The 1,098,083-nt window shown below is 50.7% G+C and overlaps 63 protein-coding genes and 2 long non-coding RNA genes across 184 annotated transcripts; 43 read left to right on the top strand and 22 right to left on the bottom strand.

The window, feature by feature from the left end:
* The first annotated feature begins 11,180 nt into the window (after positions 1–11,180).
* DYNC2I2 (dynein 2 intermediate chain 2) lies at positions 11,181–19,863 on the top strand. Of its 2 annotated transcripts, none has more exons than XM_080402623.1 (9): positions 11,181–12,408; positions 12,877–13,131; positions 13,883–13,992; positions 15,757–15,914; positions 16,348–16,457; positions 17,148–17,315; positions 17,744–17,976; positions 18,776–18,933; positions 19,504–19,863. In XM_080402623.1, exons 1-9 carry the CDS (start codon positions 12,274–12,276, stop codon positions 19,734–19,736), a joined length of 1,560 nt encoding a protein of 519 aa, XP_080258749.1. In that variant the 5' UTR covers positions 11,181–12,273; the 3' UTR covers positions 19,737–19,863. The 2 variants fall into 2 exon arrangements, with proteins under 2 accessions (XP_080258749.1, XP_080258750.1); XM_080402624.1 differs by having other exon boundaries at positions 18,776–18,947; positions 19,504–19,639.
* LOC308069781 lies at positions 14,811–15,759 on the bottom strand. Its single transcript, XR_013930511.1, has 2 exons — positions 15,549–15,759; positions 14,811–14,997 (listed from the first exon to the last, which is right to left on the bottom strand). It is a non-coding gene; the product is annotated as an uncharacterized lncRNA (long non-coding RNA).
* Positions 19,856–73,303, bottom strand: SPTAN1 (spectrin alpha, non-erythrocytic 1). 8 transcript variants are annotated; one of them, XM_080402578.1, is made up of 57 exons: positions 73,179–73,303; positions 64,402–64,641; positions 63,656–63,781; positions 61,011–61,151; positions 59,707–59,853; positions 58,949–59,082; positions 58,073–58,217; positions 57,821–57,975; positions 56,410–56,545; positions 55,726–55,827; positions 54,814–54,951; positions 54,259–54,369; positions 53,759–53,836; positions 53,424–53,579; positions 52,873–53,077; positions 52,562–52,743; positions 51,502–51,745; positions 51,077–51,199; positions 50,071–50,288; positions 49,202–49,294; positions 48,656–48,790; positions 47,984–48,132; positions 46,597–46,656; positions 44,167–44,365; positions 42,796–42,900; positions 41,964–41,987; positions 41,589–41,624; positions 39,711–39,758; positions 39,237–39,328; positions 38,696–38,840; positions 38,397–38,578; positions 38,140–38,239; positions 37,806–38,003; positions 37,570–37,716; positions 36,893–36,996; positions 36,593–36,755; positions 35,485–35,499; positions 33,608–33,739; positions 33,112–33,249; positions 32,635–32,739; positions 32,216–32,424; positions 31,279–31,399; positions 31,009–31,130; positions 30,326–30,458; positions 29,783–29,881; positions 29,325–29,484; positions 29,026–29,102; positions 28,652–28,861; positions 28,092–28,388; positions 27,482–27,594; positions 26,607–26,624; positions 23,393–23,447; positions 22,494–22,690; positions 22,044–22,097; positions 21,413–21,559; positions 20,916–21,063; positions 19,856–20,195 (listed from the first exon to the last, which is right to left on the bottom strand). In XM_080402578.1, exons 2-57 carry the CDS (start codon positions 64,636–64,638, stop codon positions 20,070–20,072), a joined length of 7,434 nt encoding a protein of 2,477 aa, XP_080258704.1. In that variant the 5' UTR covers positions 64,639–64,641; positions 73,179–73,303; the 3' UTR covers positions 19,856–20,069. The 8 variants fall into 8 exon arrangements, with proteins under 8 accessions (XP_080258704.1, XP_080258703.1, XP_080258700.1 ...); XM_080402577.1 differs by having other exon boundaries at positions 73,108–73,246; XM_080402574.1 differs by lacking the exon at positions 73,179–73,303 and adding an exon at positions 69,967–70,014.
* Positions 73,304–75,266: 1,963 nt separating this feature from the next.
* On the bottom strand, positions 75,267–86,237 carry GLE1 (GLE1 RNA export mediator). Its single transcript, XM_080402618.1, has 16 exons — positions 85,956–86,237; positions 85,321–85,545; positions 84,169–84,294; positions 83,821–83,969; positions 83,426–83,486; positions 82,891–83,145; positions 81,856–82,084; positions 81,150–81,265; positions 80,895–80,964; positions 80,419–80,561; positions 79,351–79,541; positions 78,750–78,879; positions 78,301–78,405; positions 77,221–77,303; positions 76,989–77,052; positions 75,267–76,370 (listed from the first exon to the last, which is right to left on the bottom strand). Exons 1-16 carry the CDS (start codon positions 86,151–86,153, stop codon positions 76,302–76,304), a joined length of 2,214 nt encoding a protein of 737 aa, XP_080258744.1. The 5' UTR covers positions 86,154–86,237; the 3' UTR covers positions 75,267–76,301.
* Positions 86,238–86,540: 303 nt separating this feature from the next.
* Positions 86,541–105,961, bottom strand: ODF2 (outer dense fiber of sperm tails 2). 12 transcript variants are annotated; one of them, XM_080402602.1, is made up of 21 exons: positions 105,911–105,961; positions 104,356–104,440; positions 103,500–103,653; positions 102,024–102,149; positions 101,260–101,403; positions 99,959–100,125; positions 98,789–98,918; positions 98,365–98,496; positions 97,420–97,494; positions 96,633–96,704; positions 95,937–96,053; positions 94,834–95,019; positions 93,908–94,017; positions 93,081–93,216; positions 92,287–92,397; positions 91,532–91,636; positions 90,815–90,973; positions 89,826–89,926; positions 89,132–89,294; positions 88,646–88,771; positions 86,541–87,897 (listed from the first exon to the last, which is right to left on the bottom strand). In XM_080402602.1, the coding sequence occupies exons 3-21, from the start codon at positions 103,605–103,607 to the stop codon at positions 87,724–87,726; spliced, it is 2,442 nt and encodes an 813-aa protein (XP_080258728.1). In that variant the 5' UTR covers positions 103,608–103,653; positions 104,356–104,440; positions 105,911–105,961; the 3' UTR covers positions 86,541–87,723. The 12 variants fall into 12 exon arrangements, with proteins under 12 accessions (XP_080258728.1, XP_080258734.1, XP_080258736.1 ...); XM_080402608.1 differs by lacking the exon at positions 105,911–105,961 and adding an exon at positions 105,152–105,797 and having other exon boundaries at positions 103,500–103,668; XM_080402610.1 differs by lacking the exon at positions 105,911–105,961 and adding an exon at positions 105,152–105,797 and having other exon boundaries at positions 103,500–103,611.
* Positions 105,962–106,715: 754 nt separating this feature from the next.
* On the bottom strand, positions 106,716–112,152 carry PTGES2 (prostaglandin E synthase 2). Its single transcript, XM_080402664.1, has 7 exons — positions 111,923–112,152; positions 110,930–111,124; positions 110,207–110,262; positions 109,429–109,581; positions 108,665–108,865; positions 108,239–108,356; positions 106,716–107,516 (listed from the first exon to the last, which is right to left on the bottom strand). The coding sequence occupies exons 1-7, from the start codon at positions 112,121–112,123 to the stop codon at positions 107,388–107,390; spliced, it is 1,053 nt and encodes a 350-aa protein (XP_080258790.1). The 5' UTR covers positions 112,124–112,152; the 3' UTR covers positions 106,716–107,387.
* A 298-nt stretch (positions 112,153–112,450) lies between these two features.
* Positions 112,451–117,952, top strand: BBLN (bublin coiled coil protein). Its single transcript, XM_080402682.1, has 2 exons — positions 112,451–113,119; positions 116,435–117,952. The coding sequence occupies exons 1-2, from the start codon at positions 112,588–112,590 to the stop codon at positions 116,626–116,628; spliced, it is 726 nt and encodes a 241-aa protein (XP_080258808.1). The 5' UTR covers positions 112,451–112,587; the 3' UTR covers positions 116,629–117,952.
* CIZ1 (CDKN1A interacting zinc finger protein 1) lies at positions 117,891–137,459 on the bottom strand. Of its 6 annotated transcripts, none has more exons than XM_080402592.1 (16): positions 137,054–137,452; positions 136,663–136,790; positions 134,742–134,857; positions 132,081–132,247; positions 130,935–131,070; positions 129,953–130,013; positions 127,140–127,219; positions 126,701–126,780; positions 125,467–125,652; positions 124,983–125,113; positions 124,472–124,556; positions 123,756–123,869; positions 123,236–123,415; positions 122,516–122,585; positions 121,301–121,422; positions 117,891–118,571 (listed from the first exon to the last, which is right to left on the bottom strand). In XM_080402592.1, exons 1-16 carry the CDS (start codon positions 137,273–137,275, stop codon positions 118,035–118,037), a joined length of 2,415 nt encoding a protein of 804 aa, XP_080258718.1. In that variant the 5' UTR covers positions 137,276–137,452; the 3' UTR covers positions 117,891–118,034. The 6 variants fall into 6 exon arrangements, with proteins under 6 accessions (XP_080258718.1, XP_080258719.1, XP_080258717.1 ...); XM_080402593.1 differs by having other exon boundaries at positions 117,891–118,634; positions 137,050–137,449; XM_080402591.1 differs by having other exon boundaries at positions 117,891–118,634; positions 125,467–125,649; positions 137,054–137,449.
* Positions 137,460–144,723: 7,264 nt separating this feature from the next.
* On the top strand, positions 144,724–213,444 carry DNM1 (dynamin 1). Of its 21 annotated transcripts, none has more exons than XR_013930319.1 (23): positions 144,724–145,027; positions 169,005–169,078; positions 170,253–170,402; positions 171,514–171,717; positions 172,212–172,310; positions 173,037–173,197; positions 174,282–174,424; positions 174,515–174,650; positions 175,826–175,893; positions 177,034–177,172; positions 185,352–185,438; positions 185,644–185,714; positions 186,152–186,203; positions 187,417–187,428; positions 188,661–188,774; positions 199,338–199,447; positions 200,077–200,188; positions 201,437–201,448; positions 202,733–202,903; positions 203,074–203,289; positions 203,717–203,935; positions 207,223–207,259; positions 212,815–212,868. XR_013930319.1 is itself a non-coding variant. In XM_080401071.1 (23 exons), the coding sequence occupies exons 1-22, from the start codon at positions 144,867–144,869 to the stop codon at positions 207,242–207,244; spliced, it is 2,559 nt and encodes an 852-aa protein (XP_080257197.1). In that variant the 5' UTR covers positions 144,726–144,866; the 3' UTR covers positions 207,245–207,259; positions 211,441–213,444. The 21 variants fall into 21 exon arrangements, 15 of the variants coding, with proteins under 15 accessions (XP_080257197.1, XP_080257206.1, XP_080257199.1 ...); XR_013930320.1 differs by lacking the exon at positions 212,815–212,868 and adding an exon at positions 211,441–211,530; XR_013930321.1 differs by lacking the exon at positions 212,815–212,868 and adding an exon at positions 211,438–211,514.
* A 1,658-nt stretch (positions 213,445–215,102) lies between these two features.
* GOLGA2 (golgin A2) lies at positions 215,103–261,690 on the bottom strand. 16 transcript variants are annotated; one of them, XM_080401051.1, is made up of 35 exons: positions 261,537–261,690; positions 260,177–260,299; positions 259,725–259,805; positions 256,360–256,398; positions 255,787–255,849; positions 255,451–255,544; positions 254,685–254,794; positions 254,078–254,136; positions 253,687–253,828; positions 248,242–248,280; positions 247,669–247,731; positions 247,333–247,426; positions 246,567–246,676; positions 245,960–246,018; positions 245,569–245,710; positions 225,611–225,649; positions 225,038–225,100; positions 224,702–224,795; positions 223,939–224,045; positions 223,332–223,390; positions 222,941–223,082; positions 221,786–221,875; positions 221,497–221,604; positions 221,311–221,398; positions 220,449–220,795; positions 219,525–219,638; positions 219,011–219,235; positions 218,652–218,751; positions 218,478–218,566; positions 217,732–217,885; positions 217,545–217,612; positions 216,866–216,968; positions 216,491–216,597; positions 216,144–216,312; positions 215,103–216,037 (listed from the first exon to the last, which is right to left on the bottom strand). In XM_080401051.1, the coding sequence occupies exons 1-35, from the start codon at positions 261,582–261,584 to the stop codon at positions 215,790–215,792; spliced, it is 3,780 nt and encodes a 1,259-aa protein (XP_080257177.1). In that variant the 5' UTR covers positions 261,585–261,690; the 3' UTR covers positions 215,103–215,789. The 16 variants fall into 16 exon arrangements, with proteins under 16 accessions (XP_080257177.1, XP_080257187.1, XP_080257190.1 ...); XM_080401061.1 differs by having other exon boundaries at positions 220,449–220,792; XM_080401064.1 differs by having other exon boundaries at positions 220,449–220,756.
* Positions 235,192–242,799, top strand: SWI5 (SWI5 homologous recombination repair protein; the record flags this gene model as incomplete). The annotated part of the gene is made up of 4 exons (XM_080403067.1): positions 235,192–235,430; positions 236,025–236,147; positions 237,236–237,330; positions 237,790–242,799. Coding segments are annotated over 4 exons (522 nt in total), but the record flags the coding sequence as incomplete, so codon positions are not given.
* Positions 261,691–263,686: 1,996 nt separating the features above from the next.
* On the bottom strand, positions 263,687–268,141 carry TRUB2 (TruB pseudouridine synthase family member 2). Of its 3 annotated transcripts, none has more exons than XM_080401083.1 (8): positions 267,836–268,124; positions 267,636–267,752; positions 267,464–267,538; positions 266,742–266,803; positions 266,384–266,465; positions 265,724–265,796; positions 265,135–265,271; positions 263,687–264,354 (listed from the first exon to the last, which is right to left on the bottom strand). In XM_080401083.1, the coding sequence occupies exons 1-8, from the start codon at positions 267,999–268,001 to the stop codon at positions 264,065–264,067; spliced, it is 1,002 nt and encodes a 333-aa protein (XP_080257209.1). In that variant the 5' UTR covers positions 268,002–268,124; the 3' UTR covers positions 263,687–264,064. The 3 variants fall into 3 exon arrangements, with proteins under 3 accessions (XP_080257209.1, XP_080257211.1, XP_080257210.1); XM_080401084.1 differs by lacking the exon at positions 263,687–264,354 and adding an exon at positions 264,362–264,897 and having other exon boundaries at positions 267,836–268,139; XM_080401085.1 differs by lacking the exon at positions 265,135–265,271 and having other exon boundaries at positions 264,102–264,354; positions 267,836–268,141.
* Positions 267,967–274,396, top strand: COQ4 (coenzyme Q4). Of its 2 annotated transcripts, XM_080401086.1 has the most exons (7): positions 267,967–268,070; positions 268,163–268,339; positions 268,744–268,840; positions 270,513–270,615; positions 271,542–271,671; positions 272,516–272,609; positions 273,234–274,396. In XM_080401086.1, exons 2-7 carry the CDS (start codon positions 268,198–268,200, stop codon positions 273,394–273,396), a joined length of 729 nt encoding a protein of 242 aa, XP_080257212.1. In that variant the 5' UTR covers positions 267,967–268,070; positions 268,163–268,197; the 3' UTR covers positions 273,397–274,396. The 2 variants fall into 2 exon arrangements, with proteins under 2 accessions (XP_080257212.1, XP_080257213.1); XM_080401087.1 differs by having other exon boundaries at positions 268,068–268,339.
* Positions 274,397–276,105: 1,709 nt separating this feature from the next.
* On the top strand, positions 276,106–286,410 carry SLC27A4 (solute carrier family 27 member 4). The gene is made up of 13 exons (XM_080401082.1): positions 276,106–276,333; positions 278,901–279,067; positions 279,711–280,105; positions 280,767–280,925; positions 281,300–281,369; positions 281,479–281,570; positions 282,092–282,201; positions 282,625–282,834; positions 283,084–283,210; positions 283,393–283,530; positions 283,686–283,850; positions 284,312–284,458; positions 284,711–286,410. The coding sequence occupies exons 2-13, from the start codon at positions 278,907–278,909 to the stop codon at positions 284,866–284,868; spliced, it is 1,932 nt and encodes a 643-aa protein (XP_080257208.1). The 5' UTR covers positions 276,106–276,333; positions 278,901–278,906; the 3' UTR covers positions 284,869–286,410.
* Positions 286,411–293,773: 7,363 nt separating this feature from the next.
* On the top strand, positions 293,774–310,901 carry URM1 (ubiquitin related modifier 1). The gene is made up of 5 exons (XM_080401088.1): positions 293,774–293,878; positions 296,578–296,648; positions 308,778–308,859; positions 309,880–309,928; positions 310,648–310,901. Exons 1-5 carry the CDS (start codon positions 293,844–293,846, stop codon positions 310,714–310,716), a joined length of 306 nt encoding a protein of 101 aa, XP_080257214.1. The 5' UTR covers positions 293,774–293,843; the 3' UTR covers positions 310,717–310,901.
* A 5,713-nt stretch (positions 310,902–316,614) lies between these two features.
* On the top strand, positions 316,615–331,799 carry CERCAM (cerebral endothelial cell adhesion molecule). The gene is made up of 13 exons (XM_080401029.1): positions 316,615–323,936; positions 325,505–325,615; positions 325,832–325,949; positions 326,028–326,162; positions 326,244–326,448; positions 326,514–326,633; positions 326,784–326,860; positions 327,043–327,149; positions 327,261–327,393; positions 327,552–327,679; positions 327,757–327,960; positions 328,949–329,185; positions 329,796–331,799. The coding sequence occupies exons 1-12, from the start codon at positions 323,281–323,283 to the stop codon at positions 329,181–329,183; spliced, it is 2,229 nt and encodes a 742-aa protein (XP_080257155.1). The 5' UTR covers positions 316,615–323,280; the 3' UTR covers positions 329,184–329,185; positions 329,796–331,799.
* Positions 331,800–331,890: 91 nt separating this feature from the next.
* On the bottom strand, positions 331,891–334,739 carry PTRH1 (peptidyl-tRNA hydrolase 1 homolog). 2 transcript variants are annotated; one of them, XM_080401033.1, is made up of 5 exons: positions 334,489–334,739; positions 333,643–333,862; positions 333,398–333,484; positions 332,723–332,768; positions 331,891–332,284 (listed from the first exon to the last, which is right to left on the bottom strand). In XM_080401033.1, the coding sequence occupies exons 1-5, from the start codon at positions 334,661–334,663 to the stop codon at positions 332,093–332,095; spliced, it is 720 nt and encodes a 239-aa protein (XP_080257159.1). In that variant the 5' UTR covers positions 334,664–334,739; the 3' UTR covers positions 331,891–332,092. The 2 variants fall into 2 exon arrangements, with proteins under 2 accessions (XP_080257159.1, XP_080257160.1); XM_080401034.1 differs by having other exon boundaries at positions 333,398–333,497; positions 334,489–334,681.
* Positions 334,740–334,924: 185 nt separating this feature from the next.
* LOC308069181 lies at positions 334,925–339,670 on the top strand. Its single transcript, XR_013930309.1, has 3 exons — positions 334,925–335,992; positions 336,091–338,190; positions 339,544–339,670. It is a non-coding gene; the product is annotated as an uncharacterized lncRNA (long non-coding RNA).
* Positions 339,135–343,707, bottom strand: TOR2A (torsin family 2 member A). The gene is made up of 5 exons (XM_080401030.1): positions 343,457–343,707; positions 343,043–343,308; positions 341,743–341,918; positions 341,268–341,395; positions 339,135–340,684 (listed from the first exon to the last, which is right to left on the bottom strand). The coding sequence occupies exons 1-5, from the start codon at positions 343,614–343,616 to the stop codon at positions 340,440–340,442; spliced, it is 975 nt and encodes a 324-aa protein (XP_080257156.1). The 5' UTR covers positions 343,617–343,707; the 3' UTR covers positions 339,135–340,439.
* A 204-nt stretch (positions 343,708–343,911) lies between these two features.
* Positions 343,912–368,519, bottom strand: SH2D3C (SH2 domain containing 3C). Of its 3 annotated transcripts, XM_080401026.1 has the most exons (12): positions 368,253–368,519; positions 365,492–366,134; positions 360,878–360,917; positions 350,606–350,734; positions 349,896–350,344; positions 348,121–348,245; positions 347,176–347,753; positions 346,811–346,926; positions 346,477–346,648; positions 345,619–345,730; positions 344,754–344,960; positions 343,912–344,617 (listed from the first exon to the last, which is right to left on the bottom strand). In XM_080401026.1, the coding sequence occupies exons 1-12, from the start codon at positions 368,290–368,292 to the stop codon at positions 344,442–344,444; spliced, it is 2,787 nt and encodes a 928-aa protein (XP_080257152.1). In that variant the 5' UTR covers positions 368,293–368,519; the 3' UTR covers positions 343,912–344,441. The 3 variants fall into 3 exon arrangements, with proteins under 3 accessions (XP_080257152.1, XP_080257153.1, XP_080257154.1); XM_080401027.1 differs by lacking the exons at positions 365,492–366,134; positions 368,253–368,519 and adding an exon at positions 364,338–365,471; XM_080401028.1 differs by lacking the exons at positions 360,878–360,917; positions 365,492–366,134; positions 368,253–368,519 and adding an exon at positions 356,988–360,871.
* An 841-nt stretch (positions 368,520–369,360) lies between these two features.
* On the top strand, positions 369,361–376,325 carry LOC308069511 (cyclin-dependent kinase 9-like). Of its 3 annotated transcripts, none has more exons than XM_080401890.1 (8): positions 369,361–369,626; positions 370,091–370,202; positions 371,082–371,172; positions 373,088–373,254; positions 373,456–373,627; positions 373,704–373,852; positions 375,052–376,030; positions 376,131–376,325. In XM_080401890.1, exons 1-7 carry the CDS (start codon positions 369,535–369,537, stop codon positions 375,412–375,414), a joined length of 1,146 nt encoding a protein of 381 aa, XP_080258016.1. In that variant the 5' UTR covers positions 369,361–369,534; the 3' UTR covers positions 375,415–376,030; positions 376,131–376,325. The 3 variants fall into 3 exon arrangements, with proteins under 3 accessions (XP_080258016.1, XP_080258017.1, XP_080258018.1); XM_080401891.1 differs by lacking the exon at positions 376,131–376,325 and having other exon boundaries at positions 375,052–375,718; positions 375,964–376,084; XM_080401892.1 differs by lacking the exon at positions 376,131–376,325 and having other exon boundaries at positions 375,052–375,594; positions 375,964–376,040.
* Positions 376,326–380,712: 4,387 nt separating this feature from the next.
* LOC308069512 (cyclin-dependent kinase 9-like) lies at positions 380,713–386,928 on the top strand. The gene is made up of 7 exons (XM_080401893.1): positions 380,713–380,960; positions 381,425–381,536; positions 382,416–382,506; positions 384,422–384,588; positions 384,790–384,961; positions 385,038–385,186; positions 386,386–386,928. Exons 1-7 carry the CDS (start codon positions 380,869–380,871, stop codon positions 386,746–386,748), a joined length of 1,146 nt encoding a protein of 381 aa, XP_080258019.1. The 5' UTR covers positions 380,713–380,868; the 3' UTR covers positions 386,749–386,928.
* Positions 386,808–388,222, top strand: LOC308069949 (folylpolyglutamate synthase, mitochondrial-like; the record flags this gene model as incomplete). The annotated part of the gene is given in 5 exon segments (XM_080403102.1): positions 386,808–386,815; positions 386,901–386,928; positions 387,298–387,364; positions 387,465–387,688; positions 387,691–388,222. Coding segments are annotated over 5 exon segments (513 nt in total). The 3' UTR covers positions 387,877–388,222.
* A 3,814-nt stretch (positions 388,223–392,036) lies between these two features.
* On the top strand, positions 392,037–398,720 carry LOC308069507 (cyclin-dependent kinase 9-like). 3 transcript variants are annotated; one of them, XR_013930418.1, is made up of 8 exons: positions 392,037–392,316; positions 392,781–392,892; positions 393,772–393,862; positions 395,778–395,944; positions 396,146–396,317; positions 396,394–396,542; positions 397,742–398,284; positions 398,654–398,720. XR_013930418.1 is itself a non-coding variant. In XM_080401881.1 (7 exons), exons 1-7 carry the CDS (start codon positions 392,225–392,227, stop codon positions 398,102–398,104), a joined length of 1,146 nt encoding a protein of 381 aa, XP_080258007.1. In that variant the 5' UTR covers positions 392,037–392,224; the 3' UTR covers positions 398,105–398,652. The 3 variants fall into 3 exon arrangements, 1 of the variants encoding a protein (XP_080258007.1); XR_013930419.1 differs by having other exon boundaries at positions 397,742–398,408; XM_080401881.1 differs by lacking the exon at positions 398,654–398,720 and having other exon boundaries at positions 397,742–398,652.
* On the top strand, positions 398,648–399,231 carry LOC308069948 (folylpolyglutamate synthase, mitochondrial-like; the record flags this gene model as incomplete). The annotated part of the gene is given in 4 exon segments (XM_080403101.1): positions 398,648–398,720; positions 398,821–398,925; positions 398,928–399,043; positions 399,046–399,231. Coding segments are annotated over 4 exon segments (480 nt in total), but the record flags the coding sequence as incomplete, so codon positions are not given.
* A 2,933-nt stretch (positions 399,232–402,164) lies between these two features.
* LOC308069517 (folylpolyglutamate synthase, mitochondrial-like) lies at positions 402,165–402,665 on the top strand (the record flags this gene model as incomplete). Its single annotated transcript, XM_080401898.1, has 2 exons — positions 402,165–402,319; positions 402,404–402,665. The coding sequence occupies 2 exons, from the start codon at positions 402,165–402,167 to the stop codon at positions 402,663–402,665; spliced, it is 417 nt and encodes a 138-aa protein (XP_080258024.1).
* Positions 402,666–403,460: 795 nt separating this feature from the next.
* On the top strand, positions 403,461–410,130 carry LOC308069509 (cyclin-dependent kinase 9-like). 3 transcript variants are annotated; one of them, XR_013930422.1, is made up of 8 exons: positions 403,461–403,726; positions 404,191–404,302; positions 405,182–405,272; positions 407,188–407,354; positions 407,556–407,727; positions 407,804–407,952; positions 409,152–409,694; positions 410,064–410,130. XR_013930422.1 is itself a non-coding variant. In XM_080401883.1 (7 exons), exons 1-7 carry the CDS (start codon positions 403,635–403,637, stop codon positions 409,512–409,514), a joined length of 1,146 nt encoding a protein of 381 aa, XP_080258009.1. In that variant the 5' UTR covers positions 403,461–403,634; the 3' UTR covers positions 409,515–410,062. The 3 variants fall into 3 exon arrangements, 1 of the variants encoding a protein (XP_080258009.1); XR_013930423.1 differs by having other exon boundaries at positions 409,152–409,818; XM_080401883.1 differs by lacking the exon at positions 410,064–410,130 and having other exon boundaries at positions 409,152–410,062.
* On the top strand, positions 410,058–410,642 carry LOC308069947 (folylpolyglutamate synthase, mitochondrial-like; the record flags this gene model as incomplete). Its single annotated transcript, XM_080403100.1, is given in 3 exon segments — positions 410,058–410,130; positions 410,231–410,454; positions 410,457–410,642. Coding segments are annotated over 3 exon segments (483 nt in total), but the record flags the coding sequence as incomplete, so codon positions are not given.
* Positions 410,643–411,284: 642 nt separating this feature from the next.
* LOC308069515 (folylpolyglutamate synthase, mitochondrial-like) lies at positions 411,285–414,722 on the top strand (the record flags this gene model as incomplete). Of its 2 annotated transcripts, none has more annotated exons than XR_013930428.1 (2): positions 411,285–413,730; positions 413,815–414,722. XR_013930428.1 is itself a non-coding variant. In XM_080401896.1 (2 exons), the coding sequence occupies 2 exons, from the start codon at positions 413,576–413,578 to the stop codon at positions 414,074–414,076; spliced, it is 417 nt and encodes a 138-aa protein (XP_080258022.1). The 2 variants fall into 2 exon arrangements, 1 of the variants encoding a protein (XP_080258022.1); XM_080401896.1 differs by having other exon boundaries at positions 413,576–413,730; positions 413,815–414,076.
* Positions 414,723–414,871: 149 nt separating this feature from the next.
* LOC308069508 (cyclin-dependent kinase 9-like) lies at positions 414,872–421,541 on the top strand. Of its 3 annotated transcripts, none has more exons than XR_013930420.1 (8): positions 414,872–415,137; positions 415,602–415,713; positions 416,593–416,683; positions 418,599–418,765; positions 418,967–419,138; positions 419,215–419,363; positions 420,563–421,105; positions 421,475–421,541. XR_013930420.1 is itself a non-coding variant. In XM_080401882.1 (7 exons), exons 1-7 carry the CDS (start codon positions 415,046–415,048, stop codon positions 420,923–420,925), a joined length of 1,146 nt encoding a protein of 381 aa, XP_080258008.1. In that variant the 5' UTR covers positions 414,872–415,045; the 3' UTR covers positions 420,926–421,473. The 3 variants fall into 3 exon arrangements, 1 of the variants encoding a protein (XP_080258008.1); XR_013930421.1 differs by having other exon boundaries at positions 420,563–421,229; XM_080401882.1 differs by lacking the exon at positions 421,475–421,541 and having other exon boundaries at positions 420,563–421,473.
* On the top strand, positions 421,469–422,059 carry LOC308069946 (folylpolyglutamate synthase, mitochondrial-like; the record flags this gene model as incomplete). Its single annotated transcript, XM_080403099.1, is given in 4 exon segments — positions 421,469–421,541; positions 421,642–421,746; positions 421,749–421,864; positions 421,867–422,059. Coding segments are annotated over 4 exon segments (480 nt in total), but the record flags the coding sequence as incomplete, so codon positions are not given.
* Positions 422,060–422,694: 635 nt separating this feature from the next.
* LOC308069516 (folylpolyglutamate synthase, mitochondrial-like) lies at positions 422,695–426,132 on the top strand (the record flags this gene model as incomplete). 2 transcript variants are annotated; one of them, XR_013930429.1, is made up of 2 exons in its annotated part: positions 422,695–425,140; positions 425,225–426,132. XR_013930429.1 is itself a non-coding variant. In XM_080401897.1 (2 exons), 2 exons carry the CDS (start codon positions 424,986–424,988, stop codon positions 425,484–425,486), a joined length of 417 nt encoding a protein of 138 aa, XP_080258023.1. The 2 variants fall into 2 exon arrangements, 1 of the variants encoding a protein (XP_080258023.1); XM_080401897.1 differs by having other exon boundaries at positions 424,986–425,140; positions 425,225–425,486.
* Positions 426,133–426,281: 149 nt separating this feature from the next.
* On the top strand, positions 426,282–432,951 carry LOC308069504 (cyclin-dependent kinase 9-like). Of its 3 annotated transcripts, none has more exons than XR_013930414.1 (8): positions 426,282–426,547; positions 427,012–427,123; positions 428,003–428,093; positions 430,009–430,175; positions 430,377–430,548; positions 430,625–430,773; positions 431,973–432,515; positions 432,885–432,951. XR_013930414.1 is itself a non-coding variant. In XM_080401878.1 (7 exons), the coding sequence occupies exons 1-7, from the start codon at positions 426,456–426,458 to the stop codon at positions 432,333–432,335; spliced, it is 1,146 nt and encodes a 381-aa protein (XP_080258004.1). In that variant the 5' UTR covers positions 426,282–426,455; the 3' UTR covers positions 432,336–432,883. The 3 variants fall into 3 exon arrangements, 1 of the variants encoding a protein (XP_080258004.1); XR_013930415.1 differs by having other exon boundaries at positions 431,973–432,639; XM_080401878.1 differs by lacking the exon at positions 432,885–432,951 and having other exon boundaries at positions 431,973–432,883.
* Positions 432,879–433,463, top strand: LOC308069945 (folylpolyglutamate synthase, mitochondrial-like; the record flags this gene model as incomplete). Its single annotated transcript, XM_080403098.1, is given in 3 exon segments — positions 432,879–432,951; positions 433,052–433,275; positions 433,278–433,463. Coding segments are annotated over 3 exon segments (483 nt in total), but the record flags the coding sequence as incomplete, so codon positions are not given.
* A 1,999-nt stretch (positions 433,464–435,462) lies between these two features.
* Positions 435,463–445,324, top strand: LOC308069944 (folylpolyglutamate synthase, mitochondrial-like). The gene is given in 7 exon segments (XM_080403097.1): positions 435,463–436,198; positions 436,321–436,374; positions 436,474–436,538; positions 436,623–436,872; positions 444,250–444,316; positions 444,417–444,643; positions 444,646–445,324. Coding segments are annotated over 7 exon segments (1,572 nt in total). The 5' UTR covers positions 435,463–435,472; the 3' UTR covers positions 444,829–445,324.
* LOC308069505 (cyclin-dependent kinase 9-like) lies at positions 437,750–443,932 on the top strand. Its single transcript, XM_080401879.1, has 7 exons — positions 437,750–437,912; positions 438,377–438,488; positions 439,368–439,458; positions 441,374–441,540; positions 441,742–441,913; positions 441,990–442,138; positions 443,338–443,932. The coding sequence occupies exons 1-7, from the start codon at positions 437,821–437,823 to the stop codon at positions 443,698–443,700; spliced, it is 1,146 nt and encodes a 381-aa protein (XP_080258005.1). The 5' UTR covers positions 437,750–437,820; the 3' UTR covers positions 443,701–443,932.
* An 82-nt stretch (positions 445,325–445,406) lies between the features above and the next one.
* On the top strand, positions 445,407–448,895 carry LOC308069513 (uncharacterized protein). Of its 3 annotated transcripts, XM_080401894.1 has the most exons (3): positions 445,407–447,563; positions 447,839–447,903; positions 447,988–448,895. In XM_080401894.1, the coding sequence occupies exons 1-3, from the start codon at positions 446,838–446,840 to the stop codon at positions 448,247–448,249; spliced, it is 1,053 nt and encodes a 350-aa protein (XP_080258020.1). In that variant the 5' UTR covers positions 445,407–446,837; the 3' UTR covers positions 448,250–448,895. The 3 variants fall into 3 exon arrangements, 1 of the variants encoding a protein (XP_080258020.1); XR_013930424.1 differs by having other exon boundaries at positions 447,839–448,895; XR_013930425.1 differs by having other exon boundaries at positions 445,407–447,903.
* Positions 448,896–449,001: 106 nt separating this feature from the next.
* LOC308069506 (cyclin-dependent kinase 9-like) lies at positions 449,002–455,651 on the top strand. Of its 3 annotated transcripts, none has more exons than XR_013930416.1 (8): positions 449,002–449,261; positions 449,726–449,837; positions 450,717–450,807; positions 452,709–452,875; positions 453,077–453,248; positions 453,325–453,473; positions 454,673–455,215; positions 455,585–455,651. XR_013930416.1 is itself a non-coding variant. In XM_080401880.1 (7 exons), exons 1-7 carry the CDS (start codon positions 449,170–449,172, stop codon positions 455,033–455,035), a joined length of 1,146 nt encoding a protein of 381 aa, XP_080258006.1. In that variant the 5' UTR covers positions 449,002–449,169; the 3' UTR covers positions 455,036–455,583. The 3 variants fall into 3 exon arrangements, 1 of the variants encoding a protein (XP_080258006.1); XR_013930417.1 differs by having other exon boundaries at positions 454,673–455,339; XM_080401880.1 differs by lacking the exon at positions 455,585–455,651 and having other exon boundaries at positions 454,673–455,583.
* Positions 455,579–456,659, top strand: LOC308069943 (folylpolyglutamate synthase, mitochondrial-like; the record flags this gene model as incomplete). The annotated part of the gene is given in 3 exon segments (XM_080403096.1): positions 455,579–455,651; positions 455,752–455,975; positions 455,978–456,659. Coding segments are annotated over 3 exon segments (483 nt in total), but the record flags the coding sequence as incomplete, so codon positions are not given.
* Positions 456,660–456,784: 125 nt separating this feature from the next.
* LOC308069514 (uncharacterized protein) lies at positions 456,785–460,233 on the top strand. Of its 3 annotated transcripts, XM_080401895.1 has the most exons (3): positions 456,785–458,898; positions 459,177–459,241; positions 459,326–460,233. In XM_080401895.1, exons 1-3 carry the CDS (start codon positions 458,173–458,175, stop codon positions 459,585–459,587), a joined length of 1,053 nt encoding a protein of 350 aa, XP_080258021.1. In that variant the 5' UTR covers positions 456,785–458,172; the 3' UTR covers positions 459,588–460,233. The 3 variants fall into 3 exon arrangements, 1 of the variants encoding a protein (XP_080258021.1); XR_013930426.1 differs by having other exon boundaries at positions 459,177–460,233; XR_013930427.1 differs by having other exon boundaries at positions 456,785–459,241.
* Positions 460,234–460,358: 125 nt separating this feature from the next.
* LOC308069518 (cyclin-dependent kinase 9-like) lies at positions 460,359–466,967 on the top strand. The gene is made up of 7 exons (XM_080401899.1): positions 460,359–460,631; positions 461,096–461,207; positions 462,087–462,177; positions 464,093–464,259; positions 464,461–464,632; positions 464,709–464,857; positions 466,057–466,967. Exons 1-7 carry the CDS (start codon positions 460,540–460,542, stop codon positions 466,417–466,419), a joined length of 1,146 nt encoding a protein of 381 aa, XP_080258025.1. The 5' UTR covers positions 460,359–460,539; the 3' UTR covers positions 466,420–466,967.
* On the top strand, positions 466,963–468,043 carry LOC308069942 (folylpolyglutamate synthase, mitochondrial-like; the record flags this gene model as incomplete). The annotated part of the gene is given in 3 exon segments (XM_080403095.1): positions 466,963–467,035; positions 467,136–467,359; positions 467,362–468,043. Coding segments are annotated over 3 exon segments (483 nt in total), but the record flags the coding sequence as incomplete, so codon positions are not given.
* Positions 468,044–468,549: 506 nt separating this feature from the next.
* On the top strand, positions 468,550–479,383 carry LOC308069940 (folylpolyglutamate synthase, mitochondrial-like). Its single transcript, XM_080403093.1, is given in 8 exon segments — positions 468,550–470,282; positions 470,409–470,462; positions 470,562–470,626; positions 470,711–470,950; positions 478,153–478,258; positions 478,309–478,375; positions 478,476–478,702; positions 478,705–479,383. Coding segments are annotated over 8 exon segments (1,668 nt in total). The 5' UTR covers positions 468,550–469,556; the 3' UTR covers positions 478,888–479,383.
* Positions 471,782–477,994, top strand: LOC308070119 (cyclin-dependent kinase 9-like). Its single transcript, XM_080403545.1, has 7 exons — positions 471,782–471,971; positions 472,436–472,547; positions 473,427–473,517; positions 475,433–475,599; positions 475,801–475,972; positions 476,049–476,197; positions 477,397–477,994. Exons 1-7 carry the CDS (start codon positions 471,880–471,882, stop codon positions 477,757–477,759), a joined length of 1,146 nt encoding a protein of 381 aa, XP_080259671.1. The 5' UTR covers positions 471,782–471,879; the 3' UTR covers positions 477,760–477,994.
* Positions 479,384–479,616: 233 nt separating the features above from the next.
* LOC308070116 (uncharacterized protein) lies at positions 479,617–493,449 on the top strand. Of its 4 annotated transcripts, XM_080403535.1 has the most exons (3): positions 479,617–481,622; positions 481,898–481,962; positions 482,047–482,673. In XM_080403535.1, exons 1-3 carry the CDS (start codon positions 480,897–480,899, stop codon positions 482,306–482,308), a joined length of 1,053 nt encoding a protein of 350 aa, XP_080259661.1. In that variant the 5' UTR covers positions 479,617–480,896; the 3' UTR covers positions 482,309–482,673. The 4 variants fall into 4 exon arrangements, 1 of the variants encoding a protein (XP_080259661.1); XR_013930631.1 differs by lacking the exon at positions 482,047–482,673 and adding an exon at positions 493,277–493,449 and having other exon boundaries at positions 479,617–481,968; XR_013930632.1 differs by having other exon boundaries at positions 481,898–482,673.
* Positions 483,032–489,681, top strand: LOC308070114 (cyclin-dependent kinase 9-like). Of its 3 annotated transcripts, none has more exons than XR_013930629.1 (8): positions 483,032–483,291; positions 483,756–483,867; positions 484,747–484,837; positions 486,739–486,905; positions 487,107–487,278; positions 487,355–487,503; positions 488,703–489,245; positions 489,615–489,681. XR_013930629.1 is itself a non-coding variant. In XM_080403533.1 (7 exons), the coding sequence occupies exons 1-7, from the start codon at positions 483,200–483,202 to the stop codon at positions 489,063–489,065; spliced, it is 1,146 nt and encodes a 381-aa protein (XP_080259659.1). In that variant the 5' UTR covers positions 483,032–483,199; the 3' UTR covers positions 489,066–489,613. The 3 variants fall into 3 exon arrangements, 1 of the variants encoding a protein (XP_080259659.1); XR_013930630.1 differs by having other exon boundaries at positions 488,703–489,369; XM_080403533.1 differs by lacking the exon at positions 489,615–489,681 and having other exon boundaries at positions 488,703–489,613.
* On the top strand, positions 489,609–490,689 carry LOC308069939 (folylpolyglutamate synthase, mitochondrial-like; the record flags this gene model as incomplete). The annotated part of the gene is given in 3 exon segments (XM_080403092.1): positions 489,609–489,681; positions 489,782–490,005; positions 490,008–490,689. Coding segments are annotated over 3 exon segments (483 nt in total), but the record flags the coding sequence as incomplete, so codon positions are not given.
* LOC308069938 (folylpolyglutamate synthase, mitochondrial-like) lies at positions 490,821–502,059 on the top strand. Its single transcript, XM_080403091.1, is given in 8 exon segments — positions 490,821–492,928; positions 493,054–493,107; positions 493,207–493,271; positions 493,356–493,613; positions 500,829–500,934; positions 500,985–501,051; positions 501,152–501,375; positions 501,378–502,059. Coding segments are annotated over 8 exon segments (1,686 nt in total). The 5' UTR covers positions 490,821–492,202; the 3' UTR covers positions 501,564–502,059.
* LOC308070113 (cyclin-dependent kinase 9-like) lies at positions 494,505–500,665 on the top strand. The gene is made up of 7 exons (XM_080403532.1): positions 494,505–494,661; positions 495,126–495,237; positions 496,117–496,207; positions 498,109–498,275; positions 498,477–498,648; positions 498,725–498,873; positions 500,073–500,665. Exons 1-7 carry the CDS (start codon positions 494,570–494,572, stop codon positions 500,433–500,435), a joined length of 1,146 nt encoding a protein of 381 aa, XP_080259658.1. The 5' UTR covers positions 494,505–494,569; the 3' UTR covers positions 500,436–500,665.
* Positions 502,060–505,706: 3,647 nt separating the features above from the next.
* CDK9 (cyclin dependent kinase 9) lies at positions 505,707–513,206 on the top strand. The gene is made up of 7 exons (XM_080403534.1): positions 505,707–505,959; positions 506,424–506,505; positions 507,413–507,503; positions 509,417–509,583; positions 509,785–509,956; positions 510,033–510,181; positions 511,381–513,206. The coding sequence occupies exons 1-7, from the start codon at positions 505,868–505,870 to the stop codon at positions 511,744–511,746; spliced, it is 1,119 nt and encodes a 372-aa protein (XP_080259660.1). The 5' UTR covers positions 505,707–505,867; the 3' UTR covers positions 511,747–513,206.
* A 183-nt stretch (positions 513,207–513,389) lies between these two features.
* On the top strand, positions 513,390–518,618 carry FPGS (folylpolyglutamate synthase). 8 transcript variants are annotated; one of them, XM_080403528.1, is made up of 15 exons: positions 513,391–513,724; positions 514,735–514,863; positions 514,989–515,042; positions 515,142–515,206; positions 515,293–515,407; positions 515,519–515,596; positions 515,881–515,942; positions 516,044–516,146; positions 516,262–516,339; positions 516,413–516,560; positions 516,639–516,737; positions 516,943–517,093; positions 517,180–517,255; positions 517,546–517,612; positions 517,713–518,618. In XM_080403528.1, exons 1-15 carry the CDS (start codon positions 513,623–513,625, stop codon positions 518,120–518,122), a joined length of 1,737 nt encoding a protein of 578 aa, XP_080259654.1. In that variant the 5' UTR covers positions 513,391–513,622; the 3' UTR covers positions 518,123–518,618. The 8 variants fall into 8 exon arrangements, with proteins under 8 accessions (XP_080259650.1, XP_080259649.1, XP_080259648.1 ...); XM_080403527.1 differs by having other exon boundaries at positions 514,723–514,863; XM_080403524.1 differs by having other exon boundaries at positions 513,390–513,724; positions 514,723–515,042.
* A 134-nt stretch (positions 518,619–518,752) lies between these two features.
* On the bottom strand, positions 518,753–529,530 carry ENG (endoglin). The gene is made up of 15 exons (XM_080403531.1): positions 529,410–529,530; positions 525,367–525,524; positions 523,120–523,254; positions 522,393–522,555; positions 522,045–522,201; positions 521,730–521,862; positions 521,334–521,508; positions 521,110–521,249; positions 520,867–521,004; positions 520,541–520,585; positions 520,316–520,426; positions 519,981–520,226; positions 519,731–519,794; positions 519,543–519,644; positions 518,753–519,112 (listed from the first exon to the last, which is right to left on the bottom strand). The coding sequence occupies exons 1-15, from the start codon at positions 529,465–529,467 to the stop codon at positions 518,994–518,996; spliced, it is 1,944 nt and encodes a 647-aa protein (XP_080259657.1). The 5' UTR covers positions 529,468–529,530; the 3' UTR covers positions 518,753–518,993.
* A 2,627-nt stretch (positions 529,531–532,157) lies between these two features.
* AK1 (adenylate kinase 1) lies at positions 532,158–537,458 on the bottom strand. Of its 3 annotated transcripts, XM_080403537.1 has the most exons (8): positions 537,324–537,458; positions 535,612–535,654; positions 534,701–534,852; positions 534,478–534,513; positions 533,626–533,789; positions 533,303–533,419; positions 532,653–532,844; positions 532,158–532,469 (listed from the first exon to the last, which is right to left on the bottom strand). In XM_080403537.1, the coding sequence occupies exons 3-8, from the start codon at positions 534,729–534,731 to the stop codon at positions 532,173–532,175; spliced, it is 837 nt and encodes a 278-aa protein (XP_080259663.1). In that variant the 5' UTR covers positions 534,732–534,852; positions 535,612–535,654; positions 537,324–537,458; the 3' UTR covers positions 532,158–532,172. The 3 variants fall into 3 exon arrangements, with proteins under 3 accessions (XP_080259663.1, XP_080259662.1, XP_080259664.1); XM_080403536.1 differs by lacking the exons at positions 534,701–534,852; positions 537,324–537,458 and adding an exon at positions 535,881–536,044; XM_080403538.1 differs by lacking the exons at positions 534,701–534,852; positions 537,324–537,458 and adding an exon at positions 535,881–535,946 and having other exon boundaries at positions 532,158–532,371.
* Positions 537,459–537,954: 496 nt separating this feature from the next.
* Positions 537,955–542,219, bottom strand: ST6GALNAC6 (ST6 N-acetylgalactosaminide alpha-2,6-sialyltransferase 6). Of its 2 annotated transcripts, XM_080401134.1 has the most exons (8): positions 541,956–542,219; positions 541,467–541,571; positions 541,194–541,242; positions 540,525–540,589; positions 540,203–540,382; positions 539,613–540,010; positions 539,299–539,406; positions 537,955–539,222 (listed from the first exon to the last, which is right to left on the bottom strand). In XM_080401134.1, the coding sequence occupies exons 4-8, from the start codon at positions 540,537–540,539 to the stop codon at positions 539,033–539,035; spliced, it is 891 nt and encodes a 296-aa protein (XP_080257260.1). In that variant the 5' UTR covers positions 540,540–540,589; positions 541,194–541,242; positions 541,467–541,571; positions 541,956–542,219; the 3' UTR covers positions 537,955–539,032. The 2 variants fall into 2 exon arrangements, with proteins under 2 accessions (XP_080257260.1, XP_080257259.1); XM_080401133.1 differs by lacking the exon at positions 541,194–541,242.
* Positions 542,220–543,031: 812 nt separating this feature from the next.
* ST6GALNAC4 (ST6 N-acetylgalactosaminide alpha-2,6-sialyltransferase 4) lies at positions 543,032–545,813 on the bottom strand. Of its 3 annotated transcripts, XM_080401129.1 has the most exons (6): positions 545,594–545,804; positions 545,276–545,352; positions 544,768–544,938; positions 544,212–544,624; positions 543,969–544,076; positions 543,032–543,887 (listed from the first exon to the last, which is right to left on the bottom strand). In XM_080401129.1, the coding sequence occupies exons 2-6, from the start codon at positions 545,285–545,287 to the stop codon at positions 543,698–543,700; spliced, it is 894 nt and encodes a 297-aa protein (XP_080257255.1). In that variant the 5' UTR covers positions 545,288–545,352; positions 545,594–545,804; the 3' UTR covers positions 543,032–543,697. The 3 variants fall into 3 exon arrangements, with proteins under 3 accessions (XP_080257255.1, XP_080257257.1, XP_080257256.1); XM_080401131.1 differs by lacking the exon at positions 543,969–544,076 and having other exon boundaries at positions 545,594–545,813; XM_080401130.1 differs by lacking the exon at positions 545,594–545,804 and having other exon boundaries at positions 545,276–545,499.
* A 1,364-nt stretch (positions 545,814–547,177) lies between these two features.
* DPM2 (dolichyl-phosphate mannosyltransferase subunit 2, regulatory) lies at positions 547,178–555,697 on the bottom strand (the record flags this gene model as incomplete). The annotated part of the gene is made up of 6 exons (XM_080403090.1): positions 547,178–547,761; positions 548,050–548,152; positions 549,258–549,347; positions 549,695–550,321; positions 554,823–554,888; positions 555,680–555,697. 6 exons carry the CDS (start codon positions 555,695–555,697, stop codon positions 547,703–547,705), a joined length of 963 nt encoding a protein of 320 aa, XP_080259216.1. The 3' UTR covers positions 547,178–547,702.
* On the bottom strand, positions 550,979–589,621 carry EEIG1 (estrogen-induced osteoclastogenesis regulator 1). Of its 6 annotated transcripts, none has more exons than XM_080401125.1 (12): positions 589,480–589,621; positions 587,409–588,042; positions 567,866–567,986; positions 567,508–567,537; positions 563,744–563,860; positions 563,189–563,235; positions 560,344–560,501; positions 559,116–559,220; positions 558,661–558,850; positions 558,343–558,464; positions 557,134–557,203; positions 550,979–556,250 (listed from the first exon to the last, which is right to left on the bottom strand). In XM_080401125.1, exons 2-12 carry the CDS (start codon positions 587,567–587,569, stop codon positions 556,205–556,207), a joined length of 1,167 nt encoding a protein of 388 aa, XP_080257251.1. In that variant the 5' UTR covers positions 587,570–588,042; positions 589,480–589,621; the 3' UTR covers positions 550,979–556,204. The 6 variants fall into 6 exon arrangements, with proteins under 6 accessions (XP_080257251.1, XP_080257250.1, XP_080257248.1 ...); XM_080401124.1 differs by having other exon boundaries at positions 587,409–588,106; positions 589,480–589,613; XM_080401122.1 differs by having other exon boundaries at positions 587,409–588,106; positions 589,391–589,520.
* A 6,030-nt stretch (positions 589,622–595,651) lies between these two features.
* NAIF1 (nuclear apoptosis inducing factor 1) lies at positions 595,652–600,003 on the bottom strand. The gene is made up of 2 exons (XM_080401128.1): positions 598,934–600,003; positions 595,652–598,253 (listed from the first exon to the last, which is right to left on the bottom strand). The coding sequence occupies exons 1-2, from the start codon at positions 599,442–599,444 to the stop codon at positions 597,790–597,792; spliced, it is 975 nt and encodes a 324-aa protein (XP_080257254.1). The 5' UTR covers positions 599,445–600,003; the 3' UTR covers positions 595,652–597,789.
* A 40-nt stretch (positions 600,004–600,043) lies between these two features.
* Positions 600,044–627,159, top strand: SLC25A25 (solute carrier family 25 member 25). 7 transcript variants are annotated; one of them, XM_080401119.1, is made up of 11 exons: positions 600,367–600,686; positions 619,967–620,093; positions 620,182–620,269; positions 620,721–620,756; positions 621,056–621,167; positions 621,892–622,050; positions 622,809–622,961; positions 623,086–623,193; positions 623,441–623,608; positions 624,024–624,174; positions 624,618–627,159. In XM_080401119.1, exons 1-11 carry the CDS (start codon positions 600,396–600,398, stop codon positions 624,800–624,802), a joined length of 1,578 nt encoding a protein of 525 aa, XP_080257245.1. In that variant the 5' UTR covers positions 600,367–600,395; the 3' UTR covers positions 624,803–627,159. The 7 variants fall into 7 exon arrangements, with proteins under 7 accessions (XP_080257241.1, XP_080257245.1, XP_080257244.1 ...); XM_080401118.1 differs by lacking the exons at positions 600,367–600,686; positions 620,721–620,756 and adding exons at positions 610,734–610,801; positions 611,439–611,631; XM_080401117.1 differs by lacking the exons at positions 600,367–600,686; positions 620,721–620,756 and adding exons at positions 610,822–610,961; positions 611,439–611,631.
* Positions 626,022–634,520, bottom strand: LOC308069209 (alpha-1-acid glycoprotein-like). The gene is made up of 6 exons (XM_080401137.1): positions 634,228–634,520; positions 633,549–633,691; positions 632,833–632,906; positions 631,924–632,034; positions 631,054–631,157; positions 626,022–629,200 (listed from the first exon to the last, which is right to left on the bottom strand). Exons 1-6 carry the CDS (start codon positions 634,516–634,518, stop codon positions 629,087–629,089), a joined length of 837 nt encoding a protein of 278 aa, XP_080257263.1. The 5' UTR covers positions 634,519–634,520; the 3' UTR covers positions 626,022–629,086.
* Positions 634,521–634,539: 19 nt separating this feature from the next.
* LOC308069208 (alpha-1-acid glycoprotein 1-like) lies at positions 634,540–640,410 on the bottom strand. Of its 2 annotated transcripts, XM_080401136.1 has the most exons (6): positions 637,733–640,410; positions 636,952–637,094; positions 636,640–636,710; positions 636,232–636,333; positions 635,869–635,969; positions 634,540–635,695 (listed from the first exon to the last, which is right to left on the bottom strand). In XM_080401136.1, exons 1-6 carry the CDS (start codon positions 637,841–637,843, stop codon positions 635,639–635,641), a joined length of 585 nt encoding a protein of 194 aa, XP_080257262.1. In that variant the 5' UTR covers positions 637,844–640,410; the 3' UTR covers positions 634,540–635,638. The 2 variants fall into 2 exon arrangements, with proteins under 2 accessions (XP_080257262.1, XP_080257261.1); XM_080401135.1 differs by lacking the exons at positions 634,540–635,695; positions 635,869–635,969 and having other exon boundaries at positions 635,986–636,333.
* A 142-nt stretch (positions 640,411–640,552) lies between these two features.
* Positions 640,553–829,737, bottom strand: COL27A1 (collagen type XXVII alpha 1 chain). Of its 4 annotated transcripts, XM_080401112.1 has the most exons (63): positions 822,115–829,737; positions 800,067–800,155; positions 798,636–798,934; positions 789,622–789,692; positions 783,364–784,805; positions 773,918–773,971; positions 765,743–765,796; positions 760,598–760,651; positions 758,480–758,533; positions 753,517–753,561; positions 752,560–752,613; positions 750,130–750,174; positions 747,726–747,779; positions 746,473–746,517; positions 734,898–734,951; positions 730,393–730,437; positions 726,741–726,794; positions 726,321–726,365; positions 718,482–718,535; positions 717,701–717,754; positions 717,493–717,546; positions 715,393–715,446; positions 715,031–715,084; positions 713,098–713,142; positions 711,730–711,783; positions 710,283–710,327; positions 703,172–703,225; positions 700,377–700,430; positions 699,496–699,549; positions 696,224–696,277; positions 687,531–687,584; positions 686,527–686,571; positions 686,313–686,357; positions 686,036–686,089; positions 685,201–685,254; positions 682,730–682,783; positions 681,018–681,071; positions 680,186–680,239; positions 678,588–678,695; positions 664,446–664,499; positions 664,220–664,327; positions 662,729–662,782; positions 662,368–662,421; positions 657,537–657,593; positions 657,335–657,388; positions 656,335–656,388; positions 654,838–654,891; positions 653,230–653,283; positions 653,047–653,154; positions 652,545–652,652; positions 650,978–651,085; positions 648,741–648,794; positions 648,082–648,144; positions 647,548–647,601; positions 646,771–646,806; positions 645,715–645,732; positions 645,291–645,326; positions 644,931–644,957; positions 644,623–644,688; positions 644,073–644,241; positions 643,794–643,903; positions 642,802–643,020; positions 640,553–642,299 (listed from the first exon to the last, which is right to left on the bottom strand). In XM_080401112.1, the coding sequence occupies exons 3-63, from the start codon at positions 798,689–798,691 to the stop codon at positions 642,153–642,155; spliced, it is 5,244 nt and encodes a 1,747-aa protein (XP_080257238.1). In that variant the 5' UTR covers positions 798,692–798,934; positions 800,067–800,155; positions 822,115–829,737; the 3' UTR covers positions 640,553–642,152. The 4 variants fall into 4 exon arrangements, with proteins under 4 accessions (XP_080257238.1, XP_080257239.1, XP_080257237.1 ...); XM_080401113.1 differs by lacking the exon at positions 800,067–800,155; XM_080401111.1 differs by lacking the exon at positions 822,115–829,737 and having other exon boundaries at positions 800,067–822,097.
* Positions 829,738–866,848: 37,111 nt separating this feature from the next.
* On the top strand, positions 866,849–929,740 carry MEGF9 (multiple EGF like domains 9). Its single transcript, XM_080401109.1, has 6 exons — positions 866,849–872,368; positions 899,547–899,748; positions 912,550–912,689; positions 916,239–916,382; positions 917,251–917,523; positions 921,471–929,740. Exons 1-6 carry the CDS (start codon positions 872,050–872,052, stop codon positions 921,923–921,925), a joined length of 1,533 nt encoding a protein of 510 aa, XP_080257235.1. The 5' UTR covers positions 866,849–872,049; the 3' UTR covers positions 921,926–929,740.
* A 173-nt stretch (positions 929,741–929,913) lies between these two features.
* On the top strand, positions 929,914–1,013,088 carry CDK5RAP2 (CDK5 regulatory subunit associated protein 2). 5 transcript variants are annotated; one of them, XM_080401105.1, is made up of 39 exons: positions 929,914–930,105; positions 930,268–930,335; positions 932,321–932,388; positions 936,816–936,926; positions 938,366–938,442; positions 939,785–939,908; positions 942,316–942,467; positions 944,471–944,633; positions 946,032–946,085; positions 946,513–946,632; positions 947,248–947,340; positions 949,049–949,267; positions 954,876–955,046; positions 955,804–955,977; positions 962,396–962,493; positions 965,518–965,648; positions 967,242–967,357; positions 968,788–968,916; positions 973,570–973,665; positions 974,395–974,442; positions 975,077–975,264; positions 977,414–977,879; positions 981,079–981,346; positions 982,770–982,886; positions 985,077–985,677; positions 987,721–987,953; positions 990,673–990,721; positions 991,579–991,691; positions 992,817–992,942; positions 997,306–997,422; positions 999,301–999,490; positions 999,706–999,827; positions 1,001,211–1,001,459; positions 1,003,091–1,003,174; positions 1,003,301–1,003,560; positions 1,005,877–1,006,023; positions 1,008,010–1,008,148; positions 1,011,523–1,011,569; positions 1,012,446–1,013,088. In XM_080401105.1, the coding sequence occupies exons 1-39, from the start codon at positions 930,053–930,055 to the stop codon at positions 1,012,503–1,012,505; spliced, it is 5,841 nt and encodes a 1,946-aa protein (XP_080257231.1). In that variant the 5' UTR covers positions 929,914–930,052; the 3' UTR covers positions 1,012,506–1,013,088. The 5 variants fall into 5 exon arrangements, with proteins under 5 accessions (XP_080257231.1, XP_080257230.1, XP_080257232.1 ...); XM_080401104.1 differs by having other exon boundaries at positions 991,507–991,691; XM_080401106.1 differs by lacking the exon at positions 949,049–949,267 and having other exon boundaries at positions 991,507–991,691.
* A 141-nt stretch (positions 1,013,089–1,013,229) lies between these two features.
* LOC308069200 (uncharacterized protein) lies at positions 1,013,230–1,097,788 on the bottom strand. The gene is made up of 5 exons (XM_080401110.1): positions 1,082,086–1,097,788; positions 1,079,456–1,082,053; positions 1,017,762–1,017,873; positions 1,015,055–1,015,208; positions 1,013,230–1,014,662 (listed from the first exon to the last, which is right to left on the bottom strand). The coding sequence occupies exons 2-5, from the start codon at positions 1,079,522–1,079,524 to the stop codon at positions 1,014,629–1,014,631; spliced, it is 369 nt and encodes a 122-aa protein (XP_080257236.1). The 5' UTR covers positions 1,079,525–1,082,053; positions 1,082,086–1,097,788; the 3' UTR covers positions 1,013,230–1,014,628.
* Positions 1,097,789–1,098,083: the final 295 nt, after the last annotated feature.

Here is a 1,098,083-nt window from a genome sequence, read left to right as displayed (position 1 = left end):
CAGCACAACCCTCTACTCAGCCTGAAACTGTTCCTCTGTGTAGGCGCCCCAAACCCCATGTAGTTTCATTACAAATGAAGGGACATAGCATCTAGGTGGTATAAAGCCTTGTTGCTCTGTGAGTTACCTGCTGTTACACAAGATTTTCAGAAATGACGTGTAATGCTTAGGCATTACAGTATGTAACTGTGTTTAATATCCCTGATACTATAACAAAAAATTGTACATACTTAGAGGTTTAATTGATAAATATTCAGTTACCTCCTTTCACTTGTTTCTTTCTAATGTTTTTCATTATCTGTAAATAACCTCTAAGGTAGCTTAGTCCTTGAACAACTGTTGAGGGGTTAAAATGTACAGTTACAATCCTATGATACAGGTAAATATGTTTAAAGAAGATGATCTCCCCCTCCTCTCACCTTCTTATAAGACCTTTCTCAGCTCTGATTACATCAAATACAATAGAACAGTAACATTTTCTCCTGAACAGTACTGTCCAAGTAGCTATGCTGCCTGTATCACAAATAGCTCTTTTCCCTCAGTATCACAGTGCTTTTGTTTGCGCTCAGGTTGTGTGGTTCAAGTTGCAGAACTATACTGTGTGTGGCATCTTTCAAACTCAGTGTGTGAGTACGCTGGTGCTGACAAATAAGGGAGTTAGATCTTTGCAGCCTTCCGGATGCCAATGACTTCATCAGACAAATGAAGAAAATTTCTGTTAGTTTTCCTTTATGTATATTTGGGATATATGGGGGATTTGGCAGCAGCTGATAATGATTTATAGCCTTACAATTTACACAGAGTGTAGCAGTAACCGTACATTTTTCTCAAGAACTGAATAAACAGAGCTTCTTTGTAAAGATAATCTTGTATTTGCTCCTTGATGTAGAAGTTCAGATCTCCCCATATTTCTTTCCTTTGTTAGGTATATCACTACAAGACAGAGACATAATTGGTAGTCATGCTTACTTTCTGGAATGTCAAGTCAGCTGTAAATTTAAAACATGAACCCCTGATTTGGCAAGTGAAATCAGAAAATGCGCTAAATCCTCACAAATACAATGCAATGATGTGTGAAAAAGAAAGAAGAGTACATTTCCTTCTAAGTATTTCTGCAGTGCAAAACTGGGCATACATAAAATCATGCAAGTCAATATAATTAATAGCAACTTATGTTTTTATAGCCTTCCAGCCTTTACAGAAACTATTGTAGAGAAATATAAGACGAGGATCGTTTTACCACTGCTGAAATGCAACCAACTGCTTAACAATTTTACATCTATGCTGGGAGCCTGGTCTTCCACAAAGAACTTGCAGACTCGGGCTCTGTATTAACAAAGATCCCCCCTTGGAGTGCAAGACAAAATTTTTCAGAGTATATGAAAGCTTTCCAATTATTGAGTGCACCAGTGAGTTGAAGGCTGCCCAACATCTCAAGCACACATAAGCTTGTACTTGATAGTAAAGTCTGACTGGCATATCAGTGCTTACTCAAAGCAGCAGGCAGAGACACACCGGCTGGTTTGCTGCATGTAATCAGCTTGACAGCCCCCAGGAACTGCCGAGTCTCCATGACCCTAGAAAGACAGTTTGGCACATGTATTAAACAGTCAAATACCTCCCCTCCAACTGTTTATCCATCTCCACTAGTCACAGAGCTTCCCAGTCAAGCACTCACATTAGAACGGAATGGTTAGATAATGACGGAAGAATCTTCCACGTGTCCTCCCAGTTGTTGCAGTTTAAACCCTTGGATGAAAATATTTCTGGGCTGATAACTGTCTTTGAAGCGGGATGGTGGTTCAGTAACACAGATGACAGGGAGTGACTAATAGTATGTAGCTGAATAAATCCAATGATTCTATTTGGATTTTTTTTTTTTGTAAAGTTCCCGCTAGACATAGTTGCTAAACCTGATATTTATTTTTTCCTGTACCAACATTTTTAAACTTACCAAAGCACACACTTGTACTGTGTGAAGAGCTGGAAGGTCATGTAACACTTTGCTCGTTCCGAGATACCAGAGACAAAGAGGCAGTCAAAATATTCTTAAAAATCTTAAATTAAATTCAAATTCAACAAAACCTAAGACACTTCTGAATATGAGAAATAAGCTTTCTAGATATGTGGGTGCTTAAGAATGTTTTGCTTCTATTTTTCACATAAGGTGTACAGTTGTGAATTTTGTAGGGAACTGATCTGTGCCTTCCAGAATATTAGGGACAGCTGTTTATTGGAAAATTCTCTTGAAGTTACATTCTGCACTGTGAAGTTAAGAGCCCCTACCCAAAGAGACATTTGACTGGAGGTGTTTCCCGCCCTTCTTGACTTTCATTCAGATTTTATATCTCAGACATTTATGTCCTGTTCCTTGGCTTAGATGGAGCCCTGTGGCTGTCAACTGCTGATCGACTGTGCCAACAGACACATATATAGATGCTGTTATGAACCCAGAACTACTGACTTGCAGTTTCTAATAAGCAACATCTAAACCTTAAACATCTAAAATGTTTAAATAACAGCTTGTCCAGATGTGCCACTACCACTTCCAGATGGGAATAAAAAGCTCCTCTTGCCTGAGGAGTTCACATTCCAAGATAGGATCTGAAATGTACAAAAGTTTTGTCTGGAAACATGTATTGGCATATGCAAATGTGTCTCTTCACTGTCTGCAACACCTGCAGGGTATTACAAGTGTAGATATTAAGATTTCGTTGGTGCATTCACACCAGTGGATGTCCAAAAGCTATCTGAAGGGATACAAAATTTTTAGTTTTGCAGGACAGTATTAGATCCAATCCATCCTGCACTGAGGCAATGGAAGGCTTCAACCAAGCTTAATACAGCTACAGTTTCACAGAAAATGGCTGAAAAACAATACGTTTATTTGAAATCATCTAGTGATTAAATGATACATGTTGTGGTTGGCTTTGTGTTTACATTTGAGGCTTTATTTTACTACATACACTCCTGTGTAACAAAAGCTCTACACAGAAGTTGTTGAAAAACTGACCGCTTACAAGAAGTGTTCCTAAGTAGAATGATCAATCACAGATACAGACACTTCCAGACTGGAACACTGGAGGATTTATATTGGGACTTACTCTGGAATAGCTGTGCCAACGAAATTTTTATATAGAAGGCCCTGAAATAATTCACAGGGGAAGTAGCTACTAGCCTTTGATTTCCTTCAGTGGTGCTCTGTCTGAAGAAAGGCTGCGATTTCCTGACAGCTAGGGCAGAAGCTCTAGTGCTGATTAGAGTCTTTCTAATGAGACACAATAGATATGGATAAAAATTCATGGAGGTTACAATATTATAAATATAAATGAATGCTGAATTGCAGTTTTAGCTTAAGTAAGCAGTAGGGGTAGAGCACTGCTGAGAACTAGGAAAAACTATACTTTGTGCTTCTGTGGGCTCTCCTGCAGGAAGACTTTGAGAGGATCCTCTCCCTCTTTTCCACTCATGGGAAAATTAAGAGTGTGCCAACATTTCTGCAAAGACAATTTATAAATGTTTGCTTTCCAGGATTTTAACTCTGGCCGATTCCTGAAACTCTTATTTATCATGTCCTCAGCCCTACAGCAGGAAAACTTTTGCAGAGTCCTGAACAAAGTTGAGTAACACTTCAAGATTCGGTCCCTTGGGAACAGCAGTAGAGACTAAAGTGTTACACTGTATTCCATCCATTGTCTTGTTACCAAGTGCCAGCTGTTTTTGTGAGAATCATTAAAAACTCTCCTTGTTATGTAGACCACTATTGATATCTGAACTCTCAGGGGCAGTAACCTCTGTTGATATCCAGAAAATATCAGAATAAACTAAACAAACACCACATTGCTCAGTGAAGAGTATGTTATTTACAATTCTGTAGTTTCAAATTGGTGTTATTCAAACATTTGCAGTGTGTCTTGAGCCTTGTGTAGGAGTATAGTGACAGAAAAGGTGAAACAAAAAAAAGAGGAAAATATGTAGGGATCTGTCATATACAGTTTTTGCTATACAATACATTGTACACATTATCCCTTTCATCTGAGAATGTCAAAGCTCGTTTAAAAAATGTAGTTAAATATAAAAAGCTCTGTGAGGAAAGTAATTCTTTTATTGGTAGGTTAACTGAATGCCAGGGTTATTCAGTTATTCCTCATTAGAGCCAGAGACAGAACTCGGGAATAGAACTGGTCTCTAACTTCGGCTATATAAAATGCTGCACAAGTTGCCAACAATGAAGATCTGCAAGTGGAATTTGGTTAATTGTGTCAGTCTGTAGGAACGCTTATTATTTTTTGGTATTACAATAGCTCTGAGAGTCCTGAGAGTTCTGCCACTGTGATCCCTTTGCGCAAGGTGCTATCCGAACACAAAGCAAAGAGGTGGTTCTGACTTGGAAGAATGCAGAGTCTTTCAGGAGGTAGTTTGACAAACTGTTTTTTGGTGGAAGTTCCTAATTATGCATTCCCCACACATTCCTCCCCTCTTCCCCTTCGCACTGTCCCTGAATTCCAGGGCAGGGTTGTTTTTTTTTTGTGTAGCCCCATGTTAAATGGAATCAGGAAACTGATTTCAATTAGAAATAGCCCCCATAAAACCGATTTATTTTTAACCCAGACTACTACTCTGATCTGGTTCCCTGGTACAGATGCATAAACAACATTACAAGAAAGAGGGTCCCATGAAGGCAGGAATTAACAAGGAAATGATACGGAACACATTGCATACGTCTTGCTTACTTAGAAGAGGTGTTTGTCAGGCTGTGCCCTTAACTTAGCCTAACCATGACAAGATTGCGGTTGTAAGTGCTGTAAATAAACAGCAATATGTTTTCTGGTAAGTTTTGTTTCAATTAAACACAAGCAAAAAGAAGCAGCTCTGCCATCTCAGATGATACTGTAAAAGTTTTCAGAGTAGAATTGGAGATCATTGACAGAAAGTCATCCTTCTCCTTTCAGATTCAAAAATAACATCTCTCAGAAACACACAAAGGAAATAACCTTTAAACTCCACGTTTGTTTTTGCAGTGGTAGGACTGGAAAATAATTTCATCTGCCCTTGCAAGGGGCATGGGGTGGTGTAAAACAAAGTAGAGACCGTTTCCCTCCCACCGCAGTCATACCTCTATATTATCTGACTCACCACTTCTGGGACTCCTTCTGGCAGCACTGGTTTTATTGCACTGAAAATTCAAGCATGTGAAAATATTCCCTATTTTCCGGTTACTTTGTTCACTGTTTTGTTCAGGTCAGTATTCCTTCCTTTAGAGGTTTGGAACTCAACATTCAGTCAGTGCTGGATATTGCTGTTCTTAAGCCTTGTGAGAAGGACCAGCGCAGTGGAAAGGAAGGGGGGAGGGAAGGGAAGGGAGAAATGAAAGGGGAGGAGAGTCCGTATCTGAAGAGAGACTCCAGACTAGAGAAATTTTACTGACATCCATTCAGTTTCCAGCAGGGTCTCCTTCAAGGGCTTTTACTGAGATCCAAAGGCCCTTGCAATTCACAGGGGCATTTACATGCAACATTGCCCTCTGGGAGCTAAGGTGTAACTGTACTCCTGGATAATAATAACAAAGAATACTACCAGACTCCTATTGAAATGTCAACGAGGCACTACTGTCGTAGAAAGTAACAAAGAGATGCTAATATAATTAATTATGAAGCCTCAGTACCCTCATTAACACATCTTTAGTGCCTAGATCTTTGAAAATCAGCTGTATAAAGTGACTGTCAGAGTTAATTCCTTATAAATTGCCTCCTGTCACATTCCAGGCTGCAGCAAGTTCTCTCAGGCCACGTTGAGGCTAAGAAATCTTGGGTGCTTTTTTAGTACTGATGCAGTTATTAAAGGTATAAGCTGTTGCATAAACAGGAGTTTATCAGGCTAGAATAGAGCAAAATGAAAATGCCTTTAGTCAACGCAGCTTCACAGTTGTAGCATAAACGGGAAAAGTTTCAGTCAATTAAATGGAAAATTAAGGACAAAAAGAAAAACAGGAATGAAAGGTGTCACATAATTTGGCATCAAAATGTTTCCTGACATTTTTTTAAATTTGAGAATTGCAGTCAGTTTACAGCTGTCCCTCCTCCTACTGCCTTTACTACTGCATTTCAGCTCCAGGCCTCATTCCAGCGCGCCCTCCCGTCCCACCACTCCCGCTTACAAATATATATTTCAATAGACTTAGGCTACATGAAGTTCCAAAAACCAGCATGTAATTGGTGCAATTGTCTTTTATACTTCTCCACAGAGAGCCTCATTCATGCCTTCTTAAGCTCTGTTTTGTCATGTTTTCTCTTCTTTTTTTTTTTTTTTTTAAAGTTAGACTGGCATCGGCACTTGTGTTGGGAGCCCTACATAAACACTACAGAAAAAAGTCACACAAACTGGCTATACTGGTGGCTCATTCTGTTATTTCTGAGTAACAGACTACTATCCTGTCATTCCCCTAAAAGATAAAGGTGCCATCTCACAGAGGCAATAAAAAGAAAGTGATCATTATAAACCACTTGGCATTTTCTGCAGCAGTCGAAACACTCACACTGACATGCCCAATTTGTCTATACAAGATATTCTGCTTCCCTTAATCTTCCATGTGGTTTCAGAAGATGATAATCTTTCTGCAGCACGTAATTTTGTGAAGTTATCTTTGCGTGTGTTTGTATAATATGCTCCAGGCTCCTTTGGGATCCTTGTTATACTTGTGATAACAGACCAATCGAAATGCGATATTTTTATTTGCCACTTCAGAAGTGGCTTTCACACTAAGTGTAAGATGATTTTGCTGGTCTAGCTAAACTGGCAAAATGCAAACTCTCTAAATGGAGGTGAAATTTATATCAGTAAAAGGAGTCCTTGCAAACCTGTCTTTCCTACTGTATTAGCTAACATGATGGTAGGAACGTTATTTTACTCTCCACTCTTAAATTATATATCCGTACCGCAGTAAAACTATGATGTATGTATCAATCATTCAGTGCTCATAGAAATAATGTGTAAGAAATGAAAGCAGCATGCTTGAAATTAAATAAATGCACAGATTTCTGAAGAGCAATCAAGAACTATCATGCAAATTCTGCTTGTTTGCTTTATATAAGTACAAATCTGATTGTCCTGAGTGGAATGTAACTACTTATTTCTGAATATCCTTTTTTGAAACCACACTTACGCAAAGGATAGCTGATTCTATTCAGATGAGTAATACCTGTCGACGATGCTTTTTGAGATAGCCAGCTGCTTTATACATGCCAATTAAAATTCCAGCAACTGTCTGAGATATTGTAGACACAGTACGAGTTAATGAAGTGATGTACAGAACAGATAAATAATTTTTAGTCACACATGGTTACTGAATATGGGATTAATCTGAGGGATCTCAGTGTTTTCTTACATGTTGTCAGCATGGCAAAGGGTCAGCTACCTTTTAAGAGTGACATGCCAGATTGTACTTTTATTTCTGAGATTAGATGGTGGGCATGCTGGTACAAACTCAGCAGGAACTAGAGGCTGCAGAGTCTAAAAGCAGAGAGACACTGCCAATCACCTTGCTGACAGCATCAAGCCTCTGTCCAAGGCAGAGGCTCCCAGCTGCCACGGAGTTTGGAGCACCATGACAGCCAGAACTGGGGTCCTGAGCCTTTCACAGATGCCTCTTTCGATATGCCATGGCTCTTGGCCCTGTGCCAGCTTTCGCTTGCCATTCAACACCCGCCAGCACGGTGTCTTTGCGCCCCTGTGGTGGTAGCTTGCTGCCACCTGCCACAAAGCAAGCCTTCCCTGGGCTCCTTCACATTCTGGCTACGCTTGACTAAAATCTTTGTCTTACTTACAAGTTGTCAATGAAGGAATGAATATGGCATAGACAATACCTGTACAGTGCAAGAAATCATACCCATAATATTTAGTAAGGACCTCTCAACTCTAATTCTACAAAGCATAATAGATGTATGAGTTTGATGGAGATGGATTCTTTTTGTAATGTATAGTGTCTCTAGGTGTAACAGAGTGTCAGAAATGAGGCAACATGTTTTCTGCCTAAACAGAAAGTGAGGTTTTCAAAGCAAAAAGGGCACACCATTTGCAGGGACATTTGGGAGAGGGAACAGGGAAAAGGAGGTCAGAAACCAGAGAAAACGCACGAGCCCGTTATGAATGGCACTGGAGAAGAAATAGCTGGAGGATTCACACAGCTTGAGGTAACACACCGAGTCCACGCAAGGACCCGAACCCTCGTTAAGCTACTGAGCATCTGGCTGGCTACACGGATGCTGTGCTCTCAACTCTTGAACGGTTGTGGTGACCTTTCTTTCCTTCAGTTTAGTGAATTATGAATACCTGATGTTTTAAAATCACAAATCTCTAACAAAAAGAAATGTGTACATTAGCAATGCATCCACAAAGTATGTGTCTGATATGGTGGAAACACCGCTCTGCTATTTAGGAACTTGGGTCCTGTTCTTTCTTCTGCCATAAATTCCCAGCATGATTTGGCAAGTCATCTAACCCTTACAACCAAAATTTTCCCTGTCAAAAACCGGCACCAGCAGTTCTCTACCTTGCAGAGCTTTGGCAAGGGTGAAATAAATGCTTGTGGTATATCCTGAATATGAGATGAGGAGCCTCGCAGGTAACACTGCAGATAAACAGACTTCAGTCCACTCTTGGTCTTGCATGTGACCTCCAAAGTCACCACCTACAGTAACGCAATAGGGTGCTGCTCTCACTAAAAACTTTTGGGAACAAGCTACACCAGGCGATTAATGAAACTAAGGAGGTGTCCTTTCATTTTCCTTTTGGGTAGTATCTTGATTATTTTTCTCTAGGGGTATTTCCTTTTAACGCAGACCCCTGAGCCTCAGTAAGACTAAATTCTAGATCAGTAGAGCAAAAAATCCCACTCAAGCAAATGACACTCAAGATCTAGCTCAAAACTAAACAGTATGGGAATAAATGATCAGGTATCGTCTATACCCAAACAACAAGCACAGTCAGCATAAAGCCAGTTCAAACTCTCTATTGCATACTTGGGTTAATTCACAGGCAACGCAGTTAAGTACCCAGACCTCACCAACCCAAATTTATCATGCTAGGCAGTACAGTAGTGCACAGGTTTGAAATGAACAGTTGGGGAGGCAGAATTAGGTCTTGCTGGTTACATTAGTTGGGGAGACAAGTAGGTTCTAAAGCGATGATTCTTTGATACCGATTCTTTTTATTGTTTGAAGAGTTTTGTTGTTTGGCTGGGCTTTGGGTTGTTTTTATTTTTAATAAATTAGAATATGTAAGAAGTTCCATGCCTCTAACAGAGCCATCAATCACTAAAAGGCAATGCCTTTGATCCCATTTCAAGCCCCTCACTGCCAATCTTAAGCCCCAAGAGCTCTTTCTCACGGCTGGACACTCCATTCTTGTTTGAACTATGCATGTTGTTTTCTTCATCCTTACTTGCATCTGTTTGGGGCAGAGGGAATGGAAGGCGAGGTGTAAAAGGGGAAGGCTCAGTTACATCTCCCTGTTTTTGGTTAGAGACTGCTGTTCCGGCTGCCTGGAGCCTCAACAGAGCTCAATTGTTTCATTTATCACAAATAGAGGGCAGCTACTGCACCCACTAGTGGATGAATTTTTACTGAGCTGCAGCTTGGAGTATCTGTTTTGCTCCAGGTCATAGAAATCATACCCCCAGCGTGCATGCTTATTGTTACACCTCATCCATTTTCCTTGTGTTTTCTCCCCCCGTGCTTTTTCCCACACGGCTTTCTCTTAACCTCAGGCTTGTTCTTGTTTTCTGATGCCGATTTGTGCCATTACGTGAAAATGAAAACTTCGTAATACTTAAGTCTCATGAAACACAAGGAAGAAAAAGCACAGATTGGTGCTGTAGTAATAACAGCTGCTTTAGAGAAACTTAGTAGTGTCAGGCTAGTAACAGCTCTCCCCCAATTATCCCCATTTTACCTTATTTCAAATGTATCTGATACTGCCATGCCAGAAAGAAATGCTGTTGATACACTGAAACCCCAGCAAGTCAGAGGTATTGGAATAAAGGAGGATTAAACTTCAATCACTTTGAATAGTCATTTGCTGGAGCAGTTTGCTCCTTTCTCATCCTCAGGGAAGAAAATGTCCAGACATGCACTGTATTATGGGAACATGTACTAAATTTGCAGTAACTTTGCATATTACTTGCTGAGAAAACTGCTGGTTTATTTTTGGTCTGTTTCACATATTCACATTCCAGTTTTCTTATCTCACTTCATCTCAAAACCCACAAACTTCTCTCCTTAAATTCTGACAAGTTATTTAAAGTTTTTAAATTGCTGTTTGCACTTAGCATTTTTATTATCATGCAGACTGTATGTAAGTTCATGCTTGTAATACTTACTCTACTACTTCTAAGTGTAATATTCCTTGGCAGTTCTAATCATACCGATTAAAGAAAATTTAGCGGTGACTTAGGGTGATCTATTTATAGACAATAAATCTTAAACATTAAGAACCTCTTAAAAAAAAAACAACAGTCTGCTGCTGAATTCAAACATTTAGTATCAGTTTTTCAACACAAAGTAAACAGAGATTGAAAAAAACCCCTACTTCCTGCATTTAACTATTTGCAGTAGAAAACCTCATCCAGCAATGCTCATTTTATGTACTTTTAATAGGGTTCTTCAGTAGAAAATACATTTATTTCACTCATTAAGGGACAGATCAACTTGTCACTGTTTCGCATACTCAGCTGATCTCCGACCAAAGAAAAGCACATCTCGGTAAGTGCTGTACTGGGATCCCACCAACAACAGCAGCAGAGCACTGTCTTACAGTACAGCAGTCGAGTCCTTGAACGAATACACGGAGGCAGCACATCAAGTATTTTCTTCAGAGAAGGCACTGGAATCCTGCTGTGACAAAACCAGTACATTGTTTCCAATGCTCTTACATCTTTTAAAGCTGCTTTGTAAACAGATGTTTTAAACAAGGTGGAAACAGAAAACTGAATGAAAAGCAAAGACGGTAGTCTCTAGCTCACTGCTACAGACACCTGGTTGAAGATCTAAAGCAGAGTTCTAGACCTGTGGCTTCTGAGAGGTTTCAAATGTGTTAGAACCGGTAGAAAAGGACAGCAGAGTACACTTTGTCATCAAGTACTGTAATTTGCCTCCTGACACTCGACCTGAAACAAGATGAGCTGTACCACAAAAAAAGGACATACGAAGATACCCTGCTTGGCCAAGCCAGCGGTCGGTCTCACTAGTGCCACTGTTGCGGGCCCCACGGCGGCGACCGAAAGCCAGGTGGGCCGGGGCCGGCCCGCAGCCGCAGGGGGCTGGCAGCGGCCAGGGTGTCCCGGCACCCGAAGGGGTCCGACACGGCCGCCGCCCAGCCGCCCCCGGAGCTCGGCTTGGCACCCGGGCTGCTCTGTCGGGGCGCGCGGGCCAGAAGGACCCTCAGCCTGCCCCGCCGGTGCGCCGGGCGGGGTCCCGGCGGGCGGGGTCACCGAGCCCGTTGCTGCTGCGGCTCCGCTGGCCGCACGAGGGCCGCAAGGCTCCCTGCGCGGCTCCCGGCCGCCCGCCGCCGGGAGTCTCGTCCCGCAGCTGCCCGTGGCTTCGCTTCCCGGGGAGCCGGCACGCGGGGCCCACGCGCCGCGCCCCGCACCCCGGTTCCCGCACACGGGCCGCGCCCCGCAACCGCAGGGACGCTCCGCGTTGCTCCAGCGGAGCCACAATTAGAACAAGCCCCGCAAGCGCTGCCGCACCGGTCAGCGACGACGACCCGCCTGGGGCGGGTCCGCTGCCCGGTTCGGCGGCGTGCGGCCTGCCGCGCTGCCCGGGCGGCTGTGGGGAGCCGGGCCGGGTCCCCCCGCCCCCGCCCTCAGGGGCCCAACTCGCGCCGTCGAACGCCGCGTGCCTCCTCAGACACCGTCTCCCCCACGACGCGCCCGGCCCACGCCTCCCGCCGCAGGCCCCAGCTCGGCTTTGTCGCCCCCCACCCGCCTCCCGGCGCCATCTTAACTGCTGGCGGCCCCGCGCCCTCCAGCCCCTGCGGCCAGCGGCGGGGGCGGCCGAGGGGGGAGCAGAAGCCCCGGCCGGACCTACGGCGCCAGCAAAGGTGCCGGCCGGGGCGGGGGCCGGCCCGCACCCCCCTCCCGTGCGGAGCCGCCGCCCGCCCGGCGCGAGCCCCCCGTGCCCTTCCCCAACATGGCCCCGCCCGCCTCGGTTTACCGCCCGCGTGCCAGCGGCCGCGTCGCTCGCGGTGACGTCATCTCGCAGCGCCTCGGCCGTTGCCATGGGGACCGCGGAGCGGGCGGCGGGAGCGTCTCGGGCCGCGGCCCCGCTCGCCGCCATGTTCGCGGACGGGACGGCGCCCGGCGCCGACGTGCAGTCGCTGTGGAGGAGCGACCGGAGCGCGCGCTGCCAGGCGGTGAGAGACCCCGGGCGGCCTCGGCCTCCGGCCTGGCTGGGCCGCAGGCGCCAGAGCCACGGGGGCCGCCCCTCCCCCCCCCGCCCCCGCTGAAGGCGCGGCCGTGCCCCGGCGTGTCCCCTCCGCTCGGCGGCGACCCCCCGCAGCTCCCTGCTCGGGCCGGACCGGGCCCGGCCTTCCCCGCGGGGAGCGGGGCCGGGCCCTGCGCAGCACTCGCTGGTTCGGGCCCTGGCAGCAGCTGGCAACGCTGGGGCACGCCAAGGTCACGGGTGCATTGCCTGGCACTGGCAGAGGCACCCCGCTTCTAACCAGTAGCCAGAGGTGTGCCGGTGTGCTTGAATGTCTCTATGAAATGCCAGCAAGGGGAAGTGCTTTGAATATTTTGTACAGCACTGTTTTTTTGGGTTTTGGGGTTTTTTTTGGTCTGTTTGGATTATTAAGACAGTCTTGCCTGTCTTCTTTTACTAGAAAAGCTGCCAGACTGGGAAGGTTTCAACGGTAGAAACTGCAGCACAATCTCATACTAGCCAAGATGCCAGTGTGCAGACTGATCAAAGTAAAGATGCTGTCCAAGACTTCCAGCAAGAAGTCCAAGTAGATTACACCAGCCTTCTGTCATTCCTTCAGAGCGTGGAGGATGCTGTTATCAAAGAGCTAAATAAAAACTGGAAAAGCCGTGCCTTTGATGGCTTTGAAGTGAACTGGACAGATCAGAATGAAACAGTAAGTTGACAGAATACAGATCCTTGTCATTGCCCAAGCAGAGCTGGTTGCAGTGGCTCTTAACTCGTTAGTTCTGTTTCTTACTGCTGTGATTTTTCTTGCCAGTTTCTAATAATTGGCCATTACTAGTTGGTGGTTTTCCCTGGCTTCCTCCCTTGCTTGTGGCCAGGCCTTGCTTGGTAAAACTGTTCTTCCTGCTAGCGACTGTTGCAGTAGCTTTGTGAGAAGGCAGCCTGCAGTGTAGGTTTATCTTCAGCCTCCAGCAGCCCCTTTAGAGTGCCAGACTAGCAGATGTCTAGGAACGGTTGCAGTCAGCGATTTGGGAGCTCTTCCTGCTTGGGTTGTGTTTGTTTAATGTACAGGACTCGAGAGTAGAAGCAATTTGTGTCCATCAGTACATGTTGGTACTGTTGTTTTCAAGCCATTCCTTGGGAAGCTTAATGAGCGCTAGACTCATACCTGGGGGGCTGTTGTAAATCCTTACGGCACGGCCTTCCAGAGTTGTTGTGCAGCCCCTGAAGTGTGCAGTCTGTGGGAGGTAGTTATGAGCAACGGTGGGTTTGGTAGAGTCATGTGTTGTGGGGTTTTATTCCCAGTAGGAATTCAACAACTTTTCCATGTAGATCTACGTGCTACTTGGACAGAGGGGAAGCCAGCGCTGTAACCGTATGATCACATTGCAGGGGTGTGCACAGGTCCCGTTTCTCTGTGTTCAGAGATTGCTTCAGTGCCTGAATTTGATCTCTTCCAGGTGTTGTGTTTGCATACGTTGTCATACCCGGAGGCTCAGGATCAAAACCTACAGGTTACCAGCGTCTCATGGAACGCAACTGGATCCGTTGTTGCATGTTCATATGGCCGGTGAGTATCTGAATGGATTGAGAGTGCAGCTGAGGTTGATGTGATATCTCAGACTGACCTGAGCTTTAGATAAGTTCACTTTCTCTGCAGTAATAAACTATATATATATATATACACCTTTATGCAAGTTAAATAATTCATATTCAAAGAAACAAAATCTCAGGGCAGTCTTAAATTACGGCTTTTATTTCTTCTGCCTTCCCCCCTGCCCTGAAGGTGGATGCATGTGCTCTTACTGTTTCTAGGTAGATTTGATTTGGAAAGAAAACGTAAAGAGCAAATGCCTTTGCAAAGATATGTAGGTGAGGTTTGGAAGTACATGCTTGCCTTCTCTAAGGTTGTGTTGTTTTAGTGTGGTCTCTTAGCACCCCAGATGAACGTGGCACTCATTCATGCCTGTGCCTGGTGCCACGGACACGTTTGTCTAACAAACCTGTAAAGATTTCTGAAGTGAGGGTTGGACAAAACATTCATCTAATCCAGTGAATGTCTATAGCAGGCTCTTCTGTGCCCCACTGCTGCCCTTATTCTTTTTTCTTTCTGCTACCATTTCCTTAACTTAAATGCCCCAGCAAAAAGAGTATCCATGAGTGAATGCATAGGGAAGAGTCAAACAGGACAAACCTGTATGTTACTTGCTCCTTCTGCTCTCCCAGTCTACAGTTGTTTTCAGATTAGAATGTGGTTTCTGTCTCGGTGGTTACCCTGGGTGGAATTCCCTTCCATGAACTTTTACATAGTCTCTGTGAATCTGTGTAAGCTTTTAGTGTCTACAACATCCCTTAATAAGGAGTTTCACGGATGAACTACCCATTGGATGAAAAGTTGCTCCTTTTATTCGATCATATCTCTTCCAATAAAAGAATTACAAGCATCAAATAAAGGCAGTAGAAGTCAGGATCAAAATCATTGCTTCCTGTCCCGACCACTGACTGTTCTGTAGATCTCTGTCCTCCATATCGTCTCCTTGTAGCAAGGTGGGACATCACATTGGTCAGTGTGGTGCTAGGGACAGAAGACAGTTAACATTTTGGTAAGCGTGTGATGAGTGAAACAGGTAGAATTAACAAAGGCAGTAGAGTGGCAGGGTCTGTTAGCACCCTGGTGTAATAACTCATGATCCACATGTGGCAAACCAGAATGGCGGGCACAGGACTGGACTGAAATCTCTGCAGCTGGGGTGTGTGGTTTGGGCAGGGTCATCAACACCGTCTGGGTGGTTGTGGAGAATGTTCTCTGTTCCTGTGGACATGCCTCGCCCTCAAACCGTGCTGCATGTCTCAGGCCAAGCAAGACCCAGTAAGGCTTTCCAGCCCCTTCCAGCCCTCCAGGTAAGATACTGCCTCACCGTTATTCTCAGACCCTGGATCTCTGAGTGCTTGCTTAGAGGACACGTGGTTTGCAACTCAGCCAGTTTGCAACTTGGCAGCAATTTGGTCTCTTTAGATTTTCATTCCCAAGTACTCATGGCAACTTTATGCGCCCTTTAGATTGTTCCCTTTATTTGTGTGGCTGGTAGGCCTTGGAATAGCGAATCGTGTCTGAGATTTACTTACTGGCACTTTGTTCTCTAAGCAGGCTGGCACTGTACTCTGTATATAGTAGCCCACAGAGAGGTTTCATCACCTCGTGATCCCTTCACCTCAGTTTTCCATCAAGCCACAAAGCAGGATGTTTAAATGTGCAACGGGGCACACCAGAGCACTGCTAGACTGGGATTCTCTGCAGAACAGACAAGGCAAGACACAGCTTTCTCTTCCTCAGGTTGGATGGTGGGGACTGGAGCACAGAAAAATCCTACGTTTGCACCTGGAATCTGGACAGAAGAGGGTTGAATCCGCAGCGCCCTGACCTAGTGCTGGATGTTCCCAGTTCTGTCATGTGCCTGGCTTTCCACCCGTCCCAGCCATCACTGATAGCTGGTAGCTTGCTCTTATTTTAGACCCTATCTGTAATGTACCCTTATTTCCTTCAGCTGGGATCATTGTGTTTCTCTCTCTCAGCTCAGCCTAAGATTTCTTGCAGAAGCAATGGTGTTGTGGCTCCTTAAACTGAGGAACAACAGCAACACTGATAAGTGCACTGTTGCTTCTGAACTGGGACTTGCTGCTTTTTCAGTGACATCTGCCTTTATGCCATCTCCTCCGGGAGATGGTAGGAGGAAATTCAGCCCTGGCTGTATGTGGGAAGAGCGTGCTCGTTTGGGTAGTACTACGTTCTGTTACACCAGAGCTAACAGTGCCCCGTGTGAAGCTGCCAGTCCTTTGGAGCTGGCTGGCCCGTTTCCACCATAGCTTCATTTGTGCCTTTGTTCCAAGCTGCTAGACCTTAGGTGTTTCACCTTTGTCCTTCCAGGTGGCCTTTTCAGTGGGGAGCTGCTGGTGTGGGATACCAGCAGAACAGAAGATGCTGTGATCTGGAGGACCGGGATGACAGATGACACTCACACGGACCCAGTGTATCAGGTAACAGAGCACCTACAGCAGGCAGGGCTGGGGAGGCAGCGTTGCCACTCCTCTGCTTCACCCCTTCAGTGCCTGTCCACAGACCGGCTGCTACGTTTCAGCAGTGATGTTCTCTTTTAGTTGGCTATTTGTCCCCAAATCTAGCTACTGAACAGGCATTTGCTGAACTCGGCACTCACCCTGTAAGTTCTTGCTGTTCAGGATAAATGAGGAGTAGGCCCGTTCTCCTGCTGTAACTGTTTACTGATGTGGGTGCAGCCAACAATACTTGTAGTGGCTTAAAAACGTTAGTAGCAAGGTGTCACGGGTCCTTAGCTGGAAGCTTAAAGCCATGTGCTTTAAACATGCCATACAGCCTGGCTTCCTCGTGGTTGTGTCCTTCGGGGGTCCCGTGACTCTGGGCAATCTCTATTTTCTCAGCTGGCAGTCAGGAAAATGCTGCTGTTTCTACCCGGGTGGCAGCACTTATAAATACATCTCGGAAGCGGCGGCAGGTGAACTACAGAAGCTGCAGCACAGGATTCAGCCCCGAACCCCTGAACGTGCTTCTCTCCTGGCACCTACGGCCGCGTGCCAGCCCCCAGCAGCAGCCGGGCTGGTGCCCAGCTCACCCTCGGGGACCACCAGCTGCCAGGCGAGGGCTGGGCAGCTGTGACCGCCCCCATCATGAGCTCGTGGCGTTTGGGACAGGTTAACTGGATATCTGGCGCCAAGCACGGAGAGCGTTCCCGGCTGCTGAGCGTGTCGACGGACGGAAGGATCCTGGTGTGGAGGGAGGAGCGGGATGGTCGGCTGGCCCTGGCTGAAGGGTTTGCCGTGGTGGCTCAGCAGATCCCTCGCAGCACTCGGCTGAAGAAGGTGAGTTCAGCAGTTCAAAGGGGGACAATTGGACAAAAATGCTCTTAACTCTGGAGCCCACGTGGCAGAGCTCGCCTTCCACCTGGGAACGGCCAGGAAAAGCCCTTTTGAACATACACACTAACCCCCATCCCCTTTCCCGTATTGAAATCGCTCCTTGGAAGGCTGGCAACGGCCGAGGTTTTGCCACGCTCTAAGGAGAAGCTGGTAGGATGGAGAGGAGAACTTGCTTGTCGTAATACTCGCTTGTGTGCATCCCCTCGTGGGAGGGTGCTGCAGAGGTTCACGGCTGAGCAGCGCTACAGACGTCGCCAGTGGGGCAGGCAGCTCGCTGGGGCCCTGGCAGGCCGGTTCGGGCGGCTCCAACCACATGTGCCTGCCCGCGGAGCCTCCGCCTCCCACAACCACCTTGTCTCTTTTTCTCCCAGTTTGCCCGGGGAGAGGTGGCCGTGGGTGTGACCTCGCTCTCTTTCTCACACTTTGATCCCCGCATGTTCGTCGTCGGTGTGGAAGGCGGCTACTCGCTGAAGTGCTCCATGGCAGCAGAGGCGCTGGCTCTCCATCGGGCAGGCGGTTCTGTCCCGCTCAGGGCGCCGGCGGAGCTCGCCTTCTCCCCGCACGGGGGGCCAGTGTACTCCGTGAGCTGCTCACCCTTCCACAGGCAAGTGCTGTCACTTGGCACCAGCGCTGCACGTTGGTTGGACACAATTATCGCCTGGCTCTAAACGTGCGTTTTCCAACTTGGCCCCCAGGCGCACGTGGGTACAGAAAAGGGGTCACCTGGCATCGGGGACTTGATCGTGTGACTTCCCGTCACAGGGGAAACAACGTCCGTCAGCTCTGGTGAAGCCACCCACTCGAATGGCTGTGTGTGGGCGCAACGCACCTGCACTCGGGCTGGCACAGAATGTTAGCCCCTGCCTTAGGTCATCCTGGGCCTTAATGCTGAAGAGCAATTTAAGGACAAGGCCTTTAAAGAGTCATTCATTTATCAGCGCTCAAGTGCTCAGCCCATCAGAATCCTCCCGGTAGCTGCCCGAATTCCGATCGGCAGCTCCCATCCCTGCCCGTTTACCCACCTCCCGTGGGAGAGGCCCCACGCCATGTTTCTGTGGAACATGCTGACAGCCCAGGTTTGTGTTTAATTTGCATGAGACAAACACAACTCTAACAATGCCCGTCTCTAGATCAGCAGTTCTCAGGCATCCCTGGCCCGCAACCCACAGCAACCCTCAGCCGACAGCACAAGCCCTCATTAAACTTAATTGAGGGCAGTAACAAAGCTGTGCCCCTGCAGAGCACGCTCCCGGGTACAGCCTGGAAACCGCTGCTCTAGGCAACACGTTCGGACCTTTGCAAAGCAGGAACATTACCTGAGGTCACGCTCCTTCACCCAGCTTAGCTCTCCGTCTTTAGCAATAAAGCAAACCTCGTTGTTTCCTGCTTCCTCCCTCCCCCAGGAACCTCTTCCTGAGCTGCGGGACTGACGGACAAGTTCACCTCCACTCCATGCTGCAGGCACAACCCCTCCTTTCCCTGCAGTTATCAAAGAAATACCTCTTCTGCGTACGCTGGTCTCCGGTTCGGCCACTGGTCTTTGCAGCTGCATCTGGGGAAGGCAAGTAACTGCAGGTGCCTATTCTTAGACATAAAATTAAGATTACGCTGGGTATTAATTAGTACGGGCCGATTGTGCCGATTAGCACTTCCTGCAAGCTGAGAGCAGCGACCATTGTTTGTACTGCGTAATTAGTGTAACAGAGTAATTTCTAACTAGCAAGACAACTTTGGTCATGGTTATTTCTCACTTTTGATGACGCCTTTGCTTCTGTTGCCACAGCCATTCATGGGTATGTAGCGTGGCAGGATTACTGCGGCTCAAACTCATTTCCAGCTTCCTTGGTTTCAACATTTACTTCTAGAGCCAATGGTTTAAAACAAGAGCTTTTTCTTTTTGAGTTAAGGAATGGAGATTTCACAGCATTTGGCAAGCTGGTTTCAGGTGCCTGACAGCAGAATAAATCCACGCTGTCTTGCAGGGATGTCATCTGTCACAGCCCGGACACCACCAGAGGGACGGGGAAGTGGGTTAGAAAGAACAACTCAAGTGCCAGGCTAAGCAGATACCGTCAGCTGTTAAATACAAAACCCGCTGCCACCACCTGCGACAAATGTTTCTGTTTTACAGGAGATGTGCACCTGTGGGACTTTGAGAAGAGCTTGCAGAAGCCCACCCTTTCCATAAAGCAGGGGGAATGCCCGGTGTACTGCTTGGAATTTAACATCAAGCAAACGCAGCTCCTGGCGGCAGGGGATGCCACCGGTACCGTCAAAGTCTGGCAGCTCAGCTCTGACCTCACCGAGCCGGGACCCAGGGAGCAGAGTCGCCTGGAGCAGCTGGCCAGCCAGCTCACGGACTGAGGCAGCAGCACAACCAGCTGCATGAAGCTTGTCACTGCTCTTGAAACACCCAGCTCCGACGGCTGGAGTTTCATCCGCACAACAGTTCCATTTGCATTTAGCCATTAAACGCAAGATGATGTGGTTCGACCAGTAACTTTTATTGAAGCACACTGCAACATGTTTGTTTTCCCTAAGAGTTTTAAGCTAAGCAGTTTAAGGTTACATCATCAAGTAACATTGATTATTGTAGAGCACAGAGAGAGAGAGAGAGAGAGGGAGAGAGAGACATGCAGAGCTACAGTCAGCAAACAGGAGCATGTTCTTTGCATCTTTTGGTACTAGTGTTTGAGATCAGTTCACAAAGAGTGAACGTGTAAATTCTATGTAGTCGTAGGCAGAAGGAAGTTCTCTGCCCTTGCCATCCATGTAGGGCTTCATGTGAGAAATGCAGTAATCGGCCTGTTCCCGGGTCAGGTTCTGAAAGACAGAGACAGCGCGGCGGTGGGGACGGGGACGGGGAGGCTGCAGCCGGGGCACTTACACGCCACCCCCCCTTCTCAGGGGCACACGGCTCGGGGCAGGAGCCAGAGCAGCAGAACTACACCCAGCAGGGGAAGGCGCTGGCTGTGTGCACTGTGTGGTTAAGGGCTGGAAGGTCTCACCCGAGTCCTCCCGTGGAATGGGAGGCAGAACGGGTCACGGGCACGCAGCAGCAGTGCAACCTCTGCACGTGTCTGCCAGCTCTGGGATTCAGACAGGCAAAACTTGCTGCCTTGGCGGGGCAGCGAGAGGGAGGAGGTGTCTGTACTGGCTAAGCTCAGGGTTAAGTTTCGCCTTTGAATCGCTGGAGAAACTTCTCCCTCTGGTCTCCCAAAGGACGAAAGGAAAGCATCGGTTTCTGAGGACAGACACAGTGAGCGCACTCCCCCCATCCCAGGCCTTTCAGCAGCTCTGGTTTTACTCAGCCCGAGCAGTTCTTTGGCAGTTAAAGCTTTTCCTCTATAGGGCCAAGAAAGCAACCGGGCAGGGCTGTCACCGTCACCTCCACCTTTGCTGCAGAGGATACCCTGGCAGGTTCAGGACTGACTCGGCCGCAGTGACTTGAACCTCCAAGCAATTAGCGCTGGTCTTTGTTAACAACCTGTAAACAAAAAGCCGCCGTCCGCTCCTCCCTGGCAGGCCACAACCACTGCCTACCTGGTAGAGCTCCTCCTTGGTCACATAGGGCTTCCCCTCCGAGCTGAGGGCGCGGAAAGCGCTCTCTATCTCCTCGCTGGATTTCACGTTCTCCGTTTCCCTGCTGATCATGAATGCCATGTACTCCTGCAGCGAGACGTGTCCATCCCTGCCAGTGAAACACAGCGTGTGAGCACTGCCAGCCACTCACACCCAGAGCACAGCACTGCCTGTGCCTCAGGACCCTCCTGAGAGGGGCTTAAGACTTCCACTCCTCCCAGAAAAGTTAAATGCGGGAGATTCTCAACACCAGATCATTTTCTTCAGTGAATTTAATCTTCATGAATGTCAGTCTTGCCTTCATAAAGATTCTTTTACATCTATTGTTGTGCAAACAACCCTAGCCTCTCCCCTACAGAAGCCAGCACAGCTCTCTGGCTGGGAGAGACCCTCCAGCCAGCTCCCCAAAGGACGCCGATACAATACTGTCCAGTGCAAAAAGAGCCACCCCCCTGTACCTGTTGGGATCCACCGTGTCAAGAATAGACTCAAACTCTGGGTCCGGCTCTCCTTCCTCAACCATAGGCAGGTCATAGCCGAGAGAGCGCAAGCAAGACTTAAACTCCTGGTGATTAAGTCGTCCAGATTTGTCCTTGTCAAAGTGCCTATAAACATAAACCCAAAGCCAATGTTTTTAGGTGTCGGTTGTTGAGAATCAAAAGCTACAAAGCTGGCTGAAAACCAGAACAGATTATTACTAGCCCACCGTTCTGGACAAGTGAGCTTGAATCGATAAATAGTTCTATCTAACATAAAAAGTAAGCACAAATTCTTTACTTCGCTTAAAAAGCATCCAAAAAATGGCTGTTCTCAGCTGGAGGCCACTGGCACTCCCCGTTCCTACACCGCTGTGCCCACAAGCCGGGAGCGTGCCCTGGGGAGGCTCGCACGCTGCAGCTGCACCCGGCCGGCAGCGCGTGTCTCGGGAGGCTCTTGCCATCTGGCAGAGATCAGAGCAGCTCGGCACAAAATGGCGCAGACAGCAAAGGAGCTACAAACAGATCGGCCGGAGAATCCATGAACAGGAGCCATCCACGTGCCAGAAATATCTCACAAGCATTCCTCTGGCATGCTTTCCTTGTGACTCACTTGAACATCATGCTGAACTCCTTCAGGGCCTCCTCGGTCACTCCAGTGGTGTTTCTGAAAAGGAAGCAGCAAAGCTAGTGAACAGCCCCCCTGCACTGCAGAGCTCTGCTGCCGCCCCTCTGCTCCCAGCCAGCGTCTGCCTCCGAAGGTGAGGACAAACGAGCGAACGACACATTACATCACCACAGTCCAACAGAATTCATCGATTCCTCTAAGATCTCGTCACTGCTTAATGGCTAACAGGAACCGTTTCCAGAACTGTCAATTTCATCCTCTGAGCGAGGCAGGAGGTGGATTTACAAGCTCACTACATCCGTTACTCGGAGCACAGGAGACAGGCATTAGCATGGACTGAGCAAGGTTTGCCTTTAGACACAGCCACACGCGTCTCCTATCTTTTCTCCCCGCCCAGACAGACAGGCTTTGTGCGGCGCGTGGGCTAGGCAGTACCGAGCTTGAATCTGCTGTTCCAGGTTGTGCTGCATTCTCATCCCCAGCTGGTCAAGCTGGTCCCACTGCTGTGCCAGCCCCACGGTGCTGTGTTCTGTGTATTTGTTGTCCAAGATAAGTGCCTCTTCCATGGCTGCTCCAAGGTCCTCTATCTTCTTCAGCTGGCTCCTCATAGCTCGGATCTCCTGGTGCTTGCGCTGTTAGGAGGGAGTCAAGAGGAGAAAATCAAGGAGCAGCAAAAAAACCCACAACCCCTTAAAACAGGGGTCCTCAGACTTTTTAACCTGGGGGCCGGCGCGGATGCAGTGGCAGGCAGTCATCTGCGGCTGCTTGGTTTCCCCCCCCCTCAGCGCCCAGTGGGGGTGTCTGTAAATACCAGGGGCCGGATTGAGGACCCTGGGGGGCCGTATCCTGCCCGCGGGCCGTAGTTTGAGGACCCCTGCCTTAAAAAGTTAGAACCCAGGCTGGGGGGTGGAGGAAGGGTTATACTCTTCTTCTGCTGCTGGGATTAAATATACATACACTAGGATTTGTGAAATAGTATCCAAAACAATGTTCCTCTTCATGCACAGTACTGGAAACCGACAGGGCTGGCAAACCAGTTCTCGAGACAAAACCCCCTCTTATTAAGAGGTGTGCTGAAAATATTGTATCCTCTCTGCCCTACCCCGCTCGTCCTAAAAAAACCCCACAAAAACCACAGCAGTGTTGTTTAACGGCTTGTGATGTAAGTAGACACCAGATATGTAAACAGATAATCCCAAAGGTCTCTTCAGTACTCAAAATGTGTAAAATCAATTAAGATTTTACCATATAATTACATGCATTTCCATTCCCACCCTGTGTTCCCACGTAATTGGTTGGGAAAGGTGTTTTAGCGATAGGCAAGCGTTGCTTACTTTAGTAGCTTCCAACTGCGATTCCAGCGTTCCCGATTCCTCCACCATACAAGACCTAAACACAGAATCACAGTGAGAAAATGCACTTATCCCATAAAAAATGGCAGGTGGGGCTTGAAATTAACAGTCCTTCCTTGAAATTACGAGTCCTTACAGCAGCATTATTCTCCTGCAGATATTTAAACACTGGCTTTGTGGTTTATTTATTCTGACTCATCCTGTTTCAAACTGACAGATGTACATCTTGTTTGATTCTTTTTTCTTTATATAGTTAATTTCTAGCCCCGTTTGAAAGGCAACATGATCAGCAGCCACACTTCATGCCAGATCCAAAGCACCCGCTTTACTGAACCTAATGAAATTAGAAACTTAGTGCAGTCCCACCCCACCCCACCGTGCCCAGCACACACACGCACACGTGAGCTACAAGTGATTCACTGGAGATGGGCTGTTATTTGCCCATTAAGGCACAGGAGCTCTACTGAGGTGTGTTACATGGGGATAAAACAGGGAAAAAAGGTGTCGTAAACTACTGGTTTGATTTAAAAGTAATCTTAACATGGCATAATCACTGCAGAAAACTACAGACCCCTCCTACGCAGCAGGGGCTGGCTGGCCTTGCCCACCCCCTCTCCCGTGCTGCACCCCAAGAAGCAGGTGCAGCCCCTGCCCTCAGCCTGACTCCACACTGAGCTTCTGGGTGCTCTGCAGCCCCTGCCCCAGCATATGAAGATCACCACTGTGGCGGAGGTCTCCAAGATCTACTTCATATGCACTAGCTACGGGAAGTCTCTGGATGCTGCCACCCACCCCCCCCGCCAAGATCCTACGCAACCTTTAGGCAGCAGCATTTAAGAATCTCCGTCCTTGCAGTGTGTACGGTGAGAGTTCATCCTGCACGACCTGTGCATGGACAGCCAGGGCGCTGTGCAGTGCGCTGCCCTCACCTCTGACTCGCTGGTATTTGAATTCCTAAAACTTAAAGTCGCTGCTGTCTAAGTCAGTAAAACCAGGTTTTCATCCCTACTGCAATCTCTCCTCCTACCTACTTTTGAGCTTCTCGAGAAGGGGATTTCACGTGCTGAATCACTCTGTAGCAATGAAAATGCACCAAACATTTGGGTGTTTCTCACCACCGGGTTAAGGCTCAGGTTCAATGCAGGTCTAAAGAGATGAAGCGCACACCCAGAACCCTGAGCAGGAAGCTGGGAACCAACCATGGAAAGAGTCAACAGGGAAACAAACCTCCAAGCATCTCTAAGCCGTGAAAGTTAGTTGGAAGGCAAGCGAGCCTTGGAATTAAACAGTGCATTTGAAAACCAAAGTGAGGTAAGAAAATAAGAGGAAAAAACCTTCCAGACAGATCATCCCCAACTTCATACTGATAGACACGAATGACACGACGATATGCTATGCTAGTCAAAGAAAAGAAACCAAGTAAATTCCAAAAAGGAAGGAAGAAAGAACAGAGGAAAGAACATACTGAAACACAGCCACTGCAGAGGAGCCACACTTCAAGCCAGCACCACCTCGCAGCAAACACAACCAAGTACTTAATGAAAGAATATTTCCCTAATGCTGGTTGCACATACAACCGCAAATCACAAAAAAGTGCGTCTTACTAAGGGACAAATCGAAGTGTTGCAGTTAACTCATCTACAGATTCTTTAAAGGCATTCTTCTTCCCAAACTCCCAAATTCTGCTTTCTCTCCTCCCCAAAGAAAACCTCCTCCAGGCCGTGCCGGGCGCGCGCAGACGGCTACGGCACACTGGAAGGCAAGGTGTACGCATGGCAACTCCTACCTTGAAACTGCACCGAAGCTCTGCCTTCCCTCTTGCCAAGGGAGGCTAAGCACAGCCAGTGCTTCTTTGAACTAAATCTGCAGGTTTAATATATTCACGCAGAATTAAGGACAAACTCTGCCTGGCATATCAGCAGAATTTGTTCAACAAAAGAGCTTGGTGTGGTGATCTTGAACTCTGACCCTACATCTTTTAGTAAATGGCTCCTTTCTGTCCACTCGTTCTTGGGATACCAGAACTAATCTACAACACTACGTTACAAAGGAGCAGAGAATCCAGCATCCGTTCCAGGAAAATCTGCTCTGTTCCATTAAACTGTACAACAAAAATGGGGCAAATCATTTTTATCTGGCAGAAACAGCAGAACACAAGACACTGTGATCATTACAGAGCAAATAAGAAGCACAGTTATCTGCGAAGATTCCACCCTTTTATTATGAAAAGCCTTCTCTCTTTATGAGAGAGGCCCCTGCCTCCTCTCCAGCACTGCGCATGGGGCTGACACAGCCTCCACACCAGCCCCACATGCTATCAGTCAGCATTCTCTGTCGTATTACAAAGCTTCCACTGTGCTGCAGACTTTTAATACTGAAAAAATTTAAATGGACAGACACACTCTTAGTGGGTTTGGCAGTCTGAAGACATTCAAAAATCTTACGATTTCCTTTCCACGCCTTGACAAATGACCAGCATGCATCCTCATGGGGAACAATTCCCGTGGACACAAAGTGGACTTAAAACCACAGGCATCAAACTGCCTGCAAAGCCAAGCAAGTCCGTGGGTTCAGCGTTGGAAGGGTTTGTTTTCTCCTATCAAGAATATAATCTTTGTGTGGCATGGTTATGCGACAGATTAAAAAAACCTGGCAGTTCATACTGGCGTACTACAGAGTTTTAAGATACATAATTTCAGTATAAAGCCTCTTCACAGCAATCTTCCCTTCTTACCGAAACTGGTCAATACTTTGGAGCTTCAATTGTTCTGAGAACAGTTATAATGGAAAAGGTTATTTCACTAAGTAAGTTTCTGAATGCTGGAAAACTAGGAACATCATCTGTTTTCCACAGGCAGACTATTCTATGTTCTCACATATCTCATCAAATTAAGAGCCTTTTCTTGTGCACGCCCTCAGAGAAAGCAAGAACAGAAGTTAGGAATTCCATGGTATGCCAGTAATTTCACCCACTAATAGTTTCTTCTGCTTTTGACTAGGAAATGGTTGTTTCTACTGGTTTATATTTAATCTACTCCAAAATCTTGTTTCCTCTGTCTGCACCTCAGCCACAGGTTGCTCTTTTCAAATAAAAGGGGTTTCAGCGCAGCTTTCACAAGCAATGTAATGACAAGAAAACACACAGACAGAGCAGAACACACCACCAAATTTTTAAGATATAAAATTCAATACTAACCCATCTAGGAGGTAAGTCCTGTAGAACGTGAAGATCCAAACATCAGGCAGCAGGACAGAGACAAGACAGTAAGAGAGGGACAGAGATTTGGGTGGGAAGCAAACATAAAAAAGTTAAAAATTGTATTTGTATTTCATTATTTCATGAAGACACATACAGAACTATTCGTAAACACACAGAGACAGAGAATCAGAGGATTACTTGAAAACAGAACTTGCCTCCTCTGAACCACAACCAGAGTGCATCAGAGCTGGCTAACAGCACTGTCTAAGCGTGGCTACCTCTGCTTTCTAGAAACACACGCTTCAGTTCAATGCAGTTCTCAACCTTGAGATTTGTTATTTCTAATACAGTTCCTTACTCCCTCTCCCTAGGTAAGGATATTATTAGACAGCACCCTGGGTAAGCGATTACAAAGTGGTTTTAAGCTTTTTCTCACAGCTTCTTTCTCTATTGAAATTCTAGTGAGATTTCTAATATACTACTCAACACAAAAGGAGCATTAACAGAAATGCCACTGGCCCTTTGCTCAGTCTGCTTCGAGATATTTGCCCCACCCCCCACTGCCAACTGTGCTGCAGGCTAGTTCGGGAATAACTGGAGAACAGTGAAGTCCTGGATAACTGGCATTACTGTAAGAAAATTAATTCATAAGCAGAAACATTTTTTAAAATCTTGTGTTTCAGGGCTTTCCTCTTCCCTGTGGCTAACAGGGCCTCCCCTCAAATCCCAGCTGCAGGAAACAAGTCAGTCCTGAAAAGCTGTTTTTCAGCAGGAGACACTTACAGCACAGACAGACCAAAGAGATGTAGGATGGATACAAATACTGGCTGAGGAGTTCTCTAAGGGCGGCACCTGGGGAAGATGAACTGTACCTGGTCTCCTGAATCCACTGATGGAAAGCATTGGCATGCTGAGCAAATTCCTGGCGCAATTTGTCATTTTCTTCCTGCCTTCGCTGTTCCTTCTGCAGCTCCAATTCACGTTCCTGAGAAATGAACAGAAGTAATTTCAAACAGAGAAATGACGTGATTGCCCTCATCCTGTAATAAAAAGCAAAAACTGAGAGCTGCATACCAGTGCAGTTCTGAAGCTCAAAACAAGACTGGGTGCTCAAAGACTGTCCTGGCTATCGACAAAATCATCTAAGATGACATCACAGAACATTGCTACTTAAATCTTTGAGAAGTGGAACTGGACCAGCAGCTACTTTAGTGCACAGCATGGATGGTAAACTTATTTTACAACTAGGAAGAGGCACACGTGCTCTGTTTTTTGAAACATCGCAGGCAGAAGACCATGAAAACAACTGACAATAGCACAAGTTTATAACTAACGGGAATTTTACTTTGCTTACAAATTTTGAGAATATTTCCATCTGTAGCATAACGACAAACTCTTGCACCAATTATCTTGGAGGACAACTTGCAGGGAAGACTTGAAAGGTTGCAAACTATGAAAAGAGCCTTTCTCCCTCTGACTTGCCTTGATAATTTTCTGCAGATTCCTCCAGGTTTCTTCAAGAGCCTCCATAGTAAACCAAGTATATGGGTTGGAGGCTACACGGAAGCTCTTGATCTGGCGATCAAGCTCTGCCAGCTGGTTGAAGTCAGCTTGGGCAGAACTAAGCGAAGAACGGAAAGCATCATGAGCTTCTCTCAGTGCTTTGATTTCTTCCAGTGAGTTACAGCGCACAGGATCTGTCAGGTCCTCTTCAGCATTCTCAAACCAACTGTTGAAGGCAGACGCCTTCTTTGCAAAAGTCAGGAACAGATCCTCAACCTTGAAAAAATAAAACAATCCAATTGTTCAGTTTTGCACTAAAGCAAATATTCTATAGAGCTGATCTGGAATTAACACGCATCAGTGACAGTTTGCCTTTATTCCTTATTTCTTGCAAGCATCTCAAAAATTCTTACAACAGGTCTCCAGGATCTCCACAATCATTAGCTGCAAATGAAAAAGCTACAGAAACTGCAAGCATCGTATGGGTTTTTTTCAAAGAGAACAACTGGATTTTTGTAGCCCCACGGCTGGCCACTCACCTTCCTGAAATGCTCCTGAGCCTCCAAGAGTTTCTTTTTCCTGGCAGCAGAATTAGCAAGTAGCTGATTCCAGCGTTTCATCAAGGAAGCATGCCGAGCCTCAATGGCCTTTGATTGGATATGTTTGGCTGCTAGTAGCTGGTCTTTCAGAGCAGTGATGTTTGCAATTCCCTCCTGCTGGAAAGCCTGAAGTCCAGCATCAAAAGTCTCCTGAAACATTAAAAGGAGAACAAAATATTGCAGATTTTACATTTATTTAACCATTCCAATATCCTGCATGTATTTCACACACAAGTACTAGATTCTTGTGTACTGTACGAGAGTTCACCTGTTCTCTCTGTCACTTATGGGGTGGAAGCAGCATCAGCACTAACCTGTTTGGTGAGCAGTGTTTGCACAGATGAGAGGTCGCGTCCATAATCATCTGTCTTCAGACTGTTTTCCTTCTCACCTGGAAAATGGTACAAATTTAGGAAAAATGTCATGTCTCCATCTCAAACATTCCCTCTATTCCCAATCAGGTTACCTCAAAAGCATAAATCAGGTACAGCACTACTGATAACTTTGGGTTTAGGTCTGCTCGTTAAAACAGCAAGCGAGAAGCTATTTGAGATCTCTTGGAATGAGGAGCATTTCAGTTCCTGTGTGTACTGTGCTCCAGTATAGAACATACCTATCCATGACTCCACTACATCTGCTTTCCAGTTGAACTGGAGGAAGGCGGAGTTCTCATCCAATTTGGCTTTCCTCTGAGCTGCTGCTTTCTCCAGATCTGACACCTTGCCTCTGAGGCCCTTCATCTTGGCAGTAATGTTCTCCTCGTGGTGATTGTTCTACATGACAGGAGAAAAAAAATAAAAAAAAAATCAAACGACCCACATACCATAGGATGTTAAGGTCGTCCGAGGCATCCAATAAGTTGGTGACAGAGCACGGTCTTAAACTGAAAGATTCTGTCCAAGAAACAGCTTTGAAAGCAGTTAACACTAACAGCTTATGCAGCTGAAGAAAACAAGTAAGCGCCCTTTTCAAAAACATGACAAATCAGTCCTCAGAGAAGAGCAGGTCTACTTTGACATGAAAACGCCCTGGGTAGCCTTTGAAGGTTTTTCTTTACCAGTTTACACTCACCTTTTTAATGAGATCCTGTCCATTAGCACAAACATCATTCACTCTGTCTTTGTGGACAGTAAAATCTGTCTCGAATGCCTCATGCTTTTTCAGCAAGCCCTGCAAATACGAGACAGTCAGTTCTTAAAATAAATTCTCACCGCTTACTAAAAATAGTAATTAAAAAAACCATTTCTTGTTATAAATCAGCTACTAAAAACTTTTTCTGACAAAGATTAGCTGGTTAGCGCAACTTGCTGCTCTTCTGTGGACAAAAGGAGACTGATACTGATTTCCAGCCTAACTTCAGCTAGTCGATTTAACCAGGACTGCCCATCAGAGGTCAAGAGATGCAAAGCTACACCAAATTGCAAGTCATTTCTACAAGAAACAACGTAATTGGGATGCTTTTATAAAATGAATGCACGCTTTTTACAGTGTGGGCCTTCAAAAGGAACTGACAATAACCTCTAAGTTGGAAAGACAGTTAAAGAAAAGGTTTGTTGAGCTCTAACCAACAACAACACAACAGGACCAACAATGAGCTGACAACTTTCTGCGTACCTGGATAGCAGCAAGTGTGTCCCCATAATCCTCGCTGGCTACCAATGTCATTTTCTCATTGATCCAAGCTTCTTCTTCCTCAACATTTGCTACGAACTGCTGGTACTCCAGAGACTCCTCTAGACGCTGACCCCTGAATCGGGAAACAAAGGTAAAATTACTCACCGTGTTGCTCCCATGGCTTTTAAACGCAAGATGTAAAAACAAATTGCAACAGCAGAAAACATGTGAACGTACAGAGACTGAACCCTGAACACACAATCATTCACACTTTGCTTCTCCAGTAGCAGACTGCAGCATCTACAGCTCTAGAAACTCACTAGGCCACAAAGTCTGCAGCTATTGAAGGACTAAAATGAACGTTTTTTTCCCCCCAACAGCTTCTATTCAGAAAAACATCCTGGCAGTGGATTAAAGCCAGTTAATTTCAAGTCTGTGGTTTCCAACTGGTGCAAGAAAAGGCTAAACACAGCATACCTCAAAAAAAGACTCATGTTTCTATTGAGGAACATTATCACTGAAAGTCTTCTCAATAGTCCGAGTCTGTCAGCAGCAATATGGGCTATTACATCAAACTACTAATGACCCATACCCTAAACCCCTAAAATTCAGTAAATCCAGTCATTATGAATCCATGTTGCTGTTTTAATTAATATTGAATTTTACAAAACCATCTCACATACCTAGCAGCTGCCAACTGTTTTAACTCTTTCCAGTGATCCACAAACTGAGCCAGTCTCTGTTGTATCTCCTCCTTTCCAATTGTGTTATCATCTGAAAGCTTCTTACCAGTGTCTAGAACACCCTGCAAAGCAGAGAAACAGAGTTAATGGAACATCACTTGCTCTCCACGTTGTCTGGATTCCAGCAAGCCTCTTACTGGCTTCCATGTTTGCCACAAGCAAGAAAGATGCTGCCTTGTAAAGACATCTGTCAAGGAGAGAGGCGTTTACCTGGATCGCAGGTTCATGGGCAGCTAATTCTGCTTCTAAACGCTTGTGTTTTTTCCTGAGGTTCTGCACACCGGTTAGGTCTCTGCCATAGTCCTCTGAGCTGACCAACAGTTTCTTCTCTCTAAATTCAAGACAGAATAAAGATAAAATCTGAAAATAACTTATATAGGTCAAACCTGATGAAAGAAAAAAACCCACGACTGCAGGTAAGGAAATGTTCTGCATAGCGCAAAAAACCTGGATGTAAAAAATTGTGTACGTGAGTTATCAGAGAACAGCAGCTGGCTCCTGGCAGCACATTCAGGGGTAACACGAGACGGAAAGAAAGAAGGTGACAGAGAGCCTGTTGTTTCTCTCTGAAGAATAGAGTCTCTCTGTACTTTCTAAGAAAACAGATATTTTTTGTAAAGCTTACCTGCTGTTGTCCAATTTTATTTTTTGATTTTACAAGCATGACAAAATAAAGTTCTGTAATTTGAATGGTTTCTATCAGGCTCACTTCCTTCCCCCCAAGATAACACTAATACCAATATGGAAAGAGCGTTTGATTAATTACTACACCTGGCTAGAACTACAGAAGTACTTCAAACTGAAAAAGTAAGGTTTGAATTTTTAGTAGGGGCTTTCCCAAAAAGACTGGAGTCAAATTTCAGTCATCTGGCCCAGCTCTAAACAGCATTACTTTTACCAGTACAGAGCTTTCCTTCCTGGGGTTTGACCAAAGGAAACTGCAGATAAGAAGCTGCACCCAAACTAGTGCTGAAGCCATTCTGAATACAGCTCTCCTCGAATGAGGAGCAAAGGTGATTTCTTGTAGAGACACACCCTTGTGGAAAAGGCAGGTTATAAAACCATACTACAGACCATGAATGCTGTTAGCAAGCTGGCAGTAAGCACATGCCCCCATGCCAGAGCCTAGAACCTCCAAAATACACACTTGATCCAGGACTCCTCATCATCCATATCTCGGAAAAACTGATGCAAACGGTGGGACTCATTCAGCTTTGCGCGGCGGGCAGCTGCCATACTCTTAATCCTCTGAAAGCGTCCATTAATGGTCTCACGCTTATCCTTCACTTGGGACGTATCGAAAGCACTGCTGGTCATCAAACTGTCAGCCTGACTGTTCAGGTCCTTCAGACGATCCTGGAAACGTGGGTGAAAAAGTGCATGAACTGCTCTGATCTCATTTTTGCGTTTGTTATGTCAGTATAAAAATCATTACCTGACGGCTGTGCAGCATTCACAGTTCTAATGAGAAAACATGTTTCAACGAGTATCTGACTACAGCACATATTGAAGTGCATTTGCCGATTACAGTAATTTACCTTCCAAAACTAAAAGAGAAAGCAATACCTCATGAGCAGATATATCAGCTTCCAGTAACTGGTGTTTTTTCAGAAGGTTGTTAACTGATGCCAAGTCCTTCCCATAATCTTCAGATGCCAACAAAGCCTCCACCTGGAGGTGGGGAAGGAAAACCGGGATGGAGAACAAGTTGTGTTTTCACAAACACCTTGAAATTTTAATGTCTTTTTAAAACCATGCCAATTAGTTCTCTTCTCAGTTTTTTACAGTGTGGATAAACCTTTGCCTCCTCACCCGTTTAATTCCTACCACATTCTGTGCAAATATGCTTCTGCTTACTTGATTATTTATAAATAACAACATGAAAACATCCACAAGATTTTCAGTCATGATAAACATTTATTCCAAATAAATCTAGACTTGCTCAAAGGTGGACTGTGCTCCACAAGGTCTAACATCAGCGAAGGGAATAAAAAAAAATCAGAAAAACAAGTCCTGCAAGTAAATAATCCCAAGCTCCGTTACCTCTGAAAGCCAGAAATCAAAGTCTTTGATTCCAGTATTGAAATTCTGTTGCTTATTAGCTTCTTTCAGTTTCTGACTCTTCTCTGCTGATTTCTGTACCAGGAATTGCCACTGGTCAGCCAGGGCTGCTAGGCGTGCCTGTTGTAAAATGGAAAAGATAAATGCTACAACCTAAACCCCTAAGTTCTGATAAATGCAAAACCAGAATACAGTGCAAGTTTGGCTCTTGATTCCACACATGTAAATTAGACAGTCACTATTTCATGCTGCCTAGCTCCAATTTATTATAACTTTTACATCCCAATCATGGGATTCGAAAAGTTCCCACCCTTGAGAATGAAGCGAAGTGATTACCCTGATTTCTACTTCATAGCTGAAATAGAAAAAAGTTTCTATAAAACAAGATCAGCTTTTGAGGGACACACTCATGCCTGAATTACCTAACCATTTCTCAAAGCAAAAACTAAGCACATCTTCTGAAACTTGTCATACCTACCTTCACAGCATCCTCACTGCCAGCACATGCTCCTCTTTCAATCAGCGAGTTCCCCATATCAATGACTCCACGGATCCGATCTGCGTTGGCATGGAGCTCAGCTTCAAAGGCTTGGTGCTTCTGATGTTTGCTCTGAATAAGACAAAACCAAAACGGTTAAAGAGACTGGACAAAGGGCTCCTAAATTGTTCTCATGGGCCAAGAGGGCAGCACAAGAGTTGTTGACATAAGAGGGTCGTACATAGCCTGATCTAAGGAAGTTCTCGCTCAGTAAGAATACTTACTGCTCGCTCAAATAGTAACTCTCATTAATCTGAGTAACCATCCAGCTTTGACCCAGCTAAACTGTCCAGTGAGCCGATACACGTTACTCAGGCAACGTCTGCGTTTTACAGATGCCCATGCCACGTTCCTTGCATTAAGCTGAGCTGTTAAGTAAAGCTTTCTCATATTCAACGCCATCACCTTTGAAAAGCAGCAATTATATGTACCCTAAGCAGAAGCACATTAGATCATCCTTTCCATTCCTATAGTAATTCCATAAATTTCTATTTCCCTTCCTAATCTATAGGTAATTAAGAGAAATCACTGCTGCAGCCTATCTGCTTTCTGCACTGTTTTGGTATTAGTCAAAGCCATACATGGCCACATTATATATTGAAATAATGAATGAACAACCAAACCCCTCTATAAAAAGAACTGAATTATTTGTTAAAACTTTTTCTCTGCTGAGTTGAGAGCACCATGAGAACAATAGGAGCCTTGGTGTGGGAGGAAGTATGCAGTTCTCTCTCATATATACATGATCCATCCACCCACCAGGAAGATAACAATAGCACAAAAATGACAAGACAGAATTTACAGGTATTAACTGGAAATGCTAGTAACATTGGGCAGGGATATACAATGCCCTGAGAGAATGGAATGAAAGGAAATGTTAGATTAAAAATAAAAGATGGAAAATACTATAGCGCTGGCATGAGAAATTCTGCATGAACTGCTTTATTTTGGGAACTGTTAATCCCGAATGTTGTGATTATAAAAGCATACCCTTCAAAGCTAGATTTACCAACATGTAAAATTCAATTAAAAAGCTGCCAATTGCATAGCTCCATATAATTACCATGACAACAAATCCCAGGCAAGCCTTTTTAGTTTAATATAAAATTCTAACTTTTTCAATTAAAAAAAATATTAATGTACTGCAGCCTGAAGAGATAAATTAATCTTTCTTTTCTTACTTCAGTTAGCTTCCCCTTTCTTGGTTCTGTCTTCTTGCATTTTACTCCAATTCCTGGACTCTTACAAGTCCTGCCAGCTTTCCATCTGGTATTTATTTCTTTCTGGAGTGGTCGTCCTATATTATTCCTTTCTATGCTACTGCTGAAAGAACTAAGCTATCTAGGTCTACCATTTTATTGAATCCTCCATCTTCAGCATTTGATTCTACACACAAGCTAACACAGTTGACGTTGTGTCATGTGTTAAATCATCACCACTGAAGATCAAAACAGGAGGATGACAGGCCCAACAGCCAAATTTCTGAAAAAGGATAGGAACTCATTTTTCTGTGGGCCAACTCCTAAAAAATCCCATGAAACTACATCGCTAATGCACCACAAATTAAACAGATCATGCAGAACACCTGCAAAACAAATGCATAAATAAATGATGCTGAATAAGCATTAACAAAAAAAGCCACATCCATAACATGAAGATCAATAGCTGTACCTGCATGTAGGTCAAGAACTAATAGAAAACAAAGAGATTGCATGAACTGACGGATGGAGCAACAGATTGCAACCAGATCTTGTGCTCACGCATAAGCTATACAAAGAAAACAAATTCACATACCCGGGCTAGTCCAAACTACTTACCAGCAGTTTGGAAAGCTATAAAACAGATTGAGAGAAGTAGTTCAGTGCATTCATACTACTTCATAAACCAGTATTAAAACACAAGAGGTAACCGTAATTAGTTATTCCTAAACACTGAAAAATCAACGAGACTTCACATTTTCCCTGGTTTCAGCTGGGATAGAGTTAATTTTCTTCTTAGCAGCTGGCAGTGCTGTGTTTTGGATTTGGTGTGAGAACAATGTTGATAGCACAGGGATGTTTCCAGTTGTTGCTGGGTGATGTTTATACTAAGTCAAGGACTTCCCAGTTTCTCAGGCGGTGCCAGCTGGAGGGCTGGGGGGGCACAAGAAACTGGGAGGGGACACAGCCAGGCCAGCTGACTGAACTAGCCACAGAGGTATTCCATACCATGGGACGTCATGCTCCATACATAAACTGGGGGGGAGGGTTGGTGGGGGCCTGCCAATCCTTGCTGGGGGACTGGCTGGGCATCAGTCAGCAGATGGTGAGCAACTGTGGTGTGCATCACTTGTTTTCTTTTCTCCCCTCCCTTCACCCTGGATTTCATTCCTCTCCCTCTTTTTAATTATAACTGTTATTATTATTATTGGGTTTGATTTATTTCAATTATTAAACTGTTCTTATCTGAACTCTTGAGTTCTACATTCCTTTCTGATTCTCCTCCCCATCCCTCTTCTGGGTGAGGGGGCAGCAAGCGAGCGGCAGAGTGGTACTTAGTTACCGCCTGAGCTTAAACCACAACAGCATTTTAGAACATAAGACAAAGATTAGACCCAAAAACTCCATCTCCTCATTTTATTATCTAGATGCTGGGAAAAAGACAGAACAGCTACTCAGGGCTTTCTTCAGGAAACTTGCTGCTGCAGATACCACATATCTTATTAATTATATGCATCAATAATTACCAAGTGAGTGCTATTTTGGGCCTCCTGTCATGCATAATGTAACTTTCATTTTCTCCTTATTAAATGGAGACCACGTCCAACATGGTGTATTACTCTGTTACCACTGAACAAGAATTCCCAAGCATATTTTTTTCAAGCCAGATTATGCTTTGCAAAGCTAGAAATTTTATTTTGATTTTTGAGCTGAGACTCATATTCACCTGGATATTTGTGGGATCTTTGTATGACTCATCACTTGCAGTCTGGAGCTTTTCACTGATCCAAGCTTCTATTTCATCCACATCACGACTGAACTGCTGGAGTGTCTGAGATTCTCCTAGCTTCGACCTCTTTTCAATCATTTGAGCTTTCAGACGAAGCCACCTGTATGCAATTAAATACATATGCTGAATGAGAAACTAGGACTGCACAAGGCATCATGTTTAACAGCTACAAAGCGTTGCAAAAGAGCACTCTCTTTCAGTTGGTGTCTGCATCCCGCCTAAGAGGGCAATACTGACCTGTCCAGAACCTCATTGCGTCTGTTAGCAATGACTCCTTTTGCATAATGATCAGCAGAGATCAACTGGTCGGCAAAAGACTGTAAGACAGCAATTTTCTCTTCCTATTAAAAACAGAAGTCATAAATCACCACTGTGGTTCCTTAAAATCAGGTCATTAGCAGGGAATCAGGTCATTAGCAGGGTCTGGAACAGAACATGACTTCCCCCCCCCCCCCCCCCCCCCTTCTTTAAATACACATTATTGTAAATGTGACTATGAAGGAAGTCTATCTTCTACAGGATTGCAGAGTTCAACTTCAGAACATCTTTCACCTGTAGCGTTTAAGAAAAAAGTATCTTTTGGAGTTCAAGCTACAGCAGTACAATCTCTCAATAAGAAGTAGGCAGCTTTCTGTTACAAGAAACTGAAAATAAACCTTTTTCTGTTGTAAAAAAAGAAAAAAAATTTCAAATCAGTAGAGAGATTTACACAAACACTCGACGCTATTCCTACACTCTTTGTAGCCAGTAAAATACATCCCCATCTGCATTAGCCACTCTGAAACTTCTGCAGATCCCAAATGGCTGATTATTTAGAACTGAACTTTAGAAGCCATACATGACAGTAACTTCTGCTAATAATCCATGTAAGAAAAATTAAACTATCTTGCCTTTGTTTCAGCTATACTCCTCACCTGTACATTGATTGCCTTATCAAAATCTTCATGTTTCTTGATGAGTGCCTCCACACTGTCTAAGGAGTCTCCTTTATCTTCTGTGTTTAGGAAAGCCTCACGGGCAGCCATCCAGTTTTCAGCTTGTTCACAGTCCCGATGAAACAGCTAGGAAGAAAAAACTCCAAAGCATAAGAAAGACAGACCAAGAGCACTGCTCTAATGAAAGGAGTCTTTTTATAAACACAACAGAGTACCTGTAGTTCTAGGCACTGGTCTAGCATCATTCTGCGCTGGACCCAGGCCTTCTCTAAGTCTGTCCGTTCTTGATCTAGAATATCCAGTTTCTCCTTGATCTCCGGGCTGGCATAGTGTCCGTGAGCCAGAAGTTGTTGTCCAAACTGTTCAAATGCCTGGAAAGTGCCAGCCCTTGCATCTATTTCAGTGCGGTGCTCCTGCAAGGTATAGAGATGCATTACTGAATAGACGACAGAGCTAGAACTAATCTATCTTTGGAACTCTAAAGGGAGGGCATCAGAAAAAGAAACATTTTTTGATGTTTATGATACACAGTTATCATCTTTCATATACCTGGTGCCTTTCCAATAAAGCTTCAGCTCCAGTCACATCCTTTGCCAGTTCATCTGAGGAGACCAGGCCCCGGATTCCATTGATCCAAGACATAAGGTCCCTGTGAACACACGTCATTAATAGAGAAACTTCCAGTCCTTTTCTGAACCCTCCACAGAAACACTCCTGTGGAACAATAACCCATATATGCTTCACTAGTCATATACCAGACAGATAAATTGGGGTGGGGTGGGGGGTGGGGAGACCAGCATCTTTACCTGAAGTCACTGAGGAAACGCTGCAGGTCATGAGAATCTCCAAGCTTCTCTTTGCGCTGGTCAGCACGTTTTCCCAGACTATTCCAAGCCTGATTCAACTCAGTACATTTTTCTTGGAGATCTTCAGCAGATTCTGGATGTGACTGGATCAGACGCTGGGCAGTTTCACCAAGAGAATTCACCTAGAATTAGAGAAAGGGAAATAAACATAATGAAGACAAAAAGCATCTTTTCTGTAATTCAGTCATTTCTGCTAGATAAAAAGAAAGCTTTTGGTTTTGTCCTCTTCACAATCTCACCTTGTCTCCAAGAGCTGCCAAGTCTCTCTCAAAGCCTTCATGTTTGCGCTGCAGAGCCTGCACACTGGCCAAGTCATGCCCATAGTTGTCTGTATTTAATGCTTGATTTTTCTCCTCTATCCATTCTTTTGTTTCATCAGCATCTCTGATTTGAGAAAAGGGAAGGCAAAATGAGAGTCAAAGTGAGAGGGCATACTAGGATCTCTGATACCTAGCAGGTCATCGATTTCCAAAAAAGTTCATGTAATCGATGGTTCTATTAAATTATTTCCCAAGATGACACAAGCAAACTTTGGCAAAATAGACAGTAGTCCAGACTTCCCAAAGCCTGCAGCAATTCCATCCTTTCATGTTAACAAGTCTTACTTTTTCTAGGAAGAATACAAAGGATTCTTATTGGACCACTGGTGGTCTACATTCCACTGAACAAGCCGGGAGTTGAAATATGATTTGTTTAGAATCAGTCCCACTATATTTCAGAAGTCTTAAATAGATAAAGCATTTTACTGAGGTAAGACCAAAGACGATACAAATACCTTACCTGTGGAACCTCTGGACTTCATGGGCACTGCCCAACAGCTGGCTTCGCTCCTCTGCTAACTGCTGCAGAGATCTCCAGCGTTCATTCAGTTCCTGCAAGACAAACCAAAAATACCCCACTGATATTGCAGACCACAGTATTAACACAAGAAACCTGTGTGACTTGAAAAGTCAAGACTGGCCTTTCACTACATGTCAACGTTATATATTCTGTTTAATTCCAGAAGCACACACAAATTCAAGTAGTCTAGGTATATAAAATAATTTTAAGGGTTTCTCCTGAGATGTAAAAACAAATGATTTTACGTATCTAAGATACTGGTGTAACCTGAGAAGTAAATGCTGTGTATGTCAATACTCCTTTCAGTAAGTTGATTCAAAAGGGTTTATACAGAGTAAAGATGAAGACTATGGAAAGGAAGGGTAAAAAACATTCTCAGCTTTTAAATCAGCTCAGAAAAAGTTGTAGTATTACCTTGATTGAGTTAAAGGTTGCCACTGTGTGTACCATCAAACGTGCAGACTGTATGAAAAGGAAGAAATAAAAAAACCATGTAGCATTAAAGTGAACTCTAACCAATCAGAGCCAAAATCAGACTGAAAAAACTCCTTAAAAATCTGTAAGGATGTGGCCTAGGTCAAAACCAGGGACTTTGTAAAGTACAACTCTACAAAATGCAGGAAGAAACACCCTAGGCTTTGAAGGTTTCAGTGAAAACTGCTGAATTCTTAAATTTTATATACTTCTTTAGAACAGTATTTTGATACACTGTTGTTTATGATGAAAGAGAGACAAACAACAAAAAAATCAATGCAAGTAAATTACAAAACCAACTAAGAACAATTAGTTGTGATACCTAAAGTATTCTAGATCAGAGTAAGAATAGTTAGAAATTTAGAAGTGAGTACTACCTTGTTAGCGTAAACTGAAACAAGCAATAATAGTCTTAAAAAGGACAAGGAACAGGAAAATTTAAAAGGCAACATTCAATAACTGAATTAAAAACCTCCAAACTCTTAGTCATAGGGACATGGGGACAGGAAATCAACCAAATGGTTTAACTCCTGGCTGTGTTTTTGGCTAAAATTATTGAGATATTTCTAGATCTCATGAAAATTGAAGGCTAATTATAAAAAGGATGACCAATTCCCTCCAGCATGCAATCTACTTTTCTGACTATGACGGATTACTTGCAAAATTCAACCCTTTGCAGAGACACACATAGAACTTAAGAGTTTGCATAGTTACTCTGAGACTCTCAGGATTGAATGTACATGTGTATAATCTCTGTGAAAAAAAATACTTTTCTTAGATCATCAGTTCTTGTTGACATGGCTGCATTTTCTACAATGCTGTCAACACATTGCATGCTTATCTGGTTTCCCCATATTCACACAGCTTAGAAGATGTACAAGCAGCTGTAAGTTTAAGAGGGTGGATGTAAGACATGAAACATGGAAATCAAATACTAAAGAAAAGCACAATTTGGTAATATCAAAAATATCCAGGATGTTTTTGTCCATCAGCAGGTGAGAGCTACTGCATTGTAAGCCACTAATGAATGGAGAAACGCTACTTCTAACTACTGTAGAAAATGAGCTAGAGATGAACAATGGAAGACAAAGATACTGCTATATACATACACCATATTCCTTACTAAAGGAATATTGACATGAATGGCTTTGACTTTCAGAACAAAAACATTTCTTTCTGCTCACGACATAAAGTAAGAACTCATGCTAAGCTAACAGGGACTGTTTTGCATCTAATGGCCATGTAATATCTAATAATGCTGGCATAAAAACTGGAATAAGTCTTATAGTACAAGCTGAAAACAAAACAGAGTTTTGCAGCAGGGAGGTAAAAAACGAACTGCTGGCAATTCCTACAGCTACAGCAATTCTGCTGGAAACCTATCTCAGTTTTTCTCATAATCATACCTGCAAATAGAGAGCTGACTTAGCCACTTGACTTTGCCTAGGTGGCTTTTATTTTTAAAACAAAGAGTAGAACCTGTGACATCTTTATGTATGGAAAGAATCTGTATGCAAGTATATTAAGGTGAATTCCTGCTAAATGCTCAACAAATTTTTGTAATGTGCTTGTTGAAGTAAACAAGCAAACTGAAATGAAAGTCCCTAACCTTAAATCAATACCAATTCAAACACTTGCTGAGACTCGGACACCATTAGAATCACACTGTCAATAGTGATTCTGCCCCAAAACAGGGGCAGGATTGAAAGGAAAGAAAAAAAGACAAAAGGGCACATGAGGTGTATGGTCTAAAAAAGATGATGTACTATAGTTTTTATTTTACTTTCCTGTTGTGTGCTACTAAGTAATGACACCTACCTTCCAAGGAGAGGCTGTCTTAGAATCAGTTTCATCCTGTTTGAAAATGTGAAGAAACAGCTTTAAATAGGAAGCAAAATCTAGAACTATCAGAATATACTAAAAAACTTCGAAAGTTCTCCATGCTCAATCCTTAACAGAGTAAATCAATTTTTACAAGTATATGCATCATTTTGGGTTATCCTGCTCTGCATTGATTTGTAATGTGGGGTAAGACACTCCAGAAATAAAGGGATCAAAGAGAAGATAATATTTTTATACCTATTCAAAGTCATTATTGAGTTTCTTCAATGAACTACAGTTATGGCTGAACTTCTACTTGTACATCCCAAACCTGTTACAATTGCCACACTATTCCAGAAATTTAACACTTACCCTGGGCATCATACCGTAGACTTCCTACAAAGGAAAAAGAAAATAACAAGTTGTTTCTGTTTATCCTAACAGAAAGCAATTTTTTTACTGTTTTTGAGAAAGTGAAGATAGCAGGAGATTTGTTGCCATCCTTCTACAAATTGGTTACCAGTATGTCATTAAGCCAAATAGTGCTTGCACAATCTGAATGCACAGCAGAAATGGGAGTCTGACTACTCAGCCATATATTGCAACACATCATCTTAGAGCTCAGAAAATAAAAAAGCTGCTTCAGTACTCTGTTGGGACCAGACAGAACTATTTACAGAAACAACACAAGTATGTGAAAAGCTGGCCAAAAATATGGGTATGTTACTAAAAAACCAACCAACCAGAAATAACCCAGAAAACCCACAAAACCCCTCCACTGTATAGATGAGCTCTATTTTATTTCTCTTTCGCCCTATTCTTCCTCACCATTTTTCCTGCAAAGAAATAAAGGCTGAAATTTCAAACTTATAGGAAGCAAAGCTAATGCATGGATTCTCTATGACTTGTAATATTAAAGACCTTCCATTCCTAAAAAAAGAAAAGAAAAAAGCTCTAGATGCTGCAATTTGCTACAGCACTATTTTAAAAGAAACAGTTCAAAGTGTACCCCTTGTGATGGCCACAGTACATAACAGGCACTAAGTATCTCCAGTTAGAATATCAGCATCATCAGACCAGAGAGAAAAAATGAACAGCTAGAATCTTGCACAGTGACATGCAAAGTGGAAGGCAGCAGACAAAAGAAAGGAAGAAAGTCTTTTGCTTCTCAAGAGAATTAGACTAAGTCAGCATAAAAGTGGACCTGTTGCTGTACTGCTTGCACTTCATCTGCCATCAACCCTTCTGACTCCAGGTCATTGGCAACCTTGTTTATGTCCTTCAGGCGTGACTCGTTAGCTTTTAAATCCTGCACAGAACAGTAAAACGTAACAGAATTAACATTCACACAATCAAAACATGTGGAACAAGCTAGCACACCAGGGGTGTCAAGAAGTACGTGGTTTGTAAACGGCAGGAATTCAGTAGACTTGACCTTTACAGTTACCGGTGAACACACAATGCATGAAAGTCTACGCCAAGAAACCCCAGCTGCCAGCGCCAAGCATCAATGCATTAAAGAAATGCACTATCAAAGTTTGCCATACAGAAAGTTAATTAACAATCAGGAATGGAATACATTTTAGAACTGTCAGGTATACAACATTACCAACTTGAAGATCAAAAACTATCATCCGTACTACTGCACGAATTAGCTAAAAGGCCAACTTAATAAGCAGTATTACTATGACACTTAAATGTTTCCAGCCAAACAGATTGACAAGAGAGCTTTCTACAGAGCAGAAAGGCAACCTGCTTCAAAACTTAGTTGAGAGCTTGCATTTAAATTTTAATAGGTGCCTCATTTTAATTTCAACCATTAGCTTATTTTAAAAGAACCCAAATCCAGTAACTGCTACTATCTTCTCACCTACAATACTAGGTTGGCTCAAATTGTTAGCCAACTTTCAAGCTGCGAACAAGGTAACAGCCACAGAATGGTCAAATCACTGTCTTTTCCAATGTATGAGGTCAGGCATCTTTGCAGTTCAGTGCTCTGTATTTTACAAAAGTGGATAGAATAAAAATATCTGTCCAAGCAATTCTTTCACACCTCACGCAAAATAATAAAAAAAAATACTAATTAACTAGTATTGCAAGCATTGGGAGGAAAAAAACCCCAAACTGAAAGCCTACCAGCATTCTGAAGCAGAGAATTATTTTTTTTGTATCTTGGGAAAAACTGCAGATGGAAACTAAAATGCATCTTTGCTTTCAACATAAAGGAAGAGGAATAGCTTAACTAAAGGTTATGATTTACACACAATGAAATTACTCCAAAGCTTGGCAGATTCTGTATTTGAATGTGTTGAAAAAGAGTTTCAGTTCTCTAGCAGCTGCGAAGCATGTAACAACCCAGAGACTGTAATAAAACTGAAGACTCTGAATGTGGGATTGTCTCTATCCTCACAGAACAAAATTAAAAAAAAAAAGGCATAAATACCTCTTTATTTCCAATCAAAGCTATGTTTCCTTCTCAACTATGCTCAGCTATGAAAAATTACCATGGAGATATGACCAGAAAATCCTGAAGGGAAAGGCCAAAACTAACAAGACACACAGCATTAAAACACACCTTCTGAAAATCATCAAATTTCTTCTGTAGCACCTCCACCTGCTCCAGATCAGCACCCACTTCCTCATTTGTGAGTGCAGCTTCCTTTTCATTGATCCACTGTTGAAGCTCATTAGCTTCACGGAAAAGCATAAATTTTTTGCAGCTTTTTTCTAGCATGCCTTTACGTTTTTCTCCCAACTCAAGAAGAGAGTGATACCTGGAACAAGCAGAAAAGGAAAGCAGGGGACAGTCAGATTATTAGCAGACTCACAGTAATTTACCAAGTCCTGGTATCACCAAAGACATGGGAAACACCTGCAGCCTACCCATGTTCTTCTACAGAATGACCTACTTGTACGTAATTAGGTAAATGTAAACTGTAAATGTTTCTCCTCTACATGGATATGCACACCAAGATGAGATCTCCCACATGCAACAGTTCACTAGGCAAAAGCAAACCCAAATCACAGCTTAGGCCAGGGCAGGTTCTTAACCTACAGTAGCACTGCAGTGCAGGAATGACTCCGTAGGGCCTTTCTTTCCAAGAGGTATTTTCCTACAGTACATCAAGTTTGCCATCAGATTATTAAAATCCACTAGGCTCTCAGCTCTTGGACATAAATTTCTCACCTAGCCATTATTCAGTGCAAAATCTGCTGAATGTTTAAAAAAGGTGGTATTTCTTTGGTAACACAACTATATTCAACTGGGAAATCCGTGAAACTCACTTCACATACACTGGTTTTATATCTGTGGAATTCCCAACATCATCAGTGAAATTGTTCCTCATTTACATTAGAATAAGTGTGAAGTCAAACCTCTAAAACGTTTCAAATAAACCTCGCAGGACTAGCCATTTATTTAAAACCACAGGAAAACCAATGTCTCCCATCTGATTCCTGGTAACCAATAGACACAGACAATCCTACAAGACCTTACCCAAGTTGCTGCTGAAAAAAGCTAACAAGTTTTACAGTCATTGATACTGAATTACAGATCTCTTTAGCAATGCACAGTGCCTGTTTCTAATCTGCATTTAGAAAGTCACACCCTTAACGCTCATTCTTACTGTTACCCTATTTTAAATCTTCTGGAAGATGAGATATTCTAGTTGCATCTGGATGGTTTTTTTAGATCCTGAATCAGATTGCACATTGGTCTACTAGAGATCAACAGCAGCAGCTGACTCTCATTACTGAGTCATGAAGACATCCATTTTGATTTATTAAATAAAAAAATATAAGACGCTGCTGAGATACCTGCAGGGGCCTCAAACAGTTGAAGGGCAGCCTTACAATGTTTTCATTTCCCACCTTGGAGCACACAGGCAAACACTGAGCAATTACACCTCCCAGCTTGAAGAGTTCAACACCGCAGTGTTTTCCTAACCAATAACTCAGAGATGATGAAGTCTGTTGAAGAAAATCCTTGATACCCTGCGCTGTGATGTCTACGTATCAAACTGATAAACCACTCTAAGTCTGTCCACGGAAGCAGAGACTTTGCGGTTTCCTGTCTATCCCGGTTTAGACTGAACAGAAAGGAACTAAGAATCTTTCTATATGGTTTGCATAGAAACGTTCTACTCTTGACTTGAGGAAAACCATTTTGAAGCCTGCCCCAACTGCAGATGTTTGCCTCAGCATACAATTTTAGGTATTAAATACTTGTGAAGCTCACAGAGGATGATCTGGGGCCAAATTCCTTTAGAAGCAGACCTTACCTCAAAGCTGCTTTGCAACACTTCAGAGATTAACATAATACTTTCACTTTTGATTCTCAAGAAATATATTCTCTATGAAAAGACAGTCAGGCACAGCCAACGAACACTATTGCTTTGGGTCTCCCACAACTTTCCAAACCATAATGCAAACATGGTACTTTTTCCATGAGACACAAACCCATGTTTGAAAATTAAGTTAATGTTATAATAAAACCAATCACCCTATATAAATGAACTAATGCTTTTTGACTACCCAGCACAAATGTTACTTAGTATAACTACGATAACTCCACCCTTCCCAAAATTTAAGACGTTCATATGAGATGTAATACTTGGTGTATATATATTTTATATGTATTTATATAAATAAACTAGTATTTCTATCTGCACCTCAGAAAATGCAAGATATTCTTTTTAAAGGAAACAGCCTGGATATCCCTAAGGCCTCTATCAGTAAGAAAAACCAGCATAATGGAAAACAACATCATCGACCAATTCAGCAGCGCAGAGGTGACCAACAAGATAAGCAGCTGGCTGGATGACTGGCTATAAAGAACACATGAAACACATACCACAACACTCATCTAAACTAAAATAATTCACATTGCAGCAATTGCTTCATGTCTCTTTGAGCAGCTTTCCCAAAGAAAGAAAGAAACAAAGGGAGAATGAACAGTGACAGTATGGAGACAGCATGGTTTTTAGAAAGGGCTAATCCTACTCACAGTTCTTCGACCTGTTTCATACGCAGAGATACACTGCCGACTTCCTTAGTTATGAGAGTCCTGCACAGACAGAGGGAGCACAGCAAATGCATGCAAAAAATTAGTCAGATTAACAAAAATAATGAAAGCAGCAGCTCCGTCCATGGGTTGTCTGCAGTAGGAGATGATTAAGAGTTCACATTTAAATGGAGAAAATTAGGTGTAATTCAGAAGCAAACAAAGCAAATCAGACCAGGAGTACAATTCACATAAGGAAACCTCAGCAGTACAGTTGAACTCTCTCTATAGGGTCTGCTCATTTCCTGTCACTGTGCCATGTGATTGTGAATTAAAGGGTGGTCCCCTCTCCTTGGCTCTAAAACAAGGCCCCCCTGTTCTAGTTCTTGAATGCAGCATGCAAACCCACAGAGAAATTTACGCATTATTAAAATCCTGAACAATGTATCACAATTTTCCAGCATAATTTCTTCTCACCTGTACAAATTTTTTTGTGTGTATGTGTGTGGTTTGTTTTTGGGTTTGTGTTGTTGAGTTTTGGTTGGATTTATTTTTTTAATTCTAGAGCTAAAGCTAGTAATTATTGTATGGCACTGTAATAACTGGTGACTCAAAACAACTGAGTGGGAAGAAATTCTCATGTAGAATGACAGCCTAGCTGTGCAGACAGATGGGAGTATGCATAAAACTTTCAGCTTTGGCTTCCAAGTGGCTTGATAAGATGAGCCAGTAGCTCATGGCTATCACCCACAACCCCTGCCTGAACTAATCTACAATTACCATGTGCTTTAGGAAGTCATTACCAAGCAGCCATGCAGTTTGCTCTATTTACAATGGCACGTTCCTCTTTTAAGAGGGCAGGGGCGGGGCATGTTTTAGCCCCCATAATGGCACCACATTACAGGGGGGGGGGAAAAAAAAAAAAAAGAGTAATGAGCTACCACCAAAGTAGTCACAGCTCCTAAGGAGGTCACCTCCAGAGGCAGCCCTATATAGGGAGCATACTGTACTTTATGTAACCAAATTTAAGAAAGCTTTTTAAAACAGATCACACATTAAGAAGTGACAACTACAAATACAAGAGCTCCTTAAGACAGATATAACTCACAAACAAGTTAAAGTTGTTAGGTACAACAACAAAAGGAACACATAAAATGCTGAAGTCAGACAGCAAGTTGAGCTCTATGTCATGAGTTTTACAGTTAAAAAATGGGAAAAGCAACAAGAAAATCTAGAGTAAGAATAAAACAACTGATTATGGTGCCCTTGGTAAAGAAGCCCCTTGTTTTGCTCTAGTGTAAGAGGCATCAACCTAAACCTCTGGCATATGTGAGGCAAAGGCCACACCAATAAATGCCGGATGGGTGTCATCTCATCAGTTAGATCTTACTGGTTGTCAATTTGCTCCTGTCGCAATGCTATGCTGCCTTGCTCTTCCAGGAGATTCTCTCGGGACGCAGACTGGGCAGGATCTAGTTTTTTCACGTAGGCAGCTGGTACAAATCCCTGACGGTCATTAACTTCAACCTTCCACCAGTCCTGGAAAGAAAAAAAAACATTGTGAGGGAAGCACCGAGCATAAACTATGCTGAGCAACTGAAAGCTGCAAATTAGTCTTCAAATAACACAAAAAACCCCAGTGATGCTCACAAAAGTTTGCTCTTTTTATGGAGATCATTTCAGTCTGGAAGACACCTCGGTCTATATTTCCATGTCTCCCCTTGTGTTTGGTCAAAAATTCCTCAACAGCAGGGAAGTAAGTTGTCTCACAGACACATGCCCTATAGCGTATGTTGTTCATCTGACTTAGGGAAGTTGGCAGCTATAGTGGAATCACAAGAATAAACTGAAGAGGTATGCTAAAGCACTGAATGGGAACATGAACTAAATGTGCAAAGTCTTTAACTTCTTTAAATGCTCTTACTAAAAAACCCCCACCACAACACACACACCCCCCAAGAAAAACCCACCAAAAAAGCAACAACCCTCCCCCCCCATGCTCTGCAAACACACACCACCAAGTCAGCCAAGCAGCTCAGCAAACCAGAAGGCAAGAACATACCTTGTTGGTGCTGTTGAGTAAGGTGAGGATATCTCCTTTTTTCATAGTCACCTCCCGGGGACTCTTCTCTTGATAATCATAGAGTGCCAGAACGAGCTCTTTCCCAGTTTCATCATCTGTGGGAGCAACTTGTTGCTAACGAAGAAGGAGCACAAGAAAAATCAGTTGTTCCATGTTTATTACAATCAATGTAGTTGTCTTTAAAAATACTTCACCCTTAGTTAATAAAGCTACTGTAGTGTCTTAAAATTGTTCTTTTAAACTTTTCAACAAGTTGAAAAAACAAGATAGATTGTTGAAAAAAAATGCAGATAGACTTAGTTTAGGTGCTGCCTGGGCTCAAACCTTGAAACCCAGCATATTATACTGTTTTATTCCAAAGCAACACAGCTTTCTGTCAGGATTACAAAACCAGACCACTAAATTTTTTGAGAAAACCAAGTACGGTCTGAAATAAGTTCTCAAAAACAACAACTGTTATTAAGCTTTGTCTTTACCTTTTGCTGACCCAAGAATTTCAGTGGCATGATTAGCATCTTTCCTTACCCTGCATGACTGGGCCTGTTCCCTTAATGCCTGTATACTACTGCCGTAAGCAGAAAGATCGGACATCAAAGCTTCATGTTTCTTCAGAAGAGCCTGAAAGCGAAGATAAAAACAACATGTACACCTAGCCATTTTACAAATATTACTCTGCTCAAAACAGACACTTTGGCTCCATACACAGGGAATGTGGGTTTTTTCACAGCTGCCAGTCTTGTGACTCTCATGAGAATAACCACTTCTATTTATTCACAGGCAAGGTAGGGGGCCAAATGCTTCTGGTGCTTTTCCTCTGCCTTATCTCAGGAACATTCTTTTGTTCCAACCAGGAATACCACATATCACTCTGGAAACAGCGTTAAGTTTGAAAGTATGCCTTTAACCTGCACTTCATTTTGATGAAACGTCAGTCAGCAGTGTCTGGGATGTGTTTGACCACAGAATGATACTAGTAAAATAACTCTAGACAAAATATTACTTCCAGACCAATGAACTACTGAAAACCAGACTCATATTGAAATGCAACATCATATGAGGAATTTGCTGGTATTTATCGCATTACACTTTGCCAAAAAAACCCCACCCCCCCCAAACAAACAAAAACAACACTGTAAAAGAGTGAATACAAATGTTAAGTTTCTTGCAATTGGTTTAATATACTGGACAGCAAAATTAATTTCATGTACAACAATAACTAAGACAGGGGAAAAAACTGTCATCTTTTGGCTGAGAGCCAAAATTCAGTTTGATGCAAGAATCTTCTGCCTTTTTTGTTAAGTGTCCTGAAATTTGCAGAGCTCCTTATTTTTTTACCACTGCACAAACCCTTGCTGTGTTTATGGAAAACTGATTCAAATAAAAGTCTCAAATACCTCAGCAGAGTCTTCATCTTTTCCATAGTCTGTACTGCCTACAATGGGCTCCTTTTCCCTCATCCAGGATTCTGCCTCATTAGCATCAGCAAAATACTGCTGAGCTTGCAGGGAATCCTCTAGGTCTTGCCGACGCTGAGATGCTTTAGCTTTCAGAGAGTCCCACTTTTGGTTTAGCTCATTCAATTTGATTTTCACATCCTCAGCTGCAAAATGTCCTAGGAAACAGGAGGAGAGGGAACTGAAGGACTTCAGGAGACATAAATAATACACACTAAAAAATTACTTGTATTTATTGAAAGTCAGACATTAGACCTGTTTAAACCTATGTAGCCTATTCTGACCAGAATAATGAAAGCACAGCTCAGTTTGTCCTTTTGCCTCAGACTGGAAAACTCTGTACTCGTCAGTCAAACTGTACTAGGAATAATTGAATCATTAAGAACAAAACAAGCCACATCATAACAGTTCTTGTCAATCATGAAGCAGGAAAGGTCATCTCTTTCCAGTGGCAGAGTTTTGCCAGCAGGCTAATATTATTTCAGACCTGCATTCTGAATGCTGGAATAGGGGAAATTTTTTTTAGCATTCTTGTGTTAAGAACACCCAGTCAGAAATGCCTACTTATTTAAAAGCAGGAATGACTCTTACTGGTTTTGCAGAGGATTGCCTCTCACATCATGATTAGGTATCTCCAATGCAAGCCTTCAACAGATTTAAAAATGGAGACTAAATATCATAGGCACAAAGTTGCTGAATACAGGGCTCGTATGTGTTTGTCAAGAGCAGATGGAGATCTGTGAAAATCATGACAAGTTCCCATCAAGGAATCTATTTTTATTTTTAGGTGAAAGAATGACCAGAAGTTCATCCTGCTAGCAGGCTTGTGTCTATTGCCTTGACAAAACCAGGCAGTGATTCTTAGTTGTACAGGGCTGGAGAACAAGCTCCAGCACAAAGATTTGAATTTCTGAAAGAGGAAGAATTAAAAAATACTGAGACATACCCTCTTCCACCATAGCATTTCCCTTCTGCGTGACTGCTTTAATGCGGGGCTCATGGCCTGCAATTTCTGCCTGCAAAGCCTGGTGCTTCTTTAGCAGATTCTGGACACCAATTAAGTCTTTGCCTGAAAGACACAAAACAGTTAATCAGTGAATTCGGAGCCATTAGACTAAACAAAAATTTCAAGGCACCTGCATCCAGTGCTAGGCAAACTTACAGAGTAAGTACTATTGCAACAGAGCACTATGAAAAACTACACTACCCACTGGAATTGTAGAAGCAAAGTAACAGTTAAAGAACCATGGGTGATGGCAAATACGTAACTCCAAACACCATTAGTTACAATAAGCACATGTTCCATAAAAAAGCAAGTTATAACAGAATAATTCTGACACCTAAATCCTGGAGTTATCGGGATAAACCAACCTCGGTTTGTTGAAGCTGCAATAGGTTCCTTTTCCCTTATCCAGGTCTCTTCATCCTCAATGTCACGGAAAAGCTGCTGCAGGCGAAGAGAATCTGCAAGTTTCTGCTTGCGAGCTACCATAGGATCCTTTAGAGCTTCATAACGAGCTACTAAAGCTTCTTGTTTCTTCTTGATATTGTCAGCATCAAAGTGCCCAGCATCTTGGAACTGGCGTGCCTGAATGGTAATGCCATCTATACGATCCTAAAATAAATTCAGCGACAGCATTACATCAGAATTTCTGTAAGATGGCTGCAGTGACTGAAAACATCTTCAGGTCTCAGCTAGTAAGTTATATTGTATGAGAAGAAGAGAACCTCAGCTGCACACTGCCAGTGCAATCATTTGGTAATAGTTATAACCTGGATAATATCCAACACATTATGTAAATGTAATTGGGTTTAATCTGTCAATTTCATAAAATGAACAAAAAATTCTTGAAATTACATTAACTTTACAGATGTGCTACTCTACACAAACAATTCTTAAATTATTAACAACTGAGAATTCCAGCTGTGGGAACCCAGATCTTGTTACCTTTTTGCTGTAGATTTAATTCCCTTAAAGATCATCTGCAAACAAAAGAACCATTTGCTGTGAAGTTCTATATTTAAAAACTGATCTGTTCTCCCTCCCCTCCCATTTCTTTGAGCTACATGAAAACAAACTGCGTAAGAATAAGCTGTTTGCAAATGGAGACTCTAAGGGGCAATCATTTCCTACGCAAAGCACAGTGCATCTTTTTAAGTTGGTATTCACAGCACAAAACAATGTTGTAGTGTCATACAGGTCAGCAGGGATTATTTTACTTTTTCAAAATGCTTACTTTTCTCGAAGTCACGAAGATACTGCTCTTAGGGACGTACCACGTACACTTCAGTTCAAGATTATTTCTGATAAATAAACTGTAAAGCCCAAAGCTACAAAAATTATGGAAATACAGACCTGCAAAAGTCTCTGGAGTGAATACTGTTGAGAGAACAGATCTGAAAGGGTAGGGAAAAATCCTACTTCCCTTACCTGATGGGCAGCAACATCTGCCTCTAGCAGGGCATGCTTCTTCTGAAGATTCTGAACACTAGTAAGATCTTTTCCATAGTCATCAGAAGCCAAGTGTCCCTCTACTTCATACAGCCACAGCTCAATGTCTTCCACATTGCGATTAAACTGCTGCTGTTGATTGGCTTCACGCAGTTTTATACCTGACCGAGACAGAGTGGCAAGAGGAAAAGATGACATAAGATTTCCACATAATTTAACTCGCTTCCTGTCTTCTCCCAGCTACACTCTCTAGAAAAGTAATTGCCCGTATACTTCTGAACAAGTTGTACCTTTGAGCTCAGTGGCCTCCAGAAGTTTTTTCCATAAGCTGATGACTTCATTCATGCGAGCTGCCACTTCGTCAGATGCATAGTGTTTGACATCAATCAACTTCTGGCCAGCTTTCTCCAGTGCATCAATACGACTCTGATTAGCAGAAAGCTCTGCTTCAAAAGCCTGATGTTTCTGAACTTTACCTTGCAAGTTTGATGGGTCCTACCAGTGAGGAAAGAAAAAGAACCTTTCAATCCAAAATTAGTACCTATAGGTCTCCAAAGAATTTTTAAAATCAGACTACGTTAATATACATGCCAAGATGACACCACAGGATTTAGTGCCAAAAATACACCTTAAATCAGAATACTTAACCTATTTAATAAGCGTGGTTACAGTATGATGGGAAAATCCCCCTTGGGGTCAAGAAGAAATTACAATTCCTCCTGTTGCAATTAATACGGCCTACTATCAGCAACATTTTTACTGACGATGCTTTGTATCATTAGACTGATTACATTAAGTCTGGTATTGCCTTAAAATTACCCTAACATTTGTCTGTGTTTACCTTGTAGGCCTCATCTGTTGCTGTTTTCATTTTTTCATTAACCCAACTCTTTAGCTCATCAGAGTCTCGGAAAAATTGCTGCAGATGGAAAGAATCTGCCAGCTGAGTACGGCGGTACATAGCTCTTTCATGAAGGGCATTTCGGCGGCTCAGCAGCTGGGGGAAAAAAAACAAGTAAAGTTTTTTAAATTTTTCAAGTTTCTTAAGAGCCACCACTGTATCTGTACTTCTGGGAGAGCTCCACTGCCTTTCCCTGTATTGCAGACATACCATTTAGAGTAATGAAGCAGAACATGATTTAAAGTCTACAGTCCAAACCTATCCTAGATACTTACAGCGTCTCTGCGTGTAGCAACATCATCCATGGCATAATGGTTATTCTGAATCAATTTAGTAGCAAACTCATCTAATGCCTAAAGAGAAAACAGGTTTCCATTTACTTGGTGTAATAGAAATTGCTTGTGCAAGTTTACTTAGTAGATTATTTCTCAAAAGTTTATCACAGTAGAACTAACAGAAAGCCATTATTAAGATAGCTATCGTTACACCCTTTTTTATCTGTACCATCACCTTACACGTGGAAGAGTGCAGATTTTTGACAATCTTCATCCACACGTGTGCTGGCATGATATGGGTTACTCAACTCTCTGAGGTAGCAGTCAAGCCCTGTCCTATCTCTCCCACTGTTTTCTACATCCCACGTAATAGTGCATTGTTCTGCAGAGCAAACCCCATCCTCCTCTGTCATCCTCTGGCAGTGTTTCCTCCCCAGTCAACAAATTCACTTGTTTTATTTCTTTTTCTGTTTAGTGATCCCCTAATGTAAATTTCTTACTGTGATTTTCTCCTCTTGGGCACTTAGGGATTTCTCAAAGTCTTCATGCTTCTTTAGAAGAGCCTCCACACTATCCAAAGAATCACCAAGGTCTTCATTCAGCAGAAATGCCTGAAGTAAGGAAACAAACACATTTATGTTTCCATGCTCAGCTGCTCTACTGCAACTCAAGCATGGCCAGTGATGTTCCTTACCACATGATATTATTGAAAAGTAAAGGATGATGTATTGGCATGGTGTTGCATGTATGCCTCTAACAGCCAAAGGTTCTGAATAATTCTTTTTAGCTTCTTATTGAAACAGCATTTTACAAGAGTTAACACACATAAAAGCAATCTGAGGCCAACTTGTCACAACTAATAGTTTCAGCATTAGATGAAAACAGACATTGTAGCAACTCTGACAGTCAGATAAGTAACTGCACAGCACTATGCTCACTAGTGCATGTTTAGTGGCAGTTACTGCCACTAGTAAATATCAGTTGTTTAAGTCTACAGAAGTCTAGCCAGAAATGAAAATCAACCATATCTGGAGAGTTCCAAGATAGGCACTCACTTCTTGTTTGCTCATCCAGTTGTCAACTTGTTCAGTATCTCTGTAGAAAAGCTGCAAGTCCATGCACTGTTCGTACTGCTGTCTGCGAAGCTCCCATAGTTCTAGCAAGGCAGATCTTTCATCTGAGAGGATGGTCAGCTAACGGATTGGGAAGAGGAATATAAAATAATTTAATTTAGCAGTCCGGTTCGTTTCCATTTCAATGTAAAATCAAGTGACTCTAAAAAAGTGGTTCACAGTGGACTGAAAACTACCTCCTGTGTGAAGAATCACTCTCCTGTTACTGACATCATCATCCTCATAGAGGACAAGTCTTTACCCAGCTTATCAAGCTTGATAGTGGCTACAAGCTTCTGACTTCAGTCAGAAACATCTCCTTTTCCAATTTAAATCTGCACAGAGATATTTTATGGACAGCCACTCTTTTTGACTGCAGACCTATTTGTAAGAGAAGCTCTTCAGGAAACCATCCTGCTCTCTCAGCCTCTGAAATCTCTTTGGCCCACTCTCACTTGCGGCATTTGAACTGTCTGATTGACCAATGTTTCAATATGCAGACTTCATGAGAGGCCCCATTCGTTTGAAAAACAAAATTCAGAAATACCAATTATTTGCTGACACTTCTGACAGCATACCTAAACCAAGATAAACAGATAACCCATTTTTCTTTTGGAGGAAAGATATACTAATAGTTCCTAATAGATAGTACCAATAGTCCTAATAGTTCCTACTAATAGATAAGCAGAAGCTGGCAATCTGAGACTGAAAAGCACACATTACTTAAATACATGAAGGAAGCCCTGTAACCTGGAGGAGTGATACTTTGCAGCTTATGATCTTAATAAGAAATGAACTTTTAAATTAAGGGACACAGAAGAAAGAGATAAAATTCCTCTAGGAGCTCTTGCTTACCTTTTCTTTAACTTCATCAGAAGCATAGTGCCCAGCAGCAAGCAAAGCCTGGCCAGACTCATCAGCAGATTTGAAGCTATCTTCATGGGCATCAATTTCTCCCTATGAAAGGGGATGTGAATAAGCTGTTACCAAAATTTATCTTAGAATAGTGTCAGAATACGAAAACTGCTATTGAAAGTAACACAGAAACAACAGTCTGCACACCTGAATGATAAAACATTCAGCTACCTTTAAATACATTTGAATTTATCTAATGAAAACTAGAATAAAATGTATTAGCTTACAGCATCGATAAGGCAAGTATAAATATGTAAGTTAAAAGTTGAAACTGAATGTTGGTTTTAAGCTTTCTGCTTAAAGCAATTCCTCAAGATGGAGAGCTAGAACTGTCATTAGTTCAACTGACTGCTATCAGGTCTAATTATTTTTTTATAAAATATTATCATAAGCATTTTTAAATACTTACACCTAGTATTGTATTATATCCAGTATATCTATAGTATATCTACTAATAAGAAACAAAGTAAAAATACTAAATCAGGACATCCATTACTGCGTTAGTCGCGTGATCAAAGGATTCTAGTGGTACAACATCAGCAGCTGTGACTCAAGAGACCATGTAAGACATACAAATCAGTTGTTGAGGGCTGCGGACTGGCTTTGGCTGTATAACTTTTATACCTTATGTTCTTGATGTCTATCTAGAAGAGCTTCTGCTCCAGCCACATCATTGGCAAGTTCATCAGCATTTATCAGAGCCTTCATCTCAGTCACCCAGCTGGTGAGGTCTCGGAAGTCCGCAAGAAAGCGCTGTAGTCTTAGGAAAGCAAAAGAAAAAACGTTTGGAAATAATTTGTTTGCATAGTTTCTCCATCTTTACCCCAAAGAAAGGGTTACAAACATAAAGCTGTTCCTCAGATAGAAAAAACCCAAGACAATACCAAAATGCAATCAGAATATTAAATAACTAAATGTGCTCTCAATCAAAAAAAGAAGCCTTTTAAAGTCAGGAAAATGCTAGGTTCAAAATCAATTGCTCAAAGACATATTTTGTATATAACTTACATTGAAAGTAAAAGGAATACTCCTAACTACAAGCCTGTATGTTGAAGACAACAGAAATCAAGATAGTTCTCCGAGTGTTTCAAGAGGGTCCATGGGACTGCTTCTGTCATAACTGTAACACTGTGTGTCTGTGGGGGATTACTGACAGAAAGTTTCAACTGCACATGCCTCGGCCTTAGAACTGCAAGCAAACAAATTCTGATTCCTTTCAGTATGCCTTTACAGTTACTGCCTTTGGCATGTACTTAGCACTCATCAGCAAAAGCGATCAGTTTCTACTTCCCTTTTATATTTGCTGTTAATTGATCTGAAGAGATTATGACAAGGAAAGCAAAGGAAAAATTATTAATTGTGTGGGTCTCCACCACCATAAATCTTGCAGCAGGGGAGGGAACAAACAGCAAAAAACCAAAATCAGAAACGATGTAAACTAACCACCACATTAGGGTAAGGGTTTTTTTAGTATGCTGCTCAACAGTGATCTAGCAGATGATGTTTCATAGACAACCAGGCTAGGACAGGAACAAGACTGGACAAAGACAAATCCCACAGCAACAAAGCAGCTATCACAGAAATGGGTACTTCGTTTAGTCTAGGACAACACATCTAGTAACATACCATACTTTAGCCTTCACAGAGAATCATGAAGACCCCACAGTGAACAGATTTTTAATACGAGTATTTAAAAAAAACACCAAAATTAAAATATAGTCAGATGATGTACTTCAAAATGCAGGTATCAACTCAGATTGGGAAAAAAGTAAATACCCTAAAAACATCAAGGCATCTGCTTCCATAACTGATCCACATCCAGAGAATGACCAGAAACTGTAAGTATTTATCATATATGTATTTCTTTTACTACAAGAAGTTATTGCAAAATATAACTTGGTGGACAAGACTCCTTTTGAAAACATCAGAATCATCCAAAAATTTCGGAAACTGCATCCCTTCCTCCTCCTCCCAAGAGTCCTCTGTCAAATCTGAATAAGGAAGAAAGGTCATTTCAGCATGACAGTATTCCTACCTGTAGGAGTCATTAAGGCGAGCATGCCTCTCTGCTGCCAGAGTTCGGATCTGTTCCCAGTTGGCAATCAGCTCCTCCCGTTTCACTTGAATTTGAGAAGCATTTATTGGGTGAGACTGCTGCAAACGGTCAGCTTCTGCACAAAGGGCCTTAACCTAAACCCAGTCATAAACAGTGAGTAGTAAGCTTCTAGCCTTTTACAAGCAGGTTACCACATTTAAATTGTAGGTAAAATGCATCTCATATGGGTACCTTATCTTCAAGAGCTGCAAGATCTCTTTCCAGGCCTTCATGCTTACGTAGTAGCGCCTGCACGCTGGCTAAGTCTCTGCCAAAATCATCTGAGGCCATCAACTGCCCTTTCTCCTTAATCCAGCTGATTGTTTCATCCACATCCCTTCAAAACAAAGCACAAATTGAAAGCAGTCTATCTTGTATGGAAAAAGGAAGAAAAGAGCATGTTTTCCTGTATGTATGCCAGACATACTGGCATATACCTATAAACACTGCATCCAACTATAATCATTCTTTCAAAAAGAAACAAAAACAACAACAATGAAACCCACCCTAAAAAATTAGACCTTTTTTTTAAAAAGAATTCTCAAAAAACCTTGAAGCACACTGGCAGACCATTCTTCAGATCAAGTCACCAAGATGCAAACAAGGAATTATGGCAGCACTAAGCATCATCACCTAGTCGGGGTATTTCCCACTCTGGACCCTTCTCTGACTTAAATGACAGCAAATCTCAAAGTGCTGTAGATGGAGAGGAGGCTAGAAAGATGCTGCTCAAAGAACCCCAGAACAAGTAGACTGACAGCCATCTGACAGCCAAACCCGACCCCTTTTAAGGGGAGAACTGGGGAAAAAGCCCTCAGAGGTAAGCAAAGCAAAACTGCCATTAGCAGGAATGAACAAAACTGCCAAGTGTTGAAAAGCTAAATCAGAATGACTATTTTAAGGTAATTCTAGAACAAGGTCCTCAATCAACAAGTCATGAGGAAAGGAAAAAAAAAAAATGTAACAGACAACAGCAGCTCTTCTCATACTACTGTATGCAGCTGAGTGCATCACTAAACATCCACAACACTGTTACATCACTTCAGTAGATCCAGCCAAGATCATTACCTGTTGAAGCGCTGAACTTCAGCTGCCCCGAAGAGTTTTCCTTGTCTCTGAAGGGCAAGCCCCTTAAGACGCTGCCAGCTTGCATTTACTTCATCCTGTTTGGACTTTATCAGTTCCTCCTCAGGGTGTTGTTCCTGGCAAGCAAAGGAAAAATGCTGTTTTCATATGTTCTGCAGTTTTACATCCATCGACAAAAATTTAAAACACTGCTGTTTTTCAAGAGAGGAACTTGTAATCACTGTCCTTTCCAGATGATCACTCAATTTGATAATTTCCCCAAAACCTCACTGTGTAAACATTCAATACTCTTGTAGTAGTTTAGGTTTCCCTATGTACTGATTAGTCAATGGGAAGAGGGCTGTAAACAGTATCTTTTGTTCCCTGGAATACAGTACTTCCTGCCCTGTCTCTATTCCTTGATCAAGCTCTAGATGACATACCAGAAGAAAAGATAATAGTAATCCTGGCTGTCCAAGGGAAACACATTTAACTCCAAACACAACAGTTTCTCTTACTAATCACTACCCTCCACATTTTCAGGAACATTCTCAGCTGGGCCTGTTATTCAAGCTGTTCAGCAGAACAAGTAAATCAAATGATGACCATTTAAAATTAAGATAGCCAAGTATCTACACACATGCGGAGTAAAGCTTAAAGATCTGCTACCAAGCCAGAGGGGAGAAGAGGGAGTTGCAGACAAAAGTTTGTTGTTATACCAGGCCTGCCAAGGGAGATTTTCAACACACATAAATGTTTACCTGGATAAGTTTGCCAGCAAACTGGTTCACTTCATTTACTCTTTCCTCATGAGCTGCAAGGTCTGTCTGGAACTCTTCAAATTTCTTTTGCAAAACCTCAACATGCTCTAAATCCTGCCCAAGTTCTTCTGAGGTCACTATTGCTTCCTAGCAAATCAAGGGAAAAAAAACCATTACAATTTCAGTATATCCCATGGGAAATCAATACTAAAAATCAGGAAGCAAACTGTCCTAATTTTGAATAGGTCAAAGACAGTTACAATCACTGTGTTTACAGACAGATTTAAAACTAGTTTCCTCCAATAAACTCCACTCCAATCCCCCCAACGCTTGTCAATTATCATAGAAAACATGCAAGATCACCAAGGGTATTATTTTTTTCATCTTGCTTGCTCTTACTGATTTTTCATGTTACTGAATATAACCAGTTCTTCCATAAATTTTCTGTTCTATGCACTATGATCGCTACTACAACAACCTTAATTACTGCAAGAAAATATACACAGAAAAAGCATACTTTTAGAACTACAAAATAATTGCCCATCCTATTTTGGAGTACACACAGTGACTAGAAATTGTTTACATTTTTAGATTGTTTATGGGCATTTGCTGGAAGGTTCTGATTCAAGATTTCTTAACGAAAAGTGCACCATCACATAACAGTTATGCAGGGTTTAAAGTCTGAACCCACAGTGACACAAAATAGCAAACCATCATTAAGAAAACCTGTATGATCATTTTGTGGCCTTTTTTATTCATAGTGTGGTTTGTGGTCTGTTTCCTCAGAGTTCAAAGAATCAAGATACAACAGTTCTCTTGCACCTAATGTCCTTACAATGTTTATTTAAAGATATTCCAATCAGTAAGTAATCACGCACACTCTGCCAGCTACTTTCTATAACAGATAATTTAGAACATTTATAAAAACCACCTGCTTTTACACATTTCCGTTTTTACACATTTACCTGCTTTTACAGATTTCCGTTACAGGAAACCTGAATTTGATTACAATGAGAAACAAGAAAGTCTCCTCAAAGCAAAAAAATAATTGATTATAACTATGCTCTCCAACATGCAGGCCTCCTCTTAGTCCAATACCTCCCTTGTTGTGACCGCAAAAGAACAAATAGTAGTTTGCATACCTACTGCTTATGCAATATGCATAAACTAAATAAAATGTATAGATGCCTCTAAAAGCTCTCTGGGACTACCTGAACTCCAGCAACTGTATGTTGATAGAAAATTTCCACACAAACACACTGAATTTCCCATTGAGATCACAGTACAAGTAGGTAATAAAATACCTTGTCATTGATCCAGTCCAAGACATCTTCACATTCCCGTAAATACTGCACCAGCTTCTGTGCTTGCAACAATTTGACTCCCTTCTCTCTCATCTTTTCCAACAGTAATTCCCATAGTCGGTGTAGCTCCTGGAGCCGAGTCTAGAACAATAGGATGTTGTTACTAAAATCCTGTATCAGAGAAGATCAGATTAATTCCCTTCCTGACTTCAACAGAATAATTTTTTTCCAAAACTGTATATCCCAAACTCTACTTTAGACAAAGAGTGGACAAACCTCCTAACTTCATCTCCAGTTTTCAAATTTCAAAAACACCAGTTTTCAAATGAGGTTAAGTAACAATACAAAATTAGGAATTACTGAAGTGAGTATTTACACACTTGTTATTAATAATGAAGCTATCAAATAGTTATGTATATGTAACTATGAGGTAAACATTTTGTGATAAAATCTGATTTAAATACTAGACTAATGCTAGACCAAGAACTTGCTGCTGTCCCCTTCAAATGACTTCCATGTAAAAGACTGAACAACTCCCAGTAAGTTAATCTCATCTTCATTTGAGAATTCATTTTTATTTAAAATGACACATTTCGTTTCAAGTCAAACGTGTGCCACTTCACATTATTTTAACCGTTTCTTTTAGCACTGACCAGTTAATGTATTTAGCCAGCATTGTTAAGCAACATAATACTGAAATACTAGGAGCAAATACTAGTTTTAATATTGAGTCTCTCTCTGGTTACTCTCTGCCTTTCAAAACTGTTGGGAGCAACCACAAATTTTATAGACAACTAAAAGAAAAACCACACTCCCACACAGACACACAACTTGCAAAACAGGAAAGTATCTGCTCCACCCGTCATCTATAAAGCTTGGCTCACTGAGATGTGAAACCTGAAAGTCAGTTAGAGAAGCTTTTGAACATCTGGCATGGGCGGACACCCATGTAACTCATTTGGAAAGATCACGCAGGTAGGTTTCAAGGTAGGAAAAGAACTCATGCCACTCCATTTCCTAGCACTGCCCAAAAGGATAGTGCAAACTGTCAGCCAAGGAAGAAAGAAGGTATTGCAAAAAGAAATTGCACTGCACAGCTAGAAGTTTCACCTACTCGTATGTGGGACCCAACTTGGGTGGCCGTTACTATTGGGCGCTGTGCAGTCCGGTATGGCGTGAAAGACTGAACCATTAAAAGGCAAATTACCACTCCAAACAGAACACAAGTAACAAATTACATTGAGTAGCTAAGACACAGTATCACTTTTTTTTTCCTATTTGTTGCAAAGATTATACAATCACAATGAGATTTCTAAAATAATCATTACCTTGGGGGGGGGGGGGGGAGGTATATTATATAATGTATTTTAAAAAGTATCTGTTTTTCCTTAGTCGCCATATTTTCTTAGTTATAATGAAACTATGAACATATCAAGTAAGTTTTGATAATCATTCCAAAAATACTACAAGAGTTCTCCTTTTGAAAAGTTATAAACTGCTCACATCCAAATCTCATAAAAGAAAAAGCTTTAAACAAGTTCTTTGCATTAAGGAAAAATGCAGCCATAACCAACACTGAAAGAAGCGAGGCATAAGAAACAGCAAATTTAACAAAATGAGTCCTGGAGAAGAAGCTGGTATCCCTAACAAACATAACTGTTTACTGGTGGGGTACGCACATGCACGTGTATGCACATACTTAAGCGCAAAAAACCCTAACATAACCAGAGAAAAATGAGAATACATAGGAGAAGGAGTAAAAGATAACTATCAAATCATGACATGTTACAGTTTGCTCAGAATTTTAAAAAACATCGATTATCACTCAAATACTGTCAAACATAAACCTATCTAGTTAGTCCAGCAGCAAAGAGTTTAAAAAAACATTTGTCACTGCATTACGGTTTGGGAGATTTAGAGAGAAAGAAAAAAAACACTCAATCTCAGAAACGGATTTGAAGAAAGCTTACTGCTTGTTATTAAGGAAGCAGATGTCCTAAGAGATTCACTGCTGGATAAACAGAGCGGACAGAGCACTGTACTTGGAGCTCACAGAAAAAGCTGTAGAACACCAACAGATCTGAACATATGGCCAGTACAACTTAACTGGAAAGTGAAGATCACCAGGGAACTGATCTGAGCTACAGCACATAGAAATTAGATGTCTGAGGCTGACTGGTATGGTTGTTTGTGTTACTTATAAATATTACTGCAGAAAATCAAAATGCTATATATAAGCAAAAATGAGTGGTCAACATTCCCTGACACCAGGCCTTGTGAATTTGCTGCCTCTTGATATTGTGCCATTCTGGGAAGAACCACAAGTATAATTAATCATTTGCCTTGTGACTTTCAACACATCTTGATGTTTTTCCAATTCAAGTTCCTAGACTCCACTGGTAGATAGCTCACCTCAGAACTGGATTCAAGAAAAGATATAAGCTGGGTGCTCGTGAAAGAGAAAAGTATCTGTAAGCCTTACAAACACAAATTTTCTTGTGATTTCACTAGATCAAATACCTATAGAATTTTTAACAGTGTTTTAGAATATAGTTATCCATGCAATCTGCAAAAATTGTTTAAGGAGAAGCCTGTAAGAGGCAAAAAACAACAAAAAAAACCAAAAAAAGGGCTTTAAAACTCACTCTTATGGTTTCAGATGCAAAATGGCCTTCATTAATCATCTGATTTCCAGTCTCATCCAGTTTAATGATAGCTCCTGAATTGGCCTGTACCTCAGCTTCAAAAGCTTGGTGCTTCTGCAGCTTCCCCTACGAGTAAAACATGAAAGAATGTGACTGAGATTTGGTGCACAGCCCTCCTCCACATTTCCAAGCATCAAGATTTTTAGTGTATTTTATGCACATTCAGTACTGACAAACAAACAATAAAACAGCATAGTTGAAAATCATAGCTGTATCGTATGTGTCACAGCTAGATTCAAACACCCCAATTTTTGTCATTTCATTATTGTGCTTGCTCTTCTACACTGGAGAGTTCAAACATCTGAGAACCTGTCAGCTAGTCCCACCCATACAATTTTATTTTCTACAAATATCTTTTTTTCTGGAAACATTAAGAGTTAATTCAAATTTATTTACAGAGCCAAAGCATCCAACGAATTCTAGGATTAAACAAAGCTGGTCTTACACCACATTACATTGAGTAACTTTTTCCATGCTGATTTAGCATCTCATTCACTACTAGAAATATTCCAATTATATCAGCAAAGTAACCAGGCTCTTAAACACTTTGCAAGGGTAGTTGCATCCATCTTTCTTCATCACTCTCAGATCAAGCTACATTTAGATGTTTGTTCTGTCTATCCCAGTTGACCTGGTACACCCTAAAATTCAAGGTACAAGAAAAATAAAATGGCAGTAGGACTTGCCTGTAAATTGCTTGGGTCTTTGTAATTTTCATCGGATGCTATCTGCAGTTTCTCTTGGATCCATTTTTCAAGCTCATCAGCATCACGCTGGAAAAACTGGAATCTATAGGAATCTTCGAGTTTTTGGCGCCTTAGAGAAGATAGTTCCTTGAACCTGTGGTAACGGTCCAAAACTTGTTGACGCCTTTCTTGGATATCTTCTGCCGTTTCCAACACTTTTACACCACTTGGATCCATTTTCTGAAAGCCAAAAACACCCCATTTTGTTTGTATAATAAAACAATGGTAGGGTAGGAAGAGATCCATGGAAGAAAAGCCTGCCATTTTAAACTTGCATGTGATTTACTTACAGTCTTACTCTGTGTGTGCAGGTAGGTATAAAAATAGAAATACTTTACATATAAATAAGTAAATGCATGCTTCTAGAAGAAAATAATGGGCAAGGAATATTTACAGACATTTAACATTACTTCTTTTGGAAAACATGGCTGCAGTCATATAAAGGCCATGTCATCTCAAATTATAGCATGCGAGTGTCTAATACAAACGTTAAAAATGTGTTTCTGTGCATATATATATATGTAGATATATGGACATAAAATGTTTCTCATACAACATATAAAATCTGGAAACATTTTATGTAAAGTACTCAATATAGATAAACTGAAGTTAAGAATATTACTGTTCTTTAAACAGCTAACTAGTCTACATATGTCTATATACATTATACATACACACAGGCGCGCACACACACACCCCCCATGGATCACATCTCCTCTCTGTTCTCTCAATTAAAAAAAAGTTACAAACCCACCCTGCCCCCCCCGACATAACCTTTCAAAAGCCCACACAGAGCCTCACAGTGCTTCATACTAGACAAATAAGTCAAGGAGCATTTCATGTAATGAAATGTGTAATCTTGCTCTGACTGCTTCGACTGAAACCCCCTGTATGTTGCTTTAGGTACTAAAACCTGTTAGTGTTTTCAAGAACTGACTACTGTTCTGCTTTATCTCCTTTCTATTCCAATTGGGATAACCTTTATTTTTCAGTTCCTAAACTTTCAAAAAGCAACTTAATTTTCAATAACAGATCTGTGCATTGGGACAGAACTGTAACACAAATTCAGGTGGTACCATTATTGTCATCAGAGTTTGGGTATTTATTGACAATTCACTCTGCATATCAAGAAGCTGTTGCAACAAACACTCCACGCTTGAATAATATGCAATTGATGTCTAGATGTATGAGCATTTACATGTATAGCTCAATGCTTTTATTACAAATTCTGTAAGCGTCAAGCTACAATGTACTTCTCGCCAATCCTATCAAAGACAGGGAAGAAAACCAGTCTCGGGCAACCTCTTAAAATGCGTTGTTAAATATTAAACTGTTATTTAGTTGTTAGCCACATGCTTTAGACACGTATCTTGCACAATTTTATGAAAAACTCCACAGGTTGGAAAGCAATCTATACGGCCATGTTTTCTGTTTGGTTTCCAAGCTCTTGTAAAGAGACCATCTGACAGAAAGGAACATATGGGGGCGAATTCACACATTCCCGAGCTCTCTTCCAACAGTCCCACCCTGCAAAAGGACAGCCATTTCAGCAGCAGGCGTTACTCCTGTGAACTCTGAGCCCCGACTGCATTGCGGCAGTTTAAGGAAGGAAAGAAAATTCAGCTTTGCTGTCTCTTCCAGGCTTGAGCATTTCATTCATTATTGTCAAAAGAGGGCAAGGAAAAAAAACACAACCTGGTCTGTGCATACCATGTTACATAAATGGAGTCTAGGTTTCATCTGGCAGTGCCACCAACAGCTCCACTTGATTAGGGTATCTGAGCGTTAAAAGATCAAAACCCTGAACAGAACTTGAGCTCATCTACAGATCCTTTTTCCCTGAGAAAGCAGCTGGTTTTTCAAGTGCTCTTTCAAACAGCCTTTTCCCTCCAAGATAGCAAGTTATTGCTAAAAACTCCTGGGCTGTCAAAATGTGTGTGAATTCCGACACCACTTCTTTTAAACTGAATTGTGTTTAGGAATAACAAAGTGGCAGTTGGTCTAAATGTACTGCATGACTGTAGCCTGTCCCTCTGCTTATTCCGGTTATGGGCACTGCTGGCAGAAAATGAAATCCCAGTTAGTCCTTGGAACACCGTACAAGGTTTGCTACCAACTTTTATCTCAGTATCAGAAATAACCTCCACAGCTCAAGTGATTTTAAATCACTTAAAATTATTAAAATATTTAAAGTATTTAAATATGCAAATAATAGAATTATTGAAATTATCATTTAAATTATTTTTACATTTTAGAAAAGCAAATAGGAGACCTCCTGTAATTTAGCCTGGTAGCTGGTTTGTCTCTCACCACACAAGTCATGCAATCTGGCTCATCTTTTTGCTGGAATTTGTTAAAAGAAAGGCTCCTTTTATAACTACAGTAAGTCGAGCTAGTCAATTGTAAAAGAAGTGCTTTGGTCTAGCAATAATAGACTGTTCTTTCCTGCAGCAGATCAGCTGACGTCAGCAAGTCTGTGCTCTGCCAGAGCGCGATCAGCAGTCACTGGGGAGCTCTGAACTCAGAAGTCCGTGATGCTGCAGAATGATGCAGCCTACCTCCAACGGGTTCATGCTCAAACTGCAGCACCCCCCAGAATACGAACCAGCTCTCCAAGACGTTGCTGAACATCCAGGTTCAACTACACCAGTCAAAGGCATCAAGGAAGCCCCCCTACCTACCAAGGGAACCACCGACAAGTTGCGCTTTATGTTTTTAACGTGAAAAACATAGCTCATACTGGGATGTACCCAAATGCCCAGCCTGACCCCAGATAACCAGCCTCGTCATCACGCAGAGGCAACATTCCCCACATGGCTGCTGCCTGCGGCCCCTCCCGGCGCTGCCTGCGCCAGCTGATAAGGTCAGGCAGAGCGAACCTTCCAGGCAGTGTGGGCAGGAGGAATGGCACCAGCCTGCTCCTGCCCGTGGCCTCAGCCTTCTGCACAGCCCAGGCAGGCGGCATCCCAGAGGCGTCCCCAAACCCGTGCACCGTAGCTGTCCTGAAAGGCATCTGCCGCTGTACTTCTATGCTGTAAGACTAACTTTAGAATGCCACTCATCATCTTATGTCTAACTACAAAAAAAAAGAAATAAAAGCAGAAACATTTCTTCACATCGTACCATTGTGGTGGTATTTTTTCCCAAAACAAAAAAAAAAAAAGAAGTCAACAAAAAGTAGTAGCCAATTGAAGACAAAAAAAACCCCAAACAAACTTATTACTGTCATCCTCCAACCTAAAATGATAAGCCTTCCCCAGATGATACAAATTATACATAAGGGTAGACCAAAATTTGCACGGAAATATACAACTGCAGATATTTATAGACACCGCAGTGCAACAACGATGATGTCAGCAACACCATTCAAGTTGGGGAAACAGTGGTATCGAGGTGGGTTAAAGAGGAATTACAGCAGTGCCACCAGGGCAGGCACAAAGAAGAGCTGTCAGCATTTCCCTTACCAAAACATGTTTTCAGGGATTTAAAAACTCAAATGTAAAATACATTCAGTGCTATACATAAGACTTCAGCTTATTTTTAAAAACAATTACATGAAGCTTAAAACTAAACTCCTTTGCCTGAAAAGTAATCAGATCAGTACATAAAGATCACTATCTTAAGATGTAGTAAAATGACTTTCTCTTAAGCCAAGTCCTGATGCGCATTACACATACTCAGCGTATGTGACCCTAGGAGTAGCCTGTAACAGGAGTACTTTCCCTACCAGAACACTCCCTGCCTCCCAAGTATGCACACATGAGCAGCCTGACGCGTTTTTTGGCATTCATCGATATTATGCATCGTAAGTCTTGTCAAAAGCACATTTAACTGATACTGGCTACTCCCTCCTGGGGAACGGGAATGGATTGCTGACCTTCTTTAAGCAAAAAAATGTGAATTCTAATATTGAATGTGAAAATAACCTTCAAAAGGAAAGGACAGAGTTAAAAAAAAGGACATTTTTTCCAAATTCCATTTCTCCCATTCACAGTTTCCTCAAAACACTAGGGAAGAAGCAAGCCACCAAGTATGTCTTGAACACAAACACACTGCAACTGCCTGGTTTAGCGCTATGTTAGTATGTCTAGTACTGCAGGTAAATAAAAGAGAATCCTGAAAAGGATGTGCAGCACTGGCTTCTGTTCCTGTGCAGGGAACTGCATGAGCATATTGAAGGATGTGGTGTCACATACCCTATGCTAGAGGTTTAAAACACTATGGAGACAAAATTAATGCCCAGTCATTTGGTTTGTTATGAATTTAGATCTACACAATAACATTTTGAGGGTGACCTAGGTGCAGCAGAACCCTGCACTCAAATACTCCTGGTTACTGTAAAGGAGGGTCACCTACAGCCTCAAATCTCTGTAAATTACAAGCCAGAAAAATAAGCCAAGTGCTGCAGCACAAAGAACCAAGGTGTATTGAAGTCACTGCTTAATGCCGTAGACTCATAACAGACTAACCGCAGCACAGGTAAAATTCAAACAAGACTGAAAATTAGAATAGGTGCTACAGGGACACAAGAAACTAGAATTACAAGAAAAAAGGTAAATTACATCTGAACTACATCAGGCTGCAAAGCTAGTGATTTAGGCTGATTAGAGGGTTTATGCACAACATTAACTATACACTTTTGAAATACGGAAGGAAGACCTGTTCATTTTAAAGGTTTTTAGTCTTAAAATTTTAATTCCAGTATTCAAATTCTGAATATGGTGCCTTTTTTGTACACGGGCTTTTTTTGGCTTTAATACCAGCACAGACCTCTGATAAAACTATGCAGGGCTGGCAAGGACGGCACTCTGCTGAGACTCCTGAGAAAGCAAATTACCCTGACTGCATTGCAGAAATGCAGAGTTTACAGGTAATGTGATATTATACAGTTAACCTCAGCATTTTCCATTCCCATTTGTTATCTTTTCATTGTAATTTTAATTGTAGTATAAACATTTACATTACTAGAATTTCCAAATAAAAATCTAGTTGCTTGTGTTACCCAGCTGAACTCTGGTCCATTCATCCTATTCATTTTATCATCACTGAACAGAAAACAACACAGATGTATGAACAGTTACACCACAACAATACAGGGATTATAAATTTGTGCAAGTGGATGGGAACAGGAACCAAAGCCAACTTCAAACGCATAATGTTCCACAATGTAAATTTTATCATGGTTAATTTTTAGATGCTGTTAAGTAAAAAGATACTGCTCAAGTACTTCTTAAAACAGAAATATCTTAGAAAACTAATTCACATCAAAACCCAACCATACTGAACAGCTATAAAATGTTCACACATCACATCATGCATCACAGAGAGAAATTAGGAAAATCAAAGTATTAAAGAAAAGGTGGACCAGACTCAACACTGAAGTAAAAATAAAGCTCCTGCTATACAGAACAAACTCTCAAACGAATGGCTTTTTGTTACAAATAGGTCACTGCAATAAAGGCAAGCAAGTATGGCGATGACACTTCATGCATGATGTAAAAATACCTGGACTTTGACTTTACGAAACGATGACAACATGATGGAGCAATGTAGAGTCTAAAAGGGAGGGGGAAATCAAGATAACATTCAACTAATGACTAGCATAAGGACACGGCTCAATTTTTTATTATTTTTTTTAAATACATCTCCTGTCACAGTACACGTTTCATACTTTCCTTTTGGTTCCTTGCCATATACAACAATTTGGCGTTATTGTTATGCAAGCTATTGTGAGTGACAGATGCCCCCGTGGAAAAAAAAGGTTACAAATATTAACAGGAAAACTTACTTAATTTGGTATGTACTAACCTTTCCAGTTAAGTTTAAAAAACCAAATCATACCATAATCTGAAGGTCAAAACAGAAAGTAAAGAAAATTATCTGGATTTGGCAAACAACACATCTTGCTAAAGCATAATCAAGTGTGGTGGCTTAATTTAAAGACAGAAACTCAGAAGGTTTTGAATATAAGTCTCTACAAGGATGTTTACTTTCAACTACCTCAGTAAAAAAATGGGTAAGTAGGAGTTGTGACAGAAGGCATTTTCTGAGATGGCCAATTATGTAGCTGTTAAGTGTAACTAACCCACTGAACTTTTAGCTGAAAATTTCCTTGCCTCCCCTAACCCTACATTTTTGCCATGAGTACAGTACAATCCCTGAAGCAGTTCATGGACAACTGCAGTTACGTGCCTTTGTGCCTGCTGAAGCTAGTGCATATCTCTCGTAGCATCTGCATAGCTTATAGTGTATCAGCTGCAGCAGTGAGAAGGCAGCTTGCCACTCCATTTGATCCATGGTCAGCTATGGGAGCACAATGCCGGATGACGCTTGGCAATCTCCACCAACGGCATCTGCAGTCTGCTCCACCCCATTTTTCTGCTGCCTACACTCCAGGGACAAATGGAAAAAACAGACTCCCACACTACACTAACATGCAACAGAGAAAAAGGAGAAACTCGTATTATTTCCTCCAATACAGGGGAAGCAATATGTCGCCCCCCAAAAGCAATGTATTTATGAATAAAACAATTACAACCTCATAAATACATTGAATAGACAAAAATAAGGCAGCAAAGATATTAAGTTATTTGCATTAAATTACTAAGGTTAGTTATAAATGTAATAGTTGAGAAATAGGAATTTCACACCAAGAGGTACCACCCTGTCTCAAGAGATTTAAGGTTTCTCCTGCCTTTCTACCATGCAGGAGAAAAAGGTGTAAAAAAAAAAGCTTAAAAAACAGTCTCTGACATTCAAAAATTTTTTAATTGCTGCTACCATTTGTTATTAAAAAAAAAAAGCAAGCAACCACAAATGATTGCTAATTTCATCAACTGTGGATCTCAAGGAAGTGCTACATCTACATTTGATTTTAAAATAGAATTTCTAATTCAATCCAACTAGTATGGATGTTTTGTTGTTTTTTTCAATAGTAATGGAAATAATTTACTTCTTGTGAATAATACAGCCTGCTATCTTGGTTCAAGGATTTTCCCAGCTTAACAATTCCATTACTACAGTAACAGATCCTGCACACAAAGCTGCAGAAAGCATCCCATTTTCAGTCTTTTGTTCATTATTTTCTCTGCACAATTTATAGGTAATGATAAATGATATTTCATGGAAGAACTCATTGCTAGTTGCATTTAAATACAAAAATCACACAGTGGGATTTAATATTTGTTTTGAACAAATCTGAATCCCTGACCAAGGCCTTTCTGTGAATACAGTCATTGGAATCTTCTGGCACTTTGCTGAAAACAAAATGCCAAAAGAAAATGGATTATTTGTTTTCCAGAAAGATATAGAACCATTTCAGGCTGAGCTGTTTTTTTGGGATTGTGGGGGTTTTTTCCCCCTAATGTGTTCATTCGCCATCTCCAGATGACCGCTCTTCAGAATCTATTTAAATATGTATGAAAGGTTGCTCAACAGTCACGTACATTTTAGCCTGCCTGGCACACGTAGCTGTTTTATCATAGAACAGCTACTAAAAATCCTAAACCGTCAACACGGACCTGCTGAAAAAACGTACAGGGAAAACTGCTTATCCGGGCAATTGGCTACCTTAATATCAGGGCAAATGATTACCCTACTGGTACATATTTATGACCAAGCAATGTAGATGTGCATCACTGTAACCTGGTAAAGTGTATGTGGCAACGAACTGAGAAATAATTGACTATCGTTACATTGATTTATGTTAAATTAAAAAAAAAAAAAAAAAGTTAATCAGGGGAGGAACAAACCCTGATTCTTTCATGAAGGAAACCGCAGCCTGCCCTGCGTACCAAGCCCACACAGACGCGGAAGGCACACAGGTCGGGAGGATTTCTTTTAAATGCCTTCCTGCTCCGCCGGGCACCTCCGCTGTGCTCGCCATTCGGCGGGCTCGGCGCCCTGAGGAAGGGGCTCTCCGGCCACCGGCCCTCGGCCCGCGCCGCTCTTCCCTCCCCTCACACCCGCTCCTCGCCACATCTCCCGACCTTGGCCAGGGCTGTGCTGCCCAGAGCGGAGGGAAGCCATTGCTGTGCAGTGAACCCCCTCCGCCGGGCTACTGCAGAGCGCCAGCCTCTCCGCCTGCCCCCCGGCATTTCTCCTCAGGGAGGGCTCTGCCGCAAACCGGACAGGGGCGAAGGGAAGGGCGGGCAAGGCAGGGCCCCCCCGCTCCCCGCGGGGACGGGGATCCGCTGTCACTGTTGTTCACCCGCTCGCTCACCCCCTCCCAGGGCGCTGAATGAAATTCCTGCCGCGGGTCAAGGCTGCCCAGGGCGGATCCCGCCGCTCCCCGCCCGCCTGTCCTTTATCCGCGCCGCGCCCGGGGCCGCTCCCCCGCCCTTTCCTCCCCTCTGCGCCCCCGCGAGCCGCGGACAGACCGCGACCGCCGCCGCGGCTGCCCGCGATAAAAAAATAAACAACCCCCCGGCAGCAGCCGCGGCCGCCGAGGAGGGCGAGCGGCAGCCGCAGGGAGCCCCGCAAGCAGGGCCGGGCCGCGCCTCGCCTCCGCCGCGGCTGAGGGAAGCGCGCTCCCGCACACCTGCCTCCGCAGCGCGGCCGGCGGAGCGGGCGCGGGGGCCAGATCTACCCGGGTGGGGTCGGATGAAGGCGAAGGCGAGCGCTGCGCCCCCCCGCCCGCCGCCTCACCGGCTCGGTGCGCAGATCCGCCGCCGGCTCCGCGCCCTCCGCCACAGACGGGGTGCGCTGCCTGCGCCCGCCTTTTTATAAGGCAGCCGGAGGTGACGTCAGCGCCGCAGAACGGGCTACCAGCCGTCGGAGACCGAAGTGCTTCGGAAAGAATCGGGACGATGGGGCGGGCGGGGCCCCACCCACCGAGCTCAGCGGACGAACTGCGGCAGCGGCGCATGCGAGGAGAGCCGGAGCAAGCCGAGGGGTTCCGGAAAGTGCCGAGCGATGCCGGAAAGAGCCGAGAGGCGGGGCAGGGCGGCGGCGGGCCCTCGGTGCCCCTCAGCAGCGGCGGGGCTCAGGCTGGTGCCTCAGCGCCCCTCGGCGACCGGCCTCGGGCACGAAGGTACACGGTGACACCGGGAATCGGTGAGAGTGGTCGTGCGGCATGGCGGTAGCTGGGTTTTCCGCCCCCTTCTCCTCAGCCGGGCTGAGAGGAGAGCAGAGGATAGAGGTGACAGGTTCTAACGTTCACATCAGTAAGCCGGACTCAAAGCCGCAGCCTCATTAGCTTTACATCATTAAAAATAATTATGGGTAAGGCTATCCTTTTGAAGCAGCACGCAGTGTCACGATCACAAAGCTGCCAGGCAAGGGCTTCACATCAAAAGACTGCTAACACTTGTCAAAAGAAATCTATTTTTGAAAAGGTAAGGCATAAATTCAAAGGAAAATGAGCCTTTAGTAAAAGCTAGATGTTTAAAATAGACATAGCAAAGTAGGTTGTTTTTTTTTTTATAATGAGATCTGGTAAGGTAGCAAGAACTTGAGGGGTCCAAAGTGGTGAGCGGGTTTTAGTGATTTTTGAGCTAATAACACTTTCCTTCATTAAAGTACTTAAATGGAAAAAGCACACTCGCAGTGACATTGCATCGCAGCCCATGGGACTGCCTGGAACTGTTGTCTCCAAGGAAGAGTATGACTCACGGCAGTTTTCATGCATCTCGTCCCGAACGCACAGTATTTTCACATCCGAGATGCTCTCCTTTGTCATTTTTGATCTGAATATGCATACGAAAATACCACAAATCATGTATAAGACCTTACTCGCACTGCATCATCACACCAAATAGGCAACATTCAAAACTGCTAAAATGACAAAAAACAGGATACCATAATACAAGTCAACCATCAGTTCAAGCAGTAGATGCAACCTTAAACTACACCTAAAAATAAATATTGATTTATTATGTTTCTTTTGAAGTGTGCTGGTTAGAAATTCTTATTAGTGTTTTTGAAACAGTGTGTATCTGGGTGCCCTTTACCAAGGCAGAAAAGGATACCATGTCTGTTAGTTACAAAACTATATACTTATATTCCCCCAGCAAACGTTAGAAGATCCTAGTACCTGTCAGCAAAAAAGCAGCAAGCTATTCTATCTTATATATACATCATCAAATCACTGCTTGTGTTTTGGCACAGGCAGACAACTGTTTAGAACAGACAGTACCAATTACTATCTTGGCAAAGTGAGTCTCCAACATCATTGTAGACATGTAATTACAACATCTTCACTCAGTTTAAAAAATCCAAACATTTTCTAGGATACTAATGAAAGTGGCATTACTTCAGTGTTACCTGGTAAAAGGATACTAGCAGAAGATTTCCACAGAACAATCACAGGTAACACTAATCTAAAGAATTCCAGAGTCGGTTTACAAAAATATAAACCAAACACAAATTTAACTTATTACCAGTCAACTTTAAAGCCAAGGTTAAAGGTTGTAGAGGCCTGAATTCCAAAGTATATGTTACAACCTTTTCTCAGAAATCTCAAGACCTATATAAAAATAAAATTCAGATTCTCATATGACCTCAGCTCCACTTTCTACAGCTTCAAATTGCAGCCTCTAGGAATAACAAAAACTAATCTGGTAATAATAATAATTTTAATTTGCAACAGTATATTGCAAAAATAACACACTACTTTCTAGAACTCAGAAGAAAATTTTCTCATCTTAAGAGGCCACTAAAATAGTTCAAGGACAGCACACCATAAATCAGACACATCCCCCATCACTCCCATCTCCCATACTATCTGCCTCCTGTATTCACCAAGGAACTGTACATTTTCTTGACCATCCTTCTATAGAAAAAGGCGAAACTGCATCAGTTTCAGATTAGTAAGAAAGAGATAATCAAACTTTAATATTAACTTAAACAGATTTCTAGAATGAACTGTTCTCAGAATAATTCACCCTTAGTACAAATATTACAGTACTTGATACTTAAAATACCATAACATAATAAGAAAGAAATCCATTAACATAAAAGGAGCCCTTATAAAATGCACCTTAGGTAATCCAAGCATACCGTTTCCTCCTCATCCCCCCCAAATGATGGCAGAACACCAGCAAAAGTGCTAGAATGAATGCACCATTTTGCCACCTTTTTTTTTTTTTTTTGTAATAAGAAAATGGATTATTAGCTTCCATCCATCTGATGGATTACGGACACAGAATTTCTGTTGTTCCAGGAACTCTGCTCTTCCCCCTTGAAGTTACTATTATCCATGAAAACCTTTTAAAACAGTGAGTCTACCTCTCTTACATCAAGAGCACTGCCTCTTGGAGCCAAGCGACATTCAACAGTGGTGTCAATACTTGCCAGGCAAAATGCCTTTTACCCGTCTCACTGTAGTTTTACAATGTTGTTGAGACAAACAGGATGCAAGTATATCAGCATAATTAAAACTGCATTATAAAAGACAGATGTAATAAATACAAAAATAAAGTTCTAGCAGTAAGTTTTTGAGATTGATTACTCTGTTAAGACTTCATAAAGCTGTGAGGTATGTCCCCTTCTATGAACAGAACATGATGTGCAAATTTTCAGTCCAGGGGTCTTTAATCTCTGAAGCTCAGAGGTCATATGGATACTATGCTTAAAACATCTTCCACATGTTTAAACATATCAAGGAAACTTCCTTGATTTTCCATAGTTTACTATACCTAAAAAACTTACAAAAATCCAAAGCAAAGAATAATTTTCCATTACTTGCAACAAATTAAAACATGAGTTTGTTCTGACCCATGTAAATCTTGACAAATTAAACATTAGACTCCAGAAAACCTTAAGAAAACATCTTCCTTTAAATGTAAACAGGGAGTCAGGTCAGAAAGCACCGACATCCAGGAGGAAGGAAATATAAACTTTTATGCTCTCCAAAAGGAAGGCTGTAGAGCACCCTTTGGTAATGGAATTTCCTTCTTCTGTAGACATTCCTAGTGGAGAGAGAAAGACAAAGTACAATGTGTATCTTAATTTGCCATATTGTCTCAGGAATTTAAGAGTATAAACTCCGAAGCTATCATATTTTAATATCATAATCTAAGTCAACATTCAAAAACCAATTTAAATAATCAAGTATTTTACAGTTTTGCAAGCTTTCTTAAAAAAATATGCCAAATACAATGCTAAAAAAAAATGCTAGAGGGCAGTTCAAAGTGTTTACTTCCTCATTTATCTAATCAGGACAACAGATAACAAGCAAACAACCAATAAAAAACAGCTCATAGAAATGACTCAGCAGAATCCTCCTCAACCTCTCTATCTCCTCTCACTGCAACTAGTCTCACTGAACTTAATTTCTAATTAAAATGTATTTTCACTAAGAAAAATTAAATGTAAGAAAGAAGTGAGATATTTGACATCATAACTATCATTAAGTAATTCAGTAACTGAAAAGTTACAAAAGACAGGTTACATCACAGTGACAGGTCTGGATTATCACGTATGCTGCAAGCAGCGCCAGCCTCATTATCAAAATGATGCACACATTGAATGAAGGGAAAAAAAACTCCAAACCCTTGAAAACGAAGAAAAACCCCAAACTGCTTTACCTCCAAGAATTGCTTGAAACGCGTTAAAGAGCCCATCTGTCCAGAGCTCGTAATTGCTTCAATTCTGCAGAGAAAACAGCATGTTTCAAAATCTACTTAGAAAGTTGGGTTTGACTTACAAGTAGCCGTGGGGGTTAATGGCAGAAATTGGAAAAGACAGACAAGTTATTTAAGAGCAAACATGAAGTAAAAAACAAGGATTATTTTACATTCCTAGCCACAGATATCATACCTTGGGCAATACTCTTCTCTGATAAGCAACATCATTTTCCAGAACTGAACCTGATACTGTTTCATGAGAGCGTTGCCACACACCTACAGTACAGAAATACACAAAGACCAGGTTCCAGAATTGCGTTTCAGACTAGCATGACAACTTCAGTGAACCCGTTCAGCATCAACCACTTAATATTTTATCCACACATTTAAAGTAATATACCTGCATCTACAGTAAAACAAGCAAACCCTCTAAACACCATGCCTGCTACCACAGTGACCTGTTTTTCTTGTTGACTGTGAGGTGGCCACCAATACTAGCGTTACGTTACTCTTCCTCTCACTCCAGTCTCCCCCCCCCGAAAATACTACCCTTCCCTAATACCATTTGCTGGGACATATTGTGATCATTTCCTCATCTTGATGACTGCAGTGTGGATTCATCAGCTTTCCTCATACAGTGAGTTTATAGGATGAATGTTGCCCAAACTTCACCACTACTAGCAGAATCCTCATGGTGTTATTTCACTTTGTACTTTACTTTCTCATTGCTGCTTTTGAAGTTCTCTAGAAGGCACCTGATGAGCACAGAAGCTGCTTGTGTTCCACAGTGTCTGTCTCCCCTGACTTCAGCCTTTAACTTTGGCTCTTATTCAGCATAGGCCTGTATCTTAGGATATGCCAATAATAAACATCAGGACCTGTTTTTTTCAGCCTGGAAAACCTATCAGGTTTTTCAGGATTAATTCAGCTGGCAGGGCCACAGGACCTCCCTGCATTGCACAAACTCATACCAAGTGCTTAGCAGACCTTATTCTTATAGGACCATGCAACTATTTTTAAAATACCAGGAACCTTAAACAAAACCAACTACAACAACAGAAGTTGCACGTATGAAAGCTTCAGGTTTTAAATCATTCAGCTCCAAAGCTATGTATTTGCAAGAATGTGGAAATACTCACATTCCTTTCTGAAGGAATAAGGACAAGTTAAAAAACCCTGCTGTTAAAATCACAATGAACATCAGCAATCCCTTCTGAAATTAAAATGCTACCAATTTACACCCCTTTAACCACCAGTATTCCACATTGCTTACCTCTAGAAAATCAAAAAGAAGTGTAGCTGTCACATCTGCCAGAGGCTCCATGTTCAACATCTGAGCAAGCCAGCGCCATCCATTGTTCAGCCCATGAGGATGTGCCTATAAAGCAACAAAAAAGCTACCCACCACTTGTTTTATAACTTGCAAAAATGCTATTATCAAAACAGGCAGTCTTCTGTTTAACTTTCTCCTTTATAAAGTTACTTTATAATAGCCTAACATAAGACTTGATCATTATGAAAATATGACAAAAGGAAGTAAGGGTCTACACTACAAATTACTATGCATCACTTTGTGGATTATGGTTATAACCATCTCCCTTCAAATACATTATGAGCTGGTTTAAGTTCAGCACACTTTAACTACAACTCCAGTTTACAAATACATTTAATAGACTCTTGGGATAGTAACAAGTTTCTAAATATAATGCCGTACACGCATACCCCTTGTTTGTTTATATAAGGCCACCGGAGCTGAATGATAGCAGCATAAAGGCGAATCATTCCTGACATCCGTTTCAGAAAATGATCTTGCTCTTCCACCTTAGAATCCTTAACTTGATATCCAAGCATTCTAAGTATAAGAAGACATTCCAGTATCAGTACAGCAAAACACATTCACTGGAGTTCTCAGCTTACTTAAAGCCAACTGTACTGAGAATAGGGATACTCCAAAACTATACGAGAATTATCATAAAGGCTGATCATTACCCTCTGGATCATATGTTCCACTATTTTATATCACATGGAATATTTAGGTTCTGTACTGGGTATCTCAACTCGAATCAAGCTATGGCTATCAACTGTTCTTTGAGAAGGACAAGGAAGAAGAAGCAACAGAGCACTTCCAAAGCTGAAGGACACAGCATCCTCCTGGGAAATGGTCGGGGAGCTGCGCACTTGTGAGTGAATCTCCAGAGGCTACGCCAGCACAACACTGTGCCTATGTCATCACAGATGGGGAAAAGTGCAATTCACTCAGGAGAAGGAATACAGTCTTCACTCTTGCAGTGTTTATGCTGAAGAAGTCCAGTAATACATTTACCTCTGATACTCTTCCATGGAAGTCCCCTCTTTCAGTGCAGGGTAAAATGGCACAGAATAGGGGCACTTCTTGTGCAGATGAGCTAAAAAGAGGTCTCCTACTCGAGGGTGTAATTCCCAGATTCCTGAAGCCACCACAGCAATTGGGAAAGCTGCATCACGGTGAGAAGCTACTTCTTCTTCTCCTTGATTCTGGAGCGGGGAAAAGAAAGTCAGCCCCCACCCCATTTCTCAGACAAAAAAATTCCTCTTTTTTGTGTAGTTAGCCTCTACTAAAGGTTCCTAATTTTTCTATGGCTATGTAAGCTAACCACAGAAAAGCTGATAAAGCCTTATGTCCCTAGCTCCCACAGAGGATGACAATAATTTTGGTTCAGGACAGAAAGAAGGGGTTAGCAAATACAGGCACAAAGTGCAAGGATGCACAGATATTTTCACTCCAAACAATGATTTTCAAATGTTTACAAATCAGTTCACAGTTTTACTCCATGGGCTATTTTTTGCACGTATTTATCACTGCAGGGACAAAAGAAAGCTTCAAACATCCCAAATTTAGCAAATTATAAAGAATAGAGAAAATATATTGCCAACTTCAAAATGCAACTTGAACAATGACACTTCATTTCTTGGGAGGTGCTAACTACACAACAGGGACAGAAGTTTGCCTCTTGGTCCTCAGCTTTCTTTTTTGTCCCCAATTCTGCCAACATGTGAAGTTTTGAGTATACATACAGTTTTGTGATAGATCATAAACTATTAACCTGTTTTCCACTAACACTGTACTTAACTGGTTCAGAATACGTAACATGCCAGCCTAGAACTTAAAATAGATCTTCCTCCCAGAAGACATAAAATAGGGAATGGGAGTGGAAGAGAAACGAGAAACCAAGTTCTTTTGCCTGTTTTAATCCACAAAAGCACTTTCTCTAATCGATGTGAACATTAATATATGCAAGCTAAACCCCTAGTAGTTTTGTTCTTAGCAGCTGAAGACAGAGGAAAATGTCCAAAAGAACTTACTGAAGCACTAGCTACCTTTGCCACCCCAATAATGAGAAAATTTCCTCACCACAAATTTCTCCGCAAGTTTGTAATAAACAAAATCCAGACCCTGTGGATGCTGAGTCACTGATACAGTTCGCCCTCCACTCTGAACAGACTTTCCAGAGAGCAGGTTATTGATCTTGTCAAATATCTCCCTCAGCTGAGAGCCTGCAAACGTATAAGGAATGTATGGATTCGGAAGATTAGGAAAGAGCAGACAAGTCTTAATCAGACATCAACTTCACAAGAACTAGACCTACGTCCTGGAGGGCAAGGCATCTCAAACTGCATGTTGAGTTAATCATGAGGAAACAAGATGCCTCTGAGGGAAGCACCAGACCTTCGAAACATAAGCAAACACTGCTGCGAAGAACTGGACTATATGTGTAACAGCTTTCTGCTGTAGAGATAATTACAGAAACATCGTATGTGTTGTGCCCTACTACAATCTTTACAGCAAAAGGCATTTCAGTTGAGTTGGGTTCTTGGCATTTTCCTGACCTGCTATTCTAGAGATCTGGCTCACAGGGATTGTAGCTGCTTTCTGCAACTCTGTTTTTATCTTCTTAACCTGCAGAACAAACAGACAGACAATTTTAAAACCTTTACAGACAAGTAAACTACTATGATAGTTTCGGTGAGCAGACTTTTAATAGAGGCTGCTGTTAGTATTGACTTTTTCTAAATGAAAGCTGTCCTATTTCCCCTAGAAATTAAGATAATCACTCTTCAGCAGTATTAACCATTTTTTTATACCTCATTGTTGTCTTTGCAGTTGCTGAGTCCACTGAAAGAAGCAATGCACTGCTCAGCAGCATCTTGAAGCTGCTGGTACCACTGCATGGTACTTTCTTCTGCCTTAACTTGAAGTCCTGATATTAGGAAAAGAAAAAAAATAGCACAAAACTAAGAAAGAGCCAAAACTCTAGAAAACCTTAAGAAAACATTTTTTTTTAAACAATTGCAAGGAATGAAGAGCTGCATGAGTGCTTTTTTCCCCTGAATTTAGTTTAGAAAGATATGTTCCTAAGTGAACTACAAATTTTTAAGCTAGACAGGAGTCCTTCTTCTTCAGCATAGTAGCTTATACATGCAGGATACATGGATTTCACTTACTCTCAAGAAGGAAGCCATTTAGGTGCTCTATCCTTGTATGTTTTGTCATACCATGCGTGACCCATCTACACTCTCTAGAAGGCACAATGTTACTCAGTAAATACATGGCGTAATGTCCTGCCTAGGAAGAGCAGGTTTTGCTCCAGTTAATACAGTCATTAATTTACCCTGCATCAGTTTAATTTGAAGTTTCCTGCCAGCAGTCCTAGTTGCACTTAAAGTAAATTCTCTGAGCAGGTATGTCATCACAACAATAAGATTCCAAAGAAGTATTCAGCTTAACAGCAGAAAGAGCATGTAAGGAGGGAAACAGCCAGGAGGCAGTGGCAGGGGGAGCCTAACCAACCTTCCTTCTGCTTCTTTCCCCCCGACTGCTGTGCAGGGGCAGGAGTCTGAGCCTTCATCTGCTCTTTTTTCAGTAACTCCTGCTGCTTTTGTCTCTCTTCCTCTTCATCTCTCTTCCTTTTTTCTTCCACGGCTGCAGCGATTTCCTGCTGCATGCTGGATATCAACCCTCGCATCTCCTGCAGTGCTCGTTCAGTATTGGCCACATCCACTTGAGTAGGGAAACCTCTCTGCCAAGAAACAGAGGAGGCAGTACAGCATCAATCTTTTGTTCCATATTTGTAGACGAATGGCAAGAGCAAGGAGCCTTTTGAAGCATTAACCTTCAGATAATCTGGGAACCAACTACACATTTTATCCTCTATGGTGAAAACACCTTGTTCTCCTTTATTTGTATGTAATATTGGTCAGAACAGTAGTAAATAACGGTAGTCCATGACTAGATTTCACAAGATCTTGGACAACAAGATTTAAGAACACACTTTAACAAATGTAAGGGAACCCCAATGCAAAGCCTTGACAAGCTGGAACAGAGAACTAGCCTTATAGTGTTTTATTTTTCAAGGTTTGTATCCCACCTTTATATAGAGAAAAAGAAATTTTAAGGAAACCTAGATACTGTAAAAAGGCTTACAAGTATAGGACAATCATAACGCATTCAGTATTTAACAATTTATGAACCACTCTGCTTCTGTGGTTGTCCCATGTGGTTGTCTCACATGATGTGGTTGTCATCAGGTTGTCTCCTGATGATGATCAGGAACCTGACAGCATCAAGAGTTTACAAGATTTTTATGTTGAATCTTTCTCCTCTAGAAATCCTCATGCATTTTTATAAGCCATTCTCAAGAGAACAGCTAAAGTGCCATAGAAAATAATCCTCCTTTTAAATTAGATGCTTTATAGAATAAATACCTAAAAACATTTCTGTGACATCTCATTTAATGGCCTCATAACAAGCTGCCTTTGAAGACAAATACAGGAAGCTCTATGAAAGAACAACAGCCAAAGTTAAGAACAACTCTAGAGCCTCTACCTCGCTTGTGGTGCGGATGAGTCCTGACACCAGCCCACAGATTTGGTTGCCACGATTACTGTATGCAGAAAGATCAATTCTTGGCAAGTCTTTGTGTCTATAATTGGGATCAATCTGCTGGTTAAGCTGCAGCACTTCCTCCTGGATGGAATAAAGGCGACGCAGTCTTTCCTGGCCCTCTTCCTTACGCAAACGCTCCAGCTCTTCCTGACGCTGCCTCTGCTGCTCTGCCTCACGCAGTTTTAGGTTTAATACCTGAGGTAAAAAGAGACAAAAGGGACAGAGAATACTTAAATAACTCCAGCTTTAAATCTCCTTCTTGGTCTAACAACTCTGGCTTTACAGGTCCTTTCTGCTCCTACAACACGTGTGCCTTTACTGCATTCCCACAACAATGTAGCAGGTGTCTAAGACAGCATCAGACAATACACTCTCACTCTAGGGGTACCATGTAAATACAGATAAATCCATTGTCTTTCTAGTTCCCACTGAGTCTTTTACTGAAGTTGAAAGACAACTCTTAAAAGTCTCAGACCTTTGCTCTGTGTCGGTGTTCTTCCTTCAACTTCTCTTGCTGTCCCTGAGCCTCCTTTGAGCTACAATACACAAACATAGAAAAACTGTATTCAAGACACACACAAGATAAAATACATGAACAAGATAAAATACAAACACACAGCAAGTTACTTTTAAAATGAGCCAAGTGAAAGGAACTTTAACTGTCACAAACATAGCCTTTTTCTAACAACTGAAACCCCAACAGTAGCTGGAGATCTACACCGCAAGAAAAACAGGATAGTTAATGTAAGAAAAGCAGCAGATGAGATTTTCAAGCACAAGTAACTAGCACAGAATTGTCAGGCACAAAAATTAATCCTCACTTTTTGATTAAATGCTACAATATTTTAAGGATACCAGAGCTAATCTCACCTCTTCTCCATTACTTCTTGCAAATCTTGGAATTCCTGATGCTGCTTTAGCTCCTTCAGTTCATCAAAGCGCTTCAGCTGTTCACTTGCCAGGTCATACACTGCCCTCACCATCTGCTCTTGCTGCTCCTGCCGTTGCCTTAACTCTTCCTGCAGATTGCAGAGGTGCCAGACGCACCACAATGCAGCAACCAGCAGAATTTGGACGGAAGAAAATACAAAATAATTTCCCAAAGTAGGCCAGCATTTACAATAACCTGATGTAACAGTGCTCTGGTAGAAGCAGTAGAACAGTAAGTTATGTAGCTCTCCTGTGATTCACACACACCCTCAGGTTTTTTTTTTTTACCTTTCCTTTCAACCTGTGCATCTCTTCGTACATTCGAATGCAGCCTTCAACTTCTGTAACTTTAGATGGCAGAACTGCTTGTAAGACTTCTTGATCCATTTCCAGAAAACTACGATCATCATTCCCCTGCATGGTCAGCATATAAGCAAAATCAGTGGCTGAGTACAGTATCAGCTACTCAGAGGATACCAGGTAAATCAAGTCTCCTAAACTGCATACTATTTCTAGAGAAACAGACAAAAGAATCCAGCAACACACAACTTTTTAAGAGTTGTTACATACCCCAGTAGTGTAGCCTCACCATTTTGAATATCCTCCAGCACATATATGAGGTTGAGATAATTACTCTTCCCAGTCACTAAAACTGGGAGGAGAGATACCAAGAGCCTACAGGACGTTCACAAAAGCTGTTACCTAGAAAGGCTGCAGACTCCCCACATTCTCTTAACATTCACTGGAGAATGTTAACATTAAGAAGTCAAGACAGGTTTATACTCTGTATAATCATACTTCAGGAGGCATTTCAGACTCTGTTATAATGAAGCAAGATCTGATAGAAGTTAAGAAATGTATTGTGAGGAAAATATCTTAAGTCTAAATGGGGCCAATATGATGCAAGACCTTGCTGCTCAGTATCACTATTATGTGACGAAGTTATAATCTAATGCACAGCAACAGACATTTGTTTTCTTTTCAGGTGCTTCATCAACTTCATTATCTCCACAACTCAACCGCTCCTTGCACAGCTTCCTACCCTTCTGCCTTGTAAACGAGAGCCGTAACCTAAGTTGTTCAAAGACTACAGAGAACCCAAGGGGGTGACTCAACAGACTCTACTCTGTGACCTCATGCTTCCAAATGAATGAATCCCATGCTGCTAATCCATAGAACTCTATAGCTCCAACTAAATTTTCCTTAGTTATGGTGAAAAAGGAAGCTTGGTTTTGGCCTACTATGAAACATTGTTCTATGGAAATCTCGTTAATGCCATTTTTATAATCACCTGTCTATCCTACAAAAAGTTGAAACCAAGCACGTTTTTTCCCACAGATTAACAGAACATAAACCAGCCTTTATCAGATAATTATAGCAGCAAGTTAGTACATTTTTTTCTTCTATCTGCTCCCATACAGATTCTGGTCAGAGAACTACCTTTGTTTCACTGAGCTCTGTAGATGAAAGCGGGGGAGAGCCCTGGCAGCTGCCAGACGTGACCTTCTCCAGAGAAGACGACCGGTTTGCAAGGGGAGTGGATTTTTTAGGCGTTGAACTCCCAGAGGATGCAATTTCTTGGGCTGTTTGCTTAATCACTCTGTCTAGGACCCAGCCAGCATAAGGGGACAGCTCAAGAGGAGACATGCACCCTTCCAAGACATCCTATAGAAAAAACGCTTCATGTGAATACGAGACGTATGGAGGAACCCAAGGCACATTCACCCGCGTTGAAGCCACTCGCACAGGTCAGCAGGCGCTTTACCACCGCGGCTCGGGACCATGTTTACCCGCTCCTGCTGCGGCCTCTTCACGCCGCGCTCAGGGCTCCCGCTGAGGAACAGCGCGGTGCCGCGCCCCAGCCCTCCCCCGGCAGCAGCCCCCGGACCGGCAGGCTGGGGCCCGCGAGGGCGGGGCGGGCGGCAGGGGCAGCACCGGGCCGGGGCAGGTATCTCAGGCCCCAAGCGCCAAGGGGCTGGTGCTTCTCCATCGGCAGCCCCGGGGGGCCGGGGCCGTGACTCCCCCACCGCCCACAGCACACGCGGGCCCGGGGCCCCCCGGCAGCGAGCCCTCACCTCATCGCGGAGCCAGCAGCGGCAGTAGCTCAGCCGGCCCTTACTAGAGGTGCGCAGGGCCGCCACGGTATCCCAGCGGAGCTGCCGCGTCTCCATGGCGTCCCGCTCCGCCGCGGTCGGCAACGGACGGACCCCCAGCCCGCCCTTCCGCTTCCGGGGCACGGCCGGCCGCCTCGCGCCCCGTGCGCAGCGGGCCATGAGGGCGGCGGCTGCCCCCTGGCGGGCAGGCGGGTTGCGGCCACTCCCCCAGGAGCCAAGGTTCGAGTTCCGCCAGGGGCGCCTCGCGGGCGGCTGCGGCGGGGAAACGGGCCGGGCGGCGAAGCACGGGCAGCCTCACCGCTCTTCCCTTATTTTGTATATTTTCGGGAAGGGGGGCGGGCTGGAGTCCAGCCTGCACTGGAGCCTGTGTCCTGGGACGCAGGATAAATGAATCTGTGAAAACGTGGAAACACCCGTAGAACAAGGGGGCCAGCAGGCAGCTGCCTGCACCGGCAGCTTCGAGGGGGGGTGTGTGGGTTTGCTTTTTCTAAGATAGGGGCCAGAAGACCTTAGGTCCAGCACAACGAAGAAGAAATGCCCAACAAAACCAATTAAGATGTAGTTTATTGCTTGTTTTACCATAGCACCTTTAGGATTTTAAAAGTGTTAGACACACACACTATTATAGAACTTTCAAAACCCAATTAACTTAGAGAACCTTTTTGACAAGAACTGCCCCCTGGCCACATCACACATAAAGAGGCTACAAAACAGATCAAAACAAAAACAATGTTTAGTTTTGCCCCCCTAAGAACCGTTTACTGGAAAGAAGAGCGCACGTGTGTTAGGGACTCGCACACTGAACACCCGACTTCCCAGGAGAAGGCGCAGGCGAGTTTGCTGAAGTTGGGTATCTCTGGGTTCTCTTTAAATGGCTTAAGACCAAGTCAGTATTTCACATACACCCTGAACTCAGGTGGCATTCACAGTGAGACCCCAGCTGAAGCGCCACTGAGGTTAAACTGCAATCTTTCCTTTGAATTCAGTTGGGTTTGGCTCAGTCCTGGGGATATTGAGGATCAGGAAATCAGGGTGAGAAGAGTAAAGCAGCATCACACTCAGAAGAAAAGGCAAGGATCAGGGCCTATAAAAGAATCAAGCGGAAAAAAAACAAACCAACAAAATCGTTATTGCTGGTATAAAACTGTTTACAAACACTGTGGTTGTTCAGGAGATAATCTCTTGTAAGTGTAAGCATAGAGCCCAGGCACTTCAGTTATTTTCAGCTTCACACTTCTGATGGGTGGACCCTCTCCCACCATCCTATCATCCAATGTATCAATACAATGTTCAGTAGTTAAAAAAAAAAACAAACCACAAAAAGAAGCTGCAAACAAAGAACGCTACATGATCTCCCCAACACAGAGACAGAATGGAAAAGAGCTCTTACAAACATCAACACACTCAACAAATCGCAGACAGGTTTTAAGAGCTGAAACAACCAGGACCTCACAGGATGAAAAGGACCTTTTCCATCATCTGCAAAACCCTCTGGGTCTGGGGCACAGTTTATGGTGTAGTGCCAGCCTCCAACACCAAACCGGTACAGCAGATACCCTACAGATCAGACATATGCCACCATCATCTTACTGTCTCATGATGCAAGGAAAAGAGGAAAATTTCTCCTGACAGTCACACTGAAGTGCCAGCCTATTTTCAAAATAACATATGGCTTTGAAACTGCGCTCCTTTTGTGCTTAAATGCAGATGTGCAAGGAGAGCACTGTCCTCATGGAGAAGCACGAGCGCGGCTGGGGGAGCCCAGCAAGGCACTTTCTCCAAAAACATTGGCATAGGAAGACTTGAGGAACTGGACGTAGTTTTGCATGCTGCGGTTGGTGCTGTCCGACTGCTCCAACCGATCCTTTAAATCCTGTATGCGGCTTTCATACCGGCGCTCTGCCTACATGAAGAAGCACAAAACACAGGCTGAAAGACAGCAACGTTCATCCTATTCACATTAACCTTCAGCTGTTTCCCAAGAGTGCTGAGAACAACAAGAATTAGCACAGCTGTAGATGATATTACTATAGATGGTGCTACGATATTTATAATTTTTTCTGCTCATTTCCAACTCTATTCAACAACCTGCTGAGAAAACCAGGAGACAATGCAGCTAATCAGTTGGGCTTTTAAAACTGATTAGCTATAGTTATGGGGAATTAAACACACTCTTTTCTGAAAGGCAATTTGACCTGATCCATGTGCCAGCTCAATTCCAAGTAAAACTCAAGTAAACCAGCAGGTTAAATAGGACATTATGAAAGATTCCCCTTCTTTCTTCTAGAATAAATCCCTTCCTCTAGAGGAGGAATAGCATTCTCTCTCAGATAACCAGGCACAGTCAACCAAGTTGAAATCTGTCCATGGTATCTGGTGCAAATCTCATTTGAACATAACAAAAAGTGATTCTTTTCTTAAACACGTTAAGTTTAGAGCAAGTTCATTCAGATTATTGCTGTAAGTAATATGCAAATGAGAGTCCACACTCCCAGATCAGGGACGTAACAGACATGTCACGTCACATATCTGTCGTTCAGGCACAGCTCTGCGTGACTTTTGCAGCATATCCATAGGACCTTGGTTTATGGACTCCATTTGCTGCCAGGACACCACCGGCACAGCAAGAGCATCCCTTGCAAGTCACTCACATCATCTTTGCTCCGACGCAATTGGTTCAGCTCAGTTTTATTCCTACTTAGCTGGGTCTCCAAATCCAACATCTTGGACTGGACTGCCCTCTCTCTAGATGCTGCTCGCTCCCGAGTCTGTTCCACCTATGTGTACCAACAAAACAACTTTGTTAGAGGGTTGTCTACAGCAGAATGATTTTTCCCTACCCCATCGCCCAAAAAAGCTCTATAAAGTTTAATTGGACACATCCTCATACATAAGCAGCAGCTCAGTTGTGTGCTTTCCTCTCTTCTGTTGCAAACTAGAGTGCAGAATTCAGTTTTTCAATAGTTTAAGTGCTGACAAACAGTACCAGCACGTTTTTATTATTTGTATTTCACTGAACGTGATGACTGTAATGAATTTGGTCGTAGGCTGAGGCAGTATTTCCAGCATTCTTGTTGTTCCCCTTTTACAGTCTGGGTAGGTTTTGGCAGAATTCCCAAACACAAAAAATTAATTACTTGTTTTTTGGCATCCTCGATGGCCATCTCCAGCTGACGTGCCAAGGAGCTGCATTCACGGGTCTTCTCCTCTAACCGCAGCTGACACTGGTGGATTGACTCCTCACGTTTTGCTATGACCTGAAGGAATTCTATGTTCTGGGTATTTGTTGTTTCTAGTTTTCTGCATTAAGACAATAAAGAAAGGAAACCTATTCATTTTAAATGGAGTGTGATTCAGTGCCTTTTCATCAGGTCCTGAGTAGTAGGGTAATAGATTCTATTCCCCCTTGAAGGGTGAGAGTCCCAGGAAACACTTCATTTCTCAAACCAAAATTGCAAAAACCGAAGGACATACAGCATACCCACATACCTGCATTTTCCCAGACATTGTCACTAAAAGGAACTTATAAACAGGGGTAAAAATACGGTAATATGTCGTAATCTCAAAACTGCCAGCCTAGATTGGAGAAGGAGCTGGTTTATCTGCTAAGCCACCATCCTTTCTAACAACATTCACAACAGGTGCTGCAAAAACGTATAAATCCCTCTCCAGTGGACAGCTACTGCTTAGAGATCCTTGTGGGATAAGCAAACACACACAATCCTGGAGGCACGCAGGGGACTGGAACAAGACTGAAGCTGTTTCAATCCCCTGAGAAAACAATGGGAAGAGGATGGAAATGGAAGGTTAAGAGAGCCTAGTATTTCTAACCTTTCCAGCTCCTCCACCTTCAAGGTGAGCTGTTTTTTGTCCTCCTGGGCAGACTGATACCTCTCTCTTGTCATCTCCGTTTTGTCCCCCTGGAGCTCAATCTAAAAATTACAGTAATTACTTCACACAGTAGTCACTACCACACATGACCAACCACCTAAAATGTATGCAGCTCGCCAGAAGGGAACATGCTCGATTAGTAATTTCTGGAGAGTGCCAGAAAAGGAACAGCGGACAGAAAAGCAAAGCACTAAACATCCATTTTGCTGGTGCTTCCAGTTAATGTTTGCAATGGTATGAGAAAAATTCTTCCATATTGCAAACAAAAAGCCAGGTCCGCAAATGCTTGCATGCAGAGCAACCACCCATAAGCGCGGCAAAATGCACACATTAAAAGCAGCCATATGCATGACAGCAGCCCACAAAAGTGCTAAAGCCTGAAATACCAGGACGGTTTATAATTCCAAGCCCATCAGAGTAGAGCAGTCAGGCTGCAAGATCACCTGCTGTGTCCCGAGGCATGCTTGTAGAAGTCATGCCTGCCTGTAATCGTCCCACAGTACCTACACAATCCTCCCAAGGGACACAAACATAGGGGCTAGGAAAACAACCTGAAATCAGGGTGAGAAAACAAGGCTGGGACAGCACTAGCAGCAGAAAACCACAGGAGAGAAAGCTGACAAGGTGGTGAAAGTAACAAAAGTGAGTGCTGGCATTAGCAAGTGTTGGTCACCACTGCTATTCAAGTCTCAATAAGGTTCTGCACCAAGGGATGAGAAACCTTGCAAACAGTAAGGAATGCTACTAGCTAAGCCGCTAGCTTCTTGCACAAAGACATGGCACACACCTTTATTTTGCAGAGCACGTTTAATCTTTTCAAAAAGAGACGAGAACAGAGACGAAGTTTGAACCTTCCTGTGACTAGAAATTCATCTTGGCTTCAGGCTTTCAGACTGCAGTGTTGCACATACTTCCTTCCAGTCCCTTACCCGCTGACGGAGATCTGAAATCAGTGCAGACAGGTCCATGGTCTTCTTCTCATAACTCTGAAGCTGGTCCTGACATTCTGCTAGCTTCATCTCCTTGATCTTTAGGATCTCAGGCAGCTTTTCCAGTTCAGCAAGCTTGCTCTGAAACTGCTTACGTGCCTGTAATCAAAGAAGAGAACATGAGGAACTTTTAAATGCTCATAAGGTCAAGACTAAAAAAATTTCTCAACTTCAATGAAGCTTTGTTAGTCTGCAACCACGATGACACTGTGGATATTTGGCCAGTGTTGGAGTTCAAAGCCAAAGGTCTTCTCCTACTCCAAAAGGCTTTCTCTTAGGATTTGGCATTCCCTATGAATGCAGTGAGAATGAGTATTTTGGATCCTGGGCTTCAGTTTTACTAGAAGTACAAGCTGTTTTTTGAGGACTGCTGTTCTACATCAGACAATGGTGTAACCTACCTAGTCCCCTGTTCTAAACCACTATCTCTGCAACAAAGGAGACACTAAGCAATTTAAACACCTCTGAAGAATGCCATATAGTTAAAAAAAAGCTGCTAAACATTCAATAAATTTTGCAGAATGAACAAGTCCTGAGAAAAACTAACGGAAAAGGCAAACCCAAGATAAGCCTTTATTTCCTCTTCACAGCCATTTTTCACTACATTCAGAATGTTAAGATCCATGAATGTTTGCAAGTCTTTAGAGGAATAGCTACCAGTTCAATCTCCTTGTTCATTTCATCCTTTAGTGCCTTGTTCTCTTTATCACGCTTCTCCAGTTTTGCTGCCACATCATCTGCTTCCATTCGGGTCTTCAACACCTGGATGTTCAAAAAAACCCCCACATACTTTATCTGTCATATATAGTTTTCAACAACTGTGCAGTCTTTTGGGGTAACTAAAACTGCTCAAGGATCAGCAACAAGTCTCCTGCCACCAACTCCCACCCCAGAACTGTATTTGGAAGTTCACATTCTTCTGCCACCTGGGTAATTTGGGCTTCCCAGCAAATGTTCTCCCCTTTTGCCTTCTCTTCCTACTACCACAATATCCAAAGTCCCCCCAGAAAAGCAGCCAAGTACTTGCTACACTAAAAGGCAGAAGAAAGCATTTCACTGTTTTCCTTTACCTTTTGAAAAGGAGCAGGGAAAAGTTATTAAGTAATTAAAACTAGTCTTCAGTTTTCAATTAATCAAGACCTCTCCGCTGTGGGAGTCAGCTCTTCCTAATGACCAAGGTAGCAGCACACAGTGAGGAAGGCAAGCCTTCCACCTTTTGGCATACAGCACATGGCAGTCTGGATGCTGCCGTGCGAGGAAAAAGTCAGGCTAATAGAGACAAAAGGACCAAACCCGTATGAAACTGCAACATCCTCCAAGAGCAAAGGGTTAAATCATTACAGAATAAGCCACAATAGCAACAGGAGAAAACATGTTTGTGCAAGGGCTGAAGGTTTTGATAAGACGCCTACCTGTGATTTGTAGGTTTCAATCAACCCTTCATAGTTCCTGACAGAGCTCTTGAGCTGCTGCACTTCCATCTGCGCTTGGTTCAGCTTTTCCTCCATCAGCACCATACCAGCCTGGAAAAAGACATCTTCTGTTGAGTGCTTGGAAGTAACTGCCACGCTAGCTGTCTAACATGGTCTAGACTAAGAAAAAAGACCATTGTCAGTGTAAGTTGGCAAAACTTCCCAGACTTCAACGGATTGCCAAATTCACATCAGCAGAGCACAGAGGTTTGGGATGGATGTGCAATCTTTCCCTTTGCCTGAAGGAGCTGTGCTACTTGGATTAGAGCCACTCCTTATTTGCATCAATGCCTAGCTTTTCAAGAAGAAAATGCAGTAGGTCACCTATGAGATCACCAGAGGTAACAGATGAAAGAAGAAATATGCCAGCCATTTTTTTTATTCTGGAGATTACCATTCTGTCTGCACGAGCTACAGTTGTTTGTTCTCTGGCCAGCAGCATGAAGATGTAAGGACAAGCTGTAAGATCCCAGCTGGAAGAAACAGTACTTGGATTGGAGAGAACTTCTAGCCAAAATGTGGGAGAAACCTATTTCTCCTAGAATGTACACTTCCCTTCACGTCTCTTCCCAGCACACTTGCCCTATCATACTCAGGTTATGGTGAAAACTGGTTTGAAACTGAATGGGAGCAATGGGCGCAACTCAACTCTGTCCTCAGAGGCCAAGCAAACTTGTTATAATTTCTCCTTTTTCTTCCCAGCATCTCAGCTTGAAAACCCTTGAATCACTGACCTTTAGTCTTTCGTTCTCCATTTTGAGAGAAGTGGTCTCTGTAGTCTGTTGATGCAATTTTTCCACCAAAGTTTCTCTGTCCTTCCGCATGTTGTTCTCTAAGGTCGCGTGTTGTTCCAGGAAGTCTGCAGCTCGGCTGCCATACAGAAAGAAAATTAATCCTTGAGTGACAAGAAAGAATAAGACTCCTAACACTTGAAAATTAGCTTCAGAAACACAGCTTTTCCCTACCCTTTCATCTTCCTCCTCCAGTCATGTATGCACACCTATCTATTACACTACTACCACAATCTTCTTAGCCTCTTTGAAATTAACTTGAGTTGCTCCCCTGGAGCTCAAATGCATTGCCTCCAAGATACACAGCATAAAGAGATAACCTCTCTCTTTTCTCATACCTACCTATTTTTTCGTGCAGGAACAACTGTACTGCAGTGATATCAACACATTTATTTACCTTCACAACAAAGCTGGCATGAACTACACTGCCTAGCTCTTCTGATCCCTGCCACTCAAGTTTCTCAAACAGGTCTCAAAAGAAAAACAACCTTAATTCTCTCAAAGTGTTACAAAATGGCAACGGAACAGAATTTTAAGGGTCAGCAAACCCTTTAAAAGTCTGCCTTTGCTGCGGCAAGTCAGCAGCACAGGCAATCCCTCTCTCTCTGAACTGCTCTAGCCCTTAGACAGTGCTGGTTTTGCTTGGATATTTTCAGACAATCCAATTAAATTATTTAATTTAATGCTATTATTAAATTAAACTAAACTATCCTTGAACTTGGAACACATCCCCACTCATGCTGGTTGCTTCAGACCAATTGTATCTTAACCTGTTCAGCGCAACAATTTCCTGTTGGAGGTCACTCTTGTCCTTTGCTACTTTGTTGTAGCGACTCCTCCACGACTCCAGGGTAGACAGCACCTGAGCAATGTAACTGTCCTATCAAACAAAAGAAATACACAAGAAAGAGCAAGGGTGACAAAAATGCCACTGGATATGGAATATGCAGACAACATGCCGATATGGGTAAGCTTAATGTGTGAAGAGACTTCACTAAGACTTTTAAAATACCGAGGACAAGTATGTATTTATATTCTTCCTGAACCTTCAGAGAGAGGTGTTCTCCAACACTACTGTCAGCCAACAGATATAACAGCAGCAAAAAAGAATCCTCTCTGAAGGCAGACGAACTACCAGTAATACAAAGCATGGCTAAGATTCTGCTAGTGCCTCTGGTCCCCTGAATTCTAAAAACAAGGAAGAGGAAAAGAAAAAAAAAGTAGCCCAAAATCCACGTTCCCTTCTGATTTGTCTAACTTTTCTAGTTTTTCTTTATATCCTTCAGTCATTTTTCAACAGGAAATTCCAGTATGCCTCTAAGACTTTGTACTTTTCTGCTCTGAATAGTTTCTCGATTAGCAACCAACTCCATTTAGAGATTTCAGCCCAAACTGCAAGACTTTGTTTTATTGGCTTTTGACAACCCTCAGATGGTTCTAAAGAACCAGGTGAAAAATCAGATCTATTAGTTTAGTATGATCTAAGTTATTGCATGTCCTAAGTTAAGGACACACAGTGAATATAGTGACAGCTGAGAAAACTAGATTTGTTCTAAACTTAGCATAAATGGGTCAAGGCATCCAGTCAAAACCAAAACTCATTAGTTGAAAGCAGAGTCCCCAGGGCTGCTACCAGAATTCAAAGATTTAGATGCATGACCTGAAATGAGGTCTGTCCTCCTGTATTATCAGGTACCTTTTCTGCTAGCTGGACAGTCAGTTGCTGTGTATACTCTTTACTCCGCTCTTCCCACTCTTTCTGTGCATTGATGGTTTTCTTCAGGGCCTCTTTATCACAATCTGCCTTCTGCTTTAGCTTTTTCAGCTGTTCCATGATACGTTCCACCTCTGCCTTATGCTGAGCTTCACTGCGCTCCAGGTTCTGCAGGGGGGGGGAAAAAACACACCATATGGAATAATGCCCTTATACCTGCACACCCAAAACAGCAACTAATTTCCTAGAAATGGTGGAGACAGCTGGGCATAAACCCCCAACCTTCAGCCTGGAGGTACTTGCAATCTGCTTTCACCTGCACAATCCTGTCCTAATGCTGAAAGACGTCAGCTTGACACGTCTTCCTTTCCTTCCAAGAGTCTTCCTTTCTTCTTTCATCAGCTGCTCTCTAGAATACCGATTTTCTCTCCTGACCAAGGTAAGTCTGGCCTACCAGTCTTTAGATCTAACTGAGAACATTCTCCTTACTCAACTGAAACGTTCACATATTATAACGTTGCTTTATGCAGCTATATATATACCTTGAATGAATTAGAGCTCCTCTAAACCATCAACACACATACATTCATCATAATATCGCATCAACAGATATGTTAAACATAAGACTTTGAACAAGATAAACCAGAGCAAATTTTCCCCATCGTTAACACTGTAGAAAGCATGCATGAGCGTGATCAAATACACGAACTCATGGCACAGCATTTTTCCCAGATTAAAAAACATTTCCCAAACTAAATTGTTCACAATCTGGCTTCGGTTTAGTCAAGCATCAAGACAGATTGTAAACAATTATGTAGTAATTAACTTAGGAAAAAAACCCAAACTAATTAATGCACCTGCACCTTAAAGCTATGATTTTGCTTCATGCAAGAAAGCGAAAAGATTTTTCTTTTCTTACTTCATTTGAAAAGCATGCTGTGCATTACTGGGGTAAACATCACCAGCCAATATTTCAGTTTACCGGACACAGTAGGAGGATAGCTGGTGAGCGCTACTTCCCCGTCAGTCAGTTCAGTTTTGAGAGTAAATGAAGAGGCAAACCCCCGGGACCACTGACAACATACCCGTGTCTGTACAGTCAGACGGTTGTTCTCCGCTTCTTTGTTTCGCAGCTGTGCTTGTAAATGGCCTCTCAGAGCCACCATAGATTTGGAGAGTTCCCACGCTGTCTTTGCCTGGTCCTAAATAAGAAGCAATAAGACACACGCCTTTTTCCTCAAGAAGCTAATAGAAGGAATACTGCATAGTCGGTAACAGTCTCTGATTTCTTCACTGAACGATTATCTCCAGCCACCTCCACTTTCCCTTTGCCGCTCTCCTACTCCAGCAAAACGGAGAACAAAGAGTAGCCCTTTATTTTACATCAGATGTGAATGACTGGCCTGAAAGATTTGTTCTAGGGCAAAACATTCTTCAAATCTAATCTCTTCCCCTACACTCCCCTTTTACTTCCTAAACAGAGGAACAGACTGGAGTTTGACATCAGGAACCAACAGGGCCTTAAACAGGCAATTCAGTGATAAATCCAAGCAAAGAGAATACTACCTATTCATCCTTGTGACGGATGTCTCATTAGCAGAATATGGAATCCACAGCTGTGTGGGAATTGGTAGCTGTCTGTCTAGTTTTATAAGCAAGCCAGTCATCCGATCCCTTATAAAAATAATCATCTGCAAATACAAACCCATATTTTGGACTACCTGTGGTTCTATAGAACTGGATGGTGGAGCAGGGAGGGAAAAACAGAAAAAGGAAACTACCTTTTCTGCCTGTATCTGAATGATAAGATTGTCCACTACTTCTTCTTTCTCCTGAAGCCTCATCTGAAGTTGCTGGGAAAACAAACACCACTCAGATGCAGATGTTAAGTAACAAACACATTTATGTTGGCAGGTGGAGGGAAAGAGGTGTAACTGCCTCCCTCCTGAGACACTCTCATCCATGGCCCTCTGGTATCCACAGCAAGAGCATCCTTCAGCCCCAGAAAAACAGGCTGCACTCTCCTCAAGCAGAAAGCAGAGAGATACACGTACATTCGTGTAGCAGGGCATAGGATGCCCAGTCCAGAACAAGGACCTGAGAGGATGATACATCCACAGACAAAAAAGGGCATTACCTGTGTCTCACATCAAGTTTTATAAATTCTGGCAACATAATAACTATTCTTAGTTTACATTCAGTACCATAAGAAAAGGTAAGCGGAATCATTTGTGCTCAAACATAATAAGAACAGGCTTAAGCTCTCCTTTGTAGCCGAATACTGTAAATCCTTATGATGCTCCTATATGCAGGTCTCAGTTGTGCTATCCCCATTCTAAGCCCTCACGTTTCAAAGGCTATGAAAATCCATCCACTCTGAAATGTAGATTGTTAACCGAAGGAGCAATACAGTGGCTCTGACTACCACAAAAGCCAGAATATTTTTTATTGGTCTAAAAGGTGTTATTGTAAGACCTATGACTGAATACAAGACAAAGCACAGCTTGTTATTTTAGTTTCTGCTTTATCGTTTTAAAGAGAGAGAGAGATATACTGTGATTTGCTTACCACTTTCTCTGCATCTGACTCGGCCAGCCTTTTCAGCAGTGCTCCTTGCTGCTCCAGTATCTTCTGAGCATCCTTCTATAAAAGGAGTGAGAAAACCTGTTAATTAAAAAGTCAGTTTTATATAGATTCTTTAAATGGAACTGCGCAAACAAACTATTGCCTCCCACAGTTGCAGCAGCAATTCTTAGAAGATATCTGGAAGCATCAAATTTGCTAAATATTTCACAGATCATCACCTATCTCAGAAAGTTTCTCCACTTCTCAGTTAAAGATCATAATGAAAAGCACGATGGCAATTTAAGATCTTTCCAAACCCTCCCGCTACTCAGGGAAAGTAATTTGGAAGAACTCAGTCCTTCTATCCAGTCTCACCGGTAGCTGAAAAAACTGTTAGCATCAACCTGCTTTTGCCCAAATGGAATATTAACTACATGAAGAATAGCAATTTTATTCCTGTATTGCTCTTACAAGCAATATAGAATTGTTTTGTACAAGCAATACAGAATTATTTACAATTTCTCTGTATTGCTCTTAGAGCCTACAACAATTATGTTCTGAATATCCTCAGGTACCTGTTAGCTAGGGCCACATGTAGTTCTTAGACTTCAGCCAATGCAACCATAGCAGTAACATTTCAGACTAGCATGATGAGCAGACACAGCTCTATCCAGATGAGAAAGAGCTGGCAGCACAGTAGTGTCTATACCTTTTAATACAGTCAAAGACTTGATGGTTTAACATCCTCACAGCAGAAAAGCCAGTCTTACTCTATGAACTAGGCAGGTATAAAAAACCCACAAACCATTGATCCTTTATGACACAGAGTCAAAACAGGGCTGGGAAAAAAAAAGAATTAAAAGAATCTCAAATTCAAATTCCATTTCAGTCCACAGGACAACATAGCCTCCTGTAATCAGCTAAGTTCAACCACACAGCACTGCTCACCTCCTGGTTATGCCGCTCTCTGAGAAGTTCTTGTAGTCTCCGATTGGTTTCTTCAAAGGTGCTCAATTTCTGGAGCAGAAGCTCTTTTTGTCTTGTCAGTGTGTTAATGTCTGAGCTGCTCATGTGTTTCTCCTACAGGAGAAACAAAACAAACAAACAAACAACATTGTTCACATTGAATTAATGTACGAAGCCGATACAAGCACAAGCAGTGCAACAGTCAGCACCATGTGCGCAGGAGGTCGCTGGATGCTGCAAGCGAATACCCCACTGTCAAACAAAACCAGCAAACGCCTTAACCATGTTAAATCCCTCCACTCTTCCTTACATTTTTCTGGATCAGCAACTGTAACATTACATTTTTAAGACAGCTGTAGAACAGGACAACGTAGTAAAGGCAAGAACAGAAAAGGACACCACCTACAATGCTGAGTCTCCCAATTGTATTTTTCAGGGCATGGATCTGCCTGGCTGCTGCTGCTCCATCCCTTTCTGCCTCGCTCAGCTTGGACATCAAACACTCCTTCTCATGCTGCAAGTACTTTTTCTGTAGCCTGTAATGACAGTTCAGTCATCAGAGGAACAAGAAGCTTTGACAGCTGTACCGGCCACTATTGATACACAGTTTGTTAGGTTAAAACTCAAAAACCTTTGAATGAGAGCATAAACGCTCTAAACAAACACTACTCAAGCAATTTACCCTCTTTCAGTGTGGAGGCTGTTCTGACAGATGCCAGTAAATAGACACCAGGAGCTTGCTAGGACCACCGCTATGGAACAGGAACGTAAGAGGGGACAAATGGGGCTTATACTAAAGCCTATACACATCACTAAACAAAACGCAGTACTTCGCTTTTCCTAGGCTCTTCAGCCACACCAGAAATAAGACTCCAAACAGCTGAACATGAAACAGGAAAGCACACCAAGACATACGTGGTAAAGTTTTTAGCCAGGGCTTGTAATCTCAGTAGTATTCACGAAGTTTTCTGAACAGGCAACACACAGTACTAACTTCCAAGTGATCTTTCCTAAGGAAAAAATAAATCTAACTCGCTTAAACCATTGGTGTTCCCCTGGGGACACAGACTTCCCTAATTCTTTACATACAAAGCAGATGCAAAAAGCCTTGGAGGCCTTCAGGGTCACTAAAAGAAAACAACAAACATGATTCAGTCCTCTCAGGGCTGGCACTCCTGTCTCAGTACGAATTTTGCAGAGGCCAAAAATTCTCTAGTTTTCAGCTCCATACGTATTTATTTGTTGGGCTATCAATTTCATCATAATTCAAACGGCATCTCTTAACTTTCAAAATATTAATTGCAGAGCTAGGATGACCCTCCAGTAGGCCACACAAGCCAGCTGCTCTCAAGAGTTTCTTCCATTCCAATAATCACGCCAGGGCCCTTCCCCACAGCTACATCCATCTGAAGTTCTCCTTCCAGAAGGTGACAAAAACCATGAGAACGTCAGTTCTTCAGCAGCACTGCAACCCATGGGACAAACTACAGCCTCAAACAGTGTTAGCAATAAAGGCAGCGGGTGTCCTGCAAGTACCACTACTTGCAGTAACAACGGAGAGCTGGAGCTTTCTTACACAGTCAGGTGTTTCTCTTCCCTTATGCGCTCAATATTGTGCCTGAGCAGCGTATTCTCACGTTCTGTTTCTACCAGCTCTTGAGTGACCTCATTCAGTTCTTCTTTCTGCTCCTCAAGAAGACGTTTTGCCATTCGTTGCTGTTCCTCCTTTTTCTGCAGCTTGGCCTGATGACAATATTTAAATAGAACTTAACATAAACCAGGTGTTTTTAAAGTAATACACAGAATCCACATCTCAAACCAGTGAACCAGCTACTCAACTGTACCAAACAACAAAAGGCTATTATTTTTTTTCATTGCTCTATTTTCTTTTTTTTTTTTTTTTCTTTTTTTCTTTCCTGCCTAGATACTCCCAGGTTGTTCCTGCGCACAAAGGGCATGACTCCCTGGAAATACCTCCCATCCCACGAACACAGACACACACAAGTGTCCTGGCTTTAAGTCACGTACCAGAAATTGTCATCAGCCACAAGACATGTGACAGACCTCAAACATGGCAGGAAAGGACTTTTGGTAGCAGTTCACCCACAGGACATGGCTCCCGCTGCTCTGCTATAGCTTTGTGAGATTCAGGGAGCTGGGTGAAAACAACCTAAATAGTCCCTGGCATTCTGTTTCCACCTACCCATTTTGGATTACCCAGGACGTTCCGTGGCATTAATTCCATTAAATTTTGTAGCATAAATAAAACTGAAAACAATGTAAGAAAACCTATTCTTGTTCACGACTTGAACTTCAAGTAGGTTTGAGTAAAATAATAACAATACAAGATTTGCTACCCTCAGTGTTAACTCAAAGTTAAAAATACAGTTTACCCGCACCACGATGTATCTTATGAAACCGGGGAACATCTCCTACCCATTTTTTTAAGTGGTGTCAAGTACATAAGAGGCTATTTATCAGGAAAACACAACATCACTGGGTTGCACATTTTGAAACAGAATCAGAAGAAACAATCTTGTTAAGAAAGTGGATTCTTTGACAATAAAACATCAACATACTGTATTTTTCACCTTCTAGAATGACCAGTTTTCAGACTTTGGGCTTGGGCAGAAAACCGAAACACAGCAATACCTTATTAAATGGATAATGTTTTAAAACGTTTCATAGTAGGGTTTAGTGAATTTCTCACTAGGGTAGTTCAGCTCTTCTAAACAACTCAGATGGATTTTTATTTTTTAAGCAAGCTAGCAATGGCCTGGGTAGTCTTCCACTGCACCAAGACTTGACTCCAGCCTCCTCCTGCCAAACAATCAGCTACGAGCCCCGAGTCAGCAGGCCTTTACACTGTCTCCTCACCTCATTCTTCAGCGTTCCCACCACATTAATCAGACTATCTATCTTCTCAGCATCTTCCTCATCTGTAGAGAGGTCACTCAGGTGCAACACTGACAGCATTTTTTCTGAATCTGGAGGCACAATTTCTAGGCGGTGAGTTGGTCCCTGGTAGAAAATAAAAGGCATCATTTATTTAGTATAAAGTTATAAATAGTATTCTAACCCTAACTCTGCCAAAAACAGAGACCAGGTCGCATCACTGCAATAAGCCTGATAAGGAAAAAAGCATTTGTAAACAGCTCTTTCATTTCCATCAGGGAAAGGTCAAGAATGCAGAAAGACTAGAACACAAAAAGAAAAAAAAATACAATGGAAGTTCAATTCCCATCTAGGAAGAGCCAGGAATATAAAAAGTCAGAACTATCAACCCACGAGAAAGAAAGTATTACACAATGCTACGCAAATGCTCCATGCTTCGGAAGAGACTAAGAACAGCAGCCCCTCGTGTGCCTCCAGATGAGGTCTTGAAGGGAACTAGCAAAAATTACAGCAGAGACATCTATCTGGCTTCTAGAGGTAGAAAGGCATGACATAGCCATAGGCTGCTAATTAATTTCAAAATGTTCTGTATTAAAAAATGAAAAAGACTTACAGAAGACACTTAAAAGGGATGGCAGGTGACAGTAGCCTTCTTTCAGATCAGCCCAGCTCCCTCACTACACAACTGCTCTCTTCAACCTCAGGTAAACCTGGAATTTTGTTTTAAAGAGCAAAATCAGCCATACCTCCCACCTGCAGGTGGAATCCCGGACAGATGTTTTGCCTGGGGGCATCCAGGGAGCCTTAGTTTTCACCTGGGCAGCTTGGCACACATTTACAGTATCCCTTTTCTTTTTCTGTTTGTGCTTTTGCTAAAGAAAGAGAAAATAAAATAAATCACAACTTTCAAATAACCATTTACATTTTTTAGTGCTGAAAAAACAAATGAAAGATCATTCACACACGATACACCAGATCAGGTGAGCCAGCAGCCCGCAGCAGGCTCCCACCCAGCAGACGGCAGGCTATTGCACATCCAGCTGATGGCGCGGCCAGGTGCAGTACGTTCCCATCTGTCACACAGCAGCTCTGCTCTGTCACTGGGGTACCCGCACTCGTGATGCCGTGAGAGCCTTACCCGGCCGGCTGGGGTGGGAGGCTGGGGCGAGGGGGAAGGAAGTCCCTTCTCTATGGAAACACAAAAAGATACCGCAATACAACCCATTCACGTGAAGAGGGAACAACCTGGGAGATCCCGTCTCCATTCCAGATTCATCTCAAAAGAGCAGCTGTATCATTTGACAACAGCACGACCGGAGAAAGCAGAACGGTGCAGTGCAACTGATTACGAAAAGCCCCTGCAGCGTTTTCCCCACTTTGCAGTCAGCTAGCAGGTGCACACCTACTGTACTGAACTCAGGGTGCTCTAACTGCAGGAACAGTAGTGGTTTTGCACAGTTCTAGCCTTAGAGAAAAATCAGATGTCCTAAACATTCCCTACAGGCAGTTAATTAATAGGAGTCATTGACTTCACTGTCAGGCCCTACTCCCTTGGTATTTGCCGTTAGCAACAAACACAAACTTACAGAGGCCTTGGAACAGGATGTCTGCACGTAAGGAAGAATGAGCTAGCAACTTCCATCACCTTTGGAGAACAACTTTACGTAAACATCCAGCTACAAAAGAGGATGTGATATCGCTAGAAAATCAACTTCAGTATTGCCTTCTACCTGCTGTGGAGAAGGCTATGAAGAGATTCCCCTTGCTGCACAGCTCAGCAGACTGATAAGATGCTTAATGCCAGAGGTTGGTTTGAATCCAGACTTTTTCTAAGCACATTTATTCCAACACATTCAAGACGGTATCTGAAACACCTAGATACTACCTTTCCCCAAAGCTTTTCTACAAAAAGAGGGATGAAGCCAAAAGAAAAACTGTTCTCAGGACACAAATCCAGGAAATAAAGGGAAAAAAAAATATCTCCCAAACCGTATCACATTGGAAGCAACACTCCTCACAGCCACACACTTGAACGTGAAAAGTAACTATATATTCTACATCATACTTACATCATTTTAAACACAGAAATTGCATTACTGAAAAGCCACCACCGAATACGAATTCAAGTCCTACAGTTCTAATACAACAGTAAAACAGAGCTTGAAGATTTTGTGGTGCTTCTAGGACTGTTCACCTTCTTCTTTGTAGCCACATGCTCCTACCTGGCATTTTGCGGGTGTGGCTTTCTGGGCCTTTTTAATATGGACATGGACAGGAGTGTTTTCATCCACATGGACGTGCAAAGGAGGAGATGAGGAACGGTTCTTCATGGCTCTTCTCCCACAAATGGGAAAGGGCAATACAATGAAAGGAAACCTGTGAATAAGGAAACTGGAAATAACATTTCCCTCTGTGCCAGAGAGCAACAACAGCCAGCCTTGGTTAAAGTTTGAGCTTTCTTTCAGTGGCACCTGCCACTCTGAACTGCACACTGTTTTGCTGTAAAGCTAGGATTAATACAAGTAATTTCTCTGCTTCTGGTATTTTCTACTTTCAGCATGGTTATTGAAGACCAAATACAGTTGGATTGATAGCAGGTGTCTGTAAGAGTCATTGGAGTTCAAAGTCTTAAGAGCAAGTGAGTAAATCCAGGGTTCCAGTAACCAACACAATCTGATTGTGAAGACAAATTTGAAAGGGGTGGGAGAAGAGGAGCATTAATTTAAGCGTTAAGAAAAATCAAGACCCATCGGATCCTTCCACCCCAGAATGCTGAACCTGTAGACTCTTTCAGACATGCTTAACTTTAAGTGTCCTTTTTTTTTTGTTTAACTTTTGAAGCTAAACAAATATTTAAAAGCTTTTGGATCGCAGCATTTCTTTAATCTTCAGAAAAAAGCATAACCTTAAGCAATACTGAACAACATGAAGAAGCCTAGAGATGCAAGGTTAGTCATCATCTTCGAGCTTGATGTTGAGTAATGGCATAAAGCAATTGCAAATCTTACAAAAATCCACCAGCAGCACTCCTCTGATTCTGGCAGAAAGGTTTTTGTCAGCCTTGGTAAAATTACTTACAGTTGTTCTAAAGCTTTTAGCTCTTCTGGACAGCGTGCTCTGTGCAGGGACTGAAGTCACTTTGTTGTTGATGAGTGAGGGACACCTGATATAGAAACAATAATAAAATGACTATCAATAGGAAAAGGTGCCAATTTCTGAACATCCTTTCAATTTAAGGCAACACATAGGCTCAAATACATCAAATGTATGAAACCAAACAACAAAAGCTGGTGTGTCCTGGCTTCCTCTGACAAGTTTGGGATGAGGGAAGGACCAAGACTGTAGATCCTTACATACCGATGACGAAAGCTGGTTTAACCAATGGAAATGTTTTGTACAATTACACAATGCCCTTAGTTACAAACCTTCAAATTCTAACTGCAAGTTTTAACCAGTTTGATGAGGAAGCAAGGTTTGAACAGTTCCAGAGTACCTGTACATCCCCTCCCAAACCACACACCCCCTCAAATTCTACCATCAACAACAAATTCTATACAGCTTGACAGAAACGTTGAAGTACTAGGTTTATACGGTTTTGCAGGCTGAAGAGATGCATCCAAATCAGCACTCATGCTGAAGGAGGAAACCCAGCACCACACAGACCGGCGCTGCGGTGTGGTCCCTGCCTGCCCAGCAGGCCTGTGCATACTGGTTGGCCGACCAGTAGCACCCAAACTGGGAGCCAGCCGCAGCACCAGCAGCTTCTTGCCTGGTGGGACTTGGGGGGCTTGAAGAAATGCGAGCAAGGGAGGATGGCTGCTGGGGCGGGGGTGAAGTGACGCTACGAGGGTAGCGCCAGGCTTTGCGGGCTGACCTTGGGGGAACACCGCGTTCGCCGGGCGAGAACAAGCGTTACTGGTAGGGGGTGGCGCAGGATGCCGTGCGGCGCTGGGCCGCTCTGGCGCGCAGGTTCGGCTGCCGGCTCGCCAGGGCTCCGTGATAACCGGCTCTACGCAGCCACCGGCACGGCTGCGCCTGCTCCCGAGCAGGGGATGTGTAAACCAAGCACACCCCGGTGTCACACCGGCTTCGCGGCAGTCGGGACAGTCGGCGGGGAAGGCCGAGCAGCACGTCCCGGGCTGGGAACGGGGAGAGCCGGCGGGGGGCTGCCCGGCTCCCGGCCGTGCACAGCTCCAGCACCGGCTGCTCCAGGCCGCCGCCTACGCCTCGTCCCGCTGAGAAAGGTTAAACTCGCCCAGGCCCAGGTGGGGGGGGGGGGGCAGGGCTGACCCGAGCCGTACGGAGCCCCGGAGCCACCGCGGCCGGGGCCCGGGCCGCTGCCCCCCGGCCTACCGGCACGGCTCGCTCCAGCAGCTCCCGGCGGCTCCGGCCTCCTGCGGCGGGCGGGCAGCGCCCCGGCCTGGGCCCGCCTTAGCGCTGGGCTACCCGGGCACCCCCGGCCCGCGCAGCCGCCCCGCCGTCCCCCGCCCTTTCCGTTAACGCGTTTAAAGCCGCCCGCGAGCGCGCGGTCCCCGCCGCCCCGGCCCGGGGCACCAGGTGCTCCCCACCGCTCGGCGGCGGGCGCCGTTCCCGGGGCCCGGCCCCCCCCGGGGACACCCCCGCCCGCCCTCACCGTGAAGGGCCGCGCGGGGCCCGCTGCCGCCTCAGGAGGCCGACGCCGCCGGCGGGGAGGCGCTGCCACTGCCACGGCGACCCGGCGGCCGGGCCGGGAGCTCCCCGCTTCTGGGGCCGCGCGCCCGCCCGCCGCTCCCACTGGGCCGTTCAAACCCTGCGCGTCACCCGGCCGCCGCGTCACAAGGCCCCGCCCCCCACAGGCCGCCGCTACGGCAACCGGCCGCTGACAGCGGGCGGCGGCGGGGCCCGGCCCGGCGCGTTTCGGACCCCGCTTAAGGCGCTGGGGCGCGGGAGGCCGGGCAGCCCCGTCCGCCACCGAGCGGCGCTCCCGGTTACCGCAAGGGGCTTCCCCCGGCGGCGCCCACCCAACCGCCCCCCACGCCTCTCACCGGCGCAGGCGGGCCCAGGCACCCGGAGTAACCTGCCCTCCCCTCGGGGCACAGAGCTCCCGTCAGTGACAGCAACGGGCCCGTAACCCCTGTAGTAACCCCTGTAGTAACCCCTGTAGTAACCCCTGCAGTAACACGGCGGGCTCCCCGCAAGGCCTCGAGCAGGGGTAACACAGCCCTGGCCCCCGGGAACCTCCGGTGCTCTCACAGAAACATCCAGAGCGCCTGGGGCACGCAAACTGCTCTTAACCCTTCTTTTTCCAAAACAAGAACACACCAGTTTTCGGGGGTATCGCACAGAGATTTCATGAAAGATTCATCTTTCACACAACTGCTCTGCATTAGTGATTTTGGGGTAGGGTGTGCTTCCTGGGCGTAACAGGCAAAGTAAAAACTCACAGATCTCACAAAGGGCACGGAAAAAAGCAAGCCTTTATCCTTGCAGACCGTACAGAATCAAGTACTGAAAGAACCGTTTACATGGGAAGAGTAAAAGCATACAATCTGCTGAGCGCAGCATCATTTCTGTCACAGGAAGGATGCCTTTCCCAGTACCATGGATTCCTCCAGTTCCCTCGGCACTGGGTTTACAGGATTCTATCGCAGCAAAAATCGTCGCTTAAAAACTAGTATCCAGTCTCTCAGTCAGGAAAACACTTCAGATGACATGGATGAGTAGTGGAAGACAGCCTGAAGCAAAAGCTGCCCAGACCCACCATACCCGACATGGTTGCAACACTAGCCAAGAGCATATTGCTGTTACAGTAGCCTGCTCTGAGAATGGCTTGCACCTAAAAGAAGCCTATTTGCTGCCTCCTTCAGTTTGGAGCTTCTCCTTTCCAGCAGCATCCAAAATCCCTTCCTTTCACCCATCCCCATCCTCCTAAATACCATATTCAAACACACCCCCAGCTGGATCCCTTCTGCTTACTGCAACTTGATACTCTGAACAGGACAGTCTCTGTGCCTGCATGCCCATCCATTAGGTGTGACCAGTCCGTTCAACTCTAAAAATAAATGCCATTCCTTCTGAAGTTTTTTTTTTTTTACCATGCAAGTACTTCAGGAAGGCAGCTGCAGCTGGCATCAGACTTTAACTTCAGCTTTTCGAATGACTTCTTCCATGCGCTGGTACCAAGGCTGAATCTTGGTGTTAACCATCATGTCATCAAAGGCTTCCAGCCCTTCCATGACTCGGAGGACCCCGTACACTGCCTGTGCCAGATCAGACAAAGATTTGAACAACACTGAAAGAGTCAGCAGTGCAGAACAGCTCAGGGTGCCAGTAGATGTCTCAATAGCCTAGCCAATAAGGCTCTTTCCCTGTCCTGTCATCTATGCCACGACCAATTAGCAAGGAAGACTGAGTGGCAGAAAGGCAGTTAAGAATATGCATGTTTTTCCATGAAGAAACAGTAAGGAAAGATCAGGATCTACGCACAGTAATGGGGCAAAAGTTAATCCCACCTCTGCATCAAGCCCTGATGTGAAATGCTTCACTTGCATTCCAAGGAGAACTGCTGGTGCAGGGGATGAATCCTGCTCCACTGTGTACTGCTGCCTGCAACGGGAACGCCAGCAGCGCTGAACGTGCAGGCACGAGGCTTTATTCACCGGCAGTCACGAGCCAGAGCAGTGTCCTGGCTTGTGACCTGCTTCGATCATGCTTCCACATGATCAGTAACATCCACCTGCAGCAGATGGGAAGTGCAGGTTCCAGCAACAAACATAGTCCTAAGTAACGTTAAGTTCCTTTCATGTGGGAATTGTATTATGGCACAAAGGATAATGACAATGGATCTCATGAACTCACCTTCTCTGCCTATTAACCATTAACCATTATGGTTATTGTGAAATGGTATTAACCATTTCACACAGAGAAGCAACTGGATAATTTGTAATACACCTATGAACCAATGCAAGAATTAACCGCTTACCAGGTCAGCGAGGTTCGGCTGGTTTCCACCCATGAATAGACGATGTTTGCCAATAGCTTTTACCCACTCGTTAACTGCCTCGTACAAGTCTTCTCGGACATCATCTTGAAGGTGATGTCTGGATAAGAGAAGAACTAATTTGAAGACACTAGTTTTTTTATTTCTTTAACCTTCTTATGTCTCACCCTATGGGCTGGTCTCTGGCTGGGAATTAGGAAGGTACCTTGGAGTGAAGGGGGCAGTTAGTGCTTAAGTAGCGGGTGAGTAGAGGAGTTCAGTACCTCCAGTTACGGTAGTACAGCTGCTATCACATTGGATTAAGTGGTTTGGTTTAAAACTCTGAGGTTCTGCCCTTTGATATCTGGGGTTCACCGCTGAGGCTAAGGAACAACTACTCTTGCGTACTCGGTGCTCGGTGGTACCAACCTTTTCTTCAGCCTCTTGCTAATGAAGAACATGGCAACAGCCCCCATGTACTTGGCAAAGAAACCTTCCATGGTGCCAAACTTCCCCTCACGGACAATGTAATCAAAAGATGCCAAAGCTTCTCTGGGGGTGCGGTAAACATTGGGGGAGATGAGGTGAACAAGCCAATCATCTGCCCATTTTCTCCACTTCATTTCTTCCCTGCAAGCATTCAAAAGGAAAACTTTTTGGTGAATGAGCTACAGGCTGCAGAGCTACAGGAGGCAGGCAGAATCACACCGGCATTAGCCAGAGGTTCTGCCAAGGACAGACATGTCAAAAACTCCTGCCCAGCCCTGTGCTCTGGTGACCTCTCTGAAATGCACTCAGTATCATTATCTTTGGCAAGGCTCCTCCAACCTCAAACTGAAATTAAGACTAAGATAGAGCACTAGCTCCTCCTCCCAATAGGAGAAAGCTAAAGTAGAAAGGAGAAATAGCTCTCCACAGCATTCCCCTGCGATGTAAGGAAAGGCCAAGAAGGAAGCGGGAGGCAACTGAAGGCTAGCGTGAGCACGATGGTGGTAACTAGGCTGTCTGACAGCACTGGTTCAAATTATGTAAGAAACACAGCAAACCCACTGTAACTATTGAGGCTTTAAACACTAATGGGGGTGTGACAGGACTTGTCAGCACCGGTGGGATTTTTTTATCTGCGTCATCCCTGCGTACATAGAGGGGGCTGTGGCCCTACTTGGAGGGCTCAGAAACTTAAGAGCACTTACACTCTCACTTCCTTGACAGGATAGACTCGCTTTGTCTCCTTCTCATCCAGCATGAGCCAGTACTTATTACCATACTCAAATACCTCCTTGCCTTGCTCAGTCACAGTCTTCATAGGAGGATAAAATGACACAATCTCTTCTAAGCTATTCCTCCTGTAGACAGAAACACCGTTAGCACTGATCTGGCTGCCACACAAATGAGCAAGACCAGAAGACAGATTGAAAGATACATACTTTAAGATGTATTATTCTGAAAATAAGCACACAAAGTTCCAAATTCTGTTTGAAATAAGTTTTGAAGAGAGACTAGAACAACTACTTGCAAATAACTATTATTAGCATACATACCTTTGTCTGCGTTGGAACAGAAATGTTTGCAGGCATGTAACTATATTGTTCTCAAGTGCTCACGTGGACCTAAAGGACAGGCCACAGGCAGAGCAATTTCATTTAATTCTAGATGTTATAACTGGCTAATTGTAAGCTTAGTTCCAGGACTAACACTGCTCTGTGTTTAAGTAGGTTTTGTGCAGAGAATCTCACAGGTGAAACAGCATTTCTGAAAGGTAAAAGCTTTACTTGACTACACACACCCCACAACATACACAGCTACCATCCACATCATCCCAGCCAGGCTCAGGTCAACTGGCCCGAACGTCCAGAGCTTCAGAGACCAAGGTCAGCAAGATACTTATGACCAACTCTGAGAGTCTTCTACATCTCTAGTTTCCTAAGGCCATTCACATTCAACTCCTCTCCCATCACCTCGTTTTCTTACTTGGAAATGAGATAGGTCTTTATTGCGCTGATGATCACCGAAGAGTCATTCAATTGCTGAAAAACAGAAGTAAGCCAAACTTTTAAAAGAAGCTGGTGTAATTGAACAGGAAATTCTTCAAAACTTTTTCCGCTGCATGCTGAGGCTCCAAGTTAGTACTACAGTCCTCCTTCCCCACCATGCATTTTCACTGGAGCCCCTGCACATCTCAAGACATTCTGATCCCATCTGTGGCTGCTGATGAGCATCACTTCAAATTTGTCTCTCATTCTGACAACAGAGGACCCAAGGGCTGGGTGCACATGCAATACTAGCAAGTTTTGGATGTAGGCTCTTGGCAGTGAAGAAGGAAAAGCAATACTGACATAAAAAAAAAAAAAGCCAAGTTGAATCTTCAGTATTCTTGAGATGTCATTTTTTCCCCACAAGATATAAGCAGTTCCTGTTACCACTGGTACAAGTGATATGTCCTGTACAATGGCTGACGGAAGCTGCGTTAAAATCAATACACAAAACAACACGCCTTGCAAGACAGGCCAATAAAGACTCTAGTAAGGCCAAACAGAGAAAGTAATGAAGCAAGAAGCAAATCTTAGGCTCTTGAGAGAATAAAATATGTTCTAAAAATTACAGTGCATGTGATAAATCAAAGACATGACAGAGACAAATGCCTGCAGACCACTGCCTGTGGGGAAATCAAGCTTTCAGAATAGTAAGACGTACCAGAGGGCTTCCAGCGTTGGCGAGCAGGATAGGCACCTTCCTGTAAGAAGAAAATTTGATCTCTTTCCTCATTATTGGGTTCACCTCCACAATTTCATAGGGCAGTCCATGGTAATCAAGAAAAGCTCGGACTTTGCTGCAGAACGGACACGTTTTATACTGGTAGAGAGTGAGCTGCAGGGTCCCTGCAGGCAGCTGGGGAAGAAGAGAGCAGAAGCGTCCATTTTCTACTAAGAATACAGATATTACCTTCCTTCCACCCTTATCTTTGCCATGAAATCACAGTCATTGGCATTCACAATTGACACCTGACCATCTTAACATCTTGGCTAACAGATGCTTCCTTCAAATGGCCTCACAAATATTCACCTGCCGTTGGGACCAAACATCTGTTTTCCTAAATACCTATTTAATCTGCCGGAGCCAGGAAAAACAGAAGTTAAACCCCAATCTACCCCTCCTGAAGTAAATCCTAAAACTAAAGAAAAACACGGCCGTGCTTTAATCACCTTTAAATCAGAACCGAAACAGCCGTTTACATGCAACACGCACAGCCCTCACCCCCCAGCAGTCTGTGAGGGCCCGGGGCGGGGGAGCTGCCGGGGCACACGCGTGTGCGCGAATCGCGGCCCCGGGAAACGGCGGGGCCGGGCGGACGGCAGCAGGGGCCGCTTTCCAGCCCCGCCGTGCCCGCGCCGGCGCTGGTCCCCGCCCGGAGCAGATGCAGCCACCCCGGGCCGCTGCCCAGCCGCCGTGTGCCGGGTACCCCGCGCCGGGGCACCGCGCTGCCCGACCGCCGAGCGAGCGCCCCGCACGGCCCCGGCCGCCGCCGCCCCCAGACCGGGGCGCCAGAGGCCGCCCGGCCCGGGAGAAACGCCCCGCGGCTCCGTCTCCTGGGGCTGCCGCCGCGCCCGGGCGAGGTGGGAGGGAGCGGGCGGCCCGCGGGCGGGGGCAGCCGCCTCAGGCGGCGAGCGGGGCCCGGCGGCGCGTTACCTCAGCGGCCGAGTGCTCCCGCAGCCGGTGCCGCGCCGCCATGTAGAGGCCGGCGCCGCCGCCCAGCGCGAAGGCGGCGCCCAGCAGCAGGCGGCCTCCGCCTGCCGCTCCCGCCGCGGCCCCGTAGGCGCGGCGCGGGGCCTGCAGCCGCCAGGGCGGCAGCAGCGCGGCGGCCCGCCAGGCCCTGCCGGCGGCGGCCATCTTCCCGGCAGGGCGCGCGCGGGGAGGGGAGGGGCTTGCAGCGGCCCCGCCCTGCCGGTGGCTGCGGCGCTGGCGCCGGGGACAGCGAATCGCAGAGCGCCGGTCCCGTGGCCCCTGCCCGCGCGCGCCGCTCCGCGCCCGGACCCGCCTTGTTCTCCCGGGCACGGGCACGGGCACGGCCGCTAATCACACCGGTGCTCAGTGATTACTGCAGCGCTCGGCCGCCCTCCTGGGGGCGCAGCGCGGCCCGGCCCCGCACGGCGCAGGGCTGGCGGCGGTGCCAGGCGGGGACGCAGCCTCTTCGCCCCGATACCCCGTTAGCGGGGGCGCCGCCTGAATTAGTGCTCTAATTAGAAGTTATTTTCATCCCGGTGGCACCTCCCGGGGGTGGCGATGACGAGGCCAGGCAGCGATCAGGCCTCCTCAGGGCGAGCGAGGCGCGGCGCTGGGCCAAGGGCAACGCGATGGGCGCCGGTGCCTTGGGGGAGGGCGGCCGGCGGGAACCCCCCCTGCGGCGGCCTCGGCACCGCGCGGCGGCGGCGGCTCCTCACAGCAGCGCTGCGGGCCCGGCTCCGCCGACCGCGGCTGGGCTCGGGGGGGCGGCCCCGGGGGCAGCCCCGCCTCGTGCCCCAGTGCACGGAGCGCTGCTGCGTGCCGGGGCGGGCAGGCCCGGGGCGGGCTGCGGACATCCGTGGGGCAGGGGGCAGCCCCGCGGGCGGGAAGCACCCGCCGCAGGTGAGCGAAGCGCCGCCCGCCCCGCGCGCTCACCACAGGCCTTACCCCGGCGCCGGCCGCCCTGCGTGACGCGCGCGCGCCGAGCTCCCCCATTGGCTGGCGGCGCGGCGGGCGCGCGGCGCGCCGTGAGGGCGGGGCCGGGGCGCAGGTGCGGCGCGCGGCGGGGGATGGCGGGGCCCAACGGGGAGCCCAACGTGCCGCCGGGGGGCGCCGGCCGCAGCGACGACGGGGACGGGGACGGGGACGCCTTCGGGGAGGAAGGTGCGTGGGGAGCCGCGGCGCTGTGCCGCCCCCGGCAGGGCGGGCCGCTGGCGCGGGTGGCCGGGCCCGGGCGTTCCCGGGGCGCTGGGGCCGGGGCTGCCGCCGTCGGGCGGGCGCGGGCCGTGTGTTCGCCTTCTCCTGTGAGGAGCTGCTCGTGTGCGCTGCTGGCAGCGGGACAGGGCGGGTGCTGAGGTGCGGGAGCGGCGGGGCGGGCCTGGGGGCAGCGGTCACCGCGCGGGGGGAGGAACCGGGCGGGGCCGCTTCGGACTCGTCTGCGGTGCCGAGGTGCCGCGTCCCTGCCGGTGCTCAGCCCGCTGCCTGCTTCCCCATGGGGGATGCGGGACGGCGGCCGGGCTGCGGCGTGTAGTGCTGGTCACCGCTCAGACTGTGCGCTGTGCCCGCTGGACGGTGCCATTACACCGTTTCCCAAAGCACCATCCCGCTGGACAGTGCCGTTACACCGTTTCCCAAAGCACCATCCCGCTGGACAGTGCCGTTACACCGTTTCCCAAAGCACCATCCCGCTGGACAGTGCCGTTACACCGTTTCCCAAAGCACCATCCCGCTGGACAGTGCCGTTACACCGTTTCCCAAAGCACCATCCCGCTGGACGGTGCCGTTACACCGTTTCCCAAAGCACCATCCCGCTGGACGGTGCCGTTACACTGTTTCCCAAAACACCATCCCGCTGGACAGTGCCGTTACACCGTTTCCCAAAGCACCATCCCGCTGGACAGTGCCGTTACACCATTTCCCAAAGCACCATCCCACTGAACGGTGCCGTTACACCGTTTCCCAAAGCGCTATCCCGCTGCCAGGTGTGGCCGCACAAGGGGACCTCACAGTCCCGGCTGCTGCGGGTCAGACACATCAGGAGCATCATTTCTGCCCTGAAACCAACCAAGAACGTGAAACCTGCCAAGAGCGTTCACTGCTCTGCATCGCCTCCGTGATTTGCCTTTCAAGCTTTTCCAAGAGCCGAGACACACATCGGATGTGACAGAGAAAGTCACTCAACCTGATCTACATCAAGGCTCTACATTAAGTTGTTCTGTTTGTGTTTAGCGGGGCTTTGTGCCGCAGCTCTTTCCTGGTCCAGGAGCTGAAGCTGTGACACCGCCTTGAGCTTACATAGCAAACCTGACTTTTGGCAACATTCTCGTAAGAATGCAGAGGAGTAAACAATGCTGTTGCCATACTCCTGGTCAGCGTTTTGGTTAGGGATGAGGTTATGTTTCCACAAAAATACACCAAACTTGCAACTAACAGAAGGCAAAACGATAAAATGTTTTTACAGCTTATTTTAAAATGGTTACATTTTTTTCACTTCCCAAAGCTGCACAACTTACATAGCTTTTGCTTGAGCTGCAGACACCGAGAACAATTAGTTCCTGGTGTGATTACAGACTGCTTGCCAAGGTGATGGACATCACCTGGCAGAAGTAGTTACCGTATCTGCTTGGGCTCTGCTCACCATTTCATTGGAATGCGCTTCATCAAATACTGGGTTGAAGTAGAGAGCTCTAACTCATGGACATTCTCGCATACCTCGAAACAGGCTTTGAAAAATACTAACAATTGGCACCTTTTCGGAAATAATGTGGTTGTGGGATTGTTTTTTAATGTAAGGACATCAGCAGTGCTCTTGCTTCTAATGCCACCTCTGCATCTACCTGCAAGGCCTAACATTTTATATGCAAGCTTAAATGCAACATGGGCAATTCTCCAAAGAACTGAAGGCTGCAACGCTGCTGTGAATGGCTCCAAAGTAGTATAAGAAAAGGAGGACCGTTGTTTTCTTATAATGAAAGTTCTCCTTAGATGTTAATAATGCAAATGACTACAGTATTTAAATATTCATAGTTCTAAAGCTGCTGGTAATGGCAGCGCCCGGGGTGGGCTGTGCTGGGCACCAGGGCACCTGCCTACACGAGTGTCAAGGGGGCAGCCGGCGGGCGGAGCTGGGCTTGCGAGGCTGGGGCACTGCAGCACGGCTCGACCCTCATCCCAGAGCACATCCCCGTCCTCGCTTTCGCTGTGTCCTCCCTTCGCTTAGAGCAGCGCTGCAGCTGGGCGCTGCCTGTGCCACCCTTGGCTCCAGCGCTTCCCTGGCTTCGCGGAGGAGCCGGCCCCAGCCAGCGGGGGGTGGGCTCGCTGCACCCGCGGAGGCATCCCTCCCTGTCCTGCAGCCCACCATCCTCACGTGCTGGCCCACGGGTCACAGCTCGATGGCTGCCCCCTGTGCTCGCTCAGCCCGCACAGCTTCAGAGGGGAACGCAGGGCTGGCTCTGCCTGGGCTCTCCAGTAACACCCCAGCCTTCCCAAGTAGCTTGTCAGCAGAGGTTTATCTCGGCTGTTTTTTCAGTTCTTTTTTGTTGTTATTCTTTAGGATTGTGTGAATATTGCTTGGGCAATGGGTAAAAATATTTTTTTGGCTGTTTTTTTTTTTTTCCTTCTTTTTTTTCTTCCCCTGCTCTTGGTAACATCTTCATGATCCAAAAGCAAGTGTTTCATTGCAGTAGCACAACCATCTTCATGTCATTCACAGTGCTAATACGCATCGCTGTGAACTGCTGTTGTACTGAGGCCAACACTTCTGCACTTGAAACAAATGCTGTAAGAAACTGGACCTAGGGAGCCAACTGTCAGCATTGTACTGAACGAGTCTGGTTTTAATCTGAAGTACCCAAAGCCTTAGTGGTGCGTGAAAATCCTGTGGTTGAACTTGATGCCCCACACTTACCTCCCTTTGGAAACAACGGCGCCACTACCAGCACCTTGGGGCTCATCCCTGCACCTGCCACAGCAACGGCTGTGCTGCTTTGGCAGTCTGACCCCAGCCAGGCCCTCGTGAAGCGCACCCCAGCCTGGGAGCCTTTACACAAGTAACTCACAGAACACAAACACTGCGGCACGCAGCCAAAGTGCCTGCGCGATCAGGTAAGGTGATCCCTAAGGCAGCTAAAAAGGCCGCTTTGTCCTTGGGATTTATTTGGTGTTGTTGCAATGCAGATTGCTGCATGCTAGTGCTCAGCCTGCGGTCAGCTGTTTACATACGAGACCAGAGGCTGTCGGATACACCAGCAACGGGGTTTGGGCCGCTTGTTGCCAGTCCTGCAGCTTCCTTGGTCTCGTTTGATCGGGCAACACCACACAGGCAGGACTGAGTTGCATTTTACTTCACCCACCCAGCGGCAGGCAGGCAAGGCACAGCCAGAACGCCATGGGCGTGTTTTGCAGGAGCTCTCGCTGCCGTCACCGACTGCAGTGACAATGTACTTGCGTTGTTCAGTCTCTCATTTCCCTTCCTTTTAGAGTATGCAGCCATAAACTCCATGCTGGACCAGATCAACTCCTGCTTGGATCACCTGGAGGAAAAGAATGATTATCTACATGCCTGCTTGAAAGAACTGCTGGAGTCCAACCGCCAGACCCGTCTGGAGTTCCAGCAGCAGAGCGAGCAGCAGAATACAGAAGCTGACGTGCAGGGATCACAGCCTCCTGCCTAGTGTCTGGCCACAAACCTTCCATTGGTATTGCTAAGGGGACATTTACTGGTCACCAATGTAGCATAAAACTTGAGTAGAAGAGGTACCTTGTGCCTGTTACTTGTTCCTTCCTGTGGTGGTTGTGTCCTGCCGTTCACCTCCACGTTCTGTTTTTCTTTAGCAGTGTGATCGGTGCAGGGCACACAGGTGGGGCTAGGAGAGCCGATTCTTTCTGCTCCCCCAACACAAGCCTGGCACTGACACTTGGTTAACACTGTTTGTAGGAGACCTGATGCAATGCAGGTAGTTTGCAGGCAGGTCCTCTTCACAAAGAGGAAAAATTCTCTCAGCGTTTTTGTTAAATCCAAGCAAGGAGCGTCATGCTCTAGCCCCTTCCCTCACAGAGCGCAGTAGGCAGGGGCTGTCCTGTCTCCAGGCTTGCCCCCAGATGCGACTCTGGTGACAGACTTGGAGAGGGAAACCCTAGGCCAAGCTCCTGCCTTGAAACTACAGCTTCTCTGTCATTTGCGTTACCTGCTACATACATAGTATTGGCAGATGGCCCCAGATGTCTGGATGCTTCTGTCCCCTTCCGAGCATGTAAGACGAGCTGCCAGGGTGATGTTTCTGACAGTTGTAAGTGGGAGCTGCCCGGCTCCTCGAGCTGCTGTTAAGGGCTCGGGTGTTTGAGCGAGGCAGAGCTGCCTGGTGAGCATTAACTGTCCGGAGCAGAGGGATGGGGCTGCGAGCAGGGTCCTCTGTACATTTTGACAAGACCATGCAGGAGTGTTCTAGTCTGAAACTGTGATCTTGTCAGGATGGCCTGGCACCACCACAGTGAAGCAAGTCTTACTGTTCTATCGAGTTAAAGAAATTATTTATAAGAAATCTGTTTTATTAAAATCAGTTTGAATGAAACAGAATTTGTTCCCGAGGGTCTCCACTATGAGAACAGAATGTATTAAGCCTTGCAGTATTAACAAAGGACCCAAGATGCATTCTTGCCTAGCTTGTCTTACACAGTGTGCATCTCTGAAAGGAAACTCTTCTGAGAAGCAGAATTGGGCGCACAGTCTCCCAAGAGATTAACTTTTCCTCTGCCTGGGAAGGAAATGAGAGGAACCACAAAGAATTCTTAGTGAAAAGTAAGTCTGCATCCACCTACTTCACGAGCTTTGTCACTGTGTAAATCACATTACCTTTCAGGTTCAACAATCCAAGCCTCAGTCTTCCCACATAATTGCTGTATCCCAAATGTACGAGTAATAACTGACACCATCCTGTATTAGACACGCTAAAGCCAGGCTTATTTTATTCTTAAAATAAAAACAGCAGTAAAGTTGAAGGTTTTTGCTCTATTAAAAGACTCAGAAAATAAACATTTCCAGCAAATATCGTATGTAAAGGGCTCTCCCTTTAAGGCCACTCTATCTGGGTTTGCGCCTAGTAGAGCGTCTGCACCCAGCAGAGGTAAGACTGGCTGTCTCACCTTTGGCGAGGGAGGAGGGCTCTGCTGCTGCCTCCTGGCCTGCGTTGGCTGCCTCGTTCTGTCCTGAACCCCCTCCGCTCCCCAGATCCTGGCAATCTTCTGTGTCTTCACTTTGCTCGGCTGCGTCAGCTTCCTCCTTGCACACAGCATGTCCCAGCAACTCCTTTGCGGCGCGGTTCTCTTCGGGGAGCGGGCAGTCGGCACTAGCGGCAGTGGACTTGCTCTCTTCCTGTAGATTTTCTTCTTCTACCACTGCGATTCCACACACATCATCAGTCATGCTGCCGAGGCTTTTGCCCTCTGCTGCAGAGGGGGCCAGCTCACCCCTGCCCTCCGGAGACCTCAGAGCTTGCTTTTGCAGGGCTGACAGCTCTGTACCCTCCTTGTCTATCCCACGATCATCATTCATCTTGCTGGTATCTGCTGCTGTAGCAGGAGGCTGTTTCGGATCATCCAGCAATTGGGAGCTGGAGCCCTGGGAATGCAAAGGAGCCTCGGGGTAGGCAGCTGTGGCATGATGCCTCGCTGCCTTGTATCTCTGCAAATGCAAACAAAACAACGTGAGAGAAAGCCCAGCTCAGCTACTGTCACTGCAGCAAGCAGCAGCTGGTCCAGAAAAACCTGTACAAAAACAGTGGTGAGTGGCAGCTAGAATCTGCAGGGGGCATGACTTGTCTCAGCAGCTCTCCTGGCCTGGGGGCTGAGGCTTTCAGGCAGAGAAGGGTCGGCTCCTGTGAGGAAAAGTGGCGATATTAAACACTCAAGTCCCTCTTGCATTACTTAATGCTGAGTGACTGCATGGCAGATCTGTGGCTCCCAACACAAAAATCATGTTTTGCCAACTGTTAGTCTCAGTCAGACTCAGGACTCTGTAGATGTAACGGCACAAGTGCAGCTCTTGCTTCAGCTACTGCCAGGACATAACTCTGCACAGGTACCCTGGATACCTGAGATGAGGCACTGCCCTCAGCTACAGAGGTGTGATTTTATGTTTATCAGATAAAGCAAGACTTAAGTCGAAAGCTTAAGATTTTTTCACTCTGTTGATACAATCTGTGAAACAGTGAAACTGTTGACAGCAACACTAAGATCCCAAGAATATCTTCCTGTTACAAGGTACGAAGTTCTCTACAGAATAAAGGTAAGCATATCACCAATAAAATGACTCATTTGCACTCACTATCACGATGAGCCAGCAGAGGTCCGTAAAGAGATTGAAATGGCTACTAGCCATTTTCAAGACTGAATTCCATAAAAACAGCAACTCTGTACAGCTACCTAACATGCAGCAGGAATCTGATCTTCAAGCCACAGAGAGAGTGTGAGCTAAAGGCGTAAAACAAAGCTCCTTTTCCACAGCAGCTCCCTCCACAACCAACTGACCTTCACCTTTCTGCCGAGGTCCCTTGCACTGGCACTAGTGTTAGACCTGACAATTTAAGGAAACTACTTTGAGCGCACTGGCTTCCACCGCTGCCTTAAGCAGTGCTACCGTAGTCTGCAGTGTGGAATTACAGCACATCAGACAGGCAGCTTTACACTGTAATTCAGTTTATCATTGGAGGCTTGTTTCTTCTCTGTCCTCAAAGAGTAGGATGTGCAGAATACCGTAACGCGTTGGGACTACATTGGTCGAGCCACAATGTTGCACCCGAACTAAAGCAGGTACAAGCACGCCGATTTGTTTTCAGTGATGCTGTACCTGCCTCACCAGCAGCCCTCTGCTGAGCTACTCTGATGAGAGTACCCCAGAAACTGGCAGTGATTTAACTCAGACAGTGACAACCTCAAGGCACCGAGGCAGCCAAGAATAACAGTTACCTGCCTGCAGATTTAACATTGGACTCTTGTCATAAATAATCCCTCCGACATCCGTTTGAAGAGCGTTTGATTTCAGCTCTAAGTGGGCCAAAACGGAGGCATATGCACTGCTGCTGCAGTTTCACTCTAAGCTAATCTAAAATAAGCTGGGAAAACTGCAAGGCCGATTCCTTCATTCCTGAAATGACAAGGTGCAGGAGTGGGAGAGGATGAGCAACCATGAAGGAACAGCTGCGATCTTCTGCTACTTGCAGTTCCAAATCCACTGCTCTAAGCGCTGGCTTCTGCAGCACCCCACCCCTTGCTGGAGGCAGTTGACTGGGAATAGGTAACCTGTCTGAAGACTAGAAGGAAAACACAAAGTTTTGGGGGGTTGGGGTGGTGGTGGTGTTTTTTTCTTAAATGCTAACAAAAGCTGTTAGGGAAGCACAGCGGCATTTGTCAGAGCAGGTTTTGGGTGCAGGCAGAGGACAAAGTCAGTGTGGGAGCCTCCCTCCTTGCCAGGGTCAGGGAATACCGCTCTCCTGCACAGGCAGGGCCCCAGCAGTGGTCACAGGAGAAGGCAGAGACAGTGCAAGCCCTGTGTGCCCACCACAAGGTACTGATCCAGGCCCCTCACCCCCTGGCAAGTCAACAAGGACAGAATGATGGAGGCAGATTCCAGGCCAGCCCAGTAGGAAAAGCTTCTAGATACAAAAGCAGCAAGGGGCACTACGGCTTCTTGAGGTGGAGCCAGAAAAGCAAAGGGACAGTTGGCAGAGCTTTGTGCTAAGGAGTTTCTAGGAAAAGGGAGCAGACAGACAGACTGACTGACTTGCTGTTGCAGGCTGACCCTGGGGACCAAATGGACTCTCACCGACTTTTAGCTTCCATCACACAGTCTGTAATGTTAAATTTCCAGATTTCTAAGGCATCTGATTTCACCAGGCCCCTTCGTGGATGAATCACACCCAGAATTTTGGCTAAAAGAGCTGCTCCTGCAGTATCGCATGAAAAGATGCGCGTGAACCAGCTTTCTTTACAAGGAACAGCCTCTGTCTCTTATTCTTTCCCCATCTCGACCCACCTGTGATCTAACAGAGAAAAGGCCTAGACTGAACAATGTACTCCACAGGTTCAGCAAACAGAGCAGACACTCTGAGGAAGATTTCCAGCCAGAAATGGGCAACAAGATGACAGCAGCAGTAGCTAGGAAGCAGGACTGGTTTTAGATCTACAGGGGTTGATGTGAGACAAACACAGAGCACACCAGGAGAAAGCTATGGCACAATGGACACCAAGGATGATGGAAATGAAGACAAGACAGCTAACGTGGTGGATTTGCTGAAGAGACACGCACAGGGGTAACAAATGCCAGGCCATGCAATCGCCAAAGGGTCTAACCTGAAAGTTCTCAAAATGCATCAGGGACTTGCAGTGTGCGAGCCGGGCAGCAGAGTCGCTATGGTAGAATTTGTGACACAGCCTGCAGAGGTAACCTGCGACGGGGACCAGAAAATCCAGGCCTGCGAAACGGGAGGGGAAGGGAAATCACAGATCACATTGAATGGAACTCAAATCATGAAAGCATGTTAAAAGGGAAGGGCGGGGGCAGTGTGAGGAGAAAAGTGGAAAGCTTTGCTTCTGTTAATCAGGGATTTGCAAGATGACTTGCTGAATATCTCATCTTACCATGGAATGGCTGTGTAGTTGATATTCAGAGAGAAATCTGGCTGCCAGAGCAAAGAAACTACACAGAGCATTGGGGGGGGGGCGGAAGGAAAAAAGAATACAATGGAAAACTACAGAGAACATGTGATCTAATGTAATGGGATCAAACCAAGCAGAAGACAGCAGGCGCGCAAGAGGAACACGCAGAGAACATTCACAGCATGAATCATTATTCCATCTGCCACACGATAGTGGAAGGTTACAGCGATATGGAAGATTGGTGTAAACAGAGCTCTCCTTGGGCACAAAACAGCCTCTGCAGAGCTGCCCTCCTCACAACGCGAGCGGCCGTTGAGAGGTTCGAAGTCAGAATCGCTTACAGGGTGGGGACCAGAGACAGCCATCTGGAGGCAACACTGCCCACCAGTCCAGCACCATGTCTGAGTAACCGCTAGGTAGAGCGTGGGGGTTCTCAAGCAGAGCAAACATGCACAGTTTGGGCTCTAGCAGTGAGTTTGATACTGTCGTTGCTGCGCAGTATCTCTATACAAGCTGCATTTCTGTTGGAAAGCATTCCAATCAATATGCTTTCAGGCTCCATCTTTCCAGAGCATCCCTCATGTGCTGCCTACTTACTTCAGTATTCCTGCCCTGCTTGTTCCATTTCCTACCTTAGTAAGGTATCTGGCTCTCATCCTTTCTTCTTCAAAGCAAAAGGCAGCTGACAAACATCAATCACATCCTTATGTTTTATCACACAGTAATAAAGCAACATTTGGCTCTTTCTCCAGGCAGCAGTGACCTGTACCACTCCAATGCAGATGCTGGAGCACCACAGCCCAAGAAGCCGTTATAGCAGTAGGTAGAGACCATCCTCTCTTTCAGATACAGCATGTGGCTAGAAAAGGCCCTGTGTTTAAGCCTTTGTGCTTAACTCTGCTTGCTTACCATAGGCCGTGTCTGGACAATACTTCTCACTTCCTTCGTAATCCTCCAAAGACACTTCCTTCAGCCCAGTCTGGAAACCAAAAAAACATTAGTGCCTACTGTATCTATGCCAAATCCCTTCCTGGGCTCTCACATTTTTCTGGTAAGCTTGGGAGCAAACCGGAGGATTCACATACCAGAGACAGAGTTGCACAGCATCTGGTTAAGGCCAGATACAAAACCCAATGTCAGCAGGCCACTTGATTACAAGGGTTAAAAACACCCCTTGCACTCCAAGCCTGATGTAGCTTAGCCATGTACCTCCTTCTTGGTAACTGCTCTCTACTGGGAAGACATTTATCAAGATAAAACTCCACACACAGGTCTTCTATGAGACCAAGCTACTGCTGGGCTAGTCAAAGAGACTATATCAATGTTGTTACCAGAAATTCTTTCCCTTGAAAAAACGTTGCTTATGCTCCTCAGCAACAAGGTAATGTCTGAAGACACCAGTAGGAGCTGTACAGCACAGCAGAAACACCTTCCTGCATCCCACACGTAATGCCCGATTCTCTTTTGCATCATCCCGTGCTCTGGAAGAGCCCCAGAGCCCTCCCGCTGCAGGGTACAATGCTGACTGGACTCCCGAAACCCTGAGCTCAAGCAGCCAAGACCGACCAGGCACAGGAACCCACAGCAGATTCTCAGAAAAGTCATTCCATCTCCTTTTGCATGGCATACCTGCTTGGTAGCAGAATCCTCATTCTCCGTCAGCACTACATCAAGGTCTTCCTCCTCACCAGCTCCTCCCTCCTCTTCCTCCTCTTCATCATCATCATCTTCAAAACAGCCAACAGCATCCACTGTGATCAACTCCTCCGAATCCTCTGGGCTGCCCAACTCCTTCTCTCCTAGCCTCACCTGTCAGGTACAGAAAAGAAAGATCAGATCAACTTGGCACTCTCCATTTAACCAAGAAGACCCCAGACTCTGAACAGACTGCTTTTGATGAGTAGAAGGGACTGCACAAGAGGCACAAAGCTATCTCGCTTCTAGACCCATCTAACTCCTTGTACCTTTTTCACTCAATTTCCTTAGGCTCTAACAACTCAAGTCCAGCAAAAGATGAAAATTAAAAGAGGGCTGGAAGAACTGCATGTCTTCCTTTCACCCATGCAATAGTCAGGGAGGCAGAAAGTTAACCTGCTCCACAGTGCAGCTGCTTCCAGTCCTGCGCAGCTCTCCACTCAGGCCATATTACCTCTTTGGCTTTCTGTTTGTGCTCAGGGGACTTCATATGCTCCACGAACTTGCGAGGTGTCTTGAAATGGCGGCTGCAGACAGTGCAGAAAGGACGAAGCGCACGTTTGGCCAGCTAAGGAAAAAGGGACAATTCAGTACGTCACAAGAGGCACCATTCTGGAGGAAGGCAGACAAATCTTGAGTGAAACAAAGTCACAGTCCTGCATCTAAAACAGGGAGACTGCAGAGTCATCTTTTCAGCAGAATGGACTCCCTAGCTCTTACCCACCAAAAATACGGAAAATATGCAGAGCAAAACAAACGTGGCTTATAAAAGGTGTTCTGGCACTTCTCCCCTAGGAGCCAATAAATATGATGGCCTGCCTGAATTTTAGCTTGAAAGTTTACAGGCTGCCCACCAAGTCCTCCATTCAATTGATTAGGTGAGTATGACAGGCCATATTTATTGAGAAAAGTCAAGAATTATAAACTAGAGGTGTTTCAGGCCGTACCGACACAGCACAACAACTGGAAGCTCCAACGCCAGTGTTCAGAGGCAGGAGGTAGCATGGCAGTGCCCTTAGGCAGTGAGGATGTTACTGGCAGAACTTTATGTGCATCTCTCCACTCCAATCACTTTTCCTTTGCTGCTTGGGGAACAGGAGATGCTAGACACTTCCACTCAATCCCCACGAAAGATCAGTGCAAAGGTGAAATCCATGCTACGGTTGTTACCTTGTGTTCTTGGGTCCTGCGATGTTTGATTAGATCCCCTGTGAAGTGTATCTGACAAGTATTACACCATCGCTGCTGGGTCTCTCTGAAGTGACAACGGACATATCTGTTAAGTCACAACTTTTTACAGTCTCCACGGAATACTGCAGTTTGCAATCTGTTCTCGGCATTGTTTTCCCCAGCATTCCTATCGTTACAGGCTCAGGTTTATCTTCTCCCCTTCCCGGTCACTTATATAGGTTGCTTTAGCTCACGCTAACAGAAAGGCACCAGTTAAAACAAGCCTCCGACCTGATCTACTACTGCATTAAAAAAAATATATGGTATATCAAAGTCAATAGTGGTATCCTTTAGCAGGAAGAAAGTTGCCTGAAAAAGATTAAGGCTCCTGAAACCAGAAAGAGATTTAGTACCTTACCTAGAACAAAGGGGCACCCTGGTGCAGTGAGGAATTTAGAACCCACGTAGGTCCACATTCAGACTGAGTTTTCTGGCGCAGACCAGCACTTACCCATCTTTTTCTGCAGGCACCTTCTGCTCCTTCACCATGGGCAGTAGTGAAACAAAACAAACATTGCTCATGTGCTGGATCTCCCCAAGTCGCTGCTGGTGCTGAATTCCAGCCATGTGGGATTGGAAATTCTGAGAGAGGTTAGGAGAAAAATTGTTTAAATGTATTCAAAATACAGAAAGTAATAGGTATAAGCTAGGCTTTCCGTTCTCTCGGCTGCTGTTTAACAATGAAATGGTATAACAGCTTAGGAGCATGGCTGCCTGTGCATCCACCCACATTCAATTCCTAGCAGGTTGCTTGCCAGCCCTTCAGGAGAAGTTTATTTTATCTGCATGCCTGTCATCATTTATCGTCCTTGTTCCTGAAGCATGAGCCCTTGTGTCCCGGTTTCAGCAAGTCTCCTGCTGCACGTCCCCACGGCAGCTGGCCATCTATCTCACTTCTGACCACCCACATCCCAGTCAGACCTGTGGATTTCTACCTGCTGGCTGCAGCAGTTGGTCTTGCAGATGTAACAGTAGAATTTAAGGACCGATTCAGGGTTGGGATCAGCTGTGCCCACCTCGCAGGTCCAGTGCCCTGGTTTCAGAGCTGTTGTACTGATAGCTCTGCTCTCGCTGCTCTGCTGGATAGTCACTTTCAGTGAACCTCCAGAACTCAACACCTGCTGAAAGAAGGAGTCAAGATTAAGTCCTCTCTCTCAGTAGAAGACACTAAAAAATTACACCTGCTTTTTATGTGACCTAAGCTCTCTACCCCTTCAGAAAATGCATTTAAGCTTGAAACCACAGAAGGCTGATCAGAAAGACTCATACACGGCTCCTTCTCCCAACACTGCTAAATCGGCGATCCCTGTGTCACAGCACCAGGCCAGTGAGTACAGATGGTCATTTCTACAGCCTCTGTAGGCACTGTATGATCCAGTCTCTGGAGACTGGAACAACGAACTGCGTTGGTAAGGGACACAATCAGCTCATGTCTCTCCACTACAGACCTAAAGGCAACTCCGCACCACGTCTGATGGGGTAAGGAACTTGTACACATAGGCAGGATGATATATTTGCTCACATCAACAAATGCCTCCAATTATGGAAGGCTATCAAGTCTGATTTGCACCATGGGTTGAATCTTTGCTTACAGATTTACACAGCCTAAGGTCCTGGTTTAACATCTAGCATGTGGGCAAGTTATTTCATGCAGAAGACTCTCAGGTTACTGGCTTCACCTGTGTCTCAGTTTTCCAAGCTGCCTTTCAAAAGCACAGACTCTACTACCTGCTCACACCTGCTGTGATGCAAGTCCCACTGCAGCTACATCTTTACTACCATCACCTGAATTTTCTTACACTTGCTCTTCAGCAACATAAAAAGATATATTTGCCTATGGCCCTCAACACATGCATTTTTCAGCAGCTCTTTCAATTCAACTTTCCATTTTTCCAGATGAATACTAAAATCTTAATGAACCCTAGAATCCACGAACAGCCAGCAGTAGGTAAGGCACAGGCTAGCAGAGGTACAAAAGCAGCAAGTCAGAGCAGACTGTGCACTAATTGCAGACATAGTATGCCTTATTGCCAGGGACAACAGCTTACAGCAGGAGACAGAGCTCCAGACGTGGGTGCCATCTGGTTCCCAGTGGCAACGGGCTTCTCTGGGATGGAGGAGGAGGTTCTATGCTCTGCACCACCCCTGCACAGTGCAGTGTCTACTCACCTCAGGAGCCTTTGGTTCCTCAGAGAATTTCCTCTCTTTAGAGAGATCTTCAGCTGTGTACTCCTTTGCATTGCTTGTACCTAGGAAGAAAAGAGTCCTTTTAGTGGTGTTAAATCAGCAGAGCAATGGAAGAAAAAACAAAGCAGCACTTGAATGAAGTCAGGGAGCTTTCCTCACAGTGATATTGGCCATAAGCCCAGTTCACAAACCTTTCTCCAAAGAAATCTTTATTACAGAGGGAAATTTCCCGTCATTTGCATTTGGGAGGCAACAGGTTTTAAGGGACTATATTTGGATTTGGTTACCAGACTTTCTCCTTTCCCCATTCTGTATGGCTGGGGGAAGGATATTTCTGACAAGACCCAGGGATGCTGATCTACAGGTGCAGTTCCAGCAAGGAGTGCCCTAAAAGAGCAAATCACAGGGCCCAGCAACTCACCATCAGCTTGAACATGGGCGCTTGACTCTCCTGCTTCCTTGCTGCCTGTGGCATCCTCTAATGCAGCCTCCTCAGTCGCACTTTAGGAATATCAAGCAAATGAGGTTATTTGCCATGTTACAGACAAAGAGATTCAGAAGACACACCAAGGCACAGGCTAGAGTCTAAGCTGCCACACTCTCCATTATACTCCCAATTCAATACGCTACTGGAAGTGGTACTTCAGGCAATGATTCAGCAGAAATACATAAAACAAAATGAAGAGTGGGCATGGGCATTCTACAACAGATACAGAAACAGCAGCCAAATAGTCTGGACAAGAAGGTTGCAACTGATTTTGTGGATCACTGCCCTCTTCTGCAAGATGCCGGCAGGTAAGTAAGTTCATACAGGAAATTTTCTTGGTAAGAGCTCTGAGAGCTCACTCCTGTCTTGATCAGTCACCTGCGGGGAGACTGCAATACCCAGAAAGTACCCCAGGCTGCTCCGTGCATGAGGGAACAGAGACCTGTCAGAACTGCAAGGGTTCTCAGTGGTGTCTTACAGGGATTTCATTGTAACTGCCTGCTCTATTCCTATCAGTCCTGTTTCGTTCCAGAGTCTGCTTGTGCAGAACTGTACAAGACGCAGATCAAAAGGACTTTGCTTGACTTGGTACTGGAGGAAAAAAAGATCTCAAGGGGACTGCTGAGAATGAACAGTTGACTTTCAGAGGGCACAAAGTGTACTTTACAGTATCTTTCTCCATCCCCCATTTTCCCATCAGGGCTAACATTTTTCACCATGGCTTGAACATCTTCTCTCTCAGGACGTCACAATATCCCACCCGCTGGTGTCCTTCTGGTAACAGGGAGCAGCACATTCTGCACAACCAGGAACGCAGACTGTACAGGTACTGCATCCAGTGACCCAAACACACACGTACCGCAGAACTTATCAGATTGATAAGTGATAATGTAACTGGGTTACACAGCTATAAATATGCAGCAGGGTTTGGGCAGTGCAAACACGAAGAAAACAAGAGCGTCTGGCATTAACATTATTTGTCAAGTGCTGCCAGCAGACTCAATGCTATACCACACACAGATGGTGACAGCACTCCAGGGCAAGGGTTTGCAGTCTAAACTGCAAATCTAAGGAGCAATCTAGGGGAGCGAAAGCCATCACAATCATGATCTAAGGAAGAAACAGATACTTGTCAGGCCATGCTAGAAGTGGGTGTTCAAAGAGGATTTGAAGATGATAAGTGCTTTCTGCACTGGAATGAGGATGTTGTTCCAGGTACACAGATGGTACATAGCAGAAAAGGCAGAAGTGGGAAAAACCTGAAATAAAGAAGGAGGCTGGTATTCCTGGCCAAAGGGAAATGCAACAGTGAAACACAAAATAAAAGTTTGTGACAGGGATGGGGGCAATGCCCTTCTCATCTGTGAAGGGCAATATGAGAACAGTAATTTTTTTTCAGAGATCCATCATCTGTTCATTGGAAGTAAACAAACACTTCAAAAAAAGAAAAAAAAAGCTCAGGAATGATCTATTCTGAGTAAATACCAGCCATAATATATGCATCAAATCTGGCAGTCCCTAACTACTGCCTAGGAAAGGATTTTCCTAATAGCAGGCTTGTTGCAGTGAGCTCTGTCATTCTCCAGGCTTGATATTTTTTTCCAGTGTATGTAACAGGACTTTGATTAATACCCTACTAAATATTAATGTAATTAAAATTAAATTAGCTTTGGCAAACAGATTACAAAGCATACGCTGAAATGCATTCAGCATTGCATTAATTGAATTTATTCACTTTCTTGCTAATCAAGAGTCCATAATTCACGATGGTCCCTGCTCACATAATATTTATCACTCTTTAATGTTTTACATGATCAAGGTAGCATCTGAACATCAAAGTAATACTGGAACATTGTCCCTAAAGCTAGCCATTAATCTCTAATCTACAGATGGGAAGCAGAGAGGTGAAGAAACTTGTCCAAAACCACACGGTGAATTGTTAGCAGGGAAGATAAGAGGGCCCAGGAGTCCTGACTCATAGTCATTAACATATGTCGGAGAATTCTCAAACCGATGCCTCCAGAAATCTGTATTCACTCCCTCCTCCTCTCCCTCCGCACCAGCGAGGAGCCAGCGCCGGGGGCACCGCGGGCGCAGCCGACCCGGGATGGGCGGCCCTCCGCCCCGCTAGGTGGCGGTGCAGCCCCGGCAGAGGGCCCAGGCGGCCGGCCCCGCCCGAGCAGGGCTGCCCCGGGCCGCCCCGACCCACCGGCCGGCGGTGCTGGCAGCACAGGCTTTGCAGCAGGGGCACCGCGCTCGCTCCACGCTAGGGCGTACCGGTTCCCTTCCCCTTCTCATGCCGCAGAATCAATGACCCTCTCCTACACCTGCTGTAACCTTACAGAATCCAAGGCTTTTCCTCTCCGCTGATACGTGGCTGCTTATTTCCCTTTTTGACATTTAGGGAAGAAAATTAGATAAATACATCAGAATAGAAAAGAACCTCCCTGTGGCTTACAAGAATCCTGGCAGGAGAATGCATGAGCAAACTCCATTTTCTCACGCTTTTCCATGAGCCGCATCTCTTTATTTTTCATTCCCGTAGTTGGATCACCCATAGCAGAGACCCTCTAACACCCTGGATCTCAGCAAGCATCGTGAGACTTTCAGAATTGTCCATGAGCATCTGAAATACCTCCTACATGCTAGGCATCAGGCCAGTACAGTACAGCCCTAATTATTAAAAAATACAATTAGACAATAATTCTAAACACAGTAACTATTTCAATACCCTGTTCATTAAATACCTCTTCAGTCTTTTTGCAGCAGGCTCAGTGTTCAACACAGATTCTGTTGGAGTTCTTGGTTCTGCAGGAACACAGAAGGAGATCTCCTTAGCAAAGCAGACCATGCCACCTTGAGCATGTTCCCTAACCGAATGGCCAATGCCAACAAAGCTCTGTTAGAGCAAATAATGCTATACGTTTGCTTACTCTGAATGTGAGAATTGTAGTGATAAGGTTAGGTAACAACCTAAGAGATTTTAGCTTTATTGCAGATGTTACTGTGTAAGGTGTCATCCAGAACGGAATCTACATTTATGCCTACTAAGTGGGTCTCCATGCTATACCTAGGTGACAAGAGCCCAGATCATAGGAACATTAGTATAAGCCAAGGTGGCATATCTGTCTGACAGCAGTCACTTAACCACGTAATTTTCACCACTGCATATACACTGGCCACAACCTTGTCACATGCCTGCATTTTTAGACTAGGCACTCTTCAGTCAGAAATAACATCCCCACATCTGTATTGCATCCCACACTGTAAAGGATGCAGCGCCAGCAGCTTCTGCTCTGACGAGTGGAATACCAGTACTCTTTCAACTCATCTTTTCATTAGCATGTTGATTGCAACTGGTTCTGCTTTGTTTGTTTGACTCCATGAGATGTTGAGTTCAGCACAAGTAAGGCAATGTGGAAGCTTTCATTTCAAACCAGTTTCCTTCCCGCCACCCCCCGCCCCAGCTTACACGGGGCTCACTGTCAAAGTGACTTCTGAGAGACTTCCATGCAAGACATATGGAGCTAGCTTGTAAGAACCAAAAATACTCAGGTAAAAAGGATGTATGAAGCACATAGCAGAGGACTATCACAGGCAGTTTAAGCATTTACAATGAGAAATATAGATGACTAAGACTAAAGTAATCTCCAATCTTTGCTGCAGGAATAGCCAAGAGAAGTTTATAATGTCTAGAAGCATTTGTTCCATGGCAGGCTTCCCCCTTACCTGTGGATGGCAAGGAATTGTTCTGCTCTGACCCTGCTTGCATTCCCTCTGGGATTTCCACTTTCTCATCACCTTGTGCCTGAGATGAAGAACCAGGATCTAGTTCCCGCTTCCTGTCAGGGACCCTCTGGAAGTCCTGCAAGGGGCAGAGAGTCACTGCCAGCGCTTGGTCTGTCCTCAAACCCAACACACCACCCAAAACACCAGCGTTTTACTGTGGGGCAGGAACAGGAATTCCAGCAGAGAGTAAAGGAAAGGAATAGGCAGTTTATGTTGGGCTGCCTTGCTTCAGGCAAGTTCATTCCACAGGCAGCCCATGATGTTTCTCCAGTGCTTTCAAGTAGCAGCTGTAGGAGACCCAGCTGCTTGCGGAGAATAGGGTTGCTTTAGAGGGACTCTGGCAAGAGGTGAATGGGCAGGGAAAAAGAATAGACAAAAATAATCCCTGTTCCTTTTGACTCTGGAGAAAAAACAGTCCAACAGTGGAAGTCTGCCTTATCCACTATGTCTTTTTGACAGAATGGGACCAAATATGCAAAAGCTAATCTAGGAGGAAGTACGTACTGGTCAATTAACCCAAGAACCACTTCCAGGACATAAAAGAGGTCTTAATGGTGGAAAATGAGAAAGTTTTTTACAAAACACATTGTAGATTTTACAAAATCCACATGAACAAATATCATGACCCTAAAAAAAAGGGGAAATGGCCCAAAGAGGCAGAGTGACACATCCATAGTAGGACCAAGTCGTTTGGGAACAACAAACTGTTTTGGAAGGCTAACGGGGCAGAACTCTGGCCTCTGTGAAGAGCAAAGCACTCAGTTAGGATTTCTTCTATTTTAATTACTTTGAAGCTGGTACTTCTAAATGTTCCTTTTATATCTTAGGTTTAAACAGTTCTGCTATGAGGAATTCTCTCTCTCTGGCAAGAAATGACAAGAAACCTTTGCATTATAAATGTAAATATGGACCACTAGAACCTTAGGGATGGACTTATTTCTGTATTTCTGTGTCAGCAGCATGGTGCAAAACCCTTTTCGTTGTAAGGCACTCTCCCTTCTGTTTTGCTCTCCATCTATGATAAGTCAACTGCTGCAAGTGCAAAAGGAGCACAAAGCTCCCAACAGTTGGAAACAAGCATCCCACCTTGCGAAAAGTCCGGTTCTGCCGCTGGAAGGGAAGGCCCGGGAAGCCCAGCCGAGTTGGCTTCAAGGAGACCCCAACAGGTGGTGGCCCTAGGAGGGAATGTCTTGTAGCCTGAGGGAAAAACTGCTGCAGTGCTGGCGCTGTCATGTTAAATCCACGTAGGTTTCCTGTAAATGCAAACACACAGCATATCACCACTCTGCACTGTGCAAAGGAGAAAGAAAAATCTTCCACCTGTAAAGGGCTCCTCCGTGCACCACCCTGTCCTTTACTGGGCACTGTACGGGTGCTCTATGCTTTACCCTCTCTTCAGCACCCACAGAACAATTTGATGTGATAGCAACTATTACTATGTATCAGGCTATTTAATTATAATTGTCACTGCAGGCTAAGATCATTAGAGCAATTAGTTGATCTGAGCACAGTAGTGCTTGTGTCTGCAACAAACAAGGTCTCGATTTACAAAAATTCGCTGTGAAAAAGGAAAATTCATCCTACATCTGTGCAGCTGGCAGCCCGCACCATGGTATGGGTGCTGTTTAACACAAGCCAGCAACAGCATTTCATTTAAAACAACACTGGACTTCCCAAACAAAAGATTCCGCAGTCCTCTGCCACTTGGTTGTCATGCAAGCTCAACATGTCAACCTAAACCCTGACACATGAGACTCTGCCATTTCCAATTATAATGCTCTGCTTTCTGAACAGCTCTTTCCAGCATCCACAAACTATTAACTAAGTCTCAACGATTTCTTACAGTGGTAGTCCTTGCTATCCCCACTTCACGGGTGAGGGAATGGAAGTGCCTAGATGCCTCAGCTATACCCTCAGAAACTGTCTGCCACTCTGGGAACCTGGACTTACACTGCACCTTTTTTATCTGCCACTTGAATTAGCACATACTCTGGGCTTTTTAGCAGCTGTCAAAACAGGGCAGTGAAGAATGGAGACAGGCACCCAAAATCTGAAAAACTGAGCTACGCTGTTTAAAGCCAGCAACACCATAGGAAATACTCCTCCATGTTTGTCTTCAACAGTAATCTAATCCCTTATTACTTACCATAAATAATCTCTTACTGTAGAGAGATATTGCTATATTGAAAAACTGTAAGGCAAGAAATCATCTTCTGCTCTCAGTTCAGTGCCTTTAAAGAGCCACACATCTATTTCAACTTGAAGTATTTATCTCTTCCTATTCCCATTGCTGAAGCCACATACAGTCAATTAATTATTTATGCTGATGTTTCCCAGGTACAGAAATACTACAGCATCAGATATTCTTACATGTAACCCAAAACTGAATGACCAAAAAAATTCAGATCCCTAAGAAGGGCCGCACTGGACACTGCAGCCATATTACATGTTACCTGTGGCTAGGTGGTGTAGATTATTGGAAGAAAAGTCACAACTCAATTCAGCATGTAGAGATGAAAAGAAGAGGAACAATGCTAAGACAAAGCGCATGTAGGAGCATTCATTAACATACCTTATCCTGCTCTCGCATCTAATTTGCCCCAGGTCCTTGGCATACTATTCAAATGTGACTTCTCAATAAGAGGTTTTGCTTTAGGGAAAAGGTCAGTCCATGCTAACATCAAACGTATCTGAGTGTGGCTGACTGAAATGGAATCAGACCTTTTTTCTTGACACAAATATATATACCAATCTTCGGAGCATGGCTTGTCCTTTTTCACTGCCACTTTCCCTACAACCTGAGAGAGATCTGTAGAGAGCCACTGGAGTCACTAGAGAGCCCTCTCATTAAACGGGCAAGAGAGAACAAAAGGAGAGTTAGCAACATGCAGAATAAATCTATTGTCTTCACATCTGGGCATGATTCACAGGCAAGATAAAAATCGCAGGCATTAATCTAAACTAGACACTTTAAAACTATCCCAGGTACTGATTTTCTCTGTTGAAAAGAGCTGTCAGGTTAAGACATGCGCAACAATAAAGACACAGATGTACTCCTAATATCTTTACCTTTGCAATGGTATTATTAAGGCAGCTTCATAAATTTGTTTTGAAAACATCACATCTGGCAAAAAAAAATCCACTTGTGGGAAAACAGTGACGGAAGAACACTGGTATTATTCGCCACACAAATGACAGCCATTTCAGGGAATCGAAATTTCACAAGACAATTGAAACCCAAACCATTTTCCACCACAATATACTTCATTTGTTTGTATTGCACTAAGTTTGGACAAAGACAAGCACCTACTGCAAACACTGTTAGCGTGTATTTAACAGGCAATGGAATAAATTGTTTTAACCTTCCAACCAATGGGGGGGGGCGGGGGGAGAAAAAAAAAAAGTATTTTATCTAAATATATTGATGAAAAAATACTCTCTCTGCCAAGTCTAAGAGGGAAGGCACATATTTAGTATCCAACCTGATACCTTCACCTTCTAGTGCTGCTCCCGGTTGTGAGCAGTTGGGCATATGGGATTTTCAACAACTGAAGCACCTCTGTAATGTGGGCTATGGTCAAATTTGAAGGGGGGGGGGGGGGGGGGGGGGGGGGGGGAGACATGACAAACAGAACTGCCAAATACAAGGACTGCAATGGTTCAGCAAGGAGTAGCCATACTATGTTTCAGTCCATGAAGGATGATTAAATAACTCCAATAAGTACGTGTCTCCCATAACGACAGTACCTTGCATCTGCTGCATGAGTAAGGCCCGCTGAAGCATGGGATTGGCATTGAGCAGCGATGGTTGATTTGTTGCCCGTAAGCTCAGCATCTGTTGCTGTTGCGGTGGTGGCAAACCCCTGGAAAAGAAGGCATTAATCATAAGAACCCAATAAAAATTGTACCCTTCAATGCCAGGCACAAGTATATATAGCATATATATACAATTCCAGGCACAAGTGTGTGTGTGCATATATATATATACACACAAAGAATAACAAGTATAAAACAGAGAAGCAAAGAACATCTGAAATGCTGATATATGTGCATGAAAAGATACCATGCACTGGCACTGTATCCTCTTTCTTCCACTCTCCTGGAATTTCCAAAGCTGACAGATTATCTATCAAGGAATTTGAGGTCAGAGAGAACTCCTTAGCACCAAGCCCACATAAAGCCTCTCAAGCAGCATAAAAAAAGCCCAGAAGCTGACTGCAGTTCTACAGACTCATGCAGCCCTTGTCAGTAGAAACGAGCGATCTAGATCAGCAGCTACATTTGACACAACAACAAAAAAGTAAGTTCTAAAAACCGGGGAGTTTTCTCAGGAGCTTAAAGCAGATTTTCCCAAAATCGACGCCTCCCACACGGAGCCAGACAGGTCACAACTCTAAATGGTGCCCCCTAACTGCCAAGAACTGGATGGAAAAATAAAGCACGGCCTTCATATTTCACACACGAGGAGGAAGGAGCGAGCGGAGAACTCTCCACTTTTAAGGAGGGTGGAGCAGACATGAGAGAAAAGTCTGAAGAAACTGGCAGGAGCTTCTTCAGGCGATGGCAAGGTCAGGCCCACCTCTAAGCACAACTGCTGACACAGCCAAACCCGCCAGGGCTGTGAAGAGGTAAACGCGGAGCAAAATATTCATGCTGACAAAAAAACCCCAATGCTCTTAACAGAATTTACAGCAGCTCATCTTCATGTTTGCTGCTCTAGATTGTTCCAGTCTCGGCACTGAGATATTTATATCAGAAAAAGCATACTTTTAAAGGTGTCACACACATCCCTGCTATCCAGCAGTCAGCCCCATACCGGCATCTTAAGGGCAGCTTTGTTTCTAGCGTAAGACATGTAATAATGGCAGAAAGATTCAGAGGCTGGTATTTCTAGGAGAACAGAGAGATTCACCACATTTACCCCAGAGACACATGCCTTATAAAGTAATTATTGTAATTTATTAAATAACGAATTAGCTTCCTCCTTAAAATCACATCCCATCGCTTTGAATTTGCAGAGCTTAAGGCCTGAAAGGTAACCGTAACTGCAGACAAGCGCATCACCCCAGAGAACCGCTGTCAGCCCCAAAACCGCAGCCCACGGGGGCCGGCGGCCGCTGCCCGAGCAGCCGCTGTGCCCGGCGCATTTCGGCAGGAGCCCCCCCCGCTCGCCGGTTTGTTCCCGGCACACGCCACCTGCCAGCCCCCAGCCCCCGGCCCGGCCCGCGCGGGGCGCGCCGCTAGCCCACCCGGGCAGGAGACCCGGCCGGGAAGACAATAAATAAACGGCCTCAGCTTAGTAACGAGAGAACGAGGGTGCGTGTCCCCGCGGGGCGGCTCGGCCAGGTGCGTTCGCCCGTTTCTGCAGCGGGAGGCGGCCGCAGGACCCCCGGCCGGGCGCCCCCCCGCAGCGCGCTGTGCCGCCCCGCGCCGGCCCCCGTCCGCGGGCATTGCCCCCCGCACGCCGCCTCCCCGCCGCCCCCCGGGCCTCCGGCCCCCCGGCTCGGCCCCGGGCGCGCCCCCGCCTGCCTCGGTCGCCCTCCCCGCCGGGGAAGGGGCAGGCCGGCGGCCAGCCCCGCCGCGGCTCCCACGGGGCGAGGCGGGAGGCGGAGGGGAGCGGTCCCCTGGGACAGGCCCGAGATCCCCGGCCTCGCGTAGCGGCGCTTACCGGCCTCCCTGCTGCGCCGCGGGGTGGTGGTGGTGCTGCTGCTGCTGAAGGAGGTGCTGGAGCTGCAGCAGCTGCTGCTGGAACTGCTGCTGGTTGAACATGTCTGGGGAGCCCCGAGCGGGGCGAGCCTGAGACAAAACACGGGAGGGCGAGGGAGGCACCGGCTGCGGGGCTGGCGCGTCTCAGCCCTGCAGCCATTGAGCAGGGGAGCCGCCGCCGCTGCCGCCCATTCATTCACTGAGCCGATCCCCCCCTGCCGCCGCCTCCTCCTTCCCCCCGGGGTCATCGCAAGCGGCAGCCTGGGGAGGAGGTTCCCAAACCCCACCTCCCCAAACCCGCTCCCCCCGCCGCCACCCGCCCGCGCCCCCGCTCCCCGCCCCGCCGGACCCACGGCGGTCACCGCTCCCCGCCAGCCGCCTCCATCTTCCCGCCGGGGACAATGCCCGCCTGCCGGGCCCCGCGCCCCGGAGCCGCCGCTCGGGTACCCCCGGCCCGCATCCCACGCGGGGCCGCGGAGCGAGGTCCCCGCTCCCCCGGGAGGGAACGGGCACCATCTGTCCGGGGCTGGCAGGGGCCACGGAGTAAGCGGCTGCGGAGGGGGAGCAGATGGCATCCAGCAGCGTGGGGCTCTGCTCTTTGTGGGTTTGTTGTTTTTTTTCAAAGAGTCCCGGGAATCTCGGGTACCATCTCGCCGCGGAGATGGAGACAGCCCCGCACAGCCCCTGGCTGCTCGCTGCGGTCACCACTTGGCGAGCTTACCCGGGGAACCCGGGAGAAAACACATGGACTTTGCAGGGTTGCTCTGGGCTGTAAGCTGAGGTGATTTCTAGCAGGTCCTTTTTTTTTTTTTTTTTTTTTTGGGGGGGGGGGGGGGGTGGGGGGGGGTGGGGCGGGGGGCTGCTGCAAAACCTTCCCTGCAGCACCTGTTTTCTGTAAGTATTAACTTTAAGGGTGTTCAGCACACACAGCCTCTGTATGAAAATATATAGTGACCGACAGTTCATCTTACACAAAACCTAGCAAGGGTAAAGATGTGTTTATGCTCTTTGCCATTCCAGAGACCCCGTCCTGAAATAATTTACTTTATAGTCTTACTATTCACACCAGTAAAGACTACTTGATTCATTGAAGGCCTCGGAATTGATTTTTAGCTGAACGTATTGTAAGCCAAATGCCGTTGCTGGTGATACACAGTTAGCATGCATAATTTTCAATGCAGGCAGCATCATATGTTGATTTTTCCTTTGGGCCTTTTTATACTTTCCCGATTTTACAATAATCAATTCAGAGGTGACCATCCACCCATATTAATCAATGGCTGTCCACGTTAATGCCCAGGGTCCTTTATCCAGTCCCAGCTGTCTGCACACAGAGAAAATGTTCTCCTGTTAAGCATGAAAGCTGAAGTATCATCCCAGCAAATACATACATGGAGCAGAAAACATACATGGAGTCTTTTTCAAATCATTTTGCCTAACTGATCCTCTGCTCCTGTAATTGTACTATTACAGCAGCTACTGGCCTGGCTAGTTTGCAGGGGTGGGGAAGAGGGTCGGTATTATGATCCTACAAATGTCTGACTAGTCTGTATGTTAGCCAGACATGCAAAAGACAGAATTCTGGTTGTATAAATAAATGTAAATCTGAAATTGATGTGTTCTGGTCTTAATTCTACAACTAAAGTTCTTTATGCATGCTTTGTATGTAACATTTGGAAACCTACAGGAAATCTACAAAGCACCATGTCAGTGAGATGGGGGAGCAGCTAAGTCTACAGGTATTTTTACTGTTGGATATTATATTCTAACATAGCCTAAAGGCTCCCCTCAAAGATTAGGCTTCCTTCTGAGGTCCTATATACAAATCATTAAATAAACAGCCTTAATGAGTTTATGAATAAACCTACGATTCAATGCACAGATATACTACTGCATCAAGCACAAATCTGGACATGGGTTTAGTCCTGTGCATGCACAGCGCAAGACAGAATTAGGGCTGCAGGAAGTGAAGACACACACTGCTTTATCAACCTACCATCCAAAAGCTGATCTTCAGAAGTGCCTTTATGTGCCAGATGTAAACACCACACTGACCAGAGATGGTTCAGTGAATCCAGAAGAGAAGGTTCCAGATTCAGCTAATCCCACCATGTCATACAGAGGTGTAAGGTAACAGTACAGAAAATGGGGCTAGGATCCTTTCTTTCATTACAGGCAATAAACCAGCATGTTGATTAAAACAGCTGACAGCCAAAGGGTACTTACTGTTGGTGCCCAGTGAGCACTGATTGGTACACCACAGACCTTGACCTTCCACCTACTCACAGTTGGTTTTTCCTGCAAGGAACATCTCCCTTTCAAATATTAAGCAACTTGCTACTCATGTCATATTGTGAGAATACATGGAACCTCCAAGCCCTAGTGCTACAATACAGATTACAACATTATCACTTAATAACCCAAATACCCACTAGGCTCAGGGGTTACACAAAGGTTGTGCCTCATTGACAACAGGAGAAGCTCAAGGTAAGAAAATGACCCAGAAAGTACCCTGCAATACAGAGACTGCCACCAGCAGAACTGTTGGATCATCGCTATAAGGCAGCCTGCATTACACCTCTCTATGATTAGATCAGGGCTGTGAAATTTCTTCGCAGGTAAGAGGACAGACCGCACGAATGCTTTTTATTTGGGACCTGGATTGCATTATACAGCCAAGTTTTTGCTGGACTATATGAATTTGTTCCAGGGACCAGATCAGGCATGCAGATAACGAGAGATTCCTAGCTTCCAGCACATGACTGGACTGCACAGTTGTATGTTTTAATTTTGGCTTTGAAAAAGACTTCGTATGCCAACCCTTGGTGAAGCCACATAGCTTGCAAAAATCCAAGCGTTTCTTAGTGCCTATGACAGCACCAAGATACCGTGGTGCCCACAATTTCCTCTGCAATCCGCAAGGATGGTGTTATTACTCATCCATTTCACTAGGATATAACTAGTTCTCACCATAATGTCTTTAAACCTCCCAAACTCCCTGGAGAAAAAGGCGTATGGAGCTTTAAAGTACTTTTTCCTCCTGCTTTTGGGGCCTATCTATTGAAGGAATGGTCATGTTTCACCAGACCTGCTCTCAACAGCTGGTGTTAATTACTGGAATTACACTGTTTTCCATGCCTCGCTTATCTGGAGGAAGACTGTATTCACACACGTGAAAGCTGTAGCACACAACATTTCAAAGTAAAATGATCTGTGCACTAAGGGATATTTGCACCCACTCTTTGTTCTATCGCTCTAGAAATCTAGTCCCGATATTTCTTAATTGGCAGGACAGGGCCCACAAGAGATAAACTAAGATACTGTTTTTACACCCATTTTGCCACATGGCCAATCAGCTTCCATCAGTGATTTTCAGTCTCACAAGGTAAAATATATCCCAGGAGCTCTTTTGTATCATCCCACTGGATGTGGAAAGTGCAGAGAACTCACTTTGTCACTCTTAAACTGAACTCACATCCATGTCCAAATCCCATTCCCAATGGACTATAACACTCAGTTTCTTTCTTTCCTTATGTATATTTTGCCTTCTGTGGAGTCACAGCAAAGATACACCTGACCCAGTCAGTATCTCAATATGCTAGATTTTTACCTTCTTTTACCTCTTTTTGAGGGATTTCCAAACCACTTCAGCAAATTTCCTGTTTCAGAACAGAAGATAAGGAAGCATTTCACTATTATTCTACAAAGAAAGCTCTATATTTTAAAATAAAAAATTAAAGGCTGCTTTTCTTTCAGGTAGCTTTTCCAACCAATGGGAACATTACAGAGAAACTTTCTCTTACTGAGCAACTAATACCACAGAGATCAATGATGTTACTATGGTATCATTGCCTCTATAGTAACATTGAAGTACCTATTAAACAGATACTACCATTGCTTCTCTCTCTATAGGCAGCTTTACATAGTCATGTAAATTTAAGAGGCTAATTTTCATTAAGTTTTTAAAGTATTTGTCAGCTTTATAATGTATTCTATATTGATACAGACAGTGACAATTCTAGCCCTGATTCTTTGTGGAGCTTACATTCTCACCTCTGTTTGTAAACATTCCATTTCAATTCTTACCTGCGTTTATAAAAATTTTCTTTAGGAGCCAGGAGGGTTCGCTTCATGATCTACTGTGAAACGTTCTGAACACTCACAGCTCTACCTGGAGTCAACAGCAACAGTTTGCAAGTAACTAGGAGAATTGTAAGCTAATAGTATTCCATGGTTTTGCCTCTTTTTTTTCCTCTCTGAGGACTAGATGTGTTGTTTTTGCAAGGGCAAGAAATAAGGCACAGAATCCAGCACTCAAGTGTCTATTTCTAATTATGCTAACTAAACTGGAAGCTCTATTTGCATGAGGTGACAAAATCAGTGTACAAAACTGTTGTTGATAGCCATATTTAGGAACACATAGTCATGCATTTTTAGGAATTCACATTAAAGTACATCCAGAAATATTTATGAGGGGGGGAACTCATCCACCTTTTTTCTTTCTTCGCTGATGTCTTATGTTTTTCGACCAAGTTAAAAAGGAATAGTTTTTTCCTGTCCACTCCAGTTTATAAAATTCCTTTTTAATTTCACAGACATTGCAGTTTTTTACTATTCCCCTCAAAGGATGATCACATAGTTGTTTTTCTTCCTGTAACTGCTACATGCTGCTGCATAAGTCACCAGTGGGAGGTATTATAGAATCAAAAGGCCTGTTTGCTGCTAACATCCTTGCAACTCGGCTTCTTGCAGGAGAGAAAATGGAAGGCTTTATGACTAATTCTGAATGCCTGTAGTTCTCTTTTTCATCAATGGGAGGTGTAGGTTTCTAAAACTTAAAACCCAAGCCTTGCTGTCTCAGAATCTAGAGTTTGGGTCTCTGAGCTGAATGATTACAATTCCTGCAGAAGCATTTTAGACAGACTCCATAATATTAATAGAGTCCCTGTAGGGGTAACGCTGCAGGCATACACTGTAATCTTATTTGCTTAGAAGCATCTCTGCAAGACAGGGGAAGCAAGAGCATATTTTGTACGTCTTTGAGTTTTACACTAGTATTTATCTGCTGAGAGATCTAGGTAAAGTTTGCCAATATTTCTGCAGGGTTTTACCACTTCCACCATTCCTTTTCTTCCCTTCTTGTCTACCTGGAGAGCACCCCATTAGCTCCCCTGTCCCTCCAGTGCACTTTTGCCCTTTGAGACCACAGTAAGTCAGACGAAGGACCCCCTTGGACCTCCAACCCCCCAGAATAACCACATTGCCCAAGAGCTAAGTACAAGGCTCACAGAAAAATAAGACTAGAGAACACATGAAAGAATACTTGCAAAAAAGTCATACATGAGCCTTATTGGTGTACCAGCTCCTTAACTGGCAACATGAACCCTATTTTACCCCCATAGTTCACAATTTCAGCTGTTGACATACTGTACTTTCAAAACAAATAGATTTTCCAGAAAATGGTATAAGCCTGAATCATTATTTCTAGACTGGGCTCACCCAGAACAAAATACTTGCTTAGACTGCTAAGCAAGGAGTGGAATACAATACTTGCAGGTTGAAGTTTCTGTCATTAGAAAAATGTTGAGAGCCACACAAAAAATATAGTTGCCTTTATGGAAGTATTAAGGACAAGTGTGGATTCATAGGGTAGGGGACAGGACAAGGAGCAAAGTCAAGTCACTTCAGGTACTAGCTAAACCGCTGATGCTCTTGTTAGGAAACAGCAAGAGCAGGGCTGCTCCCAAAGGGAAGAGGAGGCAGGAGCCAAGGGGTAAATTCCACAGCTGGTAGGGGTACTGCCAGCTGAGGCCCAATCTCACAGCATCCAAGGGAGGGAAACAGGGCAGACCAAATACAACATCTATGTTCGACAAAAAGACCAAATCATAAGGCAACAGCACAGCAATGAGGCATGGCCAAGATCAGGCAGAAATACCAACCATCAAGCCAGGATTAGGATCAGGACTAGCGATCACCAGGCACACCTATAGCAGTAAGGCAGGGCTAAGGAGTCAGCAGTCCACAAGTCAGAATCAAAGACTCCACAGGCATATAGGGCTGCTGCTACACCAAAGACTAACACTTCATCATTCATCAGGGACTAATAGCCCTGGGCTGAGCTTAAATAGAGCTCCTGGCCCACAGCTGTGGGGAGAAGCCACAGGTGAGGCTGGTCATGGCCATTGAGGCTCATTAGTACAGCTGTTAAATTATATGAAATGATTGCCACGACGTAGTTGGGAAATCTTTCTCAGTATTGAAATTAGAGCTCTGTGGGTGAACTTCAAGTTACAGCAACCTTTGAGAAAAGGACAATTTTCTTCTTACCATTCCTCAAATAAAGCTTCAAAGATCTTCATGGTCTGATGTTCCCTGGGCATCAGCTCTGATCCAGGGAGGAAGGTGACACTGTTTTTTAAGTCTTTGATACTCTTCACTTTTTTTTTTTGTGGTGACCTCTTACCAAGGAGCAGCTATCAACATCTGAAGGGGAAAATGTTATTTTGTCCAGGATCCTTCAATATCAGAATGGCAGTACAGATGTTCAAAGACTTTTGTCCAGAGTCTATATTGAGTTTCCCAAGCTTGTTTTTTGAGATTTACTGGGCAATTTGCTGAAAGGAAAAAATAGCATTGACAGCCCACATATGCCCTGCAACGGTGCTACCCATACAGATGGAGCAGCTCCCTTCCTTCAGTGTTCTTACCTGCACGCTAGTGATGTTTTTCAGAGCATTTTCCTCGGGCATCTTCACTGACACAGTGAGGCAGTCACCTCCTCAGCGTGGTTGTTCCAGTTTCTCTGTATACCCAGGCAGGTAATTTTGCACGGGTTGCATTTGATGGACATCTGTGAAAAATTCCTTAGAATCACCATAACTAAAAAGTTGCTGTTTAAAATGAAACATACAGCTCAAAATCTGTTGCAGTTTTTTTGATATTCTTTTCCCCCGCCACCCCCAGCTCTCTCTGAGCTGTGAACAACAGTATTGGGTAGCACAAATTAAGAGGTGTTTGAAATGCAGCATTCCCCATTCTCCTGAGTCACTGCTAGCCATCGGCTTCTTTTCTCAACACTTGTTTTCACTTCTATACTTTCAGATCAAATATGGCCTCACATTATGTCCTCAGCAAAATCCCAGCCCTTTCAAGAACTGAAAGTTTCCTCTTTATCGTGACAATTTTTAAAAACAAAATCTAGGTATGTAAAATGAAGCGCTTGTGTTTCTGCAAAACAAATATAGCAACAATGACAACATCCACTGTTTTGCATCTATAAACAGAAATTGATGCATTTTTCATCCATGTTTGCAAGAAGATGAAGCAGCAGAAGCGCAGTAGTGTTTTTTGCAGTCTGGTTTAATCGTATCATGTATGTCATGCATTCTGGCAGTTCCACAAGTGCTGCCCTGGCACACAACCCTCCCATACAGTTGTGTCAACCAACTTCACAGGGACAGTGACCAAACTGCACAGGTGTATTGGCTGAACCGTATAGCTGTAAAGACCAAACTGTGCGGGTATAGGAACTGAACCATGCGGGTACGTCGACCAAACATACCTGTACGTTAACTGCACGGCGCAGATACAGAGCCTGAACCCACAGGCATCGTGCCCGAGCTGTGCAGGCTCGCAGACAGCCGTAGCGACCGGCCCAGGCAGACGCCCCGCCTGAGGCAGCCACGGGCCCCAGCACCGGTGTGCCAACCCGCCCCGGGCGGGCCGCGGCCCCGCGCAGCCCCCGCCGCCTCGGGCAGCTGCGCCGCTCTGGCGCCGGGGGAGCGAGCGGCCCGTCGCCAGCGCCCCTGGCTCGGAGCCGTGCCCCGTGCCCCGTGCCCGGCCGCAGCGGCGCAGTGCGGAAGGGCCTCGCCGCCGGGACCCCCGGCGCCCCCTCAGCCGTGCGGACTACACCTCCCAGGGTGCAGCGCGGCGCCCGCGCGCTTATGGCCCCCTGGCGGCCGCGCGTGCTGTCCGCAGCGGCGGGGCGGGCTGAGGCGGCGGAGCCCGAGCGGCAGCGGGCGGCGTCGAGCGGGGCGAGGGGCGCGGGCTGGGGCCGGCGCCTAGCGGCCGGGGCGGCGAGAGGCGGGCTCACCCGCCGGCGAGGCGCGCGGGAAGGGGTAGCGTGAGCTCGCCCGTGCGGGGAGCCGGTGCCGCGCCGCAGCCATGGGGAACCGCGGGATGGAGGACCTTATCCCGCTGGTCAACCGGCTGCAGGACGCCTTCGCCGCCATCGGGCAGAACGCCAACCTCGACCTGCCGCAGATCGCCGTGGTGGGGGGGCAGAGCGCCGGCAAGAGCTCCGTGCTGGAGAATTTTGTCGGGAGGTGAGAGGGTCCCTGCGGGGCCCCGCCACAGGCAGGGCTGCGGGCGGCGGGGGGCGCGGGCATCGCTCTGCACGGGCATAGCGGCTGGGCGCGCGGGCACCGCTGCTGGGGGGCACGCCGCTGCTGGGGGACACGCCGCTGCTGGGGTCACGGGCATCGCGCTGCGGGGACGCGGAGCGGCCGCACGGACCGGTGCGGTGCGCGGGCATCGCTGCTGTCTGCGCGGGCAGCGCCGTGGCGGGGCGGGGGGTGTCTCCCCGTCTGCAGGGTGCGTGTCCGTCTCCGCAGCGCGGTCCCGCCTGCCTCAGCCGCAGCTGCGGGGCCGCTGGCAGCCCCCCGCCGCGGGAGGGGCGCCCTGGCTATTACATAAGGGGGCGAAGTGCGGCGGTACCGACCGCAGCCCCCCAGCCCCCTCCCTCGCTGGGGCCGCCGGGCCGGGCGCCCCCGCGCCGCGCTCCGCGGGTGGGTGCAGCGCCGGGAAGGGGGGTGCGGGGGGGTGGGTAAGTTTAATCTGCGCCGCCCCCCTCCCCCAGCCCTGTCGCGCTGTCCTCCATAGCGGATGCCATGTCAGGAGCTGCGGGGAGGCGGTGGGAAGGACGGGGTTATCTCTCCTATATGCTCAGATTCCCGGGTGCTACCATTTTGTGACAGGCAATGCACTGATGCTTTCCCTTCATGTGACCTTTGCATTCATCATCTGCAACTTGAGTAAATTGCAGGCTGCGCTGCTTGGTTATCTGCTCCAGCGTAGACACACAACACCTGAGGAGGGAAGGTTGTTCCTCTGCTTGTTTCTGCCCTCGTTAATTGTATCCAGTGATACACAGGTTTTAGTGATCAAGGTATTATTTTATGCTATAAGGGGGCATGCAGGTTGCTGGTGACTTGTGTTAAAAGCAGTGACTGGTGTGATACTTGGTCAGATGCTTGCGTGGGTTTTTCTCTTTCAGCAAACTGCATTTGTGGCAACATCTATTGGGTTTTGTTCCCCCACCCCCACTTTTTATTTTAAGCCATTTGCTGCCGGATGGCTTATAAAGCTTTTGTACCGTTGGAAGGGTCTGGGGTGCGTATGAATTGCTTGTTTAGCTGCAAGTAGCCCCCAAAAGACCGGTGCAGCTGTAGCCTGGAGCAGCAAGTGCAGGGTGCGCTGTGTCTTCTAGGAAGAAGGCATGGGGATTGTGTCTGGTGCAAAGAAAGCATGGTAGGAATAAGATTACTTTTTTTTTTTTTTCTTCTCTCTATATATACATTCAAAAAGTTTGGGATCCTTTCTAGTTAACTTCCAACAGTCCATGCAGTATCCCTCAGGGATGCCGAGAATCGTGCCAAGGGAAGGGCATTACAGGAACACATCTTACTGAGCCTCAGGTCATAGACCAGGAGCCACTTGTCAATAGACACAGAAAAAAACCCAACCCTACCATCAGAGTGAAAAGCTTGCTGGGCTGTAGCTTTCTAAGAAGGGGAAAATGGGTCTCCTGGAATATATGAGTAAAACAGGTTCACCTGTTGGCTCTGCTGTTTTCTTGCTTTCTAAGTACTGGCAGCCTAACCCGTAAATCCTTTTTAGAGGATCTATGCAGTCAGTGCTGCAGTGGTGTGATAGATAATGTATGGCTGTTAGGCTGGAGGAGGGTTTGTCAAAGGACAGTCAGTGATTTGGGGTACGCTGCCCCTTTCTTTTAGACTGAGCAAACAGAAGGGGATATATTAATCCTTGGTGTATCTCCACTGGCACCAATCGAAAAGTAACGATTTTATCTGCCTGGTGGAAAATAAATGAATTGAAATGTTTTCTGTCTCTTTTTGATGATCCCTGTCCCAGGAGAACTTGTGACCTCACTGTGTCCCATCAGTGGCTTTGCTAGCAGCAAGTTATAGTGCTGTGGCTTTTAGAAAAAATGAAATAATGAAGGGTCCCCTGAGCAGGAGCTGAGACCTGTCTGTAGAAAAGTATTTAAAAGAAATACTTGGAATGGAAATGGAAAATATGCTGAAGTGGAAAGGTCTTTCTCAATTTGATACTCTTGAGTGCTGGCTAGCTTAGAGACCAGTAACATGAGACATCTTACCGCAGAATGTATGTGTGTGTATATACTGCAGAATCCAATCCTGTTAAAATGATGTTGGGGCCCCACTTGAATGTATTGTCTCTTTTCTTTTCTTGTGGGTGTTGGAAACCATGATAAGAAGCTATGGAAATAGTGTGGAGAATTAAGCATAGCTTCTCAAAGTAATTGTGATAGGGGCTGTTTTCTTCTCTGAATAGGCACAAGAAGAAATTGTGTGTAGACCTACTGTGTACAAATACAATTATTGCTGTAGTGTGGACATGACATATGTCACTGCTCCAGCTTGATACCAGGATGCTGGTGCAGCTATTGCTCAGCAGCTGCATGCTGTATGGTGAATGTGAGGGCTGATGAATTTTTCTGAGTGGACAGAAAATTGTGCAAGAACAAATGCAGATGCAGTTGGTACTGACTGATGTGCTTGATGGGGATGCTTAAGCAGAGGCGTTGGAAGCCCTGCCAGGGCTAGTTTTCCTGCTCGGTACCTGCAAGGCTTCTTTCAGATTGTCATCCAGCTGCGTTCCCACAGCAGGGCAGCACACTTGCCCTCCCTGCCAGACCTAGCCTGTGGCTAGGCAGGGCTTCAGCCTAGGGCTGCCGCTGGCACCTTGCAGTAGCACTGAATCCTGTGCATGCTGGAAGCCTTGAAGCACAGGGAAGTGATGCTGACTGCAGTCAATGTTTAGTTGCATGTCTTGCCAAAGAAATAGTATTTTTTTTTCCCTCCTGAATGTGATGGCTTACTAGTTGCTGCTAATTGCTCTTCCAGTGTCACTTACTCTACTGTTAACAGATTATCCAACAGTGCAGACCCTGTATTTATAATACCAGATGTCACTGTAGCTGCTATGTGTGCTTTTGCTGCCGGATACTCAGCATGGTGACTAGAATACTGGCTGATGCTGTTAAAAATCACTGAAGAGAAGAGAGAAGCCATGTAGAAGGCAGACAGGTGACACATCTCTTCATAGACTGGTTCATCATGGAGCCCAGAAATGGAAGGAAGGTTGGTCAGGTCAGCTCCAGGCATTTCCCGTTGGTGTGGCTGTAGGCTTGTAAATGGGTCAGGAGGGACATCAGGGGTCATTTAGTCCCTTCTTAAGGTGGTGTTACTTTCCTGCTGCCACCTTTCTTAAATTGGAGGGTCTTAGAGCAGGCACCAGTACCAGCAGAACTGGTCTGATAAAAAGAACAAAGCATGTGGCATGTGCTAATCTGACTTGAGAGCTGAAAGGACCAAGAAGGGGGATATAAAAGACTGCCCACAAAACTGTAGAATCATCAATGTTCATGCCCCTCTTATTCTGCCATGTGAAAATGACAGGTATAAGTGTGGGTTTTCTTTTAAAATCCTAAGGTCTCGGAGCACCGTTATACAAACCGCTGGATTTGTGGGAGTATTACTGTTATCTCTGCTTTGCAAACAGGGAGAGCTGAAAGCACTGGGTTGCGTTCAGATGGCTAGATGAATGTCTGTGCCTTGTGTTTTTGTTGTGTGATCCAAGGCAGCATACTGCTCAGCCCTGCTAGGACAGCTGCATTGCTCTTCACGGAGAAAACAAGGCACCTCTGACTTCTGGAGAACAGATGGTTTAAGGGGGCTGCTGAGGAGGCAGTGACTAAGGATTGGGAATAGTAGGTGGAAGGACTTGAGTGGAGGTGAAACAGTCTTGTTTATGATCAAGGGAGCTAAGCAGTGCCAGAGTTGTGGGAAGTGGGATCAGCGTTTACTTGACCCCAGACCTGAGCGTTACTTCAGAAGCATCCTCTCTTGGGAGCTTTTATGTCCCAAACCAAATAGGGGCGCTTAGCAGTCTGCACCGGGCTCCAGTGGTATACGCTGAATTAGCCGATGTTTGTGTGTTGCCTGGAAGGAAATTGGAGACAGGCATGGATCTAAGCTCAACTGTGTTGGGCTAACCTTGCCTTTCCTAACAAACTGAAGTTTCAGCGTGGGTAAAAGAGCAGGGAAAACGCAGCGCTGCAATGCCTGTGGCAGTGGTAAGGATAAGTACCTATTAAGCGTGCTACTTGTGTTACAAGTAATTGCCTTGACAAAACCAGCCAAGGGCCAGGCAGCGTGTGCCACAACTGTGTCTTTGCCTTGCAATGTCACATACTGAAAATGCAAAGCTAGATCTGGAAGCCACAAGGTTTAGTTTGGCTTCAGGTATAACTTCAAGGAGCAACTTAGTATCTTCATATCTTAACCTTCCCCAGCTATATAGGGATAAATATTTACACCCCCAAGATACGATGGGGGGAATGCCTTCTTTGATAACACATACTTTGCTTTGTTACAGGAAGCTTCTCCAGCAGAATCCCTTCAGAGGCCAAAAGCAGTGTTCGCAACTATCTAGAAGTGAAAGATGCTGTAGGGATGCATACAGAGATGTAAATACTTGGCCTGTTCGGATACTGTAGGAAAACTTTTTGACAATGATCTTTGCCCTTTTAAGTTGCTCAGCCTTCTGCTGTAGTGCATGCTTTGTGAGCTTGAGTGCCTGGAAGAGAACTGAGGGTTTTAAACCTTACAAAAGTCACAGTGGCATTATGTATAGATTGAGGATGTCTGCTGTACTGCGTAATGCTGAGCATCAATGCATTATTTCAGAAGCGGATTTAAATTTAAACAAGAAGATACGCTCACTGACTTGCTCTGATCTGGCCACAAAAGGGGTCTTTAAATATGATTCTTCTATTTTCATTTTTACTTTTTTTGGTTCTGCTTTGAGATACATTTCCATGCTTAGAGTGCTGGCAGAGAGAGTAATTGCAAATCACGGACCCTTAATTGCTGTATGATGAATATGTCTGTGAGCTGACCAAATCCTGCTTGTATTTGCAGGTTAAAGCCATACGCATTGCTTGGGAACTGACTTAGGGTTGCAGAGAATGGTGCAAGAGCCAGGAGTAGGAGCCTACTGTTAAGAGAAATAAATCACGGTCAAATAATAGTCCTTCAAATGGCAGCAAGCCTTTGGTCTCCAATGAAGAAAATACCTGTTTTCATCTCTGAGTAACTGGGGAAGGAAGAAAATATGGAGCACTGGGGGAAATAGATAATGTGTTATGGCAGACTGGAAGATTAATTTAAGAGAAATCTGTACAGCTCTGAGCAAACACTTGTGGGAGGAGAAATGCTAGAAGGAGATTCATAATTAAGTTAAAATATAAGTGGATGGCTCTAAGGCTGGGGGGAGTGTGAATCTCAATGTTTGTAGATGCAGCAATGGTGTCTGCCTGTATTTGTCCTCTAACTACTTGCCTTAAAGTTATAAGGGTTGGCTCAAATAAATAAGTCTAGTATCTTTTCTGCTTCCTGCAGCAGTTAGGTGTTCTCCTCGGATCTCCATGACTGACTGTATTCTTCAGCTTAAGTCTTTAGTGATGATCTCATACTTCTGGTAACTGCCCATTAGCCTTGTATTCACCAGGAAGAGATCCTTATGGCATGTCTGGGATCATATCAGAATTTACCCAGGGAAGGAAACCAGCTGTATCTCTAGTGGAAGTGGATTGCTCAGTATTGTGCAAGTTGGGGCTTGCCTGGACCTACTGGTGTGTGAAAATGACAGGTTGTCTTGTCATTGCTGGAATTCATTACCTGATAGCTGCCACATCAGGAGGATGCCTTCTTTGCTAGTGTGGACTCTTCCTTGTTACCATGATAATCCACATGTTGGGAATCTTCGAGTATCCTGAGCTTTGATTAGTTCTTAGTGTACTTTGAGATAGCTAAGTGTTGTGGCATTTTTTTTGTTTGCTCTATAAGTGGTGTGCTGTGATACAGGGCTGTAAAGTCTGCAAAACCAGCAGGTAAAAAGTCAGATCTCAGAAATATTCCCCTATGCTAAAACTGTCAGCTGTTACTGTTTTTCAAAATTCCACATGCTTATAACTTTTTAGGCAGTCAAAAAAAAAAAAAAAAAAAAAAAAAGGCAAAGCAAAGACAAATATTTATTTTTAAAGGCTACTGCTTGTTTTCAGAAGCCATAGTTCAATACCTAGCTGGGGATGCAGAGTCAAGTCCTTGAACCTGACTTTTCCTGATACTCTGAGCAGGCAGAACTCTGCTAGACTAAATAGAAGGTGTGGGAGTCTGTCTGCAGCACCTCGTAACTGAGGCAGCTTCTGACAATGCTGTTCTAAGGCTAGCCCCCTTCCTGATCTGGTGAATCACTGAATGTCGCTACTTCATACTTAAAGTTTGAGCCTGTCTGTATGAGTGTGAGTAAAAATTCTTCTGAATAAGGATTTCTTAGTATCTTTAAGATGAACTTTTTTGAGGAGAAATGGAAGAAGTTGACAACTTAGCGTAAGTTAATCAAGAAAACAGCTCCTGCTGTGTTCTAGCTACCGGAGTGAAATGCATTATGATGCCTTGAGCAGTGAGTTTATTAGAGAAGAGCAAACCCATGTGTGCTCCACCCGTGTGAGCCCATACTCTGTTTTTGTGGCAGGTAGTGCACTTGAGTGGCAAAACCAGAAGGTTTGTAGAAGGAGCGGCAGGCAGTCATCTAGAAGCATATGATGTTCAGCCTGTATGCCCAGTATAAAACTGGTTTTGAGGGGGCATCTGTGAAAGGAGACTTACTGGTAATGTGCAGGGTAAACCTACTTCCTTGATATGTCACTAAAAAAAACGCCCAAAAAACTTTGGGTGTAATACTTTCCTTCTTGGACTCACAGATCTGTAACCGTATGAGTCAGAGTACTGCTAGTTGGGAGGAGAGCTAAAACTAAATCTGGTCCCCCCCAAGAAAATTAAAAAAATCTAGTCATGCATGGTGGGGGAACATAGCTCACTAGTGGGACAGTTTCTTATTCCACTTGAAATTTTCCTTTCCTGATCCCAGACCTGGTTTTGCACTTCCTGATAAGAGTGAAAGGTCAGGATTAAGGAATATTGTCTCTTACAAAGCAGGCAGACAGGCACATTTGGCCTTGAGATGGTTATGTTCTCAGCAGTGAAACTAAATTCTTGAGTAACTAATTTTTTTTTATACTTTTTTCTCCATCTGTAGAAAGGAGGTTGTTGTGTAACTAATTTTTTTTTATACTTTTTTCTCCTGTAGAAAGGAGGTGCTGTTGGTCTCTGTCATGTCATGTAGGTGTGTATCATTCATGAACACCTGAAATAATATTAGAAAAGGTTAATCATAAAGTAGGAATCTATTTCTTCTAACAGTAAACTAAAACTTTGCCAGGGTGGTACAGCAGCGTCTGCCTGAGCCCTTTGAAAGATGCCTTCTCTGCAGAAGTGTGCCAAGAGCTTTCGCTGCTCATGCTGCCTCGTTTGCCCAGCGTTGCTGGTCACTTAGGTCTGTCTTGCAGAGAGGCTGGGACTGGTGCAGCCACCTTTGGCTGCTGGCATCGATCAGGTGCTCGATTTGAGGAGTTGGGGTACTCTTAGAAAGCACTAGGAGATGAGAGGCTGCACGAGTCGAGCTGGTAGCACTTAAATTTTTGAACATAGCCTTTGAGAGCAGGGATGGGTAGTGCAGCCCTGTAGAGGAATGAGCCCAGGGTTTCGTCCTTGGTGACTTCAAACACTCAGATGATCTGGTCAGGCCTGGAGGTGGTCAAACTGCCAGGAGAACTGGTTCTGAAAAGCTCCAAAAAGCTGTTTTTCTTTATTTACGTTTGTCTATGATCCTTCAAAAGCCTGCATCATGCTTATTTTTGAGTGACCTGATGGAATTTAGTCATGAGAATTGGATGTCTTGCTCAGGACTGGCTACTGTAAATATTGGGGTGGCTATGAGGAGAGGACTGAGACAACACTTCAGTTTTTACTGAGGAGCAGGCAAGAGTATGCATGAAAATACTGTGGCTGACAACTGAGAGCACAATTTAATGTTAGATATTTCAACAGTTATTCCGGGTGACTCATTGACACTTTGTACCTACGTCCAGCTTTTTGCTTTCAAAGTCCTGTTAGTGAATACTTTAACAACAATCAAATGTAAAGTGTGCCAGTAATTTTCTTAAGCTGTTTTATATAGATGGGCAGACAGGACAATTGAGTTGCTGATGGTTGCTTCCTGCATGACCTTCAGGCTTGTCACAGCTCCTAGGCTGGTGCTGACTATAATAGATAGCTGCTTTTCTTTCCTTCCAGTACGGGAAGAAGGAGCCCTGAGTCTGAAATCTAACAGTGTCTCTGATTGTTCTCTGCCATGTTAGATGCTCTGAAAGCTTTGGCAGACCCCGCCATGACCAAGTGGAAGTGAGATGGTGTTTTAATCCCTGGTCAGTAGCTTCTTGCAGTTCAGCATAACATGCTTTTGGAAGCAACTTGGAAGCAGATGTTATGCAAGCTCCTCAAGCTGTGTCTTGCTGACTGGAAGTAAACTTGCCAGCTTCTGCCACTTTTCTGCAAGTCTTGTGACTTGTGTAGCTTTTCTTAGAGCCCTGGATATAACAATTAAGCTAACAGAAGAGCGGTGTAGCTTTTGTATTGAAAATGTCAATTTCTAACACTGAGGGTATTTATTTTTTTTTCCATTAAAAGATGCTGTTTCCCTAAGTGATCCTGGAGACAGTGTAGAGAATCCCAAAACTACGACCTGCATTGTCAACTCTTCCCTTCCTAAAAATCAGGATTTAGCCCCAAAACTATAAGCTCTGCTAAAATACTTGAGTTGCAGTCACAATGAACAATAGATTATACAAAATGAGGTTTGGAATAGACCCAGTTCCTCACTTGTGACTGAAACGGGAATTGAACTGGAGTTTCTGGGGGTGAAAATTCTGTTTTAATAATGTCTTGCCTCAACAGTCCCCTTTAACACTCCCTTTCCTGTTTCTTATGGCTGCAGGTTGCATTGTTGCAGCTAGGGTGAAGAGTTAACACTACTGTAACAAACATGAGAATTGCTGGGATCCCATTGGACTATGCTGGGACTGCTGTTTTGTGGCTGTGAAACAGTCTTGATGTAAGAGTGGCTGGCGTAGTATGTGGGGTGCCTGCCAGAGGACGTAGCCGTACAGCAGTGTTGCTGTAAGGCTGTATAAAAGCTGAGCATAAACTGTTTCAGAGTAGTTTTCCAGCTGCACTTAGACCCTCTCTCAAAGCAGCGATAGGCAGAAGTCTACAGAGATGCTGAGCAGTTGGTTCTCAACATCTGCAAATGTTTTTACAGTGGAAGTAACTTACTCTGGAGAGTACTAGGAAAAACTGTTAATTTTGTGGGGCTTTTTGAGACTGATGATCCAGGGATGGGGAGGCTGTGCTGGATTTCTTAGAACAAGGAAAGAGGTACTTAAAGGCAAAAATCTTGAAGCTTTTGTTCAGTTCCTCCTCTTTGCCTTCCTGCCACTCTTGCATGTGTAAAAGCAGAGCAAATTATGTAGGACCTAACTCAAGGCTCCAAGAGCTCGTCCTCATCCAAGTAATTGTAAACCTCTACAAACAGGGGCTTACAATGAAAGTAACTGTTTGTTTGCTGCCTGCCAGCACAGGAACAATTCTCTGTCAGCAGGGGAATACACCTGATGACCTGTCAGTTCAGAATTAAGCCAGTGAAAAACAAAGCTCAAACTCCCATAGTTTTTATTCTTATACTTAGTTCTGCTGACTTGCTTATGATTTACTCCGAATTTACACTGCTCTGGGTCAGGATGGGGCCCCTTAATTCCAATACATGTTAGGTTTTCTCTTTCTGGCTGCTGCCTGTGATCTCTTGAGTAATCTCTGGCTATTTCTTAATCTGATTGTGCTTTTACTTTTAATAGAAGCTCCTCTATGAATAGCTGGGAATTGTCTGAGCACGGTGGCCTTGAGAGGAGATCTGTCGCAGTGGGGTTATAGCTAGAGGTAAGGAGGAGATTGGTGTATACCAAAATGCAGGGTACCCTCAGGGACTGGTGCATGACATGTGTCATACTGCAGAGCTGATGCTGCAGCTCCAGTGCTGAAACTTGGGTCACCTCTTCTCCATCAGCGTAGCTCTCAGAAGAGATCCCAGCAATATGCTTCTTCCCTCTGGGCTGTGATACTTGGATTAGATGTTCCTGTTCCTAAGCATTACTCTGTTTATGCTTGTTCATACAAGATGTGTGTGTGTTATGCCAAGCCTGCAAACTGTCTGGCACCCCAAATGAATCTTGGAGAAAGAGGTCCATTTCTTGAATGAATTTGTATAGACTGTTGAAAGAATCATATTTAAAGAATACTTACTGTAAGATAACAAGTGAGGCGCTGCGTTAGCGCTTGATATCTTACTGTCTTATGTTTGGACAAAGTTGAATTCAAACTGGACACCTGGGCAGGCAAAAGCAAATGTTATTAGAAATCAGTGTCTTGGTTTAAAGGGGTGGGGGAATGATAACAGGGGAAGGAATTTAGATAAACCTTTTGCTTATGGAAAATAGGGGAAGGAATGGAAGACTCCGATTTGTTTGTCCAGGTCACTAAGCTGCAATTTTGCTATAGATCCAGAGTGCCCATTAATAGGCAACACCAAGACCCACCTGCTTTTTTAATTTAAGCCCTAAAAGTTTTCCATGAAGACTTGGACTCCTTTAGAAATTATGTGTATATGTATGTAAACTTGCCTTTTTGTCACCTCCTGTGGTCAGTGCCCAAATGTGACCAGAGAGAAATGTTCCCTGGAACATGAGGAGTGCTGTCCCATCAGTTGGTCAAAAGGACTCTGGCAGAAACATTGGAACCAGCCAGGAGGTCAAAAGCTCGTCTCTTCTGGGACTATTGATCCAGCTTTCATTCTGGTATAGCCTGAAATGGAGATGTCTTACGTGGGTTTTGAAGTAGTTTAATGCCTCTGACTTTGCTCTGCACTAGAGGTGTTAGCAGTCTGTCTGCTGGATTTTCTTCAAGGGCTTAAGAAGCAGTGCCTCTGCAGCATGTTTCTAGCCAGGGTGATCCTAATTATATCTGAAACTGCAGAGGTGCAGGGCATAGCAAGGAGCTTGGCAATATTCCTGCATACCTTCCCAGGCAGAGTGTAGATATAAATTGGCATCTTAAATTCCCTCTGCAGGGCAACCACACACTTTGGACAGTTTGGTCAGGATGCCCAAGTGCAGTATCACTCTGTTATCCACAGAACTCTGTCCTTCCTGCCTGGCCTGTTGGAAGGGACCACCTGCCTCCCCATCCACAACACGCTCTGCCTCTCGCTGCTGACCCAAGATAAATTATCAGGGCACATGCATTCAATTTTACAAACCTACAACCCATGTCTGGCCACTAGTAGCACATCATAGCTTGAGCTACCACCTCCTTTCCTCATACAGCTTCCATTTGGGTTTGTACTATTGGGTTCATCAAAGTGATTTTGCTGTTTCTAATGAACTCTTTCAGTTGCCAGTACCCTTTGTGGCATTCAGGCTCTGGGGAGGATGTCTTCTTTTCTAGCACACAGTGCTGTCTGGGAGTGGAGGAGGTGTCATACTGCAGTGGTGAAATGTGTGTCAAGCTGTTTGTTCTTCTCTTAGGTCTTGCAGCAGATTTCAGGACTCCAGAGGTGGTGGAGTTTTGACAAGAAATCAAAGATGATACTTACCATGAGTGTTTGGTATCTTTGAGTCTGCCACTGTACCTGGCTTCCTGCTTTGGAGGAGAGAAAGGCAAAAAGGGGGATAAACCCCTCTATCCAGAGTCTCCACGTGACAAATAGCTTGAATAATTAGTTACTGCTGCACAGTCTATGGATGTCCCTGAACACAGGAGAGCCTTTATTGCTGGACAGGCTTTAGTCTAGACCCAGCTGCAGCCTGATTCCAGCGAGCTAGGACAGATTAAGACACTGGTGGTGGGAAATAGCAAGGTCAGCCTGTTGCTCACTGGTTTTAGCATACATTAATCCCAGGGTGTTATTGTGGCTGTGCTTTCCCATCAGTCATTTTGGTCCCAGAGTTTGTGTGTAGCTTGTCCTTTTGTTTTTTTGCAGCTCAAGTTGCAGGTGCTGTACAGGTCATGTGTTTCAGGGCTGCAGCCCTTCTGTTACGGCAAAGACAGGATTTGTCAGATTTGTTTGTGCCAAAGCAGAGCAGTGTTACTGCAGTATTATGACAAATCAGCATGGCTTGAGATAGAGACAAGCAAAGATGCTGGGTCATGGGTTTACTTTTATGGCCACAAAAACTGTTTCTTTACTACTGCCATAAGGACTGAATTAATTTGCTCTAGGGTGGTGTTGATGCCTGGTACTGTCCTCTTGGAGACTGGAAGTTGCAGAGAGTTTCTGGAGATGATAATCTACATGACATTTTTTTTTTTTTGTCAGGGTATATAAGCTTCAGAGGGAGCAAAAGAAAAACTTGCTTTTATGCTATGATGGTGAAAATTCAGCAAGGCTGACAGAAGGGTCTGGTTTACAGCTGTTGGGGTGGAGAATGCATCATGCTATTGCAATGTTTCTTACACCTGTGGCTCTGGAGGTCTCTGGACCCCACCAGTGCTGTGGTTGCTTTTCCCCTGAATCCTGGTATTGTTACACAGATCTGATGTTATGTTTGTTTTTTAAATGAGTGAAGCCAGCCCTGTGTTCTTTCTTCTGGGATTAAGTCTTGAAATCAAAGCTGCATTTTCAACAAGTGTGTAATCGTTACTGCTGCATCCATTCAGGTTTCACCAGGCTGCTTGATCCCAGGAATTCCTGATATTGTCATGTAGAATTAGTGCTGTATTATTCTTTACCTTGAATATCCCAAGGCAGCAAGCAAGATCCAGGGCTTCATTTTCTATTACCCAGAAGATCCCAGAGGAAGCTTCACAGCAGAAGCGCTGCAATTTTCTGCTCTCTCAAGACACTGCTTCTCCAGCACTGCAGCCGAGTCAATGCGGCATTTGCTATAATGGGCAGCGACTTTTTGAGATCAGGCGATGCACTGTAGGCTGTAGCACTCTAAATAATCCTCTACAGTAAAATGCAGAGTTCCAAACAAGAAAATCCCTTTACAGTTTTTACCTGCAAAAATACAAAGAGAAAACTGGCTCACAAGTGCCCTGTAGATGTGTTGGAGTGCCCTGTTTTCCTTTCCTATCTGTGCTATGTCTGTGTGTGTGCTGGGCTAACCCATCCGCAGGAACATAGCAGGGAGGATCTGGCAGATAAGTCAGCCCTCAAAATGGAGGAGGGGAAGGATATTCCTGATCAGTTCTCTCACAGCAGAGATGAACTGAAGCAAGTAACATCTCAGGTGAGATGGCCGGGTTTGTGTGCCAGCAGTACCTCCTGCTTCTCCTGCAAGCTCTTGACCCGTAGCTGTAGATGCTTACTTAAAATCTGTCAGCCTCAGCAGCTTGGGGCTGATGCACAGCAGTGAGGTATGCAGGAGCTGTATGGACATCAAACTGATTTGTTTCTATGGAAACAAGTAGGTTTCACCATGTTGTAGGGAAGTAGGAGGGGAATTATCCCTTGGGCCTGGTTCTGGCTCTCGGATTGGATTGGTCAACGCACCGCAACTGCAGAGCAGCAGCCCATGAAGGGATTATCTGTCTGCTCAGTGACCACAACTAGGGAGAGAAACGCGTGGATCCAGTCTGCTCCTGTTGCAGGCTTCCTCAGCAGGGATGACACAAGGTACTGTCGAGGTGTGCCAGGATTCCCAGGTTCACAGTCCTCCATGGTGTTTCAAAGCAAAGAATCTGACCTTGGTCGCTCACGGCCGGCAGGGAGCCCTGCAGGAGCAGCACAGGCGGCTGTGACGCTGTATCCTGCCCAGACGTACCAGTTAGGGTGGGTAAGGTGGTGAGCTGTGCTCAGGCTTTAGCACACCTTCTTCTGGGCAAGAGCTGAGAACTACTTGTGGTGCCTGCAAGGACTGGGGGAAGCTGGGATCTTTCAGACGGGCTTCAGGCATTGCTTGTTGATGAAATTATTGTATATCCTGTTATATTTGCTGTACTGCTTTCAGAAGGTCACAGCACCTGAAGTCCTGTGAGTGGGGGTGTTGATTTTGAAACCTTTTTTCTAAAATGAAAGTTCATCTCATGAAACCAGAGGAGGACTCAGAGCATGAATATAAACCTTGTTCAGGTTCAAATAGGAACGGTATGTACTAACCCTGTGTATTCCTAGGGGTCTGTAGTACTGAGTCTGTTTGAATGGACCCTGTGCCCTTGTGCAAAACCCTAGTGCTGATTCTTCAAAAGGGGCTGACCAGCACCTCCGTCCTTCGGATCTTGTGCCCTGAAGGTACTTGCCTCTTTAGGCCCCAGCAGTGACTCGGAAGGAAAGCTTAGATTTCTAGATAGAAGGAAGCAGACTGTGGAAAACTGGCAAAAACGGTAATGCCTGTGTGTCTAAGCATCTTCCCAAGGTATTCCCTTGTCTGTTCTCTTCTTCCCTCTTACAGGTGTAGCACAGGAGCTGTGTAACCTCTAATGGAGAGGAATTCCATTCGCTTGGCTTCTGTCTCCCCTCCCTTGTATATAGGGACTTCAGCACGTGTTATGTAAACTGAGTTAGGGACGGAGTGCAGCTCTGTTGGAAATTCTTGCTTTATGCAAAGTAGCACAGCCGATGAGTTAGTTGGGTGCGGTAACCCTTGGTTATGGGTTTGCAGGGGTGCATCAGAAGAAAGTAGCAACATCTCTGCCTTATTTTCAGGTCATCTAAAAATATATTGTGCACCTCGAAAGTCAGGCCAGATCTTGCTGTAAGGTCTACCAAGCACAAAGCTAGGGTATAGCGGCTTCCTTGGAACTACTGCAGACATACAGCAGCACAAATCCCTAGGGCAAACTCGGCTGTGCCATTTCACTCCGTGGGCTGGCAGGCCCCCAGGCCACTGAATAGAAGTGTAATAGCTGAAGTGAAAGAGTGCTTCTGACCTCATTGGATGTCTCTTGCCCTGTGGAAGCAGTACAGCCATGAAGCTCTGTAGTTCTGCATCAGATTAACTTGTGCACAGGGGTTCTAGTGCAGCCATGACTTGGCATAATGTGTACAGCTGTCTTCCAGATTTTGATATACCCTGAAGCTTTTGATGTTCCCTGAGTGCGAAACAAAAATCAGCGCAAAGGATTAAAACAAAAATAAATAGAAAAACTTACCTTATCCCACTGCTTCCGGAGACCTGCATAGAGGCATGTGCAGGAGGGAGGCTGCATGAGGTACAAGGCAGGGAGATGTGGAAGGAGTGAATGAGAAAGGCGCTGACTGCGGTGACTCCTGGGAGCCAGTCTGTGCAGTCAGAGATAAGCCAGGAAAGCAGAATTTAGCACGTTCTGGAAGGCATAGAGGAGAGTGCTGTTTCTAAGGAAGTGTTAGTGTAAAAATTGCTATGCACCTTCCTTTTTGCTTTAGCAGTGTTTGTAAGGGTGCTGCAGGCTGAAGTCTAAACACGGCTACTGCAGCTGAAGCATCAGTGATGCAGGAGAAGGTTGCACAGGGCCTATCCCCTCTCTAGTTGTCTGAGCCCCCTCAGCCCACACTTGACTCAACAAATGCGTTCTGATGGGGGTAACCCTTTTTCAATTAACACTTTTGGTGTTTGAAGCACGTGGGTCCTCCCAGAGACCCGTAAGAGCACAAAAATTTGACAATGCATTTCATTAACAGAAGGCCTTATCCTGTTCTGTAGGAAAGGGAAGATCTAGGTTCTACCTGCATCGCCTTCTTGGTAATTTCTGGGAATAGTGCTGGAGTCTGTCACCTCTGTACACCTGGATCAGTGGCCAAGTAATTGTGCTCTGTCCCATGATGAAGAGACAAGCCCTATGGCTGAGATGGAAATTCATTCAGCTGCTGTCTCCCCACAGCACATCGTGTAGTCCCAAATGTCAGTGAAACAAACCCCACCATTATGTTTGTTCATGAGGAACTGGATTTGACTCGCTGAACTTACCGCATGTAGGCTTTCAAACAGCCAGCCATGCACTTTTCTATGGAGGTGGATTCTGTTGGAGGGGGCAGTCTCCTTTGGCAAAGCTTCTGATGTGGTGTCATTATGGGTTTTGAAATGTTGCCTTTTGCAGCAAGTGTTGATTTCTTAGGTGGCTTTATTTACTTCATATGTTACTATGAATACACTAATTTTTCTTACTTTGAAGTGAGAGCACAGTACGGGGCAAAAAGATGGAGCACTTCAGAACACCACACATCCTTGGTCCCTTGTAAAAGGGGCAGAGGAAACAAAGCAAAGGTGACTATTGCAGTGAGAGTCATAATGTCAGTTCTGGAGCAGGGTGTGTGTGTGAGCATGTAATACAACCTATTTCTACACTTCTGTTCTTGCAGTGAATTAGCATAGTTGCTGTCCTTTCACGTTTGAAGACCATAGTGCCTCAGTCTCTGCATAAAACCTTAATAAAGGCATCTTGGACAGAATTAGCCCTCATGCTTGCTGGGGACCTGTGGTGGTATCAACTGCAGCACTGTGCAAAAGAATAGAAGAACTCAAGGCAGATAGGGGAATAGGAGAAGGTGCAAACTTCAGAAGTTACTTTCCAGTTTATTATCTATCCTCTCTGACAAGTTATCCAGTAGTATGCTGCTAGCATTTGTGCTTTGCCCTGCTCATACAGCACCTGTGAAGTTTGTAGGATGGTTTCTGGGAACTTAAGTACAGCAAACAAGGTGTGCTTGGCCCTTCTTGGTTACTGATGTGGAGAACTGTACTGGGGAGAAACAGCTAGGTGTTGCAGATGCTGTTTGAGTGCCAGTACGACGTAACAAAGCAATTGTAAGTGTTCCAAGTCAGCACAATGGTGTTAACCTCCCTTTGCGCTACTGTAAATAGGAACGCAAGGCACAAGGCAGTGGGAAGCCTTCTCTTTATTTTTTTTTTGTTTCTGCTAACATGTATATTATGATGACACTCATGAACTATTGCTTGTCTTTATTTTTTCACAATTGTATTCTTGAATAATGAACCATTGTGCACAATAATATTGCCAGTATGCTGGAATGTGATGTACTTACAATAGATCTTTATTTCTATATGTATCCATTGTGTGACCAGTACCAACTACACCCGAAGAAACGATATTATACCAAGTGCTTATGGAATTACTCTTTCACTGTGGGTCAAGGCTTAGGCACACTGTTATGCTGTAGCAACTGTCAGATAAATAGCATGCATCCCCTGGCTTTCACATCTGAGTCTAAAAGTGCTAATCTTAACGGAAAAAATGTGGCTACTTAGGAATGAGACTTAGCACGTGGTTATGAGTCTGTAGGACTGATGTCCCAAGTTCACATCATGCAGCGTGAAAGGAAGATGAAAGCTAAGGGCAGAGAAAAACAGTTAAGTTGATGGGTGCTTTTGTTCATAAGGCACCTGCTTTTAAATGTTTGCTGTTCATGTTGGCCTGTGTGGCTTTTTTTGAGAAATGCTTTGGTTCGTGGAAGATAAGAGCTCTTGGAGGCCACAAGGTCAGCAGGAAAGGGAAGTCTGAATCTGTAATGCAGCCCTCTTGTTAACCTGCTGGCTGGCAGAGGTAAGAACAGATTTGTCCTTGTTCTTGCCCCATGCCTTGGGTTGTAGAGTTGTTTATGCATGTACTTGTGTGTCAGTTGAAGGATCGGACCAGGAAGGCACTCTCGAGGGTAGTTCCTGCATCAGGTTTCTACCTTTTGGTAGCACTAGGTGATGCTGTTACAAAGGAGCACCAGGCTTGAGTTCGAGTCTAAGAAGTGGAAAGCTACTACTGTTTCTAAGGTGTTTGTTTTAGCAGTCAATAAGATTGATAGTAAATACTTTGCGTCTTGCAGATATTCTGTGGCTAATGTGTTGCATAGGTGTTAGCCTATGTTTTAAGGATTCATTTGAGACACATGCTGGGGTAAGAATGTGTTTGAAAATGTAGCTGTTGTGCTGTTCAGAGAGATTTATATATAAGCCATTCATAGATTGCAGCCTGTATGAAAATGTGAATGTTGCCAATCAGTGCAGCGATCAAGAGTCATACGCCAAAGGTACCAATACCCCTAGATTGTCTTGGGATTCTTGTAATGCATTGTGCTGTGATGAGCTAATGAAGAACTCTTGATCTGGATGTGTGTGAATGAAGAATGATCAGCTATAAGCATTGACAGAGGAAATGAAGATAGTGCTAAGCTTAAGCAGGAGCAGGTCAGAACTGTATAACCAGATAGCAAAATCCATAAAGGCAGGAACCGTTTGGCTTTTTTTTTTTTTGCTGTGTATTGGCATCATGCTTTGTGCGGTTCTGATTGAATTGCTGTCCCTGGGCACTACTAGAACACAGGAAATAACAAATACTGGATTTTAAAAACAGAAACAGCCATGTGAAATTGTGGAGGCTGTGTGAATCTTAATTTTCTGACACTAATATAATCCAAACTGGGAATTAATCAATTCCCTTAATACCCTTTTTGTCTGTAGGTATTAAATAAGAAATCAAATTGAAGTTAAATGATCAGATGGTGGCGTTCACTCTTCTGTTCTTTGGAACCACTTTTATGTCTTCATAAGCTGCTGTTTGGCTTTTTAATTGAGGCTTTACCTTCTCTAGTGTGTTCTGATCCAAGAATCTCAACGGGCTGACAAACAATAAACTTGCAAGGATGCTGTATTGGTATATTTGGACTAGGCTTAGATTTTTATTTCAAAGCCCTCTACAAACAGCTTTGCAAGCCTTCTAGCTTCTCTGACAGGAGGGAAAGTAAGTGGTGGTGGGAGCATTTGGTTTGTCAGTTCAGAACAGGAGGCTTTACTACGGACTTGGTTCTGTTATTGACTCCCAATGACTTTTGTCTCAACTTCAGTGGAGACTTACATTGTGCATGAAAAAGCTTTGACTCGAAGGCTTTTCTGTAAGCTTTCTTGTCCAGACACATTAAGTTTTATAGAATATATGAGCAAGAAGAGTTTGTCTCAGGTGTCTCTCTGAAAATCTGTGTAAATGCAGTCCCCCCTCATGGGTGTGTTTATAGCTGAAATTAAATTTCTTGGTCAGTACTACATAGTGATCTTTTGACAAATTTAGTGGGCCTCTCACTAAAATGATGAGCTGCAAAAAAGTAGACAGTATCTTTGTGCAGTGCGAAGGACATAGCCAGCAGAGGTGCTTTTCCAATTAAATTTGATGGAAGGAGGGAATGCAGGGTACACATACTTGCAGTGGAAGAGTATCGAGCAGCAGCTGCATTTGGAGCTGGTATGTAGGAATGCCATTAGTATGTTACCTTCCCTCAGTGTTAGGAGGTTATGGTTGCCACTGCTGAATGTCATGGCTACAAGATCGTAGGCAGGTTACCTGCAAATGCAGTGTTGCTGGAATTAAATGCCACTGTGACTGTTACAGGGAGCCTCTAAGCCTTGGAGCACAAACCTAAAACAGTGAGCTAACCACTTCTGGCAAAGCACAAAGGGACGGACTTGTGCATGCAATCACTTTTCTCTTGATTTTTCTCAAAATCAAGTTTGAGAGCACTTACTCTAATGAAGCAGGTGAACCAGGCACAATATGCCCATAATGATCACTGAGATGCTGGAAGATGAATTCCTTCTCCAAAGATCTAGTTATCTCTTGTTTAACAAGAAAACATCAGATCGAGTGCTTAACCAAAGGAGTAAACAAGTATTTTTCTGACTAGCAAATTTTGTGTGTTCTTTAAGAACAAATGTGGCCCCACTGCAGCAAGCAGCTCATGTAAGTCTCTTAATGGAGATGGTGACACTTTCTTAAACGTAGTAGCAATGAATAAACACAAGAAACTTGTCTAAAAGTTTCAATGTGTGCCTCTTCAGAAGTCCCAAGCTTTTCCCGTGGGTGTATCTCTTTCATTTTTGACTGCATCTACCAATGTTTTCTTCCCTTTCCATACAATGTATGTTGAATTATACAATAACTTTGTCAATTTTTTTGTGTCTTGTAGATAGTCTAGGGGGAAAATGTCTTTGGTCCATGTTACCTTTAACTTCTAATCCTCTATACTGGGCAAGTCATTTAATGAACTCTGAAACTTGTTTATAGACCAAACATGCTTTTTCTGTCATTAACAGCGCTTTTTTGTTCTGTAGGATTCCAAGTTACCTAATGTGTGGTGTGTCTGGCTTTAATTTAACGATACTCCTAGGGAAACCCTGAGACCCCAGTGCCCTGACTGTAAATGTATTGCTGCATGACATTGATTGCCTTTAAGTTTCTGACACATTTGGATTTTGTTTGAACGTTGCTCTACAGTAACTGCTAGATTGTTTTCCATCCCTCAAATATATTTTTTTACTATTGCATTGCTAATGCAGCTTTCGGCCCAAATGTGTACTTTAATGCAGCTCTGCATACTAGAACAGAAATAAGACTGGAAGGGATGATGTGATTGGCTTTGCCCTGAGGTAGCTAGTTGCACATATATAAGCACTTCAGAAGTGAGCAATGCGAAATACAACAATACATGACTTTTTTCAGGTCACTTCCCCGCCTGGACTTTTTCAGCCCAAGACCCATCAGTATTTGCATCCTTGTTCTTTTTGTTGTCTCCATTTGGAAGAGGAAATCTATCACCGATCAAGTACTCACTCAGTATCCTCTCTCTAACTGTAGTTAATAAAAGATGAGTATGAAAGATGTTTAAATACATCTATCAATAACTGATGGTTTGGAGAACATAGCTGATCGGAGCCTTGTTCTCGCACCCTGATAAAATGCTTGGAATTGCATTGCTGGAACCGATACCTATACTGATACAATAGCTAAGCGAAAAAGATACAAGCAGGTTAAGTATTTATGTTCCATGAATACAATTTCTCTCTGATTTAGCTGCTAATTTTCTGTGTTTTCTGGATGAAGCCTAGTCTGAAGAAGCAGTAGTGTGGTATTCCTGCTTAAAAGCATAAGAAATGAAATGTTGCCATGCCACTTCTGCACGTTAAAAACAAGGCAACAAAAAAAAAAGTAATCTTCAGTTCTTAGATACAAAGTGAAGGAAGAAAACAGGGGGTTGGTGCCCTCAACCTAATTGAATAACATATTTCAGGCATGAAGTCTTGTATAGCGATGTATGTAATGAGGCTGCTTTTGATGTCATGCTAGAGGCTGCCTGGTCTCACAAGCGGAATCCTGGCTGCCCTTGTTGTTCAGTGCTCGGAGCCTTACGGCGTGTTATCGCTGAAGGCTTAGTCCATCTTTCTAGTTCCTCCCCTAGCCTTGCCACCGTACACCTCCTGTGCTGGAATTGAATAAGCCAGTTTATCTAACCTTTCTACTCTTGTCTGCCCAAGTCACCTGGCAGGTGGTGGTTCTTATCGCATGTATTGTTTCCGTGATTCTGACTTAATTTCATCACTTTGTGCTGCTCTTTCAGGAGCAATAGGTGTGCCTGTAGGTCTTTCTCCTGGCTCCTAAGTCGACTCAAGAACTGTGCTGGGCATGTTGTCCATGTCACACATGCTCAGCTGTGGTTTATTTACATCACTGGTTTGTTAGCTCTCCAGCGAGAGTGCAGGCAAAGACTCCCATACACAGCCTCCTCCTTGGCACCCAGCCAGCTTGCTGCAGAATTCACTAACCTGTACTTTTTGGTGTCTGTGATTTGAAAGGCTTAGCTGGAGCAGGAGGAAGAAGGAGTTTGTCCAAGAGACTGTAAAGAAAGGAAGTGAAGAAGGACAGGGAATACTGTGGATAAAATGAGGTGATACTGCATCGGTTGTGGGTTTTTATAAAGCTTTTTGACTGTAATTCCTGATGAGAGTCAAGTGTAGAGAGAACCTTAGTTGAACTGCATGTACCTCCCAGTAGTTTGTGGATAAGAAAGAACGTCCGTTTATTTTTTGATGTTAGTTATCAGATTCCATGTGAATCATGGTCTCAGAACTAAAGCAGTGCTAAGACTGGTTTAGGTTTGGCTAATGGTTTTGTTGTCTTGTTCTCTATGAGGACTTAGAGGTTTTTAACTTGGAATAGCCCAGGAGCTACTTCAGTTAACACAGTAAACCGGGTCATTTTTTATAATGATGGAACCCAGGTGCCACATAGGTTTTCCATCTACCTTTGTCCTGAGTTTCTGCCTTAGTAGCTGTGACGAGGACAGCATAGAAATCAGGATTTTGGCCAAATCAGAAATCTTCAGGAAAATATGGAGCACAACATGAGCGGAGTCTTAATTTTTAAAGAGCTCATGCTTGTCAACGTAAGTGGTGCTTTTCCAACAGTAAAGCAGGATTTGATACTGCAAATTAGAGATCAATAACTAGAGTATTGTCTCAGTGTGCTAGAAAGGGAATCTATAGTAATAGGATACCTTTTTCTCGGATACAATAAGCTAAAAATAAGTCAGTGCAGCTCAGATGGATTTGTTATGCTAAAAACTGAGGCTAGGGTAGGACTCTGTCACATATTGACCATAGACATCTATAGGAATGGAGCTGAGACAGCAGAAAGCTGCTAGAATGATGCAATGCCTCAAAGATTCCAGGGTTAATCCCACTGGAATTGAAAAACTAGAGCTGTATTATTTGAAAAACAAATGAAAGACAAACCCTGGTTAACTCTTTATATGTCTGAAAAAATGAGAATTAATTACAATCTTATTTTTACTGGTAGAGTTGTACCAGAGGCCCTTTTACTCTAGTAATTTATGGGAGATACTTTTATTTGAGGTGGCTGTAGGATGCCTTCTTACCCTCCCTTCACTTGAAACTACTCTGCAGTTTTTGATGTTACCAAGTTATTCTGACAGCCCCAAAGATGGAGGGTTGCTTTTGTAGCTGAGTCAAGGGAAATACAGAGAAGGAGAAGAACTTGCACAGGATTACATAGGAAAAGAGTGGCCAAACCAGGAGCCGAAACAAGACTGCTCAAGTCCTTGCCTGATGTGTTGAAACAAAAGCTTATTCCTTATCTTAATTTCCTTTGTCAGTGTTAGGCTCATGCAGGACTAAAGCAAGATGCTCAGCATGAAGAGCCCTGGATTTCTCCTTTACCAGAGTAGTTAGTCACTATTGAATTAGCAAAATTATTTGCTGCTACGGCTATCAAGGGAGGGAGGTTTGTGCGCCAGAGTCCCAGCAATGTAGATGGGACTTCTTTTAGCAAAAAGAATTATATTCAGGCTGTAGGAACCATGTTTTGAAGCAATGCTTCTCGCACTAGGCAAGGAAGCAATTGATCATATTGTCAGAACTGCTCAGTGGCTCTTGAAGAGCCGTGTGAACAGCTGAGTACTTGAAAACCAGACCACAGACTAGCAAGGTCATCGGCAGGTGCAGTGAGCATGCCTAGCTTTGCTCAAAGCACTTGGATCTGGAAAAAGAAAAACCAGAGGAGAACTTGTGGGCTGCTAAGTCAGCATTTGGAGAAGGATAATGAAAGGCTTTCTTCCTTTGCAGTGATTCGAAGCAGACAGAAATTGAGGTTTCTTGTGAATATGGAAGGAAACTGCTGCTGCTTTTGCATTGGCAATACTTATGTCTTGAGTAGTTAGCCAGGAGAAACTCTGGGTGGAGGCAAGCCTTTGGCTGCTGTTTATTCTTTCAGATGTATCATATGGTGTTTGCATGCTGGAACAACGTGGTGTCTTCTGAAGCCTGAAAGTGCAGGGTGTGAGTGATTTTTGTTGTAGTTTGGGAAATTGCATTTTGTCAAAGGGAGGCACACTAGTTTTTGGGCTCTGTTTCAACTTCTCTTTTCTTTCTGGTGAAAAAGATTGTTTTTTCCACAGTACAGACAGCTGTATTAAATGGGCTTGTTGGTTTAACTTGGAATTTCGGCTGAAGAGGCTATATAACTGTTACAGACAGGATTAGAAGGTATGTGCTGTGAATATAGGCTTCTTCAGAACAACAAGCTCTTACCCTCCTTGAGGAGGAGTACTTGGTTTTTAGTGCCTTAAACATTTTTGTGTCCATGGCTGAGACTCCCTATTAGAATCCATGCGTACTTATAGAAGCAGAAAAGCCATGAAAAGGGAAGGAAACGATCATTCACTCATCTGAAACTTCCTGTTTAATTTCAGGGACTTTCTGCCACGTGGATCTGGCATTGTAACCAGACGCCCGCTGGTCCTGCAGCTGGTCAACTCCAGCACAGGTATGTGAGCTACCTTCCCTGTGTCTCCAGCTGGATTGCTGTCTTCAGTCAAGAAAGGTCTTACTTGGTCAGTGTGGAAAAAATAAAGAAGAATTTTCCCCAGTAAAAATGACCTGCAGCTGGTTTCCAGTTCTGTCTGTCTAACATCTGATGCATTAAGTGTTCAGAAGCAAAATGCTGCTTAGGTTTTTGTGGTTTAATTCATTAGGCAAGGCTCCATGTGTATACTTCTCACAATTTTCCTTTGCCTATGCGGTTGTGACACTTACGAGTGGGTAAGACCTAAGTCAGATGACCCTGCTGACAAAGCGTGGAAATAAAGGGTTGAGATGACTTAATGTACTAAAACCCCGTGTGAGACCACTGGGATCTGGAGAAGAAGGTCTACAGAGTTCTGTGCCTGGTCTTCTGTGCAGTTCACTGGTGTTGCTATTTACTTGCAGGATATCTTCATTACCGTTCCCCTTAACATAAGTTAAGATCTCATCTATGAGTTGGCAAGTGAATGTTTCAAGGTACTCTTCCTCTTGTCAGGTGAATGTGACCTCTCCACGGCAGTCCTTGTGTACAGCAAGGAGACAATTTGACTTTTACAAGGCTTTCAAAATTGAAAAGAGAGGGTTCTTGGATTGGTTAGCCTAGTCAAGGACTGACACACAAGAACCCCCAGCCACCAGCCAATTCAAAACAATGTCAAGAGAAGGTCTGTGTTTTTTGGTTTTTCTTCAGATTCTCTTGAGTCTGTTCTCATTACATAATGATACTTATTTACCCCCAGCACTTTAATACAGAGCTAGTCCAAGTTCTGAGTACCAAGGTATCTCCCAGTGTAGCTGTAGAAGTCACTGTTGCTGCAGGCAGGTGCATGCTAAGGTGGCTCAGTATCAACAGAGAAGGTCCTGGGTTACTGTTGAAGACAAGTGAGGATGCCTCTGCTGGGGCAAAGGCTGGTTGGTGAAGATACTGGGCTCAACTGAATTCTCTCAGATGTTGACCAGATGATGTGACTGCAGTAACTTCTATGCCACCCTTCCAGGTCATAGTGAGAAAGGCCTTTGCCAGACTTCTTCCCTGGTTTTTGTTTTGTTTTACTTTGAGACATGATGTTTTTGTCACACTAAGCGTTTCTCTGATCTCAGTGACGACTTACGACTCTCTGCTTCTGTTTAAATAGAATATGGTGAGTTCTTACACTGCAAAGGAAAGAAATTCACTGATTTTGAGGAGGTCCGTTTGGAGATCGAGGCTGAAACGGATCGTGTTACTGGCTCCAACAAAGGGATTTCCCCTGTGCCAATCAACCTTCGAGTCTACTCTCCCCATGGTGAGTCCCAACGCAGCATCTGAGTCAGGAGATAGATGAGGCAGGTTGCTGCTTTGTCATGAAGTAAAGACAGAAAGAATGGAGGTGAAATGGTGAGTGTGCTTGGTTTGACTTGAATCTCCATGTGCCTGGGCCATCGAACTGCCAGCCTTAGCATTACTGCTGTAACAGGTTTGTCTGCCAGCCGAGGTATGTGATTGCTTTCAGAACTTCTCTTTGAAACAACTCATGTCTGTGCTGAAACTTGGTCCTGAGGCTGTTCCTTTCCAGCAGTGTGGGCATTATGGTGAAGAGCTGTTGTCTCTCCCTGCTTTCTGATACTGCTTTACTGGGCAAATAAATGGAACAAAGAACAACTGATAGGGAGAGTAGCTTTCTTGAGGAGCACTTGCCTTCATGTTTGCATGTAAAGGTGTACTTTGTATAGTTCTCTCTGAGGCAGTGCCTGCATCATGTGGTACCGATCTCGGTGGAATAATTCTGCTTAAACAAGGGAACAGCATGGTCCCAAGTTGGCCAGCTCTTTAAATGTGAACAGCTGTATGGGCATTTCTTGGAAAGCAGCAGCTCAGTGCTACATAGCAGTTGGTCAGGTAGAACCTGTGCTTGATTTTTAGTTTTTATTTTTTCTATCAGAAAAACAGCTAAACAGTTATAGGGCTGCATGTTGTAGTCCTTCAGGAGAAGGCCCAGCTGACTTTCACAGGAGCCTTCCTTGAATAAGGATGGCAGGACTGAGTTCTTCAATACTGGAGACAACTCTTGAGTGGAACCAACGCTTCTGACTCTCCACTCTTTGTTATGAAGTGAAAAAACCATACTGTCATCCCTTTCCTTTCAGTGTAGCATACGTGGAAGGACTTGAGGGCACAGTTTCCGTGATTATGAGAACAAGTGATTTAAAGGGAAGGGTGATGAGATCACTGACAATCACAACTAGTAACAACTAGCGACTAGTTTTTACTAAGCGGTAATAAAAAGGAACTAGGAAGTTCTGTGTGCTGTTATAGCTATTGTATATTGGAGATGCTAAAGATACAGGTGGTGCTTATAGACCAGAACATTCATACCTCAACACGCCCTTGTGCTGTCTCCTATTTCCTATGTCTAGTCCTGAACCTGACCTTGGTGGATCTACCGGGTATGACAAAAGTCCCAGTGGGAGACCAGCCCCCTGACATAGAGTTTCAGATCAGAGATATGCTCATGCAGTTTGTCACCAAAGAGAATTGCCTCATCCTGGCAGTATCTCCAGCCAACTCCGATTTGGCCAATTCTGACGCCCTGAAGATTGCAAAGGAGGTGGATCCTCAAGGTAAATGCCTCTTAATTTAGCATGACATTGCTAGACAGTGGCCTGATTTTCCTTTTACATTTTGATTGTAATTAGCCCAGTAGCTGTGGGCTCCTCTCTTGTCTTGGGTTGTATCTTCACCAACACACGTTCTTCTGAGAGGTGTTAGTCAGTGTTAACAGTTACTGTAATAGATTTTTTTGTTATTCCTCTTTTCTTTCTTTGTCTGAGCCCCATTTCTGAAGAGGTAAAGGATTTCTTTTCCTTTACTCATCTGCATTCTGCCTGGAGAAAAGTAGGAAAATCTGCACTAAAATCTTCTCTGCTGTGGCATGTTTCAGCAGGATATAGCTCAGAAGAGCTCGATTGCAGTCTGTTTTGTTCTCATGGCCTCTGAGACATGATGGGAACTGTAATGTTTGAGCTCAGGAGCCCCCAAGTAGCCAAGTTGGGCAATCTGAACAAAGGATTACATGAGTAGTTTGCTTGATCAAGTATGTGTGTGTTTTCCATAGGGCAACGCACTATTGGAGTCATCACGAAGCTGGATCTTATGGATGAAGGAACTGATGCAAGAGATGTATTAGAAAATAAATTACTTCCTCTTCGTAGAGGTATGTTTCCTCATGCTTTGTCTATGATCTCCTTCCTATATTTTTCCCTGTGTGAGGTGTCCTGGCCTCATCCCCTTCCTCCAGTGCATCCCTTTCCTGCAACATCTGTTACAGCTTGTGGTTAAGCCATCTCTGTTCCAAGGTGGAACTGAGAAGAGCTGAGGAACAGTAACGCTGTTAATAGGACCTTTTTAGGTAGTTGTACCTTGATATGTAGTCCTAGCAGAAGCATAGCTTTATGTTCTTATCTTTACTGTCTCTTTCCTTACTTCTTTCAATAAGGCAAGCTGCAAAAATGGAACTCCTGTCTAAGAGACTCCCCTTGTCTTTTTAGCTAGATGAGATTGCCATAGTGTATCAGATGAAATAATTTTGGAGTGTCATACATGCTGTGTGTAGCCGTAGCAAAGTACCTATACTGAGGACTTTAACAGAAGAGTCTCAAATGAATGAGACTAGGGTATGCTTTGTGATAGGGGAAACAGTAATAAATATGTTAATTCTCAGTTGCATAGTCATTTTTGTCCTGCATACTGAAATATCGGAACCCGGGCTATTCAGAGGAAATTGTGGTTTTAAACTCTTCCAGTTGGTTCCTAATAATGTGCTGCCACTAGAATTCCCTTTTTGCAGTGCTGCCGGCTGAGTAACTTTATCCTTCTCAATCAGAGTCCTGCTTATGTTCTCATCCTTGCAACCACCTGATCTCTAACCCCACTCTTCTAGGTTACATTGGTGTAGTCAACAGGAGTCAGAAGGACATTGATGGCAAGAAGGACATTCAGGCAGCTCTGGCTGCAGAGAGAAAATTTTTTCTTTCGCACCCAGCCTACAGACACATGGCTGATCGCATGGGAACCCCCTACCTGCAGAAAGTATTAAACCAGGTACTGTCAACAGTTAAGAACTGCTGCCCACTATGTCACAAGAATGATTAGGCAGCCATCAGGGCTCTTCTGAGGTGGAAAAATACAGGAAAAGCTAAAAATCGTGGTCAGCAAATTCATATACTTTAAATTGTTTTGCTGCGGTGAGGCTTGTGAAGATTGGTTAACTCTTCCTCCTCTGCATCGTAAAAGGCGCTTTGATGCCAAGTCCTGCGAAGCATGTCTGACTTGTATAATCCTGATAGTGAAACACATTAAGGCCAGTAATGGAGCTTATATGCCAAAGGCACAGCACTGCTTTATCAGTGACACTGGTGCAAAATCAATAGTTGGTTCATGGCGTTTATGCTATCGGAATGCAAGATCTTTCTGCTTAAGCTAAAAGATAACTTCTAAATTTCTAGTGGTCTCTGTACCTAACAGTAAGCTGCAAAGATTGATTTAAATGGTAGTAACTTTCCCATCTACTAAGGCTGTCTTACCTCCTGTCTCAGACAGTAACAATTTATTGTTGCTTCCCTCTCTGTTCCCTTGAAATACTCCCTTAAGTGAAGAATTACTTTTTTCATTTTTTTCTCTTATTTAAATATTCATCTTCAAACTGGAGTTTTCCACAGCTGAGCTCTGTGGAAACTCTCTTATTAGAGCCTCATCGGTGGCTTTGGCTTCTTCCACCTTGCTTTGTCACACGTAGCATTACAAAGGCTTAACCACCACCTTGGGGTTTCAGTGGTCTGCTAATCTGAAGATAGAATAGCCTTTACCCTGGTGTAAATAGCAAATACTGATACCTGCATGTGAAGCTTATTCTTGGGTTGGAGGCAGCAGCCTTGCATGAATGGGAGTTTTGTAGTGGACTAGAAGGTAAAATGGACGTCAGGAGTAGAGGGATGTAGTAGGTAGGAGCTGGGGAGATGGGATACACCCAGCTGGTATCTGTCCTGGGACAGACTTTTTACTAGGACCACTCAGAAGGATTGAACACAGAAGAGAGGAGCATTGCTCTATTTTGTGGTGCAGAGGTAGCAAACTCGTCCCAGTAACCACCTAGAGGTTTATTATCATCTTCAACCTTCTTGTGCAGCAATTGACCAACCACATCCGTGACACCCTGCCAGGGCTGCGGAACAAGCTCCAAAGCCAGCTTCTCTCCATTGAGAAGGAGGTGGAGGAGTACAAGAACTTTCGCCCTGATGACCCTGCTCGCAAGACCAAAGCTCTACTTCAGTAAGTGGCCTCAGCTGCATGTACCTCCCTCCTTCATGGAGACAACTGCTCAGCCATGACTTCTACTTTATGTTTTTTGCCTTCTTTCAGGATGGTGCAGCAGTTTGCCGTGGACTTTGAGAAACGCATTGAAGGCTCTGGAGACCAAATTGATACCTATGAGCTGTCAGGAGGAGCAAGGATTAACCGCATCTTCCATGAGCGTTTCCCCTTTGAACTGGTGAAGGTACTGCTTCTCGGTGCTGCTGAGATACGCTTTGTCTTCTAGCCTTCTCTCTGTTACCTCTTCTGTCTGTCGTCTTGCTCCTCTTGGTACCTTTCATCATCTGTCTTTCCCTTTTGAGTACTTTGTTTCATGTTTTTTCCTTCCTTTTTTTTTTTTTTTATGTAGTCTCTTATTGGAGCCTTCCCATAGCACTGACCTTTCCCTCGGTCCCTGTCCTTGTTACAGAACTTAAATTTCTCTTGGTTAAATGACAGTATTTCTTTGGCTTAATTCCTAAATGCTAAATTAAATGTGCAAAATAACTTCCTTTAACACAAGCAATAGTAAATCAATGAGCAAATATTCTTGCAGGTATGTTGTGTCAAAACTACTTTGACTGACTTTCACACAGTACGAATGGTGCTGAAACTTGTACTTCCTTGATCCTGAGCACCAGACTAGAGTCAAAGTTGCCCTAATAAATGTGCAAGAAGCTGGAAAGAGGATGTAGATACACCTGGGATTATTTCTGTCTGTGCCCTGTCAATGGTGGGAACAGTGTAGAAACTGTTCTACTGTCGTAACAGTTGAAGGGGATTCTAATTGATGATAGTTTTCTTGGATGGCAAAGTACTGATCAGGATGGCCTGATCGGAAGTGGTATGGAAAAACTTCTTTTAATGCCAGTTGGAACAGACTAGAGTTAAATCACTGCACTCCTGGATTTTCTGCATTTTCCTTCCTTTTTTTGCATTTGAATAAGTTGAAGCTTTTTTAGTGCAATACAAGAGCCTGCCTATATTGGATAATACATATTTGTATGTGAATTGTAAATCTATTTGTGGTGTTCACTGAAAAAACAGATGCCAAGACCTCATGCTAAATCTCGGGAGGCAAAATAGTTTTAGAAAGCAATGTAGCACTTCAGTCTTATTCCTTTATCTCAGGGCAGCTCCCTTGAGAGCTGCTGGGGCTTGGCAGCTGTACACGTAGGCCCTTACTATTCATATTTGTCCAGGATGTCTGCATTGGCAATAGAAGCTTTATGGCTGAGCTCTGTATCCAACCCTTGGGCTAATCTCTCATCTGCCACATGACAGTGCTGGCATGGGACTCTGTAAAGCATGCTGTTGTGTATTCTGGGGTTTAGCAAATAAGTGTCAGACCATTTCTGATAAAATTCTCTCTTGGTGCAGATGGAGTTTGATGAGAAGGAGCTGCGACGGGAGATTAGCTATGCCATCAAGAACATCCATGGTATCAGGCATGTATCACGCACTAGGCAGACCATTGGCTGCATAGCTCTGTAAATACCTCTAGACCTTCCAAATGGAGTTGAAGACTTCAGAGGTACGGTAGGTCAGCCAAAGGGGAGGGATAATATCCTTGGACCACCCTGGTGGCTTGAATCTGGGAGTAGGGACAATCATCCAAGTCAGTTTGCTTTCTCTTCCCATGTGAGAGTTGCAGAAGCCTAAAAGGTAAAAATGCCATGGTAACTAGATGTTTGCTCACTCTTTTCTTGTGTCTTGACGTAAGAAAGGATAGAAAGAGGGATGCAAGCCTGTACTAACTACTTCGTTTAGTTAAAACTAAAGTGTTGGGTTTTACTTTGTGCCTCCATACTAACCACGTACGGTTATTTGAACAGCAAGTACACTGAACAACAAGTTATTTGAACAAAAAGTACAGATATTTGAACAACAGTTAGTTGTTCAAAATGGTTGTTAGTACTGAGCACCTCCTCCCCTAGAGATCTGAGGAGCACTGGGGTGTCCGTCATTAGGATACCAATGGCTCCAGAACATAGTCAGCACACACGCTTGTGTTCCCCTCGGCGGAGGCTAGCTGTCAGCAAGCCCGGAGACCCCGAGCTGTGCTGCTCATGGGATGGTGAGCAGAGCCTGGTGCCTGCCTGAGCCCTTCCTGCATGCTGGGGTGTGAACAAATGCTAACCTAGACATATTTGCATTCCTTTCTTTTGCTCAGTCGCTATCTGAGCTTGATAAAGGGTATCAAACATGTTAGTGTCCTAATAATTAAGAAAATATTTCAGAAAGGGCCTCCCATGTGCTGCACAACTCTGAGGTCAAGTGTGCTGTGGAGGGGTCAGCCTTGGCTGCTCTTAAGTCTGGTGGCTGAGGGAAGTGGTGGCCTGGCCATGGCTGTCCAGCTGCGATCTGGTTTGCCCTCAGCACCTCCTTCCTGGGAGGTGCCAACTGTCCCCCCCACTTTCCATGGACTCTAGTCAGGGCTTGTCTGGGGGATGTGACATTCCCCAGCTCCACGTGCCGGGTTTCAGTGGTGGCAATGCCTGCTCCAAGATGTGTGTGTAACGCTGTGACATTCTCCTTGCCCCTTCTTCCCCTCTTGCCTTGTCTTGTCCCCCACCCTGGGTATTTAGAACCGGTCTCTTCACACCCGACATGGCCTTTGAGACCATTGTGAAAAAGCAGGTGAAGAAGATTAAAGAACCTTGCCTGAAATGCGTGGACATGGTCATTTCGGAGTTAATCAATACTGTTAGACAGTGCACCAAGAAGGTAACCAGAGGCAGCATGGAGTTGGCACCTTCCACCCGCTCGCTGGCTGTGGCGCAGCATTGTGACCTGGACAGGGACTTGCCTGCAGCCACACTCAGTGTTTCTAACCACCTCCTCAGCATGACGAGACCTGAGCGGTACCAGCCTGGGGCGATCCAGCCAACAAGCCAAACAGGAAGGGAAGTGCTGTGGGACATGACCGTGGCCGTTCTCCCTGAGTCTTTTAGAGCCGAGGGGGGCTGGAGATGTCCCTGCCACCCCTCTGTAGCATGACTCCTGATCCCTTCTAAAACCGAGGGTATTTCTCTTATGTGGCTCCATTTGACTTTACATTTAGTATCTGGGTTTATTCTCCAAGCCAGAAACTGGAATTTAAATTGTCCCCTCTGTTCCTGTAGAAATGAGTGTTAATCTCAAACCAGCCTTTGGGTGCTGCTGGGGCGGTGTATGGGGCTGAACTTCAGCGGCTGTAGGAGTTACAGCTGTGAGCTGTGTAACAGGGAAACGTTCCTGTGGTGTTTGGCTTGGTTTCTGGTTGGCTTCGTCCATCTTCTGTTCTGGAAGAGCAGCAGCACATGGCTGAGAAGAAGCAAGTTAGAAGTGTCCATCAACCTCTGGGGTCCTCCCGCTCTCTCTGATGGAGAGAGAGGGCTTTGGGTTTTGCCCTTTGGGATCCATGCTGGTATTAGGGCTGAGGGAGGGAACTTGCCTTGATTCTGCCCTTTGTATATGGCAGCTTTTGTGGTCTGAGGTTGGGGTTGAAAGGCAGCAAGACAGATGATTTGTTCCATTCCTCTCAGCCATGGCTTGCTGCTTCAGGCAGGGCTAGGTGCTGGTGAGAAGGCACCTCAGTTAGGATGGTGGTATGGGCACTGGAGACTGGAATCGCCACTGGCTGTTCAGGTGCAGGTAAATGGGTGTTGCAGGAGGTATCTGGAGAGTCTGACACCCTGTATCTGCAGGGATGGGGAAAGGTGCCCAAGTGCTGGTACTCGCCAACCCTTGCAGAAATGCCCAGCCCTTAGGGCTGAGAGCCTCCGCAGAAGGGCTCAGGCACGCGCTTTGCCCCCCTGGACAGACTGGGAAAGCGAAGTGGGTACAGTGAGAGATTGCTCAGGTTTCTAGAGTGCTGGAGGAGCTTCCTTTCTCTGTCCTGCTGTCCTCTCTTGGGGTGTGTGGCTGTGGGGAGCACCCAGAAAATTGCCATTAGAGCCTGGCGGCAGGTAAGCACAGGCCCTTGGGCTGCCAAGTATCCAGAGTTGCCTGCTAACTGGATCAGAAGGGCCCTCTTTCACGCCCTCTGAAGCTTCTCTTGATTTGTTCTCCGTCCATCAGTTGCCATTCAGAGATCTCCCATTAATTCTTTCTCTTTGCATCTTTCCCTTCATTTCCTGTTTTCTTCATTGTTTCTTTTTGTTTTCTCTTTTATTGACAACTTCAGAATAGACTATCTGTTCTGACAGTGGCAGGTTTCTCAAGTGATCAGGTGGTGGGTGCAGCAGAGTGGGAAATAAGGGAGAAGAGGCCATAGGGACTAGGGGGAAATGTCACACATTCAGGATTAAAGCATTCAATTTTAGTTCAAATTCTGCTGCTAAGAATTTGATGGTTGACTTCAGTACTCTAGTAGCCATGGTTACAATTTTGTATCTGAAGAAACAAAATACCATCATTCAGGTGATACTCGGGTACTAGAAGGGAGTGATTTTGTTGTTGTAGTTGTGCAGGGACCCCCAGGTCTGGGGGTGACTGTATGCTGAGCTTAGCAGGGCAACTGGATTATGAGGAAATGGCTGGTGAGCCAGGGGATGTGAACTTAACTCTGAAAATGCCCTTCCTTTGCTCAAAGGGGGCATTGCTGGCACCTGGAGAGAGACCCTTGGGTGAAGCTGAATCCTGTAACATTCCAGCTCTTTGCTGCCTGAAACACAGACTAGTTGTAGGTCCTATAGTATGCGTTGAAGCATGTTTTGGTACTGGTGTAACTTGGGGTCTTGCAGGTGTTATCCACAGAGATGTGAAGGGGGGAACGCCAGATTTAAATGAGGTGGTGGCTATTTATAGCTAGCTCTGGATTGCTTGCTAGCTGTCAGCAGCACAGATTTGGCTGTTTACTGTACCTTTAGAAAGGCAGTATGCCCTTCTTGTGTCAAGTGGACACTGCCCCTTAAAAGCCCTTGCAAAGCAGTGATGCCCTGTGCTAAAACTAGTAACTTGGACTGTGTAACAAAGAGCATCCTGGTAGAAGCTCTAAAGCGTTGAAGATGTGCTGAAAACTTTGAGTGTGGTAGGCTTGAATTGGATTAATCTTGGCCATGTTTTAGTAACTCCAGTTTCTGTGGACTTTCTGTTCTTTCGTAGTAGAGCCGCTGAGAATACACTTAAGCCAGCACAGATAGTATCAGTGGAAATTAATACTTCCTTGTAAACCTCAGCAGGCCTGTATTGGGTCTGATGCTACAGGTTAGCTGGGGCAGACCTAAATACTGGGTACATCTGCTCACACCGAGGAAGTTAATGTTGTAGGGAAGGTGAGCGAGTTGAACTAGTCTAAGTGGAACAGTCTGTCTGAGTCCCTGAAACTAAGAGACATCAGTTCTGCCAAAGCAAGATGCAAGTGACAGACCTTTGGAAGTCTTAGCTTGGCTCCTGCTCTGGTTTCCTGCAGCTGGAATAAGGAAAGCATGAAGGGGGAGGGAACCATGGTGGGTAGGGGAATGCCTGAGACAAAGGGAAATGGGGCACAGTGAGCCTGTGGGAAGAGAGGCAGTGGCTCACTGTGGCAAGCAGCTTTGTCTTAAAATTCAAAGAAGCTTTCCTTTAAGGAAGAGATCACTTGATCCCTGGGGAGTTCCATCCATTCATCTTGCTCTTAACAGCTCACCGTTTCACTAGCCCAGCTGCTTCTACCTCATTCCCCTTGGCCACTTCCATTTGCCTGGAGACTCTCCTGATACTTGGCAGTGCACAGGCCCCATAGCAATGCTCACCTGGTTCAATAAACTAATGCAATGAACCAAAATCTCACTTCTCATTTTGCCTTGTGTTTTCTCTCTTTTTCCCTTTTCCTTCCTTCTTTCTTCCTCCTTCCTGCTCTTTCTCTGCTTTGCTTTCTTCTTCCTCGTTGCTTCCTCCCACCCTGCCCCTGCCATGCAGAACGGGTCTCTTCACGCCTGACCTCGCTTTTGAAGCCATAGTGAAAAAGCAGGTGCAGAAGTTGAAGGAGCCGAGTCTGAAGTGTGTGGATATGGTAGTGAGTGAGCTCACATCCACCATCAGAAAGTGTAGCGAAAAGGTAAAGAAACAAAAAATGCAAAGAAAGGTCAATGCCCACCCCCTTCCCACACACTTCCACGCTGTTCCTCCACACATGCCCCAGGAACTCCAGCAAACCTAGCGAAAGAAAACTGATATAAAAACGCATCTAAAGGAGAGCAGCAACCTGCAGGTATAAGAGCCTTTTAAAAGTAAATCAAGAGCAGCGGGCATTAGCTGTTGGGCTTTTTACCTGAAAGGCAGCTGGGATCCAGTGGATTACTCCAGCATACCCTTCTCCTCTCTCTGGCTCAGTGGCATCAAACCCTTTGCAGGCCCCGTTTTGCTGTGCCACTGCCTGCGCATTGTGAACTTTGATTTTCTTATATTTTTTTTAATGCGACCCCCCCTTAAAAAAATCCAGTTACCCTAGAAAAAGATAAAAAGACCTCATATGCCCCCACAGCATGAGTAGTCAGCAGGTTTCATCTTGTCTGCAGAGCTATGTTGAGCAGTAGCATATACAAAACAACAGTTGATTTAAAAGTTTTGAGGTGCAGGATGTTCTGCAAGAGATACTCTGAGCCAACAGAAGATTACTGTCCCAAAAGACTTGGGGAAAAGCTTTTCCAAGCATTACACCCTCTGCATCATTCTCCTGCTGATCTCTTGCTCCATGGACTGCGCTCAGTGGGAGGTAGCGTGGATACTTGCATGCTGTGAACCGCAGGAGCTGAAGCCTTAGGCTAGCAGAGGGCAGCAGCAGCGGGAGAGGGAAGCTGCCCCCAGTGATGTGGAGGGTGTCAAGTACCGCCCAGAGGCTGGGGCAGGAGTGAGTTTGTTTCCCGGGATGGTTTTCTCCAGGAGGGGGCACCCCATGCCTCCTTAAAAAAAAAACAAACCCAAAACAAAACCCAACAACAAAACCAAAACAAACAAACAAAAAAAACCCCAAACCAAAAAAAGGCAGATGTGGCAATTAGTGTTAAACTTACCAGTGAGGGGCCAGGCATATGTCTGTGACACAACAGAAGTATGTTCTGGAAACTGAGTTGGAAAAGGCTGTTTCATGGGTTATTTTAGGACTTGAAAATGACGATTCCCTTCTTCCAGAGTTGCAGCCAGACTCATCAATGTATACCCGTAAATTGAGAGGGAAGAAAGATAGGAACTGATGTGAGTTCAGAGCGAAGGCAGGAGCTGAGCTCGTAGGGTCTGGTTGTACTTAGGCACACAGAGCTCACTGCCACCTCTGTTAAGGAGACATCCTTGACATGCCCCAAGCTCTGCCTGGTCTATTTCTTGCAGAGTTCTGCTGTTGCCAAATTGTGGAGGCAGAGTAACTCCTTTCCAGCCTGCTTCTCTTGTGGGTTTTTCATTCTGATGGTTTTGACTGCTTACCCTGTCTTCTGTATCTAGGCAGAGATGTCTGCTCTGGGTTGGGAGGGAGAAGGATTATGAAAACTCAAAGGGTGTGGAATTCCAGTTTCCCTATTGGACCATGTCATTAGAGTGGCTGGATACCCACTTGCTTTGCAGATTTTGATCTGTGATATGGTGGAGGACCCTGTGGGGTGGTTCCACGATGATGCAACCAAGATAGGTCTGTAGGGAAGGTGATAGTAGCAGTGACATTATAGGAGACCAATGGCTGTGATAAAAGCTGGAGAGGCCAGGGAGAGAGATGTTAGGAGATGCAAAATAGCTGCCTGAATGAAAATATAATACTAATAGTAGTAGTACTGGAAAATAAAAGGAAGGCTTTAGTAATATTTAAAGTCCAAAGTCCATGCAGTAAGAAGGTTAATCTTGCCTGTATCTCCCTCTGAAAGAGTAGAAGGTAACTGCCATAGATATCCAATTTTAGGATAGCAGCCAGCCTGAGGTGGGTTTTGATGGTATAAGGTAGTAACTTATACAGAGAGGCATAAGTTAACTTACAATATTTATCTTGCATGTTATAGCCCTTAAACTGCTTGATGTGGACCAAGAGCATGTGCTATTAGGGGAGGCATTTGGGAAAGGCTGCTTCAGGACTGATGCTAATTGTAAGGTCATACCAAGCTTGCTGTGTTGTGAATTGATGCTGTCTTTCAGAAGACAAAAACCCAAGCTTTTAAACTTACCAGAAGTCTGCAAGGCTTCTTGAAAGGAACAGTGCTTGGGCTAACACCTCTTGAATTAGCTTAACAGTCCTGTAGCCTTGGTTTGTTGCTGTCCTGAACTATTGTGTGTTATTGTTTGTGTGCTGTCACAATTATTTCATTTCACCACAAATGGTGAAGAAATCTTTGTATGTGCAGTTGCTAAAGCTGGATAGATGGAATAATATGAGACTGTCAATAAAGAACATAGAAGGTGGCAAACCCATCTGTTGTCTGCAGAAGTACAGCTTTCCTGTACAAAAAGATTTGCAGTTGATTATTTCTTGACAATTAGACAAAGCTGAGGGCTGAAGAAAAGTTAGCTGCTGTTCTCTGACTGGCCTGATCCTGACCTCCTTCCTGTTGGTTAGATGGAGAGCAGCTCCAAAATCAACAGGAAGCTGGTGAAAGTGTATAAGCCCTTTTTACATTTAAGAGGGTAACGTTCTAGTTAATGTTTTCACAAAAGCAGGAACCTTCTGTGCCAGTCTGCATTGCAGCATCTCACAAGTGCAGGAAGGGCTTGCAAGTCAGCAACCCTTCAGCTAAAGGTTGATCTTTGTGCTGGCAAGGACTCCTGGAATCTGCAGTGGGGAACTATGGAGTGTTGGGGCAAATTGGCTTTCAAAGAGGGCTGTAAACTTGTATTTTGATTAAACAGGTAAATGCAGCTAAAACAGGATTGAAAAACCCCTTGAGCTGGGATGTGATCACAGACTGACAGACTTAACCCCTCAAAGGGTCGCCTGCTCTCCTGTCTTTCAGAGTCATGGCATTTCTGGGTGCTGTTTGTACTGCTGGGGATAACTCCTTGCCCCTCTATGCCCTATTGCATGTTCCCTGGTGGTATGACATCCTGTGGCTTGTCTGTGTCCTCTTTCCTTGGCTACCCTCGCTTCTCCTGTGCATGCTTGGGATTGGAAGCTTCCGCATGGGGACTGATGCTGTCAATTTATTTTTGCACATGAACATTGCTGGATGACCTGGGTTCTGAATAAACCACAACTTGTTTTACACTTTGTATGCATTTGTACTGATGGATATGGTGGAGGGTGGCAGGGGTGGGGGGTTTGGTGTGGGGGTTTTTGTTTGACTGTTGTTGGGTTCTTTTGTCGTGGTTTTTTTGGTTGTTTTTTTTTTTTATTATTATTTGAAGCAAAGAAGCTGAGGCTTGCTTAGAGGTTTTCCAACTTTCTGGTTTTGTTTGACATAACTTGCCCATCAATCCTCTGCCAACCCCCCAAAGGAAATGGGGAGCTTTGCCTGTGTGTCTCTGAAGCAACCAGCTGTCTGAACCATAAAGATCATGGAGAATACCCAGTTTGTGCATTCAAGACAAGATGGTGGTGGGGAACACTGGTTTCACTTGCTTTTTCCTGCCTTTGTAGGGTCATTGGTGTTCAAAACAAACCACATGTGAAAACAGGCAGTGCCAAAACTAACCCTCAATTCCAGTTCCAGGTGATTGCAACTTGCTTGACTGCAAGCGTGCTGAAAGATTTGAGACTATTTGTAGTGAGAAGTTAAATATTGTTGCTGATTAGCATGGAATCTAATGGAGGCTTCCAGTAGTGATGCTGCACGCTTTGAGACAGTTCCTTCTAGCATGTTATAATTGCTTATGTATACAGAACAAAAGGCCAAACCAGTTTAAGAAGCTTTTGTAAACTGGAGGAACAAAACAAACGCAGTACAGATCATAGGCAAATGAGATTTATATCCCCTCAAGAGCATGTGTAAAAACATATAAAAGATTGATATCAGGAAATGCTGTTTGATATTATAGTCAAATTGGAGGTAATATTAAAAAAAAAAAGGGGGGGGGGAATGGGAATTGTTTCACAGAGTATAGGTGAAGTGGGGAAGAGAGAGCTAGATCCTGGGTCTGTGGGGTTAATTTCATTTGACTGTGCTGGGCCTGATCTGAGGAGCACACGGTTACTAGAGACTTACGAATCCTGGCAAGTACATAGGTGCTGTGTGAAACTGCAGCTTTAATGGTGCTGATTTTGGAAGTGTTTCTCATGTATGATTTCTGTAGATATTCTTCTTTTGAACCACAGCTAGTAAAGGCCTTCTGCTTTTCTGGGCAGGAAAGATTCCCTCAGTAATGTGGCAAAAAGTGTGGTGTAGGTGTGATGTGAGTATAGACCTGGGCTATGTAATCCTGCCCCGGCGCAGAGCGGGTAGAAGCAGCTGGATGCCCAGAGCACAGTGTTTCTTGAAGACACGTACCCTTGAGTTGGTCACATCCTCTGTCTCTGCCTGCAGATGTTGATGGAGACGACCAGATGTTTCCACTTAGTGCCTCAACAAATGGGGATTGAAATCCACTTCCCAGGGAGACTTCCCATAGGATTTAGCTGGTTGTAGCAACAGGCCATTCACCTACTTAGCCTACTAGAATGAGATGCTGAACGTCTAGAGAAATTTTTCACAAAGAAAAACTCCCAACAAGCAACATGTTTACATCTGGGGTTTGTCAAGAGCCTCATTCCAGGAAGAATGAGGTAGGTTTGGAGCAGGTCTCTGGTGAGGCAGAAAGGTTGCTGCAAGAGTGAAAAAGGCTTTTCTCTGAAGCCCAAGGCAAGAGGGAATAAACTTTGCCCCCAGCAGACCTCCAGGAACTTGGAAAAATCTGTCTGCAAGTCCAGCTTTCTAGAACTTCCCTTGAAAATACCTTGATTGCAGGGTGTATATATGCATGCATGCGTGTGGGGGGCTGCTCCCCCCCTTTATACCTCCTTTTCCCATGTGCACGTGTTTTCTCTGTCCTGCAGCTCAGCCAGTACCCTCATCTGCGTGAGGAGATGGAGAGGATTGTTACTACTCACATCCGTGAGAGAGAAGGCAGGACCAAAGATCAGGTAGGGGTCAGGAGCGTGTGTAAGAGGGGAGACTGGGTGGGATGGGGGACACCTTTGGAGGGACAGCCTAAGCTAGAGGGGCCAAGGGGTGTCTGGCTGCAGAGGACTGATCAGATGAACAACGTGCAGGGCTCTGTCTGCCCCTGGCCACTAGCAGTGTCAATTACTAACATCTGTCTTGCTCTGTCTGTGCCTCTGTTGGCAGGTCATGCTTCTAATAGACATCGAGCTGGCTTACATGAACACAAACCATGAGGATTTCATTGGCTTTGCCAAGTAAGCACCCACGTCCTGTCTGCATGTGTTCTCCTGTGGCTCTGTCCTATAGCTGCTCCAGTAGATGGGTTGCAAAGGCCCTGGTGCAAATGCTGTCTTCTCAAAGGATGGTTCAGCTCTGTGTTGCTTTTCAGTGGCTCTGTATTGCGAGGCGGGGGAGGAAGGGTGTGTAGAAGGGGGAGTTAGAGTATTAGGGTTGTGTTGGGGGATGGAAAAAGCAGAAACTGTGGAACGTTAGTGACCTATGTGTGGTTCAGGTGGGAGTGAGAAGATGAGTTGACCAGGCTGAAAGAGCAGATGGAAACGGGTTGGGTTATCCAGACTTGGAAGGCAGCAGTGAGGGGCATGAGCTCTCTGTAGCAGCATCTGATGGGAGCAGGATTCAGGTGATCGAGAAAAGCCTGAGGCCTTTTGAATGTCTCTGCTGTTGTTTGCAGTGCTCAGCAGAGGAGCAGCCAGATGAGCAAGAAGAAGGCAGCTGGCAACCAGGTAGGCCGAGTTCCATCTCCTTCACTGCTGCAAGAAGGATGTTTGCTACCTGGATGCTACCAGGTGGACAAGTGCTGGTCTAGATGCAGCAGTGCTCCAAGTTTGGTGTTGGTTTTTTTTTTGTTTACTCCTCAAACTCTGTTTATACTTGGAGGATAGTGTTTTAGGCTTGCTGCAGTCAGGAAGAACTGAGCATGTAGCAGCAATGGAGGGAAAGTGTTGGAGAGGGAAACAGGTGCTTGAAAATCAAGATCTGGTCTTGTTTTTCCTGGTAGAAACCTCTGCTGATGTTGTATAAATCCCTGTTTGTTCAGCCCCTTAGCTAGCTGTGCTCACTCTTCTGCTGAGGTGAAGGGTGCAGAACACTGGGTCTGAACTGTTACAGTAGGGAATTGCCTTTTCTAGTTATCTTTCCCATCAGTGGTATCTACTTTCTGGAAAGGGATTTCAAGAGAGTTTATGGACTCTCTTCTTGAAGACTTCACTGGGAATACTTAAACCTCTGTACAGGGTGACAAAGGGTGATTATAGCTGTGGTTGCGCTGGGTATGTATGAATGCACCCATGGGAGAAGGCAGCGGTGGAGGGGAGGAGTTCCCTTGTTCCTTCAGGAACTGTAAGGAACGTACATACAATGAAAAAAGGATCTAATGACATACCCAGACTTGCTGGGGATGTGACAAGGCTGTCTAGGCTAGAAGATCTTGTAGAAACAAAGCCTTACAAGCAGCTTCACAGAGAATGGAAGCAAAGGCTTTTGCTTAGTCTGTTTAAAGACATTCACTCCTGCCCTTCCTCTTTGTAACGTGTTTGACTGCCTTTCCCTGCACGCAGACATGCAGACTGTTCCAGTACTGATGGCAGGCAGGTAGGTCAGCAAGTTGGGCTGGCCATCCATCCATTTCATGGGATATTGGAGCAGCTGTAGGGAACCCCATCCTCTGAAGGATACCTTACAGAAGTCCTGAGCATAAAAGAGTGCAAAGGGCAAACTCTGGATCTACCTGTAAAGCGCTTTGGCTTTCCCATTAGCAGACTTTGTTTCGGGATGGGGGTTGCTTTTGTTAACACCTGGGGTAAAAGATTTGGTACCAGCTTCCAATTTCTTCTATTTTTGAGCCTCTCTTCTCCTGCTCCAGCTTTCCTAGTAACAATCTCTCCTCTCTTTGCTCCTCTCCTGCTCTGCTGCTGTTGCTATGGTTCCCCTTTGCAGGATGAGATCCTGGTGAGTAGAAGGCCACTCAGCAGGGTGTGCTAATGAACATTAATGTTGCATCTGGGAAGGCAAGGACAGTGCATAAACAAATTATTCCCTCTGCTGCTGAATGGGGAGAGGAGGGCAGCTGGCACTAGACACAGGTGAAGCAGAAGTTAGGTGAAAAGGTGGTGTGTTGAGGAAAAATTCAGAAATGCTGGTACATCTTGTGGGTGGGTGGAGATAAAAAGCAGTGATCCAAGGATGTGTGGCTCTGTTTCGCTGCCCCCTCCTGCCCACGGAGAGAACAGGGCTATCTTCAGCTTAACAGTAGGTACGAGGTGAAGATCCAGCGCTCCTACATTTACCTTTATAGGGTAAACTGCCAATTAAAATGATTGTGTACCTCTGTGGTAGGCTGCTCACACAGTACAACTTGCTAATATGCAGTGCAGTCGCATGGTTTTTCAATGCCAGGTCGTTTTCAGCAAGCATATCCGTACAAGCTACACACACGTGCATGCAGATGTTTTTGGGTGTTAACAGTGCAGTAATACCTAAAAAAGCTAATGCATTTAGGATGACGCATACTTACATTGGATTACTGCATGTGTGAGGCTCTAAACCAGCACTTGGTGAATTGGAGTTCCCTCGAGAGTAACAACCTGGCTTCTTTACAGACTGGTAACATGGTTTGCCCTAAATTAATATGTCTACTCAAATACCTGGGTGTGCTGAAGTCCAGATGCACCATTTTGTTCTGTTATACTTAGTGTCTCCTTTCACTAAACACAGTTCTTCCTGGGTTGCTTGCCAGTCTTCTCTTGAACTGGTTCCCCCCATCCCTAAGCTTAGTGAAGCACTCCACGTGTGTGGTGTGCTGAAAGGTGTGCTGTTGTCCTGGTTTACTCTAGGCATGGCCTTTTCTGGGTGTGTTGCTGTGATCTGGTGCTTGTAGGTTGTGCCAGTGTCTGAGCCACTCTCGATGCAGTCCTGTATCTCTTTCCTCTTGGCAGAGGGTATAATGCACAGCACTGCCAGGTTTCTTCCTGCGCCCTTTTTATACTATTCCTGGCCCTTTTGAGGCAAAGACCTTCACTGGCCAGTTGAGTGGGGGGCTCTTCTGGCAGCAGCAGAGAGCATGGTGTTCCTTGTCTTTCCATACTACTCTGTGTGTAGGGAATACCCTCTGATCTTTCCTCTGTCGCCTAAGGCCAGGTTTTTAGGGCCCTTGTTAATGCACGCTGCTTCCACCCCCTTAGGTCATCCGAAAGGGCTGGCTCACCATCAACAACATTGGGATTATGAAGGGTGGCTCCAAGGAGTATTGGTTTGTCCTGACAGCAGAGAACCTCTCCTGGTACAAGGACGACGAGGTGAGTAGCTCAGCTCTGTGACTAGAGTCTTGGGCATCTGATGATATAAGGCCTTCAGTTCACCGGGTGTTACAGATGAACCTTCTGAGCGCTGTCTGCAGCTGGTGACACAAGCTGAAACTACCCTTGATCTGGGCTTCCTGTGGCATCAGCACTGCTGAGCATTTATGAATTGATGTGAACGTGGCTTTCCTGATGTACAAGGAGTAACGTCTATGCTTGAAGCCCTGGCTCAGCAGAAGTTCGACAAACACTTGAATGAATTTGACCTTTATTTGTCTTGCTGTGGCGGTTGCAATCAAGGGTGTGATGGGTTAGTTCCAAGATTTGGACTTTTGGATGTTTGTGGGGGGGCCACGATCAGTTTCCTTAAGGAGTGTGGCAGAGGTTTTCGTGCATCTCTCCTGGTTGCAAGAAAAAAAGCAATTTCCTTTCTGAGCATAGCAACAGGAGCTGTGGACCTGAAGCTGCAGCTCAGGTGCTGGTTCCTTCTAACTTCGAGTAAACTTCTCCAGGATTCAGTTATTAAGCCTGCAAAGCAGGAATGTATTTTGGTTTGCCTTTTTTTAGATGTTTTTACATTGAATATGCCAGTTACCGTATTATTTGTAAAATTGTTTGACTTGTGAATGGCTAGAGTACTCCTGGTCAAAAGTATAGTGGTGTGTGGAGCATCACTGATAGGAGCATGGACTTACTCTGTAGAGTTGCTTGAAAAATCTTGAGTATTAGGAATTCTAGCAGCGTGCCGTGGTGTCTCTCAGCTTCAGTGGGCCACAATCTAAGTGGACAGAACTGTCCCAGCTGCAATTATCGTTGTCAACAGTGTGTTGCTTCCTGTGCAAGACAAAGGTAGATAACTGCCTTTGCTGATTACTTTGAAAAGGGAAAGAATAGGTGAATGGCTTTGGTAAGAACGTGATCCGAAGGGTTAGCTCCACTCGGTGTGCTGGGGGATGAAAAATGCCTGGTGTGATGTAGTGATGCATTGTGAGTTGATGAGGGTTTCTGACTGCAAATAAACTGCTCAGCCTCTTACTAGGGTGTGTGTCCTTCAGGTCCTGTGCCTGGGAGCTGCAACTAGGCCTGGCTTCTTGTCTAGTTCATATCACTGGGCTTGTTTTATTCTCGGCAGGTGGAAATGATGACAAATATGGTGATGAATCAGCCTCTAAATATCACTTTCTGCATGGAGACTGCTGCTGTGCTGCTATGGATGAGCAGGCAGCAATTTTCTAATTAAAGAACCAGGCACTGAAATGTCTTTCGCTAAACCAGTGTGTCTCTGCTGTAAGACCCCTGCCCTTTGTGTTCAGAGTTGCTTGGGGAGGCTTCACTTTCCTCTGGGTTGCATATGCAGGTCAAGTGGTTATAAACGTAAGTCGTTTAATCAAAGCCAGCTGCTACATTTGTATTAGAGATGATCAGAACTCCCTGTTCTTCCCCGGGGAGTGGGAGGGAGGGCTGCAGTGGGGATGTATAAACTGTTGATAGATTCCAGTTGCCTGGGATGGGGGTTGGACCTGCCTTCCCTCCTGAGGGAGGGCAGCCTTGGGTGTCAATAGCAAAAGGAGGTCTGCACCATTTCGCTTTTGGACAGTAAAGGAAGAGCTGCCTAATGAAAACTGTTCCCTGCCAGCCTTGGTCCCTTAAACATGGAGAGCTGGCACTGATGAGGTCTGAGCTGCCTCTGAGAAAGGAGCCTTTGTCTTCTGCTGAGTGGGAGCAGGGGGGAAAGGGAAGCATGCCTTTATTTGCTTCCTCCCCAAGTTCAGTTCCTTGATCCCTGGCTGTCGTGAGGGAGAAGGGAAGCAGTGTCCACCTGAACTCCACAGTTGAGTCAGGCTAGTGCATTTGAGGGGTCACTTGGAGAGCATGGGGATTCCTATCCCACACCTCAGTCCTGCACGGAGCTGGCTCCATCCTGAAGAGCTGTCTGCAGTGCATGGTCCTCTGTCAGGCAGGGTTATCTTCACATGTCTGTCCCAGAGCTCTCCTTTGCCACCGGTTCAGAAGGACTGGTATCCTTTACAGCTCATGAAATGTTCTCGTGCGCTTTTTTAAGGCTGTACACCATGATCTTACTTCACTTAAGCTCTGAGGGGAAGGGGGAGGCTTTGTCTGCCCCACCCTGCACTTCTGTGGGCTCCCTTGTCCCGGTTCCCCTGCCCTCTGGCCGCTTTCCGGGGGAAGGAGGAGGGAGTTGAACCAGTCTTGTACAGATGGAAGAGCTGGTGGCAGAGCTGTGGGTGACGATGGGGGAAGGAGCAGGGTGAGGAGGTGTGCGGTGGGGTGAGGGTGAAGGCTAGGCTAGCAGCTCTGGAGCTGGGAGGAGTTGGGGGCACAGCATCTTCCTGCCCTGTTTTGCAAGCCAGGACCCAGAGTCTGTGGAATGAAGACATCTGGACCCCATTAGTGAAATACCAGTCTTTCCACAGTGCTGGCTTGTTTTTCCTCTGCCTCTGAAAGGAACTGAAACTTAAAATGTCTTAAAGGGCCCAGCATTACACATTAGTAGGGCTGTATGGCTGTTGATGCTCTGGAGGGGTCTGAAGGAGTGTGCTGGGGAATGGGAGGGGAAGGAGGGAGCGGGCCAGGCAGGGTGGAAAGCTGGCTCCCCACTCCGCCCTGCTGCCAAGAGCGTGTGTGTGCCCGAGCTCTCTGTTTTTCTTCCTGTCTCCTTTCAGTGAGTCAAACACTGGCCCCATGGAGAGCGGCCCCACAGAAAGCTGCCTCCCAAGACCTGGAGACCCTCCTGCACCTCCCGAGACCTGTGGGACTGTGCTGCGGGCCAGCAGTGGGGAGGAGCCTCCTCTGGCTGCTGGCAACGTAGAACGAGGTTTCCCTGCTCAGGGAGGCCACAGTGTCCCCAGGGCTGGAGCAGCAGCACAGCACACTGGCTAACTGCTCAGCAAGCACCACAGTGGACGTGAAGCCAGAACTTAATGTGAATAGTCCTCCAGCCTGAATCCTTTATGAAATGCACAGTACCCACTTCTCTCCAGGGTTTTCCCACCTGCTGGAAGAGAGGGTCTGTGAGCTGGGTGAGAGCTACTGGTGATGGGGACCTTGTAGACAAGATGCAATGAGTGCTGTGCTCGGGGTGGTTGCTATTACTAAAGCATATTGCCTGCTGGAGGGGACCCCTGTGTCCTCTGCTTTGCAAAGGTGAATTTCTGCTGGAGTGGCTGTGACTGTGTGCCACTGCCTGCCAGACTGTTTGCACAGTTGGGTGGATGCATGTATCTGCGGTTTCCTTTGGGAATTTGTCTAAATGTGCAATACAGATGGGACCTTCTGTCCTTACTCAGGTAAATTACGTACTAGAAATTTGGGGCCTGTAAGAACAGGGGACTGCATGAGAAGAATATGGCCTTATTTGCTTGTGTGAAAAGTGTTCATGTGCTGTGTGCAATGTCAGTGCATTTGAGTCCTGTGTGTGTATGGGGGGGGGTGGGTGGGGCGGGGAGTGCAGAGTTTTAGGAACATTCAGGTGCATGGCGGATGCCTGATATTCTTTTAGGAACTTTCAGGTGCCTGGGGGATGCCTCATATTCTTTATGCATCATGTCAATTCCTGCTGTATCATTTGTGCTTGAGCTCTTTCTGTCTGTACACCTTCTCTTTTGCTTGAAGAACAAACGTACCCTCTCTTCTTGGGAAGATGTGACCTCATTGACAGTAGATAGCTGCTTATTCTGTACCTGTCAATGTCTTGTTCCCAATTCTAGTTCAAAAAAACCCCCGTTAATCAATACTGAGATTGTTCTCCCACTGCACCCACATGCACTCCCTGGTGTTCTCTACACTGTGCCCCGCCCCAACAGTCCATGTCCTTGAAGCCCAGCTCAGCTGGTAGAAATCCTTTTGTCTTTGCTCTGATGCTCACGACTCATCGGAAACTGACTGTGATGGGTCTGGCTGCAGCCAGGTTTTTGTGTCCGGCTTCTTTAAAGACCACACAAGCAGGTCTGCTCTGAGGTTCTTCCTCTCCTGCTTTCACACTGCCCTCAGGTGCTCTCTGGAACATGTTCTGTCTCTTTACAGCCTCTGTGGAGCTCTTTTATTCATTCAGTTGTGTTTTTTCACAAGCGCATGTTTTCTCATGGATATCTTACTCAGTCTTAACCAGTCCTCGTTTATGCTTTTACTCACTAATTCCCTTATTTCTTTTCCAGACAAACATCAAAGCAAACACAACTTCCAGAGCATCTAAACCTCCAACTTTCAATCCTTTGCAGGTTTTTCTTTATACTAATGAACAACATTTTTTACTATATGAAATCCCCTTTCTCCAGTCACCTTTCTGTGCTTGGTCTTGCTTTCTGAGGTAGCAAAGCACAGTGTGGTTATGAATCTGCCAGGCCCATTTGTCTATCTCTGCATTTCATGGCAAAGTTTAGCACGTGAGACTCAAGCCATCCTGAACGCAGCTACCCCTGGGGCAAGTGCATGGAGCTGAAAGAAAAGAAGGGGTAAAAGAGACGGAGGAGGGATAAGAGGGTTGTGAGTAGGCTGGTGAACAGGCGGGTAAGAGTCATCATCAAGCATGGCTCCAAAGGCTGAGGGATGAGTGAACTTTGCATGCAGCTGTCCCTGCAGCCCACCCTCTCCAAGCATCCCCCTCTGCCGTGCAGGTGTTGCCGTCCCCGTGCAGCACTGGCAGTGTGTGGTGTATCCCAGCACAGCCTAACCAATGTGCAGACTACTGTACAATCTCGTAGTCCTGAACAGGTAGTCTGAACACTGGGCAGACGGAGTGGAGCCTCTGCGATCTGCTCTCCGGTTATCAGCAGCTCATTAGTCCTTTCCCCTCCCTGCTTTTGGGATGGGGCTTTGGGGGCAGAGATGGGGTGAAAGGAAGTCCAAGTCCTGATTGAAAAAGCATCCTCTTCTGGCAGCTGGGAAGAAGAAATGTTGCTGCCTGCATGTTTCCAATTTGGAGCAAGCTTCCGAGCTCCTTCCTTTTCCAGTGCCGGTGTCAAGCTGGTACCTGGTTTCCACCTGGGGTATGCTGCACCTTTTTAGAAAGAGGAAAAAAAAAATAATTACTGCTGTTTGAGGAGGAAATGCTGTGAAGTGTTGGCTGTCACCCAGGTGTGCAGAACTTGTTGCTTCATTCAGCTCCTCTTCTTCCCTGTGGAGCTGTGTGGGCGGATTCCCAGGCCCCAGGCACCCTCATCTCCTTCTGTCCTGTAGATCAGCCCTTTGCCTGGGGTCCGGAGCAAAGCTCGAACAGGACCAGCCTTTGCTTCCAAGTCCTCAAAAGGGTCCTTTGACCCGCCTTGGCCAGTTGCCTTTGCAGCTCACCTCTGGCTACTGCAGGAGCAATCCACATCCCCTCTTTTTCTCCCCCCTACAATGTCTGGCATTGCTGAGTCTCCCTCCCTCTTCTGGCTTTTGCTCCCTCCCTTCTTGCTTCCCTTCTGTCCTTCTGCCTCAATTGACGTGGCAGTGGAGCTAACCAGACCGGAGGAGGAGCTTGCTGGCGGCTGGGGGGGGGCAGGAAGCGGGCCGGCCGCGGGTGGGGGTGCGGGGGGGGGAAAGGAGGGCTCCCTGCCCCGCTTGGAAACTCGAGGAATGCTGTCGCTCTCTGCGGCGCTTGGCTCCCACGTAACGATTCCAGATGTTAGCCCTAGCCGTGTGGTTTGCTCGCTCTCTCCCTGGTGCTGCAGGGATAAAGAGGGCTCTGTGTGTGCGCGTGTCTGCCTTCCAGGATCCCCCTCTCTTGTGTGCGTGCTGGTGGATGGCTAAGATTTGTGGCCAAAAATGTGAACACCCAGAACTCCCACTTCAGCTCTAACCGTGCGCTGGGGAAGGGTAACCCAGCCCTCTCCTCCTCCCGGAGGTGTGCAATGCTTTGCATGTGTGTTGCACTTGACCTCATCAAAGCAAGTCCAATACTGGGGACTGTCCGTCCCTGCCCTGGCACAGGGACAGCAGTAGGAAGAAATGCCTGCTTGTCCTTTGCAGAGGCTGGTGGACATCACTGTGACCTTAGAGAGGTCACGGCAGTGGAGTTTTGGCCACTGTAACCTCTCTTAAGATACTCAGTTTCCAGCTGTGCTTTCTTGTATACCTCTGATGGGTTCCTAGGATTGCATTTAGCTGTATGTTTAAATCTGCATGTTATTTCAGCTGCTGTAAATAAAAACCTTTATTTTTGTGCAGGTGAGTTGATTGCCATGGCTGTGCTGATTAAGCCGACAGTAATGGTTGTGATCAATCACGTGAGTCCAGGCCTAGCGTCTACAGAGCTTTTGAACTAAATCAGCTTAAAATCTTAGGGTGTGTGTCTAAGTTAAACCAACGCAGCCTTCTGATGTAAACAAGCCATTACAGCTGCTTTGCAGCTTGGAGCAGTGATCAGTGTCTGGTAAACTACACTTTTTTGAGGGTAAAAGTTAAGTGATGCAGGTGGGCTTGAGATGTATGTAGGTTGTGGGATGACTAGGGCTTGCTGGAAGAATCATAGGCCAGAAATTCAGCTCTTCCAAATGTGCATTTTCTTTGCAAAGGCAAGAAGCAGAAAGTGGTTGGTAACGTCTTGGTTGGAGGTTGGGGGGAGCCTGTTCACTTAAAATGCCCTGCTAACTTGCTTTCAAATACTCCAGATTGTTTTTCAGAGGCTTCTTAATAATCTTGTAATGTGCATGTATTCCTACAGTCTGTTAATTATCAATTATGATGTTAATGTGTTTCCATTTCAATAGAGTTTTATTACAGGAGCTCCCAAAATGCTGCATATGCGTTTTATACAAATGATTTGACTAAAACCTCAGTCATCTCAGGGGCAGGTTTGTTTACCCATAGTGCTTTACCTCTCACAAGAAGGAAAGGAGATGTAAGAGGTTTAAGCAAGATGAATTTCTCCTAATTTCACACGGCCACCAGTTAAAACAATGGCGATGCTCTTCCCCCCATACCCACAGACCCTTGTCTCTGTGCAAAAGGAGGGGTTTGTCATAACAGCTACAGAGAAACCTTTAATTAGTTTATTTGTGCTCCAAATGCAAACTGAGTTCTAATAACTCTGCCAATTACTTTCTTGTACTGTGAGTGCCAATTTCCAACCTTAGGGGAGCCCACACATGCATCTGTCAGCTTCATTTCACATGTATCTGAGAGTAGGAAAATTCAGCTTGCTGTTGAGGCAGTCCGGTTGAATGGAGGAAATGCTTTGAGCCAGGCTGTCTTGCTTGTAGGTTATTCTTGTAGGTTATTACCTACAGGATAGCAACAAATTATTCAGGTGATAGTGCGAACCATTGTTGTCTCTGGTTAAAACCAATCTCTAGAATCTAGTAGTTATAAGGAGTCGGGTAGCCACATTAAGGATGTTGCAACATGAGGCTACAGTCGTGGTATCCCTTTTTTTTCCTCCAGCTGTTGTACTCCACACACCACAATTGGAATGGCTGATGGATCCTGGTCCTTTTCCTGGCAATGTGTATTTTCTTTCTTTGGTAGATGCAAAGTACAGAGCCATATGGCTGTATCTGCACTGTGCTGGGGGTGGGGGACTAATCCTCTGGCACTTATCCTGCCTCTGCAAGCAGCTTGCAGCCATCTCTCTCTGCAGTTCTCCATGCAAGTAGTGTGACTCCGGTTGGGAGCAACAGCCCTGACTAGGGGTAGCTAGCCCCGCACCTACAGCGTTCCCTAGCCAACACTGAGCATCCATGTTCTGTTTTGTACGGCCAGTCTGAGTGCTTCTGCCACTTCACCACCTCTCCTTGGCCGCGTGGCTCTACAGATTAACTCGCAGCCAACGTGCGCGTTTTATATAACATACACTCTGCTGCTGAGAGCTTTGCCTGGTTATTTTTTTTATTTCTTCTCATAGGCAGGGGGAGATATCTTGCGAGCAACACAAGCCTCTTGGGATCAGACTTAGGGCTTTGAATACAGTATTTCACAAACTACTTTCCCATTTTGATGTGTGCTGGCTCTTCCTTCTCTTTCCTCCTCCACTCCAAGTTTGGAAAGCGAGAGAGAGAGAAGCCCCTTTCCCCTCTTGGCCAGGATGCTGTTCAGCCATAGCACATACTGCCAGATTGCTAACATATGGGCAGAGGGCTCAGCCAAAGTTTTGAGAGGCTCAGCCCTTGGCAGCTCGTTCCACACTTTCCTGTCTCTACATTCAGGAAATGAAGTCAGAGTGTTGATATAAAACAGGCTGGGCTGAAAATTGAGAAGCTGGAGAGACTGAAGTGGGGGACTGGGGGAGGGGGGAGCTGCGGGGAGCTGATGAGCAGCAGCGTGCATTGCCCCACAGCATACATGGCATGGGGGCTTCTTGCCTTGTGCCAGTGTCCTCAGTTTGCTCTTGCTACCTTAGAGGACTGGTATTTTATCTGGTGTACAGATACGTGACTTGTCTGGTGTATGGAAAGATCAGCATGCGGAGATCGTGTTGTCTTGATCATGCAGCAGCATTTATGCAAGAGCTTGGAAGAGGTGAAGGTTGAAACTCTGGCAAAGAGCGTGTATTTCCGTATCTGGGACGTGGGATTCCCTTACCTTTTGACTTCTTTTTTCCCCCCTGAAGAATGACTCCATTGCTAGGTTTCTATGCAATGATGTGCAGAGTGATTTTTCTCAGACACCTTCAACATCAGCTATTTTTTTTTTTTACTAGCCCAGAGACTGTGGGGTGGATGCAGGGAGTTGCAGTTAAGTGAGGCTGCAGTGGGGATGGTCTGTCTTGCCTAGGGACTTAGCAGTTGGTGTACTTCACTTCTAGGTTGCTGGTTCAACCTAAACCAGCATAATAACCCAAAGTAATAGAAAGCTGGAAGCTGTTTGTGGCTTACAGAACCTGAAGTGGTCTGTCAGGCTCTGAGACCAGTACCTGGCTGACAGATGTCCTGTCACAAAAATGCTTGCCCACTTCTAATGTAGCCTGATCAACAACATTAAAAAATCCAGGGAAATTTGCTTGGAAGAACTTTCCTGCTTTCATAGCCTGGCATCTTTTGAGAGAGAATGGAGAGTCTGGTAGCTACCCAAGTGATCTCCTCTATTTTCTGGATGCTGGCATTCTTGTTGTATAAATTTTGTAATGGAATGGTATAGTTCGATCTTTAGGCTCGGTCTGAGCTGTGTGGTGTCTGATATCCTTAGAAAACTCAGATCAATTTAACTAAAACTTAAGAGGGTGTTGGGCTGGACTTGCCATCCCCTGAGAGTTTGTAGGTCAGCAGCTTTGTCATCCTTCTCTGCTGCTCTGCCCTGCTTCTGTTTTCTAGCTAGCTCTTCAGGGTCTCTGCTCACTGACCATCTTTGTTTTCCATTCTTCTTTCCCCTGAGAGCAATCACGTTTTGTTGTTTCCAGCCAAGAAGGGTCTACAAACACACGAGATCCTCACAAGGGGACAGTCACACGGGCATGCTTGTGCACAAAAGCGTGCTCCGTTTCTACGTCAGTCTTGGGTAGCTGCGTTTTGCCTTTTGGAGACCAGTGTGATGGCTCCCTCTCTTGTTGTGTTGGGGTATGATACCCAGCTGGAGCAGGATGTTCCACATGGAAGCCTTAACCCAAAGTCACTTCTGTTAATTTGCTGTAGGTCCAGATTTGCGACTAAGCAGGGAGAATAATTTTTATGTTTACATTCAGAAACTAAGATCGGGTTTGTTAAAAGATGGTACCTAGGGTCAAAAATGTTGAGGTTTTTTTGGATGCCTTGTTCTGTGTTTAGCTGGAGATATCTCTTAGGAGCCAGACTGGAGGGTTGTAGGTGCAGTTACTCTGAAAAATAGGTCCCTTAAAGCTCTCTGAGTCTGGTCACTGAGATTTCAGATTCTGGGTTTTAACATTCACCAAGCAGTATTAACGTTCACTAAGCAAGTGGTGCCCATATTGCTCGAGCTTCTGATAATTTGGAGCATGAGGTTTGTCATTAACGGGCATAGTTACTTGATTTTTTTCAACACGGGGGGTGTTCAGGTAACCTTACAGTAACCTGTACTATTGTAGCCAGACCTGCTCTTTGATCCTTTGATGCATATTTATTATTGGTAACATGAATTAATACTTTAAAAGGGTTCGCAGTAACCAATAGACTGTAGGGCAGTAATAAGATAAAGTGAGAAAGACAGCTTTTCTGAAAAGGTGAATTTAAGTTGATATAGTCCATAATTTCTGTGTCAAACCAGCTTCTCTATCACGTGCCTGGCTTTTCTTGAACCTGGATATAGGCTTGCAGTGGTTAAAAGTGAAACGAAGCGGGGCTGTGAGGGCTGTTCGCCCCTTCCCTGACCAGCAGCAGTGTTTCCCCTCATTAATGCTGTCCTGAGGGCAGAGGTATGAGGAGCAGAGTGATGAAGAGTGTGTTGAAACACACTCAAGCAGACCTGCTCTGGACGTCAAGTGGTTGGTGAGGGTCTTGGTGCTGATTGACCACTTGCTGGGAAGAGTGGTGATGACCCTGATGTTGATCACAAGCTGGGGAGCTGCGGCAGTGCCACGCGGCTGCCTGCTCCTGGAGGAGTTGGTGGGGCAGGGTTGTTGGGCCACGTTTGTTGGAGCAGTGAGTGACTTCTTGCCGACCCCCTTTTCAGGAGAAGGAGAAGAAGTATATGTTACCAGTGGATAACCTGAAACTGCGAGATGTTGAGAAGGGGTTCATGTCCAGCAAGCACATCTTTGCTCTCTTCAACACTGAACAGAGGTATGCTCACATCTAAACGTGCCAAGCTCTTGAAGCTGGGGGCAGAATTCACGTAATACTAGATAGCAGGGAATAAAGGTGAGCATGTTGGGATAGCTGTCCCAGGAAGATGTACGCATCCTTGACGGATAGCAATTCTTGGAGGAGACAAGAGACTTTGTAAAAGAAGTCTGACTTGATTCCTTCTGGTATTACAGATGTGCACCATCTTCTTGCTTCACCAGTGCATGGCCTGCAGCATGACCTTAGCCTTCAGCTGCCTGTGGTTACCTGGGTCTGGCTGTGGCTGGGTATACAATTATAATCAATGTTCTTAGCGAGTGAGTAGGGAAAGCCGTAGGAAACGGGGGACCCAGCCTGGCTGGAGAAGTCCAGCAGCAAGCAGAATTGAAAAGGGAACCTTTCAGGCGCTGTTGAAAACACACAACTGATTTGGGGGCAATCAAACTTGCTCATGAAAAAGAAATCATTTCCTTTTCCTTCTGCGAGGTCGTCATGAGGATACTAGCAAAGGACTAAGTGTCTGCCTGAAAACGACAGGAAGATTCCTGGTCACTGACATCTTTGTCAAATATGGGCAAATCCCTGATTTGCAATACAGAAGAACAAAATGTTTGTCTTTCTCTCAGGAATGTCTACAAGGACTACCGGCAGCTGGAGCTGGCCTGTGAGACCCAGGAGGAGGTAGATAGCTGGAAGGCTTCCTTCCTTCGTGCAGGAGTCTACCCAGAGCGTGTTGGGGTAAGTTATAGACAAATAATGGGATCAGAAGGAACACAGCATGCATGTATCTTAAGAAGGATAGCTGCATCCTCTTGTGTTAAAAATAAGTCTGTGGAGGTTTTGTCTCTTTCCTGAGCTGAGGACATTTTGCAACAAAAATTAAAATCCTTGATAATGTCCTGGTTTTTCCTTTAAGGAAGCTTGGGGTGAAGTTAACTGGCAGTTTCAAAACAGAGATAAATAAAGTAGGCAGACAGCCTTGATAAACCCTTCTAGCTCTCTTCTTTTGTGGGCATTAAATTCCCAGTATAAGGGGAATGTTTAGCTACCTGACTACTAAATAGCATGGGTCTGCTGAGCAAAGACACTGTTCCTTTTCAGTAATGCTTACTGTACGGCCTTGTTCGGAGTTTCCTGGCTTAGTAGTTGTTCTCCCATTCCCTCACCCAAATTAGGAAGGGATGTTATTTGAATTTTTCTTTTACTTGGTGGACGCCTTAATATGCTGGTTTAGCAAGACCTCTTATCGCTTTCCTTAGCCTTGTCCCACAACACTTGCTGTCAGCATTATGCTCTGCTTTAAAAGTATGTTTTAGAGAATTTGGTACACGTTCCTGTACAAAGCCTTCCTGTTCCCCTCTGAAGAGGAAGCTGCTATAAATAGTTTTCCCATCAGAGAAATTATTATAGCTTATCTGTTTGTATTTGTTGCTTCTGATAGACTTCTCCCATTCATCTTTCCTGTTACACGTGAAGATTGTGGGGTTTGCCTTAAAGCATTTCCTGACAAACTGATGTGATATTAAAAAAAAAAGAGGATTAGGGGCTGGACCTTGTGACATCAAACTGGCTTTGAACCAGACTGGGCCTCTTAAACGTGTACTTGTTAAGGACACATGCCACCTGATGGTGTGCAAATGGAGTGGTTTGACATAGAAACACTGACCTCTAGGCTGGCTGTCTCAAAACCCTGTGTAATGAATAACAAGCAGCTGTCATAGGTAAGTACATTTCCCTTTAATGCTAACAGTACAATTTCCTTTGCAGAGCATCCTATTTTGATTTTCAGCTTAGCTAAACAATTTGCTTGTTCCTTTCCAGTGCAACGTAGGTATTTATATATTTTTAGTGGGATCGGTCTTTTTGCTTGTTCAGTGCTATTATGGGATCTTCTCCCAATTCTGAGACAAACTAAAAATATTCTTTTATTTTTTTAATCCCTTTTTGTTTTAATTTTTTCCATGTATGCTCAAACTGGCCTGCCAGGACAAGGACAAAGTAAGTCTGACCCTCTCTGCCTGTGTTGCCCCCTGGGGCTCTCACCAGATAGTTCTCTCTTGTTTTTTCCTTTTGTCACAGAGGCATTTGCTGCTTCTCCCTCTTTGTACCTTCTGTTGGATTGCTACTGTTTGTTTCTGTTCTTGGTTTGAGTTTTCCTTTTTTCTTTTTATTTCTCCCTTTTTGTATGACTTCTGATTCTTGGTGCAAAATTGTTTTTGGGATTTTTGACCCTCACTTTTTTAAGCTGTCCTGTTTGATGTCCACTTCCTTTACTTTGTTTCTCACTGAAGCATTACATTCTTCATTATGTAAGATCTTTCTGGCAAAAGCTCAAATTAACAAAAGAATTTGCCCTTTCTCACATGTTCTTGTTCCCAAAACAAGATAAGCAATTTCCTACACTGTTGCAAGTCCTTCAGACTGGGATGGTTTAAAATAAAGATATTTTTTTCTTTCTCTATAAAATCAAGTTGTGTTGGAGTTGTTTTTGTTGTTTGTGGGTTTTTTTAAGAAGTATTGAGAAAGACAGCAGTGTTGCATGCTTTGCTGCTTTGAAATTGATCCCAAATGGATGAGCCTTGTCAGTTGCTTTCTGCCAAACAGCACAGCCCAGGTTTTCCCTTACAGAAAGGCAGACAAAGCATTTCAGGCAGACAGGAAGAGATTTGTCTGCTTGGTGTGAAAGAAAAGATTATTAATGACTTTACGGTGCAGGATTTGCAGCTGAAGTGATCAGGAAGGTTTTCTAGATTATTCAATCTACCTTCAGTCTGACAGAGGTGCGTGCATACTTAACCACTCTGTATCTGTTTCCTCGTTTGTATAACGAGGATGAAGATGCAGTGTGTCAGAGAGTCTGTAAGGCTTAATTTATGGTTAATGAGTCTCATGTCCAAACTGAATCTGGGCATGGAAAACCCAGCTCGCATGAAAAACTTTTCAGGAAGCTATCAACATTAAAAGTAAAAATACAGCTTTGAGTATTCACTAGAGCATATAACCTGTGAACGTTGGTCAAGAGTCCTGTTGCCTTTCACCTCTGTACAATAACTTCCTACCGAGAGAGCAGCTTTGTTGTTAAAGCTCCTCAGCTCCGAGCTGGAGATGTCTGTACAAGCTGAGCTACGCATTGACAATCACAGCTCAAAATGTAAGCTTAAGGAAGTTGGTATTCATTGCATGTGCTTCCTGCGTGTTCCCTTTTCTTCTTTTAGCCCTCTCATGAAAAGCTAATTTTATGTTACTTTTAAAGAACCAATCTGTTTCTCCTTTTCTCTGCAGGCCAGTGAAGCAGAGGAGAATGGATCGGACAGTTTCATGCACTCCATGGACCCTCAGCTGGAGAGACAAGTGGAAACGATCAGGAACCTGGTGGATTCCTATATGGCAATTGTCAACAAAACCATCAGAGACCTCATGCCGAAGACAATCATGCACCTCATGATAAACAATGTACTTATCTCTCTAGTCAGTGGAGTGGGGGAGACACAGAAGGGGAAAAATAGGAAGGGAAAGAATGAAGAAAACCTGAAGGTGGCTTGGAAGGAGGGAGAGGTGGGAACAGAATGGAGTGCTTCAAGGAAGACAGTGGAAAGTGATTCCTTCTTTGTGCTCCTTTACAGACCAAGGACTTCATCCATTCGGAGTTGCTGGCAAACCTGTACTCCTGTGGTGACCAAAACACGCTGATGGAGGAATCAGCAGAGCAGGCTCAGCGACGCGATGAAATGCTGCGCATGTACCATGCCCTGAAGGAGGCCCTCAACATCATCGGGGACATCAACACCAGCACCATCAGCACCCCCATGCCCCCACCGGTGGACGACTCTTGGCTGCAGGTGCAGAGCGTACCATCTGGACGCAGGTACCAGAGGCTCAGGGGGAGAGCCCCACAGACCTGCCTGATGCCTCTTCAGTGGCTAGCTGGGGCCTCCGACTGAGACAGGGAGTCCTCCTCTTCCCTCCTCTCCCTGTGGACGGAGAGTTCTGGGTACTTGCATTGGGAGGCTCCTGGGCTTTGAAAGTGGCGTAGGGCTGCTACGTCTTTACGGTGGATGCGAAGGCTTCTAACCCCTTAGGTTAGGTGGTGCCTGAAGTACCCCTGAAGGCAACCTGAAGCCTGGCGTGGCCCTTGAAAGCCAAAGGGTGGTGTTGTAAAATGACATGAAACCAAAGGAGCGCTGAAGGCAGCCTTTGGGGACCTGATGATGACAAAGGGATCTCAGGCCAATTGCTGCAGTTGAATTTTCTTCATTTGTTTGTCAGGTCTCCTACGTCCAGCCCCACGCCACAGAGGAGAGCTCCAGCTGTTCCACCCGCCAGACCTGGGTCTCGAGGTCCAGCTCCTGGGCCACCTCCTGCTGGTGGGTCCACGCTGGGTGGTGCCCCCCCCGTGCCCTCCAGGCCAGGTGCCTCTCCTGATCCCTTTGGGCCCCCGCCTCAGGTTCCTTCTCGGCCTAATCGTGCTCCTCCTGGGGTTCCCAGGTAAGTCCCGAAATGTTACTCCACGCAGGTGGGATATGTCCAGGTTTTGAGTAGCAGCCCTGACAGCACTTAGCCTGCCTGGGCCATGGAAGGAGAATGGAGCGCGTGGTATGGGTACAGTCTTCAGAGACTTGAGTGGAGTCCATAGGCAGGAGCATCGTTGTCCATTGAGATTTCATTGCATGGATGAGGCAGCGTCAAGGCAGCTCTTGGGAAGAGAGGGGCAGCCTCTTCGCTGCACAGACCTCTGTGTAAAGGATGGGGGAAGAGGACCTCGTACCCAAGGGCTTTATTAAAGCAGTCACACCAACGCCCCTGCTCACAAGTAGGAGGTGGTCACTAGAAGAATCACAGGGCTGGAGTGACAGTTCCCCTCTGTGTAGGGCTCCCCAAAGTCTGAAGTTGCCCCTTTTCTTCTGGCCCGGAGTTCTTCAAGGTGAGTTAGAGACACCTTCATCTAAGCTGTTCAGTTGCTTTTTTGCTAGAAAATATTGCAGCGTCACTGCAGGGAAAAGGATAGTTATTTTTTTTTGGGGGGGGGGGCATCTCTGTTGCTTCTGTAATCAACTTGAACATTTTCCAGTCTAGAGGGTCCAAATCACACAGCTTTGCTTTCCATTTAGGAAACTTAATTCCTTTCCTGTGCAGTTGCTTCGAACACACCTCAGCAGAGTAGTAAGGGATTACCCCCTGTGCAGCTAGGCACGTGTTCCTGAAGGAACTTAGGAAGCGGTCTGGAACCGGGAATGCTTTTATGATGAGTACTCGGCCTCCTGTGAGAAAGAGAAGGTAATTAGCGCAGTGAAGAATGAACATAACCAGAAACTCCCCAGTGACAAGCCAGAGGGAACACACTTCCCTTGCGGAAAATACCTCCTTTCCAGTGGGTGCTGGTGGGACCTGTCTGAAAGCGTTGCCATTTTCCGAGGAAAGGCCCAGCCTGTCAGTGGGTGATGACGGTACGTGGCAGAAGCGGCTCAGCTCCCTGCTGTGGTAGTGCCCCAGCTCATACTTGGCGCTGCCTGTTTGGGGGGGAGGTGTTCTCCGCCAGGCTGTATCTAGCCCAGAGGTGGGTGAGTCTGAGGAGATTCTAGACCAGTTTCTGACTCCGGTGTGTGCAAATGGTTTGACTTTCTTGGTGCCTCTGCCCCTGTCCTCCCCATGCACCTTGATGCAGCTCCCACAGTAGCTTGTCCACACATGTGTCGGTGTTGCCCCAGGGGCTGTGGTCCTGCTGGTGGCACCTACGGATGTCAGCATGCTTCTCCTGTGTATTTCAGCCCTTGCTTCTTGTGACCCTGCTTTTCTGTATGATGTTACTTTGTAGTTTTGTTTTTAGTATACTTTTGCTGCTTTCTGTTTCCATCTTTCTTCTTTCACTCAGTTTCATTTCTTCACTCATGAAAATATTCAATATACCTGATCATCATGGTAGGATTCCCCCAAAGGGCTGAAATGAATTGGCCTCTTCTGAAGAAATCCGTCATAGCCTGTCTTGGTGGCTTTCCTGCCTTTTGCATGAGGTAGAAGGGTTTAGGGTAAGGTAGGGAACAGCACTGGAGCAGAGGAAGAGATTGTTTCATACTTAACAGACCAATCCCTTGTTTTAGAAGGAGAGGTGGTAGGTTGGATTGCATGCTACTGACTGCCCAGACCTGGAATTGAGAATGTAGTTCCAGAAGGTGTGAAGTGATGCTCATTCTCTGATCCCCCCTCTCTGATTCTTCCAGTTGTTCATAGACTCCTCTGGATCCTGACATCAGCTTGTCATTTGAGTTCACTGATGAACGGAGAATTTCCAATAAGGGACTCTTTCTCTTCCTCTCCTGTATATAGAACAAGAATGTTCCCTGCTAGCACTTGGACTTGGGCCCTTCTGCCATGGGTGAATGAACGCCATCTCCATTGTTGCTTTTTTTAATACTTTTTAAATTCTTTTCCCTTGCTTACCAGGCTACACTAGTGTGTGTGTGTGTGAGGAGCAAAGCTCTTGTATATGGCATGAGTGGGCTTTGCTGTAGGAGTTGGTGTTATGTAGTGAACTGGAAGTGCATGGTGGTGGCTGGATGTACTTTGCATGTGTATGCACACTGATTCCCGTGTAGAAGTTTGGCAGGTTGTGTGCCTCCAGTTGTGTGAGCATCTGATTTTAGGAATGATGAACTTAAACGAATGTCACTCTATTTCTTTCTCATAAACATAATTATATAGACACACGTTTTCATGCATAAAGACCACACAGTCCATTTTCTTGCACAGGGAAGTATTCCTGCATATAATTAAGGACACTTAAAACAAGGCTTGCCATCCTGCCTCTGTACTTAGCATTTATTCAGGCTACTCTGGAAGTCTGTACTGCCAAATACAGATCTTTGGGAGCTGAAAGACAGAAACAATATAAGGTCCTGTCTGTGTGCAGTGAAGGACTGCACTTGGACTGTGTGCCTATTGGAGCTATGCAGAAGGATTAGCTCTAAGAAAGCTGTGAAGATGCTCCTCTAGGTATTTGGGCTCTTCAGTTAAAAAGAGTTTGATAGAAACCGTAGGTGAAAGAGCTTAGGCAAGCTTAAAGGAAAAGTAAGAAAGTTTAAGTGAGAATGACTTAACCACTGGAAAAATGGGTTGAAGGTGTTAGTGGGTTCTCGGTTGTTTGGCACATCTAAGGAAAAAGATGCAAACGATCAGTATCACTGTACGCATAACATCGCACGGCTTTGTAACTTGAATTATTGAGGAGTTTGGAGTAGCCGATCACATGATTTGTGACCTTCAAGATACAAGCCTTCACCTGCTTCTTCCCATTTTGGGTAGTGCTCAGGACTGCATGTTACCTCCCTCTTTCCTGAGCGTTTATTTCAACTCTAGCATCTAATATGGTCAGAAGATAGGAATGCTTAGTGAGAGGCAAGTCAAGCCACCAGTAGCCAGCTGGTGGGGGTATACTGCTGGTTTGGCAGGTATGAACATCAGCCTGGATGTGCGAGTGGACTGGGTGGGTGAGTGAGCACCAGCCAGTAGGTGTGTGCACAGACAGATAGCTTTCAGCACGCCCCTGTGTGCAGCAGGTCCTGGGCACGTGCAAAGACGAGGCTGATCGTGTGTGTGCGGTCCTGCGTGGCACGGTGCAGTCCCAACCAGCAGTGCACGCTCGTGCCGTGTTCTGGAGGGGGATGTGCGAATGTGTGGCTCTGCAAGTGCATGTGTCTCTGTTCCACCTTCTTGACAGTCTGTGTGGCCTCTGCCTTGAACTGTCTGAACTGCCATGTTGATTTCATGTTGTCTTTCAGAATCACTATCAGTGACCCCTGAGGACTGGCAGCCACGGTACGTTCTGCGCTCTCCCTGCAATGCATGAGTCAGTGTGTCCCCATCCTCCATTACTTTGCTCTGCAGCTCACCTCTGCTGCCTAGTTCTTGTATCAGTAACAGAGTCCCTTGTCCAACGAACCACCTCTGCCAGGATCTCGTAAAGGGAGGAGTCTTGAACAGGAAAACTGGCTGATCAGAGACAGAGCAGCTGCTTGAGCTGCAGGAGCTGGGGAAGCCTCCGTACCTGACTTAGCGTCACTAAAGGACCCTTTCTCTGCTTCTAGGTAGAGGAGGTGGGATGGGGGAATGAGCTCTGGAAACAAGGCCTGGACTGTCTGTGTCTTTCGTTTGGCTTATATCCACACCGACTGGGAGATCGGCTGAACGAACTCCATTTTTATTTGGTTTGTCAGCTGTCAGGATCAAGAGGGAGACGTGGGGAGCTGTTAGTTCAGACTCCTCTTTTACATTCTAATGTCCGGCTGGAGAAGTGCTCCCACCCTCCTTGGTGCTCGTGGAAGGCAGGAGGAGTTTGGGTCATTAATACCAGGACTTCCATATCTGAGTGCAGGGTGACTCTGACCTTGAATGTTCCCCGTTATCCTTGTGTCCCGTTGTCACAGTCAGAAGCCAACTCCCTTTGCTTGTTCTCCACTTGACCCTTTACCTTCTAGGTTACTCTTTTGCCTCCATTCAAACTGCCTTCTCTCCTCTGCCTCCTGCCCCTGTGAGAGGAGGTGTTTAGTGATCCGTCCCCCCAGCACTCTGCCCCGAGCTCCTGCCTGTGTCCCTTTCCTGTCCCTCCCTGCAGTTTGCAGCATTGTACTTGTTCAGTGATGTAGCAGGGTACTGGGGCAGGCTCATGTGTGCTGCGCTGGCCCAGTGACTCTCCCTTGCCCTGTTAATGCTGAGACTGGGGGTGTAGAGAGGGAGACTGAGGAAATTCTCCTGAGTCTTTCCTGGGAGTCTCCAGCCCTTACTGACAAACAGGTAGAGAGGGCAGAACGGGGCACGTGTAGGGATTTTGGGCCCCTTCTCCCTTTCTCTGTGCATGTTTCTTGAAGTGAAAAGTCTGAGAGGAGTGGAAGCAGCAGCAGCTCCTGTGGATTCTCTGGCTGCTGGTTGCAGCAGAGAACTGGGCTTGGGTAGCGTATGCTGAAGTCCTCTCAGCAGGAATAGCAAGCCCTGTTCCAGGGCAGGGCGGTCCACAGCTAACCCCCGTCGTGCAGCAGACGGTGTCTGTTACTGCTGCGTGTAACTGCAGTTAGAGCTGAGAGGTGCCACATCACATCAAACCAATGCAGTGATTGACATCATCTTTGAGGATGTCATCTGTCAGCCCTCCTCGCTGATGACGTGCTGCAGAGGTGTTGGAGCAATCAGCAGTTTCCTCCAATACTCCACCTACTGCAGACATCCCTGACAGCCCTAGAAACATGCATCTTGGTGAACAACCTCAGCAAAGAGGCTTGCTGTTGTCTGTACCTTGTTCTGGGACTCGCTGTCTTGGGGTGTTCTGTTCTTGGTCTGGCATAAAGAGCACCAAGGAAATTAGAAACCCAAAACACCACCATAAAACAAAGAACTTTTTTTTAAAAAAAAAAAAAAATCCCCCGCAAAACCTTTTGCAGTCCAAGGCAATAAATGTAATGTACCATCTCCGTTAGGTCCTTAGCAGAACTCGATTAACCCATTGTTTTCCTAGATACGATTAGCTCAGTGTTCTTTCTTGGTATGGCGTGAAAGACCAATGTCAAAGGACATGATAGTCACTATAACTGGTCTTCTCAGGCTCCTGCCAGGACTCAGGTCTTACTTCCCACGTACTGGAGGCTGCCACAGGCTTCCCCATGAGCAAAACTTTGTTCCCTCTTATTCTGACTGAGGAAAATGACTTTTCAGTGATATAAAAGGGTTTGGCTACCAGTGTAGTGAGACAGACTGAAGTAACATTTCAGGAGTGAATGCTGCATGTCTGAGAGACCTCTCTGTCCCTTTTTGTGCTGGGAAACAGTTTTCAGCCTTTTATAACTTTACCAGGCAGATGCTGCAAGTGTCTCCAGAAAACCTGTAACTTTAAAAAGTGACAGCTCCTCCCCCTGAAGTGCCCTGAGTGCTGAGAGAAGTGTCTGCAAAAATGAATCACAGTACACTACAAAAAAGCAGCCCATCTACCTGCAAATTATTTGTGCTCTTTTCAGTCCTATTTATTCTGGTAGGGTCAGTTGTTGTCTCTTGCCAGAACACATCACACAGTCCAGTGACTTCAAGCATCCTTTTCGCATAAAGCTGTGGAGGCTGTTAGAACAAACTGTCCAAACTCCTGAAATGCAAAAAGTCCTTCAAGCTTCTCAAAAAATGCCTTCTAACACATGTGACACTACAACAGCATCTCACTAAAGGTCGAGCTGAAGTTTTGTAAGGCTTTAATTCAAGCGCTATTGCTGTTCTGGTAACAGTAGTAGCCATTGAATGGTTGGTATTGCATTTACACCGTGAGCAGCCTTCAGAGATGATGCACAGACCCTGTGTGTCGTGATGCTGAGGGTCACAGATTGCCCAGTTGTAACATCTCATGGTGAGATTTGCTTCTGGGAGACTGTATTGTTTTGGCATCCTTCCAAGGTGCTTGTAACTTGCAGGTTAGCTCAGTCCCATCACTGTACAGGAGCAGTAACTTGATGGGCATGCTGACAGTGGGGTCTTGCAGTCCCTATTGACGCTTTCAGTCAAGAAAATAACATTTAGAAATGTTTTACTGTCTGAAGCTTATATATCACTTCCCAAGGCAAACAATGAGTCGTCGTAATTGTTTTGGGATCTGGGGCTCAATAGCTACGGAACAATAAATTCTGCTGAGGTCTAACACACAGGACTGTAGAGTTGCCTTGGCTCATTTACTAAGATGAGGGAGCTTGCCCTAATTTATAGGAGTGCAGCTCCTCTGGTACCAGCATGCCGATAGACTTGCAGCCAGTGCAAAACAGGACGTCCTTATCTCGGGAGATTGCACTGGGTGCAAATACCCTCCTCTGCCCCCTCTTCCCTTCTTCCTGCTTCCCTCAGCCCGTGTTAGGGGAAGGTCTTCATTTCTCTCGGCCAGGTGATTGTAATCTAAATTAAAGCTTGTCAGTGTGGAATTATTCAGGCATTAATTCTGTGACACCTGGTTCTGCATTATCGGTGCAAATGCTTCCCCTCTGTTTGGTCTGCATCCTGTTGGGTTTGCTCTTTGCTTTTCAGGCAGTTCGGACTGTAAAACTACTCTGGCTCAGTACTGGACAATTTAATTATCATAATGATGCTGTTTAGGCTGCAGACACTGCAGGGAGCATGCTTTAAAGGAAAAACATAATTGGACTCACTGACTTACAGAACGATTTATTTGTAGATTTCATAAAGCCTGTAGTCTGAGTCTGAAGTGATCTTTCAAGTAATGAGTTGAGAGAGAGACAGCAAGGGTGTGTATTTTCCGGGGTTTTGTTTTTCCCCAGTCCCTTACAGAAAGGAGACTCCAGAGCACTTAAGAGTTTGCCATCTGTGTGAGTTAACTTGTTGCCCAGTTACCTAGCTAAAGTGCCAGTAAAAGGGCTGGAGCAGAATGGGGTAGCGATAGCCAGAGCTCCTTTTATTGACGTGGAAGCTGCATTTGCTGAGCACCAGAACTAGAGAACCAAAAGCAGCAAGCTTGCCCCTAATGTCAGAGATCAGTGTCATTGGAATAGGCAACCTCAGGCTTGCATTAGCCTCGAGGGCGGGGGAAGAAGGAAGGTGCTCCTCCAAACCATCCAAGAACCTCTGACAGCAGCGCGTCTCAGAGGACCCCATCCATGCTGTGTGACTGTCATGTGCTTGATACAGGAGCTCACTGTTGTCCGTGCTTCTCAACTCTCGTTCCAGAGCCAGTGCATTCACTGGCAATAAATCTCTGCACTTCCAAATTTCAGAGGGAACACAAAACTGGCTGTGCAGCAGATTGCTTTACTGGTGATCCACGCTGTGCAGGAAGGCCAGTGTGAGGCGTGAGTAAGCGTGTAAGTCTCCTTCGTGGAGTTGCAGGCTGGTAGTTTGTGCCTCATGTTTTATTTTCTCGCTGGCTCAGGCGAGGTGGAGAAGCACGTGTGATCGTGACTGCGATTGCTGTGCTAACCACAGTGTGTGTTCTCTTGTTTTTGTTTCCTGCTTTTTCACAGCAGAAGGGGCCCCGCCTCACCTACTCGACCTACCATAATCCGACCGGCTGAACCGTCCCTCTTAGATTTATAACTCGAGGCTGTAGACAGCTGGCGACGAATGCCGTGCTGGCGGCTTCCCCATTGCACCCTCCCTTCCACAGCCACAGTCACTCCTCTCATCCATCCCACACCTCTGCCTCCCACCACCCCCTCCTGGTGTGTCGTAAAACACTAGCCTAGTGATCGAGCTCTTCGTCTTCACTCGTGCGTCCTGTATTGCTTTGTGAGCGTAGAGTAGCCTTCATTCAGTGGCATGGATCCCTGAAGTACACAGGCTCCTTGGAGAGATCAGCCGCAGGGACATCCTTAAGTCCAAGCGGTGGCTGTCCGTCCAGTAATTCCATCCGCCTGGTCTAGCCTGGATAAGTGTCCTGCCCGCATCAGTTAGCTGTAGCACCTGGGACTGATCTGTAGCTATTTTCTTTTCTTGTAGCTAAGGCGACAAAAGTGTAACTTAGAAGAAAAATCCCGTCAAAACATGTGACACCGTTAGAAACAGATTCAATGTCCTGTGTATTAGTTTGACTCCTAAGGTGCAAAAATTCATGTTGGGAGCAGTGCAATCAACCTCTAAGTGAGGCAGGGAGATCAAGAAAGGGGGAGAACTCAGTGGATCGGTCTAGTCCTGCCAGAGCGAAGTCTGAGATAGCGCGCACAGCTCAGCGGGCAGGGAGCACACGGACCTGCTCATGCTCGGCTCCTAGAAGAGCTGGGGAGATCCTGCTGGTGACACACTGGCTCCTGCCAGCGGCTGTCTGGCATCACCGCTTTTGGCTGACTTGTCTGAACCCAGCAGGGAGAGGGGAATAGATGCGTGGCTCCCCCTTTGCAAATGGACAGCCACATTTTTTCTGGGAGTTGGCTGGGTAATCTTTTGAAAATTCTGCTTTGATAAGCACATCTCTCAGTGTTTTTTTGGGTACTGTGGTGACTTCTTCCGTAGCCTTTTTCTTCTTGCATGTATACAGTACGTGTTTGGGGAAACTTGTAACCATTGTTGATCACAACTCATCTTCTGAAGGTTTGGGGTTTACTTTTCATGCTGTATGTATTAAAAAAGACTTGAGAATTAAGAATATATCAACCCCGTACATCTCAGATGTCATGTCTCTACCAGAGCTAAATGAGCCACCCGTGTTGCAGGCTTTCAGCCAGGCCTGTTTCAGATTTAAGTTACCTTATTTCAGTGCTTAGTGCTCTTAATTGCTGTGGTGGATCCTCTGTTGTTCTGATGCCAGTTCCCTTCTGCATTGTAACTGTTGTTTTACTACTTTTCCTCCTCTTCCTTCCCTTCCCCTGTCCCTGTTTCTTTGTTTTCTTGTCTTTAAACTCCAGCCGGCCGGGTAAGGCCAGTCCCTCCCGCCCGGAGAGCCCCAAACCACCATTTGACATGTAGGCCTGCTCCCTCTGAGACTCTTTGCCTGCCTCTTAGCTGTTCTGTCCTGGAATGGTCTGACTCGAATCTCACATGGCTTGTTTTGTTTGTGTTTTGTGACATACACATATCAGATGTAATTGTAGTGAAACTGGGTTTGGTTTTGGGTTTTTTTTTCTTTTTCTTCCCAGATGCTTAAAGGAGTTAAGTATATTGTAGTAATGATAAACATATATTTACTGTTATAAATATCTATAAATATATATATATAAGATGAAAAATCTATATATGTCCAGGTGTTTAAAGCCATTTGTGCTTCCTTGTGGATTTTAGGAAATACACACACAACACATGCAAAAAGTTAACCAAATCCTGATGTTGAGTTTTTGAGCTGATTGTTAAAATTCTCTGCTGTGTGCAGTTGGGTTGTTGTATTACCCCAGACTTGTGGGTGAACTGTCTCAGTGCTGGTAGTAGCTGTGATGCAGTTTGTGATCTACCTGTCACTCTTGTTTATTGGATGAAATAAATGATCATTTCTGTATAACAAAGGTCTCCATGACTAGAATAAAACCATCGCTCTTTCTCTTGCTCTTTCTCTGTGTGATTTTCAAACTGTGTTTGCTTATAACTTAATCTTTTCATCCCATGTATTATGCAAGTGGGTGCTGTCGCAGATAGGGAAGGTGGACCAGACCTGCAGCAGAGCGAAACTGCTCGTCAGATGCAGAACCTGTCTCTGGGGTAAAGAAAAATGCATGGAGGTGCCTCAGTGACTGGACATACGGCAGGTGCGAGTTTTGCACACAACTGCTTGGTTCTTCAAAAGGTATTTTTGCCTGTGAGCTGTTTGCAGAGCGCAGCAGGCCCCTGTTAAGGGTAGGTTTTTTGTCAAGTGGTGTCTTTTGGGGCTGTAGCTGAAGTACAGCCCAACCACAGTCTAGTATGCTCGGCCAGCTCCTGCCTGGCCCTTGCTTTGGGCTGAGGTGGGATTTCTTCCCCCGGTATAAACCGGGTAAACCTCTGGATTCAGTCCGAGTAAAGGTGGGTCAGCAAAACACTCCTGAAGGGAACAGGGTGAAAAACGGGTCTGGGTGTGAAATGCTGCCCACAGGAACCATCTCGGGCTCATCGGCAGTCTGTCTACAGGAAAACATTCATGAAAGCTAAGTGAGAAGGGTATCCTGTGCCAGGGCAGGTTGTCTTAAAAAAAAAAATCTTCTTTTTTTCCTGACCAAATTTCAGTGTGATCTGTGTTGAAGAAATAAATGTAGTCCATGCCCACCTGAATGAGTTTATTTGGAAAGCGAATTTGTGACAGGATTGTCACCTCTGCAACAGACTGCAGACCACCTTCACTCCTCTCATCTCCTTTGCAGTACTACAGTAGAACATCCAATCAATATTTATTCCATTTACAGTAACACTGTGTATTAAATCACAGCCCTGCCCCCGTTAGCTATGATACATCTAGATTTACAAGTAGCCTGAGCAGGCATCAACACTGCAAAAGGCTTAGTCTTTCGTCAAGGAACACAGAGCATTTACACAGGTACGGTATGTACACAGACGCGTGCAGCCAGCAGCCTGTGGCGCTGGCTGTCACCCCACTGGTGGTGTGCTAATGATGCTGCTCGCACCATTCAAAAGCCAGCCCCGCTCTCTGCCAGCAGGTTTGCAGGCAAGCTCTCATTCTTTGAAAGCTTTTTTTAGTTTTATATGGAACCATCAAGTTGAACCATTAAAAAAAAAAGAAGCAACCTCCACAATCTGCTTCTGGCCTTGGAAGAGCTCTAATGCGCTGATGTGAAGCTTGAGCAGCTTGGAGGCAGATGAATGGTCTCTCTTGACAAACGCCTGAATTTGTACCACGCTCCTGTGCCTGCCTCTTCCGAGGCAGGTTCACAGGGAGGCAGCGTGTGCTGCTTCAGGCGCTTGCCCAGGCTGTGACCGTTGGGCCCCTCAACCCTCCTCTGCAGCCTTCCCTACAACTCCGCTGCTGGAACTGACCCTCCTCCCGCCAGGCAGCTCCTGCCTCAGAGGCAAGTTCAGCTGGCTCCCAGTGCTTGCCCCACTGGCACACCTGAGGGGCTTGGCTTTGCTGCTGCTTCAGGGGACTCTCCTCCACCAGGTTTTGTTTTCTCCTTAGAATTAGGGCTACAGCTCCCAGGCAGTGCCAGGCGATACCTCAACAACTGCCAACTTACACAGGAAGTGATAGAGAACAAGGAACCCTAGAATACAGGAATGCAAGACAAAGCATGTTTATTAAGTGGCTTCCTTTTATTTACTTCTCCCATTTTTTTAAATAAATAAAACCTTCAGACATATACCAGTGAAACACACCATCCTTCAAAGTGCAGTTACATTTCCCCCCCACCCCCAAGAATCACATAAAGCTTTGTCAAGTAACTAAAACAATTCAAAAGGCGACCCTCAGTCCCTTCCCTGCACACTGCAGAAGAATGTGGGAAGTTTAAGATGCAAAGTATGAAACAAAACAACTTGTTCAGAGTCCAAAGAGTCTGTTACCGGCGTAAGTTAGTTACTGCGGGAGCCCAGGAAGGAACTAGGCCAATCACAGTCATGGGTGATGCATCAGAACTGCTCAGTCACTGCGGTGAAGCTGGCTGCCAGCAGCAGAGCCTGCGACAAGGGGTCGAGTCATTTTGCCCAAAGAGATGGAATCCCCTTCCCCCCAGCGGGCCCCTGGCCCAGGTGAAGCACCAGCACCAGCGGCCTCCCAGCATTAGAGTCCGCTTGTACTCCAAGCACACCAAGCAATAGGAGCGAGGGAATTTGAGGGCTGATGCTCGAGTCCCAGCTGCAGCCCCTCTTTTCCGATGTCTTTAAGAATCTGTTCTAACCCAGGCCTGAGCAGGGTTAAGTCCTCTCAGGCTCATAGAAAATTGCTGCAACTAAGATTTAGCACCACTTAAACTACCATGATTTTGACCTCATCATTCTCATCAGCACGGTAGAAGAAGGGAATGCAGGGGTTTTCCAGCAGGGAGCCCAGCCTCTCCTGAGGGTTCTGGATTTCTCTGAGAAGCTGCATTATTTGCTTTGCTGTGGGGTCCTCTTGGCTTGACTGAGCAGCTTTACTGTCGATAGGAGAGAAACTGGATGGATGAACAGCAGCCTCAAGTTCTGCTTCATCTGATAAATTCACATCTCGTAACCCTGTAAGGAACAGAGACAAGGCAGGCAGGCAACTCTTCCCATCCGTGCACAACACTGAGCCCTCGGGTTATTGCATCTCACAGAACTTCTCCCGGCTGCAGCTTACCTTCTCCATCAGTAGCGTTCAGTTCCATGCGCCTCTCCCCTGCAAGTACACTGTCATGCTGGCTTGCCTGCAGCTCTGGGTTTTGGGCAGCTGTTACATACTTACTGTACCATTCATTTCTTTCCCTGACCAGACGCATCACTAAATCCTGCAGTTCCTGTAGTTTCATCTGCACCAAAGTAAAGGAAAGCCTATGAAACAGGCACACGCACGCTGTCCTGCCTCTGTCACGGGTTAGCAACTTCCAAGTTTAAGCTAGCTGAAGAACAACATGCGAAGGCTTGGACTGCACAAGTGCTCTCCAGGCCTGCCCTGCCTGGAGTAGTACTACAGAAGAGATGCCTTGCCTTCATCTCTTCCTTATCCTGTGCCAGTCTGCTGATATACTCTTCCTTCTCCTGGTGACGCTGTTTGAGGATAGCCCTTTGACTCTGGTATAATGCAATATACTCCCCTGGAACACAAGACCAGGAGTGTTAACAAGACTGGGGTATGAGCCTTACGGTGAGCACAGAACTACATGGCATGAGGATGCAGCAAATCCAACCCTCGGCTGGAGATCGAGCTGAGGGGCCTGGTTAAACCACGACACCTCGTCAGGCAGCATGAACTGCTTAGGAGGTGGGCGGCTCCAGCTCCAAAAGCTGTTTGGGACCTTTTGTTCCCCAAATATATCATGCACTGAGCAAGCTTTAGCTTGTGCTGGCGTGACCTAAACATACCAATGGTGTCTGTTTCGCCAGACAGCTGTATGCAGCGGTGTTCTAACTCCTCTAGCCGTTCCTTCAGGTCAGCTTTCTCTTGCATCAGGTCTGTGAATCGGGACTGAACACAAAAATTGGAATCAATCACCTGCACCATTCACATACAAAAAACACCCTCCATTCACATTGGTCTGAACAGAGGGAACAATGCCTGCTGCCTTTACAACTTGTCTCCAATCTGATGCTAAAACAGAACAGAGAGCAGAGAGCTAGCAAAGGTGTACAAAAGCAGCTCTGCATTTGGGGAAGCAGAAGGGCTGATGAAACAAAGTGCCTTTTAACCATCTCATTGCTGGGACAGCTGAGTATGACCAGAGCTGCGCTCCAAGACTGCAGACCACCTGCTTCCTTGCAGCAGGGTGCAGACATTTGGTCTGGTTTTCTTTAGAAGACCACCACAGGTCAGCGTTAGGCCCTTACACTCACAGTCTTTGGGGGCAGGGGATGGGAGGGGAGTTACTGCTGCAAGCTTTCCTGTGCCGAGACCAGCAGTGACAAGCTTTTTAGGAAGTAGCCTGTTATTATGGAACACCTTATTCCCTTACAGTTTGTCTGTGTGTGCTGTCAGCCTGGCAGCAGATCCAAACCTAGCTGAGCAGCATAGCGTGGCTGAAAGCAGATGAGATCTTTTGCTTACCTGTAGCTTCTCCATGGCAGTTTTCAAAGCCTCGTGAACCTCCACCGGAACAGTATCCACAGTGGGACCTGGAAGGGACATGTGATGTGCTCATAAAACCTGCAGGTCACTTTCAAGAGAGGCCAGGGCCAGCAGGTGAGCTGTGCCTTCATATTCACACTGTCCCCAAACAGCACAACATTTTTACCTTCACCCAGCATCATGTTATGTTGCTGCTCCTGCCTGAGAGCTGCTATTTGCTGCAGGAGGCTACTGCACTGCTCTTTCTGAGCAGCCAGCTGCTGCCTAGTATCTTCTCGTTCCTTTTCCATTTGGGATGTGGCAGATGTCAAGAAAGCAACCTAAGAAGAATTCCAGAGTATGTACGTTAGTGCTCCTCCTGCACAAAGCATGCTCAACTGTGCATCTCAGGACAGAGTAACATTTACACCACTTTATTTATGGATACGAAACTGAAGTGCTAAGTGACTGCCCTGGAACCAAGCCAGGCAGCAACTGCTGCATCTTTTCTCATGCCCAAGGAGTACAAATACACAGGTTAAATACTAGCTCCTGTGGTATCTGTTTGGTCACAGTGTCTTCCAAGTGTGACTGTACTTACAGAAAAATCTAGTAGATATTCAACAACATTTCCAAATTGCCTTCCAAACTGAAGAGAACATCATCATCGAGCTACTCTACCAGCTGAGTTGTCTTCACAATTAAAGCCACTGCCAGGCTTCCAGCCTATCTTGCAAGGATGTTGCAGAAGTCTCTCAGTTTTTTGCTGCTATGTACAGGGAACTGTTAGACTGTGCCTCAGGTGGGAGGGATCACAGCAGATAAACAGCCTACTCCACACACTCAGTGCACCCTCTGGAATTTAACCTGCCTCCTTTTCTAGACATTTCTTTAGAACTAAAACCAAAGGCTTTTCTACTCGTTAAGACTCACCATTTCTTCATGGCTTTCAAACTTCTCTGGGATCACAAATGAAGATTTTGGGATTTCTTTGGTCATTGCTTCGCTTTCAACTCCGTCTCCTGTAAAAGGAGGCAAGTGAACAAGGAGGTAATAGCCCAGAGCCTGGCTCTACCTCCTCCCTGGAGACCAGCTGCAGCTACTCACCCTCTAGTCGGTGAAAACTCCTGTCATCCAGGTCTGCTTCTAACTGACTGATCTGGGCCTGCAGCTCTTTGTTTTCCTTAGCTACAGCTTCCAGACTTTCCTGCAAGAAAGCAGCAGAAAATCCCTGGAACTCGCACATGTAGTTCATCCGCAGGCCGTAGCCACACACACTTACACAAATCAGTGCTTCTGCTCTAGACAAGTATCATCCACCTGCATTGTACGGGGTGTAATCACAGAACAGCCCAGGCTGGAAGGGACTGTGAAAGATCATCTGGTCCAGCCTTTCGCTTAATTAATACCTAATCTAGTGAAGGACTTTTCCTCTTGTCTTTTCACTTGCCCCTTTTTGCTGTTACCTTGGTCTGCTGCAGCTCTTTCAGGTGCATTTCCACTGTCACCTTCCCCTGAACCTCCTCATGCTGCAGCCGATCCATAAGCTGTGTCTGAAGCAAGTACTGTTTGTGCAGTTCCTCCTTCTCGGCAGCCAGCTGCTGGTACGCCACAGTGTACTGCTGTAAGTGGCTGTAGTACTGGTCCCGCTGCTCCTGCAGACCCTGAGCCTCCTGGCTTTTCAGTTCCAGCTAATGTAACAAAATCGGACCATCGCATCAAACCATTTCTGCCAGAAAGGCTGATCCATGTGACATGATCCAAAATGTCAACATTGCCCAAGAGCCACCAGCTAGGCAGGCAGCCACCATCTGCCCCCACATGCTGGTCCCCCACATCAGACAGCAGACGGTAGGGGAAGGCTCCCAGCTTGGTCATTACAGTATCAATTTCCATCCTTCCATCAAAGTGTGGAAAGTTGCCAGCAGTTTGCATAAACTGCTACGCACCTGCCCTGCCATTCCACCAGCCATTGCTTACCATCTCCTTGAGGTCTCCCAGGTTCTCCTGCAGCTGCCCAAGCTTCTTGGCCAGCTCTTTCTTTACGTGTTGCTCTGACTGTAGGGCACTTGTAACCTCCATGTTTTCATTTGTCTGCAAAAGAAATGCCACTGTATAAGGAAACTGCCCCAACCACCATAAACACAGATTCTCAATGAACTGTGTTCATTCCTGATACAGCAGGGTGCCATCCCTTGTGTTATTCTGGGGTGTAACTAAGGGCCATAAATTGACCGTTCAGGGCAGTCAGTTAACTTACAGAAAGGTTCAGAAGATGGCAGAAAAGCAAGGAAAGAGCCAGGGGAATCAGTGCTGGGACAGTGCCAGGAAGGCGCCTGGCACATCATACAGCCTGCCAGCTCCAAAGCAGATGGGTGGTATGAATATCCCAAAGAGCGCCATAGACATTCAAAACCAAGAAGAGTTCAGAAAGGGCTAAAGAACAGCAGCTAGACCATGTGTCGGTTTGCAGGGTCTCAAATGGGAAGCGTTACATTGAAAGAGGCAAGCAAGAGTACGGATTCAGCTCCAGGATGGACCAGAATGACAGCAGCAGGAGAGAAAACTACCGAGAACTTACTCCTTCAAGGGCAAATACAGGGGAACAGAAAACGGGCGTCGTCAAGGGTAGGAGGAATACTCTGAAAGAAACAGCCTGCCTGCCAGGGGATGAGAGGGAAAAGGAAACTGCTCTGGACACAGTTTATCCACCCGAGCCACCTGAGGGAGCATGGCATTGCAGGGAACCTCCTGGCAGGGCAGTATATATCACAGAAGATGGGGCATCCATAGCCTCAGAGGACAAGAGATGGATAACAGTTCTGCAGGCTTTTTACACCTGTGCTACAAAAGGATTGCACCACTTAGGGAAGCAGTAGGAAAAGATGCGTGAAAGAGACATACCAGTTTGACAAAGCCATTCTGCAGCTCAGCCAGCTGTTCCTTCAGCTCTCGATTCTGGCTCAGTGCCCTACTGATTGTGGCCTTGTCACTCTGCATGTCCTCTAGGATCTGCTGTCTGTCCACAGACTCCTCGTTGAAGCGCTGCACCGCCTTCTCAAGCTCCAGCAGCCGCTCCTCCTGCTCCTGGTTGAGGTGGCTCAGCTGCTCATTGTCCCGGACCTGGGCCTGGTACTGCCAATGCAGTTCCTCCCTCTCTTGCTGCAGCCGCTGGATCTCTTCCTGCAGACTCAGCTCAGCTGCTGTGGGCCCTGCCAGTGAGGAAGGCTCAATATCCATGGGCTTAACTGCTGAGGAAATGGAATCCAAAGCAGCTCAGTCAAAGGGCTCAATCCCTGCGTAGTACACATCACTATTACATATACAGAGCATAGCCCAAGCTACCTTCTGGGTCACAGAGCCCTGTATCACCAGCTGCAGAATCCAATCCTTGCCTCAGGGCACTGAGAGGAACTACAGAGCAAAACCACCCCACAACCAAGCACAGCACTCTGCCATGTGCTGCTATCTCCCTCACAGCCCTGGCGAGGGTATCCTGCCTTCCCAGACTCCTGGGCCAGAGAGGCTAACAGTACACTCGGGCAGATACTAAAGACGTAAATAGTCTGCTTGTTAATTAGTTGAAGCAGTTCACTTGCTGTTTCCCAGGATGAAAGATTTCTTCGGTTCACCAGGCTTTGAGCTGCCTTCACAGCTTCAGAGCACCAGACCCACCTGCACCTCGTGTATGCAAGTTCCTGCACAGCAAAGACAGAGTGAACCACCTGGTACTCAGCAAAGTGAAGCCCCACTTTGGAAGCCCTACCTGATTTGCTCAATAGCTCTGTAACATTAGCTTCTAGCTCCCGAATTTGGGCCATATGCTCCTCCTTCTCATCTGCCATTGCATGGACCTGCAAGGCCACACAATAAAAGTTAAAACAACGTTCATGGTGCATTCACTTCTGCCTGTGTTTGTCTAAAGCAGCTGTGATGCTGCCCCTGGTGTTACCTGTTCAGAGAGCTGCTGCACCTGCTGCTGCCAAATGCTCTGCTCCTCCTTCAGTTTCTCTACATACTGATCTCTTTCTGCCTGGAGCTGGTGAACTGACTCCGAGAGCTGTTCACAACAAAATAAAACACAAAGAAAATCACATTGGCTAAATAAATTTGGCAGTGACTGCTTCAGGGATAAAGCCTGAAGAAACCAGTGTCAACGCAAAGCTCAGGCTGCATTCTTCTGCCACACAAGTTTCTCTACAGACATGAGGATGTGGATGTCATTTCGTAGAACCCCTTACCTGAGCAACCTGGGTTTCCAGGCCTGCCTTCTCCTCCAGTGCCACCTGTAACTGCTGCTTTGCATCCAGACTCCCTGCCTGATTAGAGAACTGCCAAGAAAAACCAAAAAGTTATGGCAAAATGTTAACATGCCACTTCTGCATAGCCTTTCCCCTGATAGTAACCTGCCAATGATCCATGTTGCAACCTTGAAGTGCTCCAACACACAGTGATGTTCAATGAAAAAAAAGAAGAAAAAAAACAGGAGGGGGAGAAGGAGATTAAAATCAAAAAGCTTAGATTTTAGCCCTGTAAAACAGGCTGAACTAGACAGCTCCTCCCTACCAATTTTATATTCACTATTTGTTTGATTAAAACCTATTCTCTTAATTTAAAAATCTGGCTCAGAAACTTTGTGCACTTCCAGAGTCTGTATTATACAGCCAGATCAGATGGTATACAAGCTTGAGATTTTAAAAGTTGTCAAACACGTCAGGAATTTAAAGCCAATGTCTGGAGCATGTCAGTTGGCACACAGTACTTTTCCCAGAACAGTAGCAGCTGCCTTTATTTCAAGGGTAACTTAAGCCACTGTCTGGGGAGGAAGAAAAAAACAAACAAACCCAAAAATAAACAAAAGAGCAGTTTCTTCCCTCACAGGCTCAGGTTCACACCAGCTTGCTCTCTGAACTGCTAACAGCTGGCTTCCTGAATTCCCTTCCTAACTGGCTGCTTCTCTTAACTTTCCCCAGCTGACCTTCTAGTTACCATTGTCCAATTCACCTTCTGCAAGGGTGGGTACAAACACCACCCCTATTCAACTGGCTTCTCAGTGAGACCACGTGACAGCTGCGTAACCAAAATGCCAAACAGATACAAAGCAGGAAAAGTCATCGTATTTTCACGCCCTGTATGTTCAGTCAGCCTCTCATATTGTAGAACATTCTTTTCGCAGACCAGCGTCACAACAGCTTTCAGTCTACTGCTCCAGCTCCTTCAAACAGACCTTCTGTTCCTCAGAGGCCTCACTGAAGGCCTTTGACCAAGAGGATGCCTCGATGAGGTTTTGGGCCTTCCTTTCAGAACAAGAGTTAAGCCTTGCCCCCACTCTCAGAAGCAAAGTCTTACAACGGTCAGTGCGATCTACCCTCACAGCCTGGAAGCAGTATGGTCACCTGTTGGATCATCAGTTCAGCCATTTCCAGTTTCTTACGCAAATCCTCCATATCCAACTCCTTGGCTGAGATCTTGGAAACCAGGCAGCGAACCTTCTCTGACAGCTCCGAATTCTGCTGCTTTATTTCCTCACTACTTTTGCTGAAACAAACCAAAATTAAAGCAGCATCACTGTATGTACTGTGGGTCTGGTCAAGTACATGTCATACATTTACAATCCAGCTATTTGTAACAGTTAGAATCACAGAAACATCACAGCCAGTCACTTTTTTTAAGTTGAATATCCAACCTCCCAAGTCACCACCTGTGGTGCATGCCCCTTGTGATGTTTTGTGGCTCTACCGCGAAGAGCAGCGGTACTCTGCAGTAACAAGCAGTAAATGGACTTACCTCTGTTTGTACAGCTCCTGTTTCAGGTCTTCTCGCTCCTTCATTAACTCTTCATTACGCTGGAGAAAAAAAAGAAATTACTGATTCAGCTGCAGACTTCAGCAAAATACTTCACCTTTAGCAGATCAGCTGAAGTGGAAAGCATCAGAACTTTGGCAAAATCCTTCAGGACAGGTTTGCTTAGAACCTCCTGTATTTGCCAGGAATAAATCTGCTCAGCCTTTTCAAACGCGATGCTACTAACTGGACGTGAGGTCACTTCTGCAGACTTCTGGATTAATATCAATACTGAAGTATCTGCTTGATGGAGACCCTCCTGAGACAAGGTCTCGGTGGCGCTCCTGTTGTGTGGAGCTGGCAAGACTAATGAAGTTGCGTGCCGGATCTGAAGACAGCAACTGGACCATATGATTAGTGGTCACAGAAACCTGAATGACGTTTGCCTTGACCATGGAGAATACAGGGCTTTACAAGGTTAATTAACAATTAACAATGTTACTTTCTGCCTCTTCTCCGAGCAGGGACTACAGACTTTGCATTAGTGGACTGACAAGCAAATAGCCAAAGGCAGAGCTGCTGGTGAAGCATAAGCAGAGGTGACTCTTACCTTCTCTGCCTGTTTTTGCTGCAGAGAGACGGAGGCCAAAGTACGTTCCAGCTCCAATACCCTCTGGCGAGATGAACGTAAACGAGCAGCAAAGCTCTCGGCTTCTCCTGAACAAGTCAGAACAGAGTGAGTTGAGGCTGGACCACAAAGAGCTTTTTGGAACTGGCTGAACAGCACTTTCTACTTTGTCAACAAGCTCTTAAGGCAGCACAGAGCTTTGTAAGTCAGTAGACCTGGTTCCACCCCTGGCTCTACAGGTGGTTCACTAGCAGCTCTGGGCAGTAAAGCTCTCTGTAACTACCATCCTCACTTTGAGGGAGATGATGAAACTGCCGCTGCAGAATAGGCAATACGTTGGTTGGGATCTTTCTTTCTAATAGAAGAAGTTGCTCAAACTTGGTGCAGAATGAAGGGCTCGGTAAAACCTACCTTTACGCGATAGCTGTGTGGGAGTGAGGGTGGAGAAAAGGGAACTACGTTTTAAAAGGATCAGAAGAAAGTCAGAAAGGAATAGCCTGGGGTAGTCACCGGGGCTGAACAGGGCTGACAAGGCTTTAGCGATGCACAAAAGAACCTCAACTGCCATGGGATCAACATGCCCCCACTTGGGGGCAGCTCTGGCGACAGAGGCAGCGATGGTGCCAAGTACTGCCCACCGAGGAGTCGGCGAGTGCTGTGAGCTGGCTGCCAGCAACTGTCACGCCTCTGACTTGAAATTCACACTTTGACCAACAGCTTGAGTGGAGTGCTCACAGTCAATTACCTGATTTCTGCCGTGCAGCTTGCTGAGTATGTGCAAGTGCCGCCTGCAACTCAGACTTCTCAGAAACTAGAATTCCAATAGTCTGGATATGAACCTTTGGGAAAGGAAAATCGGCTCAGCACAAAACTTCTTTGCTTGTAATTGCAACATCACTGTTGCCACAAAAGGCTAACTCAGTAAAGGTAAAGAGCTCGTGCAGTTAAGTACAGTCTGGCTGACTCCCGGTTTTCCTGAAGGAACGCGCTCGTGGCTTCCCGAGTAAAGACTACGAATGGTCAGTAATCCAGAGAACAGCAGAAGGCAGGCAGTATTACTGTAATGGAGGCTCTGCCTCACCTGTAGCTGTTCCCTCAGCGCTGCTTGCTCTTTAGAAAATTTCTTTTCCAGCTCCTTCTTTTCCTGTATAAACAAAGGATGCCTATTTAGCAAAAAAATGTAGATAGGTAACCCTTGTTTTGTGTCAAACTAAAAAAGCAGTGATACATTGGTAGTACTTCCAGCATCGAAACGACAGCAGTATTTTTAAAGACATACTTCAGCCTTGCCTTATTTGAACGACTTCATTATTCATCCATCCTACAATGGCAGTAACAGCACAGCACAATCACTGCTAGCATAAATACCGTAGTGTTTGGATGCAAGCTACTGGCAAGGACTTGTATTCTCCTGCCTCCACCACACTTCTCTAATACAGGAGTATTTAAACATTCGCTTTTGTCAAAATAAGAACGCTATCTGCCAGGCGGGCCTAACGCATGAAGTCAAAATATTCAACCCTACGCTGCAAATGAAACTGAATCTAACACAAGACAAGACCACACATGCCTGTGCCACAGCCCACTACACTCTCTACTGCGCCAAGAAAGAGATACTATTTTTCTGCCTGTCCAAAAACAGGACACACTTTACCTTCTCCAGCTGATCCACTGCCTCCTGGTTCTGCTGTTTCTGTGGAAGAAAATTGATGCACCAGTATCAAGAGAAAAGATTCTCATACATCTGAAACACATCTTCACTTCAACAAAGTAGGATACATGCCCAATTCATGCAAACAGAATTTCCACTGTCCTTTCTGTAGAGGACTAGGAAGTTCATCTTAGCTATTAAAAATAAGAGATCTGGAGCTGCCTTCACTAACGTGCTTTATATGCCAGGCATGTTTTTCATCGCTCAGTGGATTACCACAATTGTTCTCCAATACCACTACTGAAACCCCTCCATGTCTACATCTGAGCATCTACCACCTTCGGTTAAACTCGCATCCCCACATCTGTGCAATTGATCACAGTAATCCTGGTGTATTGGGATGATTGCCAGAAGTGCTGGGTTTTTTTTAAAAAACACCACCAATAAACAAAAAAAGAAAACCAAAAACCCCAGAAAAAAACGTAGTCTTTTCCTTTAACTGAGACCTCAGACCTTTATTCCACTGAAGAACTGGCCTTAAGTCACGCAGAGCCGCACTTGTGTTGGCACACTTCTGCAGAAGGCGGTATGAGAGAGCTGAAGCCAGATACAAAGAAAAGGGGTAATTCTGTCCTGGCCAGTTTCCATCTTACCGGTGAAGTATTTGGAGATTTGTTGTCCGTAGGTAATGCACCTTTAGATATGAAGTGAAGGAGACAAAGGTGGCCGCTGCCTACCCAGGCTGCCACACAACTGTGCTGCTGTGTTTGCTATTTGCTTCTTGTCTCCCTGACAGCTTCTTCACAGATGCCTCGTAACTAACTACATAAGCAGGAGGACTTTTTTGCCTTCCCAAAGAACAAGCATTGTCCAAGCTCTCTTTCTTTACTACTACTACTGCTTCAATGCATTCTGAAAGATGACTACAGATGGAAGAGTGATGAGTGAGAGGTTTTGATTCTAGCAATGCCCATGCACAACATAACCAGCAAAAGCAAAGGCAAGACCACAAATGCAGCAAAGGCCCTACAGAGTTGCAGGCAAGCATAAAAGCAGGCACACAAGGAGAATCCTGGGTGGGCAATGCACTATGCCAAGTTCCTCTGCAGCCCAGCTAAAACACAAAAAGAAACAGAATGGAACAAAAATAACCCAAACCCCAAAACAAAACAACAAGGGGGGGGTCACGGGGTACACCGGGAAACGCTGAACTTTGCAAAAAGTGTACTTTTACAGAGGAACACAATGGGGAAAAGCATTTCACACAAGAAAGGCTCTTTTCAGACTGAAACAAGTCCACTTGGCTGCATTTCTTGCAGCGATAAAGCTGAAGGCTCAAAAGCAGCAGCAGGAATCCACGCAGGCCACAGGACAAAGCAGTTCACTCATCGTGCCAAGAGAAGCTGAGGAAATGATCAGAAACCAGCCCCAGACTCTCTCAGACCTACTGCTCCCACTCTGCAGATATAGTTAGATCAGCACCATCACACTGCTGCCAGCACCAGAATTCTGTATTTCAAGGATTCCGACCAGGCGCAGAAATAGCTGTTTTATCAGGATGCTTATCATCCAGGGAAAGCCTGATGAGATCAACAGAGCACACTTAAATGGAAACAACAAAACTCTGTTTCTTGTTCCTCAGTTGAGCCAATACATTCACCAGCAGCCTTAGACTTTGAGCCCCTTAACAGGTTTTCCGTGCAGCTCATTTTGTTCCCTACAGAGTGCTGTGTAAGCAGCCTTCCTTGTGGCACTATGAGAGAACCCATAACTTTGCAGACACGCAAAGAGCTTGGAGGAGCAGCAAGCACCATGTCAGACTGGTTGGTTGGATTGTTTCTTACCAGTTCCTCTATCTTTGTAACGAGCTGTTTGTTAGTTAGATTGCTGGAATCCAGGGCTACTGCCAGCTCCTGGTAACGTGTCTGATGGGCACATGCAGACAGGAGAAAAAGGAAGGAGCAGAAGAGGAGGAGGGGAGGAAAAAAGCAGTAATTAAAAAGGACAGAAAAATAAATCCTATCAAACTGTGATAATCAGATTCTCCAAACAAAAGAAAAATCTACCGTTTCAACAAAAGCAGCTGAGACATCAACATATTTTATCCATTCTGCCAAGGCTTCATTTTGATGTAACAGTGACTCAGAAATAAGAACGGCAGTTGCACGGAAGCCAGATTATCCCCAGTCCCCAAACCGGAAACACCTCCGATACCTGCCTCCCAGTGTTGATCACAACTACCCAATGATAGCACAAGACAACACTAGACAGCAATGAACGTGAACTGTGCATTCAATTAGGTCTCGCTAGCACTGCTGAAAGCAGAGTCCCAGTCAGTTACCAACAGTTGCAAATAAGAAAGGGGGGTGGGGGGGGTGAGTTGTAGAGATAGACTGAGAACAACTTACTTCCATTTCCTTAATATTTGTGGAAGAAACAGCACTTTCTCCATTCACATATGATGTAGACTACAAGCAAAGCAGTCAAGTCAGCCAGTTTTATTCCCCAAGGCAACAAGTCACTACTACGTAAGAAGTGACTACTCTAATAATACTCCTTATAGCACCTTTCACTCCAAATTACCACACACACAAAACATACTTTTCTGGGTAAGGACAGATGCAGACTCCCTCTGCAACAAGCTAATGTGAACGATGCAGGTTGATTTCCGATTCTTTTCCACTAAATCAAGAATACATCTTTCCATGAATACATGCTGTTCATTCATCCCACTCAGCTTTTCTGCCTACTGCTGAAAGTTCACGTTCTAAACCAGGATTTTTTTGCTTCTCAATGCTTAAATATCATATTGTTTAGGATGACTGCAGACACCTCTGAGATTGAAGAGTGTTTTCTTGAGCTGACTGCTTAAACTCCACATCAAATATCAAGAGGATTAATAGGACAAATGGATCAAAACGAGGCCGTACCTGAGAAACCAGGCCATTGAGTTGTTCAGACAACTGGCGGAGACTTTCTGTTGATGATAAAGACCTGGGAACAAAAGAAGACCTTCTGATGACAATTTCTCCCAGAGAACTGCCCAAATCAGAACAGCACTGGGGAGGTATAAAGCCTTGATTTGCTGGGATCCTGTTGCAAAGCTGTTTGATAAACACACACAGACACTCACCTGTTCTCATCCAAAGCATTTTTATGATCCTCAGCTTCATGGATCTGTGGATTGAAACACAAAAACTTACAAGCCTGTAAAAGAAGATGGGAGTCGCATTGGTGAATGTTGTCACTAAGACTTGATTACATCTGGGCTCAGATTCCACAGTAGCAGTAATTACTGCTTCCCAGAGAAACATGAGCTTAAAACCACCACCTCAGTCCTGGCTTACACATAATTTCTGAGTGCTGTGAGCCCAGGTTTCCTGGAATGGAGAAACACTAAACGGTACAGGCTTTATGTGTGCTGTTACTATTTACCAGCATAATCAACACTTCGCTTTGCTGGAAAAAAACTGAATTGAATCTTTAAGTACCAAAAGGAAACACAGATTGATCTAACTGGAGACCTGTCTTATTAAGGGTACTTCCTGCTAAAAGGAGAGAAAGGGAAAGAAAACAGCTCTGGAAAATGCAGGGGCATGTGCATGCTAGTGCTCTCTCTGCTCTCACAGAACATGACTAGATGGAGAGTGGAGAATGTAGTGTTTTTAACTGGAGAAAATCTGAACTAGTCGTCTCATATTTATGAAGATCATCTTTCTCAAAAAAAACATGGTATCACGAACCAATATTCAATGATTCAATAACAATAGTCATGATAATTCACAAACCTGTGTCAGCTGCACGCTCCCAGGAGCAGACAGAACAGAACGACAATTAGGTAGACTGTCGCTGTTCGATAGCACAGGGACATTGGGAGCAAGCTGTTCAGCGATACGAGTGGCAACATCACTGTCAAAGTATGCCTGTCACAAAACACATCGCAGGAATTACAGCCTTCATGCAAAATGAACAAACGCACGTCAAGACGTCACCTTGTGATCTGCCTGTGAAAACTAGACAGATGTAAACAATAAATTGTGTAGAAACATGTGGAAGGGAACCTGTGTTCTCCTCAGAGCAAACAGGTGACTGTGTGAACCCACAAACAAACACTGTCCCAGACCTGTGCCCTCTCAGAGCCAGTCTGAAGAACCAGCATCACATCATCAAACTCGCTTCTTTAACATGGGGCAGTAACGTCACCCAACACTTCAAGTTCACACTCTAGATTAATGGTAAAGGACGCACCAAGAAGCGAGCGAGGGCAAAGCCAGATGGTGGCCACTCTGCTCTGAAAAGCGCTACCTTCAGGACGTATCTGGGGAAAACAGAGATCGCTGGATGCAGATTAAGGTAGAAAAGAACAGGTCAGTGACTACCTGAAAACTGGTAGGTTTTTGAGTCAAACTCAAACGCTCCCTGTAAAACTTGGCGAAATGTGCGGCACGCTATGAACCACAAGTTTAGAAGGAGGACATTTACCAACAGGCCAAACTCAGCGTGGCTGGGAGCAGGTGCCAGTGGCCCTCATGGAGCTATGAATCCCATGACTAGAAGAAACTAAACAGAAAAGGGCCAAAAACCTGTTTCTGGACAGCAATGCAAGTTCTCATCCGGCCTTCGTGGGAGGATGAACAGCATCTGACGACACCTCTACCCACAGTGAACCCGACAACTTCATTTATCTTGTACAGCATCAGAGAGCCATGAAGACCCAGAGCAGTGCTCTAGCGTTTCATGGCAATTTATTTCATCATCCAGCTCTGCTAAGCCATAATTTAAAACCACTACAAAACAAACGAGATAATCGTTTTCAACATTCAACCCCACCAATGTATCACAGCTCTTTGCAATGCCACCTGCAAGGGTTCCCTCCTACTTCAGTCACTTCCTTCTTGGCACTTCACAGGGAACCAGAAATCTCTCTCATGGCATTCCCCGTCTACCTGCTCAGCACTTTTCTCGTGAATCAAGCAGCAAGAATACAGTAATGGTGAAGACATTTAAGGAAAGCAATAAAGTGGAAGACTGCAGAGGGAAACAAACAGAATTTTCTCCGTTTCTTTTTCGCAGGACAGATACTTGTGCTCTCAAGGAAAAACATATGTTAGGTGCTTCTAGGAAGGCCAGGAATTCCCTTACTTCTTCCAGCTACAGGTCACCTCACCCTTATTGGTTCAAACACTCCTCAATATGAAACATCAGATGGACAAGAGGAATACCTTCACCAGTACATGTCAAAAATGTTTCCTTCATTTCTTCTGGTCCAGACATTCTGTTTGCTTAACGCTTCAAGATGCAAAAAACAGTAATGTGCCTTAACCACAAGACCTTCCTTCTTCCTCCACCATCAGTTTTGAAATAAATTAAAAAAAAAACCCAACAACTCAATAAACTATTTGAACAGCTGGATTTGTTGGAAACAGAGAATTAGGAACAAGACACTTCTCGGGAAATTACGCATCGTGCAGTTCTAATAACATAGCAAAAAAAGTAATTCTGCTCAGCTTGGCACGCCATGCTTGATCCATTTGCTTTCGCACACGGAGTCCCCTTTTGCTGGGCTTTCTGTGTTTCACAGCCAAGAAAGCTGAAGTGGCTGAGATGGGAAGGGTCTGCCTCGCATTAAGACACCAATGGCAGCAGAAGCTCGTGCCAACAATCAGCTTTTCTGCCCTATTAGCGTCAAGTGAACTTCTGAACAGCATTTTCCTGACACAGGATTTGTACAAGACGGCAACTGGAAAAAGAAATCTTTCATGCCATATTGCAATTCACGATCAGTTTTCAAATTATTTCTGAAACCCCAGACACAACGGTCCACATAACAGCCAATCAGATCAAAATGTATCTCTCTGTGCTGAGAAAACGAGAGCGGGGAAAAACCTGGGAAAACAAGAAGGAACATAATTCTCCTTTTTCAGAACAGGACTAAAAGTGCAGACCCAGGTAGGCCTTCACCGCAAGACCAAATGCCAGCTCAGCAACAGCACTGGACCACCCATCTTCATCTCATCCTCCGGTGTGAAACCAGCCTCTTTCTCTGAGGTCTAACTCAAACTGAGCTTACGAGCATTCACTGAAAATAATCCCCGTGACACGAACAAAACTCCAGTCAAAATACATGCTTTCTGATGCTAGGCAGGCACATCCAGCACCCTCAGAGCTAACAGTATGTCACGTCACTCAGGTTCTACCGGTACGCAACCTACACATACAAGCTCCAGCTGGAGGGACTTCCAGCTTTTCACTCTGTCTGCTGGACAGAACGGCTGCTGTATTATCCCACAAAAAAAGGAGAAAAGGAATACAAAGGCAAACCAGAGTGAACTCCATTCCGTCTTGCAGGTTTCACTGCATCTAACTGGTACCCCTGGTGATTACTATAGTTACGCTTATTGATAAAAGACGCACGGATATGTAGTAAATAGGAGCTACTTTACGACAACTGAACTGAAACAATGGTAGGAAAATAAGCTACCAAAATGATGCAAGTGGAATGAAAATCAGAGCTTTGCTACAGCAACAGTGGAAGACAATTCTGGGCTACCAAATGTGACTTCCCTGAGCTTCTATCACAATTTGATCAAGCCTTACATTTAAATAAACTGCCTGAAAAGAATTTTTTTAAAAAGGCTGGGGTTTTATGTTTGTGCCTGAACACGTTTCTATTGCTTATTGGCATAGTTCCTGCCCTTTCCTCTTCAGAAGCCTGGCAACATGAAGACGCTAAAGCCTGTAAACGCTTGACTCAAAGGATCTGACTTCCTGCCTAAACCTATTCAAACCCAGTACTGGAACTTGCCAGACTGTACATCCCCTGCGCAAGTTTCATCACCTGCTGTAACGTGGCTTGGCAGGAATAACTAGACAGCTTACTCAGGGCAGCTGCTTGCCTGGAGATCAGCAGAGTCATACCCTTCCGAAACAAGGCCCTAGGAAATACAGCAACGACACGCACAGCGGGAGAAATACAGACTAAGAAAACACTACCTCTCCCTACCGCAGTTGTCCTCAGCAGTTCAGGTAGTTTATTGCCTCACCCCACATTCCTCCTTGTCCTCAAAGCTCAGCTGTCTCAAGGAAGAGGTTTTGACAAGGTTCACTTTTTCACACGTTAAGTTTGACACAAACCAGAAGGGCGCAAGCACTTTACGAGCAATGGAAACGCATGCTAACAACTAGCTCCATGTTAATAAAAACAGCAACAGAACTCAAGCAACTGACAGTGGGTATGTCAGGACAAGGCTCCACCCAAGAAATTGAGGTCAGTGTAAACAGAACCTGAAGCATGCAGTAGGGAGAGCGAGTCACTGCGAGGGACACGAGCACTGCCTCACCTTCCTCTTGTCCAATGAGGGTATGGCTACCCCATTGGAGCGGTTCAGGTCTGACACCAGCACCTTCAGAATGTTCTGAATCTGAAGGAGGTGAAAGAAAAGGGGAAACGGCTCAGAAAAGGACAGAGAGAAAGTGTCAATCGAAGGGAGCCAAAGAAACCAGCTGGGCAGGAGCACGCACCTCAAAGCAGCAGCTCTGGGCACACCCAGGGCTGCGTGACAGCACTGCATGATCCCAGAAGGCTTTGGCACGTACCCTGAACTCTAGTGTGCACCTTCCAGTAGCGGTAGCTGCTAACTATTGTGGCACGCTTCGCGTGCTGGCGATACAGGCAGCTGCGCCAGTCATCTATTCCACCCGCATAACCATTTCCCGGCTCTAGTCACGTTGTTCAGAAAACCAGAGAACAAGGAGGTAGCAAATGATCTGGGACAAAGACCGAGGCACTCACATTCTCTGGAGGCTGCTGGTCATCGCCCGTGGGAGTCTCGGGCCGACAGTCATCTTTAGTTTTGCGTTTTTTCTTAGTTCCTGCAGCTGCTCCAGGGCTATTTTTCTGCTGATACTCCTTCAGCTGTGAAAAATAATAATAAGAATCTGTAATCCAAACAGAATATGCCTTCTGTGAGAACGACGTCAACCCCCCAGCCCCAACTCCACTGGGCAAAAAGACCAAGTGTAAGGACAAGAGAAATGCTCTTCAATGAGTTTGTCACCCGCGGGGAAGAAAAATAAAAATCAAAACACGTCCAAAAAAAAGGCTAAAGTAAGATCTAATGTGATGAGTTTACGACAAGAGGCTCAGAGCTGCAAACGTTCCACTTTTGCATACAGCTAAGAGTTTTGGGGAAACGACTTGATACTCCATCCTGCAACTAAAAGGAGATGAAAAGAAGTGTCTTGGGGTGGGGTTTTTTAGCGTTATAACTAAGAGCATTGAGGAAAAATGAATAAAGGGCAATTAAATCTGAACGTTAAGTGAAACATCAACGCCTGACAGTAAGATCTCCCACTCTGTGAAAGACTTTGAGAAGGAAAAGTACAATCCTTACAGACAAATGCCATGTTAATACAAGCAGCGTAGTAACTGTGAACTAAGGGGAGAAGCAACCTACAACGGATTTTTCAATCACACCCACTTCACCCAGGAGAAGCTAGTCTGATAAGCCATTCGCTTGAATTCGGCTAGGTCTTCCGAGCTGAATCGTTTGTGCTCCGGCAGGGTGAAGCCCCCAGCCAAGCGAGCCCCAGGCAGTTTGGTCAACTGCCCCTTTCCCCAGCCCACAGCCCGGGCCGCGCCGGCCTCCAGGTGGGGAAAGAAGGGCCCATTATTGGCAGAATTCCAAAATGGAAGTCTGAACCGCTCCAGGACACCTTCCCCTACCTAGGACTTTCGCATGCGGCGGCCGGGGAGAAAATCAAGGCGGGGAAATCAGTAAAAGGAGACCAAAAAAACCCAAAAAAAGGGTGTGGGGGAGGCCAGGGGGAGGGGAAACCGCCAAACCGAACCCCGCAGACCCACGGCCTCAGCGGCCCAGGCGCGGCCTTCTCCCAGCCGCCTCCCCCGGGCCAAGGGCGGCCGCCAGCCAGGAAGTTCGGCCCCAGCGCCGGACACCGGGGGCTACCGGCAGCGCCTCCGCAGCACGGCCCGCAGCGAGCGGTACGGCAGCGACCGGGCCGGGCCCGCACCCCTCGGGTAAGGCCCGGCTCGGCTCGGCTCGGCCCGGCGGCCCCGCTCCGCTCCACGCGGCGACCGCGCAACGCGGTACCGCCGCACCGCCTGGCCTAGCCCGGCCCCCGCCGCCCCTCACCTTCTTCTTGGCCGCCGCCAGCCTGCTCTGCCTGCTGCTGTCCGCCATATCCGCCCCGCGCCAGAGCCACGTCAGCTTCGTCTACTGGAGGAGGGAGCAGCAGCCAGGGCCCGCCCGGCCTGCGCTGCCGCCCTGGAGGCCCGGCCCATCGCCGGGCTCCGCCTCATCGCCGGGCTCCGCCCGCTCCGGCAGGGCGCCGGGCTGTGGCTCGTGGCCGGGCCCCACCGGCCGGGGCTCGTGGCCCGGCTGCAGCCCTTCTCCGTGCCCCGCCGGGCCCGGCAGCTCAGCTTTTCCCTCGTTCACTTGAGGAGCAGGTGCCACCTTGCAGTGCCTGCTCCCCATGTTGGAGCCCGCACCGCCCGCTGCTCGGGTGACAGCCGGCACTGCCCGCTGCTCGGGTGACACCTGACTGGCCCGTCGTGCCCCACCTAAACGTTCACCTGCAGCTTCACAGGAGACAGTTTGTTCCCCGGCGCTGACGGCACAGTGGGCCCTGTCGCTGGGAAACTCCACTTCCCAGCGTGCCCCGCGGCGCGCCCGCGCCTGCCGCTCCCGGCCGGCCCCGCGCGCACCCGGCCGGCCCGGCGGGAGGCGGCAGCCCTGGCCGAGCGGGTCCCGCCGAGCGCGGGTCCAGCGAGCCCGCCCGCCCCGCCGCGGCCCGGGCCCACGAGGTAGGAGCCGGGTCCCCGCTGCCCTGTCCCCGCCGCGGGCCGTGCCTGCGCCGAGGCGGCGCGGCCCGGCCCCTGACGCGGCGCCCCTCTGCTTTGCCAGGGCCTCCGGTGGCGGCCGGCGGAGCGCCGCGGCCGGCTTCAGGTCCCCGGTGAGGCCCTGCGCGGGCTGAGGGGAGCGGGCCCTGCTCCAGGGCTGCCCCCGGCCGCCGTCTATGGCCTGCCCCGTCGGCCCGGCCCGGCACGGCCGGGGGTGTGTTTTCTTGGGGGGGAGCTGCCGGCCTCGCCCCCCGGCGCTGCCTCGTCCTGGCAGCGCCTCTTAACACCGAAGTGGTGGGGTTTACGTTTTTATTTTCACCTGACGCTGTAAATCTACAAAATGCCGTAGAATATGATGGGGGGCGGGCTAACGTTACAGAAACCCATCAATATTTTACCTGAGCTCCCCCCCTCCCTGCCCAGGAGACGCGCTTTTCCTTTTTTTTTTTTTCTCTTTTATCCACTGACACATCAGCGTATTTTCTGATTAGTGCCCCCCAGCACTGCAGCATCTTCCCCTGGGCAGAGGTAGCGTGAAATGTCTCCTGTGCTCTACAGATTCCCCTCTCCCGCGTCCTGCGAACCTAATGGAACCAGCCAAGAAGCCTTGCAGTATGAAATCGAAGAGCTGAAACAGAAAGACCTTGCTCTAGACCAGGAAACTGCACAATTATTGTCCGAGTATGTCCTTGGCGAGCTCAGTGTCCGCTGTGATGCCTCAATTATTTTTGTTTAAAAAAAGAAAAATGGTCTAGGGCCTAGAGCTAAAAGCCGTCTTCTTAGGCCACCGTTTTTATCATGGTGTTGTGCAACGCTGGTTACAGCGTTGTCTTGATTTATGGGACCCGTCAAGAGAGAATTCTTTCCACTTTATTTGGTAAAGCAAACCCAAGTTTTACTAGGAGCTCGGATAGGAGGATTTTAACTTTACCCCAGGTGTTGCTGAGGCAATTACCTGCAAACTGGGAATGAATAGTTTTAACCGTTGTGATGCTATGACATATCATGCTACCAGAAGGCCTTGCTCATGTGAGAATTAAAACTGAGATTGTGGCTTGTATGACCTGCTCGGTTTAGCCCCAGATAAAACTGTTTCCTTGTTTGTTCCATCCTGATCAAGTGTTTATTTATTTCCTGTCTGAAGCAAGTGGGTTAAACGTTGGTGTTCAAGCAGCAGAGGTGTTTCCCAGGCAAGCAAAGGGCCTGGAAAGTGGCAGGTGCCGCTTACAGGGTAGCGCAACTGCTTTACTCTGCTTTCTTATGACCTACTGTGGCAGCTGCTTATTAGCAGCTCTTTTGAGATAAAGTTGCTGCTTGGTTTTTAAAGAGAAGGTGTCTCTGTGGGTTATTTGTTGCAAAGGAGTGTTATTTTCTAAGGTCACGTGTAGTACAGAGAATGGAAATGGCAGAGCGACAAAGGCTGTTCCCAAAGCTTTTTTGCTTTACCACCTTACATTTTTTTTTCACTAGCTACAGATTAGAGATCTAGATATAAATTGAGTTCACCACAGCCTATTCCTGTTTCTACTTGATTCTGAGAATTCAGGTGCGTTGGGGTTCTTTTGTAAGTCGATGTGGCAAAAAAAAACCCCAACTCATTTGTAGCTTTCATGTTTATGACTTGCAGCAACTGTACTTGCTGCCTTCGGATTCTGCTTTAGATAGTGCCAGGCTTGAGTGTCTCAAATCTCCTTGCTGTGCTCGGTCGGTCAGTAGGGGCAACACTCGCTGTGCGGCATTTTTGACCTTTTCTGCTTTTATTGCTACAGAGGCTACAGCCTGGAGGAATTGGAGCAGCACATTTCTCTGCTCCATGAGTACAATGATATTAAAGATGCTGGACAGACGCTGCTGGGCAAACTGGGTAAGGAAGGGGAAAACTGTTGATGAACAACTCAGTCAATGTTTTCATGTAGACAGAGAGAGAGAAGGTACTATGCCATGAAGGCAGAGCTTGTTTTAAAGATTCTTGAATTCTAGGGCTTACATTGCCCAGCCACTTGTGCAAGCACAAACACTTCTGTCGTTATTTTCACAGGATGTGTTTAGAACTGAACATGCGAAAGAATTGTCATTTACTGCTATTTTAGTCTGTGTTATGTACTGCCAAAATTTGTTAAGTCTTACTAATTTTTGTCAGTTTTGCTCTTCATATACTTTAAAAAAGTGTTGAGACAAGCAGAGAGCACAGCTGCAAAACCTTAGATTGGTTCCTTAGCTATAGGAGGTTCTGTGAGAAAGTTAGGGGCTACTGGGAGGAAAACACAACTTTTCTGACTCGTCTGATATTTCTGTAATGAAAGTAGCGGTCTTTCTTTTCTAGCTGTTATCCGAGGGGTTACTACAAAGCAGCTCTACCCTGAATATGATCTGGAGCTTAGCGACTAGTATTGAACCTGAAGATTGCCCCGTCCTGCAAAAATGACACTTACTGGGCCGTGACGTTTTGGTGTGGTATTGGTTCAGAGCTGACAGAAGGTGGCCTCAGAAGCGTGTGTGTAGAATTGCAACAGCGTGTGGATTAACAGCCGTATTTCTGAGAAGCTTTACAATGCGAGAGCTGTTGAATCTGTCAGCTGTGTCCTGCTTGTGGGAAAGGGATGTAGGACTTTGGATAATTTTGTCTCCTGTCTGATGGGACAGTATTTTATTTTTTTTTCGTTTCTTGGAAAGGCCGTAATTCAGGTTGATGTGAAGACTCTTCCCGTGGAGACCTTCCTTCTCTCCAACATCCAGGGGCTGTTTGGTTACTGAATAATAGAGGAAGTGAGGGCATGCAAACGTGCAATGTAATAGCTGCTTTGAAAGAAAAGAAAAAACCCTCAGAAGCAGCAAGGGAAGAAGGCTGAAGTTGTGGTGGCTTGGGGGTTGGTTTTGTTTTATGATCACATCTGGGTGAGTCTGGGTATTCTGCATTTTTGTACTTAACTGCTCTGGTAGCTAGAGGTTCTGTATCATTTCTGTGGTAAATGGCAAAATGTGAAGTTGTATTGAACTGTCCTGTCTGAATAAAGCAGCTGTCGCGTTTCTCAGTAATTCACTTATTTAAGAGCCTATAAAACAGTGCATGAACCTGGGAGCAAATTCTTAACCTATATTCTGAGACAACTGTAACATCTATTACTCAAATGTTTTCTGAGGACTCTTGATGGTGACGGTGTGGCAGCGCTACCCAGTAAGGGGTAGATGCCGAATTACCTGGACTGCTACAGAGGCTACAGCCTGGAGGAACTGGAGCAGCACATTTCGTTTTTGCGGCTAAAAAAGGAACAGTCAAAAGTAAGGAAGAAGCGAGTGGTGCGGCAGAGCGGTAATAAGGGAAGCAGTAGCGATGATGAAAATGATATCAGCAGACGGATTACAGAGGAGTGGAGGAGAGCGCACTTGGAAAGCATGACAGAGGGAGCGCACGCGTTTCCCGTGATATTACAAGATAGACACCCAGGCCAATATCAGGCATTTCACTGGGAAATGATTAAGGAACTACAGAAAACTTGTCATGCAAAACGCACTATATTCTCCTTTTACACAGACTTTATTAGAGAACGTGATGATGGGTCCGCAGCTAGTGACTCTGCTAGAATGGATCCGTGACAAAGTGCTGGACTTTCCACCTGATGGCACTTTGCAAATTCCTGCCTGGCAAGCGGTCAGCAGGCAGTTGTATGATGCTGCCGTGGAGGAGGACTCCGTGGCAGGAATGTGTTTAGCGCCTTGGTGGCAAATTCTGACTTCTCTTTGCCAAGTGTGGGCTAATTCGACTAACAGCGCTAAACCAGGGGAGGCTGTAAATCCCACGGACAGCGCGGCTCTCCTCAACACACCGTCAACGATGGCGATTCCGTCCACACCTCCTCTGCCCCCAAAGCTCCTGTCACTGATTGCAGCGACCCTCACAGCACAGGACCAAGCACAGGAACAGGACAACTCGGACAATGATTCCATTGACACTGATAAACCTTTTGACCCAGGTCCTATAGGTCCAGAAGAGGAGCTAGACCTTTTTCCTCCTCCCCCTGATGCACTGGCTGTATTTTTGGGGAGGGTGAAAGGGGGTCTGAGGGATCAGTGGCAGGAATGCAGGCGGGAAGCACTTAAGCGAGGGCATTTGGGAGTCGCTATGGACCGTTCAGTATTTTGTCAGCCAAATCAACCTGCAGAGTGGCAGCCTGTGCAATATGAGACTGTTAAAGCCGTGCGGGAAGGGGGGAATTCATAGTACATTTGCTATTCCCTTCTTGAAGTGATGGCAGAGCCTTATACACTCACACCACGCGATTATTGGAAGTCATTGCTTTGTGTGGTACCAACTCCAACGCAGCACATGATGTGGTTATCTGATTTTTGCGAGCTATGTGTAGTGGCCTCAATTGGAAAGCTTAATCGGGGAATTGCTGTGAACTGTGAGCCGTTGGCTGGAGAAAATAATTGTGCCGACCGATCCTGTGACTCAGGCAAGGTATCCCAGGGACAGCTATTTGCAAAAGGAGGAGATGGCTATTAAGGCAGTCCGGATAGGGGCATACGGGAGTCTGGGCGAGCCTCTAGTGCGTCGTTCGCCACGGTCTTGCAGGGTCCTAGAGAGTCATGTACTAACTTTATTGATCGGCTTCAGAATATTTTGCAACAAGTTGAGCATGAGGAAGCTCAAGGGTTGCTTTCAAAACAACTAGCTGTGATAATGCGAATGAAAATTGCAAATGGGCATTGCAGCCCTTGCACAGTCGCAACCCCAACACGTGTCAAATGGTTATAACCCAGAACTCACAGCAGACTGTAACTCTTAGGTTGAGTTCTGGAATGCAGCGTAACACATTTTTGCTTCTCTAATCTCTTCTGTAAGAACGGTGCACGCTCTTAACTTGCTTCGTAAATAAGGCTGCTAGCTTGCTAAAGAAAGTAATACTACAATACTATTTCTTTTTTTTTTCCTGGCTTGTTATTATAATCACCTTAACCACCGTATTGATGTTTGCCTTATGTCTCCCATGCCTTTTTGTCCTGTATTCAGCGTTTAGCTGATTGTGACACAAATCAGGTCATGGGCACCCAGCTACACACAACCTTTGCCTTGTCACAATTCACAAGCAAAAAAAGAGGAGGATAGAGAACGTCTGAAGAGAGATACAGGAGAGGAAAATGGGGAATGGCTGACCTAACAAGAGATGAGAGAACAGCTAGGTATTGTGAAGGAGAGGAGGAAAGATGAACATGCTTATCTAGTGACAAATAGGTGTCCGCATGCGTGTAGTGGTACATAGCTATGTAACTGCGTGAATGATTTCTGCCCTGAGCCTGGTGGTATGTGCAGCTGCGTTTTGTGTCCGGGCTCACAGATGTAAATATGGGCTTCTCTGTTATGGTAAAGTGTCTCCGGTTGCATAAAGAAAAAAAAGAACAAAAAAGAAAAAAAAAAAAAAAGAAAAAGGAAAAAAAAGGAAAAAAAAGAAAAAAAGGAAAAAAAGAAAAAAGGAAAAAAAAAGGAAAAAAGGAAAAAAGGAAAAAAAAAAAGGAAAAAAGTGACTTTAATAAGACTGCAACCTAATCGAATTCCAAGAAATTTGAGATAAGATGAACTTCTGAATTTTGTTCATAAGTTGTAATGGAGTGCTACCTATATATGAATGCTAGAACATAACTCTATTTCAGTGTGACCAGAATTTAAGAAACAACTGCATCAGCACATTGACAGAATACCTTTTGAATTATTTCTTTTTTTCATAACCTCTACATTGGGAACAGCTCAAGGTGAAAACAGACTGTTCAAATCCTCAGCTGTTGCCTCAGAAGGAATAACATGTTCTTTGTGTACAGGTGAATTTAACACAGCTGAAAATTTGTTTGGGGTTAAAAGTCAAGTATCTGTCACCCCTTCATCACCACCACCACCTTTAAGGTCAGTGGGAAAAGTATTCTGTACTCCATCGCAGTGGTGAAACTTCAGTTGAGCTGCATTAGTTTGTGTACTTAACTGCAGCTCCTTTGGTGAAAATGAAGTTGTCATAGAAGTTAGACTTTAACTTGAGTAGCATACCATCTGATACCTTGTAAGTGAGAAAGATTGTGTCCCGACAGCATGCTCTTTCCCACGCTTGTGCCTAGAGTTGTACTTGAAATCAGTTTGTGTGTTAAGCTTAAACCTAGTCACACAGATATCTCAAAGTCCACAAAGATACATTACTGCTTAGGGTATTCTTGCAGTATAGCAGGTGCAAAACCCGTTCCAAAGTAACGATCTAGAGAAGTGTTTTCTTTCAGGAACACCATTTTCTCACTTCTCATAGATTATACGCCATACAACATAATATCTCTCCATAAAGTGACTTGTGGCTAAACTGCATTCTGCAAATTTGTCTTAGAAATAGATGCTTGCATTTTCACCTGGTTAAGTTCCCTAAGCTAAAGGATAGTGACCTAGGCATTGTTACGAAGCTCAAAGGTAGTGACAACAGTGATGGAGAAGAGCGATTTAACATGTAGTTGATTTATGGTTCATACAGGACTATATCACACTACAAAACCGGTATTAATTCAGAGTTGTGGATGTACTGCATGTTCACGTAATAGTTTATCTACAATTTTTTTTTAAAAAAAAAAGGTGACTAAGCTATAAATACTGTATACGATTATCTTTCCCTATTTTTTTAAGCTTTTTTTTATTTCCCTGTTTGTGTATAGTTTTATATATCTATCTATAAACAACCAACACAAAGCATCCAGAACATTTTGAGAAACTTTTATAGTTAACTTCTACATTTAATTCCAGTAACAATCTAGAGGTGTCCACTCAGATGTTTGTTTAGTTCCAAGTCTTCATTGTATGCTTTCAGGTTCTTTGAAAAGCAGCAAAAACAGTTGAGCAGTTATTTAAAGTAAAACTTTGCTCTACACAATTTTCACTTCCATGCTTTAGAATGGAGGCACAGTGGAACACTCGCCCAAGGGCAAGATTTCAAGAGCTTTTAAGTAGGTTTTATCTATTCATTTTAGGATAGAAAATGTTTCTTAACAGCTTATATGTAGAATTTACAAGTTAAACACAATTTCTCATGCTCATTTATTTGATTAGAAGTTTCTGAAAAATATTTCCATAAAATTTCCATAGCTTATTGCATGTTCTTGTAAGTAATCATAAACCTGTATGTTGACCTCTCTATGAAATGCACCGATAACAACTTTAACATTTTGTGAACCTGATTGAAATGTACAAATGTACACATAAAATAAGGCCAAAATTGGTAATTAAGTAATGAGACAGAAAACAAAAGAAAAAGGGATGAAAATTCCATAACATGGTAAAGCAACCTTTTACAAAATAAAAAACAACAAACAACAAAGAAACAAAACCACAAACCACAAACAGGGGTGAATTGTAGAGAACAGAGACAGTGGGTTGTTTTGACATTGCTGCAGGTTCTCAGCTGCACATTACCAAAGAGTCAAATAACTTTGAGGGAGTATGAGAAGAAACCAGGATGAGACAGAAAGAAAGGAGGAATGTGATCTCACCTGTAGAAGGTAAGTGAACAGCAGCGAGTAGCCTGCCGCAGCACTCTCCAAACTAGCCAGCTGCAACAAGGTCTTTTACCACCACACTTTTCATGGCAGTCCCTCTGCTGCCTTCTCATCTCATCTCGACTCATCCAGGGCACACTCACCCTCTCTGCTTCTTCCTCCCCTCTTCCTTGGCTGCCCAACCACTTCACAGAACCAGCCACAGCTGCACCTTGTCTACACCAGCCAACCCACTGCCCCTGAAGCCAGCCCACAGCTGTATATTATCAATGTTAATTAACCCAGCTTCGTTCCTCTGCAGTAGCCTATAGTGCACAGCGCTAAGGAATGTGTTGTATGAACCTTCTGGGCCATTCCGCATCGATTCACAGTCAGTTACAAAAATTGAAGGACATGTCACAGGGCTCACAGCATGAACTACTGGGAGATTGGTTGCGGAATCTTTTCAAGTCTTGGGGAACCACCAGATGGTTGCAGGAGTTTACAACTCGCAGAGGAATATTGTTATTGCTAATTGTACTTATACTGACCATTATTCCCTGTACGCTGAACTTGTGTAAGATCTATGATTCAAAAGCAGTTTAACCTCAGTGTTGTTTCTGTTCAAAATAAAGACGGGGGAATTGTAGAGAGCTTTATGGCCAGTGCTGCAAGCCACGATGCCTGTGAAGGGCCTTGAAGGCTAAAGAAGAGAGAAAGTAAGATAAGGTTGGCTGAACGCCTGGAAGGAAGACGGGATATGAAGCAAGGCCAGAGCGGATGCGCGATGCCACATCTCGGCAGCTGGCTGAGAACATGAAACTCACAGAGATAAGAAAGAAGAGAGAAAAAAAATGCAAGAAGTTCAGTGCATTTGCAGCTTAGTAATTAACCAATTCTATGTAGACAAGACATGTGTGAACCAACGGTACTTTAGTATGGGGCGTGTGAACAGCAAACGAGGATATTATAAGCGTGGGTTCTGGACTAATAAAAAGGTCTTCCAGTCAAACTCAGGAGTCCACGTCATCATCTCCTCAGGCCATATGCTCCTCCTTCTCGTCTGCCATTGCATGGACCTGCAAGGCCACACAATAAAAGTTAAAACAACGTTCATGGTGCATTCACTCCTGCCTGTGTTTGTCTAAAGCAGCTGTGATGCTGCCCCTGGTGTTACCTGTTCAGAGAGCTGCTGCACCTGCTGCTGCCAAATGCTCTGCTCCTCCTTCAGTTCCTCTACATACTGATCTCTTTCTGCCTGGAGCTGGTGAACTGACTCCGAGAGCTGTTCACAACAAAATAAAACACAAAGAAAATCACATTGGCTAAATAAATTTGGCAGTGACTGCTTCAGGGATAAAGCCTGAAGAAACCAGTGTCAACGCAAAGCTCAAGCTGCATTCTTCTGCCACACAAGTTTCTCTACAGACATGAGGATGTGGATGTCATTTCGTACAACCCCTGAGCAACCTGGGTTTCCAGGCCTGCCTTCTCCTCCAGTGCCACCTGTAACTGCTGCTTTGCATCCAGACTCCCTGCCTGATTGGAGAACTGCCAAGAAAAAACAAAAAGTTATGGCAAAATGTTAACACGCCACTTCTGCATAGCCTTTCCCCTGATAGTAACCTGCCAATGATCCATGTTGCAACCTTGAAGTGCTCCAACACACGGTGATGTTCAATGAAAAAGAAAGAAAAGGAGAGGGAGAAGGAGATTAAAATGAAAAAGCTTGGATTTTAGCCCTGTAAAACAGGCTGAACTAGACAGCTCCTCCCTACCAACTTTATATTCACTATTTGTTTGATTAAAACCTATTCTCTTAATTTAAAAATCTGGCTCAGAAACTTTGTGCATTTCCAGAGTCTGTATTATACAGCCAGATCAGATGGTATACAAGCTTGAGATTTTAAAAGTTGTCAAACACGTCAGGAATTTAAAGCCAATGTCTGGAGCATGTCAGTTGGCACACAGTACTTTTCCCAGAAACCAGTAGCAGCTGCCTTTATTTCAAGGGTAACTTAAGCCACTGTCTGGGAAGGAAGAAAAAAAAACAAAACCAAAAATAAACAAAAGAGCAGTTTCTTCCCTCACAGGCTCAGGTTCACACCAGCTTGCTCTCTGAACTGCTAACAGCTGGCTTCCTGAATTCCCTTCCTAACTGGCTGCTTCTCTTAACTTTCCCCAGCTGACCTTCTAGTTACCACTGTCCAATTCACCTTCTGCAAGGGTGGGTACAAACACCACCCCTATTCAACTGGCTTCTCAGTGAGACCACGTGACAGCTGCGTAACCAAAATGCCAAACAGATACAAAGCAGGAAAAGTCATCGTATTTTCACGCCCTGTATGTTCAGTCAGCCTCTCATATTGTAGAACATTCTTTTCGCAGACCAGCGTCACAACAGCTTTCAGTCTACTGCTCCAGCTCCTTCAAACAGACCTTCTGTTCCTCAGAGGCCTCACTGAAGGCCTTTGACCAAGAGGATGCCTCGATGAGGTTTTGGGCCTTCCTTTCAGAACAAGAGTTAAGCCTTGCCCCCACTCTCAGAAGCAAAGTCTTACAACGGTCAGTGCGATCTACCCTCACAGCCTGGAAGCAGTATGGTCACCTGTTGGATCATCAGTTCAGCCATTTCCAGTTTCTTACGCAAATCCTTCATATACAACTCCTTGGCTGAGATCTTGGAAACCAGGCAGCGAAACTTCTCTGACAGCTCCGAATTCTGCTGCTTTATTTCCTCACTACGTTTGCTGAAACAAACCAAAATTAAAGCAGCATCACTGTATGTACTGTGGGTCTGGTCAAGTACATGTCATACATTTACAATCCAGCTATTTGTAACAGTTAGAATCACAGAAACATCACAGCCAGTCACTTTTTTTAAGTTGAATATCCAACCTCCCAAGTCACCACCTGTGGTGCATGCCCCTTGTGATGTTTTGTGGCTCTACCGCGAAGAGCAGCGGTACTCTGCAGTAACAAGCAGTAAATGGACTTACCTCTGTTTGTACAGCTCCTGTTTCAGGTCTTCTCGCTCCTTCATTAACTCTTCATTACGCTGGAGAAAAAAAAGAAATTACTGATTCAGCTGCAGACTTCAGCAAAATACTTCACCTTTAGCAGATCAGCTGAAGTGGAAAGCATCAGAACTTTGGCAAAATCCTTCAGGACAGGTTTGCTTAGAACCTCCTGTATTTGCCAGGAATAAATCTGCTCAGCCTTTTCAAACGCGATGCTACTAACTGGACGTGAGGTCACTTCTGCAGACTTCTGGATTAATATCAATACTGAAGTATCTGCTTGATGGAGACCCTCCTGAGACAAGGTCTCGGTGGCGCTCCTGTTGTGTGGAGCTGGCAAGACTAATGAAGTTGCGTGCCGGATCTGAAGACAGCAACTGGACCATATGATTAGTGGTCACAGAAACCTGAATGACGTTTGCCTTGACCATGGAGAATACAGGGCTTTACAAGGTTAATTAACAATTAACAATGTTACTTTCTGCCTCTTCTCCGAGCAGGGACTACAGACTTTGCATTAGTGGACTGACAAGCAAATAGCCAAAGGCAGAGCTGCTGGTGAAGCATAAGCAGAGGTGACTCTTACCTTCTCTGCCTGTTTTTGCTGCAGAGAGACGGAGGCCAAAGTACGTTCCAGCTCCAATTCCCTCTGGCGAGATGAACGTAAACGAGCAGCAAAGCTCGACTCGGCTTCTCCTGAACAAGTCAGAACAGAGTGAGTTGAGGCTGGACCACAAAGAGCTTTTTGGAACTGGCTGAACAGCACTTTCTACTTTGTCAACAAGCTCTTAAGGCAGCACAGAGCTTTGTAAGTCAGTAGACCTGGTTCCACCCCTGGCTCTACAGGTGGTTCACTAGCAGCTCTGGGCAGTAAAGCTCTCTGTAACTACCATCCTCACTTTGAGGGAGATGATGAAACTGCCGCTGCAGAATAGGCAATACGTTGGTTGGGATCTTTCTTTCTAATAGAAGAAGTTGCTCAAACTTGGTGCAGAATGAAGGGCTCGGTAAAACCTACCTTTACATGATAGCTGTGTGGGAGTGAGGGTGGAGAAAAGGGAACTACGTTTTAAAAGGATCAGAAGAAAGTCAGAAAGGAACAGCCTGGGGTAGTCACCGGGGCTGAACAGGGCTGACAAGGCTTTAGCGATGCACAAAAGAACCTCAACTGCCATGGGATCAACATGCCCCCACTTGGGGGCAGCTCTGGCGACAGAGGCAGCGATGGTGCCAAGTACTGCCCACCGAGGAGTCGGCGAGTGCTGTGAGCTGGCTGCCAGCAACTGTCACGCCCCCGACTTGAAATTCACACTTTGACCAACAGCTTGAGTGGACTGCTCACAGTCAATTACCTGATTTCTCCCGTGCAGCTCGCTGAGTAGGTGCAAGTGCCGTCTGACACTCAGACTTCTCAGAAACTAGAATTCCAATAGTCTGGATATGAACCTTTGGGAAAGGAAAATCGGCTCAGCACAAAACTTCTTTGCTTGTAATTGCAACATCACTGTTGCCACAAAAGGCTAACTCAGTAAAGGTAAAGAGCTCGTGCAGTTAAGTACAGTCTGGCTGACTCCCGGTTTTCCTGAAGGAACGCGCTCGTGGCTTCCCGAGTAAAGACTACGAATGGTCAGTAATCCAGAGAACAGCAGAAGGCAGGCAGTATTACTGTAATGGAGGCTCTGCCTCACCTGTAGCTGTTCCCTCAGCGCTGCTTGCTCTTCAGAAAATTTCTCTTCCAGCTCCATCTTTTCCTGTATAAACAAAGGATGCCTATTTAGCACAAAAATGTACATAGGTAACCCTTGTTTTGTGTCAAACTAAAAAAGCAGTGATACATTGGTAGTACTTCCAGCATCGAAACGACAGCAGTATTTTTGAAGACATACTTCAGCCTTGCCTTATTTGAACGACTTCATTATTCATCCATCCTACAATGGCAGTAACAGCACAGCACAATCACTGCTAGCATAAATACCGTAGTGTTTGGATGCAAGCTACTGGCAAGGACTTGTATTCTCCTGCCTCCACCACACTCCTCTAATACAGGAGTATTTAAACATTCGCTTTTGTCAAAATAAGAACGCTATCTGCCAGGCGGGCCTAACGCATGAAGTCAAAATATTCAACCCTACGCTGCAAATGAAACTGAATCTAACACAAGACAAGACCACACATGCCTGTGCCACAGCCCACTACACTCTCTACTGCGCCAAGAAAGAGATACTATTTTTCTGCCTGTCCAAAAACAGGACACACTTTACCTTCTCCAGCTGATCCACTGCCTCCTGGTTCTGCTGTTTCTGTGGAAGAAAATTGATGCACCAGTATCAAGAGAAAAGATTCTCATACATCTGAAACACATCTTCACTTCAACAAAGTAGGATACATGCCCAATTCATGCAAACAGAATTTCCACTGTCCTTTCTGTAGAGGACTAGGAAGTTCATCTTAGCTATTAAAAATAAGAGATCTGGAGCTGCCTTCACTAACGTGCTTTATATGCCAGGCATGTTTTTCATCGCTCAGTAGATTACCACAATTGTTCTCCAATACCACTACTGAAACCCCTCCATGTCTACATCTGAGCATCTACCACCTTCGGTTAAACTCGCATCCCCACATCTGTGCAATTGATCACAGTAATCCTGGTGTATTGGGATGATTGCCAGAAGTGCTGGGTTTTTTTTAAAAAACACCACCAATAAACAAACAAAAAACACCCACAAAAACCCCAGAAAAAAACGTAGTCTTTTCCTTTAACTGAGACCTCAGACCTTTATTCCACTGAAGAACTGGCCTTAAGTCACGCAGAGCCGCACTTGTGTTGGCACACTTCTGCAGAAGGTGGTATGAGAGAGCTGAAGCCAGATACAAAGAAAAGGGGTAATTCTGTCCTGGCCAGTTTCCATCTTACCGGTGAAGTATTTGGAGATTTGTTGTCCGTAGGTAATGCACCTTTAGATATGAAGTGAAGGAGACAAAGGTGGCCGCTGCCTACCCAGGCTGCCACACAACTGTGCTGCTGTGTTTGCTATTTGCTTCTTGTCTCCCTGACAGCTTCTTCACAGATGCCTCGTAACTAACTACATAAGCAGGAGGACTTTTTTGCCTTCCCAAAGAACAAGCATTGTCCAAGCTCTCTTTCTTTACTACTACTACTGCTTCAATGCATTCTGAATGATGACTACAGATGGAAGAGTGATGAGCGAGAGGTTTTGATTCTAGCAATGCCCATGCACAACATAACCAGCAAAAGCAAAAGCAAGACTACAAATGCAGCAAAGGCCCTACAGAGTTGCAGGCAAGCATAAAAGCAGGCACACAAGGAGAATCCTGGGTGGGCAATGCACTATGCCAAGTTCCTCTGCAGCCCAGCTAAAACACAATGGAACAAAAATAACCCAAACCCCAAAACAAAACAACAAGGGGGGTCACGGGGTACACCGGGAAACGCTGAACTTTGCAAAAAGTGTACTTTTACAGAGGAACACAATGGGGAAAAGCATTTCACACAAGAAAGGCTCTTTTCAGACTGAAACAAGTCCACTTGGCTGCATTTCTTGCAGCGATAAAGCTGAAGGCTCAAAAGCAGCAGCGGGAATCCACGCAGGCCACAGGACAAAGCAGTTCACTCATCATGCCAAGAGAAGCTGAGGAAATGATCAGAAACCAGCCCCAGACTCTCTCAGACCTACTGCTCCCACTCTGCAGATATAGTTAGATCAGCACCACCACCTGCAGAAACAGGTTTTCACACTGCTGCCAGCACCAGAATTCTGTATTTCAAGGATTCCGACCAGGCGCAGAAATAGCTGTTTTATCAGGATGCTTATCATCCAGGGAAAGCCTGATGAGATCAACAGAGCACACTTAAATGGAAACAACAAAACTCTGTTTCTTGTTCCTCAGTTGAGCCAATACATTCACCAGCGGCCTTAGACTTTGAGCCCCTTAACAGGTTTTCCGTGCAGCTCATTTTGTTCCCTACAGAGTGCTGTGTAAGCAGCCTTCCTTGTGGCACTAGGAGAGAACCCATAACTTTGCAGACACGCAAAGAGCTTGGAGGAGCAGCAAGCACCATGTCAGACTGGTTGGTTGGATTGTTTCTTACCAGTTCCTCTATCTGTGTAACAAACTGCTTGTTAGTTAAGATTGCTGGAATCCAGGGCTACTGCCAGCTCCTGGTAACGTGTCTGATGGGCACATGCAGACAGGAGAAAAAGGAAGGAGCAGAAGAGGAGGAGGGGAGGAAAAAAGCAGTAATTAAAAAGGACAGAAAAATAAATCCTATCAAACTGTGATAATCAGATTCTCCAAACAAAAGAAAAATCTACCGTTTCAACAAAAGCAGCTGAGACATCAACATATTTTATCCATTCTGCCAAGGCTTCATTTTGATGTAACAGTGACTCAGAAATAAGAACGGCAGTTGCACGGAAGCCAGATTATCCCCAGTCCCCAAACCGGAAACACCTCCGATACCTGCCTCCCAGTGTTGATCACAACTACCCAATGATAGCACAAGACAACACTAGACAGCAATGAACGTGAACTGTGCATTCAATTAGGTCTCGCTAGCACTGCTGAAAGCAGAGTCCCAGTCAGTTACCAACAGTTGCAAATAAGAAAGGGGGGTGGGGGGGGTGAGTTGTAGAGATAGACTGAGAACAACTTACTTCCATTTCCTTAATATTTGTGGAAGAAACAGCACTTTCTCCATTCACATATGATATAGACTACAAGCAAAGCAGTCAAGTCAGCCAGTTTTATTCCCCAAGACAACAAGTCACTACTACGTAAGAAGTGACTACTCTAATAATACTCCTTATAGCACCTTTCACTCCAAACTACCACACACAGAAAACATACCTTTCTGGGTAAGGACAGATGCAGACTCCCTCTGCAACAAGCTAATGTGAATGATGCAGGTTGATTTCCAATTCTTTTCCACTAAATCAAGAATACATCTTTCCATGAATACATGCTGTTCATTCATCCCACTCAGCTTTTCTTCCTACTGCTGAAAGTTTACGTTCTAAGCCAGGACTTTTTGCTTCTCAATGCTTAAATATCATATTGTTGTCTGGATTAGGATTAGGATTAGGATGACTGCAGACACCTCTGAGATTGAAGAGTGTTTTCTTGAGCTGACTGCTTAAACTCCACATCAAATATCAAGAGGATTAATAAGACAAATGGATCAAAACGAGGCCGTCCCTGAGAACATGGGGCAGTAACGTCACCCAACTCTTCAAGTTCACACACTAGATTAATGGCAAAGGACACACCAAGAAGCGAGCGAGGGCAAAGCCAGATGGTGGCCACTCTGCTCTGAAAAGCGCTACCTTCAGGACGTATCTGGGGAAAACAGAGATCGCTGGATGCAGATTAAGGTAGAAAAGAACAGGTCAGTGACTACCTGAAAACTGGTAGGTTTTTGAGTCAAACTCAAACGCTCCCTGTAAAACTTGGCGAAATGTGCGGCACGCTATGAACCACAAGTTTAGAAGGAGGACATTTACCAACAGGCCAAACTCAGCGTGGCTGGGAGCAGGTGCCAGTGGCCCTCATGGAGCTATGAATCCCATGACTAGAAGAAACTAAACAGAAAAGGGCCAAAAACCTGTTTCTGGACAGCAATGCAAGTTCTCATCCAGCCTTCGTGGGAGGATGAACAGCATCTGACGACACCTCTACCCACAGTGAACCCGACAACTTCATTTATCTTGTACAGCATCAGAGAGCCATGAAGACCCAGAGCAGTGCTCTAGCGTTTCATGGCAATTTATTTCATCATCCAGCTCTGCTAAGCCATAATTTAAAACCACTACAAAACAAACGAGATAATCGTTTTCAACATTCAACCCCACCAATGTATCACAGCTCTTTGCAATGCCACCTGCAAGGGTTCCCTCCTACTTCAGTCACTTCCTTCTTGGCACTTCACAGGGAACCAGAAATCTCTCTCATGGCATTCCCCGTCTACCTGCTCAGCACTTTTCTCGTGAATCAAGCAGCAAGAATACAGTAATGGTGAAGACATTTAAGGAAAGCAATAAAGTGGAAGACTGCAGAGGGAAACAAACAGAATTTTCTCCGTTTCTTTTTCGCAGGACAGATACTTGTGCTCTCAAGGAAAAACATATGTTAGGTGCTTCTAGGAAGGCCAGGAATTCCCTTACTTCTTCCAGCTACAGGTCACCTCACCCTTATTGGTTCAAACACTCCTCAATATGAAACATCAGATGGACAAGAGGAATACCTTCACCAGTACATGTCAAAAATGTTTCCTTCATTTCTTCTGGTCCAGACATTCTGTTTGCTTAACGCTTCAAGATGCAAAAAACAGTAATGTGCCTTAACCACAAGACCTTCCTTCTTCCTCCACCATCAGTTTTGAAATAAATTTAAAAAAAACCCAACAACTCAATAAACTATTTGAACAGCTGGATTTGTTGGAAACAGAGAGAATTAGGAACAAGACACTTCTCGGGAAATTACGCATCGTGCAGTTCTAATAACATAGCAAAAACAAGTTAGTAATTCTGCTCAGCTTGGCACGCCATGCTTGATCCATTTGCTTTCGCACACGGAGTCCCCTTTTGCTGGGCTTTCTGTGTTTCACAGCCAAGAAAGCTGAAGTGGCTGAGATGGGAAGGGTCTGCCTCGCATTAAGACACCAATGGCAGCAGAAGCTCGTGCCAACAATCAGCTTTTCTGCCCTATTAGCGTCAAGTGAACTTCTGAACAGCATTTTCCTGACGCAGGATTTGTACAAGACGGCAACTGGAAAAAGAAATCTTTCATGCCATATTGCAATTCACGATCAGTTTTCAAATTATTTCTGAAACCCCAGACACAACGGTCCACATAACAGCCAATCAGATCAAAATGTATCTCTCTGTGCTAAGAAAACGAGAGCGGGGAGAAAACTGGCTCAGAAACTTTGTGCATTTCCAGAGTCTGTATTATACAGCCAGATCAGATGGTATACAAGCTTGAGATTTTAAAAGTTGTCAAACACGTCAGGAATTTAAAGCCAATGTCTGGAGCATGTCAGTTGGCACACAGTACTTTTCCCAGAACAGTAGCAGCTGCCTTTATTTCAAGGGTAACTTAAGCCACTGTCTGGGGAGGAAGAAAAAAAAACAAAACCAAAAATAAACAAAAGAGCAGTTTCTTCCCTCACAAGCTCAGGTTCACACCAGCTTGCTCTCTGAACTGCTAACAGCTGGCTTCCTGAATTCCCTTCCTAACTGGCTGCTTCTCTTAACTTTCCCCAGCTGACCTTCTAGTTACCATTGTCCAATTCACCTTCTGCAAGGGTGGGTACAAACACCACCCCTATTCAACTGGCTTCTCAGTGAGACCACGTGACAGCTGCGTAACCAAAATGCCAAACAGATACAAAGCAGGAAAAGTCATCGTATTTTCACGCCCTGTATGTTCAGTCAGCCTCTCATATTGTAGAACATTCTTTTCGCAGACCAGCGTCACAACAGCTTTCAGTCTACTGCTCCAGCTCCTTCAAACAGACCTTCTGTTCCTCAGAGGCCTCACTGAAGGCCTTTGACCAAGAGGATGCCTCGATGAGGTTTTGGGCCTTCCTTTCAGAACAAGAGTTAAGCCTTGCCCCCACTCTCAGAAGCAAAGTCTTACAACGGTCAGTGCGATCTACCCTCACAGCCTGGAAGCAGTATGGTCACCTGTTGGATCATCAGTTCAGCCATTTCCAGTTTCTTACGCAAATCCTCCATATACAACTTCTTGGCTGAGATCTCAGAAACCAGGCAGCGAACCTTCTCTGACAGCTCCGAATTCTGCTGCTTTATTTCCTCACTACTTTTGCTGAAACAAACCAAAATTAAAGCAGCATCACTGTATGTACTGTGGGTCTGGTCAAGTACATGTCATACATTTACAATCCAGCTATTTGTAACAGTTAGAATCACAGAAACATCACAGCCAGTCACTTTTTTTAAGTTGAATATCCAACCTCCCAAGTCACCACCCGTGGTGCATGCCCCTTGTGATGTTTTGTGGCTCTACCGCGAAGAGCAGCGGTACTCTGCAGTAACAAGCAGTAAATGGACTTACCTCTGTTTGTACAGCTCCTGTTTCAGGTCTTCTCGCTCCTTCATTAACTCTTCATTACGCTGGAGAAAAAAAAGAAATTACTGATTCAGCTGCAGACTTCAGCAAAATACTTCACCTTTAGCAGATCAGCTGAAGTGGAAAGCATCAGAACTTTGGCAAAATCCTTCAGGACAGGTTTGCTTAGAACCTCATGAATTTGCCAGGAATAAATCTGCTCAGCCTTTTCAAACGCGATGCTACTAACTGGACGTGAGGTCACTTCTGCAGACTTCTGGATTAATATCAATACTGAAGTATCTGCTTGATGGAGACCCTCCTGAGACAAGGTCTTGGTGGCGCTCCTGTTGTGTGGAGCTGGCAAGACTAATGAAGTTGCGTGCCGGATCTGAAGACAGCAACTGGACCATATGATTAGTGGTCACAGAAACCTGAATGACGTTTGCCTTGACCATGGAGAATACAGGGCTTTACAAGGTTAATTAACAATTAACAATGTTACTTTCTGCCTCTTCTCCGAGCAGGGACTACAGACTTTGCATTAGTGGACTGACAAGCAAATAGCCAAAGGCAGAGCTGCTGGTGAAGCATAAGCAGAGGTGACTCTTACCTTCTCTGCCTGTTTTTGCTGCAGAGAGACGGAGGCCAAAGTACGTTCCAGCTCCAATTCCCTCTGGCGAGATGAACGTAAACGAGCAGCAAAGCTCGACTCGGCTTCTCCTGAACAAGTCAGAACAGAGTGAGTTGAGGCTGGACCACAAAGAGCTTTTTGGAACTGGCTGAACAGCACTTTCTACTTTGTCAACAAGCTCTTAAGGCAGCACAGAGCTTTGTAAGTCAGTAGACCTGGTTCCACCCCTGGCTCTACAGGTGGTTCACTAGCAGCTCTGGGCAGTAAAGCTCTCTGTAACTACCATCCTCACTTTGAGGGAGATGATGAAACTGCCGCTGCAGAATAGGCAATACGTTGGTTGGGATCTTTCTTTCTAATAGAAGAAGTTGCTCAAACTTGGTGCAGAATGAAGGGCTCGGTAAAACCTACCTTTACATGATAGCTGTGTGGGAGTGAGGGTGGAGAAAAGGGAACTACGTTTTAAAAGGATCAGAAGAAAGTCAGAAAGGAACAGCCTGGGGTAGTCACCGGGGCTGAACAGGGCTGACAAGGCTTTAGCGATGCACAAAAGAACCTCAACTGCCATGGGATCAACATGCCCCCACTTGGGGGCAGCTCTGGCGACAGAGGCAGCGATGGTGCCAAGTACTGCCCACCGAGGAGTCGGCGAGTGCTGTGAGCTGGCTGCCAGCAACTGTCACGCCCCCGACTTGAAATTCACACTTTGACCAACAGCTTGAGTGGACTGCTCACAGTCAATTACCTGATTTCTCCCGTGCAGCTCGCTGAGTAGGTGCAAGTGCCGTCTGACACTCAGACTTCTCAGAAACTAGAATTCCAATAGTCTGGATATGAACCTTTGGGAAAGGAAAATCGGCTCAGCACAAAACTTCTTTGCTTGTAATTGCAACATCACTGTTGCCACAAAAGGCTAACTCAGTAAAGGTAAAGAGCTCGTGCAGTTAAGTACAGTCTGGCTGACTCCCGGTTTTCCTGAAGGAACGCGCTCGTGGCTTCCCGAGTAAAGACTACGAATGGTCAGTAATCCAGAGAACAGCAGAAGGCAGGCAGTATTACTGTAATGGAGGCTCTGCCTCACCTGTAGCTGTTCCCTCAGCGCTGCTTGCTCTTCAGAAAATTTCTCTTCCAGCTCCATCTTTTCCTGTATAAACAAAGGATGCCTATTTAGCACAAAAATGTACATAGGTAACCCTTGTTTTGTGTCAAACTAAAAAAGCAGTGATACATTGGTAGTACTTCCAGCATCGAAACGACAGCAGTATTTTTGAAGACATACTTCAGCCTTGCCTTATTTGAACGACTTCATTATTCATCCATCCTACAATGGCAGTAACAGCACAGCACAATCACTGCTAGCATAAATACCGTAGTGTTTGGATGCAAGCTACTGGCAAGGACTTGTATTCTCCTGCCTCCACCGCACTCCTCTAATACTTGAGTATTTAAACATTCGCTTTTGTCAAAATAAGAACGCTATCTGCCAGGCGGGCCTAACGCATGAAGTCAAAATATTCAACCCTACGCTGCAAATGAAACTGAATCTAACACAAGACAAGACCACACATGCCTGTGCCACAGCCCACTACACTCTCTACTGCGCCAAGAAAGAGATACTATTTTTCTGCCTGTCCAAAAACAGGACACACTTTACCTTCTCCAGCTGATCCACTGCCTCCTGGTTCTGCTGTTTCTGTGGAAGAAAATTGATGCACCAGTATCAAGAGAAAAGATTCTCATACATCTGAAACACATCTTCACTTCAACAAAGTAGGATACATGCCCAATTCATGCAAACAGAATTTCCACTGTCCTTTCTGTAGAGGACTAGGAAGTTCATCTTAGCTATTAAAAATAAGAGATCTGGAGCTGCCTTCACTAACGTGCTTTATATGCCAGGCATGTTTTTCATCGCTCAGTAGATTACCACAGTTGTTCTCCAATACCACTACTGAAACCCCTCCATGTCTACATCTGAGCATCTACCACCTTCGGTTAAACTCGCATCCCCACATCTGTGCAATTGATCACAGTAATCCTGGTGTATTGGGTTGATTGCCAGAAGTGCTGGGGTTTTTTTAAAAAACACCACCAATAAACAAAAAAAGAAAACCAAAAACCCCAGAAAAAAACGTAGTCTTTTCCTTTAACTGAGACCTCAGACCTTTATTCCACTGAAGAACTGGCCTTAAGTCACGCAGAGCCGCACTTGTGTTGGCACACTTCTGCAGAAGGCGGTATGAGAGAGCTGAAGCCAGATACAAAGAAAAGGGGTAATTCTGTCCTGGCCAGTTTCCATCTTACCGGTGAAGTATTTGGAGATTTGTTGTCCGTAGGTAATGCACCTTTAGATATGAAGTGAAGGAGACAAAGGTGGCCGCTGCCTACCCAGGCTGCCACACAACTGTGCTGCTGTGTTTGCTATTTGCTTCTTGTCTCCCTGACAGCTTCTTCACAGATGCCTCGTAACTAACTACATAAGCAGGAGGACTTTTTTGCCTTCCCAAAGAACAAGCATTGTCCAAGCTCTCTTTCTTTACTACTACTACTGCTTCAATGCATTCTGAAAGATGACTACAGATGGAAGAGTGATGAGCAAGAGGTTTTGATTCTAGCAATGCCCATGCACAACATAACCAGCAAAAGCAAAGGCAAGACCACAAATGCAGCAAAGGCACTACAGAGTTGCAGGCAAGCATAAAAGCAGGCACACAAGGAGAATCCTGGGTGGGCAATGCACTATGCCAAGTTCCTCTGCAGCCCAGCTAAAACACAAAAAGAAACAGAATGGAACAAAAATAACCCAAACCCCAAAACAAAACAACAAGGGGGGGGTCACGGGGTACACCGGGAAATGCTGAACTTTGCAAACATCAGATGGACAAGAGGAATGCCTTCACCAGTACATGTCAAAAATGTTTCCTTCATTTCTTCTGGTCCAGACATTCTGTTTGCTTAACGCTTCAAGATGCAAAAAACAGTAATGTGCCTTAACCACAAGACCTTCCTTCTTCCTCCACCATCAGTTTTGAAATAAATTTAAAAAAAACCCCAACAACTCAATAAACTATTTGAACAGCTAGATTTGTTGGAAACAGAGAGAATTAGGAACAAGACACTTCTCGGGAAATTACGCATCGTGCAGTTCTAATAACATAGCAAAAACAAGTTAGTAATTCTGCTCAGCTTGGCACGCCATGCTTGATCCATTTGCTTTCGCACACGGAGTCCCCTTTTGCTGGGCTTTCTGTGTTTCACAGCCAAGAAAGCTGAAGTGGCTGAGATGGGAAGGGTCTGCCTCGCATTAAGACACCAATGGCAGCAGAAGCTCGTGCCAACAATCAGCTTTTCTGCCCTATTAGCGTCAAGTGAACTTCTGAACAGCATTTTCCTGACACAGGATTTGTACAAGACGGCAACTGGAAAAAGAAATCTTTCATGCCATATTGCAATTCACGATCAGTTTTCAAATTATTTCTGAAACCCCAGACACAACGGTCCACATAACAGCCAATCAGATCAAAATGTATCTCTCTGTGCTGAGAAAACGAGAGCGGGGAAAAACCTGGGAAAACAAGAAGGAACATAATTCTCCTTTTTCAGAACAGGACTAAAAGTGCAGACCCAGGTAGGCCTTCACCGCAAGACCAAATGCCAGCTCAGCAACAGCACTGGACCACCCATCTTCATCTCATCCTCCGGTGTGAAACCAGCCTCTTTCTCTGAGGTCTAACTCAAACTGAGCTTACGAGCATTCACTGAAAATAATCCCCATGACACGAACAAAACTCCAGTCAAAATACATGCTTTCTGATGCTAGGCAGGCACATCCAGCACCCTCAGAGCTAACAGTATGTCACGTCACTCAGGTTCTACCGGTACGCAACCTACACATACAAGCTCCAGCTGGAGGGACTTCCAGCTTTTCACTCTGTCTGCTGGACAGAACGGCTGCTGTATTATCCCACAAAAAAAGGAGAAAAGGAATACAAAGGCAAACCAGAGTGAACTCCATTCCGTCTTGCAGGTTTCACTGCATCTAACTGGTACCCCTGGTGATTACTATAGTTACGCTTATTGATAAAAGACGCACGGATATGTAGTAAATAGGAGCTACTTTACGACAACTGAACTGAAACAATGGTAGGAAAATAAGCTACCAAAATGATGCAAGTGGAATGAAAATCAGAGCTTTGCTACAGCAACAGTGGAAGACAATTCTGGGCTACCAAATGTGACTTCCCTGAGCTTCTATCACAATTTGATCAAGCCTTACATTTAAATAAACTGCCTGAAAAGAATTTTTTTAAAAAGGCTGGGGTTTTATGTTTGTGCCTGAACACGTTTCTATTGCTTATTGGCATAGTTCCTGCCCTTTCCTCTTCAGAAGCCTGGCAACATGAAGACGCTAAAGCCTGTAAACGCTTGACTCAAAGGATCTGACTTCCTGCCTAAACCTATTCAAACCCAGTACTGGAACTTGCCAGACTGTACATCCCCTGCGCAAGTTTCATCACCTGCTGTAACGTGGCTTGGCAGGAATAACTAGACAGCTTACTCAGGGCAGCTGCTTGCCTGGAGATCAGCAGAGTCATACCCTTCCGAAACAAGGCCCTAGGAAATACAGCAACGACACGCACAGCGGGAGAAATACAGACTAAGAAAACACTACCTCTCCCTACCGCAGTTGTCCTCAGCAGTTCAGGTAGTTTATTGCCTCACCCCACATTCCTCCTTGTCCTCAAAGCTCAGCTGTCTCAAGGAAGAGGTTTTGACAAGGTTCACTTTTTCACACGTTAAGTTTGACACAAACCAGAAGGGCGCAAGCACTTTACGAGCAATGGAAACGCATGCTAACAACTAGCTCCATGTTAATAAAAACAGCAACAGAACTCAAGCAACTGACAGTGGGTATGTCAGGACAAGGCTCCACCCAAGAAATTGAGGTCAGTGTAAACAGAACCTGAAGCATGCAGTAGGGAGAGCGAGTCACTGCGAGGGACACGAGCACTGCCTCACCTTCCTCTTGTCCAATGAGGGTATGGCTACCCCATTGGAGCGGTTCAGGTCTGACACCAGCACCTTCAGAATGTTCTGAATCTGAAGGAGGTGAAAGAAAAGGGGAAACGGCTCAGAAAAGGACAGAGAGAAAGTGTCAATCGAAGGGAGCCAAAGAAACCAGCTGGGCAGGAGCACGCACCTCAAAGCAGCAGCTCTGGGCACACCCAGGGCTGCGTGACAGCACTGCATGATCCCAGAAGGCTTTGGCACGTACCCTGAACTCTAGTGTGCACCTTCCAGTAGCGGTAGCTGCTAACTATTGTGGCACGCTTCGCGTGCTGGCGATACAGGCAGCTGCGCCAGTCATCTATTCCACCCGCATAACCATTTCCCGGCTCTAGTCACGTTGTTCAGAAAACCAGAGAACAAGGAGGTAGCAAATGATCTGGGACAAAGACCGAGGCACTCACATTCTCTGGAGGCTGCTGGTCATCGCCCGTGGGAGTCTCGGGCCGACAGTCATCTTTAGTTTTGCGTTTTTTCTTAGTTCCTGCAGCTGCTCCAGGGCTATTTTTCTGCTGATACTCCTTCAGCTGTGAAAAATAATAATAAGAATCTGTAATCCAAACAGAATATGCCTTCTGTGAGAACGACGTCAACCCCCCAGCCCCAACTCCACTGGGCAAAAAGACCAAGTGTAAGGACAAGAGAAATGCTCTTCAATGAGTTTGTCACCCGCGGGGAAGAAAAATAAAAATCAAAACACGTCCAAAAAAAAGGCTAAAGTAAGATCTAATGTGATGAGTTTACGACAAGAGGCTCAGAGCTGCAAACGTTCCACTTTTGCATACAGCTAAGAGTTTTGGGGAAACGACTTGATACTCCATCCTGCAACTAAAAGGAGATGAAAAGAAGTGTCTTGGGGTGGGGTTTTTTAGCGTTATAACTAAGAGCATTGAGGAAAAATGAATAAAGGGCAATTAAATCTGAACGTTAAGTGAAACATCAACGCCTGACAGTAAGATCTCCCACTCTGTGAAAGACTTTGAGAAGGAAAAGTACAATCCTTACAGACAAATGCCATGTTAATACAAGCAGCGTAGTAACTGTGAACTAAGGGGAGAAGCAACCTACAACGGATTTTTCAATCACACCCACTTCACCCAGGAGAAGCTAGTCTGATAAGCCATTCGCTTGAATTCGGCTAGGTCTTCCGAGCTGAATCGTTTGTGCTCCGGCAGGGTGAAGCCCCCAGCCAAGCGAGCCCCAGGCAGTTTGGTCAACTGCCCCTTTCCCCAGCCCACAGCCCGGGCCGCGCCGGCCTCCAGGTGGGGAAAGAAGGGCCCATTATTGGCAGAATTCCAAAATGGAAGTCTGAACCGCTCCAGGACACCTTCCCCTACCTAGGACTTTCGCATGCGGCGGCCGGGGAGAAAATCAAGGCGGGGAAATCAGTAAAAGGAGACCAAAAAAACCCAAAAAAAGGGTGTGGGGGAGGCCAGGGGGAGGGGAAACCGCCAAACCGAACCCCGCAGACCCACGGCCTCAGCGGCCCAGGCGCGGCCTTCTCCCAGCCGCCTCCCCCGGGCCAAGGGCGGCCGCCAGCCAGGAAGTTCGGCCCCAGCGCCGGACACCGGGGGCTACCGGCAGCGCCTCCGCAGCACGGCCCGCAGCGAGCGGTACGGCAGCGACCGGGCCGGGCCCGCACCCCTCGGGTAAGGCCCGGCTCGGCTCGGCTCGGCCCGGCGGCCCCGCTCCGCTCCACGCGGCGACCGCGCAACGCGGTACCGCCGCACCGCCTGGCCTAGCCCGGCCCCCGCCGCCCCTCACCTTCTTCTTGGCCGCCGCCAGCCTGCTCTGCCTGCTGCTGTCCGCCATATCCGCCCCGCGCCAGAGCCACGTCAGCTTCGTCTACTGGAGGAGGGAGCAGCAGCCAGGGCCCGCCCGGCCTGCGCTGCCGCCCTGGAGGCCCGGCCCATCGCCGGGCTCCGCCTCATCGCCGGGCTCCGCCCGCTTCGGCAGGGCGCCGGGCTGTGGCTCGTGGCCGGGCCCCACCGGCCGGGGCTCGTGGCCCGGCTGCAGCCCTTCTCCGTGCCCCGCCGGGCCCGGCAGCTCAGCTTTTCCCTCGTTCACTTGAGGAGCAGGTGCCACCTTGCAGTGCCTGCTCCCCATGTTGGAGCCCGCACCGCCCGCTGCTCGGGTGACACCTGACTGGCCTGTCACCACAGGCCGCAGCAGCCAGGTCCCACCCAGCCTGCGCTACCATCCTGGTGGCCTGCCCCATCGCCGAGCCCCAACGGGCCCTGCTGCGATGGAGAGACGGAACGCAGCTTGATGCAAGCAAATGGCAATTTATTGTACAGAAACAGGAGGTTATATATACTTCAAAACGCGCAGCTTCTGAAACAGATTGCTTCTTGAAGCTGCGCATTTTAAACAGTTTGGTTCTTTAAGCTAAGCATTGCATACTAGGCAATCCCCGATAGGGTGGTTAACTACCATCAATTAACAGCAAGGTGTTACCTTTCCTTTGTGCCATCCTTGGGGCCATCCATCCCCCACTCCCCTATGCTCTCTCAGCATGACTCATCATGTTAATTGTTGTGTGTATTCACACTCCTTGTCCTCCCAGGGTTCATGACCTACAAGCTCCAGCACATTCCCCTCAGCTAACTGATTGTCACGCATGGTCCTAATTTCCCACCCGCTCCTGCATCTCCCCCTTCCTGTGATTAGAAATTCTTCTTGGTCTCAGGCTTTTGGATTGCAGTGCTGCAGGTACTTTCTTCCAGTCCCTTACCTGCTGACGGAGATCTATAATCACAGCAGACAGGTCCATGCTCTTCTTCTTGTAACTCTGAAGCTGGTCCTGACATTCTGCTAGCTTTGTCTCCGTGATCTTTAGGATATCAGGCAGCTTTTACAGTTCAAGGTCACTCTTGTCCTTTTACTACTTTGTTGTAGCAACTCCTCCAGGACTCCAGAGTAGACAGCGCCTCTGCAACAGGGCTCGGTCCATTGCCGTGCCCCACCACATTGCCAGACTGCGGCTCATGGCCGGGCTGCAGCTCGTCACCGGGCTGAACCGGCTGCGGCTCGTTGCACCCCGCCGGGCCCAGCCCATCGCCAGGCTCCAGCACATCGCCAGGCTGAAAAGGCTCTGGCACATCACTGGGCTGCGGCTCTTTGCATGGATGAACCGGCTATGGCACATCACTGGGCTGAACCGACTCCAGCACATCGCTGGGCTGCAGCGCATTGCTGGGCTGCGGCTCATCGCCGGGCTGAACTGGCTGCGGCTCGTCGTGTCCTGCCAGGCCCAGCTCATCGCCAGACTCCGGCAAATCGCCTGGCTCTGACACATCGCCATGCTGAAAAGGCTCTGGCACATAGACGGGCTGAACCGGTCCAACACATCGCCAGGCTGCAGCTCATATCTGGGCTGCAGCTTGTCGCTGGACTGCGGCACGTCACCGTGCCTCACCTCATCACCGAGCTGCGACTCATCGCCGGGCTGAACCGTCTGCAGCTCATGGCGCCCCGCCAGGCTCAGCCAATCGCCGTGCTCTGGCATATTGCTGGCCTCCGGTACATCGCCGAGCTGAACCGGTTGCAGCACGTTGCCGGGCTGCAGCCCATCTCTGTGCCCTGTCGGGCCAGGCAGCTCTGCTTTTTCCGCAATGACTTGAGCAGCAGGTGCCACCTTGCAGTGCCTGCACCCTGTTTTGAGAGCCGGCACTGCCCGCTGCTCGGGTGACACCTGACTGGCCCATCATGCCCCACCTAAACGTCACCTGCAGCTTCACAGGAGAAAGTTTCTCTTTCCTCCTCACACACGCCTGCTCTGGTTATAACCGTTTCCTTGTATTGCTTTGTGTAAGATGTTATCTCCTGCACATCCCCTTTTCAGTCTGATTTTGAACTCTTAGCGTGCCTGAAAGCAGGGTTAATGGAGCGAAAATACTCTAGGACAACAGAGGGAAAATAAAATCCATGTAGTGGATGGGTTATGCTGCCAGTTGCAAGGAACAAACAAATCCATGCAACCAAGGGAATACAGCTCTCTAAGACGCTGTCTAGTTCCTGCTGCTAAACAATTTGGGGATGGGTTTTTCTATCCCTTAGCAACCACATGTTCCCAAAGTCAAGAGGAATTTTGGCACAGCCAGCTCCTGTTAATGAACCGTTTGCGGTGCTTTAGAAAAAATTATACAGCTTGTCACTGAAAAAAATGCCTCTCTGATTAAAGTCATCTCAAGGAAAGGGTGGAAGTGAACTGCAGTTAACCTCTTTCCTTCTGCTGTACGCCATGCTGTCAGCATGAGCTGTGTTCTTGTGCTGCAGAGATTGCCACATGCTCAGCTGTCTGCAGCGTGGGCCATGTCCACGTCCATCTTATGAAGATGACTTTTACCTTGATGGCCTAGTGTTTTCTCTAACTCTGTTGTCACTTTAAGCTGACAGTTCCAAATCGCATTCTGTATACTCTGCAGGTTCCACTGGCTCCTCAGGAGAGCATCATCCAGCGTGAAAACACCGTCGCGTATTCTTCGCACTTGCGTGCACACGGCACATGATTTCAGCTCCAGACCAATCTCATGAACTATTCTTCGGAGGTACTGCTGAGTCTCATGCAAACAGTGCATTTCTAGAAGGACAGAGAGATTGTTTCAGAGGAAACGAAGTGTTGACACAAACTCAGACCTTGTCTGTAAACCCAGACATCACTTACAGTTACACTGAAGGAACTGGTTTGGTAGAAGAGACTATTTAAGATACAGCATGGGTGGATTATGATTTTCTGGAGTACTGCAGGGTGCCCTAGCCCCTCCCAGAGTCACTGTTTTAGAAAACAAACCCATAGATACAGGAGAGTGGTGTAGGAATTTAGGTATTCAAAGGGAATAAGAAAAGGGACCTTTTTAATAAGATATATTTTATGAGGAGTGGGAGACTGGCTGCAGGAAAGCAAAACACACGTCAAGAAAAGAACAAATCACCCAACACTGAAGTGTATTACACTGAAACATTAGGATAAGGAAGACTTTTGCCCCACAGGTATTCGTTATGCAAATTTTCTTGCCTCAGTCTTGGATCTGGAACTGGCAGGGAAAAACCTATGAGCTAGGTGCACAGCTGGCTTGATGTACTATATAGCAGCTTCAGCACTGTGAGGGTTCCAGATCTTGCCCTACCAAAAAAAAAAAATCCTTCTGCTGCACTGAAAAGTTACCTAACGAGGAGATGCTTTCGTGACTTTGGAAACTACACATCACTACATTTCCTGCAGGGGCTACCAGTTATGAGCTCGTACACAGCTCCCACCAACTCTTTTTGCATTAAATCACAAATAAGAAACTGATGTTTACTGACTGACTTGCCGTAACATATGCCCAGACTTCCCTGGTACATTTTGTACCAGTCCTACCTAGCTGAAATTCTGGAGGTGCGAACTGGAGGCATCGGACTGCTGTGATTATCGGGGGGCTTTTTCCCATGGGGCGAATCAAGCCTTTGACAGCCAGCTCATATGCCTCTTGTGTTTTCATATCAATGTGAGAATGCCTGGAAAAAGAAAAAAGGGAGCAGCGCACACATTTAGTTCTTCTCTCCAATGGGATTCAAAACATCTCTGCCCCCAATAAGGCAAAGTTGTGATTTTTATCCTTAAAACTGCATATGTGTTGAGTATTTGCGTACATCTTAATGGTCTGCGTACTGTCAGTAGAGTAGCACTGTTTAGGAGGCAGGTACTTGGTCACGTCTACAAGAGTTTTTTGTAGACCCTAATGTAGCTAATAGGTCCTAAAATAGCTGGATATTTCAGGACACAAGAAGGACACTTAACAGCACCGTCTCACCAGATTACAGAGCACTGAGTAGCTTCTCTCTATGCTGGTCTACCACTCTCAGCTCTAAAGATCTCGATTACAGCAAACAAAATAGTCTAATTTGTTGTAAAGACCAGCACATGGCAGGCAGAGCAAGTCAGTTGCATTTCCCCACTGGGTACCTACATTACCAGGGCCTTGTGATTTGTTCCTTGAATGACGGAAAGAATCCGTTCCAGCTTCTCCCTTGTGATATGATCTGCAAGTATTGAGGTAGAAACAGTCTCAATTATCCATCCTGAAAGCAGAAAGAGACAGCAGCCCGAAGTGTGCTGCCAGGACGTGCCGGTCCCTTTGGCAGTCACACCCCAACGGGCTGACGAGAAGCACCAACAGGCGGCTTGAGCAGAGTCGCTTCTCCCGGCTGTACCATGGCAATGCACCGAACGGCACAGCACTGGGCTACAAAGGGAAGGATTATTTCACTTAATTGCTTCCAAGATGTTGGCTCCGGTTTCTCTTATCGGGTGTTTGCAGAGTTTCGTTGAATGAAAGCTTCTAACTGCTACCTCTAAGGAGCAATCTGGGTCCCACCCATTCGGCAGCAACCGCTGTGGTCAGAACTCACGCAGGCTTTGTGTGTGCCTGGTGGTTCTATTCAGAGCAGGTGGGCTACAACATCAGGATTGCACATGGTGTAAAAATAACAACTAGAAAGCATGTAGTGTGCCGTTTATCATTGCGCAGCTTACCTGGTTCAGCACTTCACAGCTGGCATGCTGTTTCTTTGGTGTTCTGGTTTTGGGGTTTTTAAAAAAAAACAAACACATCGATTCAGTTTCTTACCAAACGTTGTCTTCTCTACTAGGTTCCCTGTGTCTGAGAAGTCATCAGTGGCTTTACCAAACAGCCCACCAACAGTGTAAACCTTGAAGGAGAGCAAAGGGTGCAATTTATCACAGAAATACACCAAGCAATTGCACAGCAGTATTCTGCCACGCAGCTGTGAGGAGGTGTGGGCCACGACAGCGCTGCACAGGACAACGGCAGCCTCCACTCGCACGGCCGCATGCTGGCGTGAAGGGTGACATTCCGGATCCTGGCAAGCTCTCAAGAACATCGTGGATGACCATCATGGGGCCATGCCGGGGCGATGGGGCAGGAACCTGTGTGTGACTGTGCTCGAGTATCCCGGGGCACCTACCCTGGTGAGGTGGCAGTTGTACCAGTCGGTGAGCAGCCTGTTCCCGTGGCCCATGCCCAGAACTGGAACAAACAAGACAGGAACCCGTTACTCAGCCACGTGGAAAGGTCCTGGCACGCAGTTACCCACACTGCACGCTCCCCCCGTTCACCCTGGCCAGGGCCTGGTCTCATCGGGAGCCACATCTGGGCAGGGCAGGGGGACCCCCGAGACCCCCAGGGGGCTGCCTGTCATTCCAGCTCATGGGTTCCCCCAGGACTTTCCCGCGGGGCCTTGCAGGGCAAGCGCTTCGCGGTGCCCACCCTGGTGGGGGGGCTACTGGGCAGACCACCGGCCATGGGGGGCACAGCACCAGCCATCGGGGCGCAGCACCGGCCATCGGGGGGGCACAGCACCAGCCATCGGGGAGCAGTACCGGCCATCGGGGGGGCACAGCACCGGCCATCGGGGGGGCACAGCACCGGCCATCGGGGAGCAGTACCGGCCATCGGGGGGGCACAGCACCAGCCATCGGGGAGCAGTACCGGCCATCGGGGGGGCACAGCACCAGCCATCGGGGAGCAGTACCGGCCATCGCGGGCGCGCAGCAGAGCCGCGTCTGCCGGGGTCGGGGGGATCTCCGGCCCGGCCCGCGCCTCCTTGGATCGTTTCTTCGGTGTTCCGGCACGGGTGCCCCTGCCCGGCCCTCCCGCACCCCCCGCCCGGCCGCCCCCCGCACCCACCGAGGACTCCCGAGGCCTTCGCGTCCAGCCGGTGGCCCGCGCCGATCCTCAGCCGCCCGAGCCGCGGCCCTCGCACTGCAACAGAGACAGCGCCGGGGCCGGTCCGCTCGCCCGCCGCGGGGGCTCCCCCCGCCGGTCCCGGTCCCGGCCCCGGCCCCGGCGCGGCCCTTACCGAGGGGGTGGTCGGCCAGCAGCGGCACCCTGGCGGCCACCAGCCCCGGGGCCCCGGCGGGCGCCGGCAGGAAGCGCACGTGGTGCCGCGGGGGGCGGCCCGGCGCCGCGTTCAGCTCTGCAAGAGAACGGGGGCGGTCAGCGGGAGGCGGCAGCCCCGGGGGGGGGGGGGTCCCGCCGCCGGCCCCCGCCCGCGCTCACCGCGCAGCAGCCGCGTCTCCAGCGCATCACGGACGCGGCCCCACGCCACTCCCGGCGGCTTGTAGACGGCGAAGAGCCCGCTAGGCCCCGCCATGGCGGCCCCGCTGCGCCCCGCCCCGCCGCGCGCTTCCGGGGCAGTCGCCGGTGCCCGAGCGAGGAGGGCCATGCTGCCGTTGCGGCTGCTGCGGCGGGCGGGGGTCTCGCTGCTCCGGGCGGGTCCCGCTTCCCCAGGCAAGTGCCGCCTTCGCGGGCAGCCCCAGGGGCGCCCGGGCCGTGGGCACCGGGGCCCGTCGGGCCGGTGCCTGAGCCCCTGCTCCCCGCAGGCAGCGCCTGGCTGAGCCGCAGCGAGCCGCGGGCCCGGGATGGACGCGGCAGGGAGGAGGAGGAGGAGGAGGAGGAGGAAGGGTACTACCGGCTGTACCCCGGGCACATCCCCACCAGCCCGCTGCAGAAGGCGCTGCTGGCCGCTGGCTCGGCGCTCGTGGCCCTCGCCGACCCCTACAGGCACGGTGAGCCGGGCGGGCCCCACGTCTCCTGCTGTCGGGTGCGACCCTCGGTAACGGGGCCAGCGCAGGGCTGAGATCTGGCGCGGGCAGGGGGCTGCGGGAGAGAGGCTGTGGGGACCCCCCGGCAAAGCCCAGCGGCTCCCGACCCACCGTGCCACCCAGGCCCCTCTGCTTGTCCCCAGGGCCTCGTGCCTGCTCCTGCATCCCGGGCCCCCACGGCGGCACTGGGGCAGAGCAGCTCCGAGGCTGAAGATCCCTGGGGTCCATGGGCTCCCTGCCTTGCCGTGGGCTCCCTGCCTGCTCCCGGCCGAAGGCTTTCTGCCCCGCTCCCTCGCCTGCCAACCGAGGGCAGCCGGGTGCAGCCAAAACCACCCTGGTGTCACCCTCTGGTCTCTCTTTCAGACATGGTGGCAGTCCTTGGGGAGACCACAGGCTGCTTTGCCCTGCCCAAACTGCGAGACAAGATGAAACAGCACCCTGAAGGTTACCGCATCCTCCAGTGCGTCCCTCTGCATCCCTCGCCGCGTGGGTGGGGGGGAGACATGAGGGCAAGCACGTTCCTTGGGCCCCATGAAGGGAGATCCCTGCCTCCCCAGCTTGAAAGCAGCACAGGCATTTTGTTAGCTCTGACCCTCCAGATTGTTCATTTTACTGTATTTTTAATGATCCCAAGAGGCCAGCGGGAAGTCAAAGGGCAAGAGCCCAGCAGGCACTGGGCCCAGCCTGCTGCGGGTGCTGCTGTCTGTCTGTTATGCTTCGCTGCTGGAACTGGCAGGTGCCAGCTCAAGGCAATGTAGCAGCAAGCGCAGGGAGAAATCCACGGACATGGATGCTGAGCAGCAATGAAAACCCACCATGTCCATGGATTTCTCCCTTGCACCTGCTTCTGCATCTCCTTGTGTCGGAGTCTTCGTCTCCACTGGTCTGCCTCTTCCTTCCCCACATCCGTATTTTCTTTCCTGGCACCTGTGGCATCTCCCCCAGCTGTGAAATGAGGCCTCCTCTTGTCTTCCTTGTTAAGACTTGATCACTTTTGCTTCTGGGTCTGCAGGGACTTGTCAAGCACAGCAAGGCTGAGGACCGGGAGGGATTTCATGAGTCTCTTATTAACCGAGATCTTACTGCTAGTTTGCTTGCCTTTTCCCTGCCTCTTGTTATGTATCACTCCTGCCACTTGTGTATCGTTTGAGTTACACCATGAAGGGCCTGGCGAAAAGCCACCTTTTGCCATGTGTTTGTGCAGAGCAACCTGATCCTGGCTCCAGATGCTGACCCAGCAAAGCACGCGGAGCACCAGGATGGGCCTGAGGCCCAGAGGAGCTGCCTGGGGAGAGGGGGACGCCCCGCCTGCTCCCTGCCTCATGGTATTGCAAGGTTTTGCAGGGGTCGATTTGTGCACACAAATTATTTTTTTTTTTTTTTTTTTTTTTTTTACCCCACAAGCTGCTGAGGCCCCTTTGACACCAAATACACAAGGAAGCATCAGCAGCCAGGGTGAAACTGGTGCTTGTCCTGCTTATCTCCCTGGCATCTCTGCGCCAAGAGCTGAGCAGCTCCTGGATCCACTGCAGGGCTTTTATCATGGGAAAAATTGATCCTGTGCATGGAAATAAAAGGGCTTTTGTTTAGTTCCAGGGCTGTGGGGCGCCTGTTTGCCAGCAACCCAGGGCGGAGACCTTGCCATGCATGGCAGCCACGTGGCTGGCAATGAAAGCCTGAGCAGGAGAGAAATTAAACCTGTATTTAGAACAAATTCCCTCCACTTCTTAGGGTTGTTCCTCTGAAGCTCTGGCTGCTTTGCAGGGACACTAAAGAGCTCTGCTCCCCCGGGGCCGGCTGTTCCTGGGGGCTGTGCCTGGCTAGCAGCCCACACAGCAACAGCATTTTGGTGCAGAGGACACTGGTTCCAACCAGAGTTGCTGCAGGGGTGTGAGGTGAGAACTTTTTTGTTGCCAAGGCTTCAGGTAGATTCTTGAAGCAATTTGTGTCCCAGCCTCAGCAACAGAAACAAGGATGGTGCTATCTCTGCAGCAAGCAGGCAGGATCCCGGCAAGGAGAATGCCCAGGAAGGGCAGGGGCAGGGGGTAGGGTGTTCCCAGGAGCTCCTTTTGCCCAGGACCCCCTGCTGAGGGTGTCACTGGGAGACTCGCTGACCTGTGTTTTGCTTTCAGGGAACGGCCTCGCATCCGTCTCTCCACCCTGAACATGGCCAAGCTGCGGGGGCTGCCAGATGGCTCACTGGGCCGAGAATACGTCCGCTTCTTGGAGGACAACGTGAGTGTGGGGCTTTGTAGGGTGCACACGGCTGTAGCTGACCCCTGTGCCAGGAGCACAGCGGCACTTCAGAGGGAGATCAGAGCCGTGGAGAACCCTCCAGGAATGAGAGGGAATTGGGGAGATGGGATAAGATGCTGGGTTTTGGGTGATGCTGGATTTGTCACCAGTGCTGTGAAGTCCCTGGGTTTTGTCTGTGTAAATGACACTGGCACCCATCGCTGAGGGCTACGAGTTGCGCTGATGGAGGGGACCTCATGTTGCTGTGCGTTAAAGAACGAGGCCAGAAATGTTATTTAGTTTAACCCCAGCCGGCAGCTCAGCCCCACACAGCTGCTCGCTCACCCCCCCTCAGTGGGATGGGGAAGAGAGTTGGAAGGGTAGAAGTAAGAAAACTCATGGGCTGAGATAAGAACAATTTAATAATTGAAATAAAATAATAAGAATTGTAATTGTAATGAAAAGGAGAGTAACAGAAAAAGAGAGAAATAAACCTAAGGAAAAAAAAGTGATGCAAATGAAAAATAATTGCTTGCCACCAACTGACTAATGCTCAGCCTATTCCCGAGGAGCAGCCCCCCAGCCAGCTTTCCCCCTACTTTATATGCTGAGCATTGCGTGATGTGGTCTGGAATATCCCTTTAGCTGGTCGGGGTCAGTTGTCCCAGCTGTGTCCCCTCCTAGTTTCTGGTGCCCCCCAGCCTCCCTGCTGGCCAGGCAGCATCAGGAGCTGCAAAGACCTTGGCTTAGCATAAGCACTGCGTAGCGACGACTAAAACACCAGTGAGTTATCAATGTTATTCTCATCCTAAACCCAAAACGCAGTACTATGCCAGCTATTAGGAAGAAAATTACTCTATCCCAGCCAAAACCAGGACAAACTTGAGGTGTGGAAAGGGCTGAATTGAACCTCTTTGGATTTGCAGAAGGTTTCTCCAGACACTCGGATGCCAGCCAAGTTTGTTGATGATGAAGAGCTGGCGTATGTGATCCAGCGGTACCGGGAAATCCATGACATGATGCACACGCTCCTGGGCATGCCAACCAACATCCTAGGTGATCAGTAGCGCGGTCAGAGGGCTGCGCTCCCCAACCCCACTGGCAGTGCTCAGCTGCCTCTTCCAGGAATGGAGCAGGCTGGGCTGGTTGGCCTCCTCAATCCACAGCCGAGGTTGCTGGGGGGGGTGTTGCATCACCACTGTCCTGCATCACTGGCTCTGTGGTGACCGAGAGGCCACGGGATGTCACCTTTCCCCTGCTGGAAGATGCTCTGCCTGAGCCCTGGGTGCAGGCAGTGGGTGGGTGGGTGTTTGCTGCCTGGCAGGGAGGGCAGGATGTTTCGCAAGCTCCCAGCGAAGGCAGGAGCAGGGGGTTCCTGGCTGTTCCTGATCTGTGTGACTCCGTGTCCTTTGCCCTCATTTTGCGTCTGACTCAACAGCAACTCGCAGGTGGAGCCTTGCTGGTGAGCCTGTGGGAACCGGCGTGCCAGTTCCCTTCACAGGCTTTGCCTGAGCCCTGGCAGTGTCTGTTAAAGGTCTGCCCGGTGCCGCGAGACAGGAGAGCTTCAGGGGGCGGTCAGGCTTCTGCGACTGCACTGCCAAAGGTCCGCAGGGAGCCAGCCTGCCTGAGAGGTGCTTCCCGAGCCCACCAGGCACCGACTGCGGGGTGCTGCTCCCCCAGGGGCCCTGTGACGTCCCTCCTGGGTGGGTGGTGCACAACAAGGCTCATCCTGGCACAGGATGAGGCCACCGCCAGCCTTAGGAAGCATTCCTAAGCGCTGCCACGGAGGCGGAGGGGCGGGTGCACAGCCACCCTCGGGAAGGGGCCGGGGGTGCAGCCTGCATTGCGGGACCACTGCCCCGGGCACCCTGCCCACTCACAGCCTCCCTGCTCCCCCCAGGCGAGGTCGTGGTGAAGTGGTTCGAAGCTGTGCAGACGGGGCTGCCCATGTGTGTCCTGGGAGCGGTGTTTGGCCCCATCCATCTTGACGCACGGTAGGTGCCAGCCGGTGAGGAGGGAGTCTCTGCTCTGGGGACACGCCAACCTGGGTGATGCTTTCTGGTGTCCTCTGGGGACAGAGAGGGGACGCTGGTAGTTTGCAGGGGGGTGTCAGTCAGGGGTCCCTCGTGTGAACATGCTGCTCTGTCCCCATGACCCAGGGAAGCAGTGACAGCAGGAGGCAGGGCTTTGCCTGGTCACTGAAGCAGAACCTGATGCTTCATGTGCTTCTGGCACTGCATCTCCTGTGCCAGGCAGGAGGAGCAATGCCCGGGCTTGACTGCCCTTGGCTAGGCACATGTGGAGGGCCAGCAGGATCCTCACCACACTGATGGGCATTCCCTGCCCTGGCACATCTGTTTTGGTGGCCCAGCACAGTCTGGGGACTGCAGAACCTGAGTTCTGGTCTTGGGTTTGCTGCTGACTGTAACCTTCCTGACACACCATCCTCTTCTGTGCCTCAGTTTCCCATGTGAGTTAAGGAGGAGGGATGCTAGAAGGGCAGAGGATACAACGTACATGTGTTTGGTGTCCACTTGCAGTGGGAACTTGGAGAAGGAAATCAAAAACAAAACATGGAAATCAAAACTGTCACCTCCTATCTATATTGTTTGTTCCAGAAAGCTGCAGGTCCTGGCCACTGACCTGGTCCCCTGGGCAGTTCGGAGTGGGCTCAATGCCACCTGTATCCTGAACGTCTACTATGAGCAGCGCTGGGAGCAGTCGGTGGATTCTCTGCGGGAGGAGATCGGCATCTTCCCTCCCCCAGCCGTTCAAGTGTGACAGCTCCAGTACTGGCAGGGGACAGGGGATCCCCGTTGGCAGGCAGCAGCTGTCCCCTGCCGTGCTCCATCTCCTCCTGCCCAGGAGCACAGCGTGGCTCTGCTGCCAGCCGCCACCGACCCGAGGGCTCCGTTTGCTCCTACTGAGAGCTGGCACCCTCCTGCTGGTAGAGGCCAAGTTGCACCTTGCTGTGCCATGAGAAAACATGACCCTGCTGTTTGTGATTCAGTGGAGGAGTGGCAAGGCCCGCTGTGCCTTTGCCAACTGGGTCTGGCTTCTCGGGTCCCCTGGCAGCAGCGCTTCAGTACTGATGCTCCGAAATGCTGGGAGCAAACTGCCGTCTTGGCCTTCTGCAGCTCAAGGGCTGTGTAGGTACATCCCTCTTCCCACCCTCCCTGGGAAGATCGAGGCTTAAAGTCTTGCGGCTGCCCTGGACTGGAGCTAAACCAGTGATTTACAGGGCAGCCCACAGGCCAGTGTGATGTATCTGACAGTGAAATCCCATCTTGCACTGGTGCCTAACTGGTGTCCTGATGGGTCATATGGGATATGCCTCATGCCTTGGAGACTAGGCAGTGTGTGACCGCATGCCCACAGGAGCAGGAGGGAAATACCTTTGGCTGTTACCCCTGCTGGATGGGCTGTTCCAGAGCCAATCCCAGTTTGCTGTGTCTCCCTGCAGTCCCTTCCCATCAAAAAATGCTGAAATCCATGTGATTGTGCTGAGTTTTCAATAGGAATTGTCCCCTCCTTGGGCAACAAAATGATGCGATCAGGAATAAGAGGCTGAATCCTGAAAGTGCAGAAACAGCGGCTGGCTGCGCTGTGTCTGGGAGCTGATTGCTGTCTGGGTTAATTAAACAGGGCTCCAGACTGCCAGCAGCTGGAGAGCAGAGCCGTCGGATGCGAGGGCAGAGCGCCACAAGGCTGAGGGCTCTTTTTACGTGTGGCATTGCTGTTGAAGTTCCTTCTTGCTTAATAAAATCCATGGTGGAGCTTGTGGCTGGTTATCCCCCCTCCTTCCACCTCATCTCCCCCTCTGAGGGCGCGATCTGATGTGAAACTTCACCCCTTTTTGGCTCCCAGGGGTCTGCTGTGCTTTGTCTGCAGTGTGCGATGATGGCTGGGGACCGGACCACAAAATGGGCTGCAGAGCCACATCTTTCCAGGTGGGATTTGGGGGTGCTGGGCTGTTGGGTGGCTCCTTTTGGCGGTCGTTGCAGGAAGGCCCAGACAGAAGAAGACTGGGGTGCAGAGCAGGAGAGGGGCAAGGCTGGGGGCTTCCGAAAGAGATCCTGGTTCCAGGGGGAGGAAGGGGGTGGTCTAACTAGGGTCCTTTGGTGGCAGCTGGGTGACATGGTGTTGCCCCGCTATGGGCTTTGCCGGCCCTGTCCCAGTCTCTGTTGGGATGCTGTAGCAGATGGGCAGGAGCAGGGACTGACAATGCCACTGGCTGTTCCATCCAAGTTGCTCCATCCCAGGAGGCTGAGTCTGGCAGAACTCTTGGGATTTGGGTTACATTTAAGAGCAGGCACCGAGACAGAGGGACTGGCTTCCCTCCTGTCCCCCCAGCTCCCCATTTTCAACTTCTCCCCCCACACCCACCAGCCAGACTTTGGGGTTTTCTCCAAAACAAGGCTCATGTTTCCCCTTGGCCTCCAGAGTTATACCAAGCAGATAATAAAGGATATAATATAAATACATCCTTCAGCTGCCGGTAAGGTGCACAGAGCAGGGGCTGTCCTATTGCACTGGTCAAGATGAAAGAAGTGTTTGGTCCTAAAACAGGTCCTCTGTTTCTGACCTAAAAAAGGTCAGAAATATGCTTTTCTGCATCAGAAATGTGTCAGAGCTTTGGGGCGGTTAAACTGAAGGGCAGCAAAGATTCGTCACTTCCAGAAGCTGCGAAACGATGGCCGCGAGAGAGGATCTTGCTGCACGTTGGGCTGTTGAGTGTGGCCATGCAGCGCTCGGGCCGCCGGCAGCGGCCGTGCCGCCTTCGTGCAGCCACGTGGGGCTTGGTGGCTGGTGCCAGCGCCACGGGAATGGCACATAATGTAAATTCAAACCGCATCTGCTCAACGCATCGCTTAACTGCCACCGTGGCTCAGGCTCACCACAGCCATCGCTTGTGGAGCCTGTGAGAAGGAAGGCGGCGGGGGCAGAGGGGGAGCAGGGGTGTTGGCAGCTGAGACACGAGCCGCTGGAAAACGCTTTTTCTTGCGTGGGGGATGTATTTGCTGTGGACAAGTGGCAGCTCTGCCACCGCCACCCGCAGCAGCCTGTGCCTCTGCTGCTGGGGCCGTGTGGGGATGCGGTGCCGCTGGAGGAGGTGCCGCTGCTGCCGATCCGCGCTGAAACTGCTGGGATCGAGGCACATTTATTAATCCCCGGGTGGGCACGTCCCGCAGCCCCTCTTGCCACGGGGGTCTGTGCTCTCGCCCCCGTTCCCGTGCTGCAGCCTGCCCCGCTCCCAAAAGGGGGTGGCTGCGCTCCACGGCGAGGCAGGCGGGCTCCGGGGCGGCAGTAGCGGCGGCGCCCCCGGCCCGGTGCTGACCCTCGGGAGCCATCGCCACGTCCCGGCGGCAAAAAAAAGCGACTCTGGTGGGACTCGAACCCACAACCTTTGAATGACTTCCGTCACCGACGCTAGAAGTCCAATGCGCTATCCATTGCGCCACAGAGCCCTCGCTCTGCGCCGCCGCCCTCACCGCCTCTTACCGCCGCGCGGCCCCGCGCCCCGCCCCGCGCGCCTCCGCTGTCCAGGACCGCACCCGCCGCCGCGGGGCCGGGCCGGTGGCGCCGGGCGGGACTACAGCTCCCGGCGGGCCGCGCTGTGCGCTCCGCCCCGTGCCGCAGCGGCGGGCGGGCCTCGTCCCGCTCCCGGCCCCGCTCCCGGTGCAGGTGGCCGGGCCGCAGCGGACGCCCAGGAGCCTGGTAAGAGCGCGGCACCGTCCTTCCCCTCCGTGACCTCCCGGCGCCGCCCTGGCTCCGCCGCGGCGGCCACGCTGCCTCCCCGCGGGCGGCCGGGCGGAGCCGCTGCGGCCCACGGTCTCCTCGTGGGTCGCCGAGGCCCTGCGGGCGGCACCGGGGCCCCTCAGCCCCCCGGCCCCCTCTTGAGGCACCGGGCCCGTCTCAGCGGGCTGCAGGGCTGCCCCGCGGACCCCGGCTCTCCCCGGGCCGTGCCGGGGCGGGGGGCCCTGCTGCAGTCCCGGTGCGCGGCCCTCCCGGCCCCTCTGCCCCCATCGGGTGGGGCAGGGGCTGTGCCGCTCGCCCTCCCGTCTGCGGGTGTGCCACCGGCTCCGGGGAAGGGCGGAGAGGGAAGGGGGGGGGACACCCCCAGTTTCACCCGGGCTGTCCTTCCCCCGGACCGGTGGGCGCACCCCCGCCACGCTGCACAGGGCCAGGTGGGGGGACCGGTGCCCCCCGGCTGTTCACGCTGGAGAGGTGCCCCGGGCATCTCCCGGTCCCTGGAGCTTGACCGTTAGCGCGGGGGCTTCCTGGAGCCGGGTCACCTGCCTGTCACCCCTTCACTGTGACCTGCTCCCCGGGCTCTCCTCGGGTCTCTGTGCCCCCGGGTGATGGATCCCTGTGGTTTGCCTTCCTGCCCGCTGGCTGTGGAGCTACGGGCAGGTCTTAATTTTCCCTGTGCTGATGCAGCTAGGCAAGACCTGAATCCGTAACGGCAGGGCTGGAGGTCTCTGGCAGTAACGCACCGGTTATCTCCGCAATCTCGCAGCGGTTATCTCTCCTAATGCACTGGTTGTCTCTCCGCGGGAGGCACCGGGCATGCCCGGTGTGAGCCAGAGATGTGAACAGGATAACAGGGGCCTGCCCGGGCCTGTCTTGCCTTCTGGTGGGAGATGCTGTTGGCTCTCCACGGCTGGCTGGCTGGTGTCAGTGTGCAACGAAGGGCCCAGGTCTCGGCCAAGCCGTGGTAGTTTGTTGGTGATCTGAGGGTTGCCCTGTTCGGCTGCAGAGAGAGGCTCCTCGGCAGAAAAGCAGCGGGCCCTGCCCTGCTAAAAGGCTGTGGGACTGTGCTGTGGGACCTCAGGCCTGGGGGTTGTTTGATGGAGAATGCTCAGAGGCTGCTGGCACGGGCAGGGGTCTCTAGGCAGAGGCTGTGGGCGGGAGGATGTCCCCAGGCCCTCACCCGGCCGCAGCATCTTGTGCTGCGGTGCATCCCAGCCTGCTGCCGGTGGCAGGTGGCAGGGCTCAGAGGTGAGACAGCCTGCGTGACATGCCAGGGCACAGGGGCACGTGGTGCTGCCTTGGCTGCCACCCTGCCAGCGTCTCGTACCAAATCCACAGAGGCTCCCTGAACTGCACAGAGCAGAGGGAAAGCCAAAAGCGTGGCTTCTGGCCCCACCGGCTGTGGCACAGCCCACTCAGGGCTGCCAGCTTCTGAGCAGGGAATCCTTGAAGAGGGAAAGGGAAATGACATGAATATTTCCTTCCTCTTCAGCCTACGTCCATGCCAGGAAGGACCAGTTTTATCTAGGAGCCCTCGAGCTGCGAGGCTCATGTTGCTGTCCCTTTCCTCTGCTTGATGCTGTCACCCAAAAAGAGCCTTTGCTAGACCACAGTCTCCTGTGAGTCTTAGAGCCACATCTGGGGTGTGTTTGGGATGGGGACAGAGATACTGGTTTTGGGGGATAAGTACCAGAGACTCTGTTGCTGTCCACAGGCCATGGGGCAGGGGTCTGGGCACTCCTGGCAGCAGTGAAAGCCCGTGTTCTGCCCACTCCAGCCTGGCCAGGGCATGCCTGTGATTGCCATCATCCTCAACCCGCTCTGGCCGTGTCTCCAGCACAGTCAGGCCAGGAAACTGCCTGCCGACACGAGGGTTTGCAAACACAAGCGGTGCTCAAAGGACTGAGTTTCCTGTCCCTGTTCCTGTCCGAGCTGTGCTGGGAAGTGGGTGAAGCTGTGCTCTCCCACCAGCCATGCTGGCTTTTCCGGAGCCAGGTGTGCGGCAGAGCTGGTGCTGGAGGCCTCAGAGACCTCAGTTGTGAGGACAGGGGGTCCCTGGGGTAGGGAGGAGTTTGGAGCGGGGCCTTGCCAGGCTGGGAGTGAGGGGCTGAGCCAGCCCTGCCTGGCACCACCTTGGTGCCTGCCAAACATCTGCACAAGGTCTCCTGCCATGACTCCACTCCCTCATCCATGAAGTGACTTTATCCTGCATCTGACACTGCTGAGGCGTGGCCATGCCCCTGGCTCCTGTGCAGGATGTGGCTCCCCAAGAGGGAACAGCCAGGCTCTCGACTGGCACCAAGCAGTGCCGTGCTGGTGGTTTAATTGGAGGCCATCTCCAAGGTCTGATAAAGTTACATCTGTGGGAGCTCTGGGCTACTGGGTTACGTCCTCACTACCAAGAGGAGTGATGACTCAGGGACCTCATCCAGGAAACTGGGGGCTGCTAATGCATCCCCCGCCCGTGGGTTCATTATCACCAAGTCCAGCGTGCGGGGGTTGATGGCCGTGGTTTCTCTCTCCCTCTGCAGGCCACGATGCTGCGTCTGGCTGCTTTTGCGGCACTGCTGCTGTTCTTCAGGGTCAGCCTGGAGCTGTCCTGGGCCCAGGCCATCCCCGCTCTCTTCATCTTCTACCTGGGGTCCGGCGGATGGGACTTCTTCCTCATATTCATCAAGACGATACGAAGGGACGTCACGTAGGTGTCCTGGCTGGGATGGACCAACCATCCACCCTCCCCCCAGCCCACTGCTCTGCCCCGGTGTGTTTGTGAGTGCAGTCCCCAGCTCCTTGCACAGCCCTGGGTTTCTGCTGGCACCCAGCCTGGCTGGAAGGAGATGTCTCTCTGCTGTGCCTGGGCGGCTCCAAACTCTTGGGCAAAGTTTTCACGGGAAAGATAGATTTCAGCTGAGCTCTGAAGTCTAATGACTGTCCTTGTACTTCACCCTGTCCCTAAAGATGCTGGCGTGGCACCAGGTGTTTGTGCAGGGTCAGTTCTGAGCTGGTACCAGGCTGTGCCAGCCTGGCAAGGATTTGTGGGGAGGGAGTGGTGCCATCTCTTGGAGAGCACCGGAGGCTCAAAGATGCCCCTTTGATTGGGGCACATCTCTCCCTGGCCTCCATCCGTTCCTGCCTATAAGCATTTTTGTAGATGAGCTCTGCCTATGTCCATGCTGCTCAGGGAAGCAGAGAGAGCTGCTGCTGACCTAGAATAGGGCCTGGAGCAGTGCTGGGCTGTTGCAGCTCCTAGAAAGGTCCTCATGCTGTGCTGGCTTTGCTGGAGGAAGTGGTTTTGCAGGGGTCACTGAGCAGCTTCCCTCATGCTCCCCTTCCTTTGGCAGCACGGGGCTGGTCCTGCTGCGGGTGAAGTGGCAGGTATGGAGGCATGTGAAGGAGAAGAACACAATTGCCAAGATTTTCCAGAAGACTGCAAGCAAGTATCCAGAGAAGACAGCACTGATCTTCCAAGGCACAGGCGAGAGCTGGACCTTCCGGCAGCTGGATGAGTACTCCAACCGTGTGGCAAATTTCTTCTATGGCCAAGGCTTCCGCTCTGGTGACGTGGTGGCCCTTTTCATGGAGTCCTGCAATCAGTATGTGGGGCTGTGGCTTGGCTTGGCCAAGATTGGGGTGGAGACTGCCCTTGTGAATTCTCACCTGCGCATGGAGGCATTGCTGCACTGCATCACCATCTCCAACTCCAAGGCTGTGGTTTTTGGAGTGGAGATGATGGAAGGTGAGGGGCAGGCAGATGCGTCAGGGTGCATTGGACTGTAGATGGGGGTGTCTATGGATTTAGTGTTCCTTTCCTGCCCACCACAGAGCAGGGATCTGGAAGAGTGGACAGTTGAATTATCCAGGAATTGGATTTGTTTGTTGGTTGTTTTTTTTTCTTCTTGATCCCTTTGGACAGTGGGCAGGATCTGGAGTTCAGTGCTGTCCGGCTCCCAAGCAGGCCAGCCTGGGTGTGAGGATCATTGCTTGTGCCTCTCAGGTCCATCCTCTGGGCTGAGCCTGCCCTGCTGCATGGGCTGAGCCTCCCCTTGCTCTCTGTGGCTCTTAGCCACATCCCTGCAACACCTTGGCTCCAGATCCTCGTGTTTCAGCCCACGCCTCTGAGGTTGATGGTGTCAACAGACCTCTTGGCACCAAAGAGGTTTTGGCTGGGGAGAGGTGGAGAACAGGATCTTCTGGTCCCTAAAGAGGCCTGGGCTGTGGCCCCAGCAGCTGTTAGTCATGGGAACAACATCTGCCTGGGATGGTTGTCGGCCCTTTGGGGTCTGCCAAGTACTGCTACCTGGGGCAGCGTCTCCCTGAGACCGTCTGGGAGGGCAGGGAATCTCTGTGCTGTAACCACCCTGTGGTTTTTCTCCATCTCCCCTCTTTTGCTTTTTCAGCGATGCAGGAAGTGCAGCCCTCCCTGGAGAAATCTATCCATCTCTTCTGGTCTGGGGAAGGAAGCCCCAAGTCTGTGCTTCCTGGTGCGAAACACCTGGATCCCCTCCTGAAAATGGCCCAGGGGCACCAGCCAACCCCCCCTGATAAGGGCTTTCTTGGTACGTGGTCAGCTCTTGGGGGCCAGACTCGTGGCGGTGCTTTTGTGAATCAGCTGGTTACAACACTGGCAAGAACATCTGCTTGGGATGCTGATTGCAGATGTCTGCAGCAGGGTGTGAGGTGTTTGGGATGGGTCTTACGCTGGTGCCTGAAGCCCAGCCCTGCATGGAGCAGTATCCTGTTGTGCCCTCCATGTGTCCAACAGACCACCTGATCTGCCCAGGGTAAACCCAGCATGTTCTTGGTGCTGTCACATAACAAAGTTTTGACTCAACTGGCACAAGCAGAGTGTGTAAATGTCACTTGTCCCCCTCTCCAGGTTCAGCCAGCTCCTAGGTTGGGTGTATGACCTTGTCTCCTCATTGCTTTCCAGATAAACTCTTCTACATCTACACCTCTGGGACAACAGGGCTGCCCAAGGCTGCCATTGTGGTGAACTGCCGGTAAGGCCATGGACATGGGCTTGGGGGAGGATGGGGCTGAGCTCTGCCCTGTCCTAGCACAGCGCCGCTGGCCCTGCTGCTGATGTGCCTCTTCACCCTCCCACCCCAGGTACTTCCGCATGTGCAGCTTGGTTTTTTATGGTTTTCGCATGAGGCCCGACGATGTGATGTATGACTGCCTCCCGCTCTACCACGCTGCAGGTAATGTGTGCCGTGCGGAGCCCTGCGTGCTGGAGCCATCTCTTCCCCTCTGCCCAGCCCAGGGAAGGCTGAAGGCTGGTGTAGCAGCAGTCTCCGTGCCAAAGAGGAGCTAACTGCTGCTGGCGGTGTCTGACTGAGGCTTTCCACTTTTCCCCTGCGAGCCAAGAATCGATCTGGCTGATCTTTGGAGTTGGGAGGTGGGCGGGGGGGCATTATCCCAGCTCCTAGCCTGGCTTTGGTATGGCTGCTCCTTACTGTGTCCCCATGGAAAGTCAAGGGGGGAAGGGGAAGCGGCGCCTGCCTGGCTGGCTGAGATGTGATGGGATGTCTAGGTGCAAAGCAGCACCCCAGATCTCACTGCCACGTGTCTCATCACCGGTGCCTGTTGTCCTGGGGGCTTTGAACACCCATCTGGTGTGAGCCAGCACGTGGTGTCCACCTTGCCCTGGCAGGCCTCTCCCCAGGCAGGCTGGGCTGGCGGTGCCTGGGGACTGAGGGCTCCCCTGCCTGCCTCCCCGCAGGGAACATCGTGGGGATCGGGCAGTGCCTGCTGCAGGGCATGACAATTGTCATCCGCAAGAAGTTCTCAGCCTCGCACTTTTGGGAGGACTGCGTGAAATACAACTGCACGGTGAGGCCATGAGGCAAGGGGCCATCTGGAAGTGGGGAACAGAGCCTGGGCATCTGTGTGGTGCTGGGGAGAGCCCAGCTGCTGGAAGAGCGGGAGGCCCAGACTGGTTCTGCCCATCCATCCCAAACCACCTTCCAAGGTGGTGGGGTGTGTCCTTCCCACCTGGGGTGGTAACTCCATGTGTCCAAGCCCTTCCCGGGCTCCAGCATTAGCCAGGAGATCTTGGTTAAGTTTCATGGCCTGGAGGAGTGGGTTAACCAGGGGAGGGCAGGCACTGAATGAGCTGGCAGGATTCCTGGGTTTTACCATGGCCTCTTTAGGGGACTTGGGGCATGTTGTGCCATTCCTACCTGCCCTGAACCACAAACAACTGGGGGCCTGTCGGAGGGGTCCTAGTGAATCTTTCCTCTCTGTCCCTCACAGATTGTGCAGTACATCGGGGAGATCTGCCGCTACCTGCTGAACCAGCCATACCAGGAGGTGGAGCGGCAGCACCGGGTGCGCATGGCGTTGGGCAACGGGCTGCGTGCCTCCATCTGGCGGGAGTTCATGGCCCGCTTTGGTATCACCCAGGTGGCTGAGTTCTATGGGGCTACAGAGTGCAACTGCAGCCTGGGAAATTTTGATAACAACGTAAGGCTCCAACCAACCTCCCCATGTCCCACAGAGTGCCTGCTGGCTTGAGCAGGGTTGGCAACCCGGGCGGGCTGGTTGCTCCCGGTTTCTTGTCCCAAGAGGCTTGGCGTGGGTTGCCATCAGCCTGGAGGGGTTTTGGCTGTTGTGCATTGGTGGCTATGTGGTATCCTGGATGCGCGTGCACAGTGGGCTCAGGGCAGGAGAGATGTCCCTGCTTCCCACGGCTCTGAGCTCTTCCTGTCCTAGGTTGGGTCGTGTGGCTTCAACAGCAGGATCCTACCAGGTGTGTACCCCATCGGCTTGGTGAGGGTGGATGAAGACACCATGGAGCTGATCCGGGGGCCAGATGGTGTCTGTATCTCCTGCAAACCAGGTGAGGGCAGGCAGCCACAGGTACAAGTCTCCTCAGCTCTGTGCAAGTCTTTCCTGATACTTCTAGATAATTTTCCTAGGTTTGAGTCTGCTCAGTTAAACCCTGCCACCCCCATTAGACACCCTTTTTGCTTGGGTGTGGGTGATTGCTTCCCCCCTTCATCCCCTATTTTCTCCTTGCAGGGGAGCCGGGCCAGCTGGTGGGACGCATTGTCAAGAGCAACCCCTTGCAGCACTTTGACGGCTACCTGAATCAGTCAGCCACCAACAAGAAAATCGCCAGGGACGTGTTTACAAAAGGGGACACTGCCTATCTCACAGGTGAAGCAAGCAGGGCCCCTCCATCTGCTGAGAGCAGAGGAGAAGGGTGCCTGGGTGTGGGGGCTGTCCCAGGCTCATGGCACTGCCCTGAGATGCTTGGTTGCTCCTGGCTCCTCTGACATCTCATTTTTCGCCTGTTCCTGACTTTCCTATAGGGGATGTCCTGGTGATGGACAAATACGGCTACATGTACTTCCGGGACCGCACTGGGGACACGTTCCGCTGGAAGGGGGAGAATGTCTCCACCACAGAGGTGGAGGGGACACTGAGCCGCATCCTCAACCTGACGGACGTGGTGGTTTATGGGGTGGAGATCCCAGGTAGCTGAGAGGGAAGAGGACAATCAGGGGAGGCAGGCAGGGCTCTGGCACTTGAATGTGAGTGTATCCTGCACATCCGGATCGACGTGTCCTTTTGCAAGAGGCTGGACCGAGGCTTCCCGTGGGCAAGCTGGGAAGAGGCTGCTGGGGATGTGCCTAGCAGAATCCAGAGGGTTCCCCCTTCTCTCAAGCTTTGGTCTGATTCTGGCTGGTTTGGAAGGGCCCTGTGTCTTTTCTGGACCAGCTACAAGTGCCTCCTCTGGGAGGAGGTGACCATGACCGCAGGGTGTCGCTGGTAGCCTTAGCCGCAGGGCGGTGACACAGCCGGTGACAGCTGGATGTGCCAGCACTTCTGTACAAAGCCGGGTCTGCACCAGAGGCCTTGCTGGTATGGGGAAGGGGGAGATGATGCTACAGGAACAGTCTGTCTTGAGTGCTCTCCCTTCTTCTCTGCCTCTTAGGAATTGAAGGGAAGGCAGGAATGGCAGCCATCGCTGACCCAGAGAACTCCTGTGACCTAGAAGACTTTGCCAGCAAGCTGAAAAAGGCCCTGCCGTTGTACGCACGTCCCATCTTCCTACGGTTCTTGCACGAAGTCTCCAAGACAAGTGAGCCATGGCGTGTGTGCTCGCACTGGGCACGGAACTGGTGGGAGCCCCTGGGGGGGAAACACGGTGATGGAGCCCAGTCTGTGGTAGGGTCAGGATGGAGCCCCTCTGCCCCGTGGAGCCTGTACCCAGGTCCTCTGGTGCTGTGCAGGTGGGCAGGTGTGAGGCTGGGTCTGGGGCAGCACGGGTGCAGTGGGCATGGGGGTGTGTGCAGCCAGTGAACCCCCATTCCTTCTTGACCCCCCACTCCAGGCACTTACAAGTTCCAGAAGACGGAGCTGCGGAAGCAGGGCTTCGACCCCGCGCTGGTGAAGGACAGGCTGTACTTCCTGGACTCCCGGCAAGGCTGCTACCTGCCGCTGGACCAGGCAGCGTTCAGCAGGATCCAGTCGGGAGAGCAGAAGCTGTAACCGGTGGGGCTCAAGCAAGGCACCTCCCTGAATCCTGCTGGGGAGAGGGGGGCAAGGCAGGCGCTGAGGAAGGAAGGGTTCAGGAAGCAATATAAAGGCACACTAGAGATTTTATTTGACAAGTTTTACAGATAATGGTTGGGGGGAACACAGGGGGGACCAAGGGGAGGGGGATGGTTACATACCAAAGCATAGACTTATTATGGCTTTATTTTCTTTCCACTTGGTACAGCGGTGGTGGTCCTGTGCCATGGGAGGGGCAGGGCTCTGGCCAGTTGAGGAGGTGTGGGGTGCCCCTGCTATTCCATTTTGCTTTTCCTGTCTTTCCCTCCCTTTTCCTGCCTGCAGCAACCCTTCCTCGTGAAGGCCATGAAGGGACCAGTGCTAGGCTTTTTCCCCACTCCTCCATCAAGAAGCCAGTTCCTCCTTGGCACAAGGCCCCACTTGGCAGAGGGAAGCTGGGTGCCAGGCACAACCCCTGTCCCCCTGCATGGCCCCGTTGGTGTGGTTCTGCTGTGAATCGGGAGCAGGGTAGTGCTGGGCTCAGGAGAGGGACAGGGATGTGTTTCTGTTGTGCCTTGCTCTCTCCTGGGGATGACATTTCTATTTTTCACAATCACACGCACGTTATATTATATATATATATATATATATTATACATGCTGACTTTTTTTTTTCAATCTTAATTTATTGTCTGTACTTTTGAATGTGTCCCGGGTTTGTGCAGTAGGTGGAGGGATAGCCCAGACCTGTCCTCTCTTGGGGAGCCCTTTTCTCTCACAGGGAGACAGGACACTCATCTGGGACTGATTCTCCTCTTCCAGTGTGGATGCAACCACGTATGTCCTTGTGGCCTCGCTTCCTAGTGAAGGACATGAGTGAACCCCACTGTCTTGTAGACACTTCTCTGGGTCTCTTACTTCCACCTTTTGTGGATGCAGCCTTGTTTTGTGCACCTTCTTCCTTGCAGAAAGCAGGTGGGAGAGTGGGGACGAAGGGCCTGGTTTGCCTTTGCTTAGACGTACTCAGCACCATGGAGCAGCTCTTGGGGACTTTCTGCTGTGATGTCTGTGCCCTGAACATGGGAGGCAACTTGCCTAGGGGAGAGAAAGTCCTCCAGAGGGTGGTCTCTGTGAAAGCCTGACTTCATGTGCTCCGCATCCCTTCCCGTCTCCACTGCAGGATACGGGTCCTGAACTGAAATGTCCATGTTGAACACCTGACTTCGCTGTGTGAATTCCCCACATTGTCTGACGTGAAACAGCCTTAGCAGCAATGTCTGATTCCATTCCTCGGAGACCGTGCAGAAACCTCTGTTCCAGACAAAACTATGGGTTGGGATTTATTATTCTCTCTCTCTCTTTTTTTTTTTTTTTTTTTTTTAATTATTTGGGTTTATGCTTTTAGCAGGGTTAATCCCTAAAATGACATCTGTCTTTTGTGAGGGCAGGGTGTGTCTGCTCTTCTAGCTGTGCTTCTGCACCAACGTACCTGCCTGCCCCAGTCTGTCCTGTCCTCACTATTAAATGCGAGTATGGGCTACGCCGGAGTTTGCTACCTTTTCCTTGTGCAGTCCTGCTCTGTGCAGGGAGGTGAGGGACTCTGCCAGTTTGGGAAGTGGGAACTGCCGCTCCAAAGTGTGACCTCCCTGGGCAGACTTTAGCTTGTCTCGGAGCAGGGGAAAGCCAAGCCCCTTACTGCTGGGTTTGATGACTGTGTGAAAACAACCTACTGATGAGACCCTTCCCAGACCCCTCCACCAGCTCCCCACTCACCCCTTCTCCTGGTCCTGTACTCAAGTGTTGCCATCGCAGTTTGTCCTGTCTCAGTTCTCCCTGTTTGTCCTGGCACATCTGGCTCTTTTGCCCCCTCCTGTTCCCAATTTCCTTTTCCTGCTGCTCCTCTCTTTGGCCACGCTTAAGCTCCCACCTCATTTCTACCCTCGCAGACAAATTTTTTGGTAGTCATTGCCCTTTGCTCACTCCTACAACAGTCTTTTTAGACCCACTGCATCCAACCCTGGGGACAGGAGAAACGAGCTCCTGCGTGGCACATGTGTACCAGGGAGAAATGTCTTGCATGAGCCAGGGTGAAGTGTGTTGCCTGGTGGGACGCACTGTGGGCAAAGTGCTGGAAATCCACATCTGTACCAAATGCACCTCTGGGCACCTTCAAACTGCTGGCTTCTCCAGCATCTCTAAGCTAAAAGCTTCAATTTTAGTTTTTCAGTCTCTTGGACACAGTGACTCTGGACATGCCCCAGCTTGGATCTGTGTCAGGGCTCTGCAGCCAGCTCCAGGTGAGGATGGGAGCAGTGTGCTCCAACACTGCTCCTGGAAGGGCACAGCTCCTGGGACAGCCCCTGTCCTAAAGCAGCCCCCAGCTCAGTGGAAAACAGACCTCGTCCCCACAGCTCTACAGTGCCCGTGGGGCTCAGCCTGCAAACGAGGTGGCTTTGCCGGTGTGGGGGTCATATGTGGGGGCCTGGGGGTGTCCCTGGCCTCAGGGGCTGGTGCAGGGTGTACAGTGATGGATGCCACCCCTGCAGATGCTCCAGTCCCACTTTCGGACGCTGTTCCGCTCGCAGCTGCCGGTGGAGGGCAGGCTGAGCTCGGCAAACGTCTTGCCTCAGGGAGGACCTCTTCAGGGGCTCCCCTGGGGTCTCACAGCCCCCCAGGGGGTTCGGAGCCCTGGGAAGCGGGGAGGGGCGGCATAGGGTGCTGGGAGCTGGGGGTTACCCATGCAGGGGATAGGTCAGACCCTGCCTGGGGTGGAGAGGAGGTTTCAGGTACAGATGCTTGTGCTGGGTGTGAGGCGAGGGGCGATCCCAGGCACTGGCATTCCCCTCCACTCAGGTTCCTGACCACAGCCTGTGCCTGGTGGACCTTTGGCGGCACTGAGGTCACCTCGTTGTGCCAGGTAGGTGGTGGGCGGCAGCATCCTGAACGCCTGGCCTCCCCCAGCCCTCTGCTGAAGGGAACAGGTGGAAGCTTGGGCTCCCCGATGCTAGCCCTGGGAGTTGCCATCTGGAGATGAATGGTCTGAAGTGATGACAGGAGGATACAGGTGCGCTCCCTTCCTGGAGCTGGCCACGCTGCCCTGCACACAAAGCTGCTCTGGAGGGAGAGGGGCTGCGGGGCAAGGCCCAGCGCTGTGTTTCCATCTGTCTGACAGCAGGTCAGGTTCGAAAAGCCAGGCAAATTCTGCATTCAGGGCACCAGATGCAAATAGCTTTGGAAGCTTATGGAAGTATGGCTGTTATTTATTTGCAAGTAAGCCCAAGCAAGTGGATACCAGCTTGTATTGTTGGGTTTTGGAGATGGATGGGTATTATCAGCACAGCTGAGGCCCATGCAAGGAGCAGGATTTAGCCCTTGCTGGTGCTGACACAGCCGAGGGGCTGGGACATGGCCGGAGCATGGCTGGGAGCTCACCCCAAGCCCTGCATTCCCAGCCGGCTGTGAGGAGGAAGAAGGTTGTAGTTACAGGGTGCAGGTAAGAGGAGCAGGATGCAACACACACACACACACACACACCCCCCCCGAGGGGAGAGCTCCTCTTCTGGCAGGATGGGGGATGCTGAATGGCTGGGAAACAGCTCAGCAAACCGCATGGAGGGCCCTGATCTGCAGGCCTTCAATGGAGGAGACCTGCAGAGCTCAGCGGTACCGATGGAGCATGGTGCTGTGCCAGAGGGTTGGGGCATGCACGTGCCACACAGACTTGGCTCCGTGCCAGATTTCCCAGGGAGAGGGGACCCCCGTGAAGGAGTGCTCACAGCTCTGAGTTATGCTGCAAGGAGCCACCCTGCCTGGTGATGATGCTGGCAGCGCTGCAGCACTGGGAGGGTTAAAAGTAGCGGCTCTGGTCCCCACTGGAGATCCGGTGGCCCGGGACAACTCACCGTTCGCACTGTTTGTCCTTACTGAGGAGGGTTGTGTCCCACTTGGCAATGCTTTGAGACTCCCCGCAAAACTCAGCTACACCAATTAAGAGTTTTTCCGCTGGCTGTCAGCTCCGGGTTGAAATCCCAGGGCCTTTTTAAAGTCCTGGCTCCTCTGGAAGAACAAAGCCTAGGTGCAAGCATCCCTCAAGCTCCTGGACCAGGAATACAAGTGCAGGTGCGGTACCGAGCCTGGGATCAATGCTGGGACAAAATGCTTCCAGCAGAGAGGTGTTTGGCTAGAAGCAGCCAGTGCTTAAGCATGGTCTGATTTTTTTTCAATTTCTTTTTATTTGTGTGACTTTAAGAAAGAAGCTAATTGAATCCTCTTTCTGTAATTAGAGACACCTTGCAAGACATCTCTCTCCTTTGATCAATACGCTAGTCTGGCTCAACAGCTGCATATAGATAAAAGTACTATATATAAAGTACAAGGTATTATTCTTTTTTAATTAAAATACTTTAAAAGCTGTTTGCATAAGGTTAAGAAAACATTAAAATCCTTTCCTGGGTTATTATTAGCCTATTAATTTAAGCAAAGCCAAAGAGCTTTACAAAACAAATGTACTTTTCACTATGGAGATGACTGCTTCTCCCAGACTTTGCATCCTGGACGGTGACAATACCAAGAAAAATAATGCTGCAGCTTGCTTTCCACTCAGCATCTCTTTCCAGGCCAAGGTCTGGCTCAGCCAGGCCATGCTTGGTGTGTAAAACCAGACCGTATTTTAGCCTAAATGCAGGCTGGGGCTTTGCAAGCTGCTCAGGACCTTTCTGAGTGAAATTACAGCTGCTGAGAAAGTCTGTGACAATCTTTTAATGCTGCATCGCTCCAGCCTCCTCCTGTCACTCTTGGCATGCTGGAGTCTTCCCAAACAATGACAGCCGCCCACTCCTCCGCAGGCTGGCGAGCTACCTTTGCCTTTAAGCAGCGACAAGGAAATATTCTGGACTAAAGAAGGGGCTATCCTTTGGTGCGCTCTTTAGAAATGGAAATACACGATTCCCCTGAGCGGTTCCTGTGTAACCGGCAGCAGGGCCAGGGGTGGCTTCTCCCCCTCCAGTTTGAAGGGGCAGTGTTGCAGGGGATTCCTCCAAAATGATGGTCTGCGAGGAGCAACGCCTCTCCTCATCCTGCGTGTAGAGGGAAGGGACAGCAGCTTTCTTCCTTAAAGCAGAGAGGTTTCACTAGGGAATTGAATGTCTTTAGGGCTGTTTGCTGCTTAGCTTCTGAACGGCATGGGATGGCTGGGCTGTGCAGTGGCGTGAGGCTCAGGGAGCAGGGGTCGGGTCCTGCTCTGCTCTTTTTGCACTTGGCTCATTTCGGTGGCAAATCCCACCTTCCAAAATAACCCTGGATTTGATCCTCTGTTCTCCTGGTTAATTAAAAAACCCACCCATAGGCAAAAGTGATGCCAGGCCAGGCTCTGGGAGAGTTTTGGGCAGTTGGGGTCATGCAGTACAGGCTGGCAACCCAGGAGCCGCAGGCGATGGTGACTGCCCGAGGCCAGGACATCCCCCGGCTCAGGACAGGGTCATTTCCCAGACCTCCCCAGGCCCCTTGCCAAATGATCCCAGGCTTGTGAAGTGGGGTACGGCCCCTGCTATGCCACATCCCCCTACTCGGTATGGCCCTGCCTTCCTCTAGCCCTGTCCTTGAGGGTGCTGAGCAGCCCTCCCCAGGGACGCCAGCATCTTGCCAGACGAAGTGGGGGTTGGGGCCTAATCCTGCCCTGAAGGTGACACCTCCCATGACCCGCACGGAGCCCAGCACATCACCAGCACGGTGCCAAAGGGTCTGAGGAAGCAAGGGCGGCCAGAGCCTCCCTCCTCACCTCTGGCCATCCAAGTGGCCTCCGGTTCGGCCGCAGGAAGAGGCTAACAGCGCGGGCCAGCCACCTCCTCAGCTTTGAGTATCACTTTCAGCTATTCTGAAGGTTAAACGCCTGTTTAGAGCTCCCTATTGAAGGTAGAGCTGGGGGTTCGGCATTGTTCAGGCGCCCTCCCGCTTTGTCTGGTTGCTTTCAGGGATGCCCTGAATGGGAAGCGGCCCCCCCAGCCCAGCACCCCGGCAGAAGGGCTCCTAGGGGAGAGGGGCTTCCTCCCGCCCTAATGACATTCAGGCCTCCATCGGTTCAGCTCCCGCTTTCTTTCTGCTGCAGTTTAACCCGGGCACAGAGGCCGGGCTCCATCTTACTGATCTCTGCTTGACACCCAATTACCACATGAATGGGAGAGAAAGGCTGCAAAAGGCTTTAACTCCCACTGACCCTCCTTCCCCTCTGCCTGCTTCCCCCTCTCCCCATCCTACCCCCTCGCCTTTCTCCGGCGGAGGGAGTTCAAAACTGAGACGGGGAAATCAAACAAAGCCCCGAGTAAGGAAACCCATTGTCACCGCCTCCACGATGGCTCCCCTTTCGCCAGCTATTGTTCCCCTTGAAGTTTGACTTGCTGTGTGGAAGGATGCGAGCAGCTGTTTGTGCATTCCCCTGATGTTTTATTGAAAAATAATTGAATCATCAGTTCGAGGCTCTCTGATAAAATGTTTCCTCGTAGCACTGGGCACCGCTGTATTTATAAACTACGTTTCCCTGTAAAACATGATGGCGACCTAAACTGCTTCCTCCAGAATAAACCCTTGGCGGAGGGATGGGGGCATGCCCCTTCTGTACTCAAGGGGAAAGAAAAAGTGTGCAAATGGGGGGGACAGGAATAAAGCCAAGACTGAGACAAAGGAAATTAAACCCTCTTTATTGCCAGGCTCCATTTCCAACCTGTTCTTTTGTTTAGCGCAAGGCGGGCGCAGCCGGAGCGCCCTGGTCAGCTGCCTCTGGCCCTGCAGGGCTGGGGTGGGCAGCACAGCTACCTGGGGACCCTGGTCCTGCCCAGTGCCATTCCATGCTGGGGACCAAGCGAGGCATCTGCCATGGAGAATGGGGTATAAAAAGTGAAGTTTGGCTTGAGTAAAGCTCAGGGATGCATCCCTGTGTTTGGATGAGAAGTGAGTGTGTTACAGTGAACTGAACCCAGAGTACACATTCAAGGTAGGAGCCTTGCCTTTATCTAGTTTTGCTTTATGTACCCATTTATCAAACACCATTGATGTTTACAGCACTTTAGAAATAACAGTCTCAGTGTTACACTTTCTCAAGGAGATTATGTGCTTGCTTTCCCCATCCCCAAGCGTGAGCTGGAGAGTCTGTGATGCTCTGATTTCAGCACCCAGCACAGAGACAGGACTCGCTCCTCTCCCAAGCACATGATGCCCATAAAAATGTCCCCCATATCTCATGTGATCACTGACTGTATTCCAGGGCAATTGTTAACAGCAGCCAGCTTTAAATGCTTGAATAAACCAAACTGGTATTTATGATAACTGTTCTCTTTCTTTTTAATTTCTTTTTGCATTTCCGGGGAAGTACTAACACTAAATCTGTAATATTTTGTTGTATTTCTACAACTCGAGAATCAAGATTCTTTTAGGAGCCAGTTCTCCTATTATTTGGCCTCATAAATGGTTTCTGGAAGCAAGCAGAATAGCTCATATAAAACCATAACTGCAAACACTGATCTGGAGTCCAGATTACCAGATCCTCTGTATATAGAGTGCTTCAGCCATTTCTGAAGTGTACAGCTGTAAGATTTTTGTCTAAAGCTTCTTTCCTCAGCTGATTTCCGATACAATCAGTTCAACATCCTGGGCTGTATCTCTGAGATACTCAAAAGCCTTGTGATTTAGAGATATTTAAAATCCAGCTGGAATTTTTGGATGAAGACCACGGTCAACAGCTTCACGTCTCTGCCATCACGTAACCCCGGCAGCGACGGCAGCATTCATCTGCGCTGGGGACTGGCCTTTCCTGGGGCCCAGCCTGGAGAATGATCTCCTCTGAGAACAAAAGGCCATTACAAACACCACCACCTTCTGCTCTCGGGGTTAGGCATATTCTGACCCCCGTTAGCATAAACGAAGAGCAATCTGTCTGTGTAAATTTATGTCCCTTACGCATAATGCACCACGTATGTGTGTATATATTACATTTCTATGTGCATGTGTGCACGCACACATGTATTTTTTAAACCCAAACCCTCCACTGAGCAGAGGGAGGGTTAAGGGGCTGCGGTTTTTCCACCCAGACTCCCCAGTACCGCTCCATGTTGTGGGGGAGAAAAGCCTGTGCCATTGCACAGCCCAGCTGTCACCGCCATGGCTGCGTCGTGCCAGTGTACGCACTTCTCCCTCTGGGGACGGATGTGGAAAACAAAACAGGCGACAGATGTGAGCCGCGTTGTTTAACGCCGTGCTGGAAGGTGCCCGGTGCCACAGGGATGCACTCACTAGGGAGGCTGCCCGAGCAGAAGGGGCTGCACGCTGCCACCCGCTCCAGTGCGCAGGAGCACGCCTTCCACGGTGCTGGTGGTGATGGAGCGGCCGTTAACGCCCAGCCTGGCGGCAGGAGCATGCCTTCCACGGTGCTGGCGGTGACGGAGTGGCCGTTAGTGCCCAGCCTGGCTGTTGCTGCCTCCTCACTAAAAATCTGCATTAAGTGCGAAGCAGCCGGTTGGCTTCGCCGCTGGGGAGCGCCTGCTACAGCTCCTCACTTTTGCAAGGCTGAAGCATTCTCCACATATGAAAAGGGGCTCTGTGTGTAACAAGATGTGGATTTAATGCAGAAATAGGTGTTCTAAAATGACATCACCTGGCGCAAGAGGCCAGTGCGCACCCCTGGAGATGCGGGCCTCCCGGGCATCAGCCCTGAGGAGAGCCTGCACCTGGCCGCTGGGCCCCGGCACGGAGGAGGCCTCCGCGGAGAGCTCTCCCCAGGACCAGCCCGCTCGGCCCGCTGCCCGCCTGCCCCAAGGCCGCAGCGGGGCCCGGGAAGCCCGGCGAGGCCCGGCGAGGCCGCGGCCGCCGCGCCCAGGGCCACCCCCACTCTCGCCGTTGCCGGGCAACGCGGCGCGGCCGGAAGCCGGTGCGGTACTTCCGGCGCCGCCCGCGCGCGCCTTCCTTTCCCGCCCGCCCGCCGCCAAGATGGCGGCGCCCGTGTCGCTACAGGTGGAGTTCGGGTGAGCGCGGGCGGCAGCGGGGGCCGGGGGCCCGGGGCCCGGGCGGAGAGTGGGGCCGGGCTGGGCTCCTCGGTGGGGCGGCCGCGGCCCTGAGGCGGAGAGGCTGCTGTGCGCGGCCTGGGGGGCGGCGGCGAGTGTGGCAGGGCCCGGGGCGGCGAGTGCAGCCGCCCCCGGGGCACCGGGCCGGCGCGTCAAGCACCGCCGGGGGGGGCCGGGCACCGCCGGGGCGGCTTCCCGCGGCGTTGCGGGGCGGCCCCGGATCCGCCGTGCTGGGCCGGCTGCCGCGCCCGGCCCTGCCCCGCGCCCCGGCCTGGCCTCGCTGGCGGCGCTGTGCGCTCCCTGCGAGTCCTTCCCTGGCTCCCCTTCTAACCTTTTTTTTTTTTTTAATTATTAAAATTATTTATAAAATCCTTCCACTCGTCTTTCAGCTTTTTTTCTCTCTACGTTATGCATTTGTAACTCTGTGTGTTTTCGTGTGTGCGGACACGTGCTCTCACTTTGCTTTGTGTTCCATTCAGTTCGTTGGGTGTGAAACGGCCGGTTCTCGCTCTGTAGTGTTTCAGTTTTCAGGTCGTCGTGGCTGTAGCATCTGCATTGCTAACGCTTTGGCGCTGGGACGCTAAAGTGCTTGCAGTGGAAGTCTGTGCATATTTGTGGAAATACTTGTGTCATTTTGTTAAAGCCTCCTTTTAGCAGAAGCTAAAAGGGTGCTATTTATTCGCTTTTTCCCACCCTTTCATAAACACAGAAATGCCATAACCCTTTAAATACCCTTCTCCTTAAGAATCCTTTCCTCAGTCTTTCCCACTTCCAGCTGCAGTAACTCTAATTTTCCCAGAAGAGTGAGATGCATTTTTGCTTCCCTTGGAAATGCATAAATGAGCTCTCTATGTACAAATCACAGCTGAGTTCCTCACAGCTAGCACATCACAGAAGGACCTTATCTTGCAATCTACATTTCCCGCTGTAACAAAGCGTGACCTTGTTTTCATTACATAAAAAAATGTTTTTCATATAATTGTTGTGACTTGTTCTCTCACATGAATCTCAGCTCATGTTAATAATCGCTGCTTCAATTTTCAGATAACTATTTTTTGTGAGCTGGTGGAAGAACACCAACAGAGTGCTCTTTAGGAGAGTTGCTGCATATAAGTAACGCTGCTGAGGGCTTAACAAGGGTCCTGTTGTGCTCTTCCATTGCAAAGCCAAGAAAACCTAGTGTGACATTTTTAGATATTGAATTTAAAGGAACTTAGAAATGTCTGGATGTATCTTTGTTGATATTTAGGTGGAGATTATTTAGTTTAAATACTTCTCTATCGTGTTGGTTTCCAAGGGATGCGAGGCACTAATAAGTTTCCAGAAAGTAGCTTAATAAGAACATCTTTCTGAAGTAATCCACGTTTCAGTTGGAAGAACATTTTGCCACAATTATATGCCCTTTGAAAATGGGTTGGTCATTTTTCTGCCTCGGTTGAGTATCAAGCGAGTTGAGTTTTTCAGGCGTTTCCTAACGATTAAAACTTTGGCCACCTTGTTCAGTCTAGAGTTGAGAGCTCACACTGTCTGCTTCTGTGATGCTTACCTTGAGGTAGCGTTCATGTTAATTAGCGTTGTTCCTGCTCACACGATAAAGTTTTATAATCTTCCGAGTTTGGCCTGTTGCCTCACAGCATCAGGAAAACTAATCTGTGTTTGTAAAGTTCAAGATTTTCACAATTGTTCTCTTTCCAGAAAAGGAATATAGGGGAGGAGCTTGCTGAGGGTTTTAAGTTGCAGTTACAAAAGTTAATTATTTTTTCTAAGAGCCTAAGGAGATTAGGTACCTGGACTCAATTTAAATCCCATTTTTTTAGGACCAGCTCCTGTACTTGCCAGCCTCTGCATATTTTGCTCATGCTTTATCTCTTGTGCTTGCAGAGGCCATCACTTAGTTATCTGAGGCTAGTTCCCTAGTACGTTCTGAATATTGGAAGAGGGATGTTCATCAGGTTGTTCAGTGGAGGAAGATTGGGTATTTATTTATTTTCACTTGAACTTGTCATTGTTGCTTACTCTGCTTGCTTCTCCCAGTCAAGTCCTTCCCGAGAGGGAATGCTTTGTAGTAAGTAGATGAAGAAAGGGTTGCCAGGACTCAAGGACTGCTGGCTCTGCAGCTGACTTGCTGTGTAACCTCATGTGAGTCATTTCCTCTCTCTGTTCATAAGTGGGAACCGGAGGAATATTTATTCCAGAAGGATGATATGATTTTTCATGTTTTGTGAAATAACCTTGAGACTTCTGGCTAAAAGGTGTTAGGGATGAGCAGTGTTGGATGTAGGGCGGTGGCTGTGATGTTGTTTGAATGGAAGCAGTGCCGACAGCTGAAAGGAGACGGAAGGCGTTAGGTTAGACACTGCATGGCAGTTTGTAAGTGCATTGAGATGGGAGCCATCTTCCTGTTCCTCTGGGATGATGCCTGGCACCGTGGGGTTCTGGCCCGCGTTGGAGCCTCCTGTATGTGTTGGCGATGGGAGCTGGCAGCTTCCCCTATGAACTTGTGGTTTGAGAGAGGAAAAAAAGACAAAGAGAATCCTGTGATAAATATAGTCTGTGTCATTTGTTTTCTCTGTTGTGGCATCTATGTAAATCGCCTCTTTTGTACTGTCTTCTTTTTGACAATAAAGCAAAATCTCAGTGGTTCATTGTTTTTATTTCAGAGGTGGTGCAGAACTCTTGTTCGATGGTGTCAAAAAGCATCAGGTGACTTTGCCCTGTCAACCAGAACCTTGTGAGTATCAGAACCTGTTAGTTAACTTGAAAGAATGACAACAAATTAAACAAAGCTGGTTGTACAGTAGTTTCATTAGTTGGCAACAAGGATCAATGTATTTTAAAAGCACTTTAGACACGCCGTGGATCAGAGAGCTCAGCAGATGATGGTTAGTCCTCAGAGTAAATACCAAGAAGAAACAGTCTGAGCATCTTTCCTGTCCTCTAAACACTTGTGAATCAAGTCCTTCCTCAAGACACTTGCCTCCCTTCTGGATAGACAACAGCCTCTGAATGTTTCCATCCAGTCTGCATTTGTCTTGCTTGATACTTGAAACCGCTGATAACCTCCTTTCCCCTTTGTTTTTTCTTGCCTGTTCTGAGGTTTCCAAGAGGCGTATATGTATGTGTGTGCATATATATGTATTGTACAGATATGTGGGGGTGTGTATAGCAATGTAACATAAATGTATTTTATCTACTCATCTGACTTTCAAGTATATGTAATCATTTTGTAGTAACCGTGCAGCTGAAAATGGCAAAGCCTAATGCTCAAATGTGTGCTGGTCATCCTGCCTTTCTCTGGTTTGTGATTTGGAGTATCAATACTGAGAATTGCTGTACACTAACTCTCGTTTCTCCTTATGTGTGTGCATACTTCAGTTACAATGTAATTTTGCTGCAGGTATGTTTTGAATTCTTCAAGTTAGATAGCAATGCTAATGCTTGAGAGTGGGATTATAAACTGAAATAATACAAAGCATCAGGGAATGTTAACAACTAATATCTCATGAATGACTAATACCATAATCTATGTACTGTGAACGTTCAGGCCTGAAATCTCCTTGCCGTGCCTGGAAGTAATTAGAGATTGGTAGAAGCGCTTTTGATGCTTGGACATTAGTATGTGTAATTCAAATATAATAGGAGCACTGGAATAGTGTGTTATGTTGTGGTTAAGGACAGGAACTAGGGATCCAGAAACATGACCTGATGCTGATTTGCTTTGTGAATTTAGTTCTGTTGCTTAACTTTCCCCTGTTGCTAGTGAAGTAGTAACGATATTTTCACGTATCACAAGAGAGTTCAGCATTAAATTCCAGCACTGTTAAAGCACTTAAGTTCCATAAATGGAAGGTAGTAAAAAAATTCCAAAACACTCATTTAGTTGTTTTATAAACTTGGAGGCTGGAGCATAATTTTCTTCAGCGTTCTGTAAACTTAAAATACCCACTTATATGTGCTTCATTGATGGTGTTCAAACCATGATCAGATGCTCAAGAAGAAGGGGTTATTACATGAGATGTTTATTTCTGTCAGGGGAAGGAGGTGGGGGATTAATATCAAAGCATGATTCTTCTAGCCCGATGGTTGTCAGCGGTGCAGTTGTATGTGGCCTAATCCATTTCCACTTGAAGCTGCTGGGAAGACTTCTATAGACTTCACTAGGAGCTGGATTTATCCTAAAGAATAAATCTTTCCCTGAAGATCTGACTCAGACTCGAGGTTCAAACTCATGATCTCCAGTGATTCATTCTAGATTCATCTAACACATTATTGCTCCCAGCTTTTCACGCTGCCTTGTTTTTCAGATGCTGCTACCCCTGTAACAAGAGTGGCAGAATGGACAGTGTGCCCACTTGCCAGCTCCCCTGGTTTGCAGCCCGCTGTTTTCATGTGCGTTGAGTGACAGGGAGGTTTCAGGTTTTGGGTTGGTTGTGGATTGCAGTGGCTGAAGAGCAGACACTGAATCGCGAAGCTTCTACTATAGTGATGTTTACACCCAGCACAGGGATGGGGTAGGCAGAGGTGGGGTTAGTGTCTGACAGTAAGGGGTTGCTGGAGACACCCCTCACAGTATTTCAAGATGAGAATTATGTTGTAGTGGTGAGGAATCAGTAGAATCGTATCAGAAACAGATAAATAAGAGATTTGGTAAATTCTTGCACTTTTATGTTGTTCCTAACACCACGTATTTTCCTCATTCACACTAAGAAAGTTTAATTCGCCTATTTCTGGGTAAATAAAGATGTACATAGTATGTTCCCTGCTGCCCTCATGCACCCAGAATGACAACGATTAGAGAAGTAAAGTAAAACAGCTCAGTTCTACTCAGTGCATCCTGTTGCTTACCTTACCCTGTACGTTTATTACTTAATACTCTGGGGAGAGATCCGTAGTATGAACGCTGCTTGAAGACCTGCACTTCTAACCCCATTTTAACTGATTTCATTAGCCGTCAAGCTTATTTTTGGCCATTTGGCCTCTCTTACCTACTCTTCCTTTCTACTTTTGTCATTGTCCTCCTTTTTGCAGAGCAGCTGCTTCTCTCTGGGACATTGGGACCAGCTATATTTTAATTGTTTAGGCATTTTTTACATATCCCAGAGATGAGGGGAGGTGGAAAATTATATAAAGAAATACCTACAAATATCGATGTGAATAAAACAAGCTGTGCTTCATAGTTGATGGGGGCAATGTTCTCTGAGTGATAATAATGTTGTTTGTTTCTTCTGTGGTCGTTTCCTTTTTCCTGGTAACAGGCACTAGGTGGAAAGTAGGTGGGTTCCAGATCCAGTTAACTTTTTCAAGATTTGATTTTCTGTCCTTTTGTGATGCCTGGAGATGGGCTCCTGGAGGGAGTAGGAAAGGCAGGAGGAAGGAAGCTGCAAATGGGACAAGAGCAAGTCATGAGGGGTACAGCCGTGTGGTGGGACCCGTTTTTATTATCCAAGAGTTTTTTTGTATCCTAACATCAGTAAAACAGCGGTTCTTTATTTCCCAAGCGGAGCTGTCTTAGACTGCATGTTGAAGTTGCTGCCAAGTAGGAACTTAAAAAGGTGTGCTTTATCTGCCAAGGCAGAGAGATTTACATAAGCCACACTTGTACAGGAGCTGCTGTGGAAAGAAGACCTCGAGTTAAACAAGAATCTTGTCCCAAATTGCTGGCTATTTTGATGATATCATTGATAATGCTGTTAGAGGATCTAAAGGCATTATGCCCTGTTAGCTTATTCTGCGTAAAAACAGTGTGTGTGGGAGAAAGCAGCTGGGGGAATAACGATCTTTGTCACATGGAGAGAGGATTAAATTGGCAGGGAAATCAACTTTATTTCCAAGCATCTAAGAGGCTATTAGAGACAATGGAGCATAAAAGAGAGAAACCCTAAATTAAAAACTGAAAATGTATTTGGCAGCCTCCTCCTGAAACAAGCCACAGTAATTTAACCAAGTGCTTCAGTAATCAAATAGATCATTGTATGACTGCTCTGCAAGTGATGCCGGAGCTCCTTCCTCCATCTCACTGGGCCTCACAGTGGTGGATTTGTCTATGGCCATGCAAGTTGTGGGATGCTGTTGGAAGGGTAGGAAGTCACTGGCATTGTTTAACCCTTGTAGTCATTTCAGGTTTAGCTCAGCGGTATCATGCTGATGAAGAGTGTTTACAAAACCTCTCTTCTGTGCTGTCTACTGGATGTTGTATGTGGAGGTTGGGGCTGTTTGTAAAGTCTCTGGCTGTTGTGCTGCAGGCTGCTCAGCTGCTGGTCGCAGGCCTCCGAATTCCAGCTTCTCCTGTGGTTTCAGTGATGGGACTTGTGTTTTTGGAGCAGCAGTGACCAGTTTCAGCAGTGATCGCTTGGACCTTCTGGGGTAATCAAGAATTCACTGCATGTTTTGGCACTTACAAGTCTGGAAGGATAAATTTTTAATTAGTATGTTTTGGTAATTGTTTGTGGTTTCCCTTTACCAAAACCCCAGGGAAAAAGCCTGTTGCTAATCAGGGGGGTTTTAGAGGGAAAATTAAAATAATCTGCCAAGTGCTGCTTATGGTAAATCCCCATAGAGAAGAAGAGCATGGTCTGCTCCTCGAGAGCTTTGCTTTCCAGGGGCCTTGTTCTGCGCAGCATGGAGGACTGCTGGGGAGCTGGGAGCATTCATCTCCTCGGGAAAGAGACTGGGGATCTCAAGAGATCAGACCTGTGTTACAGGCAGAATGGCTTAAAAAATTCAGCGTGGCGTGTGTTCAGAGTTGACTGGGGTGCTATGCCAAAACAATGTGCAAAACCAAGAGTGGCAGTTGGCATCCATTATCTGTAAGTGCCTGGTGCTGTTGGTAGGTAGTACATCGTGGTCAAGTTACTAATAATCTGGAATATTTTCTTTTATATTTATTGCTCTGTTTATTATTCCTAACATTTTAAAACTTGCTCTAAAGAAAGAATAAAAATACATTTGGTAATGCAGAGGCTTATTAGAAAAATCATAAAAAAACCCATAGCTCTGTGAAATTCATGCAGTCAAATCTTTTTAACCACGGTGTATAGTGCTCGCAGGTCTTGGAGGACTCCGGTTATTCCCCTGCTTGTGCGTCTCTCTTAGGCGGGTCATTATACCTTTGCTGGCCAGGAAAGGGGACTCGGTGGGTTACGCGGGGTGGGACCTCAGGCTGGACTAGCTCAGCCCTGGATCCCGGCTGCTCTTTCCAGCAATCGGTGCAAGCAGCCGTGTTTGCAGCACCAGGAGCCTGGTGTGATGCTGCAGGGCTGCTGCTGCTGCTGCGATCGAGCAGGCGATCGAGCGGTCCCTGCCGCGTTTGCAGCCTTGGCGGTGGGGCTGAGTGGCTGCGTGCGTGGCTTCGGGTCGCCGTCCCAGCGAGGCCACGCGTCGCCTCTGCGCAAGGAACGAGCCCTTCAGAGGGAGCGGGGACGCAACGGCCGCCCTGGCAGGAGCAGTCCCAGCGCGAGGCCGCGGAGCCGCGTTCTCAGCTCAGCTCATCCCAACTCATTGTGGAAGGAGCTTCCCAGGCACCGAGAAACCAGCTCTTGTGTGTGACCAAATCCCTGGGATAACAAAGCCTGGCTGTTCCACCCTCCTTCCCAGCCGCTGTATTGCAGTGCGGACACCTAGCAGGATAACCTTTCTGTGCCAGCCCCCCCTCCCCGCTCTCCCTTTTCTCTTGGTGGGATTTGCTGTGCTGACAGCACTGTTCAGAGGGTGGCAGCGGAGCAGGGCTGGGGAGGAGGATCCGGGCCCTTTAAACCGCTTAGCATGCGGTTCACACGGCTCCGGGCCAGCTGTTCCTTTCTCCTCCTGCCCTCACTCGCAGGAGTTGTTTGCTGAGCTCAGAGCTCCTGTGCAAAATTGCTTTTCAAAAGAGCCACTTTCTGCTTAATTAAACAATGAGCCGCCGTCCCTCTGCACATCTGTAAAGCTCCCTCTGCAGCCCCTTTATCCCACAAACTGCTCCATTCTTACCTCCATTCACTTGTAAATCTTACCCCCCCTCTCCTCCACCCTGATCATCTCACTGGCCCTTTCTTTTCCCCTTTCAAGTAAGACTGAGGAGCTTGGAGTATCTGTGGGGGTGGCTGGGTTGGGTGGACAGGGATCGGTTTAATGATGCTTCCCCTATATGAAAGTCTAATAATAGCAAAGCAGATCTGAGCCTGAAAGTGAGAGGCGAGGGCTGGATGCTGTGTGATTTCTGTGTTTAGAGGAATAAAATCATGGCAGTTCCTGAGCCGAGCTGAGACACCGACAAGTCCAGCAGCCAGAGGGTACACCAGCCACCAGCCAAGCTAGGAGGGGGGCAAGGAGTTGACTTCAAGGCGCTTTCTGATCCAGCTGGCAGTGCCAGGGAGAGCCCAGCCCAGGGGATTCCCTCTGCCAGGCTGGCTTCGTGCAGGGCAGTGCCAGGCTGCTGGGGAAGCCCTCTGCACTGGCAGGAGCAGCCACCTTCCTCTGGGGTCTCGGCTCTCACAGCTCACTGCAGTGGTGTGTAATGGTGATGAGGTTTTCCTTTTTAACCCTCGGTGTGCATGCAGACACACAAAACCCAGAAGTTGGGAAAATAGGAGAGAGGGGAAATAATCGGTTTGATGGGTTTCAGCTGAGCTTTATGTCCGCAGCTAGTAATGCATTCTCTGAATTGTCTTCCTGAGCAGTTTAAAAAAAAAAAAAAAATTAACCACCAACATTCAAGGTTAAGCAGGATAAATGAATGGGAAAGTGATGAGGTGGGATATCTCCTTTATCATTGGGAAGGACAGATTATAGCCAGGGTGATGCAATATCATCTAGCATAGATTGATAGGGAGGAATGAAGAAATGGGAGTTTGGTGCATTAGCAGAAGATTCCTGACTGCAAAAACTATTAGACCATGTCACAGTCTCCTTGGAGTTTGGTAGCAGGTCTACATTGCTCAAGCATCTTGAAATCAGAGCGGGCAAGGCTTGGGTTGGTCTTTTGTTGAGAATAAGTCTGCACTGGCAGTGGGATAAAATCACAGGACCTGTTAAGGAGATGTTATTTTTAATGCCTGGGATTCCCAATCTGGCACTTCACTGCTGGTGCAGTAGTCTTTGAGGCTCGCCCAGTTCCTTCCTTTCACAATTTTGAACAAGAGGCAAGACCCTGGGCCAGCACTAGCGCTTTGTGATCCTAATTAAAAGAGACAGTTTGGTACACTAGCATTTATTTGGGAGCCTGAAACGACAATAGCATTGGGTGTTACAGGATTAGATGCTCTGACTTTGGAAATGAGTAGGGATTAGGTTTACCCTGAGAATAAGCTTGGAGTGCTTTGTTTGTCACAGGAGCTGATGGATCTGGAGGCTTGCGAGTGGGATTGGAGATCCCTTGAACTTGTGTTCTCCTACCAGCAATCTGCGGGGAGTGGAAGATCTCAAGCAGCGCCTCTCCAGTTCATGAGTGTTGTGATTAAAATCTCAGGGTTGAGAACTGCTGGGTGGTGGCTGGGATCTGAATCTTCACTGCTAACAGGAGGGCTATGAAAGACCCCTGCGATCCCTTCCCATTTTGCAGACACAAGAAAATGGAGCAGAGCATTGCTCTTCTAGCAGAGAAGCAAGAAAAAGATGTCATAATGCAATTAAAAATTACGGAAGCTAAGACCTTGGTGTTTGTAGCAGACAAGAACAGATGAGAGCAACGACTGGGATTCTTTTATGTCTGGCTGTAGTTACCCCCTTATTTTTCCCCTATTACTTAAATCACTGCCCACTCCAATGTGTGGCAGGATTGGCTGGTGCACTTGTCAGAGAAAAAGGATTTTGCTCTTGCTGCAAAATTTTGCCTTGCTGCTCACTCTGCATAGTACTGAACCCATTTGCCTGTGACTCCCATTTATATCAGCGTCTTCTGCAGTTTGTGGCACACCATCGTCTGCTTCAGCAAATGCATATCAGATGGGAGGCTGGAGGAGTCTGAAGGATCCCTTAGGTCAGGTTTTGTAACAACCTCCTTTAGAGAGCAGATTCCTGGAGGGACATCAGATTCAAAAGCAGAGAAGGCATGCACCTGGAGGGGCAGCAGGTACTGGGAGCTGGTTCATCTATTTTAAAAACAAGATGCTTAAGCAGGGAAAGGGGCATACAAATTGTCTTTCCATACATTTCCATGCAGGCAGGGGGAATAATGGCAGAGGAGCGGCAGGGAAGGGGCTTTGTCATGGTTACAGGCCGGTGGCTGAGAATGTGGGTGGAGCAGCGCTCGTCCAGAGTTAGTGACCTCAGTAAATTGGAGCTCAGCCATGGTCAGTATGATAAATGATCTTATTCTGGGTCAAAGAAGTGGTACCCCACAGGGAGGTATCCACAAGGCGGCTAGGGAAAGCGCTGTGCTCTTGCAGCACTGACCCCTTAGTGACCAGTGCTGCATATATCTTATTTATTACAGACCAGAAGGGAATTTTTCATGATTCGGCCTTTATAGCGTTCCCCTGTTTCCCTGAAATAAGCTCCCAGTTCTGCAGCCAGTGCAAGAATATGGGTGTAATCACACCCTCTGGGTGCCCTTTGAGGCACTGTGTGCTTCATGTGGGTTTGTATGCAGATTTTAAGGCAGGGGACAGGAGGGTGTCTGGTCATTGCATGTGCCTGCTCTTGAATCTGTCAGCAACCTGAGCAGCTCCCTGGGAGCCAAGAACAGCATGCCCGTGTCAACTGGTATTACAGTTGCACAAAATCCTTCTGCGTTTCTGCACGTTTATCGGTTCAGCATGAGATCCTTCTAGTGCAACACGCAGCTTGGCGTTTCTTACTCAAGGCACCTGGTCTCTCTCTGCACACAGTGAGGGTTCTCTTTGCTGAGCTATCACTGATGAATCTGTCAGGCCTAGGAGGTTTTATTGAGCAAGGAGAGATCTATGGATTTCAGCCCTGGTTTTGAGGGTGGAAATGAACGCAGACACTTGTTCCAGGCAGTGCTAAAATGGATTCTTAGTTGCATTTTTTTTGCAGAGGAAGCTCAGCAGATTCTTCACCAAGGAACAGTTGGGGTTACGCAGAAGATCAGGCCTTGGAGGATACGCAAGAGGACCAAGCAGACTGCGCAGTTCTGTCTGCCACAACCAGGAGTGTTTGTGATGCAGCTGGGCTGAAAATGAGCCGACGCTGTTGGGTTTTTGTATGCACACTTGCTGCAGTTTTTGCATCCTGTCCGCTTGCGTGACAAGCCAATGACTTTGTGTCACTGCGAGCACACATTTCGTTTTCCCGAGCTGTGTGTTTCGCTGGGTGATTTGTTTTATGCATGTATTGTGGGTTTGAGCTCCCATCTGTGCACTTGAACTAAGCAGTTTTCTCAAATGTTTTTTTGTTTTTCTTTTTTTAATTAACTTTAGATTATTTTTCCTGAGAATTTGGAGAGGTTTGATGTACTGTTAGCACAGGCAACAGAAGCTGTGTCTGTATACAAATAAGACAGGGATTTCCTACCATGTGTTTCAGTCCCTCCTTTGCAGTTTGAGAATATTTCAGCTTTCTTGGCCGGTTCACTCTTGCTTCTCTACTGATGCTGCCAATGGCAAGGACAGTTAATGATAATTAGAGTGGGTTTTTTAGTGTGCATGTTTGTTTGCTGTGAATGAAATGGAGTAGGCTACCAAAAGGATTTCAATTTCATCGAGGCTGTGCAGCAATGATAAAAATACTTCATTACTGGGATGAGCTGGACTTGAGCTGCTAATGCTGGAGTGAAATGCTGTATCATCTCAGCTCTCACCTGAACCTCACTCCTGGGCCAAAATGCATGGTTGCTTTTGCAGCCAAATGGCAGTACACACAGTACAACTGTGTTCCTGCAAATAGCAAATGCCTGTGTTCTGTGATGGGGGCCAGCTTCGGAACCGGCCTGAGTGTAGAACTGCTGCGTCATAGTGACGGTTTAACTTGTCAGCGGATGGGGTGCCTGACCAGGCTGAGATTTTTTTCCTGTCTTATATGTCATTTGTAGAGGACCTGCTGTTTACATAGCAAATCCTCAGCCCAGGGAGCTGGAAACCTGTTAGACCCACAGCATAGTATCAGAAAGAAAATGTCTTAGGAACGTTATGTGTGCAACTGTAAGAGATAAGTGGTTGTGCTATAATTTACCTCTTAGTAAAAAAAAAAATAAAAATTATAACATACAGAGTCCTGAGCTGTTGATCAAGACTGCTATTCGAGGCACTGAGCTGCAAGATGGCTTCTCCCCAGACCCCTTGCAATGGAAGTAATCTTGTTCCTTTTCAATATCTTACTTGTGGGAGATGGTTTGGTTGTGGCTCTGGTCATTTTTCATCCTTTATAATTGATTTGTTCTAGTAATATTGGTGTACAGCATGTAGAGATGTGAAGGTGGGGAGAAAAAAATTCAATGCTGAGAAAGCAACCGAAAGTATTGTGTCTTAAGGTTGGTTGTGGAGAAGGGGTCTTAATTTTCATTGCAATTTGGTGCGGGGAAGCTCCAGGCATGCACAGGGGTATCAGTTTTTTTTCCTGCTGTCTAAATTCTTCAGTATGTGCATGTGTGACTTCTGGGGAGGAGTAAACGAATGTTGGCTCAGATGGGGATGAAAATAACATCTTATTATGGAAGGAGTAGGGGTGAGGGAGTCTTCCAGCTCAGCCTCGAATAAATCAGTCCTCTCACCCCTTCGTCCAGGCTGCTTCTAGGTGGCTGTCTTTTATCCAGCTGGTGCAGCGTGTTTCTGTTTAAATGGTCTCTCCTGAAAGGTCCCAGAGGAAAGGGCTGCTTATTCCACGCAAGGAGAATGGTATATTGCACAGCTCATTGTTGTGTGCCCTGCCGCAAGTGCATAAATATGAAACAGCTCGCGGGCGTTGCTGTGGTGGGGCTGGTGTCCCCTTTGTGCCCCCCCCTCCTTCTCCTGAAGGCTTCTCTCCATCTTTCTTCCTCTCCGGCTTTCATTTCTTGGTGATGGAGAGCAGGAGCCGTTTGGGTGTGAGATCCTGAGGGCTTTACGTTGCAGCAGCATTTTTCACGGGATGGTGAATATAGTTAACTCTTGTTCTGGTGGCTGACCGACCGGCATGGTATATATATACACCTTCTGAGTGGCGCGTGCTGTCCCGGGTGCACGTTGCTAGGAAGGTGGTAGAAAATCATCTATTTTGTGCTCTTAACTATGTGTCATTACAAGGGAGTCATGGGTTGGCTCCAGGCGGATTACTCTGGCTCACGGGGCAGTTTTAAGGCACAAAGCAGCTCTTTTTGCCCTGATCAGAGTGATCCAGTGCTTGGAAGCAGCAATACCTGTTGTGCTCTGGGCAGCCGTGTGGTGGAACTGGTGTGCTGGGGGGGGAGGCTGCCATCCTGAGGCACTGACGCTCTGGAAAGCGTTTTAGGGGGAGGCAACAGAGGGAATCTCAGAGCGTCCCCCTCCCCCTTTCCCCATCTGCTGCAGATGGATATGTCCCCATTGCCTAGTTGATGTGCACCTGCCTACACCAGGGTTGTTCAGCCTTGGTGTGACAGAAGTGATGGGGGTAACGCTATTCAGAAGAACCGCAGCTCTGCTCTGGGTGGTATCGGTGATCCCATAAAATCCTGGGGTAAGGCAAGGACTTGGAGTCAAGCCACTACATGTGCATTTATTTTTGCTGGTTGTGAAGTAAATACACAGGGAACCGTGCACAGGGTTTGGTTTTAGCTCAGAAGTGTGTGTGGAAATTTTCCCCCTGACTACGATGTGCTTACCCCACAGACACGGAAACCTCTTCTGCCATCCCCGTTCATCCTGCAAGCAGGGCTCCAGCCCTCACTGGTGCATTTGTGCCTTCGAAAAGCTTCCTCGCGCCTTGAAAACAAACAAAACTCTTTTGGGGCTTTCAAAAGGCTGTTTAAAGGAGCCCCAGGAGAATAACTGATTGTGGATTCAGAATGATGAAGTGGTTTGTGGAATGGTGAAATATAGAGGCAAATGCAGAAGAACTCCACATTGCAATTTGTCAGCTTCTCTAAACCGTGTAACGGATTATTCCCCCCCCTCTGTCGCTTCTCACCTCTCCAATAGGAAATTAACTGATGCTATCACTAAAGAAATTGTTTTTGCCTCACAAAGTAAAATTGATACTATAAAAACCCGCCAGCAGTGTCTCCTCCTCCTTTTACATGAAGACAAATCCTTCCTGTCACCTACTGAAATGGAAAGATAAAGGCTGAGCTTTAATAAAGAAGCTATAAGCACAAAGTGTAGAGGGAGGGAGCAGGCACAGCATGGGGAACATGCCATAGCAGCAGGTGTGACGCCGAGGGATATTGCAAGTGTCCAAAATACAACTGCTGTGGCTGGTGCCTACATGCGTGTTTAATGCATGGTTACCTACACATTTGTGCCCCAGAACTCATGTTTCCAAGAGTTCTCACTGATTTTGGTACTGGTAATGTCTGCCTTTATTTCTTTCAGGTTCTTAGGCTTGCTTGTTTGGACTTTTAAAATCTAATTAAACACATAGAGAGCTAAACAACAATTTGTTAGGCAATAACGGAATGCACAGGATATGGAATGTGTTAAAGAAATCTTAACATCAGCAGTCTCCCGCTGGACTGGCGCTTCAACATGAACTACATTCATTCTTTGTGGGATGCATTTTCTGCAGGAAACCTCTTCTGCCAAGCCATGGGGTTTGGGGCAGAGCTCTGAGCTCCCTGGAGGCAGGGCTGCCTGTCAGATGCTGGAAGGGGCAATCCTGTTAGGTGGTTTCTTTGACTGGAGGTTTGCAGCTCTCCCCATTCGTCCTGTGTGTTCCTGATCTACTCTTTTGTGGATAAACAAGCACTTTGTTCTGGCATCAGCTAGGAGCCGTCAGCTAGTTTGTAAACTGCTGTCCTTTCTCCTTTCAGGGGATATCAGAAACCTGCTAAAGTGGATCAGACAGAATCTGCTGAAAGAACGACCAGAATTATTTATGCAAGGGGAATCTGTGTAAGTAGAGCTGTTATGAATCCTCCTTGTGTCTCTCTGTTGAACCCCACGGTTTTTCCTGTTGGTTGCGAGATGCAAAGTAACGACCATGAAAATATGGGCTTTGCTAAAGTGACAATGGGAGGAGTCCCACATTACGCTTTGCACCGTTCCGAGGAGAGTGCCTTTTGCAGCCCTCACCCCAAATCTATAAACCTGAAATGTGAAGCCGGGCCATGTATACTCTGTGTTGTTTGTTACTTGGAGCCATGTAGCGTGTGTATCCTCAGTTCCAGGAGTTTTTAGCAGCTCTGTCCGTTCCCTGCTGACATCAGTGGGGCTGAAGCAGTCAGTCGGAGAAATGCCAACAAATATTTCTTCTGGGAAATGTATTTTTATTGTCAAAATGGGGCCAACCTCGTGGAGGGAGTGGCGGGGGGGCGGGGGGGGGGGGGGGGGGAAGCCAAGAGAAATGGAGCAGAGTGAGCTGTGCAAGCCATCCCTGACTACGGGGTGGCGCTGGGGGTGTTTAACATTCGTCACGGATCTTTGTGAGCTGAAGCGTGTGCCAGGTCCCCTGGTAACAGGAGAGACAATTGCAGGACACTGAAGATCAAAGAGAGGGAATCCCTTTGCCTGTAATCAGGGGCTCGGAGTGGATCCCCGGGTGTCGAGTGCCTTTGGTAGGGGCACCAGAATAGCTTTCCCTACCTTCACATCGAGCTTTCTGCGCTCGACTGTGGTGCGTGGGTTTTAATTACCTGGCTTTTCTACATCATACGGAAATGTAGTCATCTTAGAGCATCCTCAGGAATGGTACATTTTGATTCAAATGAGCTTTGGGATTGCTCCTGCCTCCCCTGTATTTGCTCTAGAAAGGGCACAGACTGTACCTGTTTCCACCTCCGTGCTAGGACTCCTTTTTCTCTTTGGCTTTATAGGCAGTCAGCTTGTGATCTGTGCTGTAACATCCCTTGTTCTTAACTATTTGTGAAGCTTTTTAGCAGCCCTGTATTCTAATTATTTCTTTCTGTTCTGCAGGAGGCCAGGAATTTTGGTGCTGATCAACGACGCAGACTGGGAACTAATGGTCTGTACTCCTTCAGTTTGACTTTCTTTGATGAAAATATTGCTCTGTCTGTACTGTGGTTGCTCTCAGAGAAGCTATTTCTGATTCTTGCCCTAAGCAAAGCATCTCATATTTGAGGGGAAGGGGCAGGCTGGGATCTCCCTCCCTGTGTTGTACAGGGCTGTTCAGAAGCTCAGAGCCTTTTCTCTAACCTGCTGAGTCTCATCAGCCAGCCAGTGTCTGAAGGGAGATCACCCGTTTCCCCTGGCCTCTGGCAACAGGCTTCACACCTCTGGCTGCTAGCAGGTCTCCCCCACACGTGGGGTGGAGTGGTTACCAGGCAGCTTCCCAGCCCCCAGCAGACCGCCTTCACTGGCATGAGGTGGTGCCATAGCAGGGGAGGGCAGCCCTGGGGAGATTTCTGCCCCAACAGGCAACTGGTAAATATTGTCCCCTTTCAGCCCACTGTTGTGCTCAGACAACAGACAGACCCTAACTATTTTCCTGCCTCAGGCAACCACCTGTTCTGTCAAAACCCTGCCCAGAAAGCAGTGTGGGATAGTGAACATCAGCTCCTTGTCTGATCTCTCACCCTTGCTTCCGTTATGATGAAAACATCGGTTTATCCCCTTCTGCTCTCCCTAACACTCACCATCTTTTCTATGAGCTGTTTTCTCTTTGCAGCTAGTATTTGGAAATTACATTTAAACCTTTTTTTTTTTTTTTTCCTCGGCCTGCAGGGTGAGCTGGATTATAAACTCCAGGACCAGGATAATGTGCTTTTCATCTCAACATTACATGGTGGGTGAACTCCTGGAAAAACAAGAGGATGTAAATCCATGTCCCTGGGCAAAAAGAAACCAAACAAAAACCTAAACCCACCCAAACCTCTCTTGAACTGCCTGTGCCAGTTTCTGCATCTTCCCACCACGTTCACTTGTTACTAGACATGCAAATAAAGCCCTGTCAGCACGCGGCCTGCTGTCCACCACAACAGCATCCATCTTTTGGTCCTCATTTCACCTCTCCTGACTGCACTTTCAGGTACCCTAAACAAGCAGAGAGCACCTGCAGCACGTGGGACTTTGTTTTGTTGTGATGGGAGGAAGAGGGGTGCTGAACCTGGAGTAGGATGATGTGTCTTTGCTGGTAGTGAGGCATTCTGGAGGAGCTGTGGTGCTGGGAGCTGGTATTCTTTTGATACAATACTTAGTGTTGGTGCAGTCTGTTCACCAGCCATGGGAACGGCAAGATATGAATTGCAAGGAAACAAAAGGTTACTTTACTAGCTTTTCTGCAAAGTAGCGGACATTACAGTTTCAGAACCCTCTGCAGTGACTTTCCACTTGTTGTGATATTTATTTATGGGAAGTAGGAGAGGAAATAGGCTTTTTTGGTTTTGTTTTTCTGGTGCCTTATAAATCTTCCATACCTGAGCTGAGGCAGGTTGAAGTACTAGCCCACGAACAATGTCAATTTATAACCATTTGGTTGGAGGGGAAACAAACCCATGCCTGGCCTGAGACAGCACAGAGTGATAAGGGCAGCAAATTATCTTTCTGTCACTGTGATGGACAGACTTGATCAGCCTGCATTGCGTTCTGTGCAGGTGGGGAGCTGTGTTGCTGCAGCCTGTCCAGGGAAGGGCTGGGGCTGGACACCCTGGAAAGAAAGTCAGTGGCTTTTAACCCTTTCCATCAGTGGGAGCGGGAGGCTTCTTACTGCGTGCCCTGAGGAAGTCCTGTGAGCGCAGCGGAAGTGGGTGTGCACAGCTCTGCTAGGGCATGGATGCTGTTTGCTTTCCAGAAGTTTCCTCAGAGAAATGGGCTGGCTGGCCTGCTAGCCAGGAGGCCGCGGCGAGAGCAGAGGGAAGGGGTCAGAGAAGATAGCATTGGCGCCAACAGGTCTGAAATGTGCTGCACAAGCTTCTAGGAGTATCCGACCAGGGTTGTCCTTCCTGTGCTCCCCCCTGCCCTGCTCACCTGCATTTCAGCGTGGCTGCGGCAGCACACGGTGGTCGCCGGCAGCAGCGCTCCTGCCTGAGCAGCGGCTCTCCTGGGGCAGAGGGTTCGCCAGTACAGTAAGCTCCATCGGTGCGTGTCAGAGCTGATCTGCACCACACACTGCTCGCCCTGTCCTCGATCTCTGGGAGCTGCCGAGGAGGAGCCGAGAGGCTCTGAGCAGTGCAGTGCACCAGCCCCTGCTCAGGCAGCTGGGCCTGATGCCCCGAGCGCTCCGTACAAGGAGCCTTTCCCGTCCCGTGCCTGACAGAGGAGTTACTCTGTCTGATGCAGAGGGAGTGCCAAAGAGTAGTTCCCCCATCTGACTTCTGCGGTGATTCCTCTCTCACGTTTACGTTCACCCCACCACAACCTGTGTAACTAAAAGCACCCACAGGCTACGATGCTGCTGCATCTGAGAAACCCTAACTTCAAGCCCACTGCTGGGAACGAACCAATATTCAGCCTTTTCCAAATCCAGTTGCAGCGACTTGATCCCGCTTGCACTGTTTGTAAGTGATACAGACGGGCCACAGGCTCTTCTCTTGTCCTGAGTTGATGGCCGTTAGCTTTGGTGGGCTGGGGGAGTGGAGCAGGGATTCCAGGTGATGGTGGGAGCTGGCTGAAAAACAAGGAACCTGTGTGGCGTGCAGCTTGAAACGGGCTTAAACCCAAGTGGGAAAAGGCAGGTTCGTCTTCAGCGCTGCTGCCTGCCCTGCCTCTACACTGCATTTTTGCCTTAGGCTGGGCTTGTCTGTTCTTATCCCCCCAGCTGTTTGCTCACGATAGGATGAGTTCCTTCCCCCGGAGGTGTTATTCCCCTTGCTAGCGCAGGTAGACCCAGATGGCTTAGCTTCTGCTGTAGTAAAAGCTGCCAATCATTGCTAAAAAAAAAAAAAGCTAGAAATGGGAAGATGAGGGAAGCCAGGGGAGGGAGGGGAAAAGAGGGGTACAGCAAAATCTTGAAACGCACACAGAAAAAAAAAAAGTTTCTGAAATAAAAGCCTTTTAAAACATTCTCTGCCTCCAGCTTTGTCCTAGGTAGGCTCTTGGTGAAATTTTGCTCGGGTCTTGTAATGCTTTCCTCCTCCTCCTGGGTTTCCTTGGCAGCCCCGGCCGAGCCGCCTGGCTTGCGGAGCCATAAAGCCTCTCTGTTCCCAGCCTTCCCCCGGCCGCGGCTCCGGGGGCTCCGGGGGGCAGCCGCGGCCGGGCCGATCGCCGCCCAGCCCGCCCGGTGCCCGAGCCGCGGGGACGGTGCCCGGCTCGGCGGGGACCTGGGGCGGCCGCTGCGGCGGCAGGAGGCGGGGGGTGTCCCGGCCGGCGGGGACCTCGGCCCCCGCTGCTGAGAGGTCTCCGCCGCGCCCCAGGGCCGGCCGCACGCCGAAATAAATTCCATGAAATTAAAACGCGATTAAAAATATAAATAAATCAATAAATCCCGGAAGGATAAGCCGAGATGGAGCCGCAGGGCCGGGGCGCTCGCCCTCCGCGCTCGGCTCCGGCCCCAGCGGCCCCGGCTCGGCCCCGCCGGCCCTGCCCGGTGCCCGCCCGGCCCGGTGAGGACTCCGCCGCTGTTTGACGCATCAGGGCCGAGCCCCGGCCGCGCGGAGCGGCGCGGAGCCGCCGCCGGTGCTTCGGTGCCGGCCTGGCGGGGCTCGGCCGGGGCGGGAGCCGTTACCTGCGGGCCCCCGGCCCGGGCAGGGGCCGTCCCTCCTCCGCCGCCCCGAGCGCCGTCCCGCAGCCCGGCCGCTGGAGTTGGAACCTCTGCTACAGATGTCCAGACACAATTCTTGGTTCGTACGGCTCCATCGCACAAGAATTGCGTTTGGACAATCAGGAGCGGAGATTCCCGTCCTGGGCTCGCGGGGTCTTCCAGGGGGAATCCGGCTGGAGCCTGGAAAACAAGGACACACGGGCACCGGGCGGCTGCCCGCCGCCGCTCCCCGCTCCCCGCTCCCCGGCCCTGCGGAGCCGCTGCTCCGGCCCCAACAAGTTTCCAGCGCAGCCGCGGCGCTCCGCAGCCGCTGTCCATTCAACGGCACGGCGAGAGGCTCGGTTTTATCAACTCGTTTCTTACCCCCGCCCGAAAAAAAAAAAAAAAATTAAGCCCTTATAAAAAAAAATTAAACCATCATCAAGAAAAAAAAAAAAAAAAAAAGAAAAAAGAAAGGAAAAAAAAAAAGCCAGAAAACGAAAACCAGCGATTGGGCCCCGGCAGAGCAGCCCCGGTGAGCGAGGATGGGTGCGCCGGGGCCGGCTGCCGCCGGCGGGGCTCGGTGGCTCCCAGGGCTTGGCGGGGTGATGCCGCGGGGCTGCGGGCACAGACCCCCGGCTCTGCCGCGGCCGCCGCCGCTCCCGCCTCGCAGTATTCACCAGTTTCAAGCGGATCGTCCTCGAAATTCGGGCACTTTGAAAAACCGCCGAAATGTATAAATGCCGAACTGGGGTGGGGTGGGGGGGCATATTGCTAGTAATAATTAAAAAAAAATAAAGGAAAAAGAGGAAAAATCCAGGCTTCTCCCCCAGCCCCTCCTCACCGACCGGCTCCCACGAAGTTGGGAACAAATCCCCCCTCTCCAGGCAGGGAAAATCCCGGCCCGCTGCCGGCGCTTCCCCCGCCGGTGCCGGCGGCCGCGGCCGCTCCGCGGCGGGGCCGGGCAGGTCCCCCCGGGGGCGGGCTGGGGCCGGGCGAGCGGCGGACCCCCGGCCGCCCGAGCCGCCCTCCGGCCCGCGGGGCTCCGAGTTTCCACGGGGCGCGGAAAGTGCGTCCGGCGGGGGCGGAGCGGGCGGCCCCCGCGGCTCGGCGGGGCACAGCGGCGGGCTCCGGTGCACCTGCCGCCGGCCCCGAGCCGCGCCGAGCCGCCCCGGCGCTGCCCCGCGTCCTCCACGCCGTATCCACCCGGGAGGGTCCCAAATCCGCCCGGGAGGGATGCGCACACCGGGGCTCTGCGGGCTGCGCCGGGGCCGGGCAGGGCTTTTAGTTGAACGGCACAACAATAAATGTGTTGCAGAGCCGGCGAGAAAAGAATGGGGATGACCTTCAATTGGTACTGGATTTGAATAACACCACGGGGTGATAAATGCCCATTGTGTTTTAGGAGTAATGAATCTCCACTGTCTCTATAGCACAGAAACAGCAGCTGCAACCTGGAGCCAGCCATCTCTTAAAGACACAGCTCCCAAACCCCAGCCCCCGGCCCGGCTCGGCTCGGCACGGCACGGCCCGGAGCCCCCGCACCCGCCCGGGCCCGGCGCTCGGGGCCCGGGGTGCGCCCTGCCGCGGGGTCCCGGCGCCCCGCCCCGGGGACGGCCGGGGTGAGCCCCTCTCGGGGGTACGGGGGTCCCCCCTAAGCCGCCGTGCAGGGCTGGGGCTGGGGTCGCCTCCTGCCCCTTCGGTTCCCCTCGAGGACCCCTCGCCCCGGTCCTGCTGCCACGGGAGTGGCACTGCCCGGGTCCCCAGTGGGGTACGGGGTCACCTGCACCCTACCCCGGCCCCCCACAGCAGGGAAAGTGCCGGGGATAAATAATTCTCATTGTTTTCCCCTAATGAATATTACCGACTTGCCAGGCCGGCAGCTGTGGGCTCTGGCCGGGGGAGCGGGGGCATCGCCTGCCTCTCCCCGCCCGGGGACCCCCCCAGCCCAGGCCCACTGGGGGTCCCCGTAACCGCGGGGAAGAGCGTGGGGCCGGCTCCCACCTGCACCCTGCCATGCCCTGGGTGCCACTGGGGTCCCCGGGCAGAACCGGGGGAGGGGGGATGCTGGAGGGGCGTGCAGGGGCTGGGGGGATTCACCGGAGGGGACTGTACTTGCCCCTCCTCACCTCCTCCCCGTGTCCTTGCCCAGGGTCTGCCCGCTTGGGGAGAGGTGATCATCACCAAGAGAGCATCAGCTGATGTGGGGAGAGAAGCCCCCACAGCCCCCAGGATGCTTGGAGCAGCCCAGCCCCACGGAGCTGTGGGGTGACCCCGGTCCCTGTCCCCTGCCCCCAGCAATGTCCCCTGCCTGCGGTGGGGCCAGGTCTGGGCCAGGGGACAGCCCAGGGACAGTGCCAGGCCTGAGCCCTGAGCAGGGACCCGGGGTCAGGGATCTGCAGCTGGGGGCTGCGCTCCCGCAGTCACGTTCTCAGCCCTGGGAGATTTTGCCCACCCTGCAGAGGTGTGAGGGTGTCCCAGGGCCTGGGGACAGCCACGTGCCCACAGCCTCTGACACATGCCACAGCGGGGGCCAGGGGGATGCCCAGCTCCTGCCATGGCCCCTGCAAGGGGCTCCCTGCGCACCCACCCCTCCCTGCCAGCGCTGTTAGCAATGAACCTGCTTCCTAGAAGGATGAAAATCAAAAGAAAGGTGGCATTAAAGAAATGCAGCAGCAGCAGCTGAAGGCCCCTGCCTGGGTCATCACCATGGCCCAGGACCAGGCAGCTCTCTGGGTGGCGGGAGCCCTTGCAGGGCAGCCCCTGCCGCTGCCTCTGCTGCTGCCCCAGGCCGCTGCCCCTACAACTGCCCCTACTGCTGCCCCTATTGCTGCCCCTATCGCTGCCCCTATCGCTGCCCCTACCGCTGCCCCTACCACTGCCCCTATCGCTGCCCCTATCGCTGCCCCTACCGCTGCCCCTATCGCTGCCCCTATCGCTGCCCCTACTGCTGCCCCTATCGCTGCCCCTATCGCTGCCCCTATCGCTGCCCCTACCACTGCCCCTATTGCTGCCCCTACTACTGCCCACACCTCCCTGGCATTGTTTTAGCCCCGGACCTGCCGGCCTTTTAACTCGCTGTAATTCCTAATGCTCCCTTGACCACCTTTTTTTTTTTTGAAGTCTCTTTCCCAAATCTCAGCCGAGTTAATGAAGTTATGTGATCCTATAAATGTTAATTGTCTAAACTTCTTCTCTCTCTCTCTCTTTTTTTTTTTTTTTTTTTTTTTTTTTTTATCTCTCTCCTCCTTGCTGCTTTCTGCTCCACTTGTAATAAAGAAAATATCTTGGCTGGTCTTACCCAGTTGCTTGGCAACCTCAATAGAAAAAAAGAGAACAGAATGTAACCAATCCCGAGACAACCGAAAGATTTTGGTGACATGTGACCTCTCCGAAAAGGGCAGCCTTAAACTGTCCCTTCTGTCCTTTGCTCCTGACCATTAGGGTCTCTCGCCCTCCCCCCTCCCCCCCCCCCTGCTCCTTACACCAATAAATATGGATTAGTGAAATACTTTTTCCCACACTGATGAAAAGCCGGGATTGATCTTTCCACCTCCTTTATGTACCAACCTGACAAGTTTCTAAACAAAATTAAGAGGGAAGAGGCGAAAGGAGCCATCCTGGGCTGGGCGGCTGGGGCCGGATCCTGCCCTGCCACGGGGATGGGGGGTCCCTGACGGGGCGCTGGCGCCGACTGTGCCGGGCTGTGGTCTGCTCAGCCTGCTTGCTGCGTGCCAGGGAGCCCCTCGCACAGCACCAGGGCATTAGGCACTCAAATGTAGTTTTTCTGACCCAAAAAGGGGAAAAAATAAATCCCGGGCCCAGCTCTGCACTCCCTCAGCAGGCGCCTGCGTGTCCTGGGGGGACCTGGCCTTGTCACGGAGCCCAGGGCTCGCGGCCGGCTGGGGAATTCGTCTGCAAATTACATTTCATCCTGGAAAAACCCCCACAACATGATGTCATTGGCTTCCTGCTGCACCCTGCCAGCCCCCCTCCACCTGCCACCGGCCTCCGCTCGGCCAGCATCAGCGTGGCCAGGAGTCCCAGCACGGTGGTCAGCCCCGGTGCGGCGGTCAGCCCTGGCACAGCCGTGAGCCCCGGCACGGCGGTCAGCCCCGGCACGGTGGTCAGGCCCAGCAGAGTGGTCAGCCCCGGCATGGCAGTCAGCCCTGGCATGGCAGTCAGCCCCGGCACAGCGGTCAGCCCCAGCAGGGTGGTCAGCCCCGGCACAGCAGTCAGCCTCAGCACGACGGTCAGTGATCAGGCTCCCGCCCTCCCGCCGGCCCCCCGGCTCTCGGCTTTCCCAGGCTCCCAGCGCGGTGAATGCCTCTTTCACCAGCAGTTCCCCTCTTCCCAAAAAAGCATCACCTTGCCAGCTCCCTTCCTCCCACCAGCTGCCAGGAAAAAAAAAATTAGGGCAAGGAGAGGGAGCGAGAGAAAAGCCAATGAACTTGTTTCCAGCTTTTCCTTTGGATCAACCATCCAGCACCGGGAGAAAAATATTTCTCCTGTAAAAATATCCCCTCTCTGTGCAGGCTCTGAGCCCTTCGGCACCAGGAAGCCAGCCGGAGACACAGGCTCAGCGGCGGCAGAGGACACTGTAAGTTGGGCATCTGCTTAAGCAGTTTCTTGGCTTTTTGGGGGGGCTTGCTACTGTTTGGGGCTGAGCCCCCCCAGGGATGGAGGAGGAGGGTCAGAGCAGGGGACAGTTGGGAAAAGGGGGGTTGGGGGGTGCCGGCTGTGGGATGGGGACAGGGTGGGCACCGTGTGGTGCCCGTGCTGGCGGTGGCGTGTGGTGCTGGGCACTGGCAGCCCCAGGGTGCACAAAGCCCCTTTGACCAGCTCACAGAGGAGCTGCTCATCCCTCAGCCCCGGGACTGGCCCTGGGAGAGGACAGCGGGACCCTGGCCCTGGGCACCCAGGGAAGGCCGACAGGGAGGGGGGGCTGGGGGGCTGGGGCTGCACATCCACCTGCATGGGCCCTCCCTGGGGTCCCAGCGCTGACCCATGGGGTCCCCACAGCCCCTGTGCTGGGCTAGTCCCTGGCCAGCCACCCTAGCGTGGGGTGCTGTGGGGAGCTGGGGGTGCCCCAGCTGTCCCTTGTGGGAATGGAGGACTCGCTCCCTCCCACCATGGGAGATGGTGACACCCGTGAAGCCACCAGACCCTGGTCCCCAGGGTGGCTGCAGGGATGGCTGTGGTAGGGGCTGGGATGGCCAGCCTGGTGGGACCCAAGAGGACCTGGTGGGACCTGGTAGCAGCCGGTGGCACCCGGTGGGCCCTGGCTACCCTGCTGCCGAGGCCGGCTGGCCAGGCACAATACCACGGCCCCACTCCTGAGCCGCCGCCGAAGCCCCTTTCCCAGCGTAGAGTGCCTTTGTCTCGCCTTTGTGATGGAAAGAGCCCCCCCTCCTAAATCACGGCCCTGACACCCCCATTGTCTCCTTCCCAGGGAGGTTTGAAACTCCCCCCCCCCTCCCCGAGGTCAGGAATGTGGCCGGTTTCTATTGGGACGGAGGAGCAGGGCTGGGTGGGGGGCTGCAGGGTCACGCCGGCTCGGCGGGTCAACTCGAAAACAAAACCTTTTGAAATACCTACTCTCCATCACTGCCAACATTGTCCCCTGCCAGCGGGGGCCTGGCACAGCCCCTCGACGCCTCCAGCCCGGCCGCTGCCCACCCCAGCGGTCAGCATCTGGGGGGGGACAGAAGGGTATTGTGCCGAAGGGGACAGCTTTGTTGTCGGTCACAGCTGTCCCGGTTTGGGACGGGGACCGACTGTCAGCCCTGCTGGGGGGGGAGAGGAGGGAGGGGGTGGGAGCACACGGGTCAGCATGTTGGGGGGGACCCATCCCATCAGGGTACTGCTCTGTTGCCATCCCTCCGCGAGGGTGCAGTGAGGGGATAGGGAGCAGCTTCCTATCGCCCCCAGAGTGAAGCCCTGGCAGGGTGCGCGGCATTTCCCTGCCCCATGGGGCTGGGGCAGTTTGGGGTCACCCTTCTACCTCAGTTTCCCCTCGCTGAGGGAGGTGTCCCTCTGCCCACTCCCAGGGCTGATGGGTGCTGGGTCGCCTTTGCCACCCACAGCCAGGATGCTGGCTCTGGGCACCCCTGGCTCTGATGCCAACAGGTGTGATCCAACCTGGGGAGAAAAGGGACCGTTCTGAGGCTGAGCCAGCTACGCCAGCCAGGGGGGGCCAGGATTTGGCCGCTGCAGGGCTCGAACATGTCCCTGGCTCCCTGCGCCCAGCGGGGCATCAAGAGGGACCCCTGGGGAGGCTTCTCCCTCCCCGATGTTCACAGCCCACCAGGAACACCCCAGGCTGTCTCTCGACGGGCTGAGGTGCGGGAGAGATGCAGCCCAGTGGGTGCTGGGACCGGAGACATGTGTCTGCCCCATTTACGGTGGCACTGATTCCCCACTGGCTGAGATGGGGATGCTGCTCCCTCCAGCCTCCAGCTCCCCTGGCAAAGCATCTATTGGGTAGGCCAAAACCCCCTTGGGTGGCCAGGATCTCCCCCAGGATGCCCAAAATCCCCCCAAGATGGCCAAAATCTCCTTGGATTTTTCTGGGTGGGAAGATCTGTAGATTTTGCATGCTGCGGAAGCAGCCTGCCGAGGGGGAAAGCAGAGTGGCGCCCGTGGATGCGATGGATTTAGCAGAGACCTGGAAGGAAAACCCAGCTGGGAGGGGAGTGCTGGCCTCCTGAGCTACCCAACAGCTGGAGGGTGGCGAAAACAGCTGGAACAGCTGGAATGCTCAGGTTGAGGGGCTTGAAGAGCAGGGAGCATGGTGGGGTCACAGACACTCCCTCGGGTCCAGGTTCCCCACTGGCTGGGCAGATGCTGGGGGGCTGTACAGGCTCTGTGCCTCAGTTTCCCCACCTGTGAACTGGGCCATGGTTGTGAGCTGGATGAGTCGGGGCAGCGGTCTGGAGGGGTCAGTGTAACTCGGGCAGCATCATGGCACGGGAATGGGGACCCCTGGGGGCACCCAGGGGCACCATGGACCTTGGCAGCCAACTGGGCCCCTGGGATGTTTTTTCTTGTGAAATAAGTTCAATAAAACCTGTTCATGGCCAGGGGACTTGCACCGACCCCCCGGCCATGCACATACCCACAGAATCTCTGAGTTTCTACACACACACATATACATCTTTATATATTTGGGTTTTGCAACCAAACCTGAGACTTTTAAAGCAGAAAAATGTGACATTTGAGGAACTTGGAGCTTTTCAAAGGCTTTGCTGAAAATCTCAGAAAATTCCAAGGAAGGGGTGGAGAGGGGTGAGAGGTGGCCAAAAATCTCAGCCCTGGGTCCAAAAGCAACTTCTTCCTGTCAAAAAAGAAAATGTACTGTCGGAAATGTGCAGTGCCTCTTTTTCCGGGCAGATGCTTCCAGGCCTGACGCTGTCTCTGTGTTACAGGTATCGCCATGGGTGCGTGGAGCCGTTGGGACACCCTGGGCCCTGTGGGGACCTGCCACCTCCCTGCCAGTCCTGCTCCTGGGGTGCGGGGACCGTCACAGCCCTGTGCTAGCAGAGTGGTGGAGATGGAGATGCTGAGCTGCAGCGCAGAGCTGGGTGGTTGTCACCCTGAGGACATGCAGTGGGTGCCCTGGCAGGTAACCACCATTTCCCCCTTCTCCACAGGTTCACTTGGGGGGGGGTCTTCCATTGCAGGGGCAAAGCCGCTTGCAAGGTGTTGCCGAGCCCCCAGCGGCCTCCAAGGGTCAGCCACGAGCCCCGTGGCAGCCGGGCTGCGGGGGGAAGGCAGGCTGCAGACCTGGCTGCAGGGACAGGGATAATCCTGACCCCAGCCGAGCCTGCGAGGGCAGGCGCAGGACGCTTCATCCCTCGGCCACTCCTGGCCCACCCGTGTGCTGCACATTGCATCGGCCCATGCCTCAGTTTCCCCATGTCAGGGCGCAGTGACAGCACCCCTTCTTCCGCCCACTGCAGGGGTGGTGGGGCTGTGGACAGAGTGGTCTTTCCCTCTCCAGTCCCCAAGCTGACAGCTGGGGCGTTGGTGTGTGCGGTGCCAGGGCAGCAGGGCCGTGGCTGTGCACCAGTGGCGGAACCGCACCAGGCCAGGGATGCTGCATCCTTGGGGCAGGGCACAACAGGGCTGAGAACACAGTGGGATTTCCTGGGAAAAAACTCCAGGCAACGATGAGGTGTTGCTCTTGCTCACCGAGCAGCATCCCAGGGCTGGCCCCAGCCCAGACCAGGGCATGTCCAGGCTCGGGAGCCCCTGGCCCCAGTGCGGTGCAGGGAGTCAGAGCTCCGTGGGCTTCATCCCAGTCTGCAGGCTGGGAGCCACCCTGCTTGGCCTCCTGGGATCCAGGCCTCCCAGAATCCTGTTATATCCAGCACTGCAATCCCTCTCTGCCCTTCCCAGGTGCTGAAGGCAGGGGAGGGCTGTCTGACCCCCAGGAGAGGACACAGGGTTGGAGGGATGTGGGGACATAAGAGATGCAGGGATGTACAGGGGAAGGCATGTAGGGACAAGGGGATGCAGGGATGTAGGGACAAGGGGATGCAGGGATATAGGGGCAAAGGGATGCAGGGATGAAGAAGGGAAAGGATGCAAGAACGCAGTGATGGAGGAATGTGGGGATGCAGGGATATAGGGGTGAAGGGATGCAGGATGTGGGGATGGAGGGATGTAAGGGTGAAGGGATACAGGGATGAAGAAGGGAAGGGATGCAGGGATGCAGCAATGGAGGGATGTGAGGATGCAGGGATGTAGGGCTGAAGGGATGCAGAGATGAGGAAGGGTGGGGATGGAAGGATGTAGGGACACGGGGATCAGATCCAGCTCTGGTGGACCCTGCAGCCCCTGACTCCCCACCGAGTGCCGGTACCCGGCTGCCCCCGGCCGTGCCGCGCCGTGCTGCGCCGCGGGGCCTGGAGGTGGCAGCAGCGGCCGAGCGCGGGGCCGGGCGGCGGGGGGGCGATGCAGCCGGGTGCGTGTCCCCGCGGGGCCGGGCCGGCCGTGGGCTCCGCGGGCATCCCCGCTGCCCTGCCTTCGCCCCCGCCCCTGTTCGGGCCGCGGGGCCGCGCCCGGGGGCTGCTGCGGGGGAGAGGGGCTGCCCCCGGCCAGCTCTCCCGGGGTGTGTGTGGGCACACAGGCGGGTGCGGTCTGGACACGGGTTAGGGGTCCGGCTGTGCTCGGCTTCTGGGGTCGCCCCCCGCCCCGCTGCTCCTCTGCATCGCCGGGGACCCCCGCTGCCCCCCTGGCCCCCCACTCTCTCCGTTGCTTCTTCCAGGTGCCGCTGGAGCGTTCGCCCCCCGACCCCCCCCCCCCGCCGCAGCCCTCCCGGGGGCCCCCGGCAGCGGGCGCAGCCGGCTGGAGCGCCCACCCGGCCAGGCCCCTGCCCTGCTACGGGTGGGTGCGGGTTGGCCCACGCATGGCACCGGCCACTCACTTGGGCTGCGGGGCCACCGCGGCAGGGGGTGCGTGGCACGGGGGGTGGGGGGCTGCAGCTGCTGCTCCACAGGAGGCGGCCCTCTCCCAGCTTGCTGCGGAGCCGGAGGCCGCGTTCGTGGGGTGGGTGGTTAACGGGTGGCTTTGGCCAAATGGCCCAAAGGCCTCGGGGCTGCCGGTGGCCCCCACACGTTGCAGGCAGGCTTGAGGGGCCGCAGGTGGCCAGCCATGGCGGGCAGCCTGGGTGAGACATGACTTGGTGGGGTGGGCTCCCTTGGCACGTGATGGGGGAGAGCCACCCAGCCACGACTCACTCAGGACACAAGGGCCCCCTGGCCACCAGCCCGCCGGGCCAGGAGCCTCCCCCGGCCATGATCACCCCTGGCTACCGCCCCCCCAGCCACGAGCCCCCCCATCCGCTTGCCCATCACCCAGCCACGTGGTGCTGGGCGCCCGCAGGACCCGACCCCGAGCTTGGCAGGGGGCACACGGGGGATGCCCAGGAGCATCCTCAGGGAGGGGGTACCGGGGGTGTCCCCGCGGCCTCTCACCCCCAGCCGTGGGCTGCGGGGGCTGTTTCCCGATATCGGGTTTATTTAAAGAAACCCAACACCCACCCCGACCCCCCGCCCCCGGGGCTCACGGCGGGGCCGGGCCGGGGGCGGGGGTGCGCTGAGCGCCGCGGGTCTCAGCCCGCCCCTTCCCCGCCCGCCGCCGCCGCCATGGGCGCCGCGGGGCCGCTCTGCGCCCTGCTCCTGCTGCTGGGCACCGGCACCGGCACCGGGCCCGGGCCGGTCCCCCCCCGGGTGGTGCTCGCCCTCCTGGCCCGTAACGCGCAGCACTCGCTGCCGCACTGCCTGGGAGCCCTGGAGCGCATGGACTATCCCGCGGGGAGCATCGCCCTGTGGTGAGGGACGGGGACCCTGGGGGGAGCCGGGACCCCGGGGTGCGGGGGCGGCAGGAAGCCGGCGGGCGGAGGGGGCTGTGGGGGAGTGGGGACCCCCGGGGTGAGCCGGGATGCTGGGGTCGCAGGGACGCTGGGGGTAGCGGTGAGCCCCGGGGGAGTGGGGATGCTGGGGGGGGAAGAGGGGTCCTGGGGGATAGGTGGGACTGGGAGGGAATGGGGAGCCGGGGGTAGTGGGGACCCAAAGGGCAACGGCGAGAGGGGAACGGGGGAGCTGGGGAGAGTTGGGGGAGCTCGAAGGGATCTTGAAATAACAGGGCCCTGGGTGGAGGCAGCAGAGATCTGAGGGGATGGTGGCTTGGGGGGGAGTGGGGACCCGGGGGGACAGGGACCCTGGTGGTAACACCCCCCCACGCCCCAAAGGGTGAGGGGTGGCTCTGCCCCGGGTGCGAGACCCAGCAGGGACCCGGGAGGGGCTGGGTGCTGCGACACGGTGAGGGGACAGGACCCCCACCTTCCCCCCCCCCCGAAGCTGCGGGGCTGGCAAGGGAGGGGAGCCCTGGGCTCAGGGGGATTCTGCGTCGCCAGGGGCAGGCGCTGCCTTCCCCCTCCCTGCAGGGCTCGGCCCCAGCCCCCCCTTCCCCAAAGACACCCCAAACCGCCTTTTGCCGTGCTGGGAGAGGACCCCCATTCCTTCTCTTTCACACTCCGCCGCTGTCTCTCGCCTGAGCTTGTTGGAAACTTTTCTGCAGCTGCTTTTGCAGGGGACCGAGGTGGGGGCTGGCAGGGGAGTCCTGGCAGGGGTAGCTGGGCTGGGGCAAGGGGCGGCTGCCAGCAGCAGGGGAGCAGGGGTCCTCCCTTCGCCTGCTGCAGCCCCTGGGAGCCCCCAGCTGCAGGGCCCTGCGGGGTGTTTCAAGAGCTGCCTGCGGAGCTGGGAGCCGTGGGGGGCACAGGTCCTGCCTTGTCCCCTGCATCGCGGAGGGTCCTGGGGGGAAGCTCAGGGCTCTCTGATGTGTAGAGTGTGGGGACTGGGGAGTTGCCCCAGTGCAATGTGGGGCTCAGCCCTGTCTGTGCTGGGGTGCCCAACAAACACTGTTGTGAGGTGGGGTGGAAAAGCTGGGGACGGTGGCCGTGCATGGCAAAGGAACGTTTTGGAGGAGGATTTTAGCTGCTTGTCAGGGCCTTTCCTCTGGCTGCTGGAGCTGTGGGGTGCCGCGGGGTGTGTGGGGTGCCGCGGGGTATGTGGGGTGCTGTGATGTGCATGGGCAAGGGGGTGGTGGGCAGCTGCAGGGTTGGGACGGGGACAGCATGGCCAGGGCTGCCGCCATGCTGCAGGGACACGGCAGGAGAGCTGTGGGACAGCCTGGCCGGCCGTGGCACCGGGAAAGAAATTACCCATTCGCGTTCCCCCTCCTGCCAGTGCAGCCTCGGTTCCTTCAAATTACATGTTGTGCTCCCAAGCGAGTCTGTCGCTGGCTCAGCCTCTTGGCCCTGGGATTGTTTCTAGTGTGGGGAGGGGGCTGCGGCTGTCCCTTGGGGGGACCCCAGGGGCTGACGTCTTCTCACCCCAGGTGTGCGACTGACCACAACTCGGACAACACCACAGCGATGCTGCGGGAGTGGCTGGGGGCAGTGGGGAAGGACTATCACTCAGTGGCCTGGAAGGTGCAGGAGGAGCCCAGGTGAGGCTGGGGGAGTGCGGGGGTGGGCAGCAGGCACGGGCTGCCAGGGGCTCCTGAAGCAGCACCCTGCTCTGCTCCCTGTCCCTGTCCGGGGACACTGCCAGGAGCCGCATGGAGACAGAGCTGGGCTGACTCAGCCTGCCGGCATGCAGCAGCATGCACCGAGTTTGTGCGTTCCCAGCGAGCGGGGTTAACCCCTGCCTCCCCCCTGCCCAGCTCCTACCCCGACGAGCTCGGGCCCAAGCACTGGAGCGACAAACGCTACGAAAACCTGATGAGGCTGAAGCAGGAGGCTCTCACCTATGCCCGGGAGCAGCAGGCAGACTACATCCTGGTAAGGGACACGGGCACTGCTGGGGAGGGGGCTGAGGCAGGTGTCCTCACACCTCCAGGACCTGTGCTGTCCCCGCAGTTTGTGGACACTGACAGCATCCTGACCAACAACCAGACCCTCAAGTTTCTCATGGCGCAGAACAAGTCGGTTGTGGCCCCGATGCTGGACTCACAGACCTTCTACTCCAACTTCTGGTGTGGCATCACACCCCAGGTACGTCCCAGGGCAGGGGATCCCCCCGCCCCGCGGCAGAGGAGTCCCCCACTGTAGAGGCTTCATGCCAGTGTGCCACAGGGCTACTACCGCCGGACGGCTGACTACTTCCCCACCAAGAACCGGCAGCGGACGGGCTGCTTCTCCGTCCCCATGGTCTATGCCACCTTCCTGATCGACCTGCGGAAGGAAGAGACTTTGCGGTTGGCTTTCTACCCGCCCCATCCTAACTACACCTGGGCCTTCGATGATATCATTGTCTTTGCCTACTCCTGCCAGGCAGCCGGTGAGTGCTGAGGGGGCGGGGGGAGGTTTGGGGGGGCTGCAGTGCTCACCCGTCCCACCCGGCAGGTGTGGAGGTCCATGTGTGCAACCAGCAGCGCTTTGGCTACATCAATGTCCCCGTGAAGGCCCACCAGACGCTGGAGGATGAACACGCCAACTTTGTGCATCTCACGCTGGAGGCCATGGGTGAGTGCCTGTGGGTGCTGGGGTCCTGGAGGTGTCTCCTGCCCCAGGGGTGAAGGGACCTGGTGCTGGTCCCTGGGGCAGGGCTGTCAGCCTTGGTTCCTGACCGCAGGGGTGTGGGCTTCACTGACCGGGTGTCCCCTCTCTCTGCAGTGGATGGCCCCCCCATGCAGCGCTCCAGGCACGTTTCCTTCCTCCCCAAGCCACTCACAAAAATGGGCTTTGATGAAGTAAGTGCCAAGTGGACCCCCCCACGTCCCCCTGTCCATCCCTCTATCTGCATCCATCTATGGCAAAACCTGCCGCAGGCCTTGGCCAAGCCCCCTTCCCCCATCCTGCAGTGGCCGGGCAGGCTGTGTCCCCACCCTGCGACAACATGCCCCCTTGGAGGGGCTCTCCCCTTCCTCTTCAGATCTTCCTCATCAACCTGGTGCGGAGGCCGGACCGGCGCCGGCGGATGCTGGAGTCCCTGCAGGAGCTGGAGATTGCCCCGCGGGTGATGGATGCCGTGGATGGGAGGTGACCATGGGGGAACACATCTCTACTTTGCCAGCATCCTGCCGTCACCTTGGGGAGGTGACGGGGTCAGGGGACACACACACCTCGCCAATGCTGCCCCTTGCCTTGCAGCACCCTCAACAGCAGTGACATCAAGGTCTTGGGGGTGGACCTGCTCCCCGGGTACTATGACCCCTTCTCTGGCCGCACGCTCACTAAGGGTGAGGTCGGCTGCTTCCTCAGCCACTACAACATCTGGAAGGAGGTATGGGGCTGTGGGACCACCTGCATGGGGCTGGGACCCTGTGAGCATCACCGGGTCTCTGGAGGATGTGGGGAAAGGGGTGTCTTGTCAGGGTGAGTGGACCCGTATGGCCCAGCACGGTGCTGGAATGGGTTTGCACCTCTGCCCTCTCCCCACAGATCGTTTCTCGGAGGCTGGAGCAGTCAGTGGTCTTCGAGGATGATGTGCGCTTCGAGGCCGCCTTCCCGGCACGGCTGAGGCAGCTGATGGAGGAGCTGGAGGGAGCGCAGCAGGACTGGGACCTCATGTAGGTGCTGGGGCTTGGGGGGACGTGGGGTGGGAGTCCCTGGGGGTGGCTCTCATGGCTCGCTGCCCGCCCTGCAGCTACCTGGGGAGGAAGCAGGTGAACGCAGAGGATGAGGCACCTGTGGAAGGCGTGCGAAACCTGGTGGTGGCCGGGTACTCGTACTGGACGCTAGCCTACGCCATCTCCCACCGTGGGGCGCAGAAGCTGCTGGCTGCTGAGCCCCTCTCCAAAATGCTGCCGGTGGACGAGTTCCTGCCCATCATGTATGACAAGCACCCCAAGTAAGGAGCGAGTGGTGCAGGAGGGGCGCTTGTAGAGCGGCATGGCTGTGCCGGTGAGGGAGCATGTGTTTCTTCTCTGCTGTCACCATCCCACCCGGCTCCCCCCTGCCAGTGTTACTCATGCTGGAAGAAAACATCTGTAGCATGAGCTCATTCCACCCCAGCCGCTGCCTGGCTGCCGGCCGCTGGAAAATGGCCCTTTGCCAGTGCTGGGTGGGGGGATGGTGGTGAGGATGGAACTGGGGCTTGATGCTGGCCCCACACACGAGTCTTGGCCCTTTGGCAAGGGGGGAGCAACCCCCTGTACCCTGGCGCTGGGGGTCTATGTGGTCCTCTGCCCCTGGTTGTGGGTCTTAGCCCCATCTTGGGGCACATCTGTGCCGCTCTTCCCAGGTGGGGGTCAGCAGCAAGGTTGAGTCTGGGGAGGGGGAGGCGATTTAGGGAGTGTGTGAGTGCTGGCAGCAGAGTGTCCTGGGGGAGGAGGGGGTCGGAAAGCCAGTGAGGAGAATGGCGAAATGGAGGGATTAGGCATGTAAAAGGGAGGCTGGAGGTGGATGGAGGGGTGGGTTAGTGCTCTGGATGTGAACCAGGAGCAGCTGGGAGTCCCATGCTTGCCTGGATAACCCAGACAGCCTGGCCTGGGGCCAGCCAGGGCCGGGCCAGTGAGGTGCTGTGCCAGAGACCCCCTCCGCTCCAGGGCCAGCCCCGTGCCACCGAGGCTGGTGGGGAGAGGTGGGTCCCATCCCCTCTGCAGTCCCTCCGTGGTCCCTCCCCAGCCAGGCTCTGCAGGCAGCAGCAGTACAAGGCAGACCCCCAGCTTGGCTGCCTTCCCTGGACCCCCTCCCCGGTACCCCATGTCCCTCCCCATCACCTGCCCTGCACAGTGCCTTCCCCAGGTGATCAGTACAGTTTTTCCAGCCTTTTTTTCTCCACTGGACCATGCTCTGTAAGCCAGTCTCTCCTCTCGGGTCCCCTCTGCTTTCCCCAGCGAGGATTACAAGCGGCACTTTGCCCCTCGGGACCTGCTGGTGTTTTCAGCTCACCCGCTCCTGGTTTATCCTACCCACTATGCTGGGGACAGCAACTGGCTGAGTGACACCGAGACCTCCACCATCTGGGATGACGATGGCAAGGAGACCGACTGGACTGGCTCACAGAAGACCCTGAGGGACTCACGGGGCAGCGCTGGCCACCTCCGCTCCACCGCCCGTGACGAGCTGTGACGGTGAGCGAGGCTGTGGGACCTGAGCACGTGGTGCTGGGGACAGGGGACAGAGTGGCTGGGAAGCATCTCCCTGCGAGCGCCGTGTTTGGATGTGTCCTGGGTGCCTAGTTCCTTTTTGCCATGTGTCAGCAGCTCTCCCCATCAGACTCGAAGCACTGGGAAACAGAGATGAGGGCCTCTCTTCCAGGCGGGGAAAGGGATGTGGGGCTGCAGTGGGCTGGAGGGGACCCAGGGACCGGATCCTGCTGCTCCCCAGCCCCTCAAATGAGGAAGGGACAATGCTCCTTCACCTCCTGAAAAAGTCACCCAGGTTTGGAGAGAGCTGAGGGCATTTCATGGGGGAAAGCTTCACCCCGGTGCTGCTGCTTGCTCCCTGGGCTGTGTCCCTGTGGCGGCTGCAGGCATGCGAGGCAGCGCTGCCACGGTTAACGGGTTAACACCGGGTCAGACTTTCCCTGTCTGAGGTTGCTTATGCTGGCAGCAGAGCCTCTCCTGCGGCCAGGCTGGGGAGGCTGGAAAACAACCCTCCCGCCGCCTCTGCTGCAGGCGTGAACACGTCGTCGGGGCTGCTCCTGCCTGGACAGCTAACGTTTGCATCCTTGCCTCCTAGGGATGAGGGACTGTGACCCCGCTGGGAGCACCGCGGGCCAGTGGCCTGATCCTGTCTGCTCCTGCTTGAGAGACACAGCTGCCCTGGACAGATCCCCCAGGGTTCTTCGAATTTGCATGTGCCAAATCCACCCAAGGCAGGATTCATCCCAGGGCTCCTGGGGAGCCTGTTCCCTGCCAGGTGGAGGGACTAGGGGAGCGCTGTGCTCTGCCTCTGCTGAGGACATGTCTCCAGGACCAACCTGAGCGATGCCAACTCTGCCGTCTCCCACCGGCTTGGACTTTAGGGAGTGATTTTCAGGCCAGGGGCTGGCTCCTGTGGTGGCACACGTGGCCTCCTGCCACCAACTGGGCTTGTCCCTGGCCTGTGCCACGTCTGGGCTGAAGCCCAGTGAGGATTAAATCAGACTGTGTTTGAGCTGACGTGCCGGGTGCTGGCTCTGCCGGGTGGCATCGCCCCACGTAATGTCCCCAGGGCATACCTTGCTGGGGTTGCCTCAGAGGTGCAGCGGTGAGGGTCTGGCGGTTCCCCCTGCCCAGGATTGCTTTGGGAATGCAAACTGTAATGGGGAAAGGGAGGGAGGAGGGTGGGCTGGGAGTGTGAGACTGGAGCTCTCCCTTGGGATCCAGGCGTGAGAAGGTGGGTGGCATTTCCACGGAGCTCAGCTCCCCCCCGGGGAATGCTGATGGGAACGATTTCCGTCATTGGTGCTAGGTTTGGCCTTGGGACTGAAAACCCAACACCAGCCTCAGCGCGGAGATGTGCAGCCCAGTCCTGCTGGGCTCCGGTATCTGTCACCTTTGCGGCCAGCTCTGGAGGAGGGTGTTTGCTTTCCAAGAGCCCAGGCTTGTTTGGTGTAAACCTCAGCTCCTCGGCAGAGCAACGTTTGGTTGAAACCTAGAGTTTTCTGGGGTGGAGGAGCAATTTCCTTAAAAACTCTGCAAGTATCCCTGGGCTGGGTGAGCTGGGGTGGTGTGAGCTCCCTGCCAGGTCCCCCTGAGCTGCCACCTCTCTGCACCCCTGCCTGGCAGTGGCCCAGCCCCTGTGGCCCTGGAGCAGGTGCTGGGGTTAGCCCGGGCGGTGGGTGGCTGCCTTCACCCAGGGTTTGAGGGGCTGCACCCCTCTTCTCCCCACAGCTTAATGAAGGTGATGGAGCAGTGGGTGGAAGCCTCAGTAGCTGAGACCCACAGCGGGATGTCCAAGGCCACCAAATGATCCAGGAGAGCTGCAGGTTGAACAGCTATAGCAGGGACCTGAAGGAGAACAACCAGCTCCAGGAGATCACGCAGGACCTGAAGATCTAAGTGGATCTACTGGAGAACACGGAGAAGGAGATGGCCAAATGCATGGTCTGCAACCACAGGGTCCCACCAGCCAGTACAGGCACAGGTGGCACAGCAGGGTGGAGAGGTGATGGCAAGCTGGGGACACTTCGCTTCGCTGCCCGTCCCCTGGTTGCAGGTAGCCTCGGTGCTATGGGAGGAGCTGGGGATGGAGCAGAGGAAGGAGGCAGCCGCAGCACTGCAGTACGTGTGACTGAGCCAGGGCCCCGGTGCTTGTGCCTGCGCCTGCTGGGACGTAGGTGAGGAACTGCCAGTGCTGGGGCACTCGGCGCAGGGCACGCAGCCGGGCAGGACATGCCGACAGAGCCCAGTGCTTTGGGAAGCTGCGGCAGTGGTGGTGGGAGACACCGCTGCTTGGGCTGCCTTCTCCACTGTGAGACCCGTAACAGGTCTGCGAGGAGGAGCCAGAACTCCTCCAAGCTGTTGGAAGCTCCAGGGTGCTGGCTTAAAACCCACCCAACTCAAAACCGGTGAGGCCAGCCCTGAAACTTGCTGCAGCTCAGTGGGAGCAGCCCTTGTGTGCTGCAGAGCCACGAGCTGAGGTGACTTGTGCTTGCCGCAGTTGACAAAGCCAAAGTGGTTTTGGACCCTGTGGAAGTCACTCCCATCACTCCCCACTTCCCGCTGGAAGCTTCCCTCCAGCCTGGGCTGGTGGAACAGGGATGAAACATGGATGTGAGCCACAGAACCAGGGACTGACTGCCCGAGTTCAGCCAGCGGTGTGGGGGACAGGGGCAGAAGCAGGGCAGAGCCAAGCGTGACGGTTTATTTCATTTCTGTGCCAAACTGCCATATGAAGCCACCGCAGGGGCCTGAGCGGGACAGGAGCTGCTCGCTTCTGTGTGGGGACAGATGGGGGCTGCCCAGCAGGACCAGCTGTGCTCCGCGCCATGGTCATCCCGGAGAGTCCGCAGCACCCTGTCCATTGGCCATGTGGGTCCCCAGGGGTTCGCGTCAGCCCCTGTCCCCCCCTTCCCCTGCAAGCGCTCTCCTCTGCTGGATGTGCTCCAGCAGGCAGGTGGCTGCCTGGGCCAGGACCTGCTTCAGCCTCTCCTGCTCCTCAGCGCTGAATGGAGCCAGGACATAGCTGGACACTGTCACTTCACCTTCTGGCCGCCCAATGCCAACCCTAAGCCGGGTCATCTCCTGGGGAGGCAGAAGAAGGAGAGCTGGAGCAGCTTTACCTAAAGGGCTGGGCTGAGATAAGAGTTGAGGCAAGGGGACAGTGCTGTGAGTGGGGCTGGGCGGTGAGAGAGCCAGCCCCTCGTGTTTTCCAGGTGGTTTTGAGTGCTTGCTCCAAGAAACATGATTTTGGAAAACAGTTTTGCTGGGCTGTGCTAAGATCCCAGGCTCCTGCCAGGCCTGGCAGAGACGCTTGAGCTAATTGTTTCCATGTCCTCCATGGCGGCCAAACCGACATCAGCCCTCAGGGAAGCAGAGGGAAGGAGGGGAAGGAGAAAAGGGGGAAGAAGAAAGGGAGCAGGGGCTTGTCCGAGGAGAGTAAGAAGAATGGGAGCAGGGGGCTGACAAGCCATGCATTGAGGTAGGGGCAGGATTGATCCCCTTCCACTGAGGCCCACTCACATTGGAGTGCAAAGCACTGATGCAGGATCGGACCCCGTTGTGTCCCCTTGGGAAAGAAGGAGAAAATCCACCGTTAGTCTGTAAGAGACACCCCCTTACACATACGGTATAGGCTCGGGGTCTCTCACTGCAGGGACTTGGGAATGTGGTCCCAGCCAGGGACCGCAGGCGCTGTGCCCTGGCTCTGCAGGAACATCTAGCCCCTGGGGCTGCAAGCAGCTGTGGAGGGACGAGGGAAGCAGGGCTGGGATAGCACGTTCTGTGCACTCAGCTCTTGCTGCTGCTGGTGCATGTGTGACTGAGCACTATGGCCCAGTACCATCCCTGCCCCATCCCGCAGTGGAAGATTTCCTAGGTTAAATGTCTCAAGGCTGACAGGAGCTGGCACTGGGGCAGGCAGAGTGCTATAAAAAGCCCATGCAGTGCAGCCGATGGGCTGGATCCAGCTCGCAGCCGCTTCCAGGAGGCTCCCTGCCCTTCCTGCCAGTGCAGTAACTGGGAGACTGCCCAAACAGCCAGCTGTTGCCTCTGCAACTGGGATCAAGCCCAGGGCTGGTGCTGGTGCTGAAAACACCAGCAGGATGGTGGGATGGGGCCAGGAATGGCCCATGTGCCTGTAAGGGCATGACAAAGCCTCAAAACAGCTGTGCAACCAGAGCTGGGGCCGCCCCGTACCTCGCACTGCCTCCCAGTTTGATGGCCACCTCGCCCAGGGCCTTGTCCAGGTCATCGTGAACCAGGTAAATGTCTTCTGGGCGGAGGCTGTAGATCTCAGCTTTGGAAACAGAAATACAACCCGAGAAAGCAGGGGGAGGCAGACTCACCAGGCCCTGACCCTGCGGAGCGGGGCTGCAGGGGGACAGCAGGGCTGCCACAGGCCTGGTGGCACGGCAGGTTTCGGGGGTGACCGAGCTGCTCACCGGCACTGGCGACACTGAGCCCGTTGAGGTTCATGAGCCTCCGTGGCTTGAGCAGCACCAGCTCCAGGCCGTGGGCTGCAGCCAGGGCGATGTCGGAGCAGCACCGCCTGTCCACCCGCCAGCCCTCGGCCACCGCCAGCTGCCGGGCCAGCCGGTCCAGCACCGCCATGCCCGTGCTGTGCCGCGTCCCCCACAGCCCGTAGTTGCCCAGGCCGGCCACCTGCCCGCCGGGCGTCACCAGAGCTCTGCTGGGCTGCCATGAGGCCCCCAGCCCCTCCACGGGCCTAACCCGCGCCCCCAGCACCCCCCAGGCCCACCCCTCACTGACCCGACCCCGCAGCCTCCATTCCCTCGGATCCAACCCCCCCGCTCCCCGCAGCTGGCTGGGCTCCCCCAGCCCCAATCTCCCCGCTGCCCCCCCCACACCCCCGGTCCCCCCCAGCCCCCATCTCCCCGGTGCCCCGCTCACCGCCCCGACACCCCCCCAGCCCCAATCTCCCCAGTGCCCCCCTCGCCACCCTGGCCCCCACTCGCCCCAATCTCCCCGCTGCCCCCTCCACACCCCCGGTCCCCCCCAGCCCCGCTCTCCCCGGTGCCCCCCTCGCCGCCCCGACCCTCCCCCCGGCCCCGCTCTCCCCGCCGCCCCCACCACACCCCCGGTCCCCCCCAGCCCCGCTCTCCCCGGTGCCCCCCTCACAGCCCCGGTCCCCCCCGGCCCCGGTCTCCCCGGTGCCCCCCTCACAGCCTGGTCCCCTCAGGCCCCATATCCCCCCGCCCGCCCCCTGCCCCGCTCTCCCCTCCCCTCCCCCCGCCCCTCTGCGCGCGGAGGCCCCGGCCCCGCCCCACCATGACGCGCGGCCCCCCCGGGCTGACGAGCAGCCGCGCGCGCCCCGCCAGCTCCGCCGCCAGCATCGCGCCGCGCGCTCCCTTCCCCCGGGACGTCACGGCCGCGCGCCGCCAATGGCCCGGCGCCGCCTCGCCTCGCCCCCGCCGCCATCTTGCTCATGGGCAGCGCCGCCATCTTGCTCGCGGGCGGGCGGCTCCGGGGCGGTGGCGTGGGGCTGAACGCGCTCCGCCCTCGCCGGGGCCGTGCCCGCCGCTGCGGTAAAGGCCCGCGGCTCGGCCGGCCCAGGCCCCAGCGCCGGCGCGGAGGGGCGGCTGCGGCGGGGAGCGGGACGTGCAGCTGGGCGAGCTGTGGCGGCCCCCTGTGGGGGCACTGTGGGCCGCGGCCTGGGGGCGGCCCCTCAGGCCGGAGCGGGATGGCGGCCGCTTGGCCGGGCGGTGCCGGGGGAACAGCTGCGGAGAGCCGGGAGAGGGTCCCTGCGGAGTGTCTTCGGGCCCGTGCTTTATGTTATGTTACCGCTCAACGCTATCCTTAGCCTTTAGGCATGGCTGGGGTTGGGGATACATGATCCCTCACCTTCCCCCAGCCGCCCTCCAGCCCTGGGTGGCTCCTGGCCCTGCCAGCGGAGCAGAGCTTCATTCCAGGGCTGTGTGACAGTCCCCCAGTCCGGTAGCATGGCACCGGCCTTCACTCGCAGCTCTTTTCCACTGCTGGCAGAAGGTGCTGGACCTCTCCCATGGCTGGTGGGAGAATGCCGTCATCTGCTCTTTGAAAGCTATCAGCCTGGATTCACAGAGGGTGAAGGGTCCCCAGAGGGCTGGGGTACACCAGGCTGGGAGCCGGAGAAGGGAGGCAGCATCTTTAAGTCTGGCTCTCGTGCTGGCATATGGCTGTAGGATGCTGTTAGTCTCTTGCCAGGCTGATCCGGGTTAGTTTGACCAGGGCTGGGCTGGGCCAGCGTGGGCTGAGGGATCTTGGTGGTGCAGGCAGAGCTGTATGAGCAGTGGGCAGAGGTGTTCCTCCAGCTCTGTGACTTCATTGCTGAACTTCTGGAAGGTGCTCACACTGGTGCCTGCACAGGAGCAGCCCAGCCTGGCTCATCTGGCGCTCGTACTTGACCTGCAGGTCAGCCACTGCTCCCTTCCCCCTGTCTGCAGACCCAGCTTGTGGCCAGGCAGACAGGGCTTCCCTGCAGGACCAATGTCTGCTTGACCAGGAGCTCTACTGCAAGGCCCTGAAGGCCTTCACACAGGCAGCCGAGCTGCAGCCTCATCACAGGGTGTTTTGCCACAGGAGATAAAGCCAGGGCAGTGCTAGGCTGTCCAGCTGGGCTGGCCCTGCCATGGGCTGCCTCCAGCCTTGCCCGTCTCCTCTTACAGCATTATGTGTCTTGCAGCTCTCAACAAGTTCCCGGAGTGCCCTCAGATGCTCAGCAGAGACCTGGAGGAGGATGCAAGGAACCTTGATCTGTGTGTGCTTCGTGCTTCCTACGAATGATTCGGGCAGGTACAGCTGCTCTGGTCCCTGAGGGGTCCTGCTGCCCCTCCTGGCACTGGGGATGTGCTGGGAAGTGGCCACGCTCTGAGGCTACCTGGCTTCTCCAGGCAGCTGGCCCTGTGTCACCAGGACATCTGACAGGCTCTGGAGCTGGAGCCACAGCATGGAGCCACCCAGGTCCTGAGGTGGAGGCTGCTGAGACAAGTCCAGGAGGCCAAGGCCCCGTGTGGGACCCTGCTCAAGAAGATAAGCTTTGCCGTTGAGAGTGACCCCTTGGCCACCAAATTCTTCACCCTCAGGTAGCGAGAGGGTCACCATGGCTGGGTGGCCCCATTGGCCTGTGAGCTCTCCTGTGTCTGTCCATGTGTCCCGGGGGACTCTCCTCCAATGGCTCAAGAACTTCAGTGCAGCCTGCAAGGACTTAGCCAGGGCAAGGGAGCTGGGTGCTCCAGGGGGCCCAGCAGCCCTGGAGGCTTGGTGGCAGCTGGCACTTGCCTACAACAACTGTGCTGTGCACTGCTACAGCCTGGGCTGATCTGATGAGGCTGTGCTGCTCCTTGGCAAGGTTCTGCAGGATGAGAGGAGGGAGAAGGGGCTCTGTGTCAGCAGAGGAGGCAAGCAGCTGGGCTGGGAATCACAGTGGGTTCCCAGGGTGAGGGCTGAGGTGTCACCCAGCAGTGTCTGCACTCAGGCATTGAGTGTGTGCTGGGGGAGGCCCTGTGCTTTGGGGAGTAGCGACTGAAATGGGAAATAGGGCCCCTGAGTTCTCCTGTGGTCCTGACTCCAGTTCACAGTCGTGCCTGCCTGGAGTGTTTCAGCAGTGGGGAGGGCACCAGGGGCTGGGATTTACCACTGGTGGTTTGGCTCCCTCCCTGTGAGGTTGGGAATGGCTGCTCTCTTCCAGACTGGGCTGTATCTCCCGCCCGGCAGAGCTCAGAGCTTTTGGCTAATGATGCTGAAATCTTTGTGGCAGGGGTGGGCCGGACACGCGCGGTGCATGTTTCCTACTGGCATGGAGAGCTCCAGACAAAGCCCGGCGGTGGCAGCCAGCCCCTAGCCGCTCTCATTTAACTGAGACGCTGACGCTGCCTCAGCGCAGAGGGGTTCCTTCGCCCGCGGGAGCTGGCCTATGCACTAGCAGATTACCAGCAGGCGCTGGAGCTGAGCCCGTGGGACTGTGCTGAGCAGAGATGGGTTGCAGCAGCACTGCGTGAGTAGGGACAGCAGGATTTGGTGGCAAGGTGCAGGCTGCCCCAGGGCTGGTGGTGACCCAGGCTGCCCAGCGTGCTTGCTCCTGGCCCCTCGCAGGCAGTACCAGCAGGAAGAAGCTCAGTTCTCCGTGGCTGCCCCCACAAACCACTGTACTACCTGTGCCGGGCCAGGGCCTGCCTGTGCCTGGGGAGGATGCCCACCCTAAGCCTGTGGCTCGACCCCAGGGACAGCGAGGTGCTGCGCTGCTCCCCGATGCCCTCCTCAGGCCATGGGTGATGTTCTCAGCTTGTCTCCTCGACTGCACTCCCTGCGCCTACCCCTCATGCAGTTTGAGGCAAGCCTGGAGTTTTATTTCTTCATCAGGGGCCAGCAGCTGATCAAGGATGAGGGACTGGGGTCAGGGGTCCTGCCAGAGTGTGGGTCCAAGCCAAGCAGTGAGGGTTATAGCCTGGCTCTTTAAACAGCCTTGTGCCAGAGCCACTGGGCAGGTCTCTTTCCTCCTTATTTTCATTTCCCTGTTGCTTTGACCCTAACTGAGGGCTGGAGCCCTCTTCTGTGTGTGGCTGCGGTAAGGGGAACATCTTCACACAGCCATCGCCCAGCATGGCACCGCTCAGGGCAGCTGCATGGCTTGATTAATCTGGGTTTGGTTTGAGGTGAAACCCAGGCTCCCTGCTGGCGCAGGTCCTGGTGGGGCTGACGGGGCCTTTGCTGGCAGCACAAGGTGGGTGTTTGGCTGTGGTGGTGGAAACTCTGTGCCTCAGTGCTCAGAGCTCACTGTGGGGAACAGTTTTGCCATGGAGGAGATCCAGGTCTCACCTTGTCACCACTGCACATCCTTTCCCATGTATGCTGCCGCTTTGCAAGAAAGACTGTCAGTGCTGCCCCAAGGAGCGATACAGGACACCTTGCCCTTCACCTTGGAGAAAATGCTTCAGAGCCCACCCAGAACTCGCCATTTCAGCTGATGTTGCCTGCTGTGATAGCAGCAATAGGTATGTGCTGGGGGTAGTTTGTCTTGGGTGTTAGCCCACTAGTGCTGCGTGCCCCAAAGAGTGGGGGTTACTCAGATACTCAGTGAGAGGGTTTTATTTGCTCTGGAGCACAGTGTCATGTTTTGGAGCTCGCTGCTGAAGTGCTCATGCTGACAAAACTGGGTTTTAGCCCTTTCTGTTCCTAAAAGGTGACAGTGGGTTGCTGAATGTCTGTGCTTGGCCTTGGAACCCTGTTCCAAGCAGGTATGTCACGCAGCCCTCCTAGATAAAGGATCGCTTTGGGGGGTTGGTGCAGGCCTGTAGCATTGCCTTTGCACTGGCACTTGTCCCCAGGCTGCCGATGGCACTAGAGGACCATTGGAAGGAACAGGTGTCTGAGGGCGCAGCGCTGCACACGAGGGACAGCGACTGGGGTGAGCAATCCTGGGGTGCCGTGGCAGGGTCTGCAGGCTTGCATCTCGCACCCAGCCAGCATGCAGAGCGGCAGCAATAGCTGCTGCAGAAGCGGCTTGTCTGCCATGGCACCCACCTGGCACCTTGCCTCGGCTCTCAGCTCCATGTGCGTGGGGCCACCAAGCAGGTTCACAGAGCGACTGTCCCTGGGAAGGAGGTGATGCATCTCTCACCTCCTGCTGTGCTTGCACTCACCCTGACACGTGGCCTTGGGACACAGGGATGTGCTCTGCAGTGGGGGAAAAGTGCTGCTAGGGCAGAGAGACCCAGTGGCCTTCCTGGACCCACGCTGGCTCCTCTGCAGAGGATGCTGGGTCCAGCTACTGCTGTTTTGCCTCCTTCCTGGGTAAAGGCCGCTGTCTTGTTTCCAGTTACCTCATTGGAGAACAGCTCCGTGACGCTAAATCCCCAAAGTCCCATTGCATCAGGCAGCTGCATGCAACTGCAAATCTTCCAAGTCCTTCCATACTAACTGCAGTCAGGAATCAAAGTAAAGATGGTTCCCCAACCATTTATTTAATAAAAGATTTATTTTACAATTAGAAATGCAAAACACTTTTGGAAGAGGCAGAATTTTTGGGTCTAACTGTGGGCCAGCTCCTGGGCAGCATCTGAGTGATATCTAAAACTGCTGTCCACAAAGCTTTGGCCCCAGTGCTGGAACGGTCCCAAGTGCTGGAAGCTCACTTCAGCACAGGGCCTGAGCAGAGCACTGGGAGCTCTGGGAAGAATCCCTGCACCCATCCCTCAGGCAGTTTGTTCTTAAGAGTTCAGGTTCCTCTGACCTGTTCTCTCATAACTGACTGCACAGAGGAGATTAAAACCTGGTCAAAGGCCAGTGTTGCTGTGCACCCTATGCCTGGTGGTGTAGAGCACTAATCTTCTCTAAAATGTCCCCAGGTCCCCTGTCATAAATGACACTCCCCAGAAGCTCAACAGACACTGGTCCAGCCAAAGCCTGCAAGGTCTGGCCAGCAGAAGGATGCAGAAGAGGCTCAACAGCTCATAGCACCAATTTCTCAGCCTGCTGTAGAAATCGTCACTGAGTAAAAGCAATTTTCACAACTGTTAGTGGCACCATGGGCTCCCCTGGAGGTAGGACTGAAATGATTTGTAGCTGGTAAACAAAGTGAGAAGTTTTTTGTTGTTGTTTCCCTGGTTTGCTGCAGGGGAAATCTTTTGGACTTTAGGGGAAAGATGGACCGGGGTGGTAAGGGTTTTTGGCAGATCAGCCATTGCCATCTCCCACCCCCCTACACTTGATGGTGAAGCTGGTCCGTACCAGCACCTATTCACAGTGAAAGGAAGCTGGAAAGAAATTGGCCCTAAAACTTCCTTGAAAATAACTTTGCTGCAATGTTGAAGGTGTTCACAAGCCAGCACCAAGGAGCTGGGGCACAGTCACGCTTAAAAAGACTTAAAAAAAACCTGTTAAAATGCTGTAGGAAAGAAATATTCTTCCGTGGGCTCAGAATCTTAATGTGTTGGATATCACATAGTTGGACAGCTGCCTGGAGAGGGGAGAGCTGTCATCATGGATCGGGTGGTGCGCTGGGCTGGCCATATCCACCCTCACCTGGCCAAGGGTCAATCAGTAAAGTGCTTCAAATCACATCACTTGCACTTGGTCCCGCAGCCACCTCCTCAGGGCTGGAGAGACGAGTTCAGCAGGAGAGCACCGGTGCTGCCGAGAGGGAACACAAAGCTCCCAGTGCTCATCCTGCCAGCCCTGGGCTCTGCTGCTTTACAGCTCCATGTACATCCCCTATGGATCTGAGCAAGGGCCTCGCCAGCAACTAGAAGAAAAAACTGATCCGAGACGTGACTGTTTTGCAGCCTGTTGATGAGAATATTTTCTCCTCTTCTGGGAAGTAGGGGATGCTGTCAGCCACCTCCTGGACAATGCCTGGACGTACTTCAAGGCCTTGCTGGACAAGTTCACTGATGACACACTGCTTTACATGGTGGTGCTTCAGTGGAAGGAAGGGCACAACAAAATCAATGAGACTGTCATTAATGATCCCAGATTTCCAGAATCCACCTGCAAAAGCAAAGGAAGAGACAGGTTTTACCTTCAGAGAATCTCTGCAGTCCCTGGAATTCAAAGAGCTTCTTTGTGCAAAGCCAAAATACTTCGCTGAAGACAGATTTGTTCCAGTTTTGTATAAGGAGATAGCTGAACCCATCAGTTGTCACTCCCCCTTCGCTCCTGGTAGATTTGTTCTCTAGGAATGGGGGGATTTAGCTTGACTAATCAGAATTTAAGCTCTGCTCCCTGTGACAAGGGCAAAGCAAGGAGAACCAGGCAGGCAGCGGGGATCAGCATGTCTCTGTGCCTTTCCAGTTAGCATGCTGTGCTGTTTGCCATCCCCCAGCTGTGAATACACCTTGTCTCCAAAGAACTTTCCTAAATGTGGCAACAGGTCTTCTGGCTGGGAAGGCTGGACTATTTCTTCGCCTTGCCAGGAAACCATGAGGGGATCATAGTTCCCTTCCCTCAAAACCCCCTGTCCCATTCTGGATGCCTGGGAGGTGGCAGGCAGCGTCGGTGGCTGCCTGGAACGGGCCTGGCTCCCTCTGCCGGGCTGTGACCCTGCAGGACGGGCTCTGCTCCATGGACTCACTCTGAGGGTTTTCAAACACGGCTTTGGAGATGGCCGGTACCAGGTCCTGCATGCTGATCTCTTCCCGGTCCTTGTGGGCGTGCCAGAGATCCAGCGTCATTTTGTTGATCAGCTCCCCTCCTGCGTTGCTGCAGAAGAATGAGATGTTTATTTGGCACCTATCTGGGAAAATGGTGTTGCAGGACAGACGTGGCACCTATCACCCTCCAGCCCACACGAGTGCAAGCCAGGATCTCTAGCTGCCTGGCCTAAAATGATGCCTGTAAAGGCAGCCAAATAACCCCAAATAAGGGGTGGGAGAACTTTTTCAGATTTAACAGGTCTGTCTATTCACAATGAAATAGCATCTCTTGGTGTTTGTAGAGGCTGAGCAAAGGAAAAGCAGAACAAGTGCGTGCTCTTGTATGACCTCCACTCAAATGAGAAGCAGTGTGCTGGAAGGCCCCATGATGCCACAGAGGGGCCTCTCTCTTACCTTATGAAGATGAAGATTGCTTTGCGGTAGTTGGTCCCGTACACAACCCATGAGGGTCCTAGGAATGGCATGATCACGTCGATCAGGCCCGGGTGCATCTTGTCCATCTCTTCAAAGAGAAAGGCCGACCGTCCACAGTTTGTCAAGTTCCCTTGGATCCAGTGCTTCAGGTTTTCCTAGGAAAAATACCCACCAAGCCGTAAAGCAGCGAGATACCAAGAGGGGCGAGGGAGGTCTGAGCTGCCACAGAGCAAAGGCAGAGGCCTCAGCTCAGCCTTGAAGGTGCTGAAAGCAGCTTGTCCCCACACAGCACTGCCCGCTCAGAGCAGGAACAGCCAGCACTGGGGGGCCTCCTTTCTTCTGGGTCTTGCACAGTGGCTGTTGCTGGCTTTATTAGCCCACTGTAGATCTTTTATTGCAGATTTAAAGAAGGAGGCGGCGAACTGGAACAGGATTCACACTCCTGGAGTTCCCCATGTTCTTCTCTTTCACTGTGTATCTACACGGATCCCAGCTACTGAGTGCTTTTTGCCAGCCCCCATCCTGGGTGCAAGATCACATGCTTGTGCAGAGCCAGGAGAGCTCTGGTTCTTTACTATGGCTGAAGTTACTTCACCGCGGATGCCAACCCACACAAACCCACTCATGTTGTCTGGGGGCAAATATTAACTCTTATATCTTTCCAGAAGTATTTCTTCTAAGGATGTGACACAACAAATACCCTCCCCAAACACCCAGAAAGCAAATGCCCAGTGCACCGATTCCCGGCTCTGCTGAGGGTTTGGCAGCTAACCTTTGCATTTCATTTCTTCCCTTTCTCAGCTTTAAGAAGACAGAGTGGCATGGTTAAGAGTCTAGAGCTGCTGTTTGGGAGCCCCTTGCTCTGTGAGGAGGGGATTACAGTCTAGTAATATACAGATTTTTCACAGCCATCAAGCTGTCTGGAAAGCGATGGGAGAATTTTAGTGCCTTTCATCTAAGCAAAGCACTTTTGTTTGCGTGTTCAAAGGGCTGTGTAAATATTTAAGGAATGAGAGCAAGGACTGCTGTGGGGAAGACGAAAGTGATAACTGAGTGCAGGAGTATATCACAGTTACTAGTGGATCCTTCAGCCAGCGCGTGGAGCCACTCGTTCAGCCGTGTCTGTCCGAGGGTAAAACAAAGAGCTTTTATTCCTACCGCACTTCAGGGAGCAGCCTGAATGCATGTGTACTGAGATGTCGAGATGTGTACGTCCCATCGAGATGGAAGGGACCAAACCCCCACCCCAGTGAAGCAGTGCAGGTGAGGCGCCCCTTACCTTGTACTGCTCCAGCCGCTCGGCGTGGGGGAAGTGCACTATTGGCGAGAACTGGTGCACGTAGGGGCTCTGCAGCCCCCCCTGGAAGAGGTAGCGGACGAGCATGGAGCTCACGTAGGTCTTGCCTGTTCCCGTCGAGCCGTGGAAGGACATCACCAGGGGTTTCGCTGGATGCGGGTTCTGCAGGAACTCCCGCACCGCCGGCACCACCTGCTGCCTCACCAGCGGCTGCCCCACCACGTTCGTGGCCAGGTCACACTCCAGCCCTGCAGCAAAGCCAAGCCGGCGCTTGGAGAAGGCGGGCAGGGGGCTGCGGCCCCGCTGCCCGCCCCCCGCACCTACCGCCCACCCCCCCCTTCCCAGGGCCGCCACCGGGCCCGCCGCCCCCGGCCCGCCGCCGCCGCCGCCGCTGACCGCGCAAGTCGGGCCCGAAGCCGCACTCGCAGTCCGCTGAGAAGCCGCAGCGCAGCGCCCACAGGCCCGAGGCGGCGGCGGGGCGGGCGGCGGCCGCCAGCAGCAGCGCCAGGGCCAGGGCCGGGGCCGGGCCCGGGGACAGCGCGGTTCCGGGGGCCATGGCAGCCGCCCGCGCCGCCCGCACTACAGCTCCCGGCGTGCCCCGCGCCGGAGGGCGGGGCCGATGGGCTGGGGGCGGGGCCGCGCCGGCGCCACCGCTTTGGGGACCCCGGTCCCACCGGGCGTGGGGGTCAGGGCAGCCGCACGGCGCAGGGCTGGCGCTGTCCTGCTGTCACTGCGCCACCGCGGCGGGCCGGGGGTCCAGCACGGGGGCTCCCCTCGCCAGCCCTTCCCCGGGCTCTGCTCTGCCGGGGACCGGGAGCCCCTGAAATGACACCCACAGCGAGGGCAGCCCCTGGGGGACAGCATAAAACTTTATTGTATGTAAGAACCGAGCCCATGAGATATGTACACGTATTTACAAAACGAAACGAATGAGCCTAATTATTTACAACGAGAACCGCCCTCTGCAAGTCTGTACACCCAGACGCGACCATGAAAACATATTTACAAGCAGGAGCCAGCGGCCGCAGGCAGGACAGAGATGAAGAAGGAACGAAACCAAAGGGCGAGGCGAGGGGCACAGTGCAGTCACGGACCTCGGCAGGGCTGGGTGGCGGACACCGGTGCTGGCCTGCCCAGGCAGCATCCCCATCCTCCAGGGCAGTGGTGCAGACTCCCGGGCCTGCTGTGCCCCGAGGAGGTTGGGGGGAGCTGGGAGGTGGCTGCTTTTCCTCCTCTTTCTCTCCACGTTACTGAGCGGTCCCCCAGCGCCCTTGGGGGCCATCTCTCCTCCTGGTGCCGGGTGGCCAGCCCCATCCCTTGCTCCACAGCCACTGGTGGGGGGCGCGGTGGGAGCTGGGGGGTCTCCAAGCACCCAGGGGGGTTACAGCTCGCTGAAGCGCACCGCCGGCTCCAGCTTGTGGGACAGGGCAGTGAGGACCTTGTCAAACTTTGCGTAGCGCTCGGCCTGGCTGCTCTCGGCCCCACGGCTGCCCCAGAGCAGCCGCAGTTGGAACTCGGTGCTGAAGACCTCCAGCAGCTCTGCTCTGCCCTGGAAACCTGCAGAGAGGGAGAGTCAGTTCCCCAGGATGGGGGGCGACCCTGTGCCTGTGGGCTGCCCTGTCTGGTGCTGGGCTGGAGCAGCACACTGGGAGTGCGGCAGAAGGAAAGGGGCCCTGCCATACCCACTGCTTACCCTGCAGCTTCACCTCAGCATTGGTGTGGTAGAGCCCACCGTGGTGGGCCACCATCCGTGCTGCCTCCAGGTGGGCCATGACCACCTCCACGCCACTGTCGGTGGTCTCCCAGGGCTCGGGGCTGTCAGTCAGAGCCTCATCCCGCTCCAGAAGAGTCACAAGAGGCATGACGTGGGGAAAGGTAGTGTTCGTCAGCGGTGGCCCTTCTGCGGAGAGAGGCAACATGGGATCCTATGTGTCCCTGTGGCCCCGCATCCCCCTCCCCACCTGCCCCAGCCCCACAGAATGCTCACATGGCCGCACAGCCCCGTGAAGCCAGGCTGCCACCACGCTCCTGGGAGAGGCTTTAAGGCTCAGCTGTAGCACAGCAGTGGCCTTGGCTCTGTGATCCCTGTGCCCGGGGCCACTGACTTGTTCAACACCAGCTCCTCCCAGCCGGGTTTTCTGGTTGTTCTGGGAGGGGAATGCTGCCGTCCCTGCCTGAGCTGTGTCCCCATTTCCCAGAGCTGCGATGGGGAGCAGGTTTGCAGAGCTCCAAGTGTTGCATGTTGGAGGGACATGGCTTTCCATCCTCCCCAACTGGCCACCCTGTCCCCTCAGCTTGGCACACACCGCCATGCGAGTGCGAGGGTTTGGCTCAGCTACTGGTTTTATTTAGTTATGAAATGCTTCTTTGGGAAGGAAGGGGCAGCTGAGGCCAAACGGGCTCTGCCAGGTGCTGGGGCTGTTCAGCAGCCAGAGGGGAAGCTCTTGGCACTGGCTGGGAGAGGGTCGGAGCCCTCAAATGCATTCCTGTCCCGCGAGGCCATGCCCAGACGAAGCGGGAAGGACCAGCCAAGAGAGACGGGAAGTTGGTCCCGTTACCTTTCCCTTCATTCAGGCCCTTCAGGAACGGTTTGAGCTTCTTCTCATAGAGAATCGCACCCTCCGTGTGCCGCTGCCGCAGCACCATCCAGGTCTGCTCCAGCCGGGCGATCTGAAAGTAGACGGGGCAGATGGAGGGTGCAAGGGGCAGCACAGGCCCTGGGCACCAAGCTCCAGGCTCGCAGGGTGCTCCCAGAGGGGCACAGCCTGGCCCCACAGCCATGGCCCCCAGCCTCGCACACTGCAGTGCCTGGGGCTCCCCAAAGCAGCGTCCTCCACCAATGCTCACGGCCAGAGACGGCACATCCCTGGCACCAAGGCTGGATTCAGGATTTCTCCCCCCTCCCTGTGCCCCAGGACAGCAGCTTCCCTGTGTTGCAGCAGCCTTGAAGATGAGACACAGGGAGGGGGCAGCCGTTCCACCTCCTTTGTGCAGGCAGGAAGCAAGACTTCCCAGCTGGGCTCGATTTAAAATTGAATTTTAATCTCCTTTCATCTTCCAAAGGGAGCAGTGTGGCCCGGAGACGCTGCTGCCACAGCCTTGAGACTGATTTGTATTGTACTGGAGGGCAGATTCATTTCCTCCCAGGAACACAGCCCAGCACAAAACAAAAAGCCCAACCACTGAAAAACAATTGGATCCCAGCGGGACTGGGCTGTCTGCTCTGTGGAGGGGACGGCTCTTCCCCCTCCCTGGTTACACCCCAGCGGATGCGGCCACACGACTCCTGCCCTTGACATTTTCCCCCGTCTCCCCCCACAGCAGGTGTTGGGAGCCTGCAGGACACAGGGAGAGGGATGTGTTTTGGGCAAAGGGGATGAGCCTAGGCCACAAGGACGAAGGGAGCGTCCCTGTACCTGTGTCATTTCCAGGGCGTTCATCACAGCTGCAAAACTGAACATGTTCCCCATGGTGCTCTTCAGCTCAGCAGCCAGCTGGATGGTTTTGTGGAGCAGGGCCGCCCGCTCCTCCGTGCTGCCTGTGCAGCCCAGGATGTCCACGGCGATCATGATGGACATGGTGTGAAACCTGTCGCGGGGCGAGATGCGGGGCAGGGTCAGCACAGGGAGGCCAAGCTCCTCCACCCCGGGAGGTGCAGTGGACCCCCACATGCCAAGCTGGGGACACGCCAGGGGAGCCTGTGCCATGCAGCGGGCCCACCGGGCTCGCCTCCACTGCCCCTTGCCATACCGTTCCAGCAGGTCGAGGCGGAGCTGGTGGCCATGGGGCAGGGTGAGCAGCTCCATGCCAGAGCTCACCCCCATGAGCCGCTGCATCTCCACCGTCACACCTAATATCCGGGCAACCTGGCAAGAAATGCAAGAGCTGATTAGACCTTTGTTAATTGAGGAGAGGCTGAAGTGTCCTCAGGCAGCCTCTTGCCCCACCCCAGTCTCTGCCTGCCCCCACTGACACAGCGTGGCAGAGCCCAGCAGGGATGCCTCAGTGCTCAGGGGTGCCCGATGCTTGATGCTCGGGGGTGCTCCGCTCCCCCACCAACCCAGAGCAATCAGAGAGCAGTGGTACCCATCCCTCCTGCCTGGTCCTGGTCATACCAGGCAGTCCACTTTGGTGATGTGTTTGGCCAGCGTCTTCACATCCACCTCTGCCAGCAGCTCTTTGACCTTCTTGAGCACAGCCATCTCCAGAGGTTTGTTCTCCAGGGGGATGAGCAGGGACTGGAAGGCCGTGGGGTTGAAGCAGGAGGTTGTCTCCATGGTGGGGGGCACAAAGCCCATGAAGTCCAGTTCTCCTTTCAGCCTCTGCCCTGCCTCTGCTTCCCCAGAACCATTCTCCACAGTCCCTCTCTGTCCTTCCTCCACCTTTAGTCTCTCCACATAGCTCTTTGATGGCAGCTGCTTGGTGTCATGAGCTGGCCGGTCCCTGCTGATGGGCGAGGTGGGGTGGAGCTGGCAGTAATGCCCCGTGTCCGGGTCGCTGTAGCTGTTCACAGAGGGAGAGGGGGAGGCACGGGCATACCCGTGGCAGGGAGTTGAGTGGGTGCTGTGGGCAGGGTCTGGCAGAGGTTTGCTGTTGTTCCCCGCACACAGTTGGGGCTCGCTGGACCTTCTTATGACTGGAGAGGCTGGGGCAATCCCAGATGCTTGGCAGGCATGTGGCTTTAGCCGTGTAACTGCAGGGAGCAAAGGAGACCCTGTTATCAGAGCCTGGAGACACGTACACGCGTAGGGACCACAGATGCAGCAGCCCAGGGATGCAGAGCCCAGGGAAAGCCCAGCTGCCCGAATGGGCTCAGCCGGTCCCAGGACAGCTGCACGATGGTGTGGCTGAGGTCCTGTCCTCAGCTCAAGCCCTCCAGCAGGACAGTTTTCTTTGCCATGCAAGGAGCTGGACGGGGTTTCGTTAGCAGGGAGCAACACAGGAGCTTGTCTTTACAGCCAGCTCCGCCCCCCTCCCCAGGTCTCTACATCACACCCATGCCAAGCCCAGCCTGAACCATGTCCCCACTGTCCCCCGTGGGATGGAGGGGCGATGCCTACCTGTGCTGTAGGCAGGTGATGTTGGGTTCTCAGAAATGGGGGACATCGGGGAGTGCAGGTCTTGGATCTGGTCCACGCTGACAGCACAGTTCCGAATGATGTCTCTGTGGTGGGGCAGGGACACGCTGGGGAGGAGGAAGATAGGGCAGGTTAGTCCCTGCAGACAAGGGTCCCAGCAAGGGCAGAGGGGCTGGGATGAGAGTTTTCTGCCCTTTCACCCTCAGGTCAACACCTCCTTCCACAACCACCCATAATTAGCAGAACCTGTAATGAGCTCAGGTGGAGTAATGAGTGAGCAGTCCCTGCAGGCATCTGGGAGCAGAAGGGTCAGCACCTATATAAAGCAGAGACAGCGCTGCCTGGGGTGGGGGTTTGGGTGCTGTGGTAGGGGGATGCTGGGTATGGTGCTCTGGTGAGGAAGTTGTGGGGGAGGTAGTTTTCTAGGGCTGTGCTGCAAGGGGGTATCTGATGCTGGGTTGTTACTGTATTTCCATTGGAGAGGTGGAAAGTGCCTGGAAGCTGGACTTGGAGCCCAGTGGGCAGTCAGGTGCTGCATCAGTGAGCTGCAGCGTGTGGGCTCAAGGAGCTATGCAGCAAGCGAAGGAGGTCTTGGGCTGGTGGGGCTGTGGCCTGATACAAGTGCCATGTGTCAATGGTGTTGCAAAAGATGCTGTGGTGAGGCCTGAGCACAGAGAGGGCTGCAAGGAGGCATGGCAGGTAGCTCACTGTGCTCCCTGCCATGGGTGAGCTCTGGGCTGCTGTGACATGTTTGGTTTTAAGTGCTGTGCCTCTGTGGTGGGGGGAGGCTGGGAGAGCAGTGGCAGTGATCAGGGGTTTGGGGAAAATGTGAGTGGTGAGGGAAGACTGATGGATCTGGGCTCTTCTTCTAAAAACTTGCAGTTTGGAAGTCTGAGTGTTTTCCTTTTCCCTGCTGTAACAGTTGGTTGCCTGTTTTCTGCTGGTGCATTCTCACCCTGCCCTTGGGCTGAGAAGGTTGGGGTGGTGAGAAAGTGGCTTGGTTCAATTGCAGGCTGTGTCCCGCTGGGGAGGCAGGAGTAGATGGGTCCCCCTTCAGCTGCTGCGTGTGAGGATGGACATGTGGCTCTGCCTTTCCTGCTGGGCTCTGGGCAGCGTTGGGCTGCTGAAAGCAAGCTGTGCGAAGGAAATCTTCCCCAACTCTGGTGAAGCCCAACTGCTCCAAAGTTAATGTGAGCAGTTCAGCCATGTGGTGGCTGTAATCTGGGGACTGTGCGGACTCCCATCAGTACAGCCCTGTTGGTCTCCTGCCCATCAGGCTTTCAGCGCTGCTCTGTTACTCCTTGCAAATGCTCCAGCTGGATGGAAAGGGCTCTAAAACTGAAAGGACCCTTCAAAAGCAAACCAACAAATGCCCCCTTGGTGGCTGGGACTGGCTCTCCTCTTGCATCTGCTTGGGAAGGCTTGGATCCCTGCCTCTGACAAGCCCCGACACGTTGGTAATCCTGGACTGGGTGATTGTAAAACACTCTCTGGCTTCTGGCCTGCAATGCTAAAGTCATGTCTGCTCACTGGGTGTCTGCTGCAGTAGCTCAGCATGGTTGGCAGCTAGCCTGGGAGAAAACCCCAGTTCCAGCTGGGTACCTTCTTCCCCCCCATACCTTTGCTGGTCTGTCTTCCCATCCCTGATCCCAAGCACCTACCCTGCGCCCCAGGGAGCAGGGACAGAGTGTGGCCCTGCCTCCTGCCCAGGGGCTGGTTCCCTGCCCGGCTGAGCTGGAACCAGACACTGTGCTCACCTGGTTGGGCACCCCTCGGCCCTGGTGATCTTGTCTGCTGTCAGGCCATCTGTCATGGTGATGCTCCTCCTCTTGATGTGCCCCCCTTTCTGGGTGGTGGGGCTGTGGGGTCCCCCATGCTTCCCGTTGGCCAGCCCGTAGCTGGCTTCCAGGTAGCGCAGGGGGAAGGTGCGGTTGATGGGGCAGTAGACAATGGCACCGCTCTGCTCAGAGATGGCCTTGCGGTTGCCCACGTAGAAGCGGACCAGGGCAGGCACATTGTCAAAACTCTCCTGTTCAAAGAGGTACTGGACACGGGTATGGCCCTCGCTGGACTTGACTGTCACCTTGTTGATCTTGAAGTGGAGGGGCTCATTTCGCCAGCGGCATGTCAGCACGTAGTCGCCCAGGCTGGTGAGCGAGTCACGGATGAGGAAGTCGCCGTTCCTCTGCACAAGGCTCTCTGACACCTGACAGGGGACAGGGCAGCAGCTCAGGCAAAGCCATGCTGGATGGACCAGGGGGCGTGGGTGGATGATCCACAGTGGCACTGGCTTGTTCCCCTTGCCTCTGGCTCTGAGCTGCAGAAGGGCATTTCCCATGGCAAAACCAGGCAGACTGGAGCTAATGAAGCCCTTTCCCAGGCACTTGTCAGGCGGACAGGCTGGGGGTGCTCTCCCCGAGCAGCCCAAGCAAACGGTGCCCAGAGCCACCCACCCTCCCCTCCTCACCTCCCGGGGGATGCGGCCGTGGTACCAAGCATGGCTGCGCAGGTCAGTGCTGCTCAGCTTCAGCTCCTCTTCCAGCTCCTTGTGAAGCTTCTCTGGTGACGAGTCAAGGATATATTTCTCCTTGGAGAACTGTAGGGGGAGGAGAGAGCATCAGCCGGTGTAGCGGTGCAGGGCCTGGGAGCAGAGGCCTGACCCTGGGGTGGGCTGTCAGGGTCCTCATGTGAGGACTGCAGGACCCTCCATGTCATTGGCACTGGTGATGCCACTCACCAGCAGCAGACCTGTCCCTGAGGCACAAGTAACTCAAGCTGTGCATGAGGATTGCTGCTTGTGGCAAAGGATGTGGGTGAGGTAACGTGCCGTGCCTGCTGACAGTCAGGTCCTGCCACCAGGAGCACTTGGAGACTCTCCTGGTGGCATGTCCCCATCACACCTGACCACCCTGTCCCCAGCGTGCTGCCTTTCTGCCTCAGCTCAGAGCTGAGTGTGGTTGGGCTGGAAAAACCTGCCCCAGCTGCCTCTCACACATCTCCTGGGCTGGACCACTGCGGGAAGCACTCTTCCAGGAGGAAACCTGTATTATTCCTCCTCCTTGGAACAGCCATCGTGGTCCCTCTTCCAAAGGGTTAACTCTCTGTGTTCAGCCTGATGGTGGCATGAATAGTAATGACAAATGTAAAGGGAACTTTCTGCATCGAAATTAGCTTTTACCCTTTTACTAGCACTGGTGCACCTGAGCCTGGAGGATGCAATTTGCCCCCTCCCTTCCCCCAGAGGGATAAGGGATGGCATCATGTCTCCCATTGGCTGAGCCTGCCGTGCTCCCTGCCTGCTGCTTGGCCCGTCGTTCCCAAAGGGTAGCTGAGGATGCCAAGCTGTCGGCATGGCGGAGTCGGTGCTTGTTTGGGGAGGCGAGCGCAGGCTCGAGGCTCCTGTGCGCTGTGCACACGAGGCCGGTTCCTCTGGTCAGTTGCTGTGCTGCCAGCGCTGCTGCCTGGTGGAGCAGGGCCTGGGAGCCAGGAATCCTGGGTTCCCCCTGCATCCCAGATATGTGCTGTCCTGCAAGGGTGATGTGTGTGCCACTGCCACAGATAAAGGAGCTTGGATAGGGCTACCAGAGTGTCCTGTTCCACTGCTCCAATGAGCAGGGGTGGCTCAGTGGCCTGGCTCCATGTCTGGTGGCAGTGCCAGCATGGGGAGCCACCGCAGGCTGGCCCAGCTCCTTGGCATTGTTAGGGCAGGATGCTGCTGCCGTGTCGGAGGACGGGCACGGGCTTGAGCTGCTGCTGCCAGCGCTCCGGCACTGCCGGAGGAGCAGGCTGGTGCTGGTGGCTGGCCTCGCACAGCAGCTGGTTCCCCAGAGCACTGGGGGCTGCAGCCCCGTATTGACACACTGGGGACGTGCCCCAGAGCTGACCCCTTTGCCCAGCACCTCACCCTCTGCATGCGCTACTGCTTCCCTCTGCTCCTCTAGGAGTTGTTGGCAAGGGGAGGTGTAGAGCACCGTGCTGTTCTCCTGCCTTGTACCCACCACTCTTGGGGTGCTCCTGGGACCCCGCAGAGTCCCTCAGCAGGAGCCTGACCCCTAGATTCCCCCCCTTCCCTGGGGGGAGATGCTCCATCCCCCGTGGTGGCTGCATTCAGCAGGCAAAGCAGGCAACGATGCTGTCCTGGGGACCCTGCTGCAGCCTGGGGAGGGGGAAGGAGGCTGCAAAGGGCTGGTGTGAGGGACTGTGCCCTCCAGGGCTTGCCCTCAGCAGCCTGGACCTGCCGCCGTTCCTCCCTTCCCAACTGCTATTGAGTCCAAAGGTGCTGGGGCAGTGAAAGCATCCTTTGAAAACCCTTCGGGCTGGACTTGAGCTCATCTGACCAGGTTTACTCTCACCATAAAGAAGGTCCCACTCACTGGAGCAAGTGGGGACCTGAACTGGGAGGCACGTGTGTTGTCCCCCGCCTGACCAAAGGTTGTGGGGAGCAGAGTACTGGCTGCTGATTTGGGGCCCTCGTGGAGACAAAGCCACCCGGCACCGCTGAACCCTATTAAAAATAAATGGTAGCCGACGGGTGCTGCTGAGGTCTGGCTGCCTCCTGGGGGGCCGAGGCCGAGCAGATGCCGTTTCCATGACGACCCATCCGCTGCCATCGAGCGGACCTGGCTCAGCCGGAGCGGTGGTGGGGGACCCTTGGCTGCAGCACCCACCCCGCGGCATGGCTAGTACCCCAGACTCTGGGGCAGGGAGGGACCCCCTGGGAGCCTCTCCTGTCTGTGCAGGCTAAAGCTGTCCGAGCCGAGCTGGGAGCAGTTTAGAGCCGGTGCTCCCGCCACCACCCCTGGAGCAGGGATTAGTGCCCGTTCTGCTCAGTGTTGTACATCTGGGTTTTCCCCCAAATCCTCCCCATGCAAATGTTCAGAATAACAAACACAAACCCAGCTGAGCAGTGCCCAGTGTCTCCAAGCCTGGATTTGGGCAGCAGCCGGCTGGCATCCGTGCCAGGAGCCAGGTGCTAAGCTAGCAGGAGAGAACAGGAGGTTTGGGAGAGGCAAGGGAGGTTTTGCATCTTGTAGATGAGGGAGGGAGGCTGGCTGTGAGCAGAGGGTGCCATGAGCCACTTTCTCCAGCCATGCGGAGGGCACTGTCCCTTGAGCTCCTTGGCTGGGAAATGAGACCCCATCCAATTTGCAGGGCCACCAAAACACCACTGCCTGGAGTGACTGTGTGGCTGCGATAGCCAGGGAGGCAGCAGCAGACCGATCACAGGGAGCCCTGCTCTTTGGTGTGCTGTGGCTCTGAGGACTGGTCCTCGCTGTGCGTCTCTCACACTCTTCCAACACACGCTAGATGCTGCCAAGATCACCTGGCTGCTCTCCTCTCTGCACAGGAGCTGGGCGCACCACGAGCCCTTGGTGCAAGGGACCCACGTGCCCGGGGGACGCATGTGGCCCCCGAGCCCTGCAGCAGTAACCGGCTTTCCTCTGCCCTGCTCAGCAGCACGGCTCGGAGGAGCCGGTCGCAGGCTGCCAGCTGGCCGAGCGCCGAGGCGCGGGCACTGGCACGGCATGGAAAGGCAGCGCAGGCCAGCCGAGCGCTGTCAGGAGCATGTAAGCGGATGTCTGAGCACCACGCTGAAAAGGGCACCGCTTGACACTCTTGGCTGCGCCAAGAGGACATCAAAAGATGTACGGCCCAACGTGAGGTCTTGCATACTAGTGGGCTGGGTGCAGGGAAAAGCCTTGGCTTCCACTAGCACCTAGCTCAAGCGCGTGGTGCTGGCCTCCCGCACAGAGAGCCCCAAGGCCTCTCCCAGCTGAGCAGGAAGAAATGGGGATTGGAGTGGTTCTCGGAACCAGCCGCACCAGACAAACCAGCTCAGGAGCTGCCAGAGATGATGCCAAGCTCTGCTTGAGGAATCCCAACCAGCAGCCAAGCAACCAGCCAAGCCAAGCAACCAAGCTGGCTTGGCTGCAGAGAGGAGAGCTCCTCCATCACATTCAGCTCCCTGACGGGCTGTTTCAAAGTCCTGGGGCTGGGGAATCCTCTGGTGCTGCTGCGCGATGGGGGCAGCGCCCGTGCGGAGGCAATTCCCGGGGCTCTCCGTCCCTGCCCACTTCCCTGATCCTCCCTGCTGCTTTCTTGGAGTTGGAAGCGCCTCCAGACCCAGCCAAAGTGCAAGGGCTGGAACTGGCAGTGGAAGGGCAAGAGCTGGGGGGATGAAGGCTTCTGACAGCTGGGCTGGTACATGTAAAATGGTGACTGTCACTCTGCCTGCTGTAAGGAGAGCTTCAAAGGCTGGCATTTGGCTTTCTCTCCTTGCAGAGGTAATCTTATGAAACAGGAGCGATTTGCAGTCTGCCTTCTTGTTCTCCCCTCCCAGATCTGGAGGAGTCACAGCTGAGGATGAAGTCAGCTTGGAGAGCAAGGTGTACTCACACCCCACCCCGCTCCTCTGCCGATAATATCTGACTAACCTCGGGGCACCAAGCGCATGCGCTCTCCCTCCTGCTCTTGTGCTGCCCGCCCTGACATGGGACCCTCACTAGGGAAACCCCAGCCCCTCCTGGAGTTTTCCACCACTGCTCTGGCTGCCAGAGCAGCTGCGGGGCTGGAAAGCAGAGCTGGGAGGAAGCAGAGTAACAAGCCATTGGGAGCAGGTGTATGGGGAAAGCCCCAGAATCGTGCAAGGGTCTTCTCTGGTTCCTCCGCACCTGACAATGGACTACTTCAGTGAAGTATTTCCGAGCAGACATCCTGGCTGAGAGACAGCCGGCATCACAGTGAACCCAAGAACCAGTCTGCGGGCCTGCCTCGTGCGGGACTGCTGCACTCCCCAGGCCAGCTGCCAGGTACCACCCAACAATGGTCCGTCCATCCCACGTGACCACACCAAGAAAATCCCACCACAGACAACCCTCAAGTTGTTATGGACTTCTTAGTTTGCATATCCCACTGTGAGCCAGTCCATCCTACTGATCTTGATATCCACATGGAAATCATTTGTTCCTCTGTCCTGTCTCGCAATGACTCTGGGCATCTAAATGGCCTCTGAGGAGGCACCAGCCCATCTGTCCAGCCCAGGGGTGACCGAAGGCATCTCTCGGGTATGCTGCATCTCCATGAGTCCCCACTGAAGGCAGACCTTGGCTCAAGATCTTTGTCTCGGCATTCAAAGCCCTTCCTAGGACTAGTCCTGGCTACCCACAGGGTCTCATCTCCCCCTGTCTGTGCTCCTTTGTGGCAGCTCTGGAGCAATTATGTCTGGCTGGCAGGGGTGGGGTGCAGCTGGGGTTGACGGCCAGGAACATCTGGGTGCTCTAAGGTGGGACAAGTGCCCCAGGTTCTGCAGTGGGGTGCTGGAGTGCACTGCTACCACTGCCCTGGGGGAGCAGGTATCCAGTGCAGCGATGGGGTGTGTGTATACACACATTTCCATCCATCTATATATTACTTATCTCACTCCAAGACGGCAGCAGCGGCTGCTGCTGCATCCCTTCTCAGAGCTGCTATTGGCCAGAAATGATGTCAGTGCTTCCCAGGCTGGGTGCACTGCCATTGGCGGTGAGCAGGGATGCGGCTGTCAGCTGGAAGCGCTCCAGTCATTCATGGGGACTTCAGTGTGTGTTTGCTGGGCACACTTGGACACAAATAGATGGTGAAAGATCTGGTGGAGCCAGGTGAGCACTTAGGGCTTCACTTTTAACTCTTTCTGGGTCAGGATGGAGCGCCCTCCATCCCCTCTCACATCCCTTCGTGAGAGCCAGATGCCCACCTGTCTCTCCCTTGTTCTGGCAGCAGCTTGCTGACAGCACCCAGTCAGCCCCTGTGATGTGCAGCCCCAGGGCTGCTGCACTAGGGCACGTCCCCCTGTGTTGCTCGGTGGCCTCTGGACAGCTGGGAGCAGCTCTTCTGCTTTTCCCTCTTCACCTCCACCAGCAATTAAAATCCCTGGCTTTGCACTGAGATCAGCCGCAGTCATGACAAGACTTGAAATGCTGCTTCTGGGCTCCGTCTTACCCAGCATAATCTCTACAGCTCGGCACCTACCTCACTCAGCAGGAGTACTGAATAAGACTGCCAGCTCTCTTGGCTGCCAGCTGCCTTCCAACTTGCGGTATGCTACAGCTCTTGCTTCAGACCAGAGCCTGCTTGGCTCTTGCAACCCGAAACACCTTTGCTCTCTAACTTGGTAAACGAGTGAACCAATTCTTAGCACTGTGCTCCTCCTGCGCAAATGCCAGAGTCCAAAAATAGGACACCTAGGCTCCTGCCCAGACAGCGGCGGTGCTGGAAGCACCACAGGACAGGTGACAGATGGATCCCAGCTCTCTCCCACCCGTCAGACCCGTGTGGTGCGGCGCAGCTCACGCAGAGCCCCCGGCCGAGCAGCTCTGCACCCCCCGCTCGCTGCCTCCCGTGCTCTCGGTGATGCTCCAGGCACATGCCGTCTGCCGGGGGATGCGGAACTGCCCTGCGTGGGCTCTGCTGCCGGTGAGGGCCCCTCCAGGGACCTGCGCCGCCCGTCCAGGGCTGCTCTGGGGGCAGCCGGCGGCACTGCCGTCGCGGCCCCGGCCGAGCTCTGCCCCGCTCACCCCACGCCCGCTGCCGCCCGGGCCAGGCGGGCACGACGCCCCCCGGCCCGGCGGAGCGGGGCAGCGCCGGGGCACGGGGCTGCCTGGCGGGACCCCGCGGAGGCAGCCCCGCTCGCCCCCGCTTCCCGGCGCTGCAGCCCGGGACCGGAGCCCCCTGACGGCGGGGCCGGGGCCGGGCCGTGCCCCCGGTGCTCCCCCTCCCCGCTGCGCTGCCGCCGCCTGCCCCACGCGTGCGGGCGCACGGAGCCGCTGCCCGGCGGCACCCGCCGGCTCCGTCCCGCCGCCGCCCCCGCTCACCTGCACCTGCATGAAGGAGCCGCGGTAGAAGCAGCAGGCGGCCGCTGACAGGGCGCTCCACAGGCTGCACCGCTCCGTCATGGCGCGGCGCGCCCCCGGGCTGCCCCGGCCCGGCCCGGCCCGGGCTGCACCGCCGCCGCCGCCGCCGGGCTTCAATTTCAGCCGCTTCCCCGAATTACCTCATCCCTTGTCGGCAGCGGGGGCGGCGCCGGCGCCGCAGCTCCGCCTCGGCCCGCCCCGGCCCGGCCCGCGGGGCCGCCCGCTCCGCCGCCGTGGCCCCGGGGGAACCGGCAGCGCCGGCCTCCCGCCTGGGCAGGGGCACCGGCACCCCGAGGGGACCCGCACCCCTGAGGGGACCCCGCACCCCGGCTGCCTGTGCCCTGAGGGGACCCGGCACCTCTGGGGGGACCCGCACCCCGGCACTGTGCACCCCTGAGGGGAGCCGGCACCCTGAGGGGATCAGGCAGCCCTGAGGGGACCCAGCTCCCCTTATCTCCCCACCCCAAATGCACCTGCTCTCGCCAGTGATGCACATGGGGACCGCCTCGTCCCCTCTCACCCACCCCGGTGACGCCGTTCCGGGGGGGGAGATGCCGGTGCCTGCCTCACACAGCGGGGAGCCGGCTGCCTGCTTCCCGCGTAGGCCGTCTCTCAGTTGTGTTTAATTAAGGCTCTCCTTCAGTTTAATTAAGGCCACGGTTTCACGTATGGGATGCACAAGGCAGTGCCGATGACTCAAAGCACTGCTCCAGCCCTGACTCTCACAACAAACCCACCGCGACATCCCTGCCCGAACCCGCTGCTGGCACCTGCCCTGCGCACAGGGACGGGCAGGCGTCCCCCAGCACCGAGCTCTGCGCCCGCCTGCCCGCACCCGACCGGCCTCCCTCCGGGTCTGTCCTGCACAGCACGGCCTGCGTCTGGCTGGGCTTTGCTAACAGCGGGCTTTACGCTCCCACCCGCAAAGTGAGCCCTGGCCCGAAGACCCCCACGCCCCGGTGCGCCCCGGCCTGAGGGGATGATGCCATGAGCTCAGAGGTATTCCTTCTGCCACCAACCGCAGAACCCTGCAGCCTCTCCTCTAATTAATTCAAACAAACCCCTCGCATCCCCAGGCAGGGAGGCAGCAGCCAGGGCCGATGAGATGCAGGTCCCCTGAGCGGCTCCTCCGCGCAGAACAAAGAGAGCTCGAGGCGCTCGCCAGGCCCTGCTCTGCCCTGGTCTGCCGGGGAGGGAGGGATGGCGGAGCAGTGCAGCTCTCCAGCAGGACGGGGCTGAGCGCGGGATGCAGCGGGGCAGCACGCAGCCGGCGGGCAGGGAACATGGGTGGTGGGTGCTCACGGGTCCCATGGGCACACGGGCTCTCCTCCTCTCTTGCGTGGGGCCGAGGGGCAGACCAGGTGGCAGCATGCAGGGAGGTGCTGCTCGGAGAGCATCCGATAGTGAATCGCCCTCCTGCCAAGGCTTCTCCTCTGCACTGGGCTCCGGGGTTTCCTTCCAAGGCTCTCGCCGAGGGAGCAAGCGGGAGCCCCACCGGGTGCTGCGGGGCGATGCTCCCCGGCTGTGCCTGTGCTGTCTTTCCGCAGGGGACAGCTGGAAACCTCCATCTGAGCTCTCGCAGGGATGCACGACAGCTTTACGGGCTGTAGCTTTCCCAAAGCGTAACACTGCTCTCAGCTCCTTCACCAGCACGAGGGCCAAAGCTAGGCTGGCTGGGACGTTAACGAATGGAGCCAGGTGTGCAGATCACCCAGGCAGCTTGGAAACACCAACCCTTAGGCTATTATTAAAGCACGTTAATTACCAAGTGCTTATTGATCCTGGCTTTCTGACCCTCCCTAGCTCCTGGTTGCACCTCTAATCACAGCAGGCTCAGTGATGGGAGAGCTGGCCCTGGCTGCTTTGTGGCTGGAGCTCAAGGACTGATGTTTGGCAGTTCCTTGGTGCACATCTGGATGCAGACCTGCCCATGAGCCTTTGCTCACAAGGGCTTTGCAGTGCCTCCTCTCCCTCCTCCCAAATCTTCTTCACTGGCTTTTTTCTTCCCATCTGTCCTCCACTTGCCCCTCAGTGATGTTTCCCCTCTGCTCATATCCCCCCCAGCTGCAAATCAAGGACCTATTCCAGTGGCAGATCCCAGCCCTGTCCCCCCTTGCTCCCAAGGGATCCCAGGCACAGCAGCCAGCAGTCACCTACCCACCAGGAATCCTGCAGGCCCTGGGGCCAGACGCTGCTGGGTGCTGAGCACCCCACAGCTGCACGGGCTTCCAACCAGGCACAGTGCCTGCAATCAGCCAAAGTGCCCCCATCATCCCGGTCACTCACGCTGCAGATAATTACTTATTTGACTAAAATAGATGCTGTCACTGCAGCCATCAGTTGCTACTGTGACCAAAGGGAAGTGGCATATAACTCACAGCCCACGGTCCGTGCCTGGACACCACAAGGACAGGTGAGAAATAAAGGCCAGATAACTCATGTCTGGGATCTGCCTGGAGAGTAGGGAATTCTGGCTCACCAAAAAGAACTCAACCCCAAAGGCAAAGCCAAATCTATTGCTGCACACCTGTGTTGTTTCAGTCTATTAACTCATGAGCCATAACATGTGCCCGTCTCTGGCTGCACGTGCTGACAGCGCAAGGGAAAACACCCCCATCCATCCAGCTCTGCCCCTCACCACCTCCTTGCCCTCGCAGGACTTGCCTGCATGAGCAGGAGCTTTCCTGTGCACCCCGAGGCAGCCCACCCCAGGGCTCTACCCTGCGAAGCACGGCTCAAGCCTTAACACTCCCATCAGGGCCTCGTTGCCCCAGCACATGTCCCACTTCCAGCCTGGTGAGCTCCTGCTCAGCAAGTCCCACATGGCTAGAGGAAGAGGAGAGGAGAGACATCCCACTCCGGGGACTGCTACAGGTGATAAAGCCGCATCCGACCCCAGCGCCTGGATGCCAAACCCAGCAAGCAGGATCCTCGTTAGCCCCAAGACTGGACCCTGGGAGGGGTGAGCCCCGTGAGGAGCAGCAGATGAGTTCAGGGCCCAGCCAGCTCTCTCCTGAGCCTGCTCGTGGTGCCACCACGGCGGGTTCCCACGTTTCCATGTCTGGCTACAGCCACCATCAAGAGCCCCGGGTCCAAAAGACGAAGGTTCAGGGCTCTGTGCTATTTACACCATCCAAGCTGGGCACCTCAAGTCACTCAACAATCCCATCTGCCCAGCAGCATCACATCCCCATCGGGCAGCTGGACTCGGGAGGCTCCGCGCCTTCTCAGACACGCTCCCCAAAGTCCATCCCATGGCAGCAACCACCCAGGCAGGTTTTCAGTGCTCCATCCCCAAACCACACAGCATCCCTGCCACTGTTCCCCTGCGCCTGCCCGGCTCCCATCATGCCAGCAGCCTCCTGCAAAAGGGCTGCTCTCCTCCGGAACCAGGCGCCTGGCTAATGAATTTCTGGCCAGACATGAAGAGTCCTCAGGAATGTTAATAGTTTGCTGGAGGATAAGCAAGAGATTTGGAGAGATTTACACCGACTTTCATGTGACAGCCACAAAAGTGGCTCAAACCCTTCCGTTTCTTTACATGGGGGTGGAGGGAAGAGGCTCCCCCTGCGTCTGCAGCGTTCACAGGTGACAGGGAGCATGAAATGCAGGAGCTCCTGTGGGAGCAGCATCAGGGGGACTGTGTAGGGTTTGTGTCTCCTCTGCCTCCCTCAGCCTCACCATTTCTGGCAGGGAATTTCTTCCAGGGCTAAAGAGAGAGCCCGGAGGAGGTGGTGGGATGGGGAGTGCAGAGCTGAGCACCCCGCTGGTGTAGGACCTGGCCAGCCCCAGGCTCCGCTCCGCCACTGGCACCTGGCCGGGTCAGGCTGTGATCGTGCCCAGCAACTTACCTTCACGTATTCGCTGCCAGACTCCAGGCCATCGTGGTGGCTAGAAGGAAGGGGAAAAATAAGAATGCGTAAGTAAAGGGCAGTAAGTCGTGACAGTCAGGTCAAAGGAAGTGGAGACACAGCTGTGGGTCACGAGAGTCTGTGCCCCTTGCCTTGCCATGGGGCTGAGAGCATGGCCATGGTTTTGGGAGAGGTTCCCAGGGCCCCAGCACTGTTCCTGCCCACTCTCAGCGCAGGGCTTAGCCTCCCTAATGCGATCAGGGAAGAATGAGGCCTTTTTAGAGGATCTCTCCCCAGATCGCCTTGGGATCGTGTGAGCCGAGCCACGGATACCCCGTGGCCAGGCTGGGGTCCCCGCAGGTCATGGTGCTGGAGGGTGCCTGCTGAAGAGGGTGGCCTCGTGCCCTGTTTCCTGGCAGAGCTGCATTCCCAGCAGGTGGCTGTTGGGACACGTTGCCCAGACAAGCGTTTCTGACTGTTTCTCTATGGCCTCGTGCAACCCTGCAGAAACCAAACTCCCAGTGAAGCCAGGGGTGAACGGCGATATCCTGAGTGAGACTGCAAAACTTGTCCTCCCAGCATACAGGCAATAGAAATTCCCATTCTCCTTAGTGACATGTTCACCCTTAGCCCTACTGACAACCAGCCCAACAACCCTGAGACACAGCTGATCTGGAAGGTTCTTTGCCATCATTTCATGGGGGATGCAGACGGCCCCTGCTCTTTTCTGAGCATGTAGCAATGCTGCTACTGCTTTTTGTGCTCTTGTAGGTCGAGAGATGTGTCTGTATGGATGAGTCCAAGGGGAACAACAGAGCATTCGAAGGGAGAGTAACAGCCCAAGCAGAGGTGCGCAACCCTGAGGTCTCACCTGTCAGAATAAAGTACAATGGTCCAGACTTCTCTGACCAGAACCCAGTGCTGGTTGCCTCCCCAGCGCCAAGCTTTAGCACGGACATCCCACTGCTTGATGAGGTTGCCTGCCTGAGCGTGGGGTGGCAGTGAGAGCCCTGGGCTGGCAGGCTGCCAGCACAAGGGCAGGCAACTACGAAACTACCAAATCTGAGGGCATCACAGACCTGGGAAGTCCCTTCCTTGCTGGGAGCCACCTCACTCCACCTAGTTCCTACAGCCACAGCTAAACCCCTGCCTCATACTGGGAGCTGCTGCGGGTCCTGCACACAAACCCCGCCTGGAAGCCACACTGGTGGCATCCCTGGAGAGCCAAATTCTTCCTCTGTGGGCTCCCTCCAGGTTGGGGATGGTGCCTGGTAGCTCAGAAGTCAGTCGCTGAAAGGGACGTGGGGATAGCAGAGGCAACTGCTGCCAGACCTTGTCCCGCCGGACACCCCCCGTGGCATTACAGTGGGTCCTGCTAGGGTCAGTATGGGCCCCTCGGGGTGTCCAGACCTGCAGCAGGCAACGCCCACTCCTCCAAGCCCACGATGCTGAAACCACATCTCCCACTGTCCACCTTGGAAGGGGAAAAGGGGCTGGAAATCAAGCCCACACTTTTTTGGGGTGAAAAAAAGAGAGGAACGTGTGGAGGGGGTGGGGGCAGACACAGGCTCCCCTGGGCAGCTGCGGGCTGCCTGCCCACCCTGGCGCTGCCTCTGCAGCCTGTTTGCCTTTCACACGGCCGCGGAGGGCTGCCTGGTGCTGCCAGAGCCGTGAGAAAAGCCGGCGGGAGGACGGGGGGCCTCTGGGCAGGAAACCGGGAGCATGGGAGCAGCTGGGAGATGCTGCGAGGGCCCGGGCAGGGGAGGCCCCCGTGCCGGGGAAGGCTGCAGCTGGGGCCGCAGCCCCCCTGGTTCTGCACATTCCTGGAGGAAATGGCATTTCTGGGGGCAGCCGAGTGCCTGGGAGAAATTCCAGGGCTGCCTTTGGAGCGCGGCTGCGGCTGAGCTGCTGGGACCCGGCGCTACCACGGTGGCACCGGGGAGCGGGGTTTTGGTGGGGTAGCTGCTCCTCTTGTGCTTGGGAAGGCATCGCAGTGACTTACAAACCTGCCAGGCTCCAGGCTGGCTGCTGCGTACAGGCCAGCGTGGCTGTGGGAGTCCAGCCCCACTTTGGAGCCCAGGGTCTGCTTGTCTTCAGACAACAGTGCAGGCTGTATCCCTGGGCAACCAAGTCCGGACACCTCGTGCCTCAGTTTCCCCCTCTGCAGAGCTGCCTCCTTCAAGGTTTTGGCTCGCAGTGCTGGCAGAGGTGTGTGCTGGCAGCTGTGGGCAGTGCCCTGCTCGCGACCTGCGGGAAGCGGCATTTCCCGTGCCGCGCGCACGCCGTGCACGGAGGGAAGTCGAGTCACGTCCGCTCTGTGACCTGCCTGCGGGTCATCTCCCATTAGTCACCGTGTCCTTGCCGGAGTCACGGCCACCGCCTCACTCTGAGCATCTCCGCAGCTCAGGTGCTGCTCCCTGTCCCACAGCAGCGCAGTTCCCCCGCCTTGAGGGCCTGATCCTGCAGGGAGCATCCCTGGGAAAGCTCCCCTTTAGATGGGCGTTCTCAGTCCGTCCTGCCTTGGAGTCTGTCCTTACCAGGGATGCTCCAGGCGGGGCAAGCAAAAATGTGCCCCAGGGTCATGCTTGTCCCTCCTGGCACCCAGCACCCCCCTGCACAGGCGCACCCTGTGCTGGGCAGCCAGTGCTGGCCTCTGCCATGGGCTGGCGGGAACACACTGTCCCCATCCCCAGGGATGTGCCTGTGCAGGAGGAAGGGCTGGGGCGCGGCACTATCCCGGTCCCGCTTCCGCCTGTCCGCCCCACAGCAGGGCCTGGCCGTGGTGACGGCTGCTCCTCTAGCCAGGGGTGGTGGCAGGGGCTCTAAGTGGAGCATGGAGGGGCAGAAATGCCCCTGATGCCAAGTCCTGCTCTGGTCACTCCTGTGCCTCAGTTTCCCTGGCTACACCCATCATCAAGGCAGCCCCAAATGATGCAAAAGAGCATCTGGCCCTCGATTTTTGGGGCCCCAAGTCCCCACTCCCCAGAGCCCAGACACCCAGGTGACCCACACAAGTTCCCCTGTTTGCTTGGCTCCCAGCCATGCTGGCCTGGGACCTAAGTCATTTCTGGGGGACCAGAGAGCCTGGGCGAGCCCCAGGCACCCCCTGCGGGGACCCTCTGCCACTGCTGAGGCTCTGTGCTCACCAAGGGATGTGGCAGTGCCACCGGCCCCCTAAGCCCCCAAGCCTCCAGCCCCCAGTGCCGGCCACAGCCCCCTGGCCGCTCTGCCCTGGCGCCGGCTCTGACTGCGGTTTCGGCAGCTGCCGCCGCCACGCTCGGTCTTTCCATGAGCAAACGCTGCCACGGGCCGGGGGCCTCGGTGGCTGGGTGGCGGCTTCAGCAGCGTCTGCGTTGAAGCTTTGTGCCCTCCCCACGCAAAGCCCCTTCCCAGCCTCTCCCTCCCTGTCCCCCCACCGTGCCAGGGTACGAGGGGTGGCCACGGGGCTGGGACCTCTTACCTGCCCTGTCCCAGGGTGGGAAACCGCCTGCCCACCGCTGTCATCAGCCCTGCGTGACTGGGTGAGTGCCTTCGCTCCAGGATGGGGAGAAGTTCTCCCAGGCGCTCTCCCGCCTCGCTCTGAGCGTTGGGACTTTGGGGCGCGCAAGGCGGTGGCGGACCCTCCTCCTTCCCGTCCCAGCCCTCCTCCCGCCCCCCCTTTGAGGCCGGCAGGAATGTGTGGCCGGCACAGCCCGGCTCCCACCACCGGCACGAATTCCTCCTCCTCAGCCCGCTCCCGGGGCCGCCGGGGCCACCCGGACCTCCCGAGTGCTCAGCGCCGGGACAAGGAGCCCCTGGCCCCAGGGTGGCACGGGGCGAACTGGCGTGTCAGGGGCTACCCAAGGGCGAGAGAGGAGGAGCAGGCCAGGGAAGCAGTGGTGCGATGACGGTGGGACCTTGTTTTGGGGAGAAACTTGGAATCGGCACTTCCACCCATGCCCCCAGTCCCAGCTGCTGAGCTGGGGCGCATTTGGCCTCTCGTGCCCACACCTCCAAGTGATGGGCAGGGGGTAAAAATCCCTCTTGTTGATTCTGAGGTCAACCCCCTCATCTGACAGGGCTGAGCCCCCAGATTCCCCCGGAGGGTGGGTCTGGGGCCTGAAGGAGGAGTTTTATGCCCGAAGTGGGGTGATTGTGCCCAGATTCAGGGGTTTACTGGCAGGTGATGGAAATGGGGATGGGATGGCTGGTTTCAGGGATTGCCCCTGTGCCTTGAGAGAGGCAGTGCCACTCGGGGAGGGGGAGAAAAAGAGGAGAGTGAGAGGCGGAGGGGGCTGGAGTGGTGCAGATCTGAGCTCTCCGCAGTGCATCCCAGTGCAGGAATGGAGCCGCCGGCAGGACAAAAGGATTCTGGAGCAGAGCGGGGCTGCGAGATCCGGAAACGGGAGGGAGCAGAAATCCCACAGGAAACCTTGCTCCCATGGAGCAGCTGACCTGGCCATGGTACAGAGCGCTCTGTCTGTGCCATCCCACCAGCCAGGTGCATCCCGCTGGTACTGTGGGTGAGTGGGGGGCACTGCAGGGACCCCCAGTGTGTCCCACCCCCTCCCCTTGCCCCAGAGGGGTAGAACGGGGGTCCCAGTGGAAGGCAGAGTAAACCCAGTGGGGCTGTACCTGTCCAGGGAGCTCTTGCCAGGATGGTCTTGCCCCTTTTCCAGCAGATCCCTATATGTGGTCTCCGCTCCCACTGCTGTGTTGGGGGTCAGGGTTTGGCCAGGCTTCGGAGCCAGGCTGGAGCTCGGTGCCTCTGCCCCAGGGCAGGAGACGTTCCCTGCAGGCTCTTGGTGCATCCTGGCCACCGCTGCCCCTGGGGTGTCCACAGGCTGAGCTTCTTCATCCTCCTGCTCTGTTTGCCCCATGGCTGGGGGTGAGTCTGTGCCCATGTCAGCATCGCTGGACATCTTGGTGTTGGGGAGCGGGGCTGTCTGGTGGGGTTTATTGCTGGGGGTCCCTTTCACCCGGCAGCTCTGGATGCTCTTGGCTTTTCCCAGGCTCTTCCCGGCCTTACCCACATTCAGCCTGGGCATGGTGCCCATGTGGCTGTACATGTCCGATGACCGGGCATAGGGGCCGGGGCTTTTGGGCATGGTGTTGAGATCATCCTGGGTGCTGTCAAAGGGCTCCTCCAGGAAGCCATGGGGAGGAGGGAGACCTGGCCCCAGGCTCTCAGGAGAGCTGGGGGCCACGGACATGCGCCGGAGGGTGAAGGAGCGGGGGATGCTGCTCAGGCTCCCGAAGCCTTTAAACTTGAAAAACTCTAGCAAAGAGAGAGGAGAGAGGAGTGTGGGGTTACTGCTGGTACAGTGTCATGATGGGGGGATCCCAAGGCCCCTGATCCAGGCTTGGGGTGGGCACAGGGCACTGTGCTGCAGTGCAGCCTGGTGTCAGCCCAGTTCCACCCTGCATCTCCAGTCCCAGCCCGGCATGACACCCCTGTGGCCTGGGGTGTATGTGATGCTGCTCGAGGCATCTCTGCTGGGACCCCAGGAGGTCTGTCCCGGTCCCTTAGGGAGAAAACGTCCCCTGTGCCCTGGCAACTCCAGCGGTTGCCTTTCCCCACTGCAGTGGTAGGGGTGGAGGAAGAAACGCCCATCCCTGGTGAGCAAGCAGTGCCAGAAAAGATTTCAAATCTCTTGTTCCCATCCTCCACCTCCCCGCTTCCCCCAGGGGACTCCAGGCAGGGCTGGTGGTTGTGCCCATCGCCATAGCCTTGGGGCTGCCCCACAGGCCATACCCCTTGCCCTTGCTCAGATGAAAGCATGGGGGGGACACCGCATCTCCCCAGGGGACGGGGGTCCCGGCCACATGTGATGTGCTCACATGTGCGTGTCCCTCACCGGCATGGTGGAGCAGGAACCGACTGTCAGCGTGCAGCCTGAGAGCACTGGCGTGGCAGTGCTGGCTGCGGGCAGGGGACAACCTCCCCACTTCCTCAGCTGAGTGCTCAGCACCTCGCAGCCTCCCTGCGGCTCCCAGCTGCCACCTGCGAGTGCTGAGCTCAAAGCATTTACCGGAGACATATTTATAACTCCGGCGGGTGGCTTTGCATTTCACACCTCAGCCCCAGCTCAGCTCTGCCTGCGGATGCCGTGCAGCTCCAGGCCGGTGTCGGTGCTGGCACAGTACACAGGGTGCAGCAGGTTGAGGCCACAGCTCTGCAGGGCAGCCCTGGTGCTCCAGCTGCCTCTGGGGGTTTTGCAATGTTTTTGCTGCCCTGGAGCATTGCAAAGGTTCTTCCCCTCTGGGCACGGCAAATTTGCCATGGCAGGAAGCCGCAAGCTGCAGCGGTGCTGTATCAGGAACTGGGTGGCTGAGGGCTGCTCAGCCGTTGGACTCCCACCTTCTGCTGCCATAATGGGCTCTGCTGGGCATCCCCCAGCCAGACAGGGCAAAGGGACCATGCAAGGGGCAGCAGCCCGAAAGGCCTTCTGCGTGGCAGAAACCTCATGGCCTGGAAGCAGTTAAAGGCAAAACTGCTTGGGGTTAAACATCCCCTCAGAGTCCAAGCATCTGCTGCTGCCGGCCACTGCTGGGGCTGCTGCAGGGTGGGAAAGGCAATACTGGGGACTTTCCCCATCTTCCTACTCTGCACCACAAAGGAAAAGCCCAGCTGAGATGAGGCCATGGGTTTTGCCCATGGAGGGGTCCCTGGGGAGCGGAGGGACCAGCCCCCCTCTGGCGCCAGCATCGCGGCAGGAATGCAGAGAGCAGCAGCAAAGGCTGGCTCCCGTGCAGCCCAGTGCTGGGAAGCGGGGTGAAGGCCACTGCAGCCGCCTCCCGGGGCTCTGGGGGAAACCTGAGGTCTGTGAGAAAGAGCAGAGCTCGCTCGTTGTGGGTACCGAGCGCTTCCTCAAGAGCAGCCGGCAGGAATCTGCTCCCAGGCTCCCAGCCCAGCTCCTCCGTGCCACCCGGCCGCTGTGCTGTGAAAGCACCCTGGGGTGGGGGGACTGGCAGCCCCCAGTCTGCAGCACTGACTTTCACCCTCAGCCTTGCGCCCTGAAGGATGTGATTCGGGAACTGAAGACCCCTGAACCCCATTGTGCCTCCCCCTGGGTGCATCCCGGAACCCAGTGCAGGGTTGGGCTGCAGCAGACTGGTCCCAGTCCCGGTACTCACCTCCTGAGGCAGCAGCACCTGGGCTCACCCCCAGCCCTGAGGATGGAAAACTCCGAAGCCCCTCACCGCATTGAGCTTCCTAATGAGAGCAGAGCCTGCCTTGGCTCCAGACATCCCCGGTGGGGGTGACCCGGGGAGCGTGTGAGCACTCACTCACACCCACACTCACACTCACTCTCATGCATCCCCCCTCCCGGCTAGGCTGCCCAGGTGAGCACCACATTGTCCACCCACCATATCCCACCCCACGGCCACTTACTGAACTTCTTGAAGCCCCCTCGTTTCTGGCCCTCGGCCATGGTTGTGCTGGTCGGAGGCCGTGGGGACCGAGAGAGAGAAGTTTATAACTGTGAAGCCCTTCCCTGCCTGCTCCTCCCTTCCTGCCCCCCCCAGCCACTCATCGCTCGCTTGGCATTTCCTCCTCAGCGCTGTCATCTGCCCCAGCCCGCCCTCCTGCTGTCCCCCAGTCCTCCCAGTCCCCTTGTCCTCTCACACCCACCTGGCGGCTTAGGGGCCACCTTGTTTGGGGATGCCCAGCAGATGCTGACACCCAACCCCCCCTGGGTGCCAGCCCTAGAGGAGGGTGCCAGCCCTGAACGTGGGTGCCAGCCCTGTGGGTGAGGGTGCCATCTCTCGAGCAGGGTGCCAGCCTTAGAGGACGGCGCCAGCCCTGCAGACAAGGGAGCACCAGGCACATCTGGGGCTCAGCCGCTGCCCTCACGGCCCCGTGGGTGGGGTGACAGCCGGACGGCATGACTGGCAGCAGGAGCCCCCTGCCGCTGGCTGTTGCCTCATGCTGGGGGACCTTGGGGTGCCCTGGAGGCAGGAGTGTCTTCACGCAGGCCCAGGTGGCCTGGGCCTGGCAGGCTGCAGTGTCTGTGCTGTCCCCCATTCCCAGGCAGCACCTGGTGGCTGCCGTGGCCGGGATGCCAGCAGCCATCTCCGCTGCTGCTCTGGCCTTGGCCCCCCCGTGCCCCCCGCCTTGGGGACCAGTTTCAGACACCCCCACGCCAAGATGCTCGCGTTGCACCCTGACGCAGGCATCGCCGGGGGGACGGCAGCCCCCACCGGGCACGTCTGTGCCCCCCGGGCCCCGTGTCCTGCCCTGGCTGTGGGGTCCCCTCGCCACAGCCCCTGGGTGCAGGAGCCAGGGAGCAGAAAGGCTGTGGAAACCCTGGCGGGTTTCAGCACGCAGGAGACACGGTGCCACGGTGACGTGCTTTAGGGCCACCAGCACCAGGGGCGGTGGGTGCCCCGGGCGGTGCGGCGGGGGCGGGGCTGGCGGTGGGGCGGAGCTGGCGGGGGCGGGGCTGGCTGCGGGGCGGGGCTGGCGGGGGCGGAGCTGGCTGCGGGGCGGGGCTGGCGGCGGGGCGGGGCTGGCGGGGGCGGGGCTGGCGGCGGGGCGGGGCTGGCGGGGGCGGGGCTGGCGGCGGCAAGCTCCGCCCGCCCAGGAGCCCCGAGGGAGCCGCGTTGCTGCGGAAGGGGCTGTGACGCGCGCGGGAGGGGCAGAACGCGGTGCTGTAGCGACGGCCGCGGCAGCCATGGCCAAGCGGTACGACATGGCGGAGTGTCCCTTCTGCGATGAGGTCTCTAAGTACGAGAAGCTCGCCAAGATCGGGCAGGGAACCTTCGGGTGAGTGCCCGGCCCGCCCCGCCGTCGGGCCTGCTGCTCGGGGCCGGCCCCCTGGGCCCCGCGGCCCGCCCGCCCCAGGCCCGGGCGCCGCCCGCTTGGGTCTCCCTTCCTCGGCCAGCGCTCCGGCCGCGGGGGCCGGCCTGGCCCCTCAGCCCTCCTTTCCCCGGCCCGGCGCCCCGCTCCGGCAGAGCAGAGTTCCCTCTGGAGACGGGCGGGGCGGGGTCCTGCACCTTTGCCCAAAACGTGCAGTTTCGGCCAAAATCCTTGGGGGGCTCCTGGGCTGGCTCGGCTCGGCCGCTGCTGAGGGCCTTTGGTCCGAACGGGATGTGGCTGGGTCGGATGGCGGCTCAGCACAGAGCGGTTGTCTCGTCTTTGTGTCTTGTTTGCTGGTGTTCCCGGTCAGGAGCACCTGGCTGCGTCCCTTCTGCCTTGCGCTGCTCAGTGGTTTCATTCTGGTTTTACAGGGAAGTTTTCAAAGCCAGACACCGGCAGACAGGCAAGAGAGTAGCACTGAAAAAAGTGTTGATGGAGAATGAGAAGGAGGGGGTAACTGCAGCAGCATGGCAGAGGAAGGGGGTAAGTGCCGGAACGTGGCTGGGCTGTGTTTGGGAAGGCCGGGGTGCGGGGTGCGGGGTGGCCCTTTGTCGTTGAAGGCTAATGTTTGGGACGGCATAGATGTGCTTTCACAGAGTAAATGTGTTTCACAATATTTGCAGCTCTAATACGCTGTATCCTGAACCTGTAAGGGTGTGGACAGGACCCCAGCCCTGTGGCCTTTTTCCTCTCCTGCTGATACTGTGATAACGTTGGGCCTTGTGGCTTTGCCAGGGCCTACGGCTTGTTGTCACCTTTCTGGCTGCAAAGGCAGCAGTGTGGTGCAGTCCCTGTGAGGTCACTGGGCTGCATGGGACAGCTGCTGGGAGGTGGCGCTGCCCACGCGTTCCTCCTCCCGTGCAAAAGCCTGTCATCCCCCGCCAGGCGCAGGGCTCCCCGCTGGCTGTTGTTTGTGGAGGAGCCGGGTAGTGTGTGAGGGGCACGTGCTCAGGGGTGTGCAAGAGATGGGAGAAGCTGGGGAGAGAGGTAACAGCTTAAACAGCGCAGGCAGTAGCTGGGGAGGCTGCTCTGCAGCTTGGGCCAGGCCGTACCGTGTGCCCTTACAAATGTGGAAGATGAGGAGAGGAGGGAGGGGTGCCTGCATGCCTGCCTCAGCACCACACAACCACTCTCCTGTGAAGGAACGTCCCTCCGCAGTGGTGCCCTGATGCTAAATAAATGTGCACAGTACCGGTGTGGGTGTTTTATTTTAAAGCTCTGATCGGCCTTCAGTGACCTGTGACAGTGCTGCTCAAGCAGGTCCCCTGCCGAGCTGCCACGGTCACGTGTCTCCTGTTCTCTAGGCAGGGGTGGCCTGGTCTCACGCACCCCTAATCCCCGTCCTTTCTTTCGCCTTTCCAGTTCCCCATCACAGCCTTGCGAGAGATTAAAATCCTCCAGCTGCTCAGACATGAGAACGTGGTGAACCTCATAGAAATCTGCAGGACCAAAGGTAGCTTGCGGGGCTCTCTCTCGGGCTGGCTGCCAGCTTTTTTTTCAGCCCTCCTTCTCTGCTGAGCGGGCTGGTGTTTTGTGCTGGGCGTGGGGTCCTCTAGCTGGGCATAGGCCTCTGTCCCCGCCTGTGATGCGAGGGGTGATGGTGCACTCCTCTTGGAAAACAGTTTCTTACAGAGTTCGGGGTTTGCTGCACCTTGGCTGGAAAAAGCTGTGGTCAGTGCTGCTGGGATATGGGTGTGCTGTGGCAATGAATGCTGCCCGTATTGGAAAAGTCCTGAGAGGCTTGAGATAAACCCACACTGGAGAGGCTTTGAAGCAGAGGGTTTTGAGCCCGGAGCTGTGCACAGCCAGTTCCCTCCTGTCAGGACCTCTAGCTGTCCCTCTCAGTTGGCTTGCGATGGTTTGTGGCAGCTCTGTGCTGATGATACAGCTCCAGCTGGAGACTTGCTTGGCTTTCTGTGGATGGCAGCGAGTGCTCGTGCTGTGAGAGCTGGGACTCCACTCGGGGTGGCCCTGAGCTGCTCTTCCACCTCCTCGCTTCTACCTCACGTGGTGTGCCCCTGCTGCGTGACTGGCACGCTCAGTGCGCTTGGCCTGGCTCCGTTTCCAGTCAAGTTGCTTTAAAGCACTTGGTAGCTTTTATACGTCATTCTCTTCTGTGGATTTGTATTGTAAAAAATACTTTTGAAAGTGACAGCTGATGTTCAAGCCTGCCATTCTCTATATTCAGTCGCTTCCGTGAAATAAAAATGAAAGTGGCAGGTATCTGGTGCTGGTGTGTTTTTAAAAGTTCACTGAACTGGTAGAAGTGTTTGGCCCGGGACCAGGAGCTTGAAGTTGCTCTAGTCCTCTACAGCACGTAGATTATAGTCCTCCGAACAGGTATGAGTAGAAACACTGACAAGTTAATTTTGAATTCACTGTGCGATTAAACAAGTTGTGATGGTTGCATGGCTGGTGTACCCAAGGTAACTATTTTTGTAGCCGTGTCGGTCGTTTGTGTTTTGTTTGAATTCCAGTTTTCACCCAGATCTACTTTGACCTCAGTTTCCAGTAAAGCAGAAATATTGCATGTGCTGTTCTCAAACTTTTAAGCGCCTCTCTTTTTAGGTGGGAAAGGTGTGGTAGGGGCCATATGTGTGTAAGGAATTGCAAAGCTGGTACAGCAGGCACCCTGCTGGCTGGCAGAGTGGTGCGTTTCTGTGAGGGCTGAGCTTGGCTGTCATTGTCCAGTAGGAGCTGCTGATCGATCGGCAAGTTTTGCCGATTACAGCTGATGAAAATCAGCTTTCTTTTTACAGTTTTGCATGTGTGCTCTAGGAACAAGGTTGAAATAGACTGCTTCATTTGAGGCTTCCTGTTAGTGACTTTAAATTGCAGTTGGAGTTGGAGTTTGAAATCGCTTTGATCCAGAGCAGCCCATTTTCACAGATGATGTTTGAGGCTGCAGAAACCCCCGCTTTCTAATACGATGTTAGACAGATTTTTCTCCGTTTCTGCATTTTTGCTGGGGCTGTCTTAGCGGGCGTCTCCGTTATCACTGACGCGATCGGTGGTAGTGCTTGGCTGGCAGCTAGTGGTATGTGCACCTACCAGCCGTGGCTTGCAGGGAGGAAACCCCACAGCCGTTACGCGCACAGAGCAATACAAAACGAAGCTTTCAAAGATTTTCGTGCCCTTGCCTTGCCTGTCTGATCACGTTCACGACTCTGATCCTCATCCTCTGTTCTTCTGTTGCTAGTTGTGGGTCTTGGGGCCTGCAGGCTGTTTCTGGTTCTGTGTGTGCCTGTGCCCTGAGGTTTTGTCTAGTGAGCGCTGTATGTATGAGCAGCAGGGTGGCCGGAGGCCAGGAGGAGCTGTGCTGGGGTTAAGGGTCCCTCCCTGACGGTCCCTCCTTGCTTCTCCCATAGCCTCTCCATACAACCGCTGCAAGGGCAGCATCTACCTTGTGTTTGACTTCTGCGAGCATGACCTGGCTGGCCTTCTCAGCAATGCCCGTGTCAAGTTCACGCTCTCAGAGATCAAGAAAGTGATGCAGATGCTGTTGAACGGCCTTTACTACATCCACAGGAACAAGGTACCGGCCAGAGCTGTGCTGTGCTCTGAGGTCACCCTGCTTTCTGTGGCTTTCCAAGGAGTGGGTGTCTTAGCACAGGCTGGAGGGAAGTCCTTGCTTGTCCTCCACCTCTGGAGCTGCTGGCACCAAGGAGGTGCTGGCACCAGGCGCCCAGGGAGGGTACCTGAACGGCTGAACCTTTTGGCGTCTGTCCTTGTACAGATCTTGCATCGAGACCTGAAAGCTGCAAATGTCCTGATCACGCGGGACGGAGTGCTGAAGCTTGCAGACTTTGGGCTGGCTCGAGCTTTCAGCCTGGCTAAGAACAGCCAGCCAAACCGCTACACCAACCGGGTGGTGACTCTGTGGTACCGGCCGCCAGAGCTGCTCCTAGGTAGGAGGTGATGGGCTCTGCCGGCTTCTCTGTCCTTCTCATTCCCCTGGGTGACTAACGCGACATCTCTGTTTAGGGGAGCGGGACTATGGTCCCCCCATTGACCTCTGGGGTGCAGGGTGCATCATGGCAGAGATGTGGACCCGCAGCCCCATCATGCAAGGGAACACAGAGCAGCACCAGCTCACCCTCATCAGCCAGCTCTGCGGATCCATCACACCGGAGGTGAGGGCGTGAGCGTGAGCGAGCTGCAGAGAGCGGAGGGAGGCGAGAGGCGGTGGTGTGGGCAGGTTCTGGGATCGGCCGTTCCTGGGCCTCTTCCCATGCCCGCTGCTGGCAGGGAGGCTGGGGAAGCTCTGGCAAACTCTGCTTGCCTCCCGGCAGCCACGTGCACGGTGGGGCACTGCGCTTGCCTTGCTACTCTGTGTAGACTACAGCTGTCCCATCGCTCATGTTAACCTCCTGAGGAGAAAAGGGTGAACCTGCCTCCCAGACCCCCTTCGGCAGGGGTGGCTTGTGTCCTTGTATTTGAGCACAGAGACGATGCTGGCTGCTCCAGCTGTGAAAGAACAGAACATTGCACGTAGGAATCTGTTCTAGCCTGTGTTTGGGGGTTGTCTCACAGAGAAACACCCTTTGGATTTCTGCTTAAAGAAGGGTGGGTTTGGGGTTTTTTTGTTTGTTTTGTGTTGAGAGGTTTGCCTCTGGTGCTTTGAACTGGTCACCTTGAAAAGCCTCTTCAGTTCTGTCTTGTCACTCGTGGCATCGGCTCGGTTCTGGTGGGAGCATTTAGCTCTTTCTCAGCTCCTTATTTAATGGCGGCTTGTCCTGCCCTCTTGTGGGGGATTGAGCTGGGGGATCTCTTGGCCGGGGCTGTGATCTAGGGCTTGTGTTGTGCAGGCAGCTGCAGAGGCCTGATGCCTGTCCTGCATGCGTTATGTACGTACATTGAAGGGGTTTTCTCTTGTATGTAAATACCTGGTGTGGTCTCTCAGATCAGGGTTGAGGTAAGTGCTGGTGACTGCAGCAGGCTTTGCTTCCTAAGGATAAAAGGAGCCACAGACATCCTGGTTGTTACTTAGCAATCGGGTTTGTGGCTTTACCTTTCTGGATGCTGTAGCTGGCATGAGCCTCGCTCTCTTGTAGCTCTTTCGTGGGAGAACCAGAAATCCTGGAGCATCCTGCAAGCTGTTTCCATTGCAGCAGGCCTCCGTCCCGACTTGCCCACGTGTCTCCAGGCTTTAGCGTACCCTTTAGGGCCTCCTTCATGCTGTGGGAACAAGGTCTGCCAGTTTGGAGGTTATAAAATAGTATTGTTCTCCCTGCAGACCTCACCCGACTTTGCCTGAGGGTGTTCGCATCAAAAATGGCTTGTCCTCTCTGTAACTATTTCCTCCCAACCCTGCTTTCCTGCCCCTTCCCAGGCTTGGCCAAATGTGGGTAAATACGAGCTGTACCAGAAGCTGGATCTTCCCAAGGGTCAGAAGCGCAAGGTGAAGGATTGCCTGAAAGCCTACGTCGGAGACCCCTACGCACTCGACCTCATCGACAAGCTGCTGGTGCTGGATCCCGCCCAGCGGATCGACAGCGATGATGCCCTGAACCACGACTTCTTCTGGTCCGACCCCATGCCCTCGGACCTCAAAAACATGCTGTCCACCCTCAACCAGTCCATGTTCGAGTACCTGGCCCCACCGCACAGGAGGGGTGGGCACATGCCCCAGCAGCCGTTCCAGGGCAGGAACCCGGCCGCCACCAACCAGGCTGTATTCGACCGAGTGTTTTGAGTGGGGGCTTCCCCAGCGGGGTCCCAGCTGGGCTACTCCGCAGGCTGCATTCAGCGGGGATGTCCTGGCAAGGTCTTTCTGTCTGGGAAAGGACTTTCTTCAAGGCGAAGCGCCTGCTGGCTTTAACTCGGCTCTGAGATCTCGTGCGGCAGCTCAGCCACCACGGAGCTGCTACAGAAGGTGATACCTGCAAGCCTGCAGCTGTTTCCCTACAGCTTTGTTACAGAGCTCCCGCACCTGCCGGGCGCCGGTTCAGCACGTGGCCTCAACCGTGGCCTGAACCGGCCACGTTCAGTGGCTGCAGGTGAGGGGAGCCGTGAGGAGGAGCTGATGCTGTGCAGCCTGTCCACCCTGCTGTCCCTGGGTGTATCCCACCTCTGTGCCCCCCCCGAGGGTCTTGCAGCGCTGGGTGCAGGGGGGGCCATCAGATGACCCCCTGCCTGGACCAACCCCCCGTGACCCTGCCAGTGTGGGACTGGTCCTGGTGGCGATCCCATGGGTGGGTCCTGAGGGCTCCCCCAGTGCTGACCCCCCCTCCTCTCCCCACAGCCCTGCCACTTTGACTACGCTGTCTTCTGCCCCAACTTCACGGAGGTGCCCGTGGCCAGCAATGCAGGTGAGTGCCGGGGAGCTGGGGTCTTCCCTGGCCCCGCCCCTCATCCCCAACCCCTCCCTGGCTCCCCCTAATCCCTGGCCCCCATCCCCGTCTCTCCCAGACCAGCAAAACTTCAGCGTGACCCTGGAGAGCTCCCTGACCCGCTGCCTGGAGAACCAGCGGAGGTGGACCCGGCTACTGGAGGAAAAGGAGGGGCAGGACCCCTGGCTCCCAGCCCCCCTGCAGCCAGCCCCTGCCCGAGAACCCCTGCTCCTGGTCCCCCCAGCCGCGAGACCCCTCAATTCCCCAGCCCTCGTGTTCCCCTGCCTGGCCCAGGCACTGAGGGGTGGGTGGCACAGGGCCGGGACCCTTGGCTGGCAGCGCCCACCGCCATGGGGGCTCACCCCCACCCCGCCGCCAGCAGAGGGGCTGTGCTGCTGCGGGAGGCGGCCGCCATCCACGTCCTGGTCACCGGCAGCCTGCACTTGGTGGGGGGGGTCCTTCGGCTGCTGGACCCCGCGCTCTCCCAGTAACGGGGGTGCGCAGGGCTTTGCACCTCTTTTTACTTGAAGCGCCGGTTCTGCCCCAGATGGTGCTCGGAGGTGGCTGGGGGGGGCACGTGGGACCCCCAGACCCTTCCCGGCTCATCCCTTTTCACCCCAGTGCCTTTTGGCTGTGCCCCCTGCAGGGGGGACACTGGCCATGGGGGAGCTGCTCCCTGCCCCCAGCCCACGTTGGTGGGACTGGCTGGGGGGGCCCTGGCCTCTGGGGGGGCTGCCCCAGGCTGTGCCAGGGTCCAGGCGCCCAGGGGCGTAGATGGAGTTTTGAGGGGGCGGTAGATGGGAGCCTCAAGCCACAGCGAGGTGTGGACTAATTTAACACGGGGGAGATTTTTTATTATTATTATTATTAATAGTTTGTAACTTGTGTGGGGAGCTGGGAGTGTGTGTGGTTTCTGCCCATCACCCCGTGGGGAGCCAGCAGCCCCACACTGCCTCACCCCCCTTAATAAACATTTTGCTGCTCCTAGTGGTGCCCACTGCCTTCTTGGGGGGACCCAGGAGAGGTGCAGGGGGTCACCCCAAGTGCTGGGTCGTGTCCTGGGGGCACCCGCTTTTGCCCACCCCCCCATTTGAGGGGGAGCCCTGGGGGAGGCTTTGGGCGTAGGTACTCTCTCCGCCCCCCCGGTGCACCCAGCAGCAGGGGACCCCAGGGGGGTTGCAGGGTGCCCCCCTCCCCCGGCGTGGGCTGCCCTTGGGGGGCCAAAGCGTTCGCTGAATGAGTAACGGAGGCCCCCTCCGGGCTCAGCCTGAGATTTGGGGCAAAAACCCAGCTTAATGGGGCTGGGGTGGGTCCCCAAGTCTGACAGTTGGGGACCGGGTGGGCTGGGGGGGGTCAGGCCACGCTGCTGGTGGAGCAGGGGGTGCTCTGGGTGCTGCCGATGCTGCGGTTGGTGCTGCTGCTCTCCGAGGCCGGCACCGTGCTGGAAACTGGCTGCAGTTTGGAGGTGGGACCTGGCTCGCGTCGCGGCGCCGGAGGGAGAAGCACCGAGGGGACCCGAGCTCGGGGCGGCCGGCGGTGGGCAGGATGCTGCTGCCGTGTCGGAGGACGGGCACGGGCTTGAGCTGCTGCTGCCAGCGCTCCGGCACTGCCGGAGGAGCAGGCTGGTGCTGGTGGCTGGCCTCGCACAGCAGCTGGTTCCCCAGAGCACTGGGGGCTGCAGCCCCGTATTGACACACTGGGGACGTGCCCCAGAGCTGACCCCTTTGCCCAGCACCTCACCCTCTGCATGCGCTACTGCTTCCCTCTGCTCCTCTAGGAGTTGTTGGCAAGGGGAGGTGTAGAGCACCGTGCTGTTCTCCTGCCTTGTACCCACCACTCTTGGGGTGCTCCTGGGACCCCGCAGAGTCCCTCAGCAGGAGCCTGACCCCTAGATTCCCCCCCTTCCCTGGGGGGAGATGCTCCATCCCCCGTGGTGGCTGCATTCAGCAGGCAAAGCAGGCAACGATGCTGTCCTGGGGACCCTGCTGCAGCCTGGGGAGGGGGAAGGAGGCTGCAAAGGGCTGGTGTGAGGGACTGTGCCCTCCAGGGCTTGCCCTCAGCAGCCTGGACCTGCCGCCGTTCCTCCCTTCCCAACTGCTATTGAGTCCAAAGGTTCCACGGATTAGCGGCAGGCGGGGAGCGGGAGCTGGCGCCGGGGGGTTGGGGTCACGCGGGGGTGTCCCGCCGTACCGGGCGTGGGAGGGCAGCGGCGGCCCCTTCCCGAGGCACCGGCCTGCGGGCTCCCGGGTGGGCGGGAGGGGTCCCGGCGCCGCCGCTCGCCGTGCCTTCTGCCGGGGGCGGCCGGTGCCCGAAGGTCGCCCTGCGAAGCGCCGTCCGCCGCGGCAGCCCCGGGAGCGCGGCCAGCAGCCGCGCCGCGTCCCGGGCGGGGCCTCGGGCATCCCGAGCCCGTGCGGCTGCCGGGCGCCGCGGGGGCGCCGGCGGTCCCGGGGCCGGGGGCGGTGCGGAAGCCCCGGAGCTGCCCCACGCTCACCAGGGCAGGATGCGCCACCGGTGCCGCTCTGCTGCCTGCGTGGGGTCCGGCTGCTCGGGGGGTCCCCGCACCGGGGCCACTGGCTTGTCCCACGCCAGGTCCCACTGCGGCAGGGCCAAGCGTGCGGGCCCGGGGGGCTCGGTGGCCCCCGGCAGCGGCCGTGCCGCGCAGCGGCTGTGCCAGATGCACCGTGCAGGTGCAGCTCCGCGGCTGCGGTTGCGGCCCCGGTTCGAGCCGGCGGGCAGGCATGCTGGCACTGGAGCGCCGCCCGCTCGCACCCATGGGTGGCCTTGTCCCGCCGGGCAGGGGTGGGTGCCGGGTGCTGGGCTGCCCTGTGCCCCCCCGCGGGGCCAAGGGGCAGCGGTGGAGGGGTGGCTCCCCTTGCCCAGAAGGAGCCCGTCCGCGCGGCGTCCCCCAAACAGGTGCTGGCACTGCCAGCGTGTCACCGCGGGGCCACGGCGGCAGCCAGCGGGCACGGCTGCAGGAGCCAAACCCGATGGGGTGGATCGGGCTGGGCTGGGCTGGCCCCTGGGGCTGTGGCGGTGGGCCCAGCCCCGAGGCTGTGGTGATGGGCGCCATCCTGACCGCCCCCAGGGATCTTTCCAGGACACCATCCGGACCCTCAACACCCTGCAGACCAATGCCAGCGACCTGGAGCAGGCGAAGCGGGAGCGCAGCGACCCCCAGGCCCAGCTGGAAGCCATGCAGGGCTTTTTGGAGCGGACCGGGATGAAGGTGAGGAGCGGGTCCCCCCATCACCCCCCCCACCCCACCCCATCCCCCCCGTCCCAGCAGCGGTGCCACCATGCTCGGTGCTGGCTGCCTCCTGGGGGTCTTCTCGGGTGGTTGACCTCTGGCAGGTCGAGGACCTGGATCGACTGAACGTCATCCATGTCACGGGGACGAAGGGCAAGGTGAGGCAGATGGGCAGTGCTGGGGGGCAAGGGGGGGCCTCCAGCCTCTCTGGCTCCGTTTGCCCCAGCACGGGGGGGTTAACGCTGCTGTCTCCCCAGGGCTCAGTGTGCGCCTTCGCTGAGTGCATCCTCCGCAACTACGGGCTGAAGACGGGCTTTTACAGGTGAGTGTGGGGGGTCAGGAGGGTTTGGGGGGGCTGGTGGCACTGTGCCCGACTGTGCCCCCCTCTCCTGCTCTGCCCCCCCAGCTCCCCTCACCTGGTGCAGGTGCGTGAGCGGATCCGCATCGATGGGCAGCCCATCAGCAAGGAGCAGTTCAGCAAGTACTTCTGGCTCGTTTACAGGTGCCTGGAGGAGACCAAGGTGGGGCTGGCGGGGGGTGCTCCCTCCCTCGAGGACCCCCCCTGGGCCATGTGCCCCAGTGCTGGTTGGGGATGCCCAGCAGATGTTGACACCCAACCCCCCCTGGGTGCCAGCCCTAGAGGAGGGTGCCAGCCCTGAACGTGGGTGCCAGCCCTGTGGGTGAGGGTGCCATCTCTCGAGCAGGGTGCCAGCCTTAGAGGACGGCGCCAGCCCTGCAGACAAGGGAGCACCAGGCACATCTGGGGCTCAGCCGCTGCCCTCACGGCCCCGTGGGTGGGGTGACAGCCGGACGGCATGACTGGCAGCAGGAGCCCCCTGCCGCTGGCTGTTGCCTCATGCTGGGGGACCTTGGGGTGCCCTGGAGGCAGGAGTGTCTTCACGCAGGCCCAGGTGGCCTGGGCCTGGCAGGCTGCAGTGTCTGTGCTGTCCCCCATTCCCAGGCAGCACCTGGTGGCTGCCGTGGCCGGGATGCCAGCAGCCATCTCCGCTGCTGCTCTGGCCTTGGCCCCCCCGTGCCCCCCGCCTTGGGGACCAGTTTCAGACACCCCCACGCCAAGATGCTCGCGTTGCACCCTGACGCAGGCATCGCCGGGGGGACGGCAGCCCCCACCGGGCACGTCTGTGCCCCCCGGGCCCCGTGTCCTGCCCTGGCTGTGGGGTCCCCTCGCCACAGCCCCTGGGTGCAGGAGCCAGGGAGCAGAAAGGCTGTGGAAACCCTGGCGGGTTTCAGCACGCAGGAGACACGGTGCCACGGTGACGTGCTTTAGGGCCACCAGCACCAGGGGCGGTGGGTGCCCCGGGCGGTGCGGCGGGGGCGGGGCTGGCGGTGGGGCGGAGCTGGCGGGGGCGGGGCTGGCTGCGGGGCGGGGCTGGCGGGGGCGGGGCTGGCGGCGGGGCGGGGCTGGCGGGGGCGGGGCTGGCGGGGGCGGGGCTGGCGGCGGCAAGCTCCGCCCGCCCAGGAGCCCCGAGGGAGCCGCGTTGCTGCGGAAGGGGCTGTGACGCGCGCGGGAGGGGCAGAACGCGGTGCTGTAGCGACGGCCGCGGCAGCCATGGCCAAGCGGTACGACATGGCGGAGTGTCCCTTCTGCGATGAGGTCTCTAAGTACGAGAAGCTCGCCAAGATCGGGCAGGGAACCTTCGGGTGAGTGCCCGGCCCGCCCCGCCGTCGGGCCTGCTGCTCGGGGCCGGCCCCCTGGGCCCCGCGGCCCGCCCGCCCCAGGCCCGGGCGCCGCCCGCTTGGGTCTCCCTTCCTCGGCCAGCGCTCCGGCCGCGGGGGCCGGCCTGGCCCCTCAGCCCTCCTTTCCCCGGCCCGGCGCCCCGCTCCGGCAGAGCAGAGTTCCCTCTGGAGACGGGCGGGGCGGGGTCCTGCACCTTTGCCCAAAACGTGCAGTTTCGGCCAAAATCCTTGGGGGGCTCCTGGGCTGGCTCGGCTCGGCCGCTGCTGAGGGCCTTTGGTCCGAACGGGATGTGGCTGGGTCGGATGGCGGGTCAGCACAGAGCGGTTGTCTCGTCTTTGTGTCTTGTTTGCTGGTGTTCCCGGTCAGGAGCACCTGGCTGCGTCCCTTCTGCCTTGCGCTGCTCAGTGGTTTCATTCTGGTTTTACAGGGAAGTTTTCAAAGCCAGACACCGGCAGACAGGCAAGAGAGTAGCACTGAAAAAAGTGTTGATGGAGAATGAGAAGGAGGGGGTAACTGCAGCAGCATGGCAGAGGAAGGGGGTAAGTGCCGGAACGTGGCTGGGCTGTGTTTGGGAAGGCCGGGGTGCGGGGTGCGGGGTGGCCCTTTGTCGTTGAAGGCTAATGTTTGGGACGGCATAGATGTGCTTTCACAGAGTAAATGTGTTTCACAATATTTGCAGCTCTAATACGCTGTATCCTGAACCTGTAAGGGTGTGGACAGGACCCCAGCCCTGTGGCCTTTTTCCTCTCCTGCTGATACTGTGATAACGTTGGGCCTTGTGGCTTTGCCAGGGCCTACGGCTTGTTGTCACCTTTCTGGCTGCAAAGGCAGCAGTGTGGTGCAGTCCCTGTGAGGTCACTGGGCTGCATGGGACAGCTGCTGGGAGGTGGCGCTGCCCATGCGTTCCTCCTCCCGTGCAAAAGCCTGTCATCCCCCGCCAGGTGCAGGGCTCCCCGCTGGCTGTTGTTTGTGGAGGAGCCGGGTAGTGTGTGAGGGGCACGTGCTCAGGGGTGTGCAAGAGATGGGAGAAGCTGGGGAGAGAGGTAACAGCTTAAACAGCGCAGGCAGTAGCTGGGGAGGCTGCTCTGCAGCTTGGGCCAGGCCGTACCGTGTGCCCTTACAAATGTGGAAGATGAGGAGAGGAGGGAGGGGTGCCTGCATGCCTGCCTCAGCACCACACAACCACTCTCCTGTGAAGGAACGTCCCTCCGCAGTGGTGCCCTGATGCTAAATAAATGTGCACAGTACCGGTGTGGGTGTTTTATTTTAAAGCTCTGATCGGCCTTCAGTGACCTGTGACAGTGCTGCTCAAGCAGGTCCCCTGCCGAGCTGCCACGGTCACGTGTCTCCTGTTCTCTAGGCAGGGGTGGCCTGGTCTCACGCACCCCTAATCCCCGTCCTTTCTTTCGCCTTTCCAGTTCCCCATCACAGCCTTGCGAGAGATTAAAATCCTCCAGCTGCTCAGACATGAGAACGTGGTGAACCTCATAGAAATCTGCAGGACCAAAGGTAGCTTGCGGGGCTCTCTCTCGGGCTGGCTGCCAGCTTTTTTTTCAGCCCTCCTTCTCTGCTGAGCGGGCTGGTGTTTTGTGCTGGGCGTGGGGTCCTCTAGCTGGGCATAGGCCTCTGTCCCCGCCTGTGATGCGAGGGGTGATGGTGCACTCCTCTTGGAAAACAGTTTCTTACAGAGTTCGGGGTTTGCTGCACCTTGGCTGGAAAAAGCTGTGGTCAGTGCTGCTGGGATATGGGTGTGCTGTGGCAATGAATGCTGCCCGTATTGGAAAAGTCCTGAGAGGCTTGAGATAAACCCACACTGGAGAGGCTTTGAAGCAGAGGGTTTTGAGCCCGGAGCTGTGCACAGCCAGTTCCCTCCTGTCAGGACCTCTAGCTGTCCCTCTCAGTTGGCTTGCGATGGTTTGTGGCAGCTCTGTGCTGATGATACAGCTCCAGCTGGAGACTTGCTTGGCTTTCTGTGGATGGCAGCGAGTGCTCGTGCTGTGAGAGCTGGGACTCCACTCGGGGTGGCCCTGAGCTGCTCTTCCACCTCCTCGCTTCTACCTCACGTGGTGTGCCCCTGCTGCGTGACTGGCACGCTCAGTGCGCTTGGCCTGGCTCCGTTTCCAGTCAAGTTGCTTTAAAGCACTTGGTAGCTTTTATACGTCATTCTCTTCTGTGGATTTGTATTGTAAAAAATACTTTTGAAAGTGACAGCTGATGTTCAAGCCTGCCATTCTCTATATTCAGTCGCTTCCGTGAAATAAAAATGAAAGTGGCAGGTATCTGGTGCTGGTGTGTTTTTAAAAGTTCACTGAACTGGTAGAAGTGTTTGGCCCGGGACCAGGAGCTTGAAGTTGCTCTAGTCCTCTACAGCACGTAGATTATAGTCCTCCGAACAGGTATGAGTAGAAACACTGACAAGTTAATTTTGAATTCACTGTGCGATTAAACAAGTTGTGATGGTTGCATGGCTGGTGTACCCAAGGTAACTATTTTTGTAGCCGTGTCGGTCGTTTGTGTTTTGTTTGAATTCCAGTTTTCACCCAGATCTACTTTGACCTCAGTTTCCAGTAAAGCAGAAATATTGCATGTGCTGTTCTCAAACTTTTAAGCGCCTCTCTTTTTAGGTGGGAAAGGTGTGGTAGGGGCCATATGTGTGTAAGGAATTGCAAAGCTGGTACAGCAGGCACCCTGCTGGCTGGCAGAGTGGTGCGTTTCTGTGAGGGCTGAGCTTGGCTGTCATTGTCCAGTAGGAGCTGCTGATCGATCGGCAAGTTTTGCCGATTACAGCTGATGAAAATCAGCTTTCTTTTTACAGTTTTGCATGTGTGCTCTAGGAACAAGGTTGAAATAGACTGCTTCATTTGAGGCTTCCTGTTAGTGACTTTAAATTGCAGTTGGAGTTGGAGTTTGAAATCGCTTTGATCCAGAGCAGCCCATTTTCACAGATGATGTTTGAGGCTGCAGAAACCCCCGCTTTCTAATACGATGTTAGACAGATTTTTCTCCGTTTCTGCATTTTTGCTGGGGCTGTCTTAGCGGGCGTCTCCGTTATCACTGACGCGATCGGTGGTAGTGCTTGGCTGGCAGCTAGTGGTATGTGCACCTACCAGCCGTGGCTTGCAGGGAGGAAACCCCACAGCCGTTACGCGCACAGAGCAATACAAAACGAAGCTTTCAAAGATTTTTGTGCCCTTGCCTTGCCTGTCTGATCACGTTCACGACTCTGATCCTCATCCTCTGTTCTTCTGTTGCTAGTTGTGGGTCTTGGGGCCTGCAGGCTGTTTCTGGTTCTGTGTGTGCCTGTGCCCTGAGGTTTTGTCTAGTGAGCGCTGTATGTATGAGCAGCAGGGTGGCCGGAGGCCAGGAGGAGCTGTGCTGGGGTTAAGGGTCCCTCCCTGACGGTCCCTCCTTGCTTCTCCCATAGCCTCTCCATACAACCGCTGCAAGGGCAGCATCTACCTTGTGTTTGACTTCTGCGAGCATGACCTGGCTGGCCTTCTCAGCAATGCCCGTGTCAAGTTCACGCTCTCAGAGATCAAGAAAGTGATGCAGATGCTGTTGAACGGCCTTTACTACATCCACAGGAACAAGGTACCGGCCAGAGCTGTGCTGTGCTCTGAGGTCACCCTGCTTTCTGTGGCTTTCCAAGGAGTGGGTGTCTTAGCACAGGCTGGAGGGAAGTCCTTGCTTGTCCTCCACCTCTGGAGCTGCTGGCACCAAGGAGGTGCTGGCACCAGGCGCCCAGGGAGGGTACCTGAACGGCTGAACCTTTTGGCGTCTGTCCTTGTACAGATCTTGCATCGAGACCTGAAAGCTGCAAATGTCCTGATCACGCGGGACGGAGTGCTGAAGCTTGCAGACTTTGGGCTGGCTCGAGCTTTCAGCCTGGCTAAGAACAGCCAGCCAAACCGCTACACCAACCGGGTGGTGACTCTGTGGTACCGGCCGCCAGAGCTGCTCCTAGGTAGGAGGTGATGGGCTCTGCCGGCTTCTCTGTCCTTCTCATTCCCCTGGGTGACTAACGCGACATCTCTGTTTAGGGGAGCGGGACTATGGTCCCCCCATTGACCTCTGGGGTGCAGGGTGCATCATGGCAGAGATGTGGACCCGCAGCCCCATCATGCAAGGGAACACAGAGCAGCACCAGCTCACCCTCATCAGCCAGCTCTGCGGATCCATCACACCGGAGGTGAGGGCGTGAGCGTGAGCGAGCTGCAGAGAGCGGAGGGAGGCGAGAGGCGGTGGTGTGGGCAGGTTCTGGGATCGGCCGTTCCTGGGCCTCTTCCCATGCCCGCTGCTGGCAGGGAGGCTGGGGAAGCTCTGGCAAACTCTGCTTGCCTCCCGGCAGCCACGTGCACGGTGGGGCACTGCGCTTGCCTTGCTACTCTGTGTAGACTACAGCTGTCCCATCGCTCATGTTAACCTCCTGAGGAGAAAAGGGTGAACCTGCCTCCCAGACCCCCTTCGGCAGGGGTGGCTTGTGTCCTTGTATTTGAGCACAGAGACGATGCTGGCTGCTCCAGCTGTGAAAGAACAGAACATTGCACGTAGGAATCTGTTCTAGCCTGTGTTTGGGGGTTGTCTCACAGAGAAACACCCTTTGGATTTCTGCTTAAAGAAGGGTGGGTTTGGGGTTTTTTTGTTTGTTTTGTGTTGAGAGGTTTGCCTCTGGTGCTTTGAACTGGTCACCTTGAAAAGCCTCTTCAGTTCTGTCTTGTCACTCGTGGCATCGGCTCGGTTCTGGTGGGAGCATTTAGCTCTTTCTCAGCTCCTTATTTAATGGCGGCTTGTCCTGCCCTCTTGTGGGGGATTGAGCTGGGGGATCTCTTGGCCGGGGCTGTGATCTAGGGCTTGTGTTGTGCAGGCAGCTGCAGAGGCCTGATGCCTGTCCTGCATGCGTTATGTACGTACATTGAAGGGGTTTTCTCTTGTATGTAAATACCTGGTGTGGTCTCTCAGATCAGGGTTGAGGTAAGTGCTGGTGACTGCAGCAGGCTTTGCTTCCTAAGGATAAAAGGAGCCACAGACATCCTGGTTGTTACTTAGCAATCGGGTTTGTGGCTTTACCTTTCTGGATGCTGTAGCTGGCATGAGCCTCGCTCTCTTGTAGCTCTTTCGTGGGAGAACCAGAAATCCTGGAGCATCCTGCAAGCTGTTTCCATTGCAGCAGGCCTCCGTCCCGACTTGCCCACGTGTCTCCAGGCTTTAGCGTACCCTTTAGGGCCTCCTTCATGCTGTGGGAACAAGGTCTGCCAGTTTGGAGGTTATAAAATAGTATTGTTCTCCCTGCAGACCTCACCCGACTTTGCCTGAGGGTGTTCGCATCAAAAATGGCTTGTCCTCTCTGTAACTATTTCCTCCCAACCCTGCTTTCCTGCCCCTTCCCAGGCTTGGCCAAATGTGGGTAAATACGAGCTGTACCAGAAGCTGGATCTTCCCAAGGGTCAGAAGCGCAAGGTGAAGGATTGCCTGAAAGCCTACGTCGGAGACCCCTACGCACTCGACCTCATCGACAAGCTGCTGGTGCTGGATCCCGCCCAGCGGATCGACAGCGATGATGCCCTGAACCACGACTTCTTCTGGTCCGACCCCATGCCCTCGGACCTCAAAAACATGCTGTCCACCCTCAACCAGTCCATGTTCGAGTACCTGGCCCCACCGCACAGGAGGGGTGGGCACATGCCCCAGCAGCCGTTCCAGGGCAGGAACCCGGCCGCCACCAACCAGGCTGGATTCGACCGAGTGTTTTGAGTGGGGGCTTCCCCAGCGGGGTCCCAGCTGGGCTACTCCGCAGGCTGCATTCAGCGGGGATGTCCTGGCAAGGTCTTTCTGTCTGGGAAAGGACTTTCTTCAAGGCGAAGCGCCTGCTGGCTTTAACTCGGCTCTGAGATCTCGTGCGGCAGCTCAGCCACTACGGAGCTGCTACAGAAGGTGATACCTGCAAGCCTGCAGCTGTTTCCCTACAGCTTTGTTACAGAGCTCCCGCACCTGCCGGGCGCCGGTTCAGCACGTGGCCTCAACCGTGGCCTGAACCGGCCACGTTCAGTGGCTGCAGGTGAGGGGAGCCGTGAGGAGGAGCTGATGCTGTGCAGCCTGTCCACCCTGCTGTCCCTGGGTGTATCCCACCTCTGTGCCCCCCCCGAGGGTCTTGCAGCGCTGGGTGCAGGGGGGGCCATCAGATGACCCCCTGCCTGGACCAACCCCCCGTGACCCTGCCAGTGTGGGACTGGTCCTGGTGGCGATCCCATGGGTGGGTCCTGAGGGCTCCCCCAGTGCTGACCCCCCCTCCTCTCCCCACAGCCCTGCCACTTTGACTACGCTGTCTTCTGCCCCAACTTCACGGAGGTGCCCGTGGCCAGCAATGCAGGTGAGTGCCGGGGAGCTGGGGTCTTCCCTGGCCCCGCCCCTCATCCCCAACCCCTCCCTGGCTCCCCCTAATCCCTGGCCCCCATCCCCGTCTCTCCCAGACCAGCAAAACTTCAGCGTGACCCTGGAGAGCTCCCTGACCCGCTGCCTGGAGAACCAGCGGAGGTGGACCCGGCTACTGGAGGAAAAGGAGGGGCAGGACCCCTGGCTCCCAGCCCCCCTGCAGCCAGCCCCTGCCCGAGAACCCCTGCTCCTGGTCCCCCCAGCCGCGAGACCCCTCAATTCCCCAGCCCTCGTGTTCCCCTGCCTGGCCCAGGCACTGAGGGGTGGGTGGCACAGGGCCGGGACCCTTGGCTGGCAGCGCCCACCGCCATGGGGGCTCACCCCCACCCCGCCGCCAGCAGAGGGGCTGTGCTGCTGCGGGAGGCGGCCGCCATCCACGTCCTGGTCACCGGCAGCCTGCACTTGGTGGGGGGGGTCCTTCGGCTGCTGGACCCCGCGCTCTCCCAGTAACGGGGGTGCGCAGGGCTTTGCACCTCTTTTTACTTGAAGCGCCGGTTCTGCCCCAGATGGTGCTCGGAGGTGGCTGGGGGGGGCACGTGGGACCCCCAGACCCTTCCCGGCTCATCCCTTTTCACCCCAGTGCCTTTTGGCTGTGCCCCCTGCAGGGGGGACACTGGCCATGGGGGAGCTGCTCCCTGCCCCCAGCCCACGTTGGTGGGACTGGCTGGGGGGGCCCTGGCCTCTGGGGGGGCTGCCCCAGGCTGTGCCAGGGTCCAGGCGCCCAGGGGCGTAGATGGAGTTTTGAGGGGGCGGTAGATGGGAGCCTCAAGCCACAGCGAGGTGTGGACTAATTTAACACGGGGGAGATTTTTTATTATTATTATTATTAATAGTTTGTAACTTGTGTGGGGAGCTGGGAGTGTGTGTGGTTTCTGCCCATCACCCCGTGGGGAGCCAGCAGCCCCACACTGCCTCACCCCCCTTAATAAACATTTTGCTGCTCCTAGTGGTGCCCACTGCCTTCTTGGGGGGACCCAGGAGAGGTGCAGGGGGTCACCCCAAGTGCTGGGTCGTGTCCTGGGGGCACCCGCTTTTGCCCACCCCCCCATTTGAGGGGGAGCCCTGGGGGAGGCTTTGGGCGTAGGTACTCTCTCCGCCCCCCCGGTGCACCCAGCAGCAGGGGACCCCAGGGGGGTTGCAGGGTGCCCCCCTCCCCCGGCGTGGGCTGCCCTTGGGGGGCCAAAGCGTTCGCTGAATGAGTAACGGAGGCCCCCTCCGGGCTCGGCCTGAGATTTGGGGCAAAAACCCAGCTTAATGGGGCTGGGGTGGGTCCCCAAGTCTGACAGTTGGGGACCGGGTGGGCTGGGGGGGGTCAGGCCACGCTGCTGGTGGAGCAGGGGGTGCTCTGGGTGCTGCCGATGCTGCGGTTGGTGCTGCTGCTCTCCGAGGCCGGCACCGTGCTGGAAACTGGCTGCAGTTTGGAGGTGGGACCTGGCTCGCGTCGCGGCGCCGGAGGGAGAAGCACCGAGGGGACCCGAGCTCGGGGCGGCCGGCGGTGGGCAGGATGCTGCTGCCGTGTCGGAGGACGGGCACGGGCTTGAGCTGCTGCTGCCAGCGCTCCGGCACTGCCGGAGGAGCAGGCTGGTGCTGGTGGCTGGCCTCGCACAGCAGCTGGTTCCCCAGAGCACTGGGGGCTGCAGCCCCGTATTGACACACTGGGGACGTGCCCCAGAGCTGACCCCTTTGCCCAGCACCTCACCCTCTGCATGCGCTACTGCTTCCCTCTGCTCCTCTAGGAGTTGTTGGCAAGGGGAGGTGTAGAGCACCGTGCTGTTCTCCTGCCTTGTACCCACCACTCTTGGGGTGCTCCTGGGACCCCGCAGAGTCCCTCAGCAGGAGCCTGACCCCTAGATTCCCCCCCTTCCCTGGGGGGAGATGCTCCATCCCCCGTGGTGGCTGCATTCAGCAGGCAAAGCAGGCAACGATGCTGTCCTGGGGACCCTGCTGCAGCCTGGGGAGGGGGAAGGAGGCTGCAAAGGGCTGGTGTGAGGGACTGTGCCCTCCAGGGCTTGCCCTCAGCAGCCTGGACCTGCCGCCGTTCCTCCCTTCCCAACTGCTATTGAGTCCAAAGGTTCCACGGATTAGCGGCAGGCGGGGAGCGGGAGCTGGCGCCGGGGGGTTGGGGTCACGCGGGGGTGTCCCGCCGTACCGGGCGTGGGAGGGCAGCGGCGGCCCCTTCCCGAGGCACCGGCCTGCGGGCTCCCGGGTGGGCGGGAGGGGTCCCGGCGCCGCCGCTCGCCGTGCCTTCTGCCGGGGGCGGCCGGTGCCCGAAGGTCGCCCTGCGAAGCGCCGTCCGCCGCGGCAGCCCCGGGAGCGCGGCCAGCAGCCGCGCCGCGTCCCGGGCGGGGCCTCGGGCATCCCGAGCCCGTGCGGCTGCCGGGCGCCGCGGGGGCGCCGGCGGTCCCGGGGCCGGGGGCGGTGCGGAAGCCCCGGAGCTGCCCCACGCTCACCAGGGCAGGATGCGCCACCGGTGCCGCTCTGCTGCCTGCGTGGGGTCCGGCTGCTCGGGGGGTCCCCGCACCGGGGCCACTGGCTTGTCCCACGCCAGGTCCCACTGCGGCAGGGCCAAGCGTGCGGGCCCGGGGGGCTCGGTGGCCCCCGGCAGCGGCCGTGCCGCGCAGCGGCTGTGCCAGATGCACCGTGCAGGTGCAGCTCCGCGGCTGCGGTTGCGGCCCCGGTTCGAGCCGGCGGGCAGGCATGCTGGCACTGGAGCGCCGCCCGCTCGCACCCATGGGTGGCCTTGTCCCGCCGGGCAGGGGTGGGTGCCGGGTGCTGGGCTGCCCTGTGCCCCCCCGCGGGGCCAAGGGGCAGCGGTGGAGGGGTGGCTCCCCTTGCCCAGAAGGAGCCCGTCCGCGCGGCGTCCCCCAAACAGGTGCTGGCACTGCCAGCGTGTCACCGCGGGGCCACGGCGGCAGCCAGCGGGCACGGCTGCAGGAGCCAAACCCGATGGGGTGGATCGGGCTGGGCTGGGCTGGCCCCTGGGGCTGTGGCGGTGGGCCCAGCCCCGAGGCTGTGGTGATGGGCGCCATCCTGACCGCCCCCAGGGATCTTTCCAGGACACCATCCGGACCCTCAACACCCTGCAGACCAATGCCAGCGACCTGGAGCAGGCGAAGCGGGAGCGCAGCGACCCCCAGGCCCAGCTGGAAGCCATGCAGGGCTTTTTGGAGCGGACCGGGATGAAGGTGAGGAGCGGGTCCCCCCATCACCCCCCCCACCCCACCCCATCCCCCCCGTCCCAGCAGCGGTGCCACCATGCTCGGTGCTGGCTGCCTCCTGGGGGTCTTCTCGGGTGGTTGACCTCTGGCAGGTCGAGGACCTGGATCGACTGAACGTCATCCATGTCACGGGGACGAAGGGCAAGGTGAGGCAGATGGGCAGTGCTGGGGGGCAAGGGGGGGCCTCCAGCCTCTCTGGCTCCGTTTGCCCCAGCACGGGGGGGTTAACGCTGCTGTCTCCCCAGGGCTCAGTGTGCGCCTTCGCTGAGTGCATCCTCCGCAACTACGGGCTGAAGACGGGCTTTTACAGGTGAGTGTGGGGGGTCAGGAGGGTTTGGGGGGGCTGGTGGCACTGTGCCCGACTGTGCCCCCCTCTCCTGCTCTGCCCCCCCAGCTCCCCTCACCTGGTGCAGGTGCGTGAGCGGATCCGCATCGATGGGCAGCCCATCAGCAAGGAGCAGTTCAGCAAGTACTTCTGGCTCGTTTACAGGTGCCTGGAGGAGACCAAGGTGGGGCTGGCGGGGGGTGCTCCCTCCCTCGAGGACCCCCCCTGGGCCATGTGCCCCAGTGCTGGTTGGGGATGCCCAGCAGATGTTGACACCCAACCCCCCCTGGGTGCCAGCCCTAGAGGAGGGTGCCAGCCCTGAACGTGGGTGCCAGCCCTGTGGGTGAGGGTGCCATCTCTCGAGCAGGGTGCCAGCCTTAGAGGACGGCGCCAGCCCTGCAGACAAGGGAGCACCAGGCACATCTGGGGCTCAGCCGCTGCCCTCACGGCCCCGTGGGTGGGGTGACAGCCGGACGGCATGACTGGCAGCAGGAGCCCCCTGCCGCTGGCTGTTGCCTCATGCTGGGGGACCTTGGGGTGCCCTGGAGGCAGGAGTGTCTTCACGCAGGCCCAGGTGGCCTGGGCCTGGCAGGCTGCAGTGTCTGTGCTGTCCCCCATTCCCAGGCAGCACCTGGTGGCTGCCGTGGCCGGGATGCCAGCAGCCATCTCCGCTGCTGCTCTGGCCTTGGCCCCCCCGTGCCCCCCGCCTTGGGGACCCCCCACGCCAAGATGCTCGCGTTGCACCCTGACGCAGGCATCGCCGGGGGGACGGCAGCCCCCACCGGGCACGTCTGTGCCCCCCGGGCCCCGTGTCCTGCCCTGGCTGTGGGGTCCCCTCGCCACAGCCCCTGGGTGCAGGAGCCAGGGAGCAGAAAGGCTGTGGAAACCCTGGCGGGTTTCAGCACGCAGGAGACACGGTGCCACGGTGACGTGCTTTAGGGCCACCAGCACCAGGGGCGGTGGGTGCCCCGGGCGGTGCGGCGGGGGCGGGGCTGGCGGTGGGGCGGAGCTGGCGGGGGCGGGGCTGGCTGCGGGGCGGGGCTGGCGGGGGCGGAGCTGGCGGCGGGGCGGGGCTGGCGGCGGGGCGGGGCTGGCGGGGGCGGGGCTGGCGGCGGGGCGGGGCTGGCGGGGGCGGGGCTGGCGGCGGCAAGCTCCGCCCGCCCAGGAGCCCCGAGGGAGCCGCGTTGCTGCGGAAGGGGCTGTGACGCGCGCGGGAGGGGCAGAACGCGGTGCTGTAGCGACGGCCGCGGCAGCCATGGCCAAGCGGTACGACATGGCGGAGTGTCCCTTCTGCGATGAGGTCTCTAAGTACGAGAAGCTCGCCAAGATCGGGCAGGGAACCTTCGGGTGAGTGCCCGGCCCGCCCCGCCGTCGGGCCTGCTGCTCGGGGCCGGCCCCCTGGGCCCCGCGGCCCGCCCGCCCCAGGCCCGGGCGCCGCCCGCTTGGGTCTCCCTTCCTCGGCCAGCGCTCCGGCCGCGGGGGCCGGCCTGGCCCCTCAGCCCTCCTTTCCCCGGCCCGGCGCCCCGCTCCGGCAGAGCAGAGTTCCCTCTGGAGACGGGCGGGGCGGGGTCCTGCACCTTTGCCCAAAACGTGCAGTTTCGGCCAAAATCCTTGGGGGGCTCCTGGGCTGGCTCGGCTCGGCCGCTGCTGAGGGCCTTTGGTCCGAACGGGATGTGGCTGGGTCGGATGGCGGCTCAGCACAGAGCGGTTGTCTCGTCTTTGTGTCTTGTTTGCTGGTGTTCCCGGTCAGGAGCACCTGGCTGCGTCCCTTCTGCCTTGCGCTGCTCAGTGGTTTCATTCTGGTTTTACAGGGAAGTTTTCAAAGCCAGACACCGGCAGACAGGCAAGAGAGTAGCACTGAAAAAAGTGTTGATGGAGAATGAGAAGGAGGGGGTAACTGCAGCAGCATGGCAGAGGAAGGGGGTAAGTGCCGGAACGTGGCTGGGCTGTGTTTGGGAAGGCCGGGGTGCGGGGTGCGGGGTGGCCCTTTGTCGTTGAAGGCTAATGTTTGGGACGGCATAGATGTGCTTTCACAGAGTAAATGTGTTTCACAATATTTGCAGCTCTAATACGCTGTATCCTGAACCTGTAAGGGTGTGGACAGGACCCCAGCCCTGTGGCCTTTTTCCTCTCCTGCTGATACTGTGATAACGTTGGGCCTTGTGGCTTTGCCAGGGCCTACGGCTTGTTGTCACCTTTCTGGCTGCAAAGGCAGCAGTGTGGTGCAGTCCCTGTGAGGTCACTGGGCTGCATGGGACAGCTGCTGGGAGGTGGCGCTGCCCACGCGTTCCTCCTCCCGTGCAAAAGCCTGTCATCCCCCGCCAGGCGCAGGGCTCCCCGCTGGCTGTTGTTTGTGGAGGAGCCGGGTAGTGTGTGAGGGGCACGTGCTCAGGGGTGTGCAAGAGATGGGAGAAGCTGGGGAGAGAGGTAACAGCTTAAACAGCGCAGGCAGTAGCTGGGGAGGCTGCTCTGCAGCTTGGGCCAGGCCGTACCGTGTGCCCTTACAAATGTGGAAGATGAGGAGAGGAGGGAGGGGTGCCTGCATGCCTGCCTCAGCACCACACAACCACTCTCCTGTGAAGGAACGTCCCTCCGCAGTGGTGCCCTGATGCTAAATAAATGTGCACAGTACCGGTGTGGGTGTTTTATTTTAAAGCTCTGATCGGCCTTCAGTGACCTGTGACAGTGCTGCTCAAGCAGGTCCCCTGCCGAGCTGCCACGGTCACGTGTCTCCTGTTCTCTAGGCAGGGGTGGCCTGGTCTCACGCACCCCTAATCCCCGTCCTTTCTTTCGCCTTTCCAGTTCCCCATCACAGCCTTGCGAGAGATTAAAATCCTCCAGCTGCTCAGACATGAGAACGTGGTGAACCTCATAGAAATCTGCAGGACCAAAGGTAGCTTGCGGGGCTCTCTCTCGGGCTGGCTGCCAGCTTTTTTTTCAGCCCTCCTTCTCTGCTGAGCGGGCTGGTGTTTTGTGCTGGGCGTGGGGTCCTCTAGCTGGGCATAGGCCTCTGTCCCCGCCTGTGATGCGAGGGGTGATGGTGCACTCCTCTTGGAAAACAGTTTCTTACAGAGTTCGGGGTTTGCTGCACCTTGGCTGGAAAAAGCTGTGGTCAGTGCTGCTGGGATATGGGTGTGCTGTGGCAATGAATGCTGCCCGTATTGGAAAAGTCCTGAGAGGCTTGAGATAAACCCACACTGGAGAGGCTTTGAAGCAGAGGGTTTTGAGCCCGGAGCTGTGCACAGCCAGTTCCCTCCTGTCAGGACCTCTAGCTGTCCCTCTCAGTTGGCTTGCGATGGTTTGTGGCAGCTCTGTGCTGATGATACAGCTCCAGCTGGAGACTTGCTTGGCTTTCTGTGGATGGCAGCGAGTGCTCGTGCTGTGAGAGCTGGGACTCCACTCGGGGTGGCCCTGAGCTGCTCTTCCACCTCCTCGCTTCTACCTCACGTGGTGTGCCCCTGCTGCGTGACTGGCACGCTCAGTGCGCTTGGCCTGGCTCCGTTTCCAGTCAAGTTGCTTTAAAGCACTTGGTAGCTTTTATACGTCATTCTCTTCTGTGGATTTGTATTGTAAAAAATACTTTTGAAAGTGACAGCTGATGTTCAAGCCTGCCATTCTCTATATTCAGTCGCTTCCGTGAAATAAAAATGAAAGTGGCAGGTATCTGGTGCTGGTGTGTTTTTAAAAGTTCACTGAACTGGTAGAAGTGTTTGGCCCGGGACCAGGAGCTTGAAGTTGCTCTAGTCCTCTACAGCACGTAGATTATAGTCCTCCGAACAGGTATGAGTAGAAACACTGACAAGTTAATTTTGAATTCACTGTGCGATTAAACAAGTTGTGATGGTTGCATGGCTGGTGTACCCAAGGTAACTATTTTTGTAGCCGTGTCGGTCGTTTGTGTTTTGTTTGAATTCCAGTTTTCACCCAGATCTACTTTGACCTCAGTTTCCAGTAAAGCAGAAATATTGCATGTGCTGTTCTCAAACTTTTAAGCGCCTCTCTTTTTAGGTGGGAAAGGTGTGGTAGGGGCCATATGTGTGTAAGGAATTGCAAAGCTGGTACAGCAGGCACCCTGCTGGCTGGCAGAGTGGTGCGTTTCTGTGAGGGCTGAGCTTGGCTGTCATTGTCCAGTAGGAGCTGCTGATCGATCGGCAAGTTTTGCCGATTACAGCTGATGAAAATCAGCTTTCTTTTTACAGTTTTGCATGTGTGCTCTAGGAACAAGGTTGAAATAGACTGCTTCATTTGAGGCTTCCTGTTAGTGACTTTAAATTGCAGTTGGAGTTGGAGTTTGAAATCGCTTTGATCCAGAGCAGCCCATTTTCACAGATGATGTTTGAGGCTGCAGAAACCCCCGCTTTCTAATACGATGTTAGACAGATTTTTCTCCGTTTCTGCATTTTTGCTGGGGCTGTCTTAGCGGGCGTCTCCGTTATCACTGACGCGATCGGTGGTAGTGCTTGGCTGGCAGCTAGTGGTATGTGCACCTACCAGCCGTGGCTTGCAGGGAGGAAACCCCACAGCCGTTACGCGCACAGAGCAATACAAAACGAAGCTTTCAAAGATTTTCGTGCCCTTGCCTTGCCTGTCTGATCACGTTCACGACTCTGATCCTCATCCTCTGTTCTTCTGTTGCTAGTTGTGGGTCTTGGGGCCTGCAGGCTGTTTCTGGTTCTGTGTGTGCCTGTGCCCTGAGGTTATGTCTAGTGAGCGCTGTATGTATGAGCAGCAGGGTGGCCGGAGGCCAGGAGGAGCTGTGCTGGGGTTAAGGGTCCCTCCCTGACGGTCCCTCCTTGCTTCTCCCATAGCCTCTCCATACAACCGCTGCAAGGGCAGCATCTACCTTGTGTTTGACTTCTGCGAGCATGACCTGGCTGGCCTTCTCAGCAATGCCCGTGTCAAGTTCACGCTCTCAGAGATCAAGAAAGTGATGCAGATGCTGTTGAACGGCCTTTACTACATCCACAGGAACAAGGTACCGGCCAGAGCTGTGCTGTGCTCTGAGGTCACCCTGCTTTCTGTGGCTTTCCAAGGAGTGGGTGTCTTAGCACAGGCTGGAGGGAAGTCCTTGCTTGTCCTCCACCTCTGGAGCTGCTGGCACCAAGGAGGTGCTGGCACCAGGCGCCCAGGGAGGGTACCTGAACGGCTGAACCTTTTGGCGTCTGTCCTTGTACAGATCTTGCATCGAGACCTGAAAGCTGCAAATGTCCTGATCACGCGGGACGGAGTGCTGAAGCTTGCAGACTTTGGGCTGGCTCGAGCTTTCAGCCTGGCTAAGAACAGCCAGCCAAACCGCTACACCAACCGGGTGGTGACTCTGTGGTACCGGCCGCCAGAGCTGCTCCTAGGTAGGAGGTGATGGGCTCTGCCGGCTTCTCTGTCCTTCTCATTCCCCTGGGTGACTAACGCGACATCTCTGTTTAGGGGAGCGGGACTATGGTCCCCCCATTGACCTCTGGGGTGCAGGGTGCATCATGGCAGAGATGTGGACCCGCAGCCCCATCATGCAAGGGAACACAGAGCAGCACCAGCTCACCCTCATCAGCCAGCTCTGCGGATCCATCACACCGGAGGTGAGGGCGTGAGCGTGAGCGAGCTGCAGAGAGCGGAGGGAGGCGAGAGGCGGTGGTGTGGGCAGGTTCTGGGATCGGCCGTTCCTGGGCCTCTTCCCATGCCCGCTGCTGGCAGGGAGGCTGGGGAAGCTCTGGCAAACTCTGCTTGCCTCCCGGCAGCCACGTGCACGGTGGGGCACTGCGCTTGCCTTGCTACTCTGTGTAGACTACAGCTGTCCCATCGCTCATGTTAACCTCCTGAGGAGAAAAGGGTGAACCTGCCTCCCAGACCCCCTTCGGCAGGGGTGGCTTGTGTCCTTGTATTTGAGCACAGAGACGATGCTGGCTGCTCCAGCTGTGAAAGAACAGAACATTGCACGTAGGAATCTGTTCTAGCCTGTGTTTGGGGGTTGTCTCACAGAGAAACACCCTTTGGATTTCTGCTTAAAGAAGGGTGGGTTTGGGGTTTTTTTGTTTGTTTTGTGTTGAGAGGTTTGCCTCTGGTGCTTTGAACTGGTCACCTTGAAAAGCCTCTTCAGTTCTGTCTTGTCACTCGTGGCATCGGCTCGGTTCTGGTGGGAGCATTTAGCTCTTTCTCAGCTCCTTATTTAATGGCGGCTTGTCCTGCCCTCTTGTGGGGGATTGAGCTGGGGGATCTCTTGGCCGGGGCTGTGATCTAGGGCTTGTGTTGTGCAGGCAGCTGCAGAGGCCTGATGCCTGTCCTGCATGCGTTATGTACGTACATTGAAGGGGTTTTCTCTTGTATGTAAATACCTGGTGTGGTCTCTCAGATCAGGGTTGAGGTAAGTGCTGGTGACTGCAGCAGGCTTTGCTTCCTAAGGATAAAAGGAGCCACAGACATCCTGGTTGTTACTTAGCAATCGGGTTTGTGGCTTTACCTTTCTGGATGCTGTAGCTGGCATGAGCCTCGCTCTCTTGTAGCTCTTTCGTGGGAGAACCAGAAATCCTGGAGCATCCTGCAAGCTGTTTCCATTGCAGCAGGCCTCCGTCCCGACTTGCCCACGTGTCTCCAGGCTTTAGCGTACCCTTTAGGGCCTCCTTCATGCTGTGGGAACAAGGTCTGCCAGTTTGGAGGTTATAAAATAGTATTGTTCTCCCTGCAGACCTCACCCGACTTTGCCTGAGGGTGTTCGCATCAAAAATGGCTTGTCCTCTCTGTAACTATTTCCTCCCAACCCTGCTTTCCTGCCCCTTCCCAGGCTTGGCCAAATGTGGGTAAATACGAGCTGTACCAGAAGCTGGATCTTCCCAAGGGTCAGAAGCGCAAGGTGAAGGATTGCCTGAAAGCCTACGTCGGAGACCCCTACGCACTCGACCTCATCGACAAGCTGCTGGTGCTGGATCCCGCCCAGCGGATCGACAGCGATGATGCCCTGAACCACGACTTCTTCTGGTCCGACCCCATGCCCTCGGACCTCAAAAACATGCTGTCCACCCTCAACCAGTCCATGTTCGAGTACCTGGCCCCACCGCACAGGAGGGGTGGGCACATGCCCCAGCAGCCGTTCCAGGGCAGGAACCCGGCCGCCACCAACCAGGCTGGATTCGACCGAGTGTTTTGAGTGGGGGCTTCCCCAGCGGGGTCCCAGCTGGGCTACTCCGCAGGCTGCATTCAGCGGGGATGTCCTGGCAAGGTCTTTCTGTCTGGGAAAGGACTTTCTTCAAGGCGAAGCGCCTGCTGGCTTTAACTCGGCTCTGAGATCTCGTGCGGCAGCTCAGCCACCACGGAGCTGCTACAGAAGGTGATACCTGCAAGCCTGCAGCTGTTTCCCTACAGCTTTGTTACAGAGCTCCCGCACCTGCCGGGCGCCGGTTCAGCACGTGGCCTCAACCGTGGCCTGAACCGGCCACGTTCAGTGGCTGCAGGTGAGGGGAGCCGTGAGGAGGAGCTGATGCTGTGCAGCCTGTCCACCCTGCTGTCCCTGGGTGTATCCCACCTCTGTGCCCCCCCCGAGGGTCTTGCAGCGCTGGGTGCAGGGGGGGCCATCAGATGACCCCCTGCCTGGACCAACCCCCCGTGACCCTGCCAGTGTGGGACTGGTCCTGGTGGCGATCCCATGGGTGGGTCCTGAGGGCTCCCCCAGTGCTGACCCCCCCTCCTCTCCCCACAGCCCTGCCACTTTGACTACGCTGTCTTCTGCCCCAACTTCACGGAGGTGCCCGTGGCCAGCAATGCAGGTGAGTGCCGGGGAGCTGGGGTCTTCCCTGGCCCCGCCCCTCATCCCCAACCCCTCCCTGGCTCCCCCTAATCCCTGGCCCCCATCCCCGTCTCTCCCAGACCAGCAAAACTTCAGCGTGACCCTGGAGAGCTCCCTGACCCGCTGCCTGGAGAACCAGCGGAGGTGGACCCGGCTACTGGAGGAAAAGGAGGGGCAGGACCCCTGGCTCCCAGCCCCCTGCAGCCAGCCCCTGCCCGAGAACCCCTGCTCCTGGTCCCCCCAGCTGCGAGACCCCTCAATTCCCCAGCCCTCGTGTTCCCCTGCCTGGCCCAGGCACTGAGGGGTGGGTGGCACAGGGCCGGGACCCTTGGCTGGCAGCGCCCACCGCCATGGGGGCTCACCCCCACCCCGCCGCCAGCAGAGGGGCTGTGCGGCTGCGGGAGGCGGCCGCCATCCACGTCCTGGTCACCGGCAGCCTGCACTTGGTGGGGGGGGTCCTTCGGCTGCTGGACCCCGCGCTCTCCCAGTAACGGGGGTGCGCAGGGCTTTGCACCTCTTTTTACTTGAAGCGCCGGTTCTGCCCCAGATGGTGCTCGGAGGTGGCTGGGGGGGGCACGTGGGACCCCCAGACCCTTCCCGGCTCATCCCTTTTCACCCCAGTGCCTTTTGGCTGTGCCCCCCGCAGGGGGGACACTGGCCATGGGGGAGCTGCTCCCTGCCCCCAGCCCACGTTGGTGGGACTGGCTGGGGGGGCCCTGGCCTCTGGGGGGGCTGCCCCAGGCTGTGCCAGGGTCCAGGCGCCCAGGGGCGTAGATGGAGTTTTGAGGGGGCGGTAGATGGGAGCCTCAAGCCACAGCGAGGTGTGGACTAATTTAACACAGGGGAGATTTATTATTATTATTATTATTATTATTATTAATAGTTTGTAACTTGGGTGGGGAGCTGGGAGTGTGTGTGGTTTCTGCCCATCACCCCGTGGGGAGCCAGCAGCCCCACACTGCCTCACCCCCCCTTAATAAACATTTTGCTGCTCCTAGTGGTGCCCACTGCCTTCTTGGGGGGACCCAGGAGAGGTGCAGGGGGTCACCCCAAGTGCTGGGTCGTGTCCTGGGGGCACCCGCTTTTGCCCACCCCCCCATTTGAGGGGGAGCCCTGGGGGAGGCTTTGGGCGTAGGTACTCTCTCTGCCCCCCTGGTGCACCCAGCAGCAGGGGACCCCAGGGGGGTTGCAGGGTGCCCCCCTCCCCCGGCGTGGGCTGCCCTTGGGGGGCCAAAGCGTTCGCTGAATGAGTAACGGAGGCCCCCTCCGGGCTCGGCCTGAGATTTGGGGCAAAAACCCAGCTTAATGGGGCTGGGGTGGGTCCCCAAGTCTGACAGTTGGGGACCGGGTGGGCTGGGGGGGGTCAGGCCACGCTGCTGGTGGAGCAGGGGGTGCTCTGGGTGCTGCCGATGCTGCGGTTGGTGCTGCTGCTCTCCGAGGCCGGCACCGTGCTGGAAACTGGCTGCAGTTTGGAGGTGGGACCTGGCTCGCGTCGCGGCGCCGGAGGGAGAAGCACCGAGGGGACCCGAGCTCGGGGCGGCCGGCGGTGGGCAGGATGCTGCTGCCGTGTCGGAGGACGGGCACGGGCTTGAGCTGCTGCTGCCAGCGCTCCGGCACTGCCGGAGGAGCAGGCTGGTGCTGGTGGCTGGCCTCGCACAGCAGCTGGTTCCCCAGAGCACTGGGGGCTGCAGCCCCGTATTGACACACTGGGGACGTGCCCCAGAGCTGACCCCTTTGCCCAGCACCTCACCCTCTGCATGCGCTACTGCTTCCCTCTGCTCCTCTAGGAGTTGTTGGCAAGGGGAGGTGTAGAGCACCGTGCTGTTCTCCTGCCTTGTACCCACCACTCTTGGGGTGCTCCTGGGACCCCGCAGAGTCCCTCAGCAGGAGCCTGACCCCTAGATTCCCCCCCTTCCCTGGGGGGAGATGCTCCATCCCCCGTGGTGGCTGCATTCAGCAGGCAAAGCAGGCAACGATGCTGTCCTGGGGACCCTGCTGCAGCCTGGGGAGGGGGAAGGAGGCTGCAAAGGGCTGGTGTGAGGGACTGTGCCCTCCAGGGCTTGCCCTCAGCAGCCTGGACCTGCCGCCGTTCCTCCCTTCCCAACTGCTATTGAGTCCAAAGGTTCCACGGATTAGCGGCAGGCGGGGAGCGGGAGCTGGCGCCGGGGGGTTGGGGTCACGCGGGGGTGTCCCGCCGTACCGGGCGTGGGAGGGCAGCGGCGGCCCCTTCCCGAGGCACCGGCCTGCGGGCTCCCGGGTGGGCGGGAGGGGTCCCGGCGCCGCCGCTCGCCGTGCCTTCTGCCGGGGGCGGCCGGTGCCCGAAGGTCGCCCTGCGAAGCGCCGTCCGCCGCGGCAGCCCCGGGAGCGCGGCCAGCAGCCGCGCCGCGTCCCGGGCGGGGCCTCGGGCATCCCGAGCCCGTGCGGCTGCCGGGCGCCGCGGGGGCGCCGGCGGTCCCGGGGCCGGGGGCGGTGCGGAAGCCCCGGAGCTGCCCCACGCTCACCAGGGCAGGATGCGCCACCGGTGCCGCTCTGCTGCCTGCGTGGGGTCCGGCTGCTCGGGGGGTCCCCGCACCGGGGCCACTGGCTTGTCCCACGCCAGGTCCCACTGCGGCAGGGCCAAGCGTGCGGGCCCGGGGGGCTCGGTGGCCCCCGGCAGCGGCCGTGCCGCGCAGCGGCTGTGCCAGATGCACCGTGCAGGTGCAGCTCCGCGGCTGCGGTTGCGGCCCCGGTTCGAGCCGGCGGGCAGGCATGCTGGCACTGGAGCGCCGCCCGCTCGCACCCATGGGTGGCCTTGTCCCGCCGGGCAGGGGTGGGTGCCGGGTGCTGGGCTGCCCTGTGCCCCCCCGCGGGGCCAAGGGGCAGCGGTGGAGGGGTGGCTCCCCTTGCCCAGAAGGAGCCCGTCCGCGCGGCGTCCCCCAAACAGGTGCTGGCACTGCCAGCGTGTCACCGCGGGGCCACGGCGGCAGCCAGCGGGCACGGCTGCAGGAGCCAAACCCGATGGGGTGGATCGGGCTGGGCTGGGCTGGCCCCTGGGGCTGTGGCGGTGGGCCCAGCCCCGAGGCTGTGGTGATGGGCGCCATCCTGACCGCCCCCAGGGATCTTTCCAGGACACCATCCGGACCCTCAACACCCTGCAGACCAATGCCAGCGACCTGGAGCAGGCGAAGCGGGAGCGCAGCGACCCCCAGGCCCAGCTGGAAGCCATGCAGGGCTTTTTGGAGCGGACCGGGATGAAGGTGAGGAGCGGGTCCCCCCATCACCCCCCCCACCCCACCCCATCCCCCCCGTCCCAGCAGCGGTGCCACCATGCTCGGTGCTGGCTGCCTCCTGGGGGTCTTCTCGGGTGGTTGACCTCTGGCAGGTCGAGGACCTGGATCGACTGAACGTCATCCATGTCACGGGGACGAAGGGCAAGGTGAGGCAGATGGGCAGTGCTGGGGGGCAAGGGGGGGCCTCCAGCCTCTCTGGCTCCGTTTGCCCCAGCACGGGGGGGTTAACGCTGCTGTCTCCCCAGGGCTCAGTGTGCGCCTTCGCTGAGTGCATCCTCCGCAACTACGGGCTGAAGACGGGCTTTTACAGGTGAGTGTGGGGGGTCAGGAGGGTTTGGGGGGGCTGGTGGCACTGTGCCCGACTGTGCCCCCCTCTCCTGCTCTGCCCCCCCAGCTCCCCTCACCTGGTGCAGGTGCGTGAGCGGATCCGCATCGATGGGCAGCCCATCAGCAAGGAGCAGTTCAGCAAGTACTTCTGGCTCGTTTACAGGCGCCTGGAGGAGACCAAGGTGGGGCTGGCGGGGGGTGCTCCCTCCCTCGAGGACGCCCCAGTGCTGGTTGGGGATGCCCAGCAGATGTTGACACCCAACCCCCCCTGGGTGCCAGCCCTAGAGGAGGGTGCCAGCCCTGAACGTGGGTGCCAGCCCTGTGGGTGAGGGTGCCATCTCTCGAGCAGGGTGCCAGCCTTAGAGGACGGCGCCAGCCCTGCAGACAAGGGAGCACCAGGCACATCTGGGGCTCAGCCGCTGCCCTCACGGCCCCGTGGGTGGGGTGACAGCCGGACGGCATGACTGGCAGCAGGAGCCCCCTGCCGCTGGCTGTTGCCTCATGCTGGGGGACCTTGGGGTGCCCTGGAGGCAGGAGTGTCTTCACGCAGGCCCAGGTGGCCTGGGCCTGGCAGGCTGCAGTGTCTGTGCTGTCCCCCATTCCCAGGCAGCACCTGGTGGCTGCCGTGGCCGGGATGCCAGCAGCCATCTCCGCTGCTGCTCTGGCCTTGGCCCCCCCGTGCCCCCCGCCTTGGGGACCAGTTTCAGACACCCCCACGCCAAGATGCTCGCGTTGCACCCTGACGCAGGCATCGCCGGGGGGACGGCAGCCCCCACCGGGCACGTCTGTGCCCCCCGGGCCCCGTGTCCTGCCCTGGCTGTGGGGTCCCCTCGCCACAGCCCCTGGGTGCAGGAGCCAGGGAGCAGAAAGGCTGTGGAAACCCTGGCGGGTTTCAGCACGCAGGAGACACGGTGCCACGGTGACGTGCTTTAGGGCCACCAGCACCAGGGGCGGTGGGTGCCCCGGGCGGTGCGGCGGGGGCGGGGCTGGCGGTGGGGCGGAGCTGGCGGGGGCGGGGCTGGCTGCGGGGCGGGGCTGGCGGGGGCGGAGCTGGCTGCGGGGCGGGGCTGGCTGCGGGGCGGGGCTGGCGGGGGCGGAGCTGGCTGCGGGGCGGGGCTGGCGGCGGGGCGGGGCTGGCGGGGGCGGGGCTGGCGGCGGGGCGGGGCTGGCGGGGGCGGGGCTGGCGGCGGCAAGCTCCGCCCGCCCAGGAGCCCCGAGGGAGCCGCGTTGCTGCGGAAGGGGCTGTGACGCGCGCGGGAGGGGCAGAACGCGGTGCTGTAGCGACGGCCGCGGCAGCCATGGCCAAGCGGTACGACATGGCGGAGTGTCCCTTCTGCGATGAGGTCTCTAAGTACGAGAAGCTCGCCAAGATCGGGCAGGGAACCTTCGGGTGAGTGCCCGGCCCGCCCCGCCGTCGGGCCTGCTGCTCGGGGCCGGCCCCCTGGGCCCCGCGGCCCGCCCGCCCCAGGCCCGGGCGCCGCCCGCTTGGGTCTCCCTTCCTCGGCCAGCGCTCCGGCCGCGGGGGCCGGCCTGGCCCCTCAGCCCTCCTTTCCCCGGCCCGGCGCCCCGCTCCGGCAGAGCAGAGTTCCCTCTGGAGACGGGCGGGGCGGGGTCCTGCACCTTTGCCCAAAACGTGCAGTTTCGGCCAAAATCCTTGGGGGGCTCCTGGGCTGGCTCGGCTCGGCCGCTGCTGAGGGCCTTTGGTCCGAACGGGATGTGGCTGGGTCGGATGGCGGCTCAGCACAGAGCGGTTGTCTCGTCTTTGTGTCTTGTTTGCTGGTGTTCCCGGTCAGGAGCACCTGGCTGCGTCCCTTCTGCCTTGCGCTGCTCAGTGGTTTCATTCTGGTTTTACAGGGAAGTTTTCAAAGCCAGACACCGGCAGACAGGCAAGAGAGTAGCACTGAAAAAAGTGTTGATGGAGAATGAGAAGGAGGGGGTAACTGCAGCAGCATGGCAGAGGAAGGGGGTAAGTGCCGGAACGTGGCTGGGCTGTGTTTGGGAAGGCCGGGGTGCGGGGTGCGGGGTGGCCCTTTGTCGTTGAAGGCTAATGTTTGGGACGGCATAGATGTGCTTTCACAGAGTAAATGTGTTTCACAATATTTGCAGCTCTAATACGCTGTATCCTGAACCTGTAAGGGTGTGGACAGGACCCCAGCCCTGTGGCCTTTTTCCTCTCCTGCTGATACTGTGATAACGTTGGGCCTTGTGGCTTTGCCAGGGCCTACGGCTTGTTGTCACCTTTCTGGCTGCAAAGGCAGCAGTGTGGTGCAGTCCCTGTGAGGTCACTGGGCTGCATGGGACAGCTGCTGGGAGGTGGCGCTGCCCACGCGTTCCTCCTCCCGTGCAAAAGCCTGTCATCCCCCGCCAGGCGCAGGGCTCCCCGCTGGCTGTTGTTTGTGGAGGAGCCGGGTAGTGTGTGAGGGGCACGTGCTCAGGGGTGTGCAAGAGATGGGAGAAGCTGGGGAGAGAGGTAACAGCTTAAACAGCGCAGGCAGTAGCTGGGGAGGCTGCTCTGCAGCTTGGGCCAGGCCGTACCGTGTGCCCTTACAAATGTGGAAGATGAGGAGAGGAGGGAGGGGTGCCTGCATGCCTGCCTCAGCACCACACAACCACTCTCCTGTGAAGGAACGTCCCTCCGCAGTGGTGCCCTGATGCTAAATAAATGTGCACAGTACCGGTGTGGGTGTTTTATTTTAAAGCTCTGATCGGCCTTCAGTGACCTGTGACAGTGCTGCTCAAGCAGGTCCCCTGCCGAGCTGCCACGGTCACGTGTCTCCTGTTCTCTAGGCAGGGGTGGCCTGGTCTCACGCACCCCTAATCCCCGTCCTTTCTTTCGCCTTTCCAGTTCCCCATCACAGCCTTGCGAGAGATTAAAATCCTCCAGCTGCTCAGACATGAGAACGTGGTGAACCTCATAGAAATCTGCAGGACCAAAGGTAGCTTGCGGGGCTCTCTCTCGGGCTGGCTGCCAGCTTTTTTTTCAGCCCTCCTTCTCTGCTGAGCGGGCTGGTGTTTTGTGCTGGGCGTGGGGTCCTCTAGCTGGGCATAGGCCTCTGTCCCCGCCTGTGATGCGAGGGGTGATGGTGCACTCCTCTTGGAAAACAGTTTCTTACAGAGTTCGGGGTTTGCTGCACCTTGGCTGGAAAAAGCTGTGGTCAGTGCTGCTGGGATATGGGTGTGCTGTGGCAATGAATGCTGCCCGTATTGGAAAAGTCCTGAGAGGCTTGAGATAAACCCACACTGGAGAGGCTTTGAAGCAGAGGGTTTTGAGCCCGGAGCTGTGCACAGCCAGTTCCCTCCTGTCAGGACCTCTAGCTGTCCCTCTCAGTTGGCTTGCGATGGTTTGTGGCAGCTCTGTGCTGATGATACAGCTCCAGCTGGAGACTTGCTTGGCTTTCTGTGGATGGCAGCGAGTGCTCGTGCTGTGAGAGCTGGGACTCCACTCGGGGTGGCCCTGAGCTGCTCTTCCACCTCCTCGCTTCTACCTCACGTGGTGTGCCCCTGCTGCGTGACTGGCACGCTCAGTGCGCTTGGCCTGGCTCCGTTTCCAGTCAAGTTGCTTTAAAGCACTTGGTAGCTTTTATACGTCATTCTCTTCTGTGGATTTGTATTGTAAAAAATACTTTTGAAAGTGACAGCTGATGTTCAAGCCTGCCATTCTCTATATTCAGTCGCTTCCGTGAAATAAAAATGAAAGTGGCAGGTATCTGGTGCTGGTGTGTTTTTAAAAGTTCACTGAACTGGTAGAAGTGTTTGGCCCGGGACCAGGAGCTTGAAGTTGCTCTAGTCCTCTACAGCACGTAGATTATAGTCCTCCGAACAGGTATGAGTAGAAACACTGACAAGTTAATTTTGAATTCACTGTGCGATTAAACAAGTTGTGATGGTTGCATGGCTGGTGTACCCAAGGTAACTATTTTTGTAGCCGTGTCGGTCGTTTGTGTTTTGTTTGAATTCCAGTTTTCACCCAGATCTACTTTGACCTCAGTTTCCAGTAAAGCAGAAATATTGCATGTGCTGTTCTCAAACTTTTAAGCGCCTCTCTTTTTAGGTGGGAAAGGTGTGGTAGGGGCCATATGTGTGTAAGGAATTGCAAAGCTGGTACAGCAGGCACCCTGCTGGCTGGCAGAGTGGTGCGTTTCTGTGAGGGCTGAGCTTGGCTGTCATTGTCCAGTAGGAGCTGCTGATCGATCGGCAAGTTTTGCCGATTACAGCTGATGAAAATCAGCTTTCTTTTTACAGTTTTGCATGTGTGCTCTAGGAACAAGGTTGAAATAGACTGCTTCATTTGAGGCTTCCTGTTAGTGACTTTAAATTGCAGTTGGAGTTGGAGTTTGAAATCGCTTTGATCCAGAGCAGCCCATTTTCACAGATGATGTTTGAGGCTGCAGAAACCCCCGCTTTCTAATACGATGTTAGACAGATTTTTCTCCGTTTCTGCATTTTTGCTGGGGCTGTCTTAGCGGGCGTCTCCGTTATCACTGACGCGATCGGTGGTAGTGCTTGGCTGGCAGCTAGTGGTATGTGCACCTACCAGCCGTGGCTTGCAGGGAGGAAACCCCACAGCCGTTACGCGCACAGAGCAATACAAAACGAAGCTTTCAAAGATTTTCGTGCCCTTGCCTTGCCTGTCTGATCACGTTCACGACTCTGATCCTCATCCTCTGTTCTTCTGTTGCTAGTTGTGGGTCTTGGGGCCTGCAGGCTGTTTCTGGTTCTGTGTGTGCCTGTGCCCTGAGGTTTTGTCTAGTGAGCGCTGTATGTATGAGCAGCAGGGTGGCCGGAGGCCAGGAGGAGCTGTGCTGGGGTTAAGGGTCCCTCCCTGACGGTCCCTCCTTGCTTCTCCCATAGCCTCTCCATACAACCGCTGCAAGGGCAGCATCTACCTTGTGTTTGACTTCTGCGAGCATGACCTGGCTGGCCTTCTCAGCAATGCCCGTGTCAAGTTCACGCTCTCAGAGATCAAGAAAGTGATGCAGATGCTGTTGAACGGCCTTTACTACATCCACAGGAACAAGGTACCGGCCAGAGCTGTGCTGTGCTCTGAGGTCACCCTGCTTTCTGTGGCTTTCCAAGGAGTGGGTGTCTTAGCACAGGCTGGAGGGAAGTCCTTGCTTGTCCTCCACCTCTGGAGCTGCTGGCACCAAGGAGGTGCTGGCACCAGGCGCCCAGGGAGGGTACCTGAACGGCTGAACCTTTTGGCGTCTGTCCTTGTACAGATCTTGCATCGAGACCTGAAAGCTGCAAATGTCCTGATCACGCGGGACGGAGTGCTGAAGCTTGCAGACTTTGGGCTGGCTCGAGCTTTCAGCCTGGCTAAGAACAGCCAGCCAAACCGCTACACCAACCGGGTGGTGACTCTGTGGTACCGGCCGCCAGAGCTGCTCCTAGGTAGGAGGTGATGGGCTCTGCCGGCTTCTCTGTCCTTCTCATTCCCCTGGGTGACTAACGCGACATCTCTGTTTAGGGGAGCGGGACTATGGTCCCCCCATTGACCTCTGGGGTGCAGGGTGCATCATGGCAGAGATGTGGACCCGCAGCCCCATCATGCAAGGGAACACAGAGCAGCACCAGCTCACCCTCATCAGCCAGCTCTGCGGATCCATCACACCGGAGGTGAGGGCGTGAGCGTGAGCGAGCTGCAGAGAGCGGAGGGAGGCGAGAGGCGGTGGTGTGGGCAGGTTCTGGGATCGGCCGTTCCTGGGCCTCTTCCCATGCCCGCTGCTGGCAGGGAGGCTGGGGAAGCTCTGGCAAACTCTGCTTGCCTCCCGGCAGCCACGTGCACGGTGGGGCACTGCGCTTGCCTTGCTACTCTGTGTAGACTACAGCTGTCCCATCGCTCATGTTAACCTCCTGAGGAGAAAAGGGTGAACCTGCCTCCCAGACCCCCTTCGGCAGGGGTGGCTTGTGTCCTTGTATTTGAGCACAGAGACGATGCTGGCTGCTCCAGCTGTGAAAGAACAGAACATTGCACGTAGGAATCTGTTCTAGCCTGTGTTTGGGGGTTGTCTCACAGAGAAACACCCTTTGGATTTCTGCTTAAAGAAGGGTGGGTTTGGGGTTTTTTTGTTTGTTTTGTGTTGAGAGGTTTGCCTCTGGTGCTTTGAACTGGTCACCTTGAAAAGCCTCTTCAGTTCTGTCTTGTCACTCGTGGCATCGGCTCGGTTCTGGTGGGAGCATTTAGCTCTTTCTCAGCTCCTTATTTAATGGCGGCTTGTCCTGCCCTCTTGTGGGGGATTGAGCTGGGGGATCTCTTGGCCGGGGCTGTGATCTAGGGCTTGTGTTGTGCAGGCAGCTGCAGAGGCCTGATGCCTGTCCTGCATGCGTTATGTACGTACATTGAAGGGGTTTTCTCTTGTATGTAAATACCTGGTGTGGTCTCTCAGATCAGGGTTGAGGTAAGTGCTGGTGACTGCAGCAGGCTTTGCTTCCTAAGGATAAAAGGAGCCACAGACATCCTGGTTGTTACTTAGCAATCGGGTTTGTGGCTTTACCTTTCTGGATGCTGTAGCTGGCATGAGCCTCGCTCTCTTGTAGCTCTTTCGTGGGAGAACCAGAAATCCTGGAGCATCCTGCAAGCTGTTTCCATTGCAGCAGGCCTCCGTCCCGACTTGCCCACGTGTCTCCAGGCTTTAGCGTACCCTTTAGGGCCTCCTTCATGCTGTGGGAACAAGGTCTGCCAGTTTGGAGGTTATAAAATAGTATTGTTCTCCCTGCAGACCTCACCCGACTTTGCCTGAGGGTGTTCGCATCAAAAATGGCTTGTCCTCTCTGTAACTATTTCCTCCCAACCCTGCTTTCCTGCCCCTTCCCAGGCTTGGCCAAATGTGGGTAAATACGAGCTGTACCAGAAGCTGGATCTTCCCAAGGGTCAGAAGCGCAAGGTGAAGGATTGCCTGAAAGCCTACGTCGGAGACCCCTACGCACTCGACCTCATCGACAAGCTGCTGGTGCTGGATCCCGCCCAGCGGATCGACAGCGATGATGCCCTGAACCACGACTTCTTCTGGTCCGACCCCATGCCCTCGGACCTCAAAAACATGCTGTCCACCCTCAACCAGTCCATGTTCGAGTACCTGGCCCCACCGCACAGGAGGGGTGGGCACATGCCCCAGCAGCCGTTCCAGGGCAGGAACCCGGCCGCCACCAACCAGGCTGGATTCGACCGAGTGTTTTGAGTGGGGGCTTCCCCAGCGGGGTCCCAGCTGGGCTACTCCGCAGGCTGCATTCAGCGGGGATGTCCTGGCAAGGTCTTTCTGTCTGGGAAAGGACTTTCTTCAAGGCGAAGCGCCTGCTGGCTTTAACTCGGCTCTGAGATCTCGTGCGGCAGCTCAGCCACCACGGAGCTGCTACAGAAGGTGATACCTGCAAGCCTGCAGCTGTTTCCCTACAGCTTTGTTACAGAGCTCCCGCACCTGCCGGGCGCCGGTTCAGCACGTGGCCTCAACCGTGGCCTGAACCGGCCACGTTCAGTGGCTGCAGGTGAGGGGAGCCGTGAGGAGGAGCTGATGCTGTGCAGCCTGTCCACCCTGCTGTCCCTGGGTGTATCCCACCTCTGTGCCCCCCCCGAGGGTCTTGCAGCGCTGGGTGCAGGGGGGGCCATCAGATGACCCCCTGCCTGGACCAACCCCCCGTGACCCTGCCAGTGTGGGACTGGTCCTGGTGGCGATCCCATGGGTGGGTCCTGAGGGCTCCCCCAGTGCTGACCCCCCCTCCTCTCCCCACAGCCCTGCCACTTTGACTACGCTGTCTTCTGCCCCAACTTCACGGAGGTGCCCGTGGCCAGCAATGCAGGTGAGTGCCGGGGAGCTGGGGTCTTCCCTGGCCCCGCCCCTCATCCCCAACCCCTCCCTGGCTCCCCCTAATCCCTGGCCCCCATCCCCGTCTCTCCCAGACCAGCAAAACTTCAGCGTGACCCTGGAGAGCTCCCTGACCCGCTGCCTGGAGAACCAGCGGAGGTGGACCCGGCTACTGGAGGAAAAGGAGGGGCAGGACCCCTGGCTCCCAGCCCCCCTGCAGCCAGCCCCTGCCCGAGAACCCCTGCTCCTGGTCCCCCCAGCTGCGAGACCCCTCAATTCCCCAGCCCTCGTGTTCCCCTGCCTGGCCCAGGCACTGAGGGGTGGGTGGCACAGGGCCGGGACCCTTGGCTGGCAGCGCCCACCGCCATGGGGGCTCACCCCCACCCCGCCGCCAGCAGAGGGGCTGTGCGGCTGCGGGAGGCGGCCGCCATCCACGTCCTGGTCACCGGCAGCCTGCACTTGGTGGGGGGGGTCCTTCGGCTGCTGGACCCCGCGCTCTCCCAGTAGCGGGGGTGCGCAGGGCTTTGCACCTCTTTTTACTTGAAGCGCCGGTTCTGCCCCAGATGGTGCTCGGAGGTGGCTGGGGGGGGCACGTGGGACCCCCAGACCCTTCCCGGCTCATCCCTTTTCACCCCAGTGCCTTTTGGCTGTGCCCCCCGCAGGGGGGACACTGGCCATGGGGGAGCTGCTCCCTGCCCCCAGCCCACGTTGGTGGGACTGGCTGGGGGGGCCCTGGCCTCTGGGGGGGCTGCCCCAGGCTGTGCCAGGGTCCAGGCGCCCAGGGGCGTAGATGGAGTTTTGAGGGGGCGGTAGATGGGAGCCTCAAGCCACAGCGAGGTGTGGACTAATTTAACACAGGGGAGATTTATTATTATTATTATTATTATTATTATTAATAGTTTGTAACTTGGGTGGGGAGCTGGGAGTGTGTGTGGTTTCTGCCCATCACCCCGTGGGGAGCCAGCAGCCCCACACTGCCTCACCCCCCCTTAATAAACATTTTGCTGCTCCTAGTGGTGCCCACTGCCTTCTTGGGGGGACCCAGGAGAGGTGCAGGGGGTCACCCCAAGTGCTGGGTCGTGTCCTGGGGGCACCCGCTTTTGCCCACCCCCCCATTTGAGGGGGAGCCCTGGGGGAGGCTTTGGGCGTAGGTACTCTCTCTGCCCCCCTGGTGCACCCAGCAGCAGGGGACCCCAGGGGGGTTGCAGGGTGCCCCCCTCCCCCGGCGTGGGCTGCCCTTGGGGGGCCAAAGCGTTCGCTGAATGAGTAACGGAGGCCCCCTCCGGGCTCGGCCTGAGATTTGGGGCAAAAACCCAGCTTAATGGGGCTGGGGTGGGTCCCCAAGTCTGACAGTTGGGGACCGGGTGGGCTGGGGGGGGTCAGGCCACGCTGCTGGTGGAGCAGGGGGTGCTCTGGGTGCTGCCGATGCTGCGGTTGGTGCTGCTGCTCTCCGAGGCCGGCACCGTGCTGGAAACTGGCTGCAGTTTGGAGGTGGGACCTGGCTCGCGTCGCGGCGCCGGAGGGAGAAGCACCGAGGGGACCCGAGCTCGGGGCGGCCGGCGGTGGGCAGGATGCTGCTGCCGTGTCGGAGGACGGGCACGGGCTTGAGCTGCTGCTGCCAGCGCTCCGGCACTGCCGGAGGAGCAGGCTGGTGCTGGTGGCTGGCCTCGCACAGCAGCTGGTTCCCCAGAGCACTGGGGGCTGCAGCCCCGTATTGACACACTGGGGACGTGCCCCAGAGCTGACCCCTTTGCCCAGCACCTCACCCTCTGCATGCGCTACTGCTTCCCTCTGCTCCTCTAGGAGTTGTTGGCAAGGGGAGGTGTAGAGCACCGTGCTGTTCTCCTGCCTTGTACCCACCACTCTTGGGGTGCTCCTGGGACCCCGCAGAGTCCCTCAGCAGGAGCCTGACCCCTAGATTCCCCCCCTTCCCTGGGGGGAGATGCTCCATCCCCCGTGGTGGCTGCATTCAGCAGGCAAAGCAGGCAACGATGCTGTCCTGGGGACCCTGCTGCAGCCTGGGGAGGGGGAAGGAGGCTGCAAAGGGCTGGTGTGAGGGACTGTGCCCTCCAGGGCTTGCCCTCAGCAGCCTGGACCTGCCGCCGTTCCTCCCTTCCCAACTGCTATTGAGTCCAAAGGTTCCACGGATTAGCGGCAGGCGGGGAGCGGGAGCTGGCGCCGGGGGGTTGGGGTCACGCGGGGGTGTCCCGCCGTACCGGGCGTGGGAGGGCAGCGGCGGCCCCTTCCCGAGGCACCGGCCTGCGGGCTCCCGGGTGGGCGGGAGGGGTCCCGGCGCCGCCGCTCGCCGTGCCTTCTGCCGGGGGCGGCCGGTGCCCGAAGGTCGCCCTGCGAAGCGCCGTCCGCCGCGGCAGCCCCGGGAGCGCGGCCAGCAGCCGCGCCGCGTCCCGGGCGGGGCCTCGGGCATCCCGAGCCCGTGCGGCTGCCGGGCGCCGCGGGGGCGCCGGCGGTCCCGGGGCCGGGGGCGGTGCGGAAGCCCCGGAGCTGCCCCACGCTCACCAGGGCAGGATGCGCCACCGGTGCCGCTCTGCTGCCTGCGTGGGGTCCGGCTGCTCGGGGGGTCCCCGCACCGGGGCCACTGGCTTGTCCCACGCCAGGTCCCACTGCGGCAGGGCCAAGCGTGCGGGCCCGGGGGGCTCGGTGGCCCCCGGCAGCGGCCGTGCCGCGCAGCGGCTGTGCCAGATGCACCGTGCAGGTGCAGCTCCGCGGCTGCGGTTGCGGCCCCGGTTCGAGCCGGCGGGCAGGCATGCTGGCACTGGAGCGCCGCCCGCTCGCACCCATGGGTGGCCTTGTCCCGCCGGGCAGGGGTGGGTGCCGGGTGCTGGGCTGCCCTGTGCCCCCCCGCGGGGCCAAGGGGCAGCGGTGGAGGGGTGGCTCCCCTTGCCCAGAAGGAGCCCGTCCGCGCGGCGTCCCCCAAACAGGTGCTGGCACTGCCAGCGTGTCACCGCGGGGCCACGGCGGCAGCCAGCGGGCACGGCTGCAGGAGCCAAACCCGATGGGGTGGATCGGGCTGGGCTGGGCTGGCCCCTGGGGCTGTGGCGGTGGGCCCAGCCCCGAGGCTGTGGTGATGGGCGCCATCCTGACCGCCCCCAGGGATCTTTCCAGGACACCATCCGGACCCTCAACACCCTGCAGACCAATGCCAGCGACCTGGAGCAGGCGAAGCGGGAGCGCAGCGACCCCCAGGCCCAGCTGGAAGCCATGCAGGGCTTTTTGGAGCGGACCGGGATGAAGGTGAGGAGCGGGTCCCCCCATCACCCCCCCCACCCCACCCCATCCCCCCCGTCCCAGCAGCGGTGCCACCATGCTCGGTGCTGGCTGCCTCCTGGGGGTCTTCTCGGGTGGTTGACCTCTGGCAGGTCGAGGACCTGGATCGACTGAACGTCATCCATGTCACGGGGACGAAGGGCAAGGTGAGGCAGATGGGCAGTGCTGGGGGGCAAGGGGGGGCCTCCAGCCTCTCTGGCTCCGTTTGCCCCAGCACGGGGGGGTTAACGCTGCTGTCTCCCCAGGGCTCAGTGTGCGCCTTCGCTGAGTGCATCCTCCGCAACTACGGGCTGAAGACGGGCTTTTACAGGTGAGTGTGGGGGGTCAGGAGGGTTTGGGGGGGCTGGTGGCACTGTGCCCGACTGTGCCCCCCTCTCCTGCTCTGCCCCCCCAGCTCCCCTCACCTGGTGCAGGTGCGTGAGCGGATCCGCATCGATGGGCAGCCCATCAGCAAGGAGCAGTTCAGCAAGTACTTCTGGCTCGTTTACAGGCGCCTGGAGGAGACCAAGGTGGGGCTGGCGGGGGGTGCTCCCTCCCTCGAGGACGCCCCAGTGCTGGTTGGGGATGCCCAGCAGATGTTGACACCCAACCCCCCCTGGGTGCCAGCCCTAGAGGAGGGTGCCAGCCCTGAACGTGGGTGCCAGCCCTGTGGGTGAGGGTGCCATCTCTCGAGCAGGGTGCCAGCCTTAGAGGACGGCGCCAGCCCTGCAGACAAGGGAGCACCAGGCACATCTGGGGCTCAGCCGCTGCCCTCACGGCCCCGTGGGTGGGGTGACAGCCGGACGGCATGACTGGCAGCAGGAGCCCCCTGCCGCTGGCTGTTGCCTCATGCTGGGGGACCTTGGGGTGCCCTGGAGGCAGGAGTGTCTTCACGCAGGCCCAGGTGGCCTGGGCCTGGCAGGCTGCAGTGTCTGTGCTGTCCCCCATTCCCAGGCAGCACCTGGTGGCTGCCGTGGCCGGGATGCCAGCAGCCATCTCCGCTGCTGCTCTGGCCTTGGCCCCCCCGTGCCCCCCGCCTTGGGGACCAGTTTCAGACACCCCCACGCCAAGATGCTCGCGTTGCACCCTGACGCAGGCATCGCCGGGGGGACGGCAGCCCCCACCGGGCACGTCTGTGCCCCCCGGGCCCCGTGTCCTGCCCTGGCTGTGGGGTCCCCTCGCCACAGCCCCTGGGTGCAGGAGCCAGGGAGCAGAAAGGCTGTGGAAACCCTGGCGGGTTTCAGCACGCAGGAGACACGGTGCCACGGTGACGTGCTTTAGGGCCACCAGCACCAGGGGCGGTGGGTGCCCCGGGCGGTGCGGCGGGGGCGGGGCTGGCGGTGGGGCGGAGCTGGCGGGGGCGGGGCTGGCTGCGGGGCGGGGCTGGCGGGGGCGGAGCTGGCTGCGGGGCGGGGCTGGCTGCGGGGCGGGGCTGGCGGGGGCGGAGCTGGCTGCGGGGCGGGGCTGGCGGCGGGGCGGGGCTGGCGGGGGCGGGGCTGGCGGCGGGGCGGGGCTGGCGGGGGCGGGGCTGGCGGCGGCAAGCTCCGCCCGCCCAGGAGCCCCGAGGGAGCCGCGTTGCTGCGGAAGGGGCTGTGACGCGCGCGGGAGGGGCAGAACGCGGTGCTGTAGCGACGGCCGCGGCAGCCATGGCCAAGCGGTACGACATGGCGGAGTGTCCCTTCTGCGATGAGGTCTCTAAGTACGAGAAGCTCGCCAAGATCGGGCAGGGAACCTTCGGGTGAGTGCCCGGCCCGCCCCGCCGTCGGGCCTGCTGCTCGGGGCCGGCCCCCTGGGCCCCGCGGCCCGCCCGCCCCAGGCCCGGGCGCCGCCCGCTTGGGTCTCCCTTCCTCGGCCAGCGCTCCGGCCGCGGGGGCCGGCCTGGCCCCTCAGCCCTCCTTTCCCCGGCCCGGCGCCCCGCTCCGGCAGAGCAGAGTTCCCTCTGGAGACGGGCGGGGCGGGGTCCTGCACCTTTGCCCAAAACGTGCAGTTTCGGCCAAAATCCTTGGGGGGCTCCTGGGCTGGCTCGGCTCGGCCGCTGCTGAGGGCCTTTGGTCCGAACGGGATGTGGCTGGGTCGGATGGCGGCTCAGCACAGAGCGGTTGTCTCGTCTTTGTGTCTTGTTTGCTGGTGTTCCCGGTCAGGAGCACCTGGCTGCGTCCCTTCTGCCTTGCGCTGCTCAGTGGTTTCATTCTGGTTTTACAGGGAAGTTTTCAAAGCCAGACACCGGCAGACAGGCAAGAGAGTAGCACTGAAAAAAGTGTTGATGGAGAATGAGAAGGAGGGGGTAACTGCAGCAGCATGGCAGAGGAAGGGGGTAAGTGCCGGAACGTGGCTGGGCTGTGTTTGGGAAGGCCGGGGTGCGGGGTGCGGGGTGGCCCTTTGTCGTTGAAGGCTAATGTTTGGGACGGCATAGATGTGCTTTCACAGAGTAAATGTGTTTCACAATATTTGCAGCTCTAATACGCTGTATCCTGAACCTGTAAGGGTGTGGACAGGACCCCAGCCCTGTGGCCTTTTTCCTCTCCTGCTGATACTGTGATAACGTTGGGCCTTGTGGCTTTGCCAGGGCCTACGGCTTGTTGTCACCTTTCTGGCTGCAAAGGCAGCAGTGTGGTGCAGTCCCTGTGAGGTCACTGGGCTGCATGGGACAGCTGCTGGGAGGTGGCGCTGCCCACGCGTTCCTCCTCCCGTGCAAAAGCCTGTCATCCCCCGCCAGGCGCAGGGCTCCCCGCTGGCTGTTGTTTGTGGAGGAGCCGGGTAGTGTGTGAGGGGCACGTGCTCAGGGGTGTGCAAGAGATGGGAGAAGCTGGGGAGAGAGGTAACAGCTTAAACAGCGCAGGCAGTAGCTGGGGAGGCTGCTCTGCAGCTTGGGCCAGGCCGTACCGTGTGCCCTTACAAATGTGGAAGATGAGGAGAGGAGGGAGGGGTGCCTGCATGCCTGCCTCAGCACCACACAACCACTCTCCTGTGAAGGAACGTCCCTCCGCAGTGGTGCCCTGATGCTAAATAAATGTGCACAGTACCGGTGTGGGTGTTTTATTTTAAAGCTCTGATCGGCCTTCAGTGACCTGTGACAGTGCTGCTCAAGCAGGTCCCCTGCCGAGCTGCCACGGTCACGTGTCTCCTGTTCTCTAGGCAGGGGTGGCCTGGTCTCACGCACCCCTAATCCCCGTCCTTTCTTTCGCCTTTCCAGTTCCCCATCACAGCCTTGCGAGAGATTAAAATCCTCCAGCTGCTCAGACATGAGAACGTGGTGAACCTCATAGAAATCTGCAGGACCAAAGGTAGCTTGCGGGGCTCTCTCTCGGGCTGGCTGCCAGCTTTTTTTTCAGCCCTCCTTCTCTGCTGAGCGGGCTGGTGTTTTGTGCTGGGCGTGGGGTCCTCTAGCTGGGCATAGGCCTCTGTCCCCGCCTGTGATGCGAGGGGTGATGGTGCACTCCTCTTGGAAAACAGTTTCTTACAGAGTTCGGGGTTTGCTGCACCTTGGCTGGAAAAAGCTGTGGTCAGTGCTGCTGGGATATGGGTGTGCTGTGGCAATGAATGCTGCCCGTATTGGAAAAGTCCTGAGAGGCTTGAGATAAACCCACACTGGAGAGGCTTTGAAGCAGAGGGTTTTGAGCCCGGAGCTGTGCACAGCCAGTTCCCTCCTGTCAGGACCTCTAGCTGTCCCTCTCAGTTGGCTTGCGATGGTTTGTGGCAGCTCTGTGCTGATGATACAGCTCCAGCTGGAGACTTGCTTGGCTTTCTGTGGATGGCAGCGAGTGCTCGTGCTGTGAGAGCTGGGACTCCACTCGGGGTGGCCCTGAGCTGCTCTTCCACCTCCTCGCTTCTACCTCACGTGGTGTGCCCCTGCTGCGTGACTGGCACGCTCAGTGCGCTTGGCCTGGCTCCGTTTCCAGTCAAGTTGCTTTAAAGCACTTGGTAGCTTTTATACGTCATTCTCTTCTGTGGATTTGTATTGTAAAAAATACTTTTGAAAGTGACAGCTGATGTTCAAGCCTGCCATTCTCTATATTCAGTCGCTTCCGTGAAATAAAAATGAAAGTGGCAGGTATCTGGTGCTGGTGTGTTTTTAAAAGTTCACTGAACTGGTAGAAGTGTTTGGCCCGGGACCAGGAGCTTGAAGTTGCTCTAGTCCTCTACAGCACGTAGATTATAGTCCTCCGAACAGGTATGAGTAGAAACACTGACAAGTTAATTTTGAATTCACTGTGCGATTAAACAAGTTGTGATGGTTGCATGGCTGGTGTACCCAAGGTAACTATTTTTGTAGCCGTGTCGGTCGTTTGTGTTTTGTTTGAATTCCAGTTTTCACCCAGATCTACTTTGACCTCAGTTTCCAGTAAAGCAGAAATATTGCATGTGCTGTTCTCAAACTTTTAAGCGCCTCTCTTTTTAGGTGGGAAAGGTGTGGTAGGGGCCATATGTGTGTAAGGAATTGCAAAGCTGGTACAGCAGGCACCCTGCTGGCTGGCAGAGTGGTGCGTTTCTGTGAGGGCTGAGCTTGGCTGTCATTGTCCAGTAGGAGCTGCTGATCGATCGGCAAGTTTTGCCGATTACAGCTGATGAAAATCAGCTTTCTTTTTACAGTTTTGCATGTGTGCTCTAGGAACAAGGTTGAAATAGACTGCTTCATTTGAGGCTTCCTGTTAGTGACTTTAAATTGCAGTTGGAGTTGGAGTTTGAAATCGCTTTGATCCAGAGCAGCCCATTTTCACAGATGATGTTTGAGGCTGCAGAAACCCCCGCTTTCTAATACGATGTTAGACAGATTTTTCTCCGTTTCTGCATTTTTGCTGGGGCTGTCTTAGCGGGCGTCTCCGTTATCACTGACGCGATCGGTGGTAGTGCTTGGCTGGCAGCTAGTGGTATGTGCACCTACCAGCCGTGGCTTGCAGGGAGGAAACCCCACAGCCGTTACGCGCACAGAGCAATACAAAACGAAGCTTTCAAAGATTTTCGTGCCCTTGCCTTGCCTGTCTGATCACGTTCACGACTCTGATCCTCATCCTCTGTTCTTCTGTTGCTAGTTGTGGGTCTTGGGGCCTGCAGGCTGTTTCTGGTTCTGTGTGTGCCTGTGCCCTGAGGTTTTGTCTAGTGAGCGCTGTATGTATGAGCAGCAGGGTGGCCGGAGGCCAGGAGGAGCTGTGCTGGGGTTAAGGGTCCCTCCCTGACGGTCCCTCCTTGCTTCTCCCATAGCCTCTCCATACAACCGCTGCAAGGGCAGCATCTACCTTGTGTTTGACTTCTGCGAGCATGACCTGGCTGGCCTTCTCAGCAATGCCCGTGTCAAGTTCACGCTCTCAGAGATCAAGAAAGTGATGCAGATGCTGTTGAACGGCCTTTACTACATCCACAGGAACAAGGTACCGGCCAGAGCTGTGCTGTGCTCTGAGGTCACCCTGCTTTCTGTGGCTTTCCAAGGAGTGGGTGTCTTAGCACAGGCTGGAGGGAAGTCCTTGCTTGTCCTCCACCTCTGGAGCTGCTGGCACCAAGGAGGTGCTGGCACCAGGCGCCCAGGGAGGGTACCTGAACGGCTGAACCTTTTGGCGTCTGTCCTTGTACAGATCTTGCATCGAGACCTGAAAGCTGCAAATGTCCTGATCACGCGGGACGGAGTGCTGAAGCTTGCAGACTTTGGGCTGGCTCGAGCTTTCAGCCTGGCTAAGAACAGCCAGCCAAACCGCTACACCAACCGGGTGGTGACTCTGTGGTACCGGCCGCCAGAGCTGCTCCTAGGTAGGAGGTGATGGGCTCTGCCGGCTTCTCTGTCCTTCTCATTCCCCTGGGTGACTAACGCGACATCTCTGTTTAGGGGAGCGGGACTATGGTCCCCCCATTGACCTCTGGGGTGCAGGGTGCATCATGGCAGAGATGTGGACCCGCAGCCCCATCATGCAAGGGAACACAGAGCAGCACCAGCTCACCCTCATCAGCCAGCTCTGCGGATCCATCACACCGGAGGTGAGGGCGTGAGCGTGAGCGAGCTGCAGAGAGCGGAGAGAGGAGAGAGGCGGTGGTGTGGGCAGGTTCTGGGATCGGCCGTTCCTGGGCCTCTTCCCATGCCCGCTGCTGGCAGGGAGGCTGGGGAAGCTCTGGCAAACTCTGCTTGCCTCCCGGCAGCCACGTGCACGGTGGGGCACTGCGCTTGCCTTGCTACTCTGTGTAGACTACAGCTGTCCCATCGCTCATGTTAACCTCCTGAGGAGAAAAGGGTGAACCTGCCTCCCAGACCCCCTTCGGCAGGGGTGGCTTGTGTCCTTGTATTTGAGCACAGAGACGATGCTGGCTGCTCCAGCTGTGAAAGAACAGAACATTGCACGTAGGAATCTGTTCTAGCCTGTGTTTGGGGGTTGTCTCACAGAGAAACACCCTTTGGATTTCTGCTTAAAGAAGGGTGGGTTTGGGGTTTTTTTGTTTGTTTTGTGTTGAGAGGTTTGCCTCTGGTGCTTTGAACTGGTCACCTTGAAAAGCCTCTTCAGTTCTGTCTTGTCACTCGTGGCATCGGCTCGGTTCTGGTGGGAGCATTTAGCTCTTTCTCAGCTCCTTATTTAATGGCGGCTTGTCCTGCCCTCTTGTGGGGGATTGAGCTGGGGGATCTCTTGGCCGGGGCTGTGATCTAGGGCTTGTGTTGTGCAGGCAGCTGCAGAGGCCTGATGCCTGTCCTGCATGCGTTATGTACGTACATTGAAGGGGTTTTCTCTTGTATGTAAATACCTGGTGTGGTCTCTCAGATCAGGGTTGAGGTAAGTGCTGGTGACTGCAGCAGGCTTTGCTTCCTAAGGATAAAAGGAGCCACAGACATCCTGGTTGTTACTTAGCAATCGGGTTTGTGGCTTTACCTTTCTGGATGCTGTAGCTGGCATGAGCCTCGCTCTCTTGTAGCTCTTTCGTGGGAGAACCAGAAATCCTGGAGCATCCTGCAAGCTGTTTCCATTGCAGCAGGCCTCCGTCCCGACTTGCCCACGTGTCTCCAGGCTTTAGCGTACCCTTTAGGGCCTCCTTCATGCTGTGGGAACAAGGTCTGCCAGTTTGGAGGTTATAAAATAGTATTGTTCTCCCTGCAGACCTCACCCGACTTTGCCTGAGGGTGTTCGCATCAAAAATGGCTTGTCCTCTCTGTAACTATTTCCTCCCAACCCTGCTTTCCTGCCCCTTCCCAGGCTTGGCCAAATGTGGGTAAATACGAGCTGTACCAGAAGCTGGATCTTCCCAAGGGTCAGAAGCGCAAGGTGAAGGATTGCCTGAAAGCCTACGTCGGAGACCCCTACGCACTCGACCTCATCGACAAGCTGCTGGTGCTGGATCCCGCCCAGCGGATCGACAGCGATGATGCCCTGAACCACGACTTCTTCTGGTCCGACCCCATGCCCTCGGACCTCAAAAACATGCTGTCCACCCTCAACCAGTCCATGTTCGAGTACCTGGCCCCACCGCACAGGAGGGGTGGGCACATGCCCCAGCAGCCGTTCCAGGGCAGGAACCCGGCCGCCACCAACCAGGCTGGATTCGACCGAGTGTTTTGAGTGGGGGCTTCCCCAGCGGGGTCCCAGCTGGGCTACTCCGCAGGCTGCATTCAGCGGGGATGTCCTGGCAAGGTCTTTCTGTCTGGGAAAGGACTTTCTTCAAGGCGAAGCGCCTGCTGGCTTTAACTCGGCTCTGAGATCTCGTGCGGCAGCTCAGCCACCACGGAGCTGCTACAGAAGGTGATACCTGCAAGCCTGCAGCTGTTTCCCTACAGCTTTGTTACAGAGCTCCCGCACCTGCCGGGCGCCGGTTCAGCACGTGGCCTCAACCGTGGCCTGAACCGGCCACGTTCAGTGGCTGCAGGTGAGGGGAGCCGTGAGGAGGAGCTGATGCTGTGCAGCCTGTCCACCCTGCTGTCCCTGGGTGTATCCCACCTCTGTGCCCCCCCCGAGGGTCTTGCAGCGCTGGGTGCAGGGGGGGCCATCAGATGACCCCCTGCCTGGACCAACCCCCCGTGACCCTGCCAGTGTGGGACTGGTCCTGGTGGCGATCCCATGGGTGGGTCCTGAGGGCTCCCCCAGTGCTGACCCCCCCTCCTCTCCCCACAGCCCTGCCACTTTGACTACGCTGTCTTCTGCCCCAACTTCACGGAGGTGCCCGTGGCCAGCAATGCAGGTGAGTGCCGGGGAGCTGGGGTCTTCCCTGGCCCCGCCCCTCATCCCCAACCCCTCCCTGGCTCCCCCTAATCCCTGGCCCCCATCCCCGTCTCTCCCAGACCAGCAAAACTTCAGCGTGACCCTGGAGAGCTCCCTGACCCGCTGCCTGGAGAACCAGCGGAGGTGGACCCGGCTACTGGAGGAAAAGGAGGGGCAGGACCCCTGGCTCCCAGCCCCCTGCAGCCAGCCCCTGCCCGAGAACCCCTGCTCCTGGTCCCCCCAGCTGCGAGACCCCTCAATTCCCCAGCCCTCGTGTTCCCCTGCCTGGCCCAGGCACTGAGGGGTGGGTGGCACAGGGCCGGGACCCTTGGCTGGCAGCGCCCACCGCCATGGGGGCTCACCCCCACCCCGCCGCCAGCAGAGGGGCTGTGCGGCTGCGGGAGGCGGCCGCCATCCACGTCCTGGTCACCGGCAGCCTGCACTTGGTGGGGGGGGTCCTTCGGCTGCTGGACCCCGCGCTCTCCCAGTAGCGGGGGTGCGCAGGGCTTTGCACCTCTTTTTACTTGAAGCGCCGGTTCTGCCCCAGATGGTGCTCGGAGGTGGCTGGGGGGGGCACGTGGGACCCCCAGACCCTTCCCGGCTCATCCCTTTTCACCCCAGTGCCTTTTGGCTGTGCCCCCCGCAGGGGGGACACTGGCCATGGGGGAGCTGCTCCCTGCCCCCAGCCCACGTTGGTGGGACTGGCTGGGGGGGCCCTGGCCTCTGGGGGGGCTGCCCCAGGCTGTGCCAGGGTCCAGGCGCCCAGGGGCGTAGATGGAGTTTTGAGGGGGCGGTAGATGGGAGCCTCAAGCCACAGCGAGGTGTGGACTAATTTAACACAGGGGAGATTTATTATTATTATTATTATTATTATTATTAATAGTTTGTAACTTGGGTGGGGAGCTGGGAGTGTGTGTGGTTTCTGCCCATCACCCCGTGGGGAGCCAGCAGCCCCACACTGCCTCACCCCCCCTTAATAAACATTTTGCTGCTCCTAGTGGTGCCCACTGCCTTCTTGGGGGGACCCAGGAGAGGTGCAGGGGGTCACCCCAAGTGCTGGGTCGTGTCCTGGGGGCACCCGCTTTTGCCCACCCCCCCATTTGAGGGGGAGCCCTGGGGGAGGCTTTGGGCGTAGGTACTCTCTCTGCCCCCCTGGTGCACCCAGCAGCAGGGGACCCCAGGGGGGTTGCAGGGTGCCCCCCTCCCCCGGCGTGGGCTGCCCTTGGGGGGCCAAAGCGTTCGCTGAATGAGTAACGGAGGCCCCCTCCGGGCTCGGCCTGAGATTTGGGGCAAAAACCCAGCTTAATGGGGCTGGGGTGGGTCCCCAAGTCTGACAGTTGGGGACCGGGTGGGCTGGGGGGGGTCAGGCCACGCTGCTGGTGGAGCAGGGGGTGCTCTGGGTGCTGCCGATGCTGCGGTTGGTGCTGCTGCTCTCCGAGGCCGGCACCGTGCTGGAAACTGGCTGCAGTTTGGAGGTGGGACCTGGCTCGCGTCGCGGCGCCGGAGGGAGAAGCACCGAGGGGACCCGAGCTCGGGGCGGCCGGCGGTGGGCAGGATGCTGCTGCCGTGTCGGAGGACGGGCACGGGCTTGAGCTGCTGCTGCCAGCGCTCCGGCACTGCCGGAGGAGCAGGCTGGTGCTGGTGGCTGGCCTCGCACAGCAGCTGGTTCCCCAGAGCACTGGGGGCTGCAGCCCCGTATTGACACACTGGGGACGTGCCCCAGAGCTGACCCCTTTGCCCAGCACCTCACCCTCTGCATGCGCTACTGCTTCCCTCTGCTCCTCTAGGAGTTGTTGGCAAGGGGAGGTGTAGAGCACCGTGCTGTTCTCCTGCCTTGTACCCACCACTCTTGGGGTGCTCCTGGGACCCCGCAGAGTCCCTCAGCAGGAGCCTGACCCCTAGATTCCCCCCCTTCCCTGGGGGGAGATGCTCCATCCCCCGTGGTGGCTGCATTCAGCAGGCAAAGCAGGCAACGATGCTGTCCTGGGGACCCTGCTGCAGCCTGGGGAGGGGGAAGGAGGCTGCAAAGGGCTGGTGTGAGGGACTGTGCCCTCCAGGGCTTGCCCTCAGCAGCCTGGACCTGCCGCCGTTCCTCCCTTCCCAACTGCTATTGAGTCCAAAGGTTCCACGGATTAGCGGCAGGCGGGGAGCGGGAGCTGGCGCCGGGGGGTTGGGGTCACGCGGGGGTGTCCCGCCGTACCGGGCGTGGGAGGGCAGCGGCGGCCCCTTCCCGAGGCACCGGCCTGCGGGCTCCCGGGTGGGCGGGAGGGGTCCCGGCGCCGCCGCTCGCCGTGCCTTCTGCCGGGGGCGGCCGGTGCCCGAAGGTCGCCCTGCGAAGCGCCGTCCGCCGCGGCAGCCCCGGGAGCGCGGCCAGCAGCCGCGCCGCGTCCCGGGCGGGGCCTCGGGCATCCCGAGCCCGTGCGGCTGCCGGGCGCCGCGGGGGCGCCGGCGGTCCCGGGGCCGGGGGCGGTGCGGAAGCCCCGGAGCTGCCCCACGCTCACCAGGGCAGGATGCGCCACCGGTGCCGCTCTGCTGCCTGCGTGGGGTCCGGCTGCTCGGGGGGTCCCCGCACCGGGGCCACTGGCTTGTCCCACGCCAGGTCCCACTGCGGCAGGGCCAAGCGTGCGGGCCCGGGGGGCTCGGTGGCCCCCGGCAGCGGCCGTGCCGCGCAGCGGCTGTGCCAGATGCACCGTGCAGGTGCAGCTCCGCGGCTGCGGTTGCGGCCCCGGTTCGAGCCGGCGGGCAGGCATGCTGGCACTGGAGCGCCGCCCGCTCGCACCCATGGGTGGCCTTGTCCCGCCGGGCAGGGGTGGGTGCCGGGTGCTGGGCTGCCCTGTGCCCCCCCGCGGGGCCAAGGGGCAGCGGTGGAGGGGTGGCTCCCCTTGCCCAGAAGGAGCCCGTCCGCGCGGCGTCCCCCAAACAGGTGCTGGCACTGCCAGCGTGTCACCGCGGGGCCACGGCGGCAGCCAGCGGGCACGGCTGCAGGAGCCAAACCCGATGGGGTGGATCGGGCTGGGCTGGGCTGGCCCCTGGGGCTGTGGCGGTGGGCCCAGCCCCGAGGCTGTGGTGATGGGCGCCATCCTGACCGCCCCCAGGGATCTTTCCAGGACACCATCCGGACCCTCAACACCCTGCAGACCAATGCCAGCGACCTGGAGCAGGCGAAGCGGGAGCGCAGCGACCCCCAGGCCCAGCTGGAAGCCATGCAGGGCTTTTTGGAGCGGACCGGGATGAAGGTGAGGAGCGGGTCCCCCCATCACCCCCCCCACCCCACCCCATCCCCCCCGTCCCAGCAGCGGTGCCACCATGCTCGGTGCTGGCTGCCTCCTGGGGGTCTTCTCGGGTGGTTGACCTCTGGCAGGTCGAGGACCTGGATCGACTGAACGTCATCCATGTCACGGGGACGAAGGGCAAGGTGAGGCAGATGGGCAGTGCTGGGGGGCAAGGGGGGGCCTCCAGCCTCTCTGGCTCCGTTTGCCCCAGCACGGGGGGGTTAACGCTGCTGTCTCCCCAGGGCTCAGTGTGCGCCTTCGCTGAGTGCATCCTCCGCAACTACGGGCTGAAGACGGGCTTTTACAGGTGAGTGTGGGGGGTCAGGAGGGTTTGGGGGGGCTGGTGGCACTGTGCCCGACTGTGCCCCCCTCTCCTGCTCTGCCCCCCCAGCTCCCCTCACCTGGTGCAGGTGCGTGAGCGGATCCGCATCGATGGGCAGCCCATCAGCAAGGAGCAGTTCAGCAAGTACTTCTGGCTCGTTTACAGGCGCCTGGAGGAGACCAAGGTGGGGCTGGCGGGGGGTGCTCCCTCCCTCGAGGACGCCCCAGTGCTGGTTGGGGATGCCCAGCAGATGTTGACACCCAACCCCCCCTGGGTGCCAGCCCTAGAGGAGGGTGCCAGCCCTGAACGTGGGTGCCAGCCCTGTGGGTGAGGGTGCCATCTCTCGAGCAGGGTGCCAGCCTTAGAGGACGGCGCCAGCCCTGCAGACAAGGGAGCACCAGGCACATCTGGGGCTCAGCCGCTGCCCTCACGGCCCCGTGGGTGGGGTGACAGCCGGACGGCATGACTGGCAGCAGGAGCCCCCTGCCGCTGGCTGTTGCCTCATGCTGGGGGACCTTGGGGTGCCCTGGAGGCAGGAGTGTCTTCACGCAGGCCCAGGTGGCCTGGGCCTGGCAGGCTGCAGTGTCTGTGCTGTCCCCCATTCCCAGGCAGCACCTGGTGGCTGCCGTGGCCGGGATGCCAGCAGCCATCTCCGCTGCTGCTCTGGCCTTGGCCCCCCCGTGCCCCCCGCCTTGGGGACCAGTTTCAGACACCCCCACGCCAAGATGCTCGCGTTGCACCCTGACGCAGGCATCGCCGGGGGGACGGCAGCCCCCACCGGGCACGTCTGTGCCCCCCGGGCCCCGTGTCCTGCCCTGGCTGTGGGGTCCCCTCGCCACAGCCCCTGGGTGCAGGAGCCAGGGAGCAGAAAGGCTGTGGAAACCCTGGCGGGTTTCAGCACGCAGGAGACACGGTGCCACGGTGACGTGCTTTAGGGCCACCAGCACCAGGGGCGGTGGGTGCCCCGGGCGGTGCGGCGGGGGCGGGGCTGGCGGTGGGGCGGAGCTGGCGGGGGCGGGGCTGGCTGCGGGGCGGGGCTGGCGGGGGCGGAGCTGGCTGCGGGGCGGGGCTGGCTGCGGGGCGGGGCTGGCGGGGGCGGAGCTGGCTGCGGGGCGGGGCTGGCGGCGGGGCGGGGCTGGCGGGGGCGGGGCTGGCGGCGGGGCGGGGCTGGCGGGGGCGGGGCTGGCGGCGGCAAGCTCCGCCCGCCCAGGAGCCCCGAGGGAGCCGCGTTGCTGCGGAAGGGGCTGTGACGCGCGCGGGAGGGGCAGAACGCGGTGCTGTAGCGACGGCCGCGGCAGCCATGGCCAAGCGGTACGACATGGCGGAGTGTCCCTTCTGCGATGAGGTCTCTAAGTACGAGAAGCTCGCCAAGATCGGGCAGGGAACCTTCGGGTGAGTGCCCGGCCCGCCCCGCCGTCGGGCCTGCTGCTCGGGGCCGGCCCCCTGGGCCCCGCGGCCCGCCCGCCCCAGGCCCGGGCGCCGCCCGCTTGGGTCTCCCTTCCTCGGCCAGCGCTCCGGCCGCGGGGGCCGGCCTGGCCCCTCAGCCCTCCTTTCCCCGGCCCGGCGCCCCGCTCCGGCAGAGCAGAGTTCCCTCTGGAGACGGGCGGGGCGGGGTCCTGCACCTTTGCCCAAAACGTGCAGTTTCGGCCAAAATCCTTGGGGGGCTCCTGGGCTGGCTCGGCTCGGCCGCTGCTGAGGGCCTTTGGTCCGAACGGGATGTGGCTGGGTCGGATGGCGGCTCAGCACAGAGCGGTTGTCTCGTCTTTGTGTCTTGTTTGCTGGTGTTCCCGGTCAGGAGCACCTGGCTGCGTCCCTTCTGCCTTGCGCTGCTCAGTGGTTTCATTCTGGTTTTACAGGGAAGTTTTCAAAGCCAGACACCGGCAGACAGGCAAGAGAGTAGCACTGAAAAAAGTGTTGATGGAGAATGAGAAGGAGGGGGTAACTGCAGCAGCATGGCAGAGGAAGGGGGTAAGTGCCGGAACGTGGCTGGGCTGTGTTTGGGAAGGCCGGGGTGCGGGGTGCGGGGTGGCCCTTTGTCGTTGAAGGCTAATGTTTGGGACGGCATAGATGTGCTTTCACAGAGTAAATGTGTTTCACAATATTTGCAGCTCTAATACGCTGTATCCTGAACCTGTAAGGGTGTGGACAGGACCCCAGCCCTGTGGCCTTTTTCCTCTCCTGCTGATACTGTGATAACGTTGGGCCTTGTGGCTTTGCCAGGGCCTACGGCTTGTTGTCACCTTTCTGGCTGCAAAGGCAGCAGTGTGGTGCAGTCCCTGTGAGGTCACTGGGCTGCATGGGACAGCTGCTGGGAGGTGGCGCTGCCCACGCGTTCCTCCTCCCGTGCAAAAGCCTGTCATCCCCCGCCAGGCGCAGGGCTCCCCGCTGGCTGTTGTTTGTGGAGGAGCCGGGTAGTGTGTGAGGGGCACGTGCTCAGGGGTGTGCAAGAGATGGGAGAAGCTGGGGAGAGAGGTAACAGCTTAAACAGCGCAGGCAGTAGCTGGGGAGGCTGCTCTGCAGCTTGGGCCAGGCCGTACCGTGTGCCCTTACAAATGTGGAAGATGAGGAGAGGAGGGAGGGGTGCCTGCATGCCTGCCTCAGCACCACACAACCACTCTCCTGTGAAGGAACGTCCCTCCGCAGTGGTGCCCTGATGCTAAATAAATGTGCACAGTACCGGTGTGGGTGTTTTATTTTAAAGCTCTGATCGGCCTTCAGTGACCTGTGACAGTGCTGCTCAAGCAGGTCCCCTGCCGAGCTGCCACGGTCACGTGTCTCCTGTTCTCTAGGCAGGGGTGGCCTGGTCTCACGCACCCCTAATCCCCGTCCTTTCTTTCGCCTTTCCAGTTCCCCATCACAGCCTTGCGAGAGATTAAAATCCTCCAGCTGCTCAGACATGAGAACGTGGTGAACCTCATAGAAATCTGCAGGACCAAAGGTAGCTTGCGGGGCTCTCTCTCGGGCTGGCTGCCAGCTTTTTTTTCAGCCCTCCTTCTCTGCTGAGCGGGCTGGTGTTTTGTGCTGGGCGTGGGGTCCTCTAGCTGGGCATAGGCCTCTGTCCCCGCCTGTGATGCGAGGGGTGATGGTGCACTCCTCTTGGAAAACAGTTTCTTACAGAGTTCGGGGTTTGCTGCACCTTGGCTGGAAAAAGCTGTGGTCAGTGCTGCTGGGATATGGGTGTGCTGTGGCAATGAATGCTGCCCGTATTGGAAAAGTCCTGAGAGGCTTGAGATAAACCCACACTGGAGAGGCTTTGAAGCAGAGGGTTTTGAGCCCGGAGCTGTGCACAGCCAGTTCCCTCCTGTCAGGACCTCTAGCTGTCCCTCTCAGTTGGCTTGCGATGGTTTGTGGCAGCTCTGTGCTGATGATACAGCTCCAGCTGGAGACTTGCTTGGCTTTCTGTGGATGGCAGCGAGTGCTCGTGCTGTGAGAGCTGGGACTCCACTCGGGGTGGCCCTGAGCTGCTCTTCCACCTCCTCGCTTCTACCTCACGTGGTGTGCCCCTGCTGCGTGACTGGCACGCTCAGTGCGCTTGGCCTGGCTCCGTTTCCAGTCAAGTTGCTTTAAAGCACTTGGTAGCTTTTATACGTCATTCTCTTCTGTGGATTTGTATTGTAAAAAATACTTTTGAAAGTGACAGCTGATGTTCAAGCCTGCCATTCTCTATATTCAGTCGCTTCCGTGAAATAAAAATGAAAGTGGCAGGTATCTGGTGCTGGTGTGTTTTTAAAAGTTCACTGAACTGGTAGAAGTGTTTGGCCCGGGACCAGGAGCTTGAAGTTGCTCTAGTCCTCTACAGCACGTAGATTATAGTCCTCCGAACAGGTATGAGTAGAAACACTGACAAGTTAATTTTGAATTCACTGTGCGATTAAACAAGTTGTGATGGTTGCATGGCTGGTGTACCCAAGGTAACTATTTTTGTAGCCGTGTCGGTCGTTTGTGTTTTGTTTGAATTCCAGTTTTCACCCAGATCTACTTTGACCTCAGTTTCCAGTAAAGCAGAAATATTGCATGTGCTGTTCTCAAACTTTTAAGCGCCTCTCTTTTTAGGTGGGAAAGGTGTGGTAGGGGCCATATGTGTGTAAGGAATTGCAAAGCTGGTACAGCAGGCACCCTGCTGGCTGGCAGAGTGGTGCGTTTCTGTGAGGGCTGAGCTTGGCTGTCATTGTCCAGTAGGAGCTGCTGATCGATCGGCAAGTTTTGCCGATTACAGCTGATGAAAATCAGCTTTCTTTTTACAGTTTTGCATGTGTGCTCTAGGAACAAGGTTGAAATAGACTGCTTCATTTGAGGCTTCCTGTTAGTGACTTTAAATTGCAGTTGGAGTTGGAGTTTGAAATCGCTTTGATCCAGAGCAGCCCATTTTCACAGATGATGTTTGAGGCTGCAGAAACCCCCGCTTTCTAATACGATGTTAGACAGATTTTTCTCCGTTTCTGCATTTTTGCTGGGGCTGTCTTAGCGGGCGTCTCCGTTATCACTGACGCGATCGGTGGTAGTGCTTGGCTGGCAGCTAGTGGTATGTGCACCTACCAGCCGTGGCTTGCAGGGAGGAAACCCCACAGCCGTTACGCGCACAGAGCAATACAAAACGAAGCTTTCAAAGATTTTCGTGCCCTTGCCTTGCCTGTCTGATCACGTTCACGACTCTGATCCTCATCCTCTGTTCTTCTGTTGCTAGTTGTGGGTCTTGGGGCCTGCAGGCTGTTTCTGGTTCTGTGTGTGCCTGTGCCCTGAGGTTTTGTCTAGTGAGCGCTGTATGTATGAGCAGCAGGGTGGCCGGAGGCCAGGAGGAGCTGTGCTGGGGTTAAGGGTCCCTCCCTGACGGTCCCTCCTTGCTTCTCCCATAGCCTCTCCATACAACCGCTGCAAGGGCAGCATCTACCTTGTGTTTGACTTCTGCGAGCATGACCTGGCTGGCCTTCTCAGCAATGCCCGTGTCAAGTTCACGCTCTCAGAGATCAAGAAAGTGATGCAGATGCTGTTGAACGGCCTTTACTACATCCACAGGAACAAGGTACCGGCCAGAGCTGTGCTGTGCTCTGAGGTCACCCTGCTTTCTGTGGCTTTCCAAGGAGTGGGTGTCTTAGCACAGGCTGGAGGGAAGTCCTTGCTTGTCCTCCACCTCTGGAGCTGCTGGCACCAAGGAGGTGCTGGCACCAGGCGCCCAGGGAGGGTACCTGAACGGCTGAACCTTTTGGCGTCTGTCCTTGTACAGATCTTGCATCGAGACCTGAAAGCTGCAAATGTCCTGATCACGCGGGACGGAGTGCTGAAGCTTGCAGACTTTGGGCTGGCTCGAGCTTTCAGCCTGGCTAAGAACAGCCAGCCAAACCGCTACACCAACCGGGTGGTGACTCTGTGGTACCGGCCGCCAGAGCTGCTCCTAGGTAGGAGGTGATGGGCTCTGCCGGCTTCTCTGTCCTTCTCATTCCCCTGGGTGACTAACGCGACATCTCTGTTTAGGGGAGCGGGACTATGGTCCCCCCATTGACCTCTGGGGTGCAGGGTGCATCATGGCAGAGATGTGGACCCGCAGCCCCATCATGCAAGGGAACACAGAGCAGCACCAGCTCACCCTCATCAGCCAGCTCTGCGGATCCATCACACCGGAGGTGAGGGCGTGAGCGTGAGCGAGCTGCAGAGAGCGGAGGGAGGCGAGAGGCGGTGGTGTGGGCAGGTTCTGGGATCGGCCGTTCCTGGGCCTCTTCCCATGCCCGCTGCTGGCAGGGAGGCTGGGGAAGCTCTGGCAAACTCTGCTTGCCTCCCGGCAGCCACGTGCACGGTGGGGCACTGCGCTTGCCTTGCTACTCTGTGTAGACTACAGCTGTCCCATCGCTCATGTTAACCTCCTGAGGAGAAAAGGGTGAACCTGCCTCCCAGACCCCCTTCGGCAGGGGTGGCTTGTGTCCTTGTATTTGAGCACAGAGACGATGCTGGCTGCTCCAGCTGTGAAAGAACAGAACATTGCACGTAGGAATCTGTTCTAGCCTGTGTTTGGGGGTTGTCTCACAGAGAAACACCCTTTGGATTTCTGCTTAAAGAAGGGTGGGTTTGGGGTTTTTTTGTTTGTTTTGTGTTGAGAGGTTTGCCTCTGGTGCTTTGAACTGGTCACCTTGAAAAGCCTCTTCAGTTCTGTCTTGTCACTCGTGGCATCGGCTCGGTTCTGGTGGGAGCATTTAGCTCTTTCTCAGCTCCTTATTTAATGGCGGCTTGTCCTGCCCTCTTGTGGGGGATTGAGCTGGGGGATCTCTTGGCCGGGGCTGTGATCTAGGGCTTGTGTTGTGCAGGCAGCTGCAGAGGCCTGATGCCTGTCCTGCATGCGTTATGTACGTACATTGAAGGGGTTTTCTCTTGTATGTAAATACCTGGTGTGGTCTCTCAGATCAGGGTTGAGGTAAGTGCTGGTGACTGCAGCAGGCTTTGCTTCCTAAGGATAAAAGGAGCCACAGACATCCTGGTTGTTACTTAGCAATCGGGTTTGTGGCTTTACCTTTCTGGATGCTGTAGCTGGCATGAGCCTCGCTCTCTTGTAGCTCTTTCGTGGGAGAACCAGAAATCCTGGAGCATCCTGCAAGCTGTTTCCATTGCAGCAGGCCTCCGTCCCGACTTGCCCACGTGTCTCCAGGCTTTAGCGTACCCTTTAGGGCCTCCTTCATGCTGTGGGAACAAGGTCTGCCAGTTTGGAGGTTATAAAATAGTATTGTTCTCCCTGCAGACCTCACCCGACTTTGCCTGAGGGTGTTCGCATCAAAAATGGCTTGTCCTCTCTGTAACTATTTCCTCCCAACCCTGCTTTCCTGCCCCTTCCCAGGCTTGGCCAAATGTGGGTAAATACGAGCTGTACCAGAAGCTGGATCTTCCCAAGGGTCAGAAGCGCAAGGTGAAGGATTGCCTGAAAGCCTACGTCGGAGACCCCTACGCACTCGACCTCATCGACAAGCTGCTGGTGCTGGATCCCGCCCAGCGGATCGACAGCGATGATGCCCTGAACCACGACTTCTTCTGGTCCGACCCCATGCCCTCGGACCTCAAAAACATGCTGTCCACCCTCAACCAGTCCATGTTCGAGTACCTGGCCCCACCGCACAGGAGGGGTGGGCACATGCCCCAGCAGCCGTTCCAGGGCAGGAACCCGGCCGCCACCAACCAGGCTGTATTCGACCGAGTGTTTTGAGTGGGGGCTTCCCCAGCGGGGTCCCAGCTGGGCTACTCCGCAGGCTGCATTCAGCGGGGATGTCCTGGCAAGGTCTTTCTGTCTGGGAAAGGACTTTCTTCAAGGCGAAGCGCCTGCTGGCTTTAACTCGGCTCTGAGATCTCGTGCGGCAGCTCAGCCACCACGGAGCTGCTACAGAAGGTGATACCTGCAAGCCTGCAGCTGTTTCCCTACAGCTTTGTTACAGAGCTCCCGCACCTGCCGGGCGCCGGTTCAGCACGTGGCCTCAACCGTGGCCTGAACCGGCCACGTTCAGTGGCTGCAGGTGAGGGGAGCCGTGAGGAGGAGCTGATGCTGTGCAGCCTGTCCACCCTGCTGTCCCTGGGTGTATCCCACCTCTGTGCCCCCCCCGAGGGTCTTGCAGCGCTGGGTGCAGGGGGGGCCATCAGATGACCCCCTGCCTGGACCAACCCCCCGTGACCCTGCCAGTGTGGGACTGGTCCTGGTGGCGATCCCATGGGTGGGTCCTGAGGGCTCCCCCAGTGCTGACCCCCCCTCCTCTCCCCACAGCCCTGCCACTTTGACTACGCTGTCTTCTGCCCCAACTTCACGGAGGTGCCCGTGGCCAGCAATGCAGGTGAGTGCCGGGGAGCTGGGGTCTTCCCTGGCCCCGCCCCTCATCCCCAACCCCTCCCTGGCTCCCCCTAATCCCTGGCCCCCATCCCCGTCTCTCCCAGACCAGCAAAACTTCAGCGTGACCCTGGAGAGCTCCCTGACCCGCTGCCTGGAGAACCAGCGGAGGTGGACCCGGCTACTGGAGGAAAAGGAGGGGCAGGACCCCTGGCTCCCAGCCCCCCTGCAGCCAGCCCCTGCCCGAGAACCCCTGCTCCTGGTCCCCCCAGCCGCGAGACCCCTCAATTCCCCAGCCCTCGTGTTCCCCTGCCTGGCCCAGGCACTGAGGGGTGGGTGGCACAGGGCCGGGACCCTTGGCTGGCAGCGCCCACCGCCATGGGGGCTCACCCCCACCCCGCCGCCAGCAGAGGGGCTGTGCTGCTGCGGGAGGCGGCCGCCATCCACGTCCTGGTCACCGGCAGCCTGCACTTGGTGGGGGGGGTCCTTCGGCTGCTGGACCCCGCGCTCTCCCAGTAACGGGGGTGCGCAGGGCTTTGCACCTCTTTTTACTTGAAGCGCCGGTTCTGCCCCAGATGGTGCTCGGAGGTGGCTGGGGGGGGCACGTGGGACCCCCAGACCCTTCCCGGCTCATCCCTTTTCACCCCAGTGCCTTTTGGCTGTGCCCCCCGCAGGGGGGACACTGGCCATGGGGGAGCTGCTCCCTGCCCCCAGCCCACGTTGGTGGGACTGGCTGGGGGGGCCCTGGCCTCTGGGGGGGCTGCCCCAGGCTGTGCCAGGGTCCAGGCGCCCAGGGGCGTAGATGGAGTTTTGAGGGGGCGGTAGATGGGAGCCTCAAGCCACAGCGAGGTGTGGACTAATTTAACACGGGGGAGATTTTTTATTATTATTATTATTAATAGTTTGTAACTTGGGTGGGGAGCTGGGAGTGTGTGTGGTTTCTGCCCATCACCCCGTGGGGAGCCAGCAGCCCCACACTGCCTCACCCCCCTTAATAAACATTTTGCTGCTCCTAGTGGTGCCCACTGCCTTCTTGGGGGGACCCAGGAGAGGTGCAGGGGGTCACCCCAAGTGCTGGGTCGTGTCCTGGGGGCACCCGCTTTTGCCCACCCCCCCATTTGAGGGGGAGCCCTGGGGGAGGCTTTGGGCGTAGGTACTCTCTCCGCCCCCCCGGTGCACCCAGCAGCAGGGGACCCCAGGGGGGTTGCAGGGTGCCCCCCTCCCCCGGCGTGGGCTGCCCTTGGGGGGCCAAAGCGTTCGCTGAATGAGTAACGGAGGCCCCCTCCGGGCTCGGCCTGAGATTTGGGGCAAAAACCCAGCTTAATGGGGCTGGGGTGGGTCCCCAAGTCTGACAGTTGGGGACCGGGTGGGCTGGGGGGGGTCAGGCCACGCTGCTGGTGGAGCAGGGGGTGCTCTGGGTGCTGCCGATGCTGCGGTTGGTGCTGCTGCTCTCCGAGGCCGGCACCGTGCTGGAAACTGGCTGCAGTTTGGAGGTGGGACCTGGCTCGCGTCGCGGCGCCGGAGGGAGAAGCACCGAGGGGACCCGAGCTCGGGGCGGCCGGCGGTGGGCAGGATGCTGCTGCCGTGTCGGAGGACGGGCACGGGCTTGAGCTGCTGCTGCCAGCGCTCCGGCACTGCCGGAGGAGCAGGCTGGTGCTGGTGGCTGGCCTCGCACAGCAGCTGGTTCCCCAGAGCACTGGGGGCTGCAGCCCCGTATTGACACACTGGGGACGTGCCCCAGAGCTGACCCCTTTGCCCAGCACCTCACCCTCTGCATGCGCTACTGCTTCCCTCTGCTCCTCTAGGAGTTGTTGGCAAGGGGAGGTGTAGAGCACCGTGCTGTTCTCCTGCCTTGTACCCACCACTCTTGGGGTGCTCCTGGGACCCCGCAGAGTCCCTCAGCAGGAGCCTGACCCCTAGATTCCCCCCCTTCCCTGGGGGGAGATGCTCCATCCCCCGTGGTGGCTGCATTCAGCAGGCAAAGCAGGCAACGATGCTGTCCTGGGGACCCTGCTGCAGCCTGGGGAGGGGGAAGGAGGCTGCAAAGGGCTGGTGTGAGGGACTGTGCCCTCCAGGGCTTGCCCTCAGCAGCCTGGACCTGCCGCCGTTCCTCCCTTCCCAACTGCTATTGAGTCCAAAGGTTCCACGGATTAGCGGCAGGCGGGGAGCGGGAGCTGGCGCCGGGGGGTTGGGGTCACGCGGGGGTGTCCCGCCGTACCGGGCGTGGGAGGGCAGCGGCGGCCCCTTCCCGAGGCACCGGCCTGCGGGCTCCCGGGTGGGCGGGAGGGGTCCCGGCGCCGCCGCTCGCCGTGCCTTCTGCCGGGGGCGGCCGGTGCCCGAAGGTCGCCCTGCGAAGCGCCGTCCGCCGCGGCAGCCCCGGGAGCGCGGCCAGCAGCCGCGCCGCGTCCCGGGCGGGGCCTCGGGCATCCCGAGCCCGTGCGGCTGCCGGGCGCCGCGGGGGCGCCGGCGGTCCCGGGGCCGGGGGCGGTGCGGAAGCCCCGGAGCTGCCCCACGCTCACCAGGGCAGGATGCGCCACCGGTGCCGCTCTGCTGCCTGCGTGGGGTCCGGCTGCTCGGGGGGTCCCCGCACCGGGGCCACTGGCTTGTCCCACGCCAGGTCCCACTGCGGCAGGGCCAAGCGTGCGGGCCCGGGGGGCTCGGTGGCCCCCGGCAGCGGCCGTGCCGCGCAGCGGCTGTGCCAGATGCACCGTGCAGGTGCAGCTCCGCGGCTGCGGTTGCGGCCCCGGTTCGAGCCGGCGGGCAGGCATGCTGGCACTGGAGCGCCGCCCGCTCGCACCCATGGGTGGCCTTGTCCCGCCGGGCAGGGGTGGGTGCCGGGTGCTGGGCTGCCCTGTGCCCCCCCGCGGGGCCAAGGGGCAGCGGTGGAGGGGTGGCTCCCCTTGCCCAGAAGGAGCCCGTCCGCGCGGCGTCCCCCAAACAGGTGCTGGCACTGCCAGCGTGTCACCGCGGGGCCACGGCGGCAGCCAGCGGGCACGGCTGCAGGAGCCAAACCCGATGGGGTGGATCGGGCTGGGCTGGGCTGGCCCCTGGGGCTGTGGCGGTGGGCCCAGCCCCGAGGCTGTGGTGATGGGCGCCATCCTGACCGCCCCCAGGGATCTTTCCAGGACACCATCCGGACCCTCAACACCCTGCAGACCAATGCCAGCGACCTGGAGCAGGCGAAGCGGGAGCGCAGCGACCCCCAGGCCCAGCTGGAAGCCATGCAGGGCTTTTTGGAGCGGACCGGGATGAAGGTGAGGAGCGGGTCCCCCCATCACCCCCCCCACCCCACCCCACCCCCGTCCCAGCAGCGGTGCCGCCATGCTCGGTGCTGGCTGCCTCCTGGGGGTCTTCTCGGGTGGTTGACCTCTGGCAGGTCGAGGACCTGGATCGACTGAACGTCATCCATGTCACGGGGACGAAGGGCAAGGTGAGGCAGATGGGCAGTGCTGGGGGGCAAGGGGGGGCCTCCAGCCTCTCTGGCTCCGTTTGCCCCAGCACGGGGGGGTTAACGCTGCTGTCTCCCCAGGGCTCAGTGTGCGCCTTCGCTGAGTGCATCCTCCGCAACTACGGGCTGAAGACGGGCTTTTACAGGTGAGTGTGGGGGGTCAGGAGGGTTTGGGGGGGCTGGTGGCACTGTGCCCGACTGTGCCCCCCTCTCCTGCTCTGCCCCCCCAGCTCCCCTCACCTGGTGCAGGTGCGTGAGCGGATCCGCATCGATGGGCAGCCCATCAGCAAGGAGCAGTTCAGCAAGTACTTCTGGCTCGTTTACAGGCGCCTGGAGGAGACCAAGGTGGGGCTGGCGGGGGGTGCTCCCTCCCTCGAGGACCCCCCCTGGGCCATGTGCCCCAGTGCTGGTTGGGGATGCCCAGCAGATGTTGACACCCAACCCCCCCTGGGTGCCAGCCCTAGAGGAGGGTGCCAGCCCTGAACGTGGGTGCCAGCCCTGTGGGTGAGGGTGCCATCTCTCGAGCAGGGTGCCAGCCTTAGAGGACGGCGCCAGCCCTGCAGACAAGGGAGCACCAGGCACATCTGGGGCTCAGCCGCTGCCCTCACGGCCCCGTGGGTGGGGTGACAGCCGGACGGCATGACTGGCAGCAGGAGCCCCCTGCCGCTGGCTGTTGCCTCATGCTGGGGGACCTTGGGGTGCCCTGGAGGCAGGAGTGTCTTCACGCAGGCCCAGGTGGCCTGGGCCTGGCAGGCTGCAGTGTCTGTGCTGTCCCCCATTCCCAGGCAGCACCTGGTGGCTGCCGTGGCCGGGATGCCAGCAGCCATCTCCGCTGCTGCTCTGGCCTTGGCCCCCCCGTGCCCCCCGCCTTGGGGACCAGTTTCAGACACCCCCACGCCAAGATGCTCGCGTTGCACCCTGACGCAGGCATCGCCGGGGGGACGGCAGCCCCCACCGGGCACGTCTGTGCCCCCCGGGCCCCGTGTCCTGCCCTGGCTGTGGGGTCCCCTCGCCACAGCCCCTGGGTGCAGGAGCCAGGGAGCAGAAAGGCTGTGGAAACCCTGGCGGGTTTCAGCACGCAGGAGACACGGTGCCACGGTGACGTGCTTTAGGGCCACCAGCACCAGGGGCGGTGGGTGCCCCGGGCGGTGCGGCGGGGGCGGGGCTGGCGGTGGGGCGGAGCTGGCGGGGGCGGGGCTGGCTGCGGGGCGGGGCTGGTGGGGGCGGAGCTGGCTGCGGGGCGGGGCTGACTGCGGGGCGGGGCTGGCGGGGGCGGGGCTGGCGGCGGGGCGGGGCTGGCGGGGGCGGGGCTGGCGGCGGCAAGCTCCGCCCGCCCAGGAGCCCCGAGGGAGCCGCGTTGCTGCGGAAGGGGCTGTGACGCGCGCGGGAGGGGCAGAACGCGGTGCTGTAGCGACGGCCGCGGCAGCCATGGCCAAGCGGTACGACATGGCGGAGTGTCCCTTCTGCGATGAGGTCTCTAAGTACGAGAAGCTCGCCAAGATCGGGCAGGGAACCTTCGGGTGAGTGCCCGGCCCGCCCCGCCGTCGGGCCTGCTGCTCGGGGCCGGCCCCCTGGGCCCCGCGGCCCGCCCGCCCCAGGCCCGGGCGCCGCCCGCTTGGGTCTCCCTTCCTCGGCCAGCGCTCCGGCCGCGGGGGCCGGCCTGGCCCCTCAGCCCTCCTTTCCCCGGCCCGGCGCCCCGCTCCGGCAGAGCAGAGTTCCCTCTGGAGACGGGCGGGGCGGGGTCCTGCACCTTTGCCCAAAACGTGCAGTTTCGGCCAAAATCCTTGGGGGGCTCCTGGGCTGGCTCGGCTCGGCCGCTGCTGAGGGCCTTTGGTCCGAACGGGATGTGGCTGGGTCGGATGGCGGCTCAGCACAGAGCGGTTGTCTCGTCTTTGTGTCTTGTTTGCTGGTGTTCCCGGTCAGGAGCACCTGGCTGCGTCCCTTCTGCCTTGCGCTGCTCAGTGGTTTCATTCTGGTTTTACAGGGAAGTTTTCAAAGCCAGACACCGGCAGACAGGCAAGAGAGTAGCACTGAAAAAAGTGTTGATGGAGAATGAGAAGGAGGGGGTAACTGCAGCAGCATGGCAGAGGAAGGGGGTAAGTGCCGGAACGTGGCTGGGCTGTGTTTGGGAAGGCCGGGGTGCGGGGTGCGGGGTGGCCCTTTGTCGTTGAAGGCTAATGTTTGGGACGGCATAGATGTGCTTTCACAGAGTAAATGTGTTTCACAATATTTGCAGCTCTAATACGCTGTATCCTGAACCTGTAAGGGTGTGGACAGGACCCCAGCCCTGTGGCCTTTTTCCTCTCCTGCTGATACTGTGATAACGTTGGGCCTTGTGGCTTTGCCAGGGCCTACGGCTTGTTGTCACCTTTCTGGCTGCAAAGGCAGCAGTGTGGTGCAGTCCCTGTGAGGTCACTGGGCTGCATGGGACAGCTGCTGGGAGGTGGCGCTGCCCACGCGTTCCTCCTCCCGTGCAAAAGCCTGTCATCCCCCGCCAGGCGCAGGGCTCCCCGCTGGCTGTTGTTTGTGGAGGAGCCGGGTAGTGTGTGAGGGGCACGTGCTCAGGGGTGTGCAAGAGATGGGAGAAGCTGGGGAGAGAGGTAACAGCTTAAACAGCGCAGGCAGTAGCTGGGGAGGCTGCTCTGCAGCTTGGGCCAGGCCGTACCGTGTGCCCTTACAAATGTGGAAGATGAGGAGAGGAGGGAGGGGTGCCTGCATGCCTGCCTCAGCACCACACAACCACTCTCCTGTGAAGGAACGTCCCTCCGCAGTGGTGCCCTGATGCTAAATAAATGTGCACAGTACCGGTGTGGGTGTTTTATTTTAAAGCTCTGATCGGCCTTCAGTGACCTGTGACAGTGCTGCTCAAGCAGGTCCCCTGCCGAGCTGCCACGGTCACGTGTCTCCTGTTCTCTAGGCAGGGGTGGCCTGGTCTCACGCACCCCTAATCCCCGTCCTTTCTTTCGCCTTTCCAGTTCCCCATCACAGCCTTGCGAGAGATTAAAATCCTCCAGCTGCTCAGACATGAGAACGTGGTGAACCTCATAGAAATCTGCAGGACCAAAGGTAGCTTGCGGGGCTCTCTCTCGGGCTGGCTGCCAGCTTTTTTTTCAGCCCTCCTTCTCTGCTGAGCGGGCTGGTGTTTTGTGCTGGGCGTGGGGTCCTCTAGCTGGGCATAGGCCTCTGTCCCCGCCTGTGATGCGAGGGGTGATGGTGCACTCCTCTTGGAAAACAGTTTCTTACAGAGTTCGGGGTTTGCTGCACCTTGGCTGGAAAAAGCTGTGGTCAGTGCTGCTGGGATATGGGTGTGCTGTGGCAATGAATGCTGCCCGTATTGGAAAAGTCCTGAGAGGCTTGAGATAAACCCACACTGGAGAGGCTTTGAAGCAGAGGGTTTTGAGCCCGGAGCTGTGCACAGCCAGTTCCCTCCTGTCAGGACCTCTAGCTGTCCCTCTCAGTTGGCTTGCGATGGTTTGTGGCAGCTCTGTGCTGATGATACAGCTCCAGCTGGAGACTTGCTTGGCTTTCTGTGGATGGCAGCGAGTGCTCGTGCTGTGAGAGCTGGGACTCCACTCGGGGTGGCCCTGAGCTGCTCTTCCACCTCCTCGCTTCTACCTCACGTGGTGTGCCCCTGCTGCGTGACTGGCACGCTCAGTGCGCTTGGCCTGGCTCCGTTTCCAGTCAAGTTGCTTTAAAGCACTTGGTAGCTTTTATACGTCATTCTCTTCTGTGGATTTGTATTGTAAAAAATACTTTTGAAAGTGACAGCTGATGTTCAAGCCTGCCATTCTCTATATTCAGTCGCTTCCGTGAAATAAAAATGAAAGTGGCAGGTATCTGGTGCTGGTGTGTTTTTAAAAGTTCACTGAACTGGTAGAAGTGTTTGGCCCGGGACCAGGAGCTTGAAGTTGCTCTAGTCCTCTACAGCACGTAGATTATAGTCCTCCGAACAGGTATGAGTAGAAACACTGACAAGTTAATTTTGAATTCACTGTGCGATTAAACAAGTTGTGATGGTTGCATGGCTGGTGTACCCAAGGTAACTATTTTTGTAGCCGTGTCGGTCGTTTGTGTTTTGTTTGAATTCCAGTTTTCACCCAGATCTACTTTGACCTCAGTTTCCAGTAAAGCAGAAATATTGCATGTGCTGTTCTCAAACTTTTAAGCGCCTCTCTTTTTAGGTGGGAAAGGTGTGGTAGGGGCCATATGTGTGTAAGGAATTGCAAAGCTGGTACAGCAGGCACCCTGCTGGCTGGCAGAGTGGTGCGTTTCTGTGAGGGCTGAGCTTGGCTGTCATTGTCCAGTAGGAGCTGCTGATCGATCGGCAAGTTTTGCCGATTACAGCTGATGAAAATCAGCTTTCTTTTTACAGTTTTGCATGTGTGCTCTAGGAACAAGGTTGAAATAGACTGCTTCATTTGAGGCTTCCTGTTAGTGACTTTAAATTGCAGTTGGAGTTGGAGTTTGAAATCGCTTTGATCCAGAGCAGCCCATTTTCACAGATGATGTTTGAGGCTGCAGAAACCCCCGCTTTCTAATACGATGTTAGACAGATTTTTCTCCGTTTCTGCATTTTTGCTGGGGCTGTCTTAGCGGGCGTCTCCGTTATCACTGACGCGATCGGTGGTAGTGCTTGGCTGGCAGCTAGTGGTATGTGCACCTACCAGCCGTGGCTTGCAGGGAGGAAACCCCACAGCCGTTACGCGCACAGAGCAATACAAAACGAAGCTTTCAAAGATTTTCGTGCCCTTGCCTTGCCTGTCTGATCACGTTCACGACTCTGATCCTCATCCTCTGTTCTTCTGTTGCTAGTTGTGGGTCTTGGGGCCTGCAGGCTGTTTCTGGTTCTGTGTGTGCCTGTGCCCTGAGGTTTTGTCTAGTGAGCGCTGTATGTATGAGCAGCAGGGTGGCCGGAGGCCAGGAGGAGCTGTGCTGGGGTTAAGGGTCCCTCCCTGACGGTCCCTCCTTGCTTCTCCCATAGCCTCTCCATACAACCGCTGCAAGGGCAGCATCTACCTTGTGTTTGACTTCTGCGAGCATGACCTGGCTGGCCTTCTCAGCAATGCCCGTGTCAAGTTCACGCTCTCAGAGATCAAGAAAGTGATGCAGATGCTGTTGAACGGCCTTTACTACATCCACAGGAACAAGGTACCGGCCAGAGCTGTGCTGTGCTCTGAGGTCACCCTGCTTTCTGTGGCTTTCCAAGGAGTGGGTGTCTTAGCACAGGCTGGAGGGAAGTCCTTGCTTGTCCTCCACCTCTGGAGCTGCTGGCACCAAGGAGGTGCTGGCACCAGGCGCCCAGGGAGGGTACCTGAACGGCTGAACCTTTTGGCGTCTGTCCTTGTACAGATCTTGCATCGAGACCTGAAAGCTGCAAATGTCCTGATCACGCGGGACGGAGTGCTGAAGCTTGCAGACTTTGGGCTGGCTCGAGCTTTCAGCCTGGCTAAGAACAGCCAGCCAAACCGCTACACCAACCGGGTGGTGACTCTGTGGTACCGGCCGCCAGAGCTGCTCCTAGGTAGGAGGTGATGGGCTCTGCCGGCTTCTCTGTCCTTCTCATTCCCCTGGGTGACTAACGCGACATCTCTGTTTAGGGGAGCGGGACTATGGTCCCCCCATTGACCTCTGGGGTGCAGGGTGCATCATGGCAGAGATGTGGACCCGCAGCCCCATCATGCAAGGGAACACAGAGCAGCACCAGCTCACCCTCATCAGCCAGCTCTGCGGATCCATCACACCGGAGGTGAGGGCGTGAGCGTGAGCGAGCTGCAGAGAGCGGAGAGAGGAGAGAGGCGGTGGTGTGGGCAGGTTCTGGGATCGGCCGTTCCTGGGCCTCTTCCCATGCCCGCTGCTGGCAGGGAGGCTGGGGAAGCTCTGGCAAACTCTGCTTGCCTCCCGGCAGCCACGTGCACGGTGGGGCACTGCGCTTGCCTTGCTACTCTGTGTAGACTACAGCTGTCCCATCGCTCATGTTAACCTCCTGAGGAGAAAAGGGTGAACCTGCCTCCCAGACCCCCTTCGGCAGGGGTGGCTTGTGTCCTTGTATTTGAGCACAGAGACGATGCTGGCTGCTCCAGCTGTGAAAGAACAGAACATTGCACGTAGGAATCTGTTCTAGCCTGTGTTTGGGGGTTGTCTCACAGAGAAACACCCTTTGGATTTCTGCTTAAAGAAGGGTGGGTTTGGGGTTTTTTTGTTTGTTTTGTGTTGAGAGGTTTGCCTCTGGTGCTTTGAACTGGTCACCTTGAAAAGCCTCTTCAGTTCTGTCTTGTCACTCGTGGCATCGGCTCGGTTCTGGTGGGAGCATTTAGCTCTTTCTCAGCTCCTTATTTAATGGCGGCTTGTCCTGCCCTCTTGTGGGGGATTGAGCTGGGGGATCTCTTGGCCGGGGCTGTGATCTAGGGCTTGTGTTGTGCAGGCAGCTGCAGAGGCCTGATGCCTGTCCTGCATGCGTTATGTACGTACATTGAAGGGGTTTTCTCTTGTATGTAAATACCTGGTGTGGTCTCTCAGATCAGGGTTGAGGTAAGTGCTGGTGACTGCAGCAGGCTTTGCTTCCTAAGGATAAAAGGAGCCACAGACATCCTGGTTGTTACTTAGCAATCGGGTTTGTGGCTTTACCTTTCTGGATGCTGTAGCTGGCATGAGCCTCGCTCTCTTGTAGCTCTTTCGTGGGAGAACCAGAAATCCTGGAGCATCCTGCAAGCTGTTTCCATTGCAGCAGGCCTCCGTCCCGACTTGCCCACGTGTCTCCAGGCTTTAGCGTACCCTTTAGGGCCTCCTTCATGCTGTGGGAACAAGGTCTGCCAGTTTGGAGGTTATAAAATAGTATTGTTCTCCCTGCAGACCTCACCCGACTTTGCCTGAGGGTGTTCGCATCAAAAATGGCTTGTCCTCTCTGTAACTATTTCCTCCCAACCCTGCTTTCCTGCCCCTTCCCAGGCTTGGCCAAATGTGGGTAAATACGAGCTGTACCAGAAGCTGGATCTTCCCAAGGGTCAGAAGCGCAAGGTGAAGGATTGCCTGAAAGCCTACGTCGGAGACCCCTACGCACTCGACCTCATCGACAAGCTGCTGGTGCTGGATCCCGCCCAGCGGATCGACAGCGATGATGCCCTGAACCACGACTTCTTCTGGTCCGACCCCATGCCCTCGGACCTCAAAAACATGCTGTCCACCCTCAACCAGTCCATGTTCGAGTACCTGGCCCCACCGCACAGGAGGGGTGGGCACATGCCCCAGCAGCCGTTCCAGGGCAGGAACCCGGCCGCCACCAACCAGGCTGGATTCGACCGAGTGTTTTGAGTGGGGGCTTCCCCAGCGGGGTCCCAGCTGGGCTACTCCGCAGGCTGCATTCAGCGGGGATGTCCTGGCAAGGTCTTTCTGTCTGGGAAAGGACTTTCTTCAAGGCGAAGCGCCTGCTGGCTTTAACTCGGCTCTGAGATCTCGTGCGGCAGCTCAGCCACCACGGAGCTGCTACAGAAGGTGATACCTGCAAGCCTGCAGCTGTTTCCCTACAGCTTTGTTACAGAGCTCCCGCACCTGCCGGGCGCCGGTTCAGCACGTGGCCTCAACCGTGGCCTGAACCGGCCACGTTCAGTGGCTGCAGGTGAGGGGAGCCGTGAGGAGGAGCTGATGCTGTGCAGCCTGTCCACCCTGCTGTCCCTGGGTGTATCCCACCTCTGTGCCCCCCCCGAGGGTCTTGCAGCGCTGGGTGCAGGGGGGGCCATCAGATGACCCCCTGCCTGGACCAACCCCCCGTGACCCTGCCAGTGTGGGACTGGTCCTGGTGGCGATCCCATGGGTGGGTCCTGAGGGCTCCCCCAGTGCTGACCCCCCCTCCTCTCCCCACAGCCCTGCCACTTTGACTACGCTGTCTTCTGCCCCAACTTCACGGAGGTGCCCGTGGCCAGCAATGCAGGTGAGTGCCGGGGAGCTGGGGTCTTCCCTGGCCCCGCCCCTCATCCCCAACCCCTCCCTGGCTCCCCCTAATCCCTGGCCCCCATCCCCGTCTCTCCCAGACCAGCAAAACTTCAGCGTGACCCTGGAGAGCTCCCTGACCCGCTGCCTGGAGAACCAGCGGAGGTGGACCCGGCTACTGGAGGAAAAGGAGGGGCAGGACCCCTGGCTCCCAGCCCCCCTGCAGCCAGCCCCTGCCCGAGAACCCCTGCTCCTGGTCCCCCCAGCCGCGAGACCCCTCAATTCCCCAGCCCTCGTGTTCCCCTGCCTGGCCCAGGCACTGAGGGGTGGGTGGCACAGGGCCGGGACCCTTGGCTGGCAGCGCCCACCGCCATGGGGGCTCACCCCCACCCCGCCGCCAGCAGAGGGGCTGTGCTGCTGCGGGAGGCGGCCGCCATCCACGTCCTGGTCACCGGCAGCCTGCACTTGGTGGGGGGGGTCCTTCGGCTGCTGGACCCCGCGCTCTCCCAGTAACGGGGGTGCGCAGGGCTTTGCACCTCTTTTTACTTGAAGCGCCGGTTCTGCCCCAGATGGTGCTCGGAGGTGGCTGGGGGGGGCACGTGGGACCCCCAGACCCTTCCCGGCTCATCCCTTTTCACCCCAGTGCCTTTTGGCTGTGCCCCCCGCAGGGGGGACACTGGCCATGGGGGAGCTGCTCCCTGCCCCCAGCCCACGTTGGTGGGACTGGCTGGGGGGGCCCTGGCCTCTGGGGGGGCTGCCCCAGGCTGTGCCAGGGTCCAGGCGCCCAGGGGCGTAGATGGAGTTTTGAGGGGGCGGTAGATGGGAGCCTCAAGCCACAGCGAGGTGTGGACTAATTTAACACGGGGGAGATTTTTTATTATTATTATTATTAATAGTTTGTAACTTGGGTGGGGAGCTGGGAGTGTGTGTGGTTTCTGCCCATCACCCCGTGGGGAGCCAGCAGCCCCACACTGCCTCACCCCCCTTAATAAACATTTTGCTGCTCCTAGTGGTGCCCACTGCCTTCTTGGGGGGACCCAGGAGAGGTGCAGGGGGTCACCCTAAGTGCTGGGTCGTGTCCTGGGGGCACCCGCTTTTGCCCACCCCCCCATTTGAGGGGGAGCCCTGGGGGAGGCTTTGGGCGTAGGTACTCTCTCCGCCCCCCCGGTGCACCCAGCAGCAGGGGACCCCAGGGGGGTTGCAGGGTGCCCCCCTCCCCCGGCGTGGGCTGCCCTTGGGGGGCCAAAGCGTTCGCTGAATGAGTAACGGAGGCCCCCTCCGGGCTCGGCCTGAGATTTGGGGCAAAAACCCAGCTTAATGGGGCTGGGGTGGGTCCCCAAGTCTGACAGTTGGGGACCGGGTGGGCTGGGGGGGGTCAGGCCACGCTGCTGGTGGAGCAGGGGGTGCTCTGGGTGCTGCCGATGCTGCGGTTGGTGCTGCTGCTCTCCGAGGCCGGCACCGTGCTGGAAACTGGCTGCAGTTTGGAGGTGGGACCTGGCTCGTGTCGCGGCGCCGGAGGGAGAAGCACCGAGGGGACCCGAGCTCGGGGCGGCCGGCGGTGGGCAGGATGCTGCTGCCGTGTCGGAGGACGGGCACGGGCTTGAGCTGCTGCTGCCAGCGCTCCGGCACTGCCGGAGGAGCAGGCTGGTGCTGGTGGCTGGCCTCGCACAGCAGCTGGTTCCCCAGAGCACTGGGGGCTGCAGCCCCGTATTGACACACTGGGGACGTGCCCCAGAGCTGACCCCTTTGCCCAGCACCTCACCCTCTGCATGCGCTACTGCTTCCCTCTGCTCCTCTAGGAGTTGTTGGCAAGGGGAGGTGTAGAGCACCGTGCTGTTCTCCTGCCTTGTACCCACCACTCTTGGGGTGCTCCTGGGACCCCGCAGAGTCCCTCAGCAGGAGCCTGACCCCTAGATTCCCCCCCTTCCCTGGGGGGAGATGCTCCATCCCCCGTGGTGGCTGCATTCAGCAGGCAAAGCAGGCAACGATGCTGTCCTGGGGACCCTGCTGCAGCCTGGGGAGGGGGAAGGAGGCTGCAAAGGGCTGGTGTGAGGGACTGTGCCCTCCAGGGCTTGCCCTCAGCAGCCTGGACCTGCCGCCGTTCCTCCCTTCCCAACTGCTATTGAGTCCAAAGGTTCCACGGATTAGCGGCAGGCGGGGAGCGGGAGCTGGCGCCGGGGGGTTGGGGTCACGCGGGGGTGTCCCGCCGTACCGGGCGTGGGAGGGCAGCGGCGGCCCCTTCCCGAGGCACCGGCCTGCGGGCTCCCGGGTGGGCGGGAGGGGTCCCGGCGCCGCCGCTCGCCGTGCCTTCTGCCGGGGGCGGCCGGTGCCCGAAGGTCGCCCTGCGAAGCGCCGTCCGCCGCGGCAGCCCCGGGAGCGCGGCCAGCAGCCGCGCCGCGTCCCGGGCGGGGCCTCGGGCATCCCGAGCCCGTGCGGCTGCCGGGCGCCGCGGGGGCGCCGGCGGTCCCGGGGCCGGGGGCGGTGCGGAAGCCCCGGAGCTGCCCCACGCTCACCAGGGCAGGATGCGCCACCGGTGCCGCTCTGCTGCCTGCGTGGGGTCCGGCTGCTCGGGGGGTCCCCGCACCGGGGCCACTGGCTTGTCCCACGCCAGGTCCCACTGCGGCAGGGCCAAGCGTGCGGGCCCGGGGGGCTCGGTGGCCCCCGGCAGCGGCCGTGCCGCGCAGCGGCTGTGCCAGATGCACCGTGCAGGTGCAGCTCCGCGGCTGCGGTTGCGGCCCCGGTTCGAGCCGGCGGGCAGGCATGCTGGCACTGGAGCGCCGCCCGCTCGCACCCATGGGTGGCCTTGTCCCGCCGGGCAGGGGTGGGTGCCGGGTGCTGGGCTGCCCTGTGCCCCCCCGCGGGGCCAAGGGGCAGCGGTGGAGGGGTGGCTCCCCTTGCCCAGAAGGAGCCCGTCCGCGCGGCGTCCCCCAAACAGGTGCTGGCACTGCCAGCGTGTCACCGCGGGGCCACGGCGGCAGCCAGCGGGCACGGCTGCAGGAGCCAAACCCGATGGGGTGGATCGGGCTGGGCTGGGCTGGCCCCTGGGGCTGTGGCGGTGGGCCCAGCCCCGAGGCTGTGGTGATGGGCGCCATCCTGACCGCCCCCAGGGATCTTTCCAGGACACCATCCGGACCCTCAACACCCTGCAGACCAATGCCAGCGACCTGGAGCAGGCGAAGCGGGAGCGCAGCGACCCCCAGGCCCAGCTGGAAGCCATGCAGGGCTTTTTGGAGCGGACCGGGATGAAGGTGAGGAGCGGGTCCCCCCATCACCCCCCCCACCCCACCCCACCCCCGTCCCAGCAGCGGTGCCGCCATGCTCGGTGCTGGCTGCCTCCTGGGGGTCTTCTCGGGTGGTTGACCTCTGGCAGGTCGAGGACCTGGATCGACTGAACGTCATCCATGTCACGGGGACGAAGGGCAAGGTGAGGCAGATGGGCAGTGCTGGGGGGCAAGGGGGGGCCTCCAGCCTCTCTGGCTCCGTTTGCCCCAGCACGGGGGGGTTAACGCTGCTGTCTCCCCAGGGCTCAGTGTGCGCCTTCGCTGAGTGCATCCTCCGCAACTACGGGCTGAAGACGGGCTTTTACAGGTGAGTGTGGGGGGTCAGGAGGGTTTGGGGGGGCTGGTGGCACTGTGCCCGACTGTGCCCCCCTCTCCTGCTCTGCCCCCCCAGCTCCCCTCACCTGGTGCAGGTGCGTGAGCGGATCCGCATCGATGGGCAGCCCATCAGCAAGGAGCAGTTCAGCAAGTACTTCTGGCTCGTTTACAGGCGCCTGGAGGAGACCAAGGTGGGGCTGGCGGGGGGTGCTCCCTCCCTCGAGGACGCCCCAGTGCTGGTTGGGGATGCCCAGCAGATGTTGACACCCAACCCCCCCTGGGTGCCAGCCCTAGAGGAGGGTGCCAGCCCTGAACGTGGGTGCCAGCCCTGTGGGTGAGGGTGCCATCTCTCGAGCAGGGTGCCAGCCTTAGAGGACGGCGCCAGCCCTGCAGACAAGGGAGCACCAGGCACATCTGGGGCTCAGCCGCTGCCCTCACGGCCCCGTGGGTGGGGTGACAGCCGGACGGCATGACTGGCAGCAGGAGCCCCCTGCCGCTGGCTGTTGCCTCATGCTGGGGGACCTTGGGGTGCCCTGGAGGCAGGAGTGTCTTCACGCAGGCCCAGGTGGCCTGGGCCTGGCAGGCTGCAGTGTCTGTGCTGTCCCCCATTCCCAGGCAGCACCTGGTGGCTGCCGTGGCCGGGATGCCAGCAGCCATCTCCACTGCTGCTCTGGCCTTGGCCCCCCCGTGCCCCCCGCCTTGGGGACCAGTTTCAGACACCCCCACGCCAAGATGCTCGCGTTGCACCCTGACGCAGGCATCGCCGGGGGGACGGCAGCCCCCACCGGGCACGTCTGTGCCCCCCGGGCCCCGTGTCCTGCCCTGGCTGTGGGGTCCCCTCGCCACAGCCCCTGGGTGCAGGAGCCAGGGAGCAGAAAGGCTGTGGAAACCCTGGCGGGTTTCAGCACGCAGGAGACACGGTGCCACGGTGACGTGCTTTAGGGCCACCAGCACCAGGGGCGGTGGGTGCCCCGGGCGGTGCGGCGGGGGCGGGGCTGGCGGTGGGGCGGAGCTGGCGGGGGCGGGGCTGGCTGCGGGGCGGGGCTGGCGGGGGCGGAGCTGGCTGCGGGGCGGGGCTGACTGCGGGGCGGGGCTGGCGGGGGCGGGGCTGGCGGCGGGGCGGGGCTGGCGGGGGCGGGGCTGGCGGCGGCAAGCTCCGCCCGCCCAGGAGCCCCGAGGGAGCCGCGTTGCTGCGGAAGGGGCTGTGACGCGCGCGGGAGGGGCAGAACGCGGTGCTGTAGCGACGGCCGCGGCAGCCATGGCCAAGCGGTACGACATGGCGGAGTGTCCCTTCTGCGATGAGGTCTCTAAGTACGAGAAGCTCGCCAAGATCGGGCAGGGAACCTTCGGGTGAGTGCCCGGCCCGCCCCGCCGTCGGGCCTGCTGCTCGGGGCCGGCCCCCTGGGCCCCGCGGCCCGCCCGCCCCAGGCCCGGGCGCCGCCCGCTTGGGTCTCCCTTCCTCGGCCAGCGCTCCGGCCGCGGGGGCCGGCCTGGCCCCTCAGCCCTCCTTTCCCCGGCCCGGCGCCCCGCTCCGGCAGAGCAGAGTTCCCTCTGGAGACGGGCGGGGCGGGGTCCTGCACCTTTGCCCAAAACGTGCAGTTTCGGCCAAAATCCTTGGGGGGCTCCTGGGCTGGCTCGGCTCGGCCGCTGCTGAGGGCCTTTGGTCCGAACGGGATGTGGCTGGGTCGGATGGCGGCTCAGCACAGAGCGGTTGTCTCGTCTTTGTGTCTTGTTTGCTGGTGTTCCCGGTCAGGAGCACCTGGCTGCGTCCCTTCTGCCTTGCGCTGCTCAGTGGTTTCATTCTGGTTTTACAGGGAAGTTTTCAAAGCCAGACACCGGCAGACAGGCAAGAGAGTAGCACTGAAAAAAGTGTTGATGGAGAATGAGAAGGAGGGGGTAACTGCAGCAGCATGGCAGAGGAAGGGGGTAAGTGCCGGAACGTGGCTGGGCTGTGTTTGGGAAGGCCGGGGTGCGGGGTGCGGGGTGGCCCTTTGTCGTTGAAGGCTAATGTTTGGGACGGCATAGATGTGCTTTCACAGAGTAAATGTGTTTCACAATATTTGCAGCTCTAATACGCTGTATCCTGAACCTGTAAGGGTGTGGACAGGACCCCAGCCCTGTGGCCTTTTTCCTCTCCTGCTGATACTGTGATAACGTTGGGCCTTGTGGCTTTGCCAGGGCCTACGGCTTGTTGTCACCTTTCTGGCTGCAAAGGCAGCAGTGTGGTGCAGTCCCTGTGAGGTCACTGGGCTGCATGGGACAGCTGCTGGGAGGTGGCGCTGCCCACGCGTTCCTCCTCCCGTGCAAAAGCCTGTCATCCCCCGCCAGGCGCAGGGCTCCCCGCTGGCTGTTGTTTGTGGAGGAGCCGGGTAGTGTGTGAGGGGCACGTGCTCAGGGGTGTGCAAGAGATGGGAGAAGCTGGGGAGAGAGGTAACAGCTTAAACAGCGCAGGCAGTAGCTGGGGAGGCTGCTCTGCAGCTTGGGCCAGGCCGTACCGTGTGCCCTTACAAATGTGGAAGATGAGGAGAGGAGGGAGGGGTGCCTGCATGCCTGCCTCAGCACCACACAACCACTCTCCTGTGAAGGAACGTCCCTCCGCAGTGGTGCCCTGATGCTAAATAAATGTGCACAGTACCGGTGTGGGTGTTTTATTTTAAAGCTCTGATCGGCCTTCAGTGACCTGTGACAGTGCTGCTCAAGCAGGTCCCCTGCCGAGCTGCCACGGTCACGTGTCTCCTGTTCTCTAGGCAGGGGTGGCCTGGTCTCACGCACCCCTAATCCCCGTCCTTTCTTTCGCCTTTCCAGTTCCCCATCACAGCCTTGCGAGAGATTAAAATCCTCCAGCTGCTCAGACATGAGAACGTGGTGAACCTCATAGAAATCTGCAGGACCAAAGGTAGCTTGCGGGGCTCTCTCTCGGGCTGGCTGCCAGCTTTTTTTTCAGCCCTCCTTCTCTGCTGAGCGGGCTGGTGTTTTGTGCTGGGCGTGGGGTCCTCTAGCTGGGCATAGGCCTCTGTCCCCGCCTGTGATGCGAGGGGTGATGGTGCACTCCTCTTGGAAAACAGTTTCTTACAGAGTTCGGGGTTTGCTGCACCTTGGCTGGAAAAAGCTGTGGTCAGTGCTGCTGGGATATGGGTGTGCTGTGGCAATGAATGCTGCCCGTATTGGAAAAGTCCTGAGAGGCTTGAGATAAACCCACACTGGAGAGGCTTTGAAGCAGAGGGTTTTGAGCCCGGAGCTGTGCACAGCCAGTTCCCTCCTGTCAGGACCTCTAGCTGTCCCTCTCAGTTGGCTTGCGATGGTTTGTGGCAGCTCTGTGCTGATGATACAGCTCCAGCTGGAGACTTGCTTGGCTTTCTGTGGATGGCAGCGAGTGCTCGTGCTGTGAGAGCTGGGACTCCACTCGGGGTGGCCCTGAGCTGCTCTTCCACCTCCTCGCTTCTACCTCACGTGGTGTGCCCTGCTGCGTGACTGGCACGCTCAGTGCGCTTGGCCTGGCTCCGTTTCCAGTCAAGTTGCTTTAAAGCACTTGGTAGCTTTTATACGTCATTCTCTTCTGTGGATTTGTATTGTAAAAAATACTTTTGAAAGTGACAGCTGATGTTCAAGCCTGCCATTCTCTATATTCAGTCGCTTCCGTGAAATAAAAATGAAAGTGGCAGGTATCTGGTGCTGGTGTGTTTTTAAAAGTTCACTGAACTGGTAGAAGTGTTTGGCCCGGGACCAGGAGCTTGAAGTTGCTCTAGTCCTCTACAGCACGTAGATTATAGTCCTCCGAACAGGTATGAGTAGAAACACTGACAAGTTAATTTTGAATTCACTGTGCGATTAAACAAGTTGTGATGGTTGCATGGCTGGTGTACCCAAGGTAACTATTTTTGTAGCCGTGTCGGTCGTTTGTGTTTTGTTTGAATTCCAGTTTTCACCCAGATCTACTTTGACCTCAGTTTCCAGTAAAGCAGAAATATTGCATGTGCTGTTCTCAAACTTTTAAGCGCCTCTCTTTTTAGGTGGGAAAGGTGTGGTAGGGGCCATATGTGTGTAAGGAATTGCAAAGCTGGTACAGCAGGCACCCTGCTGGCTGGCAGAGTGGTGCGTTTCTGTGAGGGCTGAGCTTGGCTGTCATTGTCCAGTAGGAGCTGCTGATCGATCGGCAAGTTTTGCCGATTACAGCTGATGAAAATCAGCTTTCTTTTTACAGTTTTGCATGTGTGCTCTAGGAACAAGGTTGAAATAGACTGCTTCATTTGAGGCTTCCTGTTAGTGACTTTAAATTGCAGTTGGAGTTGGAGTTTGAAATCGCTTTGATCCAGAGCAGCCCATTTTCACAGATGATGTTTGAGGCTGCAGAAACCCCCGCTTTCTAATACGATGTTAGACAGATTTTTCTCCGTTTCTGCATTTTTTGCTGGGGCTGTCTTAGCGGGCGTCTCCGTTATCACTGACGCGATCGGTGGTAGTGCTTGGCTGGCAGCTAGTGGTATGTGCACCTACCAGCCGTGGCTTGCAGGGAGGAAACCCCACAGCCGTTACGCGCACAGAGCAATACAAAACGAAGCTTTCAAAGATTTTCGTGCCCTTGCCTTGCCTGTCTGATCACGTTCACGACTCTGATCCTCATCCTCTGTTCTTCTGTTGCTAGTTGTGGGTCTTGGGGCCTGCAGGCTGTTTCTGGTTCTGTGTGTGCCTGTGCCCTGAGGTTTTGTCTAGTGAGCGCTGTATGTATGAGCAGCAGGGTGGCCGGAGGCCAGGAGGAGCTGTGCTGGGGTTAAGGGTCCCTCCTTGCTTCTCCCATAGCCTCTCCATACAACCGCTGCAAGGGCAGCATCTACCTTGTGTTTGACTTCTGCGAGCATGACCTGGCTGGCCTTCTCAGCAATGCCCGTGTCAAGTTCACGCTCTCAGAGATCAAGAAAGTGATGCAGATGCTGTTGAACGGCCTTTACTACATCCACAGGAACAAGGTACCGGCCAGAGCTGTGCTGTGCTCTGAGGTCACCCTGCTTTCTGTGGCTTTCCAAGGAGTGGGTGTCTTAGCACAGGCTGGAGGGAAGTCCTTGCTTGTCCTCCACCTCTGGAGCTGCTGGCACCAAGGAGGTGCTGGCACCAGGCGCCCAGGGAGGGTACCTGAACGGCTGAACCTTTTGGCGTCTGTCCTTGTACAGATCTTGCATCGAGACCTGAAAGCTGCAAATGTCCTGATCACGCGGGACGGAGTGCTGAAGCTTGCAGACTTTGGGCTGGCTCGAGCTTTCAGCCTGGCTAAGAACAGCCAGCCAAACCGCTACACCAACCGGGTGGTGACTCTGTGGTACCGGCCGCCAGAGCTGCTCCTAGGTAGGAGGTGATGGGCTCTGCCGGCTTCTCTGTCCTTCTCATTCCCCTGGGTGACTAACGCGACATCTCTGTTTAGGGGAGCGGGACTATGGTCCCCCCATTGACCTCTGGGGTGCAGGGTGCATCATGGCAGAGATGTGGACCCGCAGCCCCATCATGCAAGGGAACACAGAGCAGCACCAGCTCACCCTCATCAGCCAGCTCTGCGGATCCATCACACCGGAGGTGAGGGCGTGAGCGTGAGCGAGCTGCAGAGAGCGGAGGGAGGCGAGAGGCGGTGGTGTGGGCAGGTTCTGGGATCGGCCGTTCCTGGGCCTCTTCCCATGCCCGCTGCTGGCAGGGAGGCTGGGGAAGCTCTGGCAAACTCTGCTTGCCTCCCGGCAGCCACGTGCACGGTGGGGCACTGCGCTTGCCTTGCTACTCTGTGTAGACTACAGCTGTCCCATCGCTCATGTTAACCTCCTGAGGAGAAAAGGGTGAACCTGCCTCCCAGACCCCCTTCGGCAGGGGTGGCTTGTGTCCTTGTATTTGAGCACAGAGACGATGCTGGCTGCTCCAGCTGTGAAAGAACAGAACATTGCACGTAGGAATCTGTTCTAGCCTGTGTTTGGGGGTTGTCTCACAGAGAAACACCCTTTGGATTTCTGCTTAAAGAAGGGTGGGTTTGGGGTTTTTTTGTTTGTTTTGTGTTGAGAGGTTTGCCTCTGGTGCTTTGAACTGGTCACCTTGAAAAGCCTCTTCAGTTCTGTCTTGTCACTCGTGGCATCGGCTCGGTTCTGGTGGGAGCATTTAGCTCTTTCTCAGCTCCTTATTTAATGGCGGCTTGTCCTGCCCTCTTGTGGGGGATTGAGCTGGGGGATCTCTTGGCCGGGGCTGTGATCTAGGGCTTGTGTTGTGCAGGCAGCTGCAGAGGCCTGATGCCTGTCCTGCATGCGTTATGTACGTACATTGAAGGGGTTTTCTCTTGTATGTAAATACCTGGTGTGGTCTCTCAGATCAGGGTTGAGGTAAGTGCTGGTGACTGCAGCAGGCTTTGCTTCCTAAGGATAAAAGGAGCCACAGACATCCTGGTTGTTACTTAGCAATCGGGTTTGTGGCTTTACCTTTCTGGATGCTGTAGCTGGCATGAGCCTCGCTCTCTTGTAGCTCTTTCGTGGGAGAACCAGAAATCCTGGAGCATCCTGCAAGCTGTTTCCATTGCAGCAGGCCTCCGTCCCGACTTGCCCACGTGTCTCCAGGCTTTAGCGTACCCTTTAGGGCCTCCTTCATGCTGTGGGAACAAGGTCTGCCAGTTTGGAGGTTATAAAATAGTATTGTTCTCCCTGCAGACCTCACCCGACTTTGCCTGAGGGTGTTCGCATCAAAAATGGCTTGTCCTCTCTGTAACTATTTCCTCCCAACCCTGCTTTCCTGCCCCTTCCCAGGCTTGGCCAAATGTGGGTAAATACGAGCTGTACCAGAAGCTGGATCTTCCCAAGGGTCAGAAGCGCAAGGTGAAGGATTGCCTGAAAGCCTACGTCGGAGACCCCTACGCACTCGACCTCATCGACAAGCTGCTGGTGCTGGATCCCGCCCAGCGGATCGACAGCGATGATGCCCTGAACCACGACTTCTTCTGGTCCGACCCCATGCCCTCGGACCTCAAAAACATGCTGTCCACCCTCAACCAGTCCATGTTCGAGTACCTGGCCCCACCGCACAGGAGGGGTGGGCACATGCCCCAGCAGCCGTTCCAGGGCAGGAACCCGGCCGCCACCAACCAGGCTGGATTCGACCGAGTGTTTTGAGTGGGGGCTTCCCCAGCGGGGTCCCAGCTGGGCTACTCCGCAGGCTGCATTCAGCGGGGATGTCCTGGCAAGGTCTTTCTGTCTGGGAAAGGACTTTCTTCAAGGCGAAGCGCCTGCTGGCTTTAACTCGGCTCTGAGATCTCGTGCGGCAGCTCAGCCACCACGGAGCTGCTACAGAAGGTGATACCTGCAAGCCTGCAGCTGTTTCCCTACAGCTTTGTTACAGAGCTCCCGCACCTGCCGGGCGCCGGTTCAGCACGTGGCCTCAACCGTGGCCTGAACCGGCCACGTTCAGTGGCTGCAGGTGAGGGGAGCCGTGAGGAGGAGCTGATGCTGTGCAGCCTGTCCACCCTGCTGTCCCTGGGTGTATCCCACCTCTGTGCCCCCCCCGAGGGTCTTGCAGCGCTGGGTGCAGGGGGGGCCATCAGATGACCCCCTGCCTGGACCAACCCCCCGTGACCCTGCCAGTGTGGGACTGGTCCTGGTGGCGATCCCATGGGTGGGTCCTGAGGGCTCCCCCAGTGCTGACCCCCCCTCCTCTCCCCACAGCCCTGCCACTTTGACTACGCTGTCTTCTGCCCCAACTTCACGGAGGTGCCCGTGGCCAGCAATGCAGGTGAGTGCCGGGGAGCTGGGGTCTTCCCTGGCCCCGCCCCTCATCCCCAACCCCTCCCTGGCTCCCCCTAATCCCTGGCCCCCATCCCCGTCTCTCCCAGACCAGCAAAACTTCAGCGTGACCCTGGAGAGCTCCCTGACCCGCTGCCTGGAGAACCAGCGGAGGTGGACCCGGCTACTGGAGGAAAAGGAGGGGCAGGACCCCTGGCTCCCAGCCCCCCTGCAGCCAGCCCCTGCCCGAGAACCCCTGCTCCTGGTCCCCCCAGCCGCGAGACCCCTCAATTCCCCAGCCCTCGTGTTCCCCTGCCTGGCCCAGGCACTGAGGGGTGGGTGGCACAGGGCCGGGACCCTTGGCTGGCAGCGCCCACCGCCATGGGGGCTCACCCCCACCCCGCCGCCAGCAGAGGGGCTGTGCTGCTGCGGGAGGCGGCCGCCATCCACGTCCTGGTCACCGGCAGCCTGCACTTGGTGGGGGGGGTCCTTCGGCTGCTGGACCCCGCGCTCTCCCAGTAACGGGGGTGCGCAGGGCTTTGCACCTCTTTTTACTTGAAGCGCCGGTTCTGCCCCAGATGGTGCTCGGAGGTGGCTGGGGGGGGCACGTGGGACCCCCAGACCCTTCCCGGCTCATCCCTTTTCACCCCAGTGCCTTTTGGCTGTGCCCCCCGCAGGGGGGACACTGGCCATGGGGGAGCTGCTCCCTGCCCCCAGCCCACGTTGGTGGGACTGGCTGGGGGGGCCCTGGCCTCTGGGGGGGCTGCCCCAGGCTGTGCCAGGGTCCAGGCGCCCAGGGGCGTAGATGGAGTTTTGAGGGGGCGGTAGATGGGAGCCTCAAGCCACAGCGAGGTGTGGACTAATTTAACACGGGGGAGATTTTTTATTATTATTATTATTAATAGTTTGTAACTTGGGTGGGGAGCTGGGAGTGTGTGTGGTTTCTGCCCATCACCCCGTGGGGAGCCAGCAGCCCCACACTGCCTCACCCCCCTTAATAAACATTTTGCTGCTCCTAGTGGTGCCCACTGCCTTCTTGGGGGGACCCAGGAGAGGTGCAGGGGGTCACCCCAAGTGCTGGGTCGTGTCCTGGGGGCACCCGCTTTTGCCCACCCCCCCATTTGAGGGGGAGCCCTGGGGGAGGCTTTGGGCGTAGGTACTCTCTCCGCCCCCCCGGTGCACCCAGCAGCAGGGGACCCCAGGGGGGTTGCAGGGTGCCCCCCTCCCCCGGCGTGGGCTGCCCTTGGGGGGCCAAAGCGTTCGCTGAATGAGTAACGGAGGCCCCCTCCGGGCTCGGCCTGAGATTTGGGGCAAAAACCCAGCTTAATGGGGCTGGGGTGGGTCCCCAAGTCTGACAGTTGGGGACCGGGTGGGCTGGGGGGGGTCAGGCCACGCTGCTGGTGGAGCAGGGGGTGCTCTGGGTGCTGCCGATGCTGCGGTTGGTGCTGCTGCTCTCCGAGGCCGGCACCGTGCTGGAAACTGGCTGCAGTTTGGAGGTGGGACCTGGCTCGCGTCGCGGCGCCGGAGGGAGAAGCACCGAGGGGACCCGAGCTCGGGGCGGCCGGCGGTGGGCAGGATGCTGCTGCCGTGTCGGAGGACGGGCACGGGCTTGAGCTGCTGCTGCCAGCGCTCCGGCACTGCCGGAGGAGCAGGCTGGTGCTGGTGGCTGGCCTCGCACAGCAGCTGGTTCCCCAGAGCACTGGGGGCTGCAGCCCCGTATTGACACACTGGGGACGTGCCCCAGAGCTGACCCCTTTGCCCAGCACCTCACCCTCTGCATGCGCTACTGCTTCCCTCTGCTCCTCTAGGAGTTGTTGGCAAGGGGAGGTGTAGAGCACCGTGCTGTTCTCCTGCCTTGTACCCACCACTCTTGGGGTGCTCCTGGGACCCCGCAGAGTCCCTCAGCAGGAGCCTGACCCCTAGATTCCCCCCCTTCCCTGGGGGGAGATGCTCCATCCCCCGTGGTGGCTGCATTCAGCAGGCAAAGCAGGCAACGATGCTGTCCTGGGGACCCTGCTGCAGCCTGGGGAGGGGGAAGGAGGCTGCAAAGGGCTGGTGTGAGGGACTGTGCCCTCCAGGGCTTGCCCTCAGCAGCCTGGACCTGCCGCCGTTCCTCCCTTCCCAACTGCTATTGAGTCCAAAGGTTCCACGGATTAGCGGCAGGCGGGGAGCGGGAGCTGGCGCCGGGGGGTTGGGGTCACGCGGGGGTGTCCCGCCGTACCGGGCGTGGGAGGGCAGCGGCGGCCCCTTCCCGAGGCACCGGCCTGCGGGCTCCCGGGTGGGCGGGAGGGGTCCCGGCGCCGCCGCTCGCCGTGCCTTCTGCCGGGGGCGGCCGGTGCCCGAAGGTCGCCCTGCGAAGCGCCGTCCGCCGCGGCAGCCCCGGGAGCGCGGCCAGCAGCCGCGCCGCGTCCCGGGCGGGGCCTCGGGCATCCCGAGCCCGTGCGGCTGCCGGGCGCCGCGGGGGCGCCGGCGGTCCCGGGGCCGGGGGCGGTGCGGAAGCCCCGGAGCTGCCCCACGCTCACCAGGGCAGGATGCGCCACCGGTGCCGCTCTGCTGCCTGCGTGGGGTCCGGCTGCTCGGGGGGTCCCCGCACCGGGGCCACTGGCTTGTCCCACGCCAGGTCCCACTGCGGCAGGGCCAAGCGTGCGGGCCCGGGGGGCTCGGTGGCCCCCGGCAGCGGCCGTGCCGCGCAGCGGCTGTGCCAGATGCACCGTGCAGGTGCAGCTCCGCGGCTGCGGTTGCGGCCCCGGTTCGAGCCGGCGGGCAGGCATGCTGGCACTGGAGCGCCGCCCGCTCGCACCCATGGGTGGCCTTGTCCCGCCGGGCAGGGGTGGGTGCCGGGTGCTGGGCTGCCCTGTGCCCCCCCGCGGGGCCAAGGGGCAGCGGTGGAGGGGTGGCTCCCCTTGCCCAGAAGGAGCCCGTCCGCGCGGCGTCCCCCAAACAGGTGCTGGCACTGCCAGCGTGTCACCGCGGGGCCACGGCGGCAGCCAGCGGGCACGGCTGCAGGAGCCAAACCCGATGGGGTGGATCGGGCTGGGCTGGGCTGGCCCCTGGGGCTGTGGCGGTGGGCCCAGCCCCGAGGCTGTGGTGATGGGCGCCATCCTGACCGCCCCCAGGGATCTTTCCAGGACACCATCCGGACCCTCAACACCCTGCAGACCAATGCCAGCGACCTGGAGCAGGCGAAGCGGGAGCGCAGCGACCCCCAGGCCCAGCTGGAAGCCATGCAGGGCTTTTTGGAGCGGACCGGGATGAAGGTGAGGAGCGGGTCCCCCCATCACCCCCCCCACCCCACCCCATCCCCCCCGTCCCAGCAGCGGTGCCACCATGCTCGGTGCTGGCTGCCTCCTGGGGGTCTTCTCGGGTGGTTGACCTCTGGCAGGTCGAGGACCTGGATCGACTGAACGTCATCCATGTCACGGGGACGAAGGGCAAGGTGAGGCAGATGGGCAGTGCTGGGGGGCAAGGGGGGGCCTCCAGCCTCTCTGGCTCCGTTTGCCCCAGCACGGGGGGGTTAACGCTGCTGTCTCCCCAGGGCTCAGTGTGCGCCTTCGCTGAGTGCATCCTCCGCAACTACGGGCTGAAGACGGGCTTTTACAGGTGAGTGTGGGGGGTCAGGAGGGTTTGGGGGGGCTGGTGGCACTGTGCCCGACTGTGCCCCCCTCTCCTGCTCTGCCCCCCCAGCTCCCCTCACCTGGTGCAGGTGCGTGAGCGGATCCGCATCGATGGGCAGCCCATCAGCAAGGAGCAGTTCAGCAAGTACTTCTGGCTCGTTTACAGGCGCCTGGAGGAGACCAAGGTGGGGCTGGCGGGGGGTGCTCCCTCCCTCGAGGACGCCCCAGTGCTGGTTGGGGATGCCCAGCAGATGTTGACACCCAACCCCCCCTGGGTGCCAGCCCTAGAGGAGGGTGCCAGCCCTGAACGTGGGTGCCAGCCCTGTGGGTGAGGGTGCCATCTCTCGAGCAGGGTGCCAGCCTTAGAGGACGGCGCCAGCCCTGCAGACAAGGGAGCACCAGGCACATCTGGGGCTCAGCCGCTGCCCTCACGGCCCCGTGGGTGGGGTGACAGCCGGACGGCATGACTGGCAGCAGGAGCCCCCTGCCGCTGGCTGTTGCCTCATGCTGGGGGACCTTGGGGTGCCCTGGAGGCAGGAGTGTCTTCACGCAGGCCCAGGTGGCCTGAGCCTGGCAGGCTGCAGTGTCTGTGCTGTCCCCCATTCCCAGGCAGCACCTGGTGGCTGCCGTGGCCGGGATGCCAGCAGCCATCTCCGCTGCTGCTCTGGCCTTGGCCCCCCCGTGCCCCCCGCCTTGGGGACCAGTTTCAGACACCCCCACGCCAAGATGCTCGCGTTGCACCCTGACGCAGGCATCGCCGGGGGGACGGCAGCCCCCACCGGGCACGTCTGTGCCCCCCGGGCCCCGTGTCCTGCCCTGGCTGTGGGGTCCCCTCGCCACAGCCCCTGGGTGCAGGAGCCAGGGAGCAGAAAGGCTGTGGAAACCCTGGCGGGTTTCAGCACGCAGGAGACACGGTGCCACGGTGACGTGCTTTAGGGCCACCAGCACCAGGGGCGGTGGGTGCCCCGGGCGGTGCGGCGGGGGCGGGGCTGGCGGTGGGGCGGAGCTGGCGGGGGCGGGGCTGGCTGCGGGGCGGGGCTGGCGGGGGCGGAGCTGGCTGCGGGGCGGGGCTGGCGGCGGGGCGGGGCTGGCGGGGGCGGGGCTGGCGGCGGGGCGGGGCTGGCGGGGGCGGGGCTGGCGGCGGGGCGGGGCTGGCGGGGGCGGGGCTGGCGGCGGCAAGCTCCGCCCGCCCAGGAGCCCCGAGGGAGCCGCGTTGCTGCGGAAGGGGCTGTGACGCGCGCGGGAGGGGCAGAACGCGGTGCTGTAGCGACGGCCGCGGCAGCCATGGCCAAGCGGTACGACATGGCGGAGTGTCCCTTCTGCGATGAGGTCTCTAAGTACGAGAAGCTCGCCAAGATCGGGCAGGGAACCTTCGGGTGAGTGCCCGGCCCGCCCCGCCGTCGGGCCTGCTGCTCGGGGCCGGCCCCCTGGGCCCCGCGGCCCGCCCGCCCCAGGCCCGGGCGCCGCCCGCTTGGGTCTCCCTTCCTCGGCCAGCGCTCCGGCCGCGGGGGCCGGCCTGGCCCCTCAGCCCTCCTTTCCCCGGCCCGGCGCCCCGCTCCGGCAGAGCAGAGTTCCCTCTGGAGACGGGCGGGGCGGGGTCCTGCACCTTTGCCCAAAACGTGCAGTTTCGGCCAAAATCCTTGGGGGGCTCCTGGGCTGGCTCGGCTCGGCCGCTGCTGAGGGCCTTTGGTCCGAACGGGATGTGGCTGGGTCGGATGGCGGCTCAGCACAGAGCGGTTGTCTCGTCTTTGTGTCTTGTTTGCTGGTGTTCCCGGTCAGGAGCACCTGGCTGCGTCCCTTCTGCCTTGCGCTGCTCAGTGGTTTCATTCTGGTTTTACAGGGAAGTTTTCAAAGCCAGACACCGGCAGACAGGCAAGAGAGTAGCACTGAAAAAAGTGTTGATGGAGAATGAGAAGGAGGGGGTAACTGCAGCAGCATGGCAGAGGAAGGGGGTAAGTGCCGGAACGTGGCTGGGCTGTGTTTGGGAAGGCCGGGGTGCGGGGTGCGGGGTGGCCCTTTGTCGTTGAAGGCTAATGTTTGGGACGGCATAGATGTGCTTTCACAGAGTAAATGTGTTTCACAATATTTGCAGCTCTAATACGCTGTATCCTGAACCTGTAAGGGTGTGGACAGGACCCCAGCCCTGTGGCCTTTTTCCTCTCCTGCTGATACTGTGATAACGTTGGGCCTTGTGGCTTTGCCAGGGCCTACGGCTTGTTGTCACCTTTCTGGCTGCAAAGGCAGCAGTGTGGTGCAGTCCCTGTGAGGTCACTGGGCTGCATGGGACAGCTGCTGGGAGGTGGCGCTGCCCACGCGTTCCTCCTCCCGTGCAAAAGCCTGTCATCCCCCGCCAGGCGCAGGGCTCCCCGCTGGCTGTTGTTTGTGGAGGAGCCGGGTAGTGTGTGAGGGGCACGTGCTCAGGGGTGTGCAAGAGATGGGAGAAGCTGGGGAGAGAGGTAACAGCTTAAACAGCGCAGGCAGTAGCTGGGGAGGCTGCTCTGCAGCTTGGGCCAGGCCGTACCGTGTGCCCTTACAAATGTGGAAGATGAGGAGAGGAGGGAGGGGTGCCTGCATGCCTGCCTCAGCACCACACAACCACTCTCCTGTGAAGGAACGTCCCTCCGCAGTGGTGCCCTGATGCTAAATAAATGTGCACAGTACCGGTGTGGGTGTTTTATTTTAAAGCTCTGATCGGCCTTCAGTGACCTGTGACAGTGCTGCTCAAGCAGGTCCCCTGCCGAGCTGCCACGGTCACGTGTCTCCTGTTCTCTAGGCAGGGGTGGCCTGGTCTCACGCACCCCTAATCCCCGTCCTTTCTTTCGCCTTTCCAGTTCCCCATCACAGCCTTGCGAGAGATTAAAATCCTCCAGCTGCTCAGACATGAGAACGTGGTGAACCTCATAGAAATCTGCAGGACCAAAGGTAGCTTGCGGGGCTCTCTCTCGGGCTGGCTGCCAGCTTTTTTTTCAGCCCTCCTTCTCTGCTGAGCGGGCTGGTGTTTTGTGCTGGGCGTGGGGTCCTCTAGCTGGGCATAGGCCTCTGTCCCCGCCTGTGATGCGAGGGGTGATGGTGCACTCCTCTTGGAAAACAGTTTCTTACAGAGTTCGGGGTTTGCTGCACCTTGGCTGGAAAAAGCTGTGGTCAGTGCTGCTGGGATATGGGTGTGCTGTGGCAATGAATGCTGCCCGTATTGGAAAAGTCCTGAGAGGCTTGAGATAAACCCACACTGGAGAGGCTTTGAAGCAGAGGGTTTTGAGCCCGGAGCTGTGCACAGCCAGTTCCCTCCTGTCAGGACCTCTAGCTGTCCCTCTCAGTTGGCTTGCGATGGTTTGTGGCAGCTCTGTGCTGATGATACAGCTCCAGCTGGAGACTTGCTTGGCTTTCTGTGGATGGCAGCGAGTGCTCGTGCTGTGAGAGCTGGGACTCCACTCGGGGTGGCCCTGAGCTGCTCTTCCACCTCCTCGCTTCTACCTCACGTGGTGTGCCCCTGCTGCGTGACTGGCACGCTCAGTGCGCTTGGCCTGGCTCCGTTTCCAGTCAAGTTGCTTTAAAGCACTTGGTAGCTTTTATACGTCATTCTCTTCTGTGGATTTGTATTGTAAAAAATACTTTTGAAAGTGACAGCTGATGTTCAAGCCTGCCATTCTCTATATTCAGTCGCTTCCGTGAAATAAAAATGAAAGTGGCAGGTATCTGGTGCTGGTGTGTTTTTAAAAGTTCACTGAACTGGTAGAAGTGTTTGGCCCGGGACCAGGAGCTTGAAGTTGCTCTAGTCCTCTACAGCACGTAGATTATAGTCCTCCGAACAGGTATGAGTAGAAACACTGACAAGTTAATTTTGAATTCACTGTGCGATTAAACAAGTTGTGATGGTTGCATGGCTGGTGTACCCAAGGTAACTATTTTTGTAGCCGTGTCGGTCGTTTGTGTTTTGTTTGAATTCCAGTTTTCACCCAGATCTACTTTGACCTCAGTTTCCAGTAAAGCAGAAATATTGCATGTGCTGTTCTCAAACTTTTAAGCGCCTCTCTTTTTAGGTGGGAAAGGTGTGGTAGGGGCCATATGTGTGTAAGGAATTGCAAAGCTGGTACAGCAGGCACCCTGCTGGCTGGCAGAGTGGTGCGTTTCTGTGAGGGCTGAGCTTGGCTGTCATTGTCCAGTAGGAGCTGCTGATCGATCGGCAAGTTTTGCCGATTACAGCTGATGAAAATCAGCTTTCTTTTTACAGTTTTGCATGTGTGCTCTAGGAACAAGGTTGAAATAGACTGCTTCATTTGAGGCTTCCTGTTAGTGACTTTAAATTGCAGTTGGAGTTGGAGTTTGAAATCGCTTTGATCCAGAGCAGCCCATTTTCACAGATGATGTTTGAGGCTGCAGAAACCCCCGCTTTCTAATACGATGTTAGACAGATTTTTCTCCGTTTCTGCATTTTTGCTGGGGCTGTCTTAGCGGGCGTCTCCGTTATCACTGACGCGATCGGTGGTAGTGCTTGGCTGGCAGCTAGTGGTATGTGCACCTACCAGCCGTGGCTTGCAGGGAGGAAACCCCACAGCCGTTACGCGCACAGAGCAATACAAAACGAAGCTTTCAAAGATTTTCGTGCCCTTGCCTTGCCTGTCTGATCACGTTCACGACTCTGATCCTCATCCTCTGTTCTTCTGTTGCTAGTTGTGGGTCTTGGGGCCTGCAGGCTGTTTCTGGTTCTGTGTGTGCCTGTGCCCTGAGGTTTTGTCTAGTGAGCGCTGTATGTATGAGCAGCAGGGTGGCCGGAGGCCAGGAGGAGCTGTGCTGGGGTTAAGGGTCCCTCCCTGACGGTCCCTCCTTGCTTCTCCCATAGCCTCTCCATACAACCGCTGCAAGGGCAGCATCTACCTTGTGTTTGACTTCTGCGAGCATGACCTGGCTGGCCTTCTCAGCAATGCCCGTGTCAAGTTCACGCTCTCAGAGATCAAGAAAGTGATGCAGATGCTGTTGAACGGCCTTTACTACATCCACAGGAACAAGGTACCGGCCAGAGCTGTGCTGTGCTCTGAGGTCACCCTGCTTTCTGTGGCTTTCCAAGGAGTGGGTGTCTTAGCACAGGCTGGAGGGAAGTCCTTGCTTGTCCTCCACCTCTGGAGCTGCTGGCACCAAGGAGGTGCTGGCACCAGGCGCCCAGGGAGGGTACCTGAACGGCTGAACCTTTTGGCGTCTGTCCTTGTACAGATCTTGCATCGAGACCTGAAAGCTGCAAATGTCCTGATCACGCGGGACGGAGTGCTGAAGCTTGCAGACTTTGGGCTGGCTCGAGCTTTCAGCCTGGCTAAGAACAGCCAGCCAAACCGCTACACCAACCGGGTGGTGACTCTGTGGTACCGGCCACCAGAGCTGCTCCTAGGTAGGAGGTGATGGGCTCTGCCGGCTTCTCTGTCCTTCTCATTCCCCTGGGTGACTAACGCGACATCTCTGTTTAGGGGAGCGGGACTATGGTCCCCCCATTGACCTCTGGGGTGCAGGGTGCATCATGGCAGAGATGTGGACCCGCAGCCCCATCATGCAAGGGAACACAGAGCAGCACCAGCTCACCCTCATCAGCCAGCTCTGCGGATCCATCACACCGGAGGTGAGGGCGTGAGCGTGAGCGAGCTGCAGAGAGCGGAGGGAGGCGAGAGGCGGTGGTGTGGGCAGGTTCTGGGATCGGCCGTTCCTGGGCCTCTTCCCATGCCCGCTGCTGGCAGGGAGGCTGGGGAAGCTCTGGCAAACTCTGCTTGCCTCCCGGCAGCCACGTGCACGGTGGGGCACTGCGCTTGCCTTGCTACTCTGTGTAGACTACAGCTGTCCCATCGCTCATGTTAACCTCCTGAGGAGAAAAGGGTGAACCTGCCTCCCAGACCCCCTTCGGCAGGGGTGGCTTGTGTCCTTGTATTTGAGCACAGAGACGATGCTGGCTGCTCCAGCTGTGAAAGAACAGAACATTGCACGTAGGAATCTGTTCTAGCCTGTGTTTGGGGGTTGTCTCACAGAGAAACACCCTTTGGATTTCTGCTTAAAGAAGGGTGGGTTTGGGGTTTTTTTGTTTGTTTTGTGTTGAGAGGTTTGCCTCTGGTGCTTTGAACTGGTCACCTTGAAAAGCCTCTTCAGTTCTGTCTTGTCACTCGTGGCATCGGCTCGGTTCTGGTGGGAGCATTTAGCTCTTTCTCAGCTCCTTATTTAATGGCGGCTTGTCCTGCCCTCTTGTGGGGGATTGAGCTGGGGGATCTCTTGGCCGGGGCTGTGATCTAGGGCTTGTGTTGTGCAGGCAGCTGCAGAGGCCTGATGCCTGTCCTGCATGCGTTATGTACGTACATTGAAGGGGTTTTCTCTTGTATGTAAATACCTGGTGTGGTCTCTCAGATCAGGGTTGAGGTAAGTGCTGGTGACTGCAGCAGGCTTTGCTTCCTAAGGATAAAAGGAGCCACAGACATCCTGGTTGTTACTTAGCAATCGGGTTTGTGGCTTTACCTTTCTGGATGCTGTAGCTGGCATGAGCCTCGCTCTCTTGTAGCTCTTTCGTGGGAGAACCAGAAATCCTGGAGCATCCTGCAAGCTGTTTCCATTGCAGCAGGCCTCCGTCCCGACTTGCCCACGTGTCTCCAGGCTTTAGCGTACCCTTTAGGGCCTCCTTCATGCTGTGGGAACAAGGTCTGCCAGTTTGGAGGTTATAAAATAGTATTGTTCTCCCTGCAGACCTCACCCGACTTTGCCTGAGGGTGTTCGCATCAAAAATGGCTTGTCCTCTCTGTAACTATTTCCTCCCAACCCTGCTTTCCTGCCCCTTCCCAGGCTTGGCCAAATGTGGGTAAATACGAGCTGTACCAGAAGCTGGATCTTCCCAAGGGTCAGAAGCGCAAGGTGAAGGATTGCCTGAAAGCCTACGTCGGAGACCCCTACGCACTCGACCTCATTGACAAGCTGCTGGTGCTGGATCCCGCCCAGCGGATCGACAGCGATGATGCCCTGAACCACGACTTCTTCTGGTCCGACCCCATGCCCTCGGACCTCAAAAACATGCTGTCCACCCTCAACCAGTCCATGTTCGAGTACCTGGCCCCACCGCACAGGAGGGGTGGGCACATGCCCCAGCAGCCGTTCCAGGGCAGGAACCCGGCCGCCACCAACCAGACTGAATTCGACCGAGTGTTTTGAGTGGGGGCTTCTCCAGCGGGGTCCCAGCTGGGCTACTCCGCAGGCTGCATTCAGCGGGGATGTCCTGGCAAGGTCTTTCTGTCTGGGAAAGGACTTTCTTCAAGGCGAAGCGCCTGCTGGCTTTAACTCGGCTCTGAGATCTCGTGCGGCAGCTCAGCCACCACGGAGCTGCTACAGAAGGTGATACCTGCAAGCCTGCAGCTGTTTCCCTACAGCTTTGTTACAGAGCTCCCGCACCTGCCGGGCGCCGGTTCAGCACGTGGCCTCAACCGTGGCCTGAACCGGCCACGTTCAGTGGCTGCAGGTGAGGGGAGCCGTGAGGAGGAGCTGATGCTGTGCAGCCTGTCCACCCTGCTGTCCCTGGGTGTATCCCACCTCTGTGCCCCCCCCGAGGGTCTTGCAGCGCTGGGTGCAGGGGGGGCCATCAGATGACCCCCTGCCTGGACCAACCCCCCGTGACCCTGCCAGTGTGGGACTGGTCCTGGTGGCGATCCCATGGGTGGGTCCTGAGGGCTCCCCCAGTGCTGACCCCCCCTCCTCTCCCCACAGCCCTGCCACTTTGACTACGCTGTCTTCTGCCCCAACTTCACGGAGGTGCCCGTGGCCAGCAATGCAGGTGAGTGCCGGGGAGCTGGGGTCTTCCCTGGCCCCGCCCCTCATCCCCAACCCCTCCCTGGCTCCCCCTAATCCCTGGCCCCCATCCCCGTCTCTCCCAGACCAGCAAAACTTCAGCGTGACCCTGGAGAGCTCCCTGACCCGCTGCCTGGAGAACCAGCGGAGGTGGACCCGGCTACTGGAGGAAAAGGAGGGGCAGGACCCCTGGCTCCCAGCCCCCCTGCAGCCAGCCCCTGCCCGAGAACCCCTGCTCCTGGTCCCCCCAGCCGCGAGACCCCTCAATTCCCCAGCCCTCGTGTTCCCCTGCCTGGCCCAGGCACTGAGGGGTGGGTGGCACAGGGCCGGGACCCTTGGCTGGCAGCGCCCACCGCCATGGGGGCTCACCCCCACCCCGCCGCCAGCAGAGGGGCTGTGCTGCTGCGGGAGGCGGCTGCCATCCACGTCCTGGTCACCGGCAGCCTGCACTTGGTGGGGGGGGTCCTTCGGCTGCTGGACCCCGCGCTCTCCCAGTAACGGGGGTGCGCAGGGCTTTGCACCTCTTTTTACTTGAAGCGCCGGTTCTGCCCCAGATGGTGCTCGGAGGTGGCTGGGGGGGGCACGTGGGACCCCCAGACCCTTCCCGGCTCATCCCTTTTCACCCCAGTGCCTTTTGGCTGTGCCCCCCGCAGGGGGGACACTGGCCATGGGGGAGCTGCTCCCTGCCCCCAGCCCACGTTGGTGGGACTGGCTGGGGGGGCCCTGGCCTCTGGGGGGGCTGCCCCAGGCTGTGCCAGGGTCCAGGCGCCCAGGGGCGTAGATGGAGTTTTGAGGGGGCGGTAGATGGGAGCCTCAAGCCACAGCGAGGTGTGGACTAATTTAACACGGGGGAGATTTATTATTATTATTATTATTAATAGTTTGTAACTTGGGTGGGGAGCTGGGAGTGTGTGTGGTTTCTGCCCATCACCCCGTGGGGAGCCAGCAGCCCCACACTGCCTCACCCCCCTTAATAAACATTTTGCTGCTCCTAGTGGTGCCCACTGCCTTCTTGGGGGGACCCAGGAGAGGTGCAGGGGGTCACCCCAAGTGCTGGGTCGTGTCCTGGGGGCACCCGCTTTTGCCCACCCCCCCATTTGAGGGGGAGCCCTGGGGGAGGCTTTGGGCGTAGGTACTCTCTCCGCCCCCCCGGTGCACCCAGCAGCAGGGGACCCCAGGGGGGTTGCAGGGTGCCCCCCTCCCCCGGCGTGGGCTGCCCTTGGGGGGCCAAAGCGTTCGCTGAATGAGTAACGGAGGCCCCCTCCGGGCTCGGCCTGAGATTTGGGGCAAAAACCCAGCTTAATGGGGCTGGGGTGGGTCCCCAAGTCTGACAGTTGGGGACCGGGTGGGCTGGGGGGGGTCAGGCCACGCTGCTGGTGGAGCAGGGGGTGCTCTGGGTGCTGCCGATGCTGCGGTTGGTGCTGCTGCTCTCCGAGGCCGGCACCGTGCTGGAAACCGGCTGCAGTTTGGAGGTGGGACCTGGCTCGCGTCGCGGCGCCGGAGGGAGAAGCACCGAGGGGACCCGAGCTCGGGGCGGCCGGCGGTGGGCAGGATGCTGCTGCCGTGTCGGAGGACGGGCACGGGCTTGAGCTGCTGCTGCCAGCGCTCCGGCACTGCCGGAGGAGCAGGCTGGTGCTGGTGGCTGGCCTCGCACAGCAGCTGGTTCCCCAGAGCACTGGGGGCTGCAGCCCCGTATTGACACACTGGGGACGTGCCCCAGAGCTGACCCCTTTGCCCAGCACCTCACCCTCTGCATGCGCTACTGCTTCCCTCTGCTCCTCTAGGAGTTGTTGGCAAGGGGAGGTGTAGAGCACCGTGCTGTTCTCCTGCCTTGTACCCACCACTCTTGGGGTGCTCCTGGGACCCCGCAGAGTCCCTCAGCAGGAGCCTGACCCCTAGATTCCCCCCCTTCCCTGGGGGGAGATGCTCCATCCCCCGTGGTGGCTGCATTCAGCAGGCAAAGCAGGCAACGATGCTGTCCTGGGGACCCTGCTGCAGCCTGGGGAGGGGGAAGGAGGCTGCAAAGGGCTGGTGTGAGGGACTGTGCCCTCCAGGGCTTGCCCTCAGCAGCCTGGACCTGCCGCCGTTCCTCCCTTCCCAACTGCTATTGAGTCCAAAGGTTCCACGGATTAGCGGCAGGCGGGGAGCGGGAGCTGGCGCCGGGGGGTTGGGGTCACGCGGGGGTGTCCCGCCGTACCGGGCGTGGGAGGGCAGCGGCGGCCCCTTCCCGAGGCACCGGCCTGCGGGCTCCCGGGTGGGCGGGAGGGGTCCCGGCGCCGCCGCTCGCCGTGCCTTCTGCCGGGGGCGGCCGGTGCCCGAAGGTCGCCCTGCGAAGCGCCGTCCGCCGCGGCAGCCCCGGGAGCGCGGCCAGCAGCCGCGCCGCGTCCCGGGCGGGGCCTCGGGCATCCCGAGCCCGTGCGGCTGCCGGGCGCCGCGGGGGCGCCGGCGGTCCCGGGGCCGGGGGCGGTGCGGAAGCCCCGGAGCTGCCCCACGCTCACCAGGGCAGGATGCGCCACCGGTGCCGCTCTGCTGCCTGCGTGGGGTCCGGCTGCTCGGGGGGTCCCCGCACCGGGGCCACTGGCTTGTCCCACGCCAGGTCCCACTGCGGCAGGGCCAAGCGTGCGGGCCCGGGGGGCTCGGTGGCCCCCGGCAGCGGCCGTGCCGCGCAGCGGCTGTGCCAGATGCACCGTGCAGGTGCAGCTCCGCGGCTGCGGTTGCGGCCCCGGTTCGAGCCGGCGGGCAGGCATGCTGGCACTGGAGCGCCGCCCGCTCGCACCCATGGGTGGCCTTGTCCCGCCGGGCAGGGGTGGGTGCCGGGTGCTGGGCTGCCCTGTGCCCCCCCGCGGGGCCAAGGGGCAGCGGTGGAGGGGTGGCTCCCCTTGCCCAGAAGGAGCCCGTCCGCGCGGCGTCCCCCAAACAGGTGCTGGCACTGCCAGCGTGTCACCGCGGGGCCACGGCGGCAGCCAGCGGGCACGGCTGCAGGAGCCAAACCCGATGGGGTGGATCGGGCTGGGCTGGGCTGGCCCCTGGGGCTGTGGCGGTGGGCCCAGCCCCGAGGCTGTGGTGATGGGCGCCATCCTGACCGCCCCCAGGGATCTTTCCAGGACACCATCCGGACCCTCAACACCCTGCAGACCAATGCCAGCGACCTGGAGCAGGCGAAGCGGGAGCGCAGCGACCCCCAGGCCCAGCTGGAAGCCATGCAGGGCTTTTTGGAGCGGACCGGGATGAAGGTGAGGAGCGGGTCCCCCCATCACCCCCCCCCACCCCACCCCATCCCCCCCGTCCCAGCAGCGGTGCCACCATGCTCGGTGCTGGCTGCCTCCTGGGGGTCTTCTCGGGTGGTTGACCTCTGGCAGGTCGAGGACCTGGATCGACTGAACGTCATCCATGTCACGGGGACGAAGGGCAAGGTGAGGCAGATGGGCAGTGCTGGGGGGCAAGGGGGGGCCTCCAGCCTCTCTGGCTCCGTTTGCCCCAGCACGGGGGGGTTAACGCTGCTGTCTCCCCAGGGCTCAGTGTGCGCCTTCGCTGAGTGCATCCTCCGCAACTACGGGCTGAAGACGGGCTTTTACAGGTGAGTGTGGGGGGTCAGGAGGGTTTGGGGGGGCTGGTGGCACTGTGCCCGACTGTGCCCCCCTCTCCTGCTCTGCCCCCCCAGCTCCCCTCACCTGGTGCAGGTGCGTGAGCGGATCCGCATCGATGGGCAGCCCATCAGCAAGGAGCAGTTCAGCAAGTACTTCTGGCTCGTTTACAGGCGCCTGGAGGAGACCAAGGTGGGGCTGGCGGGGGGTGCTCCCTCCCTCGAGGAACCCCCCTGGGCCATGTGCCCCAGTGCTGGTTGGGGATGCCCAGCAGATGTTGACACCCAACCCCCCCTGGGTGCCAGCCCTAGAGGAGGGTGCCAGCCCTGAACGTGGGTGCCAGCCCTGTGGGTGAGGGTGCCATCTCTCGAGCAGGGTGCCAGCCTTAGAGGACGGCGCCAGCCCTGCAGACAAGGGAGCACCAGGCACATCTGGGGCTCAGCCGCTGCCCTCACGGCCCCGTGGGTGGGGTGACAGCCGGACGGCATGACTGGCAGCAGGAGCCCCCTGCCGCTGGCTGTTGCCTCATGCTGGGGGACCTTGGGGTGCCCTGGAGGCAGGAGTGTCTTCACGCAGGCCCAGGTGGCCTGGGCCTGGCAGGCTGCAGTGTCTGTGCTGTCCCCCATTCCCAGGCAGCACCTGGTGGCTGCCGTGGCCGGGATGCCAGCAGCCATCTCCGCTGCTGCTCTGGCCTTGGCCCCCCCGTGCCCCCCGCCTTGGGGACCCCCCACGCCAAGATGCTCGCGTTGCACCCTGACGCAGGCATCGCCGGGGGGACGGCAGCCCCCACCGGGCACGTCTGTGCCCCCCGGGCCCCGTGTCCTGCCCTGGCTGTGGGGTCCCCTCGCCACAGCCCCTGGGTGCAGGAGCCAGGGAGCAGAAAGGCTGTGGAAACCCTGGCGGGTTTCAGCACGCAGGAGACACGGTGCCACGGTGACGTGCTTTAGGGCCACCAGCACCAGGGGCGGTGGGTGCCCCGGGCGGTGCGGCGGGGGCGGGGCTGGCGGTGGGGCGGAGCTGGCGGGGGCGGGGCTGGCTGCGGGGCGGGGCTGGCGGGGGCGGAGCTGGCTGCGGGGCGGGGCTGGCGGGGGCGGGGCTGGCGGCGGGGCGGGGCTGGCGGGGGCGGGGCTGGCGGCGGCAAGCTCCGCCCGCCCAGGAGCCCCGAGGGAGCCGCGTTGCTGCGGAAGGGGCTGTGACGCGCGCGGGAGGGGCAGAACGCGGTGCTGTAGCGACGGCCGCGGCAGCCATGGCCAAGCGGTACGACATGGCGGAGTGTCCCTTCTGCGATGAGGTCTCTAAGTACGAGAAGCTCGCCAAGATCGGGCAGGGAACCTTCGGGTGAGTGCCCGGCCCGCCCCGCCGTCGGGCCTGCTGCTCGGGGCCGGCCCCCTGGGCCCCGCGGCCCGCCCGCCCCAGGCCCGGGCGCCGCCCGCTTGGGTCTCCCTTCCTCGGCCAGCGCTCCGGCCGCGGGGGCCGGCCTGGCCCCTCAGCCCTCCTTTCCCCGGCCCGGCGCCCCGCTCCGGCAGAGCAGAGTTCCCTCTGGAGACGGGCGGGGCGGGGTCCTGCACCTTTGCCCAAAACGTGCAGTTTCGGCCAAAATCCTTGGGGGGCTCCTGGGCTGGCTCGGCTCGGCCGCTGCTGAGGGCCTTTGGTCCGAACGGGATGTGGCTGGGTCGGATGGCGGGTCAGCACAGAGCGGTTGTCTCGTCTTTGTGTCTTGTTTGCTGGTGTTCCCGGTCAGGAGCACCTGGCTGCGTCCCTTCTGCCTTGCGCTGCTCAGTGGTTTCATTCTGGTTTTACAGGGAAGTTTTCAAAGCCAGACACCGGCAGACAGGCAAGAGAGTAGCACTGAAAAAAGTGTTGATGGAGAATGAGAAGGAGGGGGTAACTGCAGCAGCATGGCAGAGGAAGGGGGTAAGTGCCGGAACGTGGCTGGGCTGTGTTTGGGAAGGCCGGGGTGCGGGGTGCGGGGTGGCCCTTTGTCGTTGAAGGCTAATGTTTGGGACGGCATAGATGTGCTTTCACAGAGTAAATGTGTTTCACAATATTTGCAGCTCTAATACGCTGTATCCTGAACCTGTAAGGGTGTGGACAGGACCCCAGCCCTGTGGCCTTTTTCCTCTCCTGCTGATACTGTGATAACGTTGGGCCTTGTGGCTTTGCCAGGGCCTACGGCTTGTTGTCACCTTTCTGGCTGCAAAGGCAGCAGTGTGGTGCAGTCCCTGTGAGGTCACTGGGCTGCATGGGACAGCTGCTGGGAGGTGGCGCTGCCCACGCGTTCCTCCTCCCGTGCAAAAGCCTGTCATCCCCCGCCAGGCGCAGGGCTCCCCGCTGGCTGTTGTTTGTGGAGGAGCCGGGTAGTGTGTGAGGGGCACGTGCTCAGGGGTGTGCAAGAGATGGGAGAAGCTGGGGAGAGAGGTAACAGCTTAAACAGCGCAGGCAGTAGCTGGGGAGGCTGCTCTGCAGCTTGGGCCAGGCCGTACCGTGTGCCCTTACAAATGTGGAAGATGAGGAGAGGAGGGAGGGGTGCCTGCATGCCTGCCTCAGCACCACACAACCACTCTCCTGTGAAGGAACGTCCCTCCGCAGTGGTGCCCTGATGCTAAATAAATGTGCACAGTACCGGTGTGGGTGTTTTATTTTAAAGCTCTGATCGGCCTTCAGTGACCTGTGACAGTGCTGCTCAAGCAGGTCCCCTGCCGAGCTGCCACGGTCACGTGTCTCCTGTTCTCTAGGCAGGGGTGGCCTGGTCTCACGCACCCCTAATCCCCGTCCTTTCTTTCGCCTTTCCAGTTCCCCATCACAGCCTTGCGAGAGATTAAAATCCTCCAGCTGCTCAGACATGAGAACGTGGTGAACCTCATAGAAATCTGCAGGACCAAAGGTAGCTTGCGGGGCTCTCTCTCGGGCTGGCTGCCAGCTTTTTTTTCAGCCCTCCTTCTCTGCTGAGCGGGCTGGTGTTTTGTGCTGGGCGTGGGGTCCTCTAGCTGGGCATAGGCCTCTGTCCCCGCCTGTGATGCGAGGGGTGATGGTGCACTCCTCTTGGAAAACAGTTTCTTACAGAGTTCGGGGTTTGCTGCACCTTGGCTGGAAAAAGCTGTGGTCAGTGCTGCTGGGATATGGGTGTGCTGTGGCAATGAATGCTGCCCGTATTGGAAAAGTCCTGAGAGGCTTGAGATAAACCCACACTGGAGAGGCTTTGAAGCAGAGGGTTTTGAGCCCGGAGCTGTGCACAGCCAGTTCCCTCCTGTCAGGACCTCTAGCTGTCCCTCTCAGTTGGCTTGCGATGGTTTGTGGCAGCTCTGTGCTGATGATACAGCTCCAGCTGGAGACTTGCTTGGCTTTCTGTGGATGGCAGCGAGTGCTCGTGCTGTGAGAGCTGGGACTCCACTCGGGGTGGCCCTGAGCTGCTCTTCCACCTCCTCGCTTCTACCTCACGTGGTGTGCCCCTGCTGCGTGACTGGCACGCTCAGTGCGCTTGGCCTGGCTCCGTTTCCAGTCAAGTTGCTTTAAAGCACTTGGTAGCTTTTATACGTCATTCTCTTCTGTGGATTTGTATTGTAAAAAATACTTTTGAAAGTGACAGCTGATGTTCAAGCCTGCCATTCTCTATATTCAGTCGCTTCCGTGAAATAAAAATGAAAGTGGCAGGTATCTGGTGCTGGTGTGTTTTTAAAAGTTCACTGAACTGGTAGAAGTGTTTGGCCCGGGACCAGGAGCTTGAAGTTGCTCTAGTCCTCTACAGCACGTAGATTATAGTCCTCCGAACAGGTATGAGTAGAAACACTGACAAGTTAATTTTGAATTCACTGTGCGATTAAACAAGTTGTGATGGTTGCATGGCTGGTGTACCCAAGGTAACTATTTTTGTAGCCGTGTCGGTCGTTTGTGTTTTGTTTGAATTCCAGTTTTCACCCAGATCTACTTTGACCTCAGTTTCCAGTAAAGCAGAAATATTGCATGTGCTGTTCTCAAACTTTTAAGCGCCTCTCTTTTTAGGTGGGAAAGGTGTGGTAGGGGCCATATGTGTGTAAGGAATTGCAAAGCTGGTACAGCAGGCACCCTGCTGGCTGGCAGAGTGGTGCGTTTCTGTGAGGGCTGAGCTTGGCTGTCATTGTCCAGTAGGAGCTGCTGATCGATCGGCAAGTTTTGCCGATTACAGCTGATGAAAATCAGCTTTCTTTTTACAGTTTTGCATGTGTGCTCTAGGAACAAGGTTGAAATAGACTGCTTCATTTGAGGCTCCCTGTTAGTGACTTTAAATTGCAGTTGGAGTTGGAGTTTGAAATCGCTTTGATCCAGAGCAGCCCATTTTCACAGATGATGTTTGAGGCTGCAGAAACCCCCGCTTTCTAATACGATGTTAGACAGATTTTTCTCCGTTTCTGCATTTTTGCTGGGGCTGTCTTAGCGGGCGTCTCCGTTATCACTGACGCGATCGGTGGTAGTGCTTGGCTGGCAGCTAGTGGTATGTGCACCTACCAGCCGTGGCTTGCAGGGAGGAAACCCCACAGCCGTTACGCGCACAGAGCAATACAAAACGAAGCTTTCAAAGATTTTCGTGCCCTTGCCTTGCCTGTCTGATCACGTTCACGACTCTGATCCTCATCCTCTGTTCTTCTGTTGCTAGTTGTGGGTCTTGGGGCCTGCAGGCTGTTTCTGGTTCTGTGTGTGCCTGTGCCCTGAGGTTTTGTCTAGTGAGCGCTGTATGTATGAGCAGCAGGGTGGCCGGAGGCCAGGAGGAGCTGTGCTGGGGTTAAGGGTCCCTCCCTGACGGTCCCTCCTTGCTTCTCCCATAGCCTCTCCATACAACCGCTGCAAGGGCAGCATCTACCTTGTGTTTGACTTCTGCGAGCATGACCTGGCTGGCCTTCTCAGCAATGCCCGTGTCAAGTTCACGCTCTCAGAGATCAAGAAAGTGATGCAGATGCTGTTGAACGGCCTTTACTACATCCACAGGAACAAGGTACCGGCCAGAGCTGTGCTGTGCTCTGAGGTCACCCTGCTTTCTGTGGCTTTCCAAGGAGTGGGTGTCTTAGCACAGGCTGGAGGGAAGTCCTTGCTTGTCCTCCACCTCTGGAGCTGCTGGCACCAAGGAGGTGCTGGCACCAGGCGCCCAGGGAGGGTACCTGAACGGCTGAACCTTTTGGCGTCTGTCCTTGTACAGATCTTGCATCGAGACCTGAAAGCTGCAAATGTCCTGATCACGCGGGACGGAGTGCTGAAGCTTGCAGACTTTGGGCTGGCTCGAGCTTTCAGCCTGGCTAAGAACAGCCAGCCAAACCGCTACACCAACCGGGTGGTGACTCTGTGGTACCGGCCACCAGAGCTGCTCCTAGGTAGGAGGTGATGGGCTCTGCCGGCTTCTCTGTCCTTCTCATTCCCCTGGGTGACTAACGCGACATCTCTGTTTAGGGGAGCGGGACTATGGTCCCCCCATTGACCTCTGGGGTGCAGGGTGCATCATGGCAGAGATGTGGACCCGCAGCCCCATCATGCAAGGGAACACAGAGCAGCACCAGCTCACCCTCATCAGCCAGCTCTGCGGATCCATCACACCGGAGGTGAGGGCGTGAGCGTGAGCGAGCTGCAGAGAGCGGAGGGAGGCGAGAGGCGGTGGTGTGGGCAGGTTCTGGGATCGGCCGTTCCTGGGCCTCTTCCCATGCCCGCTGCTGGCAGGGAGGCTGGGGAAGCTCTGGCAAACTCTGCTTGCCTCCCGGCAGCCACGTGCACGGTGGGGCACTGCGCTTGCCTTGCTACTCTGTGTAGACTACAGCTGTCCCATCGCTCATGTTAACCTCCTGAGGAGAAAAGGGTGAACCTGCCTCCCAGACCCCCTTCGGCAGGGGTGGCTTGTGTCCTTGTATTTGAGCACAGAGACGATGCTGGCTGCTCCAGCTGTGAAAGAACAGAACATTGCACGTAGGAATCTGTTCTAGCCTGTGTTTGGGGGTTGTCTCACAGAGAAACACCCTTTGGATTTCTGCTTAAAGAAGGGTGGGTTTGGGGTTTTTTTGTTTGTTTTGTGTTGAGAGGTTTGCCTCTGGTGCTTTGAACTGGTCACCTTGAAAAGCCTCTTCAGTTCTGTCTTGTCACTCGTGGCATCGGCTCGGTTCTGGTGGGAGCATTTAGCTCTTTCTCAGCTCCTTATTTAATGGCGGCTTGTCCTGCCCTCTTGTGGGGGATTGAGCTGGGGGATCTCTTGGCCGGGGCTGTGATCTAGGGCTTGTGTTGTGCAGGCAGCTGCAGAGGCCTGATGCCTGTCCTGCATGCGTTATGTACGTACATTGAAGGGGTTTTCTCTTGTATGTAAATACCTGGTGTGGTCTCTCAGATCAGGGTTGAGGTAAGTGCTGGTGACTGCAGCAGGCTTTGCTTCCTAAGGATAAAAGGAGCCACAGACATCCTGGTTGTTACTTAGCAATCGGGTTTGTGGCTTTACCTTTCTGGATGCTGTAGCTGGCATGAGCCTCGCTCTCTTGTAGCTCTTTCGTGGGAGAACCAGAAATCCTGGAGCATCCTGCAAGCTGTTTCCATTGCAGCAGGCCTCCGTCCCGACTTGCCCACGTGTCTCCAGGCTTTAGCGTACCCTTTAGGGCCTCCTTCATGCTGTGGGAACAAGGTCTGCCAGTTTGGAGGTTATAAAATAGTATTGTTCTCCCTGCAGACCTCACCCGACTTTGCCTGAGGGTGTTCGCATCAAAAATGGCTTGTCCTCTCTGTAACTATTTCCTCCCAACCCTGCTTTCCTGCCCCTTCCCAGGCTTGGCCAAATGTGGGTAAATACGAGCTGTACCAGAAGCTGGATCTTCCCAAGGGTCAGAAGCGCAAGGTGAAGGATTGCCTGAAAGCCTGCGTCGGAGACCCCTACGCACTCGACCTCATTGACAAGCTGCTGGTGCTGGATCCCGCCCAGCGGATCGACAGCGATGATGCCCTGAACCACGACTTCTTCTGGTCCGACCCCATGCCCTCGGACCTCAAAAACATGCTGTCCACCCTCAACCAGTCCATGTTCGAGTACCTGGCCCCACCGCACAGGAGGGGTGGGCACATGCCCCAGCAGCCGTTCCAGGGCAGGAACCCGGCCGCCACCAACCAGACTGAATTCGACCGAGTGTTTTGAGTGGGGGCTTCTCCAGCGGGGTCCCAGCTGGGCTACTCCGCAGGCTGCATTCAGCGGGGATGTCCTGGCAAGGTCTTTCTGTCTGGGAAAGGACTTTCTTCAAGGCGAAGCGCCTGCTGGCTTTAACTCGGCTCTGAGATCTCGTGCGGCAGCTCAGCCACCACGGAGCTGCTACAGAAGGTGATACCTGCAAGCCTGCAGCTGTTTCCCTACAGCTTTGTTACAGAGCTCCCGCACCTGCCGGGCGCCGGTTCAGCACGTGGCCTCAACCGTGGCCTGAACCGGCCACGTTCAGTGGCTGCAGGTGAGGGGAGCCGTGAGGAGGAGCTGATGCTGTGCAGCCTGTCCACCCTGCTGTCCCTGGGTGTATCCCACCTCTGTGCCCCCCCCGAGGGTCTTGCAGCGCTGGGTGCAGGGGGGGCCATCAGATGACCCCCTGCCTGGACCAACCCCCCGTGACCCTGCCAGTGTGGGACTGGTCCTGGTGGCGATCCCATGGGTGGGTCCTGAGGGCTCCCCCAGTGCTGACCCCCCCTCCTCTCCCCACAGCCCTGCCACTTTGACTACGCTGTCTTCTGCCCCAACTTCACGGAGGTGCCCGTGGCCAGCAATGCAGGTGAGTGCCGGGGAGCTGGGGTCTTCCCTGGCCCCGCCCCTCATCCCCAACCCCTCCCTGGCTCCCCCTAATCCCTGGCCCCCATCCCCGTCTCTCCCAGACCAGCAAAACTTCAGCGTGACCCTGGAGAGCTCCCTGACCCGCTGCCTGGAGAACCAGCGGAGGTGGACCCGGCTACTGGAGGAAAAGGAGGGGCAGGACCCCTGGCTCCCAGCCCCCCTGCAGCCAGCCCCTGCCCGAGAACCCCTGCTCCTGGTCCCCCCAGCCGCGAGACCCCTCAATTCCCCAGCCCTCGTGTTCCCCTGCCTGGCCCAGGCACTGAGGGGTGGGTGGCACAGGGCCGGGACCCTTGGCTGGCAGCGCCCACCGCCATGGGGGCTCACCCCCACCCCGCCGCCAGCAGAGGGGCTGTGCTGCTGCGGGAGGCGGCCGCCATCCACGTCCTGGTCACCGGCAGCCTGCACTTGGTGGGGGGGGTCCTTCGGCTGCTGGACCCCGCGCTCTCCCAGTAACGGGGGTGCGCAGGGCTTTGCACCTCTTTTTACTTGAAGCGCCGGTTCTGCCCCAGATGGTGCTCGGAGGTGGCTGGGGGGGGCACGTGGGACCCCCAGACCCTTCCCGGCTCATCCCTTTTCACCCCAGTGCCTTTTGGCTGTGCCCCCCGCAGGGGGGACACTGGCCATGGGGGAGCTGCTCCCTGCCCCCAGCCCACGTTGGTGGGACTGGCTGGGGGGGCCCTGGCCTCTGGGGGGGCTGCCCCAGGCTGTGCCAGGGTCCAGGCGCCCAGGGGCGTAGATGGAGTTTTGAGGGGGCGGTAGATGGGAGCCTCAAGCCACAGCGAGGTGTGGACTAATTTAACACGGGGGAGATTTTTTATTATTATTATTATTAATAGTTTGTAACTTGGGTGGGGAGCTGGGAGTGTGTGTGGTTTCTGCCCATCACCCCGTGGGGAGCCAGCAGCCCCACACTGCCTCACCCCCCTTAATAAACATTTTGCTGCTCCTAGTGGTGCCCACTGCCTTCTTGGGGGGACCCAGGAGAGGTGCAGGGGGTCACCCCAAGTGCTGGGTCGTGTCCTGGGGGCACCCGCTTTTGCCCACCCCCCCATTTGAGGGGGAGCCCTGGGGGAGGCTTTGGGCGTAGGTACTCTCTCCGCCCCCCTGGTGCACCCAGCAGCAGGGGACCCCAGGGGGGTTGCAGGGTGCCCCCCTCCCCCGGCATGGGCTGCCCTTGGGGGGCCAAAGCGTTCGCTGAATGAGTAACGGAGGCCCCCTCCGGGCTCGGCCTGAGATTTGGGGCAAAAACCCAGCTTAATGGGGCTGGGGTGGGTCCCCAAGTCTGACAGTTGGGGACCGGGTGGGCTGGGGGGGGTCAGGCCACGCTGCTGGTGGAGCAGGGGGTGCTCTGGGTGCTGCCGATGCTGCGGTTGGTGCTGCTGCTCTCCGAGGCCGGCACCGTGCTGGAAACTGGCTGCAGTTTGGAGGTGGGACCTGGCTCGCGTCGCGGCGCCGGAGGGAGAAGCACCGAGGGGACCCGAGCTCGGGGCGGCCGGCGGTGGGCAGGATGCTGCTGCCGTGTCGGAGGACGGGCACGGGCTTGAGCTGCTGCTGCCAGCGCTCCGGCACTGCCGGAGGAGCAGGCTGGTGCTGGTGGCTGGCCTCGCACAGCAGCTGGTTCCCCAGAGCACTGGGGGCTGCAGCCCCGTATTGACACACTGGGGACGTGCCCCAGAGCTGACCCCTTTGCCCAGCACCTCACCCTCTGCATGCGCTACTGCTTCCCTCTGCTCCTCTAGGAGTTGTTGGCAAGGGGAGGTGTAGAGCACCGTGCTGTTCTCCTGCCTTGTACCCACCACTCTTGGGGTGCTCCTGGGACCCCGCAGAGTCCCTCAGCAGGAGCCTGACCCCTAGATTCCCCCCCTTCCCTGGGGGGAGATGCTCCATCCCCCGTGGTGGCTGCATTCAGCAGGCAAAGCAGGCAACGATGCTGTCCTGGGGACCCTGCTGCAGCCTGGGGAGGGGGAAGGAGGCTGCAAAGGGCTGGTGTGAGGGACTGTGCCCTCCAGGGCTTGCCCTCAGCAGCCTGGACCTGCCGCCGTTCCTCCCTTCCCAACTGCTATTGAGTCCAAAGGTTCCACGGATTAGCGGCAGGCGGGGAGCGGGAGCTGGCGCCGGGGGGTTGGGGTCACGCGGGGGTGTCCCGCCGTACCGGGCGTGGGAGGGCAGCGGCGGCCCCTTCCCGAGGCACCGGCCTGCGGGCTCCCGGGTGGGCGGGAGGGGTCCCGGCGCCGCCGCTCGCCGTGCCTTCTGCCGGGGGCGGCCGGTGCCCGAAGGTCGCCCTGCGAAGCGCCGTCCGCCGCGGCAGCCCCGGGAGCGCGGCCAGCAGCCGCGCCGCGTCCCGGGCGGGGCCTCGGGCATCCCGAGCCCGTGCGGCTGCCGGGCGCCGCGGGGGCGCCGGCGGTCCCGGGGCCGGGGGCGGTGCGGAAGCCCCGGAGCTGCCCCACGCTCACCAGGGCAGGATGCGCCACCGGTGCCGCTCTGCTGCCTGCGTGGGGTCCGGCTGCTCGGGGGGTCCCCGCACCGGGGCCACTGGCTTGTCCCACGCCAGGTCCCACTGCGGCAGGGCCAAGCGTGCGGGCCCGGGGGGCTCGGCGGCCCCCGGCAGCGGCCGTGCCGCGCAGCGGCTGTGCCAGATGCACCGTGCAGGTGCAGCTCCGCGGCTGCGGTTGCGGCCCCGGTTCGAGCCGGCGGGCAGGCATGCTGGCACTGGAGCGCCGCCCGCTCGCACCCATGGGTGGCCTTGTCCCGCCGGGCAGGGGTGGGTGCCGGGTGCTGGGCTGCCCTGTGCCCCCCCGCGGGGCCAAGGGGCAGCGGTGGAGGGGTGGCTCCCCTTGCCCAGAAGGAGCCCGTCCGCGCGGCGTCCCCCAAACAGGTGCTGGCACTGCCAGCGTGTCACCGCGGGGCCACGGCGGCAGCCAGCGGGCACGGCTGCAGGAGCCAAACCCGATGGGGTGGATCGGGCTGGGCTGGGCTGGCCCCTGGGGCTGTGGCGGTGGGCCCAGCCCCGAGGCTGTGGTGATGGGCGCCATCCTGACCGCCCCCAGGGATCTTTCCAGGACACCATCCGGACCCTCAACACCCTGCAGACCAATGCCAGCGACCTGGAGCAGGCGAAGCGGGAGCGCAGCGACCCCCAGGCCCAGCTGGAAGCCATGCAGGGCTTTTTGGAGCGGACCGGGATGAAGGTGAGGAGCGGGTCCCCCCATCACCCCCCCCACCCCACCCCACCCCCGTCCCAGCAGCGGTGCCGCCATGCTCGGTGCTGGCTGCCTCCTGGGGGTCTTCTCGGGTGGTTGACCTCTGGCAGGTCGAGGACCTGGATCGACTGAACGTCATCCATGTCACGGGGACGAAGGGCAAGGTGAGGCAGATGGGCAGTGCTGGGGGGCAAGGGGGGGCCTCCAGCCTCTCTGGCTCCGTTTGCCCCAGCACGGGGGGGTTAACGCTGCTGTCTCCCCAGGGCTCAGTGTGCGCCTTCGCTGAGTGCATCCTCCGCAACTACGGGCTGAAGACGGGCTTTTACAGGTGAGTGTGGGGGGTCAGGAGGGTTTGGGGGGGCTGGTGGCACTGTGCCCGACTGTGCCCCCCTCTCCTGCTCTGCCCCCCCAGCTCCCCTCACCTGGTGCAGGTGCGTGAGCGGATCCGCATCGATGGGCAGCCCATCAGCAAGGAGCAGTTCAGCAAGTACTTCTGGCTCGTTTACAGGCGCCTGGAGGAGACCAAGGTGGGGCTGGCGGGGGGTGCTCCCTCCCTCGAGGACGCCCCAGTGCTGGTTGGGGATGCCCAGCAGATGTTGACACCCAACCCCCCCTGGGTGCCAGCCCTAGAGGAGGGTGCCAGCCCTGAACGTGGGTGCCAGCCCTGTGGGTGAGGGTGCCATCTCTCGAGCAGGGTGCCAGCCTTAGAGGACGGCGCCAGCCCTGCAGACAAGGGAGCACCAGGCACATCTGGGGCTCAGCCGCTGCCCTCACGGCCCCGTGGGTGGGGTGACAGCCGGACGGCATGACTGGCAGCAGGAGCCCCCTGCCGCTGGCTGTTGCCTCATGCTGGGGGACCTTGGGGTGCCCTGGAGGCAGGAGTGTCTTCACGCAGGCCCAGGTGGCCTGGGCCTGGCAGGCTGCAGTGTCTGTGCTGTCCCCCATTCCCAGGCAGCACCTGGTGGCTGCCGTGGCCGGGATGCCAGCAGCCATCTCCGCTGCTGCTCTGGCCTTGGCCCCCCCGTGCCCCCCGCCTTGGGGACCCCCCACGCCAAGATGCTCGCGTTGCACCCTGACGCAGGCATCGCCGGGGGGACGGCAGCCCCCACCGGGCACGTCTGTGCCCCCCGGGCCCCGTGTCCTGCCCTGGCTGTGGGGTCCCCTCGCCACAGCCCCTGGGTGCAGGAGCCAGGGAGCAGAAAGGCTGTGGAAACCCTGGCGGGTTTCAGCACGCAGGAGACACGGTGCCACGGTGACGTGCTTTAGGGCCACCAGCACCAGGGGCGGTGGGTGCCCCGGGCGGTGCGGCGGGGGCGGGGCTGGCGGTGGGGCGGAGCTGGCGGGGGCGGGGCTGGCTGCGGGGCGGGGCTGGCGGGGGCGGAGCTGGCTGCGGGGCGGGGCTGGCGGGGGCGGGGCTGGCGGCGGGGCGGGGCTGGCGGGGGCGGGGCTGGCGGCGGCAAGCTCCGCCCGCCCAGGAGCCCCGAGGGAGCCGCGTTGCTGCGGAAGGGGCTGTGACGCGCGCGGGAGGGGCAGAACGCGGTGCTGTAGCGACGGCCGCGGCAGCCATGGCCAAGCGGTACGACATGGCGGAGTGTCCCTTCTGCGATGAGGTCTCTAAGTACGAGAAGCTCGCCAAGATCGGGCAGGGAACCTTCGGGTGAGTGCCCGGCCCGCCCCGCCGTCGGGCCTGCTGCTCGGGGCCGGCCCCCTGGGCCCCGCGGCCCGCCCGCCCCAGGCCCGGGCGCCGCCCGCTTGGGTCTCCCTTCCTCGGCCAGCGCTCCGGCCGCGGGGGCCGGCCTGGCCCCTCAGCCCTCCTTTCCCCGGCCCGGCGCCCCGCTCCGGCAGAGCAGAGTTCCCTCTGGAGACGGGCGGGGCGGGGTCCTGCACCTTTGCCCAAAACGTGCAGTTTCGGCCAAAATCCTTGGGGGGCTCCTGGGCTGGCTCGGCTCGGCCGCTGCTGAGGGCCTTTGGTCCGAACGGGATGTGGCTGGGTCGGATGGCGGGTCAGCACAGAGCGGTTGTCTCGTCTTTGTGTCTTGTTTGCTGGTGTTCCCGGTCAGGAGCACCTGGCTGCGTCCCTTCTGCCTTGCGCTGCTCAGTGGTTTCATTCTGGTTTTACAGGGAAGTTTTCAAAGCCAGACACCGGCAGACAGGCAAGAGAGTAGCACTGAAAAAAGTGTTGATGGAGAATGAGAAGGAGGGGGTAACTGCAGCAGCATGGCAGAGGAAGGGGGTAAGTGCCGGAACGTGGCTGGGCTGTGTTTGGGAAGGCCGGGGTGCGGGGTGCGGGGTGGCCCTTTGTCGTTGAAGGCTAATGTTTGGGACGGCATAGATGTGCTTTCACAGAGTAAATGTGTTTCACAATATTTGCAGCTCTAATACGCTGTATCCTGAACCTGTAAGGGTGTGGACAGGACCCCAGCCCTGTGGCCTTTTTCCTCTCCTGCTGATACTGTGATAACGTTGGGCCTTGTGGCTTTGCCAGGGCCTACGGCTTGTTGTCACCTTTCTGGCTGCAAAGGCAGCAGTGTGGTGCAGTCCCTGTGAGGTCACTGGGCTGCATGGGACAGCTGCTGGGAGGTGGCGCTGCCCACGCGTTCCTCCTCCCGTGCAAAAGCCTGTCATCCCCCGCCAGGCGCAGGGCTCCCCGCTGGCTGTTGTTTGTGGAGGAGCCGGGTAGTGTGTGAGGGGCACGTGCTCAGGGGTGTGCAAGAGATGGGAGAAGCTGGGGAGAGAGGTAACAGCTTAAACAGCGCAGGCAGTAGCTGGGGAGGCTGCTCTGCAGCTTGGGCCAGGCCGTACCGTGTGCCCTTACAAATGTGGAAGATGAGGAGAGGAGGGAGGGGTGCCTGCATGCCTGCCTCAGCACCACACAACCACTCTCCTGTGAAGGAACGTCCCTCCGCAGTGGTGCCCTGATGCTAAATAAATGTGCACAGTACCGGTGTGGGTGTTTTATTTTAAAGCTCTGATCGGCCTTCAGTGACCTGTGACAGTGCTGCTCAAGCAGGTCCCCTGCCGAGCTGCCACGGTCACGTGTCTCCTGTTCTCTAGGCAGGGGTGGCCTGGTCTCACGCACCCCTAATCCCCGTCCTTTCTTTCGCCTTTCCAGTTCCCCATCACAGCCTTGCGAGAGATTAAAATCCTCCAGCTGCTCAGACATGAGAACGTGGTGAACCTCATAGAAATCTGCAGGACCAAAGGTAGCTTGCGGGGCTCTCTCTCGGGCTGGCTGCCAGCTTTTTTTTCAGCCCTCCTTCTCTGCTGAGCGGGCTGGTGTTTTGTGCTGGGCGTGGGGTCCTCTAGCTGGGCATAGGCCTCTGTCCCCGCCTGTGATGCGAGGGGTGATGGTGCACTCCTCTTGGAAAACAGTTTCTTACAGAGTTCGGGGTTTGCTGCACCTTGGCTGGAAAAAGCTGTGGTCAGTGCTGCTGGGATATGGGTGTGCTGTGGCAATGAATGCTGCCCGTATTGGAAAAGTCCTGAGAGGCTTGAGATAAACCCACACTGGAGAGGCTTTGAAGCAGAGGGTTTTGAGCCCGGAGCTGTGCACAGCCAGTTCCCTCCTGTCAGGACCTCTAGCTGTCCCTCTCAGTTGGCTTGCGATGGTTTGTGGCAGCTCTGTGCTGATGATACAGCTCCAGCTGGAGACTTGCTTGGCTTTCTGTGGATGGCAGCGAGTGCTCGTGCTGTGAGAGCTGGGACTCCACTCGGGGTGGCCCTGAGCTGCTCTTCCACCTCCTCGCTTCTACCTCACGTGGTGTGCCCCTGCTGCGTGACTGGCACGCTCAGTGCGCTTGGCCTGGCTCCGTTTCCAGTCAAGTTGCTTTAAAGCACTTGGTAGCTTTTATACGTCATTCTCTTCTGTGGATTTGTATTGTAAAAAATACTTTTGAAAGTGACAGCTGATGTTCAAGCCTGCCATTCTCTATATTCAGTCGCTTCCGTGAAATAAAAATGAAAGTGGCAGGTATCTGGTGCTGGTGTGTTTTTAAAAGTTCACTGAACTGGTAGAAGTGTTTGGCCCGGGACCAGGAGCTTGAAGTTGCTCTAGTCCTCTACAGCACGTAGATTATAGTCCTCCGAACAGGTATGAGTAGAAACACTGACAAGTTAATTTTGAATTCACTGTGCGATTAAACAAGTTGTGATGGTTGCATGGCTGGTGTACCCAAGGTAACTATTTTTGTAGCCGTGTCGGTCGTTTGTGTTTTGTTTGAATTCCAGTTTTCACCCAGATCTACTTTGACCTCAGTTTCCAGTAAAGCAGAAATATTGCATGTGCTGTTCTCAAACTTTTAAGCGCCTCTCTTTTTAGGTGGGAAAGGTGTGGTAGGGGCCATATGTGTGTAAGGAATTGCAAAGCTGGTACAGCAGGCACCCTGCTGGCTGGCAGAGTGGTGCGTTTCTGTGAGGGCTGAGCTTGGCTGTCATTGTCCAGTAGGAGCTGCTGATCGATCGGCAAGTTTTGCCGATTACAGCTGATGAAAATCAGCTTTCTTTTTACAGTTTTGCATGTGTGCTCTAGGAACAAGGTTGAAATAGACTGCTTCATTTGAGGCTTCCTGTTAGTGACTTTAAATTGCAGTTGGAGTTGGAGTTTGAAATCGCTTTGATCCAGAGCAGCCCATTTTCACAGATGATGTTTGAGGCTGCAGAAACCCCCGCTTTCTAATACGATGTTAGACAGATTTTTCTCCGTTTCTGCATTTTTGCTGGGGCTGTCTTAGCGGGCGTCTCCGTTATCACTGACGCGATCGGTGGTAGTGCTTGGCTGGCAGCTAGTGGTATGTGCACCTACCAGCCGTGGCTTGCAGGGAGGAAACCCCACAGCCGTTACGCGCACAGAGCAATACAAAACGAAGCTTTCAAAGATTTTCGTGCCCTTGCCTTGCCTGTCTGATCACGTTCACGACTCTGATCCTCATCCTCTGTTCTTCTGTTGCTAGTTGTGGGTCTTGGGGCCTGCAGGCTGTTTCTGGTTCTGTGTGTGCCTGTGCCCTGAGGTTTTGTCTAGTGAGCGCTGTATGTATGAGCAGCAGGGTGGCCGGAGGCCAGGAGGAGCTGTGCTGGGGTTAAGGGTCCCTCCTTGCTTCTCCCATAGCCTCTCCATACAACCGCTGCAAGGGCAGCATCTACCTTGTGTTTGACTTCTGCGAGCATGACCTGGCTGGCCTTCTCAGCAATGCCCGTGTCAAGTTCACGCTCTCAGAGATCAAGAAAGTGATGCAGATGCTGTTGAACGGCCTTTACTACATCCACAGGAACAAGGTACCGGCCAGAGCTGTGCTGTGCTCTGAGGTCACCCTGCTTTCTGTGGCTTTCCAAGGAGTGGGTGTCTTAGCACAGGCTGGAGGGAAGTCCTTGCTTGTCCTCCACCTCTGGAGCTGCTGGCACCAAGGAGGTGCTGGCACCAGGCGCCCAGGGAGGGTACCTGAACGGCTGAACCTTTTGGCGTCTGTCCTTGTACAGATCTTGCATCGAGACCTGAAAGCTGCAAATGTCCTGATCACGCGGGACGGAGTGCTGAAGCTTGCAGACTTTGGGCTGGCTCGAGCTTTCAGCCTGGCTAAGAACAGCCAGCCAAACCGCTACACCAACCGGGTGGTGACTCTGTGGTACCGGCCGCCAGAGCTGCTCCTAGGTAGGAGGTGATGGGCTCTGCCGGCTTCTCTGTCCTTCTCATTCCCCTGGGTGACTAACGCGACATCTCTGTTTAGGGGAGCGGGACTATGGTCCCCCCATTGACCTCTGGGGTGCAGGGTGCATCATGGCAGAGATGTGGACCCGCAGCCCCATCATGCAAGGGAACACAGAGCAGCACCAGCTCACCCTCATCAGCCAGCTCTGCGGATCCATCACACCGGAGGTGAGGGCGTGAGCGTGAGCGAGCTGCAGAGAGCGGAGGGAGGCGAGAGGCGGTGGTGTGGGCAGGTTCTGGGATCGGCCGTTCCTGGGCCTCTTCCCATGCCCGCTGCTGGCAGGGAGGCTGGGGAAGCTCTGGCAAACTCTGCTTGCCTCCCGGCAGCCACGTGCACGGTGGGGCACTGCGCTTGCCTTGCTACTCTGTGTAGACTACAGCTGTCCCATCGCTCATGTTAACCTCCTGAGGAGAAAAGGGTGAACCTGCCTCCCAGACCCCCTTCGGCAGGGGTGGCTTGTGTCCTTGTATTTGAGCACAGAGACGATGCTGGCTGCTCCAGCTGTGAAAGAACAGAACATTGCACGTAGGAATCTGTTCTAGCCTGTGTTTGGGGGTTGTCTCACAGAGAAACACCCTTTGGATTTCTGCTTAAAGAAGGGTGGGTTTGGGGTTTTTTTGTTTGTTTTGTGTTGAGAGGTTTGCCTCTGGTGCTTTGAACTGGTCACCTTGAAAAGCCTCTTCAGTTCTGTCTTGTCACTCGTGGCATCGGCTCGGTTCTGGTGGGAGCATTTAGCTCTTTCTCAGCTCCTTATTTAATGGCGGCTTGTCCTGCCCTCTTGTGGGGGATTGAGCTGGGGGATCTCTTGGCCGGGGCTGTGATCTAGGGCTTGTGTTGTGCAGGCAGCTGCAGAGGCCTGATGCCTGTCCTGCATGCGTTATGTACGTACATTGAAGGGGTTTTCTCTTGTATGTAAATACCTGGTGTGGTCTCTCAGATCAGGGTTGAGGTAAGTGCTGGTGACTGCAGCAGGCTTTGCTTCCTAAGGATAAAAGGAGCCACAGACATCCTGGTTGTTACTTAGCAATCGGGTTTGTGGCTTTACCTTTCTGGATGCTGTAGCTGGCATGAGCCTCGCTCTCTTGTAGCTCTTTCGTGGGAGAACCAGAAATCCTGGAGCATCCTGCAAGCTGTTTCCATTGCAGCAGGCCTCCGTCCCGACTTGCCCACGTGTCTCCAGGCTTTAGCGTACCCTTTAGGGCCTCCTTCATGCTGTGGGAACAAGGTCTGCCAGTTTGGAGGTTATAAAATAGTATTGTTCTCCCTGCAGACCTCACCCGACTTTGCCTGAGGGTGTTCGCATCAAAAATGGCTTGTCCTCTCTGTAACTATTTCCTCCCAACCCTGCTTTCCTGCCCCTTCCCAGGCTTGGCCAAATGTGGGTAAATACGAGCTGTACCAGAAGCTGGATCTTCCCAAGGGTCAGAAGCGCAAGGTGAAGGATTGCCTGAAAGCCTACGTCGGAGACCCCTACGCACTCGACCTCATCGACAAGCTGCTGGTGCTGGATCCCGCCCAGCGGATCGACAGCGATGATGCCCTGAACCACGACTTCTTCTGGTCCGACCCCATGCCCTCGGACCTCAAAAACATGCTGTCCACCCTCAACCAGTCCATGTTCGAGTACCTGGCCCCACCGCACAGGAGGGGTGGGCACATGCCCCAGCAGCCGTTCCAGGGCAGGAACCCGGCCGCCACCAACCAGGCTGTATTCGACCGAGTGTTTTGAGTGGGGGCTTCCCCAGCGGGGTCCCAGCTGGGCTACTCCGCAGGCTGCATTCAGCGGGGATGTCCTGGCAAGGTCTTTCTGTCTGGGAAAGGACTTTCTTCAAGGCGAAGCGCCTGCTGGCTTTAACTCGGCTCTGAGATCTCGTGCGGCAGCTCAGCCACCACGGAGCTGCTACAGAAGGTGATACCTGCAAGCCTGCAGCTGTTTCCCTACAGCTTTGTTACAGAGCTCCCGCACCTGCCGGGCGCCGGTTCAGCACGTGGCCTCAACCGTGGCCTGAACCGGCCACGTTCAGTGGCTGCAGGTGAGGGGAGCCGTGAGGAGGAGCTGATGCTGTGCAGCCTGTCCACCCTGCTGTCCCTGGGTGTATCCCACCTCTGTGCCCCCCCCGAGGGTCTTGCAGCGCTGGGTGCAGGGGGGGCCATCAGATGACCCCCTGCCTGGACCAACCCCCCGTGACCCTGCCAGTGTGGGACTGGTCCTGGTGGCGATCCCATGGGTGGGTCCTGAGGGCTCCCCCAGTGCTGACCCCCCCTCCTCTCCCCACAGCCCTGCCACTTTGACTACGCTGTCTTCTGCCCCAACTTCACGGAGGTGCCCGTGGCCAGCAATGCAGGTGAGTGCCGGGGAGCTGGGGTCTTCCCTGGCCCCGCCCCTCATCCCCAACCCCTCCCTGGCTCCCCCTAATCCCTGGCCCCCATCCCCGTCTCTCCCAGACCAGCAAAACTTCAGCGTGACCCTGGAGAGCTCCCTGACCCGCTGCCTGGAGAACCAGCGGAGGTGGACCCGGCTACTGGAGGAAAAGGAGGGGCAGGACCCCTGGCTCCCAGCCCCCCTGCAGCCAGCCCCTGCCCGAGAACCCCTGCTCCTGGTCCCCCCAGCCGCGAGACCCCTCAATTCCCCAGCCCTCGTGTTCCCCTGCCTGGCCCAGGCACTGAGGGGTGGGTGGCACAGGGCCGGGACCCTTGGCTGGCAGCGCCCACCGCCATGGGGGCTCACCCCCACCCCGCCGCCAGCAGAGGGGCTGTGCTGCTGCGGGAGGCGGCCGCCATCCACGTCCTGGTCACCGGCAGCCTGCACTTGGTGGGGGGGGTCCTTCGGCTGCTGGACCCCGCGCTCTCCCAGTAACGGGGGTGCGCAGGGCTTTGCACCTCTTTTTACTTGAAGCGCCGGTTCTGCCCCAGATGGTGCTCGGAGGTGGCTGGGGGGGGCACGTGGGACCCCCAGACCCTTCCCGGCTCATCCCTTTTCACCCCAGTGCCTTTTGGCTGTGCCCCCCGCAGGGGGGACACTGGCCATGGGGGAGCTGCTCCCTGCCCCCAGCCCACGTTGGTGGGACTGGCTGGGGGGGCCCTGGCCTCTGGGGGGGCTGCCCCAGGCTGTGCCAGGGTCCAGGCGCCCAGGGGCGTAGATGGAGTTTTGAGGGGGCGGTAGATGGGAGCCTCAAGCCACAGCGAGGTGTGGACTAATTTAACACGGGGGAGATTTTTTATTATTATTATTATTAATAGTTTGTAACTTGGGTGGGGAGCTGGGAGTGTGTGTGGTTTCTGCCCATCACCCCGTGGGGAGCCAGCAGCCCCACACTGCCTCACCCCCCTTAATAAACATTTTGCTGCTCCTAGTGGTGCCCACTGCCTTCTTGGGGGGACCCAGGAGAGGTGCAGGGGGTCACCCCAAGTGCTGGGTCGTGTCCTGGGGGCACCCGCTTTTGCCCACCCCCCCATTTGAGGGGGAGCCCTGGGGGAGGCTTTGGGCGTAGGTACTCTCTCCGCCCCCCCGGTGCACCCAGCAGCAGGGGACCCCAGGGGGGTTGCAGGGTGCCCCCCTCCCCCGGCGTGGGCTGCCCTTGGGGGGCCAAAGCGTTCGCTGAATGAGTAACGGAGGCCCCCTCCGGGCTCGGCCTGAGATTTGGGGCAAAAACCCAGCTTAATGGGGCTGGGGTGGGTCCCCAAGTCTGACAGTTGGGGACCGGGTGGGCTGGGGGGGGTCAGGCCACGCTGCTGGTGGAGCAGGGGGTGCTCTGGGTGCTGCCGATGCTGCGGTTGGTGCTGCTGCTCTCCGAGGCCGGCACCGTGCTGGAAACTGGCTGCAGTTTGGAGGTGGGACCTGGCTCGCGTCGCGGCGCCGGAGGGAGAAGCACCGAGGGGACCCGAGCTCGGGGCGGCCGGCGGTGGGCAGGATGCTGCTGCCGTGTCGGAGGACGGGCACGGGCTTGAGCTGCTGCTGCCAGCGCTCCGGCACTGCCGGAGGAGCAGGCTGGTGCTGGTGGCTGGCCTCGCACAGCAGCTGGTTCCCCAGAGCACTGGGGGCTGCAGCCCCGTATTGACACACTGGGGACGTGCCCCAGAGCTGACCCCTTTGCCCAGCACCTCACCCTCTGCATGCGCTACTGCTTCCCTCTGCTCCTCTAGGAGTTGTTGGCAAGGGGAGGTGTAGAGCACCGTGCTGTTCTCCTGCCTTGTACCCACCACTCTTGGGGTGCTCCTGGGACCCCGCAGAGTCCCTCAGCAGGAGCCTGACCCCTAGATTCCCCCCCTTCCCTGGGGGGAGATGCTCCATCCCCCGTGGTGGCTGCATTCAGCAGGCAAAGCAGGCAACGATGCTGTCCTGGGGACCCTGCTGCAGCCTGGGGAGGGGGAAGGAGGCTGCAAAGGGCTGGTGTGAGGGACTGTGCCCTCCAGGGCTTGCCCTCAGCAGCCTGGACCTGCCGCCGTTCCTCCCTTCCCAACTGCTATTGAGTCCAAAGGTTCCACGGATTAGCGGCAGGCGGGGAGCGGGAGCTGGCGCCGGGGGGTTGGGGTCACGCGGGGGTGTCCCGCCGTACCGGGCGTGGGAGGGCAGCGGCGGCCCCTTCCCGAGGCACCGGCCTGCGGGCTCCCGGGTGGGCGGGAGGGGTCCCGGCGCCGCCGCTCGCCGTGCCTTCTGCCGGGGGCGGCCGGTGCCCGAAGGTCGCCCTGCGAAGCGCCGTCCGCCGCGGCAGCCCCGGGAGCGCGGCCAGCAGCCGCGCCGCGTCCCGGGCGGGGCCTCGGGCATCCCGAGCCCGTGCGGCTGCCGGGCGCCGCGGGGGCGCCGGCGGTCCCGGGGCCGGGGGCGGTGCGGAAGCCCCGGAGCTGCCCCACGCTCACCAGGGCAGGATGCGCCACCGGTGCCGCTCTGCTGCCTGCGTGGGGTCCGGCTGCTCGGGGGGTCCCCGCACCGGGGCCACTGGCTTGTCCCACGCCAGGTCCCACTGCGGCAGGGCCAAGCGTGCGGGCCCGGGGGGCTCGGTGGCCCCCGGCAGCGGCCGTGCCGCGCAGCGGCTGTGCCAGATGCACCGTGCAGGTGCAGCTCCGCGGCTGCGGTTGCGGCCCCGGTTCGAGCCGGCGGGCAGGCATGCTGGCACTGGAGCGCCGCCCGCTCGCACCCATGGGTGGCCTTGTCCCGCCGGGCAGGGGTGGGTGCCGGGTGCTGGGCTGCCCTGTGCCCCCCCGCGGGGCCAAGGGGCAGCGGTGGAGGGGTGGCTCCCCTTGCCCAGAAGGAGCCCGTCCGCGCGGCGTCCCCCAAACAGGTGCTGGCACTGCCAGCGTGTCACCGCGGGGCCACGGCGGCAGCCAGCGGGCACGGCTGCAGGAGCCAAACCCGATGGGGTGGATCGGGCTGGGCTGGGCTGGCCCCTGGGGCTGTGGCGGTGGGCCCAGCCCCGAGGCTGTGGTGATGGGCGCCATCCTGACCGCCCCCAGGGATCTTTCCAGGACACCATCCGGACCCTCAACACCCTGCAGACCAATGCCAGCGACCTGGAGCAGGCGAAGCGGGAGCGCAGCGACCCCCAGGCCCAGCTGGAAGCCATGCAGGGCTTTTTGGAGCGGACCGGGATGAAGGTGAGGAGCGGGTCCCCCCATCACCCCCCCCACCCCACCCCATCCCCCCCGTCCCAGCAGCGGTGCCACCATGCTCGGTGCTGGCTGCCTCCTGGGGGTCTTCTCGGGTGGTTGACCTCTGGCAGGTCGAGGACCTGGATCGACTGAACGTCATCCATGTCACGGGGACGAAGGGCAAGGTGAGGCAGATGGGCAGTGCTGGGGGGCAAGGGGGGGCCTCCAGCCTCTCTGGCTCCGTTTGCCCCAGCACGGGGGGGTTAACGCTGCTGTCTCCCCAGGGCTCAGTGTGCGCCTTCGCTGAGTGCATCCTCCGCAACTACGGGCTGAAGACGGGCTTTTACAGGTGAGTGTGGGGGGTCAGGAGGGTTTGGGGGGGCTGGTGGCACTGTGCCCGACTGTGCCCCCCTCTCCTGCTCTGCCCCCCCAGCTCCCCTCACCTGGTGCAGGTGCGTGAGCGGATCCGCATCGATGGGCAGCCCATCAGCAAGGAGCAGTTCAGCAAGTACTTCTGGCTCGTTTACAGGCGCCTGGAGGAGACCAAGGTGGGGCTGGCGGGGGGTGCTCCCTCCCTCGAGGACGCCCCAGTGCTGGTTGGGGATGCCCAGCAGATGTTGACACCCAACCCCCCCTGGGTGCCAGCCCTAGAGGAGGGTGCCAGCCCTGAACGTGGGTGCCAGCCCTGTGGGTGAGGGTGCCATCTCTCGAGCAGGGTGCCAGCCTTAGAGGACGGCGCCAGCCCTGCAGACAAGGGAGCACCAGGCACATCTGGGGCTCAGCCGCTGCCCTCACGGCCCCGTGGGTGGGGTGACAGCCGGACGGCATGACTGGCAGCAGGAGCCCCCTGCCGCTGGCTGTTGCCTCATGCTGGGGGACCTTGGGGTGCCCTGGAGGCAGGAGTGTCTTCACGCAGGCCCAGGTGGCCTGAGCCTGGCAGGCTGCAGTGTCTGTGCTGTCCCCCATTCCCAGGCAGCACCTGGTGGCTGCCGTGGCCGGGATGCCAGCAGCCATCTCCGCTGCTGCTCTGGCCTTGGCCCCCCCGTGCCCCCCGCCTTGGGGACCAGTTTCAGACACCCCCACGCCAAGATGCTCGCGTTGCACCCTGACGCAGGCATCGCCGGGGGGACGGCAGCCCCCACCGGGCACGTCTGTGCCCCCCGGGCCCCGTGTCCTGCCCTGGCTGTGGGGTCCCCTCGCCACAGCCCCTGGGTGCAGGAGCCAGGGAGCAGAAAGGCTGTGGAAACCCTGGCGGGTTTCAGCACGCAGGAGACACGGTGCCACGGTGACGTGCTTTAGGGCCACCAGCACCAGGGGCGGTGGGTGCCCCGGGCGGTGCGGCGGGGGCGGGGCTGGCGGTGGGGCGGAGCTGGCGGGGGCGGGGCTGGCTGCGGGGCGGGGCTGGCGGGGGCGGAGCTGGCTGCGGGGCGGGGCTGGCGGCGGGGCGGGGCTGGCGGGGGCGGGGCTGGCGGCGGGGCGGGGCTGGCGGGGGCGGGGCTGGCGGCGGGGCGGGGCTGGCGGGGGCGGGGCTGGCGGCGGCAAGCTCCGCCCGCCCAGGAGCCCCGAGGGAGCCGCGTTGCTGCGGAAGGGGCTGTGACGCGCGCGGGAGGGGCAGAACGCGGTGCTGTAGCGACGGCCGCGGCAGCCATGGCCAAGCGGTACGACATGGCGGAGTGTCCCTTCTGCGATGAGGTCTCTAAGTACGAGAAGCTCGCCAAGATCGGGCAGGGAACCTTCGGGTGAGTGCCCGGCCCGCCCCGCCGTCGGGCCTGCTGCTCGGGGCCGGCCCCCTGGGCCCCGCGGCCCGCCCGCCCCAGGCCCGGGCGCCGCCCGCTTGGGTCTCCCTTCCTCGGCCAGCGCTCCGGCCGCGGGGGCCGGCCTGGCCCCTCAGCCCTCCTTTCCCCGGCCCGGCGCCCCGCTCCGGCAGAGCAGAGTTCCCTCTGGAGACGGGCGGGGCGGGGTCCTGCACCTTTGCCCAAAACGTGCAGTTTCGGCCAAAATCCTTGGGGGGCTCCTGGGCTGGCTCGGCTCGGCCGCTGCTGAGGGCCTTTGGTCCGAACGGGATGTGGCTGGGTCGGATGGCGGCTCAGCACAGAGCGGTTGTCTCGTCTTTGTGTCTTGTTTGCTGGTGTTCCCGGTCAGGAGCACCTGGCTGCGTCCCTTCTGCCTTGCGCTGCTCAGTGGTTTCATTCTGGTTTTACAGGGAAGTTTTCAAAGCCAGACACCGGCAGACAGGCAAGAGAGTAGCACTGAAAAAAGTGTTGATGGAGAATGAGAAGGAGGGGGTAACTGCAGCAGCATGGCAGAGGAAGGGGGTAAGTGCCGGAACGTGGCTGGGCTGTGTTTGGGAAGGCCGGGGTGCGGGGTGCGGGGTGGCCCTTTGTCGTTGAAGGCTAATGTTTGGGACGGCATAGATGTGCTTTCACAGAGTAAATGTGTTTCACAATATTTGCAGCTCTAATACGCTGTATCCTGAACCTGTAAGGGTGTGGACAGGACCCCAGCCCTGTGGCCTTTTTCCTCTCCTGCTGATACTGTGATAACGTTGGGCCTTGTGGCTTTGCCAGGGCCTACGGCTTGTTGTCACCTTTCTGGCTGCAAAGGCAGCAGTGTGGTGCAGTCCCTGTGAGGTCACTGGGCTGCATGGGACAGCTGCTGGGAGGTGGCGCTGCCCACGCGTTCCTCCTCCCGTGCAAAAGCCTGTCATCCCCCGCCAGGCGCAGGGCTCCCCGCTGGCTGTTGTTTGTGGAGGAGCCGGGTAGTGTGTGAGGGGCACGTGCTCAGGGGTGTGCAAGAGATGGGAGAAGCTGGGGAGAGAGGTAACAGCTTAAACAGCGCAGGCAGTAGCTGGGGAGGCTGCTCTGCAGCTTGGGCCAGGCCGTACCGTGTGCCCTTACAAATGTGGAAGATGAGGAGAGGAGGGAGGGGTGCCTGCATGCCTGCCTCAGCACCACACAACCACTCTCCTGTGAAGGAACGTCCCTCCGCAGTGGTGCCCTGATGCTAAATAAATGTGCACAGTACCGGTGTGGGTGTTTTATTTTAAAGCTCTGATCGGCCTTCAGTGACCTGTGACAGTGCTGCTCAAGCAGGTCCCCTGCCGAGCTGCCACGGTCACGTGTCTCCTGTTCTCTAGGCAGGGGTGGCCTGGTCTCACGCACCCCTAATCCCCGTCCTTTCTTTCGCCTTTCCAGTTCCCCATCACAGCCTTGCGAGAGATTAAAATCCTCCAGCTGCTCAGACATGAGAACGTGGTGAACCTCATAGAAATCTGCAGGACCAAAGGTAGCTTGCGGGGCTCTCTCTCGGGCTGGCTGCCAGCTTTTTTTTCAGCCCTCCTTCTCTGCTGAGCGGGCTGGTGTTTTGTGCTGGGCGTGGGGTCCTCTAGCTGGGCATAGGCCTCTGTCCCCGCCTGTGATGCGAGGGGTGATGGTGCACTCCTCTTGGAAAACAGTTTCTTACAGAGTTCGGGGTTTGCTGCACCTTGGCTGGAAAAAGCTGTGGTCAGTGCTGCTGGGATATGGGTGTGCTGTGGCAATGAATGCTGCCCGTATTGGAAAAGTCCTGAGAGGCTTGAGATAAACCCACACTGGAGAGGCTTTGAAGCAGAGGGTTTTGAGCCCGGAGCTGTGCACAGCCAGTTCCCTCCTGTCAGGACCTCTAGCTGTCCCTCTCAGTTGGCTTGCGATGGTTTGTGGCAGCTCTGTGCTGATGATACAGCTCCAGCTGGAGACTTGCTTGGCTTTCTGTGGATGGCAGCGAGTGCTCGTGCTGTGAGAGCTGGGACTCCACTCGGGGTGGCCCTGAGCTGCTCTTCCACCTCCTCGCTTCTACCTCACGTGGTGTGCCCCTGCTGCGTGACTGGCACGCTCAGTGCGCTTGGCCTGGCTCCGTTTCCAGTCAAGTTGCTTTAAAGCACTTGGTAGCTTTTATACGTCATTCTCTTCTGTGGATTTGTATTGTAAAAAATACTTTTGAAAGTGACAGCTGATGTTCAAGCCTGCCATTCTCTATATTCAGTCGCTTCCGTGAAATAAAAATGAAAGTGGCAGGTATCTGGTGCTGGTGTGTTTTTAAAAGTTCACTGAACTGGTAGAAGTGTTTGGCCCGGGACCAGGAGCTTGAAGTTGCTCTAGTCCTCTACAGCACGTAGATTATAGTCCTCCGAACAGGTATGAGTAGAAACACTGACAAGTTAATTTTGAATTCACTGTGCGATTAAACAAGTTGTGATGGTTGCATGGCTGGTGTACCCAAGGTAACTATTTTTGTAGCCGTGTCGGTCGTTTGTGTTTTGTTTGAATTCCAGTTTTCACCCAGATCTACTTTGACCTCAGTTTCCAGTAAAGCAGAAATATTGCATGTGCTGTTCTCAAACTTTTAAGCGCCTCTCTTTTTAGGTGGGAAAGGTGTGGTAGGGGCCATATGTGTGTAAGGAATTGCAAAGCTGGTACAGCAGGCACCCTGCTGGCTGGCAGAGTGGTGCGTTTCTGTGAGGGCTGAGCTTGGCTGTCATTGTCCAGTAGGAGCTGCTGATCGATCGGCAAGTTTTGCCGATTACAGCTGATGAAAATCAGCTTTCTTTTTACAGTTTTGCATGTGTGCTCTAGGAACAAGGTTGAAATAGACTGCTTCATTTGAGGCTTCCTGTTAGTGACTTTAAATTGCAGTTGGAGTTGGAGTTTGAAATCGCTTTGATCCAGAGCAGCCCATTTTCACAGATGATGTTTGAGGCTGCAGAAACCCCCGCTTTCTAATACGATGTTAGACAGATTTTTCTCCGTTTCTGCATTTTTGCTGGGGCTGTCTTAGCGGGCGTCTCCGTTATCACTGACGCGATCGGTGGTAGTGCTTGGCTGGCAGCTAGTGGTATGTGCACCTACCAGCCGTGGCTTGCAGGGAGGAAACCCCACAGCCGTTACGCGCACAGAGCAATACAAAACGAAGCTTTCAAAGATTTTCGTGCCCTTGCCTTGCCTGTCTGATCACGTTCACGACTCTGATCCTCATCCTCTGTTCTTCTGTTGCTAGTTGTGGGTCTTGGGGCCTGCAGGCTGTTTCTGGTTCTGTGTGTGCCTGTGCCCTGAGGTTTTGTCTAGTGAGCGCTGTATGTATGAGCAGCAGGGTGGCCGGAGGCCAGGAGGAGCTGTGCTGGGGTTAAGGGTCCCTCCTTGCTTCTCCCATAGCCTCTCCATACAACCGCTGCAAGGGCAGCATCTACCTTGTGTTTGACTTCTGCGAGCATGACCTGGCTGGCCTTCTCAGCAATGCCCGTGTCAAGTTCACGCTCTCAGAGATCAAGAAAGTGATGCAGATGCTGTTGAACGGCCTTTACTACATCCACAGGAACAAGGTACCGGCCAGAGCTGTGCTGTGCTCTGAGGTCACCCTGCTTTCTGTGGCTTTCCAAGGAGTGGGTGTCTTAGCACAGGCTGGAGGGAAGTCCTTGCTTGTCCTCCACCTCTGGAGCTGCTGGCACCAAGGAGGTGCTGGCACCAGGCGCCCAGGGAGGGTACCTGAACGGCTGAACCTTTTGGCGTCTGTCCTTGTACAGATCTTGCATCGAGACCTGAAAGCTGCAAATGTCCTGATCACGCGGGACGGAGTGCTGAAGCTTGCAGACTTTGGGCTGGCTCGAGCTTTCAGCCTGGCTAAGAACAGCCAGCCAAACCGCTACACCAACCGGGTGGTGACTCTGTGGTACCGGCCGCCAGAGCTGCTCCTAGGTAGGAGGTGATGGGCTCTGCCGGCTTCTCTGTCCTTCTCATTCCCCTGGGTGACTAACGCGACATCTCTGTTTAGGGGAGCGGGACTATGGTCCCCCCATTGACCTCTGGGGTGCAGGGTGCATCATGGCAGAGATGTGGACCCGCAGCCCCATCATGCAAGGGAACACAGAGCAGCACCAGCTCACCCTCATCAGCCAGCTCTGCGGATCCATCACACCGGAGGTGAGGGCGTGAGCGTGAGCGAGCTGCAGAGAGCGGAGGGAGGCGAGAGGCGGTGGTGTGGGCAGGTTCTGGGATCGGCCGTTCCTGGGCCTCTTCCCATGCCCGCTGCTGGCAGGGAGGCTGGGGAAGCTCTGGCAAACTCTGCTTGCCTCCCGGCAGCCACGTGCACGGTGGGGCACTGCGCTTGCCTTGCTACTCTGTGTAGACTACAGCTGTCCCATCGCTCATGTTAACCTCCTGAGGAGAAAAGGGTGAACCTGCCTCCCAGACCCCCTTCGGCAGGGGTGGCTTGTGTCCTTGTATTTGAGCACAGAGACGATGCTGGCTGCTCCAGCTGTGAAAGAACAGAACATTGCACGTAGGAATCTGTTCTAGCCTGTGTTTGGGGGTTGTCTCACAGAGAAACACCCTTTGGATTTCTGCTTAAAGAAGGGTGGGTTTGGGGTTTTTTTGTTTGTTTTGTGTTGAGAGGTTTGCCTCTGGTGCTTTGAACTGGTCACCTTGAAAAGCCTCTTCAGTTCTGTCTTGTCACTCGTGGCATCGGCTCGGTTCTGGTGGGAGCATTTAGCTCTTTCTCAGCTCCTTATTTAATGGCGGCTTGTCCTGCCCTCTTGTGGGGGATTGAGCTGGGGGATCTCTTGGCCGGGGCTGTGATCTAGGGCTTGTGTTGTGCAGGCAGCTGCAGAGGCCTGATGCCTGTCCTGCATGCGTTATGTACGTACATTGAAGGGGTTTTCTCTTGTATGTAAATACCTGGTGTGGTCTCTCAGATCAGGGTTGAGGTAAGTGCTGGTGACTGCAGCAGGCTTTGCTTCCTAAGGATAAAAGGAGCCACAGACATCCTGGTTGTTACTTAGCAATCGGGTTTGTGGCTTTACCTTTCTGGATGCTGTAGCTGGCATGAGCCTCGCTCTCTTGTAGCTCTTTCGTGGGAGAACCAGAAATCCTGGAGCATCCTGCAAGCTGTTTCCATTGCAGCAGGCCTCCGTCCCGACTTGCCCACGTGTCTCCAGGCTTTAGCGTACCCTTTAGGGCCTCCTTCATGCTGTGGGAACAAGGTCTGCCAGTTTGGAGGTTATAAAATAGTATTGTTCTCCCTGCAGACCTCACCCGACTTTGCCTGAGGGTGTTCGCATCAAAAATGGCTTGTCCTCTCTGTAACTATTTCCTCCCAACCCTGCTTTCCTGCCCCTTCCCAGGCTTGGCCAAATGTGGGTAAATACGAGCTGTACCAGAAGCTGGATCTTCCCAAGGGTCAGAAGCGCAAGGTGAAGGATTGCCTGAAAGCCTACGTCGGAGACCCCTACGCACTCGACCTCATCGACAAGCTGCTGGTGCTGGATCCCGCCCAGCGGATCGACAGCGATGATGCCCTGAACCACGACTTCTTCTGGTCCGACCCCATGCCCTCGGACCTCAAAAACATGCTGTCCACCCTCAACCAGTCCATGTTCGAGTACCTGGCCCCACCGCACAGGAGGGGTGGGCACATGCCCCAGCAGCCGTTCCAGGGCAGGAACCCGGCCGCCACCAACCAGGCTGTATTCGACCGAGTGTTTTGAGTGGGGGCTTCCCCAGCGGGGTCCCAGCTGGGCTACTCCGCAGGCTGCATTCAGCGGGGATGTCCTGGCAAGGTCTTTCTGTCTGGGAAAGGACTTTCTTCAAGGCGAAGCGCCTGCTGGCTTTAACTCGGCTCTGAGATCTCGTGCGGCAGCTCAGCCACCACGGAGCTGCTACAGAAGGTGATACCTGCAAGCCTGCAGCTGTTTCCCTACAGCTTTGTTACAGAGCTCCCGCACCTGCCGGGCGCCGGTTCAGCACGTGGCCTCAACCGTGGCCTGAACCGGCCACGTTCAGTGGCTGCAGGTGAGGGGAGCCGTGAGGAGGAGCTGATGCTGTGCAGCCTGTCCACCCTGCTGTCCCTGGGTGTATCCCACCTCTGTGCCCCCCCCGAGGGTCTTGCAGCGCTGGGTGCAGGGGGGGCCATCAGATGACCCCCTGCCTGGACCAACCCCCCGTGACCCTGCCAGTGTGGGACTGGTCCTGGTGGCGATCCCATGGGTGGGTCCTGAGGGCTCCCCCAGTGCTGACCCCCCCTCCTCTCCCCACAGCCCTGCCACTTTGACTACGCTGTCTTCTGCCCCAACTTCACGGAGGTGCCCGTGGCCAGCAATGCAGGTGAGTGCCGGGGAGCTGGGGTCTTCCCTGGCCCCGCCCCTCATCCCCAACCCCTCCCTGGCTCCCCCTAATCCCTGGCCCCCATCCCCGTCTCTCCCAGACCAGCAAAACTTCAGCGTGACCCTGGAGAGCTCCCTGACCCGCTGCCTGGAGAACCAGCGGAGGTGGACCCGGCTACTGGAGGAAAAGGAGGGGCAGGACCCCTGGCTCCCAGCCCCCCTGCAGCCAGCCCCTGCCCGAGAACCCCTGCTCCTGGTCCCCCCAGCCGCGAGACCCCTCAATTCCCCAGCCCTCGTGTTCCCCTGCCTGGCCCAGGCACTGAGGGGTGGGTGGCACAGGGCCGGGACCCTTGGCTGGCAGCGCCCACCGCCATGGGGGCTCACCCCCACCCCGCCGCCAGCAGAGGGGCTGTGCTGCTGCGGGAGGCGGCCGCCATCCACGTCCTGGTCACCGGCAGCCTGCACTTGGTGGGGGGGGTCCTTCGGCTGCTGGACCCCGCGCTCTCCCAGTAACGGGGGTGCGCAGGGCTTTGCACCTCTTTTTACTTGAAGCGCCGGTTCTGCCCCAGATGGTGCTCGGAGGTGGCTGGGGGGGGCACGTGGGACCCCCAGACCCTTCCCGGCTCATCCCTTTTCACCCCAGTGCCTTTTGGCTGTGCCCCCCGCAGGGGGGACACTGGCCATGGGGGAGCTGCTCCCTGCCCCCAGCCCACGTTGGTGGGACTGGCTGGGGGGGCCCTGGCCTCTGGGGGGGCTGCCCCAGGCTGTGCCAGGGTCCAGGCGCCCAGGGGCGTAGATGGAGTTTTGAGGGGGCGGTAGATGGGAGCCTCAAGCCACAGCGAGGTGTGGACTAATTTAACATGGGGGAGATTTTTTATTATTATTATTATTAATAGTTTGTAACTTGGGTGGGGAGCTGGGAGTGTGTGTGGTTTCTGCCCATCACCCCGTGGGGAGCCAGCAGCCCCACACTGCCTCACCCCCCTTAATAAACATTTTGCTGCTCCTAGTGGTGCCCACTGCCTTCTTGGGGGGACCCAGGAGAGGTGCAGGGGGTCACCCCAAGTGCTGGGTCGTGTCCTGGGGGCACCCGCTTTTGCCCACCCCCCCATTTGAGGGGGAGCCCTGGGGGAGGCTTTGGGCGTAGGTACTCTCTCCGCCCCCCCGGTGCACCCAGCAGCAGGGGACCCCAGGGGGGTTGCAGGGTGCCCCCCTCCCCCGGCGTGGGCTGCCCTTGGGGGGCCAAAGCGTTCGCTGAATGAGTAACGGAGGCCCCCTCCGGGCTCGGCCTGAGATTTGGGGCAAAAACCCAGCTTAATGGGGCTGGGGTGGGTCCCCAAGTCTGACAGTTGGGGACCGGGTGGGCTGGGGGGGGTCAGGCCACGCTGCTGGTGGAGCAGGGGGTGCTCTGGGTGCTGCCGATGCTGCGGTTGGTGCTGCTGCTCTCCGAGGCCGGCACCGTGCTGGAAACTGGCTGCAGTTTGGAGGTGGGACCTGGCTCGCGTCGCGGCGCCGGAGGGAGAAGCACCGAGGGGACCCGAGCTCGGGGCGGCCGGCGGTGGGCAGGATGCTGCTGCCGTGTCGGAGGACGGGCACGGGCTTGAGCTGCTGCTGCCAGCGCTCCGGCACTGCCGGAGGAGCAGGCTGGTGCTGGTGGCTGGCCTCGCACAGCAGCTGGTTCCCCAGAGCACTGGGGGCTGCAGCCCCGTATTGACACACTGGGGACGTGCCCCAGAGCTGACCCCTTTGCCCAGCACCTCACCCTCTGCATGCGCTACTGCTTCCCTCTGCTCCTCTAGGAGTTGTTGGCAAGGGGAGGTGTAGAGCACCGTGCTGTTCTCCTGCCTTGTACCCACCACTCTTGGGGTGCTCCTGGGACCCCGCAGAGTCCCTCAGCAGGAGCCTGACCCCTAGATTCCCCCCCTTCCCTGGGGGGAGATGCTCCATCCCCCGTGGTGGCTGCATTCAGCAGGCAAAGCAGGCAACGATGCTGTCCTGGGGACCCTGCTGCAGCCTGGGGAGGGGGAAGGAGGCTGCAAAGGGCTGGTGTGAGGGACTGTGCCCTCCAGGGCTTGCCCTCAGCAGCCTGGACCTGCCGCCGTTCCTCCCTTCCCAACTGCTATTGAGTCCAAAGGTTCCACGGATTAGCGGCAGGCGGGGAGCGGGAGCTGGCGCCGGGGGGTTGGGGTCACGCGGGGGTGTCCCGCCGTACCGGGCGTGGGAGGGCAGCGGCGGCCCCTTCCCGAGGCACCGGCCTGCGGGCTCCCGGGTGGGCGGGAGGGGTCCCGGCGCCGCCGCTCGCCGTGCCTTCTGCCGGGAGCGGCCGGTGCCCGAAGGTCGCCCTGCGAAGCACCGTCCGCCGCGGCAGCCCCGGGAGCGCGGCCAGCAGCCGCGCCGCGTCCCGGGCGGGGCCTCGGGCATCCCGAGCCCGTGCGGCTGCCGGGCGCCGCGGGGGCGCCGGCGGTCCCGGGGCCGGGGGCGGTGCGGAAGCCCCGGAGCTGCCCCACGCTCACCAGGGCAGGATGCGCCACCGGTGCCGCTCTGCTGCCTGCGTGGGGTCCGGCTGCTCGGGGGGTCCCCGCACCGGGGCCACTGGCTTGTCCCACGCCAGGTCCCACTGCGGCAGGGCCAAGCGTGCGGGCCCGGGGGGCTCGGTGGCCCCCGGCAGCGGCCGTGCCGCGCAGCGGCTGTGCCAGATGCACCGTGCAGGTGCAGCTCCGCGGCTGCGGTTGCGGCCCCGGTTCGAGCCGGCGGGCAGGCATGCTGGCACTGGAGCGCCGCCCGCTCGCACCCATGGGTGGCCTTGTCCCGCCGGGCAGGGGTGGGTGCCGGGTGCTGGGCTGCCCTGTGCCCCCCCGCGGGGCCAAGGGGCAGCGGTGGAGGGGTGGCTCCCCTTGCCCAGAAGGAGCCCGTCCGCGCGGCGTCCCCCAAACAGGTGCTGGCACTGCCAGCGTGTCACCGCGGGGCCACGGCGGCAGCCAGCGGGCACGGCTGCAGGAGCCAAACCCGATGGGGTGGATCGGGCTGGGCTGGGCTGGCCCCTGGGGCTGTGGCGGTGGGCCCAGCCCCGAGGCTGTGGTGATGGGCGCCATCCTGACCGCCCCCAGGGATCTTTCCAGGACACCATCCGGACCCTCAACACCCTGCAGACCAATGCCAGCGACCTGGAGCAGGCGAAGCGGGAGCGCAGCGACCCCCAGGCCCAGCTGGAAGCCATGCAGGGCTTTTTGGAGCGGACCGGGATGAAGGTGAGGAGGGGGTCCCCCCATCACCCCCCCCACCCCACCCCACCCCCGTCCCAGCAGCGGTGCCGCCATGCTCGGTGCTGGCTGCCTCCTGGGGGTCTTCTCGGGTGGTTGACCTCTGGCAGGTCGAGGACCTGGATCGACTGAACATCATCCATGTCACGGGGACGAAGGGCAAGGTGAGGCAGATGGGCAGTGCTGGGGGGCAAGGGGGGGCCTCCAGCCTCTCTGGCTCCGTTTACCCCAGCACGGGGGGGTTAACGCTGCTGTCTCCCCAGGGCTCAGTGTGCACCTTCGCTGAGTGCATCCTCCGCAACTACGGGCTGAAGACGGGCTTTTACAGGTGAGTGGGGGGGGGTCAGGAGGGTTGGGGGGGCCGGTGGCACTGTGCCCGACTGTGCCCCCCTCTCCTGCTCTGCCCCCCCAGCTCCCCTCACCTGGTGCAGGTGCGTGAGCGGATCCGCATCGATGGGCAGCCCATCAGCAAGGAGCAGTTCAGCAAGTACTTCTGGCTCGTTTACAGGCGCCTGGAGGAGACCAAGGTGGGGCTGGCGGGGGGTGCTCCCTCCCTCGAGGACGCCCCAGTGCTGGTTGGGGATGCCCAGCAGATGTTGACACCCAACCCCCCCTGGGTGCCAGCCCTAGAGGAGGGTGCCAGCCCTGAACGTGGGTGCCAGCCCTGTGGGTGAGGGTGCCATCTCTCGAGCAGGGTGCCAGCCTTAGAGGACGGCGCCAGCCCTGCAGACAAGGGAGCACCAGGCACATCTGGGGCTCAGCCGCTGCCCTCACGGCCCCGTGGGTGGGGTGACAGCCGGACGGCATGACTGGCAGCAGGAGCCCCCTGCCGCTGGCTGTTGCCTCATGCTGGGGGACCTTGGGGTGCCCTGGAGGCAGGAGTGTCTTCACGCAGGCCCAGGTGGCCTGGGCCTGGCAGGCTGCAGTGTCTGTGCTGTCCCCCATTCCCAGGCAGCACCTGGTGGCTGCCGTGGCCGGGATGCCAGCAGCCATCTCCGCTGCTGCTCTGGCCTTGGCCCCCCCGTGCCCCCCGCCTTGGGGACCCCCCACGCCAAGATGCTCGCGTTGCACCCTGACGCAGGCATCGCCGGGGGGACGGCAGCCCCCACCGGGCACGTCTGTGCCCCCCGGGCCCCGTGTCCTGCCCTGGCTGTGGGGTCCCCTCGCCACAGCCCCTGGGTGCAGGAGCCAGGGAGCAGAAAGGCTGTGGAATCCCTGGCGGGTTTCAGCACGCAGGAGACACGGTGCCACGGTGACGTGCTTTAGGGCCACCAGCACCAGGGGCGGTGGGTGCCCCGGGCGGTGCGGCGGGGGGCAGGGGGCTGCTGCGGCGGGGGCGGGGCTGGCGGGGGCGGGGCTGGCGGTGGGGCGGAGCTGGCTGCGGGGCGGGGCTGGCGGGGGCTGGCTGGCGGGGGCAAGCTCCGCCCACCTAGGCGCCCCGAGGGAGCCGCCGCCGCCAAGTCCCAGGAGGCGTCGCGGGGCCGCGTTGCTGCGGAAGGGGCTGTGACGCGCGCGGAAGGGGCTGAACGCGGTGCTGTAGCGACGGCCGCGGCAGCCATGGCCAAGCAATACGATATGGTGGAGTGTCCCTTCTGCGATGAGGTCTCTAAGTACGAGAAGCTCGCCAAGATCGGGCAGGGAACCTTCGGGTGAGTGCCCGGCCCGCCCCGCCGTCGGGCCTGCTGCTCGGGGCCGGCCCCCTGGGCCCCGCGGCCCGCCCGCCCCAGGCCCGGGCGCCGCCCGCTTGGGTCTCCCTTCCTCGGCCAGCGCTCCGGCCGCGGGGGCCGGCCTGGCCCCTCAGCCCTCCTTTCCCCGGCCCGGCGCCCCGCTCCGGCAGAGCAGAGTTCCCTCGGGAGACGGGCGGGGCGGGGCCCTGCACCTTTGCCCAAAACGTGCAGTTTCGGCCAAAATCCTTGGGGGGCTCCTGGGCTGGCTCGGCTCGGCCGCTGCTGAGGGCCTTTGGTCCGAACGGGATGTGGCTGGGTCGGATGGCGGGTCAGCACAGAGCGGTTGTCTCGTCTTTGTGTCTTGTTTGCTGGTGTTCCCGGTCAGGAGCACCTGGCTGCGTCCCTTCTGCCTTGCGCTGCTCAGTGGTTTCATTCTGGTTTTACAGGGAAGTTTTCAAAGCCAAACATCGTCAGACCGGCAAGAAAGTAGCACTGAAAAAAGTGTTGATGGAAAATGAGAAGGAGGGGGTAAGTTCAGCAGCATGGCGGAAATAGGGGGTAAGTGCTGGAACGTGGCTGGGCTGTGTTTGGGAAGGCCGGGGTGCGGGGTGCGGGGTGGCCCTTTGTCGTTGAAGGCTAATGTTTGGGACGGCATAGATGTGCTTTCACAGAGTAAATGTGTTTCACAATATTTGCAGCTCTAATACGCTGTATCCTGAACCTGTAAGGGTGTGGACAGGACCCCAGCCCTGTGGCCTTTTTCCTCTCCTGCTGATACTGTGATAACGTTGGGCCTTGTGGCTTTGCCAGGGCCTACGGCTTGTTGTCACCTTTCTGGCTGCAAAGGCAGCAGTGTGGTGCAGTCCCTGTGAGGTCACTGGGCTGCATGGGACAGCTGCTGGGAGGTGGCGCTGCCCATGCGTTCCTCCTCCCGTGCAAAAGCCTGTCATCCCCCGCCAGGTGCAGGGCTCCCCGCTGGCTGTTGTTTGTGGAGGAGCCGGGTAGTGTGTGAGGGGCACGTGCTCAGGGGTGTGCAAGAGATGGGAGAAGCTGGGGAGAGAGGTAACAGCTTAAACAGCGCAGGCAGTAGCTGGGGAGGCTGCTCTGCAGCTTGGGCCAGGCCGTACCGTGTGCCCTTACAAATGTGGAAGATGAGGAGAGGAGGGAGGGGTGCCTGCATGCCTGCCTCAGCACCACACAACCACTCTCCTGTGAAGGAACGTCCCTCCGCAGTGGTGCCCTGATGCTAAATAAATGTGCACAGTACCGGTGTGGGTTTTATTTTAAAGCTCTGATCGGCCTTCAGTGACCTGTGACAGTGCTGCTCAAGCAGGTCCCCTGCCGAGCTGCCACGGTCACGTGTCTCCTGTTCTCTAGGCAGGGGTGGCCTGGTCTCACGCACCCCTAATCCCCGTCCTTTCTTTCGCCTTTCCAGTTCCCCATCACAGCCTTGCGAGAGATTAAAATCCTCCAGCTGCTCAAACATGAGAACGTGGTGAACCTCATAGAAATCTGCAGGACCAAAGGTAGCTTGTGGGGCTCTCTCTCGGGCTGGCTGCCAGCTTTTTTTTCAGCCCTCCTTCTCTGCTGAGCGGGCTGGTGTTTTGTGCTGGGCGTGGGGTCCTCTAGCTGGGCATAGGCCTCTGTCCCCGCCTGTGATGCGAGGGGTGATGGTGCACTCCTCTTGGAAAACAGTTTCTTACAGAGTTCGGGGTTTGCTGCACCTTGGCTGGAAAAAGCTGTGGTCAGTGCTGCTGGGATATGGGTGTGCTGTGGCAATGAATGCTGCCCGTATTGGAAAAGTCCTGAGAGGCTTGAGATAAACCCACACTGGAGAGGCTTTGAAGCAGAGGGTTTTGAGCCGGGAGCTGTGCACAGCCAGTTCCCTCCTGTCAGGACCTCTAGCTGTCCCTCTCAGTTGGCTTGCGATGGTTTGTGGCAGCTCTGTGCTGATGATACAGCTCCAGCTGGAGACTTGCTTGGCTTTCTGTGGATGGCAGCGAGTGCTCGTGCTGTGAGAGCTGGGACTCCACTCGGGGTGGCCCTGAGCTGCTCTTCCACCTCCTCGCTTCTACCTCACGTGGTGTGCCCCTGCTGCGTGACTGGCACGCTCAGTGCGCTTGGCCTGGCTCCGTTTCCAGTCAAGTTGCTTTAAAGCACTTGGTAGCTTTTATACGTCATTCTCTTCTGTGGATTTGTATTGTAAAAAATACTTTTGAAAGTGACAGCTGATGTTCAAGCCTGCCATTCTCTATATTCAGTCGCTTCCGTGAAATAAAAATGAAAGTGGCAGGTATCTGGTGCTGGTGTGTTTTTAAAAGTTCACTGAACTGGTAGAAGTGTTTGGCCCGGGACCAGGAGCTTGAAGTTGCTCTAGTCCTCTACAGCACGTAGATTATAGTCCTCCGAACAGGTATGAGTAGAAACACTGACAAGTTAATTGAATTCACTGTGCGATTAAACAAGTTGTGATGGTTGCATGGCTGGTGTACCCAAGGTAACTATTTTTGTAGCCGTATCGGTCGTTTGTGTTTTGTTTGAATTCCAGTTTTCACCCAGATCTACTTTGACCTCAGTTTCCAGTAAAGCAGAAATATTGCATGTGCTGTTCTCAAACTTTTAAGCGCCTCTCTTTTTAGGTGGGAAAGGTGTGGTAGGGGCCATATGTGTGTAAGGAATTGCAAAGCTGGTACAGCAGGCACCCTGCTGGCTGGCAGAGTGGTGCGTTTCTGTGAGGGCTGAGCTTGGCTGTCATTGTCCAGTAGGAGCTGCTGATCGATCGGCAAGTTTTGCCGATTACAGCTGATGAAAATCAGCTTTCTTTTTACAGTTTTGCATGTGTGCTCTAGGAACAAGGTTGAAATAGACTGCTTCATTTGAGGCTTCCTGTTAGTGACTTTAAATTGCAGTTGGAGTTGGAGTTTGAAATCGCTTTGATCCAGAGCAGCCCATTTTCACAGATGATGTTTGAGGCTGCAGAAACCCCCGCTTTCTAATACGATGTTAGACAGATTTTTCTCCGTTTCTGCATTTTTGCTGGGGCTGTCTTAGTGGGCATCTCCGTTATCACTGACGCGATCGGTGGTAGTGCTTGGCTGGCAGCTAGTGGTATGTGCACCTACCAGCCGTGGCTTGCAGGGAGGAAACCCCACAGCCGTTACGCGCACAGAGCAATACAAAACGAAGTTTTCAAAGATTTTTGTGCCCTTGCCTTGCCTGTCTGATCACGTTCACGACTCTGATCTTCATCCTCTGTTCTTCTGTTGCTAGTTGTGGGTCTTGGGGCCTGCAGGCTGTTTCTGGTTCTGTGTGTGCCTGTGCCCTGAGGTTATGTCTAGTGAGCGCTGTATGTATGAGCAGCAGGGTGGCCGGAGGCCAGGAGGAGCTGTGCTGGGGTTAAGGGTCCCTCCCTGACGGTCCCTCCTTTCTTCTCCCATAGCCTCTCCATACAACCGCTGCAAGGGCAGCATCTACCTTGTGTTTGACTTCTGCGAGCACGACCTGGCTGGCCTTCTCAGCAATGCCCATGTCAAGTTCACGCTCTCAGAGATCAAGAAAGTGATGCAGATGCTGTTGAACGGCCTTTACTACATCCACAGGAACAAGGTACCGGCCAGAGCTGTGCTGTGCTCTGAGGTCACCCTGCTTTCTGTGGCTTTCCAAGGAGTGGGTGTCTTAGCACAGGCTGGAGGGAAGTCCTTGCTTGTCCTCCACCTCTGGAGCTGCTGGCACCAAGGAGGTGCTGGCACCAGGCGCCCAGGGAGGGTACCTGAATGGCTTAACCTTTTGGCGTCTGTCCTTGTACAGATCTTGCATCGTGACATGAAAGCTGCGAATGTCCTGATCACGCGGGATGGAGTGCTGAAGCTTGCAGACTTTGGGCTGGCTCGAGCTTTCAGCCTGGCTAAGAACAGCCAGCCAAACCGCTACACCAACCGGGTGGTGACTCTGTGGTACCGGCCGCCAGAGCTGCTCCTAGGTAGGAGGTGATGGGCTCTGCCGGCTTCTCTGTCCTTCTCATTCCCCTGGGTGACTAACGCGACATCTCTGTTTAGGGGAGCGGGACTATGGTCCCCCCATTGACCTCTGGGGTGCAGGGTGCATCATGGCAGAGATGTGGACCCGCAGCCCCATCATGCAAGGGAACACAGAGCAGCACCAGCTCACCCTCATCAGCCAGCTCTGCGGATCCATCACACCGGAGGTGAGGGCGTGAGCGTGAGCGAGCTGCAGAGAGCGGAGGGAGGCGAGAGGCGGTGGTGTGGGCAGGTTCTGGGATCGGCCGTTCCTGGGCCTCTTCCCATGCCCGCTGCTGGCAGGGAGGCTGGGGAAGCTCTGGCAAACTCTGCTTGCCTCCCGGCAGCCACGTGCACGGTGGGGCACTGCGCTTGCCTTGCTACTCTGTGTAGACTACAGCTGTCCCATCGCTCATGTTAACCTCCTGAGGAGAAAAGGGTGAACCTGCCTCCCAGACCCCCTTCGGCAGGGGTGGCTTGTGTCCTTGTATTTGAGCACAGAGACGATGCTGGCTGCTCCAGCTGTGAAAGAACAGAACATTGCACGTAGGAATCTGTTCTAGCCTGTGTTTGGGGGTTGTCTCACAGAGAAACACCCTTTGGATTTCTGCTTAAAGAAGGGTGGGTTTGGGGTTTTTTTGTTTGTTTTGTGTTGAGAGGTTTGCCTCTGGTGCTTTGAACTGGTCACCTTGAAAAGCCTCTTCAGTTCTGTCTTGTCACTCGTGGCATCGGCTCGGTTCTGGTGGGAGCATTTAGCTCTTTCTCAGCTCCTTATTTAATGGCGGCTTGTCCTGCCCTCTTGTGGGGGATTGAGCTGGGGGATCTCTTGGCCGGGGCTGTGATCTAGGGCTTGTGTTGTGCAGGCAGCTGCAGAGGCCTGATGCCTGTCCTGCATGCGTTATGTACGTACATTGAAGGGGTTTTCTCTTGTATGTAAATACCTGGTGTGGTCTCTCAGATCAGGGTTGAGGTAAGTGCTGGTGACTGCAGCAGGCTTTGCTTCCTAAGGATAAAAGGAGCCACAGACATCCTGGTTGTTACTTAGCAATCGGGTTTGTGGCTTTACCTTTCTGGATGCTGTAGCTGGCATGAGCCTCGCTCTCTTGTAGCTCTTTCGTGGGAGAACCAGAAATCCTGGAGCATCCTGCAAGCTGTTTCCATTGCAGCAGGCCTCCGTCCCGACTTGCCCACGTGTCTCCAGGCTTTAGCGTACCCTTTAGGGCCTCCTTCATGCTGTGGGAACAAGGTCTGCCAGTTTGGAGGTTATAAAATAGTATTGTTCTCCCTGCAGACCTCACCCGACTTTGCCTGAGGGTGTTCGCATCAAAAATGGCTTGTCCTCTCTGTAACTATTTCCTCCCAACCCTGCTTTCCTGCCCCTTCCCAGGCTTGGCCAAATGTGGATAAATACGAGCTGTACCAGAAGCTGGATCTTCCCAAGGGTCAGAAGCGCAAGGTGAAGGATCGCCTGAAAGCCTACGTCAAAGACCCCTACGCACTCGACCTCATCGACAAGCTGCTGGTGCTGGATCCCGCCCAGCGGATCGACAGCGATGATGCCCTGAACCACGACTTCTTCTGGTCCGACCCCATGCCCTCGGACCTCAAAAACATGCTGTCCACCCACAACCAGTCCATGTTCGAGTACCTGGCCCCACCGCGCAGGAGGGGTGGGCACATGCCCCAGCAGCCGGCTAACCAGGGCAGGAACCCGGCCGCCACCAACCAGACTGAATTCGACCGAGTGTTTTGAGTGGGGGCTTCTCCAGCGGGGTCCCAGCTGGGCTACTCTGCAGGCTGCATTCAGCGGGGATGTCCTGGCAAGGTCTTTCTGTCTGGGAAAGGACTTTCTTCAAGGCGAAGCGCCTGCTGGCTTTAACTCGGCTCTGAGATCTCGTGCGGCAGCTCAGCCACCACGGAGCTGCTACAGAAGGTGATACCTGCAAGCCTGCAGCTGTTTCCCTACAGCTTTGTTACAGTACTCCCCCCCCCCCCCCCCCCCCCCCCCCCGCCCTCGCCCCAGCAGAAGTCTGTACTGGTTGTGTTAATCTTGTAGAACGATTGTTATGGACCTGGTGATGGAGCGTGTGGCTTTGTTAGTGCTGGGGCTCTTGGCAAACAGTGCCATGAGTGGGAGGACTGGGAGTAGCTGCCCTGGACCAAAGTTGGCCCTACTGGGAGCTGCCTTCAGCTCTTCAGGGTGGTTGTAGCTCCTGCATAGTGTATCCTTTGAAGCACTGGCAGAGGATGACACAGAAGTGTCCTGGGGAAAGCAGAGTCACTCTAGACAGTGTGAGTGACTCTCACTGGAGTTTGGGCTGGAGCGTCGAAAGGAGCTCACCAGGCCCGTTGCTCCATACAGCCAGGATTTATGGTGGGAATCGCGTGGTTGCAGCGTCCATGCTTTCTTCATGGCAAACTGCAATTGGGGGTCTTGTCAGACACACCCCGGCTGCGGTGTGCTTTCCCTGTGGCGCTGGCTGTGGCGGGAGTTTGGATGGGGAAGGGAGTTGGGAGCGCTGGCCTCAGCCTGGGGTGAGACCTGCTGTCTGCAGGGATTTCACAGTGGCGTGGCAGCGCTGGGAACACTGTGGTGGGAGCAGGGTGACTCTTCGATCACTCACGTGTCCACTCCTCTGTCCTGGAGCTCTTTGCACGAGCCTAGAGCAAGACTGCCGCCTTCCCCGGCTGCAGCGACCAGCCTGATGCACTGGGACGGTGTGTGCACACCTGCCAGAGCTCACCAGGCCTGAGTTACGCGGCGCAGAGCGATCCTTGCGCTCCTTCACCCGGGCCGTTGGCTGAACCCTTTGTCTTCCATGGCCGTCAGCTGCAGCTGGCCATCTTCTCAGTGAGCCCCATGGATCGATCCCAGGACTTTCAAACAGCTGATGTGTACAGTATGTGGTGGGTGATAACCTTTGGCCTTGGATAGGTTGTCTGTTAACCAAGGTTAATGGCAAAAGCCCCGTCGGTAGCACAGGGCCTGGGTGAGGAAGCCGGAGCGAGCAGGGCCACTCTCAGGACAAGAAGGGAGCATGATCAAGGGCGTGTATGAGGTAAATCTTTCTGGGAAGAGCGTCCGGTTGGGGGGGAGCCTGGTTTCCTTGGGGGAAAAATGAAGTTGGTTGCAAGCAGTAAGCTAGATGACTTCTGCCGGCTGTGAATAAACATGCTGCTGTCCCCAAGGGCTGGCTGGGACCTGCCGCGGTCCCTCTGCCTGAGCACGGAGGGCAGCTGTGAAACGGCACCTTCGGCCTGCCCAGGGCGGGTGCCCGGGCCTGGGGGCGGCATCGCGGCTCCCCCCAGGGCTGCCCTCCCGGGGTCCCGGCTCTGCACCCCCCCCCCCCCCCCCCCCCCGCCGGTGCTATGAGCGCTGCAGCGGGTGATGAACGCGGCAGGGCCGGTAGCTGAGGGGGGGCGGGGCGGCCTTGGCGCTGCTGGGAGCCCCCCCGGCTGCCGGGGGCTGCCCGCCCCGGGCGGTGAGGGGGCTCCCGGGCCGCTGCTGCCCCTCGCTAATATGGCGTCCCCGCGCGACGTGGCGAAGCACCGCCCGTGTCAAAGATGGCGGCGGGGGCGGGGCGGGGGCGGTCCCGGCGCGGGCGCGCGGCGGGGCGCGGGGCAGCGGGATGGTGGCGCGGGGGCTGCGCGCGTTGCGCGGAGCGGTGCGGACCGCTGCCGGGCGCCGGTTCAGCACGCGGCCTGCGCGCGCCCCCGCCACGGATTACCAGGTACCACGGATTAGCAGCAGGCGGGGAGCGGGACCTTGCGCCGGGGGCGCGGGGGGGGGGCGGGCACGGGGGTTTGGGGTCGCGCGGGGGTGTCCCGCCATACCGGGCGTGGGAGGGCAGCGGCGGCCCCTTCCCGAGGCACCGGCCTGCGGGCTCCCGGGTGGGCGGGAGGGGTCCCGGCGCCGCCGCTCGCCGTGCCTTCTGCCGGGAGCGGCCGGTGCCCGAAGGTCGCCCTGCGAAGCGCCGTCCGCCGCGGCAGCCCCGGGAGCGCGGCCAGCAGCCGCGCCGCGTCCCGGGCGGGGCCTCGGGCATCCCGAGCCCGTGCGGCTGCCGGGCGCCGCGGGGGCGCCGGCGGTCCCGGGGCCGGGGGCGGTGCGGAAGCCCCGGAGCTGCCCCACGCTCACCAGGGCAGGATGCGCCACCGGTGCCGCTCTGCTGCCTGCGTGGGGTCCGGCTGCTCGGGGGGTCCCCGCACCGGGGCCACTGGCTTGTCCCACGCCAGGTCCCACTGCGGCAGGGCCAAGCGTGCGGGCCCGGGGGGCTCGGTGGCCCCCGGCAGCGGCCGTGCCGCGCAGCGGCTGTGCCAGATGCACCGTGCAGGTGCAGCTCCGCGGCTGCGGTTGCGGCCCCGGTTCGAGCCGGCGGGCAGGCATGCTGGCACTGGAGCGCCGCCCGCTCGCACCCATGGGTGGCCTTGTCCCGCCGGGCAGGGGTGGGTGCCGGGTGCTGGGCTGCCCTGTGCCCCCCCGCGGGGCCAAGGGGCAGCGGTGGAGGGGTGGCTCCCCTTGCCCAGAAGGAGCCCGTCCGCGCGGCGTCCCCCAAACAGGTGCTGGCACTGCCAGCGTGTCACCGCGGGGCCACGGCGGCAGCCAGCGGGCACGGCTGCAGGAGCCAAACCCGATGGGGTGGATCGGGCTGGGCTGGGCTGGCCCCTGGGGCTGTGGCGGTGGGCCCAGCCCCGAGGCTGTGGTGATGGGCGCCATCCTGACCGCCCCCAGGGATCTTTCCAGGACACCATCCGGACCCTCAACACCCTGCAGACCAATGCCAGCGACCTGGAGCAGGCGAAGCGGGAGCGCAGCGACCCCCAGGCCCAGCTGGAAGCCATGCAGGGCTTTTTGGAGCGGACCGGGATGAAGGTGAGGAGCGGGTCCCCCCATCACCCCCCCCACCCCACCCCATCCCCCCTGTCCCAGCAGCGGTGCCGCCATGCTCGGTGCTGGCTGCCTCCTGGGGGTCTTCTCGGGTGGTTGACCTCTGGCAGGTCGAGGACCTGGATCGACTGAACATCATCCATGTCACGGGGACGAAGGGCAAGGTGAGGCAGATGGGCAGTGCTGGGGGGCAAGGGGGGGCCTCCAGCCTCTCTGGCTCCGTTTGCCCCAGCACGGGGGGGTTAACGCTGCTGTCTCCCCAGGGCTCAGTGTGCGCCTTCGCTGAGTGCATCCTCCGCAACTACGGGCTGAAGACGGGCTTTTACAGGTGAGTGGGGGGGGGTCAAGGAGGGTTTGGGGGGGCCGGTGGCACTGTGCCCGACTGTGCCCCCCTCTCCTGCTCTGCCCCCCCAGCTCCCCTCACCTGGTGCAGGTGCGTGAGCGGATCCGCATCGATGGGCAGCCCATCAGCAAGGAGCAGTTCAGCAAGTACTTCTGGCTCGTTTACAGCCGCCTGGAGGAGACCAAGGTGGGGCTGGCGGGGGGTGCTCCCTCCCTCGAGGACCCCCCCTGGGCCATGTACCCCAGTGCTGGTTGGGGATGCCCAGTGCCACCCTCTGACACTCACCTTGCCCAGCAGGACCCAGCGCATGCCAACATGCCGGCGTACTTCCGCTTCCTCACCATCATGGCCTTCCATGCCTTCCTGCAGGAGAAGGTGGGTGGTGGTGGCTTCTAGCTTGTGATGGGGATGTCAGGTTGGTGGGGACCTCTGGGAGGGTGGGACATGGGGTCCAGCCCCTACTTGGGGCAGAACGTGCATCGGCTGGGCTGTCATGGCTATATGCAGGGGATGCTGTGCCAGGGGATCTTCCTGCTGCGAGTGTTTAGGCAGGCATGGGCTTGGAGGTTCAGTGGCAGGGACCCATCTGCCTCTCCAAACCCATGGGGACACATGCTGCTGGTGGCTCTGTGGTGGCTCCAGTGTCCCCATGTACCCAGGTGGACCTGGCGTTGGTGGAGGTTGGCATTGGCGGCGCCTACGACTGCACTAACATCATCAGGTAGGAGCCAGCAGCACTGAGTCTGTCCCCTGGGACTGCCAGGGCAGCCTAGTGTCCCCGTGGTGTGGGACAGGGGGAACACTGCCACACTGTGTCCTCAGGGCACCGGTAGTGTGTGGGGTCTCCTCCCTGGGCATTGACCACACCAGCATCCTGGGGGACACCATGGAGAAGATCGCCTGGCAGAAGGGGGGCATTTTTAAGGTAGGGAGACCTGGTCCTCCCTTTTCTTATGGTTTGGGGGTGTGCTCGCCCATGGCCCTGAGCACCCCGTGGCCCCAGGTGCCCCCATGGCCCTGAGCACCATGGTCCTTCGCAGCCCGGCGTGCCGGCATTCACTGTGGCACAGCCAGAGCGGTCACTGGAGGTGCTGAGGGACCGAGCCCAGGAGCGGGAGGTGAGTTGGGCGGCGCAGGGGTGTGTGCATGGGGGGTATCCACAGCGGGTGGCTCAGCCTCCTCTCCCCACAGTGTCCCTTGTACCTCTGCCCAGAGCTGGATGACTTCGAGGTGGGCCACCGGCCGCTGAAGCTGGGGCTGGCAGGTGCCCACCAGCGCTCCAATGCTGCCTTGGCCCTGCAGCTGGCACGGACCTGGCTGCAGTGCCGCAGCTGCCACGGTAAGGAAGTGGATGGGGGTGGGAGGGCCGGACCCCGCCACGGCTCTCGGGGTCTCAGTGGGGTGCCCATCCCACCAGGTCTCGGGGAGCTGGAGGAGGTGCTGCCAGGTGCCGAGCTGGCGGGGAGGCTGGTGCCGCTGGCACCCGCCTTTCGACTCACTGATGCCATGATCCAAGGTGCGGTATGGCCCTGCCGGGACCCCCCAGCCCCATCACAGGGCTTGGGGAGGGGGGGCCACGCTGATCCCCCAGCCGGTGCCACCTGTGCTGGGGGGCACAGCCAGGCTGCCTGCCCCACATTTGAGCCCTGTGCAGGTAGTGGTGCTGGGGGGGGGGGGGGGGGGTAGGGGGATCCCAGCCATGCCCTGTGCCGCCCCCCCAGGCCTGCGGGACACAGAGTGGCTGGGCCGGACCCAGGTGCTGCCCCATGGCCCTGTGACATGGTACCTGGACGGGGCCCACACCACCAGTAGCATCCAGGCTTGTGTCCGCTGGTTCCACCAGGCTGCCCTCAACCAGGACAAATCCCACAAGTAAGGGGACACACACAGTGGGGGGGCACAGTGGTGGTGCTGGGGCTCCCCATGGGGCACAGCCCACCCACCCTTTCTCCCCGCAGTGGCTCTGAGGTGCGTGTGCTGCTCTTCAATGCCACGGGGGACCGGGACACGGCAGCGCTGCTCAAACTGCTTCTGGTGAGGTTTGGGAGATCATGGGAGGGGGTCACTGCTTCGCTGCAGGTGAGGGGAGCCGTGAGGAGGAGCTGATGCTGTGCAGCCTGTCCACCCTGCTGTCCCTGGGTGTATCCCACCTCTGTGCCCCCCCGGAGGGTCTTGCAGCGCTGGGTGCAGGGGGGGCCATCAGATGACCCCCTGCCTGGACCAACCCCCCGTGACCCTGCCAGTGTGGGACTGGTCCTGGTGGCGATCCCATGGGTGGGTCCTGAGGGCTCCCCCAGTGCTGACCCCCCCTCCTCTCCCCACAGCCCTGCCACTTTGACTACGCTGTCTTCTGCCCCAACTTCACGGAGGTGCCCGTGGCCAGCAATGCAGGTGAGTGCCGGGGAGCTGGGGTCTTCCCTGGCCCCGCCCCTCATCCCCAACCCCTCCCTGGCTCCCCCTAATCCCTGGCCCCCATCCCCGTCTCTCCCAGACCAGCAAAACTTCAGCGTGACCCTGGAGAGCTCCCTGACCCGCTGCCTGGAGAACCAGCGGAGGTGGACCCGGCTACTGGAGGAAAAGGAGGGGCAGGACCCCTGGCTCCCAGCCCCCCTGCAGCCAGCCCCTGCCCGAGAACCCCTGCTCCTGGTCCCCCCAGCCGCGAGACCCCTCAATTCCCCAGCCCTCGTGTTCCCCTGCCTGGCCCAGGCACTGAGGTGGGTGGCACAGGGCCGGGACCCTTGGCTGGCAGCGCCCACCGCCATGGGGGCTCACCCCCACCCCGCCGCCAGCAGAGGGGCTGTGCTGCTGCGGGAGGCGGCCGCCATCCACGTCCTGGTCACCGGCAGCCTGCACTTGGTGGGGGGGGTCCTTCGGCTGCTGGACCCCGCGCTCTCCCAGTAACGGGGGTGCGCAGGGCTTTGCACCTCTTTTTACTTGAAGCGCCGGTTCTGCCCCAGATGGTGCTCGGAGGTGGCTGGGGGGGGCACGTGGGACCCCCAGACCCTTCCCGGCTCATCCCTTTTCACCCCAGTGCCTTTTGGCTGTGCCCCCCGCAGGGGGGACACTGGCCATGGGGGAGCTGCTCCCTGCCCCCAGCCCACGTTGGTGGGACTGGCTGGGGGGGCCCTGGCCTCTGGGGGGGCTGCCCCAGGCTGTGCCAGGGTCCAGGCGCCCAGGGGCGTAGATGGAGTTTTGAGGGGGCGGTAGATGGGAGCCTCAAGCCACAGCGAGGTGTGGACTAATTTAACACGGGGGAGATTTTTTATTATTATTATTATTAATAGTTTGTAACTTGGGTGGGGAGCTGGGAGTGTGTGTGGTTTCTGCCCATCACCCCGTGGGGAGCCAGCAGCCCCACACTGCCTCACCCCCCTTAATAAACATTTTGCTGCTCCTAGTGGTGCCCACTGCCTTCTTGGGGGGACCCAGGAGAGGTGCAGGGGGTCACCCCAAGTGCTGGGTCGTGTCCTGGGGGCACCCGCTTTTGCCCACCCCCCACCCCCCCCATTTGAGGGGGAGCCCTGGGGGAGGCTTTGGGCGTAGGTACTCTCTCCGCCCCCCCGGTGCACCCAGCAGCAGGGGACCCCAGGGGGGTTGCAGGGTGCCCCCTTCCCCCGGCATGGGCTGCCCTTGGGGGGCCAAAGCATTCACTGAATGAGTAACGGAGGCCCCCTCCGGGCTCGGCCTGAGATTTGGGGCAAAAACCCAGCTTAATGGGGCTGGGGTGGGTCCCCAAGTCTGACAGTTGGGGACCGGGTGGGCTGGGGGGGGGTCAGGCCATGCTGCTGGTGGAGCAGGGGGTGCTCTGGGTGCTGCCGATGCTGTGGTTGGTGCTGCTGCTCTCCGAGGCCGGCACCGTGCTGGAAACTGGCTGCAGTTTGGAGGTGGGACCTGGCTCGTGTCGCGGCGCCGGAGGGAGAAACGCCGGAGGGAGAAACACCGAGGGGACCCGAGCTCAGGGCGGCTGGCAGTGGCCATGGCTCATGCCCGCCGGGCTTTGCAGCCCCCATGAACAAGCCCTCTGGGCTCGCTCCCCACCATCCCCTGGTTGGCATGGGCACAGGGGGCCATGGTGGTACCAGGAGCAGGAGGGAGGGCAGGGGGTACCCCGGGGCAGTAGGGGGGACCCTGGGGAGCCATGGGCACCCCCAGTTGGGTCACTCCCCTGTGCAATTTCCAGGAGGGCCATACAGAAGATGGCAGTAGCCTGGTCCCTGGCTCACCTGGGGACTTGAGCCAGGTGCGGACATGGGCAACCCAGATGCATGTGCCTCCCCCCGCAACCCCACCGTTGGGGTCCGCAGGGGTGGTGGATACTTACGGGTGTGGGAGTAGATGTACCAGAGCCCGCCAGTGAGGAGTGCCCCGATGAGGAAGGCGCCGAAGGTGATGCCCAGGACGGTGGCCAGCCCTAGCCCACGGTCTGTGGGAGGATGAGCCCGTCAGCACTGCCCCGCTGGAGCGGGGGTCCCCTTCCCACCCTAGCCCCCTCTCCTGCCCCAAACTCACTGTTGGGCGGCCGCCAGCCATCCTTCACTGTCACCTCCAGGACCTTCTCGAAGATGGTGTTGTTCTGTGGAGGTGGAGGTTGGGGTGAGAGCAGGGAGAGCCGTAGGGGGACAGGGCTAGGAGCCCCCAGACACTCTGGGGACCAGGGATGCCGCTCCCTGTTGGGCTGGGACAAACCTGCCAGGCTGCCACTGCCACTGGTGGGGACCAGCATGGTGGCATCATGGGGTGGGGAGTTAGTCACACTGACCTGCAAGCCAGCCTTGCACTTGAGGGTGGCAGAGAAGGGGACGCGCCCACCCTCGGGGACGGCGTAGGTAAAGCGGAAGCGCCAGACCTTCCTTCCGTGGCTGCTGGGGGGGCCCTCCAGCAAGGCCACCCCTGTGCCGCGTGCCTCCCCGCTCTGCACCAGCAGCATCGGCTCCTGCCCTGGTGCCACCAGCCAGCACTCCTTCAGCTGCAGGTCAGCTGGGTGGTCCTCCCACCGCATGGACGCCTGCCGGGGGAGCAGGGGGACAGGGTTAGGGTCTCCGGCCCAGGGACGGCTGGATGGCCCCAGCCCAGGCACCGAGCTGTTGGCAGTACCTGCACGAAGACCTCCTTGTTGACTTCCAGCTCTGTCTGTGGTGCCTCGAAGGCGGCAGTGGGGAAGAGGCGCAGGAAGAGCTCCCGTGGGATCATGCACTCAAAGGCCACCTACAAGTGGGCACAGCACTGAGGCCACCACCACCCCAGCTCCCAGCACCCAGCTGGCAGTGACACCAGCACCCATGGTCCCACCCCAGGCCCGCTGGGAAACCCGGCTCTCACCCGCACGCTCTGGAGCACCGTGCCCTTGGCCAGGTTGAGGATGAGCTGCAAGAAAGTTGAGAAGGTTGGGTCAGCCAAGTGGTCCCCACTGGGACCACGGGGTTCCCCCCTACCGTGGGATGGGATGGGGGTCCCACCCACACCCCCTCATCTCCACCAGCACCCAGGCGCAGCAGCAGGGCTCAGCCCTGGGCTGCAGCAGGATGTTTCCAACCATGCAAAAACAAGGAGGTTCTAGCAGAGAAGCCCCACTGGGCATCACTGAAGCCCCCACAGGGCACTAGCAGGGCTGGGGGCAGTGCCCCAGCCAGCCCCTCCTGCCTCACCTCATTGTTGGCAAGGCCCCTGTCCTCCACCAACGTGCCGCAGTGGCTGAGGGGGGTTTTCAGCATGAAGTGAGTGGCGTTTTTTTCTGCCTGGCAGTTGATGTCCCGCAGGGTGATGTTCACCACATCCTTGATGGGCTGGGAGAAGAGCACCTGGCAGTCACCCACTGGCTGGGGACATCCACCCCAAGCAGGATGTGAACCCCCATGGGTGATGCTGGTGGGCACTGGGAACACCCTCACCTCTAGGTGGGACCTGGCGATGATGATCTCCATGGTTTCATCTGTGCACTTCCAAGGCCGAAGCATGACCAGCAGCAAGTAGGGCAGTGAGGCAGTGGGGGCCGGGGCGGCAGGCGTCTCGGGCACCCTCTTGACTGGCTCTGTGGGATAGAGAGACAGGGGGGCTGAGTGGGGGTAGCAGGACACCCCCATCACACCCATCCCTGAGGTGCTGGGGGCCTCACCGTGCTCCTGGATCTCCAGACTGATGCGGGCGCTGGGAGGGATGGTGGAGAAGGAGGCGATGACGCTGTAGTTCTTCTCAAAGGCTTTGGTGACAAGGCCCTGCTCCGTGTCGGGCAGGTGCTCCCCGCGGTGCAGCATCGGGGACATGGATGTGATCTTGTAGTTTCCAGAGACCTACAGGGGGTGGGAGTCAGCACAGCGGGGCTGGGCAGGGATGGGGGCAGTTGGGAATCCTCAGGGCAGGGGTGGCTTGCAGTAAGGGGGCTGCCATCTCCCCATACCCAGTGTCCCCAGGTGCCCTCCTGCCACCCTCCCCATACCACCAGCATCTCTTTGGCATCTGGCAGCCCCCTTGGTGGGGGTGGTAGGGGGACACACATCACGCTCAACCCTACTATGAACTGGATGGAGCAGTTGTTGACCGAGAGTGACCAGGTGAGGTTGGTCCGGCTCTGCAGGATGAGGATCTGGTTGTTCACGGCTCTCTCGGGACAGCTCAGGGTCAGGTTCACCTCAGTGATGGGGGAGCTGCAAAACCATGAGATTCCCCCCACCCCAGCATCAGCATTCTGCACCGGTGGGTCCTGTGCCCTGCCTTGGGATGTCCCATGAGACACCCCAACTCCTTCCTGAGCATCTCCAAGCACGCCCCACTGCCTGTGCCACCCCCCTGCCACCCCAGGGCACCCGCTGCCAGCACCGCGCGGTACCTGGACTCCGACTGCAGGTGGATGATGTGGGCAGCCCTGGTGCTTTGGGTGTCCCCACGTGAGCAGCCCTTCATCTTGTGGAAGAAGACCTCAGTTTCGAGGTACAGCATGGCATTGAAGTGCTCCTGGGGGATGCAGTGTGGGGGGCTTCTGGCATCTGTGGAGGCAGGGGGTCACCAAAGCCAAACCGGGCTCGGCAGGTGGGGAGATGCTTGGGGCCAGGGACATTGGTCCCAAAGCATCTGCCCCTGGACCATGCTTCGCCCTGGCAGGTTGTCACCCTTTGGGAACAGGAAGAGTATTGCTGCCCACCCCAGCCCCCCAGTGCCAACCCCCGGCCCCACACACCTTCTCCCAGGCGGAGCTGGACCCAGCGAGGGTCCTGCAGCTTGCTGTAAGTTGTGATGCCCCCATAGGTGTCCTGAGCCCAGGCCAGCAGTTGCTCCTCGCTGGTGACCATGGGCAGCTCTGCGCCCAGTGCTGTGGTGGTCCCTGGGCTGAGGTGGGCATCCTGTGGGGCGAGTGACAACCTGAGCCAGGGTGGGGGGCAACCCCATCCCTCCCCAGTGCAGGCTGCCATGGGGAAAGCCTTTCACCAGCACGAAGGATGGCGGGTGTAAAGCTAAGCCAGGCAGGCATCCCTGCAGCCCCAGTCCCACCACGGCTGAGGGTCACCCTGGTGAATGGGGGTTTTGGGGGCCACAAGCTGGGAGCGGCGTGGGCAGCCGGCAGCATGCAGAGGGCTCGGCCCACTTTATTATTAGCCACAAACAAAGCAGGAGGTTTATTTTGCTAACAAAGCTCCCGGCCCTGGCTCAGCTCGCTGGAGCCAAACCCCATCCCTGACCTTCCTCCCACCGGCTGGAGGAAACGGGAGCTTTTTCCAGCCCTGTGCGTCATTCCCTGCCTGACCAGCCCCGTGCTCAGCACTGCCAGCAGCGGCCAGGCGCGTCCCCTCCTCCCCAGGGCACCATGAGCATTGTTTCCAGGGACACCCTCCCATAACATCTCCAGGGATCTCCCCAGCCCTGCTGTCCCCCAGGGTTGCTCCTGGCTGCAGGGCCGCGACACTCACGGTGTGGATGCGCAGGTCTGGGCACAGGGAGGTGACAGTGGCTGAGCAGTGGGCGCACAGGAGGACAAGCACTGCTGACCGGTTGCAGCCACCAGCTTGTGGCATGACAGACACCTTCAGCGGGAAGGCAGGGGCCTGGAGGTGAAAGGGAAGAGTGTCACCACCGTGGTCACCAAGCCCTATTTGGTGTCACTTCCCTGGCTGCCCCCTGGCTACGCTACCTGCCCCTGGAGCCAGCGGCAGCATGGATTGCCCTCGGGCTGGCCCTGGGCACAGACCACACAGGAGGCAGCTGTGGCCGCATTTAGGAGACAGGCTGGGGAATGCAGAGATGCCACGTGGACGTGTACCCACACCAGGGGGGCAAACACTCCCTGGCTCCCCCAAGCTAGGGGCCAGGGCATCCCCACCCCAGAGATGGTGGCAACTCCACACTGAGGTCCAGCGCATCCCTGTACTGGGGTCTAGGCACCCACCTTGGGGACCAGGGCATCCTTGTGTCAAGGACTGGGTAACCTCAGCACTGGGCACCAGCATGTCACCCCACTGTGTATTGGGGTGTCCCCACACCAGAGATCAGCCAGTCCCCAGACTGGGGACTGGGGCATCCCTACATCAGCAGCCAGGGCATCCTTGCACTGGGACTGGAGTGTCTCCACACCAAGAACTGGACTGGAGCATCTCCACTGCAGGTACCGGAGTGTCCCCCACTGAAGAGTGGGGCATCCCCACCCAGGGCACTGAGACATCCCCCTGTGGGTTTCCCAGCCCCACCTCAGCACTGTGCAGCTGTTCCAGGCTCCAGACTGGCCATACTGGTGCGCTTGGATGCTGGGGGCACAGAAGTGGCACGCACCACCCTCCACAGCCAGCACTGCCTAGGAGCCTCCAGCTGGCAATCCAGATGGGGAAGCCAAATCATCGGGCACTAAGTTTGGCAACTGCCATCTGAATCACCACTTGCAAAATGCTGAGCCAGGCAGCGGGCAGGGAGAACCAGCCGGGGACTGGGTGGGTGGAGGCAGCTGCCAGTGCCGGGCACGGGGCCGGTGGGACAGGGCCATGGGCATCCCAGCCTGGCCGCAGCCCCGTGGCAAGCGTGGGTGGCCGGGGACTCCGGGTGGCCCCCGGGCGTCAGGGAGGAGCTGGTGGCTGTTTTTCCTGCCGCGTGTTTTGTGGCGCTCCATTGTTTGGCTACACGAGTGGCAGGAGCCTTGCTGCTGCCCTGCTGCCGCCTTTCAGGTTATTTTTTTCTTTTTCTTCTTTTTTTTTTTTTTCATCGTAGGGATCTGCTTATAGAAAGCGGCTTCCAGTAATTCTTCTATAAGTGGAGCCGCGTCCCTGCCCAGCTCCCCCCGCGCACCACAGGGCTCCATGCCGCAGCTGTGACATCAATGTGTCCCCTGCCACCACCAGTGACAACCCCAGGCCTTGACGCTTATCCATGCACTGGGTGCCAGCGCCACGTCAGGCTGGGGAGAGGGGCCCTTGTGAAACCCACCCTCCCACAGTGGCTCCTGGCCCAGGTCCCACCTCCTCCTGGAAAGCAGAACTGGGAGAGCTGGGAGGAGGTGGCGGGGGGAGCGTGGCGCCGGGCAGCCAGGCGCTGGACCAGAATCGGGTGCTGGGTTTGCCGGGGCCTTGCCAGCACGAGGGGAGCTGGACCATGCTGCAGAGTGGCTGCGCAAACCCACCTGCTGGTGCAAACCCACCCAACAGTGCCAAGCAGCACCAGCGCCAGCCCCGCTGCGGCTCTGTGCCCCTCCTCGCCTGAAAGGTGCCCGGGACGCCCACAATGCACCTATCACCCCTTGACAGGGTGTGCCAGCACCGGCAGCCAGGCTTCTGCTCACTTGGCTGCCTTCAAGTGATGTGCCTCCCTCCATCCCTTCATCCTTCTATCCCTCCATCCCTCCCCAGCGCAGTCCCCATGGGATGCCCGTGGCTGTTCCTGCTCCTGAGCTGGGACCGGGACACCTTCCCAGGGAAATACGGGTTCCCGGGACATCCAGGGCAGGGACAGCCCCGGCAGCCCAGGCTGCTCGAGGAGTTGCCTCTGAAGACTTTAAACCCTCTTCAGGGCCAGAGACACCCACAGCTGCCCTGGGAGGGGAAGCTCGGTGAAGGGGCCATGGACAAGGTTACTCCAGGTCCTCTCAGTCTCCTTCGTTAGAGGGAAGAGATCTGGGACACCCTGCCCAGTGGGAACAGTGCCGGGGTGACAGTGCTGGGACCCCGCTCACTCACCTTGGACCACTCAGCGCTGAGGACATGGACTTCTTGGCTGGTACGCAGCGAGCTGCTGCTGACACAGCCCCAAGGCACCGTGCTGGTGGCATAGAAGAGGGTGATGGGCGGCTCGAGTGTCACCGGCTGCAGGTCACAGCCCTCAGCTCTCCCAGGGTCTGGGTGGAAAACAAGAGACTGTCAGTTCCCCTCTGCAGGGATGTGGGGTGACACAACATAGCAGGCGCATGACGCGGGAGGAGGCTGCATTGCAACACCAGCCCCAGCACTGCCCCCATGCCCCCGGCGCGGCGTCCCCACAGCCCCGCTGCCGGCACAGCACCCGCGGGACCATCTGCTATGTGTTTGCTCAGGGCTCATCTGCCGCTGTCAGCCCCCGGCTGCAATCACGTTAATGACCCTTGGATCAGGGCTGGAAAAATCCACTGTCCCGGCTTGGCACTGCTGCGTGCCAAAACTCGCACCCGGCTGCCCCGAATGCTCAGGCGGTGGCGGAAGCCCCCCCCGCATCCCGCAGGAAAGCGGGAAGCTCAGGTATGGAAACGGCTGTAAAGCTCATCCTCCGTGGGCGCCAAGGCGTGAGCTTTGCCCCATCCTGAACCCCCCGTGCAGTGCATGAGCGAACAGGGCTGGTGGGCAACTGCCAAGGGAAATCCTGAGTGCAAACAGCCGTTTGAAGGCCTGATCCTGTAAATCCCCATTTGCCTCGGCCATTTCCTCCACCCCAGGCAGCCCTGCTGTGGCTGGGCTGCCATCAAGCTGGCTCCTGTGTCGGGAGGTGTCCTGGGGATCTGCTTGCAGGTGCTCCCTTGCAGGGGGCTGGGCAGGACAGAGCCCCATGGCCACAGCTGGGGGCTTCCCATGGGGAGCTGGTGCCTGGGGTGCTGGGTTTGCTCTGGAGGTGGACACTGAGCTCCGTCCCTTTGTTCTTTCCCATCCCATACTTTCTCATCCCTGGCGGCTCCAGCCGCCGTGCTGGGAGGTGACTGGACCCCGTGCCAGGGCCACCCAGCTGCCCCTGCGGGGTCTGGGGCCGGAGGGCGTGATGCCTCAGGTCAGTGAGGCTTTGGGATGCGGCAGCTGGCAAAGGGTCACTCACACCATGTCATGTCCATCATGACATCCCTGGCCCGTGTCTCACCATTGCAGTGGCACGGCCACAGCGTCAGGGTCATGGTGCAGACCCCCCCAGTGATGCTGCCGTGGGCCCACCTATTGTCCAGCGCTTCCTCTCCCCGGTGCGGCCGCCACGTGGCCGGCAGCATCAGGAGGAAGATAAACAGCTGCTTATCTGGGCGCCACAGGCTGCGTCCCTCTTCCCCTCTGCTCCTGCCTGGACGGCACCGGGCACGGCTGCGTGGCCCCTGCCATTGCCAGGCAGAGGCCGGGCAGCTCATGACGCCTCTGGCAGCGTCCTGCGGGGTCAGGCAGGGCCAGGGAGCCATGGCTGGGCTCGCTCCTGGCGCGGGACAGGGATGCCAGTGAGGGGATACAGGGCAGCAGTGCCAGCTGGGCACCATGGGTCACTGGGGAAGGCAGCGGGCTCCAGTATTATGTCAGGATCAGATAAGGGGGCTCAGCTGGGCCGGGGCGATCAGATAAGGGCGCTGTTATTTTTGTACTCCAGGAAAGGGAAAAAAAATAAAAAGGAAGAAAGAAAGAAAATTCACTTTATGTTTTTCCAGCCGCCTGCCCTCTCCTTTGCTCCGGCATGGCTGAGACCAGGGAGCGGGGACAGTTCCACTGCAGCTGCCCCCTGGGTCAGGGGCTGGAGGGGTGATTCCTGAGGGTTTTGGGAGCAGATCAAGGGCCCTGGGCAGAGAGCAACGCCCAGGGGTGCTGGGCTGGGGCATGCAGGGCCAGGGTGGCTCCAGCAGCACAGGATGCCCCGGGGGACGGGCAGTGCCACTCTGGCATCCCGACATCTGGCTGTGCTGCCTCGGCACTTTTGTAACAGGCTGGGCAGTCTCAGCCTGGGTCAGGAATGGGGACGAACCCCACGCTGCAGCCCAGGGGGGATTGTCACCCTCCAAGCCACTGCTGGCTGTTGGACCAGGCGGAGGTGGCATCAAGGCTCAGATAACAGGGTGGATGGGACCCAGGTTTTGAGGCTGATCCAGGCCATGCCATTCCTGCCCCTCTCTAAGTCAGCCAGGTGCTGAGCAGGCTCTCTCAGGGACAGGAAGGAATGACCAGCACCGTGCTTGCCCTGTGGGGAACAGCACCAGTCCCTGCTGGAGGGGGCACAAAGTCCCCCACCTCTGGAAGCCTCCTGTGGCTGTGAGAGCCCCCCAACACCAGACCTGCCGTGGGCACCCCCAGCCCTACAGGTCCCTGCTGAGGAGAGGTGACAATCAGACAGGAAACGGTGTGTGCGGCACTGCTAGGTAGGAGGGTGACCATATAGCACAGCTGCATAGATATGGGATGGGATGGCAGGGATAAACAGGACACAGTCTGTACAGCAGAGTTACGCAGGACAGGGACCATACAGGCACAGCCACACATGACAGGGACTGTACAGCTCAGTTACATAGGACAGGGACTGCATTACAGTTATATAGGACAGAGACCGTATGGCATGGCTACGTGGGCTAGGGACTGTATAGCACAGTTAAGACAAGGACTGCATCAAACGGCTACGTAGCACAGGGACAGTATGCTATAGCTATGCAGTATGGGGACTGTATAGCACAACTATGTAGGATAGGGGCCATATAGCACAGCTAAACAGGACAGGGACCATATGACACAGCTACTCAGGATGGGACCACATGGCATAGCTACACAGAGCTCAGCGAATACAGCACAGCCATGTTAGCGCAGGGACTATATGGCACAGCCATATAGGATGGAGACCATCCAGGACAAATACAAAGGACACTGACTGTATGGCACAGCTGCATAGGACAGAAATGACATTGCACAGCTGTGTGGGATGGGGACCAGATGGCAGAGCTATGTGGTATAGGGCCTATACATCACAGATAGGGAGGACAGGGCCTCTTATGGCACGTCTACATAGGATGCAGACCATATGGTACAGCTATAGGATGGGGACTATCTCACGCAGCTACATAGGACACAGAGCTTACTGCACATATACGAAGGATGGGGACCGCATGGCACAGCCATCGGACAGGGTCTGTACGGCACAGCTACAGGGGACATGGACCTTACAGCACAGCTAAAGGATGGCTCCGCACCGCACAGCCACACAGAGCTCACTGTCCATCTGCGCAGGATGGGGCCCACGCGGCACAGCCTCACGGGACAGGGGCCACCCGGCACAGACACCGGGTGCTGCCGGGGGGGACGGCACACAGGGAGTGGGTGCTGAGCCTCCGGCGGGGACACCCCAGCAGCACCCACCGGCGATGGCCCTCGCGGAGGCCAGGAGAGACACGCAGCACCGCCAGCCCCAGCCCCCCAGACTGCTGCCGCTTTCCCAGCTCCCTCTCCCCCCACTGGGGGGTTGTGTTCCCGCCCCCCCCCCCCGGCTCTGTGCCCTCCACCCAGCCCGGGTGTCCCCGGGCATGTCACCGCTTGAAATGCTCCCTGTGGCTTCGCAGGGACCTCGGGGTGGTTTGGTGCTCCCCTGTCCCACCGCTCCGGCAGTGGACGAGCCCCCCACTCCGACCCCATGGGCTTTACAGGGCTTCTCCCGGCCGAGCCCCCGGCCGGACACCCGGGGACACGCCAGGGCACCGGTGCCGCTGCCTCGGTCGGGGCACAGCAAGGGCGGCCCGGCCACCCCCTGCCCGGTGGCGCAGCCGGGCTGTCGGGGGTCCCGGGAGCGGCGGGGCTGCGCTGGGGACTTCGTCCCTCCCCACCGCCGCGGCTGCCTCCCCCAGAACCGTCTCTCCCGGGGGCGCCACCGCCGGGACCCCTTCGGACACAGACCCGCTGCCTCCCAGAACGCGGAACCCCCCCGCCCGGAGCTACCGGCGGGTCCCACCGCCGCTGCCACCCCAGGGGTCCCGTCCAGGGGTCCCATCCCAAGAAGGGGGTGCGTGTCGCCGGTGCCCCCCGGCCCCACTCACCTGGGCGGCCAAGCAGGGCCAGCAGCAGGGGCAGGAGCGGGGCGGCGCGGGGGCCCATCTCCGCTGCGGCCGCTCCCCGGGAGCCAGCGCCGAGTGCCGGGCGGCGGCGGCGGCAGGAAACCGAGCCCGCCGGGGGAGGGCCCGCGGGCGGCGCGCCTCCGCGCCGGGAGGAAATGCCGCTGGCGGCGCTGAGGCCGTGCCGGCGGCGGGGGGGCAGCCTCCCGCCACGGGGGGGTGGGGGTGGGGGGGGTGGGGAAGAGGAGTGACCCCCCGCGGCAGGCACCATGCCTCAGTTTCCCCGCATCCCGGAGCGGGGCATCGCCTCCGGAGGGGCGCGTTGGAAGAGCCCCAAGCAGCGGAGGGGGGGCACTGGTATCCCAAGGACCCCTCCCTGGTGAGCGGAGGGGTGGGACACACAGGGACTCAAGTGGGGTGAGCCCCCCACCAAAATACACCCTTGCATACTGCTGCAGCACAGCCTGACCCGCACAGCGAGGGGGGCTGCTCCCGGCGGTGGGGACAGGGGCTGCCCCGATATTCAGCCCGCACCCCAGCAGGGTCACGGTGTCCCCGGCCGGTGACTGCCCGTGGCCCTGGCTGCCCACCCGGGGCCAGGGGGCAGGGGGAGGGTCCCCAGCACTGCTGCCTGTACCCTTGGCCAGGGGCTGCCCGGAAATCTCTGCCTGGCAGATTTGGGGGTCCCCTGAGACAGGGCTGCCTGGGCAAGAGGTCACAGCGAAGCACCACCGAGGTGGGAGTCAGGGGGTGGCCGGGGGCACCAGGGAGCCCCTTCTGCAGCCCTGCCCCATCCCTCCCACAAGTGCCGGCAGCTGCTGCCCCAGGTGAGAGCCCTCACGCAGCTAATGGTGCAGCTGGGAGCCCGGTGCCGGGGGAGGCAAAGGGGTGGTCTCCGCTCCAAGCCATGGCGGCGGTAGGGGGACAGCACTATGTCCTGCCAGGGAAGCCTGCGAGGCTTGTCCCCACCAGCCAGGATGTCCCCGGAGATGTCCGTGACCTGGGGTGAGCAGCAGACATCTCCCATGACAGAGCACTGCCATCTCCTGGGGACCGCGGGGACAGGTGCTCACCCGGGGATGGGGACAGGGGTGGGGACCAGGACAAGGTACAGGCACCCCTGGCCCTCCCACACCCCTCTCCCCCCGGTGACACTGCAGGGCGATGAGCAAGAAGCCCTCAAACCCTGGGATGCTGGTGGCTGGAGGGTGACAATCAGGAGGGTGGCTATGGATGGGGGGTGGCCGCACAGGTAGCCCCGTGCACCCCACTGAGCCCCAGTACGGCATCTTCCCCCCATCCTGCTGCAGCTTACGGGGTAGCCTCAGGCTTTCCAGCCAGAGCAAAAGCATCTAAACCCCCCTCAGCAAGCACGCAGGGGCCATGCTGGGGAGGAAGGCAGAGTGCCCGGGCCTGCTGGGCGCTGCAGGGTCCCCCCTCCCCACCCCGTGCCCTGCTCACCACCTGGGGAAACTGAGGCACGCTGACAGCACACCCAAAGAGGGATGGAGACACAAAGGTTGCCCCCCTCCCCGTTGCACAGCTTTAGGCTATAGCATCCCAAAACCCCGGCACGAGGCAAACACCCACCAGCCCCAGACCCGGCTCAGCTGTGCTGACAGCACCCTGGCCGCATCCTTCCTGCCCGGCCGCCTGCCCCCCGTACTCTGCCGCTGGCTCCTTTACCCCCTGGCACGGGGCTGACGGGTGTGGGTTTTCTTCTTAGGGATTTTTGTTTTCTTCTCCACTCGCTTCCTTCCTCCGCTCTGGCCCCGCGACCTCGGCTGCCCCCAGTGCTGCCTGCCCCCAGTCCCCTGGCTCTGTTCCCAGCTCCCAGCAGTCTGGAAGCCAGTGGGGGGGGGGGGGGGTGCTGCCGGGGTTGTGCCTCTGCTGCCTCCTGCCCTCCCCATGGCTGGGTAAACCCCAGTCCCAAGCCCCACCACAGCCCCTCTGCTGCGGCATCATGCCTGGGCAGACTTGCAGGTGCTGGGGGCCCCCAGATCCCCATCCCCCACACTGGCACCCTAACTGCCTGTCCGACGAGGCCCTATAATTCACCCCTCATGAAGACCCCCACCCATGAGGACACCCAGCACGGTGGCTGGGCTCAGCTGGGTGTTCCCAGTGTGTCCTTTGGCCCCTGGGGACAGGTCTGCATGCCAGTCTGAGAGGTGGCAGCAATGGCAGTGGGTGCCCAGGGCCAGCAGGCCAGGGAGCACCCCACTCCAGGGTGTTGTGCCACCCCAAAACACCACAGTGCAGCCACTGCATACACCGAAAAACCCTGACAGCCAGAAGAAATAAGATGCTGTGGCATGAAAGCAGTGGAAATCCCCATTGTGGCACGTCTGGGTCCCATCCTGGCCCCCCCCAGCCCCCAGCGGCAGGGCCGGGGAGAGGGGATGCATGTGTGGGATATGGCTCAGATGCTGCCAGCATCTCTGGGGTCACACAGCCAGGGCACAAGGGAGTTCAGCAAGCGGGGCGGGATGGGGGCAAAGGGGACTGGCTGCAGGCTCCCCATAGGGCATGGATTGGGAAGCAGGGGCAAGGAGCCGGGATGCTCCCTCCCTTCCTCCGAGCACAGCATCCCGCTGCCCCGGTGGGATAAACACCCACTTCCTGCCCTTAATCAGCTCCAGAGGGGCTGGGGGGGACAGGGGGGAGAAAAAAAAATATCTCTGGAAAGAAAAACTCATTTCCTGCGACAGAAGAAAAAGATAAAGTCTGGGCTCATTAAAGTGAACTTTACTGGGGAGAGACGGGAAAGAGCCAAACACAATGTCCTTGAAATTTCCTCCGTGCGGCTCCGTCCACGAAAACAGGATAAAGCCGCTTCCGCTGTCTCTGCCGGAGGCGGGGAGTGGGGCTGGGGGTTCGGCTACAGGCTGTCGAGGTGGGAGCAGACCTGCTGGAAAACCTCCTCCACAGAGCCCTCGGCGTTGAGCTGGGTGCGGAGGGGTTAGCTGGGGGGCTCGCCCCAGAGGACGGCGCGACCGGAGCTCTTCCAGGGATGGATTTTGGCCATGGGCAGAGAGATCGCGACTGATTTAGGCAAAGGGGTGTGGGGACATCCTTGGAGGGGGTCAAGCCCACCCAAACAAGCCAGGATCGAGTTTTTTCTCCCTTCTCTCATCATCCCCATCCATCCCTTCCCCTCCCCTGGGACCACACATGCCTCGAGCTGTGGGGCTGGAGGGGGCCGGCACCAGCCACATCCCTGCTTACCTGGCGGACGATGCCTCTGCTCTTGTAGAAGGCAATGACAGGCTCGGTGGCCTTGTAGTAGGTATCCAAACGCTTCTTGATGGTCTCCTCGTTGTCATCCACCCGCCCGCTGGTCTCGCCTCGCTTCAGCAGGCGTTTCACCATCGTCTCCTTCCCCGCATCCACATAGAGCAGCAGTGTGGGGGGGGCAATCTGTGGGCAGAGGGGACACAGTTGTCACCCTGCCAAACTGGCATGGGTCTGGCTTGGTTTGGGAAGATGGTGGTGGTGAGCGTGGGGGTCACAGATGTCCCCACACCATCCTTTGCCTCCCTCTGCACAGGTCTGGGGCCCACTGGGACAGTGGAACAGATGAGGAGGAAGGCAGAGGGACACCACAACCAAGCCCTGGCACTCTGCCATCACCATTGTGCTGGCACCTTGGTCACCCTGTCAGCTTGAGGACACCCTGGAGAGAAGTCCGTCCCACCGCACCCCAGGTGCAGGCTGTCCTCCAGGCGGGGTGACCCACTGGCTGGCATGGGGACAGTTTAGCGCTTGTTGGGACAGATTCTTCACCGGGATGGGGAAGGCCGGGCTGCTGCTGGATGAAGCCCCTCTGTCTGGACGGTAGGTGGCACGGCACGGCACGGCACGGCACCAGCCCTCACCTTCTTCTCGAATTCCTCTCCCTGCTTCACCTCGCGGGGGTAGCCATCGATGAGGAAGCCCTTGGACACGTCTGCTTTGGCCACCATGGCGTCCCGCAGCATGTCTAGCACTGTGTCCTGGGGAGGGGAGGACAGAGCTGCCAGGGCTGACACTGGACAACATGCCCCCACCCAGCACCCCCAAATCCCTGCTGCAAACTCCCCTCCAGGCAGCAGGGACAGAGGTGCCCCTGGGCCACGTGCCAGCTGTTACTGTGGCGTCCCCACAGCCACCCTGCCTGCACGTCCTGCCGTGCACTGGCCAGTGGCCTGCATGGACTCACCAGGGGCACCAGCTCGCCCTTCTCCATGATGGCCTGGAGCTTCTTGCCCCGCTCTGAGCCTGAGCTGACCTCCGCCCGCAGCAGGTCCCCCGTGGAGAGGTGGGTGTAGCCATACTTCTGCACGATCTTCTCACACTGGGTCCCCTTCCCTGAGCCGGGGCCACCTGCAAGTCCCACAAGGGCCCCATGTGCCCCAAGCCATGGGTGAGGAGCTGGAGGGGTACGTGGAAGCAGCAGCACAGACCCACAGGAGTCCTCAGAGCCCGGTGAGATGGGGGCTGGTGTCCTCACGCCCAGCACCAGACAGATGGTGAGAGGTGGTCCTGGGGTGGGCCGGGGGATGCCAAGTGCTTGGGGGTGACAAGGGCTGCTGGCAACTGGCACATGGGCACCACCACCTTGACGGCACCCAGAGCATCACTACCCCATCAGCACCCAGGACATCACTTTCCCATTGGCACCAGGGCATCACCACCCGCCCCAACAGCACCTGGACATCACTGTCCCAGTAGCACCCAGGGTATCATGACCCTACTGGCACTCAGGACATCACTGCCTGGTGGCACCCAGGGCATCACTGTCCCTTTGGCACCTGACCATCACCACCCCATCGGTACCGAGGACACCATCCCCGAGGTGTTTACTGTCACTTCACCCCAGGTCATGCTGCCATCCCGTGCCTGGCCAGAGGTGCCCTCTCTGTCCCAGGACACCCCTCTGCAGCCTTTAGGAGCCGGGCTGGAGCCATGGCCACCGCATCCTCAGCCTCCAGCCCCCACCCCGCAGGGACAGGGAAAAGGGATGGGCTGTGGCCTTGACCCCACCAGCAACAGGACCCGCACACAGACTCACCCACCACGAAGATGATTTTGTGGTGCTTGAACTTCTCTGGAGGAGAGAAAGGAAAAAAAATAATTACCAAAAGCCAGAAAGCCCATCAAGGAGCAAGGTGTCTCTGGGGGGTGCCACATTGGGGGAGGCATCCCCAGGGACTGAGGGGACTGATCCCAGAGCCCTGGGGGGGAAGGGGAAGGCGGGGAGGGAAGCAGCCGTGTGTTCCCCTTGTCCTCATCACCTGGGCAGGTCGGGACGGCCAGGCTGGACATGGCTGAGCACAAAGACCCCAGGTTGCCTCAGCCGTGGGGCTGGAATTCCACTGCCACGTGGTGTCCCGAGACGGTCACTGTCCATGGCTCCACTGCGGGTGGGGACCAGCCGCATCCACCCCTGTGGCCAGCTCGTCACCCCGGTGGGCTAATGGGGGCTGTGGCAGGCTTGGCTTGGCACAGCCACCTCAAGTGCCTGGCACAACCCCTGGCTATCCCTGAACCCCAGCATCAGCCCCTGGATGTGGTGGCCGATGCGCAGGTGGCACTAGCCACCCTGTCCCCTTGCCAAGCACCCAGGTGCAGGGCTCCCACCACCTGCAGGATCTGGCCCAGCCATGGTGCAGGGCGGTGCCGGGGTGCAGCGCCGTGTGGGGAGGCAGAGCTAAAAATAAAGTCGAGCCGCTCTGGGGCCACTTTCCCATCTCCTGATGACAGCCGGCTGAAATTTCAACTCCTGGCACCCGGCGATCCCTGGGGCTGGGGACAGAGCCAGGTGGCTGGCAGGGACTGAGGGTGTGTGGGGCATGTCGGGGGCTGGAGGATGTGGGGGACAGACAGAGGGGAGGGAGGTAAGGAGGGGATGCAGGGGAGGGAAGGAAGGGGGATGGAGGAGAGGGATGCAAAGAGGATAGAGGGGATGAATGCAAGAGGGACAGGGGGATGCAGAGGGGACAGATGTAAGGGGAACCGAGGGGATGGGTGCAGGGGGATGGATGCCGAGTGGGACCAAGGGGCTGGATACAAAGGGGGCCAATGCAGGGGGAATGGATATAAAGGGGAGTGAGAGGGACAAAGGGATGGATGCAATGGGGATGAAGAGGATGGTTGCAAAGCTGACGGATCGGGGGGACGGATGCCAGGGGAACAGAGCACTCACCTGCTGACATGCTGCTGTGGTTGAGGCGCAGGAGCACTTCAGGCTGCCAGGGAAGAAGAGCAGGATAAGCTCAGCACATTGGGGACACACGGGTCCCCAAGACCCGTGTCTGGGGAGACAAGGGGACTCCCATCCCTGCCATGCTGGTGCCCAGCTCCATGGCCAAGCTGAGGGGGTGGGCACTAGCAGGGAGGGAAGACCCTGACCCCCAGCTTGGCCCTAAAATAGGGAGCTCAGGACCCCTGCTCCCGTGGCCATCACCTACCTACCTGGCTCCCGGCAGCCACCTGCGCATCCGGCTGCGGTGAGGGCTTCCCCATGCCGGGTGACGCATGGTGACGTTACCGGCTTCATCCCCTGCCATGACCACATCCCCGTGCCCGGGGTGCTGCCTGGCAGCCGGAAACCGGCTCAGGTTGACCAGTGTCACCAGGACACCGAGTAATGGAGGCAGCACCCCCCAGCTCCCCGCAGGCTGTTCTTTTGGGGGGTACCCTAAGGGGGGACTTGCAGCACCCCACAGCACCCCCATCCCCTCGGGGGGGCGGGGGGGTTGGCCAACCTGCCTGCCCGCACCCAGCCCTGCAGCGCCCGACCTGCTTGGCCGCAGTGCGTCACCCCAAACCGGCTGGACCGGGTGCTGGGACAGGGCATCCCGGGGCCACGCGCGCCCGCCGCCGGTTGTGTTACAGCAGGGAAAGGGCAGAGGCTAAGAATGGCCGGGCTGAAAGCGGCACCAGGTCACGTCCCACCTGCGCTGCAGGGCCAGAGCCCTGCGGTGGCCCCCGTGGGGGCTGGGAGGGTGCAGGACCCCCGGGGTCCCCAACTGTGGGGGGTGCTGAGCCCCAGGGCCTCTGGCACCAACCTTGGTGGGGTTGGGGGGCTGGGGGCAGCCCTAGCCCTCAGTGGGTGCTCAGGGCCTGACGCGGCGCGCTGGGCCCGTGGGTGCAGGGTGAGGGTGACATGGAGGTGCCTGGTCCCAAGGAGATGGGGCGGGGGTGCTCGCCAGAGGGGCCTGTGGCGCGGAGCTGGGGACAGTGTGGCCCAGGACCTCCCAACAACAGCCACTGCGGGATGCACCCCAGGGTGCTCCCATTGCACCCCACTGCCAGCTCCAACCCACCTCCTCCCCACCCATCCCATCGGCACCCAGCTCCCTGCTGGGACCCCAGGCCCAGGACTGGGCTGCTCCAGCACCCCTGCAACCCCCCCAGCACCCACACAATGGCTCCAGCACCCACACAATGGCTTCAGCACCCACGCAATGGCTCCAGCACCCACACAATGGCTTCAGCACCCATGCAATGGCTCCAGCACCCCTGAAAGATCCCCATCATCCCATGCAAGCCCCCCAGCACCACGTAATGGCTCCAACACCCCTAAAAGACCCCCAGCACCCCCTGCAAGCTCCCCAGTGCCCACACAATGGCTCCAGCACCCCCTACGATGCTTCCAGCACCCATGCAAGTGCCTCAGCACCAACGCCTCCAGCACCCACGCAACCACTCCGGCACCCCGTGCAAGCTCCCCGGCATCCCCGGCAGCGCCCCCCCCGCAGCCCCCCGCCGTTCCCTGCCGGTGCCGCCCGCCCCGCCGGGGGCGGGGGTCGCTCAGGCAGCGCGGGCCCCCCCGTGAGCCCCCCCCGCCGGTGCCGCAGTGCCCCGGGCCGGGCCGGGGACGGCAGCGGGACCCCGGCGCGGGGGGACACTGACCTCTGTGCGCGGCCGGCGGCGCGGGCAGCCCCTCCTGGCCCACCCGCTATTTTTACCGCTATATATAGATCGCTGGCGCCGCGGTGCATGCCGGGAGCGGGGCCCGGCGGGCAGGAACGGGCAGCGCGGGGCCGGGGGACCGTCCCCCGCAGCATCACCGGCCCTCCCAGCGCCCGCCCGGCTGGGTGCGGTTAACCCCTGCGCGGCCGAGGGGTGCGGAGCGCCCCCCGACCCCCGTGCCTCAGTTTCCCCATGTGCGGGGGGAGCCCCCAACCGGCCGGGTCTGGGGTCCTGAGCCACTCTCCGCAGCCCCTCGGAGCTGTCCCCACCCCGTCCCCCCTGTCCCCACCTCGGGGGTGCAGCGGCCGTACCCGCCTCCCTCCCCCTCTGTGGCTGCAGAGACTCCGACCCCAGGGCAGCCGGTGCGGGGGACACGAGCTGGGGCAGCCTCAGCTGTCCCCCGCCCCAGGGCAGGCACCGGGGGGGGCGGCCCGCGGCTGGGGTCAGCGGCTGCCGGGCACAGGGCCCGCGGGACGCACCGGTCCCCTGCTCCCCCCCCCTCCCGAGCGCCCCCGCCCCCCCGCGATGGCACCCACTGCTCAGCCCCCAAAACCCAGCCCGCAGCCAGGGCCCAAGGCAACAGACCGCAGCGATATTTATTCCTGTACAAACCATTACAAAACACGGGCGCCCCCCGGCACCGAGCCCCCCAGAGCCCCAGCTGCGACGGGGACGGGCTGAGCCGGCGGGAAACTGAGGCACGGAGCCCAGCCACGGCTCAGCACCCAAACACGCCGCATGTAGCTCTTTTCCCCAAACCCCCTTCTCCACTGCTGAGAAATTAATAATGAAACACTCCCCGCAGCCGCAGGGTGCCAAGGGGCACTGCCACCCCCTCCGCTACGGGCCCACTTCTGAATAGTTTATAAGCGGTTAATGAATTATGAGGACCCAGCCACAGGCTGCTGCTGGCCCCTTCCCCTTTGTTACCACAATGAGCAGCCCCGCTCCCCCTTCAGCTGGGAAACCCAAATACAAACCCCAGGACCAGAAGTGGAGAGGAAAAACACAAAAAAAACTCCCCCCCCCCCCCAATCCCATCACTTGGTTAGAAAATTTTGGCAGTGTGGGTGTGGGGCGCAGCGGTGCTGGGAGGGGCCGAGTGGTTTCGGGGTGCTGGGGCACTGATGGGTGGCAGTGTCACCCCGCTGGGTCCCACCAAGAACCGCAGGGCTTTGTTGAGGGAAGGATGGCTGCGGACCAGGATCAGGGTGCTGGGTATGGCAGAGGGGAGCTGAGCCCCAGGAGAGGTCCCCCCACCCAGAGGCTTGGGGGAGGGAGTCTCTGTGGTGACCCCAAAAGTGATGCAACCCCAAATCAAGCCCAGGGGACCTGGCCCCCCACCATGCACCCGCAGGGGGTGCAACGTGCCCAAACCAGGATAGGCAGGATCTCACCCCCATGCCTCCCACCCATGGAGGGGGGGATGCCCCAAACCCTGCGCTTCCCACCTGCCCCCCCCCCAAACCAGCTCAAAACCAAACACATCCCAGGCATGAGGAGCCACCGTGTGCAATGGCGGTGGTCCTGTGGGAGGCACCTGGTGGCCCCCCAGCACCTGGCTCCTGCTGCTCCCCACTCCCGGGGGATGCAGGGGAACCCCCATCCATCCCAGCCCCAGGGGTCTGCCCAGCTGGGGGGGGCAGCCCCTAGGGCCAGGTGGGGTGGGAGAAGGTGATGTTGTAGAGGCCAGCCCAGCTAGCGAAGACCCGCTTCTCGGTGATGAAGCGGTGGTGGTTGCCCTTGCGGCTCCGCTCGTTGTGGATGTAGGTGGTGCACTCGTCGGGGCCCTTCGGCTCGTAGTAGTGGTAGGGCAGGTGGCGCGGCGGGGGCCGGCGGCTGTGGGGGGGGAAGCATGGGGTGGGCCCCATGGTGGGGTCAGGGAGCCAGGGTGGGGACTCGAGGGTTTCCTTACCCACAGTAGTTGGGTGGCACCATGCCATAGACGTGGACGGCATCACACAGCTCTACCGCGATCACCATGGTGAACCAGCCGGTGCTGAGCCACGAGCGTGACTTCTCCCTGGGAAGGGAAAATGAGGCGAGGGGTGGGGGGGAGATGGGGGCAAGGTGATGTGGATGACGGACATCCCCCCAGGGTCCCCAACCTGCCCCAGGGACCTCCAGCCCGGTGCTGCAGCCCCTCCCATGGAGCAGCCCCAAGAGCCAGCTCTGTCCCAGGGACCTGAAAAAAGGAGGGACACGGTGCTGAAGATGGCTCTGGGGTACCTGTCCTTCCCTGTCTCCCCCCGAAACAGGTCATCAAACTGCTTCATGCGGCTGGGGGAGATGACGTAGGCTGTCATGTTGGGGAAAGAGGTACTGACGCGCTGGATGATTTTCAGGAGGCTCTTTTGCATCTTGGCAGGTGGCCCCCAGAAGATGAAGATGGTCTCCGGGGTCTTGTTGACGAACTCCTGGGGCCGTTTGAGGACGCGGTACAGGCTGGAGTGGGCTACCACACGGAAGCTGGTCTTGTTGCCCACGTCAGCCTCGTAGCCAGTGGTGGGAGCGTCATTCATGCGGATGGTGCACTCAGCCCCATCGATGGCCGAGCCCAGGCGGGTGCCCAGGAGGTGGCTGGAGCTGGTGACAATGACGCACTGATGGCAGCGGGCAGTCAGGGTCTGGTGATGACAAGCCACCGTGAGCAGGTGACTTTTGGTGTCACCATGACCCAGCAGGGAAAGATGGAGCTGAGACAGGGGACAAGGCATTGCTGTCCCCTGCAGAGCCACCATCCCACTGGAGAGGATGTCAAGCAGACGGCCAGACCCTGCGCCTGCTGCCCCGGCTGGGCCCTGCCACCCAGCTCGTACCTTGTTCCCGCAGACGGGCAGGTACCCACTTTTCACCCCCCACTTCTTGAGGTCGGGGGGCCGGCGGGCTCTGCCCCGCAGGTGGCTGTAGGGGAAGACCTCGCTCCCGCTACCCGAGCTGTAGATGATCAGCAACATGATCAGGGCAAAGAGGACCCCCAGGGCGGCGGCGCGCTGGCTCTGCGTGTTGGGAGAGAGTGTCAGTTGCTGCCCCGACCCTGCAGGCGTCAGCATCCAGCCCTGCTCCCCACAGCAGCTCCAGCAGGATGCCCGTGCCCCAGGGAGATGCCCACTGTCCCAGGGGCGATGCCCCGGCACTCACCGTGCTGCCGCTCATGTCTTTGTGCTGGCCTCAGCACACAGCGATCGCCGGCGTCCCGTGGACACCTGCAAGGCACATGGTCACCGCCACCCGCCCGTGCTCAGCTCCCATCCCTGGAGCAGCGGGGATATGGGATGGGATACGGGACGGGATACGGGACAGCCTGGCTCACTGTGCTGGAGCAAGCAGGGCCCCACAGGGCGGCTCCCCGGCCCCCGTTTGAGGGGAGGATGGATGCCTGGTGCCGTGTGGGCAAGGGGCACGCTGCGGGCAATGGCCGGGCAGGCTCTGCTGTGCAGGGAGCAGGACCCAGGCACACCTCGTGCCGGGGAGATCCCGGTGTCGGGCCGAGCTCCAGGGAAGGATTATCCCCCGCCGGCAGGGCTGAAGCTGCTCAGCCCTGCAGGGTCAGGGAGGGTAAACCTGCTGCTCGTGCAGCCAAATCCCATTAAAACAGCCACGGCGGAGGCTCGGACCAGGAGGGGGGGGGGGGGGCGCAAGCAGCCGAGACCGGCCTCACTCAGCTCACCCATGGGCTCCTGTCCAGCCGGAGCCGGCGGCCCCCCCAAGCCCGGGCCCGAGGGCATGCGGGGGGTACCCTGGGCGCTCCCCCGCGGCGGGAGGACCCGCTCCCACCCCACTCGCCCGGGCTCGCAGCAATGGACTGACCCAATTTATTTGTTGAAGTCCTCATTAGTGACTCACGGCCGCTCCTGGACTGCTCGGAGCGATCGGGAATTAAACGAGAAATCGGAGCCTCTTTACTGATCGCCCGGGGGGGGCAGGGATGGAAAATCACGCGGCAAGCGGGGTGCGGCCCCCGGGGGGGCCCCGACGCTGCTGCCCGGGCCGGTGCCAGCCTGCCGTGCCGCGAGGCCCGGCGGGACACAGCGGGGGCAGCACCGGACACCGGCTCCGGCTGCCCCCGGCGCGGGCGCTCACCTGCGGCGGGCGGCGGGGGGGCGTCATCTCCTCCTGCGCTGCGGGGGCCGCCGGGCCCCTCCGGCGGGCGCGGCCATGGCGGGGCCCCGGGGTCACATCGCGGCTCTGCCAGGGAAGGGCTGGTCCGGACCCGCTCCCCCCCGCGCCCCGGGGTGCGCATCCCGCCGCACTCCGGCCCCGTTGGCAAACCCTCCCGCAGCCCGGGGAGGTGACAACTGCCCCAGCCCCCCGGTGCACACCTGCCCCCGCTCCTACGTGCGAGCCCCCCCGCACGCAACGCCCCCGCTCCCGGGCCGCACGGCCCCGCTCCGCTGACACCGGGCAGGCCGGGCCACGGCCGCCTCCAGGTGCGGAGGAACCGAACCCCCACCCCCCCTCCCCGTGCACCGGAGCCGCGGGGCGGGGGCCGCCCCTCCGCCCCCGCAGCGCCGTTCCGCCCCCTGCACCGGCTGAACGTCCCCCGGGAGAGGACATGCCGGGTGCACCGACCGCTCGGCTGAGCTCCGCTCCGCACTGCGCCGCGATGCTGCCGCCGCTCCTGCTGCTGCCGCCGCCGCCCGGCCCGGGGCCGCCGCCGCGCGCGCACGGAGCCCCGGGAGCCGCGCGCCGCTCGGGGCCGGGGAGCGCCGCGGGGTCCTAGCGCCGCCCGTCCGGTGAGGGGGCCGGGGAGCGCCACCGGGTCCTAGCGCCGCCCTCCCAGCCCCGGGCCCCGACGGAGCAGACCGGGGCTGCCCCCGCCCCTGCGGCCTGGCACGTCCCACCCCGAGGTCACCGGGGCGGGCACCGGGGCGGGGGGGGGAGGGGGGGAGCAGAGCTGCACGTGGTGCCTGAGCCGCGGCCGGGCGCAGGGCCACATTGCTGGGATGCCGCGGCCTCCCCCACGCTGCCCGGGCAGCCCAGGGCCCCTCTCGGGGGCTGCCCGGGGCACGGAGCGGGCTCCGCGGTGGGCAGGGAGCGGCCCCCCGGCGGGCGGCTGTCCGAGCCCGGCCGCGCTGTGCCCTGTGCGGGGCTGCGGCAGCACCAGGCGAGGGGCTCCAGGGCTCCCCTGCACCCGCTCGCCAGCGGGAGCGTGTCCTGTTCCCGGCAGCGTCCCCAGGTCACCGACTGCTCTTCCTCACTTGACCCAGCGCTGGGCCTCAGCTGAAGTGGGAGCAAACGTGGCTCCCTCTGCCCCTCCAGACACCCCGAGGCCCCCTCAGACATGTGGCATCTGTAACAGGTTCCAAGAGCCGTTGTGGCAGCTCTGCGCAGTGTGTGGGAGCTGGCAGCCATCCTGCCCGTGGCCCAGCAGAGCTGAGCCCTGTGAGACCCGGGACTACCCCACACCCAGCACAAAATCCATGCCAGGCCAGCACTTCTCCTGTGGAGACGCAGCTGCTGGTTCCCAAATCCTGACTCCCAGCTTTTGGCACTGTCTTCCATGCTCAGGTTCAGCTTTACCCCCCATCACCTCCTCCTCCTATTTATAGCCTGGCAGGGCAGTAGCACACCAGCAGCCCTGTGACCAGCTGCTGTCCTGTCTCCATGTCCCATAGCTGCAAGGGGCACAGCACGGCACACCACCAAGTTAAAAACGCTTTTAATGGCCGTGTTTGCTTTGGTCTGAATCCAAGGGCACTTGTGACAAGGCAACTCAGAGCCCCCAGGGTGCACGTGGCCCCAGGGCTTCCCAGCTGGGGGGATACAGGGGCCAGAAGGGACCTGCCCAGGCATAGAGCAGCAGAAGGCAGCAGGATGGGGGACCCAGACCCATCTCCCTGCACCACATGCCCAGCGCTGGGTCTCGGGGCACAAGTGGGACAAGGACTGCAGTGGAGCTTCACCCCTGGGAGGGGCACCAGCTCCTGGCCCTGGCAGGGCTGACTCTCCAGCCCTGTGTTGCGCTGGAACCCAGCAGCATCAATGTTTAATCCTGCATTAAATATTCATCCCAGTGGAGCAGGCAGAAGACCTTCATGGTTATCTTGGGTCCATCTGGGCAGGTGCTTGGAGCCAATGGGGTTCCGTGGGTCCTTGTGCAAGCTCCCCATGCACTGATGTGGGGGAGTCCCAGCACCCACCGGCTGGGGGAACCGGGCCCTGCTGCTGTGAAGATAGAGTCCCCCCTCCAGGGCTTGGCAAAAGGCTTTCAACGGCGGCACCAGCAGAGCCGAGACACATCAGCACATCGCTGCAGGACAAGAGCCGCGCTGCCGCCAGAGTCTCTGCTGCCTCACCCCGTGGTTGGTGCCCTACCCATCTGCCCAGGATGGGTGGGTGAAGATGATGTTCCTCCTCTTGGCCCAGCGGGAGAAGATGGTTTTCTCGGTGATGAAGCGGTGCCCAGCGCGCCGGGCTCTCTCATGCACCAGATACATCCTGCACTCGTCCAGCCTGCCCTTCTCGAAGTAGTGGTAGGGCACGCTCGAGTGGTTCTTCTCCCTGGTGGGAGGGGATAGGGTGGGTGTGGGGGTCGTGGGACAGCAGACCACCCGCTGCCCATCCCCACCGCCCCCCACGCACTTGCAGTAGCTGTCGCTGACCATGCCGAAGACGCAGATCTGCTCACACAGCTCCATGGCCAGGATCATGGTGAACCAGCCTGTGCTCAGGAAGGAGCCGGACTTCATCCTGCAAAGCACCGTGGCCACACTGGAGCAGGTGGCACCGTGCTGCCAGCCCAGCTGGGCTATGGGTGTGTGACAGGGGGGGCGATGCTACAGTGGGGGGGGGAGCTGACGGAGGCTCCTTGAGAGCTGGTGGTACCTGTTCTTCCCTGTCTCGTTCTGGAAGACTTCGTCGCAATATGTCATCTTCTCCTCGGTCAGGGTATAGATCTGCAGGCTGGGGTACATCTCCATCACCTTCAGCAGCGCCTGGTAGGTCGAGCCCACCTTCTCCCGGTTCATCTTCTTCGCTGGCCCCCAGATGATGTAGAGGGTCTCCTGGGACTGCTGGAAGAAGTAGGGCTGGTTCCTCAGCAGCAGTGGGACACTGGTGTGCGACACCACCCGGACGGTGCTCCGTGCCCCCACGTCCTCCTCGTAGCCAGCGGTGGGGGCATGGTTCATGCGCAGGACACACTCCTGCCCATCGATGGCCTGTCCCAGGCGTGAGCCCAGCATCTGCCCCGAGCTGGAGACAACAGCGCAGCGGCGGCACAGCGCTCGCTCCAGTGGCTGTGGGGAGATGCAGCGTCAGCCATCGGGCCCCCCGCTTGCCTCCTGCAGCAGCCGGACACACTGCAGCTCCACCTGCCCTTCCCTAAGGAAGGGGAAACTGAGGCACGGGTGGGTCGAGCTGCCTCACCATCCCCACGCACCTTCCCATCGGGGACGCGCCTGTACCCCTGGAAGCTGAGGACAGTGGGTGCCCCGGGGCTGCTCCGTGCCGCCGGGGCCCAGCAGCAGGGTCGCAGGCAGGCGTGGGAGCACAACAGGACGTACAGCACGGTGACCGCCGCCACGCACGCCAGCGTGAGGAAGAGTCGGACCTGGAAGCAGAGCAGGGAGGTTTCCCCAGGCCTGGCCATGTGCCTGGTCCCGTGGTGCCACGCAGCACGAGGGCGTGGGTGCAGGGCGCTGGGGCACAGGGCGCTGGGGCACAGGGCGCAGGGTGCCGGTGCCTCGCTCCCAGCCGCAGCCAGCCATGTGGCCCCGGCGCATGCGGCCCCGCTCCCCAGGCCGGGGCTCCGTGCTGCCCGCGGGGACCGGCAGCTGCCAGCCTCGCAGTCCCCCTGCCTCGCTCTTTGGGTGAGCGGCCCCCCCGATGATGCCGGGATCCCGCTGGCCCCTCACCCCGCCCGTGCCCCCCGCCTCGTGGGTACTCACCAGCATCCTCATCCTTGGGGGACTGGCGGGTCGCCCGGCAGGGTCCGGGGGTCACCTCGTGGGTGGGGGCTCGCACCCTACGCACAGAGTGAGCTCAGCGGCGGCAGTGGGTGAGCGGGGGGAGGGGACCCCGGGGGTGGGGTTCCCCAGTGGGGCCCCCCCATCCCCAGCACCCCAATACCCAGGGTACCCCCGCGCCTTGTGCTGGCACCTCCCCCCGGCCCCCCTCCCGCCCCGGACATCCCGTCCCGCCGCGGGTGCCGCCCCCCCGGCAGGGCTCGGGGCCCGGGCAGGGGCGGTCCCCCCGGCCCCACTCACCGCGCCGGTGGTCCCCCCGGCGCCGCCGCTCCCTGGCCCCCAGGGCCGCCGCCGCCAGGTCCCGCATCCCGGCACCGGGCTGGGGCTGCGGGGCGGGGCGGAGCGGGCACTGCCGGGACCGGGACCGCCCCCTCCCGCCACGGCCTCGCCGAGGACGCGCCCGCAGCCCAGCACCGAGCCGGGGGCTCCGGGACCGGCGCACAGCACCGACGCCGGCGCCTACCCCGGTGCCCCGGCGATCCACCCCGGCACTCACACCCCCCACACCCCCGAGCAGCCGCCCCCTGTGCCCGGGACTGATCCCGGCACCCCTCCCCTGTGCCTCGGGGATCGACACCGGCACCCACCCTCTGTGCCCCAGGGACCCACCCCAGAACCCACTCCCTGTGCCCCAACACCCACCCAGGCATCCACCTCCTGTGCCCCGGGGACCAAACCCAGCACCCCCCCATCTCCCTGTACCAAGCACCCCTCCCAGGTGCCCTGGCACCCATCCCATATGTCCTGGGAACCAACTGTCCTGCCACTGGCCCCAGCACCCATCCTGCATGCCCTGGCACCCTCCCCAGCACCCATTTTTCTCTCCACCTCCTGCTCTGCCCTCTCAAGCTTCCCACCAGCCTGAGGGTCCCTAGAAGGCCCCCCATCCCCAAGCTCCTTTCTCACCTCTGTGTGCCACTGTCTCCCAACCACCCCACACAGCAGTAAGCTCTGGTGTGGTGGCAACAGCCCAGGGACAAAAAATGACCCACAACGGCCCAGCAGTGGGGCCAGGGCGGGCAGGTGGGCCTCTTGGTATCCTGGTCCCCGTCCACTGGCCCCAGGGGGCCACCCATCATCTGCAGCCCCTCACACCATGGCCAAGCTGCAGAGCACCGAGGAACAACACCCCAGAGCTGCCCAGCACCAGGCACCACGCTTTGCTTTCTTTCACTGTTGACAAAGAAACACGAGCAATAACCTTGAAACTGGTCCCAGCACTGTCCTCTGTGGGCTGGGGCCAGGGGCAAGGGGGAGCAGACAGTGCCAGGGCTAGGGGGCATGCCTGGAGCTGCACAGACACAACTGAATTTTTCTGCGTTTTGCTCCCCCCGTCCAGGGAGGACGCAGCAACAAGCCAGCAGGGCCACTGGGCAGCCTGGCACAGTGGGGCAGCCTCTGCCAGAGCCACAAACAAACCCCCAGCCAGGGCTGAGCCTGCAGCCCTCTACCGAGGGTGATCCTGCTTGCTGTGGCCTGGGGAGCTGCCTGGGGGCCAGAGGGTGGGGCAGCAGCGGGAGGAAAGCCTCCAGGAGAAGGACAGGGTGTCACCACAGCTGCCCACTCAGTCCCAGCCCAGCGGCTCATAGACCCTTGTCAGTGGGGGCAGGAACCCAGCTGGGATGGGGGCTGCACTCACTGGCAGCAGAGCTGAACACTATCCTGTGACACAGGGCATCTCCTTGCCACCCCCTTGGCTGGATGGCGGCAGGAGGGGACGCAGAGGGCAGCAGCAGCACTGTCCCAGCATCGTCTGCCTGCCTGGCCTCATGGGGGTCCCTCTTCAGATTAGCCCTTCCAGCAGGCAAACAGAGAATGCAAACCTGCCTTTTCCACAGCCAGTCTCATTTCTTTCCTCTAAAATATGAACCCAATTTAAAAAAAACAAAACTACAAACCGCATGTAAACATTAAAAAAAAAACCGAGAAGGAATAAATCACTGGACACAGCATGAGCAGAGGGGAAGGATCACCTGCAGGCTGAGCAGCAGGCAGGGACCAGGGCTTGACTGGTGCTATGGTGGTTACAGCCGCTGGATCCCGACAGCTCCCGCAGCCAGCAGGGGTCGAAGCACAGCCAGTATGGGCAGCCCCAGCAGGAGCACAGGTCCCTCACAGCAGGGCTCTGGTCCCTCTCTCGATGAGCCCCACAGGTCAGTTTTGCTTCCCTTTGGTCAGTATGTTGTAAACTACAGAAGGCTTCATCTCTGCAGAACGGAAGGAGGGAGAGCGCAGCCAGCTCGGCGCTGAGCGCTCTGGAGGAGGCGGCTGCCCAGTGCTGCAGGCAAAGGCTTTTCCTGGCTACGATGCCACAGGGTGGGCGCCTTCGCTCATCTCTCCGCTGAGCCTTCAGTCCAATTTCTTGGCAGGTTTCCTGCTCTTCCACATCACAACGGTTATAAAAATACCTACCAGAGAGAGAGCAGATTCAGCCAGAAAACATTTAGTTATGGGTACTTTTACAATACGTTGTAGTGAGAAACAGATCCTCAGCAGAGTGAGCAAGAAACAATTCTGCTGTCCAGAGGCTCAGACAGCCAAAGTTACACATGAACACATGCCCCGAGAGCCTGTGCCAGGCTAAGCTGCAGCAGTAGCCACAGTGTCACAAGTGTCACACGTTAGCTAACCCGCTAGCAACCCTCTTCTCTCTTCCTAATTTAGAAGCTTCTAATTAGAACAGAAACAACACTCACCTATAAATAGCAGCAGCAGCAGCCCAGCCACCATGGGGATGATCACTGCGTACTCCCTAGGCAAGAAATACTGGTGGATCCCATGATCACTGTCGATGAAGGGCTGCAGGAGACAGAGCGGCATCAGCAGGTGGGCACAGCACCAGGGCCAGTTCCCGACACCTGCAGACTTGTGGTTTCGAAAGCAGGATGGAAATTCCAGGTGTGAGAAGGCAGCTAAAAAAAGGGTGCCCAGACCTGCGTGTGGCTCAGCCCACAGCTGCAGGGGCACGGCAGTGGGCGGACAGACGAAAGGCAGCTACACATGGCCAGAACAGGGGTCCCACAGCCCTGGGGTCACAAGGTGGGCATGGCTGCCCGCACGCTTGGTGCTGAATGCAGCAAATCCCCAGACTCCCTGGCCTGCAGGGGGGAGCAGCTGCTACCGGCTCGGTTTCACAGTGATCCTGCCAGGATCCCTCTGCGGAGGCCGGTGGGAGGCTTTGGACACTAGAGAGCAGTGTAAGGGTTCCTACACAGCAGTGTGCACACCTACATGCTCGTGGCACTACCAACAGCATAACTATGTATTGGGCAGCAGAATAAACAGACGCAAGATGGGAATTCAAAACTCTTGAGAGGCTAGAGGGGAAGCTGCCAGGAATTCAGGCATCAGCCCAAGGCTGAACCAGGCCTCTTTTACCTGGAAAGCTCATAAGATGTTTCCTTCCAGGAAGAAAACCGCTAATGACTCCAGCTGATGTCCTCAGAACTGGGCAAACTATCAGGCTCACAATCACTTTTCCAGAGCTCTGCATTCCCTAAACTCTTCTCCTCCCTACCAGGCTCCAGATCTGGTAAGAGTCATCTCCTACCAGAACCAGGAATCTGGGGGACTGCAAACATGGATACGAACACCTCCAGAGGCACCAGGCTTCAGCTCTCTTGAACCTCACTCTGACACTGCCCGGGACAGCCTGCCTCAGAGCAGCCAGGCAGGCAGCACAAATGAAGCTTGGTCTCACCCAGGGCAGGGCAGGTGCCCCCAGAAGGGGCAAGGGCTGTGCCAGCAGAGGAAGCGCTGCCCTGGAATTTTTAACCAGGAAGCTGGCAGGGCAGAGTCCTTCAGGCACCGGGGTGCATCAGCACCCAGCCAAAGCCCAGGCTAACACCTGAGCGTGAAGTGACAGGGAGTGACTGCGATTACAAGAGCCAGAGGAGAGTCGTACCAGCACGATGATCCAGAGGGTGTAGTAAACAAAGAGAAGGAGGCTGAAGGCAACCAAGCCGAACCCAACCACCTGGTCCGTTGCTGTGGCCTGCAAGGGGAGAGAGCGCGGGGTCCGCGTGCTGCAGCATCCGCACGGGGACGGGCACGGGCACCTGCCGCCTACTCGGCCGCAGGTCAGGCGGACGCACCGCTGCGGGAAGGGGAGAGCCTCTGCGCCGGACAGCGCCCACCGCGAGGCCCCGCTGCCGGAGCACGGCCGCCCCAGCCCACGCAGCACCGACAGCCGCCGGCCCCACGCTGCCCCGGCGAGACCCCGCGCCGGTTCTCGGCCGCGCTCCAGCCCAAACTCCCCCCCCGTCAAGGGGCCGAGCAGGGGCTACCGCCTCCGGAGCGGCCCGGGGACCGCCGGGCCAGGCCCGCAACGACCCCACTCACCATGGCGATCGCCAGCACCTCCCTGCCCGCCCCCCCGGCAGCACCGCCCTTCCGGGAGCGGCCCCTAATCAGCGCGCCTCGCGTCAGCCCCGCCCTCCCCTCGGCCGCGGGCGGCCAATCAGCGGGGGCGGCCTGGGGCCCGCGGCATTGTGGGTAGCGTGGGCAGCTGGCGCGGGGCACGATGGAGGCGCAGTGCCGGGGGCGGCTCCGCTCCGACGGAGGCAGCTCCGGCCTGGAGGGGCCTAGCGCCAGGCCCGGCCAGCGCGGGGGCAGCCGGGGCAGCAGCAGCCCCAGCCGGGGCGGCCGCGCTAGACCCCGCCTTAAGTTGGTTGGGAAATAAATGAAATTCGCCGAAGCTCCGCCTCGCGCCGCCGGCCGGGGGAGGGGCTCGGGGCGGCCCGGTGCCGGGAGAGGCCGGGCTGCTCCGGGGCTGCCCCGCCAGCATCTCCCGCCTGACGCCTGCGAGTGCCGAGGGCAGGGGCGGTCCTGGAGACCGAGCGGCTGCAGCCGGCTCCTGCCCCAGAGATGCTCGTGTCCTGCGACCCAGCCGTTCCCACCCCCCCACCGCTGCAGCAGGAAGAAATGGGAAAGTCTGACCCAACAGCCGAGGGACACATGGCACCGGGGCTGTGGGACTCAAGGATGCAGCTGATCGGAATGTGCAGCTGCAGCTTAGCGAGGGTGGGGAAGGCAAAGCCGCCTTCTCCCGGGGGCCTTGGTCCCCTCTACCCTTTGCATGCATCACTAGCACAGTACCCGGGCACCGAATGTGGCTCAAACCCCCGTTAGTGGGATCGCCAGCCTGTGGTGGAAGAGGAGGGGCTGCCCCCGCACAAGCCGCGAGGGGCTGCAGGCATGCCCTGGAGCCCTGCAGCACCTTCCCCAGGCCACCCTGGCAAGGCAGCCCCACACAGGGGTGGGTGCCCAGCACTTCTGCAGCGGGGCAGATGGGGCTGTTTTCAAGCACAGCCTGGGCTTGGATGCAGTGTTCGGGAACACGAGACGTTCTTAGCGACTCGGACCGGCTCACCTGCCTCCTGGGTTGCAGGCTGTTGCTTCCCCTGGGCTTGTGCTGTGTTGCCAGCTCCCCTCTCCAGCCCTTCTCTCATCAGTAGCGAAGGGCTGGCAGGGATCTCCACTCCCACCTGCCAAGGAAATCCTAGAAGACAAAGCCAAGTCCTATTCCAGGGCCCTGCATGCCAGCAGGCCCTGTCTCACCCTTCTGCTTCCTCAGCAGATATCTAAATGCATTTAAAACAAGAAACAAAGCAAGAAGAATCAGTGTGAAGTACCAAAAACCTTTATTTTGTTTTCCCCCAAACCATAACAACATTTGACATTATAGTGATTTTCCTCATATATTTGTTATTTCTCTACGTTAGGAACCAGATACAGAAAATACAAACACGATCTGTTGAATCAAAGACGGCACAGCATTCCGTTAGAAAAAGAAACCAAAAAACTAGAGGAGCAAGATAAAAATGGTGAAAAATAGTCATTCCCTCCAGCCCAAACTTTCCAGAATCATCATCAAAATAGAGCAGTGGAAGTAGCTTCTCTTTCTAAACGCACTTCTGCTTTAAGAAAAAAGTTAGATTTATCTTTAGATTTCAAAGTAAAAAAATGTTAAACTATCTTTCAAGCAATTTTGGAAGTTTGCATAGACCCATTCCCTTTCCAAAAATATCAGCGATCTCTCTCTATCCAATATAAATCAAGTGCGCGCCTCATCAGAAGATCACCAAGCTCAATTAACTTCCAAGAAAATAAAACATGATCTCCCCTTCCCCTCCCTCCCCCCACAAAAATACAGGCTTTACCGTTATTCCTTGTGTTTGAGGCGTTATGAGGCTTAGCCACACCCCTCGCTCAAAGCTTCATCCAAATTCCTTTCCATTTCCCAGGTTTCATCCAAATTCCTTTCCATTTCCCAGGTTTCCACGTGGCGATGCAACGTGGAGCTGTGGAGGGCATCAAGTTTGGATGGCGTGGGTGGGCTGACGGATGACGCAGCTCTCAGAAGGGAAACAGGGGGGAATTTTGCGCTCATCACAGGCCCCCGCCCCCCCCCCCCCCCCCCCCCCCGACCCCTAAAGCAAGGAAGTGGCTTTTCAAGGACAAACACATGCAACCAGGCAGTGTTTGTAGGAACTTGCCCCTGGGGACCAGCCTTGTCCACAGGGCTCAGTCACCAGAGCAAGAACTCATTCAGCTAGAGACTAGGTGGGGTGGCAGGGGATGGGGATGGAGGGGCAGGGGGTGAATTTGCAGCTCCCGGGTAAGGCAGCGAGGAGGGGAGCAGGGGGGCCCCTCGCCAGGAGGGGTGTTTAACCTAGGTGCTCTAGCGTACCTGGAGTGAGGTTTTCCCAGAGGTTCACAACAGCGTGTGCAGAGTCCAGCTGCACAGCCACCAGTTTAAAAAGAAACAGCAACGACAAAATAAATAAAAAGTCAACCCCTCCTATTAAGATGAGAATGAAATACGCATTCTTCAGGTCTCGGTCTGGTTCGGAACCCTCTAAAAACTGAAGCAAACATTTAAAAGGGCTTATTCACTTTCTGCAGGGGGCAAAGTGATGTGGCAATGGCAGGGGGGGAAGATCACATGCCTGCTGCCCACCACACCGTGGGCCAGGACAGCACGAAGGCCCCCATTTAAAGTGCCGACCACACAAAAGATGACAATGGAGGAGGAACATCCTTCTCCCCCTTTTTCCATCACAATTTCCAATTGAAATCCATCTCTTTCACCAAGTCAAACTAAGCCTATTCTTTTGGACATTCACTCAGTTTATACTGTTTAAAAAAAAAAAAAGTAAAAAAAAGTACACTGAATCTCCCAACTCTTTGCCATGGGCTTCCACCAACTAAAGGTCCAGAAACTGGGAAAGCAGAGTCCACATGTTTCACCCGGCCCCCAGACTGGAGCAGAGAGCCAGCTCTGCTCTCCAGGGTCAGCCAGGCATGAGCAGCCCTGCTCACCAGCATCACAGACCCAGGGGATGCGAAGTCTTGCCAATAAGGTCCTTTCACTTGTTTAAGCCACCTCTGAATCCCCTGAGAAGGGAAATAATGTGGGGAAGAATGTCCCCCCGCTCAGGCCCCAGGAATAAAATATCAATGAAACAATAATGCAGTCAAAAAAACACCAGCCTGCTGGGTTTATAAAAAAAAATTTCAATAAACTTCATGACAAAGAAAAACAAAAACCCAAAGGAAACTAGCCAGCGGTTTGGGTCTGGAAACTGATTCACTTCTTAAATGCTCAAAATCCGACAAGGAACAGATGGCAGCAATGCCACAAGGAAAAAAGTGCTCATGAGACGCAGCTTCCCAAGGGATGGCAGCGAGTCTGTGGGACAAGTGATCCCACTTCCATCACCACTGCCTCGTATGCCCACCACTGGCCAGGGACCACTGGGCATCGCTCGTGATGGACATGCAGCAGGAGCTCTACATGGGATCCAGAAACAGGACCAGACTGCTGCGTTCTCCCTCTGGGTCTGCTCTGGGTGCTCCAGCCCTGGCTGTGCTGCACTAGGCTGAATAACTAGGGCTGCTTTCTTATTCAAAACGAGGGGTAAAAGAGCTAGAAAGCTACATAAAGACCAGGATCTGTGGAGTCAACAGCGACATGGAGACAAGGAAGAGATATCCTAAGACGCACAGTTATCAGAAACACAAGCAATGATGTGCCAAGCCTCTGGAAGAGAAGCCAGAGACATGCCCAGGTTGGCCACAGCTACGCGATGGAGCAGGTTATACCTCTGCCAGCCTGGGAGGATGAGACCAGCTTTCTGAAAAGCTCAACTGCTGCTCCTCTTGCTTCGTTGGGAAGAGACTCCTCCCTCTGTCCCACTGTGGGTTTCATGACATGCTGAGCTGCCAGCGCCTTGGAACAGCCGACTCTTGCCAACGGGAGCCCAGAAGAAAGCCCTGGGTTCCCAAGTGCTCTGACAGTGACTGCCATTGTTTTTCATGGGAATAGAAGCAGAGCAGCAGCAGTGAGCTGGGTTTTGGCCTCCTTCCTGGCTTATGTTTGCTCCTTTCAAGTCCTGGTTGGACCCGATTTCCCGAGGGGCTTCACTGGCCTCTGGGGGGGCCGCAGATGCTCTGTGCTGGGGAGCAGCCTGACCCTCAGCTCTGCACAGCCAGGGCAGGAACACCCACCACCGTCTAAGCCTGCTTCTGCCCTCACCCTGACCTGAACAGAGGGTAAGGCCAGGCCTGGCTTTCTGGCAGAGCCCCAGGGAGAGAGAAAAGCAAGCAGTTCTCCCCTTCCTGCAGACACGCAGCATCCCAGGAACTGGGCAGGATGCTCACCAGCCTGCTAGCGAGTGCCAAACCTACCCAGACTGAATGAGGAAGAGATCACCACTGAAAAACACCAGCAAGTGTGAAAGAGCTTTTGTTCAAGACAGACTTAAAAGATCCAACACTTTTCCCCTACATTAAACCAAACCAAGGTGGCGTTGTCTGTACCCTCTTCTTACTCTAATCCAAATTTAATTCCCTTTGAAGGGCAAGGGTGAAAAAGATCCATACCCTATATGTGGTCGGTCCAAATACAGAAAGAAACCTCTGAAGAGACAAACTGTCAAAACTGAGTAAGCAGCAGTATAGCTTTGCCACACTGCCTAGCACCCTCCCCATGCAGCCACCCTTAGCTAGTAGGGTGGAGAGAAAAAAAAAATAAAAAAAATCAAGGCCCGTTCATTCCTTGTTTCTTATTCTGCCAAATTCCCTTTTCCAGTAGCTCATCTGCATGCATTCTAGCCACAGAGACCACAATTAATCTTTCCCCCCCACCCCCTTTAAAAAAAGGCTTTACAATAACTAAGAATTTGAAGAACAACGCGATCAGTGACAAGTCTTTCTTGGCTGAATGGGACAAGTGTGTGCCTGTGTGCGTGCGTGCACACGTGTGTCAGAGCAGGGCATGCTCCCAGCCAGGTCCGGGAGCGTGCCACTGCTCCAAGCGCATGGCCGCCGAGTGCCATCACAGTACACCAGTGAAAGAGGAAAGGGCACTACACAGAAATAGCTTATCGGCTGAGAGCTCTGTACAGGAAGGGCTGCAAGCACAGCCTGCTGACGGCCCACGGCTGGAGTCTGCCTAGATCCTCACTTGCAGTTCAGCTGCCAGGAGAATCTGTAAGTGGGAGCTGAAAGGGACTGACATCTCTGCCACACACTGCAAGGAAAAGAAGGAGCTAAAGTGTCAAACAACTGCAGAAACCAAACCCAAAGAAGAGCAATTGAAAGATCAACCAGAAAACAGTTTGAAGCCTTGTCAGAAGAGTTCGCTTGCCACGAAGCAAGTAAGAACTGCTGCTGTGGCTAACGCAGCAGGTAACACCCATTCTACCTTTGAAGGCAGAGACAGTGGCTTCTCCCCAGCCCCAGAAGAAATCAGCTCAGGCATAGATCCCTGCTGACAGGGCAAGAAAGGCCAACCAACACAGATTCCCTTACTGGCCCAGGCCAAGAGAAGCAATTGTTAATCGCTACCACAACAGAGAGACCACTGCAGTCAACTGCATCCTGCTCTGGCTCAGGGGAGGACTATCAGATAACCAGATTCTTTTCACAGTCCAAGAAGGGCAGTTCCCTTCCTGCACCAAAAAAAAAAAAAAAAAAAAAAAAGCTTTGTATTCCAAGCTTCAACAGTGACTATTTGCTGAATCAGTCCAGCAAACAGGGACTATGCTCCTGAAACAGCAAGTAGAAGCCTCCTCCAGGTAAAATCTGGAACCTCTTAAAGTGCTCCTGCTAATGCTAATAGATGAACACTGCCCTTCCATGCCCAGCAGTGGAAAGGTGTAATGCAGTTAGTGGTATAACAAGCATTAGCATTTAACCATTTATCAACTCCCATCTGGATTGCGGTAGTTTTCTGAAATGCACTTTTGGGAAATATTTCCTATGAGAAGGGGATGTTTGGGGATTTGAGTGTAGGAAAGTGAAGCGTACACCATAGCATACCTCGTTCAATAAAACCATTGCCTTGGAAGGTAATGCTCCCTTGCAGAGTCAGTGGAATAAAGCATCCTGCAAGTGACCATCTCACTAACAAGCAGCTCTCTGTTTGGTTAGAATATTTTCCCCATTCCCCCAGTGGTTTGATGAGTTCACAGTGGTATAACCCAATGTTTTGGGGAGACAGAAGCTGAGAAGTCCTCTGCTGCAAGTGAATGGGTGGAGCGAGGGATGCAGATGAGCAACATCCTCTAAGACTAAGGATAAGCCCAACAGACACCTTGCGTCTGATCAGAAACAGGGGGAAGGCAGGCACTGGAAGAACTGGGAAGTGGAGAAGGGTAGTGCCAACGCAGGGAAAGTGCATGATCTGGAGTGGTCTTGGAGTAGTTCTGCAGTGCAAATGTATGGGGAGGGGCATGGAGAAATCCCTTCTGGAATGCTGCATGAAGAGAGGTAAAGGTTGGCATCCATGTGGCAGCGGACTGGGTAGGGGGCCTGTTTCCAGCAGCTCTACCCTGTTCTTCACATTTAGTGGGTTTCAATCACCACTGGCTCGTAAACTCCAGATGAGACCCTGGAGAGGCAGAGGGGAAGATAATGAGAAAGCCAGGTTATTTTCCTCAGTCACTTAGAGCAAGCAAGTTCTCACTCGGAGCTCTCCACTCACGAACACTGCCCTCTAACCCCACACAAAATAGTGAAAATAACGAGTCAGTCTGGCGAGAAATCAACACTCATAATACAAAACAGACAGCTACGTGGCAAACTAACACTAAAGGACTTGAAAGAGCTGCATTTAAGACATGATTCCTTCTGAACGACAGAGGAAAGCAGGGAGTATCCTGCACAAAGAGCCACTGTTCCTGGCTTTGCTGCGCTCCCAGTTTTGTCACCAACTTGACACATCTTTGCAGTACCATTATTGCATTTTTGTTTTTAACTTCCAAAAGGTGGTATGAAGGCTCAAATGCGACTAGCCAAGACACTGTACTAAGAGCTATCGTGGCAAGAAAAAGTTTTATTGGTTCAGAAGTCTTTTGCGAGAGAACAAGCCCTGGACAATGACGGGGGAGGCAGGGCAAAGGCACAGTAGCCGGGCTGCTGCAGTTCTGCCGCAGGCCAGCGGGAGGCAAAGCTCCCTGCCTTTGGTGGGGCGCAGGAGCAGACGGGAAACAACCTCTACCATTTTGTCCTTTTACTCCTTACTTCTGATTCCTGGATTCAGAGGGATTACATTATCCCTCTAAGCTCCTGCTGAGAACTGCATTCCTACCCCAGTGCCGCTGTAGCCTGTCACCAAAGGGATCCCAGGCGTGTCAGTACTGGAATAAAGACACCATGTAGCACAGTGATGTTTAGAAATCTCTCCTGCTGCAAAAGGTGAAAGTTCCCCGAGTACAAAGAGCTAACTAATCTCTGTGGAGCTCCTCCATCTGCCAGACTTTCAGGAAGCCTACCTGTTTCCCAGCTGAATACCACTCAATGTAGTTGTTCCATCTCTGCTCACAAACAACCTCAGGTTACTGTCTGCAGATAGAAAAGGAAAACAGACATCAAACCCCAGAACTACCAACGGCTCCCAGGTGCTCCCCTCCCAGAAGCATTACACAACAGTCAGCACAGGAACAAGTGTATCTCTGTGAATGCATGTGCACACTTTCTGGTGTCCCTACAGTAATAGCATCCTCGGGAATTCCTTCTATTGCTCTGAAGGGGACCCTCACCTACAAATCAACCAAAGCATTAAGCTTTGGAAGAGTAAATGCAGAGAAATTCAGTGATACTCCACCAGTAGCTGCTTTTAAGGCAATTCTATTGATGCAATTTCTTGGTTAGCTTAGACACATCTGAACAGATGAGAAGTGGGGACTCATGCTGCTTTTGTAGGCTCACTGGAGGAGAAAGTCAGCCTGTTCTGCTGGTGAGAAATGGCTATATTCAGTCTAGTTTTAACCCATGCTGAGTGAGGTGTAGATACCCATATGGTAAGGGTGTTGCTGTGTGCAATGATTTCAGGCGATTAATGGTAGAAGCAAGAGTAACAAGCTCAGATCAAGTTCAAAACTTATCAGAAAACCTCGACTAGATGAAAAAGACTGATGTATAAGCTAAACTGGAAAATGAAAACCAATACATTGATATTATTAGTTTTGTCTTAACAGATGCTGTGACTGCAATGGAAAAACCCCCTTTTTAGGCTTTCATACAGACCTGATCACCACCACACTATGACCCATCTTTCTTCCCATCTTTTTGCAGAGGCATGCTGCTTCCCCTCCAGTTGTGCTCTCCTACTTTAATAAATACCCTTGAGCTGAGCTGACCCCAGATGAAGGCCACTTGAGCAGTACAGACAGCTGATGTAACTCATTTCCACTGCACTGAAGAGTAAATACTTTCCCCCCCTCTCATCCCGTATGTCTGAGCTACTGTTCAACCTCTGCTGTACTCTGTAGAACAGCAGCAAGCACTATGTCCTAATGGATGTGCAGCTCTCAAAATCACATGGTTTGTTTATCTACCACAGAAACACCTAGCAAGCACTGAAAGCAAATTTCTGTCAAAAGGGGAAGTGAGTCCATGGCAGATCAAATCTTGACTGTAAAAGCCTGGCAGCCTTGCTAAAGGAACAGCTAAGACATCCACTTTGAGACTCCTCCTCTCACCTTCAGTATTGCTGACATCTGTGAAGTCCTGACTCTGCATTATTTTCTCCACTATATCATCAGCATCGATCCTGGTGTCATCCACTCGGGTTGGGTGACTCTCCACTGAATCCTTTTTCCTCCTGCGGAGAGAAAATAAAGGGAAAACTTACTCAGCTTTTCAAGACCCAGACTTTCATATACTGCTTTTCATGTCCTGCTTCTCTTGGCAATAGTCTCCTCCTCAGCAGCTACAATCCAATCTACCGCTGCATGAGAACAAAGGAGTGGATTCTGTCTCGCCTTCCCAGAGAAGGGGCTTTGCTCTACAGTTCTTACCGGGAGGGTCTATCCAGTAGAAGGGCTGGTCTTGGGGGGCGGGGTGGTTTCTCTACTTTGTGATCCCGCTCTCCCTCAGGACACTCCACAGTCATGCTCAGCCCTCCGGATGCACTGCTGCTGGTGGAGGTATTCCGGCGATGGGTCAAGTCGGACATACTAGAAGAATGTGAGTGCTCTGTGCTGTAACCTGCAAACACCGATTGATTACAAACCAGATTTTCTCCCCTTCCTGGCAACACAGTTAACAGGCAGGACAGCTTCAGACTAGCATTTCTGCTCCCATATACAGAGGTTTAGACATATATCTGCGAGCTCATCAGCAGACTAAACAGGAGACTGATATTACAGAGGAGGGAGAGACACATGGCTACACATCACTCTCACAAGAGCTCATTGCAGGAAAGTAAAAGGATGAGGCCAGTGCCAGCAGAGCTGTGTGGATCAATGGTTACCAGAGATCTTGGACTGCTGGCTGGCGTAGCTGGAGTTCCGCGAGTGCCCTGAGTGGAAGACTTCCTCTGGGCTGGACAGGTTCTGATCTGGTTCTTCTGGGACACCTGCCAAAGAACAACAGGGCACTCACACTGTAACCAAGCAAAAACATTTCCTGCTGATCACCTTGGACTGAAGGCTGATCATGGGACACTAGATTAAGGAAAGGGCAAGTCTGTTGGCAGAACCCTGCTGTACAGGCTAGCCCAGAGGTTAGAAGCAGCGGGAGAGTAGGGAAGACAATAATGAGCTTCTCTGTCAAGTTTATCACTAATTCTAGCATCCAGCACCTGAATTTACAAGCATCTCTGGGGGCTTGAAGGATCTAGAAGGACAAGTAGCGTCTGAAGCTATCCATACTTAAAAGCATTTAAGACCAAGGAAGCATCAAATGGCCACTGGCAGTAAAGTACTACAACCTCCATTTGAGTGCTTCTCCTGTTACTACCTTTCCCCTTCTATTACTTGTGAGAGCGCTCATGACACTTAAATCATATCTGAATTTGATACATCTGCTCCTTTGCTATCACCCCTGCTTGTCCCTCTTGCAGGAAGCTTATTCAAAAGTGCACAAGTGTAATGCATTAGCCAGCTTTTTAAGAAGAGCACTTGTACAGTGTGCTAAGTCACTGAGGTGATGAGACTAGAGTGCTATTTTGGTGCAGTGTGTCTGCCTGCACATTTGGAATGTGCTGGGAAGGAAAAAGAAGCTATGGGAAAATGCAGTACCCTTGAAAACGGGCTCATACAGAAGCCAAGGAACTCTGCATCAGCAGCTGGAACAAGGCCATCAGACCTCAAACCAACCTCTAAAACCTTCAGAGGAACTTTTCTAGAAGATAAGTGAGCAACAGAAGAGCTGAGTGGAGAACACTGTTAAGTGTCATTGAACACAATGGAAAGCAGGGATGAGTGCAAAGCATGAATTATTAAATCCCCAGCAAAAAGAACAAATTGCTTTATCTCCACTACCAGAAATATGCATGTGGCGAAGATTCATCCTTCCTCTCGTCAGTTACACTTAATAGATGGTTTTGTTTTTCTCAAGTTTTCTTAATGAGCAGAGGGGTGAGGATGGGTGCCGGAAAACATGAAAAATTAAGAGTGTCTGTGCTTGCAACTGCTGGGAAAAACAAGAGTGTCCAGGCACAGCCAAGCATTGCATGGCTCCAGGACAGGCATTCATACCCGAGCTGAGAATGGCAGTTCTTGGCTTAGTCTGACGCAGAGAGCCAATTGTGGCTGAACTGCTGCTGCTGCTGCTTGAGGTTCCCTCGCCCTTACAGGTCAGCTGCAGGGTAGAGTCCTGTCCCGGTATGGTGATGGATTTGGCAGTGGAAGGAGGCCTGTAATCAGAAGTGAAGAAGGTTACAAATTGCCAGGCAAGGACCAGGAATCACCCCACTGCTTTGGCAATTTCCACTCTGCTCTGTCAAGAGGATTCCCCTGCCTGCCCCTACCCTTCGTGGCAGGGGGAAGCTGGCAGCCCCCTAAGACTAGCAGCACAGCGTGATGCGGGATTTTGTTTTCCTACATGCAAGACTCGGTTCTTCCCTACCTCGTACTGCACTTGGACTGCACTACAAGAAAAAGCAAGCTTCTGAGGTAAATTAAGGCAAAAAGGGACCATTCAATCTTTTATACAGGACAACAGGCTCAGAGCCTGCGCTATCCTCCAGAAGACCATCCAGAGCTATTCTTTTCCCCCAACACATGTCTGGTAGCCAGCTGGCTTCACAAACAGGAACCATTTTGCTGTTGTCCAGCTTTCAGTTCCAGCACCCTTTCGTCACACCTTTCTGACTCAGGTCAAAAAGAAAACTTTTATCCCAGCAACACTATCTCCCTATGAGAGTACTTCTACAATGATCAAATAACCTTTCCGTTTTTTTAACTGACAATTAAACTCCTTTTCAGTGAGACTAAAGTGTTTTTCCAGCTGTCAAAATTATTTTTCTGGTTATTCTGCGTGCTCTCAACATCCCTTTGTAAATGCTGACTGCAGGGCAGAGCTGCAAGTGCCTGGAGCCCCCTCCCTTCCTCCAGAAGTGTTTTTGGGTGGAAGCCATGGCATGTGCAGCATGGCGAAGTGAATATTCCTGTTGAAGCCTTAACCTCCCTGTAGCCTGAAGTCTGAACTGGAACTAATGGATCATATTATGCTTTTTAAGTGAGGAGGGAGAAAGAAAAACTTTTATTTGTCTCATTTGGAGCTCTGAGGGAAGACGCTACACGAGAGGACCTGTGCAGTGTTTTGGGAGAAAGAATAAAGGACTGAGAATATTTTACATGGGCAGCCAAAGAGCTATAAAGGTTTCAGGAAACCCACAGCATGCCTTTGCCTGGAAAAAATCCCTCCCTAATCACGTTATCAGTGATTTATATGCACAGGGGTACTTTGGGGACTTCACTTCACAGGTTAATAAGGCCTTTACAGCTTCAATCGAGCAAACTGTTCCTGCAGCAGCTGTTGGAGCAGCCTGTGGGTCTGCCCGCTCAGGCTGCTCAGCTCCACTCTATGACACCTGGGAGCAGAAGGTTCATCTGAGAGCTGCAGAAAGTCAGTGCAGGGAAGTGATGTCCCAGCACAGTTTAATTCCCGCCTAATCTTCTAATGAGCACCATTTATCAGAAGTTCCGCTGATCAAGGACTATTCTACATGTAAAACTTCCATTTTTAGACATTTGCAAATCATCAACATATAAGAAGAAAATGGGAATGACCGCAAAAATCATCTAAGAAAATTAGGAGGTCTGACTTTCAGACTGACCCTAGTTACATTAAATGGATATTTATATCCAATTCAGTTATGATTTTCAGGTTCCCTAACAGTGGGACTTGCCTCCATAGTGAAGGAGCAATGGTATTTTTTTTCAGACATATTATTGCCAGACATTCTAGTACCCTAGATTTAAAACATCTGTAACTGTTAAAAAGTTATGGTTTGAGATATCCAAAACTTCTTTATTACACTTCCTTCTCAAGCAGAACTATTTCAGCATCTGATAACACTGCATTTAGGGTTTGAAAGTCTCAGAAAACACTGTAGCACTATGAAAAGCCACTCACAAAAGAAACCTACCAAAACCTATGCAGCATTTTATAACAAGAAAGCAGGCTAATTTATACATTTCAAGCTAGCTCCTAAAATTAGACCTTTTAGCCAAGAGTATCACTGTACAAGAGAGCCTCAAGGCAAAGCTTTCTTCTCTCATACTGTTGGGAGTCAACACAAAATACTTCTATCAGCACATAGCAGTGCTGCTGTGTACAGTCACACACCTTACAGCACCCTACGGCAGGCTGGCTTGGACTGCAGAGTCTTGCAATGCTATACTGCAGCATGAAGGCAGATGTTGCTGGTATATTTGTTAGGATTCCCTAACAATTCTTTAAGCAATAGAACTGCTTCATAGCTTATTTGTACTTATTTCCTATCACAATGCATTAAAAAAAAAAAAAAAAAGGCACTACGTCACTGCAATTTCTTTGCTAAGTAACACAAAGCGTGAACCTAGGTCCCTGTAGAAAAAAAAAAGGGAGAAATAAAATGTTTCAGCCTTGCAGTATTTTTGTTGCTGTTTCAACTCAAGATCGTTATCCTGTGTGGTATGTGCTGAAGTGTGTCCATTTTCAAGACTGTTTTCTTCACTGACCTTTCCCTTCTTGGAGGTCAGTGAAACCAACGCCAGAGCTATGAGAAACTCTACCCTTCACATAAAGCATGAAGTTTGTCATCAACACCCATTCCTTTCCAAAACTTAACTGACACTAGCAGAAAAAAACCGTGCGCACCCAATAATCAAGCTGGGAAAACCAGAGCAGAGAACAAACCAATTAACAGCACTGGCTGGCTATGCTGTTCTGGCTGGTTCAAAGATCCAGACCACCAGTTTCAAGCTTTCCCCTGTACTTCCCAATATCGAGGGCATCTTTTCCCCCTCCCCAACAATTTCAGTCTCCAGCAGAGAACTGCGAAAGAATCAGGTGCCCTGGTCTCTCCAGAACAGGGGCAAGTGCCCAAAAACTCACGTTTTGAAGCAGGGATCCCCCGAGAGTAGGGACATTCCAATTGTGACCTGGAGAGGGGGGAACAAGGCACATCATTAGCCACGCTGCAGCGAGCTCCTCGCTTCACGACAGCCAGGAGGTCAAGGGCTAGGTGTAAAGATTAGCAAGACCTAGTTCCTTTCCAAAGGAAATCAGCTTCAGGGATTTAGCACAGTATTTCCCTCCCTGCCCCAAATCACTGGCATCGGTACCTAACTCCCAGCTGCAGTGGCTCAGCAGAACATCAGCCTGGCCACCCTGACAACACACTTAAAAACTTTCTTCTCCTCCTCCTGTTCATAGTTTCTTTGATGACAAAGAATGCTATCGAGGGTCATTGCTTGGCCAAATGGATGCCAAGATATCAAAGGGCAACTCTGATAATGGAAAGCTTCCCAAGTCAGGCTAGCAGCATAAAAGCGAAATCCTGTCTCTGTACATAACAGGACCTTCTCTCAGGCCTGGCACTGCACTTTGGCTGTGATCTTTCTGAATTCAACAGCAGGATTTCTACTGTGGCAGCGCTAGTTGCCGTACCTTTAGGATGGAGTTGTCCTGTCGGGTGTTCTTAGTATCATAACCTTCCAGCAAGCAGCAACGGACAGTGGATCCGGAGCCTGCAAATTCTGCCAGATTTAGATCAGCAAAGCCCAACTGTAGCCAAGAAAACAATGGAGGGGAAGGGGAGAGAACAAAAATTACTCAGCAAAGGGATACGTGGTGTCACACAGACCAAAGGAAGAGAGTGCATCTGTGATCAAGGGCAGAAACAGGAGCCAGTACAGGGTCTTGTGGTGTGAAGACCCCCTACTCTCAAGGACAGGCAGGGTCACATTCCTAATCCCAAGCCAGGTGGACACTCTGAGGCTGCCAGGAAGCCAGACCCACACGAAGGAAGGATGTACAGTAGTGGTGCTGGCCAGGACAGCGTTAACCAGCCCATAGCCGTTGCATAACCAAGGGCATGGAAGGCACTAGGTCAACGATGTGGAAAAAACAGAATCGCACATACACAAACATAATAAGGCACTCTTTGTATCAGGCCATCCCAGAATGCAGTGGAGCATGTGAACCAGGAGATGAAAGGATATTGTTACAGAGGAAAATGACACTGTCCTGAAAAACAAAACTGAGACTCTCAGCACAGCATGCTGGAAGTTCAGAGCCATGCAGCAGTGCATGTGCCTCACCGGCACTGATGCAGCTGCTGGGCTGGGGAACTCCTGGAGCAGTTTCCTCAACACCGTTAAGATTTAACTAGCAAGTGGTATGTTTGACAGGCAGAAGGGAAAAGAAATATTTGAAGAGATTTAGTTGTGAGCTCCCTAAACCTTCTGTAACAAAGGGCTAGCAAATAGGGAAGGTGACAGAAAGTTGAAGATTACAGGCAAATTCAAAGCTGGTACTGATGCCTCTAAAGACAAACACAATGAAGAGTACTTTTGTTTTTCTGCTCTAATTCCTGGTGTATTAATACAATGTTTCAAAGAGAAAGTTACAGCTTCTTTTGTGCAGAGCTTTAGCACAGCAGTCAGTCACGTGTCATCTAATCTGATCAGGAAGAGATGTTGCACCCCATATTTGGCTAAACCATCCAAGCGTGGAAAGTTTGTGTCACTTCAACACAGAGCTCAGGAGAACAGGGAGAGAAGGTGGAGAAGCAGCAGCTCAGACCTAGCTGTTACTCTGTGCACTACAGTACACTTACTCCTCTGCCCTGGTGATGACAACCAGATGATACAACTGAACAGGGAGCCCCAAACAGTAGCACCATCCTCAGGAAATGCGGTCCTCTGTCAACTGTAGAAGCTGATGGGGAGTCACAGCACAAACCACAGTCACTGCTGCTTGAATCCCAGCTCCCACTGTTCCAAATCAAAACTCTAAACCACAGTCTGCACAAGATACATGATTCAGGGGAGAGCGCAGCAAGATTAGCCTATCTGCTTCCTCCATTCCATTCTCAAAGGGGAACAAGAGCTGATGGCAAGGGAAAGCAAAAGTGTGGGATACAGCAGGAACCTTTCTTCAGCTAAAAAAGGAAGGAAAACACCCACCTAACTTTTCTCCTTCTATCCTCCCTTCTTAAGAATTCTCTTATTGCAAGTGTTTCTCCAGCCCTTGCTGTAGATGTTCCTCTATCTCTTCTAGCCAAGGGCTATGCTGCTTGCTGAATATTCATATTCACCAATAAGGAAAAAAAAACAGTAAATTTTTATCTCTCAGAGATAAACAGGACAGGAGAAAGCCACAGAGGGAGCTACAATCCATCACTGTGACAAAACAGGAGAACAGAGGAGACATGGCATGACCACACCAGCAACCAGCAGAACAACGTGGCACAGGAGTGGCCCAGACCCAGATCCCTCCTCCTCCACCACAGCACTAACTTCTCCAAGGAGATCGACAGAGGACAGAGTGTGGGAGAACTCTCCCGTGACCCACATGGCATGCTGAGGTCAGAAGCTCTTCGCAGGAAGCAGACTCCCAGTATATAGAGGAAGGATCCCTTAACAAAAGGATGTTTTCAGATATAACCTTTCAGAATAGTTTCCTCCGTTTTCCAGCCAGCTGATGGTGTTTCTTCCAGCTCAGAGAGTTTCTGCTTTATCAGTCCTTCCTGTTGGCTTCCACTCTATAACCCCTGACACTGAAGTGACATTAACGTCAAACCAAAAGGTGCGCAAGTCAATGGAAACTCTGTCCTGAGCACAAACAGTTCCATCATTCTCGCTCCCTGCTGATGGGGGACCAGGTAAAGAAGGCCTTCCCAAGCTGCATTTTCTTCTACATCTGTTGCTATGATTGGAGAAGTTTTCAGCTTAAAAAGGTGAGGACTCATTGTATAGAATGGGAAAATAGTTGCATAGACATATACCACAGATTTCTGCTAGAAACATTAGGAATCTCAAGTCAGTCAGTTCTGCCACGAGGACCTGCCTGGAACAAGCCTGGTCCACAGGGCAAGACTGTAAGGCTTAATCAGCCTGTCTGGTGTGACAGCCCTCATTTCTGAGCTGCCGAAATGCTCAGGTCATCTTCTGCTGAATTCTAGAATGTGTCTGTCTTCTTTACAGGAAACCAAGTAAGGTATCAGCCCAAGAGATGACAGGTACTTGAGATTTGGTCTCCAGTTCTGGGCTGGAGCAACTAGGTCTCTTTCAAAATGCTATTAAATGCAACTGGAGACTGAGTAAGAAGGAAGTAGGTTAGAACATGGCCTGAATAAGAACCCAAGTTAACTCCACCATGGAGATGTACCCTCAGGCTTATTTTAATTCTGCATTTCCAAATACTGTGGGAAGCTTAAGGATGGACACTGCAGGAAGAACAAGCTGATGTATTTACTTTGTGTCAGAGGCATGTCTCTTCCTCCAGCTATGCTGCTCTCCCTGGACAGGCAGCTCTGCAGAATGGAGGAATAACCTCCCCCCTCAGTGTGAATTTAGTGAAAGAGAAACTGATGGCCCCAGAGACCACGTCCTAATTAGCAACAAAAAAGGAACAGCACAGGCAGCAGCAACTGCTCTCTATCCCACAGCACAGCAGTACATAGGAGTGAGTGCAGCTCACCCTTCAAAGCCAGTTGCCTCCATGGTCTCAGGAAGGATATTGATTAGAAGAAGTTCTTACATGGTTGTGCGTGACGTGAACATCTGTTTATTAGAAACTAGCAGCAGTGACTCATTTTCAAACAAACATGGTTTTGGGCTCTGCGCAAGCTCAACTTCTAAGCCAACATTGTCTCTTAATCCAGCACAAGGAGAAGGGGGTGGCCCATTGTCTCTCTCACAGCACAGGCAAGAAAACAGGGGGGAACAAACCAAAACTAACATCCCTGCTGATCCCTTCGGGTTGTGCCTCAGTGCCTCCTGTGCTTTGGAAGGCAGTGATTTCTGTGGTAGGTTTCTGCCTGTACTCATGAGGCAGCGAGGTGCCTACCCCAGCCACAGCTGGCTGCTGCGTTCTGGAAGAACAGATCTGGAGTCTGTGTTTCTTTATTAGCAAGACACTGCCAGAAGCCAGAGTTCACATCTGACTCAGAACTTCCCCAAAGTTTGAGGACATGCAGATCATCTTCCCAACCCCCTTTCTCAAATCCACATCCAATGCAATCTGGATCCTGTCCCAGCAAGTCCATTTTTTTCAGGAAATCACTTAACTCAGGTTTAAAGTAATAACTAATGACCATCTCTCCAGATTGCTTCATACAGCAGCCACTGGTTTCTAATGGTTGTAAAGCACTAACAGAAGACAAGACCATCATCACTCTGCCACATTTGCCCTTTCTGTGCTCTTACCTTTGAGTAGGTTTTTCCGCCTTTCAGCTCCTATAAAGGGAGACAAAACAAACAGGAAAAGCTGCTATTATACATGCTGGGGAAACTGGGCGAGAATCGTTACTCAGTCCTGGAATTTGCTCTCAGGATTTCACAAACCTCTGTCTCCCAAGGATTACCACCACCCTGGTTGCTCCCACCCTCCGTCAAGCACCCTTGATGGAGAGAGAGGCTCCATTCAAGTCACATTCTGACCCAATCAATCTTTCTTTCCCATCACTGTCCACGCAATTCTTCTTGCTGCCAAAAAGCAACCAGTAACCAACACCAGTACAGTGGTGGTACTACTACCTGACAGAAGCAGAAGCTAGATGCTCACCTTACGGACAGATACTCGGCAAATGCAGGGGTCCAGGAGTCCTGTGGCTGGGTTGGCACTCATTTTACACACAAAGGTGAATTTCTTTTTCCAGCGGACACAGTTTTCCTGAACTTCCTCTCTATAAGAATGTAAAAAAAAAAAATATTAAAAAATACATTGTCAAATAAAGGTACAAAGCCAAATCAATCCTGACTATTAAGTATCTTTTGTATTGACTGGCAACTTGGACTGTAAATATCCTCTACAATAAAGCTTGGTCCACAAACCTGAAACTGCACCACACAAAGGGGTTATGTTAGCATCAAGCTTGTCACTAGTCAATACAGGTAAAATCCAACTAGGTTACAGGGAAGACTAATCACGTCATCAACAGAATTTGCCTTTAAAATTCTCACAAGTCTCTGACATTTCCTGCTTAGCCGGTTTAGCTCATTCATCGTCCGGCCTGGACAGAGCGAACTTCCATAACTGAACTGGGCTGAAGGTTCTCAAGCTTATCTTCCTACTACAAGGTGCCTGTTTTGTACAGCCTCTGTGCTTTGTGTCCTGGACGGCTTGTCCTTCCCAGGCAGTTATCCTGCCACTTATGCTGGGACTAAGCCAGTGAGGATGGCCAGCTCAAAAGAGGACAAAAGTGCATGTGGAATTGCTCCTGAGTGCACACAGACAGGACCACACCATGCAAATGCTGTGCTTCTAACCACATGGGGGTTTCAGACCACGAAGCAGTCTCAGCCAGGGAGGAGGTGGCTTCGCTCGCATAGCTTCTGAGCGGCCTACCCTGATCTCCAGGGCGAGTGGAGAAGCACATGGCTCCAGCGCAGCCTGAGCCTGCAGGAGGAAGAGAAGTGGCCTTCCTGAGCACAGGAATTGCTTTGGGTATAGCTTTGGTTTCTGCAGAGCCCTCAGGGGAAGCTGGATTGCACCCTTCAAAGGAGGCCGGTTCAAAGGCACCTGGAAAAGGCGTGTGGGTCCTTCCATGGGCTGTGGTTCCTCGCTGAGCCTGTGCAGGACCTGATCCGTTTATGGCTCAGAGCTTGGGCCTCAGCCAATTAAGTTCTCAAAGTAATGAGGCCGGGGGGAGGGAAGGGAAGGCACTTTTGACAGCTGTGAGCTAGCAAGTTTGCATCTTGCTCTTATCTCTTCTCTTAGCACAGGACAAAGGGGCAAGGGCACCTGATAAAATGTTTGCTCTACGAGGGAAAGGGAGGTTTCCCACCATCTGACCCAGGCACCACGCAGGCCAAAGAGATCGGTGGCAAAGGGGACAAAGATCAGTCTTGGTACTGCCTCAACTTTCCTCTTAGGAAGAGCCCTGCTGCAGCCTTGAGGTGAGCCCAACAGGACAGACAGCAGGGACTGGACCTTGACCCAAGGGGTCCCCACTCGTCCTCAGCTATTGTGTGGGACCCAAATGGGCTGGCCAAGGCAACCGGAGAACAGAAGAGGAGTAGCTGACAAATAACTGAAACCTGTAACCCCCTGTAATGCAAATAAGGGCTGATCATCCCTGTTTAAAACATGGGAAAGCAGAAGGCAGTAATTCCTTCAAGGCAGTGAACTTAAACTCCTTCCAGATAGAACGAAGGCTAGCTATTGAAATCATTGAAAAGTGAGACATCGAAGTGCCGAAAATACCTTTGAATCTGGGATTAATTCAATATGAGATCTGGTTCTCATCGCTCCACATTGCTCACCCCAGCTCCTTCAGACAGGAGAAGAAACACTCCCAGGGGGATTAAAAAGGCTTTGCCTATAATAAAATATTCACTGAGCCAGCCAAATTAGGCAAGTTAAATTTCAGATGTGAGGTGCCTTAAACCCGACTTAATAGTAGGTATCTCAAATGACCTAAAGGAAGGAAAACTCAGGTACAGATGTAATTCAACAGAATAGGAAAACACTTGCGAACACATGTGCTTCAGAAACACAAGGAAGGTGCATGGGATGCAGAAAACACCAGATATTTTAGCAGCACTAGTTATTTTTAAAAAGGAACTGCTGTTTTCTAGAGAGCAAGGCTAATGCTAATTCTGCTAACACCACCAGAGCTTCAAGCTGAATCCTGGAAGGCAGCTAGAAGTGAACGATCTTCAAATCGGACAGGTTCAACAGCACATTGCTGCAAACCTTCTTCACAAACTCTGCTCAGAGCTCTAATTCCTGTCACAAGTGAATATTTAAGTGACTAAGCTCCAGCTCCTGAACGCCCATCGCATGTGCCTGGCTCCCCACAGCTGCTTCGTCAGTAGGACTGACAAAAACTGCCCTTGCATGCGAGTTTCCTTACTCATGAGTTCTCACTTTATCACAATGCGGCTATGATTAAGCATCTGCTGCATGCTGCTAAGTCCAATGAAGGCTAATTACTTCAAAACATGGCAAAAAGTACTGATTGGTAATAAAGAGCTCCTTCATAGCTAATTTGCTGTTAGCATAAGCTCTGCTAACAGACATTCTGCTTCTTATTAAGGATGTATGTTGGCTTTCCAAAACTGCTGTAGATACCATACGGTGCAAGGGATTAGGAAAAGGATTTGGGGGGGTTAAGTTACACACAGCACCACAAACATGAACCCGAGCTGCAGGTGCATATGTCGCTTGGGGCTTTTTATGTCTTTGGGATACTCTACACAGGGTGGAAAGGAGTTTACAAGATAAAATGCAGAGCTGCTTACCAGTCACAAGTTTCACAATCATTCAATGACTTTCAACTTTCTTTTTTAAAGAGTGGCTTTTAATGGTGGGGGCTGGGGCTGTATCATTAGACAAGCAAGTGACAGCACTATTGTTTCAAACTAAACTTTGAAAAATTAGTTCCACATTTCCAAAAGATGGTATGTGGGGAAGCGATGGGCTTTGTCTATCCACCTCCCATCAAGCTATCGTTAGGCTGGTAATTAGAGAACACTAAAATAGGGAAAAACAGCGGACTCAGATGAGGAGCAGTTTTGTATTTAGTCCTAGAATATCCTCTGATGTACAATTAGGAACCATCACACAGAAACCAAGAACACACAAGAAGCATGGTGAGGGCTGCATTGAGAAGGCGTTTCCTTCCATCCTAATCACAAGGCACCTAAAAGCAAAGCAGAAACTAACAGCTTAAAATCAGAAGTGTCTAATTTTAAGTTTTACTCTGTATTTGGAGAGCCAGAAATAGATCAGACCAATGCCTGGTACTAGGTGCCAATTCAACGGGTCTTCAGAAGCTTTATTTTAAAAAAGCTGTCTGTACCATTTTTTGCAAAAAGACTGACTCCCAGAAGGTTGAATCCCTGCCAAGCTAAGCTTTGCCCTCTTTTGACTCAAGACTTATTCAAAGCTGTGTAATTACTCTTCCAGACCTAAATATACTTCCTCAGGATAAACTGATGCAACCCTGTGACAGCTTTTGTGAAAACTGGAGATCCAGAAAGAGCTTCTCAGGGTCTTCCAACCCCGAAGCTGCTCATCTACCTCCAGCTCCTCGACTGGCCAGAAGGTACAGTTTACTGTATCCCCCAGCCACCATCCTACCCCCCTCAAGACAAGATTTACCAGAAGAGCAATTAGATGTTTCACCATAGCATAGTATGAATCCAAGTAATGAGAACGATGCACAGCAATGACCCACCCATTTACCTACTTTTACAGAAGTAGCAGTGTGTTTGGTGAAGCCACCGAGGCCTCTTTAGGTTCAGAGCTCACACAAGCCTTACTGCAGCTCGGGGGACACACAGAGGAACACATAATGAACAGATTTTAGAGAAGAGATGTTTACCAACTGTGATTTTAGTGCCATGAACAGAGCAGCACTGTTGCAGGAAGCCATAAAGCTCACTATGAATACAAGTTAGCTAAAGCAAACACTTCTAGAAAAAGGCCACGTATACAACCCATGCTATCTTGGGCTACTGTGGGCCTCTCTCCCACATGAAAACCTAGCTAATGAAACACCAGAACAGAGATTAAACATTCTATTTACAGACTCAAAGCTGAGTTGTGCCCAACTGGGTATCATGCTTCAAACACACAACCCACTGAAACAGTTTGGCCTTGCTGAAACATTTAGAAAAGCAGATGTTTCACTCCTTACTTTATGGCAGTAGTCACACATGAGACAGTTAAAAGTACGAAACATCATGAAAGGCCACAGGCTTGCAGGACGGCAACAACAAAAGATAGCGTTTTAATGCCAAACATCACAGCAGAGTAATGTGTCTCACTGATATTTCATGCACGGGAGCAGATGTGGGAAAACCTCAGGCTAAATGAGACAGTATATAGATAAGCACTCACAAAGAGCTTCTTATTCAGATTTCCTCCTCCTCATCTACACAAAGGGGGAGGGCAAGCCTTCCCATTTCTGACGCTCAATCCACATGCCTACTGCCCCCCCCTCTCTGAGCTGTGGATCTGTGTCAGACCCTTCAAGCAGAACTAATCCTCCTGCCCGCTCCATCGCAGCAGACAGTACTCTGCATCCTCTGTGCTGGTTCACCTCTGCAGGAAGCAGCATCTCGATCTGATAAGGCACAAAAAAGATAACACCATTTTAAAGAGGCCAGCAAGCTAACTCCCAGCTCAGATTCATCGAAGTGTGACGGATTGAAAAGCAGCCCTTCATGGGGCCCTGACACATGCCAGCGGTGGGTCTTTTGAGGAGGAAGGTAACACAACCACAGCAATGTGGGTATAATCCCCTCAGTCATGGAGGGGAATCAACTTATCTCAGCAGATTGTACCCGAAGGGCATTTTCTAACAGCATTTCTTTACACAGCTCTGCTTTCAGCTGCAGAGAACCCACCATTAAGACAGCCTCATCTATTCCCCAGCACTTCTGAAGGCTGAATTAGAGCAGGATCACTGACACTTTCTTAGCTTGGCAAAGTCTGGAACAATCCTGCATTATGCTCCAGAGAAGACAGTTACTATTTTAACCAGGTTATCTAGTGCAAAGCTGTAGGAAAGATCTTCGGGGTAAGGGCAAGGCAGAGTCCCTGAAAAAGTCAGCTTTGAACGAGGTTTAAGATACCCAGGTCAGTAATCAGCATTCACAGCACACCAGAATTTATACCATCCTACTAACAGAGCAGGTCCTGCTACAGGCAGAGGGCCTAATCACTGCCTGTAAAGCATAGAAAATACAAAGGTGGATGAACACATATATATATAATAGAAAGTGAGCCTTCATTTAACCATTAGCTGGTTTAGATATATGATCCAGAACCTGCAGGCATTCTCCAATAATGAACTGAGGACAGGGCACTTCCCTGCAGCACATATATTAACAAAAACTGCAGCTCTGAGGCTTTGCAATTCAGATGCCTGGCAAGGAAAGGGAGAGAAATAAACAGTGAACAAGATGCACCACTGGCAGACAGCACACCAAACAGCAGCGTGGGAATGTATCACATTAGTAAAAGCTTAGGGCTGCCATCTTTTGGCATCTTGTCAAGCTCATGCAGGCCAAACAGGTAGAAAGCAGAAGCAAACATGATGCAGCAATAGGTGCTGGGAAGCTCAGTGAAAATGCATCCCAAGAATGAGAGAAGACACACCGTATGCCTCAGGGGAATCCATACAGGATCCTAAAAACCAGCTGGATACACAAAGCATGGAAATCCAAGGCAGTTTAACCTGAAGGTGTACAAGTGCTTCATGGCAGGTTACTTGCACGAAGGGGTTTTGCCTTCCCTGAGCAGAACAGAAAGGGCTGCAAGTAGTTTTCAACAATAAAGTTACTCTGTTTTGACTGGGCTTACATCACTGACCAGAACAACTGCCAGCCCAAAGAGCTGGACATCTCCCCCACTGCAAACAACCCCGTATTCTCCAGCTGACAAGTGCTGGTTGTTGTGCAGTAGACATTAGCAGTTATGATGGAAAAATGGCTCAGAGACAGATGATGCAGACTGTGTTACTAAGAGAACTAAGCAAGCCTTTGTCATCTGAAACAAGTCTTATTTGGATGTTTCACTGCAAGTGTTTTAAACAAGGGTTCAGCAGTAAGGTCATCACATCTACCACCTACTCACAAAATTAACCTCTAAGTTCCCAGCAAACCCATTCCAGTGGCCCATGGTGGGGAAGGATGCCTACCCACAGCTCACTCTTGGCATCAGCTTCCACCTATTAATGTAGCTCTTCATTCACACCAGAGGGGAGATACGTAGGGGCTCTTGAAAGCCAAATTTGAACACCAATGCCTTTAGAATGAAGCATTCATTTACACAACCCAGCATTTTTAGGGGGAACAAGGCAGGCTCCGACACTTCTGGAGGGCTTCATCATGCTTGCTCAGTTCTGCCGCACACCCAGAGATGGAACATACATCCACTCCTGCTGTTTGCTGGCAGCTGCGGAGGAGCGGGAAGAGTGAACAGGGAAGGAAGAGCAGGGGAAAGTCAGCTCAGGAAACTAGATTCCACTTACACAGTTAACAGCACAGCCTACATAATCCCTATTTGACTGGAGAACAGACAAATACAGGAAAAAGTATTAACAGCAGCTACACAGGAAAGAAAAAAAGCTAATGGAAGAAACTTCAGCCTCAGCTGAGAAACCAGGGCAAGGAACGGTCAAGACCATTTCACTGGGGGACAGGGGGCAATGATGACAGTACCAAGTATGTGAAAGGCAGGCGAGGAAAGAACTGGAGCAAAAACAATGGGGCAAGCACAAAATAAAAACAGGATACAAGGAACGATTTAGAAATCCTCCTTAGGAATAAGCTGCTATCTAGCAGGCAAGTGATTGACTTTTTATGGCTTTAACTTTATTTCCAGAAGAAGCCTATTTCCATAGAAGCACAGCTTTTGAACTGCATATTACAGTTCCCTCCAAGGCAGTGATCAATCTTGATAAACGTCCACCAGTACAAGCCAGGGAGTGACAACACCTACTGGAGAAGGAGGGTGGCAGTCAGTCAATCACCAGTGGAAAACCCTCCAGCATCAGCATTCCTAGTTGTGTATTAGCAGCTTCTTTGAAAGGCAGTAATTCAGTTATGTCTGGACTCCAGTCACATGCATCCAGACATGTGTCTTTTATAAGTGACAGACATGAAATCCTGCACCTCATGCAGAAAGCAAGAGCTTTCCAGCACAGTCCATCTCATGTCCTCCAGATCACTGCACTGGGTAGCCACACCCTCCAGTACCTCCAGGGCTTCTAAAACCTAGCATTGCTGGTTATTTTAGAAAAAAATATTTCCAGCCATGCCTTCTGTCTAAATCTGAAAACCTTTAAGCTTCTCCTAACATTAACTATGTCAAAAATACTATGAGAAACAATGTAAGTTATTAAAAAATAGCATGCAGCTGGTGACTGAGTGCTACAGCAGACGTTGCATAATGCAATAAAAATTGTGCCAAATGGAGAAAGAAAGTCACAGAATAATGACCCTTTAAAACTTAAGCTATAGAACAAGTCAGATGAGTTTTGGAAGAGTAAGCAAGGGTGGAGCAAGGAGAAGGCAAGGGGAAATAATTCTAACAGACTCGGCTGCGGAGCAGCAAGGAACGTGTACATGGCACTTCACAGACAGGACATGCCCAGCAGAGCCAGTCTGCTTTGAGGTATTTAGAATTTACATTCTATCATCTTGAAGCAGAGAAGAAAAGCTGGACATCAGGAAAACAAGGACAAGAAGGGACTGTAACACTAAATGCTGTGCAATACATCTACTGTTACACGCTGTGCTGAAGACAGACCAACCCAAAGCAGCACATATCCAAGGACTTCTTGCCACATCTACAGAGCACAAGCTCTTTCTGGTTAGAGGCCAGGGACATGTGCCAGGAGCAAAACCAAGCAAAGAACCACCAAACTCTTAAGTGTAAAGAAAGGAATAACAGAATAGATGACTCAGTTACTTAAACAGAAGTCGGTAATAACGTGTGTATTGAACGCTGAAAGACGCATTTGCTTTTTTTGAGCTCTGATCACGCACTGAGTCACCACACCAACTCCTACTTCTATTGTTCTGATTGACTATGTTGGAGCTGGATTAGCCAAGAGCGAACCATGCGCCAGGCTGCCAAGCCCACCAGAAGTGCTTTCCTCTCATACGCAAATCCACGTGGACTTCAGTTACAGAAGAAACAAGAAGAGGTCTGCAGTGTGGGTTTCACTTGAGTCTGCCCAGGTCAGCCACCAGCCACTACACTCAGATTGCTGGACACTGGTGCTGCATTCTCCAGCCTGTCTCAGATGTGTTGTTCCTCTTCCTCCCGTGGTTGCTCCACGCTGCAGAGGACCAGGCTACCTTGCAGTTCACTCCCAGCACACTGTGAAGAAGTTTTCTAACTCTGGGCATAAATACCTTTCAGATCTGATTTTCTACAACTGTGACTGCTAAGCAATCATATGTACTCTATGCATAAAACAGGCATGGGGACAACTTAACTAAGAAGGGCTCCTGAATCCTCCAGCCCGGTCAGCTGGAGATACAGCGGATGAGCAAACCCGAGCTGAGAGAGCTCCATGTTACTGGGGGGTGAAGGGCACAGAAGCAGGGGGGGTTCAGGCTCATTACCAAGACAATTGCACAGTAAAATCCACAAAAGTTAAAAGGGGGGCAGGGGAGGAAATCCTGACTCCCCCAGGGCCCATTTGCCCTTTAGAGGAATCACAATTCAGACTTCCCCTGTGGTTCTAGCAGACAGAGGAACTAAGGCTTTAGAAGGTCCCAAATGCTTCAGAAAAACTCCGAGGTTTGTTCCATACAGAAACTTACAAGGTTAAGGTATATTTACCCACCATATTTCAGGCAATACATGTTTCTGTATCACACTGTAGCTTAGAAAACCTTTTAACTAACGGCAAACCATAGATGTAAAAATGAAGATTCACCAATTATCCATTGCTGATATATTTATAAACTTTCTTTATCCCATAAGCATCAGCTGTCATTCTGAGAGATTCCAGATTTGCCTTTTGCTGACTAAGTTTAAACCCCTAGTGAAGACGGACAGCAACGTGAACTCTTATCAGGGAAAACCCTGATAATGTCCCTACAACACAGGGTACAAGACATGGCAAAAATCTACGCGTGCCCCACCCCACCCCAACCCCAAGATGAGAAAAATCAAGACATGGGTCAACTCAGTACTCCAGCACTTTGCTGGTATAGTACATCTGGAAAACGAAAACCCTGAAGGGAATCAACACAAGACTAGGAACAACATCCCTAACGCAAGCGATGTACACAGAGACAAATCTTTTTGCCTCTAAGGCAGATTTATGACATGTGAAGGCATACTGATGCCAGAATAGTTAAGTGACATTTTTTTGCCAATACCAACCCCGTTTCAAGCAGGAAAGTTTGCTAATATAGGTGTACCAGAGAAGTCTTTATAGTGCAAATTAACTTGGCACATGAGGCCAAGTTAATTTCTGGAATAATTTCATTAATACTGTGTGATGTAACATCATTGCAATTTGGCTTGAGCACGCTGAAGAGCCCTTCAGTAAATAAGCTGCCTGAAGTCAATCCTGGTGCTAAAAGTAAGGTTTAGTTACCCAAGAGGTAACACCCTACCGTGCTCAGACGTGTTCCCCTATGAGTCACTTCTGTATGGTATACATTTAGTCAAAACCAATACAATAGTCCAGGAGAAAGCCCTTTATATATTAACAGCAGCTTTTTCATTCCACAATGAATACAGGTGCTTTATGATGGTTCCTTTATTAAGGCACCATTCAGCCGTACAAACCAGGTCACTGGTTTTAAGGACAAGGTACAAACATATTCTCCCTGAATCTCTGTCCCCTCCATTAATATCTATCGCTGTTAGGGTTTATCAGGAAAAAGGCTACTCAGCAGAAGAGGTTTGCAAATTAGAAGAGGCTGCCGAGTAAAGCCTGCTTCCCCCTGACTCATCACCGTGCTGGTGGTGACGGGCTGGGATTTCTAGACCCTGCCTGTCCCAACTCTCCCTTCCTTTCTGCCCCAACTCCGGAGCATGTCAGAGCCAGTGTTATGCCAGAGCCAGCAAGAAGGGAGAGACAGAGCAGTAAGAGCTGCTTTTGCTCCTCTGGAGCAAGCTCCAGACAAACAGAATTCTCTAAGACAGACTAGTATCTCACAGTGCAGCTTGTCCCAATCAGAGAAAGGTAATTTCATAAATTACATCTTGATTAAAAGCAGAACACGGGAGAGCTCTGCATTTTGCAATAGCAGTTGGTGCTGGTTAAGCCCCTGGGAGATGTTAGCATAGGCTCCCACTGCTCTGCTGCCAGGAGCAGGCTTCTGAGGAACTGAGAGTTTTTACCTTCTCTGTGGCTGTCACTACGAGCTGTACTCAGACACATTTCCTTCATCTCCCCTACTGAGAGCAAATGGCATTGGAGATGCATATGCCTCACTTCTAGGGGGAAGACAACATGCAGATTAGTTTTGAAGAACAGGGGTACTTGCATGGAAAGCAGGAAAACCCACTGCTATAAACCTACATCGGAAACAGACCTTAAAAAGAACAGTGGCCAGAGTGCGATCAGCCACTCCCTGTACAGCAGGAAAAGGGTATTCAACAAAGAAGAAAGGCAGCAAATGTAAGAAGCAGTTTTAGAAAAAATGCTTCTCCATAACATGGCTTTCCTTGTGCGAGGAGCACTGCAGGCTACTGAAGGCATAAAGATGAGCTGCACTGCACTTGAAAGGAATTCAACATTTATGCAGATGCAATTGCTTTGTGTTACCTAAGTATGAGATAAAGCGTAACAGGCTGCTGATAGAAGCCAGGAAACAGCTTTTCTGCAGAGGGCTTACTGCATAATCTGTAACAGAGGCAAGTGGACTACCTCTGAACAGCCTTTATTGCTTAGACTGGAAACAGGACACTGCACTAGCTGGGGCTGACCTGGTACAGCAAATCTACGTCAAAGTGTGAATGCTATTGTTCCGTTCCAGGCAATGGAGCATTAAAAGATCTGGAAACATTGCTGAATTACAGATATCCTAGATTCCTCCCTCATATTCTGTGACATGCAGGCACAGTCTAGGTGATAATGGGAAGAACAGGGACTAGCAAGAGAAACAGAAAAAGCACAGTGAAAAACACAACCAAGCTGGCAACCCTCTTCCCAGCCTCTACACATCCGAGCAAAAATCCACTGAAAACCCCACCCAACCTCACCTTTGTTGTTTCAAGGGTGGATAAAGCCTGAAAGTCTGATACAAGGCTGGGGAAAAAAAGTAATTTTCTAAGCCTGAGTTTTTCCAGACAAGCTTTTCCTTCCCCCTCTCCTGGCCATGTGCATTTTTATTTTGATGAGCGATACTACCCCTTAAGAACTGGAAACAAAAGTGACCAGATAGAGAACAAGGCAACTGGAAACCTTTGGCAGGGTTCGCTCTGGGCTCCCTGTTTTGTACTCCTCACACTCACAACTTGCATTTCAGGAGGAAAGGAAACTCTGGCAGCAGGCAGGAGCACAGGTAGGCATGTGCTGACCGGTCTTTCATATGGCAGCTGGCTGAAGGAGTCTGTTGATCATTAACCCAATATCCATTAGTGAAACGTCTTGCCACAGTCATTTCATACGAAGTTTTATTCTGGACGCAAAATGGAGGTATGTGACTACCCCACAATGAAACCCCGAGGCCACATCCCTTTCATGGGATTTCCTGTTATGGGTTCCTTGATTTGGTTTTCCATTGCAAAGCCAGACTGGAGCATAATGCTTGGTAATTTCTGAAAGGCACTGAACAAGATCTTAAATTTCTACATTTGGTACACTGCCTCACTGAGGCAAACATGCAGCTCTAGGAAGTGGCAATCCCAAAAGAAATTTTTCTAGCTTTAGCTGTTCATTTCAGAGAGCACATTTCAGGCTAGTTACCAACCACGTGCAGGGGTGATGGTCTCTGTAGGTCTGTAAAGCTCCTTTGCTAATTAGCACTGCAGCTTTCTAGCCCTTCCAGGACAGTGAATCCATATACTCTCCTCCTCCCTCCCATGTAAGCACCCTCTGTGCTTTCAGGTTGAACAGACAGGGTTCATTTCTTATTTAGAATAAAGCATGCAGCAGTGTAAGTATTTTTAGCTCCAGTCCCATCTCCTACTACAACATGGGACCTCCTTCGAGGCCTCCTCTCACCAATGAGTTGTGATAAATTCAGCCAAAGGAAAGGCATAATCCTGCTCTCTTGCCAGTTCAGCTACTTACTGTCTGCAGGGAAAGCATCCATTATACTGACTGTATATGCTATTGCTTATCTCAAACATCCTGTCTCTTCAGTTGCCTCCTCCCAATCCTCTAGTTTCCATGTGCTTCCTCTTAATTTTCTTCCTCATCCCCATAACCCCATCTTATTTCCTCAATCTTTTCCTCATCAGCCTTATCAATTGAACTACACAGGAGACCCACGAGAAGCACGTGAAAATGACATCCATGAAGATCAGCAATTTTGAATCACGCAGAACAATTCCCTTTCTTGCTCATCAGATTAAAAATACACCAAACAAGGCGGCTGTTCATCCAGTGAACACAGCCACAACTGTTTGTCTAGTGGGAAGCGCCTTTCAAACCCAGGGACTAAACTGAGATGCTGAGTACCACTGTACGGTACGACAGACATCACAATGCCAAGTATGGAGTTACAATAGCGATGTGTATCGTGTCTCCCAGCAAGTGCACTTGGCATAGTATGAATAAACTGCAAGAAAAAAAAAAAGGCCTCTCATCATGCAGCGTAAGCAGTTGGTACTGGGATGGGGTAACGCATCCAGCCACCTGAAGTAACACCTGAAATAATCACCTTTACAGCATGGATTACTGAAACAAGGTCACAGGCCATTACAGAAGAAACAAGCGGATCCAAACGTTGGTCCAGGGCACTCCTAAAGGCTTATGTTTTATTATATAATAAGCTACAAAATAATTCCTGACCAGTTTCAGGGCAGGCTGCAAGCCCAGCACAAAGCTGGCAGCCCACAGAGGATGCAGAGCATATCCTGTTTGCCAGAGCCACATCCATCTGTCCTTGCATGGATGAGACCTTACAGATCTGAGCACAGGTGGATGCTGCAAGAGCTCACCATCCCTCTCTGCCACGCTTGCAAGCATACAGACTTGCCTTGAAGTGAGGGAGGTTTCTGATCTGAGGGAGACAGGAGGTTCTTGCCTGAAACACTACCAGATATAGTTTCCTGCAATAAAATAATAATAAAGAATAAATCTGTACCTGCCTCATTTATCTAGAGACTGGTACCAGAACAACTTGCCAGCGGCAACTTATGGCCTATTAAAATACCAACCACTGTGCAGTCAGACCACAGGCTCCTGAAGGCACGCATGAATTCCTCAGAAATACAGCTACAAAGCTAGAGTCAACACCGATGGCAGCTCAAGAGCACAAAAATAAACAGACTGGAAGCCATTTACGTTTCCCCCTGTATTTCAGAAATAAATACATGTCTTAAGAGGTGCGGGAGGCACCCTCTCCTACCTCTCCTTATCCTTGGCCAGAGCTGATGGTATTGCCATGCTGCAAATGAGGTGGGCCACTGGGCCCCAGTCTCAAAGTAGAACATTAATTTCCAATGAGTAATTTTTTGAGCCATGGGCTGCTTAAGTCATGCAGATAAGGCTGTTGCTAAGAGTTAGCCGTCAAAGCAATGCTAGTTCAGAATCTGTGATGAGGGGGAAGTTTGAAAGCCGGCTGTATCTGAACGTATTTACTGATGCTGTACACACAGCGTATCAGTTACAGGGCTTTAGATTACAGCTTCTGGTCAACAAAGCAGCCCCTGCCTGAGCAACAGCAGTCAGAGCATGAACAGAGACTGTTCTTTACTCAACAGGATACAGCCCCCACGGCAGGCAAGTTTTAATGTAATTCTGCTCGTCTTGCGACAGACTCCAATGCAGCAACCGGCAACAGGAAGAGGAGGCAAGTCTGACACAAAGTAAAATCAACCCACCCCAAAGCCTCTGCCATCAGACCCTGCAGGTGTAGCAGCCAGAGCACAGAAAAGGCGACAGAAATGCTCTGTAAACTCAAGACCTCACGGTGCTGTATCACTTCTGCACTTTTTCCAACAGCTCCACTTGCCAGAAGTCAAACCTCATCCAGGCTGCTGCTTTCACAACTTTCACCTACATTTAGCTACACCGTTGGAATGAAACCCCTTTTTCTCACCTTTACTGTCTAGTGTCTGTATTTATTTCAGAACACAAGCAATGCAGGTACCATGCCTTAATATTATCCTGAAACAGGTTATGTTTTATTACAAATCATTTCTAGAGGCTGTATTCAAATGCCTTCTCCATTAACACCCCCAGCCCGTTCCTGAAGGTGCAGCTAGGAAAGAAGCATGTTTGCATGTGAAGCTGCTCTAAAGCCTTAAAACTCACTCTCTTGATCTGTATATTAGGGATATAAATATACATAGGGAAGGTCTACGTTTTCAGATGTTTGTAACAAAAGCACTTTTAAAATATGCTATCACACCATGTGCACTAGCAGAGGATAGAGCCAAGCATGCATCATCCTAAAACGTGGAACTAGGAGAACGGTTTAGAGCAGGGGTCCTCAAACTTTTTAACCAGGGGGCCGGCGCGGATGAAGTGGCAGGCAGTCATCTGCGGCTGCTTGGTTTCCCCCCTCAACCCCCGGCTCGGGGGGGGGGGTGGAGGGGGGGTGTTCTGTAAATACCAAGGGCCGGATTGAGGACCCTGGGGGGCCGTATCCGGCCCGTGGGCTGTAGTTTGAGGACCCCTGGTTTAGAGCCACAACCGAGTTCCTTCCTTTACTAAACCATGGCAAGCCCACTCGAGTCAAGAGGCAGAACTCAGCCAGCGATCCTCTCCTTTCACTGCAGCAAGTTTTCTTCCCTCTTGAAGACACTGACTCTAGAAGAAACTATTTCGTTACCTAACCCTTCTTTTAAGGCACACACTGGTGAAGGTTTAGATCTCAACTGGGCCGAATCAGTTCTTTAGTCTTTGATTAACCAAACAATTAACAAATTCCCAGTCTGAAAGAGCCAAATGTGGTGAACCTAGTTACCTGAATGATCCTGTAGCATCAGACACAGTGACTATTATGTAAAGACAGTGAATTAGTCGATTTCTCTCACAACTGAGAACTGCATTTTAGAGGTGGTTACGACTTACACCTCCTTTCACAAAAGTTTCTGAATCACCAGCCTTGTGTTAGCAGGGCAATGCTTCTCGCTCTTTATTTATGTCCTTCAGAAATGAGAAAGTCGTGTATACCGCTAAGACATAATGATGCCTTGCATCCCACCAGCTGAAGAAAGCAAGTAGCTTTAGGTCTGTACCTACATTGAGACGAAAAAGCCACACTTAACACAAAAGCTGACCTCAGTCCACAGGGAGCTAGCTATCAGTATGAGGCATCTCCTCAAATATCAGTGTTTCCTTTGGCTTTCTGGGTGCAGCTTTACAGACAGACAGACAGACAGACAGACACAAAAAGCATGTAGTGTGGGAAGTGGCCTTTCACATTCACTTAATTAAAAATTGCATGGCTAAGAACACTCTCTGTTCAGGCTACAGTACTGAAATACTTCGAGGCCAGATCACCCTAACAGGGTCAGCTCTTAATGGATTGAGCCTGCATGTAAACAGCTGCCGGGCTGCAGGAGACAAACTATGTTCTTTGGTTCAAACTGGTGCAGGAGTGCCAGCATCAGAAAGCTGAAATGCTGCATGTGCTTGGGAAAGCACGGTCCCAAAGGAATTATGGCCTGAAGTGCCTCCAGAAGACAATGAGGAAGGTGGGAAATGTCCTCAGAGTTGCTCAACTCATGCACAACAGTCTTTCCTCTAAAGTCAGCCGGGGCTTTCAGAGTACAATCCCCTCCTTCAAATCCAGGAATACCAGAATGAAACTGTTGGCACACTAATAGAACTATGTAGGATGAAGTGTCAGGAGTCTGTGGATAACACCTGGCTTTCCACTTCCTTCACATCATGCACCGGTAACGCTCGCTGCCAACATGCAGCCAGAAATCAATCAGCACTGAGGTAAAGAGCATCTGGCTGTCACTCAACATTAACTGACACTGTAAGCGGAGAGGAGTGGGTGGAAATTTAATCAAGTCTTCCTCGTCTATGATACCCAAAGATGTACATGTACATACTACATCAACTTGTAGTTTAGGCACTCGTTTGGACATCCAGGCTCCTGCCTGTGTTGATCCATAGATCCAAAACCTCCCGATGAGCTTATTGTATCATCTCTCTAGGAACAAAGATGTGCACTCCCCCAAAAAGCTTCAAACGTACAAAACACAGCAGCCCATCTGCTTCACAAAAACTGTTGCCATGAATACATCCCTACTGCTCTGTGCCTGCTATTTTTAAAGATACTTGGGAGGCAACCGAATTCACTGGCAGTTGTGCTATTTAAGTATCTGGATTAATACCATTCAAGGAATATATTGGTAGTTTTCGGTGGGGAAATAGTGCACCTGCCTGGCCTACACCTGGCTCAGGTGCATTTTCAGAAGACCAGCTTCTGTAAACCAACGGCAGGGCAATAAACCACAGACAATAGATGCTTTTCACGCAGAGTACTGTAAAATGAAACAGGTGACATCCTCAGAAGCCCCACCAGTGCGTAAGGAGATTTTACAAAGCAGAAAGGACAAACAAAAGGATATTTACAGCTGCAACTTTGTCACTAAAATACCCATGGTTTAATGCAAGGTCTGAGCACAGCAAGCGTGGAAAAAGGGCACCTGCCTCCAAGGAAAAAAAAAACCAAAAACAAAAACACCAACCGGAAAACCCGAGAGGCAGGTCCCCAAAGCTGAATGTGCTGACAGGACCTGGACCTTTTCCAGTGTGCCTTGAATTCCTAAGAGCGTTAAGTCTTGATGCATTTCAGACAAGTTCCCCTCCAGCCAGGCTGCTTTGTCCCAGCCTGGGCAGCAGAGGTGTGAGCAGCTCACAGCCTGAGAGGGGGTCCTGGCCCGGGGTGTGCCCCACCAGACCCACAGCGGCAGGCTGCAGCAGGTACACGCAGCCCAGGCTGAAGTGGACTTGGGACCAGGATGGGCAACAGCTAGCAGTACAGCCTCCCACTTCTGCTCTGCTCACAGGTCAAATTAACCCAGTGCCACCTAGCAACTCACTGGATATATATCTCATATCCCCACCTCTTGCCACAGACATGCACAAGCTGCCAAGTAAGTTTATTGTAAATAATCTGAAAAAAAAAATCTGTCTCTGGAGATTCTTACATTTTCAGGCAACACTCTTTCTTCCACATCATAGGTCACTTAACTGATGAAAAAGTGACTTAGTGTGTCCTATGAAAGGCTCCTACACCTACTTATCCCCCCTGTGTACAGACTCCAAACATCATGGGACACCTTGTTCAGATCAGCTCGCTGACAACTCACGGGCAGAACCAGCTACTGGTTTGCTCGATCACAACTACGTACCTCCTATTGCCACAGACTGCTGAAGAAGCCCAAATCGATTGCAAAGCAAACACCAGATTTTTTTTACATAAGCAGCTCACATAAGGTGACCTGACAGACATTACAACCTCAAACACAATCATTTTTGGAAGCAGTGGGTTTCAGAGACACAATCACAGATCTTAAATAACATACAGACTTCTAACACAACATGGATGCAGCATGTCCTTCCCTTTAATCTTTTCCCAGATCGAAGGAGTATGAAAAAGGTCATGGAAATGACTAGAGGAGCACAGAACAGAGCCAAGGCATGACCTAGGAGCCTCTCCGCACAGTAACTCTTCTCCTCAGTGTTCCTGGAAATTCATCCCTCCTGGGGTTTCTCTAACTGCAACTGGGGAAAATATTTGGAAAAGGTCAAATGACTCAATACCACTGAGACCTGAAACTTTTCAAGCAGGAACAGGTTTCCATGTGCTTTCAGTTAGAGTACAGACAGGTTAGGGGAAAAGCGGCAAACACAACAGCCTACTTCCCCTTCGCTCGTTTATAAGTAATCGAGCTGGTTGAGAGTAATGTATGCATTTGGTTTAAATTACAGACGATTTTGCTGCTGGAACACATCTGCACTGCACCGCACTGAGCAAACTGCTGAAGCTCAGCCAGCTCAGAAAACAACTCAATACAATCCAAACGGCTGGCAGCATCAGCAAACCCCAGTGACAGCTCTTAGAAGCTGCTTTCAGGGATGACAAGGAGAGGAAGATCGACATTTGTCAGCACAGGCTTTTCCTGAGACATCCTCCAGTTCAACTCATTTCACTATGACTCCAGGAAGCAGAGGGGTTAATTTGTTTCCAAGTTCACATACTGTTTGAATTCCTTAGATAAGCTGCTTCCATCAAACCCAAGGATCTAGCCTCAGGGGAGAACACTGTAAGGAAAAGCTCTTTTGATAGATTTTCTTCAAAAGAGAAATTAATTCAAAGTCCATTTTTGGAGGTGTTCCACACCCACGGCTTCTACAGACTTCAAATGAGGTTGCATCATGCCTCTGGAAGAAAAACCAAGCTTTAAGCAATGCCCTACCACTTCTATTTGCCAGACAGAAATGTTTTACGCTTACCCAGTAAAATCTCTCCTGAGAAAGCTCAGTGTACAGCACCCCAAAGAGGAAAACCAGACCAAAACAGGCTTTAGCTTTTGGATAAAGCAGTTAACAGCTAGCACAAACTAATCTTGTACCTTTAAAACTGAGCAGTCACTCAGGAAAGCAAAAAAACAAGTTTTGAAAGCCACTGAAGGTTTCCTTCACATCTTGAGGCAGAAAGAAAGCAAGTCTGGGCTGTTATGGAATTCACGTTTGCATACTGCTGGTGATAAGCTATGTGCACAGTTGGAAACAAAGCAAGTTTTTATTAGCAATTAGTAGCAGGAGTGGGGAGAGACCTGCCTGAAGGAGTCAGAGAAATGCCAATACATGATGGCAAAACAATCTTCTAAGACGTGCAGCAGAACGATTCCAATATGACAGATTACATAAAAAAAGAAAATACTGCAGCTGTAAACTTGGAGATGCAATGGTATCAGTTTAAGGAGATAAACCGTGTCTTTAACACTGACAACTTTGACTCCAGGCAGCAGATTTCCCTTGCACAGCAATTTGCAATGCAAAGCAAGCTACTTCCACTCTTACCAAGAGCAATAATTCAGAATCAAAGGGGGAAACCAAAGTTGGGAAGGGTTGGTTTGCTTAGATACAGTTTTCTGCAGAGTTGAGTTTCAAGTCAGGCATGAAAACAATATAGCATAGGATCTGAAATAGTGCATGAGAACTTGGGCAAGGAAGTGGGGAAGGGACGATTTCATCCGCAAACCCCAATCCCTTTCAGAGGGGTGAACTCCCGCTCCCTCCCCACATCTCTGAAAAATTCAATCCAGCTCTGATCAGCCAACACCACCCAGGTTCAGAGCTCTCCAGCTATGTACTTCCCCTGCTCCGGAGAATGATGTGGCATGTGGGGCCCTACAACAGAACTATTAAAATACCATCAAGGGGCAGGCAAATGGTAGCCATATGCTAAACTGCTCAAGTGAAGAATAACCAGGGAAAGAAACACAGCCAGGAAGCAAATCTGCAACAGCTTCTTACCTGGTAGATAAGCTAGCAAAGTCTCCTCCATCTAGCAGCCTGATTTTGCAGAACAGAACCCCATTCACAAAGGGGACAGCAGTCAGCTCTTCTAGAGTGAAACTTGTCTGAAACTTGAATTTCTTCTTCTTCATCAGGAAAGCCATGGGCAAATTCAGCATGGAAAGCCCAGGAATTCCAAACAAGTTCAGGGAGGAGCGGCTCAAAACACACACAGACAAGCAGAGGAACGGCACTCGTTCCAGGAGCGCAAGCAGGGAGTAAATTCCAGTTCAGTTACAACGACGGCCCAGCTTCAAACGCACAATTCTCTTCTCTTTGGTGGTCGGATCTGGCTGTGGGATCATCGCCACGGCAGTCTTCAGGTGAGGAGGAAGAGGTCAGATTAAATCTCTGCAACATCTCCAAGGGAAAAGGGAGGGAGAGAAGTCTGTCTCAGCTCCAGACCAGCCGGAGCTGTCCCAGTTACAGGCTGCAGTGCTCTGACTTCAGCACAACCCCTCCAGAAAGCATCTCTTGTGAGAAGTCATCTTGAGTCTCTGAAGAAGCCTTAAGTCTGCGGGCAGCACATTCAGAGAGCTTCCAGTTTCTACCTCCTCTTGTGCAACTGCTTGATGCAGGTCTTCGGGTCAGCCTTTGGGAGGGAAATGAGTAAATCAGTCCCAGCCAGTCTTGGGCTCCTCCTCCTCCTCTAAAACCTGTTTGGATGGGTAATATTCAGTCCAGGCTCATACCAGTCTTAAGAGGTATGGCCCCAATTAGCCTGGCCCCAACATCCTCTTTCCCCTTCTTGCCTACAGCAAGCTTCACTGTTGTCATCCCCCTTATAATTTCTGTTTTGCAAAGCAGCTAATAAAAATCAGCTCTATTTTCACCCATCATCTTTAGAAGCAGTTTATAAAGTAAGCTCAGTCTAACAGGTAGTCTAACAAGAGCCATCTCAAGATATGCAAAAATCTGTTTCTTTTCTGTATTTCCAACCAGCTCTAAGTGTTAGCACCTGTATCTTATAAACGGAGAAAGCAGCACAGGGAGCGGGGGAGGCAGTCTGCTCCACATTACACAGTGTAACAACCGAATCAGGTCATCTGGCTGTCCAATAGCCAGGCCCACCGAATACACTGCCTTCGCCCAGCACCAGGTCCACACCAAGCCCTGCCCTGCACAGGACAGTTTTGGGGCTGGAGATGGTAATTTCATTACACAATTACGAAACACCTAAGCCAGGGAGGCAAAAGATAATTAGCATCTAAAAGGGGCGAGGTTATGAACACCCGGCAGTAAACAATCCTCGCCGATACTAACCATTACTGACTGCAAACCAACGCAGGCAGAGCTCCGGGGTGCGTGTTACAGCCCCTCTCCCGCTCAGGCAGCAGCGGGCGAATCCAGCCGGCTCTGCCCGCTGTGCCGGGGCCCAGGCACCTCTGCTGAGGCACCCCTCTCCTGCGGCCACCACCTAAGAGCGGAGCGAGGGGTGACACTGGCGATGGCCCTGTACCACCAGCCCCCTCCGTGAGCCGCAGCCAGCCTCTCTGCCCCTGCACCGAGCTGCCGCTGGGTCTCAGCCTGCCGTCCAGCCCCCTGCGCTGTGCACCGAGATGCGGACAGGTCTCAGCCCACCTTCGGGTGCTGGGGACCACGCAGCAGGCTGCGGGGAGGTCGCAGCCTGTGCCCAGCACCCCTGGGCCATGCACTAAGCTGCGGTCAGGTCTCGGCTCACTTTCAGAGCCACGCACTGAACGGCGGCCAGGTCTCAGCCTGCTTCCCGGCCCGGCGGAGCCACGGAGCGAACTGCAGCCAGGTCTCTGCCCCTCTCCCAGCCCCAGGGTCAGGCACTGGGCTGTGGCCGGGCCGCAGCCCGGCTCTGGCCTCATGAACCACGTACCGAGCTGCAGCCAGGTCTCGGCCCCCCTCCCGGCCCCTCAATCATGAGCTGACCTACAGGAGGTCTAGGCCGTTTCCCGGCCCGCTCCACCGACCTGCGGCCCGGTCCCGGCCCGGTGCCGGCCCGGTCCCGGCCCGGTGCCTGCCCGGTCCCGGCCCGGTGCCTGCCCGGCCCTGCTCGCACCTCCTGCGCTCTCCTCACACGGCCGCCACAACCACCGCTGCTCCCCGCCACAGCCGCCTCTGCCAGCGCTACGCCAACTGCGGCCGCTACGCCAACACCGCAGGCAGCCCCACAGCAGCGCTACGCCACCCCCGCGCTTCGGGAATACCACTCCGTCACTACGTAACCCCCTCCTCTCCCGAGAGCGGGGAGGGCAGCGCGGGAGCGGCGGCACTCGATTGGGCAAGCAGTAAAGCGGTGGGCCGACGGAGGCAAGATTTTATTGGTTGCTCCGGCACGGGGCGGGGAGGAAAGCGCGGGGACTGGAGGCGGAGGCTGCCGGTTGCGGTAGGGCCCGCCTCCTGGCTGAGGCGGTGGGTGGGAAGCGGGGGAATCTGCGGCTGCGGTCGCCTCAGCGGGGTGGGTGGGGGGAGCGCGGTTCGGCCTGGCTGCATGGCCAGTCGTGTGGCTGCCGGGCAGGGGGGTTCCTTGGGCCTTCCGACCTCCCCAGGGTGTCCCATAGCCTCTGCGCAGGCCGAGCAGCCCCTGGAGTGAGGGGGCTGGAGCAGGCTGGCTGAGGTGATGGCAGGCCTCGGGCCCTGGAGCCAGCAGTCAGGGTGCCCCTGCCTGGGCTGAGGTGATGGGGATGCAGCTCGTGACAGATGGGGCCTCTCCGCGTCCTCTTCAGCGCTGCTTCTGGACTGCCAGGACCGCTTGCCCTGTCCATCTCTCAGTGCCTTTCTTGCTCAAGCATCTCCCGGTGATATCTCTCCCAGTAAGCATGTCCCATGTGCTGTCTGTGTGCCACCTCACAAATGGTGGCATGGCCGCCCTGTCCTCTCTGTGCCACCGGGTACCACACAGCGGGCTGTGGGTCAGGCTGACCAGCAGCTGGGCTGGGTGGCCTGGTGCAGGAGGGAAGCCCTGGCACCGCACACCCCTGCGGGCAGCACAAGGCAGGGCCGGGAGCTGGAGTCTCACCCTCCGTGTGTGAGATGTGGCAACCAGTTAAACACATCTCTTCATCAAAATGGCTCCCTGTTATTATGTGCTGCTGCTGTGTCCTGTGCTGTGGCTGGGTTCCCTGGTTAGGCGGGATTCCATCATTTAAGGGCAAGCAGAACAAAATGTCTCTCCTTGTCCTGAAGGAGTCTGCAATCAACAACATGATTTGCCTGGTTTTTAAAGTTAGGGATATGCCTAAGAGCCTCTGTGGCAGAGAAGTTGAGGCTCATATGGGAGAGACTTTTCCCAAGGCCGATTTGCATGTCTGGCAAAGCTTGGATGAAAGCCTGGGAGTCCTTGCTCTCTTTGCCAGGCTTTGATGCCCAGACTCCTTGCTTTTAATCTTTGCCATCTATGCAGACGATATCAGGGCTATCAAATAATTCTACCACAATGTGAGCCTTCAAAAAAAAAAAAAAAAAAAGTCTGCTAGTAAAGTGTATGGCAACGTGCTTGGATAGAAGTTAAAAACTGGATTAAGCCAAATGTGCTGTTATGATTCTTTCTTACCAGGTTAAGCAGATGCACAGACTGCTGGGAGAACATTTCATATTGGTACAGTGAAATCATCTCAGGAGATACCAGTCTTCCCATACAGCAGGGTTTGTGGAGGCTGCTTTTAAAGGCAGGGCTTGAATTGTTCCATCAATTGATATCTGGTGTTTTCAAGGCCTGAAGAAATAGAGATGGGCTGGGATTTTTTGCTTTCTGTTTCTCAGTTTATTGGGAAAGAGCTCAGTCTGCTAAATATTTGATATTTGCCAAGCTGGAATGCTTGAATGCTGGAAGCATCTGAAGAATCCAGCCCAGTCCTCACACTTCTCATTCTCTGAGCATACTGCTGACATGTGTGTCAATCTTTTGCTTCCATCACTAGGTAAAGGACAAATGATCTCTGTTTGTGGTGTGGGAGGAGGCTTTGTGTTATCTGGTATGATTCACTCTGATAAGTAACCTCCTTGGAGGACTTTTTCTTGTTTATAGCAACAGCCCCAAATGCTAAAGTTTACAGAAATTTTAATCCTTGCTGTTCTCATACATATTTACTCTGCAGTTTTATCAGAAATGTCTCTTGAAAACCTCAGCGTTTTTATAATTAATTGAATAATGTGACTAATGTTAAAAATAAATGGTTTTGGAAAGGTGCCCAGTGTGCTGCTGAACAGTGTGTAATATAGCAACTGTAGCTGGATTCTCAGGGGTATGTATATTTTCCTAACAAATGCAGTCTCATGACTTAGAGATTAAATCTTCATTAGTTCAAAATTCACCCTGCTGATTTTTCTGTGTTTATGCTGCTAATTGTTTCTGGACGTTTCTGGACAAATTCACATTTTTTAAAGGGACAGTGGTCCTTTGAACGTGCCTCTGCTGATCTGTGCGTGGGTGAGTTAGCCAGAGCCCCACAGAGGCACCACAGAGAGGATGTGGGTGCAGGGTACCTCCATGCATCCACCATTCCACTGTCTTTGTATTCTTTTCTGAGCCAGGTCCAATCCATTCACTGAGGGGCTCTGTGTGTGTGAACGGGGCACTCCGATATGTATTCATTCTGCTTACCCCAGGCTCCGAAGTTGTTGATTTCTCCTTTACAACCTTGGCCCCACTGTGCCCACCTCACCTCTGCTCTGTGAACCTCAGCTGCATCCCTGCCCTGTGCTCTCCCTGATCTAAGCCTTTGCTGGTGCCCCTCCCCAGTGCTGCCACGACTTCCTTGACTTTTGCTGGCTCAGAGCATTGTCTTATCAGTCTGGGATAATTTATCTGTTTGGGCTCTGCAGTTAAGTCTGACCCTACCTCTGCTATCGCTGGAGGAGTGTGTCTCGCCAGCCAGGGGCTGGCATCTCTCTGCTCTGCTGGCCTCGGGATTGTGAGTGAGCAGGAACAGATGCTTTTCTTGCCTCGTCGCTTCGAGGAGTGAGATAAAGCAGCAGGGATGAAACAAGGCAACGTAAATTCATAAGGAACAAAAAGCGAGGTGAAACGAGTTAGATTCTGTAATGCATCTGGTGAGCCATCAAATTCAATCTCTAATCCCAGGGGAATCCCAGATACATGAGCAAATCATCAAGCCCTGTAAACTACATCATCAGCACCTTCCTCTGGAAAACGTCATCATGGTAATCCATTTGTCCTAGCAGCCAAATTATTAAAGTTTGAAAATTAAATTATACACGTTGCCGCGACAGCTCTCCTGTATTACACCTGTAACCTCTGTTATAATAACTTTAGTGATCTTTCAGCCTCATCATCCAAAAAGAAAAGATTACCACACAATGCTTTATGTTATAAATCTGTTCTTCGCACTGCTGGTGGCCGAGCACCTGCAAGGCACCTGCTCTAAGGAGCTGCATGGGAGCTGTGGGTGCCCAGCCTGCAGCAGAAGGCTGCCCTCCCCAGAGCTGGGGGCCAGACCCATGTTGGAGAGCTCCCGAAATGGGGCAGGGGGTACAGGCCCCTGGGGCAGGGCACTGCAGTGGTATAAGCCCCATCTGTAGTGTGCAGGCTGCTGGAAACCCTGTGAGGGGAATGGGTACCTATCCCCATTACACAGGATTATCCTACGGTGTGGAGTTATTCCAAGCTTGCACCTTCTCAGCGTTATTTAATAACAGGCTGTGAGCTCTGCTTTGTTCTGCTTGTGTTTTTCACTAGTTCCGTATTTAACTGAAATCATCATAAAGGCCAGGAACTGTTTCACTTTCTGTGCCAGGCTGGGTTTCCTGTTGGACATGCAAAGGACACACCTGCACAGTGGGATTCTGGCCTGCCAGGACAGGGGATCCTGTTATCTATAGAGACAAAGGGAATGCAGGAATCTGGAGTCGGTGGATTCCTTTCCCCAAACATGTGGCTAGACCTGAAAATCCAGCTGCCTGGCTTTTTTTGTATACTGTTTTTCATGTCTGCTACAGTGTGTCCTGGGAATGTGTGGCAGGACTGTGCTTCTTCCCAGGAGGCCTGTCAGTGGAACTGGAGCTGGTTTGCCCCTTCCAAAATCTGCAGACTGGGATCCACTTTGCCTTGAGGCTTGTTGTGTTTATTAAGCATTATCCTGTGTCTGTATCCCAAGTGTCACTTTCAGCACTCTGCCAGACAAGAGACTTGCTAGCCGTGGGCTCTCCCACTGGTTCTCTGCTTCTGGCTACAGCCCCACAAGTGCCGCTATTACCCCAAACACAGCAGAAACAACTCTAAGTCTGTGGTTCCCACTTGACAGGGCAGCCTCTAATTTGGGATCCCAGGCAGCAGAGGCAACAGAAACTGTCCCTGCTGGGGCTGGGCTTCTGCCTTGGGTTAATCACCCTGCAGGGCTGGGACCCAAGGGCTCATAAACAGTTTGCAGGTCATGTGGGCTTCATTCCTGCTCACAAAACACAGCTTGGAAGCTGTGATGATCATTCCCATGAAGCTTCTTGTCAGATGCTTTCAAGAAAGATAAAGACTCTTAAATGCTTCAATTTTCAGACTTAACAGTCCACACTTGTGCCGACTACCTGCTGGCAGTAGCCTCTCAGATGGCCACAGAAAAAAAAAAACCCAACCAAAAACCACCAACAAAAAAACCCACAGAAAAACGCTTTGCCAAAAAGGCTTGACAAACTGTAAAAAACATGCTGGAGGAGGTAAAGGTAATTGGGTAATATAATTCTGTCCCAGGGGGATCTGGTCCCAGACCTGTGTTGTAGCTATGGCAGTGTGCCGTACTTGTGGGATACTAACATATATTTGTGTGTGGTCTTCTAAAAAATCTTAAAATCTGTCCCTTTGTTTATAACTGAAGAATTAATATTCTTTTTATCTTGTGCATGCCCATTCAGTTCTGCAGTGAACTCATCCCAGAGGCGTGAGCTCCCGCCATCTCTGTGCCCTCTGCCCATGTTTGCAGGAAGCAGAGGGACCCAGTTTGTGTTCCCAGGCATCCTGGCTTTCCTAGGGGTACCAGTGTTCCTCATCGCTGGGCTCTACCCGTTTAATTTCTTCCTCTCTGGACTCTCAGTCCTGAAAAGATTCATCAGTGAGAAGAGCAAGGAGGATCACAAAAGGCCTGGATGACAAGGGTAAGGGTCGCTTCTGGGACCATCCTGCCAGGGCCCTGCAGTGCGCAGCACTTCGCTGCAGCTCAGATCCCTGCGCCTCGCCCCGTTGCGCAGTGCCATCTCCTGGAAAGCCGTGCCTGAGCTGCACACATCACAAGCAGTTTTGCTCCTCAAGCAGCCAGTGGTGCTGCAAGCAGCTCGACCGCTGCCTCCCATTGCTGCAAGGATTATCTTCTGACCCACCAAGAGTCCCTCACCAAACTTCCTCCAGCGAGTACGTAGGGTGCTGTTCACTGCTTGGCTGCTTGCCCTCACCTCTGAGGTACTCTGAAGCAGAACATCCCTGCACAGCTCTTTCCAGCTCTGGATGCTGAAAACAAATCTCTAGTTACAAAAAGAACAGTAGAGGAGCACAAATGAACATCTATAGATGTTACCTCATAACTTCTGTTCTGCTTGGGCACCAGTTCTCTGTTTAGTTGAATGCCCTGCTCATGTACGTCCACCCTGTAAGCACCCTGTTTACCTGTTCCTCCTGGTTTTAACTTCAAGGGACACTTCTCCCTCCCCAAATTTGATGACCTCGTCATGAGCAATAACCAAGCCCCTCATGGCACTGCTCACCCTATAGTTAAAATGTTGCTACATCTTTTTAATGAGACAAAAATGTGTACCTGGAACTTGCACCTGAATGCTGCTGGCTTGACTAAGCTCTGCAATTATCCCGAAATGACAAGAAAAATGGGTGGTTCCAAGGGCAACAGGCTTACTCCTGTGAAACAGTAACACAGGTTAAGTGTTTAGTCACTGTAAAAATGCACGCTGCAATTTAAAGCCAAAGGCTGGTACTTCATGCATCACTTTAGGCTACTGTGGCAACTTCTGAGCAGCTGGAAGATTAGTATACTTCAGTAATCTGGCATACACAATGAAATTACTGCTGCAAGGTAAGGCTGTAAAAGCTGTTATTTGAAAAAGACCGTAATTACGTAAATACAAGGCCACAAAGTTCACAAATGACAAGAAGCTACTGTGACACGTGGCTGTTCACAGCTTTCTTTGGCCTCTTCTCAGCGAGGATTCTGTGTGCCAAACTTGTCGCAAACTCATTTTTGCCCTGGAGCATACTGATGAACTGAAACAGCCTGTTTACCAAAACCGTATTTTTATTAAAATTCATATTTGTAAAGGAGAGAACATTACACAAATGAGGTAAACCAGCACATATGACATAGTTTCCACTTTAAAAATAAATTTCAGTTGAGCAATTGATTTAAATCCGTGAAGTCTGAGAGGAAGAGTCAGGCAAGTGTTACTCATGTAGTGAGATGCTGGACACGGTGGGAAGACGCAGCTGATGCTGCCCTGACTCAGCACTGAGATGTCAGTGCCAAAGGGTCAGGAGTCTTCCAGGGGCCAAATCCTTCTCTCTGCACCATCCTTTTCTCCCCTGTCAGACTTGCAGGTGAGGGGAGATGAATAAAGGCCAGAGACGGGCACTGGTAGCCTCCTCACCGGCTACTCTAACCAGGGTCCCCCCATCAGCATCCCCCCATAAAAGGCTGTGTAAAGGTTTAATTTGATTGTGCAAATTCACTCCCTCATCAGTTGTTGTTCACCACATCTCAGCCCTAAAGGAGACTTAACAGCAAGCAAATACCAGCTCTCAAAAAGTTCTATTTCAAAAGTAGTATCTGGCAAGCAACAAGCCTGTGAAATGTGACACACTTTGCAAGGTACAGGGAGAAGAAGAGTTATGCTTCCTTTTTTTTTTTTTTTTTTTAGTTTGCTTCCATGTATGTACAAGTGGAGCTTTAATCTGAAAGTTTATGAAGTCTGTGAGAATTGTGTTCACCATCCTGTGAAACTAAGCTTTCCCATTGAGGACCAAGCCCCACAGTCTGAACACCTCAAAGAAGAGAAAAGTGGTTGCAATGTTGTTTCACCCTGTATAATGGTAAGAAAATAGTTAGGTGAACCTCACACCCATTTCTCAGAATGCCACTCGAAGCCAGCTAGCAGACGAACAAAGAACAGCTGTACTTGCTTCCAGCTCCTAACAAGTACAGAACAAATACTGCTGCCACCAGCAGAACCAAATAATGCTTCAAAATTCACTCAATTAAATCAGTTGCTGACAAACTCCTAAATGCTGGGAATTACTGTGTGGCTGACACTCTGTAGTCCGGGTCCACTTTGATGAATCAAGGTATTATGGAGGTGACAAATGATACAGATGAGACAGAGGTGGAGTTTCACCTGTTACACCCACCTGAGCAAAACTCACCCAGGCCCTTGTGTATTAACTACGCTGAGACAGGCAAGACATTGCTCCAATACATATCCCAGGACAGTATCTGGTAACAAGACATGAAATTTTCATCACATCCACCAAGTTTACAGTGAAATTTCATGACCGCATGCAGATGGAACATGAGGAGAATGCACTATTTCATATCCTTGGGGGATGTGGGTGGGATTTAAACTGCATGTAGGCTTGGTGGTGGTCTGCATGGGGTGGATGTCACGCTGTAAGGGCAGTAGCCGTAACTCCCAGTGCAGAGAGAAGGTTATACCACATCCGGTACCACGTTTCCAGTAAATGCTTTCAGCAAGAGACAGAAACGCATTCACTACCGTGCATTACTGTTTATGGTAACTGTACCTTGGCAGCTGCAGTACTGTGATATCACAACAAGACTCTTGACCTTAGGAGTCAGTTAAAGGCTGCAGATCTTGAGAGAGAGAAATAGAGAGGTGTCATACTCAGGAGAGGTTTTTCCAAACAGAAATTAAAAAATATTTTTTTTTTAAATAAATCTATTGTTTGAGGAAAAAAGCAACCAATGTTAAGTTTCTCGTTTATTACACATCCTGCTATGACTCTGTATGATGAGTCTGAAAAGGCAGATGAGCATAAGATTAGCAGAGAAAGCTTTCTAGGCTCAGCAAGTCTCCAAGGCGAGCCATTTCACATTGACAAGAGCTAGCATCCCTCACTCCCTGTGTCCACCAGCAGCACAGGCAGTTTTTTTCCAAGAAAGATGTCCCATAGAATTGTTTAGGTTGGAAAAGACCTTTAGGCTCATTGAGTCCAACCGTTAACCCAGCACTGCCAAGCCCACCACTAAACTGTGTCCCTAAGTGCCACATCTACATGTCTTTTAAACACCTCCAGGGACGGTGACTCTACCACCTCCCTGGGCAGCCTGTTCCAGTGCTTGGCAACACTTCCGGTGAAGACATTTTTCCTCATATCCAACCTAAACCTCCATCACTGTTTCTTTCACTGGATCATGCCATCTTGCTGCCCTGTCTGGCTGGGGTCAGTGGTGACCGATGGACTGGGTGTATTGCTCTGCAAAAATCGACGGAAGTCCTTAATCATGGGGCGGAGGACTTGGATAAGGGCACTCAGTGCTGCCTGTGTTCCTTCCATGGCTTGTGCCTGCCGCTCCTGGGCACATGCCTGCACCTCCTGAGAGCGACGAATCATCTGAAGCAAGTCATTCTGCTGCTCCAGGTGCTGGGCAATCTCCTTCACGTGCAAGTTGGTCACTCGCTGTTCCTGCAAGAGCTTGGCTGAGTTCAGAGCAATTCGGCTTTTCAGCTCCTGGGGTTTTGCAGAGACTTCGTGTTGATGCGCCATCATCTCCAAGGGTGCTTCAGTGGTGACTGTGGTGGGGGCTTCTGTTGTGCAGTACTCCACAACTCCGTCCTCCAGACTGTGGTAGGTTGTCTCTGCAGGAACTGAGAACAAAGGACAGAAAGGGAGTAAGAAGTAGCTGCCATACGGGGATTTTTATCTACAGGACTATTCAAAGAATATCACAGGAATACTGCCTGCTCAGTGAGATAACATACAATGAACAGCAATGCACAAAATGACCTATTTAAGTCTACTCCACCCTCATTGAGCTTCCTTCTAGGCTGTACGGCCCAAAGGAATTGGGCATGCCATATCTGTCTAGACAAAATAATTTCTTGACCTCCAGTTCAGAACAATCTTTCCATGTAGCATTAACCAACTGACACAGGGGCAAAGGCAAGACCCAGAATGGCACTTGTCAGAAGGACAGCTGCTCTTTGGGGAAGACTGGAAAGTCAGCCCTGGAGATGTTTCTCCTCCTGCTTTTGTCCCCAGTGAGGGGGACTGAAGAATCTATAAGGTGCAAAGGATACTTTTTTCCCTTTTTTTAAGGCCGAGCCCCACTATCAAAGCTGACTTTCGGCACGTGCGTATTTTGCAGCCAATCCCCTACAGCACAAGGACATACTGGGAATGGCATTTTCGTTACAGAGGCGCCGCGGTTCCTTTTTGCTGGGGCTTTCCCCATACAGGGCTCACGGCTCCTGGCAGGTGGGTGTCAGGGCCCCCTATATGACCTTCCAATTCAGAACAGAGCATCTTCAGCAGGCGCAGCACTCACTCTGGGTCAAGGTGACCGTGGTGGCTGACGCGGTGATGGGTATCTCGGTACTGTCACCTGCACTGCAGTCCCCGCTTGGCAAACTGATGATGGTGGCTTCTCCCAGCAGGTTGCAGATACGTTGCTGCATGGGGGTGAGGATAACTGGGGCGGTTGCAGCGCCTGTCGGGTCTTCGCTCTCTGGCCCATTGCCGTTGCCATTCTGGCTCTCGCCTCCCCCTTCCATGGCAGCCCGGACTTGGGCCACTTTGCGTCGCACCTCAGTCTTGAGGTCAGACCACTTCTTCTTGACCTCGGGCAGCTCGCGGTGGCAGGTGGCAACGGCGTTGACGCGGCGCAGGATGTCATGCCAGGCGGCGGCCTTGGCAGCCAGGGGCACACCGGCGTTGAAGTGGTTGATGAGGAGGTGCTTGCCTCGCTCCAGCTCCTCCACGATGATCTCCACCTCCCGCTCTGAGAAGTTCATCTTCCGCTTCTTGGCTGGGGGTGCCGGGGGCGACGCCATGGCCATGGGGGGCACCGGGGAGGGGGCACTGGGGGGCACCTACAGGCCTGGGGGGCCCGGCCAGGCCCGGGGGGCCCTGGGGGAGGCTGGGCAGGGCCGAGGGGGGGCAGGGCCCCCCAGGCCTGGTCACCCCCGCGGCCAGGGACAACAGGGGGGCCCCGAGGCCCCTCAGGGCCTGGAGGTGTCCGTCCCCCCCCCGCTCCCCCCTTGGCACCGCTAACGATACGCAAATTGCGTACCACCGCCAGCCAGCAAGCCCCGCTCAACGGCCTCCACCCTGCAACGCTGGCGTAATGGCTTCCAGAATCAGCCCCCTTTCTTGCCCCGTCTGATAGGGCAGCCCGCCTGCCCGTCAGGTGGAGGCCTCGCCTCCCGCCCTCAGTGCCGCACTGTCATTGGCTAGCAGCGCTGCCCATCGGGTGGCCGAGAGACGGCCCCGCCTCGCCGCCTGTCTGGGCCTGCGTGAGGCCGAAGAGGGGCTGGGCCCGCCCCTGATTTTCCCCGCTCTAGCTCTATTGGGTACATCTCGCGTCCATCGAAACAGAAAAACACCCCCTCCCACTGTGAAAGATACCGGATACGCGCCGCGTCCGTCAAACGCAAACTGACTGCCGACTCCAGATCTGATTGGAGACGTTGTCGCTTTATCCCCACCTCCCTCAGGGTTTTAATCAATGGGAGCTTGGTTCAGGGTCTTGCACCGCCCCCTTCCGCCCCGGGCGGTGTTTCCTCCCGATTGGTGAACGGGAAGGCGTTCCCCTGACGTCACGGCCGCCCACCTCGCGGGAGCGCGTGGAAGCCGGGGGCGTGGGCGGGGGCGTGTCGGCAGGCGCGGGCGCGCGGGCCGCTGCCATTGGTCGGCGCGGCGCGTGGCGCGAAGGCGGAAGCGCTCCGTGTCGGTTCCTCGCGGCGGAAGCGTCGCCATTTGCCGGCGCGTGAGGAGCGGGTTGCGGGACGATGCCGGGGGCGCGGCGCTCGTTGGCCTCCCCGGTGGTGAGCGGCGTGCTCTGCCCCTGTGGCTCCCCGCGGCCCGCCGCCGCCGCGGCGCCCGGCTCGGGGGCGGAGGGCGGCGGCGGCGGGAACGCGGGGTCCTGCGGGCGGTCTCTGTGCGAGGCTTCCGAGCAGGACCGGCGTCTCCGCGCCCTCTTCCAGAAGCTCGACGTGAACCGCGATGGCGCTCTCTGCATCCACGACCTGGCCGTGGGCCTCGGCCGCCTCGGGCTGCACCGCACCGAGCTGGACCTGCTGGTGAGCGGCGGCGGGGCTGGGCCCGGCGGGGCTGCGCCGGGCCGAGGGGGCGGCGGGCCGCTGTCCTCGTCCCACGTCCGGCCCGCAGCGCTGGGCTGGCTCCGGAGCTCGGCGGGTTCCGCGGTTCCCGGGAGCGGGACGTGGGCGCTGAGGCCCCTTCGCCGCGCCTCGGCCGGGGCAGGGGCCCGCCGGGTTGAGGTAGCAGCGGCCTGTCGCATGCCAGCACTGGCAGCCCGGGGGAGCCGGGGTGAGACCAGGCACCGCGGGTCGGCACCGGAGGGGTTTTAAGCATTCCTCGGCATCTGCATGAAAGCAGCACTGCTAACCTGGACATCAAACCCGGAGCAATCGGCTTGCTTGTTACATGTAGGCATGTGCTGTAGTAACTGCGGAAAATCAAGATTGAAAATGTGTTGTTTGGGCACGAAGAACCATAAAGAACATTCTCTTTTCTCCAGGTCCGAGGACTAGAAGCTTGCATGCTTACTTAAATTTCTAAAAGATTTTTTGGAAGGGATAGGTGCAGTCAGGTTGTGCAGCTTTCATTGCATCATTGCGTTTCCTCACATTAGTCTGTTCAGCACCATGTTGCTACTCAAGTTTCTTGCCCAAGATGGCTTATATGTGCCAAACTCACTTGTCTGTTTTAAAGGGTTTGAAATATTTTAAAACGTAGGAAGGCCACTGTGTTTGTACAGTTTGCACACGGAGTACATAAAACAGCGGACTGACGTTCTACTTCAGTCCTGGGAGCTGTGCTCTTTTGTGGCCGCACAGCTCTTTGTGTGGTGCTGTATGCTGACTATTCTAGGCTTCAAGGTTCAACGTGATGTTGCTCTATTTAACTGTAATTAGTGCAATTTACATCTGTATGTGTTGGAGTAATGGGCTTGTAGTCAGTGCTTAGTCTTTCGGATTTTATACGAAGGACCATAAAAAAGCTGAGTATCTTGGGAGGGTAGTAGATAAACAGATGGGTGCAGTCAGGGATGTGCCATGTCAGAATGCCTCAGTCCTGCAGCAGGAAGGAAGACCTTAAGGATAACTTCTGAGTCACTGAAAAGACACTTCATTCAAGTGACAGTTCTTATTCGCTCCTGGTTCTGGGAGTGGTGCCCCATTTGCATGCTTTAATTGCATGTATCTGTCCTTTCGGAGTTGCTAGTTCTTTTCTAACTTTGAATCTCTAACATTTTAACATCTAACGCTTCTTTTTGGTTGGCATCTTCCTTGCTGCTGTAAACTATGAGAGTTCTTTGGCAGTGTGAGGATCTTGTGAGTGGTTTAGTTGTGCCGTTTCTAAAAATAACGTTAGTGCCATGGTGATTTTCTGCTGTGCGCGTTTTGGTAATGAAATCTGATTATATCATATAAATCACCTGTGCATGCCCTGTGAAATGCTGACCTGCTGCCACCCATGGGTGCCGAATCCTTTACTTCTGGCAAAAGTCTGTCATCCACCAGAACGTTCTGTGCTTACACCTGCATGCCCGTCTCAGTTTGCATTCCCTTATCTTCCTGAGCATGTTATTTTTTACAATCTGACGTTCTGCAGGCTAGGAGGATGCACCATAAAACCAAATGCCTTTTTACTTCCCAGCAGATAGTTTCTTTGCTCGCCATGCTGTGGGAGCGGCAGAGAGGAACCGTTCTGCAGGGACTGGAACTGCTCTGTCAGAGGGAAGTGCTGTCTGGATGCTGCCTAACAATCCTGTCTTTCTGCTGAAGTCCTTCTCTGTCAGTATTCCTCAGCTCTTTACTTCCTCTGCCTACTCTTCCGCTGCGCAGGAAGTGAGTGGTTAGATGAACGGAGTTTGCAAAGCATTGTTAGTATTGCAAAGCAATCCCCTTCAGCAGTGTAGAAAGTGTCCGTTGAGAATGAGGATGCAGAGTCTGAAACTCTTCAGTTCCAGTTAAAGATGTGGGAACAGTCCTCAGAGACCTGGCTAGAAAACTTCCGCGTTGTGTCATTTTTAGGAAAATCAAGTAACTTCCTGTTTCCCAGGCAGTTCTATTAATAAAGTCATTCTTTTTTCTGCCCCATCCTTAGCTAATAATGGCATCTTGACGCTTGGGGTAACTAATCTGAAGTCACGCTTGAGAGAAGTGCTTAAGCATCAAGATGAAAACCTTTTTGATGTATCTGACATGGTGTTTGGAGACCCATTTAGACATAAATCACATGGGTTGCTTGTGATTAGTAAATTACTTGGCGGCTGTGTGCATTTTATTTTTTCCTTGTGTGCAATAGTATATTTGATATGGGAGTTCCCTTCTAATGTTTGGGAGACAGATGGAGAAATTATTAGACTCGTAATGTGAGGTTATCACCAATCTTAGTTGTGAGTTGCTAATCTCTTTGCGTCAGTAGGCTAAAAGTCCTCGTGGTAACAATAATAGTTTTGGGCTGCAACTTGAAAAGAAAATGAGCAATATTTTGGCTCCTTCAGTGCCTGAGAGTTCTCACTGAGATAAAACCCTTTGTGGCATTCTTGGAAAATTGCTGCCTTCTGTTTTAGAGGTGGCCTTCTGTGGCGGGGGAGAGAAGGGGTTGTACTTAAATGTTCTTTGAGATGGAATTTGCTTATGTAAACGATGCATTTTTTTTAACCCATGCTGTTATCTTTAAACCATTTGCCAAATACACTGTACCAAATCGGTGAGCCTTCTAACGAAATGCCTGTTTGCACTGGTTAGCATGAAGCAATTCACATACTTCACTTTGCTTGAACAGTAAAGTGATAACCATGTGGAAAATTTTTAAGGGCTTTGTTCTGCTATGCAAAGGGGTAGTCTTCTACTGCTAAATTACATCTACTTCTGGTCTAGTCAGTCTCCTGTTACTACTACTTTGAGCTCTCTCATGAACATTATGGAACTGGCAATATGCACTTAATGGAAATATGAGTAGTTGAACTGGAACTATTTTTTCTACTTTGTATCTGGAGATGACTTATTGTTGAAAGGATGTGTAATGGTAGTATTTGTGCATTTGCTAATATAACTGTTCTACTGATCCCGATTAACTGCAGGGCTGGAGTGCTGTTCTAAAACCTCATCTCTGCTGCTGAAGTTTGGGACAGTTTGAACTGGTGGAATTATTCCCAGCTGCCTAGAGACAGACTGAAATGGTGAACTTTGTCTGCAGCTACCTCTTCTGTGGTGGTTCTGAGCATCTTCTGCTGGACTAATTCTCTCAGCTTTAAGAAACAGAGCAAACATAACTCTTGTCTCTTTTCAGTTACAAGTTTCTGGTTGCCTCTGCTGTAATGATGGTCATCTCCCTGGCCTTGTGATACTTCCTTCTCCCAAGTTCATATATGTGACTGCCTATTACTCCCTCGGTATCAGCTACCCCGTGTGAAACTGCATCAACTCCCATTCTGCTGAAATCTTCACATCTGCTTTCATCACTTATTTCTTTGCCTGGTATCTCCTCTTTGATCTCCAAGTTCTGGCTGTCCAAATTCCCATGCAAGTTCTGTTGTTCACCTATCACATGTACTGAAGAAGCATAACTGCACTGCTGCAGCTGGACTCTGCAGTGTTCTGTTTGCTTCAGGCCTCTCCTCTGAACAGTTTTGCCTTTTTAAGTACGTCTCTGGACTCTTCCAGCTGTCAGAGAATGCTGTATCCGTGCTGTTCTGGGAGAGCTGATCATGAGAAACTTCTTCTATTGTAGCAGTTGCAATCATAAAGAAGTTTAATCTATTTCTGACCAATACTTCATCTTCTGTCATGACATCACTTAATTCTTCCTTTCAGATTTTTTTCCTGTAACTATTCTACTTTCCAAGACTTTTGAATACTCTGTATTACACTATGCGTAATGTACTAAAATTCCTAGCAACTGTAAGGGGTAGAGGAAGCAGGGAATTTTTTCTGTGTGATGTTTTCACCTGTTTTCTGTTCACAGTCATCTAGAAAAGGAGGACCTGAGTTTTTATTCTGTTACAGAAGTGTGTTTATGATAAAAAAAGGCAATATTCTGATACTGTTTTGTAATTTAGACTGGAATATCTCACCAAACCTATATACATTCAGATAAAACATCATCATGGTTTGTATGTCTTGAATCCTGCTGGGGCAGTTGTGGAGCTTTTAGCCAGGCCTTTGTAATTCATCATGAAGAGTTGTGCAGCACAAGGTCGTATCAAACAAATGAACCTGTTAGTTTGAAGTTCCAGTTGATACCCTTCCTTCTGCTGAAAGGTATTTGCCAACAGCTTCTCAACCACTCAAAGGACAAGTGTGGATACCCTGAACCAGTTTAACACAAGGTGAAACTCCTTTCAATAACACGTTAAATAACTCCATGCATTTATGTATAATTTTATTAAAATAGCAAGCAAAAAAGATCATATTTTCTGGGTCTGTAGGGAGTGGAGGCCTGTTCTTGCTCTTTGTAACTTACAAAATGTGTGGTTTGATGAAGGCCTCATTCTGATGCGCTTGGGAAACCTGGTGCAAGAGTAGAACTGTAGGTCAGTGATAGAGTTGTAGATAAGCCTTTAAATCTGTGGTAAGTGGATGAGCTGGTATGGGTTCTGGGTTCTGGGACCTCCTCTGATTTAGGTGTGCTAAAGACCCAAATGACCTCTTTGTGATCAGCCAAATGAGTTCTTGACAGCTGATGTAAAGACTGTGAGAAGAAATATAGGGGCTGGCTTTGGCCAAGGAAACTTCTCAGCACAGTGTTGGTTATTAATAGTCTTGGCCAGCAGCCTCCTAAAGTGAGAGCTTTGCTGGGTTGGAGGGTGCGCTGTGACAATGACTGCCTGGGGAGGCTGGCTGGCACACTGGCTGCCTGCGTTGGTGGCTCTGCCTGCACCCAGCAGTTTTATGGGGGAGGGCAGGAGGAGGATGATGCTGGAGACCAGGGAATCTCACACCGCAATGGTGGAAGCCTTTCTTCAGGCTTGGTCTCTGGTCATCAGACCTGCCTTGGTGTGATTAATGTATTAAACTAGCAGTGTGCGTCCACTTGGTGTTCAAAGGGGTAGATAAGAAGCAAGTTTTTAGATGCAAATCGTATGGGAGAAACTTGCTCTTCCATAAATTTACCTTGCATATAAACAAACAATTGTGGAATAAGCAAGTGTTGCTTTATGTTCGTGTACGTACAGGACTAGGTATGTAACTCTTGAGAGATGCAATCTTGGAACGTTCTTCCAGGATTGCGTTTTGTCCTACCTTGGCAACAAATTGGAGAAGCCTGGTGGTGCTCAGGTTTAGCAGAGACCTTTGTCCTATTTGCAGAGTGATAATGAACGAAGGATACTGGCTGACCTTTGTGAGACACAGATGCAATTTTGACTTGAGCATATAAATTTCAAATGTTGATGTTGTGTGAGAGCCTCAGTGCAGAAAGGCACCCTGCATGTCGCTGATGGGGCCTTGCAGTGTTGTTTCCTGCAAGATGCTGCGTGTTCTGGACTCTTAGCGAAGTTTCACCCAGAGCCTGAGTGAAATGAAACAACAAAACTGATCCAAAGCAACCAATTGTGCCTGTGTAGAATATGTAGCAGGGTTTGGTTTTTCAGCACTGTGTTCTGTAGAGTGTTATTTAGTTACCGGGGCTAGGTGCCTTGGTAAGAGGTGGAAAATGTCTTATCCGCATCTGCACTGGATTATTAGATTACTGAAATAAGCGCAGGTAAAAAAAAAACCCAGGACTTCAGTATACTTGCTGTTTAATTTTTTTTAAAAAGAAACAAAACCAGTGATGAATCTGTCTGAATATTGAACAGAACCCTTAAATGGTTGATGAGTGTTAATACAATGACATCAGAGTCGTAATAAAGACTTGGTCTCCTGTTTGAGAGCCTTAAAAATGGCGATGCTGCAGTTCCATGCTCTCGGTTGCATATATTATAATGTGATATGGCGTTGGGAGGAGGAGAGGGGAGGATTTTTTTTCCTTTCAGACCTACTTGTAGTAAATGGTAAATGAGTCTTTGTTCTTGTTCACGTCCTGTTGCTATATTCGTCCCTCTAAATGTGGGACATGAGCAACTTTAATGATGCCTCAGACTTTGTCTCGGGTGGAGAAGTGTAGCTGTGATAACTAGTGTCAATGTGGAAAAGCAGCAGAGATGTCAGGTTTTTTTTAAGTCACGTGTAGTGAGCTGCAGGAAAGCTTCTGGCCGTTAAAGTGGCTTGTAGTGGAGAATTCTGCTGTAAGAGAAATTACTGAAATTTTTAGTTTGTGAGTTGCTTGGAAAGGCAAAGCTGTTTGGTATGTGAACCTACATAGCTTAGCCGAAGGGGAGTGTGGGCTGGGTGAGAGCAAGCCTGGGCCCGGGCTGCTCAAGGGCCATCATTTCTTACTAGCTATTTTCCTGGTTAACTTTCTAGTGCAGCAAGCATTGACTTTCTCATTTCTGAGTGCCAAGGATGCCCTTTCTCTTGGTCAATCCCCAGTTCTTCATGTGATACGACACGACCTCAGTGGAACTCGTTCTGGGCAGTGGCTGTGCACTTCCCCCTCCCTGCCCAGCTCGCTCCGTATCCCTGTGTTTGGCACTGCCCCCCTGGTTGCCTTAATATGTCAGCTAGAATTGCTCATCACTTGTGCCAGGGTTCCTATAACGAGGTGACCTGGGTTTCTTTGTAGTGTTCACTGAAATATGCTGTGTCACCTTAATATATTAACATAGTTGAGTGTCACTGGACAGTTTAATTATTTAAGCAGTGGTGGCCAAGACATTTAGATTTTATGGCGTGGTGCAAGAAGCACCGTGCAGGGTTAACTTTGGCTTTCTAAAAAGTGAGAACTACTTACCCTTTCCTCAGAAATTATATTTGAAAAGATAAGCGTTAACTGAAAGCATTGTGGTGGCCCGTCCCACAGCTGGGGCGGGCTGGGTGCTATCTCTAGGTGACAGGCGTGGGCAGCGCTCCTTGGGGTGCTCCCAGGGCAGCTCCCGAAGGAGATGAGTCATGGCTGATTCCTACGGGGTCACCTAAGGAAGAATACGACCGCAGTGGCAGCTCTTCCTGTGCCAGGAGGAGGAGAAGGGTCGTTGCTCTGAGTACAGCTCCCTTCCCTCTGCCTCCCTTTTCACCCTCCCTCTTGCATTTTTTACATGTTAGCTAGTTGTCTGGTGACCAGGCTCGCATTCTTGCTGGAAAATGCCGTGCATTTACTCAAAGTCTTCTAGAAGCCATCTTAAAGCAAATGGTCCGAGTCTGAATTTCTGCCCAGTACTACCAGACTGGAAAGGGCAAGCATCTGTTTGAAAACTGGAGTTTCAGACTTAGCAGGTACTAAGATGTGGCCTGCATGATGCTGCTGCAAGAGGATACAAAAAACCCTGGGTTTGTGGCTTAAAACAGATCCTCCCTCTGACAGCTTGCAGTACTGAGTAAAATACTGTTTTAATTAAGCAAAACATGTCACTCTCTTGCTGTTTCCTCTCTGCTTTGTCTCTGTTTGGATATATTACATGACTTCCTTGTTGGCTTCTCCTCTGGCTATCTAATGACTACCTGTGGGACTTTGAGGCTATCTGTCACAGGTACCCTGTGTGTGGCTGGTGTGCTGGCTGAGAGCCAGCTTTCGGATCAGTCTTGGTGCTTTTCTGCCTTCAAAATCCTGGGCTTGGTTCATGGAAACACTGGAATTGGAGGGCTGACTGTTTCCTAATGAAGCTTAGGTTGGGAAAGCTGTTTCACTGTGGCCTAGGTGTTTGTTCATGATTTCTAGAAAAAGTGGATTTTTGTTCCTTATCCGTTCTTTTGTGTCACTGTGCCGGCTGGACTCTGGGTATTTACTGCATCTTTTCTTATGTGTGAATGATTGGCTTTGTGGTGGGGTTGGTAAGGTAATACTTCCCTGCAAATTCCCTGTAGGAGAGCAGTTGTCTTGCCTCTAGCTATAATCATCTTGTCGTTACTAGGTTTATTATTCTGACCTAATAAAATTCCCCGCTTGGTAAAATAAATGCTTTTTTTCCTTCCCTAAACATGATTAGAAAAGTCTGTAGTTCTCAAGGAGCTGTGTGGATTAGTTCTGTGGCAGAATTCCTCTGAGGTTTTCTTTAGTGAGGACAAAGGCCAAGGAAGCATTGCTGAGTTTCTGCTTTAATTGCACCCCAGGCATGTAATTTCTTGCACAAATTATTATTTTACTGTGGAATCTTTGCATAAACAAAGGAAGATGGGGTCCCTGCCATGCATGCACCACTAAAGCTATGCAGAGAAACTGTAAGCAATCGTGTCAGGTAACACCAGCTGGTTTAACGGGTCCTTGTGAGGAGCAGCCCAGCATGAAGTGGCCACTGAGGATAAATCTAAAGTCCCACTTGGGTGCTTTGCCTTCCCTGTGGTGGCTTGTAGCTCTGAGGCTGAGGGGCCTGTCTGCCTGCTGCCGCAGCAGGCAGCTCCAGTGCCCTTTCCACGTGCAGTCATGCTTTTTTGGACCATATCCATGAGTATCCTCAACTGGTTACCCCAGCAGAAAGCTCTGTAATTTTTGACTGGGTTAATGAGGTTGTGAGGGGAGCAAGGTAAGTGCAGAGCTGATGTGGATGTGAGAGGACCTCTTTTAGCAGCCAGCACTAAGCTTCTGATCGGTTTACTGCTTCTTGTGAAACAACAGCCTTAGGCTAATAGAAGTTGATTTTGAAGAACTGTACCCCGTTCAGAAAATCTGCTTTGCTCCTCCTCTGGCTTGAGAGCATTAGAAACTTTCAAATATCATCTTAAAGGGTATGATTTACTGCGTTTTAGAAAGTACTTAACTTCTGTGCTTGTAATTGTGATGACTGGCAGCAGCCTAAGGTAATGGAGACATGACAAAAATTCCTCACACTTTTTCTCCCCTGGGCTTTTGACCACATCCCAAATAGAACGGGACTGTGCCATTCCTCAGAGGGGGACAAGGCTTTCCCACATCCTCACGCCAGTGTTACTGCCTCTGAATTCTGTAAATTTTTTCTATTTTGTTATGTTTTTTATTTTTAAAGGTAAAAAACGTTGTTGCGTAGTCTATGTAGGCCTTATAACTGAACAGCATTTTTTCTTCTTAAGTAATTCTGAAATGTATTTGCAGAAGAATTCTTTTTTTTTTAATGTCGTGTCTTCTATGTACTGGCATCTCACTTTTTCCATTACTCAGGTTGGTCAAAGGAATTCACCATCAGCAAGTTCCTGAGCGTGATGTTCACTGTTCTTCCTCTCAAGTTTATTTGCACATTGGCTACTTAAAGCTTGCAGTCCTTCAAGGTTTTGGATTTTGTTTTACAGGTATTATATTATGAAAATGTTTCCTACAGTCTGTCACTCTCAAAAGTTAAAAGCTGGAAATTGAGGTGTTCTGCTCCCTGTGGATCTTGCTGTGCTACTGTGAGTAGGGAGCCCCAGGTGATGGAATCTGTGGTCTCTACTTAATTGTCCTGTATGTTAAAACCCCCAAACTGTTCTCTTATGGAAAAGTCATAATGCATTGGAAAGTGAGGCATGCAGTGCCCTCTGTCTGTAGATTTTTTTGGACTACAAAGTTGTCAGTACTTTGAGATGGAAAATGAGCCCTTACTGCCTCTGGGCTGCCGTTGTGCCTTGCTGGGCTGTGCCCGGTGTGGGCGCTTGGTTCCACCAAGGCGGGCTGGCTTTGCCAGTGGTGCCCGGACCGGGCGGCCGACAGCCCCAGCCTTACAGCAGTGGCTCTGAGCAGTTGCTGCTGCGGTAGCAGAGGCAAACAACATTCCTTGTAGAAATTCAGGGAACGTCGTGTGTTCCGTGCTTGATATATTGATACACACTTGTATTGCTGCTCTGGCTAATCCTGCCCTTGACTGTACGGTGACCGGCTCCTTCAGCAGAACTCGGCCTGTTTGACTAATAGGCGGTAGTTTAACCACAGCGTATTACATCTTGCACAGATGAATAGCCATAAACGCTGTGTAAGCGTGTCGCTGTGTTGTGCTGAAAACCAAATGGCAGAAGCACAATGCAGCACCAAAGGGCCATTGTAATGACGGATGAGACTATAATAGACCGGGGAGAGAGGGTGTAGTTAGAGGTTAATTCAGCCGTGGCTGGGAAAAGCCGGCTTCTCTCCGGAGAACCATCTGCTGCTCTAACAAAGCGCTGCTGCCGAGAGCCCGAAGCGGGTGCGTACCCGCCCCGCCGCCTCCTGCGCCGCGGGCGCGCTCCCGCCCGGCTGCGCGCGCCGCCGTGCACCGGAGCACCGCAGTGCTGGGAGCGAGGATTGGCTGGGCGCTGCTGCAGTGGGGATGCAGCCTGGGTGATCAGCCGCGCCGCTCGCCTGAGGTGCCGTTAGGATGAGCCGGGACGCGCGGGTTCATTGGCAGCTCCGAGAAGCTTCTCTCGGGGAGGTTCCGCTTTAGCTTTGCTCGTAAGCGCAGCGTCCTGGCTTCGCTGTCCAAGCAGTCTCCAAAGCTCAGCGTCTTGGCTTCTCCGTGCCAGGGGTCTTGGGCTTTGTCTGTTGCCATCAGATTTCTGAGGCTCTGGTACAATGAGCTGCTTGTCAGGCCAGGCACGACTGCAGTAGCAGCAATTTCAAAAGGCAGGAAGCGTCCGCAGGAGCGGTCTGTAAAGGATCTGAGCCCGTGGAGTCACTGGGCTGAACCTCCTGCTGGCTGCCAGGCCGGTTCCCATCTTGGGGGTGCTTGGTAGTGCAGTCACATCATCCCTGGCAGCGGGCAGCTCCTGAGCACGCAGGGTCTGCCTGCCTGGGATGGTCGCTGGAGCAGCAATGGTGCAGACCCTTTGGCATTTTCTGTCTAGCTTCCTTCCCAGGGCCGTATGCCAAGGTCCTGCAGATGAAAAAGTGGATGAGGCCAGAAACACCACCCCGCTTCCAGGCCCCGGGGAGAAAGGGCCAAAGATGTTGGGGAAGCCACAGGACAGAGGGACTGATCCCACTGAAAGGAGACCAACTATCCTACTGGTGGTTGGACCCGCAGAGCATTTTCCAAAGGTAACGGGATATCCAGGGGCCTGCGGAGGGGTTGGTGCACATGTGTGCGTGTGGCGTGCCGGGAGCAGGGGTGTTGCAGGTGGAGTGTGTGAGTAGCTGGGTATGTGTGTGTGTATTGGGGAGGGGGAGAGGAACAGGAAGAGGGAGCGGGGTCCAACGTGTGTGCTTGCTAGCAAGGAAACGTGGGGGGACCATGGGAATGACTGTGAAGAGAGGAGGTGATCTAATAATTCAGACATGATGTTCAAAGGGGGGGAAAATGCCCTTTAGGGACAAGGGAATACGGGGTCTTGAAGGTTCCTGGGCAACTTGTAAGAAGCGTGACTGAGAGGGCAGGGGATGATAATGCAGGTTAGTGGCAAGTCCCACCCCTGCACTGGAGATCAGCAAAAGATCAAATAAATCCTAAAATGTTCCAGGCTCAGTCTCTGGTAATTTGGTAAGCGTCTGGAAAAACTTGCATGTTTTCAGCAAATGAGTAGCTGGCTGTATTATTTTAATGGCACAGCCCAGAAGAGAGTAAAGTCTCTCCCTGAGGAGAAGGTGGCATAAGGGAGAGACCAAAATCCGTGTGAGACTGGGAACTTCCCGAGGGGTTGGAGAGCGGGGAGGTGGTGGGAGGTGGTGGGCGCGTGCAATTGGCAGAGAATAAATGGTGAGGCTTTGTCGGGGGGGGGGGGGAGGTGAACAAAAGCTGCTTAGTTCAGTGCCTGGGCTCCTAGCACAGAGCTGGCTGACTGCGCTTCTGGTTTATTTTTCATGGGGGGGAATGCTGTCTCCCCTGAGGATGGTGCAGTCAGCTTGGACCACTTGTGGTTTAAAACCAAGGGTGTGACCTGGGATTAGGGGAGAGGGAGTTGGGCATAACCCCTGCAAACACTGGGAACACAATTGGGGTAATGATGAAGGGCTGTAGCAGGGGTAGGGGTGCATGACTTGTGGGGTCCAGCTTCTTTGACAAGGAATCGGGCTTGGTTGTTGCTGCAAGCTTTCCCTCTAAAATAGGGGACAAACAGGTTTAACTTGTAGAGGGGACTAATGTCTGTTCTGCTGTGTTGAATGGAAAGAGGCAGGGTGGCATTTTGCATTCTGGGGAGCAGAAGCTGCTCCCTGCTTGAATCAGCCTGAAGCACCTTCAGGGACTTTTGCCTTCATTCCTATTGTTGGCAGTTAGCACTGTGCATCCTTTTCAAAAAGAAGAGCACGCATTTTGACAAGAGGAGGACTTTTGTGCACAAAGGTTGAAGAAGGACAGAGCCTCAGAACTGAAGGAGGTTATGATGAAAACCTTGAAAGCGTAGGGCTGAAAATCTCTGGTGTCTTCCAGGGAACAATGGTCCCTCAGTCAGGGAGAGTCCATCTGTTCACACCTGCAAATGAAGCCTTCTCTGAAAGCTGATACCAGTCTCCTCTTTCCTGTGTGACCCTGGAAAGTTTTACTGCACTGGAATCCTGAAACTGGCTAATGGAGAAATACCTAGAGGATAAGGACGTGGTAAAATGGAGTTATTGCCGCTTAGGAGGTAACTGTCCATCTGCTAGGAGGTTGTGACTGTGTAATTTTAGCCTGTCCTGATTGTAAAGTAAAAAGCACTGTAAAGCTTTTCTGTTGAGGATTATGCAGATATGTTTTACCTTGCAGTTCCAGCTGGCTAATACTGCATCCAGCCTTCATGGCTCAGCTGATGGACAGTAACTTCTTAAGCTGCAATGACTTGTTTGTGCTTGATCAGATATCTGTGTTCTAATTACCTGTCTGAAGGAGAAGTGTTGCAAAAAGTCTTGTACAGCCTTAGGGATAGATTATAAACCACTGTGAGCAAACTATTATTTGGTGATTAAAGAAAACATGGGGGATAGATGGTGTTTGTTCTCTTGCCACTGATGGTCTGTGACCTTGGGAGATGTCTCTTGACTGGTATACCGCTTTTTGTAAAAACACCTGTAAGTATCTATTTGCTAAAAGCAGGCAAAATATCATGCCTGATACTGGGGTTACTGAAAGGAATTGACACGTATTGATAAACTTGACAAAAGTGCATCCTAGCCATGTCTCTCCAATCTCCATGGTGTTATTGGCTTGTTTCTGCTCAGATCCTGCTTAAAGATAGCGATTTCAACATGAGGCTGTTTCTGCAAATGTGGGAGAAAACACTGATTGCAAATATGATGCGTTGGCCCCTGGGTGTGTGTACACAGGAGAGAGGTATGATCTGCCCCTGACGCCACCACCTGGACTTGTAACTTTGGATCTGTGTGTTGTCAGTGGAACAGGTCACCTTTCCTGGTTACCTTTATGTCAAATACCATGTAGTGTTGTCTGCCTTCCCTGGTCTCTGTGCTTCCCCTTGCACAGTCGTGGCTGGCTACAGCCCTTAACGTTGCTGGAGTCTCTTAAATGATTAACTCCCCTCTTCGTATACTTTACACTTTTTGTTTGTGCTCTCCGAGGACTTTCTGTACAGTACAATTAATTATAAGCCAGTTTCCACAAATTAAAGAAAAACAAGTCAGCAGAACCTAGTGAAAAATTCGAGCAATAAAGGTTCTCTCTGGCCCACGGTGTCCTCACCCAGAAAGCTGTTTCACTGGTGAAGGAGGATGTTTGTTATGTAGCTGTGATGCTCACTGGCACTTGATATTTTTAGATTTTTTTTTTTTTAAATAAGCAAAGTGAATTCAAATAAGCAGCATACTTTTCTGCTCCTTGTATGGCTGCATCCTCTAACCCTTTGGGGAGGTACCTTCTGGAGCTGGTGTAGTAAACCGGTGATGAAGCAGAAGCCTAAAAGGCTTGGGAAAGTTAGCATTGGAACAGCAGGGTATTGAAACAGGTAACTGGTGCAGCATTTAAATTCTTGCCAGATCCTATAAATAAAACGAAAATGAGATTGCAGCTTCCTTGATGACAAGAAAAGTGAGTCTTCTGTAGAAGGAAGATGGACGCATCTACTGTTCCTTTTAGCAGAGGAGGGTTTTAGCTGGCTTCACATTGACCAAAAATGTGTAAGTCCAGCTCTCTCTTCGTTGGCAGAATTTTTGGATAGAAGAAGTATCAGGGAGGACCGACTTGAAAGGACTGACTTTTTTTGGAGATCTGTGCCCTGTCCTTGGTTTGATCAGGAATAGACAGTGCTAATGAGGGATGTACTGTCCGTAGCTCATGTCTGAAGGCCTGGGGTGGGTATGCTGCTGCCTGCAGGGGCTGGGGCAGTGGTACAGTTGACCCCACACTGGTCATGTTCCAGCAGCACTGATCCCTGCAGCTTTGGAGAGCTGTCTTCCAGGTTTATCAGATTTTTTTTTTTCTTAGGTGGATTCTAAAACCTTGTTAATGCTTAAGTTCCCTTTGTCATTAGAACCAGAATTGCTGGTATAAACTTCATTTGTAATCTGTCTTTCCTTCTTAGCTTGCTGTTCTGTAATTAATACCCTGCTTAAAATCAGCTTTCTTAACCTCATTACCTTTCTCTTTTCCTCTGACGTAGGTAGTAGGGCTTTTTTTCCTAAAATGTGCAGATTTTGCCTTTTGTCTCTGGCTGCCAACTCCAGGCAGAGTTTATTAGGAAAATCTGCATCACGTTGGCATAGCAACTGAACTGCCAAGCAGCTATAATAGTGATGCTTGGCAACTCGTGGGAAGAACTACAGAGAGTGTTAAGGCTTGGTAGGGCAATTTGAGTTACATTTGTTCACTTACTACCGGGAGCTGGGGGAGAGCTGCTCGCCTCGGTCAGGCTGGAAGGTGCTTGCTGCTGGCTGGTGCTGTGCAGCAATTAGCATGCTGCTTGCCGTGAGACTTGCTGGGAAGGCTGGGGTGTGCTGTTGGTGTGCATGTAGTGAGCTGCTGCAGCTGATCTTTAAGAGGATCTGTAGTCTGAGAAGATCCTATTTTCGTGCGGAGAGACGTCAGCAGGGAGTAGGTTAAGCCTGGTTAGGTAACGCAGCAGTAGTGCCATGGTAGGTGAGGTGCCTGGGAGAGGGCGTAGGAAACCCTTGTAGGGCACGATTCTCAAGGGTACTGAATTGCCGTGAGTTGTGATCTATTAAGATTTGAAAAAAAAAATATCCTTGAATAAACCCCCAGATTAAAAAATATTCCCAATTTGTGTGATTAAGATGCAGCTCCACAAACAGCTTATTACAGACCTTGGCTTTTCTTTAGAGAATGAAATAACCACGGTAAAGACGTAGAGGCCCCTTGTGCATTCAGATCTGAGGAGGGAAATGCTTATTGGACTTTGTGCTGGCCAGGCAATCTGTCTGAACAGAGCAAACACAAGAAAATGTTGCTGTGGCCAGCGGTGGGGAAAGCTGTTAGCTGGACTGGCTTAGACCAGTTTAGCAAACATGCTGGGTTACTTCAAGCGCAGGCAGGATTAAAGTGTGTTGGTTATTGGCTATGGCTCTTTGTGTACTCCTGGTATGATAGCTTCTCTTTGATGAATATCAAAACTATATTTCAAAATTAATGTTAGTAATTCTGTACTGAGCAGCATTGTTACCTACTGCACTACTCTGGTACTCTTTCTGCAGAGCCAGGTGTTAACCTGTACATCAAACTCCACTAAATGCTCAGGAGCCTTTAATTATATCTGCGTTAAATGATGTGTGTGCCATGCTCCTGCTTCAGCCTGGCCTTCTCCTGACGAAAGCTCAGGAACTCACTTGCAAAGTGGTTAAATGGTAGAGACTGGTAAACGTTGTTCTGCCCAGGCCACTTCTCATTATAGCGCATATCTGACTGCAGTGTTTAATTGTAGTTGGAAGAGGAGGAAAAACTATTAGGCTGGGGTAGCTGCTGTGCAGATGCTTAGCTATGAGGCTTTGAAGCAGCTGGGTCTGTTTTGAAGCCTGCCCTTGGTTTTGGTGGGTTCTTGGGTGTTTGGTGCAATGGCAAACTTTCCCCACAGGCTTTATTGCTGCCTGTGTTAATAACTTGGCGTGCTGCAGAGGTGGTGAGCGTGGTCTGCAGGGCTTGCCTGCTCCAAGCTGGCACAAGTGGTTTTGGGAGAACTTGCAAGCAAAGCCAATCAACTCTGGCATAGCAAAGTAACCTTAGAAAAGTGGAATTTCAAGGCTTTTGCTTAGTCTGGATGTCCTGAATATGTCTGAAAGCAGTAAGTGGCTGACATCCTGCTCCTAAGGTGGTTTTAGAGGAAGAATTTTTTGGTAAGGGGAAGACAGTGAGAGCCCTTCCGCGCTGTATGATGGGAGAGGTTATGATCAAGACTGGTCCCTATTGTGCTGCGTGTGTAAATCCTCAGAGGGGTGAGAACGGGGTCAGGAAGGGCTGATCGGATGTAGGGAACAGCAAGTGAGTGTCTCGGATGTTGGCCAGAGCCTCTTGGGTTAAAGGAGACTATCGTTAAGAGTTGTGGTGAGGTGATGTAAGGTCTCTGGGCTTAATGGGAGCCTGGTGTTGAGCAATGGGAGGCAGCTGGGCAGTGTGGGACGGGACTGTACAGCCACGGTTTCCCTTTTAAGTAGAAGGGCTGGGCTTGTACAGCCAATCCCACCGGAGCCAGCTGCCTCATAGGCATGTGTCATGGGGCTCTGCTGGCATTTCCTTCCCACTAAGTGCTGAAATTAGCTCAGGGGAGTCATTCAGTTTTACTTCCCTTCCTGGCTGGTCTGAGCAGGGCGGCTCAGCAAGATGCTCTGCCTCTGTCTGTATGTGCCGGTGTTCGGGGAGTCGCAGACGGAGTTTCAATACTTTGAGTCAAAGGGGCTGCCAGCTGAACTCAAGTCTATATTCCGACTCAGCCTCTTCATTCCTTCCCAGGAGTTCTCCACTTACCGCCAGTGGAAGCAGGTATGGCCCCGAGGGAGGAATGGGGGGGAGCGAGCAGTGGAGGAGTGGTCATGGACAGCATAGACGTGCTTCCCTTGCCCCTTGGCAGGGATTGCTGAAGCAGTGTGGAGCCGACCGTTTTCTTTTTTATTATTTTGGTTTGAATTGGGTGAGATCTCGGTGCCTCTAAGATTGCTTAAAGCAGTTGATTTGATGCAAGTTAAATAGAAAAAGGTGGTTTTTCTTCTGCTTTAACTGGTCTGCGCAAATACGGTGTTTCGCATCCTCTTCCTTTTCCTCCTTCTTGCACCTTTCTGCCCGCCTCCCTTCTGACAAGGGGCGTGTAATCCCGTGTCAGCTTGAGCTGATGCGAGTCTCACCGTGGTGAAGTGAGCTGGTTTGTGCTGTGAGCAGGAGGGCAGCTCTGTGCGAGTGGTGTGGCGGTGGTGGAGTGAGCCAAGGAGGTTGTGCAAGTGTTTCCTTTGCTGCAGAAGGGAGATGCACTAACCCGGCGGAGCGCTCTGGCTGACTCTGTGTCACAGCCTTTGCTTTCAGCTTGCTGCTGCTGGTGTGATTTTCGTGACCAGGTTGTCAAAAGCCCAGGCAACTGATTTTTGAACAGCAAAGCTGGATAGGCTTTTTATACCTTTGTGCAGACAATACAAGCAGGGGTTGTAGCAGGCTTTAAGGTGTATAAGGACCAAAGTGCGCAGCAAGGGCTGTGTGTTATGCAGGTGACCATAGAAACATCTGCAGCCAGCATAGCTGTAAATGACCAGTTCTGTCTGTGGATTTTGTATTTGCTGTTAAAGGCGAAGAGCTGCAGGCAAATATTTGTTCGTATCGCTGGAGAAGATGCTGGGAGCTTGGCTTTCTCACCCTTCACACGCACGTTGTGGGTTACTGTTTGACAGGCTTGCAGCATTTTTCCTTTGCGATCGTGGAGGAAGAAGGCCAGCAGAGCAAGGCAGCCTTTATTACCTGCGGTCTCTGATCACTCATCGCACATCTCTGTGGTTGTTAGGGGCGTGCTGAGAGAGCCGGAGCAGTTGCACTGTCACATCTCTCTTACAGTGCTTTCGAATTATTAATGCCTGTCAACTGGTATGGGGGTTGCCAGCCAGAGGGAAGCCCTGATTCAGCTGTTCAAGGCCAATCTGCTGACATGTGAGGGGTGTTGGTCTATCTTTAGCCCACAAGTTGAATGTGGGGTCATATCTGAACTTTAAAACAGTCATATGATAAATTGCAGGTTAGGAATACCAGGCATACCTCAAAGGTCAGGACAGCTGGGGCAGCACTTTCTTATTTAAGGTTCAGAAAACAATTAGGAATAATCCTCATGGCATTAGTGCTAAAGTGACAGGACTTGGTGGAGTGAGAGAGAGTGAGTTTTAATAGCGAAGTATTTAGTAGTGAAGTAATTAAATGCCATTGAAACAGAAGAGTTAAGGCTTATGAAGGGGACTGGTGCTCACAGGCCAAGGAAACACCACAAAAGCTTATGTTTCCCTGTTACCTTTAAAGTCTACATATTGAACAAAATATTGGTGAAAAGAGGGTTAGCTTAGTGTTCGATCTCGGCTCAGAGCTTCCTTAACAACCCACCTGCTGTTCACATAGATTTACATAAATTCACGTAAATTTAGGTGCTGCAGTAGGCGGAAACACACCTCATTTAGTGCAGCTCAGTGATTCATCTTGAAAAAGACTTACAAGCTGTCGAAGGCAAGTGACTGAACAAGAAGGGGAATAGGAACTCCCTGAGCCGCATTCCTGCAGCCTGGAGATCACCTCTCCTGTCAACAAGTAGCCACGTGCCCTTAGATAGGACAGTCCGTCTGCTATTGCCCCATGCTGGGGTGAGTTAATTAGTCGTTTACCTTGTCCTAGATGTCTGGCACAGAGTCTGATGTAGATTTCAGCTGTCCTACTAAGAACCTTTTCTTGTTCTATATGCATCTTGTGAGAACTTGTATAATTAAAGCATATAGCTTCAGGGTGCCTAAACCAGTTCATAGGGGTTTTTATCTTTGCCTGTGTCCACTAGAGCTGGACAGGCTTTTTCTGGTTGGAGTTAGTTATTGCCAGAGGGAGTTGACTTCTCTAAGGATCGTAGTAGGCATGAAATTCCTTCTCCTGTTCAGGTTTTTTTATTGCCTGAAGTTTTGTGACTCACTTTTTTAATGCAGATCTGTTGCCTCGTACTTAGTTCAAAAACCTCCACAAGGGCTTTGTAAGGTGTTAATCAAGACACAAGGCTTGAGATTAGACACGTGATGCTGGCAGAGTATCTCTGATGTAAGCATGAGGCATTTCATCTGTGTCACTCTTTGGGAGACAGTTGCCTGGAATCAGGTGACTTTTCTGCACTACTGCTTTGCTCAAATTTCTTTGAGGAATTATCATAATTCTGTTGGCTGCTTTCTGGAGGAAAAAGTCAAAGTAGTGTAGGAAATGATCTTTAAATATGGTAGAAGGAGGGACAGATCTGTCTGAATGAACAGAAGAACTGACAGTTTTTGATTGTTTTCTGAACAGAAAATTGTGAAGGCTGGAGACAAGGACCTGGATGGACAACTGGATTTTGAGGAATTTGTTCACTATCTCCAGGATCATGAAAAGAAGCTGAGACTGGTCTTCAAGAGTTTGGATAAGAAGAATGATGGTAAACACCTTTTTCATGCTCATGAGTAGACTACTGCATGTGTTACCTTGTAATATGTGTACTTGAGCTCACTGGCTTATCTTTGCAGGCCGTATTGATGCCCAGGAGATTGTGCAGTCTCTCCGGGACCTGGGAGTCAAGATCTCTGAACAGCAGGCTGAGAAAATACTGAAGAGGTGAGGATTCAGCTGGCTTTTCTGTTTTACTGTTGAGGGGGTTAGAAGGAAATGTAGGGCTATGGAACTCATCTCCTCCTTCTACCCTGTACATGCTTTCCAGAAGCTTCAGCTCTTTTGCCTTTTACTCTTAATTTTGATTTTATTTTTTTTTCCCCCCATGAATTGACACTTGTAAGGTTGTAATGCATTAATGGAGAGTTATTGTCAGTCTCTTTATCTTCCTGACCTGTTGTGGGGAAGTGCTTGCACCTGACCTGATTTGCATCCCTGTCTGATTGTCCTGCTGCCCTGGGCTTGCTGCTTTGGACACGGACTGTGCAGTTGCTCTTTGGAAATGCTAAGTGCTTTATGCATGTGGCACTAACATGTTAACAACCACTTATTTGTGCTGTTTTTTCCTCTTTCTTTCCTCTGCTACCTTCCCTCTGTGTGTTTGCCTGTGTGTCAGAATAAGGACGGGACACTTCTGGGGTCCTGTCACCTAGTAAGTATTATTTTCCCTTCAGTGTCAGTTACGTCCCAAAGTTTGATAGGAGGGGGTGCCACTACTGTGGGTCAGTTAAAGGGGAGAGAGAGGGAAGGAGAAAGGGAGCCCAATTCTACCTCTCTGTAGTGTTCGGTGAACAGAAGCTTTCCTAGTTTTGTCTTGTGTCTCTTTAGAAGTCTTTTAGTAGTTGCTTTGCAAAGCTTTTTTTGATGTAAGCCTGAATAATCAAAGGGAAGGGAAGGAGGAATTTGTCACCCAGTGGGAGCCTGTACTCATCTAATGATAAATCTTTTCAGCATGGATAAAAATGGGACAATGACAATTGACTGGAATGAGTGGCGAGACTATCACCTGCTGCACCCAGTGGAGAACATTCCTGAAATCATCCTGTACTGGAAGCACTCCACGGTATGAAATAGTTCCTCTGCAAAGGTCCTGGTCCTTCCCCAGCTTCTCAGTCAGTCCTGACCCCCAGGAGCTGCTATCAGCAGTCCCTATCTTTCTCTTCATGGTTCAATAGCTGCCTTGTAGCCCTAGAAGCCCGATTGCTTCCTGTCCTGTCCTGTTATCTTGCCACCTATCACTGGCACAGCTCTGAAGCCTCTGGCACAGGTGATAACAACTGCACGTTCTGCAAGAAGATGAGGGTGTTGACTTGGCTTGCACCTCCGAGAGCTCGTACCAGTGGCCAGCCCCTGCTGGTTCAGGACCTGTTAAGACTAGAAGTTGACTTGACAGGCAGCCGTCCTTCTTGGAGATATTTCAGGGTGTGTAAATAGCATGTGACGAGATTAAACTGGTTGCAAGCTTGGAAGGTTCCAGAGAGGTCCAGCTTTTTTGCCGTACAGCTGCCGGCACTTGGTAATTTTGTTCCTTACTATGATCTGTAGTGTTTTAATGCGCATGAATGTTGAGCAGCTGAAGCTGCTTTGACAGAAATAGTGTCAGGTTCCCCCGTGACATGCTATAGCAGTGGCAGTTCCTGTGGCTGGACGCAGCAGTTAATGACTATAGATAAACTGCTGGAATAAGCATAGCCAGTACTTCGGCACTTAGCACTGATAAAGAACCGTAAAACTTTGTCAAGATCACTAGTTGCTGAAACATTTCTTGACACTTTATACTTTTGCAGATCTTTGACGTAGGAGAGAATTTGACCGTCCCTGATGAGTTCACAGTGGAAGAGAGGCAGACAGGGATGTGGTGGAGACATCTGGTTGCAGGTGGAGGTGCAGGAGCCGTGTCCAGAACCTGTACAGCTCCCTTGGACCGCTTGAAAGTGCTCATGCAGGTATGATGGAGCAGTTCCGGTTTGTTTGAATACCCAGGCGCATTCCTTTAATGTTCTTGGATGCCTGGGAGGTGATAATGTTTGTTGACACAGTACAGCGGGTGTCCAGGATTGATCTCATTGTTCTTGTATTGTTATTTTTGAAGACTTTTTGGGTTATTTGAATGGTCAAAGTAATGTTAAAAACTTATCTTTCATTGACTAGAAAAAAATATAGAGAATCTTTTGGGAGGCAGACATGTGAAAACTGTCAATAGTTAAAGGGCTTTGTGGTTCAGAGTACTGGAAAACTTGGGTTTTGGTGAAACAAGTTCTTAGTCTTGTGTTGCTATGAGACACCCTGAGGCCATTGTAGCGTGGTCAGCTGGCAGAGCTCATACTCAGTATAAGAAGTATTATCATCATTAGAAAGGAGTTAGAAAAACTTGAATTTGACCGGCTTTGTCACTGTACCTGCTCTTGAGCCGGCTGAGAAGTTTACCCTGGGTAGCTGATCTTAGACTGGGTGTTGCCTGTTTTAAACTTTCCTCCCATTCCAGAGTGAGATATTGATTAATTTCATTAGTTAACACTAGACTTTGCAAAAAAGAAAAGAAGCTTGCTTTCCTATTGTAGAAGTTATCTGGAAGGGATTAAAGCCTTGGCAAATCCCTGGGTAAACAAAAAAGCGCCCTTTTGTCCCTGGATTACAGAAAAAACGTAACACTGTCGTAATCAGGGCTGGAAATAATCCAAGCTTGCATGCTCTCTCTCCCCAGGTTCATGCCTCCCGCAGTAACAACATGTGCATCGTTGGCGGTTTTACTCAAATGATCCGAGAGGGTGGACCAAGGTCACTGTGGCGAGGGAATGGCATCAATGTGTTGAAGATTGCACCAGAATCTGCCATTAAGTTCATGGCCTATGAGCAGGTGAGTAAAGGGGCACAGACAAGTCTGGCTGCAGAAGGGCTTGGAGAGGGACAAGCTTTAAAAAAAAAAAAAAAGATGGCTGAGGGTACTCAGCGAGCCTCAATGTCTGTCTTGGCTTCCACAGATCAAGCGGTTCATTGGTACTGACCAAGAAATGCTGAGGATTCATGAGCGGCTGTTAGCTGGGTCTCTGGCTGGGGCCATTGCACAGAGCAGCATCTACCCGATGGAGGTGAGGCGGGTGGCTGATAGTCCAGCCCGTGAGGGGTCATGGCAAGGTTCAATGGGAAAATGTGGGTAGCACATCAGCACTACGATAGCATAATTAATGAATTCTTCGTGGTGATGTGGAGTAATATGGCTGACATGACACTTGCTGTAGTCCTGCCCATCATGCTCTGAAGAATGACATTGTCTATAGATTTTTCTCCTATTGATTCTCCTGTAGGCCTTCATTGGTATTTATTCTTGTCTTTTAGGTTCTGAAAACACGGATGGCTCTAAGGAAGACAGGACAATATTCAGGCATGTTGGATTGTGCCAAAAACATCCTTTCGAAGGAAGGAATGGCTGCCTTCTACAAAGGCTACATCCCCAACATGCTGGGAATCATTCCGTATGCTGGTATTGACCTGGCAGTCTACGAGGTATGAAATCTTTAACTATCGTAGGGCTGTGCTGCCTGTGTAGCTTTATCACTGTCAGACCTGTCAGTTACTACAGTTTAAATAATTTATTGAAGCTTTCCTGATCAGCCTGATGGAGCACAAATAGATTTTTTTAACCTAAAATGGCCTAAAAGATAATCCGATACAATGATTCTGCTTTCCTGGTCAACATCATGCATGGTCCCTTGTTTCTTAGGAGAAAGTTGCAGCACGAAATTAAGGAAGGGATTTTTCCCAGGCACTGAAGTAGCAGTAGCTCAAAAAGATTTGAGAAGCCATGTGCTTCTGGCTGAATTGGCACTCGGCTTTCTGGGCCTTTACACTAGATCTTTTATGTAATGTGATGTTCTTTTGATTGCCTCTTCACTGTTAACATCTGGCTTGATCCTTCCAGACACTAAAAAATGCCTGGTTGCAACGCTATGCTGTCAACAGCGCTGACCCTGGAGTCTTTGTTCTGCTGGCTTGTGGCACCATCTCCAGTACCTGTGGACAGCTTGCCAGTTACCCACTGGCTCTTGTGAGGACGCGCATGCAGGCCCAAGGTGAGAATTTCTGGGAACTGTGGGGACTTGTGTCATGGTCTCTGAGCAGGGTAAAGGTCCTCCAGCGTAAACATTGCAACAGCAGCCTTAACTGGCCCGTGCAGCTAAGCAGTAGGCTATTTGCTGTGCTGTAAGAGGACAGGATGGACTTTGTGCTGCCCTTAGCATCTGGGGCCAGCCGCCTCCAGGACAGAGGTTCTGTTTTGCTCAGATCAAGAGTTTTGGGCTAAGGGCACCTGTGGAGCAGTTTGACAAAATGGCTGTGATGTGCAGCGTGGCTATGGCTTGCTGAGAAGTTAGGTGCTGTTCCCCATGAAGCACCTTTGCTCTGTGAGCATCCACAGGAAGCATGTGAATCAGAACTGCTCTTTGAGACAGGTGTTACCTTTAAAGTGTTTTCACCATGTAGGCTGTATTATTTATTGTGGGTTTTGCTATTGCAGCTTCAGTGGACGGTGCTCCCGAAGTGACGATGAGGGGACTGTTTAAACACATTCTGAAGACAGAGGGAGCGTTTGGTCTTTACCGGGGTCTGGCGCCGAACTTTATGAAGGTGATCCCAGCTGTAAGCATCAGCTACGTGGTTTATGAGAACTTGAAGATGACTCTGGGCGTGCAGTCACGGTGACCACAAGATGCCGAGGACTTTGAACTCTGAAATCTTGGGGTGCAATCCCAAGACGTATAGCCATCTCTCATTCTGTGAATGTGTTGACACTAAGCTGACTAAGCAAAGCTGTGAAATCTCAGATAGTTTGTGAGTCAGTAAGGGGAAGGGGAGGATCTGGTGTCCTTTGCCATCTTGCTACTCAGAGCTCCACAATAAACCATCACGTGGTCCTTTTTGGACTTTTTGGGAGACCAGGAGGTGAACTCCTGGGAGAATTCTAGGCACAGGTTGCTGAGGTCAGTTCCCAGCAGTATGGCAGAGTAGCAAAGATTTGGGTAACGGATCTGCTTTCAGTGTTGTGTGTACAGAGCTGTTCGCCTGCAGATGAGCACCTTCTGACTTGCTGAAAGAGCTTCTTTTTCCATTCAAAGAGCTTCTTTTTCCATTCAGTTGTTAACTTCCTACCTGTTGTTTAAATTTGTACAAACCTTGTGTAGGAGCTGCTGCCACACCAGGCTTGTTATTATGTTTACATATATTCCTTTGGGTAGGAGACATTAATGTTCTGCTTCCAAGACTTGACATGAGATATAACTTTGAACTATACCGGTTTTGAGGGCTGGTGGGCAGTGGTTTATCCAGTCAGGCTGAAGGTTACTTAGGCCAGCCTGATGAAGAATTAGGATTATTTATTTTTTATAGGTTTAAGTGTGTCTCATAAATCCACTAACAAGATGCACTTACTAACAGAAGCAGCAGACTAGAGCCTGCATGCCTGTATCCTTTGCATGCCGGGATTGGCTTGTCTTATACTCAGCAGGGGCTTGGAAAGGGGAAGGCGGGAGAGCCCTGGGTGGGCTGGCACCTTGATGCATGGCTTTAGTGAACAAAAGACAGTGTTCCACAGCTCCTGTGCAGGCGTGCTCCCAGCACGACACGAGCCCCTGTGCAACATTGCATGGACCTCTGAATTCCATTCTGCCTGCTGCCAAGGGTAGCTGCTGGACCTTTACCAAGCCCCGTGCCTACGCTGCTATCTATCTCTTTAGACCTCTTTGTAGATTGATGTTCAGGTTTGCGTTAGCGGAATGGAGTCCCCAAGCCAGGAGTATGCTGTGGGAAGGGGTGTTAGGGGCTGGTTGTCACTGGGGGAGGTGAGCCTTTAGTCCTCAAGACATGCTTGCTTTTGTTTCAAAGGGTGCTTTTCGTAAGGCTAAGGGAAAGAGATGGCTTTAAAATTTCTCTGACCGCATTATGGGCTACTTTAGTTGATAGGATCTGGCTTCTGAGGCCTGGGAGATCCTCACACAACTTTTCATTTTGAGCAAAATGGACCAGCGTTTCATTCCACTATTTTACTGCTTAAAGCGTATTTATTTTGTATTTATTTGAACAGAGTTATGTCGGACTATTTTTATAGACTTGTTTAAATATTGTTACTGTGCTTGTTTTTCTCCTGTTTTAAGAAGTTCTCTATTTGTTCTCGTACATCACACAGCTGAGCCATGGGGAGGGGCACTAAAGTTGCTTGTGTACCTTCCCTTTGGGGCTTGAGCTGCCTTTCCCATGCCTGGGGTTGTTGCTAGAGGACCTCGGCCCAGAGAAATTCTGTAGCGAGAAGCCATAGGAGAGAAGGGAGCAGGTAAGGAAGCAGTACCTTGGGAGGAGGGAAGAGGGTGCACTGTGAGGCTCGCCTTACTTTGGAATTGCCTCTGCACACGGCTAGAAGGCTTTCAGGTGAATGGCTGAAGTTGGGAAGTAGAAGGTCTGTGAATGTTGGGTGTCGATGGTTAATTGAGAGTGAGCTTGGGGAATTTTTAGGTAAGGGGGGCGGGGAGAAATCTCAGGGACTGAAGAAAACACAGGTTTCCAGAGAGAGAAGGAAACTTGCACTTGGACACAAGCTGCTGCAGTTGTGCTTTGAGGCTGAATCAGCAGACCCTGCTGCTGAGCCAGTGCTCTTCACATGCAAGGTGGGCACCGTGGGGAAGCGTGTGAGGAAGTGGGAAAGCACTTGCTAGCACTCAGCAGCTGCTTTTTTTGCTGACAGATTTTGGTGGTTTGTGGAGAGCCTTTCAGGAGAGGCTCTGCCTTGACTTTTCTAGTGCTGTCAGTAGTTAGCCACGTGGAAATCTAGCCTATCTGGATTAGCGATATGATTTTTTTTCCACCCCCCTCTTCTTGAGACCAGTCATAAATTCTGCAGCGGCTCCTTCCTACCAGTGTGGCCTAATGGGAATATGAATATCAGAATGCAAAAATCAATGCAAAATGACAACCATCTTTGTAGCTATAACCACAAATTGTTATAATGCAAATCTAACTCGGATTCTTCATGTAGGGAACAGTCTGCTAATAAAGGTCTGTCAAAGAGATACCATGTGTCTGCATCTCTTTTTTGGTATGGTTTATTGGTGCTGTTTGTGGCCAGACTGTTCTTGGGATGATTATCACCAAAGATGCTGGCACTGGGAAGGATCATCCCTATGTGGACCTGGGAGAACAGAATTCTTCTTAAAAGGCAAAACCAGCAAAGCTGAGGTCAAGGTTAGTGATGATGGTGATGAGTCAGGGACGTTTGGATTCTGTTAACCTGTGTGAGTGCTGCTGGACTTTGCTCGTCTGTGCAGTATCCCTAACTCTGTTCAGAGAAGCGAGTTTCACAGGAAAGCTGGAAGCTCTGCCATTCAATTATGCCCTTGAAGGAACCTGGCTTATATTATAGGGTTTTCAAAATAAAGGCTTTGTACAATTCCTTTCTTAAATAAAATACCCAACCAGGAGCTATTCTTGAAGGTCATTCGGGAGCCAGAGCTGGTGGTGCCAGTAGCCTCTGATTTGGTTAATAAAACTTGCTGCAGGGCCAGACCAGGTCTGCTGGTTCCTTAAGTCCCTGACTGCAATTCAAGGCTTTTATTCAGCCATAAATCTGCTCATAAAGTCTCGGTCCTGGTAATCTGAGCTGCCGCTTTCCAGCGGTGTCTGCTTCGGTCAGCTGAGACGCTTATGGGTGCCCCTTGGATGGCAGCGCTGACAGCTGCTGGCGTCGCTCGCCCGCTGCCCTCGCCTGCCCTTTAGCTGTTGCGCTGCTTGAGGCAGGGCGTTACGTTTTGTGTCACAAGCTGACAAAGGTGTCTGAAGCAAGGGCTGGCTGGGTACCTGCGCCCTGAGACCTGGGGGGAATCGGCTGTACTTGGCCTTGTAAAATTCATTTTTGCTACAGCGATCAGGCAAAGGCTGGGCACTGAAACGCTGCCCCGTAATCGCTGCTCTGTGGGGCCAGGGCACCCTGGTGCTGCCCAGCGGGAGGAGCAGGGCACCCTTCCCCGCTGTGTTCCCTCCAGCTTCTCTCCTTTTCTTCCTTATAAAGGAAGAGAGATATTTTCAGTGCTTAATTACTAGGTTAGAGCTGAGGCTGAATTACTTTCCAGACATGCAGCAAAAGCAGTCTTTTTTTTTGGTAAACTCTCCCTGTTTCCACAAACAGAGTGACAGTGCTTTCCTCCCTTTGGGGCTGGGGGCGTGATAAGGGATGTGTGGTGTGCCTGACAGTGCAGGGGTGGTAGTGCCAGAGGCACGGAGAGTCCATGCGAATCCTGGCACTTGAACCTTCTCGCCTCTGGGGTGCTGGGCTTGTTGGGGAAATGAGGAAATAGAGCCTTTTTCTCTGGGGAAGTAAAAGCCAGCCTGGGTTGGTTAGCACCCCTTCCCTCTCTGGCAGGAGGGTAATTTGGCATTACCGCGCTGTGTTGCCAACCTTGCTGTGGACCAACACTACCAGGGAGCGCTCGCCCTGTCCGAAGGCTTTGGGCAAGAACACCTGCCCCAGCTGGGCTGCTTCTGGCAGTCGAGCTGCTGCCAGGAGGATTGGGTGGCCGCTCCTAGCTAAGCACCCTCCTCCTCTCAGACTACAGTTAAAGGTGTTTCCAGCCTTCTGGTTTACTCGTTACTCACCAAATGCTTGGTGCGCTCGTTTACAATAGTTAATGATTGCCCTCTCCTGGTTAGCCTCTATTACTGCTGCCTTTAATACTGCTTTTTTAGTAGAGCTCGTGTGCAACCTTAGCGTGAAGCTGGGTGAACCGAGTCAGTGCCGAAAAAACTTCCACGTGTCACCTTGTCTCGCATCCCTGATTGCTTAAGACTGACTTTTCTCAACTCCCAGTTGAATGGCCCACAAGGTGTATGCGGTGTGCAGTTTCTTTTTGCAAGCCCTGCTGGTCTCTTCAGAACCCCTGCTCTCCAACACCTCGGCAAGAAAAGCACCAGATTTGAAGAAAACATTTATTGTGTAACATGGCATCAGTTACCCTCGCTCCCAGGTGGGTGGGTACCCGGAGGAGGCGATGCTGTGACAGCAGCCGTGGGCTCCGTGCATGGGCTGTTTCCTTCGATTTCTTTCGTTTGACACAGCTCCTTCCAAAACAACAATAACAGGGTAAGTGAAATGGCCAGTGCACCAGCAGGAGAGAATTTACTGAAGCAAGAAGTATTTTTCATTTCCTTTTTATCTGATTGTAAGTCTAAGAGGGACTAGAGAAGCTACGGGCTTCCCTGCGCTGCCCCAGTCGCAGAAGGTCTGGCCCAGGTGCTGAGCTGCTGCTGCTGCCATTTCCCACACCTGTGCCGTAACGAGGGAAGGAGGCAAAGCTGTGCTACGCTGGGCGCTCAGTAAGTGGGCTCTGCAGGAAAGAGGGATTCAAACTTTCTGAGAAATAAGTAAGAAGCTGGTGCTACCCAGGCACTTGGAATCGGCATGGTTTAAGTTCTGCCTCTGCCTTGGGCTGATGCAGGGTACACACGACTCCCTGCTCTGGTGCTCTGTTCACATCCATCTCCTTCAGCCTGATGTTAAACGTCCCCAAAAATCTTTTCTGCATTCATTTAATCAGTTTCATTTTACTCCTCGGATATGTCCTGCCTCTTGGCCAGGCAAAGACCCCTTCTCTGCCAACAGCAATTGTCCCAGAGCATGTAAGGACACACAGTTCTGGCTCATTCCTCTCACCTTACTGTTCTCTGAACTGCACTCACCGTGCCCATATTTAAATGTGATCCAGACACCTCTGCACCCCCCTGGGTCAGCAGGTGCTTGCTGCTAATTAGGGAGAGCTGGGCCCTGCCTCCCAGGTGCTGCTTGTGCCTAATGAAGAGACGAGCCCTGCCCCTGCCCCACCACGGGGGCTTCAACCTGCCCCTGTGCTCCTCCTTGGCTCCCTGAACCTGGCCAGGGTGGTCCTAAGCGCAGCATCGTGGGGCTCAGGGGGGCGTTGGGCGCTAAGTTGGGTTTGGCCAAGCTGCTCGGAGTGGGGTTTTGGGCATCTCTGGAAGCTCCGAGCCTCCTGATGTGGATGAGCAGGCAGCCAGGGCGGGATGGGAAGGTAAGACATTTTTTACCTCCGCTTTGCAAGAGGAAGCCTGGCCATGCTGCCCTGGGGCCAGGGTCGTTTTCAGGATAAAATGTCCTAAATCAGGTGGCAGAGGTTAGTGCTGCATCTGGTTAATGTGTCAATGGAAAAATGAAAAGAAAAAGGCTGGTTTTGTAGGAGTGGGTGGTGTTGCCTCTTTCCTGATGTCTGGTGGGGCCAGGAGCTCAGGGTGGGACCCCAGCTCAAAAGGAGCCTCTGTGCTGGACACCCCTCGCTGGGGGGGGGGGGACTGGCTTGTGTGATCTTCCTGCACTTCCAGCTATCCAGGCCAGGACCCCGCTCATCACAAAGCACCTCGGGGTGCCAGACAAGCAAATCCCAACCTGAAAACAAGCCGAGGTTCTTAGGAGTCTGGTTGTAGCTTGGGCTGAAGCACGGGCCATGCAGTGCCCCAGGGCTCCGGCCCCTCCTGCCCCTTGCTGGGGGCAGCTGGCCCTCTGAGGGGGGGGTGTAGGTGGGCAAAATCAAGAATTTCAGAGAAAAAGTCCTGTGCTTTGGCTGTCTCCCCCTGGTAGGGGGGCAGGCAGTTAGCAGGTTTCCCCCGGAGATGCTCAGGTGCAGGTATTTCCTTTGGGGAGTCGCGTATCTGGGGGAACAGGGTTGTTGTTTTAAACCACTGTCGTTGTCAAAGCAAACCTGCATTTATTTAGTCCTGAAATTATTGCCATCACCTCGAAAATGTCTCTCCAAGACCCTGTTTTGGTGGCTGGAGCTGCAGCCCGGGGTCTTGGCACCCCTGCCCGGGGTCTTGGCACCCCTGCCCGGGGTCTTGGCACCCCTGCCCGGGGTGGGGGCTGCGGCAGCTCTGCCAGCCCTCGCCCACACGTGACAGCCACGTACCGTTTTCCACGGCGCGTACACGACCGCCTCCTCGCTCAGCCCCAGGCACGTGGCGTGGCGCTGGAACTCTTCCCGGTGGGCTGTGCTCACGCTCAGGTTTCGGGCTGGAAAAGGAGAAGCGTTTTCCAGGTGTTAAACAGGGATCGGTGGCCTTGGCACGGCCCTTCGTGCCGCATCCCTGCCCTGCCCGCCTCCCTCCCCAGTGCTCCCACCCACCTGCTCTCTGCCAGGGTCTCTCACCCCCCTGGCGCACACACCTGAACAAAACCAACCTTGGGCATCGCTTTTTGTAACCCCCTCCCCAACCAGCTCTGTCCCTGCCTGCTGTGGGGGGCTGCGGGACAGCCTGATAGTCCTGGGGCATGGGGAGGGACCAGGCGGGCGCGGGGGCTTTTTTCTATGTGTCTTCAAACTCTCTTAAGCCACCGTCGTGGGGCTCGGGGGAGCACCGGGAAGCTCAAGGGCTAAGGTGCTGCTTTACAGGGTTGTGGGTAGATCTGATCGGCTTTGCCTCTGCTGGTACTGCAACGCCACGTGCTCTGCCCTGGGGAGGTAAATACCGAAAAACTACGGTTGGGTTGAAAATATTGAGATTTTACAATGGTATCAATGCCGAATTGCATTTGCTTCCTGTTCTTCGAATGTTTATGTCGTGAGTGGGTTTTGTCCTTAACTTGTGCTTTCCTCTCTACCAAGAGATTTTGGTTTTAATGGGATTTGTAAGTACTCCTGTGACCCCGGGACAGCGATCTCGGGGAAATCACTGACTCTTGGTGAAACCAAGCTGCTGTGTGGTTTTAGCTGATAACTATGAGTGTGTTTTGGTTTCCCACAATAACTTTAAGTTACTTTAGGATGGAGTTTGCATACCGTAGAGATACAGTCCCAAATACGTCCTTTCCCTCTGCAGTTGGTACTGGATGAGTAAAACATCTTCAGAACTGAAGTTCATCAGCATCCCCACGGTTTGCTGGGTCTTGGCTTTGAGAGAACAGCGTTGGGGTTGGGAAGAGCCGTAACATTCAGATTTCAGCGCTGCAGCAGTGCTAAACTGCAGCCCAGGTGTGGGCAATGCCAGCAGCCCCCGGGATCCAGCCCTTAGCAGTGGGTGAGGACAGATGTCCTGACGTAGGGCGAGCTGTTGGGCTCTTGGTTTATTTGAATTGTATTTCTGACATGTGGGTCTGGGGTGCAGAGGATCCGAAGTTGCTCAGTTCCCACCCTGCCGTTGCAATGCTGGGTGGCATGGCTCGCTGCTGCTGGGGGTGTGGGTGGGTCTGCCCAGCCCCGAGTGCCTGGTCTGGCAGCTTGGGGGGCTGCAAAACTGGGGGGAAGCTGTCCCCGCTCATGGCAGTGCCGTCCTGGCTGGGCCAGTGCTAACTGTCTTGGGGGTTTGCAATTCCCACCCCATTTCTACAGGGAGGAGGAAACAATTCTGAATGTGAGGCTTCATTAATTCGCTGAAACCTGCCATAAACGTTCCCCTCCTTTCCCTGAGGAAATAACTTTACAAACAAGGTGGTTTTCTCCTGTGGGGATGGGAGCAGGTTTGCTCCCTGACCCCAGCACTGCATTGCTTCATAGGGCTCAACGCGGCAGGGCAGCGATCCTGGGGTGCCCTGGCCCTGGGGGGCTGCGTGGAGCCCACCGAGGCTTCAAACAGACAAAATGATGGGGGAATAAACACACCAGACAATGTAAAACATGGATCCGGCCCCTTCGCGTGTCTCAGCCCATCCAAAAAATGGACTGGGTGATAACCCCGCAGGCGCTGCTCACCGTGCCTCACCAGCGTGGTGTTATCGGCCGTGGTTTCGAAGTAGGTGGAGTTGTTGGTGAGACATTGGTCCCCCCTGGAGAGAGAGAGGGGAAGGGGGTGATGCAGGGAAGGGGAACAGGAGACCCCCTGCCATGGACTGGAAAGGACTGGCAAAGCCCCGGCCCCCCATGGGCACCCGCCAGCTCTGCGGCTGGGCGAGCTGCTCCCGCTGCTGAAGTTGAGCCATTTCTCCTGTGCGTTGGTCTGACCTCCACCTGCAGCTCGGGGTCTCAGCCTTGCCCTTGCCCTGCTCCTTGCTGGTGAGACCTTTTGCACCCCAGAATAACTGAAACTACAGAGTTGCCTGCATTGGCATGGAAAAACTCATCCCCTTAAAGCCTGACCACGGGGGGAAGAAACTTTCGGTGCCTGGTGGAGTTTGCAGGGGCCTTGGAGAGACCCCCCCTCACCCATGTCCTCTGTGCCCACAGGGCTCAGCCCCTGTGTGACTTCTGTGCCCTGCAAAATCTGCCTGACCGTGGGGGCTGTTGACATAAATAAATGGATAAAGAGGGTGAGGAAGAGAGGAGATGGGAGAGCGTGGACAGAGTGGCCAGGAGTGACCCTCCCTGTGGAGACCAACTGAAAGCGTGCCCCTACCTTGTGCTGAAATGGCTGCAGCCTGTGTGTGGGGGTCTGTGTGTGGGGGGCAGAGACCCGGGGGGGGGCACCTTACACAGCCAGGTGCTGGGTGATGAGCAGCTCCTGCTCGCTGGTGCGGGGCTCCACGCAGAGGTGGCCGTGGTCGATGAGCAGCATCTCCAGGAGGTGCTGGGGCAGCTGAGCGGCCCCGGCCACGTACAGCCACATCCCCAGCAGCTGTGGGGAGAGAGGCGCAGGGTGGCGAGAGCTTTTGGGTTTGCAGGGGGAGCTTTGGGGAAGAGATTTCCACCTTCCCCGTGGCAAAACGGTTGGTTTTGACCTCAAGCCTGAGCTAGCTCTCCCTCTTGCGCCACACCAGCAGCAACAAAATGAAACCTGTAGAAATGTGTGGCCGAAGGGGAATGGTGGAGCTGGGGACTGGGGAATGGTGCTGGTGTTGGCTGTGGGGCATGGTCAGGACAGCCCTGTGCTGCCGTGGGGGATTTGCACCAAAAAATACCCACCCAGCTCCCCTTGTTCCAGGGTGACCTTTGGCACTGGCGTGGGGGCTGTGAGAAAACTGGGTAGTTTGGGCTGGTTTGGAAAGCAAACGTTTCCATTTGTTGCAGATGTTTTGCTGAGGGTGCCTCAGCGCGTGTGCCAGGGGGACGAGGGGGGGTCCCCCATTTCCCAGGGGTCAGTGAGGCTCAGCAGAGCACCCACGGGCTCGTTGCAGGAGCGGGGAAGACCCCCGGGGCTCGGGTCTCTCCTACCTTTGGCGCTGTGGCGTTGTCAGGGCGCAGGGCTCCGCAGGGGAAGGAGGCCGTGGGCAGCAGTGCCGTGAGGCCGAGGACGGCAGCGATGGTGGCCGTGGCCATGGCTGCGGCGGCGGGCAGCGAGCGAAGCCGGGGCAGGCGGACGCGCTCGCTCAGCTGTTTGCTCTTGCAGCCCTGCGGGGGGGCATGGGACTGCTGGGGGCTGCTGGCCCCGCGCCCTTGGTGCAACCAGCACCACTCAGGCCAGAGAGGAGCCGCGTGCCCCGTGCTGAGCCCGGTGCTGGCCATGGCCTTGGCTGGGGCCACTGGTGCTGAGTGTCCGGAGCTGTGGGCAGCTGGCGTGGCCAGAGGTGACAGGGCAATGCACTTGCTGCATTTAAGACTCGAATCTGCCCTAAATTAACCTATTTTTCCCCTGTGAGCAGCCATTGTAGCTGCCTCTTGCTCCGCTGATGAAGCACGGTGCAGCGGCTGGGCTGCAGCCCTCCCTGCACCTTGGGCAAAGCCCAGGGGCCTTCAAAGAGAAGGGCAGGTGTTTTTACTGTCCTTGCCAAAACTGGCCACAGAGATGGGCTGAAGGGCCCCAGGAGGTCACCTCTGTCCTGCTGGATGCATCCCCTGTGGCAGCTCCTTGACCCTCTGTCCTGCTGCTGTCCCTATGCTGCCGGGGCTTTTCTGCCTTTTTCTGGCTTTATTTCTATTTTCCTTTTCCCCTCTGGTAGCAGAGCTTCCCCGTGTCCCTCGGCATGGCCCTGGGGGATGGTGTGTCCATCCTTTCCCCCTTTCCTGGCTCAGAGACACCCAGGGAAGGCACGATGCCACCCTGTCTTACCCCACCCGGCTGTGATCCCTGCACAAGCCCCTGCCATGGGCTTGAAAATTCCGGGTGGGATATTCAGGTGCTAAAAGCACCTTGGCTGGTTTGAGTCATGGTGGGGGGGGGGACCCGAGGTGGTTGGCAGGTTTATGTGGGGTCAGGGCTGGTGGGGGGGTACTCAACTCCTGATGCGCCGTGGCTGGAGGGGACCCGCCGGGTGGGGTGGCAGGGAGGTGCCGGTGCCACCGCGGAGCTGGTGGGAGCTTGAACCTGGGGGGTTTCATCTGGGGCTTTTCACGGCTCTCGGGGGGTTTGGAGATGCAGCATTGTGGGCAGGGCAGGCAGGAGGGGTCCTGCCAGCGGTCCTGGGGGGGATGCAGCGGGAGCGGCAGGCGGTTGTAACACAGGCATTTATTTCAGGTCTGGGCAAAACCAGGGAAACCGAGCGTTTCACTTGCAAGGAAAGGCCAAAACCTCAACAGCGAGTCCTGAGGCTGTGCTGAGCCCAGCCGGGGCCGCGGACAGGGAGTTCCCTGTGGAGGGGCTGGAGGAGGAGGATGAGGATGGAGTGGCTGACCCAGCCCGCGGGGGTTACTCTGGCTGTGGATCCGTGTTGCCTTCGCCCGTCTCCTCGCCGGGACAGGCATCCTGCGGGAGATGGGGAGGGTGGCTGTCGGTGCTCTGTCACCGAGAGCAGGATCGGCCGAGGTGGATGCTCGCGGGGGAGAGGGACAGCCATGGGGGGCACCCACCTTACACCCCCGCCGGAGCCCCATACCAGCAGGGGCAGGGGCTGGCCCGCCCTGGGGAGCGGTTCGTACCTTTTCAGAAGTGGAGAAAATCTCCTCCTCTGTGAAGCCCAGGCAGTGCAGCTGGGCTTTGAACTCCTCCAGGTGCTCCTTGCTCACGTTGGGTGTCCGGGCTGTCAGAGAAATGGGGCAGTAAAAGGAGAAGGGGAGGCGGCGGGGTGGGTGGGGGTGGGGAGAGAAGGGAGTTTTAGGGGGTGCTTTGCTCCTTGGTGGTGCCCATAATGTGGACAGGGAGCATGCTGCCTGCCCACCCCCACCTTTCCCCTCTGTGTGGGGGCAGAAGGGGCTTTGTGCCCTGCCTGCGAGGGCTGGGGATGCCCTCAGGGTGTCCCCGGGCAGGGACAGACCCCACAAATCGGGGCAGCACCGGCTCACCCGACAGGCTCAGGCTCGTGAAGTCATGGCTGATGTGCTTCAGGATCAGCAGGTCTTTGTCACTTTGGATCACTTTGGCTATGGAAACCGTCTGGTCATCGACTGGAAGGTACAAGGAGAACAGAGCCCTCTGTTAGCGAGGGTCGCCTGGGGCCGGGGTGCAGCTGGGGCAGAGCTGGCAGTGTGGTGGGGGCTGCTCGTCCCCGGGGCTCCCATCCCGGCGGGGACCAGTCTGGTCCCACATGCTGCCATATCCATTGCACGGAGCAGAAGAAATTCCTCCCTCCCCCCTTCCTCCAGCCATGCGTTCAGGTGTAAAAGGGCTGGGTGCCGGGGGTGCAGGGTGCCCGGTACTGGGGGATGGAGGTGGGAGGGTGCAAGGTGCGGCTGCTGCGGCTGCGGTATTACCGTGCATCAGGGTGGAGTTGTGCCAAAAGACATGGATCTTGCTGACGTTCTTCACCACGCACGTCTCGTTCCTGCGGGGCAGAGAGGTCAGATGGGGCAAATATCCGTCCCCCCCATCCCCCTAGACTTCCCCAACCAAACCCAAGGGATTCAGAACTTGAGCCAGGCTGCACAGCTGAAATAAATTTGGCATAGCTGCCGCGTCGCAGCCCCGGATTTGTGAGGGTGCCTCAGCCCGGAGGTTGGCACCAGCGGGTGGAAATGCCCCCGGGGATGGGGGAGCTGGGTGAGGGGGTGAAGCCTCATCCTTACAGTCTCAGGACTTCGATGGTATTGAGCTCGTCCTCATGGCTGCTGGGGAAGATGGAAAAACTCGCGTGTTTCAGCGCTTTCAGCTCTGCCAGGTGAGGCGGGTACCTGGAGGCACCAGAAATGTAGATCCAGTGTCCCAGGAGCTGCAGAGAGGAGCAGAGCAGGGAAGGGTTGGGGGGGCCAGGCTGGGTTCACCCACGGCCACGACATGAGTGAAAGCAGACGCTGTGCCCTACTGTCCTGTGGCCATGAACACCCTGGGCAGGAGCCGGGCTGGGTGAGGGGCTCCTGGCTTTGTCCCCTCCCCACTACAGCGACGCTCCAGCTCCCAGGATGGCCAGCTAGTTTCTGCGGTGGCGTTCCTCCTGCTCTGCGCCTGGCCCTCGTTCACTTTCCTCCCATTAAACATCCCCAAGGGACTAAATACTGTTTATGCAGCGAAGGGGTTTGCAGATGGAGACTGTGACCCGAGTCCCCATCACATGAAGGGCTTAAAATAGCGGCAAAGCACCAGGGCAGAGCTGACAGCCCCGTTTGCACGGGGCATGGAAGAGGGAGCCCTCCGAAAGCACCTGCTTGTGAGATTATGGGTGCAGAGCTGCACGGCTTCACCCCTTCCCCGTGGCCCTGCCAGCAGGCTCGGGTTTTGTTAGGAAAATAGGCACAGGGAGGCAGCGAGATCGGCGCTGAGCTGCCGACCGGGTTCGTAGCCCCTTCCTGGACCCGTAAGGGCTGGAGATGCCGATGGGAAAGGAGAGGATGGGCTGAGGGCAGGGCTTACCCCAGGGATGGTGGAGTTGTCGAAGGTGACCGGGACGAGCGGGGCGCAGGTGGGGGGCTCGGTGGCAAGGGTGAGCGGCAGCCCCAGGAGGAGGGTGAGGGTGGCCAGCATTGCTGGGTCGGCCAGGAGGAAGCTCCTGCTGTGATGGGCTGTTGCTCAGCTCCGTCCCTTATATACGGCCGCCGGCAAAGCTGGGCGTCCCCAGCCCTGCTGTGCTTGTTCAGTGGCTGGGCTGTTTGCTCAGGCGTGAAGCAATAGCAGGTGGAGGAAATTCAACTTGCAAAAGCTTGGATTTCTCCAGCAGGAAAGAAAAAAAAAAAAACAACCCCAAACTGCAACCCCACGTTTCACCAGTACAGGCCTTTGTTCTCGGAAACTGCAGTTGATTTTGTGGGTGCCTGACGAAGCACCTGGCCGGCTCCAGGTGTGTTTGGTGGCCTCGGGGGCATCCAATGGCACCTGGATGTGGCTTTCCTCCCCAGGGCAAAGAAATCCCCTGGCCATGGCTTGGCTGGGGCTGTGCAGGCTTTGGGTGGGCACCGGCCTCACTCTTTGCTGGGCACGGGGCTGGCACTGGGCACACGTGTGCTCTCATGTGGGGGCACCGCGTGGGTGCTGCTGGGGCTGGGACCTGGTGCTGCAGTTCGGTGTGCGCAGCAGGATTTGGCCCCTTGCAAGCTGGGAGCCCTCAGCACAGGAAAGGCAGAGACCTGCTGGAGCAGGGCCAGGGGCCACAAAACCCACCCGAGGGCTGGGGCTGTTCAGCCCGGAGCAGAGATGGCTCCAGGGAGACCTTAGAGCAGCCTCCCAGCGCTTGGAGGGGACTTACAAGAAAACTGTCTTTTCAGCAGAGCCTGTAGTGACGTGACAAGGGGGAATGGTTTTAAAGTAAAAGCGGGCAGAGTCGGACTAGATATAAAGCAGTGCTGGGACAGGCTGCCCAGAGAGGTGGTGGATGCCCCATTCCTGGAAACATTCAGGCTTGGGTTGGACATGGCGCTGAGCAGCCTGGTCTAGCTGAAGGTGTCCCTGCTCACTGCGGGGGGGTGGGCTAGGTGGCCGTTGAAGGTCCCTCCCAACCCAACCCAACCCATTCTGTGCTCTGATGACGAGCTGCGCCCACCCACCCACCATTGCCTTCCTCTCACCCGTGGTGCTGCGGCCCAGCCCCGCTGTCTGAGCAGCTCGGTGGGACCCTTCGTCCATGAAATCTGGGGGGGTGGGGGCAGTGTGTGTGTGTGTGTGTTGTCCCCCTTTCCTGCTGTGCTCCCTTTTGTGTGCTCCCTTTGGTGCTCGTGGCTTATCTTAGCCCAGTGATGAAGTGGTGATGAAGTGGCCTTTAGGCTGTGGATGCCGATACCATACATAGCTGATTATCGTACGTAATCTACAATAGCTGGTAGAGACAAGGACTTGTTTAATAATTCCTGGGGTGGGTGGTGGAGTGGTGTGTGGTATGAGGCAGGGGAAACACCAGTGCAGTGGACTCAGGCTTTTAACAAAATAAATTACAGCTTCTTTAAATGCAGAGTCTCTCTATTTAACAGTGTCTTCTCTCCCCTCTAACTTTGGCCTCGTAATTAAATGCATTGATTGATTTATTAACTGTGTTTGCTTTTCCCCTGACTACAAGCAACCTGTTTCAGGAGCAGCAGGCTCACACGAGCGAGAGTCAGCCCCAACCGAGCCGGGTTTTACTGCGCTGCCAAAGCTGGGCTGGTGCCATCACGCAGCCCCTCCTGTGCCGGGGGTCCCGGCGTGCTGCCGGGAAGGGGTGCAGCCCCAGGTGAGCAAACACAGTGCGGCCCCTTCCCGCACCCCTGACGCAACCCGGGATCGGCCAGGGCAGCTCCCGTGCATGGTGTAATGGGGTGTGGGGCGGTCACCCGTGTCCCCCTCCCTGGCTTTGCTGCCATCTCCAACGTGCTGCCGGTGGCAGCAGGGACAGCCACCGCCACCTAGCCTGGGGCTGGGGCCAGGTGACCTCCTTAGCAAGGAGGTGTTGGGTTTCAAAGTCAGCTTGGAGCAACTGAGATGTGATTTGGGTTTCAGCAATGAATAAAAAATCAGCTCGGCTCTTCCCTCCCCCTTTTTTTAATTTTATAGTTTTTTCTTTTCCTCTTGCTCCCCAGCACTGCGCTGATGGCGGTGGGCGAGCGTGGCACCGCGCAGGAGCAGGGAGGCACCAGAATCCCAGCCTCGTCATTCATCGAGCACTGGAATCGTTGTGCTGAGGGGTGGGCAGGTCACGCCGAGGAAGGGTTTTGGGCTGGGGGTTGGGGTCCCTGGCTCACCTGGAGGGGCTCTGGGCTGGGGGGGTGTCTCACACCAACACCGGCATCCCCCAGCAGCGGGGTATTGCTGCACCTCTTGTCCACTTCATTTCCCATGAAGAAGCAAAAGACCCAAACCAGTCCCATTTCATTGCCTCAGTTTTAAATATTTATTTAAAGTAAAAAAAGAAAAAAAAAAAAAAAGGGAAGAAAAGAAGTAGAGAAGGAAGAAAAACTTTAACGAGAACAAACGGTAACTCCAGTCTTGAGAAAACGTGGAAAACTGATGGTGAGAGGATGAGAGAGGGCGAAACCAGGAGCGTGGGAGTGTGCGCAGGGGAAGGCAGCAAGCCTGATGAGCGATGGTGATTTTTGGCCTGGGGGTGCCGGGGTGAGCTGCCCCGGGTGGGGGTGAGGTATTTCTGAGCAGAGGCAGGGCTGCATGGAGGGTGAGGTATTTGGGACAGATCTTGTTAACCTTTTCTGACGGTTGTTGAAAACCAACCAGCAGGCAGTAGTTAAAAAAAAAAAAAAAAGTACACAAAGAGAGACTCACATATAATTTTTTTTTCTCAAAAAATAAAATCCATAGTCCATATGAGACATGAAAACTCCAAACAGGCACTGAAGCATTTCTGATACAGTACAGCTCTGATTACATCAATATTATTCCTTATATAGAATTAAAGATTACCATAATTATCCTCTTAAAAAAAAAAAAAATCCTCCAAATTTACATATAGAGACTAAATTTCTACAAAACTTAACAAAACAAAACCCCTCCAAGCCCGGCTGGGTTCTGGAACACGGTACCATCGTGTCAGCCTTGGCGGAGCGGCCAGGCAGGAGGACTGCGGCGCTGGGTTTAAATACGAGCTTAGACCAGGGACTCGCTGCGGGCACCAGCCAGCATGGACGTGGCCAGCGCCGCTACAGCAACACTAAGTACGTGACAAACCAACTCGAAAATAGCTCTCTGAGGCTCAATGCTTACAGATGAGCTGCATCCCTCACTCCCCTCCCAAAGCAGTGAAGTGCTGATTAACAAGAAAGAAAAAAATAAGGAAAATTTGCTTTTAAAATATCCTGTAAGTTATTTTGGACACGGTTTGAGTTGTTGTGCACAATGGACATCCATGGCGATGAAGGGATCCCTTTAAAGGTGGCTGTTTCTTGGATTTAGCTGTAGAGCGTAACCTCCTCGCCTCCCAGAGAGATGGTCCTGTGGGCTTTTTTTTGGGTCTGTGGCAAGACACTGTAGCACCTTCACAACCTTAAATAAAGTCATATATATAAAATAACACACTTTTTTTAAGAGCACCAGAGATTTCACAGTGAGAGGTAGAAACAAATCAGACGAGCCCATCCTCTCTCTCGATTTTAGCACCAATCTCTTTCCCTCTCCTCCTTCCATTCCCCCCTATTGGCTTTGGGACTCTCCCCTACCCCAACACCACCCATGAGCAGGGATGTTGATTAAACTCACCCACGGAAGGGGGAACTTAGAATGTTTTTTCTCTCTCTCTTTTTTTTTTTTTTCCTCTTTTTCTTTTTGCTTTAAATAATATAATATATATATATTGTTTCTTCTAATATTGCACATCAAAATGCTTCCGGTACACAGAGCAGCCAGATTCAACTTGCAGCTCCGCCTGGGAGACCTGATGCAGCACGTGGCCATCCAGAAGGCGACAAGCTCTGAGAGGGAAGCTCTATCTTTTAATTACTTTTCAATGGAAAGAACATTTGGTAACTCAGGAACCAGGTAAGACAAAATGGGGTGGGTGGGGGGAAGCCAAAAAAACACACGCTGCAAGTTGCTTGAGGTTTCTCTCAATATTTTCTTTGGTCATGGAAAAAAGCTTTGTGTGTGGAACTGCTTGCAACATCTAGTCCCCTGACCCCTTTTCACTGTTCACATCCCGACTGATACCCGCTTCCCCTACATCCTTGTTATTCCTCCTTCCAACAACCTGCTGAGTTCAGTAGATCACGGGTTCTTTGAGACTTTGAGCCGAAGGCTAGAGCAAGAGTTGACCCAAGAGATACAGCCCAGCTGTCCCTGCTGCAGAGAGGTGGGAGAGCCCGTGTGAAACACCGGCCAGACGTGGGGTCAGAGCCTCGGAGCCCCATGGCGGTGGCTTTGTTCAAAGGAAGCACACGGGGCCGACCTCGAGGTGGTATTGCATTCCTGGCTCGGATGGGGGAAGGTTGTAGATGTTGACAATTGGCAGCTGCTGAGGGTCCTGTGTCCGAAACGAAAAGAGAGTCTGATGCCAGCGTCCATCCTTGATCTGTGCAGAGAGGAGGGACAGAGAAAAAGCTCTTTAACTGGGGGGGTGAATCCTGCTGGAAAGGAACGCGTTCCAGGAGGCGTAAGCTTGAAAAGCCCTGTGTGAGGCCAGGGACTGCCCTTTGGGCTGGGCAGGTCTGGGGTGAGGCTTAGAAAGCATTTTGGGGAACCTTTATCCTGGTCAAGTGGATGGTACCCGAGCTTGGAATGGCATCAGCCAACACGGGCTCCCGCTGCAGTGAACCCGAAACGCAGGTGGCTGTCACTTAACTGCTGCTACACGTGACATCTCATGGTGGAATTTAGTATTTTGCTTTCTATTTGAAGGCTGTTTACTTAACAGGAACTGCTATAGCATCCTGGAAAACCAGAGCGGTAGACTGGAGCCTGCTCCCCTGGACTTGGTGGAACAAGCGGCGCGGGTGGACTCGAGCCCACTGCGTGCCCTGAGCGGGGCAGCTGGGCACTTCGCTCCAGCGCTCGCCTCTTCCGCAGCAACGTACCTTGCAATCATCCGCTGCCACTTCTGGCCTGAGCTGCCCGCCTGCCTCAAACATCTGTCCGTTCCAGGCCCTGAAACGCACGGCTTTTTCCGAAGGTTTCTCGGAGGAACCTTCCCGCCAGACGGAGGTATTCAAGCAGTGGATGGTGATGTGCTGCACCACCTCTGAGCTCAGGAGGCGGAGAAAGTTCATCTGGACTCTGCCGATGTCAAAATCCAGCTGTGAAGGGGACAGAGGTGTTGGGGTGTGTGGCTGCAGCGGCAGGGCCAGCGCGAGGTGCGACGGCGGGGCCGGGCGTGCTGCGCCTCAGCTGGCAGTGCCCCTGCGCCGTGTCCGGGGCTGGGGTGAGGGTGGGCGTAAGAGCCAGATGCCAAGTCAATCTGGAAAGTTTTCGTGGGGACACGGCGGGTCATTTATTTTTCAGAACAAACTGTCAGGTGCTTAAGTAGGAGGAAATTAACGTAAACTTTGAGCACATACTTCTGCAAAGCAGCAGTGCAGCAAAGCAGGAGGTTTCTAGTTCATCTGCGGGTGAGCCCAGGTACTGTCACTGGTATTTTTGGTAGAGGTGCTCCCTCAGGAAAAATCCTATAGCATTAACTTCACTGGAAACTTAAATATTTAAGCTGACCTCACTTTTTCAGGTGGCAGAAAACAAAATGCAATAGTGACCTGAACATAAGTTAATTCAACAAAGCATTTGGGAGCAGAATGTTTGCAAAATTACTGGCCTCTGTTAAGGTTATGTGTTAACTAAACATTGCTGGAAACGTACTGCTTTGTCTTGACAAGAGTCAGTAAGTCTTGGGCATATTTTTTAACTGCCTGCGGACAGTTCTGAGCGTTACAGCTACACCAACTCTGTCTCGAGGAGAAACCAGTGTGCTGTGTCATAGCGGTCACCGTCCAGTGCCCCGGGACAACACACCCCTGGGTAAATATTTTGGAATAGTAGTATGGGAAATGCCACGCTGGGGCTGAGCTGTGTGTACCTTGGAGACGGTGATGGGGCTGAGACACGTCTGCCCGCCGTTGGTGAAGTTGCAGATGACCTGTATGGTGTCCGAGGAACAGCCAAGATTTGGGTCAATCCAGTAGGTACCTGAAGGAACGGAGGATTCTGGGATTAACAAGGACACCTAACCTTTTCTGTGGATGAGAAAAGGGAAGTTTTGTTTTCTGCATCACTGGTTCCAGGGAAGGAGACCAGTTTGGGCCATGTGGAACAGCCCTGCGGAGGATGCAGCCTTTGCACTCTCGGGGCTTCCTACCATCGTTCATCTTCTGTTCACAGTTCATGAGGTCTCGACAGATGCGTGCAGGGTTCTCCTTGGTTCCCAGGGGTCTTTTGATGCTCTGAATGAGGTTGCTGAGGTAGTGTAGAGTCTTAAAGATCTCCCCTCCGTGGTCCAGCATGAGAAGGTCTGGATGTTGGTAACCCTGGAGAGAAAAGGAGGCAAAGTCAGGTGTGCCTTGGGGGGCACCGGGTGCTGTAACCACAAGGGTTTCTGCTTTTTCTGTGGGAAAACTCAGTGGGTCAAAGCCAGGCTGTGTTGGCTGGGATCCGGTGAGCTACAGCCCTTGCCTGGAACAGGGCATCTCTGAAGTGCTGGCAAAGTCATGAGGTCTGAAGCCTCATAAACAAACCCATATCCTTTAACTGGATCTTTGCATGCATAAACCCCAGGTATTCCACAAGAACAGCGACGAATCAGAGCTTTGTGTATAAACTTTGAGTACACAGGAAGAACAAGCAACGCTGTGACCGTTCCCAGCCTCCAGCTCCAGCAAGGACCAGCGAGTTCAAAAGTACTGTCGTACCTCTGTCTTGAGTGCGGTGTTTGAGTCGATCAGTGTCTGGAAAGCTGCCCCAAAGCCATCTTGTTGCTAGTGGGGGGTGAAAAAGATGGTAATTGATATTGTTAGAACCTGAACAAACCCTGATGCGAGCAAATGCTTCTCAGTCTAGGGCTGCAATTCAAGCATTGTTCTACTAACACAGCATCTCTTGCTGGACCCAAGTGTGTGTCTCCAGGGTCCCAGCAGCTCCTTCTGGGTGTCCCATCAGCACCTTGGCTCTGCATGACTTATTATCATTGTTAAAAAACATACAGAAAACAGCAACTTACAAATGAGGCTGGAATTCCTGGCGGTCCCTAGAAATCAAAGCAAAAAAGGTGCATCAGCCAGAAAGATGGGCAGTCACTATTGCAAAGGTACTCGGTTGTGTCCTTTTGAAACCCTCTTCCCCTTGGAGTCCCTCAATGCAGACGAGTCAGACAGCCAACAATGCTGTCTCTATAAAGTACTTGGAGATGGTGCAGGCTAAAGCACCAGAAACACTAGACCATTCACACACACGTTTTTGCATACAAGGAATGGGGCTAAGCTCTAATTTCCAGTGAGTGAACAGTCCCTCTGGAGAGTATGTTGGCAAAAACTTTAGCTTGTTTCAATAATGTCTTTGAACTCTTTCCACATATACTTACCGGAGGGCCAGGGTGTCCTCGTGGGCCTGGAGGACCCTAAAGACAGAGTGGCATCAGTTAGTGAAATACCTCCAGTTTACATTTCCATTTCTCATGGTTCTCACCAGCATGAATCTGTTCCCTGTTGAAATCCTCTAGGCTTTTGACATCTTACAGCATCTTCTCCCTCAAACCTTTCAGAAGACAGGAGGTGGCCCCACTTCATCCTTCTCCCACCTCTAGGTGCATCTGTCTGCACTTGGTCCATACTGCATCCCTCGTTCCCAGCCTGTAGCTCCTTAACAATCATTAACGCCATATCCCCAGGCACTTATCACATTCCCTGTACGCACAATTACCTACCCTGCAGCTTTACATTTGCTAAAAGCAACTGTTTTATTTAAATATAATATATTAGTCAGAAAAAGTGATTTCAAATACTTACCCTTGGACCTTGTAGACCCTGCAGAAAAAAAAAGGCAAAAGCTGTCAGAAGATGCTCATTAATAAACCAGAATTTCTCTGTAGGGTTGTGAGCTGTTCGCAGGGTGCCTGTGCAAGGGCTGGGTGCTGTGCTGGAAGGACAGTGGAAAACATGGGCCAACAGTGTGGGCCAACAGCAGAGAGGTGGCTGCGGCAAGGGCTGCTCACGGCCCTGGCACCAGCAAACGCTCGCCCTGGGGCTCAGGTCCCCGCAGCCCCCTGTCCTCTGCTGTGCCCCCGGGGGTGGACAGTGGTGAGCAAGAAGAAAGAGAGGCAGCACCCTGGCCTGCTAGAAACATGCACTGGGACTTTTGGTGTCTGTGGGACATGTGCTTGTAAGAGGTCTTGTTTGAAGAAGGCATGAAACAGAAACAGCCTTCTGCACTAGCTGTGCGTGCCGGGTTCTGATGCCTGGACCAATGCCCTGCGTACTGGAACAACCACTGGCTGCTAAAGGAAGCAACCCAGAGCCACATTATGGGTAACGAGGAGGACGATCAACACGTAGCCAGCGTACCCCACACGTCCCCTGCACAGTGAGCACACCAAGGAGCTATGAGCAGGTGCACAAGTCCATCAGAGCTGCCGCAAGGATGGGACTGGAGGAAGCGCAGCAGGGCAGCACGTGCCCTGGCCCTGCTCCCCCAGCTGTGGGGGTGCACCCCGGCTGCCCAGACAGGTCCGTGCCCCTGGCCCGGGTGGCCTGTGGTGTCCTGAGCTGCTGCTCACTGCGGTTTGTTCCTAGAGATGCCACAGCCACTGCTAACAGGGTAAAGCGTTAGCTTTTGTGGTGTCATTGGGCGACGTAAAACTTCAACAACAGAGTGGGTGTGTATGTGCAGATGTGGATGCACATACGTGACTAGACGTGTATGTCTTGCCCTTGTGGGAGCCTGGTGCCACCACCATGCTGAGCCAGAGCCCATGCAGGTACAGTGGAGCCCAGCATGACTCAGCTGCTCGGAGAGAGGGACCCTCTTAACGCAGGACGCGCCCCAGCGTGCAGACCAGCACTTACCACTTCTCCACGGCTGCCCTTGTCTCCCTTGGGCCCCTGTTAAAGCAGACGAGGCGGCTGTCAGTGACTTAGCAAGCTGTGCTGCTGGGATGTGCTCCCACCCAGAAGCCCCTTGCAAGGACCCAAGTGCATCTTTAAAAAAATCAGCCCAGGTTGTCATAGTGGTCCACCCATCCCAAGGCAAAAAAATAGCCATTATTGGATGTTTTGGCAATGTCCAAGTTTATCTCACTGGCTTTCATCTCTGCCAGCAGCAGCCTCTGTACCGAGCTCTGAGTAGCGTCATGCTCATGCTTTTATGAAGCACTGACCTGAACTTTAGTCTCTGCTCAGTGCCTTTGGCATTCTGGGGTAGCCAGGGATTTTCAACACTTCCCAGAACCGAGCTTAATTTCCCAGTTTAATACATTTATCAGTTTTGGAGGGTGTTTTTCTCTGTTTTTTTTTTGTCCCCCCTCAGGCCAAGTTCTTTGGAAATTCTGGCAGCTTGCTTTTGAAAAACTGCAGTAACATTCTTGTCTTCTAGTCTGAGCCAATCTATCGACACACTGGCACTTAGGTAGAGTTGCTCCTCACTTTTAAGCTAATAACATCCCTGCAACTACACATACTGCCAGAGACTAAACCTGCTTCTTTCAAGCTGCTCATCTTAAAGTCCGTTTCGCTTCCCTCATTACAGCAGGACTTGGGATTTACTTATGTTGGCCTCAAGCATCTTGGATCTCAAACACTGCACTCTTCTAAAAAATACAGGCAGAAAAAAGCACCGATACTTACTGGACTTCCCTTGGGACCCTGAATGCCAAGTGGACCAATAATTCCTTCTTTTCCCTAGAAAAGAAAAAGTATGTGTGAACCCTCACATGGGAGCTGGCGGTTGCTTCTGCCATGGCAGACTCAGTAAAGACACTGAATCGCTTTGCTGCTGATCGTGGGATTCGCTGTAGCTGAAATAAAAAAACTTTCAAAATGCAAGTCCAAAGATACAAGCCCTCACAGTACAGTCATGACAACCCATGTAAAACCTCAGAAATTCCAGAAACAGAGAGATTTCAGTGTCGCTGGAGTGGTTTGTGCAGTGGTCACAGCAGCACGACTGTCCCCAAGGCAGAAGGGACCCGTGCACGCGTGGTTGCCTACAGCCACGTTCTGGTGGCCCAGAGGTGGTGCCACGGCCACAGCTTGTCTGCTGGGCATGCGGTGAACAGCGAGTGGGCTGTGTGCCTGACAGCACCCTGCAGCCTCACAGCAACAGAGGGGGGAGGAAGGAAGAAAATCCTCCGAAACCAAACAAACTGAAAAACCACTCACCATGAGACCAGGCGGCCCACGTGGTCCCTGAATGCCTTTGAAACCAAGGTCCCCTGGGGGGCCCTGCAAGAAAAATGAGATGCTGGGTCCCCTCGATAAACATACCCCATGTTTATGCCCCTGCTTACAGCTCTGCTGCAAGGACCGAGGTGCTGTCTCTTGTATATGGGAATGGGAAGGTCAAAATCTTAAAAAATTCTCTTCCCACTCCTGTTTTGCAAGCCCTTTACTTTCTACAGAAAACAAAGCTGTCCTCTTTCACCAGAAAAATTATATGCTGATTAAATGAGTCTACATTTCAAATCAAGGCTCTCAACATTAGGAACGCATATCAGTGTCTCAGGTACAGGGCGACGGCTGATGGTGGAAGTACAAGTGTCTGGAAGACATTCAGGTGGGGAAAACAGCTCCAGGGTCTGTAGGACAGCCCTTTTCCCTCTACCATCAACCCATTTTAACAGGAATAAGCTCCAACAAAGCATGTGTAAATGCATACTCATTTAACAAATGAAGATGCATAATAAACTAAAGTTGGAATCACAATTCAATTTCAATCGTTTCTGCAGAGCTGCTAATAAGGTCCTTGCAACAAGTATTGCATTGTCCGCCTCCAGCAAAGGGAGGCTAGAAAGCCAGCTGGTCACAAGACAGCCTCTTACCTTTGGCCCAAACATGCCCACAATCCCTGGAAATCCTGCCTCGCCAAAGTCTCCCTGCAAACAACAGCCAAGACAAACACAAGAACAAAGAACAACAGTAAGTTCACACCGAGTGGCTGGTCACTCCAAGAGTTTGGCCGTTCAGAGAAGAGAAATCCATTAGCATTCCTCAGTTTAAGCAGGAACGATGAGGAAGAGGTATGAAAGAAATCTGAAGGAGGAATTAAACAAACATCGGGCTAGAAGCAACTCCAGAAGATCTCATAGACTCGTAGATTACTCAGAGCTCACAGACTAAGCCCTTTCCCCCCCCCGAGATGGGAGGCATAGCTACGCTATTTCTAGCAGACGCTTGCCTAGCTTGGACCACAGCAGAAGCAGGATGGAGAGGATCTACTCTGAGACTGGTCTTGGAAGTTCATGCTGCAAAAAAAAAAAGCCTCAAAGCACTTTTCAACAAGCTCTTCTTTTGTTTCTAATACCAGCTGGACTGACCCACTTAAGGATAGTTTCAAACTATGGTCATTCAAGTTGTCAAAGAAGTGCATGTTCCTACAACATAACCTCCCACTCAAACCCAGGAAAACGGTGCAGGGATTTTTGCTCAGTTTCTGAGGAAAAATAAAAATGAAATATTTGGAAGGCCATCAAGCTTGGATTAGCACATAGCATGCACTCTGAGAATAAAAAACCCCACACTGGGTAGCATGTCCTTACGTAAACACCCTCATTTCACCATGTTTGAGATGTACGTCCTTCGATATTTGTGGGCTTCTCAGATGTCAAAATGCAAAATGATTCAACGTTAAAAAAAAAAGGGTCAGAAACATACACCAGATGATTCATCTACAGCCTTAGGAACATGAGAGGTGGAAAAGGCTTGTTTGGACTCTCGGCAGGACTATGTGACCCATGCTGGATTGTACTTTATGGGATGTTTTACAATGTCTCGTTCAGCCCAGTTGTAAATGAGTCAAGCGATGGGGTTTCCACCACCTCTATTACAAGGCTATTCCAGAGTCAGTCAAGAGACCTCACTGTTAGGGAGCTTTTCCTGCCACGACAGAGAGAAACTGCTTGGCAAGAAAGAGCTTGGTTGGACTCAGTGGAGCATAAAAAACTTTCCAAGGATACAAATTGATTTAACTGCCCATTTATGGATCCTGGAAAGGAAAACTGCTACTAACGGAGGACTAAGGATGTTCCTGCATCAGGAGAACCAACCAAGCCCTCTTTCTAAAGGAATTTAGGGCAAAAGTAAATGGGAAGTCACAAGTCTTTAAACACCATGGAGTCCTCTCTGCTGAGGGAACCTGGTCACCAGTTACGCAGCAAGGAAGGCAGCGGCAGCGCTGGGCAAAGGAACCTGCTGCCTGTGGACGCAAGAGGCAAAGCAATATTGCTGCTGTGTTGTTGGCTACCGGCTTTCAGCCTGAATACCGCCCTCACAGGGTTTTATATAACTTATACAAACAAGTACATTTTAATTGAGGTAGTTGGGGTTCACCTTGTTCCTTGTTTTGTATTAGTCCTAATCTCTCTTTTCCTCATGTTAGTTTTACACCCGTGGCCTAACTAGCCCCCCCAATGGTGGTCCCAATCTAAACAGCTGAAGCGTTCCCAACGGCAAAGCCCGACATCAGCGCTAACCTGGGCAATCCCGCTGCACCGCAAATGGGAGCAGCAGGGTTAGGAGCCTGCCTTGGAGGGGGTGCTCTGAACTCGCAGCTGCACCGCCCTCAAACCTGCGCTGGTGACGCCTGCTCCTGGACCTCCTGCATGCCCTGGCAGGGCTACAGACCCTCCTCGGCTCGCACCTCTGGATGGCTGGGGGTGCACAGCTCGCACCGCACACCCACCACCTCCCACCGGCTCCATGCGCTGCTCCCGTAACAGCCCTCCTGATGAGGCTGCTGAGGGGTGTTTGCGGTGGCTCTGCAGCCCGGCTGCCAGCACACCCCACAGCCTCGTGACCTCAGGCGTGAGGATGACGCGAGCAGTCGTGCTGTCCTGGGGAACGCGGCCGTGGGTCAGGCAGCTCTGCGCGCAAGCGAGCAGTGAAGAGCAGGGAAGCGCGCACGCTGGGGAGAGCTGTGCACTCACACACAAGCTAGTTATGGGCTCCCCTGTAAAAGACCCTCCCAGGGTTCACCCTGCTACCCCAGCCTGTGGATCTGCACCCCCTCCTGCAGGAGACAGCTTGGAGTCAGGTCTGGCCAGCCCGGTCCATCACTAACCGGCTGTCCTTTGGGTCCCGGCTCGCCAGGGCTCCCTGGAAGGCCCGTTCCTCCCGATGATCCTCGCTTCCCTGTTTGGCCACTCTGTCCAGGCAATCCTCTTTCACCCTAAAAATAACAGAATTCAAGTAATTCCAAAGAACAGGAGCTAAATATAACAACACTCAGTCGAAACAGCCATAGATGGAAAGCTGGAAAAGGGAATGCGGTTTCATCAGGAGACGCCTCAGGTCTGCTAAGGCGGATTGTTGCAGGATGCACAGTGTGAGACCAGCGATGGGCACGGCTAGGTCCCCTCCGGAGCCTGACGCAGAGCAGGAGCTTCAGCAGAGCTGTACTGCCTGCATCGGGGCCAAGGACAGCGAGGGGGTGAAATGCTTCTGTCTGCGCCTCCGTGTGCTGTCTGTCCTGCCCTGCAGTTTCCCATCATCTCTTCCCCCGGCAGGCTGGCAATTGATAATTAATCCATCTAAAATGCTGAAGACATGCCAAGCCTTCAGCGGGAGGACTTGAATCCAGAGGCTGCAACGCCAACATTTCCCCCAGCACCAACACCGCAGCCCCCGGACAGGAGAGGGGTTCCGAGAGCCACCACCACGCTTCGTCCCCACCTCCTTCCCGCTGCCCAGCGCTGGGAGCAGCGCAAGCCCCAGCTGCTCCATCTGGGGCAGACTGGGAGAGAGGAGCAAAGAAGGCGAGAGCCTGGGATGGCAGAGCTGCTGGGAAAGGGGCACATTTCCCTGGAGGCAGGGAACAAGCCTGTCACGGTGACACGAGGGTCTTTCCGCCCTGCCCGGTGGCAGCCTGTTATTCTGCCCGAGGCAGCTGGAGGGCAGCAAGTGACAGCTTAAGGACGATGTGCTGCGGGAGGCGTGATTTACATCCGAGCCGATCACCCCTCCAAACCCAGCTGGAGTCTTCCTATTTACAGAGTCTTTCTACAAGCGGCTGAATTGCTGTTGGCCCAGTTCAGATCCTGCGGCCAGCCTGGACCAGGGCAAGGACCAGGAAGAAACCTCAGGGTCACTAAAGCAGCCTGTCCCGGCTTCCACCCAGAGCGATGTCCAAGCCCACACCGGTTCCAGCCAATCCAAACCTGTAAATATATCTGCTAAAAACCAAGCAGCACAAATTTCCCTTCAGCAGTTCAGGCCTCGCAGAGCAGCAGCTAGAGGACACCTGGATTGCCCACGGAGCCATCCATCCCGGACATCCTACAGTTCCTTTGCAACTTCTCCAAGACCATGGTATTGTAGTCAGGTTTCTAATGAAAGAAGGTTAAAGTGTTCGTAGTGTGGGTACGTGTATCTGTAGGCTTCTGAGCTCAGTGACCTTTGACAAAGGAGGAAGGTCTCTGGGACACTCAGCTGCTGTGAACCTTGTGGAAAAGGATGGATGGATGGATTGGATGGATGGGTGGAGAGAAAGATCTACTGAGCCTCTTGCTATGTGAAAGATGGCAACAGGAGTTGAGACTTTATTAGACCTTGGAGAATCCAAGCTCTCGAGACAACAGGCTCACAGACTGGTTTGCGCGTAGCAGTATCTTAGGGAGTCAGAAACTCACCTTGAATCCTGGTGGTCCCTGTGCCCCAGGGAGTCCTGGTATGCCAGGGTTCCCTCTTTTGCCTGGCATCCCTGTCACACCTTCTTCCCCATCATCACCCTGCTCTCCCTAGAAAAGAAGCCCAAAACAGTTTATGAAACAAGATGTTTTTTCCACCTCTGCAAAGCCTCTGAGGTGACAGGGGAGTGGTGTGATTCTGCCCTCCGCAAGCACCGTGCATCTGGGCATGGGTGCATTTGCGGCGATGCATAGAGAAGTCTGTGCATGCAAGTATCTGTCAGACTAGAAACACAGGTTTATTTACAAACTCGGCCATGCAAAGGCAGCTGCTGCCTCTATGTGCATGTGAGATATGAAGAGGAGTATATGATCCACTCTGGGTACATGTAAACTGGAATATCTATAGCTGGACTGGATCTGTTTCTCTTGTGCTATTTTTTAGCTTTCCAGCTCCTAAGCTGCATTTGCTGTTGATGTTACAAGGTTACAATTGCAAACTCACCAGCATCCCAGGCACGCCATCCTTCCCCGGCACTCCATCCACTCCAGGGGCACCCTCTTGACCCTGCCTTCCCACCACTCCTCGAGGACCTGGTAGCCCAAGGATGCCCTAAAATCATAAAGGTGTTAGTGATGGAGCTCCTGGACAGCCTTTCCTGGGGCAGAAAACTGAATTTTTACCTACCGGTGAGCCTCTGCTCCCTGCATTGCCCCGTGCTCCTTGCTTTCCTTTTTGACCCTGCAAGTATAAAAAGAAAGACATCAAAAATTGCAGCAGTTCTAGCACAACTCCACTTGGGAGCCCGACTTCAGGGTGCGCTTTTGCATAGTGGTTGGAAAGAGTTTTCTAAAAAGGAGATTTATAAAGTAAGTTGCTCCAACACAGGGGAATGAACTGCTATTTGGTTTTATTACAAGTGATTCTTCGTACGTCTTGAGAGTTCTAGGGCAGGAATGAATAGCTAGAAGGCAAGGACCTACATTTTTCCTAATACAGAGCAGATGAGGACAAATAAAGCAGGATGAACTCAAGGGAGGACTCAGTGCACTGGCAAACATTAGAACAAGATGCTTAAAACCTGCATCCTCTGTCAGTTCATTGACAGCACCGTGCTGAACCAAGGACCCAGCAACTCTTCTGCAGGCCGTTCAGTAAAGAGCTTTTCTCTGCAAGGTAGTTCCCTCTATTTTGGAAAGTTAATGGAAATGCAAAGGCTATCTTGTGTCTAAAATTTGCAATGCTGCTTTGTGAATAAAGACATAAAAGAAATACTCCTGAGGTTTATTAGCTGTAAAAAGGATTAATTTCTGCAGAATGAATGGAAAACTCAGCCTCATCACCTTCACCAGAGCTCTCTGAGTGAGGTCATGCACTAAAGCACTTTTAAATTGAAGCACTGCATTTTCTGTGCATTGTTTCTCCATCTGCAGAGGACCAGGCAGGCCAGCTACACGAAAGAAATGCTCCTGGGGGTGCTTTCTCTGCTATTCATTAGACCCAAAGGCAGTTCCACATTGTCCATCGATGGGTTGAGTTTATTTATCTTATCACCTGGTGCACTTTTTGCCAAGAACGCCTACTGTAGGTTAAACTATCTTCTGGCATTACCCCAGCAGCGTCAGATTAAAAATCCTGACATCTGCCAAAAGGGTGCAAGAATTTGCTGAGTATTGAGATCACATGCTTATGTTTTAGCAAATAATGTCCTTGATCTGTGAGAATAATTAGCAAGCTGTCATTATAGCCAGATGTGGAGGCAGGAGTAGGTATGAGATACCCCAGTGAACCCTGAAGGACCCAAGCGTACTGTGTTTTCTTGCTCAATAAAGGCAAGAAGTTAGAGGGACTTTTCCAAGAAACATAACTGCATGGATAAATGGGCTCCAAATCTGGAAGGTTTCAAGCCAGAAATATTTACAGTTCAAGTGAAAGAGAGAGACACTTGCCTGGCTCAGACCTCCTTAGGGACAGACGAGCCAGCTGTGGCTGGAGGCACCACAAACAGGGATACGGGAAAGGGACACAACCCATGGCAGTGACTAAAGACCTGCCCAAGATTCACCCATCGTACTGGAGCTGTAATTCTCTTGATCTTCTCCAGCTCCACAAAGCCAACAAACTATTGGGCTTGGACACTCACATACATGTTTACAGCCCTCCCACTAGGTTCTCCACAGCCTTTCAAGGCGTAGACCATAGGCCAAATCACACATGCTGGGGAAAAACATGAGAGTCCTCTTAGACGTTTTCTTTAAACTTGGGATGCTAGAAATCCACCCTACTGAAACCTACCACATCACCTTTGGATCCCTTTGCTCCTGGCTGGCCTGGTGGTCCAGGATCCCCCTACAAAACATAAGCAAGAGAAATCTGCTTGAAATTCTCTTCTGGCAGGACCTTGCACGAAGTACAAAGAACAGCATTTTTTGTGCCCTAACAATGCTGACTGTATGGAAACAATTCAGGGGAACAGCCTGTGCTCAGACAGGGCCCCTGGGGAAAAAGGAGCAAGGAACTGTCTCCAGAGAGCATTTAACAGGGTGTCAACTGGGGAAGCAGCAATGCTACCCCCTCGCTTGGGTGGCGTTTGCATTCGTGGAAATCATTCACTGACTCCCAGATGGTGCCTGGAAAACAGTGCCGAGAAGTGGGCAGGAAGGAGCCCGTTTGGAGAAAGGTACTGCAGAAGCTACGTGCAGAGTGAGGAGTTTATACAGGGATGGCATCTTCAGTGTTGGTACTACCTCCCTCTTGCACGCTGCAGCCCTTCCTTATTTCGCCTGGATGTCAGCTATTAGAGAGCTGCCAACGGAGGAGTAAAGTGGAGAGGGTATTTCACTGCTGTCTTAGTGGTCTCCTCCGCATCATGCATGTCCTCCCTCATGTCCTTTTCTTCTGGCCATCCAGGGATTTCTTGTGTGTATTTGTGTCAGGGGCAACTTCTGGACTAACATCAAAGAAGAGGTAAGCCAGGACCCACTTGCAGAGCTCTCCTTCCTCCGCTTGCTTCTGAGCCATGTGTTTCTAGTGACTCTTACTAAAGACAATCCAGAGCTCCCGCTTCCATCTAAACTAGCGACATCTGAGGGGCTGCCACCACTCAGGATAAACTGCATCTACTGGGGAACGCAGCGGCTCTACCCATTTCTAGGCCGTAAGACAGAGCACTAAGGCTTTACCCCAAAATAGCATCTGTTCTTCCCAGCAGCCCTACAAAGAACGGGAATAGATTCAACTTTATTTCTCAATACAAACCATGTCTAATGTGCTGCTGCACTCACACTTGCAATAGCCCCTCACACAAATTAGGTGCTGCCATGGGTAGCAAGGGAATAAAAAGTCCTGCCCTTAAATTTTGATTTAATTGAGCTTTTCATAAAGGTACTGGTCTGAGAGGGAACACCATGCGGGCAGAATAATACGTTCTCACCTTGTGCTGGACCAGCTCTCACCAGCAGTGTGCCAAATGTATCATTTCCAAGCAGACCCTTTCACTGTCACTGTCACCTCCCACCACCCATCACCTGACATTTCCAGTCCCTCTTGGAGCGTTCAGAAAAGACAGTTTTGGAGACAGGCTTCTGGGAGCACCCCCTGCTCAGTCACCCACTTGTTAGTCTCAACATGTGGCCCCAAATGCCCCCTCCGTGGGCCTGGCTTACGGAAACGCTGTGTCTCACAGCCCCCACACGCCCCTCACTGCAGCCCTTCCTACCTTCCCTCCCTTTTGCATCTCCTTTTCACATGCACGTGACATAGGGTAGCTTACAATGAAGCAGTATCTCTTACAGGTAAGCCTTGCTGTCCAGGTTTTCCTCTTTCTCCATCAAGCCCTTCTTGACCCTTAAATAAAAAAAACCAGAGGGAACACGTTTGTTCTTGGATACTTTTGTGGCAATGGGAAACAAAAATGGATGCAACATGCTGTACGGGGCAGGAGAAGGTGTACATATCTGCATCCTGCTAACACAGAAACGTTGGAGTGTGCGTCCTCCATGATTTCTCATTGGAAAGAACTAGCTAAGAGGAACTGCTAATCACCATCTAAGCAGTAAAGAAGGCTCTCCAATGCGCCCCTAAGCACAAGCACTAACGTCAGCAAACAGTTGGAGACTGCTGTTCTACGAAATCAGGCAGCAGCACTGCTACCCTGGTGAATTTAAACTCTTCTGTACATTCCTGTAAGGGGTCGCTCTGACCAGCTGCTTTTGGATGGAGGTAGGAGTCCACCGAGCCTTTGCAGATCAGCACCAGCTGGCTGGAGCTGTCCCGCACAGAGGGCATCAGGAGCACAGGGGATCGGTTCATACCCCTGGTGTTGTTTTTGAGAGAAATCTCGGTAAGATTTCGGAAGCTTCCAAACCTCCAAGTTAACAGAGATCTTCCCAAGAAAGTCTATAGCCATGGGCACATCAGTCTTGACTTTTGTCCACCATCGACATGACCACTCTTGTGCACATCTTCCCCAAGGTATTTTCTTGATAATCACAGATATCTCTGATGAGATGGTCCTGCTCATTTTCAGTCTAGTGTGCTTAGGCAGGTGCATGGCCTCGTGAGGTGCTGACCTGCAGGACCTACATTTGCCTTCAGCAAAATTTTTACCATTTCAGGTAAAGTTACCTGAATTACTCGTCTGAAACATGGCCACGTGCAGCGGCTGACCAGGGACAACAGCGAGTTACGAATTGTGACTACTGGGCAAAAGGTGGACCTTCTGCGGGCTGATGCAGGTTGGAAGAACTTCCTCAAGACAAACATTTCTGAATCATGTATTGCAAATACTTACAGGATAACCAGGGTCTCCAGGCTCCCCTCGATCACCTCTGTCACCAACAGGGCCCTACAACACAAGAGTTAAGGTGGACGGAAACAATGTCATCTGCAATATCGCAATGGCCTGTGCATGTTCCACAGTAAGGAAGAAACCCAACTAATCCACCTGCAAAAATCAGGCCAGGATTGAGTAGGGAAGGGATTTAACATCTTACTCTGTCTCCAGGTGGTCCCTGTGGGCCTTCTACCTTCCCGTCATCGCCTTGTTCTCCCTGTGAAAAAAAAATGCTACTATTAATATAGGCAGCATCTATATGGCAGGTGCTTCCGTACAGACCCGGTTCACTCGTCCCATATTGTGGGCCCCTAAGTCAAAGTCTCTGTTGACTTATTAACTTTTCATCCAAAGAAAGTCTAAACAATTTTTTTTGTTTGTTTTTTTTTTTTTACTTTTCACAACCTAGACTACATGGACTCTTCACATGGCTTTCACGGTGGTTGTTTCTGCCCGGTTGAACCATCCTCCCTAAGGAACCAGGTGCAAAGGGTTATTTTCAGCAATTCTGAAAACGAAGCAAGAAGCACATAATTACAACAACATGGGAAATGGTTCTCTGCCTCTGAATTTTATTGCTGACAGTTAAACCAAACTCTTTCATCAAGGACTTCCCCACCCTCATTGAGTGCTGTCCAGGCTGTCATGGGAACCAGGGTGGTCTGGATGGGCTCCCTGGTTGTGTCACCATTGTGGGCTTCTCTTAGGCTGCTCAGGTGACAGGGTCAGCCCCTTGCACACTCACTGCATGAGCCCCTCCACTTGCTCCCCAGCAAGAGCTCAGAGCTCACGGTTTGGCTGGCAGATAACGTCACCCAAACTGTTTATAACTGAGGTCTCTCTAAAACATCCACAGAGAGATCCCTCAAGATTTAACACAGACACTATTTCTTTTAATTTTGTTGTATAAGTCACTTAGGGTCATGGTGTCCTATTTTCTCTGGAGTCCGGCTCAGAGGCGGCTGTTTCTTTGCTCTCCATAGAGGATTGCTACATTCCAGCTCCTCCAGTTTTTGGCTACTTCATATCTCTGAGTCCCCGGCACTCTGGCTCTTTAGGATGAACATGTCTCAGAGCTCCTTTGATGTTGCAGCTACTGGAGAGAGGAGGTCTGGGGGGCTTCTGGCACAGCAGAGCTGCTGTGTTTGGAGTGCTTGGGGTTCACCTAGAGCCTTGAACATCCAAATCTCCACAGCTATGCAGAGCCAAGTTTTCCACAGACTTCTGTAACTCTCAGTGGTTGTGTCAGCCCTTTCTGGTGTATTTATGACTGTCTAACTTTCTCTCTGGGCTACTCTCATCTTCTGTTTGAGTTGCAGCTGCTGACAGTAAGGGTGCTTCAGCAACTTCTCAGTGATCCTGGCTCTGGGAGAAGGCATTTAGGGTGCCTTGCTTGTATGTGATGTCTGGTAATGCACACCTGGAGCAGTGAATAACCCTCCGTGAAAAAGCTCAGAGAGTGGAGCCCGTATCTTCTTTTCTGTAGGAGCTGGGTCACGGCTTGGAATCTGGGCTGTGCCACTGCTGAGGGACACGCTGACCCACACTGACTTCTCACGGCTGAGCACTAGGATTGATGTTCACAGCTTGGTGGAATGAGGCTTAGGATCTGGCAAAATCTCTTGCAGTGAACCTTGACAGACAGCAAAGAGCTCAGCGCACCCCTCTCCATTACACGCTTGATGACAGCGGCATTTTCTTTCCCTGCAGCTGTGACGTGTGGGATGAATGTCACCAGGATTTCATATGTACGCACCGGTTATTGCCTTTAAGAGATCGTGTGCTGGGTGGGGTACTCCAGCATGCTTGCCTGGAGTTTTGAGGAGGTATCACGGTAGAAGAAATATATAGGGAGAAACTGTGCCAGGATGGCTTGAGAACATAGTACTGAGCAACATGGATGGAGAAATTTGGGTAGCAGAGTAGAGAGAAGGAAAAGCAATGCCTAACAGGCTCTGCCAACAGTTTCCAGTGCTACTGAACTTGCTGGTTGAAGTCAGCAGCAGAATATCTGGCAACTGGTTTGCTTTCTAGCCACTATCAAAGGAATGTAGGCTAGAAGGAAAACAAAGCCACCGCTTCTCTCAAGACTCAGAGAAAAAAAATTAAAAATCCCAGTATACGTGTTACTATGCAGAAGTCTTGGCACCGATTGCTTCTTCCCAAATGTGATGTGAACACCTTGCCATCTGGGAGCTGTGACGAGCACCATGAACACAAAGAAAGCTCATAATTCTGGAGACCCTTGAAGAGCATCAAGACTCACAGACTTTCTCCCCACAGCTGAATTGTGGCTTCGTGATCTCTTGAGTCTAATTCCTACCTTGTCCTTTGTCTTCTGACTGAGAAAATCCTGCAGCCTGGTCAGCTCTAGGACTGCGAGACTGAGCTCCTCCAGGACTTCCTGATGCCTCAACTGCTCAAGAGGGAGATGAAAGGTCTGCGCTAATGCTTTGGAAAGTTGCAGTGAAAAAAAAGTTAGAGTAAAGGGCAGCAAAGTAAACATGTTGGGATACAAATGGAAAATGCATGGAGAAGGGAAAGCTTGTTGTTGTTGGCTCCTCTCCCAAAGTGAGATACACCAGTTTGTAATTTTTAAAAGGATCCCATCTGGACTGCTTTAAGCAGCTGCCAAGTGCAGGCGTCTGCTCTGAGCAAGGCCTCTTTGAGGAGCTGTAAATGTATTAAATGCGGCGGAGTAGCTGGCTGGCATGGCACAAGGGAGCTGGATTCCACAATACATGCCTCTCACTAAGGCGCTTTCTTCTCTGGAAAAGGGAAGACCTTCCCCACCATTATACATCCTCCTTCTTGGGCACAGCTAAGTTTACCACTTTGTTTGAAGCTCACAGAGCAGCCATGGTCCCTTTTTCCTCTTCACTTCTCAGATTCAGGCTTCCATTTTCATGTTCACATGTGTGTGCAAAGTTACAGATGTCTGGAGGGAAGGAACCCATCTATCCTTAGGCTGGGATCCAGGCAACTCTTAGGAGATAAGAAGGAAGAATGGACAAGAAAACTTAGATGCAAGACTTTTATGGAGCACCTGGATGCTGCAGGAAACGGTGCTGGAGGCTCAGCATGCCACGCTGTGCTCTCCTCCTTCAGACAGAGCTCTCTCCAGCAAGGTGCCAGCAGACCTGATGACCTTCCAGGAAGACATGAGATCTGGCTGTCAGTGGTCATTAATGGACCTGCCTGTTCTCAGCAGGATGCGTTAGATGCTTTAGTGTCTTTGTCAGGCTTCAGTTTATTCATTTTATCATCAGCATTGCTGTGCTCTGATGACACCAGATACATGTTGTTTCTGAGGAGTGCTCTTCTAGTGTCCATTTGCAGAAGAGTATTTTGTTGGTGAAGGGGAGAGTGCTTCACTGAGCACTTTAGATTAATAATTTGGGGATCATTTGCTACTGAAACCATGGGAGCTTTCTAGCCAGGCGCTCAACTGACAACGTGCTTTGTCATGAGCTCTGGCATTGGTATCCTGGGCTGGCAGTGCTTGGTTAACACTTGCCACTTCCCACACGGCCACTCAGCAGAATGCACCTGAGGAGGAATGCTGCTGAAGTCTGGGAGAGCAAGCGGTGCAGCTCGGGAAGCGGATGGGACAGCGTTAGAAATGCTGGGGGAGGAGAGGAAATTCAGCAAGGGAGCGATGGAGGTGTGGAGCAGCAGGAACATCACCAGCTGTTCTTCCATGGATGCGTTTCAGCAGCAGGAAATGAGAGAAAAAGCTGCATGACCATTGTTCATCCCCAAAGCAAAATTTCTGAGGCTTGTGAATATCTTAGCGGGACAGAACGGTTCACCCTGCCCCACGGACTCCCGGCCATCAGCACGAAGATCCACTGCTGCGCAAGGGGTCTGGGGGCAGAGCACAGGCAGCAGCGTGAACAGGGCGTCCTGACACCTAGGAGCCTGAGCTGGAAGGACACATTCACAGCCCCAGCAAAGACGAGCCCTTGGGATCTCTGTTCCACCAACTCCTTTGTAAGCCACGAAGCTCCGGCTTGCACACGTACAGCTGCAATCGCACCGTGTGCCGAGGGAAAGCCGAACGCGCTCTTGGTGCTGGGGTGTGGAAAATGTGCGAAAGGAGTCTGTGCACCTTTCCTCCTCACGAGGACCCCACGACTGACCAGTCCCAACTACCATCACTTCCCCGACCAGTCCCAATTACCATCGCTTCCCCGAGCAGTCCCAGTTACCATCGCTCCCCTTCCCACACGGAGGGAGGGAGCGTCGCTGCCGCAGGCACGCGAGGGGCTCCGGCGAGTCCAGCCAGCCCAGCTGGGCTGTCCCTCAGCGCCCCGCAGCCAACTCCGACAGGAAACCATTACAGCGTGAGTCACTTCTCCAGCCTGAGCTGGTTATGGCTGTGCTGACTCAGCAAAAAGGGAAAAACACAAGGGGAAAGCCACTGTGGGAAAAGGGCTCTGACTCAGGCCAGCTGCAGCAAGGGAGCTCATCGAGGGGCTGGGGGGGATGAGCAAGGTAAGGGGGTGGCAGGCAATGAGGAAAACGGAGTGAGGGCAATAGAGAGGAGACCAGCTCTGCCTTGCTCACGACACAGTATCGGCTGGTTTGAGCACAGACGGGCAGCTGAAGATAAGCTGGTTTGTGCAGGGTGTTGCTCTGGCTCCATCACAGAAAGCTACTAGCCTGATTTCTTCTGGCTTGGGGGTTGAGCAGGATTTCTGCGGATGCAGGAAAAACTCATCCCCAGAACGCATGCTGGCTGGCTCAGGCAGCCGCGCAAGGGCACGTGGTGCTTGGAAAGCGCGTGCTAGTGGCGTGGGTGTCCTGTGCGGATCTGCAGCAGCAAGGCTGCAGCACAGGCTGTGTAGGTGGCCCTGCTGTCGGGGTGTTGCCTCTACCGCAGGCAGAGGAGGAGGGTGCAGACGCATGGGTGTTACGGCAGCAGGACAGAGTCTTCAGTTCAGCCTCCATGCCACGGAAGAGGACGTGGCTAAAGTCTGTGAACTTACCTTTTCCCCCTTCGGCCCTGGTGGTCCAATTGGCCCTGGTGGTCCTGCATGCCCCTGTGGAGAGCAGACAGCACGTGAGGAGATGGAAAGAGCCGCCTGACTGAAGGTCCTCCCTGTTTTGCTGCCAGATCTTGCAAGCCCTGTGTTGTGCATCCCAGCTTTGGAGGGACATGTGGGTCATGGCAGAGCTGAACCAAACACATCTGGAGAAGTTGTGATGGTGCAAACAGAGACTAGAGAACAAAACTGAACTCAAGATCAGAAATAAATCATGGGTTAAGAACTATTTTGCATTCTGGGGTGGCAGTTTTCCTGCGTTTGAGAACAGACAGGAGCTGGAGGATGAAAATGAAATCCTTACCTGGTAACCCTTTAAGCCAGGCTCGCCTTGAGCACCCATCCTTCCTGGAGCACCCTGGAGAGGCAAGCACAGAAAGCACCATGAGAGCAGCCTGTGGGTATGACCTAAGAAGAGGATGTGCTGGACTATGCAAAGCTCAGCTCCACACGGGAGTGCAGCCACCTGTTCTCCTGGCCACGGGTGAGCTTTGCTGCGGCCATCTGAAGTGCTCCTGCTTGGCTTTACCCACTCATACACGGGGAGTGATGCTAGGAGTCCCTTCTATGTCTTTGCCAGGCTGTAGCAATAGGTCCCCCACCTCATTCACATTTGCTACCAGAAATGGCTGCATAGTGTGTGCCCTTCATCAGCCCTTCTGGATATTTTTATATCCAAATTAGCTTTGTGCTAGGAAGTCCACCAGCAAGACCCTTCTCATGCATGACCTAATCCTAAACTGTTGGGAGGAAAACTTTTGGTGGTGGTTCGGAGGCCAGGAGTTTTCTGGGTTGTGATGAGGGCACTGCAAGAGCTGTTTATTGCACCTTTAGCAGACAGAACAAAAGGGTTTAAAGTCAGATCATCAGATTAAAGTGAATCGCAAACTTTCCATGTAATCCCATTTAGCGTGGAAGAAAGCTCTTTCCACAAGACAGAGACGTGCTCAGTCCAATAGACTGCTGCTCAGATGTTGCTTCGCTTCCTTATGAAATAATCCATGGAGGCTTTGCTAAGGAATATGAAGGGAGGATATATGAGGAGGCCATAAGTTTTAGTGCAGGAAAGCACTATGAGCAGAACCATTACTCCATCACTCATATCACTCATTTGCTACTGTTCTGAAACATCACCATGATTCCTTGTTCATAAATAACTCCTGCTTTTTCACAAAGTTTACCAAATCTAGTTTCCTTACCAGCCTGTACTGCGTGAGGAGGTGCTCACCACCGCCGCTGTCCCAGTGCCTCATGTGCCTAAAGCAAATAAACTTTCTTCCCTCTCCGCCATACTGCTGTTGTTCTCCCTGCAAGCCTCACCTTCAGTCCCTAACTCAAACCCTTTCCCATGCTGTATTTCTTCTTGCTGCAAGTGTTTTAGTTAAGTAGATCAAGAGTGGGTGTAGAAACAGGGCAGAAGTCCAAGGCAGAGTTCCTTATAACAACACAGTTTGACTTGGAAGCAGCTCTTGCTATGAGTGTGCAGTCTCAAAGGGAAAGATCTTAGTAAAAAATAGCTTATCAGCTCACTCCCTTCTCAAGAAAAATCCCCGATATTCCAGCCCATCTGGGGAGTGGTGAAGAACCGCCACGATGCAACGTGAGCTGGGTTCACGGGGCACCACCAGAACCACCCCCACAGAGGGTCTCCTGCGCAAGGGTCGGTGAAACCCAGCTCACAGCACGTCTGTGCTCTGAAGCCCTGCTGGGCTCTCTGCTTCACTCGGGCCTGTGTCCACCACTGCTAGTCACGTTTCTGCGTGTTGCGTTCAACCCTTCGCAGAGCTCTTCTCACCATAGGTCCCAGGGTACCTCGGGATCCTTTGGGGCCTTGGTTTCCCTTTGGCCCCTCCTTCCCTGGAGATCCTGTCTCGCCGAGCTGCCCCTGGTAGCCCTTGATGCCCTGCAGAACAAAAGCAGCGGCATCAGTGTAGGACAAAACCGCTTCTACAGATAAATATCAAAGATGAGCAAAGAAAGGGAGATCCGGAGGAGGAGACGTTATCAACAGATGTTCCTACCTTCTGGCCAGGCTTGCCCTTTTCCCCCTGTTTTCCTGGTTTCCCTTCTGGTCCCTAGGAGAGCAAAAAGAGCTGTTGGAATGGGAAAGCAAAGTAGTCCCATCCCAGCCAGCCACTCCCAGGCCACCTCCCTGGTACACTCAACCCTGACAGCATCCTCAGCCATCCTACGCTATTCCCGTGGCAGCTAACAAGGAGGCTGGGAAGTCACGAGGTTAAGGCCACGATTCACAGTACCACAGCCTGAGTTTGTTCTTGAGCTGCTCCAACCCGTGCAGAAGGAAATCCCATTGCTTAACGGTGGAAAGGTCTCTGTGCCCACGTGGCTATAGGGCTACATGGCTGAAAGGTGACGTTCTTCATCATCAGATCACACGTCAAATATAGGTGGGTGATGGAGAACTCTCATCTGATGTGTCCTTCTGTCCTCACGGATGCAAAAGAGGGTTCTCAGAAGTGCTCCTTGAAGACAGCACCCACTGAACTGCAAAATGGCACCTACCCAGCCACTGCTACAGAAAGGGCTGAAATGTGGAAAACGCATTTACTCTGCCCCCCACAAAGCGTTTCCTCTGGTCTGCAGACAGAGCTGCCAGCTGTGCACGGCGGCTGTACAGAGCTGTATCCTTCACCCTCAGCTACGGCTGGGTTGGATATCAATGCTTTTTGCAGGGTTTCAGGATACTGGCAATGGGACCATTGCCTCAACAGCAATTCTCCTTGTTTTTACCTTGTAAAATGTTTTCATTTTCCATCTACCTGCCGCACACAGCTTTCTGCTTACAGTGCAAAACCCTTCCCTCTATTTGTATTGTTATTACTGCAACACACAGCACATAGAAACTGCAATATACTGATCAGGTGTCTAGAAACGGAGCGGGGTGCAAAACTTCAGGCGGCACCCACAGCAAGGAGAGACAGAAATGCTGGCTGGCTTTGCACACCTAGTGTGGGTGCCTCACAGGCAGCAGAACCTGCCACCCCTCCTTGCACGCACATGGCAGCAATCAGCTGTGACGAGCAGCTAATTATAGCACACACCCTCCTCAGGGAGCCCAGGGAGTTCATTTCTTCAGTGTTTGACCCCGTTGGCTGTGAGGCAGACAACATATTTTAGATTTGACAGAAAGAAGCACAAGCATCACCGAAGAAAATAACTCATGTTTTTTGGCAATTGCAACAAGCTTTTCAACAGCATCTCCACACCAGCACGGCATCTCTCCCACTGCTCTCCCGCCTCCCAGTTAAGGTGTAATTGTCACCGCCATTGATGCTGTGGTCTCAGCTGAACAAAAGCAACTTACAAAGGCAGCCGTATCGGAGGGTTTTCCAACTCTGATCTGAAACCTGGGCCTCCTAAGTGCCTGCTTGTGACACAAAGGAGTAATTCAGACTTACAGCCCTAAAGAATTGTGCCGGTCCTTCACTTCCCCAAAGGGAACAGCTCCGTTTTATCTAAGTCAAACATTTCAAGAGCCCACCTTGCCAACACTGTTAGAGCTTCCTAAAGGACAGGTCCGTGACGAGGAGTACACGAGTCCCGTTCTGTCATCTCTTCCATACTGCTTGGGGGTTTTGTTTGCTAGTTTTTGCTGCCTTTCCAAGAGATTGCTTTTGGAATTATTTTCCCACTGATGCTGAGCAGCTGCGATACAAGATGAATTGTGGGTGCCAAGCCTCCAGCATTACCCACGTGATTTACACTTTTGTCATGAGTACAGAGAAATCCCCACCAAGGAAAGCATCAGCCTGAGGGATGGCCATGCCCACCCAGCCCTGCAGCTGGCTCACCACTGGACCTGGTACCAGGTTGCTCAACTTCCCTGCATGTATCGGTTGTGATGGGTGTAGTGAAGTAGCCATAACGCTCACAGACCCTGTTCTGCAGCAAGACCGTGATGCTTAGTGGCTTGAAAATTTGGAAAGCGAATAGTGGAATCACTCACAAAAGTTTTTTGTCAACACAAGATGTGAACAAATAAGAAAACAACTGGGATTTCTAATTAGTTGCATAGTGTTTTTCCATTGGCCTCCCTCAGCTGTGCAGTAAGATCTTTTGGAAGCACGGGCAAGAGATGTTTCTTGCAAATGGGAGAAAGCCGGTTTTAAGCTAAATCTCTTCCTGGCCCCAGTGGTGGCCAAGCCCTTGATCTTCTCCGGCAGAGTAACTTTGCACACTCAGACATGCTCCTGAACTGTGGTGCTGTAACAGCTCTTGAAACAAATACTTCCATCCCCAGGATGCTGCGTTACACTGTCTGTAAAAAATGCAGACACCAGTGCACTGATGGTTCCCTTTTATTGTGCAGGGCAGAGGGACCCTGATCACAGGGGGAGGTCATGAGGATCTCAGAGCTACTTCAGAAGAGCTTGAAGTACAGCCTGGTTCCCTGCACCCAGACACAGCTCCCCTGGAAGCAGTGACTGAAACTTGCTTCTGCCCTGTACTGGAAAATGTCTTTGCTTTTTAAGAAGACAGGTTCAAGCCTTAAATCTTCCCATCTGAGAGACAAAATTTCCACACTGCTCCTAAAAATCTGCCGTCATTCAACTTCATACTGTACCCCTAATCATGAAGTAGACACTGGGTAAAAGTCACTTGGGAGAGGAAAAAAAAAACAAAACAGAACCCCAACTTGATGGGGTCCTTGATGGTCCAAGCCCTGCTCGCAAAAATAAACCTGATCCACAGAAGACTGTGCCATGTTCAAACAGGGTCTCAATTTTATCTGGGTTCTTTCAGCTTGCCTTTCCCTGGTGATGGAGTGCAAACACTGATACGGGCTCCAGTAAACTCCCTGTACTGGGTTTTCCCCTTATGACGCATTGGCCTCATAGACAGGGATGTTCATCCACTCCAGAAGGCTCTCCTGGGTCCTCCAGCTGGGGTGCGGCTCCTTCTACGTTGCCGGAGAAAAAAAAAATTGGCAGCATCTCCAGCTCTTGTCAGTGATAGTGAGACCAGCTGTCACTTGCAGTAAGCCATGGAGATCTTCCTTTGAGCCTCCCTCACAGCTCTTTGCTCTCGTCTGCCGGTTAAAAGCTTTGCTGGTATAAATAAATGGGTCAAACCGCTGGCAACTCCATCAGCAGAGACGTGGCTTGGATCTTACAGCCTGAGTCGGCTCCTCGAACGGAGAAAGCTCTATCAGCAAAGGGTATTTCTGTGCTCTACCAGCACGCTTTCTAGGACTTTGGCCAGCAGAGCTCTGCTGGTGAGCGGGAAGCCTACCACATGTCTGATTTTCCTGGATGTGCTTTCTCCAACGGCACAGGAATTTTGCCCAGATGAATTCAGAGGCAGTTCAACACTTGTCTGGGGTTCCCAGATATGTGATATCTCTAGTTGTGATGTTCCAGATGTGGTTGCTGCTTGTCGCAATCCCAGATGTTCACAGGGCACATACACAGTGGGGTCTGCACGGTTCCCAGAAATCACGGCACTCTCACATGCCACACGTTACACAGGCAACGACAAGCCCAGCAACAACTCTGGCAGCCTTCAAAAAAGGTCAGATCGTTTTTCTCTCCATTCTTCTAACTCATCTGTTGAGGGATGGAAAAATCAGAGCCAGAAGGGGGGGGAAAAAATAAGGATAAGGATAAACTTCAGTGAGATTCTAACTTCATTCAGGGTCTCCAATGTACATCAGGAATCTAGCATCTTTTGGTACCTCTGTCACTGCAACATGAAGTTCCTAGTATTCTTACTCTCTTTAGCAGAGACAGCGACGAAGGGCAGAAAATGTACAAAAGTCTATAAATAAGAATAATTAATTCTAAGTTCTTTTTGTGGGGTTCCAACCAGTTGGGTTACTGTGCCAAGGCACTACACATTTGTTGCTTTTATTCTCAGAATTTGTACACATTTTGTTGTATGCTTTGGGTTACTCGTTTGCTGAGAAAACAGATCTTTCCAAGCTTTTTCTATGAGTGGGATTATTTCTCTCTGTATACTGTGCTCTTCACTACAGATGCATAGCAGCACCTCCAGAAGGTGATGGTATTTGTGAACAGGGACAGTGGAAAGCAGTGGTTTTACAAAGTTACATGCCTTCAGGTATGCCAAAATATCCAAGGAAAGCAAAAAATTTATCACCTTAGGTCTAAGCAAGTTTTAAATTTCATTGCCAGCTTCGATAAGAACCCAATTCTACAAATATATTTTTTAGTATGGTCTTAGATATTCCCCTAAGGGAAAAGCGGGATGGTTTAATTTCCAATGCAAATTGATTAATTTTCAAGGTAAAAAAAGGCTTTCAGCTGCTGCTGGCCTTGGCAGCAAAGTCGAGTCTCTTGCACGGCACAGCAGTAATGTTTATTGGGAGCAAAGAGATGAGCAGCCCAGCTTTGAATTCTCAAGACATCAACAGTTCCAATCTATGTTACGACAACAACATCCACAGCAACAAAAGGAGGAAGTTGAATGAACTGTGGAGAGATATGCCCTAAACGGAGCCAAGCATCAAACAGCGTTAAACCCCAAACTTCCCCACCGCCAGGATGCTGTTACGTGCCCTGCATCCGGGGAAGCGGTTACACGATGTGACTCACCGTCCTAGTTTGACCCAAGGGGAACGGTGGCTCTTGGCACTCCGGAGGATAGATCGCTCCGGCTTTGCTTGCAGACTTAGAGCACGGTGCGGGAGGGAAGCTCTGCGAGGGCGCAGTACTGACGAGATGGCTTCCCAAAGCCCAGCTCAGGCAGGCTCAGGATTACTTGGGACCATTGTGGAGCAGAAGCATATTTTCTACTTTTTTGGGTGTCATTGAGTGAAGGGTTGAGGTGTCTCCTCCCTACCAAAAAGGGTTGAGGTGTCTCCTCCCTACCAAAAAGGGTTGAGGTGTCTCCTCCCTACCAAAAATGAGGCAGGAAGAAACAGAAGAACGAGGAGGCAGCTACTGAGTAAAGAAAAGAAAGTGCCAATGGTGATGGCGAAAAAAAAAGGTGATAGTTTAGGCACTGGATGTAGAAAGGGCAGAAAAGCTAAAGCAGCAATAAAGGTAGGAACCATGAAACATAGGATGAGCATGCCCATATTGTTCAGGGCCCAGCCAGCGAGCTCATTTAAAGGGAAATGAAAAAGCCCCATATAATTTCCTACTGCTCAGCAATGTCTCCATATGAGAACCCCTACTTAATAAACTTTGATCGAGAGAAGCCTCCCCCCATGGAGGACAGTTCACAAGCACTCAGGAAATTAGTGGGATTATTGGGGCTGGGCATTTGAAGACATAAATGTTTCAGATTTATAAGAAACACATTTCATAATCACTCTGCCTAGCAGTAGTTTGGAAGGGGAGGAGACAGGGCAGCAGCTCCTGAATGAGTTTGGGGAAAGAAGAAAGACTCAACTGTTCTCGGGAAGAAAGACCTGATTGTACTGCGAGGTTCAGAGGGCTTCATGGGATCGCTGGGAAGCAATGGGCTCTTGGCCTGCCTGCAGAAACCCGAGTGGTGAGTGCAGGTAGAGCTGGCTGGCTGAACCCGCAGTAAAAGCGTGATGGGGAAATCCTATAAAAAGATCTCAGATGGAAAGACTACAGCTAGCGGCACTATGACTTTCTTTTCAGCTGAGTTCTTCAGCTTAAGATGTGGAATCCAACCCAAAATCTCTTATCCCAACCTCTCTGCTTTAGTGCAAATTCTTATCTGCATGCAGATGTTGCTCTGAAATATGTCGCTTTTGATTTTGTGGACGAGGAGGTCTATTTAACCTGGTTTTTCTAAGTAGTCCCAGTGTAAGGCAGCAAAGAGAATCAGGTACAGAGCAGTGCTGTGTGCTCTGAGCTGGTCTGGTTCGGTCTGATAGCCCTGAACTGCCTCTAATTTGCTGTTTCTGGGAAAATCCCTTTCCCCCCCCTCCTTTGTCCCTATTCCCTCATTTCTAAGGGAGACAGGAGAAAAAAGTGCCACCAAAAAGCTTGATGGTTGGGTGGGAAGTGTGGGAAAAGTGCAAGCCCTCACATCCCCACTGAGCTGCGAAGCTTTCATACTCGATGACACCAAAACGCTCCGAAGACTTCCCAGTGCTGGGAGCTGACAACTGGGAAGAAAGGAATAGCGGGAGCACTTGGGCAGGATAGCTCTGATTTACACTGACAGCAGTGCTTGTGCTCCTTTCTTCCTCCCCCAGAGACGAAGGGTTAATATCTTCCTTTTGAAGGACACAGATGCCCTGGGGTTGTGGAAGAGGAGGGGAATGAAATCCTCTCTTGCAATAAGGAGGGGAATCTCGGCGTAACTGCCCAAAAAGTGCATCTCCTTCGTCTGAGTCAGGAAAGAAACTGTGCCAAGTCAATGGGATTTATTTCAAATTCTGGCTCATTTTGACTCCTATTAACTCTAAACGAAGACCAGCTGGGATCAGCCTGCCTGCCCCAGCAGCAGAGAGCAGGCAGAGCTGGCTGACTCGCTGCAAGGGTGAGCACCCCGGCTGCAGGCAGCGGCTCCCCAGGACTGGGAGAGCTCTGTGATTCCCCACAGGATTCCCAGGGCTCACAGGCAGCCCTGGTCTGCTCCAAAAGTTTCAATGGATTTGGTGGGCTGAGTCACAGATACCAGCATAGCAGACAAGGAAAAAAGGGAACACCCCCCCCCCCCCCCGCAATAAAATCTCCCAAACAAAATCCAGCATGTATCTCTCCATAAAATGGGATGGCTAGGTTTCCACGGAAAAGGCTGAATGAACCTGGGGATATCAGCAATGCACTGATTATTAAAGCAAAAGAAGGAGAAACTGATTGCAGCTAAGGGCAGATTTGCCCAGGGATGACAACACGGCTTCTAGAAGGGGAAGGAAGACGGGCCTGTGGGCTGCAGCTACAGCACTCGGAGAGGCACTGACCCTCGCCCATCCCAAGCAGAGCTCAAGCAGCCTGACCGCATTCCTGAGCAACAACCTCACTTGCCTTTGATTTTTGGTGCAAAGCAAATACCTGCTTCAGGTTTTTCTGGATACTGGTCCACATGAGCAATGATGCTCCAAGGCTGTTACACACTGACACACCACGGCCAAGCGCAACCACCTTCAGCTATAGGAACCGGCCCTGCTGATGTAAGCAGGAACGGGAAAGGACAGGCTGTAGGGCAGGAAAAGTTTGTCCTGTTGTGTCCCCTCCTCCTGTGCGGAAGGGTAGCTGTGGCTCGGGATATGGATCATGCCCAAGCCCAGGAGACATTCAGCTCTGCAGCAAAGGGCCATTCCCCTTGGCAGGCACAGCCGTCTCTGGAAAGATCTACTGAGCTGTGTGGCCCGTGAGCCAACACAGCCTGTCCCGAGACCCTGCGCGGGGCATGGGAGCAGGGCTGGGGAGCGCCCGGCCCCCCTTTGCCACTGGCTGACTTGCACGACCCCAGGCAGGTCACTTCACTGCTCTGTGTGCCTACTGCTCACACGTTATTCAAGGGCAAGATCAGGAGTAACAATACTCATTTCCTGGAGCGAGGGTGTGAGGAGCTCGCTGTCACCACTGACGCGCTGCCGGGGTTGGCACAGCCCCCCCCTGCACACCGAGCCCAGTATCTTCCATCCCTTCCTTCGCTCAGTCGGAGGGTAACTCCATGCCTTCCAGTTGAGGGAGTTTAAGAAACTTTTTTCAAGTAAGAGCTCCACAGACAGCCCATAGACCAGGGCATGAAAACCAGCTTATCCAGGAAACAACAGCTCAGCATTTTATCAAAAAAAGCATAGATTCCTGCGTGGAGAGCAGAGATTAAAACCAGCAGTGACTCCAGGATTGTCCTTCAGCAGCCCCAGTGTTTTCAGGGGGCTGAATGCCATGCAACTGGTGTGGCGCTGCCAGCTGTCGCTGAGCTCATGTGTTTGGAGTGAATGGCTGGATTCAGCAACAGCAGAGCGAGGCACTTTGTTGCAGAAAATCTTTGAATCATGTTTCAGTGGCAGGAAACAGAAAAGAACAAAGAGAAAAAAAACCATTCTGGGACAAATTCTGCTGTAGATGATGTTTGGACAACTTAGTAATAGAGCAGTGCGTCGGATGAGAATGAGCTCCTGCTCTGCCCTGGCATCACAGGGCTCGGCAACCAGCCCCATCTCAGCTGTCACCACAGCACGCTGTTTCTGGAGCAACTCTGCTAGCTCCAAGCAGAAGGTCCGTCCTGGCCAGCAAGTCCTCCTTCCACTTTAGGAGTGTAGCCTGTAGATGATGGAGAAACAAGAACACAATGGGAAGGCTACTGTCTGCAGGACACCACCCAGCGCTGTGTGCGGAGCTGCGGCCGCTCTGGGGAGCGATGTGGCCAAGACCCCAGTGCTGGAGCCAAGAGCCATGAGTTCACCCACTGCTCCGTGGCTTTATCCTTTTCAAAGCACTGTGAGTTCCCTCAAAAAACCTTCTCAGATCTCCACCCCAGCCCAGCTCTGTCAATCTACACTCCTGGAGAGCAAACCAAAGGACTTTGGACCTTGTCGCATCGGAGCAAAATGATTTACCAGCCCTTAGAGCTCTTTTGGTCTGCTGGTGCACATCTGCACCAGGCAGCAGTGCTGGCACATGCAGCCAGGTCTTCTCTGATGTAATTGTTTATGGCGATTTATACTATTGGAGCATCTGGCTCAAAGCCTTCCGAGTCCTGACGTGGCTTGAATGACACTGCAGATAGGATTTCAGGTTAAAAAGGAAGTGGAAAAAGAACTCAGCTCCCAGTTTTGCTGCACAACGAGGGATTTTCTTGTTTCAGAGCATGTTGTATTTCATTACTTACAGGCTCTCCAATTGCTTTCCTGGAACTGTAAAAACTTCGCTATCAGATGTCCGCCTTGTACGACAACCAGCACATTACAAAAACCACAACGCACAGCTACGGAGCGCAGCTGGAAACCCACCGCCTCCCTCCTGCCAACTGGCCTGGGCCATTCGCACAGCCACCGGCGGAGAGTTGTCCTCCGAGGAAAGGCTGAAATGTCGTATTTTCTGTAGGTGGAGAGGAGAGGCAGTGGAGAGGAGCACTTCTGCAGGGGCTGCTCCAAGGGACTGCTTGCCTGCGTCCAGGTTGTTGGTTGCATACCGGTGACTTCAACCTTTGGCTCTTACCAACCCGTGCTGCGCAGAGCAGGGCTGACTGGCAGCCAGGTCCTTTGCAAACGCACGTTACTCTCCAGCAACGTTCCTTGGGTGTTTCAGGCTCCGTAGCACTAGCCTCTCCCACACTTACAGGTCGGCAGATAAATTACCTTTTTATTTTGGCAAACTACACCGTGAACACTCGCATTGCTGATGGATGCCTTGCCAGGGTTCGATGGGCCGTCGTATCTTCCCGTCTCCCCACAAGCTGTGGAGACATACCCTTGTCCTGCCTTGCCTGTACAGAAAGTCTGGATCTCCAGCAGGCAACTCCTGCTCCCTGCACTGTCGACCCCGGGATCTGCATCTTCAGGCTGCCTCTCTGAACAGAGATGCCCAAAGGGTCCCTGCTCTGCAAGGGGAAGAGATTTTCAGCTCTTTGCTGGTCGAATGAGCCAACCAGAGGTCAAATGGCCAAATTCAGAAGAGAGTCAAGATCAAGGGAAGGCCACAAGGTTGTATTAGAAGATGGAAACCGCTGGGAGGAGATGATATGTGAGACAGCAGCTCAGGAAAGGTGCACATCTCTGATGAGATTTTTGAAGTCTCAGGGGGTTCTTGCACTCCACTGTGTGTTCGTGCTTCAGGCGCTCAGATTTCTCTCTTATGACCAGGGGGACAACTGGCCCATCCCTGGGCTGAGCAGGAACTAAAACTGAACGGAGCAGTGTGAACTTGGACAAAGTGACCAAAGATAGAGGATACTTGCATATCTCAGCTCCAGCTGCCTCGATTCCTGCCAGCCACAGCTGTGAGACTCATGGACCATCTCAGTTGCCAGGTTTGTTTGCTGAAATCCACTGGCTTTGAAACATGTACAAACTACCCCTGGAGACTCGGCTGGGGCCTCCCTGCTCCTTTTGTTTGAGATTTAAAACCACAGTGGAAACTGGTTTTCAGATAGGTTAATGCTGGGAACAGCTGAGCCAAGTTAAAGCTAATGATCTCTGAAAAACGTTCCTTGAGCACCAAGGAAAGTTTGGTTGTGCTCAGTCGGTAATGTGGTACCGGCATCGGGGTGGCTTTCTGCAAAATGCAACCTCACTGGGTAAAGCCAGACGTGTCCCTGCTGCAGGGACCCATCACCGGGCGAACGTCTCTTCTCCTGCGTGACCCAGAAGGGCGGCACAGACCCTTTATGCTCCCCCCAGCTTCAGCACTGGTGAAGGTGCTCCAGTACCTCCCTGCACCGGCCACCTCCCAGGGAGCGCCATGACGTGCAGACCGAGCAGCTCCCTGCTCCCCAGCCCTGCCGCTGGCCTCTCGCCACGCCGTGTGCGCGGCTGGACGTCTGCGAAGTTCCCCAGCTTCTACCTGCGGCTACACGGGCCGCTGCCGGCGCCAGGCCTTTGCCCCAGGCTAGGAGGTGCAAAACAGGCTGAAAATGTACCAGCAATAAAGGCAGATCATTTCAGAGCAATTAGGCACCTCATTTCCTACATCTGCCAAGAGGACACTCCATAGTGAAGTGTCAGTTCCTTTAGACATAAGCAAAATAAAGATTAAGACTAAACATATCCTTATGTTTAACCTAAGGAAAAAAAACCTTCAAGAAGTGGTGTAGCTGCAGGGACTTGTGATGGAAAGGGTTTGTGCAGAGGCTGCCGCTGTTTGTGGAGGGGGTGTCTCTGTGGGTCCCCTCTAACGGCGAGGCAGAGGGCAACACGGGGCCGAGCCAAGCAGAGGAAAAGCTTGCCAACACGTCTGTGACTGCAGGCGGGCTTCCTCAGGCTAATATGAATGTCTCCCAGCAGCAGGTGAGGAGCTACACACTCCCAGATGGAGGTCAGTTTGGTGGCACAGGTGACTGGGCAGATCTTTGTGCATGCCTCCCGCTAACGGCACAGAAGCACAGCATCTCCCCTGTCCCCTTCGTAGCTGTGCGGGGTATCCCAACAGTATCAGAGCAGAAGCAAACATCTCCAGCCCAGTCAGCGGATCCAGGGAGGAATGCCGTGAAGCCCAGGTGTAAGGACTCCTGGGTGTCATGGCAGGAGAGACCAAATGAAGATGCAATAGCTAAAGACGAAGTTCTCTTTAAAACCATCTATAAACTGAGTACTGGACAGCATAACGCTATCGTATCGAATGTATTAAAACCATATGCAACACACATAACGCATAAACAAAGTGTCTGCAGCACACCCAACCCAACATGCTCCTCCCTGCCATGCGAGTGCCGCCACACCTCCCCCAGGCAATTTCCATGTGCTCAACAAATCCTGGACAGGAGTTTGTCACCGTGTAACCTTGGCACTCGCCTTTGGGTGAAAACCTTCAGGATATTTCCCTGACAAGATTTTTGTTATCTTTGTCCAGCAGCCTTAAAAACCTGTCTATCGTACACGCTGGTGGTGGGCTGTGCCCGTGGTGGCTTTTGGGCACGTCTTGCGGAGGTGGGCTGACCTGGTACTCCGGCTTCCAGTCCTCAGCTGGAAAGGAGCGGGTTGCAGCTATCTCCAGCAGCTGGCATCTCGGCGCTGCAAGCTTTATCTCGGCAGAAGTCTAAGGAAGATGCCACTAATATCTGTACCTTTTCTCCACGGAAAGGCAGGAGAAAAGTCTCAAAGAAAAAAATGGAAAGAGAAAACCTGTTTGTACTTCTGTTAGAAGACTTCCATCTTTAAATTCCCCCAGCAAGTACAGGAACAGCAGCCTGCAGATGAGGTAACGCCAGGCACTGGCAGGGCAGGCAGGGCTGTCTGGAGCCCGCACAGGTCTCAAAGCCTGTAGAGCCTTATGTCTAAACTCAAGCAAAGCAGCATATTAAAATAGTAGATGGAAATATAGCACTCCGCAGTAAAAAAAAACAAAAGGGAGTGATTATGAGCAGGAATCTTGGCTCTATTGACTTTCTTTTTTTAATAAAACAGAAAACGGCATCATGTTCCCAGGGACATGCTGGCAAACAGCAGGGACGGAGTCTGAGAGAATCTATACTTTATACTCTATAACTTAATATGGCTTTTGCATGATTTTAGTATTTTTATTGGTTCTTAAAACATGCACAATATAAACACACGAACCAGCCAGAAGCACTGCGCATGGAGGACCCGGCGCTGAGGGCAGCTGACTGGCCGTGCCGGTCTGCAGCTGGGAGGGACCTGGGATTCTGGGGACCACTCCTCGCCCCGGTATTGGTTCCAATCCTGCACAGAGCTCCCTGTGGGTACAGGGGGCTGTGGCCAAGGATGGCCTTATTGGGGCAGGACTACAGCCTTATTATGCACATTTATGGTGCTGCACTGCAGTATTAAGCCAATGTTTCCACTTTCTAGTCGAGTCAGTGCTCAAATCCTAACCTCAGCCCAAAAATAACATAAATCCATCACCTTTGCTGCTTCCATCCCCTCACACCCTTCTCCCTGTTCTCCTTTTAGCCAGCCACAATGTCACTAAAGGGGAAAACAACACGCCTCAACATCAGGCATCCACCCAGCGCTCAGAGGTACCTGCCTGCCCTGCTGCCACCACCCAGCCCGGGCAGGGCTTTCAGAGCCACCGTCACACTTGTGCCACTGGCTCCTTCTCAGGTGCTGGGATGCCCGCCTGCCTCCTGGGAATGGGATGGGGTGGGAGCCGCCGTGCTTGCTGGCTGCACGAGGGGTCAGACCCGTGCGGCGGGGGGGCACGGCCGCGCTGGCCAGGCTCCCGCACCCGGCTCCATTGGCCAGCCCCTTGTGGAAGGAGCCTCGCCAGTCTGAGCTGCTGGCAACTGCGATCCGCAACAACAAACACAATGAATAAATCATGTCGTCAAACTGATAAACCCACGTTTCAAGCAGAAGGGCCTGAGCTGGCTGGCAGAGCAGCCACCGGGGCGCTGGGCAGAGCCATCCTCCATCTGACACCACCTCATGAGCCCCAGGCCAGACCCTGACCGACTCCTCCGGCCCTGCAGCTCTCACCCCAGAGCCAGAATCACACTTTTTCTTTCTATGGCACTGAGATCAGACCTCCAAGCAAGCCAGAGATGCCTAGGATATTCATTGAGGATTCAGGAATAATGTCCTGCTAATTTATTCTATTTGTTTTCTCTATTTAAGGTGGAAACCTCAGAAGGGAAAACCAGAAACAAGCAAGAAATCACCAAAGAGAAGCGAAGGAAGGCAAAAGCTGGCCATTTCCAAACTCCAGGCCAAGGTCAGCTGTGGCAGCCAGAGGAAACTCAGCTCCTCACAGTCCCCTGTGCATCCCTCTCTAACACGCTGGCAGGTGGTCCGTTTTACAGACGCAGCAGAGAGGCACAGTGTCCCAAAAGCCATGGCAGACCAGAGAAGCGATCCACATCTCAAGCGTGTATCCTGACTGAAAGACCAAACCATCTCCTGAATGTAGGTTTTTTCAAAATATCATACTTTACAACATTTGCAACAAGTCACATCTCAGATGCCTGCCTGCCCTAAGCAGTGTGTGGCTCACTGCCTGCATCTCCCTCTCAGTCTGCCCCCAGGTGTTCTGCTGCAACGCAGCATGTCCTGTGGCAGTATTGTTAATGTCTGCTGCAATTACTGCCCTTGTCGAAAAAAAAAACCCACCCCAAAACAAAACCACCACCCACCTCCCTTATTTATTCCTTACTGGAATAAATGCAATCCAGTTTAAATGCAATCCAGCCTCTCAGATACAAGACTGCAAACTTTCTTTCATCTTCTTATTGCAAAAGGACCACATCTTTCCAGAGGAGCCGTTTGCCCTCTGCCGCCCAGGGCTCAGCTCGCTGCGTGCCAGCTCTGCGCCGATGCCCCAGCCGGGAGCAGCACCGCACCTCTGGCTCACGCTGCGCCATTGGGAAGGTGACCATCGTCCCGCACGCAGGGGTTTTGACAAAAGCATACAGCACCCTGCTGATCACTCTGGGGCAAGATGCAATGGCTGCTTTGGAAACCAGGGTGCAGGTGGCCCTCTGCAGCGCCCAGGAGCTGTGCGGGACCAAGAGCCGTGCCCTGGTGACCCGAGGTCCGCACACGCTGCCCGTGTGCCTTGGCCAGGGGAGCCCAAGTGCTGCAGGAACTCAGGGACCGGCTACGGGGGCGAGCGGTTTCGCAGACTCACTCGGACACCTGTGATGCCGGGATATCCAGGAGGCCCTTCTTTTCCCTTCAGTCCTTCGTTGCCTTTTTCTCCTTTCTCTCCTTCCAGGCCTTGCTCCCCCTTGTCTCCCTGCGGAAGAGAGGAGGATGGGAGCTTTTCATACCCACACAACACACGGGTCACTGTACATGGCTCTTGCAAGAAAAAAACCCACCACATAATTAATATTTCAGGAGTCTGAGAGGAAGAGAGCCTGCAAGCAAAAGGATGAATGAGGATGAGTCATAATACACTTGACATTTAAAAAATGAGCAAAACCAGGTTTCTTTTTTTTTAAATATCTCTTGGCTGGAGGAGAAGGAACTCCCTCATTACACAGGGTAATCTGAACCCCTTTGCTTCTCTTGCAACAAGGCCTGAACCTCCCACATGAATGAGACAGGCAGACAAGACCTGAAAGTCTCCCTTGCCTCACCCAGAAGCCCTGAGCTTGGGATGCCGAAAGGTTTTTAATAGGATGGGTTTGTCTGGAGCAGCCGCTTGGCTCTTGCTGCCAAATGGGAATCAGCCCAGGGCTCAGACGAACACTGTGAAACAGTGTCATCTCGCCCCGCGAAGGATCTGTGGTCCCAGCAGTAGGTATCATGTCAAATCACTGTTCTTATAAGTGATGGCACAAAATTTGATGGAGACAATAAAAAAGGGCAATTCTGTCCTGACAGCAGGACCTACGCTTGTGCAACCAGCCAGCCTTGACAGAGCTGTTTTCCCCTTGCACCTGCGTTAGAGAGAGCACAGCAACGTCTCTTCTGGTTAAACAAATGCTCCTGCAGTCAGCTTGGGCTCTTCTACTGCCCAGGGACACATTCAGGTTGAGAAGACCTGGTTTGGTTCAAGAGCCCTTGGGGACAGGTAGCAGTGGCAAGAGAATAGAGAAGTCAGTCTTTAAGGAAGAGTCTTCTCGTCTAACGGGCAGAGATAAGCAGAAGCAGAGACACATGGCAGACAGTTTAACTAGAATGAAGCAACAAACTGCATTGTTGTGGGAATGGCTGCTTTTTCTTTCCATGGAACAAAACTGTTGGCCTGCTGGGGAAAGCCGGCTGTGCAGGGACAGAAATCAGAGCCCCGTTGCAAAGGCAAGGTAGCAGCTTGCAGCAGATGGAGAGCACAGGGCAAGCCCTGGGCGAGCACCTGGGGCTCTGCCAGGAGGAAGGGGCTCTGGTTTCTCTACTTGCTAACGGAGTTCTGGTCAGTGGCGCAGGGGAGAGGGATGGACAAGTCTTGATTTCCCCTGCCAGGCCCAGGAATTCCTGATTGGTTGGAAATTTAATCTGTAACGACTCAAATAGAACAGACAAATTGTTGGAAAGTGTATTTTGAAGAACTTGACCTTTTTGGAGATCTGATTAGATGCCAAAAATGTGGGTAGAGGAGTCAAACAGGAGGAGTCCATTATGCGTGCTTGCAGAAAAAAATCCTTGGTGGGAGCAGGGCAGGGGCTTATTGCACAGAGGACCCAATAACCCCCTCGGCTTCAGCCTGGCCCCAGGAGTCACGGGGGCCTGAGTGCACGGAGATGTGTGAGAGCCGCAACGTGCCACGAGAGTGAGGTTTACCTTGATGCCGTCTGGCCCGGGTGGCCCGCCGTCCCCTTCCAGCCCTGATTCTCCCTGCAAGGCAGAACCAGCGCCATGAGGCTGTGCCTAAGCGTGCTCCTTCCCCACGCTTTCTGCGGCTGAGTCCTGGCAGCAAGTGCGGCTGCCGCGGCAGGAGCCCAGCCCTGCACCTTGACACATGTCCCATCTCATACCCTAGTGCTGAACAAGCTCTTCCTGGAGCAAGAGCATGAATACAACCTCTCACTTGATTCTGAGCCATAGCTCCTGCTCCACAGCCCCCGCTGCTGGTCCTGCGGCAAGACCTCCTTCCCCGCGTGGAAAAGGGGGCTCAGTCTGCATTCATTTAACCTGGGGCTTCCCCATCCTGCCCCAACAACTGACCTTAGTCCTGAGAAGGGACAAGAGCCACTGCTGGCTTCAATCCATGCATTCATCCCATCCCTGGCTCCTGCCCATGCCTGCATAGTGTAGCCAGTGTTTCCCTGCTTAATGCCTGCTCCTGCTCCAGCGGCTCCCTGCCCCGCGCGGATGCAGGCTCCCGGGAACAGGACGGGTCTGTTCCCACACTGCCCCTTTCATAGGCGAGGTTGTCACCGCGTTTTGCAAAGCAGCGCTGCAGCACCGGGGAGGCTCACGTAGGGTGGTGAGCCCAAGCTAACAGGCTCTGCAAGGAAGGTGCTTCCACCACCCGCAGAAGAAACAAGGGCTGTAAAGGGTTATGGGATGCCCCGAGCTGAGTCTGGCTGCCCAGGCTGAGGGTGAACGGCAAACAGAGCCCCTGGGGAACTGGTAAGGCACAGAAGCCCTACCAGAAGGTGACCGTACTCACTCTTTGTCCAATGAGGCCTTGCTCTCCAGGGACTCCCAGCTGGCCAGGATCACCCTAAAAAGAAGGAACCACAGATATGGAGACAAGCTGTTCACTGACGGTGAGCCAGCAATGAAGCACTTCCCATCGCACCCCTCACTCTGACTTTTTCTTTCCTTCTGCCACACAAACACCTTCACTTCAGTTTGCAAGGGTGTCCAAAGGACAGGTTGGCATCACCAGCACCTCTGCTTGCCCAGGGCCAGCACACACCTCACAGGCTCTGTTGCAGTGGTGCTCAGCAGAACAGGGGCTGAGGAGCGCTTCGTGCTGCCTGCACCTGCAGAGCCAGAAGATGCTCCCTCGGCATGGCCCTTCAGCAAGAAAGCGGCGACGCCGGGTGCAACGCCGTGTTGGAGCAGGCACAGCCAGAGCAAGGGGGCAGGAAGCTGGCTGCTCTTCGAACCTCAGCGCGACTGAGGAGGGCGGAGGAGGACATGAATCTTTGATGGCACCAAAACGAGGGAACCAAAGGAGTTGGAGCTGGCAAACAAACGGATCTTGGCAACAGGCTCCAAGGTTGCAGTTTAGCCCAGAGGGTACAATAGCCATAGGGCAGCTACTTCCCATATGTGCCCGTCCAAGCGAACTGCTTTGCCAGGAAGAGAGCTCAGGAAACAGAGGCATAAAGAGGAAAAAGGTCTGACCGATCCATACATCTCATCCTGCAGAAAACTGGTCTGCAAGTGATGCCTGCCCAAAGCAACCCCAGCCTGTCCCAACACCTCCCGTCTTAGGAGGAGCAGCAGCATGGGACTCTTGCCCCCCAACTCCCCAGCAGTGATGTGCTGTGCTGCCAGCGGGTAAAGGGGTGTCTGTGCAAATCATCGCGTCCTGTTCCCAAGGAGGGCAGCCAGGAGCACGGGAGCTGAAATGCTCCTGCAGTATCAGGACGCCAAAGACACGGTAGCTCCAGAGAAGTGTCAGATGATTTGCCAAGGAAAACATGGCAAAGGATGGGGCTGGGGGTGGGGAGTGAAGAACAGCAAAGAGGAAATTGCATTTAATCCCCACACAGAGTCTGTTCAAAAGCTCTGCACACAGGAGCGAACCTTCAAACCAAGCGGAAAAGGGCTTAGGATAAAAAAAAACAACCCTCTGAGCTGCTCAGCACAGGGACCTTGTTCAAACAAAGAGATGGTTTTTATAGGCCTTTCCATGTGGACAAGAAGGTGCATTCATGGCTCTCAGCAGGGCACCCTTCCCCCATAACTGTCAGAGGAGCTAGTCCCCACACTGCTGAGGCTTGGAAACTGTGGCAGGACCTTGTCTGAGGGTAGTTTCAAGTCTGAGGCCTTCCTAAGACTCTTTTTGTTTGAAGTTAGAAGCTGCCGGGATCTCTGGGTCTTGAGGACTTCCCTCTCCCCTCAGATTCTGGATCTGCAGAAGAGTCAAGCTTCATTTCCAAGCCCCTTCCCAGCTTTTGAGGCACAAGATCCCTGGGACGGGGCTTCTTCCCAGCACCGACAGCAACCCCCTCACTATGGGGCTCAGGAATTTGTAACTAAGAGCTTAAATTTCACCCAATTTTATTTTTTAATCTATCTTTCGTTGAATATGCTGTCTGCCATGACTGCTGGAGGGTGAACCTGCAATGTTACCCAGTCCTGCAGGAACAGCAGTTGCTATTATCTCCCCAGTTGGACAGAAATTGCACAAAGGGTTTTTCTTACCTTCATGCCAGGTTCACCTGCAAGGCCAGGTTGTCCCATTGAGCCAGGCGGTCCCTGGAAAAAACAAAGATAATGAAAAAACCCCATTGTAACCAAGTAGAAAGCAAGATCAAAGTCATAATTCCTTTAGCAGAGCTCTCCTGGGACAGCAGAGCCCTGGTTGCAATGTAATTACCTCCCTGGAGCTGGCTCAGGGTACGCAGCATCAAAGCAGCCCCAGTACCCCTCGTGCCTGGCTCCTGGGAGGGCTCTGCTCATCGGCCATGCCCCCCCCCTCTCCCCAGCCTTCCCTGCCAAACACCTCTAACTCCTTCCAGCCTCTCTGCTTTCTAATGTTAGCAATCACACTGGGGAGCAGCACTGGGACTAGTTGGGAAGGAAGGGAAAAGATCCAGAATTATACTGGAAAACCCTTTCACAAGGGCTCAGCAGGTTGGCTGACACAGCGGGTAACAAAAACGCTCAGCTGTGCTCTTGCTCCCTGCAGCCCCGCTTCTCCACTACTGCTGGTGTGAGCACGTTCTCCTCGCCACCGGTCTCGTTTTGGTCAGGGTTAAGCCTTAACACAGCCTCGGGGTTCGCAGGCGCCCTGCATGTCCCTGCCTTTGCAGGAGCAGCTGCCCCAGAGGACACAGCTTCAGGCTGTGGGAGGCAGGGGCACAACGGCGCTGCCAGCTCCAGGACAGCTAAAGCAGCCAAGAACAGCAAGGTTACACCAAACCCTCCAGCACAAACCTTGGCCAGATTAGTCTTGACATCCATCACCCGCTTTCTCTGGCTGTAATGGGCCAGCAAACACAGGAATGCCAGCGCCTGGGCTCGGACCAGAAACCCACAGCCCAGGGCTGTCGCCAGGCTGCACTAGCTGAAAGCAAGTGGCTGGCTCCTGCCTGGTCACGGACCCTGCTAGAGGGGCTTGGCATCCCTCAGAGAGCCTGAAGTAAATGCCTGACCTGGAAAACTATGGGAAATAAGACAAAAAGATGGAAGAGGAGAGAATGACCTCGCAAACTGTTCTTACACAGTGTCCAGCCGCCACGTGCAGCCCTGCGATGGAGGGGTCACGCTCAGCAGCTATCTTTAGTATCAAGATCAATTGGGAGCTTTAATCTTTGTACATTTTCTACTACTTCTGGGAAGCACGGGGAATGAGGATCTGTACAACAAGCCCAAAGATGGACAGCAAAGCTTGTCTTTAAAGGATTTGAGTGGTTTATTTACTTATGGTATTTGCTTTCTGGACAACAACCTCCCTTCTTTTTACAGTTGGGAGTAAAGGAAAAAAGAGCACATAGTCCAGGGAGCACTCTGCTGCCCAGGGAATAAAGCCAGTTCCTGGCTTGCTGAAATGCATTCAAGCAGAGGAGGGAGTAGGGTGCACGTTGGGTTTATGAACAAATGGTCAAGTCACGCAATGAGAAAATTCAAGCTCCAATGAAAGCAAAAATCCTGCTTTGGTTTCTCCAGAGGTGCCAGTGCAGAGAAAGGCTCCTGGAAGAGACACAGATTTGAATAAAGCTCTGTGCTTTCTTGGTTGGCAACATCCAGAGCGGCTCGGTAGCAGCTTTCCAGCTCCCTAGTGTGGTTTACCACGCTGAGAGCTTGCTCCATCCAGTCTAGCAGCCATGAGAATGGAAACTTTCATGACTCATACACTTTGCAGTAGACTACATTAAAAGCCACCTTTGCTGCTGTTTCCACAACCGAGTGAAACATCATGTCTGTATTACCGTGCGGGACCTATGGAAAGGAGCTACCCAAGGGGAACTGGCACATCTGGTCTAAAGAGCCAAGACTATAATACTTGAAGGGGAGTGAAATCCAGCCAAGACTGCGGATGAGTTAGGGGGAAACCACAGAGGCATCTCCTGCGCTCCATCGGGGCACTGCTTGGCAGCTGCTGCTCCTTTGGTTATGGTGTGTTTGTGCCACTGCTTCACGGCAACAGCAACCCAAGAGCAGAGTCAGCAGCAAAGGCATTTCTCTGAGCTTCCTCCGCTGGCTGCAGCGGCTGTGATGGGGCTGCCACAGCAACCCAGGCGGGCCAGCAGAACTGCGGCCGGTCAGCACCAGCACCAGCGCATGGGAAAGGAAAAGCCAGTTTTCGGTTTGAATTGCTGTCGTGTTAGGTCCCTGACCCTGCACGCTGGTGCAGAAAGGTGGTCCCTGGAGTGGTCACAGAGCCATGCCTGGGACATGCTTGTCAGCGTGGTCAGCTTTGAAATGTGTCTCTTGTTGTGAAGATGGGTCTGTGCATCTACCAACTGGGTGTCTGTGGCCTGTGATGAAAACAATACTCAAATTTCCGATTTTCACTGTTGACTTTGGGAGCTGACTTTCAGACTTGAGGGCAATCCTTCCTGCTCACATCCCCCGGTGTGGAAGGATGTGCCACTGCACATTTACTCCTCCCTCAGTCCCGCCACTCCTGATGCACAGGGAAAACAAATAGGAGCAAAGATCAGACTTACCTTATGCCCAATTTCTCCCAAAGGCCCAGGTGGCCCCTGTGGTCCTTGTGGACCCTGAAGAACAGAGACACAAGGCTCTTTTCACACAGTGTTCATTTCTGAAGGGCTATCATTTCCATGGTGTGTGAGATAAAACAGCAGTTCCCTCCCACATCACAGGGAGCGATGCAGCATGCAAGAGACGGCCAGTGAGCTGGAGAGGCTGGCAATGGGCGTGCTGGGGCACCTTAGCAGGCGAACAGCTCAGAAGGCCCTTTGTCTTTCTGGCTCCCATCTAAAACAACTGCAGTTGGCAACCTGAAAACACCTGTTTACCCTCTCCCTTCATAGTCTAGGTCAGTTCCCACAGACACAGACAGCAGGAGATGACCCTTTTCTGGCTTCTGTGGTCCTGTTGGCGCTCCGTGGGATCTCTGTCTTCATTTGTCATCTCCCAGTGCCTCCCCCAAAGCTGTGGGCTCAGTTCTGACACCATCAGCCTCCTTCCTGGTCCCCCTTCTGCTCTACCTACCACCCCAGTCCAACTCCTCCTGTACATCTGACCCAACCTGGACCTTCTTTTCTCCCTTCCCTTCCAAAATCCAGCCCAGGCTGTATCCTACACTCTCCTCGGTTGATTCATGGCCCCCTTTTGACTTCCAGGGGTCTGACCTTGTCTTCCCTTCTGCATCCTAGGACTCTAGCCAAGCCTTTCACTTCTCTGACCACACTGGAGTTGGCAAGGACAGAGAAGCTGGGAATGGGGATAAGTGGTGGGGAAGACAGAGGGAAAGAAATGAAGTTTCTGTGTGTGTCTAAGGAAAGACAGACAAAGGGAGAGTGAAAAGACACTTGCCGGGTCGCCTGGAGCCCCTTTTGCTCCTGGAGGTCCAGAAGATCCTTGGATACCCTAGAAAAATTACAAGCACCAAGGTCAGCTCCAACCCCATAGCAATCCTTCGTGCCTCTCGGCAGTAACGTGCATCTCATACACGATCCAGTAAAAGGAGTGTAGAGATGGCCCCCTAAGTGTGAGACACTGTCCAGATGCTTCCTCCTGGACCAGGACTCAAAACTTACGGACTCGAGTGAAACCGAGGTAACAAAAGGAAGCGCAAGGGATGGACACTTACTGGGAAGCCACGTGCTCCTGTCTCCCCAGTCTCACCCATCTTCCCCTGTGAACACACAGTTACAGCAGTCAGCAGCCGGCAGTGTGCCGAGACACCTGCGGCACTTTGGCCCGGAGAAGCTGCAGTCCCCTGGGCACTGTGTACGTGTGGGTGCCCCCCGGGGGAGTGACGCCAGGCCAGGTCTGGCAGGCACTGGCTCTCACGGAGGACGTACCTGCAGCCCCTCGGGCCCCAGCTTGCCTGGCTCCCCTGGGCGGCCCTGCAAAACAAAAAGACAAAGACACGTGGCAGGGGCACAAACTACTGGTGATGCTCTTCTGCCCCAGCCCATCTGCTTTTGGATTTTAGTACATCAAATATCCCCTCCAGCTCCTTGAAGCTTTTGAGAGGCCGACTGCCCAGCATCCTGCCCTGAGGAACACCCCAGCCAGCAGGGAGTGTGGGCAATGAGCTGCATGACTCAAATTTTTTTGAGCAAACACGGCTTTGGAGGAAGCTGGGATTCTCAGGAAGACTTGGCACATCCCTGCCTAGCGGTGCATGAAACAAGGGGAACTCCCCATCAAAACTACATCCAGAGGGCCATGCGTGCTGTGCAGGGGATGGAGTCTGCAACCTTCAATGGTAGGACACGGGTCCAGCTCTGCCACACTACTACATCAGGCTGCTGCCAAAGAGAGAAACTCTCCCATGCACCCATCTCAGAGTCAATGGTGCAGCGGGCTCACCCTGGACGAGGGTCTGCTTGGGCAGGGTGCCTGCCAGGCTCTCTTTCTCTTGCCCTGCATTTTGCCTATTGTGACCAACATGAAGTGCATCAGAACAGACACTCATTTCCTTAGGTCATATTTTAACCAGTAGTGTTAACTTGTTCTGATTTTAGTGCTACGTTCAGATGTGACAGTCAAGCACACTCAATCGCTGGTTCAAGTTACTCCCACTCCTGTGAGGGATTCTATTATTTTAGCAGTGGCCCTTCTATCTTTGTGGACTGCCTCTGTATTCAGCGTCTCAGACCCCAGCAGCAAGGGCTCTGATGCCCGTGTTGGACAGATTTTACTCTGGCTGCACGAAAGACCCATCCCTGCTGGTTGACCCTCATGGCGTTATTGATGATCCCCTGTTCCCGGAGGAGGATGTGACCTTAATCTTGCCCAGAGCATTTCACCACACAGCCAAGAGCAGCCTTGGCTAGCCCGGGCACCCACTGGCACTCACCTTGGCACCTCGTGACCCTGGCTCGCCTACTGGTCCATCAGGCCCTCTGGCACCCTGGAAAAAAACAAGAGAGGCAAAAATAAGAACACAGAGTATATGTCTCACTGGAAAAGACAGCAGCCACCCTAGCTTTGGCCACCAGCAAAGTCGATGAGCTCAGTCCTGGTTAAGCCAAGCCATACCTGGTTGGGCTGAGCACAGCAGCCTGGAGCCCAGAACTCAAAAGATCCTTTCTGTAGTTTGTTGCTTCATTTCTCACCATTACCAGCACACAGCACCAAAATATTTATTATTCCGTTAAACCAACAACCAGCCACAAACAAAAGCCAGAGGAGAAAAGCAGGCCAGGCACAGCCTTGTTTCCAGAGAACAGTTACATGACAGCAGTTTTGCAATGCACAGCCTTGCAGTTCTGGTCTTATTGATAGCAAACCTCTTCCTTCCCAGAAACTCTGCTTTTCCACCTGCCCCTGCCCTTAACTCTTGGCATACCGTGCAGTCTCATGGTCACAGCCAAGGCAATAAACCTACAGAACGTAGAGGCACACAAGCCCCCACCATCTAGTACCTTCACAAAGAGCAGGTGTATTTGCTGGCAGCTGGACCAAGCCTTCTGCTGGAGTTACCTGCTATTTAAGGAACCGGCTGCTGTGAAGGATCAGGCAGGCGCTCATGCATGTGCGTGCTGGGAGTAGCGCAGCCTGCCGTGCCTGCTTTGGCACGCCTGGTCCTACACCCGGCATCTGCTCCTGGGCGTGCGTGCACCAGGCACGAGGACCTGGGGGAGCTGTACGGGACACGCACGCTGCTGCAAACACTCACAGCACGTACGAGAGTCCCGACAGTGAGCGATCCTGGATGTGATTAGCTAAAAGTGCACAGTTCATGGTACGGCTCGGGCATCCTTGAGGAAGGGATGGTCCTTGTTCTTCCAGAGGGTTCTAAGCAAGAAGAGCCCTGGGAAGAGAGGTTAGCTGTGACCCAGCTTTCAAGCTAATTTCAGCTGAGCTGAACATGGAGCCCTCTGCACGATTCAAACCCCAGAAACCTGTGTGTCACACTGACAGAGGATAAACAGAGCCATAGTCAGGGAAAATAAAACAGTAAAAAAAGGGCATATCAAGAGACTCTATTAATGCACGTCATGCTCATAATCAGGCCATGAGCTCAGTTGGGACTCTTAGGCGCTACTGCAATATAAATAATAAATAAAAACACAGAGTGGTGCTAGAATGTAGTGGTAAGAGGAATCCTGAGAGCAGGCCAATGCGGAAATAGAGAAAACAGGAGCCAATGTGCTTAATCGGGATGCAAACTGAGTGCCAAAAGTAATAACAGGGCTAGGGAGCCAATGCGTCAGAAAAGCAGCTCCAGTATGACAGGCGAAGAGAGAGAGACTCACAAAGGAAGGCAGTGTAACAGCAGAAGATGTATAGGAAACTTAGCCAAATTATTACACCAGACAAACACTGTCAATATAAAATTATGCAAAACCTTCTACTGTGCTTGGCAAAACCCTGTGCCGCTGAGCGTACCAGAGATTAAGTAACCAACAGCCTGCATTGCATGCCAGCAAGACACAGCTCTAAAGAATGCTCAGCCTGGTCTCCAGGACAGATGGACAGCGGAGGACTGTGCACCAGATGGGAACACCACAGCCCAACGGGGCGCTTCACAGGTTGGCGCTGGCTACACTAGAGCAGCAGCAGCTCTCACCAGCCCTCGACCCCAAGTCCCCTGGCTCATGCTGGCCACTACATCAGAGAGCAGTGAAGACCAAAAGTTGTATTAATCCATGTCCCTATAAACCTCAAAGCACAATGACATAAACCAGAAGGTCATTTAAAAGCAGAGCTACGGACAGCTCAAGTCAGACAGGGCTGTAAGCTGGAGCAGGGGGACAGCAGGGCTTGGGGGCGTCTGGGGAGCCGACTGGGGTGACCGCGACACCCAGCAAAAAACCCAGACCTGCCCGGGGCTGGGGCCTGGGCTGCCCAAAGAGAAGGGAGGCGTCAGCGAGTGTATGGCACTGGCACCCTGGGAAAGCACCCTGCCAGCCAACTCATCCTCCCTGGAAAACAAACTGTTCCCCTCTTTGAGCAGCCATTCAGGTATTTTGTGCAATTACCTCTTTACTAGCCAAGACGATGGAGTGACCTGCTTGTGAAGAAGGGGAAGGCGGTGCAGAGAGGGAGGATGCGATAGCTCAGCACTGGTAGGAGGGAGCAGGGATCAGAGGCAAGTGGGACATGGAAGCGACAGTGATGACTCAGGTTAGAGGTTTTCCTTCCATTCCTGGACAGCTGCTGCCAGGGAAGGAAAGTGGGATGCACCTGGCCCCTCCAGACCCATCTTCTGTAGCCTGCCCTGCCCTGCCCAGCCCCTTTGCCAGTGCCGGGCTGCTCTGAGCTGGGTGTAGGCTGCTGGGTGCCCTGAGCCCTCACGCAGCGCTGCAGCAAGGGCAGTGATGGCCGTGGCTCTCAGCAGTCCCACCCAGCCGGGCTGGCTGGCTGGGGAAGTGTTTATGGTATCCTCGTTTCTTCCAGCAGAGCCCTGTCACCAGCATTGCAGGATCTGCCAGGGCAATCTCACTTCACAGCAGTCACCTGCCTAATCCCATCACAACACATCTCATCGGCATCTGACCTAAAGGAGGAGAAAGTGACCCTGTATTCGCAAATGCATGCAGCAAGCTTCATCTTCTCCAGCCTCCTGGGCCGAAACCCAGGATAAAGGCTTCCCCTAATTCACCCTGACAGGCAAGGCTACATTTAGTCAATTAGTTAAATCTTTAAAACTCTCTTTTACTGACAACGCTGGTTAGAGATGAGCGAGTGAGGTCCTGGCAGCTCTCCAGGGAGCATCCCGTGCCAAATGCTGCAAGGCACAGCGTGGGACCTTCCCCCTGCAGACCTGGCGGCTCTGCCTTGCCCGCAGGGCTGAGCAGAGCTCCCAGGGCTCCCCTTGGGCTCTCAGTGTTTCAAAATTAACTGAACAGCCAGACGTGCCCACCCTGAGCACGGCAGGGCAGAGGGACCAGGGTGAGCGTGTACAGAGGGTCTTGGGGAACATCATCCTAAGGGCACATGCAGCAGGGACCCATCCTCAGAATGGCATGGCTTTATCACTGGTGTCAGCATCTCTCGGAGCCCATGAAAAAGAGAAAGAAGCTTTTCTTCCGCCTGTGTTAGTATTTATATGACAGTACACAGCTCAGGAGAGGTCCCACTGGGCCAGGACTGTACAAACAGTGCAAGCTCCAAGTAGCTTTAAAATGTAAACAGGAAAAAAGGATTTAATAATCGAGATCTGCCCGCTCCTTTGCATGTGGGCAGCCAAGGCACAGAGAGATACAGGTTCATGGCTGATGGAGCATTTCAGAACCTGCTCAACTGTTTCACCAAAGCCAGCTGGACATGAATGTGCAGCTCAAAGGCATTGCCATGCCCATCTCAAAGCAGCTCACCCGAGGTTGTGCAGAGCGTTATAGCACAGGGATGCGCCTGCGCAGTCCCACTGCAGCACATGAGCTGCCAGACCAAGTGCCATCACTCACTCCTACCTAAACAGATGAGTTTTCCCTTTTGGTTGTGTTGTCAGGCAAGAGCTGCCAAACGGGAACAGTGCAGGAAATGGCAGCTCTGGGGCCCTGTGGCCGAACGCCGATGCTCCAGCATCGCTGTGCTGAGAGGTGCTGGGTCTCAGCAGGCAGCGAGACATTCAGGGCTGGGCAGAGCCCGGCATTTGTTAAATTCTAGTTTCAGTGTCTTATGTGGGTACATTTTGTGCTGTAATCCCTGCGTAGGGAGCTACGTAGGTGGAAGCTAGCATTAATTCCTTGCAAGCCTCACCTGCAGTCACATTCTGCCCCCTATAACCATGAGTTATTTTTAACGTAGGCTCCAGCAGCGGCAGCAAAGCTGGTGATAGTGCCACACAGACAGTGGGCACACAGGCCGAGACAGTGTTTCTCTCCGAGAGTGCAGCACTATCAGCAACTCCAGACTAAATAAACTGTTACGATGTCGGCTAGATATGAACACTGTCAGCTCACAGTCGCAGGGGAATTCAGCTCCAGGCTCCGCCAGTCAGGTCTATTGCCAGTCCCTGTGAGGGAGCAGAGATACACCTGCTGCTCGCGCTGACAACGCTCCCGAGGACACAGCTAAATGCTCAGTAAGGTGTTTCCGCAAAGCAGTGCTGCATTTTGCCCTGTTCAAACAGATACTCAGAGCTCAGAGACAGTAACCAGCCTCTGGACTGCAGAAGCAGGAGCACGAACAAGCAGTCAGTAGCTCCCTTCCAGAAATCCAAAGCCTCTTCCTTACCCCTTTATCCAAATATTGATATTTCACTATCACCATCTGGCCAAATGAAAAGCAAGCAGATGCCTTGACTGGAGCTGAAGGGAGACATCGCTGGCCATAGATCTGTAGCTAACTTTCCTTCAAACACTTCTAGTGCTTTTTCAGCCAACTAGAAAGATGATCGCTGGGAGCAAAACAATATTCCTCTGCTTTTCCTCCACGAACAACTTCTCAGCTAGTTTGGGGAAAAAGCAAGTCTTTTCAGGTTTGCTTAGATAACACCACTTTACAAATCCCTAGCTTTTACAAATTCCTGCAGTCGGTGCTGCTGGGAAGCATTGGGTCCGTGTGGCGGAGAGATAGCGGTCCCCTCGCCCGCAGGGCGCTGGGAGGGCAGGTGTCCTCGCCTTATCTTGCCTCTGCAGGCTGCACCTGGGCAGCAGCTAACGCAGGAGCTGGGCGAACGAATGGTACAGTGCAAGAGAGAAATATGCTTTGGGATTTGAAAAGCTTCTCCGTCGCCTGAGTCAGTACTCAGCATCCCCTCCGGTGGGAGAACAACATTCCAGAAATACTGACAGACTCCTTGGCCAGAAGCATGGGGCAAGGTACGTCACTTCAGAGCAGGATTTGGGGTCCAGCTTTAGGATCTGAGTTGCAAAGCCATGGCTCCAGTTGATATTTAACCCTTTGCAGAGATTCTCAGCATTTTTGGTATCGCTATCCTCAGTGGAGTGTGCTGGAGACCATATGCTGTCCTGCTGCGAGGAGCTGACGAACAGAAATGTACTTTTGCATTTAAGTGAGATAGGGTGAGGGGACTTGCTGAATCAGCTGCCTCCAAACTTAAACCTTGATTTGGTTAAATAATTAGGTTTAAACCTGTGCATTGTTGTCACTAGCTGAATGTTAAGCACATGTCCAAGTGCTACACTGAGTACAGATGAAAGGAGATAAGCCTGGGCTCACGTGGCCAAGTTTCTTGTCCTTAAGGAAGAGGAGAGGGGAAACTGTGTTTGTGGAAGATTGTTCAGTATCAGTCTGATGGGCTAGACAAAGGCTTGGGAAGGAACCATAGCCCTGTTATGACTAAAAAGAAGGTTACAATTTTAAAAGAATTTTCTTTTTAGAATTTGTACTTATATCTTGACAATACAAAAGCTATCACAACATAAATGCAGACCCCAAAAAGTCTCCATTGTTCTTTACAATCAAAACCATATTTGCTATTTACGTTTCCTTCAAAAGCAACATTAATGAAGTATCCACAAACAGAGCTCATGGAATCCACAAACATCTGGCAGAGGCTGCATTCATGTTTCCACTCTGAATTGAATTACGTCCCTTTTGTAAGCTAGGATAGACAGAGGGTAATGTCTGAAATTACAATTGGGGGATCATTTCCCCATCCTGAGAAAACCAAGAGCCGGCATAGCAGGACAAACTAAGCAAACAAAGAATACTATGTGTCTGGAATATCTTCTGAGAGTATGAAGAGAAGGAAAGCGCAAGAGAGATACATACAAACCAGAAATCCACCAGGCAGGAGATCTGCTGGTCCCTGCAATACCGACTTTCCCACATCATATTCACTGAAATCTGTAGGACTGCAGAGCAAAGCCCAAGTCCCTCCTCTCTGCTGGGGACCTGAGAAAGGACGCCTGTCTGTCTCGCAAATTCTGTATGAATTATATCACTGTGGTGCTCAAACGCACCGAACCTCCATGCTGCCACAGCCCAGCAGCGGGTGTTGAGGACAGGACCAGTGCAGGGCACCAGCAGCAGATCCAGATGCCCAGTGCCCGCTGGCAGAGGCTCACCCCTCTCCGGTGCCAGCGTCCTCAGGGCAAGACCAAGACTGTAAGGGACCCTCTTCCCCGGGCATCACCTCCTGTTCTACCTCCACGTGCTGCGCTTCCTGGGGCGACTTTCTGCAGGGCTCTGGGGCCAGCTGGGGCACAGCCACTGCTGCATTTCTGGTTTCCAGGGCTGGGATGCACTTTGAAGTCTGGGCTTCCTCAGTGGAGGAATGTCCAGGGGGAGCGACTGGCACAGGGTTTGCTGGACTCCACATCTGGGGAGGAAACACAGTCCAAGGCCATGAAGCTGAACATCTCTACCGTGCACCGTGTCCTTTTGAGGATAGAAAGTGCTGGTGGCAGCTGGCGTCCTGCAGGATTTCTCCTGAGGGTTTGGCACCCTTTCTCTGGGTCTAGCTACACCCAAGGCAGGTCCCTGCTGTTCCAGCCAACCTCCTTTCTTAGAAGCTGAATCCAGCTTTGCTCTTGATTTTACCTTGTGTGATAACAAATATCACCTTTGTCATTCCTGGCAGTACAAGTGGAGCTGAAAACAGCCTGGTCAGCTGTGCTCTCCTTGTGGGGTGAGGACTTTAGGCTAACGCAGATGTAAGAAGCCGAAGAAGATTTATACGAGTGAATCTCACCCAGCCCAAGAGCCAAACGCCACAATCTGCACGCGGCTGCCTGCCGTAGGAGAGGCTCCATGCCAGGGGATGCGGCTGCATCCTTGGCTGGCAGCTGGAGAAGGCAGGGCTGGGACTCCTCCTCTGCCACTGCATACATTAAAGGCACAGGCAGAAATGTCCGATCCCCATAGAGGACTCGCCTCTCCAGGACCCCGCCGGGTCGGCAGCCTGGGATTGTTCAGAAGGCGTTTCCCGTTTGGCTCTGCGCTGTAGATTTACCTTCAGATATTTTCCGCCATCCATTCAAAGCCTCCCGTGAAAGAACGCCTCCAGTTTCTCATCCATCAGGGTCATGGATGTCCTGGACAGCTCAGTCAATTGTGCTATGGAGCACAGAGAAACCTTGCTCCCCAGGGGACCCTCTGAGAGCGGAACTGGGGAATGAGATCCATGGCTCTTCCCACCAAGGAGGACAGAGGTAGGGAAGATGTTTTTCCCAGCCACAAGTTAGAAGTTGAACGCTAATATACATCTGCCAGGCATGGACGTTACTGGTGTCCTAGCTGTGCTTTTAAAGCTTAAAGCGGTTCCAGGGTACATAACTCTGTGGTTATAGAGCTTCCTAGTCGGTTATTCCATTTCCTTTTGCCAGTCCCAGCTATCTGAGGACAGTATTATCTCTGGCAGAGGGAAACAGGCAATCTTTAGCTGTTCCTAGTTCCCCAAGCAGGAGTTACAGTAGAAGCAGAGACTGGGGGTGGGTAAAATGTATAATTCACTTCAAACTACATCTTTGAAAAAGAAACATGAAAGCAGGTATAAGATCCTTGGAGGGAGAAATGCAAAATATGTTGTTGTTGGGGCCTTCAGTAGAACCCATGCGTGCTCGCTATTAATACTTTGCAAAGCAGCTGGACAAGGAAAAACAACCCAAAGCAAGGATGCTCCTGCAATAAATGTCCCGCTGAAGAAGAAGAAAGATTGAAGAGCTCAGCGGGACATGGGTTGGATGTCATAGGCAGGAAAACAAGCAGCTTTGGCAGGTCTAGAGGTCATTCTGCCGTCGGCTGTCACCCAAACAGAGCAGGAAGAACCACGCCATGAACTGATACAGAGTGCTTACGAAACATTTATCCAGTGTAATGTGTACTTGTAGCACTGTCAGTGATGCTATTTAGTACCGTTACCCAGCGCTAGGCTGGGGGGCTGCCCTTTCCAGGCACAGCAAGGATTCACACACGCTTATGGTGTGGTACTGTTTAGATATGTACAGGTAAAATCAGGCCCTTGTGTTATGGGCTGGAAAAAACCCTAAAAAGACACAGGACATTCTTACAATTTGATCTGCTGACAGCGTGGAGCACACCTTTCTCAAAACCCGGCGGAACGCTGCCGGAAGACACTGACCCTGTGAGACTGAAAGGGGAGACACAGGAAGAGTAGGCTGGTCAGCTCCGTGTCAGCTCTGTTTCTGCCTGCCTTGTCTCTTAATTCTGTGACATGGAGGAACATTTCCTCCTTTATCTGCCTCCAGTTAAATTGCAACACTTCACGTCTCAGCTGTTCTCTCTCCCTTGGCAGCAGAGACATCTTTTCTGGTCTTCTACCCGCATCCTTTCACCCTGCCCAGATACATCTTCAGATGGCTAAATCCTCACCATCCTCGCCAGAAGTGTCCTTAAGTCCTGCCTTGGCATTGCAGGTGGCTGGAAAAGACAATCTGGACCACTTCCATGACAAACTCTACACCAGGACACCCCTCTGCCCATACACATCACTTGCATTTGCAACCCTGCTCTGACTTGCTTCAACGACTGCAGCCTCTGCACGCAGCAGAAACACAGCTGTGGGGTTCTGCCCCCACTGCTCCTCATCTTCACACCCCCAAAAGAATCCACCAGATTACTTTTCCAGTGGCTGAAACAGGAGAGAGATAAAAACTTTTGAAAAGCGCTTACCCTGCGGCCTTTCGCCCCTCTTATCCCTGGTGCACCACGGACTCCTGCCGGACCCTGGAAGGGAAAAGGGAAACAAAATGAAGATGGAGGAAGAGGAAGGCAGCAGCTGTTGGTAAGACCCCACATCCCTACGTGGTCTGCAGGGGCCTCAGGCGCAGACACTTGACCAGCAGGTTGGTTCATTAAGCTCCTGCCAAAGACATTACCATATTTACTTCTCTATAAATGGTATCTTTTTAAATGCACTGATTGTCTTTGGGTTATGAACATTTATGCCAAGGATCCTGGCTGAGTTTTGTATGCTTAACTTATCTGCAGCCTGTTGTCTGTACAAGTGGTGTGATCTGAAGAGAAGTCGAACATCCAGAATTCCCTCCAAAGCTATTAAAAACAGCTGTTGCTCAGTATCTGTACAAAAATAATAACAACCAGGATCTGTTTTTCAGTTGTCCAAATACAAAATCAGACACCTCATTTTAGGTATCCAAGTTTGACCTTTTTAGCCAAGTGATGATTTTATCTTCAAGTATCTGTTGCCCTGTTAGTGCTGCATAAATATTCATACTGGCAGATAGATGCTAATTTCATTTGGACTGTTGGTGTTGTGGATGAGCCTGTTCTTCTTACGCTTACAGAAAGTTTCAGGTTTTAACTAGGATTTGTACACACTTGATTCATTAATGTGCATGCAGAAAATGCAGAAGAAAATTAAACAGCTTTTTTGTCTGTTAGAATATTTATGTTTCAAATATTGAAGGATATGTTCAATTAACAGGAATTATTTCTGTGTTATAACTTTCAAAACCCACATTTAAAGTTAGTGCCTTTCTGCTGTCAGAAAACCTCAAAATGACACATTCCATTCTTATTCTCTCAAACATTCCACATCAAGTTTTGCTATTTATATATTAATAGCTTTTACCAACTGTCAACCCTGCAAGCTTCACCAAGGATCAGAACAAAACTGGACTGTGATCTTCCTACTGCTTGTACCACTGCCACTAATAAAGCTTTTGCTTTTGGAATGGAGGCATCTTGCTGCATGGCATGTAAGTTCAGAATACAAATGCTTAGCTGTTCTCACTCAAGATGGAAAAGTTACTTGACTGTAACTATATTTGTCATCACAGTAAATCTTGGTTTTGCTTAGTGAGGTCAGTAGCAACTGGCACGGACAAGCAGTAGATGTGTCAGATGCCTGTTTTATAGAGATTTTTTATGATAAACACATACTGAAATGAAATTCTTTGTTGGTATTTGGAATATCCTCCTGGAAGCCTCAGCCTATCCCAAATAGCTTATGGAAATAACGAGCACAGAAACATTCGTTGTGATGGCAAAATGCTGAGGGAATAACTACATACCATGCTGGGAATTTCAAGGAACTGTTTAGGAGAAGATGAGTGACCTTTAATATACCTATACATATGCGTTATTTTCGAAACTGTGTATTAAGACAAAAGATGTACCGTGATGGTGAGCAAGAAGAGGGGAAAAGGAATTCTCAAGTGTCAGCGAGCTGAAATTAAGGGCAAAGTTTCCTCCCATTGACCATACCTTTGCGTCCCATTCCCAGTCACCCTCTGCTGAACTAGCCATCAGAGCTGCTAAGGCTCACTGGATAACTTAATCTCAAAGATTTTAACAGTTTAGGACAAACAACAGCAGCGTGCCTCAGGTCTGGCTTGAAAAGCAAATAACGACTTTTTGGTGGAGAAACAGGCAGAAACAGCTGGAGTTAATGAGTGGGGATTTGATATTAGGGGATTATTTGATTTACTGGCTTTGTGTGGAAGTTTGACTTATTGAATTATGACTTTTTAAAATGCAGTCTTGGAGGAAATATTTTGCTTGGATGATCTTGTTATTTGCCTGCAGGAGAACAGGGGACCGAAGGAAGCAGAAGGACCTGGGGACGGTCTCGGCTCCCAGAGCTCTTCAGAGAGCTTTTGGCATCTCCAGTCGGAGCTGACGCCTCAACTCATACTGCCGTCATCATGCGCCAGTGAAGGAAGACAAAACTCGGCCCCAACTCACGGTACTAGATAGCAGTGCACTAGGCAGTGCTGCAGGACCCCCAGGAGCTCTCTGCCCAGGGCTGGCGCAGAGAACCCCCCGGTCCCCTCCCCAGCTCACGGGCGTGCAGCAAGCAGGGGGCCTGCCTATGCTCCAGCTATCCCTAAGTCTTGCAGCAGCCAACATGCTGAGAAAGCTGCTAAAAAAGGGACATCTAGAGGTATCTGCTGCCTCCTGGACTTCTGTCAGCAGCAGGCGCTGCCATGAGGGGCCACAGAGCAGCTCCCTGCTGGGGCTGCCTCAGCATCTGCTCCTGGCCAGTGCCGCGCTGCTGCTCTGCCAGTATGGACGGGTCACCCGAGGTGCTGCTTGACCTCAGACATTTTCTTTCCCTCACGTCCATTGCCTGGAGCTGCTCCTTGCAGCTGTGCAGTCCCTCCCCAGGCAGCAGCTGGCTGCAGCCGGTGGGCCCAGCGCATCGCCGAGCTCCCCACTGTGGGCAGAGCTGCCGGCCAGACCTTTGGCACTGCCTGGGCATTTCGCTGCTGTGATCTCCCTCCCAATTAACAACACTGTGGGAATTCACACGCTGAGCAAAATCCATTCCCCGTACCCGCCTAGAGCTGCCTTTCTCTTGGTTCCAGCAAACGACACACAGCGGCATTTGTGCTGCCAGGAGAGCCAGGGCTGCATCCGAGCAAGCGCTGTGGGAAACTGGAGCCACACTGAATTCTACCTCCACACCAACTGCAGGCTCCAGCCACAGCTGCACGTGCACCAGATGAGCCCATCCAGAGGGAGGGTGCACCTGGGGGCAGCTGCTCTGCTGCTCCTCTCGCTCCAGCGAGCATCCCTGAAAATGCACCATGCAGTCACCGCATGATAGAGCCGCTGCAGCGCGTGACGTGACCACCACGCTGCCAACAGCTCCCAGAGGAAACAGAGGGCCCTGCAATAACACCTTGAGCTAGGGTGTCCTTGCTTGTGTCCTGCTAAAAGACTGAGTCTGGATCGTGAGTTTTGGATCCCCCATTAGGGAGATGGGCTACAGAAGTCTGAATTAAGCACCACTTCTGATTTTAGCATCTCTTTCCGTGTTGCTCCACCCATGCCCCATCTCTTCCCCCATATCTCTTGTTCACATCAAACTCACATCAACTGGGACACGGTTGCCTGACTCAGCCCATAAATGCCCGGGATAGGGGATGCTGATTTTTGGTCTGTGGTATTACGAAGTGACGGTAGCCTTTACTTACTGTTGGTCCAGGGATCCCAGGAAAACCCGCTCCTCCTGGTGTCCCGGGGTGCCCCTGAAAGGGAAGAAGAACATGCCTGGTGTGATTTCCCAGGATCTGCTCAGCCCTTCTTCCTCTAAGTGGGAAGAGAGGAAAAAAGCCATTGTGGGTTGCTGGCAAGGTCAGGCAGGTCTGTTATCTGTCAGGGTAAAATCGTGCAGGGGCAGATGGAGAAGGCCAAACTTCCAGAAGCCCAGCTCCAACCTTGCCAGCCATATAAGCAGCGAGATGCTCCCAACAGCCCGGAAGAGAATGGGCTGAATTAATATGAAAATCTGTCTTTGGCTCTTGTGCTAGGGTAGACAGGAGGTGTCAGAGCAAGACAAGACCTTGCTGAGGTCCCCCCTGTAAACTCCTAAATGAGGATTGATCCCCACACGGCCGTGCACACAGCACAGCAAACCACCACGAGCGTGCTGTGCTGCCCAGCGGCCACGCGTCTCCAGCTCCCTCTGCAACTTGCTGAGATGGGAACAACAGACTCCTGTTGCCCGGCCCCGCCTGTTCATCAGCCAGGATGCTCGGAAACAGGCAACCCTTCAGGAGCCGCAGCTTGCCGTGCCTGGTTATCTCTAACTGGACACAACAGGTCCTCAGCTGGCCGAGGTGCAGGACACTGAACCCCAGCATGGCGCTGGGGGTGGGAATTGCTGAAGATGGCTGCTGGGGAGAGGTTACACCTCAATATCCAGTCAGTCAAATGGCCATTCCCATCCCCACAGAGATGGGAAGAATTTTCAGCTGTTGTCACCTAACTAAATGCCGGGAGAAGCTGCACCCTTCACTAGGACAGAGAGAAAGAGGCAGCAGCAAGAGCGAGAGAATGCAGACTTACTCCTTACCATCGACCCCTTGACTCCTGGAGGCCCTGGGGGTCCCACTGAGCCACGGTCACCCTAGGAGAGACACAGGCACATGGGGAAGAGTAAGGACTTTTGCTAACAAGCACTCTGAGCTGGCAGCGACAGGGATCTAGAGCCAGGAAACAACTAAAATAGCCGTAAATCGCAGCCTGTGCCACCAGATTTCTACCAGAACAGCTCCCAGTATAGAATAATCCTCATCCTCTTTCAAGTATCCATCTCATCAGAGTAGTTAAAGGGCTACAGCGAGAATTAGCTAATCCTCTATATCCAAGAGAGAGGACTTTACTATTGCCATCAAACCACCAAAGAACAAGAAACAAGCAATGTACCTGAGACCACCCCCAACCCCAGACATTGCTAGGACTGGATCCCGGGGGATCTCCAGCCCTTCCCACCCAAGGCACCGGACGCTGCTGCCCGGAACAGGCGGCTGGTGCTTTCAGAAGGAGACTGTAGGTGTTCTGGGGGACTTTCTATCCTGTGGCTCATACTGAGACCACAGTGCAAACAACAACGATCTGCAATGACCCTGTGTTCATGAGGGGTTCCTCCATGGCCCACCCTAAAGATACTGCCCCTTCTAACACAAGCCACCATTTGGCATTAAAAAACGACATACTAAAAAAATCACTTACAAATTCCAAAAGTCTTACTTATCCCCACTTGCAGAACATCTCACTTCCCAAGCGCATCCTTGGCTCTACAGCTCAGCCAAGAACGGGAGATGTCCGTGAGCACCACCGGGACCCGCTGCCACCGGGGCGAGCTGGAGACTCAGTGGCAGGGCATCAGCTGCTCCTTTCGGAGGTGGTGGCAGCTCCCACCACGGCTGCCTGTACCCTCCCTCGCAACCTTGGTAATGCCCCGGGAATTAGGTGTGTTACACTTGTGCGCTTGGGGGGATGAGGAAGGAGGAGTTAGCAAATGCTGCCAAGTAGTTTACACCCAAAATCTGACCTACCTTCCAAGAGCTAAAGTGTAAAGGGAAATACTTCTCGGGCTCTAAGCATCTTATTAAAAACAAATCCCAGAGTCTGTGTTGTCACCAGTTGGCCCTCGTAAACCAGCATAAGGATTTTTTTCTCCCTGAATGCATGGATTTTATTAAGTATGTATTAACTGTATTGTTCTCTTTGATAATCTTTGGACTCTACTGGCTTCAGTCTTAAGTTTTGCAGCTCTCAGGACGAAGACTGCTGACTCAGCTATGTCTAATGAAAGCATATTTCCCACTTCATTTAGCTCACAACAGCATAGTAAGCTGCAGGATGCTATGCCAACTGGAGGCCTGGTTGAGGTTTTGATTTGATGATAGTTATTTCTGTCATCTGCAAGTTTCTCCTGGTAGAGAAGAAGTCTGATAGAAATCGCAGCTGTGCCGAGGATCTCCTAGGGGAGATTTTCAAAGGACAGCCCGGGTTTGCCTTGACACCAATGTAACATTATCACATTATCATGTTACAGAGTCGATCTGCGAGATGAGGATAGCTCATGCGGTCAAGGCACTGGCATGGAAAACATGGGGCCAGGTGTGAATTTACTGGAGTAGGGGAAAAGATCTCCCCATGCCTCTTGCATGGCAAACCCTTCCACTCCTCATGGGATTCAGGGCTGCACTTGCCACTGAGACAGCTCACTCAGGCACCAGCTTTCTGTGTAACCACCTTGGACACATCACAGACTCTTTATTCCTCCGTTTTCCTTCTGTAAATCACAGCCCACATCGTGTCATTCCTTGCAGTTCTTGTGTGCCTTGACAGTTTGGACTGAGCCTGCTTCTGCTACTGCCCCACCAGAGCACATCCAGCGTACGGGGCTGCCCAAAGCCTGCTGCAGACAGGCAATAAAACGCATCTGCAGCGAACACAGTATGACTGTCACAGAGTCCTGACATCATTACCCAGAGGACAGGGCTTGAAGTAATAAAAGCGAGCGAGAGAACCGATGTGTGGAATGCATCATTTTTGTGCTCTTTACTATCTTTATAGCCGGACTGTGAATAATTAAACCCCCAATGAAAACCAGCAGTCTGCAACTGAGATATAGTGAATGACATAGATGATTTGTCTTTGGAAGCTACTCCTGAATAAAATTTTACGCTAATAGAAAACAAATTAATGTCCATTTACATTTTTATGGAAAATAAAACCATTTTTCTTCCCAAAAGAAGCATGTATCTGTACTGCACACAAGAGGGCACCAGGCCTTAGTAGCGTGCCCAATGCAACCACCGGGGCAGCCGGACAGGATGGTCCTCACCAAACAAAAAGGGAAATATCTGAACCAGCCTTCGCTCAAATGGGTGGCTGCACTCCTGCGCCTTCTCTGCACCTGAGAAATTGCTGAAAGCTCCTGTTGAACACAGGCTTAGCCCTGGTCCTGTGCGACCCCACCAGCAACTCAGCCTGGGCTTGTGAGCACATCTCTGCACAAACCCGCCTGTAGGCTAAGCTCCTTGGGCTCCTCCCTTGACCAGGAACGCAGGGCCGACGGGTCCCCCATTCCCAGAATAAACAGAATTGACTGTCAGATACAAGCTTTCTGGCAGATTTTGAATGAATAAAGCATAGATTTTTAAAGGATATTTGACAGCATCTCCTTGGAGAGCGAACGCACGTTAATTCCTAAATGCAAAGTGGATGACCCTGGATGCGCTGCATTCCCACTGGGTGTTGCACTGACACGAGAACTTAATCCGCAATATTCCTCCCATCCCAGTCTCCCTCATCCTGCAAAAGTTTTAACAACCGATTCATTGCAAGCAATCTTACCTTTTCTCCCACTATTCCAGGCTCCCCTACGGGACCAATGAAACCCATTAGACCCTGAGGAAAGAGAAAAGCACAATTAATTTTCAGTTTTATTTGCTGAGAAAGTAAATGATTTCTTTGGTCCACCTTGCTGGTTGAAATAGCACCGCATCCCTTGTACACCGCTCAGTAATTCCTACTGGCTACCAGAGCGGACAGAGTTGCTCCCGGCCATGGGAACGTCTAACTCCACAGCTGGTTCTGCTTTAGGCGCCAGCTGGAACAGCAGCACTAGGATCTGCAAGAGCCACAACACACAGTATAGGGGATGAGTTAAGCACGTTTCGTAGAAAGGCTGAGTCTATAGCATGGCTTTGTTTTCCCAAAACATCGGTGCAGCTTCCCCAAGACTATCGATAGCGGGAGCTCCTGGGTTGCACAGGCTCCGAGAGTTGCCATCATTTTAGCTGCTGTACTGGGTACGCTTCCTCTGGGTTAATCTGAGCTGCCTCAGACCCTTGTGCAAACTAATTTTGCCCTGGACAGTGTCATGCTGTTGCGATGTCAGCAGAAAATAAAGGTCTGAGGACAGAGCCAGAGGGGCCAGCAGGGCAGCAGATCTGTCACACTACTCAGAAACTATCCTGGAAAAAAAAGCTCAGGATTTGTCAGCATTTAACAACGTTTGGGATAACTAAGAAACAAACAGAACTGCTTTTAATTAGGAAGATGGAAATAGATGGAATCTCAAGCGAAGATTCCTGAGAATTGAAATGCAGCAGCTTCCCTACCAGCTTCAGTGGGTTTCTGGCTCTAGACGTGCAAGGGACTGTCCTCTCTGCCACTGTAAGCACTCTCCCACTGTGTGACTCTCTTAGCCTCATCCCTAGACCCAGCAAGGGTCGTTCAGAGATAGATACGTATATTTAGTTCTTCCAATGAGTCTGTAGCTAAAGGGATTGATCTCCTGTTGGTTGAAACACTTCATAACCTGCCCACAGTTTGCATGGGTGGTGTGAATTGAAGCCATACCCCAGCTTGTTCGATTTGAGGCAACAGATTCATTTGGGTACTGGGAGGTGGTTGCTGAGCAAGTCAAGAGACAGGAGATGGATTCTCCAGTGGTATCATCCTACTTTTCCTCTTTTTTAGAATAATTTGAAACCTTCATAATAAATTGTAAAAGTTCCTCGATGCAAATACATCTGACTTTTCACTTCAACATCAAGGAAGTTTTCAAATGACACGCTCAAGAAAGCATTCAGCATGAACAAACATAACGGGGAAAAAGTGACGTTATCAAGGCAGCTTCTGGAGAGTGGTCTCAGAAAAAAAAGGAGAGCTTTTCACCCTGCTATCTCCTTTCTGGTGGAACAGCAAGAAAAAAAGCAAAAGTTTCCTCTGTACTCCTGCTTCATTGCTTTTTCTGTTCCCAGCTGGCCTAATGCGTGCAGTTTGTAGGGGAGCTCTCTGCACTCTGCATCGCTGTGGGTCTGTTCGCAGCTACATATACCTATATGTACCATGTACCACCCAGCTACAGAGGAGCATCCAGCATCAGAGAGCCGCCTCCTTGCAGGCTGTGCAGCTCCTCCTGCCACCAAAAGCCTCTCTCCATGAAGTTACACTCACAATGTAAAGCTGTAGCATAAAATGACCAGCCTCATTGCTCTTCCCATACGCGTGAGGCTCAGCAGACCCATTCAGAGACATAAAACACAATGTGATCCCCTCTCTAAAAGTCGTCGGAGGGAACAGCTTCTGACGATGACTCCAAACACTGAGAGACTTCATGCATTAACATTCCTCACATGGTGCAATTAAATGCCATCCTTTGAGCATCACTGGAGACAGAGGCTCCTCAATGAGGCATGCTGATGGGTTCCACAAAAGCATCTCTCACTTGGACGCTCAGCTGGCTTCACCTCTTGCAGGGAGCAGCCACACACTCTCTGCTCAGAGCAGCCCGTGTCACACTCTGGTATGGGAGCAACACCCAGGTGAAAAGTGTTTGGAAAAAACTCATGAGAGAAGAAGGCAAAGAGCTCAGTGGGTATGTCAGAGCACAGAGTGAAATGCTTGCGTTAGAAATTCATCCAGAGATGATGTCCCAGGAAACCGGCACACCACTGCGCCGTGATGGGAATACCGATCAACCACAGGAAGACAGTGACCACCAGGAAATCTCTACCACCCCACCTGGGACTTGATGTCACCATCCCTTCTGATACCGGCGCTGAAATGGGCTTTTCTGCAGCTGAAGCAGTCCCAGTGCACAAGCATGCCGCTGTGGCCAGGCAGCACGGACACAGCGCACGCACGTGGGGGCAAAGCGGTGCTGGACTCGGAGCAGGTTGCCCTGCAGGAGCCAAAGGGAGAGCAGGCAAATTTGCAATATCTGCACGCGCAAGGTTGCCACTGGGTGGCATTGCTGAAGGCTGCTGAATCAATTATCTTTTCAATTAGACACAAGTGCAGAAGCATAGCTGATAACTGTATCCGGTTACTGAAGTTTTCCAGTAGCCCAAGGCCATGAAGAAAGCAAATGTTAAGGCAGAGAGAAAATGGCAAAGCAATGAGATGAAACAGGAAAACACACTGCTAGGCAAAAATAAGATAATAAAGCAAGAAAAAATAAATATGTTCCTTAATTTAAAATTTCTCAGAAAAGCTGCTAAACTCTCTCCCCCCCAGGGAAGATGCTCTCTTTAAGATATTTCTGGGTTACTTAGGTCAGTCCCTGCAGAAGAGAGATCCCTGCTCTTGCAAGCAAATGTTACAGTGCAGAACAAGACTGTTTCAAAAACATCTCTGAGGGACATCACATATCCAGACTCAGGCTTGATGGCCAACCTTCCCGCCGCCCACAGCAGCACCACAGCAGCTACCACCCTAAAAGCTCCCTAAGGAATCTGGGTCACCAAGTGAGGCACGTTGGTTGTGCTGCCCCGCCAGCCCGGGGGTGCCTGGCAGAGGGGTGGCAGTACCCGCGTACCCGGCGAGGGGAGCGTCCGTGGCTGGGTACGGACCGAAGCGAGGCAGCACAGCAGGGACCCTGTGACGTGGCCAGGCTTCCAGCACAGTAGCTCTGTAGTGCTTGCAGCCAATACTGCCTGCTCTGGGCTACATTAACGAACGCTGCTGTGTCTGCAAGCAGACACAAATCGAGAGAGATATGTCTAGGCAAAATAAATCTTGATAAATTATTGGGAGTATATGAAACAACTGAGGGAGATTGGGTAACGATATTCTTCACCGACCAAAATGGGATCAACACTAAAGGGAACACAAGCAGCAAAAGATTTAGGTTTTAAGAAACAGAAAAGCCACCAGTGGCAAACATTAAATCAAAGCAGACCTGAATCGTGGCCATTACGCTAAAATGGCTGCGGCGTAACATATTTTTCCCAGGTTCCCAGGGCTGAAAAGAAGCCCTGCATCAAACGCGACTCCAGGCAATGTGTGTAATGATGCACGTGAAGTCCCAGCAGTGGTGGCTGCCCGGATAAAGGCCCACAGTATACAGGAAAGAATGTAAAACATTTATATTAGATGGGGAGTTCAGCATGTCGCTCATGATTCAGTCTGCTGTATTCCCCAGCCAAGGGCATGGTGGAAAAGGGATGGAGATTGTTAAAAAGTTGCTGGGGGCTTGGGGGGAAGGAAAGGGGGGGGACTGGCGGGTTGTAATTCCTAACTCCTGTCTGGCTTTCCCCATTTATTGTCCAGCCCTGTCATAATTAAGCCCCCCCTCTTGGCTGCATCAACAGAGAGCAAGTCAGCAATGAAGCCTTGCATAAATCATAGCCCATTTGAGAGAAACAACCGAAAGGCGAGCCCAGCGTGAGCAGGGTCTCCCAGGGACGGGACCGCCAGTTGCTCCCAGCAGGAACCGATCATGGCCTTTCTGTTTTACTGGTTCGCTAGAACTCAAAACAAAACAAACCAGGGACAAAGGACGGGAGGGAGTAAATGTACAATTCTCCCATTCAGATGAAAGAAAGGGAAAGTAAAACAGTAAATATCACAGTTTAAGGGAGGACGCTCTGACCCGCAAAGAAAAGCCACGCGGTTTAACCCCCTGTGCACCGGGCTCAGCCGTACCCTGCAGCCGCGTGGGGGTCCCACCGTGCGTTGGGGGGCGAGGGGAGAAACACCGGGTCCGATCAAAGAGGCTGCACGCACTACAGTGCCCGTAAATCCCTGAACGAGGGGGCTGCAGCTCAGAAAGACGCTCCGGAGGGGAAGGCAAGTGCATTGGGAAAGGCACTGCTCTAAGACGTGGGGAACGCCGGTGCAATTCCCCGCTTGGGTCTCGGTGACCCGTCTGACCTTGGTCAAGTCAATCCGTATCTCTGCAGGTCAGACCCCACCGGCAAAATGCCGCTACAGCCCAGCCCTCCTTTGTAAAAGCACTGCAAGGAAAACACATTAAGGTGACAACTGATGCCGCTGGTTTCCTTTGCCAAATTATTTTAGAATAAAACCTGCTATTGGGACAATATGCTTCTCCCTCGCGGGGAGAGACACCCCCAGGGGTCCGTGGAGTGCCTGCCTGCCCAGCACGGTGCGATGGGTGCATGGTGACCCTGGCATGGCCACGTGAGTGAGTAGGGCTGTCACTTCTTGTACGGGAGGAGGGATTCAAAAGGCTGCTCCTGCTATGACAGGACCTCCTCGTTCCCGTTAAGGATGTAGGTCAACCATGGCCTCTTTCAGCTGGAACACTCCATTGATAGTTTCAGTCTCTAGTGCAGGGGGGGTGTCTCTGGGCTTGTGTCACCCTTCCTCAGTTTGCTGTCCCATTTGCTGCAGGGTGTTGCTTCTCCCGCAGGGCTGTCTGACCTCCAGCGTGGACATTTCAGTCAATCCTCTGCTCTGCATTCCCAGCTCTGGAACAGGAAGGCTGGTGGCCTGGGGCAGAGGTCCCGTATTCTTCTTCATACTCTTCTGCCTCCATCTACTGGCAAGGAAGGGTTAAATCACACATTTCCAGGGTACGGGGGAGCCCAGCAGCTGAAATCCTTCCAGCATGTGAAGACAACAAGCACCTTATGAATGAACTTCCTGAGTCAGTGTCCTTGGAACATAAAAACCAACACACCAGGGACTACCCCGTGGCTTAAATTTGTGGCTTTTCCAATGAGAGCTCAAGTGTCACTGGAAACCTCACAGAAACTCCCACATTTGCCTAATGAGCTGTCCCAGAGAAAGGGAAGGGAGATCCAATGAGATGGATGTGGACGGCTGATCTTTCCTCATGCTGCTATGCTGAGGGTTTCTGCCCAGAGGGAGCCCATATGGAGGGCAGAGCAGCGAGTCTGAAAGGTCTGACCACTCCTACATGAGCAGGGAACAGAGAACATCAAGGCCTCCACAAGAAAAACCAGTGGTGAGGCGAGGGGGTCTCCTAGTGCCAAGCGACCTGGGGAGCGCAACCTCTCAGAGCTCTGCAAAAAAACAGCCCAGCCCCAAAATCCCACGCCGAGGCTTAGGTGGAGGGAGGGATGAAACCCCAACAGTCCAGCATCATTCAGCAAAGGTGTGATGGGAAAGGAGGTGATTTCTCACTAATCTGGTGCAACATTTTTGTTCTAATGACTTGACTGGTATGGAAACGGAAATTCTTTCTGGGTGATATTTCTAGACAGAGACTAATTGACTAATACAGGCAGCTTTCATACCGCTGGGCTGGTTTCAGTGTCAGCGGAGGCCAGCTGTGTTTTCTTTTTGGTGAACAGTGCCTACAGTTTTCATCCAAGGTTAGTCCTGAGGGATGTTAAAGAATAATAATCCTAATGATGTTTTGTCCTTCAAGGATAAATCGTGTTAAGGATCTCAAAGCTCTCCAAACATCCATTTTCAACTGTATATACAACAGCGCCCATAGGTGCCACCTGAGAATAGGAGACATTGTACTAAGCACTGTTCAGAGCTGCCTCACGCCTTCCACAGAAGGGGAAACTGAGGCACAGAGCACTGGAAGATGTTGCCTGACATTGTGCAGAATTTGATAAAGCTGCAACTAGAACTCAGATGTGTGGAACAACTTTGCTTATTCAGTTGTTGCTCTTCATGGAGTAAATTATTAACCGTAATATAGAAATGACTAATTTCCAAATAGAAATAACTACCCTTGTTATATACCAAGGCTCATCAGAGTGCTGGTACTGAAGGGGATCCACCTTGTTTTTTTGGTCTTGTTTGGTCAGAAACCCATGGGAGCAGTGGCCTTCAATCGCTGCATATGGCAAAAGAAGAGCCCAAGAGGCTGATGAGCTAAACCAAACCAAACCAAACCAAACTCGTTAACGATCCGGCAGGGAAGGTGTTGGTAAGGGCAGCTGTGCTGAGAAGCAACACCCTTTTTGCCAGGGTCCGCTGCTGCAGCCAGCTTGGTGTGGTCATGGAGCAATACATGGAACATGTTGGAGGCTCCGTGGCTGCAATTTCAGGGTTGGTGGTGGACAAGTAGGTTGGTTTCGATCACAGAGACATGGGAACAATTGTTTCTTTTTCCTTGATGCCTGTGGTTCCCCTGAAGCCTACAGGAATGATACATGTCCCCTGCTAGCCCAGCAGAATGTTCTCTTGCGGTACAACAAAATGCAGCTCAGTGCCTCTCTTCCCCAGGGTCTGGTTTCTTCAGCGGCTATCTCCTCTGCTCCCAAAAAACCCAGTGGGAGTCAAAGCAGCACAGCACCCAAAGCAGAGGAATCTACCCTTAAAACACACCTAGGCAAAGTCTGGAAATTGCCCTTTTAGGGGTAAGAGGAGTATACAGAAATCCACAATCTTTTTCCTGACGATGGCTGTGCCTCCTTGAGGAGCACAGCTGGCCGCACGTGCCACACTGCTGCTGTCCCTGACAGCACATCTGCTTGAACTGTGGCTGTAACAGAGCACTCTGCCTATGGAAACACCTCCAGGTTAAATCAGACACCATGGTCACAGCCCGTGTGTTCACAGAGAGCTTCAGCCAGACTAGGAGCACCCCAGCTGTAGCACCAGGGCTATGGACAGGTTTGGGGTGGCAAAAAGCCCCTGGCCCCTGTCCTCTGCCTGCACTCTGGTCAGCTAGGAGACACCGTACGTCGGAGATTGTCAAACAGGGAAGGAAAAGGAAGTTTACCTGCTCACCAACTTTCCCTGGTCGGCCACGGTTTCCCGGCTCACCCTGCAGGACAAGGAGAGACAAGGCACACGGGTTACCTGGGGCTGGCAGCCAGACCCTCCCGGCAGCCCGTGCTCTGGGCTGCTGCCGTGAGTGTGGAAAATCTGCAAGAAACACCACCGGACAAAACCAGCTGTGACTCGAACGATAACCCAAGGCAAGAAACACGGCTGATAAAGACGGAGCAAAACCTTGCTGCTCTGGATTGAAATGCCCCAAAAGCAGCTGGTCCTGCTGTGGTAAAATAACCCCCACAAAACCAAACTCAGATACTGAAATCTAAGCCGTCTGCTTCCCTGTGGCATAGCCCAGTCCCGGTTGCTTTATCCCCATGTTTGAAAAGGCACGAGCACTCAAGAGGGATGTTCCTGAAGCAGGGTGTTTCTGACCCATAACACTTCAACCTGAAAGACTATGTAAAATAGATGACAACAAAAACACAGCAGCAGCAGGGAAGAGTAGGGAAGGACCCTGATCAACCAAAGGATTTGAGGAAAGCAAGAGTGCAGACACCATGGGGAGGTGTAGTTCCTGAATGACAGAGGAGAAAGGATCCAAGAAAATTCACCTGCTAATGGAAAAGACAACCCAAATATTCCCAGGCAATGCTGCATCCTGGTTCTGCTCTTGCAAAATATCAAACAAAATCATGTTACTATCACGTGGAGCATCCGGATGAAAAACACAGAAAAAAACCCTACGTAAGATAAATCACAGTGCAGGATGAGAGAAGTTCAGAGAGTAAGAAACATGAGGGGTGAAGAGGAGAATTTCAGACCCACCAGGGATGAGGGCAGCCGCGGCAGCGCTCGGAGGCCAGTGGAGCACCCCTGGATGGGCCATCCAGCGGCTGCTCCCCGCTAACCAGTATTGTCTGCGGGTGATGGCAGCTGTATTTTCTCAGTAGGCAGATACTCCAGATGTGCTGCCAGGCCACATTTTTGCTATTTATTGTTTGAAGAGGTTGTTTTTGTTGGGTTTTCTCTTTCCTTTTGAGTGTGGGTTTGTGGAGCGAACTGCCTTGGGATGGCTCCAGCTGCTAATTAGGCAGCAAAGATAGGAATGATGTGCATTGTTTTAGAACAAAACCGTGGAGAAGCAATGGAAAATAAGATGAGATGATGGAGAGGGGAGTTGGTTAATATCAGAGGAACACACTTGTTTATAATAAAGCACATGGCTTAAAAAAAAATGCACCATCGTTCTTTTTGCTGAAGACACCAAACAGAAGCTAAGACCCCAAAATTCAGAGAAAAAGAGAAACTTCTCAGGTCCCCTTGTCCTCTCTGGAATGAATACCCCAGGCTCGAAGCACGGTAAAGTTGAGAGAGAAAAGCCATTTGCCTTCTTTCTTTCCTCCCTTCCACCCGGTGCCTCTCTGATCATGAGCGAACTCCTTCCTCACCTTTGGACCATTGGGACCAGGTCTTCCCGGAAATCCCTTCTGGCCAGATCGACCCTGAAATACATGGAAAAACAATAAAGAGAAAAAGCTTGCAGCTGCCCCTGGTCACAGCAGCGTGTCTGTGAACCTGTGTGGTGCAGCTTACAACCAAACGCCTCCTGTGAATTCAGGGCGCTGGAGATGTAGCAGCCCTTACCGAGGCCAAGGCAAGACAGCAAGAGGAAAGTGCTGTGCCTCAAGCAGCACCAGGTTTGCTCCGCAGGGAACACGCCCAAGGTCCAGCCCGTTTCTGACCCTCCAGCTCAATTCCATTACTTAAACATTGCCTCCGGAACGTAACGCCTGGACTATGACCAACCATGTCAAGGGCGTCGTGGCTGCCCTTCGGTTTATCACGTGCTGCATTCAGCTGATTTACCCCACTTGCAGCAATTTTCTTGTAGGAATGCCAACAAGGACATCAGCAGCCTGAGCATTCAAAGATGGTACTTCCCTAGCGCTGGCAGGGACTCGGCCATGTAAGCTTCTTATGGGCTCCATCCCGGCATCCAGAGAGGATTTGGGAGCCGAACTGTCCCTACAGTGGGGGGAAGCCAGGCTAGCATTCACAGCTACAGCTCTGAAAAGCAGAAAACCCCCTGCAGACCAAAAGGTTCATGTTGAGCCTTCCCTTTGGCTAGAACACTTATGGTGCTGTCCCACATGCTGCTCTGGAAAGGAATGAACGTGTCTACCAGAACAGTGGAGAAAATTCAAGAGAAAACATTTATTTCCTGATCCACCGAGAAGTTCCAGCACACTTACCAATTTTCAAGATATTTTATTAACCTGAGATGACAATTATGTACACAACCATTACCAAAGCCTGAGCTGGCAAGCTCACATTTATGGTAATAAACTTTTTGCTTCTTCTAACTTTGTTTCTGTGATACATCACTGTGTTCAGAGTGACTTAGAGGTCAAAAAGGACTCTCTCTCACTGTCTGGTCCTTTTTCTTGCTTTTCCCTCTACTCATTGAAAAGCACCGTAAATCAAGGAAGAAACACCAGGGCTGGTTACAGAGAGGGTTTCCAGTCAACATGCTTTATCCTGAGGATGAACTAGTTAAATGTTAGAGGGCTTTTTAAGGTTTGAAGACTTTAAGCAGGCTACAAAATTAGAGTCCCACTCAATGCCCTGTGCAAGATACTTCCTTGACTTTCAGCCATCCTGGATCAAGCAGCTGGACCAAGCCCTGGACAAGACAATATTTCTTGGAAGGGCAGATCAGTCCCCAAACCAAGAGGCTTGAAGCTTTATGCTAGTTTAACTACAATTCCATTGCAAGGTCAGAGCTGGTAGTAACTGAGTAACCGACTGAAACCTACCTCTGGACCAGGGACTCCTGGTGGTCCTAAGGGTCCTTCATCTCCCTGAGGTGAAAAGAAGTTAAAATAAAAGGAAAGTAGTGACACAATTCGCACCCACCCAGCAGCAAGAATGGAAGGTCTGCAGCATGAGCAGCAGTTAAACACGGGCTGTGTGCTCAGCTGTCACTTTTAACAACGGAGTCCTTTAGAATCTTAGAGCTGGGAGCTCAGCATCTCAGGTTTCTCATCTCCCTTCCTCGTCTCACAAAAAAAAAAAAAAAAAAAAAAATTGACCAAAGCCTACACCAGTTGATTTGGCTTATCATGGGGTGGATTTGGCCCATAGGGTACTGTGGGCACGCTCACATGACTCTGCTTCAATTGATTTGGCAAGGATACGAATGCTGTAGGGCGCTCTACTCTTTTTCTTTCTTTTTTTTGCCCCACAAAAAGGGCGTTGCAAAATTTCCCACAGAACCATTTGGCAACTGTATGAAGGTTTCCCTTTTGCTTTCAAATGGGACTACACATGCTGCAGGATGGAGCTATCTCAAAATCTCACACAGCAATTGGACTCGGTCCTCTCCCTTGGCTCTGCACCAAATCCTAATGTGATAGGATCAGAACTACAGTTTCTAGGAGACCTTCAATTAAGCCTCACAAAAATTATCTCAAGTGTCTAAAACCAACTGCCAAGAGAGAAATTAAAAGCGCCCTTGGCAGCCACAGTTCTGGCTGTTCTCATTTAGGTGGTCAGCCGTGGTAATGAAGTGGCACGAGCTGGCGGGCTGAAGATGGGACTGGAAGTCAGGAGCTCAGCTCAGCAGGCTCAGGCAACTCCCCCCCACCCCCCCACCCCCATATGCTACATTTCTAAAGAAGAGGTAACCCACAGGCTCAACCTTGGGTAGGTAGAGGTGGTGGTGTGGTCTGCTGCGCCTTCAAAGTCCTTCAGCGCAGCTACGTCAAACTCCATGTCCATGTCTTCAGTCTTACTTTTACACTCACTAACTAGAGCAAATTGAAGGCAGCTTGGTCATGCCTGCCTGAATCTGGAATGCAAGGCTTCGATTCCCTTTGTAAATTGCCTAGAATATTTCTCTCCCCCCCCAATTTCAGTGCAAATAAATGAGCTGATTTGCATTAATCCCATTTAGAGACCAAGCAAAAGAGTTCCCAGAAAAAGTTAGATTATTAGCGCTATTAGAACAAGCTCCTGCCCACGCGTGCAACAAGTATTATTTGCACAATGTCTCACGACTCTGGACAAACAGCTTATGCCGGAGTAAATGAGACAAAACTGCGCTGAAGTCACTGGAGTCCCAGCGGGGTAAAGGAGGGCACTGGGGCCGCCTCTGCTGCCGCTGCCGCGCTCACAGCACCCGGACAATGAGCTCAATGACAACCGCCCCGCTCAGTAACTGCGGGTGGAACGAGGCTTCACGTGTGCAGGTGAAGCGGTAAGGGCAAGCCGCGAGCTCCGAGGTGCTGGCGCAGGTGACCCTGCAGAGCAGCGATTTCAATTCACGGACTCTGTTGTACGAAAGGACACTGCTCGTGCGAGCGAGTGGGGTCTGCAGGGCTCACGGCTGGAAGAAAACACATTTACAAGGAGCGGGAAGCAAAAGCCAGGTCAGGGTTGTCTGGGCGAGGGGGTGTGCAGGGAACAGGGCGCTGACGCCCGCTTGGGGGGCAGGGGAACAGGCTTTAAACACAAAGCGGTGCGGAGGTCAGGATCAGCAGGTGCCGCAGTGACCGCAAGCCAAGACGGCAGGACTGCAGTTTGGGGAAGCTCTTCCGTGGGTCTCTGATCACTGAATACAAGCCTCTGCTTCCACACGCAGAGGGACGGGGGGATTTCAAGTCACAGGTACCATTTCAGCACGTATTAATCTTCAAAACTCAACATTATCCTTTAGATCCAATCTGCTCTTAGTCTGAAGACACTCACCTCTTGTCCAGGCAGTCCTCTCGGCCCAGGTAAACCTCGTGCTCCTGGCTTTCCCTGTGAAAGAGCCAAAGGAAAAGACACTCAGAAAACAGAAACGTAAGCTCAGAAGGGCAATTAAAAAGAGAAAGTCTCTTTCACAGCTACAGGAAATCATCCAATGTCAATTTTGTTACAGAAAAAAAATAATGAAAAAAAGAAAACCCTGCACTTGGAGGGACCTCAAGCCAAACAGACCAAGTTGAAGCACTGGCCAGGACAATCTTTAGGAATCTCCAGGGCTTTCTCTCTCCCCCCTTCCCACTACTTTGTTTTCCCTGGCTGCTTCCCACCCCACACAGAGCTGCAGTCTCTACTCCGCTCACCTTCAGGCCTTCGGGACCGTTTTCTCCTGGGGGGCCAATGTCACCCGGGAAGCCCTGAAGAAAACGAGAGACAGTGAGGGTGCGGAGGTGGACCCCTGCAGCCAGCTTCAGAGGAGACCCTCCACCAGGGTTTTAATTCAAGGCTGAGACATCTGTTAGGTGCCGGCAGTGTCCACGCGTGGGCCACTGCACATCTTCCAGAGGGAACGGAACAGGACAACGGGAGCAGCGCTATGGGCTTGATTCGAGAGCAGCCTTTCCCAGCAGCTCCCTTTAGGTCCATCTTCTTGCAAGAGTTATTGCTGTGAGGGCCTCCCTGTCATCACACAGCTAAAAACAGCAATTTGGGTTTTAATTAATCTTTATGAGTCAGCGCATAATCTCACTGGCTCCAAGAAGCGAACTGCACTGCACGCCTCAGCGACGAAGGGGAGCGGGCGAGGAATTAGGAAAGGTGCTGACATGCTCGTTAGCTGCTGCCTTCAGCCAGGCAGTGACTCCTTTCCACCCACCAGCCCTTCGCTGAGGAAACAAAGGAGTCTGTGCTCACTTCCAACAGCAACAAAGAGGAACGATTGCTAAGTGGCAGCACTCGACCAAGAGCCCTTCCAGAGCCAGCAAAATACCAGAGCACTGATGAAGGGAAAACAGACCATCAGTTGTGCTGGAAGTGGCTCTCAAGCATCTTACAGATGTTGCCTGGCTGGATACGAAGGAGAGAAATGGCAACGCGCTGGGGGATGATGACCCTGCATTTAATGTATCACTGTGACAATTTTTTTGGTAAGGGCAGTAAGTCTTTTTCTACTTCAAATGGTATTTTGTGGGGGAAAAACTGAAAAAAAACCCCTCCATGATGTCTATGATAAGATGTGGAAGGAAAAGCCAGGAAACCATGAGATGTAGGATGGGTCATGAGCTCATCTTGATCCTCCTTACCTTGTCACCACTCATGTACGTCATACCCTAGCAAGGAAGAGAAGCCCTAGCCTGAATAGAGGGTAGGTGGAAAGTGAGATGCAAGATTCAAGAAATGAATGTGCTGCCCCCACAAAAGCTGCTGAAGAACAAAAAGGGCCAGAGAACACCACGGTGAGTAGAAACACCAGAGATAGCCGGTGGCTGGAACACTGTCTGGGACTCTATTCCAGTGCATCACCAGCTTCTCTCACATCTTTTGGAAGCTTTGTTTGCTTTCCTGGGCTTGAGATCTTCCCTCCACAAAATGATAGGATGCTCTGCTTTGCAGTGAGTGTCTGCCAAGGTGTTAAAAAAGAAAAAAAGGCAAGATGGGGGGAGGTGATAGGTTGTGACATGCTGTTTGCCAGGTTAAAGACAATCTTTGGGGACCGACCTTTCTGAACAACAGCAGAACATGCTGTTACATATAGGATTTGCACGGGAAGATTGGGAAAAAAAAGGCTTGGAAAAGTAGCTGGAGATCAGGAAATCTGAGCACAGGTGGTCAGAAGGTACAAGATGGACAGCTTGCCCTGTCTCCCAGTTTGAACAAAAGTGGACCTCAATTCATTAATTAACAGTAAATCCCACAGCACAGCAAAGCTCTTTCTGTCTCGGCATTTCTGGAGGCCTGGTGGCACCTAGTCCTAAAACAATCCATCTGCCTGTCATTAGCAAAGGCTCTGACCCCAGAACACACCGCTTTGGGGCTGGCAGATGTATCAGAGCTCAGGTGTCATGGTGAGCAGCAGCGGTGGCAGCTGTCCCGTCCCTCTGTCAGGCTGGGTGCCCACATGGGAGGCGGTGTTTGGCTCTTGCTTTCCATGTGCATTCACAGCAGCTATATGCATGTGCCTCCTAATCAAAACCCTGTGTGGGGCTGCCTGTGCAGAGCTCGGGAGCTAAAAGCCTCCAGTGGGAAAGGAGATTGGCATCTCTAACAGCCTCTCAAATGGCACACGGGTGCTGCTCAGCCAGCTGATTCTCAGTGGGGTGGCAAGCTGCAGACATCCAGTAACTACTGCTGCAGAGGCAAAACAAGATGGGAGAGAGGTGGTATCACGTGGGTTTGTGGAAGAAAGGATACTGCAGAAGTTACCAAGGGAAGAAAAGATGTGAGAAGGAAGGGGTGGGACATACCTCAGGGCCAGGTGGTCCTGGAAACCCAACTGGACCTTTGTCACCGACTTTTCCCTGCAGAAATCGGAAGAACATGGAGAAAAGTGAGCTGGCTCCTGGCTACTGCTTTCCTGATCAGAACAGCACACCCCCGCCAAGCTGCCTTCCCAGCTGGGCGCTGAACCTTTAGAAAGGGAGATTAGGAAGCAGAGGATGCTTGGTTACTTACCAGGGGGCCTGCTTTCCCTCGTGCCCCAGGGACCCCAGGCAAACCCTGGCTGCCCTGAGAGAGACACATTTTTTTCAGAAAACACAATGAAGCATCAAAACATACCAATTGCGCAGGCTCCAGCTCCTCCGCAGCAGAGCAAGGAGCACCTTCTAAAGGCTGAGATCAGCCTGCCAGGGAGCTGGGACTAACGGCACCAACATCAGCGAGGTGTTTCTGCTAACGCTGGGGCTGAATTTAGCCCCGAAGAACACAGGAGCTGCTGCAGTCAGTTACGGCCCCGCGCCATGTCGGCCCCAGTGCAGTGCTCAGTACCGTGGTAGTCTGCTGAGGTCAGTATCATATTGTAGTCACAGGGGAGAAGTAATTTGCTTGGAAGTTATGCACGGCGTTCAGTGCTTTACTGGGTCAGGGTTTAAGTTGCTGCACTGAGCAGAGAAAATCTCTGAGTCTGCAGCCGCTGGACCACCCACGTTCACACCCATCCCCATCAAGCCCACCCCATCACTTCCAATTTCTGCATGAAGATGTGGCCCCTTTTATAGAAAGCCCCCAGCAGAACTGCTTTTATTAGGAGTAACCACAAAATCTACATCTTTAGAAAGATACAGCCGACCCCAGATGAGAGCTACCCGAGCAGGGGAACCTGAGAGCAGGTTGCAGCTAGTTCCAGCTCCTTGTGGTTTAAGATGAGCTGAGAAAGCTGGTGGCCACACATACTACTACATAAGGGGGGGGGGGGGGGGGGGGCGCGAAAACTGTAGGAAAGAAAAACAATTACCTTGTCTCCTTGGAAGCCGATATCTCCTGGAACACCTGCTCCTCCCTGATCACCCTGGATACACATCACCAGAGAGTTAAAATAGGCAACAGCAATGGCCAAAATGCCCAGGCAGATGCTAGACGGTGCGTTGTACAGCAAAAGTCTCATTGCTACCCCCATTCAAACCTGAACTGCTGGCAAACCGTAGATCATATTAACTGTAACAACAATCCCGAATGAAAAATGTATTTCCCAACACTGATTCTAAAGTGAGAAATGAAACTGCAGGAGAGACAAAAATGTGAATTCCCAAGCATTGTGTTTCTATAGAAGCTGCAAGAAGAGAGACCATGTTCCTCTGGCTAACAGCAACCGTGAAGGTGGTGAAGCATCAAATAACAGCTGAACAGAAGAGCTAGTTTAGGTTTCAATGAACAGACCTCTTCCTCTCATAAGGCTCTATAGAAAAGAAAAAAATACTCGGGGTTTTATGTGAACGTATCCTAGTGCTGGCATCAAAGATCAATCCTCTTCCATAAGAAAACAAGAGTAACTTCTAGTAATGCTTTAGTACCAGCTTGCTGCCAATATCTAGGCTGATTCCCTGGGAGGGGTGGGCTGGTGTTCACTGGGACGGGGATCCCATCTTTGAGCACACCGCCACTGACAGTTATTTCCCAACGGACCTGTCTTTCCTTCTCCTCTTCGGACCGTGGTAGCCGATTCTGACTCCCTGAGTAGGAAATAAGGATCCCTGAAGGTTTTCTGAGGAGCGGTGGGCTACCTTCCACTGCCTCTTAGCCTGGCTGTCAGCAGGCTGTTGGACCAGATGACCCCCTGATGGCCCTTCCACCCTCATTTATTTAGCAATTTACTTAAAGAATGAGTCAATGAGGGGGTAGAGAAAGGGAAATTCTACTTGGGAAGTCAAAGGAGGAATGACTGTAAAAACTTGGTACAATGACAAGACTCAACAGAAATAACTGTGAGAGGAACTCTGTCCCATGCGCAGCACACGCCTCCAAACTTGGCCTCCTAGGAAGGGAACAAGCCATACAAGAGCAGAGAGCTATATGTTTAAACACAGTCCACATGGAAGGCATACGGATTCCTGCAACAGAGCCAAAGGCTGCACAGAGCTGACAGAGGAAGCCTGCTTCTACCCCAGCAAAAGCCACCCACTGGTTATCAGAGAGCTGAAATAATTCTGGCTACTTCAGTGACATGCAGGGGATAATGAAATTGTGGATGGTTAAGGCTTGAGTTGGGAAAGACTTTTTGGAGACAACTATTTCAGAAGAAAAATAATTAAGAACTATGCAGATTCCATGATGGAAACATTTAATGGATTCATGCTAAATTTCCTTAAATGTTTTGGTAAATGTTCCCGGAACATTTCACTGAACCATCTTCAAAACAAGTATTTTATATAGCAAAATTGAAATGTTGCTCTTAAAAACATTGAATTAATTTTACTCATTTGGTTTTTAACCTAAAATATTTTAATTTTACTCAAATAACCAACATTTTGCTTCAAACTATTTTCCATCTTTTTTTTTTTTTTTTTGGCAATGCAAACAAATGGAACCAATCAGCTATTTACACAGCTTCGGTTCGGATGAACCCCAAGTATTAGATAGAACAGAGATCACAAAACAACTACTGTATGACCAGCTCATTTCCAGCCACTGCCAGACTTCTCTCATCTTCTCTGAATTTTCTACTTATTTTGTCTAGTCCACAGCTTAAAATGCTGAAATCTATTCTAATTCTGGCTCCTGCCAGAAGACAGCAGGAAAACAGGTTTTTTTGAAAGTGAGAGGTTTGCTCTGAAAACTCCTTGCCTTTATCACCTATGTTGAGGGTTAAAAAAAAAAGATTATTTTTTTTTCAGTTTTCTACCCTGACGGTACAAGTGGACGCTGAAATACTGTTTTGAAAGAAATACTTGGACATTAAGAAATGACTACTATAAGATTTTCCTGAGCATAGCAAAAGGCAGGAACAAACCTTTATCGCTAACCTTTAAGCAAAGCGGGATAGCAACGGCATGACAGAGAAAAGTTTTCAAACAACTCTGAGAAACGGGCATTAGAGAGGGTAAGAAGGAAAGACAAAACACATCTCTCAGCTGTAGCTGGGCTCCACGCTAGATGGTCACATGCTATTGCAATAGCACAGCAAAATGTCACGGCACGAATGATCCATCTGCAATGGCCATTAATATCTTAAACCAGAACTGAGGACTAGGGCATCCCCTCTGACCCGCCTTGAGCACAGTAAATCTCAGGCTGTGAGCCTTTAATGTGAAGGAAAAAACAAGGAGGAAAGAGGTCCAGCGCGTTTATTATTATTAAAAAACCCCAGCGCTGAGATGATGAAAAGGGGCTGCGAGGACTTTGCTCGTGGGGAGGAGGAGGAATGCACAATCTGAAATTACAAACAGGCTCTGCCCATGGGATATTGCCTATGTTTCATGTTTCACCTATAAAAAGAAATGCAGTTTCAGAGACCCTGAGGCCCTTCTTAACGGCACACGGCACCACGGGGCTGCGAGGGAAGTGACGGATTTGCAAGAGGCGTGTTCGCTGTCCGTAGGATGCAGGGGGGTCACTGTGCAAAAGCCTCATTTTGCTCTCAATTGGAAATCTCTTTTCCCGAGACTTTCTGCTTAGCAATACAAGGGGGGCCAACACAGCAAAACTACTGAGCCGTGTCCTTCACTAGTTACAGATGTCCTGATTCATAAAACTCCTTTATGTGAACAAGTAGCTAGGATTTCCTCCCCTTCCTCCACCCTTCCTCTGCACTCATCACATCATGTAGCCTTCTCAAGACCACTCTTTATTTCAGGGTTATCCAGTAATTCCACTTCTCATTGTAAGAGCAGATGGAACACTCTCTGCCACCTATCTTTGCCTCCATGAAAACATATAAAGGGAAATAAAAGGATGATTCATTTTGTGGGAAAAGTGAAGCTGTGAAAAACATGATTAAATTCTGCGGTACCAAGTTTTGATGGGGGATGCTGAAGGGATTGGCTAGCATCGGCGTGCTCTGTACTTGCTGCTCTAGCTGCTAGCTACAAAGATGTGATTTCTGCAGGAGAAGTGGGACATTGCCCCTTATTCTAGTTCATGCCTGGGCTCCACCATATGATGCGTGCATTTGGGATTAACAAGCTGCGCTGTGTGGAATAGTGAGCAATGCAACATAGGAAACAAAGTCCAAAAAGCAGTGAGAAACACCCTCTCGTGGAAGAGGAAAACCCTCTCCGTGTTGAGGTAGGTTTCTCCTCCTGCCACGGCAAAGGGGAATGGTAGCAGCGTTTCTGAAACATGCAGCGTTGCCGTGAGGACCTTCTCCCGGCTTGACCGAGGTGGCAGCCTCAGTCACCACGTGCCTGCCGCCCAGCCCCCAGTCATCGTGCCTAGGCTTCGCCAGCATCTGGCCTGACCACTGCTGAGAGAGGGGGATGCTCCTCAGCTACAAAAAGACAAACCTGTACAAGGCCACATGCTTGGATGTGACCAGGACAGGTGGATTTCACAGGGAACTGCAGACATCTAACCAAATATTCATCAGCGCACCCTCAGACAGGCACCGTGAGCGGCACCCTGGAGCGGCGGGGCGGCCAGGCGTGGGCTGTGCTCCAGGCACCCTGTGCACCGGCACCTACGGCAGCTCCCGCAGCCCTGCGGGGTCCCAGGGGAGCAGCGCTGGGCTCAGCATGGGCAGCAACACGCGGGCATGCAGAAGAGGGCCAAGTTCTGCAGAACTACAGCGTGAGGAAAAAGCCCATCCCCTGCCAGGGAGGAGGCGGGGGACTCTGGAAATCCCTGTTCCCCCTCAGACCTGAGCTGGTCCGTGAGTGGCAGCAGATGGAAGGTGTGAGGCCCCCAAGGCTGCTCTCATCTGCTGCGTTAGTGAATTACTAATTACAAAAGGTTACTGATTACTGTCAGCACGGAGCAGTGAGGTTTGCTGCTCTCCGCCCCTGCTGACCCAGCATTTCAGATGCTGCCAAGTGCCTAGGGCTTCTCTTTTTTCTTTTCTCCCCCCACTCCCCTGCCCCCCAAACATGAAGTTTAACTCTATGTTTAACAGCTTTCTGAAAGCCACAGTGGAGAAGCGGGGAGAGCCAGTACATTTATGTGTCCCCCCCAGCCTTGTAATGGGAGAGAACAGCACTACTGCAATAATCCCTCACATTCCTTTGGGAAAAGCCTCGATTTCTAAATGGGCTTATCAGAAACTGCTTTCCAGAGAATCTTCGTACAAGATTTAGCTTTCTGTAGGCTGGGACTCTCTGGTGTAAGGGGTTGATTTGCTGCCAGAATTGGCACGTTTAGTAAGGCTGACAGCTACTGTTGGCTGAGCCTGGGCATCGTGTCTGCTCGTTAGTACCTGGATTCATTCATCTCACGCATTCACCACGCTTAGCATACGGCTCAGGTCTTTCAGAGGCATTTGAGGCACCCACTTGCAGTCTCAGGAAAGATGCTTGCACAGTTGGCTAATGGCAATTCAAGCCCTGCGAAAAATCATGTGTCTTCAAGGGTGTAAAGAGGGCTCCTGGACTCTAGCACTGCTTTCTGCTGAACGGGCTGCGCATCGGCTCTGCACGGGATGCTGCCAGCCCTTCCTCCTCCTGCAGCACTCCTGCTGAATGCACCGCAGGAAAGCAGCACCAGCTTGGAACTCTGAAATAATTTGCTCTTCGAAGGAAACTCAGGGGCCTTATATGCTCATAGAGTGGTACAGTGGGATGGACACAGATGTGCAGGGAGAAGGTTTCTGCAGGCTGGCTGGACTGTCACCCCCAACTATTTAGCTAAGTTCAGCCTTGTAATTGCATCTTCAACATCCAGCAGAGAGGGGAACTCTGTTACTTGGGAGGTGACCAAGCCATGAATAAGGATCTCTGCAGAGGCAGTTTGCATACAACCGCGGTCTGGAATTGTTTCAAAAATGGCAAGAGGCAAACTTTCAAACTGACAGACAGAGAGTAAATACAAGATTCAGGGCAGCTGCTTATGTTTCCTCTGGTCATAGCAGTAAGGCAATTTTGTTTGAAGAAGAGGATGGAGAGTTATAATGAAGTCAAAATCTAATGGAGAGGAAAAGAATAGTAGGCAACCAGACAAAGCCTTCAAATAAGATGCCACAGCCTGAAAATAGAAATAGCAGCAGAAACTAACAGTGACAGGACTGGAGAGAGAGTACAGAAGCAAGCCTCCAGCACAAGTCAATCCCTCTGCTTTAGGCAGGGTCCTCCCTGTGACCCAAGCCCAGCCAGGCACTAAGTGAACACAGAGATCCTGGCTCTTCTTTCCTATATGTGGGATTTCCTTAAGTCAGAGATTTCTAAGATCAGCTTCAATTGAAAAGCATGTGGCCAAAACCAAGAGGGGCAAAGAAAGACTTATGATGTGGTTTCTTAATAAAGGCTGCAATAGGAAACATTTTCATTGAAACAAGGTAAATGGCAAGACAAAAGATGGTCCTGGCAAGAAGAGGGTCCAAGAGGCCAGGGGTACTCCCCACCTCCAGCCACCTCCTCCTCACTCACTTCTGCAACTCAGGAGCACTCAGATGACATGAAGGGCATAAATGTCCTTTCCTTTTACCGCACATGCATTTAGACCACAAGCTCTTTTAAGGCCGAGTTTTTCCCTTACTACAAACTGAGCAAAAGCAGCAAGACCAGATATCACTTAATTTCCTCATGGTACCAGAACATAAATTAAAACACAAATGTAAACAAGCTGCAAGAAGGGATGAGCATTTTTCTCATGATGCTCCAGTTGGAGTGAGAGAAAATAAAAAGGCTTAAAGGTGCCCTTCACTAAAGAAATGTGGCAGCCAGTAAATGAACACAACAGCCTTTTGATCAGTTGGAGAAGGGATGTATTATAAGCAGGGCCGACGAGCTGAACAGCAAGACCAACAAGTCAGAAAACCAAATAACTGATAAAACCACAATGCTATTTCAGGCCAAATTCTCTCCTAAATGTAAGGAGAGCTGATGAACTTTGTCTATACTCATGCAAAGAAGTGTAGCAAACTGGGATGCTTTGGCTAGAAACTGCAATGCCAGAGCTGCGCGCCTTCACCCGAGCGGCTGGGACTTGTGGCCAGCAGCGCCTGGGTGGGTCTGATATCCTCCTGCCTTCCATCTCCCAGCCCTCTGGCTGCTGGGCTCCGGAAAGGATACACGCAAGCTGTTTGGAAGCTCTCTCTGACTCTGAAATCGTCATTGGTCTGATCTGAGTGTCTGATAGCACACAGGATATTTGAACGAAAGTCAACTGATAGGGACAGAGAAGGCTTGAGTAGGAGGGACGGTTTGTCAGTCTTGGGTTAGGGGAGGGCTGCAATGAAAGCCAGGAAGGAAATCTGCCTTGTCCAGGGAAAATGCCGTGGGAGAGGTAGCTGGGGAGGGAGAGGGAAGGTTTCCTGCACCTCAGGAGAGAAGCTGCAAGACTGAGCATGGAATTATTGGGGGAGGATGGATAATTCTGCACTTGGGAGTATTTTAAGGATAACTCTAGGAAGAGCTGCAAACCATTTGGTTAATATGAAAGCAGTGGCTGGAGAAACGCTGGGGATGAACAGAGCAGTCTGTGTGAAGTGATGGAGACTGTAATGTCCAGGAAGGTTTATTTTGCTAAACAATGATTTAAATATTGGCCATTTTTAAGATATTCAACCACTTACTCCAGGGAGCAGACAGAAGAGCCTACGGGCTCTAGGAACAGGTGTTGAGTCAAGAAACCAGCTACAGTGTCTTAAGCTTGTCCTAAAGAAAAAGTCCTTCTCTTGCCCTGTCCTTCCTCTCTGCCAAAGCGAAAAGGTGGTACGGGGGGGGGGGGGGGGGGAAGGGAAACTGCAGACACAGGAGCCCTGGCAAGGTGCTGCTACAGTATCAGGAGAGTGGAATCAACTGGCTTGAACACTGCTTCCCCCATGTGCAGTTCTGGGCTGCTAAATCATTCTTTAAAAGCACACATCTAACAAAAGATTAAAACATCAGACAGGAGGAGGAAAATACACTTAATGGTCATTTTCCATTGCCCTCCTGAGCAACCAGAGCCAACAATAAATGACTGCACCTCCCACTCTTTTAGACTAAATAAACCCTAGAGTCGAGTATCTGTAGGATGACGGTCCTCATGACAGTAAGACATTTACACACACAGCTTCATGCTGATTTAGCTCAAGCTGCATGTCTTTGTGCCAGCAGCACTAAATCATCGCAATCAATGCCCTTCTCCTTTTTTCTTTTTCTAAAGTAATTTGTATCGGTTTGGCACAAGGCAATTTCCTCTCAGCAAGAAGCTGAACCGAGGTGAGCCTCTGAACAGGAGCCGAGGTACCTAACGTGGAACAGCTTTTCCTGGGCATCCAGCTGGTTTGCTTGATCCGTGAGCTGTGCTGCTTTGTCACATCATGTGTTTCCCCCAGATGCATTAATGCAAACTCACTGTCAGTGTTGTCATGTCCTCATCCTTGTCCTCCCCTCCCCATCCCATCATGTAACCAATATAAAACCATAAAAGACCAGTGAAACACCAGATAACCTTACAGTTACTGTCATCATCAGTGGGGGACAGAAGCTCCAAAGAGGATCTGAGCATAACTGGTCTATACTAGAACTCCATGAAAAGGGGGATGAGGCAGATATCGTAAAAGAAAGAAAAATCAAAACTGGAGTGCCAAGAAAGAGGGAGGGTGGGGGCAAAGAGACAGCCAGAGTGGAACCAGTACCATGGTGCTGAATAAGAAAGAGAAGCTAGAAAGGGGATTTCACATGCAAAATTAAAACACAGTGCAATAAGGGAGTATTCCGATCACCTTATCACCTTTCAGTCCATGTTCTCCAGGGTTTCCCATCAGCCCCTGGAACAAAAGAAAGTTCAGAGTGAGACTGAGCCACCGTGAAGACTTGCTCAGGTCTATGGCATCGATGTCCCTGATGGAGCTGGTGGCTCAGAGCCAGACTGCTCCCAAAGCGTGCTCCATCACACCTTATTTCAACACCCTTCATGGCCTGGAGGTTTGCAGGGAAAATGCCCCTGGGATTCTCCATTCACTTAGACCTACTGCAGACCACCAGTGGGATGTTGTGTTCGCCAGTCCTGTGCCTGGGTCAACGGGCAAGCACTGCTGCTACCCATCCTGTCTCTCGGGACAGTTATCATTACCCGAAGGAAGGACAGAACAATCTTCAGCCCTGCCATGAAGGGACAAGAGCTGACACAGCTCATCACTCACCTTTAAGCCTTTTGGTCCTGGATAGCCTATCGGTCCAACAGAGCCCATGTCACCCTAGTAAGAGAAAGAAAATTACTGACGTCATTAGGTGCAAACCCAACAGACAGCTGTATGTGGTGTGAAATTCCATTCTCCTATCTGGTCTCTTGGTATCCCTGAGGAATTGCACCACTGACAGCAGCAGAAGCAGCATCCTGGCACAAGTTGAGAGACTTCTAATGTGTAGACAACCTCTAAGCAAAAGCAGCACAGGGCGTTTTGCCTCGCAGGCATGTGAGGGAGGAAGGGCAGCTCCTATTCACACCCTGCTCTTGCCACAGAGAGATCCCAAAATGCCCCACCAGTAACCACTGGAGATGTGAGCTGTCCCCGGGATCGGCTCACCCAGCGCCCTGCGCTGCTGCTCCTGTGCCTGGGCACGGCCGCCGGGCAGAGCGTGCCTGGAGAACGTGAGCATCCCGCTCCTGCCCACAGGCAATACGGGTGTCGGGCAGCATGGTCAGACTCCAAAACCAGGAGCCTGAGTTCCTGGATCCACTTAAAAAATTAGATAAGGAATTCAGGCTGGTAAATTAATGGCAAAATAGCGGAAAATTAATTAAGAAACCACCTTGAAGTCTGCCACTGTGGTAGGATCCAAGAAATTTTTCTCATGTTCTTCCTAACTTTTGAATCAATTAATTTACCTCTTCCACTACTTGAAAAATTAAAATTTTTGGCTGGACAATCCTGGAGTTTGTTTACTCTTGGTGAAGTTATCTGTGTTATCAGAAAGAAACTACCGCAGTATTCCCAAGTTCTCTGGAGGGAGTCTGAGGGTGTCTTAAAAAGAGGACAGACCCAAACAGCAAAAAAAGCAATAGCCAAGAAACGTGGGTCACTGCCAAGCTCTGATGTCTAAAAGCGATATGGGGAGGAGGTAAGGGCAGAGGTGTCTCGTCAGCGTGGCCCCTGTTCCACAGGGAGAAGTCAGCATGGCATCGTGCCCCGGGGCTTGTACGGGGACCTGCAGCACCGGTGGACACAGGAGCGCACGGCGGCTGCCGGGACCTGCCTGCGCAGGCACAAAAGCAGCCTTCAGTGGCTGGCATGGGCACGCTCTGACTGCCTTCTGCCTGTGAGGAGAGCAGTGACGGAGTGCACCAGCCTCGCCTGCCACCTGTGAACAAACAGGGAGGGCTCAGCTGAAGGAGCGCTCCTCTGGTCAGCACTGCTGGGCCCGCAGCCACGCTGGGCTCCGGCCGCCTGAACAGACGCCCTTTTCATACCTCCCAGAATAAAGGCTTCTTGTAGAAACACGTTTACTTAAAGCTTTGCCCACACAGTTAATTAGGAGAGCAAGAGGCTTTAGTTACATCTAATTCTGCTCTTCAGCCTCTCTTAAACAGCAAACGCAAACACCTGCAGCGTGCGAGGCGGCAGCCGGGAACGCGGCTGGTGCCCTGGGGACCGCTGGAGTGGGGAGGGAAGGAAGCGAGTGAAGGAGGGCCAGCCCGCAGCAGGCGCCCAGCCGCCTTCTCCGTGCCCCGCAGCGCGAGCCCGGTGCTGCGCATCCCGGGGAAGGAGCCTGGTGCTGCCCTACGGAGAGAATGGAGGATGGATGTGCTCCCTTCTCCTCAGGATGGAAGAGGTCACTCTCAGATCAGTCCCACTAGAGATGCCTCAGCATCCTGAATTCAGGAGCAGCATATTACCCTGGGACAAATGATCTGACTCAGTCTGACCTGAATCACAGATTGACATTTTTATCAGCTCTGGGTGGTACCAGCAGCCCAACAGGGGAAGACGGCAGCTGATTGCTACTGCTGCAGCAAGTGATTCCTGAAAAAACAGCTGCAAGGGAACGACTTTCTGCCTTAGAAATAAAGCTAGGAAGAGGCTCACAACAGGCATGATTATTTCTTCCCATGGATGGGCAGAGAGAAATAATATTCAAAGTTTAAGACAGACCAGGCTTAGCAGCAAAATAAGAACTGCTGGTTTTGCCCTTTTCCAGCAAAAGCATTACAACTTGGGATGTCAGTAAGAGACCAACACAAAAGGTCAAGACAGAAAAGGTGACAGATTCCAGGTATCTGGTGATGGAGCTGAATCCTGGTCTAGGACATGCAATGCTAGATCTTGGGGCCAGTCAGGGAAAAACCAAACCAGTTTAGTTGTACCTCACAAAGAATTTGGTGTCATTTGGGTAGCTGGAGCCAATGTGGAGCAAAAACATCGCGATCACAAAGACAGGTTAGAAACCACACGCTGCCTCTCCTCATTTCAGATCAGCTCCAGGCTAAACCTGTCCCTCCTGGCCCCGTGATCTGCCCCAAGCACATCACAGCATGGCACTGGCTGGGCCAGCGAGGCCAGCAGGACAAGCAGCCTCCTGGCTCCATCATCTCTGGAAGGATCTTAATCACATTTACAGTGTCTGACCTTTCACTTTCTAACAAGTATCTGTGAGATAACAACAACCAGGTTAAGATAAATCTTTCCAAACACTAGGAGAAATGTGATGCAATTCGGACAATACCTCCAGTCGTGTCCTTTTAAACAGCAACCTTCCCCTTACAGCTCTTTGCCGAGAGCACGTCCTTTCTGCTGCTGCGGCTGAAGGAGCTGCTTTCAGCTCTGCTAACAAGGGGAAACGCAGACCTAATCCTGGCTCCGCGCAAAACTTTCTGAAGCCTTAATCCACCTGTGCCCCAGCTTCCCACCCGCAAGACAGGCATACTTGTTCCACCATATTCTCTGCTTTTCCTTCATGGACTCTAAGATTTCTGGGTTTATTTGTGATTGATTTCTGGATTTCTTTGTTCTATGTTTGTGCAACGTCTAGGGCAATTGGGGTTTCCATGTTGGCTGATGGAAATCCTGCAATTTAAGCTATGGAAAGGCAAAAGGAGAAGGTTTTTAACCATTCATTGCAAGTCAGGTTTTCATGGATCATCACAGCCGAGGAGGAATACTTTTGAAAGAATACTGCCATACTAACAGAGCCTACCACTTCTTGTGAGTGGAAGGAAATAACTTGAAACAAGTACTGAGACCTAAAAATAAACCCTAATATGTTCAGCTGGGCATTCACTAACCCCCAGCACAGCTGCCAGAGGATGAGTTGCCACCCATCCTTACAGCCATTTATCTTCTGTTGGGGAAGCGTGCAACGAAGGGTGGAATTTGGCTGTGTACATAATTACCTGGATTAGTGATGGGATGATGAGAGTGCACATAAAATTCCTGTATACCCAGAGGACAGACGGTTCCTACCCATGGCCTCTCCAGTGAGCAGGAACTGTATGTTCCTGAGATTACTGCTTACAGGGACTCGCCTTTTAAAAGACAACAGTCCCTGGTGTGGAATGAATATTGCGCCTTTGAAGAAATACCCTGGTAAATGTTATCAAAAGGGTATGTTATCTAGGAATAAGGGCACTAACAGCAAACCTTTAATCTGTTTCCTTCTGCTTAGCAAGGGTTTGCCCTCCTCCACCTCCCAGTCCACCAGGCAGCCTCCTTTCCCCCCAGACATCACTCCCCCCCATGCAAACAGCCACCCTGTTCGCTGCCCTGCCACGGGAAGAAGAAAATCTATGCGTAGTTATGCCGGCTGGAAGGGTTAAAGCCCCGAGAAGCCAGATCTCCATTTGTTTTTTGTACTTACAATGAGTCCAAGGACTCCAGGAGGACCTGGGGCTCCCAATTCTCCCTAAAAGGAAAGACAAACCGACATGGTCAGGACAGTTTGTAGACAAACAGAGGCTGAAAGGCAGCTCAGTGTTTCAGGAGCTCGAGGGAAGGGAAAGTATCGTCCCTCCCCCTTCCGTCCCCCCTCCAGCCCCTTCCCCAGCCAAAGCGATGGAGAGCTTCCACCTCAGCGAGCCTGCTCGCAGCACATCCCCAGACACAGGGCTGCTTGTTGGTCTGCAGCTCCTCGCAGGGCTGAGCTCCCCTCCCCGCAGCGGGCTGGATAAAAGCCGCATTTCACCGTGCAGGCAGGGCAGCGGGTGGGAGCCTGCCCCAGGTGGGGGGAAGGTGTGGGCAGGGAGAGGGACCGGCGTGGGGAGCGGGCATGGGGCAGCAAAGCCAAGGTGGGAAGGAGAGGGAAGCTGCTTAGCCATGGGAAAGGCGAGGTTTTTGGGGAACGGTTAAGGAACAATAAAACTCATAAGAAAAGGAGTACTTGGATGGAAATTAAACTGGATAACTTGGGGAGAGGGTATGCCAGCTTCTGGTGCTGGCTGATGGGCCCTGGAGCGTGTTTGGCACATGGGATGCTCTGAGGCTGCTCCTCCTGTATCTAACAGCTGGTTTGGGGTGAGGAACTGGCAACATCCTCGGCACTTTGCTTCAACCATCTGGGCTCCCACCCAGACTATCGACTTGCCATTTCTTTCCTTTTCAGAAGAAGCCTCTAGACATCAGCCTGCAGCTGGTCTGTGGGGAGGTGGCTCAGTACCCCTGTCCCTGGAGCAGGGAGCAATCTGCAGGGAACCCAGCGCCTGCTTGGAGGACAAGTTGCTTTTAATCACACTGCAGAGAGCAGGAGATGGACTGCAGGGATTTCACCTCGGGTTCTGTGCTCATTTGCCATCTCTTACAGACTGCTCTCAAGCAGGGCATTTTGGAAAGCACCAGCTCCTCTTAGAGGCTTTTCAAGAGCCCCTCGGAGCTCACCATTCTGAGGGACAGACTGCTACCTGTGCTTCTGGGGCTGGTTTGAATCGTCAGCCTCACCACAAACTCCCTCTGTGCCAGCTTCCCGAAGACACACAGGTGCCAGGAGTGCTGGCAGGTGCCTGATGGCGTTTCCAGGTGAAGTGCAGCAGAGAAGCTGTGCCAGACCCACAAGTCACCTGTCTAGGTCCCTAAGTACTTTAGCAAACACGTGATGCTCAGCCCGTCCCTGTGTCTCCCTCGGTGGAGGGATGCTTGTCAGGGCACAGATCTGCTCTCGCACACCTCTGTCTCCAGCAGGGCCTCTCAGAACAAGTGCGCTGGAAATACTAAACTTCCCGTTGACTCAGGCAACCCTACCCCTGCTCTGGATCACACTGGCTACTTTCTTTGACAGACCAGCTCAGTTTATGGTGCACATCTGGTGGAGTCCCCTTCAGTGCAATAAAGCTCCCCTTTTATGGAAAGATTTGCCTGGTGAAAGAATGAAAAAGAAGGGGACGCAGCGTGACTAAACGTGCTCAGCCTCCTTGGGTAAAGGGTTACGTGTGTTTATTTTATGGGAAGTGGAGTAAAGGACTATTGGGCAAGCACACACAAAAAGCGTTTCATAATCTCAACCAGTCTAAAATTGCTTTTTTATGGCTGGTTCCTTTCCTGCATACTTGGGACATCTGTGGAGCAATTGTTCCTCATGGGTGGGATTTCTGCATCCTCTGAGCTACTGTAATAAGGTCGGCTTCAAGCTTTTAGTCAAGGCTGGGCATTACTGTGCTCAGCAAGAAGAGGAAACGTCCCCGGGAATGCTGAGCACTGGAGCTGCACGGTGGCCTGGGTTTCCCAGTAAGTCCTGCAGGCTCTGAGGGTGGCTGGGATGCAGACTGGGTGGACGGTCAGCTCTTGGTCCCACCAGACGCAGGAGGGACTGCCTAGATTTCCAAGTTATGTCATGTGGGTATTCCTCAAGAGAAAGGGTAGATGTGGAAATGCATGGCCTCACGCCTAGCACAAGAGGATTTCCTCTTGGAAGGGGACGGGGGGACTCCCCTGGGAGATGTGGACAGGACCAGTTGTTAATTCGAGCCATTCCCTGGCCTGGGAAGCGGAAGACTTACAGGTGCTCTTCCCTGGCTACCAGTAACGACAGGCTGGTCCCTGACCTGCAAGGGAAACCGGCCTCTGTTCTTCTTTTTTCAGTGCGTGAACCGGGCACTGGGACAAGAGACAAGGAGATGAATCAACAGTCCTTTCCCATGTCTAATTCCTGTGATTAAGAGACTAATTGGAGTGGCTAAAGCGCTCCGGGAACGGGGGATCAGGAATGTGATGGCTCAACAGTTCTCAGCAAGTTAGTAGGAGGGAAAAACGTCCCTGTGGCTGGAAGTCTTTGCTCTGTCTGGACGGGACGGAAAGCAGATCAGAGGCTGCCGGCTGCAGCCATCCCCAGGCAGCGGCAGAGGCAGCGGCAGTGGCAGTAAGTGCGCAGCGGATCAGAAGAGGACGGGGCAGCCCAGGACCCGTGGCAGCCCGCCCGCCTGCCATTTAGCTGCACGGTCTACCTAGCAAACTCGGCATATTTGTGTGTTTCACAAACAGACTTTCTGGCATTTTTCTGCGTCTGTGACTCCACTTGTGACCCTGTGAACCTCCCTTTAAGTCAGCCGAAACAGTCTGTTTTCATTCTACAATCTCCAAGGCACATTAATATTTAAAAGCCGTTGATAAGATGAAAGAAGAGCAATCCTTCTGGATGAATTAACGGAAGGGACATTTGCTTCTCTCCGATGTTCTGGGAACTGGCATTCAGCTAACACTGAGCGCATCTTCTCAATGGGGCTTAGACAACTTGCGAATTTAAAAGAAAACAAAACAAGTTATTTGGATAAAAAAAGTCCTTCTGACCTCCAGGATTCCTTCTCTTCCTGGTGGGCTGGCTGGAAATAGCAATACAATCTAGAAAGTCTTCTGCTTTGAGACTAGTGATTCCACTCTGACCCATGACTTAAGTTGACTGAAGGATGGGAAACGTCCTACAGAAGTATTCCTTGGGAATCTAATTCTTTCAGTTCACTGCATGTGTGACTCTTGTGCTGAATTCCCACAAAGGCTGGAGTGTAGCTGAGCTTGGCACGGTGATTACAGTTGCTTATGAAAATAACTTTTAGGCTGCATATATGACAAATGGGAACTTGGAAGACACATGCGGAGTGGATTACTTTAAACAAATGATTCCATCGAACACCCAGAGCAGCACTGTGATTACGTGTGAATAACCAAGACAGCAGGAATTTCAAAGATTGGTCAGTACTGCTCACGTGCTAATTGAGGGAGAACCAACAAAGTAATTCAGAAAACAATTTAGAATAATTAATACATCTGAGAACTTTTGCAATCCACAAGGGCATGTTTTGTGAGTAGTGGAAAACACAGCACACACCCAACTGTTTGGCACAAAGTGCTACAAGGACAGAGCAAAATAAACTTATCAGCATCCAGCTGCTTAAATGGTCTCTGTGACCATCCTCATCGAATTCCCAGGAGACACATCTCCGACTCTTAGAAAGCCAGCAGGGGTCAGGTGAAGATTGGAGAGAGGCCACGAGCTCAGGAGCCTGGAGCCTTCTCCCCGCGCAGTCGGGGCGCTGGGGCACAGGGCAGGGCAGCAGAAGCCTGGGCTATGGTGCCTGTCTCCCAGCGCTCCCAGGCACCGCAGCAGGGAATGTGGCGTTTTCTGCACCAGTATTAACAACCACTTTGGATGAGGAAAGGTACCGAGCTTGGTACTTCAGCAGCTTACTCCTACAGACGCGCGAGATGCAAACCAAGCAGTACCAGCCTGCATCACAAAATGGAATCTGGCAAAAAGGAGAGGAACACGCCTCCTTCTCTGTGTACCTCAGACCTCTACGCACCTGCCTGCATGGCCTGCTCCTCTGAGGGTTCACGTGCATCGTGTGCACTCGAGTAGCCATCTGTGGTGCCTCACGATGACATGCCCCTCTGCCTGTGGGCCCATGTCTCCCTGCTACGTTCATACAAAGCTTCACCCAGAGCACACCAGTCAACAAGGTGATCCCTGCAGCTGTCGCAGGCTTTGCACCAGGCCCTGTGGCACAGACAACACGCTCCCACCACTGCCTGCTCCTCAGGAGCAACAGCCCTACCTCTTCTCTCCTGATCTGTCTTCCAGTCATACTCTCAGGATGAGAAAGTATCTATCCAGACCAAGGTGCAAGAAAGGCCACAGGCGGAGACAGAAAGCAAATGGCAGCGTGATGACCTTGAAGTTACAGGGTGCTGAACTGAATGTAAGAATTTGCAGCATGCTTGAGCCAGGCAGGGATGTGCGTTTGTTTTTCAGGAGGGACAAAACCCAAATGCTAGCAGCCGCCACCAAACTTAAAAGCTTCTTCCCACACTAACTAGTGTGATGCAGTACAGTGTGCTGTGTGTTGCAATAGAAAGGAAGAAAGGAAAAAGCTACCAACTTACCGGGTTCCCATCGATGCCTGGAGGTCCTCGTTCCCCAAAATCACCAGGAAAACCCTGAGGAGAGGAGGCAAACACAAGTATTAGTTATTGATGCACCCCGGTGTAATGACAGTCAGCTTAAGAACTGCTCCCCCTGCGCTCGGTGCAGCACTGTGGTAGAAGTGGGTCACAAGGAAGCATGAGCCGACCAGCCTGCCTGTCCTCATCCAAACCACCCTTGTTCCACCAGCACATGTGCTCAGCGAGAAGCTCTGCAAGGCCAAAAGCTCTGATTCACTCACTGCTCTCTCCTGGGGCCAATGAAGGGTAACCAGAAGTACCGTTTACAAGGCTCAGCCGCGAGCTGCACATTAACTAACAGGAGCCTGGAGAGGAAGAATCAGTGAGGACACAGGAAGGATTTCCCTTGGCCACACTATGAGAAGTGCACAATGTTGAGGCTGCTGGATTGAGTTGTTCCCACCTTGTCTTGCAGGCTATGCCCAGCCCTCGATCAGCCATGCCTTTTCTAAGCACTCTTGTCAGCCCTGGGCACGCTCCGCACGGCAGGCAAGGCTTTTGCAGCATCGTTTTAGGAAGACAACAGGAGTATGCACAGCAGAGAGAAGGGGTGGAAATCAGCGCTGCTGTCCTCTTTTTGTTTCACCCAAGTACTCCAGTATGTCCAACAAGGAATATGCAGCCCTGAAGATTACGCTGTGTAGTTTACACATGAAATGACAATTGCACATTTGGAAGATCAGACTCTGTATTGGAAGATACGGTGCTTTCTAGCCTCTTTCAGGAAGAAATATCCTACTGATAGGATGCTTCCTTAAAAGCCAATACTTCCTTAAAAGTCAGTCCCCAATCCCTTGATGTTCTGACAGAATTCATAAACCTCACTGCAATGACTATCCTCAAAAACGGATTGTCAATCTGAATTATTTCATCCTGTCTACTAACACAATCACTTTAACAGTACTCCCTTCTCATAGGATAGCTGAATAGCATAATGCCTGTTGGAGCCCATGCAGATGCTTAATGGAGCTGATCAAAGATGCCTAGTGAATTCACTCCAATGCATTCACAACCTTCCAGCTTGCCAGAGGAACAAACGGTTCCAAGCTCATTACGGTCCACACCCCAGAGCTGTGAAAGACCATGTTTACTACATGAAAAAGTCACCACAAAAGACTTCTTCATCATCTCATTATATCCGATACAAATTTGGAAGACTTCAAACAATTATAGAAAAGGGAGTGGAGGTACTGAGCCAGAGCCAGAACATGGTGGTGCAACACGTTCTCTCTCTTACTTGTAGACGGGCCCTGCGCTCCCCCGAGCCCCCCCAGCTCCCTTCTGCAAACAAACCATCGCGCAGCTCGCTCTACCCTGTCCTCTTGTGCTCGGCCTCCCTCAGGACGCTCAGCAGCGGGGTACACAACCTCCGGCGTTAGCAAACCCTCCCAGTCACTGCAGCGGCATTGTCAAGGAGGAAGCAGTCGAGTTTAAGATGGATTGGCCTCAATTTTCCCCTGAGCTTGAACTTCGTTCAGCAAACGACTGGCAGGGAGCAGGCTGCCAGGAGCGATCAGGGACCAGCTCAAACAGCAGCAGCTTCAGGGCTTACTCTGAACTTCAGCTGCAGCAGAGGGTGCTTGGGGGAGGCTGCGACACTGAGGTAAGAGCGCTGTGACTCTCCCCTGCCTTTCCCTGCGTACCCCTTCAGATGGAGTGAGATAAAACACGACACAGCATCCACCTCCTTCGACTCCGAGTCAAAAGGGGACTCGTTCCCTGCTGGAGGAGCTCCCCGTGGACACAGCGGACGCAGAGCCTAACCCCAGGCTCTGACTCCTGGACTCGGTTGATTTGGCCAGGGTTAAAATCCTGCTTTGTTCCCCACACTGTTCTGGCTGTGGCCATCAGGATGGAAAGCTAAGGGATATATTTGCATGTAATATATATTTGCATGTAAAAGGCTTCCTAGCCAGAGCGCCTACCTCGTGCTTCAGTTCAGAGCAGGACCCTGTGAAGCAAAGCCCTAATCACCCCTGCTCCCTCTTCTGTTCATGGTGGGGCAGTCTTGGGGAGCAGGCAATGCTGCTTAGGGGAGGCTACACCAGAAGATGGGCTCCAGAGACACACCAACAAGCTGCAACTGCTAGCGGGTGAGTTACTTCTGACTCAAACACAGTAAAAGTGATTTACACCCTTCTCTGGCTCCACCAGACCACGGGACACAAAGGACAACACGACCACCTTCTGGGCTAACTGAGCTTAAGAGACAGGGATGGAGCAGACGGGGAGAGGACAGCCCTTGCGAGCCAGAAGGATGCTCTCTCTTCCTGCCTGCTCCCCTGCATACTATACGAACACTGGGCACCTTGGAAAAGCAAACCTGAGGGAAGCAAAATGCAACAGCCAACAGAAACACGCTATCTAGAAACCCATCGGTGCTGAAAACTGAAATGATCACAACAGACAGAACAGGAAAAGCCATACTGGGAAGCTCTGCAGTCAAAGATGTCATCCAAGACCTGCCTTCACCTTTGAGGGTTTACAACTCCTGGTCAACGCAACTAGGTAAAAAGATACTTGGTCAAATCTAAAGTGAGAGATGGGAGATCTGTTTAAGACAACCAAAATTTTGCCACCAACTTCAGAGCCAGCATTGCGCCTGCTTTGTACCCATCCCCTAGAGCAGTCGGTATGCACTTCTGAACGGACACAAGCTATCGCTTGCTTGCTTGGATTCAATATGTCTATTTTATAGGCACCACTGCAAACAGGAAAGTTGTCTGCCTTTTTCCAGCTGGGCACTACATCCCTCAAGCCTGTGCACATGCCAAGAAGCTGTGGTAAGCAACCACTGGAAACAGCCTTCTGCCATCTAGAGACAAAGACGTCAAATATAACAAGAAGGCAGGGGGGGCTACAATTTTCTTTAATGAAAAAAAGGGGAAAAGTAACTTTGCTACATGCTGAATCAATAAGATCAGAACAGAAATGTGTAGGAAAAACTCATTGCTCAGGGAAGAAAAAAAAAAAAAAAAGACTGCCTTGGAATATTTTGCTGTTTACAGTCAAACAACTTGCCAAGGAAAATGTGAGTGTGCATAGACTGATACTGTACTTACGCCGCTGCAGATTTCAGCCCCAGCCTTCAGCATTCCCCCAGCTGCATCCTTCCTTTCTCCGAGGGCAGAGCTGGGTGCAGAGTGACCCACGGATACCACTGAGCAGCCTGGCCCTGGGGCCGCTGAGGTGTCTTCTGTCAAGCTAAGGTCTTGCCAATGTGGGAAGGTTTTACTACTTTTAATAGTACAATTAAACTGATATTGCTGCAGCAGCATAATACCGTCTAGAGGAATGCTTCCTCCAGACTAAAAGTATTTGTTAAATTTGGTTTAAACGTCTTCCAACACAACACAAACAATGCACTCCTCTGCCAGAACAAAAGTGTCCGGATAAGTAGCTACTTAAATTCATGTTTCCCACTAATCTCTTTTTATGTCTCAGTGTCTAGTACTGACCTTGTTGCTTAAAGATAAAGATGTAGGAGATTTGAGGTGCTTGGTAATAGAGGTAACAAAAAAAAAAAATCTAGCTTTTAAACAGGCTTTCCATCAGTATATCTCCAAGTATTTAGAAAAGCAGATTACCCCTGTCTGGAAGGCAGTGACCTGAGGTCACTTGGCCAGTGCTACCCAGTAAGCAGAAGATTCAGTGATGACACCCATTCACAGCACACCGTGACTGTCCCCACAGAGCCCGGGTTTCTGCCCATCCTCAGGATGGGATGGCAAAGGGTCAGAGCGGGAGGCAACAGAGGAAACCCAGAACAGCGTGGGCTGGCATCATTGCTGCAACAGCCAGGCCCACAACAACACTCGGCACTGAAGCCCCATCGTTGCCAACACCTGATTGTCCTTAACACGCCATCTGCTCCGCTGGCATGAGCACCCCTCCCAGCCTGGGCTCACAGATCTCTGGGGTGGTGGGTGGTCCCCTGGTAGATTTTGGCCCAAGCTGTAAAACAAACCCAGAGGAGACAAATGGAAAGAGTAACTTCAATTCAGCTAACCCCAGGCATCCCAGCCCAATATTTGAGCTTGGCAACACATGTATTAAGTCTTTTGCATGTTAAACGGGACCAAAGCTAGTGACTGTGGCATTAAGGAGGATACTTCAGCATCCGTACAGTTTCCAAAGACCCAAACCAGGTTGTGAAAGCTATCCCAACACAGCCCTGTGCACAGCAGGAAACAATCAATCTTCTAAGCCCCCAATGAAAGAGCAAGCACTTTCTTTCCATGGGGTAAGCAGTAGCAGTTTAAACCACAATAACAGTTCCAGCGACCACAGTGTCCTAATTTACTAGATCTCAATGTCTGTAAAAGCTATTTTTTCCAGCGACCCTCTCCTCCTGCTTGAGCCTAAAGGATAGAGATGTTCCCCCAAACCAAAACTAGCACTATTCAACCGAAACAAGCAGCTGAGGAATTACAAGTCAACCTTGTTATTCCATTTGTTCCGTTCCCGTAAGCAACACCACCTCTCCTGTCCCGTGAAATGCTCCAGCAGCCCGAGGAGCCCAAACTGAGGGAGAACACTCGGGGCAGGAAGCGCATTTTATGGTGCTGGCGGACAGGCAGGTCGCAACTGGCAGCCCGTTACAGGAGACTTGCGAAAGAGATTGAAGAGCCCAGCGCATTCAGTCTCCTGACCTTCCCAAAGCGAGTGCAGAGGTTTTTTTGGTACAGAAAATCCATCGTTTTTCAGGGTGCAGCTGTTTTTCCAGGACGACTGGTCCCTGGAAATTATGCTCAAGAATTGGGACAGCGAGGAAAAACACCCTAGTGAAAAATATCAAGCCACACACCCTGCCCGCTCTGTGGGAGGGAGAGGACATGCTGAGAAGGACCAGGACACGGAAGGGATGGCAAAAGGCAGCAAAGCTAGGAGAAGAATGCTCAGCTAACAAGCTCTGTTGGCCAAGAGCCAGTGGGGTGCTCCTCCACAGCGGCTGAAGTCAGGTTATGACAAAACTTTTGGCTCTATCTCACAGCTGGGAAATACAGAAAAGAGATGGGGAAAAAGGGTCGGGCTGAATGGATTTCACATTGTCTGAAGGAGAAGTTCAATGAAAGAAGTGAGATGAAGCTTGAAGAGGAGTTGGAGGAAAAGCATACAAGCAGATGCTTTGCACTAAGCAAGACCCAGGTGCTCCTGTGCCCTGCTGCTCCCACCCCAAGCAGAGCTTTGCAGTGGTTGCAGTGTGTCCTCACTGCACTCGGTGAAGCCGAGGAACCACAATTAGCGAGGGAACAGAGACAGAGACGCAAACTGATTTGTCCCAGGTAACACTGAGAAGTCTGAAGCTGGACTAGTAACTAAATCTCTGTCTTTGAGATCCTACAATAGTGCCTTAATTCCTTTTCACCCACGCTCCCTGCAAAGGGCATCCTTTCATGTGCCAGGAGACTCCTGCTGAGAACAACCAGACCCAGGCAGACACTGGAACCAGCTCCTCCTGCACCAGGGGATTACATCCCCCCCCACCTCCCCTTCCTTTCTTGCTTTGCTTAAAACAAACCGAGCAGCCTGCCCTTCCTTGCTGTTGTCAGCTAAAGGGCTGCTCCTGGTCCGAGCAGACACCACTGCTCCTTGTCTCTCGTCCCAGGAAGCAGCTGTACTTGGGGAAGCAGAGACCGGCGAGATGCACCGTGTCCTTTGCCTCCCCGAGGCCTTTTCAGGTGTGCACATGTGGGTGGGTGTGTTGTATGTATACAGCATCTGATTCAGTTTAAAACACTTTCCCTGACGGAGTAAGGGAGGCAGTCTGGCAGCTGCTGCTCCGAGAAATCCTGGCGGATCTTCACGCCAACAGAATCCTTCTCCAAAAATAGGATTTTATTTTCCTGTTGGCTGAAGGTGAAGCTGCTCAATCCAACCAGCCCTCCTGTCTTGTCTGTGAAAGACTCTATTTGCCAGTTGGCTCTGGCCAGGTGTATCGCTGCCCAGGAGTCTCCCCAGGGACAGAGCTTGCAAGTCAAACAATTAAAAAAACCCCCCAAAATAATAAAAAAAAAACCACCCCCAAAAATGGTGGTGGTGAAGCAGGGCTGAGGTTGAGAGAAGGCATTCACTGGAAAAAAAAAAAAAAAGTAGGAGAATAAAATAAACAAGTGTAGCTTATGTTGGCAGTCTATGCCTCCGAGAGCATTCTTGGTGGAAAGCGCAGACGTGAGCCCCTCTGCAGGTGGGCGCGAAGGCCGGCAGGCTGGCTCGGACCCAGCGCCGGTCCCTGGCGCGGTGAGAGTCACCCTAAAGGGAGCCTGGCAAACCCCTGCTCGCTGCCTTTACTCCACACCGCTACACAAGAGCCTTTGCCTTCTTCTCAGCCTAGACCTGGGACCGTGGCAGTTTCCACCCCTGCAAAGCGGGAGATGCCGTCCCCAGCTGGATACGGGGCTGACGGTCCTGCTGCAGGGCTGCTCCCGTGCCACAGGTTTGCTTGCTGTCTCTCCAGGAGGCTTCACAGCTCCGTGACACATCCTTTCGATAAAGATTTCATGGCATTTTTAAACATAACTATCCCTCTATCTGTGGGGGCACAGCTCTCCAGGGCAGCCCATTCCACCCAAACACAAGCAAAAGTCCCCTGAAGCCCCTTCAGCCAAAAATCACGGGAGCATGGCAGTTATTCATTAAAGAAGAGGTACTGTGAAATGCTGTTACCAGTTTCCCAAACCTCAACTTGTGTGGTGCAGAAGACTCTCTCTTGGTTCACTCCAAATGCAAGGAAGGGCCTCGGCTGCATCCAAAGCACAGAAAGGACTGGAGCAAGAAGGGAGGAATTGTTTATCATCTTAGTCCCTACAGAGAGGAGCAAAATTTATTTTCTGAGCGATCTGTGGTTATGCCAGCCTTTCCAGACACATGGCAAACCATGTGCCTCCATTGTCTGTGTGGACAACAGCTGAGGCTGCGTACCTTGGCAGAGTCCCATGCACTTAACGTTCACCACTAAGTTATCTTAGCTGTACATCAAAAGGTCGGGGGAACCTGCAAAACGAAACCTTCCTAACCCAAAAGCAGCCCCGCTTTTGCTATCCGGTGTCTCCCACAAGGCAATGCCTTTTCACGCGATGCAGCAGCCCACCTATATTGGTGGGGAGTGCAGAGGTATCACGGGCACTTCTAACAATTTATCGGATGAAAAGGAAAGAATATGTTGAGACTTGGTGTTCACTGGGAAGCAGGAGTTAAGACATTAACTTTGTAAGTCAACATGGAAGACGACAGCAGACATGAAAAACAGCCTGGCAAGAAAGTGCCGCCGCATTACAAGCTGAGAGCTGGCAAGGGGGACCCCGCCTGTGGTCAGCTCATGGAAAACGGATGCCAGATTCGGCAGCTTGCCACCACGTTGATGCTCACAACAAATACTGAGGCCACGTTAGAGTGGCTGCCAGATCTCTGCTGGATCCCACAACCTCCACGCTGTGGATGACGGGCAAAGGGAAAGGAGACTTCTGGACTCACCTGTGTGCTGATCCCCAATACATAAAATCCACATGCTACCTTATAGCACCTCTTCCTTGACACCTGAGCAGTAATCCTTGGGATTTACATGCAAAGTTTCAACTACTAAACTCAAAGGAGAATCAAGCCTGTTATCCCTGTTTTGCACACAGCCAAGAACAGACAAACAAGTTGTCTGAAGCTGCATGCCACGGGGAGAAAGCAGGTCCTGTATCCTCTTCCCCCTCGTGGGCAGCCATTGAGCAATGCAGCATCTCCCCACCTTGCCCTGGCAGGCTCCAGCCACTCTCCCAGGCAGCGGTGTCAGCCTTCCCGGCCATGCACCCTGAGCACAAACCCTCCCTCTGTGCCTGCTGCTTACACAGCCTGCTCCTCCTGCCAGGCTATCCCCTCAGAGCAGCCATCGCAACACGCTGGCACTTGCCACAGGCGGTGCAACGCCCGACAGCAGAGCCTGTGTGTCAGGAGGTGTTTGCCTCCCTTCCCTGAGGTTAGCAGGTGGGCAGGAGCCCCCATCACGGCACCCGACAGCTGGTGGGACACAGCTGCGGATCGCTCACAAACATGAGCTACAGGACAAAAGAAAGAAGAGCAGCGATGAGCGCAGCTAGGCGGGCAGGGAAGCCAAAATGACGGGTTGTGGTGTTAATGACTTGTTCATGCTGCTGTTCCCTAAACCTTTCAGCCCTGGGGACGGCCTGGTCCTGTGCTGCTTGTGTAACCCCAACTGATGGACCCTTTGGGCTCGGGCTTTTCTTTCACAAGGTATTTGCAAGGTACCTGACACGGTGTGGCTCTGAGCATTCAGCTGAGCTCCAGGCATGGGACCAGCAGCACCAACAGGTTCTCGGAAAAATATAAGGAAATCTCAGCTGTGTTTGTCTAAATTATTAATAGAGCTCAGACAAACCCAAGAATTACTAAGTATGCCTTGGAACTGAACTTTGCTCCTTCCTTTCTATCTCTTTTAAAATAATACCACTAATAAAAGACATTGTAAACAAAAATCAGGCATAAGATAGCGCAGCTGGTGAAGTATCGATACTCCACAGGAAAAAAAAGATACAATCACACACCAACAACAAAGGTGAATGAAAAGAGAGCTCAAAGCTCTTCAGATACATTTCCTGAAAGTTTGCCTTTAAGCATCCTTCTCTAACAGGGCTTGAGAAGGTCTGAAAATATTACGCTCTATTTAAAGTTTAATATAACCTGCAGTGCAGACATTTCTGATTGTAGCTACCCATCTCCCACAGCGTGAGAAAATCATATTGCTTTCAGCTTTGTGCTTCTTGACCGATGCCTAGCTATAGCTCCTCTTCCTGTGGGCCAGCTCCCTCGGTGCCAGTGCATCTCCTTTCTAAGGACAAACCAGGACTGGTACTTTGCCTGTGGATGCCAAGATAGCAGGTAACAACAGCTTCTCCCATCCCTTCTCCCGCGCACAGCGCGGACCACAGCCCTGCTGCCCTCACAGCAACGACGCCTTTTTGAAATCCTTTCCCCGCCCCCGCCCCCCCCAGCCTTTCAACTGAACACCATAAAAATCCACAAAACCACCATAAAGAGCCATTCTTCTCAGCCACTGCATTGGCAAGGCTGAAGGTTTAAGCAACCGGCTGCCTTAGCTCCAGACCTCCAGCCTACCTCTAAACCAGGCAGCAGACCTGGAGATACAGACTCACTCACATCATTTCAGATTCCCTAGTGCACTGTACTTCAACCACAGCCCCCAGCCCTCTCCTCGCTCAGGAGCTCGGCAGGGCCGTACGTTAGCAATGCACTTGCTTGCTGCACGATGCAGCAGGGCGGGAGGTGGAGCCAGATGCTTCCACGACAGATTCACTATGTCCCTCACAGCTCTGCAAAACTTAACTTCCCTGGAAGGAATTCAAGATCTGACTCATGTCCAGTTCTTCTATTTTAATCGTTCCCTCTTACATCATTCTCGGAGGCCCATGGTGTCACATGCAAACTCCCCCTGCCCCCCCCACTCCTACTCTGCTGAGCACTTAATCTGTTGCTGCCTCTTACCCAAACAAAACCAGGTAGAGGAATATATTTAATACCAGCTCCTTCCCTGTTCTCCAGAGCACTCACCAGCTTGGGATGGCAGCTAGTAAGGGCTTCCAAGAGCTCTCCATTGCAATGACAACACTGAAATAGAACAGGAACAGTAGCTGCGCCAGCAAACCTAGCAGCGTGGGGATGCGAGAGACCGGAAAATCACAGCAGGCTCACTAACACTGCAAACCAGCTGGGAGACAGCACGGGCCAGGAGATAAGTGTTGGGAAGGGAACCAGGTCAGCTGGTTCCTACTTTCCGCTCTCCCAGTGACTTCCTGAATAACCCTGGACATCACTTAATCCGTTTGTTCACGCTCAGAAGTACAAATCATCAGCATTGGTCCATTCAAGATTTCTTATTAAACCAGATATCATAAGACAGGGATGGAGCCAGAACTCTCTGAAAGAGCCGAGTAGAACAAAGGTGCTCATGCACAGCCATTTAATCCCTTCTCTAGATCCCAGCCCAAATGCCTCCATGGCTGAGAGATTCCCCACCGATCTCAGGGGAGCCCCTTGTTTGTAACAGTGACCGCCAGACAAAAGCCCTTGCCTGGAAGATTGCAGATGCTAGCCAAACAACAGCTGGAACGCTTTGAGCCTCCAGCGTGCTCTGTGCAGGAACAAGGCAGAGAGCAGAAACCCTGCACCTAACGACAGTTGCTTTGTTTGTTTTACTCTGGTCAATGAGTCATCATTACATCGATGGACTCTCTGCAATTATTCATCACAGAGGTTTCTGGTGCAACCAGTGGCTTACAAAAAAATGTAAGATCTGTACAGATTTCCAGTACCACCCCCCCCCCCAAAAAAAAAAAAAAAATAATATCTGCTTGATCTCCCCCCATCCTAAGGAGAGAACAGCCAGCCAGGATGAATGTGGCACTGTCGGGATGTTTGCGTGGCTTTTACTGCAAGAACGCCAGCGAGCGGTAGGTAGATGTGGGACTCTTGAAAAGCATGTGTTTGCAAGCAGGGGTGACAAGGGGAAAGCACTGGATTTTTCTGTGTGTGGGTGAGTGGACATTTCACAAGGAGCCTGTGAGTGCAATGGTGTCAGGAGATCAAGAGAAACTCAGGCTAACATGAATGACAAGGTGCAAAGCCATGAGACACACCAGAGCATGAACATGCCTGGTTGCTGACTCCTGGAGCAAAAGACTTTAGACATTTTGTTAAAGGAGGCACACAGAATTGCTTGGAAGAAAGCTGATGTGAAAGAGGCTTTCCTTTCCCTGTTTCTTCTGCTCATTTCAGCACTTTCCTCACCTGCTTTTGTTTCGCCTTCTGCTACAGTCAGCACAAACCCCGTTCTAGGCAGCGCTCTCAGTTTGCACCTTGTATCCAGCCCTACCTGCGAACACCTCTTCCTCCTGACCCAGCTCTCCAATCTCCCTGGCCTCCTTGCTCCTCAAACACGTCTTCCCCTGACCTGTCACTGCTTTAACTCTGTACCACCACCAAGGACAAACGGGTTGCTACACAAAAGTGCACCTGCATTATACAAACCAGGATGGTACCAGGGTTGGAGACAATCACAGCAAAAAGAGGTGACGGTGATGGGACTGGTGGGAGTGCAGAGCAGTGGATGTAACAGAGCGAGTGCAGACACCTGGGGTGCTCCAGCCACGGTGGGGAATCAGCAAGTGCATTCAGGGAAAAGGCTGGCCAGAGAAAGGACAGAGGGGAGGACATTGCAGAAGAGAATCTGAGAACCGTTAAGATCCAAGGGACCATGGAGACAGTGCAAGAAAGAACAAAAATGCCTGTGAAGCGTGCGGAGCATGGAAGAAAGGAAGAGAACAGTGTGTGTCTTCAGTATTCTTACTGCTTGACAAGAGATACATGGAAAGGTTTGTTTGATCTCCCCATTTAGTTCCCATCAGAAGATATGAAGGGATCCAGCCAAAAGCCAGATGTTTTGTTTTCAGTTTCTTTCAACAAGGTCTGCATAATAGATGAGGAAAAACTTTACCGGCCTACCCATCTTGCCCCTCTTCCCAGGAACTCCAGGGATCCCCTGCAAGGAAAACACACAGAGAGAAAAATAATAGGTCTGGTTGAGAAAGCAAACAGCCAACCAACAATACAAAACAAAGCTAGAAGAGAAAGGGGAATGCAAAACAGGCTAATGACTGCGGCATTGTTCAGGAATCAGAATGTCAGCTGCGAGTGCAGAAGACAATTAACCTTCACCCACTAACTACGGCCCTCCCTGAGGACACACGCAGGCAGCGTCCACACCCAGGGCAACTGGCTGGAGCTGTGTTTAGCAGGAGCAGTCATTAAGCTACTGGTCTGGAACCGAACGAAGGCCACCGCCAAGGCACTCGCTGGAGAACTTCTGTTTGTGTTTCTTATTTAGTTATACGAGCACTAAATCAGCGACTCTAGTGCGCAGGGCAGTCCCCTCCCAGGCAGGCACATGCACACTCGCTCCCACACACTCCTGGGGCCTCTCTTGTTTCTGGAGCTTGTGTTTGAGGGAGAAAAAGCTGGAATAAAACAGTCTTCATCTTACAGCAACCTTCCTTAGGAGCTCTTGCAGTGGGAAGAAGGGGTCCTTGGATGGCTAGAGATCAGGCAGATGGGGGGACGCGGGGGAGAAGAGCGAAAAAAGCAAGGGCGGTCTTGCAAAGCTCTGAACACGTGGGTTTGGAGAAGGCACAATGAAAAGGCGGGGGGGGGGGGAAGGGAAGACACATGGAAATGGCAGCCACAGCTGCCCGTCCACAGGTCCCTCTCCTGACTGCCCAGCTCGATACGACTGGAAGGAAAGCCCACTGGCAGAAAGCCCCAGGCAATGTCCTTTCCAAGAGCTGGCTCGTTCCAGACATCTCCAGCTAGACACCCAAAATGCTGGGACACCGTGGCTGCAATGTCACTCCTGTGGGGGCAGGGAATTTCCACATACATTTCCCCCCCCTGTCCCATCCCACTAAGATCAGCTAGTAAGGGGGAGGAGGAAGGCAGATTTTTAAGCAAAGGACAATACAGAAAAACTCCTCCCCTACTCAACAGTGAGCTCTGATGGCTCTGCCTGAAGCCTAGGTTTTCCTGAGCTGAACGTCAATGTTATACAGGGACACAGGTCTTCGTGCAAGGGCAGAAAGAGGCTAACGAAGGCATGGTTAAACATTCGGCATGCTTGCCGAAGGAAAGGTTACAATGAGCTCTGAAGAACTGTACTGAAGCAACACACCAAGGTTTTCTTCGCAAAATACTCACTCGTTCTCCATCACCCCCTGGTAGCCCAAATAATCCTGGGAGACCAATATATCCCTAAAGAAAAGAGGAAATAATTAGTCAGATACATTTCTCTATTAGCTAGCAGGCAGCCTGTTTTTCCTGAGCAGCAGAGCATCCTCCAGCGCTGGTCAGTGGCAGCATGATGAAATAAACCTTGAGGCAAGTGTATATGCCCATGGACTGCATGGTGCTGGCTTCCACGATGTAGTCCAAGGGCACATACCCTCACACCAGGGATCATGAGGACTCCAGGCAGGAAGAGGCCAGCAAGAAGGAACCTTACCTGGGCTGGCTCTAAGTGTACCTGAGGGAAACGGAGCTTTGTTCAAAGTTAGCGAGAGCAACAGCAGAAGCAATCCATGAGCCTACACCTCCTTTCATCTCTCCAAGGGCTCTTTTCCTGACTTTTGCACTCATTCCAAACTGTGCTGTGAAAATGTCCTGTTGCACCGAGCCCTTTCTGCTTGTGTCACTCAGTGGTGGCACACCACAGCCCCTTCTCACCCAAGCACCAAGCGTGCCAGGCTGCCAACCACCCTGCTGCTGAGGAGGAGCAAAAACCGTTCTGCCTCGAGCCTTTCCCGGCAAACTGCTGCAACACCAAGACCTTTTGCAAACACATTGGCAGCCCAAGCAGCAAGGGCCCTGCCTCGGCAGGGAGAGGCTGAGCATGCTGCTCCAGGCTCTTCGGGTCGGTGTAGGAGGCTCAACCAGTGCGTACACACAGACCTCCGACACCCAGCTACAAAGGAGCCTCCTTCGCACCAGCGTGTCTCACACAAAACCTGCTCCTTTCAGCGGCAGGCGTCGCGTTTTCAAGGACGCGGCGTTTCCCTACCGCCTGGGGATCCTGCTCAGACAAGACATGCTGCATAAAATGCTACATTCCCCTGCCCTTGCAACAATCAAAGCCTTGTGTTTAATCCTCTTTGCTCAGCAGTTAGCACAAAGTTACCTTGTGTGTTGGTCCTTTGCAAAGGACTAATTTGTGCCAAACATGCAGAACCAAGAGGAAGTGAATTTCAGCAGGGAGCCCACTCACCGTGGCACCTCACTGTTACAAGAGCCAAGTGTTAACACTGATTTTCTCTCATCTTTCTTTCTCCATCATCACTAAATCTCCTACTGTCAACTCCACCAAACTTTTTCACCAGTCCATCGCTCCTTCTAGGGATAACACGTAGCCAGGCAACACGGCTAATGTCAAAACGATGCCTTCGCCTCCCAGATCCCGAGACAAAGCAGGCAGCTCCTGAACTACCCCCTGCAGAAGCAGCAGCAGAGGTGAGGGATGGAGAAGAGCCCACAGCTGGCTCCCTCAACCCACAACGTGCACCTTAGTGCTCAGTTCTGATGGACTGCAGCTGAACTGAAAAATGGCTTTCTCGGGTAGCTATCGATATTTCAGTCCTCAGCACTCAGGGCTGCAAAGTGGAAAGTAATTTTCAAGTCTTACATTCTGCACATCTACCACATGATAATTACGTGAAGTCCTGGTGAGGCCAGCGAGACAGATGGACCAGGGAAAACTTCACCACCTGCAGAAGCCAGGTGAGCTGCGCTATCTCAGATCTGCCTCTCTCCTGCAGGACACCGAACAGGCCATCTCCCCTCCCAGCTCAGCAGTGCAGCTAGCTACAGGGCCAGCATTTGTTTATTCCTTGCAGTTTGCCTAGTGATGAAAGCCAGCTGGTTGAATTCACTGCATATAGAGAAAGTATCACATGGTAAAGAAATGGGGGATTTTATTGGCTCTGAATCTCTTTGTGATTTTATAATTGCAGGAAAAGAACAAAATGTGATTAACTAGAGTCTCAACTGGTAAAATAAAATAAAAATAAAAATCCTTTGCAGTGAGAATGAACCCCCAGCAATTCAATTTGGTGAGCAAAACCAGGCAGAACAAAGATATTAATGTTTGTATTTGCACATGGCTTCAAGATGCTGGCTTGCTACTCTGCATAATGATATAAATCACTCCCAAACCCAGGACTATACCCAAAAGAGCTCATATTCAGCATGGTCGAAGACCGCTGAACCACACTTAGTGAAACTAAAGAGGCCTTTGGGAGATGGGGCTCACAGAAAGTTCAGACTTTGGTCTTTGGTAGGAATTTCTATGCCATTCTTTCCTGCAATGTGAGCTCTGAAGGGGTTGGCTTCGTATCATCAGCACTATTGGTGAACTTTGATCTTGGTACATATTCCATGTTTAATTTTAAATATTTAGCAGTGTTTTAATAAACAAGCAGTGCACAGTTCAAATCCCCTGAATTCAACAAATTAGAGCAACTAGTCTCAAGATTGCAAAATTCAGCATAAAGTTTCTTGAGAAGCCTTTGGTAAAAACAAGCAGAGAAAAGACAAATGAAAGGCTGCTTACCCGACTGCCCTTTGGGCCAGCTTCCCCTATGGGGCCAGGTAAACCCTACAACAGAAGGGAAAAAACAAAGACAAATGTGGACAGGCTTTAACTTAACCCAACGAGCAGTGCCAAATCCCCAGCACCGTCCCTGCGTGGTCCTGCTTTCAGGGCCAAGTCCAAGGCCTATCAACAAAGGAGAAAAAATGACAAAATGATACAAATAACAAATCTCCCATTGTTGGGGAGCTGAGGCTCTGCAGAACCTGAGACTGCTGCACATAGTGAGCCTTCCCCGGGGCTGAAGTCGAGATTTCTGATCATAAAGACCGAAAGAGCTAACGCAGCAGGGTGTACGGAGGTTGCGTTACACCTCCGATGCGACATACAGTGATGCTCTGTACCCAGCAGCTCTCGAGTCATTTTCCTGCCTAAGTGAACACACACACAACAAATGACAAATGTATTTCAATACCTGTTTAGGGAGCACAGGTGGGCCCTGATGTAGTGAGAAAGCCTCTCCAATTTCTACAGCTTAGAAAGTCACTTAGCAGTGCTGGAACTGCAATATCTCTATCCCTTTGCAGCATCAACAGCTATAGAAAGAACTGAAAATACATTCCCCATTCTACTGCTATGCCTATTGCTGCTCACTTAAAAGTACTGTGAAAAAAAAAACGTGTAAAAATGCATAATGAATTTTCATATTTATTGTCTTCTAGCAAGTTTCCAGGTCAATTTCTTTCTAGTTCCAAATGTTGTTGGGCTTTTCTGGAAAAGGGGAAGAAAAAAGAAAAAAGAAAAAAAAAAGGCTAAGCCCACATTTTCTTTAGCTGGCAGCACTGCACACTCAGCCTGGGATGTGAAAGTCAGGTTGTGCTCTTTCCTGGCTCATGCACCATCGCCAGAGATTTCAGCCGTCCGGGTGAAGTTAATTCTGCCTATGATGTGCAAATCAAAACAGAGCCAAGCTCTCTCTCCCATCGTGCGGCAGAGCCAGCACAGCTGACAGCAGTAACAAGTAGTAAAATCTCAGTAAAGTAAACAGCTCTGATGCTGGATACACACCGCATTCAGATATGCTGAAAAAAGGTGCCTTAAAGAAAAAAAAAAAAGAAGTCACTTTCCTGACCCAAACCACATTTTAAGAAAGCACTTTTGTTCTTCCTATGTCAGGCACAAATATTTCACCCTGCTTATCTGATGGGCACAACACTGCTGTGAAATGTTAAGCAGCGTTCATTAACTTTGTATGTCCAAAACAGCTTGAACTTCTCCATATTGGTCATATATTGGTCATATAACACAGATTCTTTGGTATGCAAATCTTGAAGAGCCTTTCGGAGTATGAACGGAGCATTTAGTCAGGTGTATAAAGCTCTCCTCCAGTCCTACCATCTGCACTCCCCAGTGTGCTAAGCAAGGTATCAACTGAATTTTCAGTTTTAAATGGATCATACATTATTGATAGTTTGAGGCAGGGGGATGCAGACTTGTTCTGTACGTCTAGTTCACATTGCACAGCTGCGTAAAAACACACATACAAACTCATGCCAAGTCTGAGAGACCCCTGACAGGCTGCTGGGGTCTTTGGCACCCACCTGGCCTCTCCGCCACGCACTGACAGATAGACGGGACGGAACCCAACAGTAACGTGTCCGCTTCAGAAAACCGCGACAAATTCATTTCACTCTAAAACGTTACAGGGCCAGGTCTTCTGCCCTCTAACAGATTCCATTTAGGGTTTTACAAATTCTTCCTCTTAATTTTTCTTCCTACTTTTCAGTATCTTACGTCAGTAAGACAATAAAGTATCCAATCTTAATCTCCACTCCTCCGTTCCTAAAGTCACCATTTTTCATTTTTTTCAGAATGAAAACAAAGACTTGGTTTTCTTTCATCATCTTTTCTGCAGCTGCAAGTATTATGTTCTATATATTTATGGTCCATGCATGATTTTGTATGTGTGTGTGTATATATATATGATTATGCTAGTGAAATTTACTAGTGAGAGGGCATCTAAATAATTTCTTTAGGTAATACACCTTTTACTGTCTCAGATTTCTAACTTGTTCAACATCAGATACAAAATGTGCCTAAAAGTGAAGAGAATCACCATTCTGTGATTCTGTTAGCAGCTTGCAGGTACGTTTCTCTGCTCTGCTGTTTTGGGTTTTCCTCCTCTGCCCTGTTGTTATATTGAAGCAAAAATCTGACAGATTTTGCTATAGAAATTCAGGTTTTATCTATCACAAGCATAAAATACTTTCTAACAACCTTAGTGCCCTCAGAGTTGAAAGACCATGTCGTTGATACAGCAGCTTGGGAAGGGAAGAAGGAAAATATTCAGACGTATTCTAGAGGTCTGCACTGTCTTTCGTGGGGCACGTACTCAGCTACCTGCACACCCAAATCCCTAGTCTGTGCACAGCACGATGAGATTTACTGCACCTGCCTGCCAGGATAACCTTTGGCACCTGGGCTTCCATCTGGTCCTCGTTCGCCCTTCGGAAAGAAAAAAAGAAAAGGCACAGAAGGTGAATGTCACACTTGGGAAGCCCTTTTAGCTGCTTCATTCTTTGAGCTGGGGGCTAAGGAGGGTGGAACGGATTAACCTGATGCAAATTTATAGAGAATAAGAAAATATTGCAGGTACACAGTGGAATAAATTAATGAGGGGGGAAACACATAGAAGCCAAGTCAATAGGATCCATGCATTAAGCAAGTGTCGCTATTTCTCCTCCTCCCTCCATCTGCAGTGAAAGCAGCAGATAGTTTGAAACAAGGAGGCTAAGAGAAGGTGTAAGGCTACATCTATATCTGGCATATGGAACCGTTTTACTGGTGAGGAAATTCTGCCAAAATTCTTCAGAACTAAATGGATTCATGTACAATATCCTTTAACATCATTGCTAACAGGGCCTGCTATTCATTGCCTTTTTTTTTTTTTTCTGAACTGCAAACATCAGACTTAACCAACTAAAAAGGGGGGAGAAATGGGGAGAGGGGGAATCGGCTTTGGGAGGGGAATTACATGTTAGTACTTAATATGATGTGGTTAGTTAACTCCAGACGAAATTAATGTAAAAGGAGAAATAAAGGGGGAGCAGAGTAAGCTGGTATGTCTTCCACCATGTAAACTTAACATGGCTGAGCAATAAAAATCAGAAATTAAATTTAGAAGCTCTGAGGCAGTCTCCTCCCACCAACCTGCTGATGCGCGGCCAGCCTACGCGCACAGCTGCCGGCAGTACGGGAGCTCACTGCGCATCCCCCGTGTGTCCCGGGCTGCCCCTGGAAGCAGCTGGCTGTCCACACCGAGCGGGACGTATGGCATCCAAACCAGCATCAGAGTCAGCAAATCCACCCCTCGTTAAAGGTCCACTGCTGGAAAGTGGGAAGACTCACCTGGTGTCCAGGGTGGCCTGGTGGTCCAGGGTAGCCTTTATATCCCTGTTGAAATAGGATGGAGGAGATGAATATGAAGGAAGGGGGTGGGGGGAAAGGAGTAATAAAATGTTCTGATTTTGTTTTGAATTCCTCTTTGCAGGGGGGAGTAAAGTTCTGAGGAGAAGCAGGTTTTAGGTATGGGATAGCACTGCACAATCAGGCTGTGGCAGCAGCAGCCCAGACCCGCTGGGGTCTGCCCTTGGGGGTGGTCCAGCAGGACGCTCCATGAACAGACCTGGACTTGTATCTACACTCAGATCTGTCTACTTGTAATCTACACCTTTAGCAAAGTGATCCTTAATCCTTAGGAAACCACAGGCTTGTAGGATGAAATATTGGCTTTGGGCAGGTTGGGGGACTACACAACATGAGTCACTCACATTTCAGAGTGCTCACTTTCACTTTAGAACTTGAAATACCATAGGAAACATCAAAATAACTGTTTACTGTCATGGGAAAGTTCAGTTTTGTTTTTAGCTTGAATTTGTCTAGCTTCCAGCTTTTCTAATCTAATTACTACAAGGTATGACAAGATTCAGAGTCCTTCATTATGAAGCTACCTAAACCAGGGAGCAAGCCATCTCTTAACCTGCTCTCTCTCTGCTGAATTAATTAGAATGAGTTTCTTAATCCAGCTTGTTAGCTGGCAAGTGTTGCAGGCTTCAAATCATTCTCACAGTCTTTCATAAACCTGCTTCAGTTTTTCAGGGTTTTTTTGAGATGCAGACACCGAAGCAGGACAAAGGTAGCCTGTTCCACTGCAGACTGATCAGTATGTATTTTAAGAGTTTGCTTTCTCCAGGATTTACCTAGATCTCTCTTCAAACACCGAGTCAATTCTGCAAGTGACAGGCACTTCAGATTCCCCCCCCCCCCCTTTATTATCTTGCTTCGCTTATTTGAAACAAACTTATTTCCATCAAGTGCAGTCAGAGCAGATCAGAAGATTGAGTTCAGTTACAGAGGTGACTGTTTGGCTGGGCTACTAGCAAGATTTAAAAAAAAAGGCAGAAAATTTAACTTGAAACAAATGGGAGAGAGAAAATAAACAAGAAACAATCCTTGCAAAGATACTACAGAAATAACAAAATGCTTTCAGGGTGGGTTACAACCGTGAATTGTAACTCAGCCTCCGCTACTCACCCTGTCCCCAGCCAGGGCTCCTGGCGTGCGTTGCCTGCGAAGCCCGCAGGGAGCATCCCCTGCTCTGGCAGCCGTAACCGAACCCAGGCTTGGCCGAAGGCTTGGCCTTTTGCTTCACTCACCAGATGAACCCAGGCCTGTTTCTGCTCCCAGGTCCACACCTCTGCTTAACAGCTTTTTTATTCTTCCCATGGGCTATTCTAGACCCGCAGCCTAAGCCTTCGCTGGCGGAGGTATGCAATGCGCTCAGCCATCCTGGCTACTACCCTCTCCCCTTTGCATTCCTCCTCGCTCGTTATTTCAGACATTTTGGCCTGGAAAAACATTGATTCCCTTTTCCTCAATTCTCTCCTGCTTGACCTGGCTGAGGTAGCATGCCCCACTCTTGACTGAGTTGCACCTCCAGAGAAGGCAGCGGCTGACCCGAAAGACCATTTGGCTACTGGCTGGCCCTTACTTGAACCACCCCGAAGGTCCTTTCTCCGAACGCTGCTAGTGCCTTTTGGCCAGGGGCTCCTAACTGGAAGTGCCTCAGCCGCTCCTGGAGCAGGGCTGGATGACAGGACTCCCTGCTCCTCTCCAGGAACCTGCCCCACGATATCTTCCTCTTGCCTATCCCTCTCCCTGGCTCCTCGGCAGAGGCTCAGCGTCAGCAGAAAGAAGGGAGGATGATCCACCTGGCCAGGTGTCTGGCCCGAAGGTGAAGGCACGCTGTGAAGGCCCAGACCCACCTGGCTGTGGGAGGCCCAGCACTTGGACCACCCGTGCCTGGAGCACGGACCAGCGGGGCACTGTGCAAGCGGGGGGCGCCTGTTCTGGCCCTCGCCCCACCAGAGCGCTGCCAACGGGAGCAGCCCTGGGTTCAGCATCTCCAGACATGCCCTGGGATTCAGCACAGAGCCCATGGGCTTTCCTCCTGGAGCTGCTGCCCAGCTTGTCCAGCCACAGCCTACAGCAGAACTACCTTTGTCTCCAGAGAGCTGGAGCACCTACTTCCATGGCTACAAACACTGGGCTGTCTCACTCCAGCAGCGATAAGGAAGAGGCGCCTAGCTTGGCTGCTCCAAACATTCTGCTCCGACTGGGCTCCCGCAGGACAGGTGTTTCAGGTGTTTCAAGCCTGCCACGTCCACCCAGAGCAGGTGGGTAATGACAGCCCTTTGAGCTGCTCAAAGCATGGCCTGAGCTAAAACATGCCCCAGACACTGCATTAGTAGCTCTGTAATGGTAAGTGAATGGCACTTAAGTTAAATAGGTAGACTACTACTCTTACATCCTATTAAACATCCTCCTCACTACACATAATGAGCTCTGGGAAGCTTCAAATTTGCGTTTCTTCATAGTATGCTGCAGTTATTTCTGCCTCAGGTTAATTATAGCAAGGAGAGAGCAGAAAAGGTTGTCTATGCTGAAGCTGGCTGCAACGTGGAAATATTTACCTGCTAAAATCCTCTTCAAATAGCACTAAAATGACAGGGCAGAGGCTATGAAAACAACTGCATTTGCTCTTTTATCCAAACACTTCCTGATGATTACAGGGTGCTCAAGAAAAAAGGGCTGTGATTTAGAAAGGAAATTGCACTCCAGCGAAGGATTTACTCATCTGTGATGATATTTATAATCCACTCTCTCCTAGCTAAAAAGGATCATCCTGCACTTTGAGAGGAAATGTGAAGAGCAGAGAGGCCAGCGACCGAGATCTGCAGGACAGCACGTATATTGAAGCACCGACCAGTTCCCAGCTCTGTCTTTACTCTCTGAGTGACCTTAACAAAGCTTCTTCTCTCTCACTGCTGCCGTCTTCTACAACCTTGTACTTTGCTACAACCGCTTTCTCCTGCCCAGTGTTTGAGGCTGGGAGCCGCGCCGCAATGCCCTGCTGAGGGGGGTCTGCACAGCCCCCAGCCAAAGTCCCCCTCGTAGGCGGGGGGGCAGCCTCGTCCTGCCACTGGTCCCAAACTGCTGGGCAACACCAGCCACATTCACTCTGGGTGGAGAGGGTGGGAATTACATCTAGGGGTTGAAAGGCAGTTTCATTACTTGTGGACAGGTGCAGGCAAAATGACTTTGGGGGTGCGCTGAGGTCAGACTCTCCAATCCTACGAAGAGCAAAGTTCTGCATTCCAAGGCAGCCACGCTATCCAAAACCATGTGCTACGTGGTTGTGCCTCCAGCTCACGCTGCCGAAGAAGTTTCATGGAGTGGGAAAAGTATTTTGTTTCCTCTGGTGAAACGTTTTGCCTATTTGAAAGTTTCTACATGGCGTTCTGAGATCAAAGCCCTTGGAGCTCTTTTCACAGTCCCTCCATGGTGTGAGCAGGAGGGATGCCCATTTCCAAGGTGTTGCTGTTTTCTGGTAGCCAAGATGTGCTGCCCACCTTCAGCCAGACACCAGCGTGTTTTCACTGGGAAAACGCCAGCAGGAAATCCAGATAAAAAAAGATTTTCTTCCAAACGTTTCTCCAACAACTGTAAATTCTTAATGCAGGATGCTAATAAAAGCCAGGTTACACCAAAACTACTGCCAGACTAGTGCTACTGGGAGGTGGTTTTTTCTAAGCTCCACCAAAGGAAAAATTTCAGCATCCAACTTGCTCATTACTTGAAGAAACAGAAGCATACTGCTGCCTTTGCCCTGTCCGGGGAGAGCCGAGATCAGATGCAAAGGTCATATGCTGGGCTCAGGATTGTTTGTTCAATCTCCTATTCCTTCTTGACTTTTTCCACTATAAGTCCTTGTACTCCTGACACTGCATTTTGCTGATCATAACCACAAGGTTTTATTTTATGAGCTGTTATACCAGGAGAATGGTATCCTTTGCACCCTATTTGTTAGAACTTGTTTGTGACAGCAAAAGACCGGTAATTAATCACGCTGTAGCTCCTGGCCTGCAGAGCACCCCAAGCGTGATCAGCCTTGGGAGTAGAAAAAGGAACCCAGCCCTTACTCTTGGCAATTTATTCCAATATAAAGCAGACAACAAACAATCACGGAGAGGGAGGGCTCCTTTCAGACTCCTCCACACCTCCTTTCTCTCCCCAGAGTCTTAAAGCATACCTGAGAGTGTGTTCGTGCACAGCTAACTGGCCTGAGGAACAGTGTATCTTCGACCGCCCATTGACTGATGAAGTGATTGAAACAAGATGCTAATTTTAACCGTTCAGCTTAGCTACGTCAATATTGGCTTGCTGGGAAGGGGAGTCATGCTCACTGAGCCCAGCCATCAAACAGGTCCCTGCAACGGGTCCAGCTTCCGAGAAGCCAAACCAACCTACCAACACAGCCTGGATCTGGAAGGTCTGAAATGTCCTCGGTATGTAAAAGACGTGAGTTCAAGGAATGGATTGCTGAGGTATTGCTGTGCAAACGTCAAGGTTTCCTTGGAATGTCTAAACCTGTTCTGAATCCAGCCTTTGAGTATTGATGCTGGTTGTAGACCCCTTTCGTTACCATATTGGCTGAACCAGACCTAACTTCAGCTTGCTGATGGAAAGCCAGTGCCAGGGGGCAGAGGGATGACGCAGTGCAGTGGGACATGGAATACAAAGAAGCAACAGAAATCTGGATCCAGAATTTCATTTCACACTCTTACATAATCTTGCTGGTACAATCTTTAGGCAGTTGCTTCAGCCTACATCCCAGTTTATACATCTGCGAAACAGGCATAAGACTTTTTTTGCTTGGTACTATGACTTAATTAAATCTTTAGGTAGAGTCAGAGGAGAAAATTTTAAAATAAAAGTACTGATCTAATTCACTAGAAAAGAATACTCTTACCTTTCTACCAGGTGGTCCAGGGAACCCAGTCAAACCAGGTAAGCCCACATCTCCCTGTAGGAAGCAAGCAAGTTTAATTAGTTTTCAGCAACATTTTCTCTATGACTAGCATACTGTTACTGAAATCATTTTGCTGCCGGTAGCACCCAAGTATTGATATTTCTAATTTCAATAACAACTCTTCAAAAACTGACTGGATAAGAAGCGTAGATTTAAACAACATCTCTATTAACAGGCTCATACAAAATAATAAACCCAACTAATTAATGGCAGCTGCTGCTAGAGTCCAGCTTTTTGCCAGCAGAATGAATGCTTTTTTTTGGGTCTTTTTTCTTTTTTTTTTCTCAATGATCTCATTCAGTCACATGCTTCATTTGCCTTTTGATAGGCATTTAAATTACCAAGGCACGAAAATTTTAGTTTCTAAATGCAATAAAAACAACAGGTACCTCCTGCCAAGTCCTGTGACTGTGCTCACACCACACTACTGCAACAGCCCAGCCCACAGCTCAGCTCAGATGGTGCTGAGAGTATCAGTGTTTAACCTGCCTGTGCGACGGGGACTGAACCTTTGCAGGCTGTGGGTGGGAGGGTTTTTCAGTGGCCTGTACTTTTGAAAAGGGATTGATTGCATTGCATCCCAGCTGGCATACCCAGATCATCACAGGAACGGGTAAGTGCGTTGCTGTGAGACCTCTCCAGCATCCAATCTGTTTGTACAAGCCCATTTTGGCCGCCTCTGATTAGGATCAAAAACCCCTTTGGAGTCTCTTAACACTGTGCTGTGCCTGCTTACTGAAAATGCGTTTGGAGTATCTGGCTTGAAAATTAGGCATCACTCCAAACTCCCGCTGGAAACTCCTTGTTTCTATTACTGCTAACAGGAATAAAGCCTTGTTAACATGAGCTAAAAGGGATGTGGATCTCTCCCTTGCTTACACTGAGCATGCTTGCAAGAAAACAGTTCCAGACTCTGCGGGTGGATGATTTCCGTGTGATGCCATGCCGATGTAGTGTACCAGACATTTCAAAAGGCATCTCGTGCTGTTAGGTTAAAAGCATCATTTCAGACTTAGCCTTCTCAATGTTTTCTAGCATCACCCTCCATCTTGCATTCATGTGGCTTGCTGTGTGTGCTTTGTGGAGGCATCTGATTTCAAATAAAGGGCCCAAGTTCTTCATGGCTGACACTTTCTATTAGCTGTGCATTTAGGGCAAGGCTTATGATGAAAGGAAGAGAACCAGGCTTCTTGCCCTGGACATGAGTTATGAAGTATTGTGCAAACACCACTGAAAGAACTAATTGAGGTAGATGTTGTGGAGTCCTGATTGCTCTGCTATTCATTTCTACACTTCTGTGAGGCCTTGTTGCTCCAGTAAAAATCGCTCAGCTGTGGAACAGCGAAAACAGGAGTCGTAACTTGTTGAAAAGAATTAGCAGAACTCTGATCCTTAACAACTGCTGAATCCAGAAACCAGATACACTTCCCAGTTGTGCGCTCTGTGTGGGTTTGAGTAGAGCTTGGGGGAGAGGACTCTGGTTATCACCCAGCAGGGTCCGTGCGCTGGCAGTGCCATGGCCCCAGCAGCCTCCCTTTCCCCACCGGTGGCACAGCGAGGCTGCTCGTCAGCAGCCATCAGCTGCGGGCTGCGCATGCGATGCGAGGCAAACCACTGCTTCTCAGCTCCTTGGCAAGAACATCCTTCCCTTTGCCTTCAAGGGGTTTATTACTTACACTGGGATTGCCTCTTTCTACAGATGCATGCCCAGAGCTGGCAACGTGGGGCTGGATCTCATATGTGCTTGTTTAAATACTCAGCTTAAGCAGCCACGTGCAAGCAGTAGCAGGGACTTAAGTTTGGGCTGCAGGTTGTGCGTAAAATGGATAAACACTTGGACAACAATAAGCTGTGGCGGCAGGCACGTCTGTGCACTGTGGTCAATACCTTAGTTAACTATTTAGCCCTGAATCTGGGGTCTACAGCTTTATTTTCAGTCCTAGGTCCACTTGAGTAGCTGTGATGCTTGTGGCTGCAGCATGGACTCCCTCCATGTGTTTGCACAGAGCTCAGAGCGCACGGGGGTCTTGATGCCTCTGCACTCGGGGCCAGTCTTACCTTCTGTCCATTGCGAGCTTTTCCAGGCGACAGCCCAGGATCACCTTTCTGGCCCTGAAACGGAAAACTTCAATTAATGACATAATCCAAGGACCCAGACCATAGGTGTTGTTCTGCTTCCACCGAGCCCCCAAATCAGGAAAACATTTTGCTTATCTCCACCTCGCCCCAACATCCCAAATGTATTGAAGTCCCCAGGTATAGCTGTTTTGCTGGGGGTGATTTCAGTGAGTGATTGCGGCTGCTGAAGTGTTGAGTTTTAAATACCATTTGACAGTATTAAATTGACTAAAGAAAGGATAACTGGAAGAAGGCAATGTCAGGACTTTTGATGCTTATTAGACAGGACAGCTGCGATTTCTTCCTTGTCTGCAACTACCATCGCAAAAATAATTACCAAGCCTATTACTGTGGCTAAACCATCCTTCTTAACAACTTGCTAGATGCTGTTGCTTTTTAAACTGTGGGGAACGGATGAAACTGCAGAGAAAGTTACACTAATTAGGCACTACCAACAGCCAGGAGCAATTGTGAGGCTTTCAGGCTGGCAGAAAGAGAGAGGCACACTTTATCTTAAGTGGCTGTATTCTTGGCTGTATTCTTTATTTTTCTTTTTAAGAACTGTGATGACAGAAATTACAACTTAAGACTGTGATCTTCTGACAAACACAGGCTGGAATTTCAGCAGTGTTTGAACACCTAATTCAGGCAAAATCCTTTGAAAATACCAGTCCAAATTCTTAAAAGGTGGAAAGGTAATGTGTGCACCTAACAGGGTGAGAGATAGAAGAAGGAAAAATTAGAAGACGTTTGAAGCATGCCAGATTCTTTTGGCAGGGGAGAGGTAAGGCTTAGCACACAAAGAAGCTTAGGTCTTCTGGCACAGCTAGGGCACAGGTATCCCAGTATCAGCCACTGGCTATTTAACACCCCTGGGATCATAAATAAGTCACAACATCTGTGTGCCACATCAGCAGCACAGGATTCAAGTCCGACCGCCTAGCACAGGCCAGGTATGAGGGCTAATTACTGGCTGTCAAGTGAAGTGCTTGGAGGGAAGGTGAGACCCTACAAAGGAGTAATAGTATTTATTAACTGGCATTTCTCATTAGCAGCACAAAGGTCTAGTTATAGCTAGCTGAGCAGCTTTTCCATGTAGCCTCACTGCGACTACATTCAACACGTACTTCCCACCTTGCACAGAGTGTAAATCTCCCCTTCTCCTCCTCCTCCACCAGCCACCACAAGCTGCAGGGTTCAGGGAGTGAGACTACTTGGCTATGGACTGTAGGGAGCACTGCTGATTCAAGGCAGATGTATCTGCACAAGTTCTGAATGAAGGCAGCCTGGTTTCCAAACAGTAAATGAAGTCATGCAGATAATCTTGCTTTGCATGCAGCTGTTATCAGGGCAATTCTCCCACTCTCTGAACTTCAGAGCAGTCAGTGGGTACTACGACTGCTTGGAACAGATCAGTGCAGTCCTCAGGATACAGGGTGTTAATTTCTACTCCGCAAAATTAATTTTTCTACTCTGCAGCAGATAGACACCCACCACTCTCCCTAAATCCTGCCATGTGCTCAACGCAATGACTTTGAGCCACATGAAGGAATACAAGCCTCTTGCGTTTTTCCCTGGGAAGCTCCAGATCACATTAGCAAAGGCTGCGCTTTGCATCACGGTTCTGTGTTCAACGCTGCCGAGACCATCACACAGGTGGAGAAGTCAGCCACAAGCAGAATCACACGTCCCTAAGATTAATCAGCAAGACAACATCAGGGCTAGAGAGAAGGGATGCCTGGATGTGAGGGCTGGAATTGTGGATTAATTGCCCAACTCTTCTCACACAGCAATCACAACACGGGAATTAGTCTAAGCCGTGCTCATCACTAAGCCACAGCACCTTGCCCGCAAGCTTATCTCTCATCCCAACTGACTGAGCACACTGCTTCCTTTTTGTAAAGGAAAAAACTGTTTTCTCTTTTTTCCCTACCTGAGAGAAGTCTAGAACTGTGCAATTTAAACACCTCAGCTTTAGAATCCCAGTAATAGTATTTTAAACATTGGTGAGCCAAACTGATGAGCTATCTTGGAACCAAACCACTCACTAAAAAGAAAATTCAGTTTTTCCTAGTGCTATAACAAGAGCAGCTAACTACGCAAACCATACTGACGCCTGACGCCAAAAGCCTCCAGATGAGAGATGCAAACCCAACTCTTGTAATGGCTTTCGAAAACACACCCTGACAGCTAACCCTCCTCCCAAGCCCGAAGTCTATTAGGCCATTCTCAGAGCTATGTCTACTTGTTAACAAAACCGCCCCTCCTGCCCGCTGCAGCAGCTTCAGGTCGCACAGCCAACCACAAATCTAGCCCAGCATATGTCTACAGCCATTTGAGAGGTTATCTGCTATAATCAATCTCTGCTAACTAGACATAAGAGCAATTTTGGAACTGCCAAGGACAACAAACAGAATGCAAAAAGCGGGAAAAAGCCCCCTTTAAGCTGTTGCACATGAATTGATGAGAAAAGCACCATGGGCTGAATTCTCAGGTGGCACGAGTGGGTGTAACACGCCGCTGAAGTCAGCAGAACCATGCCCAAGCAGATCAGCGGGGTTTGGCTCAACAGCTACATGCAGTTCTGTGCAGAAGATCAGCTTCCCAAGTACAAGCAAGTACCAGTGCTCAGCTCCAGCGATGAGAATAAGGCGGACTCTGCATGGGATAGATTCAGAAACGCAGCAGCCCGACAGCCCGACACTGGTGCTCCCCAGCGCGGTGCAAGCAGACAAGGGATGTGCACAAACACGCACAGCTGCAGTGCCACATCACGCACAGCCCCGTACACAGCTGATCGCCTGATCTCATGAGTGCTCTGTTAATGCAGCTGATAAAAATTATGCTCCTGGGTTACTTCCTAAGTGACAATGACTTGGCATTAGTCATTGTTTCCAAGCTGTATCTATCTGGGAAACTTCAGTTCCTTTGCTTGGATTGCTTGTTTTTTCCATGGCATTAACTGCTATCTAGGGAAGACGTAGCCCAGCAGCCACCCGAAGGCTCTCAGCAAGAGAAGTTCTATCTGGGGCTGCTCTGCCCTGTCACCCAGGCTGAGCTTTCACAAGCCCATGATTTCAGCAGTGGGCTGGGTCTACGAAGAAGCTATCAGGACCCAGACACAGGCTCGTCAAGCCTGGTGAAGGGTAGAGGCATTTAAAACATAAGGGGGTGAAACATAACTTTTTTTTGTGTGCAAAGTCCATCGTCTGGGACTGGTGTAACACCAGAGAAATGAAGGCAAGGAGGGAAGTCAAAACTCTGGGATCTGATACACACCTTCAAAAAAAAAAGTGCTTCTTATGCAAAGATCCTGCAGTCATGGCTTACCAGACTCCCTGCTCGAGATGAAGTTATGTTCAGGCCTGGGCTGAGCTACAGATCTCACATCTCATTGCAGACTTAATACTTCTTTTGATGAAGCATCATGTAGAACAACCTAATGCTGCAAATGGTGGCTGGACAAAATTAAGATATATTGCACAGACTGATGACACCAGATCTCTGCTGCAGCCTATTACAGCTATCTATCCACTGAGGGCTTCCTGCTGCCAGACTGTGTATCAGGATGGAGGAAAAATGCTTACAGGAAGTTTTTATTTCTAGTAGGAGACCAACTGAATACAACTTTACAGCCAAATGATGATTTCTGACAAGGCATTAGGCTAAAACTGTTTTTTTTTAAAAAAAAATGTTACAGCATAGAACATAGTTTGACTCTACGGATTGGACCAGGCTGAATTTGCAGGACTGGAAGTTAGATAAAAGAACTTTGATTTGACTTATAAAACTCAACAAGTGTGATCTGGAAGTCATTGATGGAGAATAAATGCAGAACACTAAGATGTAGAACTTTTACAGCCTCACTTTTCAGGCCATATAACTGCACTTCAGAATTTAAAACAGCTGCTGTTCACCAGCATGTCTCCAGTGCCTAATTTTTAATCACGTAGAGGCAGCATGCCAAGTTTCCAGAATCTTTTTCCCAGAGCATCAATAGTGTTCATAACATCTCTGCCTACTCATGAGATCATGAAAAGAAAGGCTCTTGCTTGTACCTTTCTCTACATTTGGCCGAGACATCCCACAGCTTCCTTGGTAGCAAAAACCTCTCTGAAGCATCACAAGCATTGCCTTTCGAAACAACTGTTCTTCAGCCCCTGGTAGGTGTTATAAAATAGAAACCTATGTCTGTGTAAACAATGACACCAAAACAATCCAAACCAGTTTCCCAGGAACTTCACAGTCTATAGGTAACACAATGCCTTACACACAGGAATGAGCTGGGAATTAAAACGTCTTTCTGAAGGGTTTTGCAGCACGCTGGATTAGCTCCCCTCTGGAGCCACGTCTGTGCCGAGGGCTCAGGCGGAGGGAGGAGGTCTGGCTGCGGGGGGTGACTCCCCCCTTGCACGGCCCCAGCTGCCGCTGGCTGCAGCACCCCGGGGAAGCAGGCGTAAGGAGAAAGGACAGACCACACGGCCCTGGCACTGCGCGGGGAGGTGCGAGAGACCTATCGGAGAGATGAGGACTTCTAGAAGGAAGCAACGGGATCAGTTTGGGAGGGCTGATGGAGGTCAGGGTTCCCAGAAATGCTGCAGAGGGAAGGAAAGGCGAGGGAGTTGCAGGAGGAGGAGGAAGGCAGGGGAAGCCGCCGGGTGCTGCCAGCTCCCCCAGTGCTATCGGGACCCAACGGTGGAGAACCAGGCTGCCAAACCCAGAGAAGAGAAATGAGAAAGCCAAGAAATCCAGATCTGGTGAGGCTCTGGAGTAGTAGGATTCCACTGCCCTCATCTCAACATACTTTTCTCCCTAGCACAGGTATAGCTGAAGCAGGATCTTAATTAGGTAGTCTTTGAAATTAGGGAGACCCGAGAACCGAGGCGCACAGCGGGGTCTCGCACAAGCACAGGAAAAGTGTTTGGCTGTGCCGCTGCAGCGCCCGCGTGCGAGCGGAGGGGAGGGGAGAAATGGCTTCAGCTACTCAACATTTCGTATGGAGCAGGATAAAAGCCAAGGTGGACGCCACCCAGGGCGCCCTCTGAGATGGGAAGGCAAAATCCCCTCGTGCCGATTCATACTTACTTTCAGGCCTGGGGGGCCAGGTGAGCCAGGGTTTCCGTGGGGACCTGGGGGACCCTAAAAAACACAACAAACACAAAACAGAGTCAAAAGGAGTCGGTAGCATCTGCGTTAGCCCTGGGAGCGGTAGAGCCTCCGGTGGCGCCGTGGCCAGCGCCAGCAGCCTGTGCCTTGGCAGGGACACAGCTCCAACGGAGCCTCCTTCGCGCCTTCGGAGCGGTGAGACTCGGCTGCCAGCGCCCACCTGCCGTAACGGAGGGGGATGTGTGTCTGTCACCGTGAGACTGTCAGGACAACGAGAGAATTTGGGTACACCAAATACTGCACAACCAGGAACAGAAACTGCCGGGGGGTGCAGGGAGTCACAGCCCTGCACAGAGCCCCAGCAGAAGGAGGTGGAGGCGGGCAGAGGGGAGCAGAAGCGCGTGGGGGTGCTAACAATTTTTCTGGCCAAAACAGAAGAGAACAGAAGTAATTACTAATGGGAAATTCTTCAGCTATTTGGAATGAACTCATTTCCCCCACAAGGCAACCAGATTTTTGCCTTTAGAGGTTAGGAGAATGGATGGCCAGACAGTAAAGCAGGGGGAGCAGAAGTAAGTCCCTGTTTAAACCATTTAAATCTGTATTTTGCATAGGTCTCACAAGCCAACGGCACTGTCAGAGTACCTACCTCACATCACACAGAGCAGTATCTCCTTTTACATCGTATTTTGAAAGCACCCTGCATATTTTCCGAAGACTATTTAAGGAGTTATCTGGAATAAGCAGCTACGAATAGTTTATCCTAGGATTGTACACAGCACAGAAGATCCGTTAACCTTTCAGGCAGAAGTAATAACAATTCTAAGTCCTCTTGAACACGTTCCTGGGAGATGAAACAACCTGGAGATCCAATTCCAAGGGCTCCTGTTCTGCCAAGGCTCTATGTGAGCTTTACACCACCACGAGGAGCACTTCAACGTACCTTCTAGTGAGGAGGAGTACAGGCTAGGGGATAAAAAGCTACTCACACACTTTCTCGGTAAGCTGTAGTATTTCTGATGAGCATTTCAGCACACGTGGGGCCAAAATCTTCAGGGTTTGATTCCCAAGGAAAATCACTGCAGTTAAAGACATGACTGCCATCCAAGTTCAGTGCCCTTGCTCTCTTTTGAGAGAACATCAGTGCACTGATGTCTAGTCAGTTTTATTTTTACTGCACTGTATTATAAAATGATGGCTTTTTTTATTTAGCTATTGTATCTTGTGGCATAGACAGCTGTCGAGTGCTCAGTGCTATTTTACAACACACGCTGCTCTGCTGTAAGAGGCTGTTCAATTAAAAGGCTGAGGATGAACTTCTCAAATGGCATCTTTTACCCAAATAAATCTTGTGTCCCATTCTTAAATTCCTTCAAAAATTTCATCCTGAACCCAAATATATTTATTGCCCCATTCTTAATTTCCTTCCAAATTTCCAGCCAGAAATTCTCCAATAGTTTAGCCTGTCTGTGAATTTCCAATGAAACTGAAACAATTTTAATTAAAATTAAGGCATTTGAGTATCAGCTTGCCATTAAAAAAAAATACAGCTGCTGTAACCAGAGTAACTGAGCGCTGAGCAGTCTTAAATAAATCCATCTTCCCAGCGAACTACGGCATCATCCGTTCAGCTCATCGGGTGGGTCACTGAAACAGGGACTTAATGTGCTGCTTAAGGTAATTCAACAAATCTGTGGTAGCAAAAGCGCTTCGACCCAAGTCTTCCAAGTCTCAGATACATATGAAACTTAATATTAATCAGAACAGTAACGTCTCTATAAAAGATGAGTTCCTAAAAAGCTCTTACACGTAAGCAATAATCTAGGTAGCTCTGAACAGGGTTCATAAATTCAGACTGCTGCTAGATATGAAGAGGGAATTCAGCTGCTATTCAGCTTTGGAGTCGGGCAGCTTGGCTCAAAGCCCATTTCAGCACAGTTAGTTGAAATCCACGCTCCACCATAGCCTGGGGCAGGCTTAAAACAGTGTCAGACAGGGGGGAGCAGCACGGTTTAGTGTGACTCCTAGCTGAAAATGAGTTTCTAGGAGGAAACCTGGAGCGTAGGAAGCTCAGCTCCCGATCAAGAGCTCCTGGATAAGCAACTAATCACACCTCCAGCAAAATTTAATGCAGTCTCTTCCGGAGCTAAACCAAAGCACAGCATCAAAATTATAAAATGCCTTAAGCAAAAGGATGGAAGAAGGGAGGAAGAATCTAGTCCCTGTATCCAGTGATAAAACACGTGACTATGAAAAACACAGGCTCTTGACATAAGATGGGGGGGCCCCTACCACTGAACTCGATGGGACTTACAGCCTGTAACTCAGGCAAAGGCAGGTCAGAGAGCCATCCTGTTCCAGACCAGCGTGCTCTTATCCCAGGGAGAAGTGGCCACGTCCTGCTGATGAAGTGACAGCGGTAAGTCCAGTCCGCCGCACAAGAAACTGCTGTAACCCAGTCTGGGGCTTGTGCTAGACATTTTAAACTGCTCTCCTAACCGTAGGGAGAAAAGGGCGTAGTCTGGCAGTAGACCTAAAAATGGTAAAAAAACCCCAACCTGATCTTGATGTGTTCCAACATGGTTAGTCCTGAATCTGTGATTACACCCACATTCTTGGCAGAGTAGAAAGATGCGGTGTGGTACAGTTGGATGGGCTGAGTAACAGAAGGTACAGGACAGCATCCGCCTCAGGAGCTGTTAGCAATAGAAAATCTGAACAGGCAGGCCTTACAAATTAATGCACACACCAATCTGCAAACCCCCAAAACAGTCATCATGCCCCTAGGCTACCCACCCCTGTTTTATTAACCCAAGCCAATGTTCATTCCTCTTCTGCTACTGCACCCAGCAGAATCACCCATCTCCAAACAATGCTCCCAGAAACAGCTCTCTCTTTGTGGAGAAGCAATTCAAGAGTTAATTGCTTTGTAGTTCTATAGGTAATCGCTATATTTTACCCATGCCATCCTGATCTAATTCAGTTTCCCACTCCTATCTAGAAATTAGAATTCTCCTGAACATATTTATGATCAATACCTTAGTATTGCTGATCTTTTCTATGCAGAGGATGGGACAACGCTGAGGCCACTAACTAAAACCATCCCACAGCATGTATTACTCTTTGCACGTGAGCCTGCTTTCCCACCCGCTTTGGCTCCCTCACAATTGCTGAAACAATCCGATCTAGCGGCAAGCAGACTTGCATCTGAAATCTTCCAAGCCTTGCACCAGAAATTCATGGAAAATTCTACCATGGGACAGCAGTAGCCCGAGGCTCTGTGGCACAGAGACCAGAACAATCCCTGAGTGTGTTCTCCAAGTGGGGGGAGGGGGGGGGGGGGGCTTCCCAAAGGTGAGGGGTTCGTAATCTCCCTGGAATGTCTTTTACGTGAGCGATGCTACTCCAGAACTACACTATGCCATCCAGTTCATCTCAGTGACGTGCCTGGAGATGGGACCCTGCTCACAGAAGCGCTTTTATGAGTAATGGTCACAGCTCTCAAAAATTAACAAAAGTGTAACTGTGCAGAGCTCCCCCCATCCCTCCAGCATTCACAGGGAGGGGGAAAAAAAAATCCTCCAAACTCCTGCTAAATGTTAGAAAGCTTCAGTCAGAGGAATGACCACTCATTCAAAACTCATTGTGTCTTGGGGTTTCACTGTGTAAAGCAACTTTTTCTGCTTCTGACCTACAGAACCCACTCTGACCTCTGGCTTGCTGAGAAATGAGCTAAATATGTGAAGTGAAGCCAAACAAACTGTTTCTTTAAACACTTCTTTTCAGAAATTGGAAAATCTTCCTAATGGAATGAGGATACCGGGGAACCTCTACAGCTGACTAAGTTCTTGCTTGTTTTAGGAGGGAAGCCCTGCATTTTGAAGGAAAGGGAGATTTTATGCAGCCACAGACCAAATGTAACAGGGACATGTTACACCGGGACCCTGCAATCTTTCAAGCTGCTAAGGTTCACAGGAGGATGGGAAGAGCATCCCAAAGCATCAGGGAGCGCATACACATTCTCTTTACCCATCCATGTGGATCCCTCCTGTATGGTAGCAGAGAGGTTAAATAAAACAAGAGCAATTGCAGCATGCCAGGCTCTTTACTCCCAGTTCTGCCACTGACCTGTTTTGCACGGACATGGGTAAAACACAGCCCTTGTACCTGAGTTTGCTCACCTGTTCAGAGAGGGAGATCGATTTCCAGTGGGACCTGGCTTCCTAAATTATTTAAGTGTTTTGGAAAGTTTGACCATAACTCTTTTCTTGCTGTCCTGGGAGCAAAGCCAACAACCAGACTGTCACGAATAAGCTTGCTGTCTCCTTCACGTAGGAGGGGAGCAGATAACCAGGATTTATCCAGCACTTGTCTGGAAGGCAGCACGTAAGACCAAGTATCACGGTTCACGGTACTTTTCTGCAGCCCTGATTAAATCGTGAGGAGCCTGCTGCTCTAACCATACCGCTGAGGACTGGAATGAGTCACAACTTGCGATCGACATAGATGTGCTGGCAAAAGCCCCTCACACAGCCAGTGTGGGAGCGAAGCTCACTGATTCCTGGGTGAGGCAGGAGTAGGCTACAATGGCACAGAAGTTATTGCTCCACCGGGAGCCCTTTGGTGACCATTACTTGTAGAGCTATGTTAGCACAGCTCTGCTAGCAAAACCCAGCCTCAGTCACAGCCTCCCCAGTAAACCTCCGTGTTTGAAGAAATGCAAAGGTCATCTGCAGAAATGAAGCACAACACACGTCGCTTGCACGTTGCTTGCTCTGCTCGAGTTGCTGTGCTTGCACCCAAGTGCCACCACTCACGCACACAGCCACGGAAGAGCGGTCCCACTACATGCCCAGCAAAGTGCTTTCACATCACGTAAAGCTGGGGAAAGCCTTCACTGCTAAATCTGCCTTTCCCCTGAGAGGCACCTCAGATCTTACACAGACACTTGTGAAGGCACACGGCACATTTATTTGAGGAGAAGTGGTGTGGACAGATCTCTTGCTTATGCCTCAAATTCTTTAATGCAGACATAAAAGCCACAAACAATTGCGGGTGGATAGGGACAGAGAGAAAACCTTCCTGTCAGGCATGCCTGACCAACACAGCAACACCTACATAGGTTTGCTGAGCTCCTGAGCAAGTGTTATTAGCCGTCATTTCCAGTCATCAGAACCGCAACACTTCTACTCCTTTCCCTGGGAGTCCCTTAGGTAATAATGAGAAGGAGAAACACCCAGCTTTCACTTGTTATATATCTCTGCCTTCGTAGTTGCAGAGTGGAGCACAGGTATAGTCTGAATCTGTCTCAATGGGTCCCTGATGCTGTGTGATAGGGTGTAAAATTAATTCCATGCTCCTAAAATGGGGTTTGGCTTTTAAACTAAACCTGAGAAATTACCATTTTCAAGATGACTGCCCAATATCCACTTAGCTACCCCACCGCAGGTTGCACTGGAACACCGAAATGCACCCTGAACACAACCTCTTTCATGCTGCTACAAAGACGAGCGTTTGTTACTGCCAACCAGGTAGCATTGCTTACACGGAAGAGCAACATTCCAGCTGCACAGGCCAGCCTCACGGTACTCACCTGCTGGAAACAAGGGGACAGAACCACGGGATGAGCCAACTTTTCTTACAAACTGTCACTGACCACCATCCCACCCTCAAAGCAAAAGCTAATCAGAGCTTTTGATTTACCCTGATCAATCTGGGAGGAGAAAGGGGGAAACCCCCCAGAGATTACACAGAATTCAAAGGAGTGGAAACGCTGCGCTACATCAGCAAGAGAGCAACTTTACGGCCTCACAGCTACGGAAGGTCATGAGTCAAATGCTGCTGCTATATTTTCAAATGAGCCAAGTAATTGCATAAGCATTAATAACGCAGAAATTATGCAAGCTACAAAGGCCATTACGGCTCACGCTTTAGGCCATAAACTGCATTGGTGACAAGAAAAAAATCCTTCCTTCCCCCTGGCATTGGCACTGCGAAGTTGCATGCAATACCCACCCCCCCTCAGGAGCTCCAGTTCTGGGCTAGAGCCTCATGGGACACCTCATGGGTTACCCATGGGCTGGGCTGGTGTAAGAACTCTGCAGCTGCTTTGTTTGAGATCAGGTTAGGCAGAGGTAGAACGTAACCTCTGCAGTGTTGCACGTTTAATTTTAAGTGGCTCATGCACAAGAAAAGCAGAAGATGCAATAATTCCCCTAAGCCTGTCTTAGTTTCTGGCAGCTCCTCTTCTTTGCAATGAAATCCTTAAACCCCAAAGAACCACAAGAAAAAAAATAAAATACTAGAAGCAGCACGTTGCAAAGTCAAAACAATGTATGCACAGAGCAGTTCTGTCTCCAGTACTCAGGCCAGACATTTGCAGAGTGACCCTTTTGCCCCCTCCCAAAATTAGCACAGCCTCTTTGCAGAGGTCTGAGCCAAGCCAGGCTCAGCTGTGCCGAGCACTTGCTAACTGGGAACTCTTTCCTGGGCCGATTCTCAGCACCTCTGGCAGGGACTGGACTCAGAAATCCTCTGTTGCTTATTGTCTTTCAGAGGTTCATCTTAAATATAGGATGGAGCAGGCCACAGCTGGGGAATAACAGAAATTCTGACACTGCTTCCACAACGCTTTTTTTCTTCAGAAAAACTCAGGTTTTGGTAGGCAGTAGAATTCAGATGTAGAGCTGAAATTTGGTCACTCACACAGCAGGCAGGGTATGCAGCTGCGGTCTCCAGACACCACAGGATTGCAAGAAGTAACACCAAACACCTCCTGGGAGTAATGAGCTGGGGCAAGAACAAACTTTCAGCCTTAATGGGGACTCGCTAAGAACTGCAAGCTCCAGACAGCCTGCTGATGTGGTTGCTGCTCAGGTATTTGTAAACAGAGGGCATCAGGGTTGTATGACCAGTCGTACTGATGTTTCACTAAAGAACGTATCTAACGGGGGGCAGATTGTTCTGTCTGTAAAACACAAAAGCCTGGTGCTGTCGAAGACCTTACACTTACAGCCCGAGTCAGTGTTCGGGACTGTTGACATCCATCCCAGGCTGCAGGGCACCCTGCAGACCCCCTGGATCTCACTGTTGTAGAAAGGAGGTGCGTTTATCTTTCCTGGTTACTGCAAGATCTCACAGGATTGTAACAAGTGTCCTCAGGGAATGCACAGCCTTCTAGCTCTGAGCCTCTTGGTTGTTCTTTAAAGACATTACATGGGGTTGAGTTTTAGCCAAGTATGTGTGAGGAAATCTCCCTCTGCTGCCAGGCCAGGATGCTGCCTGGATCACGGATCCAAATATTCCCTTCTTCCAGCCTCAGACACTTGCATCTTTTGACTCCCAACCCACATCAGTTCAGTGCTCAGGAAATGGGCTCCATGACTGCACCTTGTGGGACAGCACCATGCTACCATGAAAACGGTGCCAACACTGACCGTATCCAGGTCAGGCACGTTGCCCAGCTTTGGGAGGCTGCTCCTGCAGCTAGGCCAGTGCAGGAAGCTTTTCCCACAGCTCACTGCAGCACTCAGCACCAGATGTTTCCTTGGTATAGCACTCAGCGTTCAAAGATCTGCATCAGAATTTAACGTGGGGAGGAAGAAATTCAGGAATTTGCAATGGACCTCGTAGAACAGCTAGGAGGTTTTGCTCCAGATCTTGAAAAGGAGTCAGAGAGCAGGTCTCAGTCTGGGCAACAGAAGAGCTCATCCTTGTGTTTGAGTCCTTGGTCCTAGATCATGGTCCCATGTGAAGGCATACTGCCAGTGAAGGACCTTGAAGAAAGCGATTTGGGAAGCTGGGGAGAGCGAAGGACAGAACAAAAAGCAAGCAAAACTAATATTCAGCACTGGGCTTGCAAGAAGGAACGGATATCGGAAATAAAATGAGACAGACAGAGCTCATACTTCTGACAGCCACTGGGAAACATTCATCCCCAGCCTTTCCTGGTGCCAAACAGCGCAGGGACGCTGCAAATCACTGGTGTGGCCTCCTGAAAACCTTTAACGGGGAATGAGAGAAAGGAGGCTGGCCAGACCTCAACAGTGGGGCTTGCAGTGATCGTAAGTCAGCCACAGGAACATACGACAGCCCTTGGAACAGCAGGGCAGGCAGACGCAAGCACAAATGGATAGAAACTTTTAAATCACTTACTCGGGAGCCTCTCTTGCCAGGTGGTCCTGGTAAGCCCGGCAGACCCGGTGGACCCTAGAAAAATAAAATCAAGTATTAATGACAGTTGTATAACAGGATGGTGCTCCTGGCAGTTTCAGAGAGACCCATAACACGACCATCTGGAGAAGACCTGAGGACAAGGGCCAGTTATAACACCATAGCCAGAATTTCCCTCCAACTCACACTATTACTAGAAAGGGATAAAAAGCCATGCACAATAACACCTGCAGAAGTGTGTATTTCCACAGAGAGGGAGCGTTCACGTCTTTCTGCTGTGGACAGCATTCCTGTGATCACAGCTGTGTTTCATGCCTTCACTTCTCCCGGACCCGTGCTGTAACACAGGGTAACACAACTGTCTCTCCGCTTCAGTTTCCTGCTGCGTGCTAGCACACCACAGAAGTAACGTGTTAGCACCTTGGCAATGGAAGAACATTGTGTTTTGTAATATGTATCAGCTGAGGACATATAGCTCATGGTATTGTAGGTTCCTACATGAGTTACCACATAATCACATCCCAGCATTTCATATTTCAAAGTGGTGTCTTATAAAACATAATAAAATTGGTGTCAATGTTGGAAATTCTTAAGTACGGCTCTGTAACATAAGAGAGGTCAACTCATGCACGTCAGAGTAGTGGGGGTTCTTGGAAGAGGGTGAGAACAAAGTGGAGATATCAGGCGCCCAGCTGTGCGCTGATCTGAAACAGGTTAAGAAAAAATACTTAACCAATGAAGTTTGAACCCCTTTGAATTTTATAATTTATTTATTCATTTTTTCAATGGACTGGATAACTCAGATTTCTGGAGAGCCATTTGCTCCTCATAACTCCTAAAAACTTCTTTTCCCCCCAAGCAAAACATGCCTAGCAAGAATAACTGCTAATTAAAGTGTCTCCCAGAGGATTTATATTCTAGTAGCTTGTTACAAAAGAGGACCTTTCATTGCATCCAGGGGAGAGAGCGGCCCAGAGCAGCAGACTGCCGGCCGCTTGGAAGGCAGCCCGAGCTCTGGGATGGCGCGGCAGGCAGGAGAGCAGGTCCCGGGAGCCGTGCTCTGCGGGGCAGATGGGTGCAGCGCTGGCAGCAGGTGCAGCGTGGGCCACCCCAGCGGGACCTGCCGTGTGCGACACCCCGAGGAGCTGCCGCGGGGCTGCCCCTGCTGCAGGAGGGCCAGGCACAGCCGCCCCGCTCAGGCTCCGCAGCCGGCTACCGGCCCCAAGGAAGAGCAAAAAGTTCATGATCTACAGTGTGGTTTTCCGGAGCCATCAAGGCGTGATTTAGTTACAACAATAAACCCTGGAGATCTCTACCCTAAATCTCATGCCCAGGATAAGACTTTGAACAGAGAAAACTTGCCTGAACCATACAGGTAACTGATGAATAAACACTCCCCTAATATTACGAACCCTCCTATAGAAAAGCAGGAAATTAATCTGTATAAAAGCAATCTTTATAAAAACCAGACATTCGGCCAAACTTGGTACAGCAGAAAAAAACCCAGAGGAGCAGTAAGCAAAACCCAGAGTAGATCTCTCTATGCTACCAATTTGTCAGGACATCAAACGAACCACCAATTTTTTTCCTGTAGTTAGTTCTATCTGTAGTAAAGATGACAAGAGGATTGTTTTAAAAGCGTTAAGAGCCTACACAGCATAGAACAGCTAATGCCCCATGGGGAGGGACTTCTACCACTGTTTCACTCACTGCTACTGCCCAACGCTGCTGCCTCTTCTGGAGGTTTCCAGCCTCTATAGCCTGGGACACTTCATCTGATCCCTTTGCAAGTTTCTTATTGCTGGCTAACACAGTATTACTGGTCCTTGTATTAACAACCCTCATTGATACAGCTGACCTTCATTTTAGCAATATACACAGCGTTTTAACCTGCTATTGTGCTAGCCCAGGGCCCCGTGCATAATGCAATTATACAGCTGTGCAAATAGACACATGATTGTAGGGTTTTTTAAGCCTCATGTATAATTGTGTTCCAGAATCCAAGCTTTTATTAAAAAAATCCCCCTTGCCCTTTTAGTTGGGAAGGTAACTATCAAAACGTGAATCCAATGCAACGGATGCAGCGACAGTTAACAGTTTACCAAAGATTAATTCAAGTCCTTAACCTCTTCTCCATCAAAACCCATCCCCGTTTACCCTTGGAAGGAGAAGTAAAAGAGAAGGCGCAACTGTCTGCGTTCCCTGCGTACCAGAATCTAGGTGACCTTTTCCACCTTCCTGCTAACAGCAGCTGCAATTGTACTTGGCCACTTGAGTAAAAACCTTCTCCAAAAATGTGGGTTGTTCAGAATAAACTAAAGCTAACATAAAAATAAGGAGAGAGTTAATACCTGCACTGGAGTAGGAATATGGAGTTAAGGGAAAGGCATCTAGCTGGAACAGCACAGAAAGAGCAGTGCGTAATTCAGAAGCCCCTATCACTTTGCTTTGGTTTAAATTTCCTTTCCTTCAGGGTTTTTTTTTTTTTGTTTTCTCCCCTCTCCTGAAGAGTAAGAGGAATAAGGTGACTGCGGGATGAGTGGCCAAAAGGTGCCAGCCGCTACAGTGACTGCATAAGGCGAGAGCGTGACCACATATAATCACAGGCAAGCCAAGGTGGAAGAGGACTGGGGTAGCTAAATGGACACGGGTAGCTGTGAGACATGACACGCTGCAAGACCACCTTCTAGCTCCTCACACGGTTCCTCAGTAGATGGATTGGCTGGGACATGCACTGTGCCCTCCTAGTGACTCTCTTCTCCTCTGCCCTGTACGTACGCCTCTACAGCATCCAGCTCCGGTTCTCGAGCATGAGGCCCACATCAGACAACTGCCTTTGCCTGGGGAGAGCAACACTGAAATACACATGAAGAAAAATGCACATCCGAAGAGGCAGCCAGAGAAGAACAAGACTGGATCAGGGCCCAGCTACTTACAGATGATGAATGCAGTCCCACTGAAAACAGAAGGCTCCGAGACATGGAGAGTACAAGACGTCCATCAACGAGCCACCGCATGGCAAGCTGCTAGGAGTCCTCCTGGAGGTAGTGCCCACGCAGTCCCTACACTCACCAGAGACATCTTCCCCCCCCCCCCCCCCCCCACTAACGCAGGGGTGCGGGGAAGAGTTACAGTGATCACACAGAGGCTGTCTGGATCTTTCCGTTGTTCTCTTTAGAGCATCCCCCGGGAATTCCATAGGGAGCAGCGGGAAGTGCTCCGAGAGGCAGGGAGGCTCCTTCTGCCTGGCACCTGGAGGCAGATACCACTTCTCTGCTTCTGCCCTCCTATCGCACAGACACCCCATGACCGCAAAGCTGAGAGCCTCCCGCAGCGTCTGGCTTCTTGCCTACTCCTTTGTGCAAACCGATGGCAGAGAACACACACCCCGTTATCACACAACGCAAAATCAGAGATCAAGGAGAAACATGGCAGAAGCAGATACTCTCTCTCTTCTCAAGCCAAACAGCTGAATTGTTAACCAGCCCGAACAGTTCTGTGAAACAGCTAATGGCAGCCACATAAAAGTTTAACCCTTCTCAGTTTCCCACGGTAGCATTAGCAACGATGACTGATCCCGCTAAATGATTACAGGATTTGTTCTAAGCTGCTGCTGGGAAACTTTCTGGCGCAAAAGGGACTTTTTTTCCTTAGCTTTTTGAGCTTCAGATTGCAAATGGAAAATTAAGCTAAGTTGTCTGAAAGGGAAATACATTGGACCCTGAGGACAAGAGAAATCTCACCATTTCCTCTTGCTGCCAAGATCAGCGAGTTTATACCTCTGCCTCTCCCACATCGTGACCCTCCTCACACTGCTTCCTCTGCCTGTGGCAATGCCACTGGGAGCCGTGTGCCTTCAGATCTCCAAACCTGAGCAAGGCTGAACCTGTTGGGAGACGGCTTGAAGGAAAGCATAATCGGTACAGGAACTGGTGCTGGTGATTTGGGAAATGACTTGCTTCCTTCTGCATGACTACTGAATCAACTTACTCAGATAGCAAAGTACTCCTGTCATAGTTTCCCAAGGGGCCAGTACTCAGACTAGTAGCAAACAGCTGACTATTACCCAGGACACAATTCAGCTCATGTTCCAGTGCACGCTGATACTCTGCTTTAGGGTCTCTCCACAGTACATCTCCTCCCCCCTCCCCCCCCAGCATCACGGCCACAGTTCTCCTTTATCCCAGAAAAGGCTGTTCCAGAGGTGGGCATCCTGCACTGCGCGAAACACTGCCAGGACTGAAGACAAAACATTCCTTCTTAGATGCTAATGCATGTGGTAAAAAACAACTTAAAAGGGAGTTCAGAAAACGCATCAAAAGCTTCTCCCCACATTGGCATCAATTTCTGAGCAGTGATGTTATCCCTGCAGATAGAGAACCTGTCTTGTTTTCTTCCCCGAGGAAAACAAGGCACATTCCATAGGCAAGGCCACTGCCACAAACCCACCGTTCAGCCTTGTACGTCTGGAAAGCACCAGCACAGAGGGGCTGGGCAGCTACAGGGGCAGCACTAGAACTACAAAGACCCCGCTCAGGAGAACAGGAGAAGACCTCATCCTCGAAGGACACGCCAACCCCTCCCCACCATGCCGACCTTGCCAGGAACCGCGCACAGAGGGAGACAGGACCTAAACTAAAACCTGGCTTAAAATACTGCCTAAAAAAATCTGGATTTTTTTTTTTTTTTTTTTTTTTGGGGGGGGGGGCGTGGGAGGAAATCCAGCACTTCAGTTACTTTCTTCTGCAATGCAGACTTAGCGTATTACATTTGGACACATCTGGGTTTCAACCAGTCTGAAAAGAAAAAGGCCTCATAATTCTGGCAGGGACAGGCACGTTGGTGGAAAGCCAGTCTTGCAATATGATTTCTTCAACAGACACAGATGTTTATCCTGGGTCCGTACAGCACCTATCACAGAAAAGTCCTTGTCCACAACTGGATTCCTGATAGAGTGGCAGTACAATGCGTAACAAAACACTAGTATTCCAGCTTGGTGAAAGCAGCTTTTCTATAGAGACATTTCAGGAACAGTCTCTGCATGAGACGCTTCAGACTCCCGAGCAATCTCAGACCTTGGAAAGAAGTCTGAATGGGCGTGAAGAAATAAAGGATCGCCTATTCTATCACCCGCTTTCTATTTTTAAAGATTTATAAACATACCTGTATATGTTTATACAATACATCCCCACGTTCTTTGCAGCACATTTATCTCAATCACACTTCCAACTACTGCTCGTCAAAGCGAACTTTGTTTTACACAAACAGAGCTCTCTGATGCTTAGTCATTTGCTTGCAACAAGATTTCCCTTTGGGGATAGTTCTGGTTAAATTAGCAAAAAATTGTGATCCAACTGTGTGAGTGAGGCTAAAACTTTTCCCATGTATTATACAAAGCATGTGATCGCTTTTTTTTTATGACTCATTCATTAAGAGACATTCAAACACATTGTGTGTTCCTCAATTTATCATCGGCTGTCAGCTCGAGTAGCCTTTTCTGGTACAAGGAGGACTGGAAATAGGCACTTCGTATTTTATCAGCGTTCCCAATCACCTCTCTCTCCCCTACCCGCTGATTGAATTGGCAAGGATTGCTCCTTTATGAAAGGAGCTGGGCTCCAAGACAAACTGCTGGTGCGGAAGATGGCAGCTGGAGCAGTCTAGACTGGGGACGTTCAGAACACACCCGCCTTTGAAAGGGGGCTGCTGCCACGCGGGCTCGAACCTGGGTCTCCTGGCCACACACCACCCCGTGCTGGGGGACAGGGGCTGCTGGCACACCCACCCGTGGGCTCTCCCCACTCAGATGCTCGGGAAGTTGGTTGAAACATGCTCCCTCCTTCCCTCCCCGCTCCTCTTGCGTTACTCAGTGCTTCCACAGCCTCTTAGTGAACTCAGCCCACTCCTCCGCGCGCTCAGCATTAGGTATGGTTTTCTTGCTCTAAAAATAACCCTCAGGCACTTGTCAAAAAAGTCAATAGTTGGTTGTCGGGTCCAAAAAGCTATAGAATTACAGCCTTATTATACAGGAGGAGAAAGGTCCAACTTGGGGGACGCTGTGGGCGGCCCAGCCAGACCCCAGCTGTGCCCAGAGCAAGGGGTTTGCTCCAGCTTTCCCACATTGCGGCGAGTACACACATCCCAGCGGGCAGGGCTGGTGGGCAGGGAGCGACGACCGCCCCCTAAACCTGCCCATCAAACCTGCTGCTGGTATAGCCAAGCAAATGATACCTCATCCGCCACAGGAGTCAAACACCTAGCACATCGCAGCTCTGCAAGGGTTCCAGGGCTTGACATGCTGGCAACAAAACGCTTTTTTTCCAATGTATTTTCCTTTTGTGGGCATCCAAGCTATTTGCAGGCATGCGCGGGGGTCACGCTGCTCTGCAAGCTGCACAGAGGCGCGTTTGGCCCCGCGCAGGGGCGGGAGGTCTCAGGCAAGGCTCCGCGGAGGTGCTGCAGGCAGCCGTGGGGATGATTCAGAGGAACATCTGCCAGCTGCTGAGTCAGTGCCGTGTTACTGACTTAGCATGATGTTTGGGTGTTCTTTTTGCTATTCCCCTCCTCCAAAAGAAATGTAGAACCGAGATCCCAAATGTTTGTGGTTATTAATTGTTCCCAAGAAATTTTTCTTTTTTAAGAACACATTATCCTCCCTTCCTTAGCCACCCAGCAAACCAAACATTCCTGAAGAATTAATCCTCTACCATTGGTTGCATGTGGGATGCAACATCTCCGCTTCCTGTTGCGCAGCACCGTGGCGGTCTGTCGGGACAGATAAATCCACCGAGGGTGCTGCCTTTCATTGCTAGGTGAACAGATCCTTTTAGCCCCTTGCTTGCACTCCCCTAACCACGTGGACACCTCCCTCCATTGTGGGGATGGAGCCCTTCTGCACAGCTAAGGTATACCGGTTACTCTGGTAGCATTCGGAAAGCCAGAATTGCAGAGACCACGATGTGCAAGTCATCACTGCCTCGCACCGCGGCTCTCATTCGCATCCTGGTTTTGGGATAGGATGATCAGGACGAAAGACGGTCCTTCCCCTCCAAGCAGAAGCCAGACAGGGTGCTGCCGGCTGCCAGCCTGCCTCTGCCCCAGAGAATCTCGCCAAGGTGGCCCCAGTCCTTGCTGAAAAGGTAAAGGCAATTTCCCATACACGCTTCTCTGCCCAGAGGGACAGCGTTCTCGAAGAGACCTTGTATCAGGCAACACAAATGGGAAAACTAATGAATCGTCATACCCTTCCACCCGTGTGCCAGACGCCGTGGGTGACGTTCCCAGCCCCTCACCTGTCCCGTCCTGGCAAAGCGCCGGGCTGCGGTACCACGCAGCAGAGCAGGAAGGGCTGCACTGACCTCATCCACAACGGCTGCCCAGCACCGCGGGGACGGCGCCAGGTAATTACTCAAGCACAGAACATTTATCAGCACTTGCTCTGAAACATGCTCGTCTGGCCATAGAAGTGCTACATTAATTTCTCAACATGTCATCCCCGTTCCAGTCTTTTCTCCTCTTTTTCTTCCCACGTCAGAGACATCCAGCGAAATACGGTGCAGAGATCTGAGTGAGTCACAGGAGCTATCAAGCTCTGCATGGCAGCCAGCTGCAGCCAAGCCATAACCTTTCCCTCCCAAAGTGCCAACTTTTGTTTCCAGCAGTCAAAGAGGATAACAAGGCCAGACAGAGCCTCAAAATGTTCTCCTTTCCCTCAATTCAGGACTCCAGTTGTTCTCAGACGGGATGGAAAAACCCTGCCATCTCTTCCCTCAGCCCTCTACAGCCTGAATTTGTTTCTTTGCTATGATTCACAAGCTGAAAGGGATTTTCCACTCCAGTTCAATAATAAGCACTTTACATTGCAGGGGGAACTGGGGGCTTGGAGCTCGGTCACCCTCATGACGCTTGCAGGGTAAGAGGGTGGAAAAGGTCGGGATTTCGCTGGGCTCAGAGCAGGCCACCCACACCCACCCCTACAGGTAAGTTGTGTTTTAAGAGAAGTTCACAGTTACCAAATTTCTCCTCTTGGAAATATGCCTAAAACAACTCTCCATGCAACACAGCAGGCTGCCCAAAGACAAAATCGCCGAAGCTCATTCCGTCTACTCAGGGATTTACCACGGTTCCTCCGCGCAGACAGACCGCACCAGGGCCGCGTGCCTGCGCCAGCCTGCGCCCCATCCCCTGCCCGCGCAGCACCCCCACCCCTCCCACAGCGGGGACCTTCCAGCAAAACACCCCCTCAGTGACTCCCCACCCAAATGACAAGGAGAGAAATCACCACACTGCTTTGAACTGGGACGGGCGGGAAACGTAAACCGTCCAGGTAAGCACCCACTGGGGGCTTTGGGGAGGCAAACCCCACGTTTCACTTCAGGTGTTACTCACAACACGAGCGGCACATCTGCAGGCACGAGTGCTGTCGATTGTGTTCCGCAAGCCAGTCTCAATATTTCCATTGTAAACCCTTCTTTCACTATTTTAAGAAGTCAGCTGTAAAAATTTGCTCTAGGCTGGAACTTGGCAACCAAAGTCTCCGTCTGGGAGAAACTTATTTTACATGTACAATCCCTCTCTCTCATATACACAATATAGCAAAAGGCTGGGGCTGGAACACCAAATCCTCCAAAAAGTTGGCCAGTTTAAAGATCCTGTTTGCATTCTTGTGTTTGAAAACAAAAAAAAAAAAAAAAAAAAAAAGCTAGCAGATAATTAGTGTGGCCTGACTGCTTTTAGCATTACAAAATGTGTATATACTTTTATGATGGCCAAGATATACACCCGGAGAGTAGTTATTGTGTGGAATGCAGCAGTTAAATTTATAAGGGAAACTCTTTGCACGTTTTAAGTGCAGGCTATGAGAAATAAAAAAAAAATAACTTATATCATAAAAATAGAAGAGAACTTGTTTAAAAAAATAATTCCTGAAGCAATCTCTGTACTTGCATTCGCTCAAACAGGGCAATTTTCTGGAAACGTGAATTTCAGGCACAACACAAATTAATAAGCAGTGTTACTAATAGTTAATTTCAGCATGTCTTTGAGGCACCTGCGTTTTCTTTGCAAGGTGACCAACAGTTCTGCCCTCTTGCCCCTGAGTAAAACCAGGGGTGTGGAACAGAGCCCCAACCTGGCCATCAAAATTTTAACCAGCAACTTGTAGGAAGGAAGGAAATTTTTTTTTTCTTTTCTTAAGTTTAACATTAAGCAGCAACTTTAATCGCAGACTTTTTAAGAGCACCCAAGTTTACACCGAGATATATGCTAAAATTGTGCACATCAGAAGTGTCACAGTGCCTGGCTGCTGCTATTTCCAGCTGTCGAGCTGTCCCGCTCCGCTAAGCTCTACAGAAACCCTCGCAGGTGAGGGTCTGCCCACCGCCGGGCTGAGCTGTGACTGAACAGCAGCATCAAGAGCCTGAACTCACCTGAGGTCCTCTCTCTCCTTTCACTCCTGGATATCCCAGGAAAAATGGAAACGGAGTGGGCCCGAGGGGATCGAAGATTTGATAGCCATCGGTCGCAGCTGGGGTTGTGAGGTTGAAGGCCAGTGCCCTGGCTCTGGAGGTGGGACGGGCAGACCCCAGGGCTGGTTTGCTGTACACCAGAGGGACACTGCTAGGATCTACCTTCCTGGCAGGTGATGGCACGTGCTTCTTTGGAACAGGCCCGTTGCTTGGGTTCTGCGGAGTCTGCTTCAGGGTGACAAAGTGGACATTGCTGGTTGTGTTATCAGTCATCCTCTTCATTGGCTTTACAGTAATGGGTGCTTCGGAGGGCTCCAGGGTGGGTTTTTGGTTGATCTTCTTTTTGGTCTCTTGCTTGGACTCCTTCCTGCTGGCTGTGGCAGGGCTCTGGCTTGTCGGTGGGGCCTTTTTGGCAGTGGGAAGGGGGGGTTTCTCCATGCGCATGCTGGGAGTGGGCCGAGACACCCTGGGGGTGGTCACTGTCACCCGAGGGAGAGAATGGGTGGGTGGCTGTGTTTCAGTACTTGATGGAACAGGAGATGAGGCCACCGTGACCTTTGTGGCTTTGGTTGTCAGTCTGAGCAGTGATGGCGGGGATGATGCCAATGTGATGGTTGTTGCACCTGAACCCCGAGTCTTGAGGGGTGCAGTGACCCTGCCAAACTCCAAGGATGGGGCAGCAGTGGTCAGGTTCTTCAGACCCTGCAGCGAGGGCTCCACATGCCGTGGGGTACTCAGGGAGGTGCTGGGATCCCTGGGCAGGAGCGGGATGAGGGGGGGCAGGTTCGGCCGGTAGGTATCTGCTTGCCTGCACTGTTTTTTCAGGTATTTACAGTAATGATGAGCTGCCTTGGCGGAAGGATAAATATCGAACTGGCAGATGGCTCCTTCAAACTGCACGGAGTGCTGGTTGATCTTCCCAAAGAGGAAAGATCCATGTGGATCCAAAGCCTCGTCCTTTTTAAAATGCAAATCCGCATGTACTCTGCGCTTCCCACAAGAAGTAAATAAAGTGACTGTCTGGCCACGGATGTTGATGGCCATATTGTGCCACTGGCCATCATGGACATTGTAATCAAAATATACAGAGCGCTTGTGGCCCACATATACTATGATCTTCCCAGGCACAAACTGGACCCCCAGCTGCAGTTTTTTCTTTTTGCTCTTGACAGCAAAGAGAAAAGCATTGTTGATGCGGTGGGAGCAGAGGCTCAGCACTAGGAGCAGGTCAGTGCTGGAGCCTGCGGGGAGGATGGTGCTGACTGGTGCTTCGACACGTGCCCGCTGAGTGAAGATGACCCCTGATTTGAAAGGAATGACTCCTTGAGGAACTGTACGTGATGAGGACCATCCGCTCGATGGCCTTTTCCCTGACAGGCCCAGTCTTTGAAGAACATCCACATCTGAAAGGGAAGCACAAAGAAAACGTGAGGTGTTGGGCAACCCAAGGTCTGGATGGGTATGGGGGGGCCAAACCAGTCCATGCAAAAAGGCAGCAGGTTGCAGGAACACCCAACCATCCTCTCACATGTATACGTTCAAATAATCAGAATGGAGAGCGCGTAGCTCTTCCGCATGTTGCGTGAGGCGCAAGTGCACGCTCAACTTAGTTACCAGTGATTGCCGAAATGCATTAGGCCCATGGTGCATGTGGCTAGCTATCCTGCCCCACCAGAGACCACCTCCAGATGGTCTGGAGGAAGCTGACCTCACCAGAAGGAAATTTCCCACTGAGCACCAATGGTCCACTTCTCTGGGATTTAATTCTGAGTACTGACCACACAGCTGGAAAGGAATTTGAACAACAGACTGAGCTGGGATTGCAAAATTTTATATCCCCAGAAGGCAAGTAACAGAACTTTCAAAGGGAGCAAAAGCCTTGTATCTGTCTCTCTCCAAATTGGTAAGAAGCAGCTTTTGATCTTTGAGAGTCTGAAGAGTTTAGGGAAGCGAAGGTGCCCCCCAGCACGAAAAAATTGCACCTAGATTTTGCTGAACCACTCAAGGTTCTCAAGAGCAGTACTTTTTCCCAGCAGATCAACTTACAGTCTTAAATTATTTTAATAGGTTGAAGGAACCAGACTTGATTTGTGAAGAGCTGAGAAATTAGGTATGGCTGCCACCGAGCAGGTGAGACTCGCCTCCAGCGTTTGTCACCTAGGGGCGAGGGAGAATGAGAGGGACCGATGCCCAGAGACACCTTTCTCCATCAACTCCAGGAGAAGTCTGCAATGGACAGACAAGGAGAATCCTCTGGTTTCTGGCCCTGAGGTCTAACAGGAGTCACACACAGCTTGGAGTCCAAGGCAGATTAGCAGGCAACAGCAACACGAACCAGAGCCAGCTGGCAGCAGCCTCGGCTGAACTACTTCAGTGGGGAAGATGCAGAGTTCTATGTGAGAAAAGCTGCAAAGGTGAACATGCCCAGACCTGACAAAGGTGCTCACGCACCCAAAAGCCTGTTCTCTTGATCCAGCTCAATCACTTTGTCTAATAAAAGATCGTACCTTTATCCATCTATACCACGTAGGTAACGCTATAATGATTACCATGACACCACTGCTGCTGAAAATGAGCTAGGATAACTGGATTTCCTTCCCTCTTCCCTGCCCAAATGCAATCCCCGTTACTCGATGACCAGCTAACTCTTGTATTTAAGTGCTCTTCCGGGAAGCTAGCCTGGGCTGTACAACCCAGATGCTGACCTCACAAGGTAAGTATTTAACAATCAGAAATACAGCAGTGCCAATCATGGCTGCACGTCAGCTAACACCATGGGATTGCTGCTTTGCTAGATTAAAAGTAAATCAAAGGTTGTCCAAAGAAAAAACAAGTTTCTCCTGTAAAGGGGCCTTGGAATTTGGTCTCTTTCACCCTTAACTATTGAATATTCAGCACAATATCCAATATTTGGAGAACTGGCACTTAAAAGAGATCCTCAGCATTGGCCACAAGGGTCGTAGACTCAAGCCAGTCTGAGGTCTGTAATGTTGCTGGCTAGGAAGGGAAGAGAATAATGACAAAACCTCTGTTCCTTGACTTTGGCAAAAACCTTGGCCATTTTTGTATGTAAGAACAAGTCAATCAATATTTACTTTGTCTGAGCTGAGCTTTATTTCCACCTCCCTTTTTTAAGGCAGCTTGACTCATTTCCTAGCAGAGACTACCCTGGAGAAGCTGTGTCACATGTGAAAGGGGATGGAAATTTTCCCACTCTAGGCAGAGGGGATCATTTACTGCACAGCATCTGCAAGTGTTAATAACGGTGTTTCTCCCATACTGTGAAATCCTTGCCCCCCCCCCCCCCCCCCCCCTTTTTCTGCCATACTGCCCAACAGGGCTGTCCCTCAGCACAGCAGAGGTGGAGGCTTCCCCTCTCTGCACTGAATGGAGCAATCGCAGCAATATCTTCATACTGGATAATCTCCAGAGCCCACGAAACAGTAAAGGCCAAAGCCTGGCTTTAGTGAAGTTAAGTGGGACCCTTGCCACAGACTTCAAAGGCATCAGGATTTAGCCCTAAGGAAATAAATTTACCACTTAAACTAGGAGCTAGACTCCAGCTTCCAATTTCTACATGTATTTTTAGGTTCTCTCCCAGAGACAGACAGTGGTGCGTCTCTACTAGGCAGAGATGCTTTACACCACAGGAGCTATTCATCTGGTAGCTGCTCTTCAAAGACACGAGGATGTTTCCCTGCTCAGAGGATGCCGCTCCTGTTTGCAATACCAAGCCAACTGCCTCGTTAGCAGCTGCATCCAACAGTGCTTAAAAAAAGAAAAAAGCACAACTCAACCACTCCTTTCCCTCACAACCCAATAAGGTAGAGCCAAATTCTTGATGCCTACGCAAAACCTGATTAAGAGAGACCTCATGCCGGACATGTATGTGGATTTTCCAGCACCAGGTCCAGGCACACAGCTCAGGACTCCTGTGCACCCAGCCCATCTGCCTCTCCATCCCATGCTGACTGTCCTGGGCTGGTGGGACACGTCCCCCGGGATGACAGGATGCAAGGTAATTCTGGCTTCCTTAAGTAGCTCCAAGTTTAGCAAAGCATTTTTTCCCCTTCAAATTTTTTCCTCTGTAGATTTTTCCATCAAAACACATTTTTAAAAAAAACATTCACTTAGAGCTGCCTGGTCCCAGGTGCCTTAAAGTTAGTTGCAACACTCCTGTAGCAACATTTGAGCAACTGGGAAAAACTTTTCTAGCAGACTCCGTGCATGAAGTGAGATGCAGAGATTCCTGAACAACCACATGACCGTCTCTGAAAGAGGGGATAAAATGTTTTATGGCTCTCCTTCCCAACTCTTTCTTTCCTTCCCCCTTTCCCCATGCAAAAAGCTTCATAGGAAAAAGAAGCAAAAAAGTGGGAGAGAAATAACTTGCAGCTTCCTAGAATCCAGCAGCTGAGATGCGATGCCTACAGCTAAAATGGGGTTGAACAAATGCCACATTTCCAAAAGTTACTGCCCAGACCCTTAGTCAGTGCACATCAGATGAACTCACTAACCTCATGATCTTTCTTTTATGGAAAAATCATCTTCTGCATTCCCTGATTTTCCAGTGCACAGGAAGACCCCTAAGCCTTACAGTAAGAACTACTGTGTTTTCCAAAGCCCACAGTGTTGGCTTCATTTCACCCTTACACAGACCTACGAACAAGCTCTTACTGCTTTTGTAACTCTCGTGTTTGAAAATCCTGAGCGAGAATACAGTCTCAAATCACCAGCGTTTCCTTACAGCATCCTTGAAAGTTTTTCCTTTCTGGTACCCAGGAGAACAGCCTGTCTCTGACTGCAAGGAAACCAAGCAAGATTTTTAAAAAAGTCTTTTACTGCAGAGAAAGTATCTCAGAGGAAAGTTATGTACCACGCTAAGGTAATGCAATAAAAGCAAAGCAAGAGTTTCCTTTAGACTGACGGTAACAAAAGACATGGCACCATCCCGTAATTATCATGGGAGTAGAACGATGGATAGAGATGAATCTAAACAGCGTATTAAAATCTGCTTGAAAAGAGGGATGCCAAGACACAGTATTTATTCTGCCTCTTTATGAGCTGACATAAAACTTGCTCTGAAAACTGCTTGACTAAGTAATTCAGCCAGATGTTCACCTCTTTTGCATTGAAGCAGAATTTGGAAAATATTACATTTTTCAAAATTGCTGATGGCAGGGATGTATTTCCCCCCCACGTAAAAAGTGCTTCGTGGGCTGGCTTACAGCTGAGCATTGACCAACTTTCTATTTTTCCTTCATGTTTCAGAGGCTAAGAGGAGAGCCCTGGAGCCTGCTAGTCCGCTTATTGCTGCCTACTGATTGCAGAGGAAACTGTTCGGTTCTAGCACGTATCCACCTAAAGCATCCATGTGGAAGAGGTGTTGCTGTTTTAAGAGGAGATATCTCCTTTACAAACAGATGTTGCAGAGATGCTCAGCTCCCACTACCAACTGTAAAAGATTACTTTTTTTTTTTTTTTTACTTTGTATACTCCGAAGCTTTCTATCTCCTCTTGTGGGGCTACTGACTATTGTACCCCAAGCTTTTGTCCTGCCCCCAGCAGCACTAGGGAGGCGATGCCTGGAGAAGGGGTGTAAAGGCAGGGTGGAGGGGTCTCATCACACCCCTATAGAATGCTTTCCTTACAGCACAGGGACTGGACCAGACATAGTCATTCTACAATTAACCACTCCTCTGGGATTTTTAGTCCTCAAACTTGCTTTTACTTTTAGAATTCCCATCACTTCTGTATGCCTAACATCCTATGTGCCTGCAGAGGCATGACTGGGCTGCATTCAAGTCAAGGAAAGAGCCGTCTGCCAGAGACGCTTAATTCCTTAATGCCCCAGCCTCAAGGGGCACTTTCTAGTTAAGTCCTAACAAGTGCAGGTGGATGCCAATGACATTTTAGACACAAAGTGCTTCGTTCACACTAGTTCCACCAGACAGGCAGGCACTTCTGAAAACCCTGTGGGGCACGTAATCACCTGCAAAAAGCTGGTTAGCTGGTTCTTTTGCCAGCTGTTAACTGCGTCATCTATATCATCATTACTGCAATGATCAGCAATAAATGCACCTGACTGTGCAGTAGGCTCAGACATTATTAACTGACGGTCCTAAAGTGATACCAAAGCACTTAGCTTTTACTTTGGTTCAAAGGGGGGGGGGGGGGGGGGGGGGGGGCGGGGCGAAGAGAAAAAAAAAAGTAATTTACCTTCAGAATTTCCTTGTGTGAATCCCAGGAACCAGGTAAAACATAATACAGCCCAGAGAAAGCAGAATCCCCTAAAATTGGAAAAGAAAAAAAAATAATTAGTTTCTACAACATCACTAACAAAAACTAACCACCACTACCACCACCCTGCCCCTGTTAAGGGTCTTCTCCTTGATCACAAGTCTAGCAGGCAGTGGCAGTGTCCACTGGAAAATGGAGAACGAGTGCTCAGCAGAACTGCACTTGCTTCTGACTGAGATCTCATTTTGCTACTTTAAAGTCATCTAAAGCCCACTGAATTCAGTAGTCTGCTTTCCCACTGGTATTAGGAGCTGTTGATCAAGCCTTGAGCAAGGACCGGAGCCGTGTTTTGAGATGCAGGATCATCAGCGCCAGGTCAGCAGCCCCTTTGCTACTGCTGCTGCTCTTTGGCACTCGCTCCATCTAGGACAGAACATCAGAAACGCAAGAGGATGGAGAAGTAATTCAAAATCGGAAGGTCAAAAGACATGCCAGGAGTGCATGTGCATGTCTACGAGGACATAGATGGAAAATGGGCTGACAGGCAGCGACATATCACCCGCATCTCAGCCAACAAATTCCGAGTTCTAATGCTTAAAAAGTATCCTAAACATACAAAATCCTACATGGATCTATTCCTCTTTTTACACCCAGATGTAAAAGATGGGAGCAGCTTCTAACCACTCGGCACCCCGTGCTGTTGCCACTAATAACTTTTTCATTAGCTTGGTATGGCAGGAAATTTCAGAAAGCATGAGAGCTGCAGACTCCTGAGCACAGTGCTCTCGCAGACCCTTTCATGCCTGAGAGGGAATCGGACAAACCTTTCTGTTAGCTCAATTTTAAGCTTTGAAATGCCATTGAAAACAGCAGCAGAGAGCAAAACTTTTGCCAGAAATGTAGCTGAAGCCCCCCCTTCCCCCACCAACTTCCTTGACTTGTAGCCAAATAATGAACATAGGAAACTCCTTGGTTAAGCTCACTTAAAACTGTCAGTGGAAAGTTTGAAGACTAAATTCCCTCATCTTCTAGAGATGATATTTAACAGCTTGATCAACAAGGGCTGCTGGGGGAACGGAGACAAGAATGTAAACTACAGAAAGTCCTCAGCCAGAAGCAAGCATCGCAGGACATCCACAGGTTGTCCTCCACCTCACCAAGCCAGCCCGAATGCTGGGGTGTGCAAAGCGATGCCAAAGTGCAGCTTGCTCGTCTCCTCAGATCCCACAAAGACAAAGAATTTGTCCGGTGGGATGAGAGACCACTCTTCCCCTGCCATCAAGCCTCAGCTTTAGCACATGAAAGCATCCTCTGAGAGAACGTATTACCCTGGGCCAGATCCTCACTCAGGGCAGGAGACCCTTTCCCACAGCTAAAATGAAACCACAGTGATTTACGCATCCTTGGGGAAACCTGGCCTTGAACGTAAAAATCCATGCGGGAACCCAGCCACTAACTAATATTTTAAGGCTTGAGGGGACAAAACACTGGAGCGGCCGCGCATCGGCTGGGAAACAAAATGAGATTAATCACATCATTCTTTGCTGTTTCCATTACCCTGACACTGGGCTGCACATTTCAGGAGTTCTGGGGCTGCTTTAGTTTATGCACGAAGGAACGCAGCTTGGAATAGCCAAATCACGGTATTCTTTCGCCATGCCCTATAGCCGACCATAGGCTAACCAGGAAACGCTCACTATGCCCAAGAGATCTCCAGCTGGGGGGGCTTGGTGGTTGTCTGCCCACCCCATCCCGTGGGGCAGAGCTGTCAGGCTGCAGACACTGCTGAGACCAGGCTGAGCTGTTGTCCCAGGTCAGTCAGGGGATGTGGGAAGGGAAGGAGTATAGGAACAATGAAATTTTAAGATGCAGAGACTCAATTCCATGTGTGCACGAAGCAAAGACCTTGCTGAGTATCATCAGCTGGGTTGGACTGCCCGATGAGAGCACGGGAAGACGAGGGGAAGGGGGTGACCAATATGGCATGGACACCAAGGGCAGCAGGAGTCCCAAGCGTCAAGAACGCCTTTTCTCTGGTGAGGATCCCATTTGTACAGCTACGAACAAATGCTGGTGCACACAACACACCAAACTTAAGTCCAGATTTTTTGAAGGGGGTCCCTCACAACCCAAATTCGCTTCCAAGATCAGTTGACCAACACAGTGAGGGGAACAAGCCTTAGGGGAAAATGCAGCACGTAATTTCATTCCAGTGACACTGACGGGGCTATAAAGGAGACGAATGCGCAGCGTGGGATCCAGCTGGCCTCAGCCCTGCTCCTGGACCCCTCACACAGCCAATACTCTCAGAGTCGAGAGTGGGGCCGAGAGCCAAAACGCTGAAGAAAAACACTTTGGCAAAATTTACCAACTTAATGGAAAAAGCAAAAGGAGCTTCCAAATGGCAGACCTGTGACTGATGGGGCTGTTAATTATTGCAGAATTTTATAATACAGGCTCTTTTTCCGTTACAACTCTGCAGTGACAGGGTTGCATAAGTAGCTTGAGTACCAATAGTAAAGGGACACCTTCCTCCTTATACAGAGTATCAAACCCACCTTGCCTTTATCTCTGCTTTGTCCCACAACCAGTGATTTCTGCAGACACTCTATCAAGAGATACCCAATAAAGGCATTTATTTCTTCTATTGCATAGGGTCTATGAATACCAGAATGAGGATCCCATTGCTATAGCTGCTACGTGAAGAAGTGCCCCTGAATATGTATGATGGAAGCTTTGAAGTTTTCCAGTGCAAACAAACTCCCTTTACAGCAAACCAAAGCTACTGACTACAGGTCAGTTCTGCTTCACTACTTTTTGCCAACTCCTGTGATCAGTCCACAGGAACTAACCCGTGCCAGAAGTGCAAGGCAGGAGACAACAGAGATGGACAACACAGATGCACAAAGACAGGTAATGAGGCTTCTCAGCCTTAACGGTGATTTTAGCAACTTCGCAGTGAGGACCACAGGCATGCAGGTAACAGCCAAGAATAAACATCCTGAGGATGCTACAAAAAGCAACCAGAAGATCTGGGCACCACTTCTGCTGGGGCTTCAGGACAGGCAGGAGGTCCCTGCGCATGGTGACCTGATGAAATCATGCCTGCTAATTGACATACAATTGCCCAACTGTGCCCTGGGTTTTCAGCTTCCAGACTCACTTGCCATCTTCTTACTGAGCACTGAAAGATCAGACTCCTGAGCGTGGCAAGTTGTAACCTGGAGGCTAAAGAAGCGTTATCATCCCTCCAGGTGGCTTGTGCAGTATGTCTTGCTGCTGTTGCCCCAGTAAAGTCATGCTCAGCATGGCAACCTTAAGGCAAAAGTAAAGGAAAAATCCTGTTGAACGTGTCGGCTCCTATGTGACAGCCACTGGAATAAAATAAAGCACGACACTGAACTAAGGACAAGAGCAAGACAATAGCCTCTAGGGTAGACTTGGTCAGGAATTATCCTCAAAAAAATGCAAGTTTGACAAAGCTGAAGCGATCTGTAAAATAGTTGTGATCAGCTAATTCTCCACTTCACAATTTCTGGAATTGGTTGGAACGACTCCAGATTTTTTTAAATTAAAAGACTTGCCCCTGCCTTAAAAAAAGAAGTCCAAACAATTTTGACATGTTGTTTGCTTAGATGGGTTAAAGCTGAAGAAAATGTTATAAGGGCTCAAAGCAGCATTTAATTTTTATTTTCTCCCTCATTTATGGTGGGGAGATATCTTTGAATTTGCAAACATTCTTGCAGTGTGGAAAAACCATTCCCCCCACTTTCCTCCATTCAGATGCATATATTTTTTTTCTGTCCAAAAGACCAGAAAAGACAGCTGGATGCTGAAAACTGCTTTTCAAGAAAAGCAAATCTACATTTCTAGCTGTAGATCAGACAGTGTGTCTTAAAAGGAGAAAATGTCTTTGTTGCTTAAAATCCTTTGCACATGTCTGGAGGTGATATTTTATAAGACTCCCAAGCAGTTTTGACAGTCAACAGGAAACAAAAATCACAGACTACATACTGAGTATTAAAAAGCACCATGGCATCAATTCTGCTCCCAGCTTTTTGGGGTACAAATCTTATTTTGTATCATCCTTTGCAGATCAGACTTTGGCTCTCTTTTCAGGGCTCCTGGAAACTATGGTATTTCTCCTCCTCTCACCCTCAGTTTTTGGAGAGAGTGATGGAAACGTATGGTTATGTAGATGTCCCCATATCAACCCTGTATCATCCTTTGCTGGACCTTTTCTGCAGCATAAGCCAGCTATCAGCTCACACCTCCCGTCAAAGATTTTGTGTGGTGTATGCAGGTGCTGTCGCGTCCACATGCTCTCCCCAGCAGGCTAAGGGCAGTTACTGAAATGGTTTTCATTTAACCCCCACTCAGCATCTACATCTCTAAGAACAAGGGGAAAGCAGACAAGCAGGTACAGCCCAGATAGATACATTTCCATGGTCATTTAAAAATACTGAGAAGTCTAAGAGTGATCTATAAACTGTCCCTATTAAGTAGGGAAGAATGAAATTCAGCACCCCTCTACATGATTTTAATGTTCAAAAAAGCTCCCCCAGAATATCACCCAGCATCTAGTACACAAAACATCCAGAATTCAACCCACTGTCCCTAGGTACATGTTCATCAAAATAGATTTTCAGATGACAATGAGGAATTCATTGCAGACACAGTCATAAGGGGAGAAGCTGAACTGGGACATCACTGTGGCCACCTGAGCTCTAGCTAACAGCACCCTGAGCGCAGCTCGAAGCCGAGGGTTTCAAAGATTGTCTCACTGTTACTACTGGAGATTCCAGTAGCCCAAATGGGGAAACTCCCAAGGGTGGGAAACTCTCTAGGCCAGACTCCAACCCATCCTCACAGTGATCCTGAGCAGGAATGTCTGAATTCCTCCACCCTGCCCCAGAGTTTGGAGCATGCATGCAAACTCGGAAATTTCTAGGGTTCCTCTGGCTCCATTTCTGCCAAATCTAATCTCAATGCAGGACAAAAACACCCTTAGTGCTGTGCCTGTAAAGGTTTATCTCAGGGCTTTGGCAATGTGGCACAGACAAAGCTGCTGCTTCCTTCGGAGGATGCCCCTGGTAGTGAAAGAGCAACCCACGGGGGCCTGCTGAGCGGGGGGCGTTCACAGAGGAGGGACCCCAGCTCCGGCAGCGGTACAGCAGCAGATCTCAAGTCCTGCAAAGGAGCTTTGCTCTCCTGAAAGCCTGCACATCTGCCAGGCACAAGGAGAGTCAGGATGCTTAAAGGGCTGGTATTTGCTCCCCCAGCACCTATAGCTCCCCTTAGGATTTCTCCAGGAGGGAAATGCAGATCTGCAGTAGACAGAACGTGAAGTGTCAGCCTGGCCAACCCTCCCTCCTGCAGACACCTGGCGCCTTGCTCTTTCACAGGTCTATGCTGTTATCTGCAGACAGCGGGCTGACGGGTTTCAAACCACCGGTCCTTGTCCTCCTTACTGGGAGCTAGAGCTTGCGTGTTCATTAATGCACAAAGCTGGTCCAGAGCTAACCAGCTCCTCTGAGCTCCTGCTGGTGACAACCTGCTTCCTCACCTCTAGATGCCAAACTGACACAGCTGTGATGCCTCAAATACCCTAACCGATACCTCCCAGCAACATTCCATAACAGGGGAACTTTCCTGACAACCCATTACTCTGTCTCCTCTTTGCTCACCGCCCTTTGCCTGTCTGGGTTTTTGACTTCATTGCTGTGTGAAGTGACAACACTCACTACTGGCCCTTGCCTTTGTGTTCTCAGTTAGTAACTGGAGCCCTCGACAAACAGAAGTGCTAAGCATGGTCTGTCATCTAACTCCTTTTTTGTCCTTCCAACAAACGCCTTTGCATTCCTTCATTTTGTGAATGGGGTTTGGCAGAGCCGTATAGAATTCCCCATTGTTTCCATTTGCACTTCAGTAAGCGTCCATCATTTCTACTTATGGCCCAACAAATTGGCAAAGAAAGAGGGGGGGAAAAACCCCATACCGTCTGCCCATCTCTGGTCAGAGATTTCCTACAACTCCCTCACCACTAGACCTGGGCAACCCTCAGTCAGTAACGTAACCTCCATAAACACTCTTTTCAAGCAGGGCAAATTTTATCCCCTCAACCCACTGCAGAAAGGGAATAAAGTTGGAGCCCTGGGAGCTGTGCAATTGCCTCCTCTCTACCCCAAGGCACCCAGAACACACACACCACTCGACTGCCTGTTGCTCCCATTACCGATTTTGTCTAGCAGTGCCATAATTTGTGCCCAGATCACCTGCCCGGCTTGCATGCAGTGGTCTTTTCCTCTTAAAACAGGAGTCGTACCTTCCTCCAGCCCTTTCATGTCTTCCCAGGGGCTGACAAACCTTGGTGGTGCCAGGCGGGTGCTGTACCACCGTGCGTGCAGCTTTCTCATCCAGCACATGGGCCAGGCAGCTGCAGAACAGCATTAGGCCAACAGCACGGCGCTGTGACAGCACGCAGGCTCCTGTCGGAGGCCACCAGGAGCACCAAGCAACTCTCCTCCACAGCCAGCATGTGGCACCAGGGCTGGAAGAGGCCAAAGTGGCACCACCGCTGAACTGCACAAATGCTACGGTCTGAACATGTGCTCAATAAATAGCTGAATGCAAAACCTTCTTCTGTGCTTTAGTGAACCTGCATTCCCTGAAAATGCATCAATGGGAACGATCGAGAGGCGTATTTTAAGCTTGCAGAGCCTGTAAAACTTTGCATTCTGGTTTTACAAGCTTTGCCTGCTCAAGCGGGGACAAGGCCTGGGTACACTCTGCAACTGCTTCTCCTTCCCCAACGAGCCAGCCCTCCTGCCCCAGTCCATGGCTCTCCTGCATGCCTGGCATCTCCTCAGCCACCAGCCCTGCTCCGGAGGATGCTGCAGGAGCGCTGGGACAAGCGGGACCCCCAGTGCCACATGGGAACGCACCAGAAAGTTCCTGTTACAAGCTGCCTTCAGGCAGCACAACCCTCACCCGCCCTGACGAAGACTCGGCAGCACAGGGGTGGCCTGGTGAACCCAGGCACAAGCCAGCTCTGGGCTCAGAGGACCCTCTCCAAGACTAACGGCCTCAACAGGAACATCCAGCTGCGGGAAACGGTAGGATGCACAGCACTCTGCCAAGCAAATCAAAACCCAGCACCAAAAAAGCCCATTGGGAGATAATGTGAAGGGTAGCAAGCGACCTCTGCTGAGGAGGGAACGGATCAGCAGCATGCTGGTGAGGTATTTAAGCCAGAGGAGATCCTGGGAACAAAAGGCACACATGTTCAGAGTCACCAGAAGAGACCAAAGCACAGATTTCCCATGGCAATGCAACACTCAAACCCATGAGGCCATACGCGGTGCTAGCCCGGGACACCGAGATACAAAACCAGATCCAGACCAGTGCGCAGGCAGCCACGCTGCCTTCTCCTGGGTTCCCATTTCCTAAACCTGTCCTCAGCAGGGTCCAGTTTGCCCTGGGACTCGAGCAGGACCTCCCGGTCCTCATCTGGAGCATGACTGCCGTCACCTTCTCCGTCATGCTCACGAGTGGGTGCTCTGTGCCGCGACTGTGCCTCATGCCAAGTGGCTCCCCAGCATCGGCGCCCTTCGCCTCGCTACAACGTGGCGCTGCTCTCGGTCTGTCAAAGGGATCTTTCTCTCTCTGTGCCCATTGGGCTTCTCTGGGTCTGAAAGCAGCCACCCTCGCAGGGTCGCAGGCAGCGCGCTCTGCACCCAGCCCGACGTTCAGAAGGCACAACTGGGAGACGCTGCAGCTACCAGCATCTCCAGACATGCCGCAGCCACGTCTGTGCAAAAAAACCTAAAAGCACTGAAATTCAGTCTTTGTGAGTATATAAACACACACAGGGCCTCCAGCAGAGCCGGCTGGCACCCCGGGAGGGGTCTGGTCTCCCCCCATAGGGCCACAGCCGGGAGCCCCCAAAGGGAACGGCACATCCCGCCCGGCCGCTGCGGGGCGGGGGAGCAGCGGGGTGACCCTCGGGGTGCCGGGGGGGCGCCCCAGGTCCCCTCACCCCGTTCCCACCCTTTCACCCCATCTCACAGCCCAGCCGAGGCTGGCAGCAGCAGAGGGATCCTGTACACAACTCTCCGGCTGCCAGGCAGAAGCCTCCCAGCCCTTCCAAGGGAGTGTCGGTAAATCCTCGTTACATCCGACAACGCAACCAGAGGGATTAACCCTTTGCTGGTCCCCGGGAAAATAACAACACAGCAGCAGCGAAGTTAACAATGAGAATCGAAAAGCCGATCCCGGCCGTGTGAATGCGGACGGGCGGGGTGCGGGCTGCAGCGGGTCACGTCTGTACATCCACGGGGAGACAGGGGTCTGTGCGCGTGCCCGGGGGCACACGAAGAACGTGCCCCCCGCACCCGGCTCCCCCCGGCCGCGCCTCACCCTCCCCACGGCTCTACCGCTTCCCGGAGGACTGCGGCGCCGACTTCCAGGTACTCCTGCCCCCACGTCCCCGCGGGACGGGGTCGAGGAGCAGCATCGCCCCCCCCGCCCCCAGGAGAGCCGAGGAGCCGCCCCCGCCCGTGCCCGGAGATGTGCGAGGGGAGCGGGGCGCCGAGCTGCCCCGTCCTGCATCTCGCGTGGGTGCAGCCGGCGCCCACCCCCGGACCAGCTCCTGGGCTGGGGGCTCCCTTCCCCGGAGCGTTGGAACGGGGTGGGTGGGGGGGTCCTCCTGCCCCCCGCTCTCACCCCTTCCCGCACACCCCAGCCCCATTCCCAGCCTCCTGCTCCAGCGTGGCCTCCCTTCTCCCAGCCCATTCTCCTCTCCAGCGCAGGAGTTTTCACATCACCCCCTGGCAGAAGGAATGTCTTCCCCCACCCCATCCCGGGGCTCCGGGAGCGGAGCTCCCCGCTCAGGCCGGCGCTCCCCTCCCGCAGCCCTCCCGGGACCCCCCGGCACCCCCATCCCGCCCGGGATGCCCTTCCCCAGCCCGGGAGAAGTCGGACTTTGTACTCACCCCCTGCCTGCTGCTGTAGCTCTGAGTCTGGAGACCGGCTCTGATTCCGGCTCCATCACGTTTAGTGCATTGTCTCTTTCGGGCAATTTTTGCGGCAATCCATCAGAAAAAGGGGGACAGGCCGGTTTGTGGGTACATCCTTTCCAGGAGCTCAGTTCTCTGCCTCTCTAAGGGGCTCAGCTGTGTCAAAGACACCCCCTGGCCCGGACGGCTCACTCCTTCCTCCTTCTCTTCTGGGTCCTTTTGCTTACACAGATCTTTTAATCCCATTTAACTCCCTCTCGGCAGACTGCAATTACCTTGGGAAAAAGGAGAGAGAACAGAAAGTACACGCTAGGAAGCCAGGCTGGCCCATGGTCGCTGGATTTCTTGCCTCTCTTTTTTTTTTTTTTCCCCTCCTTATTAATAGTATAATTTCTGTGATCTCTGATTTCCAAAGTCCTTGATTTAAAGTGTTTTTTCTTAGCTGTTAACTTTTTGTTGTTGTTGGTTGATTGGTGGTTGTAATTATTATTTTTATTTGCAGTGCAGATGTGCCTCCCACCCCCCCCAAGGATCTCTCCTCTGGACTTAGAGAGGAGAGGAAAAGGCAGATTTTGAGAAATGAAAATTATTTAAGGATGTCGCCGCCGCCTCTCTCTGCTGCCCTCCTCTGTTAATATCGAAGCACTTACAAAAAATAATACAGAGTAAATAAATAATTAAAAAAAGAAACTCTTTTGGCCAGAAGAGCTGCCGAGAAGCTAAGGGAGACCCTTCCATGCCCCGCAGGGCCCTGCTCGGGGGGGCGCTGCCCGCCTGGGCTCACCGGCGGGGGGGGCCCGACCCATCGACGGACCCGTCTCACGGGGTACCCGACACGGCTTCTCCTTGGGCTCCGCGCCTGGCAAAGGCGGCTGGGGAGGGGGGGGGGGTCAGGCTCGCAAGAGAAAAGCCTCCCCCTCCTTGCCCTGCCTCCACAGGGAGGGGGGACAGGGGACTGGTGCGGGGCATCTCCAGACACCCCCCCCCCCCCCCCCGTCTCCTCCCAGCACCGAGGGATGGGAGCTGCAGCCCGGCGGGGAAGGAGTTTCCCTACGTAGCGCCCACCACAGTAAACCAGAGCCCACCTGGTCCCACCTGGCCAGTGCCGCCGGGGGGGCACGGACGACTCCTGCATGGGCTAAACCCTGCGTCCCTGTGCCCCCTCCTCTTCCAGCTCTTGCAAAGTCCCACCGAGCTGGGGGCCAGCACCGTGAGCACCCCAGGGTGACCGGCAGGTCCCTCTTGTCCACACCAGGTCACAGCAAACCCCCTTAGCTCTACGGGACTCCCCAGGCACTTGAGGGCAGCCCACGCCCCCCAGCCCCCCCCGCCTCCTCCGGGCGCCCCTGGGTGCCCCCAGGCCCTGCTCCTTCCCCCTTGCACCGCAGCTCTGCCTTGGGCACTTACTTTGCAGCGAGACGAGAAGCTGTGCAACATCTCCCCGCAGCCCCGTGGTCACGGGCATTCACTGCCCAGGCAGCTTACGGCAATTTCTACTTCTTAAAAAAATAATGATTGGAAAAAAAAAAAAAAGAAAAAAAAAAAGAGAGAGAAAAAGGAGGAAGGAAAAAAAAAAAAAAACAACCAAAGCAAAGCCCGTTCCTCCCTCCTTCCCCTTCAGGCTCAAGGTGTCTCCTGCGCGGGGAGCCAGCGGGCGCCTGCCCGGCGAGGCGGGGGGCCAGCCCCGGCGCTCCGGCAAGCCCGACACCCCCCCGGGCTCAGCAGGTAACCCTCCCCCCGCGCCCGCAGGTCCCCCTCGGGCCGTCGCTCCACGCGTGGGTCATGGATGCTGCAGGGATCCGGGAGAGAAGCGAGGCTGGGAGCGGGAGCTGGGAGGGACATGGATGTGGAAGCGGTGCAAGTTCCGAGGCTGCCCGAGTCCTTTTAAATAGCCGCAGCCGGGGGGCTCCGCGGTGGCGGGGGTGCCCCAGGTGTCCGGTTTCAGCAAACAGCCGGTAACGGGCGCAGACCCAGCCCCAGGGCAGGTTCCGCGGGGGGCGGGGGCGCCCGGGCCCCCCCGGGCGGGCGCGGCGCGGGGCGGCCGCTGGGGGCGGGGGCAGGGGGGGGAGCGCTCCGCCGGCACGGCTGCTCCGGGGGGGAAGGGCGGGCTGCCCGACCTCGGGCTGCGAGGTCTGGAGGGCGAAGGACAGGTCCTGCGAGGTGCTGAGCAGGCTGAGGCACCTGCGTGGGTCTGGGCATCGGAGCTGAGCCACCCCAGGGTCTCGCTCCACAAAGGGCTTTTGTGCCCCCCCCCCCGGCACAGGGGGAAGGACCAGGCAGAACTAAAGCACCTCGAACCCGGGTATGGGCACTAAACTTACACACTCCTCAGGAAATAAAAAATAAAAATAGAGCCACAAGTAGGATCAAGGTCACCCCACCAAGTACCTGAAGATGAAAGCAGAAGGGAACGATGGTAACACCCGGAGCAGAAAATTCAAGGACCCGCTGGGCTGACTCAGCAATACAGGTTTTACTCAAAAAACTGACCTCAGAATGTGGCCAAAAATCAAGGTTTCCCCCATAAATCAGGTCTGCACACATGACGTCTTCTTTTACCATGCATGCTAAGGACTTTCCTGCTTTAATACATGTATTTGACTTAGTTGTGGTTGCTCTCTTAGTCTGTGGGTTTGCATCTCCCCGTTTCTATAGGCATAAGATTTTACTCATACCTTTGCTCTGAGGCATCTGCATTTTGCTTCCTTGCTTGCTATAATAGATAAAGCTTTCAGTAACAATAACAAAGGAGTTTGAAACAAGCAGTGTTGTGACTGGGGTAGATAACCAACAGCCTCACAATCCACTATCCCCTCTAAAAAACCTTTTCAGAAGAGTACAGCTAAGTTACACACCCAGATACTCATAAGAAACTCCTCTGTGCAGACAAACCTGTCCCAAAACCATCTGAAGGCCCAGGAGCTGAGACAACCTACCCAGACCAGCTCCGAGGACTGGGACTTTAGGGACAAGAGGCAATCACATAGCTTGTCAGAAAGCACATAAAATCTCTATTTTTCTTAGCTATTTTTTTTCCCAGCTGTTTTTCCTATGTTTCTCAGTCATTCATTCCTCGCTGAGAAACAGATTCTAGCCAAGCCTAAGTGTTTAAGATAAAGCTTTAATCTATAAAAAAAAAAAAAAACAAAACAAAAAAAAACACTTCGCAAAAAAGCGCGTGGAAATTCCTACGCTGTTGAATACACTTTATATCCTCCTGCTCTTTTTACACCTTTTTTCTCTTCCAAGAGCAGCGAGTATTTAAATAACCTTCCTTCCCCACAAAAAGCTCCCCTCTACCCTGAGAACAAGGCCCTGGCTTACCAGAGCGAAAAGACAAAGCAAAAAGGTGTGCTGCATCTTTTCACAAAGACATACACCAACGGGATGCAGGTGGATAGTTGGTAAGGACTGGCAATGCTTCAGGTCCACAGCATTGCACCAAGGACCACCCTAAAACACACTTAGAGCCCCATCCTCAAGTACTCTGCCCGTACTTTACTCAGATGAGCACTTTCAAACCAAACACATGCAGAAAAGCTTTGCTAGCATGGAGACATAAATGTAGCCCAGCAGTAGGAAAAAGGGAATTAGTTTAAAACAAAAGGAAACCCAACGTTGCTCAAGCCAAGACCAGTGCCAAGTGAATTCAGGTTCAAAAATTAGACCTCATTCTTCAAAAAGAGAAAAGCCACAACATATGATCTGAATAGAAATATATTTAGCAGATTTATTTTTCTTCCCTTCCAGATTTAAATAGAAGCCATTTTAAAACACTAAATAAACTGAAGTAAATCAGCACAGCAGTGAAATAAAAAAAAAAATTAAAAAAAAGGAATTGGCATTGGCTGTTCTAGTTTAATTAGCCAAAATAAGAAAAGTACAGGGGAGGAGGAAATGCCACCACACGCCACACAACATCGGGAACAGGGAACAGAACACTTGCTTTTGACAAAACGCACCTCTCCAAAAAAGCAGCATGTCATTACTGCCTGAATAAATACAGCTTTTAAAGCATTCATCCATATTTAGCCAGTTTCCAGAAGGATCAGTACCCACCTCTCCTCGGGATCCATAGCTTGGTTAGCATCAAGACTCTTATTAGTATGATTTTGTCTCTTTGCTCCTTTTGGAAAACCAAGCGTGAGGGCATGTAGAAGCATGGCGAGCGTGCTTTACAGCTGTGCTACACGGCTCACAGCGCCCGGCTTCAAGGACCAGAAGGATCCCAGACACCAACCTGGGCTTGTCCTCCCAGTATGGCTTGGCCTGAAGGACAACGCTGGATTACAGTTCAATCGTTTTTACCTTTGCACAAGTCAGAACAGTATTCTGAATCACTCGCTGCCCTCAGAACTCACAAGAAATTATAGGAATATATTTGGATATATTTAGATAAATACCCTATTCAGGTTTAAAACCGGGCAGAAGGCACAGGCAGCGTGAAGCCTAAGGCACAGGAAAGGCTTGTGGGAGAGATCAAACCAGAAGGAGAGGTGGGATAAAGAGCCTTTCACTCCCCTCTGGGCTGAGATGCTGTGCCCAGCCCGGGGCGGGAGGATCTAAACTTGGTACCTGGCTAAGAGTTGCTGGAGCCACAGGGAAAGGGAACCCACTCTGTGGGAAGAGCCACCGGCACGAAAGGGTGATGGTCCCTGCAATCATGGGGGGACACAGCTATGTGGCACGGCCCAGGAACACGCATCACATGGAGCAGGGCTGCTCGAGGGCTGGATCCACACCTGTAAGCCCAGCAGGAACAGAAAATTCATTATCCACAGTAAGAGGGCTCAGCCCCCAGCCCACGGGAGGGACTGGCTGCGCTGGTTTCCACCTCCTGGGAATGTTTTATTGAGGGCTGACTAGCACCTATGCTGCAAATGTCAGCAGCCTTGGCAGCAAGAACCCCCTGCAAAGCATTAGGCATGGGGTCTGGTACCGACCCGCGGCTGTTGGAGCGGCGCGGAAACGTTCGTGCCAAAGCGACTGTTTCTGTCCCTTCTTGCTGCCTTCGAGAGCAGCTCGGCCCCTCTACCCTTATACGTGCTCCACGCTCCACTGCAACGCTCTCCCAGGTATGTAATTCCCCTAATCCCTACATGACTTTTCTGTTCGGATCCTGCATTGAACATGACTGCACGGACACTTCCCACACTGTTTGAATCCTGGCACTAGTTCAAGCCCTGGGCTAAAGCCTTCCCTACCCCGTAGGGACCTGGTCATGAGCAAAAACCTGCTGATGAGCTTCATTTGGTTCCTGAGAAGTCTCTCCACCCATGGCAGATCCAACATCTCCACGGAAGCAGAAGCTGGCCCTGCTGGGACCAGTTAGCTGGTGCTCCTGTTCATTTTCACCTTCTGGCTTCAGCCACCACCGCAAGAACAGGAGGTTTCAGCTGAGGAGCAAAACACGCAGCACGTCTGATTTCCAAGACTGCTGTCTGACAGCTGTTTGGTGATACAAAAGCTGCTGTGGGTTATGTTTCTGGTTCCCAGTTCACTAGGGAGGGCATTAATTATACAGGAGATGGTACAGAAAGCTCAGAAATCACGTATGTAACCAAGTTACTGCCCAGCACTATTTTCCCCTCTCCGCAGCCTTTCCAACAGACCCTATCCCATCCTGTGCCACAGGCTAGCGGTGACATGTTTGAACTTCTGCAGCTGTTTGATGTAAAATGTTTTAAATTCTTTTCGGGAACACTAAAGGCTTTTGTCTCTTGACCGGTGCTGTGGGGATGCCACGTCTGGCAAAGACTGATCTTTCTGTGCTTTCCCACTATACCATATCGCACCGGGCTGCCCAGCCAGCCGAGAGGCAGGAATGGCTGTTAATCGTTAAACGGAACCTTCTTCCATTGGAACGAAAGGAAACGCCATGCAGTGATACAAGTCCAAGCCCACCCTTCCCAAGGAAATGTCGCCTGCGGATTACAACTCTGTCACGCACTTCTGTTTAGGTATTTAGAGAACTACAGTTTTACAGGATGGCTGTGAAGCAAATTGCCCAGCAGATGTTCCAGGCAAGCAGTGTCAAGCTGGCAGGTAAGCTGTGATGGGAGCAGCGCATCGGCACACTTTGACAGGAAGGTATTACAGCTCCTGAATCCCAACTGTATTTAAGATACCAGGCAAAGGCTGCCTGGTTTTGCTAACAACCCTTTCTTTTCTGTGTTTGTCCATCTGTTCCTAAGCTGTGTTCAGCCTGTCCCTTGCTTAGGACCTATTCAGTCACCAGTGCTACTGGAAAACACAAGAGCCAGCAACACTGGGCAGCTGTGGGCAGTGCCCCCCAGCCTACAGAGCAGAGCAGGCTGTCTTTGGCGTAGCATGGGGATCCTGTGCTCCATTTTGAACTGCACAGCAGAAAGCCAGTTTCCCCCTTTTACCATCAAAATCCCCACTGGCTGCTGCACGTGGAGCAGCAATTCCTCTGGAACAGTCTGGAAGTTTGCTAGTTAAATGCAGTAATGCATCAGCAAGCACAAGCGCTTTTCCCACCCACATGCTAAAGGACCCTGTTGGGTTGGTGCAGATGGAGGTGTGCTGTCCCACCTGAGTGCAGGTAATGTGATCTCTCTCTAAAGAAACAGCACATCTTTTCTTCATGAAACAGAACCACCCTGAGTGTGCCTTCTCCTGTGGCAAAGATGGACATTACACCAGGAAGGAAAAGTGCCTGGCGATCTAAATAATTTCCTGCATATTAAGGACAGCTGCTGCTGTGGTTGCTACTGCAACAGCAACAACAGCAGCATATTACTATGGCAGAAGCATAAACCAGCACGTAAAATGTAAATCTGGACCCTGCAGGTTTCACACACATCGTGCTTATGAATTTTAGGCAGCACTGCCAAATTCTAGTGTGGTTTGTCAGCTTTCTGGATACCCCGGTAGCACTGACTCAGGTGTGGGTCAGCGCTCGTGCCAGAGTCCCTGCACAGGCAATGCAGAATTGGTGAAGGCAGGAGCAGCAAGCCCGAGCTGTCCCAAACACCTCGGACAACGGGTAGGTGGCTGCAGGCAACAAGCACCCGAAGGTACAGGCTACCGAGTCACGCTACGTCCTTTCAGAGAATAGGTGCTGTTTGCTCCGCGGGTGCATGTGCTTAAATTCGAGAACATGGTGCTTATAGCAGCTGGAGCTCATTTGCACACCCGGCAAGCCTCAGGGCCGAGTTCAAAAGGGAGACAGGAATCAGGGCAAGATCTTGGCCTTCAAGAGACAGCATGTTACAATGCAAATGCCTGGTACAAAGATTTCATGCAAGACAGACAGAAACTAAAGCCTGAGTCAGATTCTGAGTAGTTTCAACAGGGAGGGGAAAGGAAGAAGAGCTTAGAAATCAAAACAACTTTTTGTTATGAGTAACATTTAAGGTAATACTATGTAAAACAAAAAGGTTTTTTTACAAGTAAAACAAGATGTATTTTTTGTTTTGGAACTGACAACCAGTTCAGCTGCTGTAGGAAAGACAACCCTGTGTACTGGTGTTGGGCAAGCCTGTGGGAGCAGTTTACTGGTCAAAGGGAAATCATATCTGCCTTATGTCAGGAAGCAATTGAAGTGGAAATGGTAAGTCCAGGGCAAAATGAACGAAGGGTGAGACTCAACAGAGTTGAGGTGAGCATCTCTTGTGCTCCACCCTGCACTGGGCTCACTAACGACACCAAAAAAGCTTCTTTAGCAGTGACGAGGATGAGACACCCTTTGCGTGTACACACATGTGTACGTTAAGCAAAATCTTGTAGTTCACCAAGTTCTGAGTTATCAGCACCAAAACAACTGCAATTCATTTTGTGTAGCCTAAGATACAACACAGCCATAACCGGGGATTGCTTAACAATCTAAGCTACGGTGTACTGCCATGACACCGTTTCCTTCAGCAATGGTATTCAGCCATTTCTGCAACCAGTTGGCCATCACTATTCTGGTGAAAAGTGATGTAACGCGTTTGCTGGAAAGAGGCATCACCTCATTGCTTAACAGCTCTTTGGTCCTGGATGTCCCAGACCAAAGGAGGCAGCTCTCCTCTGCGGGGAGGCAGTTGTGTCCGAAGGATCACACACTACCCCAGAGCTCAGCAGAGCTCGGTTTTGGTTTTCACTATTCCAGTGACCTGCAGCGTGACCCGCAGCAACTTAAACCGTTGCTTTTGTGCCATTATTTCCTTGTCTCTAGAGTGAAGCTTGTGATATAGATCATCTTATGTGTAAAGAAGTTTAAGACCTTCAGACATACAGTGCTGCCAGTGAACTGTTATTACTTTACTGTGCAGTTGGCAGCAGCCTCTCCTGAAGGAGAAAGTGTAAATCTATTTCCCAACCAGCTTTTATATTCGCCACAACCTGCCATCATCCAGATGCAGAGTTCATTAGGGATTGTTCAGTTTTATCTGGCTGTAAAGGCCCACGTAAAAAAAAAAACCCTGCCGATTAAACATGCAATTCAAATACATCTTCTGGAGCACAGCAGACAATCCTTAGCACTTTATCTGCACTGGCTGAAACGCAATCTGTGCCACTTAGAGCAGAACAATGCTTGATTTCTTCATACTTCGCTTGAATTGTTAACACATAAAGCAGAAACACAGGCCATTTTCACAGAGAGGTTCTCTTCTGACATACTCAGTATGTTAACTGACAGTATACAAATCTGCTTCAAAGCTAACAGGCTTTTTTTCTTCCAGCAAACACACTTCTGCATATCTGCACTCTTTCGCTCTCTCTCCACTTCAACAGCAATAGTATTTGGTAAAGCTCTCCAAACTGGTGCCACTGCAGAAAGACTGTATTTACTGATGTTTGGGTAAGGACTAATGAGAGACCTGGTTGTGTCTCTGTTCCTCCAATTTTTTATTTTTTTTTTTTAAGTCAATATTTATACACCTTACCGGTGAAATAAATCCCCTCCTCCCCAAAGAAGGGGGAAATAAAATTAAGTGACTGATACGGGATTTCATGGAAGGAGACTTTGTTTGCTTATTTGTTTTCAGAGCCTGGGAGGTATTAGGGTATTTTTTTAATTTTATTGTAATTCAAATGCAATTGTACTGTACAGAGTGCATCAAAGCGGCTTCACCATAGGGCCTTTCATTAAGGACCCCAAGCCGAGGAGCCCTTGTGTACTGCTGGGCTCATCACTGGATCCGGGGGGCACAAGGCTCAGGAGTGTCAGGGGCTGGACCACCTCCATCCCCACCAAACGTCCTTTCGGGATGCACTCGGCTCAGCCCTGATGGGGCCAAACTTGCTGAATGAGAAGCGGTTAACGTTCCAGCAAGTTAGATACAGTATAAACAATTTAATCAGCATTGTTATGGCTCTCCCAGCATGGAGATCCTGCCTAAAGCCTGTCAGGGACCACAAAGACTTATATTGACTTCTCAGGCCTCCAGAACATGCTCTGGTTTCACCAGGACTTGCCCATGGGTAACCTTTGAACAGGAAAGATCACCACTAACAGATTTGCTCTTTGCTCTGCGACAAACTGCTTTGCTGGTCCTTCTCCCTCAGGCTCTTGAGCTTGTCTGTTCCGTGTGATTTGTAAATCCCTTTACTAAAGCAATAATCAGAGCATCAGGGGCTCTGATCCCATCAACACATCTGTTGAAGGTAGTTTCTCTCTGCCAAAGGCAAATCCCCCTGAACTGTATACCTGGACCAAATCCCACACAGCTCTGCAATGCTTCAGTTTCCAGCGTGAGCTACCCCACGGCAGCCAACCAGAGCATTATGTGTGCGGCGTGATTGGCATCCCTGCACGGTTAACCAGGAAAGCCTTTATTTTAGTTAGGATTTTTTAGTGAGGATTTTTCTGTCAAGAGTGTCTGTTGTTCAATCCTGCATAATGAAGTCACTGTTCCTATTATTATTGTTTTAAAAAAGAATTCCAAATCCTTTTGCACAAGATAGCTAAAGTTTTTGCAGAGGAAAGTCACTGGGACACACTTCACTAAGCTGCCAGAAAACTCTTTCCTGGACTAGCTGCTCTGTAGGAGGCAGTGTATAGATCTTCCTCGTGTGCTTTAGGGGGATTTAAACTGCCAAACTTGTTCTTGATATAAACTGACAGCGTGCCACTGACTGCAGCTGGGCATCCCCCATTCGCCATGTAGAGATGTGGGAGCAGATTTATATGTACTTGCAAACAGAAATAAATACATAAATACTGCCAACACTCAATGGCACCCTCGCCATGCTTTCAGGGGATTAAAAAAAAAAAAAAAAAAAAAAAAGCCAGGGCCGAATGTTAGTAAAGAATTCATAAAAATCCTGAACTTCCAGTGCTCACAGTTACAGCAATAGAACCGCAAGGAATTTCTATGTGTTCAGCTGAAGTTGATGTTTGTGGAATAGCACAGAGAGCTTGGCCTTTATGTATTTCAAAATCGTAACCAAAGGGGTAAGTCCTCATTTGCAGCATCCAGTGGCATCACTGCAGAGCATACCGCTGTATAGACCAAATCAAGACATTTTTAACCTGCTTCCCATTTGCCATTCCCCCAAAGTCTGTGGGATTGAAGAAGAGCCTTGTCACTGGTGAGGGTTAGGTCAGGGTCAAGCTCTACACTCCAAAACCCAGGGAAGGAACACTGTTTACTCTCCACTTTCTCAGAAAACAGTTAAATCCCTCTTCATATGGAACATCTCCTTCGTGTGTCATCAGCAAACTTTTCCACTGGCAAAGTCGCCATGTTTCAATATTTGCTTCAGACACAAACAAAATTTGTGTTTTTTCAGTGTTATCTTGCTTCACAGCCAGCCTGAACACCTGCCTTTCTCATGTTACATTATTTTTCTCTGGCTTTTCTTCATTATGAGCTAACATTACACTCTTTCTTGTTCAGATTAAAAAGGACAACTTTTAATCTCATTTCATTGCTCAGTGTGTCCTGAGGTGGTCTTCTCCAAATGGCTCTGACTGTGCCTCTTTTCCGATCGAATCCCACATTTAGCCCACAAACCAGACCAACATTCACCTCTGCAAGACTTGCACTAATCAGTAGAATGGAAGAGATGAGACAATTTAATATTTTACATCTATTAAATCTTGAATAGGCAACAATACTTTGATAATATTCCTGTCAGTGTATACGCCCTAGGCAGGGAGCAGGTACTCCTGCTCTAATTTTCTCTGTAACACTGGTGCAGTGCACCCGACAGCCACGCTGTAAATGGTTGATGCAGCCTCAGCCATTAATTGATGTGGGTAATGGGGCGCTCACCTTTGCCTTCCTCAAAACAACACACACAGAAAACACCCAAACCAGCCACCCCCATCAAACACATGATGAACAGGTCGTTACTACAAAAAACACTTTGATGCCCCAATGTGCCTTTCATTATAGCATCCTACAAGCACTTTGCAGTTATTAATGTGATCCCTAATTCATCACCCACCCAGGCAGTTTTCCCTCATTCACCAGCTGGATATACAGATATACAGATACATCAAGGTGCAATTCTGAAAGAGGTGCCTGAGCACTTGCACATTCCCAGCAACTCCACATCACTCCAACTTCAGAAATAAAATCAGACCATTAGTAACCTGTCCCATCCCCGTCACAGTGAGTAGCAAAGCAAGGAGACCCCAGGAATCTCTGCCCACCAGGCCACAAGTCCACAGAGCCTCCTCGCGCCATCACTGCCCTTGGTAAAACACGCTGGTCCTACGTACGTGGTCAAAGGGACCCTGCAGAGAATAAATAAAGTTTCTCTGTGCTCCTCACCCCTTTGTCTTGAGCTGTTTTTTTTAATTTTTTCTGACATGTCATTATTAAGCAACAGGAACAAACCAGATTCTGGGTAAAACCTTCCCCAAAGTAGGTGGAAGATAGCAAGAAATGACGAGCTTTTTTATTTCCTCCTCCTTTAAAGGGGAAATATTATTGAACTAAAATACCTGTAAATGATACTGATCAGCGTTTTATTTTATAGCTTTGATTTTTAATTATTTTTTTCAGTCCAACAAGACCACCCTTTCCCCCTAGCAATACTAGGAGGGGACTGTCCTGAAAATTATAGATTCCAGAGTTTACAAGAGAACCACAAAAGCTTAATTATAGTTACTGACATACCAAACGCCCACTGAAGGCGTAATCTTGCCTTGGCCAGAAATAACCACGCAAAGTGAAGGTAGCAAAGTGACATCAAACAGCCTCAGCTAGGGACAGCTTATTAGCGCAGGGGGCAGGCAGGCATGGCGCGCTCTGGGCAGCTGCTGCTGTCAGCCCATCAGCGGTATTGACCTGCTTTGCTTAAGGGGTTTTATCCCCCATAGAGTAGGGTTGCACCAGTTCCCTCTTCCAGATGTCTTTCTCCGAGAAATGGCCTGAAAGAGCTCCTGCTTCTGCCGTGAGATTCAATACCTGTGTTCTGCACCAGTAACGCGCAGCACACCCGTGCTGGACCCGTGCTGCACCCATGCTGTGCGTGCCCCATCCTCCCAGGCACCCGTGACAGCCGCTGGAGGGAAGCAGCCTTCAGCCACAGGAAAGCTTTGCAGATAGAGGTGCAACACTCCTGGGAATTAGAAAATGCCTGGACCGGTCTGCCCCAGCCCAGCCCTGTTTGCTCTCAGGCTGTGCTGGCAGATCCCGCAGGAATGGTGCTCGTGGGCAGCTCGCTGCCCTCCGGGCAGACACCAGCCTCCGACAGCTGCAGTCACATCAAAGGCCGTATGTCTAAAGCGATGCTAAAAGGGTTAGAGAAGGTGAAGCATCGACTGGGGTGTTCCCAGGGAGCCCAAGGAGGCTACTGAGCACCAGTCCCCTCTGGATGGATCCTGGACCCAGAGCATCGCCACGCGGCGCTGGCTGAGTGCGCTGTGAATGGGCCCAGCGGCCCCACAGCTCTCGGTGATTTATGGCCCGTCCTGCTGCCCTGCTCATGCTGAGCCCCTCAAACTGTGAAAATGACCTTGTGACAGCCTTGGAAAGGCAGGGAGGAGCCCAATTAACCAGGGAGACAAGGCGGAGGTAGCAGCAAGGGCTTGGTCATTGTCACAGGCAAAGTCTGATACAGGAGCCAGGGAGACAAAGCACTGAGCTACCAGAAACAACGCAGCCAAACAACCTCTTTCATTTTCATTTCATCAGCATGGGAAGTCCCCATCTTTGTCCCCACAAATCACAGAATATTTTTTGAGGGGATGGGGAAGGCTGCTCAACCCGGGCTTCATTTGCCCCAGGGTGCTGCGCGCCTGTCACCTTCCACGGCATCCCCTCGCCACAGCACTGTAGCAGTTCCCCGCGCTCATTGCAAACAACAGGCCGGACCACAAAACCCTCATTTAGGCTGGAGGGAGTGTATTCCCACAAAAACCTACAGTGGAGCTTTCAGGACCTGTAGGAATAAACAGCTGACTGCATGGACACGTTCCACACAGCCCCAGCACCTCACACCTCTCCCACGTGCCGGTTACAGACCATGTACAGACCAAGGGCTGGATGCACGGTGCTGCAGGCTGGGCTGCGTGGTGCTCGAGGGTCATGGCTACAGGGACAGCAAGTTCAGGCAGGCTTGGTGTCACCTTGGGTGCTTCCAGCACCCAGAAAGTCCACACACTCGCATGTTTCCCATCCAGGGATGCTGCCTTTGCCTTTGTGCCGTACAGCATGGGTGTTACCTGCACTGCTTCAGCCAGCACTGGTCCCCTCGGGTGGGTTTCCACACCGTATGTTTTATGCAGCAGTGTTCCCGTGACAAGCTTTGATGGGAGCTGTTCTCCAGCTGATGCACACAGCAGACAAAAAGCTTTTGTCAGAAGGGGGAGGTTAATACTAACTTTTCTGCAGTGAACTTCATGGCATGTACATCCAGGAAATTCGTCACTTAACAGCACGGTCCAGTGCCCAGCACATCCGCTTGCTGACACGCTATTTGATTCACAGGTGACATCTGCAACCCCCGACACAACCAAGAGGCTGCAGTAAAACTTCTAAAGAAAGGAGGTGGCCAGAGCTGAGCAAAGCAGAGACCTTCCCAAGATAAGTGTGGTACCAACACCTAGCTACATGGTTACAGCAATGCTTGTACTCTCATTTACAAGAGTGATCAAAAACGTCTCCTTAAATCTGGGACAGAGAAATAGACGGACTAAGAGCTAAAATTGAATGGGCTGGTTATTGAAAACAGCAGTATTATACTTATTTGTCTCTCATCCTCTGTGCACCAGCTTCAGTCCACTGAATAGCTACAGAATTCACTGGCGTTATTCCTAATTTTACAATGATTTGGGAGAAGAGGGGACAAAGGCAAGCAAACAAAGCTAATTGCCTTCAGTGTTTTGTTTATCTGGTTTTTGTTCAGCCAAACAAAGAGGACGTTCAGGTCCAAGCTGACTGCGGAGCCACGGAACTCTTTTGCTCGGCTGGTCTGTTTAAAAACAGTTTGCAATTTTGGCATCCAGCATCTTCAGCAACTACCACTAGCAAGTACTTTCTTATCTCCATCTGGTCACTATAGAAACTCTGGTGACTTCAGCCACTATTACTACAGATTAATCAACCTTGCAAAGCCCCTCCCAAAAAGCAGGAAGTCCTCCAAAAGCCAATCCCTCAGTCATAAAAAGAACAAAGCCAGGAGGAGATTAATCACTGGATGCTATTTCCAATGCAAAAGTCCAAGCAGGAAAAGTCCCGATTTTAATAACAAAGCTATGCATTTTCACCCATCCATACCAGTGTGCTTTTGTTCTTTGTGCCAGAGAAGAACACACTGAGCAAAAATGTAAATAATATGGCATGCTATGCAGGGAGAGCCTGCTGCTGGCGATAGGCAGCAGAATATGGACCACACAAATCACAACCAACCAGTTCTGCCAGCTCTGGTTGCCTTCCCGGCATCAGCCAGCATCTGAGACTTCCCAGTGTAGTCTGAGCGAGGCAGCAGGATTCCCAGGCATCAAGCAGAGAAGCAGAGCAAGGAAGAGGGAGTCTGGGAGGGCAAATCCAATCTGCTGGGATTTCTAGTCAGGAGCAAAGCACCTGGTTGAACACAGATGTGCCAAAGGTGCCAAGAACTGAGGCCACCTGTACCTGTAAGTCCTCAATAGAGACTCTAGCAAAACAAGATCACCAGATGTTAAGCAATCTGGCTGAGAAACAGGCACGGCTATCTCCACATGTCTGTGAGAAGACTGCAAGTCTGTCTCAGCCCTGCAAGGAAGTATTGGACAGACTTCGAGCAGCCATCCAAAAGAGAAAAGTGAATCTCAGCAGTGTTCCCCGTCCTGAAGTGCCAAAGCCAGCAGAGCAGCTGCATGCAGCACTTGGGGAGGCAGCCGACAAGTGATGCCGATGCAGCGCATCAACAGTTTGGTTTGGTCCTTGCATCTTCTCAAGAGCAGTGGTTGCAGGCCACGTGTTATGGATCAAAAGCGCTCTGCTGCTAACACTTAGAAGTAACCAAGTGCTGTGTTACTAACTCTTAGTGTGCAATAGTAGAGGTTTCCTAAGGCCCTGGGACTGTGAGCATCCTTTACTCATTCAAAGAAAACCAAATGTGTTGGTAGCAATTTGTATTTCTAGAGGGGAGAAATGAAAAAGTCAGGTTTGAAAAGACAACTACTAACAAAAGTTGCAAGCCAGAAGGCAAAGAAAAGCAGCCCCAGGTCGACTGTCTTTATTATGGCGTTGTGAGCATGACCTCAGCCCATCTGAAAATCAGCATTGCCAAGTATCTCCCCGCTAGACACCAGCCCAGAGCATCCCGGCTCCCAGCAGAAAGGGCAGTTGGGAGGCTCCGGGAAGCCCCTCTGGTACCAGTGGGGAGCTGCCCGGCCAGCCCAGCGGAGCGTGTCCTGCCCGCCCTTGCCCGTGCCCTGCTGCTGGCCCACAGAGCCACCGCTGGGTCCGTGGCTCCTGTCCCGACACTGCCTGCTCCCACGTGGGGACACAAAGCCAACCCCGAGATCTGCCCTTTGACCCAGGGACTGGGCAGGCGTTTTAGCACACTTTCCCAGCCCTTGCTGTGCCCACTGGCTCCAACACCTTTCTCTAAGATTTTACAATAATGGTTTAATGCTTCAAGTTACAAAGCCTGGGAGTTTGGGAATAGTTCTTGAAGTTAGGTTCCTGAACGCTTTTACGTTTCCAGAGTAGAACAGGCTGCCCTGTGGCACTAAACAGGGGATGGATTTGGATGAGCCTTTTACAGTGTTCAGGACAGATGAGCAAAAGGGTGCCTGAGCAGCTCAGGGCTTGTTGCTCAGTAACTGTAGCTGTTACAGTGCCTACTCTACAAGAATTCACCATTAATTCTTCCAACTATAATAAAAAGACTTTTTCTTTATTGATATTATTATTTCCTGTTTACGCAGTCCTTTTTCAAAGTGGACTCACAAGGAGCAAGGGAAGGTAAGAAACAAGCCGAAGCCAGTGCAAACAATTTCAGGGGACCCTTTGAAAATCGGGCAACTTTCAAAGATCTCTCTTTCAAGTGCCCTTCAACTCTCCTCCCATCAGGGAGGGAGCACAGAGGAACTAGGTCACTGAATCCAGGGAAAAGTCAAACAAGCAAATCTCAGCTGAAACCCCTGAGGTTAGTATGTCACGATCCAGTTCCAAAGGGGAGAGTTTCTGCTAAGTTTCATTGAAATGTGAGCAAGATGGGCTTTCAATAAACTAAGGGGGTGGGACATGTTAATGTCCTGCCCAACTTGCTTTTAAATATCAAGGAAAATGAAAAAGAAACCCCGGGTGCAGGGCATTGGATAATTAAACCACTGTTTTACATTGGGATGAAAGCCAGAAGGGGAAAGGAGAGCAACAGCTCACTCTAAAGTCACTGCGAATGGACGCAGACCTGCATTTGACAAAGGGCTTTTGGGTCTTTGTTGTTTGTAAGGCTTTTAAAACCAGCTTTCATTAACATAATGGAAATAAAGCTCTTAATCTCAGTTTGTAAACACAGATGGAGGCTAACATGCTAATGCCAAAGATTTTGAAAACAACTGGTTCAAGGTGCTTCCACCTTTGTAACCTCACTTTCAATCCCAGAACAAACCCCATTGTTCCAACAGTTTGATTTTCCAAAAGCACTCCGCATCCGCACCCAGAAATTCTCCTGTACCTAGGAGAGGGTTTCCTACACCCAAAAATACTCATTTGATATCCTAAAAAGATATCCATCTTTTCTATTCATCCCATATTTTTTTCTTCTGATTCTAAAACATTGATTGACAAACACTGAGCATCATTTTAACCATTTTGGGATCTGAGATTCCTCCGTTTTCTCCTACATGCAACAGGCACAATAGCTTAGAGCTTAGGTGCAAGCTAAAATGACTGTCATTTCCAAGACTGTTGCCCAGGTGCTGCTCTCTCCCCCTCCTTACAAATTACTCCCCCCAAACAACTGGATGCTCCCCCTGGTTTGACTGGGCTGACATGAAGACAACAACTGCCCTGATAAATGCCTTGGCTGGGTTCAGCAGATCCCGGCTCCCTCCTGGCTTTCTGCCCTCCCTTTAGCCACCAGACAAACACAGGCTCTGGAATGAAAGACTCGTGCACAAAGCGGCATATCCAGCTCGATTTTCCACGTCCCCTGACTGCCAGCCTGCGGTGCTGGCTCGCACCGGACCTCACATGCTGGGCACGCTGCTCCTTCCTCCCAGACTGTCCGATCCTCACCCTCGCCAAACGCAGCAGGAAGGTAAAACTAACAGCATTTCACCCTGCTCGGGTCTGGGGCTGTCCTGGGACACCAGGACATACTCTGACCGGTTACTCATCGGCTCAGACTGGATCCAGGGTTTCACTTCAGATTATCAGTCGATCTCTGCATTTCAGCCTGACGTGACCCAGGTGTCTCCTCAGTACAAGGCTCAGCAGTTGCAGGTTCTACAAGTTTCTTCCTGGCTGGAGCATCCCAGAACACACAAACAAGGATTCTCTGGAGTTCAGAGATCACACCAGATGGCAAGAGTCATTCACAATGGATTCGGGAGGCTCAAAATAGAACTTACACCTTCTTCCTGGACTTGCAATAACTATGGTTGTTTTAACACAAGCCTCTTCCTCACTTCTGCATCCTTGTGTTAACACTTTTTCTATTATATACATCTTTTCCACACATCCTTTGAACTGCAATATATTTTTGTTTTTTAATGTCCTCTTATACCATACACATCAATAGAAATTATTCGTTTCCTTAGGACATGTGTGTGCATACAGCGAAGCGTATCCCCTCTATCTTGTACCAAAAGATGCCTGGTCATGTCCAGCCTCCCTCTATTATTTGACATGTTATAGCAATCCCAGGCACCCAGCTGAGGCCCTCATTGTGCTCAAGCTGGACAAGTGCAAAGAAAATGTTCCCAGCACTGAAGACTTCACAGTTGAAATTTTTAAGAAAACAGGGAAAAGGAGTCCTGAGGGGACACTAACCCCAGATCACAGAAACCACAAATTTCACATCCTACCTCACTTCCGTACTTATGGACGAAGCAAGCTTAGAAACAACCTAAGACTTTGACAAACTGAGCAAGCTCTGCCCAGCACATTTTTTTTTTTAGCACACTGACATGTAAGAAATACACATTATAACTTCCTCAGGCCACTCAAGAGTATCATATCACAGTGACTATTGCCTGTTTTAACATCATTAAGGCTGCATGCATGCAAGTCTGGCAGGCTTTAGACACATCAACCATGTGCTGAAGATAATGAGCCGCCACAAATTTCCCAACTTATTTTTGGGAAGTGTCTGATAGAAGCTAATAGTTTTAGCTTTGATCCACTGTCCCAAAGAAAACCTTATTCGCAGTACCAGCATATTTAAAAAACAGCAACAAATAAAAAGGCACTAAAACATAAACATAGACAACATTCCACCATTGCAAAAATCAAAGCTGCTGTGGGCAAGAGGGGGAGAAGGTCCGGTGCTGTGCACAGCAAGCGTGCCACACAGCTGCAGAGAGTAACGGCACCTTCCTCCAGAGCTTGTGATGGGGCTTTCGCCCTCACCGCAGGTGCATTTACTGTGGAGACAAGCACTGAGCTCACCCATGCTTCCTCACCCATTACACATTCCTCCCTCCCTGTTCCAAATTAATGAGAGTTTCTGCTCACTCAGCAGAGATTAGACTGGTTTGCTTTAAAATAAGGGCAATTAGGAACCTCTGCTTTTGCTGGGCTTCTTGTGTGCCGGGTGAGAACAACGGTGAGAAGGCAGAGAGGCAGGTTGTGGGGTGACAGGCGCCTCCAGGTACCCAACAGCTAGCGAAGTTCTTACTGGCAAGCTCCAGGAATTCTTCCCTACATAATACTTTCTCCAGGCTCATTTCCCTTGTTGCACAGACACCCAGCAGCAGCAGCAGCGGGAGAGCTGCGGTCTCTAGCTGTCTGTGCCTGGGAGGAGGAGGGGGGAGGCTCCCTGCATGGACCCCCATCCCTGCCCCTGCGCCCTGACCCTGGGGTGTGCTGCAGAGCCTATCTGTTTGCTCAGGCCTTTCCCGATCCAAGTGGGAAAGGCTCTTTCCATTCTCGGTGCAGGGGAGGGAAGAACTGCTCGTGCTGTTGGCATTGCCCACCAGTACAATTAATCTTCTGCATATGGAGTTTCTAAAGTTGCAGTTGTAAGGATGTATAGGGGGGTAGCATCGCTGGAAAGACACACTAATGCAGGTGGGGAAACAGCACAGTCCAGAGAGCAGAAAGGGGAGAAAGTGGAGAAAGACAGCCAGGATCTCCATTCAATCTTCCATTTTAGAAGACACATTAGAAATGCAGAACATCGTATTTCTTACTGAAGGCGCCAAGGCCATAAAGGTGTTTGGCAATTTTGAGAGTTAATCAACAATTCTGAAAATAAACAGAAAAATCAAAACAATAACAACCCACAGGAGGTACCTGCTTACTTATGAGTATTTTGAAGTTTTCATGTGACTGTAAAGACACTACAAAATTCTAGGTTGCTCTGTAAACATCATAAGAAAAATCCTGAAAAGCTTTACTTTTATCCCAGAAATCTAGTTTCATCCTTAAATTGCAAAAATATGAACCTGTCTTTAATTATAAAAGACTGTCTCTTGATAGTGCAACAGTTGGTGCTGAACATGTCACAAGCAAGGATTCAAAACAGCATCTGTAGAAAAAAACCAAAGCAAAATGCCTAAAAGCATTATTTTGGTGGTCCTACCTTAATATCTCATGACTTCAGCAGACTTTAGTTAAACCTCCAGACAAAGGGAAGCGTCTTCGTACCCCTCCTCTTTTCCCTATGGAAGGGAATTGGAAATGTCCTCACCTTGCCAAGACCCTCTGGGTTCCCCATCCCTCCCCCCAGCCTCAGCCGGCCCCTGCAAGGGGCAGGCACAGGGGGGGGAGGGGAAACCCGCGGGACATCGGTGCTCCCGGGTGTCAGTAATTAAAGCTTTAGCCATGGGTGCCCCCTTGTGCCTTGGCGAGTAATTAAGCGCAGCCGGTGGGGTTCGACATGGCACATCACAAACCCGTGGGGGCTTGTTTGAGACCCCCCAGCCAAGGCGCGGGTGCTGCCCGGCGAGCCCAAGCCCAGTGCCCGTTGCCCGGCCGCCAGGCTGCGGGACGGCTGCCTGTGGCATCCCCTTGGCACACGTCGGGGCTGGGGACCAAAGGAGGCTGCCGCGTGCAGGATGGACCCCACCAGGCTGCGTGGCGGCACGGTGCAGATCCCACCACCCCACAGCATGAGGTATTTCTGTTTTTAAGCTTCTCACATCAACGCAGGGCACTCGTTCTCAAGCTGAAGCAAAGAGGGTTTGGAAAGCACTCATGTGCCGGCTTGCCCGGAGCTCGGGTGGAGGTGGGCAGCGCCACAGACCTCATCCCGGGGGTCTCCGGGCTGCCCTGACCTGCCAGGCACCAGCTGGGGACAAGTCCCTGGTGCTGCCCCTTTCAACCAACCCAGCTCCACGCGTTTCCACCTGCAGCTATTCCTCCTCGTCCTTCGTCCCACACCCACCTCACCGCCAGCGGCCCTTAGATGGGGGGCTGCAGCCCGGGGGCAGCCCACGACCCACTCCCCAGCCTTGTAACCCACCCACAAAGGCAGATGCCGGCCTTGCCTGGCCGCCTCGGCCGAGCGCTGCTGGTGGACAGACCATTCCTGTCCCCTTTGGCTTGTCTTTGCAAGACAAGAATCGAAACTCCCTCAGACGTTAGTTATGCTTCCAGAGGAAGCAAAATTCTGGAGGAATCTAAGCGAGTCCCCCCCAGGCAGCCTGAGGGCATGCCGAGCCATGGGGCTGGCGAGCCCGCAGCCGCCCCGGTGGTGGCACGGGTCTCCAGACTGGGCTTTGCCGCACGCAGCCAGCCCAACGCAGCACCTGTGGGGATCCAGCAAGGCGCAGCGGCATTCCCAGCCAGCGCGGCATGTTGGTGTTTTGAAGTTTGGTCGTACCGGGCTGAGGTCTTGCCTCATGGGGTGAAGTGCTCTGAAGGGCCGCCAGCAGCGGGCAGCCCCCTGCAGCCCCCTTCGCTCTGCCCAAGGCCACGGCTGTGTCTGCCAGCTGGTTAGCTGGTCCCCCCGCCTCATTTTCCCCGGACAACTGCATCTCCAAGCAGCAGCCCACATGTTTCTAGGGGATCTGCCGCTCCTGAGGTGATGCAGAAGGGACCCGATGCCATGAGGCATCTCTGACCGAGACAACAGCCTGCTAAGTGCCTCTTTGTGGGTGCGTTTCCCGTATTTCAACTTCTCTCCCTAAACTCATCAGTTTACTTTGTTTTCAGCGATCCCCTCTCTCTCTTTGGAAGGGAAGCCGAGCATCCAGCTGTAACACGACCGATACAACGCTGGGGCGAAGAGGGGCCATGGCCGCCCCCCGGCCCGCGCTGCCTGTCCTGCAGCAGCACCCTTCAAGGTCTCCAGCATTCTGGCACAACTAAAGATGGATTTTTCCATTTCCACTACTTGGCAGTGCATTGACTGGGGCTGTTTGTCTCCCTTCTGCTGTTTCTGCTGCAGAAAGGCCAGTACTAGCACTCCTAGTTCGCTCTGCTTTGAACGTCGTGGCAGAAAGGGGCAGAGTCACACTGCGCCTCCAAATCCAACAACAGTCACTTCAGTACTGAGCCTCAATCAATACTGTAATGGGCTCAATTTTCTAGCCTTTGATCAAAACATCTTTAAAGCAGAACATCTTCAGATACTGCCGCTGGCCTTTGAAAATAAGCAGAAAGAACAAGATAACCTTTGTGAGACGTCATTCCCTACCATCTATAGCTGAATCTACACAAACTCATTTTAGCATCTCCTTAACCCAGCCTGGTTCATGAGAGCTGAGCAAAGCTCAACAATGTAAACCCAGCCTCTCAATCTGCTTATTATCATTTTGGGAAGGCATGGCAGTTCCTTCATCTTAGAACACATGAATAGATATTCTGTCTCTGAAAAGCCTGCACAGCGTGCAAGTTCAACATTTGAGATTTGAAGTCTAGGCTGAATTTAGCTGTGACCAATTACACAAGCCCAATGGTCTAGCTTTGGTACTTCAATAAAGGCAGCTCTTCAGAATGGCACCAAAAATAAAAAAAACACTCTAAAAGCCCCAAACTATTCCCCTGCTGTTTGAATCCCTCAGTACAGACAAATCAGAGAAACAGTGTTAGGGAATTTTACATTGCTTTTATAATTTGTTAGTTCACCAAACAGGCTTCCTTTGAGTCACTGCTAGAAAAGTTAGGGTTGCTTTACCAGTAACTTACAAAGATTAACTCTATTGAATGCTGAGTTTAAAATGTGGTCGGTTCTCTGTCTCTCATCGCCAAGGTTACAGCATGGGTACGTGGCTTTAGCTGCTACGGGGCTCGGCAGACCCTCCCCAGGCTGCACTGCCTTGGTGCAAAAGGTGCAATGAGAAGTTTGGGGAAACTAGTTTCGAAATCGTACCAGTCAGCGCTGCCATCCCATAGGATGTCTGCTTTCCCTCAGCATTTGTGCAAGTAAAAACGTTTTAGTCACATGAAGTTAACACAAAGCTGAAAAACTGCTTCCCCTTGAGAAACATGGGAATGCCAATGGGAAGTATTTCTAGAGTTTTTCACCAGTTCTATAGCGCAGTCAGGCTGTTCTTGTAGCCAAAGTGGTGCTGAGAACAGACAATACTCTGTGTACTGTAAGGCCCCAAGCATTTCATGATGAGCCAGAACTTTCTAATCACTTTTCAAAGTTTGTTTCAGAAAATTCTGAAATGAAAAAAGGTAACATTTCAGTATGCAAATGCTGGAGAAAACCTCCTGGGTTTGCTTCAACTTTTCCTTCTCCAGCAGAGAAGCACTTAGAGTTGGGCAAGATTCGCAAATACCTTTGGTTGACATAAAGCGAACAAATTTTAGCATGTAAATGATTCATCTAGAGCTCTTTGCCCAGCTCCAGAGCTACGTATCTTCCACGTTATTTTTCATAGTGCAGGTGGGCCTGCAGCAAGGAAGAAATATCTGTGGTGGGAATATTTACTACTTACACGCGAGACTCTGGACCGGCGTTAGGAGCAAGATAATTCCCCTGCTGCCTTGGCTTCGGCTCAGAGTCAGTTCCTGAGGCAAAGCTAATGCCTGCAGCCCAAGAAACACCGTCAGGCTGAAGCGCCCAGCAGTCATGTTTGTTTGCATCTCTCTCCTGTTTGGTGGGGACACAAAAGCCACTTGCTAAGCCCACATCACAAGTTCCTCTTCCACAAGGGAAGCAAACCTTGTTTTGACATTGGCTATTGCTCTCCAAAAGAGCAGCATCAGCTCAGGAGACCATGGTACCAAAGGGGGGACAGGACGGTTCACACATTCACAGTTAAGTATTTTGAAGCAATTTTGGAGATGTACACACAGACTTCTGGTCCTCATTAAAATTAATGAAAGGTTTATATTCAAATGCTGATGCTGCCTCAGAAACCTCGGTCATTATGGTTCAGAAGTTGCCTGTCATACAAAACTTCCCAGGATGATTTACAAAGTTGCACACGAGTTAGTTATTATATTTAAAGTCACAATTATTATTTAAGGTTAAATTGCATATTTTGGGGGAGGGGGGCGGGAAAGAAAAGAAAGATTTTAGCACAGACTGGTGGAACAGAGTCAGTAAAAGGGAGCACAGTGTTTTAGGGGCCGAAGCACCAGCAGCACAGGGGCATAAAACCAAAGAGAGTGAAAGCAGCTGGACCAAGCATGGAAACAGACAGAGACAGCAGGGACTCTTCAGATCTGAGTGTTCAGACTTTGTTTTACCGTTCAGAAAGCCAAGAAAGAAATGAAAGAACAGCGGCAGGAATAGTGCAGCAAGTCCTTCTTACACTCAGGGACAGAAAGCACATCTCCAAAGGTTCCTGTTAACCGTGTATTTTAACATGTACAAACCTCATTCCTCTCCCTCAAATAATCATATTTTCATAGTAATTGTTTCACTGGCTCAGCTGCCAAAAGCTTCTGCTTCACACCAAGCTTCTGCTTTCAGAGGCACTGAAGAGTGGAGTATGAGTGAAATGACTATTAAGTCGAGTCAGGCTCCAAAGATTGCCATTACCTAATCCTGTACCATTACACAAATTTGTTAGGAATATTCCAAGCTTTTGGGAAAAGGCTTACAACAGCTCACAGTGTCCCTGCTGCCCACCACGAACACTGCCTTTATCCATCGTGCAACCACACTTGCACTCCTACATGGAAAAGACAGGGAATTACAGTGAACCTCAGAAACGTTGAGGAAAGATTCCCTCAACCTCTGAAAAGACTGGCTTATTATGTTATTACAATTCCCTGGAAATTGCTACGTAGTCATCGCTAGAGCATAAAATTTCATCAGAAGCCTCTGAAACATTCCTGCATATACATTCCAGGAGAAGTTTAAAAAAGCCTCATATGCACAGAAGATCACAGAAAACCTATTATCCATCTACAGCACCAGAGCATTGATCTGTCAACACAGAACCTTTTGCAGAGTATTGCAGCCACTCACTAAATGGATTTTTGATTAGCCACGTTGTTTAAAACGACCACAAACTTTTACAGCAAACACTGGGCTGCCAGGCAAAGGGTCAGCCCCAAGACTCAGCCCAGCTTCACGAAGTTGTTCCACTGGTTCTAGGCTGAAGTCCAAGTGAACCTCTAAATGGGGAGATGGGTTTAAGTTTAAAATTGGCAACCCTGCCTGATTTTATCAAAAGTCTCATGATGCTTGGCATATTGCTTAAAACCCCAGCTCTTGGAATCTTGTGCAAGAAATTCACTTCTGCTTAAAAACCCCAAACCCTCTATTCCATGTAAGCGTTCTGCAGACCTGAGACATGCCTTCTACAGACCTTCAGAAGTCAGATATACATGACCTATCATTTAAGTCTCCTCCGTTTTGGGAAACTTATTTATGACTTTTTAGACATCTGGTATTAATAGTGTGTTTCTGGAATCACAACATGAAAATTTTCTTTCGAAACTGTGACTTTGTTTGCTTTGAAATTTTGAATCTATTAATTCAAGGAAGAAAGCAAAAGGAGAGAAAGGGATACGAAACAGCAGCAAACATTCAGAAGTCTTCTAAACTGGAATGAATTATTCCTTCTCTGAAAAAAACTACTGCACTTGTTCTGCTGTGTTCTTTGCTCTGTGAAAGACTACGGGTTGATCAAGATATCCCTGACTAACCTACAGCCTCTAGAACACGGTCAGTTGTGCAGGGTACAGAGCAGGACCTCAGAGTAAATCCATCTCAAAGCCCTGGTCAATGACCTGCTTTAAAACTGCAGATTGACTCCAAATAATCCCACAAAGTCTGCACCAGCAGCCATACCTGAAGCCAATTTATGAGCAGTGGCTACAATTTAGGGTCCAACAGGGCTGTATCTGTGATCTCTTTCTGGCTTCTCTAACACCATTTACTTTCCAGCATTAGTATTATCTTTCTCTTTTCGTCCTTCACATCTCCCCCTCCCTTCTTCCTCTCACACAGTAGCTCTTTCATCTGCTCTCAATAGGTGCTGCTCTACCTAATTAATTGAGGACTTAACAAGTGCACTTTCTAATTAAAGTAAATAAGCCCATGCTTGGAACAGTGACTCACAGTGTTACCCAGCACTCCTTCCTCAGGAACAGGATATTATGGGTTCCACCTCGTCTGTGCCAAATTAATGCATTAAACTAATAGAGCAGAAGCAAAAAAAAAAAAAAAATTAAAAATTAAAATAATTTAAAAGATCTCTTAAAGTATCATTTAGAAAAACAATTCTAAACCATAAAGCTTTTCCCAGTCTTGAATCTCCAAAGCCCATGAGACCTATAATATTTGGTGGAAGACCGTGCTTTAGGGGGCCGGGGTGGGGGGGAAGAAAAGTAGATCTAGATTTCAAAACCAAACTCCCATTTGGTGCTTCCAGAGCTTTTGTTGGAGACTACTTAGTGCATGGGTTGGGAGGAGGCTAGAGGAAGAGGCAAGGGAACAGAATCACAGGGGATATTTCTGTTACCTCCTACGGTGCCTAAATGACTCTGCAAGTCTGTCCCATAATAACACCCGATACTGAGACTGCTCTCCGCCTTCAGAGTTGCTTCTGTGCCACAAACCAAGGTGAAGATTTAGAGGGGCTGTTGGGAAAATTCCCATCTGTCCTCATCCTTGTTCCGTATCTGAAATGATATGTGGGTCTCCACCTCAGTTATTAAACTGATGATGAGATATTAATGTACGCAAATGACTCTCAACAGATGCGTTTACAAGAAAACTGATTATTAAATTACACCACTTCCTCCCACTAGGTTAAGCTGGGCATTCACCGTCTCTCTTATGGAAGAGGTCCCTGCGGAAGCGTTTGCAAAAGCTGTCCTCGGCTGAAAGCCTGCACTTGTGACTGCGCTGTTTGGTGAGAGACTGCAGGACCGGCTTGGTACACTGCAGCAAGGCAGGATGGAGAGGCCAAATACATCAGACAGTGTTTTGACAGGGAGGAAAAACACTTTTTAAATTTTTATTTATTCCCTCCAGTGCAACTATTTAAACAAAGCAGCAGAGGTTCTGGGGGTGGTTGGCATACGACTCAACGGCCCCTCGCGCAGCAGGAACAGGGCATCGGCTGCACCAGCTGCAAGCCCAGCCTCTGAAAATCCAGGCAAAAGGTACGTTCCCAAAACTAATCAGATCAACTACCATCTTCCTCTGTTACTGAAGACTCTTGTGCAGCAGTAAGGACAAAAAACAGAATTCTGAGGATTTCAGAATATTCTACAAACAGTCAAAAGTGCTTCCAAACCATCATTTGAATTTGTGTCTGAATTTGTTTCCACAGATGGGTTGAGAGCAAGACTCTGTTAGTTTAGGCCTTTGGTACCTAAAGTTCATTAAGTCAAAAGAAAGCTTTGTGTCCTTCAGTAGTTTTTGGATGAGCTTACAGATTTCAATAGCCTGGACAGGGCTACGGGAAGAACTAACAGGAAAGAGGGGAGAGAGCTGTGCAGAGCAACGAGGAGTGTGAAAACAGGGTGACAGAACTGTATTTTGCATCAAATTATTCTCAGCCTGTTGTAAGCTCCTGGCTTTGAGCAATTAGTCCAGAAATAAAGATTTATTTGTATTTTTCACAGTCTCCCCCTGTTGTGGAGGCCAGACAGAAAGCCAAAAAAAATTGTGCTCTTCCCACTGCATTTCCTTCAGCAATAAACACCTTCATTTATATATATTTAAGAAAAAAACACACACAAAAAAAGCCAGGAATCTGGAGCTTAAATCTTATTTAGATATATTCACAATCAGCCCGTGTCCAGGCAGAATGGTTGGGCAGACCTGGGTTCAGTCTCTAATCTTTAATATTAATTTTACCCTCAAAATCCTGGTGGGCTTTTGACTTGCAAAGCAGTACGAAAAAGAGATCCCTCAAAAGCTGGTTGAAGTGTGGATCGGCATAGCTGCCAGCAGCCACACAGCCCGTGACACAGCTGCCTCTCCCTTTTGCCACCCGTCCTGGGTGTTATTTATCAATAGTAAGAAGCACAGATGCGTCCACTGAAATAAATATGATTTAAAAATTATTTTTAAATCAGAAATTAATTTCTGTGCATGAGGCTCTCAGCTGTGCTCAGTTTTCCAAAGGAAAGCTGCTGTTTTTCAGCAGGTCCAAAGCCTCAAGGTAGCCCTTTGGGTACGTCTGCTCGCCCTTCTGCTGGCCGGCGTTGCCCCCGCAGAGGGATGCCGCAGCAGCTGAGCAGGGAGCACAGTTACGCTCAGGCTAATGACCAGCAGCTCCATAAACTCACCGCGCTGCGTTATTGTGTTAGCACTGGAAGCATTGCATGAAAAGCAACATTTCAGTTGCATTATGTTATTAATTTGGCTAAAAGCCATTGCCTTTTCTAGATTGTCTTAAAATAACTGTTTCCTACTGAAATAGCTTCCTTTCTCCCCAGCCAAATAATAAAAGTAGTTGGGTTTGGGGGAGAAAAGAGCCTCAGGTTGTTTCCAGTTTTTAGGGCTATGGAAACTTCACAAAACACACACAAAAGTGATGAAAGTCCGAAGGGCCGGAGTGTTTAGTGCTTGTTTTTGTTCCCTCCCTGCCAAAGCAGCAGCAGTTGCCCGTTCTTTCCTTTGTGCCTGGCAACCTGACCACTGGTCGGACAAGCCTCGAGTCTTGGTACCCACCACGGGGCGTGGGCAGCCGGTCACCTCTCCGCTGTCCTCAGCTGATCCTTTTATTCCATGGCATTCACCTCAGATGTATTTTAGCTGGCTTGGTGGCCTTGCTATTAAAATAAAAACCTGGATGAATCACCTCCAGTTTATACATGGAGAGAGTCACAAGTTTGCTGCTCCTGTTAGCCGCTGCTTGTCCTGCATGCCAAAATATCCACCCTCTTTTGGGTGTTTCAGCCACTCGAGTCACCAAAAAAACCTTCTTCAACAGGGTGGGCATTTTCAGAGTTTACTTTAGCCTTTAAAAAGAAAAAGAATCCTGAATTCTCCCTGTAGACTTGCTCCTGAGAGCAGCCTCCTCGTAATTTTATTATCTGTTTCCAAGTTAGGGTTTTTTGGAAATCATTTCTGTTCATTTGATGCTGCAGCAAAAACCCATGGGTTATTTTTGTTCTGTAAACACTGATATTTGGTCTTGCAGTGACCTGAAGTGTACAGATCTGCTCTTCGGTGAAAAGAAGGTCAGGAAAGGATGGGAACTCAAGATATACTTTGGATTGTGCTGTTTGATGCCTCCTCACCAAACCCAGAAAAACGGGAGTCCCATTTTGTTGTTGCTATTTAAAGCCTGATAAATTCTTTGAATGAGTCTGATTCTGTTCTCCAGGTAGTTATTCCTGCTGCCGCTGAAATAGTCTCGTGATTACATGGAAATATGGTACCGAGGTCACACTGAAATCCCTGAGAGTTTTGTCATCAGCTTAAACAGAGCCAGAATTCTCCTGCAAATCCGTCTGTCGCAGAAATACAATTTTGTTTTGCTAACAGCAAGGCTTGAGGTTGGTAAAAGAAAAGAGGATTATCAGTAACATGTCAACAAAGCCACTGCATTAACCAGTGACACCTGGCCAGGACCCAGCAAAGGTGAAAATGTGGTGGAATAGGTAGAATAGAGATACTATGTGAAAGAAACGCTGTGATACCAACGCAGCCAAGATTCACAGGGCCCTTCCCACCACAGTAAACTGCTATTGATGTACATAAAGCTTCACATCCAGTATACAGAATGACCAATTTGATGATATCAATACAAGCCTGCAAACTGGGCAGAGCTCTCAAAAAAATACCCTGACCGAGTGGGAAGCAGCCCCACAGTGAAGCACTGCACGCAATTAAACTGTGAAACCCTCTGTTACGGAGCATCGTGGAAAGCAACCAGAAAAATCCATCAATGGGTGTTAAATCCAAAAGGCACTATCACCAGCTGAGAAACCCCTTAAGACTGAGATCTCTGGAAAAACATACACAGGGGAAAAATTATCATTACATACTGGTCATTACCCTCTTTCCTAGCTGCTGTTGCTATTGCTAGGAGGGGGAGCGTGAGGCTGGACAGACCTACATTACGAGTCCTCCTACACTCTGTCCCTGGGTCAAAGACCCTTGAGAGACTGCCTTCACTCCAAATCAGCATTGCTGGTTTTTCTAAACAAGATGAAGGTCAATGCACAGCTTTGTGCTCTTGCCTTTTGACTTTGAATCGACACGACTTTGCCTGCACGAGGAGTCCAAAGCGCAGGGGCAATAGAGAGGGGATCACTGCCAGGTAAGAGCAGAATCATCATAAACAGTGCATTTGCACATCATCTGGTAAAGCTTTCTGGGCAGGGACCATCCTGCTGGCACAGGACGCCTGACATCTCACACGCGTTGCCTGGACGCCCGGCTGTAGGACACGTGTATTCCTTTTACTGTAAACAGCCAACTTTAACAGTGATCCTCCACAGGCTGTCCTTGTTTGCTTCTCGTCCAGGCTAACACAATCTGTCCCGCGACAGTGAACAAATACATCGCCTTCCGTACGGTGCAAGCACACAGACAAACCCCAGGCCCCAGAACTGGATTTTGAGAAAGTCACAGGTTCACGTCCCAAAGGAGACACGAGCGTTACATCCGTACGGCCCCGGAGCAAAGCCAGCCCCGGCCCCGGCTGAACACGGGGTGGGCGAGCCGGCCTTGGTCACTGCTCACTGGCCCGCGCAGGTTAGGAAACAGCTTACTATCCCCAGGAGACAAACAAGGCTGGAAGGGAACAAAACCTCTTGATCCTCCCAGATCGTTAAAACATGCCGCCTAATCCTGGGCAAGATGACTGGACCCCTATGTGCTCCTGTCAGGGGACCCGTTTTCCCCAAATAATAAGCAACAGCTTCTCAGATTGATTCTCCTCTCCCCAGAGAAAGGATTTAGACACATCAGGGACTTCAGGGATGGAAAAGGCTTGTTACAAATGCCAAGCTGCTGCCCTGGGCTGCCACCTGCCTGGGCATCCCTTCCTCCCTTTCCAACCAGTTTACCTGACCAATGCATGCTCTTTTCTCCCAATCCCTCCAACAAGCATTTTGGGGACCCTCCAAGGAAACACAGGATACGAACCAAAACCATTTAACAGCACTTTGAAGGCAGCAAATGAGCCAACACCGCCATCTCCCACCTGGGATGAAGGAGGAAAGGATCTGAACTCAAGGTCTCACACATATGTGTGTCCATCAGCTGAAGGAGGACTTCTCTATCTACTTCCCCACTTTAACACGGCACAACAGTTTAAGGTGGTGATTGGGTTTGAACTAGTCACCCCCTCTTCCTGCTACTCTGCAGCCAGAAGGGTTGACTCTCTGATGGCTCGTGCACCCTACTGCAGGGCTCAGCCCCCAAGGACCAGCCTCCTCTTCCAGCAGTAATTTCCCATGTACCCTTCCCAAGCTGCTCTAACTTCTAGTCTTCTACTTCTCAGAGACCTTTAAATATATATTTTAAATTCCAACCAGATTCTTGGACTTGGCAGATAAACTGTGGGTCCCATAAGAGTTATATTTTCTTTGAAAGCCTTGAATGAAGTCTTTATAAAAAACTTCATTAATATTGCTACCTATATGCCTGCTCCCCACTTCCTGTGCAAACCCAAACAGATTCTCCACACAGAAAGACTTTTGAAATTTGTGTATTTACTTCCCCCAAACAGTGAGAGTGTTACTGAGGAGTTTGTGGTAGAGTCAGCCCACATGTGTGTTGTCCTGCTGGAGTTTAAAAAGATGAAGCCTTCTATTCATTGGAGATGAAAAAAGTAGATGCAAGAGGGGAGGATATAAAGCTGGGGAGATTAGGGCTCCCGCGTTCTGTGCTCTGGCTTCACGCCGCTGGCAGAATTTGGTCCATTTTTGCAATTAGATTATACAACAGCAGAGTCATTACAGCTAACGCAGTACAGTGTGTACAAGGGTGTTAAAGCTGTTTCTGCCAAAACAGTCAAAATTAGCAAAGGAGTTGTTTCAAAAGTATCACAGACCTTTGTTTTGGTTTTGTTTTTTAAAAACAAACAAAGCTATTCTGCTGAATACTGCAAGCTGCCAACGCACGCCCTGGCTTTCAGCACAAGGCATCTGCCGAGCTCCAACCGGTACCTCAAGAAACTGCCCCCAAAACAAGCCCTGCTCCCACTGCAGCCCAGGGGTGAGCTCCCCTTGCTGCGAAAGGGCTTGGAGCACAACTGGGACGCTGAGGCAGGCATAAAACATCTGCCAGAAGACTACGGAAATCCAGCATCTCCTCATAGCTCTGATTCCAAAAGTCAGCTTCTTCCAGGTTCGCTAGTCATTCAAAGCCTGAGCAGCAGCAGCAGTTAGCTACAGACAGAAAAGGGCAACATGCAGGCACCAAGTGAGGTGAGGGACAGGCAGCGAGAGCAATAGAGTCATCTGGGACATAGTCCCAGCTCTGCCATTTACTACGCTTCCAATTTCCCTTTTACAGTGCAAGGCCAAAATATACGTAACTCCTCACGAAGAGCTCTGTAAGCTACAACCTACATGCCATGACATGCAAGTAATCCCTCTGAAGACTACTTAAATGTTTAAAATTATTTGTACTTTTAAATATATCTCAGGGAACACTACCAGTACAAGAGAAAGCTAGTTCAGTCTCTCAGACCTTTACATGCACACCCAATAGGGAGCGGGCCATAGGAATAACCAGCCAGGTGGGCACACTTGTAGGACCCCAGCAGTTTAAGACCTGCTTCTGTCTGCTGCTCCAGCCAACACCAAAGAGACCCCCGAGCAGGCACTGAGCCTCCCACTCCTCTGAACGACTTCGTGTTCTCATTCCCTTTGACCAGGGACACTTTAACGATGGCTATAGAAATTCTCCTTTGACCAAAACTGTCCAAATGATTGAACCCTTGAGCATACTGCAAGGCTCGTATTTGGGCAGGTGTCTGGAAAGGGCCACAGGCTTAATCTTTATTTAAAAAGGATTAAAGATGGGGGATATTTCAGATATGTCAACAGCACTTCTTTAAAGAGAGTAGTTTGTTTTAAACTGGGCTGTTTTAATCAAAAGGTGGCAAAGGAAAACAGAATAGAAAAGAAAACCCATTTTAACTTCTTCAGTGGAAAATCAGATTTCTGATTAAGAGTTGTGTGACCTTTCCTTCCAGAGAAACAAAAAAGTTCTGAACAAAACCCAAAACATGAAATATCTCATGGGAAGTTGTAATCAGTTATTCAAAATCCCTCTGCTTCTCAACAGGCAGCATTCCCAGGCACAAAGCATCCCGCACAACCCTACCGCCTGGGCTCCCGTGCCACACGAGTGGAGATCGGAGCGCATTGGGGAACACCCAGCGCAAGCAAGGAGGTTGCTTGAAGAACAGGAAGAGCACAACACAAAGTGACACAGAAGAGTTAGAATATTCTGGGTTTGAGTTTTCCCTAAAAAAAAAAAAAAAAAAAAAAATCTGATTGGAAGGAGAACATTTTCCAACTAGCTCATTTTTAGTTTATTTGTCAAGGATAGTTACAGCTCACTCCAGTTTGTTTGGCGCAGATAATCAAAATTAGAATTGCATCAGATTTTGGCTGCAGGAGGGAGATACAGAGTCACTGTTTCAACACCATGCTGGGAGAGCCATCTCCCACCCTCCTATTGCAGTGCTTCAACCAACTCGCCATTCAGCTTGAACACGCTTTGCTCCACGCCGTGCGGCTGCAGGGGGTTTCTGGGGAGTCGCAGGGCAGCCCCGCTCTGCCTCAGCATACGGCACGCGTGGGGCACCAGCCACGAGGGCAGAAGCGTTGCCTGCTGAGCACCGCTGTCATCTCACCAGGAGTCCATAGGAAAGCCACCTCCACCCCTGAGACTTCTAGGTTCTTGGTGACACTTTTATAAGATGTGCTTCCCCAGGTGGGCGAGGAAGTTATTTCCTTGGCACCCAGGAAGCAGTCCGACCTTCTTCGGCAGGAAGCCCACGGAATTACAGAAGGCTGATGTAGTTTGGAAATTGCCCTGGAAAACCTCCTTCTGCCACAAACTCCTCTGTGTCAGGGACTACCTTGGAAGGTACTGAGCACCTCACTTAGGTCCGAAAGCCTTTCCAGGGCAAAGGCTGAGGAACCCGTCTCACAGTACCACAGTTCCTACCCGCGGCAAGTGCTGTGCCCCGACAGTTTCGATTGGAAAGAATACATTAAATTCAACCTCCTGCAGCTGTGGGTAAGTGTTCGGTTTGTAATGGGAACCCACTGGGATGGGAGAGGAGACTCCAGCACCGGCTAATCCTTTGAAAGGAACAAAGGCCAGTGATTTCTCAGCAGAGAGGACGGGAAGGGTAAATATCCCTGTGCGATGTAGCCAAGGATCATTGTTTCAAAGCCCTTTACAGAACAAATGAAAGGCTGAAACCTTAAGTTTGTTGTTTTGTTTTGTTTTTCTTTTTTAAGGAAGGAAGAAACATCTGTGGGAAGTATTTATGAGACATATAATGCACCTCACATAGTACCCTAAGGGCCATCTTTAGAGTGGAAATAAAGCTTCCATACTAGGAGTTTGTTAACATTGTGACAGGAATCAGATGCAAACACAAAAGCTCACTTGTTCTGTAACAACTTGCCGAGATAAGTGTCCCTTATCAGCAATACTGTTTTCTTTTGGAAAGGAAGGGACTCTGTGTGTACAAGCAGGGGATGGAAGTCAATGAAAACAGAAGGCTGGAGAGGTCTGAATGGGTATTTTGTACTGTAATTCTAGCTTGGGGCTGCTTTTTTGGGTGTGGAAATATCAAACACTGACCTCCCACTGACGGTCCTTGGCAGTGGGATAAGTCGCTCATTTATTTTTGCTCAGCCACAAAGCTGCTGTGTAACATGGCGAGGTCCTTGCAGAGTTACACAGGCACGATAGATCGCCCAGGCAAACAGCCTTCACCCCAGCCCCGCCGCACCCAGCCCTCGCGTGCCCCTGCTCAAAATATCACCCAGCTCATGACCACAACCAGGTAATCCCCACAGCATTCATCAGGCAGCTCTTTCAGTCTGGGAAGAAAAGAGGATTTATGCAGAAGGTTGGGGTGGGAGGGGTAGAAGACACCTAAAGCATCCCTCTATTATAGCTGACAAAGCCCTCGCCAACAGGGGCCTTTGGTGGTGATGTCCCACTGCTTCCGACCCAGAAACCCAAAATACACCAAGATGGAATGAACTGCACGAAAGCATCACACACGGAGGAGAAGCGAGGCCTGCAGGAGCTTTTCTCTATCCCTAGTTGTCACAAAATTATTTTAAACAGGGAGGAAAAGGAGGGGGAAAGGGTTTGCAGAGAGGTGACCATCTCTGTTCCGAGACTCCCTTAACAGGGAGGTGACTGGGGACTCCTCTGGCTCTTGGCTCAGCCCTGCTGGTATCCGCAAAGGGTTTTGTCTTGCTCTCGGAGCCACTTTAATACCAGAGAATGCTCTGGTTATAGGCTGATGATACATTAATGAAGTGAGAACCTATAGAGGAATGCTAGGCTCTTCTCTTGAGCAACACAAACTCAGAAATTAACATATGCCTTCAAGATTCAGGATAATTAAAGCTGAACCATGACAGCAGGGAGCTCCAGTTAAGTCCAATCAGAACATGAACAGACTTGGCATCTCTGCTCAGAGGAGAGTGTTTCATACCTCCCTGCTGCATCAGGGGGTTCAGCCAAATCAGCTGAACAGCTCTCCCAGGTTGTCACAACACCTGCAGCAGGCCACAGACTCTGACATTTCAGAGACCACCACCATTTCATGGCATGCCTAAGCAGCAGCACAACTTTTGGATGTGTTGTCATCAGATCACAAGAGGTTTCCCCTCCCCCTGCATTAGCTTGCCTCCCAGTGATATTATTGGCAAGTCTGAATGTATTGTGGAGCTGGATAGAAAAGCATGAGATCCATCAGCTGGATACATCAGTGACACTGTGTCAACAGCCCATGGTAGATGATGCAGAAACTCACGTGTTCCCAAGCACATCACCTCTCTCAGAAGGTGCTAGCTACGCGTCGTCACAAGCTGTTCCATTAGACAGAGGGAGGCTGAAATGTCTGAATTACATGAAAGGAAAACAGCTCTGGTAACGGATACGTTGATGGTTAACACGGCATTTCCCCACTGGCTTCGTACACACACGGAGGGAAGGGTGCAAGGCTAGACGAGACTTCCACCCTGGTCCTGTCAGATGACAGAAGCCACCTTACTGAACGAGTGGCTGCACCATCAGGTCCCACAGCCAAGTCAACATGGATAATTGGCCAAGGTACCATAGCTAAAATTTCACTTTCCATGTTTAAGGCTATCCAGCTCAGCCCCGCTCTGCCTCCAGAGCAATCAGGCTGGAACAACCTCCAAGCAATCACGAGGACATGATTTTTTTTGACCTATGCCAAATATTGCTGAAAATCCAGTCTGATACTATGACACATTTCTGCTCCTCCATTTCTAATGCAGTCACTAATACCTACCCAGACTCTGTTCCATAAACAAGTCCAAAACTAGACAGGGGGGGATCAAGGGATTTTGTGGTTCGTATGCTACAGCCAAGGAATGCTCCAACACCATCCACCAGAGACAAAAAAATTAAAAAGGCACGTTCAGGAAAAGACATCCACCAGGAAAGCACTCATGCGCCAACAAATGGCTTGACCTTGAAGCGACTGTCACGTTACAGACGTTCTCTTCTTCTGCTGTGGGTTCAGCACTTCTGCTTGCCGTTAGCCAGCCGTGGAAGGGTAATAGGTTATCATGAAAGAACTGGACTTTAAGCAAAGGCCAGCTCCCTGAGATGGTCATCCTCCTACTCCAACCTGGAAGGCTTCTATCAAAAGACTGGCCAACAGGGAAAGAATCAGGACAAACTGGAGCCCCCGCAATCCCACCTAAGACAGCCAGCTGGATGCTCACAGGGCGCAACCATTGCCCAGAGACAGGAGGTGGGGGAAGCTTTCAGACAAAACCAGCCAGCAGTGACTGGTGCACAGTAAAGTGCAAAATGTTAGAAATTCACACATTTCTGGGCACCTTGTTTAGCTGCTTTTTACAGGCAACTTTATGGAATTTGCTGGATAAACCCTCCCTGAGGAGACAAGTGGGCTGACAGGAGGTTTGCTGTCAGCTGCCTGGCGTGCAGCAAGGTGGCTTTTTGAGGCCCCCTGGCTACAAACCAGGAGCAGCGAGGAAGTCAGGCATTGCGGTGCAAACTCACTGCCTTCAGTGTGAATCTGATGATGAAAAATAAGGTTCCAGACTGCAGGTGACAGGGTCTGCGTTTGTGCCCTTTGGAACAGGCGGTGAAGGAGCTGGGGAAGATGTGCAGATAACGTTAAATATGTAGACAGGGAAATATATTGCTGTCTATATTGCTAGAAGCCAGCCAGGTCATTTCTGGCTGTGCCATCAGTGCACTGGAATTTGAAGCACAGGACAAGAGAGGAACGCAGGAATAAGCAAGCTCCTCTGTTTCCAAGTAGCTGGCATCCCTTGGAGAAATACCAAAAGCTGAAATAGTTCATCTGTGTTAAAATATAACCTCGCTACACTTACTTGGCTTGCCCTGGCTCTGTAAAGCAAAGCTTCGTGGGGGCTTTGAGAGACTTTCTTTGACACTGTGCAAAAAGAGGTTCCTGCAGATGTACACGGTGCCTGGTTTTGCACAGTAATTCACTACGTAAGGCGCAGCATTTGTGCTTTGCAGCCAGTTCCTAGCAGCAGCCAGCCTGCACCCCAACAAGCTAACGCTGCAATCGCAGATAACGGCACAAGCCTCCAGGTGCTCTAGCATCCCTAAACACTTGCAGCAGCACCATGAGAACCTACATCACCGCAGAGGTGGACACAGGCAGACTGTCGGTGATACTCTGCAGCGCCAGGATGGCACCTCTACTCACATTGTTAAACAGACACAAAATAAACAGCAATATCTTCTCCTGTAAGAAGATCCGCACAACATCAGCATGCCCCTGTCCTGGGCTCTACCAGAACTGCTCTAGAGAGCATAATTCATTCTTCTTTTAGTGGAGGACTGCTTTTTCTTCCTGGCAGAATTGAAAAGTAACATTTCCCTGGAAAACCCATGGAGCAGTCTCAGCAGCGGTGCTTTCTGAGGTCACATTTTTATCTGACTTTGCTCCAAAAGTGCTTAGAACAGATCTCGCTAACTGGCAACAACAGACACACCATACTAACCTGTGGGTGAGGGAAGTGCTCTTATGACTTATTATATTTAAGAATACAGCATGGGCTGCTTTGAATCAGGCCTTTTTTAGGTAAGACCTCAGAAAAGAAAAAAAAAAAAGAAGTTCTATCTAATCCATTTTAGGCTTCACAAGACAATAAACTGCCGGTGCACAAAGGAAACACTCATCGAGAGAAAGAATTATTTCTGTTCTGAAAATCCACCACTTAACATTTACTCTTGGTTGCCTCTGGGACTAGAAGGGTAGGCCTGAAAAGCCTCACAAGTACAACCGAAACAGGGATTTTCACTTGTGACTCCTACTTGAAAACCACCTAACTTCAGGAAAAAACTCGTGTCTTTCCCAACGCAGAACAAATATTTTAATCCATAGCCATTTATTGGGTTTGACCAAAAGCAAGCTCAAACTGATACATTTTGAACCAAAATTCAGCTTCCCCCAAAAATAAAAGCGGTATCTAGATTTGCATTTGAAAGAGGCTAACCGTATGGGTGGCTAGTTTGCTTCCCTCGATCACATTTGCAGTGGAATCTGTTTCTGTACTGTTAACACCGCCTGACAACCGCTGACATTATACAGGTTAACTTGTCTCTCAGTGTGTGCATATTATCACCAGTTATTCTGTCTCTTGGAAAAGCGCAGGGCAGAGCCACTTCATTACAACCGGGAAGGATCTGGAGAAATTCCCAAGCAGCAGGTGCAGGGAGTTACACCCTAGGCATTGCCAGCAGTCCACTGGGGGAAAAGCAGGTGAAGACACCACTGTCACCTCCCTGCCCAAGCACCGTGGTAAGCAGAAGCAGAGTCAGCACTGGCTGCCACACTACTGATTCCTCCTGCCCCAACACTCCCACCAAACGACAGCACGAGAGCTGAAAAAGCTCATTCACCTAGGGATCCCCGTGAACTCTTCCCAGTTCTGACTGTGGCACCTTCCCTTTATCTCCCCTCCCACCCCCGGCAGTTCCTGGGGACCCTGCGGTGAAGCCAGCACCCCGACCATTCACCTCCGTGCCTCGGGACCGACTTCGCACCCTTTTCCTTCAGCATGAGTTCAAAGCTGGCTCGGTCTTTCCCAAGCATGGGGCATGGGACAGGGCTTCGCAGGCACCGTGCTCCGGTGGGGAACACCTCCACACGGCGCTGAATTTGCTCCCTCCCCTTCTTACAGGGGTACAACATTTTTGACTCATGCTCGGTTTGTGATTCACAGAAACGCTGGGTTATTTTCTGCAGGATTGCAGTGGCAAGTTCTTCCACCCTGCGGTCACGCGGCAGACCATTCCCACATATATTTACTCTTGTTTAGAGACCCGCAGGGTTTCTTTCTCCTGTAGGAGGGATTCTCTCAGGATCAAGCACAAATTCCATCTTCCAGCATGGCTGAGACCTTTCCACTTCGGGGTTACCTGCAACTTGTAGAAGACAATGTCCTATCCCATCACACAGTTCATTAATTCATACATAAAGTGGTCCTAAAACCCAGGCCAAGCACCACTGCACTGTTCTGGACCTCCTTGGAGCATCTTCATACCTCCAGCCTGGTGATAGTCTCTCAGCGTAATTTGTAAAAACGAACTACACATATATGCATTGTCACAGTCTACACCACGTTTTTCTAGCTTGTTTACAAGAACATCAAACACTAAACCATCAAAAAAATCTTGCCTACATCATCACCTACTGTTCCTCCACACCCACAAACCCTCATGCCGTATCACTGAAGCAAACTTGCTTGATTTAACAGGTTTAGTTTTCAACAAATCTTTGTTATCCCTTAGGCATTCCCTTACTCCAGAAACCAGAGGTAAGCTGCCCTGCTCTGCAGTTCCTGGTTTCTCCCCTCCTGCCTTTTTTAAAGCCAAGTACCAGGTTTGCCCTTTCAGTTCCGTGTAACCTCACTCATCCCCAGGAGTCCTTGAAGGGAGCCAAGAACAAACCGGTGCTCAAAAACCTCTTTAGCCCTATTCTGGGTACTTCAGGGTAAACTTTATCGCAGCCAACTATCCAAGTACCTCTAGTGTGAGCCCATACCATCACCAGTGACCGCGGAGCACTAACTGCAATTCAGAGTGCAGCCGTGCAGGTCTGGATGGACATGCTGAAGTCATGAAATGTTCTGGCACCTTTGAACATCAGCCTCCTGCTGCAGTAGGCAGTGGCTGGCTGCCTTTTTGGTCTCATTCACAATGATTCTTCCTTCTATTACTTTTGGAGGCATGCCTATTTGTTTGATCTAGTTTCTACTTTTATTCTTGTCTTTCCTCTTTGAGTCTCGGGACACTGCGCAGCTCCCAGCTCCACTAAGCTGATCTCTCATTATGCTCCCTCTGTTTCCTTTGATCAGGATAATTTGCTTTTGTGTCTTTCATAAGTCAGTCTTCGACACATTACAGCAATCAACTGATCTGAGACAAACAAGACAAAAACGACTGTGTTCTGGGAGGTATGTGAAGACACTGGAGGCCATATGTTCCCGTCCCCGAATGGTATGTAACTTATGCTTTCCATCATAAGTTGCTGCTATAGAAGCCTCTTTTATCCAGCTTAAACCTAAGTAGTTTGTGTCTCTGCTCCCAATGAGCAGAATGGGGCCAGCATCCCCCAGCTGGAAAAAGGGTGTGATCTGTGGTCAGAGAGGAGCAGCCAGGACATGCCATACACACGGCCCACGGATCCCATTCAAACTGCAGCCATTTGCATGGAAGCAGCCGCGCAGCCTCCTCCCAGGCCACAAAGGTACCTCGGCACGCCGGAGAAGTGCCGCGGAGCCACGCCGTGCACATGGCATCGTGCATGCATCTGCATTACATCGCCTCCCATTACGGCATTTATGCTTTCTTTTCCAGCTATGTTTCAAAACCCCCGCTACCCACTGACAGCGAGCTTCCGTAGCATTACTTGTTCCACTCTGTCCCAAGCCCCCCACTGACGGACGGGGAGTGGGCGCCACGAGGTTGGGCGTTTTCAGCCTGCTCTGTGTGTCTGGGTGAAGGCCAGCACTACCCCCACACTTTCACTAGCTCATCGCCTCCTGTATTAAGGCTGAGACCAAACCCACTTACGAGCAGAAGAGCACTTTGTAGTCACCTCCATCAACATTTAATTTTCAACATCTTGCCTCATGGAACACATCAAGCAACCCCAGGCTACTTCACCTGCCTCTGATTTCCCACCCATGTCCTCTAGTACAGTCAGAGGCTTCAACTCAGCTTACTCCAGTTAAATATTCTCCACCTCTCTGCCCCCCCCATCCCAGAACACCTCCCCACCATGTCTTTGGTTGCAGTGAACCACCACCTTCCCAGTCCTCCTGCCAACGACCTGGCTGCTGCTCCGACTCACTCGGCTTGCCCACTGCTCCCAGACTAGACCCAAGCACAGTAGCTGCACAGGGTTTACTGCTTCAAGAACGTGGCCTCCTGCACTCCCCCACCCTGCCAAAATCCCTGTCTCCACCCGGCCAAAATCCCCATTCAGGTCCATGTGTTAGCTCACAGTCACATTACTGCAACCGCCTTTCTTCTGGCCTTGGCAGCAGCTTCGCCTCAGTGCATATCGGCTTGGAACAGTACCATAAAGACTTTTTAATGTTTGCTTTCCCCCCAGGTAATTCCTCCTTTTGCATTTATCTTTTGATTTTCTCTACAGCACCCAAGCAAAGTCACTTCCCTGCACTCGTAAGGACCCTTCAAAGCCCCACCACAGAGCAGCAAAGCGTCCCCTCTGCTCCTTCCATGCTTTTTCGGCTCTTTCCTCTGGTATCTCAACCCCCCTCCTGAAAATAGCCAAGTGTGCTGGCGTGCCAAGGCCACCGCTTCTTTGGAAAACCACACTTTGCTCCGCGGCTCTTGGTGCTCCCACACCCCGTTTGCCCATGCCCGTGGCATCACAGCATTAATGGTGGCACCACCGCTCTGCTCGCGCCGTCCCTGCCGGTGAGCAAGGGCCCTCCTCACTGCACGAACACTGCTGGTAAACGAAGGTTTAGGAAGACTCGTGCATCCAAACAAACTCAAATTTCTTCCATCTTCCTTGTAAAGGAAAAATTAATCCAATGCAATTTCTTTTTATGAGGCTAGCTTTTACAGACCCTCCAGCTCTCGTTATGGAAAATAAGTGGAAACTCCTGGCAGGGGATTATATTTTTTGTTGGGTTTTTTTAATATATATGAGCAAAAGTGTATATTATGCTCTGTCTACATCGACTCTGCAGACTGAATTTGCTGATGCCTGCAAAACTATAGGACAGTTGTCCAAATGCCTGCCACTTGCTACTCATAGACAGTCATGAATTGTCCTTCTTGCTGACAAGTTAATGTTGCATCATAAACTGCTCATATGAGGTTTTGTTGCTATAACACATGACTGAATTCAATGTCAGAAAAATGATTAATTGCCCTAGAGATTTTGATCTTTAAAAATAGCAGAAATTCAAAAGCCCAATGTTCTTTATTCCGATGCTGGTAGAATTTACATCACAGTTAATAAATAACAGGCCTCCTTCAGAAATCAGGTCATTAGATTATTCTATTTGCAAACATAAAAGTTCAATCAAATGGAACTGGTAATGTCTAGTCTATGCATCCTAGACATCAGTGACATCTCAAATTCTTCTGGGAATTATTTCAACAAAATCTTGGTCTGACTTTCAGGTGCTCACAAGTTTAGTTGCTCCAGTATTAGGGGTAAAATAAAAAAACCCAAACTAATAAAAGGGTTCTTGACAGCAGCTCAGAACTAGTAGAAGATTTGTATTTTAGGATACCCCAAAACTTAGCATATCTCCTCAAAACAGAAGACACATAGCTGGCCCAGGTGACGTAACTCTTACTGTGCAAATCAGTGGCACCCACCTGGCCAAGCCACCTCTCGGGGGCGAATTTACCCCCACGTGCTGCTCACTGGCCCTGAGCCAAAGGGATCTATGCTTTTAACATTTGAAATTGCAACTGCAGAAGTTTCTCCCAGCCCATCTGCATTGCACAGCATCGTTAGTATAAATATACTATGAACTCACCTACTCTCCACGCATTTTGCTGCTTTTTATGTAGCTGTGATGTATAACTCCACCATAATAAATAAATATTTTTTAAAAAGAGCTGTTTTCAGGCCTAAACACATTATATTGAGCACTTCTCCATTGAGCATGGCCATGCAGCAATGCAACAAAACCTTTTTTTTTTTTTTTGCAGCCTCCCTCCACCTTCCCCAAAATAAACAAGTGATTGCATAGTAACTTGGTTGCACTGTAAGCAAGCAACTGCAAACTTGCCCACCCCAAGCCTGATGCACTTTCCCCAGCGCATCAGAAGCCACCCAGCCATAACACAGATGACCTTTGCCAGTGCTCGACAGCGAGTCTGCAGTGGGAAATGCTCCTGGTGGGATGCTCAGGCAAACCTAGAGACAGGTAGTAAGGGGCCACATTACCCTTTCTGAGCAATTTCTGACTGCTTCCACATACTTCTCATGCACAGAGCAGCCTTCCCCGACCCAGCACCCCACTAGCAGCCTGGGAAGAGCTGCTGTTGCCAGGAGGCGCACGGAAAAATAAAAGCCAATTATAAGTGATGGCTAGGCTGACAGCAAGTACTTTTAATACAACCACCACACACGAATGCCAATACACTGGACTGAATCCCTTTCTCATGCTGCAGACTGTCAAGGGGAGCATGGCCCCCAGCACAACAGAGCCTGACCTCGGGACTGCCTTGCTCAGGGCACGGGGGTGGGGGGTGGGGGGGTGGGGTTAACTGGTGCTCTGAGCCTGCAGGAAGCAAATGCAGACAAAAATCAACTGGGACGTTACCAGTTCGTTAAACCGGTACCTTCCGTCTTGGTTTCATTTCTCAAGTCCTGGCAATGGAGTAAGAATCAATAGTTCCCCGGTGTTAGAGGGTGCTCCGGCCACTTGGAAGAGAAGGGGCTGCTTTTACCAACAGCACACCTTCCCAAGGGCTATAGGGAAATTTGGCACATAAATACAATCGATTGAACGGCTTTATCATAATATAGACTCAGGCCCACACTGCGGGGAGGAGAGGGAAGCCTCCTGGGACCCTCATCAGACCTTGTCTCCTGCCAACAGGCATAGCACATCCGACGGGGACGGCAGGGAGCTGCATGCAGGGCTCTCCATCACTGCTGCTCCTGCCCCGGGGCCAGCGCTGGCTCCCACAGCAGCTCTCACACCAGCCTTGCTGTTAAACAATGCATCTGTCTTCTGCAGCGCTGTGCCCGTGCTCTCACCGGCCTTCATCAGCCAAGACACCAGCAACCAGGACATGGCAGCTCTTGGGACAGAGGGCTCTTTCCTATTTTCTCTTTCGAACGCCTCCCTGCTTCTCTACAGGCAGGGGAAGGCTGGTAAACAGACCCTGTGCTGGTACAGAAACACAAGCCTGGCCTGTACCTGGGTTGTTTTTTTAGAAAATGCTCTCCACTGAAGCTTTTCTGTTCCCTCCAGTCTCCACACCGGCACCCCAAGCTTTGGCCAAGCCTCTGCTCCTAACACGTTTTTGTTTTCTTAAATGGACTGAGAAGTCCTTTCATAAAGTTCACGTGGGGAAAACACATTCGTCCCAGGGTCCAAGCAGGTTTTCAGCTCAGCCCCCGGCTCACATCAGCTGCGAGCCCATCTCACGACAATGCCCAGGCATCGAAGAACCACACACATGCACAAACCCACCTTTCCACAAAGCTTTTCTGCAGGCACAGAGCTGCTAGGAGTTACAGCCATGCTGTTAGCACGGCTCTCCGGGTGAGGGGACCCCAACGTGGGGCACTCCCGCTGCCGACTGCGGCCAGCCAGCCCACCGCCGAGGGGGGGCCGGAGAACAGTGGATTTAGGGCATTTCTCCCCCACTATTTTCAGGTCCAGGCACTTAAGTGTGAACATAAGTATCTGTTCTTGCAAGTGCCCAGCAGTTTTTCCAGACTTGGAAAAGCATTGAAGGCATTATTTCAAAAATGGACAGAAGCATTTGTGTATCAAAGTAATGTTTCAGACCTAGGTTATTCTATGTTATAATGGCTATCCTTCCATATGATTGTTTCTTTTCAACATTTTTGCAAGTCCTTCTGCCCAAGGACCTCAAAGCTTTGCATAGTCTTAGGCACGTGGCACATCGTAGCACCATCGAGTGAGCAGCATCTACCCACAGCAATGACCGTGAGGAGAAAACCAGGCAGAAGTGACAGTGGGAACTGGAATGAGAACCCAAACCCACCCACGTCTCCTCTGCGGGTCTCCTCCAGGGCTAGGTGAATCTCCTTTTTTACAGCTTGGTCTTTTGTACAGAATTACGTCAGAAAAGCAAACCAACCCTCCCTTGCCCAAGCCTTACACCAACGCTTCTGACACCCAGACTGTCTTCTGGACCTCCAACACCTTTATGACTGCTTCCTCTTCTTGGGACCAGTTGAATGCAGAAGCAGAACTGACATTAAAAACCGAAGAGCCCTTGCCCTATGGTTTTTCCAGCTCAACGCACCAGTAGAAGATAGCCTGAGAAACACGGGAACTGCCGACCACAGCGTACCCTGGTGCACTGCTGGAGCCCAACACCTTGCCTCCAGAAGCAGCCTTAGCTTTCAGCAGTGGGGCAGCAAGCCTGCTTTGAAGGGCAGTTGCATAGTTAACAGGTTTTAGACCATTTATGTGCTTTAAACTGTTTATTTCCATCTCTAGCACAAACCGATCTCCTTCCCTTTCATCACGTTTATCCTAGGCCCTGTAACTGGAAGGGTTAAGGCTCATAAAGCAGAAGCCTCTTCTGAGCCCTCCTCAACACCCTGTCTCAGGTCTCACCCTGGTCTCCTACCAGTAACGCTGCTCCCTCCCACGCCTTCCCATTTTCTGGACTTTTTTCTGAACAGTTCTCACTGCTGGTGAAGGAAGGGACAATGGAGTCCAGCAAAGCTGGTTTCACAGGGCAAACAGCCCGACTCGGCCAGCGCAGGTCCTAGGGCTTGCTGGGACCCTGCTGCATGGACCTGGGTAGGCAACTTCTCCATCTACTTAGATTTCCATCAGGGGTGGGTGCTCAGGGATAGGAACAGAAACGAGGAAGGAGGCAGCAAGCAGATACAGAAACACCTGGAAAATAAACCATTCGCTGCAAAATAATTTGGTAAAGTCACAAATGAGTCCAGTAGAATGAGTTGTCTTTCCTGGCTGTCCAGTCACAGCCACCTCCCAGGATGCACAAAACATCACCACGGGATGGAGATGGGTTTCCCAGAAGCCTGTGTCAGAAGGGACAGGGTGTGGAGGCAGTGGAGAGCATTTGGTGTCCCAGAGGAGCTGCCACACATACTGCTCCAAAAGCTGACCTTACAGTCCTCCCGTGGAGGGGGAGGCTTTCACAGCGCGCGGGGCAGTTGCTAAGAGAAGTGGGGAGGTGGGGAGGGGTGGATTTCATATTAGGAGGGCTTCCCCTCCTGCGAAGATGAGTGGAGGACCACAGGAATGAGAAGTGGAGCTTAACACAGAGGTGGAGCCTGCCTGAAAGCTGGCACGACGCATGGCTGGACTGAAAGATTTCAGTTTTCACATGCTCCATTTTTCCAACCCAAAAAGATGAAATTTTCCACAGAAGCAGATGCTTTTCTTGAAAGATTTCTTTGAGCAGAAATGCCAAATTCTCCATCAGGAAACTGTTCTGATGGAAGCGTTTTCAACAAGCCCCTTTCGAGGTCTATTTCAGGACTGGCCTTTGCTGGCCTGAGTCAGTTCTTTAACTCATCATGGGTTGTTTTTCCTGCCGTTGCATACTTTTGAATTGACAGTGGCCCTGTTTTGCCTGAGCTCCTGCTACTGTTTAACTGAGCCCTTGTTCCAAGCCAGGTCGTGAGCATGGTGGCCCTGGCACAGCTCGGCCCAGCGTGACCAGGGGTGCCGGTCAGCAGCCGCCTCCGGTAGGGAATCCCCTTCCCAGCAGGAGTGCGGCTGTTACACAGGGATTGCTCATCCCTCCTCCAGCCGACACACTTTTTTTCAACCCCCCCTCTGAAAACCCAACCATTCAAGGCCAGTTTTAAGGCATTTTCAGCCTACTCCACCCATTTCCAGAGCCACGGCAGAAGAGTTTAAAGCCGTCGCCTGGTTCCACAGGGTCATTTCTGCTCACGTTGCCACTGATGAGCTGGGAATTACTTCTTTGCTCTCAATTCCAGCTCAATATCCTGCTACACTCATGTTGCATCCCCTGCCCTGCCAGCGCAGCAGGAGGGTGCCCTGAAGCAGTGGATGCCACCAGCACAGCACGGTTCAGCACCTGGCTCCGCCTGGGATGCTCCGCGGAGCCCCTGGTCAGCCACCCTCCGCAGGGGGGGCTCTGACCCCACACCCAACTGCATTTTCCGTGGCCGCAATGCGATTTGGGCAAGGTGGGCTGTAGGCTGCCAGGGACCCCACATCAGCGTCGCCGCCTTCTGCATACGGAGTGAAGCCTTCCCAGTTACTCTGCAGGGGACGGTGTAAAATGTCTCGGCTGCAGAAACCTCAAGCCTGCTCTAAGACCTGCAGCAATAGCACCCGAGCAAGCTCTGCTAGGAAATGCATTTCACACTAATTTCAGCCCCTTTGCTGCTTTGGATGTTGGCGGACGTTAATTAACAGGGCACAGCCCCACTGCACTACCCAGGCCCACAGAAGCATCCTCCGCCTCGATCCGGCAGACAGAGAAGGATCCGGCAGGAACGTAACAAATGCCAACAAAATTGCTCCCCACTGAGCAAACGACCTGCAAGTGGCACTGCTGCTGTGCGGGCACCCAGGGCTGCCACTGCCACCCCCCTCCCGCAGGTCCTGCTCTGCACAGCGCGGGGGGGGCTTCCCTCTCCCGCAGGTCCCCCTCTCCCGAGGCTCCCACCAGCTTCCCCAGGCAGGAGCAGAGGATTCGTGGCCTCGCGTTGCCCTCTCGTGGTGCAGCTCAAGTGAGACGTTGCAGCAACGCTCTGTATTTCCCCCCGCGCTGGAAGCAGGGGGCTCCGCATGCCCCAGACCCAGTGACACCAGTTCCTTTGCTCAGGTACCTCCTGGGACCGGCTGGCAGCGGGGCGGGGGTGCACAGCCGGCTGCGCTGGGCTGCAGAATGTGCGCAGCCTAGAACAACATTCCTCCACTCAATGCTGGTTTTCATAGAAACAATTAAAAAAATCTGCGTGTAAGGGGATTGGATTTCCAATAAAAACTCAAGCCAAAAACTATTTAAAAGTTTGTTTTTTAAAAAAACACAAATCAAAACAAACTCTGCTTTAGCCAAGAACTGAACCAGAAAGTTATTCTTGTCCCTCTACAAATAACTCCTATGAAACACTAGATTCTTTCAAACCAAAAATGAAAGCTGCACCACAAATAAAGATTATTTGTTTTCACTTTTATCATTTCAACTTACAAAGACACTTCATCTTTTATTGGACTGGCTCGAGGTTTAATTAAAATTTGTTTTTAAATAGAAACGTTGTTCTCTTCACTCAGCAGCGTAAGCTACAAGGGCAGGAGGTGGACAATGTCGGCAACTGTTAGACACCCCAGATCTGTCACTGAGGCCGGCAGCCGAATTCGCAGCACTACCTCGGAGCGAGCTAAATGCATCTCTACAGGGTAAGTGAGACACCGGGGCCACCGAGCCTTGTGCACCTTGAGCTAAGTTCCGAGGTGATATACCACTGCAGGCAGCGCGTTGTATTGAACATGTCACCTCCAATTTATAGGTGCTGCCAGGGGACGTTTTCCCCAGCGCTGGGCCAGACAGGCTGCCAGCCTGCACCTGCAAGCACTCACTGCAGCACAAGCTCAAAAGCTGGACCAAAGAGGTCCCCAGCTCAGCATCCTCTCTCCGCCAGTGGCCATCAATGGATGTTTAGAGAAACCACATGAGAACAGGCACATCTGCAGCCGTCCCTCCCTTGGCACCTCATGATGTCATGTTTTGCTACTTAAATAAATTTGTATCTCACAACACAGGTTGAGGTAGGGCAAATCTCCTGGAGATCGTATCTTTAGAGCTTCACACCCTGCAACGCTCTTGTTTGCAAGGCCTTGAAGCAAGTCTGTGCACCTACCCGCAGTTCCCTGCGCCTCTTCAGCTTTCTCCAGAACCCTACAATCACTGCGGGAAGATAACAACCCAAGCGGATGAAGCAGGGTGTGTTTGGACTCAGTCACACCACCGAGCTGGACAGCCTTTGGGAGGTCCTGCACGTCCCCGAGGACACCCTACACCTGACCCGCTTCGTTCCTGCCTTTCACTGGTTCTATTAGAGGCCAGAAGATTGGACAGCAGACGCTGTGAGCTCCCACCAAGCCAACCAAGAAACAGGATTAAAACCAACAACAGCTGCACATTTCAGTTACAGTCACAAGTCAGTGTGAGACACTTCAACACGCAAACCCTACGAGGGAAGTCACCAGGTGGCTTCCCATTCCCCAGAAAAACGCAGTCTCTAGGCAGAGAAATCTGCTTTAATTAAACGCCAGCTCAGCACAGAGCCCAGAGGACGGGGCTGCATGGCCTGTGTTCTACGGTAGGTAAGGCCAGATGACTTAATAGCTGCCTCTGGCTTTCAGATCTGCTATTAGATTTGGAATTTCAGAAAAAAAACAACAATCCCAGGAAAATCAACGGAAACGCAATTTGATGAATGGTTTAAGACATAAAAGCCAATCCATATTTTGACCAGAACATCACAAGCACATCAAGGGCTTTAAAAAAAAATCATCAATACTCCAACTTTTTAGCTGTCTCAGACACGAAGGGAGAAAAGCACATTTAAACACCTGAGATGCACAGGAGCCAGCAGTGCTCTGCTGCCATCTCCAGTGCGCGGGGTAAAAGCACACAGAGAAAACCTGCCTGTGCCTCATCTGCTGGCAGATGCTGCACGCGTTTTGCAAGTTAGAGAAACCCACTGGCAGATTGCGAAGGGAGAAGATCGCTTCACGTGCAATGTCCTTAGGATGATCTCCCTAAATAGCATCTCCTGCTGTTACTGCTGGGGACTCCAGTCTGACCTCCTTGGAGCATTTCTTGCTCCCCAGATTCGGGCACTGTCCTTTCTGATCACTCAGGAGGAGAGGTAACAGGCCCCGGCAGGAGGACACAGGTGGCTCTTTCCTGAGCTTCACCCATGAGTTGACCAAACAAGACATGAGGATCAGTCCCGCACATGTTCAGACTGGACCTTCATTCTCCAGACCCAACCAAGCACATTAATGGGGCTTCAGCATGGAGAGGGTGGCTCACACAGGCTTAGAGTTTTACCCACACGGGCAGGAGGCAATGGGCAGGACCTCTTTACACCCTTAGTTATCATCCACCAAGATGTCAGCCAGAACCAGGGGCAAACAAGGAAAACAACCAACAGCAAGCGGTTCCTTGCACCCCCTGCCAGGGACATGGCAGCTTCCACGAGCCACCGCTGCTCCCAGGCTGAGCTGATGCTGCACCACAGGAAGGCAGTTGCTGCAGGGACGTGCTTCTTCTGGCTCCCGGGTCTGCAGGGACCTTCCTGAGATTTACACCCACCGCAGCTTAAGAGCCTCACTGGCAAAGCAGCAAACTGAAATTCAACAAAGCAGAGCCAAGGCCAAGCAACCCGCAGAGCAGGTATGCCCGCTGGGGACTACCAGCCCCGGGCAGCGATGCCACAAGCTGCTCACCAGCTGCACATGGCACTGCTGCTGTCTCCTGCCACATGCCTGACCGGCTCAGCCCACCCATCGGGACACCTATTGCACTGCAAAATCCCCACTCCCTCCTCGCCCACCCCACGTCAGCGCTGGAGCAGGGGGAGGCCCAGCACCACCAGCACAGACCCCACCAGGGCAGGACCACCGGCTGCCAGACCCACCCAGGGCCCAGACCCTGCCCTTGCTGGCAGCCCGGAGAGCAGACAGGCCAAGCTCTCGTTACTGCAGATCATTAGCTGGACGGGAAGAGGGCCTCTTACGGCTTTCCCACACTGAAGCTGGATAAGCTGCTCCCGGCAGGAAGATCTCCTGGTTTAGGCTGAGGTAAGCAGCCTCAACTCAACCTCCACCCACGAGCATTAACCCTTTCTGCACTGAAACCTAAACACCTTTCATTGCTGTTTCAGACACGGAGGACATCCCTCAAGACCCAAGCAACTGCTGTCCTCGGAGGGCAACCAAACAGCTTGAAAAAGCAGGAGCTGGGCATGTTTCGCTGGTATACGTTTTCGGGACTGACACAGTTAAACCAGAGCCAAACGTCCATCTGGAAGGTGCTTTCTTTCAAACAGGAGCCATGTCAGCTGCTGCCTGGGACCCTGGCCATCCCCTCCACCAGCAACCAGGCCAGGAGCCACGGGGGGTTAAAACAACCGGTGGAAAAGCATTGCTCAGCCCCTGTCACGGGGCAGTGCCAGCACAGCTGGCAGAACAGAAAAAGGTTGGGACTGCTTCAAGTTTGCATCTTTGCCACCAGTTTGGTATTGGTTTAACTTAGCATGATGGTTCATTCAACAGCAAAGATTTTTATAAATAAAGAAACTAGGGAAACTTTGCATGTTGATGAGAGCAGATGTACAGGTAACAGACTGGGTCAGGTCCTCTGTCACCTTCACCATCACTACCCTTAGAGGCACCAGCAACCACACCAACTCAGAGGTGTGAAACGGGCAGGCATTCCCACGGGGGAAAACAAATTCCCTACAAACCCACAGCAAATCCCTCAGCCGGGCCGGAGGATGCTCTGCCCACTGGGCTGCACCTCTGCCCTTACCTCTGGGGACCTGTTAGCATGAGCTCTTCATTACCCCCCCCCCCCCCCTTTTTGGAGGAGGGCTCATACTGGCACCAGTGCACATCACCCACCCCAGCACCACCCCAGCCAGGGCACCTCCACACCAGCTCCCACAGCTAAACCACCACCGTGCTTACCCCGGGCAGCCCCCCTGTGGGGAGGCGAGACTGGAGCAGGGCTGCCGGAGGAGCCAGCCCCCCAGACCCGTCTCTGGCCGCCCAGGGACAGGTGTTACATCAGGGACAGGTGTTACATCAGGGACAGGTGTTACATCAGGGACAGGTGTTACATCGCCTCCAGCCCAGCCCAGCTGGGGGCAACTCACCTCTAATCATCACGCCACTTCGGCTCTCCCCGGAGTCCCTGCTCCTCCAGCAGCCATGGGGCTCTGCTTAATGATCCCCTGGGGAAATCTGATCCTCACCAGAGGATTCAGGATGCCCATAACCGAGTCTTTGATCCCATTTCCGACTGCTCTTATCCCCCCCGAAGGGCACCGTGCCATTCCCCGTGCCATCTGTTCTCCCTTCCAGCTCCCAAAGCGCCTCTTTCTGTCTCCCAGGTATCTCCTATTGCTGCCCCGGGCACGGCGGTGCCCGCTCCACAGACACTGCTTGGGCTCTGGTTGTACCCTGTGAGCAATCTACCAACAAATTAGTAATTAATTACCTGCACATCTCTAACGTTTCCTTTCCAGCTAGCAGAGAATTTTACAAGCATAAAGGAGCCATAACTCTTAGGTCCCCAGAGCCACCCAGGAGCTCAGCGTGCCCATAGACCCTGAGCGTAGCTCAGAGCGGCTGCTGGCAAGCTGCAGTTTTGGGGCCCAAACCCCAACCCTCCCCGGTACCACTCACATCCCTGAGCTACAGACGTTTCCTCGGGCTCCTCGCGGCTGCCTGCTCGTGCCAGCTCCATCCGATACACAGCCACGTGCAGCCACATCTACTAGCGAGCAGCAGTAACCCCTGTCTTCCCCCTCCTCCTTTCCCCCTAAACCGATGCAAGCACTACACTCTGAGCCACAAGTTCAATATCAAACATGATTTAACAATCTAAACACCGTTGAGAAGCCAATGCAATTTTCACATACATCGATTAAGACAGTAGCACATTGAGAGTCAGAGCTCCCCGCCTGCTGCAGGAGCCTTTGCTCCCAGCGACCAGGGCTGCAGAGGCGGGCGGGGGGGTGGGGGGAAGGACACCCCGTCCCAGCAGCAATGATGGCATCCTGGCTGCAAATAACTGTCCTCTGCAGCATTGTACTCCCTTGGCCCTCATAAATAGGAGGAAAAAAAATAAAAATTGCTTTGCCAGATGACTGTACATCATAAGTGAGCTGTCAGAAAAATAAACCTCTCGCTGCTTTTCTCTGCGGGATTGAAACCTATCTGGGTTCCCACTTGGCTAAGTGAAAACCTCACTCGGCAGCAGAGGAGCAATACTGACTTTGCAGGAGCTTGAGCTGCTGGCCCACCACAGTCACTCCCTCCACGGTCCATGCCCGCTGGTTTACTCCATTTGAAGCCAGCAAGGCTTTCCCCAGCAAACCTGAACCCAACGCACAACAGACAGTTACAGGATGCTGCGTGGGGTCCTGGTACGGACATTTGCTCCTGGGCAGGGCCCCCAGCACCACTGCCACTTCTGCTGGACACAACTCGGGGACTGCTCCCCAAAAGTCCATAAGCTGCAACAACTGTAAACCTGCTCCAGAAAGACCGTTTCTAACATCTCACAGAGATTAAGCCCCCCCTGAGGTACTCTCTCAGGTTTCAGACAGCAAAAACCAGCCAACCCGGGCAGGTACCTGGAGCACCTGGGGCTACGTCTGCCACAGCCCACCAGGCACTGGGGTAAAATACCCAGGACCAGCCTGGTGCTATACATTGGTGGTTACCTCCTCAGTAGCCCACGCTCAGCAATGCCACCAAATGAGATACATTCTCGCACCCCCTAAGCTGGCAACAGCAGGCTTTCCTCACCCCGGCAGCCCCCACGTCACACTTCCCTCAAACGCAACCATTTCACCCCCATCGCATGACCCTACCTTGCGGCTGGGACAGCAAGGACATCCGTTATCTGGCACAGGACTCAGAGAGAAGGGCAGCTCGTGCTAGCAGCCAAGGGCTGCTTTCTGAAAGGTTCTCCCAGCACAACCCCTTGCCATCAGCCAGATGATGCCCAGGTGGGGCCAGCCCCACGCATCAGCCCACCTGCCAGACGCAGGACATGGGGCACAGGTGTCTCTGATCACCTTGCATCCACTGGCTTTTGCTGGAGCTGTTGCAGGAGCTGTAGGTCACCCCTGCCTCCCGGCCCCTTCAGGGCAGGGCAGACCTTCTCCTTGCCCATTTCATCATGGTTACACCAGTAAAGAAGCTTCCACAAATGACCAGAGCTTGTGCTGGGCTTGGCAGAGAGCCACAGGGTTTCATTGGATGCTGTTGTTCCTCTTTCCCTCTATTTTTTAAGGGAACCAGACAGGAATTAGCCAGAGACAGGGGCTCCTGAAGCAGGACCTCTCCATACATGAGCAGAAAAGGAGAGTAGGGCAGGAGACACCTCCACTGCTCCCTGCCCCATTAGAAACCATTACCTCCAGCAGAGACCATAATGGGCCCAACATACCTGCCAGTCCCTCTTCCTCCAAGCTTTTTTGAGTCTTTATGGGCCAGGCTGACGCAAGAGGCATCATCTGAAGCTCCCTGTCCCGAGATTCCCCTTTTTCTCTGGTTTCTGGCCTCAGCCCACCTTGCCCACATCAAGCAGATGGTGCCCCACGCCTCGTGCTGGAAGTGCTGTTGGCCCAAATGAAGCGTAATGTGCCGAGTTGTCCCTAACAAAGGGGTCCTCTGTTTGGCTTTCCCGTGAAGGTTATTATAGTTGGCGTTTATTTTGGACTGGGACCAAAACATGCATTAGTGCTCCTCATCCTGTGGGTTTCAGCGTACAGCTCGGGTGAGTGTAGGGGCTTACAGACGCCATGCCAAGCTGGAGGGAAGTTTTTCAGGAGTTTGGAGTCTCCTTCCTAGGCACACAGCGCTACGAGAAATGGGCCCTGGGGATCCCCGTGTGCTGGGGAAGGTCCAGACTGGCCCCATACCTGCCCATCCTTGCCCAGTTTGCTGTGGGGCAGCGGGGGGCAGCCTCAAGGCTCTACCCCGTGGTCCCCACTTTGCTGCCGGGCTGTGCAGTAAGTCCTTTTGGTTTCCCACATTGGGATAATGATACAGAATTCCCATCATAAATGTTTCAGGACATAATGAGAAAAGCCACAGGTTCCTGCTGTGCTGGGAGGATGGATCTGCACTGGCTGTAGAGGTGTTCCCATTCCCAAAGCACGGAGCTGCTGGAGAAGCGCATCTCTCCGTGCCAGGCGCAGCGCGTGCCGCCCCCCACCCTGCACGCTGGGTGCTCTGAGGAAGATGTCACCCCTGCCCTACAAACCTCACTGGTGCACCTCCTGCCCATGCCCTCCGATTGCATTTTGTAGCCTCAAAAGAAACACCAGCAGGGTGCTGGGCAGCAGCAAGAGCTCACGTGGGGTGACACGAGCCCCAGGTCCAATGCTGGGACGCCCGCTCCCCCCACCCCACCGCTGCTGCAGGTGCTGCTGCCGCCTCCTGCATGTTAGCAGTTCACTCGCCGTGTTCTTGGCAAAATCCTTTGCTGAATTAGAAACGTCAAAGCAGACTGCATCTGCTCTCTCTGCCGTGCTGTAATTAGGAAACAATATTATTAAAACCAGTTCCCATCTCCGCTTTCTTTTCATCTCCCCTCCTTCTTGTTGTTCCTCTATTCTCTTCCCTCTGCAGCCTGTGGCCTTTGGACTGAATGCTGATGAGCCGTTGTTTGGTCTCATCTGCAGCGCTTGTTAACGGGGTTGTTAACATAGTTTCTAACCACCTGCTCTGCCTTGGCTTCCCCCAAGTCCCTGCCTCAAAGCCAGTTCGGTTCCTCTGCTCCAGAGCCTCTTGCTGTGAAGGTGCTGGGCTTATCGCTCCTTTCTAATCAGCCGCTCACGGGCGCAAACTCTGCCGCCCGCGCTGCACCTCCTGCGCCGGCCCCTCGCCGCACCGAGGGGGAAGTGCTGCACTCTCTTTGCTGCAAGGTGCAGCGAGGGGCCGGTGCAGCTCTGGAGGGTGCCTGTGCCACCCTGATTTGCTGGGGCAAACCACAGCGTATAGGCATTGCGTATAGTTTTTTATCCAGCCATATATCCGTCACCACATTTCTTTGTTTCCAACAGGAGTGTGGCCAGAGCTGGCGTCAAACCCTGCGATTTCTGCTGGGCCACCCGCTCCCAGCCGAGACATCCAGCTGCCACGTTCGATGCTGGGCACTTACCGTCACGCTTTGCACAGCAAGGGTTTTACTTGCAATTCATGCATCTTACAGTCAGTTTTCAAGTCTAAAGTGTGGGCATGACACCCACAAATCGAATTAGCTGAGTGGGAAGAAGCAGATGGCAGTTGTGGAGGAATGGGGCTGTAGGAAGGGAGGGGGAGAATCAGTTGGCCCAAGAGCAGAGACGCCCGTGGAGCTGAGACCTTGTGGAATTACGAGGCCAGGGAAATGGAGGCTTCCCTCTGCAAGACAAAGCATTCCTCACACTTCTTTAATAAGTGCTTTGAGCTTAATGGGGCAACAGCAGGACTGTAGGAGCTGAGCACCATTTATACGCGGCACTCCAGAGCGTGCCCAGATGCCATTGACAACCAAGTTCAAAGCCCTTTGCACGGGCTCTGCAGCGTAACAGCAACACCCTGGCTCCTGCGAGGGGCTGGGGTGGGAAACAGCTACAAGTCGCCGCTGGAGGAACAGCTGGAAACCATCACCCACCTGTCAGACGGAGCACATCTGGGCTGGGAGAGCACCAGCCCCTCAAGTCAACAGCCAGCTGCTTGGGTGCTCCAGGCTGGCTCCTTCCCCGGGGCCGAGCAGAGCTCGCTCTTTGCAACAGGTGATTTAGGTTATGTTTTGAAGGGCTGTCTCGTTTTAGTACAGACGTAGAAGGAAAGATCTAGAAGCCAAGATTACTTTCAAAGGAAAAGTTGGTAGTAACTTCAAAGAATCCCAAAAGTGCGTTGCAGGCCTTTGTGTGGGTTTCGTACTGAATTTTCCCCTCCCGTTGAGCGCTGTGTTTTCGGCTGGGTGAGAACCTCAGTCTCTCCATACTCTGTGCCATCAGCTCCTCGAGCCGGTATGAGGAGACGTGTCTGCTGGGAGCTGCAGACAGCAATTTGCCAAGCACAATGCCGCCTTTGAACCTAGTAACTTGCAGACAATAATACTCTTTTACATGCTAATAGATAGTATTGTTCTTCAAATGTCTGACATTTATAGCAATATAATATCTTTGGCAAAAAGCATGCCAGTAATAGGCACGACTTCCCGAGGCAAGTGCTGGGGAAGCAGAGGGATGGAACAGGAATTAATATACAAGATTTGTGACCGAATTTCACTTTAGGTTTCCTCCAATTGCTGCTGTTTCCTTCCTATATTTCAAAACTGATGACTGCCCTGAAAAGTAATTCACAAAAAAAAACCCCAAAACCGAACAGTGTAAATATAGCAGCAAACGTAGATGGGCTGTAAATCAGCATCATCCACCTGGAAGCTTTGTTGGCTGGTATCCAAATGAAAAATCCAGGCCAGGCCTAAGTAGCCCTGCTTAACATCAGAGAGGCAATAGGCAGGAATGACTGCCTGGAGAAGATGTTCGCTTGAAATGGATGAATTATTAATAAACCTATTGTTATTTATTATCGTTCTTAAACGGCTTGTCTCACTGCACAGGTTAAAATGGATTTCATCTTTCCTTATTATGCCTAACACATATTTGTGTCCAGATGTGAAGGGAGGAGATGTTTCTCCCAGGGATGGTGCCCGAGCCCCCGGTGAGAGGTGCGCAGGGGGGCACCCCTGCACGGGGGCAGTAGGTAAGGATCAGAAACCTGCATTTCTGCTGCGTCCCTGCCCACCAGAAGATGCTGCTTGAGTCAGGCACCTTTCTGACGGCAGCCAGCCCGTAATGCTGTTGGGAACCCCGGGAGCCAGCTCAGCAGCCTGAAGGGGAGGCCGGGAGGTGCGGCGCGTGTGGAGGGAGGAGGCAGAGCACAGAGCTGGCATTTGACTCCAAAGTGGAGGTGACTCCTTCCCTAGGTTGGGTCCCACCATGCATCTGGAGAAGCCCTTCGCTGCACTCCCAGTGGAGAGGAGGGCCTCAGGAATAACAAGCCTTACATTTTTGGTGCTACTTCTTGGCTGAGACAGGAGCAGAAATGTTGCCATGATGTCTACTGAATAAATATGCGCTACTGCTGCTCTGGTTTGTCTTTACAGCCTTGGAGGAGACACAGATGGCCCTTTAAGTACTTGCAAGGCCTGCAACTTTTCCAGAGTGTTTCTTTCCCCCCACCCCTTTTTCCAAGCTACTTGGCTCCCTACAGTAATTAATATTATCTAATGGGGTGAAAAGCAAAGCAGTGCCTTCATATTTGAGATTATTCACACAAACAAAAATGTTAACAGCTGTCTGAGAGAGAAGGAAGAAATGGCTTCAGAGACAAGACCCTGCAGGAATGAGCTGCCTGGAGCAGCCACAAACGTCTGTGCTGGGGCATTTGGTGCCTGCTGGGTACAGCCGGGCGGGAGGGATGCTGGCAGCCCTGGCCTCGTCAATGAGGGGGGCTGCTGGCAGCTCCAGGACACCGTCCAGGGGGGGTTATTCCCCAGAGCACCTCAGTTCCCATAAAACCTACTCCTCTCCAGTGCTGCCACACCAAGGCTTCTTGCCACGCTCATCCAAACGGCTCGGTCTAGCTGAAAAACCTCGAGGACTCGAGGAAGAACTAGGAGAAAAATATCCCCCCATAAACTGCAGCCTTTTAATTTCAGATCTGTTCCCAGGTATCGGAGAACGGAATCATAAAGCTGGGTGATTCCAGCAACCATGAAAAGCCCAGCGGAGGGGCAGGTCATTAGCTCAGCTGCACGGGCGCAGGTGGCCCTGGTCAAAGACAACCCAAAGGGAGGCCCCTGGAAGTGTCCCCAGCTGCATGGAACAGCCCTGTAATGAACCGGGCTGCAAGCTGGCGTCTTGTGCCCTTTTGGAGGAGCCAGTCGCTTTTAGACCCGGCAGATAACCTCAGGAGGAGTTAAGGAAGCATTTTCCTCTGAGCTCTCCTGCCTTTCCCCCCTCACTTGCCCTTTGGACACAGTAACCCTCTCCTGCCCCTCTGTTTTATTTGTCCTGATTTTGCTTAGGTCTTGAATAGGGACTTTTCCTCCTATGGCATTCATAAAGATTCAGTTATTTTTTCAAGAGGTTTAACAACAAAAGCTTCTGGTTTTAAAGCTGAGGAAATAATTGTGGAGCTGTCTGGTTGGTGCCTGTCCCCTGCGGGGCTCTGTGCAGCGGATGGGGATGGAGCAGTGGGGTGGGAGCAGCTGTTGAAGGCAGGGAAGGAGAAGAACCATGTGGAGACCGCTCCAGAAGAGCTGGGAAACAACAAGCGATCCTGTCTGTAGCACAGGAAAATGTACAGGGGAGTGCTGGAGACACTGGCTGCTAGCAGGGGGGGTTGGATTTTCTCAGAAGCATGTGGCTAGACTGTGGCTCTGGGTGAACTGATGGACAGATGTACTGCAAGGGGCTGGAAGGAGCCTGTTACTGCAGGAAGGGAGGACTTCTCTTTGGCCGAGTGCAGCTGAGAAGGATGCGGCTGTTCCCTGGGCAGCGAACATCTGGGCTTGTGACCCACCGGGGAGCCCCAGACCAGGGGAACGGCAGAGCTCTGTGTCTGCATGAGGCAGAAAGGCAAAGCCCTGGTTTTAAAAAGAGAAAGCCTCGCTTTCCTCCTTCCCTTTGGGATGGCTCAGCCATCACCAACTCGACGGCTTGAGTCCCTCAGCCACCTGAACATAATAAGCAAGTGACAGTCCCGTGCTCATGGGTTCAATGAGTCCCTTGTAGAAGCCAGGGCTGCTGTTCTCGCTTTAAACACGGGCAAAAGGCATGGGGAAGGGCCGGGGCAGGAGAACGTGTTTTGACATTTTTCCTTGCAAGCCCTAACTATGCAGATGCACGAAGTAAATACTAATAACAGTGGAAAAATCTTGGGAATACCAGCACACACTTTTCACATGCAGTTTTGCAACCTGTCCATGAAGCCGAGGTTCTCGGCATTGTGGGACTGTTCTTCATGTTAGTGGCCTTGATGAGAGTTTTGGCTGGAAAAGGGGGCTAATCCTCCCCCCCAGCACAGTCACAGCACCCACTTGCTCTTTGGAAACAGCATCTCCTTCCTTGCCCTCCAGCCCAGCTCACCATGTGGTTGGGCATCCAGATTAAATGGCTTCCTGAAGTCACAGAGGAAATTTGGGACAGTGTCAGGAAGAATCCACATTTTAGGAGCTTTTTCTTCAAGCACAAGGAACTGGAGATGTTTTGTGACAACAAAAGCTGTCTCTGAGCCAGGACCTCCTCTTCAGGCGAACAGCTGATGATGGCCCTTGCGCTGTCACCCATCCAAGACCATGGCACCTCATGAGCTCTGAAGAATAAAATAACTCCAGTGGCCTGTGCTGATTCTCGTAACAAGGGTGAATGTCATCGCATCTCAGCCTTGGTAGCAGAGCCAGCGGGTTTCAATGCAACGCTCTGTTCGCTGTGCTCATGTACCTTCTGTGCCTGCTGTGCACAGACCCGGGGGGTATCCGAGATATGGCAAGGACTTTTCTTCCAGCTGGGAGAGGCATTGGAAAGTTTCAAAACTCTCTGTGAGAGTTAGGGTGGAAAAAATATTTTGTGCTTGGTCAAACAGATTTTAATAATTGAAAACATTTTTGTTTTCATGATGATTTATCTGTATTCTAAAATTAGATATTAGAAGTTGTTTCAAAATGAAAACACTCAAGATAACTCATTCCAAGAGTTTGGAAGAGGATGTTGTGACTTGGTAGGAGCAATTTGTTTCTCTTTCTGTCCCTGACATGATGTTTCTGTGAGATGGCTGACATCTTTTGATGTTTTCATTTTGACACGCTTGCATCGTCCGGCAGAATGATGACTCTGTTTAAGTGGTTTTTCCACACACCTGCACCCATTTAAGTATCAGAGCTGCATTTCTGCTATTTGCAGACAGTGCAGGCGAGATGCCATGGGCACCATCACCATGGATATCCCTTGCACAGGCACATCGGTGCCAACAGAGAAATCGTGCAGTGTAGGGAATGCGCTTTATACAACTTCCTGGCGGGGGGAATATTTCCCAAATTTATGTTACAGTCACTGAGCAAATCTCTTGGCTGCACAGGAACATCCATGTAGCACAGAGCTGGGGAGGGGAAGCTCAGATCCAGCTTAGAGAGCGGAGTGAGCCAAGCTGCAGCCAAAACATGGGTCTGAGCCTCAAAACCACTCCGGCCCTCCGGTAGCTGTCAGGCTGGGGCCTCCTGCTTGCTCCCTGGCACCCGTACGGCACTTGGAAGTCCACTGCTAACCGCAAAGCTGATGCTCGCAGCGTTCATGCAGGTCAGCTCGTCAAGGGGCCGGGTGAGGAAGGCTTGCAGGACTACATGCCCAGGGCCTAATTTTCTGCACTCTTGCCCACCATGGAGCTGCTCACGAGGCTCTGGGGTGCTGGGTGCTGCCAGCGCTGGGCGATGCACAGAGCCCAGCACGTGCTGAGGGGCTCTCCCAGCATGTCCACGGGCTCTCCATGCCTCCGCCTTCGATCTCCAGCTCAGCGATGCAGCCCTGCACAGCGTCCTTCCCCGCTTGCTCATACTTGTGGTGTGAGTAATCTGCCCCAGCGCCTCGCTAGCAGGTCACGGAGCCTCCTGGGCCACCCAGGCCAGGATCATGAATTACTGCTCCCTTCACGGCTCCAGCTTGATTGCTCCCTGTTGGGTTCAGGCCTGAAGTGAGCCAGGATCTGGCCTGTAATCTCCCTGGAGCACAGCAGCATTTTGTGGATACTGCTCTGGCAAATGGATTTGAAAGAAAAAAAAAAGAGCTGGTTAACTCTCTTCTAGCGCAGCCTGTGTGGCTGCGGGTGTGATGGGGCGTCATGGCACTTTCCCTCCAGGGCAATGGCCATGCCAGCTGCTGTGCTTCCTCTGCAACGAATGGTGCCCTATAGCAAGCTCTAATGCTAAAACTAAACCTCCACATGAAAAGACCCAAGCTATTTAGCTGGTCATTACCCTGAATCCATGTCCATGCCCCTTCTCCAGCATCCCTGTCGTGGTGGCTGCTGCCTCGCGCTGCCCGGGCTGCACCCGTCGAGGTCACCCCAGGGGTGCAGTGGGGCTCAGCAAACCCGCAGGCACTGGGGGTCTCCTGGGGCAAATCCTGACGAAATGCTGCCCCTGAGAGACAGGACAAGTAAACCCTCAGGACCTCCTCATAAGGCTGGAAAGCCTCCCACCCGCTCCTTTCTTGGAGATGAGGAAACGAAGCACAGGGAAGCATTGCTGATTGAGGGGATGGCGTCTCCTGCAGAGCCCGATCTTGGACTTTTTGAATGGAGGAGGAGGAGGACACCTGAGCTGAACCAGCTCACTTCATGCCTGGTGGAACACCTGGGCAAGCCCTCCTGGCTGCCTGTAGGACTTGGGCATACAGCCAACAAATCTGCAGCCTTTGAATTCAACACCCCCCTCTGCCCCCAAAGTCGACAGGAGCTTTGTTCACCTCTGGACAGCTGTATTTCCACTGTATAAATCCAGCCCCTCTTCTACCTTGGCGTGAGGCACCATCAGTACTGTTGTTATTCCATGAAATCAGAGCAAAATGCTTATCTTTTGTGGCCCTTTTCATGAAACCGCCCTGGCCACCTGCGCGTTAGTCACAGACCCGGTCTGCAGGTGGGAAGCATGTTGGATTCCCAGGACAATGTTTCCTCTGGCAGCCACGCCACTGTTCACCTTTCTCTTCACACCTGCAGTACATATTTCTTTGAGGTGACGGGCACAACAAGGGAACGTGTTACCAAGGCAATGGAAAATCCAGGCCCCAAATTATATATCTCTTCTCCAGCAGGACCTGGAGGGGATGAGGGGGAGTCACAAACATGAGTTACTGCTGAATTCAGCAAGAGCTGCGTGAGGCTGGCGTGGACGTTTGAGTACCCCACACTGCCGGCTCTGGCAATAGTTATTCATCACGTAGGGATTTTGTCTCTCTTCTGTGTAAATGGAGGGGTTTTGTGGGCAGCCCTGTGGGATGCTCTGCACAGCATCCCTTCTGCCCCGGGCAGCAGCTGAGCCCACAGGGGACCGACAGGTGCTCGGGGGGGTGGGGGGACACGACTCACCGCAGGGCTTGGGGAATGAGGGCGATGTGGGGAGCACCTGGCCAGCCTCATGTGGGCTTTGACTTCCGAACCTGGCCCCTGCAGAAACCAGGAGTGGGAACGTTAGATGATCCTTCATCCTTGCAACTGTGCTGAGCTAGTCCCGATGGTGGGATTTCAGGGGGTGCTGTGTTTTGCGTGAGTCTCAGGACAGGGATGAGATGTGTCCCTGCAGCCCAGGGCCATGGTCCCCTGGGTATCTGCTTGCTGGCCAGACACCTTCTCCTGGGCAGGGGACGCAACCCCTGCGCCTTGAGCCCTCAGCAGGAGCCGGGCACCGCTGCCCACTCGTGCCACACAACCAGGACTGTCCCTCCATCCAGGCAGTGCTGCCACAGAGCCCGCAGAGCCCCGTTCCCCCAGTAACTCAGTGCTTTAGGTGAGAGCAGAGCTGCTCCAGCGCGGGAGGCAGATGTTGCCCAGCTGTGCGCACTGCATGGAGCAACACTGACATGCAGTGGTCGGCTGCTGCCATCTCCCCGCGCCTCCCCCTGCCCACCCCGCGGCCCGTCCACACCCGGGGAAGGATGCAGGCCAAGCCTTGCATCGCTTCCCAAGTATTTAGTTAGGTCCCAGTGGAAAAAACACCCTGGCTGGTGATCTTCCTCCCACAAAAGCCATGTTTGCCACGGAGAAATCACCTGCTGGTTAAAGGGGAGGGAACTGTCATCAGCTTTCCAGCAAGAAGCATGTTTTTTTCCAGCATGTTATTTAGATTTTTTTAAAACTGTCTGTCCTGTTTTCAGCTGGGATAGAATTAAATTTCTTAGTAGCTGGTACGGTGCTGTGTTTTGTATTTAGCATGAGAATAATGACGATAACACACTGGTATTTCAGCTGTTACTAGGTAAGGCTTACTCTAAATCAAGGACTTTTCAGTTTTCCCGGCTGTGCTGGTGAGAAGGGGCACAAGGAGCTGGGAGGGAGCGGAGCCAGGACACTGACCCGAAGTGGCTGAAGGGCTATTCCATACCATGGAACGCCGTGCTGGGTATAGGAACCGGGGGAGCTGGCTGGGGCAGCCTCGCTGCTTGGGCACTGGCTGGGCATCACTCAGCAGGGGGTGAGCAACGGTAGAGTGCATCACTTGGGGGTTTTCCATTGGGTTTTGTTCTCCTCTCTCCCTCTCCTTTTCATTACAATTGTTGTTGTTGTTATTATTATTACTACTACTTTATTTCAATTATGAAACGTTCTTATCTCAACCCATGAGTTTTACCTTTTTCTGATCCTGCTCCCCATCCCACCATGGTACTTAGTTGCTGGCTGGGGCTAAACTATGACACTGTCCCGTAATACTTCTTGTGTGACCATGCTGCTTGCAGCCCAGAGGGTGCTGGTGGACAGTTGTTTCCGCATGCAAAAGCGTGTGTATACACTATAGCTGCAATGACAAACTGGGAAAGAACACAGGAGGGGAAGAGTTTCACATATTTCAGCTCCCAGGAGCTCTGGGTGTGCTGCTGGCAACTACGCTGCTCAGAAGAGCCCGACCATACCAGGTGCCCTCGCTGAAAACCTCTGCCTTTTATCAGTGCTGATCACTTTGGAAACCTGGCCAGGGAAATGGCGTGGGGCTGGGGCTGCCCTGGCTGCCAGCCGTGCTCCCCAACACTGCCACCGTGCTGCCCAGCACACGGCCAAGGTAACGTCAGCGCAGGTGGCACCTGGATATGCCCCAGCTGAGGCCAGCCAGCTCAGTCCTCTGCGCTGCAAGGGTCTTCAGACTTGAGGCCAGCTGTGGATGGATGTCCGCCACCCTTGAGCACCAAAAGCCAGGAATGGTGATGGCAGGGAGCAGGAGAAAAGGGAAAACAGGGAAATTGTAACATCTGATGCAAAAATATTCGCTTTTCCCAGGCAGCTAGTTGGTATCCAGCATTTAGCAAACCATGCATTTACAGTAAGAGACCAAAAGATGCTGTTATGGCCCGGATAGCTGTGAAATCAGAGCAGTTCAGTGAGGAACACGTAGGAAGGAAGAAGGAGCCCCAGCCTCAGCAAAGGGGGAGCTTTGGGCTGGTTTGGTTCTGCATAAGGACTCGAGACGGGGGGTTGTAGTGGAGCATCAGCTCAATGGAATCTTCCTGGCAACGTGAGATGTTTTAGCCAAAAGACTGAATGAGATTCTTGGATGTGTGAGAGGGGAAACAGTGAGTAGGAGCTGGGAGAGGATTTTACCTTTTTATGAGACTGGGGAGACTGATTCAGGAATTTCGCATCTAGTTCACGTGTCTGCATTTGAGAGAGGGTGTTGGAGAGTGTTGAAAAGAGCTACAAAAATGATTGAAGGACTGGAGAAATGGCCTTACGGGGGGAGAACTTAAAGACCTCCATCTGTTTGCATTATTAAAAAAAGAGGTTGAGAGGTGACTTGATGACAGTGTATAAATATGTTCACGGGGAGAAAAGAGCAGGCATTGCAGTTTCTGTAATCTAGCAGGGGGGAAAAAACACAAACGGATGGCTGGAAGCAAAAGCCAGATGAAGTCAGACTGAAAATTAATCACCATTGTTTAAAACCCCCCAACAGGTCCAATATTTTGGAAAAAAAACATAGGAAAGTGGTGGGTTTTCCATTCTTGGTGTCCTGAAATGAAGACTAAGGTCTTTTCTGAAAGACCCATGTTAGTTAAGGCACGAGCTGGGACACTTAATGACTAGGGCTTCATGTGGAGATCGTTGGGTTAAAATGATGGTAGGGATACACTCAGCGTTGCAGTGGCACCCAAAAGGACACATTAACACCTATGTTCAGCCTTGTCCACCAGGCTTCGGAGCAGGGCTAATGATGAATATTAACTTGGGAGCAAGAATGTAGTCAAGAAAAGAAAGGGAAAAAAATCCATCACGAGGTTTTATTTTGTTTATTTCCTTTTAAGAAAAAAAAAAAAAAAATCAGAGGTAGACAAAAGGGACCCCCTTGACACAAACACTGCCAGGTGCAGGGCGGCTGGCCAGGGTACGGCTGGTCCCAATGACCTGCTGTAAGCGCTTGGATGGGTAGCTGTCCCGAATTAATGAAACCAGTTTAAGAAGAGGTTTAGCTGCGCTGGTGTAGAATGTACTTGTAATGACAGCGTTGAGGCTCTTCCAAGTGGAAATGCCAGATCTGGCTTTCGGAGGGTGGGATTTTCCCTACCCTGGGCACACATCTGGTCTTTTGTTCTGGACAATGGGAAGGCCCCTTCCTCTGTGCTCCTGCTCTTGCTGCCGTGCCTGGCCCTGTTCCCACCCGCTCAGCCAATCCCACTGCCTGCTCCCAGGCTCCTTACATCCACCTGCTCGCTGGCGTCCCCGGCTCCTGGCAGCAGAGAGCAGCTGGGCATGGTTGGATTTTGGGATGTGGTGGCTCCTTCTCATGGCGATGAAGCTCAGTCCCAAGCACTTGATGAAGAAGCAGAAATAAGAGGTCTTGCCTTGTTGGTTGATGGATTGTCCATGGTTAAAGCCAAAACAGCCCCTACATGTCCCACTTGCACCTCTGTGAATACGAAGGACCTCCTGTCCTGCATTCACACTGAGACTTCCCTACCATTGCGCAGGGGACACGGGGTTTGGCAGCTGAAATGGCCAAACACTGATGCTGTCTTGTCCCACATACTGCGCTTATCTGGGCTTCGGTCTATCCTGATCCCAGCTCCAGTGGCATCCCCCAGCCCCAACTCCCCATGCGATGCTGCAGCACCGGTCCCCACCGCAAGCTGGGATGAGCCCCAGCCTTGCCAGAGCCTCCTGGGATTCATTAAAACAAACACATGGAAAAAGTCCAACACAAAAATCGGCCTTGAGCGTATTGAGTGGGAGCTTGGGCTCTGGGGAGAGCACCTGGCTCTGTGCGGCCAGTCCTCTGCATTAGGTAATGTGGGAATAGCTGTTTAATTTGGGCAGGGTCCCCGACCCTGTATCCCCTCCCGCCCCCCCGTGCCCGGCAATAACGTGCTTTCAATGTTCAATGAAAAAAACGTGAGCCCTGGAGTGAAACGCAAAATGTATGTGGCAGAAAGCGGGAGAGATTGAAAGTGTTACCAGTGCTTTAGGGTGGGTAATAGCTGGAGATTTACTAAAGGGATCTGGAAGAAAAGCCTTTTTTCAAAGGAGTTGTATAATCCCTGGTAGCTCAGTGTCTCACACTCAAGGACTTGCCTTCACTATCTGCCGTCAAACAACGAGGGGATTTGCTGCTCCCATCTGTGGATGTGCAGGATGGAAACCCTTCCCACACGGCTTTTCTAAATCTCGTTTGAAGGGATGCTCCTCTGCACCTATTTTGTGCCCCACACTTGCAGAAATAGTCAGTAATGAAAAGGGAAGCAGAAAGCACCTGCCATGGAGCGATGCCCCTCAAAGTCCTGAGGGCAGCACCCCCAGAGCCAGGGACTGGGGAGAGGGGCCCAGGGTGATGCTGGGGGCCACTGGGGCTGCATTGGAGAGGAAACATCCAGAGGCTTGTTTCAGGCTGTGCCGGGGGCAAGAAAAAACAACTGGGTGTGAGACAAGGTGTGCGTGGTGGTGAGAGAATTGGCTGAGGTGTGCAACACGGACAGGGTGTGTGTGTGCGTGTGTCTGGTGTGGGACCACCCTGCTCCAGGATGGAGACGGTGTGCGAGAGAGGGGAGCTGGGCTGGGGTGTGCACGTATGTGTGCACGTATGAGGTGTGTGTGCAGGAGCGGGGTGGGAAGGAAAATGTGCCTGTGGGAGCCCGGAGCAGCTGCATGTGGGTGTGATGGCAGCCGTACCCAGCCTGCCTGTGCCAGTCGAGAGGCACCGTGGCTGAGATGCTCCGCGGCTGGCACCCCCAGGCACAGAGCAGCCCTGGGGGTCTTGCTCCCTTTTGCAGCTCCACAGGGAACTCGGGTGCTGGCAAAGCTCTTTCGGCAGCGGGCAGGCTAGAAGGGATTTTTGTTGGTGAGCGCAGTTTTGCTGAAATCAAACCATTTTGTGGGAACATGTAGGAAATTATTGACAGGGAAAAAATCTGAACCACTTGTCTTGACCTTCAGGGGATAATTTTTTTCCAAAGCATTTCATTTCAACAAATTCTTGGTTTCGTTTTGATGTTATCCACGTGTGTGAGAACCGCTGGTTCCTGGGCTGTGCCCTGGCAAGCTGCACCACCGCTGCGCTCCAGTGGCGCTCAGGGCACCCTCCTCTGCTACCATGTTTCAATTAACGCAGCAAATGCAATCCTTCCTGGTCAGTGCTTCCCAAAACCTTCTCCAGGAAATTTAGGATGGACAGTAGGATTTGGAGATGAAAGCACATTTGAAAGTGCCACAATTGCCTGTGGAAGGAAGAAATTGTACTTTCTGAGCAATCTGAGTCCTCAGCGCCTGCCCCTTCCTGCTCAGCCCTTTTGATCCAACCTCTCAGAGAGCAGCGATAAACACATGCACCAACCAATTTATACGGTCTTCTGCATTTGTAGGACATTTTAAATGTTAAAAGGAGCTTAGCTTTACATTTGTATGACCTTGACATGCTTAAAGTTAAGCTGCTCTTTAAGTGTGTGCAGAATTGGGACCTATTAGTGGTATCCGTGCCACTGCCGTGTCCTGCTCCCTGCTGTCGATGTTCACCCTCTGCAAGAGAGGGAGGCCTGGCTGCTAATTGCATTCATTTGAAATGACGACAGACCTGTGCTAATGCTGGGTTTGTTTATGCTCACGGTAGGAGCGGTGGCAGCTGCAGCCCCCTTGGCCGGGGATGTGAGTTTTGCTGCCGTCTGGGAAGTTGCAAGAAAGACGCCAGACATTTGCTATTTCATTGCCACAGTCGCCCTGTGCAAATAAAAAGTGTGTGAGGCCAGCGGAGGCAGCGGGGCGGCTTGTGGCCAGGGCAAAAGGCTGCCCCTTGCCCACTGTGCCCGGGAGCCAGGATCGGGGCTCCTCCCCGGGGGGGTCCCAGAGGGAGGGATGCTCGGCACTGCAGTGATGGGTCTGTGCAGGGCTCGCACCGAAAGCGGTCAGCCAAAGGTGGTTTTAAAGCAACATAATGATTTCGGAAACATGTACAAGGGTAAATTCTGCGTGAGCACAGTGTACGAGGCAACTGGGCCCCAAAGGAGGAGGAATTTGTCATCTCAGGGGCTCGGCGATGCTGCAGATCCAAGGGGGGGCTCCTGGCCTCTGCCCACCAAGCCCCACCACCAGCAGCCCTGTGCCCGCAGAGACAGCTCTCCAGGCTCTGCTTTTAATTCACTCGCTTTCATTTATATTCAAATCAGAGGATAAATGTAGGCAGTGCGTGCACTTCAGCTGAGGCAAGGCTGCCGTTTCAGAACAACCACAAAGAAGGTGTGTTATTTTTAAAATACATGGAGAAAGAGATGAAGATGCAGAGCTCTGCACTCTAACTGCCATCTTCTCATTGCTAACACCGGCTTGGTCATGGAAACAGAAAGATTTTTTAAAATTATTTGCTTCCCATCACACATGCTGTTCACTTGGCTCCAGCGGTCAAAATAAAGCCGTGACTTCTGCTTGTGCGTTCAGTCAGCTCCTGCATGTCATTCACGGCTTCATAGGGACGGTCCTGGGGATTTTTACTCTCAACCACTCTTTATTAGATGATTCAAACAAATGATAAATATGATGTGGAATAATGAAAATATTCACTGAGGAAGTGCAGCCTAAAGGATATCTCCATCTCCCTCCAGCTGGGGCAATGCTTGACAGGGCTCTGCAGAGGGAGTGGAGGGCAGCTCCTCAGGGGCAAGCCCTGCAAAGACCCGCTGGTGCGGGCTCTTAAATGAAGGTGGAACAGTTTCCAGCACTGTGTACAGGTCGGACTCACAGGCTGGGCAGCCTGATAAAGCATGTGGGGTCTCACTAACAATCCTTTGCACTTAAGAGCATAATTTTGCCCTAAAAGATGATCCCGACATGCTCAAAACTGACAGTGCCCTTTTTCTGCGTGCTTTTGAAGCAGCCGTGCACTAACACCTACACGCACTGGCCAGGCTGCGACTTCACTTTGCTCCTTGGTCCCCGCGGCAGATTCGTGCAGTCCCATCGTGTCTGGGCTCTGCGTACCCCGAAGCACATGGCTCTGCCAGAATCCACTTAATGCACATTGACTTAATGGGAGTTGTGCAGCAAAATGCTGCTGGGTGCTTTGAAAACTAAGTCTGCGGAGAGGATTCATTACTCCTGTACTGCAATTAATGCTAATAATTAAAAAGAAAAAGCTTTTGTCTCGTGAGTTATACTGGGTGTCAGAATTAACATCTTATTGAATTATCAAAGCTTTCAAGCAGTGGGTGGTGGAGAGTGGCTTGGGGCTTGCAAATAGGTCAGAGAAAGAGCTGGCTGCTAAATATCTGATGGAAACCTTCCACTGGGGAAGAAAATCTTGCTGATTTGATGAAATAGGAACAATTCTGGGGAGGATGTCGATACCCTTAAAACTTACTAAAAAAGCAGGCATGGAGGCTGGGCTGCCTGCTTGTGGCCCGGGCTGTCAGTCCTCCTTGTTCCCGGAGGATCCATCCTGCTTAGACGTGTGTTTCTCACCTTCTCATTGCAAAAGGGCAACATAAGAAGAAGGGAGGCAGGAGCGTGCCGGTGGCGCGGTGCCAGCGCAGATCTGCTCCGTGCCCTGGGCATCCCCGGCTTGATGCCTTTGAAAGCAGCCAGCGGATTTTTGGGTGCTTGTTTTTTCGGGGTGCGGTGCTCGGGGCTGTGGAGCACTTGCAACTCTATTTGACATCAACAGGGGGAGCGGCGAGTCCTGCTGGAGCTGTCCCTGTGCAGGGCCCGGGACATGCCACCGCATCCTCCATCCTTCCCTCGGCACCTTCCACAGCGTCTCTCCAGCCGGGGTCCGGCCCTCGCCCAGCCCCTGCACCGCGGACTGGCAGCCTTGGGGGCTGGCGGGGATCTCCACCGACGTAGGCACTCACCCCTCGGGGTTCTTATCCCTGCTGCCACCAGGCCGTGGCATCACCACGAAGGCTCTGGGTTGCGTGCCCCCAGCGTGGCAGAGACAGTCTATTTTTGCAGCTCTTTGTAACGAATCTCCTGGTAAATCAGCACCGACATAAGCAGCTGGGCAGGAGTCTCTGGCTTTGCGTGTGACCCCCACCTCCGACAGTGGCCAGTCCCCTTTCACGGGTCCTGCTCGGATGGGGATGCCCCAAGGATGTCTGACCCAGGCAGGATCTTCCCGCAAAAAGCCATGACACGCTTAACCACTCCTCCCAAGCAGAGAGGAAGAACACGGTGTATCAGAAACGGGAGGAAGAGATTGGGCACCCTGGGCTGTGCAGGCTCCTGTGCTGCTGTGGGGACCAGCCCCGGGCTGGCAGGTGGGCGCAGGGTCCATCCTTTGGCTGCCGAGGCTGCACTACTTTTATCCAAATCTGAGGGGTTTCTTTGTTCTGGACAACTCTTTCCTCAGCAGTTGTTCCTCTGTGTGGCTTCTTCCTTCCCGCTCCAGCAGACCCTGTGCGAATCGCTGGAGGAGAGCCTTGGTTGGCAAAACACCGTTCCTCCTTGCCATCTGCAGTCCCCTGACCGGAGGGTCCCGCTGGGGAGGGAGAGGCTGGCAACCATTGTGAAAAGCAAATCTCAGGTGGGTTTGTCTCACTGGGGGAAATGGCGCAGCATAGTTGCTGGGGAATAATATTTATATTATTATGCAGGAATAAAGTCTCATTTATTTCTGAGAAGGGGATGGGTATGGGGGAAGAGCAGTGAGTTATTGCAGAATAATCAGCCCACAGCAGCTACGCCGGGCAGCGCTCCCCGCGCAGGCAGTCCCTAAACACTGCATGGGGGGACTTGCAGCCGGAGCCGTGCGGTGGGTGAAGGTGGGGCTGGCTGGTCCCCAGGGGACACTCCTCAGCATCCCCAGGAGCCACTCGTCAGCCCCTCGGCTGGCAGTGCCATGCACTGACCCATCACGCCCCCGTGCTCCACACCTTCCCGCAGCAGGATGCGCAGGGATGGCTGCTGCCCGTACGGCTCCGTATGGCCCAGCCGGCAGCTCCGGCGCATCCCGGCGTGCGGCCACGTGCCGCTGTGTCGATCCGAGCGGCGTTGGCCCCGCCAGGGCCGGTGACACACGCCTGCGCCGGGCTCCGCCGCGCGTCAACCAGTGATCGCCCAGTTGGGTACCATAAATAATTAATATCTGTGTCACCGTGCTTCCTCCCCCGCCGCGCCGCCGACCGCTCCTCCGGGTCAAGGGGCTTTGGTCAAGGTCATTGCCGTGCCCGGCCCCAGCAGGACCAGGGGCGGGGGGCAGCCCCCGGGCGCTCCCCCCGGGCTCATTGTCCTCACGGCCGGTGCCCGGGGCGCGTCCCCGCCGCTGGGAAACGGGCCGGCCCCGCGGATGCGCAGCACAAAGGGGAGCGGCGCTGCCGCGGGCGTGGGGACGGGAGGTGGGCAGGGGGGGCTGCCGGGGGGGTCGCGCCGCGGGGCGGTGACACCCCCCGACCTGCCGGGCCCCTGCACAGACTGCACCGGTGCGGGGAGGGAGCGTGACAGCCCCCTTTGTGTCCCGCTGCGCATCCCGGCGCCTTCCTCATTGTTTTGTGAAACTGGAGGGGGGGAGCGGAGGGGGGTCCTTTAATATTTAAAATAAAAATAATAAAAATAATGAAAATAGAGAAATATTGAAAACGAGTGAGCAGAGCGGCAGCGGGCGCAGACAGACGAGGCGGCGGGGGCGCCCCTGCCTGCTTCCCCCGCGCTGCCGGGGCGCTGGGGGGCTCGGGGGCGCTGCCCCCCGCCCGCACAATGCCGCACCGCCCCGCCCCGCCGCCAGGGGCCGCCCCCACCGCGCCCCGCCCCCCCCCGCGCCGCCCCGCCCCCGCCGGGCGCCGATTGGCCGCGCCGCGCCCCGAGAGTTACAAAGTTGCCGTCAGGTGGGGCGGGCGCGGCGCTGATTGGCTGCGGCGGGCGCAGGGCGGGGCGGGCGCGGCGCTGTCAGCCGGGGCGCGGCGGGAGCCGCCTGCGGGGCGCTCGGGGCGGCAGCGGCGCGGCATGGCCGGCTGAGGGGGCGGGAGCCGCCGCCGCCCGGCGCCGCTGCCCGGCCGCTCTAGCAGGGTGACGGAGCGCCGCGGTGGCTGAGGGACGGGAGCGGGGATGAATGAATGAATGGCGGAGCGCCGCGCCGCAGCATGAGGCGCCGGCCGAGGACCGCGCCCGGGCTCGCCCTGTTCTGCCTCGCCGCCCTCTTGGCCGCCGCCGCCGGGCTGCCCCCCAGCGCCGCGCCGCCCCCCGAGCCCGGCAGCGGCAGCGGCGGCCCCGCCGAGGGCGGCCCCGGCCCGGCGCCGCCCGGCCGGCCCCGCGGCTCCGCCGCGCCCGCCCGGGGCAGCCCCCCGCCGCCGCCCCCGGAGGAGGAGGAGGAGGAGGCGGCGGTGGCGGCGGAGGAAGAGGAGGAGACGGCGGCCGCGGGCAGCGGCCCCGCAGGTGAGAGGCCCACGCGTGTCCGGGACGGGGGTGGGGAAGGGTGGGCAGCGGGGCCACGGGCTCTGGCGGGGGGCGGGACGGGGCTGCCCGCCCCCCCCACCCCCCGCCGGGCGGACAATGGCAAGGAGAGGGGCACAGGGGGCGGCGGCTCCTCAGGACCCCCGAGCGGGACAGGGACCCCCTGCGGCATCCCACGCCGCGGGCCGGGGCCGGGTGGGCTGTGCGGGGGTGCCCAGGCCGTGCCCGCTCCGGGCCGGCGGCCTCACAGGCGTTACCGGCGGTTTTGGGGAGCAGCGGGGGGGCGGTGCTGGCCCTGGCCTCCCAGAGCATCCTTGAGCCAGCAGCCGCCCCCGGTGCTGGGTGCTGTCCACGGAGCAGTGACAGCCGCGTCCCTCCCGTCACCGTTGCATCGAGCATCCCGAGCGGTACCCGAGTGGTACCCGGCTCTGCAGGCACCGCAGCATCCCCCGCATCCCACCTCCGCGGGCCGGCAGCAGAAGGGGGCTGCCGCCGCCTGGGTGCTGCTGGAGCCCACGCCGGGACCTGCCTGTGACAGTGGGGTCGCAGCTCAGTGGGTGCTGGGGGACGCCCCCGCCAGCATGGAACCCCATGGGCATGCGGGGGCTGAGAGGAGCTCCGGGCTGTCTCTGCTCTGGGGGCCGTGCTCCCGGGCACAGCCTGCTCCAGGCCCCCTCCTGCCCCTGTTGTGGTCGGGGGGTCGTGCGGAGTTGAGGGGAGCGCTATGGCTGTGGGAATAAAGGGGATTATTGAGGAAAAGCATGAGACGGTGAGGGATGGCCGGGGGGGCTGCGCTTCCAGGTGCAGCTCTTGCGGGCTGTAGCGCTGAGTGATGGAGCTGGTCACTGGCTGCACTGGGAGGTGAAAACACTGACGGTCTCCAAAGCGGAGACTCCGGTTTACTTATAGGTTAAGCAGACAACTGCTGGAGTCCATGGATGGAGCTTTGCCCACTTATTTTACCGGAGAACTCTGCTTCACTTGACTTTTCCGAAGCTTTATATTCAGAGACGTGCAAATGCTAGAGCGCTGATTCTTTCCTTTTTTTTTGTATTTATTTTTTCTCTTGTCTGGAAGATGTTTGGTTTAAATGTGTTGAGCTTCCTCTGGAGTGAAAGGGATATATTCTGCTGTTCTGGTAGCTTTAGCAGTCTGAAGAAGTAGATTAATCAACCTGTTGTATTTGGCTAGAAATATAATCAGCTGAAGATCTGGAGTCTCTTGTTTTCAGACTTCAGTTCCTTTTTTTTTTCCATTGAGGTTTCTGTCTTTACTTTCTCCGGAAGAGACAGAATGGTTTAAGATTAGGAATTGCTGATAAAGACAGGAGGGGTTGAGTTTTCTTAAAGCGAAAGCAATTTTCTGTCGGGCTGCGGTCGGATGCCCTCAGCTCGGCAGCTCAGTGGGCACGTGCAGCACGGTGTGACCCCTGGGCGCCGAGCAGGGGACACATGTACCCGCCCCCAGTTGCATCCAGCACCTCTTTCCCTGTCTGACCTTGTGTGTTGTGGTTCTTTCTGTCTGTGTCGGAAAGCATCACCTTGCCCATCATGGGCTCCTGTGGTTTTACCAAGAGCATCCCCCTGGTACGGGCCAAGTGACAAGTGTCATGTGAGGGTATTGCAGGGCACGAGGTGACCGGTTCAGCCATGGCTTTGGGATGCTCTCAGATGCCCGTGCGTGATGCTCACATAACGTGATCTTTATGCCTTCTGCCGCAGGAGGTGTCAGGGATGTGAGTTGAGAGGTTTTGTGTCAAATCCCAGCGCTGCCGCCATCCCCCCGTGGGCTGTCCTCACCTCTACATTTCAGATCTCGCTTGGGAAATGGCAGCACTGACGATGAGAACTCCTCCTCACCGTCTCTGGGTGTGCTGAGTTTTTATTGCAGAGGCCAGCATCACCCTTTGAAGTTTTAAAGTGCTAATTATTAATGGCTACAGCCGCTTGATCTCAAAATTGCTCTCCGGTGCCTTTACGCTGTGGTGGTGGCCAGGGTAGGAACGCATGGGCAGGTTCTGCCTTCCCAAACGGAGGAATTAGTAATTCGTTAGCATGGCAGGTTGAGATTGACCCCGGCTGATGGAGGATTGGTGGCACGTTTGTGGGTCGGGCGGGTTTTGGGGCACCGGGGGTGTGTGTGTGAGGCGGCAGCAGGGGGAGGTGCTGGGCTGGGTAGCATCCCCCTGTGTGATGCAGGAGCTTGGGTGGGTGGTACGGCTGTGGGCTGCGTGGGAGCTGGTCTCTAGGTTTTGGGGGGGCTTTTCTGTGCTGCCCTGTCTGCCCATGTCGCTGGAGTCCTGCGCAGAGGTTCGCTTTCAAAGCGTGTGGGGTACCGAAGGCACAGCAAAGCCAGTGGGCACCACGGGTTCAGCCAAAACCTGCCTTTTGCTTTAATGCAAGCATGTTTTCAGTGTTAATTTTTCAATTCAATAGGTAATTAATCCATTATATGCTTTACTGCATGAAACAAATGGGCCTCATCTCATGCACGTTACTAGAAAGGGTTCCTTTAGTTCTGATGGCGTTCTTACTGGTAAGAAATCGGTGTGAGAGTCCTTGCATTCAGCATTTGTTCAGTGCTACCAAGATTTAAAATCTGACTTCAATGCATTTTTGTCATTCTGATTTAAGAAGCACTTCAGCTATCACCCAGCTGCCTGCTTGCTCCACTCTCGTTCTCTTCCCTTTCCTGGTTTCACGATGTTTATTTTTCTTTCCAAGCCTGTGATCATGTTAAAATCCCGGATTTTGTTTTTAAGAGAAGTAAATTGCTAATCCTCATGTTTGTGGAGACAAGCTTAGAAGTATCCCCTGCCTTATCACCAAAGCCTCTAACACCCGCCGTGGAGACTCTGCCTCTCCCTTTTATACGCAATAGTCTGTTTTAAAGCAAAAGCTGGGGCTTTGCCGGGGCAGCCGACTTGGGGACGCTGCTGGAGCAGACGTGGCCGCTGTGGCCGGTAGAGTCCGGGTTGGATTTTCCCTGCCGAAGGAACAAAACTCCTCTATTCCACCCATTTCTGCCTGGCCGTGTGGAACAGCGTGGGGCTCCTTGAAGGACACTTTGTTCTGACTCCGCCAGCCCCACGCATGGCGGGTGGGTGGGCTGCAGAGCCCCGACCTCCCTGCATGCTGCAGCGGGGTGGGCAGCAGGGCTGCACCCAGACCCCGCGGACGGGCTTCTTTGGAGCGTACGAAGTGTTTCGGCACTTGAAAGCCGTTGCCCCTCTCCTGCCCGCAGTGCCCGTTGTGCTCCACCCGCCTTCCTGGGTCCCCAGCCTGTCCCTGGCTCTGGCTCCTCACCTTTGCGCCTCCCGGGAGGGGACAACCAGCCTCTTCTGCTGCTGCCGCAGGGCAGGAAGCGCAGGTGGCCCGGCGGCTCAAGCAGTTAGCCACAGGAAGGTGGCCACGCCGCTGCGGAAATGAGCCACAGCTGAGTCAGAGCGTGCAGTGATGCTGCTGGGTCCCCAGCCTCCGGCACGGGGCCATCTCTCACTGGGATGCTCCCAGCCCAGGTGGAGGAGCCCCGGCAGGTGGTGGCTGGCATTAACTGGTGGGTTTTGCTTGTGAAGAGGAGCCTGGCAATTCCCTGGGGGCAATGAGGGGCACCCTGGCTAATTGGCTGGGCGAGGGGAGGCAGCGGGGTGAGGAGCAGACCTGGTTGTGAGTGCTGGCTTCACTTCATCCCCCAGCTGGGAAGGCGAAGGGTTTTGCTTTTGCACAGGGTGCGTTGGAGAAAGGTCCGTGCACCCTGTGCGTGCAAGAGGCACTGTGGGGGCAGGTCCCGGGGGGGGTCCCTAGAGCTCCATCAGTATTGTCGTAGGGAAAGACTTTGGTCCAAGCCACGGAGCCATCAACAGCCAGACGCTGCCACGCTGGGGCTGTGCTCTTTGAGGGGCTGGGAGCTCTCAGATCCCCAGCACAACAGAAATGGCCAAGTTGCCAAAGGCAGTTTCAGGACATCTTGCCAGTGCTGGCCCCTTCTGCAGCTCTGGCGATTCCTTCACTCTTCCCATCCAGCCACAGCACCCTTCGGTGGAGGTCTTCCCACCCAAGTTTGCCCTGTGATCAGCGTGACACTTCCAGGGGTGCATGTAAATGTTCAGTGCCCGTGCAGCTGGTTGGGTTTCCAAGGCTGGGGCTGAGCAGTAGGTGAGACTAAATGTTTGCAGTGGCCTTTGGCAGCCTTAAAAATCTCCATCTCCTCAGGTGCAAGCGCAAGTCCTGCCCTTGGGCGCCGGGCTCGTACGCAGGCACCTGCCCCCATGGCCTGCTCTGCCTCTGACCCGACGGGGGGGAGCTGGGGCTGTCCTGCTGCTCATCGCTTGGGAAGGCAGCTTAAGCTTTCCTTGTTGGAGGGCTCAGGGTTGTGTTCAATGTGGTTACTGAGATAGCTTGCTTTCAATATGTCAGCAGGATTTAATTTTTTTTTTTTTTAAAGAAATGGAAATTAAGTTACAGGCGTGAAGGCTGAGAATAAGGAAGATGGTCTTGTTACTTGGGATCAGTACGGGAGCAGCTGGGGCAGAGTGCTTTTTTTTTCAATCAAGTAATAAATTGTGGGGTTTGCATCTTTGAGCTTAAAATAAAAGGATGTTGCCCACAGCAGAAAATGTCACTCCCTTGCCTTCCTCCCTGCCTCCACGCTCCCATCTGAGTCATTCTTGAATCAGATGCATCCAACTGTCCTGACTCAAGATTTCGAGATTTTTGGACTTAGCGATGCTCATGAAAATCAGGATATTTCTGGGAAGATATACAGAGCATCCGAGGTCTCACTTCTTAGCTTTCCTCTGCAGGGAACAGTGCTGGGATTTTGCTTTCTTCCTTTGAAATGATAGCAAACATCATCACATCACTAAGCTGCCACCTGGAAAATACCATATGTAAAACAGGACCGCTACTGTGGGGTGTGTTGAAGTTATTTATCTGGCTGCTCTTGGTGGTAATACCCAAACAGCAGCCTGCGGGGAGGCGAAGCTGCTGAAACGCTGAATGAAGTGGTTTGCCTGAAGCTGTGCGGTGGGCACGATGTGTCCCGGCCCCATCTGCCGATGCCGGTGGTCCTTGGAAGCGCCGCAGGGGTGGCTGCGGTCCCCGGGCTGGGGCAGCACCCAGCGGTGGGGGTGCCAGCATGTGGCCGGGGTGAGCCGTGTGACACAGGCTGGGGTTTGCCCGGGGTACAGATGTGGTGCCTCTGCAAACAGCTGGGAGATGGAAGGGTGGGCTTCCTGGCCAGGGGCTGCTTTGGCCCCGGAGCATCCTTAGTGCTGCCTGCAGGTGCCTGAAGGGCAGGTGCCCGGTGATAGGACAAGGGGCAACGGGCACAAACTGCAGCACAGGAGGTTCCATCTCAGTACGAGGAAAAATACATCAAAAATTTCCTCAATATGAGGAAAAATGGGCTATGCCGGGGTGTAACCTCAGGGGGTGAAAAACCCCATCCCAGAGGGGACCGTGGTCCTCGTGCTGCTCCAGTGCAGCCCTAGAGATGGCTGCAGCACCTTGGGGGTGTACCTGGATGGGTGGTGGGGAGGGTGGGCATCCCGGCTGTCCCCACGGGTGAGCGGCGTGAGGACAGGGACGTGCAGGGCTTCCCGTGGCTGCGGGCAGGGAAGCACAGAACAAGCCGCCCCCGAGGAACAGAGGCCCCGGACACGAGTCTGCTGAAGTCAGGGGAAAGATTTCAGAGGTTTTTTGACAAGAGCCTGTGGCCTATAAATACACAGGGCTAAGTCATTGTGCCGCTGCGGAGCTAACGCCAGCTGACTGTCAGGAAGCGCTGCTGCAGATCCGAGGTGCTGGCTGGTGCTTCCAAGAAGCAGCCAAGATCCCAGCAGTGGTGTGATGCATCTGCTATCACTAGAAATAAACTCGTGCCTGTGCTGGGTGCTGAAGGCAGGAATTTCTTTTGCAGCCGTCTGGCTGGAAGGGAAGGCTCCTGTACCTCTGACAAGCATAAAATAAAAGAACAAAAAGACCAGAAAAGAAGTGAAGGAGCTGGATTGCTGTGCAAGCAGCTAGAAGCACCTGAGACTCTGCTGAGCTCTTAAATGAGGTTGCAGGAGGGGCTTGGACTTGCTTCAGAAGTGCTGGAAACCCACTGGCTCCGCTGCCCCGGCTCACGCTGCGTGGCTGCGCTCACCAGGGCTGCCTTGTGCAGCGAGGCATTGCGGGCTGCGAGCGGAGGGGGGTGGGGGGGCACAGTCTGGCACTTTATAATTGGTTGGGGATATTAATGTGTTTTATGAGCTACAGGCTAGATTGCAATCTAGCCATCTGCCCTGCCTTGGGGGGTCGTGTGTTTCCACCACCCCAGGAGAACAGAGCCAGTTGCAATTCAGTCTCATTAAACTGGCTGAAAACCAGGATTTGTGGTTCACAGGAAATTATTTGATTTTTTTTTTTTTAATTTGACTTTTGGGTTGGTCAGGCTGAACTGAAATGGCTGTTCTTGCTTTGCTTCTGCTTCCAGTAAGCTTGAGGGTCCTGCGCCTTGTGGCTGCCCCGTCAGAGCGCTGTCCTTGCTGGGCTTGGAGCTAAACCCGTCCCCAGCATGGAGCTGGGGCTGCCGGGTCCCTGCCGGGGGAAACTCTTCCGAAACTCCGACAGGGCTTGTCTGGAAGGGTCTTTTATTGGCTTAAAGCTTGTCAGTCTGGAAGCATTTTGAACAAGACATTCTGGACTTGGAATAATTGAACCTCATTTGTTTGGAAGGGACTTTTCCCCCCTAATTCAGTCAGAAGCTTCCCGACAGTGCCGGTCCTGGCTCCTCCGCCGCCGCCTCTCCTGGAGGAGCCGTGGAGGATGTCACCTCTTTTCGTGGGGTCACTTGCTCCCCCCATGGCTCCCCTCCCTGCTTCTTCACAGCCAGGGATGCTGGGAAAGTGGTCCAGCTTCTCCTACATCCCAGCCCGCTGGGGTCCCGCAGCCGAGCGGTGCGGGGCAGCCTGGCCGTCTCCCTTTGTTTTCATCATCTATTTCATAAAGGCACGGAATACGGGGGGATGCTCGGCTCACGTGGTTTCTCTGGATTGCGCCTAGCTGCCTGCGAAGAATAGGCCGTCTAAACACGCTGCCGGAGCGTTAATCGGCTGGGGATGGTTTGAGCTGCCCAAAGCGGCTCTTTTGTTGGAGGCTGAATTCCTCCTTTGGCTGATGCTCCATCCGGATCTTCCCATGCAAAATTCCTATCGCCCTTCGTCACACAAAATGCAGCAGGGTTGGGATGCTGGACAGCCTGCCAGCCCTCGTGTTTGGCAAGAGCTTTGCTCAACCTCCTTCAGGACTGTCATTCCCCCTTTCTGGAAAATATTTTTGGGGTCTCTGCTCACCCTTCATACGCACACAGGTCCTATTTCAGTAAGTGGAGAGCTTCCCCAGAGCTATGTGGACTGATGTGAAGCCTTAGTTTGGTTTTGTGCTGCTTAAAGTATGATTTTTTTTTTTTTTTTTCTGAACACCTGCTGTATGAATTAAAATTTGCCTTGTAAATGTAACCGATTCAGAGTCTGAGCATGAGAGATGGGCGTTTGCTTATTGCCTGGAAAAAGAAAAAAGCAAAACCTCGAAGGTTTTTCTCTCCAGGCAGCTCGGCCTTGAAACCAGAGAGAATCCCAAGTCATGCTCTTTACTATTTTGAATTTGGTTGCCCCTTGTCCTTATAAATAAGCCACCAGAAACATGACAAGGCAAGCATCTCTGCTATTTATAGCTCGTACCGTTCCACATGCCTGTTTTAAAAATCAGCCAGCTAAATGGCTCTGCAGCCTTTCAGCGAAAGGCTTAATGCCCCAGGCGCCCTCCCGGCGTGGATGGGTGTGTGTATGGGCTGCTGGAGCTGAGCCCTCGCCCCGCGCAGGCAGGATGGTTTCTTCAGCAGGGACATTTCTCCCAGGCAAGGGGAGCCCACCCGGTGCTGCCTGACTCTGGGGAACGGGCTGGTTCAGCCTAGAGCCCCCCTGGTTCGCCCCCGAGCCAGCCATTTGTCCCCCAGCCCTGGCGTGGGACTGGTGCCACTGGGGATGCTCCCAGCCGGGCTGGTCCTCCCACACTTCTGCCGCACCTTGGCTTTTCAGGGGGTTCAGCACTAGACTAGATAGACGTTGATATTCCCCAAGCTTTTTTTCTAAAAAAATAAAGTAAATTTTGAAGCTGTGTTAACCCTTTACTTATTTTCTTTGTGGCATCACCTCTGTGTAATTAAGAGGCTGCCAGTAGCCTTTACCTGTTTAACTGGTCATGCCACTTCTCAGATGAATCTTTCTTCCTGGCAGATCATACGGCCAGTTTTCAGGCAGCTTTACTCTATTTTGACTGACTGGCTGACGGTATTACTGATAGTGCTGCTTGGGCTCCTTTGATCCTGTATTATTTATGGAAATGATGGCATATAACTCTGTGTAGCTGATTAATGCTGCATGTATTTTTAATGTGCTAGTTCTACTGTTTGATCTGTGCTAAATGATTATTCTCTGATGTGTTCCTGGGTTCGTTTTGGTTCCTTATGAAAAGGATAGTGAAATGGGCTGTTTGTTTTGTTGTCTTTTATTTTTTTTTCCCAGTGGTCTCATCTTGTGCTGGCTTTTAAGCTTTTACAGATCGTTTTCCCAAGCATGGCTCTGCCGCTATCACGTGGGGCATTTACACTTCATTGCTATTAATTTGAGAGTTTCATTGGTGACATTACTCTAAATTCATGGCTCCGTGTGCAGTAGTTTGAAGTTTCGGGAAGATACAAGGTGGCAAAACAGCCGTTTAGGTCACGCATAATCCTTCAACTGCTGAACCCCAGCTTGGCTGTGACTCGGGTCCAGCAACACCTGAATGAGAAAGAAACCCATCTAAATTGGAGGGGTTATAATTAATATTTTCTGTGGCCTGTCACAGGATGGTTGGGACTGGTCGATATTAAGAAAATGATGTTAATTGCCAGGGAGGTGTGTGCTCTACCCGCAGCTTCCTCCTGGGTGGCGTGAAGTGTGGCTGTGGCTGGGGAGGGACTGGTGGGCGAAGGCGATGTTTCATCCTGGGAAATACCCACCGCATCCCGTGGTGCAGCCCGTGGCATGCACGGCATGCGCAGTGCTCCTGGTGCTGCCACTAGGGAGGGAGCCTGATGTCCTTCATCCCTCCTCCAAAATCCTTCCCCATCACTAGACAGCGGGGTGGAGACCAGGAGGTCATTCCAGGAGGACCATCTGTGAGCTGGAGGATCAGCATTTCCCCTCCCCAGGGGCAAAGTGGATTTTTTAAATTTTTTTTTTTTATTATTTTTTTTCCCCCTGCCTTTTAGAACACCTGGTTTTCATGGTACAGGCAAGGGCTGTCTCCTAAGCCCTGCCAGCACCCAGCGCCTGGCCAGACACCTTCTCCCTGGGCGCACCGTGCTCCAGCAGTAGCCGGTTTGCGAGGAAGCTTTCACGAACGGCGCTGTAAAGATGCAAAGCAATGCTAGCTGAAAACCTTTACAGGAAGGCTTTTTTCCCCTCCTCTGAACAGGGCTTTCTGTCAAAATCAGCAAAATGCGCATCCTTCTGCAAAGATCCATTTTCCTTTAATGGGCTTTTCCATTGAAAACAGTTTAAACTTGACGTTTTGTTCCTTCCCTCCAAATATTTCAGAGGTCCTTGGTCTATGAAAAAACTTCAATAATTCTGTTTTCCTCCTGCCCTCTATTTCAACAGAGAGATATATAAATATATATATAAATACACATATTATAATATATATCATTTTAGTATATATATATTTATGGTATGTGTGTACTTTTTCACACTCTAGGCTATAACTCTTGCCTCTTGTAACCAGCATCAAAACAAATGTTCTAGCCTGTTTTTTTCTGGTGTTCTTCCCCTGCCCCAGAACGGAGCCGTGCCAGCCTGAGCATTGCAAGGAACTGGTGGTTTGGGGGAAAATCAGGTGGGATGCAGCGCATCGGGCACCTAGGGAGCAGGCAGGATTTTTGGATATGGCTCCTACATGCCGATAGCTTCCCTGAAACACATCTCGATTGCAGAGGCATGAGTAATGGGGCAGAGGCGTCCCCACCTTCGCCGTGCCGGGTGTTTATGTGCTTGGCTGGATGGGGAAAGCGGGCATGGTGCCTTGCGCGACACCCGGGCAGAGGCTGAGGGGGGCATCTCCGGGCGCCCCTTCCTACCCTGGACTGCAGCCTGAGGGGTGTGTGGACCTGGGCTGGGATGCAGTTGGGACCCCAGGATATCCAGAGAAGGTGGACAGTCTGCTCCAGATTGTTCAGCAAACCAAAAGGGTTATTGGAATCGGAGTGGAGCACGCCAACCTGTCAGCTCTTGCCTGGGCTGGGTGTTTGCTCGCTCTGTGCCAGCACTGGAGATGTCTTTGCCGGAGCCTTCCCAGCTCACGCTCTGCCCTTCTCTGCCGTGGCCAGTTGGGTTTCTTCCCAGTCCCAGAGCTTGAGGAAGGATCGGGTGGGATTTGCCTTGTTTTTAAGCTCCCTGGGTGACCTGGACACAAGCGCAGCCCCCCCATAGCCCAGCACTCCCCTCTCCACGGAAGACGGCGTGGTGTCACGGTCTGCCTTGCAGGGTTTTCCAGCAACACCCCAGCTCCCGGGCAGGCCCGGGGGTCCCCCCGTTTGGGGCAGGGGCGCCGCTGGGCGCGTGGCATCGCTGTGTCTTGCAGAGCATCCCCTCCGCTGTGGGGCCAGCTGGCGTGGGGAGCAGATGGGGAGGTGGAGCCGGGCTGCTCCGCCGGGTTTCAGGCTACGATAAAGCGAAGTGACGTAGAAAACTAAATACCTGTTATCGGAGAAAAGCAAACAGAGCCTCCACCTGCCTGCAGCCTTTCTCCCTTCAAGGGCAGGCTGCACGCCTGGCATGTAGCGCCCTATAAAAGATGTTTTATTATTAATGTGCTTGCTTTGGCTTGGCTGTGTGGTTGAGAAATCCAAGCTTGACTCCAGATAATGAATGACGAACATTTGTCTGGACTTAACTATTTTATTCTGAGCATTTTTTTTTCCTCCTGGAAGTTTACAGTAAGTTGTCGACAGCGTGCCCTCTGACATGGATTAGTGCTGACGCCTCGCAGTTGGATCTTCCCATCCTCTTCACATCTTGGTTGTTTCTTTTCTAGGGAGGCTTTTGTGCATGTCTAATCCATTTAAAATGAAAAGTAAACAAGAAATGGACTGATCTCTGTAGGGGCAGTCTGGTACAAGGACAGTGCTGGCTTCCCTGCAGAAGGCACGAGCCTAGGGGTGGGATGGGGGGAGTGACGGTCCTGCTGTGCCCAGCACCCCAGTTTGGTGTCACCAATTTTTGGTTTACAGACCCCTTAAAAGCTTTCCAGCAGGTGTGTAGATGGCGAGATCAAGCTTATGGGCTCAGGAATCGATGCCTGCTTCTCCCTGCTCCACCACCCATCGCTTTGTGACCCCTCTTGGGGACCTCCCTCGTGTCCCCTGTCAGGTACATGCGTGAGCGAGGTGGCCCTCGCCTCAGCGCTGGCCCCGCTCCCACCCGTGTGGTGTGATGCCAGGTACACACCGAACGGTGTGCGGCGTGGGGCACGGGGAGCGGAGCCCCCGCTTGTGCTGGGGTTGTCGGGCACCTGCCGCTCCCTGCGCTCAGGGGGACTGTGGGTGCCCCTTTGCAGGTGGGGCTGGGTGCTCTTTGCGCAGGGTTTCTCTTCGGCAGCAGAGCTGGGGGAACAGGAGGCACCGCTCCAGCTCCTGCGCTGCCAAACCAGGCATTATAAAGCCCCCAAAACCCGGGAAATGGTGGGCATAGACATGCCAAGAAGCCTCTCCTAGTGGACCCGCTGGCTGCGGAGGGAGCTCTGTGGCTTTGAGCATCGGTTTGACTTGGGGTCAGGCTTGGTTTTGCCTCTGCCGTGCTGCCTGTGCCGAGGTGATGCTGTCCCGGCCGCGAGGTGTGAGTGGTGCGGTGCTCTGACCCTGCACGGCGGCGGTTGGGTTCAGCATCTTGGCTCAGACTTGGGTTTAACTTGGTGGCTAAGCTGTGGGTGAGAAGAGAGAGCTGCACAGGGTGCCTGGAAGCCTTGTGCCTGGCTGCCTCCAGCCTTCCTGTCACGCTTTTAAGGGTTTTGCCTATTTGAAGAGGATTTGGCTGTTGTGTGGGGCAGGGCTGTTACCTGCCGCACTCCACCGGGTGGCCGGTGTTTGTTGTGGAGGTTTTGGAGAACTGCTTTAGACTTTAAGCCACCGTTTGTTCGTGGCTGCTGAACTTGTGCTGTTTAATGGAAACATTTTCCTTTTGAAGGTGAGCTATTGCTGGAAATAAATCCAGGCAATATCTCGTGGCCGAGGCAGGAGCCAGGACCGGACGGAGCTGCAGCGTCCGTCAGTGTGGGCAGCAGCGCGGTGACTAAAGAGGGAGAAATGAAAAGCCAACGTGCAGCCCTGGCTGAAGTCGGTAACCTGCTGCGGGGCTGGGGGGGTTAAAGCAAAGGTGAGCGGGAGGGGGGGTGGCAGCTGCCCAGAAAAGCCCCTGTGGGTGGGCTCTGCCCCCGCTCTGTGTGCGTGGGGGGGAGTTACGTGCCATCGCTGCAGTTGGTGGGGAAGGGTTTAGGGTAGAGCTGAGGTGCACCCAGGTGTCCTGTGCCACTCTCTGCTCCTGCTCAGCAGGTCTCCCACCGATGACAGCAGATCTGCTGCAGTTCCCTGGTTCCAGTGATAAGCGACGACTTTCTCAGCCCAGGTGTCTTTCCATGACGTGCCCTGGCCCGTATCAGTTCCCTCTTTGAAAGCTCAACTTCTCCTTCGTGGATTTGCCAGCAAATTTTGTCTCGTTGTGCTATCTGCAACCCGGTTCAGCTGGTGCTGGGTGAAAGCAAATTGAAACAAGTTCTCGGAGTGGGAATTGAAGTCACTGGGTGCGAGCTGGAGATAAACGCGTCACCGTGTCCCATGCGAAGTGCAGCAGGGCAAGCACAAGGCTGCATTAGAAAATAAGGGAATAAAACTTAAAGCAGGAAACCTCTTTCCAGCTTGGAAGGCGTTTTCCTTGCTCTGTCCCAGCAGCTCTCCCTGCTTGCAGCACGCCGTAACTTACAACTCCCTGTCTGGCAAGAGTTACGGTAACTCCAAGTTAGCCCGTAGCACTATGTCATCATAACCTGGAAACAGGACCCAAACGGCAAAACCTGCCCGAAACCAGTTGTGATTACTCATGCTTCGTGCTATCCCTCTGCCCCGCTGGAGTTTCTGCTATGGTAATTCCCCTTGTTAAGCAAGGAGACAAAACACCTATTGAACTTGGAACCAAGCTCGGAAGCGATGAGGGAACCGGGACTCGCTGGCTTCAGACTATGGAAAGGTTTTCTTCTCTTCAAGCCCCCTCTCCTTTCCCCTGCGCAGCCTTTAAACTGAATGGCAGAGGAAGAAAGGTGTATTTTGCTGTTTGTGATGAAAAAAGTCTGCCTTTAAATATGCTTGTTTAGAGTATGGGAAAATAAAACAGGTGTATTGGGAATGAATCCTGTGATGCTTGGGCTTTACTTCACCTCCAAGCTTGAAAATGCAGTGAGCCGAGATGGACTGGGGTCTTAGCTCAGGCCCTGTAAAGCTTCTTTTTATTAACACTTTCAGTGAGCATTTATTAGCTCTGTGGCTTGCAGAAGCCTTTGGTAATGGGTCTGTCCCTTTGCTCCTCTGGTGGAGGAGCTGCATCTTAAAAGGAGCTGCCCAGGGCACCTGCTGCCGTCGTCACTGGCGAGAGTTTTCATTCCAGATTTTCTCCACAGGCTTAAATACAAAGTAGCCTGAAACCCTCCAAAGCAAGTCTGCCGCCTCTTTCTCCTTAAGAAAAGCAAAAAAAGTTGTAAAGATGCCTCATGCTGCCTGCACACAGGGCTGCATGCAGTGGGCCCCCTGCCCCGTGTCTGCAGAGAGCATCACCTCGTGCTGAAAAGCCGAGGAGGTGTGCGCGGCCCCTTTGGCAATGTTGTCGTGAAGGGATTGCAGGGGGCTGCAGCTCCCCTCGTTACCGGCTTCTGTTCATCTTAACTGCCCTGGGCAGGAGGGCTCGCCCGTGCATTATCCAGTGACACGGGGGGGAGACAAGTCTGCCCGGTCCCGTGGTCCGTGGGGTGCATTGGAGGAGCAGGTCCTGCCCCGAGGTGGGGCTCAGGGTCTGACCTTGCCGCTTCTCTTGCACTTGGTCCATCGTCCTCTGCTTGTGGATGTCCCAGCTCCCTTGGAATGCCCCTCGTCTTGGGGGATAATTAGAGCATGTGAAAAACCCTCCTGTTGGCTCTGAGAGCGGCTTGGGCGTGACACGTGCGCTGCCTCACAGGGTGAGGACCGTCCCCAGAGGCCGTGTGCCCCAGAGCTGCCCGGTGGCCTGGCAGCCGCCCTGGGAACATTTGCTGCGCCCAGGAGATGCACAGTGGTCCTCTGCCCCCCCCGTGCCGGGGAGCCTGCGCTTCCTGGCATTTCCGTATGGAATTACGGATTGGTTGTACACCTGCGCCGTTGCTGGTGGTGTCTCCGCACTCTTCTTCTGTCTTGCCTCCTGGTGTACAAGTGACTGCTTCAAGAGGGCAGGAAGGAAAGCATGGCTTCTTACCACATCCACCCTGCGCCGGGCCGAGCTTGGGTGACAGCCCCACGTCATGGTGAGGGGAAGCTGCAGCTCCTGTACGCTGACGGAACTCCCACTTACGCCATGGTTACACCTGGTGTAATGAAATTGGGTTATGTCTTCACTACCAAAAAAAAAAGATGCATTTTGCAGTGAGATCGGCCGTGTGTGTTTTCCACCTCACCAGGAAACCTCCCAAGAGGTACAAGCTCAGGAGCTTGTGCCGTGACGGACGTGCGTGAAGGGATGCAGGCTGGCATAGTCACCGGCAGCTCCCTGCCCGGCACAGGTTTCAGCCGCAGCAGCTGATGGCGCCGAGGCAGCTGTGTTAGCAGCTATTCTATGATTTCTGTGCTAAGCGAAAAATGGCTTTAGAGCAGCCTGAACTTGGCCATTCCCCTTTCTTCTGAAAGGCAGCGTGAGCCCACCCGTGGACCTGGGGCAGCGGTGGCCTGGGACACCAAACCCTGCTCGCCTGCACCCCAAAGCTCCTTGGGGTGGGTGGTTCAGCGAGTGCTCAGCACTGAGCTGGGCTCAGGGTGGTCTGGAAGGAGGAGGTTGGAGGTTGCATCTGTTCCTGCCAAAGCTGAATCTGACCCTGAGGAGTTAATTGTGGTGACTGAGAAGTGGAGTTACTGCATCTGCGGCACTGTCAGCCCGCAAGGTCCGCAGGGGAAAAGGCTCTGGAAGGCTGCACGCCTTGCAGCAGTGTATTTTGTTTTTAAGTAACTTAATTGCGTCAGACAAACGTGCATGCAGGAGGCAGCTCCTGTGGTGGGGCAGATTGGTTCCTTGCAAGCTGGACAAAGTCCCTGCTTTGCAGCCGGTGCAGCTTCCCTGGGAGCAGAGCCCGGGCAGCCCGGCATGGGATGAACAAGCAACAACCCCAGTTTGTGTAAAAAAAGCTCTCGGATAAGGAGGGGGAGGCCAGCCCCGGCTTTGGTCGTGGTGTAGATGTAGATCGCTGCTCAGATGTTCAAAACTCGTGTATTTTGGGTCCTGCATGGCCACCTGCGTGAAGGTTTGCCTTCATGGATGGCACTTGGCAGTAAGAAGGTCCCCTCCTCTACTGGAGTCATCTAGAGCAAGGACAGCGGTGGTGGTGTAAGGAGCTACCACTGCCTCTTCTCCATCCTCTGCTGGGGGGCCCTGCTTCACCGCAGGATGCCTGTTAGGTGCTTGGGGTGGCTGCGGCCACCATCCTGGCTGGCAGCTGATGGATGGGAGCTCGTTAAGATGCTTTTAATGAGGTGGAGCCCTTGGGAGCCTCGGCTGAGGACGCCCGAGTGCTTTGCGCTGGTTTGTACCAGCATCCACAAGCGGCTGCGTCGGTGACAACCAATGAATGCCAGGAGGCAGTGGCTGGAGGGCGAAGCTCTCCCGCACAGCCTGGCACCGCACCGGTGCCGCCGGGGCCCCAGCAGCCAGCGTGGTGGGCGCCGGGGCTGCGCGGCGTGCCAGGCGCTGGGCTGAGCCTTCCGCAGCGCTTGGACGGCCAGCGGGCAGGCGGCTCCGGGCAGGGTTGTCTTCGCAGGGGTGGAAGATGGGTGTCGCAGCACTGCTTTCCCTTTCATCCCTCCCACCAGCTGGCTGGCTTTTGCTTTTGCGTTTTATATCCTGCTCTTTGCTTTTATATTCTGTCATCGTTAGCTTTGGCGCGTTCAGCTGCTCTATTCCCTGCCACTTGCCTTCCAGCAGCACCAGTTGCAATGCTGGAGGAGCCACCCAGTAGCCCTAGCGTAGCGCCCTGTTGCTGTTACCCCTTCGTAGCGGTGTGTGCGTCGGGTGCCGCTTGGGGCCCTGCAGACACAGTGAGCTGGGTCTGCTAATCCCTAGGAAAAGGGGTGGAGGGGAGCTCTGAAGCTCCACACCTGGCTGTTACTGCTGGGGAGCCTGGGCAAGGTGTTAGGGGCGTGCTGATGCTGTCGGGGGCAAGCTGCTCAGGAGAGACGCCTGCAACGGCTTATCCAGGGAGCAGGAGGAGGAGGAGGAGGAGGGTGACGGTGCAGGCAGTGCTGCTGGAGCATCTGCTCGCAGCCAGGCAGCCGCAGGGGCAGGTGTGCCGCTGCCCACCCGCCGCTGCCCACCCGCCGCTGCCCACCCGCCGTCCGGCCGCAGCGGGGCGAGTGGGTGCTCCCGCGTGCATCAGGAGCAGAAAGACTTTGCAACAAGTCTGAGCAGCAGTCCCGGCTGTTATTTAACAAGGGGTTTCGCCGTGCCCTCCCTGAGGTGGCACCCCGAGGAGCCTGCAGCTTGTCGCTGAGCGAGGGGGATGCACGAGTCCCTTTGCTTCACTTCGCTTGGGGTGGCGCGGTGTTTCCCCCCAGGATGTCACAGCACGTCAGCACGTCCCGGGGCTGTACGGAGGCATCTTGTGAAAGGTTTGGGCATTCAGTGCAGAGAAGCATCTAAAAATTTCTGGCTTTTGAAAACTGAGGAAGGAATCGGGTACGTCCCTGGGGCCGGGGCGACCCTCCTCCTGCACAGCTCTGAGCCTGGGCTGCTGTCACCTGCCCGTTTGTTTCGGCGTGGGCGCCGTGTGGGGCTCTAACTGATTTATACCTGTGTTGAGGGAAAGGAGAAAGATCAGTTCTTTAAATATGGAAAGTTTCAGGCTTAACAAGGCCCTTACTAGCCTTCTGTTTAAAGATCTATAGTCACAGTAGTGTCTTGGCTTGGGCATTGCTGCTCTACGTGAAATGCAGATGTAGCTGGGCAGTTTCCCCCTTCTCTTGCTCCAGCTACATCTGGGCCAAAACTTACGGAGCGAGGGACTTGTCCCTGGCAGGGCGGTTGGTCCCTGGGCTCCCCGGCGGAGCAGGGTCCGTGACCAGGAGGGCTTGGCTCCCCCGTTTCTCTCGGCTGTAGAAGCGGGAGCAAATCCCCCGAAGCAAGGAGCGGTGTCGCTGCCACCTCCGGGTGGGTGGCTGGGGTGGCCTGGGAGATGCTCCCCTGGATGCCCGTGCAGAGCCCTGGCTTCCCAGACCGCTGAGTGGCGAGGGCAGAGCTTCCCCATCGTAGCCACCCAGTGCACCCCAGCCCTGCCCAGCAGGGTCCTCCCGGGGGGTCCTGCATTGCGGCTGTGCTTCTGCAATAGGAAAGCAGCAGCAGCGAAGGCAAAGGGACCCGGGGTTTCACGTATGTGTAAGCCTGTGCAGGAGCCTGGAGCTGGGCTGGAGGAGCCAGCCCGAGTTACAACCCACCACCTTCCCTCGCCCGGGCAAGTACCAGCCCTGGTGCGTGCGGGGAGCTGTGCCGGGAGGGGGGGGGGCGACAGAAGGGGGTTTCATCCGAGCTCACCCTCCAGCTCATCTCCTAACCTCCGCTTTCTCGTTGGTTGTTCGTGCAACGCAACTTTATAGCCCAAACACAAACGGTTGAAAGGACGATTCTTGCTCAGGGTTTTTCTCCATAGCGCCTTTAAAGCTCTTGTATAAATCAATGCGTTCGTTCATTAGCTGCAATTACCCAAAGCACTGAGCAAAGTTTGTGATTTTAATTACTTTTTGCAGGGATCTGAGGGCACGGAGTCTTCAACAGATGATTATATTTCATATTATTCATGCAGCTTTTTTTAATCCCTTTCTCTGCTAGGGCATGGTTGATAGATACTAAAATTGAAGTCTGCTAATAAATTCCCAGCCCTGTCCCATGTGAGGTGTCTTGATCTCTGAACGAAAGCATTTTGCTGACAAAACGATTAAATTTCCTGAGAGGTGCCGCAGAAAGTATGGCTATAAGGAGGGTCTGAGCTGCCAGGGCTGCTGTATGCTGTTGCAGAGGTTTTTGCCAAAGTTAGATTTCACCCTGTTTATCTCTAAAGCCCGAGCTGGGCTGGCTGTGTCACACGCTGGGTGGTAAAAAATATGGAGATTTTCAAACAGAAATGTGGAATATTTATACGGTTGCAGATGTTTGTGGAAATATTAGTGGGAAAATCTAACCAGCTAAAGCAAAATGCAAACAAAACTATTTTCAAATTAATTAAAAGGCTTGGGTCCATTTTTTAACTGTTGAGATTTTAATCCTCAAGCATTTATTTGGTCTATTTGAAGTTACCGTAGCTTCTTGTATGATAAACATTTTAAGGTCAATTCTTCATTGAACACGGTCTGCTTAGTAAGAGACCCGGAGGGTTTGCCTGTGTATGGAAATTTATTGTGGTATCGGGGTAATTCTTTAGCTGCAGCTGTGTAACCCCTCCTGTGCAGCCCGCTGCATTATAACCTGGTTCTTAATAACTCCTGGACCACTCCTGCTTCTCCTGACATCTTCTGGCCTCAGCGATGGGAGCTCCTCAGGGGCTTTGCCTGGCTGTCAGCCCTGGTGGTGCCATGAGCTGGGGATCTCCCAGTGCAGGAGGAAGATGAGGTTAATGAGAATCCATATCTTACTGTTGGGGTTTTTTTGCTTATGTTTACAGGGTTCGATCCGTCTCAAGACAGCTTTACACCTGCGAGTCTGACTTCTTTGATGCGTGTTTACTGGAGAATGAGCTGGTTCAAAGCTCACTGCGCAGGTTGCTCACTCATTTAGCTTCAAAAAGGAAGGGAAAGCAATGAACTCGGATTGCATGGAGGAGCTTTCAGGAACTTCTCAGAAACCAAATGCCTGTATGTTTGATTGCAGGTGCAGGGAAGGAATAAAAATAACTAATCCCAGGGAGTAAGCAGCCTTTGCATTTGTTTAAGAGTTAGTGGGTTAGCTGAAGGAGCAGAGCAGTCGCGTTGCTCGTGGCTGGCAAACTGAAGTGGGGGGTGATGCTGCGTCTTTTTGAAAACGCAGAGGGGTGACACGGTCAGGGCTGAGCTGGAGTTTGGCCAAAACCCCAAGTCTGCCTGCTTCATGCAGATGAAGAGTGCTTGTGTGGCTGCTGGCGACCCCGAGAGCTGCGACCTTGGCTTTGTACTTCTTTCCAAGTGATGAGAAAGATTTAATCTGGTTTAATTTTCCTCAATAAATATGTTTAATCTTTTAATGGTATTACAAGTGATGTATAAGCATTGAGAAATCATTGTTTTTTCCCCCCTCTTGACCCATACAATCCTTTTATGGAACAACACAAGTGTGTAAAGCTCTTAACAGCATTAATGTGAACTATGCTGTTCTCTTCGCCGGCAGCATGCCTGACGCTGCGCTGCCCCAAGCTTGATGGAGTCCGTGAGTACCTTGGATCTGATGCACTCAGTAATAAAGCGAATGCAAAATAACAGAAGACACTTTTATATGTATATAATTTTGTTGGGGGTAGGCAGAGGTTCTCTTCCTATCACTCTGGTGTTGCATTGTAGCCTCAAGTGAGAGTGAAGCACAGGTCTGAGCCCCTTAATGCATCTTCGTGATGCGAGAGTCGAGTGTTATTTTATGCCAAGTGCCATCTAGATGCGAATGAATCCTAGGACTTGGCAGCACACCTCTGTTTAAGAAGTTACAGTGCATCAGCTCATCTCTGATCCTGTTCTCGCAGGAGCTCGTAGCCCGCAGCGGCGGCTCCTCGGCTCCCTGTGGGGGAGCTCAGCCAGCCTGTCCCCCCTCCTGCCACAAGCCGTGGGCTGAACCAGGGTAACAGCTCCTGCACGCACGGCGTCACCTCGCTTGCACCCCAGTGCCCCAGTGAGGAGTGATGGAGTCGAAAGCAAAAGCCAGTCTGGGCCAAGCGCAACCACACTGAGACGGTGGCGTCAGAGACGTGGAAGGGACGGGCTGGAGCCGGCGGGGTTTCACAAGGGCTGGGAGAAATGGGACCTTCTCTTTCAGCAGACAGCAGCCTGCGGCGAGGCTCACGGGTGCTCTCATCCTGCATCCTCTGCTGGGACGGCGCCGTCCTGACCTTCGTCCCATCACTGGGGGAGGTTTAGAGCACCGGTGGATCGTACCGAGGGGTTGAAACCTCTCGTCGGGGGGTAAGAGAAAGAGCCTGTTGAGAGGCAAGGGGGAAGGAGCAGTGGTGCAGCACAGCTGTGCCTTTGCCTGTAATAAGAAAGAATTCCCAGTGGAAATAGCCATGTCTAACTCTTTAAGGGGGATTTGTGTGTTTGGGGGGAGGGCTGGAGCTGCAGCCATCCCTGAGCAGTGGAAACGAGGAAAGAGTAAGAATTGTCAGGCTGGGTCAGAGCAAAGCTTCACCTGCCCGAGGCTTCTTCCAAGAAGAAGATGCCAAGGTGACAGGGCACGGTCCTGACATTTTGCAGCCAGCGTTTTGGGGACTTTCCCATCAGGATGCTTCTTCAGCTCTGTTTAACAGCTACCAGCAAGCCTGTCCTCTGTGAGCTTATCCAGCCCTCCCCTGAAGCCATAGTAGGTATTTCTGGCTCCAGAACATCCCCTGACAATGAGTTCCACAATTTAATTACAAGGGGAAAGGAAACGGCCTTGGATAGATTTTTAAACCTGCTGCCTGATCCCTTCATTCCTGTGTTGTCAGAAATGGTGCCTGGAGAGGGATTGAGAAGGGGAAATGAGGGAGAAGGGAGAGGAGGTGGAGCTTGAATTTTTGGAATAAAGTATGGGAGTGGGAGGAAACTGCAGAATTAATACCAAAGCGGAGCCTTTCCAGGGAGGGGATGCTGTCGCAGGCAGTGAGTACACGAGCTTCACCCTCGCTGTGCAGATGGATGGGATACTGAGTTGGTGCTGCTTTAACGTTTGGGAGGTCAGAGTGGTGTGAAGTGAGGTGACGTTGGTATAAACCCAGTGTAACCATGCTACAAGCATTTGCAATCAAGCGGTGAGTGCCTCCAGCCTTGGAGTGGCTGGGCTTGCGGTGGCTCACCCTGAGCCGTGGGTGATGGAGGGAGGAGGTGAGGACACCTGGCTTTGCCTCTACCAGCAAATGGCTGGCGATGCCCCAGCCTGGCATCATTGCTGCTGTTTTAAATCCGGCAGGATGGCTGTCGGGGCGCTGGGGAGGTGGGGTACCCGCGGCGCTGTGTGTTTGCACGGGTCACGCCAGGCTGTTGGCTTCAGCCCTGCAGCACCGCGCTGGGACCACACCTCTGGCTGCCGGGGCAGCACGAGCACCCAGACACCCAGCAGTACCTCCAGGTTATGTGTGTGTATATATTATTTATTTTCCTTCGTCACGTCCAGAGAATAGAAAATGGGTGCCTCCCTGGGGATGTTTTTGAAGCAGGACGATAAATAGCATCCCTGGACTTCACAGCTTGCTCTTTCCGCTGCATGTTCTTCTAACAAAACATGTGCATCTTGGGTTTTCCGTATTGGGTGCCAGTGAGCAGCTGACATTGATCGGGATTTGCGCTGTTTCAGGACGTCCCCAGCAGATACAGTTTCATATAGACATCTTTGTGTGTTTCGTAGTGTTTTCTTCTTTTGCTGTTTGTAAATAGTTCACCCATTTTTAAATTATTCATTCATTAAGTGGCTTGGATGGGAGAAGGAATCGTGCTTAAGATACATGCAAAGATCTTAAAACACTGCAGGTCTGAAAGGATGTAAAATAATTTTTCCACCAGAACGAGCCCTATGCGAGCACTGGGAGGGAATGGGAGAGGAAGGGATGTGTTGTCACGCCAGCCCTGGCTCGGGCTGGGATGTCGCTGGGGTTCGCAGGATCGGGCTCTGCATCGGGGTGGGATGTAGAGGATGAGACCCCTGCTGGGGGCAGGCTGGGGGGCTGGTGCTGAGCACTGTGGGGCTGGGGCTGGCAGCTGCGCTCCCGGGGCCCTTCAGGCCTGGCAGGCGCCTGGTTGTGTTGGTGCCGCTCGCAGCCACGGCAAGCACCCAGTGCAGTGACAAACAGAAATAACTGTCCTCCAGTTTGTTAGTAACCTCTGACTTTGGCATAATAATTAATCAATTCAGGGGTGCAGCTAATTGAAATTGCGTATTAAATCTGTCTCTCCCATACAGCAGCGTGTCCCTTGCCGTAGCAAACTGTAAACCTCTTCTTTTACCCCACCTGCCTCTGAACGTGAAAAGCGGAGTTTAAAGTGCTGCTTGTGAAGGGAGCGGGGTTTGGGTTGGGGTTTTTGTTGTTTTGTTGTTTTTTTTTTTTTTTTGCTTGAAGGAGTAACATGTGGCAGTGGTATGCGCTGACATAGTGCCTCTGTTCTGGGATCTCAAAACATTATCAGGCTGTTGATTAATTAAAGCCTGTCAACAGCTTCGCCAGCGAGGGTGGTGGTTGTTAGCAGTGATGCCCAAGCGCACGGTGCTCTCTGGGGCAGGAGGGAGACCGCGATGGTTTAGAAATGGGAAAGTGAGGCAGAAACGGGCAGGGCTCGGGAGCCTTGGGGGGGGCGGACACCCTGCGGATGGGGAAGCTGAGGCAGAGTGAGGGCGAGCAACTATAGCAAGCTGGGGAGAGCTGTGAGCTGGAGCTCGGACCAGCGCCCCGTCCCCGAGAGGTCTGTGCGCTCGGCTGCCGGTGCTATCCCAGCCTCAGCACGGTACCTCCAGCCGCGGCTGCACAGCCCAGCGCGGGGCGGCTCCGGGGTTCATCCACCCTGTTTGTTCCTTTGTGTTTGCAAAAGCTCTGGGTAAGGTGTTTTTGAAGGTTACCTTCAAAAGCAAAACATTTGCTTGAGAAAACTGAATAAAGGCTCCAAAAACCCAGGCTCTGGCCAGGAGCCAGGATAATGTTCCCTAATCTTCTTCTGTGGCGCTCATCATCTTTGCTGTGTTCCCAGAGCCTGAGAGAGACGTTCATTATTACTCTTCCTTTTCTGGATTATTCTCACCTTCTTGAACCCGGCTGCCATGGGGACAACAAAGTGCCTTTTAAATTAAGCCCGGGGTTTTCATAGTCTGGTACATCATCGTGTCAGACCTTGACGCTGCGCTAGGCAATGGATTTTAATGCTGCTGTCTGCTTCCCCTCTGCACCCCCTCCGAGGGGCTTTAGGGCATTTCTGGGTCGCAGTAGCCAGGCGGGCGCACGAGCCCAGCTGGCCGCAATACGGGTGCTTTGGGGGTGGGTAGGGGGGACCACGTGTGATGCCGCTCCCTGCAGTGGGTCGCTGTCCCTCCCCACATATCTCCGGGGTGGTTTGGGGGAGGCAAGGCCAGCGAGGAAACCACTCTTTTGGGTGATTTCTTCTGTGCTTGCCCTGTTGTGCCTCATCGCACATTTGGGGGGCGATTTTGCAGCTTCCCGGCAGCTTCCGCAGCAGACGGGCTCGGCTCCGCGCCCCCCGGCAGCAGAACCAGCCTCCCCCGGCGCTGCCAAGGCAGCTGGAGCCGGCACTCCACCAGCCTGTGAACAAAAAGCTGCTTTTTGCCTGTGTTATTTTGGATTATTGCAGCATTTCTCGCTCTCCCAGGGAACCGGCGTATGCAGAGCTGGCAGCGTCTGCGTCGCTGCTGAGTTCAGCTGCTGAGGCTGAGTCGCCTCCGGGTTTTGACCCAACTTTGTGCAATTTTGATGGGCAAAGACCTGTGGGGGGAAAAAAAAAGGCATCGGGAAGTGTCTATGTGTGTGTTTTTGGAAAGCTTACGTCTTTCCAAAAGCATCTTGGTGCATGAAGAGCCCTGCTGTTGGAAGGAAAAGCCAGTTTGGTAGCTGGTGCCGTTGCCAAGATCAACCCAAAGTCAGCTGCTTCTTCCAGCGAGGCTGTTAGTGTTTGCATCCCTCAGATAAGGCAGCGGGGCCCAGCCGGATCCTGCCTTTGCCCCCGGCTGCTGCCTGGGGCTGGGGGGGGCTTCTGTAGTAGTGGTGACATTCCCAAGGGGCTGCACCGTGGTCTGGCAATGGGTGGACCCTTTTGATGGATGGTTGAGGTCCCTTGATAAAAAGAGCAAAAGAAACGTGAGGCTCTTGCCAATATACGCAGCTCCTCTTCTCTGACTTCTGGGTTTTCTTATTTTTGCCGTGGCTGGTTTTCTGGGCGGCTGATACGCTGTCAGCGCCCGTTCTCCCCCTTCCTGTCAGTATAATACACTTGGGGACAGCCCCTCCTTTTTCCCCTAGCGCGAGCATGGCCACAAAACCAAGTTCATAAAGGGGCTACAGCACAGCCCTGTCTCACTAAGGGCCTTTCGGGCGCTCGCGGTGGACGAGGCTAGCTGGTTTTTACAGCAGCGTGCCCAGGTACCGGCTGTGCCCCCGTGTCCTTTCGGGCTCCGGCGGCTCCCAGCAAGCCACGTCCATTGGTGCTGGTTTGCATCGTGTACGGGCGGTCCCCATCGGCATGGAGGAACTCTTCCCATCACATGCACGGTGGCAGGGTGGCAGCGTTTGGGTGGGAATTTGACTTGTAGCACCCGTCGCTTTCCAGCCAAAACAGCCGAGTGCTCAGCTGGTGCTGCGGGAGCATCGGCATGGCCTGGGCGTGCGGCCGGGGGCGGCTCTGCCTGCGATGCTCCTGCAGCGCCGAGGGGGTCTCCGTGCGGAGCAGCTCGGCGCCGCTGTGCTGGCCCTGCCCTCTCAGCACCCCGCATCGCCGTGAGAATTGCTACAATGCTGCTCCTCTTTTTCTAGTCAATTCTAGCAGGTCTAACGGCACTGCGTGTAACGGGCTTTGGCAGGTGAATTTGTTTTGATGCATGTTTGACAAACTCCAGAGTGCTTTTGCTCACCAAGTTTTCGCAGCTCCCCTTGGCTGGGAGAAGCCCAAGTGCCCCAATAATGAGGTTCCGCTTGGATAATTGAGAGGGGAATTTAGTTCGTTACATGAAGTGGCTGCTGAAGTGGATAATCGCAGATCTTGAGGTGTTTGTCCTATTTGCTAGTTTAGATTGAAGAAAATTTAGGTGTGATTTCATAGGTGTATAGGTACAAAATGGCTTCTGTGGGGATGCTGTGCATGTGCTGGTAGAGTAACAAAGCTGCGTTTGCGTGTTGGAAGGAAACAGGTGAAAATTAAAAGCGCGGGGGGCTATGAGCAGCGCGGTGGTGCAGCCTGGAGAGGCCCCACGGCTTCGGCATCTCCCTTTTTGGGGAGAGGGGCACCCTTCCTCCCACTTGGCTGGGAGCATCCCTTGAGATGGCAACCTGTCGTTGTGGTTTTGTGTTCATTTAACGTGCTTGGCCAGCTGCTGGTTAAGCTGCCTTCCCATCCCGTGGCCCCCCCGGCGAGCGTGCCTGGGGCGAGGGCTGCTCCCCAGGAAGGGCCGACACTGCGGAGCCTTTACGGGGCCGCGGTGATGCAGGAGACCTTACAGTTTGTGTTTCCAAAGGTACTCTGAGGTGTTCAGTGTGGTCCGATCCCAGCAGGTTACTGATGTATTCATAAATAATTTATTCCGTCCCTGGGTTTTAAGTGTGGTTCGATCCAGGCACCTGCCACGGGCCTTTCCATGGGCTTGGGGCACAAGGGTGCAGTAGGGATGTTAAATAATCTGAATACTCGTGCTGACGTGGAGCATTAGTCTTCTTGACATGGTTCGAGCTTTAAGTCAAGTTTTCTTGGGATGGGGGCCTGGCCTCTCCCCTCTCCATGAAGCACGCTGAACACTGGCATTTCTTAGGGAATAACAAATACCAGTGGTTGCGTAAAGCCCCCGATGCTTTATGCACTATTTGTGCAAATAATCCTTGTTTATAATTCACTTTTGGCAGGAAAAGACTTTAAATTATTAAGGCACTAAATATTTTGCAATGAAGGAACGGAGATAAAGCTCTTGGCGAAACAAATTGCTGGGGAGAGGTTGTTCTCTTCAGTGTGTTTGGTGCTTTAAAGTATTACGAGAAATAATGTGCGGGGGGACTGGGAATTCATCATTTGATCAAAAGATTTGCTTCTCTTAAAAAAGCGGCTGCTGGGTGGATGCTTTCCATAACCCCTGTAAATAAGGAGTGTCCCAAAAGCGCATGTGGGGGTCCCCTGAGCCGCCCCTGCTGACTGTGGGGTGGCCTGTTGTGGCTGAGGTGGTGAAGGGCAGCAGCTGGGAGGTCTCCATCCTGCTCCCAGCTCCAACACCCTGGTTTTTAACACCGTTTCCCCATGCCCAGCGCTCCCCCGAGGGCGGATTTTCAGGGGAGCTTGGGTGGTTGCAGTGGGGACCCCTGCCCTGGGCCCAAGCACCCGGAGCTCCCCTGGCCCCCGGCTGGGGCACCTGGATCTGCTCTTTGGGGGTGGGAGATGCTGGTGCCAGTTCCTCGTGTCGTAGCGTGAACGTCAAGGTCATCCCACTGGTGAATCGGGGGTGTTCCACTGGGGTGAAGTGGAGGCTCTTCTAGTTAAGTGATTTTGGCCACCTGCTGCTGATTTTATCCTGGTATTACAACAGCCAGTACTTGTCGGCTCCTGGGGTCAGGTAACCAGACAGCCGTGAGCGTGCGCACGTGTGTGCGCGTGCGTATACATCCAGCCCTTCTATACAGCTACATATATACGTATTTAAGTAGTTATAATCTCCTAGCTCTTTTTGAGAGAGAGATTTGAAACACGAACCATGGGGGTTCGAACCACAGGGTGCTCCCAGCATTTATTTATTTTTAACATCTCAACGTTTTAAAGCAAATACCATCCTTACGGTGACGATGATTCCACCCTGGGGTGAGCTGGCGGGGGGCAGCCGTGGCGGCAGTGACGCTGGCCCTGCTGGGGCTCTGGCTGGGCGACATGCCCCCCGCACAGTGGTTTCAGCTTCTCTTTCCCCTTGCAGGAGACCTGTGCAACTGCAGCGCCGTGGGGAGCGCCAGCGCGGCCGAATGCAACGGCACGACGGGGCAGTGCCCCTGCCTCGAAGGCTACGCGGGGCTGCGGTGCGAGAGCTGCGCCCATGGGTTCTACCCGGAGCCAAGGAGCCAGCGGTGCCATCCCTGCGGCTGCAGCCCCGCCGGCTCCAGCAGCGCCCAGTGTGACCAGTGAGTAAGGCACCGTTTGGCTGGGCCTGCCGGGGGTGGGGGGTGGGGGCTGCGTGCGCGGCTTTGGGGTCTGGGGGTGTTTTAGGATTTGGGGTGTGGATCAAGGATGGATCTTGTCACCTGGTGTTAGTATTTAAAAAAAAAAAAAAACAAACCCTCAGGAAGGAAGCTGGCCTTATAGAAATTCATGAAGCATATTCTTCCTCTCAAGACCTGGATTATAAAAATACCCGTAGCTGTGGCAAAAGCCCCGGCAGCCCGCAGGGGAGTTAACTCGCATTTCTGAGTTGTAGGAAGCAGAACCTCTCCCTCAATGGCTTGTGCATCCATCAGTCCCTATCAGGCGGGACTGCCTTCAGGCTCGAGCCAGGAAGGGGAGCGGAGGCTGGGGTGGAGCACAGGGGCTTCGGAGAGGTTTATTTTCCAAAGGGATATCCATTACACCAGTGGCAGGCGAAGCTCTGTGCTCTGCCGTTGCTGAGCATCTGAGGGAAGCAGCAGCCCAGCCGCGGTGTCGGCTCCTGCCTTGCCTGGCGTTTAACCCTGCCGCCTCCTCTCCTTTGCTGTGTTCAGAAAGTCGCCATAGCTGATGCTTCGAGCTCTTGAATAATGAATGGGTTCCTCTTCATTTCACCTTACCCACCCTGGCATCTTGCCTTTGAAAAGCCAGCACGCAATTTATTTATTTTTTCCCCAGCCAGCGATCCATCAGTCGTTAAGAGATCTGTTGCTGAGCCGGGGGTCTCTGCAAAGAACAGCCCGAGCTGCAGCCTGGCCGTCTGGGTGCCCCGCTTGTGGGTCCCCTGCCCCTGTTCCTTGGGGGAGACCCCCAACAAATCACCCTGCAGTGACTTCCAGCCTTCCCGGGCTCCCATCACCTGCTGCCGCAAGAAATCGGCAGCGAAGACGATCCCGGAGCCCCCAGCCCTCTCCAGGGCACTGCAAGGGACACGAGACCTGTGCACGGGTGCAATGGGCTTCTGCTGCACCCATTTGCCTTGCGCTGGCATCAGCCTTGTTGTCTTTTAGGGTTTGGTCCTAAACCTAGGCTCAGCGTGTGCTGAACACCTGCACGTTCCTGCCAGGGCTGGGGCTGAGTCAGAATCGAAACGTTCTGCAGAGACTTGCTGTTTGTAATTATTTTATACATTTATTTTATTTCCAAACACTGCTGACGTCCTTCCTTTTTGTTTCACTGCTGCATTTTCTGCTTGCATAAGCTCTGAAAAATCAAAACGTAAAAGTAATGCTCCAGTTGACTAGAGTGACCTTCTTACTAAAAAAGGTGATTCTTGGGGGTGGAAAGCGTAGTGTTTCACTTGGTTTTTTTAGTGGTTGTTTTAGATACGGCAAGATGTGCCTGGAAGCATAAAGCTTTGCCACAGATTAGAAAATTGGAATTTGCTCAGTTCTAATGTAAAGGCAAATTGGGCAGAAAGGCAGATGCTTGTATTTGAGGGCTGGGAGAGGAGGGAGTACTGCTGGAGCAACTGGGTTAACTGGGAGGGAGCGTTCTCGCCCCGACTCTGAGTCACCAGGCAGCGGGCAAAGCATGGAGTGGGTGACGTCTCCCCATGTCTCACTGCATGGAGTGAGCCAAGTAATGCCCTTGGGAACCTCAGGTGAGATGCTCTGAGTCGGAAAGGAGGATGAGCTGGAATTCGAGCACGTACTGAGCCATCGCACCCAACCCCAACACGTATGGGCCCAGAAATGGCAGTGGACCTCCCTGCCTTCTCCCCTTCAGCATCGTTTTACAGCCCTGAGGGGTGTGGGAGATGCGGATCCTCAGCCATTTAGAACAGGGCAAAATGTGGAGGAAGCCTTGGGGAGGAGGATGATGTTAACAGAGATCGCTCTGTGTGTCTGTTCCCTGCTCAGCGGGGCTTGCTGCAGATGGAGATCACCTCTGGGTGTTTAAAAAGAGGAAAATTAGGTCAGTTGTCTGTGTTGTAGGGCTGGGGGTGTCAGTATGGCTGCAAGATGGGCAGCCTCGTGCATAGCGATGTGGTTGGGAAAATGAAGCAGGATGCAAAATCCGGCTGGGCAAATGCACCCATCGTGTCTGGTGCTAAGGCAGGGCGGCCGCAGGCGGCAGCGGTGCGGGGCTGGGCACAACTGCTGCTGCCCCGGGGCTGGGATGGATGGGGGGAGGCATCTGGGATGGGGTACCAGCGTGCATCCCTGCAGTGGGGTCTGTCCTGGTGGGGGGGGGCAGCCTTTTCTGCATGGCCAGGAGATGTGTGTGTGAGCCCAAAATGAGATTTTTTTTTTGCTCTTGTGCTGGAAGCGCTGGGTCCAGAGACAGAGGGTTGGTGTGTACCTGCGGCTGAGTCTCTGGAGGAGTGGTGCATGTCCCTCCATCCCTCTGGGCAATCCCTGTTTGGGACGAGGCACACAAACATTGCCCAACACCAGCAACCGGCTTCTGTTTTGTTGACGCTAAAAATACAGTACCTATTTATTTATTTATTTAAGCACCAGCCCAACTCCAACTTGCACAAGTTAATTCCGGTGCACTGGCTTAAGAAAAAAGGGACCGCTGTTGGGATCAGCCTCGGAGTAAAACAGGAGGTAATTTTGGACTCTGACCCTTTCTGCCAGAGGCTGGTTGGAGAGGCGGGCTGCCTGAGGCTGAGCGCTCGGGGCACACAAAACATGCCTGATAGGTTTCAATCAGCTTGCCCAGGCTTTTGTAAAACTGCCTTTTAAAGCACCACCATATGATGATGATGATTATTATTTCTAGGCATGCTCTATGTCCGGCCAGATGGCACACCCACGTACACTGTTTATTAAGTAGACCTCGAATGCAGACCATCAAATAAAAATAAAATAAAAAAAAACCTTTCCCCAGGCAGGCAGTTGATTTTGGGAGTGAACATTGACCTGACATGCTGTCGCTATGAATGGGCTCCATGGCTGCTAATCAGAGCTCTGTTTTGGTGGTGTTTTAAATTTGATTATCTGGGGAGATCTACACAGATCCCCCTCTGGGATGGCAGATGATTTCAGTGCTTTGGTTTGGGTGATTTTTTTGTTAGATGAAAAGCTGTGTGTAGTTGAAGCTGGAGCTTGCTGTGGCGCTGGATGCGATCCTGGGCTGCTCGGAGAGGGCTGACACATCTTGGAGAGGGGGAGTGTGTTGTCCCTGTTGCGGTAACGTCTAGAAACCTCAGATAAAACCACATTTCACTGGGTTGGATGCTGTGTAGATACTTGCTAAAGATAGCTGCGGCCTGGAAGTGTTCATAGTCCATAGAGGAAGGGTGGAGAAGGAGCTGAAGTTTCAATGGCCATGGTCAAGGTCACAGAGTAGTGGAGGATGAGGCTGGTGACTCATGTGGGTGCCCAGGCTGAGCTGGAGGGACTGCGCTGCCACTGCAAAGCCCCAGGGACGGTGCCTGGCCCGGGAGGGTGCAGGTGGTGGCCCCAGCACATGGCCACGTGGCCCCAGCCAGGGGCTGCCCCCCACAAGCTGCATCTCTCACCATCTTTTGGGCACCTTGAGTTGAAAGCTGTGTTGTCTGTCTGTCGTCCGAGGAAGCAAGAACATCCCCATCTGGTGGGAGAGGCAAAGGTGAAGGTGATGCTGCTGGAGAAGGTCACCGCGTCCAGGCTGGCCAGCCCACACCTCCCAGGCCTGCACCCCTGTGCGTTTATTTTTCTTTTTTCTTTATGTGAGCAGAGTCCTGTGCCTGGACTCTGATCTCCTGCTGCCGAAGGCTGGGCAAGGAGCCAAGCCAGAGTGAAGGCGGTCCAGGGGGGTGGTGGTCTCCAGCCCCATCAGCTGGGACAGCGGTGGGAGCGCTGGGGCTCCTCGCAGTGTTTCTGCAGTGCCTAGCACACTCCTGCCCTCCATGTCCTGCCCTGTGGCTTGGCCCAAAAAGCCACTCGTGTCCCTAGGTGACCCGTGGCACGGGGAGCCGGCACAGCAGCTGCTCCCCACGGCAGCCCTGGGATGTGCTGCGGCTCGGCGCGGCCAGGGGGTTGGGGTTGGGGAAGCCTTTCCCTGCTGCGGGGCTGCAGTCGTGCACCGGCGTGAGGGGCTGTGCGGGCGCAGCTGTTTAAATGCAGGCGGAAATAATTTTCCTGTGCAAACCTGTCCTCTGGCTGAGTCATTTAAAGGAGCAGGACTGCAGTCGGGAAGAGGCCAGCCTGAGAGAGGCAGTGTGTGGTACCCTCCTGGCGAGCAGGAGGTTCCAGATGACTCTGCATTTTTATTTATGTATTTATTTTTACCTTGCTAGCAGCAGTGGCTGTCCGCACACTGCAAACACAGGTGACACCCGGCCAAGGGCAGCCCGGTGCGAGCCAGCACCCCAGGGCCCGGCGGCTCGTCTGCTGTGCCCTGTGCCCAGTGCGGGGCGGGAGAGCTGGCGCTGCCCCCATTTACCTCTAGCGAGGCCCTTGTCCCAGGCTTTCCGAGCCCACCACGTGGGCCTTTGTGGCTTTTCTCCAAAGCGCGGCCCTGCAGCCGCAGGGACAGCTTGTTTAGCCCACCAGCAACTGTCCCCATGTGGGTGCTTTTGCACCCTGCGCTGTGGGATGCGAAGGTGCTGCGAGACACCGCTGCCCGGCTGAAGGGTTCAGCCCTCGATTCCCCCGTTCCCTGGCAGGTTTTGTGTTGTAAACGAACTCGCCCCGGTTCTCGGGAAGGCAGGGTGATGCACCCTTCGGCTTGTGCTGCACCGTTACCTGCGCCAGCGAACGAGAGCAGAGCTGCGGGTGCTGTGGCGTGTTTAAGGATTGCAGTATGGTTTAGCTAAACCGGGGTTAGCCATCTAAACCGGGCTAGGATTTTCCAGTTCCCTTAAAAAGCTCTAAACACACATAATACACTATCATTGTCCCTAGTGAAAACAGATGCATGTTAAATTGGGGTCTATGAATCGGTTTAAGCTGCTCCCTCTGTCTGTGCCTCAGTTTCCCCACAGGCAGGAGTGCAATGGGAAGCAGCAGCTCTGACGCGCTGCTTGGGGGTGATGCTCGCTGTGGTTCGTGGCTGGTGCTGTAACACGCTGCCCAAGCGTGCAGCGCTCAGCTCCTTTGCAAACTGAGCAGTGTTTGCTCGCGGCGGGCTGGGGAGGCGGCTCTGCAGTGTGCGGTCCTGGCTGTGCACGGTTCATGCAGCAGGCTCAGCGTAAGGCATGATAGAGAGACCTCCTGTCACTTGTTTCAGTTTTTTAAAAAAATAAAAAAAAAAATACAAAGCATGCATATAAATGCCAAAGTGTTAATTCAGAGATGTTTTGCCTCCTCGAAGGGTTCTCGTGCTTTATGTTCATATTAAAACGAACAAAAGCAGAGCATCCCTGATTTACGCATGGCTGTCCCCCGGAGCAGGGGTGCTGCGAGGCTGAAAGGGGGGTGCTGTTAGCTGGGCGCTCTCCATCCCTGTGTGCCGCCTTTGTGGTGGGTTTCTCTTTGGAGAGACTGATCTATGTGACCCTTACTCATGTGGATTTGCAAGAGCATTGCTGGTGAGAGTAAGGTCAGCAGCACTGGACAGTGTTCTTTGTTAAGGTCTTTGAATGAGGGCTGGGGTTTCCGGAAGAGTGTGGGGAGCCGGGCAGGGGTTGCTGCACGCCACGTTCGCAGAGCTGGTGCGATGTGGCAAGGCGCAGAGACCGCGGAGGGAAAAGTGATAAGGAACATCGGCCCTGATGGCAGTGGGAAGGACCCGGGTGGTTCGCAGGCAAGGTGCACCTTGGGCATCATGCAGTGTGAAGCCATGTGGGGCAGAATTTGGGTTTTTTTTTTGGTTAAGTCAGAAAATGCAAAAGAGCTGATGAAATTCAAGGTTTTTGTGGAGCTTCACCAGCCTGCGCAGAAAGGGTGCTCGTGGCCATAGTCTGAGATGAGAGACCTCATGTTCCCAGGGTCTCTGCCCGTCCCAACCACAGGAGGTTATCTGGGGGAAGGCAGTGGAGTTCTCATTTTGCATAGAGAAAGATCTTCATTTTTTGTCTTTAGTGGTGTGTCATCACACTTCTGAAATGCCTTTTCTTTGCGTGGGAACTCTATTTCCATTCTACTGTGTTTTAGCAGTCCAGTAAACCACATTGGGCACCGCTCCTCTTTGGAGATAAGACCTTGGGAGCCCAACTCCTCAATGACTTATTTAAAAAAAACCAAAACCAAACAAAACCCAAACAGAACCACCCCACTTTTTCTCTGTTTTAGAAAGACTGCTCTCCCTTTCATAGATTTGCTGAGCACAAACGGTGGCTCATTATCTCCCAGTAATGCCTTGTCAGCATCCCTCTGCGGAGAAGAGATTTTTTTTTTTTTTAGTGGAAATTGTTACATGTGGACACCATAAAAGCGGAAGAATACCCTGTTAGAGCATATTTTTCTGTGTGCTTTAATTATCTAAGTCTCTCTCCTAGTACAGACTTCTATCCTTCATATCCAGTCGGTTCTCCTCTCTTCCCCCACAAGCAGGTAGAAACTGCACCTGCACCTGTTTTTATTCGGTTGCAGACAGGGATGGGGAGTGAGTGACTGGACGCAGCGGCAGGGAAAGGTGGATGGTTATCATCTCCCCTACAGTAATTGTGGCTTCTCAGAAATCCTGTCATTTTGTTGATTTTCCAGCAGGCTTTGCTGTTCCAGTGTTGTCTGTTGCAGACTTGCTGCTCTGGTAAACATTGACCGCCCTCAAAACCAATACTGGCTCAACTTTTTAAGCTCTTGTGGCTAAATTCTGGTTTGGGGGAGGTGGTGCCCAGCCTGGCTTCAGGCAGTGCTTGCTGCCCGTGCCTTTTTCTGCTGCTGAAAGGAGGCATCAGTAGAGATGTGGGGGATGGAGGGACGATGTTGGCCAAAGCGGATGTGTCCAACGGGGACCAGCCCTGTCTCCCTGCATTCCCCACGGATGCATCCTACGCTGTGTTAAGGTTGCCTGTCCCGTCCCCATATTGCTGTGATCTCCAGGGGATGCTCTGGGAAGCTGGGCCACACTATTTGGGGTTCAGACTGTGTAGTTAGTTAGGCTTTTGCTGCTTCTCCTCATGCCAAACCATAGAGGACTCCATCCAACCTTCCAAGGCCATGGTGGGCTTCCCATTGCTTCCTCCCTCCCTGGGCACCAGGGTCCTGGGGGGTGGTGCTGGAGGGCACCCCGAGGAGACAGCACAGCCCCGGACTGGAGATCCCCGGCTTTCCCAGCAGCAGGGGGCATCCTTGGTGGGGGAGACGGGGCTGCGGAGGCGGCAGTGACCAGACAAGGTGGCCCTTTGACATTTACAGAATGGCCTTTCAGAGCTGTGAAGTGTCCCCGCTCCGTCAAGGGCTGCCATATAAACAGATGCCGTCCCCCAGCACAAAGCGAGGAATGCGGCGCACAATGGCCCAATGTTTGCCTCAATAAAGCCCCGCTTCTTCTGCCCTCCACAAAGGCAGCTCTGAGCAGGGCGGCAGGCGCGGGGCTCGGCCGCGGTCGCACTAACCCTTCCACCATTCCCTAAAAGTGTTTTGGCTGCCGGTGGCTTTGGTTTGAGCCGAGGGAGCGGGGAGGTGAGACCCAACGTGAAGCTTCTGGCTGCTCTCTGCTTCCCCACGTGCTGGTATTCAAAGGAACTGACCTAAAGGAAAATCAACACGTGGGTTACGAGGGGTCTCGCTTTGCTTGGGGTGGCTGTTAACAGCGCTGGTTTTCCATGGAAGTGTCTTGGAGGGTTTAGCTTTCAAATGTTAGCTTTTCTACGTTGCCCAGAGAAATGTGAGAGAGATTTCTCTCCTGGCTGCTGTCAGACATCACAGAAAATCAGCACAAAACGAGCCAGGCTCACTGCAGAAACGCACCATTTTTAGCAGTATCTCTTCTGAATCTTCCTAATCTTGTGCAGCATCCTTTTGTCTTATTCCATCAAAGTGTGATAAAGCCTTTTCATGAGGGTTGTTTTACAGATGCTTGTAGTTCAGCAGTGTGGTTTTCCTCATTCATAGGGAGCAGTGCCACTGCTGTTAATGGCACACGCTGCCGGCGTGCCACCGGGCGCTGCTGGGGCGAGGGATGGGCATATCTGCAACCAGAGGTTCGCAAGGCAGCGCCTGGGAGGGACGGGGCAGCAGGCGATGCTGGAGGTGCCACCAGCTCGGGGTGGGGGCTGCCTGTAGCTCTTGTGTTCCTCTTTCTCAGGGCAGCCTGGCCCCTCACCGGCTCTTCTGGGGATGGTGCTGGCAGGTGATGTGGCCCTGGGAGATGCTGTGGTGCGGGGGGTGCATATACATGTGCTCTGTGCTTCACGATGAAAACGGTAAATCTATTTGGCAAACCTCTCCAAAGCCAGCCACTCCAGAGTGTGTGTGTGGGGGGTTTGCATGGCTCATCCACCTGGTATGCCTGGGTTTGAGACCCATGGGTGCTCCTGCCTTCTCTGACTGCCCCAAAATCCTACCAGGCTCATGTATTTTAGAAAATCCAGGCACAGAAGCTTGGTGCTGTACTGTTTTGGCTGGCTCCAACATGGTCAGGCCGTCCCTGGGCTCTCAACAGCAGCTGGGCATCCAGGTTTTTCTGGCATCTGGGAAAACATTCAAAACTAATTTCTCCCTTCCCTCCTCCTTGGGGAAAAAAAAAAAAAAAAAGAAAAAAAAAAGAAAATAAACGATTAGAGCTTGCTAAGGGTTTTCTGTTACACCATTAAACCATGCACAGCATGTCTCCGATCAGCCCTTGAGGCTATGGTCCTCGTCTTCCCATCCATCTTGTGTCTGTCACGTCCCTGCTAACTTCAGGATGTTTCTGTGGAGGAGGAGTGGAGACCCATTACAGACACAACTGCACATTGCGATCTGCCTCAGATCACAGATATTGTAATGCTTTTTTTTTTTTTCTTCCCTTGTGGTGAGGCCGTGAGTTCCTGTGCTGCGTGTGCAAGGTTGGGGCATTGCCCAGGCTCCCTGGCGGAGCCCGTCCCGTCAGCGCGTCCTTCCCCCGCCATCAGACCTGGCCGAAAATCATCTGCAGGATGCCCTGCGGCTTCAGGCCAGGCAGGAGACAGGATTTTGGAGGTGTTACATGTTCTCCACGCTCAGCTTCTAGGATACTTCCAAGCGGAGTCAAAGCTATCTGCAGTCACCCTCTTTAACAGGAGCCAGAGCAATACACGGAGCTGGGGGGTCACTGTGGTCTCCCCTGAACTTCTGTAGCTGTGGAGCTGTGGTCCTGTAACACCCCACCGTGGGGAACGTTTTGTTGCCACTAGTGGCCTGGGTTACTTGGCGAGTGATGGGATCTCCTGTGTCCTGTGGCTGTTTGCCCTTGAGTGGAGTGGCAGGGGGCTTGGTGGGGGCAGAAATTAAATCAGACTGGATTTTGAGGACATATTTTGGGGTGTAGGCTGTTCCCTCTGCCCAGTATTTTGCTTTTACTTACACCCCCTCCCCAGTGCCTGCTGGCACGCTGCTGCCCTGGGTGGCCGCATCCTGCCAGTGGGTGCTGTGCTGCCCCAGGCTGCCACCCCGCAGGCACCAAGACAGCAGCTTCCAAGGCACAACATGAAGCCCCAGGGCGGAGGGCGATGAGATGCACGAGCTCCTGCCTTGGGGGGTCCCAAACCTGGCGTGTAGCCCTCACCCCCACAGGGTCCGATTGCCTGGGGTTGGATCCGAGCCTTGCACGTGGTCTGCCCCTGTCCTGGCTGGCTGGCCATCACTGCCTGCTCCTTCTGCCAGGATCTCTTGTGCTGGTGATGTTTTTAATCATTAGGAAATGTATATAAAGTTGATGGATGATGTGATGGTGATATATATTACCTACACGGTCTTTAAAGTAAGTATATTAATGAAAACTTAGTAGAAACCAAGGCTAGCAGGAGACTTTTGTTACTGGAACTCTCTTTTTATCCCAACACATCCTTCCATTGATTCTTTTGAGGGCTAAAAATTGGCTGGCTGCAGTGGAGTTAATAATCATCTGAAATGGAGTTGAGCAATTGATGTTGCTGCATCAAAATGTTTCCCTCTTCCCTTCCCCCTCCTTCCCCCCCACTTCCCCCCCAAAAGAAATTCCTGGCTGATACTCAAAATCCAGTTCAGTTCTCACCGTGCAAGTATTAAACTGTGGGTCTTTTCTTTCAAGTTTCTGGATTCTTATGGGCACAATCGGTCTGTTAACAGGAGGTTGGGGGTTTGGGTTTTTTTTTGTGGTTTTAATGCATTTATATCATTGACCTTTGCTTTAAAAAGTGTCTGACAGTCTTTACTGGACTGGATCTATAAAAAGGAGTGTTGTAAGGGGGCTTTATTGTATGGAAGCAATGACCACAGGCAAAGCTTTATATTTGCTGAGTGATTTAATTCTTGCACATGCAGAACTTGGCTCGGTGCCATGTGTAACATGTTGAGAAAAGGTCTCCTTGAGAGGCATTAAAACCAAACTTTCCAAAACCATCTTTTTTTTTCTTTCTTTTTTTTTTTTTTTTTTTTTAAATAGCTTGCTTTCCTGTTATTTTTAAGCTAACGAGTAAAACCAAGGGACGCTGCCCCAAAATGCTGCATTGAGCTCTAGCAGAGTTGTTGGGGAAATAAGCCTCCTTTCAAGAACTGGAGTGGGAGTCTGGGTGGAAGGGTGCCAGCCGGGGGAAGAGGCGGCTGTCACTGAGATAAAGGCTTGATCGAGGGACAAGAGAGAGTAAAAGGGAGCGCCCTGGGCTCCAGGAGGAAGCCTGGGAGGCTGAGGATTATACAGCTCTAGTGCTGGGTCCCGTGAAGCCCTACTCATAGCACACATCCCCAGAAGATGAGTTTTCAGGCTAAATATTGGATCCCCCCACAAATTAATTGCTTCTCCTTGCTTGGCTCTGCCAGTCCCCTGCTCGCTTACAAGAATATCTGTCTAGTAGTGGTCAGAAGCAAATAAAAACAAACTGGTTTTTGTTTGCTTTTATTTTAAACACTGTGACAACATTTGGATTAATGTGAGGTCTTGCAAAAAGCTCTTTAAAAGTCAAACATACCGAGCTGCTTAACAGCATCCCTTTGAATTCTGCATCTGCCTGCTGCAATTCCAGATAATGGTCTGGAGAGCAAGGAAACATCTTATTTCTTTTTCCTTCTTGTAATCAGTCCATTATATATGCCTAAAGTTTCATTTTCTGGAACTACTTAATTGTGCAGCCACTTGGGCAGAGTTCCGTATTTTGGTGTGCCTTTGAGTATTTCCTCTTCCTTTGGCAAACAGACGAACAACAGAAATACTAAATTATGTTAATTTCTAACAGAAGCAATGTCTTCCCCCAAACATTGCAATCTACTGCATTTTAATTAAAAACAACACATCAACGGTGCATCAAGCCATTTGGAGCCTCAGCTTCTATTAGTTTTAATCAGCAGATTTTTCTAGGGGCTTTTAGGAGCAAATTGTGCATTTCTCACTCTTCCCCAGGAGGAGCGAGGGAGAACAATAGGTTATCTTTGTGCAGGCACACCAACCCTGAAATGGTGAATTTAAAAAGTGTATGAGTAGGGTGGGGGCTATACAAGGGAGAGCCAAGAGGAGGGCGCATCCAGCGGTGTGCTGGGGGTGCTCCCTGGATGGCACCGGCTTTGTCCGCTGCAGCTGCAAATAAACCCCTCTCCTGGAGGGGACCGAATGACGTTTATTTGGCTTGCTGTCCTGGCCTCCCCGTGCAGCACGCAGGGCTGAGGTTTCCTGCAGGTCACCCCAGGGCTGTTGGAGATGCAGAGGGGCACTTCTGTGCTCCCCATCCTCGGCTGGGGCGGTTGTGGGTCCCAGGTGTGCGGGCGGGATAAGCCATAGCCGGCAGTCACCGTGTCGGTGGGGTGATGGGAAAGAACATTTCATCCATTCCTGTGATGTCTCTGAGAGCTGAGCCTCCATGCTGCTAGTATATAAAGTCACTTATGAAAGCAATAGGTTTGAAGCCTCCACGTGGAGAGACTGGCATGCAGAGCCAGAGGAATGAGGGTAACCTTTGCTTTTTATAGCCTCTTGGTATTTGCTCATGCCAGCTCCCAGCAATGCCCTCTGTTTTAGCTGTGCAGAGCTCCACCCTCCGTGCAGCCAGAGAGGGTGCCCGAGTAAACAGGCTCCTGCCTGGGATTCGCTTTAGTGGGAACCGCCGGGAAGGGAAAACCCTCTCTTGTCTTGCCCTGGAGAAGTCGACTGGGGGAGAGGAGCTTGTCCGGTGGCCCTGAGAATGCTGTGTGGAAGGGATAAATAGGATCGTGGAGGAGAAGCTGAGGGAGGGCAGGAGCTGACGCCTGCCTGGGCTGAAACCCCAGCGAGACACCTGAGCTGCTGCGCTGGCTCTCAGGGGAGCTGGGAAAGCAGGTGGTGAGCAGGGAATTGTCCGCTCGCCCCAAAATCCAGGAGGTGCCGCTTGGCACCAATGCAGAGGGGAGATGATTATCCACGTGGGTGCTCTTTTGTCGTTCAGGTGTGGTGATCACGGGTGTCCCAGTGTCCTGCAGGACCCAGGGCCAGTGCAGGTGCTTGATGAAGCTTGGGCCGGAGCGGGGCTGTCGGAGCATCCGCTGGGGGCTGACGCATGGGCATGGCTTTGGGCCAAGGCTTTCCAGAATGAGCGATGAATTCTAGTGCCCAGCTGGAAATTGCTGTCAGGGCAACTGGTTTTGCAGAGATTCAGCCTTCCCAGAACTCCCCATCACTCCTTGGAAATTGTTGCCCATAGGTTTCATGTCCTGGTTCCAGCAGGCATTCCTGCACAGAGTTCCCCACTCTGGAAAGGGAGCCCAAAACACTGACCACAGGTTTGTCCTTTGGATGCCTCCCAGCACATCCACATTTCACTGTTTCTGTCTGTGCAGCTTTGGGAAATGCCAGTGTAAAGTCGGTGTCACAGACCTGAAGTGTGACCGGTGCAGCGATGGATACTACCGGTTTAACGAAACCACCTGCGAGCCATGCCAGTGCAACAACCACTCCAAAACCTGTGACAGCTTAACAGGTAACTATCCTCTTGTGACCATGGTGGATGCAGACTTCACCTGTCTCCTCTGTCTCTGGATCTTGCCATTTTCGGTCAGCAGACCTCTGCTCCCATCCTCTTCATCTGCATCTTTATGCCTTGAGTACCCAGGATCTTTACCTTAAAATGCAGGGTGAGGTTGGAGCTAGTCCTTTTCTCCAGGAAGGCCATCAAGGCTGCGTTATGTACCTCATGCTGCAGTGCAGAGCCTTCATTCTGCAGCCTCTATCAGAAATCAGTGCTCTATTGTTCTCTGCACTAGCACAAATACACAACATGGGCTTTTAAGGAGCTTTTCTTTAACTGCTGTTTACCTGGAAACATATAGTACTGGCACTGACGTAAGGTGGACTGTTATGGTGACAGATAACACGATTAGTGCTGGAAAAAACTGTCACCGCCTAATTAATATTGCCCACTTTTTATAAATTTACCTTGTTCGTTTTCCTTGATCGTTTCTTTGACTGTCTCTCACTCATACAGATGTTGATGGAGTGCAAATGTTGAGACACCTGTGTTTGAATAGCTTATGGGAGGGCAGTGGGGAATGTAATTGCTTTCCCATCTCCACCAAAAGGAGGGATCCCGGAGGAGCTATGTTCTGTGACTGCCTGCGCAATCCCCACTTTAGCAACAAAACTCACACTTCAAATCCCAAATTCTCATCAAAACTTCCAAGCTGAGATGCAGTTCTGTAATATTTATCCAGGAGCTTAGAAAGGAGTAATAATTTAAAAAATGTTGCAGCATTTTTGCATAGCTGTCAGGGAGGCAGAGCTCATCCAATAAGGTATTTCTGGGCAATTTCTGCACCATTGTCCGTTTCCTCATGGCCTGTGTGTTTGCAGGGGAGGAACGGGCAGGCGCAGTGCTGGCGGTGCCCAGCTGATGCCCTGCTCCTGCTTGGCATCGGGGGGAGCGGCAGGTGCCAGGTCTGCACTCCCTGGGGGTGAATTACTGCAATCGTTCCTATACTGGACTTCATGTGCTTATGTCCTACCAATATTGAAGCATGTAAGATTGTACCTAAAGCTGTGTGCACATCAGCTGTGTTACTGATTTGGAGCTGGGTGTGTGGGTTTTGTGAGGGAGTGAGATAATCTGCTCTCCCTTTTTCTCCCTCAATGTTCCCCCTACTCTTGATTTAAAAAAAACAAAACAAACCCCAGCACAGATCTTGCCTCCAGGACGGGGCTGTGCAGGCATCCCTTCTGCTGAGGCTGTCCAGCTCTGACCACAGCATTGCAAAGAAAACCCCTCTTTTTCGTTAATGGCCTATTGTTGATTTGACAAAAATCCATTTTTAAAATTTTCCTCCGTCTGCTTTATTTGCTGCTGGGGGTGGAGGAACCCAACAAAACCAGAACAGAGAGCAGTCGATTAAAAATTAGATCTGACGTCTAATAAGTAACACAGCACACTCAGCCTGCTCTAGAGACTGCACTTTGTGTGACCTCCCCAGCTTTACATCAACTGTGTGTAGTCTTTGTCAAATTTTCGAGGTTTCTTTCGCATGAATTCTGTACTTGGGGCTCCCTCTGCCGGCTCCGTAGCCAGCTCCGCAAGCCTCGCTGGGTTTGCTCTGGCCAGGAGGAAGATTTAAAATTACTGGGCTGGAAATTGGGCAGCCAGAGCTCCCCAGGCGCCAGCGCTTCCTTCGACACGAGCCTTGTGCCCCGTGTTGTGTCTGTGCAATGAGTTTGGTTGCATCTTCCCAGCTGGGGTGCTGTGTGGTCTAATCCTTCCTGAGGGCATTATCAGGATGGGAAGTGCTATTAATTATTAAGGCTTTCCACAGTGATACCTGATTGCAAGCCCATGCATGCTTTGCACGGCTGAGCAACTTGCTGACTCATCGGAAACACAGCCATTTTGCAGGGTCGGTGTCGATAAATGTGAGTAATTTCAGCCGGTGGGAAAGACATTGGTCCTGCAATGACCGAGCCTGTACAGAAAACGCAGGTGTGATCCCAGATTTATGCCCCCATTAATGCCTGCAGAGCACAGTTCAAGGCACCCTTGCTGCTGATCAGGCAAATTAACCTTCCACGAGCTGGTCAGTCCCAGACAGACAGTTCTTTTTAGTGCTGAAGCAGCTGATTGAGGTTTGCAACCGGAGAAGCCAAGCCCAGCAGATCATTTTCTGCTTTAACCCTGACATCTCTCCCACAAAAGCCACTGGCTCGTGTCTGACAAGCTGTTGGGTGAAGAGCAAACAGTGTGTGGGAGCTGACGCCGAGCAAGTGTCCTTAGTCACCGGGGTGCCGCCAGCCCCGACTGCGCGGGTGAATCAACCGCTTCCCAACAGTGGGACCTGCCAGGGTTTGCTTCCTGCCCTTGGCACGAGGGTCAGCTGCAAGGACACGCCAGGCTGGCTCGGGGATGCTTGGCTGCGGAGTCACCGCTGTGGAGAGAAGAGTAGGAGCCGTGCAGCGTGCGGGGCTTGCAAGAGAGCCAAACTCTTCCCATGTTAATAAGAAAATCTGCTGTGTTTTTTTTAACAGTCAGCATTAACCTAATTCAGGATTTTTTCTGTAGTTAATGTGGGTATGAGATTTTTAACATAGCCCTGCAGCACTGCTAGATTAGCTCAGTGAATCTCCTGTCTGTGCTTATATGTGCAGTGAATAAACTGCTCTGTGCCGCCCTGGTTTGTGAGGTGGTGGTGGTTGCCTTTTCAGAGTCTTGTACACGGGATTTAATCATATCAGCTTCCCTCAGGTCACTGCCGCCTCGATGAGGAGCCTGCTGAATTAGAGGATGTTCCTGTTGATGAATGGGCTTTTGATGGAGGCTGTGTTTTTATAGCTAGGGAGATTTTTCTTTCTCCGGTCACAATAGTATCAAAATGCAATTTAGAGGGCCATTAGGACACAGCCTTTGCTAAGGCACAGCACGTCGATTTTCTGATTCAGGGGCTTGCCCAGGAAGGGGAGGTGGCTCCTGCAAACCCCCAGTTCTCCTCTGGTTCCCTGGGAAGGTCAGTAATTGCTGCTGCCGGGTGCCTGTGACGGGATAGAGAAGCTGAGCTATCCTGGGGGGCTGAAGTCATCTGCCCCCAGAGCAGGACGGTGGCACTACCTTCCCCTGACCGCCAGCGCTCGGTGTGGGAAGAGGCTGCACATAGAGAAGGGTAAAGGCATAAACTGGGGGGACCCCTTGTGGGAGTGGGGGATTTGAAGCATCAAGATTCCATCTCTGCAGCACAAATGCAAACTGAAACTCCTTTCCTTGGGGACCATTTAATATTGATGGCATGTGCTTACCTGCACTGACCTTTTAGAGCGAGGAGCTGCAGGCCTCTCTGCTGGGGCCACCTACTTCTTCACGTTATGTGTATATGTGTGTGGAGGGGGGGAACGACCATCAGCAGGTTATGAGAGGCCAGGATCATGTTTTGGCCAGAGGGCATCCAGAATCACCTGTGAGCTCTGATAATTGAGAGCGCTCCACGCGGATTCTTGCTCCAAATATTCTGCTCCAGTTCCTGCCACGGAATGGTTGCTTGTGCTCCTGTCCCTTCCCCAGGCACCTGCTTGCATTGCCAGGAAAACACCGAGGGAAACCACTGCGAGCTCTGCAAGGAGGGCTTCTACAGAAGCGCCCACCCTGCCCACACCTGCCATCGCTGCCCATGCTCCACCGTGGCATCGACTGGCACCTGCCGAATACGTAAGGCTTTTGTTTTGGTCTAATTCCTCAGATAATGAATGCAGCTCTTTTCAATTAAATTGCCGCTCGGAGCGCATCAGCCTAGCGAGGCATTTTATAGCCCGTGAATCTCATGTTTGTGAGAACTGGGGCACCTTGCTGGAAGCGGCACCTGCCACGCTGCACCCTTGGTGCTTGTGTTGCCTCTTGTGAGAGCAGCTGTGTAGTGGAGGGCATCAGAAGTGTGTGGCTACAGGCTGCAGCATGCTCTGAAGCACCTGCAACGTGTCTCAGAGAGAAACTGCTGAGCTTGTGGCAAGCAGGAGAGGTACAGGAGACGCCCACCAGTGCCACGTCCATACCTCTGTGAGCCCTCTTCTGAACATCTCCACGGGACTCCAAGCAGAGATTCCCCAATCTTCCTGTTCTATTTTCATGTAACCGAGAGAAGTCATAGTTGTAATAGACATATATAAGACTTTTTTTGATATTTCCTTAATCAGTTTTGCAATCAAGCCACCTCTGGCTTTATGTAGGCCAGAAAGTTCCTGTGGGTTGCAGGCATCCCTGATACAGTTCCAGCTGTTTTCTGAAATCGGCTGTTTGAGACGGAAATGTTCAGTTTGCTTGGCAGCTGCTGAGTGTGCTCTGTGATGCTGGTACGACGCATCAGAAATGCCCAAACTATTTTTTTTCTCCAAGGAACAGTGAAGCTGCTGGAGCTCAAAAGTGGTATTTTCAGTGTAAAAATTGAGATTTGTTAATGCTCAGTGTCTGCTGGGTTTTGTCATAATGACTCGTGGTCAGGTCCCACAGAACAAATCCCACAGCGGGTGTTTCTCTGCAGGGGGCTGTGGCACATACCTGGTTTGCTTTCTGTATTCTTTAGAGCCTGGTGAATCTGCCCCAAGGTGTGACAAATGCAAAACTGGGTACATTGGCCTGAACTGCAACCAGTGCGACAACGGCTACTACAATTCTGACAGCATCTGCGTAAGGTGTAAATGCAACGGGAATGTGGACCCAGCGCGGTCCCCCCGCGTGTGCAAGCCCGACAGCGGGGAGTGCATCGACTGCCTGTACCACACTGCTGGGTTTCACTGCGAGGAGTGTGAGGACGGCTACGTCCGAGACCCCGAGGGGACCAACTGCACCAAGAAAGGTAAAACAAACTCTCCTCAAATCAGTGTCAAAGCTGTGCGGCTCGGGTGGGCACAAGCTGCCTGACAGCTGGGGAAGGAATGCTGGTAGTTGTTCAGATTGATTCAGATTCACCTGGCCTGTGGTACAGGGAAGAAACCCAGACCTTTAGAACACGTTGGTACCTGCTGGCCTTGAAATCTGTGGTTTAGAGTTAACTCCGTAACCACCCCGATTCCCAGAGTGTGGCAGGCACCTCCAGTGAACAGGCTGGCAAACCCCCACACTGTCTGCAGTGTATTTAAATGTAGGTTTTCAGATTTCCATTGCTTGATATACCTGATCTCTAAGTGCCCAGTGAATGGTCCATATTGACTAGTCCATTCAATAGCTCTGTCTAGTTCTTCTAGTTTTCTAGTTGCTTAGAAAGGGTGTTTATAATAAATTTTGTCACTCCTCACACTCTGCAAACAGTAGCTATTTGGATCAAGTTTAGATACTTTTTTTTTTCTTTTTTCTCTTCCTAAATGGAGAAGCCAAAGCTCAGAGAGGTGAGATCCAAACTTGCAGAGCGAGTCCAACACCAGAATTTACTGGTATGTGCTCTGGTGGTCTCTTGTCAGTCTTAAATCCACATCCAAGACGCTGCATACAGTATCTCAGACACAAACTAGCTCTGGTATTTAGGGAGGCTACTGTGCTGCATGAGAGAAAATGGTTCTTAAGTTGCTTCTTCAGTGATGATCAGGTGGTTGGTCCACAAGGTGGATCTCCAGCTCCATGCATGGAAGTATTACCGGTGTTATGTATTAGATAAGAGAACCCAGATTTCAGGGAAGTGTCTGGATCAAAATTCATCCTTGTCACCAACAGAGATTTAATTCAGATCTTCCAGTAGGAGCTCATGTGGTTTTCACTCCCATGCTGGGAGGTGTAATCACGGAGTCCTCCTCTGTGCAGGGAGGTGATCAATACAAAAAAGTTGAATACTCATTAGCTGTAACAGTATCATTACAGGGCTGGAAATGACACTTTTGCATCAGGTCATCCATTATCTCCCCCTGCACAGCTCTGTCTTTGTGCAAAGAGCTACATGACCTTGCTCCATTAAAATCCATGTGTATGGCTTTGCTTGCATACTTGCAGTTTTCACCATTCAGTTTTATTTTAATGGCATTATTAAAGCTGATTCCTGATATGGGGACAGACTGTTCCCTTTCAGAGGGACTGGGTCATGCTCTTCTAGCTTTGTTTTTTCCTTGACACCTGGTTTTTTTTCCCTTTCTTATTAAGCAATTAAGAAGGCATACAGTTTTTTATATACAACTTGCTTAAAAATTGACACGTTGAGGTACTGTGCATTAAGGAGTTTTAGGTTAAGATTTTCATAAACCACTAGTGCATTCGAGTGGCCTAGTTTTGAGTGGCTTCTAGAGTGAAATCATCACCCAGACTCTATTTAAGTGGTCGCAGTTGGAATAATACAGCATGTTTTGTACAGCCTGGGCAAAGCTAAACCCAACCTTGCATATCCACAGGGGCGGTTCAGAGTCTCACACCTGACCAAGATTTTGATGCTTTCAAGGCTGATGGAGAGAACATTTAAAGGGCATGTGGGATGACCAAAGTCAGTGGGTTTGACCCCTGGGTGGATGGTGTTGCTGCTGCGATGATGAGGCACAGCAGCAAGGACTTAGTGATGCAGCGTGGCCCTGTGCCACCCAGCCGAGCATCGCCGCCTTCGCCGAGAGCTGGCGTGTGGGCTGCTGGCACGACCCCGGCTCCTGCCGGTGCTCGTTCATTGCAGGAGGTAGCAGAAGCTTTGCAGAGACTGCATTTCAATCAAGCAGCTGGATATGACACTCACGTCAAAGCTGCCAAAGCAGCCCATTCACTGAACAGCTGCTGCTCTCAAGGAGCTGCTTTAGGACATCTGGAGGGCTGGCACGGCCCTGGTGAGCGGAAACAGGCATCGCTGTGTTGCAGCCCAAAGGTGACAGCCCGCGGTCACAGCACGGCCCTCTTTCACCATGATGTTAGCGCCAGTTGTAGGAAATGTTTTCACCCATGTCTCACTTGCCAGCACTTAGCTGATGCTGACTCACAAATAAAGCCCAGAAAAGTCCTGTTTCCTCGCTAGTGAATCAGCCATTGTCTCGATCCTCATTTTTTTCTAATTATAGCTGCTTGGCAGGGTTTGCTAAGAATTGAGTGTTGATGAAGGAATTTGGAAAGAATGACTGAATTCCTCGTGCCCTTCTCCCAGAGCTGTATCCAGGAACTCTTGCTCCTGTCATGTTGCTTCCTCCTGCCTGTTACCCCATAGAGAAATGCCTTCGGCATTCAGCATCCTCAGTATTCTTATCACCCTAAGGCAGGACCTGCAGAGAGTAGAGGAGCTGCTGCAGGAAGGGGACTCTGAGCAGGAGCCTAAATTAGGTGTGTGGTCCCCCCTCCAAGGGTTTCTTTCTCCATTACCTGAACTGGGAACATGACAGCCCAGAGTTAACTCCTGGGACTTCCCTGAGGGCTCGTGGCAGGAGACGTGCTGAATATTTCCAGCTCCTGTTGCTATTGGAGATGCAACTTGGTGCACAATTAGTCCTTTGGAAGTGACTCTCCTCCTCAGTCATAATTAGTAGACGTTCTCTTCAGGAGAGCTGGATCAATACAGCACAGCGTCTTCAGCTGTAATTGCTGCAGCTGTAAGTGGGTTTAAAATGAAGTTGCATTTCTAGCAGCAGAAAGAGAAATGGAAGAGAGTGGGGAAGTGGGTGCAGAGTCGGGTGGAGCAATAGGTATAGAGAACATGTTGGTTGAGGCTTCAGCTTCTGGAAGCTTCCTGCTGCCTGGATTTGAGAATCTAAAGTTGATGAGGTTATTCCTCTGAAGAAAACACTTTATTTTTTTACATTTGGGAGACTAATACTCAGGTCTTATGGTGCTTTCTGAGGCCTATAGCTCAACTGGTTTGAAGGTGGCATAATGAATTTGCATCCCACTTTCAAGATCTCCAATGTTCCCCCGTCACTGACTCCTCGGTCTGCGAAGGGCGTTATCCCATGTCTGCTGGAAGCAAGGCAGGTCCTTGGCTATTTTGTGCCTGGGAACAGGCTGCAGAAGAAGACGGAGCTTGTGGCACAGTTTAGTAGTTGCCATGTTCTCATCCTTCATATGTAGACAAAACAGGATCCAATCTGGTTTCTGCTTTGTTTGAAGGCTTCAAACAACATCTACAGATTTTTATTTTTTTTTTTCTTGCGATTTGGTTACCTTCTGCTTCCGGTTGTGCAGGCTGGGGGTTTCCGTGAGACTTGTGTATGACTTCTTCATTCAAAAGCAGAACTGGGATTATTTTGCCCTTTTACATAAAGTGGTGTAAATACTGAAACCTGTTGCTAAACACTGTGATGGCAGAATACTTATGGTTCATTTTTTCATTTTTTTATCATCTTTTACAGGTAAAGCAGGAATAATAATATTGTGAACATGTCCCTACATCTAGCATACTAACTGTAACAGGTTTAACTCCTGGAGTTGCTGTGTCCTCCCAGCCTTATTGTGCAGCCCACGCAGACAACAAGCAAAACTCTGCCTTCGTTAGGGTCCAAGTCCAAACTCTTGCTCAGCTTGATAGAGCCGCGTTTTCATGGGCTGGACGTGAGCTAGGCTGGGTGGCTTGCTTTCATCACGAGCTCACGCAGCTGATGCCGAGTCTTGGCTACTGTGTGTATCCATCACCAGATTTTTCATAGGAATGCTGCACTCAGTGAGCACTTAGCAGACAAAATTACTTACAAAAACTAAACCCAACTTTGGCTAATCGTTTTTGTAAACTATTTGGAAAAAATACCAGCTTTAACAGTGTAGACTTAATTGCCATAATAGCTGTGATATGTCAAATCTCTTGTGTTTGTGTTTGATTCAAGATTAACGTATTTTATTGATGTTTTTTAATTTGTTTTGTAGAAGCCACTCTTGGCCCAGAAACAAGGGAGTTTACAACTTCTGCTCCAAATGCCAGCAAGGCAACATCATTTTCAACGGCCGTGATAAACAGTACGTTGTCACCAACAACTATACACACTATATTTCCTATGAGCTCCTCTGACAATAGTACCTCTGCTTTTGCAGATGTTTCATGGACTCAGTTTAACATAATTATTTTGACAGTTATCATAATTGTTGTGGTCCTACTAATGGGCTTTGTGGGTGCTGTCTACATGTACCGTGAGTATCAAAACAGAAAACTTAATGCTCCTTTTTGGACCATTGAACTCAAAGAGGACAACATCAGTTTTAGCAGCTACCACGACAGCATACCCAACGCTGATGTTTCAGGGCTGTTGGAAGATGATGGGAATGAAGTTGCACCAAATGGACAGCTAACGCTGACGACTCCCATGCATAATTACAAAGCTTAGAAGAAGTGATCCAGCTATTCCCGAGTAGGCTTTAAAAAGTTACAGAGCTTGTTGAAGGGGTATCAGGATCCATGCCAAGGCTCCACACAGGAATTTGCTCTTCAGGTACTCTTACGCTGGGCATGCTGTAGCTTGCAGGTGAACAGAAAAAAAGCGTAGTACATCCAAATTTCAGGTAATACGGTGAAATGCATTCAGTGTCCTATCCTCCATAAAGATCCATAGAATTCACTGTTGTTACAGACCTGATTATGCTGATCTGAAAATATTTTTTTTGTGAAGAGGTGGTGGGGTGGAGAAAGCAGTACCCCATGATTAATCAGAAGCCACTTGATTTTCAGCCAGCCTAACACTTATGTCTGCATCCTTCAGTTTGAAAAGTAGCTAATGAATTAACAGTGGATTTTCAGGAAATAGACATTTGTGAAGGCTAATGTATTAGTTCCTGATATAAACTGGTTTGAAAAGGAGGAGAAAAAAGGGAAATAACTGTTCACTGTAATACCAAAAGGCAAGTAGAGGAGTGAGTTGCACACTTGGAAAAAAGTCACCGTTACCAGTTTCCACTAATCAGGGAAACGGGAAAATGTAATGAAAAATATTTGACTTAGGGAAGAGACTAAGCTTTTCCTTTTCTGAGTATTTATACAGGGTGATGATGCTATTAAAACATAGCAATCCATTTTTTTTTTCTAGGAGGAGTTAATGAACTTGTATAGTTTCTGTGCAAGGGAAGACGACAAGACATCTCAGGGTTGCCGTGTAAAAATAAAAGCTAGGCTTAATACCCTACCCTGATAGAAATGGTGTGTTCTGTATATAAAATGTAATATATCTTCTTGGAATTGTATTTGTAATTATTTGTAAAAAAGACAACCAACCGACCAACCAAAAAAACCCCAACAACAAAACCATGAACCCCCCCCTAACCTCCCCTATTCCCCAAGTCATATTTTAACACCTAGATTTTAATTGTACAGCGGTTAGTGGCGTTGTTTAAAAAGAAAAAAAAAAAAGAGGATTGTTTAAAATACTGTAAATTAGATGGCAATATTGTTGGAGCTGGGACTCTGGCAAACACTGACTGCTTAAAGCTTTTCTTCTAGTGTCACTGAATAACTTTCTTTTTTAGAGAAAATGTGAGTGCTCCCTACTTGCATCTGTCAAATTTTCCCATTTCTTTAAATATAGAGTGAATTCCAGTGTCACCATGACTAGGGCCTAGTAGGTGTCCAAAAATCGGATGTACCATTCTGTTACTTGCTTTTAAGTCTTTATACAAAAAGCAAATACACTGTCATGAATGCATTGAGAGCCTGATCACAATAGCTGAGCTTTTCCAAAGTGGCTGCTCATCACGTTAGCAGATCTCATTTCCATCTCTCCCGTGCTGACATAGTGATGGGGGAGACTTGCTGGAAGGCTGAGCGCAGCCTATGGAAGGCAAAAGCAGAAATCTCCTGGATTTGGGTGGAAATGGCTTTCAACCAACAAGCTTGCAGGAGACGATCTGCGCTTCTTGGCTTAAAAGCTAAAAGTGCATGGATGCTTTCAGGAAATGTATGTAGCACAAGGTGGTGGTAGGGAATCAGCAGTCAAAAAAACACCTGCAGGTTTCACAGATTCCCTCGATTTTTGTGGGAGGCTGGCGGACAGTTAGCAGAGGGAGGACAACTAATGGGCAGCACAGCACAGGGAGGTTGCACCAGAGTGTTCCTCGCTTGGTACCCACAGTGTGCCTGCATGCCTTGAGGCAGGCACTGTCCCCTCCCTGTGTGGGGGAGCTGCCAGGTCTGACCCGTGAAAATCAATACCATTACATTTAACAGGGTGTGAAACAAATATTTCACCTAACTCATGACCAACCTCAGAACTAAAGCTGCATTTCTGTGTGCGTTGGTGCTTTGCAAGCGATGGATGCTGAGGATAAATGAAGTACCTGCTAAAGGTCAGCAGGAGCTGACTGATGCATCCTCAGAGCCAGACAAAAGTAAATATTTCTCAAGATAAGAAATGATAGGAAGAATGAGGTGATTATTTATTCGCTTTCTGGTGCTTCATGGAGGCTTTTCTTATCATTGAAGACTTTGGGAGAGGGGGGAATAGGTGTTTTAAACACATGCACAAAGATGCCACTTCTGCCTCAGAAACTTGCTGCCTGATTTAAAGATGAGGCACAGCAAGTAAGGAGGAAAACAGTTGAGGATGACCAAGGGAAATGGTGAGGGCAGAATGTGATATTGGTTATGGGCCTGAGCTGATGGAAAAGTTCCTGGTGCCTCCTGTGGGCCTGGATGAGGTCCCATAGTTTAGGTAATAAATTTGGTTGATGTCATTCAGAGCAATGTTAACTTTTATAAAATGGGGAGGACTGGAAGAGAACATCTGGATATTGCTAATCCTGGAGTTACTCATCAAACTTTCAAAGAGCAGACTGGTGACAAAATAGAAAAAAAATCCTAAAAATTCTAATTATTTAGCAGTGCTGATTTAGTGATACACTTGCACTTGGTCACTTAACAGTGTGGGGAAAGGTAATTTACGAAGCATTAGCTTCTGGGACTAATGCTGGCAGGCAAAGTGAAGGACAGATTGTTCACTTTAATGTTTCCAAAATATTTTAGTAGATCTTTCCATCTTTGCCCCAAAAACACCTCTTCCTCAAATTTTGGTATGACTGTAGTCTACTTTGTAAAAGTAATAGGCTTTGATTTTTTTCTCTCACTGTAGAAATAATGACCATCTGCAAAACCAGGGCGTGTTCGGATGCTGAGCTCTCCTAGTCCTTGCCTACCACAGCACAGGAGGTGTTTGCATCTGGGCTGCTTCTGACCTCCAAATTAAATGCTTTGTGTTTGAGCCTCAGGTTTGAAAGGAGGAGGTCATGCTGCCTTACAGTTGGTCTGTGAGGGAGGGTGGTACAGCCGTGCTGTTATCTGTGGCTCCCACATCTGGGTGAAGGGTTCTAGACAGCCCCCACAGATGTGACAGGAGGCTGGGTTGGGCAGGGGGGACCTGGCTGCCCAGGTTCAGACAGCAGAAAAAGCACAGGATGCTCTTTAGCGAGGACTGGAGCACAGCAAGGATGTGGCACAGGGACAGTGCTTGTCAGATGGCAGAATGACTCGGCAGGAAAATGCCAGCCATCTCCAGCCAACCAGACCCTGGGCATAGAGGAACAACATTTATGAAAGGAGATTGATGCCTCTGCAAAGAAAGAATGAACAGCTTTGTGTTTGACTTTGGTGATGTGAGATTAGATCCTCCTCGCTCTCTCCATCAATCACGCAGCTTGTCCCCTGGGTGCCACAGGAGGTGAGGAAGAAGCTGAGCCAGCTGTATCTCCAGTCAGCTTCGGCTGGCATTGTATTTTGAGGGGGTGCAGAGCTAAGACACCTGTGCCAGGGTACTAAAGGCCACCAGGACCCACCGACCTGCCATGTGTTATAACTTGCCATGAAGCTTCCCAGATGTTGAAGTTTGCTCAGGCCACACTGGGATATGGGCAGGTAAACCAGAGATGGATTTGGAGGGCTGCGCCGAGGCCCGACCTAGAAGTCAGCAAGATAAGGGGAAGGCATCTAGGCAACTTCTAGGGCCGACGTGGCAATAGAGATCCACGCAGCATTCCTGAAGGGCCACCATGCATCACCTTTTAGCTGGGCATGCTGCTGTCTGGCTGCAGTGGTGTGGCTGTCACGGAGAAAGGCAGTCGACGGCATGGTACGGTAGCTGTAGAGAACAGAGAAGGTACGATAAGGCAGGTGAGGGCTGGGTGGATGTGGGAAACCAGCTCTCAAGGTGTGACCCTCAGGGTCGTGAGGGCCCTGTGGACCCAGCTGGTCTGGATGGGGTGCGTTCAGTTCCACAGTCAAGTGACCAAAGGCAAGAGGCTATAGTGGAGCAGATAAAGGGCAAAAAGCAATGATGTGTCAAAGGCAAGCTGGATGGGTTACAACTTAGGAGAGAGCATTTGATAAGCACAGGGTGCAACAGACATGCAAAAAAGTGATTGGGTTAATGTGAATAGATGATCTTAAATCTTATGAACCACTGTAGCTAGAAATAATTGCGTGGAGCGCCAGCCTGGGGAGTTGTCGGGAGATGTCATCCATTGGAATGATAATTCCCTTGGACCAGGCTGAGCAAACTTAGCACGCTGGAAGCCATTTGTGAAAGAGGAGGGGCTATATTCAGCATCCTCCAGGTATCCTGGGCCAGTTAACCACTGCTATGCGGCATCTTTATCTTAAACGTTACATTCAATGTAAATGTGGCAGAAAGTTTGCACAGTCTCCTTTAAATAAAGGATATAAAAATATGTTTCTCTTTAAAGTGAAATTTTAAAATGAGCTCCCACAGGACTCTGCTCTTGATGTGTCAGAGGAATGGATTAAAATAAGAAAAATGTGGGCCTTAAAAGTTGTACTTGCTCCCAACTGAAACCCATCAGTCTTACTACACATCCAAATAAGACGTCTCCTAAGCATATGCTATGCTTACAAATGCATTTCTAAAAAAAAAAAAAGTTATGATTTGAATATATGTCAGAATTTATACAGAAGAATGTTATTTAAAATGAATAAAAATAAATGTATATAATTTGTATCTATGCCACTTGGATCTTTGCATTTGTTTTTTGTTCATTAAAGTTCAGCAGGAGTCTTTCCACCGATAGTGACCAGAGCTGGATAGAAACCTACAGGAATGAATCTGATCTCATCCCAGTAATGACATTTATTCCAAGAGAATTATTCCTTCATAATACCCCTGTATGTGAGATCAGAACCATGGCACAAAAATGTTTTTTAACATCAGATATTCGTAAGTACAGTTGACATTGTGTCAGATAAACCATCTAAAAAATGAGCCCTAGGATCTCATGTCTGCCTATTAACCATTCCAGCTTTCAGCTGCTTACGTTAATGTGTTTGGTAGCTAGAAAGTCAATGTGTATTTCCCCATTATTGTCTGTAATACTCACTTAGACATATTTTATCAGAGATGTATGCAGTCACTAAAAATGAAACCTACAAAGCAAAGCTAGAAATTGGAAGAGGATATTGTATCAGATTTTTCTTCGTGACCACAATGGATCTTTCAAAGGAAATTTATGTTACCAGATACTCTGAAATCCACATCTGTGGTGTCAGTAGTTTTGAGCAGTTCTGGTAGTGTCTGCAAAAGGAGCTATGGAGAACTTGCATTTCTGTCTCACTTGTCAGTGTTAGGGAATTGATTTTTTTTAGTGTAGAAGAAAATACAAATGCTAAAGGCTAGTCTTTTCTGCTGAATGCTATGTCTAACTCTTTGGTCCTTATTAAGTAAAGAACTTGAAGAGAGGTAAGTCAGCATAAATTAAGCGAGCACTTTAAATGTTTATTCAAATGTTTTACTGAGCCAGAGCTATGTAAGGGCCACACTGGTGATATTCCAGGGAGTTCATTGAGACCTGATTTGCATTAGCAGAACAGTTTGATTGTGTATGACTTGGCTTAGGAAGAATTTTGCTCTGAACAGTAACAGGGGGAGGAATAACTGAATTCTGAACCAGGTCCCCAGAGAAGGGACTTGAAAACAGGATGGCTGGCGGTGACATCCGTTCTGCTTGTGCCACCATTGCACTTCAGCCACAGTGCTCTGAGCAGCGGGCTTTCACCCTGCTCCATGGGCATTTGTGGTCAGCTCATCCCTACCATTACACTCACCAGAAGCACTGCTTTCCTAGACCCCCTTTAGTGCTTTGTTTCTGAGGTGGTAAGGATCTCAGGCTGCCTTTTAAGGTAGGAAAGTGTCGTTCCAATACAGCTTCCTGGTTTGAGGATTTAGCATAATCTCCCCAAATGTACTGCTAATTAAGACAAGGTTAAACAACATTAAGCAGATTATCAGAAGACAAGTTGTTAGCTGCTTCTGAACAACACATTTCTCAGCCCCTTCTGCCCCTCGCAGCTTCTTGGTGACTGACATGTTGGGCAGTGCAGTAACCCAGGGGACCTTTCCATCATGTCTGTGTGTATATACATGTATATGTATCTATATGCTTTTTTCCATCAGACAACCATTTCATGAAGTGATAAAACTTAACAAGGAGGGCCCAGCTGATTTCCTTTTGCAAGATAGTATGCTGGGACATGAACCGTGACTCTGCGGGCAGAGGTGCTGTGCCAGCACATAGCATGCAAGCAGTGCACGGTTTGCGCTGTACTTGTGGCTGATGGATGCTGATTTAATGGCATGCATCAAATATGTAACACCTTCCTGTGACCTTAAACACGAGCAAATTGGTATCGTCCTTTCAGTAAGCGGTCTCATTCATTTAATGAAGATCTCCTCTGTAAACAAGTGAAGCCACATTTCGGACTGGCTGAGCAGATCCTAGTGCCATATGGCAAACCCGATTTTACAAACTTAACTTCAGCTTGGCAGAAGGTGAGGCCGCTGCAAAAGGGGACCCAGTCATATAAGGTGACAAATGTCTCTCAAGGGCCATGGGGGAGTCAAAGGGACCAAACATCTCTTAGGGTCATCAGACCTCAAATGCAAAGCATGAGGCATGTCCAGTTGGATAGGATAAGAGATTAAGAGCTTTGTTGTGCTAAGTAGTGCCTGGCATTTCCTGGCAGTTTGGAGCACTAACAGATGCACCATCATGGACTTGTACACATTAAATTGAAAGACACATTAGGGCTGGGAAGCCCACCATGCCTATACACATCCAAGGGTTGCAATGGCCACTGCCATTTTTTCTGTGATAAACTTTGATCTGTGTTGGACAGCAAATAGAGCTGGTGCAGGTACATGGAGAAAATGGAGCCAACAGGGCACCATGATGATTTGGATGAATAAACCCACAGCTGCCCATGGCCCCTGGTCAGCCCTTATCCATGGCCTATTTCCTGGGTAGGTGAGAAGCCCCTTGAGACAACCCAGATGACAGCAAGGGGCACCTGACACACTAGGTGCTGAGGAGGATCCAAACCTAACGCCAAAGCACGTGGCTACTCCCGTGGGCAAGAGCCAGGCCAGCGCCTCGGCATGGGGCCTCCTCGTGGGACAGGTAACGCTGACAGTTAAGTGCTCACACTGTGCCCCAGCTGGGGCTGTAAATAGTGCAGGGAAGTATTCCAATCCCACACGCAGATTTCCAATAAGGAATTAAAAAAGGGGGCAAAGAGAGTGAGGAGCAAGGCAAGATTTGGAGCTCCCTGCTCCCTCCACGGCTGCCCCAGGGGCCGTGGTGCTTGGGGGGGGAATGATGGCAGTATTTAATTCAGCTTAGCATTTCCAGCCCTGAATCCTTCAACATAATTGCATTTTCTCCCTGAAAAAGCGGGAGAGCTGCAATGCTCAGCTTTACAAAAAAAACCCCAATTGTTTCAGAATCAGCCTGCCTCAGTGGAGGGCAGCTGGTGACAGCTGGCTTCCCAGATCACCACCTCTGCCAGTTACAACGAACAGTGACTAGAATTTGAAACTGAAGCGTAATTATTTCTCTCCCCACGTCTGATGGCGGTTTGGCGCCATGGAGGACATGGAAACAATTAGCGGCAGGGGCACTGCGAGGGGCCCGGCACACCCCTGCAGAAGCCGCTTCCACACGCGTCTTTCTTGGAGCTGGGCCCGGAGGCACCGGGGGGCCACTCGCCACCGCCCGGCCGCGCCCGCAGCACTGTTCCCGCCCAGGCCCTCCAGGCACATCGCCCCACACGCCAAGGGCGAGCACGGCTTCCCTCACTAAAGATCGCGGCGTCTCGCCGCCTATTTTCCTTTGAAAAAAGATGGCGGCTAGTGGACGTCACTGTTGCTTCCCTCACTCAAGATGGCGCCCGACGGCCTTCTCCCCCTTGCCCTGTTGGCAGTCTCCACCATACCCCGCCCCGCTCTGCCCTCAGCCAATATGGTGCCTGCCCACCCGATTCAGCCACCGCCCGCAATAAATATGGCGGCTTCCCTTCCATTTCCATTGCGCCCGCCCCGTACGTTCTTCCGCGGTGGCTTCAGCGGCTTCACCTCCGTCGACGCAAAGATGGCGGAAGCGATTGCGCCCGTTTGAATTCCAGCGAAGCCGCCAAAGCCGCGCACAAAGGCGCTGCGGCTCTGGCTGCCGGCGGGACCGGCCGCGCCATGGACTCGTTGCCGGGGGAGGACCTGACGCTGCCGGTGGTGTTCGAGGGCAGGTAGGCGGGCGGGGCTGGCCTCACGGCAGGCGCCGGGCTTGCCGCCCCCGCGGGTGTATGTGGCGGGGCTGGGCCTGTCGGCCCCGGGCGGGTGCTGGGCGGCAGTGGCACCCCCTCGGCTTTCGGCTGCTCAGCGGTGTCCTTCTCCTCCTTCTTCCTCAGCGTCAGAGTCTCCCAGCTGCCGGACATCTCCCGCGGGGACCCCCAGCCCGGCCTGGCCGGCGGCGACGGTAAGGCTGGATCGCGGGCGGGAGCCCCCCGCGGCTCTGCCGGGGGCACGGGGCTTCGTGCGGCCCCCAAAACCTGAGGGGAAACGCCTCACGCCTGAGGCAAAAAGCCAGGAGATGTCTTTAAGGGATGCAACTTTTTGTAAGCGACTGTCTCTTTAAGGCTATGAAACGCCAGCCGCCGCAGTTGCTGTGGCCGCGTTGCCTGCGGCCGGTGTGGCGCCGAGCCTTACGTAAGGTGCTCAGCCGTCCTGTGGAGCGTGTGTTTAACGTGCCTGGAACATCCCGCCGGGCCGCGCTGCGCCTCCGGGGCCTGCTGAGCCGCAGGGAAGTTGCCTGCTTGGAGCATCAGGTTTTCCAGCCCAGCTGCTGCCGCCCAGGGACCCCCTCTTGGGCCCAGCGGTTTCCCGGTCAGGCTGCGGGGTGGCCTCCTGCCTGCGCCCTGCTGAGCAGGAGCCAGCATTCAGTACGTTTTTCTATACGTTGGCCATGAAATCATAGAACCCCTTAGGCTGGAAAAGACACTTAAGGTCATTGAGTCTAACTGTTAACTGTCAAGCCCACCACTAAACCGTGTCCCCCAGTGCCACATCTACACACCTTTCAGATAGTCCAGGGGGATGGTGGCCCCACTGCCTCCCTGGGCAGCCTGTGCCAGTGCCTGACCACCCTGTCAGTGAAGACTTTTCCCAGTATCCGATCTAAACCTCCCCTGGCACAACTTGAGGTCGTTTCGTCTCATCCTGTTGCTTACTGGGAGAAGAGACCGACCCCCACCTTGCTGCAACCTCCTGTCACGCAGTTGTAGAGAGCGGTAAGGGCTCCCCTGAGCCTCCTTTTCCTCAGGCTAAACACCCCCACTTCTCTCGGGAGACTTGCTTGAAACGCTTATTTTAAAGCAAAATGGCTGAGTAGTACTATTTTGAAACTTTCTGTCTGTGGTGTTAACTGTTGCGTGTTCTGTTATGTAAATTTGAGGTGTATGCTTTTGATGTCTCTTTATGCATGCATGTATCCAGCAACATAACTTGGCCGACTTCATTGTATAGGTGAGGTAGGTAACTGAAACTATGGCAAATTGGGTGGTTTACCAGGAAGAGCTATTTGCTCGTGAAAAGAAGCAAATCTAAGAAACTTGTAAATGTGGCAAAGTAATGTTACTGTATTCTGCATGTGCTCCAGGAGAACTGTCCTGTGAAATTAATTAGAATGTCAAGATTTGAAAACCACTGGCTGGTATTCTTTGGGCTATCTTCAAGACTCCTCATAGTTGCCTCACAATTTTGGAAGTACTTTAAATAAAATATTTTCTTCTAGTTAGTGTGAGTCCTCAGGTAGCTCTTTATATTAAAGATGATGCAAGTGCTGAATGTTTTATACAATGTCATTATTCTCATTAAAAGTTTACTTGCGGATTTGAGTGGAAACAAGTTACGTGGTGCTGTTAAATGTGGCTGATACAGAACGTGTGTGCAAACAGAAGTTTAGGTACGTATAGATTCAGGAGGGACTACAGTTTAGGTACACAGATACTGGCCATTTCCTCTGTGGTTTCACTGAGTCTAAGGTGGAGGCCTGTCCTGTGACCAGTTAGATACTGAAAGATTTGAACTGCTTTCTAGTAGTTTTAAAAGGACTTGATTCTGATACGGGAGTCCTCTGTATAGTTGCTGTGAGGACTTGTTCTTGAAAGTGCACCTCACGTAGCTTAATTTCAGTGTACATCTTGATTTAAATGGGTGATGTTGGAATTTGAGAGCTTTATGTGATAGACAGCTTAGGGTGACCGGGAAGAAATCTAGATACTAACAACATGGTAGCAGTAACGTATGACATTAAACAAGGGGCAAAAAAATTGCTTCCTTCACTTCCCAAAAGGTGTTGTACTTCTATTGTGTTTAGATGGTGTAGGCCTTTGCTGTTTTCAAATTGAAGCCTAGCTTAGAGATTCAGCTGTCTGAACTTGTTCTGTCTTCTTGAATGTCTAGTGTTACCAGATGTGGCAGAAGATACAGTCTCACCAACTAGAGCTCGGACCATGAAGGACTATGAAAATGTAAGCAGACTTTTAATATAAGACTTGGCAATGGATTTATGGACAAGATATTTCTGACATGCTGGCTAAAGTGTTGACTCTCTGGGTCAGGTTCTTAGTTTGTGTCAATCAACAACAGATCTGTTGGAGATGTGACCAGCTGGCTGTGCTTTGAACCTCCGTTTCTTCAGTGTTGCTTTAAAAACAAGAGGCAAAAATTTTTTGAGACTAGCCAACTGCTGCTCTTAAGTTGTGAAACAAAGATGGGCACCCTCTGCTCAAAAGTTCACGCAAACACCATAAACATGGGAACATGATTTGCAAGTCTGCAGTTGATTTATTGTAGTGAAGCATCAAGTTTATTTTCATTTAGGCTAGTACAGGATTTGGCCTTTTATTTCATTGCCTGCCATATAATACCTTTTAACTTCATAATTATGTCTGAGCGTGCTTGGAATACTTTTGTTGAAAAGGTCTAGCAGCATTGTGACAATGCATTTAATAGAATGTAAAGGAAAACATTAGATTTTTAAAAATATGATAATTGTGGTGTTTATTTAAATTGAATAAGCCAATTGTTTATAATTGCTGAATGATGATTTCATTGGGGTATAGCTGTGTTGCAGGACAACTCCCCTGTAAAAAGTTTTAAGTCATTTAACTCAAGTACTTGTGATTGCTTTCTCTTCTACAGTTTCTTCACACAATCAAAAAATCTGAGATGACTGCTACTGATAAAGGCGGTGGCTTGCTATTTTCAGTTCAAGTGTCTGCAGTTTTTAATGTGCTTCTGTAGCTGCTGCTACTGTTTGTAGCATTGCTGTGTTTGAAATGAGTGTTTCATCTAAACTCTTTTGAGTTTCTTGTGGCCTTATATCCCTCTGAGGAGAAAGCTGTGCTCTTTGCTCAGAATTTAAAGCTTGTTTTGGAAAGCCTTTGAAGGATATTTTTTTTTTTTTTTAACGATCTATTTCACTTTCTCTTTTGTTTTTGTGTATTGGCTGTCTTGGCATTAGTATGTGCTTGAAATCTTTTACTGTGATAGGTGCCAAAGATCTCAGTCTGGAATATACTTTCTGCAAGTGGTTTATTATCTGCAGTGTTTGTTTGAAAAGGGGAAAAAGTTGCAGTATTTGTTCTTTTTTGTTGGTTGTTCTGTGTAATGTAAAGGAGAAAGGGTCTCTCCACAGGTTTCTGGCTTCCTGGTATGTACAGGTTTCTTAAGTTAAACTGAGTTGTAAAACTTCTTGTAGGCTTTTGTGGACATTTACTTTTTGTCCTTTTACTATATACCGAGCATCCAGTAGTAGCTGTCGTTAAGGTGTGCTTTTGGACTGACATGGTAAGGCTGTTCTTATCCCACCTTAAACCAAATCTGAATTAACAGGTAAAGTTCCTGCTGTCTCCTGCCTGGTGATGGTTTGTGTGTGTAATTTTTTTATTTGTGTCTATCTGCATGAATTTGCTGATCTTGAAGCTGTATTATTTATACAGGCTATGAGAAGGAAGTGATTAAAAGAGTGGGCTCCTTCTCTTGCAGCTCAGAGAGAACCAGGCGGATGTAATGGGCTAAAGGGTGGATCCATGTAGATAAGGTCCTTTGATGTTTAGACCTGGAGAAGATGCTGAGCTAGATTAATATTAGAGGTGTATTATTTTTTTGGTGGTGTTTATAGTGTGTCCCACTTCCTTGCAGTATGGAGGGGAACCACCTTGTGATAGAAAATGTGATTACATGGGCAAAGTGAAAGGCATCCCTAATTAAGGGCCACATTATGGTTTATTAGATGTTCGTGAATAGAAAGGGTGATTGGTATCAAGTTAGGGAACTAACTAATAACATGTGTGGGTTTTTTCTTGTCTCCCCAAACACACTTAGTTAGAGCTTTGCTGTCTTGTAAAATGGCCTCTGCTGGCAAAAACTGTGTTGCATTGTGAAACTGCAGCCTCTGCTGACAGATGCCATTTTGCATAAAAGTGGCTCTATGCAGACTTGGAAAGGAGCCGAACAGAGCTAGGCAGGTGTTATTTGCCACTCTGCACTCTGTGGTGTGGAATATTCTGTGTAGAGTGTATTGCATTGTCATTTTTTCAACAATTGTCTGCTATTTCTCTTCCTTCATTCCTTTTTTAAATACAGAAATCAAAATGCATAAGGAATTAAGACAGTCTTTAAATGTGTAGGTCTAGAGCATTGCCATTAAAATCCTTTTGCAGTGTGAACTTGTTCACATTTTATACATTGCTTTTTATTAAGCTATAACTTTTTAATTGTAGTCTGCATGAATTAACTTTCCTCTGAGAAACTGAATGTCAGAGACAACATTTGTTTCACTTCTTGGTTTATGATTGCGTAGTTTTTGTTTGCCTTTTGAAAGAAGTACCCTTAAGCTCTTTGGTTTAATTCTATTGCCACTGAAATACACAAGAGTAGAATTAAGGTATGCCGTGTTCTTCAGAAATTGTTTTTCCTTTTGACTCGGAAACGTATTGTATGTTTGAAGATTAAACCAGAAGTTCAGCTGATACAATTTCAGAGTGTCTTTGGCGCTTGAACTTTTCTGAATGAATGGAGACTGTTAGGAATGATCTACTGACAGCTTAAACACCCCGGCCCTCCACCCCAAAAAAACCCAACCAAACCTGACAAGAAAAGACCCTACAAACCAAACCAAACACTACAAGGTCTGCTCTCACTAGTTGAACATTAGTGCTAAACTTGCCAGCAAGACATGCAAGATCTAGCACAGTTCTGTAGCCTTGCTTTGTTTAAGAAACTTTTAATTTGTTTGATTACTCTGAATAAGGATTTCAGTTTTGAGCAATGTTCTGCATTGGGATCTGTGACTTAAGTTCAAAGTTGCATTGTTTTCAAGTTTACATCTATTTGAATGCTGCAAAAGAGACATTCCAGTTACTTGAGACACCTCGTGAGAGTCATGAGGTGTCATGCTTTAAGCAGCTACAACTTGCATAGTTCAAGTTTATATCCACTACTGTTTGTGATCATCCAATTGGAACTGTAGGGAAACAAAGATAAAGTTAAATATATGTGTTGTTACTGCTTCTAAAGACAGGCTTCTCCAGGATATGGGAATGGGCCACAAAGTTTATGTAGTCAAGCATATTTTCAGTTGCTTGGGTGATATTTACTTGTGTGAATAATGACGAGGCACCTTGCTGGGGAAGGATTATTAAACTGAAGAATTGTTTGCAGATGCAGGTTCTGAGTGCAGTTGCAGAAAATAATCTTGGGTTTCACAAGCCAAATATTTGAAGAATTGTATCGCTAATAATTTTTACAAATGGTACTATACTGTTCTGGAAAAGTGTACATAAATATTTTATTAGTAGCTCTATAACATATTAGATTTCCTTTTGCTGAAAGCATCTGGCAGGGGACACAGTCTTATTTGAATGAATGTTTTATGCTTAGCCTCTTAAAAAAAATTTAGAGTCTCTTTTCTTTAATGAAACCATCAACTATGTTACCGCTTCTACTAGGAAGGTTAAAAATCATAAGCAATTTTTTTTCCCAAAGAATTACACTGTGAAATATGGGATGGGATAAAGGTTTTATTGGTGTTTGATTGGGCTCACATGCCTTGTGTGCTTGTGGCTTTTCTTCCCGTGAATAAGGCTACTATCCCAAACTTTTGCAAAGGAAATACTTCTGTTTCAACATGACATCTCATGCTTTGTTCAAGTTCTGTTCTGTAGAAGAAAGAACTACTTAATATTTTTAGATTGAAAAAACTCTTTTGGTTTCTTTTTGTGTAAAGTCAGACAATGTTTTAGGACTTCAGGAATATTCTAAAGAGCACTGTCTGCACAACAGCATGTATTATATATATTTTAAAAAAAATGTTATAATTGTTTTTTGCCTAAGTGCTAGTGTCTCAGAGTTTTGCAGGGCTAAAAATAAACACAAGCTAAACTATAACATCTTACCCAAACACACAAAGTTTGTGGGTACCAATGTGTCTATATATCTTAAAAGCAAACCCCAAAACATTCAGAAGGGGTAAGCTGGGGTGGGATTTCTTCTTGTTCAGGTGAGGAATGGAGATGGTGGAAAAAAATGTTATGGATGGGGTGGGTTGGTGGGAGAAAAATATGTTGTGTAATATGTGCTGAAGCTGTAGAAGGTAGAAATCTGTTGGAGCACTTGGAGTATTTTCTGCTCACTGGGTGACACTCTCTTGGAGTGATGGGTGTTTCATTTTGACTTGGGTGTCATAAACTTTTATCAACACTTTCACAATTTGAATATGTATATATGTGTGTGTATATCACCCACACATATGTATGCGTTCAACTGTGTCCAGTGGGTTGAATTCTAATCTTGCACTGTGGAGAGCAAACCCAAATCACAGCAGTTCTTAGTCTTTATTTTACTTGGTTTGAAACACATGACATAACTTGCTCATTTTCTTTCTAATTCACAGCAAATCACTGACCTGAAAAAAGAGAACTTCAACCTGAAGCTTCGTATATACTTTCTGGAGGAGCGAATGCAGCAGAAGTTTGATGGTCCCACAGAAGAAATATACAAAATTGTATGCATTTAGAATAATCTAATAGAACTAGATATCTTTTTGAAGAGTTTGTTTTGTGGGGAGATTGTTTTACCTAACTTTTCAGTCGTCTTTTCTTGTTGGAAATTTTGTTATGATAACTGTTTTAGTTATTTTGGCCTAATCCTTTTCTGTAATAAATCAAAATGACCATTATAAGTTGTGGAAAAATTCGTTTCAAATGTGTGTGTGTGTGTAATGAAGGGACAGACTAAGAAATGTTATGTGTTTTCAGTAGTAAGTGGTTGTGAAAATTTGGTAGTTGTGCTACTGAAGCCATATACTGCATGGGGAATAAAAGAAGCAGTATGCTTCTCCTGGATTTGGTGTGTAGTTACTCTGCTTTTTACTACCTGGCAGCTCAGTTTGCCCCTCTATTCTTTCCTGTGTTTATCAGATGTCAGTACAGCTGCTTGAAGGTTGTTGGGGCACTCCAGCTCGGAGTTGCTTCCTGTGAAGCATGTAGGTGAAGTTGTATTAGGGTTGTGTTTAGCTTCCACTTCTACTGCTGTAAATTGAAAGCGTGTGTATTTGTATAGGATTCAGGAAACCTGTTAGGTTCCTTTGTTGGTTTGTAGAAGAAACCGGTACCTTTCTAAGTTGAAAGAAGGATTTCAGTTGAGTGGCATGTCTTGCATCTTTATGATCTTTATTAGGTCATGGTTGCGGATGGTGGTAACCATTTCTTGGACCCTTTGGTGGTGCCTGCATTCTAGAAGGGAAAAGGAGTCATTTTGGTTACACAGTAGCATGTTATTTAAAACAGATGCTTCCATCAGGTCTCTTTTCTGTAATAATAGGGAAACTTAAGTCTCCCTTGATGCTTGTTGCAGTAGTGCAGTACATGAATTAATGTTTAGCTATGTCATGGTTTCAGCTGAATATTTCTAATTGGTCTTCTGTCCTGGTCTTCTGCACAGGTGTTGGTCTTGTAATTGCTAATGTATTTAAATGGTATCTGTCAGCTTGCAGGCCAAGTGTCTTTTGTGCGATATGTGCTTATGTCATGAGTAGTTTTCTCAGGCTATAATAAAATGATTTTAAGATTATTAAAAGCATCAATAGTTGATGGAATCAGTTTTTTAAAATAAAAAGAAAGGCATGTCATAGCTCAAAGAAAAACCATGCATGGAAGCCCTAGAAACTCCCAAGTTTATGTGCAGTACTCCCTGTTACAGTAAAGTGTGTGTGTAGGGGATGTGTATTGCTTGGATACAATGGTCCTAAATGCTTTTTCAGATTTTTGAAAGTATTGAACCTTACATAATATGTCTGTTGAGTTAAAATGTCTCTATGCTATTCTTAGCCCAATGATACTTTATATTAGGTGGTCCAAATAAAAGTAATCTACACGTTGCCAATAACTTTTGGGTTGGGTGACCTTTGCATTCTCTCCAGACACTTACATTCTTTTGTCCTAGAACATTGAGCTGAAAGTTGAGATAGAAAGTCTGAAGCATGATCTGCAGGAGAGAGAGAAACTACTCATCAAAGCCTCGTAAGTACCAACATATTTCTTAATGTCTGTTACCTAGGATTTCAAAGATTTTGCTTCTATTTTTTTTCCTAATGTTTTAGGAATATCAGGATTCCAAAGTAGTATTTTAAGGGCATTATCTAGAAATTGCTTCATTCATTACAGAAGTGGTATGTATGCACAATGATGTTAATGTACTTGCACTGTCCAGTGTAACTTTGATATTATCCTTCGATCTTCTGTATTTTTCAGGTAAATTACTGTAATTGGGGATGGTTTAGCATTACTATTGTAGAAGTTTAGTTAAGAGCTTAATTGTCTCAAGAGGTGGACTTTTTTTTTTTTTTACAGCACTGGATTGAGATGATGTGGCACAAAACATTTCTTGGTAGGGCTGAAGAAGCAGTTCAGAACTAACCTAGACTGAATCTTGTGTTTTTCATGATATAAAAATGAATATACTTTAAATTTCTGCTTTCCTGTTAGAACCTCTTTTCTAAATCACTGTTACTTATTTTGAAATTACATAGTGCTACATTGTTTTATGGTATGGGCAAGATGGAGTATGCTTTGCGGGGGGAATGGAATGACTGTAGGGCTGGCAGTAGCCTGTTAAACTGCTTCCTTTTAGGTGTCTGGTTCAGAACTAACCCAGGTTGGCAATGAATGACAGTTACTGACTGCTACATGGCCTCAGTTTCAATGGCATTTTGTGTGGCATACACACGTGGCACTGAATTGTTACCAGTTAGCCTTTTCTCAGTAATTCAGAGAGGCCTAGGTTCAGGTAGATTCTGAGAACCAGATTAATTTTTGTTTGGTCTCTCCAGGTAGCCGTCATAGAGTATTGCTGGACTTTGAATGGACCCTTGTGCAAGTTCATAATACAAAGCAAAATCTGGGGGGAAATCATAAACAAGTGGTCATCCTTTGTTTAGTAAGGAAACGCTAGCTGTTCTTTTCTTACAAGGTATTGACAATTACTGAAAAGGCAATGGGAGAGATCTCAGCAGTTGTGTATCTTCAGTTTGTTCTCCAGTGTTGCTTTCTTTAGAAAATACAACTCTACCAAAGGCTTGATACTATATTTGGAAGCTTTAAAAATATGAAGGCTATATTACACTTTTTCATCATACGTATGATGTGCTTGCTTATCCGCTGTGACAAGGCTTTGTGGAACTCTCAGACTATACCACTGCAATTGCTATATAGTGTGCAGATGTTCTTATTTAACCTTAAAGTGACAAGCAGGCACAGATAATGTGGAAGACACTTGTTTGTGCTTAATCTGTCAGCTACTAGCACTTTTAGTTTTTGCACTTTGATATGCAATGGGATTTCTGTCTATATTATGGTCTTTCAGTAAGGCAGTTGAAAGCCTGGCCCAGGGTGGTGATGCTGAAATACAGCGGGTAAAAGAAGAGGCACAAAAGAAGATGCAAGAAATGGAAGAAATCCTGACTAGCAGAATTAACTTTCTGGAAGAGGTGAGTGGCTGAAACTGAAGGAATAGTTAGAAATCAGTACTGTCTTTGTACTGTTGTCTGAGATTTGATACTGTGGTCTTACCTGTATCTACCTGATGCTTACATGTGAAAATTGTAGAAAACAATTTTCAAACTTGTTTAACCTTTCCTGAAAAGTAGCCAGTACAAAACCAGAAAAAAATCCCAAAACACAACCCCCCAAAAACCAATGGAAAGGAAGGTGTTTTTAGCTGCTTTTGAAGTGTCAAATATGAGGGTAGCAGTTCTTCAGGAAATTTGTACCTGTTGGTGCTGTTTAGGTACATTCAGAACAAACCTTTGATTCCTGAATTCCAGTGTGAGGAGGCTACATTTTCAGAACTGCAGTGTTTGTTTAGAGGAAGAGGGGCTGGATTTTGAACGCTTTTACTGATAAGGTCTCAGCTTCATAAGTAGCTGAAACCACTCTGTGAGTGCTCCTGTCATTTCCATCTTTATATGGGACCTCAGTATTGTGGTATAAATCTGAGATTGTGTGGCTTTCTGTGTCTCCGCTCGAGTGTGTTCATTACAGGCTGAGAGAGGTCACCTCCTTCTGGGCAGGTGAACCAGTGGGCACTTCCCTCCCTTCTGCCTGCATGCCTTATGCTCTGTGGTTAGACTGACCTTTATCTGCCAAGTATTGTTGGCTTCTGCTGTCACTATATCACCTTTTTATGTAACTTTCTTCTGTTCCACAGGGTTATTCTTAACAATATCTTTTTTTTTTTAATGCCTTGCTGTTTGTGGTTGAGACAGTTTATTCCTGTATTTATTGTTGAGCCATTGCTGATAACTTTACAGGGGAATTGTTTCACATTCTCCTCATTTTGTAGTGTAAAGGCAAAAACGTAAATTTCTTTGTATGAATAACATGCTTCCTCAGAAGCAAGAAATTCAGTTTCTTGTAAAGAACAAATTTGATATTGAATGGTCTGTGCTGGAAATGTTTGTGTCAGATTCTAGAGATACATAAGCTGATGATTGTTTAGCATCGTTGACTGCATACACTTACCTGGAGGTGTGGGATTTTGTAGCTGTGTTTGTGAGGGGGATAAACATCTGGCGCTCTTCCTGTAAGTAAATAGAAACAGCACAGGTGTGTATATTCCAATATTTGCTTTCCCGTCCCTAAAGAGTGAATTGGTCATGGAAAGTATTGGTAGCAATCTCCCCATGGTATTTTCTATCAGGATGATTTAGCAGTATTCACAAAGCAGTGAGCTCCTTCAGGGGGGAGGAGGGGGGTAATCTCCATGACCTTTTTTCAGTTTAGTAGAACTGAATTTCTCAAAGTGTTCTTCGTGCTATTGGATTGGTAGTGAAGTTCTGAAATCACTTGCTCTGTACCAAAACAGCCAGTCAGACTGGTGTTTCCCAGATCTCACAGGCAGAAGGGTAAATATTCTAATCTACTAGTGATACAGCATTTTCTGTAGCCTGAAGACAGTGTTGGCCTCTGCTAATTTTATTATTCTGATGAATGTAAACACTGCAGAGTAGTGGTAGTCACTCGTTTACATAGCACTGTTATAATTGTATAGATCCAGGTAATGTTAACAACGATTAATTTCCTTCACAGTTTTTGAATGAAAGTTGAATGCTGGCAGAACTGCTCTTCAGGTCAGGAGCTGAGTGGAGAAGGACCTTTTCCTCACCCTCCCCCAAAGAGATGTGCTTTTTAGTATAGACTGGGAGGAGAGAGGGGAATTAATTGTTATACTGCAAGGATGCTTTTATTTTGTAGAAATAAAAATTCAGTGAGCACAGCAGGGAGGCTTACAACATAAAAATAAAGATCTGAAACAAATCTGATATAGTGTATGACAGATGTAGTTTTTTTATCTTGGTGTTCCCCATCTTCATGAGTTGAGTCTCATAGAGGAAGTTGCCTGTAATTGCTGGGCGTTGTCTCTGTTTCTGTTCAAGGGAAAAATATCTGGTACATACTTCATCAATTCTTGCAAAATATTATAAATTATGTTGGGAAGAGTTCCAGTTAGTTACAACAAGCCCGTGAATATTAATTTCATCTCTGAATAAAAAAGCCTTTTAACCTATTCAATTTAAGACAGTGGGACGAAGCCAAATTATCATAGCTAAGGCTAAAGCCATAGCATGGGGGCACTTTCATTTCCAGTTCTGCTGTTGCTTAGGGTATTTGTTTTATTTCTTTGAAACTGTCCTCCTTTATGCACCACAGAAAATGGATTAATCTTGAAAATGCGGACACAGAGTTTGGAAGCATCTGCAAAGCTCTTGAACTACTTGGTAAAAGTTGCTAAATTAAGCATACCAACATATGTTTGTTAGAAGAAACTTCAATACATGAAAAATGTTGTGAGTATTTTGTTCTTATAGGCATCAGGATTGTGTGTTTTAATTACAGAATCTTAAAGCTGTCCAAGATGAAGTGGAAAAAGCCACTGCAATGACAGAGAAGGAGAAAGCTCTGAGAATAGCTGCTGAGCAGAAACTTTCTTCAATTATGAATGGCCCTGGAAAGGATGTGGATATGATTACAGAAGCTGAGAAAGACAGGTCAGAACTCTTGGCAGTGATGTTTCGAACTACTGGAATTCTTTATTGTTGAAGTGTGAAGAGTTGGAATGGATAGAGGTCTTAACAGTTTGATCCTACCCTCAGGTACATGAGAGCATTACTGGCCGTCTTACCTATTCAGCTCTTAAATGAATAGCAACACAGCAACCAATTTATGTGCTCCATGATAGCAAAATCATCTTTAAAAGTTGTCTGAAAAGTATGCATGTGACATGAGCACATCCTACTTTACAGCATCTGTAACTTTGCTGTTTTACCCCCTGCTTGCTGCTGTCTCGAACCATTGCTGAATAGAGCTGGTCTCTGCCATCTGTGTTCACTTACTGCTTTCATGGCATCTATGTGCTCTTCAGTCCCAGTGACGTATCTCTTGAGGTTGGTAAATCTAATGGGAAGAGAAACAGTGTGTTTCGACTTCTTGGTTTTGATTGTGCTTTGCAAAGCACTGGCTTTGCTTTTTTTGGCAGGTAATGGGAAAGGTGTGTGGGTTGTTCTGTAACTAGGTGGGGAAAATGTATAAACTCAAATCCTAATACTTTGGGGTGCGCTTTTTTTTACCCTGATATGTAGGGTAAAATACATGCCTGGGAAGCCTTCTAGTAAAGCTTAGTTAGTTTGGGGATGTGAGTCTGGAGAGGAGATCAAAAGATTGTTATGATTCCTTATGCTTTGGATTATCCTTTCCTGTCCATTTGTGACTGAACCCTGCAGGCAGCTACACTGTAACTGCATAATTGCCAGCCTGGTAACAGAAAGTTCTGTTGGCTGGAGGCTTTCATCTCATGGGTTTTGTGTTATGGTAGGACCAAAGCAAGGTAAAAGCATACAGATTGAAAACTGCAAATCTGAAATCTACAGTGGCATAAAATTAGGAAACTGTGTTAATAAGTTTTGCTACAGCACTTTATGTGCCATGATAGTAATTATAACCTGGCTCTCATGTTCTTTCTTTCCTGCCTCCCTCTTTCTGTTAGTCATCTGTGTGAACACAGTTGCTCTCCTGAGTGACTTGAGCTGGGAAGGAGTTATAAAACCAGTTTCTTTCAGAGGTACTTTAGCCGTCACCTCTATAGCTTGTGTGAAAAGAGTTCCTAAAGTGCTGAAACAAATTGTCAGGATTGGACCACTGAAGGGAAAGCTGTGTGGAGTGTGATGAAGAATGTCTTCCCCCCTCCCTGCTTCTTTGCCCTTCCTCTTGGGATCCAGTGTTAGCAGGATCTTCTATAATTACATGCTGGTAGATCAGTGCAAGTGTTTGCAGGACCAGAAAAACATAGTGCTAATGGAAGAAGAAAGTAATATTTGATTTACTTCAAGAAGTCAAATAATGTGCAATGTTTTAAACTTGTCTGGGAGTAGCACATCTGGAATTTATAGTGTATTAAATACTTTTGCCATCTAGGCTACAAAATACTAAGAGAATCACAGCTGGCATCTTATGCCAGAAATTCTTCATATATAACCCTTATGTATGTCAGAAAACTCAAGCACTGTTTTTCTTTATCAGTTGGAATACTGAAAGTGTCAAGATGTGTATTGACCAAGTGCTGACCCAACTTTTTGCTTGTGTGAAACGGGAACCAGCTGAGGTACAAATATAAATGAAACTAGGTACTTGAGGGACACTTAGTGATGGCACGCTATAGTGTTATACGTGCTAAGAAGTGGAATAGATAAGCTTTTTGTGCGTGCTGTGAAGGACAAAATATTGAAGTTTAAGTGCTGACATTTGAAATGGTACTGGAGGAAAATAAGAATGAGCACTTTGCAGATAGCTCAATGCCGTTTGTTGTTTGCTTTAAAGATACAACACCTTTTCTGGTTTCTCTGGAGGGAGAAGTGGTTGTGAAAGTGTTCCCCTAAATTTTACAGTTATTGCCTGGAGTCTTCACCTAGAAAAGTTGTCTGCAACATTTACTAAAATGACTGGAGAACTGGTGGCAGATGATGCAAGATTAATATTAAAAATCTTATAATTTTAGACTTATAGAGCAACTGAATCTGTCACTGAAAAGTAAAGAAGCTATAATCCAACACCTTGAAGAGGAAAAGTCTCAGAGTGGATCTTATGATGGGAACTTATCAGCAGAAAAAATCAGAGAACTTACCATTGCTTTGAGGCATGAAAAAGATAGTGAGATAGAGGTGAGGAAACTGACTGAACAGTTGTATGTATAAATCTCATGTGGCGTAGGATTGTAAAGGTTTTGTGCATGACAGTTATGTGAGTGACAAGCCAATGTTTTAAAAATATTTTTCTCCACATTTATTCCTTCTCTCCCTCCCCTCCATTTCTTAACATTCATTGGTTTTATTGTGGCTTGATGGTCAATATTCATCCTTATTATCCATGCTTACCATTCATTCAATGAGAGGTTGTGTTTCTCCTTGACTTTATGCCTGTATTACATATATATATACTTCAGTACAGCAATTGCATAGTATCTATAAGAAATGCTAGGTGTTAACAGATCCCTCGATAGTTGATATACTGTAGAAGTTAAGAATGAGACTTGAGAGTTTGTTTTTGGGAAGTATTTTTACTGTTAAAGTCTGGAGAAAAAGCTAGAGTAAGGAAGGTAGACGTAAAATAAATACCGCATGAAGTAAAGTGCAAGTCTACCCTTTGGCTTAACAAAAGGTGCGAAGGGTGAGTCTTTTATGTCACTTGGTTCTTAAATAGGAAGACGGATACCTGAAAGTTGAAATACAGAAACAGGTCTTAAGGCTTGTCGTCCCCCCTAAATTAAAGCTGGCAGAACTAAGAGAGTAATTATAGAAGCTGGCATACTTCTGAGAAATTTTCTTCCCTTTTTGTTTTGGAACTGAATATTGTTCAAGTACCTACACATTTCTTTTGTTTTTGTCAAGAATAGACAAGAGAACCTTCTGTGATTGGACTGAGTGGAATTAAAAGTTTTCAGTTCTGCATGGTCTTGCAATTGAATCTGTATGTGTCAGGAAAAATCACCCTGGTTTCACAATAGTACTTGTGTGTTAAGGTTAAAACAGGGTCATCTTTATTCATTTCATAGGAGGTGGACAGGACAGACTGTAGGATCGTTGCAAGGTGCAGTATTGGAGAAAAAAATATCTGATGAATAACTTTGCACAAGTCTGTTTCTATGTAAGATTACTGATTAAAAAAAATATCTGTAACCTCCCCAAGACAAAGTGCTAATTAAAGCATCTTTCTGACATAGATAAATGTCATATAAAAATGCATTTTTATTAACTCAGCAAGTACAGCTGTCCTGTCTCATGGAAAAACGTGTTGTATGGGATAGCTTTTTTGTCTGTTCATTTTTCTTTTTTTTTTCCCTTCTTAATTTGGACAGGCTCATACTGTGCCTGGATAGATTTGCAGAGTTCCAGGAAGTAACTGATTCAATATATTCCTGCCAAAAGGCATATGCTAAGTTGTTTCTTTCCCCGTCTCCTGCAAGGTTTTTAAGCTTATTTTGCTTCACTTTAATGTTTAATGAGTTACATTTGTGTTTAGAATGAATTTACTTGAACATAACAGCTGTTTTGTTTTTACAGGCTATTAGAATGGAGCTTAATAATGAGAGAACTTCCTTTGAAAAAAATATTCAGGTGAGTTCTAGTTTTGTTTCTGTTTCCTTGACTGCTTACAGTACATGTAGGGAACCCTTCTGTTACGCATTCGTAGATACAGAGAGGCCTTGACTCCAAAAGTAGCAAGGCAAGTCCTCTGGTAAATACTCTCTTATGTTAGATAATGGGAAGCCTTGCTTTGTTCTTGAAGCAATTTTCAGTAAGGCTCGTAAAGGCACACTCATCCTATATTGAAGCTGGTGCTCATGGCTAGCCCACGAGATTATGCTTCTTATACTATATTCCAGGCACATCTTTAAGATGATGACTTGCATTTTGGGTCTATATTTTATGTTAGTAATCTAAGTAATAAGACGCAAGAACTCTGAGAGATTGTGCTTATGAATGTGCAGTTACAGTATCTCTTAGTGGGAAGTTAATGCAACTTTCACATAATCTAATTTAGTCACTTCAAGAAGAGCTACAAGAGCGAGAAAATGAGCTTGCTGCTGAAAAGAAGAATGGTTTGAAAAGGGATAAAACTATTCAAGGGCTAACTGTTGCATTAAAAGCAAAGGAAAAAGAGGTATGATTATGATCTTGCTTGTCTGTTAACTGTTATTGGGAGGGGAATATGTGTGTTGTGTATGTGGCAGGGGTTGACTGATGTCACTGTAACCATTAGGAGGCTTCTGGTGTGTCCTTCATCACTGCTGTCATATCTGTAAGCAGTTCTGTTTATCTAGAGTTGGGGGCTTTGAACTGGAGGAGAGAGGAACAAGGTACTTTAACTGATACTTTCTCCCTTAAGAACTTTGAGGGGAAAATGTTTTCAGTTGCACACTGATGTTTTGGGTTTTTTTTGTCAGTTCTGAGCACCACTTTAAAAGGTATGAGAAGTGTTGTATGTTGTTGAGTAAGTGGAGCTGTTGTAAGACACCAAAAATAGAAGAGGTCAATGTCAGCTCAAACCCAGATTTTGTGGAAGAATGTGAAATATTTAACTTGAGTGACAGGCAGTCTAGTGAGTGTTGTATGAGAATAAGAATTTCTTGATAGAAAATCTATTATGATATATTTGGTGTTTTCTTTAAAGTACTTGTTTTGTGTAGTTAGATGATGAGATGGGGTAGTTATTATTGAATCACCATCCCTTGGAAATAACTCTTTCTACATAGTATTCATTTTACTTTACTTAAAGAATGAGGAGCTTGGTTCTGAAATTGAAGATCTAAGAGCTTCATTGGCTAAGGCAAGAGAGGCAACTCACAAAGCACACATCCAAAAATTCAAGGTAAGAAGTGAGCAATTAGTGTGTCCCCTATCTGTGCTCCCCCTTCCCCATAATTCCACATAGTGGTAGTGCTTTGTGTCTTTCTAAGTAGAGGAATGGAAAGCAGTTGAAAATATTGTTGAAAATGTTTAATTTTTCTTACTTCAACAAAATTCCTAAATCAAATTATTTAAATGATAGCTTTAAGTAATCTGACATTTTTTTTCTTGTTTCTTGAGGTTTTTCTTCTATAACAATGGAAGATTATTAAGGGAGAAATGTGTAAAAGTAAAGTGAGTTAAAAATAAAGACACAAATAGTTGTGGAGCTACGATGATATCTACCTTTCTTTGACCTAAGAATGTTTTGGTTTTTCTTCCAAAAGTATGGTAGCAGCACAGGCTTGGTGTTAGCAGAGTTGAGCTGGATATGAGACATTTGTTTGGATTTATTTGTGTAATAAATGAAAGTGAAACCACTATTTATAAAATAGTGGAATGTTGATTGTGAAAATGTGATTTAGTCATGCCTTCGTGTGTGGAGGAGAGAGGACTTTATGATGGTAACATGCATTATAAAGGTCTTAAAATGTAAAATGGGAGAAAGTAAGGATTTGATACTAAAATAGATGATGTAGTGTCTTGTCATTATTTCAAACTCATCTAAAACTAAGTCTGGTAAAACTAATACTGATCAGAGGCAGTGATGAATCTTCCATTATGATGTTTGTTCATCCACTTGGTCTCTTAGCTCAGCAGGAATGGAAGAGGTTGATACACTTGCCTCCGACGTACATGCAGCTGAAACTTCTGTAACAAACTCTACTGGTTTTTGGTATGGAGTCTAATAGAGTAGTAATGTTTAGTTCTCACAGAGCACCTCCATTTCTTCAAAAGCCATTTATTTCACTTAAGCCTAAATTTTAAGTGTGCTCTATTGAGAAAAGTATATCCTATTTCTTCTTTAGGTCATTTTGGCCTGTGTGTGAATCTGTGGCTTATGTTTGCTTTTTCATACTGTGAAAGTCCTGCTTTTAAATATTACTCTAATTGTAACCCTTTCATTTTAATAAAAGCTTGATTATTTTTGAAAAGGTCAAGGTTTAAAAAGTGTGCAACTAATCCCTCCTGTCCACAGAATCCATATTGCATGGTGGGTGACAGAGCAAGCCCTTCTCCTCATTACTCTGCTACTTAGCTACAAACTTGAGTTGAAGGCAGTTCTGTGTGAGTAGATCATGCTGCATAGCCCACTACTTTCATCTGTTGTGAACTTGAAGGCCAGTTGTAACAGTATGTGATGGGGAAGAACACAAATCAGACTTGGTATTTCATATAAAAAATATGCCTGTGACTTGGTAACTACTTGACCTACTCTAGATTCAGACTGACCCAAAAGTAGAATATAGTAAGAGCTTTGGGAACCAATAATAATACTACTATGATCTCATTTGCACTATGAACTCCTTTGCAGTCTAACTTTTTGTCTAATTCTTGGGCATCTAAGACTGTTACCCTGCACTGGATGTCATTGAAAGTTGTGTTACATTACACTGAAAATTCTCAGCTAATGTTCTCCCTGTTGCAAGTAACTTGTGACTTCACTGTAATTTTGCACGTTTTGAAGTACTGGAAAGAAGTGCGGGGGACTGGGTTTGGATGCAACAGCAATAAAGACTTCCAGTCCCTACAAAATACGCTTATAGAACTTGAACGCTGCTTTGTTTCAGGGTGCTGCGGATTATCAAGCTCTCTTGATGGAAAAAGAGACCCTCTTAGCAGAGCTGCGTTCAGAAAACCTTACAAAGGATGCTGAGAATCGTAAACTACAAAGGAGGATTAAAAGGACCGATCAAGAGCTAAATGATTTGAATTTAGAAAGAGAGAAAATGGAGAAGGAGCTGGATGAAGCACAACTACAGAAGAGCAGAAGTGACAAAACCATTAATGTTATTATCGCTTCTTTATTTCATTAAGTTTAACAATAGTTTAGCACTTCTAGCATGTCCTTCTTTAACAAATTTAGTTTTTTAATTAAAATAACTTTTGGAAAGGTAAATACATTTGCCTAAAGCCAGTGTTCAAAATGATGTGGACAAGACAATTGGGGAAAATTCTGGCACATGGTCTGCACAGAAAAATATTTTAGAAGAAATATAATTTTGATACTTAGGTCCTAGAAAGAATCATTAACCTTTATAAGTAATGGTTACTGTTGGTTTCAGTTTTTCTGATGAGAGAATCTGAACATGCACAACAATGTATGTTTTATATTTCTGCTGTATTTGTCTTGTTACAGGTCTATACAGTATCTTAAATTGCATTACTTTAATTATACTTTTTTCTAAGTTCTAATGCGGAACAGGAGTAAGTAGACAGTTGTTGCAACGTTAAGCCAAACTTCACCTTGCTTTTAGCTGTCATAGCAGGGTCGCTGTAAATTTAATACTTTCTGCTTGTAAAATTACCAAAGCACAGCATTAGTCAATCACAATTTAACATAAAAATGATATGCTGTATCTGTTCATTAATTTTGCTTGCTTCATACTCTGTTTAGGGTTTTTTACCTTGCTGTAGGTGTTTTGATAAGCACTTCTGCTCCCAGCATACACAGCTCATGCAACAAAGTGAATGATCAGGTTTCTTCTTTTTCTTTTTTCCTTCGAAAAAAAGATGCACCTTCTGCTGAGTGTTTGCCATAAAACATACTTCTCAACGTATGTATGTCTTGTCACATGGATTTTTCTGACATCGTCTTACCATTGCATTAGGGCAGTATTTGCATAACAAGAGTCCTGCCTGCATGCAAAGTCTGGTCCTTTTTCGTTAGGGATTAGCCTCCTGCTATATTAAATTACATAAAAGACTAAATGAGCTTGTCTTTATTCAGTGGATGTTTTAGTTCAATTATTAAATAAGGATCTTAATAAAGCAGGTGTACGTGGGCAATGCTGCTCCTGCAATATTGCTGAAAACCAGGAGAGGGCTGTCTTTACCTACAAACAAATAAGTTCTCCCCTTCTGCCCTCAATTTAACTTGCATTTTTGGTTGATTGTCAACTGTGGTTAGACTGCCATCACAAAGTCTCTATCTTTGGTGTGCTCTGAAATTTCTTCAGGGTGTTGAGGTTAAGGAGAGAAAACACAGATTGCTCCTGTCAGTAAAACAGCCACAAAGAACGTATTTTATTGATTTAAAGTGTTTCATAGTGAACTGTCTTCTCTATTCAGAAGTTTTTTCATCTTTCAGGGGAGCTAGAATATAATTCTGTGTAGGAAAGACAAGAAAAATAGGACCGAGTAGGGAGTTGCCAGGGTATTCAAAGTTACTTGTATTACAGAAGCCTATTTGACTCCATTATGTCCAAGTTTTTCATGTAAATGACTAGGTCCTTGGGGAAAAGCATTCCTGCCAAAAGATGAGCAGTCTTATAAAAATTATATCCCTAACCTATTTCCTACTCCTTGCAGAACAGCTGCTTCAATTTCAGAGTTGCTAGTACATTTGGATATAGCAACATTGCCTGTGAAATGTTGCCCATTAAGTAGTAGATATGTGGGAGTAAAAAATATGCTGTGATATTTTGCTCTTTGACAAATAGAAAATCACTTCAGTGATCTGTTACAAACTTTTTATGAGACAACCTTAAAAATTCTTTTCTATTTATGCTCCAAGATACCTATTTATCAGTGGGTCTATTTTGTTAGAATAAAACCAGCAAGAATGCGTGTAAACTGTAGAAAATGCCCTAAACATCAGTAATGTACTGCTGCCTTAGCTTTTAACTTGGTTATGGGGAAATTTTCAAATGCTTTTCATAAACTAATTGGGATAATCCAAATTCTTGCATGTATCAGTTTTCTGAAAAACCTTCGAGATCCAGGAAAAGTACTTCTGCCCTGTTGTAAACCCAGTTTATCTGGATGTGATCTGGGCATTGCTGTCCTGGCATGGAAGGAGGTTAAACTAATTAAGACTGCTACATGTGAGCTGATTGTCCACGTTGCAGACTGTTCCTAGTATTAGGAGTCTTCTTGGGCAATGGGTGTAGATGTTCTTGAACAATGTCCCTGCCTCAGTGTGGGCAGGTGCCCTGGCGTTTTACTAAGTCAGCTTTAAAAGCAAGAACTCTTTCAGTTCTGTACTTTCCAGAAGCTGCTGTTAAGCAGTAGTTCAGCATCACTTTAAGCTCTTTGAAACAAGAATCTGGAAGCGTATATTCTTTCATACAACTGACAAGGAATAAACATCAACTCTTCCTTAACGTTGCTTGTGTCCACCATGGTACTGTGTCTATTAACAGATTCAGTGCTGCTTGATCGAAGAGTTTGTTCAAATTTACATGATTAAACACTTCAAGTATCCATTCTCTCTCCAGACCTAATGTAGACAATTAGAGTGTATTTACTAGGTATTCATATTTGATCAGTTGGTTGGGGAAATGCAGAATAACTCATTACACATAATTTATTTAGTTTTTCTACCTGTAGTTTAGCCTAAGAGGGAGGTTTTGGAGCTTCACAACTTAATTATTCACCTACCTGTTTCCTGTCTGACAGGGAGGGGGAGGCATCTGCTCTGGTCTTCTATATTATAGTGTTTCACATTCATTTTTCTTAGTTCAGCTGTCATTAATCATAGGAAAGTCTCTTGGGGAAAAAGGTTGGCAGAGGGAATTGCAAAGTTTATGCTCTGAGAGCTGTAGGGTACTATATTATCCTTGCAACTCGATGTATAGAAACCAATAGATTTTCTCCCAGACAATTTGAGTGGTCAATGAGTTCAAGCAAGCTGCTATAGTGATGGATAGTTTTGTGTTTTACAGAATTCTAGCTCATGCAAAGAAGATAATTTTCAGTCTCAACTTTAGCTTGTTTTGGGAAGGATTTAGGGAACCCTGCAGGCAGAAATAGTAGAGGCAGGGTATCTGCAAATTGCAAGTCTCTTGCAGGCTTTTTTTCTTTTTCTACAATTGTATGCCTTGTCAGTCCACCCCTTTCCATAAACCCAGCCATAACATATTTTTTGCTGCTTTAAAGGCTGAGGCATGGTTTCTGTACCTGACAAGTCAAGACAACTGAGATTAGATAACAGGGGGTGTAGCACTGTTATTGCGGCAGCATCTTTTCTATCTGTGCGTGCCTGTAATCTTCTTAAAGCCGTTTATGGTTTTCATAAAGAGAAGCCACAGAGAATTGGTCACTTGAAGTTATAGGACAGGTCACAAATGTTCTTTTGAGGTTTAGTTGTCTAAACTGCTAGTTATCTGGCAGGTCACGTATTCACTTAAAGCCTCTCAGTGATGTGATGGTATAAAACCAATATAAGAATAGAGAGCTGGGGAGTGAACTTTGCAATGCAGTGAAAATCGTAACACTGCAGGTGATCCTTTGCTTCCACTTTGCATGTTGTATATGAACGGGCTTAAAGTGACCCACTTGAAGAGCTCCAAACTTGAAGCCAAAAGACTTTGCAGTTATCAGACCTTACACTCCTTCTGAAAGAGCTGTGCTACACTGCAGTTTCTATTTCTTCCTAATTATTAACTATAAATATAAACATATTTGAGATCTTGTGTATATAGGCAAAACTTGGACCTGATTCTGCAGTTCTTCAGTTTTCTTAGTCAAGCAAGTAGTTCTTTTGGTCCTGAAAAAAATTCGCTTTATTAGTTTGCAAAACTGAAGGTCTAAACTTAATCATTCTTTGAAACTGAGTAACGTTTGAGGGTTTTGGGGAGCTATTAAGGATTTCTTAGCAGAATCCTGGTAATGAAGCTAAAATTAAGCAAGTAAACCGAAAGGCATTGTAAATGACAATTTGTATTTAATGTGCAAAATAAACAGAAGTAAAACACTGAAGCAGTAAAATGATGTTAAGGATTTGATGTGAACCTGCATGAAGCAAGGTAATTAAGTCAAGGAAAGGACATAAAACAGTTTGTAAAGAGATTGCAATTAAAGTGTCACTAGTACTATTTCTTTGTACTTAGAATAAGAAACAACTATTGAATTTTAAATCCCAGTGGAGGTAAATGTAAAGTTTATAGGTGACTACCATATGTGCAAAACTATTTAAAGGGCTTATGATACTTCACAAATGGCCCTTTTTGGGAATAAATGGAAAACATTTATTTTAAGATGTAGGCTGTGTTACCTGGTTCTTTAGGTCTGAGGAGAAGTTTAGATAGTATAAAGTCTTCTGTAAGTTTTAATTGTTTAATTTTAGACGGCAGTTCCTTTGTTACACTTTTTTACTTCTCTTTTTCCACACAATCCATGCAGTAAATGCTCTGGATCTTCTTGCAGAGTAAAAGCTTGTAAAATGAGGCTAGTGTATATGCAGACTATGCCTCCTTCGGTTGGTGGTATTGAAACTTCTGACAAATCAGCAGAAGGGTTTGAAGTGACACAAAAAGTGGTGGTGGGAAAGAAGGTGGAAGGACAGAGAAGCCACGTCATGGATTTTTCTACTGCCCTGTGTTCTTGCTTTTTTTCCAGTCTGTAACTGGGAACTGACTATTAATTACATGTTAATAATTTCATACCTATTTCCATCAATTTAGTGATGGTCCCAGTTCATAGCAAGATGTAAGGAATAGGAATAGTTTGATGCTATTGCTGGGAACCCAAGGCTGTATCAGGTGGTCAGACTTTGAAACCCCATAGATAGCTACATTTTCCAATGGTGGATTTAATGAAGTGGAACAAGATCTGTAGGAATGCAGAGGAAAAATCTGTAATTGTTGTGTGCATCAAGCGTGTGATCTGCAGACTAGGAGATACTGGTTTACGTTGCAGTAGTCCATGTTGGTCCTAAGAAATCTTGGAGTCCTTGGACTTGCTACTGCATGAGGCTATTGAAAGAGATTGTTCCTGTGTTTTAGAAGCAAAATGGACAAGAATTATATGTTTCTCTGATGGAGAACTAAGATGTGGAGGTGATGCAACTGATGTTAGAGCTGTAGGAAGTAACGAACAGAGCCAGAATCAAGATCGAGTTCTGTTCATGACTTCTAATCATGAGACTGACCTGATTGGCCATTTGAAGTTTGTGCTTTTGTCAAAAGAAAATGTTTTAACATTTCTGACCTTTTGTTTGATGCAAAAGTAACTAATAAGACAACGTTAGTGCAAGAATTTTCATGGTGTGATGAGAAAAAGATCAAATAACAAACTGAATCACCCATAACCAGTTTTCTCCTATTTCTAGCAAGGGAGTAAATTGACTCAGAAGTGAGTGCTCATTCTGACAGCGACAGCATCTACATGCATGATATTCCAACTGTCTTGGAGTCCAGTGGTTCTCTATGAAAAGCATTTAAACAGTAACAACCTAGATTTTTAGAAGACAATGCTGACACCTCATCTAAAAGTTTTCTTTCTTTGTGTTCATTGATGCCAAGAGAAAGATACTGGCTTAAATACATTCTCCAGACTATTCAGTGATACGAGTAATTTAAAGCAAGGGAGAATTAAGCTAATAATGTGGGTTGTTAGTCTGAAAGTTTTATTAAAGTTGACTTGCTAAATATTCAGTTTTGGTCTTTTTTCCAGGACCTTAGAAATCAACTAGAGAAATTACATGGTGAAATGACCGAGAAAGAAAAAGCAGTTGAACATCATTACAATATTCTTTTGAGTGAAAGCAATCAGAAGTTTCAGAGCCAAGAACTAGTTATCAAACGACTAACAGACAATGTCAATCAAAAGGATCTGCAGGTTCAGGTGGGTAGACTTCAGGTGAAGTGAAAAATGGAAAGTTATAATTTGATTTTGTATGAGGTATTATTACAAAATCTCATTTGTGTTTAGAACTACTGTTGATTTTGATGATAATCCTTCACTTTTTATAATACTGTGTTTGCAGAACAGACATATAATTATAGTGTGTGAGACATTCAAGATTTCTTGTTAGGGTTTTATGAAGTGTGTGGACAGAGGAAGACGACAGGTTTACTAATACTTCTGTAGAATTTTCACTGTTGTGGTAAGATACTTTAAAAGCTCTGAAGTGCTTATGATTTTCAGTTTATTGTACAGAAACCAGAAGCTGAGGAATAGGTATAGGTACTGAAATATTTTATCTTCTTTTTTTGGACCCCATTCAAAATGACTTATATGAGAAGGGAGCTGCCTGAATGTTAACAGACCCCTGCTCAGTTTTTTTACACCTGGAGGTATAACCCTGAAAAGTACTGATGGTATTCAACCAAAGACTGTTAGGTGAGGTTGCTCTATACCTGGAGACCAAGGTGCATGCCTTGGCTTATTTTTTAATAGTTAAAAGACTGGATAGCTGGGAAAGCTTCTGTTCCATCTTTTTTTTGCTTCTATTATGTTAAAGTGAGCTCTTCTTTAGTGAGGTATGTAAAGCACATGTGCCAGATCATCCTTGGATATTCTCCTGCATTTTATTTGTCTGTTTTGCAATATAAAACCAGAGTAATTTTTTAAAAACTGTTTCCTTATTTTCTTTTGTTAGAAACTTGATGGAACAGTTAAAGAAAAGGATGCAGAATTGCAGGAGCTCCTGAATAAGTACAAGAACCTTCTAAGAGCCAATGAAGAACTTGAACTGAAAAATGAGGGCTTAGTAAAGGAAAAATGTGCTGCACAGTCTCAACAGTCAATCATCGAGATAGTCAGGGAGTTAGAGGTGAGTTTTTCATAACTCTGATCATTTGCAGATAAATACCTCCACTTCAGAGTGAAGAGAATTTTGACTTTGCCTCAAAGTGTGTGGACTCATACATGTCATAATTCACCCACATAGCAAGGGCTTGTTTTTCCTTCATAATAGTACCATGTCAAAATGTTCTGTATCATTAAAAGATAACAGTCTATTTATTAATAATACTGTCCTATGATTTGTATGATTGCAGTGGTATTGATCTGGCATCGTAAGAGTTTATAGTATTGTGCTCTGATGCTTTTGTATGGTGTCGCTAAACTCTTTACTCTCAGAAAATGTGTAAAATGTTTTGCCTGCCATAAAGAGGTAGAGTTCTGTGGTAATTAGGGCAGATGCGTTTCCCTGAGTGGAGGGTATCTGTGCTTCTGAAGAGAGGTGCAGAGGAGGGTTTGTGTGCTTCTGATAGGTAAGGGGAAAGATCGCATAGATCTAGTGACCACAGGAGATAACTAGAGTGTGAGGATAAAAAATATAGGTAGGAGTGAAGATATGTCTAGGGCAAGAGGAAAACTACTTTAAAGTAAGGAAGAAAGGAAGTGGTACTGTATGTGCGTGTGTATGTACATATGTATTAAAAAGGGTGGACAACACTATGTGCGCATTATCTTACCTGATGCTACAAATTGAAAAGACTTGTTAGTACCTGCAATCAGAAGTCAAAATTCAAAGTCTTAAGATAAGTCTTAGTTCCTTCCCCCTTCACCACCCACTTCCATTCTAGCAAAAAAAAGTCAGGTATTGTTAAGAAATTTTTGCATCACTTGCTGACTATCAGTGCATTTTTTATTATTGTGTACAGATTATTGAACAAGAAAGCTGCTTCTGAAGATATATTTCTTGTCCTTTTTTGCGCTGTTTTCAGTCTGTTAAGGTTTGCAAAAGCATCAGGCAAAGTAGAAAGGGTTAGATTAGTACATACTAGTGATGGAGAAAGCTATTTCGTTTCTTTAATAATGTATCAGTCATTAGTGAGGTTTTCTCAAGGAAATTTAAAGTAAAGTGAGCCAACGGCAAAGGAAAAATAAGTGCTGTGTCTTGCGTCACATTCTGAAAACACTGGCGAGGACATGCTTAATATGTTATGGGCACTATTATTAAACAAGGTCGATGCAAGGATGCGTTGAGTCATAGGTTATATGACAAGCTCAAAGTAAAGGAGCTGCATCACTGCCCAGGGTACCAGTGCCGAGTATGTCAAAGTACATATGAATATACATGCAGAGAAAATAAAGTCTGTGAAAGGTTGAGTAGAAATTCTACCTCTGTAAAACAAACTGCAGTGCACACATGTAACTTCTGTCACAAAGGGACCCAAGAGTGATGGAAAATGATACAGAACTAATGAAAATCAAACACTAACTCGTCGCTGTACGCCCCGCTTCTGATGCCGGTGTATAACCAGGAGAGAGGACAGTGACAGGCGAAGCCGTGCATGGTAATGACCCAGTACCCACCTTCTAATCACAGTCTATTCTCTAGTGCTGGTTCACTTAGTGATTGTGAACAATACCTAATCACAACCCATTGTCCTCTCAGCTCAACCTCTGAGTAAGATAGCTCCTGAAAGAACCTAGTTCGGCATATTAATCATAAGTTTTTGAACACAGATTATCCAGAGCTCTGCTCTCATTGGCTGCCGTGGTCTCTTTGATGACTTTACAGTGCTGCACCAACTCTCAACAAACGCACAGCTGGATCCTCCCCACCAGAGAGAACAGAAACCAAACTCTTCTAGCCTCGCTGATCTTTAAAGTTGAAGAAACTGAACTGAGAGATGCAGAACTTTAGAACTTTCTCTCTTTCATCATACCTCTTTACTTTATTTTAATGTAATGATAAATTTTAAAGCAACCAACATCCAAAGCTCTGCTGTGTGCCTTGGCCAGGCCAGGGAAGATAAATGAAAGTTTCTAATTAGAATTTGGATTCTTGAGCCACTGTCATGGGCTAGAGAGAGAGAGAGTGGGAGGGCACTGATAATCAGGGTAGTCATGCAACTGCTTACTCTGGTATCTATGAAGTTTTAGAATGAAATACGTTTTACAGCCAAGGAATTTAGAAATGCAACAGAGTCAATGTAATTTTTTGGAAACTTTAGTTGGTTTTGTGCTTACTGCGCATACTCCTGTACTGACAAAGCTTTTTTTGTGGGAACATTTGTTAGGTAAGTATATTTCTAACACAGATTTTTAGACCTTTGTGATTCGTTTTATTACTGAGAAAAGCAGCAAAATTGAGAAAAGTGGCTATTGCTTAGTCCTTGAGCTGTGCTTCTGGGTTCTGTTGTGTTGGATGTGTAATCTTGCACACAGTGTCTGCTGCACTGAGGGGACACAGTGACAGGAGTTTTAATTCTGAAGTAATTTCTCTCAATGTAAAAAAAATTCTTTGGTTTGCTGTTATGTAGCCTCTCTGTGATGTCAGGTTTTGCGTGGGGGAGGTTATATACCACTTGAGGTGAAGTAGGAAATGGTTAGCTGATACACTGCAAGGAGATCTGGTGTTTCTGCAGACACAAGTCACTTCCTAATTCCTGTATGATCCACACATTATTTGACTCTGGTTATAATTACTCCTGTATTTAGGGAGTTAATACTATGCAATCAGGGAACTGAAGAATACTGTGTGCATACAGTTGTGATGTAATTTGCTGCAGCTGAGAAATTATAGTCGATGCATGGAAGTTCCTGTAGGCAGAGCACTGCAGTTGGTGGGTGTTGTGAGAATGGGAATTAGAGTAATTGTTGCAGTGCTGCAGATATGTCTTAGCTGCTGAAATGGATGCAGTGTGCACATTGTTGCTGACTTGTCAGGATGTACTTGACTTTTTTTTTTTAATACAAATGTCCTGTCTATTAAATAGTGATCAGTGCATTGTAGTTGTTGCTTTCAGTCTCTTGAAGTTGATGTTGTGGACACATAAACAGGGTGATAGTTCAATTTCTGATTTGATGAGATTAGCTTATAGCTGAAAACAACAATCTTTTTGGCAATATCTATGTCTTCACACACTTTAAACACGATGCTTTACCTGTGACACTGAGCATGGCCTAGCGATGGGAATGGATGTGGCTGGTGTGTCTCACCATTTCTATATTAGCAGAAATTTCATCTTAAAGGAGTCAACCTGATAGAGTGATATTTGGCGATCTGTGTATAGTCCACTAGTCTTGCCTCACATACTGCCAAGGGAGGCCATAATTTCCTTGGAGCCAACAGCTTCGTGACATTTTCTGCGGTAGAGATGACATCTTCTAAAAGTCACCAACAAAGTCTTTTCCTGTAGTAATTTTTGTCTTTAGATACATGACTCAATGGCCTGTAACAATTTTAATCTTATTAGTGATTGTTTCATTTACAGTAGGCCATACATAAAGTTTACTGCGGTCTTAGAAGAAATTACCTAATTCTGGAACTGGTGGATGGATGGATGAACCAGTGATGAAGTGCAGGTTATGGCCTTCTCTCAGTCATTCATCCTCCAACCTTCAGAGATTTTGAAATGATCCTGATGGTTGTAAGCAAGAGAGTATTCAGTGAGGCAACTGGATATTCTTGTGATGTTGCCAATAAGTTATTTATTGTGGAGGTATAAACCTTTTACTTTCATGGCTTACAATCTGAGAAACCTTTAATGAAAATAAGTTATGTTTTCCACCACTGCTGCTTAGCAATAGTATTTCAGACTTAAATATAGACTTTAATGTATTAGATTGCCTCCTTTCATGGGAATATAAATCTTTCACTGCAATATGGTCCTGGATGTCTTGCAGCTATCTCCTCTAACACATTTTCCTTCACACCATGTGTCAAGAGGTTTAATGTTTCATTAACTCCCACAGCATTACGGTCTATTTAAGTTACAGAGCTGCCTTATGTTTTGTGTACCGTTGGGGAGTTGATTGGAATAATTCACTCCTACGCTTTATTTAGAAATGACAGTAATATTGGAAAAAAAAAAAAAGTTCATGCTGTATCTTCTTACCCTTATTATTCATGGAAGATTGTGAAAAATCAAGAACACTCCTCCATGATTTTGCTAACCTCTACCCAGCTAGTTGAATTTGTAATTTAATAATTTGTGTATAGTCTGTGACATTTGGAATTAAGAAACAGCTCGTGTCTCCTGTTATGCTGGAAAAAAAGAGAGCTGGGAGGATTTCATGAGCTTACTGAGATTTTCATGCAAATGTAGAACTAAATTAACATGTGAATTCTAAAAGAAGCATAGGAAACCAGAGCATGGTTCTGTGTATAATATTTGTTTGTTAATACAGCAGTCATAGACCTTGAACAATTGTTGACAACTGTTATCTAATTTGTGTACTGTAAACTCTTCAGAGTGACGTTACTTTGCCAGTGCTTCAAAAAGAGCTTTTAATTAGGGTATAGTTTTGTAGTGTCTTCAGTAATAATTGCAAGGCTTTATCAGACATATGGAAGAGTTCACTAGAACTTTTAACAGACTGTTAACCAACTAAATTAAGTCAAAAGATTTATTTCTTCCTGTTGCTTTCTACGTCATTGATCAGTGTCATTGTGATCAAACTTTTTCCGAGTTAAATTGCAATCTGTGTATTTTATGTTTAGTGACTCTTCTTGAAAGGCTGAGATGCCAACACATTGATAAGACTCCTTAATTCAGACTGTAAGATGGACTTTCTTACATGGGGCTTTTTTGTGAGATTTTTTTATTAATGGACTCTGTTGCCTTTGTGCTTCTCAATACTCGGTCAGCAGAAGCCACTGCTGTGTGTTTCTCCTCTGCTCATCTAGATAATAAACTTGATAAACAGCCCAGTATTTTGCGTTTCACATACAGAGTAGTATTTAATGTATAAATTGCAGTAGAACCTGGAAACGTTTGTTGGAATACAGGTGCCTTTAGGAATGATGGTAGCTCAACATGATGCACATGTACAAAGGCAAGGTCACTGCTTCAAAGAATCTGTACGATAGGTGGTAGAAGCTACTCTGTCTGCAGTAGGATCTAACATGCAGATTACCTTAACGGGAGTAATTTCATCAAAACTTGATTACACTTGCAAAATATTATTTAACATATTTGCTAGCATACTGTGAAGTATGAATGTAAATAATTAAAAGTAAACAACACTTGTCCTTGCTTTTGTACTGTTTACTTTGCAGAATACTGAATTTTTCAAATTAACAGAGTCTTTGTATCATTAGTGGAAATTAACGAGATTCTACTGTAGCTGAATTTTTGTTGCAATCCCTTCCTTAGGAATTGCAATTGGAGTAATAACAGCTGCTTAAAACTCCTGGGTGTACATTTCTTCCTTGTTAATGATCTGTTCACTAATGATTTAGTATCTCATGAGAGTTCCCTTAGCTGAGATTCCCCCTTAGCTGTGGCATTTTTGTTCTTCCTTTCAGTTTTCAGTCGAAAAACAAAATTGAGAGAAGCAACAAGGCTTACTATTGTTCTCAAACAGAGGCAGAATATATGTGCCTGACATTAATACTTCTAGATTTGCTATAGATATCCCAGTTGTTTTCTCTTCTAGAGATGGCTGATATCTTAGATATTTTTATGTAATAAGGGCAAGCAAGTAGTCCTTTAAATAGCTGCATTTTTTGCCTCCTGCTGAAAAAGCGTCTGTATGGTTGTTCTGGAGTGAAAAAAGTCTTGAGAAATTAGTGGATCCTTACTGAGAATGTAGCATAAGAGCCTGGATTTATGCTGATAATAATAGTATACTCTCTGTGAGCAAGACTGCAAGCAAACGATTTTCTTTGCACGAGTAAAGCAGCAGCTTGTAGTGACCCAGCTGATTGTGCAGAAAGCTGACTGGACGAGTGTGCATCTGCCATGGCCGTCCTTTATTTGTGGGCTTGATACGGTCCTTTTTGTTCAGAATGGAACAGAATTTGCAGAAACCCCTTCTCCAAAGAAAGGCAGTTTTGTCCAGAAGACAGAGAGGACTATTAGGACAATGTTCTAAACTGTGCGCTTGGAGCTTGGGTTTTGCCCACTTTCCCTTCCCTCCCTCCCTCCTCTGCCACAGCTGCCTGCCAGGTTTTTCCTGGCTTATTGAGTTGTAAACTTTGGAAGTGAGGATACTTGGGTTGGGGGGAAAGCTTTTCAGACTGTGATAAAAATGATGAACCACGGGTTAGGTATGTGACTGACAGCAGGTAAACAGTGAAGCGATGTTTGCCTCCTTTAATAATAGCTGGGTCTAAGTATGGTGAATAGTTTCCCGATTCCTGTCGGGCTTTGGAGGTGGGCAGTCCCGTTCAGCAAATTTAGATTTCTGTTTCTTTCACGTCGTCTTCAGGACACAGTTATACATGTAACTGTAGACATGCAAACTTAAAAATTACATTGTAATCTTAGTATGTTCTTGTTTTAATTTAGGAAAATAAAGAAGCTGAATATGAAAAGCTGATCCTTGCTTTAAAAAAAGAACAAAGTATTTATTCAATGCTGGTGAAGACGTTCAAAGAATCAGATAGGTAAGTATTTTTTCTCTTTTGGCAGATAATCTAAACTCAAAGGGCAGGAATCAGAAGTTGTGAAAAATGGTGCGGCTTAACTTGAGTGATGATTATTTTATACCAGCCAGTTGTTCATAAGGCATGAACTGGGTGTAGTAGTCTCCTTAAAGGAGAAATGTTTTTGTAAGTGAGGTTATATTATCTAAATTACTTAAATGTTTCCCAAAATATTTTTGTTTGGATTGCAATCTCAGATGAGCCAGACTTCCCTTTAGGTACTAAAGTAAGCAGCTAGATTTTCAGGAGTTAGGTGTCCTGTGCTGGAATGTAGATGAAAAATCAAACCACAGTGAACTTCTGGGCGTTGGATGATTTGCCGTGGTTTAGTCCTAAAACCACAGATAATGGCTATCTTAAAAGTGACACTGAGAATTCTGGTGATTACATAAGCCAATAAGATTTTGGGGAAGGTTAAACAAAACAGAATACTTGATGTTTGCATAGTATGTTTTCAATGTAAAGCATTCAGGAGCATGGCAGGAGCAAATGTTTTTTAACCTATTAAAATCAAAGAACACAACAGTTTAGAAAGAAATCGGTGGCTTGCTTTGTATCTTGTTATTGCTTGGCAGTTGAGAAGGAGATGTTATGATAAACTAAAGAAAATTCTTAGCCTGTAGGTAAAATAAATTTAAATGTTTTATAAAAAAATTACTGTTATAATTACAAATGTCTTAATTAGGTATTGACAGCATTTGGGAGCTAGCTCCTGACTCTTCCTGCCTGAAGGCAATGGCTTATACTGCCAACTTCGTGGGAATGTGTGTTTGTATTTTGCAGTTGGTTTATAGACACCACTATAGTTTGGCAACTGTAAAGTGAATAGCACTAGGGTAGGTGAGCCCAGGTATTTGAATTAAGCACATTAGTAGTAATGCCATCTTGTGCTTGGCCACAGCTCAGGAGATGTTTAGAAATAGCGGTAGAAGTCAGATTATGGGGATTATCTCTGGGAAAAGACCGACGTCTTTTGTGACTTTGCTGTTGAACTATCACCAAATGAAGAAGCCAGTTTTTTTAAATATTTCATATGGAGGGTATGACCTGACACTGAAACGCGTTCTGTGGGTAAGGTGATTGTCAACGCTCTGCATAATAATGACTACAAAGTAACATAGCTCTGATACTGGTTTTTCTTAAAATATCTTTCAAATGAGGAAAATTGTAACTGTAGTTATAATCAGTAGGGTAATAGGAGTTTTGCAATTAATTTCTGCAGGATCAGGATGGTTAGTTCTGTTTTCTTGATAGGGAGTTACAGGATGCAGACAGCAGTGAATGTTACGCAGTGATTTGAAGAGGATGCACAGTGAATTAACAGTAGAGTTGGATGTTGGAGGCAGGTGGTCTTAGTTCCCCTCCTCATAATTTTGTGGGCTGAGATGTGCTGTAAATCTCATCAAGGAAGGTTTGAATCCACAAAGTTCTGGGGAGCAGAGAAACAAGCCCTGTGAATAAATTCAGCTTCCTCATTTGTGTAATTGCCATCAGCAGTGACATGGATTTTAGGCAAACATCTGTTTCCTTGCTGACATCTTCTTTTAGGCATTATATATTTTAAGCAACCTGGATGTTTATTTTTCAGAATAAGCTACCGGATGTCAGGACCAAGACATTTCTTGTCTCTTCAAGCAGAGAATCAATGCTTTTTCTTATAAAACCTTTAACTCATGAGAAGGAAAAAATGTGCTCACTTAGCTTCTACTAATGTGTTGGTTTGTTTTTATTCTTAATTTTTTTACTGAGCATTTAAGAGAGCTCTCTCTTCAAAGATACTCTTGAACAAGGGAGAATTGGTTGAAGCAGTAGTTTCTTGTGCAGGAAACACTTGACAACAGTACACTTGTCAGCTGACAGACTGGGCGTCTTTTCAGACACGCTGCCTTTTAATTAATATGTTTCTACAATATGCTGTTATTCTCATGCAAGTATAATGTACTGTATGTAGCTGTATAGTCTCCTGTAAGAGGGACTTAAATTTTTTTTAAAGATTTCTGAATTTTCTGGCATTTAGTGCAATGGATTTGGGAATTCTACAGCAGTGTAATTTATCTCAGAACACTGAGGTTCTGAGTGACGTGAATATGGAAATAAATAAAGCAATCAGTTCAGTAACACCCTGTTATTTGCTATTAAATCCAATTTATTTAATTTTATTACAATTTCAGTTCTTAGTGTACTTTTTACGGATTGATCAGATTGATCAGAACTGTCCTGTTGATGTTGAAGGGTGTGGGGAAGATCTAGCAAGGGACAGCTGGAGGTGCTGACACCGTGAGGCCTTGAGGGGCAGGGATTGATGCTAAAGTAAAAGCTTCAGTGCCACCTCGGAAGAAAGCTGCTTAAAGAATTAATTCACCCTGACAAGTTAAAATTTGTAAGTTTTGGCATTTACACACCCCATTGAGATAATCGAGACAATTTAGACCTTAAAAGGTCTTTTTACAGACTGTCAGATAAATGGAGAAATAAACCAGTTAATTGTGTCTGAATCATATTTTCAGTGAAACACAATTTAAATATTTTTTTTTAAGTGGAGCATTAGATTATGTAGTATAGTTCTGTAGCAAGGGAACAAAGTTTCCATGGTCACTGTACAATGGAGTACGCAGAGCCATCAATATTATGTGATAATGATATTTTTCTGGCATACTTTTCAGAAGTTAGTAATTCTGATTTTCCTTAAAAAACATTACAGAGAAGTTGGCTGGTAGAATGTATCTGTCATGTTTAAGCTGATTTACAAGCAGCACAGCTCGAAACAGCAAGTAAAGGCCGTATATGTAAACGGTTAGTCTTGTCTTTCTCTGTAGGGATTTGTTTGTGCTTATGCATCAAAATGATGTAACTGTGTGATGAAAAATGGTGATGGCTAACGTGAAATGGGCTCTTGGTGGAAGCCCGGATGTCTAAAAGATGCTGAGGTATGCAATATAATGTTTTGATTTGAATCTTGAAGGTTGTTTTTTCTTCTTTTTTTAGTATTAATAGCTTGCAAATGGAGCTAAACAACATTTTCATGTTGCGAAAACAACTAGAAGAAGGCATTTTAGGTAATCGGAATCTACAGAAGGTCTTAGAAGATCAGATTAAGGACATTAAAAAACGACAAGGTCTGTATACGTGTGTAGCCCATCCCTTTTCTTGATCTTGCACAGAAGAAAACTGGTTTTATTACAGTCAGTTTGCTGTGGTGGAGAAGAAACTTTTGAGAGTAGAAAAAGGTGTGAAAAGACTCAGCTTTCTGCACTGAAAATTATTCAGGGGATTGGTAACAGAATGTCTGTGAGCAATCAGGAGGGCATATACAGAGGGACAGCTTTTCTTTTTCCATGCAGCAAATGTTAGTAATTCAGTGGCAATTCTGCTGCAGTGATCATTTCAAGCTGCCTACAATTTTGTACCCATAGAATTTACTGTTTTCTGCAGAAGTCAGAGATTCCTGGCTTTGAATAAATCTGTGGCCATGGGATCACTTTTTGACAATGGAGTGTAATTATTTCACAATACTTTGGTAAAGAGCTTGTGTCTCAGGAAATGGCTAGACTCTTCCTAACAGAAGAAATATTTGCAGGGAAAGAAAGAAATAGCCAGAGGTTTTGTTATTTTGTAATTCAGAAATAGAAGAGCTTTTAAATATAACTTATCCTCTAGCTTTTTTATTGTACTTTTTTGGAGCTGTTTCTAGTATATACTTAGATATAGAAAAGAATATCGTAAGTGGACATTGTTAAATATAGTTTATTGCATATATACAGATCTCTCTGGTTTATTCCATAGGGGATATATAAATAATGATAAAGCCTTTTCACTTACCCCTTTCAACCTAGATTTTCAATGTTAGCACCACTCCCTTGACAGCTATGATAAGTGACAAAAGGTAAGCTTCTGCCATTTCAGAGTTTCCAACCTCAAAAGCATAGAGATGGTGAACAGCTGGGGTAGACCAATGGGTCTCGTGGATATTCCTGGGTTGTCAAGAGCAGTTGTGTTGAGGGTGAGGCTGCTAGGGATGAAGGTTCTGAGAATTAGTGATTATTTGTGAAACTTTGGCTCCTTGCAGCAGCCACGAGATCAGTGTCAGAGCTGGGAGTAGGATTTGAATGTCTCTTTGTCCTACTTTAGATAGGGAGAAAGCATATATCATGAGAAGTATTTATAGAATTAACTATCATCTATATTGTAAATGAACAGGTGTTTATTGAAACATAACAAATCATCCCTGCAGTTATAGAGGAAATTAATAAGTAGCTATCTTCAATTAATGCAATCTTTTGACCCCAAAGCAAGATAAATTCAATAACTTTGTCTAACCTGGCTTTTCGCTTTGAGATCTTGAGCTCATGTTCATAAAAATTTAGTTAAAACATAATAACTATTCCTGCCTTACTTATCCTTCCTAAAAATTATATCTAATTGTAATGCTAAATATGCAAATTACAATTCAGAATTGCATTCACAACTCATGCTGATAATCACAGAAAATACAGCCACAGAGAATACAGCATGTCAGAAGCACAAAGAAATACGAGGACAAAATGTGTTCAAATAAACAGAAAGCTTATTTTGGGGGTTGAAACATTTTAACTGGCCTCCCACAGACTTACTAATAGGTTCTTACTCAAAAAGTCCTGTCTTTGCATTTTATGCTGTGTTTTCCTGCAAATAGTTTCTGAAATAATTCCTGTCCTTGGTTATTTTGACAGATGAAACACTATCTTTCTGTGGAGATCAAACATCTTATATGAGTATCTGTTTAGGAGAGCAAGATCATTTAAGCCTGCAGGTAGACCATCTGTCTCTTGAAGAACTTAAGAAAAAGGTATTGATCTTTTTTATTATTTACTGTTTCTAATGGCTTAATTCTGCTTTGTTTATGGTTTGTGTATTTCTCACAAAAAGGTTTATTTAGGTGTAGTTGAGTAGTTCTGAAAGGATTTGAAGTTCTCGCCTCTGTGGTTTGAGATCCACCTTTTATGAACTATTTAGTCTTTGTTACACTTCATTGAGCTTCAGAATCAGCTGAAACATAGATAGCTTGCTGCAAAGGTTTTATGATAGACACCTGGATTCAGGTTTCAGACTCAATGCCATATTTAAGTCATCGTGAAGTATACCCAACTCCAAAGAAAAGTTTTTGCATTAAGTATCCTATGACATGTATTTCCGGCACCTGTATTAATCATGATGATGGCAGTGGTGTCTATAATTTATGTGCCTGTATAGCACACTCCATCTCAGGACTTGCAAATCTTCTGGTAAATATAGCATGTTTTGAAATAGCCTTGAGGTAAGTTAATGTTGTCTCCGTTCTTCGTAAGGAGAACTGAAATTCACAGAGATTAAATGTGCAGACCATTGTCATACAGTAAATCAGCACTGGATACTTGTTCTTCTGACTCCTTATCCTGCGCAGTGACCTGTGATCCATGCACCAGTTTTTAATAAGGAATTATTTTGAAAATGGTCATTTGGGACTGAACATAAGTGGATTTTTATATTTCTCATGGCCAGCTGAATTGTAGGCAGGTGTTCACAATCTGGTGGGTAGTCTGAAGGAGAAAAAAGTTTGCCTTACACTGAACGGGTGTCAATAAAAAAAGCCCCAGATTGTGTTCCAGTCCCATTCTGGGGTTGTACCACTTTTATCTTGGAACGTATTCCCTTCAGTAGGTTCAGGGACACTTGTTAGCAAAAGACGTTTATAAATCATTTCTCACTTGAAAAAGGGGTTTTATGCCTTCACTTTCTGCAAACATTACCTTCTTGATACACTACATGAGTCTGTGATAGTAATGTCTGTTCAAGAGTTTTGAACGTGATTGTCCATTCAGATTTTGTATTTGTGAGACTACTCAGAAAGATAGTGGCTTATAAAGAGTGTTTGAGATAGGAGAAGAGGTTGTTTCTGAATGCTGCTATTTCCCTGCAATGCTGGTTTCCCTTGAACTAAAATGTTTCTTAAATCAGCCTGTTGGTGTGAGGTGCCCTCAGGTTTTTTGTTGCTACTGAGTTGTGAAACTTGATAGCTCAACTTAATAGCATGGCTGGAAACTACAGTCTTGCAATTTAAGAGTTCTTGAACACTAACTCACAAATATATAATCATGTTTTTGATTGCCTCATGAACAGATGCAGAAAACCAGGTTTTCCAACTCTGCTGTTTAGATTTAGCTGGAGATTTATATAGCATCATTTGTTTTCATACTAGTATGGATGTTACCAGTTTTACTTCTTCCTTTGTTTTTTTAGGTTACTGACCTTCTCTTGATGGTTAAGGATCTGCAGTCAATCAATCAAGAACTTAAGAAAAAACAGCTTGGACTTTGTACGACAGATTCTCAAGGGAAGGAAGCACTAAAAATATTAAACCACAGTGAGGTAGGTTTTCTGTATTAAAGTAGTGAATCTGACTCTTACATCTAATATACCTTGTGGAGCCATTTACATTAGTGCAGAATGAGTGTAAAACCCTCAGAGCTTAGGTTGCTAATTCCTTCTAATAACTTTTTAAATTAATGATGTAAACAACTTTAAGATGTTAGCACAACAGAGAATCAGCTCAATGCAAGTGTTCAGTGATGTGTCAAGTTAATTTTAAGGAAACAACATACACGTTAAAATATTAATTGGGTCTGTGATCTATTTGTTTTGTCAATTGAAAAGGGAGGAAATAGTTAATTTTACAAAGAATTGCAATATCTTATATAACGGTTATTATAGGAAGTCTGCTTGTCTCCTGTTCAAGAGTCATTGTCACACTGTTTCTAATTCTGTAAGAGCTTAGTTTGTATCTCCTCTGCATCTGCAAAACAGCCAGGGTTCACTGTAGCCAAAAAAGAGAGAATAGCACTTCAGGTCACTTAAATGCATGGCTGTTCCTTCATGCAGAATATAGAGGTATATGAAGAAGTGGCCAGTATTGTGGTAGATTGTGAGAGGTGCGAGGAAGTAGTTGTTGCTGGGTGTTTATTGTTTTGCCCAAAGCTAAGGCTGTTTTTAGCTGTGGGAAGAAGAGTTCTTGGCAAAATACTTCCACTGAGAACGATTTTGGGTGCTGTGTCCCCACGTATCTTACTATGTGTGGATGATGAAGGGCGTTCAGGAGGCTCTGGTAGATTATAGTGAACCTTCTAGCTTGTTATAAAGTATTACATGAAATGTTGCTGTAGTACTTTTCTTTATATTCTCTTGTGGTTTTTGCTTTCAGTTACATTGTTGTTGTGCACAACATACTGAATAGGAAGGAAAAAATGTACAAGGGGTAATGATGCCGCTAGTATTTTGTGTCTTGTATTTCTGAATTAAACTCGAGAGAACAGAAAATTAGGAATAGTTCGAAACAGTTACGTGTAGATTGTCTAATTCAAGGTCCGGGACTGAGTTTTCTGCAGGACAGTTTATTCCTCAAGACCCTGGAAAAAGGGTCATGTCTTTTACCATATGTGCTGCACATGCACAGGGAGAAATAATCAAAGGTCATGAAATATTCTTGCTTATTCAGTTTTAAGGCATACTCATGGTATCTTTAATTGAAATAAGTTTTAAATTATAGATTGACCTTTAAGGGTGCCATAGCTTTTATTAAAATAATGAATATACATGTTACTGTAATAGGTTTGCATGAAAAGTGTGTGGGCAATCTGTTTCCGAGTGTGTGCAGTTTCTATAGATTAATATTTTAGTCACCCTGCAGAGGGTGCTGCACCCCCACTGATGCTGTAGTTGTACCAAAGGAATTAATGTCCTGTGCTAAGATCATCGTGACAAGATACTGTGTGATTCTGCATTTGTCTTGGCATGAAAAGTACATACAGGGATACTTAAGCAGTCTTTGTGAAAATAGATGTAGAATGACAGAGAGTGAAGCTTGTAAAATATAAATAGACCTCAACATTCTGGTAAAGGATATAGGAATGTAAAATATGATATATTAACCTGTGCTAGAATGATAATACTATGGAGCTCAAAAGTGAAAGGATGCAAAATTGAAAGTTTTTAGTTTAAAAGGTACCATTTTATCAATCTTGACAATAAATGGCAACCGAGATTTCAGGTTATGGTTTGTGACATCAATGTGTTTTGCATACTAATAACCATTGACAAAAAATGCAAAGTTCTATTTCTTGTGTGTATTTTGGGCTAGAATTTGTTGGCAGGTAGCGCTGAGATGACACTAACATATGTGCTATAAGAAGAATTTGGACAGACACAGGAAGATGTAGCCTTCTCAGGTTCTTAAAACATACCCATCCTTCTTTTCCTTCACAAAGCCGGAGCACAGATCCGATGAGTCTGCGTGCTGGTGCCTCTGCAGGGCATCTCCCAGCGGTCTGACAGGCCCTAGTACTCTATTTCTTGGCTTCATGTTTGTGTTGGGAGGGAGGCAGAGGAGAGAAAAAGGTTGTTTTTGTCCTGTCCTCTGAACATCTGCTTTCTCTGAGAGAAGCAGTCTCAGTGATTTCAGCCTTCAGGGCTCCAGGGATCTTTGCAAACCAAGCATATCAGTGGTTCATTTAGGAAAAACATTCTCAAGGTTTTCAGTCTCCAAGGAAATACTTTAAACAGGCAGCTTATTCTTGGTAGACTTTTTTTTCTGGCCTTAAGACACTTATTTTCTTTTTAATATTTTGTTGAACATTAGTTTGTATTCCTTGGAGCACAGAAAGTTTCTTTTCAGCCTCTCAGACACAGGACCATAGGACCAGGCTCAAACTGCAGTCATTTGTTGTAATAGTGTGCTATATCCTGTTGGTCTTATGTCGTAGTTTCTAAGAATCTAGACTTCTAAGAATCATCACTTACCAAAAAAAATATTGGCCTGGGAAAAGCATATACTAAAAATGTTGAGTCATAACAGGTAGTTGGAGTAGATAAATTATGTGTGCAAGTGTATTTTGAATAGACAAATTCAGGGTTTGTCCTGAATCTACACATGGAAGATTAAAGCTTAACAGTTTTTTTTATTTTTGTAATAGTTAGTGTTATCGGACTTTTGGCATCCCATGATTACAATGGAAAGATCATTTTAAAATGCATGCCCACGCTATATACCACGATTTTGTCTGTGTCTTCCTTCGGTTTTCAGATTGTCTTTACGTTGTGTTGTCCTAGAAAACCAAGTCTGAGTGAGAAATACAAAAATAATTCAAACGTGACTTGGAAGTTAGTTTTCAATATAGATTTCTAATAGTAAAAGGCAAATACATTAATATGCTGCACCATCCAGTTTCTGCCTTTAAAATTCATATTTAAAACCATTAGAGCTGCTTATACTGCTAGGGTTTGGAAGATAAAAAGGTTTTTCTCATTTATTTCACATATATATACACACACACACACGCACACATGCACCCATCTTCTATGCATACTTAATTTAAAAAAATCAAAACCCACACATGCATTCAAGTCCCAGTGTTCTTAGGAAGCAAAAATAATGCTCCTTGCAGAATCCTGTTTGTCTGCGGCTGGGCTGACATGCTGTGAGCCAAGACTTTCCAGCATGTGATACTGGGGAAGCAGGTTTCTCTTTTCATGCCGTAAGTTTCAGCACTGTGCTGTATATCCATCGAAGCTATAAATATCACATCCATGACCCCTAGACACCAGTTTCTTTCCTTCCAGTCCATCATCTGAGTCTCTGTACCTATAATCCCCATTTTCTGTAACTATGCTCAAGATTCATCTTTTCTTGTCTTAAGGTAATTTTTCTTTAGGCCAAGTCACACCAAAATATAACTGTTATACACACAGTGCTGTATTATTGCCACAGGGGCTTTAAGGCTAAAATTTTTGTCCCATGCAGGTTTGGATCCTCTGTGTCAGTGCTGTATCCTACCTACAGTTTAGCTGTAGCGTCGTTGATATTTACTGATGCTTTTGCACATTTCCACTATTTAATGAGATGTTAGCAGCAAAGGTCTTAAATAACTATCTTTTTCTATTAGATTGGGAAATGTGACTATGAACCAAGATGATAGAAATGTCCAGTCTGGTCTTCTCTCAGGGGAGTGGTGGAGCATGGTAACTGCAGGTCACTCGTGGTGGATCCCAAAGTGGGACGTAGGACCAGCCTTGTACTCGGGTTGTCTGACAGGCTGTACCAGAACGTGGCTACTGAATATAATAACTCTTTGTAAATAAGCAGTTTTATGATGATCAACATTAAACTGACATAGGCAAGGCTAAATTCTGTCCTTGCCTCCAGAGCAAGCTGAGTAAAGGAGGTGAGTTGTAAGCAAAGAGAAGACGTTCCCTGTGAACCATGTATAAATGAAGCTCGCGCAGTTGTGGTCGTTGCTGCTGCTGAGAGAGGAGCAACGTGCACACCTCGTCCCTTGCCCACGGGTCTGTTGCTGGGATGTAACATCCAGCAAACCAAAGGGATTCTGGTCTTACTGTCAGTAATGCTGGTGACAGGACTTCCTCCTCCTCCTCCTTGCTCAGGAAGTATTATTGATAGGAGGTGGATTAGGTTCTGTGGAAAATTGGGAGAAAGAGATGATTTGGCACCGTTTGCTACAAATGGGCAAATCTAGGCAAGACACAGCAGATTGTAACCTTCAGTGTTAAAGTAAATCTTTTTAGTGTACAGCAAGCTACATGTGCTTTGTTTTGAAAGCATCTATTTCTTGGATGCTGGAGAAGAGCCTAAATTGTGTAGCAAATGAAAATAAATTCTGGAAATTGGAAAATAAAATAGGCACAATGAGAACATGACTGAAGATATAGAGGTCCTTTGCCGGAAAAGGTTAAGTGATTTTTACATTTTTTGTAAATTCTGAGGAGAAAGGGTTAAATAAAAATGAAGGAATGTGTAAGATACAGTTTCACTGTATTTAATATGAGTAATTCCTGGGTTTTAGATTAATTTTCTTTGATCTTTTTTAAGAAATCTAATTCTGTGTTTGTTACTTTGTATTACAGGCTTTTTTTATTTTTCTTTTAAGACATGTCACTGACTTATTTATGCATGTTTCATATCACAGTATTTTTTTTGTGCTACATTTTCATGTCATTCCATACTTTGTGTAGTGTCTTGAAATAACAGAGGAGCCTGTGATGCAGATGGAAGATGGTGACAATGACAGGAAGATGCAGAACAGTCAATTTTCTGAGAGGGTCAGTCAGGTAGGACTCTGCTCTGGGTGCATTATGTTACAATACTTTCTTCTCTGCATGCCTTTAAAAGTTTATATTTTCTTAGAACACAAAGTCTTTTGCAAACAAAATACACTTTTCTTGGTATCTGATTTCGCTTTCAACTAATAGTTATCCTAAAGAGTTTCTGAAAGCTTATTCCTGTATTTTTCTGCTGCTAGGGTTTTGCAGTGAAGATAGCTTTCGTTCTGGTCCTTGTTTTCTCTTGTTCAACGACTCATAATCTGCCTTAATAGAGATGACATAAAGTCCCTTGGAACTGTGTTTCTTTACACACACACACCCACACACCCCACACCCCCCCCAATCTTCAGCTTTGATTGCAGCCAGGCCTATAGTACAGATTGTCTCAGATCAACTCACTGCTATGATTGAGGAAAAAATGCTGTAGATTCAGGGTTGAAATACTTGATGTGTTGGTAGCTTGTTACCTGTGTTTTCATATGTACGGGAATGTGCTGTCCTTTTCCTCTATCATTCAAAAGCAATGTAATATAAAGCATCATGGAATCATAACATAATTCACATTGCAAGGGACCTAGAGGATCATAGAGTGCAATTAAAGTTGAACCTTTCTGGTTTAAAAATTATAACATCCTCAAATATGACACAAAAAGGGGCATTTTGGTTAGTAATGTTGAAGAATAATGGTGTTCTGTTCTTCAAAATTTGTAATTTCTGTGTTTCTCTGTTTACTAGGTATGCCTTCAAGTTTCTTTGGATTTTCCTTGTGAGGTGGATAAACAGGTAAGTGGTGTATTGTAAAGGTACTCCTGACTCTTAAACATCTGAACCCCTCGCTGCTGATGTCTGCTGATGGAAATTGTGTCCAAATGGGCCTAGTCTGAACTCTCACGTAATTGATACGGAAGACTTCCATTGATATAAATGGGGGTTGAATTACCGGAGAGATCCCCTATGGAAATTTCCTAGGACACTTCTATAGTGTTGCATACAAAAAGTTGGCAGTTTGTAAATACTTCAGGTTGCATCCTGTCCTGGCCATCAGGGCTTGCGTCTGGGGATCCCAGGACAGAATTTTGTACTGTAAAGGCAGATGATTCAAAGGTGAACTAATAAAAAGTTACCTGCAATCTGCAGGCAACGTTCCAGAAGTTTCATACCTCTTCATAGATAAAGACCTTCAGGGAAATCTACTTACTACTTACTAAACAACTGATCACTATGAATTAATCATATGAAATAGATGTTAATTAGTTTTTCTATTAATAAATAGCAAGTGAAATGCCTGTGGATGCTTCTTAATGTAGATAAAGAGCATCAGGAATTACAAAACCTGATTACAAAAAGATTACGGCCCTGAATTTAATAGAACATTGCATACCTGTGTAATAAGAAAATGTATGCAATTTTTTAACAGGTAACTCCAGCAGGCTATTCAGGGAGTTTCTGCAAAGACAGACATTACAGGAGTCCAAATAACTCTCAGTTTGAACACGATACAACTGGCAAACTCTTTGGCAGAATAGGAATGAGTGAACGTGAAACAGAAGAGAACTTGCTCACATCTCTTTTAAGAGAAAATAGAACATCTGTACTGGAATCTACGTAAGTATGAGGGATGTGCACTGCTTTTGACAGTATTTCTATTTGAGAAGAGAATAAAGTAATTTTGCTAAAGTGAATTTAGATAATGGCACTGTCTAATTTACCTGAGAGATTGGCAAGGCGCCTTCAGAGCCATTTTAGTCTATCATGCAATTAAGTAATTAGGAAACATACTATCAGTAGAAATCCTTACGAAAAACCCATTACAAGAAAAAAAACTCTCCAAAGTTACTGATATACGAAGCTTTACTGTAGGGACTGATTGTTTTCAGGATGGAATCTAGCAGTGTTAAAGGGATCAGATGGTAACAGGTGGTACTTTTATCTGAGAGCACAGGCCAGTGAAAGGCAGTGTGGTGAAGGGGGTGGCACTGTACTGCTTTAAAAATTGTAAGTGTATGGAAATGAGGATGGAGGAGTTGGAGGTACAATGACTGTTTTACAGGGTTAATTTTGAATGGACATTGCTGTGTGCTTTGCAGCCTTTGTCGTTTCATCTGAACTGCTCGGGCAGAGGTTTGCTCTCTGTCAGCCTCTCTGGGAATCCGGGCCCGTGTCCTGCAGCTGGCTGGTTATTCCACTGTAACCACTCCTAGGACTGTGCTGAGATGAACCATGTTTTAAGTACTGAGGTCACTTGCTATGCAGGAGAAAATATATGTGTGTCTGTGTGTGTGTGTGTTACATTATGGTTTGATCAGTTCCCATCTGAAGTGCTCATGTCCATAGCAACTGGACAATACCAAGCAAGAGGCTGTATAGAAAAACCACCCCCTGACTAGTTTTGCTTTCCTCCAATTTCATGCTTACACCACTTAATCTCCTGGTTGAAAACTGAATTAGAGCTTTGGTGGGGATCCTTCTCATTTTCCTTTCCTAGTTCTCTCCATGCTCTAATGGCTATGCACGTTACTGCGTGACATTTTGCAGCGCCCACCTGAGCTGTTCTGCCAGCCAGCCGCAGTGCTTTCCGGAGAGTAATGGGATTGACCTTCCATATCCATCGTGCTCGGCCGTGGTGGGCGCAGAATATCCTGTGGGGTTCCACATGTCAGATCCTGGGTTTGGTCTTCAGGCATGTCCTGCACCTGACTTTACTCAAGCAATTCTTTATTTTTACATTATTACTATTTAAAACTCTGCAACAGGCTTAAATGGTCTTAGTTGTCAAAGAACTAGTTAATGGTAAATGAGGAGATGCTACTCCATTAGAAGACGAATAGGTAACATTGTTTTATTTGTTAACTTTACACAGAAGTCTGCTGATGACTGATTCTTTACCACTCTTAGTGTGTCATCTTTTCTATGTTCACATACAAATGACCAGATTGACTGGTGATGAGCCTGTACTTTGCATAACTGAATTCTCACTGACGACATTAGATGCCAGAGAAAGATATAAAAAGCCTAGTTAGCTTCTACCATTTCAAACGCTAGCCATACAAATGCAGTTGTTTTAAATGCTGGTTTTTATGTTTAGTGGCACAAACAGCTCTCTATTGGACACATGAAATCGTCTGTAGAATTTGAGGGCTTGCTTAGGCTTTAAATGTCTCTTATTTGGCTTCAGTTTCTCTTAAAACATTGCTTTCCAAACTATTGTCCATGGACCATGAGGTATCTGTGGGGCAGTTTGATGGTCTGTATTGAGCTGTTTTTGCAGGCTTTTGGCTGCTTTCTTAGGTTCCATCTTTCCTGTTACATTAGAAATAGATTAAGGGATAGATTTTCAGAAAAGCTCGACATCTAGCGTCTCCTGTATTTTTGGCAGAATTTTCTTCTTAAGGTAGTTAAATTGGAGTGTAAACTCTTTTGAAAATCGATTCATATTTCTTATATTGCTATGGTAGGTAAGCAATCGATTTATGTACCAGATGCTAAGTACCTGTTCATGAATGGGGAGCGGGGTGGTAGAGCGTATATGGTCATAAACGGGAGAAAAGCACTGATGAGGTAACTTCCCATATAACTCATGTTGTGAAAAGGCTTCAAAAATTCTGTTTGTTAGTAATTCATTAGCAAGTAAAACGGAATCCCCTGGGAATTTCAAATATGTCAAGATACTGCAAAAGAGTTTCTTAGAAGGTGTTCTTGTTTGCTTAAATAAAAATCAAAATTCATGCCTTCTCTTTCTCTTTCCCGAGTACAGCAGACAAGAACAAATGAAAATTGTAAATGAACTGTTAGATCATCTGAACACAACTGACGAAGAATGTTCAAGTGAAGATATAGAGAAAAAGGATGAAAAAGATCTTAGGCAAATGATTATTCAACTAAGAGCTGAACTCAAGCACTTCAAGCAGGTCAATAAATTCTTAAAGCAGCAAGTAGAATTGAAATCAACTTTTGATGGGAAAGAGAAGCCTTATCCAGATGCAATGCCACAGATTAATAAGGATATTGAGTTGTTGAAAGTGGAATTGAAAGATGCAGCTACACAAACAATGACTTTAGAGAGTAATGTCATGAGAGTCAAACATGAAGGCAAAACAGGAGCCTCAGAAGAAAACCCAGAATATTCAAGATTAAATGCAGAAAGAGAACATCAGCAAGAAAACATGTGTAAGAAGGGTGAAAAGCAAGAAAGACTTCTCTTTACAAGGAGAACAAATGAAGTAAGTTTATTTAAGATTCTCTTTTTGATACTTAGGGAATAGATGTATAAAAGGGTAAAATATGTTTCATTTCTAATACTAAATCTTGCTTTTGTGTAATTTTTAAAATTAGAGAAAGAGATGTAAGCCAAATTATTTTAGATAATTGTTCTTAATGTTCAGAGCTTTTCATCACATACTTCAGTGTGCTTTAGAACGTTAATTAATTGAATTTCAATCCTCACTGGGACCAGATACTAGTAAATACAGCTTTTGGAAAAAGAGAGAGTTCACAGCATAATGGCTTGGTTCTGTACTACCTTGCATCTCTGCATAGATGTTCGTAACGTGCGGACCCGGAGCATTCTGAACTGATAGCTTATTAAGTTTGAATGGCAAATGCAGTCTAGAAAATTGAAGGCTTACATAATGTCTGAGAGCATGCTGGTGAAGAGTTAATAGTAGATTTCAACAAACTCAACTCTTAATTTTAGTGTTGTATTAACATCTTATCATTGTGTCTTGCTTTTGGACAAGTGTGACCAGTAGTACTCTATAAAACTGTGGGGGCAGTTCTTCATATTTGTTTGGAGCCTAGGTGCGGTCTGCTCTGTGAGTACAGATGTAACTTGCTTGTGCCAGGTAAGTTTTCAAGCCTTTTGTATGCAGGCAGTCTGTGATCCCAAACAAAGAGGTGGGAAAAGTGTCTACTAAAGAGTTCACGTGTATTGTTTCAGTAGCTGTTATAGAAGCAAAGTTGAAAACTCTTTGAAGATCTTAGCGGAGCAGACAAAAGAGAGAATTGCTTTTGATTTTGTGGACTGCTAATAGAGAATGTTGTAGCACCTTCTGCAAAGAATGGTATCCATGACTTCAGTGATCAAGAGATTTCTGTGAGCTAGCAACTGGGAGCAGTTCATTTTTATTCTGGCCTGTTCTTGTTGGGTTCATTGTTCTGAAGGGGCTTGTAAACCAAGAGATGTTGATAGGTCTTTGTTCTGTACAGGCGTAAGTGTCTCAGTATAGTTCGAGATTTTAAGGAAAAGATTCTGGCACGCACAGTTGGTCCGTGGCAGACACCCTAGAAAATTCATGCCAGTTTTAAGCAGTAGATTATGATACTCCTGAAAAATCAAAACCTAATTCACAAAAGCTATGTCTTGTTTCACCAAATGATTTACACGTAATCAAAATCTATCTCAGTATCTTCAGGTGCATTCTTGGTCTTTTAAGGTTTCATTCCTGCAAGTAAATTTTCTACCTTTAAAAAAAATATGTTTGGGGAGGAAAGAGGGTAATAATAGAAATGTTCTTGGGCTGTTTTTAATGTTCTTAGTCTATTTGGTGTTTGGTCATTCATGGTTGGCAGGTTGGCTGCAGCGATAGCTGTCCCTGCATCTTTGGGATGCCTTGGCTACTCTGGGACAAGGAGGAGTGGATGAGCTTTGCCATCGGTTCGTGTCGGCGCTGTTCAGGGCAGTGCTCCAGAGACACACATGCGAAGAGATGAGGGCAGGTGGAAGTCAGTCTTAGAGTAAGGGTGGGTAGCAGAGGGAGAAGGGGTTTGGGGACCTAGCTGGTCTCTTAATGAAGATTTGCTTTTGATGCCTTGCTTAAGAACACTAACGATGTCTTTGAGCTGCTGGTCTGTCTTCTCGGGAATGAAGGACGGTCTGTGAAGGCAGCGAGTAAAGGCTTCTCTACCCCCCACAGGGAACAGCTAGAGTTCTTTCTGCAATTCTCTTTTTTCTCAAGTTCCTGTTTTCACTGAGTTTTGAAATACTGTTTTGATTCATCATTTTCCAGATTCCTCTCCAGTTTAATCAGTTGCAACCTCAATGCAATCCCTGAGTCAGTTGCTTTAAAAGCTTTCTTTGGACTAATGCAGTGTCTCTTTTGCTTCTGAATGGCTTTTGTAAATAATTTCATGTAGCCAGCTGAACTGGACTTTGGGTAATCTGGGTGACGTATATGTCTGTACAACAACCCTGAGACAGCTGGAAATTGCTTGACGTTATTAGTGCAGTTTAGTAAAACTAGCAGGAAGTTCATCCTGCCCGGATTTATTTTTCAGTCTCCAAATGATATTGTAGTCATGTATGTACAAAAAGAATTGAGTATGTCATTAGGAAAATGGAACTTGCTTTTTATTATTTTAAATTGTGTAAAGACTATAATTGCTAAGAAATGAATGTGGAAAGGTATTTCAGAATACATTGGGTGGTAAAAGAAATTACGGGATTTACGCCATTGGTGAAGCAAATGAACAGCAAAAAACTATACTAAATCTATCTGAAAATTCCATTATTGATTTTTATTATTATTACACACAATTCCATAACTCTCATCAACATATAGCATGTTTTTATCTTTTTGGAGATAGCATTATTTTATGCTCTGTGGTTTAAGCAAGGACACATTCATTTTATGCAGAGACTTCAAAAGGTGAGAGGCTAAAATGTAATGACTTAAGAAATTTAACTTTTCCCCCAATCTCCAGTGATGGAATGTCTGTTACAGTAGGAAATGGGAATCCTGCAGAAGCAATGTGTGAAGAAGCTATTTTTGTTCATAAAGAATTTCTCTGGCAGAATAGATTTCCTCTGTGGCAGATGCAAACCTATGTTGATTTTCTCAATGGCAGGAAAGTGGGCTGGTATGTAGTAGGGCCTGTTGGGTGGAGACAAAAAGAAGAAAGGAAAATATGTTCAGGAATTTGTGAAAAATTAGGAGTATCCTCAATTAACAACAACAAAAAAGGATTTAAGGTTTAAGGGAAACAGTTACTGGGCTGTCAGACATTTATGATATAGACAAGGAGAGTGGGAAGTAGCAGTTAGAGAGAGGTCAGTTTGGTTGAGAAAGTATTTTCCTAGGGCATAAACAAATTCAAAGTTAACTAATATGCCTACTGATTAAAAGCCTTTACTAGTCAATGGTGTATTTGATGTCTTGCTTCATGAACTGGAAGTCATTCGCTGTGTGGCTGTGGATGCGTAAGTAGCAGGTACTTACAGGAAATCGAACCAGTGGGATAGGGTTTTTTCTCTCTGAATGTTTGTTTTTCATGTTGCAAGGGTGTTGCAATCTTATTTTCAAAACTAACGTGACAGCTGACTGCTCTGACAAGAAAATTTCCTGGAATGTTTGTTTATGCTTCCCTTACTTGACTGTTACATGTGAGCTACCACCTTCCCATTTTGTTCCATGCCTTTTTCAGACTGATTCTGCTTACCTGCCCAAGAAGTCCCGTCTGCCCGTTCTCTTAAGATCAGCCAAACCATTAGGAAACATGCCTTTGAACTCCTCTGTGCAGAAGTCAGATTCAAAACTACAGTGTTGTACCAGGGCGCCTTGTGAGGGTCTGAAAGCACGTGAAGAACAAAACAATCAATCTCAGCCACAGACAAATGGAGAGTTATTATTGAACCAGTCTGTAACTGCAAACCTTCAGGAAGAGCCTGCACAGGAAAGCACATCAGTGAGGGGTAAATAAAGAGCAGACATAATGACTTGTAATTCTGCTTAAAATACCAGCTTCTTTTCTTGTAGTAAAAAGTAAAACCAGATCATTTTTACATATGTACAATGCTGCTTAATCTTAAGATTTTTGTGGGTAGTCAAATATGTATAGACCTTGAGAACCACCTTTTTTTTCTTTTATCTTTGTTGCTAGAATTTTAAACAGCTTCATATAGAACAGAAAGTGCTGTGTATACATCACATAAAGATTATAATAAATGAGAGTTTCGCAGGGTGCCCACACATACACATATATATGTCAATGTTTAGGTGAATGAAAAATTTCCTTTATAGGATGCCAAGCCTAATGAAACTGTCTGTAATGGAGACAGGAGAGTGTAAAACTACTGTATTTGTTTATGCTGCATAAATAAGTTTTTCCAATATTCCACTGATCTGTCAAGTCATCTGTGTCTGTTTCCAGTGTGGCTGGGTTAATTTAAAGTCACTTGTTGACAAAGTATCTGGATCGGGAAAGTATGACAAATTGTAAGGCAGAGAACAATGGGTATTATATAAAGTTTTGGAGTGGTAAGAGAAATAAAAATGCGCTTAGCAGTTAGATTAAAAATTGAGTAGAGATGTAGAGGATAGGTGAGGGAGAGATGAAGTGTAAATATAAGAAATAAGATTCAATCAAGTACCAAGTGAGCCACTGTCAAGCACAGAGGTTGCAGAGACTTTGTTGTTCATGATAACGTTATTGTGGTAGGGGATAGATATGGCACAACTTTACTGGAAATACTTTAAGGTGATGGGACCACAGCAATTAATTCGGTAGGTGCAAAAATCCATGAAGAATTCTGAGAAGGGCAGTACTTTTGAACTGGATCCTGAAATTAATCAGAGCCTGTTAGGACTGCAGTCCTGTGATTGCCTTTCTGCGCTGATTTCTTTACCCTGGGTAACAATTATTTTGCACGCTTAGTAATTCTGGGACTTGATGCAGTGGGAGATTGCAGGAGATTAGTTTATGATCAATGCTCATATTGGCAAAACTTTTTAGCCTTTTCTCTAAGCTTAATGTAAAACATTTAAAAATGCACTAAAAATCGATTAACTGTTACATTACAAAGGGAACTTGCAAATGTCTGTCTTCATTTGCTGATAGGAAGCTTTTGCAATTCACGTTCTTAGTACTTAGCCTTATAATTTTAAAGACACGTGCAAATGCTTTCTCATATGACCAGTGGTGTTTGTATTACATTTTCAATAGTAGTTCTTCCTTAGATAATTTTCCCGTTTCAAATTCTAAGAGGGCCAGATTTGGGTTTGTGGGTGTGGGGTTTTTTGGTTTTTTTTTTTTTGTTTATTTTTTGCTTAACTATCCCCACTTAATTTTTTTTAGCCACTTACTGATAATCTGTTTTACCTTCCCCCACTATTCAGTTGACTCATTGCTCAAATTGGATAATAGTGAGGTCCAGGTGGAATTGCAAGGTGTTGATCTGGATACAGGGGGCAAGAATGAATATGCGATGGACAGAGATCAGCAAAACTATCAAGGTATAGCATTTATATGGTGTAGTATAAAAAAAAAAAGAAGAAATTTTAAAACTCTAGTTCCTTCTGAAATGTGCAAAATTGTAAATTACTGCAGGTAATTGTCTCCCTTGCCATTTTTTGTGGGTTTTAAATCTAATTTTCTTAGCTCGTATGGATTAATTGCTCTAAGAATTCAAGCTGGTCTTTTATAAGGGTTATGCTTTCAGAAGGGCCACAGGGATTTATGAGTCCGCTTTCCAGTAAAAATAATGAGTTGTATGCCTAACTCTGATCTCTGTTGCTAATGTCCTCACTTCTGAACTCTTCTCTGAATTAAATGTTTGTTACTTACTGCTTCTGCATCTAGTTCTGAACTATTGGAATGAAGCAACTGAATGATAGAATTTTGCTTATCTGAATTATCTGAAGGCATTCAACTAGGTTGAAACCTAATGGAATCGTTTTAATGAAAATGTAAATAGGCTTAACACTGTATTACGTGTTTCTGTATCATCCATTAGTCTTCTTCAGGAGGGCTTGAATAACCTGGTTAGCATGTTGTGTATAGAGTACAGAGGATATGACCAGTTTTGTAATCCTTTGTCACATCATTAATTTTATTTGGATAAGTAGCTTCGTTGAAGCCAGTGAGTTGGTTAGCAGGATCGTGCTCTGTGTGTGCCCTTTGTGTGCGCGGACACATATATATGCACAGAGAGCTGGCTAGTTGTCCTTTCATTAAAGGGCAGTGTCTCATTAAAACCATAACCAGTATTCTAATCAGAAATATTTCTTCCCCAACATCTGGTTTTATTTCCTCTTTTTGTTATCTGGAACATTTGCATGAAATCAGGATTGCAGAGTTTAAGAGTTCATCTAGTATCTGTTTTTTTTTTCCATCTCAGTCTGCAACCTTCTTTGACATCTGTGTTACTGCAGCAGCCAACTGGTAGAGGAGGAGCAGAAGCTGGTGAACTTAAGTGTTGCCTTCCCTTATTCAGTGTGTCTTCTTGAATTCATACACGGACATTTTCTTGGAAGCATTTCTGTCCTGTGATTCTGTCACCTTTTGAATGACATACATAATGGTGCACAGCAGGCTGTGTACTGCAGAGAACATCATGTAGCCTTAATTTCAAATATGTTGATATCCCAGCGTTGCAGCTTCATTTTTCTCCAGCTCTTGGGTTATATTTGGTTTTATTCTCTTGTGCTTGGGCTTGAGTTGGGCCTTCATATACAGCTCCTCCACCCCCTGCTGCCCCCCAAAATTTTGTGCTAATTTAGAGCTTGAACCTGGGCATTCGAATTCTCCATGGAAACCAATTTGAAAGTATTAAGACCTGTGCAAGATCAATCATTAACTCCCAGAAGGGAGGTTCTAATTCATAGCGATCTTTTGCAGAACTAATAGAAGGAGAAAATTTAATTTAGTGGTAACCAGAAAATAACTGTTTTCCCAGGTGCTTACACATACAGCCCTCAACGTACCCAGAACTATAAACATAGAATATACATAGGACTATATAGCTTTTATTGGCCTGATGAATCTGGGGTGATTAGCATTACTTGTGAATTGCAAAGTCAACTAAGGGATGTGATGTGCATGCCAAATGAGTGCCAGTAAAACCTTTAACACTGAACAGTTTTATGGATTTTGTTTAGAACACATGTTAAAAAGAAGCCATTAAAGCCCCTTTTTTCAAATTTTACTATTTTGTTGGTAATCTTTTTAAAATTCCACTGACTTTATGTTCCAGTTGGTTTTGTATAGATTCTTGAAGTGAGGAGAAAAAGAAGGTTTAATTAGAAGTTTTAGGAAGAACAATTTAAAGTCATAGAGTCTACTTTTAAATCTCAGTGCCTTATGTTTGAGGTTATCTTTGGGGCTGGATAGGTCTGGGCTTCATCGGTGGTGATTCAGGACTCCATATGGCAAAAGTAATTTTCAGTCATTTGGGAAGTGAGTGTATTTTGAGTATTGTTTATTTGAAAGGTGATAAGGGTTTTGAAATATCTGATGTGCAAGTTGTATTAATGGGCAAATCATAGAAAGAGGTCAAAAGTTCAAAACTAATATTGTATAGTTGTAATTATTCTGCGTTTTTATTCTGTTATTATAGAAGTAAATGAATTCATTCTAGTGCTGTTAAGAACAGAATGTCAGATAAAGAAATATTAGTATTCACATGCAAACCTCCTGTTTTTCAGAAATGCAAAATCATCATAACATTAGCAACATGAATATCCAGCGTTCATTAAAAGAGATAGATGGAGAGTTTTTTTCCATGGAACATGAGGACATTGACTCAGCCACTGCATATTCAGGTTCCAAGTGCCTGCGTTCTCTCAAATTGAGTGTAACAAATACAGATGCACTTGATGACTGTGAAGTCATAGATGATATAGAAGAACTGAAACAAAAAATTAAGAATATGCAGTCTGAGCTTGAGAAGTACAAAATGTTAGTATTTCGTTTACAGACCTCTGACCAGCTTTTATCAAGTGGTATTTCCAATCTAGTTTTGAGTGACACAGCCTTGCCTGTGGAAGGACACGTTACACAAGTGCAAGATACAACTATGCAAGAAATCAAGACATTTTCTAGTGCCCATCAGCTGATGGGTTATGAGATCCACACTGAAAATAGGAATTCAGAGTCTTCAAAAGCACCTGATACCTGGACAGCAGAAAACCTTAAGGAACTACTATCAGCAAATGAGGCAGAACTTGAAAAAGAGCAGATTGCAAATATGCATCTTGATGAAGTGTATGATCTTCAGAACAAACTGAGAGAAGCATCACCATCCAAGTGAGTAAAGCTGTTACTGTTTCAGGTTCCTTTTTGTAAACAGCAATACCAATAACACAGGAAAGTAATATGAAGATAATTTTATTCACACATATACAACAGGAGTGTGTTGTTAGAGTAAAGGCTAAATTTCACTAACATTAACATAAAGCAACGGAAACATTTAGTTAAAAGATGCCTTGAAGTACTAAACAATATTTCTCTTACAACGTAACTGCTCTTGTTAAGCTCCTATCACTGTAATGATTCTGTGCCAGGCACCTGCATGTCTCCCTGCGCGTTGGGTCCACAACTCTCTTTGCTCCAAGACATCCTCTCTTGAGCAAAGTGAGATGTCCTCAGGTTACTCTTTGATTACAGAGGTCAGCCCTCCTCAAAGAATTACAGTTTTACATGACTCAGATTTTTTTCAGGTGACAAGTGTAAGAAAATGAAACATCGTATTTTGAATGGAAATGTTTCCGTGGGCAATTAGCTGGCAGATTCATACTAGCCCTTCTGTTTGTGTGACCAGACTGTGTAAAACAAAAAGTTTACACTCTAGCTATAATTTATTTTCAGTTGAATGCTGTAATGCCTTCCTTTGAATGATGTAAAAGTATATAGAATATACTTAATATATTTATCTATATATTTTATATATATATATAAATTTATGCATGAAATTTTCTAGCGTAAGCTGGAAAATCATTTATGGGAGACTGGAAAGTATCAGTCTTGGGTTTTGTATGGTAAGACTAAGGTCAGCATTTTGGCTAGCATATCTACAAATCAGAGACATAGAATGGGGTCCCATAAGACCAAAACTTTTCAGCACCCCCCCCCCCCTTTTTTTTTCCTCCTGTACTATTGTCATTATCCTGAGGGCCTGCAGAATGGCAGAAGTATAACAAAAGTATTCAGCCTTTTGGCTTTCTTCAGCATGCTTGAGTAGAAATGTTTGGAGACACTGAGCAACCACCAACATGGACTATTGTATATCTTTTAGTATTACTATCATAAAATACAATTGTCCTACACAGTACATACAAATTTACATACCCTGAATATATACCTCATCCATTTTACAAAGGAAGATCTAACTGTAAGTTAAGGGATGAGACAGTATGGATCGCTGTAAAGTTTTTATGGCCACTGTCTAGGACAACTGCATGAGTCACAAGTGACAGACCCAAAAATGAGTTATGCATCTCTTCCTATACAAATGACAATAAAAATTCTATAACAACCCACAGCATCATAGATTTTGTTTATGCCCCATATTTTGTTTGATTCCCTGCATCTTTTCAGATCCTCTCCCTTTTTCTCTCCACTAATGTATGAGCCTGTAGAAAGAAGTCCGTAATGCAGACAGTTGGTGTTATAAAAGAGATGTTGTATCTGCAAGTGCAGAATAAATTAAATTGATCTGAGTTGAAATTTATATCTTGGCTTGTGGAGTACAAGAGTTTGGACACTACAGTGGTTGTCATGGCCATGTCTCTGGTAATAAACATGCAGAGATGTGCAGAATTTTCAGACTCTGTGAAAGCATCAGCTCAGAAAGTTCAATGTTGTGCTCCTGGTGGGAAATACATACAGTTTCAGAAGAAGGGACAGCTCTATCTGTTCTTCCATAGTGAATGAAACTCCAGCCTGCCCCACTCCTCCCCACAAAAAACCCCAGCAAAATATGAGCCAGTCAAGAAAAATATGTGTATTCTTAAAAATTCTGATGTGTTTACTCTTACTTACTTTAATTTGGCATCTTTCCATACCATCGGGTTATTTCCAAGAGGACAAACAAGTCGTTACCTTAGTTTCTGCCCATCTTATAAATGAAGCAGTTAAGTGAAGGATAATAACCCACAAATTATGTCCATAAATACAAAACTCAACAGTTAGAGAAAATATATTTCTCATTGTGGCTGTAAAAACACGTTAAAATGAAATTGAGGGACATAAAATTATAGCTTAGGAATATAAGTTTAATTCACTTTTAATTTACATTTAAATGTTATTTATGGTCAGAAAATTACTTTAAAGATAATTTCATTTTCTCAGATATGATTCATTAGTTCATCCACAAGCCCAAGAACTCTCCTTTCAAAGCCAACAAATTAAAGAGATCCGCAGTGGTTGTGTCGCTTACCACCACCATCTGACAAGCCTTATTAAAGCTTTTGAGGAACTGCTTCAAGCCAGTGATGTAGATTATTATGTTGCTGAAGGCTTCCGTGAACAACTGAATCAAACGGTACTATTGTTTGAGAAACTAGAAAGGAAATCCCTGTATGGTAAGTAGCAGTATTTTGTGCTTATTGTCTAAGATATATTAATGTTCTCAAAATTTGAAGGTTTTGTTGTTGGTTGGTGGTTTTTTTCCTTTTTAGTGAAAAGGAAACCTTAATTCCTCTTAGTTGCTTTTAAATGATTTATAGGGAAGACTGTCTTGGAAGGTAAAATTTTAGTGCCCCAGCAAGACTGGATTTTACTTTTGTAGTTGTCCTCTGTATTGACACCTTCTGTTTTGAGTTGTTTGTCTTAGCACATGCATATTTTAACTGTTCAAAATATAGTGGTCATAGCTTAGTTACAAGTTGGTTTCAGGAAACAGCCCAGCTGACTTTGTTGTGCCTGAGCACCAGGTATCTCCATTGAAGGGTTCTCATGGGCATGGTTCACAGTTGGTTTTTAACACAATATATGTTTATACTAAAATAAAAAGTTACAGGTTCCTGAAGCTTGTCCCCCTAAAGCGCAGTTGCTTGCAGGACAGGTAAATGCAGTGCAGAGATCTGCTCTGTGCTTTTAGAGTAAAAGAAGAAATTATATAATAGTCCATCTAATCAATTTTCTATGGCCAGAGCCTTTAAAGGAGCTGCAAGGAATCCTGCATTGGACTATTGGAAGATAATACCATGGTGATTTGCACATTATTGATATTCCTGTAGAAATAACACGTGTTAAATTGTATGCAGGTGTAAAATCCTCTGTCACTGGATACACCAAGAAAAAGAGCCAGAGACTTTAGGAGAAACCCACACAAGTGGTGCACATAGAAAATTAAAACAGGGGGGAGAAAGGTAAAATCTATTTGGTTAGAAGGCAGATAATTCCTTTCAGAATTTTGAGTAGCTCATGAATTTAAGAGGCTGTGGTATTGCAAATCAGTGTGTGTTTGAGGGTTTCTTTAGGGCATAATAGTAGAACAAGAGCCTCCTGAGCAGGGAACTCGAAGTTGGCCAGAGAATTGTTGTCCTGGTGGTAGAGAAAGCCAAGTGCTGAATGGAGTGTATACCCAGGGAAAAACATTGTAATGTGTATGGTAAGCGAAGCCCTTTAATTATCAGTGAGGTAATAACTGCCATATTGTCTGAAAAAATGGGAACTTACAGACCTGAAAATGCTCTTGTCCTTGGTTTATCCCAGTTTCCCTACCTATTGTTTGGCAAGTCATTACGTAGGAAAGGCAAAGCCTTAAACATCTAGAAGTGGGACCGTATCAGGAGATGTATTACTCTGATCTTTTCTAATTATTTTCCTGAGAGACCTGTATCTTGCTGCCACGTAGTCTAGCTGGTTAAGAAGAGCTCACTCTCTTTCATAGTAGCTAAAATGCAACCATGTTTTGTAAAATGAGCATCAAAATCGACAGTTGTCACCTGAAGGCAGTGTATATCAGGCGTATGGCCTTCAGTCCATAGTCTGAAGAAAGTTAGTAGCAAAACGATGGGAAAGGGATGCTGAGTGAAATTCAGCAAGAAAGAGCTTTTCCTGTTGTTGCAAGTGTTGCTCTTTCTGACCCAAACAACTATCAATACTTCCACAGATGTCAGCTGCAAAACTGCCGTCTTCAGCAAAAACGCTTGAGGTGGCCTCAGATAGGGACCCTGACCCTCACGTCTTCCTGAAATTGGCTCTAAGTGATCACTTTGTTCAGAAACATTCCGGACCCAGCCATACAGTGATCTGTATTCTGCCTTTCATTAAAGATAGTGGCAGCATGTTGCAGTTTCGATTGCTCATATAAAGGAATTGTATATGAGAAAAAGGTATTACGGCTAGTGTGTCATAGCAGTGTAATAAAGGATTGAGTGTATTCAATGATTTCAGTGGCTACAGAGATTCCTTGCATTACAAATGAGAAGACTGTGTAGTGAATAAACATTAAATGCCTTTAAACCAACAGATGGTATCCTATATACTATGAAAAGTCACTGACAACAGAGACAATTCAATATATCTAACACAATGGTGTTGCACTGAATCACACATTAAAATAAAATGATGTTTGTAGGGTTATAAAGAACATCCAGTGTACTAAGAATTGACTGTAAAGAAGCATAAACAACCGTCTGTCTCTGCATTTCCATCCTGACCTTCAGTTCATTCCCCTGAAATTTCAGCTGTGCAACTCTTGCCTGCCACTTTTGCTTAATTGCACAAGAATTTTAAAATATGGTGAGCCAAGGTGACACCATGGAACTCTTTATTTCCTTATTCAAATTAGTGCCTGAGTCCAGGTCTCTTGCACTGAATTGTGCTTGTGCTCACACGCTATACCACTGAGAATATTGCAGGCAGTATCTTGTGTATGCCCCTTTATTAAGGATAACTGGTTAGCCTGACTCTGCGTGGACAAAATCCAAGTGCGATGGAATTGTTTTTATATAATTTTTATTGAAGAAGTAATGGCATGTACCTCTAATCCTTTTGCCATATAACACAGTAGTTTACATCTGTATGCTAACTAAAACACCAAAGCTGTAAAATCCGGCATCTGTGGTACCTAGTAATTTTTTTTGCACTCAGAGAAAGCTATTGCTTTGTTCCTGGGCTATAAATAGTTTTACTCATGTACAGCATTTGACACTAACACACAGTGTGTTGAGTATCTGTTGACTTCTCTAATTTCTCTTTGATTTACCATTCTGTATTTAAATAGTTTAAGATGGAGGGGGAAAATGTATAATTCTCAATGTCTGCTTTTAATCGGTTATTTCTGCTTTGCAGGAGAATCGATAGGTACGGAAGTTACCATACTTAATGAATTAGCTCAAAGGTAAGAGTGCGATTGCATGTTTATCAAACGTAGGGTTGTTTGATAAGGATGCTCCATGTTTTGTAGCACAACTTCCACCATTTTGCTTTTTGGGAGGGCTTTGCTTATGTTGCCTGTTTCATTAATACCCATTTTGTTAATAAAATATTCACAGAAAACAAATGAAGGGTTTTTTCCCCGCTTCTCCTCAAACAGCTGAGATACTGAGAGGCAGCGTGATGCTGCCCGGATTGTGCCTTTCATGAACAAATAAAACATGTGCCATAATACACTGTTGTGTAATGTTCAGATATTATCCTAATTGCAGCTGCTAGGGGGGATAGTCAGCTGCCTTTCTGCTTCCGTGACCTTGGGGGCTGGCTCGGCATCACTGGAGTACAGTGCTGTTGGAGTTCATTCTCAAAACACCCTTATGCTGAAGGTGAAGAGAGCAGGTGTTGTTATGCTGCATGTGTTGGTTTTATGCCAGCCTGGGATTCTTCTGCGCTACAGAAATGCTCAGCTGCCTGTTCGCGGCAGCCTGAGGTCCCCTTAACGCGGAGGTGACTGCCTGGCGCTGGAACACCACACTAGGCTGGGGCCCATTGATCATTCCTGCTGACTTCAGTGAGGTCTGCATTTCAGTCGTGATATATACCTCTGATGTGTAGTCGTTTGTCATGTTCTGTCGCATAAATTCCCTCGCTTTGCCTGTGACCTGTAAATTTGACACCATGCTCTCTGTTCATGCTTCCAAAGTGATACAATAATTTTTATATTTCAAAATGTTTTGTTTGGCACAAAAGGGATAATGAGAAGAACACCACAATGTACCAGCAACTGAAGGATGACTCACCTGTACCATCTGCTCTTCATAGCTTGTCTGACTTTGATTTGTCAGAAAAGTCATCTCTTGGATCACCTGAGCACAGGCATGACCTAGAGGGACAGCATGGCACACTGGCGCTTCTGCCAAACAAGTTTCCCCCAGGTAATTTTTTTTCCCACTGAAGATTCGCTAGATATTGGGAAAATGTGATAAATAAGACACAAGGGAACTAATTAAGAAATAATGAAGAATGTTTGTCTGCTTCAGCTTTCCAGTATCTTGCATAATCATTGCAATTTCAGTAATAAGCCGTACAGAGATGACAACGATTTGAGCTACCTCCTGTTTGAAACAAAATTAACTATGATATTTTGTGTCTTTGTTGTTTTAGACTATCATCTTTTACAGTACTCCAGACAGTCTTTAAATAGATAAGTTATAAGGAGAAAACAGACAATTGTCAAGAGATTATTACATTGAAAAAGAGAGATTTTCTAATTTTATAAAAGCCAGTGTTGTGTTTTCTTGAGAATTGTAAGTGCTGCATAATTAATAAGTGGTGTCATGTTTGACCTGGATAGTTTCGCTAAGCACAAGTGATGCTTGCGGTACTTTGTTATAGGCAGTGATGAAAATTTAATAGCTGAGATAGCACGTACTGTTCAGGAGAAAAATATTGCAGAGTAAACCAGGAGTGTATGACATGGATAAACTGACAAATAAGATAGTGACAGTTAGAACAGATAAGTTCCTGAGCAAAGCTGAAACTTACAGCCAATGGAAGAAAAATTGTAGAATGGCAAAGCAAGAAGGAAAAGGTACGGTAATGAAACTTGATAGAACAGATTTATTTATTATGGCGCGCATTGTGTAAGTCAAAGTCAAATTTATATCTGAGGTGCTTTGGTAAGCTTCATATTGTTATAAGGAAAAATGTATACTATTGGTGCGTCGAGCCTGAGTGTGGAGCTGCATTGCAGAACTTTGGATTCATTTCCCGGTATGGGGAATGTTTTGACTAGATAAAATTGTTATCTACTACAGTTTGTAGGAAGAAGAAATGTAAAGAGCATTAAAACTGGATCATTGTTTTAAGGAAAAATGTAGAGTTGGAGTTTTCACTAAATGCACGGTTTGCAGATTATATGGAAGAGAGACTGTTGGGGGATCAGCTATTTAATGTCTGCCATTTTGAGCAGCTTTGTATTATTTTTTAGTATTAGCAGGCATTAGATTTGACAGGAGTACATATTCTTTAAATAACAAGTGGTCTCTTGGTTTATTTAGAGTTATTAATGGAGCATCTGCAAGAAATTAGAATTCTGAGACAACATTTAGAATACTCCATAAAAACTAATGAGAGACTGAGGAAGCAGCTTGAGAGACAAGTAACAGACAAGGAACTAGATCAAGGTAAGAATCTATTTCATGAAAAATTAAATCCACCTTTCATGCTTAAAGCCTGAGGGATCAAATGCTGCTGGAAATGTTTTGTATGCTTTTTTGAATAACCCCCACCCCTTTACAGTTGGAAAATGATGTGCCTTTCTCTGAGTAGTGCTGCATCTTGAGCTCCAGCAGCAGCCATGGCTTTTCCATGCTGCCTGTAGAGTGGCATAAATACAGACCGAATGTGCCTCTGCCCTGAGTCCATGGCTTGGAGCGTGTCCAGTACCGATGCACAAATCTTTTATGGGCTACAGGTACATCACATGGCCTCAAACCTACAGTTGCACATATTGCTAAAAGAACAGGACTATCAGGTAGTTTTACAACATTGGATGATGCCATGGTTGAATTTCCTACAGAGAACTGAAACACCCTTCTAGTTCTATTATCAGCAAACAGCCTGCTTTTTTTTTTTTTTTTTTTCTTCTTCTTTTTTTCTTCCCCCTTCTGCCTTTGGGATATCATTATTGTTGTAATGGTCTTGGATTTTAGGATGTCATCTTCTTTGAATTCTTTGCCAAGTCCAGCCAGGGGCAGCTGCAGGAGACAAAGCCCATTTTATCAACTTCATTTCACTGGGCCTAGGCCCAGTATGAATATAGGAGGTGCTTTGCTCTAAATGACATTGCTGCTATTGATCCAAAGTAGGGATTTTGTGGAATTAGCTTTCCTGTGCCTACTCTGTGTATACCTAGGGTGGTCAGTACAGCACCACGGCTAACTGGATTGTTAGAGACGCCCTCTCTGGAATTTTGTGACTGCTTTAAAGCCAGCTTCTGTTTGCACACAGGGACAAAACATCTGTAAGGCAGAGCCTAGGCCATGGTGTTCAGCTTGTCATTTCAGTCGATTGGTGTGACAAATGTGTTCTGGACAAAATGACATTGTAAGTTTTTAATGAGAAATACCTGACAGAAACTGATGGAAATTTTAACATAGAGGTGGTTTTCATTCCAAACTCTAATATAAAGCAGTGGATGAAAAATACTAAAAATAGGTATGCAAATTCAGAGTCACTGCGCTCTGCCTCTAGTGTTCAGCATCTTTGAAAGCCAAGCTCTGTGGTAGGTTTAAGACTTGTCAGAAGAAGGTAGCCAGGCTTTCACTGAGGGTGCTTTTGTAGCACCTGTTCAAGCACACCATACCAGGCATACTTTCCTACACTTTGTTCTTGCTCTCCTTCCCACATTTCCCCCCATAGGACAGTTGATTAATATACAATATTACTCAGACTGGAAGCAGGCAATAAATACATACATGCTTTCCTTTTACTCAGTTTCACTAATATTGACATTGGATTCATTATGTTTTACATCATCCCCATGATCCATTTCTGTTGTTTAAATGGAGACTACCTGCAAATGGCAGCTTGCTTTCAGGAATAATTTACAGTGATGGAAAGGTGTATAAAAAGCATCCATTTCATTCATGAAGTATTTACGCTGCTGGAAAGGCATGCTGTTCTTGTGAAATAACCACACTGAAACGCTTCCAACTCTTTTACAGCTTCATAAAGATTCTGGCAAGGGCATCCATTAATGCAGTGAAAGTATATTTTCTTTATAAACTGTCTTATGCCTTCCATCTGTCTTCTTGTTGTCTTAGCACATCTAGCAATGCATGGAGGAGAAATTTGGAAAAGAAAGGAAAAAAGCAGCTACCTGTTAGAACAGCTTCTTTTTGTTACTGTGTTCTCTCAGTGCTTCCTGTTTCCCCGTCGTGTTAATCAGATATGCATATTCTCTCTTCTAGTAACGATACTACTTTTTTTCCTGATAGATGGGCTTTTTTTGATTTGCAGTATAAAAAGAAGTTCTCAAGTGAAGCTGAAGCGGATTTTAGCTTTGGGACGTAATAATTTGAAACAACTTTTTTACTTTCAACTTACTATCCTTAGTTTGTTTTCCTTTAAAAAACAAAACCAAGTAGTAACATACTTAATTGTTGATGAGAGCCTGTTAAATCCATCTGATATTGTGTTGGCTGTTCAACCGAAGTTAATGCGTAGAATTATTCTTGTCTGATAAATATTTTATGGAAGTAGATACACGCTTATGCCCACTGTTTTTGCCATGCTATTTTTAATATTCAGATTCTCTGAGTATTTAAATGCCTTTGGGCTTCTAGTATTCTATAAATGACTCAAGTGCTGGTAATGACTACGTCGTTACTAGAGAGCTGAGGTTTGCAGTGCAAGTAGAACTAAAATAATTTCTTCAATCATTTCAAATGTTAGGCTTCAAAATAAAATCACGGGTTTAATTTTGAGTTTCCTAGGTTTCAAATGTTATTAACAGCAGTTAACATTAAAAGTGGGTTTGGCTGGCTTTTTTTAACCCATAAGTAACTAGCTACTCAGACTTATCTTCAGCATTGGTATGCTTTTATTTTGCTTTACCTGGGAATGAATATTTCCCTCCTCTTGGGTGTGATTTTCAATAGTGCCTGTCTTTCAGCCAGCGTTTCCTTTGAAACCTTCAAGGTACACTTCCTTAGCACTCCCTCTTTCAGCACAAAACATAATGGAAACTCAAGTGTATCGCAATTGTAGGCCCTGATGCTCCACTTTACTCTAGTTAGATGGACCTTTGCATGTGTGGAGAGCGTAATTGATGTCAGCAGGGCTCTGCACAGAAGTAGTAGTCTCAGTAGTGGGTCAAATTGCAGGATTGTGGCCTTATTACCACTGGCTCTCCATTATCCCTTATTATGTAAGATAACTAATAGTTATATTCTAAAGCCTTTCAGTAGAACTGTGATAGCATAACTTTCAAATAGGATGAAGCTGGGTGATGGGCAATAAATTAAATTAGAATCAAGATGAGACCATCAAGCCTTGCCACTTCAAGTTGAATAGCTTTGTTAAAATCTGAAAGGAAAAAGGCTTTTGAGTTCACATAGCTGCCTCAACTCTTTAACATATAGATAGTAAAATGCCATTAGTGCCAGGCTTCTAGAGCCTTTGAGTCTTTCAGTAACGACAAGAGGTGCATATCATGGCACACTACATCCCAGTTAGGTAGTGGGTAAAAGCTTCAGTTGGGATTACAATAAAATGAGATTGCTCAGGGGAAGTGCAGCACATCAAGTTGAATTGAACTGCCAGAGCTGAAAGGTATCCTCCTCATACATTCCACTAATTTTTTTGCCAGCTAGTTATTTCTCTATTAAGCAAATAGTTGACACTCATGTAGTTACCTCAAGTTGTACAGCATAGGAGATACTGGGATAACCAATCAACTGAAAAATACTTCTAATAGTAATGTTAATTCCGGTGGGTCCTGAATTGTTTTACTGACTATAAGCAGGTTCTAAAGGGCGATAGCAATTACTTGACTTGCATTTCAGAGGCAGCCACCCTGAGAGTGGAATGTGGCACTTTTCAGACCGTACTGTAACATTACACATCGCTGTGGGAGGAATAGCATAAATACAGTACATTATGAGGATTACCTAGGCTGGAATTTGACTGACTGGGTACAGGGTTTAACACCTATATTCATACAACTAGCACAATAAAAATCCTCACGGTAGGATTCATCACCCTTAAATTTCTAAATGTTAGACCTCTAAATCTGTGCCAGTTGCCCAGAGCTTCTCATGGAGGCACAGGAGAGAAGTACGTCTCTTCAGAGGACAGGGCATCTCATCTGCAGGGAGGTGTGTAGAGGGTACGTCGGATGAGTCGCTCTCTGGAGGTGCCTGGTTGATCAACACTGGCTCAGTTACCTAAGTTTTAGATACCTGAATTTAAGAGGGATGAATCTTCATCCCTGTGATCCCAAATGGGTTCTCAGTTTGTAATCAGAGCCAAAGACAGTGACTCCAGCCTTATGCTCTAGGCTGGCGTGGCAGCAAATCTGTTCGCTATAGACTGTTTACGTTCCTACATTGACCACCGTGGATTAGCTGGTAGAATGTAGTGGTCCTCTGCAGTGCTGTCACTAAATACAACAGAGTATGCACAGGGAAAGACAGAAATATATGGTAAACCTTCCTACAGTTTGCATTATTTTCAAAGAATAGCAATGTCACAAAATACTCCTGTTGGTATTGGCTGATAGGTAAAGACTGCCCGGGCTAATTTTGCAATTTTGGTAATAGTCGCCCAGCAATGAGAGGTACTTGTGATTCAGGGCTTTGCATTACTTGGCATTAACCTGAACTGCCTTATATTCTGTAGGGATAACCTTCAAAACATATAGGGGAGAAATATCTTTCAGAACATGTTTTTCCTGCTATTTTTTAAATTGTTCTTGTCTGGAAAGTTTAATCTTTAATGACCTAGAGATGACTCATAAATCATCTTTTATGTATATATTTATAGGTTCTGCAAACATTTTTATCCATGGCTCAGAGCAGCATAATTCCCTGACTTCTGAAATACATTTCCTGAGGAAGCAAAATCAAGTTCTGAATGCAATGCTAGCAAAAGGATCAAGAGGTAAAAATGTGAAACTGTGCTTTACAGGAGTGTGCTGCAATTTGTTCCAGATCGGAAAACAATAAAATATTAACAGTCCACTCATTAAACTGACTTAACCATTCTTCCCACCACTGAAATTCCGTGCTCAACTATAAGCATTCAAACTGGGGTTAACTATGATAAAGAAGTAGCAGTAGTGCTCTTTCTTTCTGTTTATTTGTAGCATTTTCCATTTGATACTCACTTTCATTTCTCCATTCTTCTTTTTGCACACCTTTCTTTTTATACATTCTTTTTCCTCTTCCCCCTGTGCCTTTTATTACTATTTCTCTTCCTCCTTTTTCTCCATGCTTCCATTCTGAAGCCCTTTAAAAGAGAAAGAGAGAGAGAGAGAAAGCCATAGAATAGCATTATTGCTGAAAATGAAGCCATTCGGTACGGAAGAGTTGCAAAGGGAAGCAAACTACTTACACTTAGGTTCCGAAGGCTGCTACAGAGGCTTGACTGGACAGGCCAAGTCACCCTTCTGGAAGCACTTTAGAAGAGAACAGAACTGAGGGATTCCATTTGGAAGTATTTGTAATCTCAGATTAATTTTAAACTTCTCTCATTTTCAGACCTGTGAACAGAGACGATTAAAGTCTTCCCTCTTCTTTCCCCCCAAGAAAACCAGCAACTTGCCAACTAGGTTCTTAAAAGCAGCTTAAGCCACAATTAGGTTGTAGGTCTCCATATTTTCAGACTCTTTGTGTAAAAGAACTGGTGCTTCTACCAGAGTCAGGTATTCTCTCATCTGTTCTGGTGCATCTTGGTGCTTGTCAGTTTGTTCAGGTTCTACTATTTTAATTAATATATCCCTGCTTTTGTTTGTTTCCACGGTTGATGATATGATCTGATAATGCCAGGGTTTCTTTTTTATCAGAACCATGATGAACAGGGTATTGTCTCCCTTGCGTTTTAAAATAATGTTGGTATCTCTGGAGTTTGTGAGCTTCTTTTCCTTTTATTCCTGGATGCACTAGAGAAAGAAAAGGCTCCTAGGTACCTCCTGCATGTTTTGGTCTTAGGTGCTTTCTGTCTCTAGTCTTAGCTTAGCCCTTCAGTAGTGAAAGGCTGGTGATGCACATTTCTAAGAGCACGTGGACATTGCCATTTTCATATGCTTTCAACAAGACTATTGAAGATGAGGGAGTGATTTTCTAACTGTTGGGAGATGAAACGATTCCTCCCTGCTGTTTCTTTGCTAAGATTGCCACCTTCTTTTCCAGTGCTAAACACAGGTCACAAAAAACTCGGGGTCCCGATAAGCCTCTGTGATTGCAGCTCTCAAAATGCTCAGTTGCCTCTATCAGCAATTCTTGTTAGAGAACCAGTTTGGGGAAGTAGCTTGTGCCAAGGAAAGGAGGACTGATATGATACATTGGGTGGATGAATAGGGCTGGGAAGGAGAGGACAGGGGGATTTCTGTGAGGCAAAGACGAACATGGATGCAACATGCCCTAGAACAATCCTGCCAAGTTCTTTTCTTCTTAAAGAGAAATCAAATCCATTATTTTATGAGGATTGGCAAAGTCAGTGTGCCTGCTTTGGGATTGTGCTGCCACTAGTTGTTGATTACTATCCTTCCGACCAAATTCCAAGAGGTGTTGGGGCATTTGGCACATAAGGCTGTACACAGGTTTTTGTTGAGCCTTTGTGAGTCCTGGGAGTTAAATGTTGCACATTACAGTAAATGCATCTAGCAAAATTAATTAGAAAATTGAAATACTGTAATCCTAAAACTCACAAGAGCAGCTGTTATTTTCTGACAGTCTCTGAAAAAGCTGGTTTTGTTAAAAAGCGTACCTTTAGTAGATCATGGGCATTGCCGATACCTTGTGTCTCTTCTTGTTTCAGATAAACAAAAGGAAAATGAAAAGTTAAGAGAATCTCTTTCTAAAAAGAATGCAATCATTGAGCATCTTCATGAGGATTATGAATGCATCAAGAAAGAAAATGAAAGGTTGCAAAAACAAATTGGCCAAAAGGAAGATGAAATCAGATATCTGACATGTCAAATTTACAGCAGTCGTAATGAATTAAACAGGTATTGATTCTGTCCACATTTAGATGTTCATTTAGAGAAGAAATTGTCAATGTGACAAGCACGTGTTTAGCCGTAGCAATTAACATTAATGAGGTGCATAGATAGATTCAAAATGCAAGAGAAGAATTATGGAGGAAAGGAGAATGGATTTTAGATTTTGAAACAAAATACAGTAATTTAACATTTAACTTAGCTGTTTTATTCGGACTTAACAGGCTACAAACAGAAATTAATGTAAAGGAACATCAGGTCTCTGAGAATGAGAAGTTACTGCAGTCACTCCGAACTGAGATCAAGGTTTATGAAAAGCTGGAAGAAGCAAGAAGGAAGAGGACAGGTATAAGTGCACAATTGTTTCTACACCCTTAGCCCTTGAAACCCTTCTCTCTGAATATGATCTCGTCAAGGGACAGTAGGGCTAGGTTGCTGTTTGTTTCTACTTGTGTCTACTATGCAAAGCAGAGTTGACAACTTGATGATCAAATGCTGCTTTTTACTTAGCAGTGTAACTGCGAAGTTGAGATGTGTGATATGTTCTGACTAGTCACACTCAAGTTCCCTTTATCTTTTCAGCTAAGCTAAAAACAAATATTGGAGATTCGGTGGCTCAGGCTGGATAAGCTTTGTGGGGATCTTAGATATTTACTTGTCATCTAAATACATGCTGCTGCATCCTCACAGGTGGTGCTTACTTAGGTAGCTTGTGCTGTCTCTTGTCTGAGTACGAGGGTAGTGTCTTCTCCCTAGGGCTGGGGAGAAGTGCTGGCACTGCTTTCTGAATGAGACATTTAATAATTTCCTTTCTGCATTTCTGTCGCTAAAGGTGAGGAGTAGGAATGAGACAGAAGAATTATTCCTACCCCTTTTAAGGAAGCTATACCACCACATAGCTGTTGGTGTGGTTGGGCAAAAGAGTGGAATGCTGTTCATTGCTGCAAACCCATTACAGGATCCAGCAAATTTCCCACGGGAAGTTCTTGTAAAAGTTGATTTTTTTTTCTTCCTGCTACTTTAAGTAATATGCCCTACCATCACTGTATTTCATGCCTAGCTGCAGCAGAAGAGTCCTGTTGGCATAAGGTTTAAGCCAAAGTTGGCTCAGGGATGGAAGTAAGTCTCCTTGCAGAACTGGTAATGTAATGAGAGAGCAGCAGCACCCTCCTCGTGCAGTTGAGCCCCTTCCTGCTCTGGAGAACAGTTTGATTTCAGCTTGAAGGAATAAATGGGATTGTTTGTGTACTGACCTTCTTTTATAAGAAGACGAACACAGCTCTTGGTTTTTTCAGGTTCAGATTTGTTCCTCTGGTTGCCAGGTGATCTCTATTTTCTTTTTTTTCTGTGTATAAAATTAACTCCCAGTTCTACTCCATCCCTCCTCCGCACTCCGAGATTACCCATGCCTTTTTCTTTCCCCAGACTGTGCATTAATGCACTTCGAATTTTGTAAATCCTATTCATTCTCCTTTTATTGTATTTTTTTGCTTTTGGCATGAGACTTATTAGCTTTTATGGACAAAGTGAAAAATAATTTTCGACTCTTTAAGAGGGCAGAAGCAATTAAGACATGCTTTTTTTGTCAAACCATTATCTTAATGCTGTTTGTAGTTAATTCTTAATATTGAGGATAACACTGGCTATAATTTACTTGCTCAGCATTCTGGTAATGGCTAATATTATTTTAATTGCTAAAGATGTTGTGTTTCTTTTGAAATTGTCTCAGATCCCAGATGTGATGCATCAGACGAATTCCGAAAAGATCAGAATAATCCACTTGACTTACATGAACTATTGACTGAAATACAGAGTTTGCGAGTGCAGCTTGAAAGAAGCATAGAGACAAACAAGTCTTTGCATGAAAAATTAGAGGAACAGCTTTCAAAAGAAAAGACAGAGGAAGTGGGATCAGTGCCAGCTGTAAATATCAACTGTCTTTTCAAACAAGAATCTCAGCATCATGCAGGACTGAATGGTACTGTGCCATACGTGCTTTTGTTATGCTGCAGAACCTGTGCCTTGTTCTTTACAGATGCTCTTAAAGCCTTATACAACATCAGCTGTATGTTTGGGAGCTGCCTTTCAGATCCCTTTCCTGTTAGAGCTATTAGTGCATGGGGAGGCGGAATGCACACTGCACTGTCATGTAGCCTCCAGCTGCCACTCCCTTCGCATGCAGGAAAAGCATCTGCAGACGGTCCCTGGGGTGGAAGGGTACCTACATTAAATTGCCATAGGTTCTCTTTTTAATACAGAGCTATATAGCATTTGCTAAGCGTGAGTACGTTTTACTCGAATGATCAATAAGTGCACTAAATGGTCTTTGTATAAATTAGTTGTCCCCTTTTTGCCCTTGAAGAATATTTTACCTTTATTTCAATCACCGTTAAGTGATGCTGTTTTAGCAAATCAAGGAGAACATAGTGTTTACACCCGGGGTTAGATTATTGTCCCAGTATAGATGTACATGGGATACAGAGGACACTGGAACGTCTTCCTTGCTGCTAAAGTACTCTGCATAGTGACAGCTTTCTGTACTTCCAGTATCAGGCCACTCTCTACTGCCTGTGCAGGTATGCATTGAGTTCTGGGAACCAGTAGTAACGGGGCTTTGTAGGTCCATATGCTTCACCTGAACATGCCTACCTCTGTCGTGCGCACCACACAGAGCAAGCAGCACCAGCCAGAGGATTAGTGTGAGAGCCTGTGAGACATAACAGGGGTTTTTACCACCGTATTTCTTTTGTGGGTCCATCATGTCCAATCGGAATCACACTTCAGATGCAATACATAATGAGCGTAGCTCTGCGCTACTCTGTACAAGTAAGAAAGATGCTGAATGTAGCAAATAACTTTTACAGGTTGGTACTGTTCTCTGTGCACTTTATACTTCAACACTAAATGGCAGTTGTGTGCTCCTTAGGGCCAGTCATGATCGAGTGAGTGTGGAACAGCTCTTGTGGGGAAGCTGTGCCACCAGTATCCCCAAATTGCATTTATTCCTGGTTAGTTTCTAGATAGAATCCTGGATGTTACTTTTGACCTGCATCAGGTAGTGTAGGTAGGAGCTGGAGAAGCTCGTTCTTTCTTCTAAGAAAATGGTGAGTAGAGTTATAATAGCCTGGCATGATACGGACCAGAAAAACTCCTTGGAATGTCAACAGCTGAATTTATTACCTTTTGAGATGTATTGTGATTAGTCTTTAATCATAGGTATGTAGGGACTTTGGAAGGTCTGAAGAGGGGGAGTATAAATAAGATCTTTAGCGTGGTGTATGGCTGTGGAGAGCATCATACGTTCTGTGGAGTTAACGGGAAGCCTATGTTTGTTAAATAAAATGTCTTCATTGGAAGTATTGTAGACTTCCTGACTATGACTTATTTTTGAAGATACCTGAAGCTCTGGGTAGATGCTAAAAAGATAAATGTAGGTAAATACTGGAAGATACATGGTGTGGTACTAGAAAATTAGCTGTGTTTCCCTGCTTCCACAGTCCAAGTGCAGCATCAGCAAGAAAAAGCAACAGAAGTAGAGCTAGGAAGTTTTTTTAATGCCTGTTGCCTTCTAATGATTTACTCTTCCTTGTCCCGTCTTAATATATACAGAAAATCTTTGCAAATGCCCTGCTGCCAGCAGAAACATTTGTGAGCTGCAGAAGCATGGACATTGCATTTCGCTGCTGAAAACAGGTACATCCCAAAGTATCTTAAACGTGCATGTTATCAGTGTCCCAGACTTGCTACTTAAGAGAAGTCTAGTGTCAATTAGTACTACATATAAAGATTAAAAAAAAACAAACTATTTTTCTGTCCCAGGTACGCACTTGGCCTCTAAAGACGATTTGGACAGCACTTCACACTGCAGTAGCACTTCATCTTCCAGTACAGCATGTACCCCTCGCCTTGTGCCTGGACATCGCATGTGGGCAGACAAAAATGGGCGCCACGTTCTGGGCTTGATTGAAGATTATAATGCCCTACGGAAACAGATTGCAGAAGGGCAACAAGTTGTAGCAGAAATGGAGGTTTCTTTACACGAGGTCACTGGTACGAAACTGCAGGAGCCTGGAATAAAGGTAAATAGTGAAAGCTGTTAAAGGATGGTGAATTTTACCTAGAGGTGCAAAACGTATGGGTTGCAAAAGCACAGAACTAGGTTAATGGTGCAGCAGGCACCATTAACCGAATAACTCTGCCAGGACATCTCAGCCTTGACAGTCCGAGTCTCATCTAGATGCAGGCACCTATTTGTGATTCTGGGTTAATGAGGCTACGGATAAACTAGTTAATTCTGGTCCTTTAATAAGCAATCGTACTTATACTTGCAACTTGAAATGAGGTGAAACTACTTGCTTTTACTGTGGAAGTTGGTGGTTGTTATACTGGAAATGATAGAAAAGATAAACAAAAACAACAACAAAAAGAACCCAGATAAAACTCTCAAATGCTTTAGGAAGGGCTTAAACCAGGGGTATGTATCAGTAGCCTAAGGATAAAAATAATTAAGGAGATTTTCCTGTAATGAAGGTTTGGAATAAACCCAGGAAATATGAGACAAATGAAAGAAACCTGATACACAGCTGATGAAGTTCTCACTTGGTCGTATTCAGCCCTTTAGTAACATCAGGTTAGAACTGTACATTAATGATTGATGTATGCTAATGAGGGTTATTTCATACTAGGAAAGCTTTTTTATGTTTTTCCACTTCCTGGTAGTAGTTGAACACTTTAGCTATATCAGTAGCCAGTTTAGAAACTTAAATATCTCATTAATGATCAAATACTGTCTTCTAAGACATAGTGCTTCATCTTTTCTGCTTCATGTGTGACACAGTGATACCAAGTCATGGTACTGTTGCTATAGTCTTAATAATTAAACCAATAAAATGTTTGCCTTGTATTGAATAGTGTCAGTCCTTTTCCTCTAGAATCAGGAGAACAACTAGTGTTTCCTTATGGTAATTTTTTCTTATTTAATATTGATGATTTCTGGATACAGTTAATGATAGCATCCTTGGGGTGGATTGAGTAAGACAAATCTGTCTACCAGCTCCAACAAAAGGGAAGGAACCATATATATGTGTCCGTGGCAGCTTGTAAGGAAGTAAAAAAAAACTTAAATCACAACAGGAAAGCCATGGATCAAGCATTTAAAACAACATACTAGTGGTAAAAATAATGAAACACTGGAATCAAGGGTGCTTAGAAATGCTGTTACTGGAGGCGCTTTTAGGAACAGATTATGTAAATGTAAAAATTACATTTAATGCTTTCCTGCCTTGGAGTGGGAAAGTAAACTGGGTGACTAATGAAGGTCCTTTTCACCTCTATGATTTTATGATAATATAAATGATGTAAAAAACATGTTCACTGCTCTTCAAAAACCAGAAGTTCTTAACTACTAAGTAAATTCACGCTACTTATGTTTCTAGTTATAATTAGTAAAGCTATTGAAGATGCAGTCTTCAACAATTCTGAAATTCTTTTTGTGGTATCACATGTGTGCTCACACAGTAAAATGATGTCTGAATGACACTTAAGACTCTCTGAAGTATCATATATTTTCAAATGACCTAGTTAAGATACTGATAATGACTGAAAAAGTAATCTCTCTGTAAGTTTTTAACTTGTTTTGTTGGTGTAAAGATAAAAGCAGTAAGTTTCAAAATTTGCAGTTTCCTATCAAGCTTTACATCACTGAAGTTTCAGACTACTTAGCAAATGGGATATTTTATGTGACAGGAGGATTCTGGTTAGATAACAATGCTGAATAAGTATTCAAATGATGCGCTGCATGGGGCAGGAGCTGTGAATGCTTTTCTTTCATTACCCTTCCCTGTTCTGTATCGCCATTGCTTTGGTAATTCATTTGCTCCCCTTGCATTCTTTGCCTCCTTTATTTCACATTTATGCAATTTCTTCAATTTGGTTTTCTCATCTGTCAGCAGAGGAAAACATTTTATGTGTGTCCTGATAGTTATTTTAGCATTAAATGGAACAGTTTAAAGGGTCTGCTAAGGAAGAAACATCTATATTGCTTCAATTGATGTCTGTAATCATTTGACTTTCAAATAACATGACACAAAATGCAAATGGAGAACGAAGAGAGTTGCCAGCTATTACCATGTGGCATAGCAAATCTAGTAAATATAATCTATTATTAATCATGGTTATTGATTAGGATAAATCCCCTCCCTCCCTGAAATTCTCACATAATGCATAATTCAGCAGTCTTTGTAAACTAACAAATTAGCTTCTGTGGCGCACACAATAGCTGTGTACATCATCTTAAATATGAAATCATACCAGCTGGATTTAAGCCATTAATTAAGATTATATTTTCGTAATGTTTTAAGCGTAAAAAATAACATGTCTCTAATCCTGTGGTACAGGTACTGGACCAGGCATCGCTGCATAGCTTTTCTGCAAATGTTCACACGGTACAGCAGATTTTAGAGGAGGCTGCACGTTTACTGAAACTTCTCTGGAGGGTTTCCCTTCCACTGAAAGCTGTACACGGTACTGCTCATGGCACTCAGGTACTATTATGTTTCATTTTGGGGTTTTTGGGTTTGTTTTTTTGGCCTTTTCTGAACTGCTGTAATGTATCGAGGAAGATGCACCAGTTAGGAATGTGTCATTTGGGAAAATCTTCTGAAAATCATGGAGCCAGGATGCCCAGTCTCTGGACACATGGGTTTAGTAGGCTCTCATCACCGAAGGCTGAGGCTGAACGTGTGCTGGCTCTCTATCCTGATCGTATTGTATACCGAAGTGTTTATTTACAAAATACTTTATATTAAAGATGTAATCTGCAACCCTGTTACATGATAGTCAGGAAACCTAGGCAGGTGGCAAACGCTCCGTTTCAACAAGAAAAGGTTTGGACTCCCTGTTACAGAACCAAATTCAATTTGATTATGTATATACTGGTAACAACAGAAACTTCAGCAACTTTGATGTAATCTGAGCTACATTTTTCTTTTACGTTTTTTGATGCCTAAGCTGTAAAATAGGATGCTTTTTAAAAAGTGTGACAAAACGCCAAGACAAGTTTTATAACATTTTAACTAAAAAGGATTGCACTATGCAAATGAATGAAAGTAAACTGAATGAGGAATGAATTATCCATACTGTCATAATACACCACTCAGTAATGAAAGTGTTTCAAACAATCTAAAGTGTTTTCACTGAGGTTTTTGTGTGTGTTTCTTAAGGGAAGCAGGATATTGCTAAAACCCTCTCCCAAACTTTAGGAAAGTAAACATTTAACATAAAATTTTCATAACATTTTTTAATGTTATTTTCTAGCATCCTTAAATGTGTAAAATCACAGAAGCAGTAAGAATGAACTGTGTCGTCTAATTTATTCACTGATGTTTCAGCTCCATATTTGGGATGTCTTGACAAATGTGTATACTTACATTTTTATCCTTATGTGTATAATCTATATACACAGCTATATGTTGGCCTGGATTGCAGTATCTGAACATATCTCACACCTCACCCCCCCGAGGGCTTTCAGTATGTGGGTGATGCATCTAATGCTTTATTGTCGCGCTGATCTAAACCTTCCTGATCTGGATCAGTCACTTCTGAAAATCAGACCTTAATGTGTGGGGGATCTGAGTTCCCGGGACTGCACCTAATTACAGCCTAACAGAATCAATTCTGGAGTTTCTTCTCTTCTTCTCCGACATTCTGAGATCTTCAGGATATTAGATTGCTTCTGATGTCTTAAATGCAGTATTTGAAAGGATGTCTCTTGAAGCTTGATTCTAAAAGATACTGAGCATTCACTGCCTTCTCTGCAGCCCCACAGGAGTTGTGAGTAATCAGTTCTTCTGAAGAGCTAAATGCCAGGGGCGAATTCCAGAAGATACTATTATTTAACAAGTGGCACAACAAGAGAAAAAATATGTACAAGCTTAAGTTTGCATGAGGATCCAGATCAGTGATACTATCAGACTATGTCAGTGCTACTCATAGTCCTGTTTTACAAGATACTAACCGTAACTTGGTTGGAATTGGTGTTGAAAACTGAACCTTAAATAATGATACTGCCAAATAATTTTGCAATAAAACTCTTTTGGTCATTGTACAATGCCTTTTAGCCCTCTTACAAAGGCAGCGTGGACCATTAATGGAACACTGGAGAAGGAAGCTGGAAGTTCTGAACCTGGCAGAAGGATACCTGCTGATCCCACAGCACTGGCCTGCCTTATATTTTCTGGTTGAGGGGAATGGAAGTTTAAAACCAAAAATAAGCACTGGTGTTAAGAATTTTCTCAGACTAGCATAAAAATTAATTGCACTAAAAGCCAGCTAAGCATTGTCTCTTGGCAGATGTCATGGAATCGTGTGTCATCAGGGATGTGAATATGGAAGGAGAGGCACTCAATGTTGTTTCACTTGAGTTGTTCATACTCTAAGGAAGCTTGAGGTGTCTTGTACAAAAGTATTTAGTAATTCACGGTGTACAAACCACTTATATAATACTTTAATATTTTTTCCTCTCAAATTAGGATGAAGGAATGAAAGCAGAAATACTTAGATTACGTAAGAAACTGTCTGAGCAGGAGAAGAAGTTACATAGCACAGTGAAACGCTTGCACTCCACAAACCAGCTGAAGGAAAACATGGAGAAAGTCATCATTGACCAGTGTAAGTGTATGCTTTATTATAGGTTCTTATTTTATTTTTGTTGTCTGTGCCGATCTCTAAAATTGGAGAAGAAACAAAATTAATATAGGTGCCCATTCTTCTGCAATTGCTCTGACTGGTGCTTCCCTGTGCCCTGTCAGTTGTTAGTGACAAAACAATTCATGAGGTTCTGACTGTACAGAACTGATGGCACCTCATTCAAATGGGAAGAAGTTGCCCAACTGCAAAAGACTGCATAGAGTATCATGAGAAGCAGTTTGTGATTTTACACAACCCACAGATAATGTGTCAGTCTATGCAGCTGCCACTAATTGCTGCTGATTTCTTGAGTTATTCCATTTCAGGTAATGCCATTCCCAAGTTGTACTATCCTACAGCAGTGCCAGACAGAGGCAAAGTTACTTTTGCTGTAGACCATTCCAGCCAAAGTTTTTGACATTGTCCTTGTCAAAATGGCGATTTTGCCTCAGTCTTGATAAATGTGGAATTAGGCTTTTAGAGTTTCTGAGGTGTCTGTCTGTTGCATGTGTCACACCAGATAGCTGAATGCTGGGAAAAGGCAACGCAGCAGCAAAGGAGATTTGTCAGTGTTCTACACCAGACTGAGAAGTGCAAGAGAACAGAAGGCTCAGAACGAGGGAAACAGAAGCTTACTATGAGTCATTTTGTAAAGAAAAATTAGGATGTGCTGTGAAATGATATTTTACCCTTAGCAGCTGTATCTAGAAAATATCTGGAAACAGGAAGACAAGTGGGATATGGACTGTTTTGTAGCTGTGTTAAGCCAGGTGTCTGAAGAGATGCATCTCTTCTGCTTTAGAGTTTAATCACTCATCAGAAGAGATTGGAATGGAGCTAACCTCTTTTCTACCTTCATGCTATGGTAATATGTGTATTGCAGGAGGAGGATTTAATTTTCTTCTTAAAAAAATAATTATCCTTCTCTTAGGAGGTGGGACTAAGTGACTCATTAGTCTGTGCTGGAATGGCACTTGTGGTATCAGTTATCTAGACTGTAAAATGTTACACATCATACGAAGTTATGAAAATGGCCACAATACTGTAAGTGACTCAAGTCATTTAAGTGCAGTGTAGAGGAATAAATGTTATTTTGCTCCATAGCCTGTAGCTTTTCTAAGGTACATGTCTCTTCTGCCTGCAGATTATTATTTTTTTTGTTTAAAGCATTTGTGGGCTGGGTTTTGGCCACTTCTTCCAGAATTTTTGTATTAACTGATGTACAAGTTACTTATATTAAATCCAAAACTATGTTTTGTTCAGGTTTTACAGTTAAATAGCTCAGTTTGGGGTTGTCATATAAGAATCAAAGCTATTCTGTTCTGTCTGTCCAAATTCTGTCCCTGGGGCAGATGTACTGGTTTAGTTTGGTCAGTTCCTGGTTCCAGTGACAGTGCAGACGTGCTGGGTAGTTTCAGTATCAACAGAGATTTTACCCTTATGGCCACACGTTACCCCTGCACACAGCCACTTCACCCGCCCATACGTTCAGAAAGAAATGGCACATCTCCCCCTTACTTTGCTTGCTCCTTTTCAGGGCATTAAGCCTCATCCAAACTAGGTCCTAATAGAACGAAGCCTGCATTTTCTGAGATCTCCTTAATGCAAAGTGCTGCCTGGCTAGCAGCAGCTTTGATGTTAGTGTCATAGCCTCTAAATTCTTTTCATGTACTGAATTTAATATTTTTGATTTAGAAAAATCTAGTTTGCCAGGTGAAATGAATTTACTAGCAGAGTTCTTTATGAGCAGAGAGCACTCTGCTACACAGAAAGACCGAGATACGATTTTCTGTAAGTTTCATTGATTATGGAGATTATGGATGTCAAGTTACCTTTGCCTTAAAGAGCAATTTCAGAAATGTTTCTAAATTGTGTCTGTACACAAATTCCTGACCAAGCATAAAACAAAACTGGTGGATCATCTGAAGCTGCTGGACTTTGTTAGGTTGTTTACAAGTAAGTTCTGTAAAATTTTGATATTTCTTCTTTTCTCCTTTTGCTAGTAAGAAAGCAAAGGCATCACAGCAGGTGACCTTGCCTGCTTTCATTCTCCAAACATCCTGTTAGCTGGCCACTCCACTGAGGATATGCAGGTTCCCTCTGTTATTTAGTTGAGCATTCCTAAATATAGTTGGAGGCAGAGACTGGAACATTCTTGCAGCTCAGAGTCTTCTGTGTGCTTTCTCTGGCAAGAGAACTCACTGCTTATAAACCTCATCTGAACCTCTGAACATGTAACAATGCAGTGCCAAATTGCAGTAATCTGCCAAGGGTATAATTATCTCATGACAGCTATACCCTTGGAGTTGTTGGGTTCTTATTATTGTAATGAAAAATCTTTATTATGGCTAAATTGTGTATTTTTGAGACTGGAATATTAAATTGGTACTTGTGAATGGTATTTTTCAGCAGATATGGAGCTGACATAGATTAGAGAATCACATATTTAACCTGACATTTCTAAATATCAGTTTTGTTTAGAAGCATCCCGTCCTCCTCACAGGTCTTGCGCTGTCCCCACAGAGGCAGACTAGCTGGATGAATAGAGAAAACTTGGAACCCTTCAGAGCGAGCCACTGGCATGATTTCCCCTACGCGTATATCGGTTGCTTTGTCCTTGAACTGCTGGAGGATTTGGCTGACTTCTTTTGCCATCTGTCCTCTTCCCAGCCCATCATCCCCCATAACCTCTCCACTGTGCAGTTTTTCTCCCCCTCCTGCTAACTGCTCCCCCCAGCACAAGTAGCCTGCCTAATAGATCAAATTATAGTTAGATCATGCACCATCTCCCCTTAAAAATTAACAGAAAGTCTTCCTTTGATGACTTAGGTGAAGGGAACCAGGTCATCAGTATCGCAGGGCACTGTTTGTATCGGTGATGTTAAATGCAGTGATGAGCTGTGCTTGTTTTCAGTAGCATTCTTGGTATGGTGGGAAAAACTTTAAAAACACTTCCCTGACGTTTAGATTTGAAAAGCAGACGGTGTGCTAGATGGAACATGGGCTGCGGGTAGGAAGTGGCATTCAGGGGGTGACACTGCTTGGGACCTGCCCTGTGGTCCTGAGTGTCCCCCCACTCCCTGTGCTGTCTGCTTGTCCAGCATCACCCCTTAACCTTCTGGTGGTGCAGCTGGAGGTTTGTACATCAGCCTGAGCTTCTGAACAGGGAGTAACCATTTCGCATTTTGGTGAGTAAGAAAGTTGAAGTGGTGGGGGGAGCTGTGTGAGATTGCCTGGTCTCTGCCCATCACACAGATGTGAGTTCATACATTTTTTAATATTTGGTCATAAGACTTGAATACAGGGAATATAGAAAGACTGTGCAGTATTGTTTGTAATCTCCTGTTTGTTTCCAGTGGTTTTAACTCATGATGTCTTGAAGAAGGCTAGAGGAAACCTGGAAGTAAGTAAAATTCTTGCTTGCTTTTAATTCTTTGGTATATACTCATTAGAAATATGCATTGCTGTGTCAGTAGTACTTTGCAGAATTAGTCTGATTTGCTTTAGATTTGCTACCTAATCAAGTCTGGGTGACAGCATTTTACTATGATAAACATTCTGCAATGTTTGATGTTTGAATTAGAGTTTTATGACTGACCACGTAAACAGCTAAACCCTCTCCTCTCTGATGCTTTCCCTAGATTAATATTCATGTCTGTCTTCTTCTTCCAGGAGTTTATTTTCAGCACATCACAATCCAATAACCTGTCTACTGAAAAAGTTCACAAAAGTCACCCTTATTTAAAGCCTGTGTATGTGTTAATAACTGGTGGTGCTTTTTAAAAAAAATATAGACCCAACAGGCAAAGCTTTTGCAAACAGCCTTTTGCTAATGCAGTGTATTAAATTAGTTTGAGTGTTCAAGTAATCACTGTTTGGATTTGATTTCTCCCAGAAGGTTCAGACTTCAGTCCCAGAAGGATGTAATGCACCTCTTGACTCCTAAATCCCATCCTTCTCACACACTCCCCTCTGAATGACATTTCTGAGCCCCTCCTTAAATTTCCCTCTAACCTTTTCCATGAATCTCTTCTCCCTTATCCTCATCAGCAGTGTCTTCTTGAACACTTCCCTGTGCAGCGGCTGTACTGTTGTCTCAGCCCTACCTGAGTTAGAAAGTGATGACATAAACCAGTCTTTCTGCTTACAGAAGTCTTACCGCTTTAATTTGAAGATCTGCTGAACACAGAAGCTCCTATTTGCAGCATTATGGCCCAGGGACAAATTGTGTGCATTTGAAGTACTGTAAAATAGTAATAATTATTGCTTTTCTAACCAGGTCCCACCAGCTGAGAATCAAAAATCACCTTTCTGTACCAGCAAAAAAAGGATTCTCTGAAGGAGAAGGTTCCACTTACAAAGACTGGTCCTGTGATTGTTGTTTGCTTCTTTATGCCTTACTATTTATTGATGTAAAAATGTTCAGCCCTTTTAATGGCATCAGCCTTTGACCAAAAAAAACCAGACAAAAAAAGACATCTTTTGGTAAATAACTTATTTAACATTTTCTGTAATGTAATGATGGTTTTTAATATTTATTACAGAAGCAAGGTACTGGAGGTACCAGTTGAAGAAAAGCCAGTTGTTTTTTTTAAAGTTGGCTAATTTGAAATTTTATATTTGTACTTGTTATGTTATAAAACTATTTGTTGTTATAGTCAAACAGGTCTTGAAAGCGTGATCCACCTTCCCACCTGTTTCTCTACCGCTAAAAGAATGTAGGTTAAAAAAAATACATTGTTGTCATTGTTTTGTAGCCATCTGAGAAACATTCAATATTTTAAAGCATTTTAAACATATCTGGAAGGTTCTTCTGGAAGCTGCCTAATGCTGAGCTTTCTTATTGCTCTGCTAAAAACTGAGATGATGCTATGTCTGAAAATGTTACTTAAAAAGCAGACAATTAAAATGAAAAATAATCACTAATGTGTTTGTGTTAGTTCGTTTAAACCACCAGACTTTGAGCTCATACTAAACAAAGAAGCCACCTCATTACCGTGCTCATTTCCCGGAGTTCTGCCCGAGGAATCCAGCCCTTACGGCAGCGTCTGTAAGGTACGGCAGAAGTGCTGGTCTGGCAAGGTGGGAGTGCTGGGAACGTGCGTTCAGGGAGCTGTGATCAGAGGGTGTCCTCCTGCTGACAGAACGTCCCTGTCACCCCCTGCCTCCTCGAGACCTGTACAGAGAGGACGGAAGGCCACATGAGGGACACAGCCAAACAGTTTTGAAAATAAGTCTTTTACTAGGGATTTTTATGTCCCACACCGGTATGTGTAGTAGCGATATTTTGGCAGGGCCAGAGAACTGCAGCATTAAACGTGCCCGGTTGTGCTCTGCTCGTCCTGCCTGCTGCCTTTTCAATGTTGCCTCCGGTTTGAGCTGCCCGAGCAGCCAGTTTCAGAGCAGAGCTGACTGCTTGCAGTGGCAAAGTGAACTGGGAAAAGAGTTTAGTTGAAGTTATGGACTTGGTAGGGTAAAGTGATTTTTTTGGTTACAAAAGTAGGCTTTATGGTGCAATCATGACCTGATTGAACTAAATAAATTTCACACACAGTGTAAATTTTTTTTTATGTTTTCCAAGTTTATGATGTCCCCATTATGCAAGATAACTTGCCTCCGTCATGTAAGAAGGTTAGCACCAGGCCTGGGAAATCTCTGCGCAGGACTGGGGTTGTATTGGGTCCTTGGCTATTGCACCCCAGAACATAACTGGTGTGTACGAGGCTTCCACAGAAGATGAGTTTGTGCTCACTGGAACACGGCTGTGGCGACAGCCTGCAGTTGCAGCTCTGAGCTGGCCAGGTAGTTCTGCCTGGTCTGGTAGGTCATGCACAACACACAGAGGCTCAGACAAGTCAGAATCGGTCCCCTCCTCCCCCTGAAGCTTTGGTTTGCTTGGAGTAGTTTCCCAGCAGTTTGATGATACTCGGCTAACTCTGAATACCACAAAGATGCTTTAAATCCCATTGCTTCTAAATTGCAGAATCATATTAAATGGTCAGAGCTGTTGCGTCCTCCCGTTGGGCAGGCCTACACGCCTAAGTTCTGGGCGGTTACCAGTGTGATAGCTTGGTGCCACACAGGTCACATCGGCACTGGTTAGCGGGATGGCTGGTCATATACCATACTCCCACAAGCCATTGTGCACGTGAGCTTGTAATAAAGAGAAACAACATAAAGCCATGTGCTTTCAGGGTGGCCGTTCCGGTAGTCCCTGGTATGACCTGCTTTTTGCAAGCTCACAGCAATGGACCTTCTCTAAAGTACAAAAATGGATTTAACGGGGAGGTCCCACAGCCTGCCTGGAGGTGTCGTGCTCTGAGAAACGTTCTGTGCCTTGGAGATCCCAACCGGCAGTCCTTACCTGAGCCAGCCTGAGCCTCCGCCTCAAGTCCTGGCTGCTGAGTACTTGCACTCCTGGTCCATCAAGGGAAATGACAGCTCAATAGCAAAACGGTGTCTTTAGCTGGCAGCAGGGGGAGGCAAACTCATTTGTCTGGATTAGAGGAAAGATGCCAGAAAAACTGGAAAAGTTAAAAATAAACTTTGCAAATTGAAAAAGGGGGAGGTAAGGGAAGAGCATGCAGTCAGACTTGTTCTTCAGTCTCTTCACATGTTATTGTCCTCACAGCTCACTAAAAACGTCAAGTTAATTTTACTAAGTAGCTAAATTATAGACACTCAGATGTAATCAGAATCTGCTATACATTTCAACTTTCAAAATTAATCATCCAACATTTTTGAGTTATAACACCTGAAGGAAACAGCTGTACATCTATATATAGTACACCCATGCTCCTGGTCGTCTTGCAGCCTCCCCCCCCGATATGTACTTAAATAAATAAATAAATAAAAATCTTTCCCTTCCTGAGATGATTTGCCACTTACTTCTTGCTAGCCCCTGCTGTGCCCTCCTGGAGCGCTTCTCCTGACCCCTTTTTCCTTCTGATCGGCTCCGACGGCTGCATCGAGTTCACAGCAGAGCGTGCGCCTGCGCTGGGCAGGGAAGGGGACATCACACCCACTGCTGACAGTGGGTTAACTAGGGGGAAAAATGTAGCATATCATTTTTACCTCTTTAAAAACAGATGATCCTACGAGATCAAAGTATTTCATCTTAATGAGACGTGCCTCTTAAACACACACAATTTATTGGGCTGGTTTAAAAATAATTAAAAAAAAACGCACAAAAAAAGCTTACCAGATGGAGGGCTATAGAAGACAAAGCTTATGGAGTGTTAAACTTTGTTCCCATTAAACAAAATTAAATTTTCCTTTAAAAATAATTATGCAGGAGAAAAATAAGCAGCATAAGCAAATGGAATTAAAAGAGGAGCTCATTTGCTTAGTGAGTTCCTGCCTGTACTTTCATTATATGTGCAAGGTGAATTGAAACATTGCTGAGAGAGTGGTTCAGGAGCGAGCGTTTGAGTACACGAAGGGAGGCTTGTGGGTCTGTTGGCTCTACCTGTGACCTTGAACCTTTCCGCTCTGTTCCCAGGCTTGCAGACCAGTTGAGACTAGGAAAAGAAGAAAGAAAAAGAAAAATAAAAAGGAAAGAAAAGAAAAATAAAAAGGAAAGAAAAGAAAAATAAAAAGGAAAGGAAAGAAAAATAAAAAGGAAAGGAAAGAAAAATAAAAAGGAAAGGGCACGGCTGGGAGGCTGCGGTCACAGCTTAAGAACAGCGTTGTAATTACCTCTGCCAAAGAGAACAAATAGAAATAATATTCAAAAATCACAGGTGGTTGGTTGTATTAAAAATAAATCAATGCTAATGCATTCAAGCGTTTAAAAACAAAAGCGCAGCAGATCCGTGTGGTGTTTTAATCTTGACAAAAGCTGCCAGTTCCATTTTTTGCAAGGGAGCCGGTGAGGCTTTGCGGGATGCTGGGGCAGGGGAAGGGGACCGGGGCTCCTGGCAGGGGACAGAGGTGCCGGTGGAGGGGGCAGAGCACTCGCCACAGCTGCGCCCCGAAAGGCTGAGAAGAGGGGAACGCGCCCTCTTTACATTTTGGGTTTATTTTGAACACTCCTGAACCTAGACGGAAAGCAAATCCTGTCATCACTTCGAAATTCAACAGAAATGACAATATGGGAAGAAAAACATAAAAAGAAAGTGACAACGCTCTTTGGAATTCTGTTGACACCAAAAATCCCAATTTACAAGCAGCCAAAGCCTGAGCCCCGGTCACCTGCAGACAGGAGGTGCTGGAAGCGGTGGGTGCCCAGAGCTTTTCTTTCCAGCCTGGAAGCAGGCACAGGGCTTTGCTGGGAGCGAGACGGAGGGTGAACCACTGCGGTGCAAACCAGTACTGAAGCCCTTTGGTGCCCCAGCAGCCACGTCTAGGTGGCTGTGCACAGGGACCCCGTACCTCCAGGCGTGGGGGCTGCTGCTGGCAGAGGCCGTTTGGCCTCTGGATGTTGCAGACACGCTGGGCAGGCTGAGACCCTCCAGCTGGAGCCTTCCCGTGCCCGCAGTGCGCTCTGCAAAGCCCGGCACGCCGGTCTCGATTGCGGGTCTGTAACAACTTGGAAAAAAGCTGTTTGAATAGCCCAGGTACACACTCCCCATTTCTACGCCCTGCTTTCCCTTCCCGACCTGGTCCATCCCTGGAGGCGTTTAAAACCCGCTTAGCAGCGGCGCTCAGGGTTAGCGGTGGCTTGGCAGTGCTGGGTGAGTGGTTGGGCTTGATGATGCTAAAGGTCTTTTCCAAGCTACGTGAGGTGATCCCTCCCTTGGTACCCTGGTCCGCTTCTGGCCCTTTCCGGGACAGCCACTAGATGGCGAAAGCACGTTGTGCCGGCCGGGAGCCGGCCGCAGCTCCGGGAGCCGCTGTGGGACGAAGCTGCGGAGCCCGCAGGTACCTGCGGCCGCGGATCCCCCCGGCTCCTGCTCCTGCCTGGGAACCTGCGATAAACCCAGGCACACCTTGCCTGGCCGGCCTGGGCTCGGTGGCGCGAATGACATTAAAAAGCTGAGCATTGGACTCCGTGCTTACCGACTTACCAGTCACCCCCCACCCCACCCCACCCCACCCCCAGACCAACAAAACCCCAACCAACCCCCAACGCAATCCCAAAGAGTCCCAAACTGCCCTGCATTGAGGCGTAGTGACCCAGAGGCCACCGGCGTTACCGCCAAGGTGCTGTTACCGGCACGTTTGGTGCTTGCTGATGTTTTGGTGCTGCCCTTTGCAGTGCTGCACCCCTCCAGGCCCCCCACCCCCCTACAGCCCCTTCAACAGGCTTTGCCTTCCAGGGCAGACGGCGCTCAAGGGTGCCCGATGCTCGGCTGGGTGCTGCAGGCAGCTCAGCACCAAAACACTGACCCCTGCTGCAACTGCAGCCCCGCTGGGTGGGCGCCCAGCCCCTCGCCCTCCGGGTGAAGCAAGGGCAGACCAAAGCCCGGCTGCCCCTACAAAGGCATTTTCCCCACCGCAGGCTCGGCAGCAGACCCCCAGGGTCACCCACCAGGCTGCAGGGGGGAGCCTCGGCGAGGGGCAGCGGGCTGCCGTGCCTGCCACCCAGCACCGCGTCATTCGGATTTAGCCGGGATGAAGTGTGCGTGCACAGGGAAGGGGCTTGGTCGCTTACATCGTGCAGCTGTAGCATCCATCTGCAGAAAACACCCCTTGCAGGGAGGGCAGGCTGCGTCCTCCAGCTTCTCCGTGCTGCCAAGGTGGGGCGAGCCATTGCTGCTACCCAGCTGGGGGCACCAAGGAATCAAGGAAGATTTTAAGTCACTTTAGTGGCCCATTCCCACCTTTCTATCCCCCTACCCACCATCCTCCCACACATTAAAATCTGTATTTTGCACAGCTCGCTCCTGGCTCCAGAGAAACAGCACCAAACCTGGCTCCGGGCATCAGTGCAGACTTGCAACACATCTTTGCAAACCAGCAAATTGAAAGCGCTAAATGGACCAACACGCATGCCATTTTCCTACCTATCTGCCCAGGAATCCACTCTGACAAGTTCCCAACACCACCAGATTGCCCCTCGCACACCGGCACAGGCAGCCCTGGGCTCCCCCCACCCACCTGCGGGCTGTGGGACCCGCTGCCACCCCTGCCCCGTCCTGGCTTCAGACCTGCTGCTCCGCACTCGGCAACCACATTGTCTTTATCATTATTTTTTTATTTTCATTGACCCTCCTGCAAAAAAGCTCTGGGTGCCTATTTTTTTAATGTGTTTACTGTGTCATTTCTTTAGAAAGATACTTGTTACAATTTTTTTTTTTCCCTCTGTCCCCCCAGCCCCATTGGAGGAATCTGCTTGGGTAATTTGTTGAAGCGGGTTGCTGGGGCATACATTATGCATGAGATGCAATCTTTATTTTTGCACTCCACTGTGTGCATTCTGAAACAGGAATGGCATCGCGTGCCTGCACACAAAATGAACATTAGCAGCTCAGGAAAAAAAAAAAAAAAAAAGAAAGAAAAAAAGAAAATGCCCATTTATTTAAAGGAAGGCAAAAAAAACCCCCTCCGCTCTTTCAAGCTGTTCTAGCTGGGATTGCTCAGAGCAGCTAAGCAGCAAGAGCAGTCAAGTTGTTCACACTTACACCCCAGTATTGAGTACACTGGCTCAGAGCTGCCACGTTCGGTGCGACCGAGCCCGGGGGGGGCTCACCCCACAGCCCCAAACACACCCGCAGCAATGGGGCTCGGGTGGCATGTACCCCCTCCCGGAGAAGGCTCGCTCTCTATATCACTGATGGTATTAGATTTATAGATACACACGTATGTGCACGTACACTGGCATTTTTGAGCCCATGCTTCCTTGCTGCTAGCGATAAATGAAGCCTGCAGTTGCCACCCCTGCTGACACGTTCCGTGCTGCAGCAGCTTTCGGAGCGTGTCATGGGGCCAGACTTGGGCAAAACCCCAAAGGCCACGTTCACCACGGCTTTCAGCCTCTTTGCCAGACCTGCCTCTCCCCAGCACCCCCCCCCCCCCCCCTTTACCTTCTCCTGCCCAGGGGCTGGGGGCCCATGTCCTTGGCCAGTTACACTGGGAGCAGATGGTTTGCTGTGCAGTGAGGGTATGGTAGGAGCCGGTGACACTGGAAGGTCAAATGACTGAGGAGACAACGCTGCTGGGCGTTGTGGGAGAAACCTTCGGGTTAAAGATAGAAAGAAGATGCAGAAAGTTCACAGGCCACCACAATCACCCAGCCCCCTGCGCCACGGTATTGTCATGCTTGGAGATCATCTACTATTATTTAGCGCAGTAAGATGTGTAGCTTTTTTAAAAGTCCATTAAAACCCAGCTGCAACACTGGTGTCCTCACCAACCTCCGCTGCAGCGCAGCCCTCAGCACGTCCATCACCTCCCTCGCCCAGCAGCCATGGTGGGCAGGGGGCTTCCCCTCCAGCCCCCCGGTGGGCTACGGCCAGCGCTGGGGCACCCTGCGCCGGGAGGGGGGCGAAGCCTCCTGCTCTGCCACTCATGGGCACGGCAGCTGGAAACGGCTGGAGGAGAAAACGAAGGACAAGAAACCAGGTCTGTTAATCCCAAGAAGAGCATGAGAACTGGAAGAGAATCAGAAAGTGGCCCCTGAGAAGGAATAAAGGGAAAAAAAAAGATGTCAGAGAATGAATAAGAGGGAGAGAAAGAGGACATGTGGAAAGGAAAAAGGAACCAGATAAAATGGGAACCAAGATATAAAGCCAATTATTTTTGATTCTTTGGCTTAGGGGCTAATTTATTACAGCAGTAAATCATGCTTAGGATAGGTAATACAGCGGCCAGAGCCTGGACGTTATTTAGACAGTGTAATCATTATATTAATGCTCAGAAAAGTGGAAAATTTTAACTGCCTATAGGCCACGTCTTACTCTTTACAGCCTCCCCTCAGCAAAAGAAACGTGGCACGTTCCCAGAGCCACGGGGCTTTGTGTGGGGGCAGAAAGGTTTCGTGGGGAGGCACAGGGTTGGGTTTCCTTCTCTTGACATCCCACCCCCGAGCTGGGCTCAGGCTGAGATGCCATATTTTCCTCTCTCCCTGCCCCTGCGCGCTGGTGCTGGGGACATGCCCACCCACCATTAACCCCAGCAGCTGCTTGGGCAGATATAAAGATGTTAAAAAAGAAAGAAATATATGTGTACATGCTAGCTGGTGTATGCCCCATGCATCCCGGTGAAGGGGAAGATGGGGATATGAGAGCTTCAGCCGTGACGTCTGGGGTGGAGACCAGCTGTATAAATTAACTAGGTGAGCCTGAGCCCTTCATCACACCTCCACAGCATATCTTTGTTGACAGGAAAAAATCTTTACGCTATATAAAGATGCTGTATATATAGAAATAAACTTTCTAGGGGTTAGAAGAGGCCAGGTGGTTCATCACAGACACCAGGAAGCGTGGGAGCAGCCCCATCCCTGCAGCCTCCTCCACCTGCTCATGGCGCAGCAGGGGGAAGCGCACCGAAGCAGCAGTTCGTTAAGGGTTCGTTAAGATATCTGTGCTGCACAGGGCTGGAGCGACTCAGAGAAATCACACCCTGACATTTTGCCTGGCTCTGCACCCATCTTGAGGGTGCCATGCCCATCCCACACCCCCCTCCTGCCCCGGCTGCAGCCTGGCCTGGCGCAAGCACCCCACAGCTCCTGCAGGATGCGGCCAGGGCATGGGCAGGTATCCCAGAGCTCAGCTCTGAGCCGTGGTAGCCTTCAAGGCAGCAAGTGATGTTGGCAGCCTTGAAAAATGATGTCAAAGATGTGAAAAACCAACCTGCTTTGCCTCAAGTCATCAGAGCAAATTATGCATTCTCCAGCAGTCATGTAATATGAAATTAAATAACTCCATTGTGCGCCCATCTTGCTTGAGAGGCGAGTTAGCCGCTTCCCCCGAGCATGATTTGAGCCCATTTGCTCGTGATTTCCCTTCAGCGTCACTTGCCGTGACATCCACATTGTGATCCCAAGGTACTACTTGGCAAACTGGTACCACAGCATCCCCTCGCAGCCTAACCTCAAACTCACTGTCCCGCAGCCCTCCCCATGTCCTCCTGCCCTCAAGGCATGAAAAAAGATGGAGAAAGAGATTGCAGCATCCCACCAACCCATACCAGGCTTGCCTACGGTACACACTGGTGCTCTGACAGTCTCCACCAGTATTCTGCTTGCCTGGAGCCATGGCAGGATATTTTTTTTTTTTGTAGACAGGAATATATTTAAGAAATGTGTTTACTTACATCCCGTAAAAGCACAATAAACTTATCTCCAGACATTGCATTAGAGAAATGCTGTGATTTTAAAAGTTACTTTGTTCTAAAACTCCTCCAGGCAGAAAAGATAATAAAAAATAGCAAGCCACTGGTGGTTAAGGAAGAAAAAGAACCATGCAGTTATGATTTCATTCAACGGCCTATCCCTAACAAAGCAACACAGAAAATGCACATGTGGGATAATAAGTTAAAATATCTTGGCGAAAGCTATTAAGTTATAACAATGGTAAATAAGGGTTGATGGGGACGGTGGAGGTGTTTTAAAGCACGGTTTGTGTTACTGAGTCCACCAGATGTCACATTGGCACTTAAAAGCCTAAGGTGGTTTGAAATGCAGTACAGATTGTCTCGCGTTTGATCTTCTAAACCTGTCTCCATCCATCATCGTCAGCAACTGTCAAGATAGCAGGGGACAAGGCTTGATTGGAGCCTGATTGTTTTTTGTTGGTGTAAAGGCAGAGATGCATATGGTCCAGAAACCTGACATTTTACCTCTTCTGTTGGAAAAGTGTGACTTTAAGCAGAAATGGGGCTAACTTCCACCCCCAAACCGATTTGTGTGATTGAATTCAGCCTGCAGAACAGGAAGGATTTTGTGTTTATGTCTGCTTGAATGCAGGCTTGCATGCACCCGCTCTCTGATTGTTTTTAGTTACATCTGATGATAATGCAGAAGGAAAGATCAATATGAAGCGAGTTGGCCTGGCAGCCTCCGCAACAGTGCGGAATTTACACCGGGACTTGATATTGGGAAACTGGGAAAGAGCACGGGAATTTTATGCACCTGGAGAAGCTATGACCTGCTCCCTACAGACCCTCAAGGTCTCTTGCATTGTGCTGGTTTTCCTTCCGGGCTCCATTTTTCAGGAGCGATGTTGCAGCTCCTGCCGGCATTGCCAGCAATGCGCTACCTGCCGACACGGCCCCGCGAGACCCGGCAGCAGCAGCCGCGGCGAGGCAGGAGCGGGGTCTCACCAGCCACCTCCACTGCATGCAGAGCCAAACCCTGGAACTTTTGTCATCTAACCCCTCCTCTGCCCTTCAGCAGCGGGCTGGGCCACCCCACGCCGCAGGCAGCGGCCACCTCGCCATGGCACGGCCGTCACTCTTGCCACAGCCCCTCTGCCAGAGCCTGCAGCCTGCTTGGCTTGGTACTTCTACAGAAGCCACACGCTTTGCTCCAACGCGGAGAGCAGAGCCACCACCCCTTGGAAGCGAGGAAGGCCGTATTGCAGCTCGGGGAGCCGGCACGTCACACCGCACCAGCTGCGGGTGGGGGGACCCGCTGAGCCCCTGTGCTCGCACCCGCTGCCGCGTGGCCGTGGCAGCCTCCCGGGCCCTTGGCTCAGCTCCATCCCCAGGGAGCCCCACCAGCTCCTGGGCGATCTGGCACACCAGTGGTGGCAGCAGGATTTGGCTCAAGGCACCACAGTAATATGGTGCCGATTAAAGGTTTTATTAGCACGAGCGGGGGGGGGGGGTTGCATTGCGCACAAGTGCCAGTAAAACACTCACACCACACTACTAACCGGCCTATATATGTTACATCACTCTTCTGTAAAATACTTCATAAAGTGTTCTAAATTTTTCTGTCATCTTTTTTCCTTGTACCTCTTGGCTATAAACCCAGGCTGGGTTTAACAGCTGAAAGCTCGGCTGAACAGAGCTTGCCAGGAGGGGGAAGCCACCTTCACTTTTTCACTTATTCCATGGTCTTAAAAAATTTTTTAGCTGTGAAAGCATGAAATGGAGTAAAATTATACAATGTGATCACCTGTGTAAAAATATGCAATCCACAGCGATCCTGCAATTCCTCATGAGGTAAAAGTCTAGACGGACTATGGCCGGTGTTTTGGTAAGCCTTCGCCTTCACTGATTTCACACAGCGAGGCAGAGGATGCCCTTGGAAAACTTGGATTTTGAGTCTATTTCTACTGAAGACTCCAAAGGACTGATCCGAACACGCGTGCATGCAGAAACAGGAGGGCTCCCCTCCAGCAGCGATGGAAACTATTTAAAAAGCATTAGGGAAATAGACCAAAAGAACCATCCCTGAAAAGAAGCCCGATGCTGAGGCACATACAACCCAGTGGACCTCATCTTCATCAGATGAGCACTACATTTTTGTAGAATCTAGGAACGAAAACCCCAAAACCCAACCTAAGGTCAGTCAAAGCAATCTGGCTTGTTCCGGAGAGCCAATGAAAGAATTAACATTAGGATAAAATATGTTGTCTTTAGCATAAACCACAGCCAGGATGTTTTTCTGTTGACATGTGAAAAAAATCAGCATGTGGTCACTCCAAAACTGTCCAAAAAAGGGAAGCTTGACAGTGCTGGCAACGAGGATTACGTAGCTGTGCAACAGGCAGCCCCTGTTATTCCCAGGACCACCTCTATGGCGGTGGTGACATTAACACCTGCCCTGCCCCCCCAGCCCCCACGTTGCCTGCAGGCGTTGGGTTGACGGAGGGCCGAGGAGGGACACAGACCTCCCCACAAAGCATTTGAACATGCGGGTCAAGGACTAGAGTCAAACAGGCTCAGTGCTCGGCTGAGGTTTCTGGTCAGGACAGGCACACTGGCACCAACCGCGCCCACGGCACGGCCAGGGCTGCCCTGAGCATCATGTGCTGAGGCAAGTGATGAGGTGTCCTGCACCAAGCCTGTGCCCCTCAACATCTGCATCCTCCCTGGTTGTCTTGCCCAAAGTTGAGTCATATCTTTTCCAAAGAGCCAATTTCAAAACACTTCCTTGCTCTAACCTTAGACTACTGCTCCTAGTGTGTTGCTTTAACTATTTTATTATTTAATTTTTTTTGTCCCTTCAGGAGCTGACACAGTTGAGAGAGCAGAGAAATTGAACTGTGCAGGATTGCCTTCTGCATTGACAGACTCAGATTCTTATTCACACAAAGACTTAAGGAAAAAAAAATAAAAAAAATTCATTAGTATCTCTCTTTGCTCAGAAATCTGTATTCCATTAACTCTGGCATAAGGCACAATGCAAACCAAAAGAAAGAGAAACTCACACCAGTGGGTAGCTAGAAAAGAGAGGCAGGGTAAATTAGCATACTCAGTGTGCAAAGCGAACAGAGGACTTTGACTCATACAAAATGATCCTGACGGGAGGAACAGTCAATCCCTCCTCGGAGCTGCAATAAAAGCCTATGGCCAAGAGAGTCCTTGCGAATTTGGTAGCAGAGATAAGACGGAGCCAAACTCCAGTGAGCATCACTTTCTTGCAATTGATTAGCTGCTCTGCTTGAAGCTGGAAAACGCGCACCACACTTGGAAAAGAGAAGAGTTGAGAGCACCCTGACAGAAAACCACCACACACTGACATCTGAAGAGATGCTGGTAAACAAGAAAGTGACAATAATCCCATTATGCAGCGACAAAAAGTTTGGATCTGTCCCTTGGAGGAAAGACCTCAGCACAAAGCAGAGGAGGGTCTGCCCAGACCTGGCGGGATGGCAGCTCCCAGACAGCCCCAGTTAGGGGGGCTAGAAAGCTCAGCACCAGGAGGGGCTGCAGGAGCCACCCTGAGGCATGAGCGTGACAAACCCTGCTCAGTGGCAATTACCAACTTCCCTGGCACCAGCTCCCGAGAGCTGCCGGGCATCATGCCCGGCCGTGGGCACGCAGCCCCCCTGCGATGGGGGAGTTAAGCCGTGGCTCTCCAGCTCCTCCAGACACGGCACGAGCAGTGTGCGAAATCCTTCATGCAGCAAGCGGAGCGCAGCGCTTCCCAGGGAGGCCTTTTGGCAGAGCTGAATGGACGCCCCCTCCTAGTTCCATCCAGGAACGAGAGCCTGCGCCCTCCGGATGCTGAGGATGAGCGCGATCAGAGAATAACGGGCAGGCAGGTGGCAAACCGGGACGATCGCTGATGATTTGGCTGTGCACAGCTACCGGTCGTGCACACAGCCAGCCCACCCGAAAGCCTGCAGCAGAAAAGGGCCCCCTCCGCCCCTCGCATTTCTCCACCTGCTAGTCGGTGTTGGTACAAGCATTTGCGCAGAGGAGGACGGTGCTTATCTTCACATGGCTCCGCATGGTGCTTGGCGCGCCAGGAGCTCAGCGTCGCTCAGGTCTCTGGCACGGCCAGTGGATAATGACAAGTTCTCCTGCTGCAGCAGTGGGTGGGAGGTAAAGCTAGGACCACAGGCAGGTCTTGGTCCCTCCTCACCAGACCAGCAACTTGTGGGCCCCAGCTGACGTTTACCTTACCAAATACTCCTTATTTTCTCAACATGATGCTCTAGGCTGAAAGTATCACCCTGTAGCACCAACACTAACCAAGGACCATCTCCCATGGATTTGTGTCTTAGGGCAAACTGCAAGATCCGATTGAAGCTTTTCCTACAGCTAGGACATTCATAAATACCTCTCCCACACAGACACATTGGGATCTAACAAGCGGCTGAGCATGTGGGCCTGCACTTTCTGCAGCTGAGGCACGAATACTACACCTTTCCGTGGCATCACTCTGTTTCCACAAGCATCGACGGAGTATAGCGATATGCGATGTTCGCAGGCATGCAGGAAGGTGGAGGTTGCAGCAGTAGGGAGGGGGAGAAGAGGGAGGTGTAAGGAGCTGGAAGAGCATCATGGGGGACCCTCAATGCCTGTGCTGGATTCTAGTCTTAAGTAATTTTTGAAGCTAAGGCAAGGTAGTGGTTTGCAGAAGTGCACCATGATTTGTTCATATACATTAATGAAAACGCATTTGGAACATATCTACCAAACAGAGTTGAAATCCAGAAAAGCAAGTAAGATGTGAGTACAGTGGAGACTTATCATGTCAGCCTGTTTCCTAATGACATCTGGCTGTAGAAGATATTGAAAAACAAAAAAAGTATTCCCCCAGGGTGTTGCAGAGTACACCTTCCCTGTTAACAAGTTCCCTTCCTGCGCAGCATGTGAAGCTTATAGCACTTCAGTGAAGCTGTGCAGAGGGGTGAATCTCACCAGAAGAGAAAGGAGGAGGGAAATACTGCAAATCCCAGAAAGACTCTTGCAGCCCCAGCAGCCCTGTGGGAGCCCTGTCAGAGACCAGCCAGGATGTAAGATGGGCACACAAGCCAAATGGCACAGTTTCTAGTGGTCCACACAGGCAGAGGTGATTATGTGATGCATACATGGATCTTTCCAGCTGGAGGTATTTTAAACACATAGGAAATAATGTCAGAATCATAGGACTGCAATCTTTAAATTATATTCAAAAAAGATGCTCAAAGCATATATCATTGAATTATGAACAGCTTTGGCAGCTTTATTGATGATGCTGAATCTGGTTGACAGATGCATTTACACTGCATAAGCATTTGAGATGCTAGAGTAATTGCTTATTAGTCTTGTTGTGAGGCAAAACACCAGATTGAAATAAATAGGAGCTCATGAACACAGAATTTTGCTGCCTCTCTGATTATTTTTTCAAGCTAACCATCTGCTAAGCATCTGGGATTCTTAGAATCCAAGATCCGTACCACACACAGGTGGGAATTAAAAAATACAAATAGAAGGAGCTTAAGAACCCAAACAAACTATAATATAAAATTGTCCAAAATGACTAAGGAGTTTCTTTCTTAACTTGCATACAAATGTAAGAAGCCAGGTTCTACCGGATGCCCTACACGGCGAGCAGATGACAGCCGGGCAATTCCCGGCCAGTGCTCCTCGGCACGTGCCAGGGCCAAGCAGCGGCTGGCAGCATACCCCCGGGGGGCACGGAGGGGCTGCAGGGAGGCAGCTGGGCAGGGTACCCAGCAGCAGCAGTCCCCACGAACAAGACTTACTAGGAGAACCCAAAATCCCCTGAGGTCACCAGGAAGACTTCCAGGACTCTAGGGCTTTGCTTGCAAGAATTTTGGTAGACATTGTAAGACTTCAGGTTATGTCTCTGTCCCTTGCCGATATATTTTTAAATCTTCTACCAAGCTTTATGCATGTTTGATGGGAAAAAAGTAAAAAAAATTAAAACCCAAACAAAATCCCTCCCATACTGAGGGAGAGGCTGGAGTGTCTCCTCAATTCTTTGCTCAGGCTGGTCCTCTCGTCCATCACCCATCGCGATGGAGACCCAGCCTTTTACACCAGCTGCCCTTCCCTGACCCCCAGGCCTTGGACACCCCCTGCCCCTGTCCTTGCCATGGCTCCCCATCAGCACTGCTGCCCAGCAGAGAACGGGAACGCTGGCCGCCGAGCACTCGCCCCTCACAGCCTTCCCTGTCGGGCTGGAAGATGCAGGCGAGGAACCACTTGGGCCATGGGGGCTGCAGCATCAGCTGAGGCGTTCCAGTCACCACCACAAACATAATGATCTGAAGTATTAAACTCAAGCAGGAAAAATTCAGGAGTCAGAATGAAGTTTGCCTCCCGGTTTATTGCAGCCTGTGGGATGGCAGCTTTGATAAGAACATAAAATTGATATTTGGATTTTCCCCAGCTGCCATTGCACTTGATGCTGAGAACACGAGTTAATAAAAACAGCCAGTTAAATAACTGTCAAACTCTAGCAAATACCCATAAAGCAAATGTTCTTTTAAAAAAGCAAATTAGACACACATTTTTCTCCATGAAGAAGTGCAATTAGAGAAGCTTTATAACTAATATTTGGTTTTGGTTCTAAAATACTGAGGATCTTTCCTAAACACAGCACAGTAAAAGGTTTCAATTAATCTCCTTTGAACACACACATTCAGGTGTTTGAAAAGGAAAAAGAAGAAAGAATGATTTGAGCATCATGATCTGTCATCTCCAAGAAGCTGTAAACAGTATCTTAGAGAGCAGAGTTTGTGTGACAAATTTGAGATTAGGCGGATTCCGATCTAAAAATTGAATTGCTTATCAGAGAAATAATATTAGAGTAAAATAAATTAGAATCTCTACTGAAGGCTCTAAAAGTAATTTTTAAAATTAATTAGAATCAAAAAGATGGATCTCAAAGGATAGGACAACTCTAATTTAGACAGACGGTAATTAATTTCTTATTTCAGAAATTCATTAACAGGCTGTAAGAGCAAATCATTCCTTTGCTGGAGTTAAGCTCCAGAGGGAAAGATTCATCTGGAAAGGGGAGACGAGAAGTCCCCCGCCACCGGCGGGCAGGGACGGTGCCCGGGTGCAGGTGGGGGCAGCAGCTGGCTGAGGGGTGGCAGTGATTTACCCTGGGTGGGGACGAGTGCCGGGACCCCCGGGCGAGCAGGGTTTGGGCCTGCAGCTCCTGGCAGGGTGGGAAGGGGCTGCAAGCGCAGGGGCTAGGCTGAACCACGGCCCCTGCGAGGATCTGAGGGTGGAGCAAATAACTAACACACAAAACGTGGCTCATTTCTGATGAACAGCAACACCCTGGCTGGGCAGCTGCTTTCCCGATCTTGTTCCAGCCTTCCCCGAGCTCAGACAGCCCGGCCCGACCCGCCGCGGCCCCTCAGGCCCCAGTGCAGGCACCAGAACCCGGAGATTTGGGGGAGTTTTGCCATAAGACTTCACCTTGTGGAGCAGGGAACCGAGCCCGGAGGGGGCATCGCCACCCTCCTCCTCTGCTCACACCGAAAGCAACGGACACTTTTCACAGCTCTGCAGAAGAGCCACCCCCACCCAGCCACAGTGCAACGGCTGTGATGGAAAGACCCTGCACGCCTGCCCGGGTTGAGCACGCTTACCCTGCCGATGGTTGATGGCTGCCAGCCTGGTCCCCTGCCAGCCTCCCCGGAGCGGTTCCACCACCGCCGCTCCGAATCCTTGGGAGAGGCCGAAGCACAGCGTTGGTCCGTGCCAGCAAGCACACTCGGCTAGCTGGCGCCTGGATCCCTTTGATAACTAGTGCAGCTTGGAGCTTATCCTCTGAGCTGGAGCGTTTGTTGAGGGGAGGATAAGCAACGCATGAATCCGTTGCCTGTACCCAACTGGAGAGAAGCCCAAACCTAAAGCCTTATCTGAAAAACCTGAGCTCTGGATCTGAGGAGCATCCTGCTGACCTTCCCAGCTGCAGCCCAAGCCCTGGCTCTGCAGCGTGGTGGGACGCAGATCCAGGAATATGAATTTAACCCACCAGCCCGAACCCTCCGGGTGCCATGCGGCGGCTGCGGCCCCGGCTGCTTGGCCCACCCGCAGAGGGATGCGGCGGACCTTGGTGCAGGGCAGCATCCCCATGGCCTGTGCGGTGTGTGGATGGGCAGCTGTCACGCTCTCATCCAGGCACCCGAGAAAGGAGATAGGAATCAACGGGATTAGCCAGCACCAGCTGCAAAATAACCTCCCTCTGTACCATGGGCCTCAGGCCCTGATGGGAGAAACCGCTTCCCGAGGGAGCGGGACAGGTCACCTGCAGCTGGACTTCACCACCCGGCACCAAGGAGCCCCGCCGCGCGACATGTGCAGCAGAGCATGCTTTTGGTACAAGACCCTGTGTTTTGCTCGTGCTTCTCTGCCACAGGCCTAAGGGGCAGTTCGCTCCCCCTGGCCACGGTTCGTTTAATCCCAGGTTTGTTTTTGCAGGAGCCGGGGCGGGGGTGGGGCTGAACCCAGCTTCCCTGCTGTACTCGTGCCTGTAGTTTCCTTTCCCCACGTCACCAGTCGGCCTAAACCGGCTTCGGTGGGCAATACAGCTGCTTCCAGCTGCAGAGCACTCGGCTCAGCACTGTGCCCCAGAGTCTAGAAAATAAAGACAATTAGTGGTTACCTCTGAAAAAATTAATTTAAGTGACAGACTGTGAAGCTACCAAGAGCTAACAAGCATATGAAAACTGACTTTAAAAAAAAAAAAAAAAGATTATAGTGGTAGCAGTCTATTTTTCTTTTTTTTCCTTTCGGAGAGCCATTGCTCCCTTAACAGTCCTTGCTCAAACTGGAAAAAAAAAAATAAAAAAAAAAGAAAGAGAGGAATACTAGAGTTACTAGGTTAAACAGCTGATTAAAAAGGAAGGTAAAGTAAGGCTCTCTCTTCTCTCGTGGTTTTTCTCTGAAGTTTTCTGGGATGCTTTAGCTGGAGGCAGTCACATTGGCACAGACCGGCAGGGGGGAAGATTGACACAAAGCACTAAAAAGAAGTTTTGGGCATAGGTGGCACAGCCTCATCTGCATTGCATACATGTTTAAAGAAGGTTCACCTGCTGGATAGCTTTTTTCCCTTTCCCTCAGTAGTGTTGGCAGGTTAAAAAAGCAGTATGAGCTTCCTCACAAGCCTTCTCTCATTCCTGCCTTTCGAGAGCCACAGCTACAGGAATTGGGCTGCTTTAACCCTAGACATGCTTCTGGGTGAGGTCACTCTGAGGAGAGGGGAGTTGGCCTGGCCCGCAGGTCTCTGCTGGGATCCTCACAAGCCCAGGCTGCTGCTGCTGTGACCAGGGTCCTCTCACAGCTCCTGCGGGGAGAGGAGACCCATGGAAGGTGCTGGGTTTGGCAGAGGTGGGTGCTACAGCAGGTGCGACTCCTTGGTGGAGAGTCATAGAAGAGCTGAGAGGAATTAGATACCTGCTCTTGTTAAGTGTCCCTGGGACTGCATAGTCAATATCCTCAGTTTCTTTGAGGAGGGGAAAAAAAAAATAATCAATCAATCAAAAAATAAATATTTAATCCAAATTACTGCTTTTAGCCACCGCCAGCAGTTCCTATTTCACTGCTACGTGCAAGACAGGAGGGAAGAGCAGTTTGCTGCTCTGAGCCTGTGAAGGCGCTTTGATGGGGCTTTGCTCCAGCTGTGCCTTGACACAGAAGCAGGAGCCACAGCCAAGGGTCCCGCCAGCCCCGCGCCCGGCCCAGCCTGCACAGGGTGCCCTCACCCGCATTTGGGGATGAGCGCAGCCCCCCCGGTGAGGGCGGCACAGCAGGCAGGCTACCTCCCAGGGCCCGCTGCTGGCCCATGGCTGCTCCCGCACCCGGCAAGCGCCAGGACTGATGCAGGGAGCAGCGGCTGCAGCAGGAGGGCTAGTGCCAGATGTTCCAGATGTCGCATGCCACTGGCGCAGGTGCTGCCTTAGAGGTCACCCCTCCGCCACTCCAGTGACTGCAGAAAGCCGTTTTACCTACCGCACACTGCCAGCCTCCAGCTGCAGGAGCCTATTTTAGACCTGACTTGTGCCACAGATTTAATGTTTAGATACGTTTGACTTTTAACCTCCTCCAGTGCCCACCCAGACCCTGCGGCACCTCACGCACTGAGCAATGTCGGGGTTTGCCACGGCACTCTCCCCCTCCTGCCTCTGGCTGCTTCCCTCCATTTCTTCCCAAGGAACACTTGAACGTGGTGTTGCGGGCAGCTGCCTTCACAGCTCAGTGAATCAGACGTTCTGCCCACCGCCACATTGTCTCTTTCATTTACTGTGTGACAAATGCCTGGAAATTGTCATCATAACCCAAAGATATTAAATTTACATCAACCCAATGATGAGAGCATGGCTAAGGAAACGTAACATTGCCTCCAGAGCGAGGAAGGGACGACATCCCTCTGCATGCATGGCGCGGGTCTGGATTTCTGCTTTTCCTCCTGCCTCATCGCCGTTGTCCAGGCTGAGCACCGACAGCTCGATTCCCCCTGGAGAAAAGACCCTGGGGTCTGGCCGGAGCAGGAGGTGGCAGAAGGGATGCTGCTGGAAATGCCTCCATTGCAAATATCTTTCAAGCCCTGCATGCCCTGAGGCCGAAGGCACCGTCCCCTGGCCAGCACCCTGCCATGTGTCAGTGACCAAAGGCACAGCTGGCACCTGCCACCACGTTTGCTTTCCTATAGCCGTGACCCACTGGCTGGTTCCCCACCCACAGCCCGTGGGGAAACATCTGCCCCAGCCCCGAGCTGCGGGTCACTGCCCACTGCGGCCACATACGTTCCGGAGCTGTTGCACATCATGAGCCACCCTGTTCCCTTCACAAATCCCCAAGTAGCTGCTCAGCTGCCTCCTAATCAGCAGGTGGCCTCTGGATCACCACCAATCGATACCAAAAAGCATTTCCACTTCAGCGTAAGCTCCTTATCTCACCAAAGAGCTCACTCAACATCTCTTATCCCATTACCGAATACGAAGAATTCCCATTCTTCCACCTACCAGAAAAATATTTTTTGGATCTGCTTACAGCTTTGTTACCCAAATATCTGCCTCCCACCCAGCTTTCCCCGATTGACAATAAACATGGAAATCCATTCCCTTCTCGCAAGGGGGACAGGGGAACTTCTATCCTCGCCCGATAAATAGTAATAAGCTTCTTATCCTCTTGCCAATAACGGAGAGCATTGCAAATCCTGTATCACACGCACTAGGGTTAGGGTTGTTTGCATTACGTGAAGAGATTTTGTAAAGTGGCTAATAGAAGTTGTATCATTTTTGTTCTTTTATCTGAAACTTCCTTCCAGGAGGGAAGGCAGAGTTGTTTAGAAGTACATTTAATTGGGTATTATTCAGTATCAGGTTGAGGCAAGTTCTCCTGTCTCCCACAAAGAACTTCTGCACTAATTTGTTCCTACTTGTGGATGAAAGGTCATTGTGCTGACTAGGAAGTTAAGTAAACAAAATTAGCATCTGATTTAAGAGACTTCTTATTCCCTCTGGTGTAAATTAGTGTAAAAATTAGCAAGACTTTCAGTTGCTTCTGTTTTCTGCATTTGAAATGCATCAGTTCCCTGAATTTAATGGCGTGGAGGCTTATTATTTCTTTCTTTATGCAATTGCATACATATGGATGGTGAGACGGAAGGGACCGAGCATCTCAGCCTCAGAAGCGAAGGTCGTTCAAGGTTAGAAGAAGCAGGACAGAAGAGCTCACAGCAGCACTGACAACCGGATACTGAAAGAGTAACAACTCCACTCACAGATGGGAAAACATTTCAGAAATGCAACGTGGACTTCAGCTGTGAAATTCAGTGCTGTGCGATAGGCTGGGGCAAAGCAAACCCACCTTTCCTGCAAAGGCTTACGGGGCGCTTCATTCAGAGGTTTGATTTTATGGTTTGGGTTTTTAAAATTGAAATAAGAAATAGTCTTTCAGGTGTTCATCTCACATTCAAATCAGTGAGTACTTTCCAGAGATATGGGGGGCGGGCGGGGGGGGGGGGGGAGGGGAACGCCAAAACCAGCCACTGCTTGGGATTAAGGTAGAGAATGCTGACAAATATGTACAGAAACAGGTTCTTGATAAGTTGCTCATTAAAACCCTTTAAACTTCTTCCAAATCATCTATTATTGATTATTGCTGTCCACTCTAATAAATAACCTGATGTTGCTGCAGCTTTTCCTGATGAGCTTAACTTTGTACTGCGTTCTTGCAAAGAACTCCATACAGAGACAGAGGGCTGAAATACATAAACACGTTGGAAAATAACCTCAAAGAAGGAAGGCAATAGAGACCTGTTTTTCTGTCCTGCTGTGTAGAACAGCCTTCCAAAGAGGCCATCGTCCCTGGGGAGGGAGGAGGAGCTGAGCCAGCAGTAGAGGAGCACCTGATCCTTGGTATCTTCCAACATAAGTGTGGGAGAGATTTTTTGAATCGCCACTTCATTGGTTTAAAGACTGTTCCCAGCATGTCATACATCACATTTCAGCAGCAGATAGGAGGCATGAAGGTACCTATTAAATTGGAAGGATGGAAAGAAAGCCTAGAAGTGGATTTTTTTGGGAATGCTTCTGACAGAACCTTCAGCTACTCCGTAATAAAGCCAGGAGCTGGACCTTTGGATGTTCCAGAGCTGTGGGACATCTCTCCCAAGACATTCTTGCTTGGAAAAGGCATATCAACCATGCAAAACCAGGATTGTCTACAGATATCGGCAAGAGGTGCGCTACATCTGCCCATCTGCACCTGACCCTCTGCCAAGACCCACTGCGGCCCCAGTGCCCAGACCCCATAGAAGAGTTTCTCCTCCAGAGCTATACTGGCTGCAGCCCTGCCCAGGAATGATGCTCCGGCCCCACAGAGCCATGAGCTTCCCCAAGGACAAACATTATGCAAAAGAAACAAACCTGGGACCCCCACCCAGTCCCGTGGAGGTGGGGGTACGCTCTCTCCAGTGAGGCCCTCCTACTGTAGTATTTTTAATCTTACATGCTACTAATTTGGATGTTGATTTTTCCACTGTGCAGTTCAAACATATTTCCACTTTAATTGGTAAAACTCAGTCCCCAGACCCCCAAAGAGAGGTGCAGCGTTTTCAACCAAGCTCATCATTTTGGGTCTGCAATTGCTTGTTAAACCAAAAAGATGTGGAACTGAGAGCAATATGTTAAGCTTAATAACACGAATATTAATTCCCTGAAGAGTTAGTGAATACATCTCTTCTACCAGCTAGAGTAAAGGTAACAGTCCTCTAGTCCCGTAAGAGAAGGGCAGGCACTGAAGTAATAGTTTGCATTTCTTACGGACTCAGTTTGGAACGGGAGCAGAAGCACTGGCTTCCTAGTTAAAAGGAGAGCAGCTATTGTCATTACCGTGGATGGCTTGCTCCAGGAGAGGCGTGAGACCTCCCAGGTTCAGCTAGGCGGGGGGGGGGGGGGGGGGGGGGGAGCACCACTGATCCCTAACTTCAGAGCAGAGTGGAGAGACAGCCCATGTGCTGGAATGAGGGTATTCCCACCGTCAGAGCTGTCAGAAATCAGACAGCTACTGGCAAAACCTCGGGGCTGAGCGCCCAGGTCTGGTTTGTGTGCCACCAGGTCCTTTGCTGTCCTAGCAAAAGGAATCCTGGGCTTCTTCCTTGCACCAGGACACTCCCAGGAAAGCCACACTGTGAGCTTTCTCCTCTGACCACAGAGACAGCATTGTGTGAGAATACCAATTTTTCCCAGTCTTGTTGTGCATGTGATAAAAATGCCAGCCTCCTCATAGGCTTAAATAATGAAGGCTTCATTTCTGGATACAATTGGGTGTAGAGATAGAATAAGCACAGAAGTATTTATCTTCCAAAAGAGATCTCTGGAAACACCCGGGCCCCAAGCCAAGGGGCTCAGGCAGCCCCAGGCACAGCACAGGCTGAACAGGGCAACTGCCTTGAGGGAATGGTGCCCGAGGTCCCCCCCAGTCACCCCTGAAGGGCATGGCTCCCCACGGGATGTCCTGCGTCCACCAGCACCACACAAATCATTTCAGGTGCTAGAAGATCCAGTTTAAAACAAACCCAGGTTTGCCTTCTCCCATGGGGACAGCAGGAACCCCTCAGCTGTCTCTGGAGTAGCTGAAATATTTTCTCCTGTTGCCTAGATCATGTCTGGATCTAGCAGCCCCCTCTAACGGGTCTGGCCTTGATCCACCTTGACCAGCCCTGAGCCAGGACTTCTTGTAGCCATTTCCCTCGCTAGAGCAGTTCATCAGCCAAATGTAGCGCTACAGAGGGGGGCAGGAGTTCCGAGCCTGTAGCAAAAGGGACCTCTTACAAAAAGGTCAGTAGAGCTTGCAGGGAAGAGAGTTTGTGACTGCTGCGGCCACAACATTTTACAAAAACAGAGATTAAAACCACAGCTAAAACATGGAGTAGAAAAGCCATTAAGCATATGTTGGGTACAAGCTAATAAACACATAAACAACAACAACTGCTAGTTAACCACAGGCGAGAACTTTCTACAAGCCGCAGGTATGAGGCACAAATTGACAATAATCAGGTTTAATGGGTTTGGTTTACAGGCTCACTGGTTTGCATGTTTTACTCTTTTCTGCAATATTAGCCAGTAAAATAAAGTCTCTCTGTACTTGCAAATCTGTTGGGGTGGGAGAGTCCCAGATGTTGGAAGAGCCACAGTCAATAGAGATCCCCCGGGACTGGGAACTGTTGTTCTGTTACGATGCTGAGGCCTCGGGCAGAGCACGAGGAGCGCAGTATCAAGGGTGAAATCTGGATCCAAACCAGAAGTGATAACTAACAGACATCCTTAAGTTCAAGGGAATAAGCTCAAACTTTGATTTCCATTCAGACAGCAAGCCCTTTGCACTGGAAAAATGCAAGAGGTTCCATACAGAGGGATGTTTAAAACACAGCAACTGCATTCTCAGTGTAGAAGTTGATGCTCTGCTTTGAGTGAAGCAGAGATAGAAACAAATGAAACCCATCTGGTGAAAAACACGGCAAGGTTTTAGCTCAGACTTTGGAAGAGGCTGCCCAGACCAAGACAAACTCTAGCCGAGATCTCCAGAGCAGATGTGTGCATTTGCAGCTTTCCTCCAGGATCACACCCAGATCAGCCAGCACAGCTCTACCCGCTCCCAAGGGGGAACAAAATCCTCATTCCCCTCCCCGTGCGCCCAGCAGAGCTGCTCTCCAGGGAAGGTCCCGGTATCCCTGTGGGGGCACACACACATGCACAGCTCTTGGCCATCACTACACCTGGGAGGCGCCCCGCCGCCTGCAGCACAGGGAAGCTGGCGTTCGCTGCCATCAAAGCTTGGGGAAGGCACCGTAAGAACAGGAGTCAATGTCACAGGCATCGTTACTGCCCTGAGACAGTTCTATAGCACCACGGGTTTAGCCTGCCCGTGTTTTGCAAACACGATCAGAGACTTCGCCTGACCCAGAGAGGCTCTAGTCAATCACGGGCAGAGCACACAAGCAAACCAAAGTACGGGCGCAAGAGCAGGAGGGAGAGGGACTCGGGAGGAGAGACAATAGGGATTACTGGGTACTCAGCAAGCCCGGCTGAGTAAAAGCTTTCACATTATTTACTTGCTTCATCAGCGTCTGTCGCACAGCATTGCTAACTGGGAGCACATGAATACCTTCGACCCGGTGATGAGGAAGCAGAAAGCAATGACGTGACTCACCCGTTTCCATGATCCCAGGCCAGGTTTCGGGCAGGTTCTTGCTCCAGGCCACCCACGACAGGGGGGAGACTTGCCACAGGCAGCCTCTCACCCCCAGCAGAACAACTTTCCCCACTTTCCCCCCCGCAGCTGATTTGCCCTTTGCTTCCTGATTGGCCCCAAGAACCTCACTCCCAGTGTGTGGGGAATTAATTACATCCTCCTTAAAGACTCCTGATTAACATTTCCATCACATGCTAACGAGACACTTCCTGGCTTCAATCTGCTTGCTTTCATTATAGCTTTCTGGAGACAAACTTTATACATTTATGAGAAACATTAAATGCACAATTGTCTAACTACGATTTATAGCCGTCCTGGCTCTGTGGAGTTTGCGTAAAGACTCTGTATATTATAGTATGAATCCTGGAATGGGCTCCTTAGAGCTACAGCTCCATCCACAGCTGTTTCTCAGGTCACTTTGGAGGTTGCCATCACTGTAAAAAACAGCAACCGAGCCCAGAAACGTGGATTAATAAAGCAAACCTGAGCCTGCAGCAAACGGAGGGGAATGTCCACCTCAAAGAACTTCAGCAAAGCGATACCTCCAGGACTGCCAGCAAAACCACGGAGTGATCCAGCTGGTAAATGTACCCCCCAGAGAGAGACATTACTGGGGGGTGGGGGAGTTAGGATTGTCATTTTGGGCAACAGACTAAAAAAATGAGAGAGAGAAATAAGAAACCAAGATTACTGAGCAATACATACAAAGATGGGAATAAAGGTGGGCACCTGGAATATTTCTTGCATTTAATCAAGGAAAGGGTTTCAAGGTTTGAATAAAATGGCTTGACTCCTACAGAGGGTTTTGCAGTTACACTCACTGTAATGCTTATGAGCCCTTGCATTTAGCACATCGATTCAGCATCCAGTCTCACTCCCATACATAATACAATAAATACACAAGAAGCTTACTGTAATAAATACAACACCACTGCAAATGAAATAGTAATTAGAAGCATAATTCAGACAGGTTTTAGTTAATACCTATTTACTAGGAGGTGCTAATCTCACAAATAAATATCCTAAGTATACAAAACATACTTCCATGCTCCCAATTTCCCTCTGTCAAAAAACGTTCACCTGATAATTGGAATTTAAAAAATTGCCCCATTTTTTGGAGTATGTTGGCAGCAGCTATGCCAGCTTTTGGAAACTAAACGCTGCTGAGTTGAACAGTTTAGCACCTCACTTGTGAAAGCTGCTGTGAGCAAAGCAGCGCATCCCCCTCACCCCGCTCCAGCCGGGTGGGGATCCATCACACCAATACTCCCACTAATGGCAGTCCCTATGGCTAAAAAATGCTGGCAAACCTGTTTCATCCCTCCCTGGCTGATTCCCAGCGTGTGCTCTCCCCCAGCCAGCACGTTAGTTGCCTGCAAGGCCAGGGAACCAGGGAAGGTGCAGGGGGACTTGCAGGCTGGAGGGGACCAGGGTGACACCAGGCCAGCACATCCCTGCCTGCGGGGTGGGTGGGCAGCTGGGGGAACAGGGGCTCCTCTGCTCCTTCCCTGCACTGAGACCCTTGCCAGCGTGCTGCATTTCTGCTGCAGCTCTGGGGCGGCTCAACCTTCATGCCGGAGCTTTGTTGAGCGTCTAAGAATTATTTACAAATGTGGAGGAACAGGCAGTAGAGGGGTAAATTGTTTGTTCATACTGGAGTGGAGCCCAGAGATGCCCAGCGGTGCTCAGGGCTCGCCGCTCCCACCGCTGCAGACACGCAGAGCCCAGGGCAGCGCCGCTCTGCCCTGCACCCAGGCCGGGCAAAGGCAAGAAACAAAGACGTTCGCTTGCCTCCACTTGCAGAAGGCGAAGGGAATCGAGCCTGGGAGACTTGCCTAGCTACACGGATAGCCTGTGGCAGGCAGGGAAGCAGCTCTCCCAAGTCCCAGCACAGTATTCACACCTCCAAATTATTCAAGTCCTCAGTGAAGCAGTGCTGAGCCAACAAAAACGAGCTGCAACCCTTCTCCAGGACTTGACCCTTGTTCTCCAGTGAAAAGATTAAAATGAGTAATGAAAGTTTAACTTTTTCTTACCCTTGGCACATGGCTGCAGTGGCTCTGGAGCCCTGCCCTAGCTGGGGTGGGCACGCGGGGGCTGCTGTGGCCAGAGGAAGGCTGAGCTTGCAGAGGTGCGTCCTCTCCAGTGGGGACCCTAGGGGAGCTCACCAAAGCTCCCGGCCGATGCAGCTCCCACCCCTCCAGGGAGCAGTCTGCTCAGGGAAAAAGTCCGTCGGTCCTACCTCCCACTCCCAATACCTGGAAATCCCCCAGGACACTCAGGCTGGAGGCAGAGCAGGCTGTGCTGCAGAGAAAGTCTTCAGACTCATGGACATGGTTGCACCAGCAATTGCCACCGCTGCTCAAGCTGGACCCAGAAGTGTCTGTCAGCCCCTGATGAAGTAAAGCACAAACTGCCACCAGCTGTGACAGCCCAGGGACTGATCTGGCCCTAAGGAGACAGCAAGGGGGAGAAGTGGAGAGCATTAGCCTACACAGACTATAACTCTGCAGCCCCAGGCTGTGCATCCATTGCTGTCTTTCCTCCTTCCATTGCCAGTATCGTGTGCAGTAAGGAATTTCACCCTGCAGGGCTGCCAGCCTTTTAATCCAAGCGGTTCATTTTCTCCTTGGAATTCATCTTCTGGACCAGGACGCACCAACTACGAGCCTGCATTTGTGATAAAGACTGCGAGACATAAATATTTTACACTGGTAATGAGATATTTAGCATTGATATACAGCTCAAAGCCCAGTGCAATTCCAGCTTTGTTAATTATAATGAACTATTGTAGGACTCGACTTCATCTGCTCCTTGTAAATCTTGCAATGCTGGTGTGATATGCTGGTGGCTTCTTTCCAGGGTGAGGCTGGAGCTCAGCCTGGTGCATGTTTAATCAGATGTTCAGGCCCACTGTGAGAGCGCTGTGATGGTGTGGGTGGTTGTGTGATGCTGTTGCCTGGCTCTCTTTTGCAGTTGAAGATACGGTCCTGTGCGTAGGGCTGGAGCATGGCTCTGTTGTAAATCCACCGTTTTTCTCCTTATAGGTCTCAATCAGGGACTGAGGCTGCTGACCACGAGGACTGTCTTCTGCTGCCTGAGCTGCCGTGACTAGTAGGAGTGAGCCAGCTTTGCTCCTGCAGACCTCTGGAAGAGGATACGGACCTTAGCCATCGTTACCTAAGTCCTTTGGACACCTCCTGCCAGCTGCCCGCTCTTCATGGGGTGATGAAGTGTTACGGTCTCGTCACTCTTCCCAAAGCCTATGAGGAACAGCAACTGTGTTCCCATCCCTGAGCCCTGCACCTGGCACATCCCAGCCCAGTTTTGGGGAGCTTAAAGCTCACACTCACTGACAGTGTGTAAATAGTGCAGACGTACCACATGGTGGGGTAAAGAATGGACGTTCAAAGCAAAGCTCACCTAACTCTGCCTGGATTTAGGCTGATACCAGGCCAAGGCTAGGAGGCAAGAGCATCTCCCCTCGCTGCGAAGGGACTGTCCTCCCACATTCTCCTGTCATTGCCTACTGAGGGGGATGGGTCTGGTAAGGCACAATGCTTCTCACACTGAGTAGCATCCCTGAAGGGGGGGTAACTGTTGTATACCCCCCTTCTTCCTTCCCAAAATGCCTGGGAATACCCAACAGTTCCTTTGCTTCTCCCTCTGCTTCCCAGTGGTCCAGCCTGGGCCATCACCTGGCAGGAGCTGCTCTGCTCCCCCGGGCAAAACGGCTGCAGAGCTCCTTCTGCTGAGCCGCATTGAGCCTTTCGAGCTGTGTTTGTGTGCCCAGAGTCACCCAGGGGCAGGCCTTTTGCCCTGAAACCTGCAGGACATGGGAGGTGTGGAGGACAACACACTTTTCAGTTGATTTGATGCTGCAGAATCACATACCTCTGTCCAAAGAAGCGAGCCAGCATGGATCAGGCTCTGAATAAATCCTGCCTCTGCTGAAGCACCTGGAAATGGAAGATATCAATGGCAGGAACAGCATCAAGTTAAAAATGTGATGGAGTGTGAAGCTGGCGTTGGGAACTGCCATGGAGGAATGGCAAGGTTCTGCCTTTATTTAGAATTAGTGGATACTTGAAAAAGTAGCTTAACATTTTGTCAGATGCTAAGCATAAATCTGGATAATAATTCACGCTACACTAGACTCTTTATAACAGTAGTTTGCTAAAACAAATTGAATTCAAACCTATATTCATTTACTAACTTAATGCATGGCATATCTGTGAATAATTTTACATAGTCCAAAAAAATTCTAGGCACAGGCTTAGCTGGAAAAGGGCCAGCAAATCTAAAATTAATGTACATTAAAGCATAACTAGTGCTCTAAGTGCATTTGTTATATGCAACAATAACTGCCTTAAGCCTTTTTTTTTTTTTTTTTCTGAGAAAGAGATTATTGTGTAATAGCTAAAGAAGTTTAGATCTGAAAATCCTGGGGTAGAATGACAAATCAGAGCTTCTTCTATTTCAAACTGAGGTTGTGTAAATTTGGGAGGAGGGAAAAACCCAAGCAATTTAGCACTTAGAAGATGCAGTGTTATTAATGGAAAAACTTAAAGAAAAAGTTTGCCTTCTGCTTTTTAAAATGGTTTCTGGGGGTGGAGGGAATGAAACTTGCTTTTGCTTTTGAAGATGTGCTGAAACATCTCCACTCCCTCCCCGTATCTCCCTTGCTTGAAAGCATGTGGTACTTAGGGACATGGTTTAGCGGTGGACTTGGCAGTACTAGGTTTGCAGTTGGACTCAATGATCTTAAAAGTCTTTTCTGACCTAAACAATTCTGTGACTTAAGAAAATGATTATGTGGCTTATGAAAGGAAAAAAAAAACAACCCAAATTATTCCACTTCTACACATTGCATTCCAAACCAGAAGGGATTCAATTTTTTTTTTCTTCTTTTGAGGGGTAGTAGGGAAAAAAGTGCTAAGTTCTGCAAAAGTGAGGACCCACTTCTACACCACCTCTGCACAAAAATAATCATTGCAGTCCTACAAACCCAAATCCAGACAAGGTTTGACAGCCATCCGTTTGCTTAGCAAGCAAAAGCGTGACCCTCAATGTAACCTGCTGCACAGACAGGACCATTTGGACAAGAGCAGTGTGATTTATCAGGGCCACCTAGAGCATGAAGGATGGAAGACACTCAGCAATATCTTGTGTTTTATGTTACTACCTCCTACAAAGATTCATATTTCAGAAAGCAGGAGCAGTCACTGCACACCATCCAAAGGCTGCCTTACATTTCACCTCTGTGTCATCCCCTCCAGTGCACATTAATATTAATTTCTTCTTCCTCCCCCATCCCAACAATTGTTTACTTTGCAAAGTATTTACTGTGACACTTCTGCTGAAGGCAATGTGTATAAGCCCCACTCCTGCTGTACAAGAATTAATTTTTAGCATTCTTAATTTATTACCAATTAATTTCTTCTAAATTATAGGAGAGGCGACCTGCTGTAGATAACTGTTTCTTTCTAATGCCTTCCTAGAAAATCTCTCATTAATGAGCCCATTAATTTAATGGTGGCAGGGGCAAATCATCCAGAGAGAACCTTTCAGTTGCAATCTGTATGCCCCGCCTCAGATTCTTGAGAACATGGTAGGAAGAAAGCTGGCTTTGTTTGCAATAAATGCTGGAATAAAATATGCCTGTATATGTATGTATGCAAATAGCCTGATCTAACATCATTAAACCTCTTAAGGAAATATGAAGTTTTGAAGCCATTTCCCACTTTAGAGCTCAGGCAATGACTGGAGCATCTGCATTAAATGTTTAATGTTCAGCGGAAGTGCAAATCACCATTTAATTAACTTCTTCCATAAAATATGATAGTTTAGTGGAGTGAACACAGATGAATTATCATTATTCAGGAGGATGCTGAATGTGTTGGTGAATACCAGACTTTGCAAAGCTGACAACAGTGGATCAGGGGGTTCCTGGTGTCTAAAACAGAATGTTTTTTTTTTTAAGGGACCATTTATTTTTCATGAAATTGCATTTTTCCACCAGACCCAGGCACGTGAATGCACAATTTAAGGCAAAATAACTACTGCCAACAGCTGGCAAAAAAATAACTTCCTTGAGCAACCATTCATTAGCTTCTGAGCTGAAGCCTCTGCAAAGCCACTGTTTGATGCTAAAAATCAGCGTCACTGTAATTGTTTCATGAGGGGAGGTCAGTGTTCGTAGAGATCATTCGATACAGGTCACTGCGGTATGATGTGGGACCAGCCATCCTCGCCTTCCCTCCGAAGGGCACTGGGGCAGCCTCTCCAAGAGGGACCCGCTGGAGAAGGAGCACTAGAAGCCACTACACAGAAGGCTGAGCAGAATGCCCTCTTGATGCCTGCAAAAAATTGTGTCGCTGCATCAGGCAAAGCACACACTGCAAACTCCCATCCTCTGTGTAGAATCCATGGACAAACTCTTTGGGTGGTGGTGAGCCTTGATATTCAAATGGAAACGAGGAGCTTTGCTGCTGGATGCTTTGGTGCTGGTGCACTAGCAGTCTCCTGTGAGAACTGAGCTGTCCCAGCCTGTGCCCAGGCTTCGTGGAGGGTCAGAGATGGTTCCTGCCCTCGGAGGCACTGCAAAGACCCCCTGGCATTGCTTTGCTGGAAGTGCCCCTGCTCCTTCATGTTCGCTAAAGCTAAAGAGTGTTCAACAGTCTCACTGATTTCCTGCTCAAACTTGAGGTTTGTGCACTTCTGTTCATCCCCCGAGCGATCTGGAAAGGATTAGCCACTTTGAATGGATTAATTTCATCTGATTATTGCCATCTAGCACTATGCCACTCATCTATGCTCCTCTGTAATCCATGGAGATTAGAACAAGTCCATTGAACACTTATCTTAGACCTATCTCATGGTGAGTCACCCCCCTGTAGTATCTTTCCCTTTCTCTGTTGATTATAGATGGAGTCTAGCTGCTCATTTTTTGTGGAAGAGTTATTTGTGGGTTGGTTTTTTTTTTTTTTTTTTTTTTTTTTTTTTAATACTACTGTATACTGCCAAAGAGCCAGGCCAGGCAGGGTTACCCCTTACCTCCGAGGAGTCGAGGGGTGGAGTGCCTTTCCCATGGCATGTCCGTTTACAAGGCAGTACAAGCATGAGCTTGTACAGAGAGTGCCCTGCGGAATAATGCTCAAAACTGGGGGAAAAAACCTGTGTGAAGATGACCTGAGGCACTTCTGGATAGTTTGAGAAATGAAGAGTAATGAAGCCAAATGTTTCAAAGTTGGAGTTCTTCCATTTTATTTTCACTCTTCCACTAACAATGATCCTGCACTTCATCTCTCTGGTTCTGATCTAACGGTGCTTCTGCTTGCCGAAATCTTGTTTTCCCTTTTGATAAATGTTTCCTTGAAACAACCCTTCTCAATATAACAACACATTCCATTTGAGCAGTCACTAAAACTGTCTTAACATCTCCACTCTTCACTTGAAGAAAAACCCCAGCCCCAGCGAGGTGATTCTCTGCTTACATAGAGGTAAATACATCTGTATCAAAACCAGCTTAATTTAATGTCACTTCAGCAATCATTTAACTTGGGTTGGCTGTCAGAAACTATCTCCTTTGCCTTGAATACTTGCCATTAGCTTCCCATTGATAACCCCCTAATCTGTAGCAATCCTGTGCTTTTTCTCCCCGTTCCTGTTGTCAGCCCTCCCTGGTCCCTTCTCCTGCTCTTGGTGGTGCCCACCGTGGCGGAGTCACAGTTTACAGCTGAGAAACGGCACTGATCCTGCAAGGTAATTCTTTATCGGGTGTGCTGCTGACATGCTCCCACATGCACACACAGCTTCTTGCTGGCCGATATGTCACCGAGTTGCCCTTTGCCATCTTTAGCTGATTCAGGTCTGAAGTCAGAGATGGTTCCTGTTGCAAAAAGACAGGCAGCTGGCATACATGGCAGTACAAAATGCTGGGTTTTTTTTTCAGTTTGGAGACAAGGACAGATGGAAACACAGTTCTACCTCCAGAAAATAAAGCATTACAAGTGTGTTTTGCAGTGCTTAGGGATGAGTGTCCAAGAGAATCCCAGATGAAGTTTCTAGAGGCACGCAGGGCACAAGGACAGGAGCTGCTTGCAAAAGGGATTTACGAGACCCAGCGTGCCAGCCCAGCTTCCTGCTGCCCAAAGTGCCAGAATTCAGTCAAGTGCAAGTCAAGGATATCACGACACCGCAAGTCCACCCTGCTCGTGACCACGAGAACAAGGGATGTGAATTTGCTACAAACATGGAGCAGAACAGCATGTTTTTCAGTAGCCACCAGCTTCAGAGAAGCTCTGAAGATACCATGAATGCAGTCGCCTGGAAAAAGCATGAGAGTATTTATGCAGGTGGCAGTTTATCAATCGATCATCACTTTCATCAACAGCTTTTCATTCCTTGTTCCCATCAATAGGGACATCTCTGAAGGTTCGTTCCGATCAGGACAGACTAATTGGTACTAGAAAGTTCAGTGTTTGAAGATTGTATGATTAGGGAAATGTACAAATTCAATTTCTTTCAACCAGATTCAATTCTAATCTAATCAGAGAGATAGAAAACTCCAGTGTAATAATGACAAAGAAAATGACTTTGTTTCAGGCCGTTTAAATGTCCCTTACTGCAAACACTCCAACAGAAGAGGCTGTGTTTAGAGTCAGAGGCAGGGTATTTGCTCTGAATTCAACAGCAAATGGGCCATTTTCTGTGTCTAAATTAACATTCTCTCTTTGAGAGAGAGAGAGAGAGAGAGAGAGAGAAACCATCTAAGTCAAACGAGCATTTGTGACATCTAATAAGGCAATTATATCTAAAGGCTAGGGGCTTGAGATAGAATAGACTGGCTAATGTTGTCTCAAGAAAGTCTCTCGATATGCTTCTCTGCAGGCTTCTGATGACCTTGAACAGAGTAAAACTGGTAGTGGAGAGCATCTTCCATCAGCACTATTTAAGTCAAACCCAGACCTGAACAAAAGCAGGTTATTATGTGTTCCTGGGTAGGTATTTCAGAAGAACCCAAAGGCCTGAGGAGCACTGTTGGCTCCCAGGCTCTGAAGTGCCTGACAGATGGCCAGCCGCCCCGGAGTGGCTGCCTGACCTCTTGGCTTGGCACTGGCTGTGTCAGAGGTGGCTTTTATACCTTGACCTGAGATCTGAGCTGTGCTGCTAAACTGCTGCAGACATCTGAGCTAGCAGCTGGTTTAAAACGGGCTTAGGTCTATCTACATAAGTTTTGTTTGCTCCTTTGACTTTCTTGATAACTCAGTTCTAACACCAAGCAGGTCAAGAAGTTCCAAGGTGGGCATTCAAAGCATACCGAACTTTTTGGAAATGTTACTGCTGGTATTACAGTAACGCCTGGAGCTTCTGCACAGGGATCGGGGTCTTGGAGCCACACAAACATGAGGATCTATCTGGAGGTAAAATTTCACAAAAGAAACCTGTTTGGTCTAGCTGTTCTCCAGGCAAGAAATTCCCACTCAGCACCATGTCAGCAGGGCAGCATCTATGTTGAGAGCTGTTGGAATGTCTCACCAGGTACTTGTGCTTGACTCAACAACAATAAAAATCAAGGAGGGGCCAGATTAGAAGATCACGTTTGAGGGACTCAAGACTTAAGTGACTCAAAATTGGCTGATGAATCAGTGGCACTGCTGGAAATAAGCTCCAGGAGCCATGGCTGTAGCACTGCTCCTTCTTTGATGTGACATCTCTTACTGTTAGAGCTGTAAAGTTCCTTTTGCTGGCATCAGAAACAGCAGCTCATTTCCTCGTGGCACATTCAGCCCAAATGGGCTGGTACCGCTTCAGAGCGGTCTCATCACCGCACACCTTGGCGTCGGCTGGAAATGCTGCCACGCTCATAACGATATGCATTGTCTTGCGCCGGTGTGCAGCCACGGTCAGCAGAGCATTTCTTTCTCTTTATACATTTTTAAATAGAATTTTCAGCTTGTGAGAGGTTCTTGATTGACAGACCTGGAGACTGAAGTCCCTAATTTAGCAGGAAAACAGGGGCAGAATGGTTACAATATGAGCTTTCGTTCTGTTCTAGTGTTTGTTGGGCCTCAAATTTGTGCTGAATGGACCAATGTTAAGTATAAGAGAAGTTTTCCTTTAATTCCTAGCTATTCCACTTGCCAGAAGGCTGGCTAATAGGGAGCTTTCTGTTTCTATGGGTGACACTGAGGTTTGTTTTCAATCTAGTTGTTATATCAGCTCAGGCTTTAGTGACAAGCGTCTGTTCTTGTACTTTCTTTTTCCAGCTGTTAAAAACCCCTGGCCAACAATAGTGACTCAGCTGTGAGCAGTTCAGTGGTTTTTCTCTGCTCCTACAAAACAAAGCCTGCTGCCTGCTTCTCTCACTCTAGCTTTGCTCACAGCAGATGCTCAACAAGCACCAAGGCTGGGGAGCCTCAACAGGGAAGGTCATTTTGCTCAGACGGTTGCAAGGATGAAGGGATGAAGCCATCGTGCCTGTGTGATGATAGCCAGGTTGAAGTGTTTAGGTGACTCAGTCAATGAGAACCTTGTCCTTGCATAAAAATGTCCTTTTGGCAATTAGCAGCTAGACTCTAAAACTGACCAAAAGGGGACAAAACCAAGAATTCAGACATTTCAGAGAAACCGCCCCAGATTTATCCTATGACACCACAGAGTCCATGTAGGCATGTGTGATTATAAGTGACAATGACCGATAGACCAACACCAGGCAGCCCCCACGTAAGGTGCTGTGCAAGCACACAGAAGTGTTGTCCTGGTCATTAGCAACCTCCATTTGAACTCAAAACCTTGGCAAAAAAGGCTGTCCCTGGGTGGCCTTGTTCCTTGTTCGGTGACCCACAATTTAATCCTGCCGACCCTCACGAGCCTGTCTCAGCCTGCGAATCCCACCGGCCTGTGGGTACCACGCTCAGCATCCGAGACCCTTTGGCACCTTGAAAGAGCCTGAGTCCTTCCTAAAGTCGTCCAGAAATGAGCCTCCAGCTGTGTGAGATTTTTAGCAGCCTCAGTTTGTGGTAAAGGAGCGAATGCTGTTCCCATTGAATTGAACAGGAAATTTCTTTTAAAATACTCTGATTCAGTGCCATGAAACAGCACCTTCCAATCAGAGGGCAATTTAAATCAATAAATATTACCATCATTTAATGACACTAAAAAATAATTTCAGAAGAGGAGGTGAACCAACACTAGCAGTCTTTTAAATTTAATGACCTACGGATGAAACCAGATAATATGTGCATTTGACGTAACCATCTCTGGTTTATTCCATTCAATTATTTGTTAATAAACACAGGCACCACTATTGTAATTTAATACTCCCAAATTATAGATGAAGGTAGGGGCTACCTGTCTTTTGTGTCATTAAATTATTGAGTTTTGTTTATATTCCCCCAATAATACCATTTTCAGGAGAGGTTTTCATAAGCTTCATTTGCATGTTGATTTTTTATAGTAATTATCAGTAAAAGGTCAAATATTTGCCTTATCTATATAATTCAATTTTAGAAATGCCTTTGGGATTCAAATTAACTCCCTTGTAATATCTTCATTGAGAAAGAAGATTAATTATGCTTACAAGAAACCTAATTTGGCTTATCAGACCTTTAATGTTACAGGGATCGTTAATGCATTTAAATTTAGGATTAGTAGAGTGATCTGGTTCCATTATTTTGGTGACTTTAATATTTGTCATTATTTTTATGCATACAGTTTCTTTTCCCTAAAGTGAAATTATAATGACTATTATAAAGGAAATAAACATTATATATTGACCTTAGTAATTATGCTTCTGGTTTTTAAGAGTGCATAAAAAGATGTATTTGTGACTCACATATAAATTCAGCATTCACACATTAAGCGGACTCTGGGTGGTGACTGCCGACCTCCAGCCCAGGAGGACTGGGGGGTGCCAGCAGGGCAGGGAGCAGGCTCTGCGTCGTACCACAGCAGGGACCCCCGGGAGGGAGAACTGAGCCCCAGCCCCCCGCACCCATCCGTCCCCCCCCGCCTGCATCTCAGGGAGCAGCGCTGGTGCTCCTGGGCTGCTGGGAGCACCCGGAGGATGCTCGGCTCTGGTGTGGCGGCTCTCGCACTAGTCTGGGAGTTGCACTGGCGGTGCTGGGAGCAGAATTAGAGAACCAGGGAGTGCTTTTGAGAACACTGGCTGCACGCCTAGGTTCTTTCTGCCTGCTTAAAAGTACCCCAAACCCACCTCATTTCCTCCGCTGTTTTTCACCCCTCCAGAAATGCTGTGTGCACAGCCCACAAATCTCATTTTGTGGCTGGCTGCAGGCATCAACTGGCTGCATGGGGGAGAACTGGGAGCACTCCAAAGCTGATACTGCTGTATAAACCTCTGACTGTATTAATAAACACATATCAGTGCTCTTCTACCTGTCTTCTTTCTGCCTTAGCTCTGTTGTGGTTGTTGGCATGGGATATGATTATTCATGCCATGCTGATGGCCGGGATTTTGGGTTATTTATGCCGGGCTAATTGCTGTGGTATCGCAGTGTTCATGCTAAGCTAATCACCATGGTATTGGATTATTTATACTGAGCTCACTGCTGTGGTATTGGGTTATTTATGTTGAGCTCATTGCTAGTGTATTGTGTTATTCATGCCATGCTCGTAGCTGTGGTATCGGGTTATTTATCTTGTGCTTATCCCTGTGATATCTGATTATACTGATAAAACCAGTTGCTCCTTTTGGTAGGCTACTCCACTGTCTGATCTAGTATCAGAAAGGAAAATCGTCCCTTCTCTGCTCTTCAGACCAGGTTCACATTAATGTGTTCTTTTGGTTGACTCTCTGAAACCTCCTGGCAGCATAACTCCACCAGAGAACTTGGATGGAGTCTCTAGGTGGCTGCACAAGCAGCCGAGATGCGTTAGTGCCGTCAAGGCTGCCCGCTCTTGTACCAGCTCCATCTCTGACCTGGCATTTCTAAGGCAGCATGGTGGAGGTTATGAGCTTGGTCTCACTGGTGCTGGGACAAAGAGCTCTGACCACTTTCTTGAGTCCTGCATCAGGTTTGCCTTTGTTTTGCAGGATTCCTGCAAGCCGTTCTCCTCTTAGAAATTTATGTATATGCTATGTAAAGTCATCTATTTTTGCAATTTACTTGCTGCCAGCTCCAAATCCATGGCATTGTTGGCTTCTGCAGTTGGTTTACTCATTTGGTAGAGTCCAATGAGTAAACAAACCACTCCTGGAGCTTGCTGGTGAGGCTTTGGCGACTCGTATGGTGCATAGCACAGAATCAGACCTGTTACCCCTGTAGGGCTTGAATGCGATAGTTGCTAAGAATTGGGATAATTTCAAGTAGCAGGACATCTACATGCAACTGAGGTATGCGATGCATTAACACCTTCAGTACTGGAAAAGAAAATATGGTCAGAACTTTTCACTCCCTCATTTACCAGGTGTCTTACATCCCATACTGCCTACTTACATTGCATACTAGAGACAAGATATTTAATCTGAGTGAGGCCAGCTGTAACGTGCACATTGTCACATGAATTTGCAGTGCCTGAGTGTCCAATGCAGCTGGGGGACAGATGCTTATACCCTTTTAGGGCCAGATCTACCACCTTCTCAGCCTTCAGACACCCTATTCCTTGAGTAATGATTGCATTTTTGTAATGTAAGTGTTGATCCTTTGGAAGCCTCTCTGAGAGTGACCAAATAGTTACATGCTGGTGTAAGTAGGAGCATCTGACATGGTCATTTTTCTCCCCCAGCTCTGCAAACGTAGCAGTAAGAGGGAATATGCTGTCATTTGCAGTTCCAGGAACAAGGGATGCTCTCTTGGCAAAAGGACTTTTATTTGCTTGTGGGACTGCAACTGTAGTGGGGCTGCTGCCGAGCAGCCATTGTTTGGGCCTGGCTGATGCCTTCAGATGCACCCACAGGTGAGTGCTGGCCTAAACCACCTCATGTAACCTCTGCCACCGACAGCACCGAAACACTCCTGGAAGGCGCTGCTCTCCGCCGTGCTGTCCTCGCCTTGGCTTGATTAGTCTCAGCTGGATGCCTGACTTTGGGAAGAGATGAATTTCATCCCTGATCGATGTGTCCAAGGTCAGACAGAAGGATTCAAACCCTGCTACACTCAGTCTCCCCCCAGACCCCTACATTTCTGTCCATTGTTCCAGCCTGAGCTGCAACTGCTGTTCCTCTATTTACACACAAATAAAAATGATCAGCGTAGTGGTGCCTGCTTTTCTTTAAATTGTTTCCAGGATTTTTTTGTGCATCAGTGACTCAGTACTATCTATGCTTCAATACTGCAAACTTTAAAGGTGATTAATACATCACAAAAAATAAATCATTGCAAGAAATAAGCACTGATGTTAGCTTAGGAGAAAATCTTTTAAAGTGGTTTTGTTTTGCTAACAGAATGCTGCTATGTATTATTCATTACAGCATCTGAGATTTAATTATTATTAGTGCTACTGATGATTGCTAGAAAAATAAACTGTAGCAGAAGGTGTCCGTCATTGTGTGAAGGGCATATATATGTTGTATAACTTAGTATACCTATTTGCATTAATCTCATTAGTTGCTCACAATGCAACTCCTGAAACTCTCCTTGCTGGGGAACAGGCAGAGTGCAGCAGTGAAGGGACATGTCTGCCCTGCCTGCCCTGCCTGCCCTGCCTGCCCTGCCTGCCTTGCCCTTTGTGCTCGGCCCCCACGCACCTTCCTGGACTTTGTGTTGGATAACGTGGGTGAGATAATTCATTCCATCTCTGCCTTCTTGCCTACACTTGGTTTGTACCTGGCGTTCCTCTTGTGGGACTGCTGGACCACCTTCAGCCCACCCCGGCAGCCCTTCCCATCCCATACAATGCTGCCTGCGGGACTGAGGCATTTGCAGCAGGAGGGTGAGGGCATTCTGTCAGGAACAGCCCTGACACCTGCCCACTGGCTTGAGGCAGATGTAGGAAAGCTGATGGAGAGAGTTAGAGAGGAGATCTCGATTCAGCAACAAGCAGTGCCTTTCAGTGTGTTCTAAACAAGAGGCACAGCCTCACAGGCAGAGCATGCAGAGGCTCTGCCATGCCACGCTCTCCCCCAGCCTCAGACATTGAGATTCACAGACGATGGGAATTTTCCTCACTCAGCTTCAGCAGAACATGATCCAACGTAAGTCAGTTCAGTCCTGCATGGTACACCACTGGTTATCACACCAGCCACACAAACAGCGTCTTGCATCGTTCCCTGGGATTAAACAGCACCGGGACGCAGACGCTTGTGCCAGGAGCTGTGGTGCTAGGGGCGGGGGTAGCGCACCTTTCGCCCCTCCCTGCTGTGGTGCACTTCTGCCACCACCATTCTCACTCACCTCAAGCCCTCTATGAAGCTTGAAGCTGCTCTGCTGGCACCTAATTTACCCAGTGACTTGAAAGTCTCATTAACTGCCTGCTAGATCTCGCCTGCTCTCTCTCAGAGGTGCTGGAACTACGTGTGATCTCTGTGCAAGGGTTTGGACAAAATCCTGCAGGTACAGAGCCTTTCTGTTTAGTAGCTGACACCCCTGGCTCCACGCTGGGGGTTCTCATTAGAGTCCAGAGAGAGGAGAAGAACGTGAGTTCTTTAGACTTAAACTCGATCTCTGCCCTTTCTGCCTTCCATGACCTCGTTAAAGCCCTTGATCTTTTGAAGATTCCACTTCTCCATCTGCTCCACAGGAGCGAGGGAGCCAGTCACGCCAGGCTGAGCGCACTGGAGCTTGTGAGCTACTTGGGCAGGGGCAGGGTGCAGGATCGAATAAAGGTGGGGACAGTGTGACCATGTCCTTCGATTGTCTGCAGGCACACAGGGCAGCACTACGACGGATCAAGTCTCTGGGCTTGCTGTTTCCTACTACATGGCATTTCTTGCTTGGCCCTCTTAAGCCTCCTAGATGTCTCAAGAGACTTGGTCTCTCAGCTGGTCCCATGCCTGTGTGAGATCTGTTGCCTCCTCTTTAATCCCCGTTTCTTCTCCCTTCCTAAAAACACCCCTTTCCAGGTGAACAAAATGAAGGCTGGAAAAACAGCCAGGAGGCTGTAATGAATCGGGACATAGGCTGTGAAACACGTCCCCCACCATGGGCAGGTAGATGATAACGGGTCCAAGCACGTGCAGTCTCTAACCACAGAGGCTGAACAATATTCAGTGAAATCTAGAGGTCTACAAGGCTCTAAAGAAGGGAAGTGTGTTCTAGTAACTTGCTTTTCCACTACAGCTCCTATTGTCAGCTGAATGCATTAACTGCATGGAAGCACATCAAAAGAGAAAAAGCAAGAGCTGAATCTTTCAGAAAAGACAACAAAAGAGCGATCGCAGGACAGCAGGGCTGAATTGAACCAGGTATCCACTGGGGAGGTGGGGTATGGAAAGGGTGCGATGTCCTTGATTTGCAAGAGAGAACTGGAGCACAAAGACACAGATTGAAATCTCAGCCAGTTCAGTGTACCTCATACAAAGCAGACACAAAGTTTGATACTATTTTATGTGATTATAGAGATGAAGCCTCTATGTATCGTGTCTCCTACACGTAGATATGGAGGACACTGACCGTCCTTCTCCTGCGTTGGCTCAAATATTTGGATCCAGTTTTCCCCTCTCTATATTTTATGTAGGTTGCTGCCCTGCCTGCTTTTTTTAGCCTCCCGCATGGCAGCGTAAAGTCTTGACTGGATTTTACATTACACTTATGCACGCAAAGCAACTGCTGTCCTCAGCAAAGACTGAATGAAGATCTCAGGGTTCGTCCCAGCCTTTCTAACCTGCCTCTGGGACCCTTTACAGCAAGAGGCAGCAGATAAACGCAGGATGGTTGGCTGAGTGGAGCACAGGCGGGTGGGTTGCTACAGGTCATAACTCAGCACTTCGCTATTGCAGCGAGTAGCCCACTCTGTCCTTGGAGCCACAACGCCAAACGCTTTTATTGGGACTTGCGTGTTTAAAGGCTGGAGCTAATCTCATAAAATGGACGTGTAAAGTGCTGGATATTTACACTTGGATTGTTGAAAGCATATGGTCATGGGGCCACAGAGGGTGTTTCTCCAATTCTAACACAGAAATATGCATTACATCTAAATTGACACTGAAAACTGACTTGAGCCTGGTATTAGAGAAGATTAAATTAACCCCCAGCAATAGTGCCATATTACAAAAATGGTTAGATCTTAATAAATTGAAAATGATAACAGCGGCAAAAGCTGTACATTTTCCCTCATGTTCCTTTATTGCTGTAACACTTCTTTCCAGTTTGTTGCTTCCGTGGGTTTTATTAGCACATTTCAGTGGAGTTGATTTGCTCTGAAGTGATAAAAGCCGACTGTAATCAGAAAGCTTTATGTTATCTGCAGCAAACAATGGTAAATGCCACCTGAGAAGGGCTCTGTTCAATGCCTTCATTACTGTGATTAGTCTAAGACGCCAGAAGATAGCAACAAACTTCAAACTTGCTGATAACAGACTTTGTTAAGAACACAATAAACATTGAACACCCTGTACTTCAACCTGGTAAAGAGACAACTGCACTCCAAGCGCACCCAGGGCTGATCGATACAGGCAGCCCTGGCAGTATGCGCTGTGTAACAAGGTCTTCTCCTCTGCGCTCATGGGGAATCCACCCAGGGCAGTAAAAGCTGCGTTCCACGGCGGCGAGAAGAGATGCTGTGATTCAGCAACGCACTTGCTTCAATGCAACTGAAGCATGTGCATGGAGCACAGCACGGCCGCCTGCCCTCCCTGCCGCGCAGGGTGGAAAGGGATTTAGCAGCTGCAGGGACCTGGTTCTGATCCTCTGCAAGACAGGGGATGTCGCTCCTGGCCATTGCCTTTGAAATCAAGCATGATGTGCAACTGTGCCATACTAATAAATGTTTCTTCTTCCTTTGTACAATTTTTTTTTTTTTTAGATTTTATTTTTAATGTCCACATTGATACAGAAAGGTTTTCTGGTGGTTTTTGGATTTTTTTTTGGTGTGTTTCTTATTGTTTGTTTTTTTGGTTTGGTTTGGGTTGGGTTTTTTGGCTGCAAGCCACAATCATTCCAGGTAGAAGTGTTGCTATAGTGGTTTATGGCAAGTGTGGTTTGGCTCTGGAGGAAAACAGCAACCACCAAAAGAAAAAGCTTTCTGGACGATGGGCAACCAGAGTTATGGGGCCCCCCCGGTGCTGCGTGCCCGGAGGGAGGGCACCTGGGCTCCAGCATCGCCAGTGTGGAAGCCGAGGCTTAGCTGGGGAGCCCTGCTGCCGACGGGAAAGGTAACAGAAGCCAGCTGGGCTATGACTTTGCTTGGCACTGCAAAAGCATTTCAGAATAAAAATACTCTAATTTCCAGCAAGAAAAAATTGATTTGGGGCCTGATTTGTAAATACAAAATTAATATTTCCATAGCGCAGATAAATCTCATTGAAATCCCCCTTAGAAAAACAACGGTCAAAGCTTTTTGGAGAAAAGTCAGTTCCGACAGACACGTTCTGCTCAGGCTTGGCTGCAAGCTGCTGACAAGTGTTTGCCTCAGCCCAGGAGCCAGCACCGGGCTCTCCAGCCCGTGCCGCCTCCGTGGTGGAGCTTGGGCACTTGCTGCAGGTAGGCAGGGGGCTGTGCTTACGTGTTAAGAATGGCATGTTCCCCTTATTGAAATACACTTGCTCCCTAGCTCTGTTGACAAATGCAAAAGGCAGAAATCTTAAATAGATCCGGGAAGAGCAATCCTGCTGCCAAAAGGTTAGTTTTGAAGTGTTTGACATTTTCTACCAGAGCTGAGCAAATCATTTATCTGATTAATTTAGTTTCCTCTCTGTTCACAAGTTGTCCAGTAGCTGAGATTTGCTCAAATTCATTTGTTATCTGAAGTTCCTGCCCTGCTCTGCAGCTTGTTCTTAGCAGTAAAAAAAATCCGAGCTGTGTTGCCTGGGCTTGGTTGGGTATGCATGGAGGGGTGTTGTTTTACCTTGCTGATCAGCTGATCTAATTCTTTGAATTAGATTTCTGCTGTGAATGCAAGAGAAATTTGTTTCCTACAAATAGTCTTTGCTGTTTGCCTATGGGTTGCTGCAGCTGTGGGCACTTTGCGGGTGCCCAGAGCCGCTGTTAGGGCTGCAGAGGACTTTGGCAGCCCAGTCCCACCAAGCAGCGCGGACCGCAGGGACACCTTCGCTAGCTCGGCAGCAACGCTGAAACTCCAACGAGCCATTTCTTAAAAAAAGTCCCTTCCTGGATTCGAAGACTGTGAACTGATGGAGAACACAGTATATTCTATTACCCGATCTGACAGCGGCAACCAGGGCCCTGGAAATAATCATATTTTGGATTTTAAAATACTAAAACAGATGGAGAAATACTTAAATAAAAAAAAAATCACATGCCTTTTGAGAGGGAGAATATATTTCTCTATCTTAGTCTTCTGCCACATTTTCACAACATAAATGTCCTACTAATTGACAGGTTAAATTTCTACCCCAAAAATAGTTTTCCGTAATGAACTAAAAAGTAATGCCACGTGACAGGAGGAATTACAGCAATATACTTGTGTGCATATGACATCAAAGTGGGAATAATGGATCCAGGGTTTGCATAATTGAGATGTTATATACTGGGGCTGGAGGGCTCGTCTCATTGTTCAACACTCAGCAAATAATTTTATAAAATTACATCCATATTTTTCTGCTTTGTAAGAATAATTTGAGTAACTTTGTTTATCCTTTCAGTAGCTCTTGGCATGTCTTGCTGATCTATGCATTCCCCCAGACTTGGAGCCCGAGCGTTTGGGTGTAGGGGGGTGTAGGCTGAATTGCTCTGTAATAGAGGCAGAAAGGAATGGGAATTTCTGGTCTGTGGAAAATTCTGACATTTTGAAATAAATAACTATCACAAAGCGTGATGAACAGTCACACTCATGAAGTTTTCTGCCAACAGTTTTGTCAGGAGTCTTGGTTCAGTGCCATCAAGACATGTTTTTTCAATAATGTCCAATCACTTTAGTTTGGTAATGCTAAACCAAAATGAACAAAGTCCAAGTGAAAGCTGCGGACCTTTTAATTAAGATATGATAGATTATATAAACCTGCTACACTTACTGCATTGCAATGAGCATGCAAGCAGAAGCTAAAAGAGTGGCAACAGATTAAAACCAGAAATGCTGTCCCTTCTGAGAAGTGAGTAGAAGTCAAGACGATGCCCCGGCGTGTCTGGGGCTGCATGTGCTGCCAGTGGGAGAAGCAACGCCTGGGACACGGTCGTACTCGGCACTTGGCTCTCCTAAAACCCATGCTGGCGCTCCGAACAGAAAGGTTGCCTCTACCTTACATGGCAGCATTGCGTGGAGGTAAATTTTACCCCAAGTGACACTGTTTATGCATTTCTAGCTTCAGTCAGAAATTGTGGATCCCTGGAGCTTCACAGAGAACCATTGTTAGAAGGTAAATGAAATCTTTTTCTTCCTTTTTTTGTCTTCCTTTTTTTAAAGATCCCATGTCTTTGCTTCACTAACTGACATTTTTCAAGCATTCCCAAGGAAATAATACACCACAGGCATTAAAACTTGGCAGCTTCCAAAGATGTTCACAAGTACCTCCCTTTTACAACATTCAATGGGACTTCATCCAGCCACGGGGCCTTTCCAGTGCAGCTGGTTGCACGCCCAGAGTGAAAGAGGAGGTGTTTTGGGCTGCTCTAGCCATATGGGGAGGATTTATGTGAAAAGTCGCAGCTGGACTGACCTTATTGCAATAACAAAAACTGCCTGTTGAACAAAAAAATCCCGGTAAGCATGCAGTATATTACATATGCAGTGTCTCTCCATCTGCTACGCATTACTCTTCTGCTCTGTGATATTATTAATATTGAGAAATCTCATGCGAAATTTTTTATTGCTTGTGTAATACCAGTGGGGGAAAAAAATCCCTTGAAGACTGTTAGAAGTGGATCAGAGTCTTTGGCAAAACCAAAATCACTATGTGTTTAGATAGTTTGGCACGTATCTTAATTTGTATCCACAAAAGGTTATAGAGTGGAGTGGCACTTGTACCTGTTGGAATTGCCTGACACCTCTCATTACAAAACCGCTGTTGTCAGCTGATTATAATTTTGCTGAATTTCAGAAAAATCTGGGTTGAAATTTTCTTCGCTGTCAGTGTTCCTGAGACCGGCTTGTACCTGATCGCTTTGCTTTAAAATTACTGAAAATACACTTCCTATATCTAAACTAAGGAAATATACCTCCACTTCTGCCACCAGAGCAAGGAAATTCGGGGGTTTCCTTGTGTGTGTGGACTTCTGTGGTCAGGCATACGTGCGCCTCGGGGGGGCCGTACGCTAACAGTGGGGCAGACCCCCAGAGCCCAAGCCACAGAGCGGGGTCCCACCGCAACAGGCAGCATCTCAGCACAACGCAGTGGCACTTGCTTCAGCTGAATGATGGCCTAACCAGGGCATGCAAAATGAGCAGGATTTTTAAAAACGCGTGTGTCCTGGGAGCCCAAGTGCTAAGTTACGTGACTCTGAGTCAAAACAAGATCTTGCTGGGGTGGTGGGGTGTGAGATAGTGAGTGATACGCTGCCTCTGCCTCTTATTTCTCATCACACCTAGGGTATGCAGGAGGGTACAGAGCAAATACCATGAAGGACCTGGGAGGCTGTTTAGGAAATCAAACTCTTCAATGCAATTTTAATTTAAAATTTGGCCTAAGTTTAAAGAATGGTTGGAATGAAGGACTTTGAAATAGGTTAAATAAAGTTAAACAACCCAAACTGTTTTGTTTCACTTCATTTGAATATTTTGGGCGGAAATATTTTTATCTTGCTTTACAAAAAAGCAACAATGAAAAAAGACCATCCCAGAGCACTGCCTTCCTTTCTCTTGTTCTCCTTCTCCTTTCAGGTCCCCTTGCCTGCCTGACTCCCCCCTGCTCGTTTCTAGAGTGGCTTTATCAATCTCTTCCTCTTGTCTTTGAAGTCCTCATTGCCTCCTTGTTGAGCGCACTTTGAACAATAGTTCTCTAATTGCTCTTCAGAGAAAACTTGTGAACAACCTGGAAGGGCCCTCTAGCTGTTTCAGGGGAAAGGGACTTTTTTTTCAGAAAAGGTTGTCTTTTAAAACTGAAGCTGAACTGTTTTTCTAATATTCAGACTGGGAGCTATTTGTGTCAGCGACAGCCTTTTTATTCTGCGGACGTACAGCTCCTAGCACAACAAACGCGGAGATGCTGCGGCTAGAGATTGCCAGAGAAAAAAGATGCCACATTTTCCTTCACTTGATCTTGGGATTGTTAAATTAAGGCACTCCGGAGAGTATCTTGGGCATACTACATAGTTCTTTTTCTTTGATCAGGACATCAAAGGACACAAAGTCAAGCGGCGCTGCTCTAATATCTGATCGGGGCAATCAATCATTCACACGGAGATTGAGAAGTGCCACTCTGTTGTTTGATCACCTTTGTCTGACCTTGAAAAACTCCTACTCAGTGCTGAGAGGAAATGTCACATAGCAGCTATCATTAGAGTTTCTTGATTAGGTGACCAAACCAAAAAAGAAGAGGTTTTCTCACAGGAAAACTGAAATTAACCATCTTTAAAAATTCTCTGCAATGGAAAAGTGGAGGAAAAATTGCTCCTCAATCAATTAAAAACCCCTCAAGCTGATTGATTTTGGGAAGCTCTATTTAATACCTGCATATTCAAGTTTAAATTTGATGAGGCTAGACTTAGACTGGGAACGTTACTCCAGACAAATCCCCTTACAGTATTTTAATGTATTTATCCTAAGTATACAGTAATCTGCAATAAATTCCCTAATCCCCATACGAATTTGATGGCCTCATAAAGCTCTGAAACAAGGCAAGTTTTGGCTTCAGAGGGCTGTGAAGAAGCCTCTGCCATTGGAGTGTTTCTTCAAATTCCACTGGAGGTCAGTGCAGCATTGCGGTTCTGCTCGGAGCAAGATGTCCTTTTCGCTCTGATCTAGTGCTACAGCTGAACACAAACCCCTGTAGAGCTGTTTTTAAACTAGATTTGTATAGTAATAAATATGGGCTTAAGAACTGTGTTTTGTGGTTATATTTGGAACATCCTAGCAGGGATGTGAGAATCTAAACTCGTTTGGGTGTTATTATTTTTTTTTTTCTTTTCCTTTTTTGTTGTTGTTGTGGCGGTTGTTTTTCAAGAGCTTAGGGTGGTTTTTTTTTCTTGCGAAGTAAAATTACTTGGCCTACAACAGCAGCAGATTTTGTGACAAGTTTTCATAGCTCCAGAGAAAAACATATCTTCCAGTTCCTAGCCCACTAAAGGAGCAGAGATAAGTGCGGTCCAGCAATGCCCCATGTGCTGGGGGGGCTCCAGACCACACCATCTTTTATACTGATATTAATGTGAACTTGCTCAAATTGATTCTTTCCTCTCTTGGCCTCCTTTATCTTTCTCCCCTTTCTGGTTGTAGGGCATCCCCACTGTGCTCACTTCTCTTAGCTGTGGCTTGCATAGGAAGGGGCAGAGATACCCGAGCGAGCGCCCAGTCACCCCCTGGGGGTTATGGCCCTTAGCACTGGTGGGGTGAAACAATCCAAAAAGGTGCCGGCAAACCCCAGCTAAGTGATTTAAAGTTATTTACAGCAGTGACTGGGGCTGCAGGCGAGCCCGCCGAACTGGCGGCATGTCCAGCTTTCTGGGTGCAAGCATGGGGTGCCATGCACACCGTGGGTCTCCTGCCTCCCTGCGCAGCTGCAGAACAACCGGTCCTTGAGCCCACAGCCCTGTCTGCTGGGCATGATGGACAGACCCTCTAAAATAAAAGAGCAGAGAAGAGCAAAGAAGGGAAATCTGGGTCCCAGACACTACTAGAAATGTTTTGTCCAAATGCTTGATGCGTGTGGGATGCATTGCAGGAGCAAGGGTAGCAACACCAAGTAGATGCCATCACAGTAAAGGCAACTGTTAGCTGGGACTGTGGGGTGCCAGCGGTATAACCCACAGCAGCCAGCGAGCCAAGGCACAGCCCACGGGCTTGCTGCAAACACAGCACACAGAGTGCAGAATGTTTCTGCCCTCGGGGTCCTCAGGCGGGTCCCCAGTCCCAGTTCCACTGTGTCTGTTCCAGGCACTATGTGTCTGTTCCAGGCACTGTGTTCCCGCTCATTGATTTATTTTTCAGTGCTATTGGCCAGAGAGCTCATTAGGAGAAGGGGTTGCTAACATCAGCTCTCCCCCCACCCTCTGTTAAAAGGAATGCTTCAAATCTTTGGGTTTGCATCCTTCCTTCCCTCCCTGGAGGGAGATGGACGTAGAAGCTTGCTCTGGCTGAACTGGTCATAAAGGACACCATGCCCAGGATTTTTAGGTTTCAGTTTAATCCAGGGTACAGTTAGCTGAGTCAAAGCCATGTTGGCAGAGCGCTAGATTAGACAGGCTCAGCCTTCTTTATACACTGAAACACAGATATTTCAAACCATGCTGTTTAGACCATGGAGGATTTCTTGTGTTGGAGCAATCTCATAAAAGAAACGCTGACAGCTGTATCTACTGGTTAATTTAAAACCCAGCTGGAACAAGGCCTGGGCAAAATATTATTGGGAAGTGACTCTCATTCGCTGTTGTTCCATTACTGAAGCAACAAGTTTTACCACGGGCTGCCCGCCTTGTGTCCTTGTACCCTGACTTAATTTCCCTCTTGGTTCCTGCAGTAATATACTTCTGCTCCAGAACACCGTATCACTGCTCCCCCTCCTGCTCCAAGCCTGCTCTGCTTGGCCCATTTTGCACACCCAGACCCTTGTGGTCCCTCACGCCTGCCTTCTGGAGGGCTCTGCTGTGCCTCAGGAAGGTTTCTTCTACTCCGCTTTGGCTGGTGATTTTGCAGCTCCTCCATCCCCGTCCTCCCAGCTCTCAGCAGGCTGCAAACAGGCGTGCTGGGCTGTGCTGCCGCCTCGCTGGCGCTTTCCTGCCCGGCCAGTGAGGCTTGGCTGGCTCTGCTCACTTTGCAGCTGGGTTTAGGGCTCTTTGGGGAGCGACCCAGTGGGTCGCCAACCCATTCTTTACCCTTTCATTCGCTGTCTGCCTGGAGCCATCCCTATCTACCGGTGTCATAGTTCTCCCCAAATAAAGGAACCCTGGGCAATGGAAACAGATCATCTCTCCTAGTCTTACAGGTCTCTGCAACAGCTGATTAACATAACAGTGTTTTCTGTTCTAAATCCTGTGATTCCTATGTCTTTCTCATGCTTTCATTCAGCAAAAAGCTCCTTATGGGCCAGAATTAGGAAAGGTGGAAGCTTTTGCTTTGTGTTCAGAATTAGCGAGTCTTTCTCCGAAGTAATTTTGTACAATATATGTTTTATGTTTCTCTACCTCTTTCCATGACTTATTTTATGCTAATAGTTCCCTAAGTATTATTAATTACATTTTTTTAAGTAAGAGAAAGTTCTTGAAAGTTAATTAAAAGTTGCACACAGTAATTGTGCAAAAGTAGCTTTTCCATTCCAGAAATTAAACCTTTATAATTAAAATCCAATATTCATTTAAAGATTCAAATGGGGTGTTTATTACTCATTTATTATTATTTATTTTTTTGCCACTTTGGAAGTGCAATTGCTCCAGCAGAGGGAAATCAATCCAGTCCCAGTTCTGAGTGCCCCCTCCCTCCTGTCTCCTCTCTGGGAAGTGGGACATTTCCATCACCCCGGCTATGTCACCCTGCTGGGGGAAGCAATTGAATCCTGAGTGGAGGGACAGGGACACGTGCTTGCACATATCTTGATCTCCTCCCCTAACAGCCTGTCACTTGTTTTTTTTCCCCCCAGGATGTACAAAATTTGTTGCCTTGTTATGTCAAGGATGGACTATAGATTTCAGAAGCTATCAGCATCTCATATTTGCCAGCAAGAGGCTACTTACTGTACATTCAAATAACACCGAGGTTGCAAATCAAAACAGATACCAGCTCGGCAGAGCCAAAGTCAAAGAATCATTCAGAGGAGGGTTTGTATACTGGTGTAAATCCTGAGTGCCTCCATCCACCAAAGCGTACCTGCCAGGGACATGTCTGCAGGGCTCCGGGTGGTCCCCATGTCCCCAGTGCTCTGAACGGATCAGGGGGAAGCAGCTGCACTAAAGCCAGACAACCCTGATGGCTGAGGCTGCGCTCCCAGTGCTGAAGCGTTCGAAGGGACATGCGAGAAGACGGGTCAAGATTTCCAGAGGTGGCTTCTGTTTAGCTGTCAAACTCTAGACACCAGGGAAGGCACGCGATTTTCCCTACTTTGCATTTCTTGGGCACCACACCTGCTCAAGGAAGCCCAGTTGGCTGTGTGCGCTTAGGCATATCTTTAGAGTCTCTCAAAAATCCAAGTGTAAAATCGCATCACAAAAATCCAAGAGGCCCAAGCCTGGTCAACCCCCATTAATTAATGGGGACTAATTACTGTCTCCCTCTTTTGCCTCTAGAAGTGGCCCAATCTCAGTGCCAAAGTCACCCCCTCATGTGCCAAGCAGGGTGTGAACGAGCTGGCGTAAGAGTTCCTTGTGTGTTTGAGAGTCCAGTGATAAGTAGATATACATGATTATCAAAGCAATTAATCATTGTGCTGAGCTAATGTCAACCATTTCTCTTAGAATGGCTTTTACCTCTGTGAAATGCATAGCACGCCAATAAAACAAGAGCGTGCTGTACTGTAATAACCAGCATATCATTAATAATTATCAATAACGAATGCATAATCAACACAGAACTTCTCGTGATATGTTTATGAAGTGGCTGGTCCCTTCATGCCCCTCCTTTGGCTGCTATGCTATTATAAGCTGTTTTTACTGACAACTGTTTTGGGGGTAGCAGAGATGTAAGAAGGAAGAAACTCTGTTTAAGAGCTAAAAGGAGTCACTAGGATTACCCTAAACATTTTAAAAACTGGAAAGATTTAGGTCAAATGCAAAAAGAAAGGTTTTAACAGCAGAAAGTATGCTGTGAGCAAACAGAACGAACTCCAGTAATACAAGCATCACCAACAGAAATAATCAAGAATAAACAAAATCCTTGCTGAATTAGCACAGAGGGAGTTCTCATTTGTCCTTGGGCTGAATGATACAACACAACTTTTCTAATGATATTATTATTACAATGCACTGGAGCAGCACACTGAGTCCCTCATCAAGATAAGGGCCGTTACTGTGGCAGCTTTCTAGGACGGGATGAGCGAGCGCTACGAGACCCAACTTAAAGAGCTTGTGGTCAGAGCAGAAAAGGCTTCGGGGGTGGTGGTGGTGGTGTCAGCGCGGGGAAGCTCAAGATTACAGCTCTGGGAAAACGGGGTGCATCACTGTGAGCATCATCCCCACCGTCCTCCTCCTCCTGGGCATGCACACAGCCCCGGGGTGACCCTTGGCACTGTCCCAGTGCAGCACAGGAGGTACCGGTGTCTGCGGCAGGCTTGGGGAAATGCTGGCTCTCACCTTTGCCCGGGGAAATGGCCCTCCTCCCACTTTAGCTCTGTAAGGTGGTGGTTGGAAATGGGCTGAAACAGGGCAAAATAGGGCAATTGTGAAGGCTGGGCAGTGCAGCCCTGCGTTTTAGCCCGGATCAGGTCCTCCAGCTCAATCGCTGCAGCACAAACCCAGATACATAGCCTGGGACTTGCTGCAGCCAACTTCCAGGGCTGCATTTAGCCGAAGAGCTGTCTCCAGAAACACCTCCCGAGTGGCAACTCATTCCAGAATGAGTCTGCAGAAGTACTTGAGGTCTAGGCACCAAGTTTTGAACATCACATTTAGGTCTGTTGAATCCCAGCCTTAAAATCCTTCCCGGTGTGATTTTGGAGAAGCCACTTCAGAGCCCCAGACCTCAGTGTGTCTCACTGAGGCTGATATTTCTAATTTTTGAAAGAGAATAATCATTCCTGAATATTAACCACTGAGTAGCAAGGACTCTGATAAAGACAATTACAGAAATAAACCACCAGTTGATAACCAAACGTTAAAAAAAAAAAAAAAAAAAAAAAAAAAGAAATAAATTATTATTCCCCCTGCATTATCTGTGTGCTCTGCACCAGTACATTTTAAGGTAATCTCAGCTGAAAAGATAAAGACATAGCCATCCTTATAAACAAGGATATTTAATTCAATAGATAGAAAGCTCTAAAGGGTTCCAGCTTTGCCGAAGCACTGAGACACTGAGAATTGAAAGAGGTGGAGAGAATTAATTAGACTTCTGATATTATCCTGGTAAATAAAAGTAATAAGCGAAGCTCTGAAAAGGAAGACCCGATTCGTATTCAAACATTTACAGAATAAACAGCTGCTGATTCTCCTATCTAGCCCAGTCCTTATCCTTTAAGGCTGCAATAAGTGACCTCTTAATCCCAGGCAAAAGACTGCATGAGCATCTGGAATTGAAAAGGAAAGCATATTTCCTTCACTATTCCAATTTCCACTCAATTTCAGTATAAAGTTTTTTGTGTCTTTTTTTTTTTTTTTTTTTTTTTGGTTCCTACAGCAATGTGTGTTTGATGATGAGATTTTGTGCATCTGAACACTTTTGCAGTCTCCCTTTTTTTTTCTTTTCTCCCCCCCCCAAACAGGAGTACTGCAGTCCTTCAGCTTGGTTATATCTCCATTGTACTGGCCATGCTCTTAAAGCACTTATAGCAATAATTTCTTGGCATGATGGACAGACTCAGCAATAACCTGATCCCGCAATGCACTGAATAAACACTTTAGCATTTAGTACATGGACACTAATGTGCTGGGAAGTAATTGCTTAGAGGTTCCCAGCCTCAATATAATAATGCAGGGATTGCATTTATACAGCATAGGAAAAAAAATTGTTATTGGCCAAACTTCCTCTCTCCCATTTTGATTAGCGCAGTAGGAGAGAGATGAAGGTAAACTCGAGGTGATCCTGGGTTACCAGATCCTTTGAGCACTGAGGGCTGCATTCGGATGCGGCTATGCTTAAGTGGAGAAATTCTACTGACTTCAGCCCATTTACTCTGGCTTTACACCAGTGTTTCTGAGAGAAGGGCTTGGCCATTAATATCCTCCTTCACAACAGTAATGCTGAAACGAGTGAAAGATTAAAAAGCCTATGCTAGCTTGAAAAAAAAAAAAAAGTAGTATCTTCTACAGTAAATACATAAACATGCAGGCAGCAATTCCCCGGGTGAGCTGAGCTTAAAAAAAGCTCAGCGGAGTTAGCAGAAGTAGAATGAACTGTGTAGAAGCACCAAAGTTTTGCATTTCCACTTATGCGAATAATTACTCTAGCCCTCATCAACATTTCTCTGCTTAAATAGCATTTATAAATTAAAGATGCCTAAACTTTAAATGGAAACTAATTTAGGTATTTTCTTTATTATTAAAAACTTTTTCCCTGGACACTTCGGGCTCATAAATGATTATGAAACAGTTTTGCTATTATTTTTTTTCCTTTGCCTTTCCCCCTTCCTAAGCACCGTGAATGACTCCTTAATGGCATGCAGAGTGTGGTTACCTCTAGGATAGAGAAATGCTGCTTGAAAACATTTTCTTTTTAAAATATTTGATTTTAGAGCTACCAAAAAAAAATCTTCAGAGGACCAAAATAAAATAAAAGGAACAGCTTTCCCAATGTATTATTAATACCAATAAATGGGAGCTGGCGGATTTAAAAGCCAAGATGTAATGCATTTTCCTGGAGCAGTGAGCCTTTAAACAAGTTCGAGTTATTGAGATTGTGTAGTAAAAACTGGTAAAATGAAATATCTTTTCAGATAGGATAATAAAGACAGGCTATATTAACATACCCTTCCTGGGAAACACTAGCGCAGAAGAAACATTAGCTGCTGTTCTTTATAGACTTGGTTGTGGGAAGGTTGGCAAGTGACCTGCGAATGGGATTTTTAACTCCTTGTTGGGGTCTGGGAAGATCTGGATGAGAAGGGCAGTGGGGGGAGGCATGTGGTGCCTCCGGCTGCGACGCTCCCCCTCTGCCTGCGGAGCCGGCGCTGAGCCTGGCACCACGCGGGGCTTCGCACCCGACCTTCACGGGGCTTCCGCACGTTGGAGCCACCCACCCGCCGCTCGGGATGGGGTGAGCACCTCAGGGGAACAGAGGGAAGGGGATCCCAAGGGTATAGCCTACACCGGGATCCTTTGCTGCCTCACTGTTCCCTGGGCCATGACCATGCTCCTGTGCCCTACCCCAGGGCAGAAGCCCAGCCTGGCACTGTGTCTTTCCAGGGAAACTGAGGCAAGAGGATCAGGGCACTGGGACATACCAAAGACTTTGAATTAAAATCCTGTCAAAGGACTAAAGCACCCAAGGAGTGCTAGGGGAATTTACACCAAGCCTGCACAGGGAATGGTGAAAGGATGAAGGAGGATGGTGTGGAGTGAGGAGAGAAGATGCCAGTGGAGGGACAAGGGACGGGCGAGGGTCCGATGCCAGTGGTGGACCGCAGCTGTCAGTCATGGCAGCATGGCTTGTTTTGCACTTAATATGTCTGCCTTGTCACACATCAAAACGCAAGCTCTCCCGTGGCCAGTGGCCCCTAGTATCTTGGCAATCTGTTACTCTCAGTGTTGTCGGTTCAAACATCATCTATCTCTAAGAACGCCTTTTAACTCCTGCAACCCCCCCAGTATTTTCATGACTCCGACTGCAGTAAGGACTGAAGATCTGGTGAGTCACTCTGTGCTTTCCATACTCTTCTTAATTATCCCACTGTTCTCACAGCCCCTGCACTAAATTATTCTCCTGTTATGTACGTGTAAGTCCAGTATTTTTTCCAGGCAGCTTGTCCTGTTTTCATCACCTCTTCCCTGCTGCAATCCATATTCCTGCTGGCCTCGCTAGGGAATTGGATGCAGGTTAGTTGTTGGAGGAGAGGGCATCTGATCTCTTCTAGCCGAAAATGACTGTCTCCCTCCTTTGGCTGCATATCAACCTCAGCTCACCAGGTAAAGCTCAACATCGAACTTCAGCAGCTAAATTTGGCAAGACGTACCCACCCAGCATCACTGTGGAAGTCAGATGCCTGGCTCGTGCTGAAACGCAACTGCTTTAAGCACTTGTGAAAACCTCATCTGTGATTGCACAGGCAGCCTTCCTGCTGGGTCTGAGAAAACGAAATCCGTACTTTTGACTGTAAAGACTCTTCTTTATAAGTTTTCTCATTTTATTTTTTTTAAATATAAATTATTATTATTTTTAAGCTCCTTTAAAGAAAACTAGTGTCCTTCTGCTAGTCTGTGGTGTAACTTTGCCTCCGCCTCGGTGGGTGCAGTGCCGCTGCACTTGGTGGTGCTGCTTAAGGTCGGCCGCAACGGCAGCAGCAGCCAGCCAGGGTCAGGGTGCTGTTTGCTTGGAGCAGCGCCCCTGTGCTCCCCAACCTGTGCCACAGCTAAGGGCACACCGGCATGATACATCTGTAACTGCTTGGGGGAAAGCATTTTAAAGGTAAAGAAAGAGATTTAAGGAAGGGAAAAAAATGAGCAGAGATAAGGCTGAGACACTGTCAAAAAGATGGAGTATACCTCTTAGAGAAAATCTAAAAGCAGATCATTACCCCAAAAATACTAGCTGTAAGCAACAGTTTGCAGCGCAGAAGGAATATTTGTCCACCAATGTTTTGATATCTTTCTATTTCCTCTTGTTCGCTTCCACCGAGGGGTAGTAGCACTCAGAGCTTAGAAACGGGTGTTTGGAGGTGGCTGTGGGATGCTGGTGTCTGCTCCTAATCCCACCCTGGCTGCGTGATGCTTGCTGAGCACCCACCCCACCGCGCCTCAGGCAGTGGGCAGCGCTGTGCTGGGGGCTGCACACCCCGAAACAGAGAGAGCGCTTGAGCCAGGGGGGTTCTGTACACGTGGGGATTAATTTGGATAACTGAGGACCAACTGCTGGGGATCAAGACTCAAGGTCCCTTTGAGCATCTCCTCTCCAACGGCGGGTGCCCTGAACAGGGTGCTCACAAAGTGCTCCCCCCCCCCCGCTGCAACCTTCCAGCTTCCATGGTGTCACTGCTCAGGGGCCTCCTTGACCCAGAAAAGGTATTCTGTGTTTAAAAGCAAGAGATGGGCTGTAAATTTAAATTCTGTGGCATCTTTTCTTTTGCAGTTGGCATGCCTTACTCCTGTTCAGTTTAGCTCTTTTTCAAGCAGATTAAACTAAACTGGTACACAGCACTCTTATTATAGAATAAGTGCTCACAGAGAGAGCTATTCAGGAATAATTATTCTGGTTTAAACATTTCTGAATAATTCTATGCACAGGCGAGTTCTGAACAGAGAGACAGCGGGTTGATGTGGCATGCAGATGGGGGAGCGCAAGGAGCCGTAATATGCTGTATGAGTATTTGTGCTGGAGTCCCTGTCCGAAACGTTAACACATCCAGTCAGGAACAGAAACCCTCCAGGTGATCAATATATCCCGTGAAAACTAACACGATCATGGTGAAGCCTGACCATTAAATACGCCCAGCTAACTCCTGAATGAGGCACATCGCAGAGCTTACTCCCCCAAATAATTTAGCAAATAGGTTTGAATAATGAACGCAATCCAGAAAAATCACCATCTGCTTATGGACAATTTGCAAACAGAAAAAAAGTAGCAGCTTTCTTTTAATAAACGATCTGTTATGAATTATTCACGCGGCTCTTATTAACATTAGGATTCCTAATTTCTCCAGGCAGCCCTAGCGTAACGACACTTTATGATTCCTCTGCATTTTCCATCCAAGACCTTCCGAGCACTCTTCAGACCTTCCAGAGGTAACCCCACAGCCTCCTTTGAGGGAGACCGTGCCTCCGCTTGGCAGGGGGTGAAACGGAGACACGTCTAATAACGTGTTGTTCTGCAGCTTTCACTCACTGGTATCAGTGTGCATGTCAGCTTCTGCCATTTCCATTTGCAATCGTTCTGGGCCCTGCTTTCACACTGACGCAAAAGAACGCTGCAGGTGAGTGAAAGTGGCGATTTAAAGCATGCTCGAGCGTCGCAGGGACACAAGATTTGTCCTTTGTATCCCATTTGGTAGCGGATTGCTTCAGCTTTAACTGCAAAACGATTGCTGTAATGTCTAAGGTCCAAATATTCAAAGGTATTTTGGTACTAGAGAACACAAAAATAGGTGCCTAAATTGCCATGGCAATGTGTGTCACTAATATAGTTGAAAATAAATGCAGGGGAAAATACAATTTTTCCAATTTTTATGGATATAAACCACGTGTATCTACCTACGTTCTTTTTACCACCACTTCACTAGAAATGTAGAAGTCTCTATTTGTGACAAATTGTCTCTTTTTACAAATCTTTTACTAAAGCAACGGTACCTTTTTAGTGACAGTGTTCCCAACAATGGAAGCTGAACATTTGTGGTCTGGAATTACACGGTATGAGTTATGAGTCAGCATTACCCACTTATTATGGAAAGGTGATGGTTCCTGTACTGCTATTTGAGCAGAGAGATTTACACCGTAGCAAAAGCCTAATGTGTAGAGAACATCGAGGTTAAAATCAGCCTTAATTCTAGCTGTATGGAAATTAAATGTTAGGGTTTTTCATTATAGACAAGTTGTGCTAAAAATGAATCCTCATTAACAGAATGCTATGATATACGGTTACATCTTCCTTGCTGGCCAGAATGTACTGTCTCTGAATGTAGCTTAATTTCATATGGCATTTTCCTGCTCACTCTTCCTCCTTCACAGTTCAAGAATAGGAATAGCTCTTACGGCTGAAGGACAGAAGCTGTTTCTCATTAAAGTATCGGAGTTTAGAGAAAACAACCCAATTCATCTACTCTCCCTACATGTCACTAAACACACCCGGCGTGCAGCATCTCGGATGCCTGGCAGGTGACGTTCTCAGCCACCTTCAGAGCCAAGCCTGCCGATTCCCTCGCCTCAGACCCTGGTGCCACAGCCCTTCCATGTTGCCTTCTCATTTCCAAATCAAACACATCTTAACCTCTGACTTGGCCGAGTAAATACTGAGGTTTCCTCAGGGAAATAAAAATCAAAGCCCCGCCATACTTCAAGAAATATTGGCAGCTGGTAAAAAGGCAGGCACACTCTTGGTTTTGTAGCTCAAGGAGAGAGAGGGTCAGAAAACTTTATAACCTGGGTGTGCACCAAGCCACAGTGTACCTGCGGTGGCAGCCTGGTGTCTGGCTGGGAGTGTCACAGCCTTCTAATACAAGGCTGGCAGGGAAGTCGAGATGATAAGTTCTGTGATGGAGCCTGAAAATTACGATTTGTAACTACCAAAGACCCATCCCAGTAATACTTTATTTGGAAACAGCACTTCTTACCTCTTGGCAAATCTGGGACTCTGTCCTTGCTGGGGACCTTGGGCACAGTTGTGATGCCAGCTAAATGAATGGTACTAATAAAGTAACAAAAGCCTCCCCAGAAGAGACAGCGTTTAAAAACCAAAGCAGTTCAGGCGTAAGTCTTTTTCCCCTGGGTTACCGAGGCAGATGTCACTAGGAGATTGCATTCCAGCCTTACCTGGAAATCGTAACTATATAGAATCACACTCCTTCCCCCCAGACTTACAACAAGAAAGAGGGCAGAATGCAGCTGTCAAGGACGGTAACTCTTTTATATTGTCATCATCTCCGTGGATATTTGATACCACGTATGAAACTTGGGCAAGGGACCAGCTGCGTGGCTGCTGCTGCTTTTGCCTCGTGCTGGGATTTTTAGCAGGTGGAGGTGGAGAGCCTCTGCGTCCTCATCTGTACAGCTGGACTAATGCACACAGCAAGTGTCGCCAGGAGGGTAGAGGTTGAATTCAACACTTCAGCACCCATTAGCATTTCTAGGGGTGAGCCTCTGCAGCCCTGGCCACAGGGCTTAGCTTGATGTACCCGGGCAGATGCCTGTCTGTAGCACTGGACTCACTCTCCCTGCCTTCCCATTTTGCTGGGATCTCCCAGTGCCCCAATGCTGGGAGCAGCTGCTGTCCCTGCTACCACACTGCCTCCCTCAGTACCGCTGCAGGATGCTCTAGCTGGGGCTGTCTCCCACCCCAGCCCCAGGACTGGCGCCCGGAGTGATTTAGATGAGTGGCCTGACCGAAGCAGTGCCCGGTGAGGAAGGACCACTCCGAGCAGTGTTCCTCTGCTTCTGCACCCAGATCCAAAGGTGATCTGATGTACCCCCTCCTCAGATGCTGCTCAGTGTGAGGCAGTGGCATGGTCCCAGTGTTTCCACATCCTTGTGCTTGTCGCTGTGAGCTGACTTGCAAGTGAAGGAGAAGAAATCTTCCCTGGCTTCCCCTCCCCAGCTTCTCCACTCTGTGTGTCCTGGTGGCATCCGAGTTGCTTGGCTGAGTCCCGTATGAGTCTCTCCTCCTTGCTGAACTGCCGTGGTAAATCAGGATTAAACTACAGTCTCTGCTGCATCATAAAACCTTTAGCTCTTTAGCACCAGTTGAGAGGTAATACCGCGCTCAGCCTCATCAGGAACGGTTTTCTTTTACAAATGTTCACTGATCGTAACTGTCCCCATCGACTCTCTTCCCTACCCTCACTCACTGCATCCAGCCAGCATTGTACTCTGAGGACAAGTGATGGTAGAAGGAAGTGGTTTTTTTCTTTAAAAAAAAGAAAAGAAGAAGAAGAAAAAAGGAAAATACACAACAGTCCATAAATCTAGTTCTCCTGCCTGATCATTGCTTCCCTCCATCTCCCTCTGGCATTGTCGGAAAGTGGCTCTTGGAACAACCTCTTAAAAATGTATCGGCAAGAAGAAGGGAAATTGTTCTCAGTGACAACAATACTGTACACATATTTGTATATTTATTCTGAAGATCAAATTGATAACAACAGGTCCCTTCATGCCTGCTGATTTATCTGCTGAACAGGTATCTATGCCGTATGCACTGCATGGCTATAACTGTCATGGCTGATACAGGGATAAGATGAATAACCTCTGCAGATTTCAGGTACAAGTAGGAAAATGTAATCATAACTCACTTTAGAACCAAGTGATACATATTTATACTTTGCCTATCACAGGCTAGCAAGCCTTTCCCTTTTATTTTGCATTCATGGACCTGTGATGCACATCAATCTTTTTTTCAGTTTGTTAATATTGTTGTCACTCAACTGAAATTTATCGTCACATGACTTATGATTGGGAGACAGTTTCATCTGAGGAACATTCTCTTAATTTACTGTATTCAGATTTCCTCTCCTGGCTTGACTCCACATCACAAAGACCAACACTTTGCTTGGTTCAAACATGTTCTTTTTCCCTTTCAAACTAAAAGCAGTAGATGTCATATCTATATACTGAACAAGAACAGAAGTTGAAGTAGCAAAATAAAATGGGTATAAACTGTTAGTCGGTTTACTACAGGACTTAATGGATGGGCTCAAATTCCCATGGCTGATTTCTCTGGGGAGACCTGGTCTCGAAGGACCCTTTTTGGACCGTGGTGGTCTTCCCCGTAGCAAGAAGTGTGGAAATGACCGAGCGCAGCAGCCCCGTGCAAAGGCAGTGACAAAAGCAGCTTTAACTACTTTGGGCCATTTTTTAGGGCTTTAAAGGACTCCTGCACTTCCAGTCTTACCATGCTCCCTCTGGACTTCATGCACGAGCAAAGCAGCAGCCCGGGGGCCAGCTCTGCCCGTGGGATGACAGGTGCACCCGGTCGGGGAAGGGTAGACCTGGCCGCTGCAGAGAAGTCTCCACCGTCAAACTTCACTGAAGGCAAAATATAACTTTTCTTTCTTTCAATCTTTTTTTAGAGATCATAAATATTTATGAAGAGCCTGTCAGTCATTTTTAGGGTTTCTGACTGAGTGTGTCACAAGAGAAGGGCTTTTATGAGGATTTATAGTAAATTGCAGTAAATTGTATTCCTGTCAGGGAGCACAGAGGAGTTACACCGTGTCAGGGAAAGCAAGCAATCTCCGCAGTAGGGCAGCAACGCTGTAGGGTGAATCTGTCCCTGCCCCAGGGGTCATGGCGAAGCCTGTGAGCTTTCCAGGCGTCACCTCAGCCCTCAAACTTCAGTGAGGCATGGCCAGGAGAAACTCCCAGAAATCACAACAAACCGTCCTCATCTAGCAGGCTGAATATTTCACATGATTTCTCTGTGCCAAGGTACTACCTCTACAGAAAACATACTACATCCAGCTCTAATGCTCCTTTAACTGCGTCCCAGCAGGAAACCAGTCCTGAATTCTCACACCAGCAGGATTTTGGGACTTCAAGGGATGTAAAAGTGGGCCTGAGACATCAGTGCAAGAATAAGCATTAGAGAGACTTTTCCTGCAATAAAGCAAATCAGACAGGGCCAGAGCATGTTACAGGAGTGCATTACTGTAACTAATAATGTCACTAAAGTGAGAGCAGGAGCCAGAGGCTGCTGTAGCCCCATGCTTCATCAAACCATGCTGCAACATGCTTGTCACACAAAAGTCCTTTGTCCTAAAAAAAAAAAAAAAAAATCGAGGTTTTAACAATAATTCCTGAAAGGCTACACCCAGTACAGTCCTTGCACAGAATCTGTTTTCCCATCGCCTTGTCACTTCCAGAAAACAAAAGCAGGACAGCAGCATCACTTGCCCCTGGTATTGTAACCAAAGACCTTCTCTCCCCCAAACTACATCCCAGTTGTACTAAAGCATAAACTGTCCCTTATCCCCGGACGCAGTGCCTCAATCCTAGCAACTTTCAAACAAATGAGAAGATAAAGTACAACATTTTTTAAACCTGCCACAATTTCATCTGATTTTGCTGCTCATCTTTAGGACTCCAAAAGATTAAAGGAAAAACTGATGGCACCCCAACACTGGGGCAAATCCTCCACGGATCACAGCACATTAACCTGAAAGCGCTAGTTTGCATTATCCTACCAGCTCCAGAGCCATGCTATTATTCTTTGGCTGATTCCATCACTTTATATTTTGCTCATTAAAGTGGGGGAAGAATGTCAAGATCACATTTTGCCCAACAAGAAAGAAGTGTGAACATGGGAAGTACTTCTGCATTAATTGAATCAAGGATGACATTGTGAGCAGCTTTGAGCCCCATAAATCTAGACAGGCTCTTGTCAGATAAAGTATCAATGCGCTTTATCAAACTTTGTCCATAGATTTATAGAGTGCTCAGACCACAGATCCGTAGTTCCTCAATGTAATCACTTCGGCATTTTCTAGCTATGCTACCAACCTCAATGTGAAATAATGGAATTTATTGACAGAGAAGCAGGCACTGCAATTTTGCTCTTGTTTAGAAAAATTGCCCATCAATGAAGTGTCGGTGGAGAAAGACAAAAGATACTACAGTAAAAGGATGATCTCCTGACTCCTGCTGAATTGGTAGATGAGCCATTAGCTTCCGTGGAGGGAAAGGGGTGGCCACTCTTCCACTCTGCTTTTTGCTTACAAGTTGTACTGCTCCAAGACAAAAAAATAAATAAAATCAAATGCCAAAACTTAGGCTTGTTCCAATCTGCTGAATTTACAGTCACAGGTTGCAAGTCAGAAGCCTGGGTTTTGTCAGGGTTGCTTTGGTTAAGCTATCACAACATTTAACCTCCTAATAATACAGGTCTGTCTGCACAGCTCCTGCTCACACCTCGCTGTCTTAAAACATGTAACTACCACTGATGGCATTAGGTAAATGGGTATTATTCTTCCTCTCAACATTAAGGGATACAGAGCGTAAGAGTTTGGGAAGGACTGTTGAAACAAGGCTGAACAGAATATCTCTTTTTGCACTGCTCTAAGTCCCCTGATGTCTTGTTTGGTTTCAGGAAGGAAACAGGAATCTTGCCAGGAATTCTTAAACAAAACCGGATTTACATTTCCTGCAGAGAGTGGGAATGCATGTTCATGGGGGCATCAATTTATAATGCACTGTGTGTCTTGAAGCATCCTTCCAGAGATGGCTGCTTGAGCTGGCACATGGTCTAATGCTTGGTGAGCAGGACTTCTGGGTCTTGCTGTGATAAAAGGGACTGCAGTATGGGACTGCGAGTGTTTCTCCAATTGCTTTCAGATCACCTTGATTTCCACGATTAGTATGACCTTCCTCTGTATTGACTGTCCTCTCAGAGTGCTCAAAATATCTTAAAAATCTTTCATAAAAAAAATAAAATATCTATTTTCCACCTGCCAACACCTGAAAATATTTTATGATTGAATGATGGTTAGAGCCTAAGCCAGATGATGACCCCCCCTGGAACACAGCTATGCTTCTGTTGGAAAGTCCTAATCACGTCATCAGCAGATAACGATGCAAGTTGTCTCCCACTGCGTTCTACTAATCCTGCTTCCCCCAGCAAACTTTGATGCCTATTACTGCTCCAACTGGTATTGCAAGGTGCTCAAACAGAGACAAGGACTACAGGCTCTGCTGCTGTATGGCCACCTTGGGACTCCAGACAGGAATCTTGCTCCTTTATTTCTAGAAACACAGAGATGATGCACACGAACTGAAAGGCGTACCTGGTATGTAGACATATCTCATCCCTCGTTTCTCCCTTGGCATTGACTGCAAGACAGTGTCTCTTGCTCATTAAATGCCACTTCGTTCTGCTCCCAAAACACTTTGTGGGAGACACAGAGGTGGGAGCGAGTTCATTTTTCTGTGCTGCAGCAGCTCAGGCCCCAGATGAAATCGGGGCTCTCTTGCTCTAGGCAAGATATACACACTTAGAAATACTGCCTGGCCTCAAGCACGCAGTGTTGAAGCAAATGAAGGAAAGGTGGAAGGGGAAGCAGAAATCCTGAAGAATGAAGTGACTTGCCTCAGGCTGCAGAGAAGGTCAGTGGCAGAGGCAGAGCCCAAGGAGCTTTCTAAATGCTATTGCTGCTAGCAGGGACCTTGACCTGAGAGATAATCAGAAATGAAGCATAAGCAGTCTCAAGCCTGTGTCTCTGGGCTAGGATGAATTCCTTACTTTGATGTGACATTTTAAATTGCGCAAAACTCCTGGCCTTCTCACCGTGCCTTGGTGACCCTTAGGGAACAAAAGGGGATATGCAGTAAAGGGCAGCCCAAGCAGCGGAGACAGGCTAAGAAATATAATACTAGAACAAAGCATCATGATTTCCTAGCATCAGCAAAACACCAAATTCCATCCCAGCCACATGCAGGTGTTCGGTCACAGACGATAAATAGCAATGAGGACCGTTGCGTAACGCTGCCATGTAGTGGGACAGGTACATAACACAGAGGGAACTAATTTCAGACAGAAAGCTCCTGTTGGAAGAGAATGACTGGCTTGTAACATACCCCTGCTACATGGACATTTCCCAGTTGTGAGGCCATTTGGAAGCACGCCTTTCGAATCTTGCCCTGGGACCGTAGGACGTCATGCTTAAAAAGACATTGTGCAGCCAGGGATGGGAGCACTGCTCGACATCTCACAAGGAAAGCCTGTTCTCACAAGATTTCCAGTCAAACTGAATAAACCCACGGCTCAGAGAACTTACACACAACCAAACTCCCTGTATGTAAGGACAAGGCACATCCTACATCCCACCTGAAGCTGATTCAGAGGTAGCGTCCTCTTGTGACCCTGCTGCCAGCTGGGCTGCCGTGCCCTAGTTCTGCCCTAAGGAGATGGACAGACATTGCCCAGCAGTTAGAGTAATTAAAAACAGTTATGGACTTCCTGAGGTGAGGTGTTATATCTGACTGTACAAGCACTCTCTCTGTGTCCCTGCATGACACTAGGGGAAGTCCCATAGACAACCACCACCCTTCCAGTGAAGCAGTGGCAGCATCCAGCTACAGAGGCAATAACACCTTAAACACACGCAGCCAATGCCTTGTGATAGTCTGGCAGCACCGTAATTTCCAGAGCGCTTCTTTAAAGCAACATTTTTGTCTCTACTTACTATTAGTCAACTTATTCTCCTGCCTCAGCATCACCTGTAAACCTAAACCTCCTTCCAGCCCAAGGAAGGAATTCATGTCGCTGAGTCCTCGTGGGCTCTCGGCACAGCCCCGCAGGCAATACAACGGCCCGAGGCAGCCGTCATGACGAGACTCCTGAGTGACAGCATGTTCAACAGCTTAAAAGCTATTTGCCATTTGAACATACTACCTGTGCTTTCCCTGCTCCGATTATTCTGGCTCCTTGTGCCCAGCCCGGCAGCAGGGTAAGCCAAATATGCTGTGCTCAGGCTGGAAAAAAAATTGGCAGCAAATGACTGCAAGTGCAATCAAGTGGTGTGACTCGCTATTCCTGCCCAACCAATGTGTGCCTGACTCGAGGGGAAAGGTGTGGGTGAACCTCTGAAAAAGGTACGGCTGTTAGTTCCTACAGGGAAATCCACCCACACATTCAGATTTTATTGTGGTCAAAATGCGTTTGCTTCATCTCACCTCAACCTGGTCAGAGTGAACCAAAAATCTATTTCTACTTCTGCATCTCTTATAACCTTGCTGAGTGTCATTATGTAACTTTAGTATAATTTTGCCTCTCTTTTTCTCCATTAAATATATGGGGAAAGACACTAAAGACTGTGCTGGTGATGCTGGAGTGTGTAGCGTCACACTGTGCAGTCTACAAATGAAATGTAGTCATGATGATATTTAGCAAATGAAACAAGGAGAGAAGATGCATGCTGGGGAGAGGCACAGAGAGAAACATCATAGAACAAATTAACAAATGTCTGACAAGGCAATGAGGTGTCTAGAGTTTGTTACCAGACAGGAGATTGCAATATGGATCAAGAGAGTGGTGCGTTAACGATGCTCTCTCTTGGTTTCTGAGGCCTGCATTACTCTTGTCAAAGAAACCACAGTCATAGCTGCTTCCTCTGTGGACAGCACCGAAAAGGCAGCCAAGTCCCAAGAAAAGCAGAGTGAATTCTTCCTGAGATGTTGCTGTCCCAGGACAGCAAAAAACCTTCAAAGGTGGGCAAGTACCAAAGGAGAAACTGTGCTGTGTACCTTTACTAGAACAAAGTTCCTTAAAATAAGGAATGGCCAATTCATTAGCTCAAAATTTACTAAAAAAAATTGTGCAATAGGAGTTCATTTTGTAGGTTAGCTACAGCGCATAACTGCTTCTCGCACTTAATGGCTTTAATGCGCAGTATCCAAAACACGTATTGCAACGAGGTATTACAGAACATGAGCCCTGCTTCCAGGCACACACACAAATGCACTCAAACATGCAGCAGCTTCCTTGTGCTTTGTCATGACCCTGAGTTAATTCTCATGTTAACGGTGCACTTCTTTATAACCAGCCTAGGCTCTTAGATTTGCACCTAGCTGACTAGGACTTACAACGGGCTTCCTAGCCCTCCTCTATGCCTGATATTACCTTCTGGGTCTGTCCACCACTGTGCCCAGAGGACTGCAGATATCCAGAACTCCTCTTGCCTGGCTCCATTTCAGCACAGATTGGGGTTAAGCATGATCCAAACAAAACAAGACTGGTGCAGAGTTCACTGGTTGTGATGGTACGGAGAGGTTTGCTTTGGAAGGCAGTTGGTGCTGGAATGCGATCCAAAAGCTGAGATCCCTTCTGACTTAATTTGTAGGTTTGTGACAGTAGACAGTAGAGAAGAGTTGTTAATGCACCCTTGACAGCTTTGTTGATAATCGACGTATAGTCCTTGGAAATTAAATAATGAGGATCAGTGATGTCTCGTATTTATTTTTAAGGGTATGAAAGGACATTACTCATCATTTGGTAGAGAAGCAGAGTGATTTCTATAATCAGAGACATGAGTAGAAACAACTTGATCCCGTGATGGGGTAGGAAACCTCCAGAGCTCAATCGGGATAATATCTCTCCTCTAACAAGGAAAAGCAGCAGTTCTGCAGGATAGCTGTGATAGGCATCTCGGAGCCGAACTTTGCTGGGAAGAAGCTGCACAGTACACTACAGTGATGACCAGACCCGAAGCATTAACACATTGGCCAGTGAAAAGCCCTGGGTGCCCTCTCATGGAAGTCCTAGATCAATATGGTATTGGCAGACAGTACGTAAACTGGTGCCCTTGAAAGGAAAAATGGGGCAGAGCGCTCTGAGTGATCTGATCTCTGGTATGAAAGAATCTCTGAGCCTGACACAGCTCCTCTAACCCGCTAGACTCTAAGTCAAACTAATACAAGAGCATCTTCTGACAAGACCATTCCCCTCTCCTGTATTATGTGACTCTGGGAGAAATTTTACCTTGTCACCAATTAACCATCCAAAATCCAGAGAATAAAGATGTAGAGATATTTTTTTTTTTGTCTGTCTGTGAGGATCTGTCCTGCCACTGCATGCTATACATATCTCTGGTATTCTCAAGAGAAATAATAGGCTCACGTTATTTGTTTTAATCTCCGTGACATTGTGGCATTGTAGATGAAACACCCACACATGCCAGTGAAAAGGCTCAGGAGAAAGAAGAGTTTGTGAGGTGGGGAAGGAAGACCGATAATCTCGACTGGAGCAGGGGAACAGGTAAAATTCAGAAGGGCAAGTTGCAAATTAACCAATATTTTAAAAGGGAGGTTAATTAGTGAAAGTTAGACTGACACTTTCATACTAACTCACAAGATGTTCTTAGCGTTGTACTATCTTACATGGTGCACATCAAGTAGATTTGATCTCCTAATCAGTAGACACATAGGGATTAAAGCAGAGCTATTTCCATCTTATTTTTTTTTTTTTTTTAAGAAAGAAAAAAGGACATGACTATCAGGGGGATTGGATGGCTCAGGGGTCTGTTAATAGGATAGAGCGTTGTTCACATTTCAAGGTCTTTGGTCTGATTACAGACCAGGTCAATAGGGAGAATGAAAGCCATTGCATTTAATGGCTGGTTAGTGATGGATGTGAAATGAATTGATGGTGTCAATCCAGTTCAGAGCAGACTTCACGAAAATACTTTAACCTGTCTTGCATTTTTTTTTTTAATAGAAATGCAGAGATCTGAGGAAAGAAAAAACTGAGATTAAAGTACCCAACTAGGACATCTTTTGTCCATTCCCACCTCTGCTCTGCAATATCGCCCAGCTGCGGCAAATCACCTGGTTTCTCACAGGTTCAGTTCTCTCTAAGTAAAACAGAGATGACATTTGACTGCCTTTTATTAAGACATGAAGCTAAACACCTGAACGTTGCGGCCAGGGTATGGCAGGCTTGGGTACCCCTTAAGTGCCAGGGGGACCCATGTCTCACGTGCCCTTCTGCTTTCAGGGACCACCCCTTTGCCTGGAGGTCAGGCAGCAGAACAATACTCCTAGATGCTTCCTCAGAAAGCCTCAGTCCTCAAGGCCATTAATCAGTTACCTTTCTCAAGCACTAAATTCATTTAAGGGAGGGAAAAATAAAAAGTAGAGCAAAGAAAGAACTAGGTTTCATAATATGGGAAGACTGTGACTGGGAGTCTGCCTTTGAAGCACCTACAAGAGAATCTAATCAAGGCATTTGCTATAAAGAGAAAATCGATCACAGAACATTTTTAACATTTAAAACATGTCTCTGTTTGGACAGCTGAGACATCCCATTACTGTGAATGACACCGTCAGATCAAGGGTCTACACAATTTGAAAGAGCTGTAAATCATTCCCAGACCTTCAGGCACACAAACATTTACAGAATTGCTTTAAATTATTTGTAAATAATGGGCCAAATCCATCCCTGGGTGCAGAGTGGCTATCTGCCATGGGTGTCTATGAGAACAGCACTGCCTTACTCCAAGGCTGAGCTGAGTGGGTGGATACACGGGCCAGGTGCTGGTGTGGTGCAGGGGGAGTTGGAAGATGACAAGGTGACACCTGCCTTACACCCTGCACACCCACTCAGCAGAGCACGAACTGATGGGCAGTGGGAGCTGTACAAATATACGTCCAAAAGTCACGGATGTAAATGCAAGTAGGGGCAGTGAGCAGCTTTTGTGTATTTTTACACCCTTGTGAGACACTTATCTTGTCCAAAGCTTTGATGAGCCAAACACAAAGGTAACAGAGAAGGGAATAATTTACAGGCTGATGAATGAGGGTGAGTACGAGGGCACAGAAGAGTTGGATTCCACTAACACAGGTGGCCTCTTCATTCACTGAATGCCAGCCTTCAGTCACACTGGAAGCAGCTGGTGCCCCCCATGCTCTCCAGTAGCTGGTTGACACCTACTAGGTTGATATGGTTTAAATGATCACAATCATTAAAACCCCCCCGCTACGTCTTGGCTACTGCTGCTCTCACAGCACTTTCTCTGAGGGGTCACTGTCATTAACTATTTCACACACGGGGCACAACAAGCTGGTGTGCCTTGAACAACATCATCCAGCAGGACTTATGGGGAGTAAACCCAGGTCTCCTGAATACTTTGCTGATTGGGACACCCCTCCTCATTCTCTTCTGGAATAAAAGCATTAATTGGGGGCTAAATTACCTATTTTTGCAGGTGAAGGGTTCAGGATCTCAGGAGATGCCTACTCAGCTTGTGCAGAAAACCCCAAGTCAATGGCAGTGTGCTCTGCAAACTGGGATGCACCAGCACTGAGGGCCTCACTCCTGGGTCTCTGGGGCAAGGAAAAAAAGGCTGCAGCTTGGAAAGAGCTGGGACATGAGGCAAAGCCCGTAGTTTCTGAAGACACGGTCTGTGACATCCAAACACACTCAATGGGAACCAACGGTGAGACTCCGCAGCCTGGCCCTGGCATCCTTGACCATATCTTGATGTTTCAAATTACAGCTTTTAATAACAGGATGTTTTAACATGAGCCAGGATGGGATCAGTGGGGTTACCAGGACGTTAGAGTGGTGTTAGGGAAGCAGCCCTCCTGCCTGGCTCATTACTGCTCCTGGAAGTCGGTCTCTCCAGACTCGACGAGAGTCACATAAGCAGTAAGTTAATGGGCTGCTGTTACTGCTGCCTCTCATGTCCAGGTCTGTTAATCTCAACAGAAACTGTACTAAGGAAAGCCCTATTAAGGAGGATTTTAATAAGGGGCTGATTTGTAAACACATATGACCCCGGCCTCATTTGTAACGTAAGGAACACATGCGCTCTCGCCTCTTGCCTGTCTGCTAAACTTTAAAAAGGCCATTTGCTGTGATGCATTGCCCTCAGAAATCTCAATGGATTTTCCTAGAACATTTCCTACAGACTTTCCGTTGAAACTAAACGGTACTATCCATGCTGGATTACTCTATAAAATCTACCTAGAATTTCCTGCTGATGCATATAGAATACTTGCAAGCAGAAGGGAGAATAAAGCATCCCTGTTCCCCCTCCGCTTTCCTGTAGTTGCTGCCAAGGATGGAGGCAGCGTTCCCTCTGTGGGGAGCCTGTGGAGTTTCTCTGACTCAGAGACACCTCAGAACATCTGTAAAGAGCATCTATTGATTTGTATTTGCGCATTTGGTAAAGCAAACTCCAGAATGGATATTATATAATGAAAAATCTTTTTTTTCTTTCTTCTTTTGTACAAATATTAAGGGCCAGATTCTAGCCTGAGCGACATCCCAAGCAATCCTATTGGAGGACGTATAAACCAGAAGAAAATCTGGCCTGCTGTATTTACCTTCTGGTTGAGATCAATACAAAATATCAAATCTCTCTCTCTCTGCTTTTTTATTTTATCCCCACCCCCTCAAGTGCAGAGGCTAAACCTCACATGGTAAACTAAACACATGGATTTGGCACTGAAAAATCCAGAACTTGAAACGTTGATAGGTGGCCCCAGTTTGGCATACAAAAGCTCTTCCCACACCAAAACATTAGCTTAAAATAGTATCCTCAGTTGAAAGGCCCAGGATTACACAGACCAGACAAAAAAAGCCTTAGAACCAGTCTGCCCCTGTGCCAGCAAGCAGAGGGATAACCTGCACTGGTACTGTAAGGGCTGCTCCTGTCTGTCGGGCAGGTGAAGAATTCTTCTCCATGACAGCACCGACCATCGGTTATTAAAGGACCAACCTACTTTGCAATAGGCTGTCTGAACACTAACACATAAAATACAACCCGCAGTATCTCAGCTTTTGGTCCAAAGAAACACTAGTGGATGCTTACAATTAGCATTATGTTCGTTTGAGAATTGATAAATAAAGTAGAAAAGATGTGTCTCTTTCAGTAGTTCCAAAAGAGAAATACAACATCGTCGTGGGATGGATAAAGTTTTGGGAGGCTGCAGTGCTGGTGCTTTTTCGGCACCTACTACATTCAGCTGGGGCTAAGAGCCTGAAACCCAGGGACGGGTGTCCAGGTGTTTCCCTGGTGGGTGCCTGGCTGCATGGCTCCAGAAGATGCTCCCACGGCACCTGCGTGGCTCATAGGGTGGACAAGCTGCTCTGCTGGTGGGCTCCACAGTGCTTTCTCCCCAAGCCCTTTCATTCTCACTGCACCCGTGACTAGCACAAATGTGGCAATGGAGGATAGAGACAACAACCTGCTGGCACAGCTCGCCCCACCTGGAATTCACTCTCTCCTTTCCTAGCAGGGGCACCAGCACTTCCCCTACCAGGCTGCTGATGTGCTCCCATCCCGACCAGACCAGGAGCCTTTGGGAGGGGTGACAAGCGACACTGGTGCTGAAGCATGCATGGAGCGAGGCACGTGGCTCGGCTCCCCTTTGCCAGGCACAAAACCTTACAGCCATGGCAGCCTGCTTCCAGCCGTGCCCCTTTGCAGGGATTCCCCTGAGGGAAGAGCTTTGTGACTGCAAATTGCTGGATGTACGTACAAGAGCAAAGTTAATATGCTCTGCATGCTCAGTAAAACCAGAGCTCTCCGGGAGAGCTGAGCAGGCAGCACATATGTGGTTTTCAGGGAGAAATTGCCCTTTTCTGACTCTGTCCAGAAGCAAATGGCTTGCCCTGTAATAAAGGCTGGGCTCCTCTGGTTTATGGTAAAGACCCATCTTAGTTATAAAGCTCCAGCTCAGAGTTCTCCTAACAATCAGAGAACACTGCAGTTATTTTTAATTTGTGCCTAGGGAAATAGTATTTTTTTTTGGGGGGAGAAGAAAATAAATACTTGTTTAAAGAAATCCTGTTGCAGTAATGGTGAAAAACAAACATGGCTCAGTTCTGTCCAGGGGAACTGTGCCATGTGTTTCTTGCCGCAGGGGATCGGGTTGTCAATGCACAGCTTGATAAGTTTGTTAGCATTGGTGCTACACACATTTACGCTGATGGAAAAATCTTACTTGCCCTGGTGCAAGAATCTATGCAGCAGATGACCTTATTGAATTTCCAAACATGTGGGGAACAGCCATTCCTGTGGGCTGCTGCTTTCAGCCTGGCAGAGGAACAGTCGTCAGAGCTGGAGCAGTGTACATGAACTACACAGCTCAGCTGAAGTCAAAAGAGGGATGCTACCGCAAACAAGCATCTGACTTCATTTGCAAAGCCAGCAAGTTGGCCCTTTCTGTTCACACAATCTGAACGGCATATGCTTCAAGAACTGATGAACCACAGATCAGATCAGCCTAACTCCTTCCCTTCAAGAGCCCCAGCCCAGAGCATGTTAGGGCTGTGCAACACTCCTGAAAGACCCACGGCCGTGTCACATGAGCGGTGGAGGTGAAGGTTGGTGGGGGGTGATGTTTCCTTGGTGGGTGATGTGGGAAGAAGTGTTGTTTACAGCAGAGCCTCTAAGCAGATGGTTGGTGGTAGGGTATAAAGTGACTCGGAGTGTTCACAAAGGGAAGTGGGATCATATGGCGAAGCTGTAATCGTTATTAATTATCTGTTACCAGATTAGAGGTACATTAGTGACCTGCACCACTTATCCAGTGCACTAAACCACGCAAAGGTTCTCATAACATAATAAGGTTAAAACAATAATGAAATGGTACAAGAACATGACACACCGTAGCACAGCATGGTGTGAGCGGGGCTCGGGGAAGAGCCCTGCAGCCGAGTGACGTGGGTGCCCATGGAAGTGAGTCGGGTTATGTTACGGAGATGGGGAGCGGGTACCGTACGAATAATTGCTCACAAACATACCTGGCATTTTCCTCAGGTGATACTCAGGGTTATGTGAATAAAACCGGAGTTAATCAAACTCCCCTGAATGCTCCCATTAATTTCTGTGGCTGAACTCAAGCTGCAGAACTCACTAAAGGAGGAGGTCGTCAGAGCAGAGTGTGAGCTAGGATAAAACGAGAGGGACTGGCTCTGGACTGAACCTTGATCACTACAGTGGCTTAAGAAGGTTTTTGTCGCTCTCTCTCTGTGTCCCTTGCTAAGGATTTGCTGAAAGAGCCAATGGAGAAAAGTAGCAGCCTGACCATTAATGCCAGGTTCCATAGTGCAGGTTTGCAGCTATAGGAAGCAACGTCAGCCCCATGGCTCAGCAAGGGCTGCCTCGGGGCTTGCCTGCCTTTTTCCAGAAACACCACCTTCCCCTTCCTCAGCATCACTTGGAAGGAAGCTGTCGATCAACGGCCTAAGTGTTTTGTTATTAGCACAGCTGGGCTCCTGCCATCACCCACGAACCTGAGCTACACACAAAAAAGCTCAGTTCTTCCTCTGAAGAGCTGACGTTTGGTGGAGCATCTCTGCTGAGATCTCCTTGTGCTCTGAATTGCCTCGCTGGTGCTGTCCTTCCCTTGGAGGAGGAGGGGGGTGGAGTGGAAAGCCCCAGAGCTGTTTGCAAACAGCCCAGACACATCGATGAACGTCTTCAACAAAGTATCCCAGTGCCAGAAAGGAGCAACCCGCTGCACACAGTCTCTCTTACTGACATGTGCAGTACGATGTGCACAGTCATAGGTGTCCAGGGGAGAAAGCATTTCCAAAAAGTTCATTTATAGCCCCAGACATCTGGCACCAGCTTCATGTCAAAAGACAGTTTGGTCTTAGCCAAAGGTTAGGATGCCATTGGAGGAAAAAGAGACTTTTTTTTCTTTTTTAAAGTCTTAACCTTGTCTCAAGCCAAAATTAAAAAAAAAAAAAAAAAAAGAAAAGAAAATCAATAAATCTTAAATTGTATTCAGCTGGGACAGATGGCAAAGATATTAAATATTTTGGCATTTGGCCAAGCACACATTTAATGCAAAAACTGATGCCAGTGAAATAACCTTTTCTCCTTTTAAAAACCCTCTCCAAGTTGACTATTATCCACTAAAAAAAGAAAAATAAAAAGGGGGGCAGAAAGGAAATCTAGCTCAGAAATGCATTAACAGATCACTCTGAGTAACAACCCAGCAGAGTTTATGGCACAAAACATGAACCTTATTTAGAAAGCATTTGATTGGGGTTGATAATACACAGTATCGCCAGGGACCGGTGCAGTCTGCTCTGCTGCCTGTGGCTGAACTGTCTTCCATCTAGTGCTGATTTACTGTACAATTAAGACAATGTCTATGAGATCTAAAGCAAGTACCTACTTCCAGGGGGATACTCCTAGATCTAGTTATTATCATGCCAGCACATGAAGTATCTCTTTCCAAATAAGCACCCAAGCCCTGGTGATAGTCTCCTGACAAAAAGCACAATCCTGCAAAGTGCTGAGGATGCTCAGTTCCCTCTGAATTCACTAGAGGATGAAGGTGCTTATTGCGTTATGGAAGATGTTCAAAGGCTAACACTCAGAGCTCAGCATCTTCAGGATCTGGTCCAAAGCACGTTTCCATTCAGAACTGAGAGCAAGTGATTTTTTTTCTTTTTTCTTCTTTTCTGATGAGTAAATCAAACAAATGGTCTAAGAGTTATTTCTCCCCTGAATATTTTTTGTGCTTTTGAAAGATTCTGCTGGCAAACTGATTGCTCTGGAATATTTATTTAATTTACTTACTTATTTTTTAAATTTATACCGCATGTTCATTCACTATTCTCTAGGTATGCACATAAGGAAAATATATACATGTCTTTTTTGAAATATACCACGTCACAGATGAAGACAGACAAGAACAATGGTAAGGTGGAAAGTACGCTCAGAGGGAAGGCTGAGGCACAGCACAGCAGCTGTGGGGTCTTCTCATTGCTTGGCAGGTGGGTCAGTATAAAAAGACCTGCCATTACAGATGGAGAAACTGAGGCATAGAGCACGGCTGCAACCCACCCACCACCTCTGAGCATTTGGAGCAGTGTTCAGAGCATAGTCAAGTGCTCCCTGGTCCAAAGTGATGTCCTAGGATCCAGGCCTTCGTTTCCCACCCCCCCAATTAGAGGCTGTGATTAGGCCCTTTGAAACTTTCCTATGGGCAGCCAAGGAATTGTCTGCTTTTCCCAGGGCTCCATGGATAAACTGCTCTAGAAAACCAAACTATCATTTGATTTTTGCATCTCTTATAAAAGGTTAAGTGCAAATTAAAATGGCAGCAAAAATATTTGCTCTGTAGCATGATTAAATACACAGATGTTTTAACTGCATGTTTGTGCCAATCATTATTTGCCAAAAAAAAGAAAAAAAAAAAGCAAGTAAGCGAGTCTGGATATCTAAACCCTCCAACCCTCCTCCCCCAAACAAAAAAAGAACCCTCAAAAAACAGCCTTCAAAGCCAACTGCATTTAATTCTCTAGTAAATTTTCTTTTTTTCCCAGATAAAATTAGCAACGCATTTATTGATTTCTGTGTAGCTGGAAATGCATAGGTAGAGCTAAAAGAAGGGTAAATAAAACATGATGGACTCTCAGGGTTAGACAAAAGAAAGTGCTTATAAATGCAGAAGTCCACAAGCAGAACAGAAACTGTGACAGGCTCAGGAAAGGGGCCAGGAAGCCGGCTGCGGGCTGTAAGCTGTTATTTGTGTCAAAAATCTCCAGGAATTGACTGAGTATGGGCTTTCTTAAGCACGACCTTTTGCCAAGATCTATACGGTTATAATCGTCCCATATTACTTATATTGCAGGAATTTCCATAAGTATTATCCTGCTTTGTCTCTGCAAACAGAGGAACTGGGGCAGGTGCGCACGAACAGTTTAAGCAAATTGGTGAGCAGGGGTGACATGATGTAATGCTGTTAGTTTAAGTGATATTTGATCAATAGCATTCATGACAACAGCCGAGTTTGTTTGTCCTTAATGCCAGGAGGTATTTTACCACTTCAGTAGTTTTAAAACTAGGGGACTGAGTCCAGGGAAATCGATGTGAAAGTGAAATTCTTCTGAGTTCATAGTGGAGCTTACAAAAGGCGGGATGGAAAGTGGTCGAAAGCTCAACGAGGGTTGGGACTCCTGGAATCCACTGCACGATCACCGATTCTTTCCACATGTGACAGGGGACAGGTCACCTCTCTCTCCTCTTATCCTCAGTTTATCCACTTTCAAAGATGATTAAAGAAATTAGATGACCAGCACCAGTGCAGTTGCATCAGGCTGTTCATATGTAGGGTGAGATTCAATATCTGAAGTAGTTAGACCCCAGACATGTAGGGATTTAAAGCAGGGACCTACCCAAACATGTGGGGATCTATCACCAACACGTACCAAAAGCAACAACTACAACACATTACAAATCAAGCCTTAAAACTGTATAAATATTTAACTATGCATATATATGTATATTTAAAAAGATAAAGTATCTTCATCAAAACTGACATAAGGAGAGCGCTGACTGTAGCAGATAGTTCTCACGGATCAATGTTGCCTTGACCTTTGTGTGTCATGTTTTTGATGCTGTTACATTTTTTTGCAGAATCAGACAAGCTCATACTTCTGCAAAGGAAATTTACTGTATCTCAGTGATACAGACTGCACAGCGTTTAACCTTCCCAGCCTGAGTTTAAATGGGGTTGTGCACGCACGTGCGTTTCTGCGTTGCTGGGCTATAATGGATAATTTCTACTTCACCAACTAGTCACATGAGAACGGAGGGGACTGCAGAGTCAGTGTACAAAGGACCATAGAAGCCATAATGCATAGAAATTTGGTAAACGAAGCGTTGAAAACATAACCTTAAATTCATATAATGAAATGAAACCCACTACTCTTACATTAAACAAGAAGACCAGGAGCTGGAATATGTGACCTGTTGGGTTGGTTGCTGCTGCAGGAGGTAAGAACACAGGACCGTGCACTGCGCTCTCGGGAGACAAAGCTACATGTGTCACCTCTCTGCCTTCCGCTGGCTACATCTTCTATACCGCCAGAAGCTTCTCGGGACACAGACGGTGCCCAGACAGGGCTGCATGAAGGACGCATTGAGATGAGTCCAGTTTTGGGCCGCCAGTGGCTGCTGCTATGCAAGCGATGGTTAACACTGTGAATAAGGCAACAAACTTGGGCAGCAAGCTGAAACGGGAAGCGGTCCAATCCTGCGTTTACAGCCTGACTCTGCTGCAGGTCCAGAGTGGGTGATGCTGTGCACAACGCCTGTCCAGATGCCTCAGTTTCCACATCTGCAACAAGGAGATAACTATTCCAACCAGTGTGCCTTAAATACTTTGAGATGTAAGTAGTAAGAGCTTTGTGATGTAAAATTTGTACGGCAGACTGCAGTATTATTCACCAACTAGACATAATCAGAAAGAAGGATGACTCAGATATGGCTCTCATTGCTCTACAGCAATAAAAAAATATCTTCCACAATAAATTTTAAGAATTAGTTTGTGTCGTTTCTGAGTTACTGGAAAAGTAACTTTGCTTGTTCTGTTCTTATAAATAAAATGCCATCGTATTATCACAAACAGCATGAAACATGATGTTCAGCAGAGACAACCCATAGTGAGGGCTCTTTTTCTGCTCACAGACTTGGCTGTGTGGTCCTGCCGCGATTCACCTGTGAATTGAACCATCTGCAATTAACTCAGTCCTGCCAGTAACCAATAGTTATTAAATTCACCCATCAAAAGCATTTCCTTATGTAGAGCATCAAGTGTTTAATCTCAGACCTGAACAACAGCACCAGAAGGTTTTATTTATCAAATCAAGTCACACTGTGTAAGTGTCAAAAGAAAGATTTAAAAATAAGGTTTTAAGACTATTGGGAGAAATTGGAACGTTCCAGGTACAAATAGAGAAACACAGTCTGTCTGTCACATGGCTAGCAGCAGAGAGAAATGTAATCTACAGTAACAGCACCGCTCTCTCTTTATTTTCACTTTGCTCAAAGGGCACTTTTTACCTGCAGTTGCCAGCCCGGTGGGTGGCAGCTGTAACATGGGCTCAGAAGTCAGACCCCCAAATAATCCATTCTGCCCCAATCCCACCCTGACGGACCTGGGCTTGCTGAAGAGGTGCCAGGTGACTCCACCTGGCCCAAAGCAATTTACATCCAGGTAAGGAGGAATAACATTTTAAAAAAAAAAAAAAAAAAAAAAAAAAAAAGTAGTAAAGTCCCTGTAATGGGATGCGCATGTGCCAGGGCTGGGCTGCCGCGACCCAGGCTGTCCCACATGGGACCTCCCGCACTGTGGTCACACTGGAGGGACTGTCCCGTGAGTCCAGGTGGCCCGTGGTGCTGCCCCAAAGCTGGCACCCTGCCTGTGGCATTGCAAAGGCTGATTGGCTCGGCTCCTGGCAGTTTAAATATGTTCATGTATTCCCTCTATTTTATTTATTCATTATTTCCTCTCTTTTCATAGGAAAGAGAGTCACACCACCAAAGATCAACATAAGGTACTGGGACTGATTTTATCACCAGCTCGGATTTTAAAGAAGCCATCCTCCGCCATGCTGGGCAACCCTGCAGACCCTTCGATAAAACGTGATGGGAGAGGCTGTTGGTTGCCTGCAGTCTCGGGGCTCATGCCAGCTCTCCCCGTTGCTCAACAGCAGAGGTTGTTGCGGGTTCAGCTTCCTCCAAAGGCCAAAGCAGGTTACGTTTTGTCCTTAAAGTTGAGCGTGACTTCTGAGTTGAAACTACTATTTGGTTTGTAAGGACAGAAATAGGACTGTGGATATTAACTGCTAGCAAATAATTGTCTGATACAATAAAGTGGAACATCACCTGCTCCCTCTGCAAACTTTCCTTCTTTCCTGGTGCCACTGAAAATCGTCTTTTCTCCCCTATTTCTGACAATGCAGCAGAGAAGACTAAAGATTTGCTGCTGTAGGGTGGATACCAGGATCCATTTACACCTTCTGTGGGGAACAGGGTGCTAGAGGCTACGGATCAATTTGAATTAGCAGACCCTTTAATTCCAAATTTCCAATTTATTTGCTGTGCAATCAGGGCAAGAACATAAGGGGAATTAAATAAAAATCAAGGTCTCTACTCAACAGTATTTGGTAGTAGATTACCTGTGGTAATGTGCATAATTTTCAATTCCTTATCTGTCTTCCCCAGACAGGTGACCCAGAGTTATTAGCACTGTTTATAACATTAAGCGCTGGGCTGGGATTATAGTCCAAGTGGCTGCACAGCACTGTATGTGAAATCCAGCTCTCCCGAGCACCCGCTAATCAAGTTCACTTGGGCTGATCTTCCATCTCCAGTTCTAGCTAATCTAGGATTTGATAAAAAAAAACAGAGGGGAAAAAAAAAAAAAAGCAGGTAGCGTTCTCCAACTCCTTCATAGCTTAATCCACGTATGCAAAGACCATCAAAAGCAAGCACACACCGTGAGGGAAGGGGAAATATCACCCTGAGACAGGCAGAGCCAGGGCAGGCAGTGAGACAGCACAAACTTATTTCACCACTACCGTGTAAAATGTTTTTAGTGACACGGCACTAAACTAGGGGAGGAAAAAACATGCAAATGCTCCTGAGTGGAGGAAAAATGTTCTCTTCAAGCAGAGCAGAGCAGCAAGACGTGTCAGCATGTGCCATTTTGTGCGTCTGGTTTATTGGTTGGAGGTCAGGCAAAACAGATAAATAGTGCTTATCAGCAGAGATTCATTAATGTCTTTTCACTGCTGCCACAGATGCTCTCCAGTGCTCAGGGTTGTCCCCATGTTGTGCAGGAGGCAAATATTTGCAGTGCCGGATGAGAGTGGTTTGCTTTTTACTGGAGCAGGCTGTGGCATGCTTGAAGATGTGTCCCTGACCCCTGGTCTGGTCCCGCTAGTCCCCGGGGGTGGAGCAGAGAGGGAAGGAAAGAGCCATTTTATCTGCTGCATCCCACATGAGTGTAGGATGTGCCTAAATACCTGCAGAGGCTCTGTGTCAAGAATGAGGAACATACTGGAGGACTCCTGGCTCCTAATTTAGGCAGATAAATGCGGTCCTTTCTCTCCTTTTACAATAAAGTACATCACCTTTGGACATGAAACAGCCCAGATGGTTTCTAGCCCCCTGGAGCTGTGACTTGGTTGGCAGAGAGCTCCCTGTTGGGTACCACAAAAAGCAGTTTGAGCAGCTCCAGCCGCTGCATCCCCAATCCCTCGGCGGTGGAGCAGAGTCTGCACCACCCAGCCCACCCTGCACTGTCTTCCTGGCCTGGGATAGCCACCACTGGGTTTGTTAAGATTAAATCCCCCAAGCAGCATCTATCTTCCCACTATTTCATACATAGATTAATTTAAAATAGAATAAATAGAACACTACTTTTACTATAGTAATATACCAACATATAAAACATATAAACATGTAAAAACAATAACAACAGGGCAATTATATGTTTATTAGAGAAAAAAAAAAAGTTCTGTATTTAATAATCAATGAAATGTCAACTAACATACTATGTTTGCAGAAAGCCTGGGGTATTCTGGTTCAGGGCTGTCAGATGATGGCTGAACTCTGGTGTCCTCCACCCACGTTGGGAGGTCTCGTTCTCTTCCAGAAATCTATCTGAACCTAACAAAGTTACTCAAGATGTAAGCTGCTTCTTAGAGCAACGATACCAGAATATTAACACAAAGCCTGCTACTTGGAACCACTGATACCAGCAGGTGTACTTAAAGAGAAGTGTTTAATCAAAGATCTAATGAAAAGAAATGAGGTGTGAGAGTCTGACCCCTTGGTACAGAAAATAAGTTGATTTGAATGCTGATAGCTGGTCAAGAAGTGCTCTGTGCAGGGAACTGGCTCGGCAAGCAGATGTGCTCCCTTCGCCCGCTTCCCATTGCCACTGGGGAGCAAAAGCCACTTGTGCCACCTCCTACCCTGGGAAGGGAGGCACTGAGGAGCAAAAGGTGGCCAAAAACAAAAGAAGAAGAGACTGCAGGAGATCTGAATGAGAGCAGAGCAGTCTCAAAGCCAGCTGGGGAGTGGAGTGGCAGAGTGCTGTGAGCTGGGATCACACGTGGTCCCGAGGCAGTGGGACACTGCTTGGGGACATGGCTTGATCTTCTGCAATAGTGGGCTCTGCAGCCAGGAAGGTCTATCCCTCCTTGGTGTTGACCCCTGCAGCACCAAGTGATGCCAAGTGCACATGTGGATGATCTTTGTGCTAATGTGGGAGCTCCTGTCACCTCCAGCATGAGCCCTGTCCCTGGTAAGGAATAATGTTGAGGAGAGATCTGCATCCTGAGCTGGCTCGTGGCTTCATCCTGGAATAATCAAGCTCCTTTTGCAGCCCTTGAGAGGCTGCCTTGGGTTCACGCTGAACCCCAGACATGGCTGAGGAAGGAAGATGAGATTGTAGTTTTTTCTGCATAGATATCAGCTCATTGCAGATGTAACTGGTAAAGCACCCACAACTCTCACAGCCAGTCTCTTAGCAATATAAAGAGCCTGTGCCTCGATGGAGATGGCTGCAGTTATACCAAGGCTGGCTGCACTCTAGGTGCTTTGGTCTTAACTAGTCGAAATGAGTTATATACCACACTGCATACGTGAACTCCTTCATAACCGATATAGAAAAGAAACTAACAAAAGCCTCATGTGCCGCTTCCTCTGGAGTAGCTGCTGCCTGAACAGCCCAACATCTCTCCCCTGGCCTGAGCTCTCGTTTCCACAGCTGGGGACAAAGAGATGAGGAGGTGTTTGCCCATGTGTCCACCAGCAACGTGCACAACAGAGCACAGATCCGGGCTGTGGCTGCAGCCAACTTGTAGCTCAGTTATTCTTCAACAGCAGTTTGTAAAAAAAAAATAAAAAAAATATTAGTAATACTAAATTTGTAACACTAATTAAAACTATTTCTAAAGCACAGTCTGGGCTTCTTCCCTTTCCCTGCATGATTGCCCTCTCCAACACAAACAGAAATGCCAGTGCTGTCTGGGAAACAAACGCTTCCAGCAGCGCTGGGAGGGATTGCCCAGCTCATGGAGCAGAGCTTGCAGAGGCTCCTTGGGAAGGAGGGGGCCACGGGTGGGACCATGAGATCTTTGCAGCAGAGCAGAGGGGATGGGGGAGAGGGGCAGGGCTGCTTGTGCCCACTGCTCCCCTCCAAACCCAGCAGCTCCTCCCTGCGTGGGGGAGACGAGAGCTGTGCTGCTTCCTCAGCGGTGCCTGATGCGTTTTGGCAGCAGCTCCTCACCCCCAGGTGCACAAGGCAGGACAGGTGAACTGGGCACGGATGTGCCGAGGGGATGGATGTTGGCTAAACAAAGATGTGCAACTCTCAGCTGAAGATGGACACGTACGAAAGAGAATCCCTCCTCCCTTCCTTGCTTCTGAAGTTAAACAAACAAAACCCTATTCTTGCCCTAGGCATGTTTCTGCTGGATGTTCAGATGAAACCTTCTCAGTGATTCACTTAACAGTTGTGAGTATGATAATAGCAATAATAAAAAAACCCCAAACAACCAACACACAAGAAAACCACAGGGTTTTGCAAGACCTCATAGCTGGTTGCTCTGAATATCCGAAATACCATCACACTTTCTTGCTCCGTTTGTAGGGATAGGTGAGTTGGAAAGAAATGGCTTATTTCACTCCTATTCTCTTACTTCTTTGACATTGTTTTGATTAGAAAAGAGAAGCTATTGGCACTGGGTGTAATAGCTTTTATACCTCTCCTCAGTGTCAGTATTAGATGCAGAATTCTTCTCGCCTACCAGCAAAAATTACTCTAACTCACTGAAAAGAAAAAAAAAGCCATTTTGGTAGAAATATTGCTCACTTGGAAGTTATTTTTTATGGATATTGAAAAAGTCTTCATCTATGCTGCAATCCCCCAACCTACAAAGACTTTCAGTTTGAAACTGCCAGAAAACAGCTAGTCTACAGTCAATGTGGTATATCTAGTTTCTCCCTGAAGAATTGAGATGTTCACATTTCTTAAAAAATAAATTATAGCTATAAGCATTATGGTTCCGAAAGAAGTCACAGAAGTGTGATGGAGGAGCCTGCAGAGCGCCCTGGGACAGCGGCGACAGGCTGCGAAGTCCTGTTGTGTTCATCCTGGGGAACGGTGCGGATGATGGAGGTAATGCCGAGGTCCCTGCTCTCTGTCCCCTCACCAGCCCCTCAGGACAGAGCTCTTGCGGCTCTGCAGCTAAGTGGCTGTTGAGCCATGTGTGTCCCAGAAACTGGTAGGGGGCCTGGGAAGATGAGGAATCATATGGAACTTGACCACTAGATAAATGTGAGGAACCACGCACTTCACAGGGCACCGATTAAGAAAATGCAAGATGTTGATCCAGCTGCTACCTTTACCATTCCTGTGAGGTAGGAGGTGGCTGCGATGAACTCTGGCTAACTCACCCGAAATGTGGCCCACTGATCCCTGAGCAGGAGCAAATTTGATGTCGTAGCGGACAGAGTTTCAAGGTTTGCAGTTCTGTGGTTGACGCCAAGACTGTGCCATCTGCGGCACAAAAAGCCCAGGACAACTCACACATCAGATCTGACACGTTTCAGCCTTGTCCCAGGAGACAGCTCTTCGTGCATCCACGGCACACGCTTGTTATTTATCACATCGCACTCGGCAAACGTGCTTCCTGTTGCCCTGTGTATGCTGATTCTAATGTGCTGTGTGTTTCATCTGCTCAGGTGCACATTTTGAGCTTTCCGGGGCTGACATTTCCATAGCTGCATCGGAACCACCAGAGCTGGCAGGATACATTTCATTCTTCGTAAAATGTAAACGCTGACACCTTCCTAGTCTGGTCTGCGAGTGATGCGGTCGCAGCTGTGAAGCAGATGAATGAAGCCTGCATATTCACCAAGGTGTGCGCTCATTTTCCCAGCGTGGTCTCTCTCCCTGCGTGTCGTTCCGAAAGCGACAAGCATCGCTGCCTCCTTTGGGCTGTCAGTTTAAAATCTCACTCAGGTAGGTTCTCAAACACAGGTGACAAAAGGGAGCCCCGTTCTGAGCTGACACAGCTCGGCAGCACCTGACAGAGCTGCTGCACTGGTGAGAGTGCAGATCAGAGGCAATCAAAGCCTTGCAGCGCTTCAAGGCATTCAGATTTACCAACGATGGCAATGGGGAAAAGTCCTAAAAATAATGGTGTGGAAAGGGCCGTGTTACCTTGTTATACTGTATGCTGGGAACAGACTAGTTTTAAAAGCAATTTGCATAATTTAGCTTCTCCACTCTTAGAATAGCAAATTAACAGTTCATTTTATGACACTACCAATCAACACCTATAGCCCATTAAATTTAACAACAAACTTGCCTTATGAAGGAGGTTGCAGCTGAGTCTTTCAACAAACCCTCCTTAGCACTTACTCTTCCCCCTAAATTGTGTGCTTCTTTGTTTTATAAACTAGCATTTCTATTTTCTCATTAGCAAGCATAACGCTAAATTAATTCCAGGTGTTAATTTACACATGTGGTGCTCAGTTCAAAACTCAGCTCAGCTGGTGTCGATGGAGACTAACCTTAGAGCATCTTTAGTTCTCCACAAGTCCAGAGCAACCCTCTGCTGCTCTCGGCTGCTGCGGTGCAAGTCTCAGCTAGATCTGCCCTGCACCCTGCTGCTCGGGGGCGGGGGGGGGGGGGGGGGGGGGGGGGGGGGGGGGAGGGAAGCCAGAGCAGCTCCACTTAACCCCATTCTGTCCCCAGTTAGTGCAGTGTAATCTGAGAGCAAATTCACAAAACGATAAAAAAATAATTAATTACTCAAGGTGTACGTTGGGTGTAACCGGAGGCAAAAATTGGCACAAGAACTGAAAATATGCAAAAGCTTATTTTAAAGGTTCATTTTCAGCACCAGCTTCTGAATACGGGGGTCATTTCAGTAAACAGACCAACATGCTGCTAATTGAAGGGAATACCATACTACG

The sequence above is a fragment of the Falco punctatus genome (genome assembly GCF_963210335.1).
Source record: "Falco punctatus genome assembly, chromosome: 9".
Taxonomy (NCBI): domain Eukaryota; kingdom Metazoa; phylum Chordata; class Aves; order Falconiformes; family Falconidae; genus Falco; species Falco punctatus.
The sequence above is the reverse complement of the archived record's forward strand: the minus strand, read 5'-3'. Positions and strand labels throughout refer to the sequence as shown.

Excerpts from the sequence above, each read along its gene's own strand:
- SH2D3C (XM_080401026.1), bottom strand. The coding sequence starts at position 368,292 with ATGGCCGAGGGCCAGAAACGAGGGGGCTTCAAGAAGTTCA. Across the intron at positions 350,735-360,877 it reads CTGGCAGCGAATACGTGAAG|TTCTCCAAGGAGAAATATAT; the intron begins GTAAGTTGCTGG and ends CTCCCCCTACAG. Across the intron at positions 344,618-344,753 it reads TGCTGAGGTGAAGCTGCAGG|GTTTCCAGGGCAGAGCAGAG; the intron begins GTAAGCAGTGGG and ends CCCTCTCTGCAG.
- CDK9 (XM_080403534.1), top strand. The coding sequence starts at position 505,868 with ATGGCCAAGCAATACGATATGGTGGAGTGTCCCTTCTGCGATGAGGTC. Across the intron at positions 505,960-506,423 it reads ATCGGGCAGGGAACCTTCGG|GGAAGTTTTCAAAGCCAAAC; the intron begins GTGAGTGCCCGG and ends CTGGTTTTACAG. Across the intron at positions 510,182-511,380 it reads GCGGATCCATCACACCGGAG|GCTTGGCCAAATGTGGATAA; the intron begins GTGAGGGCGTGA and ends GCCCCTTCCCAG.
- DYNC2I2 (XM_080402623.1), top strand. The coding sequence starts at position 12,274 with ATGGGGACCGCGGAGCGGGCGGCGGGAGCGTCTCGGGCCGCGGCCCCG. Across the intron at positions 12,409-12,876 it reads GGAGCGCGCGCTGCCAGGCG|AAAAGCTGCCAGACTGGGAA; the intron begins GTGAGAGACCCC and ends TTCTTTTACTAG. Across the intron at positions 17,316-17,743 it reads GCAGCACTCGGCTGAAGAAG|TTTGCCCGGGGAGAGGTGGC; the intron begins GTGAGTTCAGCA and ends TTTTTCTCCCAG.
- FPGS (XM_080403522.1), top strand. The coding sequence starts at position 513,514 with ATGGCGTCCCCGCGCGACGTGGCGAAGCACCGCCCGTGTCAAAGATGG. Across the intron at positions 513,725-514,722 it reads CCCCCGCCACGGATTACCAG|GGATCTTTCCAGGACACCAT; the intron begins GTACCACGGATT and ends GACCGCCCCCAG. Across the intron at positions 515,408-515,518 it reads GCCGCCTGGAGGAGACCAAG|GACCCAGCGCATGCCAACAT; the intron begins GTGGGGCTGGCG and ends CTTGCCCAGCAG.
- LOC308069514 (XM_080401895.1), top strand. The coding sequence starts at position 458,173 with ATGCGCCACCGGTGCCGCTCTGCTGCCTGCGTGGGGTCCGGCTGCTCG. Across the intron at positions 458,899-459,176 it reads TGGAGCGGACCGGGATGAAG|GGCTCAGTGTGCGCCTTCGC; the intron begins GTGAGGAGCGGG and ends CTGTCTCCCCAG. Across the intron at positions 459,242-459,325 it reads CTGAAGACGGGCTTTTACAG|CTCCCCTCACCTGGTGCAGG; the intron begins GTGAGTGTGGGG and ends CTGCCCCCCCAG.
- URM1 (XM_080401088.1), top strand. The coding sequence starts at position 293,844 with ATGGCGGCGCCCGTGTCGCTACAGGTGGAGTTCGG. Across the intron at positions 296,649-308,777 it reads GCCCTGTCAACCAGAACCTT|GGGATATCAGAAACCTGCTA; the intron begins GTGAGTATCAGA and ends TTCTCCTTTCAG. Across the intron at positions 309,929-310,647 it reads ACGCAGACTGGGAACTAATG|GGTGAGCTGGATTATAAACT; the intron begins GTCTGTACTCCT and ends CTCGGCCTGCAG.
- SLC25A25 (XM_080401119.1), top strand. The coding sequence starts at position 600,396 with ATGCCGGGGGCGCGGCGCTCGTTGGCCTCCCCGGTGGTGAGCGGCGTG. Across the intron at positions 620,270-620,720 it reads GCTGAGAAAATACTGAAGAG|AATAAGGACGGGACACTTCT; the intron begins GTGAGGATTCAG and ends CCTGTGTGTCAG. Across the intron at positions 624,175-624,617 it reads GACGCGCATGCAGGCCCAAG|CTTCAGTGGACGGTGCTCCC; the intron begins GTGAGAATTTCT and ends TTGCTATTGCAG.
- EEIG1 (XM_080401125.1), bottom strand. The coding sequence starts at position 587,569 with ATGCTGAATTTGCCCATGGCTTTCCTGATGAAGAAGAAGAAATTCAAG. Across the intron at positions 567,538-567,865 it reads GCCGAGTATCTGTCCGTAAG|GAGCTGAAAGGCGGAAAAAC; the intron begins GTGAGCATCTAG and ends CTCCCTTTATAG. Across the intron at positions 560,502-563,188 it reads GGGGATCCCTGCTTCAAAAC|GCCTCCTTCCACTGCCAAAT; the intron begins GTGAGTTTTTGG and ends TTCTGATTACAG.
- LOC308069509 (XM_080401883.1), top strand. The coding sequence starts at position 403,635 with ATGGCCAAGCGGTACGACATGGCGGAGTGTCCCTTCTGCGATGAGGTC. Across the intron at positions 403,727-404,190 it reads ATCGGGCAGGGAACCTTCGG|GGAAGTTTTCAAAGCCAGAC; the intron begins GTGAGTGCCCGG and ends CTGGTTTTACAG. Across the intron at positions 404,303-405,181 it reads CAGCATGGCAGAGGAAGGGG|TTCCCCATCACAGCCTTGCG; the intron begins GTAAGTGCCGGA and ends TCGCCTTTCCAG.
- LOC308069518 (XM_080401899.1), top strand. The coding sequence starts at position 460,540 with ATGGCCAAGCGGTACGACATGGCGGAGTGTCCCTTCTGCGATGAGGTC. Across the intron at positions 460,632-461,095 it reads ATCGGGCAGGGAACCTTCGG|GGAAGTTTTCAAAGCCAGAC; the intron begins GTGAGTGCCCGG and ends CTGGTTTTACAG. Across the intron at positions 461,208-462,086 it reads CAGCATGGCAGAGGAAGGGG|TTCCCCATCACAGCCTTGCG; the intron begins GTAAGTGCCGGA and ends TCGCCTTTCCAG.
- NAIF1 (XM_080401128.1), bottom strand. The coding sequence starts at position 599,444 with ATGGCCATGGCGTCGCCCCCGGCACCCCCAGCCAAGAAGCGGAAGATG. Across the intron at positions 598,254-598,933 it reads CACGGTCACCTTGACCCAGA|TTCCTGCAGAGACAACCTAC; the intron begins GTGAGTGCTGCG and ends CTTTGTTCTCAG.
- LOC308069504 (XM_080401878.1), top strand. The coding sequence starts at position 426,456 with ATGGCCAAGCGGTACGACATGGCGGAGTGTCCCTTCTGCGATGAGGTC. Across the intron at positions 428,094-430,008 it reads AGAAATCTGCAGGACCAAAG|CCTCTCCATACAACCGCTGC; the intron begins GTAGCTTGCGGG and ends CTTCTCCCATAG. Across the intron at positions 430,549-430,624 it reads GCCGCCAGAGCTGCTCCTAG|GGGAGCGGGACTATGGTCCC; the intron begins GTAGGAGGTGAT and ends ATCTCTGTTTAG.
- TOR2A (XM_080401030.1), bottom strand. The coding sequence starts at position 343,616 with ATGGCCCCCGGAACCGCGCTGTCCCCGGGCCCGGCCCCGGCCCTGGCC. Across the intron at positions 341,919-343,042 it reads AGCGGCTGGAGCAGTACAAG|GAAAACCTGAAGCACTGGAT; the intron begins GTAAGGGGCGCC and ends TATTTTTCCTAG. Across the intron at positions 341,396-341,742 it reads GCAATCTTCATCTTCATAAG|CAACGCAGGAGGGGAGCTGA; the intron begins GTAAGAGAGAGG and ends ATTCTTCTGCAG.
- LOC308069505 (XM_080401879.1), top strand. The coding sequence starts at position 437,821 with ATGGCCAAGCGGTACGACATGGCGGAGTGTCCCTTCTGCGATGAGGTC. Across the intron at positions 439,459-441,373 it reads AGAAATCTGCAGGACCAAAG|CCTCTCCATACAACCGCTGC; the intron begins GTAGCTTGCGGG and ends CTTCTCCCATAG. Across the intron at positions 441,914-441,989 it reads GCCGCCAGAGCTGCTCCTAG|GGGAGCGGGACTATGGTCCC; the intron begins GTAGGAGGTGAT and ends ATCTCTGTTTAG.
- MEGF9 (XM_080401109.1), top strand. The coding sequence starts at position 872,050 with ATGAATGGCGGAGCGCCGCGCCGCAGCATGAGGCGCCGGCCGAGGACC. Across the intron at positions 916,383-917,250 it reads GACTGGCACCTGCCGAATAC|AGCCTGGTGAATCTGCCCCA; the intron begins GTAAGGCTTTTG and ends TGTATTCTTTAG. Across the intron at positions 917,524-921,470 it reads GACCAACTGCACCAAGAAAG|AAGCCACTCTTGGCCCAGAA; the intron begins GTAAAACAAACT and ends TTTGTTTTGTAG.
- LOC308070119 (XM_080403545.1), top strand. The coding sequence starts at position 471,880 with ATGGCCAAGCGGTACGACATGGCGGAGTGTCCCTTCTGCGATGAGGTC. Across the intron at positions 471,972-472,435 it reads ATCGGGCAGGGAACCTTCGG|GGAAGTTTTCAAAGCCAGAC; the intron begins GTGAGTGCCCGG and ends CTGGTTTTACAG. Across the intron at positions 473,518-475,432 it reads AGAAATCTGCAGGACCAAAG|CCTCTCCATACAACCGCTGC; the intron begins GTAGCTTGCGGG and ends CTTCTCCCATAG.
- LOC308070113 (XM_080403532.1), top strand. The coding sequence starts at position 494,570 with ATGGCCAAGCGGTACGACATGGCGGAGTGTCCCTTCTGCGATGAGGTC. Across the intron at positions 498,649-498,724 it reads GCCGCCAGAGCTGCTCCTAG|GGGAGCGGGACTATGGTCCC; the intron begins GTAGGAGGTGAT and ends ATCTCTGTTTAG. Across the intron at positions 498,874-500,072 it reads GCGGATCCATCACACCGGAG|GCTTGGCCAAATGTGGGTAA; the intron begins GTGAGGGCGTGA and ends GCCCCTTCCCAG.
- PTGES2 (XM_080402664.1), bottom strand. The coding sequence starts at position 112,123 with ATGGCCGCCGCCGGCAGGGCCTGGCGGGCCGCCGCGCTGCTGCCGCCC. Across the intron at positions 109,582-110,206 it reads AAGACCTATCTCATTTCCAA|GAGGAATAGCTTAGAAGAGA; the intron begins GTAAGAAAACGA and ends TTCTGTCTACAG. Across the intron at positions 107,517-108,238 it reads AGCCGAACCTCGCTGACCTG|GCAGTGTACGGGGTCCTCCG; the intron begins GTAAGCGGTTAA and ends GATCTGGCACAG.
- CERCAM (XM_080401029.1), top strand. The coding sequence starts at position 323,281 with ATGACTTGGTGGGGTGGGCTCCCTTGGCACGTGATGGGGGAGAGCCAC. Across the intron at positions 327,150-327,260 it reads ATGGATGCCGTGGATGGGAG|CACCCTCAACAGCAGTGACA; the intron begins GTGACCATGGGG and ends CTTGCCTTGCAG. Across the intron at positions 327,680-327,756 it reads CAGCAGGACTGGGACCTCAT|CTACCTGGGGAGGAAGCAGG; the intron begins GTAGGTGCTGGG and ends CCCGCCCTGCAG.
- LOC308069506 (XM_080401880.1), top strand. The coding sequence starts at position 449,170 with ATGGCCAAGCGGTACGACATGGCGGAGTGTCCCTTCTGCGATGAGGTC. Across the intron at positions 450,808-452,708 it reads AGAAATCTGCAGGACCAAAG|CCTCTCCATACAACCGCTGC; the intron begins GTAGCTTGCGGG and ends CTTCTCCCATAG. Across the intron at positions 452,876-453,076 it reads ACTACATCCACAGGAACAAG|ATCTTGCATCGAGACCTGAA; the intron begins GTACCGGCCAGA and ends GTCCTTGTACAG.
- LOC308069208 (XM_080401135.1), bottom strand. The coding sequence starts at position 637,843 with ATGCTGGCCACCCTCACCCTCCTCCTGGGGCTGCCGCTCACCCTTGCC. Across the intron at positions 637,095-637,732 it reads ACAACTCCACCATCCCTGGG|CTCCTGGGACACTGGATCTA; the intron begins GTAAGCCCTGCC and ends TCCTCTCTGCAG. Across the intron at positions 636,334-636,639 it reads CAACTCCACCCTGATGCACG|TCGATGACCAGACGGTTTCC; the intron begins GTAATACCGCAG and ends TGTACCTTCCAG.
- GLE1 (XM_080402618.1), bottom strand. The coding sequence starts at position 86,153 with ATGGCCCGCTGCGCACGGGGCGCGAGGCGGCCGGCCGTGCCCCGGAAG. Across the intron at positions 83,146-83,425 it reads AACACCGACACAGAGCAAAG|GTATTAAACCTAAAACTGCG; the intron begins GTCTGAGACTTT and ends TTTTTACCTCAG. Across the intron at positions 78,406-78,749 it reads CTTATATAAACAAACAAGGG|GCACATCCTCATGGGCTGAA; the intron begins GTATGCGTGTAC and ends GTTGCTTTATAG.
- LOC308069209 (XM_080401137.1), bottom strand. The coding sequence starts at position 634,518 with ATGGCCAGCACCGGGCTCAGCACGGGGCACGCGGCTCCTCTCTGGCCT. Across the intron at positions 633,692-634,227 it reads ACAACGCCACAGCGCCAAAG|CTGCTGGGGATGTGGCTGTA; the intron begins GTAGGAGAGACC and ends CTCTCCCCACAG. Across the intron at positions 629,201-631,053 it reads TGTACGCGCCGTGGAAAACG|GAGCTGTGTCAAACGAAAGA; the intron begins GTACGTGGCTGT and ends TTGTTTTGGAAG.
- CDK5RAP2 (XM_080401104.1), top strand. The coding sequence starts at position 930,053 with ATGGACTCGTTGCCGGGGGAGGACCTGACGCTGCCGGTGGTGTTCGAG. Across the intron at positions 936,927-938,365 it reads CAGAAGAAATATACAAAATT|AACATTGAGCTGAAAGTTGA; the intron begins GTATGCATTTAG and ends CTTTTGTCCTAG. Across the intron at positions 939,909-942,315 it reads GAATTAACTTTCTGGAAGAG|AATCTTAAAGCTGTCCAAGA; the intron begins GTGAGTGGCTGA and ends TTTTAATTACAG.
- LOC308069508 (XM_080401882.1), top strand. The coding sequence starts at position 415,046 with ATGGCCAAGCGGTACGACATGGCGGAGTGTCCCTTCTGCGATGAGGTC. Across the intron at positions 415,714-416,592 it reads CAGCATGGCAGAGGAAGGGG|TTCCCCATCACAGCCTTGCG; the intron begins GTAAGTGCCGGA and ends TCGCCTTTCCAG. Across the intron at positions 419,139-419,214 it reads GCCGCCAGAGCTGCTCCTAG|GGGAGCGGGACTATGGTCCC; the intron begins GTAGGAGGTGAT and ends ATCTCTGTTTAG.
- BBLN (XM_080402682.1), top strand. The coding sequence starts at position 112,588 with ATGGGCGCCGGTGCCTTGGGGGAGGGCGGCCGGCGGGAACCCCCCCTG. Across the intron at positions 113,120-116,434 it reads GGACGCCTTCGGGGAGGAAG|AGTATGCAGCCATAAACTCC; the intron begins GTGCGTGGGGAG and ends CCTTCCTTTTAG.
- LOC308069513 (XM_080401894.1), top strand. The coding sequence starts at position 446,838 with ATGCGCCACCGGTGCCGCTCTGCTGCCTGCGTGGGGTCCGGCTGCTCG. Across the intron at positions 447,564-447,838 it reads TGGAGCGGACCGGGATGAAG|GGCTCAGTGTGCGCCTTCGC; the intron begins GTGAGGAGCGGG and ends CTGTCTCCCCAG. Across the intron at positions 447,904-447,987 it reads CTGAAGACGGGCTTTTACAG|CTCCCCTCACCTGGTGCAGG; the intron begins GTGAGTGTGGGG and ends CTGCCCCCCCAG.
- COQ4 (XM_080401086.1), top strand. The coding sequence starts at position 268,198 with ATGGACGCGGCAGGGAGGAGGAGGAGGAGGAGGAGGAGGAAGGGTACT. Across the intron at positions 268,340-268,743 it reads GCCCTCGCCGACCCCTACAG|ACATGGTGGCAGTCCTTGGG; the intron begins GCACGGTGAGCC and ends TCTCTCTTTCAG. Across the intron at positions 271,672-272,515 it reads CATGCCAACCAACATCCTAG|GCGAGGTCGTGGTGAAGTGG; the intron begins GTGATCAGTAGC and ends TGCTCCCCCCAG.
- ST6GALNAC4 (XM_080401129.1), bottom strand. Across the intron at positions 544,077-544,211 it reads AACGAGACAGGGAAGAACAG|GATGAAGTCCGGCTCCTTCC; the intron begins GTACCACCAGCT and ends GGTGCTTTGCAG. Across the intron at positions 543,888-543,968 it reads GTCAGCGACAGCTACTGCAA|GGAGAAGAACCACTCGAGCG; the intron begins GTGCGTGGGGGG and ends CCCTCCCACCAG.
- COL27A1 (XM_080401112.1), bottom strand. The coding sequence starts at position 798,691 with ATGGAGCCGGAATCAGAGCCGGTCTCCAGACTCAGAGCTACAGCAGCA. Across the intron at positions 713,143-715,030 it reads GAGGACTGCCTGGACAAGAG|GGAGATGAAGGACCCTTAGG; the intron begins GTGAGTGTCTTC and ends TTTTCACCTCAG. Across the intron at positions 652,653-653,046 it reads ATGGCGTGCCTGGGATGCTG|GGAGAGCAGGGTGATGATGG; the intron begins GTGAGTTTGCAA and ends CTTCTTTTCTAG.
- SPTAN1 (XM_080402574.1), bottom strand. The coding sequence starts at position 69,999 with ATGTTGTCATCGTTTCGTAAAGTCAAAGTCCAG. Across the intron at positions 38,579-38,695 it reads TGGCAGCTCTTGGAGACAAG|GTGAATTCTCTTGGTGAAAC; the intron begins GTGAGATTGTGA and ends CTCTAATTCTAG. Across the intron at positions 32,425-32,634 it reads CTGATATATCTGCTCATGAG|GATCGTCTGAAGGACCTGAA; the intron begins GTATTGCTTTCT and ends CCACGTTTCCAG.
- TRUB2 (XM_080401083.1), bottom strand. The coding sequence starts at position 268,001 with ATGGCCCTCCTCGCTCGGGCACCGGCGACTGCCCCGGAAGCGCGCGGC. Across the intron at positions 266,804-267,463 it reads GAAGGCCTCGGGAGTCCTCG|TTCTGGGCATGGGCCACGGG; the intron begins GTGGGTGCGGGG and ends TGTTTGTTCCAG. Across the intron at positions 265,272-265,723 it reads AATCACAAGGCCCTGGTAAT|GCATTCTCACATTGATATGA; the intron begins GTAGGTACCCAG and ends TTCTTTTTCCAG.
- LOC308069512 (XM_080401893.1), top strand. The coding sequence starts at position 380,869 with ATGGCCAAGCGGTACGACATGGCGGAGTGTCCCTTCTGCGATGAGGTC. Across the intron at positions 381,537-382,415 it reads CAGCATGGCAGAGGAAGGGG|TTCCCCATCACAGCCTTGCG; the intron begins GTAAGTGCCGGA and ends TCGCCTTTCCAG. Across the intron at positions 385,187-386,385 it reads GCGGATCCATCACACCGGAG|GCTTGGCCAAATGTGGGTAA; the intron begins GTGAGGGCGTGA and ends GCCCCTTCCCAG.
- LOC308069511 (XM_080401890.1), top strand. The coding sequence starts at position 369,535 with ATGGCCAAGCGGTACGACATGGCGGAGTGTCCCTTCTGCGATGAGGTC. Across the intron at positions 369,627-370,090 it reads ATCGGGCAGGGAACCTTCGG|GGAAGTTTTCAAAGCCAGAC; the intron begins GTGAGTGCCCGG and ends CTGGTTTTACAG. Across the intron at positions 373,853-375,051 it reads GCGGATCCATCACACCGGAG|GCTTGGCCAAATGTGGGTAA; the intron begins GTGAGGGCGTGA and ends GCCCCTTCCCAG.
- LOC308069200 (XM_080401110.1), bottom strand. The coding sequence starts at position 1,079,524 with ATGGAGCCAGGCAAGAGGAGTTCTGGATATCTGCAGTCCTCTGGGCAC. Across the intron at positions 1,017,874-1,079,455 it reads GTGGTGGACAGACCCAGAAG|CTGGGTAGCAGCAATGGCTC; the intron begins GTAATATCAGGC and ends TGGTGCCCCCAG. Across the intron at positions 1,014,663-1,015,054 it reads ACAGCAGGGGCTAGCAAGAA|ACAAATGAGTTTGCCTCCCC; the intron begins GTAAGTGGCAAA and ends CCTCTAATCCAG.
- PTRH1 (XM_080401033.1), bottom strand. The coding sequence starts at position 334,663 with ATGGCGGCGCTGCCCATGAGCAAGATGGCGGCGGGGGCGAGGCGAGGC. Across the intron at positions 333,863-334,488 it reads CGGGGGGGCCGCGCGTCATG|GTGGCCGGCCTGGGCAACTA; the intron begins GTGGGGCGGGGC and ends CCCGGCGGGCAG. Across the intron at positions 333,485-333,642 it reads GCTCAGTGTCGCCAGTGCCG|CCTCCGCCCAGAAGACATTT; the intron begins GTGAGCAGCTCG and ends TGAGATCTACAG.
- AK1 (XM_080403536.1), bottom strand. The coding sequence starts at position 535,931 with ATGGGGAAGCCCTCACCGCAGCCGGATGCGCAGGTGGCTGCCGGGAGC. Across the intron at positions 533,790-534,477 it reads CAAAATCATCTTCGTGGTGG|GTGGCCCCGGCTCAGGGAAG; the intron begins GTGAGTCTGTGT and ends TGGGACTTGCAG. Across the intron at positions 532,845-533,302 it reads GAGAGGAATTCGAGAAGAAG|ATTGCCCCCCCCACACTGCT; the intron begins GTGAGGGCTGGT and ends CTCTGCCCACAG.
- DNM1 (XM_080401073.1), top strand. The coding sequence starts at position 144,867 with ATGGGGAACCGCGGGATGGAGGACCTTATCCCGCTGGTCAACCGGCTG. Across the intron at positions 169,079-170,252 it reads GCTGGTCAACTCCAGCACAG|AATATGGTGAGTTCTTACAC; the intron begins GTATGTGAGCTA and ends CTGTTTAAATAG. Across the intron at positions 188,775-199,337 it reads CCTGGTACAAGGACGACGAG|GAGAAGGAGAAGAAGTATAT; the intron begins GTGAGTAGCTCA and ends CCCCCTTTTCAG.
- LOC308070114 (XM_080403533.1), top strand. The coding sequence starts at position 483,200 with ATGGCCAAGCGGTACGACATGGCGGAGTGTCCCTTCTGCGATGAGGTC. Across the intron at positions 483,292-483,755 it reads ATCGGGCAGGGAACCTTCGG|GGAAGTTTTCAAAGCCAGAC; the intron begins GTGAGTGCCCGG and ends CTGGTTTTACAG. Across the intron at positions 484,838-486,738 it reads AGAAATCTGCAGGACCAAAG|CCTCTCCATACAACCGCTGC; the intron begins GTAGCTTGCGGG and ends CTTCTCCCATAG.
- GOLGA2 (XM_080401051.1), bottom strand. The coding sequence starts at position 261,584 with ATGGCGGACAGCAGCAGGCAGAGCAGGCTGGCGGCGGCCAAGAAGAAG. Across the intron at positions 255,850-256,359 it reads CAGTGGATCAGCTGGAGAAG|GAAAAGATGGAGCTGGAAGA; the intron begins GTAAAGTGTGTC and ends TTGTTTATACAG. Across the intron at positions 254,137-254,684 it reads AGCAAAAACAGGCAGAGAAG|CGTAATGAAGAGTTAATGAA; the intron begins GTAAGAGTCACC and ends TTTTTTCTCCAG.
- ENG (XM_080403531.1), bottom strand. The coding sequence starts at position 529,467 with ATGGGCCCCCGCGCCGCCCCGCTCCTGCCCCTGCTGCTGGCCCTGCTT. Across the intron at positions 520,586-520,866 it reads GGGGCCTTGCCAACAATGAG|CTCATCCTCAACCTGGCCAA; the intron begins GTGAGGCAGGAG and ends ACTTTCTTGCAG. Across the intron at positions 519,645-519,730 it reads TGGCTGGCGGCCGCCCAACA|ACCGTGGGCTAGGGCTGGCC; the intron begins GTGAGTTTGGGG and ends ATCCTCCCACAG.
- CIZ1 (XM_080402590.1), bottom strand. The coding sequence starts at position 137,275 with ATGCCATCTGCTCCCCCTCCGCAGCCGCTTACTCCGTGGCCCCTGCCA. Across the intron at positions 130,014-130,934 it reads CAATTCCTTGCCATCCACAG|AACCAAGAACTCCAACAGAA; the intron begins GTAAGGGGGAAG and ends GTGTTCCTGCAG. Across the intron at positions 125,653-126,700 it reads AGGAACCAAAGGCTCCTGAG|CAGGTGTTGAGTTCTGGAGG; the intron begins GTGAGTAGACAC and ends TCCTTCTTTCAG.
- LOC308070116 (XM_080403535.1), top strand. The coding sequence starts at position 480,897 with ATGCGCCACCGGTGCCGCTCTGCTGCCTGCGTGGGGTCCGGCTGCTCG. Across the intron at positions 481,623-481,897 it reads TGGAGCGGACCGGGATGAAG|GGCTCAGTGTGCGCCTTCGC; the intron begins GTGAGGAGCGGG and ends CTGTCTCCCCAG. Across the intron at positions 481,963-482,046 it reads CTGAAGACGGGCTTTTACAG|CTCCCCTCACCTGGTGCAGG; the intron begins GTGAGTGTGGGG and ends CTGCCCCCCCAG.
- ODF2 (XM_080402602.1), bottom strand. The coding sequence starts at position 103,607 with ATGAAGAACCGTTCCTCATCTCCTCCTTTGCACGTCCATGTGGATGAA. Across the intron at positions 100,126-101,259 it reads TGGGAACGCTGAAGAATGAG|GCCAAGCTGCAGAAAAAGGA; the intron begins GTGAGGAGACAG and ends TATTGTCATCAG. Across the intron at positions 87,898-88,645 it reads TGCGTCGGAGCAAAGATGAT|GCAGAGCGCCGGTATGAAAG; the intron begins GTGAGTGACTTG and ends TTCTTCATGTAG.
- SLC27A4 (XM_080401082.1), top strand. The coding sequence starts at position 278,907 with ATGCTGCGTCTGGCTGCTTTTGCGGCACTGCTGCTGTTCTTCAGGGTC. Across the intron at positions 281,370-281,478 it reads GCCATTGTGGTGAACTGCCG|GTACTTCCGCATGTGCAGCT; the intron begins GTAAGGCCATGG and ends CTCCCACCCCAG. Across the intron at positions 284,459-284,710 it reads GCACGAAGTCTCCAAGACAA|GCACTTACAAGTTCCAGAAG; the intron begins GTGAGCCATGGC and ends CCCCCACTCCAG.
- ST6GALNAC6 (XM_080401134.1), bottom strand. Across the intron at positions 540,011-540,202 it reads TGCCCGTCTGCGGGAACAAG|ACCCTGACTGCCCGCTGCCA; the intron begins GTACGAGCTGGG and ends TGTCATCACCAG. Across the intron at positions 539,223-539,298 it reads GTGCCACCCAACTACTGTGG|CCGCCGGCCCCCGCCGCGCC; the intron begins GTAAGGAAACCC and ends CCCCCCCCACAG.
- LOC308069507 (XM_080401881.1), top strand. The coding sequence starts at position 392,225 with ATGGCCAAGCGGTACGACATGGCGGAGTGTCCCTTCTGCGATGAGGTC. Across the intron at positions 392,317-392,780 it reads ATCGGGCAGGGAACCTTCGG|GGAAGTTTTCAAAGCCAGAC; the intron begins GTGAGTGCCCGG and ends CTGGTTTTACAG. Across the intron at positions 396,543-397,741 it reads GCGGATCCATCACACCGGAG|GCTTGGCCAAATGTGGGTAA; the intron begins GTGAGGGCGTGA and ends GCCCCTTCCCAG.